At 38.0% G+C, this 1,146,444-nt stretch overlaps 7 protein-coding genes across 13 annotated transcripts in view; 5 read left to right on the top strand and 2 right to left on the bottom strand.

Moving 5' to 3' along the window:
* TENM2 (teneurin transmembrane protein 2) overlaps window positions 1-95,501 on the top strand; it is a 1,011,554-nt gene extending 916,053 nt beyond the window's left edge. For both annotated transcript variants that reach the window (XM_081934447.1, XM_081934448.1), the window contains 17 exons: window positions 5,399-5,545; window positions 25,975-26,185; window positions 34,430-34,549; window positions 36,228-36,489; window positions 38,038-38,305; window positions 43,934-44,077; window positions 46,122-46,371; window positions 51,363-51,383; window positions 56,778-57,010; window positions 58,564-58,718; window positions 59,181-60,055; window positions 66,384-66,559; window positions 71,417-71,652; window positions 84,010-84,306; window positions 86,730-88,344; window positions 92,607-92,737; window positions 93,563-95,501. In XM_081934447.1, the coding sequence (XP_081790573.1) occupies window positions 5,399-5,545; window positions 25,975-26,185; window positions 34,430-34,549; window positions 36,228-36,489; window positions 38,038-38,305; window positions 43,934-44,077; window positions 46,122-46,371; window positions 51,363-51,383; window positions 56,778-57,010; window positions 58,564-58,718; window positions 59,181-60,055; window positions 66,384-66,559; window positions 71,417-71,652; window positions 84,010-84,306; window positions 86,730-88,344; window positions 92,607-92,737; window positions 93,563-94,324 (5,903 nt within the window). In that variant the 3' untranslated portion in view covers window positions 94,325-95,501. The remainder of the gene's footprint in view (window positions 1-5,398; window positions 5,546-25,974; window positions 26,186-34,429; window positions 34,550-36,227; window positions 36,490-38,037; window positions 38,306-43,933; window positions 44,078-46,121; window positions 46,372-51,362; window positions 51,384-56,777; window positions 57,011-58,563; window positions 58,719-59,180; window positions 60,056-66,383; window positions 66,560-71,416; window positions 71,653-84,009; window positions 84,307-86,729; window positions 88,345-92,606; window positions 92,738-93,562) is intronic.
* Window positions 95,502-119,489: 23,988 nt separating this feature from the next.
* Window positions 119,490-237,388, top strand: WWC1 (WW and C2 domain containing 1). Its single transcript, XM_081934449.1, has 23 exons — window positions 119,490-120,214; window positions 168,741-168,850; window positions 184,583-184,786; window positions 185,698-185,774; window positions 187,388-187,467; window positions 189,715-189,844; window positions 190,244-190,390; window positions 190,615-190,688; window positions 193,428-193,670; window positions 202,580-202,669; window positions 203,207-203,742; window positions 207,526-207,634; window positions 214,888-214,974; window positions 216,158-216,244; window positions 218,819-219,011; window positions 220,426-220,578; window positions 220,736-220,818; window positions 223,252-223,402; window positions 225,535-225,699; window positions 230,572-230,664; window positions 231,247-231,477; window positions 233,119-233,240; window positions 233,992-237,388. The coding sequence occupies exons 1-23, from the start codon at window positions 120,096-120,098 to the stop codon at window positions 234,056-234,058; spliced, it is 3,351 nt and encodes a 1,116-aa protein (XP_081790575.1). The 5' UTR covers window positions 119,490-120,095; the 3' UTR covers window positions 234,059-237,388.
* Window positions 237,389-241,579: 4,191 nt separating this feature from the next.
* On the top strand, window positions 241,580-268,224 carry RARS1 (arginyl-tRNA synthetase 1). Of its 2 annotated transcripts, none has more exons than XM_081934453.1 (15): window positions 241,580-241,724; window positions 243,695-243,829; window positions 246,653-246,847; window positions 253,268-253,379; window positions 254,012-254,112; window positions 255,241-255,362; window positions 255,668-255,788; window positions 256,960-257,089; window positions 258,441-258,545; window positions 260,318-260,496; window positions 260,872-260,981; window positions 263,368-263,473; window positions 264,304-264,476; window positions 266,872-267,119; window positions 268,022-268,224. In XM_081934453.1, exons 1-15 carry the CDS (start codon window positions 241,680-241,682, stop codon window positions 268,129-268,131), a joined length of 1,992 nt encoding a protein of 663 aa, XP_081790579.1. In that variant the 5' UTR covers window positions 241,580-241,679; the 3' UTR covers window positions 268,132-268,224. The 2 variants fall into 2 exon arrangements, with proteins under 2 accessions (XP_081790579.1, XP_081790580.1); XM_081934454.1 differs by having other exon boundaries at window positions 241,652-241,741.
* A 352-nt stretch (window positions 268,225-268,576) lies between these two features.
* LOC309382699 (rho GTPase-activating protein 7-like) lies at window positions 268,577-370,492 on the bottom strand. Of its 3 annotated transcripts, none has more exons than XM_081934450.1 (14): window positions 370,241-370,492; window positions 302,779-302,850; window positions 300,191-300,272; window positions 296,364-296,427; window positions 293,207-294,600; window positions 292,444-292,614; window positions 290,501-290,660; window positions 288,675-288,873; window positions 282,095-282,311; window positions 278,621-278,735; window positions 275,613-275,825; window positions 274,799-275,016; window positions 272,568-272,744; window positions 268,577-271,132 (listed from the first exon to the last, which is right to left on the bottom strand). In XM_081934450.1, the coding sequence occupies exons 1-14, from the start codon at window positions 370,353-370,355 to the stop codon at window positions 271,030-271,032; spliced, it is 3,300 nt and encodes a 1,099-aa protein (XP_081790576.1). In that variant the 5' UTR covers window positions 370,356-370,492; the 3' UTR covers window positions 268,577-271,029. The 3 variants fall into 3 exon arrangements, with proteins under 3 accessions (XP_081790576.1, XP_081790577.1, XP_081790578.1); XM_081934451.1 differs by lacking the exon at window positions 370,241-370,492 and adding an exon at window positions 310,154-310,447; XM_081934452.1 differs by lacking the exon at window positions 370,241-370,492 and adding an exon at window positions 305,541-305,613.
* A 69,966-nt stretch (window positions 370,493-440,458) lies between these two features.
* Window positions 440,459-964,460, bottom strand: SLIT3 (slit guidance ligand 3). Its single transcript, XM_081937040.1, has 36 exons — window positions 963,774-964,460; window positions 916,228-916,299; window positions 912,019-912,090; window positions 885,235-885,306; window positions 691,628-691,699; window positions 650,736-650,807; window positions 631,017-631,088; window positions 625,228-625,391; window positions 622,481-622,622; window positions 615,251-615,322; window positions 612,042-612,113; window positions 605,852-605,923; window positions 597,306-597,449; window positions 592,352-592,515; window positions 578,358-578,508; window positions 577,893-577,967; window positions 562,290-562,433; window positions 561,024-561,167; window positions 557,692-557,855; window positions 554,762-554,894; window positions 536,495-536,563; window positions 535,105-535,176; window positions 534,868-534,939; window positions 531,867-531,938; window positions 524,457-524,620; window positions 523,042-523,166; window positions 518,079-518,176; window positions 502,428-502,567; window positions 489,490-489,583; window positions 484,477-484,614; window positions 462,972-463,212; window positions 460,054-460,184; window positions 448,529-448,683; window positions 446,515-446,800; window positions 446,197-446,405; window positions 440,459-443,699 (listed from the first exon to the last, which is right to left on the bottom strand). The coding sequence occupies exons 1-36, from the start codon at window positions 963,959-963,961 to the stop codon at window positions 443,461-443,463; spliced, it is 4,566 nt and encodes a 1,521-aa protein (XP_081793166.1). The 5' UTR covers window positions 963,962-964,460; the 3' UTR covers window positions 440,459-443,460.
* Window positions 964,461-1,049,070: 84,610 nt separating this feature from the next.
* SPDL1 (spindle apparatus coiled-coil protein 1) lies at window positions 1,049,071-1,087,929 on the top strand. Of its 3 annotated transcripts, XM_081939652.1 has the most exons (13): window positions 1,049,071-1,049,210; window positions 1,057,706-1,057,882; window positions 1,059,209-1,059,385; window positions 1,060,807-1,061,001; window positions 1,061,202-1,061,351; window positions 1,062,775-1,062,873; window positions 1,064,814-1,064,924; window positions 1,066,069-1,066,209; window positions 1,068,554-1,068,663; window positions 1,070,279-1,070,466; window positions 1,074,306-1,074,374; window positions 1,074,501-1,074,603; window positions 1,087,206-1,087,929. In XM_081939652.1, exons 2-13 carry the CDS (start codon window positions 1,057,718-1,057,720, stop codon window positions 1,087,357-1,087,359), a joined length of 1,662 nt encoding a protein of 553 aa, XP_081795778.1. In that variant the 5' UTR covers window positions 1,049,071-1,049,210; window positions 1,057,706-1,057,717; the 3' UTR covers window positions 1,087,360-1,087,929. The 3 variants fall into 3 exon arrangements, with proteins under 3 accessions (XP_081795778.1, XP_081795777.1, XP_081795779.1); XM_081939651.1 differs by having other exon boundaries at window positions 1,074,306-1,074,603; XM_081939653.1 differs by lacking the exon at window positions 1,074,306-1,074,374.
* Window positions 1,087,930-1,090,979: 3,050 nt separating this feature from the next.
* DOCK2 (dedicator of cytokinesis 2) overlaps window positions 1,090,980-1,146,444 on the top strand; it is a 322,820-nt gene continuing 267,355 nt past the window's right edge. The window contains exons 1-17 of the mRNA XM_081939650.1: window positions 1,090,980-1,091,160; window positions 1,102,415-1,102,498; window positions 1,111,594-1,111,634; window positions 1,112,702-1,112,757; window positions 1,113,786-1,113,882; window positions 1,115,693-1,115,841; window positions 1,121,332-1,121,467; window positions 1,123,003-1,123,157; window positions 1,123,776-1,123,857; window positions 1,125,136-1,125,271; window positions 1,127,063-1,127,138; window positions 1,127,685-1,127,758; window positions 1,128,110-1,128,235; window positions 1,129,451-1,129,575; window positions 1,140,502-1,140,600; window positions 1,142,483-1,142,555; window positions 1,142,644-1,142,747. Of these exons, the coding sequence (XP_081795776.1) occupies window positions 1,091,121-1,091,160; window positions 1,102,415-1,102,498; window positions 1,111,594-1,111,634; window positions 1,112,702-1,112,757; window positions 1,113,786-1,113,882; window positions 1,115,693-1,115,841; window positions 1,121,332-1,121,467; window positions 1,123,003-1,123,157; window positions 1,123,776-1,123,857; window positions 1,125,136-1,125,271; window positions 1,127,063-1,127,138; window positions 1,127,685-1,127,758; window positions 1,128,110-1,128,235; window positions 1,129,451-1,129,575; window positions 1,140,502-1,140,600; window positions 1,142,483-1,142,555; window positions 1,142,644-1,142,747 (1,653 nt within the window). The 5' untranslated portion in view covers window positions 1,090,980-1,091,120. The remainder of the gene's footprint in view (window positions 1,091,161-1,102,414; window positions 1,102,499-1,111,593; window positions 1,111,635-1,112,701; window positions 1,112,758-1,113,785; window positions 1,113,883-1,115,692; window positions 1,115,842-1,121,331; window positions 1,121,468-1,123,002; window positions 1,123,158-1,123,775; window positions 1,123,858-1,125,135; window positions 1,125,272-1,127,062; window positions 1,127,139-1,127,684; window positions 1,127,759-1,128,109; window positions 1,128,236-1,129,450; window positions 1,129,576-1,140,501; window positions 1,140,601-1,142,482; window positions 1,142,556-1,142,643; window positions 1,142,748-1,146,444) is intronic.

Below are 1,146,444 nucleotides of genomic sequence, written 5' to 3' on the forward strand. Positions count from 1 at the left end.
CTCAGTTATTTTTTCCAATGGGCATCAGATTTTAAATTTCATTCTTGAGAATATGGATATCCTGGATATAAGGACGGGAGAGACATTTTCTCAGTCATCAGTACTAAATGATAGCAGCTTCATTCCAGAATGTTCCAGTGTTGTTGTTTTTAATTTCCATGTTCATGCAGAGTCGATGGAAGATTCCCACCTCTTAAATATTACAGCAGTTGTTCCACGTTCTGCATTTGTTGAGTGCCCTTGGAGCTGATAATTAGGAAGCAAATCAAAGAAACAAACAAGCAAGGTTTTCTGTGGAGTTTCCTCAGCCATAGGTTGTTTGAATGGGAAAGGGGAAGTAGAAAAGTTTATCTGTACATATCAGTAAAGAAAATAAAGTGCTATTTTAAAAAAATATCTAGGAAGCTTTTTAAATTTCTACAGAGTTTGCCTCAAGTGAGATCAGAATAACAGCAGAATAACAGAAATAGCAGATTTCGAAAGAGCCTTCCAAATCTTCTGGTCCAACCCCCCTGTTCAAGCAGGTGACCCTTTACCACATCAGACAAATCACTGTCCAATCTGTTCTTTAAAATCTCCAGTATTGGAGCACCAACAACTTCTGGAGGCAAGCCATTCCACTGATTAATTGCTGTCAAGAAGTTTCTCCTTAGTTCTAGGTTGGATCTCTCCTTGATAAGTCTCCATCCATTACTTCTTGCCCTGCCCTCAGGTGCTTTGGGGAATAGGTTGACTCCTCTTCTTTGTGACAGTTCCTTAGATATTGGAAGACTGCTGTCATGCTCTCCTCTAGTCCTTCTCTTCTTTAGAATAGACATACCCAATTCCTGCAACCGTTCTTCAGGTGTTTTTCATATGATCAGAATTAGTGGGATGTTTTTAACCTTTTTAAAGAAGAATACAAAAATACAAAGGATAATGGGAAATGATAGTTAAATTAGTTTACTACACTGTTTATGTCACAGGATGCAAACAAAAATTTCTTCAATGAATAATCACTGGCTTCAGAAAAACAAACATTCAAGAAGCATCTAATCATGAAATATTTGGCTCCGAAAAAGACAATGATCTTGCAGTCACCAGTTAAGTGTTTTCAAAAAAGAACTCTCAGAAATAGTTCAGTCTGAGGCAGCGGTTCTCAAATAGTGGGGCGCGCCCCCCTAGGGGGGCGCGAGGCTCCGTAAAGGGGGGCGCGAAGGCTCCCTTTCCATCTGGGTGCAACGGCAGCGGCGGCGGCGGCGTGGGCGAGGCATAATATATCCCGCCTGGAAGTGGCAGCACTTCGGACTGTGGATTTTCATTGGAGCCGCGGGCTGGAGCTGTGCAAGAAGCCTGCTCGGGCGGGGGTGGGAGGGAGGGAAGCATGGCTGTCCCAGGCTTCCCTCCCTTCCCCCCCCCAGCCCAAGCAGGCTTTTTGCACAGCTCCAGCCCGCGGCTCTGATGAGTCTCTGAGCAGTCCCCAGCGCTGCCACTTCAAGCCGGGATATATTCTGCCATGCCCTCGGCGGCGTCTTTATGCAGGTAGCTCGCCTCCCCGCCAGCAGCTCCACTGCCAGCATTCCATCTGGAAGCAGAAGCGCAACAGCCGCTGTTGGGGAAGGGACAAAGGGACGGCGGTCGCTCGATCTTGCCACCGCCACCCCTTCGCCCCTGGTAACGGCGACTGTTGTGCTGCTGCTTCCAGCTGGGATGCTGGAGGAGCTGCTGGCAGGGAGGGAGGGAAGAAAGGGAGGAGGGAGTAAGGATAGACAAGCAAGAGGGAAAGAGGAAAGAAGGCAAGCAGGCAGGAAGGAGGCAGAAGGAAGGAGGGAAGAATGGAACTGGAAGGGAGGCAGGGAAGGAGGGAGGGAGAAAGGAAGGATAGGAGGATAGGGAAAGAGGAAAGAATGCAGGCAGGCAGGGGGAAAGAGGAAGGAGGGAACTGGAAGGGAGGCAGGAAGGAAGGGAAGGAGGAAGGGAGGGTGGAAGGAAGGATAGACAAGCAAGAGGGAAAGAGGAAAGAAGGCAAGCAGGCAGGAAGGAGGCAGAAGGAAGGAGGGAAGAATGGAACTGGAAGGGAGGCAGGGAAGGAGGGAGGGAGAAAGGAAGGATAGGAGGATAGGGAAAGAGGAAAGAAGGCAGGCAGGCAGGGGGAAAGAGGAAGGAGGGAACTGGAAGGGAGGCAGGAAGGAAGGGAAGGAGGAAGGGAGGGTGGAAGGAAGGATAGACAAGCAAGAGGAAAAGAGGAAAGAAGGCAAGCAGGCAGGAAGGAGGGAAGAATGGAACTGGAAGGGAGGCAGGGAAGGAGGGAGGGAGAAAGGAAAGATAGGAGGATAGGGAAAGAGGAAAGAAGGCAGGCAGGCAGGGGGAAAGAGGAAGGAGGGAACTGGAAGGGAGGCAGGAAGGAAGGGAGGGTGGAAGGAAGGATAGACAAGCAAGAGGGAAAGAGGAAAGAAAGCATGTGACTACGGTGGGAGACGAGGAAAGACCGGTGTGCTATGTTATGCAGAGGTGTACTTATAACAATTTTATAGACAAATTATACTATTTACAGTCGCGCGGGGGGGGGCGCGAAATGTTTTCTTCTTCCTAGGGGGGGCATGACAGAAAATAATTGAGAAGCACTGGTCTGAGGGAACAGATATCCTTTCTTTTACTCCCACTGCGATTGCAAGATAGTCATTTGTAACTTTTGTGTGTGCAAAGATAAAATATTTGCCACAGATACTTTTGTTGTTTTGAAGGGGCAGCCTTTTAAAACTGCTATTAGACTTAATTAGATCCCTTTATTCTGCTTGAGTCTAGCAATAGCTCTGAAATGAAGCATTCCACCCAGAAAGAAAGTTCTTCTCATGGAGAAATAGATTGGGAAATAATACAGGTTGGAAAGCAGAGTGCAATGGGAGGGGTGGTTTAAAAAGAAAAGCTGTAGGAATCAGATAGACTTGAACACTTTAATTGTGTGACTGCTTCCCTTTCTTTCCTCTCTTTTCCTATTTCTTTTAATGAATAAGACAATTAGTTCTTTTATCTCTTGAGACCATTTACCTTAAGGATGCTGATTGCCATTGCTATTTTTTCCATGGATATTTGGATTAAATGTATAGCCAGAATGGCATTAATTGTTGTTGTTTTTTAAATCAGTTACTATGTTAAGCCAGTACTACTTGCTTTACGGGTAAGTGAGAGCAAAAATACAGGTGGTCCTTATGATCACAATTGAGTCCAAAATTTCTGTTACTAAGCCAAACATTTGTTAAGTGCCCCATTTTGCCCCATTTTATAACCTTTCTTGCCACGTTGTTAAGTGATTCACTGCAGTTATTAAGTTAGTAACAAGTGAATCTGGCTTACCCATTGAGATTTCTTGTCAGAAAGTCACAAAAGGTGACCTCAAGATACTGCAACAGTCACAAATATGAGTCAGTTGCCAAGTGTCTGAATTTTGATCACATGATGATGCTGTAATGGTTGTGAGTGTGAAAAATAGCAATAGCACTTAGACTTACATACTGCTTCATGTTGCTTTTACAGCCTTCTTTAAGTGGTTTACAGAGTCAGCATATTGTCCCCAACAATCTGGGTCCTCATTTTACCAATCTCGGAAGGATAGAAGGCTGAGTCAATCTTGAGCCTAGTGAGATTCGAATGCCGAACTGCAACTAGCAGTCAGCTGAAGTAGCAGTACTGCACTCTAATGGTTATAACCCAATTCTTTCAGTGCCGTTGAAAATTTAAAGTCATTAAATGAAATGTTATAAGTCGGAGACTAGATGTAGGTATGATGGTGAAATGTTTACCATATGTGGGCTGTAGAAATTCAGATAACTACTACAATATGATCAACAATTCTTGATCATATAGATTTCTACCCAAAAAATAATGCAATGAGCATAAAGATTATGTGGGAAATTTTACTTCTAATTGGTGAAAGACATTTGAGCAAATGGATTGTTTTATCCTTCCTTATTTGATATGAACATGATTATTTCGGAATGATCAGAAAAAGCTATTTTTTTTCTTTTGGTAGTGCTTTATTGCATATTAAGTATCTATAAATTTAAATCCAGTTTAATGTAATTAGTGATGATAAATAACCATTACCTCAATAATGAAATTTGCAAATGAGAAAATAAGACAGGGCTTGTTTCATGTTTTCTACCATATCCTTTAGAAAATTAAATTTTTGGCTCGATCTATTTATATTGCAAGGAATTTATTTTTGTAAATGTATATAGTTATCTGAAATAACAAGAAAGATCATGCATTGTAGTACTTTTTATTTAAATTACTGCTATTCACTATTAATTTATGCAGTGACATACAGTAATTGCTCAAAACCATAAAGTAGCTTTATCCATGTGGAAGTTCCATCATATTTATAAAGAAATAACAATATGTTATGTCAACCAGTTATATAAAGATAATGGAAACAAAGTTATAGCTATTAGAAGAAATCATAATCTCATATTGAAAGCCTTTAAAAATCTATATGCTCTTAAAACTCTCAGGCCTCTTTGTCTGTAACCTTTAATTGGATGAAACGGTACATCATAGGGGAACAATTTTTGAACCAACATCAAATGAGTTAAGTCAGGGGTACCCAATCCCTGGTCCATGGACTGGCACAGGTCCATGGCATAACAGTAACCATGCTACACAAACAAGTAAAGCCGCACCCATGGGATGCAGGCAACATCAGAAGCTACGCCCCCTCCAGTCCATGGAAAAAATATCTCTCCATGGAACTAGTTCCTGGTGCCCCAAAATGTGGGGGCCACTGAGCTAAATTACAGAATGTGTCTAAAACCTGGGACCCATGACTCCTGCGGGATTGAAATTTCCACAAATTTGTGGCCACTTCAGTGCTGCCACATCAGCATTGACTGTGGCAGCATTGAGAGTTCAGCCTATCAGGGTTACCCTATCTTTCTGAAAGCTGGATAGACCAGCCTGTTTGGTCTCTGGAGCTGGGTAGACCAGCCTGTCTGGTCTATCTCTAGATCAGTCCCACTCTAGCTTCGAAGGCCAGGTTTTGCTGTCAGCCACCAGAGAGCAGTGAATAATGCTCCAGCTGGCAAGAAATCACACCCATAACCCATGTTATTTTGCTGATGGTTATTTTGTTTGTTTGTTTAAGTAAGTAAATATCTATGAACTGCTGACCCAATGGGTCACAGGCTGTCTAGTAGATCTTTCTTGTTGGCAAGAAAGACTACATATAATGTTTACACACTTTATTCTGCCCTCTACTTAGTCAACTTCAAATAAAGGATGTCCTTTATAACAACAAACCCACCTGATATAGTCTTTAGCTTTCTTTTTGGGTGTACAGTAATGTTGTCTAATGTGCCTACAGCATGGAATATTCGTGCAAATCAGTATTACTTGAACTTATCTTCTTCGTTTCTTCAACCAGATGGCTGCCCTGATTTGTGCAATGGCAATGGGAGATGCACACTCGGTCAGAACAGCTGGCAGTGTGTCTGCCAGACCGGCTGGAGAGGGCCTGGATGCAATGTTGCTATGGAAACCTCCTGTGCTGATAACAAGGATAATGAGGGAGGTGAGCAAAAGTCTTCCAATTCCCAGCCTTGAAAGAACAGAGGGTTATGTGCAGTTTCATCGTGAGTCATTTTACAAGTGAAAGACCCCCTCTCCTACTATTGTCAAGTGTTGTTGTTACATTTCCATTGAAGCAAATGAGATGGATAAAGTAGTACCCTTGTGAGCAAAATAATGTGACCTGAAAGACTTATTTTAAATATAGGGCTTGATTCATTTCTGGCAAAACTCAGATTTGGAGGCTAAAATTCTCACTAGGCATTTGTGTGATTTAGAATTTCAAGTCTCAGTGCTCCTTCAGATATACCCTCTGTGTGACTTGCACTTGCAAAAAATACCAGCATACATTGTAGATTATTCAAGCAAAGGCACAGATGATTAAGCAGGAAACTTTCCAAGGTATTGTTAACTGCCAGCTATGGGCAAATACAACAGAATTCTGGACAAAGGTAATACTTGTATTTTATCAACTTCAATTCACAAAGCAGAAAGTGCTAAATGGAACATAATAGTTCATTTTACTGGGTATGATACAAGAATTTATTCTTGTTTTTTAAAAAAATTAAATATATGTTAATTAGTAAAACAGAGTTCTGTCTCAGTATTGATATGTTGTCCTATAGAAGACACTAATGCTGGAAGAAATTTAGCCAGAGATAAGTTGAAAATGATTTTAATATAAAGTGACTTCAAGTGACTCTGACTTCAAATGCTATAGCTATTTGTTTTAACACATTCACCAGTCACACATTTTATGTATTACATTTCTTCAATCTATGTGTGTGTGTGTGTGTTTCTTCCACATGCATTTTTCTCCGTCATACACAATCAGTTTCCAAGGATTTAGCTCCAGATATATTGAATAATACTTGAAGAACTCATTTTTATTAATAGTTTAACATTCAACCAACAACCTTTCTCAACATTTAAAGCTTATTGTCACAGGTTGTTTACTTGAGTGTTTCTTGCATTCTTTGGCCTGTTGACCCTAGGGTTTTCAGATGAGGGTTTAGCATTAGAATGAAAATAGAACCAGATGATTGGATTGTCATAATGTCAACAGCACTGGAAAACTGAAGTGCCTTTTTTCCTAATCAGCTGTAATATAGTTGAACTTTCTGCAAACTATTGTGGGGTGAATTGGAAGTGAGTTGTTTTGTTTTTGAGATTCGTTGGAAAGTATACAAAGTAAACAATATTTTTGTATGTTGTTTTAGAGAAAGCTAAATAACCTGAATTATAAAATTCTTTGCAAACCATGGAGTTGCTATATGCGGTAAAAACAGTAGATGAAGGAAGCAAATAGAACATCTAATAAATTTTGCAAAATTAAGTAAAAATCTTTACAAGTAGTTCAACAGGGTGCAAGAGAGATATCAGCAATGTCTTATTCCCACATCTTGTATTTGTGGATAAATGTGTAAGTAATATTTTTATGATGTAAAAGGTGCATTCGTTGAACAGAACAATATAAGTGTATTTCAGTATGCAGATTGTACTAATACATTATATTTTCTATTGAGGATCTGCTTGACAAGGTGGCAATATATAGGCAACCTTAGTTGATCACGCACATACCAAAACAAGTTAAGCAAGAACAGATGCTTTTACTATTACAGGGAAATTTCACAGCTGTGTAGTAGACAGGAAAGCTTTAAAAATAGCCAATAAAATATGGGTGAAGTTGTTAAGACTGGTGCTTAAATGAAAGGAAACTGTCTTTTAATAAACCTTTTATTTAGGATCTATTAGTACCAAAATGAGTTTAATTGTGGAGAAAGGTTTATTATGAGTATGCAAGATTTATTATGATGAGGGGAATACTGAATATTCCTAGGAAGAGTAAGCAAAGAACACCAAGAATGCAAGTAAGCCAAAACTATATACTCCTAGGCATGGAAGTCATTGCAAATCCCCAGAAAAAGCAACTAGTAGCTATATCAGACAGAAACAAATTGCCGTATTTTTCAGAGTATAAGATGTACTTTTTTCCTTCAAAAAAGAGGCTGAAAATCTGGATGCATCTTGTACACTGAATACAGCATTTTTGCCTCCCCAAAACCCGCCCCTTCACTAAAATGGCCGTGCATAGCTTGTAGGAAGCTTTTAGAGAGCTCCTGGGGGCTGGGGAAGGCAAAAATGAGCAAAAAACGGCTCATTTTTTGCTCAATTTTAATCCCTCCCAGCCCCCAAGAAAATGCTATGCTTCCTAAAGGCTATCCTTTGAATGAAAAACAGGCCCGTTTTTGCAAAAAACAGGACTTTTTTTGCTCGTTTCCCCTCCCCTCCCAGGAGCATTCTGCAAGCTCCCTAAAGGCTTTTCATGCCTCTTTTGGGAGAAAAACGGGCTCGTTTTTGCGAAAAACGGGCCGTTTTGGGGAGGTTTGCAGAGTGCAAAAACTGTACTACTTTCCTCTTCAAACCTTGCTGTGTCTTATACTCCGGTGTGTCTTATACTCTGAAAAATACGGTAGAAAAATGCTGGAGGCAGACAATCACTTTAATAATAATGGTAAAGTATCATTTCATATGGTGCAAGGAAAGAAATGACTCCTACATCTTACCAAAGAAATAGCATGGATAGATAATATCAAGTAATGAAAGCATTCTGAAGAAAGTCTATGTGGTTGCTAAAAGTTGACACAGAGTTGATGACACATAATCAATCAATCACTTTAAAAAAAAAGAAAGAAAGATGCAAACAAGTGAAGCTAGCACTTGAAGAAAAAGAAATCTTTAAAATACTGTACCATTGTGAGCTTTATTTTTTTTTTAACTATAGTCTGGCTTTTTATGGATATCATCATTGATGATGGTAGAAATTGTCCAAAACATCTGGAGGGCAAGTTTGATTTTATTCACAAATACTGTGATATAAAGTTCATTTGTATAGTAGGAATACAGTTCCTTGATTTTTATTTTTATTTTTTGTATTGTGGATATATTCTAAAAATAAGTGCAATGCCTATAAGCAAATGACAGAGATATGAGGTAAACAAAGCACTGAGAATGTTATTTTTTTTCTGATTTGTCATAAGCAGGATGAAATGGCATGCATGATTCTATTTAAGTGTATTATATTTATTTAAAATGAGAAAGAAAATCCATAAAGTATTTTATGAAAGGTTATATGAGAAATTTCTGTCAAAATCACCAACCAAATACCAGTCATGAAAAAGAACAATTCTGGTACGCTAAAAATTAACAAATTGCAAGAAAACTGCATGTTGTGTTCTCAATTGCTACTTCGTAATTTTTGCACTTATTTTCTTAGAAGCTCATTTTCAGTTATATCCACCAATTTGTTTGAGCTACTTTAGTGTAGCAATTAGTGTGAAAGGAATCATTTATTGTATATTTTAAAAGTACAGGTCCATTTTATAATACATTATAAAGTATTCTTAAAGGATAGGATAGGATAGGATAGGATAGGATAGGATAGGACAGGACAGGACAGGACAGGACAGGACACGATAGGCCTAAAGGACAACAGAGTCACACAGGAAACTTTTAAATAAACAAAGAAGGGTTTTTTTTTTAAAAAAAGCTTCAATTCTTTTTCCTGTGCAACATATTATTATTTTTCACTCCTTTTGAATCAGTTTATCCTAAATGTAATGACATTGCTTCAGAAATGGGGTTCACAAGAATCTTCCAACTTCTTACAGCAGAATTTTTACTTCTCCATTACTTTCTGTGACACCCCATCAGTGCTGAATTAGAGTTTTTCCCACTCAACATTCGATCTTTAAATTTCTCCTTGTTCCTTCCTCCAGGCAAATGCCGTGATAACATATTTACAAATCTTCCTCTGAGTTAAAACATTTTAAATGGCTGTACAGTAGGATATTCCTGACCACAAATTCTCCATAATTCTATAGTTGTTTTCAATTATATGATGTGAAAACACTGATGTTATTAGACGTTTAAGAGAAAACATTTTTGGAATGTAAAGAACTGTTTACTATGTTTTTCTTTTTGCCTTAAAGCATACTGATTTTTCTATTTGTGATCCATTATGTTTTTATGGTCAACCACTACTGTCCCAAAGGAAGAAAAACTCTAAGAAAGTCTGAGGAAAAAATGGTTAGATTAAACGTTTTAGATATAAATGCTAGGGCTAAATTAATGTAGGAATTGATTAATTTTTAAAACATTTATTCTATCGTAGTATGTTTGGAATTATGATCCACGTTTGTATCAGAGTTATAAGGCACTTCCAGGTTGAAAGACTTAGCCGGTGACATTTTTGTTGCCCAGGCTTTTTTCATGTCCCCAGGAGCTAGAGTGAATAACGGGGGCTCATTGCACCATGCAGCACTACTCGGGTCTCAAATGCAGAGTTGCTAATCTCCATCACAGCATCCTAACCACGTGAGCCACTGCTCTCCATGGAATTATGATATAACTGGGTCATAATCATAGGACAAAACCAGACCAAATAGAATCTCTAATCAATTCTACAGAGATTCTATTTATTTTCTGCTTAAAAATAAAATACCAATCAATATAATTCTTGTATGACCAGGAAGAAAGTTCTTCATTGTCAAATATGTACTCTTTAGTTTTCTATCTTAGAAGACATCAGTAAATTGTTTCATAACTTACTTATTTTTATACATATACATGCATAGATATGCACACAAATTTTTTCACACATGTATTTAAATGGAATGCTTTTCTAAAAAAATTTTTTTTTTTACCAAAGAAGTTTCCTAATTAAAAAAAAATGTTTTCCAGATGTTAGCTCTTTATTAAAGCTGCATTCAAAGGTGTGGGTATAATTATTTTTAAAAACGTTTGAAATCCATTAATTTACTCTATGCAGAATCCTTTTAAAATTTAATCCCTTTTTAATCAAGTTCTCAGTAAATAATTGTTATGTGTATTTGATGGAGATTAAGGCTACTTTATTTATAATTATATGACAAATTTTACACTCACAGGATTGTGATTAAAATCTATAAATTTCATAAGATGGCATATGCAATTAAAACATCATAGACGTTATTCAGTGAGTTAAAGTATTTGGAAACAAGATTTACAGGCAAACAAGAGGTTTGAAGTTATTTTTAAGTATTCTTTTTCTTGATTTCTACTATTAGAAGTAACAACTCCATCAGTAACCAAGAAAGAAACCACTCAAGTCAATTTTTCAGAATTAAGAGTACTTTTACTGGTTATGAGTAGATAGCAGCTAGCAAAGCAAGATCTGAGGCAAAAGCGCACGCAATCATAGATATCAATATGTGACCCAGCTTCCTCCCCCTAGTGATCCCAACCCCCAGTCCAATCCCCACACCCCACAGGTGTCATGTGGGCTGCAGTTTCAAAACCCATCATCAGGATGGTATGCCGGACGGTTGGCCTTGGCGGCAATTCCATTATCTGCAGCATGCACAGTATGATGGTGAGAAAATGACCCCCTTCTTCATTACTCCTGTGCTCAAGCTTCCCCTCCCAAATACCATTTATCTCCCCCCCTCCACGTTTCAATGGCAGCCGAAAGCGAGCAGCAAAGCAGAGGCTGACACTTTCTCTATACTATTTAAAATATTTATATGGCTGCAGTTTTCTTCATTATTTTCTTCCCCCAAAAATCCCAAACTAACTTTAAAACCATTAAGAAGATATTGAATTTATTAATTAAATTATAAAGCCCAAACTCTGAAAACAAATGCATGGAGATAAATCTACACGGATAGCTTCTCTGTAAGGTTTCCCCCCACCTCACCCCCCAAAAAAGAGAGATACTACCTTGCTTTGACATTCCAGTTAGAGAGAAGCTGGGGGCGATTGTTTGGTGAGGCAAAATATTACCACTAATCTAGCTCCTGAATTATTGTAGTGAAGATTTCTAGCTAGATAAATATGTTACCTTAACCATGTTTCATTAGCATAACACCATATCTCTACAGGACATGTCAATCTTTGGCAGCTTTTATCATCACCATTGTATATAACAAGTACAGCAGCCCTAACATCACATCAGAGCAGTTGAAGAAAAAAAATCAAATCTTGTTGCTTTAATTTTGCCAAATGTGGAGCATCTTATCCAGTACAATACTGGGTGGGTAATGATTAGAAACTGTTTTCCAGAGATTTTCCAGTTCTCCTTGGAAATTTGACAGATTGATTTTCTGTAGTTGATTTGCCTGGAAAAGGAGGAATAGAACCTAACCTTCTCAACATTGTCTGACGTGATTCAGATGATATTCCACGTTCTCTTCAAAACTCTTATTTATATCATTTCTTACCTTATACTCAATCCAGCAAGAGCAGCAATTAGCTACAGATAGATGCTTTAGTCCCAAAAGCACTTAGGTAGAAAGTGGACTTCCTTTCCATTGGGTATATAATCCATTACGGTTTTTCCATGAACTATGAAAGAATACCAAGCAAAATTTCTGTATTTTTTTTCCCTTAGCAGTTGTCATTCAATTTGAGGAAAGGGCAATTTGCATTAGAAAACGTTTCAAAGAGTGGAATATAGCAAGAATGGAGCGTGTGCGAAAATTTTGTATTTCACTGTACTCTCTCCAGCAGATTGCAACCTTTCTGGCTTTTATGCATTGTGCTTTCTTAGTAGCAATGCTATTGTTGCCACTAATGGAAACTTCTTTGCTTAAGACGTTGTTGGAGAAATTCTGCTTCTGCTAAAAGAAATTGGACAGAAAATCTTGTCCACTCAATTTTTCCCCTACACATTTTGAAAGGTCTTTTGTGCCCAACTCCTGTAGGAACACTGTAAATTAAATGAGTTAAAGTTAACATTAGCCCCAAAATGTTGGTCATAGGTATGTTAGTTTGGTGGCATCTTTAATTATTTTTGCTTATTTGTTTTGATTTACAAATTTATTTATTTACTTATTTATTATTATTTTTTATTTATTAAAATTATGTGCCAGCCATCTTCTCCAGAGATGACTCTCTGTGGGTTATTAAATTTGCTACACATTAAATTATTTTTTTTAAAGCCCAGTAATAAATACTGTTAAAAGATGGGGAGGGAGGGAATACAAAATACACTGAGAGGTGAGGCCCCTATTGGGGACCAAGCCAGCTGGCAGAGTCTGCGCTATAGTAGGCCTATATTAATTTTGGTTATACAGGTAGCCTTAAACTTACAACTACAACCCAAACTTTCTGGATTAAGTGAGACATTTGTTAAATGGGTTTTGACCAATTTTATGACCTTTCTTGCCACAGTTGTTAAGTTAGAAATGCAATTGTTAAGTGAATCTGGCTTCGCCATTGAATTTGCTTGTCAGAAGATTGCAAAAGGGGATTGTGTGACTCTAGGACACTGCAACCATGTGAGTCAGTTGTCAAGCATCTGAATGTAAATTGTGTGACCATGAGGATGTTGCAACAGTCATAAATGATAAAAAATGGTCATAAATTACTTTTTTTCAGTGCCATTGTAACTTCGTATGGTCACTAAGAGAACCGTTGTGAATCAAGTATTACCTGTATTTTATAATCTATATTGGGTTATAATCTGGAGAATATGGTACTTTTAATGGCAAATTGTCCTTTTTTTGTCTTAATCCAAATGCTAGTTGCTTCTTATATTTAGATGAATCTCTAATGACCATGCTTATTTCCTTGTTCTCTTCTGACTTATTTCATAAATTAAGAATCCAAATTAATGTTCTTCCATTGTAAATATCTTCTTATACAAAATAATTATACAAAATACAAAATAAGAGGAAAGCAGAGGAAATATAAGCATATCTAACCAGTACAATAAGGAACCTCATAAACTGAATATAGTTAACATTTTTTTTCAGACTAATATAGCAAAATAAGACAAAGAATATTTCTACGTCTTTGAATAAAGGTTTTTTTGGGGTCAAGACAAGATTCACTTTGCAAAGTAACGTGTTTTCTGAGCAGAATATTTGACCTGTTTGCTTAAGAATGTGTTATTTTCGTTTTTAAAAACAAAATCATCTTTTAAAAAAGAGAACAATGTGTGGAGAGAGAGAGAGAGAGAAATAACAGATTTTGCTCTCCTGCAATAATTATTTGGACTGGCTTTGCTTTTATAGAATGATGAATCCTGTGATTTGATATTTCATCAGGCTTGTGGCATTTAAGATAATGCAAGTATTTCAGAGCACAAAAGCAAATCATGTAATTTAGCTTGCCTCATCAAGCTCTGCCACAGCAGGAGTTTCTAATTCAGCTCAGACAAAAGATTTATAAGGTTCTAAGTACAAATACCCACAATACCTCAGGAGGGGAGAAAAAGGCTCCCCTGAGCAAACACAATGGACCTGATGCTTGAAGTCATTTTTAAAATTGCTACCATAATAAACAATTGAAATATGTTATTGATAGTTTTAAATATATAAAAATATGGGTAGCATATGCAGCAAATCTGGTTCATACTGGGAATCACTAAATCATGAACTTGTGTTTCTAACATGGGGAAAATATTCTGCACAATTAGAAATAATTGGTTTTGCATTTTCAATCTTCAGAAGTTCGTTACCAACATTAATTTTATTGATTCTGGCAATGACTTTTTGAGTGAAAAACTGCAACCGGAATGTATCAAAATTGGCCTAGGACATAACCATAGACCCATAGGAAGCAGTGATGTGTACAATTTTTTCACAGTCAAAAGACCAATGTTCTGAATTAAATGTAGGTGTTTGAATTCATTTTTAAACAAACAAAACAGATGTTCCTTTCCTCAGCTGACATATAGAGAAAATAAGCCTGTTCTTTCTCAGTTCTTGTGCCTCTCCAAACTTGGTAAACCATCCAAAAGGCTTATAAATGTACGTGCCTGAGATTAAATGAGGATTACGTGTGTGCATTTAGAATACTTTCTATATAGATAATATGCATACATGGATGTTGTAATATACTTAATGATAAATGTTCCTGTGTATTTGGTTTTTTTAAAATTTTCTTTTGCTAAACTCTGCCTATAAAGAAAATGGATTGAAACATATGAGTGAATGAAGAACATGAGTGATTGAATGTATGCGAAATACATCAGAAGTCAACTGATCTTCCCTGCCTCATGCTTAAGCAGTAGCTTTGATTGCCTGTTCAACAGAGCATTTCTTTGACAGGTAGCTCCAAGTGACAGATGCTGCTCCCTTTGGACTGAAAGTTTATGTCAATCATCAATACTAGTGATGCTCATATCTTTGCTGTATATTCCCTGAAATGAGAAGGCAGGAAAAATCATTCTTGATTTGCCTGTACTGTAACATGTCATCTCCATCACCACCAACTCATCTCTTAGTTGTTTGTAACTGAACTGTAACTTAGTTTGCAATTAATTTCTGCTTGGCATTGTTGGTTTAATCTATCAAAACTAAAGAAGGAGTTCTATATATTTCTGGATCTCTTGCTGCTTAAGCAGTATTATTTCAGAAAGCCTATTTTAGAACCACTGTAGAATAGCCATTTATAAGATGGACAATTTAAATTATATTAATAAAGAATATTCATTTCAATATTTTGGTACTGACAAACATGTATATGCAGGAATTGTACAAGAAAATAATCAAAATGCTATATAGTATAAATGCAGCTAATAGTAACTAGGCCATATAAGAAAACAATAACAATCAGTGCAGAGACAATTAAAACTATTTCATTATATGCTTAATTTGCAACAGAGTCAACAAATCTTTGATTTCTGGGAATTTGCAAGTGTGTTTTCAAAAGAAGATCAAAAATTTAAGATGGCAAACATAACTCTGTGATCCATTCCATTCCTTTCTTTGCCCATTGCTTATGAAGCAGGGACAGGACTTTGATCAGAGAGTTATAGCTAATGTCCTAGCTGTCTATAGCTGTCTATCTGTCTATTATCTATCTGTCTGTCTGTCTGTTTCTGAGTAAATATGCCAGGACATGCTGTCTATTCTTTTTGGCTCTTTCTACAAGAAGCTAAAAGAACCATAACCAGGACCTTTCCTACAATCAAAGCTTAGCCTAAATCCTATGTTGTCATATTGTTGTTGAAGTTGCACAGATTGAACCTAAAGTTTGTACTTGTACTATCTTTTTAGAGGAATAACAAATCAGAGTCCATGTTCTAATGTAATACGAAACTTATTATCAATTTCCTGTTTGCTTTCTCTATTGCCATATGAATGGTGGCAGAACAATTAGATGCTATTTATTGCCACTTTTCTTGGGCAAAATGAAGTTATTAGAACTTGACTTGCTATATTAGATTATTATTGAATACACTGATATGCTATTAGTTGCATCCAAAGAACCATCCTAAAAATTATTTTGTATTGGTGAGATTTTCTATGGATTGCTTTGAAGTGTATTGTATTCCGTACCATCTATCTGAAACTCAGTTTCTATCTTGAAATAGACAACATTATATTTTATATATATATATATAAACCTATATATAACACCTCAACAGCCTACACCCCAAAATACAGTTCACCATGGAAACAGAAGCCAATAACCAACTCCCCTTCCTGGATGTCTTAGTCTATAAGAAATCCAATGGATCCCTAGGACACACCATCTACCAGAAGAAAACACACACAAACCGCTATTTGCATGCACTCTCACACCACCATCCAGCACAGATCAACTCTGTAGCCAAGACAATCATCTCCAGAACAAAACGCTTAGCTGACGAACAACACCTCAAAACCGAACTACACACTCTCACCAACGTACTAACATCCAACGGATTCCAAAGAAACAATATCACTAACCTAATCCAAAAAGAAAACCCCACTAAAATCCAAGACAGTGAACAAGAAAACGGCAAAGCCCTCCTCCCATACATAAAAGGCACCACAGACAGAATCAGCAAGATCCTCCACAAACACAACATCAAGACAGCATTCTACACTAACCGAAAAATATCCACCATCCTGAGAAACTCCAAAGACAAAATAGAGTTAGAAAATCAAGGAGTATATGAAATCCCATGCACCACCTGCCCCACCACATACATCGGACAAACCAACAGAAGAATAAAGGCACGCATTGAAGAACACAAAAACTCAGTCAGAAAGGAGGAACCAACTTCTTCCCTGGTCCAACACCTCAAAGCCACAGGACATGATATAGACTTTAAAAAGACCAGAACTATTGCCAAAATTGAACACTTTAACAACAGAATAATCAGAGAAGCTATTGAGATAGAAAAACGACCACACAGCATGAATAAACGAGATGATACCTCCCGCCTACCAGCCATTTGGAAACCCGCCCTCACTGACAAACGAGTCCCTAACACTAAGAATGATACCAGACCCACACTCACGAAAACCACACAGGATGTCACTATCACACATCCACGCAAAAAGCAAGCCCAAACCCACACCGATAATGACCACAAACCAGAAGCCCGACCACAAACCAGAAGCCAGACCACAGCTGCATTATTAGCAACTTTAAACCCCTCCAATCCATACATGAAGCAAACTGATGCCCACCACGGAAATGTGGCACGACCACAAACGCGAAGCCAAACAACAGTAACGCAGCTCACCAGTTCAAATTCCTCTGCAACTCAGACTAACACAAGCACAACCAGGCCCCCACCCAAACAGAACACGCCCCCACCCAATCAGAGCACAGCCAAACTCCCATCCAATCAGAGCACAGCCAAGTCCCCTACCAATCAGAATACACCTCCACCCAATCAGAATGCAACCAAGCTCCCACCCAATCAGCACAAACCCCCACTGGCAGTTAAAAAGAGGAACCGGCTGAGATCTCACATTGCTCCTGGAAGCACCAAGCCGGAAGCACCAAGCCGGAAGCACCAGCCTGAAGATGATAAATGAGACTTCATCGAAACGTTGTGAAGATATTTCCAATTCTACGCGGGAGAAAATATATATATATATATATGTTGTATTTGTGCTGATAAATGTGTGTGTGTGTCTGTGTGTTGTATTTGTGCTGATAAATAAATAAAGGGAGACTAGTATAGATCTATTTCAAGCTATTTAGCTCTCATCAGCTAGCCATACCCTTACTGGGAATCGAACCAGGGCTGTATTGCATATTAGGCCGATGTAATTGCCACTAAGCCACAGGCTCTCTTCCTTATCAGCTAGGCCAGGGAAATAGGACAGAAATCCGGAAGCACCAGGTCCTGGGTTCTATGGAATAAGAATTTACCTTAGGCAGAAAGGTCGGGTCAATCCGAAGGACTACCCTGTCTGGGTGAAAGATGCATAAGTCTTGTCTAGTGGATAAGGCTGCCAACTCTGAGACACGTCTGGCCGAGGTAATGGCTACAAGAAAAACCACCTTTAATGTTAAGACATGCAAGAATATAGAGTGCAAAGGCTCAAATTGAGACCGAGTCAAGGATTTCAGGACTTTGGAAACATCCCAGGTAGGAAATCTGTGAATTGTCGGTGGCTTGATATTTGTGGCCCCTCTCAAGAAACACCGGATCAGAGGTTCAGAGAGAGAGAGACTGAGCCGCAGTCAGTGAGAGGACTGCGACCTGGCGATGAAGTGTGTTTGGGGAAAGACCCAGGTCAAGCCCCCATTGCAGAAATTGGAAAATTTGGGGAACAGACACCTCGAGAGGAACAATGCCTTGAGATTGGCACCAGAGAGAGAATTGAGTCCAAGTGGCATCATAAATGCAGTTAGTGGAAGGGTGCCTGGAGGCTTGAATTGTACTCATGACTTCCGCTGAGAGGTTCACGGTCCTTAGAGCTTCCCGCTCAACCTCCAAGCAGTGAGGTGCAGCCACGGCAGATCTGCATGTTGGCACGCCCCTTGCCGGAGTAGTGAGGGAAATTGGGACAGTTGCCATGGGGGGGGGGCACTGAGAGATTCATGAGGTCGGCATACCAGGGCCTGCGGGGCCACTGAGGAGCAATCAAGACTAGTTCTGCCCTTTCCACCAGCATCTTTCAGATCACCCTCTGAATGAGAGGGGTAGGTGGAAAGGCAAACAGAAGGCCTGGAGGCCAATCGTTCCTCAAAGTGTCCGCTCCCTCTGCCTCCAGAGACGCGTAGCAGGTGAAGTACCTTGGTAACTGAGTGTTGTCCTGGGAGGCAAAGAGATCGAGGACCGGGGTTCCGAACCTGACCGTTAGCTGATGGAATACGTGGCGATGTAAGCTCCACTCCGCTTCATCTATGTGCATGCGGCTGAGTTCGTCTGCCTGCGTGTTGTGGATCCCTGATATGTGTTCGGACCGGAGCGACAACAGGTGGGCTTCCGCCCAAGATATTAGTTGGGAAGACAGAGTCATCAGACGCCGGGATTTTGTCCCCCCCCCCTGCCGGTTTATGTGTGCTTTGGTGGTGGTATTGTCCGTAAGGACGAGCACGTGCGCATTGGCCACAAGAGATTCGAACTGGAGCAGGGCAAGAAACACAGCTTTCAGCTCCAACCAGTTGATACTGTTCCTCTGGTCGGAGGGTGGCCAGAGCCCTTGGGCCATCTGGAACAGGATATGAGCACCCCAACCCTGCAGACTTGCATCTCTCATTAGCGTGATATATGGGGGTTCACGAAATAGAGAGCCCAGTGTCACTGCAGGGGAGAGCCACCAATGTAGAGATCGCCTTACCTCCGAAGTCAGGAGAATTCTGTGAGAGGAGCAAGTGCAGTTTGCCTTCTGGTATGGGAGTAGAAACCATTGAAGCTGGCGACTGTGGAATCTGGCCCACGGCACGATGTGGAATGCGGACACCATCTTGCCCAGGAGTTGAGATAGTTGGATGAGTGGAACCGCCTGCTGGTCGCGGATGGATGAGACCAGGTTGCGAATGCTCACCTCCCTCTCTGGGGACAAAAATACCTGTTCCAAGGAAGTGTCTATTACTACCCCGAGAGGCGTGAGATAGGTCATGGGCTGCAGATGACTCTTCTTCAAGTTGACCAGAAAGCCATGGTCTGCTAGGGTCTGGAGGGTGGTCTGGACATCCCGGAGAGCCTGATGTGAAGACCAGGATAGTAACAAAATATCATCAAGATAGCAGAGAATTCTAACTGGCATAGATCTGAGATGGACCGCCAGAACGGCTAAAATCTTTAGTAGAGACCCTTGGGGCCTATGATAAGCCAAACGGAAGAGCTCAGTATTGTTATTATAAAAAAAACGGAGGAATTTTCTGTGATCTGGAAGAATGGGGATATGGAGGTTGCCTCTGTAATATCAATAGAGGAGAGAAGATCATTGGGCCGAATGCTGTCCAGAATGGACAACAGAGAATGCATTTAAAACCTCCTATAAACTATAAATTTGTTCAGAAATTTGAGGTCGAGAATTGCTCTCCAATCCCCCGAAGACTTAGGTGCTATGAACAGACAGGAATAAAACCCCTGGCCTTGCTGTTCAAGGGGAACCTCCTCGATGGCCTGAATTTGGATGGCTGATAGCTAGTTCAACCAGATGTCTTTTGGAGATGTCCCTGGAGATGGGACAAGGTATGAAAGAATGCAGGGGGCTGGAAAGAAATTCCAGGGCCAAGCCAAAACGGATGGTATGCTTGATCCAAGAGTCACTGGTGATGTCATCCCAGTGATCTGCGAAGGCAGACAGGCGTCTCCCAATCAAGAGGTCATCCAGACCTTCACTTCTGCTTTCGGAAGGGGCAGTTTGACCCACCCTTGAAGGGTTTTCTATAGGAGAATCTCTGGGAGTTCTGGTTGGACCTGTCCTGGAACTGCTGGCCTTTTCTCAGGGGAGCCTGGCACTGAGGACAGGGGTAGGCAAATCCCTCGTCCATCCCGCGAAAGGGCGACCTGTGGAAGAAGGAAGAAGGTTTGGGTTCAGACTTGCGGTTTGCAGCAGGAAGTACCTTGCGTTTCTCCTTGGACTCCACCAAGAGTGGCTCCAGAGGAGGACCAAATAGCAGACCAGGTGAGAAGGGTGCTCTGGTCTCCGCCTGCCACTGCTTCAGCCAAAGGAGATGTCTCGTGGCGATGGAAGAAGCCATAGACCTGGAAGAAAAGCGTGCAGCATCCAGAGAAGCATCTGCTGCATACTACATTGCTGCCTTTAGTTTGTTCATGTCCTGGTGGGTGCGGGAGTCTCCAGGAGGGATCCTGTCCTGCATCTGCTTCAGCCAACGAAGGGCAGCCCTATTGAAAAAGGAAGCAGAAGAGGCGGCCCTGACCGCCCAAGCGGCTGACTCATGCCCCTTTACCAGTTACTGCTCAAATCGTTTGTCCTCAAGGCGGAGAGCATCCTCTGGAGCATTGGTGGCCGCGTTGGGTGACGACAAGGACACCACTGGGAGATCAATGGAAGGAACCTCCAGAAGTTTAGAGAGCTCTGGGCTGACATTATACAACTGTTTGTCCAGAGTAGAGGGAAGGGACCCTGACCCCAGGGAACCCCACGGGTTTTGAATCACCTCTAGAAACAGTTTCAGGGAGGGAACAATGTCCTTTTCGATGGGAGGATGTGAGAAGAGGGGGTCTGTAGTGTCCGATTTGTCTGCCTCCATGGAAGAGGATGGTTTTGAAGCCGGAATATCTGAGACCTTTTTGGCTTTAAATAAGAGAGAACGGAACATGGCAGGCTTGAAAAGTCCCAGCAGGGCAGAAGGAGCAGGAGTCAAGTCGTCATACTCTGACAGGTCAGAATCACGAGTGGCCTGTTCCTCAATGTCCACAGCAGAAGGCTGAGAGACATCTGCAGAAGAAGACCCTTGGGCCTGGTTAGAACACCCCCTCTTGGACTTGGTAGAAGAGGCATGATGAGGAGTGGCAGAAGCAGGGGCCCTATGCTGCAGGACTGCAGCAATGCCTCTCTCAATGGCAGCTGCCATGATGTCAGCCATATCATCGTGGTTGATGGTGACAGCCCTGGGAGCTGGGGAACCTACACCAATATCTGGGGTAACGCTACCATCCCCCTCAGAATCCGATTCCCCTTGATAACCAATCCCATCCTCTGGGTTCAAAGGGGAAGCTGGAGGGGAAACATCCCCATCTGTATCTGTGGAGGGGTCCTCCATAGGATTGAAATTAGCAGGGGTGGAAGCTCTAGGAGCTGTCTTAGGAAGAGAGCAATGATTGGTCTTGCAAGTGGCCTTGCGAGGAGCAGGATCACAGGCCTTGTCTGTAGTTGCACTGGGATTATAGGCCTCTAAATTCTCCTGAAGAGGGGCAGGCATAGGGGCCTTAGCTAGTTTGGGCTCAGAATGCTTGGTATGGGCTCTCTTTTTGCTCCTGGTGTCCGCTGGGGCTGGGGCTGGAGCAGAAGGGATCACTAGATTGGAAGAATCCTCCTCCTGGGGAACCGAAGCCTCATTAGTTGCCATTACTCACGTACTCCTGAGCGTCGAGAAAGGTTTTCCCGACCAAACAAAATGGCCACCGTTAGTTTTCGCGCCCAAATAACTGCCGATATGGTAGATAGGGCCCTGAGGAAGGGCTAAGATGGTGAGCCAACCAAGCGGCTTGTCGCCTTGCAGTTAGCAGCCCGCCCAGCGCTCCGTAATCAACGTTGAAATTGGGGTCAGAGGATCACGCTGCGGGTGGCCCGAAGAAGTGGAGGCGCGCAAAGTGCTCTTCGCGCCGAAACAAGGCTTCCAAAATGGTGCGGCTGCAGCGATCATCCCTCTGGCGGCGTGGCTGCAGCAACTGGCAATTTAAAGGCTGGAGCTCTTCGGGGGCGCAGCAGCGGCAATCAGCCTTGAAAGAGCCTGAGGGCGAACCCCGTAGGCTGGCCAAAAGGCTATGAGCTGCTGAGGCAGCAAAGCCTGGGAAAGGCAAGCCTCGTAAAGGCTGTTGTGCCCAAATTGGCTGATAAGGAGCCTGATTGTAGTAATTTGAGAGGGAAGCCAATTGAAGAAATTTGAAGAGAGGTTTTTTTAGTAAAATAGAGAAATAGCAATGAGAGATAGGGAGGCACAGCTAACCAAAGGATCGACTGAGTCTATTTCTGGGGAGTAGCCTGGTGGGCGTGTCTTTAATACTTGTAGACCCAGTCCTATTGGATCCTGATGGAGTCATACCCATGCCTGGATGATGTCTCCCCCTACTGGAAAATAAGTACTTTAAAAAGACATCTTGACCTATTATATGGAGATATATATATATATATGCATGCTGATTTTACTTCACAGGTTCTAAGCTTCACTAATATTTAAGATGCACTATAATTGAATTTTATTCTAAAATAATGTAAGAGTTTGATAACCACTATCAGATTTAAGAGTCAACTATCAACATTTTTATTCAACATAAGATTAGTAAATTAAATGTGTCAATTCTCCCTTAAACTCATTATTCCTTATTATGCACTGAAGATCATTCTCTGAAATGTATGCTAACGCTTCAGTCAAAAAAGATTACTTAAATTTCATTGTTCATGAGCAATTCAACCATAATATAAGTGTATCTAAAGTGTCAGCTACAAATGTATGTGATAATGTGTGTGTAATTCATGGATCTGTGAGTAGCATAGGTAATTCTGTTCCACATTTCAACTGCTATTTGAAGAGCACCTGATGCATCCATGTTTATGTGGGAAGTTCCACTGAGTTTAATAAGGTTTATTCCACAACACAGCTTGCTAGATCCAGTGCTTTGGGATTTATGGGGAGTTCCACTTCTAGAATTCCCAACAAGCATGACTGGGATTTCTGGGAATAATCTGGAGGACATTCTATTAGGAAAGGCATTATAGGAATAAGTTTAGGATTTCAAATTCTTTGATATCTTAGATTTAATATTACTGCCAGAATTAAAATATCCTGTAGAAATATGTTTTCAAAAAAAAAAAAAAAACCCAACCCAACAACCTTTGGAAAATAATGCTTCTTTATTTCCAGATTTTCTTTCTATCTGCACTTTAACACTGTGTCTTTTTTCCCCGATTAAAGAAGATATCTAGTTCTGTGCTTAACTCAAAAGCTCTTTGCATGCTGAAAAAAATGGTAGGCTTTGTAAATTAATTCACATTAACAAGCACTGCAACAGCAGAGAAACGTAAAAGTATAGCAGTTTCATAAAGATTCTTGCTGCAAAGACTTAACTACAGGACCTAAAAATCGTGTGTTTGTGTGTGTGTGTGTGTGTGTGTGTGTGTGTGTGTGTGTGTGTGTGTGTGTTTCCATTCAATCTTCAGGTAGTGATATATAGGTTTCTCACCAGTATTGAATGGAGAAATGTCTAGCCATCTGAAGTCCTGAACTGGCCCTTCAGAACAGTTTGATTGCCTTCTTGATTGTTTGCGAGATAACTCTAAGATCGGCAGTGACAGGGTAATTTACTGAAGATTGCAATGTCAGACTATATCCAAGGGGGCTTGCTGGCATGAAGATGTTATTCTCATGACTGACAGGCCACTGGGAGTTTGGTATGCCAATTTAAAGTTCATGGTGTTGTCCAAAGTGTACAGATGATTCAGCCCATAATCATGCAGTTTGATGAGGTCATTATAGGCATAAGTTACTCTCACCCCTATAACAGCCAAAGCAAAGAAGTATTCATAGCGGGAATAAGTAAACACAAATTTGTAGAAAAGAGTAATTTGCCGCATCTTACCTTTGGATCCCTTAATATATTGACAGGTTTCTCTTTTTATCCCACCTGCATGAACAAACAAGAAACAAAAAACAATTTTCAATGAATAATTACAAGGACCAGAAATAACTGGGTGTTGTGAAAGAAGTGTTCAAGTTTTAATAGGAAAACCATGTTCAGTTAATATAGGAGTCCAATTCCTTTCTCACATTGATTATATAAAATGGGTGGAATCTGAGAAAACATTCTACTTCCAAGATGAAAAAGGACTTCCAGATTAGTGAGGATCACAAGTCACTGACCTTGAAATTAAAAAAGAAATCTTAAGTTCAAATAGCAAAATAACTTAATAGTATATGAAATGAAAACCGTGAGTGCTATAAATGCTGTTTTCTTTTTTAAAAGTCTCAAAAAGATCATGGTGAGTCTTTGCTTATGGAAACATGGCAAAAATGTTCAAAATAGCTAATCAGATTCGTAGCTTGTCAGACCAAAACATCCATCATCTATTTTTTTTTAGGAAAATCACACTCCATCACAAAGACATATGGTAGATAATAATTTGTTAAATTTTCTGGATTAAGTATATTAAAATCTTTCAGATATGTTCCAGGGGAAACAGGTTTGAACAATCTTGTTCTCGTTGGAGTTTTTAGTCACAGAGATCTATCAGGAAAAGCCAGCTAATCTTTCCTGGCTGCCACAGATAACAAATCTGAAAAAAAAAGATTAATAAAAGTTATATATAAACAGAGAGATCATATTTAATACAATAATACAATAGCAGAGTTGAAACGGACCTTGGAGGTCTTCTAGTCCAACCCCCTGCCTAGGCAGGAAACCCTTTACGGTTTCAGACAAATGGCTATCCAACATTTTCTTAAAGACTTCCAGTGTTGGGGCATTCACAACTTCTGGAGGCAAGCTGTTCCACTGATTAATTGTTCTAACTGTCAGGGAGTTTCTCTTCAGTTCTAAGTTGCTTCTCTCCTTGTTTAGTTACCACCCATTGCTTCTTGTTCTACCCTCAGGTGCCTTGGAAAATAGTTTGACTCCCTCTTCTTTGTGGCAACCCCTGGAAAAGGGGTTAAAACCAGATTTTATATGCAGCAAACATGCACTATAGTATGGTAACTTACATTGAAAAAATATGATGTTAAAGAATCAAAGTAGAGTCATTTTTATTAAGAAATGTTAATGGGCAATCTATATTAACAAATATTAGAACACACACACACACACACACACACACACACAATATTATGTTCGTAGAACATTATGATGTGGTGGTGCAGTGGTTAGAATGCAGTATTGCAGGCTAACTCTGCCGACTGCCAGCAGTTTGATCCTGACTGGCTCAGAGTTGACTGAGCCTTTCATCCTTCCGAGGTCGGTAAAAAGTTTGTTGGGGACAATGTGCTATGTAAACCACTTAAAGAGGACTGTAAAGTACTATGAAGCAGAATATAAGACTAAGTTCTATTGCTATTATAATATTATATTCTAGGAAACATTATGAATGCAAGTTATTATTATTTGTTGTTGTTATTATTGTTCTGTAAAATAACATACATATTGAAATATTTTACTGCCCTACTAATATGAGTAGTGAAATGGGCAGAATTTTAGTTTAATCCGCACATCGCAAAGGTAAAGACTCACAAAAAGATAATTTGGGCCTTTAGCAAAGCTGAAAAGTCCATTCCAAAATTGAGAACCATTCTGCACATATCTTTATGACTTATTTTGGCATTTGATGTAGTAATGCTAAAAGCAGTAACAGAGGTAATTTGGCATGCTAAAGTTACCATGTTGATGAAAATGCTAGGGTATATCTAAAGTTAAATGTGCTGAGATTAACAATGCTATTGTTCAACTTGTAAGGAAGCAATGGTTAGCTATAAGCAGTGGTACAATAAAATGACTGGGGAAAATAGCTTATGTGTTCTTCCTTGCAGATGGCCTCATTGATTGTCTGGATCCAGATTGCTGCCTCCAGTCGACTTGTCAGAATAGCCTTCTCTGTCGTGGCTCACGTGATCCTCTAGACATTATACAGCAAAGTCACTCTGGTTCAGAAGCTGTAAAGTCATTCTATGATCGAATTAAGCTCTTAGTGGGAAAAGACAGCACTCATATAATCCCAGGAGAAAACCCCTTCAATAGCAGGTAATAACCAAATATATGAGCTTGTAAAGGCATGGGAGTTCTTTTGGCAGGGGTTTTAATAGTGGTTTAACATGGAATGCAGTTTTTACTAGCAAGATTTTTTTCCGTCTCATGCTAAAATCTCATTCTGGATTTTTTTGTCATGATTTTTTAAAATGCTGCCTTTATGTCAGGATGCTGGCTTTGCATACTGACTCCATATGGGTAAGGATTAGCATTGCATTTACTGCTTGCAGGAAGCTTGGAGAGAAAAGGAATCCCAGCTTTATAATGACAAAAATATGATGATGCTAATGAGAGTTCAATATGTTCTGGCTTTCAGAAAGAATAAGCCTATATTTCATTACTCGTGATGATTCTAAATATGAAAACACAACGTTGGTATAGTGTTTGAGAGGGGTTTATTTTCCAGATTTTTGACCCTGTTCATCCTTTAGTTACATTAAAACTGTTTTATAAGCTAGAAATGCTTCCTACATTTTTTAAATAATTAACATTTCTTGCATTTAATCAGTCAAAATATCATGAAAGCTAAATATCAGTTGATTGGAAATGGAAGTCCTAGATCAGATAGATTGATCTAGGACTTGCGTATGTCCCAAATCAGGTAAAAGGTGACAGCTCTGGTTTTTATAAAAGAGTTTTGCTGAAAGGAAGCACAATTGATAGTGTCAACTTTGTGACTTGCAGACAGGGCAGTGTTAAAAGCTTACTGGCAGACTCCTCCCAAGGGTTTCCCAGCAAAAGATAATTATAATAAATTGCCATCAATTGGCTAAATCTCCTGAAATACCACAGTCTATTCTGGTCTTCCTTCTTTCTTTCCTTCCTTCCTTCCTTCCTTCCTTCCTTCCTTCCTTCCTTCCTTCCTTCCTTCCTTCCTTCCTCCCTCCCTCCCTCCCTCTCTCCCTCCCTCCCTTCCTTTTTCTTTCGTTTCTACTCTTCTCCCTTTAGGTCAGCTAGGAAAAAATTGAAATGAAGATACTTTGGATCTTCCAAAACCCAAGGAGTAGCAGTGTTAGAAGATCTTAATGAAAAATGTCGTTATTCAACCAATGAATCCAGACCTGTAGACCGTATACACAGAATTCCAAATACTCTACAATTGATACAATAAGCCTGGCTAACGTTATTTATTCCTTAACTCCTTGCTCAAACTCTTTGGTTTGGTACATGTACAGAGTTCATTATATAGAGAACATAGATGGATAGAACCCCTCGGGTCCCACTTTGGCTGATGATACCTGTTAGAACCTTAGGGTAGTATGTCTATGGAGATTCTTAGTCATCCAGGTCATGGTTGCCCCAAATGTGCTTTTTCTGCTTTTTCTTTGAAGACATTTCGCTTCTCAGCCAATAAGGTTCTTCAGCTCTGAATTGAAGGATGGTATCGATTTCAAGCCAGATGCATATGTATTAATTCTTTATGGAAAATATTTTTTAAAAAATATATATAGTTTTCATTACAAAAGGCATCCCATCACTTTCTAATTTACAGTCAGTGTCTATATTTCAATCTTCTAAGATTTATTCTATTTTATTTACCCTTAAAATCTGCCTTACTATTCTTCCTAAGCTCTAACTCCTATTCTATATAGTCTACCTTCAGGTTTAGCTTAATTCTATCTATACTATTCTTAGTCCTACATACCATCATCTACTCCTTTGCTATCCTTATTGCTGGGATGTGTCTGTTGTCAATGAGACTTCACCATCATGGCAGGGGTGGGCTGCAACAGGTTTAATAATTGGTTTGGTGATTGCACCAAACGTGCACGCCTAACACGCTTGCGCACAGCATTCAACAATTTGAAGCTCTGCTGCTTACCTTCTAAGGCAGTCTCGGTAAGTAGAATATGAAGTGAAGGTGTGGAAGTAGAATATGAAGTGAAGGTGTGGAAATCAGCTATGCCACGCGAATCAGCTGAGCCAGAGAGAGAGGAAATATAGTACATGATAGGGTGGGGGTGGGTGACAGGGCTAGCTGATCGTTGGAACTAGCGGTTCGCCCGAACCAGCAGCAGCCCACCACTGGATCATGGTTTTGAAACCTCTCTGATATTGCTTATCATCTCCACTGGTGTCTCATTCTGTAGGGATATGCTTCACCTGGATCTATGGTGACACTATTTGATTGGCAGTTCTGCTGTTGTCACTCTGAGCCACTTGATACAACTGATCCCCTCTGATCTATTCTGCTTTGATCCTTTATTTGCACCTGATGTTAGGTCAGACTGTATTGACTGATAATATAGTATATTATAGTATACTATAATATATAATAACCAATCCCAATTTTCTTAAATTGCCTCATACTGCTGGTACCCAACTTCTTCAGGGCTTATAAGGCACATGTCTTGAATAGAACAGAACAGAACAGAATAGAATTCTTTATTGGCCAAGTGTGATAGGACACACAAGGAATTTGTCTTCGGTGCATAAGCTCTTAGTGTACATAAAAGATGTAAGTGATAAATCTTGGCCCTGCACTTCTCTCTCCCTCACTTGTCTTTCTCTCACAGTTTCACTGCTGAGCTCTTTTTCTCTTTTCTAGAGTTCTGCTTGTATAACTAGCTGTTGGTTTTATGACTGTCTATAGGTTTTGGCAGACTGCAGTTGCAGCTACCATCACCCCAACCTTTCAGACCCCTCTTGAGACCCTTCTGCTAAGCCTTATTAATTTTTCTTAGCCCAGCTACTTGGCACTTTACATGTAAGGAGGCTAACCATTTTCATCTTCCTTTCTTTTTCTTTTGGCTTGATATCCCTTTGGATCTTCTCAACAGCTGCCAAAACATTTTTCCCTCTTCTTCAGTAATCCTGCTCAACATATGCTTACAAACACAAATTTGAATGCTGCCAGCAGCAAGTTTTCTTCTCCACAGCAACTCTGGACTGATCTTCCTTTCTCCCTATCCTCCTCCTACAAATTTCCAACTTTCCAACTTTTTCACTTCTTTTATGTCATTTCTTTAATTTTCCTTCTTTTGTTTTCTGACACTTTGAAATCCACCTTCACTCTTCAAGTTCATTGAACTAGCTCCATATTTTTAAAAAACTACATTTCTCCCCCCCTCCCCCCCCGAAAATGGCTCTCTTTTCTTTTGGATAGGACTTAAGATGAGCTGTATTTTTCAGAGGAATGGAAGTGAGAAGAAATAACATAGCACTTTTTCTTTCATAGCTATCTTCTCATTCTAATCCTCTTTGCTCCTATTTCCTTTGCCCGCCCGCCCCCCCCTTTTTTTTGGAGCAAACAGCTCAGAAGATTCTAATTTGCCAAAGTCAGGGATTTCTAGGTCTAACAAGGAACTCAAAAATCATTCAGCAGCTAACCTTATGTTTCCTAATGAAACTTGTTGGAAATGCAAACTTGTTTTCACCAGCTGTACCATTTTATGAGAGGGAACGTAAGGCAAAAACAAAAAGTAAATTCTATTTTATTGTAACTATTCAGCTTGAGATCAACTTATCTATCCAAGATGCCCTAGGGCAGTGGTGGGCAACCGTTTTTTTCAACTGAGCCAAATCTCGCCAAAACCACGATTGAAATTTACTTTGAGAGCCACATTTTTAAAACCGAAAATACATAGGATGGTACACTGTTTTTAGTTTCAATAACTTTTTATTGAGAATATTCTGCATGCAAGTATCCACATAGGTCGGGAGGATACAAATAACACAACTAATAAAACAAAAACTTTAGAACGATATTATTTATCGATAACGTTAAATTCCGTAAAATTTGCCTTACAATGTAGAGAAAATTACATCCTGACATTGACTGACAAAGTCACAACCACTAATGTGAACATTGGCCTTGCATTTCCTTGGATAGTTTGAGTAAATCAGGTTTGTATGTTGTTGTTTTTAATTTCATCTCTCTCTCCCACTTTCTTTTTTTCTTTTTCTTTCTCTCTCTCTCTCTGGCTCTTTGTCTCTCTCTCCCTCCCTCTCTGTCTCTCTCTGTCATTTTCTCTGGGTGTCTATCTGTCTGTCTCTCTCTCTCTGTATCTCTGTCTCTCTCTCCTCCTTCCCCCATCTCTGTCACTCTGTGTGTGTGTGTGTGTCTGTCTGTCTCTCACTCACTCTGTGTGTGTGTGTGTCTGTCTCTGTCTCTCCCTCTGTCTCTCTCCCCTCCCTTCCTCTCTCTCTGTCACTCTGTGTATGTGGGTGTGTCTGTCTCTCACTCATTCACTTAATCACTCACTCTGTGTGTGTGTCTCTCTCTGTCTGTCTATCTTTCTCTCCCTCCCTCCCCCTCTCTGTCTCTCTCTGTCTGTGTGTGTGTGTGTGTCTGTCTGTCAGTCTCTCTCTGATTCCCTCCCTCACTCCCTCTCTCTGTTCCTCTCTCTGTCTGTCTGTCTCACTCACACACACACACACACACACACTGTGGTCACCTTGTTGAGTGTTCCAATCACATTTGAAACACTCAACAACTGGCCTGCATTTATGGTATTTTGCAGCATTCTGCAGTCATAGGACCAAAATTGGTTGTCACTCGCCCGGGCTTTTGCAGAAGCTTCCCTCCGAAGCCCGAGAGGAGGGAGGGGAGCGGGCACCCGGCACACAGAAGAGCCGCATTAAAGGGTGTAAAGAGCCGCATGTGGCTCCCGAGCCGCGGGTTGCCCACCACTGCCCTAGGGGACACCACTGTGCTCTACCAAAGACAAAAGAGTTCCCATAATACAATTTGGCAAGATATGAAGAACATAATTTCCTGTTTGAAAATTATGATTATATTATTACTATGATTGCAATGATTATCTATTATAGATTTGATCCAAAGAGTGGCTTTTGCCATTCAGGTGCCCAAAGGATGCATAGACATGCATGGCACATGCATAAATATTCTGTTTCACATGAAATCTCTTTTAAAATTAAGAATTGAAACTACTTTATAATATGGCCCCAATAGTTTGCCACTCTTTCTGTCCCTATTCTTAGCTAATGTGCATCAACCTATATTCAGCAACAAATCTTAATGCACAATAATATCATAATATCCATAGCTTATTTCATAGCTGTCTTCTTACACACATTCACATTCACACACACACACACACACACAATCAAAAAGTGCCTGATCATTGAATCCACTACAGTACAACTACCACAAGTTGCTTGAATAACACTCCCACACCTCAGAAATCTTACAAACAATCAACAGACTATTACAACCACATGGTATCATCGTTACAAGCAAACCAACTAAAGATATCCCAAGAGGAAACATTCATTTACAGTGTAAGGACTGCAACAGCACTATGTTGCAGAGCACATTCATGAATCCCAACTAGTAGTCAGAAGACACAAGTAAAACTCCTTAATCTCATAACACATAGACAGATTCAACCATAGTTTCAACTGGGAAATAATAAGCATTCTAGGCCATGATAATTTTTTTTAAAATAGAGAATTCCTGAGAGGTTGGCAATCAGTTGCATCATACATCAAATAGACACATTAATATACCATAAAAAAGAGACAATTGAAAAATATAAGAAAGAAACAAAAAGACACAATCTCTAGCTAACTACTAACTCCCTATAGCAAGCAGGGATTAACATCAGGCAAACAATGAAATAGAAAGTAATACCCTAATTAAGAAGCTACCAGGGAGAAAACCACACCTCTACCAGAACTGTCAGTGCAATGTACTGTGCAGAATCATGGAGCAAATCCTACTCACAACCACTGATGATGTTACCTAATCGGGTTTAGAACATCTGCAAATAAATGACCAAGCTCAGAGAGCATGAAGGATTCCACAGTTCCGAGAGAATACTGAGTTATGTATATTCTCTTTTGTTGACATATAATAATAGCTGGCAGATTATGATGACACAGTATTTGATTTATCAAAAATGCAAATGCAAACTATCCCATATTTGTTGATACAAGTTCCATCAGATTCAGCTATGCATATTCCAAAGTAGATTTGGAAAGTAGATTTGTTATAGAGTTGCAGCCTATTTGTGCATGTTAAACATAAGCACTGCTGTGTCCAATGGAGCTTGGTTCCTAATAAACATGCTCTAGAATGCCATGTACAGTTAATATATGCATGTGTATGTGCATATACACATATATATGCATATGTGTGTGTGTATATACACACTATCCTAAGTATATATGAAAATGTTTATTTTTCAAATTTGAACCAAGTACAAGAGCAGTATTGCGTGCATTAGAAGGTAATAAGAGGATAATAACCTCCAGTTTTAATATATTTTTGAACATGATATATTATATTGTTCATCGTCGAACATTATAAATGCCTACTATTTTGAACCATGTTGTTGTCCCTTAGTAAAAACTGACTATATATTTCAATAGACAGTTTTAGATTATTTACCCACTTTTCTCTGAATAAATTGTGTTTTTTTTTGTTCAAGATCAAGTATACGTAACTACTATATTATTCTAATATAAAATAATATACATAGAGCCAGTAATTCTAATGGTTCACTTTAGATGGAACAGTTATCTTCACCAGAAATTCTGAGTAGGGCAATATCTTGATCATCCATCTACCCTAAGAAAAATAAATGTGTGTGTGTGTGTGTGTGTCTGTGTGTCTGTGTATCTTTGCGTGTGTGTGTTATTTACTTCTCCCTGCATTTTTTGCACAGATTCTAGAAATTTTTTTCAATGATCAAAAGAATCTGATCTACCAGCAGGGTCTGATTCAGTAATAGATAGGGTTTTTATAGCCCTATGGAACAAGTTGAAAACCTAAGGGCAAACGGTTGGTTCTTTTTAAAAAAAAAAAATCACTAATTAAATATGATGACAAAATTTTATGGACTGTGAACTGCCTTATTCTTTCAAGGGTAATTGATGTTTGTGAAGTGAATAATCCTGGCAGAGTATGTAGATAATATCAGCAAAGACATTAATCCAGATAACCAAATCATTAATTCAATGTGCTGTAAACTAAATTTCTTTAGGTTTATTTCATTTTCCACGCAGGAACCTGAACAATACATGTCACATTATACAGTTAGGATAACTTTTGAAGAGAAGGCTTTTAGCCTGCAGTAGCTGTAATACATGAAACCTAGCTCTATAGAGTGAAGAAGGATAAGTAAAGGAGAAAGAAATCCATAACTGGACTTCAGACAGCATCCATCTTCATCTCAGTCAGGAATGTAGCCATTGTGTTAAGTAATTAAGCTCCCTGTAAGGAGAGCGAGTATGCAGAGAAGCGTAATAAGAGTGATATGGAATAACATGCACAAACCAGCACACAGAGACACTGAATAGTATAAAATATAGTAATTTACTATGTAGAAATATAGAAGTATTCAGAGTCCGGTTAACAGTCCAAGTCATATATGGTTCAGTTATCAAAATAGTCAGTCTAGCACACAAAATATAGCTAAACAGTAGCAAACCACAATACCTCAAAATACACCGATCAACGTCTAACAAAACAGAGAGCTAACAGCCATTCTGGCTCCATCTTATGGCTGCTTGAGGTAACAAACCAATTACATCTCTTATGCATTTAAAGTAACAGTAAAGTAATCATAGCTTATATACATTGCCAAGCCAAGCCTAGGGTTACATCCCTAACACATTGATTTGAAATGATTGAATCCTTGTGAGTTATTTTTCATTGGAATCTGAATGTAGCATTAATTAATAAACTAGGGAAGACATGATAGCAGTCTTCCAATATTTGAGGGTCTACTACAAAGACAAAAAGGGCTTTGGTGCTTTTCCAAAGTACCATAAAGCAAGATAAGAAACAATGGATGGAAACTAACTAAGGACAGAAACAATCTAGAACTAAGGAGAAGCTGACAAACAGCAAAATAGCTTGCCCTCAGAAGAAGTGCCCCATCACTGGAGGCTTTCAAAACAAGACTGGACAACCATGTCTGAAATGGTACAGGCTTTCCTGCTTAGACTAAACGACCTCCAAGGTCTCGTCCAATTCTATTATTCTATCTTCCATATTCTAAATGGTAGTCTATAAAGACCCCTTCATGTTAGAAAAAAAGAGGCAATCGTCCTTAAAGCCCAGTACTTATATCTGAGAAATGGAGGGGTTGGTGTTCATATAAAACAATCAACTCCTGTTTCATTTAGCGGCTATAGCTTTTAACAAGGAAAATTGTTTTAAGTCAAGAATGAAAATTTCTTTATGCCAGAAGAACTCACCTAGCTATGATAATTTTCCTCCCCAAAGTATTATATGAGCACTGGCATTGAATTATATTTCTTTTCCAGCCTGGTATCTCTGATAAGGGGCCAAGTGGTGACTACAGATGGAACCCCACTTGTTGGAGTCAATGTGTCATTTGTCAAGTATCCAAAATATGGCTACACCATCACTCGCCAGGATGGCACGTAAGTTGACTCACTTCATTCACGAACTACTTTGTATAATAATAATTGTGTCGATTAACAGATGGTGCTATCTGGTGAAACCATGTGGTATCATGCATAGAAGTCCTACTAGGGTAAAGGGCTATCAAGAAAGCAGAAAGTAATTTTTCACACGGTGTTTTGAAGACTAGCTGAAAGTAAATTTGAAAGGATTGACTTCTGAAAATAATGTGATAGCAGTTGGACTTCTTCTCACACAAGCTGTATTATATCTATAAAAACATTTGTGAGCTACAGTAGTATCCAGCTGAGACCCAGAAACATTTAATTTTGAGATTCAAGGCAGGCTAACACTCATCTGGGGGTGGGAGGGGGGAGACTCATAAAACAGTGCAATTTCTTAGTTTCCCAATTGTCCCATTCCTTTCTAAAAATCAGCTCTATTTAGAGTTTCTTGAGGCAAAACATATTAAAAGGGTATAATTGAATAAACTTAGACAATTCCCTGCTGTGTCCTGTTTCTCTGTTCATCATTCGATTTGAAAGGCACATAGACTTAGCTCCAATAAAAATGGGATATGTCATATTTTATCTAATTTATTGGATGTAGCAATAAAATGATATATCTATGTGAAATAATGCATTGCAGCTATTTGCTGCAGTACATGTGAACTGTAGTCTATAAAAGTCATTGGACTACTGATCTGTAACAGGGCCATTGTTGGATGCTGGGGTCACTGTTTCAGTGCTGAGCTTTTGAACATCTTAGTAATAATGAGGATTCAGGGCTTTTGTGTGATTCATTATAAATTTACTAATATTGTTTGCTCAAAGCTGTCATTCAGTTTTGCCAAATGGCATGGAGGCGTTTGTGATGGCTTTAATGGCCGCTTATAGCAGTTCTATGTTGGAAACCACACATCATACAATGCTTTATGATATATCATGGCCACATTTGCATTAACAACAGATCTTCATTCACAGCAGAGGTCTTAATCGCAAACTTCCCTGAATCAAGAAAATGAGTGCGTTAACTTTTTTATGTATGCTTGGAGGAAAAATATATTGTATTACAGATGATACCAGCTCTAAATCTCCTGCGATCAGGAAGACTAGAATTAAAGAGAAGGCCCTGAGCCATATCATTTAACAAATAAATTTAATATAGTTCAAGAAAGTACCCAAGAGAAACAAAAACCTTGTTGTGCTTTTGGAAACTAATGAGCTGTATTCATTTTTCCCTACTTCATGACTTGTGGTCATGACTGCTTTTGTCGTTGTTCCTGCTTGTTTTTGTTCTCTTGGACTCTGGAGTGATCTTTACATTATTGGCCTACTGATTTTAATTTTTTTTCTGCTTTGTTGCTATGATTTTGGGGGAATTGGATATAGCTAATTTTGTCATACTAAAGGTTTGAATCAATACAATAGAATGTAATCTAAGAAATTGTGTAATAAACTATATTGGGTGTGGTTCTTTCCAGAGGTGGGTTGCTCCCGGTTCAGCCCAGATTGGGCGAACAAGTAGTAGCGGCGACAGGAGGCTCCGCCCACCTTCCCAGACACTTTTGTGCACAAGTGCGCCCGAATCGGTAGTAAAAAAATTGGTAACCCACCACTGGTTCTTTCTCTAGTTTTATTGACTAGTTTGGCTCTTTGTTCTAGAATTATTCATGATGTAGACTCCAATTTTTTCTAGGTTTGATTTGATTGCAAATGGAGGAGCATCGCTAACTCTTCATTTTGAAAGAGCCCCATTCATGAGTCAAGAGAGGACAGTGTGGCTACCATGGAATAGCTTCTATGCAATGGATACCCTCACTATGAAAACTGAAGAGAACTCTATTCCCAGCTGTGACTTAAGTGGTTTCATCAGACCTGATCCTGTTATAATTTCATCACCACTTTCCTCCTTTTTCAGTGATGCCCCTGGTCGAAATTCAATTGTTCCAGAGACCCAGGTATCAAACAGAGATATTAAAAAAGAAAAAAAAATACAATAAGTTCATTATCATTGTTTTCTAATAACAGCCCTATAACAATCATATTGATTTAATTCATACTTTATAATACCAGTTATTTTAAATATTTATATTGACCTTTTCTTCATAAATATAAAACAGAAGCAGATATATGCATTTAGAGATAAAAGCAGAATGTATTGGTATGTGGCAATGATGTGTTTGGCAATATTCAATAATATTTACTTGGGGTATATTCTTTGTCACAAACGCCTATACAAATTCAGTTGCATTTGTCCATTCTTTGAAGTTGGAAAAGTACAGTTCTGGAAGAAATGCTTGCTTAGACATTTTTCATGAACGTTACATTTATGTGCTGAATTGGGAACCAAGCTTTTCAAAATCCAAGCCTTGAGCACATTAATAAAGGCAACAAAAGTATTATCCACAAATTTCAGAGAGTCCTGAAGCATTTTAGTAGAATATACGTACATCTTTGACTTGTACATATTGTTCATGACAAACCCTAAATCTCTAGCATCAGGTTCCTAATCCAGCACTTGCTTCTTCTAGATATAAATGTAGAAATTAATCATCAGAAATGTTCCTGTGTAAAAGAACAAAGCTATTTGATGGTGACGGATGTATTGTGCTAAGCTTTCCTTGTTCACTCTGTGTACCAAATTCTTCTGAAAACCTTAAACCTTATCCAGTTTTCTCTCTAGATTATAAAATCCCATTGAGCAGGTCAAGATAGGCATAAGGCCAGCAGGCAAGTTGCCTCTTGCCACAATCACATAGAAAAAGTGTTTCTAGTATTCAAAGAGCAGATACACAAGGTGCTAAACCCTCCTCCTGCAAATGGCTTTGCCTCCCCAGGCACCTTCTCCTCAGCCAAGATGCAATACTAGAAGTGAAATTCTAGGAGAGCTATGGGGAAGAGCTATGGGAAGAGGTAAGGAGTAAGCATGGGGGAGAGTTCAGCTCCTCTCACCTATATGTCTCTTTTAATCTAAACAAAAACCTGATACATATCACATCTCCATTCTTGCTCTGCATGAAATTGTCACAGATTCAAGTTTGAGCAAGCATCCTAACTTGGCATGTTTGCAAAAACATCATACATGCAGCTGAAGCATGTGGCATACCCAGGTGATAAGGAGGCGTTCCATCATCTTCATTGCTACTGTTATTCTGCTTTTCCCACCCCCTTCCCTTAGGCATCCTTGCTACTTTAAGATGACTATCAGCGGTAGTTGTAACTTCATAGAATTACAACTTCATGGGACCTTCTTGCATACAACTAGCAATCAGATCTGTGATTCTTACTGATGCTTTTGCCAACAGTGAGGATTTTAAAAGAAGCAGTAGCAGTGGCCAAAATTTTACTAATCCAGAAGTCCTATCCTAAGTCTTACCATTGCAGGAAAGCAAGCTAAAATTTCCTAGCATATTTTACTTTAACCTACAAGTACAACCCATGCGCTGAACCAAATAAATATCTTCCATACCACACTCATTTAATATGAACTCTCTTTCCTTACTTAGGTTCTTCATGAAGAAATTGAGATTCCAGGTGCCAACATAAAGCTCTGCTATCTGAGTTCCCGTACTGCTGGATACAGATCCTTGCTTAAAATCACCATGACACAATCTCTTGTGCCTCTGAACTTAATTAAAGTTCATCTCATGGTAGCAGTGGAAGGGCATCTTTTCCAAAAGTCATTCCAAGCATCTCCCAATTTGGCATATACTTTCATTTGGGATAAAACAGATGCCTATGGCCAGAAAGTTTACGGGCTCTCGGATGCTGTAGGTATGATCACTAGATTCAAATCATGTAACTTTTAAGTGCTGGCTTTCAACAACTGCTCTTAAATTAAAGAAAAATCTGTGATCTGTACTGACAATAGAAAATACCTATAGATAGCTTCAGTATTCCGCTATAGCAGCAATTTTCCAGCTGTCGTTTATTTTGTTTATTGATTAGACAGTATTTATAACTTTCTCAATCCCAAAGTAAAATGGGCATTATACAAATAGCATTTAAAAAAACAATGTTACAGTAAAAGTACTCTAATCAAAATATATGTGATAGATGCCCTTAGTCAAAATAGCTAGTACTGAAGGCTCATTGAAATAACACATGTATTACTGGTTTATAATATCTAATAGATATTGCATGTAACATTCACTTATATCTGGGGGTACCCAACATAACACCTATGGGCACCAGTGTGCCTGCTATTATTTTGCTTTATGAACATTAATCTTCCTGTTATATCTGAGTCTGTATGTGTGCATGAGTGTATGTGCTTCTTTCAATCATGTATGTTTTTCAGAGACTGTCTATAGTCGCCCAATAAGGGAAGACTAGAACTCATGATCGCCTGGTTTTTAGGTTGTTACGTATGGAGAGAGACAGAAAGAGAAAGAAAGAAGGGGTGAGAAATAGAAAAGGGGAACACTACAAAATCAAGAACATGTTTCCAACTTCATTTCACAGGAATTTCTCTGGGCCACAAATTGGTTCCACAAGCTTTCATAAAAATGATGGCTGAACAAATAAATCTATTGGCAGAAAAAAAAATTATCCATTTATTTAAACTATTGGTAAAAAAGGAAGAAGAATAGAAAGAATGGTATGATGTATCCATTATGGAAGTTAGAGAGAGCGACCGGGAACATTCTCTTCTAGTCTGATTGGTTAGGATACTCATCACAATCATTCTGTGAACTGAAACACTTCCCATGATATATTTTTTTAATTGCCTATGACATGTTTTCATAATTCAAAATGGGACTCTACTCCAGTAAGGTTGTTGACTCTTGTTACATCAGTATTAAATCTGGAACATAGGAATCAATATCTTCTTTATTAATATCCACATTTTTTTTCTTTCCCTTTTATATCCTAACAAAAGTAGACAAGTTTGTGTGTGTGTATGTGTGTGTTGACAGGAGGTAGTGAGATGCTAGGAAAATTGAAAAAGGAGCAGAGGTGGTATTCCGCTGGTTCACATCGGTTTGGGCAAACTGGTAGTGGCGGTGGCGCGAGAGTCCACCCACCCACCTAGACATCATCACAGACCTTCTGTGCATGCATGCTCCCACTAGCGAACCAGTAGTGAAGAAAAGAGCATACCATTACTGGGCAGGAGTATGTTTCTGCAATGCTTTGCTCTTGCATTTTTAATTTCTAATTGAATCTAGCAAGACAAAGTGTCATCGCAAAACATTTTATACAAAATAGAAATTTGAATAATGTACCAGAGCTATGGGTAAAGTTCACCTTGAACATGTTGCCATCATGAGATGTGACTTCTGGAATAAACTCAAACATTCAATAGCACTCCCAGTTACTTTTTTCAAGTAATTTATTAACCTTACTGACAAATATTACATATTAAGGGCCAAGACTGCAAACAATCAATTGTTTAGGCAATAAAAGCCTTATTTATGGAGTTTTCCCAAGCTTTTCAGAGAAGAGAAGAAAAATCATTCAAATGACATTTTGATATAATTGATCATTTCTCACAGGGAGCTCATGTCATCCTTTATGTTTTCTGTGGGGTAAAAGATAAGGGAGTTTTACCACTCTTCCATCTTAACTGAATGCATGAAGTGGTAATCTATCTATATCTTTAAGGGCTGTTAAGGGAATTTGAGAATCCTTCGGGAAATGATCATAGCATCTCTTCAGACCTGTTGCTTACTTTTAACTGCAGTCTCAGAGGAAGTATCATTGGTGCATGTACAGTATACTGTATGTATATACAAGAGGACATCAAAGCAAAGCAGATAAGCCTTTGATAAGACAGGATATGATGCCTTACAACTTCAAGATCAGATGCGGAAGTGCTCTTCAGTCACTTCACCAGCACAGTCCTATACTTTCAAGCCAAATCCTGGCTTGTGTTAAATAGATTTGTTACTAATTGGGCATCTAGGACATAGTTTGTTGGATACTCACATATCTATGCCAGCGAACTCAGCGTATGGGATTATCCCATTTCTGGGATACGATAGATGGTGCTTAGAGAAAGCTACTGAGTTTTATTAGAATACAAGTGACCTTCCTAGCTAAATGATACATTGCACTCAAATCTCTTTAGTCTTCTTTTTGATCCATTCCCTATCCTAACAAACTGATGAAGTATATTTCTAGGTATTCATGAAATTTATGCATAGCTATTTACTTATTTAATGTATATACTGCCTTAATCCAATTGGACTCTAGGTTCAATAAAATGTAGTATCATTGCTAGAAAAAGATTACAATTATACAAGATATATAATAAACCTAATTTCTATATTAATACATAAGTCTTATCAATAATCATTCACTTTGGAAAAGCCAGTTCTTTACAGATTTCCAGAAAAGCCACAGGAATAGTGACCATCAGGTCACTCCTATTGTATTTCCTGGTAGGCCAGGACCTTAAGCAAAATTTCTCCCGGTGTCTGGTTTTGGCAAAAATGATCAGGAAAAGATAATCTTTCAAAGTAACCCCAAGCCATTAAGGGTCCTGAAGATGGTAAACAGTGCCTGAATTACATTTGAAAACATACTGGTAGTCTAACAAAGTAACATTAGAGCTTAATGTTAAACATATAGGTTGCTGCATTTTAGTACAGCTGAGTGATCTTCAAGGGCACTTTATGTAGACTGAATCACTGTCATAGAATTGAGAAAACGTAAGACCACAAGTTCTTATCTCAGCAAAAGTTTATCCTGCCTGGGATTAAAAAGTTGAGAGGATGTTCTCCTGGGAACAGCTTTCACTTGTTTCTCTGGCAGGACTTCCAGATTGCAAGCCTAACCTCTCGGTGGAAGCACAATATCATTGCAAATTACATGTAGTATTGGAATGAGTAGGTTTCTGAATTAGCAACTTTCAATCTTGCTAGATACAAGTATCATCGGTATAGTTATGATATCTTACTATGAAATAGCAGATGTCATCTCAGGAGGAAGCTTGAATGTGACCCCATATCCATATCTTGCCATACTTACTTCTTGTTTTCCAACAGCATTGTTTGATGTGTTCCTTCACCTATTTGATTTTATAAAAATCTTCAGAAAATCAAGTTGCTGGTTGGGATCAGTGGGCAGGGAAAGGCCATTCAGAATCAATCCTGTCATGGTTTAACAGAATAACAGAGTTGGGACAGACCTTGGTGGTCTAATCCAACTGCCTGTTCATGCAAGAAACCCTTACTATTGTTGTCCAATCACTTCTTAAAAACCTCCAGTATTGGAGTACCCACAATTTCTGGAGGCAAGTCATTCCACTGATTAACTGTTAGGATATTTTTCCTTAGTTCTAGGTTGATGTCCTGGTTGAATTCCAAAGGCCAATGAGACATGCAACATAATTCCACTAGATTACCATGTCATTTTTTAAGTATCATCTGGAATGCTCCTAGATCCATCAGATGTCAGAATAGGCATCCTACCTTGGAGGTTAGGGATCCAGTTAACCCCATCATCACTAGAAAAGTATTGGCACATGGCAAAAACAAATCACTCTTAGATGTCTTCCAGGAGCAGATCATGTCTCATCTGTTCTGAAATGAAGCAGATCTACTGTGTGTCCAACAAAGTGGTCTGGCTCAAAAATGACCCAGAAAAAGTTTCCGATTGTTACAATAGCTATGACAATTATTTTACAATTTATAATATGGGTAAATTCATAACTATCTATGGACAGTAGACTTTCTATACTGTCCACCTTTGAACAGTTGGACAGCACAATAGCAACCCTCCCACCCTTTGCTTCCCAAGCTTGTTCTTTGGACATAATTTCACAAATATGGTCTCATATCTGGCCATCTTTGGAACACAGTTCTTCACAATAACCAGGTGCTTCTGGTACATAACTGCCACAGTGTTTCCCCTATCCTGGCATCAGGACTGATGAAGGCAACAAAATCCCATTTGATAAATTTCACTGAGAGGGAATCCCCCTCTTTTAGCCACTTGGCTTGCTTATCAGACCAGTTGTCTGGTTCTTGATAGGGGCACAACTTTGCAATATTTCTTCCTTTGGACTGTCTCACCTGCCATACTTCATCCTTCCTATCATTATTATCATCTTGCCTCCATGTCCACCCCCTTATCTACCTAGCCCACAACTCCCAATCATTCCAATTGCCACTAGTTCCCCACTAAGAACTGCTCCCCTTCACTTGTCCAGCCCCTATAGATCTCCTTAGCAGATCAGATGGAGGTAAGGTATCCTCTCTGGTCCTCCCTTTTCAGTCTTCTAACATTCACTCAAACAAACAGTAGTTCTTACTTTTTCTTTTCTCTTTCATTGCTCTGTTTGTTTTTCCACTATCTCTGCTACTACCATATAAAGGAAAACAGCTCCATTGGTCCATTTAAAATAAAGTCTGTTTCATCAGGCCTCCTACACAGGCAGTTGTCTGGCAAAAACCAGGCTGTCTGATATAGTGACTATTGCCTCCACCCTGATGTACTTTACAACTTCTGCTCCATTTTCTATCCCTCCTATATTCATTCTGATTTTAACTGTGGTTCTTTATTGACTTTTCCTTGATGTTTACTTCCTTCTCTGTCCACCTAGTGACTCAAATATAATAAAAGATGTTTCAGCCATTGTACCAGTATGCCCTCATCTCCTCTGCGCCTCAGAGGCCTAGCTGAACAATTTCCTGACAGTAAACCTTATCACCCCTGTGTGCCCTCTTTGTCTTTGGACACAGCATTATTAGCCCTCTGAGCCCTAACTTGCCCAGTCTACCATACTGCCCAAGTCTGAAGGTGAAGATGAATCTGAAACATCCTAGTTCTAATTCAATACTTTGTTCACAGTAACACCCAATATGTATCATGCTAATTCATGTGCCAAGACATTGCCTGTTGGTTTCTGCAGTATATAATAATATGTGAAAACGTTATGGGAATTAGTGTAACTTACAGTGAATAATAAATAGGTTGTCTTAAAATTGGAACAAGAAAGCCATAAATTTGGTAAGAACAATAATCTAAAGTTTAATTATTTTCCAAGATCTCCATCTGATAACTCTATGGAAAATGGGGTAACAGGTTAATACATTTTAAAAGTATTTCCAGTGTTTTATTCTGTACTATTTCCCATGAACACAAAAGTACAGTACTGAATTTAGATATGTATTTTCAGTGCTGGAAGCTGCCAGGTAATTAAAAATAGAATCTGGGCTGTCATCTTTACTCCCCTCCTTCCTTTATTAAATCAATCATTTCCTGCAACTTTAAAGCTCTGTATAACTCTCCTGAGTATGCATCAAGATAAATTTCAGGGTCAAACGAAGTCAAATATCTAAATTTAATAATGTAGAATAAAATAAAATAGCTTGGGAACTGTACTTCATAGTAGATGGCAAGTCATTCAAATACAATAGTTATTAATATAAAATATGTCTGTCTATATTTCAGTGTCCGTGGGCTTTGAGTATGAGACCTGTCCCAGTCTGATTTTATGGGAGAAAAGGACTGCTCTACTGCAAGGCTTTGAACTTGACCCTTCAAATCTAGGTGGCTGGTCTTTGGATAAGCATCACGTACTTAATATAAAAAGTGGTAAGTTTATTGATATTCATTTGTGTGCGGGATGTGGGTGAGTTGTAAGTTTTACATTGGGTGGGAATCTGTTCCCTAAAGATGTTGGTGAACAACTCTTAGAAGCTTAGTCAACATGACTAATGTTGCAAGATACAAAGAATTGTAGTTTAGCAAAATCTGGAAGACGTTTCCCAATCCCTGTAAACTCCATTCCCATAGGTGTGCTTGGAGTGCTTGTGCTAACATCTGATGGATATAAAACAATAAGGGGGCCCTATAGGGCCAAACATATTTTAATATTTAAAATGTATGAATAAACATTCTGCCTTTAGTGTTATTCTAAAAAGCATTCTTTGTGTTGAGACATTAGCTGCATACACACAGTTTGCTTAATCTTATAGTACTAAATTAATTTTGTGCATAAATCTACAATTCCTTTTGTGGATTTTTACAATGCATTGAACTGAAAATGAACCACGTGGATTGAGCCTCTATAACAGACTAAGCCTCAAAAATGAAACTAAACTTAAAATTAATCAAAGTTAGCATGTTATGTGAATGTAGTTGCTAGGTGTCTGCTGGTCTAATTAACTATATTAAGTGAATACAAATATTGCATTAAGCCAGAGATGGCCCTTGTAGCTCTTGTATCCATTTCTGATCACAACTAACCAACAATTGGCATCAGTTTTCTTTAGGTTTGAGGTGGGAGGCAAACAAACAATGACTACAAATCCACACAAGCAAAATTTTATAGGAAGGAATCCCTTGCCTTTTGTTTCATTTATTCATTTCATGCATAAATATGATTTTGCATATAGGAATTGCTAAGGATATGCACATAATTTAAGTATTAAGAATCTTATATAACAGAATCAGTCAAAAATGACAATTTTTGTATGCTGTTAATTAACTCACATACACATGTATACATTATAACAGTGAAACCAGTTGAGAAAAGGGTATTTGAAAGTTGCATCTAAGGCAGCATTGAAATTTCTTCAGCAGAGGATACATTTATATATAAGATTTTAAAAAAACATTTTGCTGTATTCTTGTAAATCATTCACACCCTGCAAGGCACAGCGAATAAATCTTTTAAATAAATGAAAAATAATTATTTTATTTAAATTAAATTATTTGACTTATCTTTCAAACTTTATTTCACATATATACATTTTCCTTCAACTTATAAAACACATTGAACTTTAACAAAAAAATAATGCAGTTGCCTGAAAGTTGACTATCACCGTTCCATGAAAAATTCAAATTATCTTGCAATACAATGTTACCATTTAAATTTCCAGTGTCAAGTATGAAACACATTTTTAAAGGAATTCATTATTTAATGTCTGTTTGGCATATTCTCTGACTTCCTCTTTTCTAGAAAGGTTGAAAATTTTTCTCTCAACTCATTCACTTGAAAGAACAAAGAAGCTGATCACTTCCCAGAGCTTCAATATATTCACCACACCTGCTCTGGAAAAAAAGAAGAGAAAAATTCCCAACAATTATACCCTTGCCAAACATTCAAAGTTGATTTTAGCATCTCAGGGTGTTAATGATCTTGGGTTTTCAGGGTTGAATTCATTAAAAACATCATGGTATTCCAAGTGGTGCATATATTAATAGGAAATTAATAGGAAAGATCTAAGGAAAAACTACTGAATTGTCTATTTTATTGTGAGCATTACTGATTTCAGTGAAGAACATGTCCATTTTTCCCTGTGTTAGACAAAGAATTACCATATACAGAAAATGAATTAGATACTACATAGTTTATATTAGTCTCAAGATATAGTGCGCCCACTTCCAATGCTATACGTCCTTCTAGCTTTGTCTGTCAAATCTGGATGACACTAGGTTGATGAAGGATAGGGTAACTTGTTAAAGTTAGCAAAAATAAAGAACATTGGCTAGCAGAAACCTGTGAACTATGTCCTTACAATTTGAACCATGTACTAAAACTCTGAAGACAGATAAATTCCAATCAAAGGATTTGGCAATGAAATCATCCCATGAATAAAAATAAAATGCAATGTGCTTTTCTGCACGTTGTTAGGTATTCTACACAAAGGTAGTGGAGAGAATCAGTTTCTAACTCAACAACCAGCAGTAATTACGAGCATTATGGGAAATGGTCGTCGTCGAAGTATCTCCTGTCCAAGTTGCAATGGACTTGCAGAAGGAAACAAACTTCTTGCCCCTGTTGCACTTGCGGTGGGAATTGATGGGAGCCTGTTCGTTGGGGATTTCAACTACATTCGACGCATCTTTCCCTCAAGGAACGTCACCAGCATTTTGGAATTAAGGTAATGCCACTGCTAAAAGCACCACTATAAAAGCTTTCCTAAGTGATTTTCTTTATAGCTTTCTAGACTGTTGTTGCTTGTAGCCCTCAGCACAATCCGCTGTTCACAACTGGTAGGTGAACATGACTGATGGATCAAAACTGGCATAAAGTTGTATTTTCCCCTCTTCCTTTGGAGATTATAATGGGAATTCAAACAGTCCACGAATTGTGCAATTCACCATTAAAGAATTAGAATGGCCAGTGATGGTTAAGCATTATCATAAAATCTTCCTCGTGTTTGGAAAGCTGGGAATGTGGGTGGAAGTTCACTTTTTGTTTTGTTTTTAAAAAGGGACTGAAGAAGAGAAAATGGGCATAACAGCAATAGGAGGGAGGAATTAAATTAGGAAAGGAGAAAAATAAATTAGGAAGCAAATGACTGTTAAATCTGTTAAAGCAGTTAAGATGGTCAGGAAAGAAAAAAAGCAAAAAGAAAAGAGCTGGCTCAAAATTGAAAAGCAGGAAATTGGCAGTGAGAATGGTAAAATAAGAAGAAGAGGAAAGTAATATTGCAGGAGAAAAGGAAGGGAGAGGACAAAGGAGAAGAATAGGAACAAGTATGTATGTACGGAATAGTAATAAAATGAAAGAAGAGAATAAAAAAATAACAATTGCTAAAATAGCCAATGTATTTCGTCCAGCATTGTATATACACATTGGCCAATCAAATGGCTTTGGAAATCAATAAATAGAATATGAAGACTATAGCTTATTCTTGTTTCTATTCCAAAGTAAGTCCTGAACCTTTCATCATTCATCTTTAATTGTTAACCCTGGTTGTAGCATGAGAATAGGAGAAAAAACAATGCTCACGTATTCTGTGTGTAATTTCATATACCTTTATCACACAATCATTTTCAAGTTAGAAGGCCAAAACATTTATTTTTTCCCCTTAAAGTGGAGTTCTAACCTTGAGACATTTTAATTTATCTTTTTGTCCCCTTTTGGATTCAGCATTATGGATTTTGAGATGAACAGAATTATGAACAGTAGTGCAAGTGTTATCAGCTGCATATTTGCATTTATTTTTATGGCATGGTTGGGCAATTCATAGTCCTCCTATATCCCTTTTCTAAGCCCCTAGAATGGGCAGCAATGCTAAAAAATTTAAATTCATTTTTTTCTTTTTATATTTTGGGCAGAGCTTTAAAGGACAAAATAGATACCTTAAAAATGTCTTAAACTGATCCATCCTAAAGAAAAGAGGATCTGAAAATGTCAGTCTTCCAAATTCTGGTATCCCATTATACTTTCACAGCCCTCATTTTAAAAGTAATTTCATATTGAGGTGAGACAACTTTCATTAAGCTGTCCACCACCAACTTAAATCTTCTGATTATACCAATAGTACCTGAACTTATATACTGCTTCACAGTGTTTTACTCTCTATAAGCAGTTTACAGAGTCAGCATATTGCCCCCAACAATCTAGGTCCTCATTTTACTGACCTCGGAAGGATGGAAGGCTGAGTCAACCTTGAGCAGGTGAGACTCGAACTGCCAAATTGCTGGCAGACAGCAGTCAACAGAAGTAGTTTGCAGTACTGCATTCTAACCACTGTGCCACCAAGGACAATTATACTTGTGATATTGGGATATTTCTATTTCAGTAGCATATTATAATTGATTTTGTTGAATCATATTTACCTTTTTTAGTGAAAGCCGAAATCTCTCTCCTGGTTTCTACATAATTTATGAATATGGGCTAGAATACAACTTTTATTTCATGGTCGTTAATTCTTATATGCTGCCTTACCATTTCTAGCTTGCAACTTCAAAACTGGAGTCACAGACTCCGTGTAGATAAAGGTTAAAACTCCTCACACTATACATATCTGAAAACCCACTGTCCTAAAACATACAAACTGCTGAAAACCAGAGCTATGTGTAATATTAATCATTTTTCTAATTCTAATAGATTAATACTTGTTTGTTTAAAGAAAGAAATCTTTTTCTTGATTATACAAAACAAGAAGTGAACTTTTGTCCATTGGTTTCCTCAAGATTGTTTTAAAGTGAATCCATTAGAATAGTTTTTACAATATTGCCTAGCATTGATTAGGTCCATGGCAAATGGAGACTGATCGGTGGAATTCTGATTGAATTCAGTATAATGTAGTGTTTGCTGCCGTCTCAAGCATCCAATGAGTCATAGTTTTGCAATTAATGGAAATGAAACAAAGAATGGATCCCATATAAACAAATGGGGGTGTTCAGGAGCATGAGATAGGTTAGAATAATTCAGAGTGATTGCATTTTAACAACGGTGGAACAGACAGAGCTGAGCCTGGTTTAGAATTCTTGATGTTCTCTGAACTTGCAGATCTTACATTACAAGTTACCTGCCTGTTTATATGCAATAACTTGCCCTGCCAATTTTGGTGGGGATGTGAGTTCTTATTTAAATCCACTTTTTTTTAATTTTAGAGTTACACAAAGCATTTTTCTAATACTTAATCATACTGAAGAGTACGGTACTAATTTTGCAACTATGCCAAAAAGTGGAGGGAGGAAATGTGATAATACAGTATTTAATAGGTATAGTGGAAGAAATAAAAGAGTACTGAATTTAATAATGAGCACACCATATTGCAGCTGTAGATCATTTTTCTTCTTCTCTGGAGATACTATATGACTACATTGTTTGTATTACATTACCCCAGCTGACCTGATGTAGTGAATTATTTCTTTTATTGAAAAAAATACATAATTGTGTGTGCAAGTATGACCATCATATGCAAAAATAGGTATCATTCATTTTAATCACCCTTTCTCTGTGCACAAAAGTCCACATTCTGCCTAAACATTTATCACAGATGGTCTCCATTATAAGAACTAATATTGCTGCAAATTGCTATGCATTCTAAATGAATACAAAAATAGGACACTTAAAATAATAAGGTAAGACATAACAAAGTGTTCCAAATCCATGCAAAAATATAAGTGAAATTATAATTTAATCTATTTTCTCTGTAAACAAAAGGTATTCTTGTAGTGTGCATCATTTCCCCAAATTTTCATTTAGACCAAGCATTCAGAATGACATAATCAGAAATTCACTGGGGTACCAAATTGAGTTACATTCCTGCTATAGGCTTGAATTGAATTATCTGTGCCAAATCGAGATGGAGCTATTTCCTTTTAATTTTTCAGATATGACAGTTTTGAGGAAATAAAAGAATAAAAGAGAGAAAGATTTTGACATGTGACATTTACAGATGCAAAATATAATTATAGGAAAAATTAACTGATAGTAGTCTTATAAATGGCTCTCAGTCCTACCAGTTAAATGGGACATCCATATTCAGAGAGGAAGTCTTGCAAGCTGAATGTAAGTTTCTGGGAGAAGACTGGAGCAACTTAGTAGTTGAACATTGTGAGAAACTAGAGGTTAAATGAGAATTACATTCAATTGTGATCCAATAAATGATTCATTCAAATTATATTCCAGTACAATAAAAAGACATGACTTCGCTTCCAAAGTTTGTGAAATATCACAAAAAGCAGAGGATATCCAATATACCTACACACACTAGCTTTAAAGCTGATGGATGCAACACATTGTAAAATAAAGTTGATTTATTCAGAAAAGTTGTAGTAATGCTGGTCTTTTATATCCATAAATTTATATTTGTTGATTATTCAACTGGGATTGATTAAAAGAAAAGAAGGACCATATTTATGCCCCAAAATATGTTAAGAGGATAATATTCAGAAATCTTTATCTCAGTCCCCTTTGTGAATTCCTAGATTGTATCCATAATTTTGTTAATTATAAACTAATTAGAGCTGTAGAATAATAAATTGACTTCTAGGAACCATAATAGCTTTTGTGGGATGCAGCAAACCTTCTATCAAGCTATCTTAGTTAGGCACTAGACCAGGGATGGGCACTGCAATTAAAATTGTTCCGTGCATGTGCAGAACTAAAAAACAGGATGGCGGCACCTATGGCACTACCTGGAGAACCAATTCAGGGACGTGGCAGGCCTGGGTTTCTGCCAGTTCCAGCGATCCAGGCCGCCAAACCACTACCAGTTCGGCCAAACCGGTAGAAACCCACCACTGCACTAAACTAGGAAATATTATGGAAAGAACATACGGTACTTTGGTTTCAACATAGCATTTAGGAGATCTCCCAGAATATTTTGGTTGGCGGAACTATAAAATGTGGGTTGAGTTACATGAATCAATAGTTGATTAAGCAGTCATACTCAATGAATTTTCATTAACATGTCTGCATTAGCATGCATAGACACTTCCCTGCCCCTCCCCTCCCCCAGTAACTTGTAGTAGACCTTGTCCTGGATTAGAGCAACAAAATTGCAAATAAAGTGAAGCTAGAAATTGTAGGCTGCAACATAGAAGGTAGAATGCAGATTTAAAATGATCTCTAAACTATTCCAAAATTAGATTACTGTAGATTCATTTTAGATAAATATCATCAAGATGGGGGAGACTGGTTTGGGAACTATAAGTATAAAAATTAGGTGTGTCTTAACATATCTCAAACTGAATAAGAAATGGCAATCAGTGCAGCTTCCAGGAAAAAAATGGAGCAATCGTAGGTTGCAGTAACAGGAGCCCAGTGTTTAGTAATAATCCTGTATTCAGTATTAGTCTAATCACATTTAGAGTACTGCACCCTATTTCATCTACTGAATTGTAAATTCAGAAGAGTATGAAAAATTTGAAGAAGGAACAGAAGGGACTATTGTATTCTTACAATATAAATCTTAAGGGTCTGTCCTAGCAGATACGGGGACAGCAACACTTGCTATATGGCTTCATGCCTGAATAAGCCAAGATTAACGTTGGGAACAGGTTTCTTTTTTCCATCTTGTAGAATAAGACAATATGCAATGTTTGCTACATGGTCTCTTCTTCAGCTAACTGTTCTCTCTTTCTCCCCCCTCCCCCCTTGTTTCTTTTCTGTTTTCTTTCTGTAAAGAAATAAAGAATTTAAACATAGGTAAGCCAAGTTTGCAATCCTATTATCATTTGCTACCGCTTGCTTGTTCCATTTTGTTTGCTTCTTGTGTTGTGCTTTTTTGTGTAACGTTCTGTTTTTAATGCATCAGGTATAGCAATATTAATGTGCTAATTTTGTGTTAGAAATACAGTAAGCACTAGTAGTTATACAAATGTAGGGGGGAAAGCATTATCTAATGGAATGAGAATATAATGAACTCCAAGTCAACTTCAATATGACCATTCTCTCTGTGTAGTGTCTAATTCGCTTAAATAGTTGAGGAAAACTCGAGCAGTGGCTCTTGTAAATGCTGAAAAGGATTTAGAAAACCACTAATGGACTAGAAATGGGTCAAAACTCATTTCCAAATCATTAAAGGATTTTTCCCCCTCCAGATTTGTTCTCCCATTCCATCTCACCCTTTAACTCAATATTATTAGGGTATTTTGAACAGATTATATCCAATCACCAACCTCATTAGTTATTTTGAAATGAGTTTAAATTCCTTTGCAAAAGGTTTCATTCCTTTTGCTGTTCACGTTTTGGATGCATGGTTTTGCTCATTCACCCTGCACCTTTGGACATTATCCTAGAAGTACTTGAAAAACCACGAAAGACAGTCAGGCATTTATTTGCTAGTATTTTTTTTGCAATTCCTATAGCTGCCCATTCTCAAAAGATACATTTTTGGAAAATGTTTTAACATTTGAATAATTATGGCATAAAAACCTCAAAATCTCATAGATCTAGTCTGATACTGCAAATAAAGTTTCAATTTGGATATATTATAAGTCTCTTGATGTAATTGCTAAATTCAAATGCATTGTCCTTACTCTAACACAAATTAGCATTTGTGAAATTGAACTGCTGAAATAAAAATGGAAGATTCTATGTTAAACGATGTTTGTGCTTGTATACAAGGTAGTTGTTGGCCCAGTCCAATTCACCTGTGTTACTAATAAACTCACTTAGTGTTACACGATACTAGAAATCTTAAATTATCACAGTCAATTTAGGATACTCACATTATTAAAAAAGTCAAGGCAGTGCAATTAAAGATGTACCCGTTTTATGTGTATTACATGCAAACAATGCACAATACACATTGAAAATGGGCAGAACTTTGATTGCATTATTGTGGGCGTCATCTTGACTTATTTTCTCTTACTCCAGGACCTCTCTTTTAATGATAAAATCAGCAAAAGATGGTGGGGTTGGTTGGAGAATTTTTTTTGCATTTTTACAACTTTATTCACAAAGGTATCATCCAATCTGAGTATCATCAAATCCCAGTTTGCAACAATGCCTAATGTAATTGGCCAGAACATCTTTTATTGTGGAGCTGGCTTTATTTATCTCACTCTGCTCCCTCAAGAAATCTACTTAACAAGAGATAACTTAATTGTCTGTCTTTGTTCTGCTGTCTTTTAAAAACTCTCTTGGCTTTTAAAGGAGTTTGCCCTGTGTCACCTAGGGCTGGCATCTGCAGAGATCTTATTTAAAATACTCATTCCATCTGCCTGTTAGCCCAGGGATGTTTGTGCAGGAGTATCTCCATTTAGTCCAGTTGTCTATTTGAATAGCTGAAGCTGACATTTCTAAATTTGCAGGTGGTTCACTTGCTCCACACCTTGAACACCTGTCAAAATAGATTTATTAGAAAAACTCTCTAATATCTCAAGACACTCAATGACCCTATGAAATAAGGCAGAAAGATTTCAGCAAAACAATAGCTTAGCTTTGTGTCAGATCTGAGGGACTTGTTATTGCCATATAGAGAATTAACACTGCAGGCTTCCATAAATAGTATTTTAGGATTGATTTGTTATGAAGGCAAAAAAGAAAAGATCTGCCACGAAACTAAACTATTGTGTGCTTGGCAAAAATGTGCAAGTTTACAGGATAGCTGCAGATTACAGAATGCTAAGCTTACAAGAGAACAGGAATGAGGCAATCGCTTTCAGGAAACCTTAGAGACTAATTAGTCCATACTGTACAATGCCTTCTGGAAGCTGAAAATATTAGGAAAGCCTTCTCTGCAGTAATGCTGCGCCTATAAAGAAGAATATTTGTAGATCAGGGTTGAAATGTGTCGTCCTTGGTGCTCTCTGAGCTTGGTTGTTTTTTTGCAGAGGTTTCATTACCCAAAGTAGGTAACATCATCAGCTAGCACTGATGGTGCTGCAAGGCTGAAGTTGATCACAATGTTATGAGACATAAGGAACACATGGAAAGAAAACCAAAGCATTTGATGTCAGATTGTCTATATTGCATATGTTTTACTTACTGAATAGATTCGCTGTGCTTTATGAACCATTGTAAAATCACTATATCCTCCTCTGAACATCACCCCCTAAAAAATAGCTAGGGCTGTTCTGTGCATTCCTTATTGCACACATTCTTACTCTTTTAATGAGCTCCCTGCTCTTTATACAAATTGAATGACACTATGGCTGAGATAAAATCTAAACCAAGTTCTCCAGATCATAACTTCAAATTACCTACCTTGAAATAATTATAAAGTGGAAAGTATTAATGAACACATACAAAGCTCATTTCTCTTGTGATTAAAAAAAGCTACTTGTGATGCTGGACTAAAGCTTCTATCTTGAAGGCTGTAGGCAAGATCCACCCAATGAACTGTTTGGAAAACAAGTAGGGGTGTAAGCAGCTTAGACGGATGCAACTGGCTGTGTCAGTTGCATATTTACCTAGAGGTGCCATTAAAAAATCATACAAGATCACACACTATCATGACAGGAATGAGCAGAGATTGTCCATGTGCTAACATACATTCTCAAGTACAGGTAGTCCTCAACTTATAACAGCAATTAGATCTAGGATTTCCATTGCTAAGCAATGCGATCGTAAGATATAACCACATCCCTTAACAAGGGCAATCTCTACATTGCTGGTTGCTGTTGTTAACTGGATCCCATAGTTGTTAGGTGAAGCAGCATCCTGCTGGCTTTGTACAATCAAAGTCCATGAAGAAGCAGGAAATTGAAAACCTCAGGCCAACAGACAAGTCAATGGCTGCTACGGGGAGAAGGCAAGGGGATACATAGTGATACAAAAGATGGTCAGGGACAGTGTGAGTGGGTGCAAAGGCATGCATCAGAGGCAGGGTGAGGGTCAGGGAGTGTGGATAAGGGGATGCAAGGATGCAATGGGGTACATGAGAGGCATGACATGAGTTGAAAAAGGAGCACTAGGTAGTGCGCAAGAAGTGTGGTACAGGTTGGTGTTGTGAGGGGATATGCAAGAGGCATGGCACAGATCAAGAGGTGTGCAGAAGAGGTGCATAGGGGGGAGTAGTTGGCACAGTTTGAATATATAGGGACTAAGGACTAGTATGCAGGTGGGATAAATGTACCCCAGTGACTTGGTCTCTTCCCTGAATGACAACAAAAGTTGCAAGTGGTGATTATAGGGCATTGCAACTGGTCATAAGTGCAAACAGCTGCCAAACATCCAAATTGTGATCACATGACGGGGGAGGGTGTCCTAGGATGGCCAGAATTTCAAGGAGCAATCATTTATTCCGGGTTATTGTAACTTTAAATAATCATAGGTCAAGGACTACCTGTACTATACCTCGGGAGGCATCAAAGTCTGCTTTGGCTTAACCACCACTTCACACTGTCAGCCAAATATGAATATGTGGCTGATTTTAGCAATTTTCCTAACCCTAAGTTCCAGCTGCCTTATTTCAAACAAGCAGTAACTAAGATAAAACACAGCGGAAATTATTTCACTATGCATTTTTATATTGTGAGAAAATTGTTTTCTGGGCAATCAGTAATAATAGCAAAGCCATTCCCACATACTTTAAATGCATGTTATTCCTTTTCTCAAAGGGAAATGTGAAGCACTTCAAAGCTTGGGCTTTAAAGAGAAAACCTTCGAAGAGGGAACCTTTTAGAACATCTTGATTTTATTTTAATAACAAAGACTGTTTTGCCCTACTTCAGCTTTAACCTTGGAAGTGACTAATCTTATGACATTTGTTACTATTTTGGAATACTAAATGTAGGTGTTATACTTCTAATCATCCCAGGCTACCCACCACACTATAAAACCTCTTTCTAAAAAAAAGCTTTTTATTAAGAGGAAAGAATGTATGCAATTAAAAATTATGAGTCTACCTATTTTTTATAGAGCATTAGAGAAGGTTAGACTATTCTTTATTATTTGGCAATGTAGGAAGATGGGATAAAGATTTTACAAGCCAGCACAGATGCTATAAAAAAAATTTTTTTTTTTTGAAGAATAACAGCCTCCTGTCAAAAGCAATTTAAAACTCGGGTCTCATGTATTTTTGCGTTTGTGGTTACATTATTTCTTAAAGCATTGTTCCAAAACAAAACGTTTATGCTTTGTATAATAAATGGATTCTCATGGATGGAAAAAAAGAAATCCATAAATGGAAATTCATGAGAATCATATATGTTTCCAGTGCCCTTGTTACTGAGATGTAAATCAGTCTATTCCAGTTTGGGAGATGTGGGGGGAATAGAATGATGTAATGCTCAAAGAAAGATTGATTAAAAGCCAAGGTGGATTTGTCTTGTAATTGACAGGAACCTCTTAGTGAGCTAAGCTGTTAAGAACTGAATCTAACATTTACACTCCAAAATTACCTCAGAAGTAAATTTCACTGAGTTCATATTACTCAGATATTGGTGTACTCTGTCTCATATTGGTGTAAACAGGACCACAGAAATAATTTGAGATAAAACATGCCACCAACATTCACTTAAGTAAAATAAAACTAGGGGTTATGTAAAAGCCCCCGCCAGCTTTATTTATTTACCACTTTTTCATCTGCCCATCATCCAAGGAATTCAAAGTGATAGGTAATGAGTGGCATTATTGTTCCCTCAGATTTGCACAATCACAGTCCTGTAATTGAAGAGGCTGTGAATGAAGACATTTCTTCAGGCTGTCGTGTCAGTTTAGAACAGAGTTTTTCTCACACCCAAACCTAAACTCTACCCATTCTAGCCAAACTAAAAGGAAACGTGAATTGGAGTTGCCAGACCTCATGGTATGCTATGAAACCAGTACAAGTAGAGACCTAGCAGATGCTTTGGCATAACGTGCCAAGCTCATTTAACTGGTTTAGCTTTTATAGAGCTTAGTGTGTTGTGTGAAGTCAGTTAATTGGGTTAGTGTATTGCGTGAATCCAGAAATAGGAACTAGGTTAAGCATGTTTTATGAGGGCAGATTTTCTGTGTATATGGGGTTGCTTTTAGACAGAAGGATGGCAAAATCATGCTTCTGGACTGAAACTGATTAATATACAGTATGTCTGCTCAATTATCTCTCTGTACACCAGACATTCTGAAGCTATCATTTTCTCTCTCTCTCTCTCTCTCTTTCTCCTCAAGTAACAATCCTGCTCACAAGTACTACCTAGCTGTGGATCCTGTTTCAGGCTCTCTTTATGTTTCGGATACCAACAGTCGTCGTATTTACAAAGTCAAAAGCCTTACTGGTGCAAAAGACCTGGCTGGTAATTCGGAAGTGGTCGCAGGGACAGGGGAGCAGTGCCTGCCTTTTGATGAGGCCAGATGTGGTGATGGAGGGAAAGCAGTAGATGCAACATTAATGAGCCCTCGAGGTAAGGGACATCACAGGCAGCACCTGCTGTTGTGTAGCAAATGGCTGATTTGGGTAGGATAACCCAGAAATAAAACATTTACTCAAGACATTGTTTATTGGCACTAGGATTGCAGTCCTTTGGAATTAATGAAAACACTAGAAGAACTGTAAAGAAATACTGAATAAAATAAATTGCTACCTAATGGCCATGTATAAAGTCTAGCTTCCAAATTGAATGAGCAAATATATTCTGACTTATTATATTGAAAATGACGTTATGGTGAGCTTTCTTTAATTATTAAAACTAAATGTTGTTCCTAGTCCCAAACACATCCTTGGATGTTGTAGGCCAAGAATATTTTGGATCTATAGCACATTGATAATTTCAAAAACATATCTTGGATGCTCCGACAAAACAATCATTTACTAAACTTAGCAAAAGTTGCTTTTCATACTCTGTCACTTCCTCTTTATCTTTCCCCCCAATCTCAGGCAGGTAAGCATATTTGCAAACAAAAGGCTGAGCTGCCCACACCTACCACGTTTATTTTTTCAGAATACTCACAGGGGTTATTATTTTTAATAAAGAAAAAACAGGTAAAAGCAATAGATGAAGTTGGGAGCTTGGTGAGTACCAAGGAAGATGAAAAGTTTCAGATACTAGGCAACATTTACTAACTTTTTGTTGCAGAGTAGCAACACTGTATTGACATCAGTAGTTGAAACAGAGAAAAGATAAAGAGGTGCAGAAGAAAGGGATGATATAACTTTTGTGGACCCAAATGCCTGAACTCAATTAGTGACAGATACGTTTTAGAAGTTTGAAGATTGTTTCCCCTTCAAATACATGTGTGTTTGTATTTTCTTAGCAGTTTAGACATTAATGGCTGTGTGTTGCATTATTTTGAGGGGACAGCACATTTACACTCTTATACAAGCTGTATACTCATTACTTTACATTGTAGCCTAGTGTCACTTCTTCAGTGTTGTCACATGAAAATATATACTTCTGTGATGTACTGTAATTTATTTAACGATTTTCAAAATCATTCCTTTATAACACTTGTCAATGCTTTCTGTGTAAAACTGACAATGCAAGCACACATTTCTGAGATAAAATCGGAAAAAGTGCCTTTCATAGAGGGAACAATGGCAAGAAATCTGAAGAACTTTAGGGTGGCATGGTAACAAATGGCATAGGCAATGAGATTTTCTGAAATTTATACGAAAGCTTTATTCCTAGATTTCCAAATTATGTTTTATTTAAATGTAGTCTGTACTGTGAAAAAAAGAATGAATAATCTTTTTTAAATACAAGGAAAAAGAAAACAAGTCACATTGTATTAGGGTTGGAATGGGAATGAATTTACAGAAATTAAAAATTAAAATATATATTTATATAATGGACTTTAATGAGAAATACTCTTTTAATTGGCCAAAACTGAATTTGAAAGCACAAAACATCAAAAGAATAAATTATCAGGGGAATGGTTGATATATAATGATAGATTATAGATTATGATATATACAGTGTAATCTAATCTTATTTTTGCTTCTATTTCATGTTGGCAGGTATTGCAGTGGATAAATATGGCCTTATGTATTTTGTTGACGCAACAATGATCAGGAAAGTTGATCAGAATGGTATCATATCAACTCTGCTGGGCTCTAATGACTTAACTGCTGTTCGGCCACTGAGCTGTGATTCTAGCATGGATGTCACCCAGGTAGAATGTTATTTGCTTCTGATAATAAAACAGATGGATAAATGTCTTGTGGTTATCTCCAAGATACACCAGAAGTTTCAACCTGCTGGGAGAAAAAGTTATTGCTGATTATACAACATATAATATTTAACATAATTAGCAACACAAAAAAAACCAAGCCTTCTTTTCAGAAGCTTCTATATATTTACAACAGAAAAAAAATCTGTGGTACAGTAATGTGGTTTAATTAGCTTTGGTTATCCTTTATCTGGAAAGGGGGCAATTAATCCTTTATATAAGCATCCAGAGAGCTGACTGCATGTAGGTTTAATGAATACTGAAAAGAATATTGTCTAAGGCAATTCCATACAGCTTTGATCCTTGACTAACTCCATTAAAACTGGCCAATTATTTGCTGTTCCACACAAACCTTTGTTCATCCAAAGTTTTTAAAGCAATAGTAATGTGTTGCTTATTCTACAGGTGCGACTGGAATGGCCAACTGACCTGGCTGTCAATCCAATGGATAACTCACTGTATGTTTTGGAGAATAATGTCATCTTGCGAATCACTGAGAACCATCAGGTTAGCATCATTGCTGGTCGTCCAATGCACTGTCAGGTTCCTGGGATAGACTACTCTCTTAGTAAACTGGCCATTCATTCTGCTTTGGAGTCAGCCAGTGCCATCGCCATTTCACATGCTGGTATTCTTTACATCAGTGAGACAGATGAGAAAAAAATTAACCGTCTTCGTCAGGTCACCACGAATGGCGAGATTTGCCTCCTGGCTGGGGCAGCTTCAGACTGTGACTGCAAAAATGACGTCAACTGTAATTGCTATGCTGGGGATGATGCTTATGCAACTGATGCCATCTTAAATACTCCATCCTCCTTAGCTGTGGCCCCAGATGGTACGATTTACATAGCAGATCTTGGAAACATACGAATCAGAGCGGTCAGCAAAAATAAACCAGTTCTCAACTCTTTCAACCAATATGAAATCGCTTCACCAAGAGAGCAAGAGCTGTACATCTTCAACATTGATGGCATCCATCAATATACACTCAGTCTTGTCACGGGAGAATATCTATATAATTTTACCTATAGTGCTGATAACGATGTGACTGAATTGGTTGATAACAACGGCAACTCTCTGAAAATTAGGCGGGATACAAATGGAGCTGCACGCCATTTTTTAATGCCTGACAACCAAATTGTGACTCTTGCTGTCAGCACCAATGGTGGTCTTAAAGCAGTGTCAACCCAGACCTTGGAACTTGGATTAATGACCTATCATGGAAGCAGTGGTCTTCTGGCAACCAAAAGTGATGAAACAGGATGGACAACCTTTTATGAGTAAGGCTGTTTTTAAAATAACCTATAGTGCATATTCATTGTCTATCTGAGTAATCATCTGTCTTCATAAGGAATAAGATAGTAAGTGTTTTTTGTAGTAAGTGTTTTTTCCCCCTAATGCAGGATGGCTCAAATAAGAAAGGTCTAAGCATGTTGAGTGGTCTCCAAAGGGAGCCTGAGCACTCACTTTTGCATGCATGTTCTTGTTTACTCTTATTGTGTCACTATGGGTTTTCATATAGCTTAAATTATTTTGTGCAAAAATAAAATTTGGCAGAGTCAGAGATGGAGCTAAAAGAATGGATAAAACATTGGTAAAAGAACATTGAATGAATTAACCAGTGCTCTGGTTCAGTCATGGGGAAAAAATTATACCATTATAGTTCATTTACAGCTTTTTTTTATTTATATTAAGAATGCAGTAATATGATTCTTATAAAAAATAATGCATATAGAACAATTTGATATAATAGTTAGGACAGCAGGCTATAAACCAGGAGACTATGAATTCTAGTCATGCCTTAAGCATGAAAGCCATCTGAGTGAGCTTGGGGCCAATCAATCTTTCTCAACCCAAGTCACCTCTCAGGGCTGTTACTGCAGCAAAATTAGGATAAGGAAAGAGTATTGGGTATGTATACTGCCTTGAGTTATTTATAAAAAATAATAAAAGTGGAATAACATTTTTTTAAAAAAAGATGCCACATAGTCTTTATTATTGAACCCAGAGAAAACAACTTTGAAGTAATTCTGAAGATAGAGCTTGGTAAAAGTGGGTATAATTTTGAAATGCCTAAATAATTTATTGGTGTCCAGTACTACTAGGAAAAAACTTTGTTAACCTTGTCTGTCAGGACGGAGGATACTTATTTGCCCTATTTATTCTGCCTAATAGACTGTGGCTACACCCCAGTAATCTTCTTCCCCACAGGGATATCAATATTACAGTTACTTTTGGAATTTAGGTAACAAATCTTGCCCTTCAAATGTCAGGATAGTGGGATCATGTTCTATACAAGCAGATAAAGCATTGATAAAATTTACCAATTGCCTATTTCTGCAGATAGTGAGGAAATTGCATCCAAATATATATACATACATACATACATACTTGCAGTTATAAAGAAAATGATTTTCTATATAATTGCAAGATATTAAAATGTGCATTTTTTAAAAATAACCTACGCAAGCAAAGTAGGTTTTTTAATTGGCATTCTGCAAAATTAAAAAATTGGTGATGAAAAATACTAATTTCAAAAAGATCATTTCATAGCTATAAATGGATAATATATTAACATACACATCTAAGCTACTTTTTTTATCTTTCACAGAGTTTGCACTCAAAAATAAAATTACTTATAAGAAAGCATGCAAACTTTGTATGCTAAGAATCAAGCTACATTACTTATTTAACTCTATTGCTACAAGTTCAGCCCCACTGTCCAAAGTAGAATATTTTTTTTAATGACACACTTGCTATAGATTAATATTTGCATGGTAGGAAATTGTCCATTGTAATGGAAAATAAAGACAGTGCCTCAGATCTACTCACAAGACGCTTGCTGTTTCACATGAGCATATGTACACTTGGTTCCTCACAATGTTCCAGTCTGAATCTGTTGTTAAATTACTGAATTTAATGGGAGGGGTGGGGAGACCATCAGTTTCTTCTTCCCTCCTCTCCTTGGGTACAGCCACAATAAGATTACAAGCTTCAGATTTTTAGTTTATCATTAAATCAGTTTTCAATTATATTCAGGGGTGGGCTTGAAAAATTTCAGCAACAGGTTCTCTGCCCAGTTGCTGTGTGAGCGTAGCCATGGTGGTCATGGCCTACTTGGCCTCATGTACCGGGGGGGGGGATTTTTGCCTTCTCCAGGCTTCAGAGGCCTTCCTCGAGCCTCTGGGAGGGCAAAAACTTTCCAGAGGCTGGAAACAGGCCCATTTCCCGCTTTCCAGAAATTCCAGGAGGTCCGTTTCCCCCCCCCCTCCCTGAGCCTCCGCATGGGCCCTGCACTTACCTCGCATCCAAAACGGGCCATGTGGAGACACTGGGAGGGGAGAGGTGGGAGGGGAGGGGCCAGCCAGGAGTGGAATTTGGAGGTTCCCCAAACTGGCCATAACGTTACCTATGAGTTCTCCCGAACCAGGGCTAACCATAACAACCCATCCCTAATTATATTTGAACAAAACCAAAAACTATCTAATTTAAATAAGCCAAGCTTTTTAATAAATTAATGCTGATTCTTTTTTACTTTTGACCATTTTCTTTCAAAAAAATGATGATTTAAACTAACTGCAGATTCAGGTATCATTGAAATGCAGTCACTGCAACACAGGAGGCAGAAACAACGGGGAAGTGAGAAGAAAACTGTAGATTTAGTTTGACAATTCTGATCGCAATTATAGTTGTTTTACATGAGACTAAAACAATCTGTGTACATAATAACAATTACAATACAATACAATACAATAGTAGAGTTGGAAGGGACCTTGGAGGTCTTCTAGTCCAACCCCCTGCCTAGGCAGGAAACCCTATACCGTTTCAGACAGATGGCTATCCAACATCTTCTTAAAGACTTCCAGTGTTGGGGCATTCACAACTTCTGGAGGCAAGCTGTTCCACTGGTTAATTGTTCTAACTGTCAGGAAATTTCTCCTCAGTTCTAAGTTGCTTCTCTCCTTGATTAGTTTCCACCCATTGCTTCTTGTTCTACCCTCAGGTGCCTTGGAGAATAGTTTGACTCCCTCTTCTTTGTGGCAACCCCTGAGATATTACCTGAGGAGCTTGCATCTAAGGGCCTGTCTCTGTTGCTAAGTTATCTAGCCATACCTAACCAGCAGCTATACTCAGCAGTTAGACAACAGCTGAGTGGCAGCTGATGAGGTTCAGAGGTGGGGAGTAATATGTACATTAGCCAATAAGTACACATCCCACCCATTACTCGGCAGCTCCTTTTTCAATCACATCATATGACGTAAAATGGAAGAGATTATGTAAACCTTGTGGCGGCTCTTAAATGCAATGATATTAGGTTAAAGCTGGAAACACTGTTTAAATATTAGTACAGTTAAAGATGACAGATGTCCCTCTCACTTATGGATCAGGTATGAAATTCACATAGCCTCACGAAGACATGGAAGAAGAAAAAGTTGCTATGATGTTTGCACTGCTTGGTACAAGTGGGTTCAAATAGGCAGACTTACAATATGAGAATTGCACTTTTCAGAAGAAATGCCTGTTGCAAATCTGTCCTGTGAATGTTTCTCGTTTCCCCACCCTCAGTCCAAGCCTTGCTTTTCGATGAACCGAAAGAAGTGTTTCTTTCATTTTGACTATTAATGACTTATTGGGTTTTTTAAATGTATGATTTTCACACCAAACAAATGTAATTTGAGAGCATAAATAATCATATGTCTGGTGTTTCTGATTGAAAAATAATATTTTCAAGGCTCTATTCATTTTTTGTTATTTTGATGAAATTTGCTGAAGTTCAGCAGTGCCATCTGCAGGTCAGTTTGTAAAATGATAGTATACAGGTGCAGACCTTTCTTAAATTTTACTGATAAAAGTTGCAATATGACTTTCAAGAGTAGTAAATGGGTGACCACATCCCATTAGTCCTGGTTTGCAAGACTAACTTACAATGCATTTGTAACATTCTTCATCCAATATAGCATGAAGTACTGTTTTGAACAGTAAAGGAAAAGAAAGAAGAATGGATAGATTCGTTTTCTTTGTTTTATTTGTTTGGGATTTTTTTTATAGCTTCATTAGTTTAGGCATATAGATGCTCAGTTCCTGAATTGTCAGATTATTTTATTTATTTGTTATAAAATTTATCTAACCACCCATTTCCCCAAGAGTGACTTTGGGCAGCACACAATAAAACATCAATAAAGGAAAATAAAGTGTTTTTTTTAAAATGACTAGCTAAGGTTTATAATTAAAATAATAGTTAAGTAGCAGATTCATGCAGAATAATGGTAAATGGTGTGTGTATTTGTGTGTGTTACTTTCAAAAGACACACAATTTGTTAACTTAAAGAATAAGGTGCCAATGAAAGGAATGGATGGAATTGGAGATTTTTTTTTGGAAATGTTGAAAAAAGTAAATGTACTTGACAAAACCTATGCAGGAAAGAATGGTGTAGAGCCTTCCATATCTGTTTTAGCTTTGGAAAAGAAGCAAACCAATACACCACTAGTCCTGTTGCAGAAATTCTGCCAAGTCCTATGCGATTTTTCATTCTGAAATGACTATCCCACTAGCATAGACATAACTCATGAATCTTTATTAAGTCTCTGAATAAAACATAGACAAGCATAATACGCATTAGAAACACCCAAAGCAATAATCGTCACATATTTTAGAAATAAGCATAATATACTGACTGTGACTATCCTATAAGATTCCCTCCTTTAGTAATATACCTTAATCGTGGCATTTTAATAGCTCTCTGGTGTTTTGTGCCTGCTGATTCTCCCATGCACTCATCAGATCCCAGGAAATGTCCTACTCCATCATACATACTGTGTGTGTGCAATAAATGTTTTACAGCTGCCTCCTGCCTCAATCCGTTGGATAATTAAGTCATATTGTCAAGCTTCTGTTGCAAACTAGTCAAGACATTCTTTTCCCAGCGGATGACAAGAATTGTTTTCAAGGACATTTGATCCTCCCATATGATATTCAGTCTGTTGCTTCCTTTTCTTTCTGGACAATTCTCTATCTGCACATATCTATTCCACATATCTCAATGGGCTTACACAATGACATAATTTGCACTATTTACTATTAGTACATTATTAATATGTCTCTGTTTCCCTTCTTTTTCTTCCTTCTTTTCAAAGAAAGAAAGAAAGATACATACATACATACATACATACATACATACATACATACATACATACATACTACCCCAAAATTGCTTAATTAAAAAGAAATATCAAAAAGATTTATTTCTCTTGCCAAGTGAGGAATTGCTGGTATTCTCTCAAATATAGCAAATATAGTAGAACGTCTTGATCTGAGGTACAAAATCTCAATGTCCCAAAGGTGCTTTTTCAAGAGGCAACTTGGACTTTCTGTTTTTTCTTTGAAGATGTTTCACTTCTCATCTAAGTAGCTTCTTCAGTTCTGACTAGATGATGGGAAACAGAAGAATTTATACTTCTTGCAGACAGCTGGTCATTTGCATTCTTTTAGCGAGTTGTTCAGGCCAACTGGAGGTTTAGTTGTGTTGACTCACTAAAAGAATGCAAATGACCAGCCGTCTGCAAGAAGTATAAATTCTTCTGTTTCCCCACAGTTCCTGGATGAGAAGTGAAACGTCTTCAAAGAAAAAGAGGAAGCCCAGTAGCCTCTTGAAAAAACACCTTTGGGACAACTATGGATGACCGAGACTCTCATAGACAAACATTTCAATGGCCAACACACGATAGCAGAGGTTTTTTTTTTCTATATTGCCTTTTACTATCTAGGGATCATCTGGAATTTTTTGGTACCAGTTTTAGTCACTCTTTATCTAGCCCGCATTTCAAATAATTGTTCTTATTTGAGCTTATGTCCTAAGTCACTTTATTGGTTCCATACATTTTCTATATAACACTAAATCCTAGTGAGAAAAATGACTAGGGACTATAATATTGCAGCATTTTATTTAACGTGACTATTATTTAGTGTTCTAATATTATAGCCTTTACGGGGCATCTGGAGCCACTGGATGGATCAGTGACCGAGGCCCTTAGGCAGAGGAGTGTTTATAAGGTATTGACAGCAAAAACTGGGCATTTGAAAGGCAGCTTTGGGTTACCTGTTTTGTCAGCATGGTTTTGGATCTGTCTGCCTAGTTGAATTGCTTATGAAATAATTGAACCTATTTGCAAGATGGATATACTGTCCGAAATACTGAAGGCTTATGTTTAAAAGAAGAAAGGAATGAATATCTGGTATGGGGAAGATTGCTGTATTTGTTTTGAGATGTAAAAAGAAAAAATAATAGAAGAATGGGAGATGTGATTACATTCTGTAAATATCTCAGAAGGGGTCAATAATAATTTTCCAGGGATGATTATGTGGAAAAAAGAAATTCCCAAAAGTATACTATTTCCAGTAAATCATCTTTTTGATCATACATCGTATTTTCTTTGGCATGTGAACTTAACAGTATATTCCCTTTAGTATATACTAAAAATTATTCCAATTATTTGTCTTTGGTTAATAGATTGGTTTCATAATCTGTTTAGCATTTCTTTCAAGTCCAGGTAGTGCATGTCTGATTTAGCTCAGATTCAGCCACTTAAATAAGATTTCTCTTTTTTCAGTTATGACCATGAAGGACGCCTTACCAATGTAACTCGCCCTACTGGTGTAGTAACAAGCCTTCACCGTGAAATGGAAAAGTCTATTACGATAGATATAGAAAACTCCAACCGTGATGATGATGTCACAGTAATTACCAATCTCTCATCTGTGGAGGCTTCCTACACAGTTGTTCAAGGTACAGAAATACAAAGTCCCAAAGACTTTACACAGTTTGTGTGAGTAACAATAATGACAGAAGATAAATATAACCAACAACCAGTGGGGCAAATGTTTACGTAGCCCTTGATCTGCTTAAAAACCTGATAATACCAACTTTAAATTAATATTATTTCAAAGGTAATCATTATTTCTTCATTCAGAAGATTTCCCTTCATTCCTGCATCTTTTTCAGGAGAGGATTGCAATATGTGTTCAGTTTCAGTACAATGTAGTTGTCCTCCTATGGCAGGAAAAGCCAAATGCACGTAAAGGAAGCAAACAAGCGAATATATATATCCTCTATCCCAGTGCATGAATATTAAATATCAATGTGCTCTATTAGTATCGCCATCTAAATAATATTCCATAATCTTTGAAATACATAATCCTGTTTTTTCCAGTGTTTTATTTCTTTGAAATAGAAATTGCAGTTCCATCCTCTATTCACCTTTAATCTTAATAATTTACTTGCCTATTATTTGTTAAGTCTGCTGAAAAATTATTCCAGCTAAGACTGATAATTGAGGAAATAGTACACTTTTCATTAAAATGTATCAATATCCTGATGATATCCTAAAAGAACTGGGTGACACAGTGTTGTTCAGTATAACTAAATGGGAAATATATTCTGTTCATTTCAATTGCTAAATTACTTTGTGAAGTTCCACATTTCCATTTGACGTCTCTTGTTTGACAAATCAACATATCACTACTATATGACAAATGACAGACTCCTTTTGTGTTGCACCTTTGTGCTTGGCTTCGCTTGACTGCTTTCCTGTCTAAAACAAATCTCATATAAATTATCTTCCTTTCAACAGCAAATTCCTTTTCAGCATTTAACATAACATTCTCTGAAGACTAAGGGAGAGTAAATGTACATAGTGTGTCTGAAATTTATTACAGATTTCGAAATATTTTTGGCATGAGAATAAACAATGACATCTCCATTTGGTCATCAGACAAAACATCTTTTGATAGAAATGCTCTTTTTCTTCTTCCAAAAATCCTACTCATATAGTTTTATGTATCCAAACAAAAAATTATTTAGCACAGAAGAATTAGGGAGTGGGAAAATGAAATCAAAATTACATTAGCCTTAATTACTTTGGTCCAATTACAAGTTGCCAAAATTTGAGAAAGCATTGCATGGGAAAATTATGCTCTGATACAATTGCCACACATTATACATTGCTTTCTTACTCATAATTAAAGATCTGTGACATTTGTCCTTTAACCCTCTAAATGCGAAAAATTCTAGTATTTTGTAATCAAATAAGCTTCTTGTCCCATGTCAGTGTTACCTCAGGTTACATTTCTGTCTGTGATTTAAAAAAAAACATAAAGTCTCCAGCCTGATTTTAACTGCTATTAAAAGATTCATAATTTCAGGAGTTACTTGTCTGCTATGTACCATCTTGCTTTTCTACATGTCCTATTCGTATTCAAGTTCTACTTGTAACATGATACAAAGAGATTTGTTACTTCCAGTATAGAATTTCTTGAATTATTTTTGAAACAGAGTGTTCAATGCCCTTTTTTACAATTGAACTATATCACTACCTAGTTATATATTTAAGATATATGTCTACAGTATACACACTTTCTAAACCAATCATCACAATTTTTCCACAGAGAGTCATCTAAAGTTAGGTTGAAGATATCCAGTGACCTCTTTCATTGGTTAATAAAAAATATTTCACCTATTTCAAGTTTTGTGTCTCTGCATCAATGCAAACAAATCATATCAATTATCTACTTGGTGTACTCAATTTATAGGTGAAGTTCTTGATTGTGTATGCTGTGCACCTTGTCTAGTTCTAAATCAAAGCTAGTCAATTGTACAGATGATTGAGTGAGGTTCCAAAATCTCTTCTCAATCAATGTATTTAATAGATACTAAATCATTAGAAAGCTACCTGTTATATCAGCCAATGTGCTTGCCTGTAAAATAAACTATTTTATTGTGGTAGAAACTATTTTGATGACTTTATTCTCACTAATGAAAACTTCAAGATAACTATTATGATTTTGTAGAAAGCTATTTACTTAGTTTACACATTTATATCCCATTACAAATGGAGGATTTGTTGCGCCTTTCACAATATGAAAAGTTCATTAGAATATGAGTCCCTTCGGGGAGAGGGGGCGGTCTATAAATCTAATAAAACTTAAACTTAATATACACAGTATCCTGAACCAACCAACCCCCCCCCAATAAATCAAAAGATCATCTCAACAAGACTCACAAGGACAAAACACCTCTAATATTCTCCGAACCTAAAGAAGTGGTTCATAATTGGACCTTTATGCAGTATTGCATTATTCCATTTTTTACTTTCCAGAATTCTTTTTTTTTAAATCAACATCTATAAATATAAAAACACTAGATATCAAAGTACATTTTCTGTCATAGGGAAGAAATGGGATTCCGCTTCTTTAAGAAATAATTCACATTTTCAAAGAATAGCTTTCTTACATACATATTTCCCTTTCTGTCTCATTCCATGGTTACTGTATAAATTCTTGCTATCAGGTCAATCTACAATGCATACCAAAAACATCAGATATTTATTATACAAACTAGGCAAAGTTCTCCATCCCAGTGCATGAATATTAAATATCACTCCTTGGAAGATTTGTCCTTCATGTGGCTTTCTGAAAAACTTTAAGCAGTTCTTCCCAGCAAAAAGATTTTCAACAAGAAAATCCTATGTACCTCACTTCATAACCTCAGTGTACTGAATCCTGAACTCCATTTGTTATGTACATATTTAAAGGCTCTATTATCCCTTTGCAAGGTTACCTGTCTGGTTTGCATCTCTGCAATCTCTGTTATTCCCTTATTGATTTGTTTTGAACTTATTCCTTAAAATTGTTCTAAAGTTGTTATTTCCTGTGATAGTTGTTCAACAATCCTGAAGAGGTATGAATACAAAACCATTTACACCCAAAGCTGCATGTGATTTGCATTACTTATCATTAAAGATAGTCTTTTAATTATTATTAATTCAGTTAGGAGACCTGAAAACCATGTAATTTGAGCACATGCTGCCAAGATGAGGTTGAATAAAGGTTTGGGGTGTTGTTGTTGTTTTTTGTAAAAAGAAAGTCTTCTTATTAGCCCTGTTGGGCCAAAATGATGAGAATTTAAATTCATTATACGGAGTTAACAAATTAAGGAGGATAAATAGTTGATGCTATTACAATATGCATCAAAGGACCCTATTTGCTTATTTGCTTTCTTCAGAGCAAGCTATAATTATAGGGAGCCGATTTCATCCAATTTGCTATTGCTAGTAAAGTCTTCCTTCTGCAAACTCTGCATGCAAAATTTGATGCCATCTTCAGTAAAACTATAATTCAGAAATGTTAGCCTGGCAATTGTTCATATATGTACTTTTAAAAAGATCAGGAAAAGGACAACTAGAGTTGTTTGTGATCAGACAACTCCTTTTAAAGGTGTCTTTTATTCTCCGTTGTGGGTTTTTTTTTCTCGTTATAATTGTGTAGGGTCAGCCATTCTGTTTTCTGGAATCTCTATTCTTAAAAATTCCCAAGGCATGGTTGGTACAGAGGTAGAAACTATATGACAGTTAGATAATGACCAAAAAAAAAAAAAAAAACCACTTGTATTTTGTTTCTTCTCTGTATTAATTCTTGCCTAGGCCCATTTTTCTAGCAATGTTTGCTCAAGAGACATTTGCCAAGAGAAGCATCTTAGTCGTTCTGTTTGGAGGTAATTAAATTTTTCAACTTAAGAAGAGGAGTTTAAATGTAATCACGGGCAGAGTTCTGCAAAGAAGATAATGGAAACCTTAAAGAAATTATTCAATGCTGCCTATGCAGTGTGACACTGTTAACTAATCTAAAATGAAAAGAATTTTGTGGGTGATTGTTTTAAAATTTAAAATAGTGTCATTAAAAATAAATATTGCCGTGGGACAATAACCTCCTCACAAACCAGGGACTATTTTCCAGGGTTATGATTTTTTATTTCTCTCCAGCAGATGATTAATTAGATAGATATTTTCTTTATTACAAAATGATAGCGGTTCTTCGGTGGCAGCTGCTCACTCTGCTGTCTACTGTCTTGCGGGAGAGATTCCTTTTTACTATTCTGAAAACTAGATCAGCCAGTCAAGAATATAACAATCATAAATATCAAGTTTTATTTTTGCAACTTCTGCCAGTCAATAAAAAGCCAGATGTCAGGCTGGCTAGTAATGTTTCTTTAAGGCAGAATGAAAAGTGACACTCATACAAAAGATTGACTCTGGCAGCTCATTCTGTGTGAGCATCATGCCTTAAGTACTGAAACCTAATCTATAACTCAGCTATATATCTGTTAAGGGAGCACTGAAGGCAGTATAGAAAGAATAGAGATGAATCTGTCTCTTCTGGGGAAAAAAAAGCTGCAGCCACTTTTTTTGATATTTTCAGGTTGAATAGATTTCTTGCTGACCCAACACTTCAATTAAATCACTTGCCGCCAACTTTCTCTCAAATTATACATGTATTCACAAACATTAGTGAGGTTTGCAAAATAATAATTATAATAATCAATTGATATTTTATTTACCGTTAAGGAGCAAACAGAAAATATCATTCTAATAACCTGAAGTACACCTTCAGGCTTCAAATATTTCATAGACTTTCTTTCTACATAAATCAATAATATAGTAAATATCTGCCTTATCTAAACACAAATAATAATTGTAGGAATATGTCATTTGACAGCTGTAGAAAGATCACGAAAAAAATTGCTAGTTAGGTAAAACATTTATTTGTATGACTTATGGAATATTTCTTTTCTTCCCAATGACTGATCCAGATCAAGTGAGAAACAGCTATCAGCTCTGCAGTAATGGTACCCTGCGAGTGATGTATGCAAATGGGATGAGTATTAGCTTCCACAGTGAACCACATGTCCTAGCTGGGACTGTGACCCCAGCAATAGGACGCTGCAATATTTCATTGCCAATGGAAAACGGCTTAAATTCAATAGAGTGGCGTCTCAGAAAGGAACAAATTAAAGGAAAAGTTACTGTGTTCGGAAGAAAGCTCAGGGTAAGTCCAATTTGTTTCTTAAATTATTGTTTTCAAGTACAGGTTTCAGCTTTTTCAAAATCTGAAAGCATATCAGATATGATTTGTTCAGAAAACCAGATGACCTCTCTGAAACGTTAGACTATGAATGAGCAGATCCAAGCCTTCCACTACAGAAAATCTATATCCATCACAGGTGGAATTTTGGACCAAATGTATGCAAGGCAGAGAAGACAGAATATTCATGCTTCCTGGTCTTACCTCTCACATCTCCTTGTAAAATATCCCTTTCTTTCCCATTCATCCCAATGGACTATGGTAGTACAATTGAACCTGGCTGAAAAAGAAAAGCTTTTACTGAGGGGAAAAGATGGGCCAGTGGCTCACCTGCCCTTTGAGTCATGGGAATGGTTATTATAAGTAGTAAAATTAAATAACATAAATCATTCTTTAAATGCTGTTGTAGAATCCCTTCATCTCCCAGCATGGAAAGGATATGCTTTAAGTAATTCTGAGGAAATTGTTGTTGTTAGTTGTGAAGTTGTGCCTGATCCATGGACCCATGAACAACATTCGTGACCCATGGACAACTTTCCTCCATGCCTTCCTGTCCTCTACCATCCTACGGAGTCCATTTAAGCTCACGCCTACTGCTTCGGTGACTCCACCTCCACCACCCCAGCCGCCTCATTCTCTGTCATCCCCTTCTACTTTTGCCCTCAATCTTTCCCAGCATTAGGTTCTTCTCCAGTGAATTTTTTCTTCTCATTAGGTGAAGAAATAGATTTATACAAATGTATGTAAAGCATTTCTGTGTTGTTTTTCATATATACTGACTTCCAATGCACTTTCACAATTGTGAAATGATACAGTATCAATAAAAATTAAACCAGTGTAACAAAGGAAAACATCTATCAAACAAATCTCTAAAAAAAGTTGAATTTTAAAAAGTGTTCACTCTAAGACTCTATCCTAAAAGACATCCAGACTCCAAGTAAACTTTTCCCCACATCTGACAGTCTTACTGCCTTCATAGCAGACAGCCAATAATACTGTTGCATCTTTGGTCAGCTAATGTAACAATTCATATTTGCATGTTCACTGTTTGGATGCTCATTTTACATTTCCTTACTACCGGTAGGTAATTACAGTTTTCAGTATGTGAGCTCTTGCATAATGGTCGGGGTGTGAAAGAACAGTCAAAGAAACATAGTGTCACTTGATTGGTGATCCATATTGGTTCGATACTGGTTCAATGATCAATATAAATCCACAGGATCTATATTGGTACAAAGTTATATAGTATCGTAGTTTTGACCCTTTAATTTGCCTTTCATTGATGTGAATTCCCAAAGAAAAGGAATCGGACAAAGAAAACAATTTGGTTGTGGTATATGATAATGGAGTAACCAAGATCTAAAGCAAAGGCATGACTTTGAAAGTTGATTGTACGTTAGACTTGGAGCAATGAAAATAAAAGCAGGAGTAAAATTGGATTGCCAAACTATTTCAGTAGTGTTGTAAATAAAAAATGAAGAATGGCTGTCATGCAAGAAGGTATATATTTATATCTATATTCTCTGTGCATCTGTCCTCTCCAATGAGATCCAATAGTCCGAGGTGTATTAAGAATAAAATGTGGCAACAGATCTCTCCGCTACTTACTAATGAAGAATTCAAAGCATCATATGTGTTGCTTTTCAAATTTCACTGAGTGATACTCAGCATTGACATTTTCTTAAAAAAAATAAGCAACCGTTCCAGTTTTCCTAAGTTGTGTTTCCTAAGCAATATTTGTATGCTTCATTCTTAAGATACATTTCAAGATATATTCCAAAAGCCTATTTTATGTTTACTGGAGCACAAGAAGGTTGGTCGTAGTAAAAGTTTTATTATTGTTTGTTTTTGTGTTGGCTGATTCCCAACTTACTCTGAGTTGGGAGTCAATATAAAGAAAATATTGATATTTATTGATAAATATTTTCTTTATGTACAATATAAAGAAAATAGGATAAAATTCATAGTCCTCGACAATTTGTGTTGCTAAGTGAGATGTTTGTTAAGTGAGTTTTGCCCCATTTTATGACCTTTCTTGCCACATTTGTTAAGTGAATCACTGCAGTTGTTAACTTAGTAACATGATTGCTAAGTGAATCCTCACTTCCCCATTGACTTTGCTTGTCAAAAGGTCTCAAGAGGGGATTACATAACTCCAGGACACAGCAAGCATGCTAAATATGAGCCAATTGCCAAGCATGTGAATTTTGATCATGTGACCATTGGGATGCTGCAACAGGGTGAAAATGATTGTAAGTCACGTTCTTCAGTGCCGTTGTAACTTTGAACAGTCACAAAATGAACTGTTGTTGAGCGCTTACCTATACAATGAGATAGGTGGTCCCTCAAATATCCAGGTCCTATGCTACGTAGGATTCTATAGGTTATAATCGGCACCTTGAATTGCACCCAGAAGCATACTGGCAATCCCTGTGGTTTACGGGGCAGTGGAATCAAATAGCCTACCAAAGCAAGCAAATTAATCAGAATAGAACTGGAAGGGACCTTCCAGGTTTTCTAGTCTAGCCCCCTGCTCAAACAGGAGACCCTATGCCATTTCAGACAAGTGACTGTCCAGTCTCTTCTTAAAAACCTCTAGTGATGAAGCACCAACAACCTCTGAAGGTAAGCTGTTCCACTGGTTAATTGTTCTCACTGTTAGGACATTTCTCCTTAGTGCTTGGTTGTTTCTCTCCTAGATTCGTCTCCATCCATTGTTTATTATCATGCCCTCTGGCTTTTTGGTAAATAAGTTGACCCCCTCCTCTTTGTACCAACCTTTCAAATACTGGACTACTGCTATCATGTTCCCACTAGTCCTTCTTTTCTCATATGTTTTTTCTTCATATGTTTTTGTCTCTAGGCCTTTAATTGTCTTAGTTGTTTTTCTTTGCACATTTTCCAAAGTCTCAACATCTTTTTTTTGTTTGCAATGTAATGACCAAAACTGGATGCAGTATTCCAGGTGTGGCTGTACTAAGGCTTTATAAAGCGGTTTCAATACTTCATGTGATTCTATACCTCTGTTTATTCAACCAAGGATTGTATTAGCTTTTGGGGCTGTTGCCGCAACTGCTGGCTCATATTTAAGTAATCATCCACTAGGACTCCAAGGTCCCTCTCACAATTACTGTTTTTGAGCCGGGTTTCCCCTAATCTGTATTTGTGCCAGAGGTGGGCTGCTCCCGGTTCGAGAGAACTGGTAGTAGTGGCAGCGGGAGGCTGTGCCACCCGCCCAGACACTTCTGCACATGCGCAGAAGTGTTGCAAGCGCGGGAGTACGCCCAAACCCATAGTAGAAAAATTGGCAACCCACCTCTGATTTGCACCTGTCTAGTTGTAAAACCTTGCTTTTCTGCACGTTAAATTTCATTTTGTTGGATAGAACCCATTGTTCAAATCTGTCAAGATCTTATTGATCCTGAGCTTGTCTTCTGGGGTGTTGGTTATTCCTGCCAGCTGAGTGTCATCTGAAAATTTGATGTTCCCCTTCTTTTTCCACATCTAAGTCATTTATGAAGATATTGAAGAGTACTGGCCCTACCACTTCCCACTCTGCTACATTCTAGACCAATTAAAGTTTCTAAGTGATCTTCAAAGGCAACCCTATGTAATGAGGGTAAATTCGGGGGCTGTCCACTCAGGAAGGGATACAATGGGCACATGAAATGGAGCTGTGGAAAAGCATGTTCAGTCATGGCTAAATTGAAGGTCATATAATTTTCATAGTTTGTAGAAGTAGAAGTGAAACTGATGACATTTGGGATTCAATCCTAAATGTCTTCATTTCAAGCATATAACTGATTGGTGTAAAATGCTGCACTTGAGAAGCTAATTATTAATAGAAGCCACATTATGCTGGGGTTTTTTCATGCATGAAATCAGCCATTCTCAAATAACAAGTGAAAGCCTTAAATAAATGTATGTAGTCCTGGCCCAAAGTAGTAAAATCTTAATAGAGTCACTTGCAGTAATTAGCAAAGTTAAATGTATTTGTCTTACAGCTGATTTCTTCCCAGGCTTAAGGTTTCCAATTTTTCTCTTACTTTTCTTTCTCTTTTTTTCTTTCTTTTTTCTTTTTCTCCCCATGCACATGCAAAACCAACTCAACTTTATCTTTCAACACCTCAGCATTTAATTGTTTTGCGTGAGTTCCTATAATAATAATCACACATCCATTTAGCTCCTTTAAGTGAAAATTGTTGTAAGATTATAACAGATTGAGTGGACTAAAAGTACAATTTGAAAACAAGAGGGAAAGCACTGAATTTATTTGTATCTAATTTATGTTAATTCAGATTTGTTTATGTAAAAAAGTGGATTAAATGAAGGGAGATGCAATGAGATCCCAGTACATGAGAAGATGGGAATTGTAATACCATTCTAGTTTCCCATATGCCTATCTGCATCAATCTCCAAATGGAAAATAATGATGAGGCCTTACAATGACAGGAGATGTCTTATAAATATCATAAAATGGATTTGAGGAGATTAATGCTAACTAATAAATTAAAGCAGGGTTTGAAAAATTCCATGCTTCAAAATATAGCATTTGCTTATTTTAATTTTTGTCGGGCTTTTAATGGATAGATTAGATCGGATATGAAATAATTAAATAAGTGTACAGGTTTACAAAATTTCCAGAATTAAAAAATGAATTCTCAAGCTTACTGTAGTTTTAGTATCTTTTGAACTGGAAGCTTTTGCTCCTGAATCTTGATGTACAGAGTTGTTAGAGAGTAAGAGAAAACAAGCATACTTTCAAAAGCATTTCTATCCATATTAAATTATACGTTGGTCTTCTAGTTAGCTCAAGTATCAGAAGTGCAGATTATTGTTATTCACAGGCAACTCGTTAGATTTTGATTAGATTCTGAACTTTATAAGGTTATTCCCCTTCCTTGCTGCTAAGGATCTCAATATATAGCTATTTGTCTGAAACGGTATAGGGTTTCCTGCCTAGGCAGGGGGTTGGACTAGAAGACCTCCAAGGTCCCTTCCAACTCTACTATTGTATTGTATTGTATTGTATTGTATTGTATATACTGTTAATTACCAATAAAATTTTGATATAAATTTCAGAAAGTGAGGATGACAGCAGTATAGAAAATCAGAGAAGGTAAAGTGCTCATTTTGGGAAAGTTGGGAAAAAATGAGCACTTCACCTTCTCTGATTTTCTATACTGCTGTCATCCTCACTACACATCCTCCAGGTTCTATACCCAATAGAACAGCCTTGGCAATAGAGTGAGGAAGTAAGTGGTAAAGACTGAATTTTTACTATAAGGTTGCTATCATATATAGCAATGACATAGTTGGACAAAGTTGCCATGGTTTTAAAGTCAAAACTAGAGGTAAATTTTCATTCTCACCCTTAGAGAGATGATCCTTTGAGCACCAATCTTACAAGTGGCTCACTTGCAATAAACAGTACTCACTTTTCATTTTCTTCTTAAAGTTACCTGTTCTGGCCAATACTTTTCCTTTGGATTTTTAACAGTGGGAAAACAGCTAACTAAGCTTCTAATTACCATTGATCAAATACAGGTAATCCTCAACTTACAACAGTTTGTTTAGTGACTATTCAAAGTTACAACGGCACTGAAAAAAATGAGTTATGACAATTTTTCACACTTATAACTGTGGCAGCATCCCCATAATCATGCAATCCCCTTTTGCAACCTTCTGACAAGCAAAGCCAATGGGGAACCCAAATTCACTTAACAACCATGTCACTAATTTAACCACTGCAGTGATTCACCTAACAACTGGGGCAAGAAAGGTCGCAAAGTGGGGCAACATTCACTTAACAAATATTTCTCTTAGCAACATAAGTTTGGGCTCTCTTGTGGTCATAAGTCAAGGATTACCTGTATTAGTCAATCTCTTGCTTTTCTTATCCAGGTTCTATACCCAATAGAACAGCCTTGGCAATAGAGTGATGAAGTAAGTGATAAAGTGAATAGGAATCTAATCTAGATGCATACAGAAGGGGCAATAGTGGAGCATTAAATATGTGGAATAAACAAAATCCTATACTTAACCTTCCACTGATTTAATAGTATTTATATACTAAGTTACAAATAAGAGCAAATAGATTTACAGTATTATGCCTGAGAGTCTAGCATTGTCAAAGATGGGCATTTTGCTATGCTTTATGCTACATAATCAGGTGTTGAAAGTGGCAGCTGCAAGGACATGTACCAGGGAAAAACAGTTCATACACACGGGTGGTGCTTGAGAAAAAGGACAGTCAGTGACAGAGTTTGCCTTATGTGGGCTTCATTGGGGAAGAACAAAGGTAATCCATTCCTGTCAAACTGTCTTGCATATCTAAAGGAAACACTAGCAGGGATGTGACTAAAAAGAAATGGCAAACTGGGTCTACTTTCCCCTGCTATTATGAGGCGGGGGGGTGAAATCAAGCATCCAGTTTCTCAGTTTCACATCACAATCTTTGACTTAAATAAGACAGCATAGATAAGATCAATTTAGTGAGGGGGTGTCAAACTGGTGGCCCGCAGGCTGGATGTGTCACATGCAGGCCAGGCTCACCCCAGCTCCGCAAAGGAGGAAACGCTGTGATACGTTATGTGACGGCAATGTGACGCTGCGAGTTTGACGCCCGTGATTTAGTGGATTGGGGGTCCTATTGTCTTATTTCTGAGAAAATGAAATTAAGACAAGGATGATTTTTTTTTAAAGTAATTTCTTTTCAGTACACAACTGACATGTAGAATTGATTTCCAAATCTTTTAGAACTGAATTCCAAAACTCTTGTTTGAAGGGCTGTTACAAAGAATTAGGGAATGACTCACAGTGTTTGTTTGCTATGATTGAAGGTCAATTTTCGAGGATAACCAGCTTCACTGTAAGAAGGAGGCTATACTACATGGCACTTAGTTTGATGAACTATTTTTTTTTATTTTTCTGCAGTCTTTGTGAGCTGTGAAAATCCACTAGCAAGAAGAGAGAAACTGTAAGGAATGGTGGTTTAGTGGTTTGGTTAAAATGCAGGCCTATAAGATAGATAATCACCATTTTTTAAAGGGTCCACATTTCAAGTTCAGCTTCTTGATTTTCATATATTACATGAATCTAACTAATTATTATTTATTCAGCAAACTCTGGTTAACCAATCCATAACTTAATGCTACATGTTAAACAGTTCATAGTGTGTCTTTGCTGATGATTCCTCGGTTTATGTAAAATTATTTTTCCTCCTTTGCTAAACCATATAAAGTTCTGTTTCTCATTCATTATAAAAACCATAATTAAGCCTGCTGAATAGAGCTATGCTATAATGTTATTATGTAGACAAGAATTAATATCTATTAGCAAAAATAAATTATCCCAAAATGAATACTCTATACTCTTGTTTTCTGCAAGCCTCTATGAAGTTGTCTCTCTTTTGTGCATATTAATAATGTTTAATAAAAGCCGCAGTAAAGCATTCTTAGGACCTGCCTATTGTGCCTTGCACAAATAAAGAAAGATTAGCATATAGATAATAACCCTCCCCAAAAGAGAAAAGAAGTGGCTTATTAGATCAATTTAAATCATGGTATTTATAATAGTGCGATGTGTACTCCCAAAGAGAATGGATTTCCATATAATTAAGAAGAAATGACCACAATACACTTGTTTCAGGAAGCATGAGGACTAAAACATTCAGTATCAAAGTAGCATTTTTTCTTCTTCTTCGAGAAGATAAAACATTATTATTCTCTTTATTTCTGCTCCTGCAGTTTGACTGTAGAATGCCCCTGAGAGAAAAAAATGCAACCAGAAATAATAGTAAAAACTCCCATTGCACACTTTTTAAAATATTCCTCCTTGCATAATTGCATAAATTAATACGAAAAGAGAGTGAATCTGCCTTGTGGAAAAATAAGCCAGAGCTTAATTTGTATTTCGTTCAACATTGACATGAAAAATGATAGAACAGGTACAAGGTTACCTATAGATGTATCATTGAGAACAGTTAAAGGTATCAATGCCGATACAAGTTAATTTTCATTAAAGGTTTAAAGAAAGCAATGAGTCCCAGTGTACAGCCAATATACTCCTTCATAATTATCACAAGAGATCTGACTAAGAAAATATAATATCATATACTCCATAAATGTAATATGATTCTTCACAATCCCACACTAATATGAAGTGAGACCTTTTATCAATATGCCAATATAAATAGGCTAATTTTCAATTCCTTTTGCAAAAGTACATCAAGGGAACAGCTGCTCTGAAAATTATTTTTGTTCTTCAGTTATTAGATTACACACCAAATGCAAGAAGTTTCAAGACAATCCCTTGTGGGGGCACTGACATCTGGGATAAGAACACTTCTTTTCAAAGATAATTTACTTTAGAGACATTTAGCTTAATTTCTCTAAGTAGTAAAAATGAGAATGAAGAAAATGAAAGATAATTAAAAAAATTAATTCTTTACAAATCCTCATACATGTAATTGATGCATTCTGTAACTGAATTTCTTCAAAGTGTCTCAGGGTGAGAACTGGGCTCGCTTTTGCTGTGAAACTAATTCAGAATCACTTTCAAGTCCTGAAAATAAAGGTTATAATCTATTTCTGTACCTTTTGATATATTGTTTAAATTTTGACACGAGAAACAGTTTTCAGGATCTTTCAACCAAACCTACTATAATATATAAGCTGAAGAAAATGTTCCCAGAAAGTGAAGAACACTTTAGTCACAGGTGTCAAAATATATCTAATTTAAAGATTTCTACTTTATTAATGTCTCATTCACAAATAGATACCAAGGGAAGTTGGATAATACAGGGTTGACCTGGATTCCTTGGTCTGTCACAAGTAAATGCAGCTATGTCTCTTCTATATTAGAACACTAGCTGCAATGCCTGCTAAATTCAAGATTAGTATGATTCTGTGTTTTGACTTTTTAACAGTCTCTTTTAAATCAGGTTTCTTTGAGATGAGCTCAGTTCCTAATGGCTTTAGGAATATATTCCTATGTTCATTTTTGTAAAGAATTCCATTGCAACCCTTACATTCCCACATCTAAGCTCTAACCAAGGCTAATTCTATAGCTTCCCAGACTAGATATGATTGTTCAGGTGCTGCCACCTGCTGGCCAGATTTTTACATGTCTACTGTATTTTTTTTTTAAAGTTATATCTGAAGAATGACGGCTTCATTCATGTGCAAGGGGGGGGGGGACCTCACATCTGTTTGGCATAGAAACAATTAATTAATCCAATTCAAATGTGACAAATATGAGCTTTAGTTGGTGCACTGTGTGTGCTCACCTTTAAGTCAATCCTGACTCCTGCCTTTCTTGGTAACATTTGGAAAGTGCCTCCTTCGTAAGGCTCCTTCATAGGACTGAGAGAGTGACTGACCGAAGATCATCCAGCAGAAGCAGTGGTGGGATTCAAATAATTTAACAACCGGTTCTCTGCCCTAATGATTTCTTCCAACAACCAGTTCACCAAACTGCTCAGAAAGTTAACAACCGGTTCTCCCGAGTGATGCGAACTGGCTGAATCCCACCACTGAGCAGAAGCCTAAGGCTCAAAGGCCACTCAGTTTCTAGCCTTAGGTATTAACCACCATGCAAAATTGGCTGTTTAGCGTTCGGGCGCACCGGGGAGATACTTTTGGTTTAGATGTAGAGTTGCAATGATCTTAAGGTGCGATATTCTATGTTAAGTTTGTGGGAGATATTTTTTTAAAAAAAAAGGTCCATCCCAAATAATCAGGATGAACATATTTTCAGCAATTAAAGTGCTCACATTAAGATTCAAGGAAGATTTCTACCAATTAACAGGCTGTAGCGAATAAAACTGGCACTCTAGATAGAGGTTAGGTGCAAGACAATTAATAAAAGACAGTACAGGAAAGAGAAGCTTATTTGTTTGCTTGCTTGTACAGTTTAGAAGCTGCCAGACTCCTAATGACTCTGGATGGCTTACAATTTAAAAAATAGAAAGAGTAAAATAAAAGACAGAAATCCTGAGTAGCCAAAGACAAGACATCAGGGAAAAAACGTTTAATAGGGTCTCATTCTTTACCCTGCCCAAGACCTGGGAGAATAGCCAAGTCTTCAATAGCTTCGTGAATATCATGAGGGTGGGAGCCACCTGGATTTCTTGGGTGGGATGTTATTACTGAAGGCATGTCTTCTATTTATATTTATAAAGATATGTTTTATGGATTGTTATATTCAAGTTATATAAAAGTTTTTGATTAATATTTAATTATCTTATCATACTATGAAATCACTTGTTTCATATGCATTTGTGGATATAAGTGTAAGGAAGAAAATTCAGATCAGATATGCATTATATAGAGTCCCCAGGATACAGAAACTATAGATTTGGGAATAATACGGTTAACAATAGCTACAATATAAATGTAAATTCAGTACCATGTTGCTTAACGTTCTCTAAATAATGTTTAGAATCGGGAAATCGTTCACCATTTAAATAATTTCTTTTAAAATGCTTCATGTAACAGTGGTTTCAACAGCTGTACTTCATTAAACAAGTCAGGCAGCAAAAAATAATCTTTTAAAAATAGATCTCTTTGGTCATGGATAAAAGTATTCAAATTAATTCAAATATGAAAGCAAAGTCATATTTGAATGGAGAGGACCTCATTGCTTTTCATAGGAAATGGAACTACTCATTAAAATAGGAAATTGTGGACTTATTTTTTTTTAAATAACTATTAACTTGGTAGCATCCATGAAGGAAGCCAAGCTTGTTACAATATGTACAAAATCATCACAGATAAAATTGGTGAGGAAATTATTCCCAAGACGATTAATTCACTGGAAAATATAATACATTTGTTCCTTATCAATATGACACATGACACTTCAAGTTCGATATAACATTGTTCTCTTGGATTTCACTTGTGAAACATCTAATTTTAGCTCTCACCTTCCCTACAAAGAGATAGGTCCTACCGAATATTCTCTCTTCAGCACCTAAACTTTGAAATATTTAGTTGTCAGAAATTCCAAATAGGAATTCACTTCCATTATCTCTGGTTTTAAATAACTGGTTATTTAAGAGCAAGCTAGAAAATATATTCTGAAAAATCCCTAACCATTAATTGAGGTGGTTATGAAGTCCTTTTTTTTTGCATATTGTCATATCTAATTCTTATGAAAATTCATTGTTGAGAATTCAATTCTATTTAGATTTTTGAGGAGAAGATCTTTGGGTCAGAAAAAAAGGCTTATTGGTTTGGAAATTTAAGATATCATTTATTAATATATGTACCATAATGCATATTTTCAAAAAAATATCAACCTCACTGTGTTTTTCAAATAATTCACCCATCTTAAGTTTAAAATCGGCAGTTAAGGCTTTTCACATAGATTATTAATTCTGAAAAAAAAATAGCAGTGGTTCCACAGTATTTATAACTAGAATTCAAAGGCTATCTTATTCATCCCCTGATTGTTGACTATTTAATCTGTATTTGTGTTATGTTCTAATATTTCTATGGTCTGATTTTACTCAGTGTTTTTAAATTTTATTGTACTGAGTTAAAGATTTAGCTTTAAATAGATATGCTCATTTATATTAATAAATTTATTACTAGTTCTTACCCTTATGTTAAAAACTGTATTCTCATATTTGCATTGAATACAAATTCTTCAGCATTAATTGCTTGCTTTGTTGCATTGTACAGTATATTGTATAATTAAAGTTACTGGGAACTAAATACAGTGGGATTTACTTCTGCGATTAAAAGAAAGTATGGCACTCTTGCACAGAAAGAATTAGTTTGGAGTAAAGACCAATATATTAGTAGATGCACATTTCAGTGTGTGACTGATTCTTTTACAGGGGAAAAAAATTCTCCAGATTTCTGCAGAATTTAAGCAAACCTACCAAATGCTCAGGTGATGTGGTGGCTCAGTGGCTAAGACACTGAGCTTGTCAATCAGAAAAGTTGTGCAGTTCTGCTGTTCAAATCCCTAGCGCCGCATAACAGATTGAGTTCCCGTTACTTGTCCCAGCTTCTGCCATCCTAGAAGAACGAAAGAATGTAAAAATGCAAGTAGAAAAATAGGGACCACCTTTGGTGGAAAGGTAACAGCATTCTATGTGTCTTTGGCATTTAGTCATGTTGGCCACATGACCACGGAGACGTCTTCGGACACTGCTGGCTCTTCGGCTTTGAAACGGAGATGAGCACTGCCCCCTAGAGTTGGGAATGGACATATGTGCGACAGGAACCTTTACCTTTACCTTTGACCAAATGCTTCTTCTGTGGTTGCAGTATAGCAGTATATTACTGTTAATAATTTTGTTTCAATTAGGTCCATGGAAGAAATCTGCTATCGATTGATTATGATCGGAACATTCGCACAGAGAAAATATACGATGATCACCGGAAGTTTACACTCCGTATTATTTATGATCAACTTGGACGTCCTTTCCTCTGGCTGCCCAGCAGTGGACTTGCTGCTGTGAATGTCTCTTATTTTTCAAATGGACGGTTGGCTGGGCTTCAGCGTGGTGCCATGAGTGAAAGAACTGAGATTGACAAACAAGGCAGGATTATTGCACGCATGTTTGCTGATGGAAAAGTGTGGAGTTATACATACTTAGAAAAAGTAGGTAATTGTTGGTATGGCCTATAGTCCTGCATTAACTGAAGTTTCGGATTTACCGATGCTGGCATACGTGTCTATACATCAAACAATTCAAAAATCATAACTGGGGTGTCTTTGTGTTTTAAGAACTTAAACAGCGTATTCATTGCCGAATGCTAGATATAAGCTTACGCTAGCACATACAACTATTGATTAATGCACTGTATCTTTAATCTTAGGACTAAATTTATATAACAGACCTTGTGCCTGTCCTGTTTTTTTAAAAAACTTACTTGTTTCTCCTCCAGTCCCTATTTTTTGCCTGGTTCTGGAGAACTCGGCTACACATTCATTTGATCTGTTTGGTGGAAAACAACAACAACAACAACCCAGAATTGTTTGATTATAGATTATTTAAGATAGATATTACTTTACTTTACTTTTATTTTTATTGGATTTGTTAACCGCTCCCTCTCCCCTAGGGGACTCGGGGCGGTGTACAGACAGAATAAAAACATTATAAAAAACATTATATATGTTACGGTGAAAGACCGAAATCTGGTGAATGTCGACATTCACCGGTGAAAGACCGAATATTTCATTACATTGTTTTACATTCGGACCTTCACTGGTGAATGTCGACATTCACATAGTCGCTTGGTGTATGTCCGAAAATACCCTTATCCTCTCGACACCCTTACCCTAATCCCCTTACCCTAATACCTCGGCTCCTCGCTTCCTTTTAAGCGTCTTCTTAAGGATCGCAGGTTTTAAAAAAAAAAACTCCGCGAATAGAAGACGCTTAAAAGGAAGCGAGGAGCCGAGGTATTAGGGTAAGGGGATTAGGGTAAGGGTGTCGAGAGGATAAGGGTAATCCTCTCGACACCCTTACCCTAATCCCCTTACCCTAATACCTCGGCTCCTCGCTTCCTTTTAAGTGTCTTCTTAAGAATCGCAGGTTTAAAAAAAAAAAACTCCGCGAATAGAAGACGCTTAAAAGGAAGCGAGGAGCCGAGGTATTAGGGTAAGGGGATGAGGGTAAGGGTGTCGAGAGGATAAGGGTATTTTCGGACATACACCAAGCGACTATGTGAATGTCGACATTCACCGGTGAAGGTCCGAATGTAAAACAATGTAATGAAATATTCGGTCTTTCACCGGTGAATGTCGACATTCACCAGATTTCGGTCTTCCACCGTAACATATACAGCAAATTACAAAACCCCATAAAACAAATTAAACATAAGTCTGTACAATAATGCCTAGATTAATTAATGATTAAAACCAAATTAAAATACCCCAATTTAAAATAACCAGTCAGGAAGATTAAGGGATTAGATCATGATTGCGATTGGTTCAGGCCAGCTAATTGGAACAGGTGGGTCTTGAGTTCCTTATGGAAGGAGCGGAGGTCAGTAATGATTCTAATGTCAGGGGGGAGGTCGTTCCAGAGGGTCGGGCCCGTCACAGAGAAGGCCCTACTCCTGGGCGTCGCCCGCTGGCATTGTTTGGCGGACGGCACCCGGAGGAGTCCCTCCCTGTGAGAGCGAATTGGTCGCAGGGATGTATGGGGTAGGATGCGATCCCGCAAATAACTAGGTCCTGAGCCATGGAGCGCTTTAAAGGTGAGAATCAACACCTTGAAACGCACCCGAAAGGCCACAGGTAGCCAATGCAGCTCGCGCAGGAGAGGTGTTACATGGGAGTACCTGGTATGCAGGCAGACATCATTACATAATTACATATGCTGAAATACTCTAATTGAAAACCTTGGAATACAAATCCTTTCATTCTATTTTAAAATGAAGTGAGGTCAGCTCTTATAAGAACCATCTTCCTTTTAAGAACTGCAAGAAATTCCATTTTAAGAATAGTTTGCCACAATCAGATTTTTGTGTGCCAACAGATAGTAACTATCACATATGAGCTTTACTAATTAAATAATAATGATGTAACACATTGAGTGATCAAACTTTTCAGGTTCTATGTGTGCCTCTGCCATGAATTGCAAAAAGTCTCTTTATCGTTAAAAAAAAACCCACAGTAAATTCAAAGCACTCTTACAGGTGTGCTTAATATTGTGGTACTCTTTAGTGTAATATCAGCGTAGCATACAACATAGTATAATGCCTGCATATGATAACCTGAATTTGTGAGAATGAATTCAATATGGACTTTAACATTTCTTTACAAGCCTAATGAAATAGAACAGAATGTGCTATTATTTATTTTACAATTGTGTATCATTTTTTTTTGTTTTTTGTTTGTCCTGCCAAATGAATTAATAGCTACATGCATTAAAATGTTTATAGCAGCAGTAGCTGGTAACTGTCATGTATAAAAAGGAATCCTTAATGGTTTGTGTTGAATTGTGATACCCATCTGATATATTTTTGATACTAAAAAAAAACCAAACGTAAAATATGACTTTGTTTTTTCAATAGTCTATGGTGCTACTCCTTCAAAGTCAGCGGCAGTACATCTTTGAATATGACTCTTCAGATCGGCTGCATGCTGTCACTATGCCAAGTATAGCTCGACACAGCATGAGCACTCACACCTCAATCGGCTATATTCGAAATATTTATAACCCACCTGAAAGTAATGCTTCAGTGATTTTTGATTACAGCGATGATGGAAGGATTTTGAAAACATCTTTTTTAGGAACTGGTCGGCAAGTTTTCTACAAATATGGGAAGTTATCCAAGTTGTCGGAGATTGCGTATGACAGCACAGCAGTGACTTTTGGATATGATGAAACTACCGGAGTTCTGAAGATGGTTAACCTACAGAGCGGGGGCTTTTCTTGCACCATCCGCTATCGTAAAATTGGCCCTCTGGTTGACAAACAGATTTACAGATTCTCTGAAGAAGGTATGGTCAATGCTAGGTTTGATTATACCTATCATGATAATAGTTTTCGAATAGCTAGCATCAAGCCTATAATAAGTGAGATCCCTCTTCCAGTTGACCTCTATCGTTATGATGAAATCTCAGGCAAAGTAGAGCACTTTGGCAAATTTGGGGTAATCTATTATGATATAAATCAAATAATCACTACGGCTGTAATGACACTGAGCAAACATTTTGATACACACGGACGGATTAAAGAAGTTCAGTATGAAATGTTCCGATCACTCATGTACTGGATGACAGTGCAATATGACAGTATGGGAAGGGTAACTAAGAGAGAATTAAAGCTGGGGCCTTATGCCAATACAACTAAATATACATATGATTATGATGGAGATGGGCAGCTCCAGAGTGTGGCAGTCAATGACAGACCAAACTGGCGTTACAGTTATGATCTAAATGGCAACTTGCATCTCTTGAATCCTGGGAACAGTATCCGATTGATGCCTCTGCGCTATGATCTAAGAGATAGAATTACGCGACTAGGTGATATGCAGTATAAGATTGATGATGATGGTTTTTTGTGTCAAAGAGGTTCTGACACATTTGAGTACAATTCCAAGGGCCTCTTAACAAGAGCTTATAATAAAGCAAATGGATGGAGTGTTCAATACCGTTACGATGGATTAGGAAGACGAGCCTCTTACAAAACTAACCTGGGACATCACCTTCAATATTTTTATGCTGATCTTCACAACCCAACTAGGATAACACATGTCTATAACCACTCAAATTCAGAAATTACCTCTCTGTACTATGATCTGCAAGGTCATCTTTTTGCAATGGAAAGCAGCAGTGGAGAAGAATATTATATTGCCTCGGATAATACGGGTACACCATTGGCAGTTTTCAGTATCAACGGTCTAATGATCAAGCAACTGCAATACACAGCCTATGGGGAGATCTATCACGATTCTAATCCTGACTTCCAAATAGTCATTGGATTTCATGGAGGGCTATATGATCCCTTAACAAAACTGGTCCACTTTACTCAAAGAGATTATGATGTTTTGGCTGGACGTTGGACCTCTCCTGATTATACAATGTGGAAAAATGTTGGTAAGGAACCTGCCCCATTCAACTTGTATATGTTCAAGAGCAACAATCCTCTCAGCAATGAACTGGATTTAAAGAACTATGTGACAGGTGAGAAATAATTCATAGTCTGGAAATCTAAGGAACGTTGTAAAAAAAAAAGTGTAAGAATGCTATTTTGCTCTTAGGAAACTCTTTTAATATCAAGTACAGACTCAAAATTCTTCATTTTGAGCAGGATAGGAAGAAGATTGCACTGGTTAATGAACCAACTCCTATGGTTTTGAACAATGGTAATGTAATTATGTATCCAGTCCTGTGGGTTTAAGATCAGCTAGAAACAGTTGGACTTAGGCACACATGATTAAATGTATTTTTTAAAGAAATACACAAGGATTAGATAGGCATCAAGCTAATCCATGTAATAACTGTTTTTGGATTGAGCAGAAGAATCACACTTCGTGTATGTGAATTAACCTTAGCAATGTAAAATGTTAAAAGTTTGTAAAGATACTTTGCACCAATTTGCACATGCAATCCCATTGCTTCTTCTGTTATATACAGCCATTTAATTCAGGGGGATTTAGCAATGCTTTGAGATAAATCATACGCTAAGGATATAGTTCAATGTTTGTCAGCCAGTGGTTTGTATTAGTGATAGGTTGTAGTGTTCTGGGTAGGAGTTGATTTGCTTTCCCCAATTGAGAAAGAAGAGAGCAAAGAAAGTGGTCAGAGCTGACACAGTATTTAATAGAAAGTGCAGAAGCAAAAGTAAATCTTGTTCTCTGGGAAGCTCAAAGATTTGAATTCAATAACAAAACTAAAATAAAATGATGTGTTGCATTACTTAGCTCTCTATTATTTGGAGATCTTTTTTTTTTTTTTAGTTTGGATTTAGACTGTTCGAAAATAACTGTGGGTAACTTCCAGTTTAGTTTTTAATCACAAACTAAAATAAAATCTCTAAAGCCAGGTCACAGCAAGCAAGCACACTATTCAGTTCAGCTAGCAAAAGTATAGCTTGATATTTATTTATTAAACCTCAGTAAACATCAAACCCATTGACTGACAAAACAGAACAAAAGGCAAGCATAGCAGGGACAGAAAGATGAACAACAGGCAGGAGGAGAAGGGCAAAGGACTTAGTATCAACCATTATCTATTATCTATTATTATCTATATTTCTATTAAAAGGCACAAAATTTTCCAGGGCTTCTGGAAACAATACTGCGTAATAAGCATGGACAGTCTCAAAGGAAAAGGCTTTGTTCATTTCAGCCGTAGCCCTTTTATGTACATAGAAGCATAATAAAGTAAGACACCGATTGAAGCCTCCTTTATTCTGCACTATGAAGAAAATAATTTGGTTGGATGAAGATGATATATCCAACAAGAGGAGCACTGTCCCCATTTCAGTGGTCTTCAAATTACTATAACTGACAAATAATAATATACAGAAGTACTGTAAGCATTTATGTCCTCACAGTAAATATATATATATGACTTTCTATGTTACTGTGTTGTTAGGATTCCAAATCCTTGTTAGAGTGGTTGTTGGGACTTCATTTGCAAACAAAACGATGAAAGAAACAGAAACTAACCAGGCTTCTAATAATAGTATAGAATCAGTATTGGTAGGGAAAAGGGTGCCTTTGATCTGCAATAAACTCATTCAAGGCCAGTGTAGCTATTGCATAGTCCAGAGACTAGAAATCCTAGTAGAATTTTCCTACCCAAAAACTGGTTAACAGAGTTAGGAGGGACCTTGGAAGTCTTCTACCCCAACCCACTGCTCAAGCAGGAAGCCCTGTACCATTTCAGACAAATGGTTGTCCAATCTCTTTTTAAAAATCTGCAGAGTTACAACACCCACAAATTCTGGAAGCAAGTTGTTTCACTGATTAACTGTCAGAAAATTTCTCCTAAGATCTAGGCTGGTTCTATCCTTGATTAATTTTAATCCATTGCTTCTTGTCTTCAGGAGCTTTAGAAAACAGGTGGCCCCTTGTTGCAGCCCTTTAGATATTGGAACACTGCTATCATATCACCCCTAGTCCTCCTTTTCATTAAACTACACCAGAGGTGGGTTCCTACCTGTTCAGACTGGTTGAGCCGAACCAGTAGTAGCTTGGCAGCCTGGGTTGCTGGAACCAGCAGCGACTCAGGCCTGCCACGCCCCTGAACTAGTTCTCCCAGCAGCTCTGTAGGCACTGCCATCTTGTTTTTTGCTTCTGCTCATACCCAGAGCAATTTTTGTTGTAGTGTGCATGTGCGCACAGAACGCATCAAGTGTGCACAGAGCGTCCATGAGCGATCCGGCAGCAGCAACTGCCGGAACCTACCCCTGAACTAGACATACCCAATTCTTGCAACTGTTCTTTGAATGTTTTAACCTCCAGTCCCCTAATCATAGTTAAACAAGTTTTAAATGGGCTAATTTTGTTTTACAAGCTCACATCTGAGATGTCACATATTTTCATCCAAAATTTTGCAAGACTGAATAATTTATTGAAATTGTTTCCATTTTAATTATTTATAAATAGATAATACTCTTTTACTTTAATATGAGTACATATGGACACTAATTTCCCAATGCCAGCTGTCATGCCAAAATGGAGAAGGCTTTCTTAAAATGTAAAATAATGTTTCCTTCCACATGTTGCGTAAATATTCTACTCTGTTGGTATTAATTTGCCACTTAGTGCTAAGTTATTTATGAGTGCCTCCCAAGAAAAGAAATTAACAGCTAGTCAATAAAATCTTTTTCAGAACAGAATGTGGTACATGTCATCTATTTTTTAAGAAAAAGAAATATTCCCATTCATGCAGCTAACTGTAATTTACAAAAACTTTAAATGTTAGGCAAAATGAATTATATTTCAAGAAAGTTAAAACATAAATTATTGGAGTCAGAGAAATATTTAATATCATCCATTATATCTAGGATATAATATTCTAAGAGAGTATAGATAGATGGTTGGTAGGTAGGTAGGTACCGATAGGTAGGTGTAGGTAGGTAGGTAGGTAGGTAGGTAGGTAGGTAGATGGATAGATGATAGATAGATAGATAGATAGATAGATAGATAGATAGATAGATAGATAGACAGACAGACAGACAGACAGACAGACAGACAGACAGACAGACAGACATATAGATAGATATCCCAAAAGCCTTTGAATCAAATTCTACCAGCATATAATGAGGCAGCTGCAATAGAAATATTATGTAAAAATGGCCAGAATGAAAAGGATTAAAAAATCTGTCCAACAAATGTTTTAAACTGATGCTTCCCCAAAGAAGAACAAACTACATTTTGACCATCCTGGCTGAAAAAACTGAAGGTCCAAACATCCAGAGAGAATCAGGCTTGGATAGCTAGTTGGTCAACATATTTTCATAATGAATAACTTTCCATAAAATTACTGTTTCCTTGACCCCAAATTATTAATCCTGCCTTGTTGCTTTTTCTTCTCCTTTTGCCATGGCCTGCCATACCCAGCCCTTGCTGACACCTGACACCCTTTTTCCAAGATGCAAAATAGAACATGAATCCTGAACCAGGCTGTGCTATTCTACTTCCTTCTTTTTATTTCCTATTAGAACAACTAAACTTTTTTTAAAAAATTGAAAGGTAATACAGGTAGTCCTCGGCAAACAACAGTTCACTTAGTGTCAGTTTGAAGTTACAATGGCACGAAAAAGTGAGTTATGACCATCTTTCACACTTATGACGGTTGCAGCATCACCAAAGTCATGTGATCAAAATTCAGACACTTGGTAACCGACTCATATTTATGACGGGTGCAATATCCCATGGTTGTGTGATCACCTTTTGCGGACAATCAAAAACAATGGGAAGCCAGATTAATTTAACAACAATCTTCCTAATTTAATAACTGCAGTGATTCACTTAACAACTGTGGCAATAACAGTCATAAAAAGGGGCAAAACTCAGTTAACAAACGTTAGCAACAAAAACGTTGGGCTCAATTGTGGTTGTAAGTCAAGGACTACCTGTACTGTACCATAGATACTATGGTGCGATAAATAATGTTTTAGATATTTATTGGTGGGAGAGGGGATGACAGCTATATCATACTTTTTTCTTTCCTTTATGATGATTTTTCTAGTTAAAAAGCATGCAAACCATTTCACTTGCCAAAACTCAGAAAAGCCTCTCCTACAAATTGCTTCTTTGCAGCAATGACACAATATTTATCATTTGACTTTTTGGAACACTTTTATTGTCCAAATTGTCAAGAAAAAATGCTTCAGATCCTATCCTGGCTTTAATACGTAGGCCCAGATTCAATTCTAGTGCTGTGTACCAGCCATCTTCACCTTTCCTAAATGTGCTTATTTTAATTCTTAGATGTGAAAAGCTGGCTAGTGATGTTTGGCTTTCAACTCAGCAACATTATACCTGGTTTCCCAAGAGCAAAAATGTACTTCGTACCGCCTTCTTATGAATTGTCTGAATCACAGGCATGTGAACACGGTCAGGTAAGCAGCGACTTTCTGTGGCTACATAGTTTTCTTTAACTTTACACTTTGGGTTTGTAATCTAGGAGTGCCTTGCAATTTTTATAGGCATTTTTTTTACGTTTTGTAGAATTTAAAGACATTTCAAGATATGATAACAAACGCACCAGGAGCCCTGGTGGCGCAGTGGTTAGAGTGCAGCACTGCAGGTTACTTCTGCTGATAGCAGGCTGCCTGCAATTTGGCAGTTCTAATCTCACCAGGCACAAGGTTAATTCAGCCTTCCTTCTTTCCAAAATTGGTAAAATGAGGACCCAGATTATTGGGGGCAATATGCTGACTCGGTAAACTGCTTAGAGAGGGCTGTAAAGCACTGTGAAGTGGTATATAAAGTGCTTAGTGCTATTGCTATCTTGTATCCATTCCTTAACATAAGGAGAATTAGAATGCACTGGTTGTGCCAATGCTTTTTGTGAAAGGGATATTTGAATGCTTTGTCTGGCCCTGTTGTTTTGTAAAGTTAACAATAACGAGCACAGCTGATAAGAGTAAAACTAATGAAACACTGGTGGATTGGATTGAATTAGCTGGTTAGATTTTTATTGTGACTTTTGTTTCGAATTCCAACATAATATTTTTTTCATATTTACATCTGAAATTTTATCTTAGCTAGGATTAAAGACCTCCTCCTCCTCAAATTAATTGCTCCTGCAGCATTTCACCTCTTAATAGCAGACAATGTTTGTATCTTTATATCAGAACAGCAAGGGGCAATAACAGTGCTGCAGAATCATCATGTCTGTATTTATCAATAATGCCTTCTCCGTCTTTTTTTTTTTTTTTTAGTTAATTACCGGCGTGCAGCAAACAACAGAGAGGCACAACCAAGCCTTCATGGCCCTTGAGGGACAAGTCATATCAAAAAAATTACATGCCAGTCGTAGAGAAAAAGCAGGTCATTGGTTTGCAACCACTACTCCGATTATAGGTAAGGGGATCATGTTTGCTGTGAAGGAAGGCAAGGTAACCACTGGCATTTCAAGCACTGCAACGGAAGACAGCCGAAAAATCGCTTCAGTGCTTAATAATGCTTACTACTTGGACAAAATGCATTATAGCATTGAGGGGAAAGACACCCATTATTTCGTCAAGATTGGCTCCTCTGATGGTGATCTTGTCACCCTGGCCATGACAAGTGGACGCAAAGTATTGGATAGTGGAGTCAATGTTACAGTGTCCCAGCCAACCCTCTTAATCAATGGAAGGACTCGAAGGTTTACCAACGTTGAATTCCAATATTCCACCTTATTGATTAATATACGTTATGGTCTGACCCCAGACACTCTGGATGAAGAAAAGGCTAGAGTTCTGGACCAAGCTCGGCAGCGGGCTTTGGGGTCAGCCTGGGCCAAAGAGCAACAGAAGGCACGGGATGGCAAAGAGGGGAGCCGCCTGTGGACTGAAGGAGAGAAGCAGCAGCTTTTGAGCACAGGGAGAGTCCAAGGGTATGAAGGATACTATGTGCTCCCAGTAGAGCAGTATCCAGAGCTGGCAGACAGTAGCAGCAACATCCAGTTCTTAAGACAGAATGAAATGGGAAAGAGGTAACCAATTAATCTGCTGTCATCCTTACTTGGATGAATCAGTAGTTACAACTGTTATCTCCTCTCCTAAGGAGATGAAGACCATCGGGGGCACTCGGCTGAGCTGCTTTGGGATAATGAGTGGCAAGAGAGCTCACATTTTTTGAGTCAAATGCTGCTGTTCAAGGGATTAAGAACTACATCCTGAAGTGGACTAAAGCCAGACTGAACACTTTTAAGTCACTTAAGTTCAAAAGTACCCCATAAATATTACCCACTTGTTGTGGGTCTAAAGAAAAATAATAATAATAATAATAATTTCACAACAAAAAAAAAAAAAGATTGAAAAAGAAGGCCTCATCTTATATTACCTCACTCCATTCACATGTGAGCAAATGTTCAAGAAATCCAAGAGGGCCACCCACCATCCACTAAGTCAGCTGATGGGAAACATTCTTCAGGCTGCTTGTTTGATAAAACATTCTCGAGGTTTTTCATTTAAAAGCAAAATACAGGTGCATTTAATACATGACTTCTGGGGTGATTTGTGTGTAGCAACTGGAAGAAAGGAGAACAGGAGCAACAGAGCACTGGAAATAGGAACATAAATATATTAAGGAATATAAATCTGAACTTGCACTCTGACCCTGCTTTTGTCTGGCCTAAGGTTAACTTATTCAAAGAGGGCAGAGTGTAAAGTTCAATTTGAAATTGTGGCTATAAATCACTACTGATAAATTTCATACTCTGTTTGTCTTTGAAGATTCCATTGTGGACAGTAACACAGTTGCAGGGTGTAGTCTGTTTAGATTCAGTAGTTTGTTGGTCAGTTCTGGTAGAGCTGTGGGCATTGTGTTAACACTGTTGCAAATGGGCACCAATTCAGATCACCCTGTACATACATCAGCCAGAAGGCACAATCACTGTTTCAGATTTTAAAAAGAAAAAAATTATTAGTGTGTTTGTTTGGTCAAGAAACTGAGACAATCACATTATGGTCACTAAGAAAAAGGAAAAAAAATAAAAATAAAAAACAAGTCTAACAAGAACTTTGGTACAAAACTTTTTTGTATTATACATGTATGAATTGTTCATTGAGTTTTTATATTAATTTTAATTTGCTGCTAAGCAAAGAATAGAGACAGGCAAAGATAATTTATGGCAAAGTGTTTAAATTGTTTATACATAAATAAAGTCTCTAAAACCCCTGTAAATTTAATGTCTTTTGTTTTAGAAGCAAACAAGAAGCATAATAGGAAAAAAATGTAATATACTAAGAATTACATTAAAATGCTGGATGTTGCATAGATGCAATGGAGAACAATGCATGACAAATACTCAGGAACCATTCCATTGTCTTGACTGCATTTCCTTTAAAGGCAGGATCATTGCAAGCACAGGGTGTCAAACCATCTGTCAAACACTATTACTCATTGGTAACCCAAATGGAGGGAGATAAGTAAAGCTATATAAAAATTGAGAATGATTACAATGCCATTTCTGCTTACAGATAGTCCTTGACTTACAACCATTCATTCAGTGTCTGTTCAAAGTTACAATGGTGCTGAATGAATGGTGGTTCTGACTCAGATTTACAGCAGATCCAGCCCCCCCCCCCATGGTCATGTGATCTTGATCTGGGCATTCGTCAACCTATTTGCAGTTACAGCTGCTAAGCCCCCTGCATATGACTGCTATTTGCAACCTTCCCTTCTGACTTCATTGGCTGACAGGGAAGGCCAAAGGTCATTGGGGAAAATCTCTTCCACCTACACACTCTTTCCCAGCTCCTCTGTAGTTACACCTTGCTGGCCATTCACACATCCTCATGCACACTCCCCAACTTAGGCCATACCCCCTCCAATCCACGTGGCACTTCTTGCACACTGCCTTGCATTCCCATACTCCCCGCCTTGACCCACATAGCACCTCTTGTGCATCCCACACACACCCCACATGACTTCCTAACCCAGGTGGCATCTCTCGTGCATCCCTGTGCACCACATGAATCCTCCCCAACCTATGTGGCACCTCTTGCACATCCCCTAACCCAACCTGTGTGATGCCACTGGAGCACTGCCTTGCACCAGTGTGACCTACATGGTACTTCTTTCACAGTCATGCACTGCCGCACTCTCCCAGACAGTCATGCACAGCAGCACTGCACACCCTTTCTGTCCCACAAAGCACTTCTCATTGCTGTGCACCGCTGCATATCCACAACAAACCACAAAGACCTCTTGTGTACCAGATCCCCTTTCTGACTTACAGGGTGCCTCTCACACACTGCTGAACATCCCCAGGTCTCATCCCCAATCCCTCCACACCCCGCATACCCTCTCCTTCCCCCACCTCACATCAGCCACTTACCTGCCTCCTGCCTGGAACTTACAACTCCCTGCCATTTCCCCACTGATTTAGGTAATGGGAAGCTAAGCAGAAATTTGCCTTGCCAGCCTCCATTGGATTCCGTTAACAACAACTGAGCTTGCAAGGATTGCTGTTGCTAAGTAATTGAATTGTGCATTACGACTGCACAATTCAATTAGCAATGGAAATTTCAAGCACTTCTGTACCTGAAGTTCATTTCTGAAAGCAGCCATGAATGGGAGACCTCTGTGCTTGCCACTGGTATACCAATATAAACCAAACAAGTAAAGGTACTTCTTGACTTACAACAGTTCATTTAGTGACCATTGGAAGTTTCCCTCTGGAATGAGCTGCCCCCGGAGCTTCGCATAATCCCTGACCTCCGGTCCTTCCGACGCGCCCTAAAAAGTTGGCTTTTCCAGCAAGCTGGCCTGGCCTGTTAATTTTAACTTATTTTAAATGTATTGTCTTTTAAATTCGGTTTGTTTTTTTGGATATGTATTTAATTTTTTTAAAAAACTTTTGGGATGTGTGTTTTTTTAATGTTGTATGCCACCCTGAGTCCTTTTGGAGAAGGGCGGCACATAAATCCAAACAAACAAACAAACAAACAAACCATGGCAGTGAAAAAGTGAGTTATCACCATTTTTCACATTTCTGACCATTGCCCATCATCATGTGATCAAAACTCAGACATTTGGCAACTGGCTCATATTTATGGCGGTTGCAGTGTCCCAAGGTCATGACCTTTTCCCTTCTGAGAAGAAAGTCAGCGGGAAAGCCAAATTCACTTAATAGCTGGGTTACTAATCTAATAAATGCAGTGATTCATTTAACAACTGTGGCAAGAAATGTTGTAAAATGGGGCAAAACTCTCACTTAAGAACAGAAATGTTGGGCTCAATTGTGGTCTTAAGTCGAGGACAACCTGGTAATAGTGCTTGCTTCCTGCAGAACAGCAATGTTTCTATCAGACTGGAGCAGAGTACTACAAGTCAGTGAAACATACACTGGAGCAGGATGGATGTATTCACTTCACTGCCTCAAAATTGCTTATGAATTGTTCTCAGCAGGATCACACTTCATGCTGATGTTTCGTTCAGGTGCCACCAATAACTTCTACGCTGTATGGGTAAGAATAAGGGAGACAGCTGGTTGCAAAGCTCTTCAAAGTAAAACTCAGAAAAAGAGTTGCGGAAATAGTATGAACATTTTATTTCACAAATAAGTAGCTAATAACAAAAAAGAAAAGCAGTATTTCTTAGTTTTCTTGCTTTAAATAAACATTTATCCAGGGGGAAAAAATAATGCAGGTTCAATTACTACCTTTACAATCTGTCTATTATGCACTATTTCATGCTTTGGAATGGAGCAATTTAGTAAGTTTTACTGAGAGGTTTTTTGTGTCATACAGAATAACGTTGACTTGAGAAGGGAACTGATGTGCGGCCAGTATTGTATAATATTTTATTTTTTTGCAAGCAAAGCATCATAAATCCTGGTCAACCTATCTACTTAAGATAGTCAATATTATCAAACATCACATTTGAACACAGAAGAAGGCAGAGAAAAGCAAAGCGTAGAGCTATCCTAAATTCCATTAACATCAAAATGGAGTCCTTCAACTCATGTTTGTTCTCGTTTACTTGATAATAAAATGAAAATGGTTTAACCATTGCCTACATCAAACCATTAATCTCAAATGTGTGGGAAAATGGGCTTTAAAAACAGGAATCTGTAATAAAAGCAATAGGCAATGTTTAGTGGGAAAGTCCACTTTGTTAAAATAATGAAACAAAAGCCAAATCTCTAAATGTCCATAGAAAACCAATGTTTTGTGTGTATGCATGTCTAGTGGGGAGGGGAGGGGAGAGGTAGTCTAGCATGCAAAAAAAAGAGTATCTGATACAGAAGTATTGAAAAAAAAGTCGTTGTGCCACTTAGGAGATGACGCCAATGCTTGCTGATAGGTTTGCTGTTGTCCTTTAAAATCATGAATCAGTCGGCTAGCATGATGTACTTTGATTCTGGAATTCCAGAAAATTACCTGTCTTCTTAACACCATGTTTTTGACATCAGAGTACAGTATGCCCCTCTATATTTACAACAGGTTTGTTTTGTGCTAATATATTATTACACAAGCAGTACACGAAGGTTTGGAAACAGAACAGAAGTTATCAAAACACAAGCTCTTTATTCCTCTTAAGCTTTGTCCAAATGAGGTCACTGCAATCAATGAATCCCTTTCCAGATTAAAAAAAACAAGGTCATTTGGTAAATGACTTTGTCCAGTCACTCTCCTTCAACCCAGGAAGGCAAATCTATTTTGAAAAATATTTCTAAGAAAACTGTAGGGACTTATTCAGGGAGTCGCCAGGAATCAAAACTAACAAAAGTACACACACAGAGAGAGAAATACAAATGCTTTTCAGTTTGCTATTCAAATATTTTTTTGAGTTTATAATTACCACTAGATAATTAATTTAGACACGCCAATACATATGCTATATTAGGTTTGAGGGTTTTTTTTTTAATTGCCAGTCGTTCTTTTGCATTTCTAATTAACTCGATGTTTGTACTCTACAGCTAGAGATAGCAAAAGAAATGTCAGTATTTAACCATGAAACCACAGGATGGCAGTCTTGTCAAAATCTTCAGAGGGAAAGCACAACAACATCTGAATCTAGAATAGGGTTCATTTTTCATTCATGGGATGTCAAAGAAATATTCATATATTTATAAATTCTAGAGTTGAGTACAACAATGAGACATTTTAAAATCTATATATTACTCTACTCTGTCTTAAAGAGTTCAGCAAAGAAAATTAAGCACAATATTTAACCTATTTACAAATATAGCAGAATGAATGTCCTTGAATTAGATCAACTGATAATTTGTGAAATATGTTACTAGTTGATTCACTCCAAGAATATATAAGTGATTTTAAACAATTTCTCAAATTTATATTCACTTTGATGTCCAATTACAGGTATTTGTTACATTTAATAGTCCATTCATTTCCACCAAAGTATATATAAGAAGCACTTTATAGCACCTTACAGGACTAAAGTATTGATTTTAAAATTAACTATAATAGATATCAGCTGTAACATGCACTACAACCCATCAAACCTCTCGGAGTTTACTCTAGGTAAAATTAGGGTAAATTCAAAATATTTCATGTTTAGACTGAATTTGGCATTTTTATCTCCCTATCAAATCCTTCCCAAGCAGCTGGGGTAGGCAGATCTCTAGGCAAATGTTTGATGGTTTTAAAGGCATTGTTGCAGTATGTTAGCCGTTCTAAGGAATTATTATTATTTCTTTAATAATTTAAATTTGTTAGACATCTAAGATGCTTCCAAGATTCTTCCCTTTATGAAATTTGTGAATTTTGTAATGGCAAATGTAAAATAGTTATCACTACTAATTCATTTTCTTTTGGCCTATTCATTGTAATTTTAAAGGAGTGCCATGGTGGTCTAGTGGTGAAGACTCTCACCTCCTAGTCAGAAGGTTGACAGTTCAATCCTAGCTAGTGGCAGTTTCTCTTCTAGGGTGCAAAGAAATAATATCTGCTGTGAACTCCACATGACATCAGGAAAGGCATCTGGCCAGTAAACATTCAGGTCCATCCAGTTGCCCCGAGTCTATCCTGAACTATTATAGAGTCGTAAAAAGGGGGTATTTTTATTATAATATTTTAAAGAATATATTGTATCCTAAAGTTCTATCATTGACAAATTAATATGCTAGTTACTTAGTGATTACTGAACAATTCAAGAACGATCTGGAAAACTTTTTCAGCCTTATGTTATTTTCTTAGGTTATAAATTAGCTATTAAACAATATGTGAAATAAAATGTGGAGAGAGGATTAGGACTTCAGATTGATTGTAATTTTTTCTTCAAGACTTATCAACAAATGAAGTATTTGTTATTGGGTTCGAGATCAACAATACTGAAAAATTATCCTGCTTCGTCTACAACTTAGTATTATTTCAGGCTATCTGCTATAAATCATAGCTTTAAGGAAAATAAAGTTATTTAGTGCTGGAAGCCTGCATCACATAATAAATTTCACATTGATCATCTTTTGACATTCGACTGTATCAACAGATGAAAATTAAGTGTGAGCAATTAATCCATGCTAACTGCAGCATGGTGCATCATATAGTTTTATGTCTCTCAGTTTGCTTGAATTGGCAAGTAGGTGACCATAAATGGGTTCTTTCAGTTGGTTTGTCATACTTAGTACCTAAACAGTTGAAATTTTACTTACAGTGAAGTCTCATTAAAAAGATCTCCAAGCTGAACAATACAAAGAGAATCATCAGTATTGGGATGCTTTTGCATAAAGCACATTTATGTCTCTCCTTATGCCCTGTGTTTTATGTAGCAAAGAAGTTTTCTAAAGATCATTTGATCAGACTACCACAGCAATGATAGTCTGCTGAAAGGCTTCACCTCATTTGCTTTCCAATCCTATACTCGGTATCAACCCTACTCTTGTATGGAAGGAAGTCGGAGATCTCATAGCCTGTGATGCTTTTCTGGTAATTAAAAGGTCAAAAATGAAACCAAGTTACATAATTCTGCCAATTGGTATATAGGGTGATAGCTAAATGATTCACTTTTTTTCTTTTTGTAGGAAAATAAACCAATCCATAAAACATGTACAAAATCAAACATTATTAAATGAAGAAAAGAGAATATCTTTTCAAGAAAATTGGCTGCAAAGTTTCCCAGATCCCAGTCGGTTATTAATAGCAAGAGCAATAACACTTAGACCTATATACCACTTCACAGTGCTTTACAGACCTCTCTAAGTGGTTTACGGAGTTAGCATATTGCCCCCAATCTGGGTCCTCATTTTACCCACCTCGGAAGGATGGAAGGCTGAGTCAACCTTGAGACTGGTGAGATTCGAACTGTTAATTGCAGTCAGCCGGCAGAAGTAGCCTGCAGTACTGCATTCTAATTAATAAGTTAATAAGAAGAAAATCCCAGATATAATGATCTGGACAGATCACAAATGGCACCTGATCTGCAACAAATGCAGAGTTCTCTGACAATCTCTGGAGGGATACTGGAGCAAGTTAAAATTATTATTATGCCTTGATGCACAGTCAGACTAGATTTGGTATTTTTATCCACCTATCAAGTCTTTCCCAAAGACCTGGGATAGATATACGTTGATGTTTGGTGGTGTTCAAGGCATCTAATGCCATCAAATTAAGCGGTTCTGAGTAAAGATGCCTTTTGCACTTAACTGATGGTGAATTTGTCAGTGGTGTTCAGATGCTGCTCCAGTTGTTTTGGGATTGCGTCCAAGATATTTTGGCATTATCTTTGCTTTCTTTTGTCACAGTCAATCTATTACTATTTGCAGATCTTTGTTAGTCATCTTAAGGCAGCGGTCCCCAACTTTTGGCAAACAGCTTGGCAGTGCACTGAGGGCGAGAGGGGAATTGGGGTACACAACTGGTGGGCTAGCATGCCCACACCTGCAGCTCAACTTATGCAAATTGAGATGCACGTGCATATGCATGTGTGTCAGCCCGCTGCTCTTGCAAGTTGAATTGCAAGCACATGTGCAAGCCAGCCCAGCACTCACACGTCCCAGTTCTGAATAGGCCATGGCCCCATACTGGGTGGCGGCCTAGGGTTGGGGACCCGTGAACTAAGGTGCTTTGTTATCTTTTCCAGTTCTTTCTCTTCTACTGTGTTGTCATGTCCACTACCTTGACTTTTTTGTCTTTCTTATTGACCTAAAACATCTTTACTACATGGGGATGTGAACTGACTATCTAGTATGCTGGAGGCAATTTGTATTCATAACAAAATAGGAAAACAAGAGCTGTAGTGGCACAGAGGTCAGAATGCAGTACCGCAGGTCAACTCACTACACACTGCCAGGAGTTCAATCCTGACCAGCTCAAGGTTGACTCAGCCTTCCATCCTTCCAAGCTCGGTAAAATGAGAACCCAGATTGTTGGGGCAATAGGCTGACTCTGTAAACTGCTTAGAGAGGGTTGTAAAGCACAATGAAGCAGTATATAACTCAAAGTGCTGTTGCTATTGCTATAACATGGCCATTTTTATATTTTGCTGTTTATGATGGTGCCCTCTAACATGTATTATGACAATGTTGCCAAATAAGCCAACACACTTCTTTTAGAAAATAGAAAGCCAAACTTAGAAAGCTCTCATAATTTGATGATAGGAAGAAGATGAAATACAATTTAATTTTCAAATGGCAGAGTGGAAGAAACTTTATGCAGACATCTACTAGTCTGTTACTCAACATTACTTACTATAAACACAAAAGTGTATATTCAACTATCATCACTGTCCATGCTGCTACACCATCAATGGTTTTCAACTTTAAACAATAGGTTATCTTTATTTCATGCAAACCATATTTCTTTTATTGTTGACATACAAATATCTTATCTGTGTAATTTGCAGTTTCTATAATCAATGGATTTGAGGATGATAATTATATGACAAATTTAGACTATTGTAAAATATGTGTCTGTAATTGGTAGTTATAAGGAATGAAATATTTGTTTTAGCCATTTAATTGCAATTTCTTTATTAGCCACTAGTATCAATAGAACAGAGTATAAATTGCTGAGAGTTGAACTATATAATCCTTGGTTGCCTCTGAGCTTGGCTGTTTGCTTGCAAACATGCTGAAGATGTTACCTAGTCAGGTAATGAAATGCCTGCAAGCAAACAACCAGGCTCAGAGACCACCAAGGATTCCTTAGTTATAATACACTATTTATGGAAGGAAAATATTATATTTAATCTTTTTCTCTGTTGGTCAATCTGGAAAGCCAAATAAGAACAACCAGCTTGGAAGAAAAGCAGCACTTGGCAGTACTTCTATAGTGCTGCCAAGAAAACTGCACTGATGAGGACACCAGGAGTCAAGCTTGACTTGAAGACACCTTTATCTTTGATTTAATTTAAAAATCTGTAAGAAGAGGTAATAATTCAGAAATGATAAAGAACTCCTCCTCTAAGGTTGCTTGGTTCCCATGGTTCCTGAGCTTCCTCCTACAGCTTCCAGACAGACACAAGTCCCCAAAGCTTTTCCACATATTAATTAAACTGTCTGAAAACCACCGTATGTAGAGTTGTGGAGGAGATACGTATATGTGCAATAAACACACGTAAATTGGAGGAAATCAGCACTTTTACAGAAGCACTTTTTTACTACAGACATTTTCGGATTCAATATTGTGGTTTTTTAGTAAAATTTAAGCCATCTACCTAGGCTTACGCATGTGGCTTACACACACACACACACACACACACACACAAACACACACACACAGAGGATATGAGATACTGACAGATAAATTATCACTGCTGTACATGAATGCAATACCCATGTTCTCCTAATTAAAAATACTGAGAAAATGTTCTAAAGTATAAAAAAGAAACCCAACTGACAAAACTTTCTGAGCAAATAGAATGAACCTGCAAACAATATAAATAAAGGCAAATCAAAGATCATTTCAGTAAAATACAGTAGCACAAAGGTATTTTTAAAGAAATAAACCTACCAGTTCCAAATAATTGATAGAACGGTTATCTAAGATGGTAAAACCCATAGGTTTCTTGTTAAAGAAATAAAACAAAAGAAAATCTGACTGTGGCAATTTACAAGATTATAAAGCATTGCATATGTAATTAAACAAAACATGATTCAATCTATTTTTCCTCAGAATTTTATATTTCATTTTTAATAAAAAATTTGTCTAACGTTAATTGTCAGAATAATTTTATTTACTATTCAAATTTATATGGCCACCCACATAATAGAAGGTGACTCTTAACTTAATAATTATCATCTTAGAACTAACTTGAAAGGGGAGATTATTGAAACAATTTACATTTATTCATCTGTGAGCATAACTGGAATATGAACCATACACACACACACACACACACAGACACACACACATCCACACACACACAAATTCAAACTACCAAGACAATTGACGTGCACAGACTAAGTGTCAAGATCTCCCCTCAACCAGTTCCAAAATATTTCTTTCAGTTCTAATCATGGGTGGGTTTGTTTGTTTGTTTTCTAAATTCAGAGTGGTTAAAGAAGCTTTAATATGGCATTTTCAATAAATAAAATTACATACTATAAGATGCCAGTAAGTATGAGATTCATAAACTTTCTCATCTGGTCCCCGTCCAATAATACAGTAATCAGATTAGAAAGTTTTGCTTCCACCCTTCAAGTAACTCTGCTTTGCTATTATATATGAACTTGGACAAAATGTGACCAGTTTGATCTATAGTTTAAAGAAATCAATTCAGACAACCATTTATTATTTTAACTGACACTCTGATTCAGGACACTTGTACGGCTTTGGCTTCAATTCATAAAATTATTTTAGTCATTCAACAGCATCATATGAGTATCCTCAGTATTCAGGTCAATTCATTAGAAATCCCATCTTATCAGTAATGTTCCATTTTAAAAATATCAAGACTCTCCTCATTTCACTTTGTTTCTATCAGTGTTACATAGCCAATCTTGACTGATTTCTTAAAAAGTTAAGCATGAGGGGCATTTGGTTAGTACTGGAATAAAAGACCAGAGATACAGGATAGTCTGGGAAACTGAAAACATGTACTGGAAAAAGAAAACAGCTGCAAATCACTTCCATATTCAGTGCCAAGAAAATAACATGGAATATCCATATAATCAGCAGGAGTTGACCTTGACTCAAGATAAACTTGATTTTACATGTACTATCAATGCCTTTGCCAAAAACACAATGCACCAAGAAACTTTCACAGACAATTTTGACTGATCCTTTCACAGACAATTTTGACTGTAATTGTCAAATAGAACAGCTTTACTCTACCATTAAAGTACTCATGAAGCTATCTTAGTCTCATCCGCAGAGTATTGTGGATGAAGCTTACTTTAATTTTTAACCTGCTCTGGCTTAAAAGTAATATCTTTCCCCTTTTCCCAATGAAAGACAGGCGTCTTGTAATGGAGGAGACTTCATCCACTATGCTGATAATGAAGCTATTAAGGTATGGTATTATTTTAGGATGTTAAAGGTTTCCCCCCTCCGGTCTGCAGAAATGACCAGTTGCCTGGCTTCTGTGGAGACTGCTGCCATCTCTGTGTTGTAGATGAGAGGAAAAAGCCTGTTTAAACAAACGGAGGCTGAGTCAAGAAAATGCCTGACTTGTGGTGGGAGATGGAAGGTTTATGAGCCCTTGTGTTGGTTTCCCATACTCCTTTAGAGTGCAAAACTTCCTGGATGCCAAAGTCAACTGCCTTAATATATCTTCAGGTTCTTCTCGGGAAAACTTTATTTGGGGAGATGAAGCAGTATCAAAAGAATTTCTGTAGTGTTGCCAGAAAGACATCACACCCCTTCCATTGCTGCAGGATTTCCTGAATTTCCTGAAGTGAATGGAATTCTTATGCAAATTTACAGCTTCTCTTCTCATTTTAAAGTTGATTTCATGAAATCATTCACTCTGTATAAGGAGTCATGTGATATGGAAGGCTACACAAATGAGATAGATGATAGAGAAAGGGAGGGAGAGGGAGGGGAAAGAGAAAGGGAGAGGAGGAGGGAGATGGGGGGCAGTACCTATAATAATGTAAATCTTTTGGGGTTTAATTCTTTTTGTAAAGTGGCCAGGAGTTGATTGCCATTGTGGCGGCAGAACTGAGGGACAGGATGAGCTAGATTGTCACAGGTAGGAGAGAAAATGGCAGAAGAAGCAGAGTCCATCTGCCAAGCTTTGTCTACAACTTCCACCACCAGTATTTAGAGTGAGACTGTGAACGTGAGACAGGGCCCAGGTGTGGTGACTGAGCAAGAAAGCAGTTGAGCCTAGGGGAACAAGCAAGACAACAAAGCTGAGTAGAGAGCAAATAAGTGTATGAGGAAAAAAACCCAAATGAGAACAAGTGTGAGAGAAAGGACAAATGCAAATGAAAAGGTAAGTAATCAAGAGAAATCAAATTATCATCTCCTGGAAAAGAAGAGGAACTCTCTTCCTCATGCTCTGAAAGGCTGTCTACCATCATACAGATCAGAGAAATGATAAAAATCCATAAATCAAAACTTCCTTTTGCTCCAGCTCCACCCCACATAAAAGAATGTAATTGATTGATAGAGAATAAATTCCTTAACTTCTCCTCCCTCACTAAAGCTTCAGAAAGACGATCAGTCAGAAACCTTGTTTCTCAAGCAGATTATTGCCTAGCCGTCAGGTTAATAGATGCCAGAGTATTTTTATGGCAACTTCAGGAACTTCATGGTCCTTTAGTATCACACAAAAGAAGATAGGGCTTCTCTATGTATGATAACTACATTTCATCGTATGTACGTTTTTCTATCTTCAACTCCAGATGAAATATAATTCAGCATGAGGACCAAAATTAAAACTGTGCTCTTTTGAAACTAATTATGTTATATTACATATATCATTTTGTTTTTCATTGCTTCCGTACCTTTAAAATTGCAGCTTTATAGAACAATAATGCCACTCTCCACATTATGAAGAACTTGGAGTGATTTCCACAAACCCCAATTTAATTGAAAAGGAATCTGGGAGTAGGCTAGGACAATTTACCTCCACTTAAAAGTTATTTAATGTCTAGCTGAAACAAAGCACTTGACATATGCAGTTACTTTTTGATGAATGTGTAACATTTGCAAAAATTTTGTACAACTTCAGCCTCTCTCTTTGTTATCCAAGTACGGAAGACAGAACAAGGAGTCACAAAGTAAAAAATAGAAGACACTTGTTGTTGGATTTATTTCCTGCTTTTTTCCAGGAACTTAAGACAACATATCCAGAATAGAACTTCCTCCATTTTTCCCACAAGAATCCTGCACAATGCAGATTGGACTGAGAGTCCAACTCAAAGTCCAAAGTCACACAATGTGCCTTTATAGCCAAGGGTGCACTTGAACCTAGATTTCTGTAATCATAGTCCTATATGTTAATCATTAAACTACACTGCTAATAAAAATGATTAAACAGATAAATTTGTCTCCAGATATGAATGCTGAAATGAGATTACCTCATTGTCTTTTTCCATAGTAAACTACTGCTGCATATATTTGATCAATTGCAATTTAAGCACCAGTTAGTGTATAAAACCATTCATTTACTGTAGGTAGACCTTGAGTTATGACAGCAATTGGTACCAGAATTTCAGTCACTAAGCATGTGGTCATAAAGTGTGTAATGGCAAATGATTCCATTGCTTAGCAACAGCAACCCCAGCAGTCCCAGCAGTCCATCATTAAGCTAGAATTGTGAGTTCTTAATCAAGGCTGTCATATGACTATGACTTGCAATCCAGGTCCTACCTTTCCTTCCAGTTCGCAAATGGGAGCATGAACCACCTTTGTACATTCACTCAGCCTTCTGCACATGTGCTTTTGGTGGAAAAAGAGACTAAATGGGATACCATAGAGCCGGGGTGGGTGTGCCGGGCCATCCGCGATTTCTTCTACCTGTTTGGGCGAACCGATCCGAACCAGTAGAATACCACCTCTGTTGCAACCTCCTGACAGCAAAGTCATTTGGGAAGCAGGATGGAAATTGCAAATCCTGGGCAGCTTGCAAACAAGCTGGAGAGTGATTGAGTATTATAGAGGGGGTGTGCTGCATTGAGTGCATGTGGGTTGGGGAAGGGGTGCTGAAACATTATGCAGGTGTGTGCAGGTTGAGAAGCAATGCAGTAGCAAATCACACAAGTGTGTGCAAGCTGAAGAGAAAGAGTGCTGCAGTACAAATGCACTACAGAATATAAGATCCCTGGGATTTTAAAACTTTAACTGTTATGTCACAATATATCAGAGTATTCTAGTTTCTTAGTATATTTTAGGCAGTTCCAAGAAGCACATTTTGGAAATGTCTTTGTTTCACTCAACATGAGAAATCTAACTGCTTAGATGCTGGTGTTTGAATCCATATTTCTATTTATGGATTTTCAAGATTACATACTAAGCATGATCTCAGATGCTGCTTTCCATGTAATATTCCACCATAAGATGGATTGTTTGCTTTGGACTTATTGTGATGTGTAAACCTACCCATTTTGGTACAGCATTCCATTTAAAACAAGCCACCATGACCTCATCAACAAACCAAAGTTAAAAGTCTCAGTTTAGCAAACAATAGCCTTCTACCTAGTGGATAAGACTGCGATAGTGAGGAATTTCTTCTGTGGCAGACCTAATTGTAAAGTGACAGGGATCTACTGCAGGTGTACAAAGTTCCAAAGATTGCAAATATGATGTAGAGCAAACAGACTACTGAGTTACTTTTAATCATCAGCCCAGCCCTGTACCACTTAAATTCCACATGACTCATGCCCTCAAAGCAGGTGCCTGCTGACACACATTCCAGAGGGAGAGTACACTTACAAGGTTGTATTTGCACAGTAATTAGCAGGTATGCAATATTCATCAGTAAGCAACTTTAAGAAAAGGAGGGGAGGTAGAGTTATTTTGATTGGGTTCCTCTGTGACAAATGCTATATTATATCCCTCTTATTTGTTTGCTTCTAAACAGCACAAAATACAGAATGACACAGCAGGGGTAGAAAGTAGTGTTGACAAAGTTAGAAGACAACATGCATTCCTTCCTGCTGACATAAATGGTAACCCACAGAGAACCAAAGTTAGGTTAACCAAAGAAACCCAGTGGCCTGGTTTATACTACCTGTTTATCTATGTATACCAGGGGTGTCCAAACTTGGGAACTTTAAGACTTGTGGACTTCAACTCCCAGAATTCCCCAGCCAGCCATGCTGGCTGGAGAATTCTGGGAGTTGAAGTCCACAAGTGTTAAAGATCCCAAGTTTGGACACCCCTGATGTATACGCATGCCAAGCACATTTTAGTTCGCTATGTTGCGTGAATCTTGCTCATTTGTGGCCTTACTTTAAACTAGATGGGAATCAAAAAGGGCAATCAAGCATGCAGAAGAGCGGAAAAGATGAGGACAATAATTAGCATGATTTAGGGACGTTATTACTCTGCCAACACCGTCCTGTAGTGTCTAATTTGCTAAGAAAGTTCAACAATATGCCTGATTTTCATGTTAGTCCCTTGTTCATAATGAAAAGATGCAGGTTGTTTCCTGAAGAGACAGAAAAAGGTGATGTGTGTTTAAGTCTGAGTTTGGTTTTAATTGTCCAGCCAAAAAGAAAATCAGCCAAATCTAGGATCTGCTAAATGACTTTCAAATAAACTAAGCAGGACAAATGAGGGAAAATGATTGAAAGAACTGCCAATCAACAAATGAGGTTATTCACACATGTTAAACAATAAGCTGCCCATTATTATTACTATTATGCATATCATGAACATAACTGGTAATTTATTTTGCTCTTTGTGTAAATGCGTGTAAGAAATAAGAAATACATATTCAACCAAAGACTAAAATGGATAAGATAAGAAAGATACATATTATAATGATTTCATACTTCCATATAGTATTATTTTATAGTTACCATAGAGTGTTGAAGCTTATATTGACATTGGGCTAAAAACTGGGAGACTGTAAATTTTAGTGCTTCCTTGGGCATAAAGCCAGGTGGTTGACCTTGGGCCAGTAACTGACTCTTAGCCCTAGAAAGGAGGGCAAACCACATCTGAAAAACGTTGGCAAGAAAACTGCAAGGACTTATCTAGGCAGTATCTGAGAATCGGACAGGATTGAATGAAAGAGGAAAAAAAGAACTAATATAGCTGCCATGGTATTCAGCCAGTTCACATTGGTTCGCGCTAACTGGTAGCAGAGATTTGGCCTGGGTCGCCGAACTGGTAGTGACTGCTGGCTGGTCATGCCCCCGAACCAGTTGCCTGGTTGCCGCTCACTCTCTCCACCTATCCGCTTGATGCTCACTCACCCTGCCCACCTGCTCGCCCCACCTATCCCAGCCCTCTATATTTGCCTTTGCTTCACCCAGCTATGTGCCTCACCAGTCGCCTCCATGCCTTGCCCATTCAGCTCAGCTCACCAAAGGTAAGTAAGCATGCCACCCACTTGCCCTTCACCTTGGGTTGGGGGCTTGGGCCTCAGGGACCCGCCAGTCCTTGAAGCCCTGGAGCCGCCATCTGCTGCCCTCCCTCCCTTCACCAGTCGCACACGTCACCCTGTTTTCCCTCCTTCAACAGCCCCGGCCCTACCCCTGTTTCATTCCCCACCATCGCCTCTTTCTTTGGGCTGCTTACCTTCCTCCCACGGCAGCTGGTTCGGACTCTGGAAGGCAAGCTGACCTCCAGTAGTTTGCTCCAGCGCAGCAGGCAATGGGATACACATGTGTGGCCAGTGCAAAGAACAGTGCAGTGATGGCAATGGCTTTTTTGGCATCCTCCGGTAGTTTTTGGCGGCCTGCGGCCTGTTGCCACCTCTTTGCCAGCCACTCCCGGCAGCTGGCTGTGGGCTGCCAAAAACTACCAGAGGTCTGATTGCCTTCCGGAGTCTGGACTAGCTGCCACTGGAAGAAGGTAAGCAGCCCGAAGAAAGAGGCAGTGGTGGTGGAGGAAGTGGGGCTAGGGCTGGGGCCGCTGAAGGAAGGGAAACCAGTAATATGTGTGACTGGCAAAGGGAGGGCAGGGCGGCACGCAGGTAGATAGGTAGAAATTCAAAAATTTTCCCTACTTTTTTCGTGGCTTGGTGGTGGTGGGGTCATGTGACTGGGTGTGGCCGTGAGTGATGTCAAGTTGGCCATGCCCACTCAGTCACATGAGTCCCTCGCCTAGCCACACCCACCAAACCGGTAGCGAAAATTTTTGAAACCCACCAATGCTACCATCTCACATTTATGTCTCTGCGTGTTTTACAATTAAAACATAAATAGTACCAAAAAAATAATAACAATAAAAATAAAAAAACAGCCATACAAACAGTACAGATGTACTTTGCTGCCCTCTAGCAACAATTTGAATTTCTGCAGCTCAGATATGTGCAAAAAGGTTGTTCTGATACTTTTTAAGCCTGGGGAAAATCTTTCTCCTTTTGCAGAGGAACATTTACTCAAGGGAGAGCCCAGCTAAATATCTTAAGTAGTTCACTTTAGGGTTAAGGATTAAAATCCCATCTCCTCTTTACAAGAACAAAGCTACACTAGAGTACAACACACATGGTAGATCCTTCTGTATCCCACAAACAGAAATAAGCACTTTGTCTCCTGGAATATCCTCTTTTCTCACAAATGATTGTCTTTTCTATCTCTTTTTCTTACTCCATTCTCCCCAATGCATTGCTGAAATCTGCCTATCTAGGCTGATTTGGGATGCTCTGTTTGCTAACATGTTATATCATTTAATACGCAAAAAGACCTCATTGCTTTTAGAATGTAAAATAATGTAAAATAATCTGCCTTGTATTCTGTAATAAACCCTAGAGCACACCATTCAAAAGCAGAAAAAGTTAGAAGACTCAGAGAGGCAGCCAAAATAGGGATTGTAATGGAAATATGCTGAGAATCCTTTCATTTCCTTGAACAAATGAACAGCAAACAAAGTGTTACACATTCTTATCAGCAGGTCTTTTCAAAAATTATACAGTTTCTAAGGAGACAAACACATTATACTCAGTTCAGGCTTGCTAACTCCAGTAGAACTTGTGGCAGACATGTCTTAGTATGAGGAAACTTAAGCTAGCTGGGGATGCTAACGCTCTTAAAATCAACAAGGGGCCTGGATTAAAATACACAGTCCTATTTAGTCCTTTTAAGATTCCAAAGTTTTGAAAATTTTGAGAATATATTTGTAAATACTTGTGTAATAGCTCCCCAAATATGAACAAGGGCCTGTTATCTTTGCTGATTCAGTTCAGTACTGGGTACAGACATTGTCTCATTTGTCATAATAGGCTAATGTTGTTAAACCATAAACTATGGGTTACTATGAGCTATTGTTGAATGATGTACAAAGTGATGAATGATGTACTCAACACAAACACACAATGAATCTTTGAGGTCAATGCAATAAAAAACCCTAATTCCGTTGCTTTCATAATTTCTGTTAGAATGCAGAATCGGAATTGTCATGTCATGGACAGAAGCAGATGAGCAGGTGTGTGTATAATATGTCCCAAACAGTGAACGGCAAAACTAATTTATTTCTGGTTGCATAATTATTAGTACTACATTGTCAGCACAGCATATCATCTTGCATTCCTGTCCTTGAATTTTGATCCCTATTATCTGTTTATTTTTTCAGATCTTGTTGGCCAAAACGTCCAGGGCAATTTGAAATAACAAAGTAGACAGTGGAAACTCCTGTGGAAACTTCTGCCTTTGTTGATATGTGTATTTATGTATTTCCCTCTTCCCCCCCCCCCGCCGCCCTACTTAATAAAAAATAATAACTTGTTTTCTCAGCCACTGATCCACTGCAAGCAACCCCTCAGTTACAACAAATATAAGCTTATCATGCATACATAAAATAAAACCAAGTGAGCAGCAATATGTAAACAAGAAATGGGTATTCTTAGAAAGGTAGTTTAAAAAGACTGTATTGGCAGTTGTTGAAAAAAAAAGAATGGGGTAATCTTGAGCCCAGCTGACTTGCTGCTCACAAGGCTTTGTTTTAAAAGGCAGAATGAAACCAGAATAGAAATGGAGATAACACCAAAGTCTCTTGATTAGGGCAGAGCCTGACAAAATCTTCCATGTTCCTGAAAAACAAAGATCTTCCTTTGCTATATTCTCTACATGTCATTGCCTAAGTCTAAAAAGAGCTCCTCTGATAAATTAGAAATTGAGGTTTGGATTAAATATCTCCTATTATTTATGGCTTGGATCAAAGTGTGTGGGTGTGTACTTTTGAGGTAATTTTTGACCTCTGGCAACTACCTGGTTTTGGCAAGGCTTAGATAAGGGCTGTCAAACACGCCCCATCATGGCGGCATCAGGTGCCGTATCGTGACTTTTTTGTCATTTGCTAAACCGGACATGGGCCAGCATGTGACACATCCGGCTAAAGGGCTGAGAGTTAAACAGCACTGGTTTAGATGAAGTAGTTTGCCATTGCATGCCTCCAAAGGCTGAGAGAGAGAGTAACTGCCCCAAAGTTACTCAATGGACTTGGTGCCAAAGGCAGAACTGGAACTCATGTTCTCCTGGCTCTTTCTAGCCTTAATCACTATGCTCAATTGGCTCTTTTATTAAGTACACCATATTATTTATGGATGAACGTTCCTGCCATGATGGCTTGAGAAAACAAGACAGCATTATCTTGAAGAAATAGTTGAGTTTTCATAAATCAACGAGTTTTATGAGTTGGGTTTTCATAAAACGAAGACTAATAGTGACATAGTTAATTAGTTTTGAGCATAGTTGAAATCGGATCCTGGTTATCTTGCTACAAGATCTTTAAATAGGAAATTATGGGTAGGGGAAATATTATGTACTCATCTAGGTAAAATCAGCTATAGCATTTTTATTAATAATTGAAAACTATAGAAATTAAAATGGCAGTTCCAATACAATGACATATGTCATTGTTTTCTGCCATCCATGCCATGATTACAGGAAGAATTGCAGTGTCAAGTTTCTAGGAATTCACTGCAAGTTCCCTATTTGGAAAGTAAATAACACTCCCTTTTTACACAAGAAAAAAAAAACTATGTCTATGAATCATCCCTCTTTATTTATTATTCTCTTGATTCTTTATAGCTAAGAGTCACATGTCTATTACTTCATAATGCAAACATATTTGAAAACATCAAAATGACTAATGGCGGCTCAATCTAGTAATTAAGTAATTAATTTAATAGTTACATTCTGATCAATTTTAGAATTATGTGGTGAAAGGCCTGGTCCTACATCATGCATTTATTTATGGGATTTATTTCAGAAACCCTTTATGAATGAGTTTTTAGGAGTCTTAACATTAATATTAAAATGTTAGTAGGAAGTTGAAATAGCTTTCAATTTTAGCTGAGATTCTTTAAGCTTATTTTTGAATAATAGATTTGATTGGTATGGACTATTGCAATATACAGCATGTGCCACTTAACATCAGTCTTGAGGCTACTTGGGAGCTACAAGTGGTCCAGGTTGCAGCATCAATGGTGCTGAAACATGCCAATGTGGGACAATGTTCCCTCTAATTTTTTTTCAGTGTGAGCAGAAAAGTATAGTGTTTGAGCGGCACATTTTCATGCCTGAGCAGCACCTGAATTTTTTTCACAGGTGTCATCTAAGACAACAACGAAATCTGTATTATTTGAAACTCAAAAGTTATGTTTATTCAAGGTACCCACTTAATTAAAAGTGTTATATAGTATCACTTAACAACGCTCCTGCTTAGCAACCAAAATGTTGGGTCAGAAACTCTGGCATTTGAAGCAGACAAGTCTTAAAGCTGTCAAGTTACAAGATCCTTGCATCCCTAACCCTTTAGGGAAAAAAAAACCAAGGGGTCTTCAAACCTGACAGCTTGAAGACTTGTGGACTTCAACTCCCAGAACTCCTCCTCCAGTCATGTTGGCTCAGGAACTCTGGCATTGAAGCATGTAAGTCTTAAAGCTGTCAAGTTGCAAGATCCTGGCACCACTATCCCTTTAGAAAAAAAAAAAAACAGGGGTCTTCAAACCTGACAGCTTGAAGCCTTGTGGACTTCAACTCCCAGAATTCCTTCTCCAGTCATGTTTTGGCGATGTCATCTGCGTGGATCTGCTCCATCTTCGGTTTTTTTCACAGGGGGCAGGGCTGCTGCTGAAGATGCCGACGAGCCCTTCCCGCCACCAGAATAGCAGCTGCCTCCTCCTCCTCCTCCTCCTCCTCCTCCAACAGCACCACCACATTTGGAGTGAAGCCGCCAAAGCTCCCGCTGGCGCCCCCGCCCATGGCAGCGGTGCGTCCCCCTCCACTCGGAGCACCTGAGCTGGGCACCGCGTTACCCCTGCTGCCTTCTCCTTCTCCGCCGTGCTTTTGAGAAGCCATGAGGCCTTTTTCCCCCTGCTCCCACCCCCCTGCGCCGCCTTCCTACTGGCTCCCGCGGCCTCATGGCTCCTCAAAAGCACAGCAGAGGAGGAGGGGGCAGGGGTAACGCGGGGCTCAGCTCAGGTGCTCTGAACGGAGGGAGAGGCGCCACTGCCACGGGTGGGAGCTTTGGTGGCTCTTCACCACGGCCGCAGCGTTGGGCAGCAAATGTGGTGTTGTTAGAGGAGGAGGCAGCGGCAGCAGATATTCCTGTAGCGGCAGGGGCTTTGGGGGTTTACTTTAGCCGCATCGCCGGGCGCAAGCAGCTAGGATTGGCTGCCCACAAAGGACCTCCCCGGGCTTGCTTTCCTGAACTCAGTCACCCGCGCTCATCAAAACAAGTCCGGGGAGGTCCTTTGCGAGCGGCCAGTTCTAGCGGCCTGCAAAGGACCTCCCCAGCCTCCAGCACCTGTGACAGTAGAAATCACTGTGCGGCAGTTGGAAACTGCTGCGCTGTTTTCTTGCCACCTGCGCGGCCACGCACCTTAGAGGGAACAGTGATGTGGGATATCTGCTTCATGAGCTGGTAAAAGCTTCCAAGGTTCTGGTTACAATTTATAAAGCCCTTTATGATGTAGGGCCAGGCTGTTTGAGGGACTATATCTTTAGCTTCTGCCCATCCTATATGACTGAACAGAGGGCAATGTTCCAATTCCTATTAATTAATGTCAGATAAAAGGTGTCTCTGTTGATATGAATCATTGCTTAGCATGTTGTATAAGCCCAATAATGATATAACAACCATTGTGACTATAGGGAAGATGCCATTCTTCATCCTAACCATATTTAATGGCCTTTCTTGGCCTTCTTCTTCCACATATGTGGGAGGGGTATTTTGATGTGCCATTATGATTGGTGCTGAAATTGTGCAGTTGCCATGGTATCTGGAGTATGTGCTGCAGTATCTTGTTTTTGAAGTTTTTTGTATTTACTCTGTATAATACTCTGCATTCATAGCTGATCTTAGGAAATGTGAAAGCTGTCTTAAAGCGTGCTGTTTTTTCCTCATTTTTGTTCCGGTGAACCTCCACATTGTAAAATGTTTAGTCAGAAGATCTGGAAAAAAACCAAACAAACATAAACTATAAAGTTATGTATGAATTCACAGAGACTTTCCCATCTCTGGCAACTCATTTAACAGCTGCTCTTTTTCTGGGAATGGTCTATTATGTTTAGTTAGTGGTATAATTATTTTCCTTGGGAAAAGGAGTATTATCTTTTCCTTCAATGTCCATTCTTTCCCTGCAGTGATCAAGGGCTCTGCCATTACAATGTCGCTGAATGCTTGTCATTGGAACCTTATTTGGATTAAATCCTGATTATAACTTGGGTTGTCTGATTGGCTTGTATAGACAAAAATGGATTTGTTCATTTAAACTCAAAGTCCAAGTTCACAGCAAGTTTTTATTTTTAAAATGTATTAAAAAATGTGTTCCTGTTTGCAACAATGGTTTGTTGTAATTCTCTGTGCTGCAACTCAACTAGTCTTTCCTCATAGCTTCTATGGATAGGTTGTGCACTGTGTGGGGATGTCCAGAATTAACTGCTGTAAGCCCCAGATGATGGCAAAAAAGGCAACACAAAGAGAAAGATCATTGGGAGAAACCAGCCCCTGTTGTCAGTTTATTTATTCTACTACAAGCAGGGGTAACATCCAGCAGGTTCTGACAGGTTCTGGAGAACCGGTAGCGGAAATTTTGATTAGAGAACTGGCAAATGCCACCTCTGGCTGGTCCCAGAGCGAAGTGGGAATGGAGATTTTGCAGGATCCCTCCCCTGGAATAGTGTGGGAATGAAGATTTTGCAGTATCCTTCCCCTGTCATGCCCACCAAGCTACGCTCACAGAACCGGGAGTAAAACAATTTGAATTTCACCACTGCCTACAAGGCCTGTTAAGTGATCCCATCTTCCTTGACTAAGGTGCTCCGGATATTTGGGCCCAAAGCAGCAAGCCAGTCAGCACATGGTAGAAAAGTCTGTCCTTTTAAAAGTGTTTGCCACATACAGTAGAGAGAGGAACGGAGCAACAGCACAAAAACAGGCAGCTACTTTCTCATTGTGATTGGATTAATTTCATTATTTTTGGATAAGTTTATTGGTCATTTATTGCAGGTAGGAAAGCCTGTGCATGTTGTGCAGGATGCACTATAAATGTAGTAATCTCAGCAGCTCCAGTCAATGTGACCAAGAGCAAGAAATATTACAAGGATGTACTTCAGCAATGTTTGGAGAACAAGATTTGGCATATAGGAGTCAAAATATGGCCCATGTTGTCTTGTCTTTCAAGATATTATTTTCTGTGTTCAAACTTTATTTTAGAATTATGTGATGTCTACTCCCAATTTTTTGGTTATAGGTTACAAACATAGATTGTTACCTAATAGAATCGGATATATGTTTTCTCGAAGTAAAACCCACTGATTTCTAAGAAAGCACATGTATATAAAACTCAAAATGTAGTCTATATTTTAAAATGGTGTTATTCTGTCATCCTATAAAGACATATATCAAACCATTGACTTGCTAATTTTAGTCTTCCTGTTCTTTAATGATCAACTTTTTTTTTGGCAGTTTGAAACAAGTTGGGCACTTGGTGCCAATTTGGATGTGCATTGAGTTTAAATATAGCTAGATGGCAGCACCTAACTTATTCAGCTGATCTCCAGAAGTTTAGTTAGGGTTGGATAAGGTTAAGCACTTTGTTGGAAGACCACCTGGTTTAGTCTCGGAAACTGAAAATCATCTTGGAGGAAGGTGATGACAAGCCATCTTTACATTATTGTTAAGAAGATGACATGGATCTCTTCATGAAGTCACCATCAGCTACTGGGCCCTCCCCCCACTTTACACAAGCCATAGTGCTTTCTGGGATCAAGTGATCCAGTCTGCCCTTGATATAATGGAAATAAGGGTTCCACGTGGCTTAGCGAGGCAGCACAAATGTTTTTCTTTTCTCCTTTTCTTCCAAGTTTTTTTTCAAGATCGATAGTCGACGTTTTCTTTCTTATCTACATATTCTTCCTTACCTAGATAAGAAAGAAGAGTTAAGGAACTGCTCAGAAAGGTTGAAAGTTCGGCGGTTCAAATCCCTGGTATAGGTCTCCTGCATGTGAGTAGGGAGTTGGACTAGATGACCCCCAAGGTCCCTTCCAACTCTTGTTACTGTTAAAATAAACATTTTGGTACAACGGGGGAGGGGGAAAACCCTCTTTTTTTGCGGAAAAAAGCTTTCCTGTAAGCTTTTCATCTGCCGATTTTGAATCCTCAACCTTGACTCCACCGATTTGGTTCGGCACCAGCCACACGACCGCCTTCGCCTAATACAAATCGTGGGCCAAGCTGTCTTCAGAAAAGGGAACCCCGCATAGCATCTTCTATTCAGATTTTGTCTCCAGCCCCTTCCCTCCCCCTTCTCTCCCAGGGCTTGAGGATCCCAAGCCCTGCAGTCTTGACAAGCAATTACCTGCACCTGAACCTGGATTCAGGGGACAAGAGCGTCTCCTCCGAAAAAACCTTTTACCAAATTACCCCACCCTCTCCCATTTGCTAACGAGAGTTGATCGCACGTGGGAATCCACCCACCGCCCGCTAGCAGGTTCGCTTCTCTTAACCCTTCCCCATCTCCGCCTCAGACAGGAGGAGGCGCTCGTCTCCGACACGGTCGTGTTTATGGTAATAGCCGCCGCTAGATTTTTTTTTTAAAGGAAAAAAAAGTTGAGGCGGCTCTACTATTACCTGTATTACAGTAGCACCGGCACAGGGGCGGAGTGAAGGAAGCAACCTAGGAGACAGCGGTGAGAGGAGGAGGAGGAGCAACAACCGCGGGCGGACGGCGCTGCAAGACTCTCTGGCGAGGAGCGTTCGGCACCGGAGCCTTGGCTAGCTGGCGGCCCTACTTTCCCTGGAAGCAAAAGCCCGGGAATATAGAAGTGGGCTCGACCTCTCTAAGGACCAGGCTAAGCGGCAGCAACAGCCCCGCCCCTTTTCAGGAGGGGGGGTGTCTTTCTCTGAAGAAAGAAAGGAGGGAGGAGAGGAGAAAGGGGGGGTGGGAAAGCCAACGCCGGCTTGCTTATCAGAGGAGGAGGCAGAGGAGAGGAGGAGGAGGGACGGACGGCGGCCAGCCCGGGTTGTCGCGTGTTGCCTGCAACATTCGAAAAAGCTCTTTTCTCCCCCGCCGCTCCTTCCTCCTCGTTCCCCGCGCCGGCTGAGGATGCAAGGTTCCCGGCCGGCCGGCTTCTTCGCTCCCGTTTCCCAGCTCGCCGCGACCCCTCGTCCCAGCGCGCCGTGCCAGCTGCTGGGCTGGGCGGGGGGTTGCTGAACTCTCTCTTTGCATGGGGTGGCCTCCGCCTCCGGCCTCGGTCCGTCTCTCCGCTGCTTGCGCCTGCTGCTGGGAAAGATGCCCCGACAGGAGCTGCCTTTGCCCGAAGGCTGGGAGGAAGCTCGCGACTTCGACGGCAAAGTCTACTACATCGACCACGCTAACAAAACCACCAGCTGGGTCGACCCGCGGGACAGGTGAGGAAGGACGGGAGCCGGAGGAGGCCGAGCCAGGCGCCCCGGGGTGGAGCCTGCCGCTCTAAGGGCGACAGGTGCCTGGAGCAGGCTGCGCCCTGGTGGGGATAAGAGGGGAAGAACTTGGTCGCGGAGAGTATATTTGGGAAATGCGTGTGTGTATTTGTCCGTTCGTCGTTAGGTCGCTTCTCTCCCCCCTCCCCCATTGTTCCTGATAGGTCAGGACGGCGATCTCTGAAAATTGGGGCCAGTATTAGTATAGGTAACTCTAGAGCAGGGGTGTCCAAACTTGGGAACTTTAAGACTTGTGGACTTCAACTCCCAGAATTCCCCAGCCAGCCGGCTGGGGAATTCTGGGAGTTGAAGTCCACAAGTCTTAAAGTTCCCAAGTTTGGGCACCCCTGCTCTAGACGTATGACCACAATTGAGCATAACATTTCTGTTGTTAAGTGAGACATTTCTTCAGTGAACTTTGCCCCATTTTAGGACCTTTCTTACCACAGTTGTTAAGTGAATCATTGCCCTTGATGTTAGCAACCTGGTTGTTAAGTGAATCTGGCTTTCCACGTTGTGGAAAAGTTGCAACAGGTCACTTTTTTTTCACTGCCGTTGGAACTTTGAACGGTGACTAAATGAACTGTTGCAAGTCAAAGACTATCTACCTCTGGGATGGCTACGCAAGAAGCTGTTTTGAGTAGGAACATACCTAGCAATATTGATAAAAGAAAGCACTTTCTGAGTTTATGCAGATGCTTCGCTCTTGGCTTCAGTAAACGTATATCAACTGGACAAGGGAGGGTCTGGGAACATGGACATTATTCAAATAAGCCAAAAGCCAGGCCATTTAATAAGTGGGAAACTTCGAGAGACTTCATCCTATTCAATATTTCAATATTTAGGACAAGGATCAAATCTTTCATTTGTGGTCTTAATTGGTGTGTATTTTAATTGTTGTATATCCTGCAAATGATCCATCACTTGTCATTCTAAACCCAAGTTGGAGAGGGGCTTTAATTTTTTCACTATTTTTTATGTTTAAATGACCTCTGCACTTCAGGCTTTTCTCACCCCAATCCTTACTTTTGTCAGTTCCAAGAAGCAGGACAGAGTCAGGGTGTTCATTCCATTCCCTTTAGCAGACTTTCAGGTCTAAACAGAGATTTGAACTATACATTGCCAATATCTAACCTGCTTCCTGAAACCATGCAGAGATATCTTAAATATGCTGACCCACATGGTTGATACATTTAAATGGCATTGGTGGAATGCTTACACAGACAAAGGGCATCATGTCAAAGTTCAGGTGGAAAGTATGTGTAATTTGAACATGGAAGCTGCCATCGGTTTGCCACACAGCTTCTTTTGTTACTTTTTTGAATGATTCATTATGTTTTTGGTCTGGTGGGAAATACCTAAGGTGGGGTGGGGAGTGTTTTGGAGTGCAAAAGCTCAATATAAATCCAATATTCTAAACCCACTTTATAGTACAGTATTTGCTCATGGCCCAGGGAGATCTGTGAATAGACTCCACTGTTAACTTCCCTGCATGGATTTTTTTTTCTGTTATGATTACACCACATGCTTAGAATTCAGCAAAGGTATGGAAGTCAAGTGATCCATTATGTAATCTATCTTATTTCCTGGAGCCCTACTTCAGTGATATATTGGTAGCTGTTCAGGCAGTATCTTTAAAATCATTGACTCCTTTCTTCATTTCATACGGTGAATCCTGAAATTTAAATTGGCTCCCATATACTTATGCAAATCAAAGGCTAACTGGAATGGTGCTAGTCAGGACTAGCCTCCTCCTCCATTTTTTAGACTTGTCAGAACACAGAATTGCACCTGCTGAACTAAAGGTGTGTCTTAGGAAACTGGTGGTGGAATTAAACAGGTGCATAAAACTTGTTTAACTCCCCAGTTATACTTGAGGCAACTCAGTTTATTTTTTTGAAAAAGCTGTTTTTTTTAAGTAGCTACATTTGTACATCTTAAATAAATACATTGGTATTTAACTAAAATAACTACAATAGACTCTTCTTCTTTAGACACAGTTGTTAAAAGCAGAACAGTATTATATCTGTAGAAGTATTTAAACTACCTTGAATTTCACTGCTTGATATGCAGATTTAGAGGTGTACATTTTCATTATACCAGTGCTTCTTGCTAGGGTGTGTGGGGTATGCATTTGCCCCTCTTGTCTTATTAATGATATACTTTCAGTGTGGGTAAAATTGTTGCTCTATCATTGTTGAGTATTCTTTAGCTTCTTTGCTGTCTTCTTAAAAAGATACCAACTGTATTTTTAATCATTATACATTTTTCATTTGTGCTCTTGGTGTGGGATATATTTTATTAAAAATATTTTATTCAAAAGAATAAGGTTTTCGTGTTAGACTATAGCTGGAAGCATCTTTAGCTAAAATATTGGCATTTGATCCAGAGCAACTTTTAAATTAACAGAAACATGATCTTCAAATGTAGAAGAATGTATGTGTATATTGAATGTATGTTTATACTCAAGATTGAGTAGATTGAGTATTTGTGCAACATTTGTTGCTTCCTTCCTACCAAATCTATGATAAAATAGTCAGAATGAATGTTATTCTTCTCTGATCTGACTTACCACATCTTTATTTTGTATAAATGGGAAGAAAGCATAATACTTTTTCACATCTTACATAAAGGCTATGTGAAAGATAATGGACAAACTTCTAGATTTCATGGTTTCTTTGCAACAATATGGAAATCCAGCAAGCTGAACAAGATGTGAAATGGTGGCTCAGGGATAATATTAATTGCTAATATTTTCTGTGCCATTTACTCATATGACTTGTGTATTCAAATAAAAAAAGGTTCTTTAGAACAGCCTCACTTATATTGCTTGTTTTAAACAAGCAGATGACAGTTATTAGTAATGAAAAATGATCTACTAGTAAAACTACTTTCTGTACAAACTTCTGTTAAGTTGTTGCCAGACTAAAACCATGGCACCCAAGGTATATCATAATACCGATATGACTACAATTAAAGAACAATGTTTTTAAAAGAAAGTATTGAACTCTAAATGTCCAATTTAATAATACTATCTGTAATGTATTGTGTTACAGTGTTTAGTTCTGCAGATTCCTGTTCTAGCCAGAAATCTTGAGGTTACTTAAAGTTTGTGGCATCTCTGATTTTGATAGAGTACAATTATTACTTTACTATGTTCTGTGGTGTCCTTCATGACGATGATTTTTGGGTTTCAATATTTTATCCACTCACTTCCCTTTTCTGGGAATTTTTTCAATAATGAATAAAAATCTGAATGTATTCTTGGATTGCAAAACATATGTCAACTAGATCCAGAGGTTGACAATTGACACTCCTAGATGATAAGATCAGAATGTAGTTGCTCCATGTTTCTGACTTACAGTATTATATACATGAAAGCAAAAAAAATATAGAAGTGATATTGCTTTGTATGTGATTTACAGATAAAGTATTAGAAATGTAGGTTACAGTAACTCCAGAAAATATCTGGGATAGAACTAAAATGTGTATCAAATATTTTATGTAATCCTCCCTTTACTGTATTTCAGTTTTAGACAATGAGCTAAAACACATTGATTCAGACATAGTCATTTTTATTTTAAAATTAATGCTATGCTGTCCACATTTTGTGATTAATAAGAATTTAGTATTAATAAATTCTTATTAATAAGAATTTAGAAAATACCAACTATCATAATCTAATGGAAAAGGTGGAGGTGAGAAAACATTGTTGACCAAAGTCATTCAGTGAGTTCATTGAAGGATTTAACTAGAGTCCTAAGCACTACATTTCTGTGCTTACATAGACATAGTGCATTAAATTGCACAGGTATAATAAAGCCAAATTGTTGTCTGATATATTGGGTGTGCTATATATTTAACACAGGGATATGTTGTGAGCAGAGAGCCAAGCTTTGCTAACATTGTTTCTTTTATATCTTTTGGGAGAAAAATGTGAACTATTAGGATGTAGAAAAAAGTCCAGATTGCTAAAAAATATTTTCTTTGTGTGATTTAGGGGTTATGAAGTCATCACATATATTATATCATATCATCTCCAAATGCTAAATGTGTTTAAAATACAAATAGGTAGACTGTGTGTAAAAACAATAACTTGCTGCTTTCTTTTATGATTCTGTTCTGTATGGACATAGTCCTTTAACATCAGATCAAGGAACTATCTAGCTTGGAACATCCAGTTGAATGGTATTTCAGTATTTCATATTGCAGATAGAATTTTCCTGTTTTAGATTCATATGCTTATTCTAAAATGTGAAACACTTAAAACTCTTTTGAGAAAATTAAGCTAGAAATATACTAACTGCAGTACCGGGCCATAGCTACGCTGCATTCCCAAGGCTACTTCCATTGTTCAAGGGTCATATTGTTTCCAAGATCAGAATGTTGCTCCATAACATGTATGAGCAAGTATGTGTGTACATAAAGGATCTAGCTTTCTTTAAGCACTGAGCATGGAAAAAGTATATTCTCTGTAGGTAGAATGATGTACCATTTTCACAAAGTTAAGGGTATCAGGATTCCCTTTTTTGACTATTTACTACTGAAATGTGTTTTTTTTTTCAAGCTGTGTTTGAAAACACTCATCTAACTGTTTCAGCAGTATTTCCAAATCTATGCGATAATTCCTACTAGGTTTTTGTGATCTTGACAACAGTATCCTTTCAATGGGGAAACAGAGATTTGAATTGTAAGCATCAAAATCCAGGTTTTCTTTAAAAAGTGAGAATTTTGTAGTCCATTCAGCCTCTCTTCCAACTTAATATTCTCCAGATGTTTTGGATTCCAGTTCCTATTATTTCTGACTATTCTGGCTTGTACTTCAAAATATCTGGAGAGCATTAGGATGGAAAGTAGAGGCTATAGATCTTTGGTAAACCCATCTTAAATCTGAAGATGAAAAGTTATAAGCATGACGCTGTCTTCTGGCTCTCTTGGTTTTAAGTTTACCATAACTAGATGTTATTTTCTGGTACAGTAACCAGAGACTACCCTGAGAAGCAAACTGTGGGAACATTGTCTGCTTAGAGACTAGTTGGCAGTCAAAAATTGTAAGGTTAAAGCAAGGCAAAAAGTGTTGTTTCCAACTGGTACACACAGGTGTGTTTAATAGCAAACCAAGCCTTTGGGCTGTTATATTACCCAACTAGGCTCAATATATACATCATATGTGACACATTGTTCTACCTGTGTTAGAACTATTTCTTTGCAAGCATTTTTAAAAAAATGATTCCTGAGTTCTTATAATAAAACATTAGTTAGCAGATATTTATAGAATATTATTGTTATGTATAAAAATTCTACAATCCCAGTATTCATATTATTTACCAATTGGGTATATTTGTGAGAAGAAATTTAAATCAAACCCTACTTTGAATTTAGTAGATGAAGAACTAAAACTTCTAAGGATTTCTAAAACTTGTCTCAGTTTTCCTTACATTTTTTTACTTTTTAAAATTGTAACTTAAAAGTTGGCCAAGGTTTTTTTTGGGGGAAGGAAGGAGACAAGGATGAAAAATGCATCAAAATTTGCACTTATTAGCAAGGTTCCTAAAACTCCAAACCCTCTACTGAACCTTTAGATCAGTTTGAGTAATTATCAGGGATAATAGAGTTGAGGGGGAATTACTGCCAGGGAAATATGACATTTTTGGAGCTAAGAATCCAGTAAAAGTGTTGCATTCAATCTCTGTATGAAGTTCTATTCAATGTAATATTTTTAATATTAGCTATTTAAAAGCCACACTTTAAAAAGTATACAAAGCATAGATGTAATATAAGCAGAATCATGTTCTTCATATGTTCATATTAAAAATGGATTTCTTCATATTTCAAGATTATCAAAAGTTTTTGCATGTTTCAGCCTGTCTTCTTTTTATGGACAAATGCATTTTAAAACCATCTTATAGGCTTGAGTGCATGTGGGAGTCTGTTTAGTGACTGAGGTGAACATTGTTTTGTTGGTGGTTAACTATAATTTAACCTGGCCTTCATAGAAGGCTGGCGAAGTTGCCATCCTTGGTTAGTGTGCCTCTGAGGGAAAAGATTCACATGAGTGCAGTTGGCTGCCTTTGCTTCGTTACCAATCAAGAAAGGGCAACAGATTGGGAAGGTCTGCAGCTGCATAAGCTCCAATTCTGCCAAAAAGAATAATGAGAGTAGTCAAGAAAAGGAACAAAAGCTGAGGAGAGATGCCCTACATCTCTGAGATTTTTTCTTTACACTCTGGGTTTTCATTTGCAAATCAGCACTATTCTGTTTGTTGTTTGTGCTTCTCACTGAACTTTTTTCCCCCATGGATCTCTTTCTTTGGAAATGTTCATTTTATTTAGCCAAATTTAATTGCATACCACTGAAGCATCATTTAACAGCTAGATTTTTATTTTAGTTTTAGTTTTAAGTGAGGTATATAACTGCAGTTTGATAACTACATAAAACTCATATTATTTTTGCAAATTAAGTGGCTGGAACAGGGGGAGAAACTAATTCAGTAAAAGTGTGATTTTCCTTGAAACTGATTATGGGTCTTAATATATAAGTAACACTATTATTCCTTAACTTTAATGTAATAATATGTATATATATTGTCCTTAGTTACAACTTGTAATATTCATAGTTTCAGAATTCAGTTCCCCTTTGGTTTCAATTTGCTAAACATTATTTTATTCTTCAAGACTGAGGATTATTTCATTGCACAATACATAATGCAACAAGATATGTATAATAACATTGTTTTGATAGTTTTACCTATGACAAGCTCCTACAGAAAAATCTTGACAGTAGGTCTTAAAACTTAGGTTGGGTGGGTGAGTAAATTGGATTTTTCACCATATGTTCACCAATAGAATAATTGGTCTTTTTAGGCTTTTCTTTAAACATTTTTTAAAACTTACCTTGCCTTAATGTTTAAAAATTTTCATTGTACTAAGTGGTAGCTACTGGAGTCAACCTCCCTCTTGCAGTGATGATTTTACCTAGTTGGATAATGAAACCTCTGTAAGCAAGCAAGCAAGCTTAGGGAACACCAGCAGCTCCACTGTTCAACCCTAAGTTATACATATTCTCTTCTATTGGATTGCTACTCATTGTCCTACTATCATTCTGTGTGCCCCATTATCCATTAAATTATTAATTTTGATATGAAGTGGAACATATTGGCAAATGTTATTTTTGCCCGATTCAATCTGTATTCAGAAATTTCAGTCTGGTTTATAATAGTTCTATAATAATTAACCTAAAGAATTGCAAAACACAGACAAAATAGACAAAAGTTAAATTTAAAGTTAGACCATATTTAAAATTAATGAAATATTTCAAGCCATTTTAAAAGCTTTCTTTACAATCAAGTTGTTGTCAAACCCACTCTGCAAGTAGGCATCATGATCTGAAATTATGTTCAGAAAGACAAGCATGGAGCATGAGAAACAGGCCTAAAGAGTGTGTGACATGATGGAATAAGGAGACATGAAAAGTTTTTGAAGAGGCAAATAGGTTAACATACTGTGTTAGACATATCTAATAAAAAATAATTGTGGGAATAACACCTAGTGTTGTAGCGACTGCATCCTCTGCCCCAAACAGGCACCTTCAATAGTACTTAGTAAGAAGCTTTGAATGATACACCTTATATTTTTGTATTGACACTTGGCACATGAAGTCATTCTATCATGACATACAGCCAGGTATTACATGTACAAAATGATATCTTTCATAATTCATAGTCACCTATTCTTTTAAAACTTGATTTTGAATGGCTGCTTTATCCAATATTTCCCAATCCTAGTATTTTCTAGTGAGATGTCCTCCTTATTTTTATTTCCTTCTATTTTTTATTTTTTATTGTTGACCCCATTTATTTATGTATTTGTGCATACCACTACCCATAAAATCAATTGGAGCAATATACAAATAACAGGAAAAGATAATAGTAAAATCACAATACATTTTAAAAAGTCAGCTGATATTGATATCCATAGGACAGGTAAAAAGCCATTCGGAGTCTTCTAAAACTGTGAGATAGGTGGCATATAAATTTAATTTAAAAAAACAGGAAGCAGATATATTATCAGTGGGCAGGATTAAAGGAAAATCTTACATAAGCATTAATCAGTTTTCACAAATGTCCTTTATAGCCACCAATATATGTTATTTGGAACAGCAAAGAGTCTGGCATCATATTCATGTACTTTTGGTTAGGGTAATGGTAGGAGCAAAGAATATTGAAATACAAGTGGAGTGGGTCATAGTTTGCATAGGTTTGTAAGATGGAAAATGTTCCCACTCTCTTGCTACAAAAAGTTGGCAAATGCAAAGCTGTCTTTGAACCGGTTTCCAAGTAACATGCTTACTTTGCCCAAAACTCTGCAAATTGGAGAAGGGAATGCTTCCTATAAACTGCCCATTCACCAAATTGTATGAATTATAATGCATCTCAGGCTTCTTGAGTTAGTTCATTTCACAGCAGTGAAACATGTTATTCCTTAAAGTTTAGTACAACAAACATTCCTCCGTTCAGTGTACATAATGCACATGTATTTCCTTTACGAAAGAATGCAAACCTGTCTGTCCACATTTTATTATTGTATTATACTTCTCACTGACCCAACCAATACATTGCTGGAATTCAATATGGTTATTGTTTGAAAATCCAGAGTATTTCTTGGGACTTTTATCAGAGAATGATTTTAGTATTTGTATTCCTCAATTATTTCTGTTCCTCGGTTAACCCTATGTATGTTTGTTCTTTTTCTATTGCGTAGATACTATGGCATTTGTTACAGCAAAAATATAAACCTTAGAAATTATAAATTTGTGAGGAATTAGAAGTATTTTATGGAAAAACATCAATTTTGAGATATACCGTATTTTTCAGAGTATAAGACACACCTTTTTCTCTCAAAAAAGAGGCTGAAAATCTGGGTGCATCTTATACACCGAATACAGCATTTTTTGCCTCCCGAAATTACCGCCCCCTTTACCAAAATGGCCATGTGTAGCCTTATGGAGGCTTTCAGAAAGCTCCTGGGGGCTGGGGAGGGCAGAAATGAGCAAAAAGCAGGCCATTTTTGCTTGTTTTTGGCCCCCCACACCCCCAGGAGCACTCTACAAGCCTCCTAAAGGCTATTCATGCCCTTTTTGGGGGGGAAAACAGGCCCATTTTTGCTAAGGTTTGCAGAGTGCAAAAACTTTTTTTTTTATTTGCCTCTTCAAAACCTTGGTGTGTCTTATACTCTGAAAAATATGGTAATATCATTTTTTAAACTTTTCAGCTTTTTGGTGAAGACAAAGTGAGGTTATTGAACGCAATTATATGTTGTAGTTTTTTCCATTGTGGCAGCATACATTAATGTAATTCCATCTGTTTATGTTTGTGTTCTGTTTCATGAAGACAGTTGTTATTTATAAAATATAATGACACAGGAAAAAAAGTTCATTAAATCATCTGATTTTATTGCATTGAACTCTAAAGCTATGAAATGCTTTGGATCACCCCAGATCTTAAAGTACATGTTTTTTTTTTCAAACATTACTGCCAGGCTGATATTACTGTTGTAAGATGTGTCTATGTAAGAATTGCTTAAAAGATGTATCACTTTAAAGACTTTATACTTGCCTTTGTACGAGGTCTTGCCTAAACATCTTAATAATTCTTTAAGCGTATTCTAACTTATTTTTGGAGTTCTACAATTTTTAAACATCATGCTAATTAGGTGGTAGTCACTTTAAAGAATGTAAACAAATTGTCTTTCATTGTTTAGTGAAATGATATGCAGGAAATCCTTCCTTATCAACTGCAATTGGCATTGGCAACTTGGTTGCTCAGGGATGCAGTCATAAACTGAAAAACTGATGTAACATGCCCATCTTACAAAAGCAGTTCTGCAATTGTTAAGTGAATCGCCATGGGTCATTAAGTGTGATATCACATGACTGACTTATCACTTCGTGCCAGTTTTTCAATTGACTTTGCTTGTCAGAAGCTGGCTGTGAAGTTTGCTAATGACAATCATATGATTACGGGACTCTGTGATCATTGTAAAGGTGCACCAGTTTCCAAGATCCTGAATCATTATCACATAACTTGGGGGACACTACGCCTTCGACAATTGTTCACACCTTTCTCTTAAACAGTCACTGAATAAGCAATTAGTAAGTAAAGATTACTTCTATATCAGGATAGATTGTTTAGGTGGAAAAAATCCTGTTGTAATTGGTAAATTATTTAACATTTATAGAATATATTTTGATGATCAAGATGTGCCCCCTCCCCAAAAAACCCTAAAAGATTAAACTTTGAAGTTGCAACCATTATAAACTCAGTGTTCCATGGGCCTCCATGAAGCAGTTCCTCTGAAAGTGTTATATAGGCGGAAAACAAAACAATCTGTAGGGAGAAAATGTACTTCATATGCTACATCAAAATAAAATATTGGAATTTGTGTCATATTTTTGTAAGCCATAGATCTTGTGTGGTATAAATACCACTTGTTTCAAAAAAAAAAAAAAAAAGGGAAAGGTAGAATTGTCTTGTATTCCCAGATGGCTAGGAAAATGCATAAAAAATATTTCCTTGGTGGTCGAAAGACTGGAGGGATCAAAATTCCTTTCTTGTACTGCAAAAAATGTTTATTTTACACATACATATATTTAATTTTTTATGCAAGTCTTTAATGGAACATAATTAGACTTACATATTTCATAAATAGTAGTCATGCATGCCTGCCTTCTTCCTTCCTCCCCGCTCCCTCCCTCCCTCCGTTCTCCCTCATTGGTGATTTTTTTAAAGATACCCAATGTCAGAAACAACCTTGGATTTGAGTAGAAGTACCAATTAATGGTAGCTATCAGCAGCCAAATAAAACATTTCTGCATTTAACGCCCACATAAGGCCTTAAGGCTGAATAATGCTGGAAAAACTGGCTTCACAATATTTTGTTCCCAGGTACAAAGTTGATTCTCACCTGGTGGTATTTAAGTTTTAATTTTTTTTATTGTAAAAGAAGCCATCATTTTTAGAAGAAGTACTTGGTTTAATATAGTGATTGGAATAAATATAAAAAGTTTGAAATTGGCTACCATTTCCTGGTCTTACAAATTGGAGAGTCATTCTCGAGCTACTTTCTACCGTACAATATCATTTATTTAGCTATTAAAATTTAATTATGAGTCCTTTTTCCAATAGTACATTCTAATGTTTCCCAATAGTTGAAATTAAGAAGAGCAATTTCATTGCTCTTTTCTAGGTGCTGTATGAACCACCTAGAAAAGTTTATAATATTCTCAGACATGTCTGCTTTTTTTCTTCATCTAAGGATAATAGAGGTCTGATTGACAGCAAGAAGCGTGGCATGCAGATTAGTCTCTACATAGACTGGTCTATGTTTAGAACAACAAATCCAGTTGACCATAGCACTTTTTTCTTTGGTTGTTCGATGCTAACTAATAAAAAGTATGACCTGCAGAGGTCTCCTACATCTGGCTTGGATAAAATGAAACACTAGAGGTTGAGCAGCATATTAATGACAGAATGTTCTGAAATGCTGGACTCTTTCTTCCAGTAGATGCAAATAGGTATTCAAAAAAATACTTGTAGCAAGAGTGAAGTCACCCACTGCTACTTCCTGAGATGCATCCAAATAATACCTTCTATTTCTATTCAACTAGAAATATAAATTAATATCAATAATCACTTCTGAGACATCCAGACGAAATAATGCTTTGCATCTCTTAGTGGAGATCATCAATTGGAGCCAACAATGCTTAGTCTGAACTTTAGTTACATTGGATCAATTTAATTACGATCAGCAGGATTTGATCAAGTTTTTCAATAATTGTTTTTGTATTATCATAAGTGATACATTTTTTTATAATAATTTCATTGAAGAGTACAATTACAATAGAGCTAATACAAAATAAAAAATAGATGCAAAAAAGAAAAAGAAAGAAAAAAAACGACTATAGTAAAGAAATATATAAAACATGACTTCCCTGTTCATCATAGCAGCTATAAATAATTTCAGTAATTTATCATCTTCTCCTAAAATACAACAAATGATCTCTTCTTCCCAAAACCCAACTCTTATCTATAAATAAAACCTTAAACCCCCTGTAATTTCATTCCTGATGTCAGCAAAAAACTATTAACGATTACCAAAGATAACATCTATTTTAACCTTGATCAAATAAACCAACTTTATATTCCTTCCTTTTACTTCTAACAATCTTGATCTGTGGTATCTCCAAACAGTGACATAGAACTTGATTTTACTTTCTTGATTTGTTATTTGTATATACAGGTGAAACTCAAAAAATTAGAATATCGTGCAAAAGTTCATTTATTTCAGTAATGCAACTTAAAAGGTGAAACTAATATATGAGATAGACTCATTACATGCAAAGCAAGATAGTTCAAGCCATGATGTGTCATAATTGTCATGATTATGGCTTACAGCTCATGAAAACCCCAAATCCACCATCTTAGAAAATTAGAATATTACATGCAATCAATAAAACAAGGATTGTACATAGAACAATATCAGATCTCTGAAAAGTATAAGCATGCATATGTACTCAGTACTTGGTTTGGGCCCCTTTTGCAACAATTACTTCCTCAATGCAGAGTGGCATGGAAGCTATCAGCCTGTGGCACTGCTGAGGTGTTATGGAAGACCAGGATGCTTCAATAGCAGCCTTCAGCTCTTATGCACTGTTCGGTCTCACGTCTAACATCTTTCTCTTGGCAATGCCCCATAAATTCTCTATGGGGTTCAGGTCAGGCGAGATTGCTGGCCAATCAAGCACAGTAATCCCATGGTCATTAAACCCATGTGCTTTTGGCAGTGTGGGCAGATGCCAGGTACTGCTGGAAAATGAAGTCAGCATCCCCAAAAAGCTCGTCTGCGGAAGGAAGCATGAAGTGCTTCAAAATCTCCTGGTAGGCGGCTGCGTTGACCCTGGACTTAATGAAGTGCAGTGGAACAACACCAGCAGATGTAATGGCTCCCCAAATCAACACAGACTGTGGAAACTTCACACTGGACTTCAAGCATCTTGCAATGTGTGCCTCTCCATTCTTCCTCCATACTCGGGGTCCTTGGTTTCCAAATGAGATGCAAAAGTTGCTCTCATCAGAAAAGAGGACTTTGGACCACTGAGCAACAGACCAGGTCTGTTTTTCTTTATCCCAGGTAAGACGCTTCTGACGTTGTTTGTTGTTCAGAAGCGGCTTGACAAGAGGAATATGACATTTGAAGTCCATGTCCAGGATCCGTCTATGTGTGGTGACTCTTTTTTTAAATTTTTTTATTCTTTTAAAAAAACAAAAACACAAAAAAGAATCATCCTTCATTACAACCTGTCGAAAGCGTGTCGATTGGTTACAGACAGTTTATGTGTGGTGGCTCTTGATGCACTGACTCCAGCCTCAGTCCACTCCTTGTGAAAGTCGCCAACACTTTTGAATGACCTTTTCCTGACAATCCTCTCCAGGCTGCAGTCATCCCTGCTGCTTGTGCACCTTTTTCTTCCACACTTTTCCCTTACACATAACTTTCTATTAATGTGCTTTGATACAGCACTTTGGGAACATCCAACTTCTTTTGCAATTACCTTTTGAAGCTTTCCCTCCTTATAGAGGGTGTCAATGATGGTTTTCTGCACAACTGTCAGGTCAGCAGTCTTTCCCATGATTGTGATTCCTACTGAACCAGATTGAGAGACCATTTAAAGGCTCAGGAACCCTTTGCAGGTGTTATGGCTTAATTAGCTGATTAGAGTGAGACACTTTGAGCCTAGAATATTGCACATTTTCACAATATTCTAATTTTCTGGGATTGTAGATTTGGGGTTTTCATGAGCTGTAAACCATAATAATCACAATTATGACAAATCATGGCTTGAACTATCTTGCTTCGCTTGTAATGAGTCTATCTCATATATTAGTTTTACCTTTTAAGTTGCATTACTGAAATAAATGAACTTTTTCACGATATTCTAATTTTTCAAGTTTTACCTGTACCTTTCAATTATTAAGGCATCAACCTGTTTCTTTTGTATGTTCATTGTAGCACTTTTTCTATTTCATCTTTTTTTAGCCTCTCATTTTTAAATGTACTTTCAAATCAATCCCAGTCTTGGCATGTATATTCTTCTTCCATAACATATTTTAAACATGATCTAGCTATAGAGGCAGACACTCTTAAAATTAACTTCTGGATCCATTGTTTGAAAACATCCTTCAATGTGTCCAATGTTGACATATCTTGCTTCAATCTGTAATTGTAAGGTGAATTTGTGTGTTATTTGCCCATAATTGTAATTAGTTCCCTGTAGGGTCCATTTTTTAAAGTATTATTATTATTATTATTATTATTATTATTATTATTATTATTATTATTATTATTATTATTATTATTATTATTTTAAAAATCAAAATAAAAGCATTTTTCAATGGGATGGATTTTTATAATTGATTCCAAAATATTATTTCAAGTTTATCTGCAATCTTTGTCCCTTTATCAGTTTTAATCACCCTTTTGCTATGTCATATACATAAATTGTATTTAAACTTTTACTAAGGATTGAAAGAAACTCACCCAGTGTGATAAAAGTTATCAATCCAAAGGTTCCTAATAGCTGAACAGCACTTTACAAGAAGTTTCCATAAGTGATTAGAAAATGAAGTATATGAACCCAGTGTCCTTTCAAAGGGCCAAGCACAGTGTGAAGGAGATGGTTATTCCCTCATCTCCAAGTGCTCTAAATCCATCAGAGACAACTGCAGTCTCCTTATGAGCAGCCTGAAGCATTTGGGTGATTTCCAGTCTTCTCCTTGTCTGGAAAGAAATTATGAAGGGCTGGTCCACAGCCATGTTCGGTCTTCCATTTCTTCCCTGGAAGTTCTAAATGAAACATTCAATATAGCTCTATAATTATTTATAACAGTACAAACCAGCAGTGATATGTGCACTAAGGTATTAAGAAGATAAGACAAACCTTGCCGAATTAGACCCTCTAGTCCAGGGGTGTCAAACTCACGTCACGGCAGCATCATATGACTTATTGGGACTTTCCCCCCTTTGTTAAACCAGATGTGGGCATGACCATCTTGCCCATGGGCTGGGAATTTTGACAGCCCTGCTCTAGTCCAATAGTCTGTTCCCTCAGTAGCCAAACAACTACATGCACAAAGAAGCCAACTAGTCTCCCATTAGGAGTTGTCACACTGCCATCAATGGCTAATAGCCATTGATCCCCATGGCTCCATGAATTAGCCCAACTCATTTTTGAAGACAGCCAACAACCACATCTTGTGGTAGCAAATTAAAGAGATAAAGTCATTTGCAATGAATCAAAGGGATCTTATACAACTGATTAATAAAGATAATAAAGGAATGTTATATGGAATAATTTATAAATAACTTGTTTCATCAAAATATAATATTTAAAATTACTTAAACCTAACCATTCCTCATAAAATCTCTAAATATGCTTAAATCTGTAGAACAGTGTATAAATTAATTGCAATGGGCTGCTAGTGTATTGCCTTCTCTCTCATATAATCAACTGTATCAGTTGATACATTACTGCTAACCAAAATCAAAAGGAATGCAATTATTTTCTCATAGAAGCCCCTACTATAACAGAAGCCCATATATCTTCTCTGCCATCACAATCAAAGTTTCCAAAAGACAATGCTGAATTTAAACAAAGAGAGACTATGTTTTCTGATGCAAATTATCTAAGTTTCTCCTCATAGCTATATTGCCTCTTTGTTCATTCTTATCCAACTTTAGAGTAAAATCTTAATATTTTTTGCAATTCTCTGATAGTCAAGTTCATTCAGATATTAATAAAAATGGTTCATTTTATATTTAAAAATGTGTCAAGTTTGATAGAATGGAAGTAAAATTAAGAACTTTTTAGAGAGAAACCCATCATCGGTGAGTGTTTTTGACTGCTTAAAAGAATAGACTAAACCATTGGAAGTGAGGTCAAAGTGACATTCTTCATGGTTAAATATTAGTTATTTATGACTACAAGTAACTGTATGGAATGCAAAAAATGTTTGAGTTGCTATTTGGCAACAGGTATGCTATTGTTCTTTGACCCTTAAGTGCTAGAAACATAACATTGTGTTCACTGTTGGTGATCCTACTGTTTATTCACTAGAATAATTTTGTCTTCTGCATCTGTACCAATAACCTCTTTAATTTGGAATAGAACAATCATAAACAGAGATGGGGAATAAAATAGTATACAGTATATTATTTTCAACATCCTTGTAATTTTCATTGGTCACGATAGGAACAGGAACTGTAGATAGAATGATTCCCCCCCCCTCCCCCCAAAAACAAACTATGCTAGTAGGGTTATTCTTAATGTCATTTTCTTTAAATCCAGTGATAACAGAAGGCATAATCTATGGCTACTCCAACCTGGCATAATCTGTGGCTACTCCAAGTTGATGTGCCTGATTGAAAGGAATCCAGCTCCCTCAGAACTATTTTTGAGACACCTGTTTGGAGTGATGCTGTAATTGAATATTTCTTGCCTGCAGAGACGGACTTTACCTGATCTCCAGCAATGGATGTGCATCTCAATTGGCAGGGCCCTTTGCTACTGGAAAAGGAACATTTTTACCACATCCTAACAACTTTCAGGCATCTTCAGAGATTGTTACTGCCCCCCTCCTGCATAAATTGAGAATTAACTTTCAATTAACTGTTTAGTACAATAGCTCTCTAGCCAACCTTTTCTTGTCAATTTTAGATTTAAGGCAATTTCTATTTCTTGAGTCAAATATCTGGAAATACCTCTCTTTGTATAAGTTGTCTTTTCAAAGATAATTCAATATGGCATGTTTGTTAAATGTTCAAAATATTCCAGAAAAAGTTTAAAGTCCTCTTAGACAGGTTTTTTTTTGTAGGGGGTGGTTTACATAAATTTAATCTATTGTCATTTTCAATAAATAGACAATGAAAGCACCTTCAAGGCATTGAAAAATATAAAGATATAATCTAAGAATAACAATGCTAAATGTAGATATGGTAAGAATTAGTCTTCCACCTCAGTTAAAAAAGTAATGTTAATGAAGAACCTAAACTTGATCTGATTGTGCTCTAATTGACCATTCTGTATCCCCCCCCCCCCCCCCGTTGTTGGCATCTTGCATTTCAGGAAGGATGCTGTAGCTTGCAACAACATTTGGTATTTGTATCATGCACGTTTTGCTACAGCAAGCTTCACTTGCACTGACGGGTCTAGTCAAAACATTATGAGGGATACTTTTGTGATTGAGAAGAAAGACTTCATAGTAACATGGAGTGTTCTCTCAGCTTCAAATGGGGTGTCATGTCCTCAAAAGGTTACATTCCCAGGCTGGTTTGGAGAATACTGATACAACCAGAATAGTGTGTACTTTTTAAAATATGTTGATTGGCCCATACATGCATTTTTTGTTAAGCACTAGTCCACCAGGATGTTTGCTTTTGAAGAATAAACATCAGAACTCTTATACTAGGTATAACTGAAGTATGTTGGCAGCTAAGCCCTTAAAAATGACATCATTTAATCAACTGGTTTTTGAGTTGCACTAAAGACTTTAAAAATCAATTATAAGTGTTTTTTTCTGGTTCACATTGTCCTAATTCAAAGAACAAGCAGAATCCTACAGAGTTATTTCAGAGCTGATCATAGATTTGTGTGTGTGTAAATAATATTTCATTCTGCCAGAAATAGTCTGTTATGATCCATGGAATAGTACTTTTGGTTGATGGTGCATGCAATTGCTAATGTGAACGCTACTACTATAAATAATACTTCACCCATTCTAAAAGAAACATGCAAAATCCCTTATATAAGGGGTGTGTTTTTCAAAATTGCTATTTGATTCATGTATGTTGCTACTTCTAGATATGCGAAGTAGTATACAGCAAATCAGGTGTTTTATTGACTTGGGCTTTTGAGTTGTACTTATAAAGCAGGCATGATGCTTCTAGATGGATGGATGGATGGATGGATGGATAGATAGATAGGGATGGATTATATATAGATTTAAAACAATAAACAATATTTTTAAAATAGTGACACTATAGATCATGGAAGCTATGATGTAAATAATAAAAGCAGTATGGAGAATAAAATTGTTCTTTAAATATATTTAAAACATTATCTGCTTTTGTTTAATTGTTTAATCTAAAAACTTAAACACTAGCGGTAATTCAGTCATTTTTCTGATAATTTGGCATATGATTAATCACTGGTTAGATAGAATTATGCCCAATACCTAGTGAGATACTGCTGAATCTGTGCATACAAACCTCATGCTCTGACAGCATTATCCTGGAAAATAGGGTTGATTGTATAGAGGACCTCTCTGTGTTTCCATTCTGTAAAGATACAGAATCAGACAAGTAGCTTATGACTCCATTAAGAACTGGGGCAGAAAATCCACATTACATTATAGGATTTATGAATGTTGACCTTCTAACAAGTGGGAAAGGCTGATAAATATACCATCAGTGAATGCCAGATGAAAGGCTCTTCGTGGCTGTTGCTGCTACCATAGTGACTAGAGGCTTCCCTCTCTGTGAAAACAAAATCTCTGGGGATTTTTGATCAGATTATGCCTGAATGGAAGTAAGATTAGATGCTTCCCTACTAGTGTATTTTTAGTTTCATTCAAGGTTGTCAGGGTTTAGTTACGAGGTGCAAATGCATCTGTAATATTACTGGTCACTGAGTTTCATTTTTTATATTGCTCAAACCTGCTAGTGCTGTTACACCAAAGCATAAAAGAGAGATGGGATGACTTTAAGTTTAGTGCCTTGACTTTGTTTCTTTCTAGGAGCCTGGCATCCATCATTCAGAGCCTGTGCAAAACAAAAGAAGTGGGGGGGGGGGGAGGAAAGATTCTTTTGAATTGAGTTCAACTCCTGTTCCATGCAGTTTTCTTGGCAGGATGATAGAAATAGCTTGCCACTGTCTTTTGGGGATTTGCTTTTAATTCCCACTTTAGTTAACAGCTCTGAAATTCCTTACTAATCTTCTATCCAAGTACTACCAGGATGAACTCAAAGCATACTTTAAAAATTATAGAATAAGATGCCTTTGAAAACATGCACAGATACGTATTTGTGATTTATAAGTCCTTTCATATGAAAATCAATTCTTCTAAATGTTCTTTTTCAACAGCCTAATTTACAAGAAAGAAGACATTTAATTGTCAGAAAATAGGTGTCATTTGCAGATCTACTGCAAATTGCAAATGCATTATATAAACAGCACTGTTTAATCTGTTCCATATCCCCCGAGCCCCCACCACACCCAGACAATCTGCCGTGAGTGTTGAATTAGATTCTGGTAACACTTTAGTTAGCTACTATTCACGGAGTCAGGGAAGCATTACTGAAACTTCTCTTCCAGCAGCAAAACCAAAAGATTGCAACTGAAGTGAAAGGGGATTGAAGTTTTCTAATTTCTGATTCAAACAGAGGATTCTTACCATAGATTTGCTCCTCCTCTTTGACACCCAAGGAAGTAGATTTATCTGAATTAATTTATTGTAGAGAAACAGAAAACAACATTTATGTTATAATATTTATTACATTTACACATTTAAACAAAAACACATTATGTTATGGAGTGAATTATAAGCCCTTATAAGTTCTCCATAGTGAGTGGAGGAGTATCCAGGATGGGTTGACCTCGTTCTCTCATTGGTTGAATTGAGTCCAATAAGCTCTTTAAGACATACCCCTATCGCCAGGTATTCCCCAGTTCCAACTCGGTTCCTCAACTGAATGGTTGTGTCATCCTGTGTTCCGGCAACCTTGCTATCATGATTTATGCAAGCCCTACTCAACCCTTTTCTGTGAGTACCTGACTAGCCTGAGAAGCCCAGTTGGGGCAACGAGGCTCAGCTCGCTGCTGAGTCTTTCCCTTTAAGGAAGGTCTTTCCTTTTAAGGAAGGTCTTCCTCTTTAAGGAAGGTCTTTCCCTTTAAGGAAGAGAAAAGGAAAGCAGCTGGAGGAAGAGGCGGTAAGGCTCTCACCAAGCCACTGATAACAGCAGGACGCCACAGGAGAGAGCGGAAGGTGTGTGGCAGCTCTTAGTATCACATGCCGCTTTTCAAAGCCCTGACTGGTAGGGCTGTTTGTATTTGCTGCACAGCGCCATTTTGAAAAGAAGGGGGGGGAATCCCTACGTGACCCAAGTTGGCAGCCTCCTGCAGCTCGGAGGACACAGGCAGGAATCAAGTCCTCGCTTCTACAGCCGGAAGCCCCACCAGAGGGGCAGAAGGACCCCCAATCAGGTTAGACCTTACCCCTGAAGATACTTCCAAGGATGGGGGCGGCAAGGCAAAGAGCAAAACGAAGCACACCTCCTCCAGGGCAGCTAAAGAGGCAAGCTCCAGCTCCAAGCTTCCCAAACCTGGCTCTAAATATGAAAGGCAGAGGCATAAAGCCCTAGAGCGCATCTGCCATAAGGCCAACAGCAAGAAGGCTCCCCCTGGACTGGAGCCTGATACGATCACAGAGGAGGATCCCTTCCAGCAAGTGAGGATTCCCATTGATACCTCAGGCATCTGGTGCTCTACCCAGGGATGGCAGTCACCCTCACGTGCTACAACATTGGGGCCACCCATCGCTATGGAGCATTCTCCTCCTTCCCTCTGCAGTCATGGGGGTGGGCAACCACCCACTACAGGGATGCCTAATTTCCAGGACATGATGCTGCAGGCATTCCAACAGTGCATGGCAGCGGCTTTTCAACAGCCCCAGATCCAGCCACAAGCACCTCCTCTGCCTATGGTTCCAGAGGGACTGGAGGACCGGGGGGATCTCCCATGCTCTCCCATTTCATCTCAGGAGGACAGCGAGTCTGAGTCGGAGGAAGGTGAGATTAGAGAGGACAGACTGTCTGAGGACGAAGGCATGCCTCCTCCTAAGCCTACTTTTACTGGCCTGTTTCAACCCTCCTTGTACAAGTCCCTGCTTTTCAAGGCAAAGGCAGTGGCCAAATTTGGCAACAAATCATCAGAAACTCAGGTGCATCCTCAGTGCTTCTCGGCGGAGACCATCTTTGAGGAGCAGGCCATCGAGGCAGATACAGTGCCCACACCCAAGTTCCTCCTCGACCTGTTCAAACGACAATGGGCATCCTCCACCTCAGGCCCTAAGCCCTCTTTCACAGACAAGACTTTCTTCAATGTGGACAAGGATATGGCTCAGGTGCTGCTGCAACCTACTATTGACGCACTGGTCACGGTGCTGCATACATCTACTAGCATGCCCGGAGAACCAGAGGACGCTCTGAAATCGGAGGACAGGAAGGCTGACCTTACCCTGCAAAGGAGCCATCAAGCAGTGGCCTGGGCAGTGAGAGCAGCTACCACCGCCTCCTTCTTTAATCGATCCTCCCTACTCTGGCTGCAGGATCTCCAGCAGCGAACCTGGTAGCGGATGTCAGGGCATACCAAGACATCAACAAGTTTGTGGCAGCCATTCAATTCTCTTCAGATGCCACCTTGGCTGTTGCCAGGTTTGTCTCCAGGGTGATCGCCTCGTCTGTAGCATCTCGCAGGCTACTCTGGCTTTGACAGTGTCAAGCAGACGTATGCCACAAGAGGCACTTGGCATCAGCCCCTTTCACGGGGGGATCCCTCTTTGGCGCAGCTCTTGATCCCTTCCTAATACAGAATAAGGACAAACGGAAGGTGCTCCACACCGCTCCGAGGAAGGCCACCTTCAGGGCGACACCAGCGGTCAGGATTCCTTTAGGGGGTCTGAGTTTTGTTATGTAGGATTTAGGCAGTACCAGGGAGGTTATGCATCCAGGCAGAAGTATCAACCAGATAGACAGCAGAGGGGCAGGCAGCAGAAACGCCCCTTTCGAGAGGGTGGAGGGGTTGGAGGCGGTCGCTCCTTCTGCAAGAACTAACCCTAGAGCTAGCTCTCCCCCCATCGGGGGACGCTTGGCGTATTTCGCCAGCCATTAGGACCTGTCTTCCTCCAACACATGGGTTCAGGCCACCATCCGATCTGGCCTATCAATCAAAATTTTCTTTCGAAAAATCCTTACGAATTTGCCCCATCTCAAATAACCCAGCCCGGAGGCAGCTTATGCAGGAAGCTATCCAACACCTATTGGACATCAGGCCTATCCAGGCGGTGCCACCAGAGCAACAGGGCGGGCGTTACTATTCCATATTCTTTGTGATCCCAAAGGCCTCGGGCGGCTGGAGAGCCATTCTAGATCTAAAGCGCATAAACAGCTTTATACGCTATCGGAGATTTAAGATGCACTTGCTGGATTCTATTCTGGAGGGGGTCAGGCAGGGGGACTTCTTCACCTCCATAGACCTCACAGAGGCCTACCTGCATATTCCCATAGTCCCCAAACACAGACAGTTTCTCAGTTTTGTTATCTAGGGCACCATTTCCAGTACCGGGCCTTGCCCTTTGGGTTGTCGTCGGCCTCCAGAATTTTCACAAAGATAATGATGGCATTGGCACCGCACCTGAGGTAGGTACCTGTTCTAATCCAATGCTACCTTGATGACCTGTTATTGCAGTCATCCTCTGTTAAGGGAGCCTTACGGGACTTCAACATCACCATGTCAGTCCTGAGAGACCATGGATTCTCGGTTAATCTGGCCAAAAGCCATCTACAGTCCATCATGAGGCTGATTCACTTAGGAGCCCTGATAGACACAGAGTCTGGCATAGTCTCCCTGTCACCTGAGAGACAGCACAACCTTAGGGAGCTGGCCTCCCAGGTATCCAGGCAATGCAGGGTGCCCTTAGCTACTTTGTCCAGGTTGCTAGGTACTATGGTGTCTGCCATTGGCATTGTTTCCTGGGTGTATCTGCATACCAGAGACCTTCAATGGTTCCTTTTACCATTCCAGCGAAGACGCCTGAGCTGCTCCCAGATCAAGGTCCTCCTTCCAGAAGAAGTATCCCTAATATGGTGGACGTCCCCTGCAATAAACAAGGGGGAATTCTTCAGAAATCCAGACCAGGTGACAGTCACAATGGACGCCAGCCTATTCAGATGGGGGGCCCACCTGCAGTCACAGATGGCGCAGGGACAATGGAGCCAGATGGAACTGACTCACAACATAAACTGGCTAGAACTCAGGGCTGTCTGCCTGGCCCTCAAACAATTCCAGCAGTTGGTCAAGGGCAGCCACATCCTAGTACTCATGGACAACATAACCACCAAAGCACATATAAACAGGCAGGGCAGGTCCAGATTCAAACCCCTCATGCTGGAGGCCAAAAGACTGGGGCTTTGGGCCGAAAGGAACCTGCTCTCAATAACCACCGAGCATATAGCAGGGGTGGACAACGTCAGGGCTGACTGGCTCAGCCGGGCCGAGGTGGACAATTCGGAATGGCAGCTGCAGCCAGCCATTGTGAACTGCTTCGGCTGCCTGGAGGTTGACCTATTTGCCACCCCTCTCAACGCTCAACTCCCGAGGTTTTATTCCCAATACCCATCGCAGAACACGGAGGGAGTGGATGCCCTCCGCTGCCCATGGCCCCGGGGGTTCCTTTACGCCTTTCCACCCTTGCCATTGATTCGCAGGGTCATGCAGAAGATTCTGCAGGAAGGGGCAGAGATAGTAATGATTGCCCCACATTGGCCTTGGCGGCCTTGGTTTGCTGACCTCCGATCCCTGTCGGTAGAGAGGCCCTGGAGAATCCCTCAGGAAAGGATCTCCCTCAACCAGGGGTCGCTGGAGCACCCGGACCCTCAGTGGCTCCAGCTGACTGTCTGGCACTTGAGCGGAGCATCCCGAGGGAGGGAAACTTCTCCCCCAAAGTCATACAGACCATCCAGGCAGCATGCAGGCCATCCAGGGAACGCATTTACAACTCCACATGGCGTGCCTTTTGCACATGGTGCGCCACCAGGAACCAGGATCTGGTTTGAGCCACAGTCCCCCAGGTCCTGGACTTTCTTCAGGCGGGCCTGGACAGAGGGTTGGCTCCTAACACCATCAGGAGACAGATATCTGCAATTTTGTTGGTGCTTTGTGTGCGGTAGGTCTCAGACACTGACTCACCACCCCATGGTCAGGCGGTTCCTCAAGGGGGCTTTTAACCTTAAACCACCCATGGTACACAAGTACCCTTTCTGGGACTTGCACAGGGTTCTGGATGCCCTAATAGGTTCCACCTTTGAACCACTTCCTACAGTATCCCTCAGGTTCTTGACACTCAAGGTGGCCTTCTTGATGGCCATTACCTCAGCCAGGTGGCTATCCGAGCTACAAGCATTGTCCACCACAGAAGATCTATGTAAGTTCCACCAGGACAGAGTGGTCCTTCGGGTAGACCCCTCCTTCATACCCAAGGTGTGCTCCTGTTTCCATCGGTTGCAAGAATTGATACTACCGAACTTCTCTCCGAACCCTTCTCACCCACTAGAGAGGAAGTGGCACACTTTGGATGTGAGGAGGGCCCTGAGGATCTTCTTCAAGAGGACTCGACCAAGCAGGAAGTCAGAAGCCCTGTTTGTTTCATTCCAGCCTGGGTCCTTGGGGAACAAGGTGACTGCTACCACCATAGGCAGATGGTTACGGAACTGCATTGCTACAGCCTACCAAGCACGGGGGCTGCAGACACTGGGGTCGATTACTGCACATTCCACATGAAGCATGGCCACTTCAGTGGCCTGGGCCACGCAGGTCTCCTTGATGGAGATCTGCAGGGCAGCTACTTGGACTTTTCCCTCACCATTCATGAGGAACTATAAACTGGACTCCTTCGCCTCAGCGGAGGTGTCATTTGGACGTAGGGTATTACAGACTGTTCACAGGGTGGGAGAAACAGCTCACCTAGCATAAGGTCATGCATTTACACCATGTGGGAACCCTCCCTAAGGACATTGAGCTTTGGTACGTCACATCCTGGATATCCCTCCCCTCACTATGGAGAAGGGGTGTTGGTACTTACCTGATGCGCCTATTCTCATAGTGGGAGAGGAGTATCCAGCCCTTCCCTGATATTGTCTTGTTGTTGAGCTAATTCGTGGTGTGAACGGGTTCTGTTAAAAGTTTAAATAAAGTTTTTGTTAGAATTATGACAAGGCCTGAGTGGATAACACATTGAGTCTGATAGAGTTCTTCGACGAAACTGGGGAATACCTGGCGATAGGAGCATGTCTTAAAGAGCTTATTGGACTCATTTCAACTAATGAGAGAACAAGGTCAACCCGTCCTGGATACTCCACCCCCACTATGAGAATAGGCGTATCAAGTAAGTACCAACACCCTATTTAATGCTCCTTTGCCCCACCTTTTAAAAAAATCTTGCACACTGAAGAATAAAAATTGGAGAAGCTTAGTCTAAACCCCCATTAAATATGTAAATGCCTGTTCCATTTATGATATAATGTATTTGTTGTGCTGTTTTGTTCAGTGATCAAGCTGAAATAATGTTATGGGCAATATTATTGAGGCCACTGTACCTCATTAAAATATATTTGCAAATTGCCTATGGCAAGAATTCCAATCCATCTCAACAATAAACTATACAATCCTTGAGATTAATGTATTTATTTATGGGGGTACAATTTTGGTAAAATAAGCTCTGGTCCATAAAAATATGATACAATAATCCTTTGTATGATGGAATTATTGCACTTAGATATTATCAATCAGTGCTAATCCGACAAGCATTTTGCTTATTTTGTAACATCAGTGCTTGGGATGGAGGCTTGATAATCAGGTGCCATATTCTAAAAGGACTCTTGTTTTATATAGTATTGGCTCAGTGGAATGTGACAGGCTGATCCAGTTTCCAAGATACATGGGGAGTGAGAATGTAAACAAGAGCCCATGGCTACATTCTTGGGATTTCACTTCAGCTAAGAGGAAGGAGGAAAATAAGTGTTCGAGAGTTTAGTTCGAGATAAAAGGTGTTGCGGTTGAGTACACTCTTTCTTTAGAAAATACCGGTGAAATAGAACACATCTAGATATATAATTTGTTCTTTTAACATGTAGTATAGATACACAGGTTTCCTATCAAGAAGTTTCCATGGAGAAAGTTGTTTTTCTCCCTACTTCTGAGGAAGCTATTTAACCACATTTACTTAGAATAAGTTGATTGTTTAACTGTTGTTCTTGATAGTAAGAAAGAAAAATGCAGGAAGGTCATTACTGTGAAATAACCTATTTGAAAAATGGTATTTTCTCTCAGCCCTAAGAAGGATGAAATGGCAAATCACTTCTGAAAAAAATTGCCAAGAAAACTTCAGCAAACAATCTCCAAGAATTGTACATGACTGAATAGAAGAAATAAAGTTCCTCATATTAACGTAATTAGAACTGATAATAGGAAACGGGCAACTCCCTCATCTCCAAAAACCCCTCACGTTACAGATGGTGTACTGCAGTGGTGGGATTCAAATAATTTAACAACCGGTTTTCTGCCTTAATAATTTCTTCCAGGAACCAGTTCATCAAACTGCTCAGAAACTTAACAACCAGTTCTCCTGAAGTGGTGCAAACTGGCTGAATCCTTCCACTGGTGTACTGTATAAAATAACCTTATATATCATCACAATACTGAAACTATATACAAAAAAAATTGAGACAAGTTGAATATGATTTTAGTTATGTTTTTTCAGATTGTGACAGCGAAACTGACAACATAATCCCTTATTCTGTCATTAGAAAAGCAGGTGGGCGGTGTTAGATCAGCATAGTTTGCAAATATATGTGATGAAATCCGCTTAGATTAGGATGTTGGACAGCAAATTACAAATTGAAGGCATGCTATGTTTCAATATAATTTCATGGCTTGTCCTTGTATACCTAGGGAAAAAAGCTGAAATTGAAAGGTATAAGCTAGATGCCAATAATTTTTAAAAATTTATATCATTTAAATAAAGCAAATGTCTGGACAAAAAAAATATAAACTGCAAGTTTTCTTCTTCATTTCAGCAGGTTTATAACACTACCTATTTGAACATAAGCAATATGCCAAATATATGTTTATTTCATTCTGATAAAAAGGACCTGGAAGCATTAACTATTTGAGTAAATACTTCAACAAGAATGAGTGAAACACTGCTGTGTTGCTATGCTTTTTCTATGCTGACATGTTCGAGATTTAAAAATTGATCATACTATCAATTAAATTACATGGGGGGAGTTTTGTCAAGATGTTGAGAGATAAGCAATGTTAGGTGCCCTTTGGTTCTGTGTGCATGCGTGTGTTTGTGTGTGTTTGTTTTTTAGAAAGTATGACCTGGATAGAAGTAGTTCAGGCTGATTCGGCTGGAGGCTCAAGAGAATTGAAGGTTGGACTGTAACAAAGAGTGGTATATCTGAGGAGAGTAGTATTTGTGGCTTTTCTCCATCATCCTGGCCTTGTTTGGGGGGATTGTTTGCTTGTTTTCCAGCATTTCCCAGATTTTTTGACCTTTTGCATCATCTTGGCTGGTTGGCTGCATTGTATCATCTTGTCACAGGCTGGGCAAAGATCTTTTTGTATGAGGGGTCAGTTTTGACTCCGTTTTTGGAAGACCAGCTGTTGGTGTTGCTGAGGTCTGGACTGCTACTGAATGCTGAAGAGAGGCTGCCCTGGGACTCTCAGGAACACCTCTATCAGACGGACCTGTCATAGCCATTTTTGCTGGAGACTCTGCTGATAGATGCCTTTGTTGCTACTTGCTCGATTACTACTTACTTCATTTGTGGGATACTGGTGCTTTGCCATGTGGGTGGTGGCTGGGTTGGTGTGTGTGTAAGAGAGAGAGAGTGAGTGTGTATGAAACAGACAGTAGAATGACAGGGTACTGTGGACTCTCTCCTCCTGTGGAGGACACCTTGCCCACCTTCTGAGTAGTCCGAGAAGGTAAGAAAGAAGAAAAACAAAATGTGGCTCTATCTTCTCCCATCTGTTTTATTATTTATTCATTTAAAATATTTATATAGCTCCCCCCACCAATTGTGGGCAGCTTCAATCAAATGTAAAAACAACATAAAACTTTATCATAAATCTATATCAACATATTAAAAACTGGGTACCAAGTCATATAATCTCTTACTACAGCACGTGGGGGAAGAGCCAGACTGCAATGCTTTACAGAAGCTAGGAGGGTGGAGGCCTGCTGAATTTCAGGGAGCAGAGTATCCCATGGAGAGGGCCTGCTATGGAAAAAGCACACTTCCTAGCTTCCATCAGATAGCAATATTCAGGGGAAGGAGAAAGGAGCATGTCTACCCTTTCTGTTAGACCTGTTAGGACAGGTAATGATCTTAGGGATCTTATGCCATGTAGGGATTTAAAAGTTTTGACCAGCATCTGGAAAGAAACTGGAGGCTAGTGCAGCTTGTGCAACAGAGGTGTTATATGGACAAACCTGGGGTGGGCCTAGCAAAGAGAGTTGCCCTTTTGGAAATGTGTCCATCTTGATATAGCATTAGCTAGGAGGTGATGGTTGTAATCTGGGAATTCCTTATGACTTTCAGGGGCAATGAATTCTGGGTTTCTGTATGTGAGACCCTGTTCATTAAGTTGGGCTCTATGGATCAGTTGGGACTGTTACTGCTATAATAGTCTCCCTGTTCATAGCAACTTGAAGTGGACAGAGTCCTTATGATTGTGAGGTTAGCCACCTGATCTTTCAATCCATATCCTTCTTGGCTTGTGAAAGTGACCCAGACGATGTCTTGTAAGTGGTTTTGGCAATGGTTAATTCTTCTACTGTATGCCACTCAGTCACATCTCATGTGATGGATTATTATATAAATTGAATTAATAAATAAAATAAATGATCTTTAGAGCGACTAATTCACAAATATACTTTCCTTTGGTAATTGAAAAATTACCAATTTTTTTGAGAGATCAGTATTTCTTCTCTGAAAATGCTCCCCACTTTGTTCCAGCATTCTTTTTAAAATGAAGAATCTTTAAAATGCAAACTGGTTATTAACTTGTTCATTTACAGTATATGAACATTGAGCCTTTTTCACACGCACACACGCACACGCACACACACACACACACAAACTTTGAGCCTTCTGTAACTGACACTTTCCAGTTATGTTGGGACTAAATTCACAGCCATGGCTGACACTCTGATTTGGAAACAATATTCAATTTTTTAATCGCATAAGTTAGATATATTAATTTGTGATAGCATTTAGCACTTTCTTCCATCTTATATGTTATGATTATAACAACTGCTTTAAAATTAGGTATCTGTTCTAATTTAATGTAAACATAGCTATTTTTTTCCTTTTTGGAGTTTGCACATGGAGAAAAAATAAAACCATACTTCTTTGTTTAAATTTATTATATTCTCAGCCTAGTGAGTATCTGAAAGGCAGCCCTACAGCCCTTACTAATTAAATATTTATCAATGAAATAATAAGCCAGGAATGTTTAAAACAAATGAAGCTAGAAGTCAACAATATTTTTAAGTTGCTGGGACATTTTGAATTTTTTGAACACATTATGACTCCTTATGATAGTTCCTGATTGTGACAGGTTCTTTTGGACTTAATGAGGGTGTAGTTTTTCCCCCCTCTCTTTATCACAAAGCAACTTTTATTATGTGAAAGTAACAATGCATGATTTTGTGCCATCTAGGTGATTTTTATTCATAGACATGTTTTCTTCATGTCAATCAGTCAGATCTTCTAATAGTGTACCCATTGCCATTGCACCAAAGGTGCTTTTTCAGGAGGCAACTGGACTTTATTGTTTTTCCTTTGAAGATGTTTTGCTTCTCATCCAAGAAGCTTCTTCAGCTCTGATTGGATGGTGGGGAATGGAAAGATTTATATTCCTTGCAGAAATCCTTCCCTTCCCCATCATCCAGTGAGAGCTGGATGAAGAAGCAAAACGTCTTCAAAGAGAAAACAAGAAAGTTCAGTTGTCTCCTGAAAAAGCACCTTTGGGGCAACCATGACCTGGATTACTGAGAATCTTTACAGACTCATTGCCACTGCCATTAAGTACATACATTTTGCTGTTGATCACCCTCATCTTCTCTTTCCTTCCACCACTCCTGCCATTATAGCCATCTCCAAAAGTTAGATCTTCACAAAATGTATTTAAACTGCGGTAACTTAAGTCTGGTCATTTATGCTTCAGGTTAGAACTCTGGGTCAATTTGCTTATTTTCTTGTCTGTACATAGCATTCTCGGGAGTCTTCTCTAACACCAAATTGCAAAAGTGTTAATACTTTTTCTATTCTGCTTTTTCAAGATCCAATTTTCACTTCCATAGCCAAACCTAGCATCATGGGAATTGGTGCTGTTTTCATCTTTGTATGTATAGACATACCATAGCATCTGAATATCTTTTATGGGGTCTTCATGAATGCTCTTCCAGAGATGCCCCCAATCTTTTGCGCACCAGGGGCCAGTTCCATGGAGAGAGGTTTTTCTGCGGACCAGAGAGGGCATGGTTTTCAGTTGGGGCTTTGGTTGTTTGCGCAGTCTGGTTTTGGCACACCACGGATTGAGGGCTGGGGACCCCTGCTCTATCAAGTTTTAGTCTACCATGTATTGCCTGTCCTTTATTATCGATTTTGCTTCTTCTATTCAGTCAATGATTCTTCAATGATGACTGATTGGACAAGTCACTGCAGTTTTCTTGACAAGGTTTTTCAGGAGTAGTTTGCCACTCTCTCCTTCCCACGGCAGAGTCAAAGTGTCTAGCCCAAGTCATCCCAATGGCTTTCTGCACCCAAAATTCTCTCACAGCCAATCCCCCATGACATGCTGTACTGTAGTAAACCACCGTTGTCTGGGTGTTTCCTTCTCTATTATATACACTCTTCCTCTGGTCTCCTGCACAACTGCAACATATGCACCAAAACCTCATACTTTTAAAGACAGAACACAGGAGTGATTCAGCTACCTTACTGCCTTAAAGTCTGGGAAGGAACAAATCACGCTGACAGTTGTTAGCCTCTCATTCCACAACCATGCAAAAAATTGGAAGATATATACTTTTGTAATATATCGATTTACCAGAATGCTACTTGCCACCCCCACTAGTTTCAACTCCCACGGGAGGCATTTTACACTTTTGTGGATGATTGCCATATTCATACAAGTGTTTTCTTCTTATGCAAATGCTTTGATAGGTAGAAATACTTTCAACCACGCAGCTACAGATATATATTTAACAACAGTTCAGTGCTTGTCCTTGAAGCATGACAGCTAACTTTGAGGGTTGTTTTAGAAAATGCAGAGAGACAGAAGTGCAAGGTGTCTGTTGAACACCACCATCAATAAACACATTGGAGTTCATTGGAGACCTCTAGACTAAGAAATGATACCTGTGGGTGTTGACATGATAAAGCTATTCTTTGCTGGGAGAGTGGAAAAATGACCATGTAACTAACTTGCCTTAAGAATTTTGAAGAAGCCCAGGCTCAAATTTATAACAAAATTATACTGAAATAATAGACATTTTAAATTGTTAGGAATGGTGTAGCAAATCCAGTCTCCTGTTGTTGAGGCTTTTTTTTTTTGAGGCTGTGATTTTATTTTATTTTTGTTAATTCAAAAGAGAGACGGGCACGCTGAGGTGAATTTGAACTATCTCTTTGGTATAAATAAACACATTTTCCTTCATGATCAAAGATTACAAAGACATCAAAGATGAATTTGGCCTGCTTATTGTGTTATAATCTTGGCAGGTAAGAAATTTTGGTGACAAAATGACATCTTAAAGCTGTTTGCCCTGATAGGCTACACTTATCAGGAAAAACAGCTTTTTAGCATACCGGACTTGGAAATCAATTCTTCTGTTTAGAATTTACATATTAGGTACATGTCACATATATTATATGCAAACTGGGTGTAGATAAATGGTCTGTATAATTGGATGAACTGTAAATCTTGTGATTGCAATTCTATTGTAAGACAATAAATGAAGACCTTAGTCATAATTTATGTTCTTTTGGCTCACTGTGTATTATGGCATTCTGGGCTTTTGGCTTTTGATAGCTATTGCTTTGTAGTGAGAAAGCTGAATGCATTGATAATGACTTGAATGTGATAAATTGTTTCCCTTCAGCCAAAATTTTTATATGGCTGAAAGTCATAATAAGTACTGTTTTGTCTCAATATAGCAGATATGTTTTGGAAACACTTTGTAAGGAAAGAAACCATTGCTGACTGATAGATATCTGCCAATTATAATGAAATATGTAAGTATTAAATATAAGTAATACATCATCATCATTTTAGCCATTGTCTATCCATTGCAGGATGAAGGCTTCTTTCGCATGTTTCCAACTAATACAACTCCTGAGCTTTCTTTTCCCATTTGGACCCACAGTACTCATTGATGTCGCCGATCCACTTTGTTTTAGGTCTCTTTCATGGATGCTTTTCTAAAGTGGGATCCATTCTACAACAATTGCCTTGACCCACCTGTCATCAGTTCTTCTTGCTATGTGACCAGCTCATTTCCACTTCAATTCCTTTACTTTCTTGATGATATCATATACTTTTGTTTGTTTGCTAATCTATGTGCAGATCTTTCTATCTTGTCTTATAATCTTGTCTGTCTTGTACTCTTGTCTTGCAATGTATTTCTCAGATAATACATATTACTTGAGAAACTTTAAAAGAAGGTGCATCAGTCTGGCTTGTGTGGTATGCTTAATCCTATTTGCACATAATAACCTTGATGTAAAATCTTTCTAACTTAAACCAATTTTAAACAATCTTATTTGGTTGAAAATTAAGCAATTTTATAATATATATAATCTGTTCCCTCTATCTATTGCATGAAAATTGCATTTACTGTAAGGAATTTGAGGATGTTTCACAACCAGTTATGTTAGTGACATGTCTGTGCAAGAAAAAAAATTATTCAGGATTTATCACGCTATTATAAAATAATGATATTCCATGTGTTTCATTGTAGCTTTTCATTGGGATAAAGATCTGTGAATGCTTTAGGGGTTAAGCAGTGAAAGAGTCATTGAGAAATACTTTAAAGCAGTTTCAAATTTCTCTGGAGATCTTTTCAAGTTAGTCAGGAAGAAAATAGATTCACATATTATTCCATAGATATGAATGATAGAATAATATGAATGGAATTGAAATCTCACTTGAATTCTGCTTATCTGAAAAGAGATAAACTAGAGATAGTCAGTACATAGTTTAGATACTTAGTTAATATATGAACAATATCCATCTAACAATAGCTACCTAAGGCTTTATTGTCAAGTGTTTCCTCTTTCTGGGAACCAAGTTTGCATCTATATTTTCTGGCTTGTTTAGATTTACTAATGTCTATATTTATTTGGACATGTAGGCAATATAGTCATTCAGAATAAAAAATATATATTTCAAATTCTAGACGTTACATAGCTTCTCTGCATTAGTTTTGTTGCTTGCCATTAGGGTACTGCAGCTTCTTAACAACAGCAAGGAAAATCATGTGTCCCTCTCCCCCTTCCATAACACATCACTATGATTCTTGATTCCAGAGATTATTTTTTTTCTACCCTGAGGAAATGAAAATCTCTCCTCTCAAAGTACAGGCAGAGAATCAATTTTCCAGAGTATTCCATGAGGAGGTTCTTATTACATGAAAAGGATTGTATATCTGAAAATGAAAAAGGGCATAGGGATACATGTAGCTTCCTTCTTGTGTCTGGAACATTCCTATTTCCTCTACCCAACATTTGAGAATTATTTTGGGGAGAAGTCTTCCATAATATGAGTTCTCTCCTCCTCCCCAGTGATGAGATGACCATTACATTCAATTTTTAGCTACTATCAGAAGTTTATTTCTACTTTTGTGCTGCACTCTGGTAATGTCTTGATACTGTTGGATGGAAGATGTGCAAACTTGAGTGTATATCTGCCAGCATTTAAGATGTGTAGTTTTTTCTTTAAATTATCGAAAGTAGTGCTGTAACAAATACACAAAAGTGTACTGTATATTGAAATGGAGACATAAGCAAATCCAAATCACATATTTACAGGTAACTGCCCCAAAATTTATTTTGAATGGAAAATCATAGTTACCATACATTTTCCACTGGTGCTTGTGTAGTGTCTTCAAGTCAGTCTTCACTTCTGTCAAACTCCTGGGCAGGTTTTCTCACCAACATAGCCACCTATAGTCACAAAGTGAGATGGCATGTGTTTGTGGTATGTGTGTGTGTTATCTATATGATACACATCTAATACACACATACATAATATATATGGAATGAATACGTAAATAGACAAACATTTTCAAAGTAGTCTCTGTTGCTTCATTTTTAAGATGGAAAGAAAGGAACTAGAGCTTAGGTTTACCTGTTCCTAGTACAATGCCTTAACCACTCAACCAAATAGGTTCTCCATTGATAAGAGAAAAATAATTTGCATTGTGAAGACTACATGCCTGAACAATGGATCTTGTTTGGAACATAATGTGCATAGAAATATGAAAGGGTACTTCAACAAGGTGAAGAATATAGCTATTTGTAACTGACTTAAATGACTCTACTCTTGAGAAAGTAATAGAAGTGGATATAAAATATCATTGGGTCATGTTTTAATATAACTCAAGGCTTCAAACCTTTTCACAATTACTAAGAAGCCAATACCACTGATTCCAAAAGACTAAATTCCATAAACAGGACACAAATAATATTGTCTCAGATCTCTGGTCAATGTACATTTGCTTCTTTTAAGCCTTAACTTTGCAGTGCAGTACATAAGTAAATAAATGGACAGCATTGATTACAGAATTCTGCTAAAATTGATTTGGAAAACAAAAATGATAGAAATGCTCATATGTTTTTACTATTTCAGATTTTCTCAAAATGTTCTAGAAGCCATGATTTTCTTGTAAGGAATAATTTGTCTGTCACCTTTACAAATGTGTAATGACCCAAAATTTTTTCTCCAAAAGGAAAATTGCTCTTGTCTAACTGGAAGCATTCAAATGTTTTTTTTCAACAGTCTGAAAATATAATTTGTGTTTAGAAACTCTCCAGAGCTCAGAAATACTGTATATAAACAAAAGAACCATTTTGTTGCATTAGTAAATAGCATTCTGGTGGCCTTTTCTATATGATTAACTCTTTAAGAACTATGAGTAAGTCAAGTAGAATGTAAAAGTGACCTATGGCTGATTGAGAGCTGACTCACATATACCTATTAATCCATGACTGAAGGGTAAAATAATGATTTACATGTATGAGTTGTTAATCATAGATCAAATCTTTCTATACTGAAACCTTGACTTTTTTCTAGACCTCAGTTTGCAAGGTTAACATTTTGTTACAGTATACATTTTTTTACAGTATATATGTATACACAGTGTTTTTGTGTGTATGTATGTGTGTATACATTTTGTTACAGAATATAACCACACTAATGTATAACTTTTAGCTTTCACAGTTACATTAATCTTTCTCCATGTGTTGTGCATTTTAGTTTCCCAGTTCATCTTCACTGTTGTTTCCTAAACCTGTTTTAAAGGTTCCAAGTCTTTTTCAAAATACAGTATGCAGACATGGACATACTCAAGAAATTATCAACCCAGTTAAAAATAATGCAGAACCATCAGTTTCTATGCTTTGAAATTATACTTCATCTAAAATGGGATTTTTACTTTTTCTAGATATATCACTTTGCTGCTCCATAATCTGCAACGTAGTCAGCAGATTATGTACTATTGTGAGATTTTTTTACATACATTCTATTACCAAGTCAGGTATCTCTTATTGCATACCTATGCATTTGATGTTTGTTTCCTAACTGGAGAACATTGCAGTATGTAAAAATTGATTTTCAGTTAAGATCTTTTGGATTTCTTCTTCTTCTAGGTATTTGCTATACAGACCAATTTTATTTTGCAAATATGCATTTTGCATTTCCTTTTAGATTCTTCCAAATCATTAATAAAAAATATGTAAGAGTAGAATGTTCAGGAATGATCCTTGTGGCACCTCACTCAAAACTTTTCTAATGTTTGTTAAGAAACCAGTATTCACTTAATTGTCATGCACCAAAAACCCACCCTCACAAGTTTTCTGATCAGAAAATGATGGGATATTTTATCCAATGTTTAGCTGAAATTAGAATACCCACAGTATCCTTGCAATCTATTATATAAGTTACTGCAACAACAAAAAATGGAATATAGCTTTGCAGGCAAGGTTTGTGCTTGATAAATGAGCACTGATTTCTGGTAGCCATATTTTTTTTCAAAGGGCTGACAGAGTAATCTTTTAATGATCTGAATGTCACTGATCCCTCCTTTTCTATATTTTGAAGAAAAGTCATTTAGCTCTTCATTCATTCTCCAGGACTTCTCACATAATATGTAAAGTTTTTCTCAAAGCTTCAGCTGGTACTTTCAGTACTCTAGCATGCAATTCATTTGAATTTAAAAATTCAAGGTAAGTGAATTTCCTGAAAGGGTTTTTTTAGGATTGATTGAATGTCAATTTAGTCTCATCTTGAGTTGTTTTTCACCTGGTCCTTCACCTATTAAAGACATATCTATAGAGAAATAGGGAGAGAAATATAATGGTGGGGCAAGATATTGAATGTGGTCATCCATCCCATAAATGTTAAATCAAATGACTTACAATGGACAAATAAGGCTTTTATTTATTTCAGAAGTGAAGCTCAGTGTGCATGTAAGTGAAGGAATTCAATGAGTGATTATAGGTTACTTTTCTACCTCGTTTGGGGGGCTAAGTATTTTGCCAGTTCTTCAGAGAACTCATAGCTGCTAATAAATGCAGAAATAAATCCATCTAGTAGTGTTAGTGGGACTCTCTTTCTGCTCCAAGACTGAGTTGGGAAGGAAAAGAATAAGTTGTTAAGCTTGTGTGAAGTTTAACTACAGTGTAAGAAATCTCCTTTATTGCTGCCAGTAACCTTCCCCTGGTATTGCAGTAGTCTGTGACTTTAGTAGTCTTGTTCAACCATGGGGGCGGAAGCATTTCATTTCTAACTGGTCCAGTGCCTGGACTAGAGGACACCGAGAGTTAAACACACACTTTGTGCTCCAGGAGTGAGATATGAAGTCCATAGATGAAGTGTCTGATACAAATAATCTGTGATGGTTTTATTTCACCTTTAGTGCTAACAATAAACCTAATCCTTTAGTATCTTCAGCAGGCATTTAAGTACAGCAGGAATGATAGTTTCACAGAAAAATGTCAGAAAGAAAGTTTTTCCCTTTGGCAAACAGCAAGCAACCAGGCAAAATCACATAAGCTGTAGTGAAAAAATGGGATATGGGATGGCCATTTCACCCATAATTTTTTTCACTGAATGAGGGTAGGAAAGGATATTTTATTTGAGATAGTATTAATTTAATAGTAGAGTATTATGTTTTCTACACAATATTGTGTGGAACAAAGCCAAATTTGGGGGTTGGTATGGTAGCAATGAAGATGATTGTAACTCATTTTTCTTTATGAAGGATTGGGGAATAAAAATAACGTTGAGACTCCCTCCAGCCACATAGTATGAGTTTAAATTTACAGTCATATACACATACTGACCTCTAACTGAGTTTAGGGCTGCTGTTAGTTACAGTTAACCTATTCATTGGTATATGTTACTCTAGAACAGTGCTTCTCAATTATTTTCTGTCATGCCCCCCCTAGGAAGAAGAAAACATTTCGCGCCCCCCGCGCGACTGTAAATAGTATCATTTGTCTATAAAATTGTTATAAGTACACCTCTGCATAACACTGTATCCTTATTAAACACCTCTTATTTTATACAATAAACATTTATCCATAAGTAATTCATCGCAATTTTGTGAGAAAATGATGAGAAATGCAGTAAATATCTTATTTTTAAATTGGTAACAAGGGCCCTACAGAATGAAATTCAAGGTTTATCTAGAGCGGTGATTCTCAAAGTATGGTTTACCGTACTCTGTCAGGGGGATGGCGGAGTATTTTATAAATAAATATTTTTAACATTTCTCGGTTTTAATTTCTAACATACTACACATCAGTGATATAACCCACACACATCAAAGCTTTTTGGTGTCCTCAATCACTTTTTAAAAATCAAAGAGACCCCCAGGCTAAAACCTTTGAGAACCGATCTAGTCCTATAATATGTAGAGACCCCAGTGGAAAAGCTGCCTCGTATATAGAACAAGGTAGACATTCCAGATTATATAGTGTAATGCAGGGACGTGCGGTCAGGGGAGGCAGGGGAGGCAGGGGAGGCAGAGCCTCACCTCTCTTCATGAAATAATAGTATATAATATAATATAATATAATACAATACTATACTATACTACACTACACTACACTACAGTACACTACACTACACTACACTACACTACACTATACTATACTATACTATATATAGATAGATATATATAGATATATATACAACAATTCTGCCTCCGCAGCTCCCGGGTGCGGCCGGATGGATGTATATAATATTATAATAATATATATATATATATAGTATATATATATAGTATATATATATATATATATATATATGTATTAGTGTTACAACCCCTGGTATGCCTAAATATGGGAGGAAGGTCACTACTCCCTCTTTCTGTCCTTCGGCTTCATCACAGAAGACCATGCAGGCAGAAAACCATATTTTTATTTTTTAATGTTGCCTTTTATATTTGTGTTATAAAAATAAAAATATGGTTTTCTGCCTGCATGGTCTTCTGTGATGAAGCCGAAGGACAGAAAGAGGGAGTAGTGACCTTCCTCCCATATTTAGGCATACCAGGGGTTGTAACACTAATACATACCTCTTTCCCTGGCTCAACTGATAAGGAAGTGAGCCCGTGGCTTAGTGGCTAACACTCCTGCCTAAGATATTTACAGCCCGGGTTCAAGTCCCAGTAAGGGTATGGCTAGCTGATGAGAGCTAATTAGCTCGAAATAGATCTATACTAGTCTCCCTTTATTTATTTATCAGTACAAATATAACATATATATATATTATATACATCCATCCGGCCGCACCCGGAGCTGCGGAGGCAGAATTGTTGTCGGCGCTCCCGGATGACGAAGCCACGAAAGCTACTGGGGAACGACGAGAACCTTCCTGCCTCTGCTAGATTTCGCGTGCTTCTCGTGACTGCAATATGCAGTCGCGAGGAGCGCGCAAAGTCCAGCAGAGGCAGGAAGGTTCTCGTCATTCCCCAGTCGCTTTCGAGGACTGCGGAGCGCGAGCTGGCGGAGCATGCTCAGGAAGGCGGGGAATGGGATCACGTGTGCTGGAGGCCGAGGCAACCTCAGCCTCCAGCACACGTGGTCCCATTCCCTGCCTTCCTGATGACGTCACCAGCCTCACCAGCCATAAACCTCACCGCACGTCACTGGTGTAATGTAAATGAAGGTTTGTTTATGCATGTAAACTGATTGCTTTTGCTTTTATAATGAACACTGCACAGACCAAGAATACCTGATTTTTATGAGATATTCACATTATGTTACTGTATTAAGTTCAAGGTAATGACACCATTAAACCAGAAGTCATTGTGGAGTTACAAATCGGAGTTGCAAATTACTACAATTCTGTACTTGAACATCACATGAAGTTGTTCCTTCTTGGTTTGTTTAACTGGATGTTATTAAAGAAGAAACAGAAAGGTACCAAAAATAAATTGATTTTCAATAAGCTAAAATTTGTAGCCTTGGATGTCTGAATTCAGAAAGTGTTTGTTATGATATATGAATCCAGGGAATTATGACCTGCAGTCGCAAATACTGTCTTCAGGCATAATAAAATCTATGCTATCTTTAATTCCCTTTATGTCATGGGTGTAAAACTCAATCACATCACCTGACGTATCATGACACATCACAATTATTTTTCCTTTTTCCAGCACCGGAATGGGCATTGCATGGGTGTAATGCATCCGGCCAGCGGGCTGCCAGTTTGACAGGCCTGCTTTATGTTCTCACTTTTCTAATGCTAAGATTAAATATTTGTCTCTGTGTGAAAAATACTCTTAAATTGAAAATGTAAATTATGTAACATTAAAAAGTTTTTGATCTATTCTAAATAAAACTTTATGGTATATCAATAGCAATAGCACTTAGACTTATATACAATACAATACAATAGTAGAGTTGGAAGGGACCTTGGAGGTCTTCTAGTCCACTAGATATACCACTTCATAATGCTTTACAGCCCTCTCAAAGTGGTTTACAGAGTCAGCGTATTGCCCCCAACAATCTAGGCCCTCATTTTACCAATCTCAGAAAGATGAAAGGCTGAGTCAACTTTGAGTTGGTGAGAATTGAACTGTTTGCAATTGGTAGAATTAGCCTGCAATACTGCATTCTAACTACTGTGCCATCATGGCTGTGATGACACAGATGAGCATGACATTAGGACACTAACATCCATATCCTTTTCACGTTACTCAGCATTAAAGAAATATTTGCAATTGATCTAAAAGCAACAATCAATTTCAGCATAACTAACACAAATTATATTGATAGAAACTAAGGATTACTAGAGTATAGATATTTGTATTTACAAGTATTTACAAAGGAATACTATGTGCTCTAATTTGAATTGAAAATACTTTTTGTATTAATAGGACTCTAAACTTTAATCAATATGATTAGTACTCTGTTAAACTTACAACTTAAATAATTGGAGGAACTTTTTCATTAGAGTTTTATTTTAGAAGCAAGTTTTTGTTCTAATTGATACAATAAACTGTTAAATGGAATATGGCAAAGTGCTATTCATGATATTCAAAGTTTTGTTTGAATAATTACATACACAGATGTAATTATTTAAATATATGCTATGTAATTTGAAAACATTAATAATTTATACCCATATTTAACTCTCAATAACAATTATGTTTAATAAGTGAAAATGCAAAAATATATTTTGTCTATCCAATTTATTATTTGATTCAAGGTTTTATGCAAAGAGAATATTACTTAGGAATGGTAATTTCCAGGTTAATATATGTAATGTCTCTAACTGTTGGCATCTTCTATTTATATCTTGGGATAAAATCTGTTGAACCCTTAAGTTGTATTCTATATTACAATGTTTATGGCTGAGGAAGCATTGTTTTTTAATTTATTTATCAAATTTATATAGCTGTCCATCTTACCAAAAGTGGCTTAATCATGCCACTGTTATTCTTAAACCAGAACAATTATATTTATTAGTAGACATTTCTTTATATGGCATATACTGTGGGCAACTAACAATAAATATGGTAATAAATTGATTAAAACTAATTAAAACAAACATGCTGCATGGTGTAAAACCCAATAGATACCAATCACCACCAAAAAATAAGGTTGCCTATTATTTAGGCCCAAAGCTAGGAGTAGTTCCAGGTTTTTACACCCTTACTAAAAGCCTGCAAATTGGAATAATCTGAATCATGTTTTCCATGAGGGATGCACTGCAACAGAAAACGTATCTACTACTTGATTTTAAATAGTATGTGTTCTCAAATGAAGTTGAGATGGTTACTGCAGCATACAATGGTTACTGCAGCATTGAATTTACTGTTAAGAATAATTCTATAGTGTCTCAATTTAAAGACCTTTGTGCCAGTACTTTTAATATATTGATATAACATGCTGAGCCCTATTAGTTGGGGTATTGTGATCAGTGCTAATTGTTTTGCATGTTTTGGCTTTGTGTGTTGTGTAAATCTAGCTATGCCAACCTTACTAAGTCAAACATAGGGACAGGATTATTTGAATGTTTGGTGTATTGAACATTAGCAACTGAGTACAAGAAAAAAAAAGAAGCGTTGTATTCCACTTTGCCTAAGCAGAATTTCAAGTCAAATCATGTAGAAACTACACTCACTTTTTTATATTGTGCAAAAGTCTGCATTCATAAAACCATCCAGGAAAGGTAACTGTTAATACTGCTGTGAAGCAAGTGCTTGTGATTTCTTAATATGTCATGATGAGATATAAAGATGTATGTAGACAGTTATGGCATCTAAAATCAGCATATTCTAAAATTACAAAAAAACTACTTGTAAGAAGTAGCTATAATACACAAAGTAACATACACCCTAATCATATAGAAACTTGCAAAAGGTTTTGAAAACCTTGGATATACTAGACTAGTTGTTGGTAAACACTGCTTCAGCTATAGTTAGCTCATGCTCCCAAAATTCATCTTGCAAAATCAGAAAAACAAAATAATTTTTTTTTTAAAGTAATCTGGTCCTGAAATAATTTTTGTTTACAAATTTCTGGATGACAAAAACCAGCCGAATGTGCCTTGGAAGCCTCTTAAAATTGAGCACTAAGCATGAGGAAAGCCCTACTCTGGGCCACCAAATAAGAGACAATCCCCTTCCAAGGACCACCTGCAGGGCCTCTTCAGCTGATCTTAATGGACGTCTTATAATGATCTTTTAAGAACTTGAGTAATAAGCTATTTATGGTTTAGAAACTACAGTAATATGCTGTAATTATATTTGCAGTAGCTCACAAGCAATCAAAGCAGAGCTTTAGGGATTACATGGCATTAAATGGTCCTATTTAAGTATTCCACGTTGCATTCTGCTTCTTGATATCTTCAAAGGTATCCCCATGGAGAATGGACTGAAGTAACCCATCGAGTGATTATTTGTGTGTAGATCATTGAGACCAGGCTTTGATCCATTTATGGTCATAACGTAAAGATCCATCATGTTTAAAATTCATGTTCATATAACTTGAGGTAGCAAAATCTCTAAGCCAAAAGATTGCCTATCTCTACCCCTTTATCATAGGGGAGTGGGCAGAATAATTTGATTTAGCAATCAGATAATAGTAGCAGAAGAAAAGCAAGCTAGCTACTGATGCTTCATCTGATTGTCAAGATTTACTGAGATGTAATTTTGAAGTGGGCCTGAGCTTTACAAAAACAGAACAGTTCAAGTCTAACCATATTTGTTGACTTATCTGCCCTTGTGGTTTATAAACAAACTATGCAATTGAATCTGCACCACACACTAAGGTACAGTTGCAATCAGTAAGCAACCATAAGAAAAGATTATTCATTTACACATACAAGTAGTTCTTGGTTAATTATAGCAATTGGGACTGGAATTGCTGTTGCTGAGTGATGTGGTGTGGTTCACATGCCCTATGTAGAAACAGCAGTTCTGGCAATCCTGGTTGCTGTCATTAAGCAAGGATTGTGGGAGTTATTAATTAATTAACTTCCTATGTCCATAGTTTCTGACTTCTTGCCAGCGTCCCTATTAACTTTGCTTGTGGGAAGCCAGGGAAAGTTGGAAATCATGATCACATGACCATAGGGCTGCTGTAATGGTTTGAACTCCGAGGGCTGATCAGAAGTGATTAAATTTGTCTTTAAAATAGGTTTTATAAATCATGTTATCTCATGACAAGTTTCTCAGGTTAGACTTTGTTCCAAGCTATAGTTATGCAAATCAGATGAAGAAAAGAGTTGGAGTTTCAACAAGTTCCCAGTTGCGCATATCTCTAGTGTAAGATCTGAATTTCACCAAAGGGAAAGTATTGTATGTACATGTCTGTAGCACAAACATACCTACATAAATTAAGAATTATATGCTGTGTAGAAACGGAATGAACTAGATTCCCTTATTTAAGATTTTATTTTTTTTATTCTTAGATTGTTTTGTTTTATTTCAGTCTTTGCCAATCAGCATTTCAAAGAAGTTGGCTTTGACTATTTTTCAGAGGATTCTCCTTTTTGTTGCTTCATAGCTTCTAACTATAAGTGTGACAACTAATGACAACATAGCATTCTTATTTATATTTGGGGAGAATATTCTAAAGAAGCCCTTTTTTTAATGAAGAGATACTTACCTGCCCCAAAATTCAGTCATGCCTACATCTGTGATAAAACCTTATGTACTTTGTAGCTCCCCTCCCGCATAAAGTGTAATTGCAGTCATCAAATGTTTGATCATTTTTATTTTATACATTAAACTGGCATCAACATATTCTGCCAGTTAGCTTTCTTTGAGCCAGTCATTCTCTCTTAGTCCCAGGAAATAAGCTCTAGGGCTTATTTTTGGTGATACACAATTGGCACCCCACTCTCCTTCACGTGCACAAGAGGTGGCACGCGTGTGGGAACTGAGAGTATTTGGCAGCAGTTGCAGCCTGCCGTTCCTTTGGTTGGCACAGAACCCCCACACCAATATGAGTTGGGCTTATATTAGGTGCTTAAAATCAGGCTAGAGTTTATTTTAGGGGTAGGTCTTATTTTTGGGGAAACACGGTATTAAGTTATAAGGTATTGATGAAAACATGACTATAAATTTCAGAGAATTCAGTTTAATTTAGCTCTTGGTTATTGGAGACAGTAGTAAATCAATGGTATCAGTTCTTAGACAAAATCATTTGTGCTTACATACATTCCGCATCTTATATTTCTCCTGGATCTTTCAACATTTTTTTTAGAATCAATAACTATGTGCCACTTTCGTAACTCTATCCTCTGTCCTTTGAGAAGTTACTAAGATTGTCCCCTGATCAGGGTCTCTGTGAACATAGCATTTTGTTGGTGTTATCTTTTAAATCACACAGTACTGTATTACAGTATTGTTTTATCTTGAATAAAAATTAGAGGCAAATGATGCATTGTCCGTTTGGCTATGAAAAAGCTAGCTATATTGAATAGATCGAGCTTTATCTTCTCCTGAAATTTTATTGTCATTTTTTCTAGATGTCAATGTTGATGATTCCAATGGCCATTAACTAGGAGTTAATGCTATATTTACCTGCATCTCATGAATTGTTTTTAATACATGACTTTAGCCTGGGGCAAAAACATGGAAGATTTGGTTGTGTTTTATGAATAGAACTTGAATTAGCAGGCAATTGGATGACCCTAATATCTTTTCTAATTTTCTGATTCTGTTACTTAGAGCAAATAGCAACGTGGTGGTATAGGCAAACTACACTACAGTATGCAATTTTTTTAAAGTAACAATGGTTAATCAATCCAAAGTTGAACAAGCCACATCTGGGCTTGGAATCTCCTCATCACTGTAATTGCATATCTCTTATGTGGTACAAATCATATTTGTTTAAAATCATATTTTTGTTCAAATCACAATTTACAAAATATGCACTTGTTTCATATTTATTTTGGCTAGACTGTATTCATATTTATTTTCAACTGTACAAAATCTCATTTGGTAGGATTAGGCATACATTTTTAAATATATGCACATAAAATAGATTGTGTGCTTTTGTCATAGTAAAAATTTGCAGTTTTGCTTCTGAAAATCACATTTACCAAAAAACATATGAGTCTTTTTAACTGTTTGTTTAAAATCATGATTATATGGCTTATAAATAAGTTAGTATTTTATTTATTAAATTATTCATGGTATGCAGTGTAAAGTATATAAGTCACACAGGCATATATATAATTCATTATATAAATTTTACATGGAAGAAAACAGTGCAAGTACACATGGAAGTGACAGTACAATAGTTATCATGTCTATGCTACATATTGGGAAAAGTGCAATAAAAATACCCCAATAAAATTGTACAGTTTGATTTATGATGTATTGTGGAAGAGAAGGAGGAAAGAAAAATAAATTGGTGCTGACTAAATAAATAAATAAAACATGATTCTGAGTATTTTTAACTGAGAAAGCACAGTGAGTGTGCAGAAAGGTGCTGCAGAAATGCAGTCTGTCTTGGTATTGTTAACAGTTGTTTGATGCAAGTCAATTCATCATAGGTAAACAGAATCTAACAAAAGCGTTGCAGTTTCTATTATATGTCAATGAGAGATAAAGCTTAGTTAGTTAAAATTTTGCTTAACAACAATTAATTAAGTTTTTTTTTAAAAAAATTCTCAACTGTTGGATGTCTCACAAAAAAATATGCAAAAATCCACATATGCAATATAACAATCAAGATAAACCAAAGGCTCAATTATATTCTAAAGAAAGACATAACCATATAACTGTAATTTAATATGATAGCAAAATCTCATACAATAACTTAAAATCATGTTATTGATATCCTTTCTGGAAAAGAAGAATAGTCTAAAAAATTCTAAATAGATACTTTTTGCCAAATTTTGGTGTTTTATTAGGATCACAACCTGTTCCCATGAATTCTCTGCTGATTAGACTTGATGGATAACAAAACATTAACTCAGCAATAAAACTCCCTTTTTATCTCCTTGAAAACCCTTAATTTGGAGTAGAGTTGGGGCGATGGAGCTGAGCGTTTACTGGCCAGATGCCTTTCCTGACACCATGCAGAGATATTGCAGCAGATCCTTTTTTTCTGCCCTAGGAAAGAAACATCTCCCACTATCTAGGATTGAACTCTCAATCTTTTGTGTAGGAGGCACGAGTCTTCACCATGAGGCCATTACACCACTCAAACAATAACTCAATAATATTTATATTTATATTTATATTATTTATATTTATATTTATATTTATATTTATTTAAGTGGTTGTACTATTTTTGATTTAGAAAAACATAGAGACTATCTTGGGAAATATGAAAGTAAGACAGTGTCCCTATGGACCACTCATTTAGGAACTGTTGCATCAATATTTTTCTCATAAGTTTTTTGTTGATTTGAATTTCTCTCTATAGTGGTACATCATAGACTGAATAATAAGAAAAGAACAGATGAGTTTTAATATGGAAAACAGAGGAGAAAATGGAAGATAAAGCGTAGTTGGCTTGGAGATCAACATCTGCACAGCTTAGATGAGAGGAAGGTTGATGTGCTCTGTAAACAATGTAAAAAAGGATTTCTGTATTATATGGTACATATTTATGTTAAGGAGACAATGAAAACTTAGCTTAGGGAAGGTTAAGGAATATGTAGTAATATAACTACAATAATAACAAATATAACATAAATACCTGGGAAAATACTGAAAAACATAATAAAAAAACAGATCTGTGAACACCTGGAAATAAATAAAGTTATAACTAATAGCCAGCACGCATTTGTTAAAAACCGACTATGCCAAACCAATATTATTTAATTCTTTGACAGAGTGACTAAATTAATAGACCAGCAAAATGCTGTAGACATAGTATACTTAGACTTCAACAAGGGCATTCGACAAAGTAGACCACAATCTACTACTTAGTAAATATGGGATAGACAGCATCACCACCAGCTGATTTGTAACTGGCTAACACAAAAGGTTGCACTAGAAGACCTCCAAGGTCCCTTCCAGCTCTAGAATTGCATCATATTATTTAAGAAATATATAGTTAGATAAACTGCATTTTAAAAAATCCATATTTTTTTCAGGATTGACTTACTAAAGAACTTCACCAGGATTTGCATTCTATTTTCAGAGACCAGGATATAATTTCCAAGTTGTCTTATGAGTTGAGAATTTTGGCCATTCTGACCATAGTGTCCACATGTTTTATTATTTCACTATTTCTTATATTTATCAGTTATTACAGTTTCTTCACATGGTTCATATACACACGTATATCCATCACTTTTGGAAATGATTAATATTATATAGAGCACAGATATGCATTCTGGTGTATCTATATTGCTTATATATTGTCCAAAGCACCTGAGGGTAGAACAAGAAGCAATGGGTGGAAACTAATCAAGGAGAGAAACAGTTTAGAATTAACAAGAAATTTCCTGACAGTTAGAACAATTAATCAGTGGAACAACTTGCCTCCAGAAGTTGTGAATGCTCCAACACTGGATGTTTTTAGAAGAAAATGGATAACCATTTGTCTGAAATGGTATAGGGCAGCGATGGTGAACCTTTTTGGGCTCATGTGCCATAAATGGGGGGAGCGCAGGGGGTTCTGCATGGGTCGTGCGCAGGCTCTGGAGGACTAAAAACAACCCTACGAGCAAACTGGAAGTGACTTCCGGTTTGTTCGTTGAGTTGGTTTAAGCCCTCCAGAGGCTTTAAGGAGGTCCCTGAAGCCTCCAAAGGTATTAAACCAACCCTACAAGCAAACCAGAAGTGACTGGAAGGCCTCCAGGGGGGGGCGGGGAGGCTCTTTTCTTCCTCCCCAGGCTCCTATAAAGCCTCTGGAGCCTGGGGAGGGCGAAAAATGGCTTTAAAAATGGCTTGCGCGCTGGCCAGCTGACAGGGCAACACCTCGCGTGCCTTGACAAATGGCTCCGTGTGCCACCCGTGGCACACATGCCATAGGTTCACCATCTCGATTATAGGGTTTCCTGTCTAGGCAGGGGGTTGGACTAGATGACTTCCAAGGTTCCTTCTAACTGTTGTTCTGTTCTATCTAGAAATAATTAAGATTCCATCTTCAGTAAAAGAAGAAAATTCATAGATTTTTTAAAAAATGAAAAATAAGACTTTGATGTGTACAGTGGCAACTCGAGAACAGGTCAGGAATCCTTCAGCAGTTGAGATACAGACTTACTACACATTTGTTTTTTAATGATGAGTAGAAGAAGACTGCCATTAATTTTTTTTATTTCTTGTAACCAGGGTCTCATGTGAAGCATAATACATTTTCTATTTCAGGTATACTAAACCACTTACATTTGCTGATTGCATATGTGATGAATTGCCATTAGGATGGGAAGAAGCCTATGATCCTCAGGTTGGAATCTATTACATTGACCATAACACCAGTAAGTGTAACATGATTTTATATTTAATGCATTGATATATAGTACTCATTAGTGATGAACATACATTGAAAATTATAAAGAAGAGATGTTTCAGAACATGAAGGGGAACAAACATTTTAAAGCAGATGGATATTTTTTCAAAGTTCTGCACAAACTTTAAAAGTGATGTAATCAGATGGATATGAGTTTTTCTTAGTTGTTATTTATCCTATGAAATGTGGCTTTTTTCTACGGTTGTCTACTGTTTTTAAAAAGTGTGATAAAATGTAGCTTCTTTATTGGATCATTATGCAAAATTAAAAATAATTATGGAATGATATTAAAGATTTACATAGGTGGGATATTTTATTTAAATGTTAATTGGTTTAATTTTAAAATATTTTATGACATGCAGTGTGATCTGTCTTAGAATAGCTTTGGTTTTTAAATGCTGATTTTTACACACACGCACACACACACACGTGAGTAATCCAGCATGCAGTTCTTTTCCAGTGGGAAAGAGCACAGAAAAAGAAAAAGAAGTAATAAAAAGAAGTAATAAGGCAAAGAAATTAACTTCATGGAATAAGAAAAAGAAAATTGAACTTAATTCAATTTAGGTTAATACCATTCACTGTCACTCATATGCTTCTATTCTTGTAAACCATCCTAGGTTCCATTATATCCGTATATACCGCACCATGCATTGTTTCTAGTTCTTTAAACTTCTCACCTCTTAAGAGTTTTAGTAGCTGCATCCAGTCAAAACTTCCTCAGTCTTTTCCTTTTTCCCAACCTATTTGTTCTTTCTTAATATATTTTTTGGGATTGGATCCTCATTCCTTCTGTCCATATAACCAAATCTCCTAAATGTACTTCTTTTGTGCACTTACTAATTGTTTTAATTCAATTCTCCATTCATTCATTCATTCATTCATTCATTCATTCATTCATTCATTCATTCATTCATTCATTCATTCATTCATTCATTCATCCATCCATCCATCCTCCATTCATTCTTGTTTGTATCTCTTCTGATTTTATCATGCATAATTTGTAAATACCCATTCTTGCCAGCTACTCCAACCCACATACCCAAAGACTGTACTACTTTCAAAAAGTCTGGTTAATTCTAGGTGGCTAAACAAAGGTAACTTATCTGAGTATTTTTTATACAGGTTTTTTTGTAAAAGTTCCATTGTAGGAGGGGGAGTGGTCACGTGTGGGTATTCTCATAGCCTGATTGGTCCAAAGACTGAGAGCAAACGCTTAAATACTCCTGGCTTTCCTTTCCTTCCCAGTTCCTCTCAGTCTTTTTGGTCCAATCACTTGAGAATCTGTGTGTAGGTAGGAAATTATTGAGTTGTTTACTTTAATTTGGTCTGGATTTGGCTAATTGGGCATTTTAAATAGTTTCCCAACAGTTTTAAATATTGCGGCTGTGGCCCAAAGGGACAGGGTCTGCCTCTAAACGTTTGGGGGGGCTCTTGGGGGCTCCTGCCTCCCTTCTGAGGGCGCGGAGCCTAGCCCGACTCCCGGGACTGCGGGGGTGCTGGCTCTGGGCAGCTGCAGCCGCGCCGAGGCTTGTAGGTGTTTTTAAAAGCAGCCTTCGGCGCCAAAGAAAAAAAGACGAGGTTTGAAGCGGCTGGGAAAGCCGCGGATCGCTAGAAGCGGCGTTTTTCGCCCGGGTGCGATCTTTTCTAGTTGTGTGAGGTGCGAGTGAAGGGGGAGTGCGTGCGGGACTGCCGCGAGGCCCCAGGGTGCCGCCAAGCCGCTGCTGCTGCAGCGGAAGGTTGGAGAAGCCGCGCCACGCGGTTTTAGCTTCTTTTTGCCGCGTTTGTGTTCCGGCGGCCATTTTGAATTGCGCCACGTGCGCGCGGCCCTCTGCAAGCTCGGAGCTCACCGCAGGCCTAATTGCAGGCGAACGGCCTAGCACAGGCCTTGCTTCTACGAAGGTCCAGGCTCCGAAAGGGCCTACAGCGGCCTTCTCTACGCATCCCCTGGACTACTGGACACGTGAGTAGGCGATGGAAAGGGACGCGGGCATTCCCCAGGGCCAGGCCGAGGGTCTGGCAGGAGGGGAACAAGCAAAGGGGGCCGGGGATCCCTCGGGTGCTCCAGGGACGGCCCAGCGACCATCCAGGGCCTCCACCAGAGAGGAGGCAAGGAGACATAGGGCATTGAAAAAGACCTTTGCCAGGGCCGAAAGGCAGGCCAGGTCTGCGGGGCGGGCTTCAGCCAGCAGGTCTCGTTCGCCCATCAGGCCTACATCAATCCAATCCTCTCCCAGAGGATTCAGCCCTTCTTCCCCCTCTGTCTCTCCACCCAGGCCCCGCAGGTATTCTAGGCGGAGGGAGTCTCCCTCTCCTTCCCCCTCTATCTCGCCAAGGTTAGCAAGGGGGGATGAGGAAGATCCCTTGGAGGGTACTTCCAGGGGACCTGTTTCCTCACGCAGGCTGGCCCCTCAAAGGCCTGGCTCTTCTTATGGAGGGGGGGGGAGGATCTGGACCACCTCCCAGAGAATATTAAGAGGCTTATTTCGACTGCTATTACTAGGGGCATTGCACAGAGAGATAGGGGTTCCCTTTCTGCTAGATCTCAGTACAGGGCATCGTCTCCGTCTATGGTAAGCGAGGCCTCAGCCCTGGGGGAGGAGAATCCCCAAGGTATGGGGTTCTCTGAGGATGAGGAGACTGCTAGGCCCGAGAGTCCACCGCCAAAGGGTCTCTTTCACCCGGTCATGTTCAAGATCCTTCTGAGCAAGGCTAGGAAGACCACCAAGGTGGGCACAGGTGATCCTACGGTTCCTCCTCCAAGGGACCCAGATATGGCCATGTTTTCAAACACGGCCACTAACAAGGCTGAGATTCCGGCTCCCCCTTTGTTCATGGAGGTTCTGACCAATCAGTGGTCTCGTCCTTCCAATTTCCCTAACCCTGGGAGCAATGACCGTCGCTTCTATAATGTGGAGCAGACCTTTACGAAGGCCATTCAGCTACCTTCCATTGACGCCCCGGTGGCCGCCCTAGTGTCTTCTTCCCCAGTGGTGTCTGGGGACGCGGCTGATAAGTTGAAGCCCGAAGACAAACGGGCGGAACTTACCTTGCAGAAGAACTTTAACGCCACAGTGTGGGCCATTAAGGCGGCGGCTGCTGCGTCTTATTTCAACAGGGCTATGGTCATGTGGCTTCACCAGCTCCAGGATCGCATACCGATCCAGGACGAACGGTTGCATCAAGATCTATTCAAGATCGTTGCGGCTGCCGAATTTTCCGCTGACATGACTTTGGACGCAGTGAAGTTCGCGTCTAGCGCCCTGGCCACTTCGGTGACTTCTCGCCGTCTCCTGTGGCTGTGTAATTGGCAGATAGATAATAAGGCTAAATGGGATCTGGCGGCCGCCCCGTTCAAGGGCCCCAACCTCTTTGGGGAGGCTCTCGACCCGATTCTTGTCAAAAATAAGGACAAGAAGAAGGTCCTCCCGTCTTCTACCAAAAAGTCAGAGAACCAGTCTCATCCTTACCGCAGGCAGTCTTATAGGGCATCTGAGTTTGATCATCAACAACGCTTTTCTTCCTTCAGGTCGGACAGGCAGTTTTCGCGGCAGCCCTATCAGGACTGGAATAGGTTCCAGCATCAATCTCGGCGGCCCTTTCGGGGGGGCGGCGGTCGCCCGTACCGTAGGGGGAAGTGACTTGAACCCGAGTCGTCCCATAGGCGGCCGCCTGTCCCTCTACGCGGATCGTTGGGACGACATCACGTCAGACACGTGGGTGAGGTCCACAGTTCGCCAAGGACTCAGGTTAGAATTTCTCTCCACACCCCCGAACTCCTTCAGGTCGTTCCCTCCGTCTCGGAGCCTGGAGCGCCGCTGCCTGATGGATCAGGCAATCAAACATCTCCTGGACATTCAGGCAGTGGAGTTAGTCCCCCGGTTGGAAAGGGGGCTGGGCCACTACTCCAACCTGTTCGTGGTTCCGAAGAGTTCGGGGGGTTGGCGAGCAATTCTGGACCTCAAACGTCTGAACCGTTTCCTGCTGTACAGACGCTTCAAAATGTCATCACTCAAGTCTATTCTTCAGGGCATCAGGAAAGGGGACTTCCTGGCATCGGTAGACCTCACAGAGGCCTATCTTCACATCCCAATCTTCCCGTCTCACCGCAGGTTCTTACGGTTCTCGCACGGGAACCAACATTATCAGTACAGGGCTCTTCCGTTTGGCCTGGCCTCGGCCCCCCGCACCTTTACGAAGGTGCTGGCGGCACTGGCAGCGCACCTTCGGGCTGTCCCAGTGAGACTACAATGTTACCTGGACGATGTCTTGGTCCAGGCGGGGTCCCTTCCGCGGGCGATCTCAGACCTCCAGCTCACCATCCGGACTCTTCAGTCCCTGGGGTTCTCAGTAAACTTCCCCAAGAGCCATCTGTCTCCCTCCACTCGCATCCTTCATCTGGGGACGGTGATAGACTCAGAGGAGGGGGTGGTGCGCCTGTCTCAGGACCGTCAGGACGGGTTGCGCCAGCTGGCGGAAAAGGTCCGCGCAAGTCGGTCCATTTCTGTCCTCACGTTATCACAGTTGCTGGGCAAGATGGTGTCGTGCATTGGGATAGTTCCGTGGGCCAGGCTCCACCTCCGCCCTCTGCAGTGGGAGCTCATTCCGTTCCAGAGGGACCGGATGAGCAACTCGCTCCGTACCCTTCGCCTCCCGGCGGGGGTGCGCACCTCCCTGCTGTGGTGGACGTCGTCGGCCATCCAGATGGGCTGTTCTTTCTGGGAGCCGGACAGGGTGACGGTCACCACGGATGCGAGCTTGTTCGGGTGGGGAGCTCTGATGGGTTCCCGCCTGGCTCAGGGCAGGTGGACCCAGACAGACCTCCGCCACAACATAAATTGGTTAGAACTGAAGGCGGCCAGGCTCGCACTCCAACACTTCCGGTCCTCGGTGGAGAGCCGACACGTGCTCCTTCTGACGGACAATGTGGCCACCAAGGCTCACATCAACCGTCAAGGGGGGACGCGGTCTCGAGCACTCTGGCTGGAGGCTCTGAGGCTGGGCGCCTGGGCAGAGAAACACCTCTTGTCCTTGGTCTCGGAGCACATCTCCGGCCTCTCCAACCATCAGGCGGATTGGCTGAGTCGAGCCACTCTGGACAATGGCGAGTGGCAGATCCATCTGGACCTCTTCCGGGAGATTTGCCAGCGGTTTGGCGCACCCCTGGTGGATCTCTTCGCGTCTCCGACGAACGCGCATCTGCCCCGGTTCTTCACTCGCTTTCAGTCCCAGGGGGCGGAGGGGACGGACGCTCTTAGGAGCAGGTGGCCGGCCGGTCTCCTGTACGCTTTCCCCCCAATTCCGCTCATCCCGGGGGTTATCAGGAAGGTGGTGGCGGAGAAGGCCCTGGTCATAGTGGTGGCCCCCTTTTGGCCCAGGCGACCTTGGTTTGCGGATCTCACCCAGCTATCGGTGGCCCCTCCATGGAGGATTCCACGGGAGGAGGTGATCTTGCGCCAGGGGGTCCTGATCCACCCGGAGCCCCAGTGGCTTCATCTAACCGCATGGTTGTTGAACGGGGGTTGCTGTCCTCGGGGGTTATCCGCACCATCGAGGCTTCCAGGCGTCCGTCCACAAATCGTATCTATAACTCAACTTGGGACATGTTCGTGAGGTGGTGCTCCCATCATCAGATCTCTCCAACTAGAGCCACCATTCCTAATGTCTTAGATTTCTTGCAGAAGGGCTTAGAGGACGGTCTGTCACACAACACCTTGCGGCGACAAGTGGCTGCTCTATCTTCAGTTCTGGGGGGAGTGGGATCCTCTTCTCTAGCTCATCTTCCCCTGATCAAGAGGTTTCTCAAGGGGGCGGCTAATCTCCGGCCTCCCCCTGTCCACAGGTTCCCCACGTGGGACCTGCCCCTGGTCCTCAGAGCCTTAACGGGGGCCCCGTTCGAGCCGCTTAGGTCGGTTCATCTTAGATTCTTGTCCCTTAAGGTAGTTTTTCTTGTGGCGATTACATCCGCCCGGCGTATCTCGGAGCTGGGCGCATTATCATCCAAAGATGACCTCTGCCATTTTCATTTGGATAGGGTAGTGCTTCGGCTTGACCCTACCTTTCTTCCGCAGGTAAACACTCCGTTTCACAGGGCTCAGGAGATTGTTCTGCCGGACTTTTGTCTGGGGCCGTCTTCAGATAGGGAACGGCTCTGGCACCGTCTTGATGTTCGTCGAGCCTTGCGCATTTATCTCCGGAGGACGGCGGAATTCCGCAGGTCGGAGGCCTTATTTGTGTCCTTTCAACCCAGGACCTTGGGGGCTAGGGTGTCTTCGGCCACTATTGGCCGTTGGCTGCGTCAAGCCATCCAAGAGGCGTATGCGGCAGCGGGGCGGCCCGTCCCCTCTGGGATAACGGCCCATTCCACCAGAAGTGCCGCAACTACGGCGGCGTGGGCCACTAGGGCCCCCCTTGAGGACATCTGTCGGGCCGCCACTTGGGCGTCCTCGACACCGTTCATCAGACATTATCGTCTGGATTTGTTCGCTTCGGCGGATGCTGACTTTGGGAGAAGAGTGTTACAGAGGGTGGTAGCAGATACTCCCCTTGGGCCATAGTTATTGGTTAAGTTATCCTTCCCTTGGGACTGGGCTTTGGTATGTCCCACACGTGACCACTCCCCCTCCTACAATGGAAAAAGAACGTTGGTCTTACCTGAACGTGTCTTTTCATTGTAGTAGGGGGAGTGGTCACAACCCGCCCTATTTTTAATGTTGGGGCCAAGGGGAGCCCGGGGTCCTCCTGGGGAGGGAGGTTGTGTTGTTTGTGTTTATTGTTTCAGTTCTGCTGTTCGCCTTCGAGGAACTGGGAAGGAAAGGAAAGCCAGAAGTATTTAAGCGTTTGCTCTCAGTCTTTGGACCAATCAGGCTATGAGAATACCCATATGTGACCACTCCCCCTACTACAATGAAAAGACACGTTCAGGTAAGACCAACGTTCTTTCTGAGGGCCATATTTATTTCTCAGAGGTAAAATGCAGCCTTGGAAAATTATCAGAAACTTCAAGGGCATTTAATTTATGGGATCAGGGATGATAAGGGTAGACAATCTCTTGTGATAAAAGGAACTAATACAGGAACTCATTTCTACAACATCTTTGACAGGTGGTCCAGCAAGGACTACAAAGTATGTTTGTTTTTGCACTGAAGAGAGTTTGTTTTTCACCAGAAGGAACACTTGTTTTGTACAGTTTTCCTTTCAGAAAGAGTAACACATAGAACTGAGCACAATAGTCCACACAAATGTTGATTAATTTAGCAAAGAATATAATGCAGCTTTGTTATAGGCTTGGCATTAGTTGCTGGGTATATTTTTCTGGGTATATCTTGATATAGCTCAAAGGTATTGGTTTTGATAGGTCTACCTTGTCCAACCTGAAGTGGCCTGTTTAGTATCTTCATCCCACGAGAAAATCTTGTGTTTTGTCAAACTAGGAAGTTGAAGCTGAAGCCTAAGATAGGCTGTTTATTTGTTACAGCCTCATCTTCACTGAATAATATGCCCTTAGAAATGAGGTTTACATCACCATTACAGTATTCTGGAACCTGATTAACATGGGTTCTTCCTGAGAGCATTTACCTGCTGTATTTTTGCTTAATGTTTGTTCTGTCATTGTTTGATTTTGTAATATCAAATTTTACTTTTATTTTTGCTTGTTTGTTATCAACTGGAATACTTCATTATTGATTATGATCGTCAGCAGCTAGTGGTCCTTGGTGGATTCATTTTATGCAAATGAAATTAATAAATTCTTAGGCTCCAAATCTGTAACCTGGGTTATAATTCAAATTCATTATATTTTGGAAAGGATTACAGCATTTATATAGATAGAATATCGAAGAAAAACTATTACTATTGAGTAAATGTATATGTTTGTTAAAGGTGATGTGAGTTGTTTAAGATTCTTTTTGTTTATTTGTTTATTCATATCCTGCCATTATTATTTTTCCAAATAACTCAAGACCGCAAACACATATTAGGAAGCCACTAATGGTTTTCAGTGAAAATAACAATTAATGCTGTGCTTTTTTCCTAATGCAGGTCAGTGTTAAAAGATACTATTTTACCTATGATACATAAATGTTAGATAAGAATCTTACAAGGGAAGTTTTATCATTAGCAACTGTCCTGAAATGAATTGATATAACCTACACTATGCCAAAAGTATTCGCTCACAACTGAGTCTGATTATGTGGATGGGTGAGCGAATACTTTTGGCATGTATTACAAATGTGAAATGTAAGTCTCTGAATGCTTTGTGGGTGTAAATCTCATTACTTCTAATAGTTTTAACTATTCTAGTAATTTAAATAAATTTAATGAAAATATTTTTAACATCCTGGAGGAAAGGAGCTGACGTAGCAACGATATGACGTGCGATCTCGGGGCTCTGAGATCACAGTCAATACTTTTGACACTGGACGGTCCATCTGGACCTAAACCATCCCGAAGAGACAGTGACAGGGAAGAGTACGTCTTGCTGATCTCAGGGACATCACAAAGTCCCTGATTGATCCAAGAGAATCTCTTTTACCCGGGGACAAAAAGAACAGCCTCAAGCTGCTGAAGTCGGGACAGGTCCGCAACGGAACGAAAAGTGGAAAGAAAAAGTGTGTCCATCTGGTGAGGAAATTTTATTTTTATAAAAGACTGCCCAAAAAAGATTGAAGTTAAATTAAATTGGTAAAGAAAAGGAAAAAAGCAATGGAATTAAGCATTCTTGGACAGTCTTGTGTTATCTTTTTTATTTTATTTTTCCTGTCGATGGAAGTTTTGTGAATATTTTTTACTTTTTAAAGTGAAAGTTTTGGATTTTCTTCTATTTCTTTTTTTTATCTGTGGATTAAATTTTTTCCTTTTACAATATTGGTTGGGATGGATTTTTTCTTTTTAGTTGGTTTCATTTAAGAACTTTATTTCATCTAAAACCTGAAACATAAAGAAGATTTAAAAGTTATGAGTTCCGGTTCCGGCGGCGGCGGCGACGGGCAGCTCTTTGCCTGCTCCGGCTCCCCGGTGGGCTTCCCCACTCCTTGGGGGGCACAGGACACCCCGCAGAGGGGTCCTGCCGGAGGGGCGGCATCGCGGAGGACTCCTGCAGCGGCGGTAGCCGGCGGTAGCCGGCGGGAGCTCTCTCGCGCGCCCAAGGCACCGGGGAGCAAGCTCGGAGGGCGCTTCGCGTTCCTACGCCTCGCGCCTCGCTACAAGCCGACTGGAGAATGCTACAATTGAAGGAAGCAGCTGCGGTGCGGTGAGGTTGCTTCTCTCTTCATCCCTTACTTTGCATGAAGATTTACTCAGCTTTTAAAACTTTAAAATAACTTTCGGAGCATTTTAGAGGTGCGGCTGGAGGGAGGGGGGTTTTCCCCCCCCCTTGGACAAGCGGCGAGAAACAATTTTGCTCTCAGCCCCCAGGGAAGGAGGAGGGGGGAGAGCCAACGAATGAAGCCTCACTTAGGCTGAGATGATTTTCTTTTCAATTTAATCTTACATATTACAATGATTTGAGGACTTTTGGAACTTTTTAAAAACTTCGTTACGCCTCTGTGCCCAAAACTGGCAGGGCAAGATGGCACACTTCCGTTGTCTTTATGAACTCTGAAACCTGACTCCACCTTTAAAATTCAGGCTTCCGGTCTTTGTCTCCGTGTCTCCCAGAGGAATCTCTTGTGGATTGGTATTTTTTCAACCTTCTAGGGGAAATTTTCTATCTATTGCCAGACTTATTGGAGAGATTCTCTTCTGCCTGGTTCTTCTGCTCCCGGATTCACCTGGCTACCCTTCTTTTCTAACTGCTTACTTCATATTTGGACTGAACTTCTAACGTTATAAAGGATGGCATCTAAAAGACCCCCTCCTGGAAAACCTGGCTTCGCCACTTCTGCTCCAACATCTGCAACATCCAGTCCAGCCACACAGTCAAAGATAACAGAATTGATGCAACATAAGACTACAGAGATGGACTTTCAACAAATGCTTCAACAAATTCTACAGGGCCAGGAGGAAATCAAGAAACAGCTAAGGGAAATGAAAGATGAAATTAAAGAAAATCAAGCCCAAATATATAAGAACTCACAAAGACTGAATCTTGTGGAAGGGGGGGTGGAGGAGGTGAGGGGGGGGGGTGGAAGCTGTGCAGAAAGGGAACAAAGACCTTGACATCCAACAGATGAAATTAGAATTTGAGAGAATGTCCTATTATCTTAGATTTCAAAATGTTATAGAAGAAGATGGGGAAAATATAAGGGACATCATGACAAACATTCTGGCTGACTACACACACAAAGAAAAACAACAGATGGGGTGGGATATAGACCTGGTTTATAGAGTGAACTCAGCTTACGCTAGAACACACAATGTACCCAGGGAGGTTCACATTAAATTCCTTAGAAAAAGCACAAGAGATGAGATTCTGGGTGTACAAAGGGGGCAAGCATTGACATATCATGATATGGAGATAACCATTCTGAAGCAGATCCCTAAGAAGATTAGAGAAAAAAGAAAAAATTATTCGCAATTAGCGAATAAATTATACCAGAAAGGGGTGTGGTTTAGATGGTTGATGCCTGAAGGTATGCTGATATTCTGGGAGGAGACAAGAATTAGAATTAATTCACCCATAGAGGCGCAGGCCTTTATGGAAAAAAATAAAACACTCCTAGAGAAAACACCAGACACTACAACGGACACGCAGGACACGGGAGGGGCCAGAGCTCTGCCAGTGGAGGGAGATGGGGCAATAGCAAGAAGACTCAGATCACAAAAATAAACAAGAAAATCATATTATTATAAATTGACCGAAAGTGAAAATGGAATTATATTTGGATTTTATACTGTAATGTTTAATTTGATTGAATTTAATAATAGAACTAATATGCTGATTGTAATTAATTATATACTAATGCATTATATATAAATGTATACTATGGGTATGGAGGGAGGGGGGCCTCACACATTTTGCAACTGCCAAAATTTGTATACCTGTCCATTTACCCTTTTCCCTATAAATTTTGAAAAACCAATAAAATTTTACTATTAAAAAAAAAAAAAGTTATATAAAGACGGTAGCAACCTTAGAGGGAAAAGAAGTTGCACTGCCACTTAGAGGTTGAGGGTTGAGAGCTAGAAACATTGTTTTTTCTTTGTTTCCTTTGATCATTTTGAACAAGCTTCAGCTTGTTGATAAAGAAGGGCATGGATTGTTCACGTAGGTGCTCTTGGATGCTTGTTGCTAGCTGGAAAGAAATGAAAACAAAGATTTATTTTTAAACTAGAGTGGCAGTGTTTATTAATTGCAAGGATGACACAACTTCAAAAAGAAACCCTAACACTACAACAGATTAATTGAAAAAATAATCAAAAATTATTCAAAAATTATTAGAAACAACAGAGAAAATCGAGAAGAGATTGGAAAATTTTGAAAATATAAACTTTAATGTGGCAAAACCTGATGGAAAAATGGAAGATACTCAGCAAATAGAAGATATTCAGCAAATGGAAAAAGTGGAGGCTGGAGTTCTAAAAACCCAGGGGAAAAATGAACAAAGAGGCAAGATAACCGTGGATATTGACAGTGAACTGAGTGTGGTTGGAGATGGAAAGAGTGGAACAAGGAAAGGGAAGATAGATTGAAAGGTGCTTTATTCTAGATTTCAAGGTATAGAAGAAGGAAAAAGAGAAGAATGGATGGACTTGAGATAAATTTTGACCAAAACACTACTGATAATCAAAGATAAACTGATTAAGGAAGCTGATGGAGGGTTTCAAAATTTTATAAAATATGTAATAAGCAACAAGTTGCGAAGAGAAGTCCAAACAAATTTGATTAAGGAAATAACCAGAATATCAATTCCACAAATGGCAAAAGAAATAGGACTACACTATTATTGGAAAGACACAGGTTGAGATATGAAAATTAATAATAATTTGTTTTCAATTTTGGAATGTTTGTTATAAAGGGAGATTAAAACAACTATAGTCATTTGAAGGATGAGGTATGATGATAGCAATTATATATAAATATTTGTGATGTAAAGTAGATAATTTGATATGAATTAGAGGTGATGATGGTGGAAGGGATGCACGAAAACTCTGTGTAACCAATTGACACATTTTCTACAACTTTGTAATGGAGGATTATTTTATTTGTTTTTATTTTAAAAAAATTGGGGAATTTTTTTTTAAAGTATAGACACTAGATTTGGTCAGTGTAGCTGAATAAATATATATGTCTGCTTTGTAAACAACAAAAGAAAGAAAACATGGAAATGGCCCCGTTTGATTTTATGTTAGAATGTTTAAAACAAGGATGAAAAGAAACATAAAATAAAAAAGTAAAGTCCTGATTATTGCCAAAAAAATATTTTCAACATCTTGTAACTATCCTGTTTCAGAAGGTGTGTGTGGCTTTTTTTTTTTTTTTTTTTGAGAATTTAGTGTAGCGGTCTTGAGGCATAGAACTATGTGACTGTACTGACTTACGAAGGCAATTCCAGAAGTCCCAGTTGCCATCATTAGATGAATTTTGCGCAGTTGCAGCATCCTGTGATAACATGATTGGATTTTGAGACTTCCTACTAGCATCCCCACTGACTTTGTTTGTCGTAAGCAGGCAGGAAAGTCACAAATGGCAGTCACATGAGAATGGGAAGCTATGATAGTGTCATTGCAAGCTCGTTGCCAAGCACCCAAATTGTGATTATGTGACTGTAGAGAAACTGTGACAGCCATAATTATAAGGACCTATAAACTTAACAAGTACTGTGATCTTAGATTTAATGATAATTTAGTAAGAGCATACCATCCTGCACTAACTAACACTAGTTATGTATAAACATTTAACCAATTTTAATGTGATAGAATATGTATTCTTTGAAAACAGTCTTACTTGGAAAAAACATAATATTGTCTATTAATCTGTCACTGCATAACATTTCAAAGTTATGCAAAATTAGCAGTATGAAAATATGGAAGCAAAATATTCCTCTTTCAATTCCATTGCTCTCTTCCCCCCTCCTCCAAAAAAGTACTGATGGTCAGATCATATTTGATTTTATAAGGATTAAGAACTACCACAACTGATTGATGCCCTGGAATTACCACTAGATGGAAGAAAATAGTTTTCTGTATCTCTTTATGATTCATAGCTTTTCAGTCTGGTAATCCCAGTTCTGGAAGGCTAAAACACGATATACCTGAAAAGAGCTAATTCAGCCTTTAGCAAACTGGCATCATCTAGAGATGTTGATGCTACACTTCCAGAATTCACAGAGAAGCTATCAGTAATTTTTGACCAATAATTGAGCATTATTTATTTTCATAAAATCGAAAGAAAGTAAATTAGAATTAACCATAAGTAAAAGCTCAAGCTTCATTAGAAATTATGGGAAAGGCAATACATTATAGAATGCTGAATCTTCGCATCATTTACAGAGCTTGACATAGTCTTGTCTTCCTTATAGTCACCAAACCAGCAACCTCCAAGCATTTGAAAAAGTAAATGCTTTGGTAGATGCCTTTCTTCATCACAGACCATTTAGTCCGAAAGAAGATCCTCTTGTTTGCTTGAGTCCTTTAATGGTTTTTTTGTGCAAGAGTTTTCTGTTAAATATTAAGGAACTCCTAAATTATGCAGGTTAGATTTCTTTGTTGTCCTAGAGCCCAATCACATTAATGATTTATTCTGTGGTAGCTAGGCATCCCACATATAAATAGCCTAGCCCTAGAGCATTTAAAGCCGACGAAAGAGCAGAAATGTACGTATTTTTCTAACTTTTCAGACCAATTTTCTCCTATAGACTTTTTAGAAGTACACAATTTAATTCACCCCACTTGCTCACTAAACAGAACGGAAAACCATTTCAATAATTTCTTATTGCATCACATACATACTTTTCCTAATAAAACTACTGGAATTTCTGTCTATCTCAAATGAGAAGTAATAGAGATTCAGGAGATAATCCAACTTCTTTTTGTAGTTGTCACAACTTCATTTTCCCTTATTCTTAACTATTCATGCTAAATAAAAGATTCAATAATTTAAAACTGTACACTCCCAGATAAACATATTAATATATAAACTGGGTAAAATGAACCCAATTTGGGGTAATGCATTTTTGTATCTCACACTCTCAGTTTAGCCACAAGTACACATAGTGCATGCATAACTTGTGGAATGCAACGCATTTTATGGTGAATGGCTGGGCATCTAAAATTTCTCTGCATAAAAGTTATCTAAGAGTCTTCTCAATTCCTATTTTGGATGTTCCATTTTTTCTTCTATGGCAGAAGTCCCCAAACATTTTGGCACCAGGGACCAATTTCATGGAAGACCATTTTTTCCACAAACTGGGGGCAGATGGTTGCTTGCTCACTGCCCAACTCCAGCTGTGCAAGCGGTTTCCTAAGCCACAGACTGGTCCATTGCCCAGAAGTTGGGGACCCCTGTTCTATGGGATGCAATTTTCTTAATTCTGATAAATTAAGAGATTTGGCTTTCACAATCTGTGTTGTCTTTTTGGCATTTAAAAGATGATAATGATTGATTGGCAATTGCTATTAGAAAGAACAGGAAGCTCCTGTTTGTATTGTATTGTGTAAATGTGGTGTACGTCTAAGTTTTGTGTGTGTGTATTTTACATATTTGTAAATAAAATTTAAAAAAGGGGGAAAAAGATGATGATGATGATGCAGCCCCAAGGCCATGTAGCCTAGTAGCCTGTCACTAATGTTTCAGCTTCTTCCATTTCTTGGAAGATAGACCAATATCATCAGAGTAAGTAAACAAGACTTATTTTTTTAAGAAAAAAAGAAACAGATTCTAAGCACTCTTATTCAGTTTCAATATTAAGCTGCTGTATTTCACTATTTTAAGGAAATAAGTACAGAATTAACTTGATCAGAGATATAATGTAATTTGTTTGGTTTCAATTAGCATATTACTTTAATACAGTCATTTGAGATTTTAAAACTGATTTATGGCATAGAGCTGTATAAAAATCCATGTGTATAGTTTATCCAACAAACTTTGCTATAATAGGTGAACCAAGTGTCTGACCATAATCACACAACCTTTAAAAAAACACTCTTGCTATAGTGTGGTGTATATGTCATCCAGATCAGTGGTCATATAATGCTTTAACTTTTGAAGGTCTGAAAATGTTATGTGTTGTTGGCTTACAGCCGTGGCTTTCCTTGTCACCTGAATCCTGATCAATGGCTGATTTATGGGTACTGATACATCAGCCTGACTGTCAGTTAAGAGATGCTGCTTCTGCAGAAGTATTTCTGCTCTTTTGCTGTCATTGTTCATTCCCAGAGGGAAGTGAAGGGAACTGGATTAGCCTTGCTGTCTTTTCTGACATGACATCCATGTATAGCTTTACTGTCCATAGTTAACATAAAATACAGATCACTGTTTAATAGGAAGCTGGTTCATTCCTCCAAAATTATCATCATTTTCTGCATGGATGCTTGACATTAAGCAATATAAATAAAGGATATCATTTTAACTACTAGGTTGGATTCTCGTGATCTGGAATAAATAAGAGACAAACCGGTTTGTCCATTGAACACATAGCAAAACTTCATCTTTAGCAGACCTTATGCCATACGTATCAAATAAAAATCATAAAAACCTATTATAGGCTAAATAGTAGTTTATGTTAGATTTATCTCTAGCTTGTTGTATTCTTGTTTAAAGAAACTACCCAGATAGAGGATCCTCGGGTGCAGTGGCGGCAGGAACAGGAACATATGCTGAAGGACTACCTTATATTGGCCCAAGAAGCCTTAACTGCGCAGAAGGAGGTTTACCAGGTCAAGCAACAGAGGCTTGAATTGGCCCAGCAGGAATACAAGCAACTTCATGATGTCTGGGAACACAAACTGGGGTCTCAGACCAGCTGTACGTGTCTTAAATTATAATTTATGAATCTAAGAATGTGCAGTTTATTTTTCCTCTGGGAGCAGGTTTTGTCTTTAATAATTAGATTTTATGTTTTCAGAAATAGGGGAAAACAATTTTTTTTTGTTTCTCCCTTCTAACACATATTGGAAAAACTTAAGAGCATTTCTTCCCCAATAGTTAATTTATACCTTTGCAGACTACATTCCATATGCAGGTTTGATTCCATAAATCTTTGCACTCCCACTTTTCATGTACAGGCAGTCCTCACTTAGCAATTGCCTCATACAGTCACCGATCACAATTACAATGGTGATGAAAAAATAACTTTGCAACCCACATTTATGACCTTTGTAAATCTGAAAAGCAAAGGAAATCTGAAGTGAGATAATAAGGATAATAAGCATTTTTATTTAGTAACCACTTAGCTAACAACCATGTTTCCATTCCCAATTGTGGTCACTATACAAGGACTAACTGTAACTGTATTTTATATTGTCACACCATTCACTGTATTCCCCCCTTTTTTTGCTGTATTATGCAGATGTTTTTCTTTTTACTATTCAATTCTACTATTCTAATGAAAATAGCTTGTAAAATGGAAGATTTAAGCTACTCTAGATTTTATTTTAATTACCTGGTCCAATAAATGTAATACCTCTGTATGTTTTTTTTAAACAGCTCTGGAACTTCAGAACTTGTTTAAAAGGGGAAAATAAATGAAATAGCTTAATTTATGTAAGGCTCCTTCCCACCTTTTCTATTTCGAAATGCTTAAGATATCCAACTAAAAATGTAGTTTCCGGCAGTTTAATTTCTTTTACATTAAAAAAAAAACACGTGTTTTGCATTTGTTCCCATTTCCTTAACTCTTTGCTGTTTTTTTTCCCCATTTTCCCCTCTTACTGTAGTAGCCTCCAGTTCATCCTCTAGCTCAAAATATGATCCAGAAATTCTTAAAGCTGAAATTGCTACCACAAAATCTAGGGTAAGATAAAATGATTTTTATTTATTTTTAAGTTATTAAAATGCTTCTAGAAAAAACAACCACATATTCAGTTGCTGTGTAAAATAATTACCATTTGCAGATTTGTACATAACTAAGGAACCAGAGCTTTATAATATTGTTGATTTACAAATCCCAGAATATTTCACCCATGCTGGAATATATGGTTAAGCAATATCAGGGATATTGGTTCCCCATATTAAAAGAAAGCAAGTTAAGAGTGCCTTTTACTAATATCCTCAAAGAAATGTTTTACATTGCAAAATATTTATTCAAATTATTGTTGGCTGTTTCCTCCTAAGTGAAGTGTCATAAGGATTCACTTTATTTTGAATCTATTATTTATGTAGCATTCACATGTTGGTGTTAACTGCTGTGGTCATTGAATCTGTTGGATTCATATATTGAAAAACACAGAAACCTCCACTTCCTCAATACATTCCATAGTGATGTATATGGAAATCCTGGCTTGAATTAAAACAAGCACCTTTTTTATAGCTGTCTGGAATTCTGACTTCGGATCTGTCAGCAGTTCGTACAAATAATCAGGATCAAAGATCAGTGATAAGGAACTTGACTAAAATCAAAGTTTCATACAGGCCTGTGCAAAGCATCTAAGGAGTGCTTGTCTATAATTGCTTTGACAAAGCAGACCTTTGATGCAGTTCTCGTCTCTTGAATTTCGAAGTCAGCTGTATGTGAATATATTTATTAAAGTGAAATGAGTAGATACCACAGTCTACCACAACACATTTTCTCAACTGGAGATGTCAAGATAGGGCACCTTGTTCTTCTGCATAAGCAATACTTGAAAGTGGATCTGATCAATAGATAGAATAAAGGCAATGCCAAAAAGTGTATAACCATTTAAAAATAATCTAGATAAATGTTTTACTTTATTTAAATAACCTGAAATCTATTTTATCTGCGTAGGTGAACAACTAATAATTACAGTTAGTCCTTGATTAATGAGTGTCCTGTTTAGTGACCATTCAAATTATGACCACATGGAAAAAGTAACTTTATGGTCCTTGTACTTAGGACTGTTGCAACATCCCTGTAATCACATGATAAACATTTGAATGTTTTGCACAATTCTGACTTCAGATCTATCAGCAGTTCTACAAATAATCAGGATCAAAGATCGGTTATGTATCACTATCTGCTACATTCACAATCGGCTTCCAAAAGCAGAGTTGAGGGAGAAGCCAGTAAAATTCAGGCCATGTGATATCTCTCTTAGTAACTGTATTAGTTAGCAGCAAAGATGTGGTCATTAAATTACATTATTAGATGATGATACAAACAGCTAGGAAAGAAAAAGAAATATACTAGTAGCTAAAATTGCAAGAGGGAGTCCTGGTGCGCAGTATGGGGGAAGTCAGGTGGCCTAATTATGTTTTCAAACTGAAAGTGTGGATGCATGGTCATCAATGAATTGAAAGAAGTTAAACTCTAATACTAAGTAGATAGCTAGCTTTAGCAGAGCACTTATATGGGCACCCTATTTTCTTTGATTCTTGGCTTTTTTTTAAAAAAAAAAAGAAACATAGTACACACTGGCTAAAATATTGTTTTGTTTCACTTGTCTATAGGTTAATAAACTCAAAAGAGAAGTTGCTCACATGAGACAGGAACTCCAGTATAAGGAACATGGTTTTCAAACACTGAAGAAGTAAGTTAATAGCATCTTCTGCATTCTCTCCCTCTCTCTCCCTCCCTCTACCTCTCTCTCCTTTCCTTCTCTCTCATTCTCTTCCTCTCTCTCTCTCCCTCTCTCCCTCCCTCCCTCCCTCCCTCTAACTATCCGACTAGTTGAAAAATGTAGATTCTTGTCATTATTGACTTGAGAATTGAAATTAAAGAAATTGTGAGTATTATGCAAAGAGAACAGCCTCGGAACACAAAAAAATAGTGAACAGTTTGAGGAACAGATCTTAGAGAAGTATGCAGGCTTTGTATGTTTATATGATGGGCTGCACTTCACAATAAGAGTAGAGATAATTCAAATAGGGGAGAATAAGTTTGTTTTTATATAGTTAAGTCACAGGGATGATAATATCTACCAACCTTGGATGCATTTAAGATAAGTAAGTAAGGTTGAGTCTGATTTCTACTTGATTAAGAGATTATCAAGAAATGTCCAGCCGATTCAAATGTTGGGGGGGGGGGGGGGAGGAAATCCAAGTTTAAAAAATGGTAAAAACAGTTCCCTATGGTTGCAAAAAAAAAAAAACATTACACAACCATGACCATACAATGACCAAGAGTTAAGCTAGATTTAAAGGAATCTCTTCCTTTCATAGGATTACATCTAATACATTGATGTCATATTAAAGCTTGACGTTCATCTGCAGTTTTTACAATGGCTTTACCCCAAAGGCGCTTTTTCAAAAGCCAACTGGATTTTCTCTTGGTTTTATCCTTGCAAATGTTTCACTTCTCATCCAAGAAGCTTCTTCAGTTCTGCCTGAATGGTGGGAAATGGAAAGATTTATATTCATCCAGTTGTTAGCATTCTGAGAGTGGTTTATGCCACTTGGGGGTTTATCTGTATCCTCAGTCACCTGAATTAGACTGCAAATGGCTGTGGAACCTTCTTGAGACTGCTGAAAGGATGGTGTTGTATATAGGAGATCAGTGGTGTTGTATCCCTCCCCTTCTGTTGAGAGAGAGCTGTTCAATTTTAATAGCTTTTCAGGGAAAAGCACCTTCAGGACAACATGAACTGGATGATTGAGAAGCTCCATATATATATGAAAACTTTAGTTTATATTCATAAAATATTGAAGAGACTAGAGTTGGTGTATTTGTCCTGGCATTTTACTATTAGATGATTATAATGGACCATGTTATTTTGGACATACTATTTTTCTGACTTTGTATTTTTGTTATATTGTTATATTACTCTAGAAACAATTAGGAGTATGACAAGATAAACTTGATTCCTGCCTATTTAATGTAAATATTTTAGTTCTCTTTCTAAGGTATAGGAGAAAAAAATCAGAGCAGTATATAGTATTAAACATTTCCCCAATTGTTTCAAATTATTCTTTCCATGTTTATTATGCTTATCCATCACTTAATAAACTAATGATTTGGAATCAGTATCAAATGAAACTAAATAAAAGTTTATAAATACACACCCAGTGTCATTACAATCTGCAATAAAACCTTTGAGACTTAAGTGATCTCACACATTTTCAAAATATTTATGTTATTGACAGATGTAACGATATAGCAGTGCTGCCTAGAAACTTGTAAAATGAAAACCTCAGAACTACATGCATAACACAAACAAATGACAAATTGCTCATGGGAGCTATATTTTTCAGTATTTTTACAACTGCACAAATACTCCCTGACCTGTATTTTGGTTTCATCTTCCCATTTTTGACATCTGTTTCTTAGAAGTCCAGAGCAAATTGGCCGTACCAAGAGTCAGCCTAAAGGTTCAGTCAAGTTTAGATTCGGACCACCTAGGAAATGACAATGCTGCAAGAAAATATAGATTATCTTTTCTTCATAGTAATGAATTAAAGTCCAAATTCCGTGTGCTCCTTGGCTTTCTCACATACAGTATATCTCTATGAACATGTACTGGGCCATCTTGCAAATGAATAGTGAAAATGTATCAAAACAAGATACATTTTAGTTCCATGTTAATGCAATTTAATCTTTTTTCCCCCTGAAAACATCATTTCTATACTTGTTCAGTCATTTTTTTCAATACATCAGTTTGCAACCGAGGAAATTAGCACATAGGAATTTAAGCAATATACATCAAATATTGCTTTAAGCTCTCCAGTAGATGGAAAATCAATGGCTCAAAAATTCCATTTTCAACCTCACTTTAATAGATGTATTCCTTTCCTTAACTCTCTTACAGTGAGTAATTGTTTCTCTTTCCTTTTATCTAAAGAATTGATATGAAAATGTCTGATACCCAAGGTGGATATAAACTTGATGAAGCACAAGCCATTTTAAATGAAATGAAAGATATCAAGAAGGCTATCACTTCAGGAGAGCAAGAAAAGCGAGATCTTATTGAGGTATGAAATCAGTTTAATGAAATAATGTGCCTAGCATACATTAAAAACTATCATAATAATTCTGAGTTTCTGCAAGTACAGAAATGTTTATTTCTGACCTACACATAAAATTAACTTTATATAGAAATGCTGGTTAAAAATCAACCATTCTCACTGTTGGTAATTTTCTGTAAAGAAAAATATGTGAAATAACTGCCCATCTGTAGCCTAACTTCTGCTTTGATAATAGAAACCCTTTTAATAAAAGTAAATAAATTTGATTTTAAATGTCCTTTCAAATTTATGCAAATCACTATTTTTTAAGTGTTTATTCCTTCGTTGCTTTTCTTTTGTCTATTTCAAAAAGATATGGCAATGAGAAGGCAATAAGATGGTAGGTGTTATTTCTTCTCATTTCAGAGTCTTGCCAGACTAAAAGCTAATTTTGTGGCAAATAAAAGATCCCATTCAGACTTGTGGACCAATAGCACTTCCTTGGGAAGTTCCCATTGCTCTTTACCTAGGACGTACATGGATGCTGGGTCCCAAACAGATGTTTCTGGAAATGTATGTATCTCATCTTTAAGCTTGTTCTTTAATAGCCTGATGACTTTTTATAGATCCAATGTACAGATGTTTGGAATAGATTTTGTAGCATTTATATCTATATAAATTTGTTTTACATAATATTTCTATGTTTCTTGAAAACAAAGTTAATGAAAGAAATTTGTCTTTGAATTCTTGTGAATTTTGGCTCTGACCTCTTAATGATTAACATTTTCTCCTGTCAGTTTTTTGTGAGCTGCAATAATCACTTGGCTGAAAAAGTAAGAGTGCGTCTCCAATATGAAGATGCTAAGCGAAGGTAATTAGATTTTTCTTTATTGCTCTTGGCAATTCAGAAAGCAGCTGGTATCTACCATAAAAGAATCTATTTCTAACAAAATCTCTTCAACAAAGTGGTCATTTTTTAAAAATAGATCACTTATTTATTTACCTACATCTATGTTTTAAATACTGTTATGAAATTATATGCTTTTCATATATTTTTGTCAGTTGCAGTTAATTTATTGTAGACAAAGTATTTTTATATTGTAAGAATTGTGAAATAATGGTAGCCTTTTCTTTAACACTGAGGCATAGTTCCACTGATTTTGACAACAAGAAAATATTGCTACTCTCTTAATTTAAAAATAATAATAATTAAGCAACCTAAGTTGACAAGGTATATTTAGAATAGCAGAATATCTGTCTTGTAAGGATTAATAGCCATGGTAAGCAATTCTTTTACCTTTATCTTTTTGTACTTCTAACTCAAGTCTTTTTTTTCTCTCTCTCTCTCTTTTTAAGGAAATATATTTTATAAAACAAATTTCTAAAGTTCCCATAGTATCCCACCCCCACCAAAAAGACATATAAAATCTGGTAACAGATCTTTTTAGTTTTTAGATCTTTTTTCTGAGAATAAGGTTCAGACTTTGAAAGTATTATACCAATATTTCTGAGATGTTCTTACCAAAATTTACCATTTTAAAAAAGTTTTGAATGGGTGTACATAAATTTTTCCTGTAATTTCATGAACAATGTTTATCATTTCTAGAAAAAAAAAACATAAAGTGAATAATTACAGAATTGGTGTTAGGAAATCTTTGGCTTACAAATAATTTCTATTGTTGCAGTAGCCAACTCACTTTGTGCTTGACAACTGACAACATTTATTAATGTATTAATTTTATTTACTAAAAAAATGGCCACCCATCTTATCTCAGGATAACTCTGGGCATCTATTCTAATTTTCTAATATAAAATGTAACATTTATTGGTTAGAAAAATATATTTGGAACTTCACCAAAGCTAACAATAGATGATAGATAGATAGATAGATTATAATTGAAGAACACTTGTTTCAATCCTACACAAAAATAAATTACATTTTCATAGTTTTATTTATATGAAAATATCCTTTTGCAGCAAGCATAGCATGATTCTTTAATTATAAGGTGGTGTAAATCATCAGAAATAATCTAAAAAATGTGTTTCAGATACTTACATTCCACGTTCAGGAATGTAAATTTAGCATCTGTCTGCAAGTCTTTAGAGGAATTTTCTCTCTTCCTGAGATCCTGCACATGTCCGCCCTAATTTCCACCGGAAGAATGCCATACAAGGAAGGAAGGAAGGAAGGAAGGAAGGAAGGAAGGAAGGAAGGAAGGAAGGAAGGAAGGAAGGAAGGATCCTTGCGTCCTTGATACAAATATCAATTCATATTTCTCAGTGAATTTTTCACTGATTATCATATTAATCAGTGTCACATTATCGTAAATTTAAGACATTATGCAAAAACACATCTCTCTTGAGTTATTGCTGTAAAATTTAGTTCTTCCTAATTTTCCCAGTTGTCTCTGGAAAAACTAAAAAGAAACTGAAAAAGACAACAAACAGTAATGAGGTAAATGAGTGCAGTTCATTGGAGCACAATTAGAAGACATAAAAGGTCTGTTTGGGGGAAAATCTGTGGTCAGCAGTTCCAAATAGGAACAAGATGATATCATGCTTTCAAATATCAAAAATATAAACTATACCCATACACTTCAACAATGTGTTTCAGTACACCTATAGTCCAGTTTAGTACCTATCTGCAACTCCTTTTAAAGCAGCTGTGTTTTTTCCTAAGATCGCATGAATCCCTTTCTTATGTGCCATGCTGTCCTGGGAAGAGATGCACTTGATTACATAAATTGCAGTCAGGTACTACATTTCCACTCCCGCTCATGCCAAAGCATAACTGTAGTCAGAACTACATGCTTGGGTGCTCTTTTTACAAGTCAAAGGCAATGAATGAAATAGGTATAATGGAGAAAAGGACAGTTGCAAAGATAAAAAGGTCTGAAGAGATATAGTGAATAATGTTAGCGTAAAAAGATTAGCTGTATTTTTCTTTCTCCCCCCTTCATACTTTGATTAATTTATCATATAATTTTATACTCCTGTTCTGTGCTTTTCATAATACTGCTTACCCTGAAAGAGTTGTGAATACTAAGTGGATATATTATTGCATACAGGCTGGTAAATGACAGAAATTATCAAATTACAGCTGAGAAATCCTTTTAGAACATACTTTTTACAAATGTACTGAGGAATTCGGAGATTATGTATCAATGCCTTTAATAATTATTCACTAGAGCCCAGTGTTGAGCTTAGTAAGACAGTTAACTGTAAAAATGGCTTTAAAGAAGATTTCAGTGGATGATTTCTATTAATTACAAAATTTAAATTAATTAAATATTTCTTACAGGAACAAGGTCACTTGTTTAGAGACATCCTTAAAATACAGATTTTCTGCAAAGCACCAGCCAAAACTGTGACATGCCACTGTATGTCAATAAAGATCCAGTCTGCAATTGTGGTAGGAATAATACATTGCAGTCTGCAAAACAAAATGGCCCACTGTAGAGGCTTAAAGTAGTCAGTGGTTTTTATTTCCTCAGTTTTACTTGGTATTATTATCAAAGAAAAAAGAGAGTTAACACTGAAGAGTATTCTTTACTCGTTAATATACTTTAGTGATACAAAATGATATAATAATATTTTTTCTCTTTCACAGAATAGCAAACTTAAAAATACAGCTAGCTAAATTAGACAGTGAGGCTTGGCCTGGTGTGCTTGATTCTGAACAAGACAGATTAATGCTAATAAATGAAAAAGAGGAACTTCTCAAAGAAATGCGGTTCATTAGCCCAAGAAAATGGACTCAGACTGATATAGAAAAACTGGAGATGAAGAGAAAACGTTTAGAAGAAGATCTTCAGACTGCAAGAGATACACAGAGTAAAGCATTAACAGAAAGGTATGGGAATCATTTGAATGCTTTGTTTACTATTAGCAGATGGTGCTTTATGAGACGAGTCTCATAAAATAGGGCTTTTATCTGTGGATTTCAGTGATTACAGTGAAACATTACATAAAAGAAAGAGAAAAAGAGTTGGAAACTAAAAGAAAGCAAAATGTAGACTATCACAAAGGTCATTATAGACCACAGGTGTCAAACTTGGTGTGTCACGTCATCATGTGATTTTTTGCAATGTTTTTTCCCCTCCCGGAGTGGCATCACATGGGTATGACCCATGGGCATGGCCTGCATCTGATGCATTTGGCCCATGGGCTGTCAGTTTTACACCCCTGCTGTAGACTATCCCAAAAGATATAAATCCAATAAATAATTAATTAAATTTAAATTAATGGATTTATCAAGTAAAAAATATGGTAATGTTTATTGTTTCACATTTTATTCACAAGTCCATAAAATGTATTCCCAGATCAATTATATACAAGTTCAATAAAAGTTAGAACTCAAAGCTACTTAGAAGTACTTCACAATGGGATTAGGGTTTCCTTATAATCCTGTAATGGAAATTTATTATTGTGGTATTGTGGTTTATTAATCCAGCTCTCAGTCAGGTCAAAGACATCTGCAAAGTCATCTTCAAGAAAATTCCTGTGACAAGATGAGTCTGTGAATGAGATGGAAAGTTTTAACCCATAGGTTGAGGTGAACGTATTAAACAGTGGATCATTTGAAAATGCCAAAAGAAAGGAAATTGTATTTCATATTGAATTTAAAATACAATTTTAAAATTGATCTTACTTCTAAATAGCAATATTAAATATTTTTGTCTTGCCAAATGTGACAAAAAGCGGTTGTTGAAGGTAAGTTTCAGAGGTGGGTTCCTACTGGTTTGGACCGGTTCGGCTGAGTAGGTAGTAACTCGGCTGACCACACTCCCGAACCAGTTATATCGGCAGCGCCCTAGGCAGTACAATCTTGTTTTTTGCTGCTGCGCATGTGCAGAAGCAATTTTTTTGCTACTGTGCATGCACGCGAAGCGCATCCCTGAGCATATTGGTAGTAACAGAAGCCGGAATCCACCCCTGGTAAGCTTATGATGGCCATTCATGTATAATAGCTGAGTTTTGAATAATTTAAACTGAGTAAATATGGACCATAGATATGTGAGATTTTGGATCACCAAGAATCAAGTAAAATTTATGTAGATAAGAATATATATTTTTTGCTAGTCAGATAACTAAGGTATGTAGGAAGCACACCACAATAGTAATGGGGGATTTTAACTACCCTGACATCAACTGGGAAACAAACTCTGCACCAAGTGGAGGATCCAACAGGTTCCTAACAGCAGACAACTTTGTTTGCCAAAAAGTAGAGAAGGGAACAAGGGGATCAGCCATATTAAACTTAATTTTCACTAACAGAGAGGAAATGATAGAAGGTGTTGAAGCCACAGGAACCCTGGAGGGAAGTGACCATGCAATATTGGAATTCAACATTATGCAAACACAAGTAGTAGAACAAAGTCAAACTAGAGTCTTGGACCTTAAGAGAGCTACTTTCAATAAACTTAGAGAGCGCTTGGAAAGAATTCCATGTATGATAATCCTCAAGGGGAAAACAACTCAAGAAGCTTGGGAAATTTTGAAAAATGAGATTACAAAGGCTCAGTCTAGCACAATACCAATGAAGAAGAAAAATAACAGCTCCCCAAAGAAACCAGTATGGCTGCATAAAGAACTCTCTGACAAATTGAAAGACAAAAAAGATAAGTATAAAAAGTGGAAAGTGGGAGGACATAACTAAGACAGAATATCAGCAAATAGCCCGAGCCTATAAAGATGAAATGAGGAAAGCTAAGGCTCACAATGAAGAAAGGCTTGCCACAAAAGTAAAAAATAACAAAAACAGCTTCTTCCAACATGTTAAAAACAAGAAAAAGGTTAAAGAAACAATTGGTCTATTGCTGGGAGAACGTGGCAAGAAGGTGACAAGCAACAGGGAGAAAACAGAACTATTTAACTCATTTTTTTGCATCTGTCTTTACATAAAGGGATAAAACAGTCCTATCTATCAAAAACAGCACCACAAAAATCAGATTAGGAACACAAGTTGAAATAGGGAAGAAAATGCTAAGGGAGCACCTGTCTATCCTAGAAGAGTTCAAAGCACCAGGACCGGATGAATTACACCCCAGAGTTCTTTTTTTTTTAAAGTTTTATTGGTTTTTACAAATATTTTGGGGAAAAGGGTACATAGGTATGGAGAAAATTTTTGACAGCTACATCATACAGAAGATGGTGCTTCCCCGGGATCTTACATCTCTCTCTTATTTTATATATATCAAAATATCATTATTACATACATATTAGCAGTTTAAGTTTACTTCAAATTCTTTAACATTTTCAATCATACTTTATATCACTTCTAACCATTTCACTGTATTAACAATTGCAATGTACTTTTAATTCATTTCTGTGACCTAAGTCTCATTGCTGCCTCCTCTCCCCTGTCTGTTGGCTGAGCCATGGCTCCTCCCACTTTCATATCTTGTGCACTGTCTCTTGTTCCGTCTAGAAGGTTCTTATGTTTTTCCATGAAGGCTTCTGCCTCTGCCACTGTATTAATTCTCACTCTACCACCCTCCCAGAAAATCAACAAGCCTTTTGGAACTAGCCATCTAAACCAGATATTTTTTTCATTCAATTTTTTTAGTTAAAAAGAAGAATTTCTTCCTCTTATCTCTTATTCTTTTTGGTATCTGTTTTAAAATGGTTATTTCTTTATCCTTATATCTTAAAGGTTCCCCCCTTTGAACCCCTAGAATCTTATCTCTTGTAGTCTTTCTAAAAAATTTAACATGAACTTCCCTTGGAACGTTGTGTGTTCTAGCATATGCTGAGTTAATTCTATATATCAGATCAATATCCCACCCTGGCTGTTGTTTATCTCTTTTAATATAATCTGCTAGCATTGTTATCATAGTCTCCCTTAGATCTTCACCCTCCATTTCAGGTATATTTTGAAATCTAAGAAAGAAAGACATCCTTTCAAATTCCATTTTTTCCATGTAGTTCTCAATTCCAGCATTTTTTTTTTGTATTGCCTTCACCTCTTCTCCCACCCCCACAGCACACTCCTCCAGAGCGTCTATTTTCTGACTATTTTTTAAAGTCTGTTGTTGATTCTCTCTGAGTTGTTCCTTTAAGTCCGCCAACTGCTTTTTAATTTCGTCCTGTCCCTTTAAAAGTGTCTGGAACATTTGATGGAATATTTCTTGAGACTGCTGTTCCCCCTCGGAAGCTTTAGGTTGTAAAAAGGAAGATAATTGTGTTTGTTGGGGAACAGGGCTTGAGACAGAGGAAGATGGAGCCAAGGCTGGTTTAGGGAGGGGGGCCTTCTTCGCAGGCATTGTGAAACTCAGAGAAAGTTATAAGTCTAGACAGGAAAGATGTCATCTATAGGAACGCACCGTCAGGTGGGATCCGCAGGCAGGCAAAGTCCAGTGTGGGATATTAGTCTTTCAATACAACTCCCCATCTGCACCACGCTTGCCCCGCCCATTGCTCACTGATTGGCTGGCTCACCAATCGCCCCACCCACCTCTAAAGGTCCTATCTAAACCTTAAAGTCTTAAAGCTGTCAAGTTTGAACACCCCTGGGGTATTTTTTCTAAAGGGTTAGGGGTGCAAGGGTCTTGTAACTTGACAGCTTTAAGACTTGCGTGCTTCAAATGCCAGAGTTTCTGAGCCAACATTTTGGTTGCTAAGCAAGAGTGTTGTTAAGTGAGTTTCACCACATTTTACAAGTTGGCCATGCCTACCCAGTTACATGACTGCCAAGCCACTCTCACCCGGTCACATGCCCGGCAAGTCACTCCCACAAAGCAGGCCACACCTACAGAAGAGGTTCTAAAAAAATTTGAAACCCACCACTGACCATAACCTACTACTAGATAAAGTAGAAAAATGTGGGTTAGACAGACTCACCACCAGATGGATACGTAACTGGCTGACCAACCGCACTTAACATGCAGTCCTCAATGGAACTGCATCTACATGGAAGGAAGTATGCAGTGGAGTACCCCAAGGTTCTGTTTTAGACCCAGTACTCTTCAAAATCTTCATCAATGATTTGGATGAGAGAATACATGGGGAACTCATCAAATTTGCAGATGACACCAAGCTGGCAGAAATCGCCAACATTCCAGAAGATAGGTTTAAGATACAGAAGGACCTTGACAAACTTGAACATTGGGCAGTATCTAATAAAATGAAATTCAATGGTGAAAAGAGTAAGGTTCTACATTTAGGCAAGAAAAAACAAAATGCACAGGTACAGTATAGGTGGTACCTTGCTCAATAGTAGTAACTGTGAGAGGGATCTTGGAATGCTAGTGGACAACCATTTAAATATGAGCCAGCAGTGTGCAGCAGCTGCCAAAAAAGCCAACACAGTTTTAGGCTGCATAACAGAGGGATAGAATCAAGATCATGTGAAGTGTTAACACCACTTTATAATGCCTTGGTAAGGCCACACTTGGAATACTGCATTCAGTTTTGGTCACCACGATGTAGAAAAGATGTGGAGACTCTAGAAAGAGTACAGAGAAGAGCAACAAAGATGATTAGGGGACTGGAGACTAAAACATATGAAGAATGGTTGCAGGAACTGGGTATGTCTAGTTTAATGAAAAGAAGGATTAATGGAAACATGATAGCAGTGTTCCAATATCTCAGAGGTTGCCACAAAGAAGAGGGAGTCAAACTATTGTCCAAGGCCCCTGACGGTAGAACAAGAAGCAATGGTGCAAACTAATCAAGGGGAGAAGCAACTTAGAACTGAGGAGAAATTTCCTGACAGAACAATTAATCAGTGGAACAGCTTGCCTCCAGAAGTTGTGAATGCCCCAATACTGGAAGTCTTTAAGAAGTTGTTGGGTAGCCATTTGTCTGAAATGATATAGAGTTTCCTGCCTAGGCAGGGAGTTGGACTAGAAGACTTCCAAGGTCCCTTCCAACTCTGCTATTGTATTATTGTATTATTTAGAAATTTTAGATTTAAGAAACAATTGTAAAAATCTAATTAGATATGAAAAATATGCAATATGTGGAAAAAATTTAAAAAATCAATATGTTGAACCTGTGCATTGGATGCCTGCCTGTGTAAACTAATATTATTTTAAGAAATCTTCTAATTGGACTTTAAAAAGGAACTGTATATAACTGAGAAATGAGAAAAGTATTAAACATGAAATAGGAGTTAATCTGTAACACAGAATTATCCAGACAAGCATTAATTACTTAATGCTTGAGCTGTACTAGAGTGGAATTCATGATACTCTTCTTTTCATTAATTACAAGTTGGAAAACACTAATGAATACCCTTGATTTTTCTTACTAAACAATTCAGTAAATTTGTTATGCAGATTTCTGTAAATCCAGGCAGATACAGTGCTTCAGAAGTGCAGAGATACCAAAAAGGTGGCTGTATTTAAATCTATATTACTCTTTAAATGTTATCCACATAGAAACTGAAGTTTTGGATGACTGCAATTTGACAGCTGTGTCATCAAGAATATAAAAATGCTTTTATCTTCTGTTCAGTAGGTCTGTGGGCTATTAAATGGAATTGGATTGCCTGGATGTACTAGTAATATCTTATTGTTACAGCTATAGTAAAGTCTGCCAATGCAATAGTATTAAGTTGAACATTTTCAGTGTAATTGCTGTTTTTAGACTTTTTGTGTAGGTGGATATTGCTAGAGTCTCTAATGATAATTTTAACAGATTATACTCACTAAAAGCCATTTGCACATGTTGTCCTTTTTATTCAATTGTTATGCATGGTTTTATAGGCCAGGCATTTTCTTGTGAAAGATCACCATCCATCTCATACAAATGAGCTTAAACAGTTCTCTGTAGAAATTTCAGACATCTGAAAAAATTTAGAATCTAAATCTCAGAATGATATTCATTCTTCGTTTTGCTATATTCTACTGCTGGAATGCTTTATGCAGACTAGAAAGAAATTTAAATGTCCCTAACTTAGTTTTTAAATTATGTTTTTCTACTTATCAAAGTGACAGTGAATGGTTGAAGAAAGCTATTTTCTCACTCATTTTACTTTATGTCTTTGTTGGGGATATAATAAAATAATCAAAGCAATTTAAACAACCATCTACCTTATTGTGGAAGAGATTGTCTTGTCGTATCTTGGCTATTTATCAGGCTTACTGACATGAGTGCTTAAAAGCACAAAAATAAAAATCGTTCTCTGGTGCCAATATTCTGCAATGTTTAACAAGAGTCCTGAAGATTTCTCAGGTCTAAAGATTTACCTGGAATTTTTAGAAATTGGAATATTCTGAGAAATTATTTTTCAAGTTAGCTCAAGTGGATTCACCCAGGAAGTTTTTATTGAAAAGTTTCCATTTAAATAACAAAGATTCATGATACTGTCAGAAATGTTTTATCAGGTACTTATTATAAAGAGACAGTTTAATATTCATTTATTTAAATTACTGTCCTGCTACCTGATATTTGGAGCTAAATTGACAGCAGTTGATAACTTGTATTAAAAAACAGATAGATAATCTAAGGTTTTAGGCAATAGTAATTACATTCAGGAGGACATATGATAAGCCTGTGTTAATTAAAATAATGTATTATGATGTATAATGCATACTTAATATACGTAGCTGAATATTTTATAGCAGTATATGGGTTAATTTAAAATTGGATAATCTTGCATCTATTTTGAAAGATAAAGAAGGGAGAAATAGGTGTTATGTTTCAGGATGGTTTTGGAAATTGAAAACAAATGCCTCTATTTAGCCACTTCAGTATTTATATTTGTGACTTGAAAATGAGTTATAGCTATTATGTTTGGTGTTTAATTTTTAATTGTTACCTAAAAGTCATAAAGCCTTAATGCTGGAAATCTCCTTTGTTTTTGAGCTGATAATGCAAATAAAATAATATCCTTTAATGAAGCAAATGGTACGTTCATACAAAGATTACCATGTTTTGGTACACTGTTCTTGGATTGTTTTTGTATGGCTCCCTGTATGTAAAGCCTCTGAACCTTGCAACTTCCAAACTTGAGCACTGCTTCACTTTTTCAGGAGCATATGAATGTGGAAATGTAATAACTCTCTGCAGGAACAGTTGTCTGTAACAGATTCCAGTGCAACAACAAAGTATGATAGTGCATGTAGTCTTGCTTCACGACAAAACATGCTCACTTACCGCAAGCACTACCCTAAAAGTAACCTTGTTTTCCAGAGGAACTAGCACACTACAAGATGAATAACATTGGCAGAAAGTTTAATATTTTTACACAATTCTTTCTTTACTTGCTTTCTTTAAAATGTATCTCGAATTATTTCATTTCTCTAGAAAAGAGCCAAAACCCAGAAAGAATCTTGTATCTTTTCCAATTTTATTAAAAGACAACCAGAATATCAAAACTGCTTTAGGATTAAAAATTGGGAAAGGGTGGAGGGCAAAGGATGGAAAGAGAGATATACCTGTTAGCCAATTATGCTGAAGTAGATTACATGTGAGACAGATTAGAAGTATCTTATCAATAAACAATTGTAATGAGTTTAAAAACCATTAAGTTAGCTAAAATCTTTTGAAATAATCTGGCCTCTTTTAAATAAATTAGATGGGTTCTGTGCGTTCCACAATCTTTCTCTCTATCTCTCTCTCTCTCTCAATTCTGCTGTTGAAGTCTTGTTCTGAGATCTGTAATAGAGGGAACTGAGAGATTGAAATGCTTTGATATTACCTTGTTCTTGTTTCAGTCCTAATGTTAAACATACTCATTAATTCTTTTGTACAAAATGTGTTGTTGTCCTAGCAGAATCCAGAGGGCTCTATGGCTGATGATGGCATATGCCATGGCATATAGCACATTAGAGGAAGAGCATGGAACGGCATCTCTGAATCTGTATATACTTGCTTAGATACTACATCAGTTTGCCCCTCTATAAATCTGATAAAGTGATCTGCATCTCATGAAAGTTTGGGTCTTTTAATCAGATTTGTTAATTAGAAAAAGTTAATTAGAAAAATTAACATTTATCCAAAGGAAAGTTCTCCTGCAGCCTTCCCCTCTCTGAATGCAAAAGCTTTTTGTTTATGGAACAGCATACAGTTCCCTGGTAGGAGGGAGACGAGCAATAAGCTATGTGTTAAGGTAGAAGTTGTGGGCAGCTAAGATAATCCTCCACGCTCTGATTAAAGTTGGAATTTGCGAGAAGGATTTGGATGACAGATTGGCACAGAGATAACATGTGTTCCAAGGGTTGTTTGTTTTCTAGCAGAATAAGAAAAAGTTAGCTAAGAACCGTGCTCAGTTTAATTTTTTTCTGTATGTTTAACTCTAATATATTATTTCTAGTGATTGTTGTCTCTATATAGATAAGCTCTTGTGTGTTTTATGAAATTTCCTCTTTATATAGGAACTACTTCTAAATAGTTGATTTGCATAATCTTTGGATCCTTCTTATTACAGTATGTTATTTTAATGAAGATTATTGTAAGATGTTTGTGATTTGATTAGCCATATGCTATTATTTTTTCTGACATCAATTGTTTAGCAAAGACCTACTTAAAATATTTTTGCATGTTTTCAACTTCTTCGTTAAAGTTTGATTCTATTTGTTTCCTGTGCAATTGGTCTCTTCCCCACAAGGAAGAAGGCTAATTTTCCTAGTTCCAAACTCACTGTTATGTGAGCTATAATTTGCTCTAGAAAATTTACTTTGTTTTTATTTATCTTTTTCTCTTCCACTTGTCATTAAGCTGCAGACAATGTGGGTACTAGCATACTTCTGTGACACCACAGTTGACATCAAAGCAGCAGCACTATAATCTTGCCTTTATAAATATATTCTTCAGGTTGAAGCTAAGCAGTAAAAGAAATCAGCTGGCTCAAGAACTAGAGGAAACAACACGATTATTGGCAGTATTGCACACGAAGTTGAAAAAGTAAGTGTCCCACGCTTTTGAATTTTTGAATTTTGTGAGTAAAAGGCCTCTGAGCATAATTGTAAAAATGATTTCCCTTAGCATTACAAATTACAGTTTGGTCTTATTAAGAAGTGACACTTTGAAATAGAGTAGAAATGCAAAAGTGTCAAGAATGCTTAGACCATAATAATAATACAGTGACATACCTTCTGCAGTATCTAGCAGGTATTTCATAAAGATAATAAGCTGAAATAGTAACCCTACAAAAATTCACTTTTGGAAATTGTATTACAAAGAAATGCAGCAAGGAGATAGAAGACCTTATTGAAAATAGACAAATTAATTAATTCTGCCTAAAAATGTGTTTATTTAAATTCAAATTTCTCAGAGATACTTCGAATGAAGAGCAGGTCTACCATCAAACAATTTTGTGAGATAGTTTAGGCTAACTATAGTTTTGTAAATGACAGATGATTGAATCACTTGTTCTAAATAACATACTTAAATCAATATGCCCATCTTAATTTTGATTTCTAATTATTATTTTTCTTTCAGTTTGTCCTCTAGCATGCTTTCCTTATCTTCTGGCAGTAGTCATGGCTCACTTGCATCCAGTAGAGGATCTCTGGTCACCTCAAGCCAGGATTCTTCAACTTCAGCCAGCTTTACTGATCTGTTACATGAACAGTTTGAACAGCTAGACTATGACTATCAGAATAAAATGGACCTCTTCCTTTTGGAGAGAACCACAGGTTTTCGACCTTCAGGATGCATCACTACTATCCATGAGAATGAAGTAGTAAAAACGCAGAAAACAGATTCTACCAGCCGCTTGCAGATCTTGAGATCCTTGTCTGGAACACCCAAATCCTCAACATCTTTATCTCCAAGGTCATCTCTTTCATCTCCTTCTCCACCATGTTCACCACTAGTGACAGACCCATTCTTCATAGGAGATGCCTTTGTGAATCATGCAGACTTTGAGGATACTGAAATAAACAGTGGACTTGCTGAACTTGGTCTAAACTCCGTAGGTGGGAAGAAGTATAGAATAGAAGATTCTAGAACTGGGGTCAAGCATTTGGACCAAGGTGAAGTAATGGGTGCCTTCCTCATTTTCATTCCAAATTATTGGTATTATTTTTTACTTTTAAAAAAGTTACCAGTTTTATTTACAAAGTTGTAAGATAACAGCTATAAAGTAGAACAACAAGCCTATACAACAAAGATTTTTAGCACTGAATTCATATAAAATGTTTTGGGATATTCTAATAATCACAAAGGTAATGGTTCCCCTCGCACATATGTGCTAGTCGTTCCTGACTCTAGGGGGTGGTGTTCATCTCCATTTCAAAGCCAATATAATCACAGTTAAATACAATAGTGAATTTCAAATTTATAATAATAAATTTAAATATTTATACGTTTGAAATTTATAATAATAAATCCATATTCTTACAGGAAACATTATTAATATAGATGGGGATACTTTATTTTTTTTCGTCTATGAAAACTATGTTCTGTTTTCATGGTTAAGAGATTTCATAAAATTAAAGAAACATCTTGATTCACGTCTCCACATTAAGTAGCAAGCAAATGAATATGTAAAATATATTTCTACCTTTGGTAGATATCCTACAAAAAGTGTCACAAAATGCAAACATAATTTTCTATAGAAATTTCATTATACCAGAATAAAGAGTTGAAAGGGACCTTGGAGGTCTTCTAGTCCAACACCCTTCTCAGGCAGGAAACCTTATACCATTTCACACAAATCGTTGTCCAATCACTTCTTAAAAACTTCCCGTATTGGAACATTCAGAATTTCTAGAGGCAAGGTCCTACTGATAGTTGTTCTAACTGTTAGAAAATTTCTCCTTAGTTCTAGGTTGCTTCTCTCCTTGATTAGTTTCCATCAATTGCTTCTTGTCCTGCCTTCAGGTGCTTTGGAAAATACATTGATCCCCTTTCCTTTTGGAATACTGCTATCATGTTACCTAGTCCTTCTTTTCATTAAACTAGACATATCCAATTCCTGCAACCATTCTTCATGTTTTAGCCTCCAGTCCCCAACTATCTTTGTTCTTCTTCTCCACAGTCTTTCTAGAGTCTCAACATCTCAACATCTTCTCTTCCCATGTATATTGTGGTGACGAAAACTGGATGCAATATTCCAAATGTGGTCTTATCAAGGCACTATAGAGTGATACATTTCTCGTGATCTTGATTCTATTCCTCTGTTAATGCAGCCCAGGACTGCATTGGCTTTTTTAGCAGCTTCGGCATACTGATGGCTGATATTTAAGTGACTGAAGTTCCCTCTAATAGTTACTGCTGTTCAGCCAGGTGCCAACTATTCTATACCTGTGCATTTGATTTTTATTGCCTAAATATAGAACCTTAATTTTCTCAACTTTGAATATTATTTTATTAGATAGGACCCAGTGTTCAAGTCTGTCAAGATCCTTCTGTACCTTGAGCCTATCTTCTGGAGTGTTGGCTATTCCTGCCAGCTTGGTGTCATCTACAGGTTTATTGTGTTCCTCTTTTATCCCCTTGTCTAAATCATTGAAGTATTGAAGAGTACTGCCTTAAGAAAGAACCTTGGGGTACCCCACTGTATAATTCCCTCCATGTAGATGCTGTTCCATGTGTTGAGTGTGGTTGTTCAGCCAGTTACAAATCCATTTGGTGGTGATGCTGTTTAATTCATTATAAAAGACTACTTTAAAATTGGGTATAGCAAATTGACACAATATAATGCACAATGTAATGACTGTATAGTCCCATACCAGATGATAATAACATTTGGACGTTTTGTAACACTCTTAGATATTATTGTTAACTTGTCAGCTTTGTCTTCTGAATTTCTGGAATAGTGAGACAAAAAAAGAAGAAGAAATGATTACATCCTTACCAAGAAGAATTGAAAGAGAAATGAACAAGGATATGAGCAATAGATTCAGTTTTTCCCAGGGGACAGGGACACTGACTTCCAACTAAGGGGAACCATTGACTTTTCCTTCTGATAATGCTAAATGCAAGTCAACATACTTAGCCTGTGATTTGAGGAAAAGTGAAAAAGGTCGGCTATCTAAATAATTTGGGACTGGCACTTAAATTTTTTTTACAAATTTTATTCTTTAGAAAATCTTTTCCTTCTCTGAAAAGAATGGACCACTGAAGATTTTTTAGTATTTTAATAATGTTAATATTTTTAACATATTAGAGAGGTCTGAAAAGAACAGGGATGAAGCGGTAGAATCCTACCCCTGAATATACATGTCCTAAAAATTATATTTTGAATTTACCAAGCAGCATTATTCAAATTTTAAGAAGTATTTCTAAACTTCTATTCTATTTTATTAAAGCATGCTGTTTATGGCATGAAACTACCAATCTGGGGTCTGGAAAAGATTAAAAAAATAATTTGTCTTTAGCATGAGAAATAAGTTCTTACTTCTTCCTTGTGGGCAATACCACAATTTGCATTTGGAGTGTGAAAAGGTTATTATTCCCATTAGGTCTGGATGGCAATTAGCCTAAACTTTCTTGGTTCTTTGAAAATGGCTAAGGGAGTTAAAGAGAAAGCTACAAGGCACTAAGCAGATTAAGTGATTGAGGATTGTTATTCAGTCAGCAGACAAAATAATCACCATAGGTAGTTTATTTCAGGGCAGTAATGAGTAAAAACATTCACTCCCTGGGATTTGCACACACAGCTCAGAGAAGTGGAAAAGCTGCCTGATTGAGTTACAGCATAGCCGCCTGGGATCATGTGTCTTCACATGTTCTTGTAAGATACAGCTAATTAACTCACACCCTCCCCTCCAAATTACCCCTCCTTCCCTTTCTTCATAGACATCGCTTATAGGAAATGTTTACTGTTTTAAAGTTTAAATATTGTTCTCTGGTGTCATTTAAATAGTTGGGTAGTGGGAATATAGGGCACAAATCAAAATACTGTAATAAAAGAAAAACAATTCAGCACATGATCTTATGCAATCAAAATCCTTGATCTAAAAAAATAAAAGCAATAAGACTTTTAAAAAGAAAATAATATTACTAGGGACTTTCAATTAGATTAACGTCCGCTCTTATTTGCCATCTCCGCTCATATTTGCATATTTCAAGATTTTTTTCTCCAAACTAGCTCACAGTAACCAAATTTGACTTGATTTCAAATGACTGCTTGCTTGCCATTTGAACCTGTAGCCAGCAACCTAGAACTGCTCCAAGGATAGTCCAATAATCTCTCTAATCCCATTCATCCACTTTATCAATTCCTTTATCCTTTACATCTCTCAAATTTGCCAACCAGAGTCAATTTTCCTTATCTATTATTCACTCAAATCACATGCCCAAAGTATGTGAGTTTCTGATCTCATATCATCATCCATAATTTCAAAGTTGCCATCTTTTTCACTCAAGATGTACAATATTTAGAGCAAAAGCAGTGCTTCAGAATCAGTAGGGCCAGTCACACTCTACATGTCAGCATCTCCTTATAGATTCAGACAAGTTTCTGACCTTGCATACTGTAGTAGCTATATAAACTCAGTATATTTGGCTCAAATTAAGGAGGCATTATGTTAAGAAAGTGACCTCAAGGACCTTCATCCCTTTTCAACCCAAATGCCTATTTCTTTGAGTATGTGCCCCTGTTGTGCAAACTAAAAAAAAAAAGCATGTTATTTTTAAGAAGCAATCAACAGTGTCCACTTTAGATCCAGATACTGGAAACCACTGCTTTTTGAAATAGGGTTGACTGTCATCTGATCCAGATACAGGTATCTAATGAGTGTGCCCACAGGTTTCTTTAATATCGTGCAACTTTGTCATGAATTTACCCCTTTGTCTTTGCATTTTTCTAGCTGTAAATATGATTGAAGGATCTGTACCGAAAGTGGCATGTGTATCAGCTGCAGTGTCAGATGAGTCAGTTGCTGGAGATAGTGGGGTGTATGAAGCATCTGTGCAAAGGTAATTCTCATCCAAGTGATTACAAATTTAATTTGCATACATCAACTTCACCAAATCAGGAAAGTTGAATCTTGCAAATTACATATTTGTTACGGAAAAAAATTGTCAAGGGTATTTTCAAGCCACAACAATTTCAGTACATAGTGTACATAGTGTAGTACCCTGGTCTGCATTTCCTTTTTTGATATTACTGAAATGTTTCCTATAGACTCCATTTTTAATTTCCCATAATTGAATACTATAATTCAGTTAATAACATTTTCTTGTGCAAAATAGTCAGCCAACTTTCTCCAGGAATTTGTTGGTCCTGTAGGATAAACTGGAAGAAGGCTATCTGAAGTACTAAAGACTGGGTTAATCAAATATACCCCAAGACTGATGAGACATTATCAGCCAAGGACTCAGGGAAATGCATCTTCTATCTTAGTCTTTCTAACCTTAATTTTACTTATGCTCAGTAGTTTTTCTTGACCAATTTAGCATTCTCCTAGGGAGGGTATAGAATAAATTTTAAGCCTGTGCCCTTTCTGTTTCTCATGATTCTCTCACTGAGAATCCCACATTTTCCAGGGCGCTGCTCTGGAGAGTCCAAAGAAGGGTTAAACACAGCCAATCTGCCCAGAACTGAATTGAAACTTTAAGCCACGCCTCTGGTGCCGACTCTCCTCAGATTTTTTCAATTCAGCTAGCCCAGTAGACGCTTTAAGATTTTCTCCAGTTCTAAGATTGATTCCTTGGACTCTCCAGAGGAAGAATAATTTTTTAAAACAGCATATTTAAGGATTTTTAGAGCAGGCTGGTGAGTTTAAATTTAAGTTTGTTTTTTTCCCTTTTTAATTGGGTTTTTCTCACCCTTTCGGCTCTCCTGGAGTCCGGGGCTTTGCTCTGGCTCCTAGAAGCCACAGGCAGCTGTTGGGGGAAGCGTGTGGGTCGGAGTGCCGACGCCAGCGCTGTTGGGGCACCCCTACTGGGGGCCGATTCCCACTGGAAGCCCTCCGTTGCAATTTGTGCTTCTATCAAGTCAAATTGCTGCGTGGGCTTCCAGGGCAGCCATTTTGGCTTCTTCCCTCTTTAAATTTGGCGCGCAGAGCTCCGGTGAGTTCCGGCCGCCATTTTGGATTGCGCAATCTTCCGGCTTTACTTTTAAAAGTTTTTTGCCGCAGCTGCCTGGTGCCTGGCTCTTTGCAGGAGCCACGTGGAGTCAGACTTGGCCGGTGTGACCGGCGACCTGGGCCCCAATCCAAGCAAGTGATAGCGGCGTGGGATCGTGGCCTGCTGGGTCGCCTCCTTTACTCTCCTGCAGGCGCTGGGAGCGAATTCTGCTCGCGCCTAAGAAATTCCAAGCTACTTCAGGCCTTGCAGTTTCTCTGTCTCCTCAGGAGCATCGTGCTGCGGTGGGCTTTCTGGAGGTGGTGAGTGGTGGTTTCCCATCCCCCTACTGCCCCAACCAGTGATTGTTACCATGGCAGATCAGGCCCCTGAGACTTCTGAGGGTGTCTCTTCCAGAGCCCCTGTAAGACAGGCCGGGAAAGCTGCCAGGGAGGCCATTAGAGGGAATAAGCCTTACTCCAGGCATGGCCCCAAGCAGGGCTCAGGCCTAGACAAAGATGCATTAAGGCAACAGAAGGCCTTAGAAAAACAGTTTTCCAAAGCCCAACAGCAGGCCCAATCTTCCCTTTCGGTGTCTCCTGGGGAGCCCTCCAGGGAAATTCCTCCAGCCCAGGGAGGCCCCATTTCTGATAGTGAAGAAGAAGGGGATTCCTTGGCCATGGCAACTTCTCCAGGCCATTCCATGGCTGATCAGGCTGATCTCTTTGCCTGTCCCTCTGATATGGAGGAGGGACCAGCTCCAATGGGGCCCTTAGCCCCGGGCCCACTCAAAGGGTTCGCCCCATTGAGGACCAAGGGCCTAACCTATCCACTGAAATGCAGGAAATAATTAACAGGGCCATTTCCCAGGGCATTGAGGCAGGCATGCGAAAAGGTGGCAAGCGCACTCGCAAGATCCACCATTTGCAACCCCACGAGGATTCCAGAGAGATGACTCCTAGCCTTCCACCTCCGTCCCTGCATTCTTCAGTGGCCTCCGATGAGTCAGACTGGGAGGAAGAAGAGGAATTTCTTCCTAGGCAGGAAGCTGAATTCTCTGGGGATGAGGCAAGCCCCGCCAAAAAGCCGGCCTTTTCAGGCTTATTTAATTTGGATAATTTCAAAACCATTTTAGATAAGGCTAAGATCTCAACTCACATGGGGTCCACCCCCCCAGCTCAGGTGGTTGTAGACCCTGATGATCTATCTGGGGATCTCTTTGAGGAACCCATTTCGGTCCAGGAAATAGTTCCTGTACCCAAGATGTTCCTCAATTTAGTTCAAAGACAGTGGGCGCAGCCAGCTACCATGGCTACCCCCAGCAGCCATGACAAGAAGCTATATACGGTGGATGCCAGCCTGGAGGAGCTGCTCAAGCTCCCTCCTATCGATCCCCCTGTAGCGGCTCTTACCTCCTCTTCTGTGCTCCCTCCTGACCTGTTGGAGGGGCTCAAGGCTGAGGACAAGAGAACCGAAACTGCTTGTCACAAGACCCATCAGGCAGCTGCATGGGCCATTAAGTCCTCCGCTTCAGCCTCCTTTTTCTCCAGGGCGGCTCTCCTGTGGCTGAGGCAGTTGTTGAGGAAGATACCTGCCAAGGACGTTAAAGTCAGGCAGGATATCAATAAAATCATGGCAGCCACAGAGTACGCTGCTGATGCCACTCTGAATGCTGCTAAGTTTGCCTCGCGTGCCCTAGCGTCTAATGTTACTTCCAGACGCCTCCTGTGGCTTAGGCACTGGAATGTGGATATGCGCTCCAAATGGAAGCTTGTTACTGCCCCCTTTAAAGGGGACAAGCTGTTTGGTGAGGTCCTTGATCCAGTCCTTGTGGAAAACAAGGACAAAAAGAAAGTGATGCCATCAGTCACCAAAAAGCCTGATCGTAAAGGTCCTGGCTCTTACAGGAGGCAGGCCTTTCGGAACAATGAGCCCTCCACCAGCTCCACCCCCTATCATCGGGCGTATCCCCAGCAGGGTGAGCGGTCTCAGGACCGTCAGTCCTTTCGAGACAGAGGTCGCCAGCAGCCCTTCTCCAAGCGGCCATTTCGGGGGGGCTCCGGCTCCCGACCCTTTAGGAGGTATAAATGACCATCACAGGTCAGCTCCCATAGGAGGGCGGTTGCAGTTGTTCCACGCCAAATGGGAGCAGACCACGTCGGACCAGTGGGTTCTTCAAACGGTCCGCATGGGTCTCACTTTAGAATTCTGGTCCCCCCCTCCCCGCCACTTCATCCGGTGTCCAGTTCCCTCAGGGTTAGTCAAAAGATCCCTCATGGAACAGGAGATAAGGCACCTCAAGGAGATCAGGGCCATAGAACCTGTCCCAGCAGGCCAGGAAGGAAGAGGGTTTTACTCCATCCTGTTTCTGGTCCCCAAAAACTCAGGAGGGTGGAGGGGGATATTAGATCTAAAGAGGTTCAATCACCACGTGACATATCGCAGGTTCAAGATGCAGTCCCTCCAGTCCATCTTGGGGGCATCAGGCCAGGCGATATACTAACGTCCATAGACCTCAAAGAGGCCTACCTCCACATCCCTATCCGCAAAGCCCACCGCAAGTTCCTGAGGTTCTCTTACGCGGGCCTCCATTACCTCCGGGACCACGGGTTCACCATCAACCTGGAAAAAAGTCATCTCGTTCCCACGACCAGACTGAAGCATCTAGGGGCCGTCATCGACACCACCTCGGGCACGGTATCCCTGTCCCCGGAAAGGGTGGCCAGCCTTCGGGAGATGGTCGTTCAGGTGCAGCAGTCACGTCTAGTCAAGGTGGTTCAGCTCTCACAGCTCCTTGGCAAGATGATCTCGTGCCTGTCAATCGTGCCTTGGGCGAGACTTCACTCCCGTCCCCTTCAGTGGCTCCTGCTCCCATATCAAAGAACAAACGAAAGCAGCTCAACAAGACTGATTCCAGTTCCAGCAGAGGTACGTCGCTCTCTAAGTGGTGGTTGTCTCCGGCCCTGTTAAAGGGGTCGCCATTCAAGGAGCCAGTCAGGCTCACCATCACAACGGATGCCAGCCTGTTCGGTTGGGGGGCCCACTGCCACAACCAGCTCGCACAGGGCAGGTGGTCCCCTTCCGAAGCCGCTCACAGCATCAACTGGCTGGAGCTGAGGGCAGTCAGGCTTGCGCTGAAGCGCTTCCAGAGCACCGTTCAGGGCCACCACGTGCGCATCATGACAGACAATGTCGCCACCAAGGCGCACATCAATCGACAGGGGGGAACGCGCTCCAGATCCCTGATGAAGGAGGCGGAGCTCTTGGGTCGATGGGCGGAGAGGTATCTCCTTTCTCTTCAGGCGGAGCACATCTCGGGCACGAGCAACACCCAGGCGGACTGGCTGAGCAGATCCACAGTCGACCACTCGGAGTGGCGTCTACATCCGCTGCTGTTCCAGCAACTGTCCCAGAGGTTCGGCCTCCCGCTGGTGGACCTGTTCGCCACCGCGGCCAACGCGCATCTTCCGCGGTTCTTCACAAGGTTCCACGACCCGAGGGCGGAAGGAGTCAACGCGCTGCACGGCCCGTGGCCGAAAGGTCTGCTTTACGCTTTTCCCCCGCTACCTCTTCTTCCCAGAGTCATCAGGAAGATCCTAGCAGAGGAGGCGGAGGTGCTGCTGGTAGCACCGTACTGGCCCAGGAGAACCTGGTTTGCAGACTTGGTGAGTCTTTCGATCACACCACCGTGGCGGATTCCTCCACAGGACATCTCTCTCAGCCAGGGGGCCCTTCAACATCCAGAACCCCAGTGGCTGCAGCTGGCCGTCTGGCACTTGAGAGGGATCTCCTAAGCAGAGGCAAGTTGTCAGACAAGGTGATTGGCACCATCCAAGCGTCACGACGGCAGTCCACGACGCGCATCTACGCCGCCACTTGGAAATCCTTCGCCAGCTGGTGCACGGCTCATGGTACGCCTGCGCCCCTTGCTTCGGTTCCTGTCATCCTGGACTTCCTGCAGGAAGGTTTGGACAAGGGCCTGGCACCTAACACCCTGAGGCGCCAGGCAGCAGCCCTGTCAACCATCCTCTCAGTTGAGGGCTACGCATCTCTTGGCCGGAATCCGACCATCCGCAGTTTCCTCAGGGGAGCGACCAACCTGAGACCCCCAGTGGTCCACAGATACCCATCTTGGGATCTCAGTGTAGTGTTGCGGTCCCTCATCGGGCCCCCGTTTGAGCCCATTAAGACGGCCAGTCTCAGACACCTCACATTCAAGACGGTTTTTCTGGTCGCTATCACGTCTGCTCGTCGCATATCGGAACTGGCTGCCTTGTCAGTCAGAGAGGACTTGTGTCTCATTCGTAACGACAGAGTAATCCTGAGGTTGGACCCTTCCTTCATTCCGAAGGTCAATTCCTGGTTTCATCGGGCGCAGGAGGTGGTCCTTCCGGACTTTTGTCCGCATCCTCGGCACCCGAGGGAAAAGCGCTGGCACATGCTGGATGTGCGCAGGACTATTCGCAGATACATCAAGCGCACGGCCAGTTTTCGGAAATCCAAATCTCTATTCGTCTCCTTTCAACCAGCTTCTCAAGGCAAGAAGGTCTCTTCATCTACCATCGGCGGATGGCTGCGAGCCTGCATTGCTCTTGCCCACGTTTTACAGTCCGTTCCTGTGCCTCGCAATATCACAGCACATTCGACTAGAAGCGCCGCCACCACAGCTGCCTGGTCTACACAGGCACCGATTGAAGAGATCTGCAAGGCGGCCACCTGGACTTCTCTGTCTCCATTTGTCCGAAATTACAAACTGGACAGTTTTGCATCGGCGGAAGGGGCCTTTGGGAGGCGTGTTCTTCAGGGCATCCATACCAGCGGAGCGACCCTGATGGCTGAGCCTTCCCGCCCTAGTGACAGTTAGCTTGGGCATGTCCCTTCTTTGGACTCTCCAGAGCAGCGCCCTGGAAAATGACCATTGTCTTACCTGAAGGGTCCTTTTCAGGGCGCTGCAACGGAGAGTCCACCCCGCCCTGGGGTCTATTCTCCGCTGGTGTTTGTGAAGTCACAGTGTTGTTTGTTGTTTCTGTTATTGTTGTTGGACTATGTTTGACTTGTTCCATATTAGACTTCCAGTTGAAGTTTCAGCGCACAACTGTTCCACGTCTTCATTGAATAAATCTGAGGAGAGTCGGCACCAGAGGCGTGGCTTAAAGTTTCAATTCAGTTCTGGGCAGATTGGCTGTGTTTAACCCTTCTTTGGACTCTCCGTTGCAGCGCCCTGAAAAGGACCCTTCAGGTAAGACAATGGTCATTTGATTTTCCCATTCACTTGGAGAAGTAAGTCCTTAATTAAGAAATCTTACAATTATTGAATATTTGATATCAATATTAAATCTCTCACTTCAATGGTTTTCTACCCTCCAAATTTTGGGGAAGATATGTTGGATTACAGTAGGTGGGAAAATAAATGCCCTCTATTTGTTGAAAAAGTGAGCAAAAATAAATTATTTTTTAAAATGATTTGACTTTTTTTAGAATAAGAAACGTACAAGTTTATTAAGTAGACCATGGTATGAAGACTCAAATTAATGTATTTCTCTCAGTCTCTTGTGTGTTCTCTATGACTAGCTGTAGTAGCCTTTATCAGTTTTGGTATAACTGCATCCTTGTCTAGATTAAGATATTTGATCTAGTCATCATGAAATTATTCCAGGTATTAAAAGTGCACCAACTTTTGAAAAACTATCCAAAATACAACTGCTAGTATATTATTGGAGCCTGAGCAACAAAGTCATGTGATCCCAGTAATTCCCTTGTTGCTCAAACTTTTCCAAATGATGCAGGTCATTAAACCTTAAATAGCTTGGGTTCAGAATAGTCAAATAATTCCTATAGGTCACTTTCTGATCCATAGGTTGCTGTTGAAGATTCTTATCAAGATAGTGTAAATAATGCTATTGAACATGGCTACACAACAAAGGGCTCTTTCAGAAGTGATGCCCATCAACAATATGCCTTCTCCATGGAGGCTAACCTGATACCTACTTATTTCTGATCCCAGGAAAAACCATTTCTTTCCCCTCAGGATTTTTAGACTATAAAGAAAGAATTTAGGTAGCTATTCAGAAATGACTGTTTTATTTTATTTTATTCCCTGATTATTGTTGAATTCTATTGGCGTTTTAAAATTCATATTGAGATGTCTCTGTTATCTTTTTCAGGCCGTGTATCTCAGAAACGACGACATTTGAGAATGATGATACAGATGCAGATGCCCCTAGCACAGCTAAAGTTCAAGTTTCAATGAAGTAAGATGAACGGCTTCTCCTGTGCTTTAAGCTAGAATACCATTTAAATATGAGCCAGCAGTGTGCAGCAGCTGCCAAAAAAGCCAACACAGTCCTAGGCTGCATCAACAGAGGGTTAGACTCAAGATCACGTGAAGTGTTGATGCCGCTTTATAATGCCTTGGTGAGGCCACACTTGGAATACTGCATTCAGTTCTGGTCGCCACGATGTAAAAAAGATGTGGAGACTCTAGAAAGAGTGCAGAGAAGAGCAACAAAGATGATTAGGGGACTGGAGACTAAAACATATGAGGAATGGTTGCAGGAACTGGGTATGTCTAGTTTAATGGAAAGAAGGACTAGGGGAGACATGATAGCAGTGTTCCAATATCTCAGGGGTTGCCACAAAGAAGAGGGAGTCAAACTATTTTCCAAGGCACCTGAGGGTAGAACAAGAAGCAATGGGTGGAAACTAATCAAGGAAAAAAGCAACTTAGAACTGAGGAGAAATTTCCTGACAGTTAGAACAATTAATCAGTGGAACAGCTTGCCTCCAGAAGTTGTGAATGCCCCAACACTGGAAGTCTTTAAGAAGATGTTGGATAGCCATTTGCCTGAAACGGTATAGGGTTTCCTGCCTAGGCAGGGGGTTGGACTAGAAGGCCTCCAAGGTCCCTTCCAACTTTACTATTGTATATTGTATATTGTACTTATTAGTACTGGGTAATTTTTCTATAATGGAGTAGTGCACTTCAAGTAAATTACAAAAAAAAGGCTAGAGGTATAGGTTTGAATGTGATATTAACAGATAATGGAGGCTTAATGACAAGACCTCAAGGCACAATTTTTCATTACACTCATAGTTTATCATTCATTTATCCATAGTGTAGATGCTTGGCAAAAATACGACTGCATGCTTGAATTCCTTTTAGCTCTCTCTAATTTTAATTATGTTTGCTTAAATTTAAGACCACTGAGCTCAATCGTCTTGTAACCACTTCTTAGGCACATATGCCAGGAAATCCTATTATATCCAAACGATTTTCCTCTTTTGAAAGAACACAGAGGATTGATTAGTACTAGGTATGAAAATCTGAAAATCTGAATAGGGATATCTCTCTGTGTGTGTGTGCGTGTGTGTTTGTGTAGTTAGGATTATTTTATTACAATCTACAATTGCCTCTTTCATTTATTTTCACTTCAGGTATGATGACAAAAATAAACAATTTGCAGTATTTATTGCCCAGTTGAATAACGTGCCTGCTCTTTTACCACAGCAAGACCAGAAAGTGTAAGTAATTACAAGAACAAAAATATTTCTGCAGGTCTCCATCAGTTACCCTAAATGACTTTTTAAAAAGCTAGTTAGAATTTTTAAAAAGCCTTAAATTTACCAACTATCACTTTTTGAGCCTATATAACCGTGATGGCGAACCTATGCCACAAGTGGCACGCGGAGCCATTTGTCAGGGCACACGAGGCGCTGCCCTGTCAGCTGGCCAGCGTGCATGCGCGCGCTGGCCAGCTGAGTTCACCTTTTTAAAAGCTATTTTTCGCCTTCCCCAGGCTCCAGAGGCTTTATAGGAGCCTGGGGAGGGCGAAAAGAGCCCCCCGCCCCCCCCAGAGGCTTCAGGGACCGTCCCTGAAGCCTTCGGAACGCTTAAAACCACCCTCCGAGCAAACCGGAAGTCACTTCCGGGTTGCTCGGAGAGTGGTTTTAAGCCTTCCGAAGGCTTCAGGGACCGTCCGAGGCTTCCCTGACACCTTCGGAGCGCTTAAAACGACCCACCGAGCAACCCGGAAGTCACTTCCGGATTGCTCCGAGGGTCATTTTAAGCGTTCCGAAGGCTTCAGGGACCATCCGAGGCTTCCCTGATGTCTTCAGAGCGCTTAAAATGACCCTCCGAACAACCCGGAAGTCACTTCCGGTTTGCTCGGAGGGTAGTTTTAAGCGCTCCAAAGGCTTCAGGGAAGCCTCTGGACAGTCCTTGAAGCCTCCGGAGGGCCTCTGGGGGGTCGGGGGAGGCTCTTTTCGCCCTCCCCAGGCTCCTATAAAGCCCCTGGAGCCTGGGGAGGGCAAAAAAAAACATGTAAAATTGGGGGGGTCGCGCATTGTGCGCGCATGCGCACTGGGGGGGTCGTGCATTGCATTATGGGTGCGGCACGCCCGCACTCGACCCCCGTGCGCTCTCCTCACTTGTGGCACGCGAGCCAAAAAAGGTTCGCCATCACTGCTATATAACAATTTACTTGAATAAATAGATATTCTTCTACATCATTTTCATTGAAAAAATATTCTTAAATATAAATAGCTAATGGCTTGTGGAAAATACTTTAGCTTCACAGCTGACATTAAAAATTAGAATTATTTCTGATGTTTGAAATATTTCTCTTCACTTCTGCAGAACAAAGCTGTTCCTCTCCACAATATATGAAATGATTAATGCACTATCTGACATGAAAAAGATGTGTCTGCAAATCTAATGACTCCCCTCCATGGGATTTTAAGACTACCCTAAAATGCAGTATAAGAGATACATATACTATATAAATATTAATGCTATAAAATGAGAATTATCATTAGCTCCATAAATTCGCATGTTGCAATATTCCTAGAACATCTTTTGAACTTCTGTATCATAAAAAAGTAGAGAGGTTATTACAGGGCTGGGAGCTGTTTTGCTTTTCTTTGATCTTATTTTTTTTAATGTCAAATATGATGGAATATTTTAAAGGGATAAGAATTCTGCTTAAAATTAATGAATCAGCTGAGCAACCTTGAAGCTCAGTAGTCATCAAGGAGCAGAAAACCATAAATGCAAATTAAGTCTGATTAAAATTGTGCATGAACGAAGTTTACTAAGAGATATAACAGATTATCTGGGAATTTTCTGATTCTGTCCCATTTATAACTGTTTTTCTCTGTTAAAAGATAGTATTGTAATAATAAATAGTTCTTGGAAATTGAATAACTTCTATGTCTATTTTAACATAAAATGCGTATAAAAGCAAAATCTTGTTTATAATTTGTCACAGGTTTTTTTATTTTGATAAGTTATATTGGGACTTGTTTTAGTCTTCTGTCTATTCCAGCTAGCCCATACATCCCTTCGGCCTATCCGCTCACACAGAGAGGGACTCCTCCGGGTGCCGTCCACTAGGCGGTGCCAGCGGGTGACGCCTAGGGGAAGAGCCTTCTCTGTGATGGGCCCGACCCTCTGGAATGACCTTCCCCCTGACATTAGATTGACTACGGATCTCCGCTCCTTCTGTCAGAAACTTAAAACCCACCTGTTCCAGCTAGCCGGCATGGCCTAATTCCAGCCTTCCCACCTCAGTTTTGGTTTTTAAATTTTATGATTGGTTTTATGGGTTAGTTTTAATTTTTATAAATTGTACAGGGGTTATTTAATCTAATTTTAACGATGTATATTATTGTTTGGATGGGTTTTTTAAATTTATACCTGTACACCGCCCCGAGTCCCTCCGGGGAGAGGGGGCGGTCTAGAAATCTAATTAAATATAAATATATATATAATATTTTTCATTATGTCTGTGTAAAGAGGGAAAAGGAGACTCCAACCAAGCACCAAAGTGATTGTATATTGTACGTAAACCATGTCAAATTCTGCCATCCATAATCTCTCTCAACTTTTTTACATAATTGATCTACTGAACTCTATCATGATTTTAATATTAATATCTGTCTCATTTGCAGACTTATAGGAACAAATAGAAGTTGAAAAATAAGTTTCTTCTCTAAAGAACTATGCAAAAAATGGGTGACACTGATAGTTGCAGTGATATTCACATATACAGTAAGCTTGTAGAGTAAGTAATCCTTACTTAAGATCATTTCCAACAGGAGCATTCGTGTGGCTGTTCTCCCTTCATCTGAAAGCACAAGCTGCTTGTTCCGTACAAGACTCGTGGATGCATCAGACAATCTCACATACAATGAATTATTTTGTGTTACAATCCCTCATTCAGTCTTGCGAGAGAAGACTCTAAGGATTGATGTCTGCACTTTAGACAAGTTCCACCTTGAAGAATGCTTGGTTAGTGCTTATTTCTATGTGATAATGTCATCTTCTTCAATGTGGTGCTCTCAGAATATGGGAGAACAGGGCGCCATCTGTCCTAAATGCGAGTGGCACTTGGCACTAGAGTAAAGGCAGTTCTCGACTTACGATCACAATAGGGACCAGAATAGTTAAGCGAGATAGTTGCTAAATGAGTCATGCCCAAAGTTTACTACCTTTTTTTGTCACAGTTGTTAAGCAAATCACTGCAGCCGTTAATCAAATCCAGTTTCTCCCATTGATTTTGCTTGTCAGAAGCCAACTGAGAAGTTTGCAAATGGTGATCACATGACCCCAATGCAACCGGAGGCTGGTTGCCAAGCTCCCAAAGTTTGATCACCTAACTGCAGGGATGCTACAATGTAACTGTAACTGTGAGGATCATTCACTTTTTTCAGTGACTTTTGTAGCTTTGAATGACCACTAAACAAATGATTGTAAATTGAGGACTACCTTTAATGCTTATATTGAAAACCCTCTTGTGTATGACAGTTGTGGCGATTGAACATTGTTTTGCGCGATTACCTACAGCAGTGATGGCAAACCTTTTTCTTACAACGTGCCAAAATTGTGTGCACGCACATGTGTGCCCACACCAATTCAATCCTCTCCGCCCACCTGCACATGGACACATGACACACACACACACACACAAACGCACGCATGCATGCACGCACGACCCTTCTGCAGGCTCTGGAGGCTTTTGTAAAGCCTGGGAAGTGCAAAATTGGCCTCCCCTGGAGACCCTCTGGAAGCTGGAGCCGTTGGGGCCATTTTTCTCCCTCCCCAGGCTTCAGGAAAGCCTCGGGAGTCTGGGGAGGGAGAAAAACAGCCCCAAAGAGCCAATTAGAGGTTCCAGTTGGCCCATTGGGCCTGTTTTTTGCCCTCCCCAGCCTCCGGGGGCTTTCTTGAAGCCTGGGGATAGCAAAAAGGGCCTCCCCCATGCATGTGTGTACAACCCCTCTGCAGGCTCCGGACACTTTCCTGAAGCTTGGGTTTGCAAAAATGGCCTCCCTTGGCCACCCGGACGCCCTCTGGAAGCCGGAAATGGATCATTTCAGGACTTCCGGTTGGCCCGTTGGGGCCGTTTTTCACCCTCCCCAGCCTCCGGAGGCTTTCCTGAAGCCTGGGAAGGGCAAAAATGGCCTTCCCCAGCCCTCCAGAAGGGTGAATATCAGCGGGCATGCTGAAGCTGATGCCAGCGCTGGCTGGCGTGCCAGCAAATATCGCGTGCCACAGGTTCGTCATCAGGACCTAGAGTATAAATGTAAAGGGAAGGTAAATTATGTACATTGCCCACGATCTTGCATTTATCCTAGCATCTGTGAATCAAATTATTTGAATGTCCTGAAGGGACTCATCAATGTATTTTGTTTTCTTTTTACTGTAGGGAGGTGCACAAATTAGCCTGGCAGATATTTGCAGATCAGGGGAAAGGTCAATGCGCTGGTACAACCTCCTCAACTATAAATATCTACAAAGGCATAGTTGTGAAAATAAGCAAGAGGATACTTGTTCTGAGCTACTCTGCACCAAGAAAATGGTAAAAACTAATAATTAAAGGTGTTTTTGCACAAACTGCAGGAGACAAAGTCTCGTGGCCAATATATTTGTTTTCTCAGCTTGAATAATGATAGTCTTTGGTAAACCTTCAGACACTGAGGGTGATATTGTTAATCTTGTTAACCTATTTCCCACAGGACTCTGTATCTGCATTGCTGGAACAAACTGTTGTTGAACTCGAGGCAGTAGAGAAAAAACTAGGACTTACCGATGAAACCTGGTGAGTCGTACGATGCAATCATGGGATCCCATAATTCTTTTTACAATGACAGAATTAAATAAAGGATATAATCAAATCCCCTGTATAGCAATTTTTCATTATATAGGCATTAAACATTTAAGTAATTATTTAGAGAAAATCGCTTAAAGAGTTTAAGTATTAACATTTCAGTATTAAAATTGGCATTTTAAACACACACTAATCTTTATAACATGATATACTCCTAACACACGCAAAAGCTGTACAATATTTTGATATCAATCCAATACAAATTTCATTTTGTATTTTCAAATTTGTGTATTTGGTGTTATACATCTCTTGAGCTCTCGAGGCATGATGAGAAGACTTTCCATAGCTCTTACTGTTTCAGATCTGTTAGTTCAAGCATGTGTCAAGTTGCTACGGCATGTGTCCAGCTTATTTAATATTATCACATGATTTATTTATTTATTTATTTATTATTCATGCTTCTAGACCGCCCCCTCTCCCAAAAGGGACTCGGGGCGGTGTACAGTCCATGCAAAATATATCAAAATACAATAAAAATTGAATATGTACAGTTGGAATGGAGGAGGTTAAAAATGGAATTAAAAGAACTGTACAAAGCAATATATATAAATATAGGATTTTGAACCTCTAAAACACACACAATAAGTTAAAAACAATACCCCTAAAATAACCAGTTAATACATTTGCCAGGAGGGACAGTTGTAATTATGCCAGGCCTGCTAATCGGAACAGGTGAGTCTTCAATTTTTGCCGGAAGGAGCGGAGGTCAGTAGTGGTTCTAATGTCGGGGGGGAGGTCATTCCAGAGGGTTGGGCCCATCACAGAGAAGGCCCTACTCCTTGGTGTCGCCCGTTGGCATTGCCTAGTGGACGGCACCAGGAGAAGTCCCTCTCTGTGTGAGCGAATTGGCCGCAGGGATGTATGTGGGAGGATGCGATCCCGCAAGTAACTAGGTCCCGTGCCATGGAGCGCTTTAAAGATGGTAATCAGCACCTTGAAACGCACCCGAAAAACCACAGGTAGCCAGTGCAGCTCGCGCAGGAGAGGTGTTACGTGGGAGTACCTTGTACTCCCCATCACAGCCCGCGCGGCTGCGTTCTGAACTAACTGCAGTCTCCGGGCGCGTCCCAAGGGCAGCCCCATGTAGAGAGCGTTGCAGTAATCCAGGCGGGACGTCACCAACGTGTGAGTGACCGTGCGTAGGGCATCCCGGTCCAGTAGGGGGCGCAATTGGCGCACCAGGCGAACCTGGTGGAACGCCCCCCTCGCCACGGCTGCCACATGGTCATCCATTGACAGCCGGGCATCAAGGAGGACGCCCAAATTGCGCGCCCGTTCCACAGGGGGCAATTGTTCGCCCCCTATGGCCAGCGATGGAATCAGCTGGCTGAACCGAGGTGCCGGTAGCCACAGCCACTCAGTCTTGGAGGGGTTGAGTTTAAGTCTGTTGTCCCCCATCCAGACCCCGACGGCTTCCAAACACCGGGACATCACTTCGACAGCCTCGTTGGGGTGGTTTGGGGTTGAAATATACAGCTGGGTATCATCAGCGTAGAAGTGACACTCAACCCCAAAACCACGGATGATCTCACCCAGCGGCTTCACATATGTGTTGAACAGGAGAGGCGAGAGGACCGACCCCTGTGGCACTCCACAAGTGAGTGGCCTCGGGGTCGACCTCTGTCCCCCTGTCAACACACATTGCTTCCGGTCGGAGAGGTAGGAGCTGAACCACCGCAGAACGGTACCTCCGACTCCTATCCCCTCCAACCGGCGCAATAGGATACCATGGTCGATGATATCAAAAGCCGCCGAGAGGTCTAATAGGACCAGGATAGAGGAACAACCTCTATCTCTGGCCCTCCAGAGATCATCGACCAACGCGACCAAGGCTGTCTCTGTGCTGTGCCCGGGTCGGAAGCCGGACTGGCGTGAGTCTAGATACTCGGATTCGTCAAGGTGTTGTGGAAACTGCTGCGCCACCACATTCTCGACAACCTTCGCTAAAAACGGAAGGTTGGAGACTGGACGATAGTTAGCTAGCTCCATTGGGTCGAGTGCAGGCCTCTTAAGTAAGGGTCTCACCACCGCCTCCTTCAAGGCGGCTGGTAAGGATCCCTCACCCAATGAGGCATTCACCAGGCCCAGAAGCCAGCCTCGGGTCACCTCCCAAGATGCCAGTACCAACCAGGAGGGACACGGGTCCATTAAACATGTGGTGGGTCGTAGCCGTCCACGCAACCTATCCAAATCCTCGGGGGCAACAGAATCAAACTCCTCCCAGGATGGTCTCACAAGACTCGCTGTTGGCGGCCCGTCTGATGTTGTGATGTTTTTTTTCCTACAGTGACTGTGAATGTTTTCACAAAGTTGACCAAGTTCCTATATGGTGTAATTTTGTGTGAACATTGCTCATTTTTACAGGCAATATATGGGAGATGCTGAGCAGGATGGTATCAGTGAAACTGAAAATGGTGAGACTGAAGCAGAGGAGGAATTTTATGGCAGAAGGACCGTGTGGGCCACTGAAGAGAACTTGCTACCTTTGTTGCAGGCTGAGTCAGCAACCATCAAGGTAAAGAATGTATAATGAAAGCAGAATCCGTTGAAAGCCAGCGAGCAGAAAGACAAGCTGCCTTAAGCATTATACCCTTGCTGCAGTCCCCTTGTTTCATTTCTGACAAGCTGTCTTTTGAATTTACATTCTTCACTAGGCTCATGAATCAATATTGCTGAGGTTTGTTTTGTTTTTCATTATAGCCTTCAAATATCATTGGCAAATTAGTTGCTTTTGAAACCCAGTCATGGCTCTCTCCCAGTGATTATATTAAGACTGGCTCAAATCTCAAGTTCTTGGCTTGATGGAAGTCTCAATTGTTTTTAATTTTATTTTTGCTTGATAAATAGATATCGAAAACCACTTTCATCTATATCAACAAACTAATGTATGAATATGCAAATTAATTTCAATATTTTAATGGATAATTATCTTGGTTTGATTTTGTCCTACATAATTTAGTTACTTTGGAATCAAGAATTCTATGGTCAGTCAGTTTTTGAACAGATTCTATTATGTATAAGCAAGCACCACAAAGTAGCTTGCAAATGCAAATATTTTGTTTGCAACTAATGATAAATGTTAAGATAATGATAGATAATGATAATGATAGTGATAGAGAAGGAATTCTAGTTGAAAACAGAGCTAAAAGAGTTGTGTTCTAATGAAGAGCATCAAAACAAGAAAACAGAAACATTATAACTTTTAAAACTTCCACGCTGATTTTTAATAATAGATTTCAATATCAGAGTATGGAAATTAATACAAAAAGCTATATTAATCTGATATTTGAATCTGAGGAATAGATGGCAGTGAGAAAGAACAATAAAGAAAGTGAACTTCAGGAATTCTTTTTGCTTTATTAATGAGAAAACATGAACTGTTCATCAAATTCTTCTGTTGACATATAAGAAAAAATAGTGCAATCTCATTTGCCTATGGAAATGTTAGTTTGTGTTTCCAAGGCCAAACAGGCATATTGTAAATTATGGCAGTAGTGTAGTTGTTCATAATAAGCAGAAGATGTTAGTGTGATTTTCCTCTTCAAACAAAATTGACAAGAATGTATGCATGTATAGAGGGTGCCACTGATTTTTCATTATTAATCACTGGTTGTTCAGCAGAAAAAATATGGTGCCCTTTCAATCCTTAGTCTGTTTCAGCAATGAAGCAGAATAAATGTTCTATCCCCAAAAGAAACAGGGAGAAGAAATCCATGGGGCAATTCCATGTCCATGTCTGACAAACACCTTGATTGATGCCAGTTGTTGACAAAAAAGTTCCAGAAGTTTTAGGCTGCCAATTGTTTGATCCCACTGAATGTACTCTGTGGTTTTGGAGAATTGGGAGCAAGGGGGTAGTTCTCCATTGTTATTTCCTCTATTGTTGTGCCAAGTGTGGCAATGGAAGTTACACAAGAACAAATCTGGTCCTATTTTCTTCTTCCCCTTAACTTCACTTGTCTCACCTGGCAATCAAAGCACACTAAGAAGAAAGGAGGGAAATGAGTCTTTTCTCTATTTACCAATGGAGCCGATGGCTGAAGTGCTGCTTTCCCCCATAGCTGGCTAAAAAATGGTATTCCTTCATGACATAAATGCACTTTTCCTGTCATTTCACCAAATATTGGAAACCAGAGATATCTTGCCAGCTTTTTCAGGGTTGGCAAGAGAAATGGAAGAGACAGTTGCTTGGGACAATGGGAGAGAATATAACCCTAAAAACCATTGTCAGGATGTCGGTGTGCTAAAAGCAGCTTCGGGTGTCTATTGGGAGCAGAGCAGATCCTTTCCTTTAATCTTACCCCAAAACAAGTCACCACAAGTGGACCACATTATACAGCTTGTTCTGCAAAAGTTGGAAAATACCACTTTAGAAACAGAACAGCTAAACACAGGTAAATGCTGCCTCAACTGTGGGATGGGGTGAGCTGAGGATGAAATTGTTCATGCCTTATAAATCAATTTGCTGATGCATTGCTAGTTCAGACTTAATGGGCTGTGTCAAAGAACTCATTGTGTTGCTGTATATTTTTATATGTATATAAGTACTGAAAAGAAATTCCATACAATTCTGTTCTTAGAGCAAAGCAGTCAGGCTGAAAGCATATCAGGAAGGAAAACTACATTCATGTATCTTTTGACTTCCAGGTGGATAAAGAGACCAACACAGATAGTCTTATGCAATCTTCTCTAGTAGTTCGTCCAAAAGATAAAAGAACACCTAATCCTTTACAAACACCCTTTGTTAGAGGCAGCACAATCATCCGCTCCAAAACTTTTTCTCCAGGACCACAAAGCCAGTATGTGTGTCGGGTAAGGAAAGCAAAATTCATGTATTTATTTCTTTGTTTTCCCTCCTCTACAAATAGGCAACTAATAATTAACTTAGTTAACACTACACTACATACTTTATGAAGAACATTTTCCTCTCCTGGATTCTCCTTTGATAATTTTTGATATGAGTTTGGGAAAAATAAACTGGATTTTCAGTTACTTAAAAATGCTCTTTGAAAATCATTAAAAGCTTTTGACAGACCAACTCCTGACAGACTAAGCAAGTAGTTCAAACAAAAGTGAAAAATGTTAAAACTTCCCTACTTTGATATGCGTGAGAAGTTGCCACAATATTCTTGCATAGAATTTCAATTTCTCTTAATACATGTTTTAAATTTCTTTCAAATTCAGTAGACATGTAACTGAAGTGTTGTTAAAATGCAAGTGAAAAATAATATACAGGTAGTCCTCAACTTACGAACACAATTGAGCCCAGAATTTCTGTTGTTAAGAGAGACGTTTGTTAATTGAGTTTTGCCCCATTTTACGACTTTTCTTGCTGCAGTTGTTAAATGAATCCCTACAGTTGATAAGTTAGAAATCTGGTTGTTAAGTGAATCTTGCTTCCCCATTGACTTTGCTTGTCAGAAGATCGCAAAAGGTGATTACACGATCCTGGGACACAGCAAAGGTCGTAACTATGAAAAATGGTTATATTTTTTTAGTGCCATTATAAATTTGAATGGTCACTAAACGAACTGTTGTAAATCGAGGTGTCAGGGTTCCAAGTAATAACCCCAGAGCAATCAAAACTCTGAGGCCTAGAGTTTCCTCAAAGCATAATTTTATTTGGGATGTCATATTGGCACAGCTGGTGAAAACCTGATTCTGAAGGACCCAGGGTTTCCCCCCAAAAAACTCTTGCACCCCAGGTCACATGTCCATCACATGGGCCAATCATGTCGCAGTTCCAACTCTGGCTGGCTTTGGTCCACATCTTTCAACACCTGGTAGAACGTCCTTGGCTCCCATGGGAAAGAATGTTATTTTGGCTACATATCCCTCAGTTATCTCTACCTCACATTCCCACAGCTCCACCAGGCCTTGCCTTTGGCAGCCCGGAAGATGCTCCCAAAAAATTGCTTCAGGGCTGATGCTGTCTTATTTGGCCTGTCTTAGGCCTGTCTTATTTGGTTTTCTTTTCCAAACCCATCCCTCTCACACATACACACCTCTGCATTTATCCAGCTTTTTGAACTTGTAAGAATTTAAAGTTTGTATGAATAGAAATGGTTTTATTTTAGGGTATGTTTCAGTGCCAAATTTCATTTTCTGCTGTTTTAGGGCTATGTTCATAATTTGAATAGTTCTGTAGCTATGCAGTAAATTCCAATGAAAAATGTGTTGCTTGTTAGGATTATATATATGGTGTGTAGTATTACAATGTAAGCCCATTGTAAGTCTGATAAACCATGGCTCCTATGTGTCAAGAATTCTAAAGTTCCTAATTGCCCAAATGTACTAGAAAGCACATAAAAAAATGCAAGTATAAAAATAGGGACCACCTTTGGTTGGAAGGTAATAACATTCCGTGCACCTTCGGCATTTAGTCATGCTGCCACATAACCATGGAGACGTCTTTGGACAGTGCTGGCTCTTCGGCTTTGAAATGGAGATATACACATACACATCCCTGCATGGAGATACACACATACACATCCCTGCATTTATCCAGCTTTTTGAACTTGTAAGAATTTAAAGTTTGTATGAATAGAAATGATTTTATTTTAGGGTATGTTTCAGTGCCAAATTTCATTTATGCGTGCACCTTCAGCATTTAGTCATGCCGCCACATAACCATGGAGATGTCTAGACAGTGCTGGCTCTTCGGCTTTGAAATGGAGATGAGCACCACCCCCTAGAGTTGGGAATGACTAGCACATATGTGCAAGGGGAATCTTTACCTTTTTTTACTAGAATTCAGATGTAGTTGCTTAGCATAAATATTACCATATTGTTTTCTTCCAAGTTATATATTGTGCCAGTTTTATTGTTGCTCAATTATGAATAAAATTGGTGACTTTTATAGAAAGAAAGGAGAAAGAAAGAATATAAGGACAATCTGAAAGTAAACAGTGTGTGATTTCAAGTGCAGCCTATAATGCAACCGAGCATGAATGAATCCAGTGCATCGTAGCTACATCTGTGGGGGTTTGGCTTTTTGATAAAATGCTTATTTATAATTAATTAGCACCAGGAGGCAGGATCAGGTAGGACTATAAATAAACACTCTTTAGCCTTGGTCTGAGAAGCGAAAGATGGAAAACACTGTCAAGAAGTTTCTTTCATGAAGGATGGGCTGGTTCTGTTGAAAAACGTTGGGTTCCTTCAGCACATCAATTGCTGAAGGCACCCAAGCCGTCTCTTTTATGTGTGTCACTGAGAGTCATTTTTTTATTACAGCAGCATATAAATATGTTAAATAAATAAAATTATTGCTCACAAATTCTGACACCATCAGGATTTTTAGGTATTCATTTTCGCGACTCTAAGCAATAGGCTATGCAATTTTATCTTCTTCTTGTTACTGTTTTTAAAGCAGACCTTCTGGCATCAATCCACAGAATAAATGACACATGGTAAGGTGTCCAGACATCATATGATAGATGAATAGTTCAGTACAGTAAACAAGAAATGAAGAAAATCCTTCAGAACATCTCAGTTTACTTACCTATCTAGCACAAAAATGCAAAAAAATGCAACTTTAAAACTTAAATGTTGCTTGTCTGATATGTTCAATAGCTTTGCAAGAAGAATGTGTTACTTAGCATTACTTAATGACCTGGATATGTAAAGAGCATTTGGGAGAAATAACTCATAAGTAAGCAGCTCTGCCCTGTTTTACAGGAAAATAATCAGAGAGATTTTGTTCCATTGTAGTTGGATTCTGTAATTACATACAGAATAAAAATTTTAAACTTACAATACTGAAGTGATTTGCTATGGATGAAAACTGGAAATTTAAGGTATTCTACTGAGAGGCAGATTTCTTTAAAATATATTTTTTTATTGGGTTGATCAACCTGCAGCCAAAGGCCTTTGAAAACACAGTGCAACTAAATAGATAGTCCTCGACTTACGATCACAATTGAGCCCAAAATTTCTGTTGTTATGTGTGACATTTGTTAACTGAGTTTTTCCCCATTTTATGACCTTTTTTTGCCACATTTGTTAAGTGAATCACTACAGTTGATAAGTTAGTCTGAAGTGGTATATAGTTTCCTGCCTAAGCAGTGGGTTGGACTAGAAGACCTCCAAGATCCCTTCCAATTCTGTTATTCTATTCTATTCTATTCTATTCTATTCTATTCTATTCTAGTAAGCCAGTTGTTAAGTGAGTATGGTTTCCACATTGACTTTACTTGTGAGAAGGTCGTAAAAGGGAATCACGTGACCTTGGAACACAGCAACAGTCATAAGTATGAACAAGTAGCTAAGCATCTAAGTTTTGATCACATGATAATGGGAAGCTATGAAGGTCATAACTGTGAAAAACAGTCATAAGTCATCTTTTTCAGTGCTGTTTTAACTTTGAACAGTCACTAAATGAACTGCTGTAAGTCAAGGACTACCTGCATATCAAATTATATTTGTGTCTAAATATACATGGGTGGTACTCTGTCCACCACCAATATTTAAATTAATTTTCAGAACAAAAGAGCACAAAGAAAACAAATTTTGAATTCTTTAATTTTAGAGGAAATTACCAATTATAAGATTGTCATCTCCCTTGCCCCATAAATAAAGCAGAGACATTCTATGGTGTTTTTATGCCATTTATAGTGAAATAAGCAACGTAGAACCGTCTGCTGAAAGGAATAGAAAACAACAAATTGTCTCGAGCATGAAAAGCTTATGCTGAGCTGTTAGGTTGTACTCCTGAGCTGCACCTTTTTTATTAGCCTGCCCCTGGAGATAAACTACATTATTTCCTACTCATGCTTTTTTTCTGAGAGGCAAATTGTTTTTAAATTTTTGTTCTAGCTATTTATAGTTATAGTGTAGGGCTATCAATCTCCCGGCTCATGGGCCAGATGCGTCACGAGCTGGCCACGCCCATTTTAATGAAGGGGAGAAAAGTCCTGATATGTCACGTTACAATGCCATAATGCCGTGAGTTTGACACCCTGCTATAGTGGTTCTTCACATTTTTTTGATCTGAATCTAAAACACCATGGGTCCATTTAAATCCACAAAACCCAAAATGGCAAAGGTTTGGGACAAGAGAGAAAGAGAGAGAGAGGAGAGAAAAAGAGAGAGAGACAAGATGAGGGGTTAAATGGAGAAGTGGAAAAGCTGAGTCAGAGACTGAGGTGAGCAATGAAAGAATGAATAAAAGAACATGCATATGCTCCCATTTCCATCAACAAAGATTCATTGTATTGAAAAGACCAGAGGTACTGCTGGAAGCTACAATAAAGCATCACAGTCTGATGGACAAGATGAGTTAGAAGATCAATTGTTGCATCCAGAGTCAAAGTTTGGAGATGTAGTTAGGACTATGCCACAAAGCATTGTTAGGGAGCAGAGGAGATAAAGGTACAGAAGCAAACTGGCTGGAGTAATTGCTATTCTAATTGGCCTATGAAAAAGAGTGAGGAAGAGGAGGAGAAGAGCAAGAAAAAGAGTTTGGAGAAGAAAACAGCTAAAATTAGAATGAGAGGAAGAGAATATATTGTCTTCTATAATACATATTATAAATCAGCTAGAGGCCCATTGAATCAAAGCAGTGTATACATTCTATACTATAAATAAATACATTTATTTTTTCTTCCAATGGAATAAGCTCCTAAATATAGATGAAACAATATCTTCTACCATTGATTTTTTTCCTGGTTTTTTTCTCCCCAGCTTAATCGTAGTGATAGTGATAGTTCAACACTATCTAAGAAACCCCCATTTGTTCGGAATGCTGTTGAGAGACGAAGTGTCAGAATGAAACGGGTAAATAATATTTTTATACATTGTCCAGTTTTTATTTTAACTTTTCCTTATATTTGTTTTTAATTAGTTGATCATTTAGTTGCTTGGTTAATAAGGCTAATGAACTTTTTTTTTATGTATGGAGAGCTTCAGGCAGCATAAAGTACAACAGTGCTTAAACTAAGTAAAATTTCAATATTATAAATTATAGTAAGGATTGTTACTTATTTAAAGCAGTATAAATTAAAAGTAATGACAAATGCTTGTGATGTAAAAATAAGGTGGCTTTTAAAATTTTCACAACATAGAAAGATGATATAAAGAGTATAATGTTTTCTTTGAATTAAGTTTGACTCCTGGTGACTTTATGAATGTACAGTATACACCTAGGAATGTTTAGCAACAGTCTGGAAGGGATTTGCAATGACTTTCTTTTCCAGGATATTATCAATCATATTGTTTCATACCTTGCTATTTCAACCATATTTCCTGGTGGGATCCTATCTGGCCTGATCTGCTTAGCTTTCTGAGATCAGATAAGGTATAGACACCAATTTGGAATTTTAGTATATTAAAATTATATTGTTGGTGTTTTTTTTTCAGGCTTCTGTTAAAACTCTTGGACCTGAGCGTTTGATCCGTACTTCTCTCGACCTGGAATTAGATTTGCAGACGTCAAAGACCTGGCATAGTCAGTTGCTGCAAGAGATTTCTGTCCTCAAACAGCTAAAGGAACAGCTGGAGCAAGCGCAAAGTCAAGGAGAAAAAGAGTTACCCAGATGCATAGATGAGAATGACCAATTCAGGATGTTAATGAGACTGGTAGAGAAAAAGGCAAGTATTCTTAAGGCTAAAAATTGGTTTTCACTTTCCATTTCTCCAAATGATAGTACGATCCAATAGTGATTTAAAAAAAAACACACATCTTATTGGTTGTGAAGAGACAACTTTATTTTAATGGGAGTTAAAATATGTTTAGTTAGTCTGCATTCTGACTTCTATGCAAGGCAGCGTGTCCCACAGTAATGCCATATTTCCTTGGAAGCTGAATGATCTCAAATCATGGCATTTATAGGGCAAAGATTCCTGTCAAATTTGAAGTGACTAAGTTGGGGGGAGCGGTTTAAAAAGCTCATGTTCACACACAAATTTGGAATGTGCATTCTATAGCCACCTGGGATTCCCCTGAGTGCCAAATCACTGACATGATAATTTCAGGCAAGTGGCATAAGACATGGGGTGTATGACTTTTTTCTTCCCCAAAGGAAAGGAAGGCAGGAGGAGAACTTCAATAATGCAGTTACATTTTAATATCATCTCTCTATTCCCTGGAAATAAGTCTCTCCCACCAAAAGTACAGCTGTTAGGGACCTAAACATGCCCCTCTTTTGTATTCAGTACTTTGAAATTAATCTTATTTTCTTAATAAAATTCAAATGTATAATAAATGCTGCCTTGATATATTGCCCAAAACATGATTTAGGTACAGGTAAAATTAAATGTTTTTTAAAAACAATAATAATATGATGTATTATTGCTAGTTTACAGTTATCTGTACATAATCTGGACTCTTGATATAATCCACCTTGACTTGTGTGCCACAGTCCAAATTTCTATGGTGATTGTTGTTATGTGTTTTATAGTTGAATTACATAAATTATGCAAATTATATTGTTACATCAGTTAAAGTCATTTATTCAAATGATACAAATTGATGCAAATGAAGTAATTTGTGCCATTTGCATCACATAAATTATGTAAATTGCCATGATAATATATTTTAGTACATATTTCTGAATAACAGTATGTCACTTGCTCCAATGAATCCGTTAAAACAAGGTTTTATTGTATATAATACCCTGTTGCAATATAAATATATATTCTAATGTTCATAGGATTACTCTACAACATATATGGTATATAATACATATATTACACACAGTAATATACATGCACATTCAGTTTTCAGCAGGACTGTGAAACAAATTTTCTTCATAAATATTCTATGATATGACTCTGGTTAAAATACATCTGTCATCAATTCTTGTTCTTGGAAAAAATGACTATCTTTGCAAGTGTTAAATGACAGATTATTAATTCATAAGATTCTATTGACCTCCATTCCAGTTCTAATTTTTATATTCAACATTTCCCCTTTTTCTTTTAATTGGGCAAAATTAATCCTTTGAGATTTGATAATATTACAATTCACAGGAAATATACTAATTTGTTTCTTTTTCTCCCCCCTGCCCCTCCCCCAATTCCTCCAGTGGTAAAATTGGTACAAGCAACAGCAGCAATTAAACAATTTATACACATTCAGTCTTTGTATTATTTCTAAATAAATATGTTTTCCCTCTCTCTTACATTTCAAACATAGAAATAAACTACTTTTAATCTTACATAGATGTGTCAGATTAGGAAATAGTTTGTTTTACTCCTATTTAAATAAATGGTTCCATTCTCATCTTTCAGACCGTAAAAGCTGGATGTAAGAATGAATGGAAGGCCGATAAAATGATGAGGGCAGCTGCTAAAGATGTGCATAGATTACGAGGGCAGACCCAAAAAGAACCTCTAGAGGTGCAATCATTCAGGTAGGAAAAATATATTGTTTTTTCTTTGCATATTTTTTCTTTTGTGCACCCTTTCGAAATATTTTCTGCTTTATCTAGATTCACTCATTAATTCATTATCATTAATATTTGAAATAAGGTAATCGTATTTGCATAAGTTTCATCTTCCGATGAATTGTATTTGACATTTTATAACAAGCATATCCTTTTCTGGCAGTGCATGGCAATGTTTCAACAGTTAAATTGCTTTCATTGAAATAACTTACTGCAAATGCTTCACTATGTAAATGAAAATGATCAGGCTTTGCTAAAATATTTATTGTTCTGATTAACAATTAGCTTTTTGGTACTGAAATTGTTGCATTTTACTTTTTAAATTATTGCCTCCAAAGGACCAAAACAATAAATATCATATCTTGCTATGTAAAAAATTAGAATTTTGATGCCCCTTTAAGATTTAATAGCATTTAACTTTTGTGGCAGTAGTCCATTTCAATAGTTGCATCATGTTATTTGAATAAGAGGAGTTGTAAACAATGAGGTCAGGTGGAAATGACATACATAAAATATGTTGATAACTATGATACCATGTGTTTACTAATTATGGTAATTATGATGACATAGTGGTCTGTTTCCTTTTTTATTCAGAGTGGTTTTAAAGTCAGTGATGTGAAATTGTACATTGTTAAAGATATATTTTTATTTTCAGATTTTGATTGTTGAAACGTTAATTCTTAATTATAATAATAACTGATGTTTTTGTTATTTGTAGAGAGAAGATGGCGTTTTTCACACGACCTAGGATAAATATCCCAGCTCTCTCAGCGGATGATGTTTAATGTCTATTTAAGTATTTTGTTCTTAAAGCCACTTCCGAAAAGTGTATGTCATTCACTGAAGTTTATTTATATCATGTTAGTACATTGACAGCTTTATCAGTTCTAGGGCCAGATTTTTAACGTTCTTTTTTCATTGCAAATGTCAGCATTAAAATTACACTATCATATAGTTTGTATATTTAGCTATGTATTTTTGAAAGATTTTTAAAAATGAAACAGTATAGCTCACAATGCCATTTAAAAAAATATTTACATGTTGACATTTTGTACAGCTTTGCTTTTTTTAAAAGACAGGTTTTGCTGCAATAAATTTTGAATTTGAAAAGAATCTGACATACAATTCTAAAAATTGGACCCCAACTCTTATATAAGTAGGTTTTGCTAATTCAAATATTTTTGTAACAAATAAAGGATAAAAGAAGCCATTTTAAGAGTTAAAAATGAGTGCTCTGTGAGCTGTGAAACACTTCAATTTCCATCTAGGTCATAAAAAGGGGTGTGGAGTTTAAATGCCTACTGCACTTTAATCTGGAGATTGTTACTTCATTTCATTATGCTGTTATCCTGTAAGAGTTCCCAAATCCTGTGTTAAAATGAGAGTTGCAGGAAACATGTCCTTGGCTACATGTTTGGCTGTGGCAACATATCAAGAGCCAGCAGCTATTTTAAAAAAGCTATATCTATCTTAAAATTATTTGTATTTCTTTTAGTAAATAATCCTCATATAATCATGCCAGTTTACAAGGAGCAGCAACCAAAAAGAGCTTCTAAAAACAAATCCTTTCCGGTAATGTTATCTTAATAGCTACAAATGCTTTCTTTGTTGGTTTTTTAAAAACTAATTTAAATCTAGTAAATTGTCCCCATTCTTCAGTGAGAGAGTATTTAATCTGAAAGGCTTTCTCTGATTACTATTGAGCACATCTATTTGGATATTGAAAACAACATCTTAGAAGAAAACAGCAGCAAATTGCTGTCTTTGTCCTGTTGAGAAAACTATATGGACAGTTTCCAGAAAGATTTTACTGTAACTGAACAGCCTGCAACAAAACCTTGGTTTAAAAACCTGTAATCATGTTTATAACCAGTTAATCACATTGCTTGTAGTTTGTTTATTTTTTTCCCAGTTTGTTCACTTTAATAATTGTGTTGTGTGTGTTGTGTGTGTGTGCACACCCAAGCACTCTGCTCTGCACTTTCATTTTTATATGCCCATCTTTAAATATACAGTATGCACATGTACACATGCATAGATGTAGAACTAGACATGGTTAGGTTATGGAACTAGGTGTCAATTCACTCTGAGATGCATATGAGTTCCAGTTTGGTCTAGTTGTAAGGCACCAGGCTAGAAACTAGGAGATTGTGAGTTCTAGTGCTGCCTTAGGCTGGAAAGCCAGCCGGGTGACTTTGGGTTAGTCACTCTTGCTCAGCCCAAATCATAGGCTTGTTGCAGTGGAGAAAATAGGAAGAGAAAGGAGTATTAAATATATTTGCAATCTTATTTATAAAAATAACAAAGGCCTGATAAAAATAAATAAATACCTTTCTAGTCATTTCAGGGGAAAATAATGAAACAATCAATGTGTCTTATTTTTAATAATTAGTAACTGCTAATTATCAATATTAATGACTTCAATCCAGAAAAAAAAGTATATGAAGAAAGTCAGGAGGATAGAAGCTGATTTTTCTATCATCTCTTCAAGCAGAATCTGGTATTGTTTTAAAAATTGGACTGAGTCATAACCCAAGAATGAAAATTCAGTTGCAGAAAATACTTCTGACAGGTTTTTTTTTGTAATATCCCTTTTTCTGGCCTATAAATCATAGCCTACTTGCTTTAGGAAAGTATCTTAATCCCTGAAAGAGACTTTTGGCAATAGTTTGTTGGAGGATGGGATAGGAAGGTCATCTTACACTAACAACCATCCACTTTTCTAGAATCAAGGTATATTTTGTTTTTCATATAACATTTGAATAAATGTTAATACATTCCAGTTTGATTGTTTTCTTTGAGACAAGAAACATGAATATGTGAGAATGCAGGATCTATATGGTGATTGGCTCTCTTTGGAACATAACTGAAATATCTTCAGATCTTCCTACAACAGCCTACATCTTACCCATGTCTCTAATTGTTGACAATTTAAGAACAGAGAGTAATGGACACTGGAATACAAAGGCCTTAAAGGTCCACAAATCAAGATGCACCTTCAGGAGTAAAGTTGACAAGTGGTTTAAACCTGGATTTTTCCTGAGATGTATATATATATATATATTTTCATGTATAAACACTGGAATAAGCAACCACTAAATGATATATTTTAAATTTTGTTAGGATTAACATTAAAATTGTTATAGATAGAAATTAACCTACCTGATCTTTGTGTCTTTTGTATGCCTATGTAGATAATTCAAAATATATCAGTTCATTCAAAGATACAGATAAATATGGTTCTTTTTCAGATCCATGCAATGATGAAAGCCAACAACTGTGATTGAGAACATTTTTTAAAAAAAATAGGCTTGTTTTTCTTGAAAGTTTATTCTGCACATATTTAAGAACTTTAGTTGTTTTTCAGCAGTAGCTTCCACATGTTCTTCAAAACTTATTCTTAATGGATTTCAATGATTTATTGATCTATATGGATTGAAACAAACAAGCAAAGAAAATACAGTTTCACAACTTTAAAAGATAATGGCATGAGGCTTATATTGCAAATGAATCTTTGCAGCCTTCCCTGACCTGAGAGCTATCTAGGTATGCAGACTTTTAACTCTCAGAATTCTTGGCAATAGTCACATTTGGTGGTGATGGTAGTTTATGGGAATTGAAAGTTAAGAAAGTCTGGTATATTATTGGGTTAATTAATGGATATGAATTTAGTGTCTTAAAAAGAAATGAAAATTATTGTTTCACTTTTTTATTTTAAAAACTATCTGAATAGAAGAAGACACCTGCTGGATCAAGCCGATATCCCATATAGTTCAACATTCTATGTTAATAGTGTCACCAAAATCAGTAAAAAAGGGAAGGAATAGGAAAACAGCTTTATATCACAGTTCAGCCTTCATCTATAAATAAAGGAGTACTTAATTGTTAGAGGAAATTATCATCAATAAAGAGCCAGTTTGGTCTAGTAATTAAGGCACCATGCTGGAAAGCAGAAGATTGTGAGTTCAAGTCCTGTCTTAACCGTGAAAGCCAGCTGGGTGACTGGGCCGTCACTTTCAGCCCAAACCATGTCAAGGGTGGTTGTTGTTGAGAGAATAGGAGAAGAAAGGTGTTGGATATGTTTGCTGCCTTGAGTTGTTTGTAAAAGTAATAAACCCTGGATATAAATAAATAAATTATAAATACAATCAATGAACACCTCTATTCTTTGAATCAGATAAAAGAGTACTTGTATTAGCACTTTTAGGTAGTCCTGAAGATTGTCCATCCTTCTGCAATGTAATAATATGCTTCTTTGGTAATTTCCTGATCCTGTGTACTTTTCCAGAGAGAAAGAGTTTTAAGGCAACTTCCTGGGTTTCTGTAGGGTTTAAGACAACTTATTGGGTTTCCAGAGTAATGAGCTGAAGAAGGAATTTATCTTCTCATTCTAACCACATCTACTTCAAATGCTCAGATAAACCCATTCCTTAGAACCCTTTCATCCTAACTTCTAAATATGTTTTTTTTTAAATTTAACAATGTCCTGATTGATTATCAGAACTATCTCACAACTTCCATTTACCTAAAAAGGCAAATTGTTGAGACTGTCAATGTATTCTTTTGTGCTCTGCTGTGCTAAATTTCAGGTATCCTTAAACTTCAAAACATTTATACCCAGTTCACTTTAACTTTAAAATGAAACTACTACTTGTAAGTGATAGCTTGTTCGAATAGTGGGATTATGGCACACACCAGTTAGGAAACTGAGCCCCAGTTCAAATTCAGGCATAATGAAAGAAGCTTGCCTGGCATTTTATCAAAACAGAGCAAAAGTGAAGGTAAAAGACATGAAACAGATTCTTAACAGCATAGTAATTATTTAAAAAGACTTAGACTTTAAGAAGACTGATGAACTAATTCAAGGTCATCCTTACATGTATTGTTCTAATGCAAGTTCTAGACACTGCTCAATACTGTTGTGAATTTTTAAGTGTTTCCATGTGGTGATAGAGCAAATATGCTAGGAAAAAGTGTCAGTAAAAAACTAAGTGTACCTTCAAGATTTTTAACAAAATAACAAACTGGTAATGGAAAGTAAAAACATTCCAAGGAATGGTGGGGAAAGTCAAACTTGAATTTTGTAACTACTTACATCTCAATTATGTCTGAAGCTCTGCAACAGTCTAACAATGAAACGTTATGTAAGAATTTCCCACTTTTCCCACTACTTGGCTTCTCAGCTCCTGACATCACCTTGTTCCCTCTGTGACTCATTCAAATAATAGCTTTAGTATTGTAACTTGACTTATGGCTCTGTAATGGTATTACAGTACAGTATGCTAATCGCGGGAGGACTACAGCACAGGCTTGCACATTTTGCAAAAGTTCTTTGAAATATCTTACTACAACAGGGACAGATGTGTTGCACTGAAAATTAGTATACAAATTAGTATACAGATACGGAGATATCTGGAATTTCATTCATCTGTTATGGATGTGGCCAAATGACACAAAGTATTCAAACATCGCTATTTTATTTTCTATGCGCCATTTAACAGCATTGGGAAAAAATATACAAGTTCCTTACACATTTCCTTACAAATATGCCCCCCTCCCCAAGCACCTCAAAAATTGCAATTCAAGGATTCTGATAGGTGCAAAATTATAAGTGGGTTCTTTTCATCCCTATTGGAAACCCCAATAGGATCCAATATCCTGGAAAATATCAATAAAAATGTGTCTTCCCATCACAATTGCATTGTGTTTTGAGAATGCTCTTGACGAGATTAGAGCACTAAATGTTTGACCCTTTCTCTTTCTGTCCTATCCACTTTTTATAGAGGCACGAATTAGAGTGTTTTAACAAACTGCATCACTGGTTTGGTAGCAGCAGTGTCTCAGATAGAAAGTCCATACAGACTGTCAGGGGAAAAATCACCCTGAAGAAAAAATGAGGTCTATGGATCGGGCTGATTTCCAACAGCATATGCATTAAGACAGGGGTGGCGAACAAGTTCGACAAAAAGAGCCAAAATTTTAAACTGTGAGAGTCAGAGAGCCACACCACGCAGTGACCTGCCAAAACAGACAAACACTCACACAAAAGCATATAATTTTAACAATAATATATTAAACACATAATATAACATGCTCAGTCAGGTGTTTTTTGTTATAAATTTTTATAAACCCATTAGAGCTGCTGTATAACTTTTAAATCCATAAATAAGTGGAATCTCTGTCCACCTAACAACCTACAAGATTACTTGATGACCACAACCAGGAATGCCACACTTGCAGTCATTAAACAAAGCAGTCACATATCTCGCTTAATGACTGCTTTGCTCAGTGACGAGATTGTGATTGTAAATCGAGTACAACCTATACATGGGTAAAGCCTGGTCCTAATATTATCTTCCTTTAACCTAATATATGTATTATAATATATATATGAGTTTGGATTATCTTTGATATCTATTACAATTACAGGCTGTGAGAAAAACACTCGTAGAATTTTGGGAAATATACTAACCATGGAAATTCAATTAAATGTTTTCTCCTATTTAAAACTCTGCTGCTCCTGAACCCAGAGCTTCAATATGCAACCATTATTATTAATTTGAGCAATCATTAGAACCTCACCGGAATCCTGCAGCAACTGTGCTAGACTTTGAAGCATTATTTTTTTGGTTTATCTCAACAGCAGAGGGCGCTGTTGAGATAAACCCGGAAGTACGGTCGACGCGACGACCAGCTCAGAGCTGGTGGAGCGCAGGCAAGCGTCGACTGTACTTCCGGGTTTAGCGCGCGATCCGAGCCACAGTATACTAAATAATGGTAAGAGGCAAAGAGCCTCATTTATTTTGGCCGCGAGCCGCATGCGGCTCGCGAGCCGCGTGTTCGCCACCCCTGCATTAAGATGTGGAAGAAAGAAAATAGTCTTGGGAAGCATATTCTAATTAATAAACAAACTTTAATACGAAAATAATAAAAGTAAATAAAACAGAAGCTAACTAATTGTTACATTTTGATAATAAAAGTTCCGTCTGCCAACTTTGGCAGCCGGACAAAAGTTCAGCAGTAGCTTTCTCTTTCTCCTTCGTCTCTCTCTCTGGAATGTGTGAAGACATGCGCAATAAATCACTTTCAGATAACTTTTATAACCTGCGCAATAACTCTTTCTCAGTTTAACTCTTTAGTGTCAGTTTCAGTCAGTTCATGTCTAGCAAACTTTTTAACATCGTGACACAGACAGTGGTGGTAAGGATGGCTGAGACTATAGGAAGTTTGCTTATTGTTATTCAGGATACTGCTTATAAGCGCTATGTGATTAGAGCTCAAAGCATTGTTAGAGACCCTACACACCCACTTTACAGTCTGTTTCTGTTGCTCCCCTCTGGGAGGAAGTTTCAAAGTATTTCTAGCAGGACTGCCAAATTCTGTAACAGCTTTGTACTCTACCGTATGTCATTTATCTGGCAAACTTGCAAGATTTGTTTTTTTCCCTATGTACATGTATACATCTGAACTAAACTGTTTTTTCTCTGTGTCATATATGTGGGTATATGTGTAATTTTGTATTCATTCATTTATTCATTCACTCTGTCATGGTTATATAGCCGTGATGGCAAATGTATAGCCCGCGCACAGAGCCATATTTGGTGGCGTGCCATCCATCAGCTCCTGAACTTCTGGTTGGGCCCATGGGGCCATTTTTCATCCTCCCCAGGCTTGGAAGTTGGGAAATGACACATTTCTGCCTTCCCGGGGCCCGGGGGAGGACATATTCACCCTCCCCAGGCTTCAGGAAAGCTTCCAGAGCCTGGGCAGGGGTACATGCGGATGTGCTGTACAGTCTTGCACGCACATGGGATGGGAGATTGAGTAGGCTCACACGCACTCAGTAAGAAAAAGTTCCACCATCACTGTTATATAGTGTATATCAGAGGTGGTGACCCTCTGAGAGCTGTATGCAACAAAATTTAATTTTAATGTATGCTGAGTAGTGTACATTCAAAGTGACAAAGTTGTTATTCTATTCTATTCTATTCTATTCTATTCTACTCTACTCTCTTTACCAGGAAACCCCTCGAGTGGTAGATGCTGGACAGGTGCGAGTCTCTTGTTTCCTGCAAGACTTAAATTGTTTCGCACAGTTTGTCCTAAGCTTCCTAGACAATCGTTTTGTCTCGTGCATTACAATTTCCCGTAATTAATTTGCAGCCGTTTTTTTTTTAAATCCAAAAATCTCGTCTTGGGCGCTAGGCGGCCACGAATCCTCCAAAAGGAAAGAAACGGGGGGGGGGGGGGGACACGTTCCAACGCGACTCAATAGGGGGCGCCCAAAGGCGCTGGAGGGAGGTTCGACGCGCTTTATTCCTCGGCCCCTCTCTCGCTCACTTTCTCTCGCCTTGGCGTCAACAGTGAGTTCCGGTTCCGGCTGCGGCTAGCTTGTGGTTCGTGAGAATGGCAATGCAAGCGGCGGAGTGGGTAGAGCGGCTGCAGCGCCAGGTCAGAGGCTTTCCCGGGTGGGTTGGGCGCGGTTTCGGGGGAAAGACAAGAGGGAAGCCGGGAATGGTCCTCGCTCTTCTCCGAAAACGCGCTGGAGAGCCACTTTCTCTCTCTGCCGGCTGGGCTTCCGCTGCGGACGCGTGGCAATGCTTGGAGCTTGCGCGGGGAAACCTTGGGGCTTTTCTCCTTTTGTCTCTTAGGAGTCTCCCCTTCGCCGTTTTCAAGGCGTTTACTTTTATTTCCTTGGCCGGGCTTAAAGCGGGGCCGTGAAATGAATTTCCTACAGGCCAAGGTTGGACAGGGAGGGGAGCTCAACCTTTGTTCCCTGCTCGACTGCGTCGTGCCAGTATAGCGGAGACAGGCTTCAATTTAAAGTGTTTTAAATTTTGCATATTTTGACCGTGGAGAATGTTCCTTCTTTACTGGCAAAAAAGAATAATATATGGCGAGTCTAGGGAAAAAGAACTAATAAAAGCAGATTATCTGCTGACTCACCTCTTTCTATCTTCGTTTGTAGACATCTTTCTGCATTTTCGGTTTTATTTTCTTAAAATTAAAGCGTAATAGCGCATAGCGTAATAGTGTGCTATAATTTCTATTTCTATATACTTTTTGCTGGTCAGACATGTAACACAGGTAGTCCTCGACTTACAGCAGTTCACCTACGGACTGTTCGAAGTTGCAGCGGCACTGAAAAAAGAGACATGATCACACTTATGACCATTACAGCAGGCCCATGCTCATGTGATTTACATTCGGATGCTTGACAACTGACTCACATTTATGACGGTTGCAGTGTCTCAGAGTCATGTGATCCCATTTTTGTGACTTTCTGACAAGCAAAGTCAATGAGGAAGCCAGATTCACTTAACAACCACATTACTGATTTAATAACTGCAGAAATTCACTTAGCAAATGTTTCAAGAAAAGTTGTAAAATGAGGCAAAACTCGCTTGACAAATTTCTCACTTAGCAACATCAATTTTAGGATCAATTATGGTCTTAAGTTGAGGACTATCTGTATTTGCTGCCCAAAATATCAGTTAGTTCTTTTATGGGACGAATTTAGTTGTTTGATGAAAAAATGTATAGTAAAAACTGAATGTGTTGTTATACAACTATCAATTTATCCTTAGTTTTTACCAGTCTATGGCAAGGTTGACATTTCCTGACAGCAAAGGAAAGGATGTCAGAAGTTAAAGTATTCTGCACTTGGTTATCATAAATTGAATTGCATGATTTTTTTCTGTGTAATGAAATGTTTTCTCTCCTGTTTTGCTTCTCTCCTTTTGTTTTCTTTTTATATTAAAGCAATAAAATATTGCAAATACATTCCTACTATTCCAGCAATCTGTTTTTGCACTCTGCATACCTCCCCAAAATGGCCTGTTTTTCGCAAAAATGGGCCCATTTTTTTTTCCAAAAAAGGGCATGAATAGCCTTTAGGAGGCTTCTGGAGTGCTTGTGTGGGTGGGGCAAAAATGAGGGGGAAAAAAGGGCATGCATAGCCTTTAGGAGGCTTTCAGAGTACTCCTGGGGGGTGGGGGAGGCAAAATTGAGTGAAAAACAGCAGTTCAAGAAAAAAAAGCTCTGTTTTTCACTCATTTCTGCCCAGGAGCACTCTGAAAGCCTCCTAAAGGCTATGCACAGCCATTTTGGTGAAGGGGGCAGGATTTCAGGAGACAAAAGCAGTATTCAGTGTATAAGACACACCCAGATTTTCAGCCTCTTTTTTGAGAGAGAAAAAGGTGTGTCTTATACTCTGAAAAATATGGTAGATTGATTTTTAAAACTCGAGGATGCAAAAAGATACAGATTAATAGATGACTGAAATCAGCAATATTAATTTACTATATATGTTTTCGTAAGGTATATAACGTTCCGTACATGGTGAAGAAATAAGAGTGGTACACTTATTTAATTGTAGGAAATAAACTCTAGTATTGAAAAAAATCATTGTTGCTTTTTAGGAAAGAGAAATAAAGATTTTGACTGCTGAAATAGACCATTTGAAAAATTACGGATGCTTGGGAGCTTCACCAACCTTGGAAGAATTGCGGGAAGAAAATGCAAAATTAAAATATCGCTTAAATATCCTGCAAAAGGTATGATTTTCAACTTTTTGACAGCAAACATTGTGAATAAGGAAAATTGACATTTCTACAGATCTGAAAGAATCATTTTTTTTATGAAAATCATGAGCATGTGTGCTTCTAAGCTGCTGGAGAGGTTTTCAGAACTGAAAGGAGCACTGTGTCAAAGCTAAATGAATTGAAAATAGAAGACATTGCATCCGGAAGTGGTTAGTCCACAGTAATAACATAGAAAACCGATGGTGGGAAAAGACACAGTGGTTCATCAAGTCTGCTCTCTGAGTTTTTTGTTTTTGTTTAAAGTTAAGAAAGGGTTAATTGGATTGGGACAAAATTGAGCACCACACCCAGAGGAGAAAATGAAAACAGAAAGGTTGTGCGAGAAGAATTGCAGTGGAAATTAACTCTAGTTCAAGAATTGCAAGCAATTTTCTCTCTTGATGTACAGTGGATATAAAAAGCCTACACCAGCGATGGCAAACCTTTTTTGGCTCGCGTGCCATAAGTGGGGGGAGTGCAGGGGGGTCGTGTGCGGGCGTGCTGCACCCATAACGCAATGCGTGCGCTTCAGGCGCGGCTCCCCCATTTTTACATGCTTTTTTCGCCCTCCCCAGGCTCCAGAGGCTTTATAGGAATCTGGGGAGGGCGAAAACAGCCTCCCCTGCCCCCCTGGACGTCCTCCAGAGACGTCAGGGAAGCCTCTGGACGGTCCCTGAAGCCTTCGGAGCGCTCAAAACGACCCTCCGGTTTGCTCGGAGGGTCATTTTAAGCGCTCCAAAGGCTTCAGAGACCATCCAGAGGTTTCCCTGACACCTTCGGAGCGCTCAGGGAAGCTCATGAAGCCTCCGGAGGGTCTCCGGGAGGGGGAGGGGCTCTTTTCTCCCTCCCCATGCTCCTATAAAGCCTCTGGAGCCTGGGGAGGGTGAAAAATGGCTTTAAAAAAGGGTGAACTCAGCTGGCCAGTGCGCACATGCGCGCTGGCCAGCTGACAGAGCAGCGCCTCGCGTGACCTGACAAATGGCTCCGTGTGCACCTGTGGCATGCGTGCCATAGGTTCACCATCACTGGCCTACACACTCCTGTTAAAATGCCAGATTTTTGAGATGTAAAAAATCAGACCAAAATAAATCATTCAGAATTTTTTCTACCTTTGATATAACTTATAAGCTGTACAATTCAATTGAAAAACAAAACTGAAAGCTTTTAGGGGAAAAATAACAATAAAACTATAATAATGTGGCTACATAAAGATGCACACCTTTGAACTGATACTTTATTGAAACACCTTTTGATTTTCTGACAGCATTCAGTCTTTTGGGGTAGGAGCCTTATCAGCGTGTTACATCTTGCCTTGGAATCTGTCCACTCTTCCTTGCAAAAGCACTCCAAATCTGTCAGATTGGAAGGCATATCCTATGGACAAACCTCTTTAGGTTATCCCACAGATTTTCAATTGCATTCAGGACAGGGCTCTGGCTGGGCCATTCCAAAACTTTGATTATCTTCTGGTGAAGCCATTCTTTTGTTGATTTGGAGATATGCTTTGGGTCATTATCGGTGAAATTCATCTTCAGCTTTAGCAGAGGCCTGACGATTTTGTGCCAAAATTGGTCAATACTTCGAACTGTTCATAATTCCTTCTACCTTGACTGAAGCCCCAGTTCCAGCTGAAGAAAAGCAGCCCCATAGCATGATGCTGCCACCTCCATGTTTCATTGTGATACAGTGTACATTTGATGAGGCAAAATATTGTTTTTGTGTGCCAAACATACGTTTTGGAATTATGGCAAAAAAATTCAACCTTAGTTTCATCAGACCATAATACATTGGAGGGACATCCAGTTCTTGATGATGTCATTGTTATGCCACTTATTGATGATTGTGTTCATTGTGTTCCATGGTTCAATGCTTAGAATTGTTTTGTACCCTTCTCCTGATTGATCCAGCAGTGAGATCCTTTAGATACTTTCTAAGCTCTTTGCAGACCATGGCTATTCCTACAAGAGGCAACTGAGTAAATGTCAGAAAAATCCTAATAGAACAGCTGAACTTTATATATGCTTGATCAGAGACATTTCAATTGATGGTATGTGTGTCCTGACTATTTTGAATGTGACTGGTTAATTCTGAACACAACCACCCTAAGGAGCGTACACACTTTTGCAACTACATTATGAATTTATTATTTTCCCACTCCCCTAAGATTTCAGGATTTTTTAATTGAACTGTACAGCTTATATGCTATATTAAAGATGGAGAAAATTCTGAAGTGATTTATTTTGGACTGATTTTTTACATCTAAAATCCTGGTATTTTAACAGGGGTGTGTAGGTAGACTATCCACTATGTTGCTATTCTTAGAAATGCACTTACAGTACAAGGATTTTCCAAATAAAAGGGTTGCATGGTTATGCACATATTTTCCTTCTCCCTCTCTCACACTCTCTCCCCTCCTGTCTGTCTGTCTGTCTCTCTCTCTCTCTCTCTCTCTCTCTCTCACACACACACACACACACACACACACACACAGGGAGGGAGGGAGAACCAACCAATCTATCAGAATTGTTTCGACGAGGGGTGACACATCATGTAACAATTGAACTTTTTCTTTCTTTCTAATTCAGAAACATAAATGTGTGTATATATATATATAGGACCATCTAACTCAAACCATTTGTGAAATTCTAATTTGAAAAGATGGAAAATGAATAAATAGGACTTTCTTATTATGTTTATAACTTGAAATTGCATTTTGAATTCTTAGCTCCATGGAACTATACCTTCTTATCTATTTGAATTCATTATTAAGTAATTTTATTTTGTATTCCTATTTAGAGCCTTCAGGAGGAAAGACGTAGAGAAAAATCATCCAAAGGCATGATTAATATCAATCACAGGATTCAAGAAATTTTTAAGGCAGCTATCAAAGCTGCGTATCCTGATTTAGAAAACCCACCATTGGCAGTAACACCAAGTCAACAGTCCAGGTTTGGTGATTACCAGTGCAACAGTGCTATGAGCATATCTCAGGTAATTGATAGTGTGTGTACTTTTCATACATCTTTATTGCTGCATCTCAAACAGATAAGATTATCACAGCATACTACCATGCTGCAATTTGAGTGTCCAATTAGAAAATTGATCTGCTCTTATTAGACAGTTCTTTTTCCATAGATCTGTCATATATTATTAAACCTTTGAATTGTGGCAATGCTTTGTAAATAACTTGAAAAAGTGTAGTCATGTGAATCGCGCGGTATAGTGATATTATTTTGGACTTCAGGACTTCTCAAATTTTGGTTTGGTGATTATATAGCGAAAAAACAAATATTTCAGTGGAAACTGTCAAGCTGTTTTTAAGTTTTTATTCTAACTGTTCCTGCATCTTCTTTTTTTGTTCAATTTAAAGCAGATAACTTAGTAATAACATGTACTGAAAGAAAAGCAGAAAGGACAAGATTAACAATCTAGCAATTAAAAAAAAAACAGTAATAAAAATTAGGAGAGTCTTTTAGGCCAAAAGTTTTAAATGTTGTAGTGAAAGGTCAGCAAAGATGTGCAATGTCTTTCTGCGAATTGAGTTAAAGATCATATTTATTGTTCCAAATAAACGTGGGTATGACTTTTGTAAGAGGATTTATATAGATGATTTATTTATATAATAAATGTTTCTAAATGAACTATTGCTTTTTCCCCTTCCATTCTTGGTCTAAAAATTTCTAAGTGCAGTATATTGTACAATGCAAAATAATTAAACATACACTTGAGTGCTATAATAAATAGCAGTATAAATCTTCACACGTATATAACTCATGCTATTGCTTTTGGGAGTGCGTAATATTAGGCAAAAAGCAGGAAAAAATATAAAGAGCAGTAATCTAAAGAAATTGAGAGACAAGTTAAGGAAGAAAAAAGAAACATAACTGAATGTAGTTTACACAAAGACCAGTCACTATAAGACTTGCAAATCATGTTTGCCTTCAGATTTCCATATATCAAATTGTTTTGTTCTTCTAACTTCTCAATTCTTTTAAAATGTCATAAATGCCATTCAGTCATTACTATTTTCTTAGTATTTCAAATTTTTCTTTTTACCATTTCCTCCCCGCCTCCCCACATCCCATTAAACTTTTTGTTCATAATTTTGTTTGGGATTTGATCCTCATTGATCTCTATTGACCAGGACTCCTCAGGATAATTATTAGTCTCGCATTTATATTCAACACATATTCATTCTTGATCTGATCTTTTCTCATTTTACCACATGTGCTTCTTAAAGTCACTATTCCTTGTACGTACTTTTATGTTTCTGTGATATCCAACATTATATAACAGACTGGATGGAAGCAGCTCACTTAAACTTATTTACATCCTTTCACAAACGTTCCTTGCAAACATTCAGTCCCTAAATACCTTCAGACACATTCTCCACTAACTGTATTCCATACCCTAACATTTATCCACTGTACATAAATACATTTGATCTTGGTCTTTTCCCACTTATGTACAACTTACAACTATTCACTCAGTTTTCCCTTTTAAACATAAATTAATAAATTAAATTAATTTTTGTATCCATGTTTGTCCTTGCATCATAAAAATCTGTTTAAATTTGCTGAAAACAACTCAGGTTCTTAACCAGTATCATAGGTTTGTCAGCTTACAAAAGTACATATATACTCAACATTTCTTATCAACATAGTGGTAATATCACCACAAGCATACATTGTAAATCTTTCCACAATTACACAACCAAAGAGACATCACATCTCTTTCTCTTACTGCTCATTCGCATCTCTTTTACTCTTTGAAATAGTATGAGAGGTTGCATCTTGAGATTCAAGAAGAATAAGTGGTGAAATGTGTCTATGAAAGTAGAGAAAAATGAAAGGCTGTCATCAACTCTCATTGGTGATAATGAATTCAGGGATGAGTTCAGGGAAACTTACTCTGAATTAATATAATTAGGAGGAAAGTTACTCTGAACAAAACAACAGAAAGTGGTCATTTAGAAATCCAAAAATAATGGGAATTGTTATTTTTCAATCCCTATCTGCTCAGAAATCTGTTTTAAATATAAGAAACATAAGATAACCTTTATTGTCATTTTTTCTGTGTGCACACTGGCACACTAAACATGAAATTCTATTGCCTTCTCTCAAAACTGTACACATATATAATATGTATATAGACATACTATATACAGGTGAAACTCGAAAAATGAGAATATCATGCAAAAGTTCATTTATTTCAGTAATGCAACTTAAAAGGTGAAATGAATATATGACATAGACTCATTACATGCAAAGCAAGATAGTTCAAGCTATGATTTGTCATAATTGTGATGATTATGGCTTACAGCTCACGAAAACCCCAAATCCACAATCTCAGAAAATTAGAATATTGTGAAAATGTGCAATATTCTAGGCTCAAAGTGTCCCACTCTAATTAGCTAATTAAGCCATAACACCTGCAAAGGGTTCCTGAGCCTTTAAATAGTCTCTCAGTCTGGTTCAGTAGGAATCATAATCATGGGAAAGACTGCTGACCTGATAGTTGTGCAGAAAACCATCATTGACACCCTCCATAAGGAGGGAAAGCCTCAAAAATTAATTGCAAAAGAAGTTGGATGTTCCCAAAGTGCTGTATCAAAGCACATTAATAGAAAGTTGTGTGGAAGAAAAAGGTGCACAAGCAGCAGGGATGACCGTAGCCTGGAGAGGATTGTCAGGAAAAGGCCATTTAAAAGTGTTGGAGATTTTCACAAGGAGTGGACTGAGGCTGGAGTCAGTGCATCAAGAACCACCACACACAGACGGATCCTGGACATGGACTTCAAATGTCTTATTCCTCTTGTCAAGCCGCTCCTGAACAACAAACAACGTCAGAAGCGTCTTACCTGGGCTAAAGATAAAGAGACCTGGTCTGTTGCTCAGTGGTCCAAAGTCTTCTTTTCTAATGAGAGCAACTTTTGCATCTCATTTGGAAACCAAGGACCCATGTATGGAGGAAGAATGGAGAGGCACACACTGCAATATGCTTGAAGTTCAGTGTGAAGTTTCCACAGTCTATGTTGATTTGGGGAGCCATGTCATCTGCTGGTGTTGGTCCACTGTGCTTCATTAAGTCCAGGGTCAACGTAGCCATCTACCAGGAGATTTTGGAGCACTTCATGCTTCCTTCTGCAGACGAGCTTTATGGGGATGCTGACTTCATTTTCCAGTAGGACTTGGCATCTGCCCACACTACCAAAAGCACCAAAACCTGGTTCAATGACTATGGGATTACTCTGCTTGATTGGCCAGCAAATTCGCCTGACCTGAATCCCATAGAGACTCTATGGGGCATTGCCAAGAAGAAGACGAGAGACATGAGACTGAACAATGCAGAAGAGCTGAAGGCCGCTATTGAAGCATCCTGATCTTCCATAACACCTCAGCAGTGACACAGGCTGATAACTTCCATGCCACGCCACATTGAGGCAGTAATTTTTGCAAAAGGGGCCCAAACCAAGTACTGAGTACATATGCATGCTTCTACTTTTTAGAGGTCCGGTATTGTTCTAAGTACGATCCTTGTTTTATTGATTGTATGTAATATTCTAATTTTCTGAGATTGTGGATTTGGGGTTTTCATGAGCTCTAAGCCATAATCATCACAATTATGACAAATCACAGCTTGAACTATCTTGCTTTGCATGTAATGGTTCTATCTCATCTATTAGTTTCACCTTTTAACTTGCATTACTGAAATAAATGAACTTTTGCATGGTATTCTAATTTTTTGAGTTTTACCTGTACATACATATGCATATACCTACACCCTAACACAGCGATGGCGAACCTTTTTTGGCTCGTGTGCCATAAGTGGGGGGAGCGCAGTGGGTCGTGTGCAGGCGTGCCGCACCCGTAATGCAATGCGGGACCCCCCAGTGCGCATGCATGCACTACAGGCACGACCCCTCCATTTTTGCATGCTTTTTTCGCCCTCCCCAGGCTCCAGAGGCTTTAGGAGCATGGGGGGGGGGGGGGGCAAAAACAGCCTTCCCCTATGCCCTGGAAGGCCTCCGGAGGCTTCAGGGACCTTTAGGAGGCTTCCCTGATGCTCCCGAAGCAGTAAAAGCGACCCTCCGAGCAAACCGGAAGTCACTTTAAGTCGTTTTAAGCGCTCCGAAGGCTTCAGGGACCTTCAAGAGGCTTCCCTGAAGCCTTCAGAGCGCTCAAATCGATCCTCTGAGCAAACCAGAAGTCCATTGCCGAATTTCTGGTTTGCCCTTAGGGCCGGTTTTTTGTGCTCCGGAGGCTTCAGTGAAGCTCATGAAGCCTCCGGGGGAGGCGGGGAAGGCTCTTTTCGCCTTCTCCAGGCTCCTATAAAGCCTATGGAGCCAGGGGGGAGGGGTGAAAAATGGCTTTAAAAACGGGTGAACTCAGCTGGCCAGTGCGCGCCTCGCATACCCTGACAAATGGCTCCGCGTGCCATAGGTTCGCCATCACTGCCCTAACATATAAATACATATAAATATTAATCACTGCCCATCTTGAATACATAGCGGAAATAGGACGCTTGAGAGTTTGCAAGGTTGATACGGTATCACTTATATGTGGTATAAGGAGAAGCCTGTTCATGTACTTGTGTGCAAAGGATTATTATGATGAAAGAATAATATAATCAGTGAAGGATACTTTTTATTTTCTTCATTTAATTCACCCTCTATTATTTATTTCCTTTAGCTTTTACCATTTGGGCCTATAGATACCAGTTTTGGTCAACCAAAGTTTCAATGGAATGGTTTTTAGTAAAAATAAGAAAGAGCATGTTAGATTTCCATCCTCCATTGTAGTTATGCCATATGCAATTTCCCTACTAATCCTAAAGGCACAATAATTTAACCATTTTGGCCAATGTGCCACAAGTACAATCTTAAGTCTTACAAGCCAACATGCTCTTGTTTACATCCCACTAGCTGTGACATTTATATATTCCTAATATATTCATCCACATGAGTACAATTTTTGTAATATTCTATCATCAATTAAATCAGTGCATGTTCACAGTGTAACTCACACTTTTTTCTTAATTGCCTAGAAAAGTAGTTGGATGCCTTGTCAAAATGGCCTGGCAGTAATCTCATTGATACATGCCAGCCATCAGATTCTCCACATGAATGTGTTGGAGTAAATGAATCACATTTTTAAAAAAAGAGCTCAGTGCTGAGATTGGAAGCCGTCCAACTCAACACAAATTTGCAATGCCTTTTAGAGAATATAGTTTGACTGTTGTTTTACTCCAAGGAAATAGTGGCAAGCTTGTCTTGTCCAATATGGGTTTTTGTTGCTTCTCAAAATAGGCATGGGCAGAAGTTGATGATGGACCAATTGCATATGCTTTTGAACTCTTCCTAGGTCATATTCGAGATGTGATGCTACTGGAACTTTTTTCCACAAATTTTGCAAAAGTTATATTTGCTTCACTGATTACTTTCATATATTGGAATTATTCTGATGAACAGACAAACTTTCTGAATACTTGATAAATTTAAAAATTTATCATTTTAAAAGGATTCCTTTCCTTTTGTCTTTTGGGCTAACTATAAAAGTAAATTTACCAGCAGATTATCATAGCCAGAGTAAAAGCAGTTTAATTTTTTTCTCATTCTGATTTCAGTCATTCAAAATAAACACATTCTTATATGAGGTGGTATTAATTTTTAGGATCTAGATGTATCATACACTTTATATTTAACTTCACATTGATACAGAACAAAGATTCTAGAGGGATGTATGTGTATGTAAGAGAGGTATGTATCTCTTAGCCACTGTGATTTTTTTCCTGAACCCCTCAGTTGACTTTCATTCACAATATAACATTCTAGTAAGCGGAAAGACAAACATGATTCTGATAATTCTTTCTACCTTAATAATTAATCACCAAATACATAGATATACTTCAGAGTATATTTTGAAGAATTAGTCAATGCATATGAAATAATCTAAAGAGTTAATTTGTTAGAAGGGAACAGTCCAAAAATGAAAGTGTAGAATCAGACCTTTGGGATCAAGTAAACATTTAGCTTTTGGCTTAAATAGTAGGTATTTCCTTTTTTAAAATGTCCCACAGTTAACTATAATAACACATACTTTTTGGAGATGTGGCCTTGAAATGGAAGCTGAACTGATCTGGTTTAGACATATCAAAATAGAATCACAGTTATTTGCTATCCTCGGCTTCAGATTCTTAAAAGTATCTATAAATGACTCTGTGTCCTTGGATATTTGGGGCATTATTTTTTAACTTGTGGATTCCAAACAGGTTTTTATAAAATAAGAAGGTCTATTATCTTTGTCAAAGCAGGTTAAATGATAGATCTGTAGGATATTGACCATGGCATTGTGTGCCTGACTGTGTTTCCAGTCAATAAGCAATTACACTGACTCTTTTCCTTATTTTCAGATACTGCTCAAGACTAAGGAGCAAAAAGTAAGCCCAAGAGATATTGCTGACAAGATTGCCAGAAATATTCCAGACAATGAATGCATTGAGAAAATTGAAATCGCTGGACCTGGTACAGTTACTCTATCTTTAATATAAGTAGAAACAGAATTTGCTACCCTGTTTCCCCGAAAATAAGACCTCCCAGGATAATAAGCCCAATCGGACTTTTGAGTGCATGCACTAAAATAAGCCATCCCCTGAAAAGAAATCCTCCCCAAAAATATTCCAACAGAGCAGAGTGTGGCCATGAGGTAGCCACACTCACCTCCTCCTGCACCTCAAAAATAATAAGACATTCCTGAAACCAAGGCTAAGTGCTTATTTCAGGGTTCAAAAGAAAATAAGACCCTGTCTTATTTTCGGGGAAACACAGTAGTAATGTATATTATAATAAAATTAAGTTGACAGTATCATGTTCTGGCACTTGCTGAACATGCTTCTTCCTCCCCATAACTAATTATTGAGTAAGTCTGTTAATAGAAGTGTGTATCTGGTATAAGTATGCATAGCTTTTTTTAGCATAAACTTTCATTTGTGTTGAACTGAAGATTTATATTGTGATTACAAATATTACACTAATCTGCTGCATTGTCTACAAATATTGCACTAATCTGCAGCAAAATATTTTCTTTGTAAAGAAAATAGATGTGGATATGTATTTATGTTCTTGATGATCATTTTAATTTTGATGACTCTATAAAGGTTTCATCAATGTACACTTGAAGAAAGATTTTGTATCCAGACAGCTGAGCAGTGTGCTAATGAATGGAGTTCAACCACCTGCTGCTGGTGAAAGAAAAAAGGTGAACAGTAAATGCCTGTTGGTATCTTATCTTACCCGACAAGTTCATTTTGGCTTTGCCAAAAATGAATGTTTTTTTAATATTTAGTTTTCTTTCAACCTCTGTACAAATTCTTTCATAACAATGAAACAGGTCTTTCATAGTATTCCAGGAAAGAGAGCGAATGACAGTAAAATTGGCTCATGCTTATAAGCATAGAAGAATATCTGTGACCTTCTTTAGATTTTGATCCAGATTGATAATACAAGCTTCCAAAAATTTTGTCCTTTTAAATATAGAAATTGGTTATTTTCCTTTCAAAGGAACATTTGTACAAAACACAAATAACTTATATAGAACCTGAACATACAGTATTTATTTCATTTGTTTGATTTTTATCCCACCGTTATAAATCAAGGTGGCAAACATACATAATTCTCCTACAATTTTCCTCACAAGGATAACCCTGTGGAGGAATTGGTCTGAGAGAGGATGATTTGTCCAATGTCACTCAACCGGCTTTTATGCCCAAGGCAGGACTAGGACTCACAGTCTCCTGGTTTCTAGGCCAGCACCTTAGATCACTACATCAAACGGGTTTTATATGTTGCTAGTGCATACATGGACTCCACAGATAATGGAGTGGGTGTGGGTGTATAAATATATATATATATAGAGATATATATTTTCTGTATCTAGTAAACATGTAGACCAGTATTCAATTATATTCATTCATTCACAATATCTGGATTCCATAATATAGCTAAAAATATATATATTACATGCCATGTTTCTCCGAAAACATGACCCACCCCAATAATAAGCCAAACCCTAATTTTCAGGGGGTGGGCCTAATATTACCCCTACCCCGAAAATAAGCCCAAGGTGGTGGGCATGGGCAGCATGAGTGGCGGCATGGGTATGGGTGGGCAACTGACCTACGGTGCGTCCACGGCGCATCCAACCCACCGAATCTGGTCTGCTGTACCTCAAAGAAAGTAAGATCGCATCACAAATAAACCCAAATGTTTATTTTCAAATCTAAAAGAAAATAAGACTCTGTCTTATTTTCTGAGAAATATGGTATTTTTACACCAATTGTATTCGAAATTTTTAGACATTTTTTCATTCTTTATGCCATATAAAAAGGTGGTGATTGATTTCTCTTCCCCAAATATTGCAAAAGAGATGCATGTTGGACATCTGAGATCAACTATAATTGGGGACAGCATGTGTCGTCTTTTCGAATTCATGGGACATGATGTTCTAAGGTACGTCATGTAGTATATTTGTGAGCATGCTCATAACGTATTTAGAGCCACACTTGACTTTCAATAATTTGTATGACACAAATGTATCAAAGAAATGCTAGAATTTCTCTGCATTGCAATGAACTATGTTAATTAAGCAATAAGCCCACTGGAAATACTACTGTAGTTACTTATCTGGCACAGTGTTTTAGGCCAAAACACAGCAGAACTCTAGATGAACCCTTTCAGTTAGATTAACTGAAAGAGTGTTTTCCTATGTAAAGGTTACCTGTATTTACACTTGGTTTATTTTTCTTGTTATCCAGATTGAATCATTTAGGAGATTGGGGCACCCAGTTTGGGATGCTTATTGCTCATCTGCAAGATAAATTTCCAGATTACCTCACTGTTTCTCCACCCATAGGAGATCTCCAAGCTTTTTATAAGGTATTGTATCCACAATATTTGTTCCCATTATTACAATTGGTTACAAAATGCTTGATGTTTTGCATGGTATTGCAAAGTATATTTGTTTTTCATTGTCATTAATCCTTAATATAGATTGTTTTTGTAAGATTGTTTTTTACATTGAAAGGGATCACTACAGGCCATTAATAAGAAAGAATCAATGTTTCAGTAATATTGCAAATGTTTATTCAGAGCTTTTACTAAATGCTATTCTTAATTAGAAGAAAAATAGTATGTTTAAAGATGAATCAGTTAGTTTAATCCTTTAAGAAAAACTGCAAATACAGTCATCATCTACATATGTAATGTTGTTAAAGAATGACAAAACAAAATCAGTCAAATTATAGTTAATGGCATCGACAGCCTATTTCTGGGGATTACATGAGGAAGTAGGATGGGATATTAGACTAAAATCTCTTAAAATCAATAGGGTATAGGAAGATGTTTATAACCATCCAGACTACATAAGCATTTTTCCATCAAAGAGGGATTAATGGGATGAATCCAAGAACACGTGATTGTATCCTTGCATGATGGGTGTTACTGCCAGGGGTAAAAGAGAGAGCGTTCTTTCCACTCCTGAAGAAACTATCCCTGAACACACACGATTTTGCTACACCCAAACAAAAGTAATCATTGAGCAAGGAGTTTGAAAAGACAATGTCTGCATAGCTGCCTATGTTTTCAGACACTAAATCAACTCTTTTTAAAATTAGGTGCACTTAGATTGCTTAAAAACCTGCAATTTTCCATTTCTAAGCATGGGGGTGGGGGTTAATTCCAGTGAGAGCAGATTTTTATTCTCCACTTCTTTATAGAAGAAAAACTATCATGTCAGCAATTGAAGATTATGCAGATTAATAGCACAGAAAATTTCCCATGGATACTCCGATTCACATACAGTAAACTCATATGTGAGCGAGGATACCCAATTTCTCTTCAGTGTTATAGCTGTAACTTCCTAGTGTGTTTAATTTCCGCATATGTTAAAACAAACTGAAAAGATCAAACAGTTAAAATTTCTGAAATTGCAATTGAGATAGTTGTTTATTAATTTTAAATTTAATGTTGCCTTTTTATCTACTCTAAACATTAATGCTGCTATGAATACTTTGATTAGATTCCATTTAATACATATTCTTTAACATAGGAATCAAAAAGAAGGTTTGACACTGAGGAAGAGTTTAAGAAGCATGCATACCGCTGTGTGGTCCTATTGCAGAGCAAAAGTCCAGACATCATTAAAGCTTGGAACCTCATTTGTGATGTATCCCGAAAAGGTGATTTTTGAAATTTTGACGGGTTTATATTGGCTCCTTTTGAGCATTTTCTTAGAAAAAGACTTTTTTTAAAACAGTGTGACTTGAAATTATTTCTTTAGAACACTGCTGAAGCATGAGAATTTTGAATGAGAATTAACACAGTTGCGGAGGCGGAGGCCTTCATTAAAAAAAATAGTGCCCTCCTAGATCAAACGGGACAGTACACAAGATGTGAAGGAAGGAGGGGCCGCAGCTCTGCCAGCAGACGGGGGGGGGGAGGATGCAACACTTAGAAGACTCAGATCACAAAAATGAGTTGAAACATTATTGCAATTGTTGTTATAATGTAACTTTTGGAAGTGATGCAAAAGATGATTGAATATATTGATGATTGAATGTAAAAACAAAAAGCTGCTAATGTTTATTCAAATTTTGATGTTTTTTCTCTTTTTTGTTAAAGTTGTGAGATTCGGGGGGATTTCTACCTCTCGCATGATGTAGCTGTCAAAATTTTCTATACCTATTTACCTTTTTCCCTAAAACATTTGTAAAAAACAATAAAAATTTTACAATTAAAAAAATAATAATTTTGAATGTACCATTTTGGATGGAAAATTTTGACAGGTGGATCTAAAGTTGCTCCTCTGAGACCAAGATCAAGTCTGTAATATCAAACTTTCCAATGTTTTGGTTCTCCTAACTACTAACATATTACAGCATGAAGAAAAAAATGGAGGGAGTCACCTCCATAAAGAATGTCCTGAAACAGATTTCTGTCCACTGTTGTTCAACAACAGTTTAGGGATTTATCACTGTAATTTGCATGGGGAAGATTATAGTTTCTTTTTTTAATTATACAATTTTATTTGTAGGAAGCTCTTAATCAAGTGTGTGAAATTTTCAGTTTTTTTTCCTTGCTTACCTTTTCTGAATGCTTAACATCATGCTATATGTCAATGAAGATTCTCAGTTATCCAGGTAGAGATGTCTGGAAATTAAGTCATGCCGACTGAACTTTCCTTTTGCTGCTTATCCCATAACTCAATGCCCAGTTAACATGATGCTGGAAATTATGAACCTACATTGAATACTGATAAAAACCAACAGTCAGCTTCAGATTTGTTTACCTAAAGGTTCATTAAGCCAATTAGAATTACCTAGGAGAGGAGAGGATACCACTTTAATTATTATTGTGTTTTAAACTGGTGACAAAGCCCTTGGTGAATTTCAAGGTGAACCCAGTGTTTTAACATTGCTCCTCTTCCATATAATTTGCTGCTGTTTTATTCTAATCACTAGATTTTCAACTTAAGTATCTTAAATTCTTCACTGCTCTGTGCTTAGATTTTTTTCTCCTCTTCTTGATCAGAATTCCAAAAGATCTATGACTGCTTGGATGTTTCCATCATAGACAGAGGAGAATCATACTACCAAGATAGGATGCATGAAATTGTGAAGGAGCTTGACGAACGAGGTAACATATCTCTGTTGTAATTGGAAGTGAAATACTATAGCTGAAATATGTTTAAAATGATAAGCCATTTAATATATGTTTCAGACCTTCAAGAAAGATTGCTTTTATTAAAAATGTTTTATTATATCTAATCAATAAACCTAACTAGGTCCCATTAGCCTCAAATTCAAAATTAGTTTATTTTTCTTTCAGTTGTCCAGGTTTGGAGAAGTAATATATAACTTTATTTAACTGATTGTACCCTGACACACAAGGCAAGATTATCAAATCTTCTTTGTAGCATCTTTTCAGATAGAAATTGTGACAAACCAAATATCAGGATGACACCAAATACCATGCAATATTTTTTGCAATATATTTATAGCCATATGTAAGTTCACTGATACAAGAAGCAAAAGAAAATGTTCTTTAATTAAGACAATCTTCGTATATGCACATTTTGGATAGCTAGTACAAAGAGAAGTTCTGACAGGTATAAAGGATAAGTTAATGCATGAGTGATCATATGGAGAATCTTTCTTTATTGGTCAATTTCTGAGATACTGTAGCCCTTCTTCGATAAGATGTTATGTTATTTCCAATTTACTCTTCAGTTGGGCAGCTCTCAAATATGGAGGTTACTGTTTCGTATCCTCTGGTCTGGAAGGAAAGCATCACATTGCAGCTTGCTGACAGTAAAATCGGGCAGCATCTTTGACTTCTGATTGATTCCTTTTGGTATCCTGGTTGTTAATAAATTTCCATAATAAATGTAAATATCTCCAATGCATGATAAGCCAATATTGTTTGGGACACACTGTTAATATATTCATATAAGAATGTCCTATCTTCAAACAATATTTGAAGTGTTGCTAGTTTCCAATTGTTGCAATTCCATCTCTTAAAATTGTTCACTAACTAAAAACTAAATCCTTCATTTACCAATTAAGATGAGTTAATGCATGCTATAGCTCAATGCCATGATTAACTCTAGATATTTTAATATAGGCCACCTAAATTCAACACACAATCAAGTTAGCTTTCAAATTACACACTTTAAAATATTGAAGGCTGATAGAAAATATTTTCCATAATTCTTTCATTGTGTTTCATCTCTTTCTGGATGAAAGAAGTTGTTTTTCTTGCTGCTTCTTACATTTAGCAGGAGTTCAGTAACTAATAATATCATTGCTTCCTATTTTTAGATATATGGCTTCAACTAACATAATTTGTTGTGTTAGGAAGGCTAAATTTAAAATCTGGAAATATTTAATAGTGGCTGATTCTTTTGTGAATGATTAATAATAATAATATCTATAGGGTTCTGATTGCTGGAAAACAGGCTTTAAATCAGTCTACTCAAAATAGAAAGTAAGAGATGTTACATTTGGAAAGATAAATCACACAAATTTTTCTTGACATTTGAAGCAAAGCCTTATGTGAGAACTGAGACCAAAACCATTTTGCTATATTGTCCTCTGATTCTTCTTTAAAAATTTCAAGCAACTGGACATTTTGTGAAATTAGAAGTTAAGCCCATCTCGAGATAATTACCATTGTTGCATTGGAATTGGCAGATGTAGAAATTATAAACATTTGACTCCATTTTGTATGCCTATTTGCTTGGCTCGGAGTATGGCTGTATGACAAGTTCTGTTTGTAAATCTTCATTGAACTGACTTTTATTTATACATTTTTTTGGTATATAAAAAAAGTAGATTTGATTCCCAAAGTTTAATATAATTTTCCATCTGTTTTTGCATGGTTACCTGTGATGAATTTTCTATCTTTAGGGTTTCTACAAATGGATGATGGCCGGAAGATTGTATTTATTCCAGGATGTTCTGTTCCTTTGACAATTGTGAAGTCTGATGGGGGTTTCACATATGATACATCAGACTTGGCAGCAATAAAGCAGAGGATTTTTGAAGAAAAAGCTGATTATATAATTTATGTGGTAGACAGTGGACAGGTGAGCTTCTCTAACCTGAGGGTTTTCTGTTTCGTAAAATGTATTGCTTGTGGACATTGATGTGATCCAAAGCAGATCTAGATGTACTGTTCATTTAATACTCCCTCCCATTTCATTAGTTCCTGTAACCTTTGTGTCTGTTACGTTTATCCATTGACATAAGCTATGCTTAACTGATTAATGTTCTTTCCTTGAACAAAAAGATTGATCTATCTGATCATTTTGAGTATTGAACCCTACTGGGAAGCTGGTTCCTTCCTTGGTTCTCAGGACAGTTGCTCCCATTGCCTTCTCCGAAACTAGGCACGCTTTATTAGAAACATTTTTAGACCTCATAATTAACAATTTCTACTTTAATCCTGCTTTGTTTTACAGTCTGTTCACTTACAAACAGTATTTGCAGCAGCTCAGATGATTGGCTGGTATGACCCCAAATTGATCAAAGTAACTCATGCTCCTTTTGGAGTGGTATTGGGAGAAGACAAGTAAGTGTACAAAGTATTTTCTTTTTGGGGGGGGAGGGGGATGTGAATGTGTATGTTCCTTGAGTCTGTCTTGACTCTTAGTGACTATCTAGACAAGTCCTTGCAGTTTTCTTGCCAGCAATTTCAGAAGTAGTTACCCATTAGTTTCTTAGAATAACTGAGATCACCCAGCTAGCATCATATCTAAGGCAGGATTAGAACTCAGAACTTAATTGTTTCTAGCCTTAATCACTATAATAAACTCTTCTTCAGTATGCCTTAAATTAAATTCTATTGTTAATCTCACTGGAGGATTGAATCCTTATTTAAAGTTAATTCAATAGAGGAAAAAAATTCTATTGATTTGGACAACAAATTGGCAATATTCATGTTGAAGGTAGTTTTAGGAAATAAACTGTTTAGATCAAATATTCAGGTTTTTGAATTGGATGCTTTTGAAGCTGCTCCTTTTTCTGAGCTACTGCCTGGAAATGAGGCCAGTATCAATCTGGTTCAGGGGTGTCAAATTCAAGGGCCGGGGGCCAGATCTGACCCACCATGGAAATAGCAAAGGACCAGCCCGCAGTGCTTCTTCCAGCGAAAACAGAATCTTGGACGGTCACATGCAGAGCACTTAGGACATGATTGACGTCGAGCTGGCCACACACACCCTGGCCCCTCAAGGTCAAAAACAACCCTGATGCGGCCCTCAATGAAATTGAGTTGACACCCCTGGTCTAGATGGACTCTGAATAAGACTTTCCTTTGAAAAAAAGTTTTGTAATACACACATTGACTTTTTTTTTTTGTATTTCTGAACAGTTCTAGCATCAATTGCGACATGTAGTTTGCCTTGTTTTTTGAAGCATATTCTTGCGGGATGGTTAGACTGAGATTTGGTTGAACATTCTGCAGCTTTACCTTGAGCTATAATACTGAATGTGTGTATTTGTGTATAGTGCAAAAAAAGCTACATAGAAATCTCTTGATCTTCATGTTATAATTAAATTGTTTATGTTGGAAATAAGAATCCTCTTCATCCATCTACACAATTTTATGAGTATGATTAATCAAACCTTCATTAACTAAAGTAACAAGTTAAGTAATACTCAGGAAGCAATATATTTTTTTTAGTTTGGAAAGACACTTTTTCTTTTCCCTCATCCAGACTTTTATTACTAACTCTTGTCACTTCTTTATTTTATTCTTCTATTTTAGATTTGTATTATGCCTGTTAGTTAGGGATTCACCATCTGAGCCATGGAGAGCCATATCAGCCCAGAACCTTTGTGTGTGGAGCCCTTTCATTTGCTGTTAAATTATTATTTTTTATTTCAGTCACATTTTTAAAAATTAATTAATTAATTAGTTAAATTTATTTGCTACCTATCTTGCTTTGGGATTTTGGGGCCTCATGTGGTGGCTTAAAATTTGCGCTGTAAATTATATGAGAACTAACTACAGTAATTAATTAAAATAATTTTATTACACTAGAGCTATGCTGGCTGGGGGATTCTGGGAGTTGAAGTCCACAGGACTTAAAGTCGCCAAGTTTGAGAAACACTGCACTAGAGTCAATTAAATGAAATGGGAAACCTACTGTTTCAGGAATGGAAGACTCCAGAAGGTTTTGGATCAGAATCAGTATGGTCCAGGGGGTGAAGATTCCATTCCTCCCCTCGACCATACTGATTCTGGCCTAAACAAGCTTGTTTTTGTCAAAAGCATCAATAATGCTTTCACAGGATTAACTTGGAGCTGTGGAGTCATGTGGTATTAGAATGCAGGAGTTCGATCCTGACCGCTCAAGGTTGACTCAGCCTTCCATCCTTCCGAGGGCGGTAAAATGAGGACCCAGATTGTTGGGGGCAATATGCTGACTACGTTAACCTCTCAGAGAGGGCTGTAAAGCGCTACATAGCTGCATATAAGTTCTCATGTTTTTGCTGTTACTAACTTCTGGAAAACTACCAAACCATGCTTTAACTAGCTAGACCAGTTGCTAGAGAAAAGACATTTTCTAACCCCTAAAATGGAATTACTATTATAGGCAAATAATAATAAGGCTTATCTTTTTAGAAGTTTTGATTCCTCATTAAGACAAATTGTGACATTAATTGAAAAAAGTGTTCCTTCCCAAAATTAATTATAATATTCCCATATTCAAACTAAAATTCAGCTTTAATTAATCCTCTTAGTTGAAGTCTGGGTATTCACACTGAAATAAAATTTAGGTTCTTTAAAACCCATTCATTTTTTAATATGTTACCTGTCACCATGGATGCAAAGAGTGTTTGGGATGTCACTTTCATGCTGTGAAAGCAGCATATGTTTAAATTTGGAATGTAACTTATTTAAAATGAGATACCATTTCAGGAAAGTAAAAATTTTTACTTTTTACTATAAGAAAAAAGTTCAAAACACGTTCTGGGGATACAGTACGACTGATTGATCTTCTTGAAGAGGGACTGAAGCGATCAATGGATAAACTAAAGGAAAAGGAAAGAGATAAGGTAATGGATTTATTTATTTTTCTTGAATCCAATTTAGTGATTTTGTTTCTTCTGCTATCTTGTTCTACACTTCATTTCTTTTTGTTTTAATTTACTGGAATTTTCTGTTTTGCTAATTATAGCAATTATTAGTTTGATTAGCAATGAACATCATATTAAGATATCCCATCTTGGATACTGTTTCATAGTGCTTAAAGCTATCATTGATGTTTAAATGGGTAGGGAATAAAGACTAGATCTACCAAGATACTCTAGGGGAATTCATACATTCAGAGATTAATTTTTGCTCTGGTCTATAGGCTCTTGTATTTTCTTAGCTTTCCAGCAGATGGCAAAACAACATAGAATGAAGAATAGATAAGATCACTTTTGTATTGATTGTATTGGGGTATGGGGATGTAATTTCACTGCTAAGAAATGCTTTGTAACTTATCACAATTAGAATTTCATTGGTGACCTCAAATTCACATATAAATAGAGCTTATGCCAACATCAGTTACTTTTAGAGAATTATTTTAAGCCACTTGTAGAATTGAGCTAAATTGTGTTGCAAATGTGAAGACTGCAATATTTGAGCAATAGTGTCTCCAAATTGTAGCTAGAAATGATAGAAGATTGTTTATTTATGAGGTATCATTTGATGCTACTTGACTGGTTTTTAAAGCAATATGGTTTATCTAATCTTTTCAAGCCTTTATAGTTGTATAAGATTGATATACTGTTTTTGTTGTATTTGTTCGATTCTTTGTGTATTTATCTTGCTGGTCATTGATGGTAATTAAATAAACTCATTCATTTGTTTGAAAAAAATGTTTTATTTGTCTTAACAGGTTCTTACAGCTGAAGAATTAAAGGCAGCGCAGATATCAGTTGCCTTTGGTTGCATTAAATATGCAGACCTGTCTCATCACAGAATAAATGATTATATTTTCTCTTTTGATAAGATGCTTGATGATAGAGGAAATACTGCTGCTTATTTACTTTATGCCTTCACTCGAATCAGGTAGATATTATGCCAAGATCTTTTATTTTTCAAGTTATAATCATAATAATATATAATATAATATGGACCATTAATGCCTTGCTCTACATTTTAAAAAAAACTTTGGCTAATAATCATTTTTAGAACACTGAGGCTATGCTGATATGTACTAAACTAGCTAATTTGTTAACTATAAAAATGGCATTTAACTGTCAGTATGTTTAATAGTCTTGCTTTCACAATCTATATCTATGGACATACATCACGAATTATTTTAATGCTCAAGGAAGCCAGAAAAAAATAAAGTAAACATTTAACTTTAAAATTTAAGCATTAAAAGCAACGTACAGCCCATTCAGCAATGTATTTTGCTTTAAGGGCAAGACTTAGTAATTTAATAAGGTAATCTTGGACACGCATGGCGTACATAGTGATTGGAGCAAAAATGCACATTAGGGTTCTGCGATTGGGGTTCAGTAGGAAAGAGCTGCTGAGACATGTGTTGAACCTGCTGGGACCGCCTTCGATCAAATATGCCTTTTCCTGTTCACTTGGCACAGTCTAAGGAAAATATGTGGCTTATTTTAAGTAATTTTTGGTATGTATTAATGAGATCTTGCATAAGAACTCAAGAGGATTCAGGTGTGGTTGCTCCATACCTTACTCCCAGTTATTTTTATAGAGCAATTGATGCCTAAAATGGCTGATGTGGCTTATATTGGTTTTACATTGGACTTCTCAGGTATGAAAGTTCAGTTCAACTTGTGAAAGTTAAATTAAATTGATTGATTGCCCAATGCAAAGCTACATTATCAACTAAGATCAGCACCTGATCATACAATACAATACAATAGCAGAGTTGGAAGGGACCTTGGAGGTCTTCTAGTCCAATCCCCTGCCTAGGCAGGAAACCCTATACCATTTCAGACGAGTGGCTATCCAACATCTTCTTAAAGACTTCAAGTGTTGGGGCATTCACAACTTCTGGAGGCAAGCTGTTCCACTGATTAATTGTTCTGTCATGAAGGTTCTCCTCAGTTCTAAGTTGATTTTTTCCTTGATTAGTTTCCACCCATTGTTTCTTCTACCCTCAGGTGCCTTGGAGAATAGTTTGACTCCCTCTTCTTTGTGACAACCCCTGAGATATTGGAACACTGCTATCATGTCTCCCCTAGTCCTTCTTTCTATTAAACTAGATATACCCAGTTCCTGCAACCGTTCTTCATATGTTTTAGTCTCCAATTCCCTAATCATCTTTGTTGCTCTTCTCTGCACTCTTTCTAGAGTCTCCACATCTTTTCTACATCATGGTGACCAAAACTGAATGCAGTATTCCAAGTGTGGCCTTACCAAAGCATTATAAAGTGGTATTAGCACTTCACGTGATCTTGATTCTATCCCTCTATTTATGCAGCATAGAACTGTGTTGGTCTTTTTGGCAGCTGCTGCACACTGCTGGCTCATATTTAAATGGTTGTCCACTAGAACTCCAAGATCCCTTTCACAGTTACTACTGTTGAGCAAGGTACCACCTATACTGTACCTGTACATTTTGTTTTTGTTGCCTAAATGTAGAACCTTACTCTTTTCACCATTGAATTTCATTTTATTAGATACTGTCCAATGTTCAAGTTTGTCAAGATCCTTCTGTATCTTTAGCGTATCTTCTGGAGTGTTGGCTATTCCTGCCAGCTTGGTGTCATCTGCAAATTTGATGAGTTTCCCCATTTATTCCCTTATTTCCCCATTTATCCAAATCATTGATGAATATGTTGAAGAGTACTGGGCCCAAAACAGAGCCTTGGGTTACTCCATTGCATACTTTCCTTCATGTAGATGCAGTTCCATTGAGGACTACACGTTGAGTGCAGTTGGTCAGCCAGTTACGAATCCATCTGGTGGTGATGCTGTCTAACCCACATTCTTCTACTTTATCTAGTAGTAGGTTATGGTCTACCTCATCAAATGCCTTACTGAAGTCCAAGTAAACTATATCGACGACATTTCTCTGGTCCACTAATTTTGTCACATTATCAAAGAATGCAACCTGGTTGGAGTTAGCTAAGGGTCAACAGCTGTCAAGGGATTGGACTTACTTCTCTTGTGGTTATGTAAGGATTCTGGAGTGATCCTTCTTTTCACTCCATCCCTGGATTCTGAGATCCCTTCTGCTACAGGACTTATAGCATTTTCAAAGTGCAACTTTCAAGACGGAATTCTGTATTTTAAGAAGTAGTATTTCAAACAATATTGTCTAAATAATGCATAATAGCTAGCCATCCTTTTGGGATAAGTCACTAATTTTGGTACGTCTTTGTTTTTGTGTCGCATAATCTTTTGGGGGAAGTCCGGATAAAGATGTTTTTCTAGAGAAAGAAACCCTTGGCATCTAATCTAAGGTTTATTTGTGTGACAGATCTATAGCAAGAGTGGCTAATATCAATGAGGATAAACTACAAAAGGCAGCTGGAACAACAGAGATAATATTGGATCATGAAAAAGAATGGAAACTAGGCAAATGCATTTTGAGGTTTCCTGAGATCATCCAAAAGTGCTTAGATGACCTTTTACTGCACACACTCTGCGACTATCTCTATGAGCTAGCCACCACATTTACTGAATTCTATGATAACTGTTATTGTGTGGAAAAAGATAGACAAACTGGTGAGTTATTTTAGTGTTTTGAAAGTAAAGTGGGACAGTTGTGTGAAGATTATTAAAGCCCCAAAGTATTGACAACTCAACAAGAATTACAAAGATCTGTGAAAATCTTTCCTTTCAAACCAGGTTGGATGGAACCTCAATAATTAGAATCTATGAGACTCTTTGTACTAAATATATTTTCAATTTTCTATTTTAAAAAGGGCTATAAAATATGGCAAATAAAATTATTAATCCTTTGAAATAAAACCCTGCCATGATTGCGAAATAAATGCATGGTTGGATAAGCCGAACTTAAATTATAGCTGTATTGGATCTCTTAGGAATGCAAAGGTTTGAACAGAATCATCACAAAAATAAAGTACTACAGATAGTCCTCGACTTACGACCACAATTGAGCCCAAAGTTTCTGTTGCTAAATGAAATAGTTAAGAAAGCTTTTCCCTATTTTACAACCTTTTTCTGCCAGAGTTGTAAAGAGAATCACTGCAGTTGCTAAGTTAGTAACATGGTTGTTAAGTGAGTCTGGGTTTCTCTTAGCTTGTCAGAATGTGGCAAGAGGAAATCACATGACCTCGGGACACTGCAGCCATCATAAATATATGCCAGTTGCCAAGCATCTGAATTTTGATCCCCTGACCATGAGGTCATAAGTCACTTTTTTTCTGTGCTATAATTTTGAATGGTCACTAAAGGAATGGTTGTAAGTCAGGGACTACCTGTAGAACGTCTGTTCATAAACTTAATTTGTGATAGATTGAGAGAAACTGATTATAACTGCATAATGTTGCGTTCTTGAATCTGTAAAAGAGGCAAAATATGTATTAATTTCTGAAATGGCTGCATAATATTTATTTAATATTTATCTAATATTTATTTTTGTGCTGTGTCTGTTTTGTATCTAGGTGAAATAGTGAATGTGAACATGTGGCGAATGCTCCTGTGTGAAGCAACAGCTGCTGTGATGGCCAAAGGTTTTGATATCTTGGGAATCAAGCCTGTCCAAAAAATGTAACTAAAATGACTTTTAAAACTGTTAAAAGCAAAGGATAAACAGTTTCTTTTTTCCTTGCCAAGATTAGAACTTAATAAAAACAACAGATGCTCAGATTGGATTTTCTCTTTCTTGTCAGACCAGAAATGCTTGCAATTGTGTTTCACCAAGCTAGATGTCTTTTCAGCCACAAAAGTTACATGTAGAGACAATCTGTATGCATTTTAAAATTTGCATAAATTTAAAGTTCACGTAAAATTTGAATTACGGGAGGGAAACATAAGCAAGAACAAGATTTTTTTTAGAAATTTGTCATGTTTGAGCTCAGTAAAATGGAATATTTGTCAGAGGCTTATATGATTCTAAATGAAAAAGGGATTTTCTAGCTTTCTCTGATAGTTTACCAAGTCATATGTTGCAGGAACATACATATAAAATACGAACAAAGTTACCTGTGCCACACGCATCAATATTGAAGTGACAAAGCGCTTCACCTTTTTATTAAAGGTGCATTGTCAATAAGTCAAACAATTTTTACTAAAGTTATTTTGGCAATACAAGTGGATGGTAAAGAAGTAAAATACTGCAGCATGATCAACATGTTAAAGTACCAATAGTATTCAATATATTATTTCCTTCCTTCTCTCCCCCCCCCCCCCCTTTTCTATTACTAAAATTGCTACTTAGCTGCTAAATATTAGCATTCACTAGCTCTCCATGTCTAAAGATTTGTAAATAGATGCCATGCGGCAAGAGGTTTTTGTTGTTGGAAATATATATAACAGTGGTAGAGATACCAAAGACTTCTTTTACATGGCTAGCATTATTATACAAAATGCCTTTTTTTTTGAAAAGGCACATTTTGTCATCACAAACCAAGAAATCAATTTGGCTACTCAGTCATTCCTAATGAAAGCAATAATGAAACGCCTATAAAAATAGTTGTAATAAACACATTTCTTTCACTGAGGGGCTTGTAGAATATTACAATATGAAATGTATGTATTGTTATAATAGTATATAAATATATACATCAAGTACAAAATTAAGGGATAGTTAATATTAACAACACCTTAACAAAATAGCCCAGATAGATGGCAGTATGTATAAAATAAAGCACAAAATAGAATACCCAAGTGGAATGCTGCAACTAGCTTTTATGTTTTAAAAAAAACATTTTGTGCTATAATGCTTAGATCAGATGGATTGGCAGACTGTAGAAAATACAGAATTTAAAACCACTACTAACAGACTGAAGAAAATAAGAAAATTTAAAATCACTAACTGCATGAACACACATAAAATATAGCAGTAGTTCTGCCCTGCCTTCTCCATATTTTTTTTTCAGTTTCTCAGTCTGACTGCCTTCCATCGATGTATTAATTAGATTTCTTAAGATCAATCAAGGTGAGCTTGGCATAGGTATCTCCTGCAAGCAGCTGCACAAAACACCACTGTAAAAATGAACATTGAACATCCTGAATAGGATAGGCTGTGATAAGGGTATGAGGTGCAGGTGTCACCAAAAATAGGGCAGACATTTACTTAATTAGAAGGTTTTTTTTTAAAAAAAAATCCCTTGTTATTGTGCAAACTGGGTAAGTTATGTATCTTAATGTGATTACCTTGATTCTATCAAGCTACCTGTAATGTTAGGACTTGTTTGTTAGCAACCATCCATTAATTAGGAATTGTGGGTTACAGGCTTACGCAACTGGAAAAACAATATATTTTATAGCAAGTAATAAAAATACTAATTATATAATACTTTGAGAATCTTTTTAAGCTTGTGGAGCTAGAGGCAAAAAATGCAGTCTGCATGAAAAGTACTGGCAAACTTGGGGTAACTTATTTCATAAATGAAGAAAAAAAATATTTAATGAGTTACACAAAATGTCCAAAAGATCAAATGTTCCATTGTACTGGAATGAGTGAGAAAATAAAAGACAATTAGGCAGAAGTGAGTGGTTAAAAAAAAATCATTGTAGACAGATAACATTATGCCATTGATTGGGCACCATGCTACAATATAATTTGCTATGTTTTGCATAGCTGATACAAACTGGTTTACTATGTATATAAAACTAGTTGTCTGATTCAGTTTCTTATCCAAAATCTTTTCATCCAGTATTGTAAATGAAAGCTACCCATAGACATCGGTAGGGATTTCATTTTTTTAAAAAAAGTGAGATTATCTTCAATTAGTCTAACCACATTTTTTAGTACAAAAACAAATGAAAACTGGGCATACTAAGTAAATACAGAATGTGAATCTAGTGTTTTCAGCTCCACGTATTGCTGTTTAATCAATTATTTCCCAAAGGTAAACATTTTCCATTTAAAGTGCCTATTCTGCTTTGAACATTGCCTTGAGCGTGTCTTATAAAGCAAATTGAAAAATTCCTGCATTAAAAATGGATGTATAAATTCTCAAGTACATTATTGTGGCTACTCAAGATACAAAAATCTATGACCAATATATATAATGTAATTAGCTTAGCTTCTTATACAAGTATCACTCTTTCCTAATATGTTACAATAATAAAAATAAAAACAGCATAAAAGCTGGTCAGGCTGTAAGCTGCTGATACAATTTTACTATTGCTTTCACATTTTCAATCAATAAAACATCTAAAAATATATCTCATTTACACATTAGTTAAAATATACTATTAAAAGATATTCCTTGTAAATAAATTAAGTAATCAAAATAATTTCATTTTCTTGGCAAAACAATGTAAAAGAATAATGTGTAAATTATTCAGTTGAAAGGTACATTTAAACTGAACTTTTCATTTGTAAAATGCTTTGTTGATGGCTTTATATACTGTTTTCTCAGGTAATCAAAATTAGAAAATGGTAACTGAAGCCATCTTGCATTGTCTTCATCTTCAGAAGTATCAAATTGTTGTTTTTGGTTTAATTTCGGTAAGGGGATGCTTTGAAAGAATTTTTAATCCTTATCATGTCTGCAGCACAGATATGACCAAAAACCCTCTTATACCATTCTGTGGTCCGGCCCCTGACAAAAAAATAAAGACAATGTTAGGAACTAAATAATAAGCATTCTTTCTTTTCTTTTTTCTTTTTTTTTGGGGGGGGGGGGAGGTTGGCATTTTACATCTATTAGTATAAAACCATTAATTTTTATTTTTTAAAAATCACCTTAGTTCTTATTTCTGTAACAAAAATAGGCTATATACCGTGTTTCCCCGAAAATATGACAGGGTCTTATTTTCTTTTTACAAAATATGGCTTGGGCTTTATTATGGGGGGACGGTTTATTGTTTTGGGGTTGCCGGTTGGCTGCTCTCTTGCGAGCGGGTTCCCAAAGAGCCAGGCACAGCCTCATGGGCGAATGGCTGTGTTGCGCTGTTGCAGCAGCGCAACACAACAGCCATGAAGCGACCACGCTCAGGAGCAGCCACCCGTCAAACCCCCTTTGCAGCCGGGCACAGCGCCATTGACTGACCTAGGTGTATTGCCAAGCCGTGTGAGCGCCTGTTTGCCGCTGCCTGCAGAGCATATAACCATAGAGCGTGCCCCCAGAGTGGCCACTGCCGAAAGACTCTGCTAGGAAGTTGCGGAAAAAGCCAGGCTGTGTTGGCGGTGGAGATGCCCTGGCTCCGTAATGAGAGCTAGGCCATGCATCTTGAGGCTGGGAGGTGGCTGAGTGAGAGCGGAACAGCCACTCGCGCAACCCCCCTCTCCAGCCATGCAGAGCGCCATTCACTGGCATTTGGAAGGCGCCAAGCCACGGGAGCTGGGCGGCGGCAAACAGGCACTCACATGGCTTGGCGATACCCCTAGGTCAGTGAATGGCGCCGTGCCCAGCTGCAAAGGGGGTTTGCCAGGTGGCTGCTCCTGAGCATGGTCGCTTCATGGCTGTTGTGTTGCGCTGCTGCGACAGCGCAACACAGCCATTCGCCCATGAGGCTGTGCCCAGCTCTTTGGGAGCCCGCTCGTAAGAGAGCAGCCGCCCGGCAACCCCCCTCTTCAGCTGGGCACAGTGCTGCTCACCAAACTAGTATCCCGAAGGTGCCAAGCAACGCGATCACCTTTGCCTCCCCCCAGGTTCTCGCGGCTTGGCACCTTCGGGATACTGCTAGGTTGGTGAGTGGTGCTGTGCCTGGCTGGAGGTGGGGGGCGTTGTCCAGGGGGCTTATATGCGGGGAGGGGCTTATATTTTTGACCACCAGAAAAGTGTGGCATGGCTGTATTATGAGGACGTCGTATTTTCGGGGAAACACGATAATAAATAATGAACTGTCAAGAAAATTATACCATCACAATACTGGCAGGCTACGGTATATAAATGGGGAGAATACCTCATTCTGACACTGATGATGTTATGAAATTGGGTAACGAAATACCCTCAAACAAAAAACTAAGCTCAGAGAGCATCAAGGCCTTCATAGGTAAAGTTTGAGTTTCAAGGAAAAGAATAGAAGAAATACCTGGTATCTATTTGACAAACATATGTTACTTTGGATTTCTGGGAACCAGCAATAACTTCTATAAGGTACTGGTAAAGTATGACATGAGCCAAAATCCCATTCACAGTAGCACCTTTGTTATCTGTTGAGGTAGCTGCTAGAACACATGTGCCACTTTGAGGATCAGTCCGCCAAGTTCTGGAAATAACAAAGTGGGGGGGGGAAACATTTCAGATTATAATTTACCATTATATTTATGAACTAAAGTCATATTAACTACACAAATAACATTTTTATGACACTTCATTTGTATCAACTTCCTATCTTTAGTTATAATAAACTATTATATTTCCCAATACATATATAATGTACCTATGAAATAGTGTCAAATATAGGCAAAATCCAATCCAGACTGCAGCTTCTATAAGCAGCAGAAATGCAGAATTTGGGAACACAGCACCCACAGGAATGCAAACTTAAATATTTCTAACTTAAATTTTTAAACTATATCTAAGATATCCCTAAAACAGGCCTATCAAACTGGCGGGCCATGGCCCGCACAGGCCATGCTCACCCCAGCTCTGCAAAGGCAAAAAACATTGTGATACATCACGATCCAGCCTGCAATGCGATCGATTTTGACACCCCCGCAATAAACTCAAATCTTGCAATATTTTAGATGAATGAGACAACACATTGAGGTTGTATTATTTTTATTTGAAATATTGAGATTTTGGGCTGCGTGCTCAACCACTCTGCTCAATATAGAAAATGGATGTTTACCCCATGGATAAACAATTTAATCGCAAAGGGCTTGCAGAAAATGTACAGTATAACAAACTCATAAAATTTTCCATTGACAGAGTTTAGACTTTGCCACTTAATTCTCTGTTCCCATCCCATCGCAGATTTCTCGGTTGATCAGTTGATATGATAAGCATAGTTGTAAATTATCAATGTTTAAATCCTTTTCTCTGTAATTAGTATTTTAGTAATTTGTCATTTACAAAACCTACTCTATATTCTTAATTTGAAGCAAAAATAAGTACATTACAGGTTGGAAATTTATTTTTGAAATAGTTTTTATTGAATGTTTTAATTTTTAAAAACAAAGAAAAACACCACAAGAACAAACAAAACACAAAACATACATAACAATATAAAGTAATTATATAGCCTTCTGTATCAGCTTTCCTGTTTAGTTTTTATAATTCTCCATTCTGCCTTGCCTTCCTATTGCTTTAACCTTGTCCTATAATATAGCAGTAGTGCTAACATTTATAATAATATTGCTTATTTATATCACCATATATTTGCATTCTCTATTTTCTGTTTTGGCTTCTGTTTTCTAGCCACATAAATTTTATTCCATATTTTATATACTCTTGTTTCTCTTCAGATCGTATACATCTTTTGCATTTTTACAGGTTGGAAATTTAAATACCTTGTGATTTTTACACCTGTCAGAAGTAATTGTTTTTTCCTTAGTGCAATATGCAAACAAACCAATTGTGCTTTGTTAATCAATGAACCTAAGTCAATGGTAGGATGGGGAGATTCAAGGGATGGGATGGGATGGGATTGTTGGAAGGGACCTTGGAAGTCTTCTAGTCCAACTCCCTGCTTAGGCAGGAATCTCTATACCATTTTAGACAAATGTTTATCCAATCTCTTCTTAAAAACTTTCCAGTGTTGGATCATCCACAACTTCTGGAAGCAAGTTGTTTCACTGATTGATCTGTCAGGAAATTTCACCTTAGTTGTAAGTTGCTTCTCTCCTTGATAAGTTTCCACCCATTGCTTCTTGTCCTACCTTCAGGTGCTTTGGAGAACAGCTTGACTCCCTCTTCTTGTGACAACCCCTGAGATATTGGAACACTGCAATCATGTTACCCCTAATCTTTCTTTTTATTAAACTAGGCATACCCAATTCCAGCAACTGTTCTTTTAGCCTCCAGTCCCCTAATCATCTTTGTTGTTTTTCTCTACACTCTAGAATCTAGAGTTTCAACATCTTTTATACATCATGGTGACCAAAACTGGATGCAGTATTTCAAGTGTAGCTTTTCCATGGCATTATAAAGTAGTATTAACACTTCACGTGATCTTGATTCTATCTCTATGTTAATGCAGCCTAGAACTTAATCTTTTAGGATTTTTTTTTTTGCTAAGAATATGTATGACAAATAATACTGTAAAAATCATAGATCGACAAAGCTAATGTCAAAATAACAGGAATTAGAATTTCTAACCTTAGGACCACATATTCTCTTGGAAGAAGTGGAGACATATTTGCTGCTGTGTACTGATAAATATCTGTTTCATCATCTAAAATCTCCAGGATGTTTGTTTGTTGAAGATTTGGATCCCACAGATGTTGCTCCATCAATATCCGGTGTAGAATAACTTTAGGCACGGCATCAATTTCAACAGACATTTTCCATAAACGGATGTGGTAGTTATCATCCACCTTAGAATATAGTCAATATATTAAGAAACAATGTGGCAGACTTCAATCCTTTAATGCTTAAATAAGTTGGAAGCATCATTAACTCAATATAAAAACAACTAAAGCAATTTGGGGACCGAATGGATACTGCTGTAACAAATGTTCTTTTAGGACAAGCACAATCTTATGTGCATCACTAGAAAAATAAACATGATTCTAATAAGTCTTAGCCTCAGGGAAGGATTTGAAAAGATTGTAGACAACTGTATATCAAAAAAGAATAGGCCAATGGCATTTTTATCATTAAAATATTACATTATGTATTCCAAGCTACAGTAGACTCATTTTAGGCATTTAATTTGGCTTTGCACAATTATTAAAACACATAAAACACAATTTTCACTCAAATTATGTTTGTAGATATTTCAGAGTTGAGACACTAAGAAACAATAATAATGCCATTTTCAAATGTTGTCACTTGAAATATCAATATGGATTTAGGCTGGTTCATTGCAATTTCTGTTCATTTTTATAATTCTATAGAATTGAAGTTTATATTGTTAAATTCAGGAGGATTCCGTGCTTAAAAGTGCCTTAAGACGTAATTGCTAAATTACCTTCTTATACGCCGAGTCTACTCCTTCTAAGATGGAGCAAGTGACCCAGTTCTTGAATTTTTCTTTGGCATCTCTGAGTAGGTCCTGCATGAAGTGTTCCAGGGATGTCACTATGTTAGAATATTTTAAAATGACTTGATGTGGAGCTACTTCACCTGAATCTGCTTGGCTGTGTTCATTTTCATGCCCCTGATCAAAGCAATAGTTGGGTACCTGAAAAAGAGCACACATATTTATATTGGCCTGAAACAAAAAGTAGCATTACTTTCAGTAAGTAGTACATTATAGTCTTATGTACATGAAGAAAATATACCACCAAATCAGAAAGGAAGTCTCTATACATTCAGCGCATGTAGGAATGGTTATGGCACTCTAACTGGCTAGGAAATTCTGGCAGTTTAAGAGTACACATCTTCAAACTGCTAAGGTTAAGAAATAACTGCTCTAGAAACATGATTTAAAGAACTGACGAAAAGTATATTATACCCTTAGAGTTTTGTTTCTATCCCTTAAATTTATTGCCAGTTTTACGTACAAAAGGAAAAGAAGAAAAAAGATTATGTTAAATAAGCCTTATGTCCGAACTCTGAAGTTCACTTTTGGTTCTGCACTTTGCACAAATTATTGGCTGTGAGTCTCTTGCATTCTGTTCTTTGACACTTCCTATCCAGCCCCCCCCCCCCACTTTTCTCACACACATTTGCATTCTATCATATGAGGAAATATTATGAATAAGTAAAGTTTATAAACTCCAGGAAGCCAAGTGAGTTACAAATAATAGAAGACTTGGGTTGACTCTAAATGATTCCTTATGAAAGCCCAGCTCATTCTCAGCTAACTTTTCCAATCCTAAAATGGGCTTTTTCAGCAGCAGACTATTGCTTATTTATATTTTCATTTATAAAATTTATTTGCCGCCCATACTGTAACAAAACAACTCTTAGGTTTGTATAAAGCAGTGCTTCTCAAATAGTGGGGCGGGCCCCCCAGGGGGGGCGCGAGGCTCCGTAAAGGGGGGCTCAGCTCAAATTATTTCATATATTTTTGTTTTGCAGGTTAAAGTTTTTTTTAATATTGTGTTCCTTTAAATCCTGTGCTCCTTTAAATCTTTTCTGCTACAGTTAATAAAGCTATTCTTTGTTGTAAATTGATCCACATTTCTTTCTTTTTTTATTCTCTTATACGTTAATAAGGATACAGTGTTATGCAGAGGTGTACTTATAACAATTTTATAGACAAATGATACTATTTACAGTTGCGCGGGGCACGCGAAATGTTTTCTTCTTCCTAGGGGGGCGCATGACAGAAAATAATTGAGAAGCACTGGTATAAAGAAACATTTTGTAGCCAGGCAATATCACCACAAATTACTTTTAACCAGATTGTCTTCCTATAAGACGATTAAACTTTCATTGCAAAATGATATTGTAAATATAGCAGAAGAAATGCCAACAAATCTTTAAAAGTGGGGCTGAATGAGTATAATTATGTCCAAGCTGTTCTTAAGCAGAAACAAGAAATCTCTCAAAGACCAGTTTAGGAAATATCAGTTTTTTCTGTTATAAGCATGTGATCTCTTAATGAATAAATGACTCATGCCCCCAAACTATTTCTGAGCCCATATTTAAAATAAACCAAGAATGTATCAAGTAAAATACTCATATAGGAGGAAACAAAATGAAGACAATTAGATATTTTAATTTAAAAACAAAGCTTTACATTTTGAACTTAATTCAAAACTGATATAATATCCATTTCACTAAAATAGACTAAATATTTTTCTTTTAAAAAAACTATTTTTCACTTGTAGAACTAAAGATAACTGCAGCCAAGGTAGTCCTCAGCTTACGACCACAAATGTGATCAGATTTGTGCTCATAACTTATTATAGATCATATGGCATCCATATGATCAGACCTGATTTTATTACATTTTTTGAGGCTTCATTTAGTGTATCACTGAGGTTGCCAAACCAATTCCAGCATTGTAAATGTGAATACTGTATTTTTCGGACTATAACATGCACCCCGAGTGTAAGACTCACCAAGATTTTGAAGAAGTAAATTTTTTTAAAAAAGTTTTTGCACTCTGCAGGCCTCCCAAACCCTCTGCACACCTTCTTTTTTTGTGAAAACGGGGCATGCAGACAGTTTGAGAGGCCTGAAAAGTGTTCCTGGAGGCTGGGAGGGGGGCATTTTTTGTGAAACCGGGCCCATTTTTTTTGCAAAAAAACAGAGCATGCATAGGCTTTGGGAGGCTTGTAAGAGTACTCCTGGGGGCTGGGAGGGAGCACAAACAGGCAAAAAGCAGCTTGTGTTTTGCTCATTTTTGCCCTTCCCAGCCTCTAGGAGCACTTTGCAGGCCTCCCAAACCCTCTGCACGTCAATTTTTGCGAAAAACGGGAGGCCTGTGGGGCAGGGTTTCAGGAGGCCCAAAATGTTGTATTCAGTGTATAAGACGCACCCATATTTTCATATTTTCATTTTTTGGGGAAAAGGATGTATCTTATACTCCGAAAAAATGGTACATTCTGCTAGAAATCTGCAAAAGTTTTGGAAACCAATAAAAAATGTCACAAAACATGGATATGTGAACAAGGGATGCTGTAATCAGTCATAAAACAAGTCAGTTGCCAAACATTTCAAAAACAATTGCTGACGTCTTATGATGGCCAAAATTGGTTTATACGCCACAGGTCAACTATTTTATGTTCCTTATATTTCAAATGGTGATTAAGCAACCGGCCATAAGCGGAGGTCTACTTGTTTCAGCAACTGCAAGCAAATATAGTGATGAAAAGACACATACATTGGTCTGCTTCTAAGGAAAACTTAAAACAGGAATTGTTTGCTATTTAGTTTGGATTAGATTACTCTTGTCAGTAATTTGAAAAAAAGAATTTAAAAAATAATCTATTCCCCCTTTCCAATAAGCAACGTACTCAAATTCTACTTCCTAGAGGTTAGAGCAGACTTTTTAAAAATATGCTTGAAAAAAATACCACCTACCCCAAATAATCTGTGGCACTGCATGATCATATGGGCCAGGCCATGCGTTGCAGCCAAGTTCTCACTCAAATCCCTCTGATCAGGTTTTCCTGTACTGAGCTTCCTTTGGCTAGATCTTGAAAAAGGAAAATGTAACAACTTCATTGTTCTGATCACTGGCCACTAATTCTAGTTTAGAAAATACATTTGCTACTTTGGAGAGAAGGGTTAAGTGGAAAGGGAAGTGATTATGTTGTGTGTGAAACAATAAGAAAATAAGACATTGGGCAGTCATAACCAGTAGATATAATTCTACCATCTCTGAACTGATATTGAGGGTCTGTGTTTTGCAGGGGTGTTTCTTTTGGCTGGTTTCTTTCGATAGCAGAAGCAGGAGCTACGACTAGAGAGGTGTGAAGAGGTGAGCAAGATGGGCCCCAATTCCTGGGAGACCACAGATAAGTTGGCAGGGAGGCTACAATACAGATGAGCATTGAACCCAATCTTAGGGTGGTACAATGCAGAGGGGCAAAACACTAAGACTTTGAAAAAAGGTAAAGAATTCAATATAAATACTTTGCAGACACAATTTACAGGTTTGTTTCACCCATTCACTTTGCATTTCTAGTTATTTCAAATACCACTTTAAAAACTACATGAGAATAAGATAAACCAGCATATCGGCCTGTTAATGTGGAACATTTAATGAGTTTATCCAAACAGCAAGTGATAGCTAATTTTGTTTCAGTTAAACACACAAAGCAGTCATTGATTTGTCAGGTATAATTAAAATGTTTTAATAAAAGCTGGGCCAAAAATTCAGAAGAAAAGCCAATCCCATTGTTCAAGAGTTTTCAATGCTTTGCCAGAGAGTATTTTTCATATTTTCATATTTAAAGCTTATTTGTGGCATCTGGCCAAAATCTTGATTGCGAAGAACCTGGCATTTATCTCTACTAGCTCTCTCTTGGAACATTATTTAACATTTAAAATTAGGTAGATGGTGGATAAATATAGTAGATAGATAGATGATGGATATATGGTAGATAGATAGAGAGAGGGGGGGGAGAGAAATAATGAAAGAGAAAGGGAGGAAAGAAAAAAAGAAAGAAAGAAGGGAGGGAGGCAGGGAGGACACAGACAGGTGACAGACAGACAGACACAGATATTGTTAACCTCAATTCTGAAATCAGAACTGTTAGATAGGGTTTTTTGATGCCCCTGCAGTGGTATCAGTAATAAAATACAATTCTTAATTTAAATTTCAAGATATTTTCCATTTTAAAAAGAACAGCTTCTTAACCTAGTAAGACAAAACCTATTACAATTTGTAGATAGAAGAAAAACCTGGAAGTATTGGTCTCGTCCACCATCTCTAAAACTTGCAAACCTCCATTGAACTATAAATTGCTTCGCCTATAAATATTTCTGGCCCTGACCGCATTTTTGCTCTCTATGACTGACAAGGCTGTCATCATCTTCATTTTCTTTCTCTCCCTTGGGAATGCTGAACATCACAAGACTTGTTTTATTGCCTGATGCACATCTGGGATGTGTACGCCTCTTAAAATGCATTCTTCAAATGCTTTACCTCTCTTCACCTCTGGCAGAAACTGAGCTACTATTTATTTTTCCAGATCCCCATCCTGCAGAAATAAAACTTGTACTCAGACCTACAACAGACATTCAAAGCCTACAAGCTGAAGAGTGTTTCATGTACAAGTGCTAACTATAACATACAATGGTGGACAGATATTCAACATATGTACAACCCATGCAGTTAATTCTCTATATATTCTTTATACATACATACTGCACAGAAATATATATTTACCCTGATTTCTCATCCCATGTCTAAAACAAAAATAACTCTTAACTTTGATCAATCTTAGGAATTGCAAACTGAGGAGTTTTCAAATGTTTAACATATTTTGGGAATTATGGTATGTATTTTATAGTACATTTTTCCTCAATCTGATATCCTACAGATATATTGGATTAAAATTCAAATTCCCAGCTGACAAAGGTGAAGTCTAAAATATTTGGAGGGTACCATGTTGGAGAAAACTGATATATTTGCCACAAAACATATCTTTCCCCATAACTACGGTACTCTTGTATTTTTATTTATTTTAAGGGCTTTAAATGTTAGCTGCCACTTACTGTTTCTCAAGAAAAGTTGTATTGGTTAATTTTTTTTTATTCCATTGGTGGGATTGCTTCCCACATTACTCTGGTTTCAAATGGTCTTGTGGGAACACTGAATTCTGTGGCTATTTCCTAACCCAATTATGTCTCTTCCAGGAGGTGGAGCAATATTGGCAAAAGAATTAAGTCTCAAAGGACTTTTATGTTCTTGTGTTATTAGAGCAGTGTGGGAGGAAGCCACACTAAAGTGACTGATGACGCAAGAAGCTCAAAAAAAATTATACACACTTAAACTCTGCCTATTCGTCTGTATGCCCTGACAGTTTATAATCTTATGTAGTTTTTCTCTATACTCATCATAAACCACAAGCTTATAGGTTGGCAAACTAAACTGTCTTCAACTTCAAACAAACTTAGAATCTGGAATTTCTTCAAGGAAGACAACCAGCCCATCAAAACGTAAATGTTAGCAAAACATTTAACTACGGTTTCAAAGGGTACTTTCCACAGAGGCAAGCTTTCCATCAAACAGCTTTTGTTTCTTGTGTGTTATTTAAACATTAGATAGGGTGATGTAGAATTAGAAATATTATCAAGCACTACTCATGGAAGAGTCAAGGGGGGGAAGGTGGCTTATTTATTTTCTAGCACACACTATGCTTATTTTATTAAAAACTGCATTACCATCCAACACATCATGATCGGGAAGGATAATTATAATCAGAATTTCCTATAGAATAGACAAACATACCAGTGATCCTATTATCTGTCAGGAAAAACAGAGTTATGTAAAATGAAGGTGGAGGAGAAAAAAAACACGTAAAAAGTAGTAAACAAGAGAAATTGGAAGCAAGAATAAAATAAAATATCTAAGCTTACATCAACACCATTCATTATATTGTTCTGAGTGCTTTCACCATGCCCAAACAATTCAGCATAAGTTGTTTTTTGGGGGGATGCCATCCAACCCCAAAATCCAATTTTCTTGCCTTTAATCTCAATCCAGCCACTCTTTTCATAGATTTGGTTTTTTATTAATTCAAGCTTTATTTATTCTCTTTAAATGACCAAATTATTTCTCAAAAGACCTGCCAAGGAGCAAACTTTTGTTCAGCACCTCGTTGTCCAGCATGCCATCTATTCATTACAGTTCCCAAATGATAGTCCTTATCATCAATCACTTACAATTAGAATTCTGCCAAATAACTTACCAGGCACACTTTAAAAAAAAAACAGTTTCTGAGCCATTTTGAAATTCATCCTTGCTTTCTCACTTTTTGGATGGGGAAACAATAGCTGCAATGATCAAGCACAGATGCTAACTATAATTTAATTTTAAAAAAATACCTAGAAGATGAAGAACTGTCTCTCCTCAAGGTGTTGAGGTGGAATAAAGATGGTGCCAGGCACACAGCTATATTGGTTGGAGTCATCTGATTTTTTTCCACAAGCGTCACAACATCCCTAAGGAAGTACAACAGAATTTTCAGAGCTTCACGGTTTTCATCTGGGAGAAGCAGAATAGCAGCCTGGACAGCACAAAATTGCTGATCTTTTGGTAGGTCTAAAAAGAGGAAGGAAAAGATGAATTAGATATGTTATCTCTAAAAGCATTTCTTAAACAACATGTATATATTATCTTCAGTGGCTAAGACACTGACTATTGTGTCCATGCAGATGACGTCAGGGAATTCCCCCTGACAGCCAGCATCTGCACTAGCAACAGCCAGGTCGCGTATGATTGGCTAAGACGCGACCTGGCTGAGAGCGGGGAAACTCTGGCTTGGGGATTGGCTGGTTCGTCTGACAGCTTCGTATAAATAGCTGTCAGACGAACCTTGCTTGCTTCTCTCCTGTATATTTGTTGAGTCTGTTCTTGTTCAATAAAGACTGGTTAATTCTCCTCACGACTCCGATCGCCTTCTGTGCCAACTTAACACTGGCGACGAGGATGGGATGCAGCCGCCGCTAACCAACCGAACATTCCACCTCGGCACAATTGTCCTGGTGACCTATTCCGTCCTGCCTAGCTCGAAATCTGAGGAGACCATGTCGGCGATGCCAACTTTCGTCCCCTTCGGCTGCGACGGCGAGACATGGGAAGCGTTCCTGGAGCGCTTCAAGTGCTACCTGATCGGCAACGGCCGTCGCGATGTGCCGGACGACGAGAAGTGCAGCTTCTTCCTGAGCTGTTGCGGCACGCCAATGTTTAGCGCCGCTCGCTCACTAGCCGCTCCTCAGCCAGTCCACTCACTGGACTGGGCCACCTTAACGGAGCGTCTTCAGCGCCACTACGCCCCTACACCATCCTGGGTGGCGAGGCACTACGCGTTCAGACGCTGTGTGCAGAAGCCGGAGGAGTCGGTGAGCCAGTTCCTCCAGTCGCTTCGCACAGTGGCGATGAGGTGCGAGTTTGCCGATCTCGACCGCAACCTCACAGAACAGTTCGTCAGCGGCGTAAAAGACTTGCGCCTTCGCCGGCGGCTCCTGTCACAAGCGGACATCACACTGACCGGGGCCATTGAGCAGGCAAGGGCGGCTGAACTCTCCGATGAGTCAATGGCGGAGATGTTCAACCTGCCGCCTCCGCCAGGCCGCACTTGCCTGGTGGACGAGCTGGTCCCCCTGCCTATTGACTACCCTGAGGAGGGAGCGGTGGCTCGCATTGGCCAGTCCTCCAGAAGGCGCGCCCCTCAGAGAGTCCGAGAAGCTGTGACCGCTTGCCTGGGCTGTGGAGGCAACCACGACCGCTCTGGTTGCCCCTTTAAAGCCGCGGTATGCCGCCGCTGCCTTAAGAAAGGACATTTGGCCCAGGTTTGCCGAGCGCAGTTCCCCTTGCCACAGCGCCCAGATGACGTCCCGACCACAGCCGCCGTCAAGCAGCGACCTGGGAGCCGTTCTGGATGACAGCAGCAGCAGCAGCCTTCGCGCGGAGACTGCTACGCCGTGGACGCTGATCTACACGCCAACCCCGCAGAGTTGGCCTTCCACACTGGTGCAGGTGCGGAGCGCATCAAGGCGTCGCTCCTCATTGAAGGCTCCCCCTGCACCATGGAGGTGGACTCGGGGTCTTCCCGATCCCTCTTGTCGTGGGCAGAGTTCTCCCGCCTCTGTCCAGGGATCTCCAAGACCCAGCTCTCCTTCCCAGACGCAACCTTACGGGACTACCAGGGGACTCTAATTCCTACCCTGGGTTGTCACCTGGTGCGGGTGGAGTATGGGGACTTTTCGGGATGCCTTCCCCTTCTAGTAGTTGAGAAGCCTTTGCCAGCCCTCCTGGGCCTTGACTGGTTCCCGGCACTTGGCCTATCAGTGCACGGGGTAAGGCAAGTGGTGGCCACACCTCCTGACGTGGCCGACGTACTTGCCAGGTTCTCCGATGTGTTTGATGGGCAGCTGGGGGCGTATAAGGGAACGCCCATTTCCTTGAACCTAGACCCCCAGGTTGCCCCCATTAGGCTGAAGGCCCGTAGGGTGCCTTTCGCCTTGAGGGCAAAGGTTGATGCGGAGCTGGACAAGCTCGTCGCGCAGGGAGTCTTGGAGCCGGTGGATTACTCCAAGTGGGAGACCCCTTTGGTCATCCCAGTTAAGGCGGATGGCTCCATTCGCCTCTGCGCCGACTTTAAATCCACCATCAACCTTGCCCTCCAGGCGAACCCCTATCCAGTTCCGGTAGTGCAGCACTTGCTCCACTCTTTGGGGCAGGGCTGCATCTTTGCGAAGCTGGATATGGCGCAGGCCTACCAGCAGCTCCCGGTGGATGACGAGGCGGCGGCCGCGCAGACCATCGTCACCCACCGTGGAGCTTTCCGTTGCCGCCGCTTGCAATTCGGCGTTTCCGTAGCCCCAGGGATCTTCCAGAGCCTTATGGAGCAGTTGCTCCATGGGCTCCCTGGTGTGGTTCCGTACTTCGATGACGTCCTGATCGCCGCCAGCAGCCGATCGGGCCTCATTGAAGTACTAGTAAAGGTCCTCGAGCGTTTCAGGGGCGCGGGATTAAAATTAAAACGCAGCAAATGCTCATTTGCTGTGCCCCGGGTTGATTTCCTGGGTTTCACAATTGATGCCCAGGGAATTCACCCCACCCCTTCCAAGGTAGCAGCCATCAGGAACGCCCCCACGCCTGCCTCCAAGACGGAGCTGCAGGCGTTCCTTGGCTTGCTGAACTTTTACGCGCCATTTTTGCCGCATAAGGCGTCACTAGCCGAGCCGCTGCATTGGTTGCTCGACCGATCGGCAGCCTGGCGCTGGGGCAGCCGCGAAGCGCATGCGTTCGCGGCTGTCAAAGACTTGCTGACGTCAGAGGCAGTCCTCGTCCAATATTCGGACAAGCTGCCTTTGACTCTTGCTTGTGACGCCTCCCCCGTGGGTTTGGGGGCGGTCCTGAGCCATGTGCTGCCCAATGGCTCGGAGGCCCCCATAGCCTTTTATTCCCGGACACTGACTTCTGCAGAACGCAACTACAGCCAGATTGACAAGGAGGCTCTGGCTGCAGTGTCAGGGATTAAGAGGTTCCATGATTACCTCTATGGTCGGCACTTTACTTTGTTCACCGACCATAAGCCACTCCTTGGGCTTTTGGCAGGTAACAAGCCGACCCCTCCCATCCTATCACCGCGCATGACTAGGTGGACAGAGTTCCTAGCTGCATACAGCTACACTCTGCTCTACCGCCCGGGCAAGCACATAGGGCACGCTGATGCCCTCAGCCGCTGCCCCCTGCCCGTTGCAGACCCCCCGACAGTGCCTTGCCTGTCGGTTTTGGCCATAGCGGATTTGGCTCTGCCCCTCTCTTCCGGAGAGGTGGCCTCAAAATCTAGGGCTGACCCTGACCTGTCCCAGGTCATGGTTTGGGTCCAAAGGGGCTGGCCTGAGGGACCGGTGCCAGAGCACCTTCGCCCCTTCAAGGCCAGGCAGTTGGAGCTGTCACTTCACAGTGGGTGCCTCCTGTGGGGTGACAGGGTGGTCATTCCACCCAGCCTGCGCCATCAGGTGCTATCTCGCCTTCATGACGGCCACCCGGGCATAGTGCGCATGAAAGGCCTGGCGCGCAGCTATGTCTGGTGGCCTCGCATTGATGACGAGATAGCCGCTTGGGTGGCCGGCTGCTCCCCCTGCCAACTTTCCCGACCGGCGCCACCGGCAGCCGCTCCGAGGGAATGGGAATTGCCCCGTGGGCCTTGGTCCCGCCTCCACATGGATTTCGCGGGCCCCTTCAGAGGCCAGGTCTTCATGGTGGTGGTGGATGCATATTCGCGCTGGGTGGAGCTCATCCTCATGAGGTCCACCACAGCCGAGGCCACGATCAGGGAACTGACTAGGCTTTTCGCCACCCATGGCTTGCCGGACGTCATTGTCTCTGATAACGGGCCTCAATTTGCATCCACCGCGTTTCAGTTGTTCCTGGCCTCTCAGGGTATCCGCCATGCCCCAGTCGCCCCATACCATCCAGCTAGTAATGGCCGGGTGGAACGGGCGGTCCGTTCGGCCAAGGAGGCGTTAAGCAGGATGGATGGGGCAGACTGGCCATCAAGGGTGGCTGCTTACCTTTTGGTACAGCATGCCACTCCTTGCCCCCTGACCGGGAAGTCTCCAGCCGAGCTGCTGATGGGCCGGCGCCTGCGGACCACCTTGGATAGGTTGCACCCGCTCTATTCAAGTGAACAGCCTGGCAACCTGGGGCCCCCTCCCCGTTCCTTCATTCTGGGCGATTCCGTGTGGGCTCAGGCCTTCTCAGGGGCGGTTAGGTGGGTGCCTGCCACCATCACCGCCATAACCGGCCCCTGTTCTTACAGGGTCCAGCTACATGATGGGACCGAATGGCGGCGGCACCTGGATCAATTGAGGCGCCGCTTACCCTTCAACAGCGACAACAACCCTGCCAGGTCGACCATCGACGTCGCTGCGCCTGAGCCCTCCAACACATCGATTCCTGGTGCCCTTCCACCAGTCACTGTTCACCCGGTCCAGCTGCCCAGGGCCCTTCCGGCCTCGGACGCCGCCTCCCGGCCGTCCATAGTTGGGGGTGTGCCGCCCGTTAGGCGACTTCCTCCCGGTTTCCCGTTGGCCTTCCCCGAGTCAGGCCATGCCTACCCTGATGTTCCCTGCTCAAGCCCGCCTTCGACCGCGCCCCCTCGGCCCTGCCTACCTGATCCTTGTCGTTCTCCTTCCGAGGTGGGCCTCCAAGATGGCGCCCGGAGCTCCACTCCCTTGCGGGAGGAGCTTCGACGAGCACCACCTTCCCCTCCGGCGCCTCCTGTCGAACTGAGGCGTTCTGGACGGGTCCGGCGCCGCCCAGCCTATCTGCGTGAGTACGTATGTGCATCGTCTACACATGCGCACTCACTGGGGGGGAAGGAGTATTGTGTCCATGCAGATGACGTCAGGGAATTCCCCCTGACAGCCGGCATCTGCACTAGCAACAGCCAGGTCGCGTATGATTGGCTAAGACGCGACCTGGCTGAGAGCGGGGAAACTCTGGCTTGGGGATTGGCTGGTTCGTCTGACAGCTTCGTATAAATAGCTGTCAGACGAACCTTGCTTGCTTCTCTCCTGTATATTTGTTGAGTCTGTTCTTGTTCAATAAAGACTGGTTAATTCTCCTCACGACTCCGATCGCCTTCTGTGCCAACTTAACACTGACCTTGTCGATCAGAAAGATTGGCAGTTTGGCAGTTCAAATCCCTAGCACCACATAAGGGGAGTGAGCTCCCGTTACTTGTCCCAGCTTCTGCCAACCTAGCAGTTCGAAAGCATGTAGAAATGCAAGTAGAAAAACAAAGACCACCTTTGATGGGAAGGTAACAGTGCTCCGTGCGCCTTCGGCATTTAGTCATGCTGACCACGAAGACGGCTTCAGATAGCACTGGCCCTTCAGCTTTGAAATGGAGATGAGCACCGCCCCCTAGAGTCGGAAACGACTAGCACATATGTGCGAGGGAACCTTCACCTTATATATTATCTTTAAAAGAACTTGCCACCCAACCCTACTTTCCAGTTATGTTTAACTGTGTTAAAATCTAAATTAAGGAATACAGAATATACCAAAGACTAATTATAATTAATTGAGCTAAATGGTGACTTATTAATAATCTTTGCAGTTCTAAAAAAATAATAAAAGTTATTCTGCCCGACTATAACTTGTTTCTTAGTTAGTACCAGCAGCATTAATATGATTATATTAAGAAAGCATAGGATGTCTCAGGGATATAATAATAATTTAAATGTCCATAAATGAATTAATCAATTTAAGAAATGTGTGTGGTCTCTTATTCAACAAATAACTATAGGTGGCTAACCCAAAATATATAAAAATAGTTTTTTTTTATAAAAATCATGAAACAACATCAATTTGATTCAGATAGTATATAAGTACTTGAAAACGAAAAACAATATATCCATACTAAGCTCCACTAATATCTCAGATCCAACATCTGAGGGACAGGGACAACTTGGTTTTTATAGTCTCCCAGAAAGCCAACAGGAATCCGAATCTCAGGGAGGATCTTGTTCCATAGGACAAGAAAACGGGCACCTCTTGGGTCCCATCAGATGATGCTATTTCAAAAAATAATCTTATAATGTATAATCTTATAATTATTACTGTCTGCCAGTTTATGAAGTTTCATTCATACTAAATGACTAAAATAGCTGTCCAATCTATGCATCAATCAAGTGCTTGTGCAAGCATTTGAAACCAGTGTGTTCCCTAACCCACTGGTTACCTAGCCTAATTACTCCTCCATCAACTCACACACCATACCAACCCTTGTCCCTCTTGCTCTTAATGTGGTTAGCTAGAGGAGGGGGGAATTGTCCACTACCCCCATCAAACCGAATGAGCCAGTAACACCTCCTTTCCCATATCCTCCACCAGAAATGACCCCTCATTCATTTTTTACCTCAAAACAATAAAGCTTCTACGTACATTGATAGATGTGTAGGAAGGTTTCACAGAGCTTGCTAGTGAATATAGGTTCTGGAAGATCTCGGAAATACTGCTTCAACATGTCTGCCACATCAAAGGCCGATTGACCCTCATAATTTATGTTATTTGGGTTAATTTCATTCATTTCTCTTAAGTAGAGGATCCTAGATTTAACTCCAGATTTTCTGAAAAGACCAACCTAAAAAAACAGAATGTTTTAAAAGTGTATGTATGTGTATATATATATATATATATATATATATATATATATATATATATATATATATATATATATATATATATATATATATATATATATATATATATATATATATATATATATATATATATATATATATATATATATATATATATATATATATATATATATATATATATATATATATATATATATATATATATATATATATATATATATATATATATATATATATATGAGCCAGCTCATGATGTCATCACACAGCCCATTATCCAGGTTGTTACAACACAAAAGAACAATAGGCACACAGTCAGTACCTCAGCCACACAGAATGTTTCGAAACAGCCAACTAATCTGCAAGCATCAACTCCATCAACTAATCAAGATGTTACAACACAGCCAACCAATCCGCTTACAGCAACAAAGCCAGCACTCCACACACACCCCCACTAATATTTATAGAAAGACGGCAGCTCCGATCACGCTTTGCTCACACAAGCACGAAGCTGAAGGCACCAGCCTGAAGATGGCGAGTGGGACCTCGTCAAAACGTTGCCAATATACTCTCAATTTTACATGGGAAAAGACCCGGATATGCCAAGATATATATATATATATACATACATACATACATACATACATACATACATACATACACATACACACACACATAAAGAGAGGCATAAAATGAGCTTTTCAGCAATTTCTGAAGGAACCACTTATCACTCCATTAGTATTAAACTGTATAGGAGAACCTAGTGCCTGAGTAGAGCTAATTACTATACATTAATGGTAAAAACTTAATATATCAAAACATGAGTGGCAGGTACACAACATCTATTAACAATTACAATTAAGAAGGAGCAAACCTTGAGAGAGTGAGTTGGCCAGTTATGTATAATCATGACCAACCCCATAAAGCAACCTCATGCTCCAAACCCCAAATAAATGAAATATACAGTTTAGATTTAGCAGAAAGGATATGGACTAGATAGGTAATGTAAAGATGTGTTACTGAAAGAAAAGCATCCTAGACATTTTTCTTATAAAAAATGTATGAAAAACATATCTGAAAGCTAAAGGATGGAGTAGAGGCAAAGACAGAGTTTGTCATCATACATCTGTCAAAATTAATCATGGTTGAAGAGAATGTAGCTATTGAAATACCAATTCATTTAAGTAGCAATTACATGCCAATAGAACCAGTTTGATCTAATGATTAAGGCACCAAGCTAGAAACCATGAGTTCAAAGTTCCATCTTAGCCATGAAAATTAACTGGGTGACTTTGGATCAGTCTCTCTCTCTTTCTCTCTTAAGCACCTCAGGATTGTTGTTGAGGGGAAAAATATAGCAGAAAGGTGTTGGGGATATGTTTGCTGCCTTGAGTTCTAGTAAAAATAAAGGTGAGATATAAATTAAATAAACAGTAATAATAACAAACAATAATTCTTAAATCCTGAGAACTGGACTTCTACTGGTGTGTGTGTAAGTCTGTGTGTGTGCGTGTGTGAGAGAGAGAGCCAGACAAACAGACAGAGAGACAGACAGAGAAATAGAGAAAGAAAAACTAAAAATGTGAACCTAAACACATGTCATACTGGTACCTGGTCAAGAAAATGGTGCCTTAAGTAGTCCATAGCTTGGAATATACTCCTTGGAATGGGATGACTCGTTCTTTGAACATTTAACAGTAATGGTACTCCAAATACATTTTTATCTTTATAATCAGGGACTTTTACTTTTCTAATGAATTTTGGAATAGTCCTGAAAATATGGAAATAATTCATTAGCGGACAAAGGTGTCTGGGTGGTACAGACCTAAGTGCATATAACCAGGTTTTTGAATTTGTTAATAGGATACAACAGGTTAAAAAAACTGAAGTAACAAAGCAATATCAGAAGGACATTACTTGCATCACTTAATACATTTCAACTTTATAGAGAAACAAGCTATTTAGACATAGCAATTTGTACAATTGAGGCAGGTTTTATTTACAATTTTACAAAGTTTGGTTGACTTTTTTTTAAAAAAAGTGAATAAATAACCAATAAATTTTTTAAACCAAAGTTTTTATCTTTACAGTTCATGATAATGACAAAAGAAAAACAGTGTTCCAGGTCTAATAGCATTAGAGTAGGAATGTAATGTAGAATCAAGGCCCCTTGTCAGGCTGTACCTTCCATCTAATTCCAATGTCCTTTAAGTTTCAAAGCTTCTAAGCATCTCTTGATTACAACCAGGGTGGATAAAAATCGATGATTTTTTAAAAAATATATAAAAAAACAGATTTTTTAAATATTTAAATTGTATTTTAAATTTTTTAAATCAAATTTATTTTAATAAAATGCTTTTGGAGTAAAAAATCTATCTAAAGATAGTTTTCTATTTAAGGTACTTTAATAAATTAGCTTATTCAGCATGAAATGGAGCTTAGTTATGTAGCATGAAGCTATATATTCTGCAATACTGGGACTGTCGGTGAGTCACCAGCGGGTCATAGGAGGAGCTGCTGCGGGACAGAGATGACAGTTGCTCTTTAAAAATTATGATTTAAACCGAGTTGATTAAAATCAAGCCTTTTTACTAGTGATTTAAATCGTGATTTAAATCAACTGGACTTAACTCAAATCCACTCTGATTACACCACCAGTTTTTGGTAGAAAAATTATTGGTTTCAACAATGCAATTTAAAAAGATGCTAAGTAAGTCTGTTAGGCCTGCGCAATGTTTGCACAATATATCCCATAATTCCCCCCAAAATGTGCCAAAAATCGCGGTCCCTATCTTGCTCCATGATATCCCTGCATCAGAAGAAGGCCAAACAGGTAAGAAAAATGGGAGACTTTTATTTCTCCTGCATTAGGCTGAAGATTCAATATCAGTATTATTGAACCATGTATCAATATCAATATTCAATATCTACATACTGTAAATTACCACAAACCAGATGACCTCTAGATATTCCTTTGCCTTTAGACGTGTACTGCTGTTTATATCTTTCTTCGTCTATATCTTAAATCTATACCAAATATTCCCTGAAGTCTTTAAACTGATTGTTTTTAATTCAGATGCAATATATTAAATGGTTTGTATAAAATTCTACACCACTAACATAAAGAGTTAGATGCAATGGTGAAATTAGATATTCCTGTAGAAAGTAGGGCTCTGCTATGAGCCATACTGAAATAGATAAAACAATTCAGAACACAAGTGGCACCTCTTTAAATTAATATTTTTCTGAGATCATATGGCAGCCCTACTAGAAAACAAGCAGCAGAGATGTGAGTAGACTTTGAGAATAACTTCAACTGAGCTATCTTTATTTTTAAAAAGGTAGCCAATGTTTTAAACATCTCACTTTCTACCAGAATATGCCAATTGGTGTGTTCTAGGTGCAGAGCCAAACTGGAACATCAACAACTACTTGTTGATGTAAAAAAATATACTTTCAGAAATATACAATGCACTCCTGCAAAAGTGAAACACTCTGGAACATTGTCAATTTTGCCCATAAAATTCTAAATCTCTTTATTCCTTTTAACTTACCAGTTCCATCCTTGTTTGCTAGATGGAGAGTATTTGTCCATTAAAGTAGTTAATTTTAACAAAGCAAGCTTTTGCATGCGGTTCAGACAATTTGCTGATTGACTGTCCATTTGCAGAGAAAGACTTTCAAAATGTGTGCCTTCTCTACTAGACCATGGTCTCTTCCCATGCCTGAAAAACAAAAATCATCAATGTTCTTTAGTATTAATGCCATTTTTAGTACTCATTCCATATCTAAAGGTAAACTGGTCCATTGAAAATTCTAAATGATTGAAAATATACTATTATACTTGGTTGCACAATCAACCAGACCATTAAGACTGGATTTGGTATTCCTGTCCACCTATTGAGTCCTTCCAATCGACCTGGTTTAAGCAGATATTGTTGTTTAATAATGTTAAAAACATTGTCTCAGAATATAAGCTGTTCTAAGTAATGCTGCCTTTTGCAATTGACTGATGGCAAGTTTGTCAATGCTGATCATGTTCAAGGAGTGTGCCAGATGCTTTGGAATTGCACCTAAGATGTTTATTACTGTTGGTATTAACTTTACTTTCTTTTGACATTCATTACTTAATTATATAAAATTAATAATTTGCCAATCATAATAATTATACATCAAAACCTGAAATATTTAGCATTTAGTTAAGTTGTCATTGTCATTATTAAGCAATTAATCTAACATTGACTGCTTTCAGGGTTAATCAGACTAATTTGTTACACATTTCACATTTTATTCTGATTCTTTGCAATTTCAACAAACCTGATGGAATGTGTGGGTATCATCCCTGTTCCTGTTCCCATTACATACGTCAGTTCCATTAGACCCTGTTCGCCAAGGTGTCTGCAGCAGTCTTCACCATCAATATTTGGCAATTCTGCTGATTTTTCTTCTGAATGCTTTTTAATTTCAAGATGGATTTCTTTAGGAGATGACTGGCATGGAGAAGTGGATTGGTTAGAGTAACTTGCAGAATCAGAGTCACCATCATCAGATAATTTTTCTGTCCATTGGCTGACCAACTTCCTGAGTCCATTCACGTGTTCCATAACATTGTCTAGTTCCGTAAAGACATCGTCATCATCAGTCTCTGGTGAATTCATTTTGTGAAGATTTTCTGGCACATTGTCATATATACTCAGCCTGTTATCCATCAGTGAAGGAGAGTCACATGACCTTTCAGGCTCCTGAGAATTAGTCTTATCCCTGCTTCTCTGGCATCCATGAAAACTCCCTGTCCTCCAGTTTACTGAGGTATTGTCTATTGGAGATAATAGACTATATGTAAGCGCTTTGGGGAAAGTCCCAGGCTTATGACCTTGTGGTACCTGAAATACTTTGTTTTTGTGCAAACATATCTCACTGTTGAAGTTTTGCTCAGAAAAATCACTCCTTAAGGAAAGCTTGCTGGGATCAAACTCTTCAGCATACATTCCTCCTCTTTTACTGTGTCTCCTTACTTTGCTGACTGGGCTTGGGGTACTCACAGTGCTACTGTCTCCAGACTGACTGCCGCTGCTGCTGCTGCTGCTGCTACTACTACTACTACAGCTCTGGGGATAGTAAGAAGGTTGTATCACTCGACTCGCTGGTGCATCAGAAATGTCTATACAATTTAAGCTTCTCAACTTTTCTTCACTCAATCCCTCTAGGAGAATAGGCTCACTAATGTTGAATTTGGTCTTCAAATGCATTTGTTTCTTACAGGTGCCACTTCTTAAGCGCAACTTCTCCATTTTCTTTAAGAAACTGTTTCCTTTTTTATGGCATAGTTTATCCAAGTTCTTCTCCTCACTTGTCATATTCAAGGTCTCAGTAAGAGAAGGAGAGCAACTGGAAACAGAGTCAGGGGATGCCAACTTATTCGAGGAACAGGTTGAAGAGCTTCTGCTGGTCTCAACTTCGCAAATCTTGGGAAAATTGATTATATCACTATCCCCACTACTAGAACTATGAATGGAAGTTTTGTCATGATGAATGTCTCCTTGATCCGAAAATATAATATCCCCACTGCCGTTGCTTTTAAGTTTCAGGTTTTCAGGTCTTCGCGCACAAGAAACCTCTATATTTTTCAGATGGGACCATCTTTTGGTATCTTTTTCATAAGTCCATTTGTTACTTATTGCACAAGGTTCTTCATCTTCAGATTCATCACTCTTAAAGCAAAGAAAGAAATGTAAAACGTAACATCATATAGATAATCAAGATCTGAAAATAGCATTAACTGTTTCATTTTCCAAAATAATGTTTCTGTCAAGGATCCAACTAATGAACCCAAACCAGTCAGCACTCTTGACACGGTCAGCTCAAAGAACTGCTTTATTGAGTACATGATTTTGGCACGGATGATTTTAAAACCAGCTCTAGTTATTTCCCGTGGTTTCAGTGTAACTAAAAGTTAGAGATCCCCCCTCCCCCAGTGTCACAGGTCACATTGTCCAATTAAGTGTTCTGGTGTGTGCTTGGCTACTGGTTTCAGTCTCTGGCCGGCACCACTTGGGACCAACCTTGGTTCCCACTCCTCTCTCCCCTCCCCAAGCTGTATGGCAACTTGAGAAACGGAAGATGGCTGCCGATCTGTTTCACAGTTGACAATTTCATTTAAAAAAGGCTAATGCTAGTAGAGAAAAAAGGATAACCCTACTGCTCTGTCTGTATAGGTCATTTATAGGAACATACAGTTCTAGCAAATCAAGTAATTTTAATATTGAAGAACAGTATTGGATTATTTTATTTAAGTATGCAACATTTTCTTTTTGCAACACTCAAACAAATGTGTTCAACCTAAACGTTGCCTTATAAGAGAAAGAGAGATATCAAGATATCCTTTAATGAACTTCTGGGAATTCAACAGTTAATATTACATAAAATTAGTAATTTATTTATTATCGACTTATTAAAGAACTAATATGGCCACCTAATTCATACAATGATCCTGGGCAGCTCACAGCAATTAAAATAAACAGGAATCATAACAAAAAAAATCCCTTTCTACCAGGCACTACATCAATGAGTGTATTGACTCAATCTCCATCCTAGCCCAGTATTCGGGAAAGAGTCATTTCTTTGTGTTCTTCAATGAAGTTAGAGAAATTTAACATTACATATGCAATAAATAAACTGCTAGAATCATGTAATACTGCAGATATAAATGTGTTAATATCCTTATCATACACAGAATAAAACATGTCTTGTATATAAAAAAATGCTTGGGTGAAAAAAAATCTAGCCCCATCTTGTTTTTAACTATGTTCATTTTAGTTTAAAATAGAGTAAGCAAGATTATTATATCTCAAAACACTCTCACCTCATTTAACATCATGAATATTACGGAGAGAACAGGGTATACAGATGGTATTTTGGATAAAATATCATTTCCAAGTGAGACTATTTCAGACTATACTTAAAATTAATACCAGAGGGAAAACAGCCTTTCTAATAAATAATATGTTGAGAAACAGATTTCTCAATATATGACTCTATCAAGAAATCACTCAGTCATGAAGACAATCAATTGCCCCACAGTGGCTTTTTCCATTCAGCCTCTGAATCATTTCCTGGTAGGTCTAGTATGTTTTGTTTTTTAAAGATTTCTCATATCATCTGCTTATAACCACTGCTTTTTATAATGCTGACGGTCATCTCTCCATGAGCAGATTCAGAAGGACAAATGTAATGTATTGGAGATGACTTTAGGCTCATCTGTCTGGTTAATAAAAATAAAAGTTGTGAGTTGGTGACATGATGGACCATAAACAACCCAGTGATGGTCTTTGCCAGAGGTAGCACCTAGTTAGTACAACAGTCTCATTCATAGGAGATACTACAAGCAAAGGTTGACATGTAGTCCTGAGACAAACAAACCTTGCATAACAATGTCTTTCACTTTATGATAAACATTTATGAATCATAAACATACCCGCTTTCTCGGCTTACTTATTTCCATCTTCATTTCTGCATACTTATTCAAGGTATTTAACCGTCTGGAGAAAACAAAGACAGACAAAGTTCTATAATCCTGCTTGTCTTCCATTCTTAAATTTGGCACACATTATAAGCAAAATCATCTTGTTATTTTTTTTTTCTGTGCTGTTCCACTGAGGATAGTGTCTCACTTTGTTTGCTTCTTAATGTTTTAAAAAACTCAAAGAAGGAAATAGGCATCAAGGTGTGCGTTAATAACAACAACAAATGTCCTGACAAAGCTATTGAATTTTAAGAAAAAGATTGAAGTCTACCTCCAATACATAAAAACTAATAGCTATTTCAGCATCATTCTTATCTGCATTTTAAATGAATAACAAAAGAAACATAAAGCACAATTTATACATTCTTTGATGAAGTGCTATAGTGCTGTGAATGTTATTCAGAATTCATTTCACCACTTAAAGGGTCCCTCAGTCACATTCCATTCAGATACAAAGAGACACAATCCTCATAGCAAAATAGTCTCCTCTCATTCAATAGGCCCATGATGGAGAACCTATGGCACGCGTGCCACAGGTGGCACACAGACTCCTCCCTGCGGGCACGCCAGCTATTACCCCAGCCCAGTTCCACTGCACATGCGCACGTGCCTCCTGCCAACCAGGGGGCCTTCAGGTCTCTGCCATTCATGCATAGGGGCAGGGCCTTCCCCAATCTCTGCAGTTTCCCCCTCACCCCAGCACGCTCTACCTTTCTCCTGCATTTCTGCCACCCGTGCCTTTCCCGATCTCTGCAGGTTCCACCCTCCACAAGTGCCTCTTCGTGGCAGAAATGGAGGAGAAAGGTAGGGTGCGCTGGGGGAAGGACGCATGTGCGAGGAAAGCGCACACATTTGCGAGGGTGGGGCACACATGTGGGGGGTACTCGCATTGCATTTTGGGGTTGTGGCACACATGCATGCTTGGACACTCAGCACCAAAAAGGTTAACCATTACTAAAATAGGCCATCTTAATTTAATTCAATTCAATACGAGTTGGTGTGGAGGATAGGAGGAGTTTTCTGATACAGATTTTCAGGTGTTTCATTTGGAAATAATAAAATGGGAATCCTCAAGCATAGTTTCTTTTTTTCTTTTAGTCTACTGAATTTTTTCCACTGGATTAAAAATTTCCCCTTGACTTTTAAATTGTGAACCACTTACTGTCTATTCAAGTGAAATAAATATTCTCTATTTTACATATTAGCAGTTATTAATGCATTATCTTTTCATTCTGTACAGTAATTGAGGGAAAAAATTAAAACAGTTGCAGACTCCAAAAAATGTGACATTTTCCCCATAATTGTTAAATCTCAGGTCCGTGCTATAGACTGACAAACATTTACCACACTCTTACCTTTTCATTTTTGTATAAGGAAAAATAGCAAAGTTATATGTCTCTCAATAATAAATAAGCTTATTTCTAAATTACTGATCGCATCTTCTGTTATATAGCATTCCCCTAAAAACTGCGACTTGTGTTTGATTTTTTAAGGAAAGCCATAAAACTTGGCTGTTCAAAAGGCCTCAGGGGTTAAAAGTTCTTGCTGTTGTTCCCTCTCATGTTGGACAGACTATTTCTTTAATGTAATTGATACCCCCAATGTACATGTAATCCTCCTCTCATGATCACTTGTTCAGTGGCCATTTAAAGTTACAACAGCATTGAAAATATTTATGAGAGTCCTCAAAGTTGTATCTTTCATGGGATCGCAATTCAAGTGCCTTGCAAGTAGCTGGCAATTACTCCAGTCACACCATCCTGCAATCATATGATCACTAATTGTGACCTTCACTGCTGGCTTCTGACAAGCCAATAGGGAAAAACAGTAGGAATTTGCAAATAGAGACATTACACGTAACCACTGGGCAGGAGTCACTTAATGATGGCAACTGGAACTGCTGTGATTGCCATCATAATTCAATACAATCACATTATGTCACACTTTTACACACATTTAGTTTAGCGATAAGAGTTCCCAATCCCAATATTAAGTGAGAATGATCTCTATTTATGCTTTTGGTTGATAGTTTAAAAAAACATTTATAATCTTGTTATCTTATTTCAAATCTGATTTTCAAAAGGTTGAATATATGCAAAATATTCAAAATCAGAATGGTCAGTAATCCCAGTGGCATATAACGCCAGTGAATGGAAAGGTTGTCAGTTCACACCAGGATCTCTGAGAATTCACTTGCTCTTTTCATCTTCACGTGCATTTTAATGGAAATTTGCTACATATAGCCTTCCAGCAATATATTTATGGACCAAGTAGCTTAAAATATTATTGTGCAATTTGTTTGCAATTTAGGCAATTATATCCCCTGAGGTACAGTTGGTAGTTGGGTAATAAATGGGAAGGTTGTTGCTTTCCAAATGAAAAAAATAATAATGTAATTATAACATATATGTAAAACGCTGCAGCTGCTCTGGCAATATTTCAGCACCACTTAACCACCTGCAGCATTTTATTCAACCTCTTTCCAGAAAAATTCTAATGGCTGATTTTCAGATGATACTTTGGGACCGACAAAAAGAAAGAAAGAAAAAGGAACCATACAGTTTTCTTATTCCTAGTACAATTAAACACAACTCCACAATTATAATTTGCAACCCAAAGAAAGCTGCTGCAAATACTAAAGCACTAGTAAAATGACAATTACTACATTACCTGGCAATCTTCCATTTTCTAGTACTAATCTTTAAAAATAAGTTCACTTAGAACAGATTTTCTGTCAAGCTGATGATAGAAGTAATAACAGTTAACTAACTTAATCCAAAGGAGAAAGCATATTATCTATATCAAAAATGCACAATGTGGGATATCAGACCTATATGAATTTCAGAGTGACACTTGAAAGACCCAAAGATAATTTTTGAACTGGGTCTCCCTGATCCTAAATCCAATACATGCACACTACACTACACAGATGGTAAATGAGAAGTTGCTTTGTCCTAGGCCCACTTGCTATTTTTTGGTGTTCAGCTTCTGGCATGCTACTTAAAGGTGAAATATATTCCTTGACCTATATAAACTTGTGCATCTCTCTGACCTAAAGCCTCTTAACTACTGTACTGTAAAAAAAATCTGAGCATTGCATCCTAGATTCTGAAATTTCATGTGCAATGCAAAAATTATGAGCACCCATAAAATGATTTATTTCTGATGGGTAGCCTGAAATATTTGACAAAACGACTTAAGTCCAGTTCATAAATTTGGTGACACTACTGAAATTCTTCCACATTATCATCAAACTCATATTTGGACAATGATAAACTTTGCATAGATCAGAAATTAGCAAGATTTCATTGGATTTGGCCAATTGTAATGATAGTCCATGTACTGAAATCACCAAAAATTCATTTTTTCTAGAATGTTACACACTTGATGTATTTATTTATTGATAGATAGATAGAGAGAGAGAGAGAGAGAGACAGAGAGAGAGAGAGAGAGAGAGAGAGAGAGACAGAGAGAGAGACAGAGAGAGAGATAGACAGAGAGACAGAGACTGCGAGAGACTGTTTCAAGGCAACTCTGTAGCTGCAAGAGTTGCACTCTTAGAAAAGTCCACTGAAGCCATAAATCCTGAAGTTGGAACACATATATTGTGTACAACAACAATACATATACCTCCAGACATCCAAACAGGAATGAAGTAAGATACAAAATATTAGTCATAGCCCACTGACTTCATTAAGTGCTTCACTTAATTAAAGCCTTAGGTTATCAGTCCTAGACATCTATTACTAAGCCAAAGACAAATTCAGACCAAACTTTACCTGTAGAGAGATTCTATTTCATCTTGATCTAAAAAGTCATGATCTTTCCTCACAGTTTTTATGTCAACTGGAAACTGCATATCTGAAAAACAAGTTCCAAATGCTATGCTTTCACTTTTATTTAAAGTTAAGAAAAACAAAAACAGAACTTAAAATGATAAAAGTCTCTGGGAAATAAATAAATTTATGAATCAGGGCACAATACTTGCATGTGAGAATTTTAGAGTATATTAACCAGGGAAAAACTAGGAATTATGAATGTCTATGACAGAAATACATTTTAAGAATTAGAAATTCAAGTGTCCATTGCTATTGCATAAAAGATGCACTGAGCAATGCATTCTAGAAGACTAGACCCCCTACAATCTTTGTTAAGTCTAACATTCATTTTCTGTTATTTTGATACAAGTTTGTTTATTGTCTTATCTCTCATGAACTGCAATAACCTCTAGCCTGACTTTCCGCCTTCATTTTTCTGAAATGAATTTTTCAACTTGAATTATCTATTATACCAGTGGTGGGATTCAAAAGTTTTTATTACAGCTTCTGTGGACGTGGCTTGGTGGGTGTGGTATGGCTTGATGGGCATGGCAGGGGAAGGATACTGTAAAGTATCCATTCCCACCCCACTCCAGGGGAAGGTTACTGCAAAATCCCCATTCCCTCCTGATCAGCTGGGACTTGGAAGACAGAGAATAGATAGGGGTGGGCCAGTCAGAGGTGGTATTTACTGGTACACCAAACTACTCAAAATTTCCGCTATCGGTTCTCCAGAACTGGTTTGTTTGTTTTGTTTGTTTGTTTGTTTGGATTTATATGCCACTCTTCTCCAAAAGGACTCAGGGCGGCGTACAACATTAAAAAACACACATCCCAAAAGTTTAAAAAAAATTAAATCCATATCCAAAAAAACAAACCGAATTTAAAAAAAACAATACATTTAAAATAAGTTAAAATTAACAGGCCAGGCCGGCTTGCTGGAAAAGCCAACTTTTTAGGGCGCGTCGGAAGGACTGGAGGTCGGGGATTATGCGAAGCTCCGGGGGCAGCTCATTCCAGAGGGAAGGCGCTCCCACAGAGAAGACTCTTCCCCTGGGGGTCACCAGCCGACACTGCCTGGCCGACGGCACCCTGAGGAGGCCAACTCTGTGGGATCGTACTGGATGGTGGGAGGCTACTGGTGGCAGTAGGTGGTCTCGCAGGTACCCTGGGCCTAAGCCATGGAATGCTTTAAAGGTCATAATTAATACCTTGAATCGCACCCAGAAAACAACCGGCAACCAGTGCAGGCCGCCTAAAAGGGGTGTAACATGGGAGCACCTAGGTACCCCCATGACAACCCGCGTGGCCGCATTCTAGACCAGCTGAAGCCTCCGGGTGCTCTTCAAGGGCAGCCCCATGTAGAGACCATTGCAGTAGTCCAGGCGAGAAAGGACGAGGGCATGAGTGACTGTGCACAGAGCATCCCGACCCAGGAGGGGGCGCAACTGACGTACCAGGGGAACCTGGTAAAAGGCCCCCCTGGTCTTTGGTACATAAGGCTCCCCTCAGAACTTGCTGAATACCACCTCTGTATTATACTCATTGCTCTGATTGAATTATTATCCTTGTCTCCGTTGAAGCTGAATCTACCTTAAAGACATGCCCAGGAAGGCTTTAAGGAGAAAACCAGAGTACTATCTCTCTCTTATAGTTGTTCAAATTTTACTGGGTGACGGCTTGAACAAAGTTATTTGAGAACAAAGGCTGGGTCTTAGCTATGTCATATGTAAAGTACCTATTGTCCAATAAACAAATAAGCAGTATCCTGTATCCACTGTGATGTGGGGTGGATGAGGATAATAGAAAGAACTCTGAACCTGCTTCTTTCTAAATCAGTAATTGTATTTATCTACCCCTGAAACAAGAGACGTAACTTTTTCTGATACTCCTCTCCCAGTCATTTTAAAATAACTAGCTACCAATATGGTCATTTGACAGTTAATTTATTTTTTTTAAATGTAGACATAAAATAAAAAGTCCCTTCATCTTTTCTTTAATGAGAGCATCAATTCTGACACTAAAGGTGTATGTTACACTTATTCTTGCATTGTTTATCAGACTGACCTTTGTATATTTTGGCAGCCTGCTTAAAGTTTGCATAATATAAAATATTCCTTCTAGAGTCCAGTTATGACACTGATAGGGAGATAATGTTTCCTTTCATAAGACTATATTGCTACGTATATCATCTATAGGAAGTAGCACTTTAAATGGGACAAGGTGTTATAGTCAAAGTCCCCCAGTTCTGAGCCACCACAATACTACTTCGTTAATATTAACCAAGTTTATGGATAACAATTCTTTGCCTACTTTGTTTACTTCCTGTACTGGTAGAACTGGCATAAATGACTTTATATTTGTTGGCTTTTGTTTACTAAGGGTCATACATTAAATGTGGGTAAAGATTTGCTAGAAAGAGCTTGGATTTATTTTTGCATTTATTTTTGCATACACACACACACACACACACACACACACACACACTACATACATACGCAAAAATTATAAAGTAATTTTAATTAGTAAATCAAGCACTATAGCAATACCTGCAAACATCTGAGCATACTGGGGGAAACCAGCAGCCTTCAGCCAATCACAGGCTTCCTTGGCTTCAATTTCTGAAAGAAAGAATCAGAAAACAACTTTAAAGACTGATATTCCGATATTAAGGAAGAAAAACAACTGTCATTATGTCATGCTACTAACTCAGAATCAATCTGCTTGTGATGGTATCAATAACCTCAAACAGGTTTTTGCAATATATTACTCTTCATATACTCATTATAGAGCTATAAAGATGATCCCAACATAGAGTGTGGAATCATTTGAATAAGAATTGTCTCTTAAAACACAACGATTTTAGTAATGCGAAATAGCAGATTGTGATACAGAAAGTGTTCCATAACAGAAAAAGGATATAGTATAAAACTCAACCAGCAAAAACATACCAATAATTTTATAAAAACCCAAAGTTTATTTTTCAGTTATCTTGGCACACTAATCCTTTCATAAGTAGTCTATTTATCTTGAAATAATAGTTAATCTTTAAATAGTTCATTTTGAAGAAATAAACACTTTCATTATCCCCTACCTATTTCTAAGAATTTTAATTACACAATTGTCCATCTATATTACTTGGCATTTAGTTAATTAGTTAGTTATTAATTACAACCAAATGACGGTCTTTTGGTACTAATTAATATAAACCTTGCAGCTATAATAGTGTAACATCTTCACAAGAAAAAGGGGAAAGCAGAATTCTGACAATTACAGAACATTCAACAGTTGCCTTAAAATTGCAAGCATGTTTCTAGGACAGTATAGGGCCTATACCCGTGATGGCGAACCTATGGCACACGTGCCACAAGCGGCACACGGAGCCATTTGTCAGGGCACATGAGGCACGGCCCTGGCAGCTGGCCAGCTGAGTTCACCTTTTTAAAAGCTATTTTTCGCCTTCCCCAGGCTCCAGAGGCTTTATAGGAGCCTGGGGAGGGCGAAAAGAGCCTCCCCGCCCCCCCAGAGGCTTCAGGGACCATCCCTGATGCCTTTGGAGCGCTTAAAACGACCCTCCGAGCAACCCAGAAGTCACTTCCGGTTTGCTCGGAGGGTGGTTTTAAGCGCTCCGAAGGCTTCAGAGAAGCCTCTGGACAGTCCCTGAAGCCTCCGGAGGGCCTCCAGGGGGTCGGGGGAGGCTCTTTTCGCCCTCCCCAGGCTCCTATAAAGCCTCTGGAGCCTGGGGAGGGCAAAAAAACCATGTAAAAATGGGGGGGTCATGCATTTTGCGCGCATGCGCACTGGGGGGGTCATGCATTGCATTATGGGTGCGGCACGCCCGCACTCAACCCCCCTGCGTTCCCCCCACTTGTGGCACGCGAGCCAAAAAAGGTTCGCCATCACTGGCCTATACTATAGGCTCATCATCTCTAAAATGAGAAAATTTTTGCAAGTTATTGGTTCCCTTATGAAGACAGTTTTTTCTCTAACCCAGTTTATGTTATAGCTCTGGTACAAGTTAAATTACCAAGGTATTCAGGATTGAAGGCTTCAGAGCAAACTGATAGATAGGGAGGAAGGTTGCCCTATTTACAGCAGAACCACAAAGATAATGCAACAATATTGTGCAACTTTCTGCAACATGGTCAGCACAGTTATCAAATCAGAGAAAGCTATAAGTTGATTAATTATTTGCAGTTTTCACTTTGCATTGTACATGTTAGTTTCCCAACCAACTCTCCAATTAGTCCAATTGTACACATTTAATTATGTATGTAATTCCAAATCAAAGCACATAAGCAAAGTACAATGCGGATTAAGAATTTAATTATAAGGTAGGCAGACTATAAAAGGCATTCATATTTATATTTCAGAGTAGCACCTAAAATGTATCAACATCAATAACGGGACTCCTTGCCTCACTTTGAATGTAATTTTTTGGCTTCAGCATAATGTGATGCATAAAGCATATCAATGAATTTTCGAATCCAGATTTATGTCTTCACATGTCACCCAAATGTAGGTAATTGTCATTTATTCAAAAACATGTTTCAATACACCACATTCAAAGGGAATATTAGACAGTAGTTGAATACTAGAGGTTTCCAATTAGAAAAAATTAACATTGCTAGATTATAGTTGATGATCTCATTTTTTTGCAGGGTGGGGTATAAATAACGTTATGATAGTTACTAAATAGGTGCAAAGTCCACCTGCAAACTTTGTCCATTGTCTATAACTGCAGACTTTGAGAGCTGAAAACTTTGTCCATTACTCTTTGGAGCAAATGTTGTGTATATTTTGAGTTAACTAGGAGCCAATGGAAGTATTCAATCCGTTTAAAAGTAGAAGCAGAAGTATCAAAGGAGCCAAAATAAAAAAGATGAGGAAATAACAAGGAACACTATTGTATTACTATCACAAATGGAAGACAAATCAGAATGAATGCATAACCATACAAAAAAAAAAAGAACTGAACTGAAAGTAGGCACGTTTTAAAGATAAAGATTTAAATAACTTTGTTATCCACCTATGATTCAAGACAAGAAACCACACACTGGTCTGTTAAAAGTTACTAGAAGTGAGCTACAGCTCCAGAAGTTAAACATCTGGAATAGATTTATAGGAAATGGAGTAGACAGCTCTAACTTGCACTTATCTCAGTTCAAAATCCTCTGCAAAACATTAATCCCAATCTTTCATTCTAAACTTCTGCTGAACTAAAATCATGACACTTCAGGAGCCATATCAAAAGAGGAATAAGAGGGGAGAGAGGAAAAGGTAAGTAATTGTTGCCTTTTTCACAACTTACATAGAACATGGTGGTCAGCCAAGAATGGAAGGAAGGAAGAACACTAGAGTCAATGTATCAACAAATCTAGGCTTAACTCAGAGTGACCTTTGTGATTAGATCCTTAGCCACTTTAAAAGTGATTGCAGTTATTTCTCACTTCAATAATTTGGCCACTTAGGATAGGTGGCAAGATCTTGGAAATGCTTTACCATTCATTCCACCTCATTTTCCCTCATATTCAGCAGTTACAAAATGATATGAATTATATTAGTTAGATGATTGGTTTGAAGACTGTTTATTTTTTTAAAAAAGGCATGTGAATTAATCTTCTCGGTCTCGACCAACAACTGCACCACCTTCAGGAAGAAATAAAATTATTTTTATTTCTCCCTTTGCATTAAACCTGTTTGAAATTTGACATATGATATGAATAATTTTGGTACAAATTTCATCATTTCTCACAGTCTCAAAGCCAAAAAAAATATCACAACCTCTTTAAAGAAATATTTTCAGAGTATAATCCAAAAATCATTAATGATGTTCTTGAAATATGTTCATACTGACTGATCTTTCCTGCAGATTTAACCTTTTCTGGTTTTTTAAAATTTTCTAGATCTCTTTTTTCCAGTTGTACATATGGGAGGGCAAAGTTTTGAATAGTTTTTCCTCAATCTGCTTGCAATCTGGAGTGTGAACATGACTAGTTCTAAATCCCTGTAAGTGAGCCAAGCAGATTTTGTCCTTACTTTCAGGCATAAATGGTTAACATTATACATCTCAGCTTTAAAGGTGTAGAGTCAGACTTTATAACAGCAATTTTTTTAGAAAGAGACCTTTTCAGTTTTTTACCTAGAGCTCAGAAGTCTCTGTTCAACATTTCTCCTCAATATAACCATCTATCCATTCTCTGAACTCTTACATTCCTTAGAGATAAAGAAACTTCATACCAACAAATGTGGGGCTGATGTGTGAAAATAAACCAATGAACAACACACCCAACATATATCATAGGAATTATGTGTATTAAAACACTCTTATATTGCATGAACACTGAGAGACAAGACAGCTCAAACTGGTCAATGAAGATTAATCTTCATTGATTAATTTCAGCCTTTTTCCCCTCTTAGTGTTCATGCAATATACTTTTATCGATGGCCTAGTATTCAATTAATCCTTGCTGCTCCAAGCACAGCTTTCACCAGCAGAATATAAAAAGGAAATTACATCTAGACCTCAATTACAATTCATTCCTGAAGTTTGGAGTATTTCCCTCAAAACACTCAAAACATCAGTGAAAGAAAGAAAATTGTGTTGTGCTCTTTACTTTCTATAAAATAGTTTGGACTAAGAGATCATTTTCCGAGGTCATCTAATGAACATCTATGGATAAGGAATCTTAATGCCTTTACCACACTACTTAGACTTAGTCTCCTGAAAAGCTGGTTTACTTTATTATTTGATAAATGATTCTAAAATGTTCATTTTCTTATAATATTAGACTTTTTATTTTCCAAGTTTGATTAAATAACAGTCACTCAACAACTGTTCCAAGCTTTTAAAGTACTTTATATGATTATCATGATATGGTGCCAAATTATGATTCCCCTTGTCTTTGCATATAATACACATTTCCTGACTTTCTAAAATTTGAACAATTGAAAGTTTCCATTTCCTGCTGATGAAATCAAAGATTCAAAGATTGCAGATTCACATTATTGAAAAAATCAGTTAGATCCTTTTTAGAAATTATGTAAATATGCACTGCGAATCTTCTCCAATTTTGAATTTCAACTTTGAAAAAGTATTAAAAGCTTTATAACCTCATTATAAAAATGCCTATAGCTTAGACTAATGTACTTAAAAGTTAAAATTGTGCCAAGTAGCAATATCAAATATGTGCCTTCTTTTAGTAATAATTTGCACTGTAAATTAGACAATAATTTAGGTTATAGAATCACAACCTAGCACATATCCCCTGCACTGTGGTCAATAAAATGAAAATTTATGGATTGTAAACATACTCAATATGAGTTAAAATGAGAAATACATATGTCAAAATATTTTTTCAGACAAAAAATTAATTTAAAATTACTATTGACAACTGACCCATATTTAAGTCTGTTTCCTCTAATGTCTTTTTTTAAAACTATTTTACTTTTTTATTACTATCTTTTACTGAACTCTAGTACTTACTTAAAATTTTGTCATAGTCAATACCTTGGCATCATTATTTTAACTGGCAATCTAGATTTAATGTTAACTTCTAAGATAGTGATGATGAATTTATAGCCAATTAGCTGTTATTCTATGATAACTTCCAATCTTAGATGTAAATGTTCATAATCCATATCAGAAAGTATTATGGAAAAATATGCAGGAATTTCATAATTATAATATCTAATGCATATTTGTCAGACAAAATTCCCTACAGTCAAATTAATGTGTGTTCATAGTTATATTAAAATTCCTTATGAAAACAGAACCAATGATGCTTCTCTTCTCTCAGTAGTATTTTCATGGTCTTTACAACATCAATTGAGTCTTTCAGTTAAGGATTTTGTAAAGACTATGAATATAGTACTAAGAAAGCGAAGATCAATTGGATGTTATTTCCAATCAGATATATGTAAGGTTTTTAATGCCAATTGTATGTTATTGTTTGTTGCATCGAGACATCAAGTTTGATTAGCTCAGTAAAAATATCTTTTCCTCTACTATATTTGTCCTGACACATGTTAACTGTCGTTCTTCATTTTACCTGGGATAGCCCTGTTAGAGCAGCAATTTTTTTAAAAAAAACTGACAGTATTCAACAATGTTTGCAAGATTTACAGCTGCCATAAAAAGCCAAACCATTAACTTTTTGCCTATTGCTCCTTTTGTCCTTAAAATCTTAACCTCATTGTTTTTCCCACCACCATCCCCCAGGATGGCCTGCTCCAGAACAACAGTCAACAAGCACTGTATTAGGCTAATGCCAAACACTGGAATTCACAATCCCCCTAGTATAACTATGTCCCATCAATTGCATTGACAACCTTTTTGGACAACCTTCTGTTTTAAGATCATCTGCTGACAAGGGCAGAAGGTGGAAAATAAATAAGGCCCACACAGGTTGTATTGTGGCTCAAGGTTTTCCCACTCTGTGAGAATGATGCTTGCCAACAGGCATCCAGGGGCTCCAAACAATAAAGGTCAATATACAAGAGCCCTGTAGTACCAGAATAGCATTGTGTTCATGCAGTAAGTAAGAGGAAAAACTGCAAAAGTAATTAAGGAGGTAGCTGTTGAAAGTGTGTGTGTGTGTGTGTGTGTGTGTGTGAGCACGTGTGTGTGTGTGTGTGTTTGTGTATAACTCTGTCATACATAACTAAGCACAGAAGAGATGCACTTTATCTCATTTATTCTGATTTTATGCACTTTTAAAAATAGCAGAAGCTTCTTCTAATAATATAGCTTTTAGAGACACCCCTATGGAATTCTCGACATCTCTTAGTTATATGGACTGAGAAAGAGTGAAACTTAAGTAACTGAACAGAACAGTATAAAAATATGTTCCATATATCTTTTCCCAACAGGCTCAGTTGCAGGAAAGAACTCCGCTTTAAGGCCAAGTCAATTTTACATACTAATGAACTGCTCTAATTCCCCCCCTCCCCCACCCTGAACTGAGCTATGGATGCTTAAGGATATAATAATGTCGAGTTTTAATTTTAAAGAATGATGCCTACATCCACATACCACAAGTCAGAGGTCAGGAAAGGTTAGCCAATGGATAACAGTCAAGGATTCACTTCAGGAATATTCAGAAACGACCCACAAGTATGGAATGCAAAGTATGTATGGGACTGTGCCTCTTGCATTTCTTTTTTAATCTCTATTTCCCTTCCTACCAGCCAATCCTGCAATCCAGAGACTCATCCCTTAATTGCAACACAGCTCCGATTGAACAAAGCATTTCAGCAATAAGATTCTGTATGACACAAACCCTGGGAATCCTAAGAGAGGATGACCCTCTCCACAATGAAACTTACTCCTGCTTCCCTTTGAGGGATCCATCAGGGGCGTCATGTGTTCTTCTGTCACTGGAGATTCTCAATGATCCAAGTCATGGTAATGCGAAAGGTGCTTTTTTCAAGAGGCAACTGGACTTCTGGTTTTTCTTTGAAGACATTTCGCTTCTCATCCAAGAAGCTTCTTCCAACTCTGACCAGCTGCCTGCAAGAAGTATAAATCTTTCCACTCTCCCACCATCCGGTCAGAGCTGAAGAAGCTTCTTGGATAAGAAGTCAAAAAAATAAAAATAAAAAAAAATCCACACACAACCCAGAAAGTCCAGTTGCCTCTTGAAAAAGCACTTTTGGGACTTCTCCTGTTACGTTTTCCATCCTGACATGACTGCCAGCCTCCCCGGCTTCGCTTCATTTCGCTTGGCACAAGAGAAGGCGAGCTAGTCGAAGCGCACCGCAATCCGGACAGTTCTGACAACTTTCCATCATGCCCGCCTTCACTTTAAAGCGGCTCTCCCATTCTCCAGTTACGTTCACAAGCTTTTATAGCCCAGCCTCGCCCCGACCAGCGGGATCAACGCGACCTAAGCGAACGTGGGACTTCGTGACGACGATACTTACGCGTTAATATCATCCTGACTCGGTCGTCCGGATAACTGGCGTGGCTGCTCCTGCTTCACTCTCTAGCCATCCTTAAAAATACAGCTCCGCAAACCAAAAGACGCCGTCCGTGCCAACCGGCTCGCCGAAGGGAAGCCCAGCCCAAGAACCGTGGAGGCGCCTCCAACGAGCTCGCCCGCCGTTTAGATGCGTGCTTTTGCTCGGTCGCTCGCTCGTTGGCACCGCAAGCCCCCCCCCCAAGTTCGTGCAACGCGAAAGCTACGCGAAATACGATGCGCCCGTCCCGCTTGTAGAGGGGAAATGAGCGAGGCGGAGCCTTGGCTCCTCCCTCCTCGCCGCCTTTTCTGGGGAAGCGGAGATTTGCAGATGCTCTGACCCAAGCCTTACCGAATTCTGTGGTTTTGGTGCGGACGGAAGAATTTGGAAAGTCGAAGAAACGGTATCACTGACACATACATTAATGTATAGATCCGGGTGCAATCAAGGGACCGATCGCTCTTGATTGATGGCCAGGTACCTTTCCCCTGTTCCTCCCCCAGTTTCTTAATATCAGATCATCTGACTAAAGCCTTGTTTATGCTATGAACAATGGTTTCTCACTGATTTCTCAGAAGCGGACTGAATCATTAATCATTATATCTGTGTTTCTCAATTTGAGAAGGTTAAGATGCCTGGATTTCAACTCCTAGAAATCCCCAGCCAGTTAAAATCCACATTTTAACATTACCCATGAGCATCATCAAATTACTACTGAGCAGAGACTGACCAACCATACCCAGCAGGTAATCCTATATCTCCATGGAAGGAAATATGCAGTGAAGTACCTCAAGTTTCTGTCTTAGACCCAGTACTCTTCAACATCTTAATGACTGAGAATAAATGAGAATAGGGAGAATTGCTAATACCATTTGTCCTTTATGGTATAAGGTGTCCTGCCTTGGGCAGGAGAAGACCTCCAAGTTCCCTTCCAGCCCTGTAAATCTATGATTCTGTACAAAATTACTTTGTGACTTAGCATTTTGTATGAATGCATCAAATAATGGCTTAATTAACAAGACATGATTAAACAAGCCATGTTGTAGTATGCTGTAGTACCCCATTTCTAATGTCTTGTACTGTAGGAATATAGGCCAAGTGAATCCAAACTGCTGCAAACAAAACTGCTTTCCAGACAATATTCTTGTTAGCAGTGCAAATAAAACTACAGATATCTGCCATTTTGTAGAGTGCTATAAAGTTCTGTGATGATAAAACGTATTAACGGGCTACAGTTTTCTAGTTGCAAATGTAGGAAGTTAGCACCCACTCCTCTCCTAGAAGAATGAAATATCCTAGGAAATATTGAAAAGACAGAATATTATATTTCCCTGGATAAGAAATGGAGAAACATGTTTTTAGGCCGGAAACAGGCTCACTCTTAATAGCCCCACCTTTCTCAATGGGCCATTAGGGGCCCTGAGCACTAGCTGCATAACAAAGATAGGATTAGCTTTCTACAGAAACTCACCACATGGCATCTGGGAACTCAACCAAACTTGGACTCAAAATACAGCCTAGAGAGTTGCCCCTTCATGGCCTCGTGGGAGTCTGACAACCAATCAGAATACATTTTTTACACAGGAACACGAAACAGAGAGGTGGGGCTGAACAGAGAGTATAAAGCCAGTAACTTTCAGCATCTTGCTCTCTTCTTCACCCAACATCTTGAAGCATGTAATCACTTTTTCTGTTCAGGACCTCAAACCATCCTGTCCACCATTAAGCCATCTTTCCAAACAGCCTCCATGTTTCCAGTGTCTTTTACCCCCCTTGGAGCTGAACCCAGAAGGACATTTCTTCAAACACAAATAAGGGAACAAGTGATAAGAACCCCATGCCCAATCTAAGAAGTGCCTTCACCTCACAATACAGTGGCAAGCATTGGCAACTAAGATATTTTTATTTTAAAGAAAGATAACTAAATAGAAAAGTTTGGATAAAACATTTGTGTTTAGTTATCATTTTGCTTACAAAATATAAACACAAATTCCTGATGAATGGGCATATTTTAGAGTTGGTTGTGTTTATCTTATATATCACTTGGAGCCAAAGGATAACAAAATGCAAACAAGTCTGATAATTTAAAATGAAAAAAATGCAAATAGTAATTCACTTGCATCAGTAAATTTTTTCGGACTATCTATATTAACTAATTCCTACAGTGAGCCAACATGCCATAATCCCTTCTCAAGACTGTATGAGCAGAACTGAAGAACTTTGAATGCATTTTAAAGTGCTTAGGTCATTTTGTTGACAAATGTCCATTTTAGATGGGTTTTAAAATGTTGAAGATTAAATTGTCTTTTTCTCAATTTGTGCATCATTTTTATTAAATGTTGCCTCAGTTTTAAAACTTTTCAATAATACAGTAATGCTAATCATTTTATATACACATTTAATCATACTATATGTGATTGAAACTACCTTCAGTGGTCTTGTGGGAAAAGTAGATATATCTATATTAAAAATAGAATTACCTCTTATTATCCAGAGATACAATTGTAGAAAATGAATGAACAACAGATTGTACAAATTAATCATAGAAGAATCTAAAATTCTGTCTCCTGCAAAATACATGCTGAACAAAGTATTTGGAAGAAAACAGGAAGAAGAGATATAAGCTTTTACATGTTGAAATCAGGCATCCTAAATTAACTGGCTGAGACAGACAAATCCTTTGCTTTCGTCTAGACAATCACCAAAGTTTGATCGGTAGTAAATTTAAGTGTTTAGTGTTGCTTAACTGTGTACAATTTCTTCAAATAAGTTTCCCAGGTATTTATTGTTACAACACAGTAGCATTATCCCTGAAGAAATATGCAAGTAGGATTCTTCTAGTAACACCAAAATCTTCATTTTATATAGTTTGTTAAAAAAACAGGTTCTTAATGATGGGAAGCATGGAATTTCTGCATTGTCTCTCATACACTTTTAAATGTATTAATTTATTTAAAGCACATATAGTTCCTGATCTCATATATTATAACCCCAGGAGGTTCACAGAGCAACAATACAAATGTGAAATTTTAAAAACACACAGACAACAAAAACAACTTGTGCCTCAAAGGCAATATATTCCCACACATCCATATCCAGCTGCACTCAGTGGCAGCCTCACTCTACCCCAATGTTATGGGAAAGTCCAAGTTTTACAAGAACGCTATGAAATTGGAGGACTGCCAGATCACAGGGAGAAGGGTATTCCACAGGGCAAGGCCTACCTCAGAGAAGACAGTCTTCCAAGATTCTGGGAGATGACAGCATTTAAGAGAAGAGACCTACAGTAGACCCACCCATAGCTGAGCATTTTGGTAGAAAGGCCAGATCCCCTTTAGGCGAGGTGGTCCCACAATCTGGCCCTATGTTATTCAGGGTTTTAAAGTTGATAACCTGAATTGCACCCAGATGAGACTATGAGAAGTGCAGCACGTGTGATATATGTGCAAACCATAGAACACCAAAAATTGTATGCAGGGCTGAATTCTGGACTTGCTGTAATTCCAGATAGTCTTCAAGGACAGCCCCAAGTAAAGCACAATGTACTAATCTAACTGGGAAGTGATTAGAGTATGAATGGCTGTGAGCAAAGCCTCCTGAACCAGGAATGGGTGCATTTGGCACAAAAAATAAATCTATGTGAAGGCCCTCCTGGCTCCCACTGCTACCTTCTCCTGGAGCAGGAGCTGCAAATCTTGGCGAACTCAAAGTTATTTACCAATTCTATCCAACTGATGTACTTAGTCACTTCCAGCTGGCATCCAACTGTGACCAACGTTGAGCAATGTTATCTGACAGATGTCAAGAATATTTCTGTTAATCCTGTGCAGATTAAATGGAAGAGAAAAGGCATACAGTATGTGTGAGAGTGAAATGGTTGCACAAGACCATAAGACCTCTTCTCATCCTTATGCATTCACTGGATGATCTTTTTAAAGCTTAGGTCACTGGGTTTTTTCCCATGGGCCAAAGCAATAGAAAACCTTTTTCCCCCCCTTGAAGTATACTCATGACCATCATGATGATCAATGGTGAGGAATTACTGACAATTTAATACAACGTCTGGGAACCATAGGCCCTGAATCCTGTTTTATGTAAAAATACCTGGGACCAGAGACATGCAATGTAGATTCTACTAATGAGCTATGATTCACCTGCAATGACGATTCTCATACATATTTTCTTTCTTTAAAGAGAATAATGCAGAAGCTGGGACCTGCTTGTATGTTGTTAGGCATTTAAACTGTATATTGCTTCCAAATAGCAATGGCCACATAGACTTACATATGACTTCATAGTGTTTTACAGTCCTCTCAAAGAGATGTAAAGAGTCAGCATGTTGGCCCCAACAATCGGGAGGATGGAATCCCACCTCAGAAGGATGGAAGGCTGATTCAACCTTGAGCTGGTGAGAATTGAACTGCTGGCAGTTGTCAGAATTAGATTGCAATACTGCATTCTGCGCCTCCATGGCTCCTACAATATTTGTCTTATTTGTTTTCTTTTCCCTAGTATGAATTGTGTTAGGCATGCACAGATGCAATTTTATAAGTGTGCTATTAATAATAATGTAGCATTACAGATTGTAGAGGACAGGAAGGCCTGGAGGAATGTTGTCCATGGGTTCACGATGGATCGGACACGACTTTGCAACTAAAACAACAAGCATTACAGCAAATTAGCAGTTCTGCAGCTAAAGCAAAATAAACCAAATAAAAAGTAGAAGCACATTTTGGGACTCACATATCCTTATTGCAATAAGAAAAACCATGCACATGATATCCAATCAGATTATCTTAAACAAAACCCCAAACTATTTCAAGATTATAAAATAATATTTAAGTCTAAATAATGGGGCAAATAAGGACAACCTGATGGCTAAATCTGGTGTCCCAGCTCATACACCACCCATTATTTGTTAAATAAAAACATACGTTTCTTCCCTTAAATCAGATCTTGGCTTACCATCTCTCTCCCAAAAGAAAGCTATCCTGCATAGTTTGCACATAAGATCCAGTTCCAGGATTGGATAAAATGAACGCAAATGAATTGTAGGGAACAGTAGGTTCTTTCTACAGCACATGAATTCATCATGTAGACTAAGGTTGGGCAACTTTCCCTCTGTTACAGGGCCCATTTCCACAAGAGTTATCGACTGAATTGCTCGCCAGGGCCAAAACAAGTAGTAGGCAATGCCAGAGGAAAAAGTGGGTGGGTCTATCTGTTTTTCCTCCCCCTTTATAACAGCCAAGATTTAGGCAGGCGTTTTATTTATCTATTTATCTTGCAAATGCTAAATGCTGCTATGTTTGCCACATTAGTGAAAATATGGAGCATGATATTGGCATTCTGAAATGACATGCTGATTTGAAATATGTTTTTGATTAAGAGCATGAAGGGCGCACAATTTATTTTTTAAGTGAATTCCTGAAAATTAAAAAAAAAAACATTTATAGTAAGATCACTAGGTGTCATTCCCAGCTGAGTAAAATGTGTAAATTATAACACACCCCACAATCTGTCAGAAGAAAGTTTGTTGCTATTGTATTTCTGTTGCTGATTTCTAACTCATTCGTCTATTTTGATATTGATTATATATTTTATTTTAATCACTGAGTTTTTATTGGAGGATTATGGTGATACAAGGACAGTTTAGAACTCAGGTTCCTTCGGAAATTCTCTTCCAAAACTGCTGTTACTAAGGGACTGCTTGGCAGTATTTTAAGTATGAAAATTCATTAAAGAAGGGAATATTTTCACTTAGCTAGGAATATAATCTAAATTTGAATAGGAAAGGAAATGAGAGACACAGAATGAAGAAAAGTGATTTGAACAATGAGCTCTTTAAGCATTTGAAGGCTATCTTGCTGAGATGCCGGTGTGGGATAATATATTTCATTGTCTATTTTGTGGGACCTTCTGTACAGCCTGCTCCAACAAAGCTCTTGCTATGTATTTAAGAAAAACAAAGCCAAGTATAACAAAGTGTCACAAGTTTCATTTGGTCCCTCAAAAGAAAACACAACCCAAATAAGCATTGTATTGCTAGAATTTTTCACTGCTTTTGCACGTACTATAAATATAGTCATTTAACTGTAATAATTAGTGTTGTTAGGTGCCTTGAGGACTCTGTGCAGGTATGTTTTTAGTCTGACAGTATCTTGAGAAGCAAATAATATGATTTTAAGGCACTTTCATATAGATTAGAGGTGTCAAACTCGATTTCATTGAGGGCCGCATCAGGGTAACCTTTGACCTCGGGGGGGGTTGGTTTCAAGTATTGGTCTCGTATCTTCTGAGATGTGTAGTCCACAGTTTATTAATTCAGACAAACCAGAGCACATTTACAGAAGTTCTATGAAGAGAGTTTGAAGAAATTGGAATCTTTAATTATTAGAACACTATAAGTGGATTGGTTATGCTTTTCAAATACTCCAAAATATACTACAAGAAGAGAAGGAAAATTTCTTTTCTATCATCCCATTGTGCATTGTGTGGAATAATAGATTCAAGTAATAGGAAGGTTCAATCAGAAACCAATTACCGGTATTTAGTGAGAATCCTGATTTCTTTTCAATGGATATGTTCGAACAAGAGCTGCAAACCCATCTGTCAAGAATACTTTAATTTTTCCCATAGTCAATGAGGGGTTGGAGTAGATGACCTAAATGGCAACTTCCATCTGTATGATTCTATTTTAAAATAATATATTTAACATTTGGGGAAACTTATTTTCCTTCCAAACAAATTTCTAACATATATTTGAATTTGAAAAGCACTGATTATGTTACCTAGTTTGGATAATGAAATGTCTGCAAGAAAACAAGCCAGCTCAGAGAGTACCAAGGACCCCTCATGTCAACACTGAGCTACAAATATTGTCCTTTATTAGAATTTTACCTTTCCTTATAGGCACTGACTTAATATAGATACTTGTGAAGAAATGTTAAATAAAAGACACTTAAGTAAATGTAAGAACTTCTATGATATACATAGATGTAAGAATATCTATGAATACCTTATACTCAAATGGAGTAAAAATGCAGAGCATACATTCTTGACAAATTAGGTATTTGAGATCAGCACTGTTGCAATAACATGGAATTATGAGTAGCCAATTGCCCTCTCTTACATATTTGGACTCTTATGAATATTTGGAATATTTCCTATGTAAAGTTGCTCTTCTTGTTCTTTTTAACAGATGTATGTAAGGAAAGTGCCTAAATTCTGTTCATAAAGCAAATGTCTATGGGGATTCTCAGTCATTCAGGTCATGGTTGTCCCAAAGGTGCTTTTTCAAGAGGCAACTGGACTTCCTTTGTTTTTCCTTGAAGATATTTTGCTTCTCATCCAAGAAGCTTCAGTACAATGCAGTGAGACATGTGCACATCTGTACTTTGGATAGAAACGAAACAACCACAAACATATGGCACACCATAGGATAATAAACAAATGAGGACAAGATTCAGCAGCCCATCTGCATTTGAAAGACTCTTGAAGAAAACACAGTCCACAATCTGGACAGAGAAAACCACTGGTTTGAAAGAGGAGTTTCAAAGGGGCCATTTACATTAAAATTGAACTGTCCCCTCTCAACAAGAGGGATGGGAGTATGACACCACTTATCTCCTGTTTACAAAACATCCCTTCAGCAGTTGTAAAAAGGTTCCACGCTCATTTGTAATATTCAGGTGGGCACAGATAAACCTCCAAGTGGCCTCAATCAGTCACAGAAAGAGTGCCAACCACCAAATAGCTGCAAGGAATATAAATCTTTCCATTCTCCACCATTCAGTCAGAACTGAAGAAGCTTCTTGGATGAGAAGCAAAACATCTTCGAGGAAAAACAAAGAAAATCCAGTTGGCTCTTGCAAAAGCACCTTTGGGTCACAAAGTCAACCTCATTTCAATGGCAGGACCTACTGTTACCAGTTTTAATTCATTTTTAAATAGCCCTACTTTCCAACAAAACATTTTATTTTCTTCAACCTACTTGATTTAGAATTATGTGATGTGTTTCAACTATTAAGACCCACTTTATGCAATTATATAATGTATGGCTTAGCATCTGCTTTGGCGACTGAGCCCAGTGAAGGATCTGGGCCATAAAGAAAGTCAACAGATAATCCTTTTCTCCTTTCAAGTGTATCCCAACAGAAGTCAAATTATGCAAGTCTGCTTTCGACCTACGTTGCTGCCAGAAGCAGCATTGCCTACACCCTCTGAAACATGCCATCCCAGGGAGAGCCTGATCTAAGCTATGATAAGCTTTGCAACACATAATGTAACATCAAGTTGCTGTGCAAGTTGCTTACCACACCTTTAAACATTTTCTCAACCGATTTGGACTTTTACCTGAGTTAACACATAAATCAGATTCACCAATATGTTTGGGGCAGTATCAAAAAGTTTTTGGTAGATTAAAACACACACTCAATACACAGTGGACCTCTGTCTTTTAATCAAGTTACATTTTTAGCCAAATGCTGCCAATTGTCCTATTAAAATGTCCATTACTATGCTCCTCTCTCACTGCTACTGCTGGGTCCAAAGATACACATCCCATATAGTTAGACAGAGTCATATTTATTATTGAAAGCCTAGCTCACACACAAAGACATCAGTTGTACAACTTTTTCAGAGTAAAAAATCACAGCAACCTCTGTTCAGGCTCCTTTCTCTATCTGAATTTTCCATAAACAGTCATAAAACTGTCCAGCAGCTATCTTCTTTGTTAGCATTCCATCTGCAAATCTTCGCAAACATCTCTGAATATCCTACATAATTTACTTTGCAATTCTCATTATGGATTGCTTTCCTACTGTGTGCCTAGAATTTGCACGATACTACTACCATCCCAGGGACCTAGTAGCTCAGTGGCTAAGGCACTGAGCTTGTCAATCAGAAAGGTTGGCAGTTTGGCGGTTCAAATCCATAGCGACACATAATGGAGTGAGCTCCCGTTACTTGTCCCAACTTCTGCCAACCTAGCAGTTCGAAAGCATGTAAAAATGCAAGTAGAGAAATACAGACCACCTTTGGTGGGAAGGTAACAGTGTTCTATGCACCTTTGGCGTTTAGTCATGCCAGCCACATGACCACAGAGACGTCTTCGGACAGCGCAGGCTCTTTGGCTTTGAAACAGAGATGAGACTGCGCCTTAGAGTCGGGAACGACTAGCACATATGTGCGAGGGGAACCTTTACCTTTATCTTACTGCCATCCCAATAACCAGTTCTGTGTAATGCGTAAGGCACTGGGCTAGAAACTCAGAGATTGTGAGTTGTAGTCCATCGGGCACAAAGTCAGCTGAGTGACCTTGGGCCAGTCACTTTCTCTCAGTCCTAGAAAGGAAACAATGGCAAAACACTTCTGAAAAACCTTGCCAAGAAAACTGCAAGAATTTGTCTCTGAGAATCAGACACAACTGAACAGAAGGGGGGGGGGAACATCACAGGCCCTCAAAATTAAAGCAGGATTGGACTGGTTAATATTTTAGCAGAGCATCATTAGGAAATCCTAGGGCTTTAGACAAAGCTGGGACTTAAAAAAAATAGGTCAGCTGTTCAGCAAACTCTACATATCGTTGCCAAGAAAATGACATCAACCTGCCCACATAAAGTTACCAAGAAACAAGCTCAAGTTGAGGGTCATTATCAGTACGCTTTGGATATAAACTGCTTATCTTCTAGATAACTTCTCCTAAACTGTCAAGTCAGAATAAATCTTCCAAACGTTTAACAAAGGACTTTTGCCAACTTATTCCCTGTTCAGTTTTCAGTAATGAAATCATATAACATTGCACAAAAACAAATGCATCACGTAGAAACAAATGGAAACTGGCAGCTAAAAGGTGACTCTCTAGATCACAAAACTTTTTTAAAGTCAGAGTTAGAAAAAGAGAGAGGAAAAAAAGAATATTTAATGTAAATAAGCAACATAATTGAGAACCCTGTGAGAAGAAATTTCATAAACACCGAATTTTTAAAACTCACTAGTCATTCTTTGCTTTTCCACAGATGTTTCTTTAATGTTTTCACGGGCAGGTTAAGAATAGGAAAGGTGTTCCATTAGAAGCTCTGAATGCAGGTAACTGCCTTTGGCATTGGACAAAGAAAGGTCTGGAATAACAAGGCTACAGGTACCATTGTAGCAGTTTCAATAATGATTTCTTTTGCTTTAGAAGCCCTTTTGCAAAAGTGGTATTCAGCAGGTTCTGACCAGTTCTGGAGAATCGGTAGTGAAAATTTTGAGTAGTTCAGAGAACTGGTAAATACCACCTCTGACTGGCCCCGCCCCCATCTATTCTCTGCCTCCCAAATCCCAGCTGATTAGGAGGGAATGGGGATTTTGCAGTGTCCTTTCCCTGCCACGCCCACTAAGCCATGCCCACCAAGATACACCCACAGAACTGGTAGTAAAAATGTTTGAATCCCACTACTGCCCCTTTGGTTTAATATTTTCCTGAAATTAGTAGGAGATAAAGATGCCATAAGAAAAGAAGGCAGCAGCCATTTCAGGGGGTCATCACACTATCAGGTATTTCTTGAACTTTTACAGAGGCATTTATGCATAAATGTCCTTGCTCTAAACAAATAAAAGGTTTCCAGCTTCTGTATGCAGCCCTGTGGCTCTTAGAAGCTACTTAGCCATGTGGCTTTATTGCATTTTGCAGCTACCTGCAGGAACATTGCTTTAACTTTCTCCAAGGTGAACTTTTTTGGGGGGAGGGGGGAACCAAATAAATCCTCAGCTCTGTTATTCTCCTAAGCAGTGCTACCATTTCTTCTGTTTTCCAAGAGTAACTTATGGAGCGCTTTCTATATTTGGCTGCTTCTCTGAATTTTGCACTAGGAGGCTCCAGTACTACCAGGGCTTAATATCAAATCACATGAATTTTCTGATACATTCTTCTGTAACTGACTAATCTCCCCTCCCCCCCGTTCCCTTTTCACTTCCAAGTTGAGTTTATTTGCTTTGGATGAAATACACTTTTGAAGCCTCACAAAGAAAACTCCTGCTTCACATTGAGAAATCTGAAGAGTCTTGACAGCATATGAAACAATCCTTTGTTTTAGCAGTTAATATAAAAGCTGGCTCTAGGGGCCCCATCGTAAAACACAAATACATCATCTGTATGCCCTGTCTTCATTCCATAGAACAAAATGGTTGGGATGTGCCAGCAGACAGGAATACCACTGGGTAAACACCACGGAGGGCAAGATATGTGCAAACAGTCCAGCAGCAACCAGACATTTTCTGTGATGTACTGAACAATACAAGGATGTACTTATGAAAGCAGCAAAAGAAAATGGAAAGAAGGCACTAGATTGTTTTAAACTTGTGGAAAATACCAGCAGCAAAAAAAAGGGGATGGGTGGGAACTCATTTTATCTCGGGAGATGATAAAAGGATTTAAGGCACTTCCTTTTGGTAGAAAATGATGGAGGGGCAGACTTTATGAGGCCTGAAACAAAAGTAAAATTGGCATAAGCAGTCTTTAGGAATCTTAAGTATTTAGAATGAATACAAAGAAACAGTGCTTTTAAGTGAAGGCTTTGTGTCTTCTGAAAATCAGCTCACTGCACCATTCTTCCATTCTTCCAGGTTTTATAGTGGGTTATTTGTAACCAAGACAAAATTGGTTTTCCTGTTTAACCACTAAAGAACTTGATATGTCCTGCTTTCCTATTGGTGGAAAAAATCCAACTCTCAGTGCCTGCACTCAAGACAACTATTAGTCTTCTTACCCTGGTGTCAAAAAAGCATCCGTTCCTGATGCTTATCTAGGCAATGTTCAGAACCTTGTCCACACAGTGCTGTTACCTCAGCAACAGGCAGCCATAGCACCAACTATTGGAAAAAACAGCCAGTTGCAAAAGTGCCTTCTTCGAATGGGAGACATGGTATTCCACTGGTTTTCTCTTGGACCAGGGATTGTTGGCAGAGGAAACAAGAGATCAACCCCGAGGCTCCTGCTTTTGAGATATCTCGAGGTTCTACTCTCACCTTGCTCCTATTTAACCTCCATGTGAATCTCACAATAGAAGGTCAACATTTTGATAATACCCAGTTATTCCCCTCTCCTCTGAGCTGACCAGGTTACATTGTCAAGATTCTTTCCCAGGGCCTAGAACATGGTTGTCAAACTCACGATATCACATTGCCATTATGTGATGTTTCATGATGTTTTTTCCATTTGCGGAGCTGGGGTGGGCACGGCCTGCGTGTGACGCATCCCGCTCATGGGTCGCAAGTTTGACACCCCTGACCTAGAGACTGGAATGAGGGAGAATATGGTCCATCAGAAGCATGGGAAAACCAAGTGGCTATGGGTTTAAGTCTCCCAAGATCCAGAGAATTTCGGTTTTTAACCCTGCAAAGAGATATACTTAGAGACATTACTCTGCTGACAAAGCTATGGTTTTCCCAGTAATAATGTATGGCTGCGAGAGTTGGATCATAAGGAATCAAGAATTAATACTTTTGAATTGTGGTATCAGAGAAGACTCTTGACAGTCCCTTGGACTGCAAGGAGATCAAATCAGTCAGTCCTAAAGCAAATCAACCCTGACTATTATTTTGGGTGAACAGATATTGAAGCTGAAGCACAAATATTTTGGCCACAAAATGAGGAGAGGCAAAAAGAGAAGCGGATGGCATAGAATAAGATTGCTAGTAAATTTGGATTTAGCCAAACTCTGGGAGACAGTGGAGGGCAGGAGCCCTGGATTGCTGTGATTCTTTGGATTTCAAAGAGTTGGACACAACCTAGAGACTGAACAACAAGAAGGAGAAGTGCACTTCAGTGGTGGGTTTCCTTTTTAAAAAACTACGGTTCACTCATGCATGCACACAACACTTCTGTGCATGCGCAGAAGCATCTGGGTGGGTGGGTGGGTGGAGCCTCCTGCGGCTGCCACTACCGGTTCATCTGATCCTGGCTGAACCGGCAGAAATTCACCTCTGGTGCACTTCCTCTATCAGAGTTGGTACATCACTTGCATGTCCTCGTAGACTCATGATTCCTGCTTAAAGTGTAGCTGGCAATAAGGTTATGAGAATCTTTGCATAGGTTTTTATTGTACACAACTGCATCTGTTCCAGGAGGCCTTACAGTGACTCATGCCTTTGTTACCTCCCCTATGGATTACTGTAATGCACTCCACTTGGTTGTTTAGTGAGTCGTGTCCAATTTTGCAACCTTTTTTTGACACAATAATTAAGCAAAGTACCATGCTTGTTAAGTGATTCATTGCTCATTAAACAAATCCAGCTTCCCCCATTGACTTTGCTCATCAGAAGGTCTTTGGATTGAAAATCTCTGCAAATGTAAATAAAGCCCATTGACAAATGCCCCAGTTTGGATTGCATGACCACAGGCACGTTGCAATTATCGTAAGCGTAAGGAACAGTCACAAATTATTTTTTTCAGCACCATAGTAGCTTTTAATGTTCACTAAATGAATAGCCATAAGTCAAAAACTATCTATTTACATATATAGAATGATTCATCTAAGAGCCACACTGGCTTCCAGTGGGTTTCTGGGTGTGATTCAGGGTGCCGGTTATCACTACAAAGCCCTACATGACATGGGGCTAAGCTCTTTGTAGGACTACTAGTCTCCTTTTGTTTCTGCTTTGCCCACCACATTCACCAATAAAGGGTTTAGGTCACATTCACCAAACAGTATCATCCTATTGGATCCAAGAATTATGCTGTCTCTGTGGTCAGTGCTTGCCCTCTGGAGACCCAAATGTTTCCCAATCGCGTTAGCATTTTACAAGGCACTGAAGAGATGACTGTTCATCCAAGATCAGGAGGCTAAGTGACTTCTGGTGGTTAATAATGTTTTGTTATTGGTTGGAATGGATGTTTATGACTTTGAAAATTATGCTTTGGATTGCTTAGACAATTGTTATTAACTTTGCTTACTACAAGAGTCATTTGTGAGATGGAGCCATAAACATTCCATGTATGTGTATAGCAAATCAACCAATCACTCCCAGTTTGCAGGAGAGATGATCCCTTTGCAGTCGGGAAGCAATGACTCAGATTTGTTTTCTTTATGAACAACCAAACATCTGTGCCCCACAGGTTCCAAAAACACGAGTAGGAGTGGCACTAGCAGTTGATTTCATGTCTGTTTTGTGTTGTGTGATGATGAGGGTAAGATTTCTTTTATTTTATTCCAGGAGGGATGGTAGTTGAGGTGAGAGCACTAACTGAATGATACTGTAGGTTTCACACTCATCTCTTGATCATCTGGAGGGAGTGCTGATCAGTTCATTTTGTTGTCTATGAGTTTTCAGCATTTTGCATCAGCTTAGTATGGAATTGGAAAATAGAAAAAAAAAAGGCAGTGCCCAAAGAGTTTCTCCTATTGCACCATAACAGGATTTACTTCTTTTTGCTCCAACCTTTCTGCCAGGTGAGCATGTCTTATTTGGAACTCATTAGACAGTGAATGAAATAACCATCCTTTGTACTTAGGAAATTATATTTCCACACGTGTCATGTATTATGCTCACACATACAGTAATTTAATTTGATTCATAATTATATCCATCGCTTGTACTGTGTCTTTCCAAAATAATTCACTGCTCTGGTGTTTTATATTTTTATACACATCTCGTATGTTGTTTCTGTGAATTTCATGCACTGTGCTGGGTTTTGCTACATCTCACTCAATAAATAAATAAATTTTCACACGCTATCTGCTGTATTTGTGGGGGGAACATCACATAAATATTACATTTATGGCTATGGGAAAAACCCATGTTTTTACCCTATTTGTTTTCCCCATCTTTGCTCAGTGGAAGTAACACGTAATAGTAGCAGAGTTGAAGTTAGTGAGCGGGAATTGTTTATTTTCCTAGGAAATTTCAAAGAAACAAATAGGAAGAACAATTATTTTTAGAGCAATACCCTAAATAAAGGCATCTTAATTGACTCATACATCCAAGTGAGTAGAAATAATAATGGAAGGGGGGAAGCCAATTGAATTTCAGACCTATCTATAATTCTGTATTCATATTTGAATACTCCCTTTGCCTGAATGTATGAGAATCCTCAAGGGGAAAACAACTCAAGAAGCTTGGGAAAATTTGAAAAATAAGGTTACAAAAGCCCAGTCTAGCCCAATACCAATGAAGAAGAAAAATAACAGCTCCCAAAAGAAACCAGCATGGCTGCATAAAGAACTATCTGACAAACTGAAAGACAAAAAAGGTAAGTATAAAAAGTGGAAGGAGGGGGACATAACTAAGGCAGAATATCAGCAAATAGCCCGAGCCTGTAAAGATGAAGTGAGGAAAGCTAAGGCTCACAATGAAGAAAGGCTTGCCACAAAAGTAAAAATTAACAAAAAAAAGCTTCTTCCAACATGTTAAAAACAAGAAAAAAGTTAAGGAAACAATTGGTCCATTGCTAGGAGAAAGTGGCAAGAAGGTGACAAGCAACAGGGAGAAAGCAGAATTATTTAACTCATGTTTTGCATCTGTCTTTACATAAAGGGATAAAACAGTCCAACCTATCAAAAGCAGCACCACAAAAATCAGATTAGGAACACAAATTGAAATAGGGAAGAAAATGGTAAGTGAGCACCTGTCTACCCTAGATGAGTTCAAATCACCAGGACCGGATGGATTACACCCCAGGGTTCTGAAGGAACTAGCAGACGAGATCTCAGAACCACTGAATTATATCTTTCAGAGATCCTGGAACACCAGGGAACTACCAGAGGACTGGAAAAGAGCTGATGTGGTTCCCATCTTCAAAAAAGGGAAAAAATAGATCTAGGAAACTACAGACCTATCAGCCTGATCTCAATACCAGGAAAGATTCTGGAAAAAATAATCAAGCAACGAATTTGCGAACACCTAGAAGCAAACAAAGTAATAGCCAAAAGCCAACATGGATTTGTCAAAAAAGATCATGCCAGACTAATCTTATTGCATTCTTTGACAAAGTGACAAAATTAGTGGACCAGAGGAATGCCGTCAATATAGTTTACTTGGACTTCAGTGAGGCTTTTGATAAGGCAGACCATAACCTACTACTAGATAAATTAGAAGAATGTGGATTAGACAGCATCACCACCAGATGGATTTGTAACTGGCTGACCAACCACACTCAACATGTAGTCCTCAATGGAACTGCATCTACATGGAGGGAAGTATGCAGTGGAGTATCCCAAGGCTCTGTTTTAGGCCCAGTACTTTTCAACATCTTTAGCAATGATTTGGATGAGGGAATAAATGGGGAACTCATCAAATTTGCAGATGATACCAAGCTGGCAGGAATAGCCAACACTCCAGAAGATAGGCTTAAGATACAGAAGGATCTTGACAAACTTGAACATTGGGCACTATCTAATAAAATGAAATTCAATGGTGAAAAGAGTAAGGTTCTACATTTAGGCAACAAAAATGGAATGCACAGGTACAGTATAGATGATTCCTTGCTCAATAGTAACTGTGAAAGGGATTATGGAGTCCTAGTGGACAACCATTTAAATATGAGCCAGCAGTGTACAGCAGCTGCCAAAAAAGCCAACACAGTTCTAGGCTGCATCAACAGAGGGATAGAATCAAGATCATGTGAAGTGTTAATACCACTTTATAATGCCTTGGTAAGGCCACACTTGGAATACTGCATTCAGTTCTGGTCACCACGATGTAAAAAAGATGTGGAGACTCTAGAAAGAGTGCAGAGAAGAGCAACAAAGATGATTAGGGGACTGGAGACTAAAACATATTAAGAACGGTTGCAAGAACTGGGTATGTTTAGCTTAAGAGAAAGAAGGACTAGGGAGACATGATAGAAGTGTTCCAATATCTCAGGGGTTTCCACAAAGAAGAGGGAGTCAAACTATTCTCCAAGGCACCTGAGGGTAGAAAAAGAAGCAATGGGTGGAAACTAATCAAGGAGATAAGCAACTTAGAACTGAGGAGAAATTTCCTGACAGTTAGAACAATTAATCAGTGGAACAGCTTGCCTCCAGAAGTTGTGAATGCTCCAACACTGGAAGTCTTTAAGAAGATGTTGGATAGCATCTGTCTGAAATGGTATAGGGTTTCCTGCCTAGGCAGGTGGTTGGACTAGAAGACCTCCAAGGTCCCTTCCAACTCTACTATTGTATTGTATTGTATTGTATTGTATTGTATTGTATTGTATTGTATTGTATTGTATGTGGACCTTCTTACAAATTGTTGCATATCTTCCAGAATTCTATTAATCTGATGAAGAACTTATTTTGTGATATGATAATTGTACTTATCATGACATAATAATACATTTTAGCCATTAAGACTGTATTGATGCTGGAGTTAGGGCAATATGAATCATTTTTTTTAACATGAGCAAAAAATCTTGATGATCTGGAGATGGTGATAGACTAAAATTTTCAAGAGCCCATTCCACCATGGACCTAAATTATACTGGGGTATGTAGGTCAGTAGCAAGTAAGAGCTTCCTCTGCAGCTTCTAGTTGTGGATAAACTACAATTTTTATTGCAGAATCTTGAGCAGGCTTGCCAATGGGTAGGAGAACCTCACTGCATTTCCCATGGTTATTTTGCATATTGTTGTTTTTCATTCGGCAACATTTGAACAGCCATCCAATTGTCAGAACGTTTGACTAAATAGTCTTATGTCTTGTTCCAGGAAGGCTGTTCTTATGTTCTTAGAAGTTCCTACATGAGTTTTATGCATACCAAATTCGATTACTAGATGCTATTTATCCTTTGCCTAGATCAATTAGTGATACAACCACTGAAAAATTAAGATATTATTCTAGTCAATTAGTGATACAACCACTGAAAAATTAAGATATTATTCTAGTATACATGGAAAGACTAAAACATCAACACACAATAGGCATTCATTACCTCTTTAATAGATTGTGTAATAAAATGGGATCCGACACTGTAATTTCATATCTTACTGAAGGCCAAATCTATATTACAAGGTTGCGATAAAATGTGAATATAATAAATGAAGATAAAATAAATTAAAATAAAACCCATGTTCCTTGGCAATAAGATCCGTGTTGTTTGGCCTTCATTACGATCTAGAGTTGTACCATTTGAGACTTGAGGGCCATGAGAGCCTTAGGCAGGGCGTAGAAGACAACTTTCCCCAAAAGTGGCTATCATTATCTTTAATATGATGAAGAGGAACATGGTTAATGACTGGAGATGCAGAACTTGGTACACATCTCTAATGTTCATGGTAGCTTTTAGCCCAAGAAAAACTATCCATGACTGCTGTGTAATATATTCTTAAATGCTTTTGAAGTTCAGAGTAGATTTTGCAATATTTGCAATTCACAGTCATCAAATATTCTGGCAATCTTGATTTTAGACTTTCTTCTTTAAATTTAAAACTACATTTCATTTCACCACTAGATTATCTCAAGAAGAGGTGTTGAGGGATAGAAAACAGAAATCCAGGTTAAGCAAGCTGTTCATGGTACCTATGGTCCTCCAGAAATTGCTCAACAATGTAGCCATCATATATCATCTTGAAGTGGACTTGCTGACAAGTACAATTCATTATGTTCTAAAAGCTACAAATCTCACCTATGCTTCAGGGTACCTAGAAAGAATTCTAAAAACACTGAGGCTTTTTGCTTTCAAGTATCTTAGGGAAGAATTAAAAGAGCAGTCCTTTAATGCAAGTTAGTTGGAACGACTTCCAATTTTAAAAAGTCCAGCCAAAAACCCCTTTGGAAAGAGAATGGATGGCAGTAAGAATTTAAAGTAAATCTTTTCTTCCTGTGATTTTTGAAGCAATAATCTGTCATTTATTAGATGTTCCAGTCAAGAATAGTTAACAACTAAAGGTGTCTGCGCCTGAAGGATAGTTATCTGCAAAATTATGCCATATGTGAGTGGTTGTAATACTGTTGATTGTTATTTCCTTGAAAGGATAATATGTGGTTACAAACATACACAACTATAATGAGTTGTTTTGCACATTTCTCTGTGGTCTTTCTGGGTCTGTGACTGTGTAAAGCCTGTTGACTCAGTGCAAACATGGGAGGTAAGAAGATTAAAATGGATACATCTAGCTTTTGTTACTAAACAAATTGCAGCATCCCTAGTTTCTAATTAATACCACTTTCTGATACAAGTAGTACTATCAGTACAGTAGTACTATTGTAGTACCTCTTAAAATAATCTGTGATGTTCAATACATTTTGAAATAGCAAGTCAATGAATATGCATTTTGCTGACTGTTCAATGAGAAAGGTAGTTTCTAATTTTAGTTTGGTCTAGTAGCACCAGGCTGGAAGCCAGGAGACTATGGATTCTAGTTGTAATTTAAGCATGGGTGACTTTGGGCCAGTCACTTTCTCTTAGCTCACCTCACCTCACATGGTTGTTGTTACAATGAAAATGGGAGGAGGAAGGAGCATTAGGTATGTTTGCAACCTTGAATTATTTATAAAAAATAATAAGTGTGGGATAAAATAAATCTAAAAAGAATCCAAATTATTGCTACAAAATGAGACTATAATTAGGATTGAAATGTGATAGACATATTAACATACTGTATATTATTTAATATTAAAACAGCATTCCATTACTGTGCATTATATATCTTTAAATCTATAAAATCTATTCAAGCTAAATCTTCAGTTGGCAAAAACCTTTCCAGTCTAGTGAATGACCACTTGTGGTTTTATAATCATTACCATGTTTTCCCGAAAATAAGACAGGGTCTTATTTTCTTTTGACCCCCAATATAAGCGCTTGGCTTTATTTTCAGCATGGTCTTATTATTTTTGAGGTGCAGGAGGTGGCAAGCGTGGTCACTTCATGGCTGCTGCTGTGTTGCCATAGTTTCATGGAGGGCTTATTTTTGAGGAGGGCTTATTCTAGCGCATGCACTCAAAAGCCCAATTGGTATTATTATCCGAAGAAGTCTTATTTTCAGGGAAACAGGGTACATATTATATAAAAAAATATATAATTCAATTGCTTTGCTGTTATGTTACCTATGGTATGCTATCTATGGGATAGATATAGCAGAAGGGCCCCAAGATTGAACTGTCCCATCTATTGCCATACTGTAGCTGTAGTTTCATTGTTTGAAGTGGGGGGGGGAGATACTTAGGTTCTTTTGTCCTTGGGATAATGTTACACACTTTGATCAGGATCATAACTGTAAGTAGACAAACAGGTAAGCGGAGCAAAGTCACTCCATGAGAAAATGAAATGTTTTGTCTATTGATCTTGAAAACCTACTGTATATATGGAATTATTCTAGTTAACCAGATACAATCCCAAAAGATGCTTTATTAAAAGAATTCTAAGTATTCTTCACAATCCCAAATGGGATAGTTTTCTGTTGAAAGTGGTGTGCTGCAGCTCTTCTACTTTTCAGTTGAAGTGCAGCAGAAAGAAAGCAGCTAAAATAGTTGCCTTTTTCCATGTAGGCTGTTAACGTAGCATGGTAGAATGTTCTGAATGGAAAAAAGAACCCCTTGTGAGAAGGGGAAGGAAAAGATAAAACTGGATTGTGACCTCAGCTACTTTCCTTGCCAAGGGTCTCTCCCGCCAGCCAAATCTCTCTGTTTGGGCAATATTTTCATCAGGTGAATGGAATGTATTGGCCAAAGAACCTACAGTGCCTGATTCCCACCTTAATTTAAAGTGGAAACTCTCTTGATAACTGTGGAAAGAAGAATGGATTTCTTGTGCCTAAGATTAACATGACATGTAGAGGTGGAAGTGGATCAACAATTAGTGTCTTAAGAAGTTGGTGGATAGACAATGTTCCTGTGGTGCTGTCGTGATTCTTGATTGATTCTTAATTCATGATTCTTGATTGATTCTTGGTTTATACTTCATGTAGTTCTTCTCACAATATTGTCTAAAGCAAAAGGGATAAGGGGGCAGTGATCTGGTTATTCCTCTGAAGCATTGCATTGAGGCCTAAGCTTTGGAGGCCATCGCTAAGTCATGTCAAAAACAATGACAAGAGAAGACACAGGTTCACTTTGAGAAGAGTTATTTAATGGTGCAGTTCTCCCAAATACTCAGCTATTTTTTTTTTCAGAATAGAGCACTCCTGCCCTCTTATCTGTAGAACCTACATGCCGCTTTCCATGGACTTCATCATAAGCATGGGGAAGAATGAGGTGGAGGGAGCCGACTCAGCTCCCCATCTTTGACATGAGCAACTAAAAAAAGGACTTATTGTGTGTGTGTTTGTGTATGCATGCACTGAGATACACACGCTTTCTCTGTGGATGTATGGTTCAGCAAAAGAATCTGAATTAAGAAACGATAGGAAGGAAAAAATATAAACCAAGCAGCCAATAAACAACATTTTCTTAATAGGATGGTGTGTGTTCTATTGACAAAACATTGTAATAGTTCGGGGGTCATTATTAGTTAGCATAATAATAATATAGCATTATTATCAGGGACACAGTGGCTCAGTGCCTAAGATGCTGAGTTTGTCGATCAGAAGGTTGGCAGTTTGGCAGTTTGAATCCCTAGCGCCGCATAATAGAGTGAGCTCCCATTACTTGTCCCAGCTTCTGCCAACCTAGCAGTTCGAAAGCATGCAAATAGGAAAATAGAGACCACTTTGGTGGGAAGGTAACAGTGCTCCGTGCGCCTTTGGCATTTAGCCAACTACAGGACCACGGAGATCTCTTTGGACAGTGCTGGCTCTTCGGCTTTGAGAAGGCGATGAGAACTGCCCCTAGAGCCAGAAACGACTAGCATGCATGTATGGGGGAACCTTTACCTTTATCAGTTAGTACAGATTCTTATCATAGCCAACAACTCAGAGTTCTAGTTCTACCTTTCTAGAGAAAGACAGACAGCATTAAACTCTTAGCCAAAAAAGTGTCCTTTGAATAACTTAAACAAGAGTAGGAAATACACTGGGAAGATAATCCTTTTTTAACCTTACCACCCAGTTATTCCCTGCTGCGCTAAAGGTTAAACACACAAAAAGGGAAGTCCACCCAATTTTCAAATCATATTAATAAGTTCCGTGTAGCTTTCCATACAATCGTTGCCAACAACCCAAGGATATTACTTAAGAGCACAAAGTGCCCTGTATTTATTTTTCTTTGTTTTTCTAGAGCTAGAATGAGCTCATATTTTTGGCTAGAAACAAAGTGCTGGCTTTTAAACAGGAAGGCCACCAAAGTTTGGAAAAAAGACGGGTGTTAATAGGTTATGCTTTACTTTCCTGGGAAGGGAAACAAAATATCTCACCCTGTCTCACAAAATAGAAAACAATTAGAAAAGGACACCCAATCCTTCTGGAACAGGTAGCTATTGAAAAACCTCTAGTTTGTCATGCAGAACCAGTTGAGTAATCATGTAACAAATGGAGGGGGGAGCATAGCAAGGGAGAAAATATTCACACCTTGATTAAGTTCTTGGATATATGACACAAACATGAAGTTATCCATTTTCATTTCTATCTGGATTCATTATAAGGTCCCATCAGGTTGAAGGACCAGGCAGATAATTACATCATTCTAAATGTTGTTGCTGGATTTTGTAAAATTTGTCCTGCTTGGCGGCTCATATCTGCATCATATTGTTATGAGATACAAAGGGAAACAACTCGGTTGAACTATGCATCACATGCAAGATATGTCCCCGAGTAATACTTTGCTTTCTTTGCTATGCCCATATTTACATGGCTTCCTTAATGCAGCCTTTGGCCCTTGATTTTGCAATAATCTCTCTATCAATTATATTGTGATCTAGGAAAGGAGCAGGCAGGTTTTTACGATACAGAGGACTCAGTCTTTGGCTTTAAAGTGACATACCAGAGATGATACTCCAAACAGTGGGTGGGGCCATGGCAAAACTAAAATTAATTACATTGAGCTAATATGATGATTCCACAAGGGTTAACATTCACCTTCTGTCACATTAGAATAGAATAGAACAGAATAGAATAGAATCAGGGGTGGGTTCCTGCCAGTTCTAACCTATAGAAGAGGTTCCACAATTCTACAGTGCCATTTAGAACCGGTTCTAGCTCCCTCCCCCCACCCATCCACACATAATCAAGATGAAGAGCGAGAGGAGGAATTCTGGGAGTTGAAATCCACAAGGGTCTTGTAACTTGACAGCTTTAAGACTTGCACACTTCAATGCCAGAGTTCCTGAGCCAACAAGACTGGAGGAGGAATTCTGCGAGTTTAATTCCACAAGTCTTAAAGCTGTCAAGTTTGAACACCCCTGGGTTTTTTTCTAAAGGGTTAGGGGTGCAAGGATCTTGTAACTTGACAGCTTTAAGACCTGCGTGCTTCAAACGCCAGAGTTTCTGAGCCAACATTTTGGTTGCTAAGCAAGAGCGTTGCTAAGTGAGTTTCACCACATTTTACAAGTTGGCCACACACACCCAGTCACATGACTACTAAGCCACTCGGTCACTTGACTGGCAAGCCACTCCCACCCAGATACATGGCTGGCAAGCCACTCCCTCCCAGTCACATGGCAGGCAAGCCACTCCCATAAAGCAGGCCACACCTACAGAAGAGGTTCTAAAAAGTTTTGAAACCCACCACTGAATAGAATAGAATAGAATAGAATTAGAATTAAAATTCTAATAGAATAGAATGAATGGAATGGAATAGAATAGAATAGAATAGAATAGAATAGAAATATTTATTGGCCAAATGAGATTGGAAACACAAGGAATTTATCTTTGGTGCCTATGCTCTCAATGTACATAAAAGAAAAGATACATTCATTAGAAATCATAAGGTACAGCACTTAATGATAGTCATAGGGTACAAATAAGCAATAAAATCATACTAGGAAACAATCAATATAAACCGTAAGGATACAAGCAACTAAGTTATAGTCATATAGTCATAAGTGGGAGGAGATGGGTGATAGGAACGATGAGAAGATTAATAGTAATAGTAATGCAGACTTACTAAATAGTTTGATAGTGTTGAGGAAATTGTTTGTTTAGCAGAGTGATGGCATTTGGAAAAAAAACCTGTTCTTTGCAATTACAATTGCAATTGCAATGAACAGTGTCGAAGGATTCTTCCATTTCAGCCTTGATTGAAAGATCCATTTTTTAAATCTTTTTTATATCATATTTTTAATTAGAGGTAGTCCTTGACTTACATCAGTTCATTTGGTGACCATTCAAAGTTACAATGGAACTTTAAAAAATGACTGATGACCATTTTTCACAGTTACGACCTTTGCAGCATTCCCATGAACACATGATCAAAATCCAGATGCTTGGAAACTAGTTCATTCTTAAGACATGTCCCAAGGTCATGTGACCCCCTTTTACGACCTTCTGATAAGCAAAGTCAATGGGAAACCAGATTCTCTTAACAACCGATTTGCTAACTTATCAACTGCAGTGATTCGCTTAACAACTATGACAAGACAGGTTGTAAAATGGGGCAAAACTCACTTAACAAATGCCTCACTTAACAACAGAAATGTTAGGCTCAAATGTGGTCATACGTCGAGGACTACCTGTATTTACAGAAACTAAGATTTAAAAAAAATAATGCAAACAAAGGAAAATAAAGAGATTAAAGAGGAAAAACAAGAAGTGCAAAGTTTTATCTGATACGTTTTTCTTAACAATTACAACAAGTATCAACATAAGGATACTGAGCTCATCTTGATGGCACAACACAATACTGCACTTAAATATAGCTCTCCTTATCATTGACCAGCATTAACAGAGAGTAGAAAATATGCAGCTGCATTGATTAAATTATAGAGGAAAACTGCTGAAAACAATCTAATTATGTTTGTCAATATTAACAATTTCGAAAACATCCAAAAGGAATAGTACAAATCTAAAGATGGCTTGTTGCCTTAATTGGCATATTGCATGCATAAATCATTTTGTGCATTCAAGCACTTCAATCAATCTTTATTAACAGACTCCAGCTAACCTATTTTCACATTCAAAGATGACAGTATGCTAATTTCAGGAAGTCTGACTTTTCATTATTTCAGAATATTTTGTCAGTTAGAAGATCTGCAATCAGAAGGCTGTTTTACCTTACACAACCATTTTTGCCTATACAGTTTTGAATTGTGCAGAGTATGCAAATCATTCCTCAAAGGAAGATTTTGGTTTACGAGTGATAATTTCCTACATAACTAAATATGATTGTGTATAAAGTGGTGCTTTCAAATGCAGTGTAATACCTCATATAGCATGTAACTGTAGGACTGTTAAATTTCTAAGATGGCCTTAGATTCTACCAAGGCTCAGGAATTTATCCAGGATATCTTCCTAAAATTATTATAATACAATAGTAGAGTTATTATAGTAGAATTATTATAATACAACAGTAGAGTTGGAAGAGACCTTGGAGGTCTTCTATTACAACCCCCTGCCTAGGCAGGAAACCCTATACCATTTCAGACAAGTGGCTATCCAAAATCTTCTTAAAGACTTCCAGTGTTGGGGCATTCACAACTTCTGGAGGCAAGCTGTTCCACTGATTAATTGTTCTAGCTGCCAGGAAATTTCTCCATAGTTTTAAGTTGCTTCTTTCCTTGATTAGTTTCCACCCATTGCTTCTTGTTAGAATCACTTCCAAAGAATGTATTAAAGTAATTCATCCTAATCTAACTTCAGTTAAATTAGTTTTGTAATCTTACCTAACCTAGTTCATAAAACAATATACGGAAAGATACAGCCTCATAAGAAGAAATAAAGCTTTCAGAAAGCTATTGGGTAAAAGGTGGATTTACTAACAAATTTAGAAGTAGGGAAAAAAATCTAGTCTAGTAATTCAGGAGCAGGACAAATTTGCCCTTTGAGTCTATTTGGGTGGAGTCATAAAGGCTAAGCTATAGCCTAGAATATGATGAAATTAGCAAACAATGCAAAATATAAGAAAGATAGCAGTGTGGCAGTATGTCTAAAATAAACAAAGAATAATGGAGGCTTTTGATTTGTTGCATGGAAAGGTGTAGAACCAATAATAGGAAGTAGGAAGAGGTGGAATTGTTTGTTGCCTATTAACACTTTTCTATCTGCAATATTGTCTCAGAAAAACATATCTCCCAAATGCTTGGAAAAAGTGATAGAATAAAGCTCACGCTTAAAACACTTGATTGCAGAAAATACAACTTCAGTAACAGAGTTGTCAATGCGTGGAATGCACTACTTGACACTGTGGTTTCTTCCCCAAACCCCAAAACTTTAACCTTAGACTATCTCCTGTCAACCTCACCCCATTCCTAAGAGGTCTTTAAGGGGCGTGCATAAGTGCACCAGCATGCCTGCTGTCCCTGTCCTAATATTCCCTTCTATTTGTATTCATTTCAGGTATTCATAATCATGTTTATACTTATATCTATTATCTAATTCATGGTTGACAAAATAATAAATAAATAAATAAATAAATAAATAAATAAATAAATAAATAAATAAATAAATAAATAATGAATGAATTCAGGTTTCGAGGGCTATTGAACCACATTCCAGGATGTTCAATGTGTTGGACAAAATGATCTCAGAACTGCTGATTCTCATGTTTGAAAATTCCTGGAGAACTGATAAGGTGTCAGCAAACTGGATAAAAGCAAACAAAGTTCAATACTCAGCAAGTGGAAGAAGCAAAAACAGAAAACTAAACGCCACTTCATTAACATCTGGGCAAGGGACTAGGATAGGTTATCAAGCAGCATGTCCACAAGTGGTGCTGGCTGAAGGTTATGTACACCCCTAGGCCACACTGACTGATAATGCTATCTTGCACTGATGTAACATTTGCACTTCTGGATGATTCTGAAAGACGGGAAGTGTTATTGCTCCTTACGTTGGCACCCTAGCCAGTCCCTACTTGGCCTTAAAGAGCCTGCAAGCACTTAAAAAGAGAATGCTGCCTTTAGAAGCAGCCATCAAAGTTTTATTCTCATCCATCAGTTGGCAATGACCATTTAAGGTCAACCATATTGAAGCCACCTCTAACTTTCCTATTCTTTGTTGTATCACTTCTGAAATTCTCCAGAAGCATGGCTTTTTAAAATTGAGCTAGCTCTTTCACTCTTCCAGGAATTCTTCTTTTCCTAAAAAGAAGCTATTGAATATTTGGTTTAACTTTAAAGGGAGCAAACCCAAAGTTGTTTTGTCCTTTTCCATATCCTGCAATTTCCCTTTCATTGAAATTTTTATTATTCATTGGATAGCATAACACATGCAAACATTCTATAGTGATTCTCAAGATGGTTCTGGATTCCCTTAAGACTTTTCCTGCTTTATATTTGCTACTCTTACCTGGAAGCCACACCCCAGAATCAATTGCTTTCTCCCCTTGTACTATATTGTTTCCCAATAGAGAACATTGTCTGTCTGTCTGTCTGTCTGTCTGTCTGTCTGTCTGTCTGTCTATCTATCCATCTATCATCTATCTCTAAAATTGACTAAGACCTCAGGTATTTGTAAAATCGTAGTTGAAGGTCCTTCACAATAAGGGTGTTCAACTGTTAAATTTCGACAACTCAGTTTTGCATTTCTTTTTTTATTATAAAGTTTTTTATTTTTTTCATTTTCATAACATATAATCACATGTATACTATTACATAGCCAACATCATATTGTATTATTACCCTCAGTTTTGCATTTCTCTTGTAGATCCAAAAAGCTGTAGCATTTTTTCACATACTATTACTTGCAGCAAGATACTCTAGATTTGGGATTTAAGATTAGCAGTCCACTATGGTGTCTACTTGACTTCTCTCTGACAAATGCTAAGTAAAGTTAGACCTGGTCAATATTTGGATGGGAGCAACCAAAATCTACAGACTAGCATGGCAAGTCAAAAAGAGAACTTAATGGCAAACTATAGGTACTTTCCTATTGTTTTCAAAATTTTAATTGTAGTCTTTCAGAACATTATTTGGAGGGCTATGACTAAGTCTGGGACTTTATGTATATGGGGCAAGTGCTTTATTTCATCTACAATTATAATGGCTTTGAGATAAATTCTGAATCACCCTCAGAATTTCTGTTTACTATGACAACCTAATGAATTGGAATAGAGAATATATGTCACAAGATCATTTCTTAAGACAGAGGAAACGATGAAGCTTCATTCAGGTGTCTGGGTTATCTAGTCTAGATATCTTGACAACTGCTTTATATAATCCAATGAATTTCAGAAATCACAATAAATAAAACTTGACTAAGGTTTTATTTGGGTTAAAGGTTAAACCTGTCTGCATTAGAAATATACATTGCACAAGAAATTGGGTTTGTTTAATTTAAAGACACCCTGGAATATCCCAAATCTCTTATCATGTAAAATAAAAACATTTCTCACCACACCTAGAGGAAAAAGAACAAAAAAACGCCAGTACCATTTTTTCAAGGATATTTTCCTCTTCTTGAAACCAATAGAAATTAGACTCCTGTGATATTCTGGTCGTTAAAATACAAAATCTAAAACATCTTTAATGGTGCCATAATTCTTAACCCATATTTTAATAAACACATGTAAACATATCTTCATGTAAACTTTTCTACATCTGAAGTACGTACCTTTTTTTTAAAATGACATGATAGATGCTATGAAAGAACAAGTTCTCTGTTGTACTTGTTTAGTACGGTACTAGGAGTACAGAGAGAATAAATTCTTTTATTACTTACTTAATAATAAAAATGTCTTAAGATAATCAGGTCCAGAAAGAAGGCTTTGTTTTGCTTCAATTGTCTAGCTAACATCAACAAATGAATAAATATAAATGCTTGAGAACCATTTTACTGCATTGTCATGCTAGGAAAAAGCAATCAGATACAGGATATCTTCTATGATCTATAGTTAACTATTCTTTGGTAACTATTACAAAATCTGTTAGTAGCCACCAAAAATTCATCCAAAAAATTTGCAGATTTCAAAGAAATGAGTGGTATAATGAAAATTGGAGTATGGCAATACATGATAAATTAACATCAGAAATTAAATTTTAAAAAGGGATGATTAAAGCAAATAATTATAATGAAATATGGGGGGATTTTATAAAATCAGTGTTGATGGAAGGCAAAGGGAATGAACCTATTCAAGATTATATGTTGTTTTGGAGGGGATAAGGGCACAATTGGAATATATTGTATATAGTATCTTATAGTTGTTATATAGACAAAGAAATATAGGGGGGAAGGTCTCCAGGAGGTGGGGATGCAGAAATTCTGGAGATAATATGTGTTTTTCCCTTTTTATTTTTTATTTTTGTATTCAGATGTGTATGTACTGTTTGTATTATTTGTGTTTTTTAAAAATAATTAAAAGGATGCAGATTACTCTCTTTTTTTGATGAGTTTTCCATATGATTCTCAACCTGAACAATGCTGTTGATTTCTAATACTTTATTGATGGTTCTACCCCCTCCCCCACTTTATCCACATTTGATAAAGGAGACTCCCTGAGCTTCTACAAACTTTTAATTTAAATGTTTCCAACTTCTTGTTTATTTTCTCTCCACCAGCCATACTATAGTGAAAGTTTCAGGGAAAGTTTGCAACCTTTAGCCAATTCATATGATCTGTGCAAATCCAACTCATACATTTACAGAGAAAAGTCATTATTTTCTTCTTTATATTCCCACCCCCTTTCCAACACACCACTTTTCAGAAGGATAGATCCAGCAAGAGGAGAGACTGGCATCATTTGGGAGATCCATTTCAAATCTTCAAGTCATATATTATTTTCTTCTGTTATAGATACTATCTCAGAAATCATGCACCAAGTTTTCTAATCATGCAAGTAAGTTTTATGCAGTTAAAACGTAGTCTGGACTGAGCTATATCTAGTTCAGATATCTTGGTTGTGATAAAATATATCCCATCCCATGGTGAGCTCTGATCACTATTCTCCCTTAAAATTCTATTCATTTTAAAGCATGATAATCATAATTCTGTAAAGCAAAACATCCCGTCTGTTTCCAGAAACCCTGAGATTCTTTAGAATCTGAATTAAGAATATGGGCAAAGCATTGATGGTAGATAAGATTCCCTAAAAAGTAGCATGCCTGCTACTATTGTCTTCCTTTGCATCATCTTGCGCCAGAGCAGTATCAGTAGTGTTCAAATTGTTCACTTGTCCAAGTTCATGCAAAAGAACAATCAAATCTCACAGTCCTGGCCAGCACCCTGTACAAACTGAGAAAGCAATTTGGAACATGTCTAAAGAATTTTGGGGGGAAAAAAAGAACAAGAAGTTCAGCCTGGCAGATAAACCAATCTGGAAAAGAATGTGCTGAACGTAGAAAGCTAAGCCAAAGCAAAAAAGGTTAACTGCAGAGGGAAGAAACATACTGGTCCCTTCAAAGCAGCATCCTGCCTTCTAGCTGAATTACTTCACTACACTAAAGCATAACTTTGTGAATGGATATTATGCAAGGACTTTGTTAAACTGAGGTAGAAGTTGAATTCTCTCCATTGCATAGAAATGGTTTTAAACAGATCTGTAAGGAGGTGTCTACCCCATCATTTCCAGGCTGACTAGAAGATTTGGGGATTGAAGACCAACATTCCTGATGAACAGTCAATTGGGAGCAGGTTTGTCTCTACAAACAGTGCCTGCCCAGACTTGTAGACCGAAATGAGTTTTTGCACCCCTACGTAGAGATGCCAGATGGACCTTCTGTTTTAGTGCGTATGCTCTGTTTACCAAGCAAAGACTCTTCCCACAAAACAGCTGAAGAAAAAGCTCTCCTGCATGTGATTTTATGGCCATATTTGGTAAGAATCCGACAAATCTGGAAATGCAAAACTATACTTTTGTCATCACTGTCCTTGTGACTAGTTTCCTTTATACTGCTCAACAAAGATCCTGATTGTCCTAACCACTAGAAATGCTGTTTCCTCAAATACATTCTTAAGAAGCCAAAGAAAGTTTATTTATTTTTTTTGTTTAATGGAAATCTGTAAACATTCACATAGCTAAGGAGGCTACAGGGTTTTGATAATATATTTCCTGAAGAGAAGAATCCAGTTTTGTTTAGACTCTGTGACTATACCAGACTAACTGAGCCCACCAAAGCAAGTTACGGTTCTTAGGAAACATGTTCCTTTAGTCAAAGCAGAGGAAATCTGGATTATGACAAATATTTTAATTTAATCTAACAGAGAGACTAAACATAATAAAATATATATTTTTGGAACTGTAGGATTATACCTGTATTCTACATTGACATAAGGGAAGACGGTACGTATTTACACACAAACAAAAGTGAATGCAGGGAATGACAATGCCATTTTCCATGAAGTATATTAGCAGAGAGACTTCATCTATCCATCCCTGCTTATATTTAGAAGTCAGGCAATATGGAAAGGATTAGCCCAGATTAGTAAATAAAAGAGGTTGTGTTTACCTGTATTTCACGAAGTATATTGCTAGATAGAAAAAATACTATATGGTGCTATTCCCAGACTAGATAGGAAAATATATGTGTAAGCTAGCTAATGAAAATCAGTAAGAAACTTTCAGTGTAATTGTGAAAAAATATCTCAAAGCAGGCACACATTCCGGATTAAAACCATAAAATTACAACATCACAGAACATTGCAACATCTTAAAAACAAGGACAGCAAAAACAAAGAGAGCAACATAAATTCATTTAAAAGTGTGACTACACAAACAAGGCTCTGTTAAGAGCTGAGCATCTCTAAGGCTTGCATTAGTCATAAATGAACAGAAAGGAACGTCAGAGACAGGGTAAAGGGGCAATCATAATGTTTTTTTTTTTTTGCATGTGTATGGGGGGGGGGGGGATTGCATCAATCCTCCCTAATCTTTCTGCCCAAAACTCTTAGAATTAGTTTCCCCTAAGGTGGGCAGAGAATATCTGATATGGCTAGAAATAAGTGATTATGGTCTGGCAAGGCCTGTTTGTTTCTAAATTGATTCACATATTTTTGCTAATTTTTGTGTGCATAAGCCACTCTGTGTCAATTTGTAGTTGGGCAATACTAGAGTAGAGTAGATGGAGTGGAGAGGAGAGGAGAGAAGAATAATTGGTTTCATCGTTTAAACTGCATTTTCTACTGGATGTATGAGGAAAACTTTTTTTCTGGAAATCTTTTTCTTCATAGTCCTTGGCTGGATCCAGACTATTTTCCAAATGGGCTTTCCTATTTTCTCTCTCATCCCTCTATACAGATTTTGTCTATTTCTAATTTTGGAGAGTTATATTGCTAATTGTCAGGAAGAAATAATCCTAAACCATTTACAGATATATTTCCAATATTCTGTTGGCCTGGAAAGAATGATTATTATTTTTTGCCTATAGATGAGTGGCATTTAAATTTGATGAATAAAATGTTATTTGAATGATTTTTATGCTGTTAATGAAATTATTCTCTCTTTTTTTTGCCTTTGCTGCAGTTATCATTTTAAACAGCAGTAACAATTTTGAGATCCATATGGGAATAGGAAAGAAACTTATTCACTTGGCAAGCTTTCCAGAACGGCTGGCAAATTGCTGATTGTCTTGTTTTTAATTTGCACCCAAAAGAAATAACACCAGTCCTTACAATGACCTTTTTTTCCTTATCAAAGTTAAGGGGAAGACACCAGTGTTCGTTTCAAAAGCACACCACACACTTGTAAATCCAGAATCTGACTTGCATCATACAATCCACATTTGACAAATACTATCTTGTGTCTCTCTTTTTTTTTAAGATGAATTTTAGAACAGTTTCTTTTCTTACAGTCAAATCAAAGTCAAAATGTACCTCAAGAAAGATTTTAAAATTTAAAACTAACTAGAATACTTTTGGGAGGCACAATGACTCAGTAGTTAAAGATGCTTTGTCAGCTGGAAAACTGACAGACCGGGTTTGAGACTCGAGGACAGGGTGAGCTTCAGTTCCTTGCCTCAGCTCCAGCCCACCTAGCAGTTTGAAAGCATGCAAAATGCAAGTAGATAAATAGGTACTACTTTGGTGGGAAGGCAACATCATTCCATGCAACTTTGGCATATAGTCATACTGGCCACATGACCACAGAAATGTCTTCAGACAATGCTGGTTCACTCAGCTAAGAAATCGAGATGAGCACTACCCCCTAGAGTTGGACACAAATGGACAGGGAAAATATTTTCCTGTAATAGTTTTCAAGTTTTTGAAATACAGAATGTATATTTTTTCCCTTTTTTTAGCTGTCTTTCTGTTGAATCTTGGAATGTTGGTATGATTAATAAGAAAGCAATATCTAGTTTCTCACATATTTTTTTTTCTAATTTCAGTGAGTGAACGTTCTTAAGCTTCCCAAATTGTTTGTAGAGAGGAATAGTAATGATGTTCCATTTTATATACAGAATTATCCCTGATTTCAAAGCATTCTATATATTAGCATTCAAGATATTAAATTCTCTTAATGTCCAGAAGAACAGGTTCTCATCTTCATTTACTGTCTGAAACCTGACACCCAGTTGCTTCTCTGATTTTTTTAAAATAATACCAGCATTTTAAAGGGTCTGACACAGTTCATTTAAAATATTTGAATTCTTTTTTCAGCGGGATAAAGTAAAAGCACATGAAAATAATTGCAGCATTTATGTAGATAGGGGTCTCTAAAGGATTTCATCATTTATTTTCCATTACTGCCATTCATAGATCCTCTGAATTTCTTGTTCTTCTCTTGGATATGTTCCGAGGAAAAAAAATCATGTTATATTTTAGGAAGCGCAACTAAGGAAGTGAACTGTGAGAAGAGGAGAAAAATAATTCATGAGACCACATGTTTGAACAGTATTTTTTTCTTGCCAGATGGTTGCTAAAACTGTTCAATTTGGCATGATTTTATGAAGCATTAGTACCTCACTAAGGAATGGGCAGATGGAAAAATGTATTGATATAATCACTTTCAAGTGTCCTCTCTTCTTCCATAGAGTCCAACTAATTCCTTGGTTTTCGCTAGAGTTGGAGACAGTGAAAAAAAAATCAAGATAACTAGTTTACAGAGAGTATAATTTTTCTATGACATGTATAACTGGCTGTTGCCAAGAGCATAATATTGTACTTGCTTAGTGGAAGAATAGATGACAGTTCTCACTTTGTGACCTCCATTCCATTTTCAGGTAGCTGTCCAGCAGAGCAATTTTAAATAGTAAAAATATGTTTAGATTTGGACCCAGAAAGGTATGCTGGAAAACCTCAAACACCTGCTATTATTAATCATATACAGTGGTGCCTTGGTACTCGGCTACATTGAAATTCATTGAATTTTGTACTCAACAAATTTTGATATGAAAATATTGTCCCAGTAATCATCGTTTGTTTGGTACTCAACACACAAGCTAGAACATGTCGGTGTTGGCTGTCTTGTTACTCACTACATTATTCCTTATGAGAAAAAATTATTTGGTACGCATCATTTTTGGTATGCGGCACGCCTCCAACAGCCAATGAACAGTGAGTATCGAGGTACTGCTGTAATAGAATGATTGATTCTGGGATCCTAAGGCAAAATCAATAAGCAAATAAAAGATTCCAGAAGTTCTTCTCCATGTCCTCGACTGGAAAAATACAATAAGAGCAAACAAGCTATCTAACCATATTCTTTGATGGCACTCAAAATTTGCTGCATAATGCAGCTGTCTTACTCTATCCAATGTAGAACTGACTTGTGGGTGCAAATTGTTACAGCAGATAAATCCAGCCACTTTCCATCAGGGATAGTTTCCAAGCAATGCTATAATAAAATTCCATTCCATTTTAGTGCCAGATTTCTATGCCATTTTTCTTTTGAATACATAGTTTGCATTCCTCAGTTCTCGGCCAATAGAAACTATATCATTCATGTCATGTTTTGCCTGTTTTTATGCACTCTTCTCATATCTGAAGTATCAACTAACATCTGACAATTTAAGGGTACTGAAACAAACCAGATAAGAATATGTTTAGGAGAATTTTCTTTTACTAATGCAAGATTTTTTCAAGCATGATATTGAAGAAGTGGTTATAAATAATAATCAAGTTATCTAGACAAACTGTAAACACTAATTGAGAGAGTAAATGAACAAATCATCTGATTCTAAAAAAAGCCAGCTGCTATCAGAAATCCATGTGTTTCTACCAAACTTTGGAAACATTTTAAGTGAAAATTTACAAATCATATACTTATTTATGAGGTACAGGTGGGAGTTATCACACTTTGAAATTTTCAGATGATAAAGCATTCAACTCACTTGAAGTCCCGTAATACAACACAAAGAGAGGAATATATTCAACAGAATCCAATCAGAACAGTTAACAGATTACAAATGACCTGACAAAATGAAGGGAAAAACAACATTATATATAGAGGTTGGCAAAGTAAATTATTGGGATGTGTTCAGTGGGATAGCTTTAAAAAAATGGGGCAAGTTTTCCATAGCTAGATAGCAGAATAATGTTGTCTTCAGCAAAGATTGTCAAGCACTGGGGAAATCAAGAGATTTAGGCAGTTCAAATATATAAAGTATAAAGTATAAAATATATAAAGTATAAAGATTTATTGCAAGCTTCAGCTCTCTACAAGAATCTGGAACTACTAACGGTGAAGGGAAATTAGCGGGAGTTACAAAAGGAATTCAAGGTAAGCTGGGTGTGGACTCATGACTAATTACACATTTGACACACACACCCCTCAGACTCAGTCTGGTCATCTTCTACAAAGATGGCTTGAAAGATTTCTAAGGGTTGCAAGAAAGGTTGTCACAAGGTCACAAAAATTTATAATTTTTCCGATGATTTGGTAAGCAAGATGAATGAGATTTAATCAGAAGTATAATTATGTTTACAGTGTAATTTTTTGAGACTACTTTAAATATTCTGACCAATAGCCAAGTATTTGCATTCAATTTGTATTGACTCCTCTTTTTCCAGAGTTAATATTCTAAAGTATTCTGAATTCCAGCTCAGGCTATGAATATTGTAGCCCAGAGAGGTTTGATGTTTCCAGGGCTGTTCCAAAACAAGAAGAAACTTGACATGTTCTCCTGAACATTGTGTGTTCCTGTACCTGGCAGATGATTCTCAGTTAGGTGCCAGCTTCAGCAATTAATCCAGGGATGTCAAAATGGTAAACGTGCTGCACATTATTCCTCTGCAGAATATAGACTCATAGTTGTGCTGTGTTTATAAACTTTCAGGGTTTTGTGCTATTTCTACATTGCATCCCTACTTTTCATCTGTATCTCTGGAAGAAATGGTCACTGGCCTGTAAAACATCCAGCAATATACAGTATGTAATTAGCTGCTAATATATATTTTTATGTCACATTGTATCCTTGTATGTACAGTTCTGTAGTCAGTGATGAAATAATTACAATGCAATCTCATTGCAGGCTCAGAAATTAAGATAAGGTAATTATTCATTTTTTTAAAATATAATTTTAAAGGGAGTATAAAAAAGAAGAACTAGTATAAAGCGGAAAGAAAAAAGAACAAATAAAATTTCTTTCATTATTCTCATTATTCAATGTTTCTAAGGGGCTTCTGGTTGTCAATAAATGTAGATACTGTTGTTTCTCTAATCAAGGAAGCCAATTTAGCCACCTTTGCAAATTCTATCCTCTTCACCAAACATTCTTCCATTGTGAGCAATGCTAAATCTTTCCATTTTTGTGCATGTAATAATCTCACTGCAGTTATTCATATATAAAAACCAAATTCCACATTTTTTCCTGTAGATGTGTATCCATCAATCCCATAAGGAAAGCTTTTGCTTTCAATTGTGTATTAATCTTGAAGATTCTGTGAATTAGTCTAAAATTTCCAAAATTGTGTAACTTTTTAACACATCCACCAAAGATCAGAAGATCAACAGGCCAGGAAACTGGCCTTGACACTTTGCCCATTCCCCCACCCGCCCCCACCCACCCCCGCGGATTTGCGATTTGTGGTCTCTACACACTTTAAGAACTTAAGAAGCACTGAGAGAATTCACTGTGTCGCAGACATCTGGTTGTGCGTCTCTGGGCGTGAAATGGGGCCCAGGGAGTCAGTTGGGTCTGTTGATAGTATACCTGGCTCCCCGCCATACATCAACGGCCCTGCCCGGACTCCTCGAGCTGATCGCGGAGATGGCGGTTGAGACCCCCAAGCTATTAGTGATGGGGGATTTCAATCTGCCGTCGACGGGAGAGGCATCCGAGGCAGCCCGGGAATTCATGGCTTCCATGACAGCCATGGATCTGACTCAAGTAGTTCGGGACCCCACACACGAAAGAGGCCACATACTGGATCTTGTGTTTGTCTCCGACCAGTGGACAAGTGATCTGGGAAGAGGGAATTTAGTCATCACGCCCCTGTCATGGTCAGATCACTCACTTCTCCAACTGGACTTCCCTGGCGCTACTCCCCGCCGCGGGGAGGCGAAACCAGATTGTTCCAGATGGTTCCGCCCCAGGCGTCTGATGGAACCAGATAGGTTCCAGGCGGAGCTTGGGCCACCTCCTGCAGACCTGTCCCGCTCCCGGGCAGAGTACCTGGTGGCCGTGTGGAACAGTGCGGCCGCCGGAGCCTTGGACCGGGTTGCGCCTTTGCGGCCTCTCCGATGGCAACGATCGACCATGGCCCCCTGGTTTAACGGGGAGCTAAGGGCGATGAAACGCCACAGGAGACGCCTAGAGAACAAGTGGAGATCCTCCCGCTCTGAATCCGATCAAACACAGGTAAGAGCCTACTTAAGGACCTACCTTGTGGCAATAAGGGTGGCCAAACGTCAATATTGTGCCACCCTTATAGCGTCCGCAGAGAACCGCCCTGCCACCCTGTTTCAGGTGACCCGCTCCCTGCTGTCGCAGGGACAGCGGGACCCCCCATTGCAGGGCAGGGCAGAGGAGTTTGGGGAATACCTGCAGGATAAAATTGATCAGATCCGGAGGGGGTGGACCCACTCCAGTACTCCAGAGGGGGCGTCCGAGGCTAGTCTTGAGATTCCACGCTGGGAGGAGTTTGACCCTGTTGTCACCAAAGATTTGGACAGGTTGCGCGGACGACTGCGAGCCACCACATTTTTATTGGACCCGTGTCCCTCCTGGTTGGTACTGGCTTCCTGGGAGGGTTCACGAGGCTGGCTACTGGGACTGGTGAACGCTTCGTTGGGTGAGGGCCTTTTACCAACCGCCTTGAAAGAGGCGGTGGTGAGACCCCTGCTCAAGAAGCCTTCTCTGGACCCAATGGAGCTAGCAAATTATCGTCCTGTCTCCAACCTTCCTTTTTTAGCGAAGGTTGTTGAGAGTGTGGTGGCTCAGCAGTTCCCGCGTCACCTGGAGGAAGATGATTATCTAGACCCGCGCCAGTCCGGCTTCCGGCCCGGTCACAGCACGGAGACGGCCTTGGTCGCGTTGGTGGATGATCTCTGGAGGGCAAAGGATGGGGGTTGTTCCTCCATCCTTGTCCTATTAGACCTCTCAGCAGCTTTCGATACCATCGACCATGTTATCCTATTGCGCCGTCTGGAGGGGTTGGGGATCGGGGGCACCGTATTGCGGTGGTTCCGCTCCTACCTCTCTGGCCGGATGCAATGTGTGTTGACGGGAGCAGAGGTCGACCCCGAGGCCCCTTACTTGTGGGGTCCCACAGGGGTCGATCCTCTCGCCTCTCCTGTTCAACACATATATGAAACCACTGGGCGAGATCATCCGTGGTTTCGGGGTGGGATATCATCTGTACGCTGATGACACTCAGCTGTATATTTCCACCCCAAACCACCCCAACGAGGCTGTCGAAGTGATGTCCGATGTCTGGAAGCCGTGCGGGTCTGGATGGGTGACAACAGGCTCAGGCTCAACCCCTCCAAGACAGAGTGGCTGTGGCTTCCGGCTCCCCGGTACAACCAGCACATTCCATTGCTGGCCATCGGGGATGAACAATTAGCCCCGGTGGAACGGGCACGCAATTTGGGCGTCCTCCTTGATGCCCGGCTGGCTATGGAAGATCATGTGGCAGCCGTGGTGAGGGGGACGTTCCACCAGGTTCGCCTGGTGCGCCAATTGCGACCCCTTTTGGACCGGGAGGCCCTGCGCACAGTCACTCACGCGCTGGTGACGTCTCGCCTGGACTACTGTAATGCTCTCTACATGGGGCTCCCCTTGAGGTGCACCCGGAGACTGCAGTTGGTCCAGAATGCAGCTGCGCGGGTAATTATGGGGAGATCGAGGTTCTCCCATATAACACCTCTCCTGCGCGAGCTGCACTGGCTTCCTGTGGCCTACCGGGTGCGCTTCAAGGTGTTAGTTACCATCTTCAAAGCGCTCCATGGCATAGGGCCTAGTTACCTGCGGGATCGTGTCCTGCCCCATACATCCCTGCGGCCCATTCGCTCACACAGAGAGGGTCTCCTCCGGGTGCCGCCCTCTAGAGATTGTCAGAGGGCGGTGCCCAGGAGTAGGTCCTTCTCTGTGGCAGGCCCTACCCTTTGGAACGACCTCCCCTCTGACATTAGAACAACAACCGATCTCCACTCCTTCCGCAGTAAACTGAAGACCCACCTGTTTCGGCTAGCCGGCCTGGCATAACTCGACAACTTTTCCACCCCTAGGTCATTTTTTAATTGTTAATTTTAGTTTTTAAACTATTAATGTTATTGGGGTTTTAACCTTTTTGAGTATTGTAATTTATTTATTTATTTTTTACCTCCTCTGTATGACACTGTGCTGACTGTTGCTTGTGTACGTCGCCCCGAGTCCCTGTGGGGAGAAGGGGCGACTAATAAGTTCAAATAAATAAATAAACAAACAAACAAACAAACAAATAAATAAATAAATAAATAAATAAAAAGATGGCTAACAAATGTGACATACAGGCCTTTATTCATAAAAGCTATCCAATCTGCCAAGATCCAAGATGTTGTTTTGTACTAATATTGCTATTGGAAGAAATATTAAGTTGCATTGGAAAACAGGGATAGTGGTCTATCTTTTTTCTAGGGTTCTTCTACCTTATTTTATGGAGGGATTAGACACATTGTCTTATTTGGCCATCCTATCTGATAGCAGTGCCATTTGAGGGGCATTGGATGCCTTTAAGTCAATCTTGAGTCAACTGCCTAAAGTTTTGTTAGTAACTCCTTTCTAGAGCTGAGAGAGAGGTAACCCTGCTGGTTTCATTCCTAAGGCAAGATCAGTGGTGAAATTCATTTTTTTTTTACTACCGGTTCTGTGGGCATGGCAGGGGAAGGATACTGCAAAATTCCCATTCCTTTCTCACTCCTCAGGGAAGGATATTGCAAAATCTCCATTCCCACCCCTCTCTGGGGCCAGCCAGAGGTAGTATTGTCAGTTCTCCGAACTATTCGAAATTTCCACTACCGGTTCTCCAGAACCTGTCAGAACCTGCTGATTTCACCCCTGGCAAGACTATATTTCAAACCATTTCCTGGTTTCTACCTTGATGCTTTAACCACCATGCCAAGCTGACTCCTTCTGGAAGCATTAACTGTCTCTAAATGTATGTCTAACAAACAGAGGTACAAAGGAGGGAAAATGCAGAAAAAGAGTAAGACATTATAAGTCAAAAAGGTTAAACGCAGGAGATAAGAAGCAAAATTGAATTGTTTCTAAACTTTACCAACACTATTCCTTATACCTTTTCATACTTTTTTTTCTCCTTGTAAAGTACACTTTCTTCCTCTAGGTCCATAAATTCATATACACCTACTTTTCAAAAAAACTTTTATTTTGGCAGGGTTGGGGATGGGGGAGAATCTCATCAACTTCATACAACTGCAACTTTCATATGTGGGGAATCAGAATAGAATAGAATAGATTAGAATAGATTAGAATAGAATAGAATAGAATAGAATAGAATAGAATAGAATAGAATAGTTGAAAGGGACCTAGAGGTCTTCCAGTCCAACCCCCTGCTTAGGCAGGAAACCCTACACCACTTCAGACAAATGGTTATCCAACATCATCTTAAAAACTTCCAGTGTTAGAGCATTCACAACTTCTGGAGGCAAGTTGTTCCACTGATTAATTGTTATAACTGTCAATAAATTACTTCTTAGTTCTAGTTATATTCTTTCTTTATGTATTTCTCTAGTCTAGTATATTTGACAAACCACTTCAACATAGGTTTTTATAATGGCCATTTTCCAATTCAATCTTCTAAAGCTGCATCCTTATTTCTGAACACCTCACAGAAATTGCATATGTCCCATTCATCCATTTTTTCCCATGGATACTACAATATGGTATAGCTAACATTCTCATATACGTTTCTAAAATACTCCTTTCAGCCTTCCTTGCTATAATTTTATCCGAATAATGTAATCACTTTAATTCTCAAAGTCATCTACTCCTTCAAAAACATTTAAAATTTTAAATTTCCATTAAAACCTGTCCAAAATTTTGCCACCTCTTTTAACTGTTCCTTGCTCTCTTTGACTACATTTCTGGAAAATTTCTCCCTCAGTCTACATTGCACACTAATTTTATTAATTTAATTCTTCTGGGTAATGATTGTTCTCTTTGCATATTTGCATTTCTTTTCTCATCCATGTCCTCGGACACTTCAACATTCCACCAGGGACGTGTGGTCAGGGAAGGCAGGGGAGGCAGAGCCTCACTGCTCTCATCATGAAAAGAAAAAAAAAGGGAAAGGGGAAAAGGCACACATGGTCTGATTCCCTGCCTTCCTGAGTCAACATGAAGGGGACCGCGGAGCGCGCTTCGCCGGCTCGCGCTCCACGGTCCCTTTCATGTTGATTCAGGAAGGCGGGGAATGGGACCACGTGTGCAGGAGGCTGAGGCTGCCTCAGCCTCCTGCACACGTGGTACCATTCCCCGCCTTCTTGATGACGTCACCAGCCTCACCAGCCATAAACCTCACCGCACGTCACTGCATTCCACCAAGTCTGTTTTTTTATACTTCCATTAACCATTAGTCTACACACTTCCCTGGCACTTTGTAATATCATTCCTTCCACAGTGTTCCAAGAAACTTCCACATTATTTTCTTCTATGTCCACTTGAGTTTATCCCACTTGAAAGTTAAAATTAATTTTATCTTCTAATACTGTTGTGTGCAATACTTGTATTTTTTCTCCCTACAGTCATGCTATTCTAATTTTTCCCTTCTTTTTTTCTACTGTGTCCATTTTTCTCAAAATTCTTTCTTGGCACTGTCATAAAAGTGGTCTCTGCCATATTAGGATCCTTGCATTATTCTTGTGCCTTTCATGAATACTTTACATTTTTCATCAAGATGGATCACATTAATAATCCTTTTAGACTCTTTTACCATGTGCACAAATAAATAATCTTATATTTAAACCATGCATTGGAAGCTAAGCAGTTATCATTAATATTCATGATTGAATGAAATAATGGAATTCATTTCATTGAGTAAAATGAAGGGATTCAGAAAAATCAGTTATTGGGCCATTCAAAGAATTCCCTCATTTCATTCTTAATAACATTTTACTCTAAAACTCATTCATTCAAAATATTGCACAAGTCATCCCCAAAGGTGATAGAAACTCGAGCTTTCTAATATCCAATTTAGGCATATCATTTATAATGCAATTGATACTATTATTTCCCCGTTTTAATTTATCAGTTCCTACACTGAGATTATAATTTCTACACTGAGATTAACTTTATTTAAATACATTACTTCCTTCCATTTAGTTTTATAAAAGCAAAACTATCTGGTTTTCTTTCATGCCTCTTCTTTAAGGTATATTGACAGTCCAAGTAGCAGCTTTCTGTATTCAGTAGTTGTCCGTTAATGGGGGTAGGAACATTCCAGGATCCTTCAATGAAAAAGAAATCCTTTTCTGTAGCTGTTCCTATTGCTGGAATATCACTTCCTCTGAAATCCAACTCTGTGGTCCTCAGGAAAGTCTTAAACACCTGGTTCTTCCAGCTGACCCTGGACCAGGATGATTTGTGAACCCAGGGATATGTTATGGATTTTTAAGCTTCTATATTCCATGAAGTGGCTCAGTGGCTAAGATGCTGAGCGTGCCGATCTGAAGATCAGCAGTTCAGTAGTTTGAATCCCTAGCACCGTGTAATGGAATGAGCTCCCAGCTTCTGCCAACCTAGCAGTTCAAAAGCACATAAAAAATGCAAGTAGAAAAATAAAAATATTACCTTCCCACTTTGGTGGGAAGGTAACAGCGCTCCATGCGCCTTCGGTGTTTAGTCACGCTGGCCACATGACCCCAGAGATGTCTTAGGACAGCACTAGCTCTTCAGCTTAGAAACGGAGATGAGCACCACCCATAGAGCCAGAAACGACTAGCACACAGGTACGGGGGAACCTTTACCTTTTTTATTCCATGTAGGAGGAGAAGGAGGAGGAGGAAATAGAGTAGGGTTGTTTCATCATGTTTCTAATTCTCCCTTTATGCCATCTCAAGAAATATGATGATTAATTTGCCATACAAACCCAATCAATCACTGTAATTTTATAATGTGCCAAAAGCTAATCTTACATGTAATTATTTTTATTTAATAATTAATGTTTGCATGTATGATTGATAGGCTTGCATTTTTTTAAAAAAATATATATGCTAATGTAAGTGTTACTTTAAAATACAAGAAAAAATAATAAACCTTGCTAGGAACTGCCATTTACATACCCTACCAGAGCTGTATAATGTATGGATTTGGGAACATCTGGAATTTGGGAGATGTAATGAGCTATGAGGCAATGGCTACAGGAACCATGAACCCTATTTTACCTCCATAAAAACCAAACGAAAGCAAGGAAAGAATCTATGGTATCCTATTATTATTGGTTCGATTTTAAATATATCCGTAATAATTTGCCCATTTTTTTGAAGGCAGCAAGATTATGCACAAAAATGGAAGGGCACTTTGATTCCCACAATGGATGAATGGCTGCAAAAGTTGATGGAGTTAGCAGAGATAGCTAAATTGACTGTTTTGATCAAAGGAAAAAAACAACAATTACTTTTGTTTCTACTTGGAAACCGTTTCTGGACTTTGTGCTTGAGGTGGAAAAAAATAAAACTTTGATTTTGTGATTTGCTGATTAGATAGGTTTGTTGTTATAGAAATGGTTAGTTTACATTATTATGTAAAAGTTGAAGTTTGATGCTATTATCTTATTCTACTGCACCAAAGGGAGTCAAAAGTCAAACCCTTTCCTTTCTTTTTTCCCTTTGTCCTACACTTTTACTGTCTCCTCTCCCTCCCTTACTTTCCCACTATTTTCATTTTGTTTTTTATATTATAAACTAATAAAAAAGAAAAAGTTACCCATTTTTTTTAAAAAAAACTGCTGAAACATTGGCAATGATCATTTTATTTGACATAGTCGTGAACAGTACATATCTTTCGCTCTCCAGGTTAAACAGGAAGCTATCTTCTTAAGAATTATCCTTTATGCATATCCTCCCCAAAATCATGACATTCTTTTTGAGAGAACATCAACGTATCTTCAAGAAATCTTTTGATATAAACACAAGAGAGATACTCTATTTGCATACCTACGATATCATGTATTCTACCTTGTACTTTACCAGAACAAGTCTCTCTCTTGGGACTCTTGAAGTACATTCAAAGGTTGAGAACATCCAAATGTCAATTAACACTCAGTGATTTGGAACTCCTATGATACTACATAACCTACATGAATTTTAATAGAATAAATCTATTTTTTAAAATCTGACCAATACTTTTGTGTTTTGCAGAGGGATTAGGGTAGAGGTGAGCTCATCTGTAGTTCTTAATGGCACATAATCAACCAGTCAATAACACTATGATGCTCAGGTTCACAGATTCACAGTTTAGCATATAAACCACAAATCACTGATTCTTATCTTGATTTTACTAGTTTTAGAAACTGCAACCTCCATCAACACATTACTTCAAGGAAAAGAATACCTCCTAATGCCTTTCTTTTCCAGCAATAACCAGAAAAAGGCATTTTGCCACTCTGATAAGGCAATTTAATAGATTTTGAATATAATGGAGCTCTCCTCTCTCTAAGTCATACAAACTTTTCCAGCAAGCTGGCCTGGCCTGTTAATGTTAATGTTAATTTTAATTTATTTTAAATGTACTGTTCCTTTTTTAAAAAAAATGGTTTGGTCTTTTTGGAATTGAGTTTAATCTTTTTTTTCAACTTTTGTGATGTGTGTTTTTAATGTTGTACGCCGCCCTGAGTCCTTTGGAGAAGGGCGGCATATAAATCCAAATAAACCTAAAACCTAAACCTAAACAAGAATAAGAACCTAGAAAGGTTTCCAAGAAAGACACATAATATATCTTGTAGTGAATAGATCTTGCATCTTTCAAATAAACAGTAGAAGAGCAGGATTTTATAATTGGGAAGTCCAGATTCAGCTCCAAACCAGTTCACATGTCAGCCATGAAACTCAGTAGGTGGCCTTAGTCAAATCACCATTCCTGAACCCATTCCGACTTAGCATGGAAAAATAACAAAAATAACCACCAACTTAGCAGCTAATTTACTTCCAAACAGACTTATTTTTGTCAGAATTCATGTAAGGCTAAGATGTAGTCATGCAAGGAAGAGTTTATGATAGAAAAGTATTAAGTACTTACTATTCCCAAGAGATATTTTTCCTTTTATAAATAGAAATGTTATTTTTGTTATATGTTCTGTGAACATGGAAACATAGCTGGATTTATTTTCTCCATGAAAGCAAAAAGCCCTGAATATTCTTTGAAGAACAATCCATTTGCAAGAACGAAAATTAACATAAATGAATATCCCTCCATTTTTCTTGGAGTGTTTTTAAATCAAATTTTCCTAATTTGATTTAACATCATTGCAAATTCATTCATTTGCTCTCCCTGTATGAAGGCATTTAATAAAATAATTACTTTTGGTGAATCAAAAAGAATATAAGAGTTGGGCCTGATGGCAGAGTGGTATTTTCTTCTTAACTCTTTTCTGTTTAAGAACATTGGTAGAATATTGAGAATAAATAACTGGTTATACAGACGGTGACTGTGGGAATCCTTGCTACTGGCATACGTTTTTGAGATGCTGATCTCATGGCAAGAGTTGGATTTTGACTCAAAAGTATTAGGAAATGTTTGGAAGTTGCCTTGCCAACCTGAGGACTTTCAGCTGAATCCTAAGGAGAGAGAGAGCAGAACCTGGAAAACAGTGCAAAATATCACGAATGCAACGGCATCGAGAAATTAGTATACATAGATAGAAAATGAAGACAATGGTTTGGTGTGGTGATTAAGGCAGCAGGCTAGAAATGGGAAGACTGCCCTAAGAAAGAGAAATATGGCCAACTACTTCTGTAATCTTGTCAAGAAAACATTAAAGACTTGCCAGGCAGTCATGGGGAGTCAACACTCACTCAGAGATACAGACAGACACATACACAAAGAATGAATATGTCAAGTATTGCCACCAACAGATTCCAGTGTCTCTATAAAAATGCACAGACTTGGAATAATTGGAAGCTGAATGTGTTTTAGAAGTCTAGGTCACAAATATTTATTCATTTTGAATTCTTACTGGCGGTCCAGGCTGCTTTAAATAGTATCTCAAAGAAATTACAATTTTTGAAAAAGAAGTACTTTTAAGAATCTAGAAATTCTACAGAGGGAAAATGTTTCTTCCTAAGTGTGACAAGCACTTTTCAGCAGTTAATAAGCTTATTTCTGTCAACCAAGAATCAGGGCAGATGGAGCAGCAATATGATTAATTCACTGGAACAATAGGTAAGGATTTTTCACAATTTCTTCAGCTTTACATGAGTTTAGGATTCCTTCTGATACACATACTTTTCTAGATATCTTAACCCTACAATAGGCTTAAAATACTGGATCTCTGCTCATTTGTTTCCCATCAAACATGGCATCAATGTTGTCATGCAGATTGCCACTAAGTGTCCATGATGCTACTGAAGACGACTCCAGGCCAGTGATGGCTAACCTTTTGGTCCTTGCGTGCCGAAATCGAGCATGTGAGATAGAGAGAGAGAGCATCCGTGCACTGCCCACACCCATAATAAAATGTACCCTGCTCCCTACTCATGCACACATGACCCCCCTGCTCTACCTGCAACCCCACACATGTGCATGACCCCCTTGCACTCCCCTCACACATGCCTGTGACCCAGTGGTGGGTTTCAAAATTTTTTAGAACCTTTTCTGTGGGTGTGGCCTATTTTGTGGATGTGGCTTGGCGGTCATGTGACCGGGCAGGTATGGCCAACTTGACATCACTCATGCACATTCAGTCACATGACTCCCCCAAACCATGCCCACGGTGGCAAAAAAATGGGACTCCTATGAAGAGGGGGTGGGGGAAGTGAGGGGGAAAAACTCCCCAAAGTAGACAACTGGAGGATTAAGGGCTGAAATTGGGGAGATTGGAGAAGGCAGGAGAGAGAGGAATCTAATAGAAAGCTATCACATGCTGGGGAAGAACTTTGGGAGATTGGAGGAGGCAGGACAGAGATGTATCCAGTAGAAAGTTATCACATGCTGGGGAAAGAACTTGGGAGATCGGAGGGGGCAGGAGAGAGAGGAATCTAGTAGAAAGCTATCACATGCTGGGGAAAGAACTTGGGAGATCGGAGGAGGCAGGAGAGAGAGGAATCTAGTAGAAAGCTATCACACGCTGAGGAAAGAACTTTGGGAGATCGGAGGAGGCAGGACAGAGATGAATCCAGTAGAAAGTTATCACATGCTGGGGAAAGAACTTTGGGAGATCGGAGGAGGCAGGAGAGAGAGGAATCTAGTAGAAAGCTATCACACACTGAGGAAGGAACTTTGGGAGATTGGAGGAGGCAGGACAGAGATGTATCCAGTAGAAAGTTATCACATGTTGGGGAAAGAACTTGGGAGATCGGAGGAGGCAGGAGAGGGAGGAATCCAGTAGAAAGCTATCACATGCTGGGGAAAGAACTTGGGAGATTGGAGGAGGCAGGAGAGAGAGGAATCTAGTAGAACGCTGGGGAAAGAACTTGAGAGATCAGAGGAGGCATGACAGAGAGGAATCTAGTAGAAAGCTGTCAAACGCTGGGGAAAGAACTTGAGAGATCGGAGGAAGCAGGACAGAGAGGAATTCATTAGAAAGCTATCAAACTGGGGAAAGAACTTGAGAGAGCAGAGGAGGCAGGACAGAGAGGAATCTAGTAGAAAACTCCTGACCTTGCCACTGCAGTCTGGCGGATTGGGCTGCTGGACCTCTTAATGTCTCTCCCTTCACCACCTCCACTCCCAGGTATGGGACTTGACACCGAATTGCATGTGTGGTGTATGCTTGTGTCCTGCAGTCATGCATAGTGCCCCCACCCCAACCTGGGTTCATCCTTTTGCATTCCATTTTTTTGCCTTCGGGTGGAGGGTAGCGGGCCCTGCATGGTATCCTGGCTCTGCGCTCCACCTGAAGGCATGAAAATGGACCAAATTTTTTTTTGCTGCTTTCAGCAGCCTCTCTCGTATAGAGTTGCCGGGTCTAGGCACTCATTTTCATAGTTGGAAGCCAGGCTGTGCCTGCCCACTCACTGCTTTTCCTGCCAGCCATCCAGCTAAGCAGGGCAGGTGGGGCTGCAGCTGGCATGGACGGAGCAGTAACGCAATAAGGGAAGCGAGTGCTGGCCATCTTCCCTGTTACTTTCCTTTAAGAGCCACAGCAGCGGGAGAAACCGAGGCTCCTATGTCGGTAGCGCGGGGGGGGGGGGGCAGACCAGGGAAGAGACCGTACCAGTACAGGGCCTCCAGCTCTAACCGGTTCGCAAATGTACGCCCAATTTCTGGTACCAGTCCTGGCATACCAGTGCGTACCTGTAGAAATCTACCAGGATGTGGCGTGACCCCCCAGCACCTAGTTTTGTTCCCTGAAGCTTCCTGGAACTAGAAATGTGGCACAGAGGACACCCTTCAATCCCTCCCACTGCTGCGCATGCATGTGTGAACGCCCCGCCCTATGCATGCATGTACAACCCCCGCCTCCCTGCAAAAGCACGCATGTGTCCCGCATGCATGGCATCCATGCACGCTTGTGCATGCGTGGTGGAGCTGATCTGCTCTGGGCGACAGCTTGCGTGCACACAGAGAGGGCTACGCATGCCATCACGCATGCCGTAGGTTCACCATCATGGTTCTAGGCTAGTGATGGCTAACCTTTTTGTTGTCACGTACTGAAATTGCCTGCGCCTACCTGCAGCCATAATGCAATGCATGCATGAAAATCCCTGTGCCCTGCCCTCCACGCATGCACGTGCATGTCCCGCATGCTCCCTTCCCGTGCCCCTGTGAATGCATGGCAGAGACCCAAAAATCAGCTGGCCAGCAGGAGGCAAGCGCACATGTGTGGTGGAGCTGAGCTGGGGTGACAGCTCATGTGCTCACAGAGAGATCTCTGCATGCCACCTGTGGCATGTGTGCCATAGGTTCGCCATGACAGCTCTAGGTTAATATATAAACAGGGATGGGATGCGACCAACCTGTTTTAAGAAACATGCCTCAGTCTTGTAAAGTCCACATCTCTGGAAAATAGCTGGCTACTCACATCAATGAAAAAGCAGCAAAGGATCTTTCAATCTCCTAGAAAGTCATCCTGAGGAACTCTTCCCAACTAGGTGATGTGAAATCTCTCTCTCTCTCTTTCTCTCTCTCCCTCCCTCCCTCTCTCTCTCTCTCCTTCCCTCCCTCCCTCCATCTGTCTCCCTCTTTCTTTCTTTCTTTCTTTCTTTCTTTCTTTCTTTCTTTCTCTTTCTTTCTTTCTTTCTTTCTTTCTTTCTTTCTTTTTTTCTTAATAACTCAAGGCAGCAAATATAATAATTCTTCCTCCTATTTTTCCTACAAAACAGGGATCCTGTGAGGTGGTTTTGTCTAAGTGTAAGACGTGGTGGTTCAGTGGCTAAGATGCTCAGCTTGTTGATCAGAAAGGTCGGCATTTCGGCCATTTCAATCCCTAGTGCCACCTAACAGAATGAGCTCCCGTTACTCACCCCAACTTCTGCCAATCTAGCAGTTCGAAAGCATGTAAAAATGCAAGTAGAAAAATGGTGGGAAGGTAACAGCGTTCCGTGTGCCCAGTGTTTAGTCATGCTGGCCACATGACCACAGAGATCACAGAGACATCTTCGGACAGCGCTGGCTCTTCAGTTTTGAAACGGAAATGATCACTGCCCCCTAGATTCGGGAACGACTAGCATATATGTGCGAGGGGAACCTTTACCTTTTAAGTGCTCCAAAGTCACCCAGTGGAAGTAGAACTCACAATTTCCTGTTTCTATCTTGGCATCTTAACCACTATACCAAACTGGCTCTTTTGTGGATTTATTCCAAAATTCCAAGTTTCCATTGTTCCTTTTCTGAAGAATAGAGAAGCTGGGTTAAAAAAAGCTATCTCTTGAATTTATATTATTTAGCAGGGAGGGCTAAGGATAACATTTTATCACTGCCCAGGTGTTTGTCTTTTAATATCTTCAGTCACACACTATTAGATTTTCTCCCTCCAACCAGTATTACATATTTTAAAATCCCTTACAAGCAGGGCATGTCTGAATTCAAATAAAAAGAAAAGACCACCAAAACTACTTCATAGGCAATTGCTCTGTGTATTGATGGAAATGCTGAACCAATGTACTTGTTCTAATTTGCAACACACAACCAACTACGAGAAGCTGCAAGGATACTGATGACAACGGCAATGATGCTGTTTGTATGACAAGAAACCACCACCTTGGGTGGCTTTTCACAAGGTTTCCAATGTTGTATAATGTTTTCTCTTCCAAGAAAAATTGGTATCACCAACAAAGACGCTGACAATCTCAGCTCTCTTTTCAATAGTAGAAAAAGCTACCTGCAGCTCCTTTGCTGCCCCGCTCTGGCACACATGTGACATACTGGGAGAGTTCTTTAGTCAACACAGAAAACAAATCTTGGTGCCTGCGTCTTTCAAAACCATCATTCAGTGAGAACCGACACTAGTACAGCTTCCTCAACGAAGCTGGATGGTGTATATTTAAGCAAAAGTGTGGGAAATTATCACGTTCTGCACAGCTATTGGTTTAAATATGCTCGTTGTATATATTTTATAATACTACTGGTATCAAGTACTGTGTGTTCCTTAGCTTGCAGGGCTGTCAAACTGGCAGCTCACGGCCACATGCGTCATGCTCAGGCCAGACCCATCCAGCTCTGTGAAGGGGAAAAAAATGTCACAAAACATCAAGTGATGGCAATGTGACGCCACTAGTTTGACAGCCATGGCTTAGAGGATGCCTCTGGGCTATTGGCAGATCAGAGGTCCCCTGCAGAAGTCTTCTCCAAATTTAAGTTTGCAAAGCGTTAAAAAGCCCTATTGCACACACAGCGGCTCTTTGCAATTTGGTTAGCTTGCAACGGAAGGCAAGTATTAGCTGAGGCCTTGTTAGAGCTCTCTGGGCTAATAAGGCAAAACACTGCAAGAATGCATTTCTCAGGACATGAAGGGTCAGGGAAATAGATTTATGGCGGCAAAACTATGAAGCCATTGCGAAAGGGTTCCAGCAGCTGCTATGAATCAAATGTGAGCTCTCTAGCAATCAATGGTCAAATTTCTAGCACTCCTTCCTCCCACACAGTCCATGTAAAGGGTTAGAAGCAAATCCTTTTTTGGGCCAGAGATACAGTTTCCATCTGTTCCTCATTTTGGTAATAGCCTGTTCTTCCACCAGGTTGTTTACTTTTGACAGTGTGAGAACTAACTTTTAGAGGACTGTTCACTGCTGGCTTCCCTGCTGGACAATAAATAGTTTAAATTGCTGGTTTGCTGCAGTATTTCCTACAACAGTATCCGTGTCTCTGAGCCTATGTACCCAGTCCCTACTCTTCCTATACTGTCCTGTTACTCCCTGTCTCCTCAGAATGGAAGAGCAGCAGCCACATGCATTTCTGCTCTGTTTTGAGGAAAATGTTTTTATTACACGTGAGGTATTACTCTGCATGTTGCATGATACCTGGAAGGAAAATTAAATGATACGCCTGGATTTTCATCTGAGATAATTTCTGATAGAATCCCGAAATAAATCCTGGGAATACATAAGACCAGCATTTGACTATGTACTCAGAGAAAGCACCATTCCAGTGAGAAAAGATTGGATTAAGCAATAATTAATTAACCCGCTGAAATGGAAAATGCCTGAACTGTTTCCTGGAAACCTACTTAAAAGTGGGTTGGCTTCTGCAGCACATTGTATCTGCTTTTGCAAATGTGCTTTTTGTACTGAACAAGTATGGATGCAGTTTGTTTTATGATCCAAAATAGCAACAAATACTAGGAATGGATATACGTAGGAAATTCTAAAAAGTTAACTGTGCCTGAAAGTTTATAGCAGCAAACAAAACACAGTTGTGTTTGTATATATAAAGCTGAATTTGATTGTGTTGTAGAAATGCTATTTGTCACTTTATTAATCTAACCATGCACTTTTATCCTAATATTTCCTTTTGCACATTTCTTTCCCTAAACAATGCCTTTGCACTCTCCATGTCTGTAAAGACAGAAAACACGCTATGTGTCATAGGTCACTGCCATTTTAAAGACTCCACTATGATATTCAACATGAAAAGAAATTTGAGAGAAACTTGCCCTATGTTTTTCTTTTGAGCCTAGCTAAAGCCAGATGCACTTCCAGAGAATATTTATTTTATTGTTAGATTTTTATCCCACCTTTATTACTTCATAAGTAACTCAAGGTAGCTATTTTCCCGAACCATAACAACCATTTGAGTTGAGTTGGACTGAGAGAGAGTGATAGGCCCAAAGTCACCCAGCCAAGCTTTCTAACCTAAGGCTGGACTAGAACTCACAGCTTCCTGGCGTCTAGGGTAGCACCTTAACCACTATACCAAACTGTCTCTCTCAAATATGGTTGTTGTTGTTGTTGTTGTTGTTGTTGTTGTTGTTGTTGTTATTATTATTATTATTATTATTATTATTATTATTATTATTATTATTACATCAACAGAATTGTATCACAGCAGCCAGTTGTTTCGCCGGATTTGGCATTGATTACTAGTCGGGCCCCACCCAGGGGCCTAGGACGTCGTAACGTATTTTCGTAATATGTGTGCGGATCCAAGCAGTGCGGCCTTTTGCATTTGACTGATGGTGATTTTGTCAATTTTTAACTGTTTTAAATGTAATTCCAGTGCTTTTGGAATAGCACCCTGTGTGCCGATTACCACTGGAATTACCACTGCTGGTTTGTGCCATAATCGTTGGATTTCGATTTTTAAGTCCTAGTATTTCACGATTTTTTTATATTCCTTCTCGGCGACCCTGCTATCACCTGGTATTGCGATGTCTATGATTGTGACCTTATTTTTCTCAACCAGTGTGATGTCTGGTGTATTTTGTGCCAGTATTTTATCCGTTTGTATGCGAAAATCTCACAAGATCTTGACCATCTGACCCTCGATGACTTTTTCAGGCTTATGTTCCCACCAGTTTGTTGCTGTTTTAATATTATAATTTTTGCACAAATTCCAGTGGATCATTTGTGCCACTGAATTGTGCCACATTTTATAGTCAGTCTGCGCGATTTTTTTACAGCAGCTGAGTATGTGGTCAACAGTTTCATCAACTTCTTTGCAAAGTCTACATTTGGCATCATCAGAGGATTTTTCGATTTTGGCCTTAATGGCATTTGTGCGGATAGCTTGTTCTTGCGCAGCCAGGATTAGTGACTCTGTTTCTTTCTTTAATGTACCTGCTGTTAACCATAACCAAGTTTTTTCACTGTCCACTTTATCTTTTATGTTTTCCAGAAATTGGCCATGCAATGCTTTGTTCTGCCAACTCTCCATTCTTAATTTTATCACATCTTTTCTGTATTCTTGTTTCGTCTGTTGGGCCCTCAATAGATTTTTGTTCTTTACTTCGATTAATAGATGTTCTTGACTTTCTTGACATCATCATCATCATCATCATCATCATCATCATCATCATTATTATTATTATGTTAATCTTTGGTGAGATTCACAGCCTTTGGGGCTGGTTGGTAGCCTAATAGCTCGAGTCCTAACCAAGGACCTAGGAACTGTTAAGGTAACGTCGGAGAATATAAGCTGTTCCAAGTAGGGTGGTTTTTTGTAGAGTCAGAATGTTCAAGTCAGGTAAATTTGCCATCTTCCTTGAGCTACTTGCGATTAAGAGGAATCCAACATGAAATCAACTTTAGCAAACTTTTCATTATGGCATTAAAGATCCAGAACCCAAAGAGAATAGGTATTTGTGGCCCAATATGGTGCTTGCTTAAATTTCCTGATGAGATACAGTAGTCCTATAGGCTTATTATCTGGGTGTCAAGTTGGACTCACAGTTCTTGCTTCAGGGGCAAATGGCCAAGGCAGTCTGTGTAAATTCATCAAGTTGTTCTAAATTTGATATATAGATATAAATAAAATGAAAAACACCACAAATGGGACTCTCTGAAACCTGTCCCTATCAGAGTTGCGTTATTCTATGGACAAGGTTCAGCATAGCATGCAAGAAAAGTTAATAACAGTCCAAATTCCTTTTACTTCTGACCTTTGCTAATCAGCGAGGAAGGAGGTATGATGAAGCTTACACTGTTGTCCAAAGACTAAATGTGATCAGCCACCAGTGTCGGCTCACTTGCTTGCTACCTGCTTCTGCAGCATCAAAAGTTTCTCCTTCATAGAAAAAATTGGGCCAAAATGTTCCAGATTTCATATTAGACAATGCATGTGCATAAAGGAGAAAAGACAACGCTGGTAAAAAGTTTTTCCTTTGGAAAACTAAACCTTCCTGCTTTACTATCCAGATATTAGATGCAAAAACAGAAGACAGAGATGGGATCAAAGGAGAAGAGAGAAGAGGAGAGGAGAAGAGAAGCGAAAAGTCCCTACATTCTTATTCTCTTTGCTCCTCCCAACATCCATTTTGAGTACCAATGAAGGATGAATTACAAAAGAGCAAGAAACTATTCCTGTGTACTGAAGCCTCTTTGAAGGGTTGTGGTTTATGTAGTCCACAGGGTTATAATGAAAAAAGCCAATTCCTCACTTCCTCTGACTTTGCAGCAGCTTTCAGATACCTTTCTTGCCATGGTAGATGAAATCATTGCAGAGTTGTGTTATCAATAAAGGAGAATATGTGTAGCTCAGAGTTGAAATGGGGAATCCTTGATGCCTCTGGAGACGTTTCATTAGCTAAATGCTAGTGACTGATGATGTTACCTAGTTTGGCTAATGATGCTAGTAGACATCAGGAAAGGAGGGCAGGTTGCACCTCCTGCTGTTGACCAAGATGACAGACCTAAGTTCCCATTTATAAGAGAGAACAAAAGAAAATGACAACTGGAAATTTTTATTTTAAGACACGAGCTGACCGCACCTCACTGATACCTTTTATTAAAACTTGTCTTAAGTGCTGATATTCTGGTATTTTGTGATGGCAAAGACTAGTACAGCTCATCTCCCACAATGTTAGAGTTATGCTGATATTCTCTTACCAAGCGGTGTCCTTAGTCTGCTCTCTTGCCATGAGATAGAGAATGAAAGAGGAGGAGCAATTTCCTGCTCACAGTGGCGGGTTCTGGATTCCGTCGCAATTGGTACACTGCAACAGGGCCGGACGTCCACCTCAGGCAGGCGTACTGTGCATGCATGCGCATGCCACCACCTTGCAATGCCCCAGCTGTTCGGCGAGGTCGCACAGGCACCACATGCTGTGCGCGTGTTCGTAATTGGCCCATTTCCCTCAAAAAGAGGTAAGGAATGCGGGCGGGCTGGTGGGCCCATTGAAACACCATTCTGGTACAGTGGCTGCTGCTCCCAGCTGCCACCAGTATGCCCATACCGAGCCGTACTACCCAGAACCCACCACTTCTGCCCACCCTTAGAAAGAAGAAAACTGCCATGAGAAAGTGCCTGGAGATTTTCTGGCAAGGCCTCCCTCCATCCTGAGTTGAAGGAAAAGGAAGTGAGGTCACTGTTTAGCCTTTGATCCCTTCTCCTCAATGAGGTGCCTTTCCTGTAAAGGAGGAGTACCCACATTAAGCTCCATTTCTCACATACATGCTTAACGCCATGTGTTTTTAGTCAGGCTTTCATTTTCAAAGCAGGAAAAATACCAGCTGCAGGACACCTGTAAGAACATCTTGCTTCGCAGCTGAGATGAACATAAAATGATGGCTACATCATTTCGTGAACGAACCATAAAACTCCTTTAAAAGAAAAATATTTATAAAACCAGTTTGTGGAAGTTAGTCATTTCTTATTGTCATTATATCTGAAGCTTTCATTTCTTTCATGAAAAGAATGTTTCAGTTTCAACCTGAAAATTCTGATTTTTCCCACTAGCGGAAGAAAACTGATTACTTCACATCAGATTAATTGCAGCTGTCATGGCAGAGATTACCTGTACATCCTACCATCAAAGAAGAGAGGTTTTTCCCCCACTCTTTCTTGAAAAAAATTGTATTGCCATCTGAAATTTGAGGCAATGTGTCAGCATTCATTCAATCTCCAAATCATTTGCAGCTGAGAGAGACCCTCCTGTGTGCTATTCTAGGTATTGCTTCATACTTAATTCATAATATAATTGGAGCACAAGAAAAATGTTACGAAGTTACCAAGTAAAGGCCATTATTTCCATTTTACTTTGATTGAAATTGAGATTTCATGGGTGGGGGGAACCCTGGGATGGAGTCATTCATTTATTTTAAGCACTTATCCTTTTTTTGCATTCTCTTTTCAGCCTTTTGTTTTACAAATTTATTTGGGTCAAGATGACCTCAGAACATTGGGAAGACAGAAAACAAGCTGATCATAGCCAAAAAGTCAGAACAAACTACCTTTGGTCAGGCAGTTAGGAAGACAACGCATACAAGAATCCATCTGTGACTTTCCATGTTGATGGATAGTATTCATCTGGATGTTAGTCTTCTGCTGTTGAGAAGCCAGACTGCACAAGGTTCTGGAAAAGTCTAATTCCATTAAGCCCTAGATGGCCATGTCAGCTCTTCTGAGGCATGCATCAAAACATTCTTCATTGCATCAGACCTTCTAGCAGATATATTCTTGCAGCTCTGCGTACCTTCTTTTATGAAAGTTTTGAGGGTGGAAAGATGAAGACAATATCTCTCCAAATGTGGGACATCACCCCCCCCACAAGAATAACCCTTCACTTTTCTAACTTATGCTGTGTAGTAGTTAAATAAATGCATTGGTTCTAAATCACTACCAATAGAATTGTGTCTCTGCCTTGGCCATGTTCAAATGGGATGGAGTTTGGGAAACTCAAGTTTTTCTTATAAATGTATTTTATTCAACGCATTTGTATTGGGAACCTCCCATAGTGGGAGACAAGGAGATGCTGATCTACCAGACAACTTGGGGAGAGGAAAACATTATGTTCTGTAGCATCCACGAAAATCTAACAGAAATAAATGATAGAAAGAAGCGAGCTTGGCAATAATAACTATCTTTATTATATATTGATGTCTCATTTAATTCCTATGGGGCAAGGAAATAGCATGTGCAACTGGTTTTGACAGATCCATTCATCTGTGTAATTACAGCCACGTGTTCTTGCTTTGGTGAGCTAATTTTAAAAAAAACTTTAAACTTTTGCTATTGTTTGAAATAATTGCTCAACTTCTACAGAAGAATAGGAATCATTATCTCTCTCTTTTTGAGCTAATGGCAAATATCTCTCCATCTAGATGAGTCCTTTTCAAATTCTTGAAATGTTTCAATTTCCCCACTGCTGAGCTACCAGCCTTAAATTGCTGCCAATCCCTATCTTCCCTCTGCTGCCTCTGTTCCAGATCATTGGATAGATCTGGATATAGATATAGATGTAGAAAGAGAGAGATAGAGGTAGAGGTAGAGATAGATGCAGATAAAGATAGAGATAGGAACACAGTATTAAAAAAAATAAACTGCTATTGTCTTCACAGATCCAAAAGACCATCAGTAAACAATGCTCTACCCCAACCCTTTATGGACACAGCAGAATGATAAGAGATGTTTTCTGGGCAATCAGAGGGCAAGGGAAAAAGTTGTGTCCTGAAATGACCAAGCATGAAATGACCTTTCTGATACTGTCCATTATTGGTCATTCAACCTCATCGCCAACAAAATGGATGTCCAAGTGTAACATATTTTACATGTCTTGTGGTTGACGGTGGATACTCTTGGCTTTAAAGAGAAATGTAATAGTGCTATCATTCTAAAACGTAAATGCGTCTCACTAATTGCATGAGAATGAAACAATGGCATCCGGGGGACTAGGGAGAAAAAAAGGACATTACAACGAATGCTTTTGCCATAAGTGGAGAAAGGCCCTGAATTCTGGATTATAGGCCTTTTTTGATTTTTTTTTCCTGTATAAGATATTCATTTGTTTTAAAAAATCGAGCTTTAAGGTATTTTTATTTTTGTTGATGCAAGTAGATGTGTTCAGTGTGGGATTCAAATTTCAGAGTCCTGGCAACAGGAATTGTTGTCTATATTTCTTCCCCAGAACACTTGACTGCTTTCACTTTTGCTTTCCTGCCCTCATCTTTATCCCAGAGTACAACCAAATCTAAAAAGTTCAAGGCCACATAAATGATTTCTCAATGTTACTGTATCTTCTGTGACCCTGGCTTGTTCTTCCTGCCATTTGTGAGTTCTGCCCTACCCCAAAAAAGAACAGTCCCGTAGGGCATTCCCTTGACAAATAAAGAGAAAACAGATCCGGAAAGTAGAATAAATTTTTAGCGTTACAGAGGTTGAATAAACATTCCACTGCTTTAATCCATTTTAAATCTCTGACTTCTTTGTCTCAGAACTGCTTTCTGAGCTCCTTATTATTACCACGAAAATCTTATCCTGTTCCTATATGTAAACCTCTGCTTAAAATATGCTAACCAGGAGCACAAATGAATAAATAAACTCCAGAGGAATGAATATACACTATCAAGAATGAGTGAGTGAGCCATACTACTATGGTCACTAACCAGTCCATATAAGCAGCTATAGAATAATAGAATAACAGAGTTGGAAGGGACCTTGGAGACCTTCTAGTCCAACCCCCTGCTTAGGCAGAAAACCCTACACCACTCAAAAGTTTTTATGTTCCCTTGAATGTGGCAAAGCGGTCATATCAAGAAGGGAAGTACCTAAGAGACCCTCTTAAGTGAAGAGATGGGCACAGAAATAGTCCTGCTTCGCTTACCTATGAAGGAGAATCTTGTTCAGACTGAATGGAACCACCTGAAAATAAACATTGAAGCTGCCAAATTACATTCCTACATCTCAGCAAAGTTGGAAAGGACCAAGAGTTGACATTTAAGATGGAAAAAGCTCAACACTTTTACCAGCATAGAAACTTAATTCTTCTTTTGAAGATTAGAATGTCTTTCCAAATAGAGCCATAGGTAAGAGTTGCATAAGCTCAGGCTAAAAAGCCAAGATGTCTCAGAAACAGTGTTCTCTAGGAGCAGTACTTCATTTAGAATACGTTTCTCAAATATTTACTTGGTAGTACCAGATTTCCCCACTGAGTGTCAGAGTATCAACACAGCCATCTTCTACGATCGCACCATCAGTTAGGATTTGTCAGTTTTTTTCCATATGTATTTAGATTGATGCTAGAAACCTACAATATTATATATCATGCAAATATGCATTTTTTAAAAAAAAAATCATTCAAAATGTTTTAACTTCACTCATGGGCTTTACATAGTAGCTATTTACGGTTGCCAGATTTGCAAAGTGGCATTGAAGGAACAGAACTAGTGGGGAATTTTGCAACCCTGTTCCACACAGATCCCATATGCCATCATGTCCTGTACTGAATATTTAACTTGACACATCTCAGCACATGAAGCTTGCTTTGGATCAATGTTAATAAGAAAAGAGACCATGTCGAGCAGCTTTTGATACTCAGCAGGTATTTTGAGACCAAACAATCTGCAATACCTAGGTGTCATGTGGGAATCCAAGCTCCCCCCCCAAAAAAACAATCATGTTTTGGCTCCACGATGCGTGCAAAGTGATGCATGCAAGGGATTTGTTAAGCAAAGCAGGATTTGCCTTGCATTGGAACTTCATCAGTATAAGGACTCTCAGGCAACTAACCTGATAAACGCTTTTCTCGTGCACTCTTCCAAAAGATATCCCAGGCTTTGTTGGTGGAGACCCTGATGTGCTCACTGAAGGATCTCCTCAAGTGAGACTTCTCTGGATATGCCATCCTCCCTCTTCAATCCACAGGGACACAGCCAGCCATTAAGATCCAACTAAGCAAAAGTTTGCCATCATTGCCGATGCCGTCCTGTCAGCTTTCTCCTTTTAGATCAGACAGAAGAAAAAGTTGCTCTGGAAGAAAGTCTGCATGTAATTTGTTAACACCCCTCAGAGCCTGGGGGGGGGGAGAGTGGGGGTGGGAGAGAATCAGGAGGAGGAGGAAACTCCTTCCAAACAATCTGGGGTCAGGCTGAAAAGGAAATAGCAACCCAATAGAGTCTCTCCCCCCCCCCTCTCCTCCTCCTTCAATTCTAAGCACAGCTTTGCATCTCAGCTGCCACATTTTATAAACATGTTCATTGCTCTGCTGTGCAAATAAAAAGCATTAGGCAACCACACAATAACATGTCAGGCAGCACTCTGTACCACTTCCAGGGTTTGCTGATTTAACACCATGTGAAAAGCTTCCTCATTTTCCAGTTCTCTGACTATTCTGCAGTTCTTTTATGTGTGAGAATAGCAGCCCTGGGGAGAGACCAAAGAGCCTATCTGAGCCAGCATCCTGTTTCTCACCATGGCTATCCAGATGTGTCCAGATGTGTCCATATGGACAGCAGAGCATGGCAATCACAATTCCTTTTTTTCTGGTCTAACACATATAGACATCCTGGAATTTATCGAGACTACCCTTTGCCTTAACTTGAAGGGGATTCGTTCATTACAGAAAAAGGATTCCCTTTTAAAGACCATGTGCCAGGGGCTGTTGAAGTGCAGAGACATCAGACAGGTAGTCCTCAATTTATAACCACACAATTGGGACCAGAATTTCTGTCACTAAAGAAGGTGGATGTTAAATGAGTCGTGCCCAATTTTATGATCATTTTTGCTATGAATGGAGTCCTTACATGAATCAGGTGGCTGTTGAACAAATCCAGCTTTCCCCCATGCTGAGTCATCACACCTCTGCCATTCTTCTACCTGACTTCAAGATACTCTCCAGAATCCAATGGTGACACTAGACTACTTGCCAGTAAATTGATCTCTTCAGCTAATCAATGTTTATTATACCCACAAAAATATTTATATCTTACCCCCACCCTCCAAACAGCATTATTTTGGTGGCTTACTCTAACACTTTCATGGCTGACAAGGAAAAGGCCATTCCAGCAGTTCGTTTCCTTCTTTCTTTTAAGCTCCTAACCTTCAAAAAATATTCTTTTTACCATTTCTTTCTTTTCCCCCTTCTGATCTTAAGGGAAATGGCAGAACATCCTCAGCTCAAGATCTCTCCAACATACTAACAAAGTTTAGGATGCTAAATTGAAGAAATCCAGGTTCAAATTTCGATTAATTCTTCCGACCAGAGGTGGGTTGCCAAATGTATTACTACTGGTTCAGGTGCGTTCTTGCACAGGACGTTTCTGCGCATGCGCAGAAGCATCCGGGTGGGTGGACCGCCACTACTACTGGTTCAGCTGACCCATACCAAACTGGAAGCAACCCACCTCTGCTTCCAACCAAAATCTGGGTGACTTTGGTCTGGTCAAAAGAGCCATGGTGGCACAGTGGTTAGAATGCAGTTCTGCAGGCTAACTCACTGCTCACTCCACGAGTTCGATTCTGAGTGACTCAAGGTTGACTCAGCCTTCCATCCTTCCAAGGTCAGTAAAATGAGGACCTAAATTGTTGGGAGTAATATGCTGACTCTGTAAACCGTTTAGAGAGGGCTGTAAAGCATGAGATGTTGCATATAAGTCTAAGTGCTATTGCTATTGCTATTACTTCTCTATTCAACCTACTTTATACCAGATAGTTATGGGTACAAACATGAATTACTACATATTGTATTTTGCTTTGGCTTCTGGCTAATTTAATTACATATGAAGTTGTCCTAACAACAGTTCAAAGATGTGGAGATGCTTTGCACCTGTGACTTGTCAGGCTATTTCTTAATGCACATCTAGCATTTTCTAAAAAAGCACTAAACCTGAGTCCAGAATTATCCCGCATGACAGATTATCACTGCACAGCAGGAGCATATGGTGAAGCGGCAGAGAGGAACTGATAACAAGCTAGCTTTGTCCTTGACTAGTGCTGAAAGGAAATGGTACCAGTGCCATGGCCATCAGCACCTAGAAATAGCCCATAAATTCAGCAAAACAGCACTCCCTCCAGATCTATAGGCAATTTAGCTATAAAATCCTGCATAATTTTGAGATAATATTACTGTTGTAGAATTATCAGCTAAAGCACTGATTTATTTTCCTGTTTTCTAAGGCACAGTTAATGTCAGGGTCCTTTCGGTAGTGACACCAAGGCTGCGGAATATTTTTCACCAAGTAACTTTTTGGTCGCACTTTTTTAGCTTTCCCTTTCTGGATTTTTTTGAGGGGGAGGTGATTTTTATGTTCTACCAATGGAATTTCAAGAAAAATAGTATGTGCTATATATTAGGAAAAATAGTGCAACAATAGGAGCTGTTTGATGGCAAAACAGACTGTCTTGGGCAGTGGTAGAACTTTGTTATAATTTTAAAATAGCCTATGGATGCTACAGGACTCAATTTTTTTTGCAATGGCAATTCATTAGACACTAGACAACTTTAGTGATGCTTTCAAGTTTATGAATATCAGATTCCAATTTTCATCAGTTTCAGTTTGTATCACCATTGATCTGAGATGACAGGAGCTATAATAAAACAACATGTGATTGTTCATTCCTTTAGGGATATGATATTTTTATTCAATTGACATTTGAATGGAATTTTGTTTCTTCTGCTGCTACTAATAGATAGAATGCGTTTGGTTTTTGCTTTCAGCTCTTTTGTAAATGATTTTGGTTTTATTATCTACATATGTCATTTTTAAAGCTAATTTGAAAATTCCTTGGGAGGGGTTATAGCAAATTAGTGGAATATACTATACAATCAATCAATCAATCCATATCACAACTTTTGCATAGATTGTAATGCTGACAGGAAACCAAATTCTATTCTAGAACTAAATTAGGTAATGGTAAAAAAAACTCAATCAAAACATCGTTCAAATGAAATAAGAATAAATAAAAAAGCCCCCCAAAAAGCCTGGTTAGTGGGCATTCTATTGGGCATAGTAGAAGAGAAGAGAAAGAACTGGAGAAAATTAAAAAAAGAAATACTTGCAAATATAAGTGGTAGACAAAGCAAAGTTTCTACTAATAGTAATTTGCATGCAATTCCAAAACATGGGGAACATTTCTTGAACATCATCAACTGACAAAATCACTGTCAGTCAATTCCAAAAGTCTGCTTTACTTCAAACAGCTTACATCTTGCAATGGTACCTTTACCACTATGACATAACAATAACTGTGAGCACTGAGGATGCTAATAATAATAATAAATAAATTTGGATTTATTAGCTGCTCCCTTTCCGGGCAGGACTCGGGGCGGCGTACACTAAGACATATATAAACATACATATATACAAAGACATACATGCATGGAGGAGGTAATAGATTAAAACATTAAGACAAATTAAAACCATTAACATGCCCCGTCTAATAAAAAACCCAATATACAATAAAAAATTAAAATTTAAAAAAGACAGTCAGGAGGAATATGAAAAGATTACGGTTGAGCCAGGCCGGATGATTGAAAGAGGTGATTGAATTTGGGGTAAATTTGGGTAATCAAACACTTGCATGAAAACAACTAAGCTCAAAGAGCACCAGATAGGACGCTTACAATGACATCTGCCAATTTCAGGTCCTTGGGTGGGACTTGGGTGGTGGATGAAAATGTCAAACCCAGGCTAAGGTCTCGCTGCCTGTGTGCCCAACCCAGGGGTGAGTTCCTGCCAGTTCTATAGAAGAGGTTACACAAATCTACCCTGCTGTTTAGAACCAGTTCCAGCTCCCTCCCTCCCGCCCGTCCGCACCATGCTTGCCCCATCCACCACTCACTGATTGGCTGGCTCACCAATTGCCCCGCCCACCTCTAAGAGTCCTATCTAAACCTTAAAGTCTTAAAGCTGTCAAGTTTGGACATCCCTGGGTTTGGTTTTCTAAAGGGTTAGGGGGGCAAGGGTCTTGTAACTTGACAGCTTTAAGACTTGCACACTTCAATGCCAGAGTTCCTGAGCCAACATGACTGGAGGAGGAATTCTGGGAGTTGAAGTCCACAAGTCTTAAAGCTGTCAAGTTTGAACACCCCTGGGTTTTTTTTTCTAAAGGGTTAGGAGTGCAAGGATCTTGTAACTTGACAACTTTAAGACTTGCATGCTTCAAATGCCAGAGTTTCTGAGCCAACATTTTGGTTGCTAAGCAAGAGCGTTGTTAAGTGAGTTTCACCACATTTTACAAGTTGGCCGCGCTCACCCAGTCACATGACTGCCAAGCCACTCCCATTCAGTCACATGGCTGGCAAGCCACTCCCACCTGGTCACATAGCTGGCAAGCCACTCCCACAAGGTAGGCCACACCTACAGAAGAGGTTCTAAAAAAATTGAAATCCACCACTGGCCCAACTTAAATAATAATAAATAATAATCAACAATTTGTTATTTGAAACCTCATTGACAGATTGTACATTGGGCCACAGCCAACAATACAATATTTAGTGATGACAGTATTAAGTCCCTACATTGGGGGATGGGCAGGAAAATAAAACTCATAGGCACAGGATTGAATAGATCTAGATCTTGGCAGCAGCAATCTACATAAGACGTCAGTTGACCATTGAACAAGCATTGTGAAGCAGCAGCTAAAAAATCCAATTTAATCTTAAACTGACATTAATAGAAAATCTACATCTAGATTATAGGAGGCAATCATTCCATTATTCTGTGTCCCAGTTGGGCTTCACTTTACTGTTTCCAGTTTGGGGTCCAATACTTGAGAAGAGATGTTGAAATCCTGAGGTGGGTTCAAAGGAGAGCTAAGGGGCTTGAGAAATTGGGCATTTTTACCTTGCCAAAGAGAAGATTGAGGGGAGGTAGAAGAGGATGTATTTGTTCTCTGTTGAAACCAATGGCAAGACAAGGGTGATTGAATTGAAATTAAAGTAGATTTGAATTTCCACTGCCACGGCAAAGGGATTTGGGATGGTGGATTTCTTACTGCCCCCATAGGTCTGTTTTTGCACCAAGAAAATACAGTTTGCAGCATTCTCTGAACTCTGGCCTATTATCCTAAGAATCACAAATTGTAGCCTGGGAAACCATAGAAATCAAAACAAATAGGGGAAGAATTGAATTGGGTTTTTTTAAAACACTAAACCTCTTCAAATTCATTTGATAGCGGCTGGAGTCTTTGCTTTCTTGGTCTGTTTTATTTTTCTTACAGGCAGTCAGGCACGGAAAAGACAACTTTTGCGAGTGGTTTTGGGCAAGAGCATGCTATGTTTGGTAAACAAACAGTTCTAAATTGCAGTAAACAGTTTTGCTTTTAAACAGACCATACTGTGCTTAAATGCTCACCAGAGAATTCATGTATGTACATAGTTTCTTGGTAACTATATTGGGAAAGCATTGGGAATCACATTTCTTTATTCCTTATATCATTATAACTGTCTCTTTTCCATTACAAACATCAAGGATGGGAGAAATAAGTAGCTCAGAAGAAATGATGGCACTGATTAAATGAAATAGTTGATTAGAATTTCAATACATCAGGATCAAAATAAAGTAGCAAGTTATTGTAGTAAAACAATTGTAAAATTATGTTTAAGTGGGAAAAATATGGGGACAACAATTCTTTAGTGCAATTTATCTGCTTTAGGTAAAGCAGATTTAGGTAAAGCACATCCAGTTTGGTGTAGTAATTAAGGAATTGGTCTAGAAATCAGGAGACTATGAGTTCTAGTTCTGCCTTAGGCCAATCCCTTTCTTTCAGACCAACCCACCTCACAGGGTTGTTTTGTGGGGAAAGTAGGAGGAGAAAAGAGTATTAGGAATGTTTACCATCTTGAGTTACTTATAAAGTAATAAATGAAATGTAATAAATAAATAAATAAATAAACAAACAAACAAACAAACAAACAAACAAACAAATAAAAAATAAATAAATAAATAAATAAATAAATAAATAAATAGGTGACCTTGAACCAATCAGTTTCTGCCTTAGGAAAGAGGCAATGGTAAATCATTTCTGAAAAACCCGCCCAAGAAAACTACATTTGGTCCATCAGTTGCTTAAATGGTCCAACTTCCCTGCGGAGGAGGGGCATAAGAGTGTCTCAAGGAAACCATGATGTGACTATAACAAGGTGAATAATGATCCCCCAACAGATCATCTTGCCATTGCTCCAAAAAGTAAGATCTTATCTGGCAGGTGACCACCGCTTAGTTGGGCCTGAGATGATTTGGGATAGGCCCATGGTAGCCATTTGTCCTGCTTCCAAGGCCAAACTCATGGATGGCACATTTAAATCCCTCAGCCTGGAGAACTCTACTGCCCGCCCTGAAATGGCTTCCAGTAGCTCAGGCAGAGAAGTTGCAATATAGCAAGGAGGGAGGCTTGTATGGTAGCAATCCCAAATGACCTAGTGAGCCCAACTTCAGTAATGGGGTCTCACAACCAGAAATTTGGAGAGCAAGGCCCCTAAAAAATCAAACAGATTCTCAGATCACCAATGCCAGCCACTTCCCCATTGACAATTCTTGAAATAAATAATCCAGCCATCATTTAGGATTTGTCTGAACTTCTTAATCATTTAAGATTAAGGATGTTATTCCGTTTACCCGTACTGAATTAAAAGAAAAATGTAAGCCTCATTTTTGGTGCTGATACACACTACGTGCTTCAGGTTTAGTGTATCAGATCTGGGCACCAAATATCACAGATTCCCAGATAAATTTCCAGAAATGTCCAATGATTGTCGAAATATTGTTTTATAAGATGGGTTATGTCCTCAAAGCTACTAAGAAGGATTCTTTTTTTTTAAAAAAAAAGAGTAGATCAATTCTTTCAGCAAAAAGACAACAATCAGATGCCAAAATTGAATATCAGATTAATATTTCAATGTGTTACTACTTTGTTCACCCTTAGCTTTCATGAATATTTGGAAATGTGGTTTTCTTAGGATAGCAATGCCATCTGGGCACCTAGTTTTAAAAAGGAGAGCAGAATTTAATTTACAGTGTGGCATCAGAGGCTGAGAAAAAAAGGAGGAACTCTCTTTTGTCTATTGCAAACTCTCTGCATGAGCTGAATCAGTTCTTTGGACTACAGCCAATGTTTAGGGAGACTGTAGCTATCTTTGACCATGTTCATGATCTCCAAGAGTAGACATATGTCATTATTTTACACAGGAAGTTTCTTTATAGGAAGTGAGAACAAAATAAAGAGCAAAATGGGAAGAACTATGTCAAACTTGTGATCCATTGAAAAGTTCTGGATGCAACAAAGCTACCCAGACTTGATACTATTAAGAGACACGAATTTTACAAATAAAGGTAAACTCTATTTATCTATTGCTGTCTTCTTGGGAAAATGTTTCTTGTACGTGAAACATATTACAGATATTATGATTTGTTTGCTTTTGGCTTAGCATCATGTGAAAGATCCTGTCAAGGAAGGAAATCACTGTTAAATAGTTTACAAATAATGTGAAATATTGGATGGGTTTGCTCATCACACTAATCCAAACACAAACAAATCATGTTGTAATTTAAGTGCAATTTATGAACTCAGTTTTCTCTTCTCTCATCCATTGGCACTGTAGCACCCTAAAAATGAAATCATGCTCTCAATGTATTCCCAAATGAACTATAAAAACCAGCAAGAACCTACCTTTCTCTACTGTTTCTAGCACTTCCTTGTTTGTCTTGCTCTATCCCCAGACTAGGTAAGCTTCCACCAAGTTCATATTGAATAAGGTTTTGCTAATAATACAGTGTAAAGCAGAATCTACCTGTTTACTTAGTGGTAGCAATTTATCTTCCTTTTGTTTAATTTCATGTTATAGCATTCTGAAGTCTGCAGAATCTCATGATTTGGCAAGAGAAGTAAGAATTAGAGCCAAATGAGGCTCCATTCCTGCCAGAACAAAGGTTCGTGAACCAGTTCTTAATCAGAATCATACTAGTCAGCATAAGGGTAAAGGGAAAGCCAATCTAAAACAAGTGTTATTAAACTAAATGGTGATAGTTAATGCCACTTTTCTTTGTGAGTCCATTGCATGCTCACAAAATGTGCTTTTGAGTATTTAAGGGCTGTGAACAAGATTTCAAGGTGTGTGGGGAGAAGGAAACATGCAGATGAAAAGAGAAGAAGAGAATGAGAATATAGTAAATCAGCTGAAGTGACACAAAGCTTGTTTCAATGTTTTTGCTATTCTCTTTTAATAGTTGAAATTATAGCCCAGAGAATGGAAGGAGTCTAGGCTGCCTTTCCCCACTTAATAACAACAACAACAACAACAACAACAACAACAACAACAACGGGTCACAATGCAGATGAGTAACATCTTCAGTTCAAAATAATAAGAGGAAGTTCTATGTTACACAAGCAGAAACTGTCTCTGTAAAAGAGGAAATTATACTATCACGCAAAGCAAAACACTTCCTAAAACTATGGTGAAGAAAGGTTGTTGAAATTCCTAGCTTTTTTTTCACATTCCAAGCACTGTTTTTCTTTCAGATGTACTTGCATGAATGCATCTACAAGGGTCGTTTTCTGCTTTGAAAAAAATGTATATGCTGCCTTGAGTAGCAAAGGTCTCTTCCCCCCCCCCCCAAACTACATATTTCATTATGCCTTGCCCAAAATAGGCTTCATTTTGTTTATTTTGTTTGTTTATTTATTTAAAATATTTATATAGCCACCCATCTTATGCACTATAACCCTTATAGGGTTACAAACAATAATAAAAGTAATTTTAAAGAAGTTGGCTTGGAAATTTTATTTATTTATTTGAGTTATAGTCTGCCTATCATTCAGGCCGAATGTCTAGAACTTTCTCCTCCTAACAACAAACCAGTGAGGTAGAATGAATTGAGAGCGTGTGACTGGCCCAAAGTTACCCAGTGGACAGGACAAGAACCAGGGTGTTCTGACTCCTAGTCCAACATCATAACTGTTTCTGTGTCAACTACATAGTTGTGTTCTTGGGCTGAGAAGTCTTTCTCATGGTGGTAGTAACCATTTAATCACTACAGTGCACCTGCCTGGACTGCCTTTTAAAAACATTTGGAAGATGTGAGAACAATTAATCAGTGGAACAGCTTGCCTCCAGAAGTTGTGAATGCCCCAACACTGGAAGTCTTTAAGAAGATGTTGGATAGCCATTTGTCTGAAACGGTATAGGGTTTCCTGCCTAGGCAGGGGGTTGGACTAGAAGACCTCCAAGGTCCCTTCCAACTCTACTATTGTATTGTATTGTATTGTATGTAGATGGCCCAGAACAATAATGTACAGTTATTTTGTTGAACCTGGAAGTTGTGCCTTCTCTGTGGAATACAATCCCTTCAGAAGTCCAGATGGCCTTTTACTTATTTACTTTTTACTTATTTACTATTTCACACAGTTTTAGGGCCAAGTGATCAGGTGAACTCTGTTGACCATTGGGCTTTTTTGCCTGGTTTTTGGTGTTGTTGTTGATGGGTTTTTTAAAAAATAATGGGCATCATGGTTTATATGCAGATGTTGTAGTTATTGTTTTAATCTTGTACTGTCATTGTTAAGACATGGGTGAACATACAATTCTTTAAATGAATATGAAGAGAAGAGTACTACAAAGGATATTTACAGTGAAGAAATGTTCCATCTACTTGAGATTGACTTAAGAGTGCTTCAAATTGACCTAACATACCACATGTATTCTTTGGAACACATTCTAAATAAACAACATAAGTTTGTTCTAATTCTATCACTTGGGTCACATTCATTAGTGTAAGACTGTTGACATCTTCTGATCAAAATTTCAGCCATACACTACCTGAAAGGCTACAAAATTTACATGGTAGGTTTTTCTTTAAACCAGGCTACGTTCTGCCAATGAGATCAGTTTATAGGGGCAGATACAAACAACTTATATAGTCAAATATAAAACTCAAGACCAAATATTGAAATAATGATTGTGTCGAAAATGGTTATTTAGAATGAAGAAGAAAGGCTTTTGCATAATTCTGTTCAGGGCTGTAGAAAAATTAGATCTGATTCAAATTGCAACATTTATATTTTAACTCATGTGTCTTTTCTATCTTGCTGAGAGAAACTGAGGCAGGAAGAAAACAAGAGAGAGAGAGAAAGTCTTGTAAGGGTATATCACTATTTCCCTTCATTTCACCTTCGACAGAGTTCATCACAGTTTATATAAAAATCCTTGGTCATTACTCTTCAGAAACAAACCTCTTCAGATTTTGAATTTTAGCATTTGGCATACAGATTTATTAAATTTGGATAAAGAAGGTTCTTATCCTTCTCCACCCCTGCAACTTATTTAATTATCAAAATCTTTAAATGTATTTGCAAGTTTTCTGGCATTTGCTTGCAAGTATATTTTTAAAAGGGATTATATCACCACTTCCCCTCCTTGTGCCAAGATTCATCTTTCCCTGATGGGCCTCTTCAAGATGCTGGGAAGGCCTGCTTATTTTCGTCTTCTTCATGCTTGCACATAGGAGAAGGCAAAAGGTTTGTCTTCAAACTCAATAGAAGACCAAGAGTTCTTCTACTGGAACTGAAGATAAATACTTAAGGGAAAATATTGGCTAAGCCCTGTCTTCTCCTAGTGGTCAATTCCAAATAATATTATGGGGGGCCTCTATATGAGAACATAAAAGACTGGGCTTCCTAGGGCTCAGTCAATCCTGTCTTATGAATAAAATACAAAAAAATATTTCATGTATATGTTTGTTAAGTTAAATGTGACATTCTACCTCTCATTATTGTGAGGAATCACAATTAGAGCATGCAATATATAGACAATGGGCATGCAGTATGTGGATATTCTTGGTTCTTGCCCTGTTTTCATTCATAAGTGGTATGTAAACTGGTCAGTGTTAGAATGGAAAACAGCTTTCTTGACAAGTTATACTGCTCCAGGGATGAGAGACATGGAAGACAAATATCTGAATGCTTTATGATACTCAGGGCAAAAACAATGCAGGGCAATGTATAACCACATTTCCCCCCTTAACACAGATACATACCATTTCCAACAGTAGATGTTAGTGACTACCAAGACCGGGGGATCCCCATTGCTGGTGTCAGTAATATACATGAAGAAAATACAGATTCCCTGGTCATGAATACCATTTAAATCCCATAACGTTTTCCTTAAATGGTCAGCATTCAGCAGAGTAGCCTTGAAAGTCTTCTTGTGGCAAAACAAGAAACAATTTATCTGTGACAACTTACTAACCATAGGCATGTATTAAATGTGGAACATGTGTAAGCTTCTGTGAATCAAAGTCCATATTCAGAAATCTCCGAAGAAGAGAATAGTAATTTACCAAAGCTTGTGTGATCCCATTTGCAAAGGGTTGCTGTCATAACTGCCCAGCATCTGTGCAACTGCAGCACAGTGATGGAAAGGCTGAATCAAGGATTAACTCAGTAGATAACAATGTAGAATTTTTGACTCCACTGCAGGACAGGATGGATGGTTCTCTCACACATTCCATTTATCCCTTATTTCCTTCCAGCTGGCTAAGAGAGTCAGGAACTGGTATGAGGCCAGGCTTTCAGTCAAAAAAATATACAACAAGCTAGAGTTATTCTTTGTCCCAGATTTATCAAAACCACCTACCTTTATCAGATGAAATCCAATGAGATGTTACAGACCAACAGGAAGGATGCCTTCATTCTAACAGTGCCAGATCTGTGAAAATATTTATATATTTTGGGTCTCTTTCAGATTAAAAAGTCAATTTGCTCAGTGTTCATAGAACTACCAATTCTGAGCTGCAGGAATCTGGAGAATTACTAGGTGGCAGCAAATAGTTAGCATTCTGTACCTCTTTGCTGCCATCTGTTGGTTATTCAGAAATGCAACTTACCCTTCCCTTCCCTCAAAGACTGTTCTAAAAATATATTTTAAGATATAATTCAAACTGGTTTTCATGTTGCAGTCGACCATATTTTGCTGAATTAAGATTGTCATAAACCACCTTTCACTGGGTTCATAAAAAACAATGGTTTATAGTGGCTGGAATCATTTAGTGCACCTATCAGAACTAAAGCTATTAGGAATTGATAAGATAGGTAAGTCAGACCTGTATATCTGACCTGCTTGGTTGTTTCCACAGATTCAGTGCTATTTTCTGCCAAGTAATTAATTGTAGGAACAAGATTCAAGCACTTGAATGAATTCACCGAAAACTTTGGCAAAAAACCCCAGGTAACTTCCCTATTGCAAGTGCTTAAAAAGTACATTACGTTCTATTATTGGACTGATTCTCTGCAATGAAGTCTTTAGTAGTTTGTTGTCCATAGGGTCATTTTGCTGAAGTGAGTCTCCTTATCTACATATGGGGTGCTGCCCTTTATTCTATCAGACAGCAGGAAATAATGTTGAAAAGAAAATCAAATGAAGCGAGAAATGGGGCAAAGCAATTCATATTTAGTTGAGAGAGTTCATAAGGACCCCATCAATGGCAGCTTGAGTCACACATATTTTTGTTAAGAAAAATCTCCTCACGGGATAATGCTATGCTATGCTGCAGCGTAAGCTGCTGGTTTCTCTGCTGCTCCCTCGTGGTTCTTAAGTCAACTTCAGAACTCACAGTCCGGATCACAGTGGGTGGGCAATGGAGCTGGCCTGGTTCTCAGTCCAGATTATGGCCACCACACAACCTGATGGTCATTCCCCTGCTACTTGCCTTTTTCTCCATTCAGAGAAGTCTGTTTCCTGTGCTGCCTTCTGTGCAGATTGCAATGTCAATATCTGCCTTTTCGTTTTTAGAGATTGCTCCCTTCTCATTAGTCCCGTGCCTTTCCTATGCTTTCCCAGATGTTCGCACATGTGGATGTCTCCACTTCTTGCTCCCCCTTTGGTCTCATTATCTCCTTTGACGCTAACACAGATCTTTTCTTTCTTTCTTTTTTATGGAATTCTGATGCTACAATAATCAAAGCAAGGCAGGAACAGTTTTTTTCTTCCTCTTTCCTATATTCCCTTGGCAGCCCATGGAAATTTTGTAGCAAGGAAGATCGATTACTTCAAACTTTAAAGAAAGAATGTAGCAACAATCCTATATTGGAACTTACAGGGGTTATATAAAGCGAAGGGAAGCTTTAAAATATCATGGGTAGTGGGTGGAATGCAAAGGAAAGATACTTTCTTCAACCTGAAAGAGTGCCCATGGGAGATGTAGGGACTGAATGGACCATGAACTGCTAGAATTAAGGTTGGTTCACTGATTTAATAAGCCAATTATTAGGAAAATAGTCACTGCTCATCAGAACAGCTGATGGCAGCAAGGAGATGTGCCAGAGAGTTCAGCCCATTCAATCTACGCCTAATATTAAAAATGGAGTGAAGTGCTGGAGATCATCTGGTCTAAAGGCCTTAAGGTTGCTTGGATTGCAAACAACAGCTTTGAATCCAAGGAAAATACAGGAGCAGAGAGCATATGCAATGGGCTGCAAGTGGGAAGAAGACAAGGTTGTTCATGTCTGTATACAGTGAGTGGCCTGTATGGGCAATGGACCAAGTAAGCTCTCAGGCAAAGTAGAAGATAATTGTTTTGAAGTTAAAAAGAAAAGGATTATCTTCAAAAACTCTGCCCCATATACTTTTGGACAACAGAGATTTGTAGCTTTGTTTGCATTGCTTGCACAATCTGCTTGTTCCTTTTGACTCTGCTTCTATTCCCCCCAAGTGTCTCCATGCAAGTAACAAAGAAACTTATCACACCACTAATGTGTCAAGAGCCATGGTGGCGCAGTGGTTAGAGTGCAGTACTGCAGGCTACTTCTGCTGATCACCAGCTGCCAGCAGTCTGGCAGATCGAATCTCACCAGGCTCAAGGTTGACTTCCATCCTTCCAAGGTGGGTAAAATGAGGACCCAGATTGTTGGGGGCAATATGCTGACTCTGTAAACCACTTAAAAAGGGCTGTAAAGCACTGTGAAGTGGTATATAAGTGCTATTGCTAATAAATTCAGGACCATAAGGAGTCCAATGGCAGCCATGTTGCTCTTCTCTCTCATTCTCTGTCCCTCTGTCCCTCTCTCCCTCTCCGTCTCCTCTCTCTCCATCTCTTTCTCTCTCTCTGCCAAACAAAATCATTCTTGCCATAACTCTAGGAGGATTGTAAATGTTTTATAAAAAGAAAAAGATACAAAAGAAAGCTTGAATTACGAGTTCCCAAGTGATAAATGACACCTACAGCCACCAGGTTTCCCTCCTTCCTTTATATATTTCCAGCCTCCACTGCAGGACACACATGCTCTGAAGTACATCATGCTCTGCTGAAACCCCTTTTGCGTCAATAAGGATTTCATGCCCTTTCAAATTGTTAACATCTCTGTAAATACCTCGAAGGTTGCCACAATTCAAAATTGTTTCCATGCCTGGAACGTAGAACAACATAACCATTACAGAGATTTTATCCAGAGCAATTCCAGATAATTTTTAAACTGTCTGCTTATGTGACATAATAACAACTTTAGATTGGAAGTTCCAATAAAAACATCATTCATCCATAGCCATCTTATGTCCTTCTTCTACTATTTGAGTCTCTCTCTTTTTTTGGTCAACACCATACATTTGTTAAAGAGGGAAATACGCATTTTGCAAAATGTCTTTTGATTGTCATTTTAATAGGGCTTCTCTTTTTGGAAGCACACGCACAGTGTGAGACACACACAAACACTCACTCAAAGACACACAGACATACCATGACGTTCTATTTACTAGGCATTCATGCAACAGTCTGTTTCATATATTCACAATCTGTACCTGACCACAATGTCATAATTTATAATTCAGGATAAGAAGGTCTGCTGGCATTTATAAATCCTTGAACATCTGAGTGTTTCTTTGGATGTGGAATCCAAAGGTTGTGGGAGCTTATCAATGTGAAATTTTAGTATGGCTGCTGTTGTTCGAATTTGGCTACATGTTCCTTGACTGCTATTATGTTACTATTAACTTTATTTTGTTGGACGAGGAGTTATTTTATTTTGTTTCTATTGGTTTATACTGTTGTATTTGGAACCCGGGGTTGCAGCTGGCAAGATAAAGAACTATATAAATTGACACAATAAATAAATGAATACATAAATAATAAACTGATCATCCTACTGAATCTGTCATGTAGTTTCTTCTGCTATATACCTACAGAGCTTTGTGTTAATCATTTTCAGCAACTAAAGTTAGGACAGCTATATTTTCAAGCGACCTCAGGGAAACCGAAAATTCTAGGCCATCCACTCCAACATTTCTTGCTAAATTCCAATGTTGGAATATTCTCCATAAGTGAAAATTTTGCCTGACTGCTACTAGAATTCCTTGTCCGCATCCCTCCAGGTTACTTAACTTTCCTAAGGTAGTCTACTACCTATTTATGAAAAAGTAATATTATTGAAGACATGGCATCAGAACAAAAATCTTTCAATTAACAACTCTTTAAACATTATTGTCAGAAAACCTAGTCTGTCATCAATCTGTACTTGGGCAGTACAATCTTCTTGGCCTGTCTTAAATTCATGTCAACTAAAACAAGAGCAGGTATTATCTTCTGAAACTTGATTAACAGCTAATTTGTATGACTTGTTTTTAAATCTATGGAAACCAGTGCAAAGTATCACAGCTTAGAAGTAGCAATGTGTATTGAGATTCAATTATCAGCACCTCCAGTTTAAAGATCAAATGGAAAATGGTTGGAAGGAGTTTTGCTTAAATATCTCAATTCTTCCACTCTGTTGCAGCAGAAATTAACATTGCAATAGATTAAATCTGATGATGCCATGTGTGTGTCATTCGGTGTGGCTATGGCTGTGGGTGTCTGTGTGCACACATCTTCAACACAATAGTCTGGTCTAGTGTGAACCAGTTTCTTCTAGTGGTGAGGGCACTAGACTAGAAATCAGGAGACTGTTAATTCTAGTCTCCCAGTAGACATGAAAACCAGCCAGGGGACTTTGGGGCAATCACTCTTTTCAACTTAAACCACCTCATAGGGTTGCTGTTGGGAAAATCAGAAAAGAATATTAGGCATGCTCATCACATTGAGTTATTTATAGACCAATAAAGGTGTGAAATAAATGAATGAAATAAATAAACAAAACAGATGTGTGTTGGGATGGTTAGATGAACAAATAATTTGATTTACTATAAAACATCTTCCTTTTTTAAAAAAAAGTTTAATTTGTTGTATCAGACAAGTTTTGTGAGTTTTACTTCCTTTTTCCTTTTGCTCCAGGCATTTACTAAATCTCACCACCATTTCCATGTCCTATAAAAGTAAGAGTATTAAGTTAGTCATGGGAATGCTTGGATAGTGCTCCAACTGGAACAATCCACAGTCACCATGCATAAATGTGGCAGCAATCTGCGTAAGGGCAAGCACAAGGTAGGGGAGAGACTTCCATAGAAGGAATGGAATGTTTACCAGACAGAAGTGAAGAAAAACAGATCCACAAATAAATAAATAATAATAATACAGAAAAAGGAACAGCTAAAAGGCTTTTTTTGTTCAAAGTCTGCCAAATCAGCATCCATTTTGAGGAAGCATACAATGCATACAAAATATCTCTCTCTGTACTTCTGTTCATATATCTCAAGTATTGACTGAATCATCCATATAAAGCCATGTGCTGCACTATCTTTAAAGTATCAGATTTGGGCTATTGAACTAAGCCATGATTTCATTGAGTAAGCCGCAAGTTATGATCATGCCAATTCCTAACACAATGGTGGGAACCCCATAACAAACTTGGCAAAACTAAACAGATTACTTTATGTCTTACTTAGCACAGTGGTGAATCCAACTGCAGGACACAAAACAGACCTAAATGCTAATAATCAGCAAATAAATGGAAGAGACCAAAGTTCTGTCACATAGTTTATGCTTTGCATGTAAAAAGGTCGCATTCAGTCTTTACCATCCACCAACTGCTGCAGACAGAGTAGATTACACTGAAGTCATGAGAAAAATAAGGTGTTTATGAAGGAAAGGCAGACACTGATTCTCTGTTGATTCTCCTCCAATGAAAACTCAGCAAGGACAATTCAATGACTTCCTTCCATTAAAATCGCATATGCAGCACAGAGCCAGCAAAAGTGGAGTGCAAACATTCAAACAAATTGAATTTTCATCTGAAGAGTGACGTTAATAATCTTCTGTATTTCTAGCTACCATATAGTGGCCACTGAGAGTTTTGTAGGCAGAACTAACAGCCCTTGTGATACATAAATTGTTGGTAGGTATTCTCCTAAGAGATATCCAGTTAGAATACCTAGTGGTGTTCAACCATGCCAAAACTTTCATATGGTATTAAGAAGATACGATAGACATCATACTGTTCATTTTGTAGACATTCTTCTTTCCCCTTTAAAATAGAATTATGCATTTTGGTGTAATCAAATTTGCTCCATGTGAATTGTAAGTAACAGACAACATATGGTTCTCATTGAATTTCCTCCTTCCTGCCTCCCACATTTTAACATCACAACACTCACCCACTGGGAATAACATCAGCCCCTGTTGTTTTATCATCAGGAAATGCTGAGAGCTAAAGTTATTGGGGGGAGAAAAAAAGCCCCACCACCCATGGTTACTGTTTTTTTTTAAAAAAAAATACTTCATAATATTTACCTCTGTTTATCTAGAGGAATTGTGTAAATGATTGACACAGCATATTTTCTAGTTCTGGATACCTCACACTATTTCAGACTGGTTTCATCTAGTCCATCATTGTTTTACTATCTTTGCTGCATTTTTGGAGTATTGTATAATACTGATTCAGCAGACTACCAATTATACGCACTCAAAAATTCTTAAAGAGAAATCCCGAGTAGTAGAAGAAAATCTTAAATCCAAAAGCAATGGTCCACAAATTCATTTTCTGGTGTGACCTGAGTCCTAATCAAATTTTATAATCGGTAACAAAAATGAGTGTCAAGTGGATATCTGGTAAATTTTATTTCAATAAATGCTGCATTAGTAGAAAAAAAGGAAATTTAGGTGTACAGTATATATTTCACAGAAAGACATGCTTAGAATTCTGCAGTAGGATAAAAATAAACTCAAAACCTGTTCTACTCCAAGTTGCCAATTTCTACGCTAGAGAATTATTATGAAACTTCCTCACCATTAGGACTAAAGATAATGGATGATGGGATGTGTAGTATTTATAACTTTATATTGGTCAAAACTAAAAAAAATACATACGTGGAGAATATATAATTCATTGGTAAAGAAAGAAAGTTTTTTTAAACTCCTTTAAAAAAGTTCTACATAAAAGCATTATTGCTTGCTATGTTCCGTATTATGCATTACAGTAAGCAATGTATGGCTCCTTGGGCACATGTTTTAGAAAAATAGTCCACAAATCAGTATGGACTTTCAAATAAGAATCATAGCAGTGATAATTATTGATGTTTAGGGGCTAGGAAATAGAGGATACTATCCAATTGAGATAGTAATTGTTTTCATGTGTTTAATAGATATTCCATATCTATAAGAAACAAACAAACCATATGTCAGATTAACCTTAACATTGTCTTGAAATGTTGCCACCTACAAATATATTCATGTAGGGACTGGTTAAAGTTCTTCTTATCTTTTTGACGTGCCTCTTCTGTGTGTATGCCAATCTTAATGAGGTCTATCTACTTGTTCTGGGCCAGTCTCTTCAGGACCAGCTATCATTCATGTATGAATATCCCAGTGTTAAGAAAAGAGTTTTGCATTAAAAAACACACACACACACAATTAAGAGTTTAGTTTCTTACCTTTAGTGATTAGTTCATTATCATCATCACTTGCATTGTTACAATATATTTATCTGCTGTAGGTCTATCAGCAGGCAAAATATAACTTGTACTTAAGGTAGAAACTGATGCTGACTAGGGATGCCAGTTCTGAGCTATCAAAATAAAAATCCAGTGATCACAAAATAGATACAGAAACGATTGCATCTTTGCTGCCATCTAATAATTGTTCAAATATTTGCAGCTCAGCTTGAGGTTGAGCTGTTTTTGTGTGTGCCCACGTAACCTCAAGCTGACACCAATGTAACCACACTCTCCCACAGAATTGCATTATGCTCTGCACTTTTAAATAAATCTAGTGCTCATCAGACCTGATAGCCTTAATGTGGAATTATTTAAATTGACAGAAAAATATAACCCAATACTGTTTGTAAAAGAAATTGCATTCCAATTAATAAAATAATATCCAATAAGAATCACATGATATGTGTTAAATCAAGTTTTATTTGAATTATTACTTCTTGCAAAAGCCACAATGACTAGTTTCATATAACCCAGTAAGCTAAAATTAAAACAAATCTAGATGGTGATTTGTCATGATATGTGAATCAAGTCATTTGTAATTTGTATTTGTAATGTTAAACTCACAAATTTGTGTAAATTTCAAGTGTTAAGTGTATGCTGTTAGTTTTCTATGAATAAACTTTCTCTTAGTAATGATTAGAAAAGCAATAATCCTTTAAGTAATCCCCTGAATAAAGTAAGAGAAAACAATTGATCTCTAGTTTTGAGAGCTTATGGCAAAAAATAGATTTATGAAACTATAGTCAGATTAAGGACTCTAGTACAATTAAAATCACTTACTCTTTCCAAAAAGAGAGTGCTGACCAATTGTGTTTCTCACAGTGAGGGCAAAAACAGATGATGTTGCCATGTATTAATTCCACATTCATAGAACATAAAATTATAGGGTTGAAAGGGACCTAGTCCAACCCCTATACCATTTCAGACAAATACCAGTAGTTGTCCAGTCTCTTTTGAAAGCCTGCAGTGATGGAACATCCACAACTTCTGAAGGCAAGCTAGGTTGATTACTCTCATCATTATGGGTTTTTTCCCTTAGCTCTACGTTGCTTCTCTCCTTCAAATGAATGAATGAAAGAATAATGAATGAATGAATAAACAAACAAACACAAAAAAATCCCAATAAAGCCTTGTACATTGAGTTACTGGAAAAACATTGAATGGAGAAAATCAGAAGGATCAGTGAAATTAAAACATGTTTTCATTGGCTTTAAAAAAAACCTTCTTATTTATAAGGAAAGAATTATAACAGTTGTGCTATTACAGCATTGCTGGCAAATGAGATGCTCAAGATATAGAAAGGGAGCAGGTAGGTAAGTCTTTGGTTTTTTAAAAAGCTGCTCGTTATGCCTGCATGCAAGTGCATCATGCTATTTTAACTTTGTATAAAAGCAGTTTAATGTTGTATACATCTTAAAAACAAACAACATGCATAAAAATATATTGATCCAGAAAGACATGCCCACAAGAAAGAAAGTAATTAAACAATTAAAACGAATATATTGCCGAGAGTATTGTACTTATTTCAAACAATTCTAATAAAATTGGGGAAAATACTTTGAGGAATTTAATAAAACAGTATTAAAATATATTTGGCAGGGGAAATAAAGCAAGAATTAGCTTTAAAATGTTGCAGAATTTAAGGAATAGAGGAGGCTTGGGACTACCTAACTGGGAATTGTACTACCAGGCAGTATTTTTTTTTTGTTACACAATAGAATTAGACAAATGGCAGAAATTATGGGACATGAATTTTAAGCTAACAATGTCAACTGCATATAAAGAAAATTTGTATAAGATGTTTCATAGATGCCATTTTGAACCAGCGAGGTTCATATGTGATGGACATATGTAGAAGTAAAAAAATATTGGACAAAAATACAAAGGTGGTTGGAAAAGATGATAAAACACTATATTGACTTAAAACCATAAATATTTTTGTTGGGGATTTTGCTCAAAACCTATAGTAAAGGGAATGTATATTTAATCATACATGTGATAACTGCAGCTAGAATTATATTTCCATAAAACTGGAATAATAAAGAGATCCCTACAGAGGAAAATGTGATTAGGAAAATATTAGATTCTGCAGAAATGAATAGATTAACACTAGATATACAGGAGAAAGCACAAACTGAATATTATATGACATGGGAGCTATTTTATGGATGGTTAGATAACAAAAACAGAAGTTAGAAATAAATGGAGATCAGTGAAATATAGAAAATATGTTAAGACAGAGCTGTAAACAATATGATGATTCTTACAAATATGAGTGAAAGCTATTGTGTTTAATATTACTATTATATTCTTATTAGAAGATATGTTAAGAGGAAGAAATGAATAGGTTTATTATGCTTATTATTATTATTGTTTTAAGATTAGAGAATTAATATCAATGTAATGAATGCTGTAAATTCTGATTGCACAGAGATATTTGTACCCAGATGATACACTGTTTAATGGAAGATGAAATGTTCAAATTAAAAAGAAAGAAAGAAAGAAAGAAAGAAAGAAAGAAAGAAAGAAAGAAAGAAAGAAAATAAGAAAGCAATTGGTCATTGCTTTCCTTTCCTGAAACATCCAGAAAGGTCAGGATGGATAGCAGCAGAGGAATTGTCTATTGGGAAGATGTGGTTTTATCACTTTTTTGGCTGCCAAAATATCTCAATTGGGACAGGATTTTCTTCTACCATTTTAGAGTGAAGCAACATGACCACATGATAATATCAGCTTAAATGGCAAATGCAGATATTCTCCCCAAACTCAGAAAGGAGAGCTGGTTTATTCGTTGTGGGATCAGAAAATGAGATTTCCTATAGGAACTGCATGTCTTTTCCTCTGAACTTCTTCAGATAAGCCTTCTTCTGAAGCTGAGTTAGCAATTGTGCTGCCAAGAGTTCCAGCTAAAGGGCCAAAGGTCATGAAACTGGAGCTCACAAAAATGCATATTTTTCTCCATTCGTTTGGGAACAGTGCCAAGGGTAAAAAGCAATCAAACAATTAAATGCTGTCTAGGAACCATCAACACCTGCGCAACATTATGACATGACACCTTTCTGTATCCACAATTAAAGACTAGATTTTAATATCATTTAAAGTGTTATCTTGGACTACGTTTTGGGTTGTGAAAAACTGGGAAATTTATCCAGACATTGGTGTGATCATTTTATCTGTCAGATTTTCTAGATTTTAGAAGTTTCCTTGGAAAATCAGCAAGCAAATCAAACTAGCCTTCTCCTTGACAAGGTAAATTCTTATTGAAAAGATACTTTTCAGTATCTTGCCTTATTAACAATCCAGACTTATTCATGATTTCCTTGACCAGGGCTTAATAAACAAATTGCTCTATACGCTATACCATAAAACATGAATTATAAACCGTAATAGCTAGCTTCCTACAAGGCGTTAAGCCACAAACCAGCCACATTATGCCTGAATGTTATGTGAAGCTTTTATAAATAAATAAATAGAAATAAAAATAAAAAACCACATTATTCACTTGTCTCTGTTATTACTGGTTATTACTAACAGGTTCATTTAATAAAAAAAAAATTCTTATTGAGTAATTCTGGTGTCTAAAGTTCCAATCCAGAATACAATTATTACTTGACAATTCATTGGTCCTTATTTTTAGTAGATATTAAGAATCCTTCATTAAATAGACTACAGAAGAGATGTATTTTTCTTTGAATTTTGAAGAAATTCAAAAGATACTCTCCAGAAAATATCTTTGAGGGAGAAGGTTGGTTCTGAAATGTGAAAGATATAAGGAAACAAACAATTTCTGAAGATATCTGTCACAGTTCTCTTACAGATGATGAATACTTAATGATAGTTAAATATATGTAGTCTACAAATAGGGTAAAACAATACACATATTTATGTACCTGTGTGTACGTTTTTTTAACTTCTATTCATGTTATATGCTCAGGCAAATTTAGCATACTCCAGATGCCTTCCAATAAGCATCATCATTTGATGAGGCCTAGAAAGTATCACTTCACACTTTTAGCACTTCTGTCATAATCTCACATAAGATTCTTGTGGCTTGCATTTGGCTCTTCTCCTAGGCCTTGGGTGAGGGGTGGTTCCTATGCATTTTATTACTTTTGTATGGTGTATTTTCCTCCAGATGTATAGGTTTTAAAGGGTAATTTAGGATTGGCATTATTGTTTATTAAATTTATTATACATTTAATAAAATGAAATAAACATTGGGCGATGACAGTGTGTGGCAGCAGTCAAAGTACTAATACAATCCTTGGTTGTGTAAACAGAGGTATAGAATCAAAATCATATGAAGTATTAGTACAACTTTATAAAATCTTGGTAAGATCACATCTGAAAGTCTGCATCCAGTTTTGGTCACCAATTACAAAAAAAGATGAGACTTTGGAAAAACTAAGATGATTAAATGCCTGTAGACTAAAACATATGAAGAAGGGTTGCAGGAACGGGGTAGGGCTAGTCTAGAGCAGAGATGGGTTGCTCCCGGTTCAGACTGGTTCGGTAGTGGTAATTAGGTGTGGGTCAACGAACCGGTAGTGATGTCTGGCTGGCCGGCTCGCTGTGACACTCGCCCTGCCTCGTCTTCATCACATGCATCCATACAACTGACTCTTAGTGCCTACACACAGGTAAGCCATATGGGCTGCTCAGGGAACCCTGAGGCTTCGTAACCTCCATCCCTAAGTGGGATTGAGCGTCCCCACCTCTTCGATGCATGGAGGCAGGAAGTAGCAGTTTCATTTGCTGCCTGCAAGCTCAGGGAGGGGGGGGGAGGGCGAGCAGCCAAGTGAGCATGCCAGGATTTGCTGGCTGCCTCTAATGCGCAGTTTACTCATGAGCAAGTTTACTCATTCAGATTGCTGGCTTGCTCACCCGGCTGCTGCTCCCCCCCGCCCCCCCAGGAGCTCACAGGCAGCAAACAAAACCACACACTATTTGGATGTGTTCAGCTCAGCACAGCTCGGATTGCTGCTTTCTTTGGCCTTTTAAAAAGGTTTTACAGCATATTTAAATTCCCATCTCCAATCTGAAACATAAATTTGTCAAGCCACACCCACAAAATAAGCCACACCCACAGAACTAGTAGTAAACATTTTTGAAACCCACCCCTGGTCTAGAGGAAAGAAGGACTAAGGGTGATATGGTAGCAGTAATCAGGATTTGAGGGGCTGTCACAAAGAAAAGGGGGTCAACTTATTTTCCAAAGCACCAGATAGTAGGGCAAGAAACAATGGATGAAAACAAATCAAGGAGGGAAGCGACCTGGAATTAAGGAGAAACTTCCAAACAGTGAAAACAATTAAACCGTGAAATAGTTTGCCTTCAGAAGTTTTGGATGCTTCATCACTGGAAATTTTTAAGAAGAGATTGGACAGCCTGAGCAGGGGTTGGACTAGAACAGGGGTGTGGAAACTTGAGAACTTTAAGACTTGTGGACTTCAATTCCATCAGCCGTGGGCCCTGGGTAGGGGTGGCGGGGTAGCGGTGATTATAAGGGAGAGCCACTTCCTGTAGCCCTGACCCGCTCCCGGATGGAGGACCTGGTGGCCGCATGGAACAATGCAGCTGCCGGGGCCTTGGACCGGGTTGCGCCTTTGCGGCCTCTCCTGCAGCAGCGAGCCACCCTGGTCCCTTGGTTAACTGAGGAGCTAAGGGTGATGAAGCGCCACAAGAGACGCCTAGAGAGCAGATGGAGATCTTCACGCTCCGAATCTGACCGAACACAGGTAAGAGCCTATTTACGGACCTACCTTGTGGCATTAAGGGTGGCCAAGCGTCAATACTGTGCCGCTCTTATTGCATCCGCAGATAACCGCCCTGCCGCCCTGTTTCGGGTGACCTGCTCCCTCCTTTCGCAGAGGCCGCGGGAAGCCCCCTTGCAGGGTAGAGCAGAGGAATTTGGGGAATATCTGCAGGACAAAATCGCTCAAATCCATAGCGAGTGGGTCCCCTCCAGTAGTCCAGGGGGGACCGGAGGCGAGTCTTGAGGGACCATTCTGGGAGGAGTTTGACTCTGTTGCTGCTGATGATATGGACAGGTTGCGTGGGCGACTGTGAGCCACTACATGTTTACTGGACCCGTGTCCCTCCTGGCTTATACTGGCATCCTGGGAGGTTACACGAGGCTGGCTCCTGGGACTAGTGAACGCCTCGTTGGGTGAGGGGTCTCTACTGGCCGCCTTGAAAGAGGCGGTGGTGAGGCCCCTGCTCAAGAAGCCTTCCCTGGACCCAACGGACCTAGTCAATTATCGTCCAGTCTCCAACCTTTGCTTTTTGGTGAAGGTTGTAGAGAGTGTGGTGGCACAACAGTTCCCATGCCACTTGGAGGAAATTGATTATCTAGACCCGCGCCAGTCCGGTTTCCGGCCCGGTCACAGCACGGAGACTGCCTTGGTCGCGTTGGTGGATGATCTCTGGAGGGCCAGGGATGGGGGTTGCTCCTCCATCCTGGTCCTATTAGATCTCTCAGCTGCTTTTGATACCATTGACCATGGTATCCTACTGCGTCGTCTGGAGGGGCTGGGGGTGAGGGGCACCGTTTTGCGGTGTTTCTCCTCCTACCTCTCCGGCCAGACGCAATGCGTGCTGGCAGGGGAGCAGAGGTCGACCCTGAGGCCACTCATTTGTGGGGTGCCACAGGGGTCGGTCCTCGCGCCTCTCCTGTTCAACACGTATATGAAGCCGCTGGGTGAGATCATTCATGGTTTTGGGGTTGAGTACCATCTGTACGCTGATGATACTCAGCTGTACATCTCCACCCCGAACCACCCCAACGATGCCGTCGAAGTGATGTCCCGGTGCCTGGAGGCCGTACGGGTCTGGATGGGAAGTAACAGACTCAAGCTCAACCCCTCCAAGACGGAGTGGCTGTGGTTACCGGCACCCCGGTTCAACCAGTGGGTTCCATCACTGGCCATCGGGGGCGAACAACTGGCCCCCGTGGAATGGGTGCGCAATTTGGGTGTCCTTCTGGATGCCCGGCTGTCGATGGATGACCATGTGACAGCCGTAGCAAGGGGGGCGTTCCACCAGGTTAACCTGGTGCGCCAATTGCGTCCCCTATTGGACCAGGACGCCCTTCACACAGTCACCCATGCGCTTGTGACGTCCCGCCTGGACTATTGCAATGCTCTCTACATGGGGCTCCCCTTGAGATGCACCTGAAGGCTGCAGCTGGTCCAGAATGCGGCCGCGCGGGCAATCATGGGAAGTACTAGGTACTCCCATATAACACCTCTCCTGCGCGGGCTGCACTGGCTACCTGTGGCTTTTCGGGTGCGTTTCAAGGTGTTGACTATCATCTTTAAAGCACTCCATGGCTCAGGACCTAGCTATCTGCGGGATCGCATCCTACCCCACACATCCCTGCGACCAATTCGCTCTCACAGAGAGGGACTCCTCCAGGTGCCGTCCACGAGGCAATGCCAGCGGGTGGCGCCCAGGAGTAGGGCCTTCTCTGTGATGGGCCTGACCCTCTGGAATGACCTCCCCCCCCCGACATCAGAACAACTACCGATCTCCGCTCCTTCCGCAAGAAACTTAAGACCCACCTGTTCCAATTAGCTGGCCTGGCCCAACCGTAGTTTTAATCTTCAATCCTTCTGGCCTGTATTTTAAATTTTTTGGGGTAGACCTTTTAAGCTGTTTTTAATTTTTATTATTATTGTACAGGCTTTACATTTAATCTGTTTTTAAGGGGTATCTAATATTTTTAACTGTGTATATGGTTTTTTAGCTGCTGTCTGTACACCGCCCCAAGTCCCTTCGGGGAGAGGGGGCAGTCTATAAATTCAATAAAATAAATAAATAAATAAAATAAATAAATAAATAATAAATCTGCTTATAATTTCAACCAGGCTGCTTTATGTGGATATGTCTTTTTTTTAAGCAGAACTTTGAATGGATAGAGCCCATATTGATATAAGTACTAAATAGCTGCAAAGTTACACAGCAAACTCCAAGTTCCTGCTGTCATCAAGTTTCCATTTAAATTTGGGCCACCCAAATATGGCACTCTTCGTTTTCTACATACCTAGGCAAAATAGAGTTGAGATGGACGTAATGTAAGAGGCCCCTCAAATGTCCCACAGGTTGTATGATCTTCTCTACTGAAATAGTAGAGTATAACTGCAATATTTCTGGATTGTCTTTACATTTGCAAACACTGTGCTATGACAGATAATTGATGATAGGCTCAAGAAAATCATTCAGAACTCTGTATCAAGGCTTAATTTTCTTGCAGAATCCACTATTCATGGCAATCAGGCAGCCTAACTTCTCAAGGGAAGAAAAAGCATTTAGGTTGTATTCCTAACCCTCTTAGTAAAGATTAGAACTACATTGGGCAGTATTACCAAGTTAGCAATGTGTTTTGTTTCTATGGTGCAGCCGTCATGAATCTGGTATTTCATGAATCTGAGTGCAGATATGGGTTTAGTCAACATTCTATTTTGATAGGTGATTTTTTTTTTAAAAAAAATGTACCCCTACAATTTAAGTACACATGCTGGAATGACAGGCCATAGTACTATGAACAAGGTCTGTCCCGACTTGTCTTTTTTGGTTCCCATAAAAAGTAGAATGTAGCTGAGATACGCTGTATGAGAAAAGGAGTGGTTTAGACTGGTAATTAATTTGTAGCATAACTAGAGGGATCCAGTGATCTCTGTACTCCCTCTGCTGGTTTCTTTAATACATGTTTCTGTATTATTTCTTGTCCTTTCCACATTTCTTTGATGAAACTCACGGTAGCTTTGCTAGAGTCCCCAAGGAAAATTTCATCTAGTCAGCAAATGGAATTCATCCTGTTTAACTTAGTGATAGGTTTTACCAGGGGTGAGTTCTGGCTGTTGCTCAGAGGTGGGTTCCTACCAGTTCGGACGAGCAGGTAGAAACTCGGCCTGCCACGCCCGCAAACCGGTTCTCTCAGCGGCGCTGTAGGGGCCTCCATCTTGGTTTTTTTTTAGTATTGCACATGGATGCATTGTGCGCATCCCTTAGCAAACCGGCAGTAATAACAGCAGGGGTGGGTTCCAGCCGCTTCTACTAACAGTAGATTGCTTAGGGATGTGCTGCGCGCGCGCTTGATTCTTGCTACACGCGCATGCACTGTACTAAAAAAAAAAGCTTCTGCACATGCACAGAAGCAAAAAACAAGATCGCTGCACCTATGGCACCGCCGAGAGAACCAGTTGGGTGGCGTGGCAGGTTCAGCTACTATCTACTCGGCCGAACCAGTCCGAACTGGTAGGAATTCATCTCTGGACTTAACCATTTATTGTCAGAGACTAACAGTTGTTTACTTGCCTCCAGAAGTTGTGGGTGCTACAACACTGGAGGATTTAAGAAGAGTTGGACAACCATTTATCTGAAATAGTATAGGATTTCCTGCTTGAGCAGGGGTTGGACTAGAAGACCTCAAAGGTCCCTTCAAACTCTGTTATTCTGTTAATATTTTGTGTGTGTATGTATATATATATATATATATATATATATATATATATATGTGTGTGTGTGTGTGTGTGTGTGTGTGTGTGTGTGTGTGTGTGTGTGATAAAGGGAGACTTTTATTTATCAGTACAATTACAACACAAATATAAAAAGGCAACAGTAAAAATAATAAAAAAAATATGGTTTTCTGCCTGCATGGTCTTCTGTGATAAGCCGAAGGACAGAAAGAGGGAGTAGTGACCTTCCTCCCATATTTAGTCATACCAGGGGTTGTAACACAAATACATACATACATACATACACACACACACACACACACACACACACACACACACCCCAGTTACATACATTTTAAGACATTCCTTCCATTAATAGAATTGTATCGGTCAATAGTCACTTTATCATTGGTTATGGGTGGATATGATGAAATTAACAGTGTACCATTGTGATGTAAGCTTTTTCCCTTTTGTATTGCATGCCATGAGATCACACAAATGTACAGTATGTTAGGGTCAAAGCTTGCATCATGGTATTGTGACACACAATCATTTGGGAAAAATTGTTGGATTCTGCGGATGTCTCTTTTTCAGTGCCCCATGTTGTTCCCATAGGGCAGACTTAGAAAATAAATATAATGTGTAGCTGCATTCCTTATTTAGAAGAAAATCTACCTGATCAGGCTTAAAAACAAAAGTAAGGAGAAATGGTTGAAAACACTAGAAAGTCAAGGTAGTAGAACAGATTCACCAATCTTCTATCTAATAAATAAGTGCCTCACAACTGGCTATGGTTATTATGACATACATATCTTGGTTAATATTGTGAGTCTCTGAGTCTAAATACCTGGTTTTCAAGCATTGCTAAGGGCTAAAATAGCATATGTTCCAAACTGCAGTACAAAACTCCTGTCTCTATTTTACTCTTTTTTTTCCAAATTTGTAGGAAACTTTTTTTAATGCATAACTGTGTGAAAAATATTTCAAATCCAAATCCATCAGTACTGTTTCCAAAACAGGACACTTCCAAAATAAATGATGCAACATCCAAGTCTAATATTATTAGATGTGCCCATAAAATATATATAGCAGGGTTAATACAGATCCATTTCAGTTTCAGTTTCAGCATTCAAATAACACATTGTAAATACCATTCATGGGAGATTTTATGTACATACATTTTTCTGGTCTATAATAGTTTAAACATACTTCAGCTTCTTGTGTCCCTGCCTACAAAAGAATGCACTCAATCTTATTTGCTTTCTTTCCTCCTACATATCAAAAAGCTAAATGTTTTCTTTGAAGACTCCCTTATTTGTCTCTATTGTCTTTATCATGGTGTCCTCTTTTTTTGAGCCAGCATTGGCTCTTGGTGATTGCCTGAACAAGTCCCTACAGTTTTCTTGGCAAGTTTTTCAGAAGTGGTTTGCCATTGCTTCCTTCCTAGGGCTGAAAGAGAGTGACTGGCGCAAGGTGACCCAGCTCGCTTTATGCTAATTTGTGTCTATATTTGCCACTCCAATACAGGTAGTCTCCGACTTACAACAGTTCATTTACTGACTGTTTGAAGTTACAACGGCATTGAAAAAAAATTCCCTCAGAATCTCTCTAGTAATACAAAGTGGGGGACGACAACATTCCTCTCCACTTTTTTTTGCTCTTCAGGCAAGAAGAAAAATTAATATATGTATCTGTAAACGATGGACATTCAGACATTTCTACCGCTCTCACCTCTCCCTATGCAAAGCATAGCTTTCTTCTTTCAGCACTCTTGCTCATAGTAAATATGAATATATTTATTTATTTATTTATTTATTTATTTATTTATTTATTTATTTATTTATTTATTTATTTATTTATTTATTTATTTATCGGCATGTACAACGTAACAGGTATTGGTATAGACATGGACATTTTCGCATGAGATTGGCACAAATAGATGGATAAAAATAAGTATAACATGCCTGGCAATATTTCTGCTTTCCTGCAATGTTATTTTGGGGATGGGAAGGTAGCGGAAAAAACTTGACTGTGCTGATCACATTTGGAGGCTGTCACTTTGCACATTTCTAATTGTGGCAATAACAAAAGCATCTCTCCCACTGGGCTTGTTTGAGCAGGACCTGTCAAAGTGTAGCAATCTGTCCTCATCAAATAGGTCTGCGTGCAAATAAATGACTTCAACCCATTAGTATTCTGGGCCCAGGAAATAGCATTTGTGTTAGTTCACCATTGATTATTACTTTGGATAAGCCAGTCTTCTAAAGACATGTGACGGAGACGGGGCGAATCCCTCCCACAGCAGCTCTGGCCAATAGGAAAAAATAGGTGGCCCTCCCTCTTTGCGCAGGCAAAATTTGGGAAGCAAAAGGCATTGGAAAGAACCAACTCAAGCCATATAGACCGCAGGGGGTGTCTCCCCCCAAATTAAGACCTGCTACTATAGCAACATAACCTTGCAAATCTGATTGTGATGCATCTCTTCCTCCTCCTTACAGTCCAGTGAAATGTTAATCTCAGCAACTTTTAAGATGTGGGGAACTTTCAGAATTCTGCAGCCAGCAAAGCCGGGAGTTGTAGTCCACACATTTTAAAGTTGCTGAGCTTAAGAAGCATCGATTCGAGTAATAATGGAGGAGTTTGCATGACCAGCCAGATGGAATTCCTTGACCGATGGAATCCACACCGTGCCCCTTCTGCTAGAAAGAGTGGGGCAGGCCGATGCTGTTGGGGTGAGATGGCTCCTCATAATTTTGCCTAGTGTACCAGCTTCATTCCTATTGGTCCAAAAAACCTTGGCAAGAGTAACTTAACGGTTTGCGTGGCCCACAAGCTGGACTACTGCAATGTATTCTACATAGCAATAGACTTATCACTTTTCAATGCTTTACAGCCCTCTCTAAGCGGGGTCATCATTTTGCCCCCAACAATTTGGGTTCCCATTTTAATGACCTTGGAAGGATGAAAAGCTGAGTCAACTTTGAGCCTGATGAGATTCGAACTGCCAAATTTCAGGCAGCCAGCAGTAAGCAGAAGTAGCTTGCAATACTGCGCTCTAACCACCGTGCCACTGTGGCTCATAGGTCAGTCTTTGGAGGTGACCCCGGAACTCTTCAGGAACTACCATATTTTTCTGATTATAAGACGCACCTAAATTTAGAAGAGGAAAACAACAAAAAAAGGTTTTTGGCCTCTTTGAGCTACATTTTCAGCCCTTTTGGGGGGGCTTTCTTTGGCCCCTTTCCACCCTTTTTTCCTACCCATTTTCAAGACTTTTGGGGGGCATTTTAAAGGGACTTTTGGGCCATTTTTTCCAAAATAAACCAAGCCAAAAAAAGCCTCAAAATGGGCCAAAAATAGCCCTGAAAACAGGCCAAGAAAAGCCTGGAAAACAGGCCAAAAAAGCATTTAAAAGACCTGAATAAAGCCCCCCAAAAGCATTGAAAACAGTCCAAAAAAAGCTCTGAAAACAGGCAGAAAAAAGCCTCAAAAACGGCCTGAAAAAAGCCCCGAAAATGGTCTGAAAACAGTCCTAAAAACAGGGCATGCAGAGGCCAAAAAATGTCTGGCAGGTGGGCGGGGCTTCAGCAATATTCGGTCTATAAGACACACAGCCATTTTCACCCCCTTTGAGGAGACAAAAAGGTGTGTCAATATAAGGTTGAAAATATTCATTTTAGTGGACAGCATAATTGACAGCCAGGCTGGAATTGATTAAATCTTGCAAATAATAGCAAACAGGGAAAATCCCGTATAATACGAATTTCCCTGATCGTATAGATGTGGCACCCCAGAATACGCATAAAGACACACACCAAAGAAAAATATTTGCAAATCAAGCTAAGGGCATCCTACTGGAGCTACCTGTCCACCAAATTAAATATTGCAAAGGGCACATTTACGCACACCTCACCAAGGACCGTCGTTCTTATAAATATTACCAACCTCTATACCCAAAATTGTTGCTACTCCAAGGGCTATTTCTATGCTCTCAAATAACAGAAGAGCAGAATTGGAAGGGCCCTTAGAGGTCTTCTAGTCCAACCCCCTTGCTCAAGCAGTCCACACAAGTCCGATGGAAGCTAGAGGAAGATCTGGTAGATGATTCCTCTCTGCTAGCAGAAGACAACGAAGCCCAGGATTCTTCTTGGTCCTCAGGAGACGACATGGAAGGGTCAGAAGGGTCCTCAGGAGATGTCACGAGCAGTTCTTCTCTCCAAGAGCCAGAAGCTGCCAAGATGTCTTGTAGACCTTGGGAGGGCCAACCATGAATGTCCATGAATGACATTGAGGGCCATAGCCATCTATTTAAATCATTAAAAATAAAAGATATAATACCATCTGATCAGAACAATACTGGATAGCTGGACTGTATTTATGTAGGGCAGAAACTTGGCCAATCTTCCTTGTGAAATAGGAAATTTCCGAGTTGGCCCAGAAAGATGTGAACGCAGCCCAGGGTGCTCTTCGCCTTACCACCGGTCTCCCTAGGCCTCGGGCACCCACTCCCATCATCCCCAGCCCGCAACTTCCCCCACTCACCGATCGCCACCGATGCCACTGCGCGGCAACCAAAATGGCGCCCTCCAGGTTACCTCAGCGCGTAAGAAGGTCCGCGCATGAGTCACAATGCATAGAGGGTGGGAAAGACGTGCGCCTGCGCAAAGAGGGAGGGCCACCTATTTTTTCCTATTGGCCAAAGCTGCTGTGGGCGGGATTCGCCCCGTCACCGTCACGTGTCTTCAGAAGACTGGCTTATCCAAAGTAATAATCAATGGTGAACTAACACAAAGTATTGTAATCCAGAAAGGTACAAGACAAGGTTGCCCCCTGTCCCCCCTGCTGTTTATACTAACCCTAGAAGTACTAGCCAGGAATATACGTAAAGAGGTACAGATAAAGGGACTAGAAATTAAAAAGGAGCAATTTAAGTTACAGGCCTTTGCGGACGATCTAGTGTTTGTGCTAGAAGATCCTATGAAGTCTGGTACGAAACTCATTGAGGAACTGACAGAGTATGGGAAAATAGCGGGTCTAAAGATAAATATGACAAAGACCCAAATGCTGACTAAAAATATGAAATCAAAAGCAAAAGAGGAGTTAACGAAGAAATTGGGTATCCAAATTGTCAAAAAAGTTAAATATCTTGGTATACATTTATCTGCGAGGTGTGTGACCATCAAAGAAGACAATTATACCAATCTGATTAATAAAACTAAGAAGGATCTAGAAAGATGGAAAAACCTACAACTGTCCCTGATGGGCAGGATCGCAATTATAAAAATGAATATATTACCAAAATTTCTTTTCCTATTTCAGAATATACCCATTAAATTAGAAAAATGTGTCTTCAAAGTTTTGAATCAATTGGTTTCGAAATTTATCTGGCAGGGAAGAAAACCAAGAATAAAACTTAAGGCTATGCAAGACACTAAGGAAAAGGGAGGATTTGGTGTACCAGATTGGGAACTCTATTATACTGCGGCCATATTAACATGGCTAAGGGAATGGATAATGCTGAGAAATAAAAGATTACTCAAATTGGAAGGTCATGACCTCCAAGCAGGCTGGCATGCCTTCCTCTGGTATGAAAAAGGATCTGCACACAAATATTTTAGTAGACATTACATTAGACAATCTCTGTTAATAATATGGAACAAAATTAAACATGACCACTATACCAAAATACCTATTTGGCTATCTACGATGGAAGCATACATACACACAAATTTAATTAACGTGGAAAATATAGTCACATATAAAGAGCTATTGAACAGGCAGGGGGAGATCAAAACCAGATCAGAACTGACATCACAAGGAGTACAAGTAGAATGGTGGTCTTATTTACAGATACAATCAAGGTATGCACAGGATAGGAAGAATGAAGGTATTGCCAAAGACTACACAATATTAGATAAACTGTTGAAACAGACAGAAAACAGACACCGCCCCGAGTCCCTTTTGGGAGAGGGGGCGGTATAAAAGTTTGAAATAAAGTAAAGTAAAGTAAGTAAAGACTGATCAAAGTGCTGTATAGATTTTTGTTGGAATATAAACTAGAGGAAGAACATGTCAAAGAAACCATGGTCGCCTGGGCGAAAAATTTCGGTTACAATGTGGAATTGGCTAAGTGGGAAAAACTTTGGATACTTAATCAGAAATTAACATTGGCTACGGCGTATAAAGAAAACCTTTACAAGATGTTCTGCAGATGGCATCTCCTGCCAGCACGGCTTTCTAAAATGTTCAAAAATCTGGCCCCAAATTGTTGGAAGTGTAAAAAAACACCAGGCACTTTCTACCATATGTGGTGGACGTGCAATGAGGCAAAAAAATATTGGAAAATGATTCAATCATGGTTAGAACAAATGGTGGGAGAACAAATTATGTTTAAACCAGAAACTTTTCTCCTAGGCATAATATCGGAGGGGTTTAAGAAAGATACACTCTATCTAATTATACATATACTGACTGCAGCGTGCATAACCTATGCACAGCATTGAAAAAAAGAAAATACACCATCAGAGCTAGATATAATCAGAAAAGTGTTGGCCTGTGCAGAAGCAGATAGGCTCACTTTGGAACTTAAAAATAAAGGGGAATCAGAATATTTTGAGGTATGGAACAGATTTTATGATTGTTCCATACTTATGAAGTTAAGATGACAAGACTGGAACAAATGTATATATTGTGATCGAACAGAAGGACAGACAATGTATTAAGTAGAATAACTGTTAATGGTTGAAACTAGCTGTACATAATGTGAATATATGATCGAAATGGATCTATACTAGTCTCCCTTTATTTTATCAGCACAAAAATAAACAAGGTTTGGTTCCTCCTTAACCATGAAACGTGGTTTAACGTGTCTCAATTTTTACCCCATGGTTCAGCTGGATTTAAAGCTTTTGTTTGGGGATTGCTTATAGTGCGGTGATGGCTTTCATCAATATTTTTTTTATTTTTTTGCAGTCTAAAGGCTGTTGCAATTGCACTTTCTGTAAAGGTGAAAGGATGCAGCTCTCTTGCAACACGGAATGATGGGGAAAGCCAAACTGCAAAAAATATAGATGTTTCTGTCAATGGAAGGAGTCAGAAAATTTTTTAAAACTGCTTTTTAATTTATCATAGAAAATAAAATACAAAATTTTCAATTCTATTCCATTCCATTTCATATTTCCTATTCTATTCTACATTCTGTTCTATTCCATTCCATTCCATTTCATATCTCCTATCCTGTCCTGTCCTTTCCTGACCTGTTCCTTTCCGTTTCATATCTTCTATTCTATTCCATTCCATTTCATATCTCCTGTCCTGTCCTGTTCTGTTCCGTTCCGTACCGTATCTTATATTCTATTCTATTCCATTCCATTCTATTCCATTCCTGTTCCTATTCCATTTTATATCTTCTATTCCTATTCCTATTCCTATTCCTATTCCTTTCTATTCTATTCTATTCTATTCTATTCTATTCTATTCTATTCTACTCTATTCTATTCTATTCTATTCTATTCTATTCTATTCTATTCTATTCTATTCTATTCCGTTCCATTCCAAATCTTCTATGCTATGTTTTTCTATGCTATGCTATGCTATGCTATGCTATGCTATTCTATTCTATTCTATTCTATGCTATGCTATGCTATGCTATGCTACTCTATGCTATGCTATGCTATTCCGTTCCATTTCATATCTTCTATGCTATGTTTTTCTATGCTATGCTATGCTATGCTATGCTATGCTATGCTATGCTATTCTATTCTATTCTATTCTATTCTAATTAGTCTAATTACTAATTACAATTACAATATTCTAATTAGTCTAGTTTAGTTAGTCCAGTCCATTCTATTCTTTATTCCATTCCATATTCCATTCCACTCAACTTCACTCCCTTCTAACAGGCACAGAATCAAAATCATATGAAGTATTAGTACTGCTTTATAAGGCCTTCGTAAGGCCACACCTGGAATACTGCATCAATTTTTAACCACCGCATTACAGAAAAGATGTTGAGACTTTGTAAAAAGTGCAGAGAAGAGCAACTAAGATGATCCAAGGCCTGGAGACTAAAACATAGAAAGAATGGCTGCAGGATTGGAGTATGGCTAGTCTAGAAAAAAGAGGGACCCAGGGTGACATGATTTGAGTATTTGAGGGGTTGCCACAAAGAGGAGGGGCTCAAATTATTCTCCAAAGCACTTGAAGGCAGGACAAGAAGCAACGGATAGCAACCAGCCAAGGAGAGAAGCAACCTAGAACTAAGAAGAAATTTCCAAACAGTGAGAACAATTAACCAGTGGAACGGCTTGCCACTGGGGCTCCATCACTGGAAGCTTTCAAGAAGAGACTGGGCAGCCACTTGTCTGAAATGGTATAGGGCTGTGATGGCAAACCTATGGCACATGTGCCACAGGTGGCACGCGGAGCCATATTGGGTGGCATGCCAGCTGTTAGCTCCGGCAAGCATTCACACGCCAGCCAGCTGATTTTTCACATTTCCAGAGGGCCTGGGGAGGCTGTTTTTCGCCTTCCCCAGCCTTCAGGAAAGCCTCCCGAGCCTGGGGAGGGTTTGCGTATGCACATGTGTGGGAGGAGGTCACGCGCGATTGCACAGTTGGGTGGGGAGATTGGGCACTCGCGGGTGCAATTTTGGCACACCATAAGAAAAAGGTTAGCCACCACTGGTATAGATTCTCTTGCTTGAGGAGGGGGCTGGACTAGAAGACCTCCAAGCTCCCTTCCAGCTCTGTTCTGATTGATATTCTAAGGTTCTAACGCCAGATGACAAACCTAAAGACGTGCGTGGAGCACCATGAATTCTAGCCAGGGGCTGATGCGATGTGCAAGTGATAGAAAAGACTTGGCACTTTCCAGGAAGAGGGTCATGAGAGACTTTTGTGAGATGGGTTTGGCTTGGTGCTGCAGGAGGCCTTTATGATGCGCTCAGAAGACATCATATTAAGGCCCTGTTCATGTTAAAAACAGCCCAGAGCCTATTCGGGGTTTCTCCCAAGATGGAGCTGTCAGCTCCATGTCTTGGGTTTTTGGCTCTTGAGAAGTATATTATACTTCTCGGCAAAAATTCCCCCTTGATCTTAGTCTTCTTTATTATCTGGAAGATCCTGAAAACATTCACAGTGGTACAGGTGACTTTCGGATAGCTCCAAAGAAGCTTGAGTTACCTCTTCAACCCCTTTAAATGGTTCTCCAAGGCAGAACCGGTAAGTTTTTGAGACTCCTATCCCAGAGGGAACAAATCATAGGGAGGGAAAATGGGACTTTCCTTTCTTTTTTTAAACAAGGTTTTTATTAGGTAAACGTTAAAAACGTTGGACATAGTGCGACATTTCCAGCATAGACATTTCCATAGAGGTTTTTTGATTTTACAACAATAACAATTTATATTCTTTACATAGGTAGGTGTAATCAGTCAAATTACCTACCCATTAATTCCTTTCGTTATATAGTTACTATCAGTACATATAGATATCCAATTCCTACTATCGTACAATATTAACACCACATTTTCCAGTTCTTATCCATGTTTTTCTGGTCCAAATTTTTTCCCTCGTCTCTAACCATCGGTATCATTTTGTCCCAGATTTCGTGGTATTCCGATGTGACTTTTCTTAATAAGGTGAATTCAAGACCTGAGCTTTGGGACATTAATTCAGTCTGATGAAGAAACTTGGTGTTTAACAGAAGAATAGAGTTGGAAGGGGCCTTAGAGGTCTTCTAGTCCAGCCCACTGCTCAAGCAGTTATATCAGTTCAGACAAATGGCTGCCCAGTCTCTTCTTAAAAGCCTTCAGTGATGGAGCACATACCACTTCTGAAGGAAAGCCATTCTACTAGTTAATTAGCAAAGTAATGGAATAACAGAGATAGAAGGGGCCTTGGAGGTCTTCTAGTCCAACCCCCTGATCAAGCAGGAGACCCTATACCAATTCAGACAAATGGTTATCCAATCTCTTCTTTAAAACTAACAGTGTTGGGGCATTCACAACTTCTGTAGGCAACTTCTGTTCCACTGATTAATTGTTCTAACTGTCAGGAAGTTTCTCCTCAGTTCTAAGTTGCTTCTCTCCTAGTTTAGTTTCCACCCATTGCTTCTTGTTCCACCCTCAGTTGCCTTGGAGAATAGCTTGACTCCCTCTTCTTTGGGGCAACCCCTGAGATATTGGAACACTGCTATCATGTCTCCCCTGGTCCCTCTTCTCATTAAACTAGCCATGCCTACTTCCTGCAACCGTTCTTTATAAAAGATATAATACCATCTGATCAGAACAATACTGGATAGCTGGACTGTATTTATGTAGGGCAGAAACTTGGCCAATCTTCCTTGTGAAATAGGAAATGGTAGAAACTTGGAACATTCCATTAGCTTTGTTGTCCAGTGTATTGTATGAGCTTGGTAACGTTCTCCAGGATGAAGACAACCGCAGAGGCCTTTGGTGTGTGGCTGTTTGAGAGACAAGTCAAAAGAGTATCAAATCAACATCACCTCTTGGACAAAAAATATTCCTTTTTCTTTTTTCTGTCTCTGCAGGTCCAGCAGAAAAGTGAGATCGGCTCACAGGAAACCATTAAAACCATTGGAAAAGGTTTTAAGTCTTTCCAAGCATTTAATCCACCAATTTGTACATTTTCTGTCATCTACCTACCTACCTACCTACCTACCCAATCTACCTATCTAATCTACCTATTTATCTACCTACCTACCTACCTTATCCATCCATCCATCCATCCATCCATCTATCATCTATCTATCTATCTATCTATCTATCTATCTATCTATCTATCTATCTATCTATCTATCTATCTATCTATCTATATCTATCATCTATCTATATCTATCTATCTATCTATCTATCTATCTATCTATCTATCTATCTATCTATCTATCTATCTAATCTATCTAACTAACTATATCTGTCTGTCTGTCTACCTCTCTAATCATCCTACCTACCTACCTACCTTACCTATCTAACCTAATCTAATCCCTCTCCCTCTCCCTCTCCCTCCCTCTCCCTCTCCCTCTCTCTCTCTCTCTCTCTCTCTGTCTACCTACCTAATCTATCTATCTATATCTATCTGTCTGTCTGTCTACCTCTCCAATCTACCTACCTACCTATCCCCACACACCAACACACCCATCAATCTAATCTAATCTAATCTAATCTAATCTAATCTAATCTAATCATCTATCTATCTATCTATCTATCTATCTATCTATCTATCTATCTATCTATCTATCTATCATCTATCTATCTATCTATCTATCTATCTATCTATCTATCATCTATCTATCTATCATCTATCTATCTATCTATCTATCTATCTATCTATCTATCTATCTATCTATCTATCATCTATCCTAATCCAATCTCTATCTCTAGCTAATCTAATCTAATCTCTATCTATCAATCTAATCTAATATATCTATCTATCTATCTATCTATCTATCTATCTATCTATCTATCTATCTATCTCTAATCTAATATCTATCTATCTATCCATCCATCCATCCATCCATTATCTATCTATCTATCTATCATCTATCTATCTATCATCTATCTATCTATCTATCTATCTATCTATCTATCTATCTATCTATCTATCTATCTATCATCTATCATCTCTAATATCTATCCATCCATCCATCCATTATCTATGTATCATCTATCTATCTATCTATCTATCTATCTATCTATCTATCTATCTATCTATCTATCTATCTATCATCTATCTATCTATCTATCTATCTATCTATCTATCTATCTATCATCTATCTATCTATCTATCATCTATCTATCTATCACCTATTGTATCTGTCATCTTTCTCTATCTATCAACAATATATCATAGAAGTGAGTACACCCCCTCACATTTTGTAAATATTTAAGGATATCTTTTCGTGTGACAACAGTGAAGAAATGACACTTGGCTACAATGTTAAGTAGTGAGTAAACAGCTTGTATAACAGTGTAAATGTGCTGTCCCCTCAAAATAATGCAACACACAGCCATTAATGTCTAAACTGCTGGCAACAAAAGTGAGTATACCCCTAAGTGATAATGTTATGTTTGGGCCTACAGCGCTGCCCTGACAAATAAACGGTGCTAGATGAAATGAAACGACAGACAGACCAAGAAAGGCAATAATTTAATTGTCTTTTCCCAATGCAGATCATGGTGATTTCCATGGTTCAGATTTGCTGCCCTCTATTCATTCATTCATTCATTTTCTATAGTCAATGACTCTGGGTAGCTTACAATTTTTGGTGATCTCTGAGTTTGGTTGTTTTTTTTCCTTACAGAGATTTCATGACCCAACTAGCTAATGTCATCAGTGCTAGAAGGGAGTGGGCTGTGTGTGGTGAGGAGGAAGGACTGTGGGGTTCTCGGTCCTCTTTGAGCTTAGTTGTTTTCTTTTTTTTAAAGAGATTTTTTATTGTTTTTTCCATCTATGAAAACTTTCAATCATCACATTAACATTGTTGCATCATCATACCTATATATATCGATCTTATATCGCTTCCATATTTATATACATTCATTTACAGTTCTATAAATTTCTCTATTGCTTCTTGGCTAAATTAATTTTATTTCTGCTATACAACCATTTATACCAATTATCCCAAATTTCATAGTATTCAGACTCTTTTTTTTGTCCTTTAATCTTAATGTTAATTTATCCATTTCTGCGCAATCTAGAATTTTCTGAATCACTAATTCATCTGGGGGAATATTACTCTGTTTCCAACGTTGGGCAAACATTATTCTGGTTGCCGTCAACAAGTATATTAATATATATTTAGTTTTCTTTCTATGTTTCCCCTTAGTTATCCCCAGCAGAAAAAGTTCCGGTTTATATTCAATTGGTTGTTCTATAATTGGTTGTGTCCATTTCCAAATTTTAATCCAATACTTTGGCTTGGTTGTTTTCTCGCACACATTTCGTGCCCCATCTAGGTAACATCACCAATGCTAGAAGGAGAAGGAGGTCTAATGTTAGAACAATTCTTCTCCTCTGCAGGGAGCACCGAAGATGCTGCCCACCAGATGCCCTACCAGCATCTTCGTCAACTGCTCTGCAATCAACTATCCTGCCAGGCATGTAAGCGGGTCACTCAGGAGGCCTGGCAGCTGGTTTATGGTCATCCAGCACGTATGAGGCCTCTTCCATCAGTACCTGGATGGACTCTTCTAGCGACTCCACCCTCCTCTTCAGCAGCTTGAAGAGCCACCGGTCCAGTAAATACCGCAAACGTGTCCAGAAGCAGAAGAGCAGCAGAGGCTCATCTGAGCAAGCTTCTCCTGAGGCTGCCAAGGTAGAGGAGATGCGCTTTCTGCCTGTGCCCGTCCCCTTCATGAAGGAAGCCATGATTCAGGGCTTAAGAGTCTCATTGGGTAGCCAAGAGGCTCCAGCATCTTCTGGGGATGCCCTGGGTTCTTCTCAGGTTCCTCAAGAGCTTCATGCCCTCTGCTCCTGCTTCCACCTCAGACAGGCCCCTGGGGGTCACAGTTGTGGTGAGGAGGCCTCGAGTCCTCGCCTTTGTGGCCGCCAAGACCAAAAAGAAGCTGGAGCTTCACCTGAAGAAGAGAGTCCAACTGAAGCATTGGCAGCTGCCCTGGAAGGTCCAAGAAGCTCTCAGACACATGAAGTCATCTCCTCCTCCTCCTCCTCCTCCTCCTCCTCCTCCTCCTCCTCCTCCTCCTCCTCCTCCTCCTCCTCCTCCTCTGCCCAAGATTGAAACTTCTCTAGTGCAGAAACCGGAAAAGAAGGCCAAAAGTTCAGTGGTCACAGGTCCACCGTTGCTCCAGAGATCGCTGCAGGCTTTTGCGCCAGTCCCTTCTGAGGCTCTGAGAAGTCAAGAGGCAAAGACCGCCTGGAGTATCATGTGAGCCGTCAGATCCGGGAACACACATGGGGCCTTCCTCTACTGATCCAAGATTTGTTGAGAGCAATGGTCCCTCCACATCAGGTCCCTGTCGAAAAGGCCCACCGTGAACGTCGTGTGGGATTCCACCTGCGAGAGGGGGTTCATGCTTCCCATTCCAGAAGAGAAGGACCACCCTGGTGGACCTCATCCTGGAAAGAAGACACCGTCAAGCTGGTGAAAAACATCCACCAGAGGAAGCCAGAGGCAAGATCTAGTTCCAGCTTCCCAGCGGCTGCCGTCAGATCCCCCGAGGTCAGGCTGCTTTCCTACGTCCATACGTCCTGGAACCTTCTGGAGTTTCACGTCATCCAGAAGAAGATCCAGCATGCCTGGGGCCTGCCATCTGGCATCTTGAAATCTCTGGACATTTTTGCTCCCTTTCCACTCAACCTAGAGAAGCACACTGGAAGGAGACCCCAGAGGCTTCCAGGAGACAAGGCAGATGTGGAAACGAAGGCCCAGCAGCTTTGGTTCCTCGACACAAACATACAGCAACATCTGGATAGCAGCGTGAGGACTATGGTCACAAAGCATAGATTGGAGATTCCAAAACGGATTCAACACCTGTTTCATCCATTCCCCCCTCCTTAGCCCTCTTCCCAGGTTCCAGAATGACTGCTCTGGTCTCGCAGGTATAGACGGCCTCAGGACACATCACTTGCTCCCCAAGTTTTGGCACCATTGCAAAAAGCAAAGCGCCATTTGGGGGCAATAGAGACACCCCAAAGAGCATTACAGGTTAAGGCAGGGGAGACTACTGAAACAATGAGGTTCTTTTGTCCCAAAATGATGCCCTCTTTCCTCCCTGTTGAGGAGAGGGATCTTCTGCATTCCATATCCAACACAAGAAAATCCAGCACGCGTGGGCCCTACCGTTGATGGTGCTTAGATCTCTCCATATCTTTGCCCCGTATCTTCAAGTAGAGAGGATTCGTAGGATGACCAACTCTAGGAAAACCAGAAGGGAGACAAGGGACGTGCAAATCCTCACTCAAGACCTCATTTTCCTCAGTGCTGAGATGAAGGAACGCTTGGAGGCCCACCTGAGACATCATACCTCAGAGCACAGATGGGGCCTTCTGGGAAGAATCCGGCAATCTCTGAGGGCCTTCCTGCCACCCGGATCTCCTTCTCATCCTGGGATGACTGGATCCCACCCTCTTTTGCCTTTGCCACCCAAATCGTTGCCGACAATGGAAGACGTCTATGAACCGGTGATTTTTAAGCCAAAGCCCAAGCAGAAGACTTTTGTAAAATGGAGTGTTTGTGGTAAGAGACAGAGAGCAACAGGCAGATCTCGGCAAACTAAAGCTCAGACATGCTCAGGGACCAAGACGGGACTCTCTTTCCTCCCAGAGGGCATCCAGAACATTCTGGAATTCCACATCCAGTGGAAAAGGATCCAGCACGCATGGGGTTTGCTGTCAACGGTGCTACAGTCATTGCAAGCTTTTGCCCCACATCTCTTTAAAGCTGAGAAGTGCACTAGAGGGATGATATCCAAGGTTTCCCCATGGGATGGAGAAGTGCAAATCATTAGTCAAGACCTCGATTTCCTTAGCGTTGAGGAAAAGGAATGTTTGGAGGCCCACCTGAGACATCTTACATTGAAGCACCGATGGGGACTTCCCAAAAGGGTTCAGCAATCTCTGAGGGCCTTCCTGCCACCCATATCGCCTCCTCCTTCCTCTGAGATGACTGGATCCCTGCCGCTCTCACCCTATCGACCCACAGCCACCTACATGCAGCCTTTGTGGACTTCTAAGGAGACGGAAGATCCTCAAATCCTGCCACCTTCCTCTCCTTCTTTATACACCACCAGGAATGACGTGTCCAATGTTGGTAAGCCTGAAAGGAGAGCCAGCTTCCAAAAAGTGACGTTTGCAAATGGAGGGACGATGCCGAGGGGGAAAAACAGGATGCCTCTTCCAGGCATTAACGCAAAGATGGTCAGCTGGCAGATGGAAGACAGTTCTCCAAGGACAACCAAGCAGAGAGACGCTCTAGAAGGACTAGATTCTCCTCCAAAACCTTCAGCGGCTACCAGGGAACTGAAAAGGTCTCCTAAGATACCCATCAATCTCTCCTACCATTCACCAGCCCCAAAGAAAAGCTCCATGGCCTCGTCAAAATGGCCAGAGGAGAAGAAGAAAAAGATGAAGGAGAAAGTCCGATGGAAGCTAGAGGAAGATCTGGTAGATGATTCCTCTCTGCTAGCAGAAGACAACGAAGCCCAGGATTCTTCTTGGTCCTCAGGAGACGACATGGAAGGGTCAGAAGGGTCCTCAGGAGATGTCACGAGCAGTTCTTCTCTCCAAGAGCCAGAAGCTGCCAAGATGTCTTGTAGACCTTGGGAGGGCCAACCATGAATGTCCATGAATGACATTGGGGGCCATAGCCATCTATTTAAATCATTAAAAATAAAAGATATAATACCATCTGATCAGAATAATACTGGATAGCTGGACTGTATTTATGTAGGGCAGAAACTTGGCCAATCTTCCTTGTGAAATAGGAAATTTCCGAGCTGGGCCAGAAAGATGTGAACGCGGCCCAGGGTGCTCTTCGCCTTACCACCGGTCTCCCTAGGCCTCGGGCACCCACTCCCATCACCCCCAGCCCGCAACTTCCCCCACTCACCGATCGCCACCGATGCCACTGCGCGGCAACCAAAATGGCGCCCTCCAGGTTACCTCAGCGCGTAAGAAGGTCCGCGCATGAGTCACAATGCATAGAGGGCGGGAAAGACGTGCGCCTGCGCAAAGAGGGAGGGCCACCTATTTTTTCCTATTGGCCAAAGCTGCTGTGGGCGAGATTCGCCCCGTCACCGTCACGTGTCTTCAGAAGACTGGCTTATCCAAAGTAATAATCAATGGTGAACTAACACAAAGTATTGTAATCCAGAAAGGTACAAGACAAGGTTGCCCCCTGTCCCCCCTGCTGTTTATACTAACCCTAGAAGTACTAGCCAGGAATATATGTAAAGAGGTACAGATAAAGGGACTAGAAATTAAAAAGGAGCAATTTAAGTTACAGGCCTTTGCGGACGATCTAGTGTTTGTGCTAGAAGATCCTATGAAGTCTGGTACGAAACTCATTGAGGATGCTGACTAAAAATATGAAATCAAAAGCAAAATAGGAGTTAACGAAGAAATTGGGTATCCAAATTGTCAAAAAAGTTAAATATCTTGGTATACATTTATCTGCGAGGTGTGTGACCATCAAAGAAGACAATTATACCAATCTGATTAATAAAACTAAGAAGGATCTAGAAAGATGGAAAAACCTACAACTGTCCCTGATGGGCAGGATCGCAATTATAAAAATGAATATATTACCAAAATTTCTTTTCCTATTTCAGAATATACCCATTAAATTAGAAAAATGTGCCTTCAAAGATTTGAATCAATTGGTTTCGAAATTTATCTGGCAGGGAAGAAAACCAAGAATAAAACTTAAGGCTATGCAAGACACTAAGGAAAAGGGAGGATTTGATGTACCAGATTGGGAACTCTATTATACTGCGGCCATATTAACATGGCTAAGGGAATGGATAATGCTGAGAAATAAAAGATTACTCAAATTGGAAGGTCATGACCTCCAAGCAGGCTGGCATGCCTTCCTCTGGTATGAAAAAGGATCTGCACACAAATATTTTAGTAGACATTACATTAGACAATCTCTGTTAATAATATGGAACAAAATTAAACATGCCCACTATACCAAAATACCTATTTGGCTATCTACGATGGAAGCATGCATACACCCAAATTTAATTAACGTGGAAAATATAGTCACATATAAAGAGCTATTGAACAGGCAGGGGGAGATCAAAACCAGATCAGAACTGACATCACAAGGAGTACAAGTAGAATGGTGGTCTTATTTACAGATACAATCAAGGTATGCACAGGATAGGAAGAATGAAGGTATTGCCAAAGACTACACAATATTAGATAAACTATTGATACAGACAGAAAACAGACTGATCAAAGTGCTGTATAGATTTTTTTTGGAATATAAACTAGAGGAAGAATATGTCAAAGAAACCATGGTCACCTGGGCGAAAAATTTAAGAAAGGGGGGGGGTTAAGAAAGATACACTCTATCTAATTATACATATACTGACTGCAGCGCGCATAACCTATGCACAGCATTGGAAAAAAGAAAATACACCATCAGAGCTAGATATAATCAGAAAAGTGTTGGCCTGTGCAGAAGCAGATAGGCTCACTTTGGAACTTAAAAATAAAGGGGAATCAGAATATTTTGAGGTATAGAACAGATTTTATGATTGTTCCATACTTATGAAGTTAAGATGACAAGACTGGAACAAATGTATATATTGTGATCGAACAGAAGGACAGACAATGTATTAAGTAGAATAACTGTTAATGGTTGAAACTAGCTGTACATAATCTGAATATATGATCACCCCGACTCTGCGGCATTGCATTGTTTTAAATGTAAAAACAATATATACATATATATATATATATATATATATATATATATATATATATATATATATATATATATATGTGTGTGTGTGTGTGTGTGTGTGTGTGTGTGTGTGTGTGTGTGTGTGTGTGTGTTCGTAGATTTTCACGGGTGTAGGTATGCTGGTTTTGTTGTATTCGGGTCTTTCCCCATGTAAGGTTGAGATTGTCTTTGCAACGTTTCGGCAGGATCTCACCTGCCATCTTTTGAGCCCACGCTTGAAGATCCCGAGGTCGGTTGGGAGACCGCGGCTGCTGGTTACGCCCGGTCGCTTGTACCAACCCCTGCAGTCTAGGTGGACAGGCGCTACAGAGCCAGGGCCTGCGGCTGATGCTTTGCAATGCAAGGTCTGTCACCAACAAGGCCCCCCTCATTAATGAGTTGATCTCAGAGGGGGAGCTAGACCTTGCAGGGATAACGGAGACCTGGTTGGGCCACGAGGGTGGTTTACCCCTCGTGGAAATGTGCCCACCGGGTTTTCGTGCATTCCATCAGCCTCGGGCCCTGGGTAAGGGTGGTGGAGTGGCGGTGGTTATGCGGGAATGTTTAGAGCCGAGGGAGTTCACTGTTCCTCAGATACCCGGGTGTGAGTCCCTTGGTGTGAGCTGGGGCCCAGGGAGGCAGTGGGGCTTGCTGATTGTATACTTGGCTCCTCGCTATGCATCAGCAGCCCTGCCCGAGCTCCTCGAGCTAATCTCAGCGACGGCAGTTGAGACTCCCAGACTTTTGGTCATGGGGGACTTCAACTTGCCGTCAACGGGAGCGGCTTCCGAGGTGGCTCGGGAGTTCATGGCTTCCATGACGGCCATGGACCTGACCCAATTAGTGCAGGGCCCCACTCACGAAGGGGGCCACACACTGGACCTCATTTTTGTATCTGAACAGTGGACGAGTGATCTGGGAATAGGGGATTTAGTTATCACGCCCCTGTCATGGTCAGACCACTCATCCCTCCGGCTGGACTTCCCTGGCGCTATCCCCCACCGCGAGGAGGCGGAACCAGACTCTATAAACTGGTACCGCCCCAGGCACCTGATGGAATCTGATAGATTCCTGACGGAGCTTGGGCCAATACCTGTAGCCTTGTCCCGCTCCCGTTCCGAGGACCTAGTGACTGCCTGGAATAGGGCGACGACTGGGGCCTTGGACCGGGTTGCGCCTTTGCGACCTCTCCTGCGGCATCGACCCACCCGGGCTCCTTGGTTCACTGAGGAGCTCAGGGTGATGAAGCGCCACAGGAGACGTCTAGAGAGCAGGTGGAGATCCTCGCGCTCCGAATCTGACCGAACACAGGTAAGAGCCTATTTGCGGACTTACCTTGTGGCAATAAGAGCGGCCAAACGTAGACATTGTGCTGCTCTTATTGCGTCCGCGGATAACCGCCCTGCCGCCCTGTTTAGGGTGACTCGCTCCCTTTTATCGCAGGGGGCGCGGGGGACACCCTTACAGGGTAGAGCAGAGGAGTTTGGGGAATATCTTCAGGACAAAATCGATCAGATCCGGAGCGGGTGGACCTCCGTCAGTGGACCAGACGAGCCGCCAACAGCGAGTCTTGAGAGACCATTCTGGGAGGAGTTTGACTCTGTTGCCCCCGAGGATTTGGACAGGTTGCGTGGACGGCTGCGACCCACCACTTGTTTAACGGACCTGTGCCCCTCCTGGCTGTTACTGGCAGCCTGGGAGGTGACACGAGGCTGGCTCCTGGGCCTGGTGAGCGCCTCACTGAGTGAGGGATACTTACCAACCGCCTTGAAAGAGGCGGTGGTGAGACCCTTGCTCAAGAGGCCTGCGCTCGACCCAATGGAGCTAGCTAACTATCGTCCAGTCTCCAACCTCCCCTTCTTGGCGAAGGTTGTCGAGAATGTGGTGGCGCAGCAGCTCCCGCGACACCTAGACGAATCCGACTATCTAGACCCACGCCAGTCCGGCTTCCGACCCGGGCACAGCACTGAGACAGCCTTGGTCGCGTTGGTGGATGATCTCTGGAGGGCCAGAGATAGGGGTTGTTCCTCTATCCTGGTCCTATTAGACCTCTCGGCGGCTTTTGATACCATCGACCATGGTATCCTATTGCGCCGGTTGGAGGGGATGGGAGTCGGAGGCACCGTTTTGCGGTGGTTCGGCTCCTACCTCTCCGACCGGAAGCAATGTGTGTTGACAGGGGGGCAGAGATCGTCCCTGAGGCCACTCACTTGTGGGGTGCCGCAGGGGTCGGTCCTCTCGCCTCTCCTGTTCAACGCATATGTGAAGCCGCTGGGTGAGATCATCCGTGGTTTTGGGGTTGAGTACCATCTTTACGCTGATGATACTCAGCTGTATATTTCAACCCCAAACCACCCCAACGAGGCTGTCGAAGTGATGTCCCGGTGTTTGGAAGCCGTCGGGGTCTGGATGGGGGACAACAGACTCAAACTCAACCCCTCCAAGACCGAGTGGCTGTGGTTACCGGCACCTCGGTTCAGCCAGCTGACTCCATCGCTGGCCATAGGGGGCGAACAATTGTCCCCTGTGGAGCGGGCACGCAATTTGGGCGTCCTCCTTGATGCCCGGCTGTCAATGGAGGACCATGTGGAAGCCGTGGCAAGGGGGGCGTTCCACCAGGTTCGCCTGGTGCGCCAATTGCGCCCCCTACTGGACCGGAGTGCCCTGCGCACGGTCACTCATGCGCTGGTGACGTCTCGCCTGGACTACTGCAATGCCCTCTACATGGGGCTTCCCTTGGGACGCATCCGGAGACTGCAGCTAGTTCAGAACGCAGCCGCGCGGGTTATTATGGGAAGTACACGTTACTCCCACGTAACACCTCTCCTGCGCGAGCTGCACTGGCTACCTGTGGCCTTTCGGGTCCGTTTCAAGGTATTGATCACCATCTTTAAAGCGCTCCATGGCAGAGGACCTAGTTACCTGCAGGATCGCATCCTACCACACACGTCCCTGCGACCTATCCGCTCACACAGAGAGGGGCTCCTCCTGGTGCCGTCTGCTAGGCAATGCCAGCGGGCGACACCTAGGAGTAGATCCTTCTCTGTGATGGGCCCAACCCTCTGGAATGACCTCCCCCCAGACATTCGAACTACCACCGACCTCCGTTCCTTCCGGCAAAAGTTAAAGACTCACCTGTTTCAATCAGCTGGCCTGGCACTTTCTTAGTTTTACCTCCCAGGGATTTATTTTATTTTAGGGTTTGGGGTTTTAATTGTGATGTTTTAAGACTAGAATTATTTATTTCTTAGTACAGCCTATCTCCCCCTCCAAATGTATCTTAAATGTAGTTTAAATGTATTTAATTATTATGACTGATTTTATAATATTGACTGTACACCGCCCCGAGTCCCTTTTAGGGAGAGGGGCGGTCTAAAAATCTAAGAAATAAATAAAAATAAATAAATAATAAATCAACCTTACACGGGAAAAGACCCGAATACAACAAAACCAGCATATATATATATATATATATATATGACTGGCTTATGAAAAATAAACAAGGTTTGGTTCCTCCTTAACCATGAAACGTGGTTTAACGTGACTCAATTTTTACCCCATGGTTCAGCTGGATTTAAAGCTTTTGTTTGGGGATTGCTTATAGTGCGGTGATGGCTTTCATCAATATTTTTTTTATTTTTTTGCAGTCTAAAGGCTGTTGCAATTGCACTTTCTGTAAAGGTGAAAGGATGCAGCTCTCTTGCAACACGGAATGATGGGGAAAGCCAAACTGCAAAAAATATAGATGTTTCTGTCAATGGAAGGAGTCAGAAAATTTTTTAAAACTGCTTTTTAATTTATCATAGAAAATAAAATACAAAATTTTCAATTCTATTCCATTCCATTTCATATTTCCTATTCTATTCTACATTCTGTTCTATTCCATTCCATTCCATTCCATTTCATATCTCCTATCCTGTCCTGTCCTTTCCTGACTTGTTCCTTTCCGTTTCATATCTTCTATTCTATTCCATTCCATTTCATATCTCCTGTCCTGTCCTGTTCTGTTCCGTTCCGTTCCGTATCTTATATTCTATTCTATTCCATTCCATTCTATTCCATTCCTATTCCTATTCCATTTTATATCTTCTATTCCTATTCCTATTCCTATTCCTATTCCTATTCCATTCTATTCTATTCTATTCTATTCTATTCTATTCTATTCTATTCTATTCCGTTCCATTCCATATCTTCTATGCTATGTTTTTCTATGCTATGCTATGCTATGCTATGCTATGCTATGCTATTCTATTCTATTCTATTCTATTCTATTCTATTCTATTCTATTCTATGCTATGCTATGCTATGCTATGCTATGCTATGCTATGCTACGCTATGCTATTCCGTTCCATTCCATATCTTCTATGCTATGTTTTTCTATGCTATGCTATGCTATGCTATGCTATGCTATGCTATGCTATTCTATTCTATTCTATTCTATTCTATTCTATTCTATTCTATTCCAATATTCTAATTAGTCTAGTTTAGTTAGTCCAGTCCATTCTATTCTTTATTCCATTCCATATTCCATTCCACTCAACTTCACTCCCTTCTAACAGGCACAGAATCAAAATCATATGAAGTATTAGTACTGCTTTATAAGGCCTTCGTAAGGCCACACCTGGAATACTGCATCAATTTTTAACCACCGCATTACAGAAAAGATGTTGAGACTTTGTAAAAAGTGCAGAGAAGAGCAACTAAGATGATCCAAGGCCTGGAGACTAAAACATAGGAAGAATGGTTGCAGAATTGGAGTATGGCTAGTCTAGAAAAAAGAAAGACCCAGGGTGACATGATTTGAGTATTTGAGGGGTTGCCACAAAGAGGAGGGGCTCAAATTATTCTCCAAAGCACTTGAAGGCAGGACAAGAAGCAACGGATAGCAACCAGCCAAGGAGAGAAGCAACCTAGAACTAAGAAGAAATTTCCAAACAGTGAGAACAATTAACCAGTGGAACGGCTTGCCACTGGGGCTCCATCACTGGAAGCTTTCAAGAAGAGACTGGGCAGCCACTTGTCTGAAATGGTATAGGGCTGTGATGGCAAACCTATGGCACATGTGCCACAGGTGGCACGCGGAGCCATATTGGGTGGCATGCCAGCTGTTAGCTCCGGCAAGCATTCACACGCCAGCCAGCTGATTTTTCACATTTCCAGAGGGCCTGGGGAGGCTGTTTTTCGCCTTCCCCAGCCTTCAGGAAAGCCTCCCGAGCCTGGGGAGGGTTTGCGTATGCACATGTGTGGGAGGAGGTCACGCGCGATTGCACAGTTGGGTGGGGAGATTGGGCACTCGTGGGTGCAATTTTGGCACACCATAAGAAAAAGGTTAGCCACCACTGGTATAGATTCTCTTGCTTGAGGAGGGGGCTGGACTAGAAGACCTCCAAGCTCCCTTCCAGCTCTGTTCTGATTGATATTCTAAGGTTCTAACGCCAGATGACAAACCTAAAGACGTGCGTGGAGCACCATGAATTCTAGCCAGGGACTGATGTGATGTGCAAGTGATAGAAAAGACTTGGCACTTTCCAGGAAGAGGGTCATGAGAGACTTTTGTGAGATGGGTTTGGCTTGGTGCTGCAGGAGGCCTTTATGATGCGCTCAGAAGACATCATATTAAGGCCTTGTTCATGTTAAAAACAGCCCAGAGCCTATTCGGGGTTTCTCCCAAGATGGAGCTGTCAGCTCCATGTCTTGGGTTTTTGGCTCTTGAGAAGTATATTATACTTCTCGGCAAAAATTCCCCCTTGATCTTAGTCTTCTTTATTATCTGGAAGATCCTGAAAACATTCACAGTGGTACAGGTGACTTTCGGATGGCTCCAAAGAAGCTTGAGTTACCTCTTCAACCCCTTTAAATGGTTCTCCAAGGCAGAACCGGTAAGTTTTTGAGATTCCTATCCCAGATGGAACAAATCATAGGGAGGGAAAATGGGACTTTCCTTTCTTTTTTTAAACAAGGTTTTTATTAGGTAAACGTTAAAAACGTTGGACATAGTGCGACATTTCCGGCATAGACATTTCCATAGAGGTTTTTTGATTTTACAACAATAACAATTTATATTCTTTACATAGGTAGGTGTAATCAAATTACCTACCCATTAATTCCTTTTGTTATATAGTTACTATCAGTACATATAGATATCCAATTCCTACCTATCGTACAATATTAACACCACATTTTCCAGTTCTTATCCGTGTTTTTCTGTCCCAAATTTTTTCCCTCGTCTCTAACCATCGGTATCGTTTTGTCCCAGATTTCGTGGTATTCCGATGTGACTTTTCTTAATAAGGTGAATTCAAGACCTGAGCTTTGGGACATTAATTCAGTCTGATGAAGAAACTTGGTGTTTAACAGAAGAATAGAGTTGGAAGGGGCCTTAGAGGTCTTCTAGTCCAGCCCACTGCTCAAGCAGTTATATCAGTTCAGACAAATGGCTGCCCAGTCTCTTCTTAAAAGCCTTCAGTGATGGAGCACATACCACTTCTGAAGGAAAGCCATTCTACTAGTTAATTAGCAAAGTAATGGAATAACAGAGATAGAAGGGGCCTTGGAGGTCTTCTAGTCCAACCCCCTGATCAAGCAGGAGACCCTATACCAATTCAGACAAATGGTTATCCAATCTCTTCTTTAAAACTTCCAGTGTTGGGGCATTCACAACTTCTGTAGGCAACTTCTGTTCCACTGATTAATTGTTCTAACTGTCAGGAAGTTTCTCCTCAGTTCTAAGTTGCTTCTCTCCTAGTTTAGTTTCCACCCATTGCTTCTTGTTCCACCCTCAGTTGCCTTGGAGAATAGCTTGACTCCCTTTTCTTCGGGGCAACCCCTGAGATATTGGAACACTGCTATCATGTCTCCCCTGGTCCTTCTTCTCATTAAACTAGCCATGCCTACTTCCTGCAACCGTTCTTTATATCTCACTTAGCAAAAGAAATTTTGGGCTCATTTGTGTCCGGAAGTCGAGGACTACCTCTACTTGACATATATGCCTAGCAAGAAAGAAAATGATTGTGAAGTTTGGAGGCCAGCTTGTCCATGAATGACATTGGGGGCCATAGCCATCTATTTAAATCATTAAAAATAAAAGATATAATACCATCTGATCAGAACAATACTGGATAGCTGGACTGCATTTATGTAGGGCAGAAACTTGGCCAATCTTCCTTGTGAAATAGGAAATGGTAGAAACTTGGAACATTCCATTAGCTTTGTTGTCCAGTGTATTGTATGAGCTTGGTAACGTTCTCCAGGATGAAGACAACCACAGAGGCCTTTGGTGTGTGGCTGTTTTGGGAGACAAGTCAAAAGAGTATCAAATCAACATCACCTCTTGGACAAAAAATATTCCTTTTTCTTTTTTCTGTCTCTGCAGGTCCAGCAGAAAAGTGAGATCGGCTCACAGGAAACCATTAAAACCACTGGAAAAGGTTTTAAGTCTTTCCAAGCATTTAATCCACCAATTTGTACTTTTTCTGTCATCTACCTACCTACCTACCTACCTACCTACCCAATCTACCTATCTAATCTACCTATTTATCTATCTACCTACCTACCTTATCTATCTATTTATCTATCTATCTATCTATCTATCTATCTATCTATCTATCTATCATCTATCTATCTATCTATCTATCTATCTATCTAATCTATCTAACTAACTATATCTGTCTGTCTGTCTACCTCTCTAATCATCCTACCTACCTACCTACCTTACCTATCTAACCTAATCTAATCTCTCTCTCTCTCCCTCTCCCTCTCCCCCCTCTCTCTGTCTACCTACCTAATCTATCTATCTATCTATATGTCTGTCTGTCTACTTCTCCAATCTACCTACCTACCTACCCCCACACACCAACACACCCATCAATCTAATCTAATCTAATCTAATCTAATCTAATCTAATCTAATCTAATCTAATTATCTATCTATCTATCTATCTATCTATCTATCTATCTATCTATCTATCCATCCATCCATCCATCCATCCATCCATCCATCCATCCATCCATCCATTATCTATCTATCTATCTATCTATCTATCTATCTATCTATCTATCTATCTATCTATCTATCTATCTATCATCACCTATTGTATCTGTCATCTTTCTCTATCTATCAACAGTATATCATAGAAGTGAGTACACCCCCTCACATTTTGTAAATATTTAAGGATATCTTTTCGTGTGACAACAGTGAAGAAATGACACTTGGCTACAATGTTAAGTAGTGAATAAACAGCTTGTATAACAGTGTAAATGTGCTGTCCCCTCAAAATAATGCAACACACAGCCATTAATGTCTAAACTGCTGGCAACAAAAGTGAGTATACCCCTAAGTGATAATGTTATGTTTCAGCCTACAGTGCTGCCCTGACAAATAAACGGTGCTAGATGAAATGAAACGACAGACAGACCAAGAAAGGCAATAATTTAATTGTCTTTTCCCAATGCAGATCATGGTGATTTCCATGGTTCAGATTTGCTGCCCTCCATTCATTCATTCATTCATTTTCTATAGTCAATGACTCTGGGTAGCTTACAATTTTTGGTGATCTCTGAGTTTGGTTGTTTTTTTTTCCTTACAGAGATTTCATGACCCAACTAGCTAATGTCATCAGTGCTAGAAGGGAGTGGGCTGTGTGTGGTGAGGAGGAAGGACTGTGGGGTTCTCGGTCCTCTTTGAGCTTAGTTGTTTTCTTTTTTTTTAAGAGATTTTTTATTGTTTTTTCCATCTATGAAAACTTTCAATCATCACATTAACATTGTTGCATCATCATACCTATATATATATATATCAATCTTATATCGCTTCCATATTTATATACATTCATTTACAGTTCTATAAATTTCTCTATTGCTTCTTGGCTAAATTAATTTTATTTCTGCTATACAACCATTTATACCAATTATCCCAAATTTCATAGTATTCAGACTCTTTTTTTGTCCTTTAATCTTAATGTTAATTTATCCATTTCTGCGCAATCTAGAATTTTCTGAATCACTAATTCATCTGGGGGAATATTACTCTGTTTCCAACGTTGGGCAAACATTATTCTGGCTGCCATCAACAAGTATATTAATATATATTTAGTTTTCTTTCTATGTTTCCCCTTAGTTATCCCCAGCAGAAAAAGTTCTGGTTTATATTCAATTGGTTGCTCTATAATTGGTTGTATCCATTTCCAAATTTTAATCCAATACTTTGGCTTGGTTGTTTTCTCGCACACATTTCGTGCCCCATCTAGGTAACATCACCAATGCTAGAAGGAGAAGGAGGTCTAATGTTAGAACGATTCTTCTCCTCTGCAGGGAGCACTGAAGATGCTGCCCACCAGATGCCCTACCAGCATCTTCGTCAACTGCTCTGCAATCAACTATCCTGCCAGGCATGCAAGCGGGTCACTCAGGAGGCCTGGCAGCTGGTTTATGGGCAGTGCGCAGACGATGGTCGCTATGCCAAGCCCGGGTCCTTGCTTTCCTCACGGTCCTGCCAGGAAACCCAAGTCTCCACCGCCACATCAATCGAAGACGAACAGGAGTCCTACCCCTGGACCTCCAGTGTGACTTCAGAATCCTTCTGCTCAGAGGACACTGAGTCCACCGATACCAGTCAGCATGTGGCGAGTGTCCCTGTGGGGCAGAAGGCCTCGAAAGCCACCTCCCAGGACCGAGAGACATGGGACAGTTTCTCTAGGGAGCTGGATGATTCTATGGAGGACATCTCAAGTTGGTCATCCAGCACGTATGAGACCTCTTCCATCAGTACCTGGACGGACTCTTCTAGCGACTCCACCCTCGTCTTCAGCAGCTTGAAGAGCCACCGGTCCAGTAAATACCACAAACGTGTCCAGAAGCAGAAGAGCAGCAGAGGCTCATCTGAGCAAGCTTCTCCTGAGGCTGCCAAGGTAAAGGAGATGCGCTTTCTGCCTGTGCCCGTCCCCTTCATGAAGGAAGCCATGATTCAGGGCTTAAGAGTCTCACTGGGTAGCCAAGAGGCTCCAGCATCTTCTGGGGATGCCCTGGGTTCTTCTCAGGTTCCTCAAGAGCTTCATGCCCTCTGCTCCTGCTTCCACCTGAGACAGGCCCCTGGGGGTCACAGTTGTGGTGAGGAGGCCTCGAGTCCTCGCCTTTGTGGCCGCCAAGACCAAAAAGAAGCTGGAGCTTCACCTGAAGAAGAGAGTCCAACTGAAGCATTGGCAGCTGCCCTGGAAGGTCCAAGAAGCTCTCAGACACATTAAGTCATCTCCTCCTCCTCCTGCTCCTCCTCCTCCTCCTCCTCTGCCCAAGATTGAAACTTCTCTAGTGCAGAAACCGGAAAAGAGGGCCAAAAGTTCAGTGGTCACAGGTCCACCGTTGCTCCAGAGATCGCTGCAGGCTTTTGCGCCAGTCCCTTCTGAGGCTCTGAGAAGTCAAGAGGCAAAGGACCGCCTGGAGTATCATGTGAGCCATCAGATCCGGAAACACACATGGGGCCTTCCTCTACTGATCCAAGATTTGTTGAGAGCAATGGTCCCTCCACATCAGGTCCCTGTCGAAAAGGCCCACCGTGAACGTCGTGTGGGATTCCACCTGCGAGAGGGAGTTCATGCTTCCCATTCTAGAAGAGAAGGACCACCCTGGTGGACCTCATCCTGGAAAGAAGCCACCGTCAAGCCGGTGAAAAACATCCACCAGAGGAAACCAGAGGCAAGATCTAGTTCCAGCTTCCCAGCGGCTGCCGTCAGATCCCCCGAGGTCAGGCTGCTTTCCTACGTCCATCGAAATCTCTGGACATTTTTGCTCCCTTTTCACTCAACCTAGAGAAGCACACTGGAAGGAGACCCCAGAGGCTTCCAGGAGACAAGGCAGATGTGGAAACGAAGGCCCAGCAGGTTTGGTTCCTCGACACAAACATACGGCAACATCTGGAGAGCAGTGTGAGGACTATGGTCACAAAGCATAGATTGGAGATTCCAAAACGGATTCAACACCTGTTTCATCCATTCCCCCCTCCTCAGCCCTCTTCCCAGGTTCCAGAACAACTTCTCTGGTCTCGCAGGTATAGACGGCCTCAGGACACATCACTTCCTCCCCAAGTTTTGGCACCATTGCAAAAGGCAAAGCGCCATTTGGGGGCAATAGAGACACCCCAAAGAGCATTACAGGTTAAGGCAGGGGAGACTACTGAAACAATGAGGTTCTTTTGTCCCAAAATGATGCCCTCTTTCCTCCCTGTTGAGGAGAGGGATCTTCTGGAATTCCATATCCAACACAAGAAAATCCAGCACGCGTGGGCCCTACCATTGATGGTGCTTAGATCTCTCCATGTCTTTGCCCCGTATCTTCAAGCAGAGAGAATTCGTAGGATGACCAACTCTAGGAAAACCAGAAGGGAGACAAGGGACATGCAAATCCTCACTCAAGACCTCATTTTCCTCAGCGCTGAGATGAAGGGACGCTTGGAGGCCCACCTGAGACATTGTACCTCAGAGCACAGATGGGGCCTTCTGGGAAGAATCCGGCGATCTCTGAGGGCCTTCCTGCCACCCGGATCTCCTTCTCATCCTGGGATGACTGGATCCCACCCTCTTTTGCCTTTGCCACCCAAATCGTTGCCGACAATGGAAGACGTCTATGAACCGGTGATTTTTAAGCCAAAGCCCAAGCAGAAGACTTTTGTAAAATGGAGTGTTTGTGGTAAGAGACAGAGAGCAACAGGCAGATCTCGGCAAACTAAAGCTCAGACTTGCTCAGGGACCAAGACGGGACTCTCTTTCCTCTCAGAGGGCATCCAGAACATTCTGGAATTCCACATCCAGTGGAAAAGGATCCAGCACGCATGGGGTTTGCTGTCAACGGTGCTACAGTCATTGCAAGCTTTTGCCCCACATCTCTTTAAAGCTGAGAAGTGCACTAGAGGGATGACAGCCAAGGTTTCCCCATGGGATGGAGAAGTGCAAATCATTAGTCAAGACCTCGATTTCCTTAGCGTTGAGGAAAAGGAACGCTTGGAGGCCCACCTTAGACATCTTACATTGAAGCACCGATGGGGACTTCCCAAAAGGGTTCAGCAATCTCTGAGGGCCTTCCTGCCACCCATATCGCCTCCTCCTCCCTCTGAGATGACTGGATCCCTGCCGCTCTCGCCCTATCGACCCACAGCCACCTACATGCAGCCTTTGTGGACTTCTAAGGAGACGGAAGATCCTCAAATCCTGCCACCTTCCTCTCCTTCTTTATACACCACCAGGAATGACGTGTCCAATGTTGGTAAGCCTGAAAGGAGAGCCAGCTTCCAAAAAGTGACATTTGCAAATGGAGGGACCACGCCGAGGGGGAAAAACAGGATGCCTCTTCCAGGCATTAATGCAAAGATGGTCAGCTGGCAGATGGAAGACAGTTCTCCAAGGACAACCAAGCAGAGAGACGCTCTAGAAGGACTGGATTCTCCTCCAAAACCTTCAGCGGCTACCAGGGAACTGAAAAGGTCTCCTAAGTGAAGTGGGAAGACCAGAACAAGGAGGCAGGAGAGTCCCTCAAAGAAGAGATGGGCAGCTGGAGATGGGCTAACTCCTCAGCAACGAGACAACCCCCAAATTTAGCTGAGGGTCCTGCCCTTTCCTTGGTGGCCACCTTGGAAAAAACAAGTGATCAGATCTACAGCACAGTGGTGGGATCTGGAGATCATGGCATCCTAAAGCCAAGTGAGATTCCAGACCGTAAGGACAAGGTCCTCTGGCTGAAAAGACAGGCTCCAGTAGACCTTATGCAAGCAGGAGATATGGGGCAGGGCGGTGGGGCCCAATGTCCTCATCCTAGACGGAGGAGGCCTTTCGACCGTTCCCCAGGAAGGCCCCCAGAAGCTGGGAAGAAGAAACAGGTGAAGGTCAGCAGGTCTTCGATGGAAACTCGCCAAGAACTCCTCGACTTCCGGAGGCTGGCCTTTGACCCGAAGCTCAGCCAGGGTTTGGAGATTCCTAGACAGGGGCTCCAAAAGACGCCCCAGGAACAGAGGTCTCCAGAGAGCGAGAAGATGACTATTTTAGGTAACATCCTGGAGAAGAAATTGAATCTGCAAGAGGGACTGTTCATTTGGAGGCAGAGCTCAAGACCAAAAGAAAAAGAAGGAAGGGGGCAAAAGAGAGACAAAAGGGAAGGAGGAGGAAGAAGAAGAAGAGGAGGAGGAGGAGGAGGAGGAGGAGGAGGAGGAGAGGCAGGGAGACTACCACAACCATTGTCGTCACCCATGGACAAGCAGAGCTCCGCCCTCTGCACCATCCTGCAGGGGAAGCTCCATCTCTGCAGAGAGATCCTGAAAGGAAAGCTTTGTTTCTAGAGGAAGAGCCAGGAAAAGCCAGGAGGGGTTCCCAAAACCAGGAGAACTGGGAAATCCGGTGGGGCGAATGGAATAAAATCAGGAGCGGTGAAGTAGGAGATCTGTATTCTGCAGTACCTTTTCACTAATAAATCTTCATTTTTGGCAGCGTTGTGTCTAGGGTCTGCCTGAAAGAACATAGAATAACAGGATTGGAAGAGACCTTGGAGATCTTCTAGTCCAACCTCTTAAGTAATTATGCTCCCCATTAGAAGAGCGAGTATGCAGAGAAGCGTAATGAGAGTGATATGGAATAACACGCACAAACCAGCATACAGAGACACTGAGTAGTATAAAAATATAGTAGTTTATTATGTAGCAATATAGAGGTATTCAGAGTCCAGTTAACAGTCCAAGTCATACACGGTTCAGTAATTCAGTTATCAAAATAGTCAGTCTAACACACAAAGTATAGCTAAACAGTAGCAAACCACAATACCTCAAAATACACCGATCAGCTTCTAACAAAACAGAGAGCTAACAGCCATTCTGACTCCCTCTTATGGCTGCTTGAGGTAACAAACCAAGTACATCTCTTTAGCATTTAAAGTAACAGTAAAGTAATAATAGCTTATATACATTGCCAAGCCTAGGGTTACATCCCTAACACACAGGCCAGCTGGTCTTCCGGTTTCTGGAGCTCCGGTGCGCATATGCACACATGCACATCAGGCGTGGCTTCCAGCAGAAGGAGATCTTATACCATTCTGGACAAACAGCTATCCAGTTTGTTTTTGAAAGGCGAGCCATTCCACTGATTAATTAACAAAATAGCAGAATGGGAAGGGACCTTAGAGGTCCTCTAGTCCAACTCCCAGCTCAAGCAAGAAACATGTATCATTCTGGAGAAATAGCTGTCCAGTTTCTTCTTGAAAACCTCCAGGGGTGGAGCATCCATGACTTCTCGAGGCAAGCTGTTCCCCTGATCAATTAACAAAATAGCGGAATTGGAATTGCCCCTAGAGGTCCTGTAGCCCAACCCTCTGTCTGAGCAGGAGATCTTATACCAATGATGGTGAACCTTTTTGGCAACAAGTGCCCAAACCAAAATATGTGTCCATGTGCACACGTCGGAGTGCCGGAAATCCAAAGACCAACTGGTCAGTGAACGCATGCCTGTTTTGGGGCCATTTTTGAGCCTTTTCTGGGCTGTTTTGGGGCTGTTTTGGGGGCATTTTCAGGCAGTTTTTCAGCTTGAAAACAGCCCAAAAAACAGCCCCCAAAAGGTCTGTTTTTTAAACCAGAAGAGCAGCTGGCGACAGAGAGTGACCTGTGTGCCATAGGTTCACCCTCACAGCCTTATACCGCCCTGGACCAAGGGCTGCCCAGTCTCCCCTTGAAAAGCCTCCAGAGAGGAGCAACTGGTCGCTCATCTGCTGCTCAAAAAAGGGAGGTCATTTTTTTTACCGCTGGTTGGGGCTGGTTTAGGTAGTCCTCGACTTACGACCACAACTGGGACCAGAATTTAGTTGCTAAGCAAGGTGGTTGTTAAGGGAATCATGTGGTCATTAAGCGAATTGGATTTCCCCATTGACTTTGCTTGTCAGAATCTGGCTGGGATGTTTGCAAAAGGTAACCCCAGGATGTTGTGAGTCCATGGCGAAATCTGTGTGCCCAAATTTCACCCGCATCCCTACCCCTTGTGCAGCCTCCATTCCTTCCTCTAACTCTTGAGCCTCTGGAGGCGCCTGTCCCTGTTCACTAACTCCCCAACTCAGAAGCCACAGCCCACTACTGGGCCACGAGCTGTTCACAACCAGGCTGTCTGAAGCGACAGGCAAAGACGTGTGTGTTTCCCAAGAGCATGAAGCAAATTCCTTGTCCTGGCAAAAACTCCAAGTCTTTCGAGGGAGGATTTACAGTCACAGACCTTCTCCGGCTTGGAGAGCCACCAGGCCGATATCTGCAGAATTAGGCAAGGAGCCTCGGAGAGTCCTGAACCAATGAAGTGAACTCATGGTCTCCTGCAAACTCCACTCCCCTTTTGCTCCTCTTTTATTCCCTATGGGAGGGACCATTCATCCTCCTCCTGTGGCCTTACTCCCAAGTCGACCCCTGTTCTCTAGCTGTTCCCTTCATCTGGCAACTCTGTGCATGGAACAGGCTCCAGCTGTTGTTCTGCCCCACTGATGTTTGACTCTGAAGGCAGCTGATAACTGGCATACGGCCCTGGCCCCCTCTCTGCCTCCGACAGAGCCTTCCCCAGACTCCAGGACTGGCCCAGGTTCCTCCCCAACCTCCTCACTGTCCAAATCGTCTGCCAGTTCTGTTGGCTGCTGGTGGGCCATAACACTACCTGCCACCCGCCTAGAACCATCTCCTCTCCTCTACCCCACCCCACCGGTCCACAAAGCTGGAAAGTTTGGGGAAGTCTACTTTAATTGTTTCCTAAGCAGCCTGTCAGCCTGGCCATCGCTGCTTTCCTTCAAGCTGGCTGCCGTGGAAGCGGGGCGGGAGGGAGCAATGGGCATTTGGGAGGGGAACTGTGCAGGTGGCGGGAGGGTGGAATTGCCGAGATGTGATGGGGACTCAGAGAGGCCAGCTTGGGTTGTTTAACAGCTTCAAGGCCAAACGTCCTGGGAAGAGCATGCACAAGGGCAGCGTGGAGCACCTTGACCAGAGATGTTCTCAAAATGTCTTCTTGGCTGATGATATGTTAGCCTGACTACTGGGGCTATTTTCAATTTGTCTTTTTCATGTGCATTTGCTTTAGACCTTCCCTGACTTTTGCTGAATTCAGTTCTTTCTTAGTAAAAGCACCTTTTCTCTGAATCTATGGAGTTCAGGGTTTTCATTCCTAGAAATTGATTGGAGGCAGCCCTGACACAGCCTCTCCACTCAGACCAGAGGCTACCTCCGCTAATAAAATCGAGATTTTCAGCCTGTCTTGAAAGGGAGTGGCAGATTCGTAAGGCTGATGTCAATCCCACTAGAGCAGGGGTGCTAAACTCATGGCCCGGGGGCCAGATCTGGCTCACAGGGGGCCGGGGGCCACCCTGGAAGCAGCAAAGGACTGGCCCATGGTGCCTCTGCCAGCGAAAATGGAGCTTGGGAGAGTCACGTTGCCCCACAGCTCCGTTTTCACCAGCAGAGAGCTGCAGGAGGCCATCACGGCTAAAAAACTGGCTCGTGTTTGTGTGTGTATGTGAGCACCCCTGAGTTCCATTTTTGCTGGCAGAGGGCTAGCAAAACAAATGAAAAACAAAACCGAAGGAGAAAGGTTTCCCCTTTTGCATTTGAGCATGCAAGAAGGGAGAGGAAGAAGGCAGAAAGGGAAAGAGGAAAGAAGGGAAGAGAACAAGGAAAAATAAGGAAATGGGGGAAGAAGAAAGGAGAATGAAGAAGAAAGGAAAAAGAAGGAAGGAAGGAAAGAAGGAAGGAGGGAATAACAATAGCACTTAGACTTATATCCTGCTTCACAGGGCTTTTACAGCCCTCTCTAAGCGGTTTACAGAGTCAACCTCTTGCCCTCAACAATCTGGGCCCTCATTTGACCCACCTCGGAAGGATGGAAGGCTGAGTCAACCTGGAGCCAGTGAGATTTGAACTGCTGAACTGTAGCTAGCAGTCAGCTGAAGTAGCCTTCAGTACTGCACTTTAACCACTGCACCACCTAGGTAGGTAGGTAGGTAGGTAGGTAGTAGGTAGGAAGGAAGGAGATTATAATGAGAATGAGGGAGGGTCTGAGGGAAGTCCTGCCTTAGTACTTGGCCACCACAGGTGCCCCCGGCATGAGTGATATCAAGTTGGCTACGTCCCCTCCCGAGGTCAAACACAATCCTGATGCAGCCCTCAATGAAATCGAGTTGGACACCCCTGCACTAGATAGATTCTACCGAAGAAGACCATCAACTGCAGGAGATCCAGAAACATTTCTTTATGGAGAATAACTGAAATAGCTCCATCATGACCACTGGGCCAAAGTTTATTAAAACTGAGACTGAGAGGTGAAATTATATGAAGAACAAGTGAAAGGAACTATGCTAGCTTGGGGAAAAAACTTTCGACATGGGATTGACTTAGAAAAATGGCAAAAATTGTGGACTCAAAATTATAAAATGACAATGTCAACTGCATATAAAGAAAACTTGTATAAGATGTTTTATAGGTGACACTTATCCCCATCGAGAATAGCAAGAATGTCCAAGAATAAGTCTGAAAAATGCTGGAAATGTCAACATACGCCGAGCACATTCTACCACATGTGGTGGACCTGTCCTGAAGCTAAAAGATACTGGACTAAAATACACATGTGGTTGGAGAAAATGATACATAAACATATAGACTTGAAGCCAGAACTTTTTCTATTGGGAATAATACCAGAAATATACAACAAAGACTTGAAATATTTGATTATAAATGTGTTAACAGCTGCTAGAATTGTATTTGCTAAACACTGGAAAAATGAGAAAGTACCAACAGAGGAAGAAATTGTTCGGAAGATAATGGACTGTGCTGAAATGAGTAAACTTACATTTGAAATTAGAGAACTAGAGGATGAGCAATTCTATAAAGTATGGGATTTGTTTTATCAATGGTTGGATAAAAAAACCTGGAAATGAATTTTTCCCCCTTTATCTAATCATATATGTAATAATAATAGAAAGCTATACTTAATGTTGAAAAAAAAATATCCTTTCTTTTTTCTCTTTTTATATGTGTTAAGCCTTAACTATGAAACAGACTATCTACTTATACGATATAAGAATAATAAGGTATTTAATATATAAGAGTGAGTTATTTAAATTGTTAGGTATGATTGTAGTTGGTAACTATCTTATAATATAAAATGGAATAATGATGATGTAATGAATAATGGATATAAATATAGACTGAAATATTTAATGACTACATGGATTGACAAATAATAATGGAAAATTACATTTGGAGTTATGGATGATTGGAAATTCTATGGCTAATGGAAAGTAGAAATGTCTTATATGAAGTAATGAGTTTTTTTTCCTTTGACTTAATGCTTATTCTTATCTTAGAATCTTAGAGAATGGTGATATAATTTTATAAAGACTTATTGTTACCTAGTAGATAATTATGGATGTAAAGAAACAAGGGTTGTCACAAAAGAAAGAATACTAATGGTAATTTGAACACACAATGCTCAATGAAATATTTAACTATGTTTAATGGATAATTAGTGACCTTATCCTTAATTGTAAAAACCACTGCACAAAAACTTGTAACCAAACGACATGCTTGATGAAATTGTGTTTTTTTTTCTTCCCTGCTCTTGTTCTGTATGTGTTGTTTTGTCTTTTTTTAAAGAAAAATAAATAAAATTTAAAAGAAAAAAAAAAGAAATAGCATTTGCACAGCTACTGTTCTCCATTTTTCTCAGTCTTGGGCTTCAGAATAGCATGTCCCCCAGCTCTACATGTAAACATGACCTCATTCAGTTGTTGAATCAGCACAGAGAAATTGTTAATGCCTTCATCCCCACTTCTCCGGGTGCCGTCCGCCAAACAGTGTCGGGGGGCGACATCCAGGAGCAGAGCCTTCTCTGTGATGGGCCCAGCCCTGTGGAATGACCTCCCCCGTGACATCAGGATTATTTCCGATCTCCGCTCCTTCCGTGTACAGTTGAAGACCCACCTCTTTCAATTATCCGGCCTGGCTCAACCGTAATTTTTTTCATATTCCTCCTGACTGTCTTTTTTTAAATTTTAAATTTTTATTGTATATTGGGTTTTTATTAAACGGGGTATGTTAATGGTTTTAATTTGTCTAAATGTTTTAATCTATTACCTCCTCCGTGCATGTATGTCTTTGTATATATGTATGTTTATATATGTCTTAGTGTACGCCGCCCCGAGTCCTGCCTGGAAAGGGAGCGGCTAATAAATTCAAATTTATTATTATTATTATTAAGAGCATTATGTCAATATTTGAGCTAATCCAATTTCTGTGAAAACTTGGATAATTCTTGTATGTTGGTAATAGGATGGAGATCAAGAGGTACTTCCCCAAGCCCCCTCCTGAAGAATTCTCTCCAAAATGAACCATTCCTTTAAAGTCAAATTAGGAGCAGTTTTTTTCATATTAGATGGATTTTATGAAGAGGCTTCACAAAGCCATTTACTCCTGCTTTTGTCTTTTTCTTTCCATTTTATTTTCGCAAAGCCTCCTGGGAAGAAATGGGCTATATCTTACAAGTTTGGGAAGGAAATGTTTGGTTGTGCTACTCTGGAGGTTATTAAACTAGTAAAAAAATTCTGGTATTTTTCCTTATCATCATAGGCTGAAATCTATTTGAGCAAATCTATTTGTCTTCTATCCCATTTTGGATTGGTTTCTTTCACATATGTCTATTCACTCAAATATATTGCATGAAATGGCTCATTATGTCAATCCCATGACATTAGAATACATTGTTCATTGTTTAATATGGCCATTCATGGTTAGCATATTCCGATATAAGGATAATAAAATAAAATAAAATAATTATTTTTAAACTAATGGGTTTATTTGGAGATGATAAAGCTATGATGTAATGCCAGAGTTATTTGAAGGATTGACATCTAGAATATGTGCTCCCTAAAAAGATTTCCACTTTTCTATTATTATTATTATTATTATTATTATTATTATTATTATTATTATTATTATTATTATTATTATTATTTAAAATTAGGATAGTTTAAACAATTACTTCATTTTTACTTGGACTGCTTTAGCAGAATTCTTTTTCAGGATTGGGAAACCTTTTTGAAGGAATGCTGACTGCATATAAGTTACGTACATATTTTAAGTTGAAATATTTTTCTTTGAAAGTTCCATAAACCATATCTATTTAGGCTGGTGAATGAAGATTAGATAAGTACTTAACGTAAAAGGCATTGGATGAGATATTAGGAATCAACTTGTAGTTTTTTTCATTTAAACTAAAAGATCAGCAAGTTTTGAATCTTATACTGTATCTGGAAGGGGACAGCTAGTCATTAAGTCCAAATCTTTGCATAGCATAAGAAACCAAACTGAACCATCTCTTTCCACCCGCTACTTGAACATGTCTCGTAAATGGAAGCACACTACCCTATGAATAATCAATCACAACCTTCAAATGAGGAATGCTTCAACTTGCTCTGCTTCACAGTTTCGCCGGTACCTAAGATTTAGCGAGTACTGTCAGAAGAATCAGTATTCAGTCTCCCACAAAAGTTTAGGTGGTCAATGAAAACAACATTACTTGTCAAAGCTTTTAATGAATGTAGCAGAAAAAGTAAGCAATGAGCTAGTAGCGTTGGGGAGAAGAGAACACATCTTCCTCTGCATTCTCTAAATATTTTCTGTTTTCTGAAAAATCTCACTTTAATAAAGCTATGATGAGTACAGGACCCATGTTGATTTCTCATATCCCATGCAATAGTCCAATTTCATGAAGACCCATTATTGAACAGCATTTTAATGCAGATTTTAAGTTGACTATTTATCAATTTAATTATCAGGGCATCCAGCCCACACTGGAGCTTGCTAAGGAAAATGCCATTGGGTATTTTCTCAAATAGAATATAGAATAAGAGGATTGGGGACCTTGGAAGTCTTCTAGTCCAACCTGCTGCTCAAGCAGGAGGCCCTATACAATTGCAGACAAATGGCTGTATAACCTCTTCTTGAAAATATCCAGTGAAGGAGCACCCACAAGTTCTGGAGGCAAGCTGTTCCACTCATTAATTGTCCTCACTGTCAAGAGATTTCTCCTTAATTATAAATTGGATATCTCTTTTAAAAAAATAAATATATTTTTTTCAAATCAAAGTTAAAATATAATATGTCCAATATACTTAGAAACAAAAAATGGGGTATGTTTTGTCTGGCAAGACTTCTTAACAAATCCATGCTACCCTGTGGCAATCACATCTTTTTCAAGGTGCTTAGATGTATTCTCCAAGAGAATCATCCTAGGAACTGACCTCAGAATGACTGGTCTATAAATCCTTGGATTCTCTCCACTTCACCACCCCCTTTTTTTGAAGATAAGGATAATATTTGTGTTCCTTCTATCATTTGATACTTTACCTAGTCTCCAGGATTTCTCAGAGATAATGTGCATTGACTGGTCCAGGTTCCTTTAGTATCCTAGGAAGTAATTCATCTAATTCCTTAATTGTGTTTCTATTACTGGCTTCAATCCTATCATGTTATCTACCTCCCCCCTCAAGTGCCTAATAGAAGAGGTAACTGCTCTTCCAAGAGAATGAGTAAAGATAAGACTTGCATGTCATTATTTTTCTGCTAATTTTGCTACCTATTAGCATTCTGCTATCTGCACTTTGCAGCCAGTTGTCTGGTGGCTGATAAATATGTACCACAGCACTGCCTTTGTTTCTCCTATTATTTTTATGTATATATTCTTTTCAAGATTGCCAAATTCATTCATGGATTCTTGATAAAATTCCGAGTCACTTCACTTTAAATATACAAATTTTACTGAGTGAAAAGCGATCTTGTCTTCATAACTCATAACATCACTCTAATGCCATCACATCAGTATGGAATGAGTCTTAAGTACAAAGTGAGAAATACTTAATGTTACCAGACTTGTTTCTAGATTTGTAGCAACAAGCCGTCTTTCTGGAATGCCTAGCATTTCATTTCCTATTATATTAAAAGGGCTGTAAATTTAAATTGCTTTCTATTGATTAATTCTGATAATTCACTTCTGCTTAACCCATTGATCACAATTTGTATCATGAAAGTTTTCAGAAGAATGTTTTCAATTCTGCTACTGGTTTAATTTTATTTCATGAGAAGATGTAGGTATTCTTCCCAGACAATGTATTGAGCCAGGATCTATTGAAGGGATTTAACTGCCTAAGGGATAAAATAAATATGATAGATCCTTCAGAAAAATAAAAATGGTTAACAAGCAGCCATTCCTGGCAGTAAAATGAAAGTAACGATGAGGACAACAGGCTACAGTTGGTAACTGTGCAAGTAAACATCTTGGTCGTTTTTCACTTAAAAATAAAATCAGATTCATTCTCTCAAATGATAAAGAGAATCTGAGATGTAATCTCCTATTTTATGTTATTTGTTGCTTTATCACAAATAACTTTATTTTGGTCTTGCTGACGTACTATTTGGACAACCTGAGACAAAAGGATTTATGGCAATTGATTACACAAAGAAGGGGCAAAGAATAGAAGGGTCATTTTCCAATATATTATATCGCAATGGAATTTAATATGCATCTTTTAAACTAGTTCCTTTTGAGAGACCCCCTCCCCCAACGGATTTATTGAAAGTAGTAAGCTAAAATCCATATCTATGCCTTGGGCCATATGTCCACATTTGCCTTAAATCTAAATGATTTTCATTTATAGCCCAATTGCACTGGAATGGTATATAAATTTATATAAGTAAATAAACTTTACAAATATATAAAGGGACCAATCTCTCCCTCTCTCTCTCTCTCTCTCTCTCTCTCTCTCTCTCTCTCTCTCTCTCTCTCTCTCTCTCTCTCTCTCTCTCTCTCTCTCTCTCTCTCTCTCTCTCTCTCTCTCTCTCTCTCTCTATATATATATATATATATATATATATATATATATATATATATATATATATATATATATATATATATATATATATATATATATATATATATATATATATATATATATATATATATATATATATATATATGGAAGGCTTCTTTCTGCCCAGTGATGTTATAGCTCAGATTGTTTGACACTTGTGATTCACCTCTATGAGAACAGAAATTAATATGAAATCTTATGTCAGGTAATAAAGTGATCAATTTTCAGGAGCCATTGCATCTCTTAAATTATACATGTTCCCTTGGGTGCCTCTAGCCCAAGAGATGGCTAACAGATTCAAAAATGTCTGGAAATGACCTAGAAATGTGTCCAACTGACAGGGGCGAAAAAAGCAACACAAGACAAAGTACAATTATCCGTAACCCAACAATTTACTTAAATTTATTACATCACAATAGGACAACCCAGTAAAATACACAAAATTCATACTAATCCACATTGCCAATGTACAATTTTTATAGGGTTCTTTGTTTATATTACTTTTAAAAAGTAGGGTACTGCATTCCCCATACAATAGCTGAGACGTACTACTGTCATTTTGACAGCTTAGAGAGATCTAATTAACACTTTTTAAACTAACTTCATAGGTCTTTTGGCACTTAAAAACACAGACAAAGAAATCAGATTCCATGTAATCAATTGAAACACAACACAGCATAAACTATCTAATGGCAGCAAGCAAATAAAGTGTCTATTATTTCTTCTAAATCTTCTAATCCAAATATATATTGAGGGAAGGCGGCCAATATTACTCCACTGTGGTTAATTCTTGTTCAGTTTGGAAATTCTGTATACATTTTTGGAATTATTTCACAAAATGTTGATGGCTCTTTAATGTTGTTGTTATTTTTGGTCATCTCAAATATATTACTTTGCTAACAGAAGAACAATGAATTGTACAGATTGTACCTTTTTTCTGTTACTATCTTAATATTGTATTTTTCATTTCCTATTTAGGAGTATACATTCATTAGTAGCCTTTCAACTAAGATCTGCCTATTCTGGCTGAATTATGCTCTGCAACAGAGGCAGTCACTTTTGGGGTAAGAGACGCCATGCATAAGAATAAATCATTAAGGAAAGGATGTCTTGTGCCAAAGTCTTATTCAAAGAAAAGAATGTTGCTGCATTTCTTTTTGCAAACTTTTGGTCTCTGCAGACTATGGTGCATTTCTGAGTTATAAATTCCAGCTGCTTCCAGATCACATATTGTGCTCCAAATATCAAATCCCACTCCCCGTTGCAGCCTTTGACTCCCCTGCCAGCCGCTGAACTCTATTATTTCAATCACTTTTTGGCAAAGTAACTAGTGATTGTTTTATTTTACACTGATTGCAGGCTCCGCTTAGTACCATTTACTCTGAAAGGCAACCATTGTATCAGTTATTTCCCACCTGCCTAAAATTATCCTGAGAATCCATTAGGAAATCTGAGCAAACTATTGTGGCTTTCAAAAGACTGCAGTAGAATAAGGATTCTAAGATTCTTAAGACCTATGAAATGTGAATGCTTGAAGCATAATAAGAAAAGAAACATTTGTCCTTAGTAGAAGAGACACCAATATTTTGCTATTTCAAAAGCAAATGTACTAAACCAAATGAATATGGCTACAGTCTACTTATCCCAAATTTAAGATTTCTGCTAGGATTTCAAGATCTCATTGGAATGTGAAGAGGGATAGGGTTAGGGTTAACCCTAACCCTAACCCTCCTATTCTTCCTTTTTCCAGCCCTTCTGAAAATTATCTCACCCTTCTCCATGGCTCCATGGAAAGGCAGGTTCTCCTATTACTGCTACAATACCAAGAAAAAGAAAAGAGATCATGGAAAAGAAGCTAAATGCAGTTGTGCAAAAGGGAAAGGCATTTATGGTGCTGAAGTACAACTTTCTTACATGTCTCCTTCTGTTAATATTCTCCTTTCCAAAATGTCTTTTGTAAAGACTTGAAAAATGTTGAGAAGTCAACGAATCAGCTTTTCTATCATGGTTCTCTTACGTGGTAAGTGTAACACTCACTTTATTGGTATCAGTAACTCCCCATGTCATAACTAGCAATCCAGCAACAGGTGGAGACTGGGCTGATGGAAAGACTTCTACATGCTGGCAGTCAGAAGTTGTTTTAGGCAATTGCCATACATGGCTCAATTTACATCTGGAAGGGCAGGCTAATTCCTTTACAATTTGCAAAATTGCAGCCACCTCAATATATGCAGGAGTCAGTTGCAAAGAGCTGATATTCAGATAATAACACCTGAATATCACACTCTTGGATTAAGTAAAATACATCTGTGTAAATACTTTTTAAATGGATTGTCATGATCGGGTAAGGCAGTGTTTCAGTGCATTCTTTGCCGTTCTGCTTTGCAATTAGAAGCCAAAAAACTAAATCCTCTGAAATGGCAAATGGAAAGCTTATCACCACAGGAAATTACCTTTTTATCCATTCTTTGCTTGAGGATGCATGCAAGATGCTCTGGGTGTTGAGATATAGAGGGTCTAGTTCACAGGCTGAAGGACAAGGAAGTATGTGCCAAGGGATTAGATAATTCCCTCTGTTATTCATTATGAGTTTCATAAAATGTCCTTTCAGTTTGTTAGTCTAAACAAATTTATAAAGAATATGTTCCTCAATTTTGCATGAGCGATTGTACTAGATCCCCAACATAGGATAAATGTAATTGCTTGCCAATCAATCATATACAGAAGACAAAATACATTACTATTACCATTGCATTAATGTGTGCATAAAAACATCTGTGCATAAGGCCCAAGCTAGAACAGTGTTATCACAGTGTGTGTGTGTGTGTGTGTGTGTGTTGTGTGTCTGTCTGTGTGTGCATGTGTGTTTGGCAATGGTATCAAGCCAACCACAACAGTGACAAATATAGCTTTCATTGTCATGAGAGAAGGCTATTAACTGAGCAATCCTGGGCACAAATGATCATAGAATGTATCGCTCCTACTATGTATATATATATCCAGACCATTTCAACACCTGTTTCATTAATTCTGTGGCAAACAGTTTGAATTCCTTTCACATCTGGCCACTGTGCAAAGCTTATCAACTATACTCTTTTTTTTAATCCCTGTGTTTAGGTTTGGAATATTTTTTCCATTTTTTTTACCAACTGTAAAAAAAAATCCATAGTAAAAATAACTCATATATGATGCATATACCCAGAATGGTCAGATTTTATATAATAAAAGATGAAAATAGTCACTTTTTCATAATAAAAATAACTTTTTTTTGCTTATTTTACAATATACTTAATATTCTCTTCTTCACTTAAAAGTAAATAGGTCCTGTGTTGGAAAGCAGATTTGATACAAAGGGCAAAGAGGCTGATCATAAGCTTATAAACACTTTGCACAGCCACACTCCACATGTCTCTCTAGCTCTTCTGTAAAGGAAGAGCCATCCACACACTGGAAGCCGTATTTCCGCCTTTTGCTGCGGAGAACAACGCAACACTGATTGTTCCCACAAGTGCCATGACATTCCACACGAGGTACCTTCACCATGGAGACACAAGAGATGGAATCTTGTTGCTTCCGAATGAATTCACGAATAATCTCTCCTTGACAGACATTTTCTGTGAAAACAAAAGCATGGCTCAAGTTCATTTTTTAAGAAAATCTTTTATAATCTCTTTGATGAAAAAAATCTGAAGATCAAGAACATGGATTCATGCCACATGACTTAAAAATATTGACAGAATAAACTGCTATACATGATCCTTTTCCTGGATATTTTGGTGTTAAATTACTATTAGAGAGGTACAATGTAATATTGGTGAATAATATAGTCTAAGTTTGTAGAATTGCAGTATGACACGTATTTTTTTGAGATTATCAGGAAGCATTCCTCTGTCTATCTATCTGTCTCTCTCCATTATCTATCTATCTATCTATCTATCTATCTATCTATCTATCTATCTATCTATCTATCTATCTATCTATCATCTATCTATCTATCATCTATCTATCTATCTCTGACTCCTTAAAGACTCTGGGCGGCTTAGAAATGAAAAAACAAAAGCAGTAGTTATAAAAAAGATCACAGCCACCTACGTAAAAGAATGATACATAAAACTGAACTTGACTAATGAGGTCTTCAAAACTACACTGTCACAAGGTCTGGGGTAACAACCACATTTGTAGTGATCTCTGGAAACTTATTTGAGTAAGAACTATGAAGCAATAGGGGACAGATGCTGAAAGAGATAAGATGACACTGTTTAGTATGTAAAGATTCTAATAAAGCTGTGGCACTAAGTCTATGGAGACTTAGTGACATATTGGAAGTCAATTCACATACCAATACCAAAGAAAGGAGACTTAACAGAGTACGCAAACTATATTCTTAATTTGGCACACTAGCAGAATAATCCCACACAAAATAGAGCCCTACATGGAATGCCTTTGTCTGAAATGGCATAGGGTTTTGTTCCTGAGCAAGGAGTTAGACTAGAAGATTTCTAAGCTCTCTTCCAACTCTGCTATTCTGTTATTCTAGAGACAAAAATACCAGATGTTCAAACTGAATTTGGACAGAAGAACACAAACATTATTGCCAGTACATATGGGATAATCAAACAACAGCAAACAACAGCAAAAAGAGATGTGCTTCGTTGATTACAGAAATGTTTTTGATGGTGTCAATCATGTTAAGGCCTGCAGTGTATTTTAGAAAAATGGGAATCTGAGAACATTTTATCCTCCTCATGAAATACCTATCCATGGATCAGGAAACCATAGTACAAATAGAACGTGAAGAAACAGATTGGCCTTAGGTTAGCAAAAGAATATGTAATGGCATGTGAAATGAGCTCAAAAGACAGGTGGAAGAGGTCCAGGAGACAAGGATCAGACAAGTGAGAACTGAGCATAGTAAAGCTGTCAGAACAGACACTCCTAATTTCTAAGACTATAAAGGTGAGGTGGGGACTTTCACACCTGAAATATTCTGCAATGTAATCTTACAATAGAGTCAGAACTAATATTTCTGGGTGTGCTTCTTGTTTGAATTATCTCACAAGTTTGACAGTGTGAGACAATACTTACTGGAATGTGATGTATGTGTCCAGCTTTATTTCTCAGACAAAGCAATATCTTTACTAAAAATCTGTATCAAGCTATAACACTGAGAAATTTCTGACTTAGTTTTGCTAATAAATTGTGAGAAAGTAATTAGCTATAGGTCTATAATCTTGTTAAAAGTACATCCATTAATATTAACATGCATCTCCTTTATGTTAATAAAAGTTAAATAAAACACTAACTGAAATACTAGCACAATTTAATATGAAAATTATTTTTAAAAGGGCATTGTGTAATATTCTCTTTCAAAAATTCATCCTGGCAGAGATTATAGCTTAATGACATTTCCTTAGGACATTTATTTCCTGTACAAAAACATTTCCATTCAGTTTGTAGAATTTGCAAGTAGGACTGGGAAAAGTTATTTCTAAAGCCCTGAAGAAGTGCTGCTTCTCAGAGAAGACAATACTTCACTATGCAGTCTAACCGATATAATGATGTTTTTGTGTCTCTGTGATTTCTGAATTTTTTTATCTTAGCTAAGATTTACTATGCTAATGGCTAATGTAATAAGGAGGTAAGACAGAACTAGGTGTATGTCTCAATTACTGCAGAACTCAACTGACGGAAATTAAAAAGAGACAAGTCTTCATGGTGTTGTCATCTGATTTACCGGTAACTTCTGATATGGATAATAAATAGCAATAGTACCTAGACTTACATACTACTTTACAGTGCTTTACAGCCCTCTCTAAGTGATTTAAAGAGTCAGCATTTTATCGCCAACAATTTGGATCCTCATTTTACCGACCTCGGAAGGATGGAAGGATGAGTCAACCTTGAGTCAATCTTGAGCCTGGTGAGACTCAAACTGCCAAACTGCTGGCAGCAAGAAGTAGCCTGCAGTACTGCACTCTAACCACCATGGCTCAAGATTTATTGTTTAGCCCTATGTACCCCAATTCTGCCAGGTAAAAGCTTCTGCATTGCTTTGTAAATGGGTAAAGGGGACAGAGCAGATCACGTATCACATATTATAAGTACACCAACCTCTATCACAATGCTCTCCACTGTAGCTTGGATCACATTCGCAGTAGGGTTCCCCTTGTGCAGAGATCTTACACTGTCCGTGGTTACATTTTAAAAATCTGCATGAGCTGGAGGAATCATTTTTTCGATCACAGTGCATACCTGCATAACCTTCTATACACCTGCATGTATAAGCAGAGTTGGTGGCAATGCACTTTCCATGAAGGCACCTTATAGAAAAAAGGGGAAAAATATCTGTTGGATTTCACATTGTTTCACCCCACATTTGTCACACATTCTTTTTTATCTGTAAGGAACATTACACTGAACAAAGCTTACTTGTTGCCAAGGCATGGATCGTTAAGTTCTTGATCACACAGTGAACCTGTCCAGCCTGGATGGCACTCACAGACCACACTTGTCTTTTCAAGAGAGCGGCAAATTCCATGCTTACAGATGTTACAGGATTTGCAACCAGGAAGGACTCCTACTGACTGATGTGGTAGTTCTTTGAAATCCTGCAGCTCATTATTAATTCGGACATCATGAATGCACCCATGAAAGCCACTTGGTGTCCTCTCTGTCCCTTGCCTCAATGAAGACAGCCCTGTAGATGTGGGAATTCCTGCAAAGGAAGTTACAAAATGCTTTGTGCATTATTTGAGTAACTCTATTATATTCCACTTGAAAGTAATGACACAGCGGCACAAAATTAGATAAACATATTGCAGCAGTTTATCAATGAACAATATACTGTATATATATTGGGTTGATATTTGTCTTTTATGCCATCATTTACTACACTTTCATTTTGCACATAGCACATCAAAATGTTTGCTGAAAAAAGCAATCATTTGCATAGATTTTGAAGTATATACAAGTATATTAATACCAATAAAGGAGAATATTTGTAGCTCAGGGATGAAACGAGGTGTCCTTGGTGGTCTCTGAGCTGGCTTGTTTTCTTGCAGACATTTCATTACCCTAAGAAGGTAACACCATCAGTGCTATTAAGAAGTGCTGTTTGCTATAAGTTTATATTCTTGGTGCCTTGCCTGTCAGTCTGGGTGGCGGCGGTCTTAGAGATTATTTGGTTTACTGATGGCTCTTTGGCAGTTTTTTGATTGGGATATTGCTTACTTGATTGTTTGTCTGAAGTTAACCTTGGAGTTAGTCTATGCTGATCTGGGTGCTAATTACTGGTGGAGAGGTGCTGGAGTCTTTTTCTCTTTTGGGCAGGTTGATTGTCTCTTTTTTATTTTTTTATTTTTTTTATAACAAAAGTTTTATTGTTTTTTTTCAAATATTTTGGGGAAAAGGGTACATAAGTGTGGGAAATTTTTTTTGACAGCTACATCATACGGAAGGTGGTACTTCCCCGGAATCTTGCATCTCTTTCATATTTTATATATATCAAAATATCATTGTTACATTCATATTAGCAGTTACTTTACTCAATTCTTTGACATCTTCGACCATACTTTATATCACTTCTACATTTCATTATATTAGCAATTGCGATATGTTTTTAATTCATTTCTGTGACCTAAGTTTCATTGCTGTCTCCTCTCCCCTGTCTGTTGGCTGAGCCAAGGCTCCTCCCCCCTTCATGTCTTGTGTGCCGGCTCTTGTTTCACCTAGGAGGTCCTTATGTTTTCCCATGAAGGCTTCTGCCTCCACCACTGTGTTAATTCTCACTCTACCCCCCTCCCCCAAAATCAACAAGCCTCTCTTTTAATTAGTCTATAGATGTTGTTAATGTCTATGCATCTATTGATGGCTGATTTGGCAGAGAGTCAGGCTTCTAGAAATTCCCTGGCATTTTTGGACTTGGCCCAGTCTAGGATTGTCACATTTTCCCAAAAGAAACTATGGTTAAATCTGTTTATGTGTTGTGAAATTAAAGAATTTTTGTCATGTCTTCTGACTGCCAGTTGGTTTTCATGGATGTGTTCTGTCAGTCTTCTGCCTGTTTGTCCTACATGGTTGTTGTTGCAATTCTTACATTGTATGTTGAAGATGACTCCTGTTTTTTCTTCAACATACAATGTAACATACACTTCCTTACTAGCACTGATGATGTTACCTAGTTAAGGTAATGAAATGTCTGCAAGAAAACAAGCAACCTCAAAGAGCACCAAGGACCCCTCAAATGTATAAATTTAAAATAACAATAATAACACCAACATATTATTTTGCTGCAGGATAGCATTGCTTTTCAGGCAAAAAGATTGGAATCTTCTGCAATTATTTCATAGTACAACTAATTGTCTTTTATTGTATAGTTGTGGAGATCTTAAGATTATTATTTAGCCTGACCTTTAGCTGAAACTCTGCAGAAATCAGAACTCACCTCCAATGTAGAGTGGAGTGTCTTGACCAACCACGGGTTGCTTCTGCAGTTTGCCAAGGCTTTTGGGAGTGCCTTTATCTACTACCAAATTCAAGGTCTGGTTCAACATCACTAGCTCCACACTATGGAACTGACCATCATTTACTGTCTCCACACTTTCAGAAGAAAAAAAAAACCAAGGGAAGGGTATTAGAAGCTATGATAAACAGCTTTCGCAATTATCTGATCTCCACATAATTACCATAAGAAAAATAGAAATGTAAGAGATTTCATATATGCAGTTAGAATAAAAGAATTTTTTAAAAAGGTAAGAGTAACTGCAATCATCATAAATGTGAATCAGTTAGCGATTTTTAATCACATGACCATGTGGATGCTGCAACAGATGTAAGTATGAAAAACAGTCATAACTTCCTTTTTAGATTTTGTTTTCAGAAAACAATAGTTCCCATAAAACTTTTAGCAATGTAAAGTCTCTTCTCCTTCCTTCCCACTTAACTCAATACCTTTCATTTTTAATTGGTAGGTAAATTGGAAGACAGAACCAGGCTCACTCTTACAAAAAGTTTTGACGACTTCAGTTTATTGAGTGTATTAAATTCTGAGATGAAACTGGTTTGCCTGTCCATCAAAGAACCTTCTGAAAAGGCCCTAGCTCAACTTCCTGCCTCAGGGATAAAGGGAAGATGCCCTTTATTGCACCAACTGAGGAAAGGTGCTTACTTTAGGGAAAACCCTTTTCAATTATTTCTGTCCAGACAGAAAGTGTCCTGACAGGGGGAACTGTTTTGAAGGCACTTACTTAATAAAGAATCCTAAGAGCATGCTTCAGGTGAGGGTCAGTCTCTCAGGAAATTAAACATTGATTCTTATTTGAATAAGAAAATTAGGTAAAGGTAAAGGTTCCCCTCACACATATGTGTTAGTCGTTCCCGACTTTAGGGGGCGGTGCTCATCTCCATTTCAAAGCTGAAGAGCCAGTGCTGTCTGAAGATGTCTCCGTTGTCATGTCGCCGGCATGACTAAACACCAAAGGCACACGGAACACTATTATCTTCCCACCAAAGGTGGTTCCTATTTTTCTACTTGCATTTTTACACACTTTCAAACTGCTAGGTTGGCAGAAGCTGGGACAAGTAACGGGAGCTCACTCCATTACATGGCGCTAGGGATTCAAACCGCCAAACTGCTGGCCTTTCTACAAGGTCAGCATCTTTACCACTGAGCCCCCATGTCCCCTTATCAGTAAGTTAAACACATGTTTATATCTCTGTGATTTCAACATGTGTAACTGTATCATTGGCTGGCTTGTGCATTGGTGTTTTCTAGGTGTGTTGCTTCAATAGAAGCCTGAAATTCTGCATTTTGTTAATCAGCAAATGCTGTCCCCTCAAAAACACAACCCCTGAATTCAGGGATAGGATTTCTTTTCAAGAAGATAAATGCTCATTCATTTCATCTTAAAAGGTCTTGTTTGATGCTGTTGTGGAGGGGATCTACAATGATCAGAGACAGTCAGAGACAGTGGCTTGGCGAGAGATTAATGGAAGAAAACCACAGACACTGAACAGCACACCACAGTTGAGCCAGCAACGCAGGAAGGCTGTGATTTTGGTAGACGAAAAGGCTATATTCTACAGCAAGGAGATTGTGTTAAAATTGGAGCTGACTCAAGTGTCCTTCAAAAACAATGCCACAGATGAAAACGTTCATCTGTCAAGGCTTAATTACAAAATGTGACAATGAACCAGATAAGCACATTATTTGAAACAGAGGATAATTTCTTAGCATTCCTACCCCAGCGGCAATATCATTATAGATAAAAGTTTTTAGTTAGTAGTTACAGACTGTTACAGCTTTATATATAAGAGATAAATATTCAAGCATGGGGGAGCACAGCTAGAGAAAGGTGCAGTCTGATGCTTCATTTCTAGATGGCAGTAGAGCATCACAAAAATATAATTTTTAGACAGAAAAAGCAAAACAAAACTGTGCTGCTTGCATATTACCCAACCTATTATACACACTCACTTCAAATCAGAATGTAAACAAATAACAGAAGACTAGAAGTTAGATCGGGATAATCTACCACCCAAATTAAAGCTTTCGAAGAAGACAGTAGAATGAGTCTGATCTCTACAATTGGCAATGTAACATCTGAATTAATTGTATATGATCTAGGATTGCAAACATACCTAACGTTCCTTTGAAAGTTATTTTGGTAAGAAATAGCAATAAGGGGATGTGCGTGTGAGAGAAAAAGAAAAATTAAAATGGGAATTGGATTGGTTCCAATTTTGTGTTTGGATTCAAAAAGCCAAAGCTTGTCTTAACAACTGTTTGCCAACCAATTAGAAACAGTTCTCTAGTTTTCACTTTGGGCTAAATTCCAATAAACCTATTAAAATGCTGTATACTAAGTAGAATCTGCCTTGTTTAGAATCATTCCTCTGGAATTCACAATATATACTTTTTCAAACTTATTGAAATATAAACACTTTTCAAGATAGCCAGCTGTATTTCACTTGACACTTCCAAGAAAATAAAATAGCCATATTCCATCTATATTCAAAGGGAGGAAAAAAACGCTCATAAAAACCAAATGACGATGTATGAAAAATGGCTGTCAGCAACACTTATCAAAGATAGGACAAGAGAATACAATGCAGGTCCTATACTAAGCCACTTTGATAACCTTCACCCAGTTCTCAGAAAGAAATCAAATTAAATTGTAAATCATAATTACGATTCATGAAACTGGTATTGAGAGAACAGAACTGACTATTCAGGACGATAATAGAACAATAATAGCATTACTTATCATTGTATTATCATTATGGCTATATTCACTCATTTTCTTATTCTTAAATTATTCTTACTTTTGTGGGTTAATTCTCCTAATAACCTCAAAATAACATATTTTCATAATAGTAACATTATTAAAATGCATTCTAAAAAAGACATTGTAAAAAAGATCCAAGGGCAAACAATGGAAATATTTTGTCAGGTAGCCTTTGTTATTCAATACAATACAATAGCAGAGTTGGAAGGGACCTTGGAGGTCTTCTAGTCCAAACCCCTGCCTAGGCAGGAAACCCTATATCATTTCAGACAAATGGCTATCCAACATCTTCTTAAAGACTTCCAGTGTTGGGGCATTCACAACTTCTGGAGGCAAGCTGTTCCACTGATTAATTGTTCTAACTGTCAGGAAATTTTTCCTCAGTTCTAAGTTGCTTCTCTCCTTGATTAGTTTCCACCCATTGCTTCTTGTTCTACCCTCACCTCAGGTGCCTTGGAGAATAGTTTGACTCCCTCTTCTTTGTGGAAACCCCTGAGATATTGGAACACTGATATCATGTCTCCCCTACTCCTATCCGTATTATTTCCTTTCAACAACAACAAACCTTTGTTATGCCTTTGGGTCTGAAAACACTACAGAGAAGTACATACTAAAATTACTATCAGGATTAAAAAATGGGTAAAAATGCAATAAGGTTATAAAACAATAAAATCAGCATAAGAGAAATAATACTGATGCAAATAACACAAGTGACAATAACTAAGATTAGTGCTAATCTTCAGTCATCGTAAGGGGACAAATAGAATAAATAGATGTGAAAAATTGGGCAACATGAAAAGCTACATCAGAGTCCTGTTTGGTTAGAAGAAGTGATAGATAAGCATTGTACCAGGCATTTTTTAAAATGGGATAAACAATAAAGATAGACATAGACATTATCTTGTCTCTTGTCACTTAGGGCTTAATGTGATAACATTAATCCGTAGGTGGACACAGACAAGATAATGAATAATATATAATGAAGACATGAATAATAAATAGTAAGGCTCTAATAGTAATGGATCTAATCCAACAAGTGGCAACTGAAGTGATGTACAAATAAAAAGAGCCAAAGTGTGTTCTAGTTCTGATTTCAGAAGCTGAAGAATCCCTGGAAAGTTTGGAATTGACAAGACAGCTTACACTGATGTTCCATTGTATCCAGTCTTAAAAAAACAAGCATCACTGGAATAATTTAATTTATGTGCTACTTCATAAAACAGCAATTCAAGCTTGCTTTGTGCTTCATGAAATGGTTTTGTTTTGTCTAAAACTAGTTCTGTTTCCTTTTTTTTTAAAAGCTGTGCTTCTGTTATCCTCAATAAAAGCAAGAGGGCTGCAGCGAGGTTTATGTTTCAAAAACAGAACCTAGGGGAGGCAGTTTGGACGGTTATTCTGAACAAACAAAATCAGGTTTATCTTTGTCCCAATATCTCTCTTACACGAACTCTTGACTATGATTTAGACTGCAGGTTCACTCAGCTGCTTACCATTAACTACTACAAAACCAAAAGGATAAAAGGAAGGAAGGAAGGACCAAAGGTTTTTTTTTGTTTACAAACTACCTAATATAAAATATCTAATATTTTACATTCAGGATAGAAACAAAGTACGAGCAACAAAACTAGGTCCTGTGTTTATGTTGTACTGATTAAAAATAATAGTTGTAAAACACATATTTAAATGTTCATGCTGGATTCAGAAAGGTATGTATCACCTTTATTCTTCTAAAAAGATTTGCAATGGTTTCAGTTTGCGTGCAGTTGCTCTATTGACAGCGCCTAGAACGGAAGGTAATTAAAAATGTTCCAGCCTTGTGTAAAAGAGAGAAAACAAAACTGTTTAGCTGAAACTGAAAGCTGAACACTCTGAAAAAAATATCCTGCTGTCTCTTTAGAAACCAGATAGCTAGCCAGGAAATTAAATTGCTTCCACTTTATTAGTTGGGTTTCAACATGTACTCATAAATTTAAAATTTCTATTCCAACTGTAAGAAATCAGGGAAAGTAAAAAAATTGTCCATTTTTCTGGATATTTAGTGAGCAAAGTATATAGCAGAATAATAGAAATAATGATAACTATCAGTCCAATTTTATTGCTAGGCAGTTACACTCAACAGTCAGGTTTAGAAATAATGAAGTCTGCGGAAGTATTCCTTAAGCAATTGTAGAAAGAAAATAGGACGACTTACTTAATCCTAATCAAATATTTCCATATCCAAGCTATGCATTTCCATAGGAAAATGGTACAATGATGAATATATTAAATGGTATTTGCTGCATACATATCCTGTAGATCTCCGGAAAACTGGATCCTTCTAGCTTTGAGTTATACGAAGAAGTTCTTGAATGACAGTTATACCAAAGATTAGGACTAGCACTAGGATCTAGGATCAATAATCCATTCAAACTTCAAGATAGGAAATAATAATCTTTTAAAGAATTATAGATTTATGTAGTAAGAAACCTATTCTTTAACTAATAGTAGTTATGATCATTGCACATCACATGGCAAACCCAGCTTTCTCCATCTCCAGTTAATTGAATCACCTCAATGTACCAATATCGTACAATCAAGTTTGAGTTTGATGGGCTCCAGGTTGATCCATCCTTCCATCCTTCTGAGGTTGGTACAGTGAGGATCCAGACTGTTGGAAGCAATATGCTGACATTGTAAACTACTCAGACAATGCTGTAAAGCACTATGGAGTGGTATATACTGGTAAGTTTAAGTAGTGTCGCTATCTTTATCTGGGGTAATAAGGTCAAGTCATTTCATATTCCATTTTTAGTCCTCCTAGTCACTTCAAAAGTAATTGATGAATGTCATTGCCTTTTTCGGTTAAAACAATTCTTAAAAAGAAATATGTGGTAGCTTGAAGAAAGCTTGGTTCTTATAAAGGCAAAATTAGAGGAAGGTTTTTTTTTTAAAAAAACCTTTTTACCCCATGTGGCTACATGGTAGGGTAGTGGAGGAAATAAAAAACCTAGCAGACGTATCTATAAAGTTCTATTTTTTGCAGAATCCTTTAAAGACTTCCTTTGTCTTGAAAAGCAGCAATCAATTTTGTTTGCCATTTGGATGACACACCTAGTGGGGTAAGTTAATTAAGTCCCAACCAATTCTGGAATAGGTGGAGATAAAGCTAATTCCTTCTGGGCTAATTGTTTGGGTTAGCAGTTTGTACAACATGTGAATCTGTCTATGTCTCAGTTAAGAGTATAACAACAAAAAAGCGGATTTTGACAGTTCCCTAGAGAAATTGCAACATGCCAGCATTGGATATGTTCAAAAGAGGCTGTCAGGATCACACAATTCAAATTCCTGACTTAGCTGTGTGGGAATGATAACTAATTAACTTGCTTTTTGTCTTGCTTTAAATATCTATCATTCAGTTAGGCTTGAAGTATTGCATGTAATACAATTCTCAAAATTACAAATCTTACACTTAAGCTTTCTAATATTGACCATAGATAAGGTCTTCCGGGAAATGGCAGAAGGTATTATTAATTACATTATCTTAAATCGACAACGGATACTGTTTTTTTTTTTAAAAAAACTGGAGATTGTAAAGTTACATTTAAAATGTTTAACGTTCTAATAACAGTGAAGAACAAAACTATCCAGTGGGGAAAAGAAGCCCTTTCCTGCAAATGTCAGATATAATGAAAATTGTAATCCTTACTTTTCTTACAAAGCAGAAAACTACAGGAGTATAAAATATACTCTTCAGACATGAATAGTTTGCAGACTAAAAATGAAGTAAAAAAAGTTCTGCCAGACCTGAAAAGTTCTGACAGACCTAGAAAGATATTAACACAGATACATATATAGTTGTGGTAAAGTTTCCAATTTTAAAATTAAAAATTTCTGATGAGACAGTCCTGATTTGACTAAAGGATTTTTAGAGCTATTTTTCCACTCTTTTGAAGTCAGTGATAGAAGACAATACCTTCCATAATCTCTGACAAAAACTGACTTCCACCTGACATACCTAAATATTCAGGAAAACATTAATGCAAACTTTGATCTTTCTATTCTAGGACAGAAGGCTAAAAAAATCTGATTAAACTTGAAAAAAACATCTCCCTCATATTCATTTATAAATTCAGCACAGGTTTAACAAAAATGAAAGAATATGAGCCTGTGAGGGATTCTTTTTCATTGTAGATATCATATAATTGTAATATATTTTCTATATATGTATATATCGGAGGGCAATAGCAGTGAAGATATCCAGAAGTGACCAATTTGGTTCATTTTGATTTTCTAAGCAAGAGACCGGAATATACTGTCTGACTAGGTAAGAATTACAAGAAAGACAAAATGGGGAAATAGGACTGGGTGAGATTAGAGCAACAGACATTACATTGAAATATGAAAATTCATGAGGGAGGGAGGAAGGGAGGGAGGAAGGAAGGAAAGAATGAATTAGTGTCTGGAATTATCTGCCAGGCTCTAATATTATAGTGAGAAGTAGATAAATATATTTTCTAGAATTTCTGGAACTTGCTAATGATTTGGCAAAATTTCTGTTTCATATGTAGGTTTTTTTTTTTGCTTTTTGCTATGTGTAGCTTTAATTTGTATTGATTTAATAAGATGATGTATACGTTAATGCTTAGTGTGCAGGAATCAAGATAATGATACACCTGAGATCTGGAGGAGGGGTAAGACACCAAGGGCCTACCACATATTTTGGATTAAAACTCCTATTAGTCCTAATTAATATAGTTAACTTTTGTTTGGCCCAAAAGCTGCCATTGTTCAATCGATGGCTTCTAGATAAAAGCAAAAAAAAATGTAATCAAAAGAATAAAACACATAACAGTAAGCATCATGGTGAATCTCATCAGCAACAAACGTATGCACCCAACAAGGGTCTTCAACTATTCTAACCCATAGCTTGGTCTCCAGAACCTTATTCCAGAGGGCATGCTCTGTCATAGAGAAAGCATGTTTCTGGGGTCCTATGTATGACACTGATTCATCAAAGCAATCCAGAATGTGCCAACCTTGTTAGATTAAATCAGGCTGACTCCATTGGAGATAGACAATCCCTCAAATATTCAGATCCTTTGCCATGTAGGGCTTTATGTATCACAACCAGCACCTTGAATTGCATCTTGAATGAATGTGCAGTGCTTGCAACTCATGAAACTGCTTGTGCAGCTGCATTCTGGACATTTGAAAACTTTGAATGATTTTCAAGGGTAGCTCCACAGCAAAGTCTTTGCAGGAATTGACACATGAGTTGACCAGGACATAAGTGCTTATCTAAATCAACTGGCACACCAGATGGAATTTCACAAAGACCTTCCTGACCACATCTACTGTATGCTCATCAAACACAAGCTGTGAATCTTGGAAGACACAGAGATGGCACTTCCCCATTCAATAGGGAACCTTGGATGAAATCTCATCCAAGGTTAGCGATGGAACACATTCCTTTGGGCCCACTTAAATGGTGGGCCATTTAAAGGCCTAACATTCACCGCCAACTCATCTCGGTAAGACTTGGTAAATCAGAGAGTTTCCTTCCATCCAGACCCAAATAGCCTACAGATACTGAGATACCCTGTCAGCAATCTCAGTTGCCTGATCTGGTACTGAAAAATGTGACTGAATATTATCAGCATACTGATGATACCAGACTCCAAAGAGTGAATGATTTTATTTGGCAATTTCATGTAGATGTTGAACAGTGAGAATGTCAAGGCCTGCCATATTCCACAAAAGAGGGACATAGGGAGTGAGGCATTATGGAAGATAAAGTTAAAAACATCAAGAATTATCAGCTTATTTAGTGCTACCTTAGATGTATTTATATTTCTAGGCTGGTGTCTCCTAACATCTCAGTCTGCTTCCAATAGTGGGAGCACCTTGGCAGAAGTGGGATTTTTAACTTACTTTGGGAAGGTGCATTAAAAGTCTTATGACAGTTGCCAATCCAAAATTCTTTGTTTTCCAACAGCACAGTTATAACCCATATTGTTTGATACCACTTTAGAGATACGTCTAAGAAAAAGAAATGTTGATTTACCAAATAGAAAGAAAATGGTATTGGACCTGTTCCCATTCTGAATCCTACTCACTAAATAGATCTAATCCACGTAAGGAGCTCCCCGTCTCCAGTCTGCCGACATTATTTGGCTGAAATTTTTCCTCCCTGAGCACAATTTTTGCCCCTTTTGAGGTTGATGCTAATCCTCATTCTGCTATAGTCTTTAAACTAATAAAAGATTAGAATGACATTTCCAAAAGGGCATCACATTAGCAGCAGCTTTCACCATCTCCACAGATCACATGGTGGAACACACCATTAGTGAACAGGCTATTAATCTTATGATAATGAAGGGTACAGGAATAATGAGGAGTCTGAATCTTAGTGCCACAGATAACTTTGTCAGACAGGAGAATCTGCATATAATGCTGTGATATCTAAAACAGCCTCTTGTCACCACAGCATTCTACAAGCAACAAAAGAGAACAAGCACCCACTCTGATCAGTCACCGTGTGTGTTGTCTGCAACTAATGAGCCTTCTCCTATGCTCTAATTAGTGGCATAAAACTGCTTTAACAACTCTGCCTATGCTATAATGTGGAATCAATTAGGATTAGCTGCAAAATAAAGAGTCTGTTTTTGTGGCTTTCCCACCAGGCTATAATCACTAGTGAAAGTAACCAACAAAAACCCTGATGATGGTTAGACATACTTCCTGAGACCTAATGACAGCTCTTTCAGTTCCACTATAGAGTTTGCTGAAGACAATGTACTGCCTAATTAGTCAATACACCATCTAGTGTAGAAAACAGCCTCCTGAATTTGATTCCATTCTCTTGCAAACCCAGGCAGCTCTAAAAGAAACAGATGGCAGTGCCAAACTGAGCTAATTATCCATCCTCCTGATTTCTTGTGTTTTCTCATGAAAGTCTGAGACTCTATAAGCAGTTTCCGGTTTCTCCCTACTTAGACTGCAATCCTTTTAAATATTGCTATGTAGGGCAAGGGCACCTTTTAAAAAGAAGATATTTGTGTAGGCTTCTCTAGGGCATCCTATATTGCCAGAACTTTGGATACAAAAAAGGCCGACAGGATTGGTTTGTTATCTTTCAGTGTCCTCATTGATTTTATGGGTTACTTTCAAATCAGATTATTATTCTGCTATCTCCTGCTACATTCATGAAATGTTTTGGGAAGGCTCTTGTCATTTTATATTCATAGCCCAACAAAATTGTCTTGCACTTTTTGACTTTTTTCTTAGCATTTATAAAACTATGTTAAAGTGGGAAAACCAGAGTAATTCAGTAGGCCTCTGTGGGTTAGGCACTGCTAGAAACTGTTCATCAAAATGTGTCCCTCGTGTGGCTGAGAATTTGCTGCGTACTTGAGTTTCCTATAGCAAATGATTGTAAAAAGTTGGATATGACACACAGTTTTTATTATTTGCTTTTCACTGTTGATCCGGTCTCTCCTTCTATGACTGCTGTATGATGTGTTATATACTTTTACTGTGGGATGAGGCACTCTGGGTTTCTTTTAGAGCCATAGATAGTACTGTGTGCATTTGTACCAGAAGAGTTGGATATACTTATTAAAAAAACAGAAATGAAACAAACCACACACTAGTCTGAACTGGGTTTTTTTCCATTAACCTATTACAAAGAGGTTGGAGAATGTGCATAACTGATTCACATGTGTATAGGAGAACAATCAATTTGTTTTGGTGAGTAGGAATGACCTGCACCAAGTCTGCTTCAAGAAAATATTTTTAATTATACCAAGTAAGAGCTTTGATACTTTTTTTTTTTTTAAAAGCATTCGTTCTGGATGTAACTTGGCTTCCTTTACTACAATGTGCTCTATAGCCATCTTCGGCAGCGCACATGCTGTTTATGACAGTAACAGCAGGCAATCTGGGGAGGAAGCCAGGTGGTAAATTCATGATTTATCAACTGCCTTGTGGCCCCAAAGGAAACACAATTCAGCTACACAATAAAAAGAAATACTAGACAATGTGATGTACAATTAAGGGTGTCATAATCATCTCCGGTTTTAAAAATGACTGACATGAACTAGTCTATTTCTCCACAGGAAATAGATTTGGATTAACTATTTGGAATAATTTCCTATAAGAACTGCCAATGAGGAGGAGGAGTGTCTGGTTATCTCATTGTGTTATGTCTTCCTTTACTGGAGTCTGTCAAACAAACATTGGAAAGCTATTTGTCCAAAGTGCTTTAACAGATCATACATCAAGTGGTGAATTGGGTTAGATGACTTCTGAGATTTTTTCAATTCTCTGATTCTTGGATTCTGTGAATTCAACTGAAAACAATTAGTTTCTAAAACTTTGTTTGAAAATGATGATGAAGAAAGAATCAAAATGTGTCCTTAGAATAAAATTGAGCTTATACAGTAATACGAGATTGGTTGAAACAATTAAATGAAAGTTATTTATTTTATTTATTTTTCACTTTGATTACTGAAGATGGGTGACTCAGTTTGTGGGGATTGTTTCTCTTGCTAATCTTTTACACTTCCTCTTGCTCTAGAATCTAGTAAAAGCAGATTTCCAAAGCAGAAAATATATACAGTCTAAAATGGTAAGTTATATTAATTTTATTAATAAAATATTGGTGGTATTACTCTTTGACTAATCCTAAATCACTCAGACTTACCTGTATATAGTTGTAGGTGGAGCATTCACTGTGTCATAGATAAGTCTCACGTGCCCTTGATACAATTCTAAAGCCAGGGGATCATTGTCCCCTTTGTATAATAAGATGCCATTGTCTTTATCAGTTGCTACCTTTAAACGGAATAAAAGGAAAATGAATAATGATATAGAAGCAAGAAATATTCCTATATTGTGAACTACATATTTTTAATGGTTAACTAAGCATTAATTCCAAATTCATCCTGTTGTTATTCAGCAATGAGGATTGGTCTATGGCTTCCCAAAGAAATATCCTCTGTATACCACAAATATTAGGATGTAAGTTACAATTTCTGTGATGCCAATTATAACTTTTTAAGTTTCCCTTAAGTGCTCACATTAATAAATGGAATACTGACATTCCTTGGTCATGTCAGAAAGATCATTGGAATACTGCATTATGGAGTGATGCTTTTCTCAGATAAATACTCCTAAATTCAGTTTTGAAGAGTGTTATGAGCTTGACATGTTGAGTGGCTACAGTGCAGCAGAGGCTACGCTGGAAATTCTGACTTTGCTTGTTCTTAGTTTTATGATTTATCTTTTCCACCTCAAAAACTTGTGCACTAGCTAGCTGAGTTGTTGTAAAAGATGTAACTCAAACATAGTTTTCCAACATGTCTCTGGTAACTAAATAATCCCTAGTGTTACTTGTGAAAGAACTTTCTTCCCCAACTATAAGAGATTTAGAGGAAACCTAATATCTTTCTAGAGACTTTATTGACACATAGACTCCTTATAAAAACAGCCACCTTACTGAAAGAATTTAGAAATTGTATAGTTTATATAGTCTTCCCAAGATTTCAGAAATGGTTTGCCCCTTGTTTGCTTCCTAGCGCTGAGAGAGAAAGACTGGCCCAATGTCATCCAGCTTGGGAGACTAAGGTGACTCTAGAACTCACAGTTTTCTGGTTTCTAGCCTGATGACATAACCATTACACCAACTGGCTCCAAGAAAGATATTAGTAATATTTAAATAGTGTTGAGAGTTCAGCAAAAAAGAAGTGACTTTTTAGAGATCTTCGACACTAAATGCCATAAGGTTGAAGACACAAAATGAGAAGACCATGTCATCCATGTCCGTATAACGTCAAATTTAGGAGGACTTTAACATGCCTTCCAGAGATGTTTCCATAGGATGGGTACATTCAATTTTGGGAAGGTTGTGTATATAGGACTGAGAGAGACTGAAGGATATGAATCTGAACAAGTGTTGTACATGTTTTGAAAATGATGCACAAGAAATGGTTTGAGTTTGTAAGAAAACAAAACTTCTATGTTAGTTTTCTGTGTGATCTCAAGCATAGATCCTTTTACTTTAAGGAATAAACATCCCCATCCCTTGCCCAAGCTTTGTGTGGCAAAGCAAAATCCATACTCACAAAGTGGGTAAAGCGAGGATTTATTTTTTATGGGGACTCTCAAGTGTTAAATCATGTAGAAGAACTATTCTTCTAAATCTCTACAAAACAGAAGGCCACCATTTTGGTCCGTAATAAACCCTAAATTCCCTTCTTCCCCACAAAAGGGCTTTTCTTTTTTAGTCTATTTATTCTATCCATACGGAGGACCACTAGAGTGTAAAAAGATGCTGGCATGATTCACATGACTCTGGACTACACCTTGTCCCTCCATGTTTTAAGAGTGCAAGTAACTAATTATATTAAACACACTTATTTAAGAATTTGGGTAATCTTAAAGCTTTTTTGTACAAGCCACTTACAGGCTTGTATATAGTTACACCCACATGCTTTTAAAGAAAGGCCTTGAAATTAAACTCAGTACTTCTAACAACAATAAATACTAGTTCCAATTATATCTGTCCTCTATATATTATGTCTGTTTCAAAATAGCAAAATAATACTTATTTTATAAAATAAAATAATGTTTTACTTTACAAATTTTTTCACAAAATAAGTAATACGTATGCTATATAAATGTTATAAAAATCATATTTAAAAGAAAAGTTTTCCAAGCTTGTAAGCCGAAATTTATTTATTAGCTTTCCTTTCATTAGGAAAGATTTCTGAATACTGTTTCAAGAGATGCTTACTTAAAACTATTTTTTTATAAGAGTGGCAGTTAACTACCAGATGGAGAAGCAATGTTTTAACTGGAAAATAAGCTTTGAGAACACCATCTGTGTGAAATTCATGTAGTAAACAAGTCTGGCTTTCATATTATCATCCAAAATACATTTTTGTCAGAATTCTTTTCTGAAATAAATGTAAAATGTGAACTATGTAAACTGAGCTCATAACTCACGTGACATATTTTACTCTTTTATACATGCAGAACTAAAGAAAAGTGTAAAGAAAGGTCTTTAAAAAAAGCAAAATAAGATTGTGTGTCTTCTTTCTGAATTTTAGAGAAAAGTCTGTGATGAGGCAAAAAATAGATCTGTTACACGAAGAGTTGTACAGGCTGCATTGCAAAATGGAGAAGATTGATTTAATAAGCTTCTAAAAATATCAGTTATTACAGGTGATTTCTCATTTTTTTTTCCCAGCAAAGTGAAGTATGTAACTGTCCTTTGATCAAGGAATGTGTGTGAGGCTTTGAGTGGCATATCACAGGCTGTACTTCTAAAAGTAGAACAATAAATAACTTAATCTTATGCAATTGATATGGTTATTTCCAACATATTTAATAATGTTATCTTTTGGTTACATTACAAACTATAATTCTGGAGTAATTAGGATTTGGGGGACTGTGTGTAACCCTAAGACTTTAGATTGTGTACATCTTTCTTATTAATTAATTAATTAATTTATTTGGGTTGCACACCGGGAATGAATGCAATGCTTTCACTGACCTTTGCATAATCTGTTTGCAATAACTGGGTTGAGAAAGGTTTATAAAATTATCTGAATAACTTACTTGAAGTGAGATGTTTGCTTGAGTACGGATTTTGGCTGGTGGAAGCTCAACATAGGAATCCTTCCCAACAAAATTGACAGTAATAAGCTTCTCACACTTCTGGCCAGCAAAACCTGCCAGGCAACGGCAGACTGGTTCCTGCTGTACAACAATACATTGTGCTCCATTTTGGCATTCATAATAATCACAAGGACTGGTTTGGAGGAGAACCATGGGTGGTGGATTTTCACAGAAGAGTCCACTTGAAAAATAGAAAATGGTAATGTTAATTTGAGGCGCAAAAGCATTAAGCAGAAGTTTAATGATATGCGCTTTATATAAATATCTTTTGCTGCTGTAGGATATCTCAAGTTGACAAATATTGGTTCAAACATTAACATTTCCAATAAACATTTCAATATTTTAGGGGATTCTCTGCATATATAGCTATATTACCATAGACACTACCCGATTTTGAAGAAAACATTTTGTACTAATGAAGAAATGTTCTAGGGAAAAATTATATCTTTATTAATTTATTCAATTTCTATAGACACCCATCTCAAACAACTGATTCTATGTGGTGAGCAATCATATTGTGGCAACAATGCATTCATTTTATACGAAAGCATAAAAATAATAAAAAATGTATTAGGAAATTTTACATATTAATAACTTCTTATATACTAACAATCCTCCAATTTTCCTGTTTGTTGCAGTGGAAAACTTTCCATTTGCTTATGTCTTGACCAAACCAGAAAGGACAAAAATTGGTCTTCTAAAATAATGGTTACATCAAACAATGTATCCTGATTATTTGACTATGAAACATTTAATTAAGATACAGTAAGTCTCCCTTTCTCTTCCAGATGTATTGTAACTCTTCAAACAAGCCAAAATGCCATTATTCCCACTCTATTTGGAGGGCATCAGATAAAGTAAGTTTGAATGAATGTGAGCTTTATAGGAAAAAACAAAACAAAATTAAGTCTATGTTTCAAAACTAAACTATATATTAAAAAAAATTCTTTAAAAATAAGACAGTCCTGAAATAAGGTAAAATAAAAGCCTATGTGGAATATTTTAATTTTTCAATGAAAACATGCAGTTTTGTCTTATCAGTGGATGAGGCAGAGGCCTTTATTAAAAAACATTTTTCTCTCCCAGAGGATGAAGATAATGGAGGTGGGGGAAAAGGCAGTTATCTAGAAGACATAGGGAAGGGGGGGCCTGTGGCTCCACCTGGGGACAGGGAGGAAGGAGCAATATCGAAAAGGCTCAGGTCACAAAAATAAATATATCTGAAATATTATTGTAATTGCTGATATATTAGAAAGTGACAAAGAAAGAGATGATTGAACATGTTGCTGATATAAAGTAAGAATTCTGTTTATATTATCCTTTACATGTTATCTTTAAAATTGTAAAAGTGTGAGATTTGGGGAGCTACTGCTAACATGGGAGCTACTAAAATTTTCTATGTACCCTATTACCTTTTCCCTATAAATGTTTTAAAACCAATAAAAACTTTTTACAAAAAAAATGGGCTATGCAGTTACCACACCTGTGTACGTTAGAAATACAACTCATTTTTAATTTGTTCTTTTTTGACTTTCCTATATCCATATTTTTCAAAAACTGATCAGACAATGTGAAACATGAATCTGACTCTTTTTCTCCCCCAGTAACATCTGGACTTTTTTGGTCAGTATTAACCATACATCTTGTGCTGACAATGTTGATATTCAAGAAAAAATAGCTACAAGAAGAAGTCTGAGTTAGACTAGAAACGTTGCATGGGATGAGAAGGTCTTAAACAGTCAGTGTTGCCATCATTCCCTACCTTATATTTTCAAGAGAAAGAAAGTTCTTATTTTAACTTTCAATAAAGGTATAGTATATGCATTATGTTTGTATATGTACCGGGCTGCTGAGGACTCCTGTTCTAGAGGAAACTTTATAATAATAGTTACACTTTTTCATTCTTTTCTGCCTTAATGCCTTATCACTTCACTGAATTGCTTTTCCAAGTCATCCCAAGTAGTCACTGGTAGGCCAGTGGTGGATACTACAATAAAAATGCACTATTGCTGGATGAAATATGTGCAAAGAACAACTGTATTCAGTTATAAACAGGTGACCTGAGTGTTCTTACTGTAACTAATATTCTGTGCTGCTACACTCATCCAATTTTCAAATCCTCCAAATGGAACATATTAATCAGGCAATGGTAAAGTTGAAAAGAGAAAGCTTAAGTTTGTTAACAAAAGCTTTCCAAAACTAGCCAATCAATATGCACAGCATAATAATCAAATCATTACAGGTAGTCCTCAATTTACAATAAGTCACTTAGCAACTGTTCAAATGTATGGAAGACTCCTCAGTACTTATGACTTAGAGTCAAAGTTCTGATAGCTATTTGAGGCACATGGCAACCAGCCTGCATTTACAGTTGTTTGCAATGTCCCACAATCATGTGATCGTGATTTATGTTTTTTTTATAGAAAACTAGCCCATTGCAGATAGTAGGTTTGCTTAATAACTCTGCACTCACTTAATGACCATGGATTTTCTTAACAGCTGATGCAAAAAAAGTCATAAAATTGGGTCATGTGATGACCCAAATTGGGTCATGCGAAAATCAGTCATGCGATGATCCATTTTAATGACCGGTAGACCATAATTCCAGGCTCAATTATCAATACAACCTATAACTTATTCTGATCATTTGGAATAATTACAATTTTGGAATGATTAACGCAATCAATGTCATACCATTTTATTTAAAAGATACAAAGCATATGTGTTTCCCGGTGAGGCATTTTATTGTGAAAAGAAAATAGGAGTGTAAACCAACTACCGGTATCAGCAACCGGGAGAAAGCAGTGTAGTAATCTAGTTATGAGGCAATATCATCGTGGATAATTATGGCCAGATCTAAGTATCACAGATTTTAATCAGCCTATTATATTTAATAGTGTCTCCATACTATATTATGAAACTACACTGTTGCTAATGCTGACATGCAAAACATAATCACAACTACCAAGTTTCAAAGCTGAAGGCTTTAATCTGAAACCAGATCCATTGCAAATGTAAATTGAATGAACAAAAGACTCCATACATTCAGTCCTATAGTATAGGTAAAGGTAGTTAAAGACAATCTGGAATAAATCCCAAGAACCCTAATACCAATTCTAGCATGTTCAATGCTCTCACAGATTGATATACTATTTTCTTCAGATCCTATGTAAAAGCAAAATTCAAAACTATTTTTCAACACTTCTTACCTTTTGTAACTTATCTATCTTCTCTCGTATAAAACACAGTTTAACCCTTTTTGAAATGCATTAGCATATTTCTTCATCTATTTCAAGTTAGTCTACATAGATGTGCCCAAGACAGTTACTGCATGGAGTTCCAACATAAAGTATAACTAATCTCACTGAGGCCTATTCCTGCCCAGGTTTTCGACAGTCAGTTTTTCAAAGCTTTAATACCACCAGCTTTTTAATTCATCCAGATTCTTGGAATGGAAACAATTTACAGTTTTCAGTAGGAGAACTTCTATAGCATGTAGCAAGACAACAGGTTACATTTAATGTACTGATCAAGCATTAGCTACATAAAGTGAGATCTATAATAATGTTCTAAAAATCTAGGGCAACCTGACTCTGATTCCAAAGCTTAATACCATTAATAAAAATGTTTTTTAAAGCAGTGACCTAATGGGTACTACAACCTTCTCTAACTTGGTGACTACTAGATATCTTGGACTTCAACTTCTCCAGTCATGGGAAATCATCAAGTTGGGAAAAGGTAAGACAGTAAAATGCTAGAAAAAAATTCTTCTTCCCAGTTTGTATAGTTTGCTATATCTGCTGGAATTTATGGTGGTCAACATAGATCAATCACCTAATTTCTTGTTATATAATAGAGTTCTTTGCATAAGGAGTATGCAGGAAGCAAACAGGAAACAAAGGTCAGATTTAAGTGATCTACTCGGTTTATCTTGTTTTTAATATACCACCGAAAATCTTTGATTTTAAATCTTATTACATTGTGTATCTTTATCTCTATCTTAAATATAACAACAAACTTGCTATCTGGTTTGTCCAACCAGGAAACTTAATTACGTACCAATCAATAGGCCTGCAATTGATTTACTATTATAATACATGCTCCTTTGAGAGCATTTTCTTCTTTTTCTCAAGCCAAAAAGTTGAGTAAATTAAAAGTGAGTAAATACTTGTTTCCCAGATGAAATCCTGAACATGTTAATGAATTTTGTGATTTTAATGTTAATTATTCCTTTAGATACTATGTAAAAAATTGTGATTTGAACATTTACAGAGCAACTCAAAGAAACTGCTATGGATAAAAACATCCCTAGCTATGTTTTAATAACCTCACATTTCCCTTCACCAAGTCAGTCTGTGCTGTCTTATTGTGATGGGGAAGGAGGTATTCCTGGGTGGGATGTGTCACTGCGTTTATTTGGTTTGCCAGCTGTGCCTACATTCTGAGTTATACGGTAGAATGAATTGTCTCTTATCTAAGCTTCACTGCGCATGCCACACATTCTTTCACACTTTCACTTTACTCCTTTCTTTTGTCCGTCTGCCAAGGCAGACAGGAACTCTGCCAAAAATGTGATGATTAACTTAATAAGTTTGTATTTTTACTTTCTTTACAATAAAATGTTTTTCTTAGAATATATCTCGGGTTTATTTTGCTTATTTAAGAAGTATGCTTCAAGGAAATGCCACAATTTCATACCTCGTTAATTTACAGGGTGGAATTCACACCCTGACAGGATGCATGAAGAACATTGAGAGTGTATGCCAGGACTATATATTCCCAGTAGTATTGATCAAGGCACAAAGGTCATTCCAGCTGCCCAGTTAAAGGAAGCAGGCATCTATATTAGTTAGAGATATAAATCTGTATATAAGAAGATGCCAGAGGTAGACCATCATCATAGTGAGAATGGCAAAGACATAAATTCATATTAATTGGCAGAAGCAATGGTAAACCACCCCTGTAAGACAACTACATGGACAGAAACTATAAAATGACTAATGGCATAGTCCAGGATGAGGGGGTCCCTCAAGTCAGATGGCACTCAACATGCTACCAAGGAAGAACTGAGGATCTTTCAGAGTACTAATGGTATTTATAACAAGGCTTCATTAAAGCTTTTAGGAGATGTTGATATTGTTGTTGATGATGTTATCATACATGAAAAGAAAATCTGGAGCCGCAAAAACACAATTGCAGTGGGAGCATTGACCCATAAGAAACCTGAACATAGGAAAGACTAAAACAGTGAAAGATAAAATGAAATGACTACAAATTTACATCTTAGGCATCAGTGATGGACTGGAATTGCACACTTTCAGAAGATCACACTATTTATTATTCAGGAGATGGGAAAAAAAGGAGCAGCATTATTAGGAATTGTAACTTAGGACGGGTATACCAAGAATGGTACTTGGCTACAGTGAGATCAATGATAGAATAATATTAATTAAACTTTGCAGATAACACTTTAATATGATTATCATCTAGGCTGGGGGTAGAACAAAAAGCAATGGGTGGAAATTAATCAAGGAGAGGAGCAACTTAGAACTGAGGAGAAACTTCCTGACAGTTAGAACAATTAATCAGTGGAACAGCTTGCCTCCAGAAGTTGTGAATGCCCCAACACTGGAAGTCTTTGAGAAGATGTTGGATAGCCATTTTTCTGAAACAGTATAGGGTTTCCTGCCTAGGCAGGGAGTTGGACTAGGTCCCTTTCAACTCTGCTATTGTATTGTATTGTATTGTATTGTATTGTATTGTATTGTATTGTATTGTATTGTATTGTATTGTATTGTAAGGTTTGTACTCCAGCCGTTGATGCAAAGAAAAGAGCTTGCTAGGAAATTAAGTGGGAAAACAACTTATCAATTTATACCACTCCAATGATTTCTTCATAGTTGTCTTTAAGCAGCCAAATGGATGCATAAACATTACTAGATGGAGCACACAGAAAAGAAATTTGCTGTATTATTGCTTAAAGAGGTAAAGGCTCTCAGTTATGCATCAAGACAGGTATAGCCAGGTGCTAACAGTGGAAAAGATCACACACTGCTCATTTACAAATTCCAAATTTAACCAAAGCAGCAGAAGAAAGTCAACTAGTTTGTATGACATAACACCGACCACATATCCACTGGTTTTATGGAGATCATCACACATCACTTTGAAGTTTTAAACTCATTAATAGAGAACTAGAGCTACCATGAAATGTACTTAAAGAAGTTGTGAATGGGGCATTTGAAACATGATTGTTAAAAATCAACTAAAGAAGAAAGCAAATTGACTGTGACAATAAATTACAGAAATTGCCAAGAGAAGAGAAGCCAAGCCACTAAATACAAAAATTTCAGGAAGGAACCTAATAAAGAATTTCAGAGAACTGTTACAAGAGTCAAGAAGCAGTAGAACAATAACTGCAAAGACCCTGATGATGGGAACAGGCATGGAAAAACAAGGAAAGGTTTGAAAAAGATCTCTGAACTCAGAAGGCTCCATTCTCAAATTGGTATGCCAAATGGATTCAGAAGTAACTGGTTCAAACTACATCAAATAAAGATGTAAGGAACTTACTGAAAAAAATATGATGATGAAATGCCAACATCCAAATTATTTTAGAAGATGCTCTAAGAAGATATCCCCAATTTACAATAATTTATAGCACTTACAGAAATTGAATTCAGATCACCACTCCCATTATTACTAAATTAGGAAAGCTTTAAGAACTGAAGGAATATCCACAGGAATATAGCAAGCAACAGAAGAAGAGTCCATAAGGGTTAACCAAGCTGTGTAAGAAAATCTGGGCAACAACATAGTGCCCAATAGATTGGTACAGGTAAAGGTATATTTCAATATCAATAAAATAAAATAAAATAAAAAATAAAAAGAGAATTTCAGAGAGTGCAAACTATTGTATTATATCTATAATTTCACAAATTAGCAAGCTAATGCTTAGGATCCTCCAGCCTAATGCTCTACATGGAATAGAATTGTCAGATGTTAAAGTGGATTTTACAAAAAGCTGAGGAATACAAGACATTGCAATAATGCACATTAGATAATTAAGGAAAAAAATTCAAAATTGAAGTCAGTATGTGCTTTATTGATTACATAAAGATCTTTATGTAATGATGATGATTCTGTCAAGCTATGGAATGTGCTTAGAAATATGAGAATCTTAGAAGATCTCATTGTTCATGTGAGAAACATATATTCAGGTCAGGAACCCATAGTATAGACTCCTGATGGCGAACCTATGGCACGTGTGCCAGAGGTGGCACACAGAGCCCTCTCTGCTGCCATGTGCGCTGTCGTCCCAGGTCAGATCTCTCTGGTGTTTCTTTCATGAGCTTCTGTTTCCCTGCAAACAACGAAATAGAAGCTCACAAAAGAAAAAGATCTTATCTCGTTGCTAGTGTTGGGATGCCCCTTCTTCAGGTCTCTGCTGCACATGCCTGAGCATGCCCACGTTTGTGCGTACACACACCTTTCAGTTTCGGCATATGCGCACATGCAGTTTGGCCACTCGGTGGGTAAAAGGTTGGCCATCACTGGTATAGACAGACCATGGAAAAACAGACTGGCTCCAGGTTAGCAAAAGAGTAAGGCAATGGTATATATTCTGCCTTTATTTACTCATCCTATATGCTGAATATATATTAAAGGAAGCAAGGTTATAAAACGTGAGAATGGTTTTAAAATTGGAGGAAGAAACACGAGTAACCTGTGGTATGCTGACAACTTTTTCTGATAGCTAAAATGCTAAGGATCTCCAAGCCATAGTAAAAAAAAAGCAAAGAAACAAAATAAAAAAATGGGATTAAAAATAAATATAAAGAGCAAACTAATAACAATAGGTACAATAATCAACCTTAGTATTGACAATGAAGATATCAAATTGATAGCTACTGTCTGCCTTTGAAAAGTCAACTATTAACAAGTAGTCAAGAAATATGCTACATCCCAGCATTTGTTAAAACAGCTATGAAAGCCTTGGAAAAGATATTCAGATACTGGGATTTATGGATACCCATAAAAATAATTATAATGCAAACCATGGTATTACTGGTGAAGGTTTATGAAAGTAAAAGTTGGACTTTGAAGAAACAGGATAGGAAGAATCCTGATAAGTTTAAAATCTGGTGTTGGAGAAGATGCGTGAGAATATAATAGATAGTCAAGAAAACAACCAGAAATATCATCAAAATAATCAATGCAGAATTTTCACTTGGGTCAAGGCTGATCCATGACCAGGCTCAAATTATCCTATTTTGGACATATTAAACAAGTCTCTGGAAAAAGATCCAAATTTGGGAAAGGTGGAAAGAGAAAAGAATAAACTGCTGCAAGATGGATGGACTCATTTACAGTAGAGATAGTGATGAGTGCAATTTTGGAAGAGTTGAAAGATCATTTTAAGGACAATTCTTCATGGAGCAAATATATCTATGTGACCATTAATAGTCAACATGTCATCAATCAATCAGTAACCATGATGGTGATGATGATGATATTAATCTTACCCAATATGAAGGCGGTTTTACAGATCTAGGTTTTATTTACAAATATCATAAAAATTTGTTAGAGGCACTTTTTGTACTTTCAACAAAAAGAATTTCAATGTGACATCTGTTGCCAGCTTGACTGGAAAGCTTATAGCTACAGACTTGTGTTATATACTATGGAATGTTATATGTTTACTTAAATGATTGCTGCTCAGATTCCTTATTGCTCAATATCACAATGGGAAATGTTTTGAAATAGCTCCACAAGAAAAAATAAAATATGAGAGTTCAACATGTATAATGTATGGTGGTGTTTTTTTTTTGCCAGTGACATCTATCACTAAAAACAGTGGATTGCTAAAGAAAAAGGAATGGTTTCTAGGGTTTCTTGAATTTCAGAAAGAGTTCGTTAAACACATGCATACGCAGAGACAGATAGAATAAATGTTTGGAAAGGAGAGAACAAAGATAATAATTATTTGAAAAAGTGTCTAGATTAATAAAATAAATATCCCTAGGTTGTCTGCACAGTAGCTATCTATAACAAATGACTGTACCACTGATCTGAGAAGCCTAAACTGAGATCTACTAAAGCGTGATTTAAGTGAAAATATAGTAATATTTCTGCATGACAGTTCTATAAACTTCGCTCCCAATTCCTTGATCTTCATTTTTCTTTCAGACCGGGAAATTTCCACACTGAGGATTCTCCAAGTTAGAAGGAACATGAAATATAAGATAACAAATGCATTAGTTTGCTTTGAGCCCAGGCAAAGGAAAATTCAGGCTACTTCCCCTCTGAAGTATAAGAGAGAGGGAAAGGAAAATGTGGTCAAACTTGTGTGGATCTGTAATTGTAGCCCTTCTTACTAAAATAGAGTACTAGTCTTCTTGTGGAATCTGCTTCCTGATCTATAGGGCTGACAGATGTATATTGGACAATATACAGGTGAAACTTGAAAAATTAGAATATCGTACAAAAGTTCATTTATTTCAGCAATGCAACTTAAAAGGTGAAACTAATATATGAGATAAGACTCATTATATGCAAAGCAAGATAGTTCAAGCAGTGATTTGTCATAATTGTGATGATTATGGCGTACAGCTCATGAAAACCCCAAATCCACCTTCTCAGAAAATTAGAATATTACATGCAATCAATAAAACAAGGATTGTACATAGAACAATATCGGACCTCTGAAAAGTATAAGCATGCATATGTACTCAGTTCTTGATTTGAGCCCCTTTTGCAGCAATTACTGCCTCAATGCGGCATGGCATGGAAGCTATCAGCCTATGGCACTGCTGAGGTGTTATGGAAGACCAGGATGCTTCAACAGCATGTCTCTCATCTTTCTCTTGGCAATGCCCCATAGATTCTCTATGGGGTTCAGGTCAGACGAGTTTGCTGGCCAATCAAGCACAGTAATCCAACAGTCATTGAACCAGGTTTTGGTGGTCCAAAGTCCTGTTGCTCAGTGGTCCAAAGTCCTCTTTTCCAATGAGAGCAACTTTTGCATATCATTTGAAAAGCAAGGACGGAGGAAGAATGGAGGAAGAATGGAGAGGCCAATCAAGCACAGTAATCCCACAGTCATTGAACCAGTTTTTGGTGCTTTTGGCAAAAGTTGCTCTCATCAGAAAAGAGGACTTTGGACCACTGTGCTTCATTAAGACCAGGGTCAATGCAGCCATCTACCAGGAGATTTTGGAGCACTTCATGTTTCCTTCTGCAAACGAGATTTATGGGGATGCTGACTTCATTTTCCAGCTGCTCACACTGCCAAAAGCACCAAAATCTGGTTCAATGACTGTTGGATTACTGTGCTTGATTGGCCAGCAAATTCGTCTGACCTGAACCCCATAGAGAATCTATGGGGCATTGCCAAGAGAAAGATGAGAGACATGAGACCGAACAATGCAGAAGAGCTGAAGGCCGCTATTGAAGCATCCTGGTCTTCCATAACACCTCAGCAGTGCCACAGGCTGATAACTTCCATGCCACGCCACATTGAGGCAGTAATTGCTGCAAAAGGGGCCCAAACCAAGTACTGAGTACATATGCATGCTTATACTTTTCAGAGGTCCAATATTGTTCTATGTACAATCCTTGTTTTATTGATTGCATGTAGTATTCTAATTTTCTGAGATGGTGGATTTGGGGTTTTCATGAGCTGTACGCCATAATCATCACAATTATGACAAATCACGGCTTGAACTATCTTGCTTTGCATGTAATGAGTCTTATCTCATATATTAGTTTCACCTTTTAAGTTGCATTACTGAAATGAACTTTTGCACGATATTCTAATTTTTCGAGTTTCACCTGTACATACATCTCTGCTTATATGACTTGAGTGGAAAATGGGGGAAACCAGGTTAATCATGAGAATCTAATGTCAAGCTTTGTTCGGTCCACAGTTGTAGCTGGACCTATGAGCATAAGTCTAACTCCTATAACAAAATATGTGCCATAATGTTACTGTGTAAGGTCCAGGCTTTTAGAGATAGTAGCAATGATTTATGCAAGTATGTAATGGCAGGAGTGTGCATCACATCACAATACACTAGCTCTGTGTCCTATGGATGCCCACATCTATAAGCATTACACCTATAGAAATATATGTCTATAACTATCTCTATCTCTATATACATATAGCAATAGCACTTAGACTTATATACCTCTTCACAGTGCTTTACAGCCTTCTCTAAGCGGTTTACAGAGTCAGCATATTGCCCCCAACAATCTGGGACCTCAATTTACTGACCTCAGAAGGATAGAAGGCTGAGTCTCATACGCACACGCACACGCACACACACACACACAAGGTTAGAAAAAGCAATAGAGGTTTAAAGTGGGATAGGTAACTAGTATACTGGCGTGAACCTGAAGCTTTTTGCAGAAGATTCCATAAATTTAGAAGTAATTATTACTCATGGCCAATAGACAAGAGGCTGTCATATTACTTATTGTTCCCATAACTATATTTCTTAAAAGAAGAAGGAATAGCATTAATGCAGTCTACACTTGTGGCTATGGCACTAGTTTTCACTCTTGAACAGATTGACTTCTGTAGTATATAAAAAAATACGGAAACAGCATTGAGGAAATAAAAATGAACGATAATTTAAAAGAGACGAACACTGTAAAACGTGAGCAAACAAGGTCTGGTTATTTCTTACTAAAAATGTAACACAGAAATATCCCAGCACAGATTACTCTGTAGTTTTTTTTAAGCTAAACTTACTACCACTGATTTCAGATAATAAATACTCTGTTTCCATTCCCATGCCAACCAATCTCTTTCTTTCATTGACATTTAAGCTATCGCTACATTCTTTTACAAATGAGTTATAATTGATTTTATACGTGCAGATGCCATAGAACTCAACTCTGTGCTACAAGAGGGAACAATCTGCCAGTAAAATTCAGAAGGCCAGCTTTAGGAAAATATAATTATTAGAAACATTTTATTAGTGGCATTTTAATTTTTGCTTTAAACATCAATGCCTAAAAAGTAATTTATTGCTTATGAATTACTATCTATCACTTTCCCAAGACATTTCGTAACTGCATAACTAAGCTTATCCTATGATATCCACAATGTAGCTTTTCCCTGAGCTAACTGAAGCTGAAAAACTGCAATTTGTCTAAAGGGGGACAACCTATTCTCCAAAGAACCCGGGGAAGGACAAAAGTAATGGATGGAAACTAATCACGGAGACAACCAACCTAGAAATAAGGAGAAATTTCTTGACAGTGAGAACAATTAATCAGTGGAACGACTTGAATTAAAAAGTTGTGGGTGCTCCATCACTGAAGACTTTTAAGAAGAGATTGGACAACCATTTGTCTAAAATGGTATAGGATCTCCTCCTTGAGCAGGAGATTGGCCTAGAAGATCTCCAAGATCACTTCCAGCTCTGTTATTCTGTTAAAGCATCTAGTGAGAAGATGCCTGTCCTGGTATATGAATTTAGATCTTTTCTCGTGAATTAATATGTTAATTTACATTTCTATTTAAGTATTTATTTATTTATTGCAATTGCAGAAAGTTTCTATGTGAGTTTGGAGTCAAAGAACAAAATAGAAATGAAGCAATTTCAAAGCTTACTGAATATAAAATAATAAATACTGTACACAGGCGGAAGAGATATCAATATTCAAGCTATAAGCCTTGCTTTTTTAAAAAAAATAATGCCATATTTGTGCTATACTTCAGTTCTGTAGATTAAATCTAAACTAGTCTGCTCTGTTGCTTTTGTGACTGATGTATTTTGGGAGGATCATCTTTCATTTCTGCATTTCTAAGTCAAGAATGACTGCAGGCTATCCTAAAAACAAATGTTTACCATGCCAAAGTCTTGTTTTTGAAACGTATTATGTTCCTGCTACAAGGAAACTTTGTTCTTTAAACTTATGTTACTGGCAGATTATTTTTACGGATGGCACATTTTCCAGGAACAAAACAATATGCCACCAGCAAGCAGGAATTTTTGGGAACATTGGCAAGTCTCACAAATATATCTATTTTTTTCTTTGCAATCAGAATAAAGTAAAGAGAAAATAGAAAGAAAAAACATAGTAGGCATGAAGTACCCATATATTTGTAGCTCAGGGTTGAAATCAGGGGCCTAGGTTGTTTTCTTGCAGACATTTCACTACCCAAACTAGATAACATCATCGGTGCTAGTGACTAGCACCAATGATGTTACCTAGCTTGGTAATGAAATGTCTATAAGAAAACAACCAAGCTCATACTGCACCAAGGACCTTTCAGAATAGACATGACAGATTAAAACTCTGGTTCTTTTCTTGTATTTTATAATTATAAAAACTTTAAAATAAAGTCTTATAATACTTTAAGAAACAACATTTGGTTTTCAAAATCATGTCTGCTAAACACCCTAATGTGTACGAAGTATGTTGTAAAGAACAAATGAATAGGAAAAAAAATCTAATAAAACATGGATTCAGTGATCAAGACAAAGGTCCAAAATGCTTCTATATCTTTTTAGATATTGCAATTTTTGTTTTGTTTGCTTGCTTCCAGATGCTATTGCTCTCTTGCTGTGTGATTCTGTTCCAAATACAGAAAATACCTTCATGAAGAAAAGCAATAACCAGGGAATGCACTTCCTGAGACAATGATTAATGAATCCATTTGGCTTATCTTTGACATTAAGGGAGATTTTCCACATAGTGGGCTGATTGGCAGCTGTCAGAGTTAAACTTCAGAGTGTTAAGTAATACCACAGTGATTGTATATATCAAAAGCAAAATATCATTATGACAACCAGACTCTCATCCAGGCTAATGAGGCAAAATCTCTCATATTGCTTATAAATTCAGCTTAAAGGCTGGAAATCTTTTCAAAAGTAGTCAGCATAGAAGACACAATGACTGTTTGGAAATAAGCATATTTGAATGGTGAGTTTGCTGGGCTATCCTCATCAATCAATCAATCAATAGAATATCTGAAATATATACTTCTGACCTATAGCACAAGAGACTGAGTATATAGAGGACTGATAAGAAATCCTATGATAATTATGTCCTTCCTCACCACTTTAACTTAAAAACATTAAATAAAGTATGGCACAAAAATGTTTAACTAGGGGCTTTCAGGGGATGTAAAATAAAATGAAGATAGCTCTGTAAAAGTGGAGCTGAAAACCTCAGCAAGACCAAGGAATTAAAGTTTTTTTAAAAATATATATCTTTCCATATAGAGGATGAGATATCACCCATAGTATGTACTCTGCATGGCTGTTCCTCACAAGGATTTTTCAGCACAGTGATCTCCCGTGGGTTTAAACGCTGAGAGACAAATTGGCCAATTTTTTGCAAACATGGCAGACACTTTTATAGGACAACTAAGTTCCCAAACTTCACTTTCTAATCACTCTCAGAAATTGTCTAAAGCTATTAGAGACATTTGTAATTTCAGGCTTGAAAAATCTTCATTGAGTGAATTTACTTTCAACTCTGAACAAAAGAAAAATTACAAGCTGAAGATATTAAAGAATTAGAAATAAATGGCAAAAAGCCAAATAAGATATTGATCTCAAAAGTTATAAATGAATTAAGGATCGAAATAAATTTGGAAAATTGACATTTATTATTAGAATTAATTATTTGCTTCTCGTGGGAAACAGATTTATTTTGGTTATCCTGGCAACTGCAATTCATAAAAAAAGATAATTGATAATTTTAGAAACTGGACACTAGAGAAGATTAAAGATTCTAAGCAGAAGAAATAAATAAAACAGTATATAAAACTGATGTCAGTTAATACTGGGATGAATGAGCCATGGTTAGAGTGCAGTACTGCAGGTTACTTCTGCTGCCTGCTGCCTGCCTGCAATTTGGCAGTTCGAATCTTACCAGGCTTGAGGTTGACTCAACCTTCCAAGGTGGGTAAAATGATGACCCAGATTGTTGGGTGCAACATGCTGGCTCCGTAAACCGCTTAGAAAGGGCTTTAAAGCACTTTAAATCAGTATATAAGTCTAAGTGCTATTGCTATTGCTATTACAGAATGACACAAACATTGAAACATTGGGAATATTAAAGGAGAATCTTTGAAGAATGGAGCAAGGTTAGCAACCAAAATGTATTTTCAGTAATGATATCTGCTTCTATGGACAGACTATGTTTAAAATAATGAATTGAAATGAATGACAAATATGGAACAATTTTTATTGATAATGTAAAGTATAAAATATGGAAATAAAAATGAAAGGCAAGAGAATTATTTAGAAAAGAAACTAAACCAGCTAAAGTTTTACAAATTAAAAGGGAAATACAAATTATAAATCAAGAAGATGACCTGGAAAATGTTATTGGATCTACAAAGGATGCTTGTTAAAGCCTAGAAAAAAAAAACCTGTGTAATGGAATAATGAATTAAAAATAGATCAAATCCTACAACAATATTTGAATTAAAGATTAAGACTGTTAGAGAAATAAACAGAAGAAAAGATATAAATTCGAACAACATTAAAATAAGACATTTTTTGCAATGTTCAAAAAAGCCGACGCTTTACGGAAATTTTGCTGGATTGAAAAGTGGATATTTTATGGATTTATTTATAAATAAGGAATGGGATATGGGATGAAGAGATATCTATTTAATCTTACATGGATGAAGTGTTATTAAATATGTTTTTATTTGTTGTGGTTAAAGTTCTTTATATACTGATTTTTCTTATTATTTCTTTTCTTTATGATATTTTTCCTCCACCATTTGGGCATTTAAGTAGCGGTTGGTGTTTTTTTTTTTTCTGGTAGATGTCTTGGTTTTTGGGGGGAGTCTCCTTTTGGATTAGGTTGGTGATTGTTTGTCTTTGGAATCCGTTGGAGACTAATACATTTGTGAGTTTGTGTAATTCAATTTTCAGGTGGTCTTTGTCGGCTAGGCATTTGGTTCTGGAGATGAGAGTCTTGGCTACAGAGCTGATCTGTGCAGGGTGGTGATGGGATTGTGCATTTAAGTAGCGGTTGGTGTGTGTTTTTTTCTGGTAGATGGTGTGTCCTAGGGAGCCATCTACCAGAAAAAACCCCCACACCAACCGCTACTTAAATGCCCAAGACATAGAACAGGACAATGGCATCGCCCTCCTCCCTTACATCAAAGGCACCACAGATAAAATCAGCAAAATTCTCCACAAGCACAATATCGAGACAGCCTTCACCACTGACCAAAAAATAGCCAACATCTTAAGAAACCCCAAAGGCAAAATCCAGCTAGAAAACCAAGGAGTCTACGAAATACCATGCAAAATCTGCCTGGCAACATATATAGGACAAACAAACAGGAGAATAAATGCACGCATCTCAGAACACAAGAACGCAGTAAGAAAAAAAGAAAAAACTTCCTCACTTTTCCAGCACCTTAAAGCTACAGGACATGAAATCAACTTTGAAGGAGCCAGGTTAATCTCCAAAACAGAACACCGCAACAAGAGAATAATTATGGAAGCCATCGAAATAGAGAAACACCCCCACAACATGAATAAACGTGATGATACCTCCCACCTACCAAACATCTGGAAACCAGCCCTAGTCAACAAACGAACACCACCCACCACCCAGGCCATTACAATACAAAACAACAATGCAGACACAGCCAGCACCAATCAGCACCAATCTACCAATCATGATACAACAACACAAGCAATCATTCCACTTACTGAAACAAAGCCAGCACCCCATCCCTTCCCACCAAGACTTACAGAAAGACGGCAGCTCCAATTGCATTTTAAGCCCAAGCCTGAAGATGGCAAGTGAGATCTTGCCGAAACGTTGCCAAGACAATCTCAATCCTACATGGGAAAAGAGCCGAATACAACAAAACCAGCATACCTACACCCGTGAAAATCTACGAAAACAAATTATACATCTATATCTATATCTATATCTATATCTATATCTATATCTATATCATCTATATCTATATCTATATCTATATCTATATCTATATCTATATCTATATCTATATCTATATCTATATCTATATCTATATCTATATCTATATCTATATCATCTCTATCTATCTATCTATCTATCTATCTATCTATCTATCTATCTATCTATCTATCTATCTATCTATCTAAACATTTAACTACAACATACTGTATATAGTGCCAGGGCGAGTATGGAATTGATAAATTTGAAGCATGAAAAAAAAATGAAATTATCATGGTTTAATAAATTCCTCTGCATATTACATATGAATGGGAGCAAGGATGGGAGCAGTGCACGTATGTGTGGCATTTGAAAAACAAAACTAGAGGGAAACTGAGTAGAAAGTAACCATCTGTTTGCAGTTGTTTCCTGAGGGGTAATCATATGAATCTGCTGCAACAACAATATGAACAAAAAGCCTTATGGCATTTAAAAAACTAAAACCCACACAGGACTTGTTTGCTTGCACCTATTTATAGCAATGTTTGTACACATTTTAAACACATTTTCAGCATAATAAATCAATGCTCAATGATTAGCATATGATGGCTGTCTGCATTGAAAATTAAATATTTTCCGAATATTATTTAATAATAATAATAAATAATAATTTGAATTTATTAGCCGCTCCCTTTCCAGGCAGGACTCGGGGCGGCGTACAATGGGCATATAAAACATAAAACATGTGTACAAACACACAAACATACATATATACAAAGACACACATGCACGGAGGAGGTAACAAATTACAACATTTAGACAGTTAAAAATCACCATTAAAATACCCCAATTGTAAAAAACCCAATGTACAATTAAAATTTAAAATTTAAAAAGACAGTCAGGAGGAGTGAGAAAAATTACGGTTGAGCCAGGCCAGATAATTGAAAGAGGTGGGTCTTCAGCTGTATACGGAAGGAGCGGAGATCGGAAGTAATCCTGATGTCACGGGGGAGGTCATTCCACAGGGCTGGGCCCATCACAGAGAAGGCTCTGCTCCTGGGTGTCGCCCCCCGACACTGTTTGGCGGACGGCACCCGGAGAAGTCCCTCTCTGTGTGAGCGAATTGGTCGTAGGGATGTGTGGGGCAGGATGCGATCCTGCATGTAACTAGGCCCTGTGCCATGAAGCGCTTTAAAGATCATAATCAAAATCTTGAAACGCACTCGGTAGACCACAGGAAGCCAGTGCAGCTCGCGCAGGAGAGGTGTTACAGGGGAGTATCTAGTCCTCCCCATAATCACCCGCGCGGCCGCGTTCTGGACCAACTGTAGTCTCCGAGTGCATCTCAAGGGAAGCCCCATGTAGAGAGCATTGCAGTAGTCCAGGCGAGACGTCACTAGCGCATGGGTGACTGTGCGTAGGGCATCCCGGTCCAATAAGGGGCGCAATTGGCGCATCAGGCGGACCTGATGGAACGCCCCCCTTGCCACGGCTGTTACATGGTCATCCATGGACAGCCGGGCATCTAGGAGGACGCCCAAATTGTGCACCTGTTCCATGGGGGCTAGTTGCACGCCCCCGATGGCCAGAGATGGAAGCACCTGGTTGAACCGGGAGGCCGGAAGCCACAGCCACTCCGTCTTGGAAGGGTTGAGTTTTAGTCGGTTGCCATCCATCCAGACCCGTACGGCCTCCAAACACCGGGACATCATTTCGACGGCCTCATTGGGGTGGTTCGGGGTGGAAATGTATAGCTGAGTATCATCAGCATACAGATGATATCCCACCCCAAAACCACGGATGATCTCGCCCAGCGGTTTCATGTATGTGTTGAACAGGAGAGGCGAGAGCACCGATCCCTGTGGCACTCCACATGTGAGTGGCCTCCGGGTCGATCTCTGCTCCCCTGCCAACACACGTTGCATCCGGTCAGAGAGGTAGGAGCCAAACCACCATAAAACGGTGCCCCTGACTCCCAACCCCTCTAGCCGGTGCAACAGGATACCATGGTCGATGGTATCGAACGCCGCCGAGAGATCTAATAGGACCAGGATAGAGGAACAACCCCTATCTCTGGCCCTCCAGAGATCATCAACCAATGCAACCAAGGCCGTCTCCGTGCTGTGTCCGGGGCGGAAGCCGGACTGGCGCGGGTCTAGATAATCATTTTCCTCCAGGTGACGTGGGAACTGCTGTACCACCACACTCTCTACAACCTTCGCTAAGAAAGGAAGGTTGGAGACTGGACGATAATTGACTAGGTCCGTTGGGTCCAGGGAAGGCTTCTTGAGCAGGGGCCTCACCACCGCCTCTTTCAAGGTGGCCGGTAGAGACCCCTCACCCAACGAGGCGTTCACTAGGCCCAGGAGCCAGTCGCGCATAACCTCCCAGGATGCCAGTACAAGCCAGGAGGGACACGGGTCCAATAAACATGTGGTGGGTCGCAGACGTCCACGCAACCTGTCCAAATCCTCGATGGCAACCGAGTCAAACTCCTCCCAAAGCGGTCCTTCAAGACTCGCCACGGGCGTCTCTACTGAACCACTGAAAGGGGCCCATCCCATCTGGATTTGAGCGACTTTGTCCTGTAGATATTTCCCAAACTCCTCTGCTCTGCCCTGTAAAGGGGCTTCCCGCGGTCTCTCAAACAAGAGGGAGCGAGTCACCCGAAACAGGGCGGCAGGGCGGTTATCTGCGGACGCAATAAGAGCGGCGCAATGTTGACGTTTGGCCGCTCTTAATGCCACAAGGTACGTCCTCAAATAGGCTCGTGCCTGTGCTCGGTCAAATTCGGAACGGGAGGATCTCCAACAACTCTCTAGGTGTCTCTTGTGGCGTTTCATCACCCTTAGCTCCTCGGTAAACCAAGGGGCCAGGGTGGTTCGTCGCCGCAGGAGAGGCCGCAAAGGCGCCACCCGGTCTAGGGCCCCGGTAGTCGCACTATTCCATGCGTCTACCAGGTCCTCCACTCGGGGGCGGGTCAGGTCCACAGGAGGTGGCCCAAGCTCCGTCTGGAACCTATCTGGTTCCATCAGGCGCTTGGGGCGGAACCATCTAATACCTTCCAGTTCCGCCTCCTCGCGGCGGGGGGTAGCACCAGGGAAGTCCAGCCGGAGAAGTGAGTGATCCGACCATGACAGGGGAATAATGGCTGGATCCCCTATTCCCAGATCACTCATCCACTGGCCAGAGACAAAGACAAGATCCAGCGTGTGGCCTCCCTCGTGAGTAGGGCCCTGAATTAACTGGGTCAGGTCCATGGCTGTCATGGAAGCCATGAACTCCCGAACCCCCTCAGACGCTTCTCCCATCGACGGCAGATTAAAATCCCCCATCACTAAAAGTTTGGGGGTCTCAACCGCCACCGATGAGATCAGCTCAAGGAGTTCAGGCAGGGCCGCTGACGTATAGCGAGGAGCCTACATAGCAAAATGGTTAATCTTCAAAAGCATGATTTAACCTTACATTTGTTTCTTTGCAGGATGATGGGTTATAGGGGGTGTGAGAGATTCCTGAGGAATAAACTGCAACCTCACACCTTCAAATACCCCAGAACATGCATGCGCGCATGCGCGCACGGGCACACACAGACAACTTTCAACCCTGTCCCTTCTCTGTCAGTAATGGCTTCTTACACCCTTTTAGCAGAAAGATCAGGATGGCACCCAATCTTTTAGAAGTTGCCTATTTCCATTTCTTATGGATGTAGAGAGCACTTTCCAGTGGTGGGTTCCGGGTCCCGTTCCAACCAGTACAGTTGGAACGGGCCTGGCGGTGTGTACAAGGATGCGCACAGTACGTGTGCACACCCACCCAGTGCGTGCATGCATCTTAGTGCCTCTGAGAGCCTCCGCAACGCACCAGCTGATCAGCAGCTGTGCACATGCGTGGAAGCGCCGAAGACTTAAAAGACCGGTAAGGAGCTTGGGCAGGCTCCGGTACGCCTGTACTGGGGCGTACCGCCTGCAACCCACCACTGGCACCTTCCTAAAATGAGAATGCAAGTCTATACCCCAGGACAAAGGAAACAAAAGAAGAAAAGAAGTTGAGGTAGAGATATAAAATGGAAGAATGTACCACTTCAATAATATCTAGCTATATTTCACCATCTAAATTTATTTGTGTTATATTGTGTTATAGGAAACTCAGTCATTGTTTTGGTTTAGCATACTTATCTTAATCTGTAACTCTTATCAGACAACTAACTAATTCCCTAATGGATCAGAAAAGCATTAAAAACCACACACCACAATATGCCTTTCAAAATGCACAGTATAGCCTTGTGTTTTAAAACTTCCAGTTAGATCTGCTAAGAATTAAGATACCTTAATTTGTTTAATTGCTTATTTTGTCCCTGGCCTTTTCAAGGGTCTAAAAGAATAAAATAAGAAATATTTCTGGAAAAAAACCATCTCAGTAAATGAACTGTTAGGCACTGTCAAAAGGGCTGCTGAAGGATGAAGTCACCCTGAAGTATCATACTATGGTTTCATAAATACTTCAGAGTAGATCAAGACATTATTCTTACCTAAATCCTTGAGGACAAATGCAGGTGTATCCATTTACAGCATCTACACACATGGCACCATGGCGGCATTTGTGTCCCCTGCAGTCATCATCATCTGTTTCACAGTGCTTTCCACTGTAGCCTGGTAAGCATTCACACCTGCAATCAGGTTAAGGACTCCATTAATACAAAGCTGCATACTAGATTGCATCTACAAAACCTGTCCACAGTAGGCATGCAAATGAAACAGATAGCCAACCCAAAATAAAATGGTACTCTAAGTCTTACACATCACAGATGAAGTGCGTTAACTGTTTTTTTTTGTTTTGATTTTCCTAATGAGAGGGAAATGCTTTCTAGTTTATGTCCAACTAGAAAGGCGTGAAAGATGGTTGATAACATACAGAGTTGTGTCTCTCAGTCTTGTCAATTTGATATTTGGACTTCAACACCCAGAATTCCCCTGCCAGCAGGTGCTCTTGGCTGAAACTTGGTTTTTAAAGTTACAGGCTAGAGAGAGCAGAGATCTCTGGAAAACTAGGCAATCTCTCAAAATCTTCAACGTGTTTTGGAATAGCCTGAATGTACAGCATAAGCCACATTCAAGCCTCCCTGGAAAATAATGAACATATTCAGACAGTGCAAAAGAAATATAGTTCCTATAGTTAATATTTAACATACAGTATTCGGAAAAGGCACTTCCATATACTTTTGGGCTGTAGTTATAGCCTTCTTTTTTAAGAGTAAAGATTGGAATAGAAAATGAAACAGAATTGCATCAATGTTAAGTAGTAGTAGAGTTTATCTAATAAGATTATTGTGCAGCAGAGATGCAAATCAGTGGTGGGATTCAAATTTTTTTACTACCAGAGGATGTGTCTTGGTGGGTTGGCATGGCTTTGTGGGCGTGGCTTTGTGGGCGTGGCAGGGGAAGGATACTGTAAAATCTTCATTCCCACCGCACTCCAGAGAAGGATACTGTAAAATCTCCATTCCGTTCCAATCGGCTGGGACTCGGGAGGCAGAGAATAGATGGGGGCAGGGCCAGTCAGAGGTGGTATTTATCAGTTCTCCGAACTACTCAAAATTTCTGCTACCGGTTCTCCAGAACTGGTCAGAACCTGCTGAATACCACCTCTGATGCAAATGATTACATTTCATCAACCTGAGTTATACACCAAAACCCAGAGCTGACATTAGAATAAAACTCTCCAATAATCAATGCAAGACTTTTTTTAATTTAATATAATGATATAAATGTATCCTAAAGCTAGCAAAAATATAGTATAAATTTCTGGTGAATAATTGAAAGGTTTTTTTTTAATAGTTTTATAAAAGTCTTGCAAAAAAACTTACATTTTTAAATCTCGAGAGATCAGACACCAGACATTAATTTAAAGGGGAATCAGTTTCAGAGATCAGGAACTATATGGGGAAAAATCTTCTAAAATGCGAAGAGTCTATTTTAATGGAAGGAAAAACTAATCGTACAATTGTACAGTTTAGTTAATCTGAATGGAACATTAGTTATAATCTAGTGATTCAAATAATAAAGAATTTAAATGGATAATGTTCCTGAAGACTAAACTGATATACGGATCTAAAAGTAGACATTATGATATCAGGAAAGATCTAGGCTGCCTAAATTGCATTACAGGTATTCCTTGACATGACCACAATTGAGTCCAAAATTTCAGTTGTTAAGTGAGATGTTTGTTAAGTGAATTTTGCCCCATTTTATGATCTTTCTTGCCACAGTTAAGTGAATTACTGCATGATACGTTAGTAACTTGTTTGTTAAGTGAATCTGACTTCCCCTTTGACTTGGCTTCTCAGAAATTTGCAAAAGATCATCATGTGACACTGGGACACAGCTATGGTCATAAGTATAAATCAGTTGCCAAGCATCTGAATTTTGATCAAATGATCAAGGGGATGCTTCAAAGAGTGTAATTAAAAATGGTCGTAAGTCACTTTTTTCAGTGCTGTTGTAACATTGGATTGTCACTAAATGAACTGTTGTAACTTGAGGACTACCTGTACTGTAAACACAAACAAGAGGAGAGCAGAATTGGAAACAAACTATAAATCCAGGCAGGACATCACTAAGTTCAAAGGTAATAACTTACATTTTCTGAAGTTTGATATGAACAAATTTCCCTGGGGATTTCTTTAAATAAATCACTAAAAGTAGAATTCCAATTCTTAGTCCAAATAAAATGCATTGTTCTATCATAATACTAAACCTATTTTTATTTCCTTATTCATTACTTTGTGAACTTAAGCCCAATTAGTTTTGAAGGAACTCAGCTGAATAGGCATTCAAGCCTTTGTCGGTATTGCAGCTAAATTTTATTGAGGAAATCAAGTGTTTGCTTGCCTTTCAATCTAAGAGCATCATTATCTCTGATAAGATCATTCATGGTTGGTCTCCTCACTGCTGGAATTCATGCACACTGGATTCTTTGCCAACCTACAAATATTCAGAACATCTCAGTTTGCATGAAATCTGTTCAAACTGAATTCCTGAATAATTGCTTCAACTGGTATTATAGTAGTTGCCGCTATTCTATACAACATCTCATTCCTCTATAACTTTGAATTGAAAAAAAGGGGGAGGTTGTCTCTTCTTAAATCCAAAGATTACTGTTTTTTAAAAGTTTTGAAACAGCATAGCAACCAATTCTAGCGATTGGTTCAGCCACACTGACAAGGAAATGGTGTTCATAATAATTTGCTGCGGGAGGAAATAGCGACATTTAATCCTCTTGCTTTATTGATCCCTGTTGGCCCAAATAAAGTGATGTAATAACAAATGTTACACGCATCGTTACTCAAAGCTGCCATGGATCACATTTTTGACCTATATTGGCTATAGTCATAACAATATAACCACTACTTTTCTTGGACGACAGCATTAAATCAATGTTTTAACTTTTGTCAGTAATTCCATGCTACAGAATAATAAAGTTTATTTATAACTGTGCTCTAACACATCGGGCAGTTGGAACAGCAGCTTCCTTCCTTGGAGAGATATATTAAATTAATGTATATCTCTCTCTCACTGGAAGATTTCATGAAGAATTGTATGGAAAAAAGTTAGTTACATTACTGAGATCCTTAAATGTTAGAGCAATAGGGAATTGTGTTAAATACTACCTCTGGTTATCTTCATTTCAGACCACTTATATTGGTTTTGGCCTCAGATTTATTGAAGGATCACAAACCTGAAGCCAAAACCAATATAAGTAGTCTGAAATGAAGGTAATCAGAAAATAGTGTTACTGCAGTCAATATTTAAATTATTTCAATTACTATTTTCTTCTCTTTTTTATTTTTCATTCCTGAATTTATGTGCTCTCTCCTCCCCCAATCATTGCTGATCATGAATTTTCAGATTAATTTCATCCCTGGAAGTGATAAATTCAGAAAATAGCCTTTCTTCCAAAGGAATAAACTGTAATGAGAGGCAGCTTACTTCATCAGGTACATAGACTAATATAGGATTTAAACTGGAAGGCCCACTTAGCTTTATTAAAACTTTATTGCTTAATTAAGATAGAGGATTTCATTAATGCTAATTCTAATATATTCTAACAGCTGCTTTATGGAATCCCCAAATTTATTACCATGGAGCACCGTTTGGATCAAACCCAAATATCAAATCAAAGAAATTAAAGGCATAAAATAAAAAAGAAAAGAAAATGTAGCTAAATCTAATCTACATTAGCACCTTTTATTATATCTCTATATCCTTGCAAACTATCCTTGTTTCCATTATTTTTGTATACCAAGTCATACAATGTCTTTTGTTCCTAATTTTTTCATCTCTTTATTCTTGAGGAATTTCTTAACTGTCCAACCACAACTTTGCCCTTCCCATTTCTTCATTCAAATATTTGCTTTGTGCTTTTGATTCTCATTCTCTCTACATCAGGGGCGTCAAACTCAATTTCATTGAGGGCCACATTAGGGTTGTGTTTGACCTTGAGGGACTGGGGTGGGTGTTGCCAGGGTGGGTGTGGGTAGTTCGACATCACTTGTGTTAGGGGTGCCTGTGGTGGCCCGAGTGCTCTGCCAGCAAAAACAGGCTTGCAAGCTCCCTTTTTGGCTGCAACGGCTTCCGGCAACCCTCTGCCAGCGAAAATGGAGCACACCGGCCTCCTGAGCTCTGTTTTCACTGGCAGAGGCACCAATGGTTGGTCCTGTTTCCAGGGCAGCCTTGTGGGCCAGATCGAAGTACCTCACGGGCCGAATCTGGCCTCCGAGCCTTGAGTTTGACACCCCTGCTCTACACGATCAAATGTCATCAAGAAGCTTCTTTCATAATTGGTCAGTGATTTCTGAGACTAAACAAAATCAATATTCGTTTCTGTTCTTCCTTAGAAAAGATCATTTCCAACAATACTTTAGATAATTCAACTATTTATTTATTTCACTTTAGGAATAAAGTGTGGCTTCATCCTATTTCTTTTGATTGGAAGCAAATCAAAAGCCATAATAGATGCATTTTGGTTTCAGTAACAAATCATAAGAATAAATTGGCATAAATGAAAACACTTTGGCAACTTAATAGGGACACAAAAGGAATCCCCGCAACTGGGCATCCTTTGGGCAATGGTAATGTCACAGGGTTGATCCATTCACCACAAGAGTGTTTCGGTGCTTCTGACATGGAAACATAGTATGAGAAAAACATCTCCTTCATTTCTTGTAACTGGCATTAAACTGAAATAGAAGGAATCACACCTATTATTTGAACAACAAATTCAATCGCTATATTTGAAGATGTATTGAATTAATGAATGGATATGCAGTTCACTTTCCGCCAGGCTTGCTGAATTACAGTGTGCAATGGGGAGAGATAATGTGTTTATTAGTTTGGTCGGGAATAAGGGGTCCTTGGTGCGCTCTCTGAATTTGGTTGTTTTCTTGCATAGAAAGCACCAGAATGTGGCAATTAGTTAATAAAGTAACTCATTAGGATTGTGGATTTATATACAATATTTTAACATATCAACAGTACATACTTACTTATATTCTCTATCAAGAGAAATACATTTGGATTCATGTTTGCAAGGGTTTAGTTCAGGCACGCAATGGTTGATTACTTCATCACAGAGTTCTCCTGAAATAAAATTAAGAGAGCTTTTAATATAAATTTAGTAGAAGTTTAGTTGCCTGAATTATAATTAGAACTGAGGAACGAAAAATCGTTATGAAGAAACTATTGAGGACAATGATATCACCACCACCACCCCTTTTTAAAAAGAAGTTAATGGCATACCCATGATTAAAACTTTTATTGTGGTTTAGGATTAGTCAATGCAGCAAAAACAAATAAATACAGCGACACTGTACAAATAATGGATTGTATATTAAACATGTTGTAATACTAGAAGATTTGAGGTCTTTATGAATGTCATGAATTTTAATGTTGTCCTAAAACAAAATAAATAAATAATTGTTTATCATCAGGAACACATTTAGAAAGGCCTGTATAACCCAAAATGAATACACTTATCTTTGATTGTTCCAAAGAAGGCAAAACCAGGAAATTTTTGCTAGAGGATGTTATAAATTGAGTGCCAAACTGTATCCAGAATTCTGTCTTTGCCTTGTTAGTTTGATTGTAACTTAGTGTTACAGGGCTTGTCTTTTTTAAAAAAAAAAACCTTACAAGGTGAGTTTATATGTAATGTTTGACTTTCAGTGAACAAAAGCCATCTCCAATTATTACAGAAACCAGCCCAGTTGGACTATACAAAAAATTCAATCAATATATGAGAATAACAATACAGATCCTAGCTTCAATCTTTGTGATTCCCAGTTTCAATCTTACATAAGCACGGGTGATATAAATAATAACCTGCAGAATTTATCTGAAGAATTGGGATTGATCCTGTCCATTAACAATACTGATACAGTGGTTCATTTATTGAAAACTATACTTTCATAAGCAAAATGAGTCTGATGAAGTGGATAATAGTCATGGAACATGTGCTATCTTTCAATGTATCATATTTCCCCCCAATATAATTTGCATTATCTCAATCGAGCAACCCCAATTTCACAGTAGAATATCACATGGACACACATTCACACTTCTAGCTTGTATTCAGTCTTGTAAATGTTGCAAAGAAAACAAGCAATTCATGTATCATTATGCAGAGTAACACCGGCAGTAATAAAAGGTTTTGAACCATATGTTGATTTTTTAAAAAAACCTACAATAATATAATAATATGATTCAAAACCTTGATGCTAAGCAGATTTAAGGGACCAAGGTAGCACAGTGGTTAGAATACAGTACTATAGGCTAATTCTGCCCACTGCCAGGAATTCGATCCTGACCACACAAGGTTGATTCAGCTTTCCATCCATTTGAGAGGTTGGTAAAACAAGGACCCAGATTGTTGGGGGCAACACACTGACATTATAAACCCATCTAGAGAGTGTTGTAAAGCACTATGAAGTGATATATAATCTAAGTGCTATTGCTATATAACACTACATGAAGCATTTGCTTAAGGGACAAATAATTGTCTACACCCAAAAGAGTCCATCAGGACTGCATTCTTAAATAAAATGTTTATTTTATTTATTTTATTTATTTATTATTAGCGTTTATATACCGCCCCCTCTCCCGAAGGGACTCGGGGCGGTGTACAGTCTGTATTAAAATACAACAGATTAAAACATAGAAATAACTATATAAATACATGTATAAGAGGAGGATAAAATATGCCAAACTGTACAGCTAATAAATAAATCAATACAAAAGTTTAAAATATCAGGTTAAGTTTAAAACACTATCCCTCTAAAAACCAGTAAGAATGTGTATGCCAGGAGGTAGACGTTAAAATTATGCCAAACCAGCCAGTCGGAACAGGTGTGTCTTCAGTTTCTGTCGGAAGGAGCGGAGGTCAGTAGTGGTTCTAATGTCGGGGGGGAGGTCATTCCAGAGGGTTGGGCCCATCACAGAGAAGGCCCTACTCCTCGGTGTCGCCCGTTGGCATTGCCTCGTGGACGGCACCAGGAGAAGGCCCTCCCTGTGAGAGCGGATTGGCCGCAGGGATGTATGTGGGAGGATGCGATCCCGCAGGTAACTAGGCCCTATGCCATGGAGCGCTTTAAAGATGGTGATCAGAACCTTGAAACGCACCTGAAAGACCACAGGCAGCCAGTGCAGCTCGCGCAGGAGAGGTGTTACGTGGGAGTACCTAGTACTCCCCATGACTACCCGCGCGGCTGCGTTCTGGACTAGCTGCAGTCTTCGGGCGCGTCCCAAGGGAAGCCCCATGTAGAGAGCGTTACAGTAGTCCAGGCGAGACGTCACCAGTGCATGAGTGACTGTGCGTAGGGCATCACGGTCCAGAAGGGGGCGCAATTGGCGCACCAGGCGAACCTGGTGGAACGCCCCCCTTGCCACGGCTGCCACATGATCATCCATTGACAGCCGGGCGTCTAGGAGGACGCCCAAATTGCGCGCCTGTTCCACAGGGGGAAATTGTTCGCCCCCTATGGCCAGTGATGGAATCAGCTGGCTGAACCGAGGCGCCGGTAGCCACAGCCACTCAGTCTTGGAGGGGTTGAGTTTGAGTCTGTTGTCCCCCATCCAGACCCCGACGGCTTCCAAACACCGGGACATCACTTCGACAGCCTCGTTGGGGTGGCTTGGGGTTGAGATGTACAACTGAGTATCATCAGCGTACAGATGGTACTCAACCCCAAAACCACGGATGATCTCACCCAGCGGCTTCACATATGCGTTGAACAAAAGGGGCGAGAGGACCGACCCCTGCGGCACTCCACAAGAGAGTGGCCTCGGGGTCGACCTCTGCCCCCCAGTCAACACATATTGCATCCGGCCGGAGAGGTAGGAGCCGAACCACCGTAAAACGGTGCCTCTGACTCCCATCCCCTCCAGCCGGCGCAGTAGGATACCATGGTCGATGGTATCAAAAGCCGCTGAGAGGTCTAATAGGACCAGGATAGAGGAGCAACCTCTATCTCTGGCCCTCCAGAGATCATCCACCAACGCGACCAAGGCTGTCTCGGTGCTGTGCCCGGGTCGGAAGCCGGACTGGCGTGGGTCTAGATATTCTCAAGTACAGAAAACAGTGCAGCTGATTTTTGTTAATACCTTTTCAAAACCTTGTTTTGTAATTCTAGTTTTTAATAAAGAACAAATTATTCATAATGATCAAAGCTACAATCTTCTGAATAATACTGTTATGATAAAATTCCTTTCATGTAATATCCTGGCTTTTAAAAAAACTAATCTCTTATATTTCCTGAACAATTTCAGCTGCACTGTAAGGTGTCATATCTAATGATTCCTGCACAGAGATTCCAAAATGTATTGCAGTCCGATATTTCATTTCAGTTACAATCTTGCACATGTGTGCGCACACATGTGCATACCCATACTAATAGCATCTTTTAATGGCCAAAATTAAACTGTAAAATATGTTATCAGAATTTTTATTGTGCTAATTATTACCTTAGTAATAAAATAACCCCTCCAATTTACAGATTTCCAGCACCAAAATCAAGTAACAGCACTTCCATTATTGCTGATTACCATTACCACTGCAGTCCTAAAGTTGACTTAATTATTAATTGTAAAAGATTCCCCACAAAACTTCACCAGAAACACATGGAGTTTCTTCATAAATTATTTATGGTGTCATTTCCCTAGTATAGAAACAGTGTTAACAAAGCATAGAACTGTGTGTTGCTACAATATGATCCCCAGCTACTTTCAGTTTAGTTGATAGCTTGTTGCGCATTTGCTGAAGGCATCCCAAAGTGTTAGGTCTCTCATGTATCAACCTGGGATTTTCTTATAAAGCAAAGAAAAAAACCGGTTTGAGCAGTAATGAAACTGGTATCAGTCCAGTGGATGCCTGTTCCGTTTATGCAAATGTAAAGAAATAACTTTATTTTTTTAAAATTAGGGACTCAGTCAAAATGGAACATTGTGGACGTGAGCCTTAATAATTGTTAATTATTTCTGACAACTGAAAGAAAATAAATGCTGATATTTTAGATATTTTCATCAATGTATACAAATGCTAATAAATTTTTTTGGAGATGTACCTTTAAGACATATTCTATCAAAATGTAACATAAATCACCCAATAATAGCCTTAAAATGATGCATTGTATTTTTTAATGTCCAGAATTTACATACACACTCTATCTAGATCCGTAGACAAGCACACAATATACACACAATTTCCTTTAATTAACTATACATATTTACATATTACATATGTATATACTCAAAAATACACATGGTACTTTATAGGTATATAATATGAATAAGCACAAGCAAACTCACACATACATATAATTATATATATATACATGGTATATATGTTGAATATATATATATATATATATATATATATATATATATATATATATATATATATATATATATATATACACACACACACACACACACACACACACACACACACACACACACACACACCTTGTACTCTTTTAAGTAAACAGTTGTAGTCTTTTCCAAATATGTTAGTGATTGTGATTGTGATTGTGATAAAGCAGACTTTATTTTATGGTTTTCTCAATTATTTTGAAACCAACATAAACCTCTGTAGTTTCTTCTGGTTTTCAGTGAAACTGTGCCCATGAAAACCACTGGTTTACGTAGTGACCATTGCAAAAAAGATCATACAAGTGGATTGTGATGGGCAAGCTCTATTATGGTTGTAACTCAAGAACTATCTATATCTCAATATTCATGCTATATTAACTCCTTCGATCTCAATTGCCTTTTAGCTGGTTAGAGTGCTATTGTTCTAACCTAGGCTTCTCAAGAGCATGAAGCAAACTCCTTGTCCTGACAAAAAACCCTTTAATTAATTTACTGTGAATTCTGCTCATTCACATCCAGCAAAGTCTTTCGAGGGAGGATTTACAGTCACAGACCTTATCTGGCTTGGAAAGCTGACCGGCCGATATCTGCAAAACTTGGCAAGGAGTCTTGGAGAGTCACAAACCAATTAAGTGAATTAACTTTATCCAGCAAAGTCCCCTCCCTTTTTGCTCCTCTTTTATTTCTTCTGGGAGGGGCCATTCATCGTCCATATGTGGTCTTACTCTCAAGTCGACCCCTGTTCTTTAGATGTTCCCTTTATCTGGCAACTCTGCACATACACACACTGGGAATGGCTCCAGCTGGTTATTTGCCTCACTGATGTGTTACTCTGAAGGCAGCTGATAACTGGCATACGGCTCTTACTCTCAAGTCGACCCCTGTTCTTTAGATGTTCCCTTTATCTGGCAACTCTGCACATACACACATTGGGAATGGCTCCAGCTGGTTATTTGCCTCACTGATGTGTTACTCTGAAGGCAGCTGATAACTGGCATACGGCTCTGGCCCCATCTCTGTCTCCGACACAGAGCCCTCATCAGAGCCTTCCCCAGACTCCAGGACTGGCCCATGTTCCTCCCCAACTTCCTCACTCTCCGAATCTTCTGCCAACTCTGCTGGCTGCTGGCAAGCCACAACTGCTACACTGTCTAACAATATTGACAAATTTTGATATATAGCTGGCAAAATGTGTAGGATTTTACTACGAACTACGAATATTGTTATATTTAGTTCATTTCCCTTTTAAATACTATTTTATCAATCTTCTTTAATTAAGTTTATTCTGTTATATTATGAAAGACTGCTCACTAACTAAAGTCCTTTGTCTTTGAAATTACTGATGGAATGGATGCGGTGATTCACAAAATAACAATTTGCCTATTGGTGAAGATGTCTCCATCCCTTCCTATGTCATAGAACATTCTGCTTAGCTTTTTCCTTTTTTAAAAAAATGGAACACATTTTACAACAGGATATCAGGTTGTGATAGTTAAATTTACAAATACATTTGGGTCCTGAAAACATTTATGAAAAGATAAATGATACTAGATGCTGATTCTTTGGTAGAATAAAGCTTCCACTTAAAAAAAAAAGACATGTTAGAAGAATCATTAAATCATTAAAAAAATCAAATGAAAATCAATGTCAGGTAGAGTACATGGTGTTGCAGGTGATGAGAGAAAGATCTATTGCACGGGTGTCAAACTTGCCCTGTCACATGGCTGGCACGTGATGTATCATTATGTTTTTTCCCTTTGCAAATCCGGGGTGAACGTGGCCTGCATGTGACGCATCCAGCCCATGGGATGCCAGTTTGACATCCCTGATCTATTGGATATATAGTTGTCTGCACTCACCATAGGACCTACTTCCCAATAGCTAAACCCTTTCTGCCCTTAACTCAATGAGGAAGAAGCAATATTGTGCATTTAATTACCAAACACTAGAAATCATAAATGGTATGTATTCTGTTATGATAATGCCATTGTGGAAAGCATAATAATTAAATGAAATCAAATACATGCAAATATTTTCTAGTCTGCTGGGCTGGCTTTTCTTTTGTAGTCATTAGAGGCCACAATGAATCAGCATTAACATATGTTCCTAGCAGATAATCCTACATGGGTTAAAGGCCTGGAGACCCTCCCATGTTTCACTTGTCAAAGAACAATACATTTCCCACTAAGGAAAATTTGCTTTCTAAAAGTCTCTTCTGCCAAAAACACTTCTAGGCACATAAGTTATTTCAGGAATCAAAGATAGTCACAAAGAAAAAAACAGGTACACATTCATCACAGATTAAAGTTTAATGCCAGTATAACCACTCACTTGATAAAAACAAAACAAAACAAAAACAGCCTATTGAATTTAGTTGGCATCATTTTTGAGGAGCCATGCACTATAAATAGTAAAAGTCCTTCTTGTGTCAAAAACATACCTTGATATTTTAACAGGTTTTTATTTAATAGCTAGGATAAACTTTTGACAATATTAAAAAGGAAGTATTTTTTTCAGTGAATATATATATATAATTTTTACATTTTTATTTTATCTACTCTAAGGTAGATAAAATGTTAGTCAAACTATTCTCCAAAGCACCTGAGGGTAGAACAAGAAGCAATGGGTGGAAACTAATCAAGGAGAGAAGCAACTTAGAACTGAGGAGAAATTTCCTGACAGTTAGAACAATTAATCAGTGGAACAGCTTGCCTCCAGAAGTTGTGAATGCCCCAACACTGGAAGTCTTTAAGAAGATGTTGGATAGCCATTTGTCTGAAATGGTATAGGGTTTCCTGCCTAGGCAGGAGGTTGGGCTAGAAGACCTCCAAGGTCCCTTCCAACTCTGCTACTGTATTGTTAGATACAGTTTAGGTTCTGTCTATCAAACACATATACTCCAGGAGAAATTAATAAACATCCAAGACATTCTTAAAATTTTATCATGAGAGACTGGTTGCATTTGATTCTTGCAACAATCACATAATGCTCTTGGAACAGAAATGAAATTCCTTCTTTCTAACAGGCAATATAGGGGTGGTTAGAGATTTCTACTTTAATATTTTAAACTAGATAACAGCAGAACTTGGCAATTGTTTTTAGAGCAAGACAATTATCTAAAAGGGAGAAAAATTCTCCCTAGAATCTATGCAGATTAATCTGCATTGTACTTTAAAACAATGTAGATTCGTATTTCATTAAACTATACTTTCTTTGTCACTTCTCTTTTGATAGATTCATGATTTAATTCAAAGATGGTGCTTCCAAAACATCTCTACAAGCAGACATGCTACTCTTCTTGGGGCAAACAATGATTTCAGATGAACCCAAAACTTTTTTCAAATATAGCTGACAGAATGGTTCAAAGTCGTATCTTACTAACAAAGCAACCATAAAATCAGATTTACCAGTATGATGAAGAAAGACTTTTTCGAACTACAAAGCAATGATCTATGTAACATAAATGAAAATCTGAGCCCTGCAACTGAAATATTGAAGGGAAAAGTTCTAGCATCTTAACCAACCTCAAGAGGCTTGCAAGTGAGCATAGTTATGAAACTAGGAGTAAATCACAAGCAGTCTTCCTTCTAAGCTTTTTTTTTGTACTAAATTTAAGAAATTCTAATTAAAGACAATAATATTCCCTATAAGCCATTATCATATTAAAATAATTGTCCAAGCTCAGGAAAACTGCTACTAGTTAGTTCAAGGTATTCTTAAATTGGTATAACTTAAATTGGTATCAGTATTAGTTGGGACAGTATTTCTCATATGCTATCAGTTTTATTCCATTGGATATTTCTTCTTTTTTTTCCCAAAGAAAGAAGATTTAATAGAGTGCACAATATAATTTTACAAAATAGCTAGCAAACTAATTTATAGGGTCATCCAATACAGATTAGAGCCCTGTATGGAAAAGAAGATGCCAGTTGTTTATGCTGGTTTTAGAAAAGGTCAAAGCAAAAGACATTACTGCTGATGCATGTTGGATAACTGAGAAAATCATATAAACTCAAAAAGAAAATAGATACTTTATTGATTATATAGAAAAGTTTTAAATTGAATTAGGAATGTTCTTAGGAGAATGGAAACAGCAAGGGTCATCCATATGTTTGTTCAACAAAGAATCTCTCAGCAAAGAGATTCTGAAGCAGTGATCTCCAGTGGATCTGAGAATTTTGAGAGGCAGGAGGGAGAATCATTTTACCTAAACCATGTTTTGGTGTCCCCAAATTGGATACTGGGTTACCCAGTTCCTCTTTTAACTACTTATAAGGAAGCTGCTTATTATTAGACCAATCTGTAGGACAATATTTCATGGGATTAAATATCAAGAAAAGTAAACAAAAGGATTTTAAAGTACTTATCTGGTCATGGTTTATGTATATATTGTCGTTACTGATAGCTATTATTGGGGTGTTTTCTGTTAACCAGGCTTTAAAGATCAATTTATAAGTGGAGAGATATTTGATGCTTCATTTTTTAGAGAAAGTATAAATTGGAATACACATGTTTTCTCAAATCACATTTCAATAGATACAACCTATTCTTTTCCATGCCTACCTCCTTTTCCACCACTGTGACTAAAATAATTTAGTCACTCTGATTTAGGGAAATTTGCTTTTATTGACATTACATTCTGTATCTTATGTCTAAAATTCTAAACAAAGGTGCCTCATGTGGTTTACAATGCAGTCAAAGTCTATAAAGCAAGATTAAACAAAATTATGAACCAAAAAGTAAAAGAAGCCAAAGAAGTTCGAAATAGAGATTAATATGAATGATTTGCCCTGCCATGTTTCAGTCATAAAATCAGATCAACACAGGGTTGAAAAGAACCTGGATTTCAATAAGATCAGTTAGACTCAAGTAGTTCCTGAGGATTTTATGACTCATATTGGAGATAAATTTGATTTTAACATATGTTTAGGACAATATTTTATGGTTAAAATATACAAAGGTGATTAAAGAAAGAATGTTCAAGGTTGCCATGCTGCAAAATATGAACACAAGATCTAATTTCAAAGATTGCTTTACTAAAATGATAAAGTTTGGAATAAAGAGTAATTCTAAAAGGTATCCTGATACTTGGAAAAAACAGGGAAGAAGTCCAGAAGGTATCCAGATGGTGCTCAAGAAACAACTTACATCTAAATACTAGTAAGACAAAGGAGATGGTGTTAGATTTCCGGAAGCACAGAGAGGAACCTGCCCCACTGCATAGCGAGGGGGGCTATGTAGAGAGAGTTTCCTCTTTTAAATTCTTGGGAGTGCTTATTAGTCAAGATCTCACCTGGAAAAACAACATGTCTCTGGTGACTGGAAAGGCCCAACAGAGACTTCATTTCCTTAGAGTCCTGCGAAAAAAATCAGGTGGAACAACGGCTGATGACCTCTTTCTATTGGTCCACCATAGAAAGTGTCCTCACATACTGTATCACAGTATGGTATGCTGGTTTAACAGCTGCAGACAGGAAGGCACTACAGAGAGTGATCAATTTGGCACAAGAAACCATTGGTTGCCCTCTGACACCACTGGATGACATCGCCAGATCTTGCTGCTTTAGCAGAGTAAGGAAGATAGTCAGAGATGATTCACACCCTGGTCAGTGTCTCTTTGCACTTCTACCATCAGGCAGAAGACATCAAAGTATAACCAGCCGAACAAACAGGTTTAAAGATAGTTTCTATCCTTGGGCTGTGAGACTTTTAAATACAATCACAATCACTCCATGCACACGCTAGTTTTTTTTCTTTTTCTTCTTTTTTCATTTCTCTTATAATTTTGCACCAGTGAGGTTAAAACCAATTTTGTTGTATTTAAGTACAATGACAATAAAGATTATACTTATACTGGAAGATAAATTATTCATTTTTGTAGACTGATTACTACATAAAGGCTACTTTTTAAAGGCAAACCATTGGTGTGCTGCTTATAATTATTTTGTGGTATCCCAGATTGTTTTTGAAGATCTGCTTGTGTAATTTGCCGTATTTTTCAAAGAAATATGGTTTTATTGATTATTAGATTACTCATTGAAAATTCAGCATTAAAGAATACTTTATGTTTTATCCTTATTTAGATTTAACCATTTCTTTTAGGATAATCATTTTCTAAAATTTAGAATTTTCAGAAGCAATAAGACAATATATCTAATAAAATATATTTGGCTTAAGACAAATAATCAATACAGTAAAACAAAGAAAAAAAGAAAGAAAACAATACCTTATTTATTTAGTAAAATAAGCCTGCACCTTATTTTTACCTATTAAGAAAGAGCAATGACAAACATTTAAAAGCAAATATACCTTTTTTTGTTCATTACAAATTTAATTAATTTGTTAATTAATACACACTATTCATATATAGAGGATCACACTGGCTCAGTGTCTCAATTTCTAAACTCTGAGGTCAGATTCAACCATTACAAAAAAATCTGGCAAAAATATGGCTAATTGCAACAGTTCATTTTCAATCAGGATGAAGGTTTTCTAAGCCAACTATTTACATAAGCATCCCAAAAGAGCCCAACAAAACATTTTAAGTTTGAGAAATTTTAGATTTTCTTACCAGCTCACTCAAACATGACACTGATTGAATCCCATGTTACGTAGCTTATAAGGGACCTTTCTCTAAGTGTCCAGAGCTCAGAGAGTAACATGGCCAGTTCACATTTTCATATTTAAAAGAACATAGCATTTTTTTCATCACAGTACTATGATTTTAACAGTTTATGATTTGGTGGCTTATATTCTTAAATTGTTGGATGAATGCAATTACGGTTTCTAAAATCATGGAGCAGTGTTGAGAAACTAGGTGGAAGAGAAAAAATGAGGAGACTTCTTCAAACTTTGGAGACTTTGCATTGTGTGAATTAGGGCATGACTGCTAAAAATCTCATGTGTCAGAGTAAAGGTGAAAACTAAGCAGCTGTCATTTAAGCATATATTTTATTATTTTCTACATTGCTCTTTGTTTTCTTCTTAGGAACATTTGAACAAAATGCTTTTATGTTCCCTGTAGTTTTCAAATGCATATGGATGTTAATGTGCAGGCAATAAAATGAATAAATGTAGCGTTGCTTGCTGAAATAACTGACATGTACACATAGATAAGATTACTTATTGAAAATCTCCATTCTTGAACAGGAAACACTTTGCCAGTATTATTATATGTGAAATAGGAACCTCTATTCCCCCAACCTTAGAATAAGTGGCATCACCTCAAGGTGCGAATTTAGAACATACAAGACAAAAGAGCACCGCTGAAGGAAACTAAAGGCCCATTAAATCCTGCATAAATGCATACAATATGTTCTTTACTATGATCAACGATCCGTTCAAATCTTAAAGTGGCCTAAAACAGAAGAAAAGTAGCAATTACATCCACAGAGCTTTTTCAATATCTGCCTCTATTTGTGATGTGGGATTAGTACAGCATAGTTACAGTGGAAATTTTTGCAATACATAAATGAAGACAGTTATTACAACTTACAAAAGTAGGTCTATAAATATGTATGTATGTGTGTGTGTGTGTGTGTGTGTGTGTGTGTATGGAGCAAGCTCCATGCTGTCTATTGCTCTTATATGCTACTAACAATCTCAGGGGTCCCAGAATGCTGAGATTGAACTACAGTAAGGTGAGAAAACTTTCAGAAGATTGCAATGATGGCAAAGCTCTAAGGCAAAGTATCCACCCTGTAATGCTTTGTGGTGAAGATCATATCTCTTAAGTAATAACTAACATACCAACATTTGAGATACAGAAATACGTACGTATGTACGTATGTACGTACGTACGTACGTATGTACGTATGTATGTATGTATTGTGTTACAACCCCTGGTATGCCCAAATATGGGAGGAAGCTCACTACTCCCTCTTTCTGTCCTTCGGCTCATCACAGAAAACCATCCAGGCAGAAAACCATATTCTTATTTTTAATGTTGCTTTTTATATTTGTGTTGTTTTTGTGCTGATAAATAAATAAAGGGAGACTAGTATAGATCCATTTTGAGCTATTTAGCTCTCATCAGCTAGCCATACCCTTACTGGGATTCGAACCTAAGAAAATTATTTGCCAATAAATATCATAAATATTTTCTAAATATCTGAAACAAACCATTTTAAAAAGTGTAACCTCCAACTTTTTTTTTGCTAGGATAAGAATCCTCTCTTTTCTATGCTACATTGATGTCCTATCCAATTTTTCTCAATTACCCTTGGTAGAAAATATTTCTAAATTGTTTCCTTTTCTGATGCACTTTTGACATTATTTGTTGCACCTGTTTAGGTGGGGAACCACACTCCAAAAGCTTGCTGTAACTGAAGAATAATTAAAACTATATGAATTAATGTGATGATTCTTCATGTGGTTTGTTCCCTGAAGGAAGATCCAAGCACTTCAGATTGTGGCATTCTTATAAAGTGGGTACCCCCCCCCCCGCCACAATAGTAGTCAAGCAAGTTCTCCTACCATGAAAAAAGATCAGTTAAGATACACAAGACATGTGTCATCTGGAGTTTTTTTTCCCTAAAATCTCTCAATATGATATGCTGACCTGTATAGTTAGGTAGGCAAAGGCAAGCGTAATTGTTTATCCCATCCATACAAGTTGAGTTGTTCTCACAATCGTTATCTTCACAATCATCTGGATTCAGTTCACATTTCTTCCCTTCAAATCCAGTAGGGCAGGAACAGCTTTTAACATAGGAATAAAGGATATGGTTGATTATTTAATTGCTTATTTAATATCCTATGACTATCTTAGTGTTGTATCTTATGATTCTTGATGAATGTATTTTTTATGTACACTGAAAGCATATGCACCAAAGACAAATTCCTTGTGTGTCCAATCATACTTGGCCAATAAGAATTCTATTCTATTCTATTCCATTCCATTCCATATGAAATATGAACATTAACTGGTATTTTGGTATTTTTAGAAACAGAAACTGCATATGCAAACACACATACAAACAAGAGGGGAAGTCTCTTAAAATCAAGGGATGCTAAATTAGAAAGTGTATGCATATTGTAACTTCAGCACATAGGCAAAACTTTCTCGGACTGAGGTAATTTTTCATAATTTAATATTTACATTTTATCACAGAAATTAAATCCGAGAAGCGGGACTGTAAAAAAGGGGATAAGAAGATACCATTTAAAGAAGAATAGTGGATCATTTAATTAAGACACATAGCTACATCTGGGATTGCCCAGAGCTTTTCAATTCTGCCATATGATGCAGTTTAGCAATTCAATGGGCAGATGACAAGTCCGGATGCATACAGATGGCAGATCAGCTTCAGTGAATTTTGTAGTTTGTTCCAGATTCATGCTTCACAATTCTGGCAGCACACATAATTGCAGATATATTCAATTGTTTTTTTCTGGATACCCAATAAGAAGGCCAATTTATGCCTTAGCAGTAAATCTTTCCTGGATTATGTAACTTTAGGCATCAAGGTTATTTGTATGTGTTCTATTATATTTTATTGTTCTGTTACACATAGCCACACAGACACATATGCGTGCGTGTGCGCGTGCACACACACACACACACACTCACACAATATCCGTAGTGTTTAGAAGTAAACATGTATGCAGTAGAAATAGCAGGAATAGGTTTTTTTTCTGAGTCAAAACTAAATTGGAGAATACAGCTAAAGTGTGATAAGCATGACTTGATCCAAGCCATATTCATAAATCTTAACAATCTGGCATTATTTATATAATAATGTCAGTTGTACTGAACTTTACTGATGAACTTAAAGGTACTAAATATTCTGATGATAATTATTTCTGAAAATACCAATTTCCCTGTTATAACTTTATTTTGAAAACATACTGCAAAATGAAGAAGAAATACAATACCACAAATGTAACCATGAAATATTGTAAGGCCTGGGTGGAAAACTATGTTTTAGTCCCTGTTGTACCATAACAAGAAAGGAATTTGCTTTGACTTCAGTCACCATTTCTTCCATAATATGGGATTCAACCCAGAAAAAAGAAATTAGCTATTGGCAGGTTATGCAAAAGGTGCTTATACATACTTGTACAGAAGGACTATGTAGAAGAGGACATACTTTAGGCATAAGCTATGTATGTTTGTATGTATGCTGCATTGTATATAATAAAATCCAATAAAATCCGCCAATAAAATCTGCCAATAAAATCCATTGATATTTCCTTCCAAGGGGCACCTGGTCTGGCAACCATTTGTAGGAGTCCTTGAGGTTTACCTGGTGGTCTCTTTGCCACAGCACAAACATGACAACTACCAATGTATGTATATATAATTGTATGTATACTGCATGGAGCTTAGAAGACAATAAATAGTGAAACTGCTTCAACAGGGACATGTATAGGATTTTCAAGAGACATTGTCTATTTTTTGTGCAGCTCTTTCCAATTTACACAATAGCTTCAAATGCTGTTCCAAGAAAAGCATATTACAATAATACAATCCTCAGGTTTTAGCACAAAAGACAGGTCCTTTTCCCCCAGGTGAGGATGTTCCATGTTTATGAGCTGAAACTCAAAAAAGACAATTGTAGCCACTATTATGTGTCTATTCAACATTAGTGATGGGTTAGGGAGACTTCCCTCCACTGAAAATGTATGACTTTATTTCTTTGTGTTCATGTTTGGGTGTTTTTTGGGTCAAATTTCCCATCTTCATTCATTTTATTTTTTCTGTTATTTTGTTTTTAATGCATTTTTATTTGTAACTGCCTTGGGAATCAGAAATCATAGCTATTTAAATAACAACATAAAGAAAATTGGAATCTTGTCTGTCAACTCCTAAAGTCAAGCCCCCAGCAACAGCAAAAGTCCTGCCTTCTCCATGTTTAGTTAGGATTGTTATTTCACATTTGCTGCTTCACTGGTTTGGAGACCGTCAGAGGCCTGGGAGATGTGCAGTCCCAGTTTCACAGAAAAGGAAAGAGAGAACATGATCTAAAAATGAAAACTGTAAGGTGAGAATCTGTGATTCCCAGCCTAGATAAGTTATTATGCTATTATGAATCAAATACCTATGCAGGCTGCCTTGTGTCCATTGATTCAAGTAGAAAATTTGAAGAACTATACATTTTAAACTTTGGATCCCAAACATAGTTACTTTTTTAGAGTGAAATGGCCAATGATTCATTGGTGAGGGTTCATTATTATCGGTAAATAAAGGTACTAATCTACCTGGAAGTGCATCTTCTGCCAATGAAGGGCTGACTTAGAAACCTTTGCTTTTTGAACCCTGGTATGAGGCCTGGTAGCTTGACAGACTTTGCTATAGTCTTTACTATAGCAAGTGATCGTGAATGTAGACTCTTTAGGGATACTACTATCAATGTAGGTGTTAGTCTCTTGCTCTAGTTCCAAAACCAATCAGGGACACATATGAATTGAAACAATCTAGAGGTGGAGCTCAAAGGAAGGATTTTCTGATTCTCATTCTACTACAAAATATTTTGTAAACAAGAAGCAGATGGCAGAAATCTTCAAGGTTGGGAAATAAGCATCCATGTAGCCACTGATTCAAATAGGAGGAAGGAAGAAGATTCATATTTTGGAACTAAAGGGAAGGATTCCTAAATGTTGTGAAGTGAGAACTTTTAGATATGGCTTCCTAATTCTCTGCAGTAAATCAACTTACCTAACTTTCTGGAGTCTATTTGGGAATATGGAACAGGAAAGGTCTAATCATTATACCTGGGAAGCCTCGCATGGATATCCCAACATATGAGGAGATTCAATCACAATCAATAATCCCCCCTCATTACCAGTCTGCCAAAGATTCTGAAGTCATTGTGGAAGCAACTGCAACAGTTACAATCCTCCCATACAAAGTATTTCCTTTCCTCATCAGTATGGGAATCTGACCAAATTTACTGCCTTCCTCACTCAATATGAATTATACATCTTCCTAAGATCAAATTACTTCCTTATCAAGTGAACCACCATGGGATTTGTAATTAGCTTAATGACTGAATGATGTGTAAAATGAACAACCCATCACAATTCAGATCTAGCTGGTGCAACTTGAACAGTTCATGGTACACCTGAGAACTAACTTTAAAGACCTTGTCAAGCAAGTGACTTGAGACTGTGAAAACCATTGCCTATGACAGGTGAAGCATTTAGAGAGGAAATATATTGATGAGTTGGCTATTAGCTCAGGATATGAGCTAGAATGAAAGAGGATGAACTGACTACCAGATGAAATAGAGGACACAGTCATTTATCAAGGTGCCTAATTAACTTTGACAGCATTAATCCAGGTCTGCTTGAACATCAACAGAAAAGTAAAGAAATTGCAGCAGAATGGGCGAATATGTTAATGGGAAGGGTAGACTTCATTATTCTCCTTCATTCCCTCTATCTTCACAAAGACTTTCTCTAACACTGAATATCAGAAAAAGGAAATGCATCATATATAAAACATCTTCCAACAAAATGGATATCATTGCCACTTGATCAAAAGGTGTCTGACCACTCAATCCAATATAGCACAGCCAGCAGAAGCTCTGAAGAGGATCTTCATTGCCATACATCAAAAACATCTCAGAAATCACCAACAGATTATAACCACATGGCATCACCATAGCAGACAATTAAATTCCTCCAAAACATCCTAAGTAAACCAAAAGACCCAGCAGCTTCAGAAGAAGAAGAAAGCATATAGTGTAGGAATTGCAATGGCCACTATGTACTGTAGGGCAAACAGCCAGAAAACTAGCAGAACCCATCCATGAACACCAATAGAAGACATGATGAAAGCTCCTTAATTTTACAATGCATGAACAGAATTAATAATAATTTCAACTGGGAAACTGTGGGCACCATAAACTAAGTCAAGTACAAAAGAACTAGAGAATTCTTGGAAGCCCAACACTCAGACAAATTGGCCATCAACAGGCACATAGAGATAAATATACCATTCAAAAGAGACAATTAAAAAGCCAAAAAGGAAAGACCAAATACCTTCTCACCTGCAATCAACACCCAGATAAGCAGGGATTAAACTCAAGATTAACATTAAACCAACAATCAAGAAGCAAACAATACTCCAGAAAAGAAAGTACCAGCTCAGACTTACTAGCTAAAAGCAAACAATTTCCCAATCAAGGAACCACCAATAACATTCCCACTAACATTGACCAGGCAAGCTACTAGAATAAAAAAAATGAGAGCAAACCCCACTCCCTACTAGCACTGATGATGTTACCAAGTTTGGTAATGAATCATCTACCAGGAAACAATCAAATTCAAAGAGCACCAAGGACCTCACAGACTTTTCATTTTTGTTCAGTGATTATTCAGTTTTATTCTTGGGATCAAGAATAAAAAAATACTACATACTGATTGGTAATACAGAGTTAGCATCTTAAAGCAATTTATCACAAAATTTACAAGTTACTTTCCCTTCCTCCTTTCCAGCCTGTACTCCTAACATTTTTGTCAAGGTGGTAGTTTTCTATCTCCATTCTATGAATATTACCACAGAACCATGCAATCCTTAAATGTCACTACACTCGTCCCTTCGTTTCTTAACTCTTAGAATGGTTGTGGAAGGCAAGAATTTTTACCAAATTGGATCTCAGAGAGCTCTATAGTCCATTTTTAATGAACAAGGAACATTAATAATTAACTGCTTTTGACTCTCACTATGGTAATTCTGAATATATGGTAATGGGTAATGTTGTTCAAGTTGGTGTGCAATCTCTTGGTCTTTCAAAGATTTATGAATAATATTTTACATGACTGTTGGACAAGATTTTGAATGTCTATTTAGAGGAGTTGCTGATTTATTCAAAGGATCCTACACAGCTCAGTTTTGCCAAATCGCCTAAAATTTATAGTTGGGTCACTTTTGTGAGGTTAAGATAGAAAAATGTTTCTTTGATTTTCTTTTATGAGACTATTGGGACTCTATCAGCTAAGATAGGATTCATTATCTCTTGGAGTCATCCCCCCGCCACTCTACAGTATTTTGCCTATGTTTACCATAAATTAATTCTTAATCTTACTGCACTTTTTTCAACTAAACCTCAATGTTCCCTTTTGTGAACATGCATTCACTTCTCAACTCATTCTGATTTGTCCCTGGGAACTGTGTTTCTACAATCCATATCAGACTTTGAGCACAAACTCCTGGAACTGAAGGGATCATACAAGCATCTGAATAATGACCAAACCAAAATCTTCAAACTACCAATGTCCCTGAACTCAAGTAAGTCTCCTAAAGCTTGCTTAGGCTTTTGCAGATATCAGCTCATGAATTATCTTAACCAGCACTTATATTTTTAGATGGGAACTAGAAAGTAATCAACCCCAAAGTTGATTTATGCAGACTCTGCTTTAATGTGTATTCTTATTACAAGAAGAAAATCTAACCCATTTATTGAAATAAAATGATTAACATTTGACTTCATTACTAATCATCATTTATTATAAGACTATATAAGACTGCTCTTCCTATTAGGCAGAACCTTATATTGTCTCCAGTGCTGTTAAAATAAACTTGGCCAAAGTAGATTGTGTGGTCTTCACTTCTGTTGGGTAATGGAGATGGAGGAAGTAAATTCTTTGAATAATCAATATAACTGAATTAAAAGAGCAACAACAATTGCAAAATAAAAGCAAGCAAATGTATGGAAGTTATTCCTGATACATCAGGCACATTTGATTATCTCTTATTTAGCTGGCAAGGCAATCCACATCTCACCTTAGCAAAAGGAACAAGTCATTCCTCCCTCCACCTTTTTTTAGGAGAACAAGTTCAATGAGGTGGATAGCTGTGCAGCAGAACAAAGCAGTGCTTTACTAAAGCGTATTTTATTAAAGTGCCATAAAATGATGTGAAAGGATTATACAGAACAGCTGCTTGCACTATTCATCTTATAGCGATTGCTCATAAGCCATAATATTGGAAGGAATGGGGATATAACTTTAGAAAGGATGAAGGAAAACAAACTGCCTGAATCAATTCTGCTTAAAGGGCACTCAATCTGTATGAAATATTTTCTTTGCCTGTCGGCTATCTCATTAGAACCAATAAAATATGTCTTCTGTCTGACCTGGTGGTGATTCAGGAGATCACAAGAGGCAGATAGAGAAGTGAAGAAGAGCTGGCACAGCATCTTTTTTTGCCAAGAAAAAAGTAAGAGGATAAAAGAACTCTAATTAAATAAAGTGATCCATTAATCATGTCTTCCATTTCCATTACAAAATCGTCTTTTTCAGGGGCTTATAAATCAGACATAAAATTGTGCTTTACACGACAACATGACATATAAGGTCTCTGTTTAGGAGGGCAGATTATTTTGTTCAGTTTAGAAGACGAATGGGCTGACCCAGTTGGTTATTTTTATTTTCTGCTTCTGTATGCCACCTGCTGAACATATATAGGGAGACAATTAAAAGTATACCATTAAAAAGACCAGCTATGAAGGACTGCTATCCTTCACACAATATGTGTTTTCACTGCAAATTTTCATTGCATTGATTTTAATTGCAAGCAATGACAGTACTTGTGACCAGAATTTCCGTTAAGCAATGCTAAATGTACAGTGCAATGCTATGTGATTAGTGATGGTAATCCCAGGATGCCTTGTTGCCATCATCAAGTAAGGAACCCAGGTTGTTAAGCAAAGGTCTCCTTGCAACTTTCTGCCAGGTACCAAGAAGCAAAGTCACTGAAGAAGCCAGCAGGAAGTTGCAAGTCCCAGCCTTGCAGGCAGGTTTGTGGGCAGGTAAGTGGCTGCTACTGATGTGTGAAAATACAAAGGGGGCTGGCTGGTGTGTCAGCATGAGTGAGGCGGGCCTTGGAGGTGGCTGCTGAAGGGTGTTGGAGGGTGAAGGAAGCCGTCAGAGTGGTTGCAAAGGTGCAGCAGCATTTGGGAGTTGATGTTGCATGAGGGTATGCAAAGGGTTTGGAGTGGCTACTTAGGGTGCTGGTAAGCCACAACAAAAGCCTGAGGGAAGCTGTTGGTGTATGCGAGAGTGTTATAGAGGTGCAGTGCATATGTGACAGGGCTGAAGGTTACCACTGCAGGATATGGGAGTCTTACCAGAACAACTTCCAACCTTCCCTGTTGGCTTCCCCAATGACTGTTTTTCGAAAGCCAGCAGGGAAGGTCGTAAATGGCAATCATATGATTGTAAGACATGGCAACCATTGTAAGTGCAAGCTGGTTGCCAAGCACCTTGATCATGATTACATGACTGTGTGGGGATGCTGGGATAGCTTGACCTGTCATTCACAGTGCCATTATAACTTTGAATGATTACTGATAAATGATCATTAACTGAGTAACTACCTGTGTTGAATTAATCAATTCACCAAAAATTCTCCTTGACATTCTCTTTATTTCTCAGAGAATTCAACACATAGTTCAGATACTGTATATACATTCTTTTTTTATGTGTTATGAATTCAGAGGTCCAAAGAGCTAGAGACTACGTGAAAAAAATCTTCAAAAAGTACATGAATTCTCTAATGTATTTTCATCATGGGATTAGCATTTCATAAAATGCAAAACGTATTTGCTTGTCAAACCAAGGCTTCAATAAGCAAATGTGATCAATTGAAAGGTAGATTCTGGTGTGACCCAAAATATGGGAAAACAGGGTCAAGATGTTTGGAGTTTCTGAAGATGAAAATATCTTTGGTCTTGGAGAGTCACTAGGATAAATGAGTTATACATTTGAAGCCACCTGTACTGAATTCACCAATTCAACAACAAACTAATAAAGTTATGCACCTCTTTCCTCCCCAATTGTGATAAAAATACAGATAGATTAAATATATGATAGATGATAGATAGATAGATAGATAGATAGATAGATAGATAGATAGATAGATGAAAGAAAGGAAGGAGGGGAGGGAGAGAGGGAGGAAGGAAGGAAGGGGGCAGACAGGCAAATAAATATTCTGGATATGCCTATTAGTATTATTGAACTTGGCCAAATCTATTTGGAGATTCATGTAGCTTCCCAATTTAACTATGCTCCTTTGTTTTTGATCAATATCAATGCTATCACCTAAAAGACCATTTGGTCCTGCCTCTACAGTACGATAACAAATTCATATTTCTGTTTCACTCAGAAATTGCACTTCAACATAAGGGCATAAATAAACTGTACAAAATGTAATGGTATTTTAGAATCAGCTCTTTGGGTAAATTTTGATATGACTACACATATTGGAAGTACTAAATTACGTTAGCTTGCTCTGATCAAGTAATTTAGTCTTTGCATGATGTATATGTTGGCCAGATGTATTTGGTTTACAAATCAGCTGTTGCATTCAAACATATTTTTTTCTCCAGCAAATGTTTTAAGGCCCTTTGGCTAAATAACTATATGCACCTGCATATCAATTAGACAGATTCAATAGTCCATAAATATTGAGCTTATCCATCAATTATGGAACATTAACACAGTAAAAAATCTATCAGCCCAGTTCCCCCACACCCTTTTGCTCATCATCTGAGGGGGATAAGCAAATATTTTTGCTATTATTTGTCTTAGTTGTATAATAAACAGAAATTATGTCAAAAGCTATTTTTATATCCAATTTTATTATATTCTATATCTTGAGGTGAAAGGCTAAGACCAAACTCTACTATTTTGAAAAAAATATATGTGGGAGATGAAAAGGCTGAGCTCAAGAGAGAGGTCAAACATATCATAAGTCATGAGTCCCTGCATGCCTGCAAGAGATTTAAGTCGAGCCCATCTTGAATGCCCTCTTAACTCTCACTCATTTCTTTTCACCATTAGTAGCTCAGATTTTTGTAGAGAATTTAAGATTGCAATAAATCTTTATACTCATTTGAACTGCCTGAATCTCCTGTATTCCCCGGCACTTGACATTAGATGCATTAATAATTTTCAGGATGTTAGAAATATCATCCTTTAAGCGCTTACTACTGAAGGATGGAAAGAGAAGGTGTGAAATGGATATAAGTAATGTTTACTATGAATATTTTTATGCCAAATAAAAAGAAATGAATTATGGAATGATGCAGTTGAAAGGGTACATTAGACCAATAAATCCAACCTCCAGCTCAGCACAGGAATTCAGATTAAAGCATCTGTAACAATAGCCTCTTCTTAAACACATCACTGATTCCAGAACTGGCTTGTTCATATTTTGATGTCATTTTACTAACATTCAGTTAGATTCTGGCTCCCTGTTGCTTAAGACCTTTATTCTTTGTCCTATATTCTGAAGTGATAGAAAACAAAATGTTACATTTAATGTAAAACATTTTTGTATGATTTCCTAATAGGTATTTACAATAGCCTTCCCTTCTCTGAGGTCAACAATCCTATCTTCACACAAGACAATAAGCTATTGAAGAGTAGATGGCTCAGGACTGAACCTTAGGGCACTTTCTCAGGATCACTTTATCTTAACTTTTTCCTACTTACACTTCACCATCTAAGTTTTTCTATTGGTTACTATCAAGTTAGAAAGGGTTTAGACTTTTATGTCTTCCTCTGTACTTTAAGTAAAAATGGCATAATCAAATCAAGTCAATATCTATGTCTGGCAAAGTTTGGCTCCAAAACTTCCCGATCATTTGTCCTTTATGTCTGGGAGTTTGCTTTTGGACAGCATCACCTAGAGCAGGGGTGTCCAAACTTGGGAACTTTAAGACTTGTGGACTTCAACTCCCAGAATTCCCCAGCCAGCTGACCTACAGGGTAGTAGCCACCAATAATAGTATTGTTTTAATTCATTTTTCCAGAGCATTGTCAAATTGATTCATTGGAATTTCTGAATAGGAGTGGTTACTTTTAACACAGAGAGCAACTCCTCTTCCCTTTCTCTTACTTCTATTCCTTTGAACAAATCATATCCTTCAGCTGCTCTGTTCTAATCATGGGTTTCAACCCACCAAGTGTCTATTATACATATGACATCAAAATTTCCTTCCTATCGTAAGAGTTTTAGCACTTCTTGTTTGTTATCCATATTCTGAGCATTATTATATAGACATTGTGAGCTAAGAACTTTATGAACTAATGTTTTTCTTTAAAAAAAAGTTAGATAGGATCATAGGCCCCATAAATAATTGTTCCATTTCTTTATGCAGTAATCATCCTTATCTAAGGTCAAAGAAAGGCATACTGTTTAAGACTTCCACCTGATCCCATGCCTTTTGCTGACACTGTTGTGGCAGCATGTTACAACAACAAATATGAAAAGCTGTATTACCTGCTGTTTGGACCCTTTATGCAAGCTAAGCACAGCATGAACAGGAAGGGTATCAGAATGGAGTTCCAGTCAAAACAGAGTGAATTTCCTGGCTTATGTCACCACTCTGCTATTATTTAGAAGATAATTTTTCTTGTCTGTGACTACAGAATCATTCAAGTTAAATCACTTGGCATTTCATCTGGGAGAATGCTTTGGCTTACATTTATAAAAGCAAATATTTGACAAGTTTGGCAGCTGAGCATGTGTATTAATATGTTTCACTGGGAGAGAGAAAGATATATAGAAAATATAATTTCTTTCACAGGCCATAACAACAGAACATTCCGAAGACGGTTTTCCTATAACATTTCATGCACATCAAAGTTACTTAAGGATTATCCCCCAAGATTTGATTCATTTTGAAGCACAATGGAAAAAGAAATGAACTACATGAGAAATAGAACACCAGAATTCTTTGTAATTGGATGTTGAGAATAAGACCACCCCTTGGCCCAGGCTGATATCGAGAGACAGATAATATTCCTTCCAATCTCTGTTTGCCTAGCTGTTTAGCTGTTTATTTATATATGAAAAACTTATTTTTTACAGGATCAACCACAAGATTATGTATTCATAACCCAGGCCATCAACCCAGGATTTTTTATCTTCCTGGCTTGAAGCTTAAAAGGAACTTAAAATGAATACCAAACTATGAGTTTGATATCAATACCAAAAATGTCAAATTTAAAGCTGCTTGAGGAGACTTTGGATCAAAGGCGGCATGCTTTTACTTTTGTCTATTTATATGGCTTTCGGAAAAAGGCAAATGTATTTATTTATTTATAAAATTTATTGGGCGCTTGTCTTACCACAAGATAACTCTGGGCGAATGGAGAAATATAAAGTTATTACTACTTGACCTGGTCTTGTCTAAATAGACAAGGGATATAGAAAATAGCCTGGATAATGGTGAAGTAAGATGAAAATATAGTAGGAAATATGGTGGAAGGGAGAAACCTAGATATTTCAGGAAAAGGTAAGCAGATCAATGAGTAGCCTCAGTTCTTTTCTGGTTGAAGCATGAACAAATAAGTCAAACTGACAGCAATGGTGGGCCTGCAATGCCAGATCCATTAGTGATAAAACACTGATTATTCTGAACACATTGATTTTTCACATATCATAAAGACTTGGCAGTCAACAGCAGAAGAAGTTCATCTGTATCAGCATAATCTATGATCTGCTAGTCATGGATAGAAGAGCATGGAAAGTGGAAGGGATTTACCAATTCTGAAGTCATGTTGTTACATTTGGCAGACCAAGATAGTTTTGGGTTACTAGTAACGTGCTGACCAACCAGCTAGCAAGGGATATCTCATCTTGCTCTAGATGTAGCATTACGTTAGAATGTTACATTAGAACATTCATCTTGCTGCTTCCTAGCATCCTGATACTCATTCAGGCAAATTGATAATTATCACCAACTGTGGGAACACAATTTGTGTCGAAATGAAAATTGCCCAAGACAAGGAGTCTAACGTAATGCTACATCTAGAGCAAGATGAGATAGCAATATCTCATCTTGCTCTAGATGTAGCATTACGTTAGACTCCTTGACTTGGGCAATTTTCATTTCGACACAAATTGTGTTCCCACAGTTGGTGATAATTATCAATTTGCCTGAATGAGTATCAGGATGCTAGGAAGCAGCAAGATGAATGTTCTCTATGGTATTCTGTTGAGATAAGATTGATAATCTCAACATGGAGGAGTTCTGTAGAATGGACGGATTACTGCCAATGGATAAATCTCTGGAAGAGTGAAGGACTGGTCAAAGTGGCCTGAGATAGGAGTTTAATGAATCTGGATATCTGGGCAATAACTTGCCAATAAGAGAGTGCCCTTTAAAAACAAGTCCACTCTCACAGCCTTGTCTATGAGGTAATTAGGGGAGTTTCCTCTGCATTACTTCTGTGCATATGAATGCTCCCCTTTGTGAGTTTTGAAGTGTGTGTATGTGTGTATGGTGTATGTGTGTATGGTGTATGTGTGTATGGTGTATGTGTGTATGGTGTATGTGTGTATGGTGTATGTGTGTATGGTATGTGTGTATGGTGATCTCAGTGATTAACCACTAATTTAAAATAGAGATACTAAAACCATAAAATAGCAATGACAGAAATAGGTAAAATAACTAGAATAAATATTAACAGTTAAAGCCCTATACAATGCAATGTTTTTTTTTTTAAAAGCTAATAAAATAGTTAGGCCTAATCAATTGAAATTTCTTTATTAGATCCCAAGTATGCATTATGTGGTCACCCTGGGAGGTTACCAGTTCATGGACCATAGTTTTAAGATCATTATATTCCAGAAAGGGTAAAGTTGGCAAATCAACAAAAGGTGTTCCTAATCATTTCTTCATCTAGGAAACCAAAGAGATATTTGTAACCAAAAGTCTTCTTCGTGGAGGATGAAATCCCATTCAGAATGGCTGATCTATCATCTCCCCTGAATTATAGACCCGTATAATAAGATTCTTTGCTGTTTCTGAATTCAATTTCAATTTTTCTCTCATTTACCCTATTACTGTTTGCAGACAGGCATTCAGAGGAGCCACACCGGTTCCTGAAAACTAAATCTTGATGTCATCAGCTTACTGATAGACCGCAACTCCAAAACTTCTGATCCCCTTCAGTGGTTCCTTGAAGATAATTAAAGTGTTGGAGATTGAATAATGGAACCATTACAAAACTATGTCTTTCTTCCAAGGCAATGATATCAAAGGAAGCTGAGAGGTCAAAAAGAACCAACAGGCTGTACTCCCTCTGTCAATTCCAATGCAGAAATAATACATTCACCTAATCAAGGCAATCTTTATTATGCAGCCTAATTGGAGTCATTTTAAAATTGTCAAAATAATTTGCTTCCTGCAGGTCTGCCTGCAGTTGAAAAGCACCTATCAGCTACCTGTCTAACCATGGCAGTTACAGATTGGCTCATAATCACCCATCTTTGAGGGATCCAGGCAGGCTTCTTAAGAAGAGCATTAACAACGGATACCCTTAAACAAGGATGCGTTCTGCTATTTCTTAGAGTGAGATTTTAACGGCCTGTAAAAATAATCTTGAGGAACAGGAGGGAGAGTCAGAACCAAGACAATGTTGGGTAAAAGAAATGTTAAGTTGAGAAGCAAGCTGACAAAGTGTTTCAGGCAGGCTTGACCCTGTCTAGTTTTCTGAAAGATAATGTAGGAGTGCATTCAGAGTTGCAAGATTCTCTTACCATAACTTCATAAAAAATGTAGTATTGGCATTCTTAACCTTGGTTTCCTAGTCTGGTCTACTTTGAAGGACTGACAAAGATGTAAGATATGAATTACAGCATCTTGAATATTCTACTGGCTAGAACCTATGAGCCATCTTTGAGAAAGATCCAGTGGTAGACCATATTGTCCCAAGAATCTGTCCACATCCACAGATATCACATATTGAAATGTATCCTATTTAATTGTACAAGGAGTTAGTAGATATACTCATAGTTGGCTTTTCATCAAAGCTCACATCAGGATTGGTCACCAGAAGTATTTACCTCAAAAACCTCACATAAAGTGTTATAACAATCCTCTGAGGATTTTGTGAAATAATTCTGGGATGAGGAGACAGGAGTACAAGTTAGACTGCTCACAACCCTGCATGACCTGTGGCCAGGATATATGACAAACTGTGTTTTCCCAAGTTACATCTACTTGGGCACCAGAGTGGAAAGTCTGGGTATGTTATAGGTAGGTATTAAAGTGGTTCCCTCCTTTTGGAACATCATTGCCCTGGAAATAAGGTTGATCTCCTCTGATACATTTTGGGAACGTCATGAAGATATGATTTTGTCAGTGGGCTTGGGGATCCTAGGTTGATTTGCAGCTGATCAAGTGGCTTGTAAAATTGCATTTGTCACTGCCATAGTGTCTGTGTGTGTTTGTGTGTGTGTGTGTGTGTTGTGTGTGTGCGTGTGTGCGTGCGTGCATTCTGGGGCTTTTATATTGTTGATTTTTAATGTGTTTGCTGCCTTAAGTCATCATATATGAGTTAGGTGGCCCTATAAATCAATTTAATAAACAAATAAATAAATTTAAAATAATTCTGTATTCCTTGAGTTTGTTGGTGCAATAAAAGCAGAGGAAAAGCTGCAGTTTTGACCCACATACAGCATAAGCCTGCACACATACTTAATGCTGGGCCTGATCAGATTCAAGTCAGGACCTGCAGTTCTTTCATGTATTATAGGATCATCTTTGAAGTATGTTGAAAAACCAATTTAGAAAAACCTTGTCAGCCCTTCTACTTCAGGTATAAAACTGAAATTGACAGAATCATTTGCAGAACCAGCCCAAACACTTCTGAGACCTCTTAGAATCCAACTGAATTCTTTGGGGCAAGCTACCCTAAAAATTCCACTTTAAACAATCTACAATGAAACCAGTGAATAGTTTGAACTTGGAAGTTGTAGGAATTTAATAAGAGAAGTGGCAATAGATAAAGCATATATTAACAGTTTAATATAGCACCTGTCTGAAAATCTTTGAAATCATTGCTTTGTGCTCTGAAAAGATTTGACTTACAACCTCTTGTAAAGAACTGCTACATCACACTCTCATATGCTCCAGAGCACATCATTAGAATCAAAATGGGACAACTGCATGCACACAATCCAAACAACATTGACCCAAATATAATTCTTTGTTTTAAATAAAGGTCTTGGTAAAGGCAAAGTTAAATAATTTTAAGTCCTTGGGTTTTAAACAGGAAAGATGTAAGTGCATGTATAGCTTTCTCATTCAAAGTGGTTGGGCCAATGATTTACTTTGCCAATCTAGACCATGCTTTAGTTTAATTTCTCTGCGATGGTTTTGTACAGTAGCTTTTTATGCATCAAAGTAATGAAAACAAGTTGCTTTATCCATTGCTTTGGTTTTAACCATGCTTAGTTAATGGTTACCTGAATCCATCTTGATTTGTGTCAGTAGGATGGCAAATTCCCCCATTCTGGCATGGATTCTGAATGCAAGCATTAATAGGTGTGCTGCAATCTCGACCCTATCAGTAAAAGTTAAACAGAAAACATTAGTCATTTTCTATCCCTGACAGGAAAGTTCACTCTGTTTTCCTAACCTGGCCTTCATGGGCACAAATAATATCTCCTTCAGAATCAGATCACCTGTTCTTATTCAGTGAAACTATTTTATTTTCTTATAAAAGCAGTGCAAGACAGCAAGAAGATAATAAATACATGAGTATTTGGAACTGCATGTTGAAAGACATTTTATCGTCCAGTTTTTGAATATGTGATCCATATTATGTCCTTGTAAAGTATTCAATAAAAACAATAAACATTTATCTAAAAAGAGACATACAGCCACTTACTGAGTCTTAGGCTGTTGAGTTAATCAACCCCTCAGCAAAGTATCATCAGTTAGAAAGATTGCCTCTTCAAAGTATGTTTGTAAAAAAACATGCAGCACTGATTTTTTACTTTTATTGTAAATCAGCATTCTTTTCCAAGGACAGTATTATTTCTTTCTAACAGATATTTCAGGATGAGCTTCTGTGCTTGTGGAACATATTGTTCACAGACTGATTCTTTGCATGTAATAGAGTAAGAGATTCTGCTAGTCAATGCTTGGAAATAGAAGTCATATTAAATGTGGTATAAAACTGCTATAAAGATGTAAAATAAAATGAAACCATTGTCTTTGATAATATTCAAATCCATTCAGGCAAAGCTTTGGTTGTTCATGTTTTTACAATTCAGACAAAATCTTTATTTCCAGAAGTTATTTCCTTGAACAATTTAATGTATATTAAAATACAACTTTACCCAAGTTAGGGTCTCCTTTAGCTAAATTGGCTTTACTCAAAAAGGACTATGCATACTATGGTATATACAAAATAAAATTGTAGCTAAAGGTGCAAGCATGTTTACATCTCTTACTATATTTTCTTTACTTTCTTTACCATAGAGTCCTGCTAAATTATATACTTTATTTTACAATCAATAAAGGTACATAAAACAAAGACTATTCTTTATGAATTCTCCAATAAACATTGTCATTGCTAAGAAGTCAATGTCTATATATCTAAAGAGCATCCTGGTTAGAGAAGACTATTTATTTATTTATCTGATTCATGCCCTGCCTTATATATGTTGGTATGTTCAAGAACTCAAGGTAACATATATAACATCTTTCTTCCCATTTTACCCACAAGAATAACTTGCTTAATAAAGTTTGATTAAGAAAGAGTGACTGATACAAAGATAGGATAGGATAGGATAGAATAGAATTCATTATTGGCCAAATGTGATTAGACACACAAGGAATTTGTCTTTGGTGCATATGGTCTCAGTGTACATAAAAGGAAAAAATGGAAAAATAAAAAAATACATTCACCAAGAATCATAAGATACAACACTTAGTGATAAGGTTACTAATAAGCAATCAAATCATACTACAAACACACAGAACAATATGAATTGTAAAAATACAAGCAACATTGTTATGGTCATAAGTGGGAGGAGATAGGTAGTAGGAAAGATGAGAAGAATAACAGTAATACAGTCTTAGTAAATAATTTGACAGTGTTGTGGGAATTGATTGCTTAGCAGAGTGATAGCATTTGGGGAAAAACTGTCCTTGTGTCTAGTTGTTCTGGTGTGCAGTGCCCTATTGCATCATTTTGAGGGTAGAAGTTGAAACAATTTATGTCCAGGATGTGAAGGGTCTGTAGATATTTTCACAGCCCTCTTTTTGACTCATGCAGTATGCAGGTTCTCAATGGAAGGCAAATTGGTAGTAATTGTTTTTTTTCCCTGCAGTTCTAATTATCCATTGAAGTCTATGTCTGTCTTGTTTGGTTGCAGAGCCAAACCAGACAGTTACAGAGGTGCAGATGACAGACTCAATAATTCCTCTGCAGAACTGAATCAGCAGCTCTTTGGGCAGTTTGAGCTTTCCGAGTTGGTGCAGAAAGAACATTCTTTATTGTGGTTTTTATGACATTTTTGATAAGTGTCCATTTTAAGTCTTGAGATATGATAGAACCTAGAAGCTTGAAGGTATTTACTGTTGATACTGTGTTGTATAGTAATGTAAGAGGTGGTAGTATAGGAGGGTTTGTCCTAAAATCTACCACCATTTCTACTGTTTTGAGTGTGTTTCGTTCAAGATTGTTCTGATTGCACCACAAGGCTAGTTCAACCTCGCATCAGTATGCAGATTTGTTGCTGTCTTGAATGAGACCAATCACTGTTGTATCATCTGCAAACTTCAGTACTACTTAACCCAGGGATCTTTTGAGATGCAGTCATTGGTGTAAAGAGAGAAGTGGAGAGAGCACACAGCCCTGGGGGGGGGGGGGGGGCTCCTGTGCTAATGGTACAGGTATCTGATGTAATTTTGCCTAGCTTTACCTGTAGCCTCCTGTCTGTTAGGAAGCTTATGATACATTTACAAGTGTGGTCAGGTACAGTTAGCTGATTTAGTTTAGTTAGAAGAATATCTATTTAGTTAGAAGAATAAGATACCTAGTCAGCAACCATTGCTGGGAGCAGACTAGGATCAGGTTTCTCTTATACCAGCCCAGACATAACAATATTCTCTAAGATAGATGAAAAAAGTCAAATGAATGATTTTTAATTGAAGAGAGGATGTCCAGATAAAGAAAGGGATTGAAAGATGGAAAGTAAAAAAATATATATAAAGAGACGGCATGGAGGACGCAGATATTTTAGTAGCTCAGTGCACACTTGAAAATTATTTGGAAAAAGTAATTTGGTTTTCACACAAAAACAGTACTTCTCTTCTATTTTCGAAAATAGCCACACTATTTTCAGGCTTCCGAATGAGCCTGGTGGGAAAATGGTGGCGAGGGAGAAGTATAGCTTTAATAATTACATTAATTTTAAGAGTGGACTTCTTAAGCACGTCTTCCAAATGTTTTTGAATCATGCACATCCTAGTTTTATTTCCTTAGTTTTTTCCCCTCAAGCAAATTTAAAAATTTCACCTCAAACCAATAGTTTGGTCCAGCAGTCTCCAATCTCCCAGTGGATGGGGTGGATGGGAGAAGGGAACTGGCCGGTGCAAGCTGTGGGGTGGGGTGTATGTGTGGGGCTTGGGGATATCTAGTTTAGTCTACTAAAGAGAATCAGTCTGCAAATGACAAAAATTTCCTTCCTACTGAAAAAGGAAACTGTTTTTGTTCCTACTGTTTTTGTTTTCATGTTCCACAGTTAAATACATCGCTTAACTTCACTGAGAAAAGGTATATCCTAATTCTAGATCCTAAAGAATTCTTTTCCTACACAGTTTTAAAACATCATGTCTGGAAAATCAGTTAATTATGGGAGAGATGACATTGGAGAAAAACCAAAGAGAAAACTGGTTTTCTCTAGAAGAATTTGCATATATGTTTTTGGATATATGCTCTCTTATAATTTTTTTGGATTGTATACTTTTGAAGTTATGTTCATGTCTATGACATTTCTAATAAATGAAATTCTTACAAATGTGCAATGGCAGAAGTTATTTTAACAGAGAAAGAGCAGGCTCGATTTCACAAAGTCTCTAGCCTCTATTTCCTAATGCTTCCAGATCTCAAGTTAAAGAGAAAATTGTCTAATCCATATTTTAATCGACTTTCAATAAGGTTACCAAAAGTGTATTCATGTAGGTTTAATGTAGATGGATGGATAAAACATTTTTAAAATCATTGCTACTGTGGTGCAAGAATACTCATATATATTTGCTATGTACAGCTGCTTTCTACAACTGGATCTCTATTTAAGGTTTTATGACTTTATCCAGCATATCCTATTGAATTATGTCATCTCTCTGGTTTTAATCATATCATTTCCTTTGTAGTAATGCATGTGACTGAAAACCTGCTGTGATTATCAAATTATATGTTTCAGAAAAAGATAGAATTGCCTTGCCATTGAATATTCAATAAAACTCAGTCTTGCCCAGTCATACTTGAATTAAGGTTCCCACAACCTATTGATATAGCTGTGAACTTTTCCATAGAAAGTTTACTCCATATCTACATCAAACAAGGAATAACAATGCTGAGTGGGTATGTTTGAGATAATTTATCAAGGTAATAGATTCCAGATGAACAGCCATGTTTGAAGCTGACTGGTGAGAAGGAAGAAAGGCATTGTTAGCAAATTAGCATGATATTTTAGTGGGGAACAGCTTAGTATAAAAAGAATGTTCTTTTCATAACGTTCACATCTGAAGTTGTCAATAGTCACTTTTGTTCAATAATGTATAGCACAGTTGTAGAGATATTTTTCTGATATTGAAGAAAGCTTACTTAGCTTCATACAATGTTCCTTGTATTTGTACTCCTGGGTTTTGATGTTGCTTTTTCTTCTTCTACTTTTCCAGCCCTTGTGATCTGTAAGCATTTCACTTCTCAATCTTATACTGTCTTTAAGTATACATTATACAAACGCAACATGCCCAGACATAGGAAATATTTGTTCTGCTTTGTAAAAATCTCTACACACTTCAGAAAAATAAGCGTTTGAGATGCAGGACCACAGATAATATCATTGTTCACTGTGCAGCTCAAACAACACTCATTTCTCTTTAGTGCAATCTTCTGCTATGTATTATGTGACTGTTGTGGACAATATGCTAACTCTGTAAACTGCTTAGAGAGAGCTGTAAACCACTATGAAGAGGTATATAAGTTTAAGTCAGTGGTGGGATTCAGCCAGTTCGCATCACTTTGGGAGAACCGGTTGTTAACTTTCTGAGCAGTTTGGTGAACTGGTTGTTGGAAGAAATCATTAGGGCAGAGAACCGGTTGTTAAATTATTTGAATCCCACCACTGGTTTAAGTGCTATTGCTATTGCTATTCAATGCTGAAATCCATCTATTATCAGTTACCCTACCTTGTAGCCAAATGGACAAGTACATCGGTAAAAATCCACAGGATCATTGTTGCAAGTCCCATTATTTTTACAGGGAGTAGATAAGCAAGGGTTACATTTGGACACAATGTTGATGTCAACAGCTCCTGCAATAAAACAAGAATACATCTGAAAAAGTTTGACAACAATTTAAAACATTTTCAAGTGATCGCCTCATATACAAGTACATAACTCAGAGTCTTTGGTGCACGGTCCATATAAGCACGTGTATAGAAATACATTAAAAAAATAAGAAATATTATCTTGGAAGTTTGAGTGCTGCTACTATATTATGTATCAGTGACCTTAGTTAGTGCACTTCAAGTACAAACGCTGTGCTGGAACAAAGCTAACTTGTAAAAAATACTATCCTAAGAAGGAATCATTTCATCAGGATATAAAAGCAAAATGAAGGAAAGAAAGAAATGTCAGCCCTTTGAGGTAGCCTGGGTCACGAAAGACTAGTAACCCCACACGTTTCTGTTTTAAGAAAATGCTAAGGGTTAAGGTCATGTGTTACAAATAATTGCCACATTTCTTTCAAGGCCATCCCTCTACTAACTTTAGGAGAATTCTGTCAAGATAAAAGTTCTTTTATCTCACAATGGGGAAATTGGAACTATGTATAATCATCGTTTGCTCCTGTAATGACAGAATGACTGAATGTGTAATAGATAAATTAAAAGTTAGTCAAGCAGAGAAAATAAATCCTACACATTTCAAACATAACCACTATTGAACTTGAATGGTAAACTTTATTCACTTTGAATACATTTTTAAATCCACAATTTTCAGAAAATTTTGATGTAAGTTTGATGTAAATTTCAGTAAAATTCTGAGCTGAAGATATATGCTTGTCATTCTCCATCACACCCAAATCTTTTCTTATGGGTCAGCGGGATCCTTAATATAATTGTCACATGAGTTGCTCTGTTATGATCAGTGGGGAAGAAAATGGAACATCACAAATACTGGAAATATCCCTTAATATACAGAGAAACACTAGATTGAAGGGCAACGGAAATGCAAAATTAAAAGAAAACACCATGTATATATTGCAGTAATGTTTTTGGAAATGGAATTTTTAGGCAGAAGAGAAGTGAGCAGCTTCTGTTTAGTTTCAAGATTATGAAATCAAATTAGGATTGACTCATGACATTCTTTCATAACCAAGTTTTAATTCTTTGCCTTTCTCAAATTTCAATTCTTTACACTCAAAGGTAAAGCCTTTCTTAGGTTGTCTCCAACGTGTCCATGTTTTTTCCCCATTAGACATAGTAAAGCAATTGCCATCTTACACAATTTTTTTTAAAATCTATTTTTCTGGTATAGGGTACTATATTGGAATTTCATGGTGATTTCCTCTCTAAGTGCAGAGGACCAAGAATTATACCTACCTTTGCATTGGAAATGCTGAGTTGGTGTTGTTAGCAAAAGCCTGTCTGTCATGTCATCTGGACTACTACATCGTGCAATGCCAGGCTCTTTGTAGCCTGCCTTGACCCACTCTGAAAGCCAGCGCAGGCTGCAGTCGCAGTGTAAAGGGTTTGTACCGAGTGCCCTAAATTGGGTTTAAAAAAAAGAGATGGAAAAAGATATTCGCCCAATTACATGACTCCTTTCTTTATGCTGGTACAATTAGAAGAAAATTCCTTGATTTATAAATCCAGTTTTTAATACCAGTTGTTGGTCTCTGATATCTGCCAACATCTGCCAGTATTTACAGTCCCATTCTTTTTGTACCTATAGTTGTGCAAGAATAGGTGCATATCTTCATTTTAATGCATGGGAATTGAAGAGGATCAGGATTATCTAAAAAGGTAATTGAAGTTGGAAGTAGATAGCCACAGAATAAGGAGACCAGGCACAAGGAGGGAAGATTTTTTTAAAGCAACCCTCAATATAGTTTCACCACTCATGGCACAAGACCTGGAACAAGATGTTTGTGCAGCTCCAGATAAAAGATGGTTAAATTTAATTTGAATGTAAGTAATGTAGGTTCCCTATCTATTCCTATAACTTTACGAACTTATCAAGCTTCTTGTCTCAAAAGCTTCAGGCAACTCTGGATCAGTATCTCATTTAATTTCTGATTGGAAGCCATTATACCTTACATAAAAAGCAAATGATTATTTTCCCTTTGGTGAAAAGACAAATGTGTGTGTGGTGGTCTTATCATTGATTATAAAATGCAAGTAAGGATAATGAAAAAAATGACTACACACCAGAATTCTTATAATATTAATATTAGCATTATTAAAATATTAATATTTTTAAAAAACAAGTGTTTAATATAATGATTAGAAATAATGTTATTTACAGTGCAATATTATATACTTCTACTAAGAAATAAACCCCGGTGGCACAGTGGTTAGCATAAAGTATTGCAGGCTACTTCAGCTGATCACTGACTGCCAGTAGTTTGGCAGATCGAATCTCACCAGGCTCAAGGTTGACTTAGCTTCCATCCTTCTGAGATCTGTAAAATGAGAACTCAGATTGTTGGGGCAATATGCTGGTTCTGTAAACTGCTTAGAGAGGGCTGTAAAGCACTGTGAAGTAGTATATAAGTCTAGGTGTTATTGCTGCTATTGCTAAACACCATTAAACAATGGATGTTACTACCAAAATAATATAGAAATTCAGCTTTACAATAGGAACTTTTCAGAAGTTTCATTAAATTCAGTAGGGTTTATTTCCAGATAAATGGGTATGGAACCAAAACATTAATACATTAAGACTTTTTTATCAAGTGAATCAATCTTATCTCTATGAACTTTTTAAGATCATTGAGTTTATTCCAGCAGGTGTTGAGTACCACCGTAAAGTAATTTTTATTGTACTAAACCGGACCTGATAAAACTCAAGATTTATAACAAGACTGAGTCACAGAATTAATTGGGTGCCTTTGGCTGGGAGAAATTGAATAACCAGACCTAACTCATTGATTTGTGTTTATGAATATAAAATGATCCTTAAAAATGTTAAAAGAAAGATGTAATATAATGAAATAAGTACTAGGTATTATACAGGATGTATTGACATATTCAATATGATGGTATTATGTTCCTCTTTGACTCTTTAAAAAAGTTTCTAACAACAGGTAATGGTTGCAAATTTTTAGAGAAGTTAAAATATTTAAGAAATGTCCATTTCAGTGGCTTTTGAACATATTTTCTAAGTCCATTTTTTTTATAAAGGTTCTGTTTCAATATAAGGTTTAAGAGTTCAGAAACCCTTCAAGAATAATTTTTTTGGGATATTGGTCTAAAGGTTAAGTGAGACTGCTTTTGACATTAAGTTTTTACTTAAAGCTTCTCCTGTGGAGAAGAAAATATTAGTTGGATTTGGCCTCTAGAGAGAAAGAAAATTATTTACAAAAAGAATGATCAAAAGATAATTCTGGATGTTGACATTTTTTTTACAGATAACATAAATATGTTTTAGAAAAGGAGTCGATATTAAAAATGATTTACTGAGGAAAAAAGCAGATGGAATACTGATGGATAAAATTATAAACTAAAGTTGTTGATATAAAACCACAGACATGACTGATTAAACAAGCTTGCCCTAGACAAACTCATGCTGAGAGTTCATGAGTTGAATTACTGGCAAGAGTTCATACATTAAAATTAAATAAGAAGAACAAAATTTCCTTAAAGGGATCCAGTTTATATCTTCTCTATATTTTCACACAGATAAAGATTATTTGGATTGACTCATAATCATGTACTTACAACATACAAATCTATACACTTAAGTTAGTTCCAGTTTACTATACAAATGTGTTTGAACAGCTGTTTTGGACCAATAAAGATCCAACTGATCAACAATATGTTACACTAATAATTTAGTCTTCAAACATCCCCCATACTATGGAAAGCATCAAATAAAAATAGGAATATCAGTTCCATCATTTTAATTTCATGTCCTTCCTCCCATTGCTAGCAGATGTTTTTGATTGACTGTGTGATTGCATTGTCTGCTTTTCTCTTTCACTTGTTTTAAATATATAGATTTAAATGTCATTGTTAACCAACGAGAGAATGACATTTGTTGGGTGGGGGTGGGGGCTGGGGGAGCACACAAAACTGATAATAAATTATGTTTATTTTCTTAGGTTCTCCCAAAGATGTCATTGGAAAAAAAAAACCTAGACTTTTTCTATGGATGTTACATAACACAAAGTAATATTTTTAAGGTAAGAAAGCAACCTTAAAAATAGTTGAGTAATGATCGGATGACTTCCGGTCCCCACAGGCGACGGACATGCACGTCCGCTGCTTGCCTTTTTGGTGGGCTCCCCTTAAGCATAGGGGGAGCACAGGGTGCCTTGGAGGGGCACCCTGCCATAGGGGTGGCTTGCTGGGACCCCCTGGAATGGTGGCGGCCGTGGGGGGGGTCTCCAGCTTTGACCCAGGAGCCGGGAAGTGTGTGTGGGGGTGCAGCGGCGCTGCATGCAGCTGCACATCTTCGCCGAGTGGGGCCTGGAAGGAAACAATCAATTAGAAGGACACAGCTGAAGTGCGGTGAGGTGGGAAGTCTCCCCAAGTCTTTTACTGTTTTACTCAATTGATGAACCGCAGTTTTCTTGGAACTTTGTTTCAAGATTGGAGGGGGGGGATTTCCACCCCCCTTGGAAAAGCGGCACTTGCATAATCTCTCCCTCTCATAGGAGAGAGAGAGAATTAAAAAACTTACTTTCACTTCCTCTAAACAATGGAAGAATAATTTTTGACCACAATTGCGAGGGAAAGGATGGTTGAACTGACTCTTCTCTAAACTATGTATGGGAACTTTGGACTTGTTGTTTCCTGACCACCTGTAAAGGCTGAGCCAAGATGGCCAACTTCCTCCTTCTTCTTTGTCTTTATGAATGAGATTCCTCCCTTGGAAGATTTTATGGCTCTGAACTAGTCTCCACCCCAGTGATCTCCAGGAGCTTTTCCCTTGGATTTGGAATATTTTGATTCATCTATTTGATCTGGTGCTGCCTTAGAAGATTTATTCTCTTTTGGATTTGCCTGCCTTGTAATCTCTACCACCTGTGCTTTCCCACACATGCCATTTCTTTGCACAGATTTATAACTATCTCTGAGCTTCATGATGGGTCCAAAAAAATTACCGCCTGGCAAGGCCTCATCGGCCCTGACATCTTCTATGTCTAGTCCGATTACTCATCAGTTACAATTGGGGTCATTTCTACAATCTAAAGCCCCCGAAGAAAGTTCAAAGGACTTATCTATTCACCAGATGCTTCAATCTCTCTTAAAGGGACAGGACGAACTGAAAAAAACAACTGACAGACTTAAATGATCAGTTCAGAGAAACGCAACAACAAGCTACACGAAATGAACAGAGAATAGGTGTACTGGAGGAGGGTGCAGTTGGGATGAGGGAGGAGGTTAAGACAATCCAAAGGGGGAACGTAGAATTTGAAAACTACATGATAAAAATGGAATTCGAAAGGATGTCTTTTTTCCTTAGGTTCCAAAATCTGCCAGAAGTTGAGAACGAAGATCTTAAGGAGATTATGACCACAATACTAACAGAATACATCAATAGAGATAAACAACAGCTCTGGTGGGATATTGACTTGATTTATAGGATTAATTCAGCATATGCAAGAACACACAATGTTCCAAGGGAAGTTCATGTTAAATTTCTCAGAAAGACCACAAGAGATGAGGTTCTAAGAGCTCAAATGGGGGGACCATTAAAATATAAAGATAAAGAAATAACCATTCTTAAACAGATTCCAAAGAAAGTAAGAGACAAGAGGAAGAAATATTCCTCTTTAGCAAAAAAATTATACAATAAAGGGGTCTGGTTCAGGTGGTTATTATCAGAAGCATGTTGATTTTCTGGGACGGCAGCAGAATTAGAATTAACACAATCGTGGAGGTGGAGACTTTCACCAAAAACATAATGCTCTCCTAGATGAAATGGAGATGGTACACAAGAGATGAAGGAGGGAGGGGCTGAGGCTCTGCCAGTAGACGGGGGGGGGGGGAGGATGCAACAACTAGAAGACTCAGGTCACAAAAGTGATTTGAAACATTATTGCAATTGTTGTTATAATGTACCTTTACGGAAGTGATATAAAAAAATGATTGAAATATATTGATGACTTAGTGTTAAATCCAAAACTGCTAATATCTATTCAAATGTTGATTTTTTTCTATTCTTTTCTGTAAAAGTTGCGAGATTTGGGGGGACTGCTTTCCCCCGCATGATGTAGCTGTTAAAATTTTCTATACTCTTTTAAACCCTTTTTCCTTGAAAAAAATTGTAAAAACCAATAAAACTTGTTAATAAAAAAAATAGTTGAGTAATAATATAAAATAAATAATTGAGGAGGAAATGGAAATGAGCCATAACACAAAAAATAATGAAGGACAAGCCATTATTGCTTCAACACAATAATTCTCATTAGTTACTGAATGCATCTTGTACTTGTTGCAAGCTTTTTAAAATAGAATTCTAAGATGTAATTTAAAATATGTATATATTGTTGTCACTGGCCACTGCACACTATCTAGAGGTTGATAATGACTACAATCTTACGAATATTGTCTACATCTAAAAGCTTTAATCAAAACACACCATGATTTTGAATCCTAAATTGTAAATAAAATGTCTACTTTAGTTCAATATTGGCATACACATATTTTTATTGTACTAATTGTAATGGCAGAATGTTAGGAGATGTTGAGCAAGTTGAATTCATGTTCATCTAAGTTTATAAATTCCATGGAAGACTTGGACATTTCTCCTGATCAAGAAAATTGACAGCTATAACATATCTGAAATTTGGATAAAATATATTAATTATATGGCCAGGGCTCAATGTTATTACTATATATTGAAATACAATGTAAAGGATATTTTAAAATCAACTAAATTTAAAGGACACAGATTAGGAAAAGGCAAGATGAAGTTGAGTTTATGGATCACAATCAGTCATGTTCTACCCCAAACTTTTTTTAAGGATTGTAGTGTTTTTCAAACATAAATAAATACATTTGATCTGGGGGCGCTTTGCCTAATTGATTATTTCTATCTTGTAGGGTTCCAATTGATGTAGTCATCAGTATGTAAATATTACATATTAAAAATTACATACTATTTTCAAAGATAAATGGTAATAAGGTAATAATATTCATTTATAAGGAGATATAATATGTACTTAGCATGTCAACAAAACAATTCTAAATCCATACATAATTTCAACCCTTATTCGTCAATTTATTCTGTAAACAATATATGTGATTGCTGTTGGCAGCCAAGATAATTAATGGGCCCAGAATTTATTATTTCAGAAGAAAATACCATACTTTTACATTTACTGTATGCAGTGATGCAGAACGAATGAAGAAGGATGAATGACTGTCAAGTGGCATATTACTGGCTGAGGTTACAGAAACCTTGTGAAAATTGGGGGGAAAACTCTCATAAGACTACTTCTCTTTGTTCCTGGCTTCTCTATTGGATAATTCTTTCTTTGCAGAACATTTTTGTGAAGATCATGCATAGCTGGTAATTGCTATTGTAATAATTATAATAAAAATTATTATAAAGGTAAAGTTACCTTTACCTTATTGTAATAATTATAATGAAAATTATTATGTAATCTCCTAAATGGAGCAGTGTGCTTATTCAGTAGGATTTTCCTCAAAATCCTATTTAGGGGTATATATACGTAATCAATCACATTTATTTAAGTGAATGTGAAAAAATATGTTTATTTTTAGTAGAATTTAAACTAACTGGAAATCATTTTGACTTTAATAATGCCATCAAACATGATCTTTGATAAAGTATTATCATGTTGTTTATTAGTATCACACTGCACAAATAATTTATATCTTCATTTGAAAAAATAGATACTATCTGAGCAATGAACACAAGTTTAAAAAAGAATGAAATATTTATAAATTTAAACATGTACTTTAATTCCTTTCTATGATCACTATGGGGTTAAAAGGGAATAGATATAATATAGGCTAACACTAATTCCTTGTTCGGCTTATGTTATTTGGAAAACTCTTTCAGAATGCCATTCTTCCCAAAATACCCTGATACAGCAAATGGGAAATATAGGAATCTAAATGGGGTGTGAAGAAACTATAATATAACATGGTTCATAAAGCATAATCGTGATGGTATCTTTCCAGCAACTATATGTCCCTACGTGGCTTTTAACTTGTCCTTTTTTTCTATTTTCTTTCCCCCCCCTAGCAATGGCAATTCTATTCTGCTTGGAGTGAAGAAGTGAGGATCGATCCTATTTAAATAGGGAAAAAATATTTTGGAAAGTTAAGGACCAATAGTGCTACTACTGGGCAAATTAAGAACTAATAGCATAAGCCTATATATTTTATCCATATATTTTTCACCATTTAAGTTAAAAAACATTTTACATATTTTGCTGAAAATTTGCTTTAGAGTCTAACTTTGATATAAATAGATTTAACAAATGATCTATTTTCTCTTTGACGATTAAGATTTCAAAAAGTAAGGGTTTTTTTCACATTTGCTTAGAAAATAGAATTTATCTAAATAAAATACATATCATAATTGTGGCATTCAGGTAGGTAGCTATTCAAATCTCCCATAGCAATCTCCCATTTGTACAGAGTTCAATTCAATTTCAATTTTCAATTTATTTGTGCTTCTAGACCGCCCCCTCTCCCAGAAGGGACTCGGGGCGGTGTACAGTCCATAGAGAATATCACAAAAATACAATAAAAAATTAAATATGTACAGTTTGGAGTTAATAATTTCTTGAGGATAACAATACTTACAGGTGGGAAAGTGACACAAGATCAATAAAAGACCCTTGAGGGACACTGGATATATCATTGCCATGAAGCGTTCTAGGAAAAAAACAAAAGTAATATTATCTTCAAATACAGTTATCATACAAAAAGAGTTTAAGTTAGGATTAATACCTATTGAATAAATAACAAGCAATATAGTTCATGTTCTCCACTATTTTGCCCAAGAAAGATTTTAAAAGGAAGCATTGTATCGCATCGCAATGCTACCGAAGTGCTTCTAACATAAGTGCAATGTGATACAATCAGATGCGATACAACCGAGGTGGTTCTGGGTTGAAAGGATTAGCTGGTAATATCACCATTGCCTGGGAATAGTCAACTGGGAGCTCTTTTCATATCCCTGGAGGGAGCTGGAGTGAAAGACAAGAGCTTGCCCTTCCCACTCCATGGCAGCACTTGGGTTTCAAACAGAGGCTTGTTAACCTCCAACCCAGCATCATAACCATGAAAGCCACCATGCTCCTAGCATTGCATAAAAATGGAAATAAAGGAAATGGTAGTACTACAGACTCTTTGATATATTTCTTTAATAAAAAAGTGGAAGTGTGTTTATTTATTTATAGCTTCTTAATTTGGGCATGTGAACCTTTGAGTCAATGTTAATGGAAATGGTTTGCCATTGCCTTGTCCTAGGGAGAGTGAGGTCACTGAACTAGTTTCACGCCTAAAGTAGGCCTGGAACATACAGATACACCAATTCTATCCTAGTACCTTAATCAATAGACCAAAAGGGCTCCCTTAATAAAGAGTACCAGTGACTTTTTCAAAGAAAAAAAATGAACATAATTGAATCTGAATAAGCAATTTAGACAACATGACAACAATTGTCTTGGGAATCATGATTGTGACAACATTCTGGAAAGTTATTCAATCCTTGCTCTAGACAAATAGAAAATATTCATTTTTTTTCTTTTGCTTTTTTCTGAAACAAATGTAATAGAGAAAATCGTTAGTGACAGCATTTTGCCAATATCTACTACTCTTTCTAATAAATATAGTGCTGCATAGATCAGACATTACCAAATATATTGAAATCATGCTTTCCGCAATATTTATTCAGCCAATTATCACCATGCTAAGTAGAATCTGCCCTAATCAACAGTTGGTGCAAAGCCCAGCTTTAGCACCTGAAAATTATACTAATAAATATTATAGTAAAAATTACAAAGCTCATTGCTTTTTGACCATATCTTTTCCTATGTGCGTATGTGATTTTGGCTCTCTAAAGGAGATTCATTTTTAAAATTTGTATGTATTGTGTCTGTATAACTGCTGGATTCAACAAAAATGGTTTCTGAGGGTTTAGAATATAAACAATGGAATACACTTTCTTACTAATATTGTATTAGCTTCCTAACTGTTGAACTGCAAGTATGATTTGTAATTTTTTATGAAATTCTAAAATAAATAGTAAAATCCTTGAAAAACTTGACTTGGGAACTGAGCTTGAACTACTGCAAAGGGAAACAAAAATTAATCTGCAAAATACCGTCATACAGCGAATCACAGAATTTGAGTTTAACAGGGACATAGAAGCAATTTTATCATTTTTATAATTATGATTATTTTATATGTGTTTTCTGGTAGTTCTATATGTTTTGGTGTATGGTTGGAAACCCTCCCCCCTCCCCCTAATCTATGCATGGAAAAAATCACCTTAAAACATGGTGTGTAAAGATACGCTAAGAGAAATTAAGACTTTGAGTTACTGAAACAAGGCATATGTTATGACACCGATTATTATGTTTGGTAGCCAGAGACATATTCTGACTGATAGGATAATTTTCCTATTTAATAGCAATAGGGAAAATTTCCCAGGAAGAAAAGCAATTAGAGAAGGGGCTCATGCATAAAAGAGATCTGTTAACTGCACATCAAACCTAGACAGATTTCAAGCTATGTGTCCCTTCAAAAAAAAAGGTGCAAAAACTTGGATACACTTTTGCTGATTATTTCTAACTGAGATTCTCTTGGGACTTCTGATAATAAATAAATGACAGTAACAGATTGCATGCTGTCGCTTGGAAACACTTCCTCTCCCAGGAGAATTGATTTTTAATAACAACGTAGATGACATGTGGCAAGGGTTGTCGCTGACACTAGAATTTTGTAGACCATAATAAATCAAATGAAACTGGAGGCTTCCAAATACACACAGCCCAGAAAGAGAGACTCTCATTCATGCTTCATTTAACTTTTGCACAGAAATATAAGAGTGGCATGTTATTTTCTCTGAGCAAACACCTATTTCAATATATTATTAAGTAGATATTCTAAATAAATAGAGGTAGCAAATGTTTTTTAAAACGGATGTTCAGCATTATGTTTTTGCCTATAATGATGAAGCAAACATAGACTTCATCCTAAGTAATGCTTATGATTTTACATAAAAAGTAATTATAAACAAATCACTTGAAAGAATTATTAAATATCATTACATTCAATACCCCCCCCCCAAAATGTCTACTAGAGTCACATTTTATTATAAAAAAGCAAAAGTTCAAAAAATGGGAGAAGTATAAAAAGAAATGAAGAGATCAAACTTCTCCCAAAGGCTTCGATATGATTAAATTCACACAGAATCCCAATTAGAATTTTAGCTCAAAGTATGGAATGAATACACTAAATCCAAGAATATGTTGAAGTGATTAATGAGCAAGCTACAATCCAGTTTTCCTTCAAAAATATGTCTTAGTCAAATAAGTTAGGCTATATTTAACAGCGGCCTTTTAAAAAAAGAAAGAATTCCAAAAGGAAAAATCATCTTAAGGCATCCAATTACTCACAAAATGTTAACATCTGAACTCACATTTATAGGCTACTTTACATCTTGATACAAATAGAAAAGTGCAAATGACTAGAAATGGCTGCAATACAGAGAATCAAGGGAAAGCACCTACTCCTTAGAATTTTTGCTGTTACTTTATAAAATTTAACTCCAGAACAGTGAATGAGCAATACTTACAACACTCGGAGAGATTTAAGGCCATTAAATGCATGAACTGGAATACAGCGTAACCTGTTGTAGCTTAGGATCCTAGGGGAATAAAAGACCACAGTTTATATTACTTTGCAACAAGTAACTGGAGCAGGAACAGAGTAGAATACATTAACGTAGAAAAATTAAATACTTGTTCCTTAATGTAACTTACTTTATAATAAATAATAATTAGAAGCCATGTCAGAATCACTGGGTACTTACAGTGTAGAAAGCTGTGTCATATTACTGAAGGTATAATTGGCCAACATGCTGATACTATTGTTGCTCAAGTCACTGAAAAAAATACACATAATATTCATTAATGCAATGAAAGCAGAACTTTTTCTTAAATTCAGAGCAACAAGTTACTTCAAAGCAAACTATCAACTAATATTATTCTTGGGGATTATAATTACATATTTTTTAAAAAATATTATTTAAGATTACACTAAGGCAAGCAGCTTTCAGGATAATTCATAAAAACACAAATAAAATCAGAAAGATTTTAAAAGAAATTTTTTTTAAAAGGGAGTTTGAAATATAATAAATATCAAGCCATTTTACAATTTAGAACCAACAAGGCATAAAACCAGAAACAATTGTGGACAAGAAGTTAAAGCTGTGAGAAGTAGATACTTCACAAACTTTTCCACGGAAGGCACTAAAAAATAGAAATGCTTCTTATGCTTGTAAGTAAATGATCTCTGTGGCTCATTGTACAAACTCCTTATATTTAAAGTAAACTTCTATTAATTAAGTTTGCAATAAATTCCCTCTTGTATATTGTTTATAGAAAGACACAAAAAGAATTACATGAAGGAAATGCTCTGTCTTTAGCTGGCACACTGACTTGGGCTTGGTAGGATAACCTCCCTGTTATAAAATAATAAAATGCTACCATATAAAGCATTTTGAATTAATGAGATAAATTAGTATTAAACTCCTGTTTAATGGCATTCATGAAATAATTAAAAGAATTTTCTTATTTTTGTAAAATTTAAACGTAAGCTGGAATTTAAGGTAAAGTAATATATATATTTGAATGAGACACAACATTGAACACTAGAAATAAGCAAGATCTAGCAATGATCGTTTCTACCAAAATTGAGGTGTTATGCTTGCTTTCTATTTATATGTGATAAATAGAAGATTGCTCCAAAAAATTGAACTGTAGTCAATAATCTCAAAGTAGTAATTTACTGATTATCTCTTTTAAAAATGTGTATGTGTGTGTCTTCGGGTCTGTGTGTATACTGCATTTCCATAAAAAATAAATCTCACAATGCAAGCAATGTTTTTGTGTTTCCTCAAACATTGTATGAAGGTATCTGGTAATAAAGCTATAACTGCACTGCAACATCCAATGCCACAACATTTGTGTCTTCCTGTATTATTATTGTTATTATTGTTATTATTGTTATTATTGTTATTATTGTTATTATTGTTATTATTGTTATTGTTGTTATTGTTGTTATTGTTGTTATTGTTGTTATTGTTGTTATTGTTGTTATTGTTGTTATTGTTGTTATTGTTGTTATTTTATTATTGTTGTTATTGTTGTTATTTTATTATTGTTATTATTATTATTGACATGAAATGTTGATATACTTACATTAATGTTAAGTGTCGGAACATAGAAAGTTCCTTTGGCACAGCAGATAAATGATTTCCTTCCAGGTACCTGAAAATCAGTTATATTTAATAAATTGTTAACAATATTCATTGCTTTTCTTTGCACAAAGAAAAACAAAACAATCTGAATTACTAAGCTGACCTCAAACATTCAGAAATATTTAATATGAATTAAATCAATAAAATGTGTAGGTGAAAAAAAGTAGACTATGCATTTAAGGGGTCTTCAGCCAAAGAAGTTCACAAGGTCCCTTTGGGTCAATCTCCATAATTGTGCACAACCTATACTTTTGTTAAAACAAATTGCAGTTTGATAGTAGAATGAATTATTGAATAGATGATAAGTTCCCAAGCTTTATGTGCTGGGGAAGAATTAAAGAAGCAAAAACTACACAGATTTCTTTAATACTTGGAAACTAATAGGAATTTACTACTATTATTAATAGTGAGTTAATTAAGGTAGAGTCTTTTAAAATATATTAAGATGGGTTTTTTCCTCAGATTTCCCCACCACCACCACCTGAACTGTCTTGCTATTTATCAACTAACTCAACTCAACTCTTTGTTACAATTAAAAATCAGCATAGCTACCTATGATATCAACTGTTCACTGACTTGCCTGCTATTTCTTCCATTCCCATCCCAGGCTTGCCTCAACTTCATACACAGATTCTCCTTCACCGTATATTGATATAAAGGCTGGATAATCTGTTGGGGGTGCTTTGATTTGGAATATGGAGCTGAATTTGATCTCCTTCCTTCAATTTATATGGTTCTCCCTATGGCCTTTTGTTGGAACTGATCACTAAACAAATTGGTTTCTCATAATTTCTCCCCATCATCTTATTCAGAGAAAATATTAAGAAGCAAATTGGAGCATGCAACACAAAAGGAATACAGAAATACGTATGTACACACACAAACACTCTCACTCTCTGTCTCTCTGTCTGTCTCTCTCTCTCTCTTTCTCTCTCTCTCTCTCACACACACACAAAAGAAAGAGAGAGGAGGGAGGGAGGGAAGGAGAGAGAGGGAGAGAGAGAGAGATGAACACATTAGATTCCAAACCAGGGACTTCAGACCAAATATCTTCTTGAATTTAAGAAAAAGGACAAAACAAATAGCATCAATTTGAATTCAAATTAATATAGTTTTGCATGTGTCATGTGGGATGGCATGGTCTCCTGACCCTCCTTCTGCCTGTTTTCTAAATGTATAGGTTCATAGGAAAATTCTGGTGTCGTTTTGTATTGTTCTTTGTTTTAGAGAGCAGACTGTGAAGATCAGATGCATCTTTTACAAAACAATTGGGAGAAAAAAAAATCTTCACTCCAGTAGTTCTCCCAAAGATCATATTAACAAGGAGACTGGGGAGGGAAACTCACACATGTCCTTGCTGTAAGGTTGTGCTTAATTAAAGCTACTAAAAAGAACTCCAAATGCTAATTGACCTCATTAGAATTATTCTTGCCCTCTGACTGCAAATTGCTCAGGCAAGCAATATTTCAATAACACATCAGAAGCTGACTCGGTCTAGCTGCACTAATCCATACAACCATTTACTTTAACTGCTTAGCGAAAACATAAAATGAATATGCAGCATCTGATATAACGGAGGCAGCATTATTTAAGATGTAAATGCTAAGTCAGAGCTTACCCAGGCTATGTATTTATTCCACAAAATAAATTATCATAGAAGGTTCCCTCAAGGCTTACGGAGGAAAAGACAATTTACAGTTTCATGTGACTATACACCAGATCAACATTGTTGAATCCTCACCCTCTAACATATTTCAGAAAGGCCAAAACATGCACTTAACTATTCCACAGTTAAGCTTGCTCATGTTGATCTACTGCCTCTTCAGTCACATTTTAAAATTTGAATATGGCTTCTTTTCCTTTCATGACCACAATTAGTAATTATGGAAGCAAGAAATGATGCTTATGAGCCTCCCGGATTTGGCTCTGTGATAGCATTTCTGAGCCAATGCCCTGATTCGAAAGTTATGATCTAACTGTTAGTTATGCCAGAATGCATACTGGAAAGTACATTAGAGCATATCCCATTAAGAGCACTATAATTCAGAATTGCATCCAGATATACTTTCCAACATCCCCTAATTTACTACATGGAACTGAGAATGTTTCATTAAAAGAAAGCAGCATAGAAAAGTAGAATATAATATCTTGGAAAGTTAGGATAGACTAGAATAATAGAGTTGGAAGGACCTTGGAAGTCTTCTACTCCAACACCCTGCTCATGCAGGAAACCCTATACCATTTTAGAGAAATGATTGTCCAATCTCTTCTTTAAAAGTTCCAGTGTTGGAGCATTCACAATTTTTGGAAGCAAGGTCCCACTGATTAATTGTTCTAACTGTCAGGAAATTTCTACTTAGTTCTAGGTTGCTTCTGTTCTTGATTAGTTTCCATCCATTGCTTCTTGGCCTGCCTGCCCTGATGAGTTGGAGAATAGCTTAATTTCCTCTTCTTTGTGGCAGCCCCTGAGATATCAGAACACTGCTATCATGTCACCCCAGTCCTTCTTTTCATTAAACGAGACATACCCAATTCCAGCAATCATTCTTTATATGTTTTAGCTTCCAGTCTCTTAATCATCTTTGTTGCTCTTTGTATTCTTTCTAGACTGTCAACATCTTTTTTACATAATGGCAGCCAAAACTTGATGCAGTACTCCAAGAGTGGCCTTACCAAGGCATTATAAAGTTAACACTTTATTAACACTTCATGTGATCTTGATTCTATCCCGTTGTTAATGCAGCCTAGAACTGTGCTGACTTTTTTTGGCAGCTGCATCACAAATAAGTAAGTAAATATGCTTTTTCAAATGCAACTGTTTTACCAGGAGTATGCTGGCTCATAGTTTGGAAGTTTGGTTTGATTATTATTGTTTTATTTCTTTTATTTTTCTTTAAATTGACATTTCATGTTTAGAGGGCACCTAGAGAAGGTTTTGACTTTTAGAGGTATCTATAAATCTTTAAAAGAATGAATAGCTTACCATGTTAAAGTAACAACGTATCTTTTTTTACCTGGTAAAACGGTTGCATATTTACTTACTTATCTGTAATACTTTTATATTACTTTGGTTCACTTTTATATTACTTTGGTTCAAGAAGGTCTTAAGCACTGTCTATTATTATTTATCTTTAAAGGGATTTATCTTTAAACTTTGACCAGTGCTGAACGTGTGGTACTTAGAACAATCTTCAAACTTCTACCTGTTGCAGCATCCTGCTGTCACATGATCTCCATTCATAACCGCCTTTGCAGGCTTCATGTAAGCAAAGTCAATGCTTGAAAGCCAGCGGGATGTCGCAAATGACAACCATGTGACATAGCTCTCAGCGACATGGCAGGTTTTGCTTAATGACAGCAACTGAACGTGTTAGAACTACCATCACTGACTGGTACAATTATGTGACATTGCACTTTGTTACTGTTTCACTTAGTGAGAGGAATTCCAGTTCCAATTGCTGCTCTTAATCAAGGACTACTTGTAGGGTGAAGGTGTTGTATATAGACACACATTGTTCCCATCATTTAATAAGCAAGTCAAATAATAACAATAAAATCAGTCTTAGATTGGGAGTCTAATTGTAGATTATTACTTTATATTAATTTAGACTAATATAGCAATAATTGGAGTAAAATGACAAATACTAATGGAATTGAAATGTTGAATTGTCAAACAATGAAGAACCATCAGGATGAAGCCTACAACTGTCTGGGCATTTTATAGTTGGATAATATCAAGCATGGACAAGTTAAAATCTGATTAGTAACGAATACATTCAAAGAGTGAGAACATTGCTAAATGGTGGAAACACCATCAAAACCATCAATACAATATAACTGGTACAAGCCAGTGCTGGAATTATTAATTGGGCACATGTTGAACTGAACCATTTGGGTCAAACACAAGAAAACTATTCACTCATGATTATTCATTACATCCCCATAGTGATATTGAAAAAGTATACCTGCCCTGCAGTAATGGAGGCAAAGGTTTTAAAAGTATGCATTGGCTGATTATGTAAAAGACAGCCAAGAATAAGCATCGATGCAAATTAAAAATTGGAACTTACTGAATATACAGGAAACAAAGCATGAATATTGAAACAATGTAATAAAAACATGAACAGAATGCTGGCAAGGAATAGTATTACATGGTCAATTTCTACAAAAGATTGAAGGGAAATGGAGAGAGAGAAAAAATCCTGGCAATGGCTCATAACTGGAACATTAAAAAAAAGAAACCAATTTTGATGCTTAAGAAAAACCTACTTAAACTAATGCAATCAAGGTCAGAATTGAAAAAAATCATCAAATGATTCAAAGTGCAGGTTGTGCAAAGAAGAGGAAAAAGAAACTACAGATCATATACTCAGATCTACAAGCACATCACACAAATTGGTCACAAACAACAACATAACACAGCCACCAAAATGATATACTGGAATATCTGTCAAAATTATCATGTGCTAGTAATGAAAAATCAATGGGAACATACAATAGAACTGAAAAAGTAGTTGAGAATGAGCAAGTTAAAATACAATTCAAATACAAATAAGTGTTGGCTTATAAACCACCAGATTTAACTATGGTTGAAAAGACAAAATTATGGATAATACATAAACTGGCTGTGGTGGACCCTGTGGTTATTGGCACGCTGGATGCCATATCAAACAAATCTTGGATGGCACTTAGAAAATCTGCATAGAGACAAAATTCTCAGTCAACAGCAAAGCTCTCTAATTAAAAAAAGAAGTGGAACTGAAACAAAGAATAACTAAGTATCTAGAACAGTACAAAAAGAACAGAATAATGTTGCTTGACAACGAGACACAATAACAGTTTTTTCCCTAACACCATCACTCTGCTAAACAAATAATTCCCTCACCACTGTCAAACTATTCACTAAGGCTGCATTACTTTTACTATTAGTCTTCTCATCGTTCCTATCACCTATCCCCTCCCACTTATGACTGTAGGACTGTAACTTTGTTGCTTGTATCCTTGTGATTTATTTTGATATTGGTTGCTTCCTGATTGCTTATTTGTACCCAATGAGCATCATTAAGTGTTTTACCTTATGATTCTGGACAAATGTATATTGTCTTTTTATGTACACTGATATGCACCAAATATGCACCAAAGACAAATTCCTTGTATGTCCAATCACACTTGGCCAATAAAGAATTCTATTCTAATGTCACACATGTCTTGGGGTTATGGCAACAACCAGGACAACCTGGATTGTTGTAATTTAGTGATGTCACATGAAAGCATACTTTATGACTGCATTACTTAGCATTCCCTTTCCCAATGACCTTTGTAATTCAAGGATTATTTGTAAAAATTTAATGCAACAATTCAATATTGGGCTACTACAAAGTAAGCCACAAAGTATATTCATATCATTATCTATTTACTAAATGAGATGTTATTGCATTATGTGCCTAAAACAATGGTGCAATGAATCCTGAATCCACCATAATTCTGCTGAAGAATTAGTCTTGGTGCTAGTAGTCACTTGGCTTAGGAATCTGAATGGTTGGAAGTTATGGAGCCAAATGGAAAGAAATTATAGCAGGAAGTAATCATGTTGTTAAAAATAAACAGTACTTTAAAACATGGAAATAAAATCTGGAGGGAACAAACTGTGTGCAGTGTGGATGATAAACAGGTACTAAAGTATTCTCAGGGGTCTGTTTTGTGGAAATTATATTTTTTTGTACATATTGAATTGATATTTGGGTAGAATGATGAATGTCAGTTGTTCCAGAATCAAGTTTCATAATTAGCTCATTTTAATTCTATTCTCTATATCACTCTTTACCTCAGCTGATTATATACTGAGCTATAAAGCCTAGAATAACAAACAGTGAGAAGATAATAGAGTAAGGAATTACATAATAGAAGCTAATAAGAATAAGAAAAATCCTTCATTGCCAGAGGAAAAGATAGGAAAGCTGACCTTTCCTGAAAATTTCTGAACTTTTAATGTGAAGAATGTTTTAAAGAGATTACATTTAGAACAGATATGGAAAAATATCAATTTGTAAATAGCGTTAACTGATGAAAGAGAACTAAATTATTTCTGAATTTTCATTTGCAGCACTATCCTTTCTAAAATACTACATTTTGGCTAATTTTATGATTCTTGTGATAGTGATTGCATGTTTATTAGACTGTGCATAGCCAGCCTCAAGGATTGGCAAGTGACATAGAATTATGCAAGTAAACAGTGTGAGGAACAGGCGGATGGATAACTTTTTTGAAAATGCAAAACAAGTAAAACTGACATATAAATGAGCTGTGAGCTTTTCATAAAATGGATAAATAGGTTTATTTGGAATAGTTTTCCTCCCAAACATTTTATATCAAAAATGGTTTTCTAGATCTTTAGTTTCTTTACTCCTCTCCTTTCCCTCTGACAGCATACCATTTTGGTAACTGTCTGGTCATTGAGGTAGATTGAATTTGAAAAGAATTAAGTCAAGCAAACTAAATCTGGAATTACAGAGTATATCCTGGTATTTGTACCAAGATTTGAGAGACTTACTTGCAAAATTCATAACTAAGTTTAAACCAGCAAATTCACCATCCTTTCTGTGAGAGAGAAAAGAGGGAGAGAGATATTATAATTACCAAGGAAATTATTCTAATTCCATTAGTATCACAATTCCTTGAAGTAGCTTTTTAAATGTTATTTTATTAACGGTCACTGAAAATGTGAACATGCTATCAGGCAGAATAAAGGATCAAATGCCAGGGATTTCTAAGAAAATATGGGTAAACAAATGTGTGAATTCCACAGGAGCAGCATGGTAAGCATTAAATTAATTAAGATGTGATGCTATCTGACTCTTAACCTCTGAGTTCTCTATATTCTATATAACTCTAAGAAGCAAGAAATAACTAACAACAAAATCAAACTAGGAGGTGATGACCCAGCAGACAACCAGAGTATCCCATCTAATAAACGTTGAGTGGAGGAGTCTCCAACTACTATAGTCCGGGTGACAGCTAAGTCTTTAAAGCTTACAGTGAGCCAAATGGATATGATAGAAGATTCTACTCTGCAGCCATAACTATCTATTATGTCATATTCTGTATCTGGAATACTAAAGGAAAATTTATTTTTGTTTCAGATGTTAAATAACTTGAATTCATTAAGTTTTATATATTACAATACACAGCTCCCATGACCAATGGAAAACAACCAAATGTGTAGTAGATACTTGTCATTGTTTCACCTAATTATTTCCTTTTGGGACAAAATTAAAATCTCTTTTGAACCATCATTTTAAATAAAGGGTTTGAAGCAGGGGTGGGTTGCTGCCGGAATTACTGCCAGTTCGGCTTGCTGGCTTTGCTCCACGCACATGCACATTTGCTCATAAATGCAATTACAATTGTTCTGCACATGCGCAGAACTGAAAAACAAGATGGCAGCGCCATAGGACAATCGGTTCGTGGGTGTGGCCGGCCTTGGTCACTGCCTGTTCCAGTGACCCAGGCCACCAAACCACTACCAGTTCGGCCGAAACGGTCCTAACAGGTAGGAACTCACCACTGGTTTGAAGGAGATGTTGCAAACATATCAAAACATTATACATTTATTTTTAATTAAACTATTTTAAATCCCCAATTGCATTTTACTCTAATCTACTAAATGTTAACAGTGTGAAATGGGGAAAAAATATCATGATGTCAAGATTAAACTATTAAGATTAAGTTATCGTAATTCAACATTTGAATTATAATGTCTGAATTACAATGTTTAATTACATTGTAACCCAGGGTACAATGGGTTTGACTGTGCATTTACTCTAGATATATGTTTAAATCTTTAATATTATGAAAAAAATGGATTACAGTATGATTAATATTAAAACATTTACTTCCAAATCAAACAGATCCCTGCATATTTCAATCATAAGTGTTCCTTGTCTTTTGTACCAGAAACATGTTTAAAGATGCATTATGCAAGTTATTATTTAACACTGTTGATTATTTGATATCATTATTCTAGATATGGAAATTGTGAGTTTCTTCCTCCAGTGGGGAAAAAAAAACTTTTACAAATGATATATCCTTTGAGAAAATACTGAACTGGAAGATTTTCATCTATAGTGTGTTAAACAAAATTGTGTTTTTGTTTAAATGAATCCCTGTTTATCTGGAATTAAGTTTTCTTATTAAATTGCTTGGCTCTTTTCAGTGTTAAAGGGGAAATTCTCTCAATTTCAAATTACCAGATAGCACATAAAGAGTAAATATTACCAGGCAACAGAGGTTTTAAAAATCTACAAGCCGACTATCCATTAAACATTCCACTTCATAATTAACACTTTAATCAGCAGCAATTATGGAATATAACAACAATGTCAGTTAGTATTTAATTTCATAGTGATTTGTAAGCATTTCAATTTTCTCTTTTAAATGTGCCAAATCTAACTATTAGGATACAATAAAGATCTGGAGAACATGCTGCTGAATAAAAATTAGGGCAAAAATAATTGCTATTTTTCTTTATGTGCACTGTGGCAAAATAGAAACACTATCTGCTTTTTCTATTTCATTATGCAAAACAACTGAAGTTATTGGAATATATATTTGGTTGCAAAAAGTGTTCTGAATGCAAATCAAAAATTATATTTCTCTTTCAAGAAGCAATGAGAAGTTTTTTTTAATTATATGGATTCTTTGAAAATTGTCACTATACATGTCAATAATGCCAGCTGTATGATTTCTCATTGGTGAAGCATCATATTGTATAGTACAGAAGATCAGTCATACAATAATACTTCAAAGCCATGGAAAAGTATTTATAAATATATTTTGGTTAGATAATATCAAATTATATATTTGATGATTACACAAAGACTTTCTTTTGTAGATCTGTCCTTAATAATAATTTGTAGCAAATTATTATTAAGAATTCTAAAGATATTCTCATACATTCTTTCATCTACTTTATCTGTTTATATCTTCCTCTTTTTGTATTGTCTGATTTATCCTTTATTTGTATGAAATGCCCAAAGAATGTGAATAGCATTTAGATCTTAACATTATACAGTTTTAATTAGAATATAAGCCATTCCAGCCTCATTTTATTATTTTGTAAGCACCACCAGGCCATTCTTTTTTATGTATATGATTTTTATTAGGGATTCTGATAACAATAAAAACCTAATACAAAGTGAATTTTAAAAAAAAGAGAATAGAAAGAATGAAAAGTGCCAGAAACAAGAAAAAGAAAGAATATAAGAAAGAAATAGAAACAAAATCTATATATAAGTATGTTCTAACCTTTATTACAACATATATAGACAAATTTAGTAACTCTTAATCACTTATAAGGTTACTAAGAGGTTCTTCATCCCATATCTATCCATTATCTATAAACAAATCCATAAAACATCCATTTTTCAGTGTTGATATCATCAAAAATTTGCACAAGGTTTTCAAAACTTTGCCAAAAACCTGATCAAATAAATCAACTTTATATTCCTTCCTTTTACTTCAAGTAGTCTTAATCATTTAAATATTGTAGGATTTGAATTTTCTTCTTTAACCTGTTACAGACTTCTTCAAGTCTCTCTTATAGATCCAATAAAACATTTTCCAAGTCATTCTTTTAGTTTGCATTTGTATTTCATCTTTAATTTTTAAATTGCTAGTGGTTTTTTTTTTTTTTTTTTGCATATTCAACAAAACATTTCCCATGTCATTCTCTTGGCCTGTCACTTGTAATTCCACTTTCAGTATTTTCTCTATTTTGTCAGACATTACTGACATTGTTGATATTTATGACTCTATTCTTCAAATATTTCCTTTAATATTTCCAGTAGTATGATATTTTATGTCATTTATATGACCAATACTAAATGACACAAACATAGGCTTGCATTTTTTCCTTCTGCTTAGAATCTGTAGTTCCCTCTACTATCCAGTTTCTACAATTACAAAGTTACTTATCTTTGTTATAACTTACAATAGTCAATATAGCCAAAATAAATCTGATTCCCATAAGAACCTATTAAATTTTAAGGTTATTTCTGAAGTGTTATAGCAAAAAATCAATATTGCAAACTTATATGGACTCCTAAACTGCTTATAACTTTTTTAGTTGAACATCTTTAGCTTTTTGCTGTTCCTTTCACATTGTTTAAATTCTTAAGCTTAAAATTGGTTTTTCTTTTTTTCAGAGTTAAAGCTAAACTCATCCAGTGACTTTCAAACTTATCATTATGAAGGTCTTTAATAGCTTTAAGATGGTTAATAGGCAATTTCTGAAAGTGATTAGAAACTGGAAGAATAAGAATTCCAATTAAAAATGGGAAACTTTGTGTCCTTTTAAACTTTTGGTCACAGTGGTGTATAAGATGGCTTATGGCTTATGCATTCATCTCCTGATGCCCAAACTCAGACAGAACCACTGTTTTGTGGGCTTGTCATGAGGAGCAGCCTTGTGAAACACAAATGGCTAATTTATTATCTTCTCCTTAACTGGGGAGGTTCCAGAAAGAGGTCTACTAACCAGTTCTTCAGTATTTGCTTTGATCATTGCTCTCCTGTTGTGGCGGCATCTTCAGTTTGCCATGCCTTCCCCAGAAGGCCACTACTCTTGATAAAATATTGTATTATGTCTTTTCTTTAACTTATTTTATCTTATGGTCTTTATTTAAAAAAAGACTTTTCAGATCCTTATGAAGATCAGTAATACAATTTGTTCCAGTTGGGAGCAACATTCCAAACTGTATTATTAATCCATTTGCATTAGATAGAGTTAAAGTTTGTAATGTTTCCTTTATAATAACTGAATTAAGAGGATCTGCCCTATTATGAATATGCCAAGTACGACAATTCCAGTTGTATTCAAATGCTTTAAATATTAAATTTATTTTTAAAAAATAAGCTACAAAAAAGATAACTTTAATCTTAACTATTGTTTCATTCCTATTTTTGTCAGTTACCATTAACCTCCCGGCCCTCCATGAATAAAAGTTTGGTTAACTACTATTGTCTATTTTTGAGCTTTCCAAAAATTTCTGATTAGCCACTGCTAAAAAAGGTTTAAAAAGTACTTTGCTGCTACAAAGTAGAAAACAGGAGTTTAAAACATCTGGCAGTGGACCAGAGGTGGTATTCAGCAGGTTCTGACCAGTTCTGGAGAACTAGTATCAGAAATTTTGAGTTGTTTGGAGAACTGGTAAATACCACCTCTGACTGGCCCTGCCTCCATCTATTCTCTGCCACTCGAGTCCCAGCTGATCAGGAGGGAATGGGGATTTTGCAGTAACCTTCCCTGGAGTGGGAGGGAATGGAGCAAAGGTGGGTTTCTACCGGTTCGGACCGATTCTCCCGAACTGGCAGTGCTACCTTCAAACAGAGAGTGCACTGGTTTTCTGTTTTTTATAAAAGTGGGCCCACCCGTCTGCCCCTGGATTGTACTTACCTTTATTCCTGCTTCCAAAGCTCAGCTGATCTGGGCCGGCAGCTTGAATTGCCGCTCCTCAGTTGTTTTCCTTTTTTTTTCTGACATATTTTCATTCATTTGTGCATGTACGCATAGCATGAGTCTGGACTGCATGCTCAGAAAATCAGCAGTAAACCATTTAGGAATCCACCACTGTAATGAAGATTTTACAGTATCCTTCCTCTGGAGAGGGTTGGGAATGGAGATTTTACAGTATCCTTCTCCTGGAGTGGGGTGGGAATGGAGATTTTACAGTATCTTTCCCCTGGAGTGGGATGGGAATGGAGATTGTACAGTATCCTTCCCCTGTAGTGGGGTGGGAATGGAGATTTTACAGTATCTTTCCCCTGGAGTGGGGTGGGAATTGAAATTTTACAGTATCCTTCCCCTGGAGTGGGGTGGGGATGGAGATTTTACAGTATTTTTCCCCTGGAGTGGGGTGGGAATAGAGATTTTACAGTGTCCTTCCCCTGGAGTGGCATGAGAATGGAGATTTTACAGTATCCTTCCCCTGCCATGCCCACCAAGCCACGTCACACCACCAACCCACGCCCACAGAACCAGTAATAAAAAAATTTGAACCCCACCACTGCAGTGGACAGACGATAAACAAAAAATATATCTATGGAATTAGCAGCCAGGAGAAATAAAAAGGAATAAATTAGAGATTAGCAATGTGGTGGTGGGGGGATTGGAGAGGCTGAGGGTTGGGAAATTATTGTACAATGTGAATGCAAATGGACTAAACCCTATCAAAGCAAAAGGATATGCTAACAGAAATGGCTTTGCAGGGTGTAAAATAAATATATGACATAGGAGAGAAGAAAAAAAGGTACTAATATACAACTGCATTTTTTTTAAAAAAACTAATGGGTTGGTGACAAATCTAGTTTACTGAATTAATCAAAATATAAAAGTGAACCTCACAGTCCTTTCTACAGAGCATCTTTGCCATGGCCAAATCATTGATATAACCCGTTGCTGGCCCCAGTGCAATATTTAAAAATGTTGAGACAGTTCACATATTTATCTGCATTTCATCAAGTAATCTATAGGTGTATGTGAACCATACACGATTACTTGATGTTTCCAGGGTTGAGAGATAAGCATTTTAAATTCACAATTCAAAAAAGAAACATAGGAATGTGGATAAGGATGCTTAACATATTGCAATCTTTTTGGAAGAGGTGGTACACTATATGCATATCATAAATATAACACTTTGACATAAAGGTAGAATATCTTTGTCTTAAAATGTAAATTGAATCACTAACAGGATCAATATTTTGGGACAGATATGAAGTGCTCAAAGGAAAGAAAAATATAACTTCCTTAGCACACTACTGTGCTGTACTGTACTTAATACTGTACTGTTTATACAGTCATTCCAGCATATGGGTTAACTATGGTGTAGTTCATGCTAGTCTAGAAACTGATAAGACATCAAGGAACTGACATAGCCTCACCCTAAATGCCACCTAGTGTTGTGGCTTTGATGCATTGGGCAATAATTACTGGTACTATACAGCATCAGCTGATGGTTACAACATGCCTAATCAGCAACTGTGACAGTGCATTATCAAAGGTTTCTAGGGTGTCTCATAAGCTGACATGCTGGGTCTTATCAATGCATGGAAAGCTTCCTTGTGCTCTCTAACCACAAATAACCAAAGAGTATTTTATGTCAAAAATCTGATAAAGCCTGAATCAAGAGGATGTTGTTTAGTTTTAAGTTTTCCAGGGCCAAGTACCTGAAGCCCAGCATGCAGAAAATATTCAGCATGCAAAATGTATTGATTTGTTATCTAGTTAACATCTGAAGGGCTAGTTTTCCTATTTGGCTAATAAAAAAAAACCTTGCTCTTCAATTGCAAGATGGGACCTTACATTATAATTCTGAGAATTACCCACAATAGATCTAGAATTATCAGAGATTCACAAACATCCCTGTTTCACAGAGTCCTTAACATCTAATTAATATTTACATGGCGCCCCTAGAAGTTCCCAAATTGTGTGATGTGTTGCAAATTCACTAACAATTCTGTTTATTAGTAAAATATCCTATGGTGCCCCTGTGTGTTCTGTGTAGCTCACCAGACAATACACGGTTGTAGTCTTTCACAAGAGATTACATTTCAAATCATGAATCCCTGATAATTATATTCACTCATAAACTCAACCAATGACCCCAAGGAAGAAGTAAATTAACATTTTTAGAATATAATTCAAGGTACAAGATTCAAAGATACAATTATAGTGAATGGGTTTACTATACTAACTAATGGCACAGAAATTTATTTTCAATTCCTTATTACTGAAAAATGAGCAATATAGTCAGCATTTTTCTATGCTGAAATTCTCTTCCCTTTGGGGAATGAAATTTTCCATCTGTCTGTATATCTATTTCAGTGTAATGTTATTTAGGACCTCTTACAGTAAAAGATTTCCTTTTATTTGGATATTTTGGAACTCTCAATAGTTCTAATTTACTAAATTCCTGTTAGATGTATGGCAGGTTTTGTTTTCAATTAAAATGAAATCTATAAATGTGGATGATTATGGTTTAATAAAAAGCATTTTAGCTGAACATTTTTATCACACGTGTGTAATTTTCCCATTGAAAATTGGATTTTATAAATATAAGGTCCCATAACATTAATTAAAATGCTACTAAAGAAATAATTCCTTTTATTACTACAATTTTACCAGACAAGAACAAATCAGTTAGGGAGAAAAGCACATAAGATGCACAAGAAATCTCAAACGTCATCCTCTGAGCATCTCAAGGGTTACTATGGCAAATAAGAGATCAGAATTGTATATTGTATATAAGACAGTAAATATTATTTGTGGAATGAAGCACAAATAACACACACAGCCCTTCATTTTGCCCTTGTTGGCAAGCTTTGGTTTGAGTATTACTTGGCAATCATAACTTTGTTTATAACATGTACACAAATTACACATGACACAAATGATACTTGGATGCATTATTCTGAACAGAGAAGTCTTTAAAGAAAGTTCCCAGAAACATCACTGAAGTTGGAGCATCTCAGTCACATTATTTTTGGGCATACCCTGCATCCACTTAAAATATTGGTATGACAACAAACTCATGCTGCAAAATGAAACACATGGCTATGAATCATCTCAATTTAATACTGCTTTCCTGAAAGCCACTCTTTGATAATTGTAACAAACACCAAAACCTAGTTACATCTCATTATACAGAATCAAAAATATTCAAATGTCAATTTCAGCAGTATTAATTGCTACACCATTTTGAATCTAGCGAATCAAAAATTCCATCACTTCTCATGACTCCTAAATGTAGGCTGTTCCCAGAAATTATCAAAAGGACAATTATATTACAAGAACATTATTATGACATCGTGGTGATCTGTAGTGCCAAGCAAAGGCCACTTGACAGCACCAAGAAAAATAGCCCAAAGTTAGTTTCTTAATAAATTAATCATTGTGGTATTGAAACAGAAGTGTTCCAATGCAGAGATAAATACTCAGTGTTATATGTAATATATGCATGAATCAATGAAACAAATTGTGTGTTAAGAAAAAAGTTTGAATGCATTGATTCTATGCACAACTTTTGTCATGAAGAAAAAGAAAATGTACTTGAAATTTACAGTAGGGTTCTGATTTTGGGACTCTATCTTTAGGAATCATCCAGCGCTACTCATGCAACAGGCTCAACAACCTGTAAGTTCAGTGCTCCCAAATCATCTTTAGTAAGTCCTACAACCAATCAATCACTAATTACAATCCCAGGCCCATAGTGGGCGGGGGGGGGGGGGGAGAAAAAATCATTTCAGACTGTTTCATTTGTAAATAGACACCATCAGATACACTCTTATATCTGATTGATCAAATAAGTAAAGCAAGAGAACATCAATGCTCAGAGTAACAGCAACAAAAAGCCAGCACTAAAATTTATTTACAAATTAAAGGTTCTATGGATGATAGAGAACAAAACAACACCAGATGTCAAAATCACCCACTTTTGACTCTTTTAGGAATACCAGAATAAACCTGGGAAAAGTTATGGGGAGGATAGGATCTAAGCTCATATTCTGAAGAATGTGTGTTGACTGTCCATGAATATTTAACTGCACTTGTCTCCCTGAATTAACTATTGAAGAATATTACTGTATAATATTGCTTCATTTTCTTAATAACATTCATTGACATGAGGATATGATAGTTTTCAACATTTAGGTTCCAAAGAGAACAACAGCAGGAACAACAAACTACTGTGAAACACACTACTGGTTTTGGACTTTTGTTTATATCACTCCAAAAATGATGATCAAACCAAAGCAATTGTTTTCCTCATTAGCAGATTCCCTTATTATTGAAATCTTCTAGGATCAATTAGTCACAGATTATAATCTATTACCTTTTCATGTTTACACATTCACATTTATTTAACCAGAAATGCTGCTTTTCACATTTCTTTTGGCTTATCATTAAGATAACCACACTCATTCATCATGCTTGAGAGCAATCTAAAATACTACTTATAGGAAGACTATAGCAGAGATAAATGTTATTATGTAATTGAGGAATAAGGTTACTTGTAAATTTAAGATGGGGTGGAGGGAGGTACTAGATAGCTTTAGTAGGATTTAAAAGACTTTGAGCATTGTTTGATACATAGATTTTTAAACAGGAAAAACATTTACCAAAATCTGTGAAGACCAAAGGAGAATAAAATATGAAGGAGAATAAAATATGAAGAAGCAAACTGACAATTACAAAGGAATTACAATTAGTTTAATTGGGCATTCTTTGCATTTAGCATTTTGGTAATTTACCAAAGGAACTTTATTAAGTGGTCTTAAAATACAATAATGAATTGACATAAGGACCTTCCATATCACTTCTTTTGTACATTATTTTTTCTTGAGGAAACATTTCAGATTATTATAAGGCATTTTGTTCCTGTCTACCAATTAAACTAATATGGGAAATCCAATTTCTTCAATGGAAAAAGGAATAGTGCTGTTTTATTTTTTCTTTTATTTTACTAATGAGGAGAAAAACTAATTTGAGATGGCTGCTGTAGCTCTGGATAGTCCTTGGAATGAAATTAAAGAGGCATCTCCCACAAAACACAGACACACAAACACACACACACAGACACACACACATTCAAAAATTATATAGACTATAGATGAAATACCATTCAATATACACACATTCCACTGTGAAAATCAATTACAGTTACATATGATGAATATCAGAGCCACATTTTCAAAAGTTTCTAATGTTTTATACTACAATTACATGATAAAGCTAGATGTGATTACATAGATCTTAGAAAAAATCCAAACATATAACCACATATTACCATTTAGCTAATATAAAGTTGGTGCTGGGGCAAACAGCATTTGCCAACAACAAATTTGTCCTATTTACATGTCTTCGTTTCCATTAATGGGTTGCAGAGTTAATGAAACCCAGATGTGATAGCCCAATCAAATGTATTTTGTATTTCTTTGTATAAAAAAATAACATTAGAAACAAATGAGAAGCCATCCCTTGCTGCACATATAATTCAGTTTAATCTGATTAATATCTATTATATCAGCCCCCTTTAACTATTCCATGAAAGTAAAAAGTGTCATTGCTTTGCATATATATTTTGCATTCATAGCGGACTTCCTAGATTGCAACCAAATAATCCATCCTTTATTGAATGAAAGGAACTGAGAATTGTAAAGGCTGGTGAATCAAATCAAAGCTGAATCTACTCCAGCTCTCTGTTCCAACCAGATGCCAGTGGAAAACCCACAAACGAGTTTATTCTCACTCATGTTTTCTAGTTGATAGTTATAAGTGTTCTGTCATTATTCCTTAGACACAGACACATAACCCACACACAAATACCATAGTAACCATCAAGAGCCTTATCAACCTTAAATCTGCATAATCCTATTCCTGTTGTCACCATTGTCACATATGGTTGTAAATCCGAAAGTCAACTTTTCACAGTGTGAATAGCATTTCTGAACAACCATTTGCTTTGTTCGATGACCATGTAGTTTAATATTTCAAAAGAAAAAAATATTAATGTCTTGTCTTCTATCATGTTCTCTTCCCCACAAATTTAATCTTTTTTTCCCTAAGCTAAAAAGGCAACCACTTTTATCAAATGAGGGTTAATTTTACCTGTTAATTTTTTTATTTGGGCATTTTCACTGTTTTACCATATTGTGATCGGAATTACAAACAGTATTTTAATCATGATCCTACTGTAGATATTTTTAAACTGCTTGTGATTGTATTATCACTGACATATATAATAAAAGTGATGTTCTGGGGATACTCACTGTGTTCGGTTAACATTGGGTTTGGGGGTTGGGATATTTTTTTCCTATTAAATCTCCCTTCCACTTTTATGACTTATTTTTTTGAACTATATAAATTAGAACTTTGTAGAAGTTGCTATCATCTTCCTACTAAGGTGCAGAAGTGCAGAAGCAATATACCTCTAAAAAAGTATTAAGGCAACAGAATCTCTATATGTTAACCTAAGGCATTGCTTCAGGCAATGACTTAGTCCTGACATTATTTTTCATTTGGTTCAGAACGGTGAGTCTCAGTATTTTGATTTGAAAGAAAAACAATCTTTTGTAAATTAGCAATTGAAACTGATCACTTCTTACTTAATTCTTCTTATGTACAATTTTACAATTTGTGGACAATATGACTTACAGTTCAGTCACATCTTTGGGGACCCCTTTTGGAAGGAACCTCAATCCTTTATTACTGCAGCGAACTACAGAGTCCACACAGGTGCATTGGTCGGGACAACGGGGAGAGAAATGACAGCTGTTTTCAGTGTTGCCTACAAAAAAAGTGGACAAAGTATATGGAATTAATGTTAAAGATAGATGGGCTAAAATTGAGAAAGTTCATTTTTAACACATTAGCTTCCCTCATATAAATCTTGTACAACCACTATCTGCAAATCATCATTATCAGGCTACATTATTTGATTTCACTTTTTAGTAATCAGTTCGACTTCATATATGATATTCCTAGCTTGTCCTTTGTTTTAGACCATTTTAATTCCAGTGTCAGTACTGATAATATGTATCTAGTTATAAACATTTTAAGTTGGAGTAAATTTAGATGGGTTTGTCTGTGTGCTTGTATATTGTTTGCAGGTCAAAAAGATGGATAGGGACACAGACCAAGGCCCTTAGGAAATAAAAATTGTTTCCATGATGGAGGAAAAAGATTATTATTTTTTCTTCTGTTCAATTGTGTCTGATTCTCAAAGACTAAAGGCAGGACTAGAACTCACAGTTTCCTGGTTTCTAGCTTGTTCCCTTAATTACTGCAACAAACTGGATCTCTATATGAAAATACAATTAAGTAAATTTTCCAACCATAAGAACTCTGCTTCATAAACCAGCATAAACCAGCATAAACTCTTTGTATTGCTCTTTTATTTTTATTATTTCTAAGGATGATTCATAAGGTAAATCAGCAGATAGCTGTCCACAAGCCTCCCAAAATTGCATCCACCGAATTCCTTTAAATTTTGTATTTAAAGAAAACCACAATATTTTTAAATGAAATCTTAAAAAATAAAATCTTTTGTGTTTCTGCATGAGATCAATTTGGATCATTTTAATTTTCAATATTTACTTACTTCCACTCATGAAATCATAGGCACAATCGCTGTCATCCTGCAACTGACAGCAAAATACTATATTTGACTACGTTGGGAAAAAAATACTGTATTTCAGCTGACCAAAGACAAAATGCATTTATGATGGATCATTACTTGCTGCTGTAATTTACTGACTAATGTACAGAACTGAATTATTTTAAAAAATTTGCCCTGTTTATCCTTTAAAAAAAAATCTCTGAAAAAAATCCATCTGTTTCCTGACATGGTGAACAATCTATTCAACACGCCAGACTTTCAATATTAATACGATGCATTCCTTAATTTTTTAAATCATGAGTCTTGTTGTTTTTAACAAGCATAATGAGCATCAAGCAACAAGATCAGCTATGCTTTCACCAAGAACTGGAGATCCACGTGAATGTGCATAAAAATACCTAATAGCTGAAACATGGGTGTTCATTTGTACAAAGCAGATTTTATAAAACAAATTAAACCTCACAGTTGGAGAACAAGAGAGTTCCTGCTATGAAAGTAAGCCTTTCAGTTAAGACTATTAAGTCATGGCTTTCTTCCAAAATTAGCATGTGGGTTCACAAAACACTAGATACAGGCAAATGGTGGTATCTAAACATGCCTAGAAATTTTTGCAGAATAATCTTTAAATGCAGCCAATTAAAAAAAAACTGTAATGTTTCACAATCTAGAGAATTATCTACCTGCCATTTGGTGCTTATTCTCAAAATCATTTTCATTGTTTCAACTAAACAGGACTGGCAATGTTATAAGGTCATTGGCTTCAGTTTTGAACAATGACTTCAATGCTTGACTGGGTCTAATAAAATGAACAGACTATAGTCCTTTATTATGCTGGCAAAAGTTCCAATTTCCATTAGAAAAGTAATTAAAATAAACAACTGCCAAATAATACTGCAGAAACAAAGTCTGTGTTTTGCACTCTTATGTGAAGGACTTTGGAATGTTGATTCCAATTTTTTTTTCATTTCAAAAATGTTAAGGCTTTTCACTAGAAGATGAAGCTAAATTAACTCTCATTTCATGACCAAGCTGGAAGGCTACAGGCATGATGAAATCTGTACAAAAGTACAGTAAGCAAGAGAAGAAGAATTAGTACAGGTTCTAACTAAACTATGCCAGAAAATCTAAAGAACAATGCAACATCCAATAGATTGGAAGATATTATCCTAATGCCAATTCCAAAGAAAGGTTTAAAATAATGTGAAAACTACGTACAACATCCTTAATATCAAAATGTTTAGGCTAATCCAATGTAAATTAGAATCCCTACGTAGAAATATATTGCTAAAAGAGGCGGAAGAAACAGAGACATTATTGGCTGTGCACACTGGGTATCTGAAAAAAGAGCACCAAAATGAGTAAGGTAAATTGATATAATCAGTGATTATACAAAGACCTCCAATTGTGTCAATCATGTCAAGATTAACCAATTTTGGACACATGTATTTAAAACCTACAGTAGCTCTTTAGTAAAGTCTAAATTCTAGGAAATATAGAAAGAAAAAGAAATGAATAACGAAGTGGGTAGATTCAATTATAGCAATAAGGGATGCAGTACTGAAAGACCTAGAAAGCCCTATTTGGGGAAAAGTCATACTAAAATAAGATTTCTCAATATGGTCACTTAGAGTATCTTGATGGGACAAATCAATTAATCACTCTGGATATTCCCCAAGAATGAGATTTGAATGCAAGGCAATGATTAATATAATTCCCCAAATTCTTAGTGTTTCTGATAATGTCAAGTAGATAACTCACTTAAATCCCTGCTTTCTACTATACTTTGCTGAGGATAAGCAAAGTATAACCTTGCTGTGACCTAGAGGAGAAAACAATTTATTTTAACCTTTATGTGGAGAAAAGCTTCATCTCTGAGTATGTGCATTTATATTTGGCTGAAATATCATACTTATACTACTGAAATATCCAATATGATATCATTATCATGTTCTAGAAATGTGCTTACCATCACATGTGAAATCCTGTGTAGCAACATCTTGAATTGGAATCTCCTTTAAGAAGAAAGGTTTCTGGCAACGTGGATTTCCACTGACAATCCTTCTCTTCCTTAACCATTTCCCCAACCATGCTAAGTGGCAGTTGCAGTTAAATGGATTAGATAGCAAATTACTAGATGAAAAATGAGGAAAAAATGCAGTCAGCTATTGAAGAAATCAAGACATAGATTTTTCAAAAGCTAATTGACATTCAAGTAGGAAACTTCTGGTAATAAATTAATTTTACAATGATAGCTGCATGCCTAACAGGGTTTTTTTTTCTTCTCAAAAACAAGACATAAAAAAATATATGCTTGGCTAACAAATTCTGTTGACATTAGGTTTCTTATCATGTACTAGGTCAATCTGTAGTATATTTTAAAATGGAAATAGTTAGCTGTTGCTAAATAATCTTGTAAACAGAAGCTCTTGCTTTATGTTTCTGCCTCTGCATCATATGAAGACAGTCTGATCAGTTTCAGAAGCTCCAAAGAATACAAGTTAATCTGATATGTGAATGTTAATGCCATATCTTTTTAGAGAGAGTTTTTTTTTCCAATAACCACAAGTGTCTCTTTATGACAAGCAACAATAGTCTAGAGTGGATTAGAAATCAATGCCCTTCAGGTGTTGCTAAATTACAATTTTGAACTGTCACAAGAACAGGATCAATGGAGAGGAATGCTGGGAGCTGTAATTTAGCAACATCAGGAAAGTCATAGGTTCCTTACCTCTAGTTCAGTCTTATAAATTACCCAACCACCATTTTGGAAAGAAAGAGGAAGGAAGGAAGGAAGGAAGGAAGGAAGGAAGGAAGGAAGGAAGGAAGGAAGGAAGGGCTGCTAGTAACCTTTTTAAAATAATGTGCAGTTTAGTTTGGTTATTTTGAAATGCATACAGCAATTTCTGAAATATGAACTAAAAGGAGCTGAGGCATATGACATGATATATTTTAGTCAATTTGCTCCATAGCCTCAAAGAGATAACTTCAGTTAAAATAATAGCTTAAGATGAGTTGGGAATTTGGGCTGCATATAAATAAATAGTTATTGAAATTTATTGATATTAAGGCAAAGCTAAACCTGTTTTCAGAGCAAAATTATTGATATTTGTGCTACGAGAATACCTAACAGCCAATATGATTTAAAGGAACAGAGAATAATGCATTTTATTGTGCAAAACTCAAAGATGTAGCATTACTGAAAAATATCTTGCTGTATCTAAGCATGTAGATCAAATGTTTCTCTCATAATAGTCATGGAAATACCATGGGAAGTAAAGAAATGAAGTTTTCTGAAAAATAGCTAATTAATTGTAATTATGTTTGAGGGGAAATGAAACCTCTCCCTCCCAAAACAAAGGTTAACTATTGCAATCCAACTGGGATGTCAATTCCTTGGTATAAATAGCATGTTTGCATTTATATCTGTGATTAAATTTGAAAAAAGAAACCTAACTTCATTCATGTCCAGACTACAATTTTTAGTGACTCTTCATATGTATGGTGTAAAGCACACACACACATTTGCATATGGTTTGACATAAACAAAATGCTATGGAGATCTCAAAACCAAACCATCCCTATCCACTTTATTCTAACCAAAGCAGGAAAAAAGATTAAAGGTGTATATTCTTCCTTCTGCATTTGTCATTGTTGGGATTGTTATTACATAGCTGTTTTTAATGATTGTGGCACAAGATACAAGGTCTGTCTAAAACCCAAATGAAAGGAGTAACTCTAAAAGTCTGGAAGGACAGGGAAAATAAATACAGGTTTTGCCAAGTTAAAAATTGGAAAAAAATGTGAGATAAGTTAAGTGGCAATTAAAGTAAAGAATGATAAGGCATGTAGATAGAACACTTCAAAGGCTCTTAATACACACAGAAAAAGTAAAGGAGAACAAAAGCCATTGGATCTGTGGTAGAGAGATTAGTAAAAGGCCTGAAGGATCTGAGTCATGAAATTAAAATTCAAATGATGCTTGTAATGGAACATTTATACTATTGCTGTGAGCCAGGAAAACTGATTTGTCCCATAAAACAATTTTGGTCAATCTATCAAGGATCGGGCCTCAGTGAATATCTCTTTTTTCAGCCACACCAAGACCAAGTGCAAAGCTTTTACAATAGGCTACACTAGCCACTAGTATAAGCACCTGCTGGATTGTAACAGTAATTACCATTATATTTGTTAGGAGAAAGCATGGTGATGATCATAGGTCACTTGAGGGACCATTTCACCCCACTGAGTGGCCCATGGCACTTGTGCCAGCAGAAGAGGCATGCTACAGGTCCTGTCAATTGTCATCCTGATTATTCCAGTTGGTGGGGTTCAGGAATAGGGCCTTCTCTGTTGTTTTTCCTGCCCTCTGATGTGAGGTTGGCCCCAACCTTCCTATCTTTTCATAAGGTACTAAAGATGTGGCTGTGCCAGTTGGCTTGGAGCTCCAGTGGGGGAACAGCACAATGGATGTGGTTGATTGAGTAAAAACGAACCCACCTCCTCCACTTTTCCATGTGTCCTTGGTTTTAATATATTTTTATGTTTTAACTATATATGTAACTATGAGCCCCCCAGAGCTATCCTATACTAAGATGGGAAGTCAAATAAAATAATAAACCAAACCAAACAAACCAGAACAAAATAAAACAAATACACTGTTGGATATATTTGAAAAAGAAACCTTCACAAATAGAAATGAGGGCATTTGTTCATACTTTTATAAACCAGGATCCTTAATCTTAATTCCAAGAGACTATCCACCCCCAAATGCAACAGCTGTAATAATTAATAATACCTGAACTATGAAGCCTTCACCATCTCATCCAGTTTAAACATTGCCTCTTTTAGGATACACTTTAAAACATTTTTTTTTCAAATGTCCCAAAGGTGCTTTTTCACCTTTGATCTGGATTACTGAGAATCTCCATTGACAGAGTTTTTCAAACTTGACAAATTTAAGATGTGTGGACTTCAATTCCCAGAATTCATGCTGGCTAGGGATTTCTGAGAGTTGAAGGCCACGATCTCAAAGTTGCCAAGTGTGAGAAACACCGCTTCTCACAGTGCTTTAAAGACTTCTTCTCCGTATAAGCCCCGTAGCTGCAACACGAGAACAAGAATCCCAATTACCAGTTAAAATCTCTCTTTACTTTGAAAATTATTAAGGCGACATGCATGAAGCTCTGGAATGTTCTCCAGGATCATTTCATTGGGGGGGGGGGGAGAAGGGTTCCACATAATTAAGTGAAAGCAGTGACAAAGTAAATGCAAGATCTTAAGTGACAACAGATGACTTACATTGTAGATAAAGAAACAAGAGTATTGAAGGCTCCTGGAGTTATTGTAGTAATGCGATTGTCATACAGAGAGAGTAACCTTACTGAGCTCAGTCCTATAAATGTGTCATTGTTTACACAACTGATCATGTTGCTCCTGAGCATCCTGAAAAGATTCAAACATAAAATTAGACCTACTGAATTGATGTTGGAGAGGGATCAGGGAAAAACACACAAAGGAAATTATTATTATTATTATTTTTAAACAAGGCAATCAAAAAAACCATGGGCTACTTAAGAATTGGCCAGTGTATCCAGAGCTCCTGGAAAAAGTAAAATAAGTTGACTTGGTTGACTTGTAGAGGTGCAGGGGACTTCTACTTTCACCCAACTATAAGGCAGGATTCAGGAATAATTCAGGAATAATTAAATTGAGAGTAATTAATACATGAACCCTTCCGTTAAGTTTCTCTCAACCTATCCTACATAGTTTAATGAGTCTGCAGAAGAAAATGTGCACTATTACACATGAATTCTGACTGGAACTGTAAACTCCCATTTTCTCTTTGTGAAGAGATGATCATCAAGTGATTGAAAACAACAAAAGTTGTCTACCTAGGATCCAGCTCACATATTTCTTAGTGATTTTCTTAATAGCAATATGGAAGTCATCATCCACTGCTGTCTTGTGGAATGTATTTTTACTTCCCAATCTATCCTACAGTCCTGTGATTTCTGGTGATCTCTTTTCCAAGTAAATAGAACTAAGTCTGCTTTGCTTTCCAACATCAGCAAGTTTAGGTAGACACTCCCAATTCATATATGAACATGAACTATTCTTAATATACAATTTTCATGTTAATGATATGCTTTATGTTTGGTTTTGTTGGTTTTTACTTTATTTTTTCTCCCCTTTTTTGTTGGCCATTGAAAATCACAGTGTCTGATGAGCAATCAATAAATCAATCCAAGCTAATTTATATTGAATGCATTGAGCAATTGATCCAGAGCTTTAAAAAAATACTTTTGAAGAAAAGGGCATTCTGAAAACAAGTAGAGGTAGTTTCATTTGTGCCAATAGGTGATATTCAAGACTGTCAGAAATTCATCCTAGGAAATAATTACAACAGCTTTAATAACCCATTCAACTGATTTGGGGAAATTGATGATATATAATAATTTCATCTTCATTCCCAATCATTTTCCTGACATCACGTCTATTGTTGTACATTCACAACAGGCTTTTCTCTCCTCCACATCTAAAAGAGCAAACAGACTTAATACATACAGCATCTTGAGTCCTGTGAGACCTCTAAACATTCGTCCGTGCACAGATTCCAGCTGATTCCCTGTCAACATCAGTTCCTGCACTCCTGCTGCCCCATCAAAAGTGCCTTCACGGATCTCTTTGATCTTGTTATTACTTAAATTTCTGTAAGAGGAAACAGATTCACAGGCAGCATTATTGAACACATGTTTTGTGTAAGATAAATGCAAGTATGTTTGCACTGGCAACAAAGGGGTGAACAATAGCTGAAACAAAACTAAAAGAATGGAACCAATTTAATTTCCAGGGCTATGCTGAAATCTGAATTGCAATATTTCACTTTCCTTCCAACAGGAAAGAGGCTTCTGTGATCTAGTTCTTCTTTCTCAGGGAAGTTTTTTCTTTTTCTTTTGAGAATTTCTTTCCAATTTCTCTTGATGGTATTTTTGAATCTCTTTTCCTGATTGAACAGCTACTGAATTTCTGCTAGGGTTAGTTACACAACTTTCTAGCATTCTGCAGTTCCATGTCTGCCAACACTTCTTAATCTGAAAAGCCCCATGGGGTGAAGTGTCCTTATAAGGTCTTCTGTATGATTTAATTGAAGGGTAGAAAACAAAGCAAAGCCACACTTTGTTGAAGAAAAGATTGTGGAAGGAACAAGATGAGACGTTTGGATTGTTTAGGCATCATATTACTTCCACACATTTTGTTTGTAAGAAGTGTTATATTCTACTTAAGAGAATTTCTCTGAATTTTTTTTTCCTTGAAAAAAATTCAAAAAGTACATGCTCACTCATTAAATTGGAAAAGAATTGGTAGACCAGGAAAAAAAAAACCCCACTGCTACTAAAACTGAAAAGTTTTTTGCTTTTTGGTATGGCAGTCGTATTTTCTGCTTCAAAATTGTTATTCATGTTGAATTCATGCCACACGTCTGAATACTTCATTTTTTAAAAAAATAATCACATTACTGCCCATTTTTCCAATGATTTCTAGCATATCAGTTTCAGAACAAATGCAACATGTGGCATCACTGTGCCAGCAAAGCATCCAACCTGTTCTCATTTAAATTTCTTTAGGACATCTGCTTTTATTTTAAAATGCTATATCTTTGTACCAGGAAACCAGAAATTTGATTGCAGATAGGAAACCCATAAAATCCATTAACATTTAAAACCCCAATTTTATCTGCTATTCTGTAAATGATATTTAGGATCTTTTTATTATATTTGTTCCATTTTTTGCATTCCCAGAACATTCTATTCCATTTAATAGGCTTCAAAGAAATTAGTTTGCATTACTTCATTTATCAATTACTTCATTTATGAAGTAATTCTACCCAAGAGGACATTATGTTATCATGATTAAAGGAGAGCTTTACCCTGTTTAAAGATGAGCAGGCTACATCACTTACTGTGCTAATAGTTATGGACAACTAATTTATATTATTATTTATATTTAAATCCAATGGTGCTTTTAATTTTTTTGTTATATCGTAGACATTATGACTACCAATGCAGAAGACTCAATGGGCTAGAAATTTGATGAATTAAATAAATACATTTTCATAGCAATATTTTAAAACATTATTTTTATTATTTTACAGTTAAAACAATGCACTAGACCTGGGGTGTCAAACTCGAGACCCGTGGGGTGTTTAGATCTGGCCTATGGGGCCGCCCTGGAAACAGTGGCCCCGTGAAAGAACTGGCCCGCAGTGCCTGTGCCAGCATAAATGGAGCTTGGGAGGGTCGCATCGCAGAGGGTTGCAGGAGGCTGTCACAGACAGAAATGGAACTTGGGAGCCCATTTTCATTGGCAGAGCGCTTGGACCACCCCAGGAGTTCACCCTAGCCCCCTAAGGTCAAACACAATCCTGATGCAAACCTCAATTACATTGAGTTGGACAGCCCTGCACTGTTCATTGTAGTACAGGTAGTTCTTGACTTACAACCACAATTGAGCCCAACATTTCTGTTGCTAAGTGAGACATTTGTTAAGTGAATTTCACCCCATTTTATGACTTTTCTTGCCACAGTTGTTAAATGGATCACTACAGTTGTTAAGTTAGTAACTCAACTGTTAAGTGAATCTGGCTTCTCCATTGACTTTGCTTGTCAGAAGATCGCAAAAGATGATCACATGACCCCAGGATAGTGCAACCGTCATAAACGTCAGTCACTTGTCAAGCATCCAAATATAAATCACATGACCATGGGGATGCTATACTACAACGGTCATAAGTGTGTGAAATCACTGCGGTTGTAACTTTGAATAGACACGAAGCAAACTGTTGTAAGTAGAGGACTACCTATAGTCAGCACTGGGCAAAACTAATTTGGAAGACTGAGGTGAGGCTTGTATGAGGAACTGGTAGTCTATCTTATGTTTTCTGAACTGCTGAGGCAGCCTGACTGTTCAGCTTGTGACCCATCACCTTTCTTGTTGTCTGAATGGAATACAATAAAGCAGGAGTAACAATAAAGCACAAAACCAACCATAATCATGTGAGCTCTTTTAAAATGACTTCATGATTTTCATTGGTAACCATATCAGATTTGCCTTTACGTTTAATGTCAGCAACAGCTCAGGAAGAATTTTATCTTTTTTAAAAAAAAAAATCATTTGATACTGAACTATGATCCAATAAACAATGAACATAGGCATCTCTTTCTGAATCCTAAGAATATGAGAGTTGCTTTTACAATTACGGTTATTAACCCAAAGGTTATGTTTGTCTTAGCCTTTTGAAAACACAAACAGATTATCTGAATCACTTTCAGAGAAAGAGATGTCTGCAAGTACATAGTGTGAATTGTCACATTTACCTTAAAGGACGATGATTCTGAATTTAAAATGACCAGTCACTACATGCAAAGCAAAATGTAGACAGTAAACACACACAGATACAGACACACACACATACGCCCCAATCAGCTTCTATTACTAAGAGAGAGAAAAGTCTTCCTTTCAGATTAAATGTAACCTGGGAAATCTATTGATTGTGGAACTTCAAAATTACATCAAAATTCTTGCAACTTTGCCTCTGCAGACTACAAGGTCATTTTCTAAATAAGCTGCAAACTTTATTTGCCTGTAAAAACAAACAAGAAAACAAACAAAAGTTCCCAACCCCTCCTGACTTTATAACCACCTGGACTGAAAGCAATCTCTGATTAGTAGTAGACTAATCCATTTTTGAGAAGTTTTCCTTGGAAACCTTCAATCTCCTGTCTGCCAATGCACTCCCCCTCAAATGCCATTCTGTGCAAATGCCATTTTGTGTACTCATCTGAGGGACATTTGCAGTGTTATGTAAACAGAAGAACACTTATCTATTAGGGTCAATTTTCCTGCCCAGTTCTGATCCTGCAAGAAACCTGCCTACAACATATAGACATATTCCGTTAGAAGGAACTGGCTGAATCCAAGCCCATCTCAAGGTTTCCTTTTGACATTCTCAGACCAGTGGTGGGATTCAGCCAGTTGACACCACTTCGGGACAACCAGTTGTTAACTTTCTGAGCAGTTTGGTGAACTGGTTGTTGGAAGAAATCATTAGGGCAGAGAACCGGTTGTTACATTATTTGAATCCCACCACTGTCTCAGGCTGTAAGACTCATGCAAAAATTTATAAATCAACCATATAAGTGTAATTGATGCCATACTGAACTGAAACTAGATTTGGGTAAACTAGAATGTCAAAAACTAATAGCAGACTGAATCTTGTAGTACTGAACCCAAAATAGACTAGTGTATTTGATGGCTGCAGTAGTCTGTTATTCTTTTACAGAGAGCCTTCAGTTGAGTGGCTTCAGCGTAGATAGCTTAAGGAGAAAACTTTCCTCCAAGAAACCATGAATAGTTTTATATCAATATATCAGTTTCAGTGTGGGTAATGTGATAATGTGCAAACTTTTAATTGGTCCTAATTGTAAATTTGTCAATATTTTGTCATCTGGAAGATTTTTGTCCCTGAGTTCATGAAATATTTCTCATATGCTAGCAGTACATTGAGAGTTCATTAGTCCTAACTATGTATAATTCACATTCATTATAGGCAAGTATTTAATGGCTTTTCAGTATTCATGATGAGTTATCATGTAAATTTGTCCTGAGGGACTTCTTCAAAGGAGACACAATTGACCCTGAAATCAATTGTGTCAATGAATCCTTTGGTGCTGCTTAAACGTCACTTATTGACCGAACAGACAAAGGCTCCAAATGAATGCTTCCTGCCAATATATACTTAATAGGAGCATATCAAATATATTTTAAGGTGTCTTATTAGGGTGATGTGTCTCCTTTGTGTTTAATTTTCACAAACACTGGTAAGTTCATACGTTGCCATAGTAAGAAATGAAAGGCTAATTTCATTTTAGGAACAACATTAGCATTCAAAACTCCCTAAAACAGAGAAGTCTGTGATGGCACACATCTAACATGGTACTTCGCTCTCTGGAAATCTGAAAAATAATGCTTTATCTCTGCTAACTGTAACAAGAGAGAGGTGGGTGAATTGGGAAAGCCAGCAAGCACAGCTCTACCTCTCATATAGGCAAAAAACATGAAGTAAAACCTAGGACAATCAATCTGGTAGGTGTTCTTTATCAACTACCTGCCTTGATTTTGCCTTCTAATGCCACTCAGAGTAGGACAAACATGGAAGCGCTAGCTTCATCCTGCATAAGCAGCCTTCATCCATATGGTATAAGAAGAGCTGCCAATACTTGGATGAAAGTGTTCTTTCAGGCACACACCTTCACCTGCAGAGAAATGCATACAAGGGATGAACCATCCAGGAGCTGTTTATGGAATAGGGTCAAATGTACTGTAGATTGATAAACTCCGTGCCTTATTTGGCATCTGTGCTTCTATAGATGATGTCAGCCTTTCCCTTTCTTAGACATTGATTCCTACTGGAATGGAATGGAATTGGTTTCTGGACCATGTCCAGTTCCCCATTCTTTATCCACAAAATACATAATCTTTTTACTAAAGTTTTATACTGTTTTATTTCCGAAGGATTTATGAAAGTCTTTGAAATCAGAATATTAAAATAACTCAGTAAACTTATATGATCAATCATATACAAAAATATATCAGACAAATTTAAATACATATCCAATGAGAAAATATTAACCCACAAATGCCTTTCCCAAAAATTATATTTTTAATATATTTCTAGATGTTAGGAGTCTTAGCATCATTCAGATCTCCAGCGAAAGGCAGATCGAAAAGATGGATTCTATATTTTGGACCAATTACAGCTTAAATGTAGTCTTCAGAGCAGGGGTGGGTTCCGGCAGTCACTACTGCTGGTTCGCTCATGGTCATGCCAAATGTGCTTGATGTGTGCCAAGCGTGCATGTGCAGTGCAATAAAAATTGTTCTGCGCATGCGCAGAGGCAAAAATAAAAAGATGGCGATGCCTACAGTGCCAGTTTGGGGGCGTGGCAGGACTGGGTCGCTGCCAGTTCCAGCAACGCAGGCTGCAAACCACTACCGGTTCGGTCGAACAGGTCCAAACCAGTAGGAATCCACCACTGCTTCAGAGGCTGCACCATGTAGAGCAGGGCCCCCCAATCCCTGGGTTGCAGCCTGTTCAGAACTGAGCCATGCAAATGGTGGGCGAACATGCATGCACAGCTCTATTTGTGACAAATGCTTGTTCTTGCAGCTCTATTTGCACGAGCGGAATCCATGCACCTACTGCTCACACAAATAAGAGTTGCATGTGCTCGTGAGCATGCCTGCCACTCACAAAGAAACATCCTGTCTCCTTCACCACCACCAATCCATCAAACCGGAAAGGTTGGGGACTCCTGATATACAGTGTATTGCCACAACCTTTCTAGTTGTATCTGAGTCTAAGGACAGTGCTCATTTTTGTTTCTGAGCCAAGGACGCCAGGTTTGTGTGAAGATATTTCTATGGTCATGTGTCCCACATGACTATACCCCCAAGTGAACAGAACACTGTTACCTTCCCACAGAAGTGACACCTATTTATCTTACTCACATTTGCATGGTTTTGAACTGCTAGCGTGGCAGGAGCTGAGGCAAATAACAGGAGCTCACCCTGTTGTGGGGTGCTCAGGTCTTGCACTTCAACTGTCAGCTTTCCATTTGACAAGCTCAGGGTCTTTAAATGCTGAGCCACCACATCCCCAAGATAGAAGGTACAAAAGCAAGAATAATTATGGACAGAAGCTTTTTCTCCAGGAAGGGCCACAATTGATTCACTAACTGAAGTTGGGTGAAACCTTTTCTAGCCATGGCCTTCATATAGTAGCTACAAGTATAGGAGAATCTCTAAGTCACAAACCTGCTGTTTTGGGGAAGTCCTATTCCATCTGGGGTATCACTGAAATAGAGTGCCAGATAATTTCTGGAGAAACATAAACTCAATCTCATTGGGATTCAACTTCAACCTGTTACCATGTCTCCCTGAAAATAACCCTGAAATAAGCGCTTGGCCTTACTTTTGGGGAGGTCTTATTGTTTTTGAGGTGCAGGAGGTGGCGAACATGGTCACCTTACGGCTGCTGCTTTGTTGCAATATATTTGGGGAGGGCTTATTTTCAGGGGAGGCTTATTTTAGTGCATGTGCTCAAAAGCCTGATTGGGCTTATTATCTGGGGAGGTCTTATTTTCAGGGAAACAAGATATATTGCATCCAGATCAGTAGATATGGAGTCAGAACATCTCTCAGAAGACTTTCCTAGCCTGGTGTAGTATCATTCATGTTTAGTATCATTAGTGTAATAAGGGCATGTTTTCTTAAACTAGTGGATGAACTCACCTAATCGCTTTATGTAAATTTTAAACAACAGACAGGAAAGAAAAGGAACCAGCAACAACATTCCACACCGGAGTGGTCAATGGGTCATCCCTACTACATACTCTACTGATTGAAATTTACATAAAGCCATTGGGTGAGTTCATCCACTAGTTTAAGAAAATGTGCCCTTATTACACTAATAATACTTAGGTAAGAGCAGACACCTTTGCCAGCATCCCAAGAATATATCACAATTAATAGTTTGGATGCTGCTAACAGATGTGACAAGAGGAGGCACATTCCCCACCTTCAAGTCCAGTTGCTGGTCATCCAACAATGTGACTAATGTGATTTCTGCCTGAATAAAAAGTATCCACATCTGCTTTCTTTAGGGCACAAATGCAAGTGAAAGTGTATCATTCGCTCTTTAACCTTCTTCCAAAGGTAAGACTGGTGATTAGGTGGTATTTATCTAAAATGACCAAATCCAAGTTCTTGAGGAGAGAATATGGCACTGTCACTTTTAATATACCTAAAATAGACAAATTTTGAAGATTGTCTTCTGCCTCCCCCATCAGTCTTCCGAAGATGCTCTCTATACCCAAAGTATCTTTGGAGGGGGAGGTATTTTCAACCTAGCAACAGCTTATCATTTTTAGTTTGGAAATGTGTTCTTGTGTGACACATGTAAATATACATACAGATGTTCTTCTGTAAATAAAATACAATTTTTCAGGGTATTTTTTTGCTTTAAATTAAATATAATTTAAAATTACATCAAAGTTTAACATTTTTGAGATAATAGATAGGATACAGATGCCCATAGTGATGCTTCTGCCTACAAGATAACTTCAGTGGCTTCAACTTTAGCTACTGAACTTGAGACACCAATCTATTCTTTTTTTAAAAAAAAAAAAAACTCCAGTTATCTCTGTTTTGGTACCATGAGCATGATCTTGTTGATATATAGAAAATAATATTTCTTTCAATATTATAATATTACATTGTTAGCACTATTTTGGAATGAAAGCTGTATGAGGGGCTTTATGTTGCGGCAACATATACGGAGCTTTTTTCAATTATTTCGGTATTTTTTTTTTTTTTTTAGAAAATTCTAAACTGCTTCCCAAGGATTCCATGACAGTATATATTCAATTATAGAAATATATACAATACAATCAGGGGGAAAAAAACCCCTACCCAGAGAGTCAAAACAATTCTTATTATATTCATACATACATACTTACATATGTACATCATTTCCCTTTTGGGAGAAGCAACATTATGAAAAGAACATAGAAGAAATAATAAATTATAAACCAAAACCAACAGGGATAAAATAAGAAAAGGAAAGGAAACATCTGGCTTATGCTAGTATGTTAGATGGAATGCTAGTTTGCAAGGCTAAGAAACTATGGAAAACATAGGAAATGGTGGAAATTATCAACTATATGCTGCTTCTTTGTTCTTTAACCTTCTCACCCATCACTTTCTAAAAATCACATCAACTCTTTTCCACCACAACTTTAATTCTTCCCTTTCTTCCTTTTGACCTTTTCCTTCATACATTTTTTTGTGATTCACTTCCCATTTCTTCTTTCTGTGCACAAACCACCGTAACATACCCTTCCTACTTGCCATCACTTTTGTATCCACATTCATTCAGCACCCATTATTTTTTTACCCACATATTTCTTGCTCAACCATTCACTTAACTTAATTCCCATGGCATCCAACTAATTCTGATGTTTCTGCTGCAATATCCAATTCAAACTTCCATAGTATGATAATAGGCAACCACTTTTGCTTCTTTTGACATTTGCTCCTTATAATTGACCACATAGTGTATACCTTACCTTTACTACAATTTTTGCATGCCTAAATAATTTCTCTGTACAGTTCCCCATATTTAGTAAACATTCTACTACTAAGGTACAGATGTAGAAATTGTAACTACTTGCACCATTTTCTAAGGAAAACAATCTACTGTGATCTCTCTCCCTCCCCCCTCCCCCCTCTCTCTTGCACTTTTCATGGCATCTATCTAATATCTGCTAAAATAATTTGGGTTTCTCAGCCTTCAATAGGGCATTCTTTGAATACAAAATAACATGTACCAGGGTGTACTTATATAGGCAACCCACTTATATTGTCACCACAAGCATTCTACACTGATCCACAAATACATGAAAGAACCAAATGGCCATCTGACATTCTTTCTTTTTTCCTTAGCTTCACAGATACACCTGCTATTTTGTTTTCTTTCCTTCATGTTGATCATTCATTTCAATAGTCAAAAAACTATTTCATAGTCTTTAGCCATTTACTCCTCTTATGTTCCAAGTAGCTATCTTACAGATGCTATTGTTGTCACCAAGTGAGCCCACAAATATGACTTTTGTCACCCATTAGGTATTTTATCAATGAAGACTTTTACACAACACAAAGTAATATTCTTTTGATCCTTTTGGACATGAATAAAATTGAATTGAACACAGTGATATAGATATGATATAGATTGGACACCAGCTTAGTCATATTGGTACCATATGTTGCATTCCTTAAAGAATGATAAATAAAGGAACTTTCAGTTTTGACACGTTTTGATTGCTGTACCACAAATGCAATCATTTTCATCTCAAACAGACTCATGCTAATCTAACCAGGAATTTGAAAACATGTAGAGTAATGAAACCTCATGACCTTTTATAAAAATAAATCAGCCTGAATTCTTGAAGTTGTGCCCTCTACAATCAAAAACCACCAAATATTTCTCCATTTTTCCCTATGTGTAAGGAGCCTTGATCCCTATCTAGGAAAGGCTTATCTGTAGAGGTCCAATACTTGAAATCCATTATAAAATATAGATTATTTATAAATAAATAAATAACAGGTTCACTTGGCATTATAATTATTTCTTTCTCAAGTGAAGTGAACAACTTTTTATTTGTGCATGAATTTTCATTCTCTGTTCATTGTTTGCTGAAAGCAACTAGACTTTAATGCTTGACTTGCATTTTTGATTAATTTTATGCTGTTTCTAAGTTTTTATTTATAAGCTTGTCTGAGCACCATGACTGAAGAGAAGCTAACAATATTCCTAAATAAATAGTTCAATCAATTCCTAGTTGTTCTATCTGTATGGATTAGAAACCTAATCACTTTTTCATATATACAAGAAAGCAAAAATAAATTCAGTACATAGAACGATTTATTCAAAATATGTGTTCTACCTCCTTTGGGCCTTCAATTCCATTTCATATAAAATGGGAAGAAAATGTTGTAAATATAAAACTGATTTGTTATTGTTCAGAAAATATAAAGAAGAAGCAAATCGGGCTTTAATACAATAGTACTAAGTATAGGATAGACTTTTAAAAATAGGATTAAATAGTATACAAATTAAGGAGGAAAGAAATAATTTCAATTATTTCAAAACATATTCTGCTTGGATTTGTCTATGATAAATCTGATTCAGACAAAATTTATGATCAACACACAACACCCTTAGTTCTTGCTGTTGCAGTTATTTATCAATTTACTTCAATGTATTATGTACCTGAATTTGACCTGTACTCTTACATTCTCATCTTTTAAGAAGAATAGAACAGAATATTTACAGATTCATAATAATAATAATAATAATTTTTAATTTATAAGCCGCTCCCTCTCCAAAAAGGACTCAGGGCGGCGTACAATAAAACATATAACACATAAAAACATATGTGCAAACACATAAACAGCAAATCCACACATATACAAAGACATACATGCACGGAGGAGGTAACAATTACATCACATTAAGAATGTTAAAAAATCAGCCATTAAAATACCCTTTAATAATAACACAATTTAAAATTTAAAAGGACTGTCAGGAGGAATAAGAAAAAACTACGGTTGAGCCAGGCCAGATAATTGAAAAAGGTGGGTCTTAAGCTGTACACGGAAGGAGCGGAGATCGGAAGTAATCCTGATGTCACGGGGGAGGTCATTCCACAGGGCTGGGCCCATCACAGAGAAGGCTCTGCTCCTGGGTGTCGCCCCCCGACACTGTTTAGTGGACGGCAGCCGTAGAAGTCCCTCTCTGTGTGAGCGGATTGGTCGTAGGGATGTATGGGGCAGGATGCGATCCCGCATGTAACTAGGTCCTGTGCCATGAAGCGCTTTAAAGATTGTAATCAAAACCTTGAAACGCACTCGATAGACTACAGGAAGCCAGTGCAGCTCGCGCAGGAGAGGTGTTACAGGGGAGTATCTAGTCCTCCCCATAATCACCCGCGCGGCCGCATTCTGGACCAACTGCAGTCTCCGAGTGCATCTCAAGGGAAGCCCCATGTAGAGAGCATTGCAGTAGTCCAGGCGAGACGTCACCAGCGCATGGGTGACTGTGCGTAGGGCATCCCGGTCCAATAAGGGGCGCAATTGGCGCATCAGGTGAACCTGATGGAACGCCCCCCTTGCCACGGCTGTTACATGGTCATCCATGGACAGCCGGGCATCCAGGAGGACACGCAGATTGCGCACCCGTTCCACGGGGGCCAGTTGCTCGCCCCTGATGGCCAGAGATGGAAGCAACTGGTTGAACCGGGGGGGGGGGGCGGAAGCCACAGCCACTCCGTCTTGGAGGGGTTGAGTTTTAGTCGGTTGCCATCTATCCAGACCCGTACGGCCTCCAAACACCGGGACATCATTTCGACGACCTCGTTGGGGTGGTTCGGGGTGGAAATGTACAGCTGAGTATCATCAGCATACAGATGATATCCCACCCCAAAGCCACGGATGATCTCGCCCAGCGGTTTCATGTATGTGTTGAACAGGAGAGGCGAGAGCACCGACCCCTATGGCACCCCACATGTGAGGGGGCTCAGGGTCGATCTCTGCTCCCCTGCCAACACACGTTGCATTCGGCCAGAGAGGTAGGAGCCAAACCACCGTAGAACGGTGCCCCTGACTCCCAACCCCTCTAGCCGGTGCAACAGGATACCATGGTCGATGGTATCGAACGCCTCCGAGAGATCTAATAGGACCAGGATAGAGGAACAACCCCTATCTCTGGCCCTCCAGATATCATCAACCAACGCGACCAAGGCCGTCTCCATGCTGTGCCCGGGTCGGAAACCGGACTGGCGCGGGTCTAGATAATCATTCTCCTCCAGGTGACGTGGGAACTGTTGTGCCACCACACTCTCTACAACCTTCGCTAAAAAGGGAAGGTTGGAGACTGGACGATAATTAACTAGCTCCGTTGGGTCCAGGGAAGGCTTCTTGAGCAGGGGCCTCACAACTGCCTCTTTCAAGGCGGCCGGCAGAGACCCCTCGCCCAACGAAGCGTTCACTAGTTTTATCACCCTTAGCTCCTCGGTAAACCAAGGGGCCAGGGTGGTTCATCGCCGCAGGAGAGGCCGCAAAGGCGCCACTCGGTCTAGGGCCCCAGCAGTCGCACTATTCCATGTGTCTACCAGGTCCTCCACCCGGGGGTGGGTCAGGTCTACAGGAGGTGGCCCAAGCTCCGTCTGGAACTTATCTGGTTCCATCAGGCGCTTGGGGCGGAACCATCTAATACCTTCCGGTTCCACCTCCCCGCAGCGGGGGGTAGCACCAGGGAAGTCAAGTCGGAGAAGTGAGTGATCTGACCATGACAGGGGAATAACAGTTGAATCCCCTATTCCCAGATCACTCGTCCACTGGCCAGAGACAAAGACAAGGTCCAGCGTGTGGCCCCCTTCGTGGGTAGGGCCCTGAATTAATTGGGTCAGGTCCATGGCTGTCATGGAAGCCATGAACTCCCGAACCCCCTCAGATGCTTCTCCCATTGACGGCAGGTTGAAATCCCCCATCACTAAAAGTTTGGGGGTCTCAACCGCCACCGATGCGATCAGCTCGAGGAGTTCAGGCAGGGCCGCTGATGTATAGTGAGGAGCCAGGTATACTATCAGCAGGCCCAACTGCCTCCCTGGGCCCCACCTCACGACAAGGGACTCACACCCGGATGTCTGCGGCACAGTGAACTCTCTCGGCTCCAAGTCTTCCCGGATAATCACTGCTACCCCACCGTCCCTTCCCTGGGCCCGAGGCTGGTGAAATGCTCGATAGCCTGGCGGGCACATTTCCACGAGGGGTAAACCTCCCTCATGGCCCAACCAGGTCTCAGTTATTCCTGCGAGATCCGGCTCCCCCTCCAAAATTAGATCGTGGATGAGGGGGGCCTTATTGACAATGGACCTCGCATTGCATAACAACAGTCTCAGGCCTTGGGTCTGTAGATCCTGACCACCTAGTATGCAGGGGTTTGTACAAACGACCGGGTATGACCAAAAACCCCGGTCTCCCAACCGACTACGCGTTCTTGATCTGTCCTTGCACCTGCCCCTCCCTACGACCGTTGGTATCAAAGAGCCCTGTAGTGGAATGCTGTCTTCCCTCTCCTCTCCCACTCCGCTCCCTCCTCTTTCGACCACACTTAGATGCCTGGCTCTACCATCACTCCTGACCTGGTCTCCCCCCCCATCCCTGGAACCCCTTACAATTTTTAAAAGACAATTAATTAAAAAGCCCCTCAATGTACGCTTCCTCCACCTCTCTGGGTTAATAAACCCGTCCTCAAGGTGGGCCCTTGAAAGGGCAGGAGGCCATAACTGCGAGAGGGGGGACTCTCGTAGCAGTAGCAAATCTAGCCTCGTATATAACATATTGAACAGGGCCAAAGTTTGTCAAGTGGGAGCTGTCGATGTTAATATACGTTAGCAGCCTCAATTCCCACTAAGGGGATAGTCCTGGCAAGGGGATAGGCAGATGGAAATAGTCCACATCTTAGATGGAAATGATGGGCTGATGGAAATAAGATAGCAAGCTGGTGAATAAAAGGCTGCAGCTAAGGGGTAGTTCGTAATGGGCGGTAGGGGCGGGTAGCCCATAATAAGTAGATGGTAAATGAGTGGGGGGGGGTTGTAGTGAGCGCAGCAGAGTACAGGGTCAAACCTTCTGAATGGGCCTCTGGTGTTCCAACGCCTCCATTCCATGGCCTGCCTTAATTATAAATAGTCCTCCGTCCATTTGGCCACCCACAGTCGTTGTTATTGGGCCCAGGGGGGCCGGGGGGGCCTGGGGGGGCCCGGGGGGCTGCATCGGCCTCCCTGCGGCCTCCCTGCAGCCTTTCTACCGATCTTTCCACTTCCTCCAGCGCCTCAGGCCTCACTCTCCTTCCCTTCTTCCCTCCGGCGCCTCGGGCCTCCCGGGCCTCCCTCGGGCCTCGCTCTCCTTCCCGCAGCCCTCTCGCCGGTCTAGGCTCACAATCGCCGGCCAGTTTGGAGCTCAGCGTCCCCTAGATCGCAATTCGGGCCGCTCGGCTCTCTTGGATCGCCACCATCCCTCTGTAGTGCTTTCGATCAAACAGACCACCGCCGCCGTCCTCCAGCCTCCTCCAGCCTCCTCCGCCCCCTCCGCTCAGGCCTTTGCCGCATTGCCGCTCCGCCGCTCCGGCTCAAAAACGCCAGCCGCCATGCTGCACCAACCGGCGCACTATCCTCCTCCTGCCCAGCTGCCCGACCAACCTGACGAGCCAGCCTGGGCCCGGGCAGGGGCCAGTATGTTCGGCGCCAAAAATCCCGACCCTCGAGCTGGAAATGAGGGTCGGCAGCATCCCTGCCCGTCAAAGAGCCCTCCGCATTAAGCGGAGCTCAGAGGCAGCCCTCCATTCCCTCCGGAAGCTCCTCCTCCTCATAAAAGTAAAAGTCAAAAAAAGCAAAAGAGAACGTGGGTGTTGCATTTAGTTATTAAAAAAACAGTATTACTTTGTTCAACTATCCCTGCTCCTTGAAAATTGTCATCCTGAAAAGGTACCACGAAATACTGAGCTACTGAAATCTTTCTGGAAATAAATTAATGAAATGAACCTTAATTATCCAATATATTTCCATTATTTAAAAGATTAAAAGTGTAGATAACCTGATATGCATTCTACTTGATTCAGTTTAGTGAAATATGCAAAATAATGGAACATTGCTTTGTAAAACCTGTAATTCCATGTTCTGTACTTTTAAATTAACAATTTACATGAGCCATTGAAAATGTTTCATTACTTTGCAGACTTCACTAAATGTAATCAGATATAACAGTGAGACTAGAATTTAGATAAGGGATTCACTAGCCTTGAAATTCAGGCCTTGTGTAGCCTGAAATTAATACCGAATACCAGATATTTAGCTATTTGTGGACACAGACCAAAAGGGGCACCAATTCATAAATATACCAGCAATATGGTTTCCTCTAAATTTAACATTGGGCAGCAGGTATAGGTAATTCAATATTATTACACTATAAATTCATTTCAGATGTAAACGCAAACCAATAGACATAAGACATTAACCATTTTCTTTCAGATCTAAGTTATATCCTTAAAATGTCCACCAGATTTTGTGGAATAATATTTATTACAGGGGTACATATCTGCTAAGCTACCATGAAGTGGTCTGTTAAAAGATGTCAACACCAACCATTAAGTGTTTTCCTATTCTGAAACACTGTGAATATGGGATTATGGCACATGTCATATTGCTTGGATTTATCCTGATAAAACTGAAATAGCAGCTAAAAGAACAATAGCTAGTTAATAAGAAACCTTATGCACTACTACCTTCTATCAGCCTGTTCCAAAACTAACACAGTAAACTGTATCCATAAAATAACCAATGCTTTCTAAAGCATAGTGGTTAGGTTAAAAAAAACATAAAATATGTTGGTATGGGACTTATTTTCAATTAAATATACATAAACATGCAGTCTGAATATTTCATATTTGAGCCAGCAGGATTCTATTAACAAGTAAAAGAAATGACTTACATTTTTCGTAGATTAGGGAGCTTCTTGAATATTCCAGTAGCTTCCAGAATTGAAATATCATTATCGTGTAGACGACTTTTGAAAAATAAAAATAAAAATATTGAAACATCTTTGGTCCCAGATGCCTCAGCATCTACACATATATTCATTGCAGAATAGTGTGAAAAGGAAAGCTATATAGTTGTGATTGTGTTGAAGTAGATTAGAGAAACACAGGTTCCAATTCCCTCAATCATGAAGTTACTAATCCAGATTATAGGTTTGAGATTTTATAATACTTTCATCGTATTATCCGTCCATGTATTAATCAATTTAACATCAATTTAGATTTTCAAGATTGGCTAGGTTCTGTCAGTAAAAATTGTACATTGATGTATTTGATAACAACTGGCTGGAGCCACAAAATAATTATAATTTTTAAAGTGAAGCATTTTATATTTTTTCTTACAAAAATGTTACACTTACAGATCTGTGGTATATTCTGGAAGGTGGCTAGGAAGCCTACTAAGCTTTTGGTTGGAACAGTCCACAAATGTTCCCTCACAGCGACATTTCTCAGGACAGATGAGGTCCATAAAACACTCCCCACTGAATCTACTCCTGTAGTCCTCTGAACCTAAAAAAATTGAAACATTTATAGGTAAAGATACACATTGCAAAATACTAATAAGAGTAATATCCCAAAATACAATTGAAAAGAACACTTCCATTTATTCTGGAACCTCACAAGAATGAATTCCTATGGTATTCCCTGCATTATGCTCTGAAACAATCAGAAAAAGACACTTTTATGTGAATCTACAAGGAGGAGATCTGTCTTCTTTCCAAAGAGACAGTTTTGAAAAAAAAAAGTGATATTACTAACTATCTACTGGGAAATAATACAGTGGAATGAAGGTAGGCTAATGTCAGTCACATTAGCATAGCATAGAAGATCAGTGAGTCTGCTTTAGGAGTATAAATATTTTAACAACCTAAGAATATGTAACTGAAACTAACTGAGTTCAAGAAATTCTACTTTCTTTAAAATAGGTCACTGAATAGTTAGTAAGAACAATAACTTAGTCTGCTTTTACACTACAACTGTCATGTAAATTGTGTTTGCTTAATGAAATGCTTTTTCAGTTCCTTTTTCCAACCATTTCAATGAATAAGAGCTGTAAATGGGATACTAGAGCTTACTGTTGCCAAATTATTAATGGATATGCAATCAAAAGTTTGTCCCAACAGATCCAATCAAGGAAATACTTGAATAGTTACTTCAATGTTTATTAGATGAACCATCATCTTTTTGCTGAACTTGTCTGTTACATCCAACAACTCTACTAAATCTAACTTTTTCTAACTTTTTCAATAACTTCATAAATTACTTGTAGTTCCAATAAGTTAACTATGAATGCCAAACACATTTATCACAAAACACTTTTAAAAAAATGAATATGAAAAAAATGAGAAAAGATAAACTAATCAATAAAAGGATTCCAAAAATATTTTCAGTAGAATTTTGCTCAAGCTAATATTAGCAATAATAACTTTTGTACATACTAAACACATTTTTGTACACACATTCCTGTTCCAAAACACCTGTGCAGAACTCTTCCTATAAACAAAATGCATTAAAATGCATTTTTAAAAAGGCTGCAAATCAACAGAGGATATACGTATAATTGGGACAGGTATGGTGTTTTTTTTTCACTACCAGTTCAGTGGGCATGGCTAGATGGGGGTATGTGATTGAGTGGACATCACCAACTTGATGTCACTCACAAACACTCAGTCACATGCCCCCCAACCACACCCACCGAAGTGGTGGTGAAAAGTTTTTTTTTTTGGGGGGGTGCCAGGCTGGGGCTCATTGCTGTCTTTTTTGGAGTGGATCCCCAGAGTGCCTTTATTTTGTTCCTTGGGTTCCCTCACTGGCAGCTTCTCTTTCTGGCCAACAAGCAGAGAGCAAAGTTGCTACCTGCCCCCCTTCCCTCAGTCTCTGCATTGCTTCCTGCCAGCAAATTGACTCCATGCAAGGCGGGCTGCAGAGGGTGCCAAAAGCCAAGTTGATCAGGGTGACATACTGCTCCAAGAAGGCTAGCACTCTGAAGAGGTCCATGCAAAGCGCAGCATGAGGGACAGAAGTCCCCAAACCCAATAGGGCTACGTAGGTCCTGCAGCAGCAGGGCCCAATCACCTGGGATCATGGTGGGGATAGGGCGGTGGGCATTGTGCACAAGGGTCCAGTGGCAGGCCTGATCCCAGGCAGCTGGGCGCTGCTGCTGCTGGACCTGCGTTGCCCCTGGGTTTGAAGGCTTCTGCCCCTCAAGCTATGCTTTGCAGCCGGCGGAGCCCTGCACTGACGTCTTCAGGGTGCTAGCTTTTGGTACCCTCTCTGCTCTGTGCGGAGTCAAGTTGCTGGTGGGAAGCGATGCAGAGACTGGGGGAAGGGGAGCCAGGTAGTAATCTTGTTCTCTGCATGGGGTGGGCCAGGCCATGAGATGCGCATTTTACCAGAGACTTGCAGCTCTGGATCTTGCGGATTTTTCGAGGTTTTCTTTAAAAAATACCACTTCAGATGAGTTTGAAAACTTCCAAGGTTGCTCTGGAGAGGCAGGAAGAAGGGCAGTATTCTCCCCCTCCCCATACATCTGCGGCCTTGGAGCCTGCAGCAATTCCCAGCACTTGCACAGTAAAGGCAATTAACAACTTCCCCTTGCAAGAGGATTTTCTTTACTATGCAAGTGCCTGGAACTGCTCTAAGGCTGCAGAAGCCCAGGGAAGGAGGAAATGCTGCCCATCTTCCCCCTCCCAAAACAATCTCGGAGACTTTCAAGCTTGCCTGGAGAGGCCTTTTTTAAAAAGAAAACCCTGAAGAAGCCACAAGATCCAGAGCTGCCAGAGACACAAGGGCCCAGGAGAAAGGCAGCCTTTTCTGAAGCATCCCCCTCCCCTCTTTGGATCACCCTGAAGTGGGGTCTTTGCAGAACAGGGCCGGCACATGTGCAGCAGCCCGGGGATGTCTATTTGCCCCACAAGAGCACCACCACACCTCTCAACCCCAATGCAGTATCTGTGTTTCTACCAAGGGCCTCCGGGCTGGACGGGGCAGGGCACATACACAGTACTAAAAAATGCTTCTGTGCAGAAGCAAGAAATAAAATGGTGGTGCCTACAGCACCGCTGACAGAATTGGTATGGTCACATGTCTGCCAGAGTTACTCCTATTTGACCGAACCATATCGTACCGGTAGGAACCCACCTCTAAATTGGGAGAACCCAGTTATGGAAATACATATTTCATAGATGGACTGTAACTAAAGGACTGAACCTGATATTCAGATAAAGTTAAAATTTTCTTATTGAAAAGTTATCAATAGAAAACTTGTTTCATAGAGAATATATTTAGAACAAAAACATTAAATGTAATATACACTATTTTTCTAAGTATTTCATATATAAGATTAAAAAAATTCCTCATTCTATAAATACAGTTTCCTGTTCTCCTGTCTCAGTGTTGTTGTACGGTCTTATTGTTTAATATTGTTTATTTTAAGTGGGAAACCCAGTGTTGAAATCCTGAAAGTACACCATTGTTTTAGAAACAATTAATAAAGACGATATTTATTTATTTAATTGATTTGTTGAATTTATTTCCACCTATCTCACCATGGAGGTACTCTAGGCAGCTTACAACAATAAAAATGAAGAAATGAAAACAGTATGAATAAAAGATAATATATCAATAAAAGAAACAATGAAAAAGAACACAATGAGAAATACAACTATATGATTACAAAAAAAAAGATGATTGGTAGAGAGCAAAGAACAGGAAGGGGGGATTACTGTTTATGATATTGTAATTCCAGGCCTGTTTTCTTTTACTCTAAAGAAATAAAAGAGTTTTAAAAAATATGCCGTTTAGGGTATGGCATTTTCTTCCTCATACTTGGTTCAAGTGAAATAGCAACAACAGTAATCAGAAATGTTTTCTTATTAGCTACAAATATATATATACATACACATTAAAAATTTAAATGTGAATCATCAAGAGGATTGTACAATGTGATCAACACACATACCATTATCAAGTACTCTAAGTTACCCATCAGCCTACAAAACATCAGTTGCCAACAGAAAGAAATTTATTATTTAACCTGAGCCTCAAGATCACTTGGACAGGTGGCAGTTCTATCATGATATTCCCATTAGGGAAACTAATGTGAAAGCCAGCCATCTGGCTGCTGTTATTTGTGTCCATCCATCTCTACTTACATTACTTTATAAGACATGCTCCCCCTGGCTTTAAATAGATAAGTTGCAGAGCAAGAGATGTAACACTAAGGTTGATGTATAATTATTTTTCCATTACAAAAATAAAGATGGGAGAATATGTGCCTATAGTAGAAATCTGTTGCATAGCATAAAAGCTATGGAATAGTGTTAGTTGCAGAACTTTAAGAATGAAAACACCTTGGAAAGGATATTTTAAAAAAGCACAAAAAATATAAGAACTACAAAATCAGTGTTAAAGTTCATATTGGTACATATCTTACATTATATAAAAGCCATGGCGGCAGAGGTGGGTTGCTGCTGGTTTGGACGGAATCGGGTGAACTGGTAGCAGTGGTGGCGGGAGGCTCTGCCCCCCCAAGCCAATAGTAGAAAAATTGACAACCTCTGCATGATGATACAGTGGTTAGAATGCAGTATTGTAGGTCAACTCACTGCTCACTGCCAGGAATTCAATCCTGACTGGCTCAAGGTTGATTTGGTCTTCCATCATTCCAAAGTTGGTAAAATGAGGACCCAGATTGTTGGGGTCAGTATGCTGACACTGTAAACCTCTTCAAGAGGGCTGTTACGCATTATGAAGGGCTGTATAAGTCTAAGTGCTATTGCTATTACTATTATTTACTTCTGTATTAGCTTTTTTTATTATTTTAGTCAAAATGCCTACTATGAAAACAATTCAGTTCAATTGAGAAAAGATTAAACTCAATAAATTGAGATTTAATTGTTTTATTGTAATATTGTAATGTACAAAGACTATTGTATTCACTTTTCAGAGAGAAATGTTAAACATAAGAGATAAGCTAAGAACTGAATTATTGACAAAAAGTCACAGCAAAGTTAAATCCACTTTATTTTTTACAGCCAGAAGTAAGTATAAGGCTACCAAATGACAAATTACTATGGTATAATTGGATTACTTCAACCCCTGGGACATTGATGCTATGCAATATACAGTACTATCATATTGTTAGAACAATTTTGTATATATTCCACAGTATATCAGAAATCTACAGATCAATAGAAAACAGGTCCCAATTACAAACACCAGAAGACTTGATCTATATTTCAAGGAATCCAGGATATGTTACAAAGGTTCAGGCAAGAGTGGAGAAGTGGGACTTGCCTTGCTGTTCAGTTTCCTGTGTAAGATTTGAACTCAAGGACATTGGTTGATGGTTGGAAGTTTCCTGAATGATGTCAATTAAATGATGTCCTTGATATGGACCAATCAAAATAGAGATTACATAAATCCTAGCAACAAATTAATCAACATCTCCCAGAAAATCTCTAATCATCATCCAATCCCCAATCTCCACACAAAATTTAATACAGACTACAAATACTGCATGGGAATTCCCATTTTTGAACCATGGAAGTGAGGAATCCTTATTGGGATGTAAGGTGAATTATCTGCAAAAAAATAATAATATAACTTGATTTCCTGAATACTGGAGAACCCAATTACTAATTATGTAAAGCCAGATCACCTGTTCATCTTCTAATCTTCTCCCATGTTACATATCTACAGTCAAGTATGCATATTTAACATATGATTTTATTTTGTTGATAGCAATGGCATGGTCATTACAGCTGGTAAATGGGAAGTATGCCCTATGTTATAAAATTTTAGTAAGATTTTGTGTTGGCTCCATTATAGATGCACAGTTTATTTGGAAGATAACAGGATAGAGACAGTACCTTCAGAAGGCAAGCATTATAGAGATGAATAAGATATTTAGATGGTTACATGCATATTACAGTGAATTTTGTAACATCTATTTATTTAAGAGCTATGATGGTGCAGTAGTAAGAATGCAGTACTGCAGGATACTTCTGTTCACTGCCAACTGCCAGCAGTTCAATTCTCACTGGCTCAAGGTTGACTCAGCCTTCCATTCCTTCGGAGGTTGGTAAAATGAGGCCCCAGACTGTTGGCGCAATATGCTGATTCTGTAAACTGCTTAGAGAGGACTGTAAAGCACTGTGAAGCGGTATATAAATCTAAGTGCTAGTGCTTCTATTATTATACTATCCAAACAGAGAGTATGGAACAATATCAAAAGTGCATTTTCATTTTTGGCCAGGAATACAGTAGTTTCCACAGTTCTACTTACTAACTATAGTTCTTTGTATTTTGGAAGGAATTATACTGTAATTGAATGTAATTCTGTGCAACACAATGACTTTTCTTAAAGCACATGGTTGTTTAAACACATATAATACTGCCCTAGAATTATTTAATAATGAGAAGCATCCTGCACAATATCACATTATTGTGCCAAAGGTACAATTTAAAGTAATAAATCTGACATCATGAAACCATCACTGAAGCTGGAACATAATCTAATATCTTTAGATACTCAATTTGTACATTTAGAAGGAATAATGCCACAGTTATTTCACATGCAAGCTATTTTCAAGAGCGCTATCTGAATGCTTGACTGATCTGTGGACTTATTGTGAGATCTGTTTCAAGCTAGATAATTGTATGAAATATTATGAAACTGTATTGTTGCAGTTCTCTTTACCATATGTCTCTTGTTATTATTTTTTCTTTTTCCTTTCACAATGTGGTCATCTCTCACCTTTTGATGCTTCTGAAAACAGAAGAAGTGTTCCAGCATGCCATGCTGCAGGAAAGCATGGAGCCTTCCATGGTGCTTGACAGAACCATGTTCAATTTGTATTGTTCTACCACATGGTTAGATCAAGCACAAAGGAAAATCCCATTAGCAGGCAGAGTCAGTGTTAAGCAGCCGCCAAAGAGAGAAGAGCGTTGAGAGGAAATAGCATGGGGAAGCACAAGCTGGAGATTTCATTGTGAGCTGCTGTCCATTTCTCCCATGCATAAAGGAGCTGAAGTTCAAGAAGTCAAATTTAGTGCTACAAAGGCAAAAATAAATTTGTATCGTACAGTAAGTGTAGAAGAACACCTATTGGACACTTCTGGAGGTTAGATTATTAAAAATTATATTGAAAGGCTTACAGCTGACAGTTAATGATGGAGAATAAGTGCAGCTTGTAAACATGATCCATAACATCATCAACCAGATTACGGTGCATATCGAGTTTTTATAGAATAGTGTTATTCTTTTAAGTGAGCTTTTTGCTTTTGAGTTACAATGCTTAGAAAACAACTTTCCTCTAATACAATCAAGGCATTTAAAATAAAGGCATAATCAGCATGTGGTAATGCTTATTCCTCCCTATCCCCATTTAAACATTTCAGCTTTTTTATAGGAACTAATACATTAGGAGTAGTTTGAAAATAGTTAAAATAGGCAGGTGTGTATGCTACCTATTTGACTGTTATAATTACAAGCTCTGTGTGCTACTTCAGGGGTCTCCAAACTTAGAAACTTTAAGACTTGTGAACTTCAACTGCCAGAATTCCCAGCCAGCATTATTGGCTAAGCAATTCTGGGAGTTGAAGTCCACAAGTCTTAAAATTGCAAAGTTTGGAGACCCCTGCTCTCTAGATTTAGACAGGAGTCTGTATATTCTATTGTCCGGATTTAACAACGACATCATCAATAAGGACAACAAAGTTCCTGTTGATTCATATTTCATTGCTATTAAAAAATAATAATATTGTGGTGCCTCCTCCAAACATTTGCTTTGATTTATACCGTAGCATTAACACGGAGACTTCCACAATTAGACTGTACTGGAATCTAATGACTGTATCCAAACACCATGGTGAAAAAGTAACATTTATTGCAGCATTACATCTCTGTCTACTCCCTCCCAAGCTGTAGCCTCCAACTTAAATAAGGAGTGTGTTCGATTTAGAGGAATCTCTTATTAGAAGCAGTATCAGGTAACCGTAAGAACTGTTATCTAAAGAAAGACCCAATTAATATATGTGAATCTGAACATTGGTGCTGTTTGTTTTCACCTAGAGTGTTGTAGATGGCAGAAGCTTTCTACATAAGCTGTAAAGCAAACTAAGAATGCATGCATTTGGCACAAGAGACTAACAGAGAAATATTGCAAAGCCGGTTGACTGCATGTGAACTGTAACTCTGACTTATTTTCCTCATGTTGAAAAGGATCCCAAGGTGGGTGTATATTACAGGTTTTAAATTATCATATTAGTTATTAACCAGAAGGATTGGTGACTGTAGCTCTACCAGTTCTTAAAAGCAATGGCAATTTAATTAGTATAAAACCAATATAATTTTTTAGAATACATATTTCCCAGACTTAAGAAATCCTGATTTTACAATGCCCCCCTCCCCCCCAAAAAACATTACAACATAAGACAAATGTATGTTTGGAATAAATTACTAATAGTGTATTTTTATTTATTTAATAGTGTATTTATATTTATTTATTTAAAAATTATTATGTTTATTTATTAATTAACAGTGTTCCAAGGAGAAGGATTTATCTTTTACTGAATTTTGCATGGTAATTTTGCAAGTTCTAAAAGCTTACAGGGAAAGAGAAAAGTACGTGTGAGTGTGTCTGTGTGTGTATGGCTGCTCGTGTCTTATATGAGCAGCTCGGCTGCTAACAGTTAAAAACAGAACAAAAACATAGTAAAAACAAGTGTAAAAACAACAAGAACATCTGAAATAGCATAACAACAAAGAATCTGAGCATAGTTGATACCAAATAAATGGGTTCAGTCATACTATCAAGGTCTTGATGCAAAGTCAAGTTTTCAATGCTTTGTGAAGGTTAAATTATGAGTAGAATTTGTTATACCAGAGGCTTGTTTCTTACTGTCTCCTTCAATTATAGAAGAAGGTTTTCTTCTGTGAAGAAGTCTGTAATAGCCTGTGCATTTGACACATTGGATCTGTAGCCTATGGTATTTGAAAACAGTAATCACCACTCTTCGAGCAAATGCTCTGAATTCAACTGGAGATGCCATATGCTATAAAGACCTGCTTTATTTTATAAAAATATTGATGATAGTAAATTTCATAAAAGTATTATTCAAAATATAAGCATTTTCAGATTTATATTACTACTGTCTACACTGTGAATTATTGTAAAGTAGCATCTGACAAATAGATTATTGGCAGATACATATCAGATTGTCCTTTCTCCATTGTTTGCTACATTAGTCGTGTGTTTGATAATTAAATGGAACAAGTAGACAAATGCAGAAATACTCAGGACATAGCTTTAGAACTTCAAATGAGAAATAAATTCCTATTGTTAAAGGAAGAGAAAGGAAAGCTTCAATGAATCTGAACTTCCTTTCATCAAACAGAAAAATCACAGAAATGGACTAATCAATCATTAACCAAATGAAACAGAAAGAAAGGAAGAGAAAGGAAGAAACAGTTTTCTGAATGGCTCAAAAACCTTTGTAATATTTGTGGCATCACTGTGCACCAATCAAGAAACACTTAAAATTCTATTTCAATGTGAGGTTATTGTTGGACAAGTAAACTTTGCTAGATTCCTTTTTCCAATTTCTTAGGAAACAAAACTATATGGTAGATACCTTAATTAAGAGGTACCAAGCACACAGGCCTGCTAATTTGGTGGTGTAATAGCATTGCCATCTTGCATTAAATTATTGGCTACTATTGGGAAAGAACAGTTGATGGAGAAGACGTCCATATCTTTTTATGACTCCTGTTGAAAATTATAGAATTCTTTCTTTAACTTGAAAGTACAGACATTCAACAGGAACATTATAGCTCCTATAATTGCTCAAGCATAGAGACTGAAATCCATCCTACAAAACTTAATAATTTTGAGATAAAGGCAAATGAGGACAGTTTCCAACACAGCATCAGGCAATATGATCATTTCACTTCACACCGGTTGCATGTTGAAATGAGTAAATCATTAAATGTATAATCTTAAAATAATCTCGCCTGGCTAACTTCTTTCCCCAAAATTTGCATAAACTAAACCTTTGATAACATTAATGCAATATGACGGCTAATGTATTATGTGTTTGTGTACATTTAACATTTGTGGAAGTTATGCATGAATTCTGAAAGAACAACACAGACAATTTAACCTCAAAAGTAAATTTTGGCTTGCCAATTAATGTTGGTTAGAGCAGTGTGCTCTCAGCATCAACATATTTTTTTTGCAACCAATTATGTCTATTAAGGAGAAAACAACGCTTTTCATCATAAATTATGCAAAGCTAAAATATGCTCATCTAACAAAACAGCAACATACCAGAAAATTGGATTCTCGTTTTCCCTTATCCAATTCACACTTTTACTCAATCCCAATCATGAACAGCAAGGATATAAATCAGTTATCTTAAAAATTAAATTCAAAAGAGCTTTTGTTTAAAATAATGTATAGCTTCTAAACATTTATAATGTTGTTGTCAGATATTATGGTTATCTAAAGAAATGGAATGAATTCAGTATCACTAAAAGGCATTTCTCAGCTCCAGTTGAGCTTGATATTGAAATTTTAATTTCTTTTCAATCCCGGAGCTGAGAGTAGCACAAGCAAATGAATTTACAATAAATCAACTGATTAAAATTTTTCTCAGAATGCTGATTTTACATTTAAATTTACAGAAAAACATGAATATATTCCTGTTAGTCTCTATAAAGTAAAATGTACTTCAAAACAAAGTTTAGCAACCAACTTAGTTCCTTGGTAAATAGGCAGGAAAGCAGGATACAATTAAAATAGTAGCAATAAGGATACCAATAGTACAATATAATATTGATGATAAAATGTTTATGCACAGACTTCACTTAAATGCAATATTCCATCAGTTTGTGCTACAGTACTTTTACCTCCTTTCCTTCCTTACAGTTTTCTATTCTATCCCCAACTACTCCCAATACTTGAAAATATCAGAACAGTTTTTGCTGATGTGAGTTTATAGATAAAAAAGGGAATTATCTCCCCATTAATTTGCTGCTTGAAATCTTTCTAATACTATTTAAACTGAGACTGAATATTCTAAGGGATCTTGTAGGGACATATACAGAAATACTAGGTTTTGCCTGCTCTTAGGTTGTATACCATCAGAAACTAAAAGTGTACTATTGGAAGAATGGTCCTAATTTTATTGGAGAGTTCCTAACAACTGTCACTGGAGATCAAAGAAACTTCTGTGTCCAAAAATATTTATCACCAACTTTAAATGGTATATCAATTATGCCCTTTTTGAATATTGACAATCTAGTTTAAGAATGAAGGTGAATATACATCTCCCAGGATAATGCTGCAGGATCCAATCTGGGTCAGTCACTGGGACCAGAGGTTTTGTCTTCCGAGCTTTCAGACTTGTGCTGGAGCACATCTTCAGGGAACTTCTTTCTCTAACAGTGCTCTTCTGTGTGGTATTTATATAGTGGCATTTATATGTGGTTTTTTAAGATGCTGATTGGGGAGTGTTGATGCCTGGCTTTTAAATCATTGGCTGTCATTTGAAACTTCTGGTCCTGGTAACCGACCCAGATTGGATCCTGCACAATTTAGCTTACTTATGGGAACTTTATCCTTAGATGAATGTTATTCAATCAATGAGCAATTACAGTTCCGCTTCACTGAGAAGCTGCAGCTGGGTTCAAAATGTAAAAGCCATGTAGCTGAGTAGATTATTTGGTCATAGAGATGTTATCACTCTCTTGAAGGAACTCCTCAGGCTACCAACTGATCTGGTTCTAGATTTTTCTTGTAAACTATAAGGTTTTAAAACAATTCAGACCATGGCATCTACTATATGGCGATATGATGTACAGTATGTCAGTAATTTATTGGGAGATGTTTTCCTTGGACTGGCACATTCCCTTTTGCAAATCAAGAGGCCCCAACAATTAGCAATATTGCTGAATGAATGTTGTATTAATTGATTGTTTTTGTTTTGATTTTCTCTCCCCTTCCATATTCTTGGTAATATAAGTTCATACCTCTTGAATTTGTTATTTTATTGTTCTATTTTACAGTTTGCAAATTACTTAATGATTTGCAAATATAATTTTTTTTAGAATAATCTTAATGTATGACAGTCCATATCAGAGAAGATATATTATTAGTTAACATAGCTGATAGTGAAAATTAATTTGAAAAAAATATCCAGGTATATTTTTGAAAGTATATCAATTTGTCAGGCTCACAACTCTCTATCTCTCTATATGTATCTCTATATCTATCTATCTATCTATCTATCTATCTATCTATCTATCTATCTATCTATCTATCATCTATCAATCTATAATCTATCTATCTATCTATAATCTATCTATCTATCTATCTATCATCTATCATCTATCTATCATCATCCATCCACGTGTGAGTGTATGTATATATATTGCAAATGTATCAATTTCTCAGGCTCACACCTCTTTATATATACATATATACATATATATGTATGTATATATAAAGAGTTGTGAGCTTGACAAATTGATGCACTTGCAATGTATAAACACACACACACACACGTAATAAAAAAGAGCACAGAAAAAATAATAATTATTGATTATTTATTCATGCATATTATAAAGTCCATTCCTGCATATTATAAAGTTCATTCTCATAATGCTGAAAAAAATCCTATGGAATGGCATAAGTCAGTACATAATTCCCTGTATGTTTCTTTTCAGTGCATGGGAAGCAGGTACAATGATCCTCAGTTGGATCAAAGATCTTTTCACCAACAGATTACCACTATAAACAATCCCACATGAACACTGCAACCACAGCTCTAATTTTCTGACTTATAATATATTGATAAAGGGCAATTTATGAATTATTGAGGAAAAATAGCACACAAATGATGCTCTTTTGTGTAGTGACAATTTTGTCAGGAAATGTTATTGTCAGGAATGCAACACATCACAATCCTCCCTTTTTAGGATGAAAAAAGCAACTATATTATTTAGTATTTAAGTACGTCAAGTTTATACATTAATGATAGTAATTTTTTTGTACTTAGTTCCATTAATGAATTTTCAACATCTAAAATTTAATCAATATTTTAAATTTGCTTGAACTAATATATTGGTTCACCACTAAAATTATAAATCACATATTTGACAGGACCTTAGAATATGAACAAGCCAATATTTATAAGGAAGCAAAGTTGGATAAAACAACATTTCAGTTATAGGAACCTGGATACGATTAATATTTTGAGTCCATATAAAATCATCACACAACACAAATATTACAGTTATATACTTCTTGTTACACAATAGTCTTTGGTTTTCTCCCCTTGTATATCCTTCATATCCTCCCAGATTTACATTAAAATACTTTTCTACCCTTGAAAGCAGATTGGTGGTGGGAGGGTGGGACATAAGGATTTTACCAATCTTATCCATTGTCAGCTTCTAGTGGAAGAACTCCAATGGATCAAACTCACAATATTTTAATCTCTCTCTCTCCCTCTCTTTCTCTCCCTCCCTTCTTTCTTCTCCCCCTTCTCTCTGTGTGTGTGTGTGTAAATATTGCATCATCTCATTCAGTTACTTTGGCAATAATAAAATTAATAGATTAAAAGTTAAGGTCAATCATACTATTTTACTGTAGTTTATCGTGTTATGGAATGGAATTATCAGACAACTGATAGAAGTATTTTTTTAACTGTTATTGTCTTCCTACACACCAAAAGAACAAAATCACACATGTTAGTCATTTGTTTTTAATTTATTTTTGTGTTTTACTTTCATTATACTGTGAATGTTGTGAGTTCCCATTTCATCTTATATTTTTAAAATGCACACTATTGCAATAATCTCCTCAGCTCTCCAAAGAGCCATATTGATCGTTGTTCAAAGTCACCCTTTGAGTGATTCAGAGAAAAGCATCCTTGACTATGCTTTTATTTGGACAGCAAGATTGAAAAAAAATGAACTAAAAAATTCAGGTAAAACATATCTGAATTATTTTACTATGGGGGGCGGGGAATTGGATACCCAGGATCTTATATATCACCTTTCTTTGACGGCAGCATCCAAGACTGAATTCTTTTAAAAGAGAAACCTAGTTTTTAACCAAATAGCCCAATAAACCAAAATGAAAGCTAGAGGTTTTTCTCTCGTTTAATGCACAAAGTAACTAGATTTTCTGAAGGACTAATCCAATTTCTCAAATTTAATTTTGGAAAGATGCTACATAATATCCATTATACCAAACACTGTCCCACAGATTGGATTAGTAGGCTCCCTGGACCTGCTTATTTCTGAACTCAAAGTGCAGCACAGCCTGGATAAATGAATTACCTGAGCAACGGAACTTCTTGCTCTTGATCTGGCTGATTCGTTTGTTGGCAAGACGACGCGGACTGCTGCACCGAGCTCCGCTGGTTTCTATTGGATTATCCTGCAGGTAATCAGCCAGCCACTTCAAATGGCAGACGCACACAAATGGATTTTGAGCTAAATGCCTGCAAGAGGGATGGGATGTTTAACCAGAAATGACCTGTGACACTGTACTCCATCATTGTTTTTACAAATACACAACTGAAGAGCAGAGTAATTGAATCAGCTTCCAATACACCGGGTCTGGCAGAAGCTGGATGAAGTTAAGACTTGTGTGGGGAATATTCTGTGAGCCTTCTCTCTTTTTTTTTTAGCTTGTTAAGTCAGCAGCAAGTCTTCTCCAGAAGGAAACACAAATTAATATAACAAAGTCGCTTTTAAAGGGCATAGACCTATTGTCTACAAAAACTGGTCATGATATATTGCAGTCAATTAATCTTTTTAGAAGGAACACATTTAAACTATTTTTTGGGTCACAAAATTAACACTTTCTAGAGATTGTCTTGTAAACTAGTATACCTCAGGGCACTAGGAAAAGATGTAGAAGAATCAAAGGTTTCTATCAACAGAAAAATTAAATTTTAATGTATTTCACCTCTGGATGAACCAAATGTTCAACAAATAAGGATATTGTTACTTTTATTAGTATTATTTCATTGTTTGTTCCAGATCAAATTTCTGAATTATTTATCAATATCTTTGTGGCAATTTTGAATCTATATTTTTTATATATAAACAAAACTATTTTAAGGTAGTTATTAGTTAATTGCAGATACTCTGGAAGTGTTAGAAGAACTAATATGGACACTTTATAATTATTATTTTTTAAAATATACAATTTATATAATTAAAATGAGAATAATTTAATGGAAAATTGTTAAAAAGTTTTATGTCTTAATTACACTGAAAATATACATTAATGGAAGACGTATTTACATATAGGGTACTGTCTGCTCCTTAAGGTAGATTTGGACAGGAAAGAAGTAGTTTATATCTACTTTATGTATGACAGTAGAAATTTGAAATTCTGCCAGCATTTCCCCTTCTCTTTGTTTTATAATAAAGAGAGTTAAGTGGGACAATCCTCAATTCTTTCTCTTGCTTTCTATTTTTTCCAGGTTAAATTTATGTTTTACTAATGGTTTCACCACATAACTGATGTGCCAGAGATATGAATTTGCCCATTATTATCCTGCTTTAGTTTACTTTATTATCTCCAAATGTGGAAAGTGTCATATAATTTAAAGATGTGAAAATGATTTTGAATTATAGACCAAATAGGAGGAATATATCACCATACAGCAAACTATAGATTTGCCAGGTGTGAGATATTAAAAAACAACAACAAATTATTCATTTTTAGTGGAAAGATATTGCTGCCCCAGATTTACAATCTTGGATTGATGACATGTTGACTCTCTACTTATGAATTTTTTATTTATTAATATAATTGAATGATTGATACATTGTCTAATCAAGTTTTAATGGTGTATATTGGTTCTTGTTTATTGTTTGTTTTCTTTTTCATACTAAAGCAATATAATAAAAATGGGGTATAAACACAATTTCAAGAAAAAATACCTTCTGTTTGATGGTAGCTTTTGATTAAACAACTATCTATAAACATTTAACAATTATTTCCATTCCTCAACATGAACTGTATAATCTCCATGCTGGGGTATTTAATTATGGGTGGAAAGATGCAATGCTATAAGCTATGAGTTATTATAATAAGCTTGTATGCATAAAATGGCTCATTACTTAGGCCAGGTATCATTTTGAAAAAGTTTCAAATGACATCCACTGATGCAACTATTTTGTGGGAAGGTGTCGTAAGCCTGGATGGCTTTGGGTAACAATTAATAGAAGGTATCACATAAAATTTCAACAATTTAAATTGGTAAGAAGAAGAGTGGAAAGATGCAAATAATCCTAATGACCTAACCCATCTAGATTCTCCTAGTAATATTTTATCAAAACATTCTGATGGAGCCAAGCAGCCTAGGGTTTCCCCCCCCCCATTGTTTAAAAAAATTCAAACTCTTTCCATGAATCCAAGAAGCTGTCAAGAGCTGGTGCATATATCATGTAAAAATTAAACAATGTTGATCTTCTCTTAATCCTTGCATCTTGATACTATCCTTTAGGTATAAGACATAATGAAAACCAATATGTATCAAAATGAAAAAATAATATTTTAAGAGCTACATAATCAAAAAAAATGTATGATAATATGGTACTATAACTTGGGAAGAATATTGAAATGAAATTAGATTATCTCTGAGAAACACCATTTTATTAGCAAATGATTCTGAATATTTTACTTGCAAAAAGACATTGAGGAAAAAATACTAAAGAGATATAATCTAAGAGCTAATCTAAGACACAAGGAAGTTGGAAATTCACTTTTGAGATGATGTGACTAGCAGGGACAAGTAATCAAGGAGAAAATGTTTGATAAGATGTAACTTATCTGGATGTGCCTATTGCTCATTTAAGTATGCTGCATACTTATTACAATTCTCGGAGAAACTGGAATGTACCACACCTACAGCAGTATAATGCAATTAAATCCAATTAATCCAATCTGCTGCAGAATCTATTTCTGTCACTGTAATGTGGATGATGAGTCTCCTTACCACTGAATTAACTTTTGCCATGTGATATCAACATTATTGATACAAAAGAATATTTGTAGCTCAGGGCTGAACCGTGGTGTTCTTGGTGCTCCCTGAGCTTGGTTGCTTTATTGCAGATGTTTCATTATCAAACTAGGTAACAATTTGCTTTGGAATGCACAGGTACAGTATAGGTGGTACCTTGCTCAGTAGTAGTAACTGTGAAAGGGATCTTGGAATCCTAGTGGACAACCATTTCAATATGAGCCAGCAGTGTGCAGCAGCTGCCAAAAAAGCCAATCCAGTTCTAGGCTGCATCAACAGAGGGATAGAATCAAGATCACGTGAAGTGTTAATACCACTTTATAATGCCTTGGTAAGGCCACACTTGGAATACTGCATTCAGTTCTGGTCGCCACGATGTAAAAAAGATGTGGAGACTCTAGAAAGAGTGCAGAGAAGAGCAACAAAGATGATTAGGGGACTGGAGACTAAAACATATGAAGAACGGTTGCAGGAACTGGGTATGTTTAGCTTAAGAGAAAGAAGGACTAGGGGAGACATGATAGCATTGTTCCAATATCTCAGGGTTTGCCACAAGGAAGAGGGAGTCAAACTATTATCCAAGGTACCTGAGGGTAGGACAAGAAGCAATGGGTGGAAACTAATCAAGGAGAGAAGCAACTTAGAACTGAGGAGAAATTTCCTGACAGTTAGAACAATTAATCAGTGGAACAGCTTGCCTCCAGAAGTTGTGAATGCCCCAACACTGGAAGTCTTTAAGAAGATGTTGGATAACTACTTGTCTGAAACGGTATAGGGTTTCCTGCCTAGGCAGGGGGTTCGACTAGAAGACCTCTAAGGTCCCTTCCAACTCTACTATTGTATTGTATTGCTAAAGGGGAGTGAAGTTTGTTTTCTGTATATACTAATGGCTTCCTTGATAGTATTAGTGTTCTTGGGGTTTCCTTGGTTAGAGTGCTGTTTATTGTTAACTTGTTTGTCTGAATTGGTAATTCCTTCATTGGGTTATTTAGTTCTTGATAGTTGGTCTAGAGTTAATCATGGGGCTAATCTCTGCTCATCTGGGTGTTAATTGCTCATGAGGAGGTGTTTTAGTGTGTTTCCTTTTGATTATCTTTAAAATATGATCTCTCTCTAACAATCAAGGTCAGAGAACACCAAGGACCCCGCAGAACATTATCTCTATAACAAATTAGTCAATTAAAGATATTTGGGAAAGCATGCAGGAAAAACATAGGAGGAATGTTGGATTATGCCTAAATGGGAAGATGTTAGTTGTATTTTATGCAGCTGCCTAAAATAGAACCAGGTTCCAGAACAGTAGCCAACATTGATACAACACAGAAAGCTTGCTTTAGAATACTTGTTTATCAGTATCCTAGATCAAATAATACAGCTTAGAAAAACCAACACAGCAATAACCTGAAGCAGATTTGTCATTATTGACAAATCTAAAAGAGAAGCAAAAATGTAATCTCATATGATGATTTACTTTTAAAAAAAGCTAGGGAAAGCAAGTTACTTAAATTCTTCCCATTCCTTTACAACCAACAGCCATAGTAGGCACTTGTATTTTCTTTTCAACTAAAGTGAGAAATCTGTGTGGTTTGTAGTACGTGTGTATTAAGAAGTCCAGAGCAGGCAGTGTAAGGGCTACTCTGAGTTATGTGACCAAGTTGGGGGGAAGGAGAAGTGTTCAAGTATGCAGCAGCAAGCAGTATTTTTAGGTGCTGCCCAACTGCCTCCCCTACATTTTCAATATTCCATTGGGTTGAAAAAAATACCAGTGGAACTTTTTTTATCGGATTGGGCTTTTTGGCAACTGCCAAAACATAAATCTATAGATCTGTTGTTACGTTCTCTGATTGTCTTACATCAAGAATGAAAGTAGCATAGAACATGATATCTTTGTTTTTGAATTAAATAAAGAATGTAGAACAAAATGCAGAATTTGAAATATTGCCAGAAATTCTGCCATTATTATCTTATCAGTATTCTAACCTCTTTTTGTTATGTCATCTGCCTAATTTTCTATTGTTTAGTCTTCCATAACTTGAGTGTGTGTGTCTGTGTGTGTCTGTGTGTGTGTGTGTAATGGAATTATTTAAATATTTGGTTTCTTATTCTACTACTTCAATCTACTATGTCTCAAAGTTAGCAGTTTGGGAAGGATCAAAAGGGTTAAGGTAAGACTTTCACTTTTGGAACCATATATAGGATGCATTGCCTGAGGAAGATGGAAGAATACAGATATAATATTATTCAATACTCACAACGTTTGAATTGATTGAAGAGGAGCAAAAAGACCTTTGCTGATAGTCTGCAGTTTATTATCATAGAGAGATAATAAATTAAGATTATGCAGATCTTGAAATGTGTTTACTCTCAGGCAGTTGATCTTATTTGCATTGAGGAGCCTGTAAACAAACAAAAAAACTTTTTTTCAATATATACAATCTTAAAGACAAGATTTAAGAGATTAGTCTCGGACAAAATGCTATACATAATATGGAATTAAAACCTCCAGTACTGCTATTTATTGATCAGATTATTAATTCATTGGTTTGCAGCATTCCATTTTTTTCCAAAATGTCTTACAAGTTAAACATATGTAACAATATTATGAACATAATAACAAACCCCAATAAGAATAATGTTATTTATAATATTCAGTCACAGGTAAAATAGGAACTACTTTGATGTACTTGGAAAAAAAATACCACAATCTAAAGTCTGCCATTGAAAAACTGTTATCTTATGTTTCCATCCATTTTCCTATTCATGGTTGCAAAACATGTATTTGAAAACAAAATTGAAACTACACCCAGAATTGTATGAATACATTAATCTTGTTATATATCACTTTCCCAAATCCTCAAGGGCATAACAGATAAGTGTCATCATGAATAATGCCTAGAAATAATTTGGTGATATGTGCAACTAGTATAAGGCTAAACTACTGTGGTAAGCACAGTGTATACCAAAAAGTCATTGCACAGTTCATATCAGAAGTAATTAAAGCACGAATCTCTAAGTTCAGATCAAAGTTCTTGAGATGGACATTACTGGCCAGAGCATCCATAATGTTCTTTGTCAAGAATACCTAGTCTACAAATCACCCAATTTTGGAGACAATGTCATACCATCTACAGTTGTTATCAAATCAGATTTTTCTATTAAGGACAACCATATCAGCAATTTTTAAAAAAAACATATTGAGCTAGGTAACTTCACCTTATTTCTTTTATAGCTAAGGATCAAAGTACCCAAGGATGGTCATGTCTCCAAACTGGGCATGAACTAAATGACAAAGACATAAACAATCAGCTCCACAATCAGCTTCACTGTTTATTTACCCAGTAAACAAGGTTCTCACAGAAGTTTCTCTAAAAAGTGAATAGAAAGTATTATTTACTTGATGCATATCCTGCTTTGCTTTGTACATTGACGGTGGTATATATAGTGCTCCCTATATTTCTTACTATAGTGGCTCTTTGAGGTGAGTTGGATTAAGTAAGTGATACAATATCAGCCAGCCAACTTTTGTGCCTAAGAGAGGACTGGAACTCAATCAACATTCCTGCCCAATGATTTCCGACATTACATTGAAATGTCTCTCAAATGTACATTTGGTTCTGAAATCTCAAATATTCTCACTTTTAGAACCAATTTTATAACAATAGCACTTAGACTTATATACCACTTCATAATGTTTTACTGCATTTTCTAACTAGAGAGTCAGCATATTGCCCCCAACAATTTGGATCCTCATTTTACTGATCTAGGAAGGATGAAAGTTAATCGTGAGCCAGTGAGGATCGAACCCCTGACAGTCAGCAGAATTAGCTGCAATATTGAATTCTAACCACTGTGTCACCGTGGCTCAAAACATTTGTCATTAAAAAAAACAAATCCTGCTACAACTTTCTCAAGAAATATATTCTTCAGTCAAACCTTGTTCAAGACATGCCAAAGAAATAGATAAGATAAATAGCAGCCTTTTTGCACATAATTATATTCCTGACTGATTTATTAATGTTACTATTACTTCATCTTTGCATTTCAGAAAAATGGGATAATTGAAAATATCATTAATTGATAATTAGTTCCCTAATGTGAATGAAAAAATGTGATTTGAAGGATAAAGAAACTATATTGCTATAGTTACAGTTTACTTCATTACATTCAAAGACCAGAAGAGATCCAGGATACATCTATGTTGAACATTTATGGAGAGTCTCAGTCATTCAGATCATAGTTGTCTCAAAGATGTTTTTTCAAGAGACAACTGGACTTTCTGCTTTTTCTTTGAAGACGTTTCGCTTCTCATCCAAAAAGCTTCTTGAGAGAAAGAAGCTTCATGGATGAGAAGCGAAACGTCTTCAAAGAAAAAACAAAAAGTCCAGTTGCCTCTTGAAAAAGCACCTTTGGGACAATCATGTTGAACTGTAAACATGAAAACTATATTAAATATAATAAGACCTACAATTACAATGAGATATAAGATTTAAGACAGAATTATAAGGCATTTATAGAGTAAGACTTTGTAGAATATAAAATATAGCATCTAAGGTCTAAAGTCTACTGTAACCCCCTAAATATACAAAGCAAAGGCAGGATATGCATCAAATAAATAATACTGTCTATTCACTTTTTGGAGAAGTTTATGTGAGAATCTTGTTTATTGTATTTCTATAGCATTTGCCCTCACCAACACTTCTGATCTAACATGACAGTTTAAAAATAGCAGGACTAGTACCCAATGGGTACTAGATTAATACCTGCTTGGCCATAAACTCAGCCTATCCTACCTCACTTGATATTATGAGAATTATTACGTAAGTATATATGTTATGTTTTTGAAGGAAATATTAAAAAGTATAATAAAATAAACAAGCAAACTAGTGAGATTAGGCATGCTTTTTTTAAAAAAATGATGACTTTATGTAAATGAATTCTTAAAAGAAATACATTTACAGTCCTATTTTGTGACAATAATCTTATATTGTAATAGTTCTTACGCTTACTATTTTCCAACATTTGCTAATGTATTTACACTGAAAGCCCACCGTCAGGCTGAAAAATCACTCATGCTAAAAGGTAAATGATTTCCAGTTTCTCCATCATTTTCTCATAAGAATTAGGTCAAACTAAATTTCACAGTTAGATATCTATGTATATCATTTGGGATAAACATCTGTGGTAGAAACAAAAATATATCAGTGTACATCTTGTTGGTTGAATTCAATGAAAGACACTACAAAGTATTTTCAAAAACATAAAGCAGCAAAGATATATGTGAACAATCATCAGCTAAGTCAAAATGCTTATAGGCAATTAAAAGTTATACTGGATTTGGAAAATATATATTTGATTTATCTTTACATAAATTTGCATTACAGCCAACACGGATTCTGTCACTTGGCAGCTCGTGAAAGCTACAATAAAGTATAAAAATTGCAAGCAATATATAGTTGAAAGCATCAAAGGTATTTTTATCACACTAATGGAGAATAGTAATTCCTTCTCCTTTTTGTCACAATTACTTTGAGATTTTTAATGGGAAATAGTATTTAAAGGTTTTAAATAAATAAATTCCAGTTTAGAGATAAATATCTGAACAAGGTTTGACAGTAGCTGTCACGGAGTACGTACCACCATGACTAATGCAATTTACTATCATTAAGCACTATAATAGCAGTAATTATTGTAGAGCGCTCAGTGTTTTAATATTACCAACTAAAAGACAGAAAGAATCTGTATAGGAGTACTCTGAAAAATAACTATTCAAACTATATCAATTTATTTCAAAAATAGTTTGAAAAGTTTTCTGATGATGTACTACCACAGAATATATGTGTATAAATTAACATTCTTGGTAATACTCTATCATCTCTGCTATTCTTGTTCTTTAGTTATAGAAGTATAATTCTTCATTCTATTACTTAAGAAATATAATTTTTGCTAGCTAACACCCCATTAGATTCAATAATTTTTTTTATTTTTGAAATGTTGAAAAAAATTGTAAAGTCACTTCTTTATATTTTCTTTCTTTCCTTTTTTATCCTACACTTCTGGCTCTTTCTTAACTTTCTTTACTTATTTGCTTATTCTTTACCCACTTCTTTCTGCTACTTTTTATTTTTCTTGTTTAAAGTTTAACATCTTTTTTTAAAAAACAACAACAACTACTCTCTTGGAACCCTGGTTAGAAGCTCTGTATTTTCCTATACCACGTATATTGGTTTCTCTGATGGTCTTCCGACAAAGAGCAGATACAAGAATACCCAAGCTGTACTCCATAAAATTGTTTCTCACAATGAGACTGCAAAGTAATGGTCTATGAAGGGTGAGAGAGTGAGGGCAAAGGGAATTGCCACCCTTCCTCCCGCTGAAAAACAGAGTTTTTTCAAAGGACACTAAATCTGTACTTCCTTTGCTAATCACTTTTGAAACTTGCATTAACTGGTTTTAACAAGTTAGAGAACCTTTGAAATGATAAGACTGAAAATACCAGGTGAGTGTCTTGAATCCATAATATGAGAAAATGAAACTGCATCTTTAAAAGCTTTAAGAATAAAAACAAACATTAAAAAAGCAAGATAAGGTTTTGGCTACAGAAAGTTTTAAACATATTAAGAGTTCAGAAAAGATTGGAATATTGGATTTTGAATAGTGAGATTTTGAACTTAATTTTAAAGAATAAATATACTTTTATGGGAAATAAAAACTGTTTTAATATTGGAGACACAAGTCAAGTAATTTATAATGGCAGTCAGAAATATTTCCAAGGACTGCACAAAGATTTTGAATCAATAATGGCAACTATGTTGTGTCTTCATGGAAACAGTCTGTTCACAGAAGAGAATATTATGGAAAAAAGATTTGCAACAAAACCTAACAGAGATCGATATGAATGAGAGTTTCAACAATAATTTTTCATCCGATATTTTTTTAAAATTGGATGTTTTAAAATTAAGAAGTAAATAAAAAATGACAATGCCAGCCAGCAGTTGGATTTTGTGTGTGTATATATATGCCAGCTTTATAAAAGAGGTTGTTTAAAGGACTAAAGACATTTGAAATAAAGATCAACAATCATCTGAATGGATTAAAGCAAATAATATTCTTTACATAAAAAGAAGGAACACAAAATTGGTTTAGTTGATCAGGATTACAGTGGAACACATTACTATTTTGGGTGGTTCTTTTTGGATTGGCTAATATTTGGACTGGAACAATGCTGCGTATTAGATTTGCTTATGGTTAACATGGCGTTTAAGTCTTTTTTTGCACAATTACTTTATGTTTGTGTGACAGTAGGTAAACTGCCCTTTTACTCAAAGCAAAGATTTTTTTATGAGTTTGCTCTCTTCGTCATTTAAATTCCAGATATTTGTTTTATATTAGGATATTGAAATTACTTCATGCCGACTAAATGTGAATTTGCTTGCAGTTAAGAGTTGAGATAAGGCATGTTTATTTGAATCAGACATGTTATATGGGGTGGTTCTCTTTGAATTTTCTGACATCTAGAATGGGAACATGTTGTATCTTGGGTTTGCTTACAGTTAATATGATGTTAAAGCTTTTGGTCCTATAATTACTTTATATATTTTAATCTGACAGCATTTAAAGTAGCTTTGTGTCTAATTGTCTTTCTACTGAAAGTAAAGGATATTTGTGAATTTGGTCTTTTTAAAGGAGAAATTGTCCCTTTAACAATACTTGTTAAAGTATTTTTGTTCACACTAAGATACCGGGACCATTTTATGCTTTCTAAATCAACTTAGCTCTTAGCTCACAGCTAAGAGTTCAGATGTAGAATGCTTTTATATATGTTAAATAATGTTAGTATCATTTAGTGACACCTGGATTAGAGAATATTTGATTTGCCTATAGATAAGAGTTGAGTTATGGGATGGAGAGTTTTATATCTGTGAATCAAGAGGACGGGAAGAGAGTGTGAAATTGTAATTAGTAAATCACAAAAAAGTCTTTCTTTCAGATAGATACTTTCTGAGTTATGCCTAAATTTTGTTTTTAGTCTGTTGATTTTATTACATTCTTTATTTATATTCATTCTTTTTCAAATTTGTCCTTCAAAACATGTTTTTTTTCCAGAGAAGTTCTTATCATATTAATAAGGAATCCTCCAGAGCCTTTTGCAAGCAAATGGAATTAATTAACCTCTGGAGATCCATTGCATCAGCAATGAGGAATAGTTGCTAAAAGCATTAGTCTTTTAAAAATGGTCTGATTACAAGGGAGTGGTAAAATCTTGAACTATCAGACTGTCATTCTCTTTCCAAGTAGAGGGAAGAAAATCCAAATATTAACCAGCTTCATGCAATGGTATAATAACAAATTGATTTTGTTTCATGATTGTCAAGAGTGGCCATGAACTGTCAGTTGCTCCACTATGATAGACTTAATATGGAAATTGGTTTTACAGAACCTCATTCTGGAAGTTTTCAAATCAAACAGGAAGGCTACATAACCTGATTAATGGGTTCCATATTTTTCCATTAGAAAAACACCTAAAACAGATGATTTAAAACATTTTTTCTGACTGTGTGCAGCAACAAATAGTATCTTAAAGCAAATATTTCATTTGGAGATCACAGGTGAAAAATTCATATTTTCTCCCCTTAATGATATACAAAAACACTAAAATTAGCAAACTGGTAAAATTTTATAAAATTTTACAAAACTCCACATTATTGCACCCCAAGCTACTTTCATTGTATTGATACGGCTAGTCCTATATTTCAATGTTCTCCATTTTTGATAAATGAAACAAAATATTTTCAAAATGCTCATGTCTGACATATTTACAAGGCTTCCCAATTCAAGATTTACCATTAAATATTGATTTTCAGACATATATAATCAATTAATACAAAATCTGGTGTCACACAGTTTTAATATAAATTATATTCCTATTCATATTATGTTTGTGTGTCAGTCAGTCACATGAGCAGTGCTCACTTTTTCTTCTTCTGCCTATCATTGTAAACTGCCAATGAATCCAGCAGGGAATAAGAACATAATGTACTTCAATATGCCTGTTACATTAAATGTGTATCTCATAATGTTCATTTTGAAACAAGACAAATAGATTCAAAATCACATGACAACAAAAATGTTATCTTGGACAACTATGGCAAATTGGTAGGTTACTTTTTTATGTAAAAGTTTCAGCATGTTTTCTCTACCAGGGGAAATAAACTTATTCATGCTCTTTGGTGAAAAATGAATTCAGAACAGATATATGTGGGTTATAACAGCTGCATAAAATTATTTTGTTATTCATAGAGAAAATATATTGGGGATTTAACTTGTATTTATTATAGTTAAATGGAGTAGTTTTTTTCTTTCTTTTTCTTTTCTTTTTTTCCAGTAGAACATATTTTGTTAGAAAGCAAGGTAGGACCTAGACAGGGGCCTTTTCTACTGTGGCACCAGTGGTGGGATAAGACCAGTATGCCCAGGCCCGGGTGTACCGGTGCCTTCTGGGAGCACCAGGTACTGTTCCAGGATGGTGCTCTGGAGGGCCCACCCACCAGCCCATCCTCCTTACCTGTATGCACGTTTTCCATGCACGTGCATGTAGTGTACGGCACCTGCGCTACACTCTGCTGAGCAGCTGGGACATTGCAGGCGGTAAGTACGCATGTGTGTGCTGCACGCGTGCATGTAGTGGATGTTTGGCCCTGTTGCACTGTACTAGTTGCAACAGGATCCAGAACCCACCACTGTGTGGCACCATACTTCAGAATATTCTTCCTTCTAAGGTGAGGTGACTCTATTACTATTAATGTTCCCTTGTCTATTATTTCTTTATTTTAGCTTTGTTCTTAAAGTTTAATTTTTTAAAAATAATTGTTAATAATTTTAAGTATTTATTGTTTTTGTTTTCTGTACAACATCTAGAGTCATATGCTTTGTAAGAGGAGCATCAACATGAGGTATTCTAAGTAGAAAAGTTAAAAAAAGGGACAGGTATCATTTGCCTTTGATTCCATATTAAGGATACAATCATAATGTACGTATTGTTGTGTGAATCCTACATGTTACAGAATTGCCCAATCAATTCAGGAATACTATTAATATTTCATTGCTACATAACACTTTGGGATTTATCAGATTTATCAGAGAAGTTCCTGAAATATTACTAGTTATGCTAACCAAATGTATGGAATTAGTTACACTTGCGACGTATAATATCAGAAACATTTCATATCTCTTTCTGAATACACTGCTCATTTGAAAATCCTATAATGGCTTATAAATTAAAAATATTTTAAGGAAAAATAATCCAATTAAACCCTACTAAATACTAAATTAACCAGAAAAACTTTTTAAACTGTCCAATGTTGAGTTATCTTATTAAAAGAGCTAGGAAACAAGTACAAACTTGCAAAATCGTACAAACTGAAACCATTGAGCTGTTAAAAATGTATCTTAACAATGTGAACAAGTCCAATTACATTGCTTTACAATAATTTTTTTTTAAAAAGAGTGGTACTAAAGGAAATTAAAAGTTAGAATATAAATTCTTAGCATAAGCTAAATGAGGTGTGATAGAAGGAAGGTTCCTCAGTAATAACCACCTTCTAATTCTACTCCAGAGCAAGCATAGATTCACTCCAAGGTTAACATCAGACCAGTAAATATGACATTTCATAGTTTGATGGCTTCACACATCAGTCTTCTCAACCAACAATAAACATATTAGTGGAGTTTCAGTGTACAAGGTCATTATTTAGCATTTTATACACTGTTTTGAAATAAAATAAACTAGGATAATACTTACAATAACTGCAAAGATACAAGCCCATCAAAAAGGCCCTTGGGAATCTCTGTGATCTTATTTCCATAAAGCACTCTGAAAAAAAAGAAAGGACAAAATAAACAGCATTCTTAAATTTAATGCTTTCGAAGAATTGTCTCTTTAGACAAGCTCACCTCGCCACCTAAAAGTAGCATACTTCAGCAATGTAAACAATATTAAAATAAGACTTTCAAATAAATAAGACATTATTCAAGCCCTCTGGGTTGAAAATATTATTCATAATTTACTGAGGTTTTTATGCTTCTTTTAAATTATTACATGATAGCAATAGCAATAGCACTTAGACTTATATATCGCTTTACAGTGTTTTACAGCCCTCTCTAAGCGATTTACAGAGTCATGATATACTGTATTTAAAAGTTTGAATGTAATACAATTCAAAAATGTCAAAATTTGTTGCAGAATTGTCATGAAATTTTCAGTGAATTGAAAATAATGCATTCATTATTACAGGCTAATGGGATTGTGTTTGTTCAGGATCACCATTTCGTTTATCAACTAGATTACATGGGACTGCTGCAAATCTCATTGATGTATCCCATCTTACTTGTCTTTAACTGTCCGTCAGAGGAAATTAGGTACAGATACAGATCAATAGAGTTGGAAGGAACCTTGTGGTTATCTAGTCCAACTCCCTGACCAAACAGACCAGACACCATTTCTGACAGAGGGCAGTCCTCTCTCTTCTTGAAATCTTCCACTGATAAAGCTCCCACAACTTCTGAAGGCAAGCTGTTCAATTGGTTGATTGCCCTCAAGGTGAAGTTGTGTCAGTTCATAATATGTTCATAATATAAAACTGAAGGAATGCTTGCAAAACTAGAGTATCACTTACTGTTTGGGGTTATTCAAAAAGGCACACCCTTAAAATCTGAAACCCAAAGGAATGCACACGTACCACCTTTCCAAATTTGAATCAGCACTGGAAGGAACATCTTTTCATAATTGTACCATTTCAAAATAAGCAGCAGCATTATGTTTCTGTTTCATGAAGTGCCAATCCTTGGTCTGTTTATTCAGACATAATCCCAATAGCTTCAGTTGGGTTTAAAATTGTGCTATTTTAGAGTAGTTTCACTTTTGCCAAAACAAATATTAGGATTAAAAACTCAAGTAAAGCATAAACACTTTTGAGATACTTTCTTTTGACATTAAGATCCCAGGATGTGTCTTGTTGAAATAACATTTCCTAGCCAAGAAAGGATTGCTTGTCTTCTTTTGCATTGCACATATTTACCAGTGCACAACTAATTGGCTGGCAAAGCAATGTACTCCCCAGAACATTTAATGCATCCGAATCACAGAACAATGATTAGTATTTGCCCACTGTTCCATATATATGTTGAAATATTTATGCATCGTACCAGTTAATAGAACCTAAAATTCATCAGTTTTTCCAGATAACTTAATTTTCTTATTTGGAGGCATTTACAAATACCTTATTTAAAAGTTGGATTAGCATATCCTCAAACCATCTATTCAGGCTTTTAAAGACCCATAAATGTTATCCAATGAAATGCAGAGGACAGTAATAAAAGCTTGACAGGGCTGCACATTCTGAAGCTAAGCAAAAGCCTATAGGGGAATGTTGGCTATTTGTAAAGTCCAAAAATAAACATTATATTTATAGGACAGAATACATGAAACAAAATTCAGCTTAGTCATTCAAGGTAACAATGATTACTGCAATAGGATATCATTACATTCATTCAACAGCATCTAATATTCCCTCATTCATTCAGTGATAACGTAAATGGGAAAGAAACAATCATTTGGGCCAACCTATTCTAGATTTTAAAAATTGGCCAAAAGAGAACTGTTCTATAGGGTGAACCAATGTTTTACCTTTACACAAATAGGTTGAAATAAGGCAGAGTGGAAACTTGACCTGAAACGCTGAGATAAAATGGGTTTGCCGAGTGAAATTTCCACTAGTATTCAGTGTTTCGACCATTTACATCTTTAGGAATTGTATTACTTTAGGAATTGAAGTTGGTAGGCTTCAAGATCTGTCTTCAGTGATCACAAGATTATGCAAAACAAATTTAATCATCAAGACACAAAGAAATACCCAGTTAGATATTTTTTTTCAATATAAATCTCTTGGGACTTAATGCCCTAGCTGCATCTATCTGAGCTTCCTATAAGAGTACCAATTATACTATAGAAAGTACCAATTTTCTTGGATGGTTAAGGCATATGGATAATTAGAGAAATGGTCTGGAAACTAGCAATCTGCTGAATAAGGTAACTGTCCTCCAGTCTATTCTATTTCGGCAGGGCTACCAATAAGCATTGTTATATGCTATTATAGTAAAATTAACTGAAAGTTGAAAAGCAAATATGTCTTGTGGAGAAAAAGAAATAAATTTGGTTAGGTAATTGTGACAATTCAAGGTACTGTATTAAATATCAAGTATGTTTGAGATAAAATAAAATTTTAAAAGGCTAACCACTAAAATGACATTTTTGCAAACTACAATGAGCCATGGTGGTGCAGTGGTTAGAGTGCAGTACTGCAGACTATTTCTGCTGATCACTGGCTTCCAGCAATTTGGCAGATCGAATCCCACCAGGCTCAAGGTTGACTCAGCCTTCCATCCTTCCGAGGTGGGTAAAATGAGGACCCAGATTGTTGGGGGCAATTGGCTGACTCTGTAAACCACTTAGAGAGGGCTGTAAAGCACTCTGAAGCGGTATATGTGCTATTGCTATTTCAGGAAAAAACTCCAACGATTTTAATAAGACATGCACACACAAGTGCATGTAAAGAAAAAAAAGTACTGAGTGAAACACAAATTTAATTTTGAAAGCTGAGCTCACTAGTATTTTATTTTATTCTTTCTATTATCAGTTGAGTCCCTGAGAAGTTTAACAAAAAGCTTTGAGTTTTACCACGACTGAAACATAATTTAAAATATTGCTTTCTTACTTAATCTGCAGTCTCTCTAGTTTTCAATTCCAAATGAAATCTCAGAATATAATATCATTAGGCAACTCTTATACAGCACTTTTTCATATTAGAAATGGTGGGCTTCCACGTGTAAAGAAAAATAAATAAATCCAGCCTCTGTTACTATTCTGCAATAACATAGAAGCTCATAAACACTATTAAAAATATTAAACAGAATATTTATTCCTCCATTCCCACTCCTTAAAATTAAGAAGGAAAAACAGAAGCTTGTTTCATGAAGAAGAAAGCTTTTGAAAAAGTTAATAGTACTAGACCCCAGCCTGGTATTAATTCACATATGCACATGCAATCTGAGGGTTGAGTTTAGGAATAAGTTTATCACATAATTTATTGTTTGACATATTAACTAAAAATGATTACACTGCTCCAGAAGAGCTTAATCTCGAACCAAAGCATCATAACATGATTTATTGGATGCAATTCAGATATGCTACCAGGTGCTTTTATTTTCTTCGGCATACAAGGAAGCCTCACTGCTAAATTGTAAAATTGTGCCTTAAACATTCAAAATGTAAAAATGGAAATGCTCTATTCATTAGAGAGGAACTATGAAAATGCAAATGAAAGGGAAAACATTCAGATGCAAATGTGGCAATCTCTAGCATTCATAATAGGATTTTACAACATCAAGGTCCTTATGTTGGCTTTTTATAGACAGATGCATTGGCATAAATATTTAGAATTGGAGTGCCAACGTACTGAGTTCTAGGACTGTTGCCATATTATAATATTGTGTTTATTTACAAGAAAAGTTTTGTGGCATTTAAATTATTTTTTTTCCAAATAACCATAGACTAAAGCATATAATCTTTTTTTTTTTGCTTTCACTAGAAAATATAGCAGTAGTTCAATGTTTAGAAGCTATTTTCCTTTTGTTACTTGGCCAACTACTGATAATAGAACAATTACACTATGTTGTAAAAAAGAAAATTGTATTGCACACTATCTTTCAATAGTGTATAATAGTGTAACACAAAACATGATATTTAACAGAAAACAATAATTTTACAGAACTCCTTTAAAAATGAGCAAAATAAAATACCAAGGATTCCATGGCAGAGAGCGGAAATTTTCCATTTGTTTTCAAAAGAGACATGAAAAGAATATAAATAAACTGAAAAACAAAGAAATTTTTTCCTGACACCTGTTATTTACTCCTTGCAAAGAAAGGAGTTCCATAAGAGATAGAAATTGAATAAGATCTTGTTGGATAATCTTAAAATAATAATGGACTTAAAGTTTCTTCAATAATTCAAAACTGATTTTGAAATTATACTTAGTACTAATTCAAGCTCAATAAATATATTTTCTAAGTTCAGAAAGTTTGTTCTTGACCTATAGCCATTCTGGAAAGGATGACTTAGTTATAATAATTCATGCACTGAATCAGAATAAGAATTGAACTGGAAGGAACTTGGAGGTCTTTTAGTCCAGCCCCACTGTTCAAGAAGGAGACCTATATCATTTCAGACAATTGACTGTCTGTACATCAAGTTTGGATTTCTGCAATACATTGCATGTGGGTTTTCTACCAAGGAGTTGTGGCTAGGGCAACACGCTGCAGCGTTTTCTGAAGCAGGTAACCTTTTGCAAACAACTTACAGTCTTTTCTGAAGCAGCTGCCAATTTGTAATAGAGTCAAATTCAGTGTACAAGGCTTAAATCTCAATATCTCAAAGAGTGCTTTCCTTTTAAATAAGACTGGCACCAGCTAAAGAATTTCCTGCTTACCTGGTTCTGTTTTAAAGCTGAATTAATTTGATACTATCAAATCAATCAAATCTTAGTTTTTAAACTTTTTATGATTTAAGTATTTTATTAGTTTAAGACTGTCTTAATTTGAATTATTTATTTTTTAATCAATACACTAAAACTGTCATTGTCATAACCTTTCATTGAACAAAACACTGCATCACAGGAGAATAATTTTTTAAACCAAACTATTTCAAATAGTAATAATAGTCAAAATGTGCCCAAAATCTGGGACCCATGACTCTCGTGGAATTGAAATTGAGCAAATTTTATAAAACAATTTTTATCATAAAATTATCATAAATAGTTTATGGCAGAATACATGTCATAAATATTAAATATTTTTAAATTTCACGGGTTGGTCTTAGGCTAAGTTTTTAATTTTTATAAATTTGTACAGGGGTTTAAAGTTTAATTCGATTTTAACTATATTTATGATTATTGTATGGTTTTTAATTTGGTACCTGTACACCGCCCGAGTCCCTTTGGGGAGAGGGGGCGGTCTAGAAATCAAATCAAATCAAATCAATAAATAAATAAAATATTTGGGTGTTTATTTTTGATTGTTCAACATGGCTATTTTCAAGACAGCTATCTGAAGATACCCTAACTTTTCCAGTGAAGGCAGTACATTAGAAGTTATGTTATTGCTGAAGATATTGGGGCATCTGGTAAGGAAATATCTCTGAAGGGATGACCAATAGGGTGAGAATTGTCTAGCTGCTTATCATACCTTAACTGTTTATGTTTTCCCTGCTTTTGCTTAATTTTTTTAAAACTGAAAAGTGAATTAAACATAACAAACAAAATAACAAATAACAAATAAATACCTTGAATCTTCTCTGATATTTCCTTGTGACCTTTTAAAGCTATTCTAATTATAATGCTATTTATTATGTATAGCTAAAATATTGTTTTAAGATTCAATATTTTCTGATTGTGGTTCCATCAGAAATTATTTATTGTTAGGGCATACTGCAGCCCAACCACCTTTTTGAGAAAGCAATAATACATAGAGTGTTTTTGATGAATTAAACATATAATTATCAAATTAAATCTCAGTTTATTTTCCCCAAAACAAATGAGGATTTAAATTCCATTCAGTAATGTGCAGTAGGTTGCTGTATGTTTGGTTGTTCCTAATAATATGATCTTCAATATTCAGGGAAATAAAAATACAGGCTGTGGCTTGATGTTAAAGTGGCCTAATAATTAACCTTCATACTGTGTTCATCTATAAAAGGAATCTAGATTTGCACAAACAATGGGACCTTCAGATCAGATCAATTTCAATTAAACAAAGGTTAGATCTTCCTACAAGGGGAAAACTACACAAGGAAAATGAAAGCATAACAGACCAATATTTAATCCACTTATTTTTAGGAGTTTTAAAAAATCTCCCCTTGAAGGTTATTCTGTACTTACAGTGAGGTGAGTAATTTCAATCCATGAAAAGCATCTGGTGCAATATCTGATATCTGATTCTTGCTGATATCACTGCAAGAAGATATAAGAGAAGATAAGACACAGATTTTTTTTTTAAAAAACCGCCTAAGTTTCTGAAAACTATTCATGCTTTAAAAAAAAACTCTGGCACCCACTTTAGCTCTACTTAAATTGTTGTGTCTGATTGTTGATTATGTTGTTGACTGAAAAGATAATGAATTGTAGAAGGTAGTCTGGGCTCCCTTCAATGAGGTAACAATTCTTACTGAGGTGAAACGCATTTACCTCAAAAATGTTTTTTTGCTTCACTAGGCACAGGCCTAGTGAATAGAAGTAATATAATCACTTTCTGAAGATAGCACCACTTTACAAAAAGCCATACAATTTAGCCAACTTTTTTGTGTGGTTCTGTATTATCATTTTATGCACAAGCAATATATTTTACTGTATCAACACATCTGAAGTCAAGCTGTATAGCTATGTATTAGCAGTTATAACACCTATGGCTATTCCAATCTGAATTTCAGTCTCTCATTTTTCCTCCCTTTCTAACCTAATATTATTATCCACTTGTATTATACTGTTGACAGAAGCCCCAGCATCTCTGATCAGTCTGAGCTTCTCCTTTGGGATTTAAATTATTGAACTTTCTCTCTGCTTTATATGGAAAAGTCTTACAAGAAAGTGTTACTGTGCTGAAGGCAAAGAAAAAAAAGAAAGAAACAGCACTGGCTGCCTTGCACGGTTTAATTACTCAATATGAACTTAATAAGAACAATGAGCATCTCAAACTGATTCTCAGGGATAGCAGAATTACTTTGATGCTGGATGTGCACAACAATATATATTGAACTTATAATAAGCAAAGTCATCTGTAAAGAAATGGAATTCTCCAAGTAAAAATTTCACACATTGAAACTTTGGAAGTTTGGAGAAAAGGACAGTACAAACTCAATGTTGCTTTCATTCACACTCTTAGCAAACCTGTGGTAACAGAGTTGCAAGATACTATAATAAATTTGCTTACATATACCAACAGAACATTTAATGAGATGTCCAGTGCCCAGACTGGTCCAGATTTTTTTTTTGCATCTTCCATTCCTGAGGGCTGAGTATGAGAGCAAGACTCTTGAGTCTATCTAGCTTATCACGTTCTCTCTTGAAATCTTGGATCTTTTGAGACACATAGCCGTGGAAATGGTGAATAAATTTTTGCACAATGTAATGGAGACAGTGTATGTTCATTCTTGGACAATCCCTCACTGGATTCAGAAGATTATGCCAATTACTGCTCAGCTTTAAATGTGCCTTTTTGTGAGAAGATGCATAATATAATAGATCTATACAACTATACCTATTTTTGAAATGCACTAATTATTTCTACTTTTTTCCATAACTGGCTTGTGTTATGGAAATCAGCTATCATTACCATAATAGGTGACCTGCAGCAGAGAGGCAGAGGCACTTGAATCAAGATTCTGCTCAAATTGTGAGTAGCTTTTATCTTCACCAACTCCCTTTCTCAGTGACCTGAGAATTAGGGAATTCTGATGCAATGGTTCTCTTTTAATTTTTGGAACAACTGCTGTTTTATTCCCAGTATTGTTCACATGATGCCACTGGGAAAGGTGTAAATACTTAGGCAGCAATACACTGGTGACACTCAGCTTGACATAATATGCATGTTCTGTATCAGTGTTTAGCTACAGTAATGATTTATATGAGAGAAAATAAACCTAAACAAGATGGAAAGTTGGAAATTCAGGAGATAAGAATTGAGTTTGTTCTCAGATGGGCTGCATTTTCCTTTAGGAAAAACAGTGACAGGAAGGAATGCCTATTATCAGCTTCATAAATAATGGCAGTTGTACTCTTTTATGAGTCAGTTTTTCAATGTTGTTCATGTATTTAAGTGTAGTCTAATTGGGCTACCCTTGTGTTTGATCTGGAAACCTACTGGTGTAGAATGCAGCAGCCAAGTAACTGAGTGAAACACCTAACTGTACCCACATTACACCAGTTTTGATGCAATTACACACATGGACTTTTTCTTTGCCCTATTGAGCAGAATTCTCTTCCTTCTGATATCCATGTGGTACCCAATGCAGATGTTTTGCTTCATCCTGGATGTCTGTATAAAATGTATGGATTAACATGTCGTCCCATGTATTCTGCCACCATATTCATTGAAGTAACTCATTTTCAAAGAAGTGACTGGAGTTTCTTCATTTAAAAAATAAAGAATATCTCTACAATTTCTTGAATATTTTTCATGATCATCAGCTACATATTTTAATTCCCAAATCAAATTTCAGAAGACCTGTAACAGCACTTTCATGATTTGCTCTTTTTACGAAACTCCCTTTTTACTACCAATGTAATGTAAATTTAGAGTAATTATACTGAACTTGTCAAGTGTTTTCAACACCCACATTGGCATCAATATTAAAAAGATTACTGTTTTTTTAATTGAAGTTATTTCATGTCAAACTAAAGAAGAATACTGCTATTGCAAGCAAACTGCACTTAAGATAATTTTTCTTTCCAAGAACAAGGAACTTACTTAAGTAAATTTAAATAAATAAATACTACTTAAAACAGTTTGTGGATGGTAAAGAAAGGATAGAGAAGCTGATTTTAATGGTTTATTTGTCATGTAGTATTAGATAAACTGCCTCCATAGCACTAAGAAGGCACCTCCATCTTAATCCCTGCTGGGCTAAATTTATGAGCTTAAATACAAATACATTAAGTGGGTTTAATTTTTGCATGAGCAGTTTTCCTTCACTTTTTGTCACATCTGTTCTACTATTTCGTACTAAGCATCTCTCAGAGTGATTTTTTAGAAATACAAGTGACACTGCCAACACACTCTACTTCCCCAAGTTTGCTTCACGAAATAGAAGAAACTTGGGACAAATTTGAATAAATGCAGGCATTAAGGGGAGATCAGGAAGAGAAATCAGCCCATTTTTAATTACCTAGGAAATCAGCTTTCCTTCAGAAAGTAAAAACTACAGGAATATGTCCAAGATGTCAAATTCAAGAATTACACATACACAATTTTGTATAAATATGAAACTCTGGACACCTGGTGGCAAAATTAGAACTTTGCCTACATGGCTGCCTCAAAGAATGATAAAATATACTGAAAATATTACGCATACCAAGACGTTTAACTTACTTACATTCTTTTAAGTTTCTTGTATTGAGAGAAGGCTCCAGGAGGAATGGCTTTTATGGAATTCTGCTCCAAACGGCTGAAAATAAAATAAAAAGCAATTTGACAAAATTGCAAAGATAAATGAACAATCCTTGGTATTTCATTTTTATTATATATATATATATATATATATATATATATATATATATATATATATATATATATGTGTGTGTGTGTGTGTGTGTGTGTGTGTGTGTGTGTGTGTGTGTGTGTGTGTGTGTGTAGACGTAGAGGGAGAGATAGAGAGAGATAGAGATAGACATAGAGAGAGATATATAGATGTATAGATATATAAAGATATATAAAGATAAAGCTTCTTTTGAAAATCATATTTAAGCAAAACAGGCAAAAGTAAAATAATCACAAAATATGGATTTAATATTATTAATAGCAGAATGAGAAACATTATAATAAGAAACAGGAGTATAATGTGTGGTAATTTGTACCTTATGCTTTCTATAAATGGCAATAGTGGCATAATAGATTTTCTCAGCAAAATCCAAGGAAATGTTATGTCTTTCTAAAGCAGATCTAAGATGAGCAATGAGTATATCAGAGGAACACAGAAAGCAAAGGTCTTGTTGCACAAAGATATTTTCACTTGTTCAGCATTACAGTTTAGATAGAAGGTTAAATAAAATATAAGATATTTAGTATATTGGACTATACGATCCCAAGGTCCTTTCAGGCCTTACATTCTATGATTCTATCATCATTATAAAATTGAAAAGGATAGTCTTTAATATATTCCATAATACTTGTAAACAATTTGAAATATTTTTTTTAAACAGTGAATGTACTGTTGTGCATTGAACTCTATTGTAGACTTCTGAAAGATATACTTGAAAATATCTCACAGGCCTACAGTTCTGTGATCTGTTTTGATATACTAAGAATCACGGTTGTTTTTTTTAACCTTTGGGAGTTTTATTTTTAAGACTTCAACAACTGTTCGGGTCAAATGACAAGAACAATTTCCTTCATTTGCTCTAATAAAATTGAAAATACTGCAGACAACACAGAGCGGCTTGATAGATTCAGAGATATTCTGAACATGATATAAGAGCAAGTCCCTTTATATTCTGGCTTTATTATTGTCTTTTAAATAAATTTTGCTATCCAGACCAGTCTTTCAACAAAGCAATAAAAAGAGCAAGCAAGCAAGAAAAAAAGATGTACTAAAAGCGAATAAATGATCTTATAGCAATAAAGATCCCAATATATCCTGTACAAGTCTATTTCAAGATTCACAATTTTTTGTTATGTCTCTATGAGTACTAGAACTCTACATCAAAACAATAAGACAGCATTGTATTTGTTTATGTGTATATGTGTAGAAGCACAGAAACAAATTCTGTCTTAAAGCCAGGCTATTAATTGTTAGTCACAGAACTGCATGTAATATACTGTATTGATAAATATAGGAAAAATAATATAGGTTGACATAGGTTAAATTATATATGTAAGAAAATATATTTGGATATATAAATAAATACATGTCTGTTATAGTGTATTTAAATATGAGATTATGTTCCTTTTGATGAACTATTTCCCAGCAAAAAGCTGGTGGTTTTAGATTTTAAACAACTTATTTAATTTCACAGAGAAGCCACTCATAAAACCACATTAACTGATAACTGCCATATCAGTGGATGTGTAGCATGAATGAATACAAAAATAAGTGCATATAAAGAATAAAAATTGACTTCTGGAACAATCTATATCTGATATTTGAGTTTGTTTACCAGAGATATGAAGGGTACTTTTAAAAATGATTCAGGAAATAATGTATGCCATCGAAGATATGTATAAATCACCAATGTCTAGACATAATTTTTTATATTTTAATAAGTTCATATTTGTGTACAATATCATTGCTTTATAGAAGTAGTAGTTGATTTACAACAGTATCAACAGTAGAGACCTTCAAATTTCTAGGTTCTATCATAACTCAAGACCTAAAATGAACACCTAACATCAAAAACATCATCAAAAAAGCACAACAAAGAATGTTCTTTTTGCACCAACTCAGGAAGCTCAAACTGCCCAAGAAGCTGCTGATACAGTTCTACAGAGAGTCTGTCATTTGCACCCCCATAACTGTCTGGTTTGGTTCTGCAATAAGACAGGCATAGACTTCAGAGGATAATCAGAACTTCAGAAAAAACACTTGCTATTAAACTGCCTTCCATTGAGGACCTGTATACTGCATAAGTCAAAAAGAGGGCTGTGAAAATATTTACAGACCCATCACATCCTGGATATAAATTGTTTCAACTTCTACCCTCAAAACAACGCTATAGAGCTCTGCACACCAAGACAACTAGGCACAAAAATAGTTTTTTCCCAAATGCCATCACTTTGCTAAACAAATAATTCCCTCACCATTGTCAAACCATTCACTAAGACTGCATTACTACTACTATTAGTCTTCACATCATTCCTATCATCCCACTTATGACTGCAGGACTGTAACTTTGTTCCCTGTATCCTTACGATTTATATTGATATTGATTGTTTCCTGATTGCTTATTTGTACCCTATGACTATCATTAATTTCTGGACCTTATGATTATTGATGAATGTATCTTGTCTTTTTATGTACACTGAGAGTATATGCACCAAAGGCAAATTCCTTGTGTGTCCAATCACACTTGACCAATAAAGAATTCTATTTTATTCTAAATAATTTACATAATGCTAGTGTCAAGACTTTTCTTATCAATGTTTAAATATTGATCAAATAACAAATAACTTGGCTTCTTACCATACTGTTATTAACTGTAAAGATATTTGTTAATTGATTAATAAAAGGTGGTTGATCAGTCAATGTTCACTAAGCTGTAAAGCAAAATCAGTCTGTTGGTAGATTGATGATGTACAGGAACAGTAAATTCTTTCCTTGAACAACTGAATGTGTTCAGTATTCATGAATGGTGATTGTGATAGAAAAAAAATCTAGACTGAGGTATAGAGTATATTTTTACTGAGGACCTTTTAACTTTTATTACTCAGAGGATGACATCCCTGACTGGCTGACTAGAACTAGAAGCATTTTATTTTACGTTTTGCTTAGACTTGAAAATAAGCATTGGATAAGTTCATACTTTATCATGCTACACTGTCTAAACTGAACAGTTATGCTTCATAATTGCACCTTATGTCTTGGTATGGTGTGTGAGCCTACCTTTTTTCATTGCAGGTTTTCCAAAAGAATAAATGTAAGATTTTATTAAAGCAGGAATCCTAAACGTAGACTGTCTAGCAGTCTCACCCAAAAAGGGTGTTAAGAAAGTAGTTAGTAACTGTAATATTCTAGAGCCCTTGTATGGATTTGTTGAATAATTTTTGGATTTGTAATTGGATAAACAGGGAAAGGCAGAAGTGAATAATGTGTCTAATCATATAGTAGGGATGAATAAAATAATTTGCTTGTACTTGTAAGAAGAAGGATCAGGAGATTTTTTAAAAATACCTTTTATATTTTCCGTTCTTTGTTCTTTTCTTTTTCTTTGCATTTTATATTACCTTTTAAATATTTTTTATTCTTATTTCTGAGTTTAGTTGGCCTTATTGTTTAGTGTTGCAAAAAAATTGCAAAACGTTTCACTAAAGTATTTTTTTAAATGTCTGAGTTTCTGTTATATTATACCAGAAAGATGTGCTGAGAATCATCATGAATGCCTTCTCTTGAGATTAGAGTTCCACTATATTTGCCCAAAGTTGATAGGAATGTGTGAGACCACAAAAATAAGACAGAAGAAAAAATATCTGCTAATTTTTAAGGAACCTCTCACTTTTTGATTGGAAATGATGGATCTTGAGAGCAAAAGACATGATGGAATTACTTTCCATGGTGCTGCTTTGTCTTGTGAGGTTAATGCAGAAGAATCAAGTTGCAACTTCTTTTGGGACACTCAAAAGTTATATTACCTGTCTATGTGTATGTATTTATATGTGCACACATTCATGAAATAGAGGTACACACTTATACTTGGCATTTCTTAATATTTTCATAAACTAGGAAAAGTCACCAAGCACTAATAAGGAGCTAATTAACACCACAAAAACGATAATTAAAAAAAAATCAGAGAACAGATATTTCTACTGTGGAAAAGAACAATCAAAACACATTTCTCTATGCAATCGCCTTCAGTAGATAACTTCTAGTTAGGATAATATCATTTAACTGGTGCATTTTTTCTGGAAATAAGGCTAAACACCAAGGCAGAAAATATGAAAGTATCAACAAAAATACACATTATGCTACATTCATGCCAATCAAATCAGAGATACTATCCATTGGATATGAACAACTGATTCTGACAATACTTATCAAACACTGCTTTTTCAAAGAAGACATTTGACTAGTAGATTTTAAATTAATTATAAAGCAAACAATAACAAACATATATTTTCATGAAGCTTAGTTCCTTCCATATGTTTCTATACATTATAAGGAAGTTATCCTTTAGATACTGAAAAAATCAATATACCAATAATCAATTATACCAAATGCAAACAGTATAACGTATGAAAGCAGCAATAGCTATATATTTTTAAATGTGCCCATTAAAATAACTGGTTATAGCACTAGGGATTTCTGTTTTGGGATGTTATTCCAAATGATAAGCCGTGCAATCACTAAAGCTTTCTATCTGGTGCCTCAGTAGACAATCCACTTTATATAAATTAATATTTTGATAGTAACAAATATTGGGGGGAACCATTCTATATTCAATTTAATGTGGTTGTTTGATTTCTTATTATAATGGTCAATAGTGTTCTTTTTTAAAGGGACAAAATAGTTTGGAGTTAAAATGTCAACACATCAATTTTACAAAAAAAAAATGTTTTTGACAAAGTCGTCCAAATTTTTGTGTGAACATAGTGGTCCTAAGAACACCTGTACTTCTATAATCTGTTAACTTGTAGAAAAAAAATAAACAAGCAAAAAGAAACAATAAAGAACAAATTTCTAAACACAGAGGAAATTAAATAAAACAAAGGTTCTTTAGGGATCTCTGCTGCCAATAGTTTTTCTGAACTTATTATCTTTGAGGAAAGTAGTGCATACGTTTGTGAACGATATTTAGGGAAAGCTTTAAGAACTCTAGAACAACCTCTTTCACCTAAGTAAAAGGTTAATCAAATGGCAAAATAAGTGATAGAATAGCCTGCAAAAGAGAATGGTCATTTAAAGAAAAAGAAGAAGCAAGATATAAATGGCTCCCCATAAATGGTTTACTTAATTGAAGGTCTACTGTATCGATTTTTCTTTTCTTTCATTTAATTAATCAGTTCATTTCATTTAACATTTAGTTCACTTATATTTCAGGTTGCAATTTTCTATCGCCTTACTAGCCATAAGAGCTTTGGTCATTTGAGTCTTCTGCAACGGCAAGTCAAGGAATTAAATTTAGGTCAAGTATCTGGAAACCTGTGATTTACTAAGCCAATTTCTATCATTGTTTTCTCTAATAGGTTATTCTGAATTTAATCCTTAAAAATAAGCACTATAATTGCTTTTGGGTCAACCCTAAACATTCATTAAATCACTGATTTTATCTATCAATAGGTGATCCACATATACTTATTTAACATTTTAGCATGTCAATTTGCCAAGTTTGAAAACTCACTATATAGCTAGTTACAAGAGAGATATATGAACCAATACCTGCTTTCAACTCTACATGTGACTAAATCAAAGAAACAGAATCTGACATTTATTATTCCATATTATTATAAAAGCATGCTGTGCAATAGATGAATATAATCCAAAAAACAACTGTCTTATGTTCCAGAGAAAAACCCACAAATCTCTACTACTTTTAAGATAAAAAAAATAATGAGAGGCACAAGTCCATATGTTTTAAGAAATGAAATACACACACAGACACACACACACACACACACACACACACACACACACACACACTACAGATATTTCAATTAATTGTAGTTATTTTGACAGATCCATCTCTCTGTTTTGCCTTTCTCTCAAAAAGCAGGATAATCTTGGTCACAATGGTGTTATACTTGCCACTATAGAGAAAATCAAGAACATGAAAAGCAAGCTGAACCTAAATTCAAAGTTATATTCTTATATTCACTAATCCATGAAAATAAAATTGGGTGAAAATACTAAAGATGTATGAATTTAACTACATTTTTAGTATTTTCACCCAAGTTCATTTTCATGGATTAGGCAATATAAGAATATAACACTGAATTTAGGTTAGATGTTCAGCTTGCTTTCATGTTCTTGATTTTCTCTATAGTAGTAACTATGTTCCATGTAAATTCATGCATGTTGCAGGTAAATGCATGTAAATTCATTCTGAGTGTTATATATATATATATATATATATATATATATATATATATATATATATATATATATATATATATATATATATATATATATATATATATATATATATATATATATATATATATATATATATTAATGTTGCCTTTGCTATGTTTGTATTGTATTTGTGCTGATAAATAAATAAAGGGAGACTAGTATAGATCTATATCAAGCTATTTAGCTCTCATCAGCTAGCCATACCCTTACTGGATTGACTACAATACTGTGTAAACATTAAAGACAGATGATAGCAAAAAAATGATTTATTAAGTTCATTGATTTATTAAACTGGTTGATTTCTAAGGATCTTTTTTAAATTTATGTTGTACATGACATTTCTCTCTTGGACTGAATTACACTATCAGAGAAAAGGAAACAAAGGAAGGAATGTCTAACTATTTTTGTAAGAGAACAATTTAAATTAAGAAAAAATTACAGGACTTTTTGCAAAATGTTGCTGATTCACAAATAGCTAGTATAAAAACATAAACACCAACTTAATAGAACATCCGGAAAAATCTACATAAATCTTGCTTAACTTTGTCCTGTAGCTGAGTATGTGGACATTCTCATAGTAAGATCATGGTCTCCAGATACCTATATTATTTATTTCATAAGGAAGCTGATGGCTTACTTTGGAAGTATTCTTGGATATTATAGATGTTGCTGAAGACAATGTTTTTTTTCCCTTTCTTGCAAGCTTCACATTTTTATTTTGATTGTTTTAATGGAAACAGGTCAAATTGGAAGCTAGCAGTATTTGGGAGGGTAGGGTTGGATTACCCTGAACTTACATTGGGGCTCTAGAGTTGAGATACTTACATTTCCACAATATTTTCTGGTAGGTTGCCTGGAAGTTCAGTTAAGCCCTTCCCTCGACAGTCCACAATATTGTTACTGCAAGTGCAAGCAGATGGGCAATTGACAGAATTGGCATTGCAGGATGGTGGTTCAGCATGTGAACCTGAAAAGGAAAAGAAATCAAAATTTGAAATGTAGTGGGGAGGTTTTTAACACTAAAAATGATTAGCCTGAGTGGTGTTATTGGTAGTCCTACTGATTATCACCTTTAAATGTTATGAAAAGCTAGCAAGGAGAGAAACCTGCCTTGCAAATTTATTGTCATTTAAATATTGTATGCCATTTTATGTAAATGAATTAATTACAGTTTTAAATCCAAGCCTTATTTTCTTTTCTTTCCTGCTGCTTCCTTCAATGTATTTTTTCCAGACATGCTGCTGGAGCCAATCTGGAGAAGCCCCGGTGTAGAGAAAGGAGGAAAGTATTCCACAAGTTATATTGTTCCATTATCAGAGATACCATATATCAGTTGATACAATGGTTAGCAATGCAACCAAACAAAATCTTACATACATGTCTACCTCGAAAACACAGGAACCATTCTACATATTTTTAAGATTAATTTTAATAATCATCTTAGACTCCAGATTCTATTCTTCAAAATACCTTCATGTCTGTTGAGGATTGCATCGTGTATTTTAAGAAAGGAACAAAGTACTATTTTTAATTGATTCTGCCATAAAATTCTATTGCTGTTTGTTAATTAAAAAAACCCTAAACAAATTAATCTAATACGAAAAACCAACGGTTTAACTTTAATAAAAAAATGAATTCTGAAAGCCTTTTGAAAAGTCAGTAAGGAGACCAGTTCCTTCAATTAAATAGGAAGTTTCCAAAACCAAGGCTGACATTGAAAAATCTTGATTCCAAGATGTTCCTAGTCTGTCTCCAGATATTTTCAAGTGATATGGAAGAGAATAATACATCAAGCGTTTGATTAAATAATCTGGATCCAAGAAAAACAATGTGAAATTTATACTTCATCTGGAAATGAATTAGAATCCAAAGTGGCCTATACCAACTGAAATTTGCAGACTAGATCTAAAGGCAGCCTCACATAGACAAACCTGGAGGAATTAGAAGAAGCATCAGTGTCTTAAAGTTATTTAAGCCATGGCTTATGACTGTATCTCCTGAATTAACGCTTCCCTTTTTTCCTAGAAATACTTTTCAGAAATATGAAGGTCATTAGAATATTGATAACATTAAGTTCCAAATTCTTTTATTTCCTTTGTTGCAATTAGAATATTTATATATCCCATTTATTCATGTATGTTTAACTTTTATAAACACTATCTAAAACAATCACATTTATAAGCAAAACACAACTATACATAACATACACCAATCAGCATATTAAACTTAAAGAAAGGATACTATTTCTTGTAGGGTTTGCTTATCTAGTTGTTTGTTTAAAGCATTTATTTATTTATTGCTGGATAATACTTTTTATTGAGATGGGTACAGTTTTGTGCACAATGTTTGAAAGTTTTCTTTTTAATTACTAAGGCAATACTGATTTACAAAACAAGCATTCATTAAACATGTCTCCCATACAAAAAAGTCATTTCCAAAAAACATTGTGAATATGTTATTGGAAGATAATTTCCAACATTTATGTTGAAAACCTTAAAATGCATTGAAAAACAGAAGTCTGATGTATCATTAACAGATATTCCTGAAAATTTCTTTGAAAAAATAATAGATCAGATTAGAAAATATATTTCTATGTACATATATGGTTATGAAAGCCATCAACTGAGATATAGCCTCAATTCCCTAAAGATGAAAAACCTGAAACTCTACAACCTTGCCTGATATACCAATAGTGTATTTGTCTCTGGATAAAAGAAAGAGAATTATTGGGATCTTTTTACTGTATGTTTCTGAAATGTCAGATTTTCCATTGAGAATTCATGGCCTTGACACTTGAGATATTGTTAGCAAAAGTGTGATTGAAAAAAGTTGTCATCTCTCTTTTGATCTTTCAACATGACTTAGGATGTATTGGAAAAGAAATGAACGCAGGCACAGAAGAATAAGCAATTTGGTTCCATCAGTTATTAAAAAAGGTTTATTTATCAAGAATGCACCGCTACAGAGAAGTTCTATGATCATGTATGGGTTTTTGCACTTCCTAGAAATATCAGACTCCTATACACCAGTTTGTGTACTTTATTCCTTAAGCAACATGAAGTTATTCACATTTGCATAGTAAGCTAATCCTGAACTTTAGTATGATTTCAAAATCAGTTTAAAATAAAGATCACAATTGTGTTGTGCAGGGATTATATTCCCCTTTCTTTTGTCACAATATGTATACACTATGCATTAAATTGTATGCCAGAACTTTACATACATTTCCTAATTTATTCCATTTATATGCAAGTCAGACATAAAGCTCACAAGGCATTCTCTTGAGAAATATGATTATATTATTTGGTAATTAGCCTTTTACATTAATATGATCTGAACATTTGGGGGAAAAAACCCTAAGTATAAAATCATTAACACAGTCCAACAGTTCAAAAAGCCTAGGAACAAATCACAGTAATTTAAAATATTATTGCTCTATTTAACTGAGGCATGACTGAATTGGAATTGGCACAGAGTGACATTTAAAAGGACCAACATTACAGTAGTTTATTACAAGTTAATGTGAAGACTAGCACAAAATGAAAGAAGAACATGAAATAATGAGGTATTACCTGTACAGACATATTCTTTTTTCTGAACATCAGCTACATTGAACCCTCTCAGGTGAACAGGTGCCATGCAGAAGGTGAATTGTCCAACTGATCGCCTCTGGCGCAGCCAATCTGAAAGCCATGCCAGGTGACAATCGCAGTATAAATAATTTGAATGAAGCCGCCTACAAATGGATAGAGCAGAAGGAAGGTCAGGCTTGCATTCCCCCTTATGGAAAAGGAGACAATGCCATTAAGAGCCTTAAAAAAATATGCACTGCTTTTGTGGATCAAAGAAATGGACTATAGAACAACTGGAGCTTGTATGGCACGTAAGTAAGTTCATCATGACTGAATTCTGATAACAGGAGCTTTACTTTTGCTTCCTTGTTTAAAAAAATGGGTAAGGAAAGTTAGCAAAAAGACGACATTCTTAAAAGGTGACAAGATATATTTTTGTACTGAAAACAGAAGTGAAGGCAAACATTTGAATTCTTCCTTTGTCTCACACTCTCTACCCAATCCTTCGATCTTTTCTCAGAGGCCAGGGAACTTTTGAATCATTATGGGAAGTGTGCAAAGAGCTGCACAAAAATGATCAAAAATACCCTTGTTTATTTGTTGTTACTCACAGGACCCCAACTATATGCCATCCAGATTAAATATTTCCCTTTTCTAATATTTCCTGAGGGCAGAACAAGAAGCAATGGGTGGAAACTAATCAAGGAGAGAAGCAATTCAGAACTGAGGAGAAATTTCCTGACAGTTAGAACAATTAATCAGTGGAACAGCTTGCCTCCAGAAGTTGTGAATGCCCCAACACTGGAAGTCTTTAAGAAGATGTTGGATAGCCATTTGTCTGAAATGGTGTAGAGTTTCCTGCCTAGGCAGGGAGTTGGACTAGAAGACCTCCAAGGTCACTTCCAACTCTGCTATTGTATTGTATTGTATTGGGTCTTATGTTTTAACAACTTTTTACTTACAGAATATAAATGACATTTTGATATTGTAGCCCTTTTGTCTGGCAAAATTGCACTCAGTTTGTCACATTGTCTAGAAAAAAGTTCTGTTAGAAAAAACAAAGCAGCCTGAAAGTGCAAATAAACTATCAAATATTTCATTTCTACTCTATGAGTCATGACAGGCAGGCATTAAAAGCACAGTTCCCATGACAATGCTGCCATTTCTGTTGGACAGGGTTAAACAAAGCCATCATTCTGACAGACTAACATTACATAGATCGCTGACAAACATAAAGTGCTGTAAAACATAGCCAGATCCATCCACAAAATAAATTAATCATTTCAAAGATCTTTATGCCGGGCCACTGCTGTTGAGTTCAGCAGCAGTGCCTAAACTGACAATCTCTAGATTTGTATGTTTGCTGATGGCCTGCAGGCACATTTTTTTTTCCTGGGAAGCTTCCAAAATTTATGTCCTTGATAGGCTCAATAAAGTCTGAGGTCCTGACTGGCAAGGCAAAGTATATCGGCTAGCTAGCTGTAAAAAAATGAAGTTAGACTTTTCTATATCTTTTCACTTTCACTATTTGAGTTTAATCCATAATATTAAACTCAAATAGAAGTACCGCTACATCACCACCACTATAAAAAGCCTATATATCTGTTTATTTATTATTTATTTATTATTTATTTTCTTAGATTTTTAGACCGCCCCTCTCCCAGGAAGGGACTATGAAAGACAAGACGAGTTCTGGAGAGAATGGGAAAAGACTAGTCCCTGAGGTTCACATTCAAACTTAATGTTTTTTTTTAAATAAAAATATTTAGCAGCTACTGAGCCAATTAATAGTACAAGCTATGCATATTTACTGTAATTGATTTGCTTTAAATAATGTATTTATTATCAGACCAGAATTATTATATTTGTGAGTAATGAATACTGAATGCATTTATCTGGCAGTTCTCTAGTTGTATAAAAGTAGTATCAATTTTTTTAAAAAAAAATTTTTTTTAGCATTTTTCTTTCTCTATGCTAAGTACCCAGGCTACATTCTTGGTTTTAAGCCATATCATTTCTGTTGGAATTCTGCAACATATTGAGTGCATTTAGAAATTTTCCCTTGAGACCAACCAGTGGAAAACAATCTGTAAAGCTTTAACTATCTTTTAGAAATATAAAACTATTAGAAGGAGTAACTGGAAAAGAAGTTTCCAATATATGTGTACTAGAATTGTTTGGGTTTATTTTAATCAACAGAAGAGGACAGCCTAATATCTCTGCAGTCATTCATTGTGGCAAATACAACAGGGAAGTCAATATTAATAAAATGAGACAAAATGAATGCAGGTTAATAAATTCTATAAATATAGCTTTCTCATAGAAATGAAAGCAGATCAATGCACAGCAATTCTTATTAGTTCTAAATGAGGATGTTTAAACAAACCCATAAAACAAAACAACAACAACAAAATAAATTAGGAAAGGCATAGAATAATAGATTAATCATAGCAAGACACATGTATTAAGTGCTGCAATGTTATTGTACAGTTTTCCTTAATTTCAAATGCGCTTGAAATTAAATAAAGTATTGTATCTTCCAGCCATAATGATTTATTTCTTAAAACATGAAAGGTTGAAATTGATGGTAAAATGTGACATGGAAATGTTATCTTTTTTGTTTGTTTGTTTTGGTTTTAGTCGGATGAACACTATAGACTGCAACAAAATAAATGAAACCTAAAATGAAAAAAAATCTAACCTTTTTATTGTCATTCAGGTCTTACAATTTTCATTAAGAGAAAGATTGCTAAGAAGCTTCATAAATTATTTGACAGCATACATGTATTGAAAGAGCCCTTTTAAAATGAATGTGACTGTATTTATAGCATACAAAAGATGAATGAATATAGTTTGTAATTTCTAAAGGTGTATATTTAGTTACAGCCTAAATTAAATTTGTAGAATGTCCCTTTGTGTCAGCATTCAAGTTTCATAAAATGTAATTGTTAACATTCAATACAAAAACTCTCTTTGAAATCCCATTAATGGTTTCCCTCTCTGTTTTCTTCATTAATTACAGTAAAAGGGAATTAGTCAATATAAGTCTCCAGGGAAGCACATACAAGGCTATCTTTTAAATTAAACTAAAAGGAAAATGGCAGAAGACCTTATCAGCTTATCCCATTTACTGATCGATTTGAAATAGCCAAGATAAAGCTTAGAATATTTTTATGAAAATTCACAAAAATATAAACACCTTTTAATTAATAAAAAATCATATGATACCAAAACCTGTACTCCAATTTCTTGAAACTTTTCTCCTTTGTAAAAAAAAAAAATAGTTTATTTTTGTATTTGGAGTGGAGGGATGTTTTAGAACTTAATTTATTTCTGTAAGAAGGGTGGGTAAACAGTGCTATTATCTCTGCTTCTCCTTTTGACAAAACTCAGTGAGAACAGCTCTCTCTAGACAGCTTTCATGTAAGATTTAATTCAAATAGGGATATCCATGGACCCTGAAGATCATTGGCTCATTGGGTACTGCAATATATGATGTCTTCCTCCCTTTCTTTCTCTCCCCTCTCTTTTTCCCTCCATCCCCCTCTCTCCATCTCTCTCTCTCTGTATCTCTCCCCCTCTGCAAATTAAAAAAAAAACTCATATCCATCTATGTGAATTTCACCAAACTAGACTTTTACCCTCTCTTAGAAGAAAAATGAAACACTGAATGATGGGGAAACAAAAAGCCAGTAGAATGTTTCTGCATAGCAGTAATTACTTCATATACTGTCTAAAACCAAATTAAAGTAAGAGATATTATGGAAAATAAGAGCCATAAGAGATATCTCATCTATAGTACTAATGCTACGATATCTACAAGAAGATTCCACCTGCACAATTTGTAATGCTCTAAACTGGAAAGTCCATTAGAAATAAATGGAAGGATATTTTTTGCACTTAAGAGACAGGCTATAAAAAGCAGCCCCTTATGGATATTAGTGGACTGACATATATTCTGACAGATACTATTTAACTTCAAGCTTCATAAATCTATAATAGAAGAATTCATTGTTAAATGTGTGAAGAGAAATAGTCTAAAACAATAGTTGCTGTTAATATGTAACTGAACTACAGAGATCTCAACACTGTTAAAATTAAATGGCACCAATATTTAATTCCAAATATAATTTACAAGCAATAAAAATGAAAGGCATTCAAATATGAATCATGAATGTGTTCAAGGGAATAAGAAAATAGCTTTCCTCTTGAGGCACTCTTGGCCTCTTTTACTTTACATACTGGTATGTTCAAACAATGTTGGCAACCTTCAAAGCAGCTATGCTGTATCTTTGAAGGAGAATATACTTAGAACAAAAGGTTCAGAGGTGCTTGTTGTTTCACAAAGCACTGCTCCAAATAGTTTGTGCAGACCTAGTTATTCTCAGCTGTGTGTTCACATTTGTGTTGATTAAGTTGTAAAATTCACTCTACATGGCTAAAAAGAATATCTGGGAGGTGCATCTGGTGCATGAGAGGTAAAGAAAGATTTAGCGTTTCTAAGTGACAATAGGTCAGCATTTCTTTGGTTAGGATGAATTCTACTTTATTTTCCCAGACAATCATATTAAGCCATAATGTGGTTTCTTTGATTTGTGCTTAATGCTACTGATAAAACAGCCCCCAATTTGGTACATTTCAGATAAACCATGTGTAAACTGTGGACCAAGCCAATGCAACCACCTAAACAAAATAAAAAAATACAGATTTAAGTGTTGATTTAGCTTTGTATTCTTACCATAGTCCTCATATTTCATCATCAACATTGCAATAATATTTATATTGCAGATATTTATAATTTATTTTTACTGTTTTTCTAGCATCTTCAAGTCAGTGTTGACTCCTGGTAATTGCCTGGACTTTCAGATTTTAAAAGTTTTTTGCCACTGCCTCCTTCCTAGGTGGAAAGGGAGGGATTGGCCCTAGGTGATCCAGTTTATTGTATATTTAAAGCAGGACTAGAACTCCCGACCTTCTAGTTTCTAGCCAGATGCTTTAACCACTACATCAAAGTGGGTGTTCATATTATAGCCGGCTACATATAAAGATTGTAAAGGCAGTTGAAAATAATGCAATGCCCCTGAGCATTGAAAACCCTGTGGTTGGGTTTTAGATTTTGAGTAGAGTTCCACTCAGGGAATACTTCTTCCAACAAGACCTGAGGGAAGGCAGAAAATTCCATCAGTCCTTACTTTACAGATATCTGATGGTTTGAGAGTCTCCATATCATACATGGGATGAAAAGATCCATGCAACCATTAGATACCAGCAAAAAGCTAGTCTTTGTGGTGATTTGATGGTTGTGCAGACTTTTGAAGCCAAGATATAGTCCTATTTTCTAGAACAATGGTGGTGGAAGACCTGAAGGAGGAAAAGGATGCAGAATAATTGTTGTTACCCCTTCTGCTCCTTTTTACAAACCTATCATCTAATATTTTTCTGTATGGCTTCTTCCAAACAATAGTCCATCAACTGTTGAAAACACTGGCCTTGTACAAAGCAAGTCCTCCATATTTTGACATGACGGTCTTGGCTTCTCTGGAAAAACAAAAATGTTGAGTAACATCTACCTACAATGGTAGATCCAGTTTCCTTCCACTAATCACTCCCATATCTAGTTAGGTTTCTCCATGCAATCTATGCTAAAAAAGGGGGTAATAAAAGAACAGCATTTTTCTCTGAAACAGCTATTACATTGCCTTTGTTTTAATCAATGAATCAAGACACAAAGACCGCTGTGCCCATATATGTCAGTCGAAGCTGTGAGTGATTCATGATAGAGTACTTACAAGGTTCTGATCTTTGGCATATGGTTGAAGCTGGTGAGAGGGATGCGTGAGATGTTGTTGTTATTGAGGGTACTATAAAGAAAGGAAAACAAACACAGATGGCATCAGTTGCAATATTAAGACAGTGCTATTTATGGAACCAGCCTTAATCTGTTAAAAGAAAGCAACATATGAACAACTGAAGCAGATTTAGAAAGGCATTTCTCTTGTAAATAACAATAACTACATACAGATACATGCAAACACAAAAGCTTAGAGTATCTCAAGCACAACACACAATGACTAACTTTTGATTAAAATAAAGTACTCTTCATTTGAGTGACTGTAATGCATGTAATGTAAATATAATATACTACCAATAACAAAAGTGAATTGTAAAGAAGGAAAACAGAATCAGTATGTGTTCTGTTTCTAAATTCTATATACTAAGCCTATGACCAAAGAAGATGTTATTTTGGAATCTTCTCCTTCCCCACTTCTGTACTGAGTTTTCAGCCCTAAACTAATTATTTGCTTTCCTTTATTGGCTCTGTATCTCTTGAAAATCAGTGGCTGAGGAACACAAGTAGGAGGGGTGAGGATTTGCTAGTGGACTTATCCAAGGCACTTAGTTAACCACTGTGGATAGTACTTTGTATAAAGATTTTTAACTGAATAAACATCACTCTTTTTATGTTCTTACTTATACTAAGGACAACTGTAATAACAAATCAGAGAGAGATCAAGTGGAGTAGGCTAATAATTGAATAGAAACATTATAATAAGATACAAATCATGTAGTTATCCTTGTGTAAAGGCTAAAAGACATTCTTTTGTGTTTCCAATTAGAAGTCTAGCCTCATATGAATTGCATTGCCAACAAATGTTTAATTTGTAGTCCTGGAACATCATTTTTTTCCAACAGTGACCAAAAGAACAAACGTATGCGTATCCAAGATATAATATTTAGAGGCAGACTTCACCTGACTAGGAGAGTCTGTTTGAAAGTACACTTCAACAGTATTCTGGGAGAATGTAATGTAAGAGGAACCATTATGTGTAGTCTTCATATTTAGGAAAGCAATAAAGGAAAATGTTTAAGGCAAACCATCAATTGAACAATTGTTCTGTGTTAAACATCAGATTATTTAATTAAAATATCTTTATTAACAAGAGATTTTCACTCTAATTACATTTATATAATAAATTTCCTGGCAGTTGTAATATATTCTTTGAATATCATTTTTCCTTTATTGCCTTTTGTGCAACCACATATAAACGAGTGTGAAAATATCCAAAAATGGGCATCAAAATAGAAAAGTTCCTGTTTTAATTCAATCACCCATAGATGATTAGTGAAAGCAAAGCCATCCACCTGGTATAGATTATTTACTATAATCTATCATCAATATTTTTTCATTAATAAACCTTATTTATTATTCATATACAAGAAATCAGAGAGGTTAAAAGTACACATTTTAGCATTGCCAGTTAAATAAGAGGGGGGAAAAGATATGGGGGAACTAGAATATTTCATAGTGTTCATAATTCAATGTAAGGGAGCTTAGTATATTAATGATTCTTTGAATGTATTTTCTTGTCAATATAGATATCTTTATTTTACCAGATAATACCACTAGCAATTGCAGGTGATCTCAAAATAGCTAATAATATTGAAGATATTACCTAGTTGGGGAATGAAATATCTGCAAGAAAACAACCAAACTCAATCAGCACTACGAAAGATCAGCCCTTTATAAAATAAATACTATAAGTGTTCAATAACAAGCATAAGAAAATTTCACGGGGGGGGGGAATAAAAGTTTTGAATAGTTATGAAAGATAATCTATAACAAAATTACATCAAGATTTATGAGTGCTAAGTAGAACCATAATAACTGTAAGAGAATATTCATAAAGTTGTATAAAACAAAGGATCCAGAGCAAGGTGAAATTCATGTTAATAAATTACTGAACCTCCATTGTTAAAGATGCCTAGAGTAAGCTTTCGAATAAATTTGAGTCAATAAAACAATAACTTTGTATTTATATTTTTATTGTATAATAGTCTGCTATTATAAAGCAAGTGCTATAAATACAACCAAGGAAGAAATTATTATTTTTATTTAAAATAGATCTTTGAAAGATTACACATGAATAAACAATTGGGTTCCCACTTGTCCTAAAAAAAAAGATAATACTAACTCAGTAAAAGTTGTTAAACTTCCTGGTCCAGATGTGTGGTATAAGACAGAAGTCAGTATGTGAGGTTTTGCCCCAGTATTATTGGAGATCTTTTATGGTGCCCTTTAATGGTGCTCTTTCCATGAGACTTATACAGTCTAACTGTTGTTTGCCACCCAGAGTTGTTTTTAATGAGATGGCAGCTATATAAATGTGCTAAATAAATAAATAACTGTGAGTTGGAAGACTGGTAACAGTACTACTGATATTTTTCTTTGTTTTATCTCAAAACTTTCACAGGCCCATGCGGCTCATATTTAGCCATCTCCCCGATTGGATTATTGCAAGGCACTCTACAAGGAACTGCTCTTGAAAACCTTTTGTCATCCCAAACTTGTTCATGCACATAATTCTGGGTAGCTCACCATTTCTCTGAATTATAGTACTGTTATGTGACCTGCAACATACTGTCAAGGATATCTGCCTGTCTCACTTGCATAGACAAGAGCTATATTCCAAATCCATTTTCTTCAATTCTATCATCTGATAGGACCTTGGAGGCATGCCTTCTCTCTAGTTGCACCAAACTTTTATAAAACCTTCCACTTGAGAGTCAAATTATAGTGATGAGGATCTGATTCTTACTTCAAGCATTGGGCTAGGATAGGAGTTGAATCAGAAGGTTAAGAGGTTGATTGGTCTGGCACCTTGTGGGATAGGTTATATTATTATTATTATTATTATTATTATTATTATTATTATTATTATTATTATTATTATTATTATTATTATTATTATTATTGTTGTTGTTGTTGTTGTTGTTATTGTTATTATTATTATTATTATTATTATTATTATTATTATTATTATTATTATTATTATTATTATTATTATTATTATTATTATTATTATTATTATTATGTTAATCTTTGGTGAGATTCACAGCCTTTGGGGCTGGTTGGTAGCCTAACAAGCTCGAGTCCTAACCAAGGACCTAGGAACTGTTAAGGTAACATCGGAGAATGTAAGTTGTTCCAAGTAGGGTGGTTTTTTGTAGACTGTTCAAGTCAGGTAAATTTAGAATTTTCAAATAGTGAAGTAGCCCTTTAGGTATTGGTCCAAGGACTCCAATTACAATTGGGACCACACATTATTTCTTTTCCACTGTCGCTCAACCTCAATTTGCAAGTCCCGGTATTTTGTGATTTTTTCTTGCTGTTTATCTTTAATTCTTGCATCACCAGGTATTGCAATGTCAATGAACCATACTTTTTTTCTTTTCAATTATTGTTATGTCAGGTGTGTTGTAGGCCAAGTGCCTGTCAATCTGGATTCTGAAGTCCCACAAGATTTTGCCTTTCTCATTCTCTAAAACCTTCTCAACATGATGGTCCCAGTGGTTTTTGCTGTACTCAAATTCAAAATTTTGGCACAATTTCCAGTGAATAATCTTAGCAACATGGTCATGGCATTGTAGGTAGGCAGTTTGTGAAATTTTGCTGCACCCGCTGATCAAGTGGTTGACTGTCTCATCTTTCTCATTACAGAGGCGACATTTGCTGTTGGTGGTAACATGTTGAATTTTTGCCTTCATGCAGTTTGTGGCTAAGGCTTGTTCTTGAGCTGCCAAAATAAAGCCTCCTGTTTCTTTTTTCAGTACTCCTGATCTCAACCAGTTCCAAGTTAGTTTTTGGTCAGCTTTGCCTTCAATACTTTTCAAGTATTGGCCATGCATAGCTTTGCTTTTCCAATTTTCAGCTCACTTCTCAACTACCTCTTTCTTATATTCAGCTTTTAACTTAGTTGTCTTCAAAAGGCCTCCTTTATTTACTTCCTTAATCATTGGTTCTTCACTTTTCTGGATGTAATCATTCAAGCTGTGTCTTTCTTCTTCCACAGTCTGCTTTACTTGTAGGAGTCCTCGACTACCCTCTGCTCTTCGTAAATACAATTGGTCAACATCACTTTTAGGGTGAAAAACATGATTCATTGTCATAAGCTTCCTTCTTTTTCTGTCCAAATTGTCCAACTCCATCTGGGTCAGTCAATTATTCCTGCAGAGTACCGAATTGCAGGTATAGCCCAGGTATTTATGGCTTTTATGATGTTTCCTCCACTCAGTTTGTACTTTAATATCTTGTGAATTCGTCGAATGTACTTGACTGACGTTAATTCCTTGACTCTATTATGCATTAGGTCAGAGGCGTCTAAAATCCCCAAGTACTTGTACCCTTCTTCTGGTTTTACTGCCTTTATCATTTCTTCATTCTCAAGTTGTATTCCATCATCTTCTAGACCTTGCCTGCCTTGGTTGACATTGTTGCACATTTGTCAATTCCAAACTGCATACTAAGGTCTTGGCTAAATTCTTTTGTGCTTTCAATTAATAAATTCAGTTCAGCTTTTGTTTTACCAAACAGCTTCAAATCATCCATGTACACCAAGTGTGAAATTTTCAGTCTTTTCTTTGCAAGTTCATATCCACAGTTCACCTTCAAAATGATTGACAGTGGTAGCATTGAGTGTATAAAAAGTAGGGATGAAAGGGAATCACCCTGAAAAATGCCTTGTTTAATTTCTATTATTATTATTATTATTATTATTATTATTATTATTATTATTATTATTATTATTATTATTATTATTATTATTATTATTGTTATTGTTGTTGTTGTTGTTGTTGTTGTCTTTGAGTTTTCTGAGCCACCCGGGATTGCAATGTGAAAGCTATATTTTTTTTTCAAATATTATTTTTTTAGAAAGCTATCCTTGGTCATCAACCCATAATTCTTCTAAGGCCATTTCAGTTATCTTCATAATCACTCCCATTTCCCTTATCTATTGTCATTCCATTCTTCTACATCTTCCTAGTCATGCCAAGCATGATTTCCTCTGCTTCCCTCAACTTTGCCAAAACTAATAAAAATATTACATCTTGGTGAGCAAATGACTAATAGTGAAAGATTGAAAGACAAGTATATTTACATAAAGTTGCCAGTGAAAACATCAGGACTGATTCCCAGGGAGTGAATAAACTGTCAAAATTGTTCCACTAAATATAATTAAAAAGAATATGACAATTCCATTTCTCTTAGATGGATAAAGCAACACAAACAAGTCTAAGCCATCCAGGAGTTAATATAGTTGAGTGTTACAGCTTTTCTACCGTAATTATAAACATGTTATGATATGTCTTTGAGAATTATCCCATGTCATGGTCAAAAATTAAATTTTTCAGCAGCGATATCAAGGAATCAAGATAAGATTATTTTCTTTGCCTCTACTAAACTATGTGAGAATTGACAATAATAATACAAGATTGATATTGTGTTGAAAGAAGTTTACAATGACTTTGTGGTATCATACAAAGGTCTGTTAATAATCATTTCACATGCTTCCCAAGCCATAACTTATGATGCAAATAGGTCTATTTCCTCTTGAAGGAATGATACGTTCAAAGCTTTTACTCAAAAGGAAATGTCTCTGAATCAATAAAATATGTACAATTCACTTTTCATACACAAGTTTTGAACAGAAAGATATTTTATAACTCCTTCCTCTCCAAGGAGTTGGGTAAGAGTTAAATAAAGACTTGTTTCATGAATATAACAGAATCGAATTTTCTGTTGCATTTTATTTCTGAAGCCGATTACCCCAAACAACTAATCAAATTGACAAATGATATGGTAGATTAAATTTTTGATTAGTGCTTGTTCAGCACTAATGAGCATCTAGCATAATTACCAAAAAGCTGTTATCCATTCAAGCCCCTGGATAATAAGCACCACCACTGTATATGGCATTTGGCTCTATTACAACCATCAGCAACATTTTAATCTGTAAAGGAATACAAGCGCAGGCAGAACAGAAATAATACACAGCCTATGCATCTTTATTTATGTTCGAATAAGTCATTTGTAAATGTGAGAGGGTGTGTGCACTCACTTATTACCTGTCATATTTAGAAATAAGTAATGCAAGCTCTTTGAGAAAAAAGAAGTGATAGATTGTATTTGTTTCAGTTAGGTGAAAGGGAACATTTCTGTACCATTTGTTAAAAGCTAAATAATTGGTTCAACTATGCTTGTGTTAATACAAGCTGTGTGTTTTGCTTAGAACAACAAAATACCAGATTTATCATATATTCAAGCTTAAGCAGTTTAAGATAATTTACTTTAATACAACCATATTATTTGTGTGTCCACAGATTTGACATTTTTTAAGTTTCTCTGCAGGTCTCTTACCACTGACTGTGGCCAAAGAAGGAACCAAATTTTTCTTTCCTCTATATATTAAAGATAACTGAACACTTTTATTTGACAATTCACCCAACTTTTATAATATAAAAGAGTGAATGATTTAAAACCAGTTCCACTACCTATCAATCATCTTATAAGATAAATAAATCCACAATCAATATAACTTGATTATATTATAATTTAATTCCTTAATATGATAGGAAACTGATGATTTCACTGCTTTATCTAGTTGTAAGACTTTATTTCTTAATTATATCACACACAGAATTTGGAGTCACAAATGTGTATCTATACATAATTCTTTGAGATTTTGAAAATATCCTTGCTAAATTATTTCAAAGTTGTAAAATATATTATTTTATCATTTATTCCTATTAATGATGAATTTTTAAAACAAATTGCCCTCAGTGCAATGAAACAGACCTGGTTTGATAACTATAAAATATTGGATTAAAACTGCCTTTCTAAATACATTTGGAATATAGACTGCTTCTGTATAGTTATTATCAAAACTTCAAAGCCATGCTTGTGAAATCACAACAAACTCATTTACTACTTTTATCTCAATATTGTCATATTTCCTGAAAACTTGAACCTGAATTTAGCTCCCACCCAAAAAAGTAAATAACAGTTATAAACAATGATATCCACTGTAATGTCCAGCTTTTATGTCAACCTGTGCTGAAAACAATTCCAGCTTGATGTCCTTGCCCATCTATTAGATTTTATTTGTATGCATACATGTACATTTACATATATATACCTTCCAGAAATAGCCTATGGAGATTCTCAAACATCCAGATTATGATTGTCACAAAGGTGCTTTTTTTTTAAAAAAAAGGTAACTCGACTTTCTTCACTTGCCTCCAAAAGTTCTAAATGTTTCAACACTGGAAATGTTTAAGAAGAGCTTGGATAGCCATTTGTCTGAGATGGTACAGGATTTAAGGATTTAACCATCTAAGCAGGTGGTTGGACTAGAAGACCTCCAAGGTCCCTTCCAACTCTGTTATTCTATTCTTAGGTATTTTTTTTTCTTTGAAAATGTTTCACTTCTCATCCAAGAAGCTTCTTTGGGTCTTTTCAGAGGGAAAAAAAAAACCCAAGAAAGTCCAAATGCCTTTTGGAAAAAACACCTTTGGGAATTCCAGAAATACGCTCCAAGGACAAGATTGACAGAAAGATAAAAAGCACTATAGATTTATTATTAGGAGCCTGAATTAATGAACAAAGGACCCCTAGTTGAATGGTCATAATCTATCTTGTTGATCCAGCATGAGTTGGTGGATAGCTATTTTTCAATGCCCACTCTAGAGGTAAAAGAGAATAACCCCAGGTGGCTTCTGAATCTATGGGAGGTCTAGAACTAGGACATCATATAAATTTAATAAATAAAATGTATATTTCCCTCACTCCTATTTTAACTATTTGCAATACTGATTAACATTGCCTTTTTATCACACAAACAAAAAACCATGGAATACATGTTCTGATTCCCATCTCTCCTTCCAAGAAAAGAAGGAATAAAAAAAAAAGCTGAAGAAAAATATATGCTGGTGATTGGGATAACTAAAAGAGAAAGAGAAGGAAGGGAGGAAACAAAAAGGGAAAGAGAGTGAGCAAAAAAATAGATAAGGGCAAGGGGAGAGGAGCAGCAACAGATATGGAAGATAAGAAAAGAAGAGCAAAGTTCCCTTCAGAAGTTACAGAAACAGTGTATTTAACCAGGCTAATGTTCAAAGATATCCAGCAATATTGCAACACTGATGTCTGTAATTACACATATTTTTATTTTTTATTTTTTTCTTTGCAATATTTTCTTAAACTGTATCACTGAATAGAAAGTAACCTGTACCCACGATGATTCAGATAATTGTTTGGGGTGGGGGGAAATGTTTTACTCTCAGTTCAAATTGTGATTTTACAACTTTGTATTGATATTATTTTTGTCAGTTTATTTATTTATGTTATGCACACATAATGAACAAAACTATGTATAATCTTTTTCCAAAAACAAAAATGTTTTATTCCATGATTTCACCTATTAGCAAAACAAGGTTGTCATTTTAGTTAGTGGAATTTGATATTAGAAACAGCAGCAAATATTTGTATACTTCAACCAAGATAGTAATGTCGAAAAAAAACAAAAGAAGTCATGAGAGCAAAATGTAAGAAAAGACCTAAACATGAGCAAAGACAAAGCTGGGAATCTAAGATGGGAATATCCAAAATATGACATAAAATTTAGGAACTAACAGACTACAGAAACGGGAACAAAGTGGAAAAATGGAGTTATCTTATTTTTACTAGTTATTATTTCATAATTCCCAAAGGAACAGACACCAAATTATATCCCAAACTGCTTAGTTGATGACTTATAGCTGAATTTTAATTAATTTGACATTTTAATTTAATAGTAAAGTAGTAAATTTAATTTAGTAGTAAAGTAGCAATAGCAGGATTTTTAATCTCAACTTGTTATACCAAGTTGACAATTAGTGTTCGTCTTAAATGATATTAATATTAAAATAAATTTAAGTGTAACTTAAACCCAAAATAAAAACATTATCTTACTTTTGTTGCAGTTTAACAAAGTCTATCTTTCCCCAAGTTGCAACATTTTTGTTTGTAAAAATATTGCCATAATAATAATGATAAAAAAACTTATCACTCTTTTACAATTAGACAAGAAAGAGGAAAAAAAGGTTGTGAAAAAAAGATTTGTATAGTAAGCTTATTTTATAGAAAAAACAACAATTTCAATATTTTGATAGTTTTCATTAAGATCCAAATGACTAAATGATTTTCTATACCGAACTAGAACACATTACAACAATGAACTCCAAGTTTCTTCACTTGGGTCTTAAATTCATAGATTTAATGATACACATTCTTTTGAGATCATGGCACTTAATTTTTTTTTAATATATTGCATTCATATAATAGTCATGGTAATAAAACTTTGCTATTAGTTGCATCCTTACAAGCAACATGTATTTGTAACATATAATGTCTTCAATGAAAATGGTTCAAGTACAGCAATATTTTTCCCACAAATATTTCAGTATCAATATCTCACGTGTTTTCTTTTTATATATAACAGCATTTGTTACACTTCTTTATTGACATAGAGGCTTTTCTCTGATATATCTAATAACTTGGGTGAATTACAGTTTTATCATAAGCTTTGCATTGAAAGATAGACAACACAGTAGTTAAAGTGTTATTTCTTTTTTAAAGAATGCAAGTATAAACCTATATTTGATTGAGTACATGTTTTGGATCTCAATTTAATACCCTCATAACAAAATTGAACACATGATTTTCTTTCTGGTCAGATTTTTGAGAAAAGTACAAAAATACACAAAAGGTACCTGCTTCTTTTAGATGAAGATTTTCAAAGCTTCAACCAAAATAGCAATTGCTTGTTGATGATGTAAGTTCTTTGATCCTTTGAGTACAATGGAAATTCCATTAAGAACAAGCTAAGTTTCCTAGGCAATCTGAGTGTCTTAATTTTTGTGTGCGTAAAAATACAATAAAGGGTAGAGTGAGGCATGTAGACATTTTATTAACTTTTCTTTTAATAAATGAAAGTAGATTGAGAGTCATATAAGCATCTTGAAAATAGAGGTCTTCGAAGTTATAATCTTTTTAATCATAAAACTATGTGAAATTCTGTCTACCAATATTTAACAGCATCCCTTGAGAGGAACGATATGTACAATTTTACTAATTATGAAATCCTGTACAAATAAGGTTATAGTTCATCTTATGAATCCACCTAGGTAGCATAGACTTAAAACCTAGAATGTATCTATTATCATTACTTGAAGAACGTGCATTTATAGCCAATTAATTTTTAATGGAATCAAATTAATTGAAATTAAGAACATATTCTTTATTTCTTCAATGCAACTTTTTTACACCTAAAGACCAGTATAGGAAAAACAAACTTAGATCCACTAGATATTGTTTGAAATGCAATCTGACAGACAGGGATTGGAATTGAATATCAGGAAAGCCTAATGGAGACTACATAATTTAAATTGTTTTAAATTCAGAAAAAGTAATTTGTAGAAGAAGAAACAATCAATCTCCTGCTGTAGAAAGCTGTCAAAGTATACTTACCTTTGACTTTTCTTAAAGTAATGGGAATTGAGGGTAATGCACAGATATTACAGCCCAGAGTTGCTGCGATTCAGCAGGGTAAAAATTTAATAAAATAAAATAAAAAGTTATTGAATAAGAAATCAAATGGTTAAGCTATGCAAAACATATTAGTTTCTATGCAGGCTGTTAAAAGACACATTTTATATTTTTAGAAAGATCAAAACACTCATAAAATATATTTTAAGCATACCAGCTCTACCACATCCTAATTTTCTAACCCTACTGATAGGAAGTTGCGGAAACAAGTTGGTTAATTTTTGGCAAAAGAAAGCAAAAATGGTTTGAAGACCTATTCAGAGCTCTTCTGACCACGGCAGTGAAGATATTTTTCTTCTTCCAAAGATAGCATTGTTCTAGCTCTATCTTAATCAAGTGTCGCATTGCGGCATATAATATACTCCTAATGTTATCTTTATAATCTGAAAATGACCGCTAGGGGTCTTGAATGGCAGAGAATGAAGATCTAAAGCATATGTAGTAGCTATCTAATTTAATGTGAAGTCAGGGAAATTACTTTTCAATCCTGTTTTTTGCTTATTACAATTATGAGAAGAAGTCTACTCCAGAGAAGTGCTGCAAGGTGCCAGGAAACATCTAGTTCTCATTTACTTTTGCAAAGGAAGAAAGGAAATGATCTTGTTGCCCCCATAACCAAATATTTTAGAAATGACGTTTACTTCTCCACACCCTTGCCATTTGTTAACATGGAAGGAAGAGTGAATATAACTCACACACCAGCATTTGATGCTTTTAGATTCACAGGAGATAAACATGTAGATGTAGCTAGTGAGTCTCTATTAAAAAGCCAATGATTTTAAGATAACATTTGCATTAAAAATATTTTTAGAAATCAAATTGACATGTGTCTGGAATGCATGCAAACTTCACAAATTGCTAACTAATGGTGAGTAAAACATTCCAAATATTAAAGTAGTTAACTCAAACCTATCTATATTCTCAACATTTGAGATCATTCTGCAGATTACTGCTATTTGTATAGTCTCAAAAAAGTGATTCATTTAAGAAGGAAAATTATTTTCATCCCCATCACCATATATGAAGTATATCTAAAAGATAGTTCTATACCTCCAGAAGAAAACATCATAAAGCTTCTTGCAAAAACTGAACCAATCAAATTACTTGAACTCAACATGGCATCTGAACATGGATTCCACATAGTCAACCTTACTCAAAGTAGGTTACTTTGGCTTTGACCCTCTAAAGAACAATAGTTTCATAATAGATTATCAAATCTACTAATATATTAAAAAAAATGTTAAAGTCAAAATGTAGTTCAGTTCTTTTCCAAAAAATATAGTTGTTGAATTAACTTTGCCTTAAGTTTTCAACCCTGGTAGAAGAAAGACTTTTCCAGATCTTTATTTGGCAATAGTTAGTCTATATTCTTAACCACTGAACAATATATTACAAAACTAAAAAAATGGAAATATAAATGTTGAATACTTACTGTGTTCCATTTGTGTTACGTTCCCCAAAAAAGATTTAGAGAAAAGCATAAATAAATTAGAGTTAATCTAACAATACTGCTCCCTCTCTAGTAATACTCCAAAAACATGAAAATAAGCTAAATATGATTTATCATGGATTTGATAAACATAGCTGGTTTGGCTTTAGAATACACTTTTTAATGGATATAACATCACTAAAGGAAGTCTGTCCCATAAACTCAAATCAAAATAAGTGCCTCACCTGAGAGCTAGCTATGCGAATGCAGGAAGAGGTGGCAAGAGATGGATCTTAAGATAACACAAACCCACCTGAATTACACCAAGACGCAAATAGGCAGCTTCCGCAGTTGGTGAAGAGATAAAATAAGCTCCCCTCCTCTAACCCCGCCCAGCAGGCTGGCAAACTCATTTTGGTTTGGCAGAAGCTGAGTGGTCTTCAAAGATGGTGTCATAGGGACCGCATTGCGGCAGTTCATGCACTACCGCATGGCCAAATGCAAATATGAAACTGATTAATGCAAGTACTTTACCAAAAATGATGAAAAGCGGACCTGGTGAATAATGCCATTCACATCCTAAGAGACTAGAGGGCAGGAATACCTCCAGTTGAAAACTCTAAAACATGGCGGGATAATCTTCTCTATGAAAGGTCTTTCACTGTAGTCTTGTTTCTATTTGCTTAAACACTGAAGCTATATATTTTATTTATTTATTAATATCCCAATTAGTTTTTGAAGACAAACAAATGATCTAGATTTTTAACTTGATTAAAGTCATAGTGTTAAATTCTTATTATAAGTAAAACTGCAGGACAAAATCTGAAATATGCAATAGGCAACCTACAGAAGATAGAATTCTATGATATAAATTAATGAATGAATATGAATATGATCAGAGAAATCAGTGTCCATTTTTTGAAACATGCCCACACTCTCTAGATATTTTATTAGTATCATTATTAATAATGGTGGCCTTTCCCATTTTCATTGAAATTTGGGTCATTTCCTTATTAATAAAGAAAGAAAACTTCATGGGTAAGGCCTGGATTTTTGATGGAATAAGAAAAGAAGATTTTCATAAAAGAATTTGGACACCCCAACATAGATGGCTGGTAACTGCAGTGTACTTTTCCCTAGACACATAAGTTCATCCCATAATATTTCATGCAAACTACACTGTACTGCAAATTTTACAAAATATAAGAATAAAAATAATTGCCATTGTACTGAGGGCATTTTACCTGACAATGTTTTTAGTTCCCAGTAGCTAAAAATTTCACTATATCCACTATATTTCTTTGAAAACATTGAAAAATGAATTTTTAAAAGCTTCATGGCATTTTGAAAATAGCAGAACATGTAGTTGCTGATTGAGGATCCAACCATTAGCTCAGGAAAGCAGACTGCCTCACTAAGGGTCAATAAATTCAATTACTTACTGTACTATTGTAGTTTAACACTTCAAATATTTAGATTTTATTGATGCATCAAAATGCATCATAAATGCTTAAATGTAATCTATATTTATTTTTTAAAGTGAATGATTAATGTTTATTGGAATGGTCAAATCTCAAATCACTATACACTGACATTGTGCTCACCATCAATAAAAGTGTTGTATTTTGCATTGAGGGTATCTGTTTGCCACAATTTACAATTTTACAATGACAATTTAAGGAAGTAGAGGAAAACATTCTATGGATAGAAACTGTAAAAACTAGAAATAATTCCTAACAATTTGAGGCACTTTAAAGTACATCCATACTATTAATTTGTTCCATGAAAAACAGAATTTGACATATTTACCCAACTTTTTCAATTTCTTTTTAAAATCTTAGAATATATCTTTTTTAAAATAATTCTACCTGATCTTTAGATGAGATGCTTTGGTAAAATATGACAAAGTTTTATTAGTTTAGTTTAGTTTTATTAAATTTATATACCGCCCCCCTCTCCCCGCAGGGACTCGGGGCGGTGTAAATATTTCAGATACCTGAAACAATGCTATATAAAAGGAATAAAGACCTTGTCTCTGTCTTTCTACAATATGGGATATTGAATAATACATAAGAATTACAGGAATACTGTTTCCAATTAAATGCTAGAGAAAATATCTTAACATAAAAGGTGGAATGGGTTATTTAGGCATTGCAATCCAACCCTTGCCTAAATAACCCATTCCACTTTTATGGTTCTATAAATGGTGTATTTTGTCTCATTGTTTGCTGAACATACACATGGGTCACATGTACATTGGTACCAGAATTCTATCAAAAGGCTCATCAGTATAATTTTGAAATGATAATAAAATTTTTTGAATGACAGTGCATACTAAATCATTCATAACATCCACTAATCAAGAAAGTCAGGGATGCTTTTTTGTTGGGAGGGGTGAAGAGCAACTACCATTAGGGCCTTTGGGGATTTTTCAGATACATTAATTAAGTCTAAATTAAGCCAGTCCATCATATCTTTTTCACTGCTGGTAGACAATATAAAATCTATCACCTTGATAGTATCTTGCAGCTGGTTTTTTTTTTTTTTTTTGCTGCTATATTTACAGCATGTGTAATAGTCAGGAAATAATTTCTTTAAGGAAATTCTGGTAGACAAAATAGGATCTTATTAAATAAAACATAATTCTTAAATATTTAAAAGTTTATGGGGCCTTTTACATCAGATTTCTATGTATATTTAGAGAAGCTCTTTCTTCTAAACTGATCTTCCGACATTATTGTGGTAATATGTCTAATCTGATTCCAAAAAAAGGAAATTGAAGCTGCTAGCTGGATGTTTTTTCCAGCACATTGCTCCTTTACTACAATGATCTACAATAGGACAGGGACTGATAAGGAAAATTAGTGGATGTGTTGATGCTGCTTTCTCCTGGAACATCTCCAGATAGTTAGTGAAGTGGTTTTTTTTTATAAAAGAACTATCCATCTTTATACAAATCTCTTGGAACATGTCTTCAAAACAATCTGCAAAAGCAGGTGTGACTTCTGATCTGCTTCCAAGTGAAAAAAAAAATAGACTGGGAATTAGGAAAACTGATTTTTCTTCATGTGTCCTGATTTTAAATGAAACAAATCACTACTGCCACTGTAATTTATTTACACTTCAACCATGTAAAAATTCAATGTACCAAACTTAATAAAATGAATTAATTCTACATAAAATAATGCCAATTATGCATTCGTGTTTCAAACATATTCCTTATTATATATGTGCTAAATATGAATTATAGCTAAACAAAGAATTTTTAAAAACAACCCCTGCATCCCATATCAATTCAAGGCAGGCTCTAAAGCCTTATATAAACAGAGAATAAGTTCTTCATTAAATATTCTGCTTTCATAGTGACAGTTATGAATGCAACTCACACAATCCACATTTAATTCTAATTGCCTAAACTGATGATACTTGTTGGCAAAATAGAATAACAAATCACATCCTTTTGCCATTCACTGATATTCATTAAGCAATGACACTTCATTTATTTAGAATTATGTCATGATTTGAAACGCCACATCTAATTAGATACAAATAAATACATAACTCACAAAACAACAGGTTGTTAAGTAAAATAATTTAAAGTCCTATTCTTGGTAATGAAGAATACAATTTTAATTAACAAATAGAAGTAACGTATATTATGCCTTACAATTCAACTTACAGGTGTAAAAGTAATCTAAAAGATTGCTGTGCCAGTACTATTTCTACAAAGGAATGTCAAAGGTCACAAAATGAGAAGTGGTACTTCTTAAAGAGGAACAAGCGGAGGAAATATATTACCACCTGTAACGCCAAGTCATTTCCCCTTTCTTAATTTTAATTTTAGAGTAGGGGATACTTCATGACTATCAACTAAATTTCATGTACAGGATCTAATGTATAAAATAAGCTATTCATGGGAACAGAACAATGCACACGTCCCTATGGATTTTCATATTGGTAACAAAATGTACAAAATATGACGCTTTTATAAGCTGCTAGTCAAAGTACAGCCCAATTCAAAGAAAGGGTGTAATCACATTTTCCCCTAAATATGGCTTTTAACATATGATAATCATCCTCATTTAAATTTAATTTCGTAGGAAAGGATCAAGGGAAATCTTATTAAGGCATTATCTGGAACTGCCATAAACATGCCAATTCTCCATATTTATTTCAAATGTATTTTTTTCAATGAAGACAGTCCACGGAATTCCACCCATTAGGTAAGTATCCATAACTGATAAATGCTGAACTAATTGTATATGTATTCCAGATTCCAACTGGACTCCCAACAGTGAGAATTCAAAGCGATTTAATAATTAAAAGGAATAATTTGAGATGTGTGCGCTTTAGTGTACAAAGACGTCCACAAACACAAATAGCAAGATTCTGACTTTATTACAGGAGAAATTCCTCCACCCATGACCTCTTTCTTGCCTTACATATTCTGTATAAAGCACTATGTTCTAGACAGTGTCAGAATCTCACCATAGCAGTATAATAAAGCAGAAGGGGCTGCTACTGAAAAGAATAGTATCCTTGTATACACGCACTGGTGCGTTGAATAAATCAAAATTATTTTGTTTAACTTCATGTTTTTAAATTAAAATATTAAATTAAAATATGCAAGATTTGAATCTCTTTCCCTACTTTGGGAAAATGTCAGTACTGATTACTGACGTCTCTATGTTCTACTTCTTCACCTGCCCCCCAAAATAGTTTGCATAAAATAATCCTAATAAAATTGGTTACAGCTTGATTTTAGTTCAGTTCCAGTCCTTGGAATGTTATTAAGCTTTATTTCTTATATACTTTCTGCTTCACGAAGGAAGACACAACAGTAACAATATAAACCAGAATTATATAATGTATGAAGCAAAGACAATAAATTTGTATCCAAATAATTTATGAGAAGAAGGTTAATGAATAATATAAGTTAGAAACATTGCTAAGAGAACTGCTTAATTTTAGTCCAGTGCTTGATAATGGCAAATAACAGCTCCCTGGAAAAAATTGGAAATCCATATATAGATTCTATATTAATAATAAAATGGATGTTTGTCAAATATAAATGAATGATGCAGACTGTGAAATTACTTTTTCGCCATGAATCCTAAATATTGGAGTGGGAGTATTTCATTGGTATTATGAGTGTATATTTAATAAAAGGGAAATCTTATAACTCAAATTATAGGAAGGTGATCTATCTTACACAAAGTTGTTATGTGAATTATTTATAGAGCTTAACAATCGACTTCCATAATTTTCTGATCACTGTTATCAATGGACAGTATCACATGAATGAAGAAAACATTTAGTAAGTAAAACCTCATATGTTTACCCAGACAGTTTAAGGGCAAGTAATTGAGGATTATTTAAGCAGAAATTAGGCGGCTATACATATACGCGGTGAAAGTTTTTTGTGACCATCTTCAGGTTTTCATTTGTTTTCTCTTTTTGCCGTTTTAAGACTAATGAGTGACATTTTGTGAGCATTTTAAAACTTATCTTTCTCAAATTCTGTAATTTAAATCAATTCCACATACAAACTTCATTTTATTAAAACCAACTTTTAATGATATTCATCTTATTTATGCTCTTTTTTATTGAGATTATTTTAATTACTGATTGGGAATTTCCAAAGTTTGATATAAGATGGGCTGCTATATAAACATTTTACATACAAACAGACACACAGCATATTTATACATACACATATTTCCAAAGTATTATTTTTGCTTTAGAAATCAAAATCAAACCATACATGTTTAGCAAGTTTTCAAATACTGAAGTGATTTAAAGGAAAGATATCAAAAGAATTCAAAATTTTGTCGGTAATGAAATACATTTTTACCCTAAATTTCTTGCAATTAAAAATAAAAAATATTCCCAATTAAATAGCCAAAATAAATAAACAAAAATAAAGCAGAAGAACTGGATGGATTTTTCAACAAGAGGTTAATTTATTTATGTACAAATACTAATATTTCATACTGGCTGCTCTACCAGTATTAAATGCAAAAGGATTAGCACAATGGATTGTTGCTGTGCCCTCCACCAAATAAATAAATAAGACAACACATCCCTAATTCAAATTGAGGTTGTCAGCAGGTGGCAGCACTTATCTGGCCTTGTCTAGACTCAAGAGCTTAGTAAAGTCAGGCATAGTTTTCCACTCAAAGGGAGACCGCCAAGGAATACTACAGCGTTAGCCATACTGGATACGAAACCATGCCAAAAGGAAGCAATGGCAAAGCACTTCCATATTATTGCAATGGAACTGCATGGTTGTATCTATGTTGTTATCAACAATTGATCTCAACTTGGGAAAGTCTTGCCTTTTTCTTACAGTAAATAGCAACACATTATCTGCCCGCCCTTGTTTCCAAAACTCATTCCCACTTTTTTATATTAGATTCAATGGCAGAAGAAAGGAAATGGACATGACTTTTAGATAAGGGAAAGTAGAATAAATTCATCATAAACACGTCCAGATGTTAATAGGATACCGGTTTAAATATGACCAATAAAAAGCCAGTTGCAAGCTAATATTACACACATCTAACATCAGCACCTTTAGGTAACTACAAAGTCCATCACGTCTCTTACCTTGGTAAGGCCTAATTTCATTTACTCCTTGCTCTACTTGAAACAGCATATATTTTAAAAGGCAAAAAAGTTTTGAAAACATTTGTTGGCATGCATAGTAAAGTTTTGTATTTTCAGAATATAACTGTTTGAGATCCTAATTCAACATATCAGAAAAGGAAGAATTTATCCCTGACATCTTAAAGCCTCTAATTTTTGCCAATTACACGCAGTATCTTTCAGCATCAAACACCTTTGGTTCATTAAAAATAATTAAGAACATGTTAGCATCAAGCCCAAACAATGTTTGCTCAAATAGTCCATCTATAGAAAGCACCTCGATCTTGGGTTTTTTTTTTTTTGTAATGCATTATTCCCTTTGTAAAAAGATTTTCTGAATTAAAATGTTGAACAAGCCTTTCACAAAATAGGCTTAATTTAAAACTTAGGTTTGTGACAATTCGACCTACTGCAAATAAACTATTTGAAAATACAAAGCCTCTAATTTAAACTACAGATGTTTAAACAGAGGTATGAAGTTGGTAATATGCTCATAGTCTTCACAATAGGATGTTCTCCTGGCTATTGTGCTGCACTTCTGTGCCTTTCTCTATGTTGGGCAATTATGCTCTCTCCTAAGTCAACTATAAACTGCCTCCAATATTGTGCCAGTCAAACCTGTTAGCCATCCTTTGCTAAGGTTTTAGGTTTTAGTGTACAAAACACCAGATCCTACAGAATCATTGCATCCCATCTGTTCAACATAAAAAGCAGCATAGCTTTATGCTCCTTAGGACCATAAGAACCCACATCTTCTTTTATGGTTTAATTAACAATAACCTCAAACCAGTGGATGACAAATTTATGTTTGCTGGCTGTGCACTTTAGCCAGAAGGCGAAGGGGGGTGGGGAGTGGAGAGGAATAATGAGGGTGACCCAGAGAAAAAAACACAAAAATAAAAGCATTGCAATGCATGCACACACAAACATGCATGGCAAACATGCATGGCAAACATGCATGGCTATGCACACACGTCCGCACACCCAGAGACAAGGAGAAAGTCAACTCACAGAATCTCCAAGTCACGGAGGGCTCGGAAAGCTCCATCTTCAATGCAGCTGATCTGATTGTTGTCCAGTTGCCTGCAGGAAGGAAGGAAGGAAGGGAAAGGATGAAGGCTTGCCTGGTAGCCACGCTGCCTTGGAGCACCATGTCCTCAGCTTCCCTGTCACCAAGGTGTCCCTCCACCCCTCTGCAGTCTTTGCTTGTCACCGGGCGAAAGCTTGCTGGTAGCCTGCCACGCTGCTCTGTCTCTTCTCACTGACTCTCTAAAAGAGCTGCATACTACAGCACACTGAAGCCTGTCAGGTCTCAGTAAATATTAATTGTGCTTCCCCCCCCCCCTCTAAGGCAGAAGGGAATAATTTCATTACATTAGGACATCCAATCCATTATGAGCTTTTACCGTCATGTCACTGAAACAATTTCATTAAGCTAAAGGCCTGTAAATCATTGGAGGTCACTGTGCTGCCCCCGTGACCTCCCAGAATGCTGCTTTTCTCCTTTTACTGGAAGTTGTAGTTCTCCATCCTAAGAGTACTAAATCTCAAGCCTTTATCTGCCCAGGAGGTCCCAGGGTGCACAGGGAATATACCCATTCCAAATTAGCCTCGGCTAATCTAATTGTATAGTCTTTTTATTATTACAAGCATCAAATGTCTGTGGTGGTTCTATGCTCGCTTGCATTGTTGCTGGCCCCATCTGGAAGGCCTCACTATTGACACGTTTCTAACCAGCATGAGCAGGAGAGATCTAATCATCAAATCAAATGTCAGGGTAGACACACTTGGAGCTAATCAGTTACTTTGGGCATAATGGAGTAGACCGGTTCAAATATAAGCAAGACCAAATAAGGGAAGAAAAGAGAGCTCTCAAATCATTCCTTTCAGAATCAGACCAGGTATTTTTTTTTTAATACACAAAAGAACTCAGCGATTGGCCCTAGATTTACCAAGCCCAGCCATTTCTGATCACAGATGTGCATTGCCCATTGGAGAATAATTAATTATTATACAGACTTTTCATGAATTGCTTTGGGACATATTTGACTGAAAAAATAATCTTATTGAGAAGTAGCATATTTTTAAAACATTGCATTTTATTTCTATAGCCATTTTTATTGCTTTAATCTGCTTATGCCTATTTTCTTGTATGAAATGTGGCATCAAAACCCGATACGCCTCCCTCCCTTGGGAAATAAATGCATAAATGTATTCCCAGTTACACACTTCAGGTACTGCTGAAGTTAAAAGTGCTAAATATGCTGTTTTTATAATCAGACATGCAATAAAATGTTGCAGTACGGAGTGTGGTGGCTCAAGATTGTGCCAATGATGCAATTTTTCTATGCATAGTTTTGACGATTTCTTCATGGATGCTGTCATTTTGGCTATATAAGAATTGATGCATGGAGAATTACTTCCATCCTTAGTATACTGTATATGATTATAGTGCCGCTGGAATACTTTGAACTTATTGGAGTCAAAAAGCTTGAATAATTAGATCTTATTACCCAAATTAACTGTTTTGTATAAAATAAGGTTCTAATAATGTAAACCAGATCATAGATGATGCAAGTTGAAAAACCTAGAGTTAATTATTAAACAGTTGTAAGCTTTATATCAGAATATACAGAGTTTTCAAAATAATAGAATAGAATATGCTTAAATTTCATTCAAATCAGATCATACCATTTTTGGAAAGCACAGGCCTCTTAATGGGTTGTAAGTTAAAGACAGATAAAAATACTTAAGAACACCTAAAAGTGATCTTTTATATATCCTTAGGAATTCTAACAAAATCAAGCCACTGTTGAAGGGACAATATTGGGGGATCAGATAGATAAATTTAGACAGCTTTTAAAATGCCCAAACTTTACTGCCTGCAATGGAATTGCTAACGTATTTCAAATCCTGGTCAAATCATTATTTCAGTTTTTCCACCTTTGGTGGTAAAGTTTTTGGGAGTATACTATTGAGAATTAAATGAGAATAATATGACTCAGTGATGTCTGTTAATTAAATAACCTTCCTTAGACAGAAATCTTGATTTTTTAAAACTTATATTTGTAACACAGTTTTAATCTTGCCATTGCTTGGAGCCCACTATTCACCATGTATTGAAGTTCACTGATAGCTCTTCTCAGCCTTGTGAAGCTAAACACTTAATAACTCATGACTGATTTCGCAATCCTCCTCATACAATAAAGGCAATTTAGCAATATACCTGGGAGAGTACGAGAGCTTCTGAAATACAAAAGCAAAACCTTGGCACTTTAGTTCTGCCTGCACGTGAGCTGCTTTTGTTTTGGGGGCTGTTTTTGTTGTTTTCTTGATAAGCAACTGCTGCTCAGTGCTCATACATTAAATAATATGGACACTCTTTATACTTACAATATTATATCAGTATGTAATGTAGAAGAGTAGAATTCCCTCATTTTAACATGAGGGAATGCCATAAGTTACAAGCATAGTGCATAGACTTGGGAAAGCTTTTATTTACACACACCATTTTGCTACTTTATGTGAAGGCACTGGACTGTATTGTGGGAGTATAATTTTTAAAATAACCAGATTATTCACACTTTCATAATTTAACAATTATAGAAAGAAAACAAGGTGCCAAGGTAAACAAACAAATTGTTCTTCCAAACTGTGCCTATCATCAAATAAAAAGAAATGGATTCATGACCCTAAAATATCATGAAGATCTTTGGGTCATTATCCCTCCCGGAATCTATGAAGACAAATATTGCAGAACTGGTTCCATAGCATTACTTTCCCCCCATTGAAAATTAACAATAATATCACTAGACTGAAATAAACATAATACAGTTACACAAGAAAATATGAATGTACAGTAACATACTCAGATCTATACATGATACTGTCAGAAATGGGGTAGGGTCTGTTTAGTCGGGAATTGGACTAGATGACCTACAAGGTCCCTTCCAACTCTTGTTAATCTGTACCTTTCCACAACTACATCCAGATAATTATTTCTGAAGATAGGCAAAATGCTCAAAATAATAATAAATAATTTCAACAATGTACATCAGAGGAAAAATATTTATAGGAAGAATGATTTTATAATATTGGAGAATATGTAACTGACAACAATATTCTTCATTACAGGAAAAAAATTCTCAATTTATTTTTAAGGCTGAAGACTAAGAGGCTACAAGATGATTTTGACTTTTGACTTAATGTATATAAGGCTATTTAATTAAACCGGATATTTAGCTGAACAAAAGTTCAAGCCACCCAGCCGAATGTATAGCTTGCGCTGGAGGATCTATAATACAGTATTTTCCCAGGAGAATGCTTAATGAAATTTAAGGCATGCAAGTTTAGAAATGGTGTATTTGAAGCAAAAAACTACCCATACACCAGCTGTTCTAAGACTATTTAAAAAATACATGTATGATGCCATACAGAGTTAAGTTTTTACTTTTGATTTAAGCACAGTTCTTTAAGGATCTTCGTGTCACTTTGGATTCAGCTCTGAAGCTATCCTTTGTTGAGATGACAGAAGAGAAAAGAATTGCATAATTTTCTTTTTAGTGTGACAGACCAGAAAATTGTATCTTCTTTTTGAAGCACAGTAGAATTGTTGGCATTTTGTTTCCATACTGGTAGAAGACTTGCCTCAACTTCCTGTAATAGCCCATTGCTTGCTCCACCCACCATACTAATACTTTTGCATTGCTCTCTAGATATTGAGATTAGTGTCCATAAAAACAATCCACTTTCTGAAAGTCTAGGGAGTAGAAATTGAAATCCCTGCCATGCAGGGAAAATGTGAAAGGGCAATTTGCTCAAGGACAGGAAACTTTATGTTCAGCTCTTTTTCAACACAAAGGGCATGAACAACAGAAGGAAAGCATTTTCTGTATGCCCTGCTTCTAAACAGATCATCTAAGCTGATTGCATTTTTCATCCAGTTCTTTTTATCTGTGTTTCATAAGAGCAGGTTCATACTATGAAAAAGAAAATGCTGGACTAAGTGGATCCTTGCTCTGATACAGCAGATATATTTCAACATTCTTCAATGATAGTTAGCTTGAAGCTGAATCACAAACAGCTGGAGATGCTCTGAGGGTTTTCTCCTTTGCTTTGCTTTATTCCATGGATATCTAACTCATGGCATCAGGTTGCAGTCACATGATGTATTGTGAAATTTTTCCCTTCACAGAGCTGAGGTGGGTGTGGCCTGCATCTGACCCACGGGCCAGTTTGACATCCTTGCAGTTTATTCTGTTCTCATTGACTCATTCAGGATTAATCATCCTGGAGTAGTTAAACAGTGATGTAACCAAAGAATAGCTTCCAAAATGGAGTAGTATGTGCAAAAGATCAGAATAATGGGCACAAGATTGGGATAGAAGAGGGGAGAAGGAAATTATTTCACATCTATTTCATTCTGCTCTTTATTTTACTTTCCAGGTTTCCTAGCATAGAGGAAACAGGTGGTAACAGAGAGAATGACAGAGACAATTAGAATTGGATAGAAAGAGGAAGAGCTGTGCTTTAGTGATAAAAAAAAATCTGCTTTCTAGGAAGATGATGTCAGATTCCTGGTCTCTTGAGGTAAAGATGAAACATTGGAGAGCTGTCACCAGTCCATGGATGGACTAATATCCTACAAGCCCCATGCTTTAGCGGGGTAAACACGACATCCCTTTTTAATCTTTGAAATTAGAAAGAAAAATATCCACATGTTTCCATGACTTGAGGGACAAAGGTAATTCTCGATTGCCATCAATCCTTTAGTTCAGCAACTGTTTGAAATTACTATCTTTGGGTTCACATTATTGCAAATCGGATGCTTGGCAATCAGCATTGATTTACAACTGCAGCATAACACAGTGATGCGATCATCATTTCTGATCTTCTCAGTCAACAAGCAAAATCAATGGGAAAGCCAGCAGAAGTTACAAGTTATGGTCACATGATGTTACATTTGAGTTGGATTTCTTTTGAAACTTGAATTCATTAGGGCATCTTTCGGAAACCTGACAGCCCTTCACCTGCAATGGTTCGTTTACTGATTGCAGCTGGAACTGATAAACTGCTGTTGTAAGTAAAATGTAGTCACATTATTTCCCCCCCCCTTGCAAATATGTTGCCTAGCAATGGAGTCACTCATCCAATTGTGGGTGGTAAATCAAGACTACCTGTATTACCTCATTTTCCAATGTGGCGTGTCATAACTGTCAGCAATGATCCACTATGATCGTCAGACTGTATGCAAAATAATTCATAGCTATAAATCTGACACTTCAAATAATAATTTCCAATAAAGTGTGGGAGAGGGCATTTTAATTTCTCCATATTATCTGTCACTTATCTCAAGGTGGTCATTGCTGAAAAAAAAGTGGCAGACTTGAGTTAAAATTCACTAAAATATTTAATAACAGTCATCAGAAATAATCAAAGACCAAAGCTTCTTATCATATTATTAAAAGTATCAATGCAAAAATCTTCAGATGCAACTAGTTATTCTTTATAGTTATTCATACTCTCACTTTTTCATATACATTCTCCCTTCCTTTCTCTCCCCCCAACCAGAAATATGTATGTATGCATATATTACTTTTTCAGCACTTTAAATAATACATCTGATGCTTTCACAATAATAAATTTTAAAATTATTTAAACTGTAAAAAGACTGCTATTGTTACAACATACTAAATCTGGCTACTCTTGTTAAAAACGTTACAGATGATATATCTTATGTCATTAAATCTTTGAAGAAAGAAAATCTGCCAGGAAGAATACAACAAAATTGAGGAGCAAAATCCCTTATGTTTGGAAATATAAAACTTAAAAAAGAAGCCAAAGCAAATAACACATCCAATAGTTGCTCAGTATTATTAATACTACCATCTTTTAAAAAACAATAACCTGTATGTCTCATCATTTATTTATTATTTTTATTATTTTCAAGAATTAGTGTGTGTGTATGGTACACTGAGAAGGCTTTTCGGTGCTCAGATAATAAATAATAATAAAATAGGAAAAAAGACTTAAAATACTGATATTACTAATGCCAAGCATTGCATCGACAGTTGGCATAAATAGCCATAATTGAAGGTGTGAAGTAGTGAGTTACCACTAATGATAATATTGATATGCCACCAGCTAATCTCTAAGTAAAACAGGTAAATAGGGTTAAATCATTCTGGTTCTGACAAATATATAGAAGAAAAACAAAAACAGTTTCTTCCAAAATATGAAAATTATTTTATGGGAAGCTAATGTACCCTGAATATGTGTCAATACACTGCATGTGCTTGCCAATTGGTAGGATGTGGGACTGCAAGATAATGACTAAATTAGACATCTTATTTGTACAGAATAGCATGTTTATGCTTGGAATAAAATGAATTTTGCATAAGCATAAATTTTGGTTACGTTTGCCAGACTGGTCAAAATGTGCCAAACAATGTTCATAACTTTAGGAGTGTATGTATTTAATACTTAAGAATATTAAATTAATTAAGGAAAGGAAAATATAGTCTGTGAAATTTAGAGGAAAAGGAAGTATCTAGTAGGATTGAATGAAGGTAAACGGATCCGGTCACAAATTGGTGAAATATTGAAAAAGAATATTCATCAAATTCTTCTGTTACACTTTTACCTGCTTCTCATAAATAATATTAATCAGAATAATTGAATTATTGGTCTTTGTTCAGTTTAATGGCAAGAATGTGGCACTACTAAATTTTACTGCTGAAATTTGGATAACCACTAGACATCTAGAGCAGTGTTTCTCAAACTTGGCGACTTTAAGTCCTGTGGACTTCAACTCCCAGAATCCCCCAGCCAGCATAGCTGGCTGGGGAATTCTGGGAGTTGAAGTCCACAGGACTTAAAGTCGCCAAGTTTGAGAAACACTGATCTAGAGGATAACCACTAGCTGTGGGGAAAATTTGCTGTTATCCCTTTGCTCTCATCCACATTTTCGTAATGCATATATAGTAATCCAAGTAATATTGGGTATGTTTGTTCAGATTGTTCACTGCACAAGAGTTTCATGTCTGACTGAACCACCAACAAAGCTTAGGGAATCATTTCTGGGAAAAACAGCAACAACAATAACAAAAAGCAGCAATGGATGTTTGGGTGGCTCAGTGGTGGGTTTCAAATTTTTTTAGAACCTATTCTGTAGGTGGGGTCTGTTTTGTGGGAGTGGCTTTGTAGTCATGTGACCGGCTGGGAGTGGCTTGGTGATCATGTGACTGGGCGGGAGTAACTTGGCAGTCAGGTGACTGAGTGGTTGTGGCTTGGCAGTTATGTGACAGGGTGGGAGTGGCCAAATCGATGTCACTGAATTCTTTGCCCCAAAGAATGACAAAAAGAAGATATAAAAAAGGAAATTTATTATTTTGTGCACTTACTACTTAAATAAGAATAAAATAAGTACACAAAACAATAAAACAGCTACTTACAGAGGAAATATGGCTGTCCTTGCTTGTCCTCAACATTACTGACCACCTTACACACTTCCAGCCCTTCTGCCTCTTCCCTCTTCCTGGATTCACTTGAAGTTTTAAAAACTCACGCCTGTGCACAGCACACACTCTTCCAGCCCCTCTGCCTTTTCTCTCTTCCTGGATTCACTCAGACATTTTTAAAAACCACAGCCTCTGCACACACAAGACATCTTTAAAACCCACAGTCTGTGCACAGCACACACACTTCCAGCTCCTCTGCCTCTTCCCTCTTCCTGGATCCACTCAGACACTTTTAAAACCCACAGCCTCTACACACACAAGACGTCTTTAAAACCCACAGATGGCACCATGGAAGATAACTGGGCAGTAGCCAACTCAGGGATTGACACCCCCCCCCGAGTCTAACCTCACCTGCAATGCCCCAACAGGTTCTTACCCCACCTTCCTACAGAGAAGAGTTCTCGACAATGGAAGAAGGGATGAATGAGGGAAAAACTGCAGGATGGATACCCGAACAATATGATGAGGTGGTTCCTGAGTTTAGAGATGTAACTAGGTTCCTTCCCTCATGGGGGCCAATAAAATGCCACCGTTGCTGCCAACTTGGCCACAGAGCATCAGAGTGCTTGGCTCCAGCCCCAATGCCACAAACGTGTGCACCAACCACCACGGCAGTAAAGATAAGGCCCCAGATGCCACCAGAAAAGAGTCATCTGGGCCAACAACCTCTGGAAGAGAAGCCCCAACCTAAGGTTACGAAGAGTCCTACCAATGGGAAGGCCTTGGAGAAGGAAAATGCCAAAGATGACCCAATGGTGAATGCACCCATCCATCCCTTCGCCTTCCAAGTCAACCTCCAAGTACCCGAAATGGGGGTGGAAGAGGAAGTTGAAGCAGTTGTGGACACCAGTTGCACTCAATGCTTAATCAGCATGTCGATTGTAAACAACTGGGCATATGCACAAGACCTCTAGCCTGTCCCATTTGGGTTGAGCAGATAGATGGAATGCTAATTGGAGGAGCCCCAGCCATGCTAATAACTGAACTAGTGAAGTTGCAAGTGGGCCGCCACTATGAGCTTCTCAGATTCATTGTGACTCCTGAGATGCTGGAATATATTATCTTGGGGCTTGCATGGCTTGACAAGTGGAAGCCTACGATAAAGTGGGAAGACAGCAGTAGGAAATTGATGATTGCGTTTGGGCTGCTACCATAAGTGGAGGAAAAGGGCCACCCAGGGACGATTGAACCCAAGAGCCCAGAACCTGCAGCACTTGCAGCAGAGACAAAAACCCCAGGGATCCAACAAGTACCAAAAATCTTGTTGCGGGATGTTTTGTTCAGAAACCCACAGTACGACAGTAAGAAGGGAGAAGTTGTTCACCCCATAATTTCTTCCTCCTACTAAAAGACAGCCCTAGTCACTAACCGAAGCCAGGATAAGCTGATGACAGCTATGAAATTGGCGCTCCCACCAGACCACTGGCTCAACCATAACCAGGATATCCTAACGATGGAAGATGGATTAGCCTGGAAAGGGTCCAAACAGTACGTTCCTGCGGGGTTGAGGCTGGAAGTTCTACAGCAAAGCTATAAGGCGGAAGTAGGAGGCCACTTTGGATTCCTAAAATCACTCCACCTCGCCAGGCATCAATTTTGGTGGCCAAAGATGAAAACAGAGGTGGAAGATTACGTAAAAAGCTGTGCTACTTGCACAATGATGAAACCACTGCCGGAGAAGTCCCCTGGACTACTACAATGAGTGGCCAGTGCTAACCGACTTTTTAAAACCTACAGCCTCTGCACACACAAGATGTTTTTAAAAACCACAGCCTGTGCAGTACACACTCACTTCCAGCCACTCTGGCTCTTCCCTCTTCCTGGTTTCATTCAGACGTTTTTAAAACACACAGCCTCTGCACACACAAGACATCTTTTAAACTCACAGCCTGTGCACAGCACACACACTTCCAGCCCCTCTTCCTCTTCCCTCTTCCGGGATTCACTCGAAGTTTTAAAAACTCACAGCCTGTGCATAGTAATAATAATAATAATAATTTGAATTTATTAGCCGCTCCCTTTCCAGGCAGGACTCGGGGCGGCGTACAATGGAGCATATAGAACATAAAACATGTGTACAAACACATAAACATACATATATACAAAGACACACATGCACGGAGGAGGTAACAAATTACAACATTTAGACAGTTAAAAATCACCATTAAAATACCCCAATTGTAAGAAATCCAATGTACAATTAAAATTTAAAATTTAAAAAGACAGTCAGGAGGAGTAAGAAAAATTACGGTTGAGCCAGGCCAGATAATTGAAAGAGGTGGGTCTTCAGCTGTACACGGAAGGAGCGGAGATCGGAAGTAATCCTGATGTCACGGGGGAGGTCATTCCACAGGGCTGGGCCCATCACAGAGAAGGCTCTGCTCCTGGGTGTCGCCCACCGACACTGTTTGGCGGACAGCACCCGAAGAAGTCCCTCTCTGTGTGAGCGAATTGGTCGTAGGGATGTGTGGGGCAGGATGCGATCCTGCATGTAACTAGGCCCTGTGCCATGAAGCGCTTTAAAGATCATAATCAGGACCTTGAAACGCACTCGGTAGACCACAGGAAGCCAATGCAGCTCGCGCAGGAGAGGTGTTACAGGGGAGTATCTAGTCCTCCCCATAATCACCCGCGCGGCCGCGTTCTGGACCAACTGTAGTCTCCGAGTGCATCTCAAGGGAAGCCCCATGTAGAGAGCATTGCAGTAGTCCAGGCGAGACGTCACTAGCGCATGGGTGACTGTGCGTAGGGCATCCCGGTCCAATAAGGGGCGCAATTGGCGCATCAGGCAGACCTGATGGAACGCCCCCCTTGCCACGGCTGTTACATGGTCATCCATGGACAGCCGGGCATCTAGGAGGACGCCCAAATTGCGCACCTGTTCCATGGGGGCTAGTTGCACGCCCCCGATGGCCAGCGATGGAAGCACCTGGTTGAACCGGGAGGCCGGAAGCCACAGCCACTCTGTCTTGGAAGGGTTGAGTTTTAGTCGGTTGCCATCCATCCAGACCCGTACGGCCTCTAAACACCGGGACATCATTTCGACGGCCTCATTGGGGTGGTTCGGGGTGGAAATGTATAGCTGAGTATCATCAGCATACAGATGATATCCCACCCCAAAACCACGGATGATCTCGCCCAGCGGTTTCATGTATGTGTTGAACAGGAGAGGCGAGAGCACCGATCCCTGTGGCACTCCACATGTGAGTGGCCTCCGGGTCGATCTCTGCTCCCCTGCCAACACACGTTGCGTCCGGTCAGAGAGGTAGGAGCCAAACCACCGTAAAACGGTGCCCCTGACTCCCAGCCCCTCTAGTCGGTGCAACAGGATACCATGGTCGATGGTATCGAACGCCGCCATGAGATCTAATAGGACCAGTATAGAGGAACAACCCCTATCTCTGGCCCTCCAGAGATCATCAACCAATGCGACCAAGGCCGTCTCCGTGCTGTGCCCGGGTCGGAAGCCGGACTGGCGCGGGTCTAGATAATCATTTTCCTCCAGGTGACGTGGGAACTGCTGTGCCACCACACTCTCTACAACCTTCGCTAAAAAAGGAAGGTTGGAGACTGGACGATAATTGACTAGGTCCGTTGGGTCCAGGGAAGGCTTCTTGAGCAGGGGCCTCACCACCGCCTCTTTCAAGGCTGCCGGTAGAGACCCCTCACCCAACGAGGCGTTCACTAGGCCCAGGAGCCAGTCGCGCGTAACCTCCCAGGATGCCAGTACAAGCCAGGAGGGACACGGGTCCAATAAACATGTGGTGGGTCGCAGACGTCCACGCAACCTGTCCAAATCCTTGGTGGCAACCGAGTCAAACTCCTCCCAAAGCGGTCCCTCAAGACTCGCCACGAGCGTCTCTACTGAACCACTGAAAGGGGCCCATCCCATCCGGATTTGAGCGACTTTGTCCTGTAGATATTTCCCAAACTCCTCTGCTCTGCCCTGTAAAGGGGCTTCCCGCGGTCTCTCAAACAAGAGGGAGAGAGTCACCCGAAACAGGGCGGCAGGGCGGTTATCTGCAGACGCAATAAGAGCGGCGCAATGTTGACGTTTGGCTGCTCTTAATGCCACGAGGTACGTCCTCAAACAGGCTCGTGCCTGTGCTCGGTCAAATTCGGAACGGGAGGATCTCCAACGACTCTCTAGGCGTCTCTTGTGGCGTTTCATCACCCTTAGCTCCTTGGTAAACCAAGGGGCCAGGGTGGTTCGTCGCCGCAGGAGAGGCCGCAAAGGCGCCACCCGATCTAGGGCCCCGGTAATCGCACTATTCCATGCGTCTACCAGGTCCTCCACTCGGGGGCGGGTCAGGTCCACAGGAGGTGGCCCAAGCTCCATCTGGAACCTATCTGGTTCCATCAGGCGCTTGGGGGGGAACCATCTAATACCTTCCAGTTCCGCCTCCTCACGGCGGGGGGTAGCACCAGGGAAGTCCCTAGTACACACTCTTCCAGCCCCTCTGCCTTTTCTCTCTTCCTGGATTCATTCAGACATTTTTAAAACTGACAGTCTGTGCACAGACAAGACATTTTTAAAACTCACAGCCTGTGCACAGCACACACACTTCCAACCTCCCTGCCTTTTCCCTATTCCTGGATTCTTTCAGACATTTTAAAAACTCACAGCCTTTGCAAAGCACACACACTTCCAGCCCACCTGACTTTTCCCTATTCCTGGATTCACTCAGACATTTTTAAAACTCACAGCCTGTGCACACACAAGATGTTTTTAAAACCCACAGCCTGTGCACAGCACACACACTACCACCCATTCTGCCTTTGCTCTCTTCCTGGATTCACTCAGACATTTTTAAAACTGACAGCCCGTGCACAAACAAGATGTCTTTAGAACCCACAGCCTGTGCACAGCACACACACTTCTAGCCCCTTTGCCTCTTCCCTCTTCCTGGATTCACTCAGACGTTTTTTAAAACTGACAGCCTCTGCACACACAGAATGTTTTTAAAACTCAAAGCCTGTGCACAACACACACACACTTCCAGCCAATCTTCCTCTTCCCTCTTCCTGGATTCATTCAGACGTTTTTAAAACCCACAGCCTGTGCACACACAAGACGTCTTTAAAACCCACAGCCTCTGCACACACAAGACATCTTTAAAACCCATAGCCTGTGCAGATCACACACACTTGCAGCCCCTCTGCCTCTTCCCTCTTCCTGGATTCATTCAGACTTTTTTCAAACCCACAGCCTATGCACACACAAGGCGTTTTTAAAACTCACAGCCTGTGCACACCACACACACTTCCAGCCCCTCTGCCTCTTCCATATTCCTGGATTCACTCAGATGTTTTTAAAACCCACAGCCTGTGCACACACAAGTCTTTAAAACCCACAGCCTGTGCACACCACATACACTTCTGCCCCTTCCATCTTCCTGGATTCACTCAGACTTTTTAAAAACCCACAGCCTGTGCAGACACAAGACATCTTTAAAACCCACAGCCTGTGCACAACACACACACTTCCAGCCCCTCTGCCTCTTCCCTCTTCCTGGATTCACTCAGTCATTTTTAAAACCCACAGCCTCTGCACACACAAGACGTTTTTAAAACTCACAGCCTGTGTACACACACACACTCTGCCACTCTTTTAATAATAATAATAATAATAATAAGTTTGAATTTATTAGCCGCTCCCTTTCCAAGTAGGACTCGGGGCGGCGTACAATGGGGCATATAAAACACAGAAAATATATAAAAACACATAGGCGTACATACAGAACATACATACAGATACACAAACACGGACTCGAACTCGGAGGAGGTAGACAATTTACATCATATAGACAGTTAAAAAACCCGCATTAAGATACCCCAATTATAAAAACCCCATATAGAATTAAAATTTAACGTTTAAAATACAATTTAAAACCAGTTAGGAGGAATAAGAATAATTACGATTGAGCCAGGCCAGATAATTGAAAGAGGTGGGTCTTCAGCTGTACACGGAAGGAGCGGAGATCGGAAGTAATCCTGATGTCACGGGGGAGGTCATTCCACAGGGCTGGGCCCACCACAGAGAAGGCTCTGCTCCTGGGTGTCGCCCCCCGGCACTGTTTGGCGGACGGCACCCGGAGAAGTCCCTCTCTGTGTGAGCGAATTGGTCGTAGGGATGTGTGAGGCAGGATGCGATCCTGCATATAACTAGGCCCTGTGCCATGGAGCGCTTTAAAGATCATAATCAAAACCTTGAAACGCACTCGGTAGACCACAGGAAGCCAGTGCAGCTCGCGCAGGAGAGGTGTTACAGGGGAGTATCTAGTCCTCCCCATAATCACCCGCGCGGCCGCGTTCTGGACCAACTGTAGTCTCCGAGTGCATCTCAAGGGAAGCCCCATGTAGAGAGCATTGCAGTAATCCAGGCGAGACGTCACTAGCGCATGGGTGACTGTGCGTAGGGCATCCCGGTCCAATAAGGGGCGCAATTGGCGCATCAGGCGAACCTGATGGAACGCCCCCCTTGCCACGGCTGTTACATGGTTATCCATGGACAGCCGGGCATCCAGGAGGACGCCCAAATTGCGCACCTGTTCCATGGGGGCTAGTTGGACGCCCCCGATGGCCAGAGATGGAAGCACCTGGTTGAACCGGGAGGCCGGAAGCCACAGCCACTCCGTCTTTTTAAAAACATCTGAGTGAATCCAGGAAGATGGAAGGGGCAGAACGGCTGGAAGTGTGTGTGCTGTGCACAGGCTGTGGGTTTTAAAAATGTTTTGTGTGTGCACAAGCTGTGAATTTTAAAAACGTCTGAGTTAATCCAGGAAGAGGGAAGAGGCAGAGGGGCTGGAAGAATTTGTTCCTATAGTCTTTTCCAGCTCCTTTGCCTCTTCCTTCTTCCCCAACATCCCCCCCCCCAGGCACTCACCAGGTTTTTTCTTCTGGTTCTTCTTCTGATAACTTTTCGGCAGCATGTTGAGGACGGGTGGTGCGAGTGAAAGAGTGAATGTGGGGAGGGAGCGTTCCAGTACTGGGCCTCCCGACCAACAGGTACAGGAAGGCATGCTAAATTTCACCATCCGGTATGGCCGTACCGGTCTGTACCAGTTGAAACCCATCCCTGATATTGCCTCCTAGCCTGTAAGGACATTTCTTACTCAGTGAGCAGAATAGCAGACACAGTGGCCCACACACAGTTTCTATCTCCAACATTCCAGAGATACCTTTTTCTAATTTGCACAAAGGTGCCATATTAGGTACTAGTAGCCCCAGTATTCCTAATGCTGTTTACCCATTCTTCCATCAAACTAACAATGAACTTTAATTCGAGTACTGTCTTGCCGAATCCATACAAAGAATTAAAATTTAAATCTGAAGTCCTAAGAGAGGAAAAGAGTATTTGCTTGGTGGCAAAAAAATAACAAAGTGTTTTCCGTGGATTTGTGGATTTTTTCCCCTTAAGCATTTATTTCAAGTCTAATGAAAGTGAATAAAATTTAAATCTCAGTACCTACATATTAACAACTGAACAAACTAGATTTCACCTAATTTTAATATTGAAGTTAGTTAGATTTTCACAAAGTCTTATGATTCAGCAGTGTACAGAATTCCAACTTGTTGCCTAGTTCTGGCGGAACCACTTTTTCTATGGCTGCAAGTCAGGAAGTAGCTAAATAAAACTATCAAGTTCAAAAATAAACAGTAGGATGTTTGTGCATGACATGGACAGGCAGGAAAATTCTCATATGCTCAAATCAGAATTTCTTAGACAAAAACATTACAGAAAAACAACAATGACAAAGGACAATATCCTAGATGAGTTTTGAATCCAAATTCCACTAAGCATGTGGGGCTTACTGCTAAATAAAAAAAAGCTATATATAGAACTATAACAAGCATATACTTATATTTTTAAAAAATCCTCATTTTCTCTTCTTTTTCATTCTATCATTTCTTCCAAAAATTTCCCAAATATTTCAGGACTGGGTCTTGAAAGCGACAGAAGCTGGAGAATCCATCCCAATAGTGAATATTCTATATCTCAGCAATTGTATTTACTCCTTAAAATAGGAGAAGGGAGAAAAAATATATTGTGGTATTATTACGAAAGAGAGGTTGCTATAAATTAACATATCCTTGGTTTGAATGTTGCGTCTATAAAGTATTCACGAGATAGATTTAATAAAATCATTCCCTGTCAGGCACATTCTCTCATCTCTCAGTATGGTAATGTTCCCTACAGAATTTTTGTGTGCACAACATAATATATCAGAAATACTTAAAACATTCTAAAATGCAATATAAACCTTAAATGTTCATTTTATTGAACAGAGGGATTCATAATTAGTTTACCACAAAAAATCCTCAGAGTCTTTCCCTGTTCTCACAGTCTTTATAGAATTTAAATGCAGTTTAATTTTAGTTATTATTTTGGATTTAAAGTACTTTATTAATAAGTATTACATGGTACTAGTCTATAGATAAAACTATTTGACCTATACCCATTGCTGTTCCTGTTTCTTAAAAATCAGTGGCTCTTATTTCAAGAGTTATCTCTTGAAATCAGAATGGAAGGTAAAAATTGAGCTGTTAAGAAATATATAAATACAGTAAAAGTAGGGATTGCAGCATTAGCATCACTAGTTTCAAAGAACAAATAATTTTCCAGCTTAATAAATATATTTTAAGGAAAAAATAATCAGTGGATTAGTGTTTGATTAATTGTTTAAAGTGTATATTAATTTTTGATTAATGTCATATTTTCATTCAGAAATGCTAACCATTTAAATAACAGTGGTGTAGACTGTAATAGAATTTCAAATATTGAGGATTGCCTATTTATAAGCAACACTCAGTGAATCAAAGGGAATTGCAGACAAAAGCAATCATTTAGCCAGTACAATGTTTAAAGCTACTTGATACTGAACATTTTTTTAAAATACCAGTATCTATACATACAGTTGAAATTTAGGCTTTCTAGCACTGATACCTTAGTGATTAACTCACTTTCAGAAAGCATGGCTAGTCTTTTTCCCCTTACCTCATAGGCCATTTTCTTGGTAGCCTTGTAAGGCAATTAATTTGGGTTAATAACAATTCTCTCTAGCTTAAGGACTGCTAGTTCTTGCTTTAGCAACTTTATCCCTTATTTCCACTAACTTCAGAATTTTAACATGTGATAGTACCATGCTAATTTCTTGCACTTTGATGTATAAACTAATAATGTTATTTTCATTTCTAAGAGATTAAATACTTCTAAGAAATTAAATAAAGACATATTGCTAGATCTTTTAACCAATAAGATATTTTCCACAAAGCTGTGGAGTAAGGATTTATGAAACTTTGTGGTAAATCTCTATAAAAATCATACTAGAATTCAAATGCAATATTTTAACACAAGGCTTCCCCATTCAGTTGATATGTCTTTGCTTCTTCTTGTTCCACATATTTAAAAACATAGTGACACACAGAAATTACACAAGTATCACTTTTTACCTTCATTGAGATAAAACAGTAGTTAAGATGTAGAATCTATATTAGTTGCGATCCCTTGTGAAAATGTCCTCTTGGAAGCAAAAGTAAAAGAAGGATGTATCCACTGTTTTCTCAGCATGGAAGAAAAACTATTTATATCTATGGATTGCTGCATTTTTTCAGAACTCACACTATTTTTATTTATTTTCCCTTCAGGAAAATGGGTATACTAACTTCAGTCAACTAATTATATTATGACTCAACTTGAGTAAGAACTAAGAAGAGAAACTAAACTGAATGACAAAGAGATAAATAGCTAAATTATAGCAGAAATACAAATGCTATATTATTACACTTATTGGAAAAGGATTCATTAAAAAAAACTTCAGAGAATTAAGATTAATAGAACCAATGAATATTCATCTCTTCCAGGTTAGCCAAGATACTCTGGTAACTTGTTCTTCAATGTCTGTCTTCTAGATTCTGGTTTGTATCCCCACATCAGCAGCAGAAGGGAGAGGTATTGGCTTTCCCTGCTAAAATTGCTGCTTTAAATCCAACATCTTTACCCAAACAGTTTCCTGTTAATTAAAGTAAGAACAAGCTGTTTTTAATTGCATTGTTGTGCTACACGTGTCACCCCCAGTAAGAACTGTAGTTTTCCATAGCAGACCTTAGGAGAAATAAAATCCCTGCATTAAACTGCTAGATTCACAGAAGGACTGGCTCTTTCATCTTTAAAATCTATGGGAAAGAAGGGATTTCGTTAAGTATAGATGGTTACTTTCTATCTGTCCTAAAGGTCTCCGGAAAAGTAGAAGCACATGCATACTGTTTGAAAGCTCAGCAGTTATGTGATGAAATATTTGCAAGAATAGTAAGATGTGTGTATATTTAAATGTGAGGATCCTAACACGTGGATATATGAGGAGTCCTTGGTGCTCTATGAGCTTGGTTGTTTTCTTTGCAGACATTTCATTGCTGGTTACACCTAATTTTGAGTAATGAAACATTTGCAAAACAACCAAGCTCAGACAACATTAAGGACCCTTCATTTCAACCCTGAGCTACACTATTACCCTGTATTGGTACATACACAGATCTTTTTTAGTGCAAGAGTGATTTGGAATGTGAAAAAAATCCTTCTTTGAAGAATAGTTTCATATTAGTATTGAGAAAATGAATTTAAATGTTATAGTGATCTTACATTTGAAACCTTCATTCCCTATTCTTTCCTCCTCTATCCCCCAAACTTTCGATTTCTGGATTTTTTACACTGTCCTAATTTTATTGTGTTTAATTTCTAACATAATGAACATAACATGGCTATCATGGCACACAGAAATTGGTGAAAAATGAATATTTCCCTAGTCACCCTTGCTTTATTTGTTGTTTTCCACTTCTAGAGAGGGGAGGGGAAAAAGAAGGAAAAAAAGACAAGGTAATTTATTTGAAGAATATTCAACAGGGCTTTTCTGAAAATGGTATGAAGGTTTGCCCACATTTTTGCCTTAGAAAGACAATCCAACAAGTTATAAATCCATTGCTGTCTATCTTCTTCCTTCTCCTGTTCTCCCTGTCTATAAATATTTAGATCTTCTGACCACTGGGATTAAGAATGCAATCCTTACTTACAAAATGGCCTTTTTGCACAGCTCTCTCTATCACAAACTCACACAAACATATTCACAATAACAAGAGTGTTTTAAGAACTCAAGCTCAGTCATTGCTTGAACTGTAATAATACCCATTAACACTTTGAAATACATTTTTAAATTGGATGTCCTGCTCCAAAATGTATATTATTACATAAGCTAAGTTTTAGAAAAAGTATTTCCAGTAGAGGAGAATATATGCCTCACAGGGTTGAATTGTGAGTTCTTTGGTGGTGTCTAAGTTTGGTTGTTTGCTTGCAAAGATTTTATTACCTGACTAGATAAGATCTTCCATGCTAGTGAATCTGGGCTTTGGTCCATTTATATACAGTAGCTTGCTCTCTACATAATATACTAAAAAATCTCAATGCTTCTTCCATCATTTCTGTCAGTCCATCCATTCATAATTTTCTGCTACACAGCTACAAGCTTTGCAGCATCCTTTTTATCAATTTCTTGGAACATAAACTCTCAGTTCCATTGGACTAATTATCCCAGGTTGTGGGTTGGAATGGAATGGCCTGTGAATAACAACATTCCTCAATAATGGCTTGTTTATCTGTGCAAATCCTAAATTGAGAATTAAATATCTGCATGAGTATATTGAGAGCACTGAGCTTTCTCCCAGAAATGAGTGATGATCAAAGAAATAAAGAGAAAAAGGTGTCCAACTAACTATACAACTTTGATAGATTTTGGGGATGGCTAGAGGTAGCCAATTTAGAGTAGTAGATGAAGATATCAGTCTAGTATCTGGAGACCAGGATATGCAATCCTATCTTAGGCACAAAGCCATCTGGATGACCTTGAGTCTGTTAGTCTCAGTTGCAGGAAGAAGGCAATGGCAGGCCAAAAATATTTCCAAGAAAACAGCAAGACTGACTTCAAGGAAAGTGCATTGGCACACACAGAGAGACAAAGTGCATTAAAACTTTAGAGGATGGAACAGAAATCTGGGTTATGTAAAGCAATAAAACACCTAACCTTGGCACAGGTCAGAAGGAAGATTTCCTCCCCTTAGGATACTTGAAAGCTCCACAGTACAGGTCAGTCAATCAATAAGATTAGCCCAAGGGACAAGATGTAGGCTGCCATATAAAGTCATGCAGGATGAAGCCAACAATCTTCATGACACAATCCTCCATCCACTGTACACATCTTTTTGCCTTAATAGGTATACAGAGTCTACTGAAGCCTCTAAATTATTGATGATATTGTTGTTAGTCGTGAAGTCATGTCCCACCCATCGCAACAACATTCCTCCAGGTCTTCCTGTCCTGTACCATCCTCTGGAGTCCATTTAAGCTCACACCTACTGCTTCAGTGACTCCATCCAGCCACTTCATTCTCTATTATCCTTTTCTTCTTTTGCCCTCAAACTTTCCCAGCATTAGGCTTTTCTCCAGTGAGACCTTCCTTCTCATTCGGTGGTCAAAGTATTTGAGTTTCATTTTCATGGTCTGGCCTTCTAAAGAGCAGTCAGGGTTGATCTCTTCTAGGACTGACTAATTGGATCACCTTGCAGTCCAAGGGACTCTAAATTAGCGGTCCCCAACCTTTTGCAGGATCGATTCCGTGGACTGGAGCGGGCATGGTTTCATGTGCTGCCTGCATTCCATGGATGGGGCTTTGCTGGTTGCTGGCATACCATGGACCAGTGCCAGTCCACTGACCGGTTGGAGATCCCTGTTCTAAATGATATCATCATCCAGTCTCATGACTGCAAGCACCTTAAACAATAGGCACATATCAGGATTGACATTGTTAACATGAAGCTGTTTTTTTTTTCTTTTGTAGTTTTTCAGTTGCACTGTCTCCGATATAATTTTTTCACAATGTATTTATTTATTAAATTTATATGCTATCCATCTCACTATCAAGTGATAACCACTCTGGATTATCAAAGTATGACTCCATAAGGCAGATTTAACTTTATCTTATTCTAAATTTGAAGTGATTTCATACCAATAAAATTTGAGAAAGCAGCTCAGGTGATCCATATGACAAGGAAAACTGTAAATTTAAAAATTAATGTCCGTGATAACAAGTTATCTTGCTTCTGTAAGCAAAATATTTCATTACTCAGTACTTTCCTTTTAATTGAATCTAAGGCAATGTGCCAAGTAGTTAAGAACTTTCAGTTACTACAAATGGAATACTATTAAGCTAATATTGGTAAATACTTGCATTAGTCACCTGAAAATCTTAACAATTCTATACAATTTTAAGTACATCATTACATTTCAGTATTAATTCAAAGAAAGAGGAAGCCATATGTAATACAAATATTAATAGTTTGTTTGTTTATTGGATTTCTATGTCCCTCATGTCACTAATTCAGCGACTCTGGAGAGCTTACACTATAATAAGTTAAAAAGTATTAAAAAATTACAATAGAATAAAAAGTTAAAATTAAAATTAAAAACATGAATGACAGGCAGCCTGAGAGTTAAAATCTTCTCTATCCTGTCAATCACCCTTTATGTACTGGGCCCCTATCAAGGCTCTAGGCCAAACAGCAGAGCGAAGTTTTTAGGTTCTTCTGGAAGGCCAAAAGTGTGGGGGCAGATTTCATTTTTGACAGATAGTTACACCTCCCCCAATTGAAAGCAGCAAAAGTGAACTTCTGTAAATGATTTTTTTAAATTAACTGGCTTCCCAAATACAGTGGTACCTTGATACGTAGCTGCTTTGAAACACATTGAATTAGCTACTTGATGCATTTTGATGTGAAAGTTTTATCCCAGTACTCATCATTTGTTTGATACTAAATGCAAAAGCTAAAACATGTCAGTGTCAGCTGCCTTGTGACTCACTACGTTATTCCTTATGGGAAAAAATCTATATGGTGTTCTTTGCATCTCCTGGAACCAATTAACAATGAGTATTGAGGTACCACTGTACAGTACTCAATTAAAGAACCTGCATGGATAGAAATGACTCCCCATTACAGAAGTTAACCTTCAAGCATGGCAACGATACTCGTCCTCACAATCCATCCATATCCATTAGTTATAGTCATTATTTCTTTTACCTTTTACCTTTATTTTTGATTTTTATACCGCCCCCTCTCCTCAAAGGGACTCGGGGCGGTGTTTCTGAAGCCAATATCTAATTATGGCTATAAATGCAACTCAAACTCTTTTTTAAAATGTAACAGATCATATCCTGGAGCACGGGGAAACTGCCAGAGGATTGGAAAAGAGCTGATGTGGTTCCCATCTTCAAAAAAAAAAAGGGGGAAAAATAGATCCAGGAATCTACAGACCTATCAGCCTGATCTCAATACCAGGAAAGATTCTGGAAAAGATAATCAAGCAACAAATTAGTGAACACCTAGAAGTAAACAAAGTAATAGCCAAAAGCCAACATGAGTTGGTCAAAAACAGATAATGCCAGACTAATCTTATTGCATTCTTTGACAAAGTGACAAAATTGGTAGACCAGAGGAATGCCTCAATATTGTTTACTTGGACTTCAGAAAGGCATTTGATAAGGTAGACCATAACCTACTACTAGATAAAGTAGAAGAATGTGGGTTGGACAGCATCACCACCAGATGGATTCATAACTGGCTGACCAATAGCACTCAATGTGTAGTCCTCAATGGAACTGCATCTACATGGAGGGAGGTATGCAGTGGAGTACCCCAAGGCTCTGTTTTAGGCCCAGTACTCTTCAACATCTTCATCAATGATTTGGATGAGGGAATAAATGGGGAACTCATCAAATTTGCAGATGACACCAAGCTGGCATAAATAGCCAACACTCCAGAAGATAGGTTTAAGATACAGAAAGATCTTGACAAACTTGAACATTGGGCACTATCTAATAAAATGAAATTCAATGGTGAAAAGAGTAAGGTTCTACATTTAGGCAAGAAAAATGAAATGCACAGGTACAGTATAGGTGGTACCTTGCTCAATAGTAGTAACTGTGAGAGGATCTTGGAGTCCTAGTGGACAACCATTTAAATATGAGCCAGCAGTGTGCAGCAGCTGCCAAAAAAGCCAACATAGTTCTAGGCTGCATAAACAGAGGGGTAGAATCAAGATCACATGAAGTGTTAATACCACTTTATAATGCCTTGGTAAGGCCACACTTGGAATACTGCATTCAGTTCTGGTCGCCACGATATAAAAAAGATGTGGAGACTCTAGAAAGAGTGCAGAGAAGAGCAACAAAGATGATTAGGGGACTGGAGACTAAAACATATGTAGAACGGTTGCAGGAACTGGGTATGTCTAATTTAATGAAAAAAAGGACTAGGGGAGACATGATAGCAGTGTTCCAATATCTCAGAGGTTTCCACAAAGAAGAGGGAGTCAAACTATTTTCCAAGGCACCTGAGTGTAGAACAAGAAGCAATGGGTGGAAACTAATCAAGGAGAGAAGCAACTTAGAACTGAGGAGAAATTTCCTGACAGTTAGAACAATTAATCAGTGGAACAGCTTGCCTCCAGAAGTTCTGTTTGCCCCAACACTGGAAGTCTTTAAGAAGATGCTGGATATTGTCTGAAACGGTATAGGGTTTCCTGCCTAGGCAGGGAGTTGGACTAGAAGAACTCCAAGGTCCCTTCCAACTCTGCTATTGTATTGTATTGTATAGCCAACTTTGTTGTTTTTTTCTTACAATTCATCATTTCTAAACATGCTTTATGCATGTAGCTGCCTTTATGCATGTAGCTGCCTACATGATTGCCTACTCAGTTATCTACTGCCTTCCTACTATTTTTTAATAGAAAAATTATGTATCTGGATGTTGCATTAAAAACATAAGGAGAGGGAAATAATTGTGTCTGTATATTTGTGTGCGGAGAAGACAGGGTTAATTAGTTACAATGTTTAGCTTCTAGCAAATAAAGGCCAATTTATAATGAAAGGAAGTTTTGTAATTGGCTCTCCTGATACTACTAAAGTTTTCCCCAACTTCTTAAATTTGCTTTAGCTTCACTTATACAATGATGCAAAGTGTGCCTCCCAAATTGGCAAGGATGCAAAGGAAAAAGTCTACAGATAGTTTTGTAGACTGATAGTTTTATAGACTGATAAGATCTTGGCTTCATAAAAATGGACCAGCAGGAAAAAGTATCAAAAGTCTACCAGCTTAGGCATTTTTTCCATAAGCCAATCCTCTCTTTAAACACGAACTTAAAACATTGAGTTTTGAGATACAAAAATATCCTGGCAGACTTTATGGGAGATAACATTCCATTATTTTTTTGGCTGTGGGTTGTCAAGACTAACTTATTTTCTTCTTTGCAATAGAAGTGTTCTTCTGCATTAAATCAAAGATCATGCAGGCAATACTGATTATCTCTGTGAAGAATCATATGTATATATGACTCTACGAGAAGACGTTTACCAGGAACGGAGCACCTGAAAATTCTTTCACACCTACTCCTCAGTAATGTATACAAACACAAATGCATATCTTATCTAATCTCAATATCCCCCCATCTCTTTCTATCTCTAAGATTAGTAGAAATAATACATGATTCCTTCCATCCAGAGTTTTGATAGTTTTATTAACTCCAGTTCTAAAGCCTTGAAAGGTGGAATTCTCTTCAGTCCAATTAAAGTAATGAATTCCATATTTTATCTTTGTGCTACATGAAGAAATACCTTTTCATCTGATATCAAATTGTTTATATTTTACAATTATATTCACCTTTCTCTAACAACTGAAGGTGGTATATATGATCCTTTCCCATTTTCACCTTACAACACTTTGTGAAGTAGGGTAGGCTGATTATTCCAGTAACATCCAGTGAACTTTATAAGCTGAGTAAAAGTTGAATCAGTTTTAATTCAAAACTTTAACACTATGCTATACTTGTTCCCATCATTACATTTCATTGGATAAATGGGATTCAAGCATGAAGTTATTTAGAGAAAGCCTTTTACCATTGTTTTACTCTATGCATCTTTATCTACCATCGTCCCTATTCACATATTTTAAGAAATGATTTTATGTGATTCTAGTGAGATATTACAAAAGGACCCCAATAATAATAATAATAATAATAATAATAATAATAATAATAATAATAATAATAATAATAATAATAATAATAATAAATCAGGCGAAACAACTGGCCGCTGTGATACACTTCTGTTGATGCAATAATAATAATAATAATAATAATAATAATAATAATAATAATAATAATAATAATAATAATAATAATAATACGTTACGACGTCCTAGGCCCGACTAGTAATTAATGCCAAATCCGGTGAAACAACTGGCCGCTGTGATGCAATTCTAATAATAATAATAATAATAATAATAATAATAATAATAATAATAATAATAATAATAATAATAATAATAATAATAATAATAATAATCGACGTCCTAGGCCCCTGGGTGGGGCCCGACTAGTAATCAATGCCAAATCCGGCGAAACAACTGGCCGCTGTGATACAATTCTGTTGATGCAATAATAATAATAATAATAATAATAATAATAATAATAATAATAATAATAATAATAATAATAATTTAAGATTTTATGTGATGTGGTGGTGGGGGGATATTTTTTGGAATTAGAAGGGACCTTGCTTCTGTAAGTACTGCTAGTGCATACTTACTGATCTCCCACTTTTAATATCTGTGTCTGCTAAATCAAACTACATAATTTTTGATAGTAAATTAGAAAGTAGTACTTTTCCAGTTCAAAATAACTCTCTGCCAAGTTGAAATGGGAAACATAGATCTGCTGAGTGCTTATCATATTCCTGTTTACCATGTTGCTTTTGACATGGTGCAAACACATATGCACAGGAATACTGGAGTGCGTTCACTTATCCTGTGTCACTTTTGACAGATGTTTTTACATATTTTTTATTACTAGAATGGAAAAAAATCAATAGTTAAATTACTATTCTTACCCTACATTTACCAAAAATATATCACAAAATTAAATAATTGCTAAAATAAGTAACCTCTACAGGAAACGGGATGCTGAACCAATATTGCTGAGAAGCCTGTCTTTGCCATTTGAACAGTTCAAACTGGCATATATCTTCAACATCCTGCTAAATGATTTTTATGGCCTTTCATGATTGGTTCAGTCTCTGATAAAATTATATGTGTTGTGCTGTTTTGGCCAAGACGCTACATCTTGATCCTTCCTTTGCAGTCCCCAGAGAACAGAGTAACTCAGTACAAAAGGTTTGCATTAAGTGTAATGAAACAGATGACAAAATCAATAAAGTAGGATCTATGGGGCTATCATAAAAATGATGCAAACCTAGAGTTCACAATGGTTATAGAGCTATTTAAAATTGTAATTAAAACCAGCACAATTTTTTTTCCAGGATAAAAGCTTCTCTGACAGCCCCAAATATATGCTACAGGAAATCTTCAACAAATATATTCAAAGTTAGCGTGAAGTCAGCATAAATTAGTCAAGGGTAACCTCTACATGTACACATTTCTATTTAAAGGAAGTTAAAAGTGAAATTGTTGACTTTACATTGGTTTCTTGAATTATACTGCCCTCAGTTTAACAATGTCACACAGGAAAGGATACTGAGCATCCGGTCCAGTCCAAATTAATGTCATCATTCATTTGAATCAACTGCTATCAAGGAGCTTTTGTTTAATATCAGTGGCAGTAATATTATTGTTAGCTATTCAAATTTTTCAAAACTAGGAGGTACTGAGCTAAGATTCATTAGTGTGGGAAAGTTGGGAACATCTAAAACAAAACAGCAAGAGAAAGATCTCCTAGACCTTATGGAAATAGACTTTTATAGCATATCCTATCCATATCAGAATTTATGACAGTGTTTTCTGTTGCTGCTGCTTTTTTGGTTCTGTTTTGTTGTTGTTAACTAGTTTTGGTGCCAAACTTGCAAGATACTGTTAATATAACCTTACAATAAAGTAGAATTAGCTCATCTGGTTGTGTTTTCTGTCTGATCAATCTCATAAGACGGACAAAATCTTCCAGTCTCAAAGTACTTCTTTCACCCGTCACCTTTATAGCCCCAAAACTAGGGAGAGTCTTCTTTGAACCTCTTGCCCTGCCCAAATTCCTGCTCCTGGTCAAATTGCCTTTCATCTGACTGATCCCTTAGTTGTGTCTTCTTGCTCAGTTTCCAAGGTCATTCCCATATAACCATTGCAGCATACAATAGAACCTCTGGTCATGAATGTTTCTGACCACGATCAAATCAGGTTCTGACAAAAAATTCACATTTTTTTTGTGGCCGATTTCCCCTTCCATGTCATTTTTTTGGTAAGTTCCAAATTTCCAAAATTAGGTTTGGTTTGCAACCAAAGTTATGGAAATAATTATGATTGTAATTTGGGGTTCTACTGTACATACAGCTGATTAAAAATAATGTTAACATTTTCTATTGTTAATTTCTATTGTTATCCATTGCAATAGATCTTCTTAGAATGTAACACTATTCTTACAAGTTATCTTAATAAACATATTCTAAGAGAAATATGTTTAAATTACCCTTTTTCAAATCACCTTACTATTCAAAATTATTTCCTATCAATCTCAGAACTATATCTTTATCTTCTGACTGTTTACTTATAATATGTGTGAGAATAATCAGTGTGATTGATCATCCCCAAACAGGTGTGAGAAATAAGATATCTTTGGATGTGCATCACTGGTCCAGATCTTATCTAGGAAGGTTGGACACCAAACCACAGCAACCAGAAAGACACGGATGTAAATATGAAGGAGGACCCTCAAGTTTACCAAGCCAATAAACAATAAGGCAACTCATACACCCAGCTTGGAAATAAGGACATTAAGGGAACCTAACATGCTTCTTTGCTAGCAAGCACTATGGCTAATCAGAGGAGAGGGAAAGATAGATAGGGAGATATAAAAAAGAGGGGAGGAAACAGAGAAAGGGAAACATGCATTAATTACCAGGCAAACTACTCAAAGCATAGTAGACCTCACTCTTCAGAAGTATGCTTGCTTCAATTTGAGATGCGCACAGAAAAGTAATACATAAATAAAAAAATGGAAAGATATTGACAATGTAGGCAAGGGCATTGCTGGGTGTTTAGTGTGAAAATCAAATAGTCCATAAAGCAAAAGGAGAGAGATGTAGGCAGAACAAACTACATCAACTATGAATAATACACATATGTACATTTGGGTACCATCTTGGTTTGAGACAAGAGGTGCAAATTAAGACATAATGGCCACTCCTGCAGCACTGTGCTGAACAAAGTAACTTCCAATGGTTAGAACCAAGATAATATGTTGAAGACAGGTATTTCAGGACAAGAGGTATGAGATAGAGACCCTATGTAGGATGATGCACATTAGTGCCCTAGGGCTGAATGGTAGGACCACAGCACCACCTTCTGGACAGGGTTTGGCAAGAAGGAACTGAACTTCAGCAAACATTGTCCCTAAGGTCCAATCCTGCCACATAGTCTGATATCACTGTCAAAATAATAAATAGTTATGAAAACATATTATTGAAAGTAACTACAGGACTTTCCTGGATAACTAGAAGGACACACTTTTCCAATCATTTTCTAACAAAGATCATGCAATCAAAGCTACCAAAGTAGTCTTAATTTAATATCCTAGTTATAAGTCAACCTGAAAAGGGATTTTTTTAAACGATCTAAAATAATTCCTAGGACAAACAAAGATTCACTATACCTGCCCCAACCATTATAATCTAAATAATAATCACATTGCCAACTCAAGCTGTTTCTGTCCTGTACTCATAATGGCTTGATTTTAAGATGTGCTAAGAAAAAAATGTCTCCTTGACAGCAGCTTATAAGGAATAGGTAGTCTTCAACTTACAACCACAATTGAGCCAAGAATTTCTTTTGCTAAAGGAGACATTTTAAAGTGAAATTTGCCCCACTTCATGACCTTTCCTGGCACAGTTGTTAAGTGAATCACTGCAGTTAAGTTAGTAACATGGTGGGAAGTGACTCTGGCTTCCTCATTTACTTTTCAGGTCTGAGAGTAGCAAAGATGATCAGCTGGGACACTGCAACCATCATAAATATGAGTCAGTTGACAAGCATCTGAATTTTGCTCACGTGACCATGGGGATGTTGGAATGGTTGTAAGTGTGAAAAGCAGTCATACAAAAGCCACTTTTTTCATTGCTGTTGTAACTTTGAACAGTAACTAAATGAACTATAAGTTAAGAGCTACGTGTATTCAGGCTAGACAGCAGGCTACTACATCTAACATTGGACAAAATACCAGCTGTTGTGACCTCCAATATTTCCGTCCAGGAACGTAATTATCAATCACACTCCTTCCTGTGGACACATGTACTCACAAAGTTAAATGTATAGATATAAGATTAAATCATCAAAATATACATGCATACACATAACAATCAGATTCACAATAATATTTTCAGCTGTTGAATGGGCCACCCTTATCATCAAGAGAGGGAAATTAGTGGAAACTGAAGGAATCAAAGTAGCAAAATGCCATATGGAAATAACATCAAGAGTCTGGATGAAGAACATCACTGCACAATACCTGGGCATCCTTCAGGTTGACAACATCAAGCACACTGAAGTCAAGAAGAAGGTTGGAAGTGAACACATCAAGAGAGTGAAGAAGATCTTAAAGTCCAAACTCAGTGGAAGCAATACCATCAAGGTAATTAACGCCTGGGAAATTCCAGTCATTAGATTCACAGCTGGAACTGTGGATTGGATTCAAGCTGAGTTAAAAGCCAGGAAAATGACATTGACAAACTATCTACCAAGGAGAATAGGTGAACATGGAATACTACAAATACACCAGACTTGTATTTTATACTGCTATTCTAGGTTTATATTTTCCAGATTGCTAATTTCAATTTCTTATTGTTGTATTTGTGTAGCCTGAGGAAGCCTTATAGCATATGGTCTCTTAGATAAAATTGTTTGTATATGTACTTTTATTAATTATTCTGGCATTGTCAATTGTTTTAAATATTTGAATATCAATTATGTTATACTGGTACTACTTACCTATATAGGTAAATAGTACATCATGAAATATTACTGAATACCAGAGAGGCCAAACTGGCAACAAGAAATACCAAATAAATAAAAGAAACATGGCCAGGCAAAATATTACACAAAAATTAGCAGACAAAGCAGATAATAATAATACTAGGCGGTGATTAAGAGCTGGAAAGTTGAAAAAAGAGACGGAGGGGATAACTTTGGCTGCATAAGACCAAGTCTTAAGAACAAATGTAAACATACAAAGCCAAAATTGAGAATACAGCAATGGACAGTAATTATCATCTCTGTCAAGAAGCTGAAGAAACAATGGACCACCTAGTTAGCTGCTGCAAGATGATTATGCAGACTGATTACATACAACTGTATAACTAAGTAGCCACATTGGACTATCTGCAAGAAATACATTTGCGTGCAAACAAGAACCACAACATGGATAAAGTGTTAGAAAATGAAGAAGCTAAAGTGCTCTGGTACTTTAGAATTTAAACAGACAAGCATCTGCTATATAACACCCCATATTTAACAATTATTGATAAAAAGCCAAAATGTCTGGATGGTGGACATGGCAGGCCCTGGAGATAGCAGAATAGAAGAGAAAGAACTGTAGGAAAATAACCAAATACAAAGATCTGCAAACAGAAGTTGAATGATTGTGGCAAAGTAAGACAAATATACAGTAATGCCAATAGTGATAGATGCCTTGAGTGCAACCCAAAAACATCTGGAGCGTCATTTGAACACATTGACATTGACATCACATTGACATTGACAAAATCACCATCAGTCAATTCCAACTGACAGCATTACTTTGAAAACTTACTTCCTGCAACAATATCTTTAACACCATCAAAAACAACACCTGCCAATCCCAGGTTCTTGGAAAGAACTCAATTTGTGGACAAAAATGCCAAATCCAGTTTAAACATGTGGCTGAGCATGTGACCAACCATAAAAATAATAATAAAAATTCTTTCTTCCTGGTCAGGTGGATTCTAATCTCTCCCAGAGTTACTTTTGTTCCTAATCCTATAAGACTGAAATGCCATAACATTTGCCCTGTGAACAGATGGTTGCTGGTTTAAAACCTGGTAAAACATTTTTTCTCTATATATGTGTTTTAACTGCTATTTGTATTTTGCCTCAGCTTAAAAAGAATCCAGCAGTGCACCATTTCCTTATTTTTCTAGTCACTGAACTAAAATGTTTTCATGCTCAGCAGGGTGAAATCCAGATTGGATAAAACTTTTTTTATTTAGGTGACTAGTGACTGGACAAATGATGAAGCAATGCACCATTGGAAGTATTTAAAAAATAAAAACCCCAAGGACAAATAGGTAACTTGAAGAAAGAAAAACAATGACAATAATTTAGAAAACCATTATTCTGTTAAGTTTTGAAGTAGCCAGTTCAATTTTACCAACCAATGTTGTAACCATTATGCTATTTTAGTACTTCTGGTAAACATCTCTGTATAAGACATTTTAAATCACAGTAATCATTGAATCAATTGAAGGAGCATTCCTGCAAAATAGTCAATGAACTGCTGAGATTAGTTTGTCACAAAAATTTCAACAGCCAGTATAGAAAGCAGCATTCAAAGACCCCAGCAGGAAAACACACCTGGAGATCTCATTTACAGGGGGATGGGGTGAATGTACAGCTGTATCATCCATTTCTGTTCTCCCTAAAGGATGTAGAGTCTGATGACTAACATCATCAGTGTGGGGAAGTGGGCAGTGGGGAAGAGCTTAAGGTAAACAAGATCTTTCCACAAATAATATGTAAATTGCTTAGAATGACCACCATTATTTCATTTCCCTTCCACTTTGTTGCAGAATGGAGATGCAATAGTTGTTTGTCAATTCATTGCAAATGAAATAGAGGCAAAGAAGTAAGCTATTCATCACTGGCTCCATTGCCATCACTGGCTCCACTGCCCCAATGAGCCTTAATCCATGCATGATCTGTTTTTGTTCCTTTTTTCTTATTGCACTTCAAATGTCATTCTGATGTTACCTGGTTCTCACTAAAACAAAAGGGAGATATTAGTTCTGAGAAAGAAAGCAGATCTCCCGAGCAAAACTGTTAATCAGCCAGGTATGCCTTAATTCCAAATATTAAATCCATTTGGTATCTGGTGGAAACTATTTAGCTGTTCTTCTACTATTCTCTCAAGCTGCCATACAAAGTACAACTTTGTCACACAGATCATTCATATAATCAGATCACCAACTCCATGAAATGTGGAATAGTGGCTGTGCAAATACACTACTACATATTGGGGGCAACCCAGACAAGTAATGGTAGAAATGGAATTCTTGAAACACTTCTGCCTGTATCAATCAGCATAGATGTAGACATTTTCAAGGAAAAGAGACACAGAATAATCAAACTTCTTGCCTGGAAATGAGATTGCTAGGCTGCAGGATCCCTATAATGTTCTAACCAGTTAAGTGGGACAACATGAACTCAAAAGTGAAAGATGGTTAGTCAGATAATCTCTTTTGTAAGATGGAATATATGTTGGTTATCAAGAGACAAAATAGGGGAGAATACAGAGAACTTCATTTAACTTGGTATCATCCATGTTTGAGCAAAAAGTTAGTTTAGAACATTTTATTAAGTATTCAATATATGGATAGTGATCAACTTAATTGGAAAGTCATGTCAAAATGATCCATTTGTTTGCAAACATGACATAATGAACAGGAAGATACTCCATTTTAAACCACAACAATTGTGTGAGAAATGGGTACAAAACAGCTTGGAATACTGAAGAAAGGAGACCAAGCAACCAATAGTAAAATTGTCTATTCTTATACATTGTGCTATAAAAGACAACTATCGGAAAATAATGTTCCAGAGAACAGAATAAAACAACATGTTCCAATGTTTCCTTTCCAAAATATGGAGAAAATGCAACAATGCCCAGATTTTAGCTAAATGAAAATTGGTGCTTAGAGTTGAATACTTTGTTTTATGCTTTTTATGTAACGTAGAAAGAGAAGGGAAAGGCCACTAAATTTAATCGTTATTCAGCTTTCTTTCCAACAACATACCCTAGCTCTTAACATCTTCCAGTTGGGTTTTATTTTAATACATTTACTAAGGAGTAAATGGATGGTTGGCATGGAGAAACCAGTCATGAGACAGCTAGGCCCATCAGCGCATAGCCCTTTCCCCCTATCCCACTCTCCTGGAATACTTGGGCCTTTCCATTTCTTTATCTCCCAGAAGGCTTGGCCTTTCTCTCCAATAAACGCTCTACTTAATTTTTCTTTCTGTGAAGTTGCTGACAAGTGCACCCAGCTGACGGAAGGCACAGATATTGTAAACAGCTAGCCAACACAATATTTCCCCAAGATAAAAAAGAGCCTCAGACTATCATAAGAGCTGCAAGAGCTCATCTCACAACATTTCTGAGGCTTATTCTATCCTTTGCAAACATCATGGGGTGATGTTCTGTGACATGTAACTCTTTCTACTTTAGAAACAATGTGAGGGCTAGCAACTTGTCTTGTGGTGTTTCTGAAGGAAGAAAGAACCTCAGAACATCAAAAGACCAGTGCCATTAATTATGAAAGTTGTCAAGGGTCATTGAATATGAGGGTCATATGATGATGGCTGACTGCCACAGCATGACGGTGGCCCTGAACACCAGTTGTGCAGCAGTAAAGAAGCAAAAAATTTCTAAATTTCCTTTCCTTGGGAATAATAGGTCTTGGCATTCTGGCCCAAGGTCATCCAGTTGGATCTGTGAATAAGATGAGACTAGAATTCATAATCTGCCAGATTCTAGCTTTATCAACTAAAGAAGCTGGAACTGGACTCAATTGGTACTGTCTACTATATTATAATTTTCAGATATACACCAAACCCTGAAATATATACCTATATTTTAAATAAATGAGAATTCTGTAGAGCATTAACCATCAATCTTTGAATGGAACTTACCCACCCAATACCAAAAGGGCAAGCTGTCAAGCTGCTCTAATGGAGGGTTCTCTGTTTCACGTAAAAATGTCTTTTCATCTATTAGCCTGGATTGGATTTTTTGAACCTTATTTTCAACCTTTTCGAACCCAACCTATCTGCACAAAAATGTCTTTGAAAACTTATAATGTATGTTTCATGGAAAACTCATAATGTAAAATCATATGGTTGTGAAATAACACTGCTGAGCCAACCCATCATAGCTAAAGTTCAAACATAGCAGCAAATTCTAAACCAAGGTGTCCACTATTATCTGGATGATATGAAGCTCTGTAGCAGAGAAGTTAATTAAATTAAGACGTGTTCAAAACTCCCTAACTTTTATAGGTATCTCTCTGATATGTGTCAGGCTCTGTCCTCTGAGAGAGCTGCTCTGCTTAGGAAATATAATTTCACCAAAAAGGAAAAAAGGAAAAGAATAAGCAGTAGAGATGAAAGAGAGGGAATAAAAAAATGCTTTGATGAAAAAAACAACAATCCCAAAATCATCCCGCACAAATAGCACATTTATTTTGTTATGTACAGTATGTATGTGTATGTGCGTGCGTGCGTGCATGCGCACACACACACACACATACATGCACGCACCCACACAGTCATTCCTTTATCTATGGATAATAAAGGAATCATAAAAAAAATAGAAAACACTAGACAACCGTGTGCCCTGTACAAAGGATCATCCTTGGAAAGAAAGGTAGCGCAGTCTGATGTGACCAGAAGGAACATAAAATTTAAGATGATCATACTTTTTTACCCCAATGCTGGACAGTCCCATGATCATCTTAGCAGAAAAATAATTGCAGTGGCAAACAATAATAAGTCAAGATGTAGAAGATGACCAGGCTCAGCCTGGGGAGGAGTAAAATGTCATGAGTCCTTGCGCACCCTCAGGTGATCTAAATTCAGCCAACCTTGAATACCTACGTAAATCACACTTATTTCCCTTGACTGTTAGTAGCTCAGATTTTTGTAGAGAACTTACACTTGCAATAAATCTTTATACCCATTTGAACTGCCTGCATATCCTGATTTTGCCGGAACTTGACATTATTTATTTACCTAAACAAATAAACAGAATTATCATGGGTGGGTAAAACACAAACAAAAGGAAGCAGGAGTGACTTCTATCTTCTTGCCAGCTTCCCCACTGATTTTGTGGGAATGTAGCTTTTGACTATGGGATGTTGCAACAGCCACAATTTTGTAAAAAAAAAAAAACTGGTTTAAATCTCAAGGAAATTTCAAAATTCATGACATTAGCATATAACAAAAAAAAAAACCTTTCTAATTCTGAGATGGATTCTGAAAATGTACATAGTGAGAGTGATTATAAAATTTGGGATAATTAGAGTTTGAATTTCTTTAAGAACACATCCTTCTTTCAAAGTGAAGCTAAAATATTAAATGTAACTGTAACACTGTGCATATTTACCGGCATTGAAAAAGATGAATCATTTGGATGTGTAATTCAGTTTTTATTAGTTCAACAATACAGCCAAATAAGGAAACACAATATCCCTTAAAACTGCGAGTTGGTCTTCATTTTAAAGAAATTATTTTGAAGCTACTCCATACTGGCCCACTACTTTGCATAAAATGAAAACAGAGCTGCAAACATTGAATGTTGCTAAAGCTTGAAAAGGAAATTGTGAGGTTATGTTTTATTCCCTAACAATACTATACTGTATTGTACTTTTTCCCAATCACTGGAAAATTATAGTGCATAATGTGCATTTGATATGCCAACTTTCTTCTTACATAAAATCTGAAATGTTTTATTTATTCCACTTAGGGACAGTATTCCATTTTAAATGTGTTTATATGAACATGTAGAAAATTTAATCAAGAATTTTCAATCATGGTCCAGAAGAATTTAAGGAGTGGGGGAAATTAGTTAATTTTATGTAGCCACTAGAATTTTGTCGCAGAATTTATTTTGTTACATTTTTTAAAAAAAATTGTCTCGTGCTGTATTTTGTTCAGCCTTTGAAATCTTTTGGTCTGCTTCATTAATATATCTGAAAGAACTATTAAATCTAGTCATGCAACATTTAGTCATGTGGATTATATTTACTTGCAGAAACTATTCTCCTGAGCTAGAGTGACACTGTTTTGGCTTGATTCCATTACAAATATACTCTAGCAGGAAACAAGTGTGAAATGTAAGGTAGACCAGTTCAAGGTTTTCCTTGAAAAAAATGAATATTGTTAATAATGATATGCTAGCAACAATGTATGACCTAATGAAGCTTCTTCTTTGCAATCTACAAACATTAGTTTAATATAGAGATTAAACAAAGAAACGGTTAGACAGAGTTGAAAGATGCAGCAGCAGAACAGGTCAGAAGTTAGAGGAAGAGTGGATATTATAAACATGGCTTTATGTTACAATCCAATTTATACCAAACATTTAAATCTGTATATCTGTGTATTCCTCTTGGCTGTTTCATCCTAGAATGCTATTAGGAAATATTTTACAATAAGTATAAAATAACAAACATGTTTACATCTTCCATTTTGAATGTTATGACTAGGAGAAGCAGTTTGTTAGTGTTTAAGTTTTGACTGAGAAATAGGAAGATTGTGAGTTCTAGTCCCAATTTATGCATGAAAACTGGCCAGGTGACTTTGGGCCACTTGTTCTCTCTCAGTCCAATCCACCTCACAGTTGTTGTGGATAAAATAGGAGACAGAGATTGCTGCCTTAAATTATTTATGAAATAATAAGTGTGGAATAATAATCTAATCAATGAATAGATAATTCGGGACAATATCTGAGTAAGAATTATAAAGTTTAAATATAACAAAGAAAGAGTTTAAGAGTATAAATCAGGTAATGAAACAAGGCAAAATTATGAACCAAGAAATATCTATACCATTAGGTAAAATTTTGTTTAATTTCTACTAGATGCTGCCAGGATGAAATAATGCGGAAAATCCTGAGATCGGACCTCCAGTAGGATAAGTTAATTGTTTAAGGATGGCAAGTGGGGCTTTTAAGTGATCCCGGATGACTGGCAAATCCTACAGCCAGAAAGGGAAAAAAAAATTCCTCTGCTGAACATTCCAAAGCAATCTTTTAAGTGGTGTTTTATAGATTATGCTCATTATTGAATTGCATAACTTTAATTGCAATACAGAGGCCAAAATGCAAAGGCCAGATTTCTGGCCACTACCAGTACCAGGTATTAAAATATAAATATAAATGAAAAACTCTACCTCCTCCCAGTAATTTAATCCATAAATTAAAATACATACTCCAGTTCATTCCTCTCTGGGGTGGCCCAAGATGTATTCCATACAGTTACCCTAATTAAGCCAACGGAAGTGCAACATTGTTTTTTTAATTAGAAAATCACTTGGGAAATTGCCTGCAACATAAAGCGTACAAATGTGCAGGGCTCAATCCATCAGTGTCAATTATTTCTCTCCTGTATTTTTTGCTATTCGAGCTCAGATGCAGACAGGCCAAAGGCCACAAGTGCTGAAGCCAATCTAAGCTAGAAAATAGGTGAAGGAGACAGATGATAGGTTGAATTTAAGTCAGTCTGTATCTTCATCATGAAGCTCTAATATTTTTGTAGTAAGTAACCCAACATGGGCTAGATCTGAACCAATTAATTCAGTGGACAGCAGAATTTCCTTATTTGTTGTTTAACAACAAATGCAAACTGTTTTTGGACCCAAGATATTGCATTACTGTACAATTTCTCTTTTCACCCCGAGCACAGACTGACAGCCTCCCTAATATGACATAAGCACAGTGTAGTTTTGCAACAATAGAAATGGGGACGTGATAGCAGTACAGAATGTTGTGTGCAGCAGACAACAACAACTGAGGCTCTCCCAACAGCCTGAACTTGGCAACATAATTTTAATAATATATTCACAAACTTTAGCTACCAAATTTTCAAAGAAGTCAATGAGAGTCAAAGGACCATCTACTGTGCATAATATACTAGTACTAACTCCAAATTACATTTAAAAATCTAAGTGCAAAAATATAAAATCTCAGAACTGAATCCATACTTTTCTATCATGGCCACATTGGCATTCAGACACTTAGTCTCAACTTAGTTTTTGTTGGGCTATTGCCTTCCTTTATCTGGTATAGTTCATGGACCAGTGGTATGCTTTGTCTATCAGCAAACAGCAAATTACAATTCATTCCTACTTTTTGCTACTGTAATAATTTACTTTGGATTTATTTCAACATTTGTCAACAGATGTTAGTTTCTTAAGAAGCTATCACAATGTGCTTGGATGTACGAAAGCAATTTCCATGAAATGGTGACAGTATGGGCCCAGAAAACAGGAGAGTATGACTTCCAGGACTCTCTTAGGCATGAAAACTGGTAGGTAATTTTTGGACCAGTTATCCTCTCTCAGCCTGACCCACCTCAAAGGGTTTTTGTTGTGGGGAAAATAGGAAGAAGAAATATTAGGTGTTTTTGCCACCCTGAGTTGCATATAAAATGGGTGGAATAAAATAATAATATAATACAACACAGAATATAAAATACTGATCATGGTACTAAATACGTTTGTGAGTATAATAAGCTTTGAACATTAGCATGAGACTAGATAAGTCTACATAGAATCAGAAATTTGATTAAAAATTGAAATTGACCCAGTAATTAAAGACAAAAAAATAATACGAAACTAGTCTATTCGTCTGAAGCTTTTTCAATGTCTTCAGTACAATTTCTGGAAGTAACTCATCTATCCATAAATTTGATGATGTTTTTGATTAAATCTCTACTATTCCCCTCCCCTTAGAATTCATTAAAACCTTTTGCCTGCTCATGAATACCGGTTGCTTTTTTTTTTCTCCTTAAAATGAGATGGTTTTCCCTAATCAAAAATAAGAAAAATAATTTTAAATAGCTATTTAAAGTTTAACTAAGGTAGTTTGGGGAACACTACTTAGAACTAGAGTAAAAGGCCTTGATAAAAATCCACCCATCTCTCTCTGTAAAGTGGTACTTCAGTGAGCACATATAACTTTTTTTCTTATGGAAAGAACAGCCTTTTTCAATATCTAACCTTCCAAAAATACTTCAGAACAGGTATTTCTAAGTGAAACAAATTATTTGCTGATTGATTCTCTTTTCCCCAGGTGACTTTTTCCTCCCTCACTTCTGAAGTACAACTGAATCTAAGCAGTAGGGTTGTGCAGTGATCTGAATTTGAAAAGTTAAATGTGATTTTGAGTGTGAATGAGCACATATATAGCACCTGCCAGGAACACTAAAGACCAAATGCTTTTTCCTGGGGCTCCACTTCAGCTGCAGAGGGTGGCTACACCCACCCAAGAAAAGATGAAGCTGAACAGATTGATATGAGCATTAACATCAGGTATGTAAGAAATGTAAAGAATAATATTTATTCTCCTTCTTCAATTATCCCCTGTATAGTAACCACATGCACCAATTATTTTAGAGTTGCAGCATAAATATGCTTTCTCCAAATACTATTTTCTTAAAAAAAGTATTTCCTGCAATTTGTTTCCTCTTGTGAAGACTGATTCAATTATCTTTGTTCTATTCTTAACCTAACTGTATATGTTAATTATATCTTACTGCTAAATTTAAAGCTGGACATCTTGTGAAACCAAAATTAATTAATCCAAATTAATAGAAATGAGCACATGCACATATGTAATGGTCGTTAGCCACAAAAAAAAGAAAAAAGAAATACAACTTCAGAAAATGAATAGAGAAAAATAATTAAATGCTTGGCTCCCTTAAGGTGTGGTAGTTTTGCAATTAGAAGCACGAGGCTGAATTCTCCAGGTTAAACTTCTGTCCAATGACTCATGAGTATTGTCTGGGAGGTTTTATTTTTCAGTTTCATTTCTATGTTTAAAATAAAATGTATTGGTGCACTGGATAAGATTCTTGAAAAACTACTGATATAATACATTATAACAGCTTTATAGTCCTGGTGGAAAGAACTATATGCAAATTGCCCTAATATTAATAGAACAAAACATTAGTTGAACAATACCAAATTCAACTGTGATGAATGTGTAATCAGTGGTGGGTTCTAGATCCTTGCGCAACCTTACCACCGGCAATGCTCCAGCTGCTCAGCGGAGCATTGTGCACGTGCTGTATGCTTCTGTGCGCATGCGCAATGGCCCGGTTGGGTCAAATACATGTGAGGGCAGATGGGCGGGTGGGCCTTCTGGGGCACCATACTGGAACAGTATCGGTGCTCCCAGCAGGCACTGGTTCCCCCTACCAGGGCGTACCAGCTATAACCTCCACTGTGTGTAATTCATAAAGCTTCCACAGTCTCCACTGTAGGGGCTTAGATTTCTTTACATATCACAGAATGTAATACCCACTACATCTTTCTTAAGCCACAAAAAGAGACAGACTTGTTGCTTGTATTGAAAATCTTTGAAGATGTGTCCACTGGGTTATATATTCACTAGTGGTATTAATAATTTGTCCTTGTTTAATGACCACTTCTTCAGTGACCATTCAAAGTTATGACAGCACAGAATGAGAGATATTTATAACCAGTTCTTGCAATTCAAGGCATCCCAGTATTCCTGCAGTCATGTAATTGTGATCTGGGCACTTGGCAACTGGCTTACATTATGATGGTTGCGGTGTCCTATCATGAGATTGTCATTTGCAACCTTCTTTGCCTGCTTCCCACAAGCAAAATCAACCAGAAAGTGGTGGGAAAGCTTGCAAGTTGCTCTGCCAAATCACTCATAGCCTCCCCTACCCAGCAGCACATGCACATGCACACACACACACACACACCCCTACTGCACACATGCTGCACTTTGTGGTATACCCAGGCATCTTCCCCCACCTGGCACCAGCCACTTACCTGCCAGCCAGCTGGCCTATTTACAAGCCACCTAGAATTTGCTTAACTACCTGCAATCATTCCATAACAATAGCAAAGGGAAGTGCTACAATTGCCATTGCTAAATGATGAAGTCATGTGATTTACAACTGCATTGGTAGCAAATGAAAATTTTGATCCCAACTCCTGTTGTGAATCAAGAACTTCCTGTATAGTACAAAGCTAAGTTATCACTTTCTTCCAAGTTCTCTTCAACAGACTTTGAAGACTGCAATAGGGAAAATAATATAGAGAAAGCCTATACATATATTTAATCAAGATGTGAATGGATGTCAAAGGTGACCACCTATTTATAAGCAAGGAAACTACTTCTGTGTAACACAAAGATGCATAACTTGTCTTGAAATACACAAAGTACATAAAAGAGCATATGAAAAGAATTTAGCTTGAGCTCAAATTCTATAGGTAGACAATACTTACAAATTCTTTACATCAGTAATTCCTCGGAAAGCCTTCCTAGGAATGCCTTGAATCTGGTTTTCACTTAAGTCCCTAAAAATAACAAACAAAAAACCAAATATTATGAACTCATTGAAAGTGACTGAATTTAATTAAAAATATTGGCATAAAGATGTGTTCATAACTGCAAATACCCGTGACATGAAGAGGAAGAATAATGAAAATGTTAACATACTTTTAAGAAGTTATGCACTGAAATGGTAGAACTTTATATTTTCATAAGCGACCAAAAAAAACCTGTTGGGACTGTTAATACAGTAGCTACTACTATGTACCAACTACTATTACATAAATTACTATTATTTATGCATTTTAAAATAAATATTGCACCAAATAGTTCTGAAATGGTTTAAACGTACTTTTTAAAGTCTGTATTTTTAACAGTTCATTTCTTTATTATCTGAATAATAAAGAAGAAGAATATTAAACACCTAAAATTGAAAATAAGAGAGGAAATAAGTAACTAAAATATAGTAGAAAGGATAAAAGAAGAAATGATACTATTAGTATATAGATTGCAGTGCAATATATACATATTAGTTCATAACCACTTCAGGTAGTTGCTGATAACATCATAAGTGCATACTGCAGATTTATTAAAGCAAGCAACTTCATAAAAAAATATCATACTCTATTCCATCTTCGTTGTATATTAAAGAAATAACTAAGGATCATATTTTCCTCTACTTTTGCTGTTTTATCTTGTGTTATATCTATAGGAAGAAATCTCCATGAAGCTACTTTTTTTTATGGCACCTTTTTCTGAATACAAATATAATGGAATGTTATAATGTGGTTTGGCAGTTGTGAACTTTCTAATCAGAATGTGAACCTACAAAATATTTCCCACCCTTACCCCCATGCAATTAATATTGTCTATAGCACAATCAATACATTCACAAATATTTAGTGCCCAATACCCATGAACAGAAGATTAATAAGTATGTCAGTAAGTCCTAAAGTGATTAAGGATTAGTATTATATGTTCTTTCATTTTAAAAGATAATATGCTTCATATCATTTTCTCTATCCATAGCCATAGTCACAAGCAATAGCTTAGAAAAGCACAAAATAAGTATTCAAATATTTGACAAAATGAAGAAAATTGCTTCACTATTATTAACAAGCATTGGAAATGCTCAATTTTATAAAATTGTGGGAAATCAAGGACAATACATTCTACCCAAACTTAAAATGCTTTTAAAGAGATGTATACAATGTTCAGACATTCCAGATAAGTAGCATTCATTAGAATGCACTCTGTGGAATTTCTCCCCCCTTTGAAAGTGAATTCTCTATTGTGCCATGAACCTCAATCAAATTGATTTTATTGAATAATAAGCATTTTGGCTCTGAATGAGAGCACCACACAGAAAACCCACACTGACATGTTAGGTCATCTGGGTCACCAAGAGCTTTCTTCTGTTTTCCATCAGGCTGATGGTCCATTCAGCTCCCACCCCAAATGTCCTTGTCAAACTAATTCAATTTATACTAGTCATCTAGTCTACACCAATTCCTTTTGGTAGCTGTAATTGTTTTCTCAGACAGAGAGACAGGCACACAAATGGTACACATAACAATGCTTTATTGTTTTCAAAATGAGGTTTCCAAACATATGTAAGTACTTCAGGACTTCCCCTAGTTGTTCATAGGGAAATATTCATAGGGAAGATATTTTAACTTTCTACTCATGTTCATCATTAGTGACACTAGAATATTAAATACTGCATGATAGGCCTTTGATCTCAGTGATTCTGATCAGTATCACGATCTACTGAAAGCAATGCAAAGAAGCAAAAAGTTAAGCATTACAAAAATAATGTCTGAAACATTAAAGGCTAATAACAATCAAAGTAAGCAGCAAAAGGGAACAGCTGGACTTAAAACAGGAAAACACACATCCCTCCAAAAATTAAAATTATAACTATTATTTAAATAAGTTCTTTATTACTTCAAATAGAGTAGAAGGGCAAAGTTTGAGAGATTCTAGCATATTAAAACACATAATGATTATTATTGTCTCTCATGGATGCTTTCCATCTTCCTATTTGCAAGAAAATAAACTTTTTCAATAATAAATTAATACATCTGATTGCAATTTGTATTTGCTTTATCTTCTGTTGAAATACTCTTGTCAGATTAACAGTGAAGCCACTCCAAATCTTCAACATTTATTTCATATTTTTTTCTCATATTCTGATAACCTAACAGTTTTAATGAGGTATTTCAACGGTATGTATTTATATCTGGCAGGTAATTCGATACAAGCAGATGATTAAAAAGGATGTTGATTTTTGCATGATGTTTGAAATAACTGCAAAACACATTAGGGAGTGGTTTTATAAAACAAGGCAAGGTGTGTTTTGTCCATACAAATGTTTTTTGTTGTGGCTACACCAGTGCTATCACATCTCAAAAACGTTTCCTTAGGTCCATTAGGAAACTGTGTGCAGTATTTATTTATGAATAAGAAGTTGTGATGATTGTGAATTCAAACTTAAATATTCATCAATATGCAGGACACTGTATATAAACCATGTATTAAAACAAAATGAAAATAGATATAAGTACTGTAAAAGATGTGCTAAGAATAATTTAACCTGTTTCATGATAGGAAACATCTATGCACAAAGTAAAAACCAGAAAGATTACCATATTAGCTCTATATTGGGCACAATTCTAAAACCAACAAAAAAATTATTTAAATACATTAACACTGTGACATATTGCAAGAAGACTATCCCTTTTATAGAAAAAAGCCATCGGTCAATTATTCCCACTTTGATCTTTTTAATGCAACATCAGAGGATGTTGTAAAATTTGCATAAAAGCTAACCATGGATTGGGGCCATTTACAGTGTTCTGTCCTGTCAAGGATCTTGAACCTGGGGAAGATAATTTTCCTCCTTTTTTGTGTGATGGGGAATGGGTGAAAAGAAGTTAAGATTATTACCATATTAGTGGCAAAACATCTCTTTATTTATTTATGGAAATCTGGGAGGGAATCTTCAGTGAATGGGAAGATTTTCAATGTTATTTTAAGTTTGAACAACAGTTCTATTAAAGATACAGATTCCAGCCATTCTAACATTGACTGACTTAATCATTATGGCTAAATTTTCAGAGCTAGAACTTCTGAACAATTGAATTCTCAATCTTGATGGAGTCATTTGTGGATATGCTAAACATATAAACATCTTCTAAATCTGATTACACTAAAGACTTTTAAAAAGACCGATTTCTGACACTGTAAATGTAAATTTCCTAGTTTTCTATCAACATACAGATTTCACTTAATCAACATCAGCTGGTTAGCTCGCCGTGATTAGTATAATATGGGAATTGTGGCGTTTATTTTATTTTATTTTTTCATATGGAACATACTATAAGTTGAACAGAACACTATTAATTTTTTGAAAATTTAGGAAATGTTGCTGTCTTTACAAAAAAGCAGAAAGTAATGTACTGCATTCCTAACTACGGTAAATAAATCTAAAATAAAATCTTCACTTTTCAATATTAGTAGTCCAATATTGTAACCTAATAGTGTTAAAATATCAATGTTCTTGTACATTTAGAAGCTATTCCCATTGCAGATGACTCCATACGCACATACCAACATTTTCTGTCAACTGTGGACTTTTTTGGCTTCTCTGTAACTTTATCATGACAAATAGTTACATCACAAAATGCACAGATTGTATTATCCGTCTAAATCTTCCCATTGCAACTGCTCTGTATAATATGAGCCAATCTACTAAAATGTCCATTCCATTGATATGAGTCCATTTCATAAAGTATATTGAAGAACTGAAAATTAAACTGTTCATACATCAGAAATATTACAATTTCTTCAAAGCACAGCACTAAGATTATGAAAGCATGGAATCTCCCCTTTCCTTGTTTCCTAATTTGCTTCCTTGTTTACATATATTTAAAAATAATAGCTCATATTATTATCAGACAAGCAAAATTATTTCCTTTTACTTTATCGCAATCTGCAATATTTTCTTCCATTACTTGACTGTCATAAACACTAATAGTTTTACCTTTATAACTATGCAATACAGCAGCTGGAATAGGTCATGGAGATTATTTATGGCAACTATTCTCTTCATGCCCTGCATTCAACCTAAGGCAAGCTAATTAAAATCTAATCAGATCCTCCCAATTAGAATCGTGATATAATCTCATTCATAAGGTTCTACATTTAGGCAACAAAAACGGAATGCACAGGTACAGTATAGGTGATACCTTACTCAGTAGTAGTAACTGTGAAAGGGATCTTGGAGTCCTAGTGGACAACCATTTAAATATGAGCCAGCAGTGTGCAGCAGCTGCCAAAAAAGCCAACACAGTTCTAGGCTGCATCAACAGAGGGATAGAATCAAGATCACGTGAAGTGTTAATACCACTTTATAATGCCTTGGTAAGGCCACACTTGGAATACTGCATTCAGTTCTGGTCGCCACGATGTAAAAAAGATGTGGAGACTCTAGAAAGAGTGCAGAGAAGAGCAACAAAGATGATTAGGGGACTGGAGACTAAAACATATGAAGAACGGTTGCAGGAACTGGGTATGTTTAGCTTAAGAGAAAGAAGGACTAGGGGAGACATGATAGCATTATTCCAATATCTCAGAGGTTGCCACAAAGAAGAGGAAGTCAAACTATTCTCCAAAGCACCTGAGGGTAGAACAAGAAGCAATGGGTGGAAACTAATCAAGGAGAGAAGCAACTTAGAACTGAGGAGAAATTTCCTGACAGTGAGAACAATTAATCAGTGGAACAGCTTGCCTCCAGAAGTTGTGAATGCCCCAACACTGGAAGTCTTTAAGAAGATGTTGGATAGCTATTTGTCTGAAACGGTATAGGGTTTCCTGCCTAGGCAGGGGGTTGGACTAGAAGACCTCCAAGGTCCCTTCCAACTCTACTATTGTATTGTATTGTATTGTATTGTATTGTATTGTATTGTATTATCAGCAAAATGGATTCTACTTAACATATTTCTTTTTTGTAAAACAGGGGATTAACACCTGGAAATGCAAAAGAACTAGCCTATTTAACAGTGGTGAAGAAACAATAATCTACTAAAATAAAATAAAAAATGAAATACCTTACTTGATAAGAAAAAGCAAGTCTTGATGGATATTTGGCCCTACTGCATACCACAAAGATTGTATAGTGTGATTAGATTCAGAATTTTCACTTACAGGCTGACAAAAAAAAAGTGTGGATGTTTTCTTGCCATTTAAAAGCATTAAAGTATCTCTTGACATTTCAAGGTTTATTCTTGCAGAAGACAAGGGCAAAACTCTGATTAATCAGCAAATGTCTTGGCTCAGCGCTCTGCAAGAATATTTATTTACATAACAGCACTTCCAAAAATTAACTAGACTCTCTTCTGAGTAGCTATCAAACATGTTATTGGATTGCAGATTGACAATGTCAGTTCACCCAATCAAATTAAGTATTAAAAAAGAAGAAGCTGAGAGTTGGTAAGGGAAATGGAGAATTCACAGGGTGGTTGAGCTTATTTAAAAGTATTCATAAAAGTTTACATGTTTCAATTAGTGTTTACTTACTACAAAGTAAGTATATAGTAAATTTACTCCTGTACAGAGGAGAAAAATAATTCCTAAAGAAGTAATTGTTCTCACCTCTAGAAAGATTAAATTGCACCTCTAAAATTAATCTATTTAAAACCTTTTCTGAATGTCAAAGAGTTACTTAGAAAGAATTAGCATTCCTAGGTATATATCTTTGGTAAAAACTCATGTACAACATTCTTGGTTAAAGAGGAAACACTTTTTGAAATTTTGGAATATTAATCATAGAAGGAAGAAGGTTTCTGGCAGGTCCTTAAGGAATATGCTGTACTTAATAAGTCTCAATAGGAGGCAGTGACTGGCCATTATGCCTGGGCATGGAAAGCAAGCAAGGTCAAGATATGATCAACCGTGTGAACTTAACTCATATAAAAAAAATGCAGGGTTTCAATAGCAAGAATGTGCTTTCCATCTTGAAATCTTGGATCCTCATGCCACACTATAAGCAGGCAGTATAAAATTGAAGTTTATATTTATGTAGATTGGAACGGAAGTTTGAATAATACAAGGCACATTAGATAATACATATCTACAAATTCAGGTTATGGTTAATCATGGTTTTGACCAATATTAATCAGCTGGGATTTGCAATTAACAAGAGACCATTATGAGAAATAAAAGTTTGAAATGTTTTGTAAACTATGTTTGGACTTTTATTTGCTTGATGTCTAAATTAACAAATCATAAATATGGTTTGTACAACACATTTACATAAAATTTGTTTAACCAAGGTAGAGACAAATTTCTGAGCTTATACAACACACTGAACCCACAAAGTAACAAAATTACATAATATGTAATTGGCAAATTTGTGGTTAAGTTATATAAACCCAGTCAACAATTCTTTTTTAGGATTAGTATCATGATTTACAGTTTTACACAAGGACTTAATCTCTTGCACTGCATTAAAATATAATGTGGTTTGCTTGTTTTTTAGCCTAGCATTTTGTATAAATGCAACCATTGTGAGGCATGCATTTGTGATTCATTTCATCTTTTTCAATAAAACACAGCTGAATAAATCACAGCTTAATGCAATGTATAATGTGGGCCAAAAGTTCTTCTCTAGATTATTTTTTTAAATTGTTGTTTCTGGATCAACCAGAATGTACTTTTCAACCAATTCAGACAATTATTCCATTCCCTGGATTATGGGATGAAAAAGAACTATTATCTGATGACAATGCCTAGTGTTTAGGAATAAAAGTTGCTGAGATAGGAACCATCAAAATGAAAGGCTTTTTATCATCATATCCCAGTGGGCTCCTTTGATCTTGAAAGAATGGCAAATTATCTTTGCCTTAGAAGAGTGGGAAAGAACATAGACTAATCACTATAAAGACTTTAACTGCTGTATATTGCACTAGACACTATAGACAATTTTTGTTTTAGTGACTGTCTTATACAGTCACCATTCACAGTTAATGACAATGATCAAAAAATAACTTTGTAACTAATCTTTTCAGGTACATAAATGAAAGAAAAATTAGAATAAAATCATAAGTCCTATAAGGTGCAAGTCTTGACAGCAAGATCTGCCTACCTCATTATGGAAAAAGAAGAGAACCAAAATCAAATATGGCTGCAGTGATTCTTGCATTCATTTCATGTGAATCTTCCACTCAAGTTGCCATTGCTTTGTTCCATTATCTGAACCAAGTTGAAGCTTACAGTAGATGGGCTAGGAAATTGAAATGATAGAGCAGCTAGTGGGTGGGAGAAAATCCCAGAACTCACAGTCACCATAGCAGTCCTGACCCAAAACTTGGCAGCCATTTCTGAAAAAGCATCACAGCTTCTGCTCTTCTCTGCTGCTGAGTATCCATCTCATTGCCTGATTAAAATGATAGGAAGCCAAATACATTAACTGCCTTTCTCATTCAATGTGAACCACTGTATATTTGTGACTTGAAAAGTTTCCCAATCACTGAATCTGAGTAGAATTTATAATTGGAGTAACGAAAAAGGGAACAAGTGGGCAGCATCATTTCCAATGGAGAAAAAATGGACAAGTACTTTTATAACAAGTCATTAGGTTAACTTTAATGTCCAAATCAAGAAAGTGACTGCTAACCATGAAACCCAACATTTGCAGCATAATTAATGCTTAGTGTGGGAATATGTTGCTGACATCGGCTGGGATGAAAGAAGCTAAAATGACAACTTTGAAGTGTATTAATTCTGAGTTTTGTTAAGAGACCTCATATAATTTATTTTCATGAAACCAAGTCGGCTTGGTTATCAAAGGAAGAATGGAGGAGCAAGAATGGAGGAATGAATGGCATCTTTGAGGATCGGAACTGAGTAAAAAAAAAAAAGCAAGATGGTAGTCATGAATGTATCAATGAAACTCTGTGCTTTTGCTCATGCATGTAACTTCAATGTATGTACAAAGAGGTAGAGCTTTCATCACATAATTCCAACTACTATTTTGACTTTTTGACCCCTATGCTCTACACAGCCTGCTGAGAACAAATAGGAAGAGAAGGCATCACTATTGTCTTTCATTTAATTCTCTCTCTCTCCCTCCACCACCATTGCACACAGACACAGACACACAGAGACAAACTTCAGGGAATTCAAGAATTGTCCTCCAGATACACATGAACAAAAGGGGGAAAGGATTAAGTGGCTTATAGTTTCTGTCAGACTTGGAGGGGAAAAGAGAAAAGAGAAAATTGGGAAATTGTACTTGGAATAAAGTTGGCAAGTTTGCCAAGTTTGTTTAGAGAGAATGATTAAATTAATACATTTCAATGGTCTTCCAGGGTTTAAAGAGAATACAAAATATGCACTAACTTGGAAGAATTAAAGGGAAAAAAAACCATAGAATTTAAACTCTAGAACATACCAGTAGATCTTGATATACATTTTAGCTTTCAAGAAGCAATTATCTATAGTACACATTCATTCTTCTTTAAGTTTACTGAATCATGTCAGTGGGTTTTTTGTCAACAAGTTAAATCCTGAATAAGATATTAAAATTCTTGATAATCAAGATTACAAACATGTCAGACTGATAACAATTTCATATCATTCTGATCAACCCACTACAATAATCAGAAAGGTGGCATTGGTATTGAAAACTACAATCAATATCTACAAGGGAAATTTTAATAAATAAACAATAAAAAATAGCACTACATTAACCCCCAAAATTAAAGAGATAGAAAGAGGAATGTTGATGGGTTTCATTTAGTTTTAACTGTTGTGTGAACCTAGCCATTAGGATTTATAAGCTATGGTTATGATTTCAGATATTTTGGAAACGTAATAAGTTTAACGCATGAAAACATAAACATTAATTTAATAAATTTCAATAAAGCTTAAATTAAATATGATTCTTTTTGATTGGTTTTGAAATGAAATTTACAATCGGCATAAACACTGGTACCATATCACTGATATTTACTCTTGTAGCAATAGATCCAAATCCAGGTTCCTATTCAACAATAAAAATTGCTTACTTTTTAAAATACTCATTAAATATTTTAGTTAAACAATATACAAATACTACAGTAGTCTGTCACTGTATTGTGCGATGATTAAAGTATTGAACTAAACAGAGCCATGTTCAAACCTACCCATTCAAGTTCATTAAGCGATTTTGGGTCACTCTCCCAGCGTAGCATATCTCACCTGATTAATTGATTGATTGATTGATTTAATTTGCGTAGCTCCCCATCTTACATTTGTGGCTCATAAAGTTTATGTTAGAAAAATTAGAGTAGGAAGCATGTTAGAAAAATTGGAGTGGAAAGCATACATAATGCTGCCTTGATCTCTTGAAGGCAAGCAAGATGTAAATTAATCAAATGTATAAATATGTTTGTATTTTTAACACCAAAATGCTAAATATAAATAAGAGGTGCATACTAAAGTTAAGAATACATTACTAAAAATTAATCAGCCACACAGGACATTTTAAAAAAAATATCTGGAATTTGTGAACAAAATATAGTGTGCCTATTAGTGGTGGGATTCAAAAATTTTTGCTACCAGCATAGCTTGGTGGGCGTGGCGTGGCTTGGTGAGCGTGGCTTGGTGGGCTTAGAAGAGGAACGATACTATAAAATGTCCATTCCCATCCCACTCCAGGGGAAGGATAGTGTAAAATCTCTATTTCCTTCTGATCAGCTGGGACTCGAGAGGCAGAGAATAGATGGGGGCAGGGCCAGTCAGAGGTGGTATTTACCGGTTCTTCAAACTACTCACAATTTCTACTACCAGTTCTCCAGAATGGTCAGAACCTGCTGAATACCACCTCTGGTGCCTATGTTAAACTAGATCATGGGTCAAAGTTTAGAGTTAATTGTATATACGTTTTTCAACTATCTTCCTCCCATAGAACATTAATAAGAAACACACTCTTGGGAAAATGTCTTCGGATGTTCTTACAAGGATAAAGAACCCCAGTATATTATTTTCCTCAGGGCAAGACTTTCAGATAATTGATGTTAACGTTTAGCTAGTTAGTTTAGTTTTAGTTTATTAGACTTCTAGACCGCCCCCTCTCCCCGAAGGGACTTATTTTAGGAATAAATAATGAAAAAAAGTGTTAAAGGCATAGAACAGAAAACAGGTATAACTGAACAAGGAAACCATGCATAAAAGTCTTATGTGACAGTGAACTCCTGCAGAACATCCACTGCACGCATCTTTGAAATGCACAAATAAAATTTCCAAGCACATACTTAATGTTCAAATGGCAAGATATATTGATCCGCTTCTCATCTCTAAGTATCTTAAGTTTACCCAGAAGACTATTTTATTTAATTAAGTGGATATATATATATATATATATATATATATATATATATATATATATATATATATATATATATATATATATATATATATATATATATATATATATATATATATATATATATATATATATATATATATATATATTCCACCTCTATTGATCATAAGAGTCAGGCATACATCAGCTTCATTTAATGGACCTCCACTTAGGAGAGTGGTTGGCTCTAAATCAAGGTAAATGAGAGCAAGTACTCCTTTGGGATGGCAGGACTCAGCCAAATCTATAACATTTTACAGTTTTTTTAAAAAAAAACTTTTAAACTAGAAAGCATATGGAAATTAGATAGGAAAATGTTCTCTCCTTGCACGTTTCAATTAAGAATGTCAATACCTTAATTAAATTGCTCAATCTAATGAGATTTATACCAATGAATGTGTTTTATACTTATAATAGCTTTTTTGGCTGCTGTTCAGAATGCCGAAAGAATTATGAGAACTGGGGATTAAAAAGTAGAAATTGACATTCTGAACCAAAGCCAGCAATCCTTCAAGATTCATTTTTCCATTTCATTCATGTGATTTTGAAGAATTAATGAACCTTGTAATAACTTTGTGTTTTTAAAAGTCAGTTTATTTTCCAGTTCATCTGTATTATCTATTTCTCCACTAAAGTAGCACTATTACTAGAAGGTATATTTATATAATAACGGGCATGTTCCTTTTTATATCCTGTATTTTTTTTTCTTTTTTCAGATTTATTTCCTAATGAACAATAAACTTCACTATTCGAAACTTTCCTTTCAGATTATCACTATTCAAGTCTTAAAAAGAAAGTATTTATTAAAAGGGAAAAAAAACTACTTCAAAACTTTTTAAACAATCTGTTTTATTTTCTTTATATTTTTACAGAGTTCTCAAATCCCTACAGTATTAATATACTTTCCCTTACAAAGAAAGTAATATCATATTTTTTAAAGATTCATTCTCAGTAAAAACAGAAAATACCTACAGTATTATTATCTTCTTCATTACAATGCCTACTCTTGTTTCATTGTCAATAATATTTTAATCAAAAGTCTGCATTAGAATACAATTTCATATCTTATATGCTGATTAGTCCCTTTTCTTGTTATTGTCAACAATGTAAAATAACCATTGTAAAAAGAAAATTAAGAATGGCTGTTATCCATCTGCTCCATATTGTTAACATTTATTTTATGCTTTATTGTTCCAGTCTATATTCATATGATGAAAGAGGTTTTGTGCCATTAAAAATGGGTGGGGAAAGGAAATAGCAAAAGAGGAGAGAGCTTTATTTTTTCAAAAAAGGGACAGATTGATGAAAATTTATTTTTCTGCCTTACATTTTTGCTACCTCTCACTCCTCAAAATACTGTTATTTTAATCCCCTGTGTTAATCTCGTTACAGGACATGAGCTTCTGATGAAGGGGGTCAACCTGTCAGGCCTGGAAGCCATCTTTTGTATTGAGCCTTCAGGCCTGCCACAATTAATGCTCTGGGAAAATGGGGAGGGGGTTACATAGAGTATGGGAGATATAGTCTAAATAACATTCCTTTCTCAGAGAGTCAAGGACATCTTGCGGTACCTGGATTGGTGTGACTGGGGGGCATCTCCAGTTTGGATGATGCCTGATTGAACCATATGATGGACATGTGGGTGCTGGGCAGGGATTTGAACTTCCATTTGGGTGGGGAAAACCTGGAAGCTTTCAGATTTGGGTTTTCCCAGATGTGCCAATATCACATGTCTAATAAAATGGAACATTGAGGGAACTCAAGCCTTAGAGTCTTCTTTCATTGGGGGTATTACTTGGAACCCTGAAATTTTGATAAAGACTTGGGTTATTTATTTGTAATTCAGTCATTATTGATTGTTCTGAGTTTATTAAATGAAAAACTCTCCATTGTAGGCTTAGGTTCCAATGTCACTCTAGTGGAAATGAAATCATGTATAGCAATGTAGGGCCATGGCAATGTAAAGCAATGAAAGATGCCATAGCTAGGTATTGAATTACCTGCATGCTAATATATTTAATTCCTGCATTCCATTAAACAAACTGGAATATTTGTTTCCTGCTGTTTCACAAACAAGAAAGTAATGGGAATATGTTCACTTTATCATCTTAATTATGGTAATTCACAATACATATTTCACAGAGGACAATACAGATGAAGAAAGTCTCCAGAAAGAATAATCCATAGTTGAATAGTTCAGGACTATTCAATTTTTTTTGACATACCGTAATCCATAGATTTATAGACCCATGCTGTTGGTTATGGTGCTGTGAAGCCTCCAATATGATAGAGATAGAAAGTGCAATCGTACCCTACTTTGTTAATAATAAGAAACAAGCATTTCTGAAGGAGAACAGGGTATTTAATCCCTACTCTGACTGTCAGGCTGAAAGAAATGTCAAACAGACCGAAGAGGAATCAGAATGTCAGAGTGAACTATCCTACATTAGTATTCCTAATGTCAGAGTGAACTATCCCACTATGACTAGAGAAGCATTCTGTAATGGGATCAATAACAGAATGGTTGGAGATAACCACTGTGGAGATGAACTTGGAGCTGAAGAAGCCACAACTGGGGGTCTCTTTTTCTCCATGCCATGGTGAGATTTTGGAAGAATCATAGAAGACTTTGAGTTAAGAATACTATCATGTTCTATTTTTATAATTTGGCACTGCTTTTGCAGCAGGTTATTTGTACTTTACACCTTTTTCTGACCATGTTCAGCAAAATTGGCAGCACTAGGAAAATACAGGCCAATTGCCTGTTTACCAAAAACTTTCACATTGCTAACTGGTGTGATAGCTGAGACAGTCCAGCAGCAGCTAATTGAAAAACAAGCTCTTTCCACCTGAGCAGAAAGGAAACTGCTTAAACAGCAGCGGAACGAAAGATCAACTCCTAAATGATAAGATGATTTTGGAAAATTACAAAAGAAAGAAGACCAATTTGAAAGTAGTTCGGATTTATTACAAGGATTCAACTCCCTGTCCTATAATTAAATGGATAAACAAGTGCTCAGAAATAACACGAGTCAACAAAAACATCAGTAACTTTGTGGAAAATCAATGATCCAAAGGCAGAGTTGCTGGTCAACTATGATAGAATGGGAGGGATTAATATCTAGAGAGGATTCTTTCAAAGAGACTCACTAGCATCACTACTGTTTCTCATTGCACTGATCTTACTAGACAAGTCAGCCCATGGTCATCAAACATGAAGAACAACTACCAGGCTCTACCACCTTCTTTATATGGATGATCTGAAGCTGTGTGGAAAATGCCATCAGAAATGTAACTGCAACTCAACACTATGTGTATAATTATAAAAGTAAGATATTGCAATGGAGGTTTGACTAAACAAAAATGTGCCACTCTCACCTTCACTGGAGAAAACTACTGAAAACTGAAGGAATCAAAATGCCCTATGGAAATAACACCAAGAAACTGGATCAAGGAGATCATTACAAACACCTGATGTCCTTTCAGGCTGACAACATCAAGCAACTGAAGTCAAAATGATTAGACATGAATATATCATGAGAGTGAAAAAAATTGCAAAGTCCAAACTCAATGGAGGAAACACCATCAAGGCAACTATAACACATGGGTAATTTCAGTCATTAGATACATAGCTGGAATAGCGAACAAGAATTAAGCTGAACTAAAAACTCAGGAGAGAAAGACCAGAAAAATAATGACAATGTAAAATGTCCTTCATCAATGTGCTGATGCTGATAGACTCTACTTACCAAGGAAAATAGATGGGTTGGAATGTTGCATGTACACCAGATGTTGAAGAAAAAAAAAAACCAGTGGACTACCTAGTCAGCTACTGCAACAAGATCACACAGACTGACTACAAACAATGTAAATCAAAAAAGCGACAATGGAATACAGTATCTGAAAAAAAAGTACAGGTAGTCCTCAACCTATGACCATTGAGTCCAGAATTTATGTTGGTAAGTGAGAAGGTGGTTAAGTGAACTTTGTCTCATTTTATGACTTTTCTTGCCACATTTGTTAAGTGAATCAGTGCTGTTGTTAAAATAGTCACAAAGTTGTTCAGAAAGTCAGAATTTGATTTTGCCCATTGACTTTGCTTGTCAGATGATCGCAAAAGATGATCACGTGACTTTGGGATGCTGCCGACCACCATAAATACGAATCAACTGTCAAATATCCAAATGAAAATAATGTGACCATGGGGATGCTGCAATGGTCATAAGTGTTTAAAAAAGGTCAAAAGTCACTTTTTTCCAGGGCCGTTGTAACTTTGAACAGCCACTGAATAAATTGTTGTAAGTCGAGGGCTATCTGTACTATTTACTTCCAAGCAAGCATTGGTGGGAATATAAATTTCTGACAATAGAAAATGAAGAACCTAAAGTGTGCTGGATCGTTAGAAGTCAAAATGGGAAGGCACCTGCCACGTAACACTCTATATTTAATAACCATCAATAAGAAAGGCCAAAAAAAAAAAAGGTCTTAATCCATTATGGTAAACCTATGGCATGCATGCCATAGATGGCATGTAGAGCTCTCTCTGCAAGCATGTGAGCTATCGCCCCAGCTCTGCTCCACCACGCATGCATGCACACTTCATGCCAAACAGCTGGTTTTTGAGTCTCTGCTGCGCATGTGCGGGGAGCAGGGTGCATGCGGGAAATGTGCATGCATGCCCAGGGGGGTGGGAGCATGTGCATGGGTTGTGCACATAGAGTGCACAGGGTGAGCACACGTGCAAATGTGGGGACACTGGGGGTGTCGTGTGTGCATTGTATTATGGATGTGCAAACATGCATGCTTTCGCACATGTATGTGCAGTTTCAACACTCAGCACCAAAATGACTAGCCATAACTAGTCTAGATAGTAAACAAGACAGTACCTGGATACAGAAAAGCAGAAGAGAAAGAACTGGAGAAAATCACAAAATAAAAGTCCTGCAAACAGAGAGTAGTAGGTCCCTACCTCCTAAGAAAGGAAAGGAAACACCATAATCTGTTACTTCCCACTCCATGCCCAAACCAGGAAGCCACATCACAAGGATCCCTTAATAATCAACCAGTTTTTTTAAAAAAAAGATATTGGTACACAATTATTTACATCCCAATGATCTATAATCCTCCATATTATTCAGATTCATTGCAAAAAATAGTTAATGTGAAAAGGTTCTCAGCCGTGCAATAGCTTTTTGCAGGAAAATAATTCTTAGCTTATAATTATTGTATTGTTGAAAAATGAACAAAAATATTATTGCACGAATGCTCCATCAAAATAAAATTTCCCGCTTTTCTGCATATCTCCGAATTGTGTTTCCATAAAGGGCATTTAATGATCCAGCTCTGATTATATTTTAGTTTTATAAAAATAAGCCTGTATGAACATTGATATCCCTTCTCAGTCATCCATATGAAGAAGCAATTATAAGCATCTACTTTTGAGCTATGCACAGTCCATCTTCAGTCCAAATAGAGAGGACTACACTTTACTCTAGAAGCAATTAATAAATCAGTGTATATACTTTATCTCAGATTTGTTTGAACTATAAATGTATGGGTTGAAGCTGTTGAAGCAAGAGTCAGCAGTTCTCAGACTAGAGATGTCCATTATATAAACATACAAATATCTTTGGTTTCAAGGCCACCAACCACTGTAAAGCATTGTTTAATTTAAAAGGGCAGAAGAACATTCAAATATAAGTGCTTGAGAATAAACAAACTCTCTGACATCTTTACACTGCAAGGGGCAATCTACTATTATATGTGGCTTTAACTGCAGTAAAAATTCCAATCTTCCCAAGCTGTTTTTGAGATAAGATTTAGCCAAGTCAAGGTGAAATATTATGCTAAGCTGTGAGTCAAGAGACCCTTGACTCATTCCTGAGCTCATTGCAGGAATCATGAGAACAGATTCCTATTGATAAAGAGAGGAAACCCACCACCTAATGAGCAAGAATTAAAATAATGGATACTGAATTGCTAGAAACTCCAAAAGTGGTTCTCCCAGTTGCCAATATCTTACTTCAGTATTTGAACTGAATAGCAACCTACTGTAGGTGCATCAGTCTAGAATATGAATCACCTAGCTGTTCTCACCTAGGCTTCCCAAAAGCACGAAGCCGACTCTTTGTCCTGATAAAACCCCTTTTCTTTAGGTTAAAGGGAATTCCTCTCTAGCAAAGTCTCAGCCAACAGTCTTTCAAGAGATTTTACAACTACAGACCTTTATCAGACTTGGAGAGCTGCCAGGTAGATATCTTCCAAATGCCACTCTGCAGCAGACAATACTTGGCAATAAGTCAGAAACAGATCTTCACTCTAATGAATTGAACTAATTGTCTCCTGCAAACTCCCCTCTCCTTTCGCTTCTCTTTATTCCCTATGGGAGGAGCCATTCACTGTCCACTTGTGGGTTTACTCCCAAGTCAACCCTTGTTTCTTAGCTGTTACGTTCTCCTGGCAGCTCTACATATGCGCACACTGGGAACAGGCTGCAACTGTTCTTCTGCCCTGACTCTGAAGGCAGCTGATAACTGTCAGACAGCCCTGGCCCCATTTCTGCCTCCAATGTAGAGCACTCGTCAGAGCCTATCCCAGACTCCAAGACTGGCTCATGTTCCTCCCCAATCTCCTCTCTGCCTGAATCTGCTGCCAGATCTGCTGGCCACTGGTGGGCCACAACACTAGCTAAGGAGATATGACATCATGAACCATAATAGATCTCCAACTGGGATGGCCCCTGATAACCATGATGTTCAATTACATCTGCTGCAGGCATTATATTTTGAATATATTCTTCTTTACCAGACGGTAATGACTATGTAGCTTATTATTCTTTGCTTAATGCTACTGTACATCTTTTTAGTATCAGATTACATCCCTCCTTACCAAACTTGCATAGAACTTAATATCTGTGAGATGTATGCCAGATGTATCATCCCCAGTCTCCAAATGGTTTCTTTCACTATGCAGAATAGAAGAAGGTTTCTATATGTTACCATATTGTCCATACCTTTCTGGTGCTGAATATAAATTAAAAAATTCAAGTTTGAACAATCAAAAAGCTAGTTTTGTGTATGGTTAAGACATCAGGCTATAAATCAAGAGAATTCTAGTGCTGCCCTAGGCATGAAGCCAGTTGGGTGACTTGGCCAATCACTTTTTCTCAGCCCTACAAAGGAGGCAATGGCAAAATGCTTCTGAAAAATTTGCCAAAAACCCTGCAGGGACTTATCAGGCATTCTCTGAAAATTAGACATGATTGAATGGAAGGAGGAGGAGGAGGAGATGGGGGGGGGGGGATAATCAAAGGCCAGCTCCTTGGGACTGCCACAATGTTATTTTCAGTGACTCTGGAAAGTTCTAGGAAGGATGGATGGATGGATGGATGGATGGATGGATGGATGGATGATAGATAATTGTAACCAAGTCCTCTGTTCTTTTATCTCTTAATTTATATCCATGTTTCCTTCTATACTATTGAGCCAATAAACTGTTTTTGACATTTGCTGTTATTGAACAAACAAATAACAAACTATATTTTTGATAGCTGAATTGAGTGTAGTGTACAGTATGCATTTTCTGACCAGGGATTGACTGGGCGGGTGCTAAATGCAAATTAAACTGGAAATTGCTCACTATAATTTTCCAGCACAGTAAAATGGGCAACAACAGCCCTTCTGATTTTGAATAAACTGAATTTCTGGGGGGGAAAAAACCAAAGAAACTCCAGTTGGCTTTTGAAAAGGCATCTTTGGAACAACCATGACTTGGATGAGGAAGAATCTCCATAGACATACTAGGTGTGATTACACTGACATACAATTCACCATTCTTATCTAACTAAGAAATGAATAATGGCAGTGGTGGATTCAGCCAGTTTGCACCACTTCAGGAGAACCAGTTGTTAACTTTCTGTGCAGTTTGGTGAACTGGTTGTTGGAAGAAATCCTTAGGGCAGAGAACCGGTTGTTAAGTTATTTGAATCCCACCACTAAATAAAGGTAACTAATCCTAGTACCATAATAATAATAAAAAATGATTGAAGATTGAACATACCTTGTTTTCTGAGATATTTATTAATTAGATAAATAAGAATTTAAATGCTGACACTGTCATTATCAGATATTACATTTATAAGCTAGATTTTATTTCGAAAACATGATATCATAAGCTATGTTACTTCACCATGTTCAGGTACAGATCCAGGACAAAAGCTTTTTGGAAGTGTTTTTTAAAAAAACACATTTTGATCCCATAATGTCTTTCTGCTACCACTTTCTGTCAATCATATTTTTCAACTGTTGAATGATATAAAATATACTGGGGTGGCTCGACAAGATAGTTCTTTTTAGGAAGGAGGTTCAGAATACAATCATTGATACATGCCATTTTGAAGTCATGTTTTGTATGCATCTGCAGGAAAATGTTAAGGGTTCTTACTTAAACCCTACAATTTGATTCCTCCACTCTTAAAATGAAGTCTGGTTTTCATTTCCTTCCATGATTGAATTCTCTCATAACACTCTGGCAAAAGGAAATTGTGTATGCCATTCTTCTATAGACCCAAAGCAGGGTGATTGAATTATATACACACACACAGTATGGATTGCTCACACTTGAAATACATTGTATTTTAAATCTATCCACAGAACACTATGTTGCGTGCATTTGACTTACATGACAGGAAATGAAATGCTGAAATTCAGCAAATCTGACCCTGTTCCATGAAGAAAGACGAAAAAGGACACTTAAAAGTTCTGTGTTAAGCTTGATGGTTTGATAAAGTTTATGTTACTTTTCATCATTCAGGTAGGCCAACATTATATTCTCCAAAGAAAACTAAATCAAAAATAGGATCTTGGCCTCATAGGATCTTGGCTTCTGCAGAGGAGATTAATCCTACAGCAGAGATTGTTTAAGGTATCTATTTCTAGAAAGAAACACACATAGTCCTCGACTTATGACAATTGAGCCCAAAATTTCTGTTGTTAAGTGAGACATTTTAAAGTGAATTTTACCCCATTTTATGACTTTTCTTACCACAAGTGAATCGCTGCAGTTGGTAAGTTAGAAACTTGGTTGTTAAGTGAATCTGGCTTCCCTATTCTCTTTATTTGTCAGAAGGTCCCAAAAGAGGATCACATGACATTGGGACACACTTTCCCCAATTTGCAGGTATATTGGGATTGAAATGCCTCCAAAGTATGGCCTTTAACTGGAAATTGGAGTTTAGTGAAGGATTCAATGTCTTCTGTAATTAATAGGATATGCTACTTTGTTGCTTTTTTGTTTATTTTCTTTGATGAGAAACTGTCAGGCGTGAGAGACAGGGCCACACTCAATTGCAATTAAACTGATTTATTGTTCATGCCTATGCACAGGAATCTTCTCAATCAATAGTCAACTAAGAGTTCATGGAATTTAAGACGGGTTGGACTTAGATTGGAACCTAGCAACTACAAACTGATTCTTTTTTTTGACTCCTCTCCAGGGCTCTGCTACTCCTACTTTTACAAAAACCATTGAAGTTGAAAATATATAGGAAATGTACACTCCATTTGCCCTAAAACTGTTTCTTGCCTTCATTCCTGGTACTTGTGGTACTCCTTTCCATCCTTTTCATATGAATCAAGGGGACAATGACTTGTTTTTGGCTAAGTACGTAGTAAGTTAATTAATATTTAAAGTGGGAAACAAAGATTGCAGAAGCTTCGGTAGTTACTGACAACTAGTTAGGAGCTGTTATGATTAACACTGAGGTTTTGTTTTGTTTTGTTTTCACATTCATCAATCTTTTTGTACTAAAAGTGCTGTTTCATCTCATTTTGTTGAAACAACTGATGCAAATATTGTTATGCACCATCCTTGCACAGCATGGAACAGGAAATGTTCTATGATCTGGAGGTATGCATCATTTGTTGTATGCTGGGTAAGAAACCTCAACTGCTGCCCTTCATTATCTCAAATGGAATTTCAAGGTCAATGGCCAGTCATAAATGTCCAATTTAAATAAAATATTATACAATACAATACAATGGCAGAGATGAAAGGAACCTTGGAGGTTTTCTAGTCCAACCCCCTGCCTAGGCAGGAAACCTTATACTATTTCAGACAAATGGCTATCCAACATCTTCTTAAAGACTTCCAGTGTTGGGGTATTCACAACTACTGGAGGCAATCTGATTAATTGTTCTAACTGTCAGGAAATTTCTCCTCAGTTCTAGGAGAGAACTGAGAGAGTTGCTTCTCTCCTTGCTTAGTTTCCACCCCTTGCTTCTTGTTCTACCCTCAGGTGCCTTGGAGAATAGTTTGACTCCCTCTTCTTTGTGGCAACCCTTGAGATATTGGAATACTGCTATCATGTCTCCCCTAGTCCTTCTTTCTATTAAACTAGACATACCCAGTTCCTGCAACCGTTCTTCATATGTTTTAGCCTCCAGTCCCCTAATCATCATAGTTCCTCTTCTCTACACTCTTTCTAGAGTCTCCACATCTTTTCTACATCGTGGTGACCAAAACAGAATGCAGCCAAGTGTGGCCTTACCAAGGCATTATAAAGTGGTATTAACACTTCATGTGATCTTGATTCTACCCCTCTGTTTATGCAGTCTAGAACTATGTTGGCTTTTTTGGCAGCTGCTGCACACTACTGGCTGATATTTAAATGGTTGTCCACTAGGACTCCAAGATTCCTCTCACAGTTACTACTATTGAGCAAGGTACCACCTATACTGTACCTGTGCATTTCATTTTTCTTGGCTAAATGTAGAACCTTACTGTTTTCAGCATTGAATTTCATTTTATTAGATACTGCCCAATGTTCAAGTTTGTCAAGATCCTTCTGTATCTTAAGCCTATCTTCTGGAGTGTTGGCTATTTCTGCCAGCTTGTTGTCATCTGCAAATTTGATCAGTTCCCCATTTATTCCTTCATCCAAATCATTGATGAAGATGTTGAAGAGTACTGGGCCTAAAACAGAGCCTTGGGGTACTCCACTGCATACTTCCCTCCATGTAGATGCAGTCCCATTGAGGACTACACGTTGAGTGTGGTTGGTCAACCAGTTACAAATCCATCTGGTGGTGATGCTGTCCAACCCACATTCTTCTACTTTATCTAGTAGTAGGTTATGGTCTACCTTATCAAATGCCTTACTGAAGTCCAAGTAAACTATATCGACGGCATTCGTCTGGTCCACTAATTTTGTCATTTTGTCAAAGAATGCAATAAGATTAGTCTGGCATGATCTGTTTTTGACAAACCTATGTTGGCTTTTGGCTATCATTTTGTTTATTTCTAGGTGTTTGCTAATTCATTGCTTGATTATCTTTTCCAGAATCTTCCCTGGTATTGAGTTCAGGCTAATAGGGCTATAGTTTCCCGGATCTGTTTTTTCCCTTTTTTGAAGATGGGAACCACATCAGCTCTTTTTGTTATTTTTTACTTTGGTGGCAAGCCTTTCTTCATTGTGAGCCTTAGCTTTCCTTACTTAATCTTTACATGCTTGGGCTATTTACTGATATTCTGCCTTAGTTATGTCCCCCTCTTTCCCCTTTTTATACTTACTTTTTTGTCTTTCAATTTGTCAGAGAGTTCTTTATGCAACCATGCTGGTTTCTTTTGGGAGTTGTTATTTAGATGTTCCTTGTTCACTGCCTTTTTATCCTGGTTTCTAGGGAAACTAGGAAAAGGGTCCCCCCCTTTTTTAAAAAAAAATCACCACACATTTCAGAACTGAACCAAAAATAAATAAACAAAACTTACCCACTAAGATTGATTTTTATTTTACATCAAGCAGTAGAATAAATTCTTGGCACAAAATTTCAAGGGCATAATACATTCATAATACAATCCCACCTAATGTAATAAAAGTGCACATGTGCACATGTGTGCACATTATAAACCCCACACACACACACACACATCCCCAATTTGATTTGTGAAGCCTGACTTTGCTTCCATTTCAGCAAACCAGTCACTAGACAAATAAAATTATCAGGGATTATGGGCACAGACCACATAAAAAGAGACAACTTTTTATCTAGAAAATATATTTGTCCTATTAATCTCTTCAGGCCCTACACAAACAACATCCATCCATACATGTTTTCTGGTACACCTCGGATGTGCAGGAATATCATGGGGGAAAAAAGCTGTAGACTTTAGCCATTATTCACCTAGACATCTACAATAGGGCTCATTATTATACCCAGTAATAATAGCATTGAGTAACATTGATCTTGATTAAGATCTCTGAAATGTTAACCTCCCACTGCCAATTCCAAAGTATCTAAAAGAACTAGGAGGGGAAAGAAGATTTTGCCTTCTCTTGACAGAGAGACTGCTCTCTCTCTCTCCCTCTCTCTTTCCATTATTATACTAAAAGGGAAAAAGCTCTCCTTATTGCAATGAGCAATTAGCATCAGAAAAACTGCAATATTGATCAGGGTTTTTTTTTTTCAGAAGAAAAGATTCTTTAACCAGATAATTCCCTAACAAGCTGTTGAAAGCACCGACTCTTTTCTCCAAGTTCTCTTTCCAAACCCAGCTGTAAAAACAGTTTATATTGGGCTGCGGAGAGAATCAGCAATTGCCCAGATTGAATCCCCAAAGGTGGGTTTTTATTTTTTCAAAAGGCAACTGGACTTCCTTTGTTTTTTTCCTTGAAGATGTTTCACTTCTCATCCAAGAAATTTCTTCAGTTCAGGAAAAAAAGCACTTTTGAGTCAACCATGGAACCACGGAAGGACTCATCGGAGAAAAGCCTAATGCTGGGAATGATTGAGGGCAAAAGAAGAAGGGAATGACAGAGAATGAGTTGGCTGGATGGAGTCACCAAAGAAGTAGGCATGAGCTTAAATGGACTCCAGAGGATGGTAGAGGACAGGAAGACCTGGAGGAATGTTGTCCATGGGGTTGCGATGGGTCGGACACGACTTCAACAACAACAACAATGACCTGGATGAATGAGAATCTCCATAGATAGCCCAGATTGAAGGCATCAGAAGGTTGTATTAAGTCTCTCCTGTCCAAGCTCTTCCATGTGCTGCTTGACTTGAATATGTTCTGTCCTTCCAGCAATATAAATTCATGGCATACAATTAAGAAATCTCCTTTGGCAGCATGTTCAGAATCCTGTTTACAGTCCAGCATGAAAAGTAGCCCTGTATTAATTGATGACCACTGACTGAGATCCATGTCTCCCACCTATGCAGCCACTGATCATTTCTGAATCTGCTATTGAAAGCAACCCCAAGGAGCTGTCACCATTTCCTCATGCTACTTTAGCTACTTTAAGTGCAGCTGCCAATCTAATAACTGGCAGATTCCCTTGGTGGCACAATCCTACTCTAAATGAAAAAGCCCTTCATTTACAAGTGTCTTGTTCTCTGCGTTATTTCCATCATATTCCGGAGTTTCATTTACAAGCATACAGAAAACTATTTAATAATAATCCACCCTGTCACACAATCTGAGAATTCTCTTTTCTTTCAGAGCTAAGAGAACCACTGCTTAATGCTATGCTTTATATATTAGATATCTAGGTACCCTTCAAGCTTTGCCTGATGCAGAGTGTATTAAGAGCTAAATGAGTTTACAAATTAAACAAGAGGCCTTAAGTATTTATTAGCAATGACACCTATATTTGGTGAAGGCCAGGAGTTTTATTTGTGGAGCTTATTTGTGGAGTTTTTTTTTAACTTGGTCTACCTATTTTTTCCTTTCCGTTTTGTATGGATCTGTATAATTTTTTTTTCTTCCTAATGTTGCACTTTTGTGTATATTTAGTTTGCTAAAAATGTATTCCAATAATTAGAGGCACATCCTCAGTGTACTGTAATCATAGATAAGTTGATATTTTCATTTAGGAATTCACTCCCATTATCCTCAGCTGGCATGGTCAAAGTCAAACAGTTACAGGATTCATAATTCAAATCATCTTACCTGTGCCATCATTTATAGGCTCGTAATATAGCATATTTTTATGCTTTACTTTGGAGTATGTCTCCAGTAAAAAGTCACTGCGAATAATAAAAAGTCATTGTTTCTCTTTACATAGAATATAGGAAATAGCTTTTGATGTTTGGAGACATCATTCTAGCACAGGAGTGTCAAACTCACATTGTCAGACTGGCATCATGTGATGTATCGGGACTTTTTGCCCCCTTGGCTAAACTGGGTGTGAGAGTGGGTGTGGCCAGCATATGATGCATCTGGCCGGTGGGCCAGGAGTTTGACAGGCCTTTTCTACCATATCTAAATTATTTCACTACTGCTAATGGAAGAAAATAAAGATCCTTTGGTCAACAATCAATAACACCTATGAACTATTATATAACTTTATCTTGATGCTATATCACAAATAAAGTATGCTGTATTTGCATGCTAGTGAGAGATAGATGATAGATAGATAGATAGATAGATAGATAGATAGATAGATAGATAGATAGATAGATAGATAGATAGATAGATAGACAGACAGACAGACAGACAGACAGACAGACAGACAGACAGACAGACAGACAGACAGACAGTAGTGGGATTCACTTAGGTTTACCACCGGTTCGCAACTGTGAGCGTGGTGCTACTGGTTCAGGCAAACTGGTCAGAACTGGCTGAATACCACCTCTGTAAATAGATGATACAGTAGATAGACATAGAATTAAAGTGGAAAGAAAAATAATTTAACAATATAGGTTAGAGAGGAAAAAAAAAATGATATAAATAGTATAAGGAAGGGGGAAAGGTAACCATTTTACTCCCCAGATGAGAATCCATTGTATTAAAATTTTCCTGTTGTGTTACATTATCATTAAATATGTACTTGGTCTTTCCCTCTGCTAAACAGTAGCTGTTCCAGGGTCCTGCCTGAAATCAGCATGGCCTAAGAAACTTATTGTACTTTCCCTCCAGTATGGTCCCAATCCATGCTATGGGTATAATTTACTTTAAGATCAAATAATAGCCTCTGGAGATGAAGAGATTTGAACTCCAGCAAAAAGCTACGTTTTTAAATTAACCTTTAGCACCCACGTGGCTGTCATTTAGAAACCAAAAAGAAAAAAAATCTAAACCATAGTACACATGGGAAATTACAAAATTAACCTTGCATCTCCTGGGGAAAGCCAGTTCTGAGAAAAATATAGGTCGATTCTCACTCATGAAATGTTAATGGAGGGCCTCAATTCCCTCACCTTAACACACCCAGTGAAGCTGAAACACAGTTTGCTCATGAATAAAATGAATGAGATCATGCAAGTAAGACAAAATTAGAAAATAAAGCCCTTTTATTGTGAGTATATGACTATTACTGTGATGGGAATATTTGGAGCAGGTTGAAATCTTCAACATATTCCCTTATCTGTTGTCACAAACAAACATTGGAATTCCATATAAGCAGAGTAGGTTACACGCCTGCAAATGTATTAAATTCACCCTGAGTAATTTCCCATAATAGTAAACAAGATATATACCCTTTGAAGCATTCATTTAACATTTGCTGGCTTTCACTCTGTTACAATATTTGGGTAGCAACTTAACTGCTTTAAAATGACAGGTTGTTCTGTACAATTATAGTAATTAGTAAAGCAAAATTAACGTACTTAGAGACATCTAAAATTCCCCCAAGTTAAGTAAGTACAAAGTATAATTACTAAAATGGCTATGTCAGTCTAGAACATAGAATTTTATATTTGTGTTAATCATATTTTTAGTAGTTTGGATGATTAAAGACTAGGGAAGAAAAGCAAAGTGGTAGGGTATTAGCAAATGTTTGACAATTATTCTTGCTTCAAAAGGCAGCAAAAGGTTTTTTATACCAGTAGTCAGAAGATAACATTAAGAACACCATTTCAATTTAAACCTAAAACTTTGTTTTCATCTAAAGAAGTTTTAAATCAAAGTGATGCAGCATTTACACATGTCATTTCAACATGGAATGGAAGGACGAAGCTAAGCAATAAAGTGATAGGTAAAATAAAGAGACACCCAGACTCTGCTGCAGTTCCTCAACTAAAACACATTTTTTGAGATGGTGTTTAATTGGGGTCTGCTGCTACTACAACAACAACTGTGTGGCCCAGTGAGAAAAGACATCTGTTGCCCAAGCAGAGAGCTGACCAAAAAGCATATTTGGTTGCTGTATTAACTAACTTTTGGAGCTGAGCAGAATAAAGGCCAATTGGAGATCTCCACCTTGAAATATACATTTCTTTTCCCATATTTTTTGTTTTGTTTTGTTCAAAAGAAAGAAGAACATTGTCTCAGCTTCAAATTGTTGTTTAACCAAGTATTCTAGGAACACTGTGATGGGGTGGTGGTGTTTGCATTTGATAGCAGTATGAAATCATAACTAATTTTGTTCCAGAACAACCCACTGTGCCATTATGTCATATTTCAGACATATAGCCAAATAGTCAAGCTATTATTTGTCATATAACGGAGGAGGAGGAGGGGGAGGAGAAGGAGAAGGGTTAAAATAAATTTACTTTATAAAAAAATATTGTAATGTATCCATGTTCTCTAAATTAAATGATTCCTGGAGAAATATTTTTGAAGGAAATTAAAATGGAGTTCAATAAAATAAATTGCATTTATTTAATAAATTAAAGAAATTGAAATAAAATCTATATATAAAGTTAGATCACTTTAAACTGAAAGAATACAAAGAGAATCTTAATGGTTATTGCTATGCCTTAAGTATATTAACAGGGAATTAAATAAGTAAAGATTTCCGGAATTAAATATCAGGTTCTAAAGCAAACCAGCTTTCAGATATACTGCCATAATTTCAGCTTAGGTTCCAAGTGACATTTTTTAAATTCCAAATTTAATTACAGCAACAATTCCAACAGATTTACAGTTTATTGAGCATCATTAAATAAGCAAAATAAATCATATTTACTTATATTTACATTTTGTCTTTTCTGAAATCAAAGAACAACTTGGAAAACATGTATAAAATGTCAGGCATGGATGTGGACAAATTCAATTCATCCATAAATATAAACTTTCAACTTATATTAATTTTTGCAATCTGACTATGTCAACAGAAATATATATTAAAATTATGCAAACAATTATTCATTCAATGGCGGGGTAGAATGACAGCAAAGGCTTTTTATATTAATTGGATCAATATGCAGTTCTCAGATACTTTTCTAAGGTTATTACAAATGGCATGATCTCTTCATCTATCATTATCTTCTGGAACTTATAAATGGCATCCTTTGTCTTCTCTTATTATTAATTTGCTTTTAGAATCACTCGTCTTATTAGAAAATCAAGAGATATCTGGGATATAACAGTGAGTGAAATTGAAGACAAACTATTGTTATATGTTGTATATGTATTAGGGTTTTTTAAAATGCTCTTTTAAATGGCTTGTTAGTTTTGTGTTTTTCTTCATTTGTTTGTTTGTTTTTTAAAAGTTTTTGGAGTTTTGTATTATTTTTTTTTTTAATAAAATAAAAACTGAACCAAAAATAGCAGTGGGTAGTTGAGTTGATTTAGGGACCTTTTTCACTTAGTAATGGCAAATGATCTAAAGAAATAAACAAACAATAGCAAAAAATCTTCTGGAAGCAGTGAAGTAGTACTGTGGTTTTTTTTATAGAGAAGAATGTTTTGAAGCATTTTAACTACAGTAGATCGTAAAATATCTATTGCTTAGTCAAGATCAGGAAGAAAAATGAAAGGAAAACAATCGTTGGCTCTATGGAATAGACTGCTTTTCAATAAAGAAAAGTAGCATTTAACCTAGGCCCATAGACACACAACATACTTAAAAATGGATTTTCATATACATATGAACATATGTATGATAATATAAAGGAAGAAAAAAAATGAAAGAAAAGCTAAAAGTGCAAAAAAAAGACAGTCAATGAAAAATAGAAGAGAAAAAATGGTTTCCATTATAAATCTATTATAAATCCTCTATTCGCTAAGCTATTATTCCCTAAAATTACTTCAACATTCTATTCTATATTGTCTATATATAATCTATGTTGTCTAACCACTAAAATTATAAACTAGCTGTCCCAGAAGAAGAGGCTTGCTATTGAGAAAGAATAAGAAATTCCAACAAGGAAGACCTTTTCTGTTGTGGCGCTATTCCTGTGGAACACTCTACCACTAGAGAACTGCTCCCAAACATTTGGCCTTCTTGAATGGTATCCAAACTTGACTTTGCAGGTTGGCCTGGAGTCCCAAGGGATGGTGCTTACCATTGGAGGGCCAGGCTAAAAAGACCTCAGGCTAAAAAGACCTCATCCTTGTGTCTTGATTCAGTAGAGTTTTATAGTCATAATCTGTGTAGTTTAAATGTTTTAGTGTTTTAATTATTTTTCACTTCATGTATATGTTTCATATATATATATATATATGAAACCGCTGGGTGAGATCATCCATGGTTTTGGGGTACGGTATCATCAATATGCTGATGATACCCAACTTTTCATCTCTATCCCAAACCACCCTCGACGTGATGTCCCGATGCTTGGAGGCTGTGCGGATCTGGATGGGGAGGAACAGGCTCAAAATCAATCCCTCCAAGATTGAGTGGCTGTGGTTTCCGTCATCCCGATTTGTGCCTCTTGTTCCATCTTTGATGATAGGGGGAGAAATTTTAGCCCCCTCAGAGAGGGCCCGCAATCTGGGAGTCCTCCTGGATACGCGGCTTAGTTTAGAAGAACACCTGATGGCCATGACCAGAACCTTTTACCAGGTTCTCCTAGTACATCAGTTGCGCCCCTTCCTGGATCAGAATGCTCTGTGCACAGTCACTCATGCGCTCGCCCTTTCTCACCTGGACTACTGCAACTCTCTCTACGTGGGGCTGCCCTTCAGCTGGTCCAGAAGGCGGCCGTGCGGGTTATCATGGGGGTATCTAGGTGCTCCCGTGTTACAGCCCTTTTAGGCGGCCTGCACTGGTTGCTGGTTGTTTTCCGGGTGCGATTCAAGGTACTAATTATGACCTTTAAAGCACTCCATGGCTTAGGCCCAGGGTACCTGCGAGACCACCTACTGCCACCAGTAACCTCCCACCGTCCAGTACGATCTCACAGAGTTCCCTCAGGGTGCCATTGGCCAGACAGTGTCAGATAGCGACCCCCCAGGGGGAGAGCCTTTTCTGTGGGAGCACCTTCCCTCTGGAATGAGCTGCCCCTAGAGCTTCACATAATCCCTGACCTCCAGTCCTTCCGACGCGCCCTAAAAAGTTGACTTTTCCAGCAAGCCGGCCTAGCCTGAACAAAATAAAATAAATGATTGATTTAATTGTTAATTTTAATCTAATTTTTAAAATGCTTCTGTTAATATTAATTGGGTTTGTTTTTGGATACTCTATCTAATTTCCTTTTTAACTTTTGTAATATGTGTTTTTTTTTAATGTTGTAGGCCGCCCTGAGTCCTTTGGGAGAAGGGCGGCATATAAATCCAATAAACAAACAAACAAACAAACTTATTTTGTAACGTATAAACCACCAAGAGTTACCTTAGAGGAGAGATGAATGGCATGAAAAATGAATAAGTAAATAAATGAATGAATAAAGCCTTCATTCATTTTTCTCTGTTTAACAACAGAAAATTCATAAGGCGTTTCCAATCAGCAATAAATAAATATTACCTATATTTTTTCTCAGTTAGACCATTTTAGTGAGTCCCATAACCTTTGCTCAGATTATGGGGTGTCTGATTTTTTTTCCTCTAGTGTTTTCCCCCAAGCAAAGGTTCAACCATTTTTGGAAAATCTGAATTTAGGCAAAACAACAACAACAACCCTAAAGGCATAGGTACAGAATAGACAATACCTGGCTCAACAATAGTAACTGTTGAGGGATCTAGATGTCTTAGTAGGCCACTACTTCCGTATGAGCCAGTAGTGGGCTACTCTGCCAAAACCCCAATGCAGTCCCAGGCTGCATCAAAAGCATCAAGATCATGAGAAGTGATAGTACTGCTTTATACTGGACTATTCAGATCACACTTGGAATGTTGCATCCAGTTCTGGTCATCAGAATACAAAAAAGATGATGGGATCCTAGAAAGAGTGGAGAGAAGAATAAAGGGTCTGGAGGCTAAATCATATGATAAATGATTAGGGAAACTAGGTATATCCAGTCTAATGAAAATAAGGATTAGGAGTGATATGATAATGTCTTCGCATATTCAAGGAGCTGACATAGACAAGAGTAGGTTGACTTACTCTCCAAGCACCTGAAGACAGCACAAGAAGCAATGGGTGGAAATTTGTTAAGGAAAGATGCAACCTGGAACTAAGGAGAAATTTCTGACACTGAGAATAATTAATCAATGGAACAGCTCACCTGCCGACTTGCGGGTTCTATCACTGGAGGTTTTCAAAAAAAGATTGAACAATCATTTGTTCATGATAGTATAAGGCTGTGATGGTGAACGTATGGCACGCGTGCCACAAGTGGCATGCGGAGCCATTTGTCAGGGCACGCGAGGCACCTTTTTAAAAGCCATTTTTTGCCTTCCCCAGGCTCCAGAGGCTTTATAGGAGCCTGGGGAGGGCGAAAAGATCCTCCCCCGCCCCCCCGGAGGCTTCAGGGACCGTCCCTGATGCCTTCGGAGCGCTTAAAACCACCCTCCAAGCAACCCGGAAGTGACTTCCGGTTTGCTCGGAGGGTGGTTTTAAGCGCTCCGAAGGCTTCAGGGAAGCCTCTGGATGGTCCCTGAAGCCTCCGGAGGGCCTCCGGGGGGGGCAGGGGAGGCTCTTTTCGCCCTCCCCAGGCTCCTATAAAGCCCCTGGAGCCTGGGGAGGGCGAAAAAAACATGTAAAAATGGGGGGGTCGCGCGTTGTGCGCGCATGCACACTGGGGGATCACGCATTGTATTATGGGTGCGGCACGCCCGCACTCAACCCCCCTGCACGCGACCCAAAAAAGGTTCGCCATCACTGGTATAAGGTATCATGTCTTGAGTGGGGATATACTTCAAATCCTCTAAGGTTCCTTCCAGCCTTATGATGTTATGATTCTTTGGATCAACTATTGATCCACTGGTTGCATAGGAATTAACTGACAAGTTTGTCACCAAAATTGATGTCCTGGGCTGAGATAGAGTGATTGACTCAGTCACTCAGCTGACTTTTCTACCTATGGTGGGACTGGGACTCACAATCTCGTGGTTTTCTAGACACGTGCCTTAACCACTAGACTAGATTGGCTCTTTCTGAAATATTAATACTAGTTGATATTTTTAGCTGATAAAATATCCTAGCTAAAAGTTTCATCTGAATTTTTTAAACATTTTTTTGTAATAATTCATTTGTAATTTCATTTAGCTTTTGTACTATTTAGCTCCCCCCCCCAAAAAAACCTATTTCATATAGTATTCAAATTATTGATGAAGTAAACCCCCATCTAGTCTGTTTTTCCTTGCATGGTTATGGGGAAACAGTATGCTGAGGTATAGAATACACACTATAGCAATTTACAGAGCTTTGCAAAAACATTTATTCTGTTTTATGCACATTAGGAGGGAAAAAGAACAAGCTGATTTTCTATTGAATATATTCAGTTTTCTAAGTATAAGTTTAATTGGAGTAGGAATAGTTGAAGTATAGTGATTCCTATGTCTATCAAGGTTTGGAAACAGTTCAGCAGACACATTGCATAAGTTGTGCCTTCAAAATAAAATGTACTTCTCCATAGTTGATCTAAATGAAGTATTTTCTTTTGCATAATCACACTATGAAAACTAAAATTATATATAAAATAACTTACATTTTAAACATGCCAGAACCACAACAAAAGCCCAGCAATAAAAGACTAGAAGAAAGAGAAATTGTATTTACTTTACTGATAAAGCTTAAAATGGGAAAATCCAGAAACATGCAGAATTGGAGCCAGCCAAGCTCATTCACAGCAGATAAATTCTACAATTAGAACACCAACTCAAAAAAAAGAAAAAAAAAGAAAAAAGAAGAAAACCCAGAAAGCTTTTCCATATTAACTTAAATTGTTTGACCTTCCAGTTCATTAAGGTGACCAACTTTTTTACAATGAAAAGGAGGACAAAACACGTTCTATTGTCCAAAATGCTAAGGTGACCAACTTTTTTACAATGAAAAGGAGGACAAATAAATTGGAAAAAATATATCGTAAATAAAAGAAATATTTTATTCATTGCAACAATAATACACTAAAATATGACATGCATAATAAAAACATTTGCAACATTTTATATTGTAATTATGCTTACATGCCTGTTAATTATTATTTAAATGAGTACTTTTCCATTGAATTAATATTTTTGTCAATGTATCATCTTCTAACAAAATATTGGAAATATCTGAACAAGAAATATCCTTCATATTGAATTTTACGGCAAGTGCTGCAGCTAGAGTATCAACATTCAATCTCGATTTCTCACTTGTCGAAAAATCATTGGCAATTGAAAAAAAACTCTTTCAACTGCTGCATTAGTTCCAGGGCAGCACAACGTAAATTGAACAAGTATAAATAAATGTTCACATGGAATATGTTCATTTTTGAAATGGCTGAAAATATCCACCCATCTTTTATCAATTTCAACATGTTGATTTTCCCATTGTATTAATTTTTCAGAATTTAAATATACATTCAGTCTTCTAATTTCTTCAAAGAGACAATTGTCGTCTATTTTAATGTCTAGCATTTCTTTAGATAAAAATTCAACACAAGATTCAATATCTGTTCAATATACTTGCGATGAAGTAAAAAAAACACCATTAAAAACTGTTTAATAAAATACGTCACATAACGCGCAACAGATTAGCCTTCAAATATCAAAAAGGAGGACATGTAGGAGGACACTTTTCGAGGGAGGACAGAACTTACAAAAGAAGGACTGTCCTCCCTAAAGGAGGACGGTTGGTCACCTTAAGTTCATTGTCTACACTGAATCGGCAGAAGCTTTCCAAGATTTCAGAGGAGGGTTGGCTAAAGTGTCACATTCTTCTACTAGTGCTTGAAAGTAAAGTTTTGAAGTTCAGGCATGAGCATGTATGGATATAGAATTTCCCAGGATGTACTGTATATTAAGCTTATATTAGGTTTACAACCACATAAGGCAGTAACAAAGTTATTTCAAGACTTCTTTTTCATGTCTCTGTACACCTTTACTTGAAAATAATCAGTGCTATAATAATCAATGTTATAATGAGAGTGTTAGAGTGTGCAGAGATGGACAAATTTACAAAAGAAATAAAAGAAAAGGAGGAAACAAAATAGTATCATATGCATGGAGAAAGAGAAATTGAAATAAGGGGGAGAAGTACGTTTATAATGGATGTATACTGAGGTGGAAATGTTGTACAGAAGGAAATTTCAACAAACAAACAAAGAAAAAATAATAATCAGTGCACTTATTTGGAAATAGGCAACCATTCTTCTAGTAGAACTCTTTTCTAGCATCTACGCAGTTCAGGTTTTGTAAAACAACATATATTTTCTTTAGAAAAAATAAATCCGAACCTACAACTATGCAGGTATGCCACAATTTATTTTCTCTTATAATCCACAGCTCTTTTTACAGAAATATTAATTAGTTTGCCATAGCCATCTAACATATAAGCATCTTTAAACAACTAACTTCAATATTTCTGTGCAATGACCTGGATTTTAAAATATTTATAAAACTCTTATCTAGTTTATGCAGGAGATCAAAAAAGTGAAGATGGTGCTCATGGCAAGACAACCAAAGGCCCACCATTTTTGTATATGTATCAGCTTCACATATACACAAAAATCCAGAGCTTTCGACTGTTTTTGAGACTGATTTTGCAGATACTGAGCTTCTCAGCAAATGTTAACAGATGAGTTTTGATCAGAACAGAAATCCTACATTTTATTTCCAAGTTCTCTATCATTACATTCTTTTTAATAGGGTATTTTGCTAGTTTACACACTCTCCTTCCCTTCTGTATCTTTGTTTGAGAACATAAGTGGAATAAGATAGAAATAATTTTGATGGGGAAAGTGAGTGTGTAACTCTGAAATAAATGCTAGCTAAAATACATATTAAAAATATTCACTTTAATCTGCTTGAAAGCAATTAACTAGTACATAAAGGAATGCTAATATTCTAAGAAGCTGTTGACTAAGGAATAATTTTAATCAAGGTAATATATCCTCAAGACAAATTTTACCTATCAATTTGTATAATGAATAACTCATCTGAATATTTCCCTTTTCCCTAAAAGCTACCTGAGCTACAGTATAGTAAATCTCACATGTAACTTTAGGTCCATTTGGAAGAAATGTCTACTGCGAGAAAATTATAGTAGCAAACTTAATTTATAATATTAAGCAAATTTGTTATGATTTTTATTGCTGTTCTTTTAAATAGTATTCACTATAATCTTTGGTAAATCATTCAAGCCTTCCTATACTTCAGCAGACTCATTCAGTAAAGTGCTTTAAAATTGATGATTTTAGTTGTGCTAAATGTAAGTGCCACTATATATCATTAATTATAGTGCTAAAGTTATAAAACTATGTATGACAAAAGTGCTATTACAATAAGCAATATGGACTCATGCCTTTCCCATGAGTATATGAGTTATTATGTTTCCAATGATTAAGATGCCTTTTAGGTTACCAACATTTTGGCTTTTGTCCGATGCAAGAGGCAAACTAAGATTTAATTTAAAAGCTAAATATTTAACCAAACATGACTCTCTTAATTAATATTGGTTCCAATGTAAACATATTTATTCATAAGTAGAAAGCATAATTTATTATATGATGATAAACTAAACTACCTAATGGTACAACATTTTTAAAAAAGACATCACATAGTGATTTGATTCGGTATCTAGTAAGGCATGCCCTCCCTACCATAGCAGAGAACAAAAATGTTATAAAAGCAAATCTCCATAGTCCTGGCAATCAGAGGTGGATTGCTCCTGTTCAGCCCAGTTCGGCCAAACTGATAGTGGTGGTGGTGGGAGGCTCCGCCCCCCCCCCCAACGCCTCTGTGCATGAGCAGAAGCATTGGGCACACGTGAGCTCGCATGTGAGCATGAGCAAACCGGTAGTAAACTGGTTAGCAACCACTACTGGAAATCCTGTGTTATAAAAAACAATGAATTTCACAAAGATGATTAGGGGACTGGAGGCTAAAACACATGAAGAACGGTTGCAGGAATTGGGTATGTCTAGTTTAATGAAAAGATGGACTAGGGGATACATGATAGCAGTCTTCCAATAACTCAGGGGTTGCCACAAAGAAGAGGGAGTCAAGTTATTCTCCAAAGCACCTGAGGGCAGGACAAGAAGCAATGGGTGGAAACTAATCAAGGAGAGAAGTAACCTAGAACTAAGGAGAGATTTCCTGACAGTTAGAACCATTAAGTATTAGTAACACCTTTTATTTATGAATATTAAATGTTACTTAGGAAGGTTTAATTAGGTGAGCAGGAATTTTGTGGATAATTGTTCCCATTTTTCTCTTATATTTTCTATTGGTATTTCTAGAAGAGATTATAAACTAATTTATGAATCACAATCTAAAAGGTGTGATGTATTCGCAAGAAAGCCCATATATTTAATGTAGACATCAAAATATGCTGTAGTTGCTGTAATGTCATTTGCGCACCATTCATTAAAAATAGATGAAATACTATTTGAAGCTATGATAATTGATCATAGATGAATTCCTGGATTTATTACAGTATGTTAATCATGCTTCACCACTGCAAACAATGAATATGTTATTGTAAATATCAATATGTTCATGTCCCTGTATTATAATTAGAAATTTATCGCTATGTATCTATATGACTGAAATATCACTTTGTAGGGCGTATGAGTGAGCACACTACATTTGTCTCACCTTCTTACAGAAGTTTTGTCTTTTGTGATGCTCATATGGTAGCCATGCAATTCAATAAAATCTATAGTTAAATTAAGGGAAATATGATATGCCATGGAACCATTATTGATGATTTCTTAACTCAAACCCATACTTTTCTAGGACTGAGTGGATATTGCATAAACCCAGAGGAAAAATAGAGATTTTTAAAGGATACGTCTACTTTTATAACTATAGTGGAAAGTTGTGGCCTCCCCTTATAGGATAATCATGTAATTCTATGCTCCACAAAGCACCATTTTGGCTACAGCAGAGCACCCTCTAATTTTCATTAATTCAATTGGAGTTATTTATGACATATATTTGTGTGAATGAAGATGAAAAAACAGTACACCTGAGAGCCACTTAAAGCAGGCCAGGGAGAAAGAAAGAGCTGTTCAGGGAAATTTTAAACTACAGAACCCACACTAATGTGAAGAATTAATTAGACAATGGGTAGGGATAGTGATTCTAAGTCTTTTTAAATATATATTTAATATTCCATTGTGTTAGAAAGAATCAACAAAAAAAATTAAAGTAATGGAAACATCAACAAGACGTATGTTTATGGATGTTCTCAGTCATCCAGGTCATGGTTGTCTCAAAGGTGCTTTTTTTCAAAAGGCAACTCGATTTCATTTTTCCTTGAAGATGTTTCACTTCTCATCCAAGAGACTTCTTCAGTTCTGACTGAATGGTGGAGGATAGAAGAATTTCATCCTGAACATCCTCTCTCAACAAGAGAGCAGCAGAGGGGGAGGGATATGATACCTATCCCTCCTTTACAACACAGTCCTTTCAACTTTTTCAAGAAAGCTTCACATCCATTTGCACTATTCAGGTGACCCTGGGGGCACAGATAAGCACAACATCTTCAAGTCCAGTTGCTTTTGAAAAAAGCATCTTTGGGACAACAAGACAAAGACTTTAACATATCTACTGCCCAAAGCATCTTTACCAAAAGCAAATTTTCCCCAGTATTTTAAAATGCAAGAGAAACATTTGTGTCTTTATCTTTAATTTACAAATGTTTTTCCACATATTAATAAAACAATGAACTTTTATAACTATAGTGGCAATTTGTGGTCCCCCATTGCAAGATAATCCTTACCTGAATTGAAATTCTATGTGCTCTACAATTGTTTTTTTTTTAATACACTTTGCTACATTGAGAGAGATTTTACTGACTATATATAGCCATCTAAAAGATATACCAATAAGCCAACAGTTTGAACTACCTGGCTAGATGGCTCACATTTTTTTTCTGTCCATATTAGTAGACCAGTTATAAAATGGAAGCAATCCATTTTTCTAGATGGGAGCATTTGCGGTAGAAACAAGTCCTATCATCTCATTCAGAGCATAAATAGCTTCTGAGCTGATACTCTGTTTGAAATGATTCATTTGTAAAATACCGGTGCCAGTATTTAAGTCTTTGACAAGTCATGCACTGTGACTTGAATTTTTACCCTCAATTCAAAGTCCTATGAGGGCTAATTGTGGTTACTCAAGGATCAGGGAAAGGCTCCCCATAAATGCCCTTTATATAATTGCTTTACGTCCCGCAACACAGAGCTTTGATGAGCAGTTGTTCAAACACAGCCTCAAGCATCCAAACTGATGAGCAAAATATGAAAATCTAGGTAAAAGTCTATGACAGTTAAAGAGGGGGGGACCCTTGCTACGTAATTATACTCAACCAACAGATTTCATTAACTGAGTAAATGAATCAGCCATAGGATTGCAATTGTCCTTTTGGCAAAACTCTATATTTGGTCAGAGGTATAAACACACTCAGGCTTTTTCCCCACAATGAAATTCCAACTACTGAGCAATCAGAACCTTTTACTACAGCACTAACACGATAACAAAACACTGACATTTCTCAAAGGAACGAACAAAGAAAAATGTGTTGTGATTTCAAGAACTAAATGTAACTCGTCTGTCTTACTTCCAGAGTGACACACACAATGGTAAAAAGTCTGAAAGCTTTAAAAGATTGCAAGGCAAAATCTTCTCCTGATGTGCCCAGCTCTTATTCTACACTTAATCTCTTTATAATGAACTTTATCCCATTAGTTGCAAAGAACAGCTAAATGTCAAAGTAATTGAATAAGAGCCTTACTTTTTGTCATTATTTAATTATATTAGTAGGCTCTCAGTACAACAACATGCCAGTTGGCTGGTATCATGCTTAAAACTGTAACTCAACTTCTGTATGATGCTACAAATCCAGTACACATCAGCACAACACCAGAACAACAGCAATGAATTGTTATTTTCTGAAGATCATCAAATGGTGTAGATTCTTGAATTACAGGTACATCCCTCAACTACAATATCAGATATTGCACTATGCTTCCACTACAGTCGTTTAGCACTCACATTCCGCTGAAAGTTCACTTTTGATTTGGTTTACGCAGTATTGTCTTAGCAGGTACAGTTTCTGTGCATTATTAGTGAAAGGACTTGACTGGGAATCACCCTGAGATCACCCTGAGCTTTCCGGGTGACGTTGGACCAATCATTCTTTCCCAGCTCAACCATTTTCACAGAGTTGTTTTAGAGAGAAAAATGGAAGGATGTTGGGCTCTCTATGCCACCTTGCCTTCTTGAAGGTAATGTGAGATCTAAACTTAACCAATGCATTTAAAAGTTAAAACATTAATACTCCGGACATACCATAGCAAGTGTATGGTTGACAACTACAGTGGCGTGAAGAGATACAGAAAGTTCCAGGTTTCTGCTGTTGTCTAGAAATTATCTGCAATTTTGCAACTCAACCTAATGTAAGATAACAGCTCAAAATACATCTCTGTGTTATCCCCCCCCCCATGATAGCAGATAGAATCTAGGAAGACAGTTGAATTGAATGCTAAATAAAAATGCATCCTCTATAAAAGTAGGGCTCTTCTTTCCAGTTGCAATGCAACACGTTACCCCTCTCCTTCCCAAGGCCTATTACGTCACTTGCGTGTGCTCAAAGGCAACTTTGCAATCTTAAAACTTTTAAGGAATGACTGTGAGGAATTTTAAATGTTAAGCATGCATGAGACCTGGAGAAGAAAGGGAAAGAGTTCACATGCAAAATGCATGATCCAGCTAGGTGAATGCAATTTTCCTTTTTTTTTTTTTTGTGAGTGGAGCAACAGTGACATCCAGGGGAAAAAGAGTATGCTCACAGGTGCTGACATTCCACTGACATCTGTGTTATCCAGCTGGACTGAAAAGAAACTTTGCTGCCAATGCTGATTCTTTTTGATTTTCATCTATATCTCATATGATAATAGAAAAGGCTTCTCACTATGTCTTAGCACTGTGTTGACTCTGTTTGAACAAGCCACATCCGTATAATGAGGCTGCTTTTCCTCAGCAGCACTACAGCCATGTACAGCCAAGCAAATCCCCTGTTCCACAGTGCTAATTAAAATCTAGGGATTCAAAGAAGCACGGACCATATTGTTATACTACAAAAGCAGGGATATCTTACTTTTTGTCCTTTAAATGGTGTGGTCCATTGATTATATTTCTTTCCACTTTTCCCATTAAAAAAGTGTCTGGATTTTGGATTTAGGAATATAAACTTTAAAGACCGAACAGAGAACATTGCAAATACTATAATTTCTGATGGGGAAAAATAGTATTGTAACTCACCACTTTTGATTTTTTAAATATTTGAAATTGCCTGCTTCATGTTTACAGAATGATCGTGCAAAGTCGTTCTTTTTGTGCCATTAGTGTACATGAGAAAAATGTTTAAAAGCTTTTCTTAGATATAGTGGTGAATCACACAGACCAAGACTCTGGGCCACAAAACTCCAGATCATCACTAATTGGCAGCAATGATTTAGTAGTACCTGAATTTCTTCATTAGAGTTTAGCAGTTGCCTGGATTTAGGCTTAAACACTGTAAGTTCAGAACTAAGATACAACACATTATTTAAAATTTGGAAGGTTTCAAAGTGTCATTTGAAAAGGGAAAAAATGATTTCTAATTCATCTAATTCTGTATTTGTAAAGACTGATCACTCCAGTATCTCATGATTCATGATTCTAATACAGGAAGTTAGTCGCCCTTTCGTTTCAGCTAAAATGTGGAAATAAATTGGGATGGCAAAGTAGAGTGCAAAACTTGAATGATAAATTTGCATATCTTTTTTTCTACATATCAGTCATATAAATATTACCCTTAGTAGATTACTGAAGATAACAATCTCTTCTTCAATTAAATTCCCATCCAGGATATTACCCAATGCAGTGGGTAACATCTCATGAGATGTTGAATAGCATAAATCGTTAATTAGTCTCCCACAGTTTTGACATATTAATTGGATCATTCATGGACCTTATCCTGGGATGCATGACAAGACCAAATCATAAGTAATATTTTGGTACTGGAAAAATGAAGAAGTAGCCTTAACTTAATAAGATATTCTCTTCACTCTATGGTGGGCTTTCTGCCATAATTTTTAAAAATACTACCACTGCACTGTTGGGGATAAATCTCCAGTTTAACTCATCTCATAAAGAACTCTGCTCTATATCAAGCTTGGTAGAAAAGTACCTTAATAAACTTATCAGTCTTGTGGGAACATGGAATGCAGAAAAAAAAAAAAAAAAGGGGGGGGGAGAAAAAGATTGTTCTCTATAGTTGACTGAACAATATGTACTTGCTAAAGATTCACTTAATGCATTATATTATTCTATTTTTTTTGAAAAATATACGTGAGGATTTTACTTTATTCCTTTTGTTCAATTTTGTACACCAATAGCATGCTAATTTTGGACACTAATAGTTTTAAATTGCCTGTGCAAGAGTTTTTCTTCTTTTAGTCCTTCTATTCTTGGTGCCTTCAGAATAAATTATATTATTACACAATTTAGTAGTAGTAATAGTAACTAATTAGTAGTATGAGCAGTATTACTGCTAAATTAGTAGTATGAGCAGTATTACTGCTAAATTACATTTATAAGCACTTGCAGATACTGCAGGTACTGAAAGCAGACTTTTAATGAAATTCTTCTATATTTTGATTTTGTTGATACTCTTTGTTACTAATATAATCCATGAGTTATGACCACAATGGAGCCCAAAATTTCTCTTGCTAAGTTAAACAGTTGTTAAGTGAATTTTGCCCCATTTTACAACCTTTATTTCCAAAGTTGTTAAGTGAATCACTTCCGTTGTTAAGTGAATCTGGATTTTCCATTGGCTTTGTTTTTTTTTATGGTTTTAAATAAATGAATAATTCTTATTTTAATTTAATGGTTGGGGAACCATTTCCCTTAAGTAGGGAAAAGTAAGATAAAATTTGTAGAGGGAGGAAGGAAGGAAGGAAGGAAGGAAGGAAGGAAGGAAGGAAGGATTTAATACATGTTGTAAAAGAAGCATTTAGGCAGAAAGACTGGAATAGCTTCTGCAACCTGGTGCCACTGGATGACTTGGGCCTACATCACTAGAATTCTCAGTCAGTATGAACAATGTTTACAAGGGAATTCTGGGAATTGTATTTCCATCCCATTCTCTTTGTAAGAACATTAACTCTGAAGGATGTTCCTGTAGGAAGTTTCCCAGAATAAAAACTGGGAGAAAGAGATGACTTGCTTCAACATCTGACAATGAAAAGAGCAAGAGGAAGGCTGACTTTGAGGTTCTAATTATCCGACTCATTTTGCCCAGTCTTTGAGCTTTGAAATATTTGCTTGAAATAATTTCCTCCTCTACTTTCTTTAAAAAAAAACACATTTTCTTTAACAGTGAGAATGTGTTCAGTTTATTTTTGAAGTATAAAATTATTATGCACAGCCAAGTGTATAAAATTCTAAGTAGATTCAATTTTTCTCATAATCCAAATAAAAAATAGCTTTTTGCAAATCAGAAAGGATCTGGTACAGCCTCCTCTGACAAAGATTTTACTAAGATTAACATTTGAAATTGCATCTGATAAATTGAACTGTAGTTCATGAAAATTCTTACTAAAATTTGTTTATCAGAAAAGGCACTACTAGATTCCTGAATTTTGCTATCATGAATTAACACAGCTTTCCTCCTACAATGTCTAGTTTTTTCTTCATTAATAAGGATGTACCTCCCCAGATCAAAAATTAATTCTGCAACACTGATGCAACAGAATTCTATGTTTTAATTGTCATTGAACAGACTTCCTGAAATATAACACTTTTGAGAAATAAAAGCATTCATCACAAGTAAAAAGCTGTGACAATGTTCACTTTGCTTGTCTTTTTTTATTTATATTAGCTTTTTAGACCGAGAGATTGTTTAAGTTATATAGACTATTGAATACAAAGATGGAAAAGACCCAAATTTTCATATGAATCAGATTCTGATTTATTTCTAGTTAAATAATAAAAAGAGCTTCATTTTTTTCTGTATGATTTTAAGTATTACAGCTGTAATAACTCTTATTACAGACTCTTTAGATGTTTACATTTTTAGCTGATTATTGGCACTGCAGGCACATCTGGTACCATTTCTCTTAACTTGCCTTATTATTTCTTTCAGCACACTCCCCTAGTGAGCAATTTAAGGAACTCTAAAGCTTCATTTATTCTTAATCTCACCATCATTTTACATGTGTCACACTTAGATAATTTTTTGAGAAACACCTAAAAAGCCAAAGTGTTGTCCTTTTTCTCTTCCTTTCAAAGTCTAGGTTGAAAGATGCTGATTTTACATTTTTGCAGATTTATCTTATGTTCCACCTGCAAACCTTTGCTTTGTTATGACACTCAAATTGGCCTCATTAACCCTTTCAAACATGTAGCTAATCCACATTCATTCTTATTAAGTTAACCTTTTCTTAGTTTTCCTCAGCTGAAAAACCTATTGTTTCAAATCTAGTGAAATCACAAGAACATTTTGCTTACTGTAATGAATCTAGAGATATAATTAAAACACTAATCTGTTATTAATTCACTGAGATATTTACCAGTTGATCAAACTTTTCCTTCCCTTACCTCACCGTGTGCCATTTAAAATTATATATAATGTCAATGGGATTTTGTTGAGTACCTGTCTATTTTGCTTGAACTATGGATGCTTATATCTGAATTTGTGAAACCCAAATTCCAAATATTGTACAGTCAAATAACTTTTTCTCATGCATATTTATGGGATTATTGTTAAGAGAAAACATAACTTTAAAATTGGGAAAGAGAAAGAACAAAATCCTAATTATAATAACGAGGACACAAATGTTAGAATATGACTTTGCTGCATTTGCTCTCAATAGTTTGCCTGAATTCAAAAGGCAAAGAACTGAAATCTGAAGCACTGGAGAGAAAGAAAACGATGCCTAGGACAAAGCAAACCTTAACTGTAACATTCAGAATGACATAAAGGATTTACTAAAGGAGCACGTTTGAGAATATAGCTACATCTATTATTTGCTATTCATTCTTAAGACAGGATGAAAAAAGTCCTGTGCAGACCGAATTTAAAAAAGAGAATTAGTTGATTCACAGTGGCAGAACAGGAAAAGTTCCTGGTTAAAAGTGACTTTTATGTATATAACGAGTATAGACATAGAGATAGAGATGCTATAGATATAAATGGATTTAAGGGATGCCCAGAGACCTATCTTTAAAGATCATGATTTTTCTATGTAAAATAAAGTATTTGAAATAAATTCTATAAATCCAGTGCATGCATTCAAATAGCCTTTCACAGAAAATGTTAGTCTTAGCAGTCTAATATAATATCTGGAATCCATTTTGAACATGTTCAAATAGGATGATATCATGAGCATCTTAAAATGTTCAACATATGGTAACAGTTTTCTACATTCCTCACCCAGGGTGCATGAAACTTTATGGAATCTTGATAATTTCAGTAAAGGAACTAAAGAAAGATTTAAAACGTAGATTAAGAAACTTTAGAAAATGAGCATCCATTAACTTTGGATTTATTTCCCCTCAAAGATCATTAAAGAAATGCACTAAAGATGTAGTAAAAAATTATACCTAAAATGTTTTGAAGATAACATGCTGTTGGGTAAAAATATAGATCACGGTCCTATAATTAATCATTATAATGACAATCCTCTTTAAGCAGACAATTAAATGGAAAAATTGGCATAAAGATTGTGTGAATGGATGCAACTAGTAAAGCGGCTGTTTCAAGTCCTTTGAGTACTTTTTCATGTTGAGTAAAATCATTTATTTGGAATAATTGGAATGCTGCCTTCGCTCTCTACCAGTTCTCCTGAGCATCTTGAGAAATAACTCATCTTCACTTCTTTAGTACTTGGGTTTTGAAATCTGTTTATCTCATTCCTTTTATAAGTCTGACACCATTTATTATAGCCCAGATGCTCTTAGAAAATTAGAGAGAAAAGTAATGCATAAAGTTCAGAGTTTTTCTCCTATCAAGTGTATGTCATCTCTTGACACATTTCTAATAATGCCATTGATGATTATCTGATATATTCCAGATCCAATTTCAAACAATATATTCTGTAATTCCCATTTTTTGGGCTCTCGGAAATAATCTCATCATTGGATACATCTCCCTACTTAGAAATACAACATGTAATTGAATATTTATCTTTGGAAAGTGGGCTCTTCTTAGGTCAGGCCGTTGGGTGTATCTGGAATTTAGTGTGGGAACCCAAATTTTTTTAAAACAACTCTTGACTTAACCATACATACCAGGGAAAAAAACTTAACATGACAAAAAAAGACCATGGAAGACATGACAGAATGTATACTTTGAACTACCATATTTTTCAGAGTATAAAATGCACCTTTTTCCCTCAAAAAAGAGGCTGAAAATCTGGGTGCGTCTTATACACTGATACAGCATTTTTTGCCTCCCAAAACTCCACCCCTTCACCAAAATGGCAGTGCAGAGCCTGTAGAATGCTTTCAGGGAGCTCCTGGGGGCTGGGGAGGATATAAATGAGTGAAAAACAGGCTGTTTTTTACTCAATTTTGCTCCTCCCCAGCCCCCAGGAGTACTCTATAAGCCTCCTAAAGGCTATGCATGCATTTTTTTTGGAAAAAAACACCTGTTTTCATGAAAAGTGGGCCATTTTGTGTGTTGGCAGGGGAGCAGCGGTCGACCCTGAGGCCACTCACTTGTGGGGTGCCACAGGGGTCGGTCCTCTTGCCTCTCCTGTTCAACACATATATGAAACCGCTGGGTGAGATCATCCGTGGCTTTGGGGTGGGATACCATCTGTACGCTGATGATACTCAGCTGTACATTTCCACCCCGAACCACCCCAACGAGGCCGTTGACGTGAAGTCCCGGTGTCTGGAAGCCGTACGGATCTGGATGGGAGACAACAGACTTAAGCTCAACCCCTCCAAGACGGAGTGGCTGTGGCTACCAGCTCTCGGTTCAACCAGCTGACTCCATCGCTGGCCATTGGGGGCAACCAACTGGCCCCCGTGGAACGGGCGCGCAATTTGGGCGTCCTCCTAGATGCCCAGCTGTCTATGGATGACCATGTGGCAGCCGTGGCAAGGGGGGCATTCCACCAGGTTCACCTGGTGCGCCAATTGCACCCCCTATTGGACCAGGATGCCCTTCGCACAGTCACTCATGCGCTGGTGACGTCTCGTCTGGATTACTGTAATGCTCTTTACATGGGGCTTCCCTTGAGATGCACCCGAGGACTGCAGTTGGTCCAGAACGCGGCCGCGCGGGCAGTGATGGGGAGTACGAGGTACTCCCATGTGACACCTCTCCTGCGCGAGCTGCACTGGCTCCCTGTAGTCTTTCGGGTGCGTTTCAAGGTGTTGATCACTATCTTTAAAGCGCTCCATGGCACAGGACCTAGCTACTTGCGAGATCGTATCCTGCCCCATACATCCCTGCGACCAATTCGCTCTCACAGGGAGGGACTTCTCCGGGTGCCGTCCACCAAGCAATGCCAAAGGGCGGCGCCGAGGGGCAGGGCCTTCTCTGTGATGGGCCCAGCCCTTTGGAATGACTTCCCCCCCGACATTAGGACAGCAACCGATCTCCGCTCCTTCCGCACGAAACTCAAGACCCACCTGTTCCAACTAGCCGGCCTGGCCTGAATTATAGCTATTTTCTAATCCCTCTGGATAAAATTGTAAATTAAGTTTGACTTTGGGTATTTTAATTGTTTTTACTTGCATTTTGCTCTTTTTAATTAATTGATTATTTATTTATTATGTGTTGTACAATGCTTTTTGTATATCTCCTCCTTGTTATTTATTTGTTGTATAATAAATTGTACGCCGCCCCGCGTCCCTTGGTGGAGAGGGTGCGGCATATAAATTGGATAAATAAATAAATAAATAAATAAATAATTTTTAGCTCATTTTTGGGGGGAGCACCCCTCAGGAGCACTCTACAAGCCCCCTAAAGGCTATTCATACCTTTTTTTGGAACGGATCGCCTGTTTTTGTGAAAAACGGGCTGTTTTGGGGAGGTTTGCAGAGTGTAAAAACTTGGTTTTTTTAAATTTGCCTCTTCAAAACCTTGGTGCATCTTATATTTTGGTGCGTCTTACACTCCGAAAAATATGGTAATTGTCTGCCTGATATGTAAGTAAAACCATCTGCAACATTTCACCTCATAGTTTTAGAGAAATACTTTGCATTCCTTATCAGCTGATAAGGCCTGAGAAATAATCTGCTAACTTAATCCTTGAGTAGTAACTTTTCCTAGAGTCCCACATTATAAAAATAAGAGCCACAAGTTTCACATCCTCAATGGATTCTTCCATAGTATGATCTCATTCCAAAAATACTATGTATCCAAATATAGAGGGTGCATATCTGAATTGGTTTAGATTTCTTAACTGCAACCACTTTCACATTTTTGTTAGAAATTTACCAGCTAGCATAGTTAAGAGGTTAATCAGTTCAGCAGGTTGCACATTCAAGGAGATCTGGAACAGGGTGTTCTGATTGGGGTATGGTGAAAAAAAATGCAGTGGAACCTCATCATTTTCAGCTGGAAGAGATAAGGTATTACATGCCCAACCCTATATTAATTTTCAAATGCTCCAGTTTGTTTCACTGGGACAAAAAGAATGTATATGGTAATCTGATGAGATGTGATGAAAAATGTAAACAGAAGATCTATAGCAATCCTCAAGTCATTTCAGAGCTTCCACAGATAACAATTTCCAGGGATACTGGCAGCAGTAAAATGATCTCTTCACCCCTTATGGAGAAGACATAAATTCCATCATTCCTCTTGCTCTTACTCTAATAATATAAATATTGTTAAGAATCCAGTGTATTTTTCCTGCACAGCACATCTATTTTAGCAGCTCTTACAATCGTTTGGCTAAGGGTTTCTACCTTCTGTGTGTAATATGCAATTTTGTGGCCAACATATGTATATTAGAGCCTTTATAGACATATGGTAGTAAGATACTGTATTTGTTCCTGCAGCCAGTCAATTTTAAGAAAAAGCACGAATTCCTCACTCAACTGCACACATTCCAGAAATAAATGACATTGTGTTTTTCTATCTCCTACTTCAGACATTTCGTCCAAATTATCAGAGACAATATTGTATGTAACCTGATAGGCTCATGCTAAAGAATGAAAGTATAATTAAACACTTATTCCTATAAAACTGCTATATCTTTCTTAAGACAAAGGACTTATCTGAAAGGGATAGGAATGCAGAAAATGTAAATAAGCATCAATCATTAGACACAGTGGAGCTAGAAGTAAGAGGAAATATAGACCATGAAATATTTCATCAAGTATAGTTACCATTAGTTACCATTTCTGTTTGTTCAATAAGTGGTCAATTATTGCAGTTATCATTTGCTACGACACTAAGAGCCTATTACCAGAAAAGCTCTATAGGGAAGATTTCCCCAACCTTTCTAGGTTGCTGGCCAGGAGGGGAGGGCAAGTGCCTTCACCCATGCATGCACATGCATAAATGGGGCCACGAGGGTGTGCATCACACTCACAGCGATAGTAGCACCCAAGTAAAGGGGGTCATGAGTGCATGTGCAATGCTCGTGATGACCTAGCTCCCACCCGGTGCTCACAATGACATTAATGTGAATGGGGAAGTGTGTGCGGGTGCACACATGCACACACTGGCCAGCCATTCATGTGGCCCTGTGGCAAATAGGCCACGGCCCGGTAGTGGGCTGTGGTTCACAGTTTGGGGACCCCTGCTATAGGGCATTCCAACAATTGTAACCAAACTGATATCGACGATAACTTCTTACTATAATCATAAAAACAGATATGTGCATTTCTTCACTTTTAGAAAGATATCATTATGTGTGCCTTTTGAAAAGCAAGAAACTCTTTAATCATTTAGTAACCTTGGGAAAACACATTGTATTGCTGGTTTCAGTGATTTTCCAGGAGTAGATTAAAATTACAGGGGGCCAGATTACAATAATGATAACCTCATAATATTTTTGGATGCACATGGATAAACAAGTAAAGGATCCTTAGAATTTTGTTCCATTAAAAGGATATTTTAATTTTTCATTAATTCGAGTTATTCCATATGTAAGTTACAGTAGATTATCTCCTGTCCTTATAAGTTTTAACAAGAAAGAAGATTTATCAAACTGGAAAAGAGAAAAAAATAATCAATTCTCCAGTTGAACCTGCTGTATTAAGTATGCTAATACATAAAGACTGCAACAAGGTTAGATCCAGAATTTTTTCCCTAAAGAAAGCGAACAATGAGAAATATATGTGTCAAGGTTTATCCAATAAGAAGGAAAGAAGAAAAACCAATCATATCATAGACGTCTTCTACTTAGAACAAACAATCCAAGCAAGTTTACCAAAGTATACAAATTTTACTTCTATGATATTTTTGTACTTGCTATGAAATGGAATAACAGCCATTGGATTGATATAACAGTGCAAAAATTGACAAACTGAGAGCTGGCCCAGAAAAGCCTCTGGAATCAGTCTTAGTTTCCAAATAGTTACCAAACTTGTCATAGGAATAAAAATGAAAAATGATAATTTTGTTAGCCTGCAAAGCAGATAAAACTGTAAATATTGGCTCTCTAGGCACTCAACATCATCTTCAGGACTTGGATTACTTAACAAAAGGCTCGCCTATAGGGCTAAGCAATGCTTTGAAGCATATAAGAATGAATTATGTACAGCACAGATGAACATAATGCTCCAGGGTTTAAATTCTAGACATTTTCTTCAAAGTGATTTAATATTGACTATTTTATGATTTTATGTTGATATCACGATTCTTTCTAACCTGAAACTGCTGGTTCCTACCTTGCCAGCTTCATTCCATACAAACAAGCATCTGGAAAGTAAAACTACCGTGTTTCCCTGAAAATATGACATGTCCGGATAATAAGGCCATGCCACATTTTTCTGGTGGGCAAAAATATAAGTATCCCAAAGGTGCCAAGTCGGGGGAATCTGGGGGGGGGGACGCAAAGGTGATTGCATTGCTTAGTGCCTTCGGGATACCACTAGGTTGGTGAACAGTGCTGTGCCCAGCTGAAGAGTGGAGTTGCCGGGCAGCTGCTCTCTTGCAAGCGGGCTCCCAAAGAGCCAGGCACAGCCTCAGGGGGAAACAGTTGTATTGTACTGTCGCAGCAGCACAACACAACAGCCATGAAGCGATCAGGCTCACGAGCAGCCATCCAGCAAACCCCATTTCCAGCCGGGCACAGTGCCATTCACTGACCTAGGGGTATCAACAAGCCGCATGAATGCCAGTTCGCCACCTCCTGGCTCCCGCGGCTTGGTGCCTTTGAAATGCCAGTGAATGGCGCTCTGCACGGCTGGAGAGGGGGGTTGTATGAGCAGCTGTTCTGCTCTCGCTCACATGCCTACCAGCCCCACGATGCCATGGCCCAGTTTTCCCTGCAGAGCCAGGGCACCTCTGCTGCCGCCGCCGCCACCACCATCCCAGCATGGCTTTTTCGGCAGCTTCCAAACTGAGTATTCCGGCAGTGGGTGTATGCCCTATGGTTGTACACTCTGCCAGCAGCTGGCCCACAACCATAGAGCACATGCCCAGAGCGGCCACTGCTGGAAGACTCAGTTTGGAAGCCCCCGAAAAAACCACGCTGGGATGGCGGCGGTGGTGGCAATGGCAGCAGAGGTGACTTGGCTCTGCAGGGAGAGCTGGGCCAGGGTATCATGAGGCTGGGAGGCACGCAAGCGGGAGCAGAACAGCTGCTCGCGCAACCCCTCTCCAGCTGTGCAGAGTGCCATTCACTGGTATTTCGAAGGCACCAATCCACCGGAGCCGGGCAGCGGCGAACAGGTGCTCACACGGCTTGGCAATATCCCTAGGTCAGTGAATGATGCTTCATGGCTGTTGTGTTACGCTGCTGCGACAGCGCTACACAGCCATTCACTCGCTCGCAAGAGAGCAGCCACCCGCAATCCCAAAACAATAAATCCTCCCCTCATAATAAGGCCCAAGCCATATTTTTTGGGTAAAATAAGACCCTGTCTTATTTTCAGGGAAACACGGCATTAAATATATTTAATACTAATTTAAATAAAAACCGAGTAAAATAAAGCTTATCATTTGCCCTGACCGCATACCTTAATGAATTAATTAAATTGTTTGAATTAATACAAACATCATAAGAGCCATGGTGGCTCAGTGGTTAAAATGCAGTACTGCAGGCTACTTCTGCTGGCTGCTGACTGCTTGCAATTTGGTAGTTCAAATCTCACCAGGCTTGAGGTTGACTCAGCCTTTAATCTTTCCGAGGTTGGGTAAAATGAGGACCCAATTGTTGGGACCAATAGGCTGACTCTGTAAACCGCTTAGACAGGGCTGTAAAGCACTGTGAAGCAGTATATAAGTATAAGTGCTATTGCTATTTGTATCATTAAGTTAGGACTTAGCTAACAAGATTTCAGGCTAATATTTTCTTACTGCAATAGTTAAATATACAGTATGAATGCATCAGAAAACTTTTCAAAAGCATATCTAGACTGTGAAATCATTGTTGAGGCAGCTTTCTTTTCTTCAAATCAATGTTTTTCCATTTAATCAATCTTCGTTTCCATTTTTTTACATTATTTATTCTCCCAAAGCCTGCCATCTATCACCGTAATCCACATAGAATGCAAATACTGAAAAATTAAACAAACAAGTAGTGAAGTGATGGTGAAATATCACATTAGTGGTAAATTATTCAAGCCTATCGTTAGAAGTAGAATACTGTTGAAGCTAATTTCAACAGATCAGCAAGCAGAGTTTTAAATCAGTGTTTTTACAAACTTGGCAACTTTTAAGATGCATAGACTTCAACTCCTAGAAATCCCCAGCCAGCATATTTTAAATGAATCAAAGAAATGGATGTTCATCAATTATGTTGCCCTCTACTGGTATACACCGGATTTTTTTTTTAAATAATCACAATATGTAAGTATGTTGCATTGATTGTTACACACACACACACAGACACAGGCACACACACACACACACACACACACACACACACACACACACAGACACTACTCCAATAGAAATAATATGTAGAGTATGATATGACACTAACTCTCCATTCACCAAGGGATGGATCAAAGGCTTCAAAGTTAACTGCAGGTGTTATACTTAAAACAGACACATTGCTGTTCCATATACCAACAGTCTTTCTGATAAATATAGTTAGTCTTCGGCTTACAACAGTTCATTTAGTGACTGTTCAAAGTTACAACAGTACTGAAAAAAGTGACTTATGATCATTTTTCACACTTTACAACCATTATGGCAACCCCATGATCATGTGATCAAAATTCAGACATCTGGCAACTGACTCATATATATGACAGCTGTAGCGTCCTGGCATCATATAATCCCTTTTTGCGACCTTCTGAGAAGCAAAGTCAATGGGAAAGTCAGATTCACTTAACAACTGTGTTACTAACTTAACTCCAGTGATTCACTTAACAAGTGTGGCAAGAAAAGTCGTAAAATGGGACAAAACTCACTTAAATGTTTCGCTTAGCAACAGGAAGTTTGCATGCAATTGTGCTCATATGTTGAGAACTGCATGCAAAAGATTTTACCTTATGTAGGATTTTTCAGACCCTTCTCCATGAACATAATAGAAAGTTCAGATTAAACTTTCAGATTAAAATCTGCTCTGTGTATTTTACTACAAAGTGTCTTCTGTGATTATTTTTTTCCAGAGCTGAATTCAGAAATATCCACTTCTATTAAAGATTTCCATGAAACTATGGTCATCTCTTGGTGCAGGGTTAAGTTAGTATCATCAACATGTTGACAATACTCAGTTGCATTCTGTTCTGGCTGCCCAAGTAGTGCTATTGAGGAGATTTCCCTATGCCTGCAGACTGCATGGACTCAGATTCAATTCAACCTTGATAAGACTAAGTGCCTGGGATTTCTAGGATCCTCCATAACTTGTGTTTTTCCATCATTGATTCTGAATGGGGTAATAATCTCAATATCTATTCTACTTACTGTTCCTATGTAAAGAGCAGGTGACAGCCATGACTTAGATGGCCTTTGCATAACTGCATCTTGTGCATTCATTGCGCCAGTTCCTACATTGGAAAGCAGTGCTCACAGTAACACATGCTTTAGTCACTTTTCGCTGGACTACTGCAACGTGCTTTACATCAGTGTTCCGCAGCCTTTGAGACTTGGCGGCTTGGCTGGGTGGGTGGGGAGAGGGGAAACGGGCAGCACAAGTGCAGGCTGGCACACATGCAAGTGCCAGGTTGGCACACACATACGTGTACACACACTTCAACTTGCATGAGCGGCAGGCAGGTATACATATGCATGCAGCTCAACTTGCACAAGCTAAGCTGTGTGCACATGTGTGCCAATCTACCAATCCTGCAACCCAGTTCCGAATAGGCCACATCTTGGACCTGGCCCCAGGTACTGGCCATAGCCCCGGGGGTTGGAGGGCCCCTGCTTTACCTTCTGCTGCCCTTGAAGAGTGTTTGAAAACCTTAGCTGTATCACCATTGATTCATGTGCTGCACTGGCTCACAACAGTCTTCCAGATTTAATTCAAGATGCCGACTGTCATCTTTAAAGACCTCATAGCATGGGGCCATATTACGTATGAGACTGTTTTCCCCAATATTTTCTGCTTATTTCACCATATCAGAATGAAAGTGCTCCAAGTCTCATAGATGAAACAAAGCGACATGGTAGATCCTCAGAAGCATGCCTTCTCTGTCATGGTTCCCCTTTCGTGGAACAGCCTAGGTGGTTGGCCCCAAATGTACTTGAACTGTTGTAAGCATATATAGTATCTCATTAAACTATGATGTTTCCTGATGATTTTTAACTAGTAATGCCTAGTAAGAAAAGTTGTTGTTTCATTTCACATTTAAATTCCAAAATAATCTGCATTGCACTATGTATGTCTTTCCAGAAATGGGTGTGTTTGGATTACATACAATACAATACAATACAATACAATAGTAGAGTTGGAAGGGACCTTGGAGGTCTTCTAGTCCAACCCCCTGCCTAGGCAGGAAACCCTATACCGTTTCAGACAAATAGCTATCCAACATCTTCTTAAAGACTTCCAGTGTTGGGGCATTCACAACTTCTGGAGGCAAGCTGTTCCACTGATTAATTGTTCTCACTGTCAGGAAATTTCTCCTCAGTTCTAAGTTGCTTCTCTCCTTGATTAGTTTCCACCCATTGCTTCTTGTTCTACCCTCAGGTGCTTTGGAGAATAGTTTGACTCCCTCTTCTTTGTGGCAACCTCTGAGATATTGGAATAATGCTATCATGTCTCCCCTAGTCCTTCTTTCTCTTAAGCTAAACATACCCAGTTCCTGCAACCGTTCTTCATATGTTTTAGTCTCCAGTCCCCTAATCATCTTTGTTGCTCTTCTCTGCACTCTTTCTAGAGTCTCCACATCTTTTTTACATCGTGGCGACCAGAACTGAATGCAGTATTCCAAGTGTGGCCTTACCAAGGCATTATAAAGTGGTATTAACACTTCACGTGATCTTGATTCTATCCCTCTGTTGATGCAGCCTAGAACTGTGTTGGCTTTTTTGGCAGCTGCTGCACACTGCTGGCTCATATTTAAATGGTTGTCCACTAGGACTCCAAGATCCCTTTCACAGTTACTACTACTGAGTAAGGTATCACCTATACTGTACCTGTGCATTCCGTTTTTGTTGCCTAAATGTAGAACCTTACTCTTTTCACCATTGAATTTCATTTTATTAGATAGTGCCCAATGTTCAAGTTTGTCAAGATCCTTCTGTATCTTAAGCCTATCTTCTGGAGTGTTGGCTATTCCTGCCAGCTTGGTATCATCTGCAAATTTGATGAGTTCCCCATTTATTCCCTCATCCAAATCATTGATGAAGATGTTGAAGAGTACTGGGCCTAAAACAGAGCCTTGGGGTACTCCACTGCATACTTCCCTCCATGTAGATGCAGTTCCATTGAGAACTACACGTTGAGTGCGGTTGGTCAGCCAGTTACCAATCCATCTGGTGGTGATGCTGTCTAACCCACATTCTTCTACTTTATCTAGTAGTAGGTTATGGTCTACCTTATCAAAAGCCTTACTGAAGTCCAAGTAAACTATATCAACGGCATTCCTCTGGTCCACTAATTTTGTCACATTATCAAAGAATGCAATAAGATTAGTCTGGCATGATCTGTTTTTGACAAATCCATGTTGGCTTTTGGCTATTACTTTGTTTGCTTCTAGGTGTTCGCAAATTCGTTGCTTGATTATTTTTTCCAGAATCTTTCCTGGTATTGAGGTTAGGCTGATAGGTCTGTAGTTTCCTGGATCTAATTTTTTCCCTTTTTTGAAGATGGGAACCACATCAGCTCTTTTCCAGTCCTCTGGTAGTTCCCCGGTGTTCCAGGATCTCTGAAAGATATAATTCAGTGGTTCTGAGATCTCGTCTGCTAGTTCCTTCAGAACTCTGGGGTGTAATCCATCCGGTCCTGGTGATTTGAACTCATCTAGGGTAGACAGGTGCTCACTTACCATTTTCTTCCCTATTTCAATTTGTGTTCCTAATTTTGTGGTGCTGCTTTTGATAGGTTGGACTGTTTTATCCCTTTGTGTAAAGACAGATGCAAAACATGAGTTAAATAGTTCTGCTTTCTCCCTGTTGCTTGTCACCTTCTTGCCACTTTCTCCTAGCAATGGACCAATTGTTTCCTTAACTTTTTTCTTGTTTTTAACATGTTGGAAGAAGCTTTTTTTGTTAATTTTTACTTTTGTGGCAAGCCTTTCTTCATTGTGAGCCTTAGCTTTCCTCACTTCATCTTTACAGGCTCGGGCTATTTGCTGATATTCTGCCTTAGTTATGTCCCCCTCCTTCCACTTTTTATACTTACTTTTTTTGTCTTTCAGTTTGTCAGATAGTTCTTTATGCAGCCATGCTGGTTTCTTTTGGGAGCTGTTGTTTTTCTTCTTCATTGGTATTGTGTTAGACTGGGCTTTTCTAATCTCATTTTTCAAAATTTCCCAAGCTTCTTGAGTTGTTTTCCCCTCGAGGATTCTCATCCATGGAATTTTTCCCAAGCTCTCTCTAAGTTTATTGAAATTAGCTTTCTTAAAGTCCAAGACTCTAGTTTGACTTTGTTCTACTACTTGTGTTTGGATAATGTTGAATTCCAATATTGCATGGTCACTTGCCCCCAGGGTTCCTATGACTTCAACACCTTCTATCATTTCCTCTCTGTTAGTGAGAATTAAGTCCAGTATGGCTGATCCCCTTGTTTCCTTCTCTACTTTTTGGAAAACAAAGTTGTCTGCTAGGTTTGTTAGGAACCTGTTGGATCTTCCACTTGGTGCAGAGTTTGTTTCCCAGTTGATGTCAGGGTAGTTAAAATCTCCCATTACTATTGTGGTGTGCTTCCTACATACCTTAGTTAGCTGACTAGCAAAAAGTTCATCTTCTTCCTCTGCTTGGTTGGGTGGCCTGTAGTATAGACCTATGGCAATGTCATTTCCCCCACAACCTTTAATATTGACCCAAATGCATTCAAGATAGTTCTCATTATTGTTGTGCTCTATTTCTGTAGAGACATAGTTATTTCTTATATATAGTGCAACTCCACCTCCTCTTTTATTTGGTCTATTTCTTTTAAATAATTTAAATCCTTCTAGCTGTATGTTCCATTTGTCAGTTTCATCCCACCAAGTTTCTGTAATGGCAATAATATCATATCTGCCCTCTTTTACTTGAATTTCTAATTCTCCCTGTTTATTCCTCATGCTCTGTGCATTGGTATATAGACATTTGAGTCCATTTTGATTGACCTTGTGTTTACTGTCTACATAACCTGTATTATGCCTGACTGCCCCTATTTTCTTGCCACTTGTGTGATTCGTGCACATGGTATGACAATCACTATTACATGCTTGGTTTTGCTTGACAGCAGGAGTGATAATCTTACCCACACACACATCTATGTTACATGCATTTATAACCCTATGAATTTTAGTTTGCTGGGGACAGAGATGTTCTGTATCTATTAATTCTCTGTCCCCGCTCTTCAGTTTAAATGTTTATCAAGAAAATCTGTGAATTTAATGCCAAGTAACTCAGTTCCTTTCTTGGATGGGTGCAACCCATCTCTTTTGTACAGTTTTTCATTGGACCAGCTACAGGCTTCATGACTAATAAAACCAAAGCCTTCCCTTTTACACCACTCCTTTAGCCAAACATTAAACTCTGCTACACGCTGGCCCTTCCCTTTTTGTTCCTTATATACAGGTAAAACCTCTGAAAAGATAAGCCTACAACCTATACTATTAAGTTCATACCCCAAGTTCTGGAAATCATTCTGCACAGAAAGTACATCTTTCTGGGATAGATCATTAGTGCCAAGATGTATAATAGCATCAACGTCACAGTCCTTACTTGCATTCTTGACTATCTTAAGAATACGCCTCTTGTCTCTGCTGGCAGTAGCACCTGGCAGACACCTGACCTCTTTTAAAACCTCCGTATCCTCTCCTAAATTAACATCTCTTACGATTGAATCACCAACCAGAAGGTGACTTCTCTTTTTACATACCTTGATCTTCTTCTGCGACTGATGTGTGATACCTGGTTCCCCTTTTCGCCTTTCCGAAGAAAGTTCTTCGTTTTGGACCACGATCCCCTGCTTATTTGAGTCATCATTATCACAACTGCCTTGACCTATCTCTTTAGTGTCCCCATTAAGGTCAGCAAGGGCACTATATCTGTTTTGCTGGGTCACAGCAAAAGCTTTGGGTTTATGGTTCACAGCTCTCAACCTGCCAGATCCCACAGTTGTCCAGACAGCTCTTCTCCTGCAAGATCTTTGTGGTAGAGGGGGCTGATAGTGTGGCTTCACCATAGAGTGGAATGGCTGACGTAGACACCTAGTTTCTGCTTGGAGAGCACAGATTACAGATTCTAGATAGGTAATCTGCCTATGTAGACTCGTAATTTGTTTACAAAGGGGACAGTATCCAAATTTGAAAAGAGTACTGCGAAAGACAGGTGCAAAACAGCTATTACATTGAACTAAGCCAGTCATTTTGAAATAAATAAAATCACAATCTCAAACACACTAATCCAGAATGTATTATTGCTATTTTGGTTTATAGATATATGATTCGCGCGCCGTTAGGCGCGCGGGCCCCCACCTCAGTGTCTTTGTCTTGTGACTCACCCCCTCCTTCTCTCCAGCAGCTCCAATCCTAGCTTCAGGAAGATTCAAATGATATGGAGTTTAAGGGCCCCCACCTCAGTGTCTTTGTCTTGTGACTCACCCCCTCCTTCTCTCCAGCAGCTCCAATCCTAGCTTCAGGAAGATTCAAATGATATGGAGTTTAAGGGCCCCCACCTCAGTGTCTTTGTCTTGTGACTCACCCCCTCCTTCTCTCCAGCAGCTCCAATCCTAGCTTCAGGAAGATTCAAATGATATGGAGTTTAAGGGCCCCCACCTCAGTGTCTTTGTCTTGTGACTCACCCCCTCCTTCTCTCCAGCAGCTCCAATCCTAGCTTCAGGAAGATTCAAATGATATGGAGTTTAAGGGCCCCCACCTCAGTGTCTTTGTCTTGTGACTCACCCCCTCCTTCTCTCCAGCAGCTCCAATCCTAGCTTCAGGAAGATTCAAATGATATGGAGTTTAAGGGCCCCCACCTCAGTGTCTTTGTCTTGTGACTCACCCCCTCCTTCTCTCCAGCAGCTCCAATCCTAGCTTCAGGAAGATTCAAATGATATGGAGTTTAAGGGCCCCCACCTCAGTGTCTTTGTCTTGTGACTCACCCCCTCCTTCTCTCCAGCAGCTCCAATCCTAGCTTCAGGAAGATTCAAATGATATGGAGTTTAAGGGCCCCCACCTCAGTGTCTTTGTCTTGTGACTCACCCCCTCCTTCTCTCCAGCAGCTCCAATCCTAGCTTCAGGAAGATTCAAATGATATGGAGTTTAAGGGCCCCCACCTCAGTGTCTTTGTCTTGTGACTCACCCCCTCCTTCTCTCCAGCAGCTCCAATCCTAGCTTCAGGAAGATTCAAATGATATGGAGTTTAAGGGCCCCCACCTCAGTGTCTTTGTCTTGTGACTCACCCCCTCCTTCTCTCCAGCAGCTCCAATCCTAGCTTCAGGAAGATTCAAATGATATGGAGTTTAAGGGCCCCCACCTCAGTGTCTTTGTCTTGTGACTCACCCCCTCCTTCTCTCCAGCAGCTCCAATCCTAGCTTCAGGAAGATTCAAATGATATGGAGTTTAAGGGCCCCCACCTCAGTGTCTTTGTCTTGTGACTCACCCCCTCCTTCTCTCCAGCAGCTCCAATCCTAGCTTCAGGAAGATTCAAATGATATGGAGTTTAAGGGCCCCCACCTCAGTGTCTTTGTCTTGTGACTCACCCCCTCCTTCTCTCCAGCAGCTCCAATCCTAGCTTCAGGAAGATTCAAATGATATGGAGTTTAAGGGCCCCCACCTCAGTGTCTTTGTCTTGTGACTCACCCCCTCCTTCTCTCCAGCAGCTCCAATCCTAGCTTCAGGAAGATTCAAATGATATGGAGTTTAAGGGCCCCCACCTCAGTGTCTTTGTCTTGTGACTCACCCCCTCCTTCTCTCCAGCAGCTCCAATCCTAGCTTCAGGAAGATTCAAATGATATGGAGTTTAAGGGCCCCCACCTCAGTGTCTTTGTCTTGTGACTCACCCCCTCCTTCTCTCCAGCAGCTCCAATCCTAGCTTCAGGAAGATTCAAATGATATGGAGTTTAAGGGCCCCCACCTCAGTGTCTTTGTCTTGTGACTCACCCCCTCCTTCTCTCCAGCAGCTCCAATCCTAGCTTCAGGAAGATTCAAATGATATGGAGTTTAAGGGCCCCCACCTCAGTGTCTTTGTCTTGTGACTCACCCCCTCCTTCTCTCCAGCAGCTCCAATCCTAGCTTCAGGAAGATTCAAATGATATGGAGTTTAAGGGCCCCCACCTCAGTGTCTTTGTCTTGTGACTCACCCCCTCCTTCTCTCCAGCAGTGTCCTCCACATATCTGTCCTCCACATATCTGTTTCATGACATTTCGAACATCTATTACGGTTTAATTTATCTTAGATGTTATTCATGGGGGTTGTATATATTTTCTGCCTATTATTCCAGATATTGCACTTTCTTTGCCAGAAGCTTTAGTCATGTCTAGGCTTAAAACATTTGTTGACTCCCATATCATGTCTTCTTTCCATGGCAGATTGCTGGATGACTAAACTCAGAATGCCTGCACAAAATGCAGTACTTTTGTGCAGCCCGCAGAAAATGTTTAGTAATATAACAAATGAAAAAATAATTGCTTCATTTTGATTATTTAAATACTATTAATTACTAGTTGCAATATGCACAGAAATATAGCCTGGATTTCCCCCCACAAATGCACATTCAAATAACAAGCTCCCACAGTGTATATTTGTAACGAGACTTAGATGTGTGTTATCATGTCTCATGAGATGTTTGTTATCCTATCATGTTATCATAGTGAGATGGACATATTAATCTGCTTAAATGCTATGTGATCCTTTCTGTCTCAAAAAGTTTTGGCTTTATTCTCAACTAGAAACGAAGAAATGAAGTAGAAATGAAGTAGGCTAGAAATGCCTGCATATAATATTGGCTCATAAAATATTCTCTTTTTTTAATCTCTTCAATTTAGTGACAGATTTCTTTTGAGAAGTCACATGAAAGGCGCAGGTAAAACAAGAAAACTGACAGATGCTACCATCAAAATAGGTAATTCTACTGCAGCGTTAGTACTTACATTTTTATAATTTTGACTGAAATGTAGAGATCAGATATCAGTTCTTCATTATATCTCAATATTTTGAGATTCTCACCTGGAACTTTAATTGTACTACAATAGCAATCTCTGATTTGCTGATTAGGGATTAGTGTACAGAGATTTAAATTAGATGCAATAAAGCACCCTATATATATATTTTTTAAAAAATATTCTTTTTTCTGTCCATTATATATAATTTTTATTTTATTATATCATTATGCCCCAAGGTTTTAAAACACAAACAAGCAGGAACAAAATTTCACTATACCAATCATTTCAATCTCTTTAATCCAAGCAAAAGATTAGAAGAGCCCATCAGAGCCCCTGTAACTTACCATTTCTCCAAAAGTGTATGCTTTGTATACCTAAGAACATTTCCATCACTTTGTACTTAAGTGACAAAATCCTTGCTATATTTCTCAAGGCAGCCCAGGCAAGTAATCTAATTATAGGTACTAAACAAGATAAGAAATAATTATCATAATTAAATTATATAGAAAAGAGTCACAGATTTAAATCCCCTGTGTTTCATTATTAGGCTGCAGATGATAGATTCATTCCAGAATATATAACGAAAAATATCATCCCAAAACAGGATATGAAATTTGGTCCCGGTGGGTTATTTTCTGCTAAGTAAATTTATCATCTAATCTTTTAAATGTCTTCCTCGCAGTCCTTCCAAGAGTTTTCTATGTTCTTTAAACCCTGCCTGTACATAACACTGTCTTTTGGGCCAAACATTATCAGAGCACTGATAAAGGATGAACCCAACTAAAAATAAAGAAGAAGGGTCAATGTGGGAATTGAAAAGTCACAGCTGTAATCAAGATGTTAATTAAGACAATATGTGTAGACTGTCCTAAGGGGAATAGATACAAAAAAACAAGTAGAATAGGGCAAGTTTTTGTGATGACAGAAGCATTATTAGCAACTGTTTTAGAACAGCTGGGTTGGATTAGATCAATAAACTCTATTAACCAAGCACCATTAAAAGAACAATTTTGCTGGTAAAATATGCAATATGTGCCATTTTTCATAAGTACCATAATTTTAGTTGACAAAGCATCACAGAGTTGTATCCAATATTATCATTGGTTCATTAGTAATTATTTCTTGAACTGGAGGTAGGAACATAATCACACTTTGGTTTCATAGACTTGTCTCCCATAGTTTGGTTTGCATTACATGCTAAAAAAAACATTCCCACTAAAGATGTGTTGAAGATTGTAATTTAATAATAAATTCAATATTAGTTAATTGATCCTATAATTCCTTTTAGACTGGCAGCCATAGAAGTAAATCAGCCAAGTTGAGACTCAACTTGCCCTCATGGATTGTATTCATCCATGCTTAGGGAAGACAATTATAAGAGAATGTCTACCTTGAATTGGAAAGTGTTTCTGGTTACAGGCCAGGCTCAAATATTCTATCCTTGGGCAAAATTATAGGCAAACTTAAGAAAAGGTCTTCTGATACAACTTACTGCAGTTTTTAACGCCTTCCAGAAATCCAACAAGAAGGGAAGTGCTTTCCAACTTAAGCATTCACCCCAAACTCTAGAAAATGTGGGATTGTAAATAATTTGTTCCCTGGTAAAAGTTTGAGCAGATGGTTCTGTTGGTATCCAGGTGCTAAGCCATAAAATATTTTATAGGTCAACGCTATCTCCTTAAATTTGAAACAGATATCAATAACCAGTGCATGGTCTGCAGAATCAATGTTATGGGTTGCTGAGAGTTAGGAAGCATGTGGGCTTCCACATTCTGGGATAGTTGCAGCTTCCAAGCATTCTTTAGGACAGATTCATGTAAAGCACGTTGCAATTGTTTAGTTAAGTAACAATAAAGGCATGAGTAATCCCAATCAATTGGTTCTGCTATAGATACAGCATTGGTTGGGATTATTATTACCACACCACCAAAGCTGGCCTTAGACCCTTCTGACCTCAGCTTCATTTCTTGATCAAGCGCAACAGAGGTGGGTTCCTACTGGTTCGGACCGGTTCAGCCAAACTGATAGTGGTATAGCGGCCTGGGTTGCTGGAACTGACAGCAATTCAGGCCTGCCACTCCCCTGAACAGGTTCCCTGGTTGCCGCTGTCACCATCCTGTTTTTGAGTTCTGCACATGTGCAGAACAATTTTAATTGAACTGCACATGCACATGAAGCGCACAAAAATTGCGCACACAAGTGAATCAACAGTAAAGAACCCACACTTGAAGCGCAATCTATGAAGGGCTTCAAATCTAATAGCTACAATAGTTCTTCATGAAACTTAGAATCCTTGACATCCTTGAAATACAATTGTAAATAAAAATATAAATCACATTTACCAAGTAACTAACCCAGATAAAAAAAATCATACAGGGCCATTGATACTAGATATAATACTAGCATAATGGGAGAAGGATTGGACACGGTTTAATAGATTTCTGTGGTGGTTCCTATTTGCTTCCTTCCTTTCTGTAAAATGACCAATATGCTTATGCATTGTGTTCCAAAGTGTGCATAACAAGCAGACTCACTCTCTAAGACATGCAATCATGGAGGAATTCTTTCTGTAGAATGCCCTAATCCATTCTTTAAAATTATATGATATTACAATACTGTGAACAGAACCTTTGCCTGGCATTTTTTTTAAGCAGAAAGAAAACTAACACCCAAAACCAAGAAAAAAACTACAACTGCCAACCTTTTTTTAAAGAACTGATGTGACAGTTCATAAAACAGCTGACATCTTCTATGAGGTTACCTTTAAACATGGCTTCTCCCTTTCTGGTGTATAACCTCTGGGTAGCCTTCCTAGGATTCCCTTTTTGCTTTGTACTTTTTTTAATATGACACTCTCAAATTATAATTGGTGTGCTTTTTAGCCAGGGAGTGCACTGTGAATATTAAATTTAGGGGAACAATTCTCAAGGGTATGTGTCTTGTTGCTTCAGCTGGAATTCTTTTAATTCAAGTGTTTGTAACTGAAAGTTTTCCTAAAGCAGAACCTCTGTGGGATCTTTTATAGGATATAACTCAGAGGTTCAGAAGAGCTGGGCAGGACAGTTTCTTTTTATGGGAAATCTGTGTGGTCTTGCACAAGTTTATATTCCCTCTCCTTCATCCTTCACAATAACTTAATCTTTGGGGATTGGAACAAACACTATTAACATATATTTCTAAATTTGTCCCAGCTGCATTTCCCAATTTACTTGTAGAAGAACACATATATTTTCTATTAGAGATTTACCCAGATTAAGAGATCATGACAGAAAACCTCTCACTTAGTTTAGCTGACCGTGTCCTAGATCACCCCATATTAAAAAATAAAAAATGCGCAATTCCTTCTGACCTTGATTTGATCTGATTTTAATACTGGCATCTTACTTTAATACTGCCATTTCAAACAGTTACATCTCTAGAACATCAAGTTAAAATGGATGGCAAGTTGGTGCCCAAGGACAGGTTCAAATGCACCATAAATTTGGAATCCTTATGCTGCCCCAAGGAGCTAAGTCAGGCCACCCCATGAATTCTGTTAACTTTTTTCTAGCGCCAATTTGCCTTGACTGTTAGTAGATAAGATTCTTGTGTATAAATAGCATGTAATAAACTTTAAGTGCTTTGAACCAAACTACTGTTCCCGGGCAATATATTATAATAACTAGTAATGGTTCTTCTTCAAAATGTCAAGCAATGGTCTTCTGTAGTTAAATCTAAACCTTTAATTGGAGCAAAAGATCAGTTGCTACTCACATGTCTAACAAATGATCGCATCAATTAGTTATAGTTTTAGTTGTCTTTTTTGGAGGGTTTAAGTTTGTTTTACATGTTTTAAAAAATAAATATTTCTGGATTACTTTTCTTACAAAAAGGTATATGTAGGTTTTTTAAAACAAATATTTCCTCTCTTGCTACTGCCTCCCATGTGTAATTTAAAACCAGAAACTGGCAACAATTTGTCGTTATTTAGTTAAATACAAGTTACCTTTGGGTTCTGTCCAATGAAGATCAAAGATAGTGAATCTATCAAGTTCAATTTTGTTCAATTACACCTTTTTTCCTATCCTAAAGTTCATTCCACTCTATTGCTAGAATAATTCATAATTTTAAAAAAATATTGCTTGAACTCCGACATTCTTCCTCTAATGCACTTTATCATTTATACATACACACACACACACACAGCACACACGTTGCGCTTTCATACATGTCTTTTCTAAGAATCCTTGAATGAATGTCATTTTTCTTTCAATATGTTTCCCCAGATGTACTGTACATTTATGAATACTTTGGGGGGGGGGATTCACAAGGAGCATCAGAACATCAGAACACTCAGAGAAGTGCAGATAAAGGACAAAGTTATATTTTATTTTGAAATCCCACAATTGTACAACCATGTTAGAATATGAACCCAATGAATTTATTTCTCTATCCCCATAGCTAATAAATAATAGTCTAACAAAGGTTGGTATGGCAGGAAAACACAATCTCATGGTTTAGATTCAACTGAAAGCGTAAAGTTTGTGAACAAAGCTATAATTTATTAAAAAAAACAATTTTCTGTGGATGATACATAGATCCATCAATTTTACATTCCTATTATGGAAAGGAGAACAAGACAACTACATACAATCCACAAGGAATTAATATGTGCATTTCTGCAAGGCTTATCTAAAGAATTGTTAGGAAAAGGAAATCAAATCAGCTATATACAAACCTCAAGGAACCAAATAAATCTGATTTGTAAAATAACTGTATGAGGAGTATGTTTGTTGTCTTATCAGTTGTGGGAAATGGATACCAGCTGTTAGAGGATAAACTGGGGTTTAGGAAGACTACACTTAGAACAAAATACACAGCACTAAGACACTAACCATTGCAACTTCACTTGGGAACATGTTCCTCTTATGCAACACAAGATTATACTATATTATTTATGTTCTGTGATTATTTATTTAAAGCTGCTATGTTCAGTGAGTCTTATATTGGGCTCAGCAAAATTTATCGTCAATGACCAAACAGAAATCTTAATTAATGACACAATTCTGTAAAAAGGCCTATCCTGTAAATGAAATCTACAGAGTGCTATACAGTATATCTTAGGAAATCTTAACTTTTTTGAAATATAGATGTACATATCCCATCTTTATTTATCATATATTCTCCAAGTGGCTTACAATTCTTTTTTAAAAAAACTAATACAACAATAATTGCAGGCAAGCAAGAGAGAGACCACTGAATAGAACCAGTGCTTAGCACCATTAACATAGGTTTTAAAACTACGGTAATAATGGTACCTGTAAAAGATTGGCCAAAGGATGAGGCAGGATGCTTCTGAGGCAACTTAACAGCTTTTATTACAGGCAACAACAAAACGTATATACAGCGGAGGTAGTTCAGCATTTTCCCTGCCTGACAGCTATTTATACGGAGCTGTCAGGCAGGGCAGCCAATCAGAGGTGCCTGACAGCCCGCGCTCAGCCAAGCCGCGCCTTAGCCAATCAGGTGCGGCTTGGCTGTTGCCGGCTGCCAGGACATAACACTCCTTCCCCCCCAGCGAGGATGCAGGTGCGGAAGTGGCACGTGCGTACTCGCTGAGGTAGGCGGGGCGGCGCCGGACCCGCCCTGATCTTCTCAGCCCAGGAGGAGTTGTCGGTAGAGGAAGAGGTGCCCGTGGAAGCTCCTCCGCAGAGGGAGTATAGCTCCGGGTGATGTCATCCGGGCTGCAGCAGAGGGTGGACTGGAAGGCTCATGTAGGGGGCACGTCCGTAGGAGGCGGGCTTGAGGACAATTGCCGGTAGGCGGCGTCTCAGTAGGCGTGGCCTGACTGGGGAAAGGCCTCCAGGAGATGCAAACCAGGAGGGGCATGTATTTGGGACAGCCAATAACATTTAAAAAGGGAACATAAAAATTTGAAAATCTGGTTATGCCTCAGGGGATCACTGAAGTTCTGAGTGGCTGATTGTTAATGCATGCTGTCCTCTCTTATACTTTAATTGTGATTTTTTAACATTTTTAATAATAATTGCTTTTTACATATTAACTGTTTTATAATTGTATTGTACACTGTCCAAAGTACTTTTTTCATGAGATGGGTAGACACCAACTGAATAAATAGCACTGTGTGTCATTACAGCCCAAAGTCTTCCAAGTACCAAAGACTCCCAGCAGTTCCTCAACTTAAAAACCACACAGTAGGGGTATCAAACTCCTGTCATCATGTTGTTGTCACATGATATCATGACTTTTTCCCCTTCGCTAAAAATAGAGGTGAGTTTGGCCAGCACATGATGCATCCGGCCTGCTGGCTGTGAGTTTGACACCCCTGTCATAGAGAATAAGGTGAGACTTATTTATTATTCTAAGACTCTAAGCATGTTGTTAATGTAGGTTAAGAATCAATGCACTGCATTGTGGTTTCCCAGCAAGACCTTCTGAGATGATACTGTAAAGACTGTGAGAGGTTATGGAGAAGTTGGAAAATGAAGAGAACACAGATGCTGACCATTGTGAGAGAGTTGACAACTCTCATTAAGAGCAATTTAACCAGGTGGAGAAAAATCTGGGAAGAAGAGTTTCTAAGTATGCAAGAGAGATTCTACCTTAATTAACTCAAATAAACTGGCTGAGAAATTCCTGCTATGGTTTCCAAGATTCTGAATTTACTTCAGACTAGCATTCAAGAAAGTATAAACCTTTCTAGCTCAAACTTGCTTGATCTTGCCCAGCTCTGTGAGTTTTAAAAACTAAAACACAAATCCTGTCATCTCAAGTAAGGAACAAAGGCACCACATTCAATGCTATTAAAAACTGTTAAGAAATTTGGAAAGCATAGCAGACCTGTGCTGGTTTCCCATGCAGTTTCTAGTACAGAACATTCACTAAAGTGCTCAAATGTATATTAGAATATGGAAAATTATATAATTGCCATATAAAAGTTATGCTTTTTTTCTGATTTTTTAAAAAATGTAATTTTTTTAAAATCGCTAATTACTGTAGATAAATCTGTCATTTCAAGAAACCAAGGAAGCGTTTATTATAATTACTAACTGGAACTTGGCTTTTGGACATTTGAAACCATCTTCTGCTTTTCTATAGATCCCAGGAATGGAAAAAGGAAGGAAGATAAAATAGAGAAATAATCCACTACCACAGTCTCCTAAAGAAATTAACTCTAGGTTGCTACAGTAATACGAGTCCTTTTGGACATTACCCACTGAGGTGATGGGCTTCATTTTTAAACAGGTGATTTAATGTGAATTCTTGAACTGAGCAGCAACCCAACCAGCGCCCTAAATGACCCCCACTCCACCCCCAAAATATATTATGAATATAAAATGATTCTGATGCTTTTCAATCCCCTGTGCTGATATAAACATTATGCAGTCTTGTCTTTAATGTGCTGCACAAAATATTCCAACTTTTCGCAGGGCCATTATTATTGCAGCCATGCATGATGCAAAGCAAAGCGACATCAGGAACTGACAGCACTTACCAGGAGATGTTGATATTAGTGGCAACTTATCCAGAGTGTGAATGCCAGTCCCTTAATGTGACAGATTTATTTAGCAGCTTTTATACAAAGGCTAGAGTGTGGCCTATTTAGCCTTGATAGTTACAGTGTCTGCTCTCTTATGACATTTTAAGATATTCTAAAACAATTCGAAAACAGGCTCACATTTAGTACCTTAAAATATTATATTAGAATAGGAATTAAAACAAATGAAATATGATGAAAAGAGTAGCATAATTAATGCAATAAGACAGACTGTTCCTATACAACTGTCCTTCATTCTCGCCCAAATGTTTTCTATTAACTTGTAATAGGAAGCCTCTGATCTATAGTATCAGAGCACTGTATTCCCACACGCAGAGGACAAGCAATGTAATACTCCTAAAGAGAGCAAGGGGAGTACTGTGATTCTCTCTACAGTAGGAAGGAGGGCTCAGGGCTAGATTTACTTCTGGTCTTCTACCCTTTCGGGGACATCAGCCTTTGAACTTCTCCAGGGTCCATTAAGACAAAATAAAATCAATCTGAGAAATGGGGAACAATGTTTTTTTTTTTGGGGGGGGGGGGGACTGAAAATAACTCCATCTTGATTCTCTTTGGTATAAGACGGGACAGAAGGGAACTCTGGCAGGCTTTCAAGATTCTATTATGATATCCTACAACAATACAGTAGCATTTTTAAAATCCTTCCAACATGTTTTTCTTCATCTGGCTTATCTTGAAGGGCTGAGAGTTTCATAGGATATCACAACATAATACTATTTTTTTTTTCAATCTCCAGCCTCATTTTTATACATGTTAAAGTACTGCGAGATCTCGAGTTTCTGAAAGTTCTCCAGCTTATAAATTCATTTGTAATAAATTTAAAACAAAATGAATTCAACTTGTGAAGTAATAATTGACTGGTTTTTTTTTCAGTCAGAGTTGAAGTATAGCCTCATTACTATGCATGCATTAATATGTCAAAATACATGTATTGTATCTAAGGTTCTCAAAATGACAAAATTAATTGAGGCACTTCATAACAGGTCTCAGAAATATGAATATTGTGTATATTTCAATTTTTACCAAATTTCCATGTCCCCTTCCCCAAAAGTGGACTTGAGCATTTTTCAAATATATTGTAATTCTCAGTATGATTTGGAAATCCTTCAAAAGTTCTTGAAAAGTGTTATAAGATACATGTTACATATCTTTAGAAATTTTTGAAGGAATGGTTCAAGCTTCCCAAGCTAATTGTTACAATGAACTTGGAACTTTTGGAAGAGATATTCTTGGACATTTAACGTATTGGAAAAGAAGCAGAAGCACTACCTAGTCTTGAACAGCACAGATACAAAAGGATGCAGCATTGGGCACTTGGGCTTGGAACTTTATAATAATCATTACAATCTAGACACTATTTTTGCTATTCTCTTACTTTTCTATTGTCTGCTCTGATTCTAATTGCAATTCTCAAATAGCCAACAAAGATTAAAACTCTGGTCAAAGCAAGGTGCAACTCTTCCAAAAAGGTATGAAAGGACCTATAATGCTTGTCCACCCCAAGGATAAATCAACCGGACACAAACTCAGCTTCATGATATATGCAATATAAAGCAGTGAGCCATGTGCAGATCTGTACATTGGGGAAACAAAACAACCACTTCTTAAACGCATGGCACAACATATGAGAACAAACCCATCAGACTAGATCAAGCAGTCCATCTGCATTTAAAAGACAAATACCACTTTTTTTGAAAACAGCAGAGTCCACATTTTGGCAGAGAGGATTGCTGGTTCAAAAGAGGGGTCAAAGAGGCCATCTAGGTCAAAATTGAACAGCCCTTTCTCAACAGGGGGTGGGATACGACATTATATATCTCCAGTCTACAACCCAGTCCTTTCAACAGTTCCAAAAGGCTCCACACCCATTTCCACCACTCAGGTGATCCTGATGACACAGAAAAATCTCCATGTAACCTTATCGATTCCCTAAAAGAATGCAAATGACCAGCTATCTGCAAGGAGTATAAATCCTTCCATTCCCCACCATCCACTGAGAGTTGAAGAAGCTTCTTGGATGAGAAGAGAAATGTCTTCAAAGAGAAACAGAAAGTCCAGTTGCCTCTTGAAAAAGGACCTTTGGGACAATGATGATCTGGATGACTGAGAATCTCCACAGACCTATGAGGATGAATTCAAAAACCAACAGAGCACCATTATTGCAAAAACCAGAAACCACTTAAAATCCTAAGCCTCCTTACTTCATAACTTATGGAATCCAACCTTATTTGACATATCCTTATGTATAATGTTTTTGGAGACCCCTTAGGGAAGGAAAAGTCAGGTTAGAAGGCTGAACAAGTATAGAGTTGTTCTATTCTGTTGATATAGTAATATAATCTATGACATTAGCAACCAATTTTAAAATCCTTTTATCAACCTCTCAAAAAACAAAATTGAAGGGTGAGAAGAGAGAAGCAAGGATTTAAAGTAACCATTATACTCTTTGTGCAGGTTATGACACTGCAGACCACGCCTATGTGTTATGACACTGCTGACCACGAATCATGTATTTCAAAATTCTTTTCCAAATAATGTCTTCAAGGATTCATATACAACCTTACAAATTTGTGTGGCAAATAATTCATTAGCAAATGTAAACCACTTTATCACACAGCAAAGAATTATTTCGGAGGCTGAATAATTGACAAACCTCCTTTTTTTTTTCATTAGTGCAAATTAAACTAGGATAACAATAGTTATTTTAACTTAAACTAAGATCAAAATCCTTATCTTTGGATTATTCACCTGGCTAACAAGTATGAATTAATCTACACTTGATAAATGTCTGCATCATGTGTATCATATATGGAGTGCAAAAATCAAATGGTCATTAGCTAGCACCAAAACAATAGAGAAAATGCTGACTCTTACCTGCCATCTATTGGTTGTCCCTATTTTTGCATCCCATATAGTAGCTATTCAAAGGATCTAGCCAAAATTTATTTGCTTAGTTTTTAATTTATACAAGAAAGAAAGATTTAGGGAATGGGGAAAAAGCAACTTTGCTAATTCCAGCTCTCCACAGCAACTGTTTAAGGATTTTGGGAGGGATGTTGGTGTTAGTAGTGGCTGTGATGTTTGTTTCTTGTGGAGGTTGTTTTTTTGGGGGGGGAAGGGAGGTACACAGATGTCTCAGTCAATGAAAGAGTGGTAGCTACAGTAGCTGTGTTCTTTAAAAAAAATAAGAGAATAGAAGTTTATAATGAGAAATATGAAAAGCTATTGAATGTGGTATTAAATACAAAATTTAGGTCTACTTCCTAAAGATCTTTGTCTGAACACAATTGCGCTTATGTCTGGGTGAAGAGGAATACGCTTGCATTTGATTTTGAGATTGTCCTTTGTAATAGATCTAGTTACACACTTACAAAGTGTTTATCTTTTAGAAAAACAAGTGGACACTGCAAGCAATTTTAACTTCCCACCCATGCCTAATTTAATTATTTCTTACTTTAAATGAAACTTTCAACAGCTTGCATGCAGGTCTTGTTTATATTACAATGAATGTGGGGTTACTTATAGATAAAACAGAACAAGATTGAACTGTCAATAGTTTGTTATGGAAGAAATAGGAAACTAGTGGCTCCCTAGATAGTTTTAAACCAGGTCCCCATCATCTCTTACCATTGGCTATGTTAGCTAGTATTGGAGGGATTTGTAATTCAGGAATGCTTGGAAAGCCACTGGTCTCCAAGACATGAGTTCATGTATATTTCCCAGTTTGTGACGTAAGTTGAGCTGGGAGAGAGTGCCTGGCCAAAATCACCCAGTAAGCCTCCATGGGGTTGTATTTGAATAGGGAATTTTCTAAATCTTACTCTAAGGCAAGGGTGTCAAACTGGCACCCTGAAAGCAGGATGTATCACATGCAGACCACACCCATCCCAGCTCTGTGAAGGGAAAAAGTTCAAAATGTCACGTGATGCCATGAGTTTGACACCTGTGCTCTAAGGCTATAAATGTTCTATTCCACTGGCAGTCCATCTTAAGAATACTGTGCCTCTCAATTTCTCACGTTTTCTGGTTTTGGCATATAATAAAAAGAACATGAAAATACTTTATTTCTTATATAACCAATTCTCAAAGGTTCACACACTGATTTGCTTTATTGGATTTTCAAAGTCACTATGAACAGTATTCGGTTTATAGGATCAACAAACAGAATCCCCTTTCCTCTTGTAAATAACCTTAAAAGTAGATTACCAATAATATTTTGATCTAAAATTTAAAACATTACAGCTTAGTTCAAGTTTTGAGCAATTTCTGTAAATGTTCTTACTGCATGAAATGAGAAGAGAAACAGGTTAACCTGAAATAAATATTGTTTTCTGGTTTTTTCCCCCCAGAAATGAGCCATTTAAAAGCTTGTGACAGAATTCAGTAATTATGGATAATTCTATTCTATAATTTGTGGGGGAAAAAAACAATTGTTCAAATAAAAATGACATGGGTGGGACCAGGAATTTCATGATGAAACAATACTTTGACCAACATTGTGAAATCTGCATCACTATTTGCAAAGTTCTTGCTATTCAATACAGAGATTGTAGCTGCATACACACAACTCTCTAAAACGTGTGATCCCTTTTCCGAAGTAAATTAAAAAAAACACCTCTCATTCATTAAAAAAAAAAGCAACATGCATTAAAAACAGCCAAATAGGTCAGGAATCAAAAGATACAATTATAAATATCTCCCATGTTTTAATTGATTAATCAATTATCCTCTGTATTTATGCCGACTGAAAAGATGTCTCAATTCTTATTTGTTTGTTTACTTATGCATTTATTTATGTATTTGCTTACTTATGTCCTGCCTTTGTTATTTTTACAAATAACTCAAGGCGCTGAACATATCCAATATACCTTCCTCTATTTTCCCCATGACAACAATCCATAAGGTGTACCGAGCTGAAAGAGAATGAATAGCCCAAGGAAAAAATAGAAATAGTTATAAAATTTGTGGGTGGTAAATACACTCTTAAAGAATTATGTATTTTTCCCTTCCATTTTCAGGCAGTCACTCTTCAAACAGAAACAACTTGCTGTAACACAGGGTTATTGCCTAAAAATGTTTCTTTAAAAGCAATTATTTTCACTCATGTGAAAATATACTGATTTTAATCAACACTTTTCTTTACAATTAAGGAGATGTGATATATTTAACTGGGCAGCATCCCAGTAGTTAGAAAAATGTGCATAATGTGTTTGACAGTTGCTTTATTTACAGTAATTCAATAACCCTCCATTAGCTTGTGACCCACCCAGTCACTTAGACAATGAGATAGGTGGTATCTAAATTTAATAAATAAACAAATTAAATAATAAATTTAATCTGCTTTCCACCATAACAAGATCTGCAAGACTTCAGCCCTTCTAGTAAAGTTTGAAATCAATACTCTCTGCATGAGAAATTCTTGTACTATGCAACAAGAATAATAATCCTAAAATGGTAAACAATACAGAATAGAATAGTCTATTAACCAAGTGTGAATGGAAACACAAGGAATTTGTTTCCGGTGCTTAAGCTCTCAGTGTACATAAAAACATCTGTGATAAATCATAAATCCTAAGATATAATCATAAATGATATGATACAAACAACAAAGGGATAAATCATAAGATACCAGTAGGAGAAAATAATAGGAAATATGAGAAGGATAATAGCAAAACAACCCTATTATATTGGTAAATATCCTTAGGCATAAAAGGCAGTGCTGTGGGAATTAGGTGTTGAGTAGAGTGATGGCATGAGAAAAAAAATGTCTAGTTGTTTTAGCATGCAGTGCTCTATAGTGGCTTCATCAGGGGAGAAGTTGCAACAATTTCTGTCCAGGATGTGAAGGGTCTGTAGCGGAGGTTGGGTTTCAAAATTTTTAGAACCTCTTTTGTAGGTGTGGCCTGCTTTGTGGGAGTGGCTTGCTGGCCATGTGACCGGGTGGGAGTGGCTTGCCAGCAATGTGACTGGGTGAGCGTGGCCAACTTGTAAAATGTGGTGAAACTCACTTAACAACACTTTTGCTTAGCAACCAAAATGTTGGTTCAGAAACTCTGGCATTTGAAACACGCAAGTCTTAAAGCTGTCAAGATACAAGACCGTTGCACCCTTAACCCTTTAGAAAAAAACCCCCCAAGGGTGTTCAAACTTGACAGCTTTAAGACAGGTGGACTTCAATTCCCAGAATTTCTCCTCTCGCTCTTCATCTTGATGATGTGTGGACGAGCGGGGGGGACCTCTCTATAGAAGAGGTTACAACTGGCAGGAACCCATCCTGGTCTGTAGATATAATTTCAGTCCTCTTTCTGGCTCCTGCAGTATACACGTCCTTAATGGTACACAAGCTGGTTGCAATTGTGTTTTCTGCAGTCCTAACTATCAGTTGAAGTCTGTACGTATCCTGTTTGGTTGCTGTGCCAAACCAAACAATTATTGAAATACAAATGACAGATTCAATAATTCCTCTGTAGAACTATATCAGCAGCTCCTTGGGCAGTCTGAGCTTTCTGAGTTGACGCAGGAAGAACATTCTTCGTTGTATCTTTTTTTATGATGGCTGTAATGTTAGGTGTCTATTTCAAGTCCAGGACTCCATTGAATAAAAGAAAATAATACAACAGCAATCAAACAATCATCTGCCTATCCCATGTTATTGGGAAGGACTTGATACATAGCCAAATATGCCAAATTCAGTGTAAACATCTGATTAACTGTATGACCAGCCATAATAACTAAGAGAAGAGCAATGGTGGGTTTGAGAGATAGTTATCCCTTTATTCTTAGCCTTCTCACAAAATTCACTCCAAATCTTACTCTCCACTTTGAAATCTTCCTTTGGGCTTGTCCAGGAACGATTTTTGAGAATATTCCTGCTTTGTCTGCAGAAGCCTAATCAATTTTTAAAACAATGATGCTCTTTCCCTTTTAAACCAGTGATGGGATTCAGCCAGCTCACATCATTTCGGGAGAACCCGTTGTTAACTTACTGAGCAGTTTGGTGAACTGGTTGTTGGAAGAAATCATTAGGGCAGAGAACCAGTTGTTAAATTATTTGACTTCCACCACAGTTTTAAACTGCTTGCAACACATATATTAGGCCACTGTGTCAATCGTCACTTGATATGGTAAAGTTACAAGACTTCATTAATGCTAAATAAAACAATTGTCATAATACTTTTAACCTGCATGTTTCAAATAGACATACCTTTTTTTTTATTTTATTAATACAGGCATGTTACAACCTTTATGGAAAAAGTCTAACTCATAATGACTTTCTTTGACAAACATAATATATAGCATCAACTACCACTAGCCAGCAGGTGGCTCCATATTACACAACCTAGATTAACCATCCATATTAGGAACAAATTCTTTTGGAGAAAATCCGCAAAGATCTTTATTTTTATTTATTTATTTATTTATTTATTTATTTAAAGTGACAAACCAAGTCTGTTAAAGAGGTTGAAGTAAATTTTTCACCAAGCATATGGTAATGTCCCTTACTTTTTTGTTAAGTCCCTGGTGTTTATATATATATATAGAAATGTACTGTTAAAAGAAACACTCACACAGTTCGAAGTACACACTGATATAGATGATCTAGTATAAACAAAGTTAAATGATTGGGTTTTTTTTCTAAATATATATTTTCATAAAGAAACATGGAGTGTGGGCGTTAACCAAGTAATGAAATCTAAAACTACACATAGGGGGAAAAAAGACTACAGAGTCATAGATCCTTAAATGCTATCTTTATATTTCAGTTATGAAAGTACTCATATAAATGACATTAATAACCAGTATAGTATAGTGACTAAAGTGCAAGGCCTTTTGAAGACTCAAATAATTATTTGAATTACTCCCACACTGCTTCCTACATCAATGTGCTGTTTTCTAGGAATCTGAAATACAGAAATCACCTTTTTTATTATTAAACTAAAACTAAATAGTTTTAGTTTATTGAACATATTAACTTCTAACTTAATATTAAAGTATTAACTTCTCATTTTAGAATTCACATCATATAAATAAACAGGCCAATATGTCTACAGCCTTTTCCATCTCCAGGAGATGGAGTTTGGTAGTAAACCAAGATTTGGAGTTGTCTTAGAATTGGGGAGTCCTGGATTAAAATTAAATTTAGCTATAGAAGTTCATCTAGCTATTATTTCTTATAATCCAATAATTTCTTAGCTAAATTGTTCTACTATACGTCCAGGATAGCAATAGCATTTCTGACTTTTACACCACTTTATAGCCCTCTCTAAGTGGTTTACAGAGTCAACGTATTACCCCCAACAATTTGGGTCATCATTTTACCCACCTTGGAAGGATAGAAGACTGAGTCAACCTTGAGCCTGGTAAGATTTGAACTGCCAAATTGCAGGCAGCCGACAATTAGCAGAAGTAGCCTGCAGTACTGCACTCTAACCACTGCGCCACCCTGGCTCAATCTTCTATAGGAAATACAAGACAATAATCCTGTATTCAATCAATCAATCAATCAAAACATAAGAGCTGCTTGCTTGATGACAGAATGGCTATGAGCAAAATTGTGAGAGTCCCAATTGATTGCCCTGCAGCCCCATAAAGCCTGTAAAGAAAACCCCAAATAATTGGTCATTCCACATAATAGAACAGAAAGTAGAATAAAGAAATTCATTAAAACTTGCATCCTTCTTTTACTGAAAAGCTCTGCTGGATTTCAGTACTCTGTGGAAATGGGAGAAACGAGAGAAACCACCCAATTCATGGAAGTATTCATTGGCAATGAACACTTCCTTGATTTACAATAATTCCTCTAGTGACCATTGGAAGTTACAATGGCCTGGAAAATGTGACTTATGACCACTGTTCCCTCTAAGATGCGCGGCTGCGCGGCTGCGCAGGTGGCAAGAAAACACCACGCAGCAGTTTCGAACTGCCACGCAGTGATTTCCACTGTCACAGGCGCCAGAGGCTGGGGAGGTCCTTTGCAGGCGGCTAGAACTGGCCGCCCAGAAAGGACCGCCCCGGACTTGTTTTGATGAGCGTGGGGAACTGAGTTCAGGAAAGCAAGCCCGGGGAGGTCCTTTGTGGGCGGCCAATCCTAGCTGCTTGCGCCCGGCGCTGCGGCTAAAATAAAACCCCAAAGCCCCTGCCGCTACCGGAATATCTGCTGCCGCCTCCTCCTCCTCTAACAGCACCACCACATTTGCTGCCCGACGCTGCGGCCGAGGTGAAGCCGCGAAAGCTCCTGCCGGCGCCCCCGCCCGTGGCAGCGGCACCTCCCCCTCCGTTCGGAGCACCTGAGCTGGGCCCCGCGTTACCCCTGCCCCCTCCTCCTCTGCTGTGCTTTTGAGGAGCCATGAGGCCGCTGGAGCCAGTAGGAAGGCAGCAGAGGAGGCGGGAGCAGGGGAAAAATGCTTCATGGCTTCTCAAAAGCACGGCGGCGGCGGAGAAGGCAGCAGGGGTAACGCGGTGCCCAGCTCAGGTGCTCTGAGTGGAGGGGGACACGCCGCCACCGCTGCCATGGGTGGGGGCGCCAGCGGGAGCTTTGACGGCTTCACCTCAGCCGCAGCGCCAGGCAGCAAATGTGGTGGTGCTGTTGGAGGAGGAGGAGGAGGAGGAGGAAGAGGAGGCAGCTGCTATTCTGGTGGTGGCAGGGGCTCGTCGGCATCTTCAGCGGTAGCCCTGCCCCCTGTGAAAAAAACTGAAGATGGATCCACGCAGATGACGTTGCCGCAACATGACTGGAGGAGTTATTCTGGGAGTTGAAGTCCACAAGTCTTCAAGCTGTCAGGTTTGAAGACCCTGGGTTTTTTTTCCTAAAGAGTTAGTGGTGCCAGGATCTTGCAACTTGACAGCTTTAAGACTTGCATGCTTCAATGACAGAGTTCCTGAGCCAACATGACTGGAGGAGGAATTCTGGGAGTTGAAGTCCACAAGTCTTCAAGCTGTCAGATTTGAAGACCCCTTGGGATTTTTTTTCCTAAAGGGTTAGGGATGCAAGGATCTTGTAACTTGACAGCTTTAAGACTTGTGTGCTTCAAATGCCAGAGTTTCTGACCCAACAGAAACTGCTAAGCAGGAGTGTTATTAAGTGATACTATATAACACTTTTAATTAAGCGGGTACCTTGAATAAACATAACTTTGAGTTTCAAATAATACTGATTTTGTTGTTGTCTTAGGTGACACCTGTGAAAAAAATTCAGGTGCTGCTCAGGCATAAAAATGTGCCGCTCAAACACTATACTTTTCTGCTCACACTGAAAAAAAATTAGAGGGAACATTGCTTATGACAGTTTTTTTTTTACACTTATAACAATTTTACCATACTCATAGCTGAATAGATCAAAATTCAGCTGCTTGGCAACTGGTTCATATTTATGATGGTTGCAGGTCCCAGGGTCTTTTGTAACTTTCTGACAAGCAACTTCAATGGGGAAGAGTGATTCATTTATTAACCGTGTTACTAACTTAAGAACTGAACTGACTAACTTAACAACTGTGACAAGAAAGGTCATAAAATGGGGCAAAACCTGCTTAAAAATGTCTTGCTTAGCAACAGAAATTTGTGGTTTTAAGTCAAGAACTACCTGTACTTGTAACATATTATTACTACTATTATTGATCTTAAAAAGTTAATTTTTTTATACCTGCTCATTCCATCAAACTCTAGATTGTAATTGTATAAAAAAAGAACAATTTATACAATTAAAATACAAAAATTATTTTATTTATCTCCCTATTAGAAATGGTAGGATCACTTTATGAAATATAGAATATTACTAACTTTTGAATTTGTGTAATATACAAATTTATACAAAATAGATTCAAAATGCTTAGAACAGATCTACTGAGGTCAAAATAATTGTTTCAATGTAACTATGATTTAATAATATATCAGGTCATAAAAATACTATTGATAGTGGAAAAGCAAGCCTCCTATGTCCTGAGGTTGGTATGTATATGTCATTCTACTTAATATGTCTAGAAACAGGTTCTCAGGTAATAATTAAAGGCAAAAATGTAGTATTAGCTGCGTAACTATGAAGAGTAGTTTTTCACATTTGCCTCTTTACTTAAGGCACAAGAAATACAAATCTAAGATGTGAGTAGCTTATTTTAAATATAACCAGAATTACCACAATACTGAAATTCTTTTTTTAAATATTAAGTCATCTGACATCCTGTTCGGAGAATAGTCCAAAGGCCAACCAGATTCGCAACAGTATTCTCATACTAACATTGACATCTTAGAATATTTATATCCTATTTGTATGCTATTGATAAAATACTGGCATATTTCACTTCCCTGTTATTTGGAGGTATTTTTAATCATATCAACAGATCAAATCTCAACAATGCATTCCTATGTTTCTTATTCAGAAATAAAGTTCCTGAATGATTCTGCCATATTAGTAATTTCACATTTGCTTATATAACCCTTATTTTAGGAATAGGAAATGAATCTTGATTCATGTGTCCCAAACTTATTTGAAAGTTGGTTTTGATACTTTCTCTTGTTGGTCCACCAAATAGTTTCTAAAATATTTGTAATCAAAGAAACAACTTACAAGTGAAACAGTTATAAAGAGAAAATAAATCTAAAATAGCTAAGGAAAAAAATACAGCAAATTGTGTTCCACCACCAGCATAAAAAGCATGTCCTTATAGAGTTCTAGGAAGGAAAAGCAATGCATTTAAGTATTTGTTGTTGGTTTTTTTTAAAGAGAGTCCTGCTATTAATCAATTACTCTGCCCAAGTAGATGTTAATTCTCAAAACTGCTTCTGTAACAAGCTCCTTCAGCGGGTACTCTCTTGGCAATAGTTAAGAGAAGATGACTTTAATGGACTCTTAGAGATGTCTGTGCACATTCAGTTTTTTAACACTTTGGCACCAATCCACTTACCACAAACGCTTCAAAATTGGCAGCCAGGGATAACTGAAAATAATGCAGATGGACAGTTAAGGGCACGGCTGTCTTAAACACCTTAATGATACACAAGAGAATCAAGCTGTATGATAGGACTAAGATTTGCATTTGTAGCACAGACACTGGAAAAAAGCAGCTTCCCCGAGAAGATAATGTCTCCAGCACTTTTCTATATTTAACATGTATTTAATGTTACCAATTGGTTCTTAAGAGTCTCATACCTTGCTGAAGTATTCAGAAGAAATTGAGACCACTATAGTCTTCTTTGTTAAAACCAATTAGAATTTAAGGTATAGCTATTTAGGTAGATTCACTTTCTAGGTTCCATTGAATTTGATGGCCAATAAATAAATAAAAAATTAAAGTTACACATCTTCCTTTTAAAACAAAAAAACAGAAGTTTCTGGAAAACATCTGACCTTGTTCTTTACACTCTTCCCCCCCAATACATTATGAGCCGGTTTCCATAGTGCTTAAGCTCTGCATAGTCTTATTACAAAGGTTCTCAATTAATCAGATTTCAACTCAGCATCTTCCACGTTATCTCATTATGTACTTGGAAAATGAACCACCAATCTGTGAAAAAGTATTTTGTCAGCCTTTGAGTTTCTGAATTTTCACTAATCTAGGACTCTGAATATTATCAATCTTCATAATCATCCTACTGCTATATAAAGAGAGTGATCCTTCCTGAATAGATACTTATTTGAACCGGGAAGTCATAGCTATCATGTCTTTTGCACTTATTTCCTACAATTGCTCTACAATGGGCTAACTTTGAAAGTGTGGAAAATCCAACTGGGACATGAGGAGGCTTGTATATTAACAAATTACAGTCTCTACAATTATGTAACACCTAATTCACAGTTGTATACATTGGTTGCCAGGGGATTTCTGGGTTTAATCTAAGGAGCACTGTAGGGCTTGGTGACAAGATTATAAAGGTTAGATGAAAAATAATGCATTCAGCATTGTAACATAAAAAGGGAAATTTTAATAAATGAAACCTAATCCTTGTTAGGCATTACTTTGTTATTTGTATTTATGCATTTATTTACACATCATCAGTGTCTGGAATACTATGTGGAAATGAGCTTATCACCTTTACAGCCCAAGAAACTAAGGAAGATCCCTTCTGAGACATTTGACACACCAATATTTGCTTTATGAGCCATTTGCTCTTATCCGACTATTCCCCTTTTTGGGGTTCTTCTCCCTGTCTCCCAGACACATTTCCAAATACCATTACCATCTCCCAGAAAACTAAATCCATGAATTTTCGTGCCAAAGCCCAAGTTTTCAATTATTTCCAATAAAGAGCAGCGGTGATGCAGTGGTTAGAGTGCAGTACTCTAACCACTGCAGGCTACTTCAGCTGACATCTAGCTGCAGTTTGACAGTTCAAATCTCACCGATTCAAGGTTGACTCAGCCTTGCATCCTTCCAAGGTGGGTAAAATGAGGATCCAGGTTGTTGGGGAAAATATACTGACTCTGTAAACCACTTAGAGAAGGCTGTAAAGCACTGTGAAGCGGTATATAAGCCTAAGTGCTATTGTTATAGTGCTATTGCTATTTTCAATAAATGTGTGGTGATATCCATGGATTAATACTTCATTTCTTGGTCAAGATGAGCCATGATTTCTTGGCTATGACAATCTCGTGAAGAAATTCCTCATCTTCATTCTCATAGGATGCAACAATAGCTGACAAATTTAAAATCTTAAAGCTTTCATCTCTGTCATTACCACCTGAAAAATCCAATCTTGAACAAACATTCAAATATTGGAGTACATCAATAATGACCTAATGTTCAAGTGAAATAACAAGCTTGATATCAGTTTCTTTTCAGATTCTCCATAATCTATTCAAACTTTCTCATGTGAACTTTGGCAGTTGTGTCATGGTTCAGCCAATTCATTTTGAACATACATAAATTTCTTTAGGTTTTTTTTTTTTTGGCTCAGTGACACACAGTACTCATGTCAACATATTCATTACTATAAACAATCCATATTCAGCAGTGAATTTCAATTGAAGGAAACTGTCAGCAGTTAAAAATTCAATCAAAGAATATTGCTTAAAACACACTGACAAGTTCTTAAGTGCAAGATTCCATTTTATGAATGATAGCAATGCAACCTTTTCTTACAGTAACTTCCCACCAACTGAAGTGAAAGAACAGATGCTTCCAGCACATCATTACTACCATCCATTGATGATTTGTAAGTCTGGAAGCATTTCTTTTCATTAAAACTTCATATTTACAGGTATACCTTCTGCATGTAAAAAACTTCACCCTATTCATCTACCATGTACATGTTGCCATCATTCAGATGAACAGGTCAAGCAAAAACAGGGACTGTAAGTCAGTTGTAGCCCTCATGTTGTTGAATTACTTCCCTCTGGAAATTAGATTGCTGAACATATTGTTAAATTTCCAGAAATTATAAAAGACTGAGCTGTTCAAAAGGCCTATGAGGAATGAATGGCTACTTTTGCACTTTTGCTTTGAATATTGATATTTTTATTACATGCACCTCTGGGAGCTGTTTTGAAATCTGGCAATATAAAACCTCAGTAAATAAAGAAACAATACCAAAGTTAGTCTTATCTTTAGTCTATTGGATCTTTTCATGGCCCATCAGCATTTTGTTTTTGAGCAGTATATTAATAAACACAAAGTACAGGCTGATTTTACATTAAATTTTGATATAGGTTTTGTTATACTAGTTCAGCTATAATGAAAGTTTATGGAACAGTGTTCAGTATATAGAAACAAGTGATAATTAACTCATAGACTGTAACCAGCATAACAAATGCAAAACTGGAACGAACCATGACATTTTCTTTTCCTCAAGCTGTCATCTTGACAAAATCAATTATCAGCATTAGCCTCAAGTCTTATACTTCTTCCCAAAAATTAATTTAAAAAGAAAACTATTGATGTGGAAAAATAGAGAACATCAATAGGTAAATTTAGATTATTTTGCCTGATCAACAAAAAAGACATAGTGAGCTCTCTTCTTATTTCCAGTATCATAAAAACCCAAAAATAGAAACCCATCAAGTTGATATCTTACAGAACAAATCATATTCCTACACCCACATGTTGATGGGTACATTTATTTCATGCAGCTTGAAATAAATGTACCTATCAACGGGATGAGGTAAATCAAAATCACTCACCAGCCTCACCTTCTTGATATAGTATTTACAGTCATCTTTCTCTTTCTCCCCCTCTCTTGCTAACGTTGGCTATAGTTATCAGATTATATTAAAATAATCTCTGTTGGAAGGAGTTACCAACGTGTAAACATGCTTGGAATTCTAACTATATACACTGTCTGGATTTGCAAATGAATCACTGTGGATATTTGTTTCCAAAATCGTCACATAAATTTCCCAGTTCTTTGTTAATTTCTAGTAAGTGTGCTAAGATATTTTGCCTACTGGCAGGATGGTCCTTGCTTCCTTCTTGCATTTAAGATAGACTCTGATAATGTGCTTGCAGTAAAAAATAAATATGAAATGTTTTCCTTAAAAATAGAATAGGTCCATAACAAATACATATAACTGTTATTGTAGGATGATTACAGTTCATTTTCTACTATATTTTTCAAATTCTGAAAACAGAGTGAAAAACTGATCTAAAGATTTCAAAGAATTTAATATTGCCTTAAACATAATCTGCACACAATGCAGGTTCATCTTAATATCCTGATGGGGATAATTTCCTCTTCTGTGTATATGTACAAATGTGAAACATAAAAAGGAGACAGAAATAAGTATAAAAAAAAATCTTGATGGTGGAAATTATGGACGACTCTAAGAAAATACGCTTAATTGCAATTTATGCTCCTAACTATAAACAAGATGAATTTTATAGAAAACTACACAGGAAAATAATTGATTTGGACTATGCTGACATTTGTATGATGGAAGATTTTAATGGAATTTTAGATCAGAACATGGACTATAAAACACAAAAAACAACAAAGCTAAATAGAAAACCACTTCCCAAATCCTTTTTTAAAATAACTGATGAAATAAATCTAAAAGATACCTGGCAGATCATAATCCAATTACAATTAAATGGAAAGGACAAAGTAAAAGATCTAGATGGACATTAAATAACACTATATGAAAAGACAAGGATTTTGTATAGAAAATGGAAAAAGAACTGGCCTTCTTCTTCAAAGAAAATAGAAAAGAGGATACATTGATGCAGAACCTCACCCAACTATGACCCAACTGACTTTTTCCAACAATCAATAGGCTGTCTAGAATAAACCAAAATCCAACAAGTTTAAATTTAACACCCATGGAATTATGAAACAAATTGTTGGAATTATTTCTGAAGGAGCATGCAATATCACTAGGTTCTAAAGACATAAACAGCTTAACTTTTAATAATTAAAAACTTTCTCAAAAAGATGGGATTAATCGATGGATAATTAGAAAGGATGAGGGAACATTGTTTTTGCATATGTTAATTGTGGCAAGACTATTATGTGCACAAAAATTGTATGATTCTGAAATACCTACAATGTAGAAATAGTTAGTGAAGAAATAACAGACTCTGCGAAATTGTCTTGACTGAGTGGGGAATTAATAGCCTCACATATTAATGACTGAAAACCACTCAGGGACTTTTTTCTAAATAAAGAAAAAAATATGATTTATGGATTTGATTATTAGAAGGGTAGATTATGGAAATAAGGAAATTATGTTGTAATTTTAGACAGGGTGAAATATAAATGCATTTAAAGCCATTTTAAAGATCAAAAGCCAATTCTTTATAATAGAATAGAATAGAACAGAACAGAACAGAACAGAACAGAATAGAATAACAGAGTTGGAAGGGACCTTGGAGGTCTTCTAATCCAACCCTCTGCCTAGACAGGAAACCTTACCATTTCAGACAAACGGTTATCCAACATCTTAAAAACTTCCAGTGTTGGAGCATTCACAACTTCTGGAGGTAAGTTGTTCCACTGATTAGTTGTTCTAACTGTCAGGAAATTTCTCCTCAGTTCTAAGTTGCTTCTCTCCTTGATTAGTTTCCACCCATTGCTTCTTGTTCTACCCTCAGGTGCTTTGTAGAATAGTTTGACTCCCTCTTCTTTGTGACAACTCCTGAGATATTGGAACACTGCTACCATGTCTCTCCTAGTCCTTCTTTTCATTAAACTAGACATTCCCAGTTCCTGCAACCGTTCTTCATATGTTTTAGTCTCCAGTCCCCTAATCATCTTTGTTGCTCTTCTAGAGTCTCCACATCTTTTTTTACATTGTGGCAACCAAAAACTGAATGCAGTATTCCAAGTGTGGCCTTATCAAGGCATTATAAAATTATATTAACACTTCATGTGATCTTGATTCTATCTCTTTATTTATGCAACCTAGAAGTGTGTTGGATTTTTTGGCAGCTGCTGCACACTGCTGGCTCATATTTAAATGGTTGTCCACTAAGATTCCAAAATTCCTCTCATAGTTATTACTATTGAGCAAGGTACCACATATACTGTACCTGTGCATTTTGTTTTTCTTGCCTAAATGTAGAGCCTAACTTTTTTTACTATTGAATTTCTTTTTTTCTCCTTTCTTTCTTATTTTTTCATCTATTCACTTTTTTATTTATTTTCCTAAATTGTGACCATAGAAAAATTGTCTAGAAAATGATTCCAGAAATATACCGGCAACACTTTCTTCTGGTAAATGAAAAATATTGTGCTGCATTTCTCTTGTTCCTGGTGATGCCACAAATAAAGTGAACAAAATCATTTGGGCTTTGCATTCCTGTAGAAATTCCTTTGGAATTTCATTTTATCTCAAGGGATTTCAACTGGAAAGATGCTTAGTCTAAATAAACTCATCTATAGCCAATTAATTCCCAGATAGGAATTCCTCTCCACCCACTGACTCTTGGCTCAGAGTAAACCCAGAACCCTCCAGAAATTTGCTGCCTTCTCCAGATACTTCTAAAAGTCTGCACCGATATCTGAAAGGCACAAAGTAAATCATCTAGAAACCAGGTTGAACCAATTGTGGATAGATCCAGGCTGTTCTGTTTTGAAGTTAAGCTAGTGAATTATAAATTTCACAAGTCAACATCTGGCATATTTCAAGGGAAGAAAAGATGGTTGTTGGTATTATGATTAAATAATTACTATTCAGCTATGAGAGAATAGAGAAACAGATACATAAATTCTCACCTTTAAAGCATTGTTAATGTTGATCTTTCATATTGTTAAATCATCAACAAAATCAGTCAAATTTTCTGTCTCAACTTGGAATCAGTTGTGACAATAATATCAACATTACAGAAAGCATTTGCCCTGCGAGTTGTTTTATTTCCAATTCTCAAATATGGACAGCAGACTTTGGATTATTTTTCTAGCCAAGGAGAAGCAGTGAAAGACAATCCTATGGCCCTCTGAGAATACACAATGAATCTAAATTAATCAGAAAAAATATGATTCCATAAAATTATTTGTCTAGACAAAACACAACTGTTTCAATGCATGTTTCCTTTAGTTGCGATATGTGTGTACATAATGTGGTGTTTATCTCATATAATTGCTTCTAATTGCTAAGATCTTAGCATATCAAAGTACACTCTCAGCTTATGAAAATGAATGGGCTAACAACCAGTTCAATAAATATAAAACAAACCTCTTTAATTTCTTGGCGGTGGTACATGAAATATATAACATATAAATTCTGCCAAAAATTGTGCTAGACATTTGCACTAGTATGTCATGCAAAGCTAAAATGAACAGAGCAAGAGGATGGAAGAAGATCAAACTGGGATGGGAATGATCAGATGCCCAGCCGCTACACTATTTCTGTGTTACATCAATAGAAAGACTGGGAATTGATTGAGTAATATAAAATAGGTAGAATTGTGATAGCAAATAAAAAGAGATAGGAGTAAAAATGAAGAAAACCCCATCCCTTAGAATTCTTCCTCCAAGTGCTGACTCTTAAGAAAATCAGGAACAATGGGCTTCTCTATTACAAGTTGTCTTCTTTAGAACAATAGAAACCCCAGAGGTTATAGCACCACCTATCCTGTTATGGAGGATGCAGTGGCTCAGTGGCTAAGACTGAGCTTGCCGATCAGAAAGGTCGGCAGTTTGGCGGTTTAGAATTAAGAGTTTTAAAAGGCCATTAAAATCCAGATCTTTCAGGGGGACTTTGGGGGAGGAGCCTGAATTTGTCTCTTCCGGGAAATTTTGGAACAGTTAGTTTTGTACTATGTGAGGTTTTTAGTCCTGTTACTATATATCACACAACTTTAATGACATAAAACACTCAATAAATAAGAAAAAAATGAAATCACATTCATTATGGTCCTATCCATTTGTCCAAAAGCATTACATGGATGTAATGGAACTAAACTTTGGAATGTATTGCCAAATTTTGAAGGGGCAACCCTGAATTCATAATCATCAGCATTCTCCTCCCTATCTAGCACCAATCACTCTCAGGCAAACTTTAACACAACAGAACATTGTACTCTCTTCCATTAATTTTTCAGGAAAAGTTAAATATAAATGTAAAATCACTAAATTGATAATCTTTGTAAATCCTGTGGTGGTAACATTAGCCATGCAGGATTGAAACATAATTGATCTTAAATTTAACTAAAGCAGATCTTTTGTCATTTAATTCACTTAGGCTGCAATCCTAAATTTTATCACCAGAAAATAAATCTCCTTAAATACTTTATTACATGTGTGGAGATATGCATAAAGTTGCACTTTTATCCATGGAAATGTCTTATTGTCAGGATATTCTCACTTTTGCTTATTTAGGAAGGATTCACATTACAGATATACCAATTTCATCTTACATCTTCTACCTATAGCTAGGGCTTTATTTTAACGACTTACTCCAGCTAATTACATAATTAACTTCTTTCAAGGCAGGCAATGTTGCAAAATTCCTAGTGTAAGATCAAAAAGTTCACTGAAATTTGACCAGTACCCTTAGCTACTTGTAATACTTTTCCAGCATCACATAACAGTGTTCTTTTCAGAGTGGACTGCGAAGAAATGAACACACGGAGCCTTATTCGAGCAGGGTACAGAGCTTCTTTTTTCCTTAAAAAAAAAAAGATACTATGCACAAACCTTTTCATGTGGTCTGAACAGGGAGACACTCACTACCAAAAGCATTGCAAAAGCTTCATGTCTCATTACACTTAAAAGTTGCTCACCTGAGATCAGAAGGCTCAACTGACTTGGGACACCCCAGGAACCCATTTCTGCAGTCTTCAGCCAAAATGAGAATGTAAACATGAGGGTAAACCTGTAAGCATTCACTTGTGGGAGGCAACGTAGCAACATACAGGAGCTACGCATCATGGCACAAAAGCACATATAGATTAACTGGAGTTTTGACACATTTCCCAATAGAGTCATGCTGCTCAACTGTTCCACTCGAAAAAGACTTCAGCTTGAAACAATTCCCGTAACTGTGGTTTAGGGAGCAATATTCAGTTAGCTGTGGTAGACATGACCACAATGTTGATCATTGTGGCATCTGTTCAGGAAGGGAAGCCTTAACTGGACAACCATATTAGTACTCCAGAGGCTAGCTCTCTTCCATGCAACATGCCCTGATACTTTGCCTGATTCTTTGAGCTTATTCATTTTCCACAGAGAAATAAACTGCCAAATATGTTCCACATTTCATGCAGTTACAACTACTGTAAATGCACTTTAAAATGTATTCCGTTTGACTGCTAATCATTTTTCTCTTGCTGGAATTTTCGTTAATTTCTCCTCTCTGCAGCCCTCTGTCACCACTCACATTATTCTGAAGGATCCTCTAATCCCCCGGAGAAGGAAAAATGGAGAAATTTGCCTCTGATGGAAGCAGAATGGAAGTAGTTCAGTAGACCTGTGCTTCCAGCAGCAAAGAGATGTCAATGTATATTAATCAACTAATAAAAACATTAGACAGACATGCACAAACAAGAAAAGTAATGGTGAATATCGACATTATTTTTTATAAAGTATTTATGAAAGAAACAGATTTCAAACCAACTTTCTATGAATATGCCATGAAAAATGGCATATTGATAAAATAATTAAACTTGTGATCTAAACATTATCTTAATTCAGGGAAAAACTCATTTAATTTTGATTTACTAAAACAAAATGAAGCAAAATACCCTAGCATGAGACATATTGAAGGATATTTGTTAACAATGAAGTTAATCTTAAAAGTGTCAGCCAGGGGTTGCCACAAAGAAGAGGGAGTCAAACTATTTTCCAGGGCACCTGAGGGTAGAACAAGAAGCAATGGGTGGAAACTAATCAAGAAAAGAAGCAACTTAGAACTGAGGAGAAATTTCCTGACAGTTAGAACAATTAATCAGTGGAACAGCTTGCCTCCAGAATGCCCCAACACTGGAAGTCTTTAAGAAGATGTTGGATAGCCATTTGCCTGGAACGGTATAGGGTTTCCTGCCTAGGCAGGGGGTTGGACTAGAAGGCCTCCAAGGTCCCTTCCAACTCTACTATTGTATTGTATTGTATTGTATAGATAGACTGCATTCAGTTGTTAACAAAAAGGAATGAGTTTTATTGGAAAGGCTAAGAAGAATCTGAAAGTTGATTTAAAGGCTATAAGAACAATATGAAAAAAAGATGTTACATTGGATATACATGAGAAACATACATATGATGCTTTAATAAATAGAAAAAAATATACAGACAGCAAACCAATTAACCAAACAAACAAACAAACAAACAGCAACTTGGATAGCTTTTAAAGATCTGTTTATTGATGAGACAAAAGTAGGTAGGTAGATAGAGGGATAGAGAGGGAGAGAAAGAGAGAGAAATACAGTAGGTAGCTAGGAAAAGAGAGAGAGTAGGTAAATAGATAAAGGGAGAGGGAGAGGGGAGAGAGAGAGAGAGAGAGAGAGAGTGTCAGTAGTTAGGTAGGTAGAGCGATAGAGAGTGAGAAATAGAAAGAGATAGAGAGAAAGAAATACAGTAGATAGGTAGGGAGAGAGAGAGAATAGTTAGGTAGGTAGGTAGATAAAGGGAGAGAGAGAGAAAGAGAGAGAGAGAGAGAAATACAGTATGTAGGTAGGGAGAGAGAGAGAGTGTATGTGTAGGTAGGTAGGGAGGTAGAGGGATAGAAAGAGAGAAATGGAGAGATAGAGAGATAGAGAAATACAGTAGGTAGGTAGGGAGAGAGAGAGTGTATATGTGTAGGTAGGAAGGAAGGTAGACGGATAGAGAGAGAGAAATAGAGATAGATAGAAATACAGTAGATAGGTAGGTGTTTCTGCTGGCACAGCATTTGAACAATGTAATTCTCATCAATCAGTTAAAGAGCCAAAAGGAAAAAAAAGTTTTTGCACTCTGCAAACCTTCCCAAAACGGCCCAATTTTCACAAAACCTGTTTTTTTTTTCAAAAAAAGAGGCATGAATAGCCTTGGGGGGCTTGCAGAGTGCTCCTGCGGGGTGGGGAGCCAAAAAAAGCAAAAAATGGCCCATTTTTCGTGAAAACGGGGCCATTTTTTGTCAAACAAATTGCATGCATAGCCTTATGATAGACTATAGAGTGGTGTAGGGGGTTGGGGGGGGAATGGCCTGTTTTTTGTGCATTTCTGCCCTCCCCAGCCCCCAGGAGCTCTCTGAAAGCCTCCATAAGGGTATGCACAGCCATTTTGATGAAAGCGCAGGGATTCGGGAGTTAAAAAAAAAATGCTGTATTCAGTGTATAAGACGCACCCAGATTTTCAGCCTCTTTTTTGAGGAAAAAAGGTCTGTCTTATACTCCAAAGATACGGCATATTGGATTAAGAGATTGTTGTACTTTAAGAGAAGGCAATATTTTGCTAAAATCGTACTTGTGATAAAGGTGGAAATCACTTTTTTATTTTATGTCTTTTTATATTTATATTTCTTTTCTTTGTTTTTGCTATGTTCTTATTTTTCTTTCTTTTCTATTTTTCTCTTTATATAAATCTCTTTTTTCTTTTCTGCACATTCTATTTTATATCCTTTCATTTTTTGTAGTTTGTGTTATCTTTTGTTTATGTTTTTAATAAAATTATTATTTTTAAATTAAACAGAAGAACGAAGAATGATAACAATTTATTACATTTGGACATACCCCACTGTCAACATGGGCTGTAATAATAGGAAGGTATTTAAAGAATAAAGCATGAAGTAGACAAGAAACAGAGAAGTTCTGGAAATCAAAAAATTCTTATTGGTGTTATCAATGCACTGTTAGGGAGAGGAAGAAATCATGGCAAATAGACCAAGATTAACAAATAGTAGGGCTAAGAATACTGACATTAATCAGGGAGTGGGTAAACGCATTAAACGTGATATAAAATTAAACTTGTAAGAGGAGTCATAGAGGACATTAGTTTGAGGCAAAAGTTAGCATATTTTGGACCTTGACAAAGTTAGGTTTAGCACAATGAATTATTGGACTGAGTAAAAGCAAATATGTTGTCACTCACTAAGAATGGTGAATGTGCCAAGTATTTTCACTCATTTGAATTAAACCTCAGAGGTAATACATCTTTAAAAAATCATGAAAAATTCTCTGTATATAGAGAATATTTATTTCCTTATTACTACAGACATACGTATTCATAGATTGGTATTTTTAAAATATAACAATATACCTTATCCAATTCATAGGCTTCACATGCTTGACTAAAATTGATATCATTTCCATACCAATGGTCATTGTGACTGTAAATCATGAGAAATGAAGTCTAATACACCTGGAAGATTAAGGAGTACCAGGGTACAGGAATCTATTTCAGTTTTCAGATGGTGAAGGCACACTACACATTGCTCTAAAGTGAATCCAACTGACGAATACAGATAGTTCTCCAATTTACAACCAGTTGATTAATAACTGTTCAAAGTTATGACACACTTGAAAAATGTTACTTACTATCCTGCCTTGAAGTTACAAGTCCTGCAGTCATTTGATCACATTTCAGGATTACCTACACAGAGTTGCAGCATTCTGTGGTCATGGGATCACATTTTGTGACTTTTTTTTCCATTTTATGGAAAAAAACATTCTTTATGACCATGTCATTTGGTTAATCGATAATGTGAGTTGCTTAACTATTTTAGTGATTTGTTTAATCACTGCCATTAAAAATGGATGTGAAATCAAATCAGATCATGTAAATCATAATGACCTTATGCTAAATTCCAGGCTCAACCAAAGACTACCTGTAGATGCAAGAAGAAAAATATCAAGGAGATAATTTTGGAAGATCAGTTAAAGAGTAGCAGCTTGGAAGGTAGCGGTAAACTTGCTTTTAAAGAAAACTATCTTCTGTAGTATTGTTCAGAATTTGTACTGACATTATCTAGAATAATAAGAATCAAAAAACAAACAAGCAGATGGATGGACAATTAAACTAATGTACTGCTTGAGGTTGAAGACAAGCACAGATGTACCAAAGTCCTGATTTTTTATTACCATAGACCTGGGGTGTCAAGCTCGCATTATCACAGTGTCATCATATGGTGTATTGTGGCTTTTTCCCCCTTTGCTAAACTGGGTGTGGGCCTGGCCAGCGGGTAATGTATCTGGCCCTCGGGCTGCAAGTTTAACACTCCTGCAATAGACTGACATGGCTTTCTTCCTACAATGTCCAGAATCTTACAAAAACTTTAAATGGCAACCAAATCATTGGCAAGCTTCTTATATTCAACTACATTAACAAGAAGCTGTTCAAAACAATTAAACTTACTTTCAGATAATGGTGCCCCCAAAGCAGAAAATATTTAAACTGTGTAAGCTTCCTGCTTGTTAGTGATTGACTTTACCTCAAAGCTGATGCTAGATACAGTACAAATGATAGTTATAGTTATAGTTATAGTTTATTTAATTTATAGACCGCCCCCTCTCCCCGTAGGGACTCGGGGCGGTGTACAGACCATTCGTAATCAAAACAATAAAATGACATAAGACATAAGACATGCAACATAAACAACTCACACACACGGTCTGTTATAAAATCCCAAAACCAATTAAATATTAAGAACAATTTTTAAAACCCAATATAAAATTTAAAAAGCCATCCAGGAAGGTTTGAATAGATGTTAAATGCAGTTACGATTATGGTTGTAATTAAGCCAGACCTGCTACTCGAAACAGGTGGGTCTTGTTTTCTTGCGGAAGGAGCGGAGATCAGAGGTGGTTCTAATATCGGGGGGGGAGGTCGTTCCAGAGGGTTGGGCCCATCACAGAGAAGGCCCTACTCCTAGGCACCGCCCGCCCGCACTGTTTAGCGGATGGTACCCGGAGGAGGCCCTCTCTGTGAGAGCGAATTGGTCGCAGGGATGTATGGGGTAGAATGCGATCCCGCAAATAACTAGGTCCCGAGCCATGGAGCGCTTTGAAGATGACAATCAACACCTTGAAACGCACCCGAAACGCCACAGGTAGCCAGTGCAGCTCGCTAATTCTCTGAATGGCCCTTGTTCATATTGCTAATAAAAGATTATTTACTTCTGCAAAACACATGTTCAGAACACTGGAGAAACGGTTTGTCAGGCAGGAGAAAGGAGAGTAGAGTTTTATTTTATGTGAGGTTTAACTATAACAATAATTTAAGATAAGCCATTCATTTCCAGAAATAGGTCTAATCTAAGATGATAAACAAAGAGAAAACACTAGGATTCCTAATCATGTGCTTATAGAATCTAGCTATGAAAGACAACAAAACAATATTAATATAGGAGTGCTGTCCACAGTTAATCTGATTTTTTGAAAACAAAACAAAACATTTAGAACAGAACAGGGCCCTTTCCATATTTTTAGAATTAATGGTTCTTTTTCTCTCTACGAAGTATACTTAAACCTTTAAAAGCCATCAACTATCTTCTATCCAAATATGAAGTTAATTACATTAGGTAATTTGTTGAAAGAAACTGGTAAAATAATATAATTCCTCTAAGTAAATTGGAAAGCTTTTGAAGTTTGCCTTATTTCTTAGCCAACATTTAGAAATGACTCTTGCTGATTTATGTTAGTTTAAAGATATGCTCTTAAAAGCTATTCTTATCTTAACAAAATAGATAAAGCTTTAAACCAAGTGCTGTTTTTGCTAAAAACAGTTTCAAATCCATCCTCCAGAAATGACCAATATTCAACCACTTAGCATTTATTTCTTTATTCCCCCCCCCCCCCCATAGTCTTCAAAGTGTACCATTTCTGGAAACACTGCAATTCCAACCTAATGGACAGAGAAGAAGGGCCTAGTCCTTTGGATATCCTGCTCCAATCAAGTAATGTAATTTAAACTACTGGTTGTTAAATAGCTAATAGCACTAGCACTTAGACTTACATACTGTTTCACAGAGCTTCAAAGCCCTCTCTAAGCCGTTTACAGAGTCAGCATATTGCTTCCAACAATTTGGGTCCTCATTTTACCCACCTCGGAAGAATGGAAGGCTGAGTCAACCTTGAGCCATGGATAATCAAACTGCCAAACTGCAAGCAGCTGGCGGTCAGCAGAAGTAGCCTGCACGACTGCATTCTAACCATTGCACTTATATAACAATATATAACATAAGAAGCTGTACTGTCAATATAGCTTTTTTTTTGTAACTTCAATACTAAAAGGGGGGAAGAGGTAAAGAAAGGTACTAGAAAGGAACAAAAAAGGTTGGTAACATACACAATTTTTCTCAGCCATAGCCTGGACTATTGCAACTTAATCAACAATGGATTGTCCTTGAAGGCCATTCATGAATAATGACTAGCCCGGAATGTAAATATTTCTAACACCTTATACATCCATTGTAGATGTTACACTGACTGCAAATTGACTTCTGGGTGCAACCAAAAAAGGTGAGGGCTGGTTGTCATATGAAATATAGTAAAGGGAGTTTGCTGAGGGTCCCAACCCCTAGGAATAACATGATCAGGGCAAGTTTTCTCTGTGGCAGCCCCCCATCCTCTGAAATAGTGAACCCCCAAGAGATTGGGATAGCCCACCCTTGCTGCTATTTCAAAATGAAACCAAGACATGCACTCTTCTGTAAGGCATTTGGAGATGAATTTTTAATTCAAATTAAAAAAATAATTTTTCAACTCTTCTTTAGTGCTGGGTTTAAGTGGTGGGTTTCAATTTATTTTACTACTGATTTGCTCGTGTGCATGCACATGCGCAGAAGCGTCCAAGCAGGCGGGCAGAGCCTCCCGCCACTGCCACTACCAGTTTGCCTGATCCAGGACAAACTGGCAGAAATCCACCTAAATAAATAAACAAAGGGAGACTAGTATAGATCCATTTCAAACTATTTAGATCTCATCTAAATAGATGAGGAAGTGATCTGGGAAGAGGGAATTTAGTCATCACGCCCCTGTCATGGTCAGATCACTCACTTCTCCAGCTGGACTTCCCTGGCGCTACTCCCCGCCGCAGGGAGGCGGAATCAGATTGTCCCAGATGGTTCCGCCCCAGGCGTCTGATAGGTTCCAGGCGGAGCTTGGGCCACCTCCTGCAGACCTGTCCCGCTCCCGGGCAGAGGACCTGGTAGCCGCGTGGAACAATGCGGCCGCCGGTGCCTTGGACCGGGTTGCGCCTTTGCAGCCTCTCTGATGGCAATGATCGACCCGGGCCCCCTGGTTTAACGGGGAGCTAAGGGCGATGAAACGCCACAGGAGACGCCTAGAGAGCAAGTGGAGATCCTCCCGCTCCGAATCCGACTGAACACAGGTAAGAGCCTACTTAAGGACCTACCTTGTGGCAATAAGAGTGGCCAAACGTCAGTATTGTGCCACCCTTATAGCGTCCGCAGAGAACCGCCCTGCCGCCCTGTTTCGGGTGACCCACTCCCTTCTGTCACAGGGGCAGCGGGATCCCCCATTGCAGGGCAGGGCAGAGGAATTTGGGGAATACCTGCAGGATAAAATTGATCAGATCCGGAGGGGATGGACCCACTCCAGTGCTCCAGGGGGGGCGTCCGAGGCTAGTCTTGAGAGACCACGCTGGGAGGACCCTGTTGTCACCGAAGATTTGGACAGGTTGCGCGGGCGACTGCGAGCCACCACATGTTTATTGGACCCGTGTCCCTCCTGGTTGGTACTGGCTTCCTGGGAGGGCTCACGAGGTTGGCTACTGGGACTGGTAAACGCTTCGCTGAGTGAGGGCCTTTTACCAACCGCCTTGAAAGAGGCGGTAGTGAGACCCCTGCTCAAGAAGCCTTCTCTGGACCCAAAGGAGCTAGCAAATTATCGTCCTGTCTCCAACCTTCCTTTTTTAGCGAAGGTTGATGAGAGTGTGGTGGCTCAGCAGTTCCCGCATCACCTGGAGGAAGCTGATTATCTAGACCCATGCCAGTCCGGCTTCCGACCCGGTCACAGCACGGAGACGGCCTTGGTCGCGTTGGTGGATGATCTCTGGAGGGCAAAGGATGGGGGTTGTTCCTCCATCCTTGTCCTATTAGACCTCTCGGCGGCTTTTGATACCATCGACCATGGTATCCTATTGCGCCGTCTGGAGGGGTTGGGGGTTGGAGGCACCGTGTTACGGTGGTTCCGCTCCTACCTCTCTGGCCGGACGCACTGTGTGTTGGCAGGGGAGCAGAGGTCGACCCCGAGGCCCCTTACTTGTGGGGTCCCACAGGGGTCGATCCTCTCGCCTCTCCTGTTCAACACATATATGAAGCCGCTGGGCGAGCTCATCCGTGGTTTTGGGGTGGGATACCATCTGTACGCTGATGACACTCAACTGTATATTTCCACCCCAAACCACCCCAATGAGGCCGTCGAAGTGATGTCCCGGTGTCTGGAAGCCATACGGGTCTGGATGGGTGACAACAGGCTCAAGCTCAACCCCTCCAAGACAGAGTGGCTGTGGCTTCCGGCTTCCCGGTTCAACCAGCACATTCCATCGCTGGCCATCGGGGATGAGCAATTAGCCCCGGTGGAACGGGCGCGCAATTTGGGCGTCCTCCTTGATGCCCGGCTGGCTATGGAAGATCATGTGGCAGCCGTGGTGAGGGGGGCGTTCCACCAGGTTTGCCTGGTGCGCCAATTGTGACCCCTTTTGGACCGGGAGGCCTTGTGCACAGTCACTCACACGCTGGTGACGTCTCGCCTGGACTACTGTAATGCTCTCTACATGGGGCTCCCCTTGAGGTGCACCCGGAGACTGCAGTTGGTCCAGAATGCAGCCGCGCGGGTAATTATGGGGAGATCGAGGTTCTCCCATATAACACCTCTCCTGCGCGAGCTGCACTGGCTTCCTGTGGCCTACCAGGTGCGCTTCAAGGTGTTAGTCACCATCTTCAAAGCGCTCCATGGCACAGGGCCTAGTTATCTGCGGGATCGTGTCCTGCCCCATACATCCCTGCGACCCATTCGCTCACACAGAGAGGGACTCCTCCGGGTGCCGTCCTCCAGAGAGTGTCAGAGGGCGGTGCCCAGGAGTAGGGCCTTCTCTGTGGTGGGCCCTACCCTTTGGAATGACCTCCCCCCAGACATTAGGACAACAACCGACCTCCGCTCCTTCCGTATGAAACTGAAGACCTACCTGTTTCGACTAGCCGGCCTGGCATAACTCTACAACTTCTCCACCCCTTGGTCATTTTTAACTGTTAATTTTAGTTTTTAAATTTTTAATGTTATTGGGGTTTTAACTTTTTCTAAGCGTTGTAATTTATTTATTTATTTTTACCTCCTCTATATGATACTGTTTTGATTGTTGCTTTTGTACGTCGCCCCGAGTCCCTGTGGGGAGAGGGGGCGACTAATAAGTTCAAATAAATAAATAATAAATAAATAATAATCAGCTAGCCATACCCTTACTGGGATTTGAACCAGGGCTGTATTACATATTAGGCAGTTATATTAGCCACTAAGCCACAGGCTCTCCTCCTTATCAGCTGAGCCAGGTAAATAGGTATGTATTTGTGTTACAACCCCTGGTATGCCCAAATATGGGAGGGAGCTCACTACTCCCTCTTTCTGTCATTCGGCTCATCACAGAAGACCATCCAGGCAGAAAACCATATTTTTATTTTTAATGTTGCCTTTTTATATTTGTGTTGTATTTGTGCTGATAAATAAATAAAGGGAGACTAGTATAGATCCATTTCAAGCTATTTAGCTCTCATCAGCTAACCATACCCTTACTGGGATTCGAACCAGGGCTGTATTACATATTAGGCAGTTATATTAGCCACTAAGCCACAGGCTCTCTTCCTTATCAGCTGAGCCAGGTAAATAGGTATGTATTTGTGTTACAACCCCTGGTATGCCCAAATATCAGCACAAATACAACACAATATAAAAAGGCAAAATTAAAAATAAAAATATGGTTTTCTGCCTGGATGGTCTTCTATGATGAGCCGAATGACAGAAAGAGGGAGTAGTGAGCTCCCTCCCATATTTGGGCATACCAGGGGTTGTAACACAAATACATACATACATACATACATACATACATACATACATACATACATACGTGTGTCTGTGTGTGTGTTGTATTTGTGCTGATAAATAAATAAAGGGAGATAATAAATAAAGTAATATAAATAACAATATAAAATAAAATAATAACATATTATTTAATATTATATATTAATATTATATTAATATTATATATATTTAATATAATAAATAATATAATATAAAATAATAATAAATAATATAATATAAAATAATAATAAATAAATAAAGGAATATATATATAATTTGTCGGGAACATAATTATATAATAATTTTAATTAAATGCTAATTATAGCATAATACCCAGCAATAACTGCTCTAGCTATATTTATTCATATAAATGTTTAGCTACATTATCAAAAGATGTATACAAAAATGAAATTATAATTTAAATTGTCTAAATGTAGCCCACAACAAGGAAAATAAACCACACAACTCAGGGAAACAACAACATATTTCCCAGAGCCTACTGAATATCCCAGTTCTCTATTGCTTTCCTGAAGCACAAAAAGGATTGGGGCCATATCTATATTTAAGATCAAGGTTCCACCAATTTCATTAGCTCTTATTAACCATAAAGGGTATTTGTAAACATTATCACAGCTATATTCTTAATAGCCTTGGACATACATGGCATATCATTTTTCCAGGTGCTATACATGATTCAGCCTTTTGCAATATTGATTAATCTTGAGCAGAGTTAGTCCCGTTGACATTTAAACGATGCACTATCTGAAAATTCCAGAGCTATTAGGTAATTTTGAGAATTTCTAGACTGGAGGGATGAAGGAAACCAGATCAATAGCAACAAGCATGGACACAGTCATTGGGATCTTGACTTGAGACCATCGTAACTCTTACATATTCAGGCTTATTGTATGGATATACTGGATGAATATTCCAGATGAATGGATATATGGATGGATATACCACATATGAGTTAGAAAAATCCAGAAAATCAATAAATGGCTTTATAAAAGATACAAAAACACTTAATAATCTTGTTAAGATAATTTGACATATGGTGGTTATCTCAACCACTTTTGCAGCTTGAATATGAATGATAGCACTATTTACAGCAGCTGCATCCTTTAGAAAGTGGACAAGGTTACTTCAAATACTGTGCTAATGATGCACACATATATACACATCTACACAGATGTTAAACTAGTGCTCCTAGCAGAATGATTTTTACATATACACAAACACTTGCAGACAATTCAAGAATTCTCTAAAACAGCTCTGGGAGCCTTGCAGAGGATATAATCTCTGTATAGTTTATGCTTAAATTATTAGAAGGATGGCTTTCTCATATACATCCCTGCCAGGACAAGAGGAATTCTTTTTCTCTGTTTTGCAGAATTGAGAAAGATTTACAGTCATTCATGAAAGTTCTCTGTGTTATATCAGAGGGAAAGATAAAGCAAGAGAATTTAACCTAGGTTATAAATTATAGATGTTATACAAAGTTATTTTAATTATACAATTATATTGCTATAAAGTATAAAATGAGAGGGGGAAGGTTAGGCCCAATAGGCCAATCACAGTATGTTTTATTAATCCCACAGTCACATGGGAACCACTATGAGGAGGCAAAGAAGACAGAAAATAGCACCAAAGGATCAAACATTTCCTAAAGGGCCAGCTCAGTGAGAAGAATAAGATCCTTGCCATCAACATGTATATCCTACCGGTCATCAGATATCCTGTCAGTATAGTAAGCTGGGCAAAGAAGAAAATGAGGCTGCCCATGCAAAGACCCAGAAACTCCTCACACAGAAGTTTCCACCCCAAGTCCAAAACCTAGAGACTGAACACCTGCCAGAAAGTGGGGGTGGGGGGAGGTTAGTGAATATCAAACTGCTTGGATGAAACCCGAAGCATCCAGAAGCAGATCAGTAGAATAAAGCCAAAGATGAGAAAATACCTGAGGAGATATGGTAGGAAGATAAAGCAGAAGAAATGCAAGATAAGATCCTGTATGCAATGATCGATAGCTGTGGTCGCTGATACTGAAAAATTTTATCAGTCGCTTGGAAGGATTAAAAGACAGCACCGAGGCACTAATCATAATAGCACAAGAATAGTACTGAGCACAAACATAATGCTGGTCTACTGAGCACTAAGCATAGTCCATAGAAGCTGGTCTACTACACCAGTAACACCTGAGGCCCAAACTACGCAAAAAGGTCATGTGTTGGAGACAGTCCAACCCATGGTGGCAGAGTAAAAGATGCAAGCAGGAAGAGCATACATTGAACAGGACAATCAAGTTGATGGCATTGTAATCAGAAACATCTAAACAATGTTTGATCTCCCAACTCCAGCTGGGAGATTCCATAGCAAGTAGGGGACAATAACAGGGTTAAGATCTTGTGGAACTTCCAGATCCAGACAGACAGGCAAATACTGGCCAATATAATGGTAGCAGGTATGGATCAGAAGTCAGTGATGGTGGTATATGTACCAATGCCATGGGTTAGCAACATCAGGAAGAAAGGGTGTGCAGATGCCTGGGAAATTGAATATATAAAATCCGGTCTTGGGGGGACTCCAGTTACTTTTATTTTCAATTTTACAGAGGACTTAAAATTCTGCTTTAGGATCTACTTCTCATCATGGTCCTGTTAATTAATTTCTAGGCTAGGAAGAAATGGTAATTATTATTCACATGTATTTTTATCTATGTCCAGGTTAAGAAGATAAACTTCAAAGGCAGGCAAGAGCTCCACTGATGCTTTAGCTTTAACACGAACATTTAAAAGCAGAAATGAACTGCAGATCCTTTACTGTGCAATTAAGTCGGACTGGCCTTTCCAAGTCAAAAGAAGTTTTATGTTTTTTTGTGAACTGCCAAGTATTGCCTCCCCGAAAACCACACACACTTCAACATAATAAGCAGCCCCTGCCCAACATCTTTTCTTTGAGACTGAATTACACACCTCACCCACTGGCAGGGTGGTCCATTTGCAAAAATGCTGAAGTCTTTTTGGCAGTGCAGTCAGTGTGGTTGAATGCCTGGTGTGTAGATAAATATTAGGAATTCAACAGCAACTCAAACCTCGAATAGCCAGAAGCTGAAAAATTTGGCTGAAAAATGAGCAAAGATAAACAAACAACCTTCCTTGCTTTCTGCTAAACATTTGTGCAGTTTCCCCACCCATACCACTTTCCTTATCTCAGTGCAGACTCATCCCAAGAAATGTCTTATCTTACACAAAGAGTAGATTTAGTCTAATAACAAGAAAATCTGTATGAGACTTCCAGAGACAAAGCACAAGGATCAGTTGCTTATTGGTGCTGAACCCGTTCATTAATAGTTCCTGAGAGTTATGAATTTGAAATCACAAGAAGTCAAGCTAATAGAATCAGGAGAGATTTGACATCTGATAGTAAAGGTTTTCAAAACAATATTTTCCTTTTTAAAAAAATCAAGTAGAAGATAATGTTACTTGTCAGAACAAGTCTATCAACATTATGGCATCCCTCCTCCCGAAATAACCCTTGTCCACCAATTGATATTTTATCCAATTAAGGAGATTCCATTAAAATGGCAGAACTAATACAACCAATTCTCTGTGAAATTGTCAACTCTTTTGAGTAATCTTAAACCACAGCCATTTTCTAGAAAATGAGGCACAAGTAGTTTTCTTTGGCCAAACATTTCACAGATAGAGTTTTACAGATGTTGCCATATATTAATTGCACAATGACCACTGAAAAGGTAACTCTTCTGAATGGATTCACAGCTATTGCTGTATACGTTTTATTCAAAGCCATCTGACACAAAGACTGACTTGAAATAGAATAACACCATGCAAACCCACACAAAATCCATTTCAGTGCTTAAAACAGTAAAAATGTTCTTGAGCTGAGTCTGACTCCTGGTAACCGCTCTAGCAATATTCTAGAATGAAACAGAAAAGATTGATTTTTTTGTACATCAAAATCTAGTTATCATTTTTTAAATATGTATTTGCAAGCAATCCCCAATCTAAAAATCAATTGGTTTTGTTCAATTTTCAAGAGTAGCCCAGATCAAATGTGCATTATATAAATTTAGTGAGACTGAATTCAAGCATATATAGAATGAAAGTGTAATAAGACAGGAGATAGTTTTATTTCCCCAAAATGTTATTAACAAGTTATCTGAGGGGTTGGGAAATGGATTGGGGAGGGCGGGAACCAATACTCAACTTCTGTGCCATTTCCATAACTTTTTTTCTGTGTTCTACAACCTGCTGAACCAAGGTTAATTGCAGTAGAACAGAACAAAACAAAACAAAATGGAACCAAGGTGTTAAATAGTCTCTTCAGAAGGTAGATCCAATCTTTGAACTCACTAAACATAGGACACTTATTAATTTGAAGACACATAATTAAAAAAATAAACACAAATGTTCTCTTTGATTTTTATGCCAGGGAAAGCTTATTAAACAGCCATCTTAGCATTATTCTGACTAGCAGTTTGCTATTAGTTAAGATATCAATTATGTCTATTAGCTAAGATATCAATTATGTCACACAAGGATTTGAGTTTAGCATACTTCCTTTCATTATTTTAAAAGTTTACTTGGATGGCAGGACAAAAGTCCTCGGCTGTCTCATCTTAGTGCTAAGAAATTGAAGGATCCAAACAAAACAACAGCAACAACAGTGTACAGAATGTCCCGCTCATACTGTTGCTTCATTCAAACATTATTTATTAGAATCATATTACAGTAAAAAAAAAAACCTCCCTGCAATGTTTATGTGTGAATAAACAGGATCTCTGATCTGGGAAATATGCTAGACAACAATTTACATTGCTTTAGTTGGGAGAATGGCTTTTGCATTACATAATATATTTAAATATACATGCCCACAATCATCTTTGAATATTACATAAATAGCTGGGGTTTTCTAATGAACCATTGCAAAGTGTAAAGATTACCATTACAAAATTGGATATGAAAAATTGTCTAGTAAATAAGACCCAAATTACAATAATCAAAATAATTAAATTGCAAGTTGCTGAGATTAAATCTAATATTTTTTGGGTGATACATTATCCTTAAATTAACAAGAATAGTGCTGTTATAAAATTGCTAGGGCTATTTGAATATTTTTACAACTTGAACAAATATATTTTATAATAGGTCTATGCCAAGAAACAGTGTCATTCTGAACAAATCACCACTGAGTTGTACTTGATCTCTTGCATTATTTTCATAATTTGCTATATTCAAATGATTTCTATGTCTTTGTGTGTTCCTAAATAACATAAGTTATTTATCATGCTACATATGCAAGCTATCTGTTTTTCAGTGATCCAAGGCTTGAGTGTAATGAAAGTCTACAATTTTCAATTGGTACAGAAGAAGACTGTTACACAGCTAATTTTACCATTGTAATTACCTTCTATCTTTATTGGTTTTTAGTTTATTTTTGCCTCCAATTCAAGATGTTTGGTACATTCCCTCCAATAGTCAAAATACGCATGTTATAGTTTCTAGTGAATTATTCCATAAACTATCATGTATAAATAATAGAAGCAAAAATGGAAAATTGGACCATCTTCTGACTTGTAAAAACTGCCATAATTCCTTTAAATTTGGGGTGGTAACTTTATAATGTTAATGGCTCCCAATATGCTTTTCATACGAGACTGGAGTGACAAAAATAATCCATTTTTTTCAATGGAACATAAAAAATGTCCTTTTAGTATCAAGTATTAATCTTTGAATTGGAATAAATAAAACATACACAATTAGACTACAAGTTACTGCTTCCCAGTTGTCATGCAAGCCTCATATGTAGTGATTGATTATAAATTTCCCCACTTATTAAGAAGAATTCATTCAACCTTCTTGTTTAGCCATTCTTACAATTAATTAGTATTGTTAAGGTCAGTGTGCTTGTTGTTGTTGTAAGTACATGCAGAACATATGTTACTATTCAGCATGCATGGTGGTAATTTTTACAAAGGCCATGATTTAAAACATTTCTATCATGTCTTGTTTAAAACCAATTAGGTTTCTAAAGAAATGATTTTTTTAAAGAAAAACTTGGCAAGAGATTGAAGGGGGGTTTAAGTTTTAAATTGGGGGGAAAAAGTCTCCATTAAATTTTATTGTTGAAAAGGGAGCTTGAAAACAGAAGTAATTTAAGCAAAAGTAAACATCACAAAATTACTTAATTGGTTTGTCTTGTGTCACAAAAGAATACACGAGGACTTTCCATTTCTCAATAAGCCAAGGGCGGATAAAATTAAATGTAAAGCACAAAAGGTTAAAGCTGTTTGCTTGCAATTAAATGCAGAGTAAGCAAATTGCACAACTAAACTTATCACTATTGGTCTGTATTAAGGGTCTTGTAGTTAGGAGTCTTAAAACCTTCTAGTTGGAAATGTGTCTGTCTCTTGTGTTCTTACTGCTTTAGTGGTGAAATCTGTTCCTTTTAATAAAAGCAATTATGAAAAATCCTCCTTGAATGTAGAGGCCTGTAATAACTACCACCAAATCATAATTATTCCTCAGTGACAGGGTTCTTGAGAAGGGATAGCTTAATGCACCAATACACTTTGGGGGGAAATTGGATCCACATTAGCTAATGCCTTATGCACAGCCAGAACTTAAACAACTATTATTTTCTTTTAAAGAGAAGACAGTGTTCTGTGAATAAATTGTATGCAAAGACATCTGGAAAGAAGGAGGCTGGGGAAGCCTGGAACACATAGGCTATACTTGTTCATATATGCAAAGAATCACCATATTATTTTGTTTGGAAAACTGGAACTACTGTGTGATAGATTGGCTTCTATAGCCAAACTTCTCTTTCCATGCTTTTGCAGAAATACTCCAAGTTCAAGAAAAGGAGAAGGAGTTGATCAACATGATTATCAGGAATGTTTTGTTTCGACTCAAATTCAATTGGTTTATCACACTGTATCAACAAAGAGTGTTCTTCAAAATGTTCCAAAGCACTAATATGGTCAATAGGGAATGGAATATTTGGAAAGTGCCATAAAAACACAGGCAGACACATAGAAATAAACAGGACATTTCTTAGGTCTTTGATCCCATCAAACACCCAGGATGCCCATAGGTGTGCATTTCCTTTGCTCTGTAAACGCCCACTTTGTTTGATAACTTCATTTCTTGTTCTCTTCAACATATCCAGGCAGATAAGTATGTAATGTGCAATATGATTGTGATTAAACATTCAAAGGCATTCTTCATCTGGATCCCAGCTGGTACAGCATTTCACTTTCAGCTGCAACATTCCATCAGAGTCCATCATTGATATGTTCAGGGTTAGACAAAGGTGCCAGATTAAAAATCTCCAGATAGCTTTCAAATCAAATCAATATATATATCTTATAGTAACAAAAACTCTTTGTCAAAAAAAGGGAAAACTTTATTTGGGCATTTAATGGTGTCCACAAAACAACATTGGACTTTGTCATTTTATTTACATATTAGGGATTTTTGCAAGAGAAAGCCAAGATATGGTATAATGGCAAATGTCGAGCCACATCATCTACTGAAAACATGGGGACCACTTTATTTTTTTATGAAAACCTGAGTCTTAAAATGAATCTTATGAAATTGATAAATTGTTAGACACTTTAATAAACGCTAATCTAGTAATAGAACCCAATATTGCAGGTCAAATATATGCCATCCTCAGGGGCTACTAACAAAAAGCAGGCCCCTATACCAAATAGCATACCTGTAGCTTATTTTTTACCCCCCTATACCAAATAGCACACCTGTAGCTTATTTTTACCCTCTCAGCTTGCTTCATTTCCTTACTGGTGGCGGTGGCATCACCTGTCCATATCAAAGTGCTGTCACTGGGGAACTAACAAATAAGTGCATAAGTGCATAAACAGGAAGGTCCTGCAAACTAAGTCACACTGGCTCGCACTGGCTTTCCTATTAGAAACTGTTCATTAGTGAGCATGAATTTGGGAGGTTAAGAACGGATTAAGTTAGATGTATCAGTATTAATAGATCCTTTAAAAAAAAACATCACCTCAGAATAATTGTAAAAATGGTCAAAAGAACCAAAAGGTGAAATTTTATGTCATAACTCAGGGTGCCTTAAATCATTTAAAATCTATGCCAGGAAAAGGTAAGGTCTCTCTCAGATCAATCTCAACTCTTGGTGGCTTCAGGATACATTCATTTAGTTTTCTTGGCAGTAGTACAGGAGTGGTTTACCACTATGTTATTCTGGGATGTTTTTCTGACTGGTATTCCTTGGGATTTTCTCACAGAAGTACAAACAACAAGCTTGGCCTTACTTATTTTCCACATTCAGAAAAGATGTTCCTATACACTGAAACTACATTTGATATTTTCAAGAGGAAACAACTAAATAACAATTCCATAAGTGCAAATATACACAGACCTCTAAATGAATGTATATATGCACACACAAAAGTACCTTAACACAAGCAGGTAGGGTCTCCCAAAATGTATGCCTTTTGTGGAATAAAGGTGTTTCTAAAAAGTAGAACTTGATCCATTGGATGAAGAGAATTGATCCTCATTATATATTTGTAAAATCCCCAAATCAATACTCCTGATGCTTTTACGGACATTCACAGACAAATGCAGAGCAATGGATCACATGAAGTGCACATTCCCAGGTGAGATTCAGTATTCACTAAGTTAATCTTTGCAGCACCTTATAAAACATAACAACTATCAATAATAAGAATCACCTGTATCTCCTGAAAGATCTCTGTCCCACTGAGACAAATTGCTACATAATTTAGGTGTAAGCATACTTATATACCGAGAAGGCCTTTTCTTTTACTCCTTGCTGGTAAGACTGAACAATAAATCTCATCTTCCCTTAAGAGACACCATGCCAAAATGCAATTTCCATTCAATCAAAGCCCCCAGCCAAGGACCAAAAAGTTGCAGTTAAGCATAAGATCCCTGAACATTTAAAAAAGGCACTCATCGATATTATAGGCAGAACAAAAATCAGATCTCCCTTATCCAAGGAAACCTCCATTCAGTTGTTATCATTTTTTTTTGTTTTTTCTCCAAGGTGAGTCTTCTTCTCATTGTCAAAGAGATTGTTGAAGAAGACTGGAATAATGCCAGTCAAGATGACAGCCTACTTGCACGGCTTGACTTGATGGGCTGACATCACTTGATTCCACTCTATTTAATTGTAAAAGGGAAGCTTATATTTATGGGCATTTATGCAGCAGACATTTGGCCCTGTTCATATCAGATATTTATAACTTGTTCTACTCACTGATTATTCAGCCCTTTCCTACTTCGACAAGAATGTAATGGCTTTACTGGAAACATTATTTCTAGTCTACTAAGTCATTCACAACCTTTTACTCAAGGATTGGAGGGTAATTTAAGATTGATGGGATAAATAAAGTTATATTCTTGCCATTGAGTGTAACAGTAAAATATTTTAATTACCAGGCTTATCATCAGCACTTGTGTTATCAGCATTATGTAAATGTTTTCATGACCTTCCTATAAAAGCAGAGTAAGGGGCAAGTGGTGAAATCATTACAATGCCAGCTGTGTACATCTATTAATTTGAACTCACTTGTGATATTCTTTTTCCCCAATATTTCTTCCCTTAATTCCAAACATAACAAAAGAGTTGTTATTGTACTGTATTCAATCTTAACAATTATTGTCATTAACATTATACTAATAAGCCTGGGAAATATTTCACTTCACACACACACACACACACACTGCTGTAAGCATAGTTCCTAGAAAGATAGTAGAAGACTTGAATTCAGAATTCTTAATACAATGGAAATATTTTTAATGAAACAATTTATGTCCAAATTTTAAATGTAATTAACCTTTTATTAATTATATTTACACTCTGCCTTTCCTTCATTAACTCAATGCTCCTTTTTCACATGTTTCCCTACAATAGCAATTCTGTGAAGTAAATTGGATCAAGAGAGACTATTTGAAAGTCATTCACAGGTGAAAGCTTTCATGGATTGGAGCCTGTTTCTCCAATCCTAAACCTCTATCTTAACCATTATACCATTACAGACTTTTATGGCTTATTGGAATAATAGTTTCATGGTGTGAAATTGCTTTATTTCTATAAATCATGATTAACAATATTTTGTGTAGGTTAGACCATCCACTTAACTGTAATTTGAAGCAAGAATTAAGCAAGTAAGGTCAAAGAAGCAAATGCTTAACAAGCCCAGGTGGTAAGTGACAAGGGGATGAACAAAGTGAGAAAGAAAGAAAAAAACCAGATATTCGGAAATATACAGAATTTCTTCTTCCTTACATCATTATTTCATCATTACCCTAGTAGTGTTTTCTGTACAGAACTGTTCTTAGCCATGTTTGTCTTTTGGTATAGGGAAGAAATTGCTTTATTTGCCTTGCAAAGTGTATGTTCTGCAAGTCACTTTAGATTGGAAAATGGGTAATTGATGGGAAACCAAAATTAGATTCTCAGTCTCCTAAAAAGCTCTGGTAGAGCTTTGAACACCTTCCAACTCAGAACAGTTTATTTCTAAATCTGGTCCACATTTTAAAGTAATCACCTTATCTAGATTTCTAGAGCATTCCATATTTGTTATTCAGTCAGTTATACTTTATTGTGGATCATTGAACCAGACCTCCCACCAAGTTTCTGTAATGGCAACAATGTCATACCAGCCCTTATGTACCAAGACTTCAAATTCTCCTTGTTTGTTCCCCAAACTCTAAGCATTAGTATATATTAGTTATGGTTGACTCCTTTTGCTTACTATGTCTTCTGATTTATAGCTGAGTTCCCTTCCTTCTCATCACTCCCTTTCTCTTTGTCTGATTTATGGTCTTGGGGTTATGCTTGGGGTTTGGTCTTAAAGTTTATCTTCTCTTTCCATTTTTAGTTTAAAGCCCTTCTGATGAGCCAGAGCTAGTTGTTTTCCAAACACATCCTTGTAAGGTGCAGCCCATCTCTTGTCTGGAGATGATATAAAGACTCCTGCCTTGGACAGGGCGTTGGATTAGAAGATATCTCTAAGGTCCCTTCCAGCCCTATGGGAGGGAGGGAGGGAGGGAAGGAAGGAAGGAAATGTATATAAAGTACAGTGTAACATTCATCATAAAATAATCTGCAGTCATAAGAATGCCCTTTGTTTTCAATATTGAATAAATTCTAAAGGCTACAAATACAAATATTAGAACAGTAAAAAAATTCCTGGGATATTTATTTGTCAAAAGAAGCTCCACATAGACTTTTCTGTCCAAGTTGAAGATGGGTGAGAAGGTGCTGGTGGCTCATTGAAGTACAGTACAGCATGATGTGAGCCCATCATTCAGTGGCATTTATTTCTAACACTGCTAAATGGTAAGGCATTAAATTATAACAGTGTGAAAGTTTCTGAAATAATATTTGTAATTTGGGCCAGATATAATGCTGATTTAAAATCAAATATGCTTTGCCTAATTAGTCTAAGTCATATTGTGGTCATTTAGTGGTAATTCTACATCAGTTAGTGGTAATTCTATGACAATTCTTTAAGAATTCTCTTAACCCAATATTATTCCAGGTGCCTCAGCATCTTACTGGAGAACCTCAATTTATGACATCTGTTATTTATGGAAGTTTTCAAGATGAATAATATTTATTTACAGGATAAGGTGTGCCAGACTCATTTTCAGCCAATACTTACAGTAAGTCCACCAGATCACCCTTAGTTTGATTGTTGTAAATCCTGTCTCCAAACTAGAATAGCATTAGGCACACATGTTACTACCTGAAATAGCTTTCTTAGGAAGCCAGTTTGAATTCTCTCCAGGTTCTCATAATTGACATCTCAGTTTAACTGTATTCCATAGAGGAACAGTGCCAGCATCTCAGCTTCAAAAAGCTTCAAAGTAGTTGGCACATAGTGAGCTCCTCTAGCGGAAAAAAAAAAGATTGCTGCAGATCTCCTCTGAGCATTCAAAGGAACCTGAGAGACATGAATAATGGAGTACAGATCTCAAGGGACTTAAGTATTCTCGGAAGGTCCAGTAGAAATTTTTTTGAAGCCCCTTGCAAAATGCATGACCTTTGTTTTCTCATTGTTCAGCTGTAATGAGTGTCCCTACAGAAATGGCCTAGTGGTCCCCTGAATCTTCTAAGAGAAGTGCCTGCACGGTGCAACAGTATGATAGCATAATAGATGTAGGTCTATCAGCTAGTTTTAGAGGGTGAAACTCTTCCTTGCTTAATGTATTGCTCAGTCCTCAGCCCAACAGGGTTCAATCACAGCTACTTTGGAAATAATGACTACACCACACAGGATTTTATTCCTCAGCAGTATAAGAAGAGCAGTAAAAGAATACAAGTAGTCCTTAACTTACAACCATTCATTTAGCAATCATTTAGTTATAGCAGCACTGAAAAAGTATTTTATAACCAGTCCCCACTCTTATGACAATCACAGGAACCCCACATTCACACGATCAAAGTATGAGGACTAAGCAATGGGCATATATTTATGACAGGTGTGGTGTACCAAGATCATGTGATCACCATTTGTGATTTTTCCAGCTGCTTCTGACAAGCAAAGTCCAAAAGGGAAGCCAGATTCGCATAGCAATTGCATGATTCAATTAACAATGGTGGGGAAGAAAATGTTCTAAAATTGGGTGTGACTCATTTAACAGCCATTATGCTTAGCAACAGAAATCGTGATCCTAATTGTGGTTGTAAGTCTGATAACCTGTATTCAAGAGGTAGTCTTGAATTGCATTTAAGGATACAGAATGAAATAAGCCAAATAAAGACCTTGTTCCCCATTTAAGGCATCTCAAAGAGATCATAGCTGGTGGAGTCCTTCAAAGTCAGCAAAGATGCAGTGCCCTGCATCAAAGATCCATCCCATCTGCACAGCCATTATTCACATTTATTTTCAATGGTACCATCTCCTGGAGTTCATCCTATCTTCTGCTTGGAGTGCTCAGAATAGTTCTGGCTAAATGGGACTATCAACTTAGGGGATATTTATTTACATCAGTCGAAAATGAGACCATTTCAAAATTAAGGAGAATCTGTTTCCCAAGATTTTTGAACTGACAGTAAAATAGATGTCCTACAAGGAAAAGATAAAATAAAATATAATCCAAGTGTAACACTTTAGTAGTGAAAATAAATGTTTTCTTAGTTCTACATTACACACTCAGCCACTACATCAAAATAAGCCTTGTTTAGTTGTTTGCTCCAAGTTTGGGAGATTTCCAACTATAACATGCCCCAACCTCAAACAGATATTCTTATGAAGTGCATAATAGGGGGAGAATTGTCTACCAGTTGTAGGTACTTTGAGTTTCTTCCAAAGAGTTGCTCTAGAGATGGAATCAAAGGCCTGCTTGGGATCTACAAACAAGGCAAAAATTGGCTGACTTAGATGGCTGAACATATTTTTCAACCAAATTGGAAAATTTCAGTTCTTGATCTAACACAGAGGCTGTCTGTTCCCCACCCCCATAGGTTATCTTCTTCTAGCCACTCCAGGAGTTTCCAATAAAAGTGTCTAACATAGATGTTATTAATCTATGTGTCAAAGTTCCAACTAATGAGCCCAAGCAAATCAGAACTCCAAGGCTGGAATCTTGCCGATTAGGTATATCATATTGGTACACTTAATTCTTTATTCAGTACATCATATCAGCATGCTTAAATACAAAACCAACTCTAAATATTCCCCGGGGTTACAGTATAATTAAAATAGCAAATGACCCCCTCCCCAAGTGCTACCAATCACATTGTCTAATAAAGTCATTTGGTGGGCTTCTTAGGCATGCCCTTATTTTTATCCGACACCTGTGGGGATGAGCTTGGTTCCCATGAGAAAGATCCGTGTTGTGTCTGGCAATGCATTCCAACCTCCTCCCCCGTTTCCATACAGTGTGGTAACTGACAAGCATGAAAATGGCATCAATCCGATTTGGTTTGACGTTGATACTACGTTAGTGTGCAGTGGCAGCCAAAAAACTTCAATACAATCCTAAATTAGGGATTGAATCAAGATTACATGAGCTACTAATACTACTTTTTAAAGCCTTAGTAAGGCCACACCTAGAATACTGCAGCCAGTTTTGGTCCCCACACTATAAAAAGATGTTGAGATTCTAGAAAGGATGCAGAGAAATGGGACAAAAGTGATTAGGGAACTGAAGGCTAAAACATGTGAAGAACGGTTATAAGAACTGGGCATGGCTAGTCTAGTGTAGAGAAGGACCAGGGAGACATTATAGCAGTGTTCCAATATTTGAACGGCTATCACAGAGAGGAGAGAAGTCAACCTACTTTCCAAAACACCTGAAGGCCAGACAAGAAATAATGGATGGAAACTGATCAAGCATAGATTCAATCTAAAAATAAGAACAACTTTTCTGACAGTGAGAACAATTAAACAATGGAACAGCTTGCTTTCAGAAGTTATGGGTGCTTCATCACTGAAAACTTTCAAGAAGAGACTGCCATCTGTCAGAAATGGTATAGGGCCTCCTGCTTGCACGTGGGGTTGGTCTAGATCAGGGGTGGGCTCCTGCCAGTTCTAACCTCTTCTATGGAAGAGGTTCCACAAATCTACAGTGCTGTTTAGAACTGGTTCCAGCTCCCTCCCCCTGCCTGTCCACACATCATCAAGATGAAGAGCAAGAGGAGGAATTCTGGGAGTTGAAGTCCACAAGTCTAAAGCTGTCAAGTTTGCATACCCCTGGGTTTTTTTTCTAAAGGGTTAGGGGTGCAAGGGTCTTGTAACTTGACAGCTTTAAGACTTGCGTGCTTCAAATGACAGAGTTTCTGAGCTAACATTTTGGTTGCTAAGCAAGAGCATTGTTAAGTGAATTTCACCACATTTTACAAGTTGGCCACACCCACCCAGTCACATGGCTGGCAAGCCACTCCCACCCAGTCACATGGCTGGTAAGCCACTCCCACCTAGTCACATGGCCGGCAAGCCACTCCCACAAAGCAGGCCACACCTACAGAAGAGGTTCTAAAAAATTTTGAAACCCACCACTGGTCTAGATGGCCTACAAGTTCCCTTCCCAACTCTGTTATTCTATGATCTAATCTAGTTTAGCAGGAACAATGCCCAGTAATTATCTGAATACTTATTACCTTGGAATTGTTATAGCAAATTGAAGATAATAGATAAAATTAAGTATTCATGTACCTTTTAGGAATAATGTGCTTGATGGATTGGTCAGCATTTGAGTTGGTCTTCCTTTGACCAAGGGAAGGAAGAAGACTTTGACTAATTGACTTGAAATACCTGGAATTGTTATGTTTACAATAAAAGCTTCTGGACTTTTAATTTTTTAAAAAATATGCATCGCATATATATTTTCTATATGCTATTTTATACTAAGTTTATACTAAGTTTTTTTTTAAGTACACAAAATCATTTTAACTATTTTATCTACTATTTATTGATTGATATTTCATATTTCTAAACCACCCATCTCCTTCAAAGAGGAACTTTGCAAAGTATACCATGTAATATATCTGATAAATAAAGCAACATACAAATTAACATTAAAATTAAATTAGAATTAAAACTTTTAAAATTAATGAATGACAATTAAAGGGGAAGAAGAAGAAAAATCCTAAAAAAACAAAATAGATTTTAAAATGCTATATAAATCATATTTCTAGAGCAGCATATTGCTCTACTCTACATATGACTGAATCAAACACAGTTTAATCCTGTGACAATCTGATTAAGGGGATTCTAATACATTTATAATATATGACTATCTTTAATCATTGAACAATATTAGCTCTTTATTATGTAATAATACAAACTTTAGAATGACATGACTAGTATCAAGCTTTCTGCTATTTTTGATGTTACTGCTAATCGAAGTTTTGTCATACAAGGGTTTAAAAAAATGACAGAGGAACAGGCACAAGAATCTAAAGGACTGGAAATTGGAGACAGATGGAAATCTGTTTTCCAAACAGAAAAACAAGAAATCCAAAGGCAATAAAACACTTATTCTTTGTTTCTTAACAATACTCTTTCAAGAGGAAAAGAAAAAAAATCTTCATTTTGCATCAAGATTCCTCTCCTCTTCAACAGTTAGAATACCATGAATACTTCAAATTACTTCTTTTGTCAACAATACTTCCTCTTTATAACTGTACCCTAGGTACTTTTGAACACAAGGCCAATTATAAAAACTGTCAAATAGAAAGTAGCACTAAAGCATTAAATTTTTTATATCAGAATAGAATTACAAGTGTATTAGGAATCAACAGTATGGTGTCCCATGAAGTTTAGACTACAATTCCCATAGTCTCTTGTCATTAATTATATTGGGCAGATGAAATCCAAAAACATTTGGGCACTAGATGTCTGCCACTATTATCAGTTATTATTACGAAGCCACATTACATAAACATTCTTTTTTCTTTCTCATCTATCCATACCTTAAAATACTTAAATCATTATGCCATTTTGTTCTTTATGCATTTCCCAAGTTTCAGAAGTATCAATGCAGTTATATGTACTCTTTTAAGAGATAAACTTTACAAATGCACATAAGTGGAGAATAGTTGCTCAAATCAATTTTAAACATTCAATTTATTCTGGCCCAAACAGCTGCTTTCCTGTCACCTTCAAAATGGCTTCTCAACTCTTAGTAATGCAAATCATAATTTGATATGTTCAACTGGGTTTGTGTATCTTCTACCATATTATAAATATTAATGCAATATTCATCATCAGAATAATTTTACATTTATTCAAATACCTGTAATTAACAAAATGTATGTTTAGCTGACTATTTCTCTTCTCTCTTTCTGACACCTCTGTTCTCTCTAAATCTTCTTTGGCCAATTGACTCTTAAAGAATGAACAAATGATTACAACAGATGTCTGAATTGGCTACCCTAAGTTTATATTGTCCTAGGGCTTTAGGCTTCCTGTTTCTGAGCTAAAATACATCATCGTTACAATTTAGATTAAGGATGGCCAGAAAAAAACCCTGTAATATAGTAAATTATATTGCTTTATTATTTATATTATTTATTTAGTGAATGGCATCTACAGAGGTCATGCAATCACTGATATACAACGCTAATAAAATGCATTATAGACACAAATACAAATCTAAATCTAAATCAAGCATCGGGATATACATGTATGTAAAGTAGTACATACATTACATACAGTAATGTATGTAAATAGTAATATAGTAAACAAGATAAAATATTAAATTTGGGTAAAACCATGATAAAATTACCACAATATGGAACCATAGAATCACAATAGCATAGATGTTATTGTTTAATATCTAAACATCTAAATGCTGCTTGTATGGCTGAGATGAGAATACCGGATGCCTTGAAATTTTCTGAGGGAACATTCTTGGTCTATGTGTGTGATTGTTTGCACCACAATCACATCAGAAGTTGTCAATCATTCACCACCTAAACAGCTTTGCCTTCATTCTGGAATGGCCTGTCCTGTTTCTATTCAGGGATTCCATATTTGGAGGGTGGGCAAATGCATTTCTGGAAATGATTTTGTTTTCTCTAAGGGATTTATTGTTTAGGGCTATTAAAGGTCACCCATTTTTCATCCAAAACTGGTTTGCATAAAATATATATTTATATTGCTTTCCATAGAATAGAAAGCAATTCTGAGTTTAAAAATGCAGTAAGAGTAAACAGAAACCAAATAAATCCTAAAAGTAACGCATGAATCTGCTTAATATAGACATTAAAAATCATGAAATTCATAATACCTAAAACTTAATCTATCAAGGACTGTATTTTCTGAATATTTTCAATTAAATTGGTTCACATAAGAAGAGGCATGCAATGTAGCTACATGTAGATGTAGGAGGGAATGAAATAATAGTACAGTATCTGTATTACTGCTTACGATAATATATAGCTAAATCATACCAGGTTATGACATTCAGTTGAGTGCTCATAGACAAATGATAATTCACTCTCTCATCTCCTGTGTCTGGAAAATTCAGCAAAAATACCAGCCCTGTGGGAAACTAAGACATCTGTACTTTGGCTTCTCCAAGAAACTCTTCTTATTACACTTAAGTGAGTTAATCAAGGCCAAGTGTTTTAAAACCAATTGGTTGAAAGATCATAAAGTTGAAACCAGACTTAATTCCACACTTGCCTTTTTCATGAAGAGTTGGTCTAATACAGAGACTTTCTCTTATTTAACATTCCATTCTGAAATTGAGGAACACTAAAGCAGGGGTGAAATTCAGCAGGTTTTGACAGGTTCTGGAGAACCGGTAGCGGAAATTTTGAATAGTTCAGAGAACCGGTAAATACCATCTCTGGCTGGCCCCAGAATGGGGTGGGAATGGGGATTTTGCAGTATCTTTCCCCTCCCATGCCCACCAAGCCACGCCCAAAGAACTGGTACCCCCCCCAAAAAAATGAATTTCACCAGTGCACTAAAGGTAACAAAGTACTCCTATGTACTACCCTTGGTAGCAAGTGTTCTATCTTTTTTACCTACTTTTTTTTAAATAAATAAAATTGGAATCCCAATTGCTACAAACAAAGGCACCAACCTCTAAGCATTGGAGTTATTTACTGGAATGCCTTGAGAGCAACTGAACTATCATTAGGAAGTCCATGAAGCTGGGTCAGGGAGAAGGTTAGTTAAATCCCACTGATAAATTGGTGTTTCGTGACTTGCCATGTCTACTATGATAGCTATTTCATAAATATATAGGCCTCCTTGGCAGACATTTTGTGAGCAAGTCCATTACCTATCCTAAAATTTCAAATGCCTCTCTTGCTTCAGAAGTTTGCTACATGAGACTGGGATTAACTGAAGTTGTGAAGACTTATTTTAATTACTGTATATGGTACTGTTTTATTTGCAAGTACATATAAACTTGCATCAGTTTTATACTTTTGGTATGGTCAGATGGCTAAACAAAATTTCTATTCAGAAGTTATCTTCTACCAAGTATGGGCCATTATTTTGCAAAGCATACAACTCTAATCAATTTAATCTAGTAGTAAGCATTCTGCATTCTCTAATGTGAAGGAAAGTGTTTTAAGCTGTCTTTTGATTGAAATAAGAGAAACTAAAAAGGTGATTAAATCTATGAATAAGAATCCTATTTGACGAATCCTGATCCTTAAAAATTTTCTATCATTTCTTAATAATACTGAAGCACGTTATTAATTACTGAGACATACAGAAAATGTCTAGAGAAGTGTGCTCTAAAGAGGGTTATAAAATAGTAAGTGCAATTAAAGAAAATCCATTTTTAATCCATATTATCTTGTTCAATTTGGGAAATGTTTCTTATCAGGAAAACAAGCATTTGTAATGACTTTTTTTGCATTTCTTTGAAAGAATGACAGATTTCAAGTTCTTGAGTAAAAATTTATTGTTCCTGCGTAATGTTCCTTCTGGCTTCATTTTTTTTTCCTTCATACATTTCCTTCATACATTTCATACATTTTTGTCTTTGGTTTATACTTCATCTTGAGCTTTTATCACTTCTTCACTGGATACCTCATCTTCTATATATGTTTTTGTGTTTGTTTCTTTTCCTTCACCTTATTGTAGGATTTAAAATTGATTTCTGACACAATAAACTTCATCTTTAATCCATTTTCTTTTAATGTCTTGTCTTTTTCCTATCCCATTTCTCTTACTAAGGCTTCATAAAACTCAGTTAGTAATTCTTATCAAAGCAGGACAAGCCAAAGCTATTTTTGCCTCTAATTTTATCATAAAAACAAAACAAAACAAATGATCCTGCAATTCTCTGGATAGAATTGTTAGAAACATTTAAGTCTCATCTTATTCAACTTTATGACACCAATTACAGGGCACACTGTAGTATTCAAAGTCCAAGTAAAGAGGTCCTACAATCAAAATGGGAATTACTATTTTAAAATACATGCTTTAGCTTTTTTCCTTGGGAATGTATGACATTTGTTTTATTTCCAAGGGCTATCTCCTTGCAACAAAATTTTGCATGCATTTCAGTCTCAACGTATTTGGATTTTCAAAAAAAATATTAAGTGCTTACTTTCCAACATCCTATATCATTTTTCAAAGCTGAGATACTAAATTTCTATTTGATAATGGAAATCAATAAAATAAAGACATGACTGTCTAAGTACTAATAAAATAGAAACATCAATTGTGTCTTTATATTAACATTAAAAGATAAAATATGTGTAGTTTATAATTTTCCACATCTAATAGATCATTTTACTGAGCACAAATAGGCTTTCAAATATGCAGATTGTACTCAATTTATGAAAAAGTAACAGCATTCTCAAACATCAAACAATTCCAACTTAAGACAGTAATTTCTCACTTTAAAAAGTGGTGGGGGGAGGACCATATGGCAATATGAAACAGCGGTAAATGAAATCCTGGCCAAAAGACTTTTGATTCTTCCTTTCCTCCCTGTGGAAAAGCAATGAATGCCAGATGTTCCAGTGAAATGTCTTCATATCTTCCACTGTAGTCGATCTGTCTCAGACAGCCACAATGTATTTTATTTATTATTGCACAGGGGTCAAAAGGTGTCCAGTAGATTTATATGAAAGCTGAAGACTTTTCAGGCTTTTCCCATTTAATTCAGAAAGGCCAATTAAACAAGCATTAAGAACTGGGCATTGTTTCTTGTTACAATCTTACACTCTGTATTCATCAGGAGGAGCAAAATATTTTATTTTCTGGTTGAGTACCAGTACCTCCAAACTGAAAGGAGAATACAACAAATGTCTGATATCAAGTTGTCTAATGTCTAATATCGAGTTCAGAGATATTTCACAAGAAGAGTCCTCCATCCCTCTGCTTGTAACAGAATACTTTATGTCACCAGGCTTGAAATTTTGGGCTTAGACAATTTAAATGTATGCTGCCTTCGGTCTGACATAAGCGTAGTACATAAAATTATCTGCTACAATGTCCTACCTTTCAGTGATTACTTCAGCTTCAACCACAACAATACAGAGCACACAATAGATACAAACTAAAAGTAAACTGCTCCAAATTTGATTGCAGAAAATATGAAATAGCAACAGAGAGGTCAATAACTGGAATGCACTACCTTACTCTGTGGTTTCTTCCCCAAACCCCCACAACTTTAATCTTAGACTGTCTACTGTTGACCTCACCCCATTCCTAAGAGGTATCTAAGGGGCATGCATAAGCACACCAGAGTGCCTACTGTCCCTTTCCTATTGTCCCCATTTATCCATATCCATTTTATGTATTCATAATCATTTTATACTTATATGTGTTATCTTATACATGCCTGACAAAATAAATAAATAAAAATAAGTTCTGAAATGAAGAAAGCTGATAATAATAATAATAATAATAATAATAATAATAATAATAATAATAATAATAATAATAAACAACTTTTATTTCTAGACCGCACCCTTTCCTAGGTAGGACTCGGGGCGGTGTACAGTCATGTTAAAACCATATACAAATACATAGACATGAACATAGACATAGACGTAGACATAGACGTAGACGTAGACGGAGGAGGTAAAAAATATACTGCACAATTCTTAGTTAAAATACAAATACAGTTAAAATTCCCTTAAAAAATTCCCCAATAAAATGTTTGCCAGGAGGTGGAAGATGGAACTGTCAATGATCAAAAATTGTGTATGTGAGAAGTGCACCAGTGAGCACTCAGGGATTGTGGGGACGGAATCTGGATCAATAGTCAAAGGATACTATGAAATTAACTAGGTGCATGATCAGCATTGTTTCCTCCATGCACTAATTACCAGAGTTAATAATAATCATGCCATGAAAGAAAAGATGTTAAATGAGATAGTGTTGAATCAAGAGGTTTCTCATTGGCATTATTTGACTTTCTGGGTTTTCTCCCAATGTCTTATCAACTAAATAGCATGTTATGTTATTTAAGGACAGCTAGAAGTTCTCCTTATTTAATAAATAACCAGAGCAAACTCCAAATAAATATTCTGCATCAGACGTTTCAGAAGGTGAACAATTTAAACTTCTCTGTGCTTTAAAAGCATAGCAATTGTTTCTTTTATTCTATTAGAACATGTCTTTGTTCTGATTGTGAACATCTAACTGGCTTGCAAGAATATGCTATTTGCATGGCAAACATTGCTTAATCAATTTCTGATAATCTTATCACGGGCATTTTTTTTTACAAAAGATTTTTTTTAAAAAAATAGCAAAAGTGTGAAACCTCATTGACCTTACATATGTACAGTGTGTCCTAAAAAATTAAAAGAGAATGGAACTGGTTTGTACTTAATTTTAATTAAAATCTAGAACCTTTACTAAGTGGTGCATTCTTTCACAAGAAGATTCAAGTAGGAGACTTATTTAAATAGGTTTTATGATAAACTGAATACCTTTATTAACTTACTTACTATACAGTGTTGAGTTTCCAAGTATGTACCACACACAGTGGATTTCTGGATATTTCCCAGGAACTCCTGTTAAATATTGGCATGATTTTAAATATAAATGATGCTTGCATTGACTTCAGTACTTAATTGATTCCAGGAACAAATCAAAACTTGGAGAACATTGGTGTTTTGGCTCTGAAAGCTGTTTATTTCACGAGCTTAGTTTCATGAAGGATTGGATGGGGGATTGACAAGTAGTTGATGGATTGATTGCTTGGCAAATTGTAAATTCTACATTCTACATAGTCAGTTTCCACAATAATGTGAGGAGAAGAATCAGTTTCTTTGGTCTTGTATTTTGGGTCATTTCATTACTTTATATTGGCTTGGAGTAGACATGTATTAGCTATCTAAGAGCCATGTGGCACTGTGGTTAGAATGCAGTATTGCAGGCAAACTCTGCCTACTGCCAGCAGTTCAATTCTGGCCGGTTCAAATTTGAGTCAGCCTTCCAACCTTCTGAGGTTGATACAATGAGGACCCAGATTGTTGATGGCAATATGCTGACTCTGTAAAGTGCTTACAAAGGGCTGTAAAGCACTATGAAGTGGTATATAAATCTAAGTGCTGTTGCTATTGCTATCTAGTTTCTGTCACCCATGTTTTCTTCAGGAGTTCATTGTGACAAATAGCATGTTCCCTCCTTCCATTTCCCCATAATAGCAACAACAAAACAGATAGGTTAGGTTGATAATAACTGGCCCCAACTCACCTACTGGTCTTCTGTGGCTGAAGAACAATGAGCATTTAGATCTCCTGCTCCTAAACCGTCCTATTAACCAGTATACCTTAAACATTCTTCAATTTACATCTTGTTTCTTTAAGTTACAATAATGATAACATCTGCCATTCAAAGTAATCTTGATCAAAGCAAGGAATGACACACAAAACAAACTTGACTCCAACATTCTCAATCCTGCAGCATTGAGTTTAGAGCTTCCAATGCAATTGTATCACACCATAAAGTGAAATCATATGGTTTATGGGTCTATTACTAGGCCTCGACTTATGACCACAATTGAGCTCAACATTTCTGATGCTAAGTGAGATGCTAAGAGAATTTTGCCCCATTTTATGACCTTTCTTGCCATAGTTGTTACTGTGCACTGCAGTTGTTAAGTTAGTAACATGGTTGTTAAGTGAATCTGGCTTTCCCATTGATTTTGCTTGTCAAAAGGTTGTAAAAGATTCTGGGACACTGCAACCATCATAAATATCAATCAATTGCCAAGCATCTGAATTTTGATTACATAACCATGGGGATGCTGCAACAGTCATAAGGGTGAAAAACAGTCATAAGTCACTTTTTTTAGTGCTGTTTAACTTCAAATGATCATTAAAGGAACTGTTGTAAGTCAAAAACTACCGGTATTAAGTTCCATAGAGAATGGAAAGTTAAAAGCAAATTACCGTCCTGTCTCCAACCTTCCTTTCTTAGCGAAGGTTGTTGAGAGTGTGGTGGCTCAGCAATTTCCGCGCCACCTGGAGGAAGCTGATTATCTAGACCCGCGCCAGTCCGGCTTCCGACCCGGTCACAGCACGGAGACAGCCTTGGTCGCGTTGGTGGATGATATCTGGAGGGCAAAGGATGGGGGTTGTTCCTCCATCCTTGTCCTATTAGACCTCTCGGCGGCCTTCGATACCATCGACCATGGTATCCTATTGCGCCGTCTGGAGGGGTTGGGGGTCGGGGGCACCGTATTACGATGGTTCCACTCCTACCTCTCTGGCCGGACGCAATGTGTGTTGGCAGGAGAGGAGAGGTCGACCGCGAGGCCCCTTATCTGTGGGGTCCCACAGGGGTCGATCCTCTCGCCTCTCCTGTTCAACATATATATGAAGCCGCTGGGCGAGATCATCCGTGGTTTTGGGGTGGGATACCATCTGTACGCTGATGACACTCAGCTGTACATTTCCACCCCAAACCACCCCAACGAGGCTGTTGAAGTGATGTCCCGGTGTCTGGAAGCCGTACGGGTCTGGATGGATGACAACAGGCTCAGGCTCAACCCCTCCAAGACAGAGTGGCTGTGGCTTCCGGCTTCCCGGTTCAACCAGCATATGCCATCGCTGGCCATCGAGGATGATCAATTAGCCCCGGTGGAAGGGGCACGCAATTTGGGCGTCCTCCTTGATGCCCGGCTGTCTATGGAAGATCATGTGGCAGCCGTGGCGAGGGGGGCGTTCCACCAGGTTCGCCTGGTGCGCCAATTGCGGCCCCTTTTGGACCGGGAGGCCTTGCGCACAGTCACTCACGCGCTGGTGACGTCTCGCCTGGACTACTGTAATGCTCTCTACATGGGGCTCCCCTTGAGGTGCACCCGGAGACTGCAGTTGGTCCAGAATGCAGCCGCGCGGGTAATTATGGGGAGATCGAGGTTCTCCCATATAACACCTATCCTGCGTGAGCTGCACTGGCTTCCTGTGGCCTACCGGGTGCGCTTCAAGGTGCTGGTTACCACCTTCAAAGCGCTCCATGGCACAGGGCCTAGTTACCTGCGGGATCGCGTCCTGCCCCATACATCCCTGCGACCCGTCCACTCACACAGAGAGGGACTACTCCGGGTGCCGTCCTCCAGAGAGTGCCAGAGGGCAGCGCCCAGGAGTAGGGCCTTCTCTGTAGTGGGCCCCACCCTTTGGAATGACCTCCCCCCAGACATCAGGACAACAACCGACCTTCGCTCCTTCCGTATGAAGCTGAAAACCTACCTGTTTCGACTAGCTGACCTGGCATAATACTACAACCTCTCCAGCCCAGGGCATTTTTAATTGGTAATTTTAGTTTTTAAGGGTTAATTTCACTGGGGTTTTAACTTTTTTAGGTATTGTAACTTATTTATTTATTCTTACCTCCTCTGTACGCTATATAATACTTTTGTACGTCGCCCCGAGTCCCTGTGGGGAGAGGGGGCGACTAATAAGTTCAAGTAATAAATAAATAAATAAATAAAAGGTGAGACTGTGACATCTACAGATTCTTGCTTAGTGATACATTTATCACTGATCTTCCAAGTTTTATTTCTTCAATCATCCTTCCTTTCCATCTACCCTGTTTGTTATTTTTCTTCATGACTATACGTTACTTTATGTCTCTTTCTTCTAAAATTTATTTCTGAATCGTCTTTGGCTGCCTGACCTCAAACATCTCAACTGGTGACCATTGCCTTCTTGGGAGCAAAAACTACAGTGTGAAGAATAATTTCAGATCACAATAATGATCCCATTTTTAATTCATAAACCAGAAGTCCTAAGATTCTTGAATGTCTTATAGATTACAGTAACTATGACCAACTATAAAGTAGATATAAATAAATGTCTGTTATTACTAGGAATATGTTGCTAGCTTAGTGCCGGCTATTTGTACACTCATCTATGTTTTCCTCTTGCTCAATGTTTACCACATTTTGTGGTAAAATAACTCTTAAGTGTTTTAATCAGCGTTCTTGTTAATGACCTAATTTTCCATTTGTCTAAGCTCTATGCACAATTTTGTAGAAAAAGCACACATCTGCAAAAGATCCCAATATTTTTTTAATGTCCTCAGGGTACACTTTTATTATTTGCATACACATGTGAATAAAAGGGATCTTTCCAACCAGCTTTTCTTCTATTCTCATATAACAACAATAGGAGGACCTGAACTAGATTCAAGAACTACAGTGACTCACTCTTTTGCTTTAAAAATTACAAGACAGTGCATTCTGGTAAACACTTTCAATTTCTAACATTTTATCTAATTCCTTTAAATTTCAAGTAGGAAATACAAAGTGTGAGGGTATTGTTCCCCATATACTCCTATTTTTATTTAACTAAAGAGGCACATTTCCTTCCAAGATCAAGGGCCATCTGAAAGTACCTAACTCAAGAACCCCAAAGGACTAATGTTGAAATAAACTTGCCTCTAGAAATAGTATGAAGAGTGGGGAGCCAAAGCAAGAGACTGCTATGCTGCTCCTTAGCCAAACCACAGAAATTTCAGGTTTTGCATGAATAAAGACTTTAAAAGGGGGGAAATGAAATTATTCTCAAGTTACCAAAACATTCAACCAGGTTTTTCATTTTATCATGTTTTGGTATAGAAACTGTTTTAAGAGTGAAAATCACAGGGCTTTAGGCTTGTTTAAAATTATTGTAACTGTTTAAAACTATCACTCCTCTAAACAGGTTCTCCCAAAATGCCTGCCTTCAAAGAGGGATGACTTTGCAATGTGTTTTAAATTTTAAGGCCCCTCTGAAAATTGATGTGAGGCTCAAGTTAATAATTTATACTCAGAGAGGTGTCTGGAATGTGTAAATCAAATTTTCTTTCTTATGTCTTCATCTTCAAGAAGATGTGACACTGTGTTGTACTTAGTGATGTTATTGAATTTGTAATTTCCTGACTTGGAATACAATACTCACAACTTATGACTGTAACTTGAGGTAAAGTCTACAGGCAACACACATTCCTCTCTTCAACAACACCTTTTCACCAACTCTCTAATTCCATTTGGCTGTCTTCTTCCTAGTCAAATGAAGCTAGTGTGCCCTTTTTTTCTTCTTTCATGAAATTGATAACATTATGACAATGACATAACCACCAGCAGCTTTTGAAAATATAGGAATTTAAGGCTCCACAGCTACAAGAGGGGAAAAAATAAGGAGTTTTCTTTGGGTTTACCTCAAAGGAAAGATGTGAGTTCAAGGGAGATTGATAGGAACAACTCAAGTTTGACTGCATGCTAATAGTTTTACGCCAACATCGAAGATAATATAAGAAACTGAACAAGAGGAGGGAAGATTTTTCATTACTCAATATATTTTATTACATGGAATCTCAATTCAACTATCCTTTATTTTTTGGACTTTGTTTGTCCAAACATCACCAAGAAAAGTTGGACATGTAAAGTAGTTCAGTTGAAGTTCTTAATACTACACCCAAATCCATTAAATGTACCTCATTTGCAACAATTCACACCATTTGCAGTATTAATATCAGGATGGAAATTAAATTATTCACATCAATTTATGTCTATTGCACAAGTCATGTAAATTGATGTGAATACCTTGAGTTGTACAAAACATAAAGCAAAAAATATATAAATTGACACAATGAGGCAATTTTGCATTTAATGGACATGTAAGAGAAACAGGCAACCCCTCCTAAACCGAATCTACTTAAAACCTATGTTCTAAGAGCACTAGGAATTTCTTTGGAGACTTGATTGCATTGAAATCATATTAGTACGGCAACATAATACGGCACTATGTTACATAGTGTAATAATTTTTTTGAGCAAAATTACCATAAATTAATCAGGCAACATATAACAGCTCAAGAATTGCAATAATAAAATCAGCAATCTTTCTTTTAGCTTTACCTTCAAATACTTTTTCTTCTGGAGACAATTATTACAAGAAAAGTATAATTACATCTGCAGATATGGTATATCCAGAGTCCAGAAATAAAGATATGTCAAGAGTTATCTGGCAAAAGCTAAAATTTATCATTTACACAATACTGGAAAAATAAAAAATAAAGTGACCTCAAGAAAGAAAAAGGGATTTTAAGACAGAATGTGAATCACCAAAACCACATTTTCGGATATAAATATTAATTGCTATTAAAATATAACACAGAGGCAGAACAAATAGGAGATTTCATGGTGAAGTCAATTCAAGCATTTAAAAAACGTGTTTATAATAATGAGGAAATTATGGGGGAAAATCAATAAAAGTTACACATGCTATAATTTTAAAATTGGTACAAAATGTTTTACACATGGTACATAACTCTGTCCACAATTGTAAAAAGAGATAAATCATACATTAATGAATACTGGAAATCTGATACAAAATGAATATTCTATCATACGTGACAGTCATACAAAACAATACAAAAGTACTGGAAAGAAATTCACAGCAATATTAATAAAATTAAAAAAAACACCAAAGCTTGAATGGAAACCTCCATTTTTTTCCTATTAGGGATCTTTCCAGAACCTATGTTTTTTTTTTAATCACAATATTTTAAAATATATACTGCCTGCCACAAGGACAAAGCTCAGCAAGGGAAAAGAAACTTTACTTACAATAGCAGACTAAAAAGATTAAACTTGAGGAATATGCAGCAATGACAAAAATAACAATATATGACCCCAGAATTGAGGTTCAATTAAATTTAAGGAAGAATTATTTCCTTATATATTACATGTCACACAATAAAGCAAACTCAGATACCTAGAACAAGATTTTTAAAGAGAAAATATTTTAAGTAAAACAGTAACCCGAAGCGGTTTTAATGTTTATAAATAATTTGATATCATCACTCAGGTACAAGGGGAAGAATTCTAGAACTTAACTGTGGTTTTACCAATTGTTATTAATATGTTTTAAATATTATCAAAAATTATTAACACTAATATTATTAATGTTATTAATATTAATAAGATTGTGTGCATTTATTTCAGACAATAATGTTCTTAATAATGTTTACAATTGAATGGATTTAAAATTCTTTCTCAAGATGATGTAATTATCTGATCAATGAATTTTCTATGTTGCAACAATGCAAATTCTGCTTATTTATTGATATTTTATTTTCTGCTTACTATATTCTTTCTCATTTCCTTCCTTTTTTCCTTTATGTAGTCATTATCTTTATTCTTTGAATATTTTAAAATAAAGAAATACAAAATCTAACTTTACCCTTATCCTAAAAGTACATTTCATGATGCGAGGAACAGGAAGAGTCCACTGTTTAAATAGTTCTCTCATCAATCTTCCATAGAAAGTTGCTTGACACATTCCACAGTTTTAACCAGCCCTGAGTGACTAATTGTAGGGCAATCATAAGTGTTTGGACCTTTGCAAGACCTTTCAACAAATGTTCATTTTCCAAAGATTAACCATGATTCTTGAAAATTAAAACAAATAGGCTAATCTGAAAGCTATTAAAACTATTTTGCTCCATGTAAAAAAAATATCAAGACAGTTTTTCAAGATATTTTCCAAATTCACTTTGGTATAAAAGTTCACATTAGCAAAAGCATACAAATGAATCCAAGTCAATGAGATTGTTCAAGGGTCTCAAAAGCACTGGTGAAAACCAATGTCCTTGGAAGTTTGCTCTTGAATACTGCTGAACAGGAATGAATTATCATATCATGAATATAGCATAGCAATCTTAAAAACATGTTGCTTTATCCTTTTATGTAACTGTACATTTTGTTCCTTTAACACTACTGGTGATGCTTGTAAAGGTCATGGTTAGTGCATATTTCATCTTATGCCTTTTATGTACTGGTATAAACTTGTGTACTGAAGGTTTCAGTTTACAAGAATAGAAAATAATGGATTAGCAGTGATGAGATGAGATAGTAACTGTCACATTGCAATGAAAAGCTTCTGGAATATTCAAAGTAGGGCCTTAAGATGCATTAATTTGCCACCTTAGATTACAGATAGTCCTCAACTTACAACAATTCATTTAGTGAATTGTTCAAAGTTACAACGATACAGAAAAAAGTGACATATGACCATTTTTCAACCTTGTAGCATCCTCATGATCATGTGCTCAAAATGCTTGGAAACTGCCTCATACTTATAACCGCTGGTGTGTTCCAAGGTCACGTGGTCACCTTTTGCAACCTTCTGACAAGCAAAATCAATGGGGAAGCCAGATTCACTTAACAAACCATGTTACTAACTTATCAACTACAAAGACTCATTTAACAACTGTGGCAAGAAAAGTTGTAAATGGGGCAAAACTCACTTAACAAACACCTCACTTAACAACATAAATGTTGGGCTTAATTGTGGTTGTAAGTCAAAGACTACTTGTACGTCTTTCCCTCTGAGTTTTCCTTTACCTTTTAGCTTTCTTGTCTTAGACAAGGGTGAAAAGTGGAATAGTGGCAGCATAGCAGAAGGTACCATTATTTTCTGAAGCCAAAAAATATTTCCTCTGTCAACTTTTCTGTCTGAAGCCATGAGACTACAAAATATGGAATTTCCCACAGCAGCACCCTTTCAGACTGCCTCAATGGAGACAAACCATCAAGCTGGAAAAGTCTGAGGTCTTGTTCTCAGCTTCCTTCCAGTCAAACATTTTCTATGTCAATCGCATGTTCTTTACAGCTTTGTAATTAAATGATTTGTTTGTATCACTGATGGTTAAGTGTTAGAGCAAAGTTCTCTACTTAAAAGTAATAAAATAAAAATGAATACATACCCATACATGTACACACATGAAATATTAGGCTTAATTTGATCTATTTCATAGATATCATGTAATCCCAAGAATTGTCCATTTCATTTTTTTAAAAAAAACCAGTTTCCAGCTTTCACAGTTGCAGAACTATATCTGAAAAACATTTACCTACTAAAGAGTTTGGTATTCTTATTTTGTAATACCCAATCATTTTTATCAATTTCAGTGGGTGGTATTCTACAGTATTGGAATCACTGCAAAGGCTCTAGTTTGTAAATATCACAATAATCACAACATCAGTTTTTGTTTAAGGTGTACCTTAAGAATTTTGTTTGGAAATCTAAATGGGTAGGCAGGCATTTTGCTTATGCAATGTACAGGGAAATACACTGTCATGACTAGATAACTATACTTCAGGATATAAAATAGGAATAAAGTGTGGACTTCTAGATTCTTCCCTCCAAAAATAATCCTTGCTTTTTTATCAAGACCTGGTTTATGCCATTGGATCCTACAAAGAAAGCTGAAATTCATTAACCATACAGCATGAGAAGGGTAACAGCCAAGTATATGGAAAGCCATCTGAAATGTATCACATAATCCATTACCTTGGCCTTATGTTAAATGATTTAGAAATATTAGTCCTCAATATTTTATGCTTTCATAGATGGGGTTTAAATTATCTAAATAATAAATAACCAGAAAAATGCAGCTGTTGTCAAAATAAATTGGCTATTTATTTCTGACTCCAAAACTAGTTAAATGACCAATTGTAGAAGAATAATAGTTGTGTGTCTGTGAAATTTAACTAAATGGTTTCCACATGCTTTAGGAGTGGACTAGGTCTCAGAATGCTTAATTGACATATTAGCTATATTTCCTGAATTATTTTTTTACAATGTTACTAATGAAAATAGTGCAAGAAAATGAATGCTTCTATTTCTTAATGATAAAAACTTCTTTGACTGAAAGTATTATAATAGAAAAGCAGAATACTTTTACAAAATATTTTCATGTAATACCTATTACAGAGAAAACCTCGGAATTACCTAATACTCAACAAAACAATGGTGGATTATGAAAAAGAATACCTCTTTTTTTCTATCTATTCACACTTTTGAAATCACTCGTCATTACCGTTCTTCTTTGATTATTACTATACATTTGTTATGCCAAATGTTGAAGTCTTCATTCCGTACAAATTTCAACATTTCTCCATCATTTCATTGCAATACAAATAGCCTTCAGCTTACGACAGTAATTGAGACTGGAATTGCCATCGCTAAGCAATGTAGTCATAAAGCATGATATCACATTACTTAGGATGTGGAAGTTATTAGATGAGGTTTGCATGGTTGTTTAAGCAAGAATCACAGGTGACCACGACTTCCAACATCCTGCCGACTTCCCCATTGATTTTGTTTGTGGTAAGCCAGTGTGAAACATAAGAAAACATAATCATCTGACCACAGCTTGCTGCAACATCATAACTGCAAGTGGAATACTGACATTACATGATGATGTGGATGCTGCAAAGGCCAGAACTTCAAGGACCAGTTTTTAAGTCCCCCCTCATTTAGCATTGTTGTAAATTTGAATGATTGCTGAAAGAATGGATATATACAGGACTACCTGTAGAATATTCATTAATGGTAAATATTGATTTTCACTTATTCACTAAATAAAAATGTATAAATTAAGAACTTTCTAAAAGCTTATATCTAATGAACAATTTTACAATTGAACGGTTCTGAAATCCTAGTTAGGAATTCAGAATGTACATTCTTTACATCTGTGAACTTGACAATCAATGTATGTTTTATTCCATAAATATTAGAGATGGAGTATATTTTATCTGTGTGCAAATTCAGAACTGAAATTGATATCTATATTAAATAAAATTGCTAGATATAGCTTCTGTAGCTGCACTGAAAGTTCTATCCCTAACTGCAAGGTGTTTGCAATGTGGTATTGTGTTTTTATGAGTAATTCAAGTGATATGTTTCTATCCAATAATGTTTGTTTTGAGACTGAGTTGGTTATATTTGTTAGACTTGTTCTAGAGGCAATTCTAAAGTTTCCTCTTTTATTATATCCCTAAATTACTTTCCTGTGCTCTGAGGTCTATTTAATAGATGATATATAAGTCCTTGGTATCTGCCTCCAATGGACTGAGAAGTATTTAATACTCTCTCACTATTTAATGTAAAATCTATTTTTAGTAAGATCAATGGACACATTTGAACATTTGAGTACTTTATGTTAACACTTGGATTGTTGATGTTAATTTTTGACTTATTTTCCTTTCTAACTTCTGTCTCTTACACATTAGCTTCAAATTTAAACTACTATCAATATTCTCTCTCCTTCAAACCTCAGGCTTTCCTTTCCTTTTATCTACCATTTCTTCTCTTATTAATTGACCTTTGCATTGTTTAACCAGAAATGGGGAAAAAGCCATTTTAGACAATTAGAATTTCTTGGCAGGTTAGTTAAATATACAAGCATTCACCTGCAGAATCCTGAAATTCCACAAGATTGGAAACTCTGTAAATGAAAACCACCCAGGTTGGACCTAGAAGAAGACTATTTCTAATTACTTCTTAGATGTGTAAATCTCAGCTGATCTGTGCTGATCCATAATTATATAATTATATGTAAATAACAGTCAGTCTAAGTATGAAATATCTCCAATCTAAGCTACAGGAGTAATAAGGGATAGCCTTTCAAATGTCCTAATCAGTGGTGGGTTTCTACCAGTTTTACTACTGGTTTGCTTGTGAACAAACACACATACCCTCTCAGGATGTTTCTGGGCATGCAGCCGAACGGGGAGCAACCCACCTCTGGTCCTAATGTATTCTTTCATGGTTTGCAGAAATATGATTGGTTGGTTTTTCAGGGTTATCTGCTACACATATTCTGAAATTCTTTAAAACTGTAGCATGGTCAATCTAGAGTGGGAATCAGGGAATATTTTGTGTTAAGCTAAGTATCTGCACCATGAAAAGAAGAGCAAACTCTCCACCCCACCCCCAAACCAACTGAAAACTAATCACAGATGGTAAAAGTAATATTTAAGTAGTCCACAAAAATAGACTGCAAGCAATTTATAATCCAGTTGTGAGCTACTCTGAAAGAATGATACCACAGTTTAGCCAGCAAAATGTCTATCCCTGAATTTGTATTTTATCTCTTCCCAAGAAGAATGTTATGCCCAGAGGACTAGCTTCATTGTGAATCTGGAAGGCCAATTTGGAAAAGGGAAAGGGGAAACAGGAGGCCCTCGTCTCTTGTGATCAGGGTGGGTGGGCGTCTTTAAAACCAAGGATGCCTCTGAATAGAAAGCTAGCCAGCATAATGCTCAGCGAATGCCAGGCTGTACAAGGAGAAAGGCACATCCATACACCCACGTACTCCTGGTTCTTCTGCCAGAGGCAGTGTTTCTCTGGCAGCAACTTAGCCTCTCAAGAAACAAGACAAACACAAACAGAGGAAGATCTGCCCGCAAGAGAGCTGTGGGCCTACAACTCACTGGAAGTAAAGTGTAAGCATGAGGCTAAAGTAACCATATTGGGCTGCCAAGTCTTGCATATTTGTAAAAAGGTAATATGTCGCTCGGGTTGGTCTACCAGATTTGGGCAGCCCAACTTTAGCTAGAAATTACCTTCTTATTTACATAATTAAAAGCATTTTATTACTATAGTTACAAGTGTAAAGGCTTTATGAAGTGCATCTTGAATAAATACACCTTCGTGAGTTGTATTTTTAAAAACACTGACCAACTTCCCAAGTCACCACTTTATACCCACTTAGAAAAAAGTAATCTAAAATACACAACAGGTTCCCTTACCCCAAAGGAGAAAAAAACTGTTGGTTTCACAAAATGGATGCATAAGTCATTATTTTATCCAAATACCCTAAAAACTGAGTTCTATGTCCTGGCTCTGCCTCACATTCCTGATCTGCTCCTCTGAGTAATGTCAGTCCTCTGTGCTATTTCTCATTCTTACATCTGTAAAAACCTTCTAAGCGACCTTAAATCATTATAAGGCTTCCCCCTTTCTGCTGTTCAGTCTGTGTCCATGGGATCCTTCACACACTGGGCCATCCTGGGAAGCAGTTGTTTTGGATCCTTCAGAATTCTACACTTGTTTAAAAATATGGCTCTCCAATGAGTTCATGTCCTTTCAGACTATGATCTTTAAAATAGGTTTATTTATTGAGTGTTTTAATGAAGTTATCAGTGCTATTTTGAGCGATGTTGAGATGGAATAAGTTCTGTAACACACAAGTTAGAGCACAAGGTGTTTTGAGGAAATTACATGTTTTAGCATGATGATGCTAAATAAGTAATTGAGTTGACAACTCCCTTCTGCATTACACGTTAGAATGCAAGATCACCCTAGGCTTTCCTTCAAACATAGAATGATATAGTTGTCCCATTTGTGTGTGGATCACTCTTGGCCATTTCAAATACATTCAAGAGTGTTATGTACACCCTCTAGATCAGGAGTTTCAAACTGGTGGCCCATGGGCCAGATGCATCACTCGCAGACCATGTCCATCCCAGCTCCGCGAAGTGGAAAAATGTGACAAAATGTCACATGACGGCAATGTAACATGGCGAGTTTGACACCCATGCTCTAGATAATACTATTTAAATTCCTGTGCACAAATCAAGAAATCAAGAACAAACTGAAAATAAGATGCCTATCTCTGAAATACACAACATATTGCAGAACAATGGATCTGACCTAACACAAACAATTAGCTGTCATGTTTCAATCAACTTCCAGAATGTGGGCTGGAATTTGCTCTATCTAGCATAAATAAATCAGAAAGTTCTGCAGCCTGCTGCTCTGATTTTTACCTACCTTAAAAAGAATATTATATCAGTGGTGGGATTCAATTTTTTTTACTACTGGTACTGTGGGCATGGCTTGGTGGGCTATAAGGATCCTATAAAATCTTCATTCCCACACCATTCCAGGGGAAGGTAACTGCAAAATCCCCATTTCCTCCTAATCAGCTGGGACTCAGGAGGCAGAGAATAGATGGGGGCAGGGCCAGTCAGAGGTGGTGTTTACCGGTTCTCCAAACTACTCAAAAATTCAGCTACCAGTTCTTCAGAACTGGTCAGAACCTGCTGAATGCCACCTCTGTTTTATATGTTACTTTACATGCAAGTATACTAACTATATACTATGTAGTTAGTGTTCAGACTATACATACTATATCCAGAGAGATGAAATGTTATCACATCAATAGGGCCATAGCATTTGACCACTTACTCCCTACTCACCAGACCCTTAATTTTATCTTACAGAAATAAACATTGCATTTATTTGCTTATTTGATAGTCATTGAACATTCCACATATTGAAATTACATTCTCAATTCAAGCCCAATGAGGGATAAGAAAGAGGAAAGAAGTGAGCATGGTGTTATATAAAAGAAATAGAACAGATAAATTATTCAATTTAACACTTCATTTCCAACCTAATTTCCAACCTCTAAATTAGACTAAAGTATTATTATTATTATTAAGTATAATTTAAAAATAAACACTCTAAAGTATTAAAACTCAGGATCTTATTGACCAAAACACACACTCTTAGATAAACTAATTTTGTTTCCCTCTAGCCTTCAAAATTTCTATAGAAGTACACCTGAAAAAATCCCATTCATAGGAATAAAGATTATTACACTACTTTCATCAGCTTCAAAATGGGATAGATTTTTGGTTTTGGAAAGTTGTCTGTATGTATGTGCCTTTGAGTCAGTCTTGGCTCCTGGGGAAACTAATTAAAGAGGGAAGCAACCTGGAATTAAGGAGAAACTTCCTATCATCTATATTAACCAGTGGAACAGCTTGCCTTCAGAAATTGTGGGCATTTCATCACTGGACATTTTAAAGAAAAGACTAGAGGGTCACTTATCTGAAATGGTATAGGTTTTTCTGCTTGAGCTGGACTAGAAGATCTCCAAGGTCCCTTCCAGCTCTATTCTATTCCAGAAATATGGACAAATCTATGCAATTTCATTGCTTCTTCCTAAGAGAGTGTCTAGTCACCCAACTGGCTTTGTGCTTAAAGTAAGCTAGAACTCCTGATCTCCCACTTTTAGTCTGAAACTACACCAAACTAGCTCTTTTGTAAAGTTTAGGTACTTTATTTTGAAATATTAAAGACATAAACATTAGTATTACAAAAAATGGTCTGTAAATGTCCACTGGTGTAAAGATTAAATATAATTTCCCTACCTTATAGAAAAGAGACTGAATCAGAACGCAGAAAACAAACTGAAAATTCATCAATTATACTGATGGATATGGTCGTTTTTTTTTTTTTTTTTTGAATAGCTAAAACGTTCAAAATTAAAAGCCCATAAGTATAAGTATTATAGTCCTAAGATGGTGGTATGATTTGTAGCAATCATCCATTCTCCATTTACAAATACTCACATTTCTGGGCATGGTGTAAATATACCACACTGCTGTGCTTATATGCATAAACTTTATCCATAGTAAATGCCACCCTAGCCTTACCATCACATTGAAGATTTGTAGACTGCATTCAGTGTGAGATACATAGTTTTCTTCTTGTAGGACAGAAATGAATTACTCTTTCTCAATTTTATGACAGGAATGAATATATAAATTGATTTAGAAAATAAGGCAGTCTAAAGAAAAATAATGGGATCTGAGAACTGTTTTGTTAAAATTACTTACAAATATTTCACTGTAATTATTTCCATAATTACAGTGGAACAATTACAGGTAAAGAACAATTCACATTATCTATTATTAAATACCATCTAGCATATCTTTGAAAAGAACAATCTAATGATTGTTCTATTAATACTTTAACACAGCAACCTAAGACATATAAATACACCTATTCTAGCTGGCAATACTTCTTATTCATATCTTCCAGTGGATATAACAAGAATTCTCTGTTGAGCATCTGGACTTTGCTTAGGTAATCACTTTACATTTCTACTACTTTTATCCCATTTTTTTTTTCATTTTTTGAATCAGTTCTTGTTTTCTCTTTTATACACAAGGTAAGCCAGTTGTTCTTCTAAAGCAGTCATATTTCAGAGTTATGGAAGCTACTAAACTGCTTTAGTAAATGTGTGCTTCCTAGATAACAAGGAAACAACTCTGCAAAATAGGGTGCTTTCAGAAAATTACTGACTTGTTTTCTTGACAACTTTCTTCCTTAGTTTCAGCTATGAAGTAAATGTTACAAAAAAAAACAGGCTTGCAATAAGGACAAAATAAAAGGAAAAGAATTAGTATGCCATTCAATGCAGCATGAAAAATGCAAATAATTAAGGAGAAAAGTATTTTAGCAGTCTTTTTGGAGTAGTAGAGGATATATTTTCCACCAAGATTATTTCACAAAGTATCCAATGACATTCTTATTAGCAAGCTCATTAACTTTGGCCCATATAATGTGGCAATTTAGTAGATTCAGTGCTGATTCAAAAACTATACTCAGTGCTCATTAGAGGTTCCTGATCAAATAAGGTATTAAAGTGACTCAGAATTCAGTCGCATACTTTTTGACATTTTTATTACTAACTCAAGTATTCTCTTCCACTACCTCATTATCACATAATTGAATGGGATAACTAATATGCTTTGAATCCACAGCAGCTTCTCCATGTCCTTTCTAAAGAGCAGTGCCACAAGGGTTTTGTGCTGCTGGTTTTTTTTTTTTTTTAGGTCCAGCAGATGAAGTTATCAGCAAAACCTCTTACTGTTGAATTAATGTTTTAGCCATCTGCCTCTAAGCATTCCTACTTCCCTCCACTGGATTGTGTTCTCCTTGGAGATCTTATTCAAATGACTTTAAGTCATAGAATAGATTTTGGAACAACTGATTACAAAGTGAATGCAGCCATTCCTTATTTAGCAGCTACTGCATTTGTATAGCTTGCAAATATGACATTATTGTTTTTTATTAAAAATCATTTACTGACCATTGCACATATTTATGACCAAATCTTTCACAGTGAAACTGATTATGATCTGGTCAGTTTCAGGCAGCAACTCTAGCATGAGAGTTCTAATCAAAGTCATAGAGCTGAGCTTTTCAATTATGGTTAGAACTTTTTTAGGGATGTGCTGAAGAGAAAAGAAGCTCAGGAAGAATGTGCTTACTTAAACAATCTCTCCATACTGTGAGAGACAAAAATAGGAGGGCAAAGGGTGAGGCATAAAACACTGTACAAGATAACTTTATCTAAATGAGATGCTAGCAACCAGCATATTTCTTTCTCTCCCCCCTCCCTCTCTGCCTCCCATTTTGCTTCCTATTTAAGTTGTGAAATGAGAAGCAATATTAGCAATGAATTTAAAGACATTAAAATATAGAGCAAATGATCCAAGCTGGCTCAACAATTATTTACATTGCTATATAAAAGTGCTTGCTAAACTCAATTTTCATTCTTCTCAGTAAGTGCTCCTTCAGTTTCTCCCCAGACTACATGAAACCTGCTTCCTCTTCCTCTCTTATTTCCACAGATTGTATGCATTTTTCTCTCTTGATTCTGCTATTTTTAAGCAAAACCATCCAAACATTATATCATGTTCTTAAACAAAGAGTTGCTGGTGGCAAGGGAGCTGAAAAGAGGGACATTCCAACAAATATATTAATCCCTCTTTCAGAGGAATCATGGGCTGGTCCAAGCCTCAGTGCATTAGGCAGCATTAGTACAATACTAAAAACACACAGACCAAGACAATAAAAAGTAAAATAAGTTCAGGTAATGTTAAATTTATGACCACGATCGAGCCCCAAATTTCCATTGCTAAGCAAGATAGTTGTTGTGCCCTATTGTATAACCATTTGCCATGGTTGTTAAGTGAACCATGCAGTCGTCATGCAAATCTGGCTTCTCCCATCGATTTTGCTTGTCAGAAACTCCCTAGGAAGGTTGCAAATGACAATGCCAGGATTCCAGGATGCTGCAACTATTGTAAATGCATGCCCAATACTTGAAGTTTGATCCTATGACTGTGAGGCTGCTGTAACGATCAATAGTATGAAAACTGGTTATAAGCCCCATTTTAGTGCTATTGCAACTTAAACAACATTAAATGAATTGTGGTAAATTGAGGACTACCTATAAATTGTATTGAGCTGAAACTGTAAAATGCAGGTAGAGAAGGCATCCATCGGAGAGGGGCAAACAAATACGGCTAGTATAGTGAGGGTGCGACCAATGTCTCTGAAAGGAAATGTAGGCCTATCCATACCATGGACCTCTAATAATACCTGATCTCCTACACCATGGGTGTCAAATTCAAGGGCGGATTTGGCCTGTGGGATGCTAAAATCTGGCCTACAGGGCTGGCCTGGAAATAGCAAAGGCCCATGATGCCTCTGGCAGCCAAAAGGGAGTGTGGGGCCCCCTCATTCCCCATTTTGTCCATCAGGGTGCGGCAGGAAACATCCATCTTGTCTCCCCCTATGGCTGGCCTGTGGAAGAGAACCACAATGCTGATCTGGCCCTCGAAGAAATCTAGTTTGACACAGAGGGGAAGAAGAAGCTGAGTGTGTGTGGAGGGGGGGGGACAGTCAGGTCCTGTGTGGGTCCTAATCTAGAATGAGTTCCAGCCTGATCCAATGGCAATTGATAACAATTTAGACTGGATTAAAGTCAGCTTCAAAAAACCAGGAGCAGCAAAGAAGACAAGCAGTTTAGGCTGTCTGAGAATAATTTAGTCTAGAAACTAAATTCTGTGGAGAAATATTGAAGGAAATTGGACAGCTTAGCCCTAAGAAGAGAAAACTGAGAGAAGATATCATAGCAATTTTTCACATTCCTGAAAAAAATGTCACACCTGGGATGGGGGTGGTGGAAGTGGAATCAGTGCCTGTTCTTTGCCAACCAAAGTGCATGAAGGCAGATTCACAAAAGCACTAGGAAGCATTAAATAAGAAGAACATGCTAAACAGTGCAGCTAATTACAGAAAGGTAATAGCCTTCCTCTCACTGGCTGTTCTTCATCAGGGGCTGGGCAGCCTTCTGCTATAGATGCAGTAAATGCTGTTATTTAAGTTTCTGATTCTATCTTTGTTCTTCTATGATTTTCTGTTATTTTCACAAGGAAGAATATAGGCACCTACCAGTGGTGGGTTGGAGGCGGTATGCCCCTGTACGGGCATACTGGAGCCTGCCCGGAGCACCGGGTACCATTCCGGTATGGTGCTCTGGAGGGTCCACCCACCTACCCAAGCTCCTTACCTGTCCTTTAAGCCTTCAGCGCTTCCACGCATGGCACGTACAGCGCCTGTGCAATGCTCCACCAAGTAGCTGGACCATCGTGGAAGCTTTCGGAGGCGTCGCTGGCAGGTATGACGCATGCATGCACACTGCGCGTGTCCATGTGGGTGACGCCGGGCCTGTTCCAACCGTACCGGTTGAAAAGGGATCCAGAACCCACCACTGGCACTTACCCTAGCTTATACACACACACACACACACACACACACACACAATTGCATGTAGTTATGAACTTTGTGGCTGAAGAAATCCATGATATAATCAAGAACAAATTGTGCTGCTTTTAAGCAGTAAAAGTCAGGAATTCAAAGAACAATAATTCTGGAACTTTACATCATGTAATAAGTGCACATAGACAGGGAGAAATTAGATCTAAAATATAAGCAATATCACAACTGCTACTTTGAAATGCCATTTGTGTTCTTATTTGGGGGAGGGGTGTTCCTTTATGAACTCCTCTCAGCCCCAACCTGGCACACAACATTGGCTGCCTCACAGCTCTAAAGTGCTGAAGCAAAATGAGCAGAGGGTGGGAAAGGAGGTGGAAATATGTAGCACTGGAAATTTTCAAAGAACAGCTTTGAAAAAGGATCATAATAATTTGGAGCTGTGTGGGCTTCAGGAATTTCAGCAATGGTGCAGAATTTATAGTATATAACTCATGCAAGATTGGCTTTTAAACCTGGTAAATCTTTCATATGCCTAGTGTCCATAACTGGATCACTGACATGTAAGATTAGCAAGACTACAGAAGTTTTATTTTTGTCTTTTCATTATTAATGCACATTTCACTCTTATTTTCAATATACATTTTAGGCAAATAAAATACCAAGATAGAAGTGAATGTTTCACCAATCTTATTGTTGAGTTAAATGTTACTTAATGCCCTCTTTTTCAGCAGTATATTTGAAATATTAGTAATTTCTCAATACACAGAAGACTTTCTCATGGAGTGATTTAGAAATGACTCAAGTGAGCGAAAAAGTAGCATTCTACATCTAATGCTGTGAGGTATGTAAAACAAACTGACTCTAACTTTCTGTGGTGTATTCATGGAAATAGTGACATTTGTATCTCACATTTTAACTGCAGTGAGATGTTCCATGTCAACTACCACCTCATGTACGTTATCACAAACTCAGATTAATATGTAGAAGTTTAGGCTTTTTATTTTATTATTACTGTTAGCATATTACTTTAAGATAGTATAGAAATGTTTAAAAAAACAACACCGAAGTGTCAAAGCCATAATAGAAATAATGTAGTGTAAGTAAAATGTAAACAAAAAGTCTTTTAGAGTTAGCTTTGTTAGTTTCTTTTTTTTCTTAGAGTTTTAGTCTTCCTACTACAATGGAGTAATATGACTACTTGCCTAAAAACTGTTTAAACAAAATTTCTGTGAATTAAGTAACCAAACCCTGCTTGTGCTAAAGCAGATAATCTAAGATATGATTCAATATAGAAACTAGCTGGAAAGAGGTTTATTCTTAAACAACATGCACTGTTTAACATATATGATTTTTCCCTATTATAATCTATTTTTCATTCTGGATTTCACTTTGTAGCTAATAATCTAACCTCAGTATTTTCTCTAAATGCAGCATGGAAGCAGATATAGAATGTGTGAGTTGAAAAAAAAAATAAGTCATCTCATCCAACTCCTTCTTCAAGACAGAAGTCCACTAAATCATCCCCATCATGTGGCCACCCAATTTCTATTTGTAAATCTCTAAAAAGAACAGCTCTCCTGAACAGGAAATTCTTACTATTCAGGCTGAATGTTCTTGTTCTTAATTTAATCCCATTGGTCCTTATCCTACCCTAATTTTCCTGTAGTGAATACATCTGACCCCTCTTGCACCTGACAGTGCAAGTTATTTGTAGATTGTAATTATATATGGTGAACCAAAATCTATAGTTCAATCACAGTATATTTATAAATTATATTTTTCATAGAAAATATTACTGTGCTTAGAAAGGTTCAAAGTCATGCCTTAAAAGAGGCAAGAAGTGCTTAGAAAAAATAACTAATTCAAACATTTAATGTAACTTATGTAATAATTTGTCTATATGGCTGACTTGTAATACTTTTCATATGTTCTCTTCTGAAAACTAAATGTCGCATCGAGATCTGCAACACACTTGAGTCCGGATTCATCTGCCTGAGCCTTCAGTTGCGTTTCAGCTTCAGCAAAGCCTGAACCAATCTACTGCTACTGTTATGTACTCACAACTAAATGCACCCACTTCTTGTTATCATTCTTCACAGGACTCAGTTTCCAGATTCCTTATGTTTCTGGTAACTTTTCTTTTAACTTTATCCAGCTTTTTGAAGACACTGAATAAGTTCCAGTTACTGATACCATTCCTATTTCAATTTGTAAAGTCAAAATTTTATAGGAATATTTTTTCTTAAGCTTCACTGACAACTTAACTTCACTGACAACAACACTAGCAAAGTATGTCATTCCAAAGACACTGCATCTATGTAAATTGATCCAGAAACAGTTTCAAAATCAGAAAAATATTTTCACTATCATACACTAACATTAATTACAAAAGTCTGTTTCAATTTCACGAACAAAAGATAGATTTTCCTTTTTGTTCCTGTTCTCTTATGGAACAGTTCAACTAAAGAATCACCTTTCAAGAAATTTTAAGTGATAGGAAAACTCTGAAATTAGGCAGTCATGACTTACAGGAGTAAATCTACTACCCTATATTTAAATCAAAGACTCAACAAATGTAAGGTTTTTTTTCAATGGAAGAGATGCATTGTTGGAAATGTGATGCTCAAAATGCAAAATTGGCTAATATGAGATGTTGTCTACACTCTTTCAAAGGTACAAAACGCTATTTTACATATTAATTTTGTTCCAGAAGACGAACATTTCTTTGTAGATGTTTATGTTATTTTGAATATATTGCAACAGTCCAAACTATAAAGTAAAGTAAAACAAAATCATACAAGCCTTGAAGGAATACATCCATACTCTGTTAATTCTACAAGTATAGCTAAAGATTTTCTGGGGATTTAAATCATCCTAGAAACTAATCATAATCTGTGCTATCAGAAATTATTAACTTGATGTAATGTCAGCCATTCCAGATATATGAGACTTGAAAACCAATGTTAATGCTGCTTTTATTGCAAAGCTATAGTAAAATAAACTTGTAAGTCTGCAGATATTTCTTCTTTCCTTCCCTTTATTTTCATGTAAACCAGCAAGGAGCTTGTCTGACATGTTTCCTCAGATTACATTCTTGCCCCAGACTCTGGCCCCTTCTATCTGGCTGTTGTCTTGGTATCAGCTCTTCCTCTTTTTCCTCAAGGCCTGTCACTCTATCCTCTGCACCTCTTTTTTTGTCTGTTTGGGTCGTTAAGCCTTTCAAAACCATCTTATTAATAAGATGGGAAGTATATAAATTGATAAATAAAAGAAACAAAAATCCATAAATGTGAACAGTAGCCCTGGATGTGCTAAATGGCCCAATTGCTTTAAAACATGAGACAGATCTGTTGTAAAACTTGGAATCAAATGCAAGATTGACAGATCTACCATATCAGAAAAAAAGGCTAAAAGCCTGTCAAACCCAGGAAATAATATTTGCAGGTAAAAAGTCAGAGGGACAATACACATCTAAAGAAGAGTTCCTCTATAGTAGAGCTCTATTCCTAAAAAGGATTTTTGTGCATGTCATGGGTCAATGGCTGTCAGCTGGAACATAAATGAAATTCCAATAACACTAGTTTTAGAAGTGTTTAATTCTAGCCCATCAGTGCAGACAACAAACAACTTGCCAATGGCATCTGACTTTATTGTTCTCAATGATTTATTCCTGTTGCATAGATCCAGAATCCTGATTTACATACTAGGATTAATTGCTAGTGTGCTTTAAGTTACAGCTTTTTAGTATCCCTGACTTGATTAACATAGCAGCCATATTCAAGACAGGACTTTTAGGCTGATTATAGGTGATCAGTGCCCTTTACTGCCTATTAGCAGCATAGCTTAAAGTTGTTATTTACAATCATTCTGAGAGAAAAATACAAACAAAATTAATAATTAATATATGTACATTTGCCTCTAAAAACTTCATTTCCTACGCATTCACTTGTAAACACAACTTTAAAATTAGTGGTATGAGGTTAGAGAATCAACTAAAATTGATAAAACTCAAAAGCATTTAAAGAAAATTGAACACTAATATAGTGTTTTCATGCAAAAAAAAATCCCAGATATTTCATTAAAATTACAGACTGGATTAAGCTTTTTAAATTTATTTATTCATTTAATTTTATGTCATGCTGTTAATTGTTTATAATTAGTGGAAGAGAAATATTCTCTCAAAGCATTTCCATAATCAAAACTAGCTTTTGTAGTAAGAACACGATATTTAAATCTAATTTTGACTGATACAATTTTTGCTGATTATGAAAAAATAGAGACAGCTAGGTGTGGCTAGGTACATTTTTTTTTTAAAAAAAGGTGTTCACATTTCCTAAATATTGATGATACAGCACTAAAGACAAAAAATGCAACTTCTAAAAACGACTAATTAAAATCAAACTAATGATGACAGATTAAATGATGTATAATTGGCCATTAATATTTCATTTTATACTCTAAAAGAATTTGGCAAGTCTAACAGTGAATGAAGGCAAATATATTTGTCCCAGAATAATGTGGCAGGATTCAATGTGAGCCAATCACCAGGACAAGAGGTTTAACCATTCAGATCCGCACTGGAGTCCATCCTCAGGAATTTCTCTCTCCAAAAGCACACATTTTGGAAAGAAAAAAGTTCCTTGAGGATGGCCTCCAGCACAAATTCAAAAGCTTGGAAGAATAAACCTGTGGTCCCATTGACTGACTCAGATTGGATCCTACAATTCTAACAGTACCTATTCCTTTTTAGTTTCAGCTTTGCAGACTGATATACCTAATGCATCATATCTAGGGGAATATATATCTGGGGGAAAGATGTACCAAAATACATATATATTCCCATTGACACAAATACTAACTTGATCTGTAACACTCACAACGACTGTCAGATTTCTTCATATTTTATAGTTGACTCCAGCTACCACACAATGACTCCATGTTTCTCTCTCACTGGTTTCCAATACTAAAACTGGATAGTCATAAGGAAAAAAATACACACCACTTATTCCCTTGTTCTCATGCTTTACAGTGTAACCTCAAGGCTGGTGTTGATTGTCTCTAAGTAACTGCATCTATAGGCAACAATAAAATTGTAAGGAATGTCCAAGCAACATTCAGCTAACTGAAAGAAGAAAACAATTTTCTATTATTCACATTTTCTGTTGCTCTTTCCTGCAAATATCTGTAAAAAACATAGCTTATCACTGAAAGGAATATTTTGTTAACTTGTACATTAATCTAATACTCTAATTTTGGAATTATTGTCCTAATTTGCTGATTTCCACTGGAAATATATATTAGTGCTTCAATACAATACAATACAATACAATACAATACAATACAATACAATACAATACAATACAATAGCAGAGTTGGAAAGGACCTTGGAGGTCTTCTAGTCCAACCCCCTGCTTAGGGAGGAAACCCTATCCCGTTTCAGACAAATGGCTATCCAACATCTTCTTAAAGACTTCCAGTGTTGGGGCATTCACAACCTCTGGAGGCAAGCTGTTCCACTGATTAATAGTTCTAACTGTCAGGAAGTTTCTCCTCAGTTCTAAGTTGCTTCTCTCTTCAATATTTTTGCATCTATTTTATTTAAATATTCTTATTTCCTCCCTATTTAAATAGTATCCTATATAAATTTTGTTCCCTGGCACCATTATTACTTACATCAATCAAGAGTACTAATCTGAATGATGTGAGATCATTCCAGTAAATGAATCTCATAAACTTGGAGATGTTAATTGATTTTTTATTAGTTGGAAAAGAAGCTGACGTATTGCCACACTGCACCCTAAGATTATCCTGCCAAGATGAACAATTCAGCAGGTTATTCTCAGCCTCTCATAAAATTAAAATGAGAATGAAACAAGTTTCTAGGATATCTTGGTGTAAGTCAACATAATCTTCTGTGTAGAGCACTGAATTGGTCCTTTGTGCAACATCACATTCTATATCTGTAACTCTTAAAAATTTCAAAAGCAGTTTTCATGCAGCACTTGAGAAGCTATGAGAAGAATAAAATCATAAATTCTGTTGCACACCCAGAAATAGCTGTGTGATACTTCAACTCCTAATCCAATTATCTGACTGGCAATAACATTAAACCACTGTTTACTTAATCATGTTTTCTTGAATAAACCCAAATTAGCTGGTTTACATAATGTGCTAAGCTATAAGAATGATTTGCAAGCCAGATTCCTGACCTTGAAAAGCTCTTGAAAACCAAGCTGTTTTATAGAGCATCTCCCAATTGAATTTGGTGTTGACATTTTTTACTCTGTATTATTGTAGTGTTGTTGTGTTTTTTCTTTATCTATTGAATATGTTTTATATGGTATTTTTTTAAAATGTAGGACCCAGCAAAAGTCATTTTAATTGTGGTAGCCCAAAAATACATTTAAAAAATGACTGCATTCACTCAATATGTAGCTCAGTATGAAAATCAGTCCTGAGGTAGTACATCTGAATACCTACCATATTCAGATTCATTCAATATGTCATGTGGGTATACATCCATGTTCTTCAATTCTTATTTACGTTTGCCAAAAATACATTGAATTAGAGTTTTCCTATAATGGCTGCAAGAAATCCAGATAATTACTAAATATTTTTAAATAATGCCAATGGGACCTTCAAAATGGGGTAGGTTGCAGTCCTTTATTCCATCAATGCTCTAGCCCTCAAACCAATTAAATATAATTGTACCTCAAATTATTTTTTTAATTCAACCTGTTCACCAGTGTATTTAACAACATATTTAATTTAGATATAATAACTCTTAATTCTACTGAATTAACCTAGCATAAGTTTCGGTTATGGAAGACTACAGGGGACAGCGTGTAACAAAAATTATGCTGCAACATAGCTACACAAAATGACAGCTAAAACATCAAAGGCAGATCTTGCATTATGATGAAACAATGCACATTTCATCATTTTGTTATTACTATATTTATGAACGGATTCCTGCATTTCCACGTATTCATATTTATTAAGAGAAAATGCATTATAAAAATGCAATATGGTAAGGTAGAGAAGGAACATTCACAATTTTGGAAGAAACATCTGATTGCCAATTACAACAAACTAATACTTCTGTGTTGTTGTTGTTTTGCCAAGTAAGTAGGTATGTTCACAAACAAGAGACAGTGAAGTTGGGCTCCTGTTTTTCAAGCAAACTACCCTTCTGGAAATCAGGTTTGTCTCAGAATGCCTGATTGGGAGAAAACAAAAGGAAGTTTGAAGTGTCTTTCGACTTCTTCTCTGTTCCTCAGGCCAACTTGCCTTTGATTTTTGTTTTCTTATATTCCATACCAGAGAGAACGGGGGGGGGGGGGGGACCCTTTTTGTTTTGACCTCTGGAAGTTGATCAAGATAAGAAACAAAACAATATGAAAAAAGACAGCTGGGGGTTGGTGGGGGGAAAAGAGATGAGAAAAAGCTGTCATAGATTTGGGGGGGGGGGTAGAAAGACTGTCTTCAAGCTTTTTTAATCCTGGTTTTGAAATGTCTGCTATCAATTCTGAGATTTGTTTGGTGAACACTGTTTAGTTTTCACGAAGATTTTAAAGGGACTTGAATATAAGTACAGCAGCACTAGCTATACTTTTAGCGCTACCCTTTAATTTTTAGAAATAGGGCAACATTACTGTGTTTTTCAATGGAACAGAGATGTTGCTTGGCTGATAGAAAGATTAACTGGGGAAATACTACTAATTCCAGATACAAGTGAAATCTTACATGACGGAAAAGGGGGAAAGAGAACAGAGAATAGTCATGTTAATGGTTTCTGGCTACCACTGAGTTTCCTGCTTATTCCTGCTAAGTTCTTATTTTGTCCTATTTTAGCTTTTATCACTATGAAGGCAGATAGGGGTGGAAAGGGAGGGTGGGTGAGAGAAGAATATGCTGTTATAAAAATAAACGTTAAGGTTTTTGTTCTTGTTATTATAAGATATATTAAGTGCAAAAATGTATTTAAAAAGCAGGTGGCTATTCTATCTTGTAACATAAATAATTATTTTAAATGTGACATATCTGGCAGTATGCATGGAATTGGATTCAGATGCTTCACATTTCAGATATGTATACTTAATCTATCTGTGGAGTCAAAGTAAATGTTATTATTGCCTTACATACACAGTGGATAAATAGACTTAAAGAAAATGAAATAATTTCTCATCCCCTCTAACCCGTTCTTCGCCCATCAAAAAAAAAAAAAACCTGTTGCAAACTGTGGGTAAAATATTAAAAATGAAAAGCTTCCATCCACAGCTGAAAAGCTAACCTACTGAGCTTTAACTGACGCTAACCAAAGAACAGGATATGGTTCTTGTGATCTTTTTGTCTTCAAAGTGATGGCTTCTCATATCTATTTACTGATTCAAAGTTTAATTAGTCCTCTATATGGACTCAGTCTGTGCACAGCAGGGAAGACCAAATGCTGTCACGACTGGTCTAATAGATCACACTCTAGTGGAGAACACAAAGCTTGTCTTTACTGCTTTCAGTCTTTATTGGCAGGCTGGCATTCCTGAAGCATACCACAGATAATTAGTCTCTCTGATCCAGATAGACAATCTCTCCGGACCACACCTCCATCTGTTTCCTATGGCTTCTGAAAGTGGAATGTTGTCCAAAAACAAAAAAAAATTAAAAACCTCTCTTTGCAAAACAGAGAACAAGGAGGAACAAGTATAATTTCTTAGTAGGGCAGGTGTTCATTAATTTACCCATACAAAGCAGAATAGAGTCTATATAGAGAACTTGGCATGTAACTTCTTTCTTGCTTTCAAGAGACCAATAAATTCATCTGCCCCTGTTTTTCCCTGGCATGAATATTCCAATAGCCCAAGTCTTTCTTTTGGCTTTGAAGTTCTGCTTTTTCTGAACAGGAAGAGTAAACCTGTCAATCTGTTTACATTCAGAATAGCTCAGCGTGTCTTACTATGGCATGATTTGCACAGTGGTATAAATGAGTCTTCTGATTTATCTGTAATAGTCCTGTATACCAAATGAGTGTCAGAATTTCACGCAGAAGCAATTTTTTATTTGGATATAAAAAAAAAGGTATTATTCACTAATAGCTAATGGACAGTAAACCTGCACCGAAATTAATTTGGGTGATCTCTTTCATCCAGAAATGCATGGAGTCAAACTACCAGTACCATAATCTAATGGGCAGTATGAGCAACTAAGGTATAGTAGTTCTAAAAGCTCCTGGATCCAAAAGAATATAAATAAATACTTGCTTTAAGGTGACTGGTACAAAGCTCTTCTGGGACATACAAAAACAATTTATTTTAGCTTGTTTGGTGGCTGGCTGAATTCTTCTAAACAAACTTTCACCATCTCTAGGCTGCAACAACTGTGCATGAATCCATAAGTCAAAGGTGCTTTGAATTTTCTCAATAATGTCTGATGATCCAGTTCTGTATGGCCTTAACATGGACAGAAGTAGAATTCAAGCTTCATTTTATGAGCCTACTCACTACCATATAAAGCAGCTTCTGATCCTCAATTTTATTGGGAGGATATTTGCAAGGACATACTGGCTCTGCCATTGGATTGTATATTTAAAACATAAAAACAAATGTATAAGTTGTTGATAATTTAAGTTGATAACTACTTACATCAAAGTTAAATAGGAAAGCATTAAAGGAAAAAGACTCAAACAAGATATAAGAAAGTTTGAGACCTGCATAAAAATGTTAACTACCTAACTCTTGAAGACTGAGTTATTTTAGGTAAATTATGCCTTCTTAAATTATATTCTTTAAGAGAGGATTAAGTTATTTTTTCCTAATAGAATGATCTTTATTTTATGTAAACAGTAAGCACTGCAAATTGCTGCCATCTAATACACTGAATATGTTAATTGTGTGTATTTGGATAATACCTTCAATTTGCTTTGTTTGGATTGGAAGGTCAAATCAGTTCCCTTGGTGACTAAACACTAAAGCCACTAAAGTTGTTCTTGCTTAACAAAACAGTATTTAAGTAACAATATTTGTATTTATGATAAAATCTTTGAATACAGCAGCTCTGGTGGTTACTCTACAAGACTCACACCAAGCTACTAGGAACCAGGCATAGATTAATACTTTTAACCAACCAAGAACAAGATTTAAAGTTTATATTTAAACCAACCACTGAACAACACGAAGTATGGTGTTGTTTGTTCAAATTTTAAAAAAATACAATTCAAGCTTACTTACAGAACTCCCAATAATATCCTGGAGTCTGCCCCTCAAAAGTGTATTTTTTTATACTATGTGGCATCTTTGCCTCCTAATTTATATAGATCCACACAGCATGAATGACCAATTGCTGAAAAATATTTAACTCATCTCATAATTCACTTTTGCAAGAGGGAGAAATCTTTAAACCGGGCATTTTCATTCCTGGCTGCCTTGCTTTCTGGCTCTGCTTTTCATTACTATAGCTGCATTTTGTATTTTTGAGGACAGCAATCCTATGATTGAGGGAGGAAACAGAACATCTAAAGTATGGTGCCTTCTTATATTTTGGGATTATAAATCTGGGGGCCATGAACTACTGAAGATCTGTAGGCCGCTCTGCTGCTTAAGCCCTTTGCCGCTTTTTACTGTTTTAGATGATGGAAAAAATATATCAAGGACTTTTATGAGGTAATCATAGAATTAAAGAATCTAATCTAAATTAAATTTACTTGAACATTTCTAGTGATGCAAAATCTACTCTCTCTCTCTCTCTACACGATTGATAATGTGTCTGGATTATCACAAAGCAAGCATTATATGTAACAAATTTCAACAGTTCGCTTCAATCAATTATATATTCTGAATTTTCTTGTCCTTTAAGGGCAGTCTGCTCCACTTTTGAATGACAATAGAATATTGCATACAAATCTCTGTTAACGCAGAAAGTTGACACTTATCATGGGGGGGAATTCTGCAGCTTTTCTTTTTCTAACAAATTTTCTTCCCAAATTTTATATGATCTCAAAAGTTTTCCAGCATCATGAATCATTCTGATACAACTATGCCTCTTGTGAAACCCCTATCTTGGGCCCCATTGTTATTTGGCATCTTATAATCATATCAACAGTCCTAGCTAATAATCTGACAGCCCATTTTTAACAAATTTAGCTTTCCAAAACATTTTCAAAGCTTGGTTCAAATGCATTACATTGTATTTAGGAGGTTACCAGAGCATGGATACTAGCCCCTCTCTGCTAAAATGTACTCAGTAAAATATGCTGCTATCCACTGAGATTGCCTGTGCCTTTAAAAACATGGACTGATCCACAGCATTAAATTGAACCTTGAACTACCAACATTTCAACCAAAAGAAACTGGGTATTATCACTCAGATGTTCTTAGTAACCTTACCTAGCCTGGACTTCAATTAATCAGCTCTCATCTCATTAATTCCTGTGCTCCAGCACCAAATCAGAATATCCACAGTTTCATTTAGGTTAGGTTTGGGGAACAAAAACATGTTCAACTAGGGTGTCATCTGCTAATGTCTCTATGGTACTATCTACATCAGGGGTGTCCAAACTTGGGAACTTTAAGACTTGTGGACTTCAACTCCCAGAATTCCCCAGCCACCATGGCTGGCTGGGGAATTCTGGGAGTTGAAGTCCACAAGTCTTAAAGTTCCCAAGTTTGGACACCCCTGATCTACATACTTACTTACTCTAGATATAATTCATTCCATAACCAAATACTTTCTGGGTGGCATACATTATCAGCAAAAAAACATATAATAATAAAACAAAAACTAACTCAGTATCAATATTAAACAATACCCCCCTCTCAAAAAACATACACAGAAAAGGGATTCAAGTTAGAAGCAAAGATGGCTGCAAGGCTACTGGAACAAAAGGCACATTGATATAAAATAATTTTAATGTAGTTGGGGAACTGCAGTAACATCATAATCTGCTTCTGGAAATGACTCACTAAGTACTAAAATAGAGTGCACAAAGTCCATATAAGTATCATGGTTGTAGTGATGAAAACTGCTGAAAAGGCTAAAAAAATTCCATAGGATCACATTCCCTATACACTATTATTCTCTTCTCTTGTTTGTACTTTACACAGAGAAGAAACACAAAGCAGTTTTTCCACAAAATTGTGAAGAAACTGTTCTGGAAAATAAACCTCATTCTTGAAAGTCTAGAGTTGGTTGACAATGTTATTTTCTTAAATATCTTATCCAAGAAAAAAACCAGTCACAAGTGTCAGATTTTTGCTTCTATTTTTCAGATCAATTTCATTTGTTTTTCAAGTGAAGTCACATGCCAAAAACTTTCTACATACAACCTATCACTTTGATGACGATGCTTTCTCCCTGTCTCAGAGGGAAGGCAGAAGAGCAGGAGCTTTAAGTAAGTGATCTGTCAAATTTCATCTTCAATTTCTAATTATCTTGAAACTTAGTTCATTGATGCTCCATATGAGATTTATCTAGATTTAAACTGAAATACAGAGCATGAATGTCTCCAGGATGTTGTTGCTAGATGATTAGGGGACCGGAGGATAAAACATAAGAAGAACAGTTGCAGGAATTGTCTAGTTTAATCAAAGGAAGGACTGGGAGTGACATGACAGCAGTGTTCCAATATCTAAGGAGCGGTAACAAAGAAGAGGAGGTCAATCTATTCTCCAAAACCCCTAGGACAAGAAACAATGGATAGAAACAAATCAATGAGAGAAGTAACCTAGAACTATGGAGAAATTTCTTGAAACTTCGAACTATTAATCAGCGGGATGACTTGCCTCGAGAAGTTGTGGGTACTCCAACATTGGAAGTTTTAAAGAAAAGATTGCCTGAAGTGGTATAAGGTTTCCTGGAGGCCTAGGCCCAGTACTAAGCCATGGCCTATTTGCAACCAGGCCACGTGAGTGGTGGACCGATGCTTGCACGTGTCTGTGTGCAGTTCACCTCCCGCAAGCGCATCACTCGTATAATACTCGTAACTTACTCATACGAGCAATGGCTGCAGGCGCTTGCCACTCACAGAAATGAAGCTGTGTACATGCACATGCTGCCCCTTGCACAAACCATCCCCTCTTTTCCCCCTCCACACCAGGCACCAACACAAAAAGGGGTGGACTTTGTGCCACTTTCATCAATCACCTCTTAACTGTGCTCCCTAGTGGAATGTTTCTACTGCTCTAGAGCATGATAAATTTAGCTCAATTGAATAAGGAAAAGGAGAGATGCTGTAATTGTGTGTCACCATATTTCTCACCCTGTTTATCTTTCTGTGTTGTTGACTATCATTTTATTTTGGTAATACAATTATTTATCTATTTATTTTGTAGAATTACTGATGGGGCCAGGAAACTCAGTTTACATTAACACTGGATTTCTTATGGGTCAGTGATGAGATGACTCATGTGTTAAATACACCTGGCCTGCATCATCTTCACAGAAAACATCTGGGCTTTGAAGGGGAACAAATTTCTTTTCTTACCCAGATGCAGAAGTGGGGAAGGAAAGCAACAACCTAGTAAATCAGACTTCCTTACTAATCTTTTAGGGTGAAACTCCTTGTGTCCTTATCTCTTTTATTCCACAATACCAGTTCATTCCCATCCGTTAAAAAAAAGTTCCACATATCCTGCTGAATGAAATTATTGGCTAATGTCCAAAGTATTAACTATGTACACATGCTCAAATTAAAATTTATAATATAACTAATACCACAAATATTCGGTACATAACTAGTATGTGGAAAAAGATTAAGATGCAACCCCTAAATTCCAACATTAAATTGTTTCCAAATGCTAGAATGTGGTCTCCCCAAATAAAAAATATCACTCCAAACCAGGTTATTACTAGGAAGTAGTAATGAAGACCAGCCATTCATATCCAGAAACAGAGTTTTATAATTTAGATTATATTTAGCAATTAGTGGTTTAGAAATGATCACTCTGATTGTAAATGTTTAACATTTTTCTTCATTAATTGCAGTTCCACCAACAAGCACAATAGAAAACACTGTAAATTCAAAGTGTTATCCTGACAGTAATTAATACACTGTGTGCAGAAAATTCACATAAAAACCTCATCTATATTACAGTTATTTACTCTCATTTCATCTCATTTTTCATGCCTTCAAATCAGTCTTGACGCCTGAAGCCTACATGGACCATTTCTGGTCCTCCTTGCCTTCTTTCTAAGACAGAAATAAAGCCATTGGGTTCCATGCCTAAAGCAGATCTAGAACTCATTTTCCATGCTTCTACTCCAATGTCCTAATCCCTAGACCAAACTGATTCTATCTCATATTGTATAATGTGCCAATTTAAAAAATCCTCCATCTATGCCTAAATAGAAAGAAATTATGTTGAGAGTTCTTCACATCACCTGAAAAGAACATATAAAATAGCCATGCATTTGATGTTACATACATCAACTAGCCCCACCTCCTGGCATCCTTGTGAATAGCATAAATGTAAACTGAGTCCATTCTTGTAAATATTTATACAGTATTGCACAAAAAGACCACAGACAAGCAGGGATAATCCACTTAATCAGAAGATTTTGTACAGGACATAACCTTATGCTGTGTTCAGATGAGGAGTAGATGGTACATTTTCAATATACTGCAATTCTTTCTAAAATGATTTTTTTCGGACTTCAGTAAGAGTATATTAATTTGTCATTTATATATATAACCTCTTCCCATCCTAGAGGTAACATTAAGTCTTTAATCTTAATATCCATTAACATACCTCTGCTCCATAAATTTATTAATTCAGATTAATTCCAAATTTGGTACTGGATTTGGAAAAAGCCTGTGATTTTATCTACTAAATGTAGCAAAGAATGAGTTTTGGTGTCTTCATGTTTGCGTTTTTCTGAAAGAATGGTAGCAATTTTACAGCCAAGATAGTGGTTTATTCAATACTGCTCAAATGATGTTGATAATGGTTGTCCTGGCCTTTCAAAATACTGATAAAATTATATATGCTTCTCCTTCTGTTAAGAATTCCTTTATTAGAAAGTCAGCAAGGATTTCATCTAAATTTCTTCCTAAAGCTGTTTTTTTATGCATTACCAACTTCATAAATTGTATTTAAAGTGGTGCATTTCACATTTCATGGTTTTCGTTAGAAAGCAGAACTAAATGATTAGATTTCTATCGCTATTCAATTTTGTGCTTTTAACATCAAATATTTATAAAATCCCATATGCTGAACAAAATCTTGCATAACAGAAAAGGACCAGGATTTAGCCGGAAAGTTCATAGCCTAGACAGTAAATTATATTCCAATTTTCCTAATTTTGGTTAACAGAAGTAGGAAATGTATTTCAGCCTTGTGATTTTCTCTTTCTCCATCCTCTTCTCTTAAGCCTTGATTGTCTCAACCTATATCCAACTTTCAGATTAAGTGTGTGTGTGTGTGTGTGTGTGTGTGTGTAAGATTCTGATGAATGAGACTGAGGTATTTTCCTCAGCAGAAAAACAATCCTTTCTTCAAGGATTTCTTAACCAAAGGATATAACCTTGACATAACATCCATTTCAGTGAATGAATTCTGTAGAACTTTCACTCCTTTAATTTCACAAAAGTCCAAGATTACCAAATCTGATGAAGCTCTTGAATAGTCTAGAAACGTCTTTCAGAGACTGGTGAACATACTGTAGATGTTGGCAGTAAAACTACAGGGAAGAAAGGGAAGGCTATAAATAAGTCTGAATACATCTATTATATGATAGAATAGAATAGAATAGAATAGAATAGAATAGAATAGAATAGAATAAGAGAGTTGGAAGGGACCTTGGAGGTCTTATAGTCCAACCCCCTGCCTAGGCAGAAACCCTTTACCGTTTCAGACAAATGGATATCCAACATCTTCTTAAAGACTTTCAGTGTTGGGGCATTCACAACCTCTGGAGGCAAGCTGTTCCACTGATTAATTGTTCTAACTGTCAGGAAATTTTTCCTCAGTTCTGAATTGCTTCTCTCCTTGATTAGTTTCCTCCCATTGCTTCTTGTTATGCCCTCAGGTGCCTTGGAGAATAGTTTGATACCCTCCTCTTTGTGGCAGAGATTGTAACAGAAGTGATTGTGTAGATGATATTTACTACAGTACTTCAAGAAATATAAAATGTGAAAATTGCTGGCAAACATGAACATCATGTTGTTTGTGAATTATAGACTTTCCCTAGGCTCTTGGTTGGCCATCATGGAATTCAGGATTCAAAGAGGCTTTGCCAAATACAGTAGAGTGCTTCTTAAAGTCCTACTATGTTATTTCACAAATTATAACAGGGTTTCCCTGTTTCATTTTATACAATCAAAATGTTATTGGGTCACAAGCCAAAAGCAGATTATTAGTTTTTCATTAACAATAAAAACCAGAAGATACTGAACAACTTGGCAGAAAACTGACAAATTTTACAGAGTAAATTACACAAATTATATGCAAATGTGGTAACATATTATTCATGACATATCCAGTCTTTGTGGTCCAGTGCATTGAACAGGTTGCCTGCATTAACTAGGAAAACTACACCTGATCACAATTAGATGGCATATGGATTGGTAAACTGAATGTAATTACCCATAAAAATTATAAATGAAAAAGTCACATGAAGGTTTCAAAGACACTATCAAAATGGATAAAGGTTACTTTGTGTCAACCCCCTGTTATCTAATCCAGCTGTCAGAAATTCTTTTGTCACCTCTAATGTTTTTACAGAGAAATAAAATGGAGTTTTAATTTTAAGTGAATGAATTAACAGTTTTCACCCCTTCTTCTACCCCATCTTCACCTCCACTCCGATTCATTCTTCACTCCACAGACCAACTTTTGGATGTATTCTTGATTTTGATTAGTACTTAAATCTCACGTATAATAAATAGCCATACTTTGCCTCCATGTATATTTTAAGCAGCTGGATGATTGAGATTATATATATATATATATATATATATATATATATATATATATATATATATATATATATATATATATATATATATATATATATATATATATATATATATATATATATATATATATATATATATATATATATATATATATATATATATATATATATATATATAAATAACTTGGTTCATAAGAGAACTTGATTCATAAGTAGAGGAATGATATAGCATCTTCCTGGAGAAATTAAGTACTTCCTGGAGTAGACAAAGGAAATCACTCAAGAATAATTTAGACTCGAAAGAATTTGGAAAACAGGAGGAAACTGACATATCATTCTTCCAAGCAGCCTTCTCTCCATTTATTTCATCTTGGCAATCAAGGAATTGGAATTAGGTATTTGCCAAAATACTGTATTGTTCTGATTCCATCCTTAGAGTCATTACATTTTTTATTTTAACATAATGCCTGAAAATACATCTATTTGACTGTCTAGACTTAGAATCTAAAACAGTTAGCCTTTGAAAAATCTAGATTAACTTTCTGTAACCTCTGCAATTTGGTTTTCTCAAATGATCATTTTTCTAAGAACTGACTACTTTAATATTTTACACTTGAAAACTCTACCCATGATGGCAAACCTATGACAAGCATGCCAGAGATGGCATGCAGAACCCTCTCTGTGAGCACATGTGCTGTCACAAGCTGCTCTTCTGATTTCTGGCATGCACATGCGCACCGGCCAGCTGATTTTCGTGTATGCCGGAGCCCCAGAAACCCAAAGACCAGCTGGCCTATGCCTCTGACCCCTGTGAATGACGTGTGACCCTGTGCATGAGAGTGCAACCCCCACACCCCGCACATGTACATGCATCTCCCACATGTGCCCCCCCTACATGCATGACAGAGACCCAAAAACCAGCTGGCCAGTGAGAGACGTGTGCACATGTATGGTGGAGCTGAGCTTGGGCAATGGCTTGCATGCCCGCAGAGAGGGCTCTGTGTGCCACCTGTTACACACGTGTCATGGGTTTGCCATAATGGCTTTAAGCTATGTTACATTACAATAACACAAAAGGCAAAGAATGAGCAATAATAAATTTGGACATTTCTACCACACCCTTAGATATGACCTAGCTACAATATAATTGCTCACCTTTATTCTAGACTGTTTGGTTATATTATGTGTATATGGTTGTGTATTTACAACAGTTGCATCCTTCCCAACCAGCTTTTCAGAAGCAAAATCAATGGGGAAAGTTGTATTTGCTTAATAATTGCATAATTCATTAAACAACTGCAGTGATTTGATTAATAAACATGGCAAAAAAGTCATAAAATCGGGTGTGACACTTGCTTAACAACAGGAATTCTGGTTATAAGTCAAGAAGTAACCATGCATTAATTTTAGAGTGGAGAATCTATGTTGCACATTATTTTTCAGCAAGACAGATGCACACCTACACACACACCAACACACACACACACACACACACACACACACAGAGAGAGAGTATTGAAATCATTCTGGCTTCTACTAGAGATGAATGTGGAGGAACGTTCATCTATAGTGTTTAATTAAATCTTTGAAGAATAAAAAAAATCCTTCCATAGCATAAAGTACAGCATACAATGTATAGTATGAATTGGGAAAACACCAAGCGCCAGTATTTTATTCCCTTTTAGAAAATAGCATAATGTTACAAAGCCAAAAATTGTTGACATTTAAATCACTTTAGACCTTATCAATAATAACTATGCTGGTATAGAGATTAGAGAATTCCCTCTTCATCTGTCAGAATCTGATGATCTCCATATGTTTTGGATTTCAGTTCCTATCAATTCCAGAGAGCAAAGTCGATTCCACTTTGATGAAGAGTAGGTCAGAATGTTATATTAAATGATGCAATGGGCTGAAAGAATGTAAGTTAGAAAAAATGAAGGATCAGGAGCTTCAGCAACATTGGTGTATCTGTACTGCACAGGAAAATTCAAAAGGGGAACGACCAATTATAATGTCAGATTTAAGAATGTGGAAGGCAGTGATGTTGAGAAAATGGTTTTGCCTCCGCCTCACTTACATTACTGTACAATTTGCAAAATAACATGCTTTGTTCTTACTACTACAATGACAATGATCAATGATATAAGATTCAGAGAAGTAAACATCTTTCTTAGTGTCTCCTCCTGTTCCTCTTCCTCCTCCTCCAAGATCCATATTATGATGGGGGAAAGGAAGAGAAAAATAAACATACATTCTACATTTAATCTGTTGCTATCGCTCCAGGACGGTTGAGTTAATTCACTCTTCATTTCTTTTCTTTTATAAATTATTTTTTTCTAAAGCAAATCCATTAAAGGTCAGATAACTAAATCTGCCTTTTTTTTAAAAAAAACGTAAATTATTACAGCTTAACAGGTTGTCCCTGAGCTCACACACCCCTGTACTGATATAAACCCAAGGAAACAAGTTTTACCTTTGCACGTGGTAGCCTGCAACTATCTCAAATAGTAAAAATAATATAAATCATTTTATCATAATAAAAGTAAACTTAATAATAAATTATATCTACAGCACACAGAAACTATATGGTTGCCTTGGGTACTATTATTATATCATTCCTATTGTGAACACAATGTATAAGCTCGTAAAAGAAATGGGTGTTCTTTTCTTTCAGTCTCTCAGGGAGGGATGTGCCAGATGTTTTGATCTAAAAATATTCTGATCTCATAACAAGCTTTTCCAGTGTTCCAACTATGGAACAAAACCCATATATGCCAAGAGGAAAGAAAAACTAGTCTGTTTCAAGCAGAGTCATTTTGGGTGTTCTGACTGATTTGAGTACTGTTCTTTATTCTTTTATTATATTATTCATTATATCCTACTTTTCTTCCAAGCATTTAAGGTGGCATTCACAGCACCAACCACGTTTTCCCCCCAACAATAATGATCTAACATTGTTGAGCTAAGAATGAATGATTGGCCAAAGTAATCTAACTGAGTTTCCACAGCTTGAGGCAGATGTGAACCTGAGTCTCCCCATTCTGACTCAGCAGCTGAACAACTATATCAGACAGTTTCTTGATGTTTTAAGTTTTATTCTACTGAGTTCAAATCAGATTTTCTGTTTATATCTTCAGTCTCCAATACATCAAACTAGATACTTTTGTGTTTTATTTTTCAGGCTTATGTTCAACCACAAGAATATTTTTAATTAGCAGGTGCATGCACACACACACACTTTAACTAGTGATTAGATATAAACATTATAAGCCATTTAATGTCAACCTACTCTCAACTCTCCAATTTAATTTTTTTCAAGCTTTTGTTCACTGGATGAGTTTACATTTTCCAGTAGCATACTTTATTTGCAGACATCACAAAATACAACACTCTAACAATAAAGTTAGAATTCAAATAATATTTTGAAGAATCAGAAATAAGACAGAATCTTAATCACTCCCTTTTCCTTGATACAGATGTGTTGATAAAATGTTTCTTCATTTCATCAAATTATTACTTAAAAAAATATCTGAACTGGCAAATTATAATTGCCCTTCAAACCACAGTTGCAAACTGGCTCAAATTTCTCTGTGCCAAATTGGTTTGATCAAGGGAGGAAATAGCTGATTAAGCTGCACAGATGAGGAACAAAAAGATGGGGCAGTGTAGGAAAAAGAACTCAACCCCTTGCCTTTATCCTTGGATTTGGACACAACTTTAGCTGGGAAAGTGTGTTAATTGAACAACAAGCAATTTAATCATAGGAAACTTTCTTCCCCATCTTTCCCATCTGACAGTATGACAGCATCTGTTGCCTTCCCACATGCTTCCTACAGTTTCAGCAAAAAGAGCGACTATAGCAAAATTATGATGGACCTGATAATGTCATCAGAAACAAAAAAAACAGAAGGGCTGTCTTACATAAATCCATTCCTGTTTGAACTGTCAAGGAAGTACTAACAATAGCAAATCATTGCTGGTACCATCCAATCCAATTCAATTTTGCATAAAGGAAAGAAAATCCAGGTAAACAAGAAGGTAATGTAGTACATAATGTACAGAAGTCTTGAAGACTTCGTGGATATTTTCATGTTATTTTCTTCTTCTGGGGAAGTGGTTTGCAACAGTCTTCTTGCAGAATGTTTTTTTTCACCTTTGCAGTCTAACCTTACATCCATTCATGTCATCCATGATCTAATTTGACCTGAGTCTGCTTAGCTTTCTGCAATCAGTCAAGACTACATGCTGCAGACTATAAAATGCATGCTGCAGACAGATAAAATGCATCCTCTACAAAAGAGGGTTGAATCAGGGCTTGAAAAAAGCTTCGGTATCAAAGGTTTGCTAGCATACACCTGTGAAGATAAAAACATTATTTAAGAGATAAACGGAGTCTGAAAGCACTTTTAGACTATAAAATAGTATGTCCCAAATCAATTAATTATAAGAAAGAAACAAGTGTTTCTAGAAAAATAGGAAATAGTTTCATTTCTTCTCTCCCTGTGAGATACCTTCAATTATTTTGTTCACATAAATACATCACAGCCTGCTTTCCTTCACTCCATGCATTCTTATTGAAATTCTAGCAAGCAGCAAGCCTGTTTCTACTTCTTCTTATAAGATAAAATGCCTGATGCTTTGAACAAGAATTATAATGGACATAGCATGATAGCATGAAAATGTGACAATGAGCTAGGTATATATCTGAACAAATCCTACTTGCTGAATCAGAAGAGGTTGATTTTTATTTTAACTCCTTTTGTTTAATTTTTTTTAGGAATAGCATCAGATCTAAAAAAATTCCCATTGTTTCTTGTAAGAGTTTGCAAGAATCAGTGTTTAGATTTTAATTCCATGGATTTGAGATGTAATACAATACCATTATAATGGCTGAATATACCATATGCCAACACTCAAAACCTCATGCTATATTTAATAGGAATGTCTAGCTCTGTATCAAAATAGAGGGGAAAAACTTTAGACTAACAGATGAACTTTAGCAATTATAATCAAAGCAACCCAGAAATAGGTTTTTCCCCCTTTCCCAGGCTTGTTGACTACACATAGTATGGGGAACAAATTACTCAAGTTTATAAGTCAAATAATGTTCTCATGGTTTATAAGCATAAGAGGATTTTGGTTAGCCTAGCCAACTTATAAGATGAGTCAAAAAAAAATCGGTCAGAGGCCAACTTCCAGAAGGTTTAATTCAAAGGCAGAGCAAGTGTATGTTCTAATTTGGCTCAGGAAGTAAAATATGCTGATGGAACCACCACATCATCACTTCCTGCATGTTGACAGAAGAGTGAAAAAAATGCTGGGAATTGAATTCACCTTTGCCATAAAATAAAAGCCAAAAGCCACACTCATTTTTCTGATGCTATCTTACTGATACAAAAAAGGTTTGGGCCTATTTAACACATGTCTGATTTCTCTATTTTCCATTACTTTACACTTTATGAATAGCAACTTACAGTGAACAGCTATTACTGAGAATACTATATTTTAAGCAACATGTATATATTTAATTGTATTCTGTAAGATTCCAAAGACAACTATCTATCATCTATCTATCATCTATCTATCTATCTATCTATCTATCTATCTATCTATCTATCTATCTATCATCTATCTATCTATCTATCTAATTTACATTGTTGCTCATATCACAAACATATAAATATGGGTGGCATACAACAAAGATAAAACAATCAATGAATATTTGAAATAATTATACTAAAAGCATTCAGAACTATAAAAACAAGTTAAAAACAGTAACATTTCAATAATAATGGAGCCATCTCACTAGTCTTGCAGTCCCTAATGTGTCCTTAGCTGATGATATTAGTATGTCTTGAGGGAATCCTGATAATGCAAATGTGATGGACTCAACCTCATCTTGGGGTGGGGGAAGAAGGGAAGAATATACCATAATGTGGGCACCATAGCAAAGGCCAGATACTCTTTCCTAGACAACATAACCTGTAGGATATGCTCTCTGTTGGATTCGGTGGGATGGACAGATCAAATCAGGGAAAGTCAGTTCATCAAATAAACCAGTCCATACCATAATAGGCTTTAAAGGTCAAAAGCATCATTTTGAACTGGACCCAAAAACAAATTGGTAGCCAGTGCAGCTTGCAAAGCAGAAGTGTATCATGTGTTCTACTGAAAACACTTATAATTGCTTGCACCAGTACATTTTACACAAGCTGAAGTTTCCTGATAGTCTTCAAGAGCATTCCCACATATTATATTCAGTAAATCCAACCAGAAAAGTAAATTGTCCAATATGTTTCAGAATTCTTAGGAAAACTCATTTCTATATATCTGTGATTTTCAAACTCAACTTGTACTGTTTTAGAGCTCAGTACATTACTAAAAAGAAAAAGTAAAAAAAATACATAGTTGCTTTAATGTAACTATTTAATGTAACTATTTACCTTTAGTTCCAATTTTCTTTTTCTAAATCAGTTTCAAGCATAAAAAAACTTACTATTTAATGAAGTCAATTAGAAGCAGAGCTGTCTAGTCATATTTATTGTATGTTTGACTATTCTTGGCTGCTATTTTCTGCTGTTTACTTATTTTTTAATCATTGGTTGTATTTTATTTTGCTCTTATTTTGTTTTAATTGTTAACTGTCCAGTATTATTTATATAAGATAAGGGGCCCTGGAGGTGAAGTGGTTAATTTCAGTATTGCAGAAAAAACTCTGCCCACAGCCTGGAGTTCACACTCCTTATGGGGAGGTTGACTCAATCTTCCATCCTTCTGAAGTCAGTAAAATGAGGAGTCAGATTGTTGGGAGCAATACGCAAATAATGCATGCATTGTAAACCACCCAGAGTGTGCTGTAAAGAATAAGGGACAGTATATAAGCCTAACCGCTATTGCGATCACTATGGTCAGCATACATGGATACATGCATTCAAATTGTTCAAATCTACTCTATGCCAATTCAACTTACAAAGCTCTGTTCCCAATTATATATTTTATATCTCTGCCATAAAGCAAATGGTCACTTTAGCTTCACCCAGAAGAGGAAAAAAATAAACATTTTTGCAGTTCCCTAGAAAAAACTTCAACTATTTCCAGACTAGAGATTTTGAAAAACACTAGTAGAAAATGCATCCCAAGGGCTGTAAGTACATGTGACATGACTTACTCAGAAATATAGCCAAATAAGTTCAGTGAGGATTACAGAAGCTAATTGAATTAAAGAACCGGAGGGACATGGGTTTTAATGTCAGCAAAAAGATGAACATGTAGGTAATCTTAAGCAAATCACATTCTTTCAGCCTCCATATTCATAATGAGACTAACAACATCTTAGGGGTGATTCCAAGGGCAAACAAGATAAGGATTGTAAAGTACTTTGCACTTAAAAAGAGCTGTATAAATGAGTAAGTACTATCCATCAAGATGCAATTTCATACAGAGGACAGTAAGCTCAAAAAAATCTTTCTAAGAAGAATTTACTGCATACAGCTGCATCCAACAAATGTGCCTAGAACTGGATGTCAAAGGATAATATAAATGAATGGTCACAGCATACTTTTTAGATTTTTAAAAGTATCAATAATGTGTAATGATCGTAACATAATGATGTCGTAAAGACAAATTAATAGTATTTGCCTGCAAAGCTGATGTTTATGTAGAGCCAGTATAGGCTAGTAAATTTAAACAAAACAGAATCAGTTAGCATCCTTCTCTATAAAGTTTTACTGATAAAATAATCCTCATAAGGTTGTCAGCATGTCTCTATAATTGGGAAATAAATTATAAGTCTCTAGAAACTCTAGAAGCAGGGGTGGAAGATCCTTTTCTCTGTCACTCTGATCATATCAGCAGTATGGGCTTTGCCACTGGGAAACTGAAAATAGACAAAAACTTTAAAACCAAAAAAGAAGACAGACACAATCCTAACTTGAAGAACATACATGACAATGTATCACCCATTTTGCCCCATTGCCCCACTCCTTGAAACCTTTGCTGCAGGTATCTTTTTTAGCTGTTGCTTCAGAAAACGGAATGATCCTTTGTTCAATTTAGCAACTGCACATCAAGTCAAATAACCAGTGAATTTCACAGTCTGGGAACTAAGTAAAGTACAGTAGCATCAAGGACCTGTGTGAAAAACAATTCTGCTATTTTTGGTGTATGGTGAAAATATTACACCCAGATAGGATTAGTTTTATTCTTTTTATTTTGCTCTACTTGTGGATTTTATTGCATTTCAATGATAGTTTATAGGCATGTAAATTATTGGATAACTAATACTTGGCAACATATTAGATATGTTAGGCAACATATGATAGAATGTGCACCTTCATAGTTATTTGGAATCATTCAAAACTTCTTTTAATATTGATTGATTGATTAGCGTATAGGCCATATCAACATAGAGGTTCAAAAATTTGGTACCAATAAAATTCTAAGCAAACAATTTAAAATGAGAGTAGGGTAAAATAAAACAGTTATATAATAAATAATTTAATACATAAATATGTAAAATAGAATAAAATGACAAAATTAAATTTCTGTATCACCCCTGCAATCTACCCCAATCAGGCCCACATATGCTGATTTCAGTTGGACCATTTTATACAGAAATTGTGCTGCATTATATGTCATTTTTAGATTCTGGCCACACACTGGGTATGCTGTTTTAATATGAGCCTCCCACTGGGCCATAGGTTTAATATGTGGAGGTAGATAAGGTACTTATCTCTCGTCCCCTTATACAAACAGCAATCAAATAATACATGAGTCATATCTTCTACCTCTTCAGCTCCATAGATACATTTACGTTCGTTGTATGTGATAGAATGAAATCTCCCAAATCTAACCGTTGTATTAAGCTGTTCGAATCTTGCTCGGGTAACTGTCTCCCTGAGCTGTTTTGAAAGTTCTAATTTTAAATAATTGTTCATTTGGAAGGTGAGTTTATATTTGCTTATTAAATATTTGCTTTATATATGTGTGTGTTTGCATGTGTGTGTACTTTTTCATAGTGTAAAAACATATTTTGGTGGTGCAGGCAGGTGGGCAGGCAGAAAAACTGCACATATACTATAAAGTGTGTGGAAGCTGTATCCAGATTAGTAATGTTGGCAATATCTTTCACACATACTTTGAAAAAGAGGAGTGTACAAAACTCCCAAAACATAAGCACCCAATGAATATGTTGCCACCGTTCTATCTGATACTATTATTTAGAATTAATTAATTTTATTTTATTAAATTTATAGACCGCCCTCTCTCCCCAAAGGGACTCGGGGCGGTGTACAGACCACAAATAAAACAATATACAAAACTTAAATATTTTTAAATACCCATAAAACAGATTAAGTGATAGGCTGTACAGTATAGTTAAAAATTAAAACAACCTAAAAAATCTACCCCTAAAAATTTAAAATACAGGCTAGAGGGACACAAAAACTACAGTTAGGCCAGGCCAGCTAAGTTGAACAGGTGGGTCTTAAGTTTCTTACGGAAGGAGCGGAGATCGGTCGTTATTCTAATATCGGGGGAGGAGGTCATTCCAGAGGGTCGGGCCCATCACAGAGAAGGGAAAGGCAAATTATTTATAAATATTTGTTTAAAAAAACAAATATATAAAAACAAATATTACAATAGATGATGAACCTTTCTAGAAATAATTTGTTTTCCATCTTGGCATTCAGTTCCACATAGCAGGGAGTATAACTGGTTTCCCTATATGTCATTAGGATACAGACATTATTGTTTTCCAGGAAAGGTGGAAGGTGGAAGTGGATTTCAGCACATGATGCTGATTAAAAACAACTACAGATGTGAGCCGTCCTAAGATCCGTTTAGTGAAAGAGGGGGATTTGAAAATCATAAACTTTAACTGTGCAAATGAATGCATTTACTGTTCGCACAGACTAATCCATTATGAAAGTCTTAAAAGAAGCAAGATTATAGTATAGATGGCGTGAACTTCTGCTTCTTGTTAATTAATTCCTGAATGTGACAGTTCTGCTGGATGCCATCATCGCTTTTTCAAAACGGATCATTCTCTAAGGATTATTCCTTTCTTTCCATTCAGATCTAGAAAAGGTTAACTTATCCTTAGTTCTATTAGGAATTGAGTCGGTACTTCCATGGCCTTTCTGAAAGTGTTCCTAGGAATGAAGAGTAAGAAGTTAATATTAAACAAGCTGTACATATGGGTTTAAAAAGCAGTTCACTTTATGGATTTGTGTATTGAGCATTTAATTTAACATTCTGAATCAAACATTCTGAGTGGAGACAACCAGTGTTCATGTCATAATACACCAAACATTACAAGACAGACCAATTTCTGTACCAAACCAGGTAATTACTGAATTCAGTGCTGGTGCTTGGATCTTATACTGTGAACATAAATGCTTAAGGTAACTTGTGATATCTAAGCCAAACCAAAGCAAAACAAAAAAACATGCAGTGTAGTTTGAGAATTTTAAAACTAGAACATAAAATGGATGTCTAATTTTGTGCTCAGATTGTATTACCCACTTAGAATTGCAAAAACAGAAGGCTCAAGCCATCACCCTGCATTCTGAACTTAGACTGCCTATTTGGTTGCTCCTTCAACTATCATTATTTCAACCACTGAAATTAAAACAAGGCACTACAAGCCCAAATGACTCTTTCTGGAGGTTTTCAGCTTTCCATCTATAAAGGGTTGAGTATACATACTCTTTTTTTTTTAAGTGCCATTCATTTCTGATTGGAGAAATTTGTGCTACTACATACACTGCATAAAGTAAACATTATTTTCTTGCTAGGTCTATAAAAATATTTCCTCTATCCACATTCAGATGAAAAGAAACAAAATTATTTTACTGAGATTTGTCTTCTCTCTCTCTCTCTCTCTCTCTCTCTCACACACACACACACACACACACACACACACACACACACACACACACACCAGAACTGTGCAATTGGATCTTTCAGAATCTATTTTCATCTTAAACAACAATGGAACAGTGTATTGATTGGACTTACTGACGTGTAAAGAATGGTGAGGATTTTTTTAAAAAAAAGAAACCATGGAAACAAACATCTATTCATGCAAGACAGGGGAGCATCAAGGTACTTTGGCTTCTCAGTAGAGAAGTGAAGCAAGCTGATGGTTATCAATCTAAATCTTAGCATGTCCTTTTGAAATACACCATTAGACATACATCTGGCTTTAATGATGTAGCACCACTTCTAGGAATAAAGAAACAGGGATGCTATTCAAAATCAACACTCTGATGATGATTATGCTGTCTGTTACCTGCCATCCCGTTGCAAAAGGCAACTTGACTTCCGCTGGATTTCCAGGCTGGAAATTTCTACCAGGTGCATTCCTTCCATGCCAATCAATCAAGTGAAAAAAATTAAACCGGTAGACCAGGTTTTAAAATATACGGAACATAACCAGTTTGCATTTCAAACAGGGACCGCAGCTGAGCCAGCATCAGAAGAGATTTGAATGTTTTTGATAAACTGACTTTTTTTACGGATTGTTGAAAGTAATTAATAAATCTGTTATTTTCACTCTAATCTCTCACCAGGGATAGGTTTGTCCTAGCCTTTGTTTGAGTTTTAATTTAAAACTCCATTATCACATGCGCTGGAGTGGCTTAAGTTGTGGCAGAAATTGAACACAGGAAAGTTAGTTTAGAGTGATTTGCTTTCTAACTTTGGTACATTCCACAAACCTATTGAAGCCTAGAAAATAGGGTAATTTTGAATGATGCTTGTCCAGCTTCAGGAGTCAGGTCAGCAATTCAAGTTTAATATGACTTAAATATAATGATTAATCTTGCTTGACTGACTATTTTTTAGCAGAATATGAAAGAAAATGCATAACCAATCTCAAAATTAGTTTGTATAGTATAGTCTTTATTGTCATTGTACATCACATATATAACAAAATTGGTTGTGCCAATGTGCCAGCAGATTCTGGTATTTTGTTATTGTTGTTAATCTTCTAAAATAATAATTCTAGTCTTCAATGTTGCACTGTATATTCAGCAAGATTATACTGTCCAGTCCTTAACATTTTCTACAAACTACACAAAATGGATTGTTTTCTCTTGTTTGATCTTCAACAGATATATAAGAATTTTCTTGTCTTTCCTGAAAAAACTTGTCAAATACATATTTTCTGTGCAGAAAGTAAGAGCCAACCCTGAATTTATTGTTTCAATGTAGGGTACGGTGGCAGAGTGGTCAAGCACATCTCAAATACATGACTCTGGTGGCTGATTGCAATATAAAAGCATATTACAAACATACAACACAAGCCACAACTGAATTAAAAAATAAACTTGTAAGAACAACCAATGTAGTCACTATACATGCACCCTGATCCCCGAGCCTGGTGACAATGTCATGTCTTTAAGATCTTAAGGCTAATAATGTCATGGCCAATTTGATCTTGGGAAGGAAGATGTTCCAAAAAGCAGGTGCCACCATAGAAGAGGCTCTCTTCCTGGACCCCACCAGAAGACATTCTGTTACAGATGAGACCTAGAGCATGCCTTTCCTTCTGAATCTAATGTGACCAGTAGATGTAACCAGGCAGAAGCAATCTTCCAAATAATCTGGTTCCACTACAAGAAAGCTTTTACAGACCGTCAGCAGCACCCTGAACTGAACTTGGAAACATGTTGATAGCATTTGCAGCTTGTAAAGCAGAGGTGTAATATGTGCTCACTGAGGAATGCACAAAACTATCTGCAAGGTCTCATTCTGCATCAGCTATAACTTCCAGATGCATTCAAGGGCAGTCCCATGTAGAACATATAGCAGTAATCAAATCTGGGGAATGCCAAGACATGAGACACCATTAATAGAGTCTCCTGGTTCAGAAATGAGTGCAACTGGTGAACAAAACAAAATTGCACAGTGTGTTAGGCCCAAACCCAGAGACAACACTGAATTCAATTGAATTTTATCTGCTTACTCTTAAAAGACAGATGCTTGCCAAACTAAAGCTCTAATCTTCCAACTCTAGGTTGCCAAAATTCTACCCCATTGCTCTTGCAGGTATACATTACATCAGACAAAAGCCTTCCTGCCCATAGTTGTCATCTGTTCTTGAGCTGTGAGTCGAGAAGGACTCAAAATTAGACATAAGTTCTATCTAGGATAACTCCATCTAGAACAAGAGATGGGAAGTTCTCATAACCAGACGGCTTAAAATTCAAAGCCATTCAGTCTCGCTAGTGTTGAGCTAAATCTTGCTGTTTCCTGACTTCTGGTCTAGATGAAACATAACCAACATAGGGCCATCCACTCCCAACCACTAGAGCCAAACCAGAAAAATACTATAGTTGATGGAATCAAAAAACACTAAGAAATCAAGAAGATCAAAGATGGATGCAGTACCCCATCCAATCCCCACCATAGGTCATCCAAAACTACAACCAATACTATTTTGAGCTCATTCCATGCTTGAATCCAGACTGAAAGGAATCCAGATAATCTTCTTCCACCTTATCAACAACCTTCCTTATTTAAACTGCCTGCCACCTATATTATTACAGGAATAGTGCATCTGAGCATTGCTATTTTTGTAGCGGAAGACATTAGATTGTAGTTAACAGGTCATTTAGCATATTTAGACCATACAGTAAAATGTTGGAGATTCCCCAAACCCTAATTATCATCCTTCTGGATTTACATGCCTCATGTCCTGATCAAGCTACACTGCACAATGTTGATGTATGTTTTTTCTATCAATGACTTATTCACTGGCTTTTATTTAATTTAGGTTCATTAATAAATGCAAACTATAAAATAACCATAAAAAACTCAAAATAAAAAAAAACTGTTATTAACATTTAATTATTTCCTTTTAATATACTTCAGATATGTGCATCATTATTGTGAGCTCATATGGAATTTGTGGTTAGCTTTAAGCAATTGATTTTGCATATGTGTCTAGCTCTTATTTATGTCTGAACTCATTATTTAATCAGGGTTAGAGAACATAGATGCCAAACCATTTTCTACAGAATAATTATTGCCTATAAAACCTGATCTAATTTTCAGAGTAGCACAATTACAGATTCTTTCACTTTTGTTACTCTATCTTTAGGACTAAAAATGTGCTTTCTGAAATTTGAAACTTCCTCTCTAGCTTTCCCTTACCTCATTTTCTAAAGCCTGATAAGAAAGTTGAAAGAACTCAGAACATTAATTTTGAAACTTTTTTTCCAAGTTCATGACTCATCGTTTCCCTCACTGCTACCCATTATAGTTAGGAAAGCAACATTCTGAAAACCATTGGATTATCTAAATAAATAATGTTAAGTTTCCTTGACACTCTCACATTAACTTTAACCTCAGAGGCCTGAATGTTGTAGAAGAACACATACTTGTGCCATCATTTTAAATGTTGAATGCTCAACATTTAAAATGTACACACTAGTGGTGGTGGGGAAATGATCAGTTATCTGATGAGCAAATTTTGAGAAAACATGCCAGTCTTAAAAGTTTCTACAAAATATCCTCCAACATTACGTGCTGCAAAGACTAATTGCAGAAATGTTGCATAGACCATTATTAAGCATAAATACTGCATGGGATTAAATATCAAATTAAACAGTTTGATAACAATTTGTCAAAGATTTTTATTATTTTAATTCATGACACATATGCTGATGTTAACAGATCTTTATTTGCAACACTTTCTGGGAAATGAGAATCAACTTTCTCCATGACCTCGTTGCTACATTCAGTCCTCTTTTCCTCGCAGTGAAATATCTGAGAGAAGCCATTTCCGCAAGTGTAATTGTAATCCATCTCAAACTACAGCATCAAAGAACTATCGTCATGTGATCCCACACTAATCTTTTATTACAGAATGGAATGCATTTATTCAGAGCCATCAGGTAGAGTATTTTTAAAATACAGATATCAGATAATATAATTTGTTAAAATATAAGTTATCCACTAATTATAGCTTTTGACATAGTCTATTCAACTAATATTGAAACTGTATACTTCTGGGCAGTGTACAATGATCCAGTAAAAAGGTATATATAAATCAATATAAAATCCACATTAAAAATAAATATCATAAAAATAATATCAAGAGAACTATCTTAATGTGTACACCTTCCAAAGAAATTCTCCGCTTATATCTAATTACAACCTCCTCAAGATTTCCCTAATAATTTATATTGTGTATACATTCTAGATTTTTTAAAAAATGTTTTCCAGGCAATTTACAAGATGTTTACAGTTTTAAAGCAATAAACAGCATGTTAATAAAGTCTTCTGTATTTGTAAAAAAAAAAAGTGATTCTCATTCTCTTTGCTGATTATTTAAGAGCAATTACTCATTTCTGCTTGTGCAAAACCATGTTATTTATTAGCAAAATTAAAACAAGTAAATTCAACTTTTGGTGTTTGAAGAAGCACACTAGGATGAATATTGGCTCCTTTGAACTTTGCTTGGAAAAGACTTCTGAAAATACTGAAAGTATAGCCCAGAAAACTGTATTTTGGACATTAACACATTAGAGAGCGTCCAGAGGTATTTTACAAGAAGAGTACTCAATTCCTCTGCTCGCAATAAAATTCCTTATACCACTAGGCTTGAAATTTTAGGCCTCGATAACCTTAAACTATGCCATCTATGTTCCAACCTATGCTTAGTACACAAGTTTATCTGCCATAACATCCTATCTATTATTCGAATATTTATTTTATTCGAATATTTATTTCTTAGCCGCACCCTCTCCCGAAGGACTCGGGGCGGCGTACAATAAAACATATAAAATACAAATCTGGACAGGACATACATATAACAAAGACGTATATAATATGTATACAAGGAGGAGGTAGGCTGATAGATAAAAAACAATTAAAAAGTCACAATATTTAAAAACCCCAATAAATAAATTCAATTAAATTACACTAATAAAAACCCGTCAGGAGCGATATAGTTAGATCATGGTTGAGCCAGGCCAGCTACTTGGAATAGGTGGGTCTTGAGCTTAACTCGAAAGGAGCGGAGGTCAGATGTAGTCCTAATATCCGGAGAGAGGTCATTCCACAGGGCTGGGCCCGCCACAGAGAAGGCTCTACTCCTAGGCGCCGCCCCTCGACACTGTCTGGTGGACGGCACCTGGAGGAGTCCCTCTCTGTGCGAGCGAATTGGTCGCAGGGATGTATGGGGCAGAATACGATCCCGCAAGTAACTAGGTCCTGAGCCATGGAGCGCTTTAAAGATAGTTATCAAAACCTTGAAACGCACCCGATAGACCACAGGAAGCCAGTGCAGCTCGTGCAGGAAAGGTGTCACATGGGAGTACCTAGTACTCCCCATAATTACCCGCGCGGCTGCGTTCTGGACCAACTGTAGCCTCCGGGTGCATTTCAAGGGAAGCCCCATGTAGAGAGCGTTACAGTAGTCCAGGCGAGACGTCACCAGCGCATGAGTGACTGTGCATAAGGCGTCCTGGTCCAGTAGGGGGCGCAATTGGCGCACCAGGTGAACCTGGTGGAACGCCCCCCTTGCCACGGCTGTCACATGGTCATCCATGGACAGCCGGGCATCCAGGAGGACGCCCAAATTGCGCGCCCTCTCCACGGGGGCAAGTTGAATGCCCCCGATGGCCAAGGATGGAATTAATTGGCTGAACTACTTGGCTGAACTATTAGTGACTACTTTAACTTCAACTGCAATAATACAAGGGCTATCAATAGATACAAAGTAAAAGTAATCCGCTCTAATCTTGATTGCAGGAAATACGAAATCAGCAATAGAGTAATAAATGTCTGGAACACTCTACCTGATCCTGTTATTAGTTCCTCTAACCCCCATTCCCTTTACCTTAAACTGTCTACGTGGACCTCACATGTTTCTTAAGAGGTCCCTAAGGGAGAGTGCATAAGCGCACTAGCGTGCCTACCATCCCTGTCCTACTGTCCCCATTTATATGTACTCATTTTATGTGTTTATGGATATGATTTACAAACATATTCATTTATTTGTGCCATTTTTTTCATATGTCCATATCTATACTTGTTTTCTTGTACTTGTAGACAAATACATAAAATATATAAATAAATAAAACCAATATATGGATCACTGAACAAATCGACCCAGAGTTCTGATTAGAAGCACAAATGACCAGTTATTCTATTTTGGACCCATTATGGGAAGAGCTAGCTCTCTTCTCTAGAGAGTGTAATGCTGGGAAAGATGGAAGGAAAGAGAAGAGAATGACTAGCATCAGGGTTGATTCACTCAGTTATAGTGGAGATGCACTGTACACTATACACCTTTGAAGGAACATATTATGGATAGATTGTCATGGGGAAAGGACACCAGGAGTCAAAAATGACTTGATAGTGCACAATCAATCAATCAATCAATCAATCAGTTTCAGCTTTGAAAGGATGAATTCAGTGTCAACAAAGTCAGAAATCAGAAGGATGACCTAAATTATCCTTTCAGTTTAGAAACAAAAAGCACTTTCTGGCATCTAATGGAAGCATAAACTCCTTCCTTAGTGAAAAAGATTCCTGTTTTTCTAAGGTCTATAGATGCACCATTACCCATTCCTTATTAATGTAAGCAGAAAAATAAATAAAATAAAATAAATTTAAAGCAAATTAAACTCATTTTGAGGGCCATAGTCCTGGTTACAACTTACATCCTAATCCAATAATTCAATTTTTCAGCCAATAATATGACATGAGCTACAATACATACAATAGATTTCCTATCCAATGCACCTCTAATGTTACCAGAAGCATTTCATACATTTCTCCGTTTATTCTTATGTGTGTTTCATTATCTATCTATCTATCTATCTATCTATCTATCTATCTATCTATCTATCTATCTATCTATCTATCATCTATGTTTCTATCTATCTATCATGTGTGTATGTATATATACACACATGCAGTATATATCACTTTATTATATTTTAAATTCCATTCTTTCTGGTAACCACACCTTTTCAGTTCAGATTTAATTGGATGGCAAATAAGTTGATCAAAATAAGCTACCCATAAAGAGAAGATGTAATAGATATGTTAAGATAAAACGGGTGAAGGTTAGCTTGATCAACTTCAGAACGTTTTTTGAAGGTCGAAACTCAGTGCAAACAAAGTTGCAATATGATATTAACCTTGATGACTGAGATGTTAGAGTAAAAGTTGGTGAAAACTCCTCTTGAGATAATTCTTTTTATCATATTCTTCAAACTCAAGGTTACTATCTTTGTTTTCGAGAATGGTTCAGAAAAGAAAACTGCAATATACATTGATATGCAATTAACCAGAAATATAATCTAGAAATGCAGTTTTTGCATTATAATGTGTGTCAATTGTACATGCGGTAAATGTGTTGCTATGGTAAAAATGACAAAGCACTGTGTATGAAAACTGACAAAATCCATACCAAAAGCTATTTCATAGAAATAATGAAAAGTCAGAAGAAAACAGGAGATATCTATTGTTTGGGGTGTTGATGTTGTTTTTTGAACCCCGAAAGGCATTTTTAGAAAAACAGCCACATAAGTATGTGTTAATTACAGACAAGTTGTCAAAAAAGAACACAGATGAATAATCAGAAAAAAGCTACTTTCCCTTCTGTCATTAGAGAGGGAAAAGTATGCAATTTAACTGCAACATTTAAATGTCAAAATAATTTGTACAGTACAATTACCATTTAGTTGAAGGATTACATCAACACTAAATAATAGCTGTCTAAAATGAACTCACAAGCTGTTTCAGACTTCAGTGTGGAATAGCCTTGTTCTGAGTGGTTGATGATGCTGGCTTTTCTGGTACTTTGAATGGGTAGAGAACGCTGCTGGCTTAGGAAGAGAAACTGCATTATATATTCCTATAGTTATTCAGTAAAGACACAATGAGGGAGAGAGAGCAGCTTCCCTGTGGATTCAGTTTAATAAGTTACTGTAATATTTAAATGAAGGCTCACAACTTGTACATCTCATTTCTACCTGTACAGTCAGCATCTTCCTCAGAAAAATGACTCCCTGGAAGAATCCCATTCTCACAACTTAGTATTGCCAACAACTGCTTTTTAATATTTAGCTACTATATTGTGTTAATTTGAATATGCTAAATGGTTGCCTTGCACAAGAGGTCTGAATCGGTTTAGCAATTCCAACATATGGAATTAATAGACTATCTTTCCAGGCTTCTTTGAAATTAACTTCAGGCACGCCAGCAAGGTTTGGAAATGACAGTCCATTAATAACATTACCTTTGGGGAAATTAGCTTTTAATTCACATTACTTTCAGCTGTAGAGGAAATGGGTCTAAATCATGTTTTAATATTTTGCTCTTAAATCCCCAATGCAGGAATAAGCACCCTTTCCTTGAAGAAACCCTACTGTATTTTTGTCTTAAAAGTATATGGGCCCTTGTGTAGACTTTGCTATAAACTAGATTGCATACATTTAGATATGATAGGCAGACACGACTAATTCAAAAGCAGGGACTACTGTATCTGAGTAATGCTACCCAGGGTAATGTTACCCTGTAACTGGCCACAGTTACCCTTTATTTTGTGTTTATTTTGATTGTTTTTAGATTGCTATGGGGTATTTAATTATTATGTTATACACAAAGTCACATTTGTGTGAGATAGGTCGACTGTATAAACAAATAAACAAATAAAATAGTTAGGCTTCTGTCACAGAACTAAGTGGAACTTATAGCATTCCCATGGTCATGAGATCACCATTTGCAACCTTCACTGCAAATCTCACTGCAAAGCCAATGGGGAAGGCAAAAGAAGATCGCAAATGACAATCATGTTACTGTGGACGCTTCAACTATGAGGGATTCACCTAATGAGAGAATTGGGACTGCTGGAATTGTTATCATACACCAGTACAGTCACATTATATCACACCTTAACCAAGGAACCGGGGAAGACCCCTTGCAGGGAAGGGCTGAAGAATTTGTTCAGTATCTGCAGGATAAAATCTCTCAGATCCAGACAGACTTGGACTCTTGACTGGTTAGATTCGGGCGAGCCGACGGGGATGAATCTTGAGGAGACAATCTGGGATGGGTTTGACCCTGTGACCCCTGAAGGCATGGACAGGATTATGGGGAGACTCAGTGCTGCCACTTGTGTGCTGGACCCATGTCCCTCTTGGTTAGTTTTGGCTTCCTGGGAGGTGACACGAGGCTGGCTCCACCAACGCTTCATTGAGAGAGGGGTTCTTTCCCACTGACTTGAAGGAGGTGGTGGTGAGGCCCCTCCTCAAGAAGCCTTCCCTGGACCCAGCTTCTTTAGCCAACTATCGTCCGGTCTCCAACCTTCGCTTTGTAGCAAAGGTTGTCGAGAGTGTGGTAGCACGTCAGCTTCCCCAGTACCTAGATAAAGCTGTCTACCTGGATCCATTTCAGTCGGGTTTCAGGCCCGGGTACAGCACGGAGACGGCATTGGTCGCGTTGGTCGATGATCTCTGGCGTGCCCGGGACAGGGGCTGTTCCTCTGTCCTGGTCCTATTAGACCTCTCGGCGGCTTTCGATACCATCGACCATGGTATCCTACTGCGACGACTCGGGGGGTTGGGAGTGGGGGGCACCGTTTTACGGTGGTTCTCCTCCTACCTGTCGGATCAGTCGCAGTTTGTGTTGACTGGAGGGAAGAGATCGACCCCCAGGCGCGTCACTTGTGGGGTGCCCCAGGGGTCGGTTCTCTCACCCCTCCTGTTCAACATATACATGAAACCGCTGGGTGAGATCATCCATGGTTTTGTGGTACGGTATCATCAATATGCTGATGATACCCAACTTTTCATCTCTACCCCAAACCACCCAAACAATGCCCTCGACGTGATGTCCCAATGCCTGGAGGCTGTGCAGATCTGGATGGGGAGGAACAGGCTCAAGCTCAATCCCTCCAAGACTGAGTGGCTGTGGTTTCCGTTATCACGATTTGTGCATCTTGTTCCATCTTTGATGATAGGGGGAGAAATTTTAGCCCCCTCAAAGAAGGCTCGCAATCTGGGAGTCCTCCTGGATACGCGGCTTAGTTTAGAAGAACACCTGACGGCCGTGACCAGGGGGTCCTTTTACCAGGTTCGCCTGGTACGTCAGTTGCGCCCCTTCCTGGATCGGGATGCTCTGTGCACAGTCACTCATGTGCTCGTCCTTTCTCGCCTGGACTACTGCAATGCTCTCTACATGGGGCTGCCCTTGAAGAGCACCCGGAGGCTTCAGCTGGTCCAGAATGCGGCCGCATGGGTTGTCATGGGGTACCTAGGTGCTCCCATGTTACACCCCTTTTAGGCGGCCTGCATTGGTTGCCGGTAGTTTTCCGGGTGCGATTCAAGGTATTAATTATGACCTTTAAAGCACTCCATGGCTTAGGCCCAGGGTACCTGCGAGACCACCTACTGCCACCAGTAGCCTCCCACCGTCCAGTACGATCCCACAGAGTTGGCCTCCTCAGGGTGCCATCGGCCAGGCAGTGTCGGCTGGTGACCCCCAGGGGGAGAGCCTTCTCTGTGGGAGCGCCTTCCCTCTGGAATGAGCTGCCCCCGGAGCTTCGCATAATCCCTGACCTCCAGTCCTTCCGACGCGCCCTAAAAAGTTGGCTTTTCCAGCAAGCCGGCCTGGCCTGTTAATTTTAATTTTAACTTATTTTAAATGTATTGTTCTTTTAATTCAGTTTGTTTTTTTGGATATGGATTTAATCTTTTTTAACTTTTGGGATGTGTGTTGTTTAATGTTGTACGCCGCCCTGAGTCCTTTTGGAGAAGGGCGGCATATAAATCCAAATAAACCAAACCAAACCAAAACCTTATGATCACATTTCTAGGTGACAAGAGTCCCAGTTCTACTTACCATTGGTAAGTGAGGACTACTTATAAGATATATTTTATTCGGGGGGGGGGGGGGGTTGCTGCTAGTTTGCAACCCACACGTGCCAGATGGGCTCTGCGCCATTGGGCACTGTTCAATGTAAATTGGTTTTCGTGCATGTGCAAAACAATTAACAGTGAACTGCACACACATAGTCACTAAAAACCAAAATGGTGGCAGCAAGCGATCCAGTGAGTAAACCGGTTTGTTTGTGTGTGTGTGTGGCAGTCCTGGGTCATTGCCAGTTCTGCGAGCCAAGCCCGAATACCACTACCATTCGGCCAAACCAGAAGCAACCCACCTCTGATTTTAGTACTAATTAACATCTTCAAATGGTTTTCTGGAAATGGAAAAGTTCTGTTGGAGAAACCCTTTAGCCCTTTTTGTTCATCCCAGACTATTTTTATGATGCAATTATAGTCACCCTCAATTTCTCTCTGAAGAATTAAGACTGTCAGGACTGCAAATATGTGTGAGCAAACTGCAAGACATGTGAACTGTATTATACATAGCCTGTGGTGTCACATGTATGCGCATGTATGCATATTTCTGCCTTTCCAAGCAAGCCATAAATCAGTAGAAAACATAAATGCAAAATCCACATATCCCATTGGCCTTAATTCTACAGACTTCAATTATAGTAAGAATAATGTTACATGAAGATAATACTTCACGTTATAACAGCAGAAACACACAAGCAGCCATGAAGCAACTAATTTCTCTTATTCTTTTGATTGATTTAAAATTCTTTGTGCAAACAGTTCTCTATTTGTCCTGCTACAGCTTCTTCTTTATGCAGGAACTTTCTCAGTACTAAATATGAATGGCAAGTGTCAAATTTCACTGGTTAGCTATTCTGTTGTGAAATAATTTGTACTAAATCAAATCTTTATAAGGTATATAAGTATGTCTTTAATATTTAAAAATTATTGTGAAACAGCAAAGCTGGAAATATATAATGAACTCAAACTAATATTGATAAAGTAACAACCATATGCAACAATAAGTAACTCTGTAGAGAAGTCATGCTAGTCTAAATTAAAATTACCACAGTTGTGGAAAAGATAAAATGAAAGAAAGTCTTAGGATTTAAATGAAAAACAGATTTTTGTCTCATGATAACAACAGCATGATAATTCTGGCACAGTATGTATACAGTCTGGTGTTCAAGCTAAGGGCCAATCATTTGATAAATTACAATTTTTCTCAAAAAAAAAAATATTTTCATGAAGGAAAAGTATTTTTACTGTAGTGTCCAGATACATATGATGTGACTGTACATGAGATACCGTATTTTTTGGAGTATAAGATGCACCAGAGTATAAGATACACCAAGGTTTTGAAGAGGCAAATAAAAAAATAAAAAAAGTTATTGCACTCTGCAAACCTTCCAAAAATGGCCCATTTTTTTGCAAAAGCAGGTCCGTTTCCCCCCCCCCCCCAAAAGGCATGAATAGCCTTTAGGAGGCTTGGAGAGTGCTACTGGGGGTGGGGCAAAAACAAGCAAAAAAATGGCCCATTTTTCATGAAAAGGGGCCCATTTTTCATTTTAAAAAAAAGAGCATGGATAGCCTTTAGGAAACTTATAGAGAGCTCCTGGGGGCTGGGAAGGGGCAAAATTGAGCAAAAAACTGTCCATTTTTTGCTCATTTTTGCCCTTCCCAGCCCCCAGAACTCTCTGAAAGTCTCCTAAAGGCTATGCATGGCCAATTTGGTGAAGGGGCGGGATTTTGGGAGGCAAAAAATGCTGTATCCAGTGTATAAGATGCACCCAGATTTTCAGCCTCTTTTTTGAGGGGAAAAGGTGTGTTTTATAATCCGAAAAATACGGTACATGTTTTTTTTTCCTACATGGAAGTACATTTTCTACTTCAAAGGTGGAGCATAGAAAATTACAACATTTTGTATTCTGCAGCTGGAGCATCGTGGAGGTTTGCGGAGGCATTGCTGGAAGGTATGACACACATTCATGTGGAGGACGCTGGTCCCTGTTGCAACCATACTGGTTGCAATCAGATCCGAACCCACCACTGATCAGTTTAATAAAGAAAACACTCCCTTGTTTGCCTTTAATAATACTTCCAAATATTCAGATTTGTCAGAGGATTATGACATCATATAGGAATGTAGGGAAGAGTAATTAGGACAAAAATGGTCCACTCATCACATAGGATCAGATGGGAGAGAGCTGGCAGACAGCATAAGTGGAAAAGAATTAAAGGATTCTCAAGAATTTTATTGCCTCTCCCATCTTTCCCAATCTCACCAAAATCTTGACATGTAATAAAAAAAAATTGCATGCAGCTCCATACTTTTCATCTGCCTACTATTTTACAATCCCAATGAGAATATGCTGTAATTCCAACTGCAGAACATCTGAAAATGGTTTCCTCTCTTGTCTCAGTCTGTCCAGTCTCCATTTGCCATACTATTGTTTGGCCTAATAATAAAAGTGACCCTGTCCCAACAGTGACACCCACCCAACTTTCCTCCTGGATACACATGTACCATACAATAACATGCTAACCTTTTTATCCATGGACTAAGGACAGACTATCTGTAGTTGATATTGCTTCTATGAGCATCTGAGCAAACAGATTTAAAATCTATCATATCTCTCCTCTTCCTAAATGAGACTTTATTTTCCCTCAAAACAGTTTAGAGTTGGTGGTTTCTCATCCTCTTCCTGGTCTGAAGAAATAATACAAAAGGATGGAATCCTTTGGCTGTTATTTCCTGTAGCAGTCTGCAGACATAATCCCACATTTGCAAAATGAACCATTTTGTTGTGGAAAAGTACAAAAATGTGAGTCTTACCTTGATTAAATCTCTGAAATGTTTACATCAAGGCTTTAGTTTCTTCACAGAATCCTCACATCACCTGGCTTTTCTGATGGCTACTTAGAATTCTATTCTATTTAACTTCTAATCCTCTGAGAATTGTTTTTTAAAATGTATATATTGTAGTGCAGGCATGGGTGTAGTTGACAATGTAGACATTGTTTCAAATATTTTTCTTGGCCACGTTGACTACTTTCATAGGAGAATGGAAAAATAAATATATCTTATAAAAATACAATAAACTTAAATTAGTCAAATATATTCTGATTCAAATATATTCTTAGAGAAGAGTATATAATAAATTTATAGGATACATCTTTTGATGATTATCCTTCTCAGTTCTATTTCCAGAGATTTCTATAGATTCTTCTTGTCAATTATAGGCAAAGAGTAAGATCACCTTTTGGTTAAAATTTTACACATAAATACTTAAAATTTTAAGTATATTAACCATAGATTATTCACATAATTTATAATCTTGTTTAGTTTTAGTTGTTTTTAGTTGCTTTGATAATGCTTTACATTACGCTACACCAGGGGTGTCAAACTCGCATCACCATGGCATCATCATGTGATGTAGCGGGACTTCCCCCCCCTTTGCTAAACTGGGAATAGGCGTGGCCAGTGTGTGACGCATCTGGCCCATAGGTGGCGAGTTTGACAGCTTTGCCCTACACTGTTTTACAGCTTTATTGTTTAATGCTCTGTATTCTCCTGCAAAGTGTGGTGACATGATATAGATTACTCGAATGATCTGGTTATTTACCATGCTGGCTTGCAACCTTTAAAACCATTATATTACACTGTTCAACTTTTATCTTGATTTCCAATTGCATAATACTATTAATCAATAATACTGAAAAAGATAAAACCTGTCTTGAATTGTTCTGTACCTTCTGATCTCAAGCTTTTAATCCAGATCTAAAACTCTTCCTGACACTCTATTTATCTCATCATCTTCACTCTGCTATAAAATTGTAAGTAATACCCAATAAACCTTTCATTAAAAGAAGTAAAAGCAAGGTTACTGTTTCTTACTACCAAACAGAAATGTTGTCATTTTCTCAAAGCTCTCAAGTAATTTCTGCAAATGTTTTTTAAAGCACCTTAAATGATTGCATGCCCCTAACATCAATAAACTCTAATCAAATAGTCAACCTGCCTCTTTTTCCCCCTGTGAATGAAATATGGCAGCAATTTGACATACCAGCAGTTCTTTGCTCTCCTGAACCCTAGCAATGACCCAAGAGATTTGCACTCCACTACTAATCAGAGAGCTTGCTAAGGCCATTTCCCACGACATAGCTGAAATTCTCCTGCTGCTTACCTTGTCTGCTTCAGTATCCAAGCCACACCAAAGCTATTTGCTCTCTGTTCCCAGACTGTCAATCACAGCACTTTTTCACTAGACACTCCCCTCTCCTGCAGTCCTGCAGTCCTCTAACACTGAAAAAAAATGTTGGGGGGAGGATATGGTGTGTTTTTTTTTCTCCTAAGAGACGTCTGCTTGAGAGAATACACTTCCATCCAAATATATTACTACTAACTGAAGATGAAACCTTTTACTTAAGGATGTCCACATACCACAGGTAGAGTATTCGTAGTTATTTATTTATTTATTTATATTTGGTGCTTCTAGACCGCCCCCTCTCCCAAAAGGGACTCGGGGCGGTGTACAGTCCATAGAGAATATCACAAAATACAATAAAAAAGTTAAATATGTACAGTTTGGAGGAGGTTAAAATGCAATTAAAAGAACTGTACAAAGCTATATAAATATAAGTTTTAAATCCCTAAAACAGACACAACAAATTAAAAAACCCCTAAGATAACCAGATAATAATACATTTGCCAGGAGGGACAGTTGTAATTATGCCAGGCCTGCTAATCGGAACAGGTGAGTCTTCAATTTTTGCCGGAAGGAGCGGAGGTCAGAAGTGGTTCTAATGTCGGGGGGAGGTCATTCCAGAGGGTTGGGCCCATCACAGAGAAGGCCCTACTCCTTGGTGTCGCCCGTTGGCATTGGCTAGTGGACGGCACCAGGAGAAGTCCCTCCCTGTGTGAGCGAATTAGCCGCAGGGATGTATGTGGGAGGATGCGATCCCGCAAGTAACTAGGTCCCGTGCCATGGAGCGCTTTAAAGATGGTAATCAGCACCTTGAAACGCACCCGAAAAACCACAGGTAGCCAGTGCAGCTCGCGCAGGAGAGGTGTTACGTGGGAGTACCTCGTATTCCCCATCACAGCCCGCGCAGCTGCGTTCTGAACTAACTGCAGTCTCCGGGCGCGTCCCAAGGGCAGCCCCATGTAGAGAGCATTGCAGTAATCCAGGCGGGACGTCACCAGCGCATGAGTGACCGTGCGTAGGGCATCCCGGTCCAGTAGGGGGCGCAATTGGCGCACCAGGCGAACCTGGTGGAATGCCCCCCTCGCCACTGCTGCCACATGGTCATCCATTGACAGCCGGGCATCAAATTGCGCGCCCGTTCCACAGGGGGCAATTGTTCACCCCCTATGGCCAGCAATGGAATCAGCTGGCTGAACCGAGGTGCCGGTAGCCACAGCCACTCAGTCTTGGAGGGGTTGAGTTTGAGTCTGTTGTCCCCCATCCAGACCCCGACGGCTTCCAAGCACCGGGACATCACCTCGACAGCCTCGTTGGGGTGGTTTGGGGTTGAAATATACAGCTGAGTATCATCAGCGTAGAGGTGATACTCAACCCCAAAACCACGGATGATCTCACCCAGTAGTTATATCCTGCTGCCTCACCCTGCCCATCCTATACTGCGAAATCAAGACATCAAAGTTTAACCAACAGATAAAAAAAAACAGAAGGTCTATATCGGATCTGATTGTGATCAAAGGAAGAAACAAAAGTAGCCACAAAAGAACCAGTCACTATTCCCTGATTCCAGTAAATACTTCAACATTGGGCTGGCCTGCTGTTAGGGAAACATTTCTGGACTCCACTTCTGGACCTGGCTTATAAACACATACTCCATCCACATCTCAATATGGCCCGTATCCTTGTTTAAACAGAATCAGATATCAAATCAAATCAAATTTATTACAGTCAAAAACCAGAAACCAGAACAAATAAAAACACTCAAGGAATATCCAGTTAAAAATTATAGAATAAAATAATAAATAACAGATAAAATCTATATTAAAAACAATTTAGCATCCAATCTGTCAGTTACACATGGCCTAACTATAATATCAATACTTTGTAATTGTAATGCTACATTAGTTGTGTAAAATAGCTATGGTGGATTAATCACGTTTCCGATGAATCCCCAGTACTGATGTGCAGAATCTAGCCACTGCACTGTAATCACAATCTGTTTGCCTCCAGCAGCCACTGGAAATAAGCATAGGAACAACCAGGATACCTATTGATTATTGGGAGGATTAGTTTTTTTTTAATATCTCAATAGAAAGAACACCTAGGAAGTACGTATGTATCCAATGGTCTCCGCCTCTCCTGAGCCGTAGGAGTAGAATATTTCAATCAATGGTATTTTTTTATACTTGCTGTACAGGGCAGCCAATATAAGTGCATGGCATTGTGCGAGCAACAATGCTTTCCGGTGGTTTGCTGTCTCCAATGAGCTAAGATAGCTTGCAAGAGTAACTACATATCTAACAGAGTCTGGAGCCAGAAACAATGGAGCTTTCCCTAAGTCCCTTTGCCTCTCAATGTCCTCTACCCTTTGTCGCAAGGTTTGTTTTGCTTGGTCATAGTCCAACTTGAGTATTGAGGCTGGAGAGAAGCCTAGTTTGGCAAGGTTGGACTCGACGGCCTTGATCCATGAAGGGGGAATTTGTCTTGGAAGATTAATGGAGCAAGGCCTTCCGGAAAGAAATTAAGCTTTAGAGAACCAGGTATGGGAGCCAGTATTGTGGTTCTTTGCCACTTCAGAAGCAGCATCTGCATGTATATTTCATAGAAAAAAAGGAAAGAGGGAGCTCAATAAAACAGTGCACAAGAATTTCAATAAGTGAGTCAGAAGCAACATGACACCAATGTACAATAATGTAGCACAGCATATCATATAACCTTTTTGCATAATATGAAGAGAGTTCAAAGTGAAGCTGGTATGAAAAATTCACAATGAAAGAAGCCCATTCAGTAAGACATAGTAGGTACCCCATCCTCCATGTGAAACAGCTACCACAAAAGCCAGTATTCAAATGTCTTTATATAGAGTAGAAACTTTAGACATATTTAAGGGTTTTCTGATAGTAATGATTCTAAAAGAACATTTACAATATTGCATTCATTAACTCATTGTCAAATAATTAACATAATATGTATAATTATCCCCAAATCTATTGTTTGCCATTCTCTTAACTAAAGTCAAAGAACATTGTTGGTCATCCTATTAGCACTTTTTGTTGCTATTCAGCCTTTAGATTTGCATTCCATTTCTCAATTCAAATCTCATAATCTTAACATTCTGAATTTCTCATTAACATCTCAAATTTAAAATCAGCAAATAGTAAAACTTTATAAAACCTATATGATGATATTATCCTCTATAGTTTTACTAAAACCAGGTAAAATTTAATTTACGCCTTAGCAAAGTATTTCATTGATAAATGTTTAAAACACAGAAACAAAACTTTTATTTTTGGATTAGTCAAGTTAGGATTATCAGATCAATGTGTCTCATGAAAAGAATGCTGTCTGTTCCATTTAAGTGCCACTCAGATCACATGCCAGAAATGCCACTTCAGTTTCTGAAAAAAAAAAATGTATTCTCTTACTGTAGGTTTACATAACAAGTCACACATTGGCGAGATGAGAGACTTCAAAAATTAAACCACATAACTAATTTATGCAGGAGGAAAACATGGTGTCCACCACAAATACAACCATTACTGGGTACAAGCACATCAAGAGACAACAATATTTAGCTAGTTAGGTTGTATATTAAAACAGGAGCTATTTGCATATATAATTTTATCAACAGCTAACCAAGAAGTATATATATTTGAAAACTCCTGCACTGAAAATACTTTATGAAAAATCTCCTAATTCTATAATTTACTACTAAATCAGCTATAAACCTATCAGCCAGCTTTTTTGCTTTGTTTCACACAACCATTTCTAATTAGTTACCCAAAGACCAATCATAGAATCATTATGATAAGTATAAGAACAAGTATAATCTTTATTGTCATTGTACTTGAATACAACAAAGTTGGTTTTTGATTGATGTACTAATTCTATAATTAGATATTTTCAGGGAAGTGCCAAGGAATTAGAGAATGAATAGTTGAAAATAATTATGTAAAATCAGCCATAGAAAGGTGCATTTATTAGGAAAGGAAGCAATGATTGGTATTCCCAGTATATTCTGCTGCTTTCTTGTTGGAACTATATTTTCTATTTTTCCTATCTAATTATTAATGACATAAAAACCAGGATGCAACTGCTTAAATATACTGTAACAATAACTAGATTTCCTTCTCAAGTTCATACAATTACTGGCTAGTTTGTATTAGTGGCAAATTAACTGTGTAGGATTGTATTTCTTCTTAGTCAAGTACATTATGACCTGGGTTTAATTCAGAAATGTAGAATTCTATTGGAAATTCTGTGAAATCATAATATTAAATATATTGCAATTTGATATAAGATTTCTGATTCAATGAAGAATAAATGTCCTATGCAGATATAACTTTGAATTATGGTTGTTTTACTTAAGTGCAGTTAAACAATTAAGATATAATTCCATAATTTCAGTTTGTAATTTATAATCAAGAACTGAAGAAACAGAAACATCATCAAACATAGCATTGTGTTTGTTCTGGCTTAATTAAAAATACTGTAAAATCTCAACATTTTTATTTATTTATTTATTTGAATTAAGAAGGTTAGTAAACATGTCAGTTTAAGATTATCTCACCTTCTAATACTATAGTGGTATTTGTAATAATAAGTTCTTTTGTTAACCAAAGAACTGTCTGTAAAACATTTGTTTTATTAAATTAGGGTTTCCCGGGTTCTTGTACATGTTATAATGGAGAGAAAATTAATCACTCATCTCTTCCTAATGAATCTTTTCTGTATCTTCAGAAATTATACCCTAAATGCTTCTGCTCTCAAGGCTTTGTTTTCTATGAAGAAATCCATCATCAAACAAGAGTGTGAGACTGTGTTTTCAGCTGGTTCAAGTCATAGTGATGGATGTGTCTATCTTGGCATATGTTAGATTGCGCCACAAAGTTCATTCACATGCCAGAGGCAATATATTGCCAATACCCTGTAAACACAGCCATATTACATTAAATATGCCATATATTTGCATATGTGTGTGTGTGCATGCTGTATATGGCTTAGAGAGGGCTGTAAAGCACTATGAAGCAGTATATAAGTCTAAGTGCTATATACATACATACGTATATAAACACACACGGCATATAGAAGCAGAACATTCAAAATAAAAACCCTCTTATGAAATGTCTACAAGAAAACAACCAAGTTCAGAAAGCACCAAGGATTCCACGGTTCAACCTGAACGAAAAGTATTCTCTTTCATCAAAATCCTAATTGTTTATCACAAACAATTGTAACAATATGGCTTCATGGATATTATATCAGCTTTCAACAGAGGAAAATATGGTACCCTGATGATATTACCTGCTTGGGTAATCAAACATCTGCAAGGAAACAGCTAATCCTAGTGAGCACTAAGGACTTCACAGTTACATCGTTTTCTTCAGTGCGCCTACAGTAGGCTTTCAGTTCTGCTTCTCTATCATGTATTTCGGTGGTGGGTTATGACTTTTAAGCCCCGGTACGGGCGTACCAGGGCCTGCCGGGAGCACCAGGTACCGTTCCGGTATGGTGCTCTGGAGGGCCCACCTGCCCGTGCTCTTTACGAGATTTGAGGTTTTTGGGAATTATGCGCATGGAGCATACGGCATCTGCGCAATGCTCCACCAAACAGCTGGAGTGTCGGTAAGTACACATGAGTGCACTGCATGCATTTGCACGCGCTGCATGCATTCATGTTGTGAATGCCCAGTCCCGTTGCACTGTACTGGTTGCACTGGGACCTGGACCACTACTGACCTATTTGTAGACTATATCAGAACTAGCAATGTAGCCAATTTATTTCTTTTCTCCTCACCTATCATACACAATACACACTAAATATTCAAAATTTTGGAAGAACCCAAGCAATAGGAATTTCATAGGATTTCAGAACAAGAAATCTAAAATTGTCAATTGACCCCTTTCAGATGCCAAAAAATCTTGCTTCTATCCCCCACCTCCTTTTATTCTCATGCTTGAAGTAGAGTCATCTGACGTCAGCGAAAATGATTGGTTTGAATAAGAATAGTTCCCTGGCACAGTTTATTTTTTCACACAAATTGCACAGATGTTACCAGTGAAAAATGCAAATGCAAATGTAGCCACAGGATCCTAGACACCACACAGCAATTTTTCATTTTTTTCTACAACAGTTTTGAAGATGCTCTTGGGAATGACAGAGAGAGGGGGGGTAGAAGGAGAGAAGGAGAGAGAGAGACTGACTTAAGGCTTTAAAAGTTTCCAAGTATCACTCAGAGCTACATGTTCTTTGAGCATGCTTATACAATTGATCAAAATGTATGTATCCCACTGATTTTGTGATAGTTGTAGAAACTTTATAAATGCATAATTGGAATGGAGATATGTTTCTATCATCTAAATCTATTCATGGTGTTTAACACACACACACACACACACACACACACACACACACACACACACCAAATCAATACATTTTCAGAGAGTAGAACTGGCTCTCTCAAGGAAATCCTGTTCAATCCCAGAATAGGGAGGGGAAGGAACTCATCAGAGGGGGAATTTAAGCTTCTTGAACTTTTAGTATTAAAACCATTCTGTGGAAAGCTGAGTCACTAAAAAACATTTGCTTCCTGAAACAGAGCAAGAAGTAACTAGCACTTTTTGTGGCTGGTCCTTTCTAACTTTTTGCAACTCCTGTTTCTATCTCAAAACCTCTGCAGAACTGTCTATAACCTTTTATATTATTTTTATGGAGGTGGTTGGGATTAATTTTATGTTGCGGAGCATTGCTATGGATGTTTCAAAGTATGTATTGTTGTTGCTATTTTTGTTGTTGTTGTTATTCTTCTACACATTTTTCAGTGCATTTGACAACTTGTAATTTAAATTATTTAGGGTCTTTACATTTCAGAGGATAAGACATCAACAAATAAACAAGTAAAATTAAATCAGAAAATTCTAACTAAACAAAGCTGAATATATATTCAGGCAGGTGTTTACTCTCTGGAAAACTTAGACTTACTTTTGTATTTTTTTGTAAAGTAGATGCTAATACAGGCATAAATTGTTAGAACCTTCAATAAAAGCTTCCAGAGGAGTGAGCAAAGTGAACAAAAACAGTAGAAAAAAGAAAGCCTTTAAAAATCTGTTAAGAAAATTACAATCTTGTGTATTATAGAGGCACTTCCTCAGCAGCAAAATCTTTCCAGGAATCAGCATAAAATGATACCAAACCTACTTTTTATAATTGTGCCTTTATACTTACTGCCACTTCTCTTTCTCTTCTGCTTTATTAAAAAAGTGGATAAAACATCTGTACATATTAGTTTTGAGTTGCTAACTTCACACCGGGGAGACTGGAAATCCAGGATGAAACCTCAATTATTCACTTTCTGACATCCCCTCATTTGTTTTCTGCTCAGTTCAGATAATTTGTTAACGTTCCTTTCATAGCTGAAGAAAATAAGCAGAGCCCTTGGCCTTACACTGGAAACAGAAAGATGCCACAAGGGCTTGCAACAAGAGTCACTTTTCCAGACATGATTTTGCTCAAATTATACCATTTAGAGACAGAGCACAGTGAAAGCAATAAAAATAGCTTCAGCTTGATAAATGGTGCAAGAACCTCTCAGCAGTCTCTAGTTGTCACCTCTGACCTAAAGAACATCCTTTCAAACCTGAAGTGCCCTCCGGAGCCCTGACGTTCCTTGTAATTATTTACCATCTTCTGAACAGACCTGCTGGGATCTGTACACAGTAAAGCCTCGATTCCTGAATGAGCTAAAACCATAGCAACCCTCTATTTCCTTTGGACATGTTTCTTTTGCCCTCAAAGGGCTTAATAACTTGAGCTTATGTAAAAGGTGAGTTACTAGCACCTGCTCTCATGTGAGATGAGCCTTTTAATTTAAGGGCACATTCTGACAAGTAACTTGCCTCTCAAGATTAGCTATCATCCTCTGACTAACTGTAAAAGACATCCCAAGTAATTGGAAGACACTTTCCAAGTTCTTTAAGGCAGAGAGGCTTGGGATGAGAAGCAGTCCTGCCCCACACATCCACTAAATTATAGCATGTAGACTCTTAATAGTAAAAGCTTTTGTAAAACCATAAGCTAAAAACATCAAAACATTACATAAAATCGGATACTACTCACTTAACAATTCCATCACTTAGCAACAGATGTTCTAATCCCAACTGCAGTTGCAAATTAAGGACTATCTGTAAATTCTCATGTATATCAATAACAGACCAATAAAATAGTCACAGCTAAACTTTACTGTTCAGTGATGGTTCTTCAAACCTTAGAAGAAAGTTCTTTATGGAAGTAGTCTCCCCAACTTTAGAACCTGGAAATAGGAGAACCCACCCATCAATATGAAGAAAACAAAAAGTGATGAAATATTGTAATTGATGAAAGAGGAAATATGTCTAGGGAGAAAAACACCAAAACCGACTGTTTTTGCAAGGTCCATATGCTCATGATGCAATTTTTTTGCATATTTAGCAGTATTTTTCTTTAAAAAACAACCATGAATCATGTTTTCTTTGAGACCTTGATTTGTCAAGCCTGAAAGTGTAGGACCTTAGAGCAAACAAGCTAACTGTGAAAATGGAGCTTTGGTATCTCCATAATCAAGCCATGATATAAGAGGCAAGAAGTTCACTACTTTATATGTATAAGAGAAAAATTCTGGAATTGATATTTAAGGGTTGATTGCTATAATCAGCAGGAGCCTATCTTGGTTATTTAAACCTTGCATCTGCAATTGAAGCATGAACCTTTCCAAATCATGTGCCCAACTTTTCCTCAGTAAGCTCCAGAATGCTGGTTGACTTTCCACAGAGAGATTGATGCTATATTCTGAGTGAAGTTCTGAAATTCTTCACTTGTGAAACATGAAATGCCAATTTTGGTTTGATCAGATGGGTAAACATTGAATGCTAACTAGTCATTTCTTATTACTTCATCTTTTACTACTTAAATTCATTTATTACACAAATATGAATCCAACAATGGGAATGTCTATTTTAAGACATCTAAATTCTCCAGAGACTGACTTCCAGAAAATTTGGCCTTGTTTCTTGAAACTCTATGATTTAAGTCAAATACTTGGGATGGGAACTGAATATAAACATTATTCAAATATGTCAAACTTTTTTCCCTTTTAACATCACAGACAGGGAAGATACTGTTCTATAAATAACGTACAGCAAAGCTTCAATAAAATGACCTTGGAAGAAAATGCAAACATACAATGCATAATTTCTGGAGTTCTCCTCCTAGCAATGTATGAATCAAACTAATTTAACAGGATTCTTTGCATTCCTTTTTAAGGTTGATTTTCCTCTATATTCCCACCCATAATGTCAAACAGATGTCACCAAAGGACATGTAAATAATTATAGAAGCCTCAGACCTTTTCTATAATTGAAAGACACTGCAACTGTAATGCCCCAGTTCTTTTAACTGGTTTTCTTTTAATTGGCCAGTTGAAGGATAAAACTGTTCTTCATAGCTTTACAAGTATTTAAATTGCTTGTCAAGGACTTGTTTTCATTCCATTTCCCCACAAAATTCAGGAAGACTTGTTTAAACTCTTATTGACAATAAACATTATGATTGGAAATCCAGGAAAGACTATCCTAATAAAATGGCACTTTGTAATTTTCAAATCTTCATTCTTATATCACAAATACAGATTAATTTTTTTTACTGTATACTGTTGGTGAAAAAAAATATTTACTGAAGGTAATGTACATCACTAACTTTTTTAGATAAAATATTCTAATAATAACATTTGTTGCAGGTATTTTGGCTGGGAAAAAAACTGAACGTATCCACTGAAAATAGATGGAAAAATTAGGGTGTTAGCTTCATACTATTAATGTATTAAGAGTCATTCATTTACTGAGACAATCAGGTTGTCAATACTGTGTGTGTGCATGCGTGCGCACATACACACAGACACACAGACACAGAGTATCCAGGATACAACCATGTTGTATATCAGCACAAATTATGTAGATGAACTTTTTTTATGAATCAGAGTAAAATACTGAAATGCAATAAGTGGCTTTTAAAACAAAATCTCATGGTTGCTGAGCTCATATCGTTGTAATTCAGAAATATATTTCTTTTATATAATTTGGTATTATAATGCAAATTATAATTAGATCTTTGATTTGATCTAAATGGGAATACAAAGGCAGGACCTTGTTTACTTCAAGGACATACCAAATAAATACAGCAGCGGTCATGAGGTGATAATAATCATAGCTGTCCTATTGCTATGCAAAACCATTATTGGAATAAAAATCAGTGTCTTTATGGACACCTATTTCCTAAGCTCCTACATCCAAAATTAATTTGTTTCTTCAGACTTTATCACAAATTGTACCTTTTCACAACATGAATGAATTTATCCTCTCCAGGTACTCAATTTCTTTTTAAAAAAATATTCTCCTTCCCCAGCATGTGAAAAATCAGACAAAATGTGGTAGCACCTTTTCAAAATAATTAATTTCATTAAAAGACATAAGATTTCATGGACTGTAGCTCACCTCATCAGATTTTTTGCCACTATAGACTAATATGGCTGTCCTCCTACAATGTGCCAGCATGTGAGGAAATTAAGAAACTTCATATCCAATTTTATTAATCACAGTTTGACATACAGTAATTAATTTTAAGAATGCTTTGTTTGAGGAAAGCCAACATTTGTGAAATCTATGATCCAACTTTGTTCCACCAAAAATTTTGAGATTAACCCCCAGTTTCACAGTGTGTTAATATAAATTGAAAATAGAAATTTGTGATCTACTTGTAGCCATATTAGAGAAGAAAAGAGAAACAGAAACATATCCAAGACAGTTTTGACTTCACAATTAATCTACAGAGTAGTAAAAAGACAAGTAAATGTTTCCCAGCAAAAGATTTCATATAATAAACTAAGACACATTTCAAAATCCACTTCAAGAAGGCATCATACCAAAACCTCACAGCCAAAATTGCTGACTTAAGAACCAAAGCACATATAGGATGCCAAAAATAAAAACTATACTTACAGTCTGGTTAGCTTCAGCGTGTTCTGAAAAAGCAATTCTGGAAGAACTTGCAGTTTATTTCTGTTCAGGCGTCTAAAGAAAGAAACTCAGTGTTAATAGAAGATCTGTGAACATTACCATGAAGCAATGTGCATTAACACTATTGTTACAAGGGATATTGCAGACCGTTTGCAAGAATTTTTCTTTTGTTTAACACAGATTGCTTTTTTCAGAAAATTGTTAAAGAAATAATTGATATTTTTTTAAAAAAAATCAAATACTTAATATTCATTGCAGTTAATTTGATACTTTTCCGCTCTTCTCTCTCTTCCTCCTTCCCTCCCTCACACACACATACATACTTCTTACATGCTTTATTTTTAATGAATTGAATTATGTATGTGTGAATGTATGTGTGAACGTATATATTTCTGAGAGATCATGTTAAGAGTCCCATTTGGCAGCTCTTAGGCAGCAGGCCTTTTCTGTGGTGGCACCCACATTATGGAATCTCCTTCCCCAGAGGTGAGGTTGACCTCATAACCTCTGAGCTTTGATTCCTTAAGACCTGGTTGTGTTTGCAAGCCTGGAGACTCCAAGGGATAAATGAACTTGTGAGGTAACTCCATTATTATTAACATCCCATGTTCCTTGTTTGTTTAGCTTGTTATAGTTTTTAATTCTTTTTATATTTAATAACAATATTATTAATTATATTAACACTTTTTAAGTTTATAATTAAAACAATAATGGTTTTATGAATTTATTATTTTTAGCTTTGTTGTATGCTGCCAGAATTGGTTATGATATGATGGACAGCCATATAAATTAGACAAAGAAATAAAAATAAATAATGATGGTTTACTATGTCATGGGAATCTATCACGGAAATTATTCTAGAAAACTGAATTATATTGTAACACTCCCAGTAGAAATTTCAAATTCTACTTTTGCGGACAACCAGCAATGAACTTCAAATTATCAGCAGAGGTCCAATCTCCCAAGTGAAAACATTTATGGAATAAGTGGCTGGTTCTGATTTCCCTTCTTATAAACATGTTAGACACATTCATTTACTTTTGATTAAGAAAAATGTTGAGATCAGCCCTATATTGGCTGCAGTGGGTAAGCTGCTTTGAATAGTGTTTCACAATATTATCAGGGAAGTACTATACACTAGCTTCTTCATTAAGTTTCAATGAAGTTTCAATATAAAACTTAACCCTCCCTTCCAATGTGGCAATATCACAAGAGCAGAATCTTGCAAACTTAATGTTGGCCTAAAATATGGCAAGATAAATTCTAAAGCCAGTTCTTCATATTTTTTTATGATGGAGTCAGCATTCAGCAACAAAAAACAATGATTCTTATTCAAGCCTATAGAACACTCAGACAAAAGGAAAAGAATTCAAGGTTGTAAGAACAGAATCTTAATTGTTTTGGTTATGGTGAATGCCTGGGTGACACCATCTTCATTTTTCTGAAAATAACTAGAACATTGTTCTAAGGATGTTTAAGGATTGTTCTAAGGATGAAATAAATCTGAAGTACTTTTGCTCATTGTTATTCTTGGATACTCAGATCTCATTGCAGTCTTATATGCATTGTCATTTAAGTGGGGCTACATCTGAAAACCCCAGAAACTTCAACTACAGTAATATGTCAGATTGCTGACAAATTTTCAACTAAGAGAAAAGTGTCAGATCAGCAGTCTGTAAGCTGTGCTAGTTGATAGCTGTTTTCAGAGTGCAAAGAGGTGTGAGGTTGAATGTAGCATCTGTCTGCAATTATTTAAAGCAGCCTTTTCCAGGGATCATGCAACTTCTTAGGGATCATGCAACTTCTTAGCAACAGCTGTACAATCCCAAGAAAAATGTGGATAAGGAATCACTACATTCATAGCCCACATGTGACGAAACACCTTTTTGCTCTATTTATTATCCTCTTTAAAGTCCAAGGTAGGATGGCTCCTGATTGTAGTTCTCATCTGAACTTCATCATCTTTTAAAAAGCTCTTGTGCTCCTCTTATGTATGTGCACCATTGGTTTAACAACATGACCTGTAGCAACACACAAAAAGGATTTTTGCTCTTGCATGCATAGTGTACTCAGCCGCAAAACATTTAACTTTCTTTCTGCTGTCAGCTTAAAAGATTCATTTCTCAACAAGTGTTTAACTCTACTATTGAATACTCTGATTTATTGACCTCTGATTTGGGGTTGGTAACTTACTGCTACTGCTTTTGCATTATTCTTTTTAGAAAAACATGAAAGCAAATATTCTTTTATTGTGCATTGCTTTAAAAGCAACATCCTTCTCTGAAACTAAATAATGGGGATAAAACAAATCTAAATTGAATAAAAAATCTTCTTTAGAAAAAAAAAACAGAAAACCCTTTCAGTTTAGATTCTGTTCCAAATGAATCACTTCACCACTTCGGCTAGCCCACACTGCCAGCCCATCAAGCCCTTGCCACCTCAGAAACAAAAAGTTGCAACTTTGCTAAAGGAATAGAATTACCCAGTGGCTAAAAAGAGTTATTAGATCCAGGAGTGGCTTTTGGTGGTCTGTTCTTAGCTGGAAATGAGCCTCCTGAGCATCCCCAAGAGTGTCATGTCCTGCCAGAGCTCATGAACTTTGTGGTTTGCATGTTTCCTCTACAAAAAGAAGAAATAGAAAAAAGTACCAGTCTCATCTTTTTAACCATAATTATCTGTTAGTAGCGTGGGACAGTTGTTTCTGCTTTCTAATCCTATTTTATCAGTTTGCATGAGATGCTGGGACAGAAAACTTTTGACAGGTTTAAAATATATGCTTCTTCAAGTGGGTCATCAAAATGTACTTAGTTACATTCCGATTAGCATGCACCTCTTTCTTTGTTTTTAATTTTTAAAGAAGGTACAAGATCATATTTGTATGCAGGGAGGGGTATTTTTTTCTGCCATGGAAGGCAAAAGGCAGAGAAAATTACCAAATCACCCTCTATTAGAGACAGCAAAAAGAATTCTTCTTCTTCTTCCTGTGCCATATCCGTCATTGGACGTTGGCAATCACATTAGCAATCCTATTTTTGCCAACAGCCGCATGAAAAAGTACTGCTAAGTACTTTAACCAGTGCCTTGGGTTTTGAAGCCATGATGTTATTCTTCTGCCTGGACCTCATTTGCCTTCAATTTTTCCCTGGAGGATTAAGTGAAGGATGCTGTATTTTTCTGGGTGTCATATCACGTGTCCAAAATATTCTAACTTTAACTTTTTAATGGCTTTGATTATTTCCCTTTGCTTTCCCAGGTGGTTTATCACCTCCTCATTTGTGATTTTGTCAACCCAGCTTATATGTAACAGCCGTCTATAAATCCACATTTCAAGTGATTCTAGTTTCTTCAAGTGTTTTTTTTTTTTGTCAGAGACCAACTCTCTACTCCATAGAGCAGGATAGAAAAATGTAACATCGGACAAACCTGATTTTCAGTCTTAGGCTTATGTTGTATCTATTGAAGACCCTTTTCATTCTGAAGAATGCTGTTCAAGCTTTCTCTATCCTTGTCTTTACTTCACTGATCATGTCCCAGCTTTCATGTAAATTAAAATTGAGGTACATGATCATTTCAACTTTTTCTAGTGGTATTTCTTCCGAATTTATCAGTGGTAAGTTAATGGGTTCTTTGCTGATGACCATGATCTTGGTTTTTGAGGTGTTAAGCTTCAAGCCATGTTTTTCAGATATTTCTGAGACTCTGTTGATGAGGAGCTGAAGGTCTTCATGCTTACTGGGAAGCAGAACTAGAATTAATAATCTTCAAACATGGGTTCCAATTATCACCTCTAGTATCCCTTATTACTGCTTCTGCTGATGGCGCTACAGGATATATTTATTTGCTTGATTATACTCTGCCTTTCTTCCAAGAGTTTGATAGACCTTATAGAGGGATTTTCTTTCACCTTATCAAGCAAAAACAATTCTGTGAAGTAATCTGAATTGAGAAAGAATGACTAGGCCCAAATCAGCCCATGAGTTTCCATGGCTAGCGGGGATTTGAGCCCGGATCACCTCACTGTAAGTCCAACCCTTGCCAGCTAAATCTCATTGGCTGCAGCCCCAGAAACTACAGGAAGGATGTAGGTCTTTGCACCCCTATTTTCATTTGCCCTTGACCATTTAAACTTTTTTAACTTTTTCAGAATAGGAAAGAATGAACTGGCAACAGAGAAGGATTCTTTTGAGCACCTAAATGACTGATTATGCATTCATCAGGAGCAGAGGGAGTGGGATGACAAATTGGTTTTTGAAGCAAGTGCTAGATGAGGTCACCCATCTCTAACTTTCCAGTCCTGTAAGGCAACACTTACACACACACACACACACACACACACACACATGATTGATTATCCCATACCAAGTACTGTAGATAAATGTTTCCAATTTTGAAATACCTTGCACTATTTATATATATTTATATCTATCCAAAAATATGCATGGATTTGTTTTTGCAGTAATATGATAATGATCTATTAGTCCAAAGACTTTTCATCCCATCTCCTTGGAGCTACAATTATTCTATTGTAGTCTGGAATTAGCCTGGAATGATCAATGTTCTGGCTTCTTTGGTATGTTACTAAATTTGGTAATTTCTCCTTTTGATTTTTTTTCTAATTTAAATTTATGTAAATAAATAGCAATCTACTAATTTGTTGGTATAATTTAAGATTAAGCTATTAATTAATAATAATTTAATATTGTTATTAATTTAAGAAGTCTTCATTAAATGTAAGATATAAAACTATTCAATATAAATTCCTAAAAAATTCTTATTACTGATTTGAGTTTTATGAAAAATATGATGGTATTAGACGACTGATGAAATAGTAAAATTACACCTTTCTTACATCATCCCAAGTTTTTCCCTGCCTCAACGGTTTCAAAATATACATTTTGCATTGGTCAATTCATCTAGGATAGCATATTGGAACTGCAGCCTTTCTGTCATATGACTCAAGAAAGCAAGTTAAATTAACATCTCAGGACAAACTTTGGCACTGAAGTGTGACTAACGGAGGGTGGGCTAATGTTTACATTAATGTGTTTAAAAGTAACAAAACAAAAACAGAATATCTTGTTCTTTAGCTTCCAATCCATCTGCTTTTCAACAGAGGTGTGGAATGTAGTATTTGAGACAGCAGTGCTTTCTTTAGAAATGAAATAAATGTAACAATTGGGAACATCTGGGTGTAACTTTATTATTACTTAGAGGGTTTGAAAAGTGACAAGAACTAGCCCAAAGCTGCATGTTATTTATACATAACCTAATGGTTAATTATAAAATTCAATTGTTAATTGTGAAATTCATTATCTCAATATCTACAGGGTTCTTTGAAAAGTAAACGAATAACTGTCAAGATGTATTAATATGTAAAACCGAACATCAAACTTCAAGTGGTTTATACTTTAACAAGCTATTTTATATAATCTCTATTCATTTCCCAGAGAAACTGTTGGAGTCCAATTAATGTTTATACAGAAAACCAATATGCCAGCCCTGACAAAGTTAATTTGTTAAAATTGAAATTGTTTAAAATACTACAAAGACTTTTAAAAGAATATTTACTGAGACAATTTGGAGCAATGAAAAATGAACATGGAGAGAGAACAGATGCTGGAAATAAACACATGTGGGAATGTGAAGCAGGATCACAGTCTATAGGGGAAGGTATATCCCAAGATTGAAATAAAAATATTGGGAGTAACTTTTCGTCCTCTTCCTAAATGACTTGAATGAAACAGAATTAGGTATCCAGATGAAACTGCACACTGTAGATTTATTTTTCCTTTTCTTCTTGGTGGCTACGGAGGTGTGTCTTGATCTCTACATTTCTAGCAAGAAGTAGGTGTGGCACTATATTATATTTGATATGTAAATTTTAGAGACAAACTGTTAATTCACACATTTATGGAAATGATGAAAGGATGAAATGCACCATTTTAAAAACTATTTTCTATCTTGACGCAAATTTATTTCTACTTATATTTCTGCTCTTATCAGGGCCCAAGCACCCTAATTAAATGACTCATTATTTGATGGTAGCATGAGCTGCAGGATTCTCTGCATAGACACTCTGAGGAATATTTCAGTTATTTGATGGATAAACTCACTGGATGATGGACTTCGACCAGGAAAGTGCTGTCAACCTACCTAGGCACAATCTTGCCAGTTTAACTGGTATGGGTTTGAAGCTGTAACTTCCAGGGAAATGGACAGAGTGCTTCAGACTGCAAATCCAACCAATTGCTTAATAAATCCATTGCCTTCCTTCTTATAAAAGTCATCTAGGTGATATGCAGCTGGGTCCATGTGTTGATATCAGTTTCCTTGGAGGACAGGGCACATTCTGCTGATCTTATAACCTCTCCTCTATAAACAATTGCTGGACCCAACAGTGCTGGACCCAATTTTCATCCAGTACCCAACCTTTTCTTTTTAGGAAAGTTTGTTGAGAAAGTTATCAAGCCGCAGCTCAAAAAAGCCCTGGAGAAAAAGGACTCATTTCAATCAGATTTCAGACTAGAGCATAGAACTGAGGCAGCAGTGATCACTTGTTCATGACTTCTGGATAGAGATGATGACTCTGCACTAAGTCTCCTTGATCTCTTAGTTGTTTTCAAGTCTCAAGTTTCAAGTGGATCAATTGGTGGATTTTGTTTGGAGGGGAGGGATTTGAATCTGAGATCCCCTGTTGATCATGTTTTTAAAAGGTCAGAAAACTTTGCTTTTTCCACAGGCATTGAATTAGGACTGTGTGTGTGTGTGTGAGCCTCTTACAGAGTTCTATGTATTAGTCTGAATGCTTTTTTTCATCTGGACATGCAGTGTTCTTTTTCTTGTTTTTCTGATTATAGATTTTTTACATCAGTCAGGCTCTTTATGGAATTAGGCAACTTGTTAAATTTGAAAAATAAATGTCAAATAAATAAACTGTCCATTATTCATATTGATCTTATGCCTAAATATTCGTGCTTTTTATATCAGATCTAGATTTATCTCATAGGAATCAGTATTGCTAGGACATCAAACTTTTAAAATGCTGCTTATCAAAGATAACACCAAAGTTAATCAAACTAACAAACCTGGCCCAATTAAATCAAAATCTAATTGACCACTAACTACAATTTTAATTGCCATATATTTAAGCCCACACTAGAATTACTAAATAACTAAATAAATAATAAACTAAATAAAATTATTTGCAACTAGCAGTTATATAGTTTGTCTAAATAATTTGGGGGCCTAAAGAGATGGAGAGGGCTGTCTGGCATTTTTCTTTGCATCTCCCCCCAAAAGTTTCAGCTAGTACAAAGGGATATGTCCCCTGTAATAGGAATAAGAGCTTCAAAAAAGTGTGTGGGAGAATCAAGACAACAAGATAAAAAAAATTATGTACCCCCACTTCCTGCTGGCCATGCTTTCTGGCTATGGATTGTTTTTCTTGTGGTGGATTTGCATAATATCCTATACCAAAAATAAACACCTTATGGATTAGCAATAATACATAGACCAGGTTAAAATACCAGCTATTATGAAGATTGATGTAGCTACACCAGGAGAAAAGTTCTAATATAATATTTTTTATATCTTAATCTTGAAAATATTTTCCAAATTTACACTACTGCTTTCATCATAATCTTATACTATATCTGAGCTACAGATATTTTGTTTTACTGTTTTAGTTTATTTGATTGCTGGCTGTATTTTATGTTGTGCTAAAGGGAGAATGGCTTGTTTTACATACCTCGGTGCCAGAAATGTCATAAGTGGGCTAAATCTATGAAACAGCTAAAATTTGAGGATTATCTTTCCTTTGAATATTATTAAGTAGCCAAATAGCAAAAAAAAAAAACATTTAATATAGCCTTGTATCATCCTGGCTTTAGTTTACCAAATTACTCATTTTACATCTTTCCTCCATTCTGTACGTCAGAAATTATATGAGTACATTAAGCCACAAAATGTAGAACTTATTCAGTGGACACATGATTCACCTCATGTGCAAAACTAGCTTATTACTAGTTGTAAGTGCAAAATGAGAGTTTTATACAAAACATGACTGCTTTCATCTTTTTGCTACTTTTTCTACTAACCCTCCTTTGCAAGTCACTGTCCTTACTTATTTCTAAAGCATTCTCCATTTTTAGTATAAAATCTTGTTCATTTTAGACCATTTACTTCCACTTTAAAATAATGTTCAGATAAAATAGACTGAGATGACTCAGTTTTCACTTTCAACTACATGACTAATAGAACAATAATATAGTGACCAATCTATCAAATATACGGAATTATTTTTTCAAGCTGCTTTATTAACAATTCTACAAAAACTGTATTTTTTTCATTCAACCATTGTACTCTTAAAAAACAATGACAAAATTCCAAATAGTGTTTATATGAACTGTAACTTGGAAGTTGACTTGATAAGATAGAAAAGTGTGGGTTACACAACATTAGCCTCTGATGGATTCTTAACTGGCTGATCAACTGCACTCCACATGTAGTCTTCAACGGAACTGCATCTATTTGGAGGCAGGTATTCTAAGGATCTGTTTTAGGCCCAGTGTGCTCTTCAATATCTTCATCAATGATTTTAGGCAGGAGACAGAAAAGGAACTCATTAGATTTGCAGACAACACCAAGAATAGCCAACAGTCCAGAAGATAGACTCAAGATATAGAAAGCTCTCAACAGATTAGAATTCTGTGCTCTATCAACAAAATGCAATTCAATGGTGAGAAAATTAAGGTTCTACATATTGGCAAGAAAAAACAAATGCAAAGATACCGAATAAGTGGTACTTGGATCAGTACTAGTAACTTTGAGAGGAGCTAGCAAGACCAACACAGATCTAGGCTGCATTAACAGAAGGATAGAATCAAGATCACATGAAGTGTTAATATCACTTTATAAGGCCTTGTTAAACCGCACCGGGAATACTGCATCCAGTTTTTGTCATCATGATATAAAAAAGATGTTGAGATTCTTGAAAAAGTACAGAGAAGAGCAATAAAGATGATTAGGAGACTAAATCATATTAAGGATGGTTGCAGGAATTGGTTATGTCTACATTTAATGAAAAGAAGGACCAGGGGTGACATGAAAGCAGTGTTCCAATATCTAAGGGGCTGCCACAAAGGAGAGGGCAGCCAAAGCACCTGAAGGGAGAACAAGAAGCAATGGGTCGAAACTAATTAAGGAGAGAACCAATCCAGAACTAAGAAGAAATTTCCTGACAGTGAGAACAATTAATCAGTGGAATGACTTGTCTCCAGAAGTTGTGGGTGCTCCAACATTGGAGGTTTGAATTGAAGAAATTGGACAACCATTTGATCGAAATGTTACAGAGTTTTCTTCTTGAGCAGGATGTTGAACTAAAAGCCCCCCTGGTCTGTTCCAAATCTGTTATTCTGTTAAGTCAGACAAGTTGATTTGAGCCAGAAAGTAAAGTAAGACAAGAACAATGCCCTCTTCTAATATCCATAATTTTCTCTTCTCCTTCTTCCCATTTATGATCTCTCTCTGTGTGTGTCTCTCTCCCTCTTTCTCACTGTCTTTCTCTCTCTCTTTCTCTCTCTCACTCTTTCTTTCTCTCTGTTTCTCACACTCTCTGACTCTTTCTCTCTCTCCCTCACTCTCACTCTCTCTCACACACGCTCTTTCTCTCTCACTCTTTCTCTCACTCTCTCACTCTCTCTTTCACTCTTTCTTTCTCTCTCACTTTCTTTCTCTCTGTCTGTCTGTCTGTCTGTCTCTCTCTCTCTCCCTCACACACACACAGAGAGGCACACACACACACACACACACACACACTTTCAAAGTAGCCCAGGCCAAGAAACAAATATTGCAAGGATTACTGGAAGCCCCTTTATGGTTTGGGGGTATAAAAACATAAAGCCTGCCAGCTTCTTTCCACCCTATCAAAGAGAATCAAGGCAGGGTTGTTTTGAGTCTCTTTATTATGCTTCTTCTTTTCCAGGTCTGAAATGTGGTATAACCTTACTTTTAATTGCTATTGGTTCTTGTATGTATTTGCCAATTTTATCTTTTTTCTTCTCTAAATGCTTCAATATTGTCTGAACAATTTAAATTATGGCCTCCACTTGTACACAAAACAGATTTTGAAACCACATGTTGATCATCTACATTTTCAAATGGTTGCTTTTTATAAACCAGATAACAAGAAAATGATGGCATTTGAGACAAGAAAGGGCAGTGAAGAGGTACCCAAACACACTTCTTTTTTATGCACAGCCTAACTTGATGCAAGAGTGTAATATCCAGAGAAACATGGTGTGTTTCCTGACAATGCAGCTCATAACTGGGGTGAACAGGTATATCTGCATTCCACCCTACCCTTACCTGCTTAGCTACATTAATAGCTATAGAGTCTAAACAGTATTGGAAGAATGGATGACTGGGAAATGACCTAATGTTCAGAATTAATACAAATCAGCAAGTAGTTAAACCAGAATGGGCTCATTATGATGGAATTTGTCTATTTTGTACATATATATTTTAGATATTAAGCACTGGGAGAATGAATGAATGCACATTTTTACCTAATAAGCAGATTAAGAAGATCACTTTTGTATTTTGAAGGATTTGTTATTGTAGCACCTAGATCCATAATGGTGACTCTATGACACGTTTGCCAAAGGTGGCACGCAGAGCCCTCTCTTTGGGCACATGCACCATTGCCAGCTGCTCTTCTGGTTTCTGGCATGCCAGTTGGTCTTTGTGGACACAAGAGCACCTAAAAACGTCCCAGATAATGCCCTGAAAATGGCCAATAAACCAGCCATGTGCACGCCGTTTAGCTGGTCTTGGGTTTCCGGTGCTCCGGTGCACACACATATGCATGTACATTCACGTGTGTTCCAGTTTGGGCACTCGGTGCCGAAAAAGTTTACCATCTCTGGCCTAGATTAAGTTGTGGACATGTAGAAAGTGTAGGCAAATGTCTCAGACATAACCGATTCATGCACTATAAAAGAAAGAGGAGAAGGAGCAGGATCAATCTTAAAATATTGTTATTATAGCCAATCTATATAAATGTAGACCATGGACTTTGTTTCTGGATATAGTCTCAGAGAGCTGAACTGAATCCAATATTCTTTAAAGTTCACATGAAAATCTGTTAGAAAGTCAGGGGCTAATACTTTTTTTTTTACAAGAACAAGAAAGAATAACTATGATTTAATTTATGGGCACAGATACTATCTGAGGTTATAGTACACTCCAGGAAAAGGAAATATCTATGCCAACATTAGTTACAACTGTAGCCGCATATTTTTTTAAATATGATTCTGTCTTAAAAACTGAGGGCCTTTTTTTTACCCTTATACCATTTCCATAGAAGGAAAGTAACTCTGGTAAACTGTATATAATTATGATTATCATATGAGAAGTGTACAATTATTATTACTAAGAAGGGTTTGCCTTCTATGGTTGGATTATTGAGAAGCTCAGGAAGATGAGCAGCAAAAATAAGACCTTTTGTCATTTTTTGTATCTTTGTTACAGTATCTTTGAAACTGTAACTTCTGAGGAAGCGGATAGTGTTTTCTGTAGGTCAGGTCCATTTGAAACGCCACTTCTCATGGTTACTTGGGGTCTCTGTGATGTAAAGTTGGATTCCTACAGTAATCAATGCTTCTTTGGATGACATATGTTTTGCTCAAGTTCCCTCTATCTCGCTGTTGTGGATAATTTTAGACCTGTCTATAACTTACCCTTTTTAGGAAATGATTGTGGGAAGAGAGGTAGCCTTCAAGCTCCAGAGGGGATGTATACAAATTTAGGTCTGGCCCTGAGAGGTGGATGGGAGAGGAAGATCAGTTACTAAGTTCTAGGAAAGTAGAAAGCCTGAGAGACTTAGAATAGCCCTGATTCAACTTTCTGGGTCTTAAAAAAATCATTGAAAGATTTGAACATGATCCTGCCTGCCTGCCTGCCTGCCTGATTTATTCATTCATTCATTTATTTGTTTGTTTATTTGTTTGTTTATTTATTTATCTTACAACTGAAAATGTATTAAGACTGGAGAGATCACTTCTGTTTCTGAAGGCGACGGATGTTGGTGCGCTGCTCGCTTCTCTGGTGGGCTCCTTTTAGGAGCATAGGTGGTCTTGGAGAGACCACCTGCCATAGAGCGGCTTGCTGGAACCCCTGGATTGGCGGCAGCCATGGGGGAGGTTCCAGCTTCGCCTCAGAAGCCGGGGAGCGTGGGGGGTGCATAGCAACACCTTCGCTGAATGGATTCCGGAAGGAAGTAACTAATTAGAAGTAGTGGCTGAAGTGCTGGAGGTGAGAAGTTCGCTCCAATCTCCCTAACCCCTTTTAATTGATGAGCAGCAGCCTTTTGTAAGTTGTGGATTCAATCTATTTGAAGTTGGAAGGTTGGAGGGGTTTTTTTTTCACCCCTCTCAGACAAAGCAGCATTTGGACTATCTCTCAATCTCGGAATGGAGAGAGAAAGAAAAAAGTTGAATTAGTCACTTGTACTAACTATGTGAAAAGATTACAATTGAAAGAGGTGATTGCTGAGTTGTTTTAAAAACTTTATGGAAATTTTTGATGTTCTGCTCCCTGGTTCCCTGTGAAAGGGGGAGCTAAGATGGCCTGCTTCCGTCTTCTTCTTCGTACTTATAAATGAAGTCTGCGTTTGAAACTACCTTTGAAGAAAGTCTGGCTTTATATTACTATTCCCTCCTAAAAGACTCCTGGAGCTTCTCTTGTTATGTGGTTTTTCTGGATTTGGATTATTTGATTTTTTTTCTTGTGACTTCTTGGCTTGGAACTCTGACTGAGGATTAACTTTCACTTTTGGATTTGCCTGTCTTCTCAAATTCGCTCAGCTGCACGCTTCACAGATGCCATTTCTTTTGCAAAAGATTTACAGTCATCTCTGAACTCAGACAAATGGGGCCCAGAAAACCACCTTCAGGGAAGGCAGCTTCAACACCTACATCTTCTACATCCAGCCCTACGACTCAACAGACAAAAATTTCATCATTCTCACAACAAGAAGGGACTGGAGAGAGTTCAAAAGACTTATTTGTTATACAAATGTTCCAGGCTCTTATGCAGAGACAAAATGAGTTGAAAAAAGAGGTGGCAGATTTTAGAGAACAGCTCAAAGCTGTACAGCAGCAAACAATAGAAAATAAACAAAGAATTGGTGTGCTGGAGGAGGGTGCGGCCGGGCTGGGGGAGGAGGTTAAGACAGTCCAGAAGGGGGAAATAGAATTGGAAAATTTTATGGTAAGGATAGAACTTGAAAGAATGTCCTTCTTTCTCAGATTCCAGAAGACAGAAGAGACCGGAGACAGAAGATGAAGATCTTAAGAATATCATGAGTACAATCTTAGCAGAATATATTAAGAGAAATAAAGAACAGTTGTGGTGGAATATGGATCTGGTTTACAGGATTAACTCAGCATATGCCAGAACACAAAATGTTCCAAGGGAAGTACATGTTAAATTTTTTAGGAAGACCACGAGGGATGAGGTGCTAGGGGTCCAAAGGGACCATTAAAATATAAAGACAAAGAAATTACCATTCTTAAGCAAATTCCGAAAAAAAATAAGAGATAAGAGGAGGAAGTATTCCTCCTTATCAAAGAAATTATATAATAAAGGAGTTTGGTTTAGATGGTTATTGCCAGAAGGAATGTTGATCTTCTGGGAGGGAAACAGAATTAGAATTAATACAGTTGTGGAGGCAAAGGCCTTCATTAAAAAACATAGTGCCCTCCTAGAGGATGAAAATATAAGAGGTAGTGAAAAAGGTGACAATATACAAGACATGAAGGAGGGAGGGGCCGCTGTTCTGCCTGGGGACAGGGGGGAGGAAACAATATTGGACTCAGGTCACAAAAATAAATGTATTTGAAATATCATTGTAATTGTTGATACATTAGAAAGTGGCAAAAGAGATGATTGAACACATGGTTGATACAATGAATAATAAGATGCTGTTTCTGCTTATCTTTTATCCTTTGTTTTTTCTTTTTTGTAAAAGTTGTGAGAATTGAAGAGATTTCTACCTCTAGCACGATGGAGTTGCCAAAAATTTTTGTATATCCACTTACCCTTTCCCATAAATTTTTAAAAATCAATAAAATTCTTTTTTAAAAAAAGAAAAAAAAGAAAATGGATAAAGACTCTGTTAATATATGCTAAGCCATAAAATAGCATTCTTGAAGTCTCCAGTCTCTGATCCTTGATCTGGCCTATCTCAGCTTGGGGAAACAGACTATTTGGACCCTTGTCAGTCAGGTTGAAGACCAGGATATAGCATGGAAACCGTGTTGGTCATGTTTGTGGATGACCCACAGAGAGTCCAGAGTGGGGGAAGTGTGCTGGTCCTCTTTGACCTTTTGCTTTTGACCAGTAGCTTTTGATTCATTTCTGAGAGACTGGAATACATGGAATTGTTTTGCAGTGGTTTTCATTTTTCCAATAAGTGATGTGAAGAAGGAATTATCTGTTTGTAGAGAGGAGTGCTTCTGTTATGTGGAATACCTCAGGGCACTCTTTTCTTGTCTTCCTACCTCTTTTTAATACTGTATTTACATGACTGCTAGGACATGCCATTTGTCAGTCCTGGGTTGATTGTTATTAATATGCTAAAGATACTCAGTTATGCATCTTGGCTCTGTGATCAACAGTGAGTGAGTGATAGAGTGCTGAACTAATGCCTGGGCACTATTAGTTTCAGATGAGGAACAAGAGATTTAGACTGAATCCTTCCAAAATGCATCAAGTCTGGATTTGCAGGCCTAACAATTCCAGAAAAATGCCATCTTGAATTGTGGTCAGCGTTGTATTTCCCCATTCCAGAGGTAGTTCACGACTTGGAGATCTTCCTAAATTCACAGCCCTTGTTTATGGCTGCTGTGACTAAAACATGTTTGGACAGTTATACCTTGTGTACCAGTTGTGTAGCCCAACCTCTATTTCTCCCTTACGCAGGGTATTCAGGCAGCTCCACTTCTACTTGGCTTTAGGAAAGGCATTAAGACCCACGAGCAAAGGAGGGGGTGCTTTGACAAGTAATAGATTTGCAAGTGCACAAATGTATTTTGCTAGTTTCATTTTATGATTCTGATTAGCCCTTTTATGTATTTTTCATCTTTCGCTTCTTTTTTATTGATTTTTTTTTAAATTTTCTGGTTAGATTATTGCTGTTCAGAAGCTTTACTGTAAAATGGAATGGAATAAGCAGAATTAAAATAAATAAAATAACTAAAAGTGATATCTTTTGGGTGGAATAAAATTTATGCAGATATTCATTTACTTGCTTTTTTAGTTAGTTTTTTTGATATATACATTCCCTTTATTTTTTAAACAATAAGTAAAATGTTTATTTTACTATGGAGAAACATTATTACATTGTTTGCATGTCACTCATGTATGTCTCCATACACAGAGCCGTTAATGTGCATCTAAAGAGAAATGGCTTCATTTGTCATGACATTCCATATTTTCATTCCAAGTGAATCAGGTCTCTTTGGTATGACAACTAGCCCAAGTGCACAGCTTGTACCCTTTCTCATTGCACAAGAACTGTTAGGCACAAGAGAGAGACTGGTTTATCAGTCGTGATAGCTGCTGTCTGTCTGATAGAAACAGCCCTATCTTTACTCTATCATCTGCTGTCAGATCAGCCTGTGTGTAGTTCCCAAGGCCACACTCACAATCCTTCACAAACTGCAGATGATCCGGCTTAAAACAAAATGGTCTCACAAAATCTGTATCTGTCAACTTTGTTCCTTTTTATTTTTTCACTCCTTCTGCGGCTGCCCGTTTCCTGTTTATGGGCTCTGGGAGCCTCCAGCAAAACAGATTAGGTGTAATCTTCTTTCTAGCAGTGACTTTGCTTTGTCTCAAGGCCAATTATAGCTGACCCAGCAAGAAACTTTACTTGGCATCTCCAATCTCTCCATTTCCAAATACCCATTTGTTAGGATTCTTTTTTCCACTTTCCATAAACACATCAGTGCCCTAGCAACCCCAGTTTGACTTGAAACCAGCCTCTTTAGCATTTCTTTCTCCAACTGTTGACAATCCAGGCGGTCTTGTGTAATCATTGCCTGCCTTCTCAGACCCTCCTCTGCTCTATTTCAATATGTGATTGGATGACTATTTACTAGCTATGGTTTATACTGTTCCATTTAATCACGTTCCTTATTCTTCTGTCTTACAATCTAATATTTTTTTTTCCTCTATGAACTAAATTAGCCCTTTACTAAAATTTGTTTCTCAATTGTCCCTAAAGCAGTCATTTCAGTCATTTGATTCTTCGGCATTTCTGTTTTTGTCCAGATAAACTGCTGGATTTGTTTACATAGAACATGTATTCATAGTCACAGAATAAATTTCTCCTTGATCAGAATACCGAATAGTTTTCAAGCTTTTGTAGCAGATATATTACTAAATCTCTCTCCCCAAATCTTTTTCTTCCCCATAGTTTCTTTCCCTCAACTCCACTAATGTTGTCCTCCCATTGCATCTAGCATCCAGAAGGCAGCCACATAATTTTGTCCCACTCTAAATTCCTCAAGCTACTCTTGTCATTGAAATCTGGCTTTACCCCTGTGAGAGAGCCATTATTATCAGTCCCTGCCTCAGGGGACTTTTGCTGTCTCCATGCATTCTGAAAGCTCTGGCAATAGTATTGGCCTCCTTTTCAAATTCTGAAAAGTTTCAGCATCTATTACATTCCATGTATTGTTGTCTTCCTTCACTGCTTGATATGTTGTATGCTTCCTTCCTGATTGTTGTTAATGATCTTTTCTCCATATATACTTTACTTTGGGTACTGTCTGATCTTGTTTTAAGTGAGAAGACAGTGAACTACACCACTCTCTCTCCCAGTAAAGCTGTAGAAATTTCAGAACTCTAGGGAATACTCTCAAAGGATTTAACAATTGTCTCAAATCTCAATAATATAGCCTGCCACATGTATATTATATATGATCCTTAAAACAGAAGAGACTGCAAACAGATAGTATTTTGAATGCACTGATACTTCATTATTATGATGGTGCCACAAGCTTTTCACAAATGCATATAGCTATCCATATTCTAAATGGAGATGTCATAGTTCATGAAAGAATAAATAGGAATATACTAAAACTACTACTTCAGTCATATTATTTATGTGCTGCTTATGAACATCTTCCTTCACTATTATAATTCTTGCTTCTTTTGGAAGCAGAGGAATTGTGGTTTTAAACCCTCTGGACTGTTTAAACATGGCCTATATTTGTTTTTCCTTGAGTTCTTATGGGTCAATGACCTACTACACAAATGTTTTTTGATGAAATCAGGATGGCTTATTATTCTATTAGTTAAAATAAGCTTCTGTGCTTTTCTGGCCTGTACAGATGCACCCATGCGGACCAAAATAATTTCTTAGACTATGCCTGTGGTCTTCCTAGCTCCCTTTTCCTGAGTTTAGCTTCCTCCTGCGAAGACCTGTTGACAGAGCTGCTAATGGCTTCCTCTGCTGAAGAGGCATCAATTTTTAAAATGTTTAGTAAGGAGCAAAGTCCACTCTCATCAATGGAGAGAGATCAAAAAGGTTGTAGGGTTGTAGTTATTGCTAGCTGAAGACAGACAGGCAATATTATGAATGGAACTCTGTATTATTGTCCTGCCAATCATATTAGCACAGTAGTAATGGCAAAATGAAAATACTGGCTAAAAAGTCTGTTTCATTTCCAAACCTTAGAATCCAAACAATGGTAGCCATAAAGTTATATATTCTATTATATCCAAATTATAAGTTTAACATGCTGCCATTTGGCATTAATAAACTATTTCTACTAGTAGCTGGAACCAGCTAGAGTAAATTCTTTACAATTTAAACAAGGAAGGGGTTTCCAGATGTTGTTAAATTACAGTACCTAAATTGGAATATTTAACAGCTTCTTTGGTGTAGTGATTAAGGCATCAGACTAGAAACTGGGACCCAGTGAGTTCTAGTTCTGCCTTGGGAACAAAGTCAATTGGTTGACCTTGTCACTTCTCTTAGTCCCAGGAAGGAGGCAATGGCAATTCTGAAATCTGACCAAGAAAACTTCAGGGATTTTTCCAGGCAGTCAGTAGGAGTCAACACTGACTCAAAAAGTCCAAAAAGTAAAAAGAAAGAAAGAATCACTTCTTGATTTAAAAGATGACGAGCATCTTGGCTTCCCCTCTTTTCCTCATCAGATTTTATTTTTAAAAAAATATTAATATTGCTAACATAAAATTACAACTTTATTAAGGTGCAACTACATTTAATTTGGGCTTTAAACTGCCTGTTTATATCTTCAATATATTCAGACTCCTTGCAATTGAATTCTCCTTTTCTATGGTATAATAAAAGAAGTACATATGGTCTGGATTTCAATGGATAGCAATCCATTTTTATTCACCAGCAATTTTAGCACTACTCTTTTTATAAAAAAAAAATGCATCCCAGTTCAGGATTTCTAAATAATGTTCCATGCATAGTGCAGAAATATAAGTGGACATTCAAAGCTAACTGAACTTGATTAGAAGGTGGGGGTCATTATTATCAGTATCTCATCATGGCTGAACCACTCTGTTCATTCAACCCAATCTCCATAGAGGCTTTTGTTGTCTGCTGGAACAGAGAAGCCAAGATGGTCTTCAACAGGAGCTGAGTAGCCACCTTCTGGTCACCTATCCAGGGGAGCCTCTTGTTTACTGAGAAGCAAGAAATGAAGCAAATGAAGAGATGCCTAGGACAAATCACCAAGAACACAGGTAAGAACACATATTCAAGCCTATACTGTGTTGATAATAGTGGATGGTAAGGTTGATGAGGTATCTCCAGTGTCTGGAGACTATTAGGATTTGGATGGCTGGGGCAGACATACAGTAGGCACAATCCCAGAAAGACAGACTGATTTTGGATTCAGAAGCCATCCAGTTCCAGAGAGGTGCTAATTTATTAGCTCAGGACAGGATTGTACCACTTCATATTGATCTGACTCACTCACTCATTCACTCACTCACTTATTCATTCATTCACCAATCATTTAAAGGTACAACAGTCCTGAAAAAGGTGACAACCAGTCCTGGCACATACAACCTCTGCAGCATCACCACAATTGCATGATCAATATTTGGGTGCTTGGCAACTGGCACGTGTTTGCCATAGTTGCAGCATTTTGAACACATGGCTGCCATTTGCAATCTCCCAGCAAAGTCAATGTGGGAAGCTGGATGCACTTAATGACCATGGTGATTCACTTAAAGACTGTTGCAAAAAAATGTAAATCAGTCATGACACACACTTAACAACCACCTCACTTAGCAATAGATGTTCAGGTCCTAATTGTGGTAGTAAATAGAAGACTATGTGTAATCTGGGTCTCCTGCTTAATTCACAGCTTCAAGCTTAATTCAGGGCAGGTTCCACCTATAGCTAGGAGGACTTTCTCATGATTTCATTATGTGTTCCAATTACAATCTCTAATGGAGTGGTGGATTCTCATAGTTATTCAAGCTTGCACTATAGTAACATATTCTACATGGGGCTGCCTATGAAGTCCACTAAGAAGCTAAAAAGGTCTAGGATGCAGTGGTTCGGATAATTATGGATACAAAATTACTTTAAGAATTATACTTTCGGAGTTCCGGTTCCGACGGCGGCGGCAACGGGCAGCTCTTTGCCCGCTCTGGCTCCCCGGTGGGCTTCCCCACTCCTTGGGGGGCACAGGACACCCCGCAGAGGGGTCCTGCCGGAGGGGCGGCATCACAGGGGTCTCCTGCAGTGGCGGCAGCCGGCGGGGGGTCTCTCTCGCGCCCAAGGCACCGGGGAGCAAGATCGGAGGGCGCTTCGCGTTTCTGCGCCTCGCGCCTCGCTAAAGCCGACCGGAGAATGCAACAATAGAAGGACGCAGCTGCGGTGTGGTGAGGTTGCTTCTCTCTTCACTCCCTATTCTGCACGAAGGATTATTCAGCTTTCTTTAAAACAACTTTCGGAGCAAGTTGGAGGCGCGGCTGGAGGGAGGGGGTTTTTCCCCCCCCTTGGACAAGCGGCGAGGAACAATTTTGCTCTCAGCCCCCGGGGGAGGAGGAGGGGGGAGAGCCAACGAATGAAGCCTCACTCAGGTTGAGATGATTTTCTTTTCAATTTAATTTTATATATTACTGTGATTTGAGGACTTCTGGAACTTTTTTAAAAACTTTGTTATGCCTCTGTGCCCAAAACTGGCAGGGCAAGATGGCACACTTCCGTTGTCTTTATGAACTGTGAAACCTGACTCCACCTTTAAAATTCAGGCTTCCGATCTTTGTCTCCGTGTCTCCCAGAGGAAACTCTTGTGGATTGGTATTTTTTGAACTTTCTAGGGGAAACTTTTCATCTATTGCCAGACTTATTAGAGAGATTCTCTTCTGCCTGGTTCTCCTGCTCCCGGAATTCACCTGGCTACCCTTCTTTTCTAATGGTTATCTTATATATGGACTGAACTTTTAACGTTATAAAGGATGGCATCCAAAAGACCACCTCCTGGAAAACCTGGCTTTGCCACGTCTGCTCCAACATCTGCAACATCCAGTCCAGCCACACAGTCAAAGATAACAGAACTGATGCAACCCAAGACTACAGAGATGGACTTTCAACAAATGCTTCAACAAATTTTACAGGGCCAGGAGGAAATCAAGAAACAGCTAAGGGAAATGAAAGATGAAATTAAAGAAAATCAAGCCCAAATTTATAAGAACTCACAAAGACTGAACCTTGTGGAAGTGGGGGTGGAGGAGGTGAAGGGGGTGGTAGAAGCTGTGCAGAAAGGGAACAAAGATCTTGACATCCAACAGATGAAATTAGAATTTGAGAGAATGTCCTATTATCTTAGATTTCAAAATGTTATAGAAGAAGATGGGGAAAATATAAGGGACATCATGACAAACATCCTGGCTGACTACACACACAAAGAAAAACAACAGATGGGGTGGGATATAGACCTGGTTTATAGAGTGAACTCAGCTTATGCTAGAACACACAATGTACCCAGGGAGGTTCACATTAAATTTCTTAGAAAAAGCACAAGAGATGAAATTCTGGGTGTACAAAGGGGGCAAGCATTGACATATCATGATATGGAGATAACCATTCTGAAGCAGATCCCTAAGAAGATTAGAGAAAAAAGGAAGAATTATTCGCAATTAGTGAATAAATTATACCAGAAAGGGGTGTGGTTTAGATGGTTGATGCCTGAAGGTATGCTGATATTCTGGGAGGAGACAAGAATCAGAATCAATTCACCCATAGAGGCGCAGGCCTTTATGGAAAAAAATAAAACACTCCTAGAGAAAACACCAGACATTACAACGGACACGCAGGACACGGGAGGGGCCAGAGCTCTGCCAGTGGAGGGAGATGGGGCAATAGCAAGAAGACTCAGATCACAAAAATAAACAAGAAAATCATATTATTATAAATTGACCGAAAGTGATAATGGAATTATACTTGGATTTTATACTGTAATGTTTAATCTGATTGAATTTAGTAATAGAACTAATATGCTGATTGTAATCAATTATATACCAATGCATTATATATAAATGTATACTATGGGTATGGAGGGAGGGGCGCCTTTCACATTTTGCAACTGCCAAAATTTGTAGACCTGTCCATTTACCCTTTTCCCTATAAATGTTGAAAACCCAATAAAATTTTATTATAAAAAAGAATTATACTTTCTACTAGTTGACTTCTGGATGGAATTTAAGATGTTGATGATCATTCTTAAAAAGGAGCATAGTGGCTCTCATGCTTAGGATGCTGGGTTGGATATTAACAAGCACACATTCAAGACCAAAGTACTGCTGTGGGGCAGGATGAGTTCTTGTCCTTCTCTCTAGCTCCTGCCAAGGACATGAAAGGAGCCCCAACTGGACATCCCCTAGGCAATGGTATTGTCACAGCTAATCCTTTCAACCTGGAAGTCTCAATGCTTCTGATATGAATGAAAAATCATTCTTAAAGCTCCTCATGGCTCAGAATTTGGGTGACTTCAGGACTGCCTATTCCCAAATGCAGCTGTCCATTCAATAAGAATAGGAAGAATGGATTGTGCTTATTTTTCTCAAGAAGTGTCATCAGCAGGAATCCCAGAAGCACCCTTCTCAATGGCCATCTCCCATTCCTTCAGAGCATCTATTGGCTGAATCCTAGTGAAATTTAGGAAAGACATAAAAACTTGTTTCCATCAGTCTATGGAAGTTGAGTTGTTATAATGCTGTTCTTCTTGAAGTGTCTGTTTGTTTAACATGAGTTACCTTTCTTGGTATATAAGTATAGTGTTGGTGTTATTGTATTCTATATCTAAAAATATAACATAATCACTCTTACTGTTTAACTTGATTTACAGATGTATGTTGTTCAGAGTTGACAACCGTTAAAGTGGCATGTAAGCATTAGTAAAATATGTTGATAATTAATATGTTTATATCAACATTGCTTAAGCTAGTACTCTCCAGATGTTTTAAGTGTATACTTTTTTATTGCTTTATTTTACTTTAAGCTCATTGAAGAAAAAATGGGAAAAACAAACTTGTAGTGGAAAAAAATAGAAACCTAGTAAAATTAAAACAGATAGAACTATGCATATCTCTTAAAGACCGGCCATCATAAACAATGTTATCTTATTAGAAAAATATTAAAGTTTGTTCGTTTGTTTGTTTGTTTGTTTGTTTGTTTGTTTGTTTGTTTGTTTTTATTGGATTTATATGCCGCCCTTCTCCCAAAGGACTCAGGGCAACGTACAACATTAAAAAACACACATCCCAAAAGTTAAAAAGAAATTAAATACATATCCCCAAAAAACAAACCAAATTTATAAGACAATACATTTAAAAATGAGTTAAAATTAACAGGCCAGGCCGGCTTGCTGGAAAAGCCAACTTTTTAGGGCGCATCAGAAGGACTGGAGGTCAGGGATTATACGAAGCTCCGGGGGCAGCTCATTCCAGAGGGAAGGTGCTCCCACAGAGAAGGCTCTCCCCCTGGGGGTCACCAGCCGACACTGTCTGGCCGACGGCACCCTCAGGAGGCCAACTCTGTGGGATCGTACTGGACGGTGGGAGGCTACTGGTGGCAGTAGGTGGTCTCGCAGGTACCCTGGGCCTAAGCCATGGAGCGCTTTAAAGGTCATAATTAATACCTTGAATTGCACCCGGAAAACAACCGGCAACCAGTGCAGGCCGCCTAAAAGGGATGTAACATGGGAGCACCTAGGTATCCCCATGACAACCCGCGCGGCCGCATTCTGGACCAGCTGAAGCCTCCGGGTGCTCTTCAAGGGCAGCCCATGTAGAGAGCGTTGCAGTGATAAAAGTGTGATTATTTTCAAATACAACTTGATTATGACCTAAGTGAAGATTAGCATAAAACAGAGGAACTTTCATTTTTCCTACTTCATCAACTCTCTTGTTAATGACTAAATAGGAAATTATTTGCAAAGAATCCCATAACATTCCTTTCAAGGAATGAAAATACATTTTGATGCAGCCCAAAGTGCTATTTCTCTCTAAGGATACGACTGCTCATATTGTCAATCTTTCTCTTCTAATTGCTGTTTCCTCATTGCTGGTAAATTCTGAAAAGCTGAAACAATCAAAGCATGTTCAAAACAGCCAAGAAAGTTTGGACTGAAATATATGTAACCCGTTACCTTCATTTATATCTTTATCAGAATATCGAATGAGCATGTCTTGGTATAATGCTTTTTAAAAATTCAGGAAAGAAGTAAAAAAAACAAAAACCCACAATGATCTATAATCTGCACTGCCAATCTATGGACCAAGGTTATATAACAGCTTAAACAAAATCTAGGAAACCACACAATGTCTCAGGCTGCTGCCTGAATGCAGTCAATTATGACTTATTCAACAAGCCATTGCTAAATAAATTATAATTTAGTACAATGCGTAAGCCTTGTCATACGGACATTTGTCTTAACCTAGCTATTCTAATAAGGACATATTTAATAAGAGTACTGAAGTGTTCATACCTCTACTAATGTGGGGATACATCATTTAGCTCACATTCACTCTAATGGAACCAATAGCACCCTTAGCTGAACATCCGTTTTCTATGATGGAAGCATTTTCAACACTGCATTTTATTCACACATAATAATTCTAGCACTTTTCTGTCTATTAAACTAAATCACTGCAGTATGTTTTGAAACATCCAGTTGCTTAATCTAAGTTACAGTTTTTAGGATACGTAAGGCTACAAGCAGGCTTTTGGCCCGAACACAATCTATAGGCCTTTTCATATATTAAAATTTTACATGCAGGAACCATAACAAATCACATAGTTTAAAAATATGTCCATATTTTTCAGTTTATAGTTTTAGCTTCACTTTGAAGTGTTGGCAAGTAAAATTCCACTAAAACTACACACATTCAGTATTTTAAGGTTTTATGCTTTTTAAATAACCACAAATGAACCAAGTATTATTTCCCATTATGTTTTATTGCAATATTAATAACTATTTGGCTGGAGAAAGTCTAGTAATCATAACAGAAACTTTAATAAACTGAGCTCACAATGTATTTTTTTCATCTAATGTACCAAATCAAAATACAATTATATATTTTCAACAGGAGTAAAAAAGGAAATTGTGCAAATAAAATCTAGTTTAAAACTGTATTCTAACTTTCACTTTTTCAATATAAAAATGCATTAACCTAAAGAACTGCCATTCATCATATGACATATTATATCAAATTTTCCACAAGACATAAAGTTTGCAAAAGTTTGTATATTTCTTCTTAATGCTGATTTAAGCAACTCTTTGACTCAATTTTGCCAAATGGAATCAAGCTCATATTTGCCAAAGGCCAGGCTGAATCTTTTGGCATTTGGCTACAACTGTACATTCATATTTAAGGGCAATTGAACAGTACGTAGCAGCAGTCCTGCATAGGTAGATTGGGTTGCTTTTGGCACCACGGGCAAATTCAGCATTTACTGAAAAAGAACTACAGAACTCAAATTACAACTGCTTGTAAAAATAAGCTTTAGTGTTGGAGGGATCTTATGAATCACTGAAAGCATTTCAATATCAGCAGGTAGGTATAAGCTCCCTCGCTCCTCATATTGTGCTTTACTTTTACCCTAATGTAGTGTCTCTATTCTCTATCCTATGAGCAAAAATCTGTCGCATCCCTTTCCCTCTCCACCTAAATTATTCCAGTCATCTCCTCTTTGATTGTCTCACCATGTCCATCCAGCATTTTTTCTCCCAACCAGGTGTACTATATTATGAGCTTGCTCCTTATTAAGGTGACCAACCGTCCTCCTTTAGGGAGGACAGTCCTTCTTTTGTAAGTTCTGTCCTCCCTCGAAAAGTGTCCTCCTACATGTCCTCCTTTTTGATATTTGAAGGCTAATCTGTTGCGCGTTATGTGATGTATTTTATTAAACAGTTTTTAATGGTGTTTTTTTTACTTCATCGCAAGTATATTGAACAGATATTGAATCTTGTGTTAAATTTTTATCTAAAGAAATGCTAGACATTAAAATAGACGACAATTGTCTCTTTGAATAAATTAGAAGACTGAATGTATATTTAAATTCTGAAAAATTAATACAATGGGAAAATCAACATGTTGAAATTGATAAAAGATGGGTGGATATTTTCAGCCATTTCAAAAATGAACATATTCCATGTGAACATGTATTTATACTTGTTCAATTTATGTTGTGCTGCCCTGGAACTAATGCAGCAGTTGAAAGAGTTTTTTTCAATTGCCAATGATTTTTCGACAAGTGAGAAATCGAGATTGAATGTTGATACTCTAGCTGCAGCACTTGCCGTAAAATTCAATATGAAGGATATTTCTTGTTCAGATATTTCCAATATATTGTTAGAAGATGATACATTGACAAAAAATATTAATTCAATGGAAAAGTACTCATTTAAATAATAATTAACAGGCATGTAAGCATAATTACAATATTAAATGTTGCAAATGTTTTTATTATGCATATATCATATTTTAGTGTATTATTGTTGCAATGAATAAAATATTTCTTTTATTTACGATATATTTTTTCCAATTTATTTGTCCTCTTTTTCATTGTAAAAAAGTTGGTCACCTTATCCTTATACTTCCCAAATACAGTATAAAGTTATATATCTTGACCTTTTTATAGCTTTCTTTGTTTCCCCCAACTATAAAGTTCTGTCTGGTATATCCTTACTTATCTTCTTCAATTCAAATGCTTCTTTACACCCTCACTTTTACTTCAGTTCAGAAGACAGTATAAAAGTGCACCCCAGAATTCAAGGCTACTTCTCTTAATGTGATGAAATATTTCCTTGTGACTCTATTGCATAGCAATTAGACTGCCATAGTTATTGTGTCTTATTGAAATTTAGCTAGTAACTATACTACAGATTGCTTCCCTGTTTACCTCTGCCATTTCTTTCATCATCTTCTTTTCCTCTATATTCATCAAATTTTAGATTAGGGCTAAGGCCCACCCTCTGGTGCTTTGTAAAGTACTATATATTCTCATAAGAAAATAAGAAAATATTGAATAGCTATGCTTTTAACAAAACACAGTGCATATCTTTTCATATAATGCTAACAAGCTGAATTTGAACCTTCGAAGAATGAAATATACTTTGTCACCCACCACATTTCAAACACACATGCATAATGTTACCACCTCTTAATTAAAGAATGGGTTTAATTAAAGATAACACTTACAGTCGTTCTAGTTGCTTTAGATCTTGAAATGCTCCACGTTCTATCATGCTAATTAGATTCTCTTCCAAATGCCTATAAGAAAAAATTTCAGTAGTGTTAAAAAAATAACCAATTGGAATTGGAAATATAAAACATTTTCGCTTCTTAAAAGTCCATCTATCACCTCCTCTACAGAATGCAGACAAAGGCAATGTCTTTTCAGGATTTAGTTTTTCTTTTATATGTAGTCACTCACTATTCTTTCTATCATAACACTGTATGACATAATTAGATTGAAGGTTATTGAATAGGTTATTGAATATAACACCTTACTTGGAAGTAACTCTGCTATTCAAACAGAAATGTACTTATGAGTAGCATCAGTGGTGCAATTCAGCCGGTTCTATCTGGTTTGGGCGAACCAGTAGTGGTGGTGGCGGGAGGCTGCGCCCACCCTCCCGGATATCATCATGACCCGTTTTTGACGCTCTGCGCATGCACTTAAGCTCCTGCATGTGCACAGAGGTGGCGTGTACGAGCGAAGCAAGCGCGCATATGCACACGCTCACATTTGCGAACCAGTAGCAAAGGGAAGTTGATTTCACCCCTGAGTAGCATATATAGCTTTGTACTGCAGAACAATAGTTATTTAGCTTGGACATCCATATGTGGGCTCCAAAAATTCAAACAGCCACCTATTTTAGCAATCATCCAGATTTTTGCAAACTGTATAATAATTTATCTGAATCTGCTACTTTAAAACAATTGAATAGGACTTCAAACACTTTATTTCAATACAAAAGCTATCTTAACAAAAACATTATTATATTTTATTTATACAGTACATCATATTTAGAAACTCCCTCATAGAGTGACTCTTGGTGATGTACAAATAAATATTATAAAAAACAGTTAAAAAGAATAAAATAATTAAAATTAAAAAGTCAGAGGAAGGGCCTTAAGGCTGCCTCCTTTTCTGGGGGGGCCAACCAAATTGTCAGAGCCATGTGTTTAAGCACTTATTTAAGCCAGATGGGGGTCCCATCTTTCTCTGGGGGGAGAATGCTCCCAAGGATGGGGGCAACAACAGAAAAAGCTCTCTTCCTTGATTCTGCCAGTCAAAATTCTTCAGCTAATGGGATTTGCAAAATACCTTCCATGCCTGACTGAATGGGATAGGTGAATGAAGTGGGTGAAGGTGAAAATTAAATATATTTTATATCATTATTATATATGCAATGTATACATTTAAAAGGAAATTTATATTTTATATCAACATATAAATTTTTGATATTATATATAAAATTCCTTTTAAATGTATTCAGGCAATTCATCAAGAAATGACTATAAAGATAATTCAAAGACAACCCCCTTTCAGAGGCCATTATATGAATTAATGTCTTTCTAGACTGTTGGACACATTGTAATAAAATTGTTACAAATTACCATCTCTGGTGGCAATGTACATTTAATTACTCATTTTGATTGAAAAGTTTTTCAGGAAACTGGGAAGGCTGCAGAGCATTTTGAAAATTAATTGTGGTGTAGCCTTAGTCAATGTTTCCAGAACATATAAAATGATGCACGTAAGACATTCATTTCATTTCTCTTGTTAGTTGCCTGATGTACTATAACAAAATACAGTAGTAGAAAACTAAAATGTAGCTTTCCTTCGATCAGTAGCTTTTAAAAATGTGGAAAATAACAATGCCTGGAAAATTAACAAAGCAGGAAAGCGTCTTGAAGAATCCTTTAATTAAAAGCTGTATAATTCAAATTTTATGTCTTTTATCTATATAAACAAAATTATTTTAATAATTACATAAATAAATTTTAATAAATTATTTCCATTTTTACAAATAGCTTTTTAGAGAGAAGTATTGAATAGGGAGATTTAATATTGTGTACCCCTCCTTGGGTGAATCAATATGTGTATATACTCCCAAACTATGTGCATGTGAGAATAGCTTTTTCACACATACAAATTATTCCTTATTGCCTGTCTGACTTTACACCTGAATTTCCAGACACTTAACTCTTAATTCTATTCTTAAATAGACTTGGCAGAAGATTCGCAGACATGCCTCAGCTAGATTAGAATCTTTAATGCCGACAGAATGAAGACATAACACAACAGTTGATTGCTTACTATAACACAAATATTCTAAGCTTTTACATATCAGTGTTCCAACATTCATATTCTGAAGTTGCTTTGTTCTGCTTTTCTGAGTTAACCAATACTTGATGGTCTAGGACATCTGAAATACATTTGCACAATGGTCCTAGAATTTCTGTTTCCTGATTTACCGAGTTCCATGTTGCCATGTTTGCTTAATCTGAAATTCTAAGCATATTTCTTTAATGTCCAAGTCAATCTACTGATCCAATAAAGCTTACATTAAATAAACTTACTCTGGGTAAAAATGTTTCTACATTTCTTTAGTGAACCTAGTGAAGCCACCCAGAGGTGCTATGTCGGTGAGATGGGAGACATTAAACTTTAATGACTAAATAGACCTTAATCAGTCTATCAAAGCATTAATACATAGTCACATGTTACTTTTTTAGATTCACAGCAGATGCTTTTCCTTTCCACAAAGTCGTTATAAATTGTCACTTATTGTAATGTTAAAAGTGATGGCCAGACATTTGTAATTTTAAACTTGAAAGATTCACGTCAGCCCTCCCAGAAAACACAACTAGGTGAACTAATTCTTCTTTATTTTAAGGCTATATTAACAGGCTAAAAGTATAAACTTTTCCACTTTTAACCGTTTGATCCATAAAGGTGGGCAATTCCTAAGTTTTTTTTCTCTGACCAGTAAGCCACTGGGAGCTTCTCCCTCTCTTGCCTGATTGTCTCCTAGGCAGCATCTTCTCCCCTCCTTCCCTAAGGTCCTCCATGCTTTCCATTACACCTATAGCTTTTTTCATAGACATTGGTATTGAGATGAAATGAATCTCTTTCTCTCACCATATCTAGGCAACATTATGGAAATATATCTGACCTGATACAAAATTTAGCAGGTTCGATGCGGGAAAACTCTGAATTGGATTTGCACCTTGCGTGGCCACTGTCAAGACTCTCTGTTTCAATGGGGCAGAGTATCTTCCCCTGAATGTGTTCCTCAGACCCTGGATCATATGATGACCAGCTACCTTTGAAAGGTTATACAGTAGAACCCTGGATCACAAACACTTCTGACCACAACCAAATCGGGTGCCGACCAAAAAATCCGCTAAATGTTTCTCTCTGTTCACGAGCACATCCTCGGGTGGTGATCAATCACAGCCATAGCGATTTCCCCTTCCGCACCTTTTTTTGGGGGGGGAGGTTTGCGCATGCGCAGTCAGTCTTGCTTCTAGTCACGACCAAATCGGGTCGAGACTGAAGTCTTGGAATGGAGGTTCCACTGTACAGGAGATTTTCTCCAACTAACAAATACTGCATTTATTTGGATAAATGGCCTAAATATTAATACATAGAACACTTATTCCATTCTCATAGCACCAACATGCTTAAAAATGTAACCTATAATTTATAACTTTTTGAATTCCTCGTACCTTACAAAACTGACTACATATTTCCATCATACATATACTATAGTATTGTGTGTTCCTTTATATATTTTACTACTGTTATCCTTGCACTCTATTCCATAAACTAAATATAGGTAGTCCTTGACTTACAACTACAACTGAACCCAAAATTTATGTTGCTAAGTGGGACAGTTGTTAAGTGAATTTTGTCCCATTTTACAACCTTTCTTGCCATAGTTGTTAAATGAGTCAGGTCAATTGTTCAGTTAGCAACACGGTTGTTAAGTGAATCTGCCTTCCCCATTGACTTTGCTTGATAGAAGGTCGCATGATCCCAGGACACTGCAACTTTAATAAATAGGGGTCAGTTGTGTCAAGCATCCCAATTTTGATCACATGACTATATGGATGCTGCAATGGTTACAAGTGTGAATAATGGTCAAAGTCCCTTTTTTCAGTGTAATTTCGAATAGTCACTAAATGAAATTATAGGACTACCTATAAATATGGAAAACTCAAGAGGTATTTATCAAAATCAGATGAAATTATGGGTAGTGTCTGAATGCACCAGTAGGAGACAGGTATAATTCAACACATGTTGTATAGTTGGCTATGTGCTCATGCCAAACACTTTTGCAAAGTGACAACACAGAGAAATTGTTTTAGGGGAATATTTCTCTTCATACTTACAGGACACGAAGATTCTTAAGTCCAGCAAAGTCCACTTTTGTAATCCTTGTAATATTGTTTCTGTCTAAGTCACTGCAAAAGAAAAATGAATCACAATTGATACATGTATCTACCAGGCAGTTCAATCATTTAAAAAAATATCATAGGAGTACCGCACAGCAAATATTCAAATAATAGCCTTCTGCTAGATTTTCAGAACCAAGATTTAAACTTCCACATTTCAAATATATAAAGAAGAAACCTGAAAAATAATCATGGCAAAGAGTTCAAAATGCTGAATATGATCACCTGACTAAAACTCATTGTCAGACCTGAAAACCATCGTTTACATTGGGCCTTCAGGCCTGCCACATTTTCTGCCGTGGGAAAATGGGAGAGGGGATTATATGGAGTATGGGTGATGTATAGTCTAAATAACATTCTTTTCTCAGAGAGTCAAGGGCACTTTGCCCTGCAGCTGTAATGGTGTGACTGGGAGGCATCTCCAGTTTTGGACGGTGCCTGATTGGATCATGTGATGGGTGTGTGGGTGCTGGGCAAGGATTTGAACTTTCATTTGGGTGGGGAAAACCTGGAAACTTTCATATTCAGGTTTCCCCAGATGTGCCAATATGATATCTCTAATAAAATGGAACTTTGAGGAAACTCAAGCCTCAGAGTCTTCTTTCATTGGGGGTGTTACTTGGAATCCTAACATTCACTCTCCATTGAGTCTAACAGTTTCTATTATATATATTTTGCAACTGATTGCTAATCACATGCCACATACCTTTCTTACTTTTACCTTTATATTTCTACAGACATTAACTTAGAAATAAAGTTATGTCAGCCAATGTATATAAGAATGATTTTATTTGCACGCAGCATTATTTGCATTTTTAAGAATCCTGGAAGAATTTTTCCCCCTGCATACTTTTCAAATTTGAAGCAAGTAAATATGTAATATCGTATAAGTAGCTTTTGCTAACAAATACTGTATCCATATAAACCTTTTAACACTAATACTGCAAAGTCATATAAATCCTCTTATGAAATAATATTCCTAATTTTCCCACAATGAGAAAGAAGAAGAAAATGTTAAACCTTGGGTGTTTTCCCAGATATAAGTCCAATTAAATTCATTGATGTTTATTCTAGGATTCTGGTCTTAATATACAAGATATTATCTGCAAACCTTCTATACTAATTGGCACAATATATCATGAATGAATATGATACAGAACTTGATGACTGTATTGTATTCTAGGCCCTTTTATTTAATTCTAACTAGTTGCTTTTTAAAATCATGATGGGATAGATTTTTCCTAGAAATCATAGGATTTTTTTTTAGTACTGTCTATGAGAGAAGTAGTTAGAACTTAGTGAGAGAAGTCAGTAGCAGTTCCACAGTGTTTCCATAACACCCATCCCATAACTTAAACCATCTTTTCCTTAGCATATTATTCCCATTCAGTTTTTTTAAAAATTGTGGGAGGATGTGAGAGACGGATACCCATCAAGTATAACAAAAATAATGTGAAAGCAGATGGGAACACAAAACCGCTAACTAAACTCAAGACTCCGAAATAGAAATTTAAGATACTGAAAAAATATGAAATAAACAATCCAATCTATATGATTACTCTTTATTTTCTATTTCAACGGGAATTGGCCTTGGGGAGCCTGGTTATTCATGTCTAATCTTGACATTAGAAAAGCCAATATGTGAAAAGCAAATCACTAGGCCTCCAATAGGAAGTTTAATTATGGAAAGTATTCCATTTTTTCACATTTTATCTTGTTTATCATATTTCATATGGCTGAATCAAAAACATGGTGTAAGTTTTCGAAAGACTTCAGTTAGCCTTGTCCAGTCTTCTTTTACATTTTGAGAAAAAAAGAAAACATTTCATGTGTTGTTAGATCTTCATCAATCCAGTTACAGCTGAAGAACATTATTTAATCAGTCTTCACATCTTGCCATGTATGAGCAAAGAGCTGAACTGCCTTTGGTGGTGGCTGAATTAATACACTACCTCCAGGACCTCATAAGAAAAACACAAAAAGCAATGGAACAGAATTTTCACAGCCTCTGACTAAAAATCACTGTCTTCTTCCATGAGCATTTTTCTTCATCTTCTTCAATTCCAATTAAACTGAGCCTCAGATCCTGTCCATCTGCTACGTCATCACTTCCTTGCATTTAAAATCCATTTGCCACTCCCCGAGGTTGTTTTTCCTTCTACCACAGAGCTTATCTTTTAGACAAAATGATTCCCCTTAGAATTTCTTACAAACCTAGGAATCTGGCTGACAGACACACACATACACACACACACACACACACACACAGTTCTCGAAATCTTGAGTTCCAGGCTACATCTGGATATGAAAGAACAATTTTAAAAGCTCCAAAGTAATCTGAAATAATTTAAATTTTCCACTTGTCCCCCAAATACTTGAGAAAAAGAGATGGAGAGGAAAGCAATTGGAATGGATTAGGACCCATCCCCTTCAGTTCACGTATTCATTCACTCACTGAAAAAAAGGAGACAACTCATTCATAGGATAAAATGAAGCCACATGAAGAAGAAATCCAGCACAGCTTGATATGGTCCCTGAGTTTCAAAAACATCCTCATTTTCTATTAGCGTGATGTTTCTAGCCTCTGCATTTAAAGGCTTGTTATCTCGGCTAGCTTTAACCTGAATACAAAATGTATTTTGTCTCTCTTATGTACACTGGCACCCTCTCTTAAATAAGGGCCCCTTATTGAAGAGATCCTTAAGGCTTCAGATATTTGATTAGCTTTTCCAGAAAAAAAATAGTCCTTTCACCTCTCCAAACTAATACAGCTTCCCTGGGACTTGGTGTACACCATCTGCATTTGGTTTCCTGACATTCCAAGCCTGGATGAAGGACCTTTGAAAGACACATATGAAAATAATCACAAGAATACCAGTGAACACACAATTCTTTTATTATGTATTTATAATTGGTTTTAATATTTGTATAGCGTTGTATCCCTTCATTTCCAAAAGGACTATGAACAATTATGTATGGCACCCTGGTTGTTTCCTCTCCTGACCCAATTACCTTTCATGGTGGATTTGAATAATATAATTTGAATGTTCCATTGATTTACAACAATCTAGAGGCTCTGTTTGGTCAGATTAATGCTTCACTTGACAAAAAAAATTAGACCTCATACATCAACTGACATTTTATGTCACCTGATAATCATTTGTTCCAGCCTGATCAAAGGATCTATCCAACACACCATCATGGGACTAGAGAATGCTGAACACTGCCCTCTGCTGGTTCGTCTGTTCAAAATCACATTTTAAATGTTTAAAACTACTTGAGTTCATGAACCTGAAATAATCAACGTGAAAAGTAAATGATTTGAATCAGTTGCAATATAGTACATTTTGATTCTGCTTTTGATAAACTACTGGATTTACAAGATTAACTGGATTTTTAAAATGAAAACAGTTGGTGCTGTAGGAAGTTGGTGTTTGCAGAACTGGATATTACCAAACAAGATAGGATAGGATAGGACAGGACAGGACAGGGTAGAGCTAGAAGGGACCTTGGAGATCTTCTAGTCCAGCCCGCTGCTCAAATAGGAGAACCATTACTATTTCAGACAAGTGACTATCTAATTTCTTCTTTAAAACCTCTAGGGATGGAGCACCACAATTTCTGAACGCAAGATGTTCCACTGGTTAATTGTCCTCACTGTTGGAAAGTTTCTCTTTAATTCCAGGGTGCTTCTCTCTTTGGTTAGTTTCCAACCATTGTTTCTTGTCCTTCTCTCAATTGTTTAATGACAGCTAAATTAAACTGAACTGACAGTTTCATTGACAGGTGCAATGCATTATGTCACAATGTTGACAGCTCTTTCAAAAAGTGATACCGAAACAGAATATAGATAGGATTAAATTATAAAGAAAAGAGTTTCTTCTTGGAAGAATCAATTGTATCCCAAGACAATGATTTATGTATTTATTCGTTCAGTTTATCATTTGGACCTGATCCTACAGTGTCTAGATATCATAGATGACATTATCAGCATTTCCAAATGTCAAAAGTTAGCAAATTGCGATTCTCTGACAGTAATAACTACTGTCAGAGAATCGCAATTTGCTAACTTTTGACATTGAGTTCATTGACTTCTTATGGCTATGTTTGTGAGGAATCTGATCAACCCCATTGGGAAAATTTAACTAAATCAGTATTATTGCTGAAAGAATTACATAACATTAGCTACTGACACCAGGACAAATGGGAGGAAGAAGACGGGGAAGAAAATGATAAGGGAACAGGCAGCTAGTTTCTTGGTGCTCCAACATTGGAACTTTTAAAGAAGAGAACCATTTGTCTGACATGATGTAGTGTCTCCTGCTTGAGCAGGGGATTGAACTAGAAGACCGTCAAGGTCCCTTCCAACTCTTTTACTCTATTCTGTGCTAGTTTAAATGTGAAGGAGAATTAGCAGAGTAAAATTGTGAAGACATTGCAGAAAGTTAGAATTATTTTGATGGTTAATGGTGAATTATAAACCAGAAGTTTATATTGGTTATATTGCTTATCAAAAGGACAAAACAGAAAACTGTCTATCCAAACAGAAGTTTAAAATCAGAGTATGTATGTCCCAAAGGTGCTTTTTCAAGAACCAAATGGACTTTATTTGAGTTTTTTAAAGATGTTTCGCTTCTCATCCAAGAAGCTTCTTCAGTCAAGAAAGCCCAGTTGCCTCCTGAAAACATTCAGAGACTGTGTATTTCAAACACACAGCATTAACTTTGACTTGCAGTTAGTTAGTTTTTTACGCAGTTTGCCTTGTGTATCGTCTCTAAAAATATTTTAAGGACATTTTTAAGTTGAAAAGTTGTATTTTGTAACTGTTGAAGGATATACCATTATCATCAGTAATTTTAATTTCATATAATTTTGCTTTATCGCTAAAGCGGCCATTCTAGTAAGATTAGATTGTTTTATTACCTTAGTCAGAAAAAAATGGCAGTCTTTTATAATCAGATTCAGAATACACCATAAAACATTCTTAGTAACAGAACTATGTGGTATTTGTAAATTTGCCAGTGTATTTAAGATAAAGTATTTGGTTTGATAATATATGGAGAAAGCTGATTAAGAAATATTAGTGTCAGATGTAGATGAACTGAAGATTCGTCTTGTTAATTAAGCCTTCTAGAACTGAAATTCAATTTCTAAAGGGCCCAAGGTTGCTCCCATCATTTGAATATAAAGGCTTTTTAACAAGTCAACACTGTTTTATGCATTTGTATTGTTTTCTAATTCTGATATCACAAGCAAAAGATTGGTGATATCACTTTTATTTAGCCATCTGTTCAGCATCTCTGAAATTCACAAGTGAAAATCTGTAGCCTTTATAGGCTTCTTCTAAAATATGAGGCAGAATTAGATCATTGACTAATATCAGTGCTTTAGAAATAAAACATTGGATAATTTAAATGTTAAGATCCACTTTTCCAAGGAAATTTATTTTCTCTTTTTCTACTTTTACTAAACATTATACACCAAACTGTGATTAAGTTATTTGAATAGCATAGCTATGCTACTAAAACAAACAGGTGTAAAAGAACACAAGCAGACATTATAAAGTAGTGATTATATTACTAACTATTTATTTGCTGGTTCATGCATATTAAGCCGCCCTTTAAGATTTTGGAAAGCCAAGCTAATTGTTGTTTATTGAACAAATCATGCTTAATCCAAAGGTAGTCTGGGATATGGAGCGCCTAAATCTTATATATCTTCCAATGTCCATTTTCTAGTAACCTAAATCACACTGTTGAAATTTCATTACAGCTTTATTTCTTTAAAATAACAAATATCCCCCCATGAATTTTATTTAATGTCTTGTTTCACACCTTTTAAGGTGAAGCTAGGTTGGATTAAGTTTTTTTTTACAATTTACTTGTCTTACATATTTGTGTGAAGATGTGATAATTTAAAAAGGCAATGATCAATTGATGATGTAACTGGTTTTCTCCGAAGTTTTTTACTTAGTATATTATCAAAGACTGCCATTAGGTCCATAAAAACAACATTATATATTAGTCCATAGTTATATGGCCAAGTCTAAACTTCTGTCTATGAACATCAAATGGGTAACAAGTTGCTCCCCGACAACAGTTTAGAGTATTAGCATCTGGGATCTAAATATATTATATATAATTTATATATTGGAAAGTAACAAAAGTTCCAGTTAATGTCATAATTTATCAGAATGTCTGTTATCCCTATTATTTAAAAATATGATTGATTTTTCACTAAACTTGAATTTTATTCATAATCTCTCATCTATTGTTCTGTTCCTATTTTCCTCTATGGTGAAAATTCAACTATTCTCTCTATAACCCAAGTAATCCAGTAGAGATGCCTTAAAGCATTTTCTTCTTACTGCTTTAGGGAACACCCTAAGAATAATTACTTTAAAACAAAGGTCTTAATATTTTCCAATCTCTGATAGCTGGAAAATCAATGGAAGATTTTATATGCAGATGGTATACTTTATTAAGACGCTTTTAATACCGTTTCAGCATCATCAGCCCTCATTCCGTTAGCGGTTCATATAGCAACAAAACATTTTGTGGTGGAACTGTAGTTTACATTTTACATACCTATTTCCCTGGCCTTGCTGATAAGGAAGAGAGCCTGTGGCTTAGTGGCAATTACATCGGCCTGGTATGCAATACAGCCCTGGTTCGAATCCCAGTAAGGGTATGGCTAGCTGATGAGAGCTAAATAGCTTGAAATGGATCCATACTAGTCTCCCTTTATTTATTTATCAGCACAAATACAACACGCACACACACACACACACACACACACACACACACAGACAGATATATATATATATATATATATATATATATATATATATATATATATATATATATATATATATATATATATATATATATATATATATATTTGTGTTACAACCCCTGGTATGCTCAAATATGTATTTGTGTTACAGCTGATAAGGAGGAGAGCCTGTCGCTTAGTGGCTAATACATCTGCCTAATATGTAATACAGCCCAGGTTCTAATCCCAGTAAGGGTATGGCTAGCTGATGAGAGCTAAATAGCTTGAAATAGATCTATACTAGTCTCCCTTTATTTATTTATCAGCACAAAAAAGAGTTGCAACTATTGCCCGGTGGCGGGCCGCCCCAGCTGGGAGACAAAGGAGGTGAAAGGCGGCAGGCAGCTGAGTTGCGAGTATTGCCGCCGTTGCTGCCGCCGTTCACAGGACCCACCTCTCACCCTCTTCCTCCATTCGGCAGAATCTCGATCCGTCTGGAAGGGGGCGACCGGGACTCGGGAATCCCCCCAGGCACCATGGCCAAGGGGGCTTCGTCGGAGAGCGGAGGCGGCGGCAGTGGCGGCAGCAGCATCTACAGCGTCTCGGTCGAACCGCAGGACAAAAAGACAGGACCCCCCGCAGCCGCCATGTGCCAAGGAGCCTCAGTCGGGAGCAAAGGGGAGGCCGTGGACTCCTGCAAGCCGACCCTGGCCTTGCCGCCCCGCGAGAGAGAGACTTGGACCCGGCAGATGGATTTCATCATGTCCTGCGTGGGCTTCGCCGTGGGGCTAGGCAACGTGTGGCGCTTTCCCTACCTGTGTTACAAGAACGGGGGAGGTGAGCAACCTGCGGCCGTGAGAGCTGGGTGGAAGGGACGACGTGGGGGGGGGTCTCCAGGATTTTTGTCAATTACAATGCTTGGTGTGAAACAAAATTTTATACCGATTTTTAATCAAAAATTAGGGGGTGCGCGTTATACACGTGTGCGCATTATACTCGAATAAATACGGTATATATATTCGTAGATTTTCACGCATGTAGGTATGCTGGTTTTGTTATATTCGGGTCTTTTCCTGTGTAAGATTGAGATTGTCTTGTCAACGTTTCAGCGAGGTCTCACTGGCCATCTTCAGACTGGTGTTTTTGGCTTAAAGTGTGATCGGAGCTGCTGTCTTTCTGTAAATCTTGGTGGGGGGTATGGAGTGCTGGCTTTGTTTCAGTAAGTGGAATGATTGGTTGTGTGGTTGTATCATGATTGGTAGATTGGTGCTGATTGGTGCTGGCTGTGTCTGCATTGTTGTTTTGTATTGTAATGGCCCGGGTGGTGGGTGGGGTTTGTTTGTTGGCTAGGGCTGGTTTCCAGATGTTTGGTAGGCGGGAGGTATCGTCACGTTTATTCATGTTGTGGGGGTGTTTCTCTATTTCGATGGCTTCCATAATTATTCTCTTGTTGAAATGTTCTGTTTTGGAGATTAACCTGGTTCCTTCAAAATTGATTTCATGTCCTGTAGCTTTAAGGTGCTGGAAAAGGGAGGAAGTTTTTTTCTTTTTTTCTTACTGCGTTCTTGTGTTCTGTGATCTGTGCATTTATTCTCCTGTTTGTTTGTCCTATATATGTTGCAATATATAATATAATCTGTAGGCTAGATAAATACAAATTTCTAACTTAGAAATTCTTCTTCTTCATCATCATCATCACCACCATCCTTTTAGCCATTGCCTATCAACTGCAGAATGAAGGCCTAGGTTTTCTTTTGCAAATTGTGCAATATTTGCTTATGTCATCAATCCATTTTGTTTTAGGTCTCTTTCAGGGATGCTTTTTATCAGGTGTGACCCATTCTATGACTGCCTTGGTCTTCTTGCTATGTGGCCAGCCCATTTCCATTTCAATTCTTTTATGATATTGTATACTTTTGTTTGTTCTCTAATCCATGTTCAGGTCTTTGTATCTTGTCATGGAATGCCGAGCATGGATCTTTTTGCCACTCATACCTTTTGTGTCGATTGTGAAGTCAAAAGTCAATATCCATGTTTCACTGGCATGTGTTAGAGCAGGTAGCACATACTAGTTGAAAACTTTTCTCTTCAGGCATAGAAATAATTCAATCTAAATGATTAAGTGCAATAGCCCAGATTCCTCATTGCATCCTTAAAGTGAATCTCATTTAGGACACATCTGAGGTTATCTATTGTTTGAGAAATGTTTTTCACTTTTCATTATCATTACCTTTACCTTCACCTTTAAGAAGACAAATCAGTCTTCATTTGATTCATTACAGCCTTTCCTTCTCAGCACTAGTTAGTTCTCACAAACTCATGGTTAATCTTAAACAGAGAATTTGGGACCTAGATCTTCAAACAGATAGTATCAGAGTTTTCCACTTGTTTTATATCTCAATTTTCATCACTCCTTGATCAATTCCCAATTGTTAGAAAGTGTAATTGTCATTCTAAGCAGGAGATCATTGCTTTCCTCCTACAAAATCAAACCTCAGATGTTTCCAAAAAGGTTGCCAATTTTGTAACAATAGCTATTGTTTGTAGACGCCACCTGGAGCTTCCTTCACACTACTAATTATTTCAGGTTTCAGGGTAACAAGTTTATTATTTTATATTTGATAGCTGATCTAGTGCCATACTTTTCATTTAAAATTGATATTGGACCATAAATAAATAAATATTTCATGCCTCGACTTGTCCCGTTCCTCAAATCTACAAGAACTTGACAGTCTGCACAGACAGATGGTAACAGAATGTATATGTCCTCCAATAAAGTTTATGGTTTGCCATTTTTCCTTGATTTCAATATGCACTTAACAAGTACAAAGATATTTGTATTGCAGTAGGTAGGAAATCATTAAAGGTACAAATAATGAATGAAGGGACTAGGCAACGGTCCAGGAAATCAAAGTATCCTGATAGATTTGTGAGCCAATAGTGTAATGCAAAATAATTACATGAAATCCTAGGCTTTAGCAACAGAATTATATGCAGTTACTGTCAAGAGAAGGCATTATTCCTTTCAACTCTGCATCAATCAGACCGCATATAACTACTAGATTCAATTCTGAGCACAGCATTTATGGGAGGATATTGACAAAATGGAGCACACGCAGAAGAGGGCATCCAACATGAAAGTAACAAAATGAGAAAAGTTGGAAGCTTTGGGCATATTTAATTTAGAGAAAGAAAGACTGCAGGGAAACAAGATGTGAGGAGAGAGTTGTTCAGAGTTTTTCCAGAAGACAGGGTAAGAAACAACAGCTTTATATTATTAAGAAGTATATTTCATCTGGACATCAGGAAAACTGCCCTAGTGGTAAGAATTGCTCTGTTATAGATCATACTCTGGAAACTGTTACACTGATAGTTCAGTTGATAGGAGGAAGAAAACACCGGGAGCAGATGGTGCAACAAACAGGAGCAGATACATCTATTGGGTGGCCCAGTTCACATAATATTGATTGACTGACTATGCATCATTGATTCTGTGTTGACTCTTAGTCACTATACAGACAGATTTCCTCCACAACAATCTGCCTCTAACCTGATCTTTCAAGTTTCCAATAGTGCATTCTTTGCCTTTGGAACCAAGTCTATCCACCTTGGTGCTGCTCATCCTCCTTGATTTCCTTCCACTTTCCTTAACATTGGAGTCTTTTTCCAGAGAACTAGGTATTCACATAACGGGTCTGTGGCAGGAGAATTTTGAGTTTGATCAATAAATACAACAAAATACATCCAAAATAAATATATACAGTAGGACTTGGCCAGTTTACAATAAAGCCAGGAAATGGGGCCATAGTAAATTCAGTAGCTCAGGTTAAGGAGCACAGCCAAGTTTTTAGAGATTTATAAAGGCTAACAGGGTTGCAACCATTCTAATGTCGAAGGAAGGATATTCCATAAAATATAAAACTACTTCAGAAAAGGCCAGGTACAGACACTCGGGCAACCCAATTCCTCGGGCAACCCAGTCCCAAGCCATGTAGGATTTTAAAAGTGACAACTAGCACTTTGAATTGGACCCAGAAACATATCACTAACTAATGCACATCAAACAGTAGTGTGATACATGTGCTGTACATCTGGTATCATTTACTATCTGCTCAGTCACATTCTGCATCGGTAGAAGTCTCTGAATGCTCTTCAGAAGCAGTCCCATATAGAGATTGTGTCGTAGTAGTCTATAAAACTACAAGGGTATGAGTCACTGTGAACACTTACCCTTTCCCTGTTACTTCTTAGCAGTGGAGGTTTTGGTGCTCTCTGAGCTTGGTGGTTTGGCTTGGTCCACTGGATACTATTAACATCTTAGACTAAGCTAGAAAAATGCTAGGGAATTCCTGAAAGCTTGAAATTCAGACAAATCAGCCATCAATTGACAGATAGAGATAAATCACATATGCATACATTCAAAAGAGACAATACAAACATAGAAAAGAAATAAGAAGGATTAGAACACATTCCTTCCAGATGTCAACGCTCAGATAAGCAGGGTTCATCAGCAGACAATAAATAAAACAGATATCAATACTCTAATCAAGGTGGAAACCACAGCTCCACAAAACTGGCAGGACAAGCTACTATGTATAAACAGGCAAACCCCACATCAATCACATTGATGATGTTACCTAGTTGGGTAGTGAAATGTCTGCAAGCGAACAGCCAAGCTCAGAGAGCACTAAGAACCCCACTGTTCAGTCGTAAACCCTACATATATTTTCTTCTTTTTTTAAAAAAATATATATTTTTGGTACAAAGTTGGAACTACATATGCAGGAGCCACCAATGTATTAGATACACAAGTGACAACCTGAAGGAATCAACTGGTTGTATTTGCCTTATTGTACACAGAGGCACAAACATGCTAACTATATTTAAACCTAATTGTGGTATATGCCAAGCCTTTATGTTTAATTCAATGCATGAGTAACTACAACAAACTGAGACTACATCAAAATGGAAAGGGCATGATGATATAATGATGCAAATTTCATTCTTTTGTGTTTATATCCCAATATCTGACACAAGCTCATTAATTGTGGGAGTTGCATCCTGGCATCATGATGCATGTTTCATCACTTTCCCACCCTTAGGCAATCTGTGATTCAGTGGCTTAATTCAGTTGGATTAACTGATATAATACAATTCAATTAATCATTGATATAAATATGTTAGGCAAACAGCCATTCTTTTCAAATTTTAGTCAAATTAATAGCTCTGATTTTCCCACAGCCACACAAGTAGAATGATGAATAAAATGTCAGAACATTTGCTCTCTTTTGTCCTTTCTTAAGCCAGGTGGCCACTAGTGATGTTTAGTCTCTGATAGTATCACCCAACCCCTTTTGTGCTGTTTAAGTTAATTTCTTACACTGATAAGAAATTTTTAAAAAATCAACAGATGCAGATTGCCTTCCCTTTCCATGAGAGACAAACCTCTTCCACTTTGCACTGAAAAAGCATAAGAAAAGAAAGCAGAATTTATTGTCACAAATAGGGCTCATATGACCTCTAGTTCACTAATCAGGAAATGGCCTTAACTTTGAATCAAATGCAGTGCAATGATATCTGGCAAATCTTAAAAGCTGGAGGTTTTTTTGTTTTTTTAGAGCTTTGGCCTGTCAGACCATAATAATAATTTAAATCTGCTGTCTCTTTTTCTCTGAAGGAAATATATTTCCAGCAAACTTTTCCTACTGACTGATCTTGCAGAACCCATGTTTGTCATCTGGCTGGAAAAAGTATGAGTTTTGTCCAATGTTCCTATAAAAAAAGGTTCCTTAAAGCTATTTAGCACTTCTTAACCTTTCCATCATGGAAGGCATACACAACAGGTGGGAGAGAGAGAATGGCACATGCTCTCAAACCATAGAGTCCTTGGCTTTCTTTACAGTAATGCACAATTTCTTTGTCATTGTCTTTTTCTAGGATGGTAACTTCCAAGTTCAGCTGAGAGTTTTAGAATTTCTTGATGGTCTTCCACCTCAGCACTATTTTGGTCTGACCTTGCTTAGTAGATCAACTAAGGTCAACTAGGCACTACTTCACACCAGGAAAAAAAGTCAATGGAATGCAATTATTTTAGCCAGAAACATAAACACAGAGTGACAGAGAATGTCTAAGATAAATGCCAAACATGCCGCTTCAGAACTGGTCTGTGATTTTGAAGGAAATTTTGCCTATAAGTATGCTGCAAAACTCATTGATTATGAAGGATATTTAATAAAAATGTATCCTATTGTTTTTGTTAAAAATGTAGCATATTTTTTCCAAACAGGAATGCTATAGGCATGTGAGCCAATTCTGGTGGAAAAACAGGCCTCAATCTGTTTAAGCACTCCATTCTGCTGTAAGTAATTACATCAACCAATGCTACTCACCAGAACGCAGTTGATCTTTCTCCTTTCCAACACTAGTCTTAACAAAGGCTTAACAATAGCATGGATTATTTGGGGCAAGGGTTAACGTGGCAAAATAAATTGCTTTTCAACCTTACTGATTCTGAACTATTCAAAAACTTCAAAATCAATTTTATCTCCCTCATTTCCTCCTATTGTTTAATGATTTCTCATATCAAGACGGCTGTGTTTCATCATACTTTTTTTTTCTCTTCTGCTGCTTTAAAATTATTTCTTGCCTTCATTTCCAAATAAATATTTTCAAATACTCCCTGCTGCCTTCATTCTCCAAGAGAAAGGAAAACTTTCCCACTGGCAAAGAGGGATTAACAGTTGCCAGCAATTCAGATTCCTGATTCCAGGGATCTCGTCACCTTATTTGCAGATTATTAAGCTAACATAATTATCCTTCCCTATAATGAAATAATTGTAGGGTGTTTTGCCATGCCTACTGTTAAAGTGTCTTTAAGACAAGCTCTGTATGTTGCTCTATTTCCTCTGAAAATGAAGCACACCCAACATACTTTGTTCTTTTAATCTTTTCCACATTAGATGTCTTGATAGTTAAGCAGAATTTGGCTATAACTTGAAAGAAAAACATTGTTGTTTTGAATTCTTCTTTGCCTTGATCTGCCCATCTTTCCTCTAAGTGGACTTGTGTAGCCCAGAGTTCTCAAGCAGAGCTTCTTAAATTTTATGGCTTGATCTCTATGGAAGCTATGGAATTCTTTCAAGAACAGCTCCAGGACCTCATGTTGTTTTATAATATTTAAAACCTTGAGTACAAATTTCCAGGATATCGTAGCAATAAAAATCACTCAAATGCTGCCATGGCCACAGGTCAAAATGCATTATCTTATCCAATTTTCTTGGATCAATTTCAGGAAAATGCTTGTGATTCATCCTACTGCTTATTCTATTTTGTCTTACTAGAGCTTGCTACGGTTAAGGAAACTTAATAATGTAGGTCCAGGAAATGGTGAATTTATCACTGCAGGAGGAAGAGGTACTAATGAGCAAAAGTAAACCCATTCTGAAATCAAAGGAATTATAATAACTATTATCCAACAAGCAGAATGATCCTTTTTGATCAAGATGATTGAGAGCATGGTAACAATCAGCAATTAGAATGCCTACAGCAAATGAAACGTTAGTTCAGTTTAATTTGTGATCACTCATTTGAGGTAAATTGAAAGAATTTGAAAAATAACCAAAATAGCATGACATACTATTTTAATGCTTCCTTGTTGGAAAATTTCAAGTTTGTGGAACAGCAAAATATATGATAAATAAATAAAGGGAGACTAGTATAGATCCATTTCAAGCTATTTAGCCCAGGTTCGAATCCCAGTAAGGGTATGGCTAGCTGATGAGAGCTAAATAGCTTGAAATGGATCTATACTAGTCTCCCTTTATTTATTTATCAGCACAAATACAACACAAATGTGTGTGTGTGTGTGTGTGTGTGTGCATGTATACACACACACACACATATATAGATTTTTTTTCTAAATAGTGGTTTTACTGATTAGCAAATAATTGGGATATATTTAAAGAATATGTCATAGTTAAATAATAACCTATGCCATTTGATGAACATACTTGAATTAGTAGTAAAGGAAACATTGAAGAAATAATCTGCCATGAAACAGATTAAAGAAGCATATTGCACTTTCAGATTTACCAATCTGGAGCTGGATTTTATATGCCTTAAACACACACTATATTTAAAAAAAAAAATGAAACAGAAGGATTTCTGAGTAATCCAATTCTCCTCTCAAAAGAAACTTTCTTTCAGAATTTTTTGACATACTGTCTCAGGTGAGCTGTATCCTTTCCTTTAGATTTATGATACTATCAATTTGACAGAAATTGGAAAGGTTCCTGGACCATATGGAATGAATATCAAATGGTATAAAAAACCCAAATAGCTACACTGAAAACATTACAAACCTCTTGTAAAAATAGTATCTTGAGGGCATCATACTTGGAACCTTATATCACTTTAGTGGTATAAATTAGTGTTAATCACTAATTTGAAAGGCTGGAAGGATCCTACCAAGAAAACACAATATTGATCAAGTTATCTGTTAAATGTAGGTTAGTACATACTAAGAGCTTCATTGGGAAGATTACAGAAGGTATTACCCACAATAATTTGTCCTGCAAAATCTGATTTTATTAAAGAAAATCAGCAAAAGGACATCATAATATAAGAATCCTGGTCAATATAAAAAACCTTATAAACTGATATCAGCGGAATAAGCTTTATAGAACGCAGAAAGGTTATAATTCAGATCAAGTTTTTAGTTCATGTGTTACAGAAATTTAGATTTCCTATATATTTGTATTTTACCTTACAATTTATTATTTTAATTCCCCCTACGAATGAGGATTATTTCACCAGTTACTAGAACACAATGACGAAGTCAACAAGCATATCCCTTATTGCTTTCAATTTTAAATTGATGCTGGAACTATTGCCATGTCTAGTAAGACATATTCATGAAATCTAAGTATTTTTAGTTGAATTTGGTAAATGAAATACTCTGTGTGTGTGTGTGTGTGTGTGTATGTATGTATATATGCTGGTTTTGTTGTATTCGGGTCTTTTCCCGTGTAAGGTTGAGATTGTCTTTGCAACGTTTCGGCAGGATCTCACCTGCCATCTTCAAGCGTGGGCTGGCAGGTGAGATCCTGCCGAAATGTTGCAAAGACAATCTCAACCTTACATGGGAAAAGACCCGAATACAACAAAACCAGCATACCTACACCCGTGAAAATCTATGAAAACAAATATATATATATATATATATATATATATATATATATATATATATATATATATATATATATATATATATATATATATATATATATATATATATATATATATATATATATATATATATATATATATATATATATATATATATATATATATATATATATATATATATATATATATATATATATATATATATATATATATATATATATATATATATATATATATATATATATATATATATATGCTGGTTTAGTTGTACGGGTCTTTTCCCGTGTAGGATATCTCAATCCTACACAGGAAAAGACCCGAATACAACAAAACCAGCATACCTACACCCGTGAAAAATCTACGAAAACAAATATATATATTGCACAGTTATATGATAAACATTCTGGGTATCAAGTATGTTGGAATAAATTAAGTATTATCTCAACTGGTAAGAAAAGACATAGAAAAAATAGGTTTGATATTCTTTTCAGAAGTTATTAATAACATTTAAAATAGATTCCTCTGATTAAAGTGGATTGCTAAATGATGGTTGACAATCCATTTATGTCTTGTGGGTCTCAACCCACTTGGTAGACTAGTGAATTCAAATCAACTCCACAGAAAAGTGAAAACTAATTTTTATTGAGTTTTATAATAACAACAGAATCTGAATTACTGAGGTGCTTGTCTGAAACACTTCCAAATGTTATGTGAACATTTTGGAACAATAAAAGGCTTTACATCTTGTTGTCTTGGTAATAGAGCTTGTCTAGCTCCATCCAGATCATTTCCCATAGTCTCTGCAATGGGGATGGATTAATATTACGAATTTTGCATCAAAATTGAAAGAGACGGAGGGAAGCCAATAGTTATGTTGGTTTCACTTCAATACTTTAAATAGCTTAGTAAGTAAGTGATTAAACTTTACAGAAGGAGAAAATATTCAGGAAATATATTTAATCTTTTTTATGATCATGGTAGTTTTAATTTTTTCAGTTTAAAACAGTGATTTAATGATTTAAACAATGTCATTAGCCTCATACCATGTTTCCCTGAAAATACGAACTGTCCTGAAACTAAAGCCTTGCCACATTTTTCACGTGGGCAAAAATATAAGCCCACTCCCAAAAATAAGCCCCCTGGACAATCCCCCCCTCCAGCCAAGCAGAGCACCGCTCGCCGATCTAGCGGTATCCCGAAGGCGCCAAGCCATGGGAACAAAGTGGGGGGCATAGGCGCTTGCGTTGCTTGGTGCTTTCGGGATACCGCTAGGTCGGTCAACGGTGCTGTGCCCAGCTGAAGAGGGGGGGTTGCCGGGCAGCTGCTCTCTTGCGAACAGACTCCCGAAGTGCTGGGCACAGCCTCAGGGTCAAATGGCTGTGTTGCGCTGTCCCAGTAGCAACAGAGCAGCCATAAGGTGACCATGCTCATGAGCAGCCACCCGGTCATCCCCCTTTCCAGCAGGGCACAGCGCTGCTGACTGATCTAGCGGTACCCAGAAGGCACCAAGCAACGTGAGTGCCTGTTCGCCGCCCTCTGCCTTCCGTGGCTCAGCGCCTTCAGAATACCCCATGTGAGTGAATGAGGCTCTGCATGGCTGGAGAGGGGGGTTGCACGAGCGGCTCATGATGCCCTTGGCTAACTCTACAGTACCTGCAGAGCCAAGTATCTCCGCTGCAGGGTCTGCCCACTGCTTGGGTGGTTTTTTTCCGGCTTTCAAAGCACAGAGGATGGATGTCGCTCTGGGAGTACGCTCTATGGTTGTGGGCGGCAGAGCATACAACCATAGAGAGTACTCCCAGAGCGGCATCCACCCTCTGTGGCGGCTTCCAAAGCACAGAGGTAGGATACCACTCTGGAAGTATGCTCTATGGTTGTATGTTACCATAGAGTGTACTTCCAGAGTGCCATCCGTCCTCCGTGCTTTGAAAGCCAGAAAAAAAACCCAAGCGGTGGGCGGCCCCAGCAGCGGAGATACCCTGGTTCTGCAGGTACTGTAGAGTTAGCCAAGGGCATCGTGAGCCTGCGAGTCGCGTGAGCAGGGAGCGGAAAAGCCGCTCGTGCAACCCCACTCTCCAGCCATGCAGAGCCTCATTCAATCACATGGGGCATTCTGAAGGTGCCGAGCCGCAGAAGGCAGAAGGCGGCGAACAGGCGCTCACGTTGCTTGGTGCCTTCTGGGTACCGCTAGATCAGTCAGCGGCACTGTGAGAACGCAACACAGCCATTCGACCCTGAGGCTGTGCCCGGCTCTTCAGGAGCCCAGTTGCAAGGGACCAGCTGCCCGGCAACCCAAAAACAATAAGCTCTCCCCTTTTATAAGCCCAAGGCCATATTTCATGGGTCAAAATAATATAAGATCCTGTCGTATTTTCAGGGAAACACGGTATATTGGTTCAAAAACATTGAATATGGACCATTGGGAGTTCAGTCAGAGAGTTAGTATCTAATACTGGTAGTCAGTAGTGATTCAAATTATTTTCCTACCGGTTCTGTGGGCGTGTCTTTGTGGGCTTGTTGTGGCTTTGTGGGTGCAGCTTTTTGGGTGTGGCAGGGGAAGGATACTGCAAAATCCTGATTTCCTCACCACTCCTGGAGGAAGGTTACTGCAAAATCCCTTCCCTCCCCACTCCACTAATCTGCTTTCCAACTCCATTCTCCTGTTCAGGGCAACAAAAGAAGTTCAGCTGGGAGGCAGCAGGGGCAGGGCCAGCCTATTTGCCAGTTGTCTGAACTACTCAAAATTTCCGCTACTGGTTCTCCAGAACCTGTCAGAACTGGCTGAATACCACCTCTGCTGATAGTCCTTGCTTAACAGCCATTTGTTCAATGACCATTCAAAAGTAAGATTGTGCTGAATGAAGGAACATATAAACTGTGCCCAAAGTTACAGCTGTTACTGAAGTCACGTGATCAAAGTGCAGTTGTTTGACAGCCCACCCACATTTGTGACTGGTCACAACATGTCATTCCACCTGCCTATTCCTCCATCCCATTTATGCTCTTAAATACTCAGGAAGTTCCAACAGCACAGCATGAAGCAGCCACCACCCCACCATGAAAGGCTGAACATTCTGGAAGCTTCCACAGCAGAGCACAAAGCAGTGGCCCCGTGGGAAGTTCCAAACACTAAGGAGACTCCATGGGCATGCCATAGCACAAAGCAGCCATTCCCACACAAATAAAGACCCAAATGCCTGGGAAACTCCAGTCCAGCTGCCCTCAGTGCCCTATGCTCCATCCTGCCAGATGATCTTCCTCCTATAAGGCCTTCCACTGGCCCTTTTTGAAGAAGAGGAAAAATGCTAATGGCAGCTGATGACTTGCAGCATCTTAAAATGCACCTTTTTGAAAGTTCCTGGGCGAGCCTGGAGCATTGGCACTGGCTTTGTGGCTGCCCTCACGTTCCCAAAGCTATATAGAACACCCTCAGTTCCAAAGGGAAACATGTGGTCTGCCATTAGCTGCTGCTTCGCCTTCTTCTTCTCTTTCTTCTTCTTCTTTTGCAAAAGACCAGGATAGACACATCTCTTAAGCTCTGTAGTTTTTAGACATTTCAGCTTGGCTTTTCGAGGTTAAAACCATCAAGCACACATTCCTAGAAAAGATCGTAGAGGAGTTTCACAAGGCAGTCACTAAAGGAAGACTATCTTTACCTCTGTCCATCAAAAGTCAAATATCACTGTTTGGTATTTTTCCTTTCATGCATCAATCAAGAATTAAATTGTATACCTGGAATTGGACCAACTGGACAAGTGTCATCTGATTAGAGTAGACTTATCCAGAAAATGATCTCCTTTTTCTGCAGAAGGCTATAACAGCCATTGCTGATCATTATTCCTCCCTGATTCAGTAATCATTTAGACATACAACATTGTTAAATTGCGAGTGTTCTCAACATGCTGAACATTCAAGACATTTTTTTCCAAGCTCAGACAAGCTGATTATGTAGTAAGGAACTACTATAGGAAGAAGATGAAAAATTATGAAAAGCTTCTTAATTAAGGTCAGCAGTTTGTTGACTTCCAAATTGCTCTAATAAGAACCAGAACTACCATTGTGGATGCCAGGAGAATATGAGGACACTTAAATTCCCACCCATCCATCCAGATGCATTCTCATGTTAATATTTTCCCATTAGCTTTTCAAAATCCCACTTGCCCTGTTTTTATTATATTGCTGTTTCAACATATTTGTACCATTAAGCAATATTAAGCATACTGCTCTCAACCATTCTTCTTGAGGGCTTGGCACCGGGTTACACTGCATCTTTTGTTTCATATAATAGCTATTTCCTGAAACTTGCATGGTGGGCCCATGCAAGCTTCAGTCAGCATTAAAATATTCTTCAAGCATATTTAGACTTCTTTCAGAATAGGTTAGAAAACAAAGGTTTAAATGTGAATCACCACATCGACATTAAACTCCAGTAAACAGCTCGATAAAAATAATTTATCAAGGCTAGATGCAGATTTTCTGCTTTTCAGATTTTCTAGGATATTGATGGAGCTTTGGCTAGTGAGGACCCTGAGCTAAAAAAAAAAGTGCTTTGATTATCTCAAATGAAAGGCCCTTATAAGAGGGTTATGCTAGATCAGTGATGGGTTTCTACTGGTTCAGCCCGGTTCAGCCAAACGAGTAGTGGTTTGGCGGCATGGGTCGCTGGAACCAGCAGCAACCCAGGCCTGACACACTCCCAAACCGGTTGTCCAGGCAACGCCATAGGCACCACCATCTTGTTTTTTGCTTCTGCGCATGCGCAGAACAATTTTTATTGCACTGTAGTGACTGCCAGAACCCACCGCAGTGCTAGATGCACCCACTGGAGACATTAGTATCAACATGATTAGCCAACCATGTAAAGACATCTCCAACAAAATAAATTAGAAAAGAATCAGGATTTTAACCACTGACTGATAAGAGTTTAGCTGGTTTTGTTTGTTTTTTTACGTTTCCCACTCCCTTGATGGAATCTCATCAGATAGCAAGGGGCAAAAGCATAAATTGCCTCATTTCACAACTCTATAACAAATTAAAACTCCAAAGGTAGTCTCTGGGCTGTCCACCACAACACCCCATACAATGGTTGTAAGAACAAGCCCGCAAACAACCTTTTGTTTTGGAGTTCAAAGCAGTTCTGCCAAAGATATCCAAACAGTGTAACTTAGACTCCAATCCAATGTACTAATCCTTATGGTAAATTGATTATATATAATATCAATTGGTGATTCATAGCACAGTCAGCCAGATGTTCAGAATGGACTTGACATTTTTATCTACCTCTTGAGTCTTTCCCAAGGACCTGTGATAAGCAGATATTGAGGTTTTAGAAGAATTGTCGCAGGATGTAAGCTGTTCTAGGTAAAGTATGCCTTTTGCAATTGACTGATGGTATTTGTCAGTGCCGACGTTTATTTATATGTATTATTTACATTTTTTAGGAGTGGCCACTATCAACTGTTCCATAACAACTTTTTAAAAAATCATGCTTTAATATGTCTAGTAAAAACTGTCATGTTCATGGAAGAGACAGTCTGAAATGTAAATGCAAAAAGTACCTTTGACAGAGATGTGTATCTGTCCTAAAATAGGGCATGGGGGAAAGCCAAGATTTCAAGGCTATTGAAGAACAATAGGGCCACTACCAATGGGGCCTCAAGAGGAATACTGATTCAGGGGTGCTGCAATAATGAAGGAAATCTGCTTGGGTCAATTATATGGCAGTGGTGAATAGAGGGGACTTTAGATATAATAATGCTGTTATGTTTCCTTTCCCCTTATCCCAGTAGATGAAGTCATATCAAGAAGAATCTGTGTTTTATTATTATGACTATTAAGATCTGTGTAGCTTTTACTGTGATCAACAAGTGCCAAAGTAGCCCTAGAGCTAACATTTATATTAGTAAATGTTCAAATTTCATTTATCCTATTTTCCTATACTGTTATTTGCAATTTAACAATAGTCTGGCATGGCAAATAACATTTAGTAGTAGTCCAGGGGAGGAAAGCTATGGCAAATCTGGACAGCATACTAAAAAGCAGAGACATCACCCTGCCAACAAAAGTGCAGATAGTCAAGGTTATGGTTTTCCCAGTTGCAATGTATGGCTGTGAAGGTTGGACCATAAGAAAGGCTGAGTGCCAAAGAATGGAGGTCTTTGAACTATGGTGCAGGAGAAGACTCCTACGAGTCCCTTGGACTGCAAGGCGATCAAACCAGTCAGTCCTAGAGGTGATCAACCCTGACTGCTCTTTAGAAGGCCAGATCCTGAAGATTAAATTTAAATACTTTGGCCAACTAATGAGAAGGAAGGACTCACTGGAGAAGAGCCTAATGCTGGGAAAGAATGAGAGCAAAAGAAGAAGGGTATGACAAAGAATGAGGTGGCTGGATGGAGTCCCTAAAGCAGTAGGTGTGAGCTTAAATGGATTCCAGGGGATGGTAGAGGTCAGGAAAGCCTGGAGGAAAGTTGTCCATGGGGTCGTGATAGGTCAGACATGACTTCACAACTAACAACAACAAAAGTAGCATTACTCTCTCATTTTGGCCAAGATACTTTAATAGTGGTTTGGTCACAAGATTAAGCAGGACCACAGGAGGATGATTCAATTAAATTTGCTCAAAGTCATTGTTGTTCATTTGTTTATTTTACTTTATTTATTCAATTTGTATAGCTGCCCATCCTAATCAATGTCAATTGATCATGATGATAATGACTATTCCTGTGCCAGACATATTTATTTTATCTAATTTTATTTCTAGTTTATTTCCGTGTTATTTTAAACTACTAAGCGACCAAAATAAAATCACTTCATTTTATTCCTGTGTTCTATGAAATCCTGTGAAGAATTTCTAATGGCTAGTAAAAGCAGGTTGAAGCATTCCCCAAGACAGCAGAAGCATATTGAAGACTGGTGTAATTTCAGCAGAAGTTACTATGGGAAAAAATTGCATAATATTTTATTTTGCATTAGCCAAAGTCCACAGAAAGAAGAGAAATGTAATCCAAAAATCTCTTCACTGAACCTGTCTGCCAGCTTGGCTATTGAAGTAGCAGAAGTGAAAATGCTAGAGACTGCTGTGGTCGATCATTACAGGCAGAAGAAGGGTTTTTCAAAGTTTTAGTTGCTAAAATGAAAAAGAAAACCCACAATTATCTGCCCATCCTTCTGGTTTCTTCCTACTTGGAAGCATCTCATGCCCACAGAGGAAGTTACCCTTGGCATCCATTGTGTCAATATTTCTAGCTCTGACCAGATTTTCCTCTAAACCAATTATTTATCCTCTAAGTTAAGCAACAGCCAGATAATTGATACCATTCTCTGTAAAGACTTAATAGCATACTGGTTGAGGTTATCCATGTTTAGCTTGAGTTGTGCTTCTGCAGTAATTTATCTTCAGCAAGTTTGAATGCTGTTATCATATATTTTCAAAATAGCCTCAATAAGTTATGTTTAGGTCCAATGGTAGGGAAAAGGATAGGATTTATACATAAGAAGGACATTTCAGCAACTTCAGATTTGGAGAGGTACAAAATAGATTCTGGAAGGAAAATATAAAGACATAAACTCTCCAAACATCTCATTAGAAAGAAGTATGCCGAGTGAGGAAACAAAACAAAACTATGGAAGAGCAGTCCAAACCGCCACACTTTCTAATGTGATACTAACCCTGATGTAACACGTAACAAACATATGTTCTGCAGAGCTGCAAGTAAAATTAGACTTAAAATAACAAAAAGTAGTCCAACCTGTTTTATTATGGTCTGTTAATAATGGCTTACCCCAGTACTAAATTAAGATAGAGATAAGAGTAAAATGGCAACCGATCAGTTTCCATTTTTATCTTAGCTGTATCTTATGGTATCAACTACGAGGAGAATAATCTTGTTTAATATTATTATTGTATTTTTATTAGAAGACATGTTATGAAGGAAATGAAGAGATACACAAGGTATAATTGTTCAATGTATATAATTTGTGGAAGGATGTTCCACATAAATATTTGTGCCCAGATGACACACTGCTTAAGGAGAGATGAAATGTTTATGTTTTTAAAATGGAAAATAAATAAAAGACTTAAAAAAACCTAACTATTCTTCATCACCACTATCATCATCATCATCATCATCATCATCATCATCATCATCATCCATTTCAAAAAATAAAAATAAAGGAATGATACTAAAGTACAAATGCAAGTTTAAAGAAATATAAAATGGATGGATGGATGGATGAATGGACATCCACATCCACACTGAGTAAAATACAGGCATATAGCCAGAAAATATAAAATATGACTAATATATGACAATATATAATTAAAAGCTTAAAATGAACCATTTCATATCCATTTTCTAAATAAAACATGTCCTGTAAACTTTAAAGGTATTTAACACAACTGAAGCCATTGAAAAACAGAGAGAAAACTAAACGTATGGATGATAATATATTAAGGCATAAGGTAATACTGTAAATTATATCTTAATTATAAGATAAAGTTGTTTATTTGTTTATTAATCTAATTTATATAACAGAAGGAAACTCTGGGCAATGAACAATAATAGGATAAAAACAAAATAATAGATTTCTGCCATCTATTATGACCTTGGTCAGTTGAAACTTTTAGGCAATGTTTAGAAAAATATATAACAATTTCTGACTGAAAAATCACCATCAGTCAATTGCAAAAACAATTTTACTTGGAACAGCTTATATGCTCTGCAACAATACCTTTCAAACATCATCTGCCTATTCTTAATCCTGGGGAAGGACTCAATAGGTGGATAAAGATGCAAAATACTGAAGTTAATATAGTCAGTCTAAAGATTTGGCTGACTGTGCAACCAACCATAATAAAAATAAAGTGTCAAGTTGTCCTTTTTGTGAAGGGTTATGCATTTAAATAAACCAGTTGACACACTTTGTTTTGCTCCCAAGGATATAGAATCATAACTTCCTTCATAACAATTTAAGAAGAAATATGCAGCATTAAATCTTACTGATTCAATAGTCTGTTTCTGCTACAGGCAAGAAATGGACATCCCAAACTGTCCAAACAACCAAACCTAATGAAACAAAACTTCATTAGATTTAAAAATAAATGAGTTCCAAAGCACTCTCATATTTAGGAACATTTAAGAGTCAGGAGTGTACTTCCTGAAATACTGGGCATTAATAGAATTGGAGCCACTGGCAATTCTTTCCCTGTCTTTTGATTTTCAGCAACTTATCTTACACTGTATTCTGCAGTAGCCCCCCCCCTTTTTTTTTTTTTTACTATGCCCCTTCCAATAATCAGCTTCACAGGAAGATACCAGATTGTAATATTAGGTAGTAGGAATGAAACAACTGTAATGGACATTTAAGTATCAATTTCATCTCTTTTAGGAGCACAAGGCGGATGGACTGAGATTCCTGATAGGAGTAACCTCTGGAAAGCAATCACTGATCACTGCTTTCCTAATTTCAAGTGGCTTGATAATGTTGGATTGGGCCTTGGTAGGATAGTTGGAATAGGAATGTTAAAAGTAACCTGTCTTCAAATACCAAATCCTTGAAATGGCACAGCTAGTAAGGAATCCATATTGTACAGTGGGATGGATGGAAGCCCTGTTAGCATGTTGCCCACATCATATATGTCAGGGGTGTCAAACTGGTGGCCCGCAGACCAGATGCATCACGTGCAGGCCACACCCATCCCAGCTCCGCAAAGGCAAAAAAATGTCACGATACATCACATGATGTGATCGAGTTTGACACCCATGTTATATGTATTTGAGTTTAAACTTAGTGCCTCTTCCCACCTTTTGCTTGCAGGAAAAGAATGACAAACATGACTCTCTATACCACAGGCGTAAAACTTTCAACATCATGTTGCTGTCATGTGATGTTTTTCCCATTCACGAAGCTGGGGTGGGTGAGACCTGCCCGTGACATATCCGGCCTGTGGACCACCAGTTTGACACCCCTGTTCTATACTATTAACAAATGCCTGTGCAATATTTCTCATTGTATAGAAGATTGCAATTCACTTTGATTGAACAATCAAACGAATCAAATGAACAATCTCTCTTCATTCTTGTCTCATCAATTCTGGGGAGATAAGAGGAAGTAAAGTCAGGATACATATCCCATACAGTATTCCAATCATGTCTGTATAATGGTCATAGAAAAGCATGTCCATTTCTTGGCACTTTGTACTTGATAATGTTTAAGAAGGACTTCAGTCATGGAGATTATTGGTTGTCCCAAACCAAGTTTGGACATATGTATCTCAACTTATTCAGCTAAGATATGCTTGAATCTTGGGACTACTCACTGCATTGGAAAATGGGAAAGGCTTTGTTGCCTGTGGAATTCTATGTGTCACAGTTCCGATATAATAGCATTTTTTCCCAGTTTGAATGCAAAAGGACAATTTAATTAATTAACCTTTCATTTGTGGTAGAACAAGATTGCAAGAAGGAAGGACAACAGAAGGATGGCCACATGGGAACAAGGCTTTATTGTATCTTGGTTTAATAAAATGTAGATACATCTGAAGTGAATCTGTCTTGCATATTAACTTACACAATGGTTGGTAAATAACACTGAGGGAGGTTGAGAACCATGTGTTCTGCCTTCAGCTCCTTGGAGGAATGGTGGATTATAATGGTAAATAATAATCACAAATGTACCATGTACAGCCTGTTGAATTCATTGAATTTTAATGATGGAGAACAATAAAAGCCCATATAAACCCTTAAGCATCTGCAGATCTGTTCTACTACTGCAGAAAACACTCTTAAGTATATTAGAATGCCATATCTATAGTACTGATTATATCCATATGCATTTTCTGTTTTAAAATTGTTACCAAGCCAAAGATGACTATATTCTTGCTTAACTGTCAAAATGAAAACCAGGAGTTTCCTTACATTTTTTTAAATAACAGCACTGAGCATTTAGAGAAGGATAACAATTTATGCAAAAAAAAAAAAAAAAACCATTATCGAATCTCAACTAAAAAGCTGTTAGGAAACAAGAGTGTCAACTAAAGTCAGAAATGAGCCACAAATGATTAACATCCACCTTCATCTGTAGCAACACTTAATTTTTAATTTGCCTAATAATAAAACACGATACTGCAACACTTTTAAATAAGCAAATTAAAAAAATCCTGCCAATTTACCACAGCAGAAACAGTTCAATTACTAATTTACCATAAGGAGACTAATGGATTTCAGCAATCAAGCAGTTTAAACAGGACATAAAGGAAAACCACAGACTGTTCAAGCACATCTTTTTTTTATCAATTGTGGTGACCTGCTTTTTAAAGTATCATGCAAAAAATTGTCCACCTTCAGCTTATTTTAGCTGACAATGCTAGGAATAGGCAATAAAATGGAGAGAAAAGTGATACCCAGCTATCTTATAACTATGTCTGGTTCCATTCACTATTATGTGTATGTAGCAGTAGCAGTAGCACTTATACATCACTTCATAGTGCTTTACAGCCCTCTCTAAGCGATTTACAGAATCAGCATATTTCCCCAACAATCTGGATCATTATTTTACCCACCTCACAACGATGGAAGGCTGAGTCAACTTTGAGCCATGAGATTCGAACTGCCAAACTGCTGGTAGCTGGCAGTCAACAGAAGTAACCTTCAGTGCTGCACTCTAACCTCTGGGCCACCATGGATTTCTAAGGATCAGTGGTGGGATTCAAAATTTTTTACTACCTGTTCTGTTAGCGTGACTTGGTGGGTGTGGCATGGCTTGGTGGGCGTGGCAGGGTAAGGATACTGTAAAATCTCCATTCCCTCCTCACTCCAGGGGAAGGTTACTGCAAAATCCCCATTTCCTCCCGATTAACTGGGACTCGAGAGGCAGAGAATAGATGGGGGCAGGGTATTTACCAATTCTCCGAACTACTCAAAATTTCTGCTACCGGTTCTCCAGAACTGGTCAGAACCTACTGAATGCCACCTCTGCTAAGGATTCCCCAGAAGCTTCTTTTGACTTAGAAAGCATCTCCCTATTACGGTAATTCCCCCAAGTTCCTGCACCATCATTTTCAAAACCTCAGAGAAGACTTGCAGCACAAGTACATTGATAACAAAGTCTCCTGCCATGTCTATTCAGGGCTCTTTCTCATAAATAGCACATGTACAGGTAGTCCTCAACTTACAACAGTTCATTTAGTGACCATTCAAAAATACAACAGCACTGAAAAAAATGACTTCTGATCGTTTTTCTCACTTATGGCTATTGAATCATCCCCATGGTCACATGATCAAATTTCTGAGGCTTAGCAATTTATGATGGTTACAGCATCCTTGGGTCATGTGATCACCTTTTGTGACCTTCTAAGAAGCAAAGTCAATGGGGAAGTCAGATTCACTTAACAGCTGTGTTACTAACTTAACAAATGCAATGATACACTTAACAACTGTGTCAAGAAAAGTAATAAAATGGGGAAACTTAACAAATGTTCCACTTAGCAACATAAATTTTGGCTCAATTGTGGTTGTAAGTTGAGGACTACCACCTATACATGCTATGCATATGGCCAACTGACCCAGAAAGCTATATATAGCAATAGTAATTAGACTTATATGCTGCCCCATAGTGCTTTGCAGCATTCTCTGGGAGGTTTACAAGGTCAGCATATTATCCCCAACAATCTGGGTCCTCATTTACCAAACTTGGAAGGATGGAAGTTTTAATCAATCTTGAGCTCCATCAGGATTGAACATCAGGCTGTAGGCAAAGTTTGCCTACAATGCTGCATTCTAACCCCTGTACCACCAGGGCTAATGCCTCTATATCAGTGACGTGCGGTGAGGTTTATGGCTGGTGAGGCTGGTGACGTCATCAGGAAGGTGAGGAATGGGACCACGTGTGCAGGAAGCTGAGGCTGCCTCAGCCTCCTGCACACATGGTCCCATTCCCCGCCTTCCTGAGTCAACATGAAGGGGACCGCGGAGCGCAAGCCGCACGACTGCAGAGTGTGCTCCTCCTGCACATGTGGCCCCATTCCCCGCCTTCCTGAGTCAACATGAAGGGGACCGTGGAGTGCGAGCCGGTGGAGCGCGAGCCGGCGGAGTGCGCTCCGTGGTCCCCTTCATGTTGACTCAGGAAGGCGGGGAATCGGGCCACGAGTGCCTTTTCCCTTTTCCTTTTTTTTTCTTTTCATGATGAGAGCAGTGAGGCTCTGCCTCCCCTGCCTCCCCTGACCCTGCTCTATATATGCAGTTATGCCAAATATTTATTTTGCACTTCTTATCATTCTCCTTGAATTTAATGTAAAAGAATTTGTCATTTATTTTTTTTAAAGGACAAGGTATTTCTTGTGAAATTCTCATAGTTTGGATGTAGAATTGGTACCTTTACAATAAATGCAAGATGAGCAAGGAAGAGCAGCCAATGCACCAACTTTCACTTCTCAATCCTTTCTCCAGCAATCTTCAGACTTCTTGGCTTTCCGCACTTCATTTAAATCCCAAGGAGAGACATTACGACTTCATTCATTCATTCATTCATTCAGTCATTCATTCATTCATGAGAAAACTCTTTCCATGTGATTTCTTCAGTCTAGCAGCAAAGGCAGCCAAGCAGGCTTCACAGTGATTTTAAAAAAAAGATGCTTAATGTAGGGTATGTGTATGTACACGCACACACATGCATTATCAACAAACTCTTCCAAGTCACAACAGTAAGACAAGTTCTAAATTTGACCTGGAGAAATTCAAAATAAATTTAAAAAGCACCCCAGGAATGGGGTAGGGGAAAAAAGGAGCCTCTGTCACAGGCAAAGAAAACTTTCAAGAAACTGGAAATATCCAATTACCTGAATATAATGATGCTGGTACAAAGGGCTATTTTATTTTTGACTAAAGCACTCTTCTGTGCCTGGCAGAACTATATCATAGCAGGAAAGTTCTCTTCACAGGAACCATCCACAGAGGCTGCTTACAGGTGTCAGTGGCATGTATTAGTGATTTAGCCCTCTGGTTTTTCTTTCTTTCTGTACTTAGCCCCAGATCTTACAACACAAGATTTGTTTGTTCTATACAATTGATTAAAAAAATTATCATCTTCTTCTTTCCCAATACTCCTTTAAAAGGTGTATAAATAAACATATATGCAACTTCATGCATCATCTAACACTTCTCGGCAAATACACATTCAGCTCACTATCAAGCTTCTAGTCCAGCATTGTAATGAAATGAAAGAAATTGGTCTGAAACATGACATTTTCCCAGAAGAACTTCATTCAGTCGATCCAAGAATGCATTTCAGTATTTATGTAACCTCACACTCCAAACCACATAAAAACGTTATAGTCAGCATGCCTAAATCCAACTGTTCAAAACTTAACAAGTTCAGAATCTAAGTTGAAAGAGAGGTTCTGTAAAAATGCGGCACATAGAATAATCAGTTGAAAAATCATTATTTATTTCCATTCTCAAACCCGCACCATTTTAAAAGAAATGTCACATGTGTATCAGCGGTGGGATTCACTTACCTTCCGTACTGTTTCTCAAATGTGAGCGCACATTCTGTGTCTGTGCATGCGTATCACCTTCTGCGCATGCGCAGTGCTCATGCATTATGTCGGTAAGTGGGCGGAGCCTCCCACAGCTACCGCTACCGGTTCGCCCAAACTGTAGAGAACCACTAAATACCACCTCTGGTATGCATATATTATTGACATTAGAGAATTCATACAAAAAAGTTAATGAAACCTAAACAGCTCTAAAATCCAGAAATTTCAGAAAGAAATGTATCTTTATAGAATTATAAAGAACACTTTAGCATTTTGCAGTATTCACTAAACTTATGCACTCCACTCTGACTGTAATCAAATCATAATGCTGTCTGAGATCACCAACAGTTCTGAAAATTGGCAAAAATGATGCCTTTATTTATTGGTGAATAGGAGTATGCAAAATGGAACAGTATTTTTATGTCTGTCTTCTAACTCCTTTTAGGTCATCTTTTAGTACAGTAACAGACCATCACCACTTCAGGTAAGCCTGGTTAAAAGTCAAGGACTGCAGACAGCTATTTTTATTTGGGAGGAATGGCATCTTCCTTAATGACATGGTGTGGAACCTATTTTCCCATGCTGGAAAGGATCACTGCTGCTGCCAATACGTTTCTCTGAGTAATCCAGAGTATTCCTCTCCTGTAGCCACAACTTCAAAGACTGCACCAGTCAGGCTTCACTACAATTCCATTTGAAGACCTAAAATCACTACAGATCAATGTTTAACAAGCCGAGACTACAGATTCATAATACACCAAAAGGCACCATGTTAACAAGAATCTATTTAATATCTTAGAAAAACACATAATGGAAATTCTGTAAAAACTCTTTCTAGAAGAATCCGTATCAAAACAGCCATATATAGTTCAGTACATCTGCTTGCTTGGGGAAATAAACATAGTTCACATTCAATCAGAAATGTCCAGAATTCTGGCTGGTTGTGAAAAAGCTCCATGCTGGTTCACAAAGTCTCTTTGATTTTACTTCATTCTTCAAACAAATTGGGAAAGTTTTGTTTAGCATGTCATCCAAAGAGTCGCAATTTATCAATCTTTTTATCAAGCAATTTAGAACTGAGGAGAAATTTCCTGACAGTTAGAACAATTAATCAGTGGAACAGTTTGCCTCCAGAAATTATGAATGCCCCAACACTGAAAGTCTTTAAGAAGATGTTGGATAGCCATTTGTCTGAAACGGTATAGGGTTTCCTGCCTAGGCAGGGGGTTGGACTAGAAGATCTCCAGGGTTCCTTCCAACTCTGCTATTGTATTGTAGTCTTCATAAGTCAAAAGCATAATCACAGGCCCAGGCATCATTAGAATCTGTACCAAATCCTAACTTATCTTTTATTCAGGTTTGTCTTTATTTAGAATCAAGAACAAACACATTAGGCTCCTACTGTCATCTTTTCTTTTCTGGAAAAATGTGAGAAATAAGATCACAAAAAGCAACAGCAATAGTACGGCATGCTGAAGTGGCAGAAATAGCAGGGGAAAACTACTTAAAACTGATGTTAAATATGAATTCTTCCACACTTTAACAGCACAGCTTGTTTCCTTGGGGAAATGGAGGGAGAATGAACCAACAAATCCCGGATGAGCAACAATCATGATTCACAGTCAAAAAGAAAGAGGCAATTTTATTCCCATATATTCATAACAGCTTAATTTGCATGTGTAGAAACTCTAAATGAGCTCATTTCACAGTTATCCTATAGCTACGGTTCTGACCCTAAGTACTGAATGTGTGCAGCAGATAATACTTCATGTCTGGGGACAGAAAATAAGCCTTCCCTTAAAAGGAAGCAGTGTGACTGTTTTCCCAAGACTTTTAGAAACTTCTACAGCCCTGGAATGAAAGAAAAGCAATGAACTGATGGGCAATGCTTTTGGTTTGCAGGGTTAGTGCTTGATCAAAAGGACGTTAAGCTTTTGGAGGCTTCTGGCATGTCCAGAAATTCTCCTTTAATCTATGTCAGCAGGAGCTGGCATGGATTATTTTTTTTCCTATTGGTTTTAAGAGAAGAAAAGGTGGCAACCCAAAATAAGGATGGGCAAAAACAACACATAACTGCATTTTTTAAACTTGCCATTCTGCTGTCACTGAGGCTTTGGCTTTATGAGAAACTCCCAAGATTGTAGCAGTGTGCAGTTCTAGGAAGAATTATTCTTCCAGTGCCGAAAATATGTTAGTGATAAAAGAAATATCAATCCGATTTTTCTATCAAAGTGTGTAACAAAGTCAGATGTAATGCTGGTGTTTTCTCTCTGTTCTCATTGAAATTAGTGTTCAAAGAACAGACCTTGGCCCTTTCTATTTCAGGATTACAGTATTGAGAAAAAAGAATAGAAAGTAAACATTGTTTTATGACGATTGGATGTTTCAGTTTTACCAGTACCTCACCTAACTTGCATTAGTCTATCTACAATTTTATGAGAGAAGCAAAAGTCAAGTTTACAGATAATCCTCAACTTACAACCACAACTGGGCCCAAAATTTAGGTTGCTAAGTGATACATTTGTTAAGTGAAGTTTGCCCCATTTTATGACCTTTCTTGACACAGTAGTTAAGTGAATCGCTTCTGAAAAATATTGCCATGAAAACTGCATATAATAATGTAGATGAAGTTATAATATCAGAAGTAAATGAGTCCTCTGACTTCAAGAAACTTCAGCAGCTCCTGGCTAACATTGTTTGGATTTGGAAACTAAACTCACTTGGGACTGGTTAATACTTTGATGGAAGACTATCATGGAATACAAGGTCTGTATACTACACTAAGAAGTTGAAACACATTCTTGAAGAAGACATTGAGAAGGCACTTCCCTAAATTCACCAGAATTGATATCAAATAAAAGGAAAGTTTGTTTTCTATACCTCTTTATTCTTCTATTTTCTTTTTTATTAACAGCACTACCTGTTTAAATTTATTTTAATAGGCTGTAGTAGCAAGCAGTTCCCCATTATTACAGATGCTTTGAAAGTTGCCACACTCTGTGCGCAGAAGTATCTAAAGATTGTAGCTTTTTAGCAGCACATCTTAATCCAACTAAGAAAATAAGGGCCATATATGCAGCAGTAGGCAGTAGCAGAATCTGGTCATGTGCAAGATATTTGTGAACATCCTAGGGGGTGGGAGTACAGAAAGGCCAGGAGGCTGAATTCTTTATCCATTGAAGGTATTCTTTCTGACTGTTTTTCTTTTTTAGGGCTGAGAAAGAAAATATTTTTGTGGGTTTGTGAAATGAAAAGAATAGATTCTCTGTGTGTGTTCACAATATGAATCATCATAAGGGTTTTTTTCTTTCTTTCTTGTTGTTTTAAACATCATTTATGCCCTCTGTATTTAGTCTGCCCTAATGCTAGAGAGATGTATCATTGAGGAATTTCCGCATTGTTTATTTAGGCTTATGTGTGACATTGCAACCATCCCCATCCTTCTGGACAAATTATGGCCGACATTTAATGGCAAGCTTAAAGTAGGCCATGTAATGTTAGGGGCTGAACTCTTTTTTTTCTGCCAGTGATTTTGTTTTATAATAATTACTAGCAGATTTCATTCCTGGGGAACCCACACTACTTACTACATGCATGGCAAGCATTTTACATCAGCAGATTACAGTGGAGTTGATTGTCCTACATTTAGGGTAGAATATGCAGGGTATAACTAAGTGCGTAAAGAAACATGATAAATGTTCTATGTTTCTTCCTCGGTCATGTTTGTACTGAACAATGAGTAGAAGTTCAACCCGCCAGATTAAAATCTTTGCTACTCAGTAGGTCTGCCATATTCAACTTGCCAGGACCAGCTTTGCTCACATAAGCAAACTACTGCAGATAATGAGAATGTCTAAATGATGCAGAAGAGTTGGCTTTAAAGGTGGAGGAGAATTAGACTGAATTTCAAGCGACAAAATTTCGAAGGCCAACACTTCAATTTAGAGTCGGAGAGGTGAAACTCCATTGCTGTGGGAAATATCACCATACCTAATACCTATCCCTGTTTTTTCCTTCCTCCACTCCTCTGCCCATGCCTGCTATACCCACTGTATATTCCAAACATGCCAGAAAGCAGGTGAATGGACCACAAAGAACAAGAGTAAGGAGGCAATAAATAAGTGAAAACTCCAACAGCTTCTTTTCATTCAACACTGAGTTATTTAAGGGTAAGCATCTGGTGTCCAGATTGCAAGGTAGTAACCTACCCACAATTTATAAGGATTTCACTTTTTATCTTGCACATAATTTCTTTGAGGCAGTTAAGCAGAATGCCGCTTTGCATCTTTAGATGCTCTGTAATGTATGCATTCATTTGTATTCCCATTTTGCAGCTTGGAAAACAGAGGTAGTCATTTGTAACCACAGAATGGTCTGCAGCTTTCTAAAAAAAATCTTTGGGAATTTGTAGATATTTCCAATAGAAGTTAGATAGTAAAATAACAAGGCATACACAAGAGAGAGAGAGAGAGAGGGAGGGAGAGAGAGGGAGAGATTAAAATGTCACTCAAAAATAAGGTGTGGACTTGTAGTTATTATGTTACAGAATTTCAGTTAGCGCTATCTAATAAAAGAAAAAAAATCTTTGTTTGATTTCTTGAATATTTAATTCCTTTTAGTCCAAGTATTGTTTTTTTCTCAATATGCAGCTATGTCAATCCAAAAACATTTCATGCTATATCAGGTAAAGTAGGAAGCTGACCGAGTATTTTTCCCCTATACTGTTTTCCACAACAGTCCTAAGCTTATTTATTGAGAATCAAATTTCACTAAACCCGGTAGGCATAATATGTATTAGTGAATGTAGTTTTTATCTTTTATGATTGTAAGTCACCAAGAGTTACCTTGAGATTACATGGGCAGCCTATAAATTTTATAAATAAATAAATAAATAAATTTTCAACGCGAATCAGAAATTTGCAACAAATCACTATGAGGGCTAATTAGGAATGAATCTTGTGTCCAGTCCAAATGTAACCAGCAAACATTAGCAATCAATAACTGCATTTCAAAAGAGAAACTTTGGGATTCAGACTTCAAGTCTCATTTCTGATAGAAGCTTTCCAGGTCTCCTAGCATCTGTTTCTGCCCTGGGAAAATGTCAAGGAGGATCCAAGTGACAAAAACAGTGTTGGGATGAAGCCCATTCCTTTCCTACATGGGTCCACAAGACAGTGCCCATATGTAAATGGGCAGAGCTTGTGGAATGATACTGCTTTCATCATTCTGACAAAACCCACAAGAATTTGTAGATGCCACTATTTTTGCCACAATACATATTCCATAAGTAGAAAAAAATGAAACATAAATGTTAAGTATTTGCAGCACTTGTAGTCCGCAACTTAGTTTGTTTAGTTACTATTTGAAGTTACTGTACAGTGAAAAAAGTGGCTTATGACTGTTTTTCACACTTATGACCATTGCAGCAACCCTGTGTTTATATGATCAAAATTTGGTTACTTGGCAACTGGTTCATGCTTATATTGGTTTTAGTGTCCGGGGTCATATGATCACCTTTTGCGCCCTTTGCATATCTGTGTTACTAACTTAACAACTCCTGTGATTCACTTAACAGTTCTGGCAAGAAAGGTGGTAAAATGGGGCAAAACTCACATTAAAAGTGTCTCACTTAAGAACAGAAATTTTGGACTCAAATATGGTCATAAGTCGAGGAGTACCTGTACAAAACTTTTCGACTACAAATTGGTACAGGAACACAGTGGTTCAGTGGCTAAGACGCTGAGCTTGTCAATCAGAATTCAGCAGTGCAAATCCCTAGCGCCACGTAATGGAGTGAGCTCCTGTTACTTGTCCCAGCTTCTGCCAAGCTAGCAGTTCGAAAGCATGTAAAAGTGCAAGTAGAAAAATAGGAACCACCTTTGGTGGGAAAGTAACGGTGTCCGTGTGCTTTCAGCGTTTAGTCATGCTGGCCACGTGACCACAGAGATGTCTTCAGACAGCTCTGGCTCTTCGGCTTTGAAACTGAGATGAGCAGAGTCCCTGGAGTTGGGAACAACTAGCACATATGTGTGAAGGAAACCTTTACCTTTAGGTACAGGTAGTCTTTGACATACAGCCTTAATTGGGAGTGGATTTCGGTCATTAAACAATGTGATTGTTAAGCAAAGCATCATGGACAATGTTTTATGACCATTTTTACTGGACTAGCTAAGTGAATCATGTAATTGTTAAGTAAAGCCAGATTCTCTTGTCACAAATTGTGATCCCATGGCTGCAGGACATTGCAACCATCATGATGTGAACAGGTTGCCAACCACCCAAATCGTGATCACATGGCCACAAGGGTGGCTCAACAGTCATCACTTCAAGGACAGGTGGTAAGTCACTTTGGTAACTTCATTGCTGTTGTAACATCAAACCATTGTTAAACATTTGGTCATAAGTAAAGGACTATCCATATTGGTTTCATTTTTTCAAATGATAAAGTAACCAAAAGTGAAATATTTGCATTACACAAAATCATATAGAAGCCTAAATAAGATTTGTAACTAACCAAATTCAACAAGTAGAGCTAATGCATCTCCTAGTTTACAAGTAGCCTGTTTAAAATGTCCCAAATACAGTCATTGTTCAGAGAGGCAAAAAATGGCAATAAAATCAGCTAGAATGGATACACAGTTTGTCTAACTACTAAATGGCACTTGAGAACATATTTAAGTACTTCGATGGTTATGATTTCCATATTCCTTTTGAGATGAAATTCCTAGGCAAAGAGCATCAGTGTCACATCTACAGGTAATCCTTAAGAGAATGCTATAATAAAGCCTACCCATTACATTTGCATATCACAATGATTGTTGGGTAAATATCTCGGCTAATGACCCATTCCTGCTCTCTCCAATGAATCGTCAAATGAATGTCCAAGTTGTTAAGTGGACTATGGGGCACTTCAGAATTGGGTGAGACCTTTAGAGACATAGTACCGACCCGGGTCTGCTGATCCTAGCACTCCCAAGGTCTCCGGCACCCCTGAGATGTCCTGTGCTCTGCTTCCCGACCCTTGGATTCCCACAGGCCTTTTCCCACAGGTCCTCCCATGCCATAGCATGACTCCATCCCACAGGCTAAATACCGTCCTTCTCACTTACCTTTTGAACAGTTCAGACACCTTCTAGAACATTGGAATGGAATTCTTCTTTATGCAGCCATATGCCGTGGTTTCAAAAGCAATGACCATTTTGTCCTACCCACAAAATGACAGCCACATTTGGGTCACCTCCGCACAACCAGAGACAAATTGCTTTGTTTTTCTGTGACATTCAGAAGTTTCTGCAGTGCTGTGTAGACCTTGTCAAGGCAGCAAAATGAAACAGTGTGTCTAGACGCTGCCATTTTGTCCCAGTCCAGAGATGGGTGGAAGAAAATGGCATCTATTTGTGTTGCTGCCGCATAGACAGGTACAGACTGGTTCATTTTGCTGCCTTAATGAAGTCTGCACAACATTGTAGAAGTTTTCTGCAATATTCAGATGTTTCTGCAGCACTATGCCGATCTCATTAAGGCAGCAAGGGGAAGCAGTTTGTCTGGTGGCCACCATTTTGTCCCAGCCCACAAGCAGGCAGGAGAAAAGGGACAGAGGTGTTCAGTTACCCCTGCGCAGGTTAGTCCAGGGGTTAGTCCAGGGACATGTGGACTACCCTCCTTCCCTAACTTGAGGTCCAGAGAGCTTCAAGTGGTAATTGTGATGGGTGTATGGGGAGCAGACCCAAGTGCTACAGGGTGCTGGCAGGGTAGGATGGGAGAGAGTCAGTGAGGTACGGCAGCATCCCTGTAGTCGGTCATAAGGGTGAATGGCCATACAGGCACGGCAGCCAACGTAACTTTGAAACAAGGCCTTATGTAATTTTGGGATGTCTATTGTAACTGAATATTCTTTAAGTGGCCTGTTGTACCTCAAGGACTACCTCTACATGCAATAAAAAAACTTGGCCTTTTGCACTGTTTATTTCAAAGATATATTCCAGTCAGTTTAGTATAACTGATTCAAAAGGAAGCCTGAAAAAAAGATTGTAGCCTAATATAAGTTTGTTTCTAAGCAAGAATGGGTTTTTTCAACCATAAGCAATATGCTAAATTGTAGGTCTCACACAATCATACATAGCACTTAACTCAGTTCAGACAAGCCTAAATCTGAAATATATTTCTTGCTTCAGTTAAGGAAAAGCAGAATCATAATGATACTTAAGAGTTTTAAATGCAATTTCCAAAACACAAACTTCTATACATTAACACAGCAGTAAAAACCTGGCTCATATTAAGTTCTTCCAATAAAAATCCTTCCCATTTTGTTAGTGAAAGCTATGGGCCATGTAAAACTTTTCACATGATGTGCTGACACGAAACATTATCGGATTTGTTTTCACATGTCTGAGACTGGTAAAATCTTGATTGCTCTTAAGTGATTGTACACAAAGGAACCCACGGGTGACTGAAAATCTGTGGACATGATTTTTCCATTGGCAATACTTTCAGCTAGTTACAATCCAAATCTATGCATTTACTTAGAAGCAATGCACAACAGAATTTACTTCAATGTATGAGTTTGTTAGATTTCCTGAGTTATGTATAATACTATAACAAAAAAATTAAACTCTCATTTCAATTAGTACTTCAACTTTTGTATATAAAAGTGTATATTAAGCCATTAGACAACTCCATTATTTTTTAAAGTCTCCTTAGATCATTTAGTCTCTCTCAATAGACAGCTTAGCATATAAGGTATGAAAGGTACAAATATTAATGGTAATTCCATGTTTTCCATAATGAGGAGAGGAGTATCCAGGATGGGTTGACCTTGTCCTCTCATTGATTGGGCTAAGTCAGTTAAGCTCTTTGGGCCACGCCCTGGTCACCAAGTACCACCCAGTTATCAACTCAGCCCCTCAACAGGCAGTTGTGATCATCCCAAGCTCCTGGAAAATTTTAAAGAAAGGATTGAACTCACTGTTTACTTGATTGCATTCGCTGTCTCCCTGCCTGAATGAGCAACTGGCTCTTAGCTAATTCCCTGGCCGGGAAGAGAGAGAGAGCATGCGCAGCAAGCCCTTCGGGGCAACACACAGCCCAGGTCATAAAGAGAGGCCTAGGGCACTAATTGAGACTGCGGGTGAGGGGATGCTCGCCTGGAAGCCCTGAGAAGGCAGTCATGTTGGAGAGGCTTAGCCAGCACTGGAGCATTCCGCTGCTCCCCCCCAGGGGATCGAGTGGAGAATCATGGCGTTTTTAAGTGCAGCAAAGTGCTCACGCCTGCCTGCGAGTGCCGGAGAGAGATAGCGGCCTGCAGAAGCTCGCAAAGCTCAGAAGAGAATGGAGGAAGAGAGAGAGAGAGAGAGAGCTCTCCAGTGGCAACGGAAGCCGCGCAGCAGCCCCAAAGACGCAAGCCGCTTCCACGTGTTCCCAGGGAGAGGAACTTTTTGAATTTGGAGCTGGTGGCCATTTTGGAACCACATGATCCAAGATGGCGGCACCCAGCAGCACAGAGGATGCCAGCAGGACTCAAGCCTCCAGCCCAGCAGCCAGCAGCCCCACTGGAGGAGCAGTGGAGCAGCTAACCAGGTCAGAGACTGCTACAGAGGCTGCTAAGGGAAAAGGAGGATGCAATGCAAAGGCAAAGAGAAAGCACATCTCCTCCAAGGGGGCCAAAGAGGCAGGCTGCAATTCCAAGCCCCCAAAGTCTGGCTCCAAATACGAAAGGAGAAGGCACCGACCCTTGGAGCGCATTTGCCACAAGGCCAGCAGCAAGAGGGCTACCCCTGGCCAGGAACCTGGGGAAGGATTTCCAGGGATTCATTCTCCTGACAGGACTGCAGATGGGGACCCCCCCCCCACAGGTGAGGATTCCTTTTGATACTTCAAGCATCTGGGGGGCTGCACAAGGATGGCAATCACCCCCATGCCCCACAGCAGCGGGACCCTCGCCACAGCCCATCCACACCTGCTGGCATAGGGGCAGGAATACCACCCACATCAGGGATGCCCAACTTCCAGGATATGATGATGCGGGCCTTCCAGCAGTGCATGGCAGCAACATTTCAGCAGCCATAGATGCAGACCCAGGCATCCCCCGTGCCTAGGGTCTCAGAAGGGCTAGAGACTCAGGAGCAAGATTTTCCAGAAACATCTGCCTCCTTCCAGGAGGACAGCAATTTGGATTCTGAAGAGGGCGAAATCAGAGAGGATAGACTCTCTGAGGACGAAGGCATGCATCCTCCCAAACCTACCTTCTCCAGATTGTTCCAGCCCTCTTTGTACAAATCCCTTCTGTTCAAGGCCAAGACATCTGCCAAGCTTGGCAACAGGCCAACAGAAGCCCTGGTACAACCCCAGGGGCTTTCAGCGGAAAACATTTTTAAGGAGCAGGCCATTGAGGCAGACTTTCCTAAGCATGATCAAGCGGCAATGGGCCTCTCCCACAGCAGGCCCCATGCCCACTTCCACGGACAAGACCTTCTTCAATGTGGACAGGGACATGGCCCAGGTGCTTTCACAACCAATCATCGACGCGCCTGTCATGGCCCTGCATTCACATACTAACCTGCCAGGGGAACCAGAGGATGCCCTGAAGGCGGAAGACAAAAAAGCTGACCTCACCTTACAGAGGATGCATCAAGCAGCGGCATGGGCAGTGAGAGCAGCCATCACCACCTCCTTCTTCAACCAGTCATCTCTGCTGTGGCTGCAAGACCTGCAGCAGCGAATCCCCATTTCAGATGGCAGGGCCCACCAAGACATCAACAAGCTGGTGGCCGCCACCCCATTCTCCTCAGATGCTACCTTAGCTGCAGCCAGATTTGCCTCCAGGGTGATCACCTCATCTGTGGCATCTCTCAGGCTGCTTTGGCTGAAGCAGTGGCAAGTGGAAGTATGCCACAAATGGCACCTGGCATCAGCCCCCTTCATGGGAGAATCCCTCTTTGGAGCAGCCCTCGACCCATTCCTGGTAGAGAACAAGGACAAGTGATAGGTGCTCCCCACTGTTCACAAGAATTCCAACTTCAGGCAGTGCTCTATTATCCTAAGGCCTCGGGCGGCTGGAGAATGATTCTTGACTTGAAACGCCTGAACCGTTTCATCTGCTATCGGAGGTTTAAGATGCATTCACTGCATTCCATCCTGGAAGGGATTAGGCAGGGAGATTTTATCACCTCCATAGATCTCACAGAGGCCTACCTGAATATACCCATAGCCATGGAACACCGTAAACATCTCAGGTTCTGCTACCTAGGGCACCACTTCCAGTATCGAGGCCTGCCTTTCGGGTTGTCGTCCGCCCCTCGAGTTTTCACGAAGGTAATGGCATTGGCAGCTCACCTGAGGCAGGTTCCTGTTTGAATTCAATGTTATTTAGATGACCTGCTGTTGCAGTAGTCCTCCTTCAAGGGTGCGCTACGGGATCTAGACACTACTATGGCAGTCCTGAGAGACCATAGGTTTTTGGTAAACCTGGCCAAAAGCCACCTTCACCCCTCCACTAGTCTGGTCCACCTAGGAGCCCTGATAGATACAGAGGCACGCACGGTTTCTCTGTCATCAGAAAGACAGCTCTCTCTTAGGCAGCTAGCTGCTCAGGTAGCCAAGGGGTGTAGGGTAACCTTAGTCACACTGTCCAAGCTGCTTGGCACCATGGTGTCTGCCATTGGCATTATCCCTTGGGCTAGGTTCCACACCAGAGACCTCCAATGGTTCCTTTTGCCTTTCCAACAAAGGCGTATGAGCTGCTCCCAGACCAAGGTTCTTCTGCACACAGAAGTATCCCGCTCACTGACTTGGTGGATGTCCCCGGCAATCTCCAAGGACGAGATCTTCAGAATGCCAGACGGGGTGATGGTAACAACAGACACAAGCCTGTTTGGATGGGACACCCATCTGCAGGCTCAGATGGTGCAAGGACGATGGAACTAGGCGGAACTGACTCACAACATAAACTGGTTGGAGCTCAGGGCAGTCCGCTGGGCCCTCCTTCAGACGGGGGGGACCAGATCGAAGGCCCTCATGAAGGAGGCCAAATGACTGGGGCAGTGGGTCGAAAGGAACCTTCTGTCATTGACTGTGGAACATATAGTAGGGTGGACAACATCAGAGCCGACTGGCTCAGCCAGACCGAGGTGGACAATTCAGAGTGGAGGAAGTGGCACAATTCGAATTGACAATTCGAGGAAGTGGCAAGGCACTTTGGGTGCCCGGAGGTCAACCTATTAGCCACCCCTCTCAATGCCCAGCTCCCGAAATTTTATTCCAGGTATCAGACACGGAGGGGGTGGATGCTCTCTGATGCCCATGGCCCTGGGGGCTCCTCTATGCCTATCCACCATTAACCCTGATTCCCAAGGCCATACAGAAAATCCTGTGGGAGGAGGGCGAAGGTGGTGGTGATTGCCCCACACTGGCCCCGGAGGCCTTGGTTTGCCGATCTCCAATCTCTCTCGATGGACAGGCCCTGGAGGATCCCCCAGGAGAGGATCTCCCTCAGCCAGGGATCTCTGGAGCACCTGGACCCTCAGTGGCTTCAGTTGACCGCTTGGCGCTTGAGCGGAGCATCCTGAGGGAAGGCCACTTCTCCCCCAGGGTGATACAGACTATTCAGGTGGCTTGCAGACCTTCCATGGAGTGCATTTATGGCACTACATGGCATGCCTTTTCAACATGGTGCAGCTCCAGGGGCCACAATCCGGTTCGAGCCGTGATCCCGCAGGTTCTGGACTTCCTTCAGGATGGGCCTGGACAGAAGTGTTAGCTCTCAACACGATTAGGAGACAGATCTAAGCCATCTCATCGGTACTTCTGTGCGGTAGGTCTCAGACCTTGACTCACCACCCTATGGTCAGGCAATTCCTCAAGGGGGCATCCAATCTTAAGCCACCTACGGTACACAGGTACCCCTCCTGGGACTTGCATAAGGTGTTGGATGCTCTGACAGGCCCTCCTTTCGAACCCTTGCAAACTGTGTCTCTTAGGTTTTTGACTCTTAAAGTGGCCTTTCTGGTGACCATCACCTCAGCCAGGTGGATATCCGAACTACAGGCTCTGTCGACCAGGGAGAATCTCTGCGTGTTCCACCAGGACAGAGTAGTACTAAGGTTGGACCCCTCCTTCATCCCTAAGGTGTGCTCCTGCTTCCATCGCTCGCAGGAATTGATATTGCCCAATTTCTGCTCGGATCCCTCTCACCCGATAGAGAGGAAGTGGCACAACCTAGACGTAAGGAGGGCTCTGTGGATTTACCTCAGAAGAACCTGGCTGAACAGGAAGTCTGAAGCCTTGTTTGTCTCTTTCCAGCAGGGATCCCTGGGGAACAAGGTGACATCCACCACCATAGGCAGATGGTTACGAGCCTGTATTGTTACCGCCTGCCAAGCACGGGGTCTGCAAACACCGAACTCTATTACAGCACATTCCACATGAAGCACAGCCACCTCAACGGACTGGGCCACCCAGGCCTCGTTGACAGAGATCTGTAGGGCAGCTACGTGGTCTTCCCCCTCACCATTTGTGAGGAACTACAAACTGGACTCCTTTGCCTCTGCAGAGGCTTCATTCGGGTGTAGGGTGTTGCAGGCTGTGCACAGGCAGAGGTGACGCCTCACTAGGCATAGGGTTTGTATGAGCTCTTAACATGGGTAACTCTCCCTAGGGACGTGAAAGCTTTGGTATGTCCCATCCTGGATACTCCTCCCCTCACTATGGAGAAAGGGCGTTGGTACTTACCTGATACGCCTCTTCTCATAGTGAGCGAGGAGTATCCAGCCCCTCCCTCATATGTAACATGAGCATTATGTTTGATGGTTGAGCTGTTCTGTTGAAGAAATAAATTAAGGTTGAAACTAAGATAAATTCTGGAGTGGATGACACAGTGAGTCGGATAAGGTTCTTTGCCGATAACTGGGTGGTACCTGGTGACCAGGGCGTGGCCCAAAGAGCTTATCTGACTCAGCCCAATCAATGAGAGGACAAGGTCAACCCATCCTGGATACTCCTCCCCCACTATGAGAAGAGGCGTATCAGGTAAGTACCAACTCCCTATTTCCGATAAATTATTACTCTTTAAAGGCATTAAGTTTTCTCTAGCTTCTATAATTTGAGAATGGACATTCTTTTATTTAAGTAATCATCCAAAGCCATGAGTATGAAAACAAGACTTGTCAATACCATTGAGTTTTATTCAGTCCCTAAGTATTTAATGGACTGGTAGTTTTCTCATATGAGAGGCAATCTGATGTAGTGGTTACAGTACCATGCTAGAAGCTGGAAGATTGTGGGTTCTAGTCCTCCTTTAGGCACAAAGCCAGCTGAATGACCTTGGACCAATCACTCTCTCTCAAGGAGGCAGTGGCAAACCACTTCCAGAAATTTTGTCAAGGAAACAGCTGGGACTACTCAAGACAGTTGCTAGGAATCAACAAAGGCAAAAAAACCCTAATATTTCCATAACCTCACAAGAATAAAGGAGGAGGAGGAGGAGGAGGAGGAGGAGGAGGAGGAGGAGGAGGAGGAGGAGGAGGAGGAGGAGGAGGAGGAGGAGGAGGAAACAGATCAGTTACCTATTCTCTATTTAACTTTGGATAGAAGTTTGGAATTAAAAGGAAAAGCTCAAGTGCTAAGCATTCAGAACATTTCTTATTGATCTTTCTATAAGGCAAGGAACATGCCTTAAAGAAATGCTTTCAGAAGATGTTTCTTCCTTCATATCTCAGACTATTGACCTTGATGAAAGCCGTAAGTTCTAATAGGAGAATGGGGCAGAGTGCTAAGCTGAAGTGTGTCCAGCTACTTGGTGGCCTCTGTGTTTTTGGGTGAACATAGCAAAGCATGGTTCAGATAACTATCAACACACCCATTCTCTTTATTATTTAACCTTGAAACATATATGCAAAATCTAATATTTTATAATCTAATTCAGATTTTTGAGTATGAGTCCTGAGTGGACATTCGTAAATTTATAACCCACATGGAACTATAACTTTCTATTTTAGCCATCTTTTCAACAGCATTTTGAATCTATAGAATGATGCCCTCAACTGAAGTTTAACATTTTGCACCAAAAATATCTCAAACTGAAGAAATATTTTGACTTGCATTTTAATTGTTTAAAAGCAGGAAAGGGAATTAAGGACCCCAGTGCAATTATTATGAAATTAAACTATCTACTAGCCTTTCTTTTCTTTGGACAATACTTGGCCATTCAATATAACGTTTTAAAATCTCTGCCATTCCATGTAAATAAGACTTATTTGACTGATACTTCTGCAACTGACCCTGTTAAACTCTAGGAAAGTGGTTTCAAGTGCATTTCTAGCTGAAATGTGCACTGAGTTCAGTATTTCAGATTATGTGATTTGAACATGTAATTATGAACTATATACCTGTTGTGGTAATTGAAAGCTAAGTCATAATGACATGTATTGGAAGTAAATCCATGCAATTCCCAATGGAACTTATTTAGATGGATTAGACAAGTTACAGAATACCTTTTCTAGAATCAACCAATATTCATCATGGAAACAAGACCTCGAGCTTATCTTATAAAGGCGGATGAGTACTTTACTGACACTACAGATTTAGTTATAATTGATTAACTTGGCAGTTAAGGTAGGAACACAAGACAGTAAAGCAATATGTACAACATATACAAACTTCATGTTAGTGTATTAAAGATGTCAAAGGCATTCACTACATGCTGTAATATATCCTACTTCACTGTATGGCTGAAGTATGAAGATTTACTTTCAGTGAGCAGAGTATATATAATCACACATATATAAATACAAAGGAAGACATATTTTGTAAAATGTGTATAGCCAACATTCTAACTGCTGACCAATAAGTAAATCACAGAACTGAGACATACTTTAGTTACAGTGCAAGTACTGTACAGTGCAAGTACTGTACAGTGCAAGTACTATTCACAGGATAAGTCCTTTTGTAAGTAGAAATATATTTCCCTCTTTTAAAAAAGTGCATTGCTATGTACACTTCAAAGATCAGTTAACACCTTTGACAGTCTATGCCACAAGCATATGGCAAGCATCTCTTCTGTTGACAATAACATACAGTATATTCCTAGATGAAACCAATCGTTCTGATTTCTGATATTAACTCATTAAATCCTAAAGGAAAACTGATCCCCAATTAGATATACCTTACTTTTTTTTTTCTTCCTTAAGTATTACAGCTACAGGAAGGCTGAAGGGCACACTTTTACCACAAGTCATCAACTACTAGCAGTAACTCTCCATAGGACTTATTGTTAGGTAGGTGTGCATGGACAAACATGTACACATATAGAGCAATATGGAGCTCATAAAAAAAAAAGCCACCTGTGGAAACTAGAAAGGCTGAGTGAGTCCCAGAGTGTTCTTGTTAATCATTCTAGCTAGAAGAAAGCAGCCTTGCTTTGAAGTATCCTTTGCAATTGCTGTGGCAAACTCCTCTAGAATGGCCCTGAGAATGGGTTATCTTCCCAGCTGCAGTTTCCTGGATGCGTCTTAAAGAGGTTGTGGAGCGTTGAGGTGGAAATGCACGTAAACTAGCTCCAGGATTCTAACGAGACATTCCAGTGAGCATCATGTGGGGAAAATGCCAAGCATACTTGTTGCATGTGCTCCACTGCCCCGGCTCTTCTCTTTGCCTTAACATTTACCCACGACGGCTACGCGATTAAACCTCAAACCCACAGATATAAATACAACAAAGGCTCTTTATCGGGCACTCACTTCCTTGCCAGGAAGCTGATGAGCAGCCCCCATGGATCACCATCCCAAGATATATACTTCAGGGCCATTATGCCGGACAAAGCCGGGATCAAACGTAGAATCACCCGCCCTCCCCAAATCTCATGTTTCCTTCAGTTCCTACCAGCGGTGTTGTCAAATGCCCCACAGGGGAAAAAGAAAGTCTTTTCAGGCAACCTGCTGGCATTTTACCCGCCGCTTCTTGCTCTTCCTCCTCCCCACCTCCTCCCGGTACTCACACTCTCTCCGCATTCCTGGGAATGCCTCGGGGCACCGTTTTAAGTCCCAATCCGTGACAATCCACGCCGGATCCCGAGCAGGTACATTTACTGGGACACGCTTCCGTGCCAGGCGGCCAAAGCGCCACGCTCCACAGAACCCAAAACAAACGGAGGCGCCCCGAACTCTCGTGGCCTGCGCCCAGCATGATCGGCGCCTCTGCGGATAAGAAACGAGCAGAAGCGAATTCAAAAGAAAAAAGAAAAGAAAAGAAAAGAAAAACTTGAATCCGATCCCGAAACCGGCGCGGGAGCCAGAACAAGCAAGCTCAGCACCGCCGGGGGAAACGGGATGATGCTACGGAAGACATCCCTTTCAAACTCCCGGACGCGTCTCCGCTTTGAGCAGTCACCCTCAGGGAAAGCTCCGAGGGACGTCCCGGTCCCCCTCTTCGCAACCGAAGGCACAACCTGCCCAACTCAGCTGTGCTCTTGTCTTCCTTTGCGAGTCCAGGTAATCGGACGGTGGGAAAAGGCGGGGGAGCTCAGCGGCCTCAGACCCTCACTCGACCGGCCAAGCCCGCCGCGCACAGCCCAGCATGGCCCCTTGAAAACCAACAGCGGCCGCACCAGGATCCAAATCCCAAGAACGGAGCCTGCAGAGCTTGAGGAGACCCGGGGGCGCTCGCAACCGGCCGCCTCTCCATGGACTGGGCACGGCAAAACAGGCGGACCCAGGAGCCGCGGGAGACGCCCCCTCCCCTCCCCAAAATGTAACCTCTCGCCGCTGATTGGCGGCCGCCCTTCTTGACGTCACGCAACTTCGGAACTTTGGCAGGGTAGGTAGGGCAAAAGTTTGAAGTGCGGCGGCGGCTGCCGAAGGGAGTGATGATGCGCGGAGCGGAGGTGGCTGGCTTCTTCGCGAAGTGGCTGGGTTGCACCGAGGCATTGGCAGGGCTGCCTGGTCGGGCTTAAAACGAGAGAAGCTAGTGGAACCTGAAAAACTAACCAGTCGGTGCTAACGTAACTCTAGCGGTTAAAAAAATGCGCCGAGTGTGCACAAAAGTACCTTTTCCTTACTGCTGCGAGACGTAACTGTGCTCATCCTTCACATAGCTCTGGATAGCTGATTTGGGACCTTTGATTTCTCCTTTTAGAAATGATAGGTGGTACGACGGTTCTAGATCTGGGCTTCCAAAACACTAAGTGTGCAGGAAGAAGGAGACACAGGAAGCTTTGACTGTCACTGGTTGTGGTTTCAGTGAAGCAGGTCTGGTAGCCCTATTCTTCTATGAGGGCTAAAATTCCTTCGTAAGGCGTTCTTACTATAATTATTGCTTACACTGAAACAGGATTCAGACACCAGGCATTTTTGGCTAAAGAACAAGTTCCCAAACTGTGACTTGAGCCTTGTCTTCTATAAGTAGTATTTACTGGATCTTTATAAACCTTACCATTCATGTTCAAGATCATTACCATAGCCAGAAGTACTGAAGCTTGTTCTGTTATAAATTACAGTCGTTTGCCAATGAATATCCATTTTAATTTGCAGGATTAATGTCATTCATTCATTTGTTAGTTCATCTATCCATTCATTCATTCATTCATTCATTCATTCATTCATTCATTCATTCATTCTGGCAATCTCATTCAAAGGGATTTGAGCACCTTACATCAAAGATCCTGGTTCAAAATTCAACCAAACCCTAATCTGATGTATACTTTGATTCCAATTATTTTATTTCAGAACTGATTTCCTGTATTAAAACTTCATGACCTGAAAGTTTGACCCTGGGTATGTCTGACAGTGTACTCTAACTTTCTGCCAGGCCGTGTGATATGCATACCTGCGCAGGGACACAACACAAAAGTCTTTTTACACTCTGTTTTTGTTCATCATTATCAAAACTGAACAAAGACAGTTCAAAACTGTCATCGTTTTACCTTTTGGGAAACCCTGCTAGGTAGTGACTGTTTCCACATGACGTCCTTACCCCAAGTTAAAAACATGGTTTTGCTCAACTAAAACTGTTTTCTGGATTTGTAAAATCAACGAATCATACAGGTGAAGTTTTCACAACACATTAGGCTGAAATGTCATTGGCTAGTTTGTGGTTCACAGTGTCATGTCGATACACCCAAAGAATTCTACAGAAAACACACTTCCAGATAGGGATCTATAGGAATAGATCTATCCCAATGAGGTCTAGTAAGAGTTTTAACATCTGGACTAGTTGGGTTTTTTTTAGCTGAACCTATGCTTTCTTAAACATTTTGTTGATAGACCAGCTGCAGTACTTCCAGCTTTGTTTTTATCTGTAATATAAATAATAATACAGTATTTATATATTGCAGCAATTAATAGGATCTGTTAATCTTAATTTGAGTTTATTGATCAGAATGGTGGGCAGTTCGGCAGTAGGAATCCCTAGTGCCGCCTAACGGAGTGAGCTTCTGTTGCTTGTCTCAGTTTCTGTCCACCTAGCAGTTCAAAAGCATGTAAAAATGCAAGTAGAAAAATAGGAACCACCTTTGGTGGGAAGATAACAGCGTTCCAAGTGCCTTTGGCATTTAGTCATGCCAGCCACATGACCATGGAGACGTCTTTGGCCAGTGCGGGCTCTTCGGCTTTGAAACAGAGATGAGTACTGTCCCCTAGAGTCGGCAATGACTAACACATATGTGCGAGGAGAACATTTACTTTTTATGTAGGGTTGGCCCTGGTTAGCTCTTGGATGGAAGATAGCAAGGAAATTCCTAAGATGTCAACTGGACCAGGAAGTTGAACAAATTTAATATTGCAGAAGAAAAAGGAGACAACCACCTTTGTATTAATGCCAAGAAACTTTAAACTAAAACAGAATGTGGTCATCTGAAGTTGACTTCATCTCACAGAGAACCTTATTGACAGTATTGACCTGGTGAACAAACTTTGCCTAAGGATAAACTGGGATAATATTCTTGATGTGATTTGTGGTCATAGGACAAAGAATTATAGTAGTGAGCATCATGTATCACTTCCCTCATTAAACTACAGCTTGCATGGCCAGTGATGGAAATTATAGGAACAAAATGTGAGATACAATTCATTGTCCTTCCACGAATTAGATATTTTTCTCTCTCTCCACATTCTTTGTTCTTTTCATTATATGTAGCACCTTCCTGAGTCCAAGAGTTTGCAATATCTTTGATCTGTCCAAGCTTTCATAATGTTCTTGGAGCAAAGTAGACAAAAATTTCAAAGTCTTTCTGGAAAAAAATGAGTTCCAAGTCTAGCACATATAATTTCTGTGGAGTACATAAATTTAGTCCAACTTTCTCCTGTCAGGGTGCATATTTTCTCAGACACTACAAGGCTTTTCAGACACACGTTTATAGTTAACAGCACTGAGGGAAACCACCCAACATGTTAGCTTGTTCTATAAAATTCTCAGGTTTCAGAACTTTCTTGAACATCACATTTTGCTGATTTTTTCCCCACTCTTGTACTACCCTCTGGTGGTAGAAATGCTTTACATTTTTAACCAGACATAACTTTCCCAGTTGGAATCATTTCTCCAAGACAATGACTCCCAATTCATCAAGATAATTTCCCCCCCACACACACACCTCTTTTCATTGCTTGGAATTATATCAAGACAAGATACATTTCAGATCATGCCATTCATACCATTAGGTTTGTACTGATGGATATATTTATACAGTTTCCCTGGGAATAACTCTATTAATCTGGAATAGCAAAAACATTGCTGGTGTTAAATACATAACAAGGGTGGGAATCCTTGTTGATACGGCATATTTCCAAATAGGATGTTCAAGAAATACATTAAGTCTCAAAGTATAGTATACTGTACTCTCTGGAGTATAGTTCTCCAGAGAATAAAGGGGAAATTATACAGCAAACCCTTTCAGGAAAAGCACTTCCAGTACATCATGAAAGTTCACTTATTGAATAAAAAAATGCAATGATGATAAGATATCTTTAAATTCCATTATTTACAGGACTGCCTAAAAATAAGAATCTTTTTTTATCATAGAATTTACAGTGGGAGATGCCACTGCTTACTGAAACCTTTCTTCAGAAATGTGCTTCCTTTCTACATAACTGCTTGCTTCAATTAGAGTTAGGAAAGGCATCTTTATGGGGACTTCAGCACTAAGGAGGTATCCCTTCCCTTTGCCATACCCTTCGCTTCATTTCCTACCTCATCCCATGAAGGCCATTTTAAGACTCTCTAATCATCTCCACTCTAACAATTTACAGCATCTTCTACACTTATCTAATCACTGAGACAAAATATTAATAAAGGTGGACCAGCTTTACATTGCTTCAACAAAGGATGGCAATGCTATCAAGATGCTTTAAGTCAAGTATAGTCCCCATTCCACCTTTTCTTGCAGCATCTTAGAGCAATATAATTTTTTCTCCCTAGCCCAATTCAATACAATACAATACAATAATACAATAGCAGAGTTGGAAGGGACCTTGGAGATCTTCTAGTCCAACCCCCTGCCTAGGCAGGAAACCCTATACCGTTTCAGACAAATAGCTATCCAACATCTTCTTAAAGACTTCCAGTGTTGGGGCATTCACAACTTCTGGAGGCAAGCTGTTCCACTGATTAATTGTTTTAACTGTCAGGAAATTTCTCCTCAGTTCTAAGTTGCTTCTCTCTTTGATAAGTTTCTGCTCATTGCTTCTTGTTCTACCCTCAGGTGCCTTGGAGAATAGTTTGACTCCCTCTTCTTTGTGGCAACCCCTGAGATATTGGAACACTGCTAAATGTCTCCCCTAGTCCTTCTGTTCATTAAACTAGACATACCCAGTTCCTGCAACCGTTCTTCATATGTTTTAGTCTCCAGTCCCCTGATCGTTGCTCTTCTCTGCACTCTTTCTAGAGTCTCCACATCTTTTCTACATTGTGGAGGTCAAAACTGAATGCAGTAATCTACATGTGGCCTTACCAAGGCATTCTAAAGTGGTATTAACACTTCACGTGATCCTGATTCTATCCCTCTGTTTGTGTAGCCTAGAACTGTGTTGGCTTTTTTGGCAGCTGCTGCACACTGCTGGCTCATATTTAAATGGTTGTCCACTAGGACTCAAAGATCCCTCTCACAGTTACTACTATTGAGCAAGGTACCACCTATACTGTACCTGTGCATTTCATTTTCTTGCCTAAATGTAGAACCTTACTCTTTTCACCATTGAATTTCATTTTATTAGATAGTGCCCAATGTTCAAGTTTGTCAAGATCTTTCTGTATGTTAAGCCTATCTTTTGGAGTGTTGGCTATTCCTGCCAGCTTGGTGTCATCTGCAAATTTGATGAGTTCCCCATTTATTCCCTCATCCAAATCATTGATGAAGATGTTGAAGAGTACTGGGCCTAAAACAGAGGTTTGGGTTACTCCACCGCATACTTCCCTCCATGTAGATGCAGTTCCTTTGAGGACTACACGTTGAGTGCAGTTGGTCAGCCAGTTATGAATCCATCTGGTGGTGATGCTGTCTCACCCACATTCTTCTACTTTATCTAATAGTAGGTTATGGTCTACCTTATCAAATGCCTTATTGAATTCCAAGAAAACTATTCATTCTTGATGAAATAAATAAATAAAAATCAATCAATCAGATGTATGGAGGAAAACCTGAAATAACTCTTGGCACTATATTATAATTGATAATCTTCCTGTCTTGAATGAAAAATGTGGGTTCATAGGATCCTTTCAAATGCTGCATTATGTAGTTGGATGTTACCTCTCTATATGAAGAGACTGGGCAATTGTCCATAGAACCTGTCTTTTAAAACACCATGCATGCAAATGTACACATAGGATGCTTGAGATGTGCATTAATGTCACTGCCATATCTGCTCCTTTGATTTGTTTGGAAGGAAAGTGATAAGTTTCACCTTCCACGTTCTGCATTTCTAGGCAAGACCCAACTTTGCCCATATCAATAAGACTGTTAAAATCAAAACCAAAGTATGGTTGCTACATATTAACATGGCAATCCTGGCTCAGGATTTCATTTAGGTAAAAGGGTCTAAATAATTGATATTAATCCTGTGCATAATGCTCTGCAGCACAGTGTAAACTAAGGGGCGGGGGAGTCAGAGTTTAAATTTAAAGAGGTCTTTTCAAACTGGTGTTCTTCATAAGTGTGGAAAAATAACATCTCTCACACCCAATGTGGGATTATGGAAGTTGGTGTTGGAGGAAAAAGCTAATTAGAAAAAACGCATTGGAAAAACAAGAGTAGATCAGATCAGAGTATTACAGAGATAAGGGTAGAAAAGGATAACAATGAGTTTCATGATGTTTTTCATACAGTTAGTCCTCCACTTACAACAATTCATTGAATGACTTTTGAAAGTTACAGCAGCACTGAAAAGGTGACATGACCATTTTTCACACTCACTACTATTGCAGCATCATTGTAGTCACATGATCAAATTTCAGACGCTTGGCAATTGGTTCATATTTATGATGGTTACAGTGTCCTGAAGTCATGTGATCACCTCTTACAAGCTTCTGACAAGCAAAGTCAATGGTGAAGCAGAGTCATTTAACAACCGTGTTATTGACTTAACAGCTGCAGTAATTCACTTAACAACATTGGCAAAAAAATCATAAAATGGGGCAAAACTCACCTAACAAATGTCTCTTTCATTTAAGTAATATAAAATAACCCTATATTTGTTAGTTAATCGTACATAGCATCTGTAAATAGATAAAATAAAAAATTATTTTATTTTTTAAAAAATGAAATGGTTTAAGAGGAAAATGGAGAAATGTCATTCCATAAGCAAAATTTTGGTGAAAAAAATCTAAGGCTTGACAAAAATTGAACCACAAGTACATAATATATAATTCAACATCTTCTATATACCATTGGCTGATTTTGGAAGCTGAATAAGGTTGGACCTGGTTAGTGCTTGTATGGGACATTAAGAAATCCCAGAACTATAGCTAAAGTGGGAAATTGATTAATCCTGGCATGAGGCCAGGTTATCTGAGGCACTGCCTCATTCCAATGGGATTAGCCTACCCCATCAAGCCAGCAGAAGAGGCCTTCTCCAGACCCCATTGTCAATTTCAGGTAGCAGGTCAGAGAGAAGAGCCCTCTCTTCCATGTGCTCCAACCCTCTGGAATATTCTACCCCCTGAGGTGAGAATTACCGCCACCATTCTGGGCTCCTCAAAGAGCCTTAAAAGTTGACTCTGCCATTTGGTTTGAGGCATTGCCTTGAGATGGGGGTGCACTATGCTGGACATGGTTGAAGGAGTAAGAGACTATCATCTACATCTGTACCACCCATGCTCTCGGTTTTAACCTTTTATTTATTTCATTGTTGTTAAACTTAATTTTAATTTTTTGATGCTTTTATGTCTATGTGTTTATTGTAAACCAGCCAGACTCAATGAAATAGTGAAACGGACAGCATATCAATTTAATTGGCGGGCGCACCAAGGAGTAGGGCCTTCTCTGTGATGGGCCCAACCCTCTGGAATGACCTCCCCCCCGACATTAGAACCACCACTGACTTCCGCTCCTTCCGGCAAAAATTGAAGACACACCTGTTCCGATTGGCTGGCCTGGCATAATCACAACTGCTACGTCCTGGCAAACATATTTCTTAACTGGTATTTTAGGGGAATTGTTTCTTAAATTTGATTTTATGGGATATTTGTAGGGGTTTTAAATTATTTACTCAGCTGTACAGTTCTGTTAAACCTTTTTTATCCTCCTTCGTATCTATTTATCTATTTAATAATTTTAATTGCTTAATTTTATAGTTATTTATATGATGTATTTCCGATATGGACTGTACACCGCCCCGAGTCCCTTTTGGGAGAGGGGGCGGTCTATAAGCGCTCAGTAAATAAATAAATAAATAAATAAATAAATAAATAAATAAATAAATAAATAATAAATAAAATTACTACTACAAGTAAGAAGGCAATGGCAAAACATTTTTATATTGTTATTTAAAAAATAACATATAGAAATATTTACGTAGTCATCAAGATTTGAGTTCAGCCTGAAAGAAACTTTACCTCTAACTCTCTATATGGAACATTCAGTGCTGCTGCTTAATCCCACCCACCCCCCACCCCCCAACACCATTATCTCTTGTATTCATATTATTCAAATACTGCAACTTGAATTTTGAGATCTTTTATATAAATGTGATATTTTGTCACCTGATTACTGAAATTTTCTACCCAGGACAGTGCTGTATATCACTCATAGCAAATATCAAAGTCACATCTACATAGAATGAACTAGACAAGTGTTACTTTAACATTTTTGAAATACAAGTGGGAAAAATTCTTTCTGCCACATCTGAACATTTTAATTGTGATTGCATGCTGTGTTCTACATTTGTGGCTCGGGTTTAAACTCATTTACTTCATTTTATGTGATCATTCAATGACATAAGGGGAAGAGGGGGGGATATAGGGTCAAAGTACATCTGAAAGCGAATGGATCAGTGACTTATGAAACCATTAAGTAACCATGCAGCTGATTGTAACCCATTTTTGTCCAATTATATGGGCTAAGTTCAAAGTAGTTAATCCCATGGAAATGGTTAGGGTCTTTGGAATGTTGAGGTTTGCTAAGTATTAGATCCACAGCTGGTCCAGAATATAGCAACACGGACCGTATTGAACATACCATGTTACACAACATTGTTACTGTGTGAGATGCAGGAGAACCTTGTAGGCTCAGGTGAATTCTGGAGGCTGATTGTCTCCTTTAAAGGTGCAGGACCAGGTTACTTTGGTATTGTCTAGCCCTGGTGGTTTCTTCTGCCTCACCAGAGCTGGATGAGATGCTCTGTATTCCTTGGGGAAATAATATCATATACATGGTCTTCGGAAAAATACATTCTCTATCATGGTCCCTGCCTTGCAGAGTAGCCTTCTCCAGGAAATATAGATATCACTGATCTTGTTGTTGTTTCAGAGGACTTTTAAACCATGACTCTTTCCACCAAGCATTAAGGCCAATTTGATAATTTATTAGACCCCCTGTGTGTATGTGATTCTGGAAAGGAGGTTTTGATAAGAGTCTTGACATTGTTCTTCTTCCAATAGATTGGATATCTATCACCCAGAATTCCACTGGATTGGATGGGCAGCCATATAAATCTGATTAACAAATAAAATAAATAAGCCTTCATCAAATCACTGACAGAAGAAAAAGAACAATCATGTTTTTCATTCCATTTCTGCTCCCCATTTCAATGCTTTTACCATCAATAGGCTTTAAATATTATGATTTTATTTCTCCCGTATTTATAATCATGAGATTGTTTGTAAACTACTTTTGGATAATATTTATAAAACTGTGATGTGAAGAAGAGTGGGGAACGTTGAGGAATGTCCAACACTATTTTATTGAATATAACAGCAACTACTAATACAGGAGAGAATCGCCCGTCCCTCTGCTTGACAGCTATTTATACGAAGAGCTGTCAGGCAGAGGAACCAATCAGGATAGTAGAACAGCCCGCCTTCAGCCATGCCGCGCCTGATTGGCTAAGGCGCAGCATGGCTGTTGCTAGCCGTCAACAGAGGGAATCCCCGGTCGTATGTCGGGGAGGAAAGGAATATAACTCTCCTTCCCCCCCAGCGAGGACGCATGCGCGACAGAGGAGCATGCGTAGTCGCGAAGATACGCAGGGCGGCATCGGACATGCCCAGAACGCCTCAGAACTGGGCAGACCATCGGAGGAGGAGGTGGTGCCCGTGGAAGCTCCTCCCGGGAGGGAGTAGAGCTCCGGGCGCCATCTTGGAGGCCTATCCCAGGAGGAGGCGGAGACTCTGGAGCAGGTAGGCAGGGCCGGGGTGGCCCGACCGCTGGCGGGCTTGAGTCAGGGAAATTTGAATTACTTGTATGGTAGGGCTGGCCTGATTGAGGGAAGGCCAAGGCGGGGTGCAACGATGGGACTGGTTGCCCAACGGGGGCTGGATTGCTGGAGGGCTGTGGCCAGCGGAAGGCGCCGGGCCCAGTCTCGGCTTGCAGGTCTTGCGGAGCAGGCAACGGCCACGGCGGAGGGATCGGTTGCGGCGCCAACCCGAGGGTCTGCGGTTGAATGGCAGCGGCCGACCCTGCAGGGTTGTTGTTTGGATCCAGAGGTAGGCGACGCCTTAACTGATCCACGTGGCGGCGCCAGTCTGCACCGTCAGCGGTCCGGACCCTGTAAGAGCAGGGGCCAGTTACAGAGGTGACGGTGGCAGGCACCCACTTCAAGTCCCCCTAGAAGGCCCTTGCCCAGACCGTATCGCCCTCGAGGAAAGAACGGGAAGGGGCCCCCAGGTTGCTCGGCTGTGCCTCTGAATAGGTTGGGTGCAACCTATCTAAGGTGGTCCGCAGGCGCCGGCCCATCAGCAGCTCAGCAGGGGTTTTTCCGGAAAGTGGGCACGGGGTGGAATGCTGTACCAGGAGGTAAGCAGCCACCCTCGTGGGCCAGTCGCCCTTGTCCATCCGTCCAAGGGCGTCCTTGGCCGAGCGGACAGCGCGTTCCACCCGGCCATTGCTGGCCGGATGATAGGGGGCTACCGGGGCGTGCCGAATGCCCTGGGAGGCCAGGAGTTCCTGAAAGGCAGTGGATGCAAACTGGGGCCCATTGTCCGACACAACGACGTTTGGCAAGCCATGGGTGGCAAACAGGCACGTTAATGCCCGGACAGTGGCCTCGGCTGTGGTGGAGGTCATGAGGATGAGCTCCACCCAGCGCGAGTAAGCGTCCACCACGACCAGGAAGACCTGGCCTCGGAAAGGCCCAGCGAAATCCAGGTGGAGGCATGACCATGGGCTGCGAGGAATCTCCCACTCCCGCGGCGGGGCCGCCGGAGGCGCTGGACGGGAGACTTGGCAGGTCGAGCACCTGGCAACCCAGGAGGCAATCTCGTCATCCAGACGGGGCCACCAAACATAGCTGCGCGCAAGCACCTTCATGCGCGCTATGCCTGGGTGGCCCTCATGGAGGCGAGACAGCACCTGTTCGCGCAAGGCGGGTGGAATGACCACCCTGTCCCCCCACAGGAGGCACCCACTGTGGAGGGACAGCTCTAGCTGCCTGGCCTTGTAGGGGCGGTAGTCGTCGGACACCGACCCCACAGGCCATCCCCGCAGAACCCAAGCCATCACCTGGGCGAGGGTGGGGTCAGCCAGAGACACTGCAGCCACATCGCTCGCGGAGAGCGGCAAGGCCAGGTCTGCAATGGCCAAAACAGACAGGCAAGGCACTGTCTGTGGGTTGGAAATGGGCAAGGGGCAGCGGCTGAGGGCATCAGCGTGCCCCAGCTGCTTGCCAGGGCGGTAGACCAGGGCATACGAGTATGCCGCTAGGAACTCCACCCAATGGGTCATGCGGGGAGACAGGATGGGAGGGGTCGGACGGTCACCGGCCAGAAGCCCAAGGAGCGGCTTGTGGTCAGTGAAAAGCGTGAAATGCCGTCCGTATAGGTACTCGTGGAACTTTTTAACCCCGGACACAGCAGCCAGAGCCTCCTTGTCGATCTGGCTGTAGTTCCTCTCTGCTGGAGAGAGTGTCCGGGAATAAAAAGCTATGGGGGCTTCCGAGCCGTTGGGGAGGACATGGCTCAGGACAGCCCCCAAACCCACGGGGGAGGCGTCACACGCTAGAGTCAGGGGCATCCTGTCACTATATTGGACTAGGACTGCCTCTGACGTCAGCATGTCTTTGACAGCCGCGAACGCATGCACTTCGCGGCTGCCCCAGCACCAGGCCGCGGATCGGTCGAGCAACCGATGCAGCGGCTTGGCTAGTGACGCCTTGTGCGGCAAAAATGGCGCATAAAAGTTCAAAAGCCCTAAGAACGACTGCAGCTCCGCCTTAGAGGCGGGGGTGGGGGCGTTCTTAATGGCTGCGACTTTAGCAGGGGTGGGGTGGATTCCGTGGGCATCTATGGAGAAGCCTAGGAAGTCCACTTTAGGCACAGCAAATGAACATTTGCTGCGCTTTAATTTGAGACCCGCGCCCCTAAAATGGTCGAGGACCTTCCCCAACATTTCGAGGAGCCCTGAGCGGCTGGAAGCAGCGATCAGGACATCGTCAAAATAGGGTACAACGCCAGGGAGCCCATGGAGCAATCGCTCCATGAGGCTCTGGAAGATCCCCGGGGCCACGGAAACGCCGAATTGGAGGCGGCGGCAACGGAAAGCCCCTCGGTGGGTGACAATAGTCTGTGCAGCCGCCGCTTCGTCATCCACCGGGAGCTGCTGGTAGGCCTGCGCCATATCCAGTTTCGTGAAAATACAGCCCTGCCCCAGGGAGTGGAGCAGGTGCTGTACAACAGGGACTGGATTGGGGTTTGCCTGAAGGGCCAAATTGATGGTGGATTTAAAGTCGGCGCAGAGACGTATGGAGCCATCGGCCTTCACGGGGACCACTATTGGGGTCTCCCAACGTGAGTAGTCAACAGGCTCCAATACGCCCTGCGCCAGCAAGCGGTCAATCTCCTCATCAACTTTGGCCCTTAAGGCAAAAGGCACCCTGCGGGCCTTCAGCCTAATGGGAGCAACCTGGGGATCTAGGTTGAGAGAGATGGGGGTACCCTTATACAGCCCAAGCTGTCCGTCAAACACGTCCACGTAGGCGGAGATGACGGCAGCCACGTCAGGGGATGTGTCTGAGAGGGAATACACCCCCTGCACGGAGAGACCCAGGGCGGGGAACCAGTCCAGCCCCAGCAATGCGGGGAGGGGCTTTTCAACCACCAGGACGGGCAGGCATCCCGAAAACCCCCCATATTCCACCCTGACAGTATAGCTACCCAGGGTTGGGATAAGTGACCCCTGATAGTCCCTGAGGGCCACGGGGCTGGCAGTCAATTGGCGTTTTAGAACGCCGGGGCAGAGTGCGTTAAAGTCAGCCCATGAAATTATGGAGCGGGACGAGTCGGAGTCCACCTCCATTACGCAAGGGGCGCCCTCAATGAGGACTGACGCCTTGATTCTGTTCGCACCTGCGGAGGCCTGGTAGATTGCCTTGGCAGGGGCGGCTGCTGGTCCTGGTTCCACGGCCTAGCAGCTGGCTCTCGTGCGCGGCTGGCGGCGGGGCTGCTGCGGTCCTGCAGTCGTCTGCTGGCCGGCGGCTCCTTGGAGTGGTGGCGGAGGGATCACAGCCCGGCAAACCTGGGCCAGGTGCCCTTTTTTGGAGCACCGGCGGCAGATGGAGGCCCGGAATGGGCAAGCTGACCGGTCGTGGCTGCCCCCGCAGCCAAGGCAGGCTGCCATAGTCTGGCGCGGTGGTCGCGGATTGCGGCGTCTCTGCAGCTCTGCCAGACGGGCCACTAGCTCTTTCTCTTCCTCAGCCGGGCTAGGCAACGGCGCCAGCTGATCAATGAGGCAAGTGCGGGCTGGATAGTTAGGCAGCTGGTGGCGGTCCATTTCTGCGGTGGATTGCTCGGACAACTCCACCGCCCGCGCCTCAGCGACAGCCTCGGCCAAGGTAATTTCTGGCCGAGCCAGGAGGCGCCTCTTCAGCCGGAGGTCCTTGACCCTGCTGACGAACTGCTCCACCAGGTTGTCCTCCAGGTCCAGGAACTCGCAGGGAATGGCCGTGGTCCTCAGGGACTGGAGGAATTGGCTGACGTCTTCGTGCGGCTTCTGGACACACTGGCGGAACGCGTATCGTCGCGCTATCTTAGACGGGGTTGGGGCGTAATGGCCCTTCAGTTTGGCCATTAAAGTGTCCCAGTCAAGTTCGTGGACTGGCAGAGGGGCTGCCAATGCCCGGGCGGCGTTAAACATGGGGGTTCCGCAACTACTGAGGAAGAAACTACATTTCTCCTCCATCGGAATACCCCGCTTCCCGTTGGCCCTTAGGAAGCACTCGAAGCGCTCTAAAAAACCGGTCCATCCTTCTCCCTCTGTCCCGAAGGGAGCGAATGGGGGAAGCGATGCCATAGCAGCTTGGAGTTGTTTGGCTCGGGGAGCTGGAACTCAAGCGGCAGATCGAGGAGGTCGGGTTCCTTCAGGTTCGTCGCCTCAGAGAGATCCCACCTTCGTCGCCAGTGAAGAAGAGTGGGAAAAGATGAGGCTTGACACGCTGAGGAACGTCCAACACTATTTTATTGAATATAACAGCAACTACTAATACAGGAGAGAATCGCCCGTCCCTCTGCCTGACAGCTATTTATACGAAGAGCTGTCAGGCAGAGGAACCAATCAGGATAGTAGAACAGCCCGCCTTCAGCCATGCCGCGCCTGATTGGCTAAGGCGTGGCATGGCTGTTGCTAGCCGTCAACAGAGGGAATCTGTTGTTAACTATTTAATAGATCTGGACTTTATAAAAAAATAATAATACATATTCTGATGACTAAATTACTCCACACAATTTTCATTCTTTATTTAAGAATGTAACATGAGCCAAGATTTAGATATCTGCTTAAATCTTGAGAGATGTTTATTTATATATCCATTCATTTATGTAAAAGATTTGTGTGACTGCCAAGGTCTCCCCAAAGTCTCTGAAGATAGGTAATTCTCATGAGATTTCAATGATAGGAATTTCATGTTGAGCTCTGAGGTGAGAACACCAGAATTTTATGAGATCTTATTTACAGAAAGCTTGTGAGACTTCACAATATTGCTAAACATTGGCCATTTTAAATTTAACTTGGGAAGCACAGGTGCTGTTTCAGTAGAATGGCAAGTTCACTCTCTATGCTGAGATTTAGTTTATAAATGAATATCCCATATTGACATGAAGAAAATACAGTAACATTTCCCCTTGTAGATGTATCCCTCAGGCAAATAGCATTTGAAAATCCTGTCAGACCTGGAAGCCAAATTTTATCTTTTTGATTTCAGGCCTGCCTTCTTTCGTTGGGGGTGTTACTTGGAACCCTGACAAATCATTTATGTCTGTGTCATGTTTGCATTGGCCAGCATTGGGCATTGTGAAGAAAAAGTATGCATTAAATTTCATCTTCGAAAGCCACTTTTTCATAGATTATAATATCAAGACAGAGCCTTTTGAAACATAACCTGTTTTTCATGAAATCAAATTTGCTGTTCCAACATGGTTTTAACTACAAAGGCTAGGCTCGGGAATTGCTCCACATTCTTATAACATCTCCTCTGACCTTGTAAGCTTATGAATAGATCCAATATAACTGAAAATAAAAAAAGAGCAGAGCCCCCAGCAGGCAGTTTGTATCAGTTAACTAATAGTGCTTGATCTCTGAAACACTGGACTTCCTTTGGACTTTTGGTATTCCCTTCCCCTTTCAGGAAAATCTAGCTTTAGACCTGGAGAGAGAATAGGTTTGGATGTTATTCCAAGTGGGTCATGGTCTCAGCCATAATAAGAAGCATTAAAGGATCAGTTAGCTGCTTTAAAAAGAAAAAGAAAACTCTTTTGGAGTTGTTATCCATTAATGGTCTTTCAAAATGAAGCATTTTCTTTTATTTGTCCCTCACAGACCTCGAGCTTCTTATGTTCTGCAGATAGCCAAAGGCCTGTGCCAGGAAATAGGTTGTTGCTTGCTTTAAAATTTAGCTGTCTTTAAGCTCACCTTAGATGCATTCACGTTTCATTTATCTAAGTGAAACCTGAGACATTTTCCGAAAGCAATTAAATTGCATTTAAGAGGTTCCATTGAATCACTCAGGGCCTTATTTGTCTTTGAGTCCAAATCTTGACCATTTATTAGCACATGTAAGATTTTTCCTGCATTTTCCTGTTCAGTTAATTGCATTTCAGTACCTTTAAAGCTGAGGCAATGAACTGGGAAACCAAAGTTAAGCAAACACGTAAAATATTAAAGACTAATCACATCTTCCTGTTTAAATCTAACTTAAGACAGCTTCCATTTGTTTATTTAAGGATAAAGGTAATACACCTGGATTCATCTGGTCTGCTAGTTAGATTTACATTACTTAACATTCTGGTATAGTTGGAAACAGTGAAGTACCTGTAAGTTAATAATGTGAGGTTTCAGCCTCAGGATGTGATAAGCACAAGTGGTGCTTCATTTCTGAAATAATCAGGAACATTGAACTGAACACTGAGCTATTTCTGTCCATCTTTCTTAGGTCAAGATCCATATGTAGGAAACATTATTTTTCAGAGATGTGCCAGAAAATAACATGGGTTTCTGCAAGTTATATACAAAAAGAAACACAACAGTTTGTTTTTTAAAAAGTTACACTGTAGAAATGTTTTCTAAAAGTTTCCATTAAAAACTTCTCCATGTAACAAAACATGAAGAAAAAATTGTGTTACAAAGAAGTTCTTTAGGAATTTTTCTTACAAATATTTGCATTACTTTACACACAAAAGCTTCCTATAGAAAATATCAAACGAAAATGGGGCAGTTTTTAAAACTAAATTGAAGAAAAATTGTAAGAAAAGACAGACAGCTTTATAATATGAAAATTAATTGGAGTTACAATGATGCATGCTTTCCTAATTGTGCTCATATAAAAAAGGAAGCAAAGCATTCTTCATCCATCAAACCTTATGCATTTATGATATAGTATACAAGAAGTTATATATTAAAGCCCAAGCGATCCCTCATGTAAAATTGTGTGAGCCTAAGTGTGTGTGTTTGTTTGTGGTTGTGGAGATAGAGAGAAGAAAGAAGAAAGGGAAGGAGAAAGGAAAATGAAAAGAAGGAAGGAAGGAAGGGAAGAAAGGAAGGAAGGAAGAAGGTGATAGCTGTAAAGCAGGTAATGAAATGAAGCTAAACTAAACTAAACTAAGCTAAACTGAACATAAAAGGATTTTTTTAGATTGTTAAGTAGGTGAAGCTACCATGCTGATACTGATGGTACCATACAAGAGATGGTTTTGTTGCTATAATGTCTCAATCTGGCCATGAAGGCTTTAGATGTATGGCTATGATTCAGTAATTCTACCATCATATTCAAACTGCTGCTTTTGACTAATTTCTTGCCCTTATGTATAGCACTGCACAGCAAGAACAGGCCTTAAGGCATGAGGAAACCTTGCACTTGGGTTCTGTTGTGATGTAATGTTTTCCTTCCTTTCAGTGGCTCAATAAGAAGATTGACTGGATATATTTTGGACACACATTTCTCATACTTTTCCTTGACATATTTTTTTTTCAAAAGACTCTTGCTTTTTCAAGATTGATTGTCAAGATACCAATTGAACCTTTCATACAATTATGTATGGCAGTTCTACTCTTAATAAGTACCTTTCCTTATTTTCCTGATAACCTCTATTGGACCCCATGTTTCTTGCACTGCTTGTCATGTCTGATTGTGTATGTTTTAACCTTCGGGTATAGTGTGTTCTCTCTCTCTCTCTCTCTCTCTCTCTCTCTCTCTCTCTCTCTCTCTCTCTCTCTCTCTCTCTCTCTCTCTCTCTCTCTCTCTCTCTTACAGCATAAGGAGTAACTGGATTGATATGGAAGAGAACATTTTCTCTCTCTCTTATATTAAAAAAACTGAAACCAACTTTGAAAACATTACTTTCAATCCTTAAATCTGCAAAAGTTTTATTATGTAGAATGCTCATTTTATCATATTGGAATGGTTTTGCACATTAACTATGAGTTCAAATACTGAAACTATGCATGAATCATACCCCACAGACAATGTAGTTAGGTCAATGTTTAAAGAAGAAGCAGGACAAAATAGACCACATAATTTGTTTGTTAATGTTTACCTACCAAGGCACCACTGTAATTATCATCTGAGGGAAAGCTTTTCTGAAAGAAAAATTGTAGTTTTTAAAAACGTATCTGTAGTATACTTGATCATTAGCAACTTGCACAAAACAAACTTACTTGGGTATTCTGTCCAGCATTTCAAGGACTTGAACATTTCATTCAAATGAAATGCAGGCCTGACTTGAGGCAAGAGACTCTTACCTTGGTTTTTAGTAGAACCACATTTGTCTCTCATTCACACTGGATATTTCTATGCTTGAAAAACTGAAAAAGATCCGATTTAAATCATTCCTGGGCTTCATGGTGATGTTTGAATCTTTATTTGTACGGGGTCCCATAGATTGAGAAAATATTTTCTTTGGCCTGTAGAGCTGACCTGAGTTATACTTCTGGATCTGCACTTTGGCTTGCTAACCTGCACTGAGTTATATTCCCCTTAAGAGAGCTGCTGCAGTGTACTCAACTGGATAAGGACTACATCCACCATCCTTTTCTGTGGGCTAATTTCTATTTAAGGGCACACGTACTTCTGTGTTTCATTTAAAATTTCTTCAAAGATAATAATTCTTTTGTGATATCACTAGCAGCAAAGTTCATGTAAGCTGATGCCCTGCTTGTGCAACTGATGTTTGATTACAAAAATGTAGTAATATATTAGAATTAAAATTAACTCATAATGAATAGCGTAAACAATAATCTAGTGATGGGCAGCAGTAAAATAATGACTAAAATCGTCATTTAGGAATTCTGGAAATTCCTGCCAGAATGCGAAGAGCTCAGGACTACTCCTGAAAGGCAGAATTGCTAAAGCTTAGAACAAAAAGGTGGTTCCCTTGTTAATTTGATTAACTTCTCATTGATAATAATAGTGCAATTTACTTATTTATGAAATGCATATCCTACTTTTCCGCTGAACTGCTTTTCTTGCTCTGGGTTATTTTACTATGACATTTATGAAGTTCAGAGGTGACTATATTTTGCATGGCATTCCAAATCAAATTAGCTAACAACATTTCAAAGTCATGTCTTATTTGTGTGGTTTAAGATTTATCAGGTAGCTCAAACCTTAAAAAACAGGTGATTTATTTATTTATTAAAATGTGTAGAAGGAAAGCAAAAAGGGAGAAATGAAGAAAAACGTAAAAATGTCCATCTTAAATAAGATGGAATTGAACTGTTATACAATTGAACTGACATGTAAATTAGATAACAATAAGGAAAAAGATAGTTATTGTGTTATCTGTTACTATTGTATATGTGAGTGGAGGTTCGTATTCTATATGTGTTTAGATTTTGAAATGATCTATTAACTGGGGGTAAATAAATTGATATTTACCAATTGTTCAACCAGGAAAGTTACAGGTAAACAGGTGGCTAACTCCTAATGCTATGTTGAGGTACTGACACATCTTGAGCCAGAGCCCCTTAGCTTATAATTGGTAGGCAACAGCTGTAACAAAGGCAGTGTGATGTATGGGAGAGTAGGCCTACTTACCTGCTGCCTGCCCAGCTTCATATTTCTCACTCCCTGGAGGTCAACAGAATGGGGCTGCCATTGTTTAGTGTACCTATTTATCAAAAACAATGTCAGGAAAGGATGCCCGAAGAAGCGAGGAGTGCAGTCTCTCACCAAATGATAGCAAATTTGGACAGCACCTCCTGATGCAATCCAAACAGCAAAAATAAAAAGGGGTGCCTGGTTCTGTCAGTTTTACTCTGCTTGCATTTTTGCCTGTGGATAGAATATATGTAATTAATATTTGGTCTGTTTCCATTAAAAATAATCTGAAGTAGAGCTAAATTTGCAGGAACCAGAGCCTATTATGTGTGTCAGTGTGACTCCTGGTGACTGTTTTAACTACAGTAATCCCTGCAGTTTTCTTTTTCAGAAGTGGTTCACCATTGCCTCCTTCCTAAAACTGGAGAGAGGTTATCCAGCTGCCTTTAAACTCACAATTTCCTGGTTTCTAGCCTGGTGCCTTTACCACTACACAATATTGGCTCTCTAGTTTCTTATGAGAGGGTTATATGTATACCAAATTGAAGACAAAATTTGAGACCCCCTTCTTCCCTTTAAAGAGAAATGGCAATATCATTTTTATTTCTTGGCAGAACTGCAAATAATTGTGAGTCACTGTTGACACATCTGAGAGAAATAGAACTTGCCAAATTTCATATTATTAGGTGCAAGGAATTTACGTTGTTATTCTTCTTATTTTTCTCATCTTTCAGACCTGGCTGCGAAGAGTAAAGAACAAAGACTCTCTCACCAACAGAGACAAAGTTATAATTTTCTGCTAGAGTAAGCATTTCTTCTGAATCAACTGTTTTCCTTGTGAATGAATGCCAGTTGGTATCACAGCAGTTTTGAAAAAAAGTTTTATTATTTAATAAATCTATGCATAATGGTGTACCATGAAAATCTTCATTTTATTCATTTTTATCTGTCTAGAGAATTAGATAATAAAGGACTTCAATGCTATCATTTTAGGGTTAATGAACTAGTCCGCAAGCAGCTTTTATAACTATCTGAGTTTGGCATCCCTAGTATAATTGAATGAGAATGAATGTCCTTCCAGCATTGTAGTAGCAACCACTTTGCAATTATAAGCCCATGAAATATCTGCTTTGCTTGGTCTCTTATTAATTTTTAGATCAATGATATGTAATTCAAAAGAATATGAGCATGTATAAAAACTAATTATTCATTCAGAATATTGAATAACATTTGCTTAAATGGGACAAACTATGACACATGGCCATATTAAAAACTCCTAAGAAGCACCATCTTTCTATAAATTATTTTATAGAAACCCACCAATTTCTTTTTTAAAAGAACATACCTCTAATACAAGCAAAATCCTTTCTTCCTTATTGTAATCATAAATCTATAGAAATATGTCATATCATTCTCTATATATCATATTAATTAAGGCAAGAAACAGAACAAGTCAAAATCTGTGCTATGGGTATGATAAAAGAAAATATTTTAGGCAAAGGAACCAACTGGCTTGCTTCTAGCAGATGTTTTTTAAAAATGTCATGCTGAGGAATTTTGGGAATTAGTCCATACATCTCAAAGTCACTGAGGTTGAGTAGCATTGCACTATATTATCAAACCAATATTTATTTCAGCTCTTACCTTGATGTAGCCTTGATTTAGTCTTACTAAAGCTTTCTGGTGATGAATACTTACTCACTCTTATCTGAGAATGAGATTGTGTTTGGACTATCCCAAACTTTGGAATTTTTGGAGGACGGGGGAGGAAAACCTTATATCCTTAATAACATCTATTTCTTCATGCCAATCCCCTTGCTGTCCATAGGTAGCATGGTATTAGTTGTCTATCTCCTATGTTGTGAGTTTAAGGCACTCTACCCATACTATGACAGCTTACATTAACAATGTTCTGTAAGGGACAGATTTGTTGATATATGAATGAAAGAATAAGAAAAGTTGAAATTAATCTCATGCTATGAAAAAATATAGGCTACCAGATGAACATCCTGAAACACCAGAATATGGAAATATGGAGCCTATCCTATCTCTCATTACTATCTGAAGGATAGTAATATATACTTCAGAAGGCTAACCTTTGGGGAACCTTTAAGATATAAGGACAAAGAAATAACCATTCTGAAACAGATACCAAAAAGAATAAGAGATAAGAGGAAGAAATTCTTCTTTCTAACTAAAAAATTATATGAAAAAAAATCTGGTTCAGGTGGTTAATTTCAGAAGGCATGTTGATTTTCTGGGAGGGGGGTAGAGTGAGAATTAATACAGTAGTGGAGGCAGAAGCCTTCATGGAAAAACACAAGAACCTTCTAGACGAAACAAGAGACAGTGCACAAGATATGAAGGGGAGGAGGAGCCATGGCTCAGCCAACAGACAGGGGAGAGGAGGCAGCAATGAGACTTAGGTCACAGAAATGAATTAAAAGTATATTGCAATTGTTAATATAATGAAATGGTTAGAAGTGATATAAAGTATGATTGAAGATGTTAAAAAAATTGAAGTAAACTTAAACTGCCAATATGTATGTAATAATGATATTCTGATATATATATATAAGAGAGAGATGTAAGACCCCGGGGAAGCACCACCTTCCGTATGATGTAGCTGTCAAAATTTTTCTCCACACTTATGTACCCTTTTCCCCAGAATATTTGTAAAAACCAATAAAACTTTTTTTTTTAAAAAAAAGAAGGCTAACCTTTGGGGTTGGTAAGCCTATAGTCCATAGAGCACTACCTGATGTCAATAACTGAAATAGTTGAGGATTGTCTTTATATAAAGTCCTTATGAATTTGATTGAATCAATAACCTCTGCTGTTGTAATTCTTCCTTCAGGCCAAAAATTTCTGTTCTCAATTATTGTGATTCCCATTTATCTTTATCACAAGAAGTTTTGTCTAATACCCATGGCAGAGATCTGGAATATATTTTCTGTCTGTGACCTATCATTAAGGACAAACTGTTTTCAGAAAAACTAAAGAGTCTATTTCTACTTGCCTTCTTTTAAAACACAGTGAGGAAATAGAGAACGTTCTGGTTCTTCATTTTATTCTACATTTTATTCTCCTCTCACAACCTTTATAATTTCATTCTCTTACCAATCCAAATGTTAGCATTAAAACAAAGTGGATTCAATAGTCCAGTTTTCCAAAGATGACTTCTATGGCTTATTCTAATATGCCAATCATCATTCTCTAATTGTAATTTATAGTGACATGGATTCTGCCTCATTATTTTTCTAGTGCAAAATTACTTTAGATACTATAAAAACAATTTTACACAACTGCAAATAAATAACATAGTTATAGGTTACTAGTCAATTTTTTGTTCCAACATTTTCTTTTTCATAAAACTCATCTATTCATGTCCTTTCTTTAGTACATTGACAGTGTGAATAATCTGGGAAAGAATGACAAAATGCATTAGTTTCTTAGTTTTTATTCCAGTTACACATAGTTCATAGCTGTGAATATTTCTATAATGAATAGAGCATATCACAGTTTAAATAAGCAAGCCATAAATTCTTAATTATCTTTAGAGCTATCTAAAACAACCTCAAAATAGATTTTTTTTAAAAAAAATGCCTTTGTTTTATAGCCAGTTATTCTTTTCAGATTTACTTGCCAAAAACTGTGTTTTAATTGTGTTTTTAGCTGTGTTTATTGTCCTTCACTTACAAGTCTACTCTCCTTCATGCACAAATGTAATTGTCCTTGTTTCTTCGTATGTATGTGTGTCCTATGTGTATTTTATCCTTCTGATTGTACGCCGCCCCGAGTCCTTCGGGAGAGGGTTGCGGCTAATCAAATAAAATTTATTATTATTATTATTATTATAAAAGTTCTTTATATTTTTTTTAATAATTGGTCATTTCCAAGATGTTAAAATAAGACTATTAATACCCCAGGAGGTATTTGATATTAAAAAAAATTCAATCCTGGTTGCTTTAGAAAACTAGCAACTAAAAAAACCTCGGATTTATATATTTTTGAAATGTGTACAGTAAGTGCTTATAAAGATGTTTTTCCTTTACTGAAATATTCCCTTTTTAATATTAACGACAAAATACTAACTTAAATAATTAAAACATTTAAAAGCTTAACTGGTTTAATAAGCAGCTAGTATAAAAACTCAGTGGCCACATATTTGCTTAGATCCAGGCACAGACATTCACAAGTCCTGCTTTTTTTGTCAAATTGGTGAAAGAGTCTCATCCCATTATGCTACAAACTCCATCCCTTTGGGACATGCATATGGTGTCACAATACATGTACAAATGGGGCAAGGTTTGCAATGTGATGGCAGGATGCTTCTTTTATCAGAGTGATCAGTTTAACCTCCCGGCAGGCACCTGGAGGTTCAGATTAATGTAATAAAGTTATGTACTCAGACTTATACAGATCCAAATAATTAAATGATATTAAAAAACTTGGAAGAAATTGTAATCATTTTAAAAATATTTTTTCTTTTTTTTTTCAAATGACTGGAATGATCAATCGCAAAGGAGATTTAAAAAAAAACAATTTAATCATCCCCAATGTAACAAAGTACTTCATTTTTATTTTATTTTATTGGTACATTTTCTGCTGATCAGTTTACTTGTGACTAGAGCAGATTTATTCAGCTATATTGTGAGAATACAGCCCTAGGGAGGCTAGAAGGTATCTATCTCAGCTCTACAGAATTTTTATTTCCCACTGCCCCCAAAGATAGATACTATTAGTTTTGTTCTCTTGAAGATAATGGCTGTATTCCATGTGTTACTGCCTACCCACAGATGTCTACAGCACCGTCAATGTAACCATTTTGTTTGGCCTCAAAGTGGTACATCATCCAGAACCTAATTGCAAGTGCCTTGTGAGTTCTGAAGTAATTCTGATGTAATGGATACAAAGCAGAAAGCTGAAAGTCAACCAGAAAGATTCCTATGAAACAGAGGAATGAGATGTAGTCTCCCTGATGTAGTTTATCAGGTATTTTCTATTATTGTGCCTTCTTACAACTAGCCCTTGTACTTTCCTGGAAGTAGATTGAGGCATCTGGCTAGCATTATAATATGCCTTAAACCTTCTAAGCTTGCCAAAGATATTCTGCCATCCAGATTTCCTTCATTAATGCCAGTTATCCATTTGGTGAGTGGGTGAGTACATTGTTGTTTAGAAGGAAAATTCTCCCTCCATCAACATGTTAGTCTATGAGCATAAAAAGAGATTGTGTTTTTGAGCCAATGTTAAAGCAACCTTTACTACTTCTATTAGTAAATAACCCTACTTTTATTTTTTTTTAATTCACGATTTTCAGTAAAAGCCTAAAAAATTGTTAATATTTTGTTTCCTAATATGTCCATTTTTAAAGTCAACCCATTCATCCTCTACTATTTTTTTAAAAAAAGCAAAAAAAGCATTGTAATCTGAAATCTGTCCATTAAGTTTAATTGATTTTTGAAGGAGGCGTGTAATCGGAAAGGAACATTGCTTCTAAATCAGCCTTCCCCCATTTGGCATCTTCTGTCCAAGGCTGGCTGAAAGGGCCAGGAATTGCAACTTGAATATATCTGAAAGGACAAATGGAGAGTTTGTTCCAAACTGATGGAATTACTTCACCTTCAAGATATTCTCTTTGTACACAAGGTTACAAATCTATTTGCTGAGCCCTTCTGGACACTTATGGTGGAAGCAATTCTTAAACGCTGGCTTTTTTCCCAGATGCCATATACTGTAAGATACTTGTCGTGAGTTTTATGTTAACCCAATCTCAAGTGACAGCTTGCTTTTAGAACCCAATTGTTCTCTGATGAGAAAAGAGGAATCACACTTTAATTACAGCACATATACTCTGACACCACAGTATTACTTCTTACATTCAATAAAGGACAAATAGGAACAGGAATCCAAAGAATTTGTTTGCTTTGGCCTCATCCCCACATCCCCCTGACAAAGGCACCACCATTTTTACATGTCAGTAACCCATGAAGTTGTTTTCATGTTATCCTCAGCCCACATATGTGGTAGCTTAAAGTAATCTTTAACCATTTCAATTTAAAGGCCATATACTACCTCTTCTCCCAGTACAAGCCTTGCTTTATACATAATCTATGATGCTTTATCAGTGAGGATGGTGATGTTGTGGACAAGGCATAGAGTCTGTGCAGGCCTTATTGGCAACTTTAGGTGCCATTCAGACATGGCCCATCCTCCAGTCACTGGGCACTGCTCTCCATGGTTATTTCATTTGGGGCTCAAAACAATCTGCACGGTGATCTGGATAAACTAACTATTTATTGCTCGGCAATAACTTTTTGAAGTATTTGTGAAATATTAGCATATGTTTTATCTTACATTTTAATAGGCTTAGTGCATTTTTGAAAAACAGAGAGTGTGCTAGTTGTTGGGTACATGGAAGGTCTATTTAAACAGAGACAGAGAGCTAAGTTCTGACAGGGATTTGCTGTTGCTTCTGCCAACAAGGCATTGCATGGCTATACATTTTACTAAATTCTCTGATGGACAATTGTCTTTTGCTACACCATTTTGGATATTTGACATGCTCCCTTGCAGCACTATTTAAGGTTGGAACCCCTCATTATTGATTATTTATTGTCTTTCACTTCACTCTACATCCCTCCTCTGTGTCTATTTACTTGACAGATCATAGAGTTCACCTGAAAGAATGTCAGCTCCAAAAAACTAAGAACATCATGTGGAGGTCTTCTGAGTAGTTCTGTATTGTTGTTCACTTTTAACTTTGCTAAACTAAAGCAACTATCTGAATAACGATTATCTTTTCTGTGAATTGGTTCACTCTTTTCCTGCCTACCAGACATTCTAAGCTCCATTGTCTCTTTGCCCTCTGTAAAAAAAAAAAAAAAAAACTTCCTTCCTGCAACTCCTGACTGCATTCCACCATAGGAGTGGGTTAAAGATGGACAATACCCCTGGCACAGAGGTGGGTTGCTCCCAGTTCAGCCTGGATCAGGTGAACCAGCAGTGGCAGTGGCGAGAGGCTCCGCTCACCTGCCCAGATACTTCTGTGCATGCACAGAAGCATTGTGCATGCATGAGCATGAACAAACCAGTAGTGTTGGGATTTGCAACCCACCTCTGCCCTGGCAACTTGGCAACTTTGGGGCACAGGTTTACACTTCTTTCATAGAAATACTAGACCTATGTTAGAAATAGGTCAGTTAGTAAATCTTAGGAGATAAGCACCACACTTGCAATCAATTCATTGATAGGTGGCTAAACCCAAGTTTTAAAGCACCCACATACATCTGCATTCTGTTCTTTCCTTATTTTCTGTAAGTTTATCTATAAATCTTAAACTCTCCTTATTAATCAGAAAAGATCCAGTGAAAATTAACAAATATATATATATGTATGTATGTATGTATGTATGTATGTATGTATGTATGTATGTATGTATTTATTTATTTGTGTTACAACCCCTGGTATGCCTAAATATGGGAGGAAGGTCACTACTCCCTCTTTCTGTCCTTCGGCTTATTAATTTTTACTTTTATTCATATTTCTAGACCGCCCCCTCTCCCAAAAGGGACTCGGGGCGGTGTACAGTCAATGGAATACATAAAAAGAATACATAAATAAACAAATAAATACTTAAATAATTAAATGCTTAAATGCTTAAATGCTTAAATGGAGGAGGTTATAAAAAATAACAGAATTATCACAGAAGACCATGCAGGCAGAAAACCATATATATTTTTCTGCCATATTTTCCCATATTTAGGCATAAATATTTCCCATATTTAGGCATAAATATTTCCCATATTTAGGCATACCAGGGGTTGTAACCCATATTTCCCATATTTAGGCATACCAGGGGTTGTAACACAAATACATACCTATTTCCCTGGCTCAACTGATGAAGTGAGCCCGTGGCTTAGTGGCTAAAACTCCTGCCTAAGATATATACAGCCCGGGTTCAAATGCCAGTAAGGGTATGGCTAGCTGATGAGAGCTAATTAGCTCAAAATAGATCTATACTAGTCTCCCTTTATTTATTTATCAGTACAAATACAACACATATGTATGTATGTATGTATGTATGTATGTATGTATGTATGTATGTATTTGTGTTACAACCCCTGGTATGCCTAAATATGGGAGGAAGGTCACTACTCCCTCTTTCTGTCCTTCGGCTCATCACAGAAGACCATATTTTTATTTTTAATGTTGCCTTTTTATATTTGTGTTGTATTTGTACTGATAAATAAATAAAGGGAGACTAGTATAGATCTATTTTGAGCTAATTAGCTCTCATCAGCTAGCCATACCCTTACTGGGAACCAGGTTCAAATCCCAGTAAGGGTATGGCTAGCTGATGAGAGCTAATTAGCTCGAAATAGATCTATACTAGTCTCCCTTTATTTATTTATCAGTACAAATACAACACAAATATATATATATATATATATATCCGTCTTCAGTCTGAGTTTTCATCTCTCTTAACAATTAAACATTGTCTCTGTGTGGGTGGGGATTAAAAATAATTAAACTCTACCAGAAATAATGACTCTTATTTAAATATCAAAAATAATAACATATTAGAAACTAATCCATTACACTGTTAAACATTTCCAAAAGAAAAGCTATCAAAATCAGATAACTATTAAGCATAATCAGAAATAGCAACTTGCTATTTAACCATAATCAAATAAACCAGTTTTATATTTTCTTTCCTCCTTTTTCCTAGCCATTCTTAACTCTCATAAAGAGAATTCAAATTGTTGCCTTCTTCTATTTTTCATTTTTCTCTCAAAATTCTTATCATCTTTATTCAAGTCCACGTGTTATTTCCACGAAGTGATTCCAGCAAATCTCACATTTCAATTTAAAAGGATAGCGCATGTTGTACTTTTGATACATTATTTGTATGTCCTCTTTAATTTTTAAATGATCATCCAATTGCTTTGGTAAATCCAATATTTCCATCTCTTTCTTATAAATTGGTTATTTTAAATCCATCTTGAAATCCCTTTCAGTTATCTTCTGAAGAATTTGTTCCTCTTCAGTAGGAACTTTTGGTTTCAGTAAAGATTTTGAAAGCTCAAGCACTTCACAAACCCACATATCAAACATTTCCTTTAAAGTAGCCATCTTGTGCTCTAGTAATCAACCTTCAAAGTCTTTTTTGTGATTGATATGTAAACAAGACAGTTTTTCCCCACACGAGAGTCTCTTTCTAATTAACTTCAAAGTCTTTGTTTAAGTCAATTTTACGAAGCCTTACATTTATAAAGCTTTCCAGAAACAACTCTGAAATAATTTCTTTGCTGTATATGACAAGAAATTGAAAAAAACTAAGGACCTAACAAAGCTAAAATGGCATGAATTTCTTTCTTTATAAAAAGATTGAAGAGAATTCCACTGACTGACTGGAGAAGTTGCAATTCCAAAGGTTTTTCCAATGTTAAAGGAGAAATAAGAAAAGTGGTAGAAAAGGAGGTTTGACAAACGTTGAGTCCACGAAAGGCTGCATTTAAAGCTCAGAACAAGATGGACTCCCATCTGATTGCAAATGGCTGCAAAAATGTTGATTTCTGCCACCTGCTCATCAGCTGTTTAGATTACATATGGGCAGTCTCCAGATCTCTCTTTCTTGATTTTGATTTTGAGTCTTTCAAATGAAGTCCTGGAACTTTGTATATTTGTTATTTGTATATCCCTTTTAATTATTAAGATATCAGCTTGTTTCTTCTGTATGTACATTGTAGTACCTTTTTCCATATCATTGTTGTAATTTGATATTTTTAAACAAACTTTCAGATAAGTTTCCATGATGTCAAATAATACTTGACATAAACTTCCTTTCCATGATGTCAAACTTTCCACTATGCCAAATAATACAGCAAACTCCCTATCAATTCTGAAGGGAAATGAGAAGTGGCAGATGACGGCAATATGTTTTACTTTAGGTTTGAGAGGAAACCACTGTCAACTATCACCACGGTCCCCATCTCAGATACACCAACAATAGCTCCTACAACTGGCTCCATCTCTCTGGGCACTCCACCTCTGGTGATCACAGTAAAAAAACCATCCTAGGTCTATTCCACAGACAAAAGCCTAGAAAAGCACCAGGCCCAGACAAGTTAATCCTTTCTTGCTTGAAAATTTGTGCTGATCAATTGGTCCCCATCTTCACCCACATCTTTAATAAATCAGTGCAAACGTGTCATGTTCCTACTTGTTTCAAATGCTCTATTATCATCCCAATGCCTAAGAAATTCTCCCACGAGGGAATGAATGACTACAGACTGGTTGCTCTGACATCCGTAGTTATGAAAACCTGAAAAACATGACAGAACCACTGTTAGATCCCTTGCAATTTGCTACTGAGCAAATAGATTGGTAGATGATGCTGTTAATATGTCACTGCACTACATTTCATAACATCTTCAATCTTCAAGGACCTATGCAATTGTCCTTTTTATAAACATTAGCTCGGCATTAGCTACCCTCATTAGCTACCCTCATTCCAGATATTCTTCTCACTAAATTGCCTCAGCTAGCTGTGCCAGACCACACTTGTAAGTGGCTCATAAGCTTTTTAATAGATAGGAAGCAGCAAGTGATGCTAGGTAAAATAACATCAGATACCTGAATATTAGCACAGGTGTCAACCAGGGCTGTGTGTTTTCTATATTACTCTTTTCTCTCTATACTAACAACTGCATCTCAAAGGAACCCTCTGTTAAAGTACTGAAATTTGCAGATCATATAACAGTGATATGATCTCATTCAAAATGATGAATCTGTGAACCAGGGGTGGGTTCCTGCCGGTTCTAACTGGTTCGGTAGAAGAGGTTCCACAAATCTACCATACTGGTTAGAACCCGTTTCTCATGGAGCACCTGCTCTGCTCCCCTCGCTCACTTCACCCACAGGTCGTAGCTTGTGTGGTGCGGCTGGCCTCCTAGGACCTCCCTGAACTTGCCTAGGAGGCGTGGTCTCCAGCAAAGCACAGGGGCATTCCAGGGCACCCCCACACTAGTTCCCCATCTCCCTTCCCAGCAAAGTTTCCCAATGTGTGGTTTTCCTCCCATCCCTTGTGCCCGGGTCCCGCTGAGCTCCAGGAAGGAGGAGAAGAGCCTTTGGGGAGTGAGGAGGAGGAGGAGGCATGCATGTGGGGCCCTGCCAACTGGGCAACCGGTGGAGGCAGGAAGGTTCTTGAGAGCACCGAGAACCTTCCTGCCTCTGCTGGACTTCTTTGCGTCGTCCTCGTGACTGCAATAGATGTCCAGAAGCGGCAGAGGCTGTCGGGCTGGAAGCCCAAGCCCCATTAGCCCCAAAAGCCACTTCTGGATGTCTATTGCAGTCGCATGGAGCACGCAGAGAAGAGTGTGAAGTCCAGCGGAGGCAGGAAGGTTCTTGGCGCTCCCCAGTTGATTTCGCGACTTCCCAGACCGCCCAGAACCTTCCTGCCTCCACTGGATTTCGCGCTCTTCTCCGCGTGCTCCTTGCAACTGCAATAGACATCTAGAAGCGGCTTTTGGGGCTAATGGGGTTTGGGCTTCCAGCCTGGCAGCCTCCACTGTTTCTGGATGTCTATTGCAGTCATGAGGAGTGCACGGAGAAAGAGCGCAAAGTCCAGGGGAGGCAATAAGGTTCTTGGCACTCCCCAGTTGCTTTCGCGGCTTCCCAGAGCACTCAGAACCTTCCCGCCTCCACTGGACTTCGCACTCTTCTCTGTGCGCTCCTTGCAACTGCAATAGAAGTCCAGAAACGGCTTTTGGGGCTAATGGGGCTTGGGCTTCCAGCCCGGCAGCCTCCACCGCTTTTGGATGTCTATTGCAGTTGTGAGGAGTGCACGGAGAAAGAGCGCAAAGTCCAGTGGAGGCAGGAAGGTTCTTGGCACTCCACAGTTCCTTTCACGGCTTCCCAGAGCACTCAGAACCTTCCCGCCTCCGCTGGCCTTTGCACTCTTCTCCATGCGCTCCTTGCAACAGCAATAAAAGTCCAGAACCGGCTTTTGGGGCTAATGGGGCTTGGGCTTCCAGCCCGGCAGCCTCCACCGCTTTTGGATGTCTATTGCAGTTGTGAGGAGTGCACGGAGAAAGAGCGCAAAGTCCAGTGGAGGCAGGAAGGTTCTTGGCACTCCACAGTTGCTTTCACGGCTTCCCAGAGCGCTCAGAACCTTCCTGCCTCCGTTGGACTTCGTGCTCTTCTCCGCACTTCTCGGTGAGCGAGGGAGGAATAGGCAGCCTTTGAATTGTTGTTCTCTCCCTAAATATTCAATTTAACTGTACCTTTCACTGCCACTTTTGACTTAGAAGACTTTTGACTTTGCACACATATACCCCAGAATCAGTTTTAGTAACTGCTTGGATCTCTAAGAGAGCTGTTCCATTTGCAAAGCTGAAGCTGCATTTATCAGAGGATCTAAGCTCTCTCCCAGCTTTGAGCCACTGGATCTTAATGGGCTGTGATCCAACTACATGGCAAGCAAGTTGCAGGATCTTGCCTTCATCTATTGTCACTGGTTTAAGAGATCGATCAAATACCAGAGGCTTTTCAGATTCTGAAATGTGATAACATTAAGAACACAAGAGGAGGAAACTAGTTAGATTACCATTCATCTTAATTTTTTTTAAAGTACATATCAAGGTAAGAACAACATGATGCAATGAATTAATTCCATTTTCTCAGTACAATTTTTTTTATAGGAAAAACAATTTTCTGTTTGGTATCATATGGAATTCCGATATTTAGTGAATATGTTTTAAGATAATATACAAAATGTTTGATATGCAATATCCACTACCTATCTCTTATGCTAAATGTAACATGAATATTGTTAAGATGAAGGTCATTTTAAAGATGGATGGATGAATACTTCTAACTGTATCATAACCTGGAGACAGTGAAATGAATGTACATTTTATTGGCATACTTTTATCTATAGATGCAGATGCTGGTGAGTCATAAAAATTGCATGTATGTATGTATGTATGTATGTATGTATGTATGTATGTATGAATTCTGGGAGTTGAAGTCCACAAGTCTTAAAGCTGTCAAGTTTGAACACCCCTGGGGTTTTTTTTTCTACAGGGTTAGGGGTGCAAGGGTCTTGTAACTTGACAGCTTTAAGACTTGCATGCTTCAAATGCCAGAGTTTCTGAGCCAACATTTTGGTTGCTAAGCAAGAGCATTATTAAATAAGTTTCACCACATTTTGCAAGTTGGCCATGCCCCCCGGTCACATGACTGCCAAGCCACTCCCACCCAGTCACATGACTGCCAAGCCACTTCCACCCAGTCACATGACCACAAAGCCACTCCCACAAAACAGGCCACACCTACAGAAGAGGTTCTAAAAATTTTGAAACCCACCACTGTTGTGAACAGATGAGAAGTTGAACAGCTAGCCCTATGGTGTTTCTGGAACAATCTTGAACTGAACACACTCAAAACTGTAGAGATGATAGTAGATTTTAGGAGATGCCTTTTATTCTACCACTGTTGTGTCCGGGCAGATGACGTCAGGGAGTTCCCTCCGTCTGCCGGCATCTGCGCTAGCAACAGCCAGGTCGCGTCTGATTGGCTAAGACGCGACCTGGCTGAGAGCGGGGAAACTCTGGCTTGGGGATTGGCTGGTTCGTCTGACAGCTTCGTATAAATAGCTGTCAGACGAACCCTGCATTGATTCTCTCCTGTATTTGTCTGTTAACTGCTCTGTTAATAAAAGTTGGTTGAATTCTCCTCACGACTCGGCTCGCCTTTCGTTCGCATTTAACACTGGCGACGAGGATGGGATCCAGCCGCTAACCCACCGAAATCCACCGAGCGTGTCTTTTGGTCACCCTCGCACCGGCGACCTGTTCTCCTGGCCGGCTGATCCGTTCCTGAGGAGATCATGTCGGCAATGCCAACTTTTGTGCCTTTTGGCTGCGATGGCGAGACGTGGGAAGCGTTCATGGAGCGCTTCGAGTGTTACCTCATAGCCAACGGTCGTCGCGACGCTCCAGACGATGAGAAGTGCAGTTTCTTCTTGAGCTGTTGCGGCACTCCAATGTTTAGTGCCGCTCGCTCAATAGCCGCCCCACAGCCCGTTCATTCTCTGGACTGGGCGACACTAACCGAACGCCTGCAGCGCCACTACGCCCCCACTCCATCCTGGGTGGCGAGGCACTACGCTTTCCGGCGCTGCGTACAGAAGCCAGAGGAGTCGGTGAGCCAATTCCTCCAGTCGCTTCGCACCGCGGCGATGAGGTGCGAGTTTGCCGACCTCGATCGCAACCTGACGGAACAGTTCGTCAGCGGCGTAAAAGACCTGCGCCTTCGCCGGCGGCTCTTGTCACAGGCGGACATCACGCTGACTGGGGCCATCGAGCAAGCAAGGGCGGCTGAACTCTCCGACGAGTCAATGGCGGAGATGTTCAATCTGCCGCCCCCGCCAGGCCGCACTTGCTTGGTGGACGAACTAGTTCCCTTGCCAAGCGACTATCCGGAGGAGGGAGCGGTGGCGCGCATTGGCCAGTCCGCCAGAAGACGCGCTCCTCAGCGAGCCCGGGAAGCTGTGCCCGCTTGCCTTGGCTGTGGAGGCAACCACGACCGCTCGGGTTGCCCCTTTAAAAACGCAGTTTGCCGCCGCTGCCTGAAGAAGGGACATTTGGCTCAGGTCTGCCGAGCGCAGTTCCCCTTGCCACAGCGAGCAGATGACGTCCCGACCACAGCCGCCGTTAAACAGCGACCCGGAGGCCGTGCTGGACGACAGCAGCAGCAGCAGCAGCAGCAGCAGCCTTCGCGCGGAGGCTGCTACGCCGTGGACGCAGACTTGCACGCCAACCCCGCAGAGTTGGCCTTCCACACGGGTGCAGGTGCGGAGCGCATCAAGGCGTCGCTCCTCATAGAGGGCTCCCCCTGCACCATGGAGGTGGACTCGGGGTCGTCTCGATCCCTTTTGTCGTGGACAGAGTTCTCCCGCCTCTGTCCAGGCATCTCCAAGACCCAGTTGGCCCCTCCAGACGCAACCCTACGGGACTACCAGGGGACTCAAATTCCTACCCTGGGTTGTCACCTGGTGCGGGTGGAATACGGGGACTATTCGGGGTGCCTTCCTCTACTAGTTGTAGAAAAGCCTTTACCGGCCCTCCTGGGCCTTGACTGGTTCCCGGCACTTGGCCTATCAGTGCACGGGATTAGACAAGTGGTGGCCACGCCTCCCGACGTGGCCGACGTCCTTGCCAGATTTTCTGATGTGTTCGATGGGCAGCTGGGGGCGTATAAGGGCACGCCCATCTCCTTGAACCTAGATCCCCAGGTTGCCCCCATTAGGCTGAAGGCCCGTAGGGTGCCTTTCGCTTTGAGGGCAAAGGTTGATGCGGAGCTCGACAAGCTCGTCGCGCAGGGAGTCTTGGAGCCGGTGGATTACTCCAAGTGGGAGACCCCTTTGGTCATCCCAGTTAAGGCGGATGGGTCCATTCGCCTCTGCGCCGACTTCAAATCCACCATCAACCTTGCCCTCCAAGCGAACCCCTATCCAGTTCCGGTAGTGCAGCACTTGCTCCACTCTTTGGGGCAAGGCTGCATCTTTGCGAAGCTGGATATGGCGCAGGCCTACCAGCAGCTCCCGGTGGATGACGAGGCGGCGGCTGCGCAGACCATCGTCACCCACCGTGGAGCTTTCCGTTGCCGCCGCTTGCAATTCGGCGTTTCCGTAGCCCCGGGGATCTTCCAGAGCCTCATGGAGCGGCTGCTCCATGGACTCCCTGGCGTGGTTCCGTATTTCGATGACGTCCTGATCGCCGCTAGTAGCCGATCGGGCCTCATCGAAGTACTGGTGAAGGTCCTCGAGCGTTTCAGGGGCTCGGGTTTAAAATTAAAGCGCAGCAAATGTTCATTTGCTGTGCCCCGGGTTGATTTCCTGGGCTTCACGATTGACGCCCAAGGAATTCACCCCACCCCTTCTAAGGTTGCAGCCATTAGGAACGCCCCCACGCCTGCCTCCAAGACGGAGCTGCAGGCGTTCCTTGGCTTGCTTAACTTCTACGCGCCTTTCTTACCGCATAAGGCGTCACTAGCCGAGCCGCTGCATCGGTTGCTCGACCGATCGGCAGCCTGGCGCTGGGGCAGCCGCGAAGCGCATGCGTTCGCGGCTGTCAAAGACTTGCTGACGTCAGAGGCAGTCCTCGTTCAGTATTCGGACAAGCTGCCTTTGACTCTTGCTTGTGACGCCTCGCCCGTGGGTTTGGGGGCGGTCCTGAGCCATGTGCTGCCCAACACTGGCGACGAAGGTGGGATCCAGCCGCTAACCCACCGAAATCCACCGAGCGTGTCTTTTGGTCACCCTCGCACCGGCGACCTGTTCTCCTGGCCGGCTGATCCGTTCCTGAGGAGATCATGTCGGCAATGCCAACTTTTGTGCCTTTTGGCTGCGATGGCGAGACGTGGGAAGCGTTCATGGAGCGCTTCGAGTGTTACCTCATAGCCAACGGTCGTCGCGACGCTCCAGACGATGAGAAGTGCAGTTTCTTCTTGAGCTGTTGCGGCACTCCAATGTTTAGTGCCGCTCGCTCAATAGCCGCCCCACAGCCCGTTCATTCTCTGGACTGGGCGACACTAACCGAACGCCTGCAGCGCCACTACGCCCCCACTCCATCCTGGGTGGCGAGGCACTACGCTTTCCGGCGCTGCGTACAGAAGCCAGAGGAGTCGGTGAGCCAATTCCTCCAGTCGCTTCGCACCGCGGCGATGAGGTGCGAGTTTGCCGACCTCGATCGCAACCTGACGGAACAGTTCGTCAGCGGCGTAAAAGACCTGCGCCTTCGCCGGCGGCTCTTGTCACAGGCGGACATCACGCTGACTGGGGCCATCGAGCAAGCAAGGGCGGCTGAACTCTCCGACGAGTCAATGGCGGAGATGTTCAATCTGCCGCCCCCGCCAGGCCGCACTTGCTTGGTGGACGAACTAGTTCCCTTGCCAAGCGACTATCCGGAGGAGGGAGCGGTGGCGCGCATTGGCCAGTCCGCCAGAAGACGCGCTCCTCAGCGAGCCCGGGAAGCTGTGCCCGCTTGCCTTGGCTGTGGAGGCAACCACGACCGCTCGGGTTGCCCCTTTAAAAACGCAGTTTGCCGCCGCTGCCTGAAGAAGGGACATTTGGCTCAGGTCTGCCGAGCGCAGTTCCCCTTGCCACAGCGAGCAGATGACGTCCCGACCACAGCCGCCGTTAAACAGCGACCCGGAGGCCGTGCTGGACGACAGCAGCAGCAGCAGCAGCAGCAGCAGCCTTCGCGCGGAGGCTGCTACGCCGTGGACGCAGACTTGCACGCCAACCCCGCAGAGTTGGCCTTCCACACGGGTGCAGGTGCGGAGCGCATCAAGGCGTCGCTCCTCATAGAGGGCTCCCCCTGCACCATGGAGGTGGACTCGGGGTCGTCTCGATCCCTTTTGTCGTGGACAGAGTTCTCCCGCCTCTGTCCAGGCATCTCCAAGACCCAGTTGGCCCCTCCAGACGCAACCCTACGGGACTACCAGGGGACTCAAATTCCTACCCTGGGTTGTCACCTGGTGCGGGTGGAATACGGGGACTATTCGGGGTGCCTTCCTCTACTAGTTGTAGAGAAGCCTTTACCGGCCCTCCTGGGCCTTGACTGGTTCCCGGCACTTGGCCTATCAGTGCACGGGATTAGACAAGTGGTGGCCACGCCTCCCGACGTGGCCGACGTCCTTGCCAGATTTTCTGATGTGTTCGATGGGCAGCTGGGGGCGTATAAGGGCACGCCCATCTCCTTGAACCTAGATCCCCAGGTTGCCCCCATTAGGCTGAAGGCCCGTAGGGTGCCTTTCGCTTTGAGGGCAAAGGTTGATGCGGAGCTCGACAAGCTCGTCGCGCAGGGAGTCTTGGAGCCGGTGGATTACTCCAAGTGGGAGACCCCTTTGGTCATCCCAGTTAAGGCGGATGGGTCCATTCGCCTCTGCGCCGACTTCAAATCCACCATCAACCTTGCCCTCCAAGCGAACCCCTATCCAGTTCCGGTAGTGCAGCACTTGCTCCACTCTTTGGGGCAAGGCTGCATCTTTGCGAAGCTGGATATGGCGCAGGCCTACCAGCAGCTCCCGGTGGATGACGAGGCGGCGGCTGCGCAGACCATCGTCACCCACCGTGGAGCTTTCCGTTGCCGCCGCTTGCAATTCGGCGTTTCCGTAGCCCCGGGGATCTTCCAGAGCCTCATGGAGCGGCTGCTCCATGGACTCCCTGGCGTGGTTCCGTATTTCGATGACGTCCTGATCGCCGCTAGTAGCCGATCGGGCCTCATCGAAGTACTGGTGAAGGTCCTCGAGCGTTTCAGGGGCTCGGGTTTAAAATTAAAGCGCAGCAAATGTTCATTTGCTGTGCCCCGGGTTGATTTCCTGGGCTTCACGATTGACGCCCAAGGAATTCACCCCACCCCTTCCAAGGTTGCAGCCATTAGGAACGCCCCCACGCCTGCCTCCAAGACGGAGCTGCAGGCGTTCCTTGGCTTGCTTAACTTCTACGCGCCTTTCTTACCGCATAAGGCGTCACTAGCCGAGCCGCTGCATCGGTTGCTCGACCGATCGGCAGCCTGGCACTGGGGCAGCCGCGAAGCGCATGCGTTCGCGGCTGTCAAAGACTTGCTGACGTCAGAGGCAGTCCTCGTTCAGTATTCGGACAAGCTGCCTTTGACTCTTGCTTGTGACGCCTCGCCCGTGGGTTTGGGGGCGGTCCTGAGCCATGTGCTGCCCAATGGCTCGGAGGCCCCCATAGCCTTTTATTCCCGGACACTGACTTCTGCGGAACGCAATTACAGCCAGATCGACAAGGAGGCTCTGGCTGCAGTGTCAGGGATTAAAAGGTTCCACGACTACCTCTATGGTCGGCACTTTACTTTGTTCACCGACCATAAGCCACTCCTTGGGCTTTTGGCAGGTAACAAGCCGACCCCTCCCATCCTGTCACCGCGCATGACCAGGTGGACAGAGTTCCTAGCTGCATACAGCTATACTCTGCTCTACCGCCCGGGCAAGCATTTAGGGCACGCTGATGCCCTCAGCCGCTGCCCCTTGCCCGTTGCTGACCCCCCGACAGTGCCTTGCCTGTCAGTCTTGGCCATAGCAGATTTGGATCTGCCACTCTCTTCCGGAGAGGTGGCCTCAAAGTCTAGGGCTGACCCTGACCTGTCCCAGGTCATCCTTTGGGTCCAAAGGGGCTGGCCTGAGGGTCCGGTGCCAGAGCACCTTCGTCCCTTCAGGGCCAGGCAGTTGGAGCTGTCACTTCACAGTGGGTGCCTCCTGTGGGGTGACAGGGTGGTCATTCCACCCAGCCTGTGCCATCAGGTGCTATCTCGCCTTCATGAGGGCCACCCGGGCATAGTGCGCATGAAATGCCTGGCGCGCAGCTATGTCTGGTGGCCTCGCATTGATGACGAGATAGCCGCCTGGGTGGCCGGCTGCTCCTCCTGCCAACATTCCCGACCGGCGCCACCGGCTGCCTGTCCTAGGGAATGGGAATTGCCTCGTGGTCCTTGGTCCCGTCTTCACGTGGATTTCGCGGGCCCCTTCAGAGGCCAGGTCTTCATGGTGGTGGTGGATGCATATTCGCGCTGGGTGGAGCTCATCCTCATGAGGTCCACCACAGCCGAGGCCACGATCAGAGAACTGACTAGGCTTTTCGCCACCCATGGCGTGCCGGACGTCATTGTCTCTGATAACGGGCCTCAATTTGCATCCACCGCGTTCCAGCTGTTCCTGGCCTCTCAGGGCATCCGCCATGCCCCAGTCGCCCCATACCATCCGGCTAGCAATGGCCGGGCGGAAAGGGCGGTCCGCTCGGCCAAGGAGGCGTTGGGCAGGATGGATGGGGCTGACTGGCCTTCAAGGGTGGCTGCTTACCTCTTGGTACAGCATGCCACTCCTTGCCCCCTGACCGGGAAGTCTCCAGCTGAGCTGCTGATGGGCCGGCGCCTGCGGACCACCTTGGATAGGTTGCACCCACTCTATTCAAGCGAACAGCCTGGCAACCTGGGGCCCCCTTCCCGCACGTTCCTCCTGGGTGATGCTGTTTGGGCTCAGGCATTCTCAGGGGCAGTCAGGTGGGTGCCTGCCACCGTCACCGCCATAACCGGCCCCTGTTCTTACAGGGTCCAGCTACATGATGGGACCGAATGGCGGCGGCACCTGGATCAACTGAGGCGCCGCCTGCCCAGCACCAGCGACAACACTCCCGCAAGGTCGACCATCAACGTCGCTGCGCCTGAGCCCTCCAACGTTCTGTTCCCTGGTGCCCTTCCACCAGATATCGTCCGGCCGGTCCAGCTGCCCGGGGCTTCCCCTTCCTTGGACGCCGCCTCCCGGCCGTCCACTATTGTGGGGGTGTCGCCCGTTAGGCGTCAGCCTCCCGGGTTCCAAATGGCCTTCCCCGAGTCAGGCCAGGCCTACCAACAAGTGCCCAGCTCAAGCCCGCCTTCGGCCGCGCCCCCTCGGCCCTGCCTACCTGGGCCTGGTTTTCCTCCGTCAGGGGTGGGCCTCCAAGATGGCGCCCGGAGCTCCACTCCCTTGCGGGAAGAGCTTCCACGGACACCACCTTCCTCTCCGACGCCTCCTGCCGAACTGAGGCGTTCTGGGCGGGTCCGGCGCCGCCCAGAATATTTACGTGACTACGTTTGTGCGTCGCTTGCACATGCGCAGTCACTGGGGGGGAAGGAGTGTTGTGTCCGGGCAGATGACGTCAGGGAGTTCCCTCCGTCTGCCGGCATCTGCGCTAGCAACAGCCAGGTCGCGTCTGATTGGCTAAGACGCGACCTGGCTGAGAGCGGGGAAACTCTGGCTTGGGGATTGGCTGGTTCGTCTGACAGCTTCGTATAAATAGCTGTCAGACGAACCCTGCATTGATTCTCTCCTGTATTTGTCTGTTAACTGCTCTGTTAATAAAAGTTGGTTGAATTCTCCTCACGACTCGGCTCGCCTTTCGTTCGCATTTAACAACCACTTCTTACAATACTAGACAACACAGTATCAGGAGAAGAGACCTTCAAGTCTATAATATTTCAGGACTTAAAATGGACACCTAACATCAAAAATGTTGTGAACAAAGCACCAGGAAGAATATTATTCTTGCACCAACTCAGAAAGCTTGAACTGCCCAAGAAGCTGCTGATGCAGTTCTATGAACTGTCTGGTTTGGCATAGCAACCAAACAAGACAGAAACAGACCAACTGATAGTTAGAATTGCAGGAAAAAAACAATTCCAACCAGCCTGCCTTCCACTGAAGATCTGTGTATTGCCTGATCCAAAAAGAGGGCTTTGAAAATAACTACAGACCCCTCACATCCTGGACATTAACCTTTTCAACTTTCCTCAAGATGACGCTATAGGGCATTGCATGCCAAAACAACTAGACACAAGGACAGTTCTCTCCCCCCCCCCAATGCCATCACTCTGTTAAACAACTAATTCTCACAACACTGTTTTATGTCTTGGGATGTCAAACCACCTAGTAAGATTGTATTAATATTATCCTTCTCATCTTTCTTATTACCTATTTCCTTAGCTTCTTATGACTATAACTTTGTTGTTTGTCTCTTATGGTTTATGTTGTTTGCTTAATTATCCTCCTATGACTATCACTGAGTGTTGTATCTTATGATTTCTGATGATAGTATTTTATGATCGTGATTTATTACTTGTTGCTTGTATGTACACAGAGAGCTTATGCATTGAAGACAAATTCCTTGTGTGTCCAATCACACTTGGCCAATAAAGAATTATTCTGTTCTAATCTATTCTATTCTATTCTCTACTCTACTCTACTCTACTCTACACTACTCTAGTCTACTCTATTATATTGTTTTTCTTCCATAGCATCTTTTAAACACAGTTTATCTATAAATGAGACACTCTTAAAATTACTTCTGAATCAACTGTCCAAAAATATCCTTTAGTATATCTAATATTAAATAGTTTGCTTCATTTTGTATTAGAAAGTCAAATTTGAGTGCTCTTCTCCTTTAATTGTAATATTTAGTTCCTTCTAGTTCCTTTGGTGTCCAGCTTTTAAAATCTTTAAAGTCTTATCTATTATTTAATAATAAGTGTAGTGTAGTGTAATGTAGTGTAGTGTAGTGTAGTGTAGTGTAGTGTAGTGTAGTGTAGTGTAGTGTAGTATAGTATAGTATAGTTTGGTGTAGTATAATATAGAAGAAAATATGTTTTCTGATACTGCCAGCTTCCCATAAAGAAACTCAATGGGAAACCCAGCATGAAGTTGGAAGTCGTTCCCACTTCCACTGTTTTGCCATTCTGTTTCTCTGTTTAGGTAAGTAAATATCTATGAAATTATGATGCAATAGGACATGGGTTGTTTATATACATCTATAAACTGCAATTATGCATATTCATAATTCTTGTTTCTTCTATTGCCTAAAATAAAAGTGAACTTATGGCAGGGATTGTTTTGCTTATGTTAGCAAAATGCAAGCACATCATTAATACTGTATGCATATATTTATATAGAAATATAGGGTTGCTTGGTAACAGTTCCATGATTATTATTATTTTGTCACTGTTTCATTTAATTTTAGCAAAAAAATATATTAATCCACGAATCAGAATCAAAGCTTGCTCTTCTAGAATACAGAAGACTACATTTGACCGTCTGCTGTCCAACTGGATCAGACAGAAACTCAGTTGAGAAAGGGACAAACTGTGTAGTTTTAAAGTCATACCTTTGAATTCATTGGAAAGATACAGTTATATTGTCCCTAATGCCATGATTGTTCACATGTGCAAGTCAACACTATCATGTATTTCAAAGAAAGAAGGGTAGGGTGAGAAGGGCTGAATGTGTTGCTATAACAACAATATTGCTGTCCGTGGTTCTCCTGACAACTTGGTCTCTGCATATTGCAGAGAAGCTCCAAAGGTTGCCAATACTTTCACTTCATTGTTTGAAGTTACTGTGCAGGAGCTTCACTTAACTGTACAGCAATTTTCTTCACCACTTATTGCTGAGTTCTAGAAACAAACATCAGAAAGGATTTTGAATATTATAATTCTCAAAAGTCAAGCCTGTACAGGTAGTCCTCAACTTACAACCACAATTGAGCCCAAAATTTCTGTTGTTAAATGAAACTTTTGTTAAGTGGGTTTTGCCCCATTTTATGATCTCTTTTGCCACACTTGTTAAATGAATCACTGCAAGTGTTGAGTTAGAAGCATTAAGTGAATTTGGCTTCCCCTTTGACTTTGCTTATCAGAAGGTCACAAAAGGTGATCACATGACCTGGGGACACTGCAACCGTCATAAATATGAACCAATTGCCAAGGATCTGAATTTTGATCACATGACCATGGGGATGCTGGTATGGTCATACGTGTGAAAAATGGTCATAAGTCACTTTTTTCCATGCCGTTGTAACTTTGAACGGTCACTAAATGAAATCTTGTAAGTCAAAGGCTACCTGTACTGCCAACTGCTGTTTTAACAGTGGTCATTGTGTGCAAGATGATTCTATCTTGATGTTCTGGGTGCCTCTAATAAAATAGGGAACTTTTAAGAAAGCACAAACATAAAAACCGTGAGTTCTTTTCCTTTTACTATAGAATGAAATTATCTTGTAATGGAACTTGTAAACAAAGTACTATCATGTTTGATGGCCTTGCCTCCTTTAGTTGATAAAATGACCTAAATGAATAATCTCCAACTTCCTTTCCCAAGTTCTTTCAAACTAGAAAGTATGGCTTTATCTACCTTATCAGAGGCTTGGAACTATTTTCTGGGTCAGCCCTATCACTTCCTTCTCTTAACACCTAACAGTTAAGATCTTGGATCATTTTCCTCTGTAGGCAAGATTACCAGGCTGGCAAATCTTTTAACTCTGAAAGACTCCAAAATCCTGATAAAGCTTCCCTTATTATAAGTCTGGTCTCCAGCTGGACTTTTGTCGGTCTTTTAAAGCATCTGTTCTATTTAAACCAAGACTGTACATTATTGGTCTTTTAATCACTTCAATTAATTTCATTTACAATCCAAGGGCCCCAAAGCAAGCTAAAAATATAATTCAAACTTATTAATGAGTAAAACCATTTAGTAAATAAAATATTTAATGAAAATACACAATAGATCTAAAATCTCATCTCATTGATTTTTGAAGAAAAGCCTTGTTTTGATTATCATAGTTAAAAATCTGGCTGTTGCCAATGTAATTTTAGGATAGTCATCTGCAAGTAAAATTTTAAGATCTCTTTTATGTGTTCCAAGCTGTGTTCCAAATTTAGTTATTCCCTTGGAAACTGGACAATGCCCTTTGATAACAAAGACCTGGTTAAACACTCTTATACCTATATGTTTTCTTATACCTATATGTTTTTAAAAACTAGGAAGGATTGCTTCAGGAATTCCCAGATGAATCCATTGTAGATTGTGATTTAAATGGGTGATTCAAAAGATTAGCCAGATTGAAATTGATCTTGATTATTTATTCCCCAGGGGCATGTCATCAACAAAACATTGTATCATTTTAATCAATTATTTATAAATGAGATATTATAACCATAATTCACTTACTTGAGAGCTTAGTGTTTAATTCTGGAAACTCAGGGCAAGTTCAAAACATGTTTGCCTTCTTATCATTTAAATCTTATGAATCTAGCTTTCCCATTACCCCGTAGGATATGATTAGCTCATCTAGACAACCAGGTTCCACAAATATATTTCCATTACAAAAGTACCTGCATGAAATGTTGTAAAGAAATATGCAAAAAGGATAATGATATGTGAAATTCATAAGCAAAAACTTACTCCAATATCAAAATTGAATTTTTGTTTATTATATAATGGAGAAATCTGTCAGTTATTCTGTTTTCCAACAATTGTAAAACATCTATGGTTTGTGCCCAAGTCATTAGAATAGATTATGTGTAATTAAGTATGATGCTACTGGTGGCTGCTATGTTACTCATCTATGATCTAATTTATTTGGCTAAATCTACCTTTATTTCTTACTGCTGCTATGGTTTTACTGCTGCTATGATTTTTAAACAATCTATGGTTTAAAAAAATATTTTTTAAATTAAAATAATTTAAAATTATTAGCTATTCATATAACATATATATATATATATATATATATATATATATATATATATATATATATATATATATATATATATATATATATATATATATATGTTTTCGTAGATTTTCATCTTACAAATCTTACATGGGAAAAGACCCGAATACAACAAAACCAGCATATATATATATATATATATATATATATATATATATATATATATATGTATGTATGTATGTATGTATGTATGTATGTATGTATGTATGTGTATATATATATATATATATATATATATATATATATATATATATATATATATATATATATATATATATATATATACATACATACATACATACATACATACATACATACATACATATATATATATATATATATATATATTTGTGTTACAACCCCTGGTATGCCTAAATATGGGAGGAAGGTCACACTCCCTCTTTCTGTCCTTCGGCTTCATCACAGAAGACCATGCAGGCAGAAAACCATATTTTTATTTTTAATGTTGCCTTTTATATTTGTGTTACAAATATAACACAAATATAAAAGGCAACATTAAAAATAAAAATATGGTTTTCTGCCTGCATGGTCTTCTGTGATGAAGCCGAAGGACAGAAAGAGGGAGTGTGACCTTCCTCCCATATTTAGGCATACCAGGGGTTGTAACACAAATATATACTTATTTCCCTGGCTCAACTGATAAGGAAGAGAACCCGTGGCTTAGTGGTTAAGACTCCTGCCTAAGATATATACAGCCTGGGTTCTAATCCCAGTAAGGGTATGGCTAGCTGATGAGAGCTAATTAGCTCGAAATAGATGTATCCTAGTCTCCCTTTATTTATTTATCAGTACAAATACTATATATATATATATATATATATATATATATATATATATATATATATATATATATATATATATATATATATATATATATATATATATATATATATATATATATATATATATATATATATATATATATATATATATATATATATATATATATATATTACACATGAAAAATACATAAAACAAATAAAATTCATATGAAAGTATATTGTAAGTCTAGCTTAATGGAAGTTGAAGATGATTGTATGTAGTCTTAATGAGGGCTGTAATTCATTTATAGAATATAAATACACATTGGGGAAGAGATCCTCCAAAGCAATCCCATAAGGTCTAATCATAATCAATCATTATCTAGGAGAAAACAATGCCAGGAAAAAGTTGTTCCCAAGAAAAATGTATGAATGTGTCCATGACATCATCACGAAACTTAACTAAAGGGAGATGCTCAAAAGTGCACTGTGGGACAAATAATTTTCAAGCAGAAAAGAAAATGAAAAAAATGAAAGAAATTAAAGTAAAAATAGGATGACTACAGGAAGAGAAAATAAAGCTTGAACGAAAAGGCATTATAAAATAGATTCCCCCAACAGGTTGTATAGAAAGATGGAAGGGAATGCTGAAGTTGTTTTGAACCGTATAAAAAGGCATCAACATGTCCCAAAGCATCATAGTAGTTTGTTGGATGCATGGTTGAAAGGTGAAGTAAAAAAAGTTTGGATGAAGGAAAATTTATGGGAGTGAATCCTGAGGGTGAAAGAAAGACATTATATAATGCACTTTGAGAGACTGTAATCAGAAAAAACAAGTAACTTTAAAGTAAGTGGATAAAAAGGGCTACAAAAAAGATGCTGCCTGGAAAGTCAATGGAATTAAAAATAAAAGTGATGGCATGACTTTGGTTGAAAGTCAAATGAGGAAGTGCTAGTATTGTAAGCATTCTGCACATTTGCAAAGAGAAGGCTAGTGAAATACTGAAGAGTAGAAATGAAATAAATGCTAGTGTTAGTGTCCCAGGGGGAAAAGAACTTATCTCCCCAGGTTGAGATTGGAAGCCTCCTGTTTTAACATTGACAGAATGAATCTGTTTGGTCTCAACAGCACCAATTCCCAAATTGTCAGCTATAACCCTTACTAAAAGGCAAGTGCTTTAATTTCATTGATTTATTTTTGCTTACTCTGTTTCTGTATTTTGCACAATGTTGCTTACCTTGAAAGGGAAATTGTGGTTTGTGGGTGTAAACATTGTTGATTATCAGGATGATTTCCATACGAAATAAGTCTACTGAAAAGTCTGACATGTTATAAATCTAATGCACATACTATAGGTTTATTGATTCACACAATCTTAAAAGCAATCAACACATCAAAACATCCATCTTATCTGCTGGCTGATGCTGAGATCCCCCCTGCTCAAATTACATGATTGTCCCAGGAAGAACAGCAGATTGCCAAAATCTTAATTTTAGAGGCTGCCAGATTTGCACTGCAAAGGTTGATGGTGAGTAGTATAGAAAATCATATGAAACTTATTTAAGCAATCTGAAACTGACAATCTAAATTGTCTAACCTTAGAAGCAAGGACATTGTTTTTCTCTTCCAGGTCCTAGTTTGCAGAATGACAAAGAAAATGCTGGGCATGTATTTTAACATTAATAAAGATTCAATTTTATGTGGAAGGGAGGGAAGGAGGGAGGGAGGGGGGAAGGAAGGAGGGAAGAATAGTTGGGCTATCCAGTTTGATTTGGACTTCTTGCACAGTGGACATATGTAACACCTGCAAATTTTACTTTCCAGCCTGAACAGTTTAAGCCTACAGTGGCAGATATTGTGCTAGTCTCTACTTTTTCTTAATGAAATTTCATCTGGATGGCTGGTAGGCCAGGTTGTATTTGAGACAGTTTTTCAGGGGATGATGGCAGACTGAAGATAGCTCCATAGAAAAGTAGAGTCAATGTTTGTAGATTTTCTAAGGATCCAATTAGTAGATCTGCTCCTACAATTCTCCCTGAACAAAAGACAGAGGCATAGGATCACCCAAGCTGTTTCTCCTTATGGTTGCCCCTTACAAAGAGACTGCAAGGTGGTAGTTTCTGAAGAAGGAAAAATTGGGAGATGGTGGAATTTGCCATAATTGCTCCAGTCATACACAAAAGTTTTTAAAGGATGGTAAGTTTGTTCACTTCCCTTGCTAATTAAGTCTGGAAATTATCTATTAAATCCTTCATAAAAGTTAGACATGTGGGGAGCGACAAGGCTGGAAATACCAGATGAAATATCTTCAATTCTTAATATAAGAACACAAAGATCTGGTTTTATAATCCTTAAGAATTTAAAATAAAAAAGCAAAACAATGTTTTGGCTACAGAAAATTAAGGGCTCAGAAAAGGTTGAAACATTGGGTTTTGAATATTAAGAGTTTGAAATTATTTTTAAAAAATAAATGTATGTTTATGAAAATGAAAAATTGTTTTTTGAAATTGGAGACATAACAAGACAAACAATTTATTATTAACTCAGACACATCTTTGAGTAACTGCACCAAGATCTGAATCAGAAATTTGATTAAATTATGGCAGCTATGTTTTGTCTTCTTGAGCACAGTCTCTTGCCAGAAGATGTTGCAGAACAAGATATGCATCAAAATCTACCTGAGAAAAATATGAATGAGACTCTGAATAAGAATTCATCATCAGATATAAAGAAAAACTACGAGGGAAAAATTATGAGGAAATAAAAATGATTATGCCAATTGGAATTATTATTATTATTTTGCTGGGTTCAGAAAAGAGACTGGTTGAAGAAATTTGCAACAAGGATAAATTTGCAACAAGGATAAATTTGCAACAAGGATTATAACTAACTGAATGGATTATAGAGAAAGAATGTTCAGTGTAGAGGAAACAATGATACCAAATCAATTTCTTTGACCGGAGACAAATGGATATGATGTTAGTTTAGGTAGCTGTTTTTGTATTTAATGATACCTTAACTGAAAAAAGTGATTTATTGTAGAGAAAAGTAAAGTCTTACACTTAGGCAAGAAAAATCAAAAGAACACATAGATTGGGAGAAACCAAGCTTAATAGCAGTAACTGTGAGAGGGATCTTGGATTCTTAGTGGACAACCAATTAAATATGAGCCAACAGTGTGCAGCAGCAGCCAAAAAAACCAAAGCAATCCTAAATTGCATTAACAGAGGGATTCAATTAAGATGACATGAAGTACTAATACCCCATTGTAAAGTCTTAGTAAGACCACACCTAGAATACTGCATCTAGTTTTGGTTGCCACATTATAAAAAAAGATGTTGAGACTCTAGAAAGAGTGCAGAGAAGAGCAACAAAGATAATTATGGGACTGGAGGCTAAAGCATATGAAGAACGGTTGTAAGAATTGGGCATGGCTAGTCTAGTGAAAAGAAGGATCTGGGCTGACATGATAGCAGTGTTCCAATATTTGAAGGGCTATAACAGAGAGGAGGGGGTAAACCTATTTTCCAAAGCACCTGAAGGCCAGACAAGGAATAATGGATGGAAACTGACCAAGGAGAGATTCAACCTAGAAATAAGGAGAAATTTTCTGACAGTGAGAACAATCAACCAATGGAACAGCTTGCCTTCAGAAGTTGTGGGAGCTTCACCACTGGAAAGTTTGAAGAGACTGGATTGCCATCTGTCAGAAAAATGGTGTAGGATCTTCTGCTTAGGTGAGGAGTTGGACAAGACAACCAATAAGGTCCCACCCAACTCTCTTATTCTGTTAATTAATGTTACTATTTTAGAGCTCTATTTGAATGTTTTGCCAATTATTGGATTTGGAATTATGTAACATTTTGATTTGCCTTTTGTTTAGAAATGGGTTAAGGTATGAAGAGCTCTATATTTGCTAACTAAGAGGAGATAAAAATACAGAACTGTTTATATTTGTTTTTTTTTTATGGGATATATATGCACATATATACATGTTACAATCTATGGTTATGATCTGTAAGCCATTCAGAGTTCTTTTACGGAGAAGATGGGAACCAAGTGGGATGAACATTGTACTCTAAGCATTTATATTGCAAAGAAAATGCTTTAGAAGTTAATAATGCCAAGAGTGGGAACCTTACTTCTGATAAATATTCTAAAACATTGAATGACCACAGATTTAAAATGTTGTGTGTAGGTGTTCAGACCTCCAGGAAGCTGAATTCTCTTACAGAGTACATTCTGCAGCATGTAATGTAGAGCACATTCTGCAAAATGCCCAGAAATCAGCATCAGCCATACACTTTTACTGCTGTTGTAATGAAGCTTTATTTATTCCCGTGGTGATAAACTGTTTCTTGCTAAAACATGCAAACTTTGAAGTACATACAATTTTACTGAGGTGGAGCTGGTAAAAATTACAGTCTAAATCAGAAGCATTTTTCCAAGTAGTCTGATGGATCTCCAGCCTGGTTCTCTGCATGGAATGAAAGGTAATCAAGGTGGAGACATGCTTAAGAATAACCATCATTATTATTTGATAAAGTATTTTTCCCCTTACCCCAATGGCTCATTGACGTTAATTTACAGCTTTGACACAAGGTAGAAAAAACCTCTCCAATAGAAGCTGTGAAAGGCATTGAAAAGATTTAGCTGACATTTAAGCAATTGACATTGAAGGACAACTAGAATCCAAAATCCAAAAATGTAACTTTAGGAACACAATCTTTAGTTTTGGACCAAGATAAGACTTAATTTAATGCATGGTGTCCAAATATAGAAATGATTTAACACTACCTGTTTCAATATTTTATTTACAGCTGGACTAGAAGAAAGATTCAAGAAAATTCCATATACATCAGTGCTATTCATGTGACAGAGGCATTACTGAATTAGCAGCTCTTTTTTTCCCCTTAATATTGTGCTTTCTTCAAGCTATCCATGCCAGAGGTGGTATTCAGGAGGTTCTGACAAGTTCTGGAGAACTGGTAGCGGAAATTTTGAGTAGTTTGGAGAACTGGTAAATACCACCTTTTACTGGCCCCACCCCCATCCATTCTCTTTCTCCCGAGTCCCAGGTAATCGGAAATGGGGATTTTGTAATAACCTTCCCCTGGAGTAGGGAGGGAATGGAGATTTTATAGTACCCTTCCCCTGCCATGCTCACCAAACCATTACACACACACCAAGCCATGCCCACAGAACTGGTAATAAAATTTTTTGAATCCCACCACTGATTCATGCTTAATTTATAAATTTTCTCCAATAGTTTTCAGGACAAACCGATTCATTTCCCCTTCACTTCTTATTATCCAAGCAGAATAATTTAATCCATTTATGGTACATTTTGCAAGATGTTGTTTGATTACATGCAAACTTTATCACGTATACAATTTCATTTTGTATTTTTTTGTTTTGTTTTACTCTGCCTTTCTCCTACTTTTATTGCTTTTATTATTTTATAATTTCATTAAATGTTTTATAAATCCTTTTTGGTTACGAACTATATTAAAGGTTCATGTAAGCATTCCCATCAACATTTCACATTGGAAATTTGGTTTTGTAAAGTCATTTTATTAGTTTCAATGCACTTTCATGGGTCAGACTTTGATCAGATGGATCAAGATAAATATTTGGTAATTTTTGTTTAGTATAAAAAAAATTCAAGTTTCAAAACAAGTCTAATTTATTAGGTGTTAGATTAATATATTTGTCAACTCATCTTTTCAACTAATATGTTTTCCAGTTATGTATTGTACAGTATTTTTTAAGGACTCAGTAATTCAAGTTCATAGGCAGATTATACCCCATTTATTCATTTATTCACCCACTAGATGGCCTTCTCCAAGTCAAAAGCGTAAGCTTCAACCCTGACAATGAATTCAAAGGTGGGATACTTAAATAGAACAAGTCAGGCCAAAAGGATTCCTCGGAGCAAGAAACGCGGCTTAGTATACTCCCTGAAAGAATTTCAGGCACCTTGTAAAACAGACAAAATATTATATGTCAAACTGAATTCTGACAGTGCCAAAAAGTTGAGACTTTTATCCATGATGAGCTAAGGGAAAGTAATAGAGCATTTAGGAGGCACGAAAATGGTTCATGAGCTTATAGGCAAGGGTACTTTTAAGCCCACATGGCTTACTCCATGCTGAGGTGTTGATACGCTCTGATGGCTTTTATTCAGATTGATCATGTGTAGTTTCTAGTTATTTGGCAACAAACAAAAACCAAAACGGATGCCTTAAAGCAAAATGTTTTTCTAGAAGTTAGCTGTCACATCTGAAGCAGCGCAGAGCTGAGAATCAGGAAGGTAAATCAATTTTGAGTGATTTTCTCCACTTCTCACTTAAATTGTATGCAGAATCTAGTAAGACTGATTTTGCTCCAATTTGCTGGATTCTGTTGGTATAAGTTGCCATTCATTCCATTCTCTACTGTTAAAAGAATCGTTCAATTTTTAGTCTGCTTATCATGACGCCTGGAGCATTTCACTTTTAGAAAACACTTTTTTTTCCCTTTTCCATCTTAATTCTCAGTTTTGTCTCCTATGGTATCGTTCCTAAGGTATCGCTCCCTGCCTGAGCAGGAGGTTGGACTAGAAGACCGACAAGGTCCCTTCCAACTCTGTTATTCTGTTATTCATGATTACGGTTACTACATTCTTCTATTTTGCTCCTTCATTAGTTCAAATTTCATCACCAGCTTGAAATTTTATCTAAAAGAGGCAGTAACCATTTATTTATTATATTTATATTTAACTTTTTTCAGAACAATTGAAGGTTCAGCAGACTAGCCAAGACTTACCATTTATTTAGAAGGCAGTTAGGAATTGGTTGGAGAAAAGGATCCTTGGGAACCATCAGCAGACAATGGCAGGGACATGATCAGGCCATCCACAATCAATTTCAGGAATAAAAAGGTTCATATATGTCAGGGATGTCCATCCTAATCCTGTGGATTATAAATAGTCATGATATCCCTTTTGGCAGTTTCCTTAGCACCCTAAATCTCTACTCTTACCAGTTAACACATGTTGTGATGGTGTAATTTCCTGCCAATTTTTTTCCCGAACTGTAAGGGGAAAAGAGTCTCATGTCTTTGATGGGGGAAGCCCATTTATTACTAAGCTGTGTTTTGGGTTAAGTTCCAAGACGTTCTTTGGAATGCACCGAGTACAAATGTAATACTTGTCTGCAATTTTTTAGAGCAGTATTTCTTAACCTTGGCAACTTTAAGACGGGTGGACTTCAACTCCCAGAACTCCCCAGCCAGAGTTGAAATCCATTCATCTTAATTGCCAAGGTTGAGGAATATTCCTTTAAAGGGAAACTCGCAGTCTTGGGGAAATGATGCAAGCAGCTTATCCATTTTACTGTAATAATTTCACATTCTCCTGCAAGTTGCAATAAGACTGAAACTGACAATGTTAACACACACCCCGCCCCCCCCCCCCCCGGGCTGCTTTTATATTTACTAGATTATATAATCTTTTCTTTTTCCTCCCTTCAGCCCTTGCCTACTAAAAATATGCTTAAGCCCCTAACTACAAGAAGCCCCTAACTACAAGAAGAATTTTGTAAACAGTCTAACCCAAACCATTTTGGACTTTAATGAGAACTCAACTAAAACTAAAAAATATGCTTAATCCTGTGTTCCCATATACGGCAAACTATCTTTAAAAGCAGAAGGGCCTTATATAGTCCAATTAGAATCAAGGGTGGGCTTCACATATTTTAGCAAGGCGGTTCTCTGCCTGGTTGTTGGGTTAGCATGATCACGGTGAGTATGGCCTAATCAGGTTCCTGCACCATGGCAGGAGGGGCATTTTTGGCCTCCCCGAGCTCTGGAGGCTTTCCTCAAGCCTCTGGGAAGGGGAAAAAGGCCTCCCCAGGCTCTGGAGACCTTCTGGAGCCCATTTCTGGCCTTCCCGAACTTCCAGTAGGCCCATTGTTTGCCCTCCCCTGACCCTCATTTTAGATACAGGTGCGTGTCCTGCACTTACCTGCATCCAAAACAGGCCTCGTGAGGACTCCTGGGAGGGGAGGTATGGGCAGGCCAGCCAGGAGTGGGATTTGGGGGTTCTCCTGAAGCAACCCACCCCTGATTAGAATGTAATCAGAAGGAGAACTATTGAGGCCAGGTTGTTCCCTTATCCTCTTATAGGATATATTGATGATTATCCCTGTAAAAAAATATCCTCAACCTATAGCTTTTCATTCTTTGTTCCTTCCTAATATTCATCTCCCATGTATCCCAAATAACTTAACTTGCATCTTCCTACCCATTTTAACTCCTTAAATTCCTGAATTCACCTTCAAACTCAGACCATGTTCCATTCACATTTAGAATATGACTTTCAACATATCACATAAAACTGAGCTGACAGAAGTTGCATGCTTCTGCTCTGAATTATCATTTGTTTAACCAGTCATCACTGCTGGGTTTCTACAGTACACTGTATTGGCTACATTAGGTTTACTAGCTACAATGATTGAGCCAATATGGTACTCTATGTCAAAATCAAACAACACAATGATTTAGTTCACTGTTTGGATCCAGGCAGGCTCTGAGAATTTAGTAAAGGTCTTCAACTAATGTTGCAGGATAAGAAAAGTGACGAAAAAATGCATAGAGGTGACAGGTGGACAGACTGACTGGAGAGTAATCAGAGCATAGTATATAGTCTTACTAGTTCCTTCATAATTACTATAACTGTTTTTCTGCAGCAGTCCTTGAAACAGCAACATGGGAAGATATGGAACTTGTTAGATACATCCCGGCCTATTTTATTTTAGCAGGAATCATCTACCTTCATTCTGAGAAAATTTTCTATATCATTCCCATCATCATTCTAGCCTTTGTATATCTAGGGCAGGATGTAGGCCTCTTCTCTCTCACAGGGAGGGACTCCTCCAGGTGCCATCCGCCAAGCAGTGCCAGCAGGTGACGCCTAGGAGTAGAGCCTTCTCTGTGATGGGCCCAACCCTCTGGAATGACCTCCCTCCCGATATTAGAATTACCAATGACCTCCGCTCCTTCCGACAGAAGCTCAAGACTCACCTGTTCCGACTAGCTGACTTAGCTGATTGATAGTTCCATCTTCCACCTCCTGGCAAACATTTTATTGGGGAATTTTTAAGGGTATTTTAATATTTGTATTTTAACTAAGAATTGTACAGTACATTTTTTACCTCCTCCGTCTACGTCCACGTCTATGTCTATGTCTATGTCTATGTCTATGTTCATGTCTATGTATTTGTATATGGTTTTAACATGACTGTACACCGCCCCGAGTCCTGCCTAGGAAAGGGTGCGGTCTAGAAATAAAAGTTATTATTATTATTATTATTATTATTATTATTATTATTATTATTATTATTATTATTATTATTATTCTGCATGCAGTCTTTCTTGGGCGTGCCATATTTGCTGATGTCACTGCTTCAGCTTGCTTTAGGTGTCTTTTGTGGACATTTTTTTAAATCATGGAATAGATTCTCTGCCTTAATCCATCTGCCATCAGTTCTTTCCATATGACCGCCCATTTCCAATTCAATTCTTTTATTCTCTTTATGATATCATATCATCTTTGTTGTTCTTTAAAATTATGCTCAACTTGCTGAATGCCTGCCAACCGTAGCCGCATTTAACATGCCATTCAATTTCCTTTATTGTATCACTTTATTCCATTGAGATCCATTGACCAAGGTATATATAATGGTCTACTATGTCTATTTCTTCTCCAAATAATTTGATTTCTTTCTTTGGTGAATTTATTAAACATAACCTGGCTGTTTTTCAGGTTTCCTGCTTTGTGCAACTTTTGTATATGTCTTTTTAACTCTTCTGGGTCTTGTGAGAAGAGAACAATGTCATCTGCAAATCTTAAGAGATTTAAATAGGTTCCATTGATTTTTTTATTCCATCTTTTCCCCAGTCTAGTTTGCAAAATACTTCTTCAAGGCAGGCTGAGAAAAGAATAGGTGATATTGTGTCATCTTGTCATACACTTATGCACATATATGCTATATATGGTCCTCAAAAATATTTACCATTATTTAGCCATCTTAATATGTTAGCTGTGCAGTTAAACACATAAAGTAACAATGTATTCCTCTTAGTTGTATCTTGACCAATTTTAGCTGACTGAAAGTAAACAAGTATTTATGTATGATATTTGTATTCTCTCTCCAAACGTTGCTATGGCAACTCTTCTTTTGGAATTGGATCTAAGAGGTTTCTCACTTGGATTGAATGTGCTCACACTGTGTGCATGCAACACAAACCTTGCTGAGCTTATTAAACTGTTTACTTGGGAAAAATTCCAAGGTCTCTAAATGGACTTTAAGATCTGGTATGCATCAAGGAGCTTCCATTACTTCAATGAAGTTAATGTATGTCATGAACATAAAACTTCCTTGAATAAGAGCATGCAGCCCACCTAATTATCATTGTCTCTCCTGACTGAATAGTATAATACATACTTACACAGGCTCTCACACACGCTCATCCCATAGACCTGTTTCTCCCACGCACATCACTATAAAAGATGCAATACTTATCACAGGTTATAGTTTGTGCATCATCTTGGTTTAAATTTTTGCAGGTACACATCAGGAAACAAAGTATAATCCTCCAGGCAGCAATCAGGGAATAAGTTCAATTTAATGCTGGAAAAGTTATTTTTGAATTAGGGATCACATTGCTCTTAAAAGCATGGCACTATTTATTTATACTTTGTGAAAATTATCATAAATCTTGCACGAGCAGAAGACTAATTTCACACCACAGGGCAAATGGGATTGCGTTCCTCCTCTTCAACTTTCCCTTGAGTCCAATGTCTGGGTCTAATTAGCCTGAGAACTGTACCTGACTCCTGTTGTGGTTATCTGACCAATGGAAAGCAGACCAGTGGCACTTTCAAAGAACCAAAGTTGTAGTGACTATGACTACAGCATATGAGAGAGTTTTTCCTATGTACAGTCTCTCCAGGAGGACTAATTCCACTTCACCATAATTAGGGGCTGACTAATTCAATGCAACTGTGTACAAAGGGTTGGCATCCTCTTGGTGTTTTGAAATGTGGGAGGATGTTTACTCAGGATCAGCACAGACCTGAAGCTAAATTTTTCAATGGACAAGACCCAATGAGGAACCAAGTATTTGTTCATCTTTCATAGTTTGATTCATTTCCATTGGAGTAATAAAGCTTGAGCTACACAGCCAGCTAAGTTAGGTATACCACCCAGTCAAAGTTATTTATTTTTTCTTAGATTTTTAGACCGCCCCTCTCCCAAAAAGGGACTCGGGGCGGTGTACAGTCAATACAATAAAACCAGTCATAAAATTAAATACATTTAAGCTACATTTAAGATACATTTGGAGGGGAGATAGGCTGTACTAAGAAATAAATAATTCTAATCCTAAAAACATCACAATTAAAACCCCAAACCCTAAAATAAAATAAATCCCTGGGAGGTAAAACTAAGAAAGTGCCAGGCCAGCTGATTGAAACAGGTGAGTCTTTAACTTTTGCCGGAAGGAACGGAGGTCGGTGGTAGTTCGAATGTCTGGGGGGAGGTCATTCCAGAGGGTTGGGCCCATCACAGAGAAGGATCTACTCCTAGGTGTCTCCCGCTGGCATTGCCTAGCAGACGGCACCAGGAGGAGCCCCTCCCTGTGTGAGCGGATAGGTCGCAGGGACGTATGTGGAAGGATGCGATCCTGCAGATAACTATGAGTTATCCTGCAGATAACTATGAGTTATCCTGCAGATAACTATGAGTTATCCTGCAGATAACTATCCTGCAGATAACTATCCTGCAGATAACTATGAGTTATCCTGCAGATAACTATGATATGAGTTCTTCTAAAGACAAAATATATTTCTATCCAACCTAGTCCCATTCTGAATGTAATGTTACCTGAAGGAGGATTCTTGTGCTCAAAGCAAAAGTATAATTGGCTTGGAAATGACAGACTCGTTTAAACAATGATTTCCCACACTCCTGATTAGATGGTGAGGCACAACATTGGGATGTGAACTTTCCCCAGGGAAAGATAGATAACCATCCATCTAATGAGCAAACCTACCACAAAGATCACACCCTACATTTAGGTCCAACAAAACTAAAACTGGAATAGTTATTTCATAGCTACATTCCTTTATTTATTACTTTTATTTTTTATTCTGCTGGTTGGTTCTTTCTTCTTTCTTTAGCCTGATTCAGGTGTGCAAATGAGTAATTTCCTGTTACATGAATAAACTTTCAAAAAAATCTCAAGCGTACATATTTCCTTTTGTTTCCCTTTGAAATATTGCACTTAATCAGACCCCCAAGCTTCCTTCGTCAAACAAACCAAAGTTTATCATTATGTCTAAACTCACAGAATTATGATTTGTTGGAATCATCAATGGGATTTAAGATCTTAATTTATTTTGAAACCATAATTTAAATAAACAACATTCCAGAATCTAGCAAAATGGCAAACACTGCTTAACACATCATTATGTATGAATCAAATCATTATGTATGAATCATTATTTTAAAAATCTTGTGTTGGAATCCAGACTGTCTTATATTGTTTTTGTTACCTTTCTGCTTATTTTTATTTAGTTAGTAATACAATTAACAGACTGCCCAACTTCCAACAATTCTGGGTGGCTTACATTTAAAAGTAAAAACCAAAAAGTATAAAACCAACACTTGTGGCTCTTTTACATGTTCACAGATGGTGGTCTGCCTTCTTCATGTTTTCTGAAGATCTTCAGTTGTCTTGAACTCACTGCTTAAAGTGCATTTAAACTATCACTAAGAACAAGTTCATTTTCTGTTTCAACTTTGTCAATCTCTTTCTCCAGCTATTGAGATGTGTGAGGAAGTTGTCCAGTTTTTCTTTCCCATGTGGCCAAATCACAGCCTACACCCCAAAATACAATTCACCATGGAAATAGAAACAAACAAACAACTTCCTTTTCTGGATGTCCTAATCTACAAAAACCCCAATGGCTCCCTAGGACACACCATCTACCAGAAAAAAACACACACCAACCGCTACTTAAATGCACAATCCCATCACCACCCTGCACAGATCAACTCTGTAGCCAAGACCCTCATCTCCAGAACCAAACACCTAGCTGACAAAGACCACCTGAAAACTGAATTACACAAACTCACAAATGTATTAATCTCCAATGGATTCCAAAGAAAAACAATCACCAACCAAATCCAAAAGGAGACTCCCCCAAAAAACCAAGACACAGAACAGGACAATGGCATTGCCCTCGTCCCTTATATCAAAGGCACCACAGATAAAATCAGCAAAATTCTCCACAAGCACAATATCAAGACAGCCTTCACCACCGACCAAAAAATAGCCAACATCTTAAGAAACCCCAAAGACAAAATCCAGCTAGAAAACCAAGGAGTCTATGAAATACCATGCAAAATCTGCCCGGCAACATATATAGGACAGACAAACAGGAGAATAAATGCACGCATCACAGAACACAAGAATGCAGTAAGAAAAAAAGAAAAAACTTCCTTCCTTTTCCAGCACCTTAAAGCTACAAAACATGAAATCAACTTTGAAGGAGCCAGGTTAATCTCCAAAACAGAACACCTCAACAAGAGAATAATTATGGAAGCCATCGAAATAGAGAAACACCCCCACAACATGAATAAACGTGATGAAACCTCCCGTCTACCAAACATCTGGAAACCAGCCATAGCCAACAAACGAACACCACCCACCACCCAAGCCGTTACAATACAAAACAACAATGCACACACAGCCAGCACCAATCAGCACCAATCTACCAATCATGATACAACCACACAACCAATCATTCCACTTACTGAAACAAAGCCAGCACCCCATCCCCTCCCACCAAGATTTACAGAAAGACGGCAGCTCCGTTCCCATTTTAAGCCCAAGCCTGAAGATGGCAAGTGAGATCTTGCCGAAACATGGCAAAGACAATCTCAATCTTACACGGGTAAAGACCCGAATACAACAAAACCAGCGTATGTATGTATGTATGTATGTATGTATGTATGTATATATGTATGTATGTATGTATACACACACACACACACATACATACGTACGTACACACACACACACACACACACAATCACTCACCAATCCAAATAATCAGAATCAGTTGTGAGCGAATACTTTTGGCAATATAGTGTGTGTGTGTGTGTGTGTGTGTGTGTGTGTGTCTGTTAACTACATTTATACCACTCTTCATATGAGTGATGAGAAGCATATCTTCTCTTCTTCATCTGTGAAATAAGTTTCCTTGATAATCAATGGACTACATTCTCTTATTGTATTAGAACAGAGGTGTCACAGTTGCGGCCTGTGTGCTGGATCCAGCCCGTGATAGGCTGAGGAGTTGGCCCACAGGCTGTCCTGGAGATGGCGAGGGACTAGCTTCCGCCACCCAGGCCTGGCAGTACCCACCTAGTCACCCACCTACCAGACCACACCTACCCTTGTCCACCAAGGGCAAATAAAATCCCAATGTGACCGGCAACAGGATCGAGTTTCACACTCCTGCATTAGAATAATGGTCTACAACTTTTTCAGACTTCTTTTATTTTCTTTGGCCATTAAGATGTTCAGAAATTCTGTCATCTATTTCAAAGCTAAGGCCAATCCAGCATCAGCAGCAGGGTACTTTTGTACTAGGATTGTAACTAGACAATCCTTATGTTATTTAAATTTGCCAGTCTTCTGTTGATTTTGATGCTGTTCCTTCTGCTATTTTGATGAATTGCCCTTCCTCCCATTATAATATTCATCAAAGTGTTCTGTTGCAAAGTGTCTTTGTGGAATTTACCTTAAAAGAACCAAAATAACAATCAAAGATGCTATGGATGGCAGCTAACCAACTCTTTAAAAAAAGAGAAGAAAAACTTCTGTGATTTGATTTACTTTAGGTTGAACTTTGTTACTCTGCTTGAATTTATTTTGACATGCTACCATTTCGTGTTTTATAAAATGATATATTTGCATAGTTTCTGGTTTAGATTTCTTTATTTCCACAACATAATCAGCATATTAATGCTTGAAAAGAAACATTTTGTGAAAGCATAATTGTCCCATGCAGTTGGGAAGCTCTGACAGTATGTATCTATGTAGGTCAGCCACCAGATTTGGGCTGCAAAACTTTCGATGAACAATAAATGGCACCAGACAGTTGGGATGTCTGTATTTCTTTGCTATCATTTAGTGATAATGTAAACTTTTGCAGCTTAGATATCATAGCCCTAAAATATGGATTCCTTCAGAGTCGTAGTTTTTAAAGCAAACTTTCATCACCAAGTATGTGAGAGAACATAATCTGTATTCCCAGGTGGAGGGGCTGCATTCCAGAGGACCAAAAGACAGCCAAGTTTAATAGTTTTGTAGGGAGAAAGAGAGTTAAGATGGCTCCTCCCTAGCAATTCTTAGAGCATATCTTCAATGATCCAAGTAGTTGCTTCAGTTTGGCAAGATTCTGTCTATAGGTGAGGAACAACATAGGAAACTATGCAGAAGTAACCTTACATGTCTTTCTTGGTGGTTGGGATCTGACAAAGAAGCAAATCATGGTGATTAATATATAAATGCAAGATTAATCATTTTATATTATAAACAGAGCCATGATACCATTAAACTGCAGAAAAGCTGCCTCTACCATTAGATAGGGAGCTGTGTGCCCTGGTCATTCATTCTGACATCCACCTTTTGTCCATTTACCTCTTGCATGTCTCATATGGCCTGTTTACTTTCTGTATATCTCATGTGACCTGTTATTCTTCTGTTCCTGTTCTAAATTAGCTTACTATCCCTGAATATGATAATAGCAATAGCACTTAGACTTATATACTGCTTCATAGTGCTTTACAGCCCTATCTAAGTGGTTTACAGAGTCAGTATATTGCAGCCAACAATCTAGGTTCTCATTTTACTGACCTTGGAAAGATGGAAGGCTGAGTCAACCTTTAACCAGTCAGACTCAAACTCCTGGCAGTGAGCAGTGAGTTAGAATGCAATACTGGCATTCTAACCACTGAGCCACCATCGCTCTAAAACATAGTAACTGCACTAAGTCTATTAATACAAGGAAGGCATTAAGCTTAGGTATCCTTAGGATTGCTGTGCTTCCAAAATTCAAAGGCTTACTACTCTATAGCATAGAGTATACAGAGGGATACATGGCCAATTCTCATCTCCTTCCAGTGTTCAAGCTTATAATGCAGCAGTCTTCTATACTTGAACTGGAGAAAAGATACCATCTTTTGCTAGCTCTTAATCTTGGACAAATTATTGAGCAGACAGAAAAGGGAAAAATTGAGAAAGGACTAAGTAATATTGAGGAATCCACATTACCCAGAAGTTTCTAAACTATAATTCCCAATATTTTTCAACCCGGACCATCAATTCCATATTGTCCATACTCTTGGTTTTAATTATTACATTTATTTAACTGCTGTTAATTTTAATTTCAATGCTTTTAATGTTTTATATTTGTGGTTTTATACTACTGTAAGCTAAATCATTCAAGATATTGAAACAGATGGCATATATATTAAATAAATAAATAAATTTGACTGCAATATGTGGCAGATCAAAGGTACTTTTACTCATAGTAAAAGAACACATCCCTTTAGGTGAGACTAAAATATCATTACTTTTATCACTTACATTCTACAATTGCCTCACACAAAACTTTTCTTAAGTATTCAGAGAGGAAGAGATAGGTGTAAAGAAATGTGTGTTAAGGTTGATCTGGAATTCCTGCAGTGAATCAAAGAAAGGGAGATTTATTGTACTTTGTTAGATAGACACCACTCCTCTGTCCATTTTCCCCTCTTTAGGAAGCTGAAAACTGATGCCTTTTATCTGCTTCCTTAAATATTCCAGAAACACAAGTTGGTGTGGCAGAAAAGTGGATCTTCTGATCTCAAGCTTCCATTAGAATATTCCTACATGGCTTGACAGTGAAACTATGGGTTTATCAGATCAAAGGTTAGTCATCTGAGTCTAAGAAGTCTTAATATGCACATTGCATCATTGAGACGATGAAGTACATCAAAAATTTTAAGTGCTCGTGTTCTTCGTTATCACTACTTAACACTAATAATGACATTGTCTAAAACTCGGACACTTTCAGTAGCATAAGATTGTATTAAAACACTGATGCCTTGCAATAACTCGACTATGATTCATTGCTTCTTTTTAAACAGTTCCAATACGATTTGACATTAATTGTAAATAGCGTGACAGCCCATTTTCTTGTCTTCTTTCACAGCTTCCTATAGCAAGTGGAAGAAATTTTACATTGGTAGATAGATCAGAAAGAAAAGAAACAGGATTATTGCAATAGTCATAGATCATAGAATCCTAAGAATAATTAGCCACGGAGTCCAGGCTAATTCTCCTGCACTCCACAGTGCAGGAGAAAGTATTACATTCTTACTTGAAAATAATATAAGCTGCAATTGTTGTTTTATTAAACTGCTTCTTAATTATAATTTAGAACTCAACAACAAACTTGAAGCTTACCAACCAAAGTTTAATGAGCCTTTAGACTGCCCCATAAAATAGTATTTTCATATATTATAATCATAAAATGTAAAGCAAAATTCAAATAGATGAAAATCATAAAATTAAAAACATGAAATCCAAAGTGTCAACTAATAAAAAGACATCTTAAAAAAGGCTGAGGTAAAAACAGCTCAGGGAGGAGATGAATGTGTATATATATGTATGTATGTATGTATATGTGTATATATATATTTATATTTATATATATATATATATATATATATATATATATATATATATATATATATATATATATATTTATATTTATATTTATATATATATAAAGCATGAAGACCTAAAATCAGCCAAACTAGTTCTTTAGACGTCCACGAAAATTGAAACACCTTCTTTCCTAAAGAGATATTTGTGGGCCCCAAGTTGGTTTCTCTGGGAACGGCCATTTTACAATAATGGGATGTCACTACTGGCATGAAAGTACGATAGTCCTCAACTTACCACCACAACTGAGCCCAAAATTTCTGTTACGAAGTGAGATAGTTGTTAAGTGACTTTTACCTCATTTTATGGCCTTTCTTGCCATCGTTTTTAAGGGAAACACTGCATTTGTTATGTTAGTAACACGGTGAATCTGGCTTCCCCATTGATTTTGCTTATTAGAAAGTCTCAAAAACGTTCCATGATCTCGGATGCTGCCACTGTCCTAAATATGAGTCAGTTGCCAAGCACCTGAAGTTTGATCACATCACCATGGAGATGCTGCAACTGTCATGGGTGTGAAAAATGGTCATAATTCACTGTTTTCAGTACCGTTGTAACTTCAAATGGTCACTAAATAAACTGTTGTGAGTCGATGACTACCTGTACCCACCTGGTCTTACTTAACCAGTGTATCTGCTTGTAAAGAAACCTAGAAAATGATCAGGGAATGAAGAGAAATATGGAAAGAGACTTTCCGCTAATTTGGCCCCAAAGTATTTTACAGCTATGAAGCAGAGATGGGCAAGTATAACAGCCTAGCATTATTGGAGACATTATTTGGGCAAACCGGTAGTGGAAATTGTGATTGGGTCGCCAAACTGGTAGGGATGGCAGGCTCGCCACCCCACCCCACCCCGAACCAGTTTCCCGGTCACCATGGCATGTTGTTTTGATATTTTTAATGTTATGTGCATGCACAGACCTATTTACAGGCAATTGCACACACACACACAGAAATTCACCCCTGCAACAAATCTACTGTTTTGCTCAGAACAGGTATCCAAATTAAAGTAATCTAGCCTCCACTTGTCCAGTGAATGGGAGTTCCAGCTTCTCTGGGAATCAACTTCACTTTCAAACTGTTTGTATTGCTATGAAATTCCTCTCCCCCCCCCCCCACCATTCAGTTGGAATCTGCTTTCCTGTAATGATTTAGCCTGTATCTTACATTTTGAATGAGAGAAAACAGATCTTGATCTTCTGTATGATCTTCTGTCAGATATTTGGAGTGCACTACCCTGGATTCTCTCAGTTGTTAGAAAATGTAACAGAAATATAAGGCAATCAGATTCCAAGAAACGCAGTCAGGAATGAACAAACACAAACGATTAGCAGGATTTTATCGGGAAGTTTGAGTGAGTTTCCCTAACAATATTTCCTTCTGGGTTAAAAGTACATAAGTAGTCTGAGAAGCTGAGAAGGAATAAAAATAAAAGATATAGAAGATGTTTTTCACTGTTTAAATTCAAAAGCAGTTTTTACCACTGTAATATAAGCTCTAATATACATTTGAATGGATTATTTCTCCAAAAATGATTTATGGTGGTTTCTAAAGTCATCTAACCATAATGAACCAAAATAACAATATATCATTTCAGTGGTGGCTGGGTGTGTTAAAAGCCAATAGTCATAATGAAAAAAAAAACAATTAAAAATTGCAATCTATGCACACACATCACCAATATCATTATTGGCCTGAAATCTCAGAAAATCTTGGTTTTACCACCACATGTGACTGTAACCTTTCACATTTACCTATCTTTTGAGTCTCTCTACCTTCTAATAACAGCAAATGCAGCTCCGGCCACCAAAAGTTGCCCATCCTTACTTTTATTGAAAAAAACATGGTGGCAACATATTATATCAGCCAGTAGATAACTCAGATTCCATTCCTGGTTTAAAACGTCAACTTATTGTCTCTGAAAATATACTAGAGAAATCTCATTTGACTGAAAGGATATTTCCCAAATACTGTAGCCCAGCAGAGTGACAGCAACGTAATCTAAAGCACAGAATAAGATTGCTGGTACTATGCAGCAATATGGTTAAATACTATATTAATGACTGCATTACAGAAACTCATGATTATCACTATCCCACATAAATAAAAAATGAACAGAATATTCCACATTTTTATACTGTCTAGTATACTGTACTATACTCAGAAAAGGGGATTTTTGGGTAAAATATTGCATACAACGTGTGTGTGTGTGTGAGAGAGAGAGAGGGGGGGGAGAGAGAGAGAGAAGAAAAGGGAAAGAGAAAGCCAAAGAACAGCATGAGAAACAAGTGAGAAAGAGAAAGAACAATCCCTAATGTTTGTTTCCCAGACTGTAGTTGTAGTAAGGCATGATATAGTTTACTTGGTATTGATGTAGCACATGCCCAGAAGCCAGATAAAGAGTCTTTCCCCAATGACAAGTCAAAATGCTCCCTTCCCCTCCTTGAATTGACAGAAAACCATGGTGACAGTAGTCATATGAACATAGCAGAAGCACACAGAAGAGCATGTGTATGTGGTGTGGTTAGGTGCAAGTTGGAACATGGCCATCATTAGGCATGAGAGATAAGATTAGCAATGGGAACAACAGGAAGAAGAGTCATGACATTTATTAATAATTTTTTAAATCAGATTTATAATCTCATCTACATTTTGGATAACTCAAGGTGGTGTCCATAATGCTCCTGTCTACTTTTCCCACAGCAACAAGCCTGTGAGGTGGGTTGGTCTGAGAGTGAATCACTGGCCCAAAGTTAGCACCATGGCTAAGGGAGGCATAGCACTCGGGCTCTTCTTGGTATTTCTGGAGCATCTTAATCACTATGTCAAAGTGGCTGTGGTTCATATAAGTATATCTTTTATAAGAAAGGGATTTATAAGACATTAAAAACTGCCACTTTTACTGTAGGCAAGACCCTCTGCTACATCAAGATTTGATTATATTCCACTGCAGGCCAACAATGAGATCAAATTCATCCCCAAGTTGTCCCAAAGATGTTTTTTTTTCAAAAGGCAACTGGACTTTCTTTGTTTTTTGTTTGAAGATGTTTCACTCCTCATCCAAGAATCTTCTTCAGTTCTGAAGAATAGAACTGAAGAAGCTTCTTGGATGAGAAGTGAAACATCTTCAAGACAGAAACAAAGAAAGCCCAGTTTTCTTTTTTTAAAAAGCACCTTTTGGACAACCATGACCTGGATGACTGACAGTGGTGTATTAACCATTAAGCAGACTAAGCACCTGTTTAGGGGACCAGACCCAAGGGGGCACCACAAAGTTGAGAAAGAAAAAAACCAATGAAGATTTGTACAGTATGTACAAAGGGGGGGGGGCACCAAGATTTGTCAGTGCTTAGGGCACCAGTGAGCCTTAATTCACCACTGATGACTGACAATCTCCATAATCAACCTCAGGTTGTTGTTTGCCTCAAATTTACATGTGAAGAGCTAGGCAAGTTAAATTCTTCTCGTGATTTTAGACTACAGCATACAGAATACTTTGCCATTGACCAAACTGGTTGTGGGTTACGGGAACTGAAATTTAAAACACTTGGAGGACATCATATGCAGTGACGTGCGGTGAGGTTTATGGCTGGTGAGGCTGGTGACGTCATCAGGAAGGCGGAGAATGGGACCACATGTGCAGGAGGCTGAGGCAGCCTCAGCCTCCTGCACACGTGGTCCCATTCCCCGCCTTCCTGAGTCAACATGAAGGGAACCGCAGAGCGCGAGCCACGGGACCGTGGAGCGTGCTCCGTGGTCCCCTTCATGTTGACTCAGGAAGGTGGGGAATGGGACCACGTGTGCAGGAGGCTGAGGCTGCCTCAGCCTCCTGCACCCGTGGTCCAATTCCCCGCCTTCCTGAGTCAACATGAAGGGCTTGCGCTCCACGGTCCCCTTCATGTTGACTCAGGAAGGCAGGGAATCGGACCACGTGTGCCTTTTCCTTTTTCCCTTTTTTTTCTTTTCATGATGAGAGTGGTGATGCTCTGCCTCCCCTGACCGCACGTCCCTGATCATATGCTTATTTCCATTGCAATATTAGACTATCTATGCCCATTTGGCATGATGCAACTACAAATCCCTCTTGAGCTACATAATTTTTGGGTCAATGTAAGTATTCACTAAATTCAAACATTCTCAAAATATAAAATAATGAAATAATGTCATTAGAAGCATCAAGAAAAGGGTTGGTGCCTGATCACATTGCAAATTTCTCACTGAATCCAGACCAAATAAAATTAGGTTTGGGCATAGTGCAAAGTGTGAACTCAGCCATTATCTTTCAGCCTAGCCTCTCCTATAGGGATCTTTGGGATATAAAATAGAGGTTATCTTAAGTTTCTCGTAGGAAAATTGAGCCACAAATGAATAAATTGATGAAGATTCCTGATTGACCATAACAACATCTGTAAATGGGCACACATTTTCAGCTGAAATCTGAAGTATATTTCCGAGAAACCATTATTTCTTTTCACTGTTTTTGTAAAAAAAAAAAAGAATCGAGCAATCAATTATTTCAAAGAACCATCTCAGGGTCATTGTGTTAAGTAGAAGAACGTAAAGTCTTGATTCAAAAATTATGTTAAAAGGTTCCTGTATGTAATGGAATTTGGACAGAACGGAACAGGTTTAATTGTGATCCACTTTTAAGAAACTCAATGCTGAGAAGGATTGCATAAGAGCTGTAGGCAAAACTAGGCAACTCGTACTGGCATGAATAAGTGCACTTGGCAAACCATGGGACTAGACAAGTTTACTTTAAAAAAAATAAACAAAACCACTTTTGTTTATAGGAGGATAACACAAAACCTTAAATGAAAAGTTTTTAAAGACTTTGCTTCAGCAATTGGAAAACCACTTCCTGCTTTCAAGCTGAGAGCAAGCCAATGTAGCTATTTCTGTACTGTTTCAATCACACATAGATTGATACTGTCACAGTTGAAAGTAAGAAGTTTGCTTTGAAGAAATGTCCTTTCCCATTGAAAAACTTGCGTGCCGGAAAAAAAGTGATGGAAAACAGGAAGGGTGTATTGTAGAAATCCTTTAGGGTGTAATCGTACACTGATGCTTTGCTAGCTGTGGGAGTATAGGAATTGGCAGAAGCTTTGCTATGCTGGCCGTACACCAGTTATTCCATAGCCATTACTGATAAGGTAGTGGAACACTCCAGATGCACCAGCCAAATAGTTGGATGATGAGTGGGACACAGAGGAACATCCCCATGATCCTTTAATCTAGCCTCTTCAATCTCTTGCCATACTTCCATCTCCTGTGTACTCTAGATCTGTCTCAGTAGCTAGTGTAGTAAGCGATACACAAAGTCAGGGCAGGCTGTGCCATAAATGTCAGATAGAATCAAAGTAACAGAATAAAAGTGTTGGAAGAGAGCATTTAAGTTATCAGAACTCAGTGCGGGAATCCAAATTAAAGGATCCCAGCTAATATTCATCCAGATTTCAATTGAACTTGTCTACCAGGCACCTTAAACTGCTCTTATTTTTCTCTGGTCCTCTCTGGAAAACATAAACTGGGCTTCCAAGTCTAGAGCCACCCCAATTGATTATTTGCAGTTGTTTGCTTTCTAAGTAGAGTTCACATATTATACTAGGGCTTGCTGTGCATATAGGATTAGCAAAATGTGCTGTGTGAATGCAAAAACTAGGGGTTTAGGTAAATGCAAGAACTATGATTTATGGCTTAGCATACCATTTACTTAGTTCTTATGGTTTATTCAATATCTATGTGTTCTGACCCCCCTTCTTCCCTCGCCAACACAGAATACACTCCAAACCAAAACTACTTCAACAGGATTTATTGCACCGACAGACAGACAGATCCTTGGCAGCAATCCACCACGACAAGACTCTCAGAACCCTCCTGCACAGAGACACGATAGTAGCTGTCCAGCATGCTAAGCTTCCAAGACAGAACTTTCCGAATAGTTCCTTTGTTGACTTCTACAAAGGGCGTATGCTCAATCAATCCTTTTATAGACTGAAGGGGAGTCTACTTATCAGCAGCTGAGAGCAATTACCACCGGTAACTGCACCCTTGCTCCTTGCGCCTGTGGGCACGGCGATAACGGGCATCTAAGAAGTCCCTGCTTATGTCTGAGTCACTGTCCCGTGACTCCTCCCCACTGCTCCAAGGCATGGCATCAGGAGCCCCCCTCCTTTGGCTCTCACCGCTGCTCCATGACTCAGGCGCCTCCTGGTGGCCGACCAGACTCTCCGATCCCTGCTCAGAGTCAGAACCCTGTCCAGGGTCCTCCAGAGCCGACTCATAGGGACCCTCACTCTCAGAGTCTGGTGGCAGCTCCAACGGCTCCTGCTGGGCCACAACATCTATGGTTAGACAACTATGGTCTCCACTGTATGACAACAATCTCTGTGTTTTATGTTGCTTTTTGGAGACAAGTTTTCTTTTGATACAATATTTATTCCATATGCTGTATTTCAGACTAAGAGGGAGGCCCACAGAAGAAACCAACAGTGGACAGGATATACTGGGTTTCTCCAAAAATAAAACAGGATTTTATTTTATTTTGACCCTGAAATAAGTGCTTGGCCTTATTTTCGGTGAAGTCTTATTATTTTTGAGGTACAGGAGGCGGTGAGCGTGGTCACCTTATGGCTGCTGTGGTGTTGCAATATTTTTGGGGAGCGATTATTTTTAGGGTAGGGCTTATTTTAGCGCATGCACTCAAAAGCCCAATTGGGCTTATTATCCTGGTAGGTCTTATTTTCAGGGAAACAGGGTATACAATGATAAAACATCTAAATAGTCAATGTAAGACACTTCTCACACCTGCAAAACCATCATATACAATTTGTCCTTGTTTAGTGATTTCAGTTACGACCAGCAACTCAGTCATTAAATGAAGGAGTCATTAAGTGAAATCACAACTTACCATACAATCTTACTTCAACTTTCCTTTGCTTTACAGACCTGCAAAGATCATGAAGGACAGGACTGATTGCTAAAGGAAAACTATCTGCAAATCCATACTGAATAATAATAAGCCTGCACCTCATTTGGGATTTTCCCTGTTTCAGGCCAACCCTTGAGCCACTTCAAGGCTGAACTGTTTGAACAAACTTTTCTGTATTATAAAGTTGAGCCTTTAACAAGGACAGGGGGGAACTGACAAAACGAGAAAGGAAAATACTGCATTTATAGGAATGCCATTGCTTGAGAACAAATTGTCCTAAAGGGGAAAACGTGTCTGTCAACACAATGCTGTGTTTTAGCAAGCAAAGTAAAATGATTGCTAAAGCTATAAATTACTCAAATGACATAAGAGGCCACAGGCAGATGAGAAGAGATATTCTCAGATTAAGTAATATTCATTTCCAATAAAAGTTGTTTTGTGGTCTTTTTTTTTTAAAGCAGGCAACCGCTCTAAGCCAAGACAATTGAAAAGCCACCATCTGCTGCTAATCCAATTAGACAGTTCAAAGCCACTTTCACAAAGCACACTGTTACTGATTTATTCCATAAACGTATTTTTCAATTAAGCAACATGGAGGTCTGAATTCCTTCTAATTATGCTTTACTCAGAAATTATAATGATCCATGGATCTAGAAATTGGAGTGCTACAAGAAACAAACAAACATAAAATGAATTTGCAGTAACATTCCCTCAGACATGCATCCAGGCACTTATCACGACATCCATCCATTGTGCCCTGTATCTTGGTAATTTATCAGCTCTACCATGTTTTTCATAAAAAGAGAAGGTCATTCTTGAAGATATGAATGTCATTATTCTAACCATTGTCTATCCACTGCAGGATGAAGGCTTCTTCTGCCTGTTTCCAGCCAATACAGTCTTGAACTTTTTTTTGCCAATTGGGCCCGCAATACTTGCTGATGTTGTTGCTCTATCTTGTTTTAGGTTAACCCTTGCTGGCATCCCCACCCCCTGTGTGTGTGAGAGAGAGGGGGGTGGGGTGGGGAGGGAGGGAGATCAGTGATGTGATTCAAACATTTTTACTACCGGTTCTGTGGGTTTGGCTTAGAGGGTGTAGGGTGGCTTGATTGGTGTGGCTTGTTGGGCATGGCAGGGGAAGGATACTGTAAAATCTCCATTCCCTCTTCACTCCAGGGAAGGATACTGTAAAATCTCCATTCCCTCCCCACTCCAGGGAAAGGAGACTCTGTGTGTGTATTGCCGGGAAGAGTTAACCTTTTGGAATGGGGAGAGTGCAACTCACACACCAGTAGAAAAAATACAAAGCATTGTGTTGCCCCCCAAATTTGTGGGATGCTAAGGCATTATGAGACCACTTCACTTTCTAGAGGCCCTTTGCTCCTACACTATCCCTTAACATGAAGGAACAGGAAAGTGGAAAAAATGAATTTTCTTCCCAATCCCCATCAAATTTCATTAGTCCATTACAAACTCAGGGTGCTTCACAACTACAAACGTAGCTGAAATCTCATGCAGCTCATGAAATGTGGATTCTCTATGCTACATTTGCATCCTTGTTTTCAAAGTGAAGAATTATGTAAATCAAATATCCCCAACCTTTTTAACAGAGGGTGGGAATATTTGGAAAACATGTTGTGGGCATTCTCACAAAATGAGTGCAAGTGACCTCAGCATGCAACCATTGGCTACTGCCCATAATTGTGATATTTCTTTTCCAGAGGACAGATTTGTGGTTTGTATGCTTTCCAACTTCCTTCCTGCTTCCCTGCCTTTTTCTATTTTTCTATCATTTCAGCTTAGTGGCTTTATTTTTATGCACAAGTGGGCATTCTTCTAAACCACCCATCCTTTCCTTTCAATAGAACTGCAGTCTATATGGGGGCACAGAGACATTCCGGAAATATAAAATATGTCTGACATTGATGCTTTCTCTTTATAAAATGACATATTGTTTCTTTCAATGAAAGCATTCTTAAAACATTAATATCAGGTAATTAAGTAGGGCCAAGATACCTATGTATCCATGTGTAGATTAACAGGTGCAGGTCAATGATGGAAACCCTTTTTCTTATGGCGTGCGACAATTGTGTGTGTGCACATGCTATTGCGTACGCAGATTTGTGTGGTCACACCAATTCAGTCCTCCCCATCCACCTGCACATGTGCATGCCAAGGCCCCCCATGCATGTGAGAACAACCTCTTCCCAGGCTCTGGAGGCTTTTCTGACACCTGGGGAGGTCAAAAATGGCCTGCCCCGCCCCCCTCCAGAAATCAGAAACAGATCATTTCCAAACTTCTGGTTGGCCCATTGGGGCTGTTTCTGCTCCCCAGGCTTCAGGAAAGCCTCCAGAGGCTGGGGAGATCAAAAAACGGCCCCAACATGCCAACCGGAAGTTTGGAAACGATCCATTTCCTGCTTTCGGAGGGCCTCTGGGAAGCTGGGAGAGGCTGTTCCCCCCCCCAGGCTTCAAGAAAGTCTCCAGAGGCTGGGGAGGACCAAAAACAGGCCCAACCGGAAGTTCGTTCCCAATGGGCCAACCGGAAGTTTGAGAACAAACTTACTGTTGGCCTGTTGGACCTGTTTTTCGCCCTCATCAGTCTCCAGAGGATTTCACGCACCAGAGCAAAAATGACTCCGCATGCCACCTGTGGTATGCATGCCATAGATTCGCCATCATGGGTCTAGGTTATAAAATCATTCCACTGAAAATATGATACAGCACTGATCACTGCACTGGAATTTTAAGTTATTCACCCTCATTATACTTAATATGCTACTGTACAGTGGTAGGCTTCTTTAAAATGCTTTATTTCAAATATACTTCTACTTTTCTCTGGCCAGCACAGTCTATTGAATGAACCCAGCATAAAGGAAGAGCTCTCACCATCTATGAAGCTTGTAGATCCAATTGGAGAAATCTGTTGGCAGAATTGGAGAAGACCTCTGACAATTCTGGATTATTCTGCCATTCTCTATGACCTTCGTCTCCCCTACATCCACACATCCACTCTGATGCATTGGGATGGCCTCTATCTCTCCCATATATCTGTTGAAAATATGTGACGCAAAATAATCCATCTTTCAAAATCTCTACAATTTAGTATCTCCTATCTAAAATCCATTCCAAAGTGTCCTGTTAAAGTCTGGAGTGAATTAGCTCTTTGATTCTAACTGCTTTAATTAGTTTAACTATAAATCAGCTCAGTAGGTAAACAGAGGCTGATGACTGTATATCAAACAGAAGCTTACACACAATGTAACACTCCTGAATCTTTGCTTATAGACTGGAGCAGAACACAAGTTGGTTGCAGCTGATATCATTACTTCTCTAGGAGTTCCACAGATTTCTACAGCTCAGCTCTTCTTCTTCTTTTTACCCTTTTTATTTTAGGCATTTATCCAAGATTGGGATCTAACTCATTATCAGGGCCAGCTTCCTTCTGTGCAGAGCCTAAACCAGGGATTTCGGGAAGAGCCTCAGATGGTTGATAACCCATGACTAACATTCCATAAATTCTTTCAGAGTCTGATGAGTTTATAACACCAAGGATTGGGGGAGATAGCATGGTAGTTTCAGAGGAAGAGAGTCTGATAAGGCTGCTGAAGATCATCTTCCTCTTCTATCGGTGGGACCACTGAGAATTCCACTCAGTTTTTTTTCCTTTTGTGTGGAAAAACAGATGAGAAAAGTAGAGCTTCATCTAAGCAGATGGTTTTGCAGGCCCAGAGGAAGGACCACACCATTTTCCATTTTCCAGGATTATGTGTGTTTTTTTCCAAGATTGAAGATATTTTCTCGAAACGTGGCAATCCATGAAAAAAAAGTTTGGTGAGGAAAGGGTGGCCGCTTTTTAAAATGAGAGGCCCCTCTGTGCCTTTGTCCACTTGTGTAAGGATTGTGACTGATGCAGAGGAAGTATATTTTGAAGGTGCCATCAATTTCTCTAGCAGATAGAAACATATGCTTCGTTTGCTAGCATTTTGCTCTCTATGATTCCAGAGAGTCCCTTTTCAGCATCTGAGGGCTGTATTGTATTTTATCATGGGTATGCAGCAGGTTTATTTATTTTGGGGATGGAAACTCTGATAGTTAATAGCTTTGTTTGTCCAATGTTCTGAGCTGAATGTGCTCTGGCTATAATCCTACAAGATGTAAGGCCTAACAACATATTTTCAATTACTTCCTCCAGATTGTTTTTCAGATACAGAGATCAGAAAAATAGTTTTGTTAAAAGAAAAAAATGTTGGGATAAGATCATGTGAACAGAAATTTGTATTATATATCCATCAGAAACACTAATGTACTCTTAATAGAAAATGCACCCTAAATCTTGTTATTGGGAAATTAAAAGGAGAGTGCTAAAAGAAGAAGAGAGTAGAGATGTTAACATATATTTTTTCAGGATGAATACCGAGGGGGAGAAATTGCAATTCTGATAATCTAATGGGTTGTATTCTAAGCTATATACACAATTTAGCTATAATATTTTCAGTATAATATTTGTTTGCTCTGAGAAAGAACTTCCCTGTGGAAATGGAAGCAAACTTTATATATACTAAATGACGGTGAATAGAGCTGTCACAAGCGTGTGTAGCCTGAAGTTTAACATTCTAGTAAGCGAGCTCCATTAACTTGTGCATGCGTGAGCCTGCTTAACATCAGGGAAGTGGATGAGAGAGTTCAGAAATCCTGGCTCAGAAAAGAGGAGTACAAGTTACGTTGGCAATGCTTCACATGGTATTGCATAAAAGTGTGAAAAAATTGGATCAGGCTCTTGGCATCCCAGAACAATGAAGCAACCCACAGTGACAAGAATGTGCTGTAGCATCCTGTTCCAATAAGATGCATGGATGTCTTCCAAGATCCTGTGCTTTTGATCAGAAAGGGATTTACAGAAATGATACCCAAGCAGAAGGGATGGTGAGATGGGAAAGATCGGAATAGCAGCAATGCTCTCTTGTGGCTGAGAACTGCCAGAGCTGCCTCCATCATATGTTTACAAGTACAATATACTGAATAGAATTCCTGACCTGTCTGTTGATACTTCATCCCACATTCCCGCCCATTATCTTGCTTTCAAGAGAGAAAGTCTTAATCTATGAGTCATGAAATAATGTTCCTATTGTTCAGCCTTAAGTGCAAAAGTTTCCAAAGAATAGTGAATATCTCTGTTAATAAATGTGTCCAGAATCAAGAAAGTCTGAAAAGATCTGTCTCATTCAACAACATATTAAGCAATACTGGCTAGTTTTTACATGACACAATAAACCAGATAATTTAAGGGTGTAACATTTTATTCAAGTCTGGAACAAGGGAGAAAAAGCAATGGATGGTACATCTGTCTGGCCCTTTGAGTTAGTCCAATGTTCTTTCCCTACAATAGGTAGAATAGGTTGAAGCATCAGAGTTGTCCATATTTTTTTGGCAAAATGCTACAGATGTGGCAACAGATAAGGGAGAACTTTTGGTAAAGTTCAATGGAGCTGTTGCACACTTCTAGTAAGATTTCTTTTTATTTGGCATATGGCATCTACAGAAGTCATGCCATCACGGATATAAAAGTATAAGTTCAAATAAAGTATCCGCAGATAGATAGATAGATAGATAGATAGATAGATAGATAGATAGATAGATAGATAGATAGAAGGAAAGGCAGGCAGGCAGGCAGACTGAATATAGAGAATACAATATGTGAGAGAAAATATTAAATTAAGATAAAGCCATAATAAAGTCAGCATAATAGGGCACCATATAGTCATAATGGGATAGACATTCCACTGAGATAACAGTTAGAGAATGGAGACAGCTGCAGCTTGACAATTTTCAGGCACCTCCACATCCGACAGTTCTTGGCTGATCTGATCTCACAAGGTCAGTTAAATGGTGAGTCCATTTATTTCTGGTTCTTACTAACTCATTTGAAAACAGAGCAAAGCTGAGTCCGCCACTTACTGTGTTACATCTCTGCAGTTATTGATCTCTATGATGAGTTCTTATCATTAGTTCCTTAATTCATGATAACTTTCCTTGGTGTCTGCCTGCAGGCATTATTTAGAACAGGCTGCCAAACTCGCAGCCCAGAGGCCGGATGTGTCATGAGCTAGCCACATGAAGGGGGGGAAAATCCCCATATGTCATATGACGCCACCGTGACATGAGTTTGAATCCCTGATTTGGAATATAGCTTCATACTTATGCTTCTACCTTTGAGGAAAATATCTTGCTGCCCTATTGATGCCACATTATCTTCATTATTTGTAAGAGATTTTTTTTTAACCTGACAGAAGAATAGTGACTCTAAAACCAGGAAGTTATTTCAGACAACAATCAATCAGATAATATTTTTGTTGATGTTCAGGTAAAAACGTGTAATGAAAATGGGTATGTGGGAGCTGGACTTATCAGTTTCTTTTGTTCCTCTTTTTCATGGAATAATTTACTTCCTGTGGTAGGGATTTCTATTTTTTTAGAACTTCCAGTAACTTGGAGCTGGCTCTGGCTGACTTTTTTTTTTTTTTTTGCATTGTTCTATTAGTCAGCTGGCGAGACAGCACTGATGGGGTTATGATGCTCTCAGCATTTCTAAGCACAAAGGAAGATAATGAGGAGTCAGTTTTAAACCCTCCTCCTATTTTACAAGCTGCAATAAATATGAAATTTCCACATGAACAGATGTGCATATGCAAAATAAGACACATGACACACAATATTTATTGGCGGTCTTACAATCTCTGCTTAGCTTACAAAGCCCAACAGGGTTAACTGGATCCTGCCACTTGCTGAGATATGACTCTATATATCCAATAAACAAGAGTAAGATTTAATTTTAGTCAAAGCAACTTCTGAATTGCCTCCGAGAGGACTGCCTCCAGTAACTTGGAGCTCAGTTAAGAAAAGAGAGGCTAATAAAGACCCCACCCATGTACATACATACATACATACATACATACATACATACATACATACATTCCTTTTTTATTAATAGAGTTGACCATCTACAACCACAAAGGTAGATACAATTTTTAATATTGTAATCCATTCCTTATAAAAAATTGAACTGTAGCTGAATTTTAAATATGTAGATTTATGTAATAGACAATATTGTTTTCTCTTTGGGTTTTAGAATGGGTGAGTAGATTGATGCATACTGGTTTCTAGACTATGATATATCCTACTTTGAAACCATTCAATCAGAGATGTACAGCCTTATGGTTGCCTGGGTACATACAGAAAGCCAAATGGGTATGGCTGGTGTGACAATACTGTTCTCTCAGAGTTTAAGGGAAAGTTTATATGTTCATCTTATGTTAGAATATAATCCCATTTTGTACTGTTGAAAGAAATGTCCTTCTGGGTTTGGCTCCAAGTGGAGAAAAAGACACTGGAGACATGGAGGCTGCTTGGAAATATGGTTTTAATGGTGGACAGGACCACATGGCTTGAGTCCTGAACAGAAAAGGTGATCACATGCTTCAATGTTGGGGAGAAGAAGGGAAGGGAAGGGCTGAAGAAGGGCTTGCAGGGATTTTTATAATCTGTTCGGCCCCACCTATCTGTTTCCTGTTCCTGTATAAGAAATGTATTCTGATTGGTTGTCAGACTCACATGGGCCCATGCAAGGGCAATCCTCTAGGCTGAGTTTTGAATCCAGGTTTCATTGAGTTCAGATGCCATGTGGTCAGTTGAGTAAAAGGTTTATATTATCATACCTTCATTCCCATCCCCCTGGAGCTGAAGGGGAGAACTCTTTTATTATGTAAAGGGACTGGCTCAGGCTTTAATGGCTCATGGACAAAAGGTGGGGGCAGGAAGCTGCAGGGAGAGTTACCTTGTCTTTTTAAAACATGTTTCTTTTCACATCCAGAGAAATATTCTGCCTTTTCAATATTTTCTAGGATATTTCATTTTTCTGGGAGAGGGCTGGGTGATAACTTTCCACAGTATTTATCATGCTGATTAACTGACATGCACTGTCAAGTTGGAAACTCTTTTTCCAAAAAGAGCCACACAGTTAACTTTTCTCCATGACAATCTCTCTCTCACCTTTCAGTTCTTCTAGTGGTGCACTTGATTGCCACTGTAATTGAGTCCATCCACCAGGCCATGTTTGTCCTCTTCTTCTCTTTCCTTCCACCTTTCTCAGTTGGAAGTTTTTTCTTCTTCTAAAGAGCTTAGCCTTCACATAATATGTTCCAAAGAGGATAATTTGACCGTGGTCATTGGTTCCTTGTGTGGAAATTCAGGGTTTATTTGTTTGATGATCCTTTTGTTTGTAATCTTGGCTATCCATGGTTTTCTCAGGAGTGTTCCACAATCCCAAAATTTAAAAACACCTTTCTTATTTTGCTGTCTCAAAGTCTAACTTTCACTTCATAGAATGTCACAGGGAAAAATAGGGCTTGCAAGATTACTTCTAAATAGAGGAAAATGCTGATGTTCAGTGGGCTGCAAAATGGTGGCTCAGAAGATCCATGTTACTTCTTACTTCAATAGTTCTGAAAAGTCTACAATTGGCTCACATGTTCAGTCATTGCTTTCCCAATGCAGCCCTCTATCTTTAAGTTTCATCCAGTAAATATATATATTTATATACATACCTTTTTCTAGACCTCCATATGTGTATAATATATTTCCCATAACTTCAGTTTTACAAAATCTCTGTTTCATCAAAGCTCATACCGCAGTAAATCATTTTGACTTTAAAATTCCATACAGCTCTTTTCTCGGTTGGAATTAACAAGTTTTCAAAACATCCTTTCTGTTTTTTGATTGTATAGCATAACATGCCATTTGTCAATATGCATCAGCATAAACCTTAAAATAAATTATGTACAGACAGATTTCAATATATCTCAGTTCCAAATACAATTGAAAATATTTTATTTTGTTTTTAGAAAAGAATAACACTATGCAACTAAAACCAAGAAACTGCACTCTGGAAAAATCAATTTAAAATAAACAAATCTTTGCTTCATCACAGTCTGGCCTGTGATCTGTTTCCATGCTTACATTGTAAATCGCATGAGCGTTGCTGTTTGTTACCACTTTAATGATTGCTTTTGGGTCTTGATGGACTGAACACTTCCATTCTTTTGCAAGCTCTCTTTTGGCGAGCTCCAAGAATGTAGAATTGCTGCCAGGAATGTCTCTCCGCAGTTTTAAGCTTGCTTGCATAACTCACGCTTGTCACATGCAAGCACTACTCTGTGGGTGTTCATACTAGAGGGCCAAATGCGGTGTGCTCCAAAAGAATTCCTTCACTTTTTCTAAAGTAAGGCTGTAGAGCAATTGGCGATAAGGACTCACACCAAACCATTTGTGAGACCTCAGGTAAATTGGTAAATAGGTTTGCCCTGGGCAGACAGTGAGATCGGAGATCCAGATTTTTGGAAGGAATCAAGGAAGCTTTCCTTCATTTTATGAAAAAAACATTGGGGCAGGAAGTTGAAATTTAAGTGTGGTGGGGGAGGGATTTGGGGAACTGCAATGCAGAGTTTGGAGGGTCTAGTGGCTACAGTAATTAAAGACATTAATTCTAGTATTTTAGTGGTATAAGTTATGGTGTCAAGAGCCCATGTATATGTGAACTGGGTGCTTTCTGTTACACCAAGGGGCACAACAATATAATTATTTTTACATGAATGGGCCTTTAGAGCAGTTCCTACTGCAGGAACCCAAAAGCTACATTGATTTCAAAAGATCAGTAAGAATTTAGAAGGGTAAACTTTACCTGGATAGTAGTAAACTTATACTTATACTTAGTCCTTGTATCTCACTAATGAAAATAAAGAGTTCAATCCAGTTACAGCCCTTTTAAAAATGTCCTTGATTTTTTCTTCCTTCTGCGGACATATCATTTAACCTCTTTCCCATCTTGTTGGCTAAAAGGAGAAAGGATGACTACAGAAATAAGTAACACACAGGAACCAAAGGCATTTTGTTGCACTGCAAAAACTTGATTTAAATGACACAAGTAGAACCTGCAGTAAAACACCGACCGACTTTTCTCTTTGTGCTCAAATAAACTTAAATATGGCTTGGGAAGGGAAAGTCATTTGGCTATTTTCACATAAAAACAAGGAGTGGTGATGGACATATTTCAGGTCTGATATATGCTTTGTAAGAATTATGTATTTGCATTCATAAGACAAATTATAGTATTGAAATATTTGATAAAAGTAACATGTTTGGTACGTTTTGAAAACTGGAGGAATAGCAAGATACCAAAGACTTGAGTAGTGTAAACCCAATATTCAGATAAGAAAAAGAAAAGGCTGGAATACAGCCACTAACCATTAACTTATTCATTCATGTTTAAAAGCTATCCAAGTTGTAGTTATTAACATGCTATTGTAATAGCACATGTTAATATGAATTCCACGTATTAAAACATGCTATTTTGAAAAAGCACCTTCTATTTAAATTTCCTTCCAATCATCTCTTTCCAGTCTGCTTTAACCAGCATCTCATCAGGAATGCTTATCAGATTGAGGAGATTTGGTCTGCTAGTACCCGGTATTAGAAGGATTTCTTTTAGGGCTTCTAGATGGCTACTATTCTACATGAGTAAATAATGTCATGCAGTAGCCAAACAGTTGCATCACCATCTTTGGAGGTTTCATTGTACCGATATTGTACTTGGGATACTGTGTCCAGTTTTGAGCATCATGTCAGGGTTCCAAATAACACTCCCAATGAAAGAAGACTACGAGGCTTCAAGTTCCTCAAAGTTCCATTTTATTAGAGATGTCATATTGGCACATCTGGGAAAACCCAAATCTGAAAACTTCCAGGTTTTCCTCACCCAAAAGAAAGTCAAAGATCCATCCCATGCACACAAGTCCATCACATGGTCCAATCAATTCACCGTCCCAACTGGAGACAATCCCCAGTCACTCCCATCCAGGTGCAAGCCGAATGCCATTTACTCCCAGAGAAAGGTATGTTGTTATGGCTAATCCTCCACCACTCCTTGTAATCCCCCCTCCCGTTTCCCCAGGCACTAAATGTGGCAGCACTGAAGCTCCAACGGAAGAGATGTCTTCCAGGGTTGACACATCAGATTTTAAAAGGAAAACAGCTTGGGTTATGAAGATGATAAAGAGCCTGGAAATCAAGCCTTGTAAGTAAAGTTTAAATCAATATCTTTTCAAGCTACAGAGCTTGAAAAATAGAAGAATGAGAGAGATCATTGTGTCTTACAAATACTTAAAAGTATTTTGATCTCATGAGATACTCATTTGAAATCTGACTTATCAGACAGGATTGAATTTGTGTCATCCTGGTGCTTTGTTTTTACGATCCACATATTTTTTTTTTTGTTTTAGAGCAAGGACAAGAAAAGGACTCATGGCACACTATAAATGCAAATGGGATGTTTTAATTCAGAGATGTTAGTTGCCGAGAGAGATGTTAGTTGCGCCACCCCGAGTCCTTCGGGAGAGGGTGCGGCTAAGAAATAAATATTTATTATTATTATTATTATTATTATTATTATTATTATTATTATTATTATTATTATTATTATTATTATTATTAATTATTATTATTATATTATAAGAAGATAGAGAGGAATGCTTAAGGTTAAAAATTGTAGTTTAGCTGGTGTACAGAGTTTCTGATGTATGATATCTTAATAATGGATACCCTGAATGTTAATCCCTACAAAAGCACCCTAGGATCTCTCTAGATTGGGCTGCACACAGGCTGAAATAAAATCCAGAACATTTTAGGATTTAAGTGACTTAGATTTCAGCAACCAGTATTAACATAAATCAAGCAGATGATGGGAGAATAGATTAAAAGAGTTGGACTGATATGCAGAGTAACATAAGACACTGGGTGGATGTGAAGTTAAACAAAGGAAATTCAAACTGTATCTTAGGAGGAATTTTATGATAGTAGAATGATTAAAGATTGGAATGCACTGCATAGAAAAGTAAGAAATTCCCTCTTGCTGTAGGTTTTCAAATGGGGCTGATTTAACTGATTCTTGCAAGGGAAGGAGGAGGTTGTAACCTCTGCAGGAGGTTGACCTGTACTATTTTTTAACAAATTCATACAATTCTGATTCTGAAATTCCTACAGGCTATATTCATACCTTGAACACCACCATAGTCTACTTTTCTTGATTTTGCTTGGTACCCTTTGTGAATCCAGCCGGGGAGGGTAGTAAACCTTGTTTTATGGTGTAGTGTTCACATTCAAAGTGACAATAAAGTTATTCTAAGTCTAAGTCTAGTGTTTCATGAATCCAGTTGTCTGCAATTTAAGCAACTATGGGTTGCTACACAACATAAACACAGTGGAGGTTGTATGCCCATCCTGGCTCTGGGCAACTTTTGATACCTTTAATCATGATATTATTCTGAACTGGCTTTGAGAGTTAGGAGTGGAGAACGCCAAGTTAAGGTAGTTCTTTTCCTTTTTCTGGAGTCAGTTCCAGTCAAGGTTTTTTTTTTTTTTTTTTTTTGCAGGCTGCTTCAGGGTTCTGTCCTGTACTCCTTCCGCATTTTTAATATCTCCATCAAACCACTAGTCATTCACTATGAAGTAAGGCATTATTCATTTATTATTGATATCCATGTGTACTTTGCATTAGGCATCCAAGTGAAGTTCTGTCTTATGTCTGCAGGCTTTGAGGGCATGGCTGGGGAAGAGCAAGTTATGATTGTTGGATTGAAGAAACCAAGTTCAGTTATGACTCAACTGAGTGGCTGTAGTTTTCAAGTTCTCTGGATTTTGGGTGTTTCCATCCTTGACTCTGGGCAAGATGGCTCTGTTCAAAAGTAATGCACAACCTAGAAGTCTTCCTGGCCTCAAAAATCAGAGCTTCTTATTGCCACAACGTTTTCTCCCAACAAAACAATAAAAGAATGATACATCCAATCTGATTTCAAGATATCTATAAAAAGCAATATGCCTCTAGGGAAGAATTATATGCACTTTTTTGGGAGGGGGTATAAAATACATACATACATACATACATATTATTTGCAAGCCAACTGCCATTTTTTATTTTTGTTGAAAGTAGTCCATGAAAAAAATAATTAAACATAGTAGTAATTGCATCACTTTTTGCTTTTAAAACTAATTTATAGCTCTAAAATACTTCATTTAAGAAGTTAGTGTTGTTTCATGATTTTTTTCCTTCATGGAGAAAACAGTATTATACAACTTATGATTACAATTGATCCAAAAATTTATTTTGTTTATTGAGAAATTTGTTAAGTAAGTTTTGCTCCATTTTACGATTTCTCTTGCCACATTTGTTAGGTGAATCACTGTGTCAGCGTTTCAAATATCATGCAGAATTAAATCAGAGTCCAATGCAAAAACTATCCTAAGTCCAATGCAAAAACTATCCTAAGTTCCAATTTAATAAGTCAGACATGTTGGCACATCTGTGGAATCCCAAATCTAAAGCTTCCTGGGATTCCACCCAGTTGAAAGTTCATGATCTTATCCCCACGCCCATAAATCCATCACATGATCCAATCTTCTTCGGCCACGCTGGCATCTCCACCCAGCTGGTTCCAGTCAGGTGCAGAGGTGCAGAGACAAAAGATGACCTTGGCTTCTAGAAAAGAATGACAACAACACATTCCACAATTCTACTCCTTTCTATTCCCCCCTCCCAACTACTACACTAATGAAACAGCACAGTGAAATAATAGAAAGTGTGGCAGGCCAAAGATCCTAAAAGAAACATAACTACAGGCCTGACACACTGCTGTTTTTAAATTAGTAACACAGTGTTAAGTAAATCTGGTTTCCCATTGACTTAGTTTTTCCTAAGGGTGCAAAAGGGGATCACATGACCCCAGGATGGTGCAACTGTCATAAATCTAAGTCAGTTCTCAAACATCCGAATGTAAATCATGTGACCACAGGGATACCCACAACGGTCATAAGGGTGAAAAATGGTCATGTCACTTTTTTCAGTGCCATTATAACTTGGAACAGTCACTAAATGAACTGTCGTAAGTCAAGGACTACCTGTTCTAATGACAACAGGCTCTTAGAAGACTGTTAAGAAAAACTTTCATCTGCTATAGCTACAGGATTTGAATCCTTAAATTTTAGATTGTATATCAAGCTATGGAGATCAACTGCCACAAGGTGGAGCTAGTGTCATGATGCTTGAGTAGAGGATCTTATTCAAAGATAGCATTCAAAGAAAAAGGTAATGCAATTTGGCTGTCATTCTGATATAGGGCCAGAATACACAAAACTATCTGGCAGCAAGTGCTAATGCGGAATTTACCTCATGATCAAGAAACAATTTGTTTTTTAAGCTTCACCAATAAAAGGAAAACAGTATGCAATCCTCAACTTTACTATACGCAGGATCCCATGAAAATTTGGTTGGGCAATTTAAGCATGAATAAGAAACCAAAATCCTAAATTTGTGTAATTATATAGCACTTTATTCAGGAACTCAAAAGTCTCTTATATGGGATATTTTTATTACACTTTATACCCCACAACCATATGTGAGGAAACTGGCCTTAAAGAGTGTGACTAAAGTGATCTAAGGAAAATCCACGGTGACACCAGCTGCGTTGAATGGCATTTGAGGGCTTAAAGGATAAACTGCTGCGATGCAAAAACCGTGGATCCTGTTAAGATTTCAAATGAAATTATATGAGCTTCCTACTTTTAAAAAATTATGAGGGATCCCCAAATACCTTTTGTTTGTAGTATTTACCATATTAAACATTAAAAGTGATTCATTTGTTGATGTTACCGCTATTCAATTATTTTATGGGATCTTAATATTGTGTTCTTTTTCAATGTGCATTGGCAAATGATTTTGATGTCACAGATTCCCCAGCGGTGACTCACACTTTAACTAACACTTTAATAGTCAAAATACAGGCTACTTTCCAAGAAGGCTGCATTCTGTAATGTCACCAGTATGTGATGATAATCTGGATCCAGATAATCAATTATAAGGATACATTTTTATATGTCTATATCTTTGTATCTATATCTATATACATTTCACTTCCCCAATTCCTTGGGCATCACTGGCTGTAATAGTTCTTTCTATGCAGACGAATGTAATCAGCATTTTGAATTGTCATTTCAGGTGGCTCCTCTGAACAAATACGGGGATCTACGAATAGGATAGAATATAATTCTTTATTGGCCAAGTGTGATTGAACACACAAGGAATTTGTCTTTGGTGTATGTGCTGTCAGTCAGCATACATAAAAAGACAAGATACAGGACAAGATCCGACTTCTTCTTTCTTCCTTGCAGCTGTTTGCAAAACCGACAACAGAGTCCACGGCCTTCTCACACCCCCCCACCTTCTTCAGAAATCCCTCGTTATCTTGGCGCCGCTCACTCTCTATGCTCAATTTCCATATCATCTCTGCCCGAAGGGAAGCTAAATCGCTTGAAAAGTCCACCTCGTCCGCCGCCACCCCTACCCCCAGCGCGCGTCCTCTATCGGGCATGCGCAGCGTCTTTCCATACCGTCGTTAAATATCGCGAGATCGAATGCGCTGGGCGCGGGTTTTGAGCCTAAAATTCAAACACAGGTTCGCCGGGGTTGTTGCACCTCTTAGTCAAAGGCGAAACGGGTAAGTGCCAGCCGGTTTTTCCGCCACGAATCCTCGCATAGCGGGGGTACGTCTTGAAAAGTAACAGCTAGAATATGCAGGAGCGGCAGAAACTACAAAAGAAGAGAAGCTTTTCTTTTTGTCTTTGCTACTAGCACTCAGTACGACTGCATTAACCGTCTTTTAAAAGGAAAAACAAAACAGAACGGGGTTTGCTAGTACTTTCCTGGCTGCATGTGTTCTGGAGAAAGTGCCACAGTTAGTTTGCACCTTAACAATAGTTTCCTCCTAAAAGCGAAGTTAGTTACTCTCAACTTGAGCCCCTACCTGTTTCCTCTTTCCTCCGCCTCTTCCTGTTTTTCACTCAGTGTAGCTGAACGGCATATCTTCGCCTCCATGTGTTGGACTCCATCTGCCTTTTAGGGAATAGTAAAAAGCAAATTCAGCCTGATCCATTTGGAGGGCTGGATGAAGAAAGTAGGAGGGGAAAAAAGTGGGGAAAGCCTTCTTTATGCTTTGGGACAGCCTTTCCTAAATAAGATCCAGTTACTCAACCCTGCATGCAGATTATTTCATGATCCTCTTTAATGGTTTAGGGTCAGAAAAGGGTTTTACTATCTCGCCTTTTTATGCTGGTATACAGTTGGAGTTAATAATCCCATCAGTGAAACAAATGTTCTCATTCTGATTAATGTTTAGTTGTAGTTTTTATACTTGGATACCCATGACTCCATTCCCTAAAAGTACTGTATTTTTCGGAGTATAAGATGCACCAGAGTGTGAGATGCACCAACGTTTTGAAGATACAATTTTTTTAAAAAAGTAGGTAGGTAAATAGAGGAATAGAGAGGGAGAGAAAGAGAGAGAAATACAGTAGGTAGGTAGGGAGAGAGAGAGAGTAGGTAGGTAGGTAGATAAAGGGATAGAGAGAGAGAAGGTAGGTAGAGGGATAGAGAGAGAAATAGAAAGAGAGAGAGAAATACAGTAGATATGTAGCGAGAGAGAGAGTAGTTAGGTAGGTAGGTAGGTAGTTAGATAAAGGGTTAGAGAGAGAGAGAAATACAGTAGGTAGGTAGGGAGAGAGAGTATGTGTAGGTAGGTAGGTAGGGAGAGGGATAGAGAGAGAAATGCAGTTGGTAGGTAGGGAGAGAGAGAGTAGTTAGGTAGGTAGGTAGATAAAGGGATAGAGAGAGAAATAGAGATAGAAATACAGTAGACAGGTTGGCACAGCACGTGATCAATGTAATTCTCATCAATCAGTTAAAGAGCTTTCCAAAAGGAAAAAAAAGGTTTTGCACTCTGCAAACCTCCCCAAAATGGACCGTTTTGCACGAAAACAGCCCCGTTTCCCCCCAAAAGGAATTAATGGCATTGGGGGGGGGCTTGCAGAGTGCTCCTGGGGGGTGGGGGTGGGGCAAAAAATGGTGAAAAGAGTAAGGTTCTACATTTAGCAAGAAAAACGAAAAGTACAGGTACAGTATAGGTGGTACCTTGATCAATAGTAGTAACTGTGAGAGGGATCTTGGAGTCCTAGTGGACAACTATTTAAATATGAGCCAGCAGTGTGCAGCAGCTGCCAAAACCAATAGTTCTAGGCTGCATCAACAGAGGGATAGAATCAAGATCACGTGAAGTGTTAATACCTCTTTATAATGCCTTGGTAAGGCCACACTTGGAATACTGCATTCAGTTTTGGTCGCCACAATGTAGAAAAGATGTGGAGACTCTAGCAATAGTGCAGAGAAGAGCAACAAAGATGATTAGGGGACTGGAGACTAAAACATGAAGAACGGTTGCAGAAACTGGGTATGTCTAGTTTAATGAAAAGAAGGACTAGGGCAGTGGTCAGCAAGCCGCGGCTCGCGAGCCACATGCGGCTCTTTACACACTTTAATGTGGCTCTTCTGTGTGCCGGGCGCCCTCTCCTCTCCCTCCTCTCGGGCACTTCAAAACAAGCGCCCCTTTCCCTTTTTTCTTTTCGACCCACAATGATTAGGGAGGATCCTGAAGTCGGGCGGGGACGAGAAGCGAGGAGGCAGAAAAAGAAACGGAGGCTAAGGAGCTTCCCCCCGCCCCCTCCCAGCAAAAATCTAACCGGGGAGCCGGGCGGGCAGTAGCAAATTAGCCGATCACGCCGCGTGATCGGTTAATTTGCTACTGCCCAAGCGGCGTGATCGGCTAATTTGCTACTGCCCGCCCGGCTCCCCGGTTAGATTTTTGCTGGGAGGGGGCGGGGGGGAAGCTCCTTGGCCTCCGTTTCTTTTTCTGCCTCCTCGCTTCTTGGGGCTCCACCAATGGGGGAGCAAGGCCCACCCAGCGCCAGGCTTTGGGCTAACACAGAGGTCTGCAAAGTTAGCTGTTTTAAGACTGGTGGACTTCAATTCTCAGAATTCTGGGAGTTGAAGTCCACCAGTCTTAAGAGCCAATTTTGCAGATCCCTGGGCTAATATGATTGATGCCTTTGGTGGACTTCAATTCTCAGAATTCTGGGAGTTGAAGTCCACAAGTCTTCAAGCTGTCAGGTTTGAAGACCCTGGGTTTTTTTTCTAAAGGGTTAGGGGTGCAAGGGTCTTGCAACTTGACAGCTTTAAGACTTGCATGCTTCAATGCCAGAGTTCCTGAGCCAACATGACTGGAGGAGGAATTCTGGGAGTTGAAGTCCACAAGTCTTAAAGCTGTCAGGTTTGAAGACCCCTTGGGGTTTTTTTCCTAAAGGGTTAGGGATGCAAGGATCTTGTAACTTGACAGCTTTAAGACTTGCGTGCTTCAAATGCCAGAGTTTATTGAAACTAAAAACAGTGTACCATCCTATGTATTTTCGGTTTTAAAAATGTGGCTCTCAAAATAAATTTCAGTCGTGGTTTTGGCGAGATTTGGCTCAGTTGAAAAAAAAGGTTGCCCACCACTGGACTAGGGGACACATGATAGCAGTGTTCCAATATCTCAGGGGTTGCCACAAAGAAGAGGGAGTCAAACTATTCTCCAAGGCACCTGAGGGTAGAACAAGAAGCAATGGGTGGAAACTAATCAAGGAGAAAAGCAACTTAGAACTGAGGAGAAATTTCCTGACAGTTAGAACAATTAATCAGTGGAACAGCTTGCCTCCAGAAGTTGTGAATGCCCCAACACTGGGAGTCTTTAAGAAGATGTTGGATAGCCATTTGTCTGGAACGGTATAGGGTTTCCTGCCTAGGCAGGGGGTTGAACTAGAAGACCTCCAAGATCCCTTCCAACTCTACTATTGTATGGTATTGTATTGAATATTTTTCATGATAATTTCTATAACATAAATTATGTAACTTTAAGAACCCTTACAGGATGGTCATGATAGTAAGGACATGTAATAAATGTGACTAGAGGAAATCATAATTTTGCACTGAAATATTTGCATTGTTGCAGGTTTGAAGGCACATTGGAAGGAGATTAGTACTCATCTTCAAAATGGATGAAGAGAAGACGTTACAGTCTAGGGCCAGAACAAGTTTTAATAGATTAAATTTCATAAAATGAATTTATGAAATTGTGTAAGAAATTATTAAATACAGGTGTAACTGTGAAATATATTCTTCTCCCCATTCTCATAAAATATTGAATTTTTAATCTGACGCTAATAATAGGAATAGCATATTTCCTTCGCCTAACTATAAAATGAAATGATTTCCAAACTATTGTATATTTATAAATCAGTTTTAAACACCTATAATTCACTAAATTAACATAAATATTATTTTCCTAGTCCTCCATCCTTACCGAGATGAAAAGAAAAGTAGTTTAAGTGGGGAAAGATTTTCCCCCACATTTCTACTATCCCCAAAGTCCCTGTGAGAGGGCTGCAGTCTTCAATTACTAAAAAAAGAGTCCACAATCCCAACAACCCTCTCCCGCTTTTCCAATTCATTCTAAAATGCATTTTCAATTCATGTCAAAGGAGGGATCACAGGGACTTTCCAGCAATTTTTATCTTTCATATCCCTGCTGCTTCTATCCAGAGGCAAGGATATGAAAAAATGTGCAAGCCATTGATTTCTGCCCTCAGCCGGGTCCAAAGTACAATGGATATGTTAGTGGGCACGACTGACTGATTGTAATAAGTGTGAAGTCCAATAAACGTTAAGGAAGCTACTGCTAATGCTTGCCTGCACAAAGTTTTGTTGCCCTTTCTACCGACTGTTCCAGGGACCCTGCATTTCTCTTTTTTTCGTTGTCTTTATTTTTATTTTAAACTAAGGAAAAAAATACTTTTTTTTTAATGGTAAGAAACAAGATGATGAGAGAAAGGGGGAAAGGCAATGGCTTGTAAAGTAGCAAAACACCAAAATGGAGAGTGCTATAGTTCTAGGGTGGCTAAGTGGCTAAGACGCTGAGCTTGGTCGATCAGAAAGATTGGCAGTTAGGCAGTTAGCGCCGTGTAACGGAGTGAGCTCCCATTACTTGTCCCAGCTTCTGCCAACCTAGCAGTTTGAAATCATGTAAACATGCAAATAGAAAAAATATGAACCATTTTTGGTGGGAAGGTAACAGCGTTCCGTGCTCCTTCGGCGTTTAGTCATGCTGGCCACATGACCATGGGCATGTCTTTGGACAGCATTGGCTCTTTGACTATGAAACAGAGATGAACACCACCTCCTAGACTCAGGAACAGCTAGCACACATGTGCAAGGGGAACATTTACCTTTATAGTTCCAGGGGAGAAAAAAAAAGATGACCATTTTTCAGTAGCTGTCCTACTGAATTGTTATTGTCCTTTCATCTCTTCCTTAGTGAGATCTTCACCCACTTTTGGTAAATATTGTAGAAACAGCAAGAAGCAGTGGCAGTAAAGGACATTGAGAAGCTGCTTTGCTCTTATTGCAAAGCAATAAAGGTCCACAAACTGAGTTTGCCCATCAATTACTATTTACCACTGGCATGATTGCAGGTAACTTAAGAAATAGTGGGTTTCCCAGCTAAGTAAACACATTTAGGATGTATTTTAGTTGTGTGGCTAACGGATCCTGTTTTTTGTCAAAAAAAAAAGTATACATAACTAAAAGTTGAAGAAAGATAGGCAAGGGAGAATTTTTATCCCATTTTACCCTAAACATCCTCCATGCATCCATGTAGGATGAAAAAATTAAAAAGCATAGAGATAAAGTGTTTCGCGAGGTGAAACAAGACTTGAAATATCCAAAACTAGAATTTTCTCGGTTTGGTCAACCGAGCTTGATCACTCAGCATAGGTACCAATACAAATCTAAACAAATAACTTGTACCCAAGAAATCACCTGCATTTTAATTCTAGGCCTTAAAATGATTCAGTTAGGAGATGAATATAAAGTGTTCCCATGGTTGTCATTGTTGATCCAAGATCTGGAGCATCATAAAGCCTCATTGTGATATGTTTTGGTACATTGTACTAAATTTGAAAAAGGTCAATAGGGAAGTCCTATTCATGTTTGCTTAGAAGTAAATTAAATCTCACTGGATTAAGTGGTTCTTATTGTCTGATAAATGGATCTAGGATTTTAGCCTTAGGGTTCTTCGGCCTAGCTCTAAAATAGTCCTTAGTAAATTTCCTATGGAAATTCAAGAGTTGTGATGTTCTAGTTGTGTATGATTTTTTTTATAGCCGATTTTGTGCAAAAGGTCTTGCTAGTGAACTAGTGTATGAGGTTTGTTAAAACTCAGCAAAAATAACTGGAAGTTTCAGTATAATAGTGCTGTCTTGATAAGTATTGGAAGAAATGAGACTGGACTCTTCGGCCTTAGTTACAGAGAACCACTGTTCTTTGGCAATCTTATAGGGTATGGCAACCATGGAAATAGTAAAGGAACAGATTGAAAAGGATTTGCATTTCAATTATCTCCCCTTGTGGTTGAAGAAAAGCTATTCTAAGAGCCTGCAGTGAGGGTGACAAAATCAAGGAACAATCTTCAAGATAAAAGTAAACAGATTTCCCAGTTAAAAAGGCATTATTTGGTTTAAATTTATACTTTCATAAGATGGAATGTACTTGAAGGTCAGTTTCTAGTTTTTTCTTCACAAAATGTTATTGGACTGAAAAGATTTTGTTCTTTTAGTTTTTGGCGTTCATTTGAATATAGTTTTAATGCTTACTTACGGTCCAGTGTTACTTTGCATGTAGCTTTCAAATATTTTCTATTTTAAGCAGTCTGCGGCAGCTAGTTATGTTATGTCAAGTTGTAAAATGTTGTAGAAGTCTTTATTAGATATTGGAGTCTTATTTAGTTTACTATGACTCAGTATTATTTGATTTCTAGTTTAAAATATTGACACATTGCTGAAGACTCTAAATATACTGCTTAATGTTGTTATAATGCAGACTGAAGCTTCATAGCTTAATTAGGAGAAGGAGGAAGATAAACATTCTTGCCACAATAGCCATTAAGTACTACTAATCTTGATTGGGTTTCATTACAATAATGAACTGTTGAATAATGTTGAAACTTTTTAAAAATCCAGAGTCTTGAAGCTTATAAAACCATCAATCACATTTATGATACAACTATTCATTTACAGTTTTAATGGGTAAAAAGTAATGGAAGATATATTCATTATTATTAATATGGCAGGATAACTGTGATGTTTTTGTTTTAACAGCTCATGCCTCTGATGATTGATGACTAGATATACTCTTTTGAAATTAAGGTCTGCTGGTCAGTCTGATTCAAGCTGAGTCTGTTAGCTTTTAAATAAAATTTGGTTAGGAAAACAATAAAGCTCTAGAGGATACTTGTATATTAAATATTTTAAAAGAAGAACATGAAGAATTTTCAGGAATGCTTAAACTTAGGTTACTGATGTGAGGACATGTGTTCTACCTGTTTCTGAAAAACCAATACTACATTTCAAGATAAAAGTGATTTGTTTTCTATTAACATGTTCTGGGTTTGTATTAGTTTTGCAGTTTACTTGGCATTTTCTTTGAGAAGATACTATTATAAACTTTATAAATAAGCTTTTCAAAGCTACTAGGAAATTGTGCCTCAAATTGGTTTCGATCAGCACTACTGTTTGGGCAATTTAATTATATGGTAATCTAACTTCTATTCTATATGGATTTGTGTAGTTTTGTTTCCCCTTCTATTTTTCAGCTATCTTTTTTAAAAAAACTTTTTATTATCTATTGGTGATTTAGCAAATAGAGTAAGCATTCTCCTTGTCTTTCATTTTGTTAAAAGGTCAGTTGTTTTTTAATATGAATTGGTGAAATGGGATTCAAATATAATCCTAAACCATAAATATTTGGCTTTGCATGCAATGTGAGCCAAGCTGATTTTATCTATTAAACTATGGTTGAACAAACCATGGCATTTGATATCAGGCTAAGAGTACTAAGACCACTATGTTCTTCCCACTAAGTTAATATATATGTGTCCCCAAATGTAAGAGATCCTTTGTCTTTCATGCTGACTGGAAAAACAGAAATATTCATTAATATGATACATTAATCGATGGTTATTTGTTTGGCATAAAACATTGCTTTGTGGACACTATTCATTGGTTCAAGGCATTGTGGCTCATTATTTTGCCATAAAAAAAAATCAGCAATCTAAAATTTTTCCTCCTCATATGCAGACCAACTACATTTTCATAAACAAACTAATATTCACCAAGTAATAATTCCCACAGCTCATCCTCAAAGAATTCATTACCCTCAATGCCATATTTAATCACCGGTAGGCTATGATATAACTGGGTTTTTAAAATAAAGGATATCTACAGTTCTATCAGTTGAGAATGTGGTGTGATTTTTTGTCTAGGAACCTCGTAAGCCAGGGCTGTCAAACTCGCGGCCTGCGGCCCAGCTACATCACGCTCTGGCCATGTCCACACCAGTTTGGCGAAGGGGTAAAAAAAGTCGCGATACGTCATATGACACTGCCATAACAACACAAGTTTGACACTCCTGTTCTAAGCATAACATTTCTCCATGCATCTATAAAAAGTGACAGACCAGCTGAATGAATTGGTAGAAGTAGCAGGATGGGTGGCTTTGAAGCTGAAAATCATCTGGCTGTCATAGTGCAGCCCAAAGTTGGACACATTTCTGCTTAACCTTTCAGGGAAAATTGTAAAGAGGGTTGTTAGACTGAAGGTTCAAAGGTCCTGGAGAAAACAGATTATCTACACCCCTTTCAATATAGCTTCAAACTGCGATTCAGTACTGAGGCAGCACTGATCACATTTTTAATAACCTGAAACAATTTTGAGATGGGGAAGTACATCTGTTCTGACTCTCAGTCTACCAGCGGTCTTTGATATCATCAACCTTGCTTTAATTTGGACCAGCTCAAGGCCCAAAGTGATTGGGAGATACGGTGTTATGGTGGTTCTCCTAGCTCCAATCAATGTTTGGGAGGTGTCTGCTTTGTAGGTCATCCACAGGATTAAGTACCATGAGTATATAATTCATGAAGGGCGGCTCTTCTAAATCCCATCAATAATTAGATATATGGATTTTACCCATAGTAGATTGATTTTTAAAAGAGTTGTACATCATATATAATTTCAGTGTTAAAAGAAAATGGAGGCAGACAGAGACATCATTTCACATCTTCGATATCAACTGAAAGAAGCTGAAGAAGAAAGAAGAAAAGCAGCACAGTATGGCTTAAAGCTGGTGGAAAACGAAAACTTGCTGCAGAATCGACTAGATGAACTTCAAAATGAAATGGTTACCGTAACAGAGGTGAAATAAGAGTGTTTTGATAGATTCTACTCGCTGACACAGAAGCATTACTGTTATTGCTGTGAAATAACATTAACATGTTAACATTTAAAAAATGCAGTTCTCTGTATAGTTTTCTATTCCATTTTTAAAAGTTTTGCAATGGAGAGCTGTAATTGTATTGCATACATTAATAATGAGGTTAATGGTTACTGTTACAGGTAATCCTCGACTTACAGCCATTCATTTATTGACCGTTCAAAGTTACAACGCCACTAAAAATGTGATAATCAGTCCTCGCACTTAAAACCAACGCAGTATCTCCACAGTTACATGATAAAAATTTGGTTGCTTGGCATCTAGCATGTATTTGCAATGGTTTCAAAGTCCTGGGGTCATGTGATCATCATTTACAGCCTTCCCAGCTCCCTTCCAGCAAGCAAAGTCAATGGGGAAAGTTGAATTCATTTAAGGACCACATGATTTACTTAACTACATTGCTTTGCTTAACAATGGAAATTCTAGTTTTGATTGTAGTGATAAGTTGAGGACTACCTTTATATAGAAAGCATCTTACTAACAGTGGGTTTTGTCATCTTCCAATGATGGTGTGCAAATAATTAAATTTACAATTAAAAGGAGGTTCTTGACTTACAATGGATATTTTGCTCCCAGTTGTGGCTGTACGTTTTTGCAGTCATAAGTTGAGTCATCACATGATTCGACATAAATTTGTGACCGTTTTTGCAAATCACATGATTGTTAAGCAATTCCAATTTCCTGCAATGGCATTTTTTCACCAGAAACCAGCAAAAAATGTCTCGTCTTCACAGGATGCTGTAACCAATCATAAATGTGAGCGAACTGCCAAATGCATAAATTACAATTATGTACCAGTAACTTGCAATGGTCGTAAGTGCAAAACAGTTTATCTGACTTTTTCCAAGGCTGTGGTAAATGAATGGTTATAAGGCAACAACTTTTACTATCATGAAGGAAAACATTGCTATCCTATATATAGTCTGTATATATGGTCAGCATCTCTAAATATAAATTGTGAATGATTTCCCAACTATTAGTATAACCAACCTATTAATATGATTCATTATATGAATAATTGAATATTCATTGCATTTTCCCATGAACAAGGAGGTAGAATTTAAAATTTCCCTCTTGGCTGATCCAGTAGCTCATGCATCTAAATCTTCTCCTTTGATGCAGTTAAGAAATGGGCACCAAAGATATGCAGTCTTTTAGTCTTTGCCAGGGTGAACACTTTTTGCTCACCACCGTGCTTCTATAGCAGATGTCTGTCTTTGTTATAAGCCCGTGATACTTCTTTTTCAGAATTTTGAACAAGCAAAATATACTCACCAGAGAGAAGTAGAATTGAAGAATCGAATGTTGGGGAGTTTAAATCTTGAATATGAGGCTCTTAAGCAGCAGCAAAATGTACAGCTGGATGCATTGCGCAGGCAATTGGAAACATTACATGGGCAAGAAATAAAGGAGCTTAAAAATAAGGTGCATTATACAAAGAATAAGATGAACCTGTTGTTTATAGTAATTGCTCCCTTCTAATAATGCTAAACTGTCTTTAAAATGTTTTGGACTTAATACATCTATTGAGAAATCAATTCTGAATTGGAGTATGTTTCTGCAACGTTAAACTATGTATAGAATAGAATATTTATTGTCACTGAATGTACACTAATCATCATACATTAAAATGAAATTATATTGCATATGGCTCTCAAAGGGTCCCCACCTCTAATATAAACATAAACATGATGAGATAGATAAATAGATAACTACCTAAATATTATGCATGTACCACCATATATTATATGACATGGAGAAACAACACAGTCTAGTTCGGATGTAAACATGTACATGGTGAGAGAAACAAATCTTGCAAGCTTACCAGACTGTATTAATTTACTATACATACTACTATGTATTAATTTTAATTATATGCAGCTCAATAGGATAGCAAGAAAACATTTTGGGGTAACAGCATGTGTGTGAGTGAGAAAGAGTGAGCAACTGCATGAGTGTGTATATAACTTACGTCTTCTATTTTTAAAACTCTGCTTTAGAGCAGAAAGGAATGGGATGGAAAAGATGCTACTATTTCAAACTACATAGTGTGTTTAAAAACCTAAAGGAGATGGGCAATCTAGAAATATGAAATACAATACAATACAATAGTAGAGTTGGAAGGGACCTTGGAGGCCTTCTAGTCCAACCCCCTGCCTAGGCAGGAAACCCTATACCATTCCAGACAAATGGCTATCCAACATCTTCTTAAAGACTTCCAGTGTTGGGGCATTCACAACTTCTGGAGGCAAGCTGTTCCACTGATTAATTGTTCTGTCAGGAAATTTCTCCTCAGTTCTAAGTTGCTTCTCTCCTTGATTAGTTTCCACCCATTGCTTCTTGTTCTGTCCTCAGGTGCCTTGGAGAATAGCTTGACTCCCTCTTCTTTGTGGCAACCCCTGAGATATTGGAACACTGCTATCATGTCTCCCCTAGTCCTTCTTTCTCTTAAGCTAGACATATTGTATTAATTTACTATACAATGTAATTAATTTAATTTACTATACAAATGTAATAAATAAATACATTTTAAAAACAAAAACCGATAATTCAACTGCATGTTTGTTCTTTCAGCCTTCTTAGAAAATGTAGTAGGAAATTCTGGCAAATACTGTGTTTTTTTTTAAATATTGCTTTATTTCATAAATACAAACCAGCAAAGTTAGTAAAAAAATGTTGATCCTGATTAATGTATGTTTTTTTTAAGTTTTAGAATGGAATGGAAATGAAGTATACAGTAGAGCAATAGTTAGTGAGAATATGCTGGTAAATTTGAAGAAGAATATGTATAAAAGAAAGTTACATGTAAAAGATCTTTCCCCCTTTGGAAAACCATTGTTTTACAGGTTGAAAAATTAAAATCGGAGTTAGACGAAGCATTACTTAGTGAGAAACAACTGAAGCATAAAGTGGATCATTTGAAAGATGTCATTGCTTCAAAATCAGAAGAACTATATATAATGTCAGAACGTGTACAAGAAACTATGTCTTCAGAAATTCTCAGTCTTCAACTTGAGCTGCTATCTCTTGAGAAAGGAAAGGTATGCCTTGGGTTAATTCTGGATCTTTTAAAGATAATTTGCAGATAGCAATTCTTCCTGTTGGCTTCTGATCTGTAGCTAATCACGTTTAAATATCATGGAAAGTAATTAAAATTAAATGTTGTGAATCGGGCTGTGGTCTCTATAATAAATGTAACTTCCCAGTTAAATCATTCACATATTTATTAATTTTGTGACAGACAGATCTTGAGGACAAGTTACATGATCTGCAATACAGTAAAGAACAGCTGGAACTTGGAAATAGCAATTTGACGAATCGACTGGCTCGGCTTGAAGAAGAGAAGGAAGAGAAAGAAAAAGATCTTGCTTCATTTTGCAATTCATTAGAGGTGCTGAATTACTTGGTATTTACGTATAATGACAAAAGCATCTTGTGCTATATAGTGAAGAATTTAACAAAGGGTTGCTTCATTAAATGGAATATTTTTTTTCAAATTATGTTAGAAGTTTGAATAAAAACAATAAAAATGATAATAAAAACTAAGTTTTTTTAAAAAAAATTATACCCTCCCCTCAAGAAAGCTTACTTGTTTAAATATAATTGATTTAGTGAAATTCCTTGGGCTGTGGTCTATAACATAAATATTTTTAGCAGTGAGAAGCTTTGCTGGATAGATGGATGGATGGATGGATGGATAGATGGAGGGAGGGAGGGAGGGACGGAGAGACAGACAGACAGACAGACATTGTGATCTCCGGAACTTAAAATATATTATCTATTTAGTTTTTGTTAGCCTCTGCTAACATCGTCAGAATATATTTATATTCTTTCAGTTTTTTTTTAAAATATGTTTGCTAGTGTAGGATAAAGCAAAATGACAACCTGGAGGATTCTATATGGAGATTCTCAGTCATCCAGGTCATGGTTGTCGCAACTTCAGCTGAAAGTTGCGTCTTCAGCTTCAGCTGAAAAAGCTTCTTGGAGGAGAGGCGAAACATCTTCAAAGAAAAACCAGAAAGTTCAGTTGCCTCTTGAAAAAAGCCCCTTTGCGACAACCTGGAGGATTGCATTTCTTTTACAACATTTCTGCACCTACCCTGGTCTTGTCCTGGGAAATAAAATGATAGACAGCTACATTCCAGCACTGTCTCCTTGCTCTGAAAAAGGATAAAATAAGTTGAAGCATAAGACAGTAGCCTGGGAAAATATCATAGACCAATCTTAGCAGATTGCTTCTAGACATTTATCTTTGGAGCTGTGGTGGCACAATGGGTACAATGCAGGATTGCAGGCGAGTTCTGCCCACCACAGACCAATTCTGACCAGCTCAAGGTTGACTCAGCCTTTTGAAGATGGTAAAATGTGGACCCAGATTGCTAGGGTTGACTGTAAACTGCTTAGTGAGGACTGTAAAGCACTATAAACTGGTATATAAGTCTAGATGCTAGTGCTATTACTATTTACAATGCCTTTATTATTTTTACAAATAACTCCAGGTGGTGAATATATCCAACACTTTCCTCCTCCTATTTTTCTCCACATCAACAACCTTGTGAGATAGGTTGAGCGTGACTGGCCCAATAATCACCCAACTGGCTTTCATGCTCTCCTGCTTTCTAGCCCGATGCCTTAAACACTAGATCAAACTGACCGTGGTTGATGTTTTGTGAACTGTAATGCCATTATCATGTGTTTTCAAAATTTGGAATATTTACAGGATTGGAGAGTTGTGTAAATAAGATGCATTTAGTTTGGGTAAATTTAAATTGAGTTTAATTTGGATAAACTAACAATGTTTTACTCAAATTCAGGAAGCCCGTGAAATGAATCGAGATCTTCAAGTTCAGCTTGACCATGCACTACAGCAGGCCCAGGATTTTCCCAGTCAAGGCAATTCTCTATTTGCTGAGGTACCTATTGTCATAATCATAATATATTACTTTCAACAAAGCCATTGCTAGTTTCAAAGCCTTCTTATATTGAGTCACTTCTCAGTATCAATTATCTTGAATTATTTTTTTCATTCAAAGCAGATGCCAGATATTCTGAAAAAGCATTTTAACCAAAGTCTTAATACATTTGTTATTATGTATTTGGAAACAATATAGCACTGCTGAATCCTTTAGAACAGTGTTTCCCAACTTTTGCAACTTTAAGAAGTATGGATTGCAAATCTCAGAATTCCCAAGCCACTATACTGGCTGGAGGATTCTGGGAGTCCATACATCTTAAAATTGCCAAGGTTTCTCTAGACTCGGTAACAAAAATTTCTCATGCCAATTTGGCTATCCTGTTTCCCTGAAAATCAGACCTCCCCAGATAATAAGGCCAATCTGGCTTTTGATCACATGCACTAAAATAAGACCTCCCCGAAAATATTCCAACACAGCAGCAGCCATGAGGTGACCCCTGGGCCTTGCATTTGACACCCCTGCTTTAGGACAATATTTTATTCAAAACAATTTAGCTGAATAAATGCATGTAGCATTCAAATACATAGGAACTTAATTTTTAAGATACTGATACATACAGTAATAACAGTAATGATCAAGTAATTTCACAGATTTTTTCAAACATGGAAATAATTATGTTGGCAATTATTTTAAAATAAGTTGGTAATTATATAGAAGCTACCTGGCTTTGATTGGTAAATAATATGGCAAAGGTATTAACTTCCATTTATTTATCTTTCTAAGCAATTTGATAATTTCTCTTGTACTGTATTGTTTTTTGAGGGACTATATCAGGGGTGGCGAACAAGTTCGACAAAAAGAGCCAAAATTTTAAACTGTGAGAGTCAGAGAGCCACACCACGCAGTGACCTGCCAAAACAGACAAACACTCACACAAAAGCATATAATTTTAACAATAATATATTAAACACATAATATAACATGCTCAGTCAGGTGTTTTTTGTTATAAATTTTTATAAACCCATTAGAGCTGCTGTATAACTTTTAAATCCATAAATAAGTGGAATCTCTGTAACAACCTACAAGATTACTTGATGACCACAACCAGGAATGCCACACTTGCAGTCATTAAACAAAGCAGTCACATATCTCGCTTAATGACTGCTTTGCTCAGTGACGAGATTGTGATTGTAAATCGAGTACAACCTATACATGGGTAAAGCCTGGTCCTAATATTATCTTCCTTTAACCTAATATATGTATTATAATATATATATGAGTTTGGATTATCTTTGATATCTATTACAATTACAGGCTGTGAAAAAAACACTCGTAGAATTTTGGGAAATATACTAACCATGGAAATTCAATTAAATGTTTTCTCCTATTTAAAACTCTGCTGCTCCTGAACCCAGAGCTTGTATTATAATATATATATGAGTTTGGATTATCTTTGATATCTATTACAATTACAGGCTGTGAGAAAAACACTCGTAGAATTTTGGGAAATATACTAACCATGGAAATTCAATTAAATGTTTTCTCCTATTTAAAACTCTGCTGCTCCTGAACCCAGAGCTTCAATATGCAACCATTATTATTAATTTGAGCAATCATTAGAACCTCACCGGAATCCTGCAGCAACTGTGCTAGACTTTGAAGCATTATTTTTTTGGGCGCAGCAGAGGGCGCTGTTGAGCTACACCCGGAAGTACTGGTGGAGAGCTGGTGGAGTGCAGGCAAGCGTCGCGTCGACCGTACTTCCGGGTTTAGCGCGCAATCCGAGCCACAGTAAACTAAATAATGGTAAGAGGCAAAGAGCCTCATTTATTTTGGCCGCGAGCCGCGTGTTCGCCACCCCTGGACTATATAATTTGCTATAAATATTGAATGCATTAGAATGTGAACCAACTTTAAGTGGATTTTTTTTTCAATAGGTAGAGGATCGTAGAGTAGAAATGGAACGTAATCTAATTAGTATGAAAGTAAAATATCAGTCATTGCAAAAACAGTATAATTTCACCAGAGAACAGTTGCAAAGACTCAAGGTATGTTAATTTAAAATTTATTCTAGAATTTTATTCTTTCTAATAGCTAAGCATTTCTGTTTTGTACATATATAAAATTGTTACGGAATTAAGATGAGATACAGCCATGGAATTAAGAAAGCTGTGTTTAGGTAACAAAGATATTTCATCTGTGTAATATTAATATCGCTTGCTATGTAAATGCTACTTTTCTAGAAACAAGTTGCCTTCTAGCTCAAATTATTTTTGAATTCTCAAAACAAAAAACAACTGTAAATGGTGCCTTCTTTAATCTTGATCCTGCAAAATGTATCGTTACCTTCCCGGCACAAATATCCACATCTTGCTTGGGGAATTCTGGGAGTTGAAGACTACACACCTTAAAGTTGCCAAGGTTGAGAAATGCCGATCCATTCTATTTCTGTTGTAGAAAACAAAACAAAGTATTGGTATGAAATATTAGGAAGGTTTTAGCTTTGGTTGATGTGAAAACTATAGCTATTCTTAGTCAAAAAGTTTTCCAGAGTACCCATTCTTGGTATTTTCAGTACAAATAAATACTTACAAGAACTGGTGTCCTCAACTTATGACCACAATTGAGCCCAAAACTATGTTGTTAAGTGAGAATTTTAAGTGAGGCTTGCCCCATTTTATGACATTTCTTGCCACATTAAGTGAATCACTGCTGAAGGTCAGTTAGTCACATGATTGTTAAGTGAATCTGTCTTCCCAATTGACTTTGCAAAAGGGTTGCAAAAGGGGATCACATGACTCTGGGACACTGCAACCATCGTAAAGTCAGCTGCTGAGTCTGAATTTTGATCATTTGTCCATGGGGATGCTGCAAATGGTCATAAGTCTGAAAGTTTTTCTGTGTTGTTGTAACTTTGAATGGTCACCAAATGAATGATTTTAAGTCAAGGATTACCTTTACTTTATGAACAAGTACTGTATGAACCAGTGTCCAAGCATCTGAATTTTCATCATATGATCATGGGGATACTGCAAATATTGTAACAGAAAAACGGTCATAAGTTGCTTTTATCAGTGCAGTTATAATTTTGAACAGTCACTAAATGAACTGCTGTAAGACAAGGACTACCTGTATATTTCATAAGAAAGTGTTTGTAATTAAAAAATGACCAAAATTTGGTTTGATTTGTAGCTGCAGATGGCTACACTTCTAAGAATGAAAGGTTCACAGGGAGGACATGACCAGCTGGACCGTTTACAAAACATGCTTCAACAAAAGAATGGTGAAATAGAAGAACTTCTCATGAAAGTGAAACAATTAGAAAAACCAATGGTATGTGCATAACTAAATTATCAAATCCTTTATTGGCAGTTAGTGAAGGAATGATTTAGAACTAATCTGGAAAACATTATATAGTATAAGCCCATGCAGCAAAAAGAATCATGAAATAAGAGTGGGTTGGCTTAACTATAAATACCTGAGATGTGCAACTGAAGAAAATAGATCTCCCATAAAGGAATTTATGCAGAAAATAACATGGGGGCCATCTCTCTTTGACACACAGGGAATAGTGGGGAGTAGGCCAAAAGTAAGGGATTCCCAGGCATATAGGTGATGGCAGCAAGAATGATTAAATCAAGGCAAGAGGCACAAGCAAGGTGTTTAAATCCAAAAGGTTTCAGGAAAGGAGTGTGTGAGAGAGCTCCCCAATGCATCATGGATATTCAGTGGCAAAATAACGTGTTTCCCCGAAAATAAGACAGGGTCTTATTTTGTTTTTACCCACAAAATATAGCTTGTGCCTTATTATGAGGGGAGGTTTATTGTTTTGGGGTTGCTGAGTGATTGCTCTCTTCCAAGCAGGCGGCCAAAGAGTTGGGCACAGCCTCATGGGCGAATGGCTGTGTTGCGCTGTTGCAGCAGTGCAACACAACAGCCATGAAGTGACCACGCTCATGAGCAGCCACCTGGCAAACCCCCTTTCCAGCCGGGCACAGCACCATTCACTGACCTACGGGTATCGGCAAGCCGCGTGAGCGCCTGTTCACCGCTGCCCAGTTCCCGCAGCTTGGTGCCTTCGAAATGCCAGTGAATGGCGCTCTGCATGGCTGCAGAGAGGGTTGCGCGAGCGGCTATTCCGCTCACACGCCTCCCAGCCTTACAATGCCCTGGCCCAGCTCTCCCTGCAGAACCAGGGCACCTCTGCTGCCGCCGCCACCACCATCCCAGCATGGCTTTTTCGACAGCTTCCAAACCGAGTCTTTTAGCAGTGGCCGCTCTGGGCGTACGCTCTATGGTTGTGAGCCAGCTGCTGGCAGAGTGTACAACCATAGAGCGTATGCCCAGAGCGGCCACTGCTGGAACACTTGATTTGGAAGCTGCCGAAAAAGCCATGCTGGGATGGCGGCGGCAGCGGAGGTGCCCTGGCTCTGCAGAGAGGCTGGGAGGCGCGAGAGCAGAACAGCCCGTGAGCGTGGCCGCTTCATGGCTGTTGTGTTGCACTGCTGCAACAGCGCAACACAGCCATTCGCCCATGAGGCTGTGCCCGGCTCTTTGGGAGCCCGCTCACAAGAGAGCAGCCGCCCGGCAACCCCCCTCTTCAGCTGTATACAGCGCTGCTCACCAACCTAACGGTATCCCGAAGGCGCCAAGCAACGCAATCACCTTTGCCCCCCCTCCCCCGGTTCCCGCGGCTTGGCACCTTCGGGATACCGCTAGGTTGGTGAGCGGCACTCTGCCTGGCCGGAGGTGGGGGATTGTCCAGGGGGCTTATTTGTGGGGGAGGGCTTATATTTTTGCCCACCAGAAAAATGTGGCATGACCTTATTATCAGGACATGTCGTATTTTCGAGGAAACACAGTAATTAAATTATAATCATGCAATTTCTGTTTCTCAGCTTATAATGTGGTTTTAAGAATGAAATACGATTAATTTGTTTTAGAGAGCCCCAAAATTGGAATAAAAATGAAATGTGGCCATGCTTCTTCCAATGATTCTGTCAATCCTGAAGTGAATGTGCTTGAGGCCATCTTTGAAGCTTCAGGGTTGCCACAAGGAAGAAGAAGGGACAGAGACAGGGGAAAATAGCTAGCTGGGGGTTTGTAGTCAAAACAAAAAGTTTTCCTGTGGAAACCAAGGACATTCCAACAGGTGGCTGGGTGAGAGGAGGAGTGGAGTAACCAAGCAACTGGCCAGCACCTCTATTGGACAATGTGCCTGATGACTTTGGGGAAGGAGGAACTTTTACTTTTTAATTGTAAAATTAAAAAGTAATTAGAGGAAAACCGCAGGAACTTTCAGAGTCAGTTTTCACCAGTTGTGTCAATATGATGTATCCAATAAAATGTTCCTTGAGGATAAGAACCCAAAATGTGTTTTCATGGTTGGGTTTTCTAGGCTGATTTCAAGAAGCATAAAAGCAATAAAATACCACAAATATCTAGTTGGTGTGTAAGCTGTTAATTTCATTAATCGTTTGATAATTTTCCTCTTGAAGATGGTTGAATTTATATATTCCCCTATACATATTTTTGCCTCAGGTTATAGCATAATGGGATGATTTTCTTCAAAGATATTTTTATTTGTTGCCATACCTTTTTGCTATGAACTGATAACTGAAATTACCAAAGGCCAATAGTGTATTAGTTATAATTTTTAAAATAATTGTTTACCCAGAAGGTATCTGAGAACTCAAGAGAGCTGAAACTGTGTAATGCCTCAGAAGATGCTGAATTTGAACATGACTATTATGTTGATTTGCTTCAAATGAAACTTGAAAATTCAGAGTGAGTCTTGTGAATTCTAATTGTGGAAATTGACAGCCTGAGTGAGACATGGCATATTCATTTAAATTAGAGTATTAATTCCTTCTTATCTAAATGCTAAATTGTTACATGTTCTTGATTGTTTTTTTTTACTTTCTTGATTAAAATAACCATTGCTAAAGTTAATTATTAACTATTTTAGTGAAATAAGCCTTGGTTATACGTTACATAATGTCAATGTTTTTAATTGAAATCAAGTAATACTATGGAGCATATTGTGTGAAATCAGCCACCATTGCTTATAAGAGGTGATTTATGGTATAGCATGTTGTGTGAATTTAGCAAGAACATAATACATAATACCTGTGTTCAGCCTTAGTATTTTAGTATGAATCACATCAGGGTCACACAGTAAGACATAGCTTGTTGAATAAGCTATAATGGCTGGGCACAATATGGGATTCAAACAAAAGAGCTGAGTTAATGTGTAGGTAGTCCTCAACTTACATTATGGCAAATACCTCCCCTCCAAAAAAGTACTTATGACATGGATTCCAAGTGGTCCCAGTGGTCATGTGATCACATTTTGGGTATTCAACCCACTTGCATTTACGATTTTCAGTATCCCAAAGTCACGTGACCATAATTTTTGATTTTTGTTGCTGGAAACTGGCATTTACTTCTGGTTTCTGGAAGAAGCTCCCATTAGGGACAATGTGTTTGCCTGACACCTGTGCCACTGGCTTAATGACCATGGTGATTTGCTTAATGATTGCAGCAAAACAAATGTAGAATTAAGTCAGTTACTTTATGTTTAACAACCAGCACTTTTTAGTATTGTAATTTCAGGCTAAATTACAGTTATAAGTGTAGATTAACTGTAATATCCTAAACTAAACAAATCATATCTTACTTACCAAGTTGTATATGAACCCAATAACCATATGCAAATGTTTTACCTGGAAAAGTGCATTAGAAGACTACATACAGCATAAAATGTAATTTCTCTTGTTTATCCTGCCACTGATTCAATTTCCAGAGGATGAAAAAAAAATAAGGGGGGAAAAAAAACACCTGCATGCAACAAGAAAGACAGAACTTTGAATATTAGTAGATATTTTAGAAATAAAAAACAACAACATGAGTTCAAAATTCTGGATGTTTCTTCCCTGTTTATCTTCCTCTGCCATACACAGTAGAGCTAAGCTGATTTTTCCTATCTGAAGGTGGGCCCAAACTGATCTTTCCTGGTCTTAGTCCAATACCTTAATCATACACCACTTTCAAAGTTTTAATATTACTTTATGAGCCAGATTCAATGATATTTTTCAATGATAATTGAAGTTCTCTTCCTTCAATTTTGTTTGATTTTTTTTCCCCTTCTGTATTCTTTCCTGAAAGCGACAGATTTTCGCTGGCTAGAAAAGTCATTGCTGTTCTGTACTGAGATCATCATAAATCTTTTTGAATGGTTTTGGCTGCTAATTTTGCTTCATATACTACATGCTTTTAATCCTAATATCTTTATATGGGGATTAAGTGAAAAAGATGGAAGGAATTGAGACCTGCGATGTGGATGTTGACTTTATGCAATTGTATGTTTTCTAATACTTACTTTTTGTTTCCTTATTGTTAGTAAGGAGAAAGAAAATTTGAAGAATGAATTATCTTTACAGAGGATGAAAGCTTTATTTGAAAGTCAGAGAGTCTTAGAGATGGAGCGAAAGCTTTTTGTAACTGAAAATCAACTTAAAGCTTGTCAGAGTGAGAACATAAATTTGAGTGTGCTACTAGATGAACTGAAAATCAAATATGAACCAGAAGGTAATTATCCCTGCTCCCTAGTAAATCACCATTTTCATCCACATACTGCCTTTTAGTGTGGGAACTGGCTGAGGTTCTTAAAGGCTTTTAGAGTTATACATTCACTGCATAGTCTCAACTGGGAGTTGCTTAGTATTGTTTGTGCATAGCTGAGAATTCAGAAGCCTGGGAGAGACCTTGGAACAATATAGGTTATTCATTGAGGCAAATAGACATAGAACAGGCTGCACAAACTCTTCTGTTTTCTTTCAGTGGAGAAGTGTATCTTGAAAATGTATTACTTCTTCTTCTTGATTAGGGAGACTAGGAGATTCTCAGTTTAGTTCCAGTTTGTGAAGTGTTGTTGAGAGCTCTGTGCTGCCTTTGCATTCTTTTATTTTTTATCTTTTCTTACTTTCTCTAACAATTGGAACTGATGTGGAAAGCCCAGTGTTGTAAACCCACACTTTAGGAGATATCTTTGAAACATGGGGGGAATATTACTGTGGTTCAGACCACTAGCACTTTTAGAAAGTGAAGCTCCCTGCCAGGGTAGATCTCCATTTTCTCAGTAGCAATCACCTTCATTTGTATTGGGAAGGTCATCTGTGAGTTATGCACTAGTTCAAGCTGCAGTTGGACTTACTTCAAGTTCCTTGGAGTAATAGACAATACAGACCCAGGCATGAATGTTTTTACCATTATTGAGAACGTTTTATTGCACCTGGAGTTCTGGATGTGGATACCATACTTGTTGTCAAACTTGTTTCATTCACTACCCCTTGTTCTTCCTGCCATCTAAAGAAGAATACACACTTGATCCGTGTAGCATGTTCATCTAATTGTTTTTATCCATGGACCTTTGATGGACCCCAACAAAGGGCCCATTATGTAGGAGGAATAGTCACAGGTTGTTAGCATAAGTAACTCAGATTGTAATCTTCACTTGAGGTTTTGTCCTATATTAGGAAAGAAGAAGAAATGCCAATAGCTGATAAAGCAAACCATTTTATATATGAGTCAGAGTATTGCAAAAACAGATTTCCCCAGGCAATTGAAAAGAGTTTATAAGATTTTTTCAATGCTCACACACTAAGGAAGAAGTTGTTTCTTGATAACATGTCATTAAAAAATTATAAAGTCTGTAATGCAGAAGATTCTGCATACCTCAGACCAGTAATTTTCCCTTGATAAATTGAGAGGTTAACTGTCCCAGGTCTCTCTTGTTTGGAAACTGAGTTCAGAGCTATTTATCTATTTTATTAGATTTAAAGGCAGCTTGACAAGAATGATTGGGCAGCTCAGGCTTTAAAAAAAATAAAGAATTAAAAGTTACAAGCACTGAGGGATGCAGAATAGGCAAGAAATTCTCACTGGAGAATTTTCAGCCTTTTTGGCCAAATTCTGAGGGATTTGATGAGATTACTAAATCATAATTTTTCCATGTAAGAGTCCTGCACAGAGTTCTGTCATTCAGGAAGATTGTTCCTCTTAGGAGTGGCCTGTTCAGATTTAATCCTAGAGTTGCTTCTGCCTCCTTCCCAGGCCTCAAGAGTAGTAGCAGAAGAGCCTGCCAGGTCCTGTAGCTGACTGCAGTGAAGAAGCTAATCAGTCACTAAGGAGAAGGCCTCATTTCCTTTTCCTTTTGTTCTTTTTAACCTGGTTGAATGTTGGAGTCATGTAAACAGGTTTCGAAGTCAATTGGTATGCCTGTCCATACAACTCTTGGAAAATAGAATGGATTGGCATTAAACCAGGGATTGGGGGAAAAGTTGGCCAAAAAAAAATCAAGCTCAAAAATGGTGTGGACCCAGTTGGGGCTGTAGAGAAAAAAAATCCTGTAATGCATTCATTGTGGGATAGACAAATTGGCAGCATCTGAAATTATTGGCAGCTCCATTCTATGCCCATCTCCCTCTTCTTTCCCAGATGGAAATTTGTATTAAAGATTGTAATGGATTCCAGAAGCCATGCTCTGCATGCTTCCCTACTATGTTATTTTTGCTAACCCAATGAAATATTAGAAAGAAATCAGATGTGCAGTTTTGAGTTTCTGCTCATCCATCAGGGGGATAATGCTCTGAAAACTTAATAGACGAGGCCAAATATTGTGTTTTGTATATAAGACAGAAAAAAAGAAATCAAGCTATAATTTCTATTAACCAGTAAACACATGAAAAATGTTAAGATGTGAGATGCTAGTAAAAAGATAGCTGGTGGTATGTTGTAAGAAATGAATGTATTTTGAAAGAAGTGAAAATGATGAAGACTATGGTTCAGCCCACATTGTTATATGAAAGTGAGAATTGGGTGTTGTGAAGGAAAAATGTTACATTCAGCAGGAGCTGTTTTTGGAGGATATGCTTTTAAATATAATCAGAATGTTAAATGAATAAAATGTATAAGTGTCATGAGTCCACCCCACTCTGGACGTGAGTTCAGCAGATAAGGGTGAGTTTGCGTTAGCAGAGGAAAGTACGGAGCCGAGTGTTGGTCAGGATCAAGCCACCGAAAGTGCTAGCCCGATGGAGCAGCCTCAGCTGGTTCGATGGCTGAGGGAGGCAAGTCACAACTGCAGCAAGTTGACCAGGAGGCTCCAGGCAAAGACCTAGAGCAGCTGCCACCCATTAGCAATGAGAGAAGGTGGAGTCGTCACCTCCTCCTGATCCCAAACAACGTATAGGAGACAGGGACAATGCCAATCTGCTAGACTATTCGCAAGGAGACGACTTTGTCTCTCAAAGGGCTTCACTGGCATTGCGTACTTAATCTCTCTGTGAGAATTTGAGCGATGCTAGAGCAACATGCCCAGTTTGGTGTCTTGGGTGCTCGTGCCGTGTATCCTGACATGTTTTGCTTGTGGACTGCTTTCCTGAACTTTGTGTATGCCCATTGGACTTGGTTACTCAGTGACTTGCCATGCTGAGTTCAGAATCGGGGCCTGTATAACAGAAGTGCTTTCAGAGGATCAGTTTAGGGAGTTTGAATAAACACCAGTAGACTGGGGTGCGAGGGTGGGGGGAGCACAATAACTTGAGTTGTTCAGTTATGATTAAAAAGAATAAAATGTGCATAATAGTCATCTTGGAAGCAAAATATGGGCACAGCCTAGCTGTCATGAATGCTAATAGACATTCATTATACTGTATCTGGAGTAAAACGTATATTTATTAAGAGAGACACTGATAGAAAAAACTTCGCTTCTACCTAAAGTACAACTTGAAGAGAGGAAAGCACAATGAAAGAGGGAAAATGGAGCCTTTTAAACATTGATATAACAAACTATAGGGCAGGTGAGGAAATTCAGTTCAGAGGTAAATAGGATTGAATCACAAAATAAATGTATGAGGTCGAGGTGACTGAGAAAGTGAAGATTGGATGCAGTTAATGGAAGTTAAAGAACGAGAAGCCACATTTCATTGTATGGGTGTGAAAATAAGGACAGTTCGCAAGACAAAAAAGACATGGTGCAGTGTAGTGAATGGAGTTCATGGAAACTATTTAACTAGATTTCTTGTTTTTAAACTTCTACCTTTAAATTCCTTTCCTTACTACTACTGCCACTTTTTCTGCACTTTGCATAATATTACTTATCCTAAAAGAGAATAACACAATTGGCGAACAAACAAATGAATGAGATCTTATAAATATAACCATCTTAGAGAATGTTTTAGTGAGATTAGTGACTCATTGTGAGGATTATTCTAATAAGAATTCTTGTGTGCAATTTTCTCCCCCTCAGTTGTTAAGTTTGTGAAAAGGCATGTCACCAAGGAGTAAATATGTATACTAACAAACACCCCTATATAAATTGTGTTCTAAAGAATTAATCTGATTTAATTTTGTATTCTCTTTCCTAGAATTAATGGGCCAACTGATCAGCCTCAAGAAGGATGCAAGGGATGGGTCTTCAGACAGCTTCAATATCAGTAATTCTTTGTGTGAATCTTCTCATTTACCATTTCAAAACAAGGAGCTGGCTAAAGAAACTAAGGCTGATCTCAAAACTACCCTTCAAATTAAGTCCATGAATAATGTTCCTTTTCCACCAATAGAACAAAGAGGAAAGAAGACCGTGAAATTTGAGGAGGAAAACTTTGACAGGACAGCTATAAAGAAGAAAATTGGCAATGATGCAGGATTGCTTCAGAACACCAGGTCAGTGTCTACTAATATGTATGTTCAAGACAATCATCACAGACCTGCATCTCTGTTTTTTCGCTGCATGCATTACGCTATACATTTCTTCATCTACTTTCTCAGTATTGCATGCAGTGTGCTACCCCAGCTCCAGTTTCCTAGTCTGAAACTCTCAACATTCTTTAAAAAGTCAAAATAATAGCAAATGGAAAGGACTCGATTCTTATGGACTTCAGTATTTCTTATTGTTTTTGTAAAAAATCACCTTAATGTAGTGCTCATGCTAGATTTCATTTGCATTAGCAATTGTGCCATCCTGGCATTTCAAAGCTAATTTGTATTCTACTTCAGGATGGAAATCTGACCCACAGTTATTTCATATTGACTCGATAGTATTAACCTTAGGGATTTTTTCTTTATGAATGAATGATGCATTAAGGCTGTAAACATGTATGTAATATGTGAAAGTAGAGATGCCATTAAAGCAGTGGGTATAACATAGCTATTGGAACGACTGGATGTATAACCTGGTAATGAGAACTTTTGTATGAATTGACATACTTCTTTAGGGCTTTTAAGATTTCTTTAGGGCTCTAAAATGCTTTCAGAAGAGGTACTCTAGAAAACATTTGGCCAGTAACAAGCACTTCCTTTTTGAACTATTACATTGTGCCTCTTCCCATATTCATATGATTATTTGTAGCTGTCCTATGAGTATGAAATCATGTCAATTTGGGAAGAGGCTTGGCCGCTTTGAAGGCTTGTAAAAAGGTATTTTAGTTATGTTTCCTTGCATTCTAAAGCACTTAAAAAGATTTGTATTACTCATAGCAACTATGAGCAATTAAGTATATGTGCATATGCTTTGCTGCCAGATTAGTATTATACCTACATATTCATGCAATCGATTATTGGGCAATGAGCTTTCATAGATTATGCCTCTGCTGTGATATATTTTAAAATACTTTGGAGGATTCTGCAGTGTGAATGCAAGAGCTTGATGGTAGTTATCCATTGGTTACCAGTTACCATTGCATTTTGTTCAATTCCTTGGCTCATTACTATAATGTTAAGATTGTAATACAGTGGTGTTATGTTACCTTTCTGCTGCATAGTTGTCTTTAAAACTGGTCGTAATAACTAGACTGCTTGCTTTGACATCATCAAGGAAATGGATGATACTAATATTGGCCAGCTTGACTGTCATTTTATTTCATTTGACTTTTTCACTTTTGGAGGAGAAAGAACTGCAAGGTTTTGAAAATACGTGAGCAGCATCTTTGGAGATATTATTGCCAACTTAGCAATGGAATTCAGCAACTCAGGCAGAAAAGCTGCTGAAAAACAGGGCAGGTAATACCAGCAGCAATCCCTACTGTTCCCATAAACCCAACTTCAACCAGATCACCTCCTAGCTGAAGTCAAATAGGTACAGACAGCAACACAAAACAGACTTGCTGATCAATTGTTCTGCCACTTATAAACCTTTTTATTTTTTATGTAATTTTTATTAAATATTTTTAAAAGAATGCAAATTTTGAAAGAGAAAAGTAAGGGAAGTGAACAAAAAGAAGAGAAAGAAAAAAACAGATAATATTGTAAACAAATGGCTTCCAATCTTTAACAGCAATTATAAATATATGAGCTGTGGTGATGCAGTGGTTAAAATGCAGTACTGCAGGCTACTTCTGCTGACTGCAATTTGGCAGTTCAGATCTCACCAGGCTCACGGTTGACTCAGCCTTCCATCCTTCTGGGGTGGGTAAAATGAAGATCCAGATTGTTGGGGAGAATATGTTGACTCTGTAAACTGCTTAGAGAGGGATGTAAAGCACTGTAAACCGGTATATAAGTCTTAAGTGCTATTGCTAGTGCTATTTAACCTTCTCTTTCTAAGACCACAACATAACTTCTTTTTTCCATTCTTTAGCCTTTCTCTTCATCAAATCCATAAAGCACAAGTTCATTTTTTTTAAATTTTTCAGCAAAAAGTCTATAAGGAGCTTGTTGCTATCATAAATATATTTTGTCCTTTCTCTAATAAGACAATTTTGCTGTCTCTCTGTTAATTCTGTCATCTTTACCATTTATTTCTCCATACATATTTCAGAATCTTTCCATTTTTAGCATAAAATCTTGCAGCAGTTACATATAAAAAGTCTTCCATAATTCTTTTCTAAGTGTGTCTATTAGTTCCAATAAGATTTCTGCTTTCAATTGAATATATCACTCTTTAAAATTGTTTCTATCACTAACCCATATTCTAACCCAAGATTTTCTAGCTTTTGTGCAGGTCTGCCAGCCATGATAAAATGACCTTTCATATTTTCCACATTTCCAACATAAATTTCCAGTATCTTTATACATTTTAGATAATTTTTCTGGAGTCATGTACCAGTAGTACATCAGTTTATAAAAGTTCTCATTTACATTATAATGTAACTTTCAGTTCTTTTGGTTACATATTTTCCCATTGTTCTCTCTCTATATTGATAGAGCCAGTTAGTGAACTACTAGGTCTAGTAGTTTAGGCAGTAGTCCAGAAAGCAAGGGAGTGTGAGTTCAAGTCCATGAATACCAGGTGGGTGACCTTGGGCCAGTCACTCTCAGCCCAATCCACTTCACAAGGGTTGTTTTGGGGAAAATAGGAAGAGGAAGATGTGTTGGACTTATTTGACTTATTCATGAAAATAATAAAGGCAGGATATTAATAAATGAATAAATAAAATAATAAATATTGTCCAAAGTTATTTGCTCACTTTATCATACTGTTCCACTTATTCTTCCGTTTCATATTTCAACAAAAGTTTATGCATTTTAGCAATTAAATGATCCTCTTTTATACATACAGTGGGGCAAAAAAGTATTTAGTCAACCACCAATTGTGCAAGTTCTCCCACTTAAAAAGATGAGAGAGGCCTGTAATTGGCATCATAGGTAGACCTCAACTGTGAGAGACAAAATGTAAAAAAAAAAGACCAAACAATCACATTGGCTGATTTGGAAATAATTTATTTGCAAATTATGCTGGAAAATAAGTATTTGGTCAGTATCAAAAGTTCATCTCAATATTTCGTTATATATCCTTTGTTGGCAATGACAGAGGTCAAACGTTTTCTGTAAGTCTTCACAAGGTTGGCACACACTGTTGCTGGTATGTTGGCCCATTCCTCCATGCAGATCTCCTCTAAAGCAGTGATGTTTTGGGGCTGTCGCTGGGCAACACGGACTTTCAACTCCCTCCAAAGGTTTTCTATGGGGTTGAGATCTGGAGACTGGCTAGGCCACTCCAGGACCTTCTTACGAAGCCACTCCTTCATTGCCCGGGCAGTATGTTTGGAATCATTATCATGTTAAAAGACCCAGCCACGTTTCATCTTCAATGTCCTTGCTGATGGAAGGAGGTTTGCACTCAAAATCTCACAATACATGGCCCCATTCATTCTGTCCTGTACACGGATCAGTCGTCCTAGTCCCTTTGCAGAAAAACAGCCCCAAAGCATGATGTTGCCACCCCCGTGCTTCACAGTAGGTATGGTGTTCTTTGGATGCAACTCAGCATTCTCTCTCCTCCAAACACGACGAGTTGTGTTTCTACCAAACAGTTCTATTTTGGTTTCATCTGACCATATGACATTCTCCCAATCCTCTTCTGGATCATTCAAATGCTCTCTAGCAAACTTCAGATGGGCCCGGACATGGACTGACTTAAGCAGGGGGACACGTCTGGCACTGCAGGATCTGAGTCCCTGGCAGCGTAGTGTGTTACTGATGGTAGCCTTTGTTACGTTGGTCCCAGCTCTCTGCAGGTCATTCACTAGGTCCCCCCGTGTGATCCTGGGATTTTTGCTCACCGTTCTTGGGATCATTTTGAGCCCACGGGGTGAGATCTTGCGTGGAGCCCCAGATCGAGGGAGATTATCAGTGGTCTTGTATGTCTTCCATTTTCTAATTATTGCTCCCACAATTGATTTGTTCACACCAAGCTGCTTGCCTATTGCAGGTTCAGTCTTCCCAGCCTGGTGCAGGACTACAATTTTGTTTCTGGTGTCCTTTGACAGCTCTTTGGTCGTCACCATAGTGGAGTTTGGAGTGTGACTGTTTGAGGTTGTGGACAGGTTTCTTTTATACTGATGACACGTTCAAACGGGTGCCATTGATACAGGTAATGAGTGCAGGACAGAGGAGCCTCCTAAAGAAGAAGGTACAGGTCTGTGAGAGCCAGAAAACTTGCTTGTTTGTAGGTGACCAAATACTTATTTTCCACCATAATTTGCAAATAAATTATTTCCAAATCAGCCAATGTGATTGTTTGGTCTTTTTTTTTACATTTTGTCTCTCACAGTTGAGGTCTACCTGTGATGCCAATTACAGGCCTCTCATCTTTTTAAGTGGGAGAACTTGCACAATTGGTGGTTGACTAAATACTTTTTTGCCCCACTGTAGTTTAGTTTCAAATACTGTTTGTGATGCTAAATTCCAAGTATACTGTTATCTACCTTAAATATTAACTCTAAACAAAAACCATTTAAAACTAAATCAGCAGTCAATTTATCTCTTGATTTCATCTTACAGTTGTTTAGTCACTTCTAAACTTTACTGAATGCCAATCTTTGACACAATTGTCTATCATTAACTGCTTCTTTGAGTTGTTTTAAAGTTCTTTTGTGTCATCACTGATGCCATCTAGTCATATAGGTATTTTTTTTCTTATCTCTTGAACTTTCCAAGTGCCAGGATATTGTCCAATGACTATAGTTTCAGTTTATGTGACCACAACATTTAAACTAGATTCGTTATGTGTGCTTCCAGCAAGCATTCTGGTTTTACCTTATCTATCAATGAACTATTTGTTCTTCCAGTCTAAGGTATTCGTAGAAATTTTCTCTAACACTACCATTCAAAGGCATTGATTTTTCTTCAGCTTTTCCAGTGTTCCAGTTTTCAGAGCAATTTATTACAACTGGGAAAATAATAGTCTTGATAATACATATTCTAAATTTTTTGAGTTTCACCTGTATACACCTGTGTTGCCATTCAAGTAACAGGCATCTTTGTTTTACTAAGTCACCATATCTGTGAATGCTTGAATCTGGAAATATGAAGACTTGAACAGTTTATCCATCTTTTTATGTATATAGGCATTGTCTTTTAACATATTGGATTTTTAATAAATAGGAGAAACTTTTTTGTACCAGCTTATTTCACTTTTTAACAATAAAATTCCTCACTTTTTCCTTCTTCCAGACTCACCATTTACATATCTGAGGCTGTTGATGTTTCTTCCAACACTTTTAATTCCAGTTTCTAATTCTAGTCTATCATTTCTCTGCATATATGATAAAGAAGGTGTGCAAAATTAATTTTGAACAATTTAATTGCATCATATTTCACTGTAACTGTTGCTCCCTAGTAATTATGCAAATTTATGAAGTAAGAAGAAATGGCTTAGGTAAACCTATCTTATTAAGGGCTACCCTCAATGTGGCATAATCCATAAAGCAATTATCAATTTCTTGTCAATAACGTGGCTCTTTCCATTGTCTATTGGATATTAGTAAAGTGATCTTGTGCGCCTCTGCTTTTTTTGAATCTAGCTTATACATCTAGCACTTCCTGTTCATGTACTGTTGAAGACTATATTGTGAAATCCTAAATGTCTCTTACCAGCATTTGAGACAAGTGCAGTTGTGCAGTAATTTATTTATTATTAGTTTATCAATCATGTACAGGATAGCAGGTATAAGTATGAACATGGACATGAACAAAGGAAATGAATACAAATAAATGGGAATAGTAGGACAGGGATGGTAGGCACGCTGGTGCGCTTATGCACACCTCATTTACGGAGGAATAGGGTGAGGTTCATGGTAGACAGTTTAAGGTTCAAGCTGTGAGGGTTTGTGGATGTAACAATGGAGTTGGGTAGAGCATTCCAGGCGTTGACCACTTTGTTGCTGAAGTTGTATTTTTTGCAATCGAGCTTGGAGCGGTTTCCTTGAGTTTGTATCGATTGTTTGCCCATGTATTATTGTGGTTGAAGCTGAAGTAGGATGTTGTAGCAGACAATTCTGTGTATTATGCTTAGGTCCAACTGCAGGTGGCGCAGTTCGAGATTGTCCAAGCCCAACATTTTGAGCCTGGTGGCATAAGGGATTCTATTGTGAGTAGAGAGGTGGAGTACTCTTCTCATGAAATACCTCTGGACCCACTCGATCATATTAATGTCTGATATACAGTTTGGATTCCAGGCAGACAAGCTGTATTTGAGAATTGGTCTGGCAAAGGTTTTTTATGTCCCAGTTAGCAGTACAATGTTGCCAGAGAAGAAGCTTCGCAAAATTAGGTTAATAACTCTTAATGCCTTTTTTGGCAATGCTGTTATAGTGAGCTCTTTTCATTTGAGATGAGTACTGTACTGCTAGGTCCTTGACAGAGTGAGGGTTGTCTACGAGGTCGTTTCCGCCCAACTTGCATTTGGTATTCTGATTTTTATTGCCAATGTGTAGGACAGAGCATTTGGAGTTGTCAATTGTGCGACCATTTTGACACATAGTCGAGGTCATTTTGTAGGGCAGCAGCTTTGTTGGTGGTATTAAATAATTTTATGTCATCGGCAAAGAAGACGCAGCTGCTTATAATATGATCGCAAATGATATTATATTATTACTAGTTTTAACAGTAGTTTGTCATGCATCACTGAATCAAAGGCCTTGCAGAAGTCTATGCAAATTGTATCTATTGCTTTATCCTGTTCAAGATGTGTGGTCCAAATGCTTCTGTAGGAGTTGCAGATTTGAGCATTCTTAAGATGTGTTGTTTGATTTTGGGAATATAAATTGATGTTTTTTAGTCTCTTGGCTATTGCTGAATTTTTCCTATCTAGAAATATTAAGAAATAAAAGTTTAACTCCATTGTTTTGGAAAGTTTTAAACAGTATTTCTTTTATTTCATCAAACCCTACAACTTAATTGTTAGTAATAGGGCACATTTAACTTCATTAGCCAGAAACCTCTGGCTAGGGTCTGAACCAATGATTCAGTATGAGTATCAACAAATTTTGGTCAAAGGTTGGGGTTATTGCAGTGCCTCTGGTCACATGATCAAAATTTTGGCACACGATTGCTTGGAATGCTGGAGCTGGCTTTATATTTTTTTAAAAAAAGTACCTTCACTTTCCTCTGGGAATCTGCTCAGTGGTTTTAAGGAAAATTTGGCCTTGGCTTCCAAGGGTTTCTAGAGATCACTGGAAGCTTTTTGCTTCATGGAGAGCAGTGGTTGATTTTTGCCTTACTGACTCCAGGGTATTTGGTGCTTGCCAGGTAAGGCACCATCCACTGAAAACTTATTTTTTCATTAGATAATCATATACAGTTTTACTGAGGATTAAACACATTTCAATGTCCATACAATAAATAAATAAATAGCAGTAGGAAATTATTTGCTGCAATTATTCAGACACCTCTAGTTTTTCTGATGATCATTTATCAGTTACTGATACTGTACATATCACTATCAAAAATATTACTACTATATAAGCAGTGGACTGTTGGTCTGCAAATAAGAAGGTAAACAAGAATTCATTTGTGTGACCTGGAAACAGATCATGATAAGTTTATCTCATAGAGCTGTACAATTTACAGTATAGCATTTATTTGCTATATTAAATAGATGTGCTGTTAGATCAAAAGACCTCCAGCAACTAACCACAATCGCAATCATACAAATATTAACTTATAATGAAACACTAAAGTATCTGCAGTAGTACATTTAAGAAAAATACCTGAAGCACTATTCATAGCATATCAGAACAGTGATTCTACCAGTCTTTAATAGTGGTTTATAACCACATTCAAAAGTGTTGAATGTGGTTACAAACATGGCTAATTTGTTACTGTGATCAAAAAACATTTGCTAGCTTTAGATCTCTTTAACACTTGAGAATGAAAAATCATCAGAAATTTTCCCCAAGAGGTAGGTTGACAGTGGTTCAAGAAAGATTCTGCAAGTTTCCAAGAGGCAATCCATAAAGAGCTTTTACAGGTTGAAACCAATGCACCTGGAAACTTATTGGAACCAGTGGAAGATTCATAAAGTTTGTGTTTATGATCCTAAGCATCAGTCAGCAAACAGGGAGCTGTTGTTTCCACCTATATCAGCTAGGTGATTTCCAAAGGCAATCCGTGCAGAATGCATTGTGATGATAAGGATGTGTGTCACACTGTTGAGTTTTTTTCAATTCCTTTTAGCTATAAGTAGCGTAGCAGCTGAAAATTTTTAAACCGCTATCTTGTCTTCATATATGAATCCAGCAGTATTCATGAGTTGAGGAAGAGCTTTTCTTCCAGTTTTTCTGTTTCATTGTTGACCCCCATATAGGCTGAAATGGTCTCCCAGCTAAAGGGCCAGGAATGTCTTCTGTCAAACAATTTCTGTCTGGAAAAATAGAACTTTTTCTAATCAATGTATGATCAATTTTGTGTGCTAATGGTTTCAGCTTCCATAGTATTCTGCAGTATGTCAACTGCTAACCTTTTTCTTCTGTACGTCAGTAATCATTGCTTCCACTGTACTATCTCACTCTACTCCTTCTGTCTCTCAGGGTATAAATGATAAATCCCCACAGTCAAACCTACTGTATCAAATCTAACTCAATAGTAATATAATATACCTAACTATTTCTACCACTCCTGGTCCAAAGAAAAGGTGTATTCCTTCTAGAGAGTTAATTAAACTTGCCTTTCTTGGGAACAGTTCTTGAAGAAGGTGCTGAAATAGACTGTTTCAAGATGGTGCAATAATTTGTTGGCTGCAGAAACTGATTCAAGCTAAAGTTTCAGACTCTAAAATGGTTAAGAATAGGATTCAACTCATTTTTAGGTCTTTTGTATAAGCTAGATTGATTTGGGGAGGGGAGTTGATTGCTTGAGAAAGTCACACTTGGTGTGTTGTTTTTACTGCACGTTTGTGATTAGAATATAATAAGTTAAGCTTTCTAAAAGTGCCATTGCTTAACTCTTGCATGAAATCGAATCATGTTTAAAGCAATCCTTCACAAAATCAGTGTATTGCTATGGTGTTTGCTAAGTTTTACAAATCAGCATTCACAATGAACATTGAGCTTTTAATAATGAAGAGGGCACTCTAGTATGGGATGACTTAAAGCTTTATATGAGAAATCCATACTAAGCTGCCTATACTCATTAAAAGATGCAGGTCCACAAGGACATGAAATAATATTTCACTCTGGGAATACTTAAGCATCATCCATTCATCTTTGTCACTGTTGAAAATCCAGGCTGATGACTAATGACAAACTACCTGCTCCAAAGCAGAAGAAGGTGCCAATGTACTGAGTAAATCATCTGACACTCTGCTAATAACAAGGTAGTCCAAAGATGTCAGGTGTGACATATACTATCATACCAGTGATGGTTTGGATGAGAGTTCTTCAGCATGGTAGAAAACTCTGGCTTCCAGCTTGTCTCTTAATTCTTACCTCTCTGGCCTCATGATCTCCCTCTGTAGCATTTTCAATCAGGATGTGATAATCTTCCTGTATCATTAATACAGGGAGGAATACTGAGCATTCAGTGAGCAGGAACTCTTATCTGACAGGTTAGAGAGAATGTAACTGGTTCTGAGTGAATGATAGAAATGTGTGTCTTTCTGCAGTCAGGTTCACGTCCATACCTGCCAGTAATTTCTCGCAGTGATATTAGTTGTTCACACCTGAATGCTGATTTGGTGAAACTGTCAGCTGTTCTTAAAATGGGTATCCTGTTCCTTAATACTTCTTCAGAAAGGATTACTAGCTAGCCATCGTCATTTGGCTGAAGGAGATCAGTGAATGATGTCCCTGAGACGCCATTTTATCTGAATCCTATTTAGCTACTTAGTGACTCCGTTGAGATGCCTAAGCATTGCCTTTGTATCCTGGGAAGATCCACTTTCAATTTGTGTAATGTATAATTTCTCCTCTCTCCCTTATGGGAAGTAGCAGAGTAACAGAATTGGAAGGGACCTTGAAGATCTTCTAGTCCAACCCCCTGCCCAGGCAGGAGACTACCATTCCGGACAAATGACTGTCCAATCTCTTTAAAACTTCCAGTGATGGAGCACCCACAACTTCTTAAAGCAAGCTGTTTTGAAGGCAAAAGATGCCTATAAAATATGCCAATGTAGGAGGATATTTCTTGCAATTAGACACCAAGATAGTTGATGGATTAAGTACAAGAAGAGAAGAACTTGCATACTTATCAATTTTATCATCCTTAGATACTGCAGCTTCTTTAGATACACCCACCCACCCCAATTCCCAGTTATAAAACCATGCAGCAAGTAAACCTGAAAAGATTATGACTGACAGGAAGGAATAAAGTCACAGAATTACAGAGTTAAATAGAGCAGTCTATTTTTCATTCAATGAAATGTTTTTTTTTTAGTTAAATATAAACATACATTTCTATTTTGAGATATAACTTAAGCAATAGTTTGATATAGAAAATTCTCTTAATGTGTTGCAGAGGCACCGATTCTGTTTGGAGATCTACTCTAGAATTAACCTATATTTAAGATTATTGAATGTTTATATTACAGGACTGTAATTATGAAAAGATTTAGATGTTTTAAAAATGTAAATGCGTCCATTTTGCTAAGTGAATGGAACTGTGGGATTAAGTCAACACTATACCAAGAATCCTTCTAAAGTATATGTTGCTGTTTAAAAATGAATTGAAGCAGATGGACAGCCATGTCCATATTAATAGTCAAAACAGAAAAAAATGACGTACGCATGCAATGAGACAGATTGTTAATTATGACACCATTGCCTGTTTTGATGCCCCAAAATATTATCAGGATACCATTGTGGACATTGCAGCAAGTAGATCCAGGTTCAGGGCATAAATAGAGTGTGAATTGAATGCATATAAGTGATATGTGAAGTGGGTATATGGGAATGGAAAGCTTGATATCTAACCACTGAGGGTTTCCTCAGTGGTTAGAGAAGACAGAAGAGATAATGGGATTACAGAGGAAGGATATTTAATTTAGAGGAGGACTATGGAATGGCATTTCATGTTTTATGGAAAAAGTTAGTCTTAAGTGTTGAGGTTGGTTTGCCCCCAAATGTGGGGTAAATCTCCCTGAAGGTGGATTAAAGTTATTGGGAAGACATGTAAGAGTTCTCACTTAGCTGCAACTCATCTTTTTTCACTACATTCCATATATGCATTCATGAATTATTAAAAATTTGCTTACATCTTTATAGTATTGTCAATGTAAATTGCAAAAATTAGTATAGAATTTAATTTATCTAAAGCTTTACAGAAAGAATTAGACAAAAATTAAAATAAGAAAATAAATATATGAAAAACTATAAAAAAATATAGCTATGCAGCATAACTAAAACAAAAGAACATAAAACAAAAGGGGAAAATCATTTATATCACATATTAAATGTCAGATTTCAACATTTGACCAAATTAAACTGAATAACTTTTTAACAAAAATCAAGGATTTTCCAATATTTCAAAATATGTATAATGAAAGTGCTGCTTACGTAGACCCTTATTTAAAAACTAAAAATATTTTTAAAAGACTAAAACAGTCTTACCTATTGCAGGGAACAACCCTGCATAACATCAGTAAGATTGCACTCTTCATTTGAAAAACCATCTCAAAGAGGACAGAATGCGAGTACCTAAATCAGTTTGGGCTTTAATGTAGGGGTGACTATAATCAGTATTTTTGTATCTATATGCATTTTTTAATACTCTTTACCGTTAGTTGTCTTAATAAACTTCTCTTTTCCTCATTTTTGATTAGTGATAAATTTCCCATTTCAAAAATGAACAATTCACAGATTTAATATATCAGGAATATCACTACTTTTCCAATGTTTTTTTTAGCAACATTCAGATCAATACAACCATAACTCCTCAACAACGATCAAATTCCAAAATTTGGAGACATAATTTAACTTAATATAAATATCTTTAGCTTTAAAACAATGTCAAATCTATATCCATCTCCATAATCGGTATTTATGGTATTATTGTATATCATTTATTCTTGCATATCCATAATTATTTAATCATATATCAATAAACTGAACCCCCTCCTCACACAGTGATACTATTTTCCGTTTTCTGAAAGATTTTCTTCCTATTTATTTAGTTCTTGTGTTAAAAGATGCATGGTTGTTCAAAAATTTGTTTAACTTATACAACACAGTTTTTTTTGGTATCTTTTTTGAAACAGTATAATCTTAATCTTTGATGCACTTTTTATACTATCTCAGTTAAAACAGATGTCAGATATGTCCATCAAATGTTAATCTGATATGAAACATAAGCTAATAAATCTAGTATATTATTAAGTTTCCAATTATATCTGTATGTAATGTAATTTATTAGCTAAATGGTTTGCTTTGTTTTTAATATTTGCGTGTTTGCTTTTTTCTATCCACTTTTTCCTTTTTTTTGGCGTGAACTTAGAATAGCATTCAAAAGCTAAGTAATAAGGAAACTAGAAATTAATGCCATGCTTAATGTAGTTTGAAGTCAGATTAATGTTTATATTTAATGTGAAACTCGAATGGTTGCTTTAACTATAGGTTAACTTCTGGCCCTGGTTTAAAGATTGAAGAAAATCATATTGATGCAGCTGAAGATATATCCAAGCCCAAGGAGAAAACCAAAAAGAATGTTTATCCCATAACATTTGTATCTTCCAAGCAAACCCTTGAAAATCAATGCACTCAACAATGAATATTTTTGTCACTTTTGTGGGTCCTTTCAAATGTATCTGAAATAGCCTTCCCAGAAGGTTCCAGATATGTGGAATCATCGTATCTGGTTAATATGACCAATAGTTGTATTGACTGGGCATGATAAAAGTTCTGGTCCAACTTGTCTTGGGTTCCAGATTGGGGAAAATGGGTTGCAGAATAAGTGATGATAAATAATTTTGTTCAGTGCTTTTTTAATAGTATCAGCTGAACATAATACCTGAATTAGTTTGAAGTTGGTACTTCAGTTGTAAGTCTCATGTAATATAATTTGAAAACTGCAAATCTATTACAAAAAAAATGAGTATGCCACTTAACAGCAGCTTATAATCCACTCTATGTGAAGCCCAAGTGAACATGTAAGCCTAGATAAAAATAAATGGATGTAATATATGGTAATGAGTCTGTAACATACACTGTTTTTGCTCTACTTGTATGTATGTATGTATGTATGTATGTATGTATGTATGTATGTATGTATGTATGTATGTATGTATTAAATAAAATTTTAAAATTGTTTTGTCCATTTCTAATAAATATTAAATAAAACTTCAGAGTTTTATGCATTACATTTTCCTGATTGCTTCTCCTTTAGCAAAATTGTAGTTTCCTACTAAAAGAGAATTCATATACCTTTATGTCAAATTGAAACATGTTTAATTTTATAATTATGTGAGCTGTATAATTATTTGAAGAAATAATTCATTTTGAATGAAAGTTGGTTGATGCTGTAAAATCAGAGTGGAGCTCCTGCATTGCCTAATGCAGATAAGATGCAAGAGCTGAGCCTGGCAGGGCAGGAAGCAACATCTACAAAGCCAGTCTACAGAGAATCATATTAAAAAAAAAACGTAGATGCCTCTCGAGGGCATCAAAAGACTAGCTAAGCATCTGTTAACTTGGAAGGATAGAGAAAGGTGAAAGGCCTAGAGATTTTAACTTAGTTGTAATCAGATAAACTTTATGCCATGTAATGCCAAATGCTGAATAAGGAACTGAGTGTCTGTGGAGCTATGGAAGAAGCTGTGATTTCTTTCTAATTATTTGTATGGTTTTGTAAACACAGCTTATACAAAATTGAGATAGCCAATCAAGGTGGAGCAACATGCAGTACATGTAAGCTTTACGGAAGTAAAATGCATCATATCTACAAGGCAAAGGTACTCCATAATGAAGGCAGAGTGTAATCAGGAATATCCATGTAATGGAAACAATGTCACACCCTAGTCACGTCACCATTTCTGGACTTTTTGACATCCCCTACCCCAGGTATTGTAATGCAGTTACAATACTGCAGGTTACAATACCGCAGATTAATCCCTAGGACCAAGATACTTAGCTATTTAGTAAAGAACTTCTGTGGGTTTATATCTTCTCCTTCCTTAAAACAATTATCTCCAAAGTGAGGTACACACACCTGAAAAGGTTTGCAAGGCAATCCATTGGAGTATGGGAAGAAAGTACAGGTAGTATTTGGTTAACGAGGACTTGATCAGTGACCATTCAAAATTACACTGGTGCTTAACAGTTGTATTTATGAATATCTCAAGTTCCAGACATACCAGCAGCCCTGTGGTCATATGGTCATATGTAGATACTTGGCAACTGTCTTGCATTTAAGACAATTGCTATGCCCACATCACATTATCCCTATTTTGCAATCTTCCCTGTGGCCATTCCACAAGGTAAGTCAAATGCAGAAGCAGCAAGGAAGCTCTCAAGTTGCTCTGGTAAGTCAGCTTCTTCCTGAAGTGTCTCAGTGTCCCAGAATTCCCTCCCATGGCACCCATTTGCACGTCATTCTCTACATAGCAGCAACCACCCTGGATGCACTGCGCTTGTGTCACACTCTGCCACTTAACACCCTCCCACATTCAGCTGCACTTGTGACTTGCTCATACAGCCCTCATGCATCCAGCAATAGCTGGCCGCAATAGCTCTGGCCTCCTGTGTAATTGTCAGCCTGCTGCATCAGAGTTATACCCTGATAACCAATTGCACACCATGGGACATTAGGCATCAACCAGCCCTGTCACAATAGCCATCCATGCACATGTCACACGAGCACAGTGGTGGTTATGCAGTAGTGCAGGCTACAGTTTGGCAGTTTGATTCTCATGGGCTAAAATTTTACTCAGCCATCCTTCCAAGGTCGGTAAAATGAACAGATTGTTGGGGCAATATGTTGACGCAACTGCTTTAAAGCACCGTGAAGCTGTATATAAGTCTAAGTGCTATTGCTATTACTAAGCAATTTGACCTACGATGTCAGTTCATGTATTGTCCAAAACCATGTCTTGACACGTTGCAAGACTTTCCTTGCTATCTATCAAAAGAATCTTAATTTTAGAGTAGCTGGGTTTATATAAACCCAATTTCTTCTTAGTTACGCTCTTTAATTATAACAGCTCTGTTTCTGAGAAAAGGTAATTGGTAAACTGAATTTGTGCTGTAATCCATAATATTTATTTATTTATTGAATTTATATTACTGCCTATTTGTCCATGGCAACCCAAGGCAGCTTACATAATATAAAACCACATTTAAAACAATAAACACTAACAAGAAGAATCAAATAAATTATAGTACAATATAACAATCACTTACCTCCCCCCCTCCCCAGCGACAGCAGATCACACGAGCCATTTAATGGATTCCATCCTGCTTTGGGCTGCCCGGGCAGATGGCAGAGCCAGGTCTTCCGTGCCTTCTGGAAGATTATTAGAGTGGTGACCGTTCTAATCTCTGGGGGAATGATGTTCCAGAGAGAAGGCGCCATCACAGAGAAAGCCTTGCTGGGTCCCACCAGAAGAAGATTACATTGGTTCCGTATATAAGTGGAAAATTAAGTCACTATGACAACTACTTACAGTAAAACCATCCATGCAGAATTTTTCCATAGCACTTGAAAGAAGGTGACCGTAAAATGGAGCAATGTTTCAAATATTTTGGAAAATTTAGCTGTACAGTTTCCATGGAAGAGAAGCATCTTTTTATGTGAACATACCAGTGGTGGGTTGCAGGCAGTACACCCCTGTACGGGCGTACCGGTGCCTGCTGGGAGCACCGGGTACCGTTCTAGTACGGTGCTCTGGAGGGCCTGCCCGACCGCCTGAGCTCCTTACCTGTATTTGAGCTCTTCGTCGCTTCCGCGCACATGCATGGAGCATGAGTGACGCTCCAGCAAGCGGCTAGAGCATCGCGGAGGTAAGGACACATGGGTGTATGTGCGCACTTACTGAGCACGTGCATGTGGTGGATGCCGGGCCCTGTTGCACAGTTCCGGTTGCTCCGGGATCCGGAACCATTACAATCTCTGTATTGTTAAGTTATATCTTTAAAACATAAGATGACTGCCATAGCATGTCCTGACAGATCTGTCATTTACAGATAAAATTAATTTGATGACCCCAAATGATTGATTGAAGAATTGACCTCTGAGAGGTTTTGCATGTGCTATAATGCTGCTTGATTTGCTTAGACTAGAACATGATTCTTCCTCCCTTGTCGTTCTTCTGTCAAGAAAGGCATGCCTGCCTAAGTATCACTTTCATTTAGTGTAAGAACCATACACTGGGGGAGAGTGCGCAGACAAAAAGAGGAAGGAAGAAGAGGAACAGGGAAAGCCACACAGCCCAAACCTGCTGTTTTTCAGCAAACCTACCTTCTGATTCATTTGTATTAATCGGAACAGTCCACCCCACCATCCTGAATCACGGCTTATTGCTGGACTCCCTAGGAATGACTCCTTGGCGTAAAAGTGAAAAGAAGACTGGAGTGGGTATGTATCATGCAGCCTCATTTTCTGAGCATTTCTTTCTGCAGAGAGGGTGGGTAACAATGCCAAAATGGCTGAAAAACATTTCTTTAAAAAAAAAAAACAACCCAGAAATGAGCAGGTTTTTCTAACATGGGAATCCCCATATGCACCGAATTAAAATTCTCAAGAAATTCCCTTCAGAATGGGCATTGATGGCTGAGATTTCTGCGATTGTAGTCCAAAAGGTTCCAGAGAGACTGGGAGACATATTTTGAGCTGATTGATTCATAGTAATTAAAAATAAGCAAATCCTCAGTTTGAGCTGTTCTTTTGGACTCACAAAATACCTTTTTGTGAAGATCATTCAGTTGACATTAAGTGAAGTTTAAGCTATCAAAATTAAATGGGGGAGTTCAGTAACTTTCTGAAGTTTCAGCTTAATTATACAGGAAATAACAGGTTTTTTTTTTTAAAGAAATGAGTTCTGTGAATTGGTAGAGACTTCTTAAAATCTGCAATCTATTCTTTGTAGTAGATTTGACTTTACTTAACTGACAGTTATTTAGAAGATATTTTCTACAAAGTCTCCTTATTTGCTGATATTGTGCATTTTCCAGTGATAATGTAAAATTATAATCTATGCTAAACTACCAATGTGGCAGCAGCATTAAGAGGATTTGCATCTGAGAAAGCAGGAAGCGAACACATCTGTATGTTAAACTTTAAAAAAAAGAATTATCCCATCTTTTATAAATAATTGACAACCGAAAACATACCGAATATTCCTTTGTCGTCCTATTTTCCTCACAACAACCCTGAGAGGTGGATTGGTTGAGACACTGGCTGGCCCAAAGTCACCCAGTCAGCTTTCATGCCTAAAGTACAGTAGAACTAGAACTCACAGTCTTCTGATTTCTAGTTCGAACCACTAGACCAAAATGGCTTTGTTTTGAAAGCCAGCTTATTATCTGCAAGAGATCAAAGTTTCATTCTCCAGCACTGCCATGTTGTATCTCTTAAAGAGTTGCTGCAAGTCAGGGAACTGATTTTTGGGATAGATCTCCATGAATCAGAAATGGAGAATCGTATCATTTGGACAAGACGTAGCTATAACCCACAGTGTTTTAAGGTTGCTTTCTCACAGATAAAGCTATGGGAGTTAGATTTGAAAATAGAAAATTTCAAAACCATTGTTGGGTGAGGTAATATTTTGTGGGCACAACAATGATATTTTCAAATCGTTTGAAACAAATTGTCCCTCTAGTTAGATGCATCAAGTGCAGGGTAAAGTCTCATGCTTGAGTAAAGGATCTCTTGGTCTGTGAAGCATTTCAGTCCTAGTATCTGAGTTTTTCAATCCATGCAAGCTCTACCCCATCATTATCATGTCTGAGATAACATCGAGAACATAGAGCCTCATTCCTAGAATCTGGATACATATGCCTTGTTCCCTAAAAACAGGAAGAGAAGAGTGTTACCTTAATATTTGTTGAGCTATCTAGTAAAGCATTTAAGAAAAATATTTCATTCTCTACGTTGCAAGGAAACAATAGGGTACTTTGTATTATGTAGCACTGCTTTGACTATTGCAAAATCTAAATTATATAATTCAGCTTAATTCATTACTTGGGAAAATCAGCCCCTTTTAGCTCTGATAAAGAAACCCTGACACGTAAAGAATGTGGATTTAAAATTAGCTGTCCTGAAAATCTTCACTGTAATAGGAGCAGTAATAAAAAATATTATTATGGTTGATCTCAGTTGGCCAGAAGTTTAAACTGAATTGGGCATTTTTATCAGCCAATCAACTTTCCCCCAAGAACCTGGGATAGGCAGATGTTGATGTTTGATGGTGTTAAAGATATTGTTGCAGGATGTAAGCTGTTGCAAGTAAAACTGTCTTTTGCAATTGATGGATGGTGATTTTGTCAATGCCAGTGGTGTTCCAGTTGTTTGGGATTGCACTCAGATCGCCTATCATTATTGGTACTACCTTTGCTTTCTTTTATCCCAGCTGTCCTCTTTCTGTTTGTAGGTCTTTGTATTTTATTATTTTCTTCAATTCTCTCTCTCTGTCTCTGTCTCTCTCTCTGTCTCTCTCTCTGTCTCTGTCTGTCTGTCTGTCTCTCTCTCTCTCTCTCTCTCTCTCTCGCTCTCGCTCTCTTCAGCAAGGGTATTACAGTGTCCATTATGTCCCAAAGATGCTTTTCAAAATGCAATTGGACTTTTTAATTTTTTCCTTGAAAACATTTCACTTCTCATCCAAGAAGCTTCTTCAATTCTGACTAAATGGTGGGAAATAGAAAGATTTATATTTCCAGTCATCTGGTTGTTAGCACTTTGAAGATTGGTTGTTAGCTGTCTAAGAGTTTTTGAGGCCACTTGGTGGTTTATCTGGGTTATCAAAGTGCAAATGGGTGTGGAATCTTCTTGTGGCTGATGAAAGGACTACGTTGTAGACAGGAGATAGGTGGCATTGCATCCCTCCCCCTGTTGAGAGAGGACTGTTCAATTTTAACAGGGATGGCCTATTTTACTCTTTTTTTCAAAGCAATATCAATAAATAGTGTCCATTATCCAGACTTTTTTGTCTTGCTTATCAACAGCTATTAGGTCTGTTGCTTTGCTGCAGTCTAAGGTGGTCTATTCATTTTCTATTACTTGGTCTAGTACTTGCTTATGGTCAAATGATAGTGCCTTGAAAATATTCCAATGCACCATTGTTGCTACTTTGTCATGACATTGTTTGTAGTCACTCTATGGAGCAGTTAATTAAGTGTTTCTTTAGCTTCTTTGCAGAGGTGGCACTGTCTGTTGCTGTGTTCTCAATTCTGTCTTTGTATGAATTTGTTTGAAAGGCTTCATCTTGTGCAACCAGAATTATCTCCTCTATCTCTTCCTTCAATGTTCCTGTTCTTAGCTGTTGCTAGATCTTATTGTTATCTGCTTTGTCTGCTATTTTATATATGCTGGCCATGTAATACTTAGTTTTGCCTTGTCTCTTCTCTATTATACAATTGGTTTTTCTCTATAAGCCACTTTGGTCTCTCCAGTATTCAGTAAGCCTTCATAGTATACTTGTCTTAATGCATCTTCTTCATTGTCCTTTAGATATTCTTCCAATGCCCTTTATTAATTGTTCAACTGTCTGGTTTATTTGCAACATTTAATATCCTCTTATAGGGACACAATGGTTCAGTGGCTAAGACACTGAGATTCTCAATCAAAAGACCGGCAGTTCAGCGGTTCGAATCCCTAGTGCCGCATAAAGGAGTGAATTCCCGTTTCTTGTCCCAGCTTCTGTCAACCTAGAAGTTTTAAAGCATGTAAAAATGCAAGTAGAAAAATAAGGACCACCTTTGGTGAGAAGGTAACAGTGTTCCGTGCACATTTGGCATTTAGTTATGCGGGCCACATGACCACAGAGACGTCTTCGGACAGCGCTGGCTCTTCAGTTTGAAATGAATATGGACACTGTTCCCTAGAGTCGGGAACAACTAGCACATATATGCAAGGGGGGGAGGGAAATAATACTGTCTTATTTTCTCTGGTAAATAGAGCCTATCAATATAGTTCTGTGGGTGAAGGGCATGATGAGGGTGACAATTTATGGTTCAATATACTCAGTTTTCAAAAGCCAATTTGAAAAAAAGCCAAAACTAAAATTGTGGCATCTTTGCTGCAGTCTAAGGTGGCACTGAGAACTTCAGAATGCTGATAGCTTTTCTTAAGACTTGTCTAGTGGCTCCTCCTTCTCACTTCTAAGCAGTCAATTATCTGAACAGGCAAGAAAAGAGAAGGTTTATCTTGTAAAGAAGGCCATGTGTTCAACACAGAAAATTTATGTTGCTTCTTCACCAACTCTTTCAGTGCATCCTTATCTAAATGCATGAATTAGGGCTGTTATTGAATGACTCTTGGCCTTCCTGAACTCTGTTTTCATTGGCAGAGGCATTTCAGACTGATCTTTTGCTGTTTCCAGGCCCTGTGGGCCACCCCGCAGGTCGGATCCAGCCCCTGGGCCTTGAGTTTGACACCCCTGCATTATAAGTTTGAACTGTCACTAAGTGAACGGTTGTAAGTCAAGGACTACCTGTATAATCTTAGGTTAATACATAAAACTTATTCATTTAAAAAAGCTCTGTTCCATTTATTTTAAAAAAATGGGAATAATTTGGAATTGTGTAAGCACAAGGAAGACATTTACTGATAAAGATTTTTTTTAAATTTGGCCTCTTGAATTCATTCATAGGAATTCAATGTTCAAACAGACTAAATCTCTTTCCTTTTTTAAAAGAATTAGATTCATAGTATCAAATGACGTGGCAGAACTTAGCTGTAAGTTTGTAAGTTTCCACTTGTTCAAAAAACATCAAGGCGGCAAAACCACTTCCTTTGTCAGTTGTTTGGATGTCATCACGCTAAAGCCCTTTCTTAAGGTACCGGCAGCAAACAAAGAATGTTATTCTATTAAGGAAAAATTGCTAAATACTGAATGTTAAGCTCTATACTGTTCTCTTCCTGACACAAGCAAAACCAATCCAGTGACTACAGAGTAGAATGTACATTTACCTCCTCATACCTGCTTCATAAAATTGTTTTCTTTAAGAATAAAAATGAAAAAGAAATAGATAAAATAAAATGAGTGCAAGATTAAGAATGAGTCAGAGTCCAATGTTGATTGGCAGACTGAATTCTATGTTTGCAATAAATTAATACTATTGTCAACCCTGAAGCGAAGCTGGCTGGGGCCATCTTTGAGGCGTCAGGGTTGCCACTAGATGGGAGGGGAAGGGAAATGGTTAACTGGGATTTTGCAATCAAAACAAAAAGTTTTCCTGTGGGAACCAAGGTCATTCCAACAGGTAGCTGGGAGAGGAGGAGCAAAGTAACCAAGCAACTGTACAGAACTTCTATTAGACAAAGACTGATGACTTGGGGAAAGGGGAAAACCTTCTCTTAACTGGGTGAAAACTGCAGGAACTTTTAGAGTTGATTCTCACCAGGTATGGCAATATGATGTATCCAATAAGTTTGTTCTTTGGGAAATCTACCTGCCTAAGAATTCTGCTTTCTATGGGTGCATTACTTGGAACATGGACAACTATGCAGTTATCTAGGTGTCAGCATTCTCCCCCTGGTGCCTTCCAACTATGTTAACCAGCTGATTGGAAAAATCTGTGATATATATTTTCTGAAGCTGTAATGTGATCCATTCATTTAAGCATGCTCTCTTTATTTATTTTTAAGTGAGTTGACAAATGAAGTATTTATGGCTGCATTAAAGGCACATTTCATTATTAAAGCATTACCAAGGGGCTTACCTTCTGCATATGATGGAATGTAATGAAGGTCTGAAGAAGCTTCTTGGGTGAGAAGAGAAACGTCTTCAAAAATAAAAAAAAAACCCAGAAAGTCCAATTGCCTCTTGAAAAAGCACCTTTGGGATAATACACTATCTAGATTGCAGCAAAGAAAGGCAGATAATTAACTCTTGGCTGGCTGATTTATGTTTGTCTGGATGTTTGCAGCCCAGGTTTGATAGCCCTAGTAAAAGAGAAATAGAAACTATACACTAGAGATAGGCCCTGTCCAGTCACTCCAATTGAAATTATAAACCACTGTGCTGCTGATTTTCAGTAGTATGATTTTTCATTCTAATTTGCCCCATAAGACTTTTGTCCCCATTCTGGTAGTGCTGTACTAGAATGGTAGTTGATAGTATCATCTTTGTGTCTCTTGAAATTTCATTTAAAATGAATGTATCATCTCCTTCCTGTAATAATATATTAAAGGTAAAGGTAAAGGTTCCCCTTGCACATATGTGCTAGTCATTCCCCACTCTAGGGGGCAGTGCTCATCTCCTTTTCAAAGCCAGAGAGCCAGTGCTGTCCAAAGACGTTTCTGTGGTCATGTGGCTGGCATGACTAAACGCCGAAGGCGCACGTAATATAATATGTAATGTAAATATAACCCAAACAGCCCTCAAACAATATTAAAGCTTTTAGGGTGTTATTGACCTTATAATTGATTGTGTGCTGGCATAGGAAAGGCTTTTAATTAATTCATTTAGTTTGATTAATACTACTGATTAGTAGCAAGCAGATATGTAATATTGTGAATAACTCAAGGCAACAGTGAAATAAAAGCCTCCTTTAAATACATCCTGATCATTGAACATTTAGTATTTTAATGTAAAAACAGTGAATGTTATTTGCATCATGCTGTAGGAAACAGCTTGATGCAGTATGGCTGTAAATGCGTTTTGGTTGGGAAGCTGATCAACAAGGAGAGTCAAATCTGAGAACAAAATGTACTAACACGATGGCCTTAATTGTTGTTACAAGCTAATTATTGTCATTGTCTTGGCTATGTCTTGAAACCGCTTTATATGCACATTGGCTACCATGCTGGAAAGAATGCCAAGACAAATTTTGAATGAAAGAGGAACATTTGGAACAATCATTTAACATGTGCTTAGGATTCAAGTGTTTGGATTCCTTTGGAGAACGCAGCACAAATACATTTATTTCAGACTGAGAGCCCAATTTACACTTGGTAACGAATCTAATTCTTGTTTTTGCCCTTGGCTGGTTTAATAGAACTCACGAAGAAATTGTTTCACAAGTGGTACAGTTATGTCCCAAACATAGTACATCACCTAAATTGTTTTGTACTAGCTGAGAACACTTTTGTTAATGAAAATTGAAGCCCTGAATTCTCACAACACATTTTTCATCATCTAAGTGCAGATTTTATTCCCTAAATAGCACAAGAGTGCCTAAACATACAGCTCTCCAATTATATTGTTTGGAGCACCAATACTTTTGTATTTGTATGTTCCACTTAGCATGCATATTTCTTATGTTCAGGGCAGCTTTCCAAACTGCAGTACAACCAAATAATCTTGGCTTGTGAATTAAATTTTTTCATGCAGCTTTGGTTCCTTTTGATATGGAGTTCACATCATTTGACTGAAAATCAAAGCAACTTACAAATCATTTTATCTCTCATTGGACTGTTTCATTCCTTACACTGGGATTTCATACCAGTGTCACAAGGTTCAGAGCACTCTTTTTCTCTCTGCTCTGTGGCATTATGTTAAGGACAGGAAAAAGGGATTTCCCCCCTTTCATGGGAAGTTGAGAGAAGTTACTGTTATGCCCAAATCCAAAATCATTCCATCATTCACCAAAATTCAAGGCATATTCATTTCTCTCATCAGGACTCAGAGTTTTTTCATCTTTTTTCAGAGGGTGAAAATGGTAGTGGAGACTATGATGATTTATCCTGCAGAGCTTCAGAGAATCTGGCTAGTGTGATAATACCATTTCCCTAAAAATAAGACCTCCCCGGATAATAAGCCCAATTGGGCTTTTGAGTGCATGTGCTAAAATAAGCCCTTCTCTGAAAACAAGCCCTCCCTGAAAATATTGCAACACAGCAGCAGCCATGAGGTGACCACGGTCGTCACCTCCTGCACCTCAAAAATAATAAGACACACCCCCCCCCCCATGAAAATAAGGCCAAATGCTTATTTTGGGGGTCAAAAGAAAATAAGGCTCTCTCTTATTTTTTGGGAAACACGGTAAAAGCTCCAGAGACAAACTTTTTGTTGTTTTTGAGACATGGTCAGAGGTATACTCATTGACCTCTTCAAGCAGTAGATGGAATGGTTGCTAAAAGTTACAGAACTGCTGCTCACTTTGAGGGCATGATCTTGGAGAGTTCTTAGCAGCAAATGTCATATGTAGTTTGTCTACTCTTGCCTGAAGTAATTAGCTAACACTAATTCAGGGGTTCCTGCCAGTTCTAACCTCTTCTATAGAAGAGGTTCCACAAATCTACAGTGCCATTTAGAACCAGTTCCAGCTCCCTCCCCCTCCCGTCTGCACATCATCAAGTTGAAGAGCGAGAGGAGGAATTCTGGGAGTTGAAGTCCACAAGTCTTAAAGCTGTCAAGTTTGAACACCCCTGGGGTTTTTTTTCTAAAGGGTTAGGGGTGCAAGGGTCTTGTAACTTGACAGCTTTAAGACTTGCACACTTCAATGCCAGAGTTTCTGAGCCAACATTTTGATTGCTAAGCAAAAGCGTTGTTAAGTGAGTTTCACCACATTTTACAAGTTGGCCACTCCCACCTGGTCACATGGCTGGCAACCACTCCCCCAAAATAGGCCACACCTACAGAAGAGGTTCTAAAAAAATTTGAAACCCACCACTGCACTAATCACAATTCTCAGTTGGATAAAAGCAACTAAAGGGTTTGGGAAGAGAATTGAGATCTTGCAAACTCTTTGTTACAATTAATTCAGAGAAGAGTGCAAGAAAGCCTAAGGTGTGAAGTTCCCAAGAGCTGACCTAATTAATTTACGAGCCTCGAGACAAAGTTCAAAAAAAACCCCATTCATTTATTAGGACTAACATCTTGGCACGGACTTCTGTGGAGCCTAAACTGGTTTTCACTTAATTGTGTTTGAACTTTACTCCTCTATCTCCTCCTTTCTATCATGCATCATAGATCATATTCACGAACCAGGTTGTAGAAATATGAGATCCAACTCTGGCCGAAGGTATGCCTGGAATCCTCCCTTGAATGCCAACCTGATAATAGTCATGGTAATGCTTTAGAAGTTGACATCTGGCTCCCCTCACTTCCTGAAAGCGATCTGTGTGACACAAAGACAATTTGAGTACAGGTAGATAATTTAGGGATGCGTTCCTCCCCCAGGCTTGCCTGGATTTTCTGCATGGAATTCTGCTATAAGACAATCATGGATGTTCCTACTTTTTATCCAAGATGCCTCTGATAAGGGGTAGCCCTTCAACTTGATTAAGTATTGGAGTTGTCTCCTGTGCCACCTCGAATCGAGGATTCATTGAACTTCATAATGGGTTTGGACACCTATGACCATAGGGCCCGGCGGCTCACGGGGTAGTGGTCTCAGAGTGGATCCAATCACAGGTTTCAAGAGGCTACTATGTAATATCTTCCCCAACAATTGAGGTAGTTTCAATTGCACTGTGACTGGGTTGATGATCTTCACTATTAGGAATGATCCCATAAACTTTGGCCCCAGTTTTTGGTTAGGCAGTCTTAATCTCAAATATTTTGTGGAGAGGTAAACCTTCTCTCCCACCCAGAATGGCCATTGCGGAGCCCGGTGTTTATCTGCTTGTTTCTTATAGGTTTGTGCCGCTTTAGCCAGTGCCTTTTTGACATTTTCCCAGGTGGCTTTTAGCATTGACATCCAATCAGTCAAGCTGAGTGAGAGGGGGGATCCCTTGGATACTCAGGCATTGGGATGAAGTCCATACCGCTCACTATTTTGAACGCCGTGAGTCATGTGCTACTATGAACAGCATTATTGTACTCGACCTCAGCAAAAGAGAAAAGATCTGCCCAATTGGACTGCTGATAGTTCACGTAGCATCTCAGGTACTGCTCTATCATGGCATTCAGTCTCCCTGCTGCCCCGTTGGTGCTCGGATGAAAAGTTGAACTAAGACCCTGAGATGACCCAATGGACCGCAGGAACTCCCTCCAGAACTTAGCCATGAACTGGACCCTTCTGTCTGAGATAATTCTTCGAGGTACTCCATGCAGTCGGTAGATATGCTTCACAAACAGTTTAGCCAGCTTGTGAGCCGAGGGTAGTCCGCTACAGGGTATGAAGTGTGCCTGTTTGGAGAACAGATCTATTACAGCCCAAATCACTGTGTTTCCCCCACTTTTTGGTAACTCTACTTTACTATAAAATCCATTGCGATCTCCTCCCACGGCCTCGTTGGTTCTGTTACTGTTTGCAACAGTCCGTGTGTGTGTGTTCCTGTCGTCTCTTCATTGTGGCACAGATGGTGCAACTTTTCATGTAACTATCCATATCTTTCTTTATGCCAGGCCACCAGAACTGCCTCTGGTGTAAGTGTAAAGTGTGAAGTCTTAGGTTAAGTGTAAAGTCTTTAGGAACCCAAAGTGGCTTGCCTGTTTGGTGTTGTGACTCCTCTCGAGAACTAGGGTACGTAGGGATTCTGGGACATAGAGTTTTATCCCCTTCCATGCAAGGTCATCTCTTTTCGTCAAGATGTGTTGGTTGTTTTGGAACCAGGGGTCTGCTAGCTGTTCGGTTTTGGGTCTCCATCAAACTTTCCCCTGAATTGGGGTAGGTCATTCAGCCCTACTCCTCCAACCTCCTGTTGGCCTCTGTATGCTTGCGCCTGATATGGCTGGTCATCTTCTTCACCCTTAGTTCGAAGAAAGGGAGGGGTTTGCCTGCTCTTGGCAGCCTGCCTGCTGCATGGGAGACATACTAGTTGGCGTTTTGGTCTTCTTCTCCTTCTATCGGGAGGGGGAGGGGGGCTTCATTCCAGTCTGCATGTCCTCCCTTCAACAGGATCAGATGTCCCTCCCCTCTCTTTTGGGCGGCATGATGGTCCCTCAACATGAAGGGTGGCTTGGTCAAAATCATCCCTCAGTTGCTCTTTTGCACTCCCTGGGGATTCCATCTGGGGCTTTGGGAGCCTGCCTTGTTTCCAGTCCCACCCACAGTCCACCCTTGCCAGCTTGCTTGAGACCATTCCCTGAATATGGGAATTGGGATATGGGAACTCTACCTCAGCTGCTTTAGGGGTTAATTTTCATCCTTTCTTGCTTCTGCTGCTGGGGAAGACATTAGAGTGTGGAAGCATGGAACTCTGATGGGAGGGGGGGGGGCTGGCTGGCTTCCTCAGGCTTTCTCCCTATAATCCACCTTCTGCCATGGTTGCCTGATTTTTCCTCCAAGCAACCCAAATATTGGGGGAGTGCTCGGGGAGCCCGGGATTCAGGAAACCCGGAAATCTTTATAGATTTTTAAAAGTTCAGTTTAGACTCTCTGTGAAGTTCCCAAGAGCTGACCTAATTAATTTACGAGCCTCGAGGCAAAGTTAAAAAAATAACCATTCATTTATTAGGACTAACATCTTGGCACGGACTTCTGTGGAGCCTAAACTGGCTTTTGCTTAATTGTGTTTGAACTTTACTCCTCTATCTCCTCCTTTCTATCATGCATCATAGATCATATTCACGAACTAGGTTGTAGAAATATGAGATCCAATTCTGGCTGAAGGTATGCATGGAATTCTCCCTCGAATGCCAACCTGATAATAGTCATGGCAACGCTTTAGAAGTTGACATCTGGCTTATTCAAGCTCTTTCTCATAATATTACACTGAATCTGAATATAATCCATTTAAAATATAAAGTTGTTTAATGACATAGTGTTCTTTTTTTTTACAGCAATATACAATTTTAAAGCTATCCAGGTGCCCCAGATATCACTACAGATTGGGGATGTGGTTCATATATTGGAAGACCATGAAGGTAAAAATATACAGGACTTTTCATATTGTTACACCTTTGCTTCATTAACTTGAGTTTGGGGTTGTATATAAGATGACTTATGACTTTTTCTCCTCTTCTTGTTGTTAAGTACTGTACATGTGAGGTGAGTTCACATACTCTTACTATTCTTTAAGCTAAAAGTGTGGTGTGACTCTTTGAGTGTGGAGTATAAGTAAAGCTAATTTATTTAAGGACTATTTAATGGAGATTAATTACAAATATACTGTATATGTCACTCTCAAAGGATTTTGAGTAGGGTGGACACTATTCCAGTGAAGTCCAGCTAATATCCCAAAGTCTATGGTGAAGAATATAACTTACAGGTAATCTTTGATTTATGACCAATCATTTAGTAACTGTTCAAAATTAAGATGGTGTTGAACCAAGAGGCTTACAACTTGTCCCTGAAGTTACAACCATTGCAGGAATCCTATGGTCACATGATAAAAATGTGGGTGGTTGGCAGTCTGCACACAATCACAACTGCAGTGCTGCTGTAACTCTCCCTACCTACCTCTTTCCTCCCATCTCTGCCACCTATCCAGCTTACTGGTGTAAGCAAAACCCAGAGAGAATCACTGTACAAGCAAAGCTTCTGGGGCCTGGGAAGACTTACAACTTCCCTGGCCTGCCAACCCACACAAAGTATCCGACTCACCTTTGCCTTGTGAAAACCACCACAAACAATCAGAACTTTCATATTACATCAGTGTAATGTTATATTCTGATTACAAATCTGAACTTTCATATTACATCAGTGTAATGTTATAGTGTGATAATTATAAATTCGGAATTGGAGTTCAAAAGAAAAAGTCCTGGAATAATGTTGCTAATGAAAATTATCAAAACAGCACAGCATAGATGCAGAAGATATCTTCTGCATGCCTAGCTATATATCTTCATATATATAAATATATATGTATGTGTGTGTGTATGTATGTATGTATATATGTGTGTGTATGTATGTATGTATATATGTGTGTGTATGTATGTATGTATATATGTGTGTGTATATATATATATATATATATATATATATATATATATATATATACACACACACACACACACACACACACACACACACACACACACACACATATATATATATATATATATATATATATATATATATATATATATATATATATATGTATGCTGGTTTTGTTGTATTCGGGTCTTTTCCCGTGTAAGGTTGTCAACCTTACATGGGAAAAGACCCGAATACAACAAAACCAGCATACCTACACCCGTGAAAATCTACGAAAACAAATATATATGTATGTATGTATGTATGTATGTATGTATATCCACTTCCTCCCTCGAAGACCCCGACTCATTAGCCATCAACTTTTATTAACTTTTATCAACTCTCTATCAACCTTTATTAGCATCCTGATTCCATTGGACTTTTAACGAACTATTTATTCGAGGTCAGACCTGCTCCGCCTGCGGGAGGCCCCTCTCTCGCAGGTATGGCCCTTGGCTCTCTCAAGGGCCTGCCTTGATGACGGGTTTGCGAACCCCGAGAGGTGGAAGAAACGGAGGCTGAGGGGCTTTTTATCCAGATGTTTTTTATTGCTATTAAGGGGTTCCAGGGAGGGGGGGTGTGATAACCAGGCCGGGAGAGGCGCCAGTGCCAGTGCCAGACAGACAGGTGAGTCTGGGAAGGAAGTGAGCGGAGCGGGGGGGGGAGAGGGGACAAGTTATTCCAACAGAGGGTTGTTTGATTACAACGGTCGCGGGGAGGGGGGGATGCGAGGACAAGAGAAGATCACAAGGTCGGTTGGGAGACCGTGGCTGCTGGCTATGCCCGGTCGTTTGTACCAACCCCCGCAACCTAGGTGGCCAGGAGCTACAGAGCCCGGGCCTATGGCTGATGCTTTGCAATGCAAGGTCCGTAACCAACAAGGCCCCCCTCATTAATGAGTTGATCTCTTAGGGGGAGCTGGACCTTGCAGGGATAATGGAAACCTGGTTGGGCCACGAGAGTGGTTTACCCCTCGTGGAAATGTGCCCACCAGGTTTCCGTACATTCCATCAGCCTCGGGCCCTGGGTAAGGGTGGTGGGGTGGCGGTAGTTATACGGGAAGGTCTAGAGCCGAGGGAGTTCACTGTTCCTCAGATATCCGGGTGTGAGTCCCTTGGTGTGAAATGGGGCCCAGGAAGGCAGTTGGGTTTGCTGATTGTATACTTGGCTCCTCGCTATACATCAGCGGCCCTGCCCGAGCTCCTCGAGCTGATCTCGGAGACGGCGGTTGAGATCCCCAGGCTTGTGGTTATGGGGGATTTCAACCTGCCGTCGACGGGAGCAGTGTCTGAGGTAGCTCGGGAGTTCATGGCTTCCATGACAGCCATGGGCCTGACCCAGTTAATTCAGGGCCCCACACACGAAGGAGGCCACACATTGGACCTTGTTTTTGTATCTGAGCAGTGGACGAGTGATCTGGGTATAGGGGATTTTGTTATTACACCCTTGTCATGGTCAGATCACTCATGTCTCCGGCTGGACTTCCCGGCGCTACCCCCCACCGCGAGGAGGCGGGACCAGACGGTCCACGCTGGTGCCGCCCCAAGCACCTGATGGAGCCGGATAGGTTCCAGACGGAGCTTGGGCCATTACCTGTAGCCCTGACCCGCGCTCGGTCAGAGGACCTAGCGGCCGCCTGGAATAGGGCGGCGGCTGGGGCCTTGGAACGGGTTGCGCCTTTGCGACCTCTCCTGCGGCAGCGACCCACCCGGGCTCCTTGGTATACCGAGGAGCTGAGGGTGATGAAGCGCCATAGGAGACGTCTAGAGAGCAGGTGGAGGTCCTCACGCTCCGAATCTGATCGAACACAGGTAAGATCCTACTTACGGACCTACCTTGTGGCATTAAGGGCGGCCAAACGTAGATATTGCGCCGCTCTTATTGCGTCCGCGGATAACCGCCCTGCCGCCCTGTTTAGGGTGACCCGCTCCCTCTTGTCACAGAGGACGCAGGGGGCACCCTTGCAGGGCAGAGCAGAGGAGTTTGGGGAATATCTGCAGGATAAAGTCGCTCAGATCCGGAGCGGATGGGCCCCCCTCAGTGGACCGGACGGGCCGCCAACAGCGAGTCTTGTGAGACCATCCTGGGAGGAGTTTGATTCTGTTGCCCCCGAGGATTTAGATAGGTTGCGTGGACGGCTGCGACCCACCACATGTTTAATGGACCCGTGTCCCTCCTGGTTGGTACTGGCATCTTGGGAGGTGACCCGAGGCTGGCTTCTGGGCCTGGTGAATGCCTCATTGGGTAAGGGATCCTTACCAACCGCCTTGAAGGAGGCGGTGGTGAGACCCTTACTTAAGAGGCCTTCACTCGACCCAATGGAGCTAGCTAATTATCGTCCAGTCTCCAACCTTCCGTTTCTAGCAAAGGTTGTTGAGAATGTGGTGGCGCAGTAGTTTCCACGACACCTCGACGAATCCGAGTATCTAGACTCACGCCAGTCCGGCTTCCGACCTGGGCACAGCACAGAGACAGCCTTGGTCGCGTTGGTTGATGATCTCTGGAGGGCCAGAGATAGAGGTTGTTCCTCTATCCTGGTCCTATTAGACCTCTCGGCGGCTTTTGATACCATCGACCATGGTATCCTATTGCGCCGGTTGGAGGGGATAGGAGTCGGAGGTACCGTTTTGCGGTGGTTCGGCTCCTACCTCTCCGACCGGAGGCAATGTGTGTTGACAGGGGGACAGAGGTCGACCCCGAGGCCACTCACTTGTGGAGTGCCACAGGGGTCGGTCCTCTCGCCTCTCCTGTTCAACACATATGTGAAGCCGCTGGGTGAGATCATCCGTGGTTTTGGGGTTGAGTATCACCTCTACGCTGATGATACTCAGCTGTATATTTCAACTCCAAACCACTCCAACGAGGCTGTCGAAGTAATGTCCCGGTGTTTGGAGGCCGTCGGGGTCTGGATGGGGGACAACAGACTTAAACTCAACCCCTCCAAGACTGAGTGGCTGTGGCTACCGGCACCTCGGTTCAGCCAGCTGACCCCATCGCTGGCCATAGGGGGCGAACAATTGCCCCCTGTGGAACGGGCGCGCAATTTGGGCATCCTCCTTGATGCCCGGCTGTCAATGGACGACCATGTGGCAGCCGTGGCGAGGGGGGCGTTCCACCAGGTTCGCCTGGTGCGCCAATTGCGCCCCCTACTGGACCGGGATGCCCTACGCACGGTCACTCATGCGCTGGTGACGTCCCGCCTGGATTACTGCAACACTCTCTACATGGGGCTGCCCTTGGGACGCGCCCGGAGACTGCAGTTAGTTCAGAACGCAGCCGCGCGGGCTGTGATGGGGAGTACGAGGTACTCCCACGTAACACCTCTCCTGCGCGAGCTGCACTGGCTACCTGTGGTCTTCCGGGTGCGTTTCAAGGTGCTAATTACCATCTTTAAAGCGCTCCATGGCACGGGACCTAGTTACCTGCGGGATCGCATCCTCCCACATACATCCCTGCGGCCAATTCGCTCACACAGGGAGGGACTTCTCCTGGTGCCGTCCACTAGGCAATGCCAACGGGCGACACCGAGGAGTAGGGCCTTCTCTGTGATGGGCCCAACCCTCTGGAATGACCTCCCCCCGACATTAGAACCACTTCTGACCTCCGCTCCTTCCGGCAAAAATTGAAGACCCACCTGTTCCGATTAGCAGGCCTGGCATAATTACAACTGTCCCTCCTGGCAAATGTATTATATCTGGTTATTTTAGGGGTTTTTAATTTACTGTATCTATTTTAGGGGTTTAAATTTATATTTATATTAGCTTTGTATGTATTTGTGTTACAACCCCTGGTATGCCTAAATATGGGAGGAAGGTCACTACTCCCTCTTTCTGTCCTTCGGCTCATCACAGAAGACCATGCAGGCAGAAAACCATATTTGTATTTTAATGTTGCCTTTCTATATTTGTGTTGTATTTGTACTGATAAATAAATAAAGGGAGACTAGTATCGATCTATTTCGAGCTAATTAGCTCTCATCAGCTAGCCATACCTTTACTGGGATACTGAGTCTTAGTGGCTAAGACTCCTGCCTAAGGTATAATACAGCCCAGGTTCAAATCCCAGTAAGGGTATGGCTAGCTGATGAGAGCTAATTAGCTCAAAATAGATCTATACTAGTCTCCCTTTATTTATTTATCAGTACAAATATATATATATATATATATATATATACGCATGCTGGTTTTGTTGTATTCGGGTCTTTTCCCGTGTAAGGTTGAGATTGTCTTTGCAACGTTTCGGCAGGATCTCACCTGCCATCTTCAAGCGTGGGCTCAAATATGTATGTATGTATGTATGTATGTATGTATGTATGTTGTATTTGTGCTGATAAATAAATAAAGGGATACTAGTATAGATCTATTTCAAGCTATTTAGATCTCATCAGCTAGCCATACCCTTACTGGGATTTGAACCTGGGCTGTATTACATATTAGGCAGGAGTCTTAGCCACTAAGCCACAGGCTCTCCTCCTTATCAGCTGAGCCAGGGAAATAGGTATGTATTTGTGTTACAACCGCTGGTATGCCCAAATATGGGAGGGAGCTCACTACTCCCCCTTTCTGTCCTTCGGCTCATTACAGAAAACCATCCAGGCAGAAAACCATATTTTTATTTTTAATGTTGCCTTTTTATATTTGTGTTGTATTTGTGCTGATAAATAAATAAAGGGAGACTAGTATAGATCTATTTCAAGCTATTTAGCTCTCATCAGCTTGCCATACCCTTACTGGGATTTGACCTGGGCTGTATTACATATTAGGCAGGAGTCTTAGCCACTAAGCCACAGGCTCTCCTCCTTATCAGCTGAGCCAGGGAAATAGGTATGTATTTGTGTTACAACCTCTGGTATGCCCAAATATGGGACTATATGTATATGTAATACAGCCCAGGTTCAAATCCCAGTAAGGGTATGGCTAGCTGATGAGAGCTAAATACCTTGAAATGGATCTATACTAGTCTCCCTTTATTTATTTATCAGCACAAATAGAACACACACACACACACACACACACACACACACACATGATCGATGATAGATAGATAGATAGATAGATAGATAGATAGATAGATAGATAGATGATAGATAAAAAGTGACTTATCTATTTTTTACCAGAAGAGGTCTCTCTTGATCTACAACACTGATGTAAATCATTAGAAAATTAAATTCTTACAAAGGATTAGATACCATAATAAGTGCAAAATAACAGTCTATAGGCAACATTACTATATCTGAATCTTTACCTGTATGTCTCCCTATCCCTTGCCTGTATGTACTGTATGCGATATAGGCTGGAGAAGAGCGCTGATTATGCAAAAATATCATTGTCTCACCTCCTACGGCAATTATTTCAACCTGTTTTAATTTAGTATTCTTTTCCTATCTTATGCAATTTTTTTCCAGTCTTCAACAATGGCAGAAGTCTCTTTAGTTCCTGCTTTTCATGATTTTGTCTCTATTGTGATAACTGTGCATATGAGCCTCAGGGTCAAAAGTAGGAACCAAGAACCAAGAACGTATGCTGAGAACCGGTTTTAATGGGCTGAGGGCCGCAATTATCCTCAGCTATACTGCAACTTCTTAACTTATGATGTTAGTCATTAATACTTGAACAGTTTGAGATATCAATTATTAATGCTCCTCATTGTAACCATACAGCCACGGAGCAGCTGGGAGGCTGTAGCTTAGTGACTTTGAGAACTAAGTAAGTGCCTGTCCTTGGCTTACTTCCATATAGGTATATGGACATATATGAATGTATGGCATTAAACTGGTAACTGAGGGAACTGTGTCAGTGCTTTCTAACAACAGAGATGAAACTGTGCTATGACATGGCTACACAATAGAACTTCAGCTGGTCTTCTTTTTCCTCGATGCTGTCCATGGTGTTTTCTTCGCTTGTCTCTCCCAAAAACAACAGTCAAAGCAAAGTTCTCTCCTTCTGCTAAATTATAGTCCAATGTAACAGACAAGCATATGAAAAAGATGCTATGGTACCTCTTGAGTTGCACATCCAAGTAGACTTTAGAGCTTTTATTTTAATTAGAAAAAGCAAAAAAAAAAAAAAAAAACTAGAAGAAAAATAACATTTTTATTTTAATCACTTATCTCAGATGAGATTAGTTCTCTATTATACATGAAACTTATCAATGCACATCAAGTGTGTTATTTTTGGAGAGGGACATCAAGAAACTATGGCAGAAGCTTTAGAAATTTCATAGTTTGAAAATATTTAGAAAGTTTTCTTTCCCTTCTTCCCGTGAAACTGAAGAGTGGGAATTCAAGTCATCTATAAATAAAGATGCTTGCAGCAGATAGGTGAACAATGGAATTGACATTCATGAAATGCAGCCACCACGGCAGACTTAAATCTCTTTGGAAGGTGAGAAGAGTCATGGAAGCCAGGGCTATCAGTAACTAGTGAGAAAGATATTGATGGATCAGGACATCTAAGATCAGCAATACCAAGCTTCTCATTACTAGTAGAGGAGAGAGAGAATGAATTACTGTCTTCAAACATCCCATCGGTGCTTCTGCTAGGCATCTGGCTGTCCATGTGGGTTGGGGGAAAAGAAAATATGCAGAATTGCATAGCTTTTTATTTGATTCAGCTTTGAGGCTCTTCTGACCATTTTATGTGTCAAGAAATCACATCTCAGCATTCTGCAAGTGGACACTGTCCAGATGTACTGCTTTTCAACTCCCAGAACTTCAAGAATATAGGAATCTCTGGAAGCTCCATGAAACATTTTCCAGTATTTTTGTATTATAACTCTACATGAAATTCCATAGGTTTGGAACAAGTACAATTTAGTGTCCATATACTTGGAAAACATTGAAAGGGTTTTTCCTTACTTTAAAAAAGCAAAAGCCAAACAAAATTAGCATGATCATTATTAGCATATGGTGTTGTTACATTAATCAGGAGACTATCGTGCTAATGCAGAATAGTAGTTTGACTTCCAATGACACATTTGCCCATAAGGATAAATGCAATAGTCCAGTTGAAGGACAACTGGGAAACATGGCTTCCACAAACATGAATATATGCTGATTATTAAATTCTTTTGAATGCCATAGGTAATATCTAAACTTTATTTCTGGTTTTCAGCAACCCTGAAATATGACATCCAATATTGGAGAATTACTACTCATTTAAATTCAGAGTAATCATACAATCCAGGTTTGGATGTAGATATAGATCATTGCAATCTTTCCCACTTTTCTGCAACTTTTCTAGGAAAGGAATGTTAGGGAACATGTACAAGTTAAACCATTCATTTGATCCACAATGCAGTGCCATAGACAATCATGGGTACATTTTGCCTTTTCCATGTTACGCGTTTGCTCTGCAAGCTACACTGACTTCCAGTTTGTTTCTTGGTGCAATTCAAGATCCTCTTTATTACTAAGAAAGCTGTATGTAGCATGGACCCAGAGTATTTGAAGGACAGTTTTGATCCCATTGTATCTATGCATCACATAGGCTGGACCAAAGGAGCATTCTTCAGTTCATCTATTAGGGATTGCCATTGAATGGGACCTAGGAAATGGTTCTTTTCTGTAGGTGCCCCTGCCCCTGGAAAACCATACAGTACTGCCTGTGGTTCAGCTTACTGCTTTGGCCTGACTGCTGTTTTTTTCACAGGCATCAGGGTCACAGGAACAATCAAGCCATGCTATTGGTATATACTTGTTTATGGAAGCCACTTTGTGTTGATCAGTTAATCAATTAGGAAGGGTGTATTTAATTTTTATTTAAAATATACATGCATTTATACTGTACTCCTGTTAGATACCTAGAACTGGATTGATGAGATGAGTGGCTGAATCAAGGAAGGAAGGAATTTGCAACCATAGCAAGCAGAAATCATCAAATATTTTAATAGATATACTAGATTTTTTCTCAACTATATTGTGGGAATTGCTGTTTTCAATGACACGTAGTCCCATGCAATGCTTGTAAAATAACTGTTATAGAGCAGAAGCTGTGTTGAGAGGACATAGTCTAATACAATGATATGCTTCTGTTTTGAATTATAGATTGGTACAGGGGATACTTGGTCAGACATAAAGAAACTGAGGTGAGTTTGTCCTGTTATTTACCATCATTGTTATTCTTGAAGTATTAGTGTTGCAACTTGCTTTTTTCTCCTTTTGTACACAGGCAAATATTAAGGAGATAATTGTATACTGTATAGAATAATTTTATATACTTATACTCTAACACAAACCCCACTGATTTGATCCTATATAGGCATGTACAGGATTACAATCTTCATGTGTTTTGACTGGACAATGTTTAAATAAGCAATTGATTTATTTTTATTATTTTTAGCTTTCCTTCAGGGAGTTTATGTTTCTCAATATTAACAATATTTAATTCATTTTAACCAAGATTAATATTAATTATAATTTAGGAACTCTTTATGACTTTGCCTGTCAAGGTGTTAAGTCAGGATTTGAATAAAGTTCAGGTTTTTTAATTGACTCCAGATCACAAGAAATACATTGATTGGAAATATTATATGCTATACCTAAATACATGGCTCTCAAACTCAAACATGGCTTTTAGACATGGCTCTCAAACGACTAGGAAAGAATTAAGAAAGGCAAAGAACTTTACTTAAGCTAAATTACTCCGCATAACATCAACAATCTTTCTAAGATAAATTTTGAATATTACATATCAATGGAAGCTGAAAAGAGTAGACTTACTTCAGACCCAAGTCTATTTACATTATAATATAGCAGGCTCTTTGACTTAGTAAAAGAGGTTAATTATCAAGTGTTATTTACTTTCATTGGCAGACATACCTCTTGTCATATCCCTGATCTTTTGAAAAGGAAAAAATCAAAGAACGCATTTGGGACGTTCAGCATGTATTGTTGAGGAGGAACTTCTATATCATTTGGCCAAGCATAATCAAAGATCAGTGGCAAAATAAAATAGGTGGCATGGGCAGTGCTCTTTTGTAAACATGAAAAAGTATGGAATATTATAATAATAATTTCACTCAGTCTTGTAGTTCAATTACTAAAGTATCATAGCTTGTATATGCCTACTTGTATAGCGTTGACTTTTCAACTGTTCAAGGAAGATATATTTTTGGGAAATATAACAGCTGTGTTTTCCCTTCAATTTCAACAGGGAATATTTCCAAAATCTTTTGTCCACATCAAAGAAATTGCTGCTGAGAAGAAAAGGTATTATAGATAACATATATTTGCTAGATACCCTATTTTGGGAAAATAATAATATCTTTTCTTATTGGTATATTAGAAACACATCTCAAGAAGGAAGAACATATTGTAACCATACTAAACCAAATGTCACTTCTCGTTCCATCTGGTTAAGATCAATTCAATATACATTTTGGGATCAGATCCCAACGATCATGAACAGGAAATTGATACAAAGTAGTGATAAAGTTATATTTTCTTTTAAAGTACTGGTCTGGTATATGAATAGTAATAGCAATAGCACTTAGACTTATATATTGCTTCACAGTGCTTTGCAGCCCTCTCTAAGCAGTTTACAGAGTCAGCATATTGCCCCCAACAATATGGGTCCTCATTTTATTGACCTCGGAAGGATGGAAGGCTGAATCAACCTTGAGCCGGTGAGAATCAAGCTGTAAAACTGCAGGCAGCACATTTTCACCTAATATGATGACTTGGTTCATGCAACTTGCTAAGATGTAAAAGAATTTGATCAGTATTGTCTTACCCATTATGGTTTTTAAAACACCTTTATAGTTTAGTTTTTTTGTTTGAATGGAGCCTATGTTTGCAGAACAGTAAATAATAGACAGTCATTTATCCATCCTGACCATGTTTGGAAGTCCAAAAAGCATAAGAAAGTATTTGAAAATCTAGTGGTTAGGTATAGGTAATCAGTAGTCAAGAATTACAATGTTTTCATTTAAAAAAGACATATCTCTTCTACATCTTTTCTGATTTCATTCATTCCTCTCCTTCCGTTACTTCTCAGCACTGCATTTACAAGCAAATATTCATGAGATGTATGGAACATCTAGTTTAGAATGGGGACCAGAGGAGCCTGTCTGAGTGTCAATTCAGGATTGTCTGTCTCAAATATCCATCTGTGAGATGTTTAGCTATGGACGCAGCTTTCATATTGGATAGTTCCATTTCTGGTTTTTCACTTGGGTTGCTGATCACATGTATAATGTTAAATTGTATTATAACACAGTATTTGTCCTTTGGCTCAGAAATGCAGAACATATAATACCTGCTGAGATTCCATTGGTACAAGAGGTTACCAGCACATTATGGGAATGGGGTAACATTTGGAAACAACTGTATGTGGTGAGTTATTCTTCCTTTCTTGCAGGGAAATTTTATGACTGCTCAGGAAGAAGCTTTAGTTGCATTAAGTGCCATGTCAGTAGCCTTGGTTATCCAGAAAGCCAATGCATTTTGCATTTAAGTTTATGAATATATAACTGCTCTGAAAATGCTGGTAAAGAAAAAAAAATCCCTTCATTGCAAGATTTAGCATCAATTATTTAAGAGGCTGTTGTGTAATTCCACTTTTGAGTGTGATGTGATTTCAACCTTTGAATGATCTTTAATGCACCATGCACAAATGCACTGCTAGGAGAAAGTAAAAGCTCTGGGTGATTTAGAACCTATGGCTTTGCTTATGCAGAAAAACTGCTCTTATATTATTTCTAAGCAACTGACTGGCTTCTTTTTTAATGCGCTGCATAACCTGTCCAATTTAAAGAAAATGAATTTTGTGCGCCCAAAGATCACACCGGTATAAAGTTTATTTTGGAGAAAGGAGGGGCCATTTTAAAAACTTCTAGTATATTTGCTATTGAGCTCCCATGTTCACTATATGGATGAGAATAATGAGAATAGGTCAAAGTAAACCACAGTTAAGCCACAAAGCAAAAAACCAAGAATATATCTTTTGAACTCATCCTGAAAGGTTCCGGAAAAGTTTGGCAATACCTTCTGTTTCCTCAACACAAGCAACCAGATTAGTAATTGATTATGCTTCAAGAAAAGGCTCCAGAGATAGTCGATTAATTTAAAAAGTACGGGACTAGCTTTTTAGTAGATCTCCAAGGAAGGAGCCAGGTGGATCAGAAGGAATTATTGGAAATCTCACAACTTAAAGCAGTTGCTTCATTTTCCCTGTAGTAGAGCTGGAGGCATGCAAACAATTTTTTAATTAGGAAAAAACATGTCATTGCTGTGAAAGGAATGATATTCTAAAATGCCTAGAGAGGTAGGTTCCTATGTCATGTTCAGAAAACAATAATCCTTCTGCTGGAGTGCTGGGTTTTGGTTTATGCCAACTTTTTCTATTCTCTGATCATGCTTGTGGTCTTACCTCTGTTTTACAATAGTCCACCCTACCTTCAGTCACAATAAAGCACTAAGCACTTTCAACATAAACTGAAGCTTGTGTTTTAAATACCTATAATATTTTGATTATGTTTTGATAAATTGTTTCAACTCCTCCCTCAAAACAATGCTATAAAACACTGCACACCAAGACAACCAGAAACAAGAACAGTTTTCCCTCAAACTCCATCACTCTGCTAAACAAATAATTCCCTCACCACTGTCAAACTATTCACTAAGGCTGCATTACTATTATTATTATTAGTCTTCTCATTGTTCCTATTACCCATTTCCTCTCACTTATGACTTCACTACTTTAACTTTGTTGCTTGTATCCTTACAATTTATATTGATATTGAATGTTTCCTGATTGCTTATTTGTATCCTATGACTATCATTAATTGTTGTACCTTATGATTCTTGATGAATGCATCTTGTCTTTTTATGTACACGGAGAGCATATGCACCAAAGACAAATTCCTTGTGTCCTTGGCTAATAAACAATTCTATTCTATTCTATTCTATTCTATTCTATTCTATTCTATTCTATTCTATTCTATGCTATGCTATGCTATGCTATGCTATGCTATGCTATGCTATTCTATTCTATCCCCAGGAGTTTTGTAGATTGGGAAAAATACGATCACTTCCACTTAGAGAAAATATACTGATTCTGCTGTCATAAAGGGATTGCTTAAGCACAGTGACAAGCAGCAATTGAAATTTTAAATAAGCTGAATTGAATTGTTTTCTTTTTCAGGCAAGCAAGAAAGAACACTTCCGACAGGTACAAGCGATGATGTGCGAGTTAATGGAGTGGAGATCACAGCTCCTCTCAGGGACATTGCCCAAAGATGAACTGAAAGAACTGAAACAAAAGGTCACTTCCAAAATTGATTATGGCAACAAGTAAGTTCTGATGTTGCTATCAAAGTAGTTTAGAAAGAGAATTACCTTGGCATATTGGAAGCTGAGATTCCTTAGGTTTGCTAACCATAGCATTGCTTTTGAGAAACTATAATAGAATATATTAAGTGCACAGGAACAGTATAGGTGGTACCTTGCTCAACAGTAGTAACAGTGAAAGGGATCTTGGAATCCTAGCGGACAACCAGTTAAATATGAGCCAGCAGTGTGCAGCAGCTGCCAAAAAAGCCAACACAGTTCTAGGCTGCATAACAGAGGGATAGAATCAAGATCACGTGAAGTGTTAATACCAATTTATAATAACTTGGTAAGGCCACACTTGGAATACTGCATTCAGTTTTGGTCCCCACGATGTAGAAAAGATGTGGAGTCTCTAGAAAGAGTGCAAAGAACAGCAAAAAAGATGATTAGGGAACTGAAGACTAAAACATACGAAGAATGGTTGCAGGAACTGGGTATGTCTAGTTTAATGAAAAGAAGGACCAGGGGAGACATGATAGCAGTATTCCGATATCTCAGAGGCTGCCACAAAGAAGAGGGAGTCAAACTATTCTCCAAGCATCTGAGGGCAGGACAAGGAGCAATGGGCGGAAATTAATCAAGGAGAGAAGCAACCTAAAACTAAGAAGAAATTGTGTGATAGTTAGAACAATTTATCAGTGGAACAACTTGCCTCCAGAAGTTGTGGGTGTTCCATCACTAGAGCACTCCATCTTTTAAAGAAGAGATTGGACAACGATTTGACTGAAATGGTATTGGGTTTCCTGTGTGAGCAGAGTTTGGACTAGAAGACCTCCAAGTGTCCTGTCCTGTCCTGTCCTGTCCTATCGTATTCTCCACCATTTTCCAGCCAGGCATATTAGTACAATGCTAAAATGACATTCTAAATTTCAGTTGTCATAACTGTCACTTAAAAGTTACCTTTGTTATAGACCTAACATAATGTTCCCGTCAGGTCAAACTTAAATCCTGATGACCTTATTGACCCATGTGTATACTTTTCATCACAAAGACACAAAGTCATTTGTCACTGCCTTCTTCTGGGATTCCCCCCCCCCCCAAATTTCCCATTCTGGTCTAATTTTTAGATTTTTCTGGTCTTCTCCCAATCATATACTAAGCAACTCTACTTAGCTTGTCTAAGACCATACACTTGCTGCTGCCTGCTCTATATTGCACACCATTATTTTCTTCTAAGACAAGTTGCTTAAAAAGAGTTATTAAACAAATCCAGTTTTGATTGCCAGAATGTAAAAAAGATGTGGGGACTCTAGAAATAGTGCAGAGAAGAGTAACAAAGATGATTAGAAGACTAGAGGCTAAAATATGAAGAACGATTGCAGGAACTGCTATGTCTAGTTTAATGAAAATAAGGACTAGGGGTGGCATGATAGCAGTGTTCCAATATCTCAGGAGCTGCCACAAAGAAGAGGGAGTCAAGCTGCAAAGCACCTGAGGGTAGAACAAGAAGCAATGGGTGAACACTGATCAAGGAGAGAAGCAACTTAGAACTAAGGAGAAATTTCTTGACAGAACAATTAATCAGTGGAACAGCCTGCCTCTAGAAGTTGTAAATGCTCCAACACTGGAAGTTTTTAAGAAGAGATTGGACAACCATTTGTCTGAAGTGGTGTAGGGTTTCCTGCCTAAGCAGGGGTTTGGACTTGAAGGTCCCTTCTAATTCTGTTATTCTATTCTATTCTCATTAGAAAAACTGATTTGATGATTTTATGGTGCTTATATGTTATATTGTCTCCTTCTCCTTACCGTTTTTAGGATGCTAATACTTGTTTTGCTTTTTTGGATCTTGAACTTCTGTTCCTTTTTTCTTTTTCTTTCCCATCCCAAGTCACAAATTCTGTATAAGATGTAATATGCAGATAGTAAACATATTACATCTGTTAGACTGCATTCCAAAGCAACCATGGAGAAAAAGACAATGTGGCTGATAAATATTTCATATACAAAGCTTATCTATAGGAGCAGCAAAGGGAAGTGCTTGGGGCTGGATGTTCTAGAATAAGATATATTGAATGGAAAGGGGATCTTAGATTTTTAATTTGCATTTCATCTAAACAACAAAAAAATAATAATCAGAAAACACACAAGTATCCCTGTTTTATTAGGCAAACTTGGAGTGAGTTTTCCAAAAGTATTTTAGGGCATTTTTTAAAAGTGGCTTTTGCAAAATGCAGGATTATTTTTACATCTATCATTTCAGATCATTGTTTGTTCTGCACATCATTGTTTAAGCATTGTTTAAGGTTTAAAAGATGAAAAATATTTGAAGCAGTAAGTCATATAAAAAGGTAGGCAGATACACAAAGTACAGGCAGATTCTTAAAGGATCTCAAAGAATGAAAGTATGATTTTACTTCACCAAACAGTTAATACAAATATGGAAAGGCAAAACAACAACAACCCTTGATCAAAAAGAACAAGCTCACAACTCCACCAGGAACTCCACACACAGTTACTCTCTAGCCTAGGTCTTTGCAGCAGTTCTTATACCTGTACCTTACAGACAGTGGTGGGTTTCAATTTTTTTAGAACCTATTCCATAGGTGTGGCCTATTTTGTGGGCATGGCTTAGCGGTCATGTGACCGGGTGGGAGTGACCAACTTGTAAATGTGGTGAAACTCAATTAACAATGCTCTTGCTTAGGAACCAAAATTTTGGTCTCAATTGTGATCATAAGTTCTCTTCCTTTTTCTTTCTTTCTTTTTCTTTCTTCCTTCCTTCTTCCTTTCTTTCTTGTGTCTCTCTCTCCCTCTTTCTTTCCTTCCTTCCTTCCTTTCTTTCCTTCCTTCCTTCCTTCCTTCCTTCCTTTCCTTCCTTCCTTCCTTTCTTGTGTCTCTCTCTCCCTCTTCCTTTCTTCCTTCCTTCTTTCTTTCTTGTGTCTCTCTCCCCCACTTTCTTTCTTTCTTCATTCCTTCTTGTGCCTCTTTCCCTCTTTCTTTCTTTCCTTCCTTTCTCTTCTTTCTTTCTTTCTTTCTTTCTTTCTTTCTTTCTTTCTTTCTTGTCTCTCTCCCCCACTTATTTCCTCCCTCCTCCCTTCCTTCCCTCCATCCTTCTTGTGTCTCTCTCTCCAACGTTCTTTCTTTCTCTTTCCTTCTTTTTCTTTCTCTCTTTCTCTTTCTCTCTTTCTCTCTCTCTCTCTTTCTCTCTCTCTCCCTTTCTTCCTTTCTCTCTTACTCTTTCTTTCTCACTCTCCCCCCCTCACACACACATACCTTCCAGTTGGCGAAAATTTCTGTTTTGCCAGCTGGAAGGCTGGCAAAGAAGCCTCGTTTTGCCTGCCGCCCGTGGCACTTCACTTGCTGCAACTCGGACAATGGGGAGGTGGGAGTAGCGCTGTCCGGATTTGAGGAACGGATGTTCCTTCTGCTCAGCTTACGCACTTGAAAAGACCCCACGGTTCCACATCCACAGCTGATCCCTTCTTGGTCAAAAGGGCGCCTTTTCGGTCCCAGCTGGGCATCTGGAAGAGAGTGGCCGAAGTGGCTTCTCTCTCCTCCTCCTGCAGCCGAAGGAAAAGCCCCGGGGAGACGGGCTCCGCGCGCTGCAGCCCGGCAGAGCAGCGTGCGGAGCCCATCTCCCCGGGGCTTTTCCTTCGGCTGGCAGGAGGAGGAGAGAAACGGACTCCGCGCGCTACTCTGCAGGGCTGTCGCAGCCGATCCTCCGCTGACCCCTAAAGAAGAAGCGGTGGTGGATCCTCTTCTGTAGGGGTTAGCGGAGGATCAGCTGTGGCAGCGGCAGCCCGGCAGAGCAGCGCGCGGAGCCCATCTCCCCGGGGCTTTTCCTTCAGCTGGTAGGGGGAGGAGAGAGACGGACTCCGCGCGCTGCTCTGCAGGGCTGTCGCAGCCGATCCTCCACTGACCCCTAAAGAAGAAGCGGTGGTGGATCCTCTTCTTTAGGGGTTAGCGGAGGATCGGCTGTGGCAGCGGCAGCCCGGCAGAGCAGCGCACGGAGCCCGTCTCCCCGGGGCTTTTCCTTCGGCTGGCAGGAGGAGGAGAGAGAAGCCGCTTCGGCCAACTTGTGTAAGATAAGACAGGCAGGCGGGTGGGCGTGTGACTCTGCTGGAGAAAATGTAGAAGGTGCGGAATCAGCTCTGCCTGAAGGCAAAAAGCTTGGACCTCCCCCCGCGCACCCGTCAGCCAAAACCTCCTGGGAGGCTTCGGCTGGTGGGCAAGGAGGGGTGGTGGTAGCTCCAAGCCTTCTCGCCTTCAGACAGAGCTGATTCTGCACCTTCTACGTTGTCCTGGGCATGCGCCCACCAGCTTGCCTGTTTTGTCTTACACAAATTGGCCAGCTGAAGCCTCCCGCCTTTCCTGAGCAGCTGGCAGCTGCAAGAGGCACGAAGGGGAGGCAGGTGGGGTTTGCAACCCGAAGGCTGGCATTTCGTCTCTGCAGCGTGAACCAGCTTGGGTGCAACCGGAGAAGCTTCCTCAGTGGAGCTCCTGAAAGGGATGCAGGCTGCCACCGCTCCACTGAAGACATTTCTGAGAAGAGAAACTTCTCCCGTCACGCCCGAGCTGGTGGAGCGCAGGCAAGCGCCGTCCCGTGAAAGGGGCGGGGCAGGAAACTTACTTCCGGGTTCATTGGCCAACCGGATCGCGCGATCCGGTGCGATCCGGCAGAAACCCACCACAGAGCATTCTATCATGTTGTCATTCCACATGTTGAGGTGTAAGGTGAAGAGTATAAACAAAGCTAAGGTAAACAAAAGACAAAGAAATATCAACTAGACTCTCAACATGCTGCCCCTTAATCATGTCAGAGTGATGCCAGTCAAAAATTAATATCTTAATAAAAAATAGTTGTTTGGAGATAGAGGAGAATTTGAAGGGAAACAGTCTAGATTATTGACTGTTTTATCTTGTTTTAATTTCAAGGGAAACACCTATAGGCACAAGGTGTAGATTATCTTCAGATGCAAATAGTAACTCCCCAGAAGTAGGAAGAGAAAGATTTATCAATCTAGTTTTGGAGTTTCCATGACACATTGCACCATAAGTAAAAACATTGGCTGGATTCACTCAAACAAAAAGGGATTGGCCAATTTGTGACTCAGCATATTGTATACACTCAGCTAAAAGACTGAAAGTTCTGCATTTCATCTTTGCAAGCTACAATTACTTGGACTTCTCAAAAATTGTTTCTTTCATTGCAAAATCATGGATGTTAATTATATTCACAGTTCATTCAGGGTGCCATTCACCATTATGCAGATTGTGTTTTCAAAGGAGATTGTATCCTCATGAGTACTATATGATCTGTTAACCCAAACTTTTTGTGGTGTTTGGTTTTGGATGAATGTCTTAATTTTTAAATCACATCTCAAAGCTAAACAGACAATGAGATTTCAAACAACTTGAAATGAAACGTAAGATATTTGTAGTGTGATGTCCATTTGAAACTGAAGGATGGTCTTTAATGTTGCAGATGACACTTTCCATTTATATCTACAGGATTCTAGAGCTGGACCTGATTGTTAGAGATGAAGATGGCAATATTTTGGATCCTGACAAAACCAGTGTCATCAGTCTCTTCCACGCACATACAGAAGCTACAAAAAAAATCACGGAAAGAATTAAAGAAGAAATGGTATGGGGTTTGTATTCCATCTTTCTACTTTCAAACAGAGCTTTCCTTGTTTATTCCCATGAAGGATTAATCTATAAAAGCATCAGGAACAGCTTAGCAATCACTTCTCCTGTCTGATTCAGTATTCATATTAAAAAATATCTCCTCACACCAAGTATTTATTCTGAATTCCCAGCTTTTTTAAAATGCCAATTTCAATCCATCAATAAACCAATAACATAACTTAGACTTCCAATTGACACACATATTGGTGCAGACCAGAAGGGCTATAGCAAGCTTTTTTAAAAAGTCAGATATACCTTACTTGGTCTTTAAAAAAAATGTGCATTGATGAATCTTTGTAGAAATGGGGAAAGGAGATTAAATTTAGAAGGGAGGACAAGGCTTTCCTATTATCCATGTCTATAAGCTTTAAGTCAAACAATGTTTGTATGAGGAAAGTGAGCAGCACACTTCACTTCAGATTTTCTAAAATCTAGTAACTTATACTACATCCTGTGCTAGCAAAGTAGTTTTTCTTGATGTTTGTAGATACAACTCTGTTATTCTGAATTCCTATTGAAGTACCAGGTTCCTAACATTATCATAACGGTAATAACAATTGTGCACACTGAGTAACGCCAGATTGTCTTCAGGTATTCAGGTCTGCTAGGACATGATATGTTTAAGCACACTATTTCATGAACAGATCTTTTATTTTTGTGTGTGTGAGATCTCCATGATCTAATTTCTGGCTTAGTGGAAAAAAGTATCTATCGTTTCCCTGAAAATTAATGCTGAATTTGCTTAAGCCTATAACCAGGAAACAATGCTACATATCACTTAAAAAATCAGTAGCACCTAAAAAGTTACAATGGCAGCATGTCATAGCTATTGTGTGACCAAGATCTACAGTACAAAGTAGGTATGGAGAAGAACAGTTTATACCAGAGTTTCCTTTTTGCTATCACAATTTTTATGTACATGCCTCCACTAAAAATCCAAAAAAAATAAAATGAACACAAATAAACAATGAAAGCAATACAATGAAAAATATATATTTGTCAAATTTATAAAAAAATAAAAAGCATCACCACTAGGTTATTCAGGTGAGGGTAATATTTTGGGAAATGTGAATTTATTGTAATAATTTAACAACTATAAGATTTTTCATACTTCCCCTGGACTTTGTACCAGCACAAAGAGAGACATACCTCACAGTTTAGGAAAGCCTGCCTTATACATATAAAAATATATTTGATTTCAGAAGTAGAGAGGACTTTGTATATTACTTACAGCAGTTTAAGTAAAATAATTTTACTTAATTTTGCATCTCAGGTATTGGAAATGACCAAACATTATGGGAATTATATTTCAGCACAACTGGACAGGAAAAGTTGGGGAAAGTGTGATAAATGTTGTGGTTTAAATGTTCCTGACCACAAAGATGTGATGTAGCATTAACATTTTTTTTAAAAAAAGCAAATCTGTTTATCAAGTTATTTTGCTGTTTTTTCTAATAACATCTCTTTCTCTTATTTGTTGTTGGTTCTCAGTCAAAAGATGAGCCTATATACGGAACTTTCTGCCGAAATACTTCATCCCCCACATTCAGCCTTTATGTCTTTGTAAGAAATTTTGTCTGCAAAATAGGAGAAGATGCTGAACTTTTCATGTCCCTCTATGATCCCAATAAGCATACAGTGATAAGGTATGCCAGGTTTTTTCTCACTGATGCACAATGTTCATTTTTCTAAGAACTTAAATATGTGTGTGAGATTATAAATGTGTGGATCAAGGGTAGGTTCCAGCAGTCACTACTACCAGTTTGCTCATGGCCATACCGCACACACACTGCTGGCTCCAGCAATCCAGACTGCCAAACCACTACTGGTTCGGCAGAACTGGTCCGAACTGGTAGGAACGTATCACTGGTGTGGATTATGACAATCTCTTGAGATTTGGATGAATTTGCGATGTGTTGAAATTAAACATACACAGTTTATGAACAGACATATTTATATTAATGAATCATTTGCTAAGACATCAGAATGACTTATAGGTAGCCCATCAAAGCCTATATATATTTTAATAGGTTAATGGAACTGCTTGTATCTTTACATAATTATTAACCATTGTCTCAGGCTTTCCCCGTTGCTCTAGGTTTAGCCAACCATAATGACTGAAGTTGCAGGAGCTGATGTTTGAAACTTAGTTGGCAGAATTTTCAATGATGCTCTTAATATAATTTAAAATTTCTTGTCAATATTTTATACAGTGTTATTTCATTGTGATAATCTGAGTTTATATAATGTTTATTTTTCCACAGTGAAAATTATTTGGTGAGATGGGGGAGCAAAGGTTTTGTAAAAGAAATTGACAATTTCAACAATCTGAAAGTGGTTTTCACTGTGAGTAAATATAATCCTTTCACTCCAACCACTCATACTACCTGTACCTTTTCTGGAAAACTTGCAGAATCAAGTATTTCTCTTCTGTCCACGGGAAACAGAATTAGCAGAATTTTGCTAATTGACCTCTAAAGTGACCTCACTTTATTCATTCTCTCTTTATGGCTAACTTTACATATAATACAAAGGCATTATGTGTTTTTGACTTGGGCAAACTCAGCTATTGTGTCTTACGTAACTAATATGTTTAAAAAAAGCAATAAGATTGCCTGACAGGTGAAAATAATTTATTTTTTTTACAAAGGATTTTGTTTTTAGTTTTTTTGAGTAGAAACTAACTTTTTAAAATAAATTATATGAGGGACAAACATTTCCATGCAACTGAGGCCTTAGCTGTAAGACTAAGTGTCTAGCCAAATCTAGTGTTTGGCTAGACTCACATAATCCTGAAACACGGAGGATAGATGGTAGTTGTCATCTTTAAATAACTGAACCATATCGTTATGGCTTTTTATCTAGCTGCATTTGAGAAACATTAATACTGTGGTACAAGAAAAATTATCATATTGTACACAGATGTTATGCTAAATACAACAGATGACTAAGTCAGTAAATCAGTGAAACATATAAATTATATTCTAATTACCTGAGAACTTCTGGGGAAGAAATGTCAAACTGAAGACAACGCCACCAAAAGCAGAACTGAGTAGATCAGGAATTTTCTGATTGACTACACTAAAAGAAGATCTGGTGATGGATCAGCAATTTGCAGTTCCCCAGAAAAAGGAAGAGAACCAGAGATGGTCCACAAGAGCTCCAGACAGTTGTTTCTAGCATGGAGTGGGGGGGTGGGGAATTAAGTGCAAGTTTAACAGCAAAAGATTACAACTTTGGCTTGGGAAAGTTAAAAAAAATGAGCTAAGAGTTCAGAAGGATTGGAAATAACATTCTCAAACAAATTATAAGGGTAAAATAATTTTGTTTTGAATTTTTTTACAACACATGTGAAACTTCATTCTGTGCTGAAGGAGGAAATCTTTATTTTTATTTTCTTTAGTATATTCTAATTTTTTTTAATTTTCTATTTCTATTTTTTGTTTCCTGCAGTTTCTATTTCATTCTTGTTGTTTAACTCAGGTGGTGCTGAAACAACATTTTTCTATTGTTGCTGTTACATTATTATAGCAGTATTAAACCAGAAAATGTTAATGTTTAGATATCACAGGTTTTTTTTAACTGTCAATCTGTTTAACTGAATTTTGCTGCTATTTATCTCAGGATCTTGGAAACAAAGATCTTGGAAGAGACCGCATTTATTTGATCTGTCAAATTGTACGGTTTGGAAAAATGGATCTCAAAGATACTAACACCAAAAAATATACTCAGGGCATAAGAAGGCCTTTTGGAGTGGCAGGTAAGGCAAAGAATGTCAGGGTTCCAAGCAATACATCCCATTCAATAAGAACTCCGGGGCAGGTAAATTCCTCAAAGAACATTTTATTGGAACATATCACATTGGCAACATTCATGGTGGAAAACTGGCTCTAAGTCCCTGCTGGATTTTCACCCAATTAAAAGTAAAACGTTGTCACTTCCTCCACTCCCCCAATCTCCAGTCACATAGTTCAATCAGGATGCAGTCCAGTTGCTAGATGACCTCAGTCTCCACCTTACAAACACCTACACTAACATCCTTGATTCCCAGGGGAAATAATTTTATTTAGGCTACAACACTCCCGCTATCTCTATATCCCGCTCCCTGACCTCTTTGCTCCAGGCTGTGTCAGCACTGAAGCCATGAGAAAAGAAAGTCCCCTAGAGAAAACTACCAAGAGAAAATAGCCACAGTTTGCCCAACTTCAGGGTTGACACCAAAAAGCCTTCACAGTCTTTAATACAATACCACTTGTGCCTATGTGTGTTTAGCCACTCCTTGCTTATTAAAGCCCCATCACCTCCCACATTACCATTGTCCTTGTATATTGAAATCCCAGTCAATGTGAGCTTATGCTACCTGATATACAGAGTTACCAAGATCATGGCATTTATAACATTTTCACTGCCAACAAGCATATAAGGATAAGTTTTGGCACTGGATACATAGGATTCTGGTTATGTAATTGGACTTTACCTTCTATTATTTAACCCCCAGCATTGACATCTTTTATATATTGATATATCCATAGAGATTTATGAAGCTATATTTGTATTTAAACCTTGTAACACTATCAATTAGACATTACTGAAACAATTCTACAGAAAATGTTGAACATGTAGCTTAGAAGTGTTCTTTTTATTGTGTGATCACAAGAGAAAGTCAAGAGATGAAAGTGACTGCCAAAGCAACGATCCCTTCTTAAATTTGTTCCAAGTGACATTACTAAGGGAGATGTTCTTTAAGATGTCCTTGAAAAAAAATCAATGAAAAAGGTGGCTGATCAAAGAATGGTGGATTTTATTTTAAGTTGGCAGCATGAAAAAACAAGACATAGTATTTCAGGCGATACAGAAATTATATAATGTTTTATTACCGGTTCCAGATGTGCTGAATTAAAAATTTCAACCATCATAACCAGCAAGTTCTTATGATCAATCTGGTTGAGAGAGTTGAAGAAATTTGTAATCCAACTCATCTGGAAAACAGCAGGTTAAGGAAGAATGGTAGGACAAGATAAGAACTCCAAATAATCTGCTCACCTTTGCATTATCTCATTAATATTTTATATGGGGAATAAAAAATAATAATACCAGAGTGCAGGCAAGCAAAATTTGAATGCTAATGCATTATTAAGCAAGCATATCAAATCAGCTGTGTCAGCTCTAGCTCTAAATTAATTGCTATTTACTTAGGGCTTTTATAGTTATCGGCAGTTTTTCACTGATGTGTAAATAAGTAATGAATGATGCCGGAAGTGGGGAGCAAATCATTGAGTTTTTCCAAATACTGTTTTCTCAGGCAGATACTAGTTTTCTAATAGGAGCAATGCTTCCTCATATACATGCTATCCACAAAGTTTGTTGCAGTGTATTTGTGTGCCGATATTTTATTTTATCGCATTTAAAAGTTGTTTTGGAGAAAAGCAAAAGAAAGTTTGATTCTAACGCACTTTTATATAGTTTTTGAGGTATATGATTCTAACTGGGGGTAAAGTTACACCTGTTGCCTTTTTTCAAGCCTTGATGGCTTTTTGTTTTCTTCCCTTAGTAATGGACATCTCAGATATTATAAAAGGAAAAGCAGAAAGTGATGAAGAGAAACAATATTTCATTCCCTTTCATCCGTAAGACAATTTTTCTGTTTAATATTTTTAATGTGTAAAAAAAAGTTATTCTGTCAGGATGCAGTCATTATGAAAAAAAATATTGTAACAGTATTTTTACAAGTTATTATAAAGATAAATCAGAACGAACTGTATCTAAAGGTACTTTTCATATACAGGAATCTTCTGCTTACTGAAAGCACATATAGAGATAATCTAAATTCAAATATGTTCTTCCTGTTGCATCCTTTTCACAGTGTAGACTAATTATTGTGCAGGTAAATAAGCTCTAGAAGGTTTTGTCCTATATTTCAATGTTGAAGCAACAATGTGTTGTTTCCCTTTGCCATATGTGAATTACTGAATTTGAGATTGACTTCTGTTTATTAAACTTAGAAGCATTTGTTGTTTTACGTTTAAGAATTCTTCCCTTATCACATATTCAATAACTGTGCTTGATACTGTAAATGTACTGCTTCACATTCAACTACTGATGAAAAAGTTCTCAATTGAGTTTGATTCATTATATGCCCTTGGTTTGCAGTAATCTTTTCCTTTTTCTTTCAGAGTTCCAGAGAATGAGTTTTTGCACAATCTCTTAAGCAAGGTTACCACATTCAAAAGTGACAGTGGCGGGCAAGGTGAAGTACATGCTTGTTCTTACTCCTCCCTCCCATATCTATATCCTTAAAGTGATGGCATGATTGGAGGCCTTTAAGACACATTGGAAGAAGTACTAGGAATCAGCAATATTAATAAAGAGACACACACTTTCTAATATGTTTAGTTATATGAGTTTTAAATGGAGCCCCTTGTTCATACAACAAAAAATTCAGGAGTGTGGAGTTTGAGCCTGCTGTGGGTGCATGAGTTACTTGCTTATGTGAATGTGTTTTAGAATAGAACTTCTCAATTAGGCTTTGTTTATATATATATTTAACTCTTAGTTCCCATTTCATGATAAGTCTTCTTTATCTTTGTGTGTCATACAGGATTATGGGTAACTATGAAAATGCTTGTTGGAGACATTACTCATATTAGAAAGGACTATCCGCACCTCATCGACAGGACAACAGTTGTTGCTAGGAAGCTTGGCTTTCCTGAAATAATCATGCCAGGTATGGTACCAATTCTTTTGGTTTTGAATTGAAAAGTCTTTCTTTCTTTCTTTCTTTCTTTCTTTCTTTCTTTCTTTCTTTCTTTCTTTCTTTCTTTCTTTCTTTCTTTCCTTCCTCCTTCCTTCTCTCCTTCTCTCCCTCCCTCCCTGACATCAAGGGAAAAGATAAAGGCATCATTACTTAGATTTATAATTTTCTTATAACTCTTCATTAAATCAAAATTAAATTGATCCCAGTATCTACATCAATTACTGTAATAAGCAAATTTTATTTCCTAAGGTCCAGATTGGATCATGTTGAAATTAAATATGATAATATTATGCATAAAGTGATCAAACAACAATATAACTTTTCTTTAAATACACTTAAATCCTCTACTTTATTCCCTCTCGCCATTATATTTTTATTTCTTTTTCATGCCAAGTGTTTATGTGAAAAGAATAGATTTATGAGTGTTTCTCTTCAATTAATTTTTTCACCTTCAGTAGGAAATTAATGGCACCCAGATAGTCATCTTCTTCTTCCTCCTCCTCCTTCTCCTCCTTCTTACACTCTGTCTCTTCCTCTTCCCCCTCCCCTTCTCCTTTCCCTTCTCATTTCTCTTTTCCCCCATTATTATGAAGGCATGTTTTACTTGTATGTGTGTGTACTTTTAATCTATTTACATATTTAAGTTTTTATGCTGTTATTTGACATATAATAGCTTACAAAACAAAGAAGTTAACATTACTGACCATTCAAAATCTGATGGAAAAAGGTGCATCTTCCATAGATTCAAGACCAAGGAAGCAAAAATCTCATCTTAAAAGAAGAGGAGTTTGTCTGATTTTCTTATGTTTTTAGGTGAAGATGAAAGAGGCTTGTTTTCAAGAGAAATTTTCCCTTCCCAGTTTTTGTCTTCCCACCCTGTCCTTTATTTATTCACTGTAATAGCCTTCATGGCACAATGCTTTGACTTCCGTTTTATCCTTGTCACTTTCTCAGCTAGCTGATTTGACCAAAGTTCACCAGAAGGTGTCACTGCAGAATGAGGATTATCCATTGATAATGGAGCTACAATCATCCTTTTCCTGAAGAAACAATGAAGTCAGCATTAAGATTAACTTCATTTTCCTGTTGAATGTTCTAGTATAATCCAGAATACAGAAGAAATATCTTTTAATGTGCTTTGTCACTATAGCAACTTACTTCAAACTTTTTGTATTTCTTTCACAGGCGATGTAAGAAATGACATCTACATTACCTTGCTATGTGGAGATTTAGATAAATTTAATAAAACTACCCAGAGAAATGTAGAAGTCAATATGTGTGTCTGCGATGAAGATGGAAAAGTGATACCCGTAAGTGATGTTCTGCTCTTAATGTATATTTTTAAAAAACATGGTTAAAGGCTAGTGACATTTTCCTCTGTAGAGTTTGAGTCTGAATCTAGTGACTTTGGTCCAGAAGTTCTGTTTGCAGAAATGTGCATTTCTAAGCTAATTTTTGTAACTTGTTTTATCCAACTCATGAAACAAAGACTGGATTCACAGATTCTAATCTTTGTGAGAAGCCATAGCATAGTTGAGTTGTTTTTAGTGTAATCCAGCATTATAATAGCTACAGCCTAGTTTATGGTTTAGTGTGCTGCATGGCATATAAGAAGTATGAAGTATATATATCACCAAGGTATACCAAGTGTGAACTGAGAAGAAAGAAAGAGGAACTTTTAAACTTGAGATGTTTGTTTGATCATGGAAGACCAAGGCAAAATGCCAGCTAGTCAGGTTCAGCAATTACTCATTTAAAATGCTTAGTGTTTGTCTTTTAGTTCATTTCACAGCATTTGTTTCACGCTCCAACCTGCACCTTTTTTATGAGAGTGTGAGCTTATTCAATTTCCATATATAGCCAAAGGTGCAAGAAATGGGAATTCAACCTGGCAATTAAAAAGTGGCAAATATCAGATGTTTCTTTGTTAATTAACACTTACCAAAGAGCTTGTTGAAAATTTCAGAACCCTGGAATATTGGGAACCTAATCACAGTTAGTCCTCAGTTTATGACCACAATTGAGACCAAATTTTCTGTTGATAAATGACACATTTAAGTGACTTCTGCCCCATTATATAAACTCTCTTGCCAGAGTTGTTAAGTGAATCACTGCAGCTGATAAGTTAATAACCTGGTTGTTAAGTGTCTGTAGCTTCTCCATTGACTCCATTTGTCAAAAGGTTGCAGAAGTTGGGACACAGCAATGGCCATAAGTATGAGACATGGGGATGCTACAAAGATTGACTGTGAAAAATGGTCCCTTTTTTTCAGTGCGGTTGTAGCTTTGAATGGCCACTAAATGAACGGTTACAAGTTGAGGACTCCCTGTTTTGTTTTGTTACTAAGATAAGGGAAAGTATTAGAAATAAAATCTAAGAACGACAAATCCAAATTATCTCCAAACTAACTGGGCCAATCAAAAAAAGTTTGTTTAACATGGGAATATATTCTTTCTTTGGGGGGAGGGGAGAGACCAATTAAAATGAGCTCGTAAAATGGTATCATTACCACCAACTGAGGCAATTATTACTGAAGCATCTGTATCTACTGTAAATATAAAGCATTTGTAATATAGTTGTCAAGGAGGTCCCACTGATGTCTATGTCTACAAAGTGGAGGGAGGTAAATGTTAATAAGAGAATACTATCAGGGCCTAAATTAGAAGAGACCATACTGGCACATCGCTATAATAATCACATGACTATCAAATTTAAAGGAAATCTCTACAAAGCAACTTTGAGAGAATGTATTGTTGAAAGTCTTGTCAAAGTGTAGTACCTCTTTGAAGTTTTGCATAGGTCTAACAGTTAAAACTTCTATGTTGCATTGTTATTTTGAAAGACTTTCACATCGGATAATAATTTTCTAATCTTCCCTACATGTTAATGAAAGGAAGCTCATGCCTTCCTTTTTTCACCCTGGTGACATGCAGACTAAGGTGACTGTTTCAGACAACAGTTTCCATGAGAGGAAAAGCGATGAAAAAATGTTGCAGGATAGAACTGTATAATCTTTCGTCCTTTTGCTTACTGGGTTACATTTTTTGTGATGTCTGAAGATTAAAATGTACAAATATGTTGTAAAATTCTTCCTTTTGCTTCAGTAACAAGTACTAAAGAACATATTAAAATGATTAAAGCATAGGCAACATTGTAATATGCCTACTTATTTATTTGTATGTATATTGAAAATATTTATATGGCTCCCTATCTACTGGAAAAAACTCTGGGTAGTCAACAAGTATAAAAACACAATGGAATGATAAAATAAGGTATTAAACAAAAACATTGAGGCCCACTTCAGCAGATCAAACATACTATGTTGATGTACATTTGTCTTGAATGATTCCTTCTGAAAATCAATGAACATTCATGACTGTATCTCAAATATCCCAATATTTGCTCTAAAATATGGTTGGTCAACCTTTTAGCTTGCCTGGGCCGCATTGAGTGAGAAGGAATCTTCTTGGGTGAGATGCAAAATTTATAATATAGTTAATGCATATAAATAACAAACTAGGTGTCCAGGGCTGCATGTGGTATAATAAGATGATAAGGGCAACTTATTTAGTAAATGCAATGCATTTATTTCTTCCTTTGCTTTCCCTTCAAATTAATACAAACTTACTTCATGTATTTTTGATGTACAGTGTTGGCTCAGTTACAGATGCTTCTGATGTGATAAAAATTAATTTAATTTAACAGAAAATTGTAAAATGAGAAGAGATGCAAAAATAACACACATAATCAGCCAACAATTCATTTCACAGAAAAGTTTGAAACTAATTACCTTCTTGCATTGTTAAATTTCCAGGGAATTTCCTGTGGAATGAATAGAATTGATTGAAATGGGAAGGAAGAAATTAAGAGGGCATTTGAAGAAAAGAATAGCTACATGATGCAAACATAAAAAAAGAAATACCACCCAGTTTATTTATCCCAAAAGAAGATAAGGTTTAATTGATACCCCCACAAGTTATCAACCTATATAAAAATCCTGCCCAATTGAAAGCAATTTTGGAGATTACTCTCCCCCCATATCCATATGAATATGTTTATTTATGTATTTAGAATGTTTATTTGGTTGTCCATCTTCAACAAGAAGACACAAGAAAGGGATATACATAAAATATAGAATAGAATAGAATAGAATAGAATAGAATAGAATTCTTTATTGGCCAAGTGTGATTGGTCACACAAGGAATTTGTCTTTGGTGCATTTGTTCTCAGTGTACATAAGGAAAAATAAAATGAAATAGAATACAATAATACAATAATCAAGAATCATAAGATACAGCACTTAGTGATAGTCATAGGTTACCAATAAACAATCAAATTATACTATAAAATGATACAAAAGCAAAACATAAAAAATAATATCATCTAAAGATAATATGTTGGGGAAATTCTGTCAGTCTATCTGAATGTCCATCCAGACACATATACAAACATACATACATATGTACACACACACACACACACACACACACACAAATAAACACACACACACACTAATTGTCTAATTTTTCTTATGTCATAATATATTTCTTATCTGCATGTCCATGAATGCTGATCCCACTCTGGCCATTTCCATTACCATTGAATAAATCTGGTAGCAAGTTTTGAGAGAATATATATATATATATGTATGTGTGTGTGTGTGTGTGTGTGTGTGTGTGTGTGTGTGTGTGTGTGTGTGTATGTATGTATGTATATATATATATATATATATATATATATATATATATATATATATATATATATATATATATATATATATATATATATATATATATATATATATATATATATATATACACATACCCTTCTCTTTGCCATGTTACTCTTCATAGATGGAGAAGTAGACTCACTTTACTAGTTACCACGAATAGAAGAAATAATTTCGTTGGATTCTTTTTCTTCTATTTTTAAAATCCTCTACTACTCTAAATTGGGCTCAACAGGATTGACAACTTTTGTGAAAGGCTATTCGTTCTTTGCTTTCCCTAGATATATTTTGTTCAACTTTGTATTTTATGTATTTATTTGCAGCGTTGGCGCTGCTGAAGTTGCCACTAATCAAACTTTCCAATAGTTGTGCCTGTCACATTAACTTTTCAGAATTCCTGAGCACAGAAAGAAATCAGAGAATGACAGAGTTTGGGAATATCACTTAGGCTATCCTCTACTGCCTGTTCCATATTAAAATTCAAACTGAAGTACCATAACAGACAACTGTCTAATCTTTGCTGAAATACATCATGTGAAGGGGAACCCACCATATCTCTTACTAAATCCTTCCATTGTCAATTTAATACTTCTTGTAAAGCACTATCTGCCTTCTTGTAACTTGAATCTATTATTCTGAATCCTGTCCTCTGCCAAGAAAGAACAATTCCTGGCTGTTGTCCATGTACCACCCTTTCATGTATTTGAACAGTGCTATAATCTCCCTCCAGCACCTTTTGTTCTCCAAGCTAAAGATTCCCAGGTCCTTCAATTTCTTTTCATAGGATTTAATTTCTAATGTCTAATCATTCTTTTTTTTTTATTATTTTATTTGTTAGCCGCACCCTCTCCCGAAAGACTCGGGGCGGCGTACAATAAAAACATATAAAATACAAATATGGACAATACAAACACAAAATAGACATATACATGGAGGAGGTAGACAGATGGATGGAAACAATTAAAATCACAGTTTAAAATCCCCTAAATGCAATCACAAAATTAAAAAACCCATCAGGAGCGATATCATCAAACTATGGTTGAGCCAGGCCAGCTACTTGGAATAGGTGGGTCTTGAGCTTTACACGGAAGGCGCGGAGGTCAGAGGTAATCCTAATATCCGGGGGGAGGTCATTCCACAGGGCTGGGCCCGCCACAGAGAAGGCTCTGCTCCTAGGCGCCGCCCCCCGGCACTGTCTGGTGGACGGCACCTGGAGAAGTCCCTCTCTGTGTGAGCGAATTGGTCACAGGGATGTATGGGGCAGAATACGATCCCGCAGGTATCTAGGTCCTGAGCCATGGAGCGCTTTAAAGATCATTATCAAGACCTTGAAACGCACCTGATAGACCACAGGAAGCCAGTGCAGCTCGCGCAGGAAAGGTGTCACATGGGAGTACCTTGTACTCCCCATAATTACCCGCTCGGCCGCATTCTGGACCAACTGCAGTCTCCGAGTGCATTTCAAGGGAAACCCCATGTAGAGAGCGTTACAGTAGTCCAGGCGAGACGTCACCAGTGCATGAGTGACTGTGCGCAAGGCGTCCCGTTCCAGTAGGGGGTGCAATTGGCGCACCAGGCGAACCTGGTGGAACACCCCCCTTGCCACGGCTGTCACATGGTCATCCATGAACAGCCAGGCATCCAGGAGGATGCCCAAATTGCGCGCCCGCTCCAAGGGGGCAAGTTGTATGCCCCCGATGGCCAGGGATGGAATTAACTGGTTGAACCGGGGGGCCGGAACCCACAGCCACTCCGTCTTGGAGGGGTTGAGCTTGAGTCAGTTGTCATCCATCCAGACCGTACGGCTTCCACACACCGGGACATCACTTCGACGGCCTCGTTGGGGTGGTTCGGGGTGGAAATGTACAGCTGAGTATCATCAGCGTACAGATGGTATCCCACCCCGAACCCACGGATGATCTCACCCAGCAGCTTCATGTATGTGTTGAACAGGAGTGGCGAGAGGACCGACCCCTGTGGCACCCCACAAGTAAGGGGGGTTAGGGTCGACCTCTGCTCCCCTGCCAACACACGTTGCGTCTGGCCGGAAAGGTAGGAGCCGAACCACCGCAAAACGGTGCCCCGGACCCCTAACCCCTCCAGCCGGTGCAACAGGATACCATGGTCGATGGTATCAAAAGCCACCGAGAGGTCTAATAGGACCAGGATAGAGGAACAACCCCTATCTCTGGCCCTCCAGAGATCATCCACCAACGCGACCAAGGCCGTCTCCGTGCTGTGCCCGGGGCGAAAGCCGGACTGGCGCGGGTCTAGATAATCATTTTCCTCCAGATGTCGTGGAAACTGATAAGCCACCACACTCTCTACAACCTTCGCCAAAAAGGGAAGGTTGGAGACAGGACGATAATTGGCCAGCTCCTAAGGGTCCAGGGAAGGCTTCTTGAGCAAGGGCCTCACCACCGCCTCTTTCAAGGCGGCCGGAAGAGACCCCTCACTCAACGAAGCGTGCACTAGGCCCAGGAGCCAGTCACACGTAACCTCCCAGGATGCCAGTACAAGCCAGGAGGGGCACGGGTCCAGTAAACATGTGGTAGGTCGCAGTCATCCACGCATTCTGTCCAAATCCTCGATGGCAACCAAGTCAAACTCCTCCCAGATTGATTTCTCAAGACTCGCCATGGACGTCTCCACTGGGCTACTGAAAGGGACCCAATCCTTCCGGATTTGAGCGATTTTATCCTTCAGGTATTTCCCAAATTCCTCTGCCCTACCCTGTAAAGGGGCCTCCCGCGGCCTCTGAAACAGGAGGGAGCGGGACACCCGAAACAGGGCGGCAGGGCGGTTTTCTGCGGATGCAATGAGAGCGGCACAATATTGACGTTTGGCCGCTCTCAGTGCCACAAGGTACGTCCTTAAGTGGGCTCGTACCTGTGTTCGGTCAAATTCGGAATGGGAGGATCTCCAACGACTCTCTAGGCATCTCTTGCGGCGCTTCATCACCCTTAGCTCCTCGGTAAACCAAGGGGCCAGGGTGGATCGTTGCCGCCGGAGAGGCCGCAAAGGCGCCACCTGGTTCAAGGCCCCGGTAGTCGCATTGTTCCACGCGACCACCAGGTCCTCTACCCGAGGGCAGGTCAGGGCTACAGAAGGTGGCCCAAGCTCCGTCTGGAACCTCTCTGGTTCCATTAGGCGCCTGGGGCGGAACCATCTAGTGTTTTCCGGTTCCGCCTCCCCGCAGTGGGGGGTAGCACCAGGGAAGTCAAGTCGGAGGAGTGAGTGATCTGACCATGACAGGGGAGTGATGGTTAAGTCCCCTCCTCCCAGATCACTCAACCACTGGCCAGAGACAAAAACAAGGTCCAAGGTGTGACCTCCCTCGTGTGTCGGGCCCTGAATCAATTGAGTCAGGTCCATGGCTGTCATGGAAGCCATGAACTCCCGAACCCCCTCAGATGCTTCTCCCACCGATGGCAGGTTAAAATCCCCCATCACTAAGAGTTTGGGGGTCTCAACCGCCACCGATGCGATCAGCTCGAGGAGTTCAGGCAGGGCTGCTGATGTATAGCGAGGAGCCAGGTATACTATCAGCAGGCCCAACTGTCTCCCAGGGCCCCATTTCACGACAAGGGATTCACACCCGGACGTCTGTGGCACAGTGGACTCCCTCGGCTCTAAATCCTCCCGAATAATCGCTGCTACCCCACCGCCCCTTCCCTGGGCCCGGGGCTGGTGAAATGCTCGGTAACCTGGTGGGCACATTTCCACGAGGGGTAAACCTCCCTCGTGGCCCAACCAGGTCTCCGTTATTCCCGCGAGGTCCGGCTCCCCCTCCAAGATTAGATCGTAAATGAGGGGGGCCTTATTAACAACGGACCTCGCGTTGCATAGCAACAGCCTCAGGCCCTGGGTCTGCAGCTCCTGACCACCTAGAACGCGGGGGTTGGTACAAGCGACCGGGTGTAACCAGCACCCACGGTCTCCCAACCGACTGCTAGATCTTAATCTGTCTTCGTATCTGCCCCTCCCTACGACCGTTGGAATCAAAGAGCCCTGTATTGGAACGATATCCTCCCCCTCCTCCTCCCTTCCGCTCCTTCTGCTCGTGACCACACCTGGTGACCTAGCTCTGTCATTGCTCCTGACCTGACCCACTCACCCCCCAACCCCAGAACCCCTACAAATTTTTAAAAAACATTTAACTAAAAAACCCCTGAGCCTCCGTTTCTTCTTCATCTTCATCTAATCATCTTCATCGTCCTCCTTTGAACATGTTCCCACTGCTATCCACCCTTCCTAAAATGACACTTCTAGATCAAGATCCAATATAGAAGGAGGTGGAGAGGGCAACAGGTGGATCAGAAGTGGGATTATTTTAGAAACTGTACTCCTATTCAGGAAGCCTAAAACCACAGCTGCATTATGCCAAAGGCTCATATTCATTGTCTCCTCAAAACTCATTCTTCCATTCCCCTCTCCAAAGCTTTATTGCTTAGCCAGGTGTTCCCCATTTTAAACAGGTAGTTTTTTGAATTACGACCATCACTGAGCCCAATATTTATGTTGCTAAATGAAACATTTGTTTAGTGAGTTTTGCCCCATTTTACGAACTTTCATACAATGGTTGTTGAGTGAATCATTGCAGTTAAGTTAGTAATACAGTTGTTAAGTTAAAATGGCTTCCCCATTGATTTTGCAGAAGGTTGCAAAAGCGGCAACCATTATAAACATTAATCAATTGCGAAAACATCTGAATTTTGATCATGGGATCATGGGGATATTGCAATGGCCATCAGTGTGAGAAACAAGTCACTTTTTCAGTGCCATCGTAACTTTGAACAGTCACCAAATGCACTGTTGTAAGTCGAGGACTATTTGTAGCTGTGTGCTTGGTGCCTGTCTTTTAACTGAAGAATTCTGCAATTGCCTGGTTAAATTCCAGTTTGTGATTTTCAGTCTGTTTCTCTAACTTATTGTGACAGTTTATTTATGCCTTCTGGTGTTACCTCTCTCGCCCACTGTCATCTCATTTGCCATTAATTCATTCATTAATTAAAATGCTGAAGCACAAGAGGCAGCAGCACTGAACCATGGGGCACTCCACTCTGTATTTCCCTCCAGGATGGTGAGAAACTCTTAGGGAGTATGAATCTCCGTGGATGATTCTCAAGCCAACAACGTCTCCACTTAATTTTCATGCAATCCAGCTCACACCTAATTAGCTTGCTAATCAGCATATCACGGGCCACTTCATTAAATATTTCTTGTGGAACACGTGCATTTTTTATCAGAGAGAGGACTGGGACAAAATAGGAGCTGAGTTATCCTACTGTAGCTAGTGTTTATTGCCTGGTAGCATTTTGCCATCTTCATTGGCTATCTGGCACATCAATTCTGTTTTCTTCCTTTTCAAAAGCACCTTTTGGAAGGAATGGGGATCTGTTTTAATCTCCGAGGTGGCACATTGGTTAGAGTGCAGTACTGCAGGCTACTTCAGCTGACTGCTAGCTGCATTTTGGCAGTTCAAATCTCACCAGCTCAAGGTTGACTCAGCCTTCCATCTTTCCAAGGTGGGTAAAATGAGGACCCAGATTTTTGGGGAAATATGGTGACTCTGTAACCTGCTTAGAGAGGGCTGTAAAAGCATTATGAAGCGGTATATAAGTCTAAATACTATTGCTATATTCTTTGTGAATCCTAATTCATTTTGAGCTCTTGTCACACCACTGTTAAACTTCATCCCTCTCTTTGTGTATTTTTGGGAGCTTTCTCTCTATCTACCACCTGTATGGATTCTTTAGTTGAGATGACAGTAAGGGAATACCCAGTTTTATTTTACTACCTTCTATCCCCCCCCACACACACACACACATTGCAATAGTTGTGTTTTAGTATTTTCTTTTTTAGGAAATACTTTTTTCTCATACAGACATATATAGTTGTATAATACAGGAAACCCTCAATTTACAACAGTTCATTTGTGACCATTCAGAGTTACAATGGCACTGACAAAAGTGACTTATGACCATTTTTCTCACTATTGCAGCATCCCCATGGTCACATGATCAAAATTTGGGTGTTTGTCAATTCATTCATATTTATGATAGTCATATTGTCCTGGAGTCATGTGATCACCTTTTGTGACCTTCTGACAAGCAAAGTCAGTGGGGAAGCTACAGTATATTCACTTAACCATGTTACTAACTTAATAACTGCAGTGATTCAATTAGCAACTGTGGCAAGAAAGGTAATTAAATGGGGCAAAACTCACTTAACAAATGTCTTACTTAGCAACAGAAGTTTTAGGCTCAATTGTGGTAGTAACTTGTGGACTACCTGTACTGTACTTGCTAAAACCAACAAATAAGGGCAAGCATGTATATTGCATAGGAATTGCTTCAGTTTTAAACAATTAGTTATGTCTCTATCAAGGATCAGAGTAGGCCAGCTTTTAGGGGATCTTCAGCACCCAATTCTATGGCCTGGAATGGGAGGAGTAATTTTAATTAGTCACCTTTTAAAACTTTCCCCTATACCTTGACACAGCATATCTACCATTAGATGACTGACAACAGAGTTACAACCACCCGCTAACAAATAAAAAGTAAACCAGAAGAACAAAGACAATTAGGTGGTCTTATAAAAGTTCATCTGGAATGGGCTCTGAGTAGCTGAATAATTTTAGTTAATCTTGTCCTTTTCAGTTATCTACTCTCAAGACAAGATTTGACAACTTCCAGGTTGCAGTGGACTAAGTCCTAGGATTTTCATCAATGGCCATACTGGCAATAGAATCCTGAACTTTGAAGTCCACCCATCCAAGTTGTTATGGTTGGAAAATAATGCTATAGATATACATGTTTAGATCTCTCCCTTTCTGGAATAAGAAACTAATCTCAAGGATTCACAAAGATATGAATGGGAAAATGTATTTGTGATGAAAATGATACAATCACGTGAAGTGTTAATACCACTTTATAATGCCTTGATAAGGCCACACTTGGAATACTGCATTCAGGTTTGGTCGCCACGATGTAGAAAAGATGTGGAGACTCTAGAAAGAGTGCAGAGAAGAGCAACAAAGATGATTAGGGGACTGGAGACTAAAACATATGAAGAATGGTTGCAGGAACAGGGTATGCCTAGTTTAATGAAAAGAAGGACTAGGGGAGACATGATAGCAGTGTTCCAATATCTCAGGGGTTGCCACAAAGAAGAGGGAGTCAAACTATTCTCCAAGGCACCTGAGGGTAGGACAAGAAGCAATGGGTGGAAACTAATCCAGGAAAGAAGCAACTTAGAACCGAGGAGAAATTTCCTGACTGTTAGAACAATTAATCAGTGGAACAGCTTGCCTCCAGAAGTTGTGGGCTAGAAGTCTTTAAGAAGATGTTGGAAAGCCATTTGTCTGAAGCGGTATAGGGTTTCCTGCCTAGGCAGGGGGTTGGACTAGAAGACCTCCAAGGTCCCTTCCAACTCTGCTATTGTATGTATGTAATCATAAGAACTAGGCAGTAGCATCTCCTTTTATTTTTGTGTTTTGGACAGAATGTGATTTGCTTAGGGGCTGGAGACAAGCCTGCAAATGAATACAAGTCGGTTGTCTACTATCAAGTCAAACAACCCCGTTGGATGGAGACATTAAAGGTACGACAAGGGGCAGAGATCTATCTATTTAAAATCTTAAGACAAACTATTAATATCACTGGTTTCGCTAAATGATGACCTCTGAGGAACGAGCTAAGCTTCAAAATGTTTATGCATGCATTAAAATGACTTTTTAAAAGAAAAATTGAGTTAACTTCCTTGAATCCTACACGACTGACTACATGGAAATGAAAGCAATAATTATAATTATACAGTTTATGATAACTATGCTTTATTTCAGTAGGGCAGTACAAAGTAAAAAAATATAAAGGAAGTATAAAAAGTTGAAGAAATTAATAAAATGCAGAACTGATATGTATATTCTAATTTCAGGTGAATAAATTAGTGGCTATTACTGTAGTTTTATATATGTGTATGTATATATATATATATATATATATATATATATATATATATATATATATATATATATATATATATATATATATATATACATACATACATACATACATACATACATACATACATACATACATACATACATACATATTGGGCAATAAGCAAATTGTAGGGAACATGTGATGCAAATAACTCCAGATGGCTGTAAGCTATTCAGAAAGCATATTGGAAACCTGTTTCTGTTAATGATAGAACACTTAGAGAACATATTAAATTATCTTCAAGAAGAGCCAATTCATTTCCTGTGATTTCAAGGACTTCTGAGTCCAGAATAAGAATCATTGGTAATTTCTTCTATATGTAAGTGATCCCATGTAATAGAAATTTAAGTTAAGTTTATAATGAAACATTTATATTCTCTTTAAATAATTTTTGGATCATCTAGTGCAGGGGTGGTGAACACGCGGCTCTCGAGCCGCATGCGGCTCCCGGCCAAAATGAATGCGGCTCTTTGCCTCTTATCATTATTTTGTATACTGTGGCTCTTTGCCAAGTTTGGATTTTGTCCCTTTCGGCGCTAAACCCGGATCGCGCGCTCCCTTTCGGTGCTAAACCCGGAAGTACGGTCTTGCCCCACCCCTGGCGACGCGACGACGCTTGCCTGCGCTCCACCAGCTCGGCTGGGTACGGAGACGTTTCTCTGCTCAGCAATGTCTTCAGTGGAGTGGTGGCAGCCTGGCAGGCTGAGCCTGCGTCCCTTTCAGGCGCTCCGCTCCGCTGAGGAAACGTCTCCGTTCCCAGCCGAGCTGGTGGAGCGCAGGCAAGCGTCGTCGCGTCGCTAGGGGCAGGGCAAGACCGTACTTCCGGGTTTAGCGCCGAAAGGGAGTGCGTGGTGTGGCTCTCTGACTCTCACAGTTTAAAATTTTGGCTCTTTTTGTCAAACTTGTTCGCCACCCCTGATCTAGTGTGATCTAGTTTTCAGCCCATCCCAACAGTGATCCTCTGGTAAAAAGAGCAGCAAATGTAACATTTGTATTATAAGGTAATACAGGGTGTTGGAACTTATCAATAAAGCAAAATTCATAAGTTATATGGCCATTTTCAGTGGCAAATCTGAGATAGAGATATATTATTATAAATGCAACACAGGTAATTCTCAACTTGTGATCATTCATTTAGTGACTATTCATAGTTCCAATGGCAACTCATTTAACTGTGATAATAAATTTAAGATTGCATTAGTTATATCAAAGATATGAGTTCATTATGAAATGCAGTAATGCTCAAGCCGTAGTCATATGGCTATTCAGTGATTTATACTTACTAAAAACAAATCATAAGATTTATAATAAAATATAAATCTTGAAAAATCATTGTACCCAAGAGTTTTCACTGAGAAAAATAATGGATAAATATTGACAGTCCTGTTTCAAAAGTGTAATATTTTCCTCCATCCTTCTTGCATTGATGTTATTATTTAACAGAAGTTGCCGTTTCTTTCAAATGCTCTTTCTTTAAATAGATAGCCTTACCCATTGAGGATATGCAAAGAATTCATTTGCGTTTTATGTTTAGACATCGGTCATCTCTGGAGTGTAAGTAATGTCTTTTGTTCCTTGGTTTCAACATGCAAAATTAAATAAGTTGGTAAAAACTATTAATACCACATTCTTGGTTATTCAGCTAAAGACAAAGGCGAAAAGAACTTTGCAATGGCCTATGTAAAATTAATGAAGGAGGACGGGACAACTCTGCTTGATGGCATTCATGAACTGGTGGTTTTAAAGGTACACTCTTACTATTTTATCTTATTGCATTGATTTGGTATTGCTGAATCCAGTGGCAACTTCCTATTAGGCTATCAAAATATCATAGGGGCTCTAAGAAAAATTGTTTTGGCATAATATTTTTTGTCTGAATTTGGTTTGTTGTGTTGTTTATGTGCAGTTTATAAACTTATTTTTACTCCCAAAGTTCTTTAGACTTCTCTGGCTTATATTTAGAGCACCATAATGTTCTCTTATGCAAATATTTACAAGCCTTCTCCAAAATTCAGTGGCTTACTGCATTTGAATGTTCTCTTAAGTCAGCAGAATAGGTGATGTTTAATATCAGAAATGCTGAGAGCTGAAGAACCATGGATTTAAGTCTCAGCATGTTGTACAAATCAATACACAAACCATGGTTTACCTTGAGGAAATCCAGGATATTGAGAATTTTCTGTTGTCTCCTGAAGATGAAGATGACCCTCATGTGGGCTACATATTTAGCTGGTTGATATATTTAGCAAAGAGAATTGATATGGAAGTATAAGAGAAAGGTTCACCTTTGCAGCTGACAGTAGATCAATTTACCTTTTTTGTCTGTTTCCTCCTTTTTTAGTGATTTCTTCCTGTTTTAACAGAGCATTGCTTACATAAACAGCTTACAGAGGAAGCATATATATGAACTTTTAAAAAATATATACATATTTTTATTGTTTACATATAAATATATTGAATATATGTCCTGACTTTCCACTTGCCATGAAACAAAGTTAAAAACAAAATAACATGTATACTATTTTAAACAGTGCTAGTTAGTGGTGGGTTTCAATTTTTTTAGAACCTATTCTGTAGGTGTGGCCTGTTTTGTGGGAGTGGCATGGTAGTCATGTGACCAGGTGGGAGTGGCCAACTTGATGTCACTCACCAGGAGATGTCATGGATTGGGTAAGTCCGAAAGAAAGAGACTGGGGGAAAGTCTGTGTGCTACAGCATGGCTCTTTGCCTGGCTTCCTGCCTCCTCCTGTGGTCTCCTCGCTTGTGCTCTGCCTCCTCAAGTGTAGTTTGATTGCAGGTAGAGCCACATTGCCTTTTCAAACTTTTAATCAGTGAAACTGGGCTGGATTTTTATATAGTTTTATCCATTTGTGTGTGTGTGTGTGTGAGAGAGAGAGAGAGAGAGAGAGAGAGAGAGAGAGAGAGAGAGAGAGAGAGGGAGAGGGAGGGAGAGAGAGAGAGAGAGAGAGAGAGAGAGAGAGAGAGAGAGAAATGGATGGGAGCCTGGGGAGGAAGTCACTACATTTGGGGAGGGAGAGCACAAGCGAGCACTGAGAAGACAACAGGAGAAGGCAGGAAGCCAGGCAAAGGGCCATGCTATAGCACACACACTTTCCCCCAGGTAATGTGGCTCCACTTGCAATCAAACTACACTTGGGGAGGAGACCACAAGCGAGCCAGGGTCCTTCCCTCCAGCCTTTGCCCAAATCCCCGCACAGCACCAGGAGGATGAAGTTTGAATTTCTCACCCTCCCTCTGACCCACACATACCTTTTCCAGCTGCTTCAGAGAGGACTTCAATTCTGCTCTTGCCTCGGGTCCTCTGAAGAATCTCCGCCTTTGCTTCCTTCTCTTTGAGAAGCACCTTGCAAATGGGTTGCAGGGCACGGGAGCGTACCGCTATGGGGGCATGGCCACGCCTCCGTGGAATGGGTATGCAAAAGTATGGCAAATTTCTGGAACCGGTACGCCCAAAGAGGTGCGAACCGGCAGGAACCCACCTCTGGTGCTAGTGTACAGTAATTTCTGACCATCATATTCTAGTATGTCAACTTATCTATCATTCACTAATTCATACATACTATCTTTTTCCATGTCCACCTAACCTGATTCTTTTGCATTCCAGCTTCTACCTCGTGTTTCTAACCATTGATATGTAGCATAGTATTCTGTATCTCCTTTATCTTTTATTTTTAGCATTAGACTGTCCATTTCTGCACAGACTAGTATCTTCTTATGCTTGCATACAGGATTTATTTAGTTATTTATAGACTATTATATGCAGAGTCCACAAAAATAAAAATCACATCGTTTATTTAAAATGCTTGTTGGACGCCCAACTCAAAACCAGAAATCCAGGTGGCTCACAATTGTAGTATAAAAACAACAATTATACAAAAAAGCAAAAAGAAACAAAAACAAAAACAAGAAACCCTGATGTCATACTCAGATTCCTTTGAGGCAACCACAACACTCTATTTCAACTCTTGCTTCATCCTATTTCAATATTTGGGAGAAAAGGCGCCTTTTTACAGCCTTCCAGAAAGTTAAAATTGTAGGGCCAACTGGATCTCAAGGGGAAAGATCTTGCACAGGGTATTCCATTAGAGACCTTAATTATAGCAATAGGAAACCTATTTTTATTTTGAAAAAAAGTGATCATAGTTTTGTTGAGTCTAAACTCTAAAGATGGGATTTAAATTAAAGATGGGTTTGATTTCTCCCTCCATGAGAAGTTAATTCAGAGTGCAAAACTTCATCCAATGGCTTGGTATGAGAGATTGAATTTGTTTGTCTGTAAAAGGCAACCATATGCAAGGCAGGTGCAAACACCGCAGCTGACATATATTCTTGGGGGGAAAAATCCAGCTATCCTCAACACACAACTAGCAATTAGCTCCATTTTCTGTTGTTTGCATCATTTATCCTCTCAGAGGAACTACAACTATCATGCCTATGGCTTCAGTGGTTTGGCAACTGATTAGTTTCTACTGAATACTCTTGACACACCATGTAAAAAAAAAGGAAGACGTGTTTCACTTTGAGCAAAGTGTTGTCCAGTTTCTGCGTGTCACCACGAAGCTTGTAGGCTGAGCTGAATCAGCTCTTTGCTTTTGACTGGCTTTTCTTTGAAGCAAAATGCCCTGCCTTGATGCTTTTAATAGAGGGTGTAAAGGCAGAACCTGCTGAGGCATTGATTTGAAGTAGCTTACTCCAGCAGCTGGAGTGGAGTCAACCATACTAAGTGAAACATTGCTGCTCCACATAGCCCTAGAGTCTATTGGCAAATTATTGCCCATAAACACGCATGTAAGCAGAGTGTCTTGGCTTTGGAAATAATTTATTAATGGGCATATTCACGGTTTCCTTGAAGAGAAGGACACTTACTTGGGGGAAACAGAACCCACAACAATGATATATCTTTTATTTAATGACCAGTTTGGATTATTGCTCTGAGCTATGGTTAAAGAGGGATCAAAAAAGGGGGAACATGCTAATACTGTACTACTTACATTTCCTGCCTATTGATTCTCTTGTCCGTTTTTAAGTGTGATCCTGGCATTAAAGGCCAATGTGGACATTTTAAAAGAAAGTGATAACTTAGATTAATTAATTGCTTTACCTTAATCTACACAGTGTGACTTTATTTTATTTTATGATTGCTTAATCCCTTTTCTATGGCATCTTCCTTTGAGTCAAATGCAGAATTGATATGCCAGTGGAATAGTTTAATTCGTGGTCTTTCATTTAACCTGGTTGTAATGTTTTTAGGTCTTTAACAGCTAATCACCTTGCGGTTTCTCACTTTTTTTCAGAGTACTTCCACTTCAATATAACAAAACATTGAAAATCCATTACAGCAAAGCCCCTGTGTCTACATAATTTGAATAGGATAAAATGTATAGTTTTAGTTATTTAAATCATTTGTATGAAGTCCATTTCT

Source organism: Natrix helvetica (genome assembly GCF_964273705.1).
Source record: "Natrix helvetica genome assembly, chromosome: 1".
NCBI lineage: Eukaryota > Metazoa > Chordata > Lepidosauria > Squamata > Natricidae > Natrix > Natrix helvetica.

What these genes read in the sequence shown, in the direction of transcription:
- WWC1 (XM_081934449.1), top strand. Translation starts at nt 120,096, where the DNA reads ATGCCCCGACAGGAGCTGCCTTTGCCCGAAGGCTGGGAGGAAGCTCGC. An exon ending in GGTTTTCAAACACTGAAGAA is followed by an intron (nt 187,468 to 189,714) that starts GTAAGTTAATAG and finishes TTTTATCTAAAG; the next exon opens with AATTGATATGAAAATGTCTG. An exon ending in AAAAGCGAGATCTTATTGAG is followed by an intron (nt 189,845 to 190,243) that starts GTATGAAATCAG and finishes TTCTCATTTCAG; the next exon opens with AGTCTTGCCAGACTAAAAGC.
- RARS1 (XM_081934453.1), top strand. Translation starts at nt 241,680, where the DNA reads ATGGCAATGCAAGCGGCGGAGTGGGTAGAGCGGCTGCAGCGCCAG. An exon ending in GCTTAAATATCCTGCAAAAG is followed by an intron (nt 243,830 to 246,652) that starts GTATGATTTTCA and finishes ATTCCTATTTAG; the next exon opens with AGCCTTCAGGAGGAAAGACG. An exon ending in TTGTGATGTATCCCGAAAAG is followed by an intron (nt 257,090 to 258,440) that starts GTGATTTTTGAA and finishes CTTCTTGATCAG; the next exon opens with AATTCCAAAAGATCTATGAC.
- LOC309382699 (XM_081934450.1), bottom strand. Translation starts at nt 370,355, where the DNA reads ATGGCATATCCAGAGAAGTCTCACTTGAGGAGATCCTTCAGTGAGCAC. An exon ending in TAGACTCGGCGTATAAGAAG is followed by an intron (nt 275,017 to 275,612) that starts GTAATTTAGCAA and finishes CTATATTCTAAG; the next exon opens with GTGGATGATAACTACCACAT. An exon ending in GTTTGTCAAATAGATACCAG is followed by an intron (nt 271,133 to 272,567) that starts GTATTTCTTCTA and finishes TTTTTTTGTCAG; the next exon opens with GGGCCGGACCACAGAATGGT.
- SLIT3 (XM_081937040.1), bottom strand. Translation starts at nt 963,961, where the DNA reads ATGCTGGGCGCAGGCCACGAGAGTTCGGGGCGCCTCCGTTTGTTTTGG. An exon ending in TACAAGAAACTTAAAAGAAT is followed by an intron (nt 612,114 to 615,250) that starts GTAAGTAAGTTA and finishes ATCTTCTTGCAG; the next exon opens with TGATATCAGCAAGAATCAGA. An exon ending in TCTCTTGATAGAGAATATAA is followed by an intron (nt 484,615 to 489,489) that starts GTAAGTATGTAC and finishes ACCTGATTGCAG; the next exon opens with GTGTGAATGCTTACCAGGCT.
- SPDL1 (XM_081939651.1), top strand. Translation starts at nt 1,057,718, where the DNA reads ATGGAGGCAGACAGAGACATCATTTCACATCTTCGATATCAACTGAAA. An exon ending in CATTTTGCAATTCATTAGAG is followed by an intron (nt 1,061,352 to 1,062,774) that starts GTGCTGAATTAC and finishes ACTCAAATTCAG; the next exon opens with GAAGCCCGTGAAATGAATCG. An exon ending in GCAATTCTCTATTTGCTGAG is followed by an intron (nt 1,062,874 to 1,064,813) that starts GTACCTATTGTC and finishes TTTTTTCAATAG; the next exon opens with GTAGAGGATCGTAGAGTAGA.